General features: G+C 34.5%; 4 protein-coding genes, 1 long non-coding RNA gene and 1 pseudogene across 12 annotated transcripts; 4 read left to right on the forward strand and 2 right to left on the reverse strand.

Annotated features, from left to right (window-relative positions):
* Positions 1-34,157: 34,157 nt before the first annotated feature.
* Positions 34,158-525,940, reverse strand: COL11A1 (collagen type XI alpha 1 chain). 3 transcript variants are annotated; one of them, XM_064488770.1, is made up of 68 exons: positions 525,823-525,940; positions 511,511-511,627; positions 209,795-209,962; positions 204,419-204,632; positions 201,165-201,327; positions 169,906-170,034; positions 164,880-164,996; positions 164,180-164,272; positions 161,995-162,249; positions 161,177-161,239; positions 159,669-159,710; positions 158,645-158,707; positions 157,921-157,995; positions 156,771-156,854; positions 154,669-154,725; positions 151,415-151,468; positions 148,979-149,032; positions 148,807-148,860; positions 148,543-148,596; positions 147,268-147,321; positions 147,106-147,150; positions 145,847-145,900; positions 145,381-145,425; positions 145,069-145,122; positions 144,560-144,604; positions 140,488-140,541; positions 139,357-139,401; positions 138,573-138,626; positions 138,443-138,487; positions 135,498-135,551; positions 133,793-133,900; positions 131,080-131,133; positions 126,812-126,865; positions 126,639-126,683; positions 126,439-126,492; positions 126,267-126,311; positions 122,701-122,754; positions 117,978-118,031; positions 113,415-113,468; positions 103,439-103,546; positions 102,954-103,043; positions 102,645-102,698; positions 90,445-90,552; positions 85,311-85,418; positions 84,312-84,365; positions 83,218-83,271; positions 82,437-82,544; positions 78,015-78,068; positions 76,369-76,422; positions 75,082-75,135; positions 70,471-70,524; positions 69,761-69,868; positions 69,410-69,463; positions 68,701-68,754; positions 67,610-67,663; positions 55,167-55,220; positions 54,921-55,028; positions 54,367-54,420; positions 47,953-48,006; positions 46,911-47,018; positions 46,381-46,434; positions 46,243-46,278; positions 46,095-46,148; positions 44,346-44,595; positions 40,672-40,784; positions 39,197-39,265; positions 37,087-37,320; positions 34,158-35,869 (listed from the first exon to the last, which is right to left on the reverse strand). In XM_064488770.1, the coding sequence occupies exons 1-68, from the start codon at positions 525,938-525,940 to the stop codon at positions 35,723-35,725; spliced, it is 5,550 nt and encodes a 1,849-aa protein (XP_064344840.1). In that variant the 3' UTR covers positions 34,158-35,722. The 3 variants fall into 3 exon arrangements, with proteins under 3 accessions (XP_064344840.1, XP_064344842.1, XP_064344841.1); XM_064488772.1 differs by lacking the exons at positions 164,880-164,996; positions 511,511-511,627; positions 525,823-525,940 and adding exons at positions 164,463-164,615; positions 230,188-230,293; XM_064488771.1 differs by lacking the exons at positions 511,511-511,627; positions 525,823-525,940 and adding an exon at positions 230,188-230,293.
* Positions 63,732-64,401, forward strand: LOC105085645 (synaptogyrin-2-like). The gene has a single exon (XM_064489968.1). It carries the CDS (start codon positions 63,751-63,753, stop codon positions 64,399-64,401), a length of 651 nt encoding a protein of 216 aa, XP_064346038.1. The 5' UTR covers positions 63,732-63,750.
* On the reverse strand, positions 222,416-223,005 carry LOC105085638 (superoxide dismutase [Mn], mitochondrial-like; annotated as a pseudogene).
* Positions 525,941-526,060: 120 nt separating the features above from the next.
* On the forward strand, positions 526,061-553,532 carry RNPC3 (RNA binding region (RNP1, RRM) containing 3). Of its 4 annotated transcripts, none has more exons than XM_064488774.1 (17): positions 526,061-526,252; positions 527,736-527,783; positions 532,468-532,586; positions 533,277-533,360; positions 533,762-533,873; positions 534,942-535,010; positions 536,151-536,293; positions 538,631-538,756; positions 541,429-541,580; positions 543,713-543,874; positions 544,904-544,998; positions 545,086-545,144; positions 546,334-546,466; positions 547,162-547,232; positions 548,296-549,005; positions 549,835-549,911; positions 551,496-553,532. In XM_064488774.1, the coding sequence occupies exons 1-14, from the start codon at positions 526,061-526,063 to the stop codon at positions 547,219-547,221; spliced, it is 1,554 nt and encodes a 517-aa protein (XP_064344844.1). In that variant the 3' UTR covers positions 547,222-547,232; positions 548,296-549,005; positions 549,835-549,911; positions 551,496-553,532. The 4 variants fall into 4 exon arrangements, with proteins under 4 accessions (XP_064344844.1, XP_031313561.1, XP_064344843.1 ...); XM_031457701.2 differs by having other exon boundaries at positions 548,296-549,001; positions 551,492-553,532; XM_064488773.1 differs by having other exon boundaries at positions 548,296-549,001.
* On the forward strand, positions 549,835-586,303 carry LOC105085612 (pancreatic alpha-amylase). Of its 3 annotated transcripts, none has more exons than XM_064488777.1 (12): positions 549,835-549,911; positions 573,758-573,916; positions 577,341-577,554; positions 577,909-578,055; positions 578,899-579,096; positions 580,106-580,336; positions 581,037-581,170; positions 581,945-582,067; positions 582,161-582,260; positions 583,890-584,008; positions 584,115-584,240; positions 586,051-586,303. In XM_064488777.1, the coding sequence occupies exons 3-12, from the start codon at positions 577,387-577,389 to the stop codon at positions 586,238-586,240; spliced, it is 1,536 nt and encodes a 511-aa protein (XP_064344847.1). In that variant the 5' UTR covers positions 549,835-549,911; positions 573,758-573,916; positions 577,341-577,386; the 3' UTR covers positions 586,241-586,303. The 3 variants fall into 3 exon arrangements, with proteins under 3 accessions (XP_064344847.1, XP_064344848.1, XP_064344849.1); XM_064488778.1 differs by having other exon boundaries at positions 573,758-573,904; XM_064488779.1 differs by lacking the exon at positions 573,758-573,916 and having other exon boundaries at positions 549,838-549,911.
* Positions 586,304-593,413: 7,110 nt separating this feature from the next.
* LOC105085615 (uncharacterized) lies at positions 593,414-852,868 on the forward strand. The gene is made up of 18 exons (XR_010382210.1): positions 593,414-593,503; positions 597,920-598,035; positions 645,331-645,468; positions 703,159-703,215; positions 724,647-724,765; positions 733,358-733,446; positions 753,438-753,551; positions 759,073-759,112; positions 766,413-766,703; positions 783,852-784,074; positions 795,676-795,872; positions 809,727-809,751; positions 825,676-825,770; positions 826,813-826,875; positions 840,221-840,249; positions 840,379-840,571; positions 841,070-841,170; positions 852,475-852,868. It is a non-coding gene; the product is annotated as an uncharacterized LOC105085615 (long non-coding RNA).
* Positions 852,869-1,153,433: the final 300,565 nt, after the last annotated feature.

Here is a 1,153,433-nt window from a genome sequence, read left to right on the forward strand (position 1 = left end):
GAATAACTGGTGACATTTTAATAAAGCCTGTAGATTACATAATAGCAATACATCATTGTTAACTGCCTGATTTTTATAATTTCGCTGTGGTTATGTAAGACAATGTCCTTATTTTTCAAGAAATACACTAAAGTATCGAGAGATACATGTGTTTCCTGCTTATGCTGAAATGTTTTAGAAAAAGCCAATACCTACTAAGAGATGGAGAACGAGTGATAAAACAAATGTAATTCCCCTGGCAAATCTTAGTAAAGAAAATCCCCGCATTTTTAATGTTATTTTTATAAGTTGAAATTCATTCAAAAAGTCCTTTAAGTAAATAACATTCCTGGGAGAGTGGAATTAGTATCTCTGGGACCATGTTTCCTTGACAGGATTAGAACATGTTTGGGAAAAGACCTGAGTGGAGTGGTTCCTGATGGCACGCGTAAAGGCGATTGTCAGTGAGTGGGGCCAGTGATGTTTCGTGGGCCGCATGGCAGATGTTTCCCACAGTGAAATTTTCCTTAGTTCAGTTATTTGATGATCATTCTCAGGGTAAACTTGTGGACAAGATAAAGAAATATATTCACAGACCACCAATACGTATCTGTAGCTTATTAAAAATGGAATTGTACTGTCTTCTTTCCTAGGGCAGTTTTTTTTTTTTTTAATCTAAACTGAGTCTAAGTTTAGAGGAAGGTTCCAGTTCTGTGACAGAAAACTCTGAATTTAACATAGAACTGTTCAAATTTTTAAAACTTTGATGACAAGAATAAAGGTGTGGCTATCACAGTAGCTTCTGACAGAAGGTAGCAAATATCTTTGATGACATAACACATTTGAAAGGATCAGAAGACTGAAAGATTGGGCAAATTATAAAGGACTATGATAATAGAGAAAAACAGAATTATCATTTTTAGATTCAACATAAGAATTAAATAAATACAGAAATAAAGATACCCACAAGATCTGACACAAAGATGACTCAAGGAGGAGGAAGAGGTTTGGAAGAGGTTAAATACCCACATGGGTCACTTGAGAATGCCCAACTAAGATAAAAATACTTTTCTCTTAATTTCTCTTATATATAGTCATGCCCTCTGGGTTCCTGGAAGAACTGAAGGAAAGAAAAAGGCCAACCTGGTTTACAGATGTGAGATTTTATTAATCTTAGTATTTCTGCTAAGTTCTTGGAAACAAGCTATTTCAGAATGATTCCGTTTGCATCTAAGTTCAGATGGCCCAAACTTATAACTCTCAGTTCTATTTTCTTTCTCCTTCCATGGGACTGCTTGCTCATTTAAGAGCTTCTGTCACTCTGGCTGTCAAAGTCTGCACATTTGAACACAACATACAAAATAGGAAACAGGTTATATCATTTCTCTTCTTCCTGGCTAATTTCTTGGCCTTAGTCCAGGTATCTCCAAAGCTCTGAAATATTTCGAAGGCACAAAGGATGAATGTGATGGAAATGTCAGAATAAGTATACTCCAGGGAATTGTTTGGAGTAATCCCTGATGAACAGGCTCAGCTCTCAGCAGGAACACTGGGAGTACCGGGGAACACAGCCATCTCCCCCATCGGGTGGGGCTGGTAATTTGGTATGGGGACTTTATGTTGTGCATGCTGTTTTCTTGATCTCAGAAATGAAGCGAGTAATTCAAGATAGAATAGTTGGTAACTTCTCTCAACTTTGTCACGTCTTTGTAGTATCTGAGTAAATCTGACCACAAATTGACTAGATCTGTGTCTGCTCTTCCTAATAACTATCAAACACTCGTGTCGCTCAAATTTACATTATTTCTAATGCAGATGATTGGATTATATATTTCTTATCTAGAAGACATAACAGCACCTTCATGGGTGGAGTTCAAGCCAAACATGACTCCCTACAACTTTTTAAATATCGAAGATGGGTAAATAAAGGACCACGTGTGGCTTGAAAACAGATAACAACTGCAAAACTTTCATTCTGAAACTGGATATTCAATACAGCTCAATCTAACTGGATTTCGATATTTCTCTGTTTAAGCCTTTATATATATGAAGTGTGTGCGTACACGTGCACATGCACACACACCCATGGAGTTAGCACTAGAGAACTCTGTACGAAAGAAGCTCTTGCTCTATCTCACTAAGACCAGACATCTTACCTGCTTCACCAAGCCTCTTTAAAGGCAAAAAAAAAAAAAAAAAAAAAAAAAAGCATTCCAGGGTATAGCTGTGGGAAATAGTCCTAAGGCTCCCACCATTATCAGCTTTTAACAGCAAGTCACTGTCAATATAATTTAACTATTTGCGAAATATGTTATGCATTACTTCTTATTCTTTTTTCCTTCTGCGATGCCAATTCTAGCCACTGAATTCGTATTAAAACGTATGTATATCATCATGTCAGGCAATGCTATTTGCCAGCCCAGTATTTATCTGAAATTCACATTCGATGATAGGAAGTGTTTCTAACTCCCTGGCCCATATAAGACTGAATTATTTCTTTTTTACCCAAATGGAGACCTGTTAGAGTCTGTCCTGCTTTAATTGCCTACAAATATTCACCAACGCCTAGACCTGCAGGCATCCTGGTAAGTGTTTGCTAATTGTCATTTTGAACTTCTTCTCTGCTAAATCCTAGGGCGTATTGTTTGTTATTTCCTAAAAAAATGTGATCTCCTTTTCCCCCTTTTTTCTTAGTTCTATTTCTAGCTTCAGTCAGAATCACACATTCTAAGAGCCTCCTTCTTCCTCTCTCACTGGTGAAGTGTCAGAAGTGGGAGAATATGAGTCATTCAAAGTAAACATTTAAGAGCTTGGTAAAGCAATTTTCTATTTTTCCCCAAAGGTTTCATCTGGGTGTATCAGAAATATAGCAGCAAGATGGTGCTCCTCCTTGGAAGGTCAGTCGGGTACAGCCCTTTGGTGACCGTTTGCATGACTCCAACCAAACATCAATAGAAACAGAATGTGGGGCACTGTCCAGTTGTGACAGCTGGACAATGGGATAGATTATGATTAATGCCATGCAATTAGTCTTCTGCGAAGAGCCCCTCGGATTACCAAGAGTTGCCGCCAATTCTCAGAATGTTTCGATTCTCTCTGCACTCAAGTACAGAGGTATTTGATATCACAGATTGCTTACCAATAAATGAGATGGGAATTTGTCACCTGACCACTTAAAGACATTAATTAATATTTTGTGGAATGTTTAAAATGTAAGAAATGAATGTCAGGTTTCTATCTAAAAAGGGCTCACCTTTGGAAGCATAATTTATGGAAATCCATGCATCTCCAGCTTTGAAATCCATTTTTGTACCTAGAAGCTAATTAATGGAAATAAGATAAATAAGTCCCAGAAAAATGACACTATTTCAATCTAATGCAATATGGAAGTCCACTCAAATCCATCAGAAAATGTTTCCATCCAAAGAAATAGCTATTTCTGAAATTACGTAACAATATATTCTTGTTTTGCTTGTAAACAAAAGATAATATAGCACAGTTGATGCTTGTTTAAACTTCGCATACAAATATGCACGATGCCGACCGGATTCAATTTATCCTGCCTTAATTTGAATTAACTTGACGGATCTTTTGACACAAGCTGAACAGACTAATTGTTGCTTATTTGGGTGCACTGAATCAGTGAACGTGGCAATCAGCATTCAAGCAGATGTTCATAGTTTCTGTGATTGCCCCGAGGCTGGGGATGGAAGAAGAGGGAGAATCATTTTGCTGATTTACTTCTGTTAGTCATCTGTCAAGGCACAGACTGCATTACAAATACAGCTGTTAAAGTAAGCAGACTCTGCTAAAGAGTTGTGAAGAACAGTTAGGAATACTAATTATAATTTTACCTGCTGACACACTTGGACTCAGGTACATAGTTACTTTGATCAGAATTTGGCAATGGTAGAATTGTAATAGCATATTTCTCTAGCCTTATTGTTTCCAACATCTTAATTTTTAAATATTATTATTATGATAAATTTCAAGAATACAGAAAACTAGAGAGCAATAAAGCAAAGTGTACCTACTACTCTTACTGCTTGCTTTGTCAGATCTGGTATTGTGCACTATTTACTAGAAATTTTTTTTTTTAAGAACAGGAACATTTACAGACTCTATTGAATCTTCCTCTGAATAAATGGGAGAGATACTAGAATCTGATCAACTCCATATATCCTTTAAGTTTTTGTTACATAGTTTTGTATATTATCAATTTAAAGTATTATTTACTTCAATAATTTAAAATAACAATAAATTATATCAATAGGGTAAAGAATCTAAAGATGCAGAAGGAAAATCTGAAACAAGTAGAGGATGAAGTTTAAGGAAAGAAGCCGTCTCCATAAAAAGGAAAGTACAAGGTCAAACAGCACAGGCTAATGTAAAAGCTGCAGTAAGCTATTCAGAAGATCTAGCTGAGATCACTAATGAAGGTGGCTACACTAAAAAATCTTTTATTTAGATAAATTAAATTATAGATTAGTTTATTGAGAATTGAGATATTTTAAAATATTAATAGTTCTTTAAAATTTATGGCATGATTCATCAATGTTATAGCTTTCAATTTGTTTAGGCTTAATTTAATTCTCAACAAAACTGTATATTTTCCATAGATACTTTCCACTTCTGTTGTTACATTTATTGTTGTTACATTATTTCTAAACAGAATGGTTTATATTTTATTTTTAATTGTTGCCACTATATGAAATACATTATTTTTATATATTATTTTTAATGATGCAGTAACCTGTTACAATAATTAATTATGGATTCACTTGATTATCTAAGTATAAAATTATGTCACTTGAAATAATGAAATTTATAGGTTACATAGCATTGTTTACCCATTGTTCATTCAATCAGTTATTGCTTTAATTTTCCTTGCTGCTCTGCTGAGGAATTCCAGTACAAGAATAAATTGTATTGTATATATTATTTGACAGCTTACACAACATCCATTCCATTCTTAGCAATTGCTGAATTTTAATCATCATTTTAAAGAACTGAATTTTGCTTTCACTGAGTGTGAAATAATCAGATATATATATAGATCTCAGCCCCTGATTCCTGACACGGAGCTCCTAAGACCTTTGTAATTTCCTGAGTGATGGCATCTGACACAGAGTTCCTAATCCCTTGGAATTCCTGAGTGATAGGAATGCCTTTTGTTTTAATGAGGCAACACTTGGTGGGCTCCTGGGTGAGGACTGGTCACCAGTAAGATCAAGCCGTGATTGGAAAGCTTGAAACGTTCAGCCCCGCTTCTGTTTTCTGGAGACTTAAGAAGGGCTGGAAACCAAGTTAATTATCCATCCTTCCTATGATGTGATGAAGCCTCCATAAAATTCCCCCAGGTATGGGGTTCTGACAGCTTCCACGTTGGAGAACACGCCCACACGCCAGGCGAGGAGAGCCCCCCAACTCCACAAGGACGGAAGCTCTTGAGCTCAGAGCCCTCCTGAACCTCACCCTATGGATCTCTTCGTCTGTTTGTTCATCAGCATCCTTTATTATATCCTTTATAATAAACCAACAACTGTAAATAAGTGTTTTCCTGAGTTCTGTGAGCCATTCCAGGATATTGACTCCAAGGAGAGGGTTGAACATTTCAGTTCTACTCTCTTAGTAAATTTCAGTTCTACAATAGTGTACTGTTGACTTTGGTTTGCTAATATCTTGTTGAGGATTTTTTGCATCTATGTTCTTCAGAGATATTGGCCTATATTTTTCTTTTCTTGTCATGTCCTTGTCTGGTTTTGGTATCAGGGTACTGCTGGTCTTGTAAAATGAATTTGGAAATGTTCTTTTCTCTGCTAACTTTTGGAAGAGTTTGGGAAGGTTTGGCATTAGTTCTTTTTAAATGTTTGGTAGAATTTATCAGTGAAATCATCTGTTCCTGTACTTTTGTTTGTTGGGAGGCTTTTGATTACTGATTTGGTCTCTTTACTAGTAATTGGTCTGTTCAGATTTTCTAATTCTTTATGACTCCATTCTTGTAGGTTGCATGTGTCTTGGAATATATCTATTTCTTTCAGGTTGTCCAATTTGTGGTGTATAATTGTTCATCATAGTCTCTTATAATCCTTTGTATTTGTGTGGTTTCAGTTGTCATGTATCCTCTTTCATTTCTAACTTTTTTAGTCTTTTTTTTCCGAGTAAATCTGAAGTTTTCTCTAATTTGGATGTCTTTTCAAAAAAACAGCTCTTAGGTTTATTGACCTTTTCTGTTGGCTTTCTAGTCTCTATTTTTTTTCTGCATTGATTTTGTTATTTCTATTCTTCTACTAATTTGGGCTTAATTTGTTTCTCCTTTTCCAATTCCTTGAGGTGTAAAATTAGGTTGTTTATTTGAGATCTTTCTATTTTCTTAAGGTATGTGTTTATCACTGTAAATTTCCCATTTGGAACTGCTTTTGCTGCATCTCATAAGTTTTGTCATGCTGTATTTTGATTTTCATTTGACTCAAGTTTTTTAAAAAAAATTTAGACTGAGAGCATTCTAGAGATAAAGTGAATTACTTGAAAATGACAAAAATTTAAATTCACCAAGGTGACAATAATTTTATATTTGTTAGAATCCTTTATAATTTGCATGCATTTCTTTTATAAAATAAATACATCTAGGTAAATATAGATATATACTTATTAATAGGAGTGTGTGAAGAGAAGATGTTAGGTGACAGGATAGTAGAGTTGAAATTTTGGAGCATGGTGGGGAGCAATTGAAGTCCCCATGTTGTGCAAGGAAAACACTGAAGATCAGAAATAAGGAGCATGTTTTGTTTTGTATTTCCCTAAGAGTCACCCTTAGGTCTTAAACTTCCTCACTCAAAGGGCATTTCCAGTCCTGTCTACACCTGGAAACTAGGATGCAGGAGCAAGCTAACAGGTCTGTATATCACGGCTCATATACTTTAGAAACTGGGAATAAGGCCAAATGAAGAAGTTCTCCTCTCCAAGGGGCCACCAACATTAAAGGGAATATCAAGTTATAAACTATTATATATTGCACGACAGCAAAAATTTTCCCATATATATGCTTAAATCTTTAGTTTATGATTTCAAGGACGAGTCTAGCACCTCTGTGACTCTTTTTATAGCTAATTTCAACATAATTATTAGAGTTAATGTGTAACTACACCAGATCTCGGCTGCTTCTACGGTGTACCCTGTAATTATAAATTTTACTAAACATACCAAATAAGCACATGAAAAAATTATTACGTACTTAATTATACAAATGTAATTTAATCAATTTTTCTTAAACTAGGTAATTTCTGTTCCTAAAAAAAAAAAAAATCAGGGAAATAAAATGATCAAATGATACACTTGTAACAAGTGGAATCCCTGCTTGTGATTGCTCAATAATTAGAAAAGTGGTATAATGTAGCTTTTCACAGTAATTTTCTGTATCCTCTCACATTCTGGATGTCACCAAAAGCCCTTCCTTAACCATATTCACACTATTCTCATTGCATTGCAAACATTGGTTGCCTAATTATCATGTCAATAAACTAAACTGCACTCCTTTAAAGCAGGAACTAAATTTTGTTTATAATTGGACAACCCCTCCCCCAATGCCTTGTTAAGAGCTGACAGAAATTAAGCACTAAATAAGGATATTATACAAATGGGGAATTAAGGGAACAAGAGGAGGTGGTGGCTCATGACTTGAAAGACTGGAAACTCTTCCAGGTAGAGAAATGAATGAAGGGCATTGAAGACAGAAAAAATTGTTTGCAAAGGCAAGTTAATTTTATTCATTTATTCAGTAAATATTTATTGAGCCTATTATCCATGCTAGGCTGTTGGGATGCAATCTGATGCAGAAACATATGTGGTCCCAGCTCCCATGGAGCTTGCAGTTTCTGAGAAAAGGTATTCAGCTAACAAATCACTCAAAAAATGTGTTCCTATAAACTGAAATAAGAGTACAAAGCAAATAAGTGTATACACCAGAGAATTAATGTCTTCTCCAAAGTTAATTGAGCATGTTTTACAGTCCTAACTTGTCTCTACTATGGCATCATTTATAACTTTTGAAAAACAAGTAGTTGTTCATAGGGTGTAAACCCTTAGGTATTCTGCATTATATATTATGCCACATTAATGCTGTCTACTTACATACAGCGCTGTATTCGTTAATGTGTAGCCTAAGATGCTTACAATTTAATATACCAGTTCTTCCCTCCAATCTTCGGTGCTATTACATCATACATTTTACCTAGCTATCCTTTAAACATACAGTATATCACTATTTTTGCTTTCAATAGAGCTGTCTATTAGAGATATTAAAAGTAAGGAAAAGGGGGGAGGGTAATGCTCAGTGGTAGAGCACATGCTTAGCATCCACGAGGTCCTGGGCTCAGTCCTCAGGACCTCCTCTAAGAATAAATACATAAATAGACCTAATCACCCACCCCCAATAAAATACAATAAAAAAGAACTGTATTTTAAAAAATACGAATAAAAATAAAAGTAAGGAAAAACCTGAATTTTATGCTTTCTCTTATTTATTTTAGATCCAGGATTCATCCTTCTTTTTGGTATGTCCAAGTTTCTGTCTGGTTTCATAGTCTTTCTGCCTGAAGAGCTTTTCTTAATACCCCTTGTGGTGCAGGTCGACCAGACAAAAATTATCTTTGTATATGTATATTAAAGGAGCTATTTCTCCTTTGCTTTGGAAGATATTTTAGGGTATAGAATTTTATGCAGACAGTTTTTTTTCTTGTTGCACTTCAGATATGACAATTGATTGTGTTTGTATGATTTCAGATAAGAAGTGTGCTGTCATTCTTATCATTGGTCTTTTTATATAATGTGTCCTTTTTCTCCGGCTGCCTTCAAGTTTTTCTCATTTTCTAGAATTTGAATATGATAGGCCCAGGGTGGTGTGTGTGTGTGTGTGTGTGTTTGTGTGTGGTATCTGTTTAAAATTTTAGAAAACTTGTGGCTGTTACATCTTCAAATATTTCTCCTCCCCATTACTTTCTCCTCTCTTTCTGGGATTCCAAGAATACATTAATTAGACCAGGTAATATTGTCCAATGGCCCTTGGATTTTCTGTTCTGTTCTCTCATACTTTTTTGCTTTTGACCTATCTTCAAGGTCACTGAGTTTTTTTTTCTTTTTCTTTTTTTGTTGATCACATGGAGCATGTCTAACTGGCTGTATTGGGCATAAGTATGTTGAAGGCATTCCTTATCTTGTTACTGTTTTTTAATTTGCTTGTTTCTAGCATTTTTTTCTTTCTAATATATTTTACTTTTCTGCTGAAATTACCCATCTGATCTTGTACAATGCCCACCTCTTCCATTAGAGACTTCTTCATGTTAATTACACTGATTTTAACATTCTCCTCAGAGATCTCTAACATCTGTGTCTGTTCTATTGATTATTTTGTCTCTTGGAGTGCGCTGTTTATTTCTTGCTTTTTCAAAACCTTTTAATGCTTTTTTTAAAAAGAAACCAGACATCTTATGTAAGAGTAGTTACTGAGGTAAATGACTTTTTTTTTTTGGCCTGAAAATCGGCATGCTTTTTCTTCTGCTGGACCTTCACTGTGTGAGTTTGGGGCTCTCCAGACAGGCGTGGCCTTGGCTGGGGTGGTTTTGCTGCTATTGTTACCCTTGGTGCGCCCTGCTCATCTAATTCCTTTGGTGATAAATTGTGTTCAGGTTGGGAGCTCGTTTTTTATATGGTGTTATCACCTCTGCTTCCTCCTCAGCTTTAGGGCTTCTCTTCACAGTGTGCCTGAGAGAGCGTTCCTCTCCAGTCTTGTTCTATCCTGATCCTCTTCCAGGAGAAGGGCTCACGTGTCAGTCACTATTTTTCAGTCTGATGAGTCTAATTCGCCCTCCTAATTCAGCGGTGGCTCTGGACAAGCCTGTGTTCCTATGCTGCCCCCTCGGTTCCTTCAGCAGCCTTCATTAATGCCCTACGGGCTACAGCATTCACTGCTTCTCTGTTGCAGGAAGTTCTGCCAGGCAGGTAGGGAAGATGTATCAAAACGGGGCCCGTGGTCCTCCTGCACAGTTGCCGTTTCCCTCCCCCAACCCTGCATGGTGACCGACCTCTCCTCTCAACTTTCACTGATCTCTCTGGGACCATCTTATGTGGTCCGTGTAGGAAAAGCAACAAGTGTGTGTGAACTCCCCGTATACATGCAGCGCCCAGGCCTCAAAACTCACACGAATACACAATCTGACGCCAATTTGTTAGCAACTCCAGCTGTGTGCTTCTTGTCAGTGCCTGGCTCTGTCATCCCAGGGGAAGAGGTGCTCCTGTCCTTTCTTTTCCTCCAGACTCTAGTCTCGTCTTGAGTTTTGGATTAGTTGGTTGAGCCATGAGCTCCGTTTTGTGGTTCCAGAAATTCATGAACTTGCAATTTGCTGCTTTTTTTGTTTTTGTTGTATGAAGGTGAGAGTGGCACTCTTTCCATCTCTCTCCACTCCAAAAAGAAATGGGAAGCCCAAAGCCATAATTTTTAAACTGATACTTGAAAAATGAGTTAGAGTCCACTGAAGTGAAAAGGGGTACCACAGAAGAGAATTCCTGGTGAAGGAAACATCGTGGTAGTGTTATGGGGAAGACTGATGTTTTCAAATAAATGAAAAAGGAGGAATGGAAGCAGTATAGCTGAGCACAGAAAATGAATGTAAAGGTGAAACTGGGAGAGACTGGAGAGACAGGGCAGACCATATCATGTCTAGATCTTGTTTAGTTCTTATCTGGTGAATGATGTTTATTCCTTAATGTATTATAAGTAACTTTCAGAATTTTGTTTTAACATATTTACCTTGGATACACCCTGGAAAACTAATTTAAAAATCATATGGGTAGACTAGTTGGAAACTGCTGCAGAAGTCCAGGTAGAACTGGATGGACCTTGAACTGAGGAAATAGGAGTGGATATGGAAAGAAGCAGGTGGATTCCTCTTTTGGAGAGTCTGACGTGTGTAGAGAGAATGGTGGGAAGTTCAGGGTGGCAACCACACAGGTTAATGAGTGGAGTTCCAGGAGATCAGGCTTGAAATCAGTTGGAATGAGGTTATGAAAGACCATGCAGTCCATGCTAAGAAGCCTGTATTGATTTCTTCTGTATGTAATGAGATCACAGCACGTTTCAAGCTGAACTGTCACATAATCATATTAGATTTGGGGATCAGTGACTTAAATCACTAAACTATAATCTATGTGAATGGGAGACTGTTACATTCTGAAGAGTCAGTGCAACATTGTTAAACCTATGTTAATAATAATGTATGTTAATATTGTAAAACCAAGTACGAATTGCTTTTATAAGTAAGTGAATGAACTATTAAAACAAAGAAAATTTGTTTTCTCACCGCTCCTACTTGAACAAAATAATCTGTCAGTAAAATACTTTAGTCATGAAGTTGGAATCATAGTCTACAGAAAACTTGATTTGAAGTTGAGAGATCAAAAGAGGTTATATTTGACAATTTATAGTTCCCTTTATGGTTCAAATAAAGCAGAAATAAAAAATACATCGTATTTTATACCATAGCAAATTTATAAATCCTGCTTTACAAGTGAGCATTCATTACATGTTGACTTTCTAGTTTTCAGAGGTTAATGTCTTAGTAGATTGAACGATCTAGCCATTTGTTTATTCAGGTTATCAAGGAGCATATTGGGCACAGAACAAGTGCTGGGTACTGTGGATGCAAAAAAGTAGATAACATATACTGTGTCCAAAACAACAACAACAACAACAAAGTCTTTGCAATGCAGCGGAGATACAAGCAAAACAGTACGACAGTAAGGACGGAAATACCAATGTGAGGCAGGATGAGACTGTATAATAAAGTAAGCAAGCAAGACTTCTTACAATGATGTATAATGCATTTATTTCTGAAATAATGTATCAGGAGACTGTAAATAGCCTAGCGTAGATAAACTGCGTGCAAGAATATGCATCTCTTGCTTCTCTTCATAGTTCATCATTCCCATTTGGGTTTTTTGGTTTGGGTCACTTCTTCTTTCCAGCTTGTCACGGAAACTGCATCTCCACCAGCTACCACTTATTGACAGGCAGCAACCTCATCTCATCAGCATTTACTTGGGAATGTGAGTGGACTGGCTGGAGCGCCCCAGGAGGACAGCCTCCCAAGTGGCCGCACCACAGCTTCCGGCCCCATCTGGATGGCTTCTTCTCTAGCCCTGCTGAAGCCTTGCCCTTCAGATTTGGAAACGCCTCTTGCTGCAGACTCAGGTTTGGGGCCACAGTGGTTACTCTTGCTCTTTTCAGATCCTTCCCCTCACTCGCCTGCCCTCCTGCTGCCCATCCTTTTCCATTACTCCCTAGATACTGAACTCAACCTACTGCTTTTCCAGCTCCAGTGAGAGAATTTTCCTTTTCTAACTATGTCATCTCAGTAGGGACAAAGAAAAGTTTTTGCTTCATTAAGCCACAAATCATGATCAATCTAAGTCTTCACATTGGTTATTAGGCCTTGTTTTAGTCTGCTTTCCTACGTACGTTTATGACCCACCATTTGGTCAATCATTTTAATATCCTCAGGTGGCTAGATACTGTCAAAGAGTATTTTTGAATTTTGCCCTTCAAGATTTTGAAATCTACAATTTATTTTCCCTTTTTTCAAACCCTATCCCATCTGTCCTCTGACTCCAGAGTCTGCAGAACAAGAAGACACCCTCACAGCTCAAAAGGAAAAGGAAAAGAAGCTGTACCCTTCCTCCCACCAAAATGCCTCTTCCCTACCAATCAGAGAATCCAGTGTCACAGAGTCCCTAATGCTTAGTAAACTCTGAAATGGTATTTAAAATTCTCCTCCGCCTTCCTCTATTTGAACTGCACTCTTTTAATTCATTTCTATTTTCCACATTACATTCTTTTTTTTCCCCTTAAACTAGGGCTATTGTATATTGCCTTGTTACTAGCTGTTTCATTGTTAACAGTGATGTTCCTGTGTACATTCCTCTTAATCCATCAAAAATATCAGAAAGGAGAAGAAATAATACTCAGAACCATCAAAAATGTCACGTATTATAATTTAAAATTCACTCAGAAAGGTTATATGAAACAGCTCTTATATGAGTTACACTACATATGGCCCTGCTCCTTAAGAACAGAGCGGTATGTTATAAAAACCCAATCAAGTTTAGCACATATATGTTACAATTTATATGTTACAATTCCACAAGCAGTTAACTCTCAGGTATTCTCCCCATATTTTTAGTAGGTCTTAGAGATAGTTTTCTAAATTAGGTTCCTGGACCCAGTTCCACAGTGTGTGTGTGGTGGGGGGAGGAAGGAGGTTTGCCACATCTCCAACAAGCAATGCTTTGTCACCAGCTGGGTTTCTTATAGGTCAGCTCAATTCTGACACTGTTTACCTGGAAATAGCATGAGATTCCACGGCCTGAAGGCTCAGTCCACAAGACCATACCCCACCAGGTTGTCACCTGTACTTCCAACCAATTGGCTCTAAATCAGAGGTCCCAACCACCCCCTCCTCGGATTTAATAATTTGCTAGAGTGGTTCACAGAACTCAGGAAAACCTATTCTACATACTCATTAGATTCCTGGTTTCTTTTAAAAGGATGTAACCCAGGAACAGACAGACAGACAGAAGAGATGGATAGCGCAAGGTACAGGAGAGGGCGCAGAGCTCCCACGGCCTTTCCAGGCCTGCTGCTCTCCGGCATCTGCTCATGCTCACCAACCTGGAGCCTCTCTGAATCCAATGCTGGGTTTCTATGGAGGCTTTATTTTAGAGGCATGGTTGACTGAATCACTGACATTGACAAGTTTTCAACCTTCAGGCCCTCTCCCTTCCCTGGATGGAGGTCAAAGGTGGGACTGATAGTTCCAACCCTCTGATCATATGGTTGGTTCCCTGGCCCCCTTCCTTAGGTAATTTCTAAAAGTCACCTCGTTAACATAAAAAGAGATACCTTTATCAATACTAAAGAAATTCCAAGTGTTTGAGAAGCTGAGTCAGGACAAAGACCAAATATTTGAACAACTTTCAAATATGCATTAGAAATATATTTTGGTCATCTGAATAACCAAATATATATTTTTCCTATAAATCACATTATTGCATTTTCACAAAAACCAAACACAGAAAGTTCATAAAATTATAGCCAAAGCAGGATTTACTGTAAATTTTAAAATATTCAAATAAAGTAAAATATAACCGGTTGGTACCTTCAATTTTGCATTTATTGTAATTGAATGGCTACCATATAGATAAAAACTTATATTCACTCATAAAAGATTAAAGTTATCAGAAAACAACCTTATCTACCAAAATTGTTTTTATCTACTCATTTTTATATCCTACAATTTTCTCAGTTGTGTAATATATCTCCATCATCTTTTACTAAAACATTTAAATACATATAGTTTCTCAAACAGAAAATAGAGCCAATTTCAATGGTAACTCTGCAAAAATATCCTTCTGTTAGAAAAAGTGGAAGGCAGTCTGTCAAGACCTATTAGCAGTTCAGAAGTCTCAGACATTGTGGTTTCTTGATAAAGAGTCTAATGAAAATATTTCAAAACGTTTGGCTTTGAGGAAGAACTACTTGATAATTACTTTTCAGATTATATTGACATGTGAATACACTCTCTTACTCCTCTCCAACCAGTCTCTACCCAGTCCACAAAAAACAACTTTCACTAATCAATTTTATGCCAAAAAAGGAAACTGATTAAAATAATCCATTTTATAATAATACTTTAATTTAAATTTTTCTAGACTGATACCATTCTGAATTCTCAGCACTTATGGCTGATCCTAGAAATACTGCTGCATAGTAATCAAATACAAACAACAGGGTAAAACTATGCTCAGTCACTGTCTCATAATTTCAGGGGGTCAAGAGTGTAGGCACAGCTCGACTGGGTGTTCTGCTCAAGGCCCTACATGCTGCCATCATGGTGGCAGGTAGACTGCATTCTCTCCTGGAGGCCTGATGGGAGGAAGAATGGACTTCCAAACTCATCGGTTGGAAGAATTTATTTCCATGTGACTGTGTGACTGAAAGTCCAGCTTCTTATTGGCTGTTGGCTGGAGTCTACCTTCAGTCCCCTGAGGCCACAGCATTTAATGCCATGTGGCCCTCTTCATAGACAGCTGACAAATAACTGTTTGCTCCTTAAGCCCAGCAGGAGAATTTCTTGTTCACCAATCTGCTAAGATGGAATTTCATGTAACATAATGTAAATATGGGAGATGGCACTTTTGTCATATGAAGTAACCTAACCAATGGCATGATATCTCATCACTTTTGCTGTATTCTCCTTTCTACAAGCAAAGCAGACGCCCTGCCCACACTCAAGGGGGTGAGAATATATACAGGCTTAACAGCAGAAAATGGGCCTCATGAAGCCACCTTAGGATTCCCTCTGCCACACTTTTCTAATATTCCATCAATACCTCTTGAATGGGTCATATCCAGGATGAATTAAAAATATGTGTTTGCTTCTAATTGTACCAGTAGGAAGGTTGTATTCCAACTTAGTACACTCTGAAATTTCTAAACCCAAATTTTGACCCATTTGATCACACTGAATGTTCACAAACAAGAAGTCCAAGGCTTGGTCTGCAAAGAAATGGATTTAGCCAGGCTATTTTAGAAGAGTTTTCACTTTTAAAACTTAAGGCCAGTCTTTCCCTTGGCCACTTTCTCATGGGAGTATATTGAAGACAAAACCATTTGCAATGGCAAACCCTCTTACGCTGGAAATGTTTGTTATTTACCTGCTTCCCGTTGGTCTGGCCCTAGGGATCTACTCTTTTCCAGTGATTTCTTTTATCTTCAAGGTGGAACTACTTGAAGAAGTGACATTTATTTTCATGATTTCCCTTCCATTCCCTTTGTCTCTCTAACCGCAGTGAATTTCTCAATTGAGTATTGTAAGCAGGACCCAGGTCACGTGCCAGAGAGGTTTACTTTAAGATTTGTACCCTCTTTACTAATGTATCTCTCATCTAATGCCTGAATTACGGACTTGGTTGTGGTGACGTAGGGCATCTGCTCCCAGTCTCTGTAACCCCCATAAAATTCACAGTCATTTTGCCGATTAATGACTGAGCAAGAGGAGGCCTCCCTTCTTCCTACCCTCAGAGAATTCCCCGTGGGCTTACCACACATTTCACTCTAAGTACACTAGCTTCTTCACTTTCCTGCCCACTGCCAGGACGGCCTGGGCACAGACGCCTCAGTGGTGGATGGTGCAAATGGGACTCCTTGGTCTATTCTAATTATTCCAATATTTTGACCATAAACTTGATAAAATGCTGTCTAAAACCTTTCATCTCAGGCATCAAGCTTCAGGCCTTTAAACAAAATCTTGCAGAAGGGCCCTCTGTCCTGGTACCTCAATTTGTGAGCTGTTTCTTCTTTCCTGGAGATACGTATTTCTGTACCTTTAATGAAAACGCTTTCATTAAAATTTCTCCAGGGTGAGGGGAGTTTCTCCTTCCAATGTCACTGAGCTCTGCAGGAATTCAAAAGTACACAGACATTTTGAATTAGAAAATGAGAAGGGGAAAAAAAAAGAGAGAGAGATTGAGCAACAGCTGATATGGAAGAAGGGAGTTTTTAAAGTGAGTTACAAAAACATATACCAATATATTGTACGGTAAATGTATGTAAATAGTCACAATACTTAAAAATATTACACATGTTTCTGTGGGGCCAGGACTGGAGGGGATGGGCTGTAAAGGCGGTGAAAGAATTTTGGGGGATGATAGATGGGTTTCATGCCTTGATTGGGTTGGTGGTTACATGGGCTTATTTGCTCATCAAACTTCTTATTTAAAACAAGTATTTTATTGTATGTGTGTTGCACCTCCTCAAAGCTGATCAAATAAACAATATTATATATGGTTTGTAGTTGCCTTTATTTGTAGGTAAATGTATACGTACAAGCATGGGACAGATGATCAACTCAGGAAGGGTGTGGAATGGGTGGAGGGGACATGCATTTTGCAGTTGCCTATAGCTTTATATTTTTCTATTTTATGAAGTGATCACATGTATTTAATCTGGATGTGGGTCCATAGGTATCCAATTTTTTGTATTATTCTGTTTTATATGGCATATTTCAAATCTGAATTTAACTTTATTCTGAGATCACTGTAAATTCACGTGCCGTAATAAGAAATAATACAGTGAAAACCGGTGTATTCTTTCAGAATTTTTGTCAATGGTAAGGTCTTCTAAAAATATGGTACAATATCACAATCGGTATATTGACATTGAAGCAAACTAGATACAGAATATTTCCCTCATCACAAGGATCCCTCGTGATGAACTTTCATACCTACATCCACTTCCCCCACATACGTACCCACTCCCTACTTTACCCCCTGGCAATTACCAATTTGTTTTCCATTTCTGTAATTTTGTCATTTCAAAGCTACTACATAAACACAACTGTACAGTATGTGACCTTTGGGTTAGCTTTTTTCCACTCAGCATAATGCTTTGTTGTGTATATCCATAGTTTGTTTCTTTTATGGTTGAACAGTGTTTCACCATGTGGATGGACCTTCACCCACTGGAAATCTGGGTTGTTTCCAGTTTTTGCATGCTATGGAAAAAGCTGCTATAAACATTTACTGACAGGTTTTTGTGTGACATTGGTCTTAATTTCTCTGATGTAAATGCTGAGTGCAGTTGCTGGATTGTGTGGTAGTGGAATGCTTATTATTATTTTTTAAGAAGCTGTCTAACTTTTCCAGAATGTAAAATTTTTTTCATTCACATCAGCAATGCATGAGTCATTCAGCTAATCTGAATCCTTGACAGCATTTGGTGTTGTCACGTTTTTTGTCATTTCAGTAGATGTGTAGGGCTCTCATTGTGGTTTTAATTTACATTTCACCAATGGCTAATGATGTTTGAACATATTTTCAAGTGCACACTTTCAGCTTTATATCCTCCCTGGTGAGTTGTCTTTTCCTTTCTTTTGCCAATTTTCTAATTGGACTGTTTATTTTTGTTGAGTTTTGAGAGCACTTTATGTATTCTAGACACTAGTCCTTGTTAAACATATGGCTTGGAATATTTTTTCTCCCACTCTGTGTCTTGTCTTTTCATCCCCTTCACAGAACAAAGGTATGCAATTCTTTTCAAGCTCAGTTGTTTAATTTTTCCTTTGCTATGGTTTGTGCTTCTTTGGTGTCATCTCTAAGAACTCATTAGCCCTAGATCTCAAAATTTCCTTCTATCTCTTTTTTCCTAATAGTTGTATAATGTATATTTTAGTCCACAATCCTTCTTGAGTTACTTTTGTTTAAGATGTGAGATTCATTTTTTGCTTATGAATTTCCAATGGCTTTGTCATTATATGTTGAAAAGACTCTATCTTCCATTGAATTACTTTTGCAGTTCTGTCAAAAATCATTTGGACATATTTGTGTCTATTTCTGGGTTCTCTATTCTTTTCCATTGATCTATTTATTTGTTCTTTTGCCAATACCATGGAGTGTTGATTGCTATGGCTACACAGTAAGCCTTATAACCAGATAGACAAATTCTTCTACTTTATTCTTCTTTTTAAAAATTGTTGTAACTATTCTAGTTGCTTTGATTTCCAATATAAATTTTAGAATTGTCTTGTGCATAACTGCAACGTGTCTTGCTTGCATTCTGACAGGAGTTGAATTAAACCTATATATCAGTTTAGGGACGTTTGGCAAGTTTGCTACACTAATGCTTCAATTCAAAACACAGTATGTCTCTCCATTTGTTTAGATTTTCTTTGATTTATTTCATCAGTGTTTTGTAATTTGGCTTACAAATCCTGTACATGTTTTGTTAGAATTACACATCTAAGAATTTCATTTTTTAAAGCAATGTTAAATGGTATTTTATTTTTAATTCCAGTATTCACTGCTAGTATACAGGAGTATTGTTGATTTCCGTATGTTAGTCTTGTGTCTTTCAACTTTACTGAACTCATTTATTAGTTCTAGGGCTTTTATTTTTGGAGATTCTTTTGGAATTTCTACACAGGTAATTACTTTACCTGTAAAGATGGCCAGTTTTGCTCCTTCCTTTCTAATCTGTGTCTCCCTGTATCTGTGTGTGCTCTCCTCTTCTTGTAGGACATGAGTCATATTGGATTAAAGTCCATCTTAATCCAGTCTGAACTCATCTTGACTTGATTATATCTACAAAGACCTATTACCAAATAAGGGAATATTCTACATTGAGGTTCTACATTGAAATGGATTTATATGGGCTAATATTCAACTCAGTACAACTAGGTTTTCTTTTAGTCTCAGGTATAGCAGACTTGGAGTTGAAGTTGGAATTTAACAGATGTAGACTTTAAACAACCCCCCCCACACACACAAGAAAACCCTGCTTTCTCTACCCAAAGGACTATAAAAGGGGAAATCTAGCAAAGTAGAAAACTTTGAGATAATAACTGCTCTACTGTAACTAAAACCTTGTGGTCCTATATTTCATTAACACCAGGAAAAACTAAGTAAGGAACATGAAATTTCATCCTTATGAGGCTGTAACAAGGCTCCCTAATATTCCCACTAGACTGATGTCAGAAAAGGCCAAGTAGGCACCTGGAACTTCTGTCTCTACTGGTTGGTAATGAGCCCTTCCATTCACCACCTCCTCTACTTCCCTTGTGTTGTCAATGGAAAATCATGGGAAGCCTGAATTTCCATTCCCAACTGACAGTCAAGAGGCAACCATCTCTCTCTACGCTCCACTGGGGTGGTGTCAGAAGAGGTCGAGTTGAAAGTGAAGACTTTCACCATCGCCCCGCAGTAATGAGGTCACCGTTTTGTGGAGATTATGGGGAGGGGAGCCTGAATTCTCATTACCATCCCTGTAATAAGCTGGCCACCCCCTAGATGATCTGCTTTCTTCTTTTGACCTTTCAGAATCTCCTTATATTCGATTTATATAACATGTACAGGGTTTTTCAGTTGTACTTAGTGGGAGCAGTAGAAGAAATTAAATCTACTCTGTCTTCCCAGCAAATCACTCTGCGTTTTAAGAGGAGTTTTAGATGACTTTGCTGTTTAACTTCCTAAACAAATTTTAACTGAAGACATATAAACGTAAAATAAAATAAAAATATAGTGAACCGAGTGCAACACATCTTTCGGACCTTAAGCACAGATAGCTGTGTAAAGCACAGTTCTCATCTGGTGCTGACTGCTCAGTGCCAGACAGTACAGCATCCTTCTCTGGTTCCAGGGAAGCTCAGTTTATGTATCATGCTGCTGCCTGGCTCTTTTCTCCTTAGAGAGGTCAGCCCTCCGGACGGAGAGAGTAGTCCAAGCACTTGTATCTAGGTTGCTCCTAATTCTTACACAGGAACCCAGAGTTCCAGAATTCTGAGGTTGCTTTATAAACAGCAGTAACTTTCTTTTTTTTAATTTTATACTGACTCTATCTGAATCTGAAGGAGTAACAACCTTTTAGCAGAATCTCAAAACCCTATGAAGTACAGACTCAGGTTAACCTTCATGCAGGAAAGTCACGTTTTTCCCTTCAAGATGTTGCTCATTGTCTCAGGCACAGACTCTTCCCAAAGTCTTCCTTAAATGTTTAATGTACAGCTAACTAAACCAGGGAGGATCTTATCTCAATTTACCAGTCACTTCATTCACTACATATGTTTTTGTGATGGTTAATTTTGTGTGTTAACTTGATCAGATTACAGGTGCCCAGCTATCTGTTTAAGCACTATTTCTGGGTGTGTCTGTGAGGATGTTTCTGGGAGAGATTAGTATTTGAACTGGTGCTAGACAGAATAAAGCAAATTGTCCTCCCCAATATGGGTGGACATCATTCAATCTTTTGTGGGACTTCATAGAACAAAAAGTGGAGGAAAAAGAACTCTTTCCCTCTGCTGACTTTTGCTTTGCATGAGCTGAAACATCAATCTTCTCCTGGCCTTGGACTAAGACTTACACCATCCAAACTTCTGATTCTCAAACTTTTGGGACAAGAACTTACAGCATTGGTTCTCCTGGTTCTCTTCCCACTGGTTCTATTTCTCTGGAGAGCCTTGTTACTGCAGTTTTCATTACGATGCCAGCATCACGAGGGATCAGGCTGGAAAGGGTAGCTTTGTACAGGGTATCTTTGTTGGAGATTGTAATGGACTGAATATTTGTTCCTCTGCTCTAAATTCATATGTTGAATTCCTAATCACCAACACGTATTTGGAGATGGGGTCTTTTGGAGGTAAATAAGGAGAGTTGAGGTCATGAAACTAGGACCTTTGTGATTGGACTGGTGCCTTTATAAGAAGAGACCCCAGAAAGCTTGTTCTTTTTCTCTCTTTACCACATGAGGGCACAGTGAGAAGGTTGCAAGGCAGAAAGTCTCTCACCAGAAACCAACCATGGTGGCATCTTGCCTCCAGGACTTCGAAAAAATAAATTTTAGTTGTTTAAGCCTCAAAGTCTAGGGTACTTTGTTATGGCAGCTGGAACAAACTAACACAGACAGAAAAACTTTTTACTTTGCATTTTTCAAAGTGGCCTTCACTATTCTGATTAAAAAAGTGTAAACCATCCCATAATATACCTGTTTTCTCTCCTTGCTTCATCTCTTATCTCTCATGAGATCTGACCCTCCTTCCTTGATATCTGGAAGATCTTCCCTATTATCTCTGAATTTATTAATATAACTCTTTTGGTCCCTTGTTTTTTTCTGGACAATGAATTCCCTGTCTGATCAATAATTAGGATTATTTCCTCATCTCCATCTTCCTTTGCCTCTTCTTGTTCAAGATCTTAATCCTGGGTTTAGGATTTAAACACCTAGAAGGGCCAACCCACATGAAGCATGTGAGATATAAACAGAAGAGGAGGGGAGTGCTGGGGGCTCAGCAAATGACAGAACACACGCTCCCGGTGAAAAGATGTAGTGGGCACTCACTCACCTTTTGTTAGATCCTCCAAATTTTCAAGAGAAGCCAGAAATTCGAGTTTTTAAAGATTAGCAACCAATTTAAAAGATTTAAAGATGATGTATGCGAGCCAGCATTCTTCAGGCCACAGAGCCTAGATACAAGAGCTCCATTTGGCTTCGGTCCCCAGTGGAGGATTTCTACCTCAATATCTTTAATGATTTCTCTCTGGAGTGCCAGGGCTTATTATGCAAATGGTTCTGCAGGTGGCTTACGTTGATATCCTCTTGACAGCTTTGGGTATCAGGCCAATTTAAGGCTTGCTTGTGGTGGAATCATGTCTTGTGTCTTTTTTCAACTCCGTCTGGGAAACAGCTCCCCCTGGCTCAGAGAACCACCACCCAGCTGACTGGTGGCAGTTGAGCAAGCCTCCCCCTAAGAACAGAACACAGGATAACTGCCCAGACAACGCAGTCCTGGGGGTGAGTCTGTCTAAACTGAGCAGTTCACGATGCCGCAGGCTGGTGCACCGCTCAGCGGCCAGCCCTGCAGCAGCGGAGGGCCTCTGTCAGGCAGAATCTGCAGACACCAACACCGTGGTATCTTAGGCACCGGGATTTCATTTTCCTCAGTACTTCACTTACTTCATCGAACAACATTGAATTTGCTCCTTTTGCCTGCCCTGAGCGGCGAGACTGGATCATCAGCAGGTGCTTTACATCATCCTCTTGATGATTTTGCTGGTTTCTATTTCTGGTATCGTTCTATCCCGGATGTACTGCTTTGGGTTTTCAATTTTGGTGGTCAGACCTGGGTTGCTCTTCACCGCGGAAGCTTAAGCAAGTCTCTGCAGCACGCTGTTTAATTCCTTGTTTCTCGTGTATCAGGCCAGGTCGGGCAGCAGCCTGCGGGAGCTGAAGACTGTTTCACAGAAAGTTTCAGAACGACACCAGAGAACAGGTTGATGAGGTGAAAGAAAGCAGAAAAATAAAAAATCTTTTAAGCCACATTCTAAAAGAAAAAGAATAATACTCAGTGTTTCTGACTGCCAAGATTTTTTTTAGCCCAGATTCTTGATATAATCGTTATCTTTACTTAACATGCTTTGTCATTTGCAGCAACATGGATGCTCCTGGAGAATGTCATTCTAAGTGAAATAAGCCAGAAAGAGAAAGAAAAATACCATATGAGATCGCTCATATGTGGAATCTAAAAAAAAAAAGTAAGCAGAAATACAGAACAGAAATAGACTCATAGACATAGAATACAAACTTGTGGTTGCCAAGGGGGCGGGGGGTGGGAAGGGATAGACTGGGATTTCAAAATTGTAGAATAGATAAACAAGATTATACTGTATAGCACAGGGAAATATATACAAGATCTTATGGTAATGCACAGAGAAAAAAAATGTGACAATGAATATATATATGTTCATGTATAACTGAAAAATTGTGCTCTACACTGGAATTTGACACAATATTGTAACATGATTATAAATCAATAAAAAATGTTAAAATAAATAAATAAATAAATAAAGCTGAAAAAAAAAACATGCTTTGTCTCTTCCACTGTTATTAAGGTAGAAAATTTCTATAGTGTTCTGGGTCTCATTCTAAACATTCACTCAGTTACCTTCCTGTTCCTCATCAAGGTTGGAACCCCTGCCGTAGACTCCCTCAGCTTCCTTGATTTTGCCTATTGCAAAATTAATTACTTGCTATTATTACTGTTATTAGCAATTTTCCATTTTTAAAAATACACCAACCTTTAAAATCTCAAAGGTGAGGGGGGTTGGTCTGTCTCATTCACCACTGGATCCCCAGGAAAACAAGTAAACAATGAATGTCTCAGCTGAATTGATTACGCTGCGATACACTCTCGTGCATACTTGCTTCTCAATTTCATGCAGTTTATTATCGAGCTCCCGTTCGCCGACACTATTTTATAGTTGCACAGGGCAGACCAGCCCACTTTACCCACTACGTGCAGGACTTGTTGGTCATCTTTGCTGCTTCCCTCCAAGTGTGTTTCTTCTTCTCAGATCTAAAATACACGGTAGAGAATTTTATTTCTTTACGGATCAGTAGTTTCATATCGGGAAACCCTAGAAGCTTGCTTTATATATCGTAAGTGTGTGATCCAGGATCTTAAGTTTCTAGCAATTCAGTTAAAATTCTCTTGTCGAAGAACATAGACTTATTAGTTTGTACTCATGAATCCCTCATCCATTCAATTAAAGAAAAAATAAGTATTTGTTTAATACTTAATATTAGTTTGCTGAGGCTGTCTAACAGAGTGCCGCAAACTGAGTGGTTCAGTAACAGGAATTGATTGTCTCACAGTCTGGAGGATAGAAGTGCAAAGTGGGGCTGGGGTTCCTTGTGATCAGGAAAAGATCTGTTCCCGGCCTTTCTCACTGGCTTGTAGGTGGCTGTCTTTTCTCTGTGTCTCTACACTTTGTCTTTCGTCTATATTTGTTTGTCTCTGTGTTCAAATCTCTCTTTTTCAAGGGGGCATCAGTGTTATTAGATTGGGATGCACCCAGATAGCTTTATTTTAACTTGATTATCTCTGTAAATACCTTGTCTCCAAATAAGATTATATTGTGGTGGATTCAAATTTGGCAGTCCAACATATGGAATTTTGGAGGACACAATTCAACCCATACTATATATTATATATGATCAGAACTAACGTTTAGACTCTAGGGGATTTATATTTTACACTCTCGTTGGTTAGAGCAAACTAACACTCGTTAAAGAGCAGTATGTGATACAGAGAACTATGCATCCAGCGCAAAGTTGCGTAGAGCATGAGTTTAAACTGTAGGAATACAAAAAAAATTTTTTTTAAATTGAATGTTAGGCTGGTTGGAAGTAGTTTTTGGGTTTGAAATATTGGGAGCAGAGTAGACATTTGCTCAGAATATGAAATAGGTAATCCTTGAAAGCTTTTGAGCACACAATTGACAGTGAGGGTGGGAGAATGCAGGCGTCTTCACAATTTTCTACGCCTCCCCACATCCGTGTGCGTTGTGATGTGACTTTGCAGCTCCTCCCACTGGGAGGTGGAGATTTTTCTTTTTTTCCCAGTGAATCTGCTGGTCTGTGACTTACTTTGGCCAATAGGATGTCGCCTGATTAACACCACAGCAGCTTTGACCCTGACCTCAAATTAATGGTTGTGTACACCTTCTCTCCGCCCCACTCCCACCCCCGCCTGTATCTATGTCTCAATCTCTTGCTTTTGCTCACCATTTGAGGAAGCCTGGCACCATCTGCAAGAGGATCAGAAACCATGTGAAGGAAATCCACCGTAGGCAGGGTCATTCTTGTCCCCAGCAGATCATTCTTTTGCCCACAGCCTGCAGACACGTGAGTGAGCCCAAGCAAGACCAGCCTCGCTGGATGCTAGAAAGGCCTCCCATTTAGCCACAGTGATAATAAAAGCGTAATATTTAAACCATGAAGTTTTGCGGTTGTCTGTTAGGCAGTATTATTGCAGTGGAAAACTCAAATGGTGACATTTGATTAATTAAAGAAAGAGGAACCAGGCAGCAATGGTTGTATGGGTTGGAGTGTTTGTGTACGTAGGTGGTAAGTAGAGGTGGACGACTACAATCAGGAATGATAGGAAACTGATCCAAGAAGGGCTTCAACTAGGATGCTAGTAATTGAGTTATACAGTAAGGGAGTCATGAAGAGCGTTTTGAGAAAAATGGAAAATCTTGTGGATTAAAAACAAAATGGTAGGGGAGGAATTTAGGAATTTTATTTTTCCTTTTGCATACTATTATAAACTTTTGCCATTTCCTTTAGAGACCTTTCTCAAATGATTTTTTTATGGCTCAAATGAGAACTTTCCTTAAGCCATTTCTTTCCTTAGTTTATCAAAATATAACTAGTCATTCTGGAGTTCCAAGAATGGGAAGTTTAACCACATTCTATAGAATATGTGGCCACAGTAAAATATTTCACAAAAACAAAAAGTCTTTGCTTGGGATGATTTGTTTAAAATATAAACACCAAAGATACCCCACTGTCAGGGAAAGCAGCTGGCTTTTTGTTATGGCAAGAGTTAAGAGATCATTTAATAAGACTTCCACATGCTCCAGTCCCCGAGTATGTCAAAGGATAAAACTAGATTAAACATTTTACTGCCCAGCTCCTTTGCTTTCTGCCAGCTTCCCAGTGCTTCCTTATACTTGTCTTCTAACCCAAACTAAATCCTTCCTATAACTTCTTTAAAGAATGTGCCATCCTAAGAGAGAAGGAACTTCTCAAACAAGTGTTAGGAGCACATCCACCTATATAATAGCAGTGAAAACATGGATTACTTTTTTTCTTCAATTGTCAAGGATAACAAGAAGTGAAGATGAAATTTTGAATATTTGAATAGTTTAATGTTCATGAATATAGATTTGTCAAGGATCGAAGAATGGCAGTCTTTGGTTATTTTAAAACATCTCTCTCATCAAGTAGTTAGGTAATTTTATTTTACTTAGGTCTATGTTTATGTGTATAATGTGACTTTCTTTCATCAAATTTTCTTAGAAAATGATGTCTTGCTCATAAAGAGCTCCTCTCAGACAAATCACCCATTAAAACAGAGAACAAACAGGTGGTTGTCAGAAAGATCTTCCTTCTGATGAGGGAAAGACTGATTCCCTCTGATGAGGGAAATGATGCTGAGTTAAATAGGGGAGGGAAATTAAGAGGTACAGGCTTCCAGTTACAAAATAAATGAGTCATGGAGACGAAATGTACAGCAGGAGGAATATATTCAATAATGCTGTAATATCTTCGAAAGCTGACAGATGGTAACTAGACTTACCGTGGTGATCCTTCTGAACTGTAAAGAAGTGTTGAATCACACTATATTGTGCATCAGGAACTAACATAGTGTTGTAGGATAATTGTATTTAACAAACAAACTAACTAACAAAGAGACTCACAGAAAACAGATCAGATTTGTGGTTACCCGAGGTGGAGGGTGGGGAGAGAGGAAACTGGATGAAGGTGGTCAAAAGGCATAAACTTCCAGTTATAAGATAAATAAGTACTAAGGTGGTACTATACAACCTGATACATATAGTTAACACTGCGGTATAGTATATACGAAAGTTGTTAAGATAATTAATCTTAAGGGTTCTTATCACAAGGAAAATTTTTTCTGTTTCTTTAATTTTGTATCTATATGAGATGATGGATGCCCAGTAAACTTATGTGGTCATCATTTCATGATGTATGTGAGTCAAATCATTATGCTGTTCACCTTAAACTTATACAGTGCTGCATGTCTATTATAGTTCAATAAAACTGAAATAAAAAATAAAAATAGAAACAAGAAAGGTTAAATTTAGCTAAAACTTAGTGAGTGAAGAGGAACAGACAAAGTAGAAGTGGTGTCTTCTTTGCCTGTCTTTGGTTCTTTCGTTCTTGTGATTCTTCAAAGATCTACATCAACATGTCAGCTTTTCTTTTGTTTAATAGATGTGTTGTTTAAAGACAACAATCTGGAGCCATTAGGAGTCCTAATGCTTCAGATGACAATGCATATAACTTTCACACAGATTTGAGTCATCGTGAAGTGTTCTTGCTGAGAAGCCTTACACAGTTAGCAGTGGACACCAGGACACAAAATTAACCCATCACTGAGCTGGCTGCACACGCTTTGTTTGAATTAAGTTACTAGAATTAGCTTGAAGATCTGTTCTTAACATTGTGGTGTTTATTTTATAATTTATCTCTTCTTCTTTGCTACAAATGAAAATTTTATATGAAAATGACTAACTTCCATGCCTTTTGCTGATGATGGATGGGCAAATTTGTAAAGCTTGTTCCCAATGGTATGTGATTATTAAAACACACATATACACACACACACAAGAGCTGGAGTTACATTTATCACAAAAACATGAAAAATCACCTTATAAGTTGATGTTTTCTAGACTTCAAGATTTTTTTCATTTAGAAACTTGTTAGAAACAACATCCCATGTCATTAAATCTAACACTGATTTTACCAACTTTATCATTCATTCAACAAATATACTATTCCTCTTTTAAAAACCAATTTTCTAACTGTATTCCTTTAGATTGTTTCCATTGTTTAAATTGATGTTGGATAGAGTATTGCAACAGCATGGTTTTAAGTAAAATCTTGGTACATAAAACTTAATCCGTATTGCAATGCCAAGTCGCGGTGCACTTAGACCTGTGGGAACAGAGCAAACCACTGTGGACAGAACTCAGCCATCTTGGTCTCCCTGCCCTCAGGTCTTGCAGAACGTTGCTCTTTAATGAAATCTTTTCCAAGGCTCAGTGTAGAAAAATAGTCAGGAAAGCGTCTCAAAGGGTCTTACTCAACAATTTAAGATTTTTGACCTTATTTTGTTGGCTAGTTATTTCAAGCATAAATAATTTCTCAGTTTAATGGATATGATACACCTAATATTTTCTAAAATGAAATACAATAGCATAGAATGGAATATTATGTATCAGGGTGCATCACAATGCATATGAGTTTGCACAATGTTATTTCAGTTTTGTGTAAGGTGTCTGTGAATAAGAGGAAGCAAGAGAGAGGGAGAGGTTGTGAACATACTTTTCGTATGCAGTGAAACAAACAACAACAAAAAAGACACTGTTGTAGGTGATGGGACACCACTGAGCAGTTTTACGTATGGGAGTGAGACAGGAGAGGGGGCGTAGGGCACAACCATTAAAAGCACGACGCAGCAATTGAGGACAGGACACGCACTGGTTAGAACCAAGATGGTGGAAAATTCACCTCCCAGGAGAGCTTGAGGCCCAAAATAGCAGAGCATTTGACTCCAGTTGACCTTGTGCTTCATTATGTGCTCACTGTAATATATTAGCGCGGTGAATGGCACTCCCTCAGGCACCTCAGCCAGTTGCAAGGCTGGCCATAAAAGCCCCGAAAGCGGGTGATGGCCCAGTTCCTGGGAATCCCTGCCCCTTCCCTAAAGCAGTTGGAATAACCCCTCCTAACTTGTTAGCATATGAAACTACCTGGCTCACAAAGACTAGCCACCCCACAGCTCGCGGCTGCGCTCCCTTCTGAGTGAGACGGGCTGCATTCTGTCTATGAAATGTGCACCTACTAGGGGTGCTCTCGCTCTTGCCTTCTGAGACAGCCAGCATGCTGTCTACGGAATGTGTGTCTCCCTGAATAAACTCGCTTTCACTTCACTGTGGCTCGCTCTTGAATTCTTTCCTGCATGAAGCCAAGGACCCTCACTTGATGGGGTGCGTCCCCAGGGACTCACCTGGGACCTGGGATAGGACCTTCCTCTCTCACCCCATTTTCGTGCAACAGGAGAAATCCTTTTGCATTTGCGTTTCTCATAAAGAAGTCCTTTAGTTCTTTTTTCAGTAAGGCAGCTAGATTTGGGAATAAAGGTGTCTGGAAGTAGGAAATTATATAGAAAGTCATTAAAATATTGTGATGAAATATTGTAACTACCCAAACTTAAACAGTGGTAATGTAGACGGGGAAACAACAGGTGTGAAACATATTTAGGAAGGAGAATTGACATAAACTGAGAACTGATTTGAAAGAACAGTAAGCAGTTCATGACTCTGAATGTCTTTGGCCCAGGTGGCTTTGTGGATAGAGGTGTCGTTAGCTGAGATTAGAAGCACGGGCAAGGAAGCAGGTTTTGACACAAAGAGTTGTCATCTCTGAGAAAATGCACATTGAATTTGATGAATGTTCCATTATTTGTGATACTGAAAAGTTTCAATATAGCCTAGGGATGAATTCAACTGTACTGGGTTGAATGGTGGATATAAAAGTACAAGCAGTGTTTACAATCCATCTATAGAAAGTTTGATGGGCAGACAATAAAGGATATCTAAATATGGTTTCTCCATTTGCTTATTTGTTTATTTAAATATATATTGAGTGCCTACAATGCTCTGATCTTTTTATAGGCAGCTAATTTTTCATATTAATGATAAATAATTATTTCCAAGACTTCCCATCTATTTACTTATTCCTTGTGTCCCAATTTTTACTTATGAAAGTTTCAGCGTCAGCAGACAAAATGATAATAACTAAGTTTTGGCAGTTAATTTTTCTTTCTATAAGTGTATGGCTGATAATGTACATGAACTTTTATTTAGATAGGAGACAGGTGCTTGTCCATAAAGTTTTAAGCACGTATTGTTTAAACAATCAAAAATTATTTTCATATGTAATCCCAACAGTAATATATGAGATACAATGGGAGATGCAAAGCCAGTTGATACAGTTGGCAAGGTGTCCTACATTTTACGAAGACCTGTTGGCTCTTCAGATTTTCGTAGAGACAAGGTTCCCTTTCGATTATTTTATGATATATGCTCTTGAAGGCTAGGCAACTGTAACTCATTTGTAGATGTATCCAGTAAAAGTCTCTGAAATATTTTAAATGTAAAATTTAGTCATTTCTTCTTTCAAATTATTTTAGACCTGTCCCTCCCTCTTAAATCATGCAGGTATAATTTCTGTAATCCAGATCTGTGTTACCACTCACTTAAGTTCAGAAACAATCTCATGACACTTAGTCCCCATTGTCTGACTCATCTCATAGATCCATCCAGCATAGAATGCCTACTAGGTGGGTTCTGCCAAAACTGCCCAAACCGTCATTCTAAGCAGGACTGTCGTTGTGACTGTCTTGCTCAGGAGCCAACATTCATTTTTAATCATTTACTGCATCATATCCTGACTCTTGTGCGTGATGTTTAAGCCGTTACAGCCCAGCCCTAAACACAGGCCTTGGCCTTACACCTGGCCACCGCCCTCTCATGGCTGGGGCTTAATCAGACCCCTCCTCCTCTTCAGGTGCCACACCCACCTGTGCCTCTGGAATTCTCCCCTGGGTCTCCTCCTTAAAGTGCTCTGTTGCCTCTCCTCCATACACTTCCATCCAAACTCCAGATATTTGCAGACCTGCCATCTTCTTCATGAAGCAAACTCACAAACCAGCATCAATTGTTCTTTTCGTTCTCCAAATACCTGTATAGTCAGAACCTTGATAATAAATTTTTTTTTTTAAGAAGTGATGGTTTTATCTCTTCTCTTAATCTGTGAATAAGGATGTAGTGCAGACACTTTCTGACATCATTATTCTGTAAAGTTGAACTTATTTTATTTTATTTTTTTTGTTGGAAGCCTGTCCTCCTCATGGAGCTAAATCATATCCTTGGCCATTGGTTAACTAATAATTAAATGATCATCAAGTTTTCTGGCATTGATGTCCGGGGTTCAGTGTCTCAGCACAACTTGCTTCCACCTTTAGAAAATATTTACTTCAAAATTTTGCCCCCATTGCAGCTGCCCCCTTTCCTCTCCTGCCTCCCTTTGAGGAGGGCAGGAAGGTGGAGGGACAGGGAGGCCCCAGTGGTGAGGGAGGGTCTCCCACACAGGAGACAAGAAACTTCTAATGAGGCTTTCAACTATTTCACCAAATATCTAAAATAAAAACTTTATTTACCTTGTCATGTCACTTTCCACTTTTAATTAGTTAATGCCTTTAGCAGTTCTCTAATGTTCTTATTATCATTGTCTCTCTTTTTCCACTCTTCTCTCAGGATTGATGTAAAAATCTCTACAACTATGAAGAAATAACTAGGTAATAATATTAACTAGGAAGTGAATTCTGTTTCTCTGTAATGAAGGAAACTTACATAAAAATATAATTTGGTGTTCTTTTTAAAAAATTTTTTAGGTGTTTTTTTTTTTTTTGGTGGGGGGAAGGCAGTAATTACATTTATTTACTTTTTATTTTAGAGGAGGTGCTGGGGATTGAACCCAGGACCTTGTACACGCTAAGCACATGCTCTACACTTTGAGCTACACCCTTCCCTCTTAGTGTTCTTAAAATATATTTTACCTTATAAATCGGTAGCTATGATAGCAATTTTTACTCAGTAATTTTATTCTCCTGAAATGGACAAGATGCCAAAACCCGTGTTATTAAGTAATTGGTTACACAGAACTTTCCACCATGTTGAGCTGAGGGATCTGCAAATCACTTCCTTTCTTAGAGGACTTATTGGTTCTGTTTAATTCCATCTGGCCATCTCACACAGGGCTGAGCACACAGATGCATGTCATTGCAGGGCAAGGTTTCTTTATGCCTTAGAAATACTCATTTTCCTCAGTGAGCCAAAAAAAAACAGGCAAACATTTGATTTATACCAGAGACGCTAATGTGATAGGGAGTAGGCTGGTAGACGCATTAGCTTACTTTTGCCCCAAGTTGTCAGTGATATAAGATTTGCTACTGGGACATAGGATTTGCTCTACAGTTTTGACAAAAGGCGATTATTTCCATAATGGAAAGAAGGCCTACTGTATTTCTCTGCAGACATGTAAAGGTAGTTTAAAAATAGAAACCAGTGTATTTGTGTACAGCAGCTTCATGTAGACAATATTATAGGGAGAAATGTCATTATAAAGTTATTACAAAATAAGTTCTAGTTACTGTGACATGAAACATTTCTGAAATTATTTCAATTTGTATTTTTGGAAGGAAGGAGTTAACACTGTGTCTGTAACTTCTCTCCTTCTGTTTTGCCCCTGACCAATCTCCTTATAAACACTGAGCAATGTACTTACTAGATAGAAGATAAATGAGGATCCTGTGGGGGTTGACTGTGTCCTGATAACTGAACTTGCAATGCTTTTAGCAGGATATATTCTGAAAGATTTCAAACTGTGAATGATTCTGCAATCTCTGGATATCTGGGCTGCAGCTGCTGTGAAGAATTACTAGTTATATGACCACCACAGAGACATGAGAATAGCAAAATATAAAATTTGAGAGACCCTAAAACGTACTAAACCCATCCTTCTCGAGAGCAATATACTCCTGGTAAAGGGGTCCTGAGAAGCTCTGTGTGATGACTTTGGGGTTCTTGGATATTCACCTGGTATACACTGTTGCTCTTTTTTCATATCCTTTGTGAACCGTTGTAAAGCCTGTATTTTACGTGAGTCTGTTCGCTGATTTAGACCTCTATGATGCAATGGGTTGTAATGTTTTACTTTTTAAAAATGAAATCTTTATAAAGGTCTGCAGAGTAGGTGGCACACATTATTAGCTACATTTTAGAAAGGAACTAATGCTATGGTGATGACAGCCAAAGTCGGAAATCTGGAGCAGGAACAACGATTTATTTAGCTCTTGGTGTGCATCAGTGTGCTAGGCCCTTAATTCACTCGTGTATTTGGTGGTTATCCAGCACACAGAGGACTATTTACTTGAAACGAATAAAGCTTAAACTTCATAATTCTCTTTCATAGGCACCATCTAAGACCAAATACATAGGAGAAAAGTGTTACTTCAGAGAATTAACAAAAACATTGTTATTTCTTCGGATGGTCTGATACTTTAAGTATGGGTCCATTTTTTAAAATTAACAATTTGTTGTAACATATTTACTCATTCTAAACAGTATCTTTTGTATTTGTTATTTGTAATTGTGTATTATTTTTCTTAAAGGGAATTATACCAAATTTTATGTGCATCAGGCCCAGGACCTACCCTTGCCTACAAGGTCCATATCGTTCTCCAGTTTACATGTGAATGACTTACACACGCTGGGCCAGGAATAGAATGTCAGATAATATGCTTCTCCCATTGCATTGAGCTTCCTTTTGTCCAGATTAAATCAATTATAAGAGAGAGGAAAAAAATTCGATACTACGCAGAAGACCATATCCATACATGAAAGGAATATGAAAGGGTAGGTGTTTTAGTTTATTCATTAATTCTACTGAGTGCCAAATTTGAAGCCATTTTGTTTAAATGGACAAATAATGCAGCTTCCCAAAGCAGGTCAATATGCGAAATAGTCCCTCATTGCTATGCATTCATTAATTGTCTGATGTATGGAATTCCTCTTGATAAACAGTATTACTTTAGGTAGGATTTACAGACTATTTCAAATAGTTCTGAAAAGTTTTCTAATGCTGAAACTATGAACGTATGTTTGAGGCTTTGTAAAATGCTTAATTATGAAAAATTTTTGGAAATTTTATATATAACCAATCTTTATTTTGTTAGAGTATTACCATGCGGTGTTTTTATTTTAGACATGTGGAGAATTTAAACAACTAATCTCTAAAGAGCAATATTCTTTTCCAGAAGTGTAAAACTATTCTAATCTGGATGGTCAAGAAACAGAATTGAAAGCCTTTTCCACAACAGAGAGTAATTTAAAACCTATTTAAGAAAGAGAATGACCAATCCAGGTAGACAAGACTTGAGTTTATTTATACGATTCATATCTCCCTTCTTGAAAGGACATTTACAAACTTGATTTCAAAAATAAAAGAACTTCTGAATGACAAATGTTCACGTTTTAATTTCAGTATTACAGGTATGGTCTTTTGTGATAAATTATCAGTTGAAAATGTTCCAGTGAAATCTGGTATCAATTAATTTAACACTTCATATAAGAAATAATAAAACATTTATTTTCAAGTCTTACATATATTATTTAAATAGTTACAAAGTTCAATTTTTAATTTTTAAATTTTACTGCTATTTCAAGCTACCTGAAAGAAAATGCCTTAGTGGAAAAAAAAAAGTTTTGATTGTTTTTAGTAAGTATGACTTTTAAAACAAGCACTGTTAGTAACAGTTCACCCACATGTTATTTAGCAGTTAGGTAGGTCAGATAATGTGTATTGTTTTGAAAGAAAAGAAATGATACTTGTTGGGCAGGTGCAGGTAAAATAGTATTTGGAGACTATTATAATACGCAACTTAGAATCAGATTCAAGAAGTTGACTGATTAAAAATATAACATTAAACAAATTCATAAATAATTGCTTAGTTTCCACCTTTTAATAGTAATCTGAATGGCTGAAGCACACTGAAAACAATGAGATGAGATAAGGTAGTAAAAAAATTGTACATCTGATTAATTGCTTGATGGAGACATGAATTTGTTAAGTTAGCTTCTCATACACATTTCCTGTCCAAAAAATATAAGCTTGTTTATTTTGCATATATACAAGTATCCTGTGAAATCCTGGACTCTGAAAAGAAAAAGGCTGAGGTATAGCATTGAATAAAGCATCAAAATGCATGATGCTTTTGGCTGAAATTCAGCAAAGTTACGGTCAGTAGAGAAGAACTGATTGGAGTGTGCTTCCAAAAGTCTTCCAGGTTTTTGCCCTCTAAGAAATTTGTTGGCGACATCAAATAATTGAACTCTTCAACATCAATATATACAAAGGCATTTTATTATTCGTCAAAGAAAGGGAATGAGTCATCAGAAATTACAACTTTATTTTTTCATAATACATATATTTATTGCCATCATAGTTCTGCAATTGTCATAAAATTAGAGGCAGATGGAATTCAGAGACACGTGCAAGTTTTGGAAATGGACACATAGATAACAGTATAGAACTGTACATAAAATAATTACAATTTATTAAACACACTGTTTTAGCACATCCATGATGGATGGGAGTGAGCACCATATCTTTTATGAATATATATTTTTCTCTTTTTTTTTTTTCTACAGCACCAAAGAAATCCAAATAGGAGGAGGAGAGACGAAAATTGGGAGTCAAGAATAAGGCCTGTTTCCATCTCAGCCACACTATCTTATAATTTTATGATTTCCAAAGCTTTTGTCATGTGATTCTGCCCCCTCAAGGGCATCGGTATTTCTTAATTGGTAAATGTATACGTAGCAAGTTGTTTTCTATACCATCCTTATTCAAAACTTGCATGTGGCATAAAATGGATTGGTGGCACCAAGGTGTATTTTCTGTCGATTTCATATATTCTTTGTCCTAATCTTAGCCAAGGAAACAAACAGGACCAACTTCAAATCCAAACTTCTGACTCTGGTCACCAAAGTCATTGATCATCACATCAACGATAGGTACTTGATCAATTTTCGGTGTGTTGATTTCAATCACAGTATTTCCATAGCCTTTTCTTGACTGTAAAGTTAAGCAGAAATAAGTCATAAAGTCATTTCATATTTTTAACATATATGTTATTTTTTTCTTAAGCCTCTGAATGGAGGTAAGAAGGTAAGACAGAGGAGAGTGGAAAACAAATTGTGTTCTCTGTGTGGTAATGAACTCTTCTGGTCATCACTGATGTCATATGTATCTTTAAACCTTGAATGTCAACTGCATTCAACAGTTAGCCGTAACTACCCACACTGCACAATTGCAAAGGCTCTCAGTGTACTGATAAATACATTTCAATATGAAAACCGATGTTGGTACTGGAGCATACCCCTACATAAATAATTTATCCTTACCATTATAATCATAATTAATAAATATATATATATATATATATATATATATATATATATATATATATATAAACATAGTCAAGTTTTTAAAGAAAAATTTGAATATAGTATAGAAATTATAATGCAAGAAGGCCAAAGTCAAAGCATTTCTGCTGCTAGGTGTCAATTCTGTGAATATCAACACATTACTATTGGGAAATCCAAAACACTCGCTCCTTTTAATACGTTCTCTTTGATCTCTGTGTGCTCTACTCTGTTTGTCTGCAACTGCGACTTCCCTTCAGGCGTCAGCTAAAACAATGAGCTTGTTAGGGTGCTCTTTTGGTCATTTTCTATTACCTAATTCCTACATGTGTGAGACAGTTCAGAGGATAAAATAACAAACTGACAGTAGCTGCCTAAACTGGCATAACATGGTACCAATCAGCAAGCCCCTCATTAAAACAAAAAAACCAAAAAACAAAACACACACAGGAGTAAGAATTATTTATGGTATAAATGGTATAGTGGTGGTTCCTTTGTCATTTTAGAGTCATGGACTAAAAGGAGGCAAATGAAACAGGCTCTTGAATTTTTTTTTTTTCATTTCAAGAATAACTAGCTGTAATAGAATTCAAGTATCAGGAATAATTCCATAAAAATAACATATGATTCAAGATTACCTTCTGTTAGGGCTTTAAAAATGTGTCTAGAGTATGGTTCAGAGTTTGTGTGTGTGTGTGTGTGTGTTAGTGGTTTCTAACATACTATACTTTAACAGGTTGGAATTAAGCATCAAGTCTTCATAACAACTGACGTCCACTGTGTGAGAGAAATCTGACCTAGGACCAAGCTGGGATGGTTACGCCTGCCGCTCAGCCCCGAAAGAAGGTGCGCAGAGATCACACTCACCGCACAGCCGTCAGACAGGGCTCTGATGTAAGGGCTGTTGTCGTAGGACATTTCCTCGTCATTTGATCCCAGGAACCGAAGGGCTTTGTCATAGCTCCCTGAGGACACGTCATACCAGGCTACTGACTGATGACAGTTGTAGGTGAAATTTTGCCGCGCAGAGGCGGTCAGCAGTTTCAGGAATGTCATTTGCACCATATTAATGGAATTGCCTTCAACATCTAAATATGAAAGCTGGGAATAGGAGGAAAAGAGACACATTAAGACTCATTTCCTCCTTTGTGCTATAAAAGAGTAAAATCACTGTCACAAGTGAACTGCGATCCCAGAAGCATGTGGATGAGTCAGCAAACCTATTTTCACTTAATGAAAGAAAGTGGGCGTTGAGGGTCAGAAGATCCAGAGACAGGATTTTATGAAATAAGGATTGTATTTCCACCTGAGTTACTATCAGCGATACTTACCTTGGAAAAAAAATCACTTTATACTTCTGGTTCCTAATCAGTCAGTAAATATTACAAAAAATGCTTTTGTTTCCAGGAAATCTTTCATTATATTGATGCATCTTTTCAAATAATAGAGTGGTAAAATAGTGAAAATGAAAATTGAGGAATATCAGTGCAATGTAACATTTAACTATTTTCATGTTGTTTGACTTCACCGATTTTGTGAGTATATCTACTTGGTTCACATTTTTCAACAGGTTCCTGCATTTTTCATCTTGGGGCCACAGTCTTACAAGGCATTTTTGGTCTTCTAATCTTCAGCACAGACCTGCCTGTTTGTTCCTGGACGATATATTTATATATATTCATCTTTGTATCACCAGTGCCAAGCATAATGCCTGAGACATGAAAAGGAATATTTGTCATCTGGAAATACTTATTTTGTATTTAGAGCAGGAAAATAGTCTTAATAGCAAGTTATTAAAAACTGTCTTTTTTTGGTCAAATTCATAAATTATTTTATTGGTATAACTGAAGTATCTGGGGTCAGCTGAAACATATAAACCTAGATTTAAAAAAAAATTAAGCAAGAAATTCACCCGGATTATAGATTGTCAGTATAAAGGCAGTTGTCTGTGACTTTCTGCCTTATTGTTGGTTTTACTTAATTCTTACTGATTAACAGCACAGATGAGGAGGATCTTTGAGAGGCTGGAGGAAAAAAAAAACTCAGGAAATTCACTCTAAGGAAAACAAAACAGCAAAAATAAAACCACACACAGAGTTCTATCTGTGTATGTATTTTTAACTCATACACAGATAAAGATGTAACATGGGTGTTTAACAAGTAACTGGAAGACTAAACTAGAGAGTTATGTCCAGTGGAGAACTTCACTAAAAGTTGTTAATTAATATGTGGAGGTTCTTATGGAATAACTGTATAAATAGTCATCAATGGAAAATAACAGCTTTTTAAAAGAACATTAAACTATTGAATAATTATCTGGATGATGAGAAACTTTAATTTGAATATATTCTAATTAATATTTTAAACACAAATACACTTTTGAATAGCCTTTAAGTACAAATTTTGTTTTGGCATCTAGTCTTAAAATATCTCTAGAAAATTATTAACCGCAAAGTGGTAATTGTAAGGAAATACCTAAGCGGACTTGTGCTGTGATACAAATAGAAGGTCAGGTCAGTCAGTTCACTTTATCTCCAGATGTAACAATTGGAAAAAAACATTTCACATTCTGAAAGTTCTTATTGAATTTGAAAACAAAGAACAAATTAGGTTTCAAGCATAAAGGAAATGAAATAGAGTCAGCGGTACTAAAGAGGTACTATATTGTCTGTACCTGATTTTCTAATATAATCTGTTTTATGAAAGCTATCTCAGGTACTCAGTGAAATGCATATTTTATTTGATCTTATTATTTTAGTAAATTTAATATAATTCTATGTATTTTGATACAAAAGTTTTAGACGTCTTTCTAAAATCCCAAAGTGGTCTAACAGATTTAGATGGAGCAAACTGGGGAACACATGAAATCCGGCTTAGTGTAATTTAGATTTTCACAGTTAAGAGTCTGGAGATACATAATTTGAGCTTCATTTACAAGGTTCAACATAAACCATTGCATGTTGAGGTGATAACATACCAGTTTTCCTCTCTTAAATTCACTAAACCAGCTTCCTGGTTTCTCCTTTGGCCATGATGAAAGTCTCACCTGTTGCAAAGGTACAGGAAAATTTTAAAATGGGTTAAAATTATGAACAGTATTGTGTATGTATCAATAATTTTCAGTAAGACTAAGATGCTAAATGGTTTTCAAAATGGCCTACCCTGGATTATACACAATGAGGTAAAGAGCAAAATTTGAAATAGATCTTATGAATCCCCATTTAGGAAAGACTGAGTCATTTTCTTCCTGTTTTCTTTAATTGCTCAAAAAGAAATGGGGAAAATAACCTGGTAAGGGCATACTAAGGGTCGGCTGTAGGGGATATGGGTGGAACTCTTAGGTATCCCCTTGCAAAGGAAACACTTACAATGCCAGCTGGCATCTGCCATTAAGGCTCATACCATCAGTATTTCATAGCCAAGGGAGGCATCCTGAAGTATCCAGCCAGTAACTAACAGCAGGATGCTTGGAAAAATCATTGCTGCAAGCCTGATCATCCCCTGCTTGGATAATGTTTAGAATCCTCTACAGATCTTCATTTACTGTTTTGCTTTGCAGAGATCAGCAAAGTATAAAGGTATATGAGGCCTCACTAGAGGGAATTTGCGTAATCCTGTAAGGGGAGGTGTTTCCATTTTCCCACACTTCCTGGTGGGCTGGGGGAGCTTTCTTATGCTTCACTACCTACCAGGCGTGTTAGGAAACAGACGTTGCTTTGTCTCCTGCCCCTAAGACGGATCCTTTACTTACAAACTTAACAACGTTTCTCCTAAAGAGATTAGTCACACTTTCAGCTATTTGTCTTGTTGTAAGGAATTTCTGTGCCCACACTGCTTACTAAGAAGAATGTGATTTATTAAGAGGATAGAAATAAAGTCAAAATTTCCCACCTATCAAATGTTTGGAGACTATAATTATGCTGGTGAAAAGTCTTATATTAATCATTTGCCTGTGGCCTTAAAGACAGAACTCAAAAATACTGAGACCGCTAGGAGAGAATCAAGAAATGTGTTTGAAGACACTAAACTTTTAAGAAGTACACAAGTGCAGAGATACTTTTATTTGATGTGAAAGATTCATACTTTATAAAAGTGTGTTTCTGAGCATACTATACAGCTGTGAGTTCTACCACGTGGTACTTGGAATGAAAAATATTATGTATGCACTAAAATCTGAGAATCAACTGTGCTGTGTCATGGAAAGCCACAGAATTTTAGAGAGTAAGCAGGTGCATAAAGAACACATCTGGGTGAAAAATAAGAAGAGAAGTATTTATTAACTGTGTGTGTCACTTTGGTGTCTATTCATGTTTCTGCAAATGAAATGCTCTAATTACCCTGTAAGAAAAGCAGATAAATGAAAATATGACAGTAATTTTCCTGTTTAGTTCAATATTGCAAAAACACGGCAAGAACTGTCAAGAGTCACCACCAAAACAGATTGGTACTTACTCCCTCCGATTTTTTGTCTGGATAAATGCAAGTCTCACCACCAGACGTGAAATTACAGTAAACTTTGAAGGAATCTCCTGAACAACCCTGGTTAGGATCAATCCAATATTCACCTGGAAGTAGGAAAAAAACATGTCACATACAAATACATTTATATCAAGAACTGAGTATATTATATACCAAGTTTTATTAGAGAAATAAGAAAAAAATGAATATTCATTGATCTATTCCCACATGAATCCCTTTTATGTCTTTGGTCAAATTGAGGTGTATGTTTGACTAGTTAAAGAGCGACCCTTTGTCTTGTCTGCTCAAAGCTTTGCTAACGGCCCCATACACTCTGCCTGGAACATCCTTTTTTTTTATTCTTAGCATGTCTATTATGTTTAAGTTTCAGATTAAATCCCATCTCCTCAAATATCAGCATTCTATTTATCCATGTGTAATGAATTGCAAGTACACTGGAATCAGACATCCTCAACTCTAAATCTTATATGTATCATTTACTACTTAAGTAATCTATTCATGTAATAATATTCTTCTTGATTTGTTAATCTGTAGGATGGAAGTGATCACCTCTACTTAGCCTCAGGGTCATACTTCTGCATTATTTTACAGTAAAAACTTTTTGTAGTAAATGTCCTCTCCCTTTGAATGGGATCCTAAGAAGAAGGTCTATTTTATATATTGAAACACAGTTTGCTATTAATTCTATTATCTAAATGGTATGGAACAAGTATTACCATGTGAATGACCATGCCTGTTAATTTAGTGTTAAGTGAGTAAAGATACTAAGTAGTGGGACTGACATAAAGTTATTCCTTAAATAACTGACAATGGGGTTTTTGTTAATAAGAACTATCGGGAGGCAGAATTGATAAACATGTGATGATGACTTTGCTTTTCTCCTACCATTTTTCATGCTGCCACTTCATCTCAAATACTCATTTGAATTATGTCAATCCATTGATTATGAACTTTGAATGATTTAAAAGCTCCAACTGCTTAGCTTAGTAATGGAATTCCTGAAAATCCAATGCCAGTTTGCTTTTTGAAATGAATTGTCGAATAAAAAACATTTGGACTTTCCCTGATTACACCATTACATTCACATCTGGAACAAACCGAAATTCTCAGGCAAAAATATACACGAAAATAAAAATCATCCAAGATTTTACCATCCAGAACAACCACTCAGTCTTTGATCTTTCATTTAGAATTTAGAATTATATGGTAAGCATTTTTGATCTTGTCTTATTCAGTTAGCAGTTATTAAATATTATTTCAAGTAACATACACTTAATTACTTAGATACCTTTATTCAATAAATTCAGGATGAATACCATGACTACTATGAATACCTTGTTCAATTCATTTGTAATTGATTCACTTCCTATTTCTACTGACACATCCCTAAATCAGGCCACCATTATCTCTTGCTTAGACTAGTCTGACAGCTTCTTAACCAGCCTCCTTTGATTCCATCTTGCTTCCTTTCAAATCACTTCAAGCCATTTTTCATTTTGCTCATTATTGCAGCCACAGAGATCTTCTTTCAGTTCCTTTAAGACACCAAGATCTTGTCTTCTTTAAAGCTTTGCAAATATCCCATATCCTCTGCCTGGAATACATTTTTGATTCTTTGCATGACTGGCTATCTCTTTAAGGTTTCAGCTCAAATGACACTTCCTCAAATAGTGACATCCTATTTATCCAAAATGAAATCACTCCCTAATTATCTAAATACCCAGGTTTTTTTTTTCTTTTTCAGAATACAGGTATTCCCCTTCTTTTTGAAAGCTCACTTTATTCCAGTTGGCTTTTATGAAAGACCTACATTAGTATCTGTTTTCTCTAACAGAAAGAAATTGGAAGTGGATTTTTCTTTTACAAAACAAGGTGTAAAGTGAAAAGAGCATTCAGCATGTGTTTGGCAACAAGCAGTTACAGAGGCAGCGTGAACCCGGAGCAGTGAGAGCGTCACCGCCAAGCTCCTTCCCTGGAGCTACACCCAGCATCTCCGCATCAAGCCCCATAGCTCTGAACTGTGTCTGTGAGCATCTGTGGTTTATCTCGATTTATTTTGTGCATCCTTTAGCAAGATGTATCCTAGAGTAATTGCTTCTGTGCTTTATGCCAGTTTGGCTTGCAGGTTTCACAGGAACTCTCTAATTTCCGAGAGCAGGGGAAACCTGTATCTGTCATAGTGCGCTATTACTGATACTTATGGTTTATCTGTCTCCATCATTAGACAATAGTAGATTGAGAGCATCATTCTTTCGGTTTATCTGTGCATCTCTGCCTGAAGAACAGTGCCTGGCACTGCTAAATGAATAAATATTTAATTGTAATTAATTAACACAATCAAGAAATAATAGAGCTACTTAATATATGGAAACCACAGGGAACTACAGTCTACAACAAGCTTTCCATCTCCAAAATTTACACATTTTTTTTCTTGACTGCTCAGGTTCTATCTAATTAATGACACGTTGTTTTGTGCTGTCGGCACATGCTGCCATCTTTCACATGTAATCTGCAGCTACGTGTGTATGATTTACCTTAGTCAGCTAGATCAGAAGTCTGGGTCATTCTCCTTATAAATTACTCAATTAATACGAAACTAAATGTATCTTTTTCAAATAAATATATTACAAGTTTGAAGACCTTTGATATTGATTTGTAAAGAACCTTTACTAATTACCTGCGTTTTCATTTTAACAGGCTGTGCTTGACTGAGATAGGATTTTATGACATTCTTGTTCCTGAATTGCATGAAACTTCTCTAACTGTACTGAGTTCTTTAGAAAGATCTCAGTTGTAACAGTCATTATATTATCAAAAGTGCAAAATAATATTGTCCCACGAGTAAGAAGAGTAGCAAATTATTTCCACATAAAGTGGGAGATTTAAAATCACATGCACATCTAGCCTCTTGTTAGTTTAGTGTTGTGTGAGTTAGTCAATTAACTTCGGATACTTGGAACTGGTTCCTTCTGAGAATGGGTATGTGAAGGTTTTGTCAAATAATTCATATAATAAATTTTCCTGATTATTATTACAAGTAAATCGTTCACAGTTGTTTTGGTTATTCGTGGATCAATGAAATAAACGTTTGCCTCAAACAACCGTAATTCTTAAATGTTCTATTGATCTTGTAGTAACTTACAGTTGAAAGAATATGAAAATGAATATATGCATGTTCCTATGTGACTGAAGTATTGTGCTGTACACCAGAAATTGATACAACATTGTCAACTGACTATACTTCAATAAAAATATATTTTAAAATATTATATTTACTAAATCATTGCTAAACTGATAGGTCACATGTGATTCAGTTATGCTACTTAATCATATTAATTTTAAAGTAAGTTAGGACATAGGATATAAATTATTATACGGTAACATCTATGTGAACACTTAAAACCAAACTTACTACAAGGCAAAATGCATTTGTGTTATCTTAATCATTCCAAAATGACTTTGTTATATTTAAGGAAACCTTATTTAACAAGACAAAGATTTTCCAAAGTAGATCTTGAATTATAATCGTTTGCTTTGGTTTTATTTACAGACTATATTAAACATTTAAGTAGAATTAATGAGCTGACAATGCACCTCGGTCACTGAGAGGCTCAGTACACTCGCTTGGCCATGTACTATTAACATACCATCTGGGAAGTCAGGATGGCTGAGCTGCAGGTCTTTGCAAGTTCGGGCTGGGTTGGTCTGCGTGCCCATTGGAAACTTCATATGCTCAATGTCTTGTTTCAAGGAATTGAGGGAACCAAATATTTCCTCCATTCCATCAGTGTAATCCAGAATATTATCTCCTGCATCTGCCTGCATGCCTTCTGCATGTCTTCTCGTTTTTTTGGGTGACAAGATTGGTAAAGGCTGAATGACTTCACCAGGCGGACCCTGTGAAAGAGATGACGGGCATGTAATTGTGTCCTAAGGTACAACATTCTGCAGATATTAGTTACTGCTGATTATGTTATTGTTATAAGAAATTATAGTTTGTTCAACTTTTCAATGTTTTTCCTATTTTCAATGTTTTCTCTAATTGCTAATGTGTATGTATAACATATATATCTTTTTGATATATATATCTTTATATATAAACTTTGTAAGTTTTTAAAAAAATAGTCTAGTAGAGATATTGAGGTAGGCACAGAAATCAGATGATTTCTGGACCTTTTTCTATACAAGTAACAGCACATATTTGTGTGGACATATGGCATGTATGCTACTTTCCTTATTAATTCTTCCTCATTTACTTGCCCTATCTCTGCAACAAGATTTTAGTCTCTGAAGATTAAAACAACAGTTTACGTTTCTTGTGCAATATAATGAGTTGTCTATTGTACTTGATAATAGTTTTTATATGATGAAACATTCAACTTTTAACTTAAATATATCAATTAACAAACGTAAAAAAAGTGCAACCAGACTTGACTGTACATACGTGTAAGAGTAGAACTACACCAAATAGTTAATTCATATTGTGATGAATTAAGTTACACAAAAATTCCTACACAGAAGTCCTAAGCCCTAGGAACTCAGAGAAAACTCCTTATTTAGCAGTGGAGTAGCTGTAGCTATAATTAATAAAGCAAATGCATATGAGGGCACTGGAGTGGATCCTATTCCAATATGACTGGTACCCTTCTAAAAAGGGGAAATTTGGGCACAGAGACACACATAGACGACATTGTGAAGAGACAAAAGAAGACAGCCTTCTAGAAGCCAAGGTGAGGGGTCTCAGACCTTCCCCCGCACCCTTCCGAAGGAACCAATGCTGCTGACACTTTGATCTAGGACTTCTGGCCCCTAGAACTGTTGCACAGTACATTTGTGCTGTTTGAGCACCTAGTTTGTGGTACTTTGTTACTGCAGTCCTAGCAAACTAATCCACATATGGCTTCAAAACAAGTTCAAGAAGGAAGACTCAAATTTTTTCACGTGGATCTAACACAACAGTTGGGTGAAGTCTGGAAAACGTCAGTGTCAATAAATGGCAGCTATTATTATTGTTTTTATTATTATTATATGCAGTAGGAAAAAAATGCCAAATATCTGAAGTTTTGTTTTTATTCCTAGGTTTTAAGGTATCTTTGTGGCAAACAAACAGTTGCTTTCATGAAAATGTAACATAAAAGTATATGATTTTCTTGAAAAACTAATAAAACAAGATTGTTACAATATATAGTTAAGGTTTCTTTATATTCAAAGAGTGAAACCAATTAAAAGACCGGTCTTGGCATGGAGACCTGAGTACTTAATTAAGGTAGTTGCTATTTCCTAGAAAATCAGCACTTTGACAGAATGTGCTTCTTCATCCTTATGAATTCAGAGAAATTGCTGGCAGTCTTAGGATGCCAATTGCCAGAATATCACTCTTATTACCATGCACTTACCGGAGGCCCTGGAGGTCCTGGAAGACCACTGTCACCCTTCTGGCCAGCAGGTCCCTGTTAGAAAGAATAAGGAACAAGATAAATAGAGAACAAGGCATTTGGGTCGGCTTTGCTGAAAAATTTAAATGCCAAAGAGAAAGGTACTTACAGTTGAGCCTTTGGTACCCTTTGGACCTTGAGGACCCTGGAAAGTGCAGAGGCAAAAGTACAGACAAAACTGGAGCATCTGTGTCTCTTCGGTATATTTATAAGTTTACTTTATAAAATTCTTTTGTCTCATACTTACTGGTAAGCCTGGGGGACCAGGTGGACCTATGGGACCAGCAGGACCTGGAATTCCCTACGGAGAGAATTATCCAAATTAAAGCGTTTTTCTCAGCTATTCCATTTTCACATTTTGCAAAACAATGCAGACTGCAGTTTAGCCAAAACAAAAATACATGAGCATAGCCTAAAATTTCCATTTTGAATCTAAGAAATAAGTTTTGAAAGAATCTGTTTTTGCTTTTCCATTTTGCTGCAATGTCTCCCTCTCTACGTATACATCTTTACATTTCTGCAGCCTTCGGAGTCATCATTTGCATGTGTTGGGGATTCAATAAATGTTATGTAATTAGCCATTGGACTATAATTTTTATGATCTTTAACTTAAGTCATATTTTCAATTTATTTACTCTAAGGATAAATAAATTTCTTTTTGAAAACGTCATTGACTTAAGATTAATCACTTCCTTGGTCATGTTTAAAGGAATACGTGCAGGTGTGTGGGTATATGATTGGAAGGGAGTAAGGAAAATGATTTTTGTCTTTACTCACTCCGTCCCCTTTTGCTCCTGCAGATCCTTGAGTTCCAGGGAGTCCCCTGTCACCCTTTTCACCTTGCTCTCCTGGAGGACCAATCAGGCCAATTAAACCAGGATGTCCCTTTGGGAGGCAAATAAATGTTAACAATATATAAATTACAACCATATGTTAAATTATAGTCAAAGTAATTTAAATTAGATAACATTTTAACCCTTTCTAAATGAAATACAGGATTAAGAACCTCTTCCCCTCACCTAACAGGATCATCCTGCTTACATTAAGTGAGACCTTTGTTAAGGGTTGGGAATATGGTCAAACAAATGCTTTCTAGAAATACCACATTTAGAGTTCCACTTAAAGAGAATTCCTTCAACTAAAAGACCAATACAGACTATAAGTAATATTGGTGAAACAAACAACTGAAAATTCATTATTTTCATAAGCATCTTATTTTATGTGAAATGATTTCTATTCTTCAGGTATTTGTAGTATCTAAGAAACACTTTCAGACTTAAAAATAGTTAAAAATATTAATGTTGTTCTAAAAAAGGTTTATTTTCTTTAACTATTTGATGCAATAGAGAATGCATATCCTTCAAATCATTATCCAAAAGATAAGTCTCATTTAAACTTTTTATTTTCATTTTGAAAAACTCTAAAAAATGGGCATTTTGTTATTCTGTTTATTTTCTGAATAGTTATTTTAGTATAACCATATGTTTTCTCCATATGGTTCCCACAAAGGAACATTGAGAAACAGAACACTGAATTCTGGTACACTTTTCATTACTACTTTGGATATTTTCTCTTTTCTAGATTCACCTTGTAAGCTAGAGATGGACAGCTTTTTTCTTGATTAGAATGACAAAGGTATCCTTTGAAATTTCCTTTTGAGTAATTTTAATTTGCAAAATTATTGTCTCTGCTATTAGGATATCAAAATTATAATAACACATTCTTTGTTTTCTCTCTCTTTTTTTTAACATTTTTTTTTATTGATTTATAATCATTTTACAATGTTGTATCAAGTAATAACACATTCTTTAATTCTTACCTTCTCACCCTTGGAGCCAGGGTCACCTTTGAGACCAGGTAAGCCAGGAGGTCCCTAAATAATGAGAAATAATAAACATACATGGAGTAAGTACAGATTAGAGAATCATAATATTATCCATAGGGAAAGCTGGTTTTGATAATATGACAGAGTTCAAAATAATTATTAAAAATCAGTGTTTATTTTTCAGGATTTTAAATAATCAAACTGAATGGTTTGATATTTAACCATAATAATAAAATATAATATTGATAAGTTTGATTGAATAAATATGAAATTAGAAATAGGACATGGTCTACTTGATTTTTTAGTTGAGAAGAAATGATGCATTTTTAATTACACTAATTTTAGAGGAAGAGGTTTCCAAATTACACATTCATTTAATCAAATACTTTAGTGCTAAACTCACATTTAAAGGTTACTATATTTCCAGTAAAATTTAAAGATAAAAACTTCAATAACCTTTTGACAGTCAACTGACCATTTTTAATCATTTTTCCTATGTAAACTCCAAAGATAGTATTTTTAGCTATAATTCCTGAGTTGAATCTCTTATCTAAATGATTTGTAAATGTAATAATAAGATAATTTACTTTTCTCATATTATCGGACCTCTATTTTAATAACTTAACCCTTCTTATAGTCCAAGGACAATGGATTTATCCATTTATGCTGAATTATATTTTAGTGAAAATTATGGCATGACTTTAGCAACTAACTCCTAGTCCTGACTTCTAGTCACGAAAATATTCATATTGATAACTTTTTAACAAACTCCTTTATATAAAAATTAGTGTACTCCAAACTGAAGGCAACACAAAATAAGATCCTTGTTCTGAAATTACAACAAGTTGAACAGATTCTGTTAGAAGAAATGTAACTGACTGGTGGTTTGTTAAGTATGTGATTGATGGAATCAGGGCCAGAATACCTACAACACGTGAGTCACTACTGCCTACAACAAGTACCACGTGAAGAAACAAAGGGAAAAAACGAGTTTTCTCTATGAGTTTGAGTTATGTAGATTTAATTGAGTTATTTGAATTATAATTTCAATAATGATTTTAACATGCCACTTAGAAATCAAATTGTTTTAACTTTAACCAAACTTATGATTAGTTTTTACCATAGTATCTTCTACAAGGCTACCATGACTAATTTTGCCCCCCTACCTAGATAATTTGAGTCCTCACTGTGAAAGAGTACATTAAGTCCCAGTTCATCATTTTTGATGCCATGGATCTAATCCCAGCAGCATGATGTAATATAAAAACATGGGTTCAGAATAGAACAGATTTGGGATAGAAGCCAGCCTCTCTAATTAGCAATTTAAATTAGCTAGCTAAAGAGAGCTTCAGGGTTCTCATCTGTAAACCTAGGATTATATTCCTGTCCCAAGGGGATACTGTGAGGTTGAATAGATGAGCCCTTTCCATCCCTTAGTTTCTCAAGCCAGATCCACAAACTGAAATTCTGAACATCAGAGGAGAGAAAGAATACTGCTACAAGTCAGTCCTATGTAACAATAGTATTTTGGACTTTTATTAGAAATATTTATATTTGTTTTAATTAGGAATGCATTTGACATTCTGTAAGTATTGATATAAAAGTGAACAATTTCCCTACATCATTCTATTAACAATAGATAAAATTATTTTCACAGAAATTAGGTACAATTTTAAATGTGAATGTGCTTGATAATCTTCTAATATGAAAAGTATTAATCCTCAGATGTAAATCTATGTCAATTCACTTTAGATTCTTTTTTGTGTAAAAATAAGCAACCATGCCACTTTGTTAAATCTCTTGACAAATACTCTATCTTAGTGGATCTCAAAGTGTGATCCTCAGACCAGCAGTGTTAGCCTCATTTGTGAACATATTAGAAAAGCAAATTCCTAGGTTTTATCCACACCAACCGAATCTGAAATTCTGGAGTTAGAGACCAGCAATCTGTTTCATAGGTTTGTTACCCATTAAGGTTTGGGGAACATGGTTCTGTGGCATTAGGTTTCAAATCTACTAAATAAATATGCAAACCAGAGATGCATTAAGGATATCATCTATGGTAAAATAAAAACACTATGCATTTAGTCTGCTAGTTCAATAGTTTTAAAATTAAGGAAATATATTTTGCATCTACTTTTCTCTGATCTCATCAGAAAGGCCTGGTGAATTATTTGTTGGGAAAATAATGTTGCCTAAAAGCACACTTTTAGAGGAATAATAAAATGAGTAATGGAAATAATAAAATAATTTTTTGAGGTCTTATGACCATCAGGATAGATGCCAAAATTTCTACATATTCGAACAAGATGGCGTAAAAAAGCATTAAAAAACAGCCCTAATAAAAATGTGATTCCATGAAACAACCATATACTTGTACCAGTGACAGAAACCATTTAAAATTATTGGTTAAAATTAACGTATGTAAGTTAAAAGTAAATACATTCTTTAGATTGAAAATACAAAACTATTTAAAGAGGCCAGATTTTTCTTCTATCTCTGTTTTCTCATTTTTACATTCAAACTCTTGTAGGCACACAATATATTCTACAGAAATTTTGCTGCAAGTGGGAGAACTAATAGGGATGTGGCCTTTGGGGCATCAATATTCCAATCACTGCTTCATTCAGCATCTCAGGTCTACCACTCATTAGCTGGGCAATCTAGGGTCTATGCTTTCTTATCTCAGAGTTTTATTTTAAAAAGTATTCTAATAATAACTGTGTCAGAGAATTGTCATAATGAAAGAAAAACCAGGCCTACAAAAGCACTGCATATAGTGAAATGTCATGTAAATGTTAATTATTATAATTTGTTTTTGACATGGTACAGATAGTTACCAATTAGCTCTCTCATCCCATTCTAATAGTGATTCTAAAGCAGCAAAACAGAAGAAATACTAGGGATGCTAATTGCTCAAGTTTAATGAGAAACATACTAGACATTATTTGTGTTTGTGATGCATTTTAAATCATTTCTATAAATATTATTCACGAAGGAGTTAGAGGAAATGAGCTTTAATTCCTCTAAGGTATTAATCTCTTATAAAATTATGAACTATATCTAAGGAGGAATTTGCCAAGCAAAATCAGTTTCTTATCATTTTCACCAGTTGGAAATAGAAATTGGTGAAGTTATGATGTTGATAGCAGTTATAAATAACCCTCTGAACCTGGAACATATCAAAAATATCAGCTCTGCATATAAAAATGTTATTTCAGGTACACATATTTTCTGTTTCCTCTTTAGGATACTGTAAATTGAAAAACCCTAGAGAAATACATAATTCATAAGCAATAAAGGGAAAAGGAAAACAGGGGTGATACATTTTTAAGTGCCTAGAATACACAACCAAATATTTCCCCTGTGGTATTATGTTGTGCAGAATATTTGCTTGGATATGCATCTCAAAATTTTAGAGCCCTGAAGTTAAAGAAACTACAGATCCTACATTTTATTTAAAATGTAATATTGTGAACTGATGCTTAATTTGGTGGAAAGCAAATGCTTTGTTGTTTAATCATTGTTTAATCAGTCAACCTGCTTAGTCATTACAGGATGTTATGCATCTCAAACCTGTTTACAGATCATTTAAATGTAGCATTTAAAAAAATAAAAATATAATTCAGTAACGCATCCTACCATTTATTCAGGCACTTATTATTTTTTAAAATGATGTTATCAAATATTTTATTTATCAGTATGTGAAAAGAATTAATGTGTGATAATAGTAAGGTAAGCATGTCCAAAGATAATTATTGACCAATTTTTCAGCTATACTGAAACAAGTAGGTTCTTAAAATGAAAGATTATGAAACAAAACAAAATAAAAGCTTAAACTAAAATAGATACTAATCATACCTTCAAAAGATAAAATAATTAGTTTAAAATGATTACATCATGTAAATTTTGACTAAGCAGCAGGGGAGAGAATGTAGAATGATTATGATTCTCTCCTAAACACTCAATTTTATTCCCATTTGATTTTTGTTGACTATTTACTAAAAAAAAAAACAGGTTAAAAAAAATCAGCCAAAACATTCTTTATACCGTCTCATCCTTGTCCTTAGCGTCCTCTTTTCCTTCACATGTGCTACTTATCTATTCTTAGTTCCACATGATGATTCTGAATATTTATCTATATATAACATTCATGCATATGTAAAAGTTTAATTTTTACCATGAGAAATATTTAAATTTTAAGGTAAAAAATAAAAACTGTACTGTATTTAAACTCAAGTATAGCTGATCATATAGAGTGGTCAAATACAAAATATCACGGTAAGAGCTTGAACAGATGTTTGTCTCACTCTAGACCAAAGAATTTCCAATCCAAAGGTTAACATAAAGTTAATAAACTGTTGCTTAAATAGCAAATGGTCTAAGTTTTTTTTTTTAACAAATAACTCATTTAATTAACATAAGAATCCCATAGGGTAAAAGATATTAATATCCCCATTTAATTCATTTTAATGTCATAATACCCTGTAAGACAGATACTATGCATATTCTCATTTCATAGACAAGAAATCTAAAGCTTAAAAAAAACTGAGTAACTTTCCTAAAAGTCATCCACCAAGCAAGCAGTAGTGCTCGTTTTTAAACCAGGGCACTTGGGTTGAGAGTCGATGATCTTAACCAGTAATCACGATATACCACTTCTGAGTCTAATCTAAAATTGCCTACTAAAATAAGTATTTCTTAGCTGAGTTGAAAAGCTCATTGAACTGCTATAAAAGACAACCTGAAGATGATTTCTCCACCCATCCTCATCTCATGAAGACCAAGTAGCATTTTCGTTAAAATTAGATATCACAGTCAAACTATTTGATGCTATGAAAATGCTACCGTATATTCACATTCTAAGTACTCTCTGATAAAATGAGCAGTCAGAGAAAGGAATGGCATTCAGGCTGCTTGATTCTGATGCTCTTCATTTCACTGCCCAGAAGGGTGTGAGTTGTTCAGCTCCTTGCTCTGTAAACCCACATTTACCTAAGATTCATAAATATAAACTTTTCCAAGCCAGAGTCAGGTGGTACGTCTGATGGTTTTATTTTTAATATTAGCTGGAGGAAATCTCCAGCATGTTTTTTTATTTCATCTGGAGAAAGGTCAGAATACTTATTGGAAAATGTGAAATAATAAGAAAAACCTTTGGCAAATTTTAGGGTGATATTAAGGTGAAGCATTTTTTTCCTGGGCTCTTGACTCTGCACCGTTAGGGGTTTAGCATGTCTAAGAAGAATATTCCCTGAATAGTGGTGCAGATGTGGAGCAGCGGATCCTGCTTCAGCCAAGCCCCTGTTCCTATGCCAATGGGTTCATGATCAGATTTGATAATTTCAAAATTTGGTAACCTCTGTCCAGTTATTAAAATAAGTGATCTTTAACTTTTCAGTGAAACGTAAAAAAAATCTCTGTAACTTTTAGGAAATATCTGAAATGTTAGAGAAAATTTTTGTAACATCTTTACTAAAAGGAATGGCCAAATTCTCCAGAATAATTAAGATCACAAATCTCAGTTTTGATGGCTTTCTGAGCACGTACACATTTCTGAGGTAACTGATATATTCATGGTAAGAGGCAGTTTTATAAGATTTAAATTTCTTTACTTAGGACTCTATTTAAACCAACAGACATTACATTTGCAAAGGGCACTATATATTGCTTCCTGTTTTAATTAATCCCTTTATATTGTCATTATTATGGGACAATGAAGTTCAGGTATCTCTACCATAAAACAGAATCTGTCACTTAGCAAGCAACGATTTTAAAGGCGAGGCTTAGATTCTCACTTTCTGCCCAAATTTTATAGCAAGGATAGCCTTGGCTCCTACAATAAACTCCATGTATGAACCATAGGCTGGTCAACTGAATGCTGTACTCCATTTCCCAAGTGTGTTGTTTGCATATAACGTTTATGATAGTAACCAAGCTTCAGTGTTGTAATAATTACACCTCTCTTCACTCATGGGGGTTAATGTTTTATCTTTCAGCCCGTATGACTCACGAAGAGAACAATTTATGTGGTGAAATAATCACTGGATGTCTGTGCCAACGCTATTCTTTTAAATGAAGTGCCAGGAAACTAAGTGTAATTGCATGCATTTGGGGGAACTATCCACATTTGGAAAAGAACTGGCTGGGCCATTAGTGGCATTTTATTCAGAGTGGAAATATTTGTTTCATCCAATGTCCATAAGAAAGGAACGATTTTCTGATCAAGGGCATATTTTCCAAATAACTTACCAGTTAGTATTATTTTCCTCTTTTTAGATCTGAGTAATTTCAGTTCCTTGAATATTATCCTACATATAACCAATTTACAAGAAAAAATTTCATGAATTCTAGCTTATGAGCAATTTCATTTCTGGAATTCGAAACGACACATAAGGTGCTACTCACCATAGGACCAGGTGGCCCATCTTGGCCTGCAGCTCCAGGGAGACCTTGCTCTCCCTGTGGAAAAAGAAATATGATTGATTTTTTAAATTAACAAAAGCAGATTTTTTTCCCCTGTAGTTTAATTTTGATAATACAAAAAAGAAAGAAAGCATTCCATCACATAGAGAACATCTACAAATACTATAAGGAATTTTTTTTCAGTTTTTTTTTACTTTCTGTGTTTATGTCTACATGCACACACATACACACACATATATGGATTGATGGAAGCATGTACAGAATTTTTACGTCTTTGAGATCTCAGGGTTTGGTTTTCTAGTCTAGCATTGTAAGTTAGAATTCCACTGTGAACTTATTAAATAAATGACATACTTATATATTTAAAAAATCCCTGTCTTTAATTATTACATAATATTTACTGAATTCTCATGAAACATCCACACGGTAATTTATAAAATAATGCTGACATAAACATTTTCATTCATTTTTTTTTTTTTTTTTTTTAGAAATAAGACGTTCTTTTCAAAATGACATATTTCAGCACAGATGCTCACCACAGGGCCAGGGATGCCCCGAAGACCCTCTGGGCCAGGCTTTCCAGCAGGTCCCTGAGGACCAACTGGGCCAGTTTTTCCTGCAGGACCTTCAGCTCCTGCTTCTCCCTGTTAGAAAACAAAATACGTGGACACACTCATAATGAAGAAAGAAGATATTTTATCATTTTATTAAAAGTACTGGAATAGATGTCGCTCAATGAACAATGAGTTTTTCAAGCATAACACCTACAAAGTATATTTTACCTTAGCGCCTTTTTCACCTTGTCTTCCCTCTGCACCTGCAGCACCAGGAGGACCCTATAAACATAAAACTGCATTTAAAATATGTATCACATATAAAAGTAATGTAACTGAGGACTTATTTACAAATACTCTAGTTTAATTTGTAACAGAGCCTAATAAAGTGTGGCTTTCTATAGCTATTTAGTTTAAAACACAGTAAGGAAAATCAAAACCCGTTTTATGTACAAACTTTTAGCTAGAATCTTAAGGATAAATGAAGCACAGATTGAGTGGAATATAGATCATCACATCATATTTAATGTAAGGAGACAATAAAGATTCAGTTTTGAAAGAAATGCTGATTACTTCATCACCCTTAGTGTGATAAATACTCAGATATCATTTATTATGTTGTATAATTAGGAATGAATTGAAGGTTTTGAATTCACTTCCATCATTATATCTGTTTTAAGACTGGCTCCTTTCTTAATCTCAGAAGAAAGATGCATTACACATTCTCATAAGATCATGTTCAAACTAGAACACAACGAAATTAACAATCTTGTTGATCAACAGATACTGTATTTTCATTCTCAGAACTATGTAATTTACATGAAGAAATGGCATAAAATATAGCATCACTTTTTAAAACCTAGTATTGGAGAAAAAGCAGAAAAAATATTCATACTCCATATGCCATTCAAAAGCTTGAGAAGTTACTCTGGAATTTGCATAACTTTTGTCCTGCTGCATGGATTGCTATGGAGAAATGCTAATTATTACATATATTTAAAACTTTTCATAATACTACTCCATATATTTATATATAGTTTTCTATCTTTGTGAGATACCTATTTACCTAATTATTTCTTTTTTATTAGCTGTGTGACTTTTAACAAATTGTATTTTTGAACTTCAGTTCTTTCATCTATAAAATATTATTAATAAGAATTCTCTTGCTATAGAATTGTCATTAAATTTAAATGATATAACACATGAACAAGGTATTTTGTGAACTTTCCAGTATAGCTGTATCAAATACAGGTACGGAATCTGGTGCTTAAGATCATAAAGCCTGGACTCAGACTTCCTGTCTTTAAATCCTGGCTCTGCCACCAACTAGCTTTGTGATCTTTGGCAAGTTATACACCCTATGAGTGATTCAGTTTACTTCTCTGCAAAATATGGATTATAATAGTAGCTGTCTCCCAGAGTCGTTAGGAGAATTCAATTAGTTGATGCTTGTAAATGTAAACAAGTGCCTGAGACATGAAAAAACTGTGCAAATATTAGTTATTGTTATTATTACTAAAATGATTCTTATTGTTATTTTATATAAATTCTATTAAAGTATTTTACCAAAACTTTTCACAATGCTGGCAACCTAAGAATCAGGTTAAACAAAACTGACTTTCAAAATATAATTGCAGACACCATGTCAACAAATCACTTTTTCTATGCATGCTGTTTATAATCCCTGAAAAATATAAACTCCGTATTTGAAACTACTTGTTTTAATCAGAAAATTGAAAGTTGGTTAAAAATATATTGCAGAATATGATCTTGTAATATATAATCGAATCCTGAAATTTGGCGTTCAGATTTCCTTCTTACATTTACATAAGTCATCTGTGAAATACAAAACTTGAAATTTCTAAAACTTATAACAAACATGTAGAAAAGAATCATTTACATTATATAACATATAATATTCAAGGTATCAAGGACAACGATTTTTCAAACTAGAAATATACTAAAAATTCCCACTATATCTAAATTTTGTTCCTACTCATTACATTGGGTCTTTGATATTTTCACTTACAGTATTTCACAGAAACCTTTCAAATCAATGCAAACAGGACACTTGGTTTGATAGCCCACTAAAATAAGAGTGCTTTTGGCCTTTATTATCTTGGGCAGCACAATATATATATTCATAATAGATTCACTCTAAGACATAAAATTGATAATTGTCTTATAAAATATTTTTTCATTTCCACTTACTAATTGATTTGTATTAATACTCAACAAACACGAAGATTCCATATGAATCTTAACTGTGCTGAAACTTTCTGCATATGTTCAGACATAATACAGAGTTTACAAAAGAAACAATAATCCCTAAAAAAGCTGTATTTAATTTTCCCCTATACTCTTTGTTTCCCATTTGCTTACTTCAGTTTTTGTTATAAACTGTGCTCAAAATCATTAAATGAGATTGAGATTGGAGGCTAGGGAGTGTAGCAGAGATGGTATCAAATGGGGAAAATAAGGTGAGGCAGGAGGTTGACTTTTTCGGATGCTATATTAATATTCTAATGGTGAGTCATGCTAGTCTTTTCATACGGTCTTTTAAATCCACATTTAAAATGAGTATCAAGCACTTTATGAAACTTAGAGAGTTCTGCGGCCTCATTTATCTCTCAGAGAGAAAGTTAATATATCATTAGTAATTATTTTTTCAACATCATCACCGTTAACTTCATTTATTATTAGACATTCATTGTGCTTCGACCCAAAGATAAGAAATGTATAAATTCTGTAAGCAGACGCTTGAAGTAGTAGCAATTTGTTAACAACAACACAGGCATTAAAAATTAAGTGTTATCTTTTGAATTTCATACTGTTTATGCAAGAGGATTTCTATATAGAAGCATAAGTTTCAAATATTTCTTACAGTGTTGGTTTAACACTTTAAACATTTTGGTTTACAGATGGTAATGACACTTATTGTCATGATTATTTCGTAATGTATAAAAATATCCAATCACTATGTTATACATTGAAACTAATATATTGTAAGTCAGTTGTACTTCAATTAAAAACATTTTGTTGTAATGTTTAAAATATAACCTATTCAAAATGGATAAAACAGCCATAATGACTATTATTTGGAGAACAGAAATTCTGAGATTCAGCTGACTAATGGGCATTTCCTGATTGTATGAAGGTTTTTCGTGATATAAAGGTATGGGGCATTAACCTCAAGACTGCATTTACACACTTGAACTTCATCGTTTAGAAGATTTATAAATATCTGGCTTAAAAAAAGCAAGTCATCAACTGTCTAAAAATGTAACAAAAATAAATACTGTTTGGGAGAAAAGAAAATTTGAATTTGAAAAGCCTAGAGAATTTAAACACAAGTAAACTACAACACAGCTACAAAACTGATTCGAGTAAAAAGTTTCTTCAAATCGAAAGGATTACTTTCCTCTTTGAAAGAATGCCTGATGTCTATCATGGTAGAAATCCACATTAAATGGTTTTACTCTGTTTTTTATCTCATATTTCCATTTTCATTTATTCCTGATATTTTTTCCAGATGGCATAGTTTTTTTTTTTTTGAAGAAAAACCAGGATGAAAAACAGATAACACACTTTTTCCAAGAGAATAGGAAGTTTCCTTTGAAAAAAACTATTCATGCTTATGAACAAATTCTTGTTTTAGTCATTTCTTTCTCATGTATCTGCATAAACAGAGCAGCAAGACTTAATGTAGTGAATTACTTGCTGTACTACCATGAAATAATAAGTATTCTGATTGGACAATGCCTCATAAAACATGATACAATAAAACAGACCCTGGCTGAGTTTCTATCAGTAATCACTGTTACATGAGATTTTCCTTGCTATGAGAAATATACTTTATATAAAATACACAGTATAATCCTCTTTCCACTATTTACACATTACAGTATTATTTCACAATTTATCCACTCTTCCATACATATTGCAAATTTTTAAGTCTTCCTTATGTGCCAGCAATATCCTGTGCATGGACAACAAAAAAAAAAAAAAAGAAAAAAGAAATTCTAAGGGATTCACAAAGTTTAGTTATGAAGGTAGACAATAAAATAAACAAATATAGTACGCTGTAAAACACGCAAAGGTGAAGTAGGCATGCAGAGTAGGTACACTGATCTAGTTTGGCAGTAGGGAAGGCTTTCCTAAGAACCTAATCTCTGATCTTAATCATAGTGTGCACAGGTATGGGAGGGATGTTTCCCTCTAACACTTTATCATCTGACCATTCACATTCATGAATAAAGGCACAGGGATGGAATTAACAGATACATACACACACACACACACACACACACAAATACACACATATATATGTTATATATTATAATATGTATTTATTGTATATTACCTATGTATTATATGGTATATATGGTAGGTTAAAGCTTCCTCTGTATTTCTATCAATTAGTAATATCAATCATTGCTTTAATTTTTTTATTATAAAGTTTTCTTTGGCAACGTGAGATGGACTCCTTAAGATTCCATTTAATACATGCATTTTCAGGTTACAATATTTAAATTATTTTAGTCATCTCCAGATTTTTTTTTCAGTAAAAGGGCATGGATCTAGCTTTTGGTTTTAAACAGCTATAATGATAAATTCACTTATTAAAATTCCATGACTGATTGATACAAACTGCACAATCTTCTAGTGCCTTAAGGAAATTACATTTATTCTCAAGTATTAAAATGTGTGAGACAATGTACATGTGCTACAAATGATGACTTAATTTTTCTACTGGTTCAATAACTGTTAGATTGTTATTCCTCAGTATCACTGCCACTCACAACATTCTGATCAATATTCTGTTAGGGAGGTTTATTATCATTTATTTGAAAGATTCACTCAAGGAAAAAAGTGACAACACTTTCCAACACATTGCTAGTCATTGCTACTTCTGCTATGAGATGTTACAGCAAAATTTGTATTGGTCTACTTTTCTGTTGTCTCCAATGTAGGGAAACAAAAGATAAGAGAAATATTAATTTCCATAACACATGTACAAAGCTTACTTAAGATTATATTTTCTAGAAGAACTAAAGGGACATAAATGATAAGGTAATTATGTATTCAATTAAATCATAAGTGTGTAGATCAGATATTATAATTGTTGTACAGGAATATGTTTTTGCTATTTCCAAAAGGGTGATAGTAAATTGATTCCTGCATCAAAGACATTACTGTCTGCTGGCTGAATGTAAAGGCTGGTGAAGACACAATTCTCCTCATCAGTTACAACTTACAAAATTCACTCTGCACCATACCCCTTTGGGCTCAGGTGCTCTGTGTTCATCCAGTGCGTAAACAGAGTGACCTCACAGATGTGCAGTACATTTAAGTTTCCAAGTACTTCTTTTTCAAATAACTCATTTTAATCACATTATTATTTCTGAAACTAGTTCTAAATCCCTGTTGCTTGGCAAGTCCATTTTATTAAAATTATATGCAGTCATCATGAATTCAATACTCTGGTTTTTGCAATAGTTCTCATAGCAAATTCCTTTACAGTTCATGTTACATGATTTTATGTGAATTTACACCAAAAACTAAATAATATAAATATGTATCACTCAACAGAATCACAGTATTCTGTACTTCAAAATGTAATTATGAAGTTACTATGAATTTATTGCTAATAAACTTTCATTTCAACGTATATAATTCAGAAATTAGAAGAAAATGTCATAATCTTTATTTTATCTATATATTTTGTTTAATGTGATCATTTCATTTATAAATGATGCCATAATTCAAAACCTATATTTACTCCTTAAGAAGAGCATTCATTGTCTGAACTCTTGATAAATTCAGATACTAGACCTGGGGGTTTAGATATACATTTTACTAATTTAGTCCTTACTGTAGCATGGAAAATTAGTTATTATGCCCACTTCATAAATGAAAAAACTGAGACTCAAAGAAATTAACTTATCCTAAGTCATATTTCTAGGTATCAAAACAAGGATTTAAAAAACTAGGTCTGTTTGATTCTACCGTAACAGCATTTGGGACTACTTTGTGCTGATAGTAAGCTGTGAAGAGTGTCAGTGTATAGGCTGAGAAAGACCTAAGTAAATAATTTGTATTTCTATTTTTTCAGCTAAGCTACTTTTTTTTTTTTTTTTCTTTAGGTTAAGTTGGAGCCCTTGATTAAATTGACTAGTTTGGTTGGTTGTAATTCAAAAGAACGGAAACATTATATGCTAGTGTTAAATCAGAGCAAATTATAGTTTTAGTAATAAGACTGTTGACACTAGAGTAATCTTTTATACCATTAAAAATACATTTTACTCTGATAAAGAAAAACGATTATTGTGTAAAACGGAGAAAGCCAATTAAACCTGCCAGTTTATCCAATCCTGATACAGAACACAACACATTGTGTTAAATATCATTTTCAGGCTAAATTTAACGATGCCACATTTCAAAAGAGGAAAACCTGCATAATGTTGCTCAATTGGGCTGACCTAAGGTTGATGTTTCTGCTAAATCAAAATGGATGTAAACAGCTTTGTAAGCTTTGTCATTAATAATTCATGGTTACAAAGTCTCCTAATTTTGCTTATAAAGTGACTAGAGTGGAATAAAAATAGCTTATCGTATTTGTAAAAACCGTTTTTTAAAATGGGAGGCTAGAACATCTTTAAATTTTGATGAGATTATCTCATCAAAAGTTGAAAAGGGAGAACCTCACAAAAGAATTTTCTAGTAATATGAAAGAAAAAGATGATACACGGAATGAATCAGTTAGGAACTTTAATGTCTTAAGTCTCTCAACATACAAATGTATAACTTCCTACATGTCACTTGCAAGTATTGCAATCCTCTTTCTCCTAGAGAAATTACCATTCTAAATTTTGATTAATGATTGCCTTAATTTTTAAACTCATTTTTAGCACTTATGTTTGAATGCTAACCATGTTTTTAATTTTCTGCATGTTATATAAGTGGAATTATATGCCTTCTCCAGCTCAACATTATATGTACTTTCTTCTTAACATCAGGTATTTGTGATCCATCTTTGTTGATTCACATATCTGCAATATATTTGTTTTCACTGCCATATAATATTTCAGTTTATGAATATATCTCAATGCACTTAATTTTTCTACATGTGTCTCTTGTGCAAGATGCCATCCAGAGTATGTACCTAGAAATGGAACTGCAAAATAGGAAAAGTTCATTGTTAAATTCTACTAGGTAACATTGAACAATTTTCCTAAAGCAGTTTTACCAATTAACTCATATACTAGCTGTATATAATAATCCCCATTATTTTTTTTGAAAACATTATTTCCAACATTTGGTTTGTCAGACTTAAATTTTTGTCAATTGATAGACGTGAGTAGTATCTCAATGTAATTTTTAGCACACATTTCCCTAACTTCTACACATCTTTTCATGTGTTTGTGGAACATTTATGTCAAATATCTTTTCATGTCTTTTGCTGATTTTTTTTCCCTACAGATTGTTTGATGTTTTTCCTTCTTAATTTGTAGGATATACTTAGAGACTCTGGAAAAGTCTTCTCTGTAAGTTTTATATATGTTAAAAGTATTTTCTCCTAATTGGATCTTTTCAATGTCTTTTCAATATTTTTAGATAAACAGAAATTTTTCAGTGTAATATATTTGGTACATCAGTATTTTCCATTCTGATCAGAATGTGTGAACAGAATTTATAACTAAGGGTTAAAAATGTATTCTCCAACAATTTTTGCTGAAGTATTCCAAAGTTTTCTTTTTACATTTAAGATTCTAATTCAAGTAGAATTATTTTTTTTGTGAATGGAAAAATGTAAAGTCCAATTTTACTATTATATAGATTTTCAACTGCCCCAGCACCATTTATTCAATATTCTATCTTTTATCCAATGATCTGCAGTGTCTAATTGGACACAAATGAAGTTTCCATATATTTTTGAGCCTTTTCTAAGCTCTCTTCACTAAGACCATTTGCCTGTATAACTATAGAGAGGTTCAATTATAACTTTACTGACACAGTATCTTAATTTCTTATTTTCTACCCATCTTATTGATGCATTTAAACATATTTTTATTTTTTCAAGGTTTTTAAATTCCTTTTAGTCAAGAGAGTTTATCAAGACAGTTTGTGTAGTTAGAAATACTGACAGGAAGAGAGTAATATGACTTGTTGCTCTCTAATTTTCTGATATTTAAATTTAAAAAAGAAACTTACCAATTAAACTTGCAATTTACTAATATCATGTAATCATAACTTTTGAATTGAAAAAAATCACTGGCTATTCTTTATGCTCCTAAAGCAACAGATAACTAAAATTTGTTGAGTGTATACTACATTCTTGTTAATACACCTTTAATATGTTATATGTTATAAAAATACTATATATTATAGTATATAGTGTATACTATATACCATATAATATATAATTATTTCTAATCTGTGAAAAATATATAACCTTATTCTCATTATAAAGAGTGAGAAATAAAAAATCAATGGTTAATATTCTTATATGTTACCTCATTTAAGCAGCAAATGTAGAGGTCTAATCCAGGTGTGAATGAATGAGAATACAAATACATGGGCCTCCCACTATCAAACACTGGCTCGTTTTCTGCAGAATATAATCTAAATATTTGTAAATGTGCTGACTTTTCTATACCATTTTCTTAATTCTAGAATTGAATGGCGGTCTTTCTAGAAGTTTGCTTTGGTTACTCATTAGAAGTATACTTGTTGGGGGAGGGGCCGGGCCGGGGGCGGGGCGGCCGGCTGCTCCTCGGCTGTGCTCGGGGGCGGCGGCGGCGGCGACGACATGGAGCGCGGGGCCTACGGCGCGGCCAAGGCGGGCGGCTCCTTCGACCTGCGGCGCTTCCTGACGCAGCCGCAGGTGGCGGTCCGCGCCGTGTGCCTGGTCTTCGCCTTGATCGTGTTCTCCTGCATCTTCGGTGAGGGCTACAGCAACACCCACGAGTCCCAACAGCAGTACTGCGTGTTCAACCGCAACGAGGATGCCTGCCGCTACGGCAGCGCCGTTGGGGTGCTGGCCTTCCTGGCCTCCGCCTGCTTCTCCGTGGTCGACGTCTGCTTCCCCCATATCAGCAACGCCACTGACCGCAAGCTCCTGGTCATCGGCGACCTGCTCTTCTCAGCTCTCTGGACCTTCCTGTGGTTCGTTGGCTTCTGCTTCCTTACCAACCAGTGGGCTGCCACCAAGCTGGAAGATGTGCGGGTGGGAGCCGACTCGGCCCGGGCGGCCATCACCTTCAGCTTCTTCTCCATCTTCTCCTGGGGCGTGCTGGCCTCCCTGGCCTACCAGCGCTACAAGGCCGGAGTGGACGACTCCATCCAGAACTACGTGGACCCTACTCCGGACCCCGGCGGGCCTCGGGACAGCTACCAGCAGCCACCCTTCACCCAGAACGCCGAGACCGCCGAGGGCTTCCAGCCACCTCCCGCGTACTGAGCTGTAGCTGGGGCTGGTTAGGAGAGCAGGGAGGGCGCCTGGGGGGCCTCCCCTCCTCCCGGACTCCTCCCCGGAGGCTTGACCCCGGAGCTGCGGGCCCCTTTCGTCCGGCCTGTCGGAGCTCCTGTCTCACCAGCCCCGGCCGCTCAGAGCCTCTCGGCCTGACCTGCCTGTGCCCCAAGGGCTCTTCAAGGGCAATTTTTAGGAAAGGGTTTTCAGTTAGACGTGTTCTGTCATTGCTTTTAATGATCCCCAGCCCCGCCCAGAGTAGCTCGAAGTGCTTAACACGCTGGTTGACGAGTGCCTTAGCTTCTCCCCCGCCCAAAGGCGCCGGGCCCAGGCCCAGGCCCAGGTCTCACGGCCGTTCTCTGCCAAAGACCAGGTGGGACCTTCCCCCTGCTCTGCTGCCGGCGCTGGGCTGGGGCTCCTTTCCTCCTCACTCAGGTTCCTTCCTGCCGTCTGTGCCCACAGCCCCGTGCCTGCTCTGGAAGCCTGCAGCCCCGTGGTCACTGCTGTAGTGTCAGCTTGCTCTTAATTCTGGGGTCACGACCCAGTGCCAGTGCCTCTGAGCCACCTTCCTGACAGCTGAGGGGCAGGGCCGGTGCCCGCCGCAGGGGGCTCGGGCCGCACTTCCCTGTCCCAGCTCCCAGCCCTTGGCTGCAGGGAGGGGCTTTGCCTGACCGAACACCCAGGTTTATGCAAATATCCTGTTGTCAGGTGTGGGGCGCACCCCACGGCCCCTAGAGGGTCCTGAATGTATTACAAAGCCTTGGGGGAGGACGCACAGCAGCCTCGGATTCTGTTAGACTAATTTTGGAGATGGAATAAATGTTTTCCTCACTCATAAAAAAAAAAAAGGTGTAATTGTTGATCATTATGCATTCCAAAGTATTCAGTACAAATATTTTTAAAACTCTCTGCTATAATAAAAATGAAAAGTTTGTTGCATTGTATTACAAGGTTTAAAAATTAGTTTATATGAATGGAAATATTTTAAATGTTTATAATAGTGTCAACAGTGTCAATATTAACTATTGTGCTGAAATACTCTTTCACATATAGCTTAATAGATTTAAGATAATACCTTTTTGATAGTTTTGTCATAGATTTGCATATAAGTTTTAAGTCATATATTAATCCAAAAGAGGCATGTGATATAGTGGTTCACATCTAAGTGCCCTCTCTTTATAAAAAAAAAGTTTCCATTCATACTCTCTAGTATATTTTTTATTTATTTACTTTTTTAAAATTTCAAAATCATTCAGTTGTTTTCAAAGTGAGTAAGTCACATAATCCACCATTGTCTAGCTAAAGAAACTAATTCATTCCATTACTCTGTCACCATATTAAAATACATCCCAAATAGCAAATGGTACTTAGTTCAATTTATCAAAGATTATAAATAATTTGTTTGACATATTTTAAAATAAAACTGCACTGGATAGCACTCACTGAGAGTTTGCTTTGGATAATGGAATGAGCTGAGAAGCTTTTAATATATATTAACAAAGTATTCAAAATAGATTTTTAAGTAGTCCCTCTTTTTCCAGTAGTTACTGCACTTAAAGGAAGGTTTATTTCCCTCTGTATCAAAAGAATAATATTTTATACTTATACAAGATGGTCTTTTTTTGCTTATAAATATTCAGTAACTATTTCATAACTAAGGACATGTTAGCATGTTTGCTAAGATTATTATGTGAACATATATTATTATTTTTGTATTATATGAGTTATCTTAAACCCCAGGTAGTAGGCCCTCCCTGAGAAACAGGATAAGTCACTTGCCCAATGTAGCACAGGTAATAAATGGTAGAGGTGGGTTAAAAGCCAGGTAGTATGACTTCATTGCCTGATTAACCACTACATTAAATAGCCTTCCATCATTTGAGAGAAAGAAAAAAATGATTTCATACTTTCTCAACCCACTTTCAAAGACATTTTACATAATTATTCTTCTGAAAGGACTGGAATACTAGAACATATATACACATTCACCTGGAGAGTGTTAAGGACATTCAAACTGCAGGCAAAGATGGACAACAGATCTTGAGAACCATGTCACACTTTGTAATTATTTTCTCAGAATAACAGACGTATGCATTCCAAAGCTTGTTTTGGAATACTTTTTTTTTTTAACCAAGACTATACTTTAGTGCTGCTAAAGAAAAAAAAACAAAGAACAAAATAATTACAGTAAGAATAATAATGAGAATGCGAAAGAGGAGAAAGGTAAAAAAGGTACTTGGTCAATGAAAAGAAAATGGTATTCGGAGAAAATATTTACTCTAAAATAAGTTGATTTCTGTCAAAAAGAAATGTTCGCTTGTAAATGTTAACTCAAATTTTTATCCTGAGAGACAGAAGTAAAACCTGTTCACACTCTGTGTATATGAGGACGTGCAGTGTGAAAATCCCATTAGATGAAGATGCCACTAGAAAACAACAGTGGCCCCGGTTGCCCTGTGCCTTTGGAGTGCTGAGGGGGAAATGAGCCTACAGAATACATTTTGATGTTTATCACTTATTTTGTTCATAGATAGGTTGGAAAATAGACTAAAGGAAATACAGGAGAACACTGTATACTGATACAAGAGCTGTGAGAGGCAGGTCAACCGGATTGTTTTGTTATAAAAACAGTACAATCGTAGGAAAAAGGCAGTAAAGTAAATCTTCTAGGGTCCACGGTAGCCAATATTTTGAACAAGATCTTTTTATTTATGTTTTACCGTAATTCTTTGTTAAAATCCTGCCATTGTTTCCAAATCAGAGTAGCTGGATAGTATAAAGAGATCTAACATTATATGCTGATTCCTGAGCTCATTCTATTGATACTGCATTCAGGTTTTTACATTTTCAACAAGCACCGGACTTTGGACAACTGGCCTCCCTGTAGTACATCATGAGCTGAAGTTCAGGGTACCATCAGAGTCTTTTAGAAGAGCCTACAATATTTGTACGGTGGCGGAGATCTAAGCACAAAGAAGTGGAAAACTATTTTTCATTAAATCTGTTTAATCTGGTTAAATCTGTCAAAGTGTGTTCTATTTTAATAAGTATTTTGACAAATATAAGGAATGAATCTCTAGGACTTAATATTCTTCAGCACCATTATGATGTGTTGCCTACAGCTTACATATATTATATAAATTTATACACACAATGGATAATGAGTAGATGTTTCAAATAAAGAATTTAAGAAACTTACTCTTTTTCCAGGAGGACCTGGTGGGCCAGCCTCACCAGATGGGCCAGGAGGACCCTATAAAATATGGAAAATAGTTTTTAAGCAATTGGGTATTATTATTCTATGGCCCACAGCACTTTTCAAAATCTGGACTAAAGCCTACCTTCTTTGTTGATTTCTCCACATCTATCTTTCCTGGAAAATCTCAGCCCAATTTCAGATACCTAAACTTCCTCCAAATGGCTATAATTAGACCTGGTCAATTCTTATGGAAAACTTCTTCATTGCTGGAAAAAAGTGAATCGAATTCGCTCTAATCCAGACTGTCTTTTTTTAAATGCTAATTTGACTCTGAGAAGCATCTAATAGATATACTAATTAATAGAATCATATGGTTAATAATTCTACTCATATCACGTAATTTTGGGAGACCATACATCTATTACCTCTAAATTTCTTCTTGTGCAATACTAGCATTTTTATGCCAAGGAATACACAACATGCGGGGACATGACCCACAAGTCTTACCTACTGCAAATGTCCAGTGGGTACGGCTCTAGAGACAAAGTTACGTTAACAGCACAGTTTGTGTTTGGCTCCTACTTAAGTTAGTGCCCTCCTTCACTTCCTCCCTAAATAACCACATGTGGCCAAAGCCTCCTATTGTATTTCCCAAGTTAAAAATTGAAAAAAAAAAAAAAAAAGTCCAATAAGATGCTGAGTTCATTTAGGTGAGTGAAGTAATTCATGCTAATGATATCCTGATAACCTGATTTTCTTCATTTAAGTCTTACTTATGTTTTTAAAATGATTTTTTATTTAACACAAATGGCGAGATGGCTAAATTTGACACACTATGACAAAATCAGTAGTATGGCATGACTACAGGTTATTATGAAGACTTTGCTTATATTCCTTAAATCACATCAAATAAGAAACATCCCATGTAAGATGGACTCTAAACTGGAATTCAGATGTAACTGATAATTCATTCTGAAAAGTGTGTGCACACATAGTCATGCTTTTGAAAGTCTGATGATTTCTGATAATTTCTTTACAACATTTTGAGTCTTATTAAAATGTCTTGAGACCAAAATAGTGTGCTTACTTACCGGCTGACCAGGATCTCCGTCTTCACCCTTGTCACCACCAACGCCATCCTGACCCTGTAATGGACAATAGAAAATGAACCAGATATTTCTCACTATTAATTTACTTTTATCAGAAAAAAGATGGGGTGTACTATCTTAGTCCTTCAGATAAGTTATTAACAGATAGACAAAGAAAAGTAGTAGTATATTCTTTGAGTTGTTTTTTCAAGGATTATGGTATTTCTCACTCTTTTCATAAAATTTGTGAAACTGCTACCACATCAAATCTAAAATATAGTATGTTCTTAATATAAGAAAAGCAGAGGATATAATTAGTATACAAGGCCAGTGCATCCTTTCACTATGAATAAATATGGTGTACTCTGAGATAGGATTTACATTTTAGAGAAGATACTGAGATAAAAGTAAAAATCCTGCAACTTTGAAATAATAGTAATGCTGCTACTCAGATAATTAGATAATTAGTATGCACAACACAATAAAATCTGGAAAACCAACCCAATGAAGAGATAATAATAATCATGCAGCACAGGTCGAATCGTCTCCAAGTACTTGGATATTATTGTGGCAGTTGTGACTACAATTTACATTATCCTTTTCTTTTTATTTTTGAGGATCCACTTAAGTAGTTAAGACTTTAGTTATTAGCAATGGAGGCACTGGGAACATCCCCAGCAGAATAACTGCTTTGTTTTTCCACGATACTTACTGCAGGGCCGGGTTCCCCGGGAGGACCAGGATCTCCAGGAAAACCAACAGGACCCTAAAATCATGTTTTTAAAGGAAAGAAAACAAATTTAAAAATTTTTTATAAAATCATGATATTCTGATGTGTAAGAAGTGAAAGTCATGGTTTACCCATATGAGAATATTTCCCTTATCTGGCTAGAAGAATTTTAAAAAAATGAAATAAATTGATAATGCTTATGAATATGGGAAACAATGAAAAGTCAGCTTCGCCAGCTGTAGGCCATAGTCTCATGATTTTTAATCTTATTTTGAAAAGCTCCAAAGTGGCTTTGACAGAGATGCCACTTGAAAGAGGACCAAGGTCACTCACCGGGTTACCCTTAGGCCCATCGTCACCTGGTGGTCCCTTAGCACCAGGAGGTCCCGCAGCTCCAGGCGGACCAGCTTCTCCTTTCTCTCCTCTTTCTCCTTTGGGACCCTACACAATGTAAGAAAGGGAAAGATTATCTTACAAGCTTTAAATCAGAGTTTCTCAACCTTGGCATAGGAGGTTGGACAATTCCCAGCTGTGGGAGGCTGTTCTGTGCATAGCAGGATGTTTAACAGCCCCCAGATCTCTCCTACTTAGAAACCAGCAACTACCATTTCTCCAAGTGTGACAACCAAAAATGTCTCCAGACATTGCCAAATGTTTCCTGGGAGTCAAATTCACTCCTGGTTTAAACCAATCTAAGAACAATACAGTTCTAATGCAATTCATAAATGTCTATTTGATATAGCAGGGTTGGTTTGTTTCCTGTGTGGACAGTCCACCAAAAATATATATATGCAATAAACAGCTCAGAGTTTCACTGTTCTAACTTACTCAAATGTGACTTATTTCAATTTCTATGTGAATCAAAATACGCAGAGGATAGGCAAAATTATTAACTAAAAAGGCTCTGCGGTTGTGATGATTCTTAACGAAATGGAAAAGGAAAGCAAATAACTGACTCACAGCTAGGAGTTAAGTTACATGTCTAAAATACTCCAAAATATCTGAACCATAACGCACTACATTGACAATAAGATAGCACTTACACCTGGGCCTGCTTCTCCAGGAGGCCCTGGGTTCCCCGCGTCCCCAGGTTCACCCTATAAAGAAGAGATCACATGAGTATCAGAACACAGAAATGATGTCTTACGTTTCTAAAAATGCCTTCAATGACGACCATGACATTTTAAACTAGCCCTTAACTCATGATATTGTTTAAAAGGCAGTGGACGACTCTGATAAAAAGAAGGAACTTTTCCTATTACTGACGTTAATACTTTTATTTCTCAGGTGAGGAGACAGAACTGGATAAGCTAGATGCTACAGTTCTCATCAGTTTAGTTAACAGCTGGAGCATTAACCCAAGTTACCACCAAACCACACAAAACAGACATTTGCATGTTTCCTAAAAATTGTATATTTGTGTTGCATCAATATTTATATTATAATTACGTTTATGGGTTAAATAATATAATTTTTTACTAAAATATGAACTTGTCTTGATTATAATAAGCAAATAATTTGATAGTATTTTGATAATTCTATAAAATATATTTAGTAGAGGCCTAATGAGGTCTAAAGTAAAGCTATAAATAAATACAAAAAGACTACTTATAAGATACATAAAGGTACTTAGATACTAATAAAAACTGCTCCTTTTGAGGATATACATGTATTATGATTATGGTGGCCTTTATGGTCTCCCTGTGTACATATGGATGGCTATTTTCTGACTCAGTGGACTAATAAATGAACCTCCTAGACTAGCAGGTTTTAGTTACGAAAGTCTGTTACCAACTGTTCACACTTAGAAATGCATACAAACATAGTCCATTCAAGTAATCATCCAAGTGAAGACAGACAGTACATTCATGCACCATGTTTCTGCACAAAATCAGCAGTACTGGAAACGCTAAAGTGAAAATTGTTCTAAATTTTTTAACACGTGAGACCTGAATTTCGTTTAATTTTTAGCTCAGCTATTTCCAATATTTCTGGCACAAATCTTTTGCTCATAAATTGGTTTGAAATGTATTATATTAAATATAAACATAATTCCAGGGGAGAGACTATTTTGTGTATATCAGTTTTTACTCTTTGAGAATATGCACATATTTTAACTTTTTGAATTATCTGTATAATGATGGATGACAACAAGTACTTTCTAGGAATTTATTAGTATTACTGTTGTATGTAAATTATTTTCTCTCTCAAGGTGAGTAGCAAATATTTTCAATTACCTTGAATAAACTTTACAAGTAAAATACTGCATTTACATTATTTTCAAAGCAATGAATCTCAGTATGATGGATGTAAGTGATATTTTTATGAACCATTATTGACATCTTTGAAAAAAAAACTTAAGCAGTTTGCCATTCAAATCAACTATAAAATGTCCATATTTGATTCTTTGGAATAGATATAGTATACTGCATAACCTCACTTAGATGTGGAATTTAAAATAGCCAAACTCATACAAGCAGAGAGTAGAATGGTGGTCACCAAGAATTGGAGAATGGGGGCTGTGGGTAGATGTTGGTCAAAAGGTACAAAATTTCAGATACTCAAGATGGATAAGTTCTGGAGATCTAATATACAGCAGTGTGACTATAGTTAACAATATTGTATTGTGTGCTTGAAATTTGCTAACAGGGTAGATCTTAAGTGTTCTCCATCACACAATCAAAAAAAAAAAAAAAAACTATGTGAGTTGATAAGTAAGTTAATTGGCTTGAGTGGGGATTATTTCACAATGTATACATGCATTGAAACATCAATTGTACATCTTAGAAATACACAATTTTGTTTCTGAATTATATTTCACAATAAAGTTAGGAAAAAGGAAATACAGGAAACTTATTGACTATGTACAAAACATTTTTTATGTACCACATTAACCCACGGTGATATCACAGAAGTTGGAACTAGAGGAGAAATAACTGCATATTTTGTAGGCTTTTTTATTTTTTTGTTCCGTATATTTTGTTATTCCCCTTTAATCTCTATTTACTATAAAGTTAAACTAGATTCTGAAAAAATTATGTCTTTTTTTAAATGAGAGATACAATATAATAGGTGAAGAGATAGGATTAAATAATTGTCAAAATGTGAAGACAAATTTTTACTACAGTCTCCTCCTTTGGAGAGTAATTTGTTAATATTCATTTGCCCAAAATACATATGATAATTACCATTTTGTATATTAGAGATACGTGTGCACAATATAAATGGCAATTACTTCTAATTAATATTACCTTAAAAGGTCCTATTTTAAATCTTTTGAAAGGAGATGGGACAAAATCAAGAGTAAAGAAATAAAACACTGCAGCAAGACTGCATTATATGAATTAAATCTTTATTTCTAGTATCAAAGACTATAGCATACTTATTCTAAATAATAATAATTGATCTACAATAATATAAAGTCTATGAAGATCATTGGCATATGAAGGATGTGCTAGATCATAAATTTATCGTTACTTATCATGCAACCATTTTATCCCATTCTATAACACACTTGTTAAGATCAAAGCTTCCTTTACATTGGATGGCAAATTACTCTGTATGCCTAAAATCATAAAATACACATTCTTAGGTTAAGGCCTAATATATTTCCTTGCTTTGAGGAAAGTATTGATGTACAAAATCCATCAATAGCAAATATATATATATAAATTTGTATGTATATATAAAATGGAAAGCACATATCTAAGCAAAGTACATCATGACTAAAGCATTTTAGCTTTTTTTCTCTTTTTATCATTGAATTAGTGACTAGGAATAAATTTTCCAAAATAGAAATGGGGATATATTCAAACAGAATCAGAGCTGATGTCAGAAATCTATGATCCACATCAAAGTATATTACCCCAGATTCTGAAGAAAAAATTAGAGTTTTATTTCTATCCTGCAGTCACATAAAAATTTTTTAGAGAAAAATAAAACTCTATTTTTTAGTATAAAAATTTAGAATCAGGTATGTTCTAATTGTCAGAAGTCAAACACCATCTTGATTGATTGAATCATTCCATTAAGATTCAAATTGACAAGGTATCATCAGCTACGCTTTAAACAAATGGGAACAGTATGGAATGGGAGTTTCCCAAAACTCCAAACGTCTGGCATACATGTTTATCTTCAAGAGCAACACAGAAAATAAAACCATAAAAGAAGCAACAGAAGTACTTAAACCTGTTCCAACTGCACCCCAAAGCTTCAGGAAACAAGCAAGATAAGCTGAAAGGCTATTAAATGGTTTTAGAATTTGCTACGTGGGCAAAACAGACTAGTTCTCACAACTATCTGGTCAGCACTCGAGTCAAAAGGGGCTGATGCAAAAGGAACATGAAAGGTGTGGCTACCTTCTTCCATCTACATGTGATACCATCAGAGACCAGTCCTCTCTTCTGCTATTCTTCCTATGACAGCTGAACTCAACAAGCAGGTTCTTTCAATACCACGCTCAACTTTTCTGCATTTTCAAAACCAAATTTTAAATTTAAGAATATAAACAAAGAGCTGGTCAATAAAAAAAAAAAACTGGACTGTTTAAGCAGTAAGAATTGGATACTAACTTTCAAATATTTATAATTTAGTAATTAAGAAACTAGTTAATCCTATAAAATTAATTATAATCAAAATACTAGAATGTGGATGTTGAGAAGAAATAAACATCAAATAGTATATTCTAAACCTACTGCATTTCCTTTTCTGAGGGCTAAATCCTTTGACTAAGATGAGTAAATACAAGATATGATATGTCAAAAAATTTTCAGACTAAACAACACAATCATTCTTAAGATTAGGATAAATCTGCACTTACATTTATTAATTAAACTGAAGCAAACTCAGGATATTTCTACATTTTTTTCACTGCATAATATTATATGGTATGAAATTTAATTTTTATTCCTCAAAATGGGCAAGTAATTTATTTTTTAAATAAAGCAAATATCAATGTTAATTTTCTTGAAAATTCTCTTAAGAAAAGAAAATGAATGCATAAATAATTAATCAGAGAACCATCTGACATTTTCATAAAAAGGAAGAGCAGGTGTTTTAAATAAAATCACATTCATGAAAAAAGGAAGCTATTCTAAGCCCAGATATTATGGCACATGCCAGCTATTCTGAAAAGTGCCAAAGACAGGTCACAATTTTGGCAATGAAAATGTAACTCCAAATATGACAAAATGAATGATTAATTCTTTTGGAATGTGAAGGAGTCTTTTCTTGCCTTTAAGTCATCTGATCTCTTCTATTGTCTGTAATACATGTTACTAGGGACAGCCTAGTCAAACATACCTGGGTGAAATGGATCCTGATTTAGTCACTTTCTAATGATAGAACTTTGGTGAAATTACTGAAATTCTCTAAGATTCAACTCACTCAGCCTAAAAATGTGGATAATAATAATAACAATACCATCATCATGAGGTGGTTGGGTTGATTAAAGGAAATAATCCATGTACACCACTCAGCACAATATATGGCAATCAAAAATGTGATACCTCAAAATCATCTTACATTTAATTATTTGACTATTAGAGCAGATGAGCTGTGATTCATACGACTGTGTGTAAAATATTAGAAGCACTTAAAGTACTAGCTAACATTATCAAAGTCTTGCTGTTTCAAACTATCACTGCATTCCTTACCTTTTCTCCAACACCACCAACTGAACCAATGGATCCTGGAGGTCCTTGTGGTCCCTGTAGTGGAGGAAAAGGAATGTAATTATCTTTGCTCTTATAAAAAATATAAATTCATAAATATATACCAGTTGTTTTCAAAGAGAGAAAAACACATGCAAGAATATTTCAGGTCATTTGAAAGATGGGACAAATGATGAACTTATATTGAGTTGTCAAATATACTGGATAGCAAATAATTTAATTATAAGAAATTGATTTTCAAATTCACCAGAATTCTGGATATAAGGCAGGAGACTTTCTAACTCCATTCATGTCAGTTGAAACTTGGAACAAAAGTTCAATCTCTCTGCCTATTAACAGATCAGATTTAGAGAACGATTTTGTAGATACTTTTTAGTGGATCAAAATATGACTCTGGTTAAATACTATGTAATCCATGCAAAAAAAACAGTATAAACCATCTCTTAGCCTTTAAATTACTTAGGGAGAATTAAAACCTAAAGCATTTTCAGTATATCTGTTTCTGGTCTATTTTACCCAGTTCTGGCCTGCCGGAATTAAAAGCAGGAATGATAGGGTAAGATAAAGACAAGAATAAATGACTTGTTCATTGTGAAAAGGGAACATCAAATGGAAAGAGAACATGAAAAACTTTAAATTTGTTAATGATAAGATAAATATGGCACTACATTTCAAATCCTGTAATATTGGAACAGTGAGTTAACAATTAAGTTTAGGGGAGATCATCTTTATATAATTGAGAGGAAACATTTTTATATGGTAAGAGATGCACGTATTATCATACACATATTTCTCTGACATAGAAAGAAAATACAAAATGCAAAGCTTTTAGATAACATGCATAAATAAGGGATGTTTGGAGTACAGACCTAGGCTAGTACAATCAAAGCCAATTATAAACCATCTTCTCAAGCAATTGTAAAAGATAAAGGTTAAATTTGAAACAATTCAGTAACATTGAACAGCTATTATACGCAAGACAATATGTTGAACTGAGCAATGCGGTTCTTGTAGCTAATAATTCCTCCTCAGCAATAAACATATACTGAATGTAAACTTTGTACCAATATTGTATTTGTGGGGACTAGCCCCCTACAAAGCCTGCTTCTTTTCCTGTAAAATAAAATGGACTGAGTAAATGATCCTTGAGCTCTTGCTCACTTAAACGTTTAACAGTGGTGTAATTATCTCCACTGTATCTTACACACCACCTGCCACTGAATAAAATCTATATAACTTCAAAATAATTAACATATTTCACAGTCTTACATCAGCTCCGTTGGGACCTTGAGGGCCTCTTGGGCCTGGAGGACCAGGTGGACCCTGTAAGAGATGATATTAAGGTTTATGAAGACCAAATTCAAGTGCATTTATGATACTTTCATTTTGTGCTTGAAAAAACTAAAAGAATGTCTCAGCCTATAAAATCAGTCAGTGAAGCAAATCAGGGTTATAAGTTATTCTTGATGGATACAACATCATGTTAGCAAGTGATTCTTTACAACTGGAGCTGCAGGAAGAACAATTTAATTAAAAATCAGAAAAGTCTATTGTTACTCTTTGGTACAATGAATTCATAATACAACTAGAAATATTTTATGCCAGAACACGCTAGAATGCTAGCGTATAAAAGAAATATAAAGTTGGAAAAAGAAGTGGTGCTTGAGTAGATTTAGGATTCATTAACTCTACATTTTTTATTTTTGTATTTTTGGTTTTTTATGTGAGTTCTCATGTTACACATGCTAGAATTGGAATAAGATTAACTATTTAGTTGTCTTCCTAAAACAAAGGTTCTCTCTCTTGGTTATGAACTAAAATTATCTTGGGGCACTTTTTATAAAACACTGATAACCAGAATCTCTTTCACCTCAAGGTTGTGATTAAATGAGTCTGTAGTGAATCCCAGGGCATTATGGACTTTTTAAAAATTATTCTAGTATCACGATTAACAAGCTTCTCTACTATTTGCTATTATCACACGTCAGGGAGAAACATTAATTCAATGAATGATTCAGGGAACCACAGCAATCATATTTAGAGAGGTACTTGCTATGTAACTGATGCTGTTGGGGTATTTATGAGTTATCTGAATCAGCAATAATCATTATGTTCCCTATTTTTAAGTTTATTGTAATGATAAGAATAATTGCTTATTTGCAGAAAATAAAATCTAACATGCAAGTATAAAAATATCAAAATATGTATTCTGAAGGAAGCAAAAGTTGGAAGCAATGTTTACTGAAGGGAAAGAACAATTAGGAAATTTATTTATTATATTTCATTATGGATTTCAATGACCTTGATTAACTGTTTCCTGTTCAAAGTAGTGCTTAATCAACAAACACATGTATTTCAGATTTTCAGTTGAAATATTAGACTTAAACTTGGAGCAGAAAGGGGAATCAATAAATGCAAATTTTTATGTCATAGCATTCTGATTAAGACAGAATTCCTTATTAAATTAAGAATTTGTTTCAAAGTACAATTAATTTTTATTACTGTGTTAACATTCGCTAATTAGCCAGATCCTGGGTAACTATTATTTAATGTTTACCTGTTTCATGTCCAATTCCAGAGCTAAAGACTAATAAGTAACTGAAGTGTGGCGGTTTATATACACCTCAACAATGTACACGCAATAAAAATATATAACAATATATCAACCAAATAATGCCATGTATATAAACATAACACTATTCTAAAGTGAGAAAGAGAAAAGATAGAGAAATATTTGAGATGGTGAGAGAGATTCCAATAGTTGCAGATGCAGGTCTGGGTCAGGAACAGGGAGGCTTCAATCTGAAAAGTCATAGCCTTTAGGACTACATTGTTCATATTGATAAACCTTAAGAAAGATATCAGTAGTGTGGAAATTTACAATATACAGCAATTCCAAAAGACAGAAAACTTACCATGGGGCCAACATCCCCATTTTCACCTTTTTCACCAGGTGGGCCTGGCAGACCCTAAAGAAAATGTAACAAAAGAACAATAAAAGTCATTTATATATATTTTTTTTAAATGGCCAATTTCTAATGTAAAACTAAAAATTAAATACAAAGTTAAATAAAAACATGGAAATTAGGATTCACAGACTGTCATTTATCAAAATACTTATAATGCAAATATTGACTACAGATTAGGGAATCTCACATCTACATTCACAAATAAATTTTATTCTTTGTATAATACTACTGGTTGATTTCAGTTGCAAGAACTAAGTGCATAATTTGGTTTTGGAATTTATAAATGCCTAATCACTGCTTCATATTTTATGAGTAGTAAGTATAACTACCATTGTAAAACTTTTTCTGAAAAATCTTGTCCAAAGTTATTTTAGAACACCTTATCCAGGTGAGGACTTTATAGTTAGGTACAGTTTGACAAAAACTCTTTCAAAAATAAATATTCCATCCAATATATGTCCAGGGTTACAAATATCTCCTGAATTCTTGAGCTGTGAATTCCACTTCTGAATGTTAAAAACCCATAAGGTCATGAGACTCGATACCTTAACTTCCTTTATTCTCTCAAATCCATTTCCTTTCTATTCATCTGCAGTGTAATTGTTTTAGAAGTTCTGTGCTACCAAATAAACTCAGAGTAGATGCACTTAAATTTTCCTTGGTTATGCCTTCATGGAAAAATTATTTTACTTCCTCTTGATCTTCCTGACTAGTTTCCCTGTGCAGAGCTGCTTATATTTCCTCTTTTATATCACAATACTTTATATATACTTGATTGAATTGCACACTTAAAACCGCAATTATACCACTTGTTCATGCCAATTTTTTACCTTAAACAACTAACAGAAGGCCAAGTAAAAACTGGGATTTTAATAAAATGTTGAACTAATGATGAATAAATGAATTCTAAGAAAAATCAACAGGAAAAGCTACATGCAATAAAATGCTTCTTGTAACACTAGCTATGATAGTCAAAATCCTGCATTATTCCAGATGTTTAATCAGAAAACATAAATTTGGTTATATAAACTAATGGAATATAATAACTACAATTATGATACTAATACTTTAAATATGAATAGTATGTATGATAAATAATAAAATACAAACAGAAATGAATGTTCATACTATAAATTTAACTGTAAAAAATGTATTAAAATAGGTATGATTATTGGACAGAAATAATAAATTGGTAATAGGTTTTAATATGGTCGAATTATGGATTGTTTTAATTTTAAAATATTTTTAGTGTTATTACCTATATAAATCATACATTTTATACATATTTTAATGTTTGTGTAATAGTATTTCAGATATCTATATAAGAAATAAAGAATACACAATACAAAAGTGCTACATTTCTACTGGTATTTTAGTAAAATTATTGAGTTGGCCCTAAACATTGTGGCTGCAAATTATTTGACCAAGACCCATAGTGATAAATATATTTTACATCTTACATAGTAAACATGCACATGCAAAATAGTTGAACCATGAGTTTCAAAAGGTAATACTTACCTTTAACAGGTAAATGATGATCTTTGATATTTTTATTCTGTTTTAACTTATCCTGTTGTATTTCATTTTTTAAATGCTGGTAATAACCCACTAAATTGTTTTGTTTTTACCAATTTCATATGATTCTCAGTTTGGGGAGAGCGAACTTTACTGAGTATATTTGTGAAATTTAAAAAAGTTCCATCTATTCATCTTTATAAGGATTATTTATTACTGATTTATGATGGACAACATATACCAGAATTTCATTTATTTTTTTCCCATATGGCAGTTAGATGTCCAGGAAAATAGCCTGTCATGTGTAATTTCCAAATAGTTATCATCATCTGATGCTAATTTCTAGAATTACTAGAGAAGTTGCTGGGAGGAAATAGCCAGGCAGTGTATCGGATTTTAGCCTGCCTAAAAATTATCTGAAAGGAATTGCTAAACTTTTAGACTCCAAGATCCAAAATCTAAGAGATTCTAATTCATTGATGCAGCACATGAACTTAAATTCTTAAACAGGCAAGTAGATTTAACACAGATGAAATAAATATTTCAAGTTCATTTCCTTTAACAGTATGCTTTAGAACTTAAGTATTATTAAGTTCTTATAGACACTAAATAAATTAACAATCACATTCCTTATCTTTTGTCCAGGTTTCCTCCACTTTCAATACTGAGTACATCTGCTTGGGGATTTCCAAATTGAATGGTACATAAATATTCGTCCATAGTTGTGTTTTATTTCTGTAACAAGCCCAGTTCTGCATTGCCATCCTTTGATTTATGCATATAGTTATTCCTAATATTAGTCCAATAGAAACCTCCCAATAGGAAAACATTGAAATACTTATTTATTTTTGATGAAGTTTTACTATAGTTCAAATTAAAACAGAATATTCTTATTATTAAAATTAATAGAAACTTAACGAGTCAAATCCTCTTGACACAGGAATTAAACGTAAGCAGCACGCCACTGTTAGTCAGTTTTCTATGTCCTAGCTTTCTCCTAGGGAGTAATTTATGCACGGAGAGACTCTGTTTTAAGGTCTGTCAATTTAAAATTATTTACCACTTAAGTGATGAAATGAAAAAAAATGAATTCAGGCCAAGAACTCTCATTCTATATGTCTCTTTCCTATGCAGACAAATAGTAACATCAAATTGAAACATCAAGTCCTTTAACGAGATGTATTAGATTATTATTATTTATGTCTATTATAATTGCTAACATCTATTCTGCCATGAAGGTTCAATTAAAGGATGCAGATGTGATTGTGAACATGTTAATTACATTAGCATCTTTTCAGATTCCTGATTTAAAGAGATACAGCTGTGGGAAAATATAACCAATTTTTAGTGAACTGATTCCTTGAATCACCTTCATCAAAGAGCACATTTCTTACTCTGTGGAAATGGAGACTATTTAAATTTAATATTTTGTAAATATAAGCTATAAGGCATCTTTTTTTAAATCATGAGAACTAGATTTCTAAATTACAACATTATAGAATTCAGAGTAGCCAATTAAACTAAAAACCAGCAAATGAGTGGTAATATATCCATTGGCAATGTAATTTTAATGCCTGTTGTTTTGAAATATGTGTGCTTCTCATACATATTGACATGTAGTACTCATGATTGCTTATTTGTTATTGTCTAATACGTGTAAAAGAGTTAAACACAAAAATGAAAATGAAGTTTTTACATTTTCCAAATTGAAAAATAATTATTTTGACATTAAAATAAAAGTCGAAAATTATATGTTCTCTGGTAGACATCCATTGAGTGTTGTAACAATAATTGTTATGATACTATAATTATATTTTTATAATATAATTTGTACAAATATGTACATAAGCTATTTAATGTTAAAAACCACTATTCTATGACTTTACTTATGAAAATAAAGGTCAAAATTAAATTTATATAAATTCAACTTCTATTTACTTCTCTACAACTTCACAAAATTTTAAGTAGAATGAACTAGATGATTTAATTTAACCATTTCTAAAATTGCCAGTATGGCATGACCAATATCATATGGCACTCAAAGATCGTTTAAAACAAAAACTTATAATTTTTTAGAGGATCACTAAGTAGGTATCAAATAAGCAAGTGGAAGAATAAAGCCAGATATTTTCAAAGTTTCTAGGAAGGAGTTCACACCACATGGAAGGGTGGAAAAATCACTCAGAACAGGAGATGACTATTATGCAATGGTTTATCTAAGAATCCAATTGCAAGATTTTTCTGAAAGAAAATTTCTTAGCTTTCAATGTTTTACAATTTTATTATTTTCTCTCCTGAATGTGTTTCATAAAATATAAATTATAATATTGAATTTAATAAGTAATTTTAAATGACCAATTTACTGTTAATTTGTTTATTTTACCTACTATTGTTTAACATATGCTGTTGGCAGTTTCTGTTGGTAGTTTTGACTGACAGTTTGCTATTTCTCAAAAGGCTTTTAATTTTTGCTAGCCATCTGGAGTACTAGTACTAATTTTCCTGCTATGAGAAATATGAAAGAACCCTTTTAACATCTTACTTTTAATTATCACACTTAAAGAAGATTGTAGTTTTATTTTTCAAATACAGTGGGAATGAAGAAAGGTGGTATTATACCTAAGATGGGGCTAAATAAACTCTCCAAACAGAAACCAAGGCTGATGCATAATAACTGATAAAAAACATTTAAAGTTCAGATATACGTTTAAGTAAAACAGTCATTATGCTTAAACACTGTACCCAAGTTCCTACATAGAAAAAAGGAATGCTGTTTTGTTTTACATCCACCAAAAAACCTGAGGTGACAAGGATGTGGGAATGACAGAGTGCACAATTCAGGGAATGTCTTACCTGCAGACCTATGGGACCAGGAGGTCCTGGGAAGCCTCTGGCACCCTCATCACCTTTCTGTCCAAACATTCCCTGCTGACCTCTGGGACCTGGCTCACCATCACCTCCCTAAGAAGAGCAATGAAAATAATCACAAACTGGAAAAATCATGATTCTGACACAAGACATCATAAAAAAAAAAACAGCCATTTCCAATTTAATCAAAGCTGGTCTATTTATAAGTAACCAAGTGAGTAGATTAAACTGCCATTATCTGCTGCAAATATACCATTGTTTGTTTTGCTTACATTTTTTTCTTTTTTTATTGAAGTATAGTTGATTTACAATGTTGTGTTAGTTTCAGGCATACAGCAAAGTGATTCAGTTTTATATATATATAGATTCTTTTTCAGATTCTTTTCCATTATATATTATTACAAGATATGAATATGGTTTCCTGTGCTATAAAGTAGGTCCTGGGTGTTTTGCTTACATTTTTTTGATTCTGGAATATGACTGATTTTTTTCATGTATACCAAGTGAAGTAAAAAGCTTATCTATAAGGGAAAAATTATGTTCAGAATTTCCTACAAATTAAGGACTTCTCAACTGATTATTATCTATTTTCAAATGAAGTCAAAGATCAGCTTGGTTAGTTCTGTTAGATAATTTAAACTTGATTCAGTATTAAGCATACAAACCAACTTATTACCACATGAAATTAACTGGTTATGTGACAGTTCATAAATTTAATCAAAGAAGAGTAAGGATTTAGATGTGCTGAACATTGAGGAATACTTACAGCAATTCCAGGGGCACCAACTGGACCTTGAAGACCTGGGGGACCGGGAGGACCCTGCGGTGAGATAAAAATCAGTAATTTTGGAACTGAAGCCAGAAAAGCCTCAACTATATAGTGCAGAACATTTGGTTGATCAAAATCTATTAAGCATCTCTATACTTCTTTGGAAAAAAAAATTTCTTTTTTCCATTCAGTGCAGTCAACCATTATTTATTTTACTCCCTGAGACTCAGACTTGCATCCCTGCAATCAATTTTAAATTGGCAGTTATTGAAAGCATACTCATCTGTAATGTGGCTATTTACAAATTGATTTCTACGCTAATATAAATCATGTCAAAGCCTCACATTTGAAAATGTTCAAAATACCAGATTCCTTTAATATGGGTTGGGAAGAGCACATGAAAAATTCATTTATATGCTATCCTCTAAATGAAAAACAGGATGTGGGGGATTCCATACAGACGGAGTGTACTAATATATGAAAACTCAGAATTTTCTTCATATGTAAACACATGCGAGCGCAGCATTATATATTAGGTATACATGCATAAATATTTCTTCTCACCTGTCCTTTTTTTTTTTACACAAATACCTGATCAGGAACTATAAAAGATCCAGACAGTAAAGAGTCACTGGACGGTGTTGCTCTTTTTCTTAAAACTGCCGCACGTTGGAAGAGTGCTTAAAGCAATGGTTCTGGAAGGGTGGTTCAGGGACCACTGGGGTAACTGAGACCCTTTCAGGTTAGGTCAAAATTCTTTTCATAACAACACTAAGACATTATTTGTCTTTAAACCATATGATATTTGAAATGATGATGCAAAACGGATGGAGGGTAAAATTGCTGGTGCTTTAGTCTCATTCTGCATCTTTTAGGGTTGAAATTATTGCATTTCCTAACCCATCGTTTTGAATAGAAGTTTTATTAGAACTGACTGAATCTCACACTGAATAGTTACCACAGATGTAATGTAGAATTGATATCATTATCTTTGGATAGGTGAGTAAGTAGTACTATAGAAGAATATCTATGGTTAGTAGTAAAAGGAGTTAAATGAAAAATGTCCCCTCAGGAAGAAGTAGGTAACTCACATTTTCTCCTTTGTCCCCCTTGCTGCCTTTTTGTCCTGGTTCACCAATTTCACCCTGTATTTGAAAGATTTGAGTTAAAGTTTATCTCTAGTATGACACACCTGCCACTGCATTGTCATCACCATCGTCTTATTAAGTTTTACTTCAATGTAATCATGTGCTAACATTTAATGTCACTGTTGAAATGAGAAAAGCTTGCTACTCATTTTCTATTGACTAATATTGCTCTCTAGTATTGATTAGTACAGAGACAAACAAAACGCAGGTGAACTTTGAGGAATGTTGTAGCTGGATTTTTTAATTCACAAAATCAATTCTGTCTGAAATATCACCAGTATAAACTGATAATGGAAATACACTGGTATATATAAAAATTTAATTACATATTAATCAAAAAAGTACTTTATTTTTCTCCTAGTTTTCTAACTGCTGAAATGTGCATTATCAGAGCACTGGTTAAAAAATTTCACTATATCATTTCACAATAATATTAGAAAATATATTAAGTACAAACATTTAACACAGCTACACATTCAAAATCAAGAGCTTAGAATTTTACTTATGTGTTAGTAAAAAAATAGAGAGGTACAGGATCATCAAATATGTATACAGGTCATTCCTGTCTTACTCTGCAATATCGAAGACATGTGGGCTAAATGTATATGAGTAATTGATTAATTTTGCATTTATTTCAGAAACATATACATTTAAAAATAGATACATTTAAAAATAGAGAAGCAATTTTGGCATCTGCTATTTTTTTCTCACCACAGTTGTTCTTAATAGTCCCTTTTCTTATTTACATCCCACTTATTATTTCATGGGATAGATACTAATTCTCAACCTCTAAAATAAAACTTTTGAAAACAAGGAAGATGTATGAAACTTTGAAAATGTTATCCTTAGATCTGACATCTAATCTTTGAAAGATTAAATCTAGGATTCTTAAGAAAAAAATGTTATTTTTCATAGTAACTAACATGAATGAAGAATCCTCACCTTGTCTCCATCTTCTCCAGGGGAGCCAGCAGGGCCAGCGGGCCCCGGGAGACCCACGGGGCCTTGTGTTCCATCTCTCCCTGCGGGGCCTTGGGGACCTTTTTCTCCCTGCATTGAAAATCCAGCAGATCGTCACTTTGCTGTAGGAAACCTATAAATGAGCTACTTGTTATAATTTTTAAGTGCAGCTATAGCAGCAATACTCTGGCTTCCGTATTTGACAAGGAAATTGCTTTAATGTTCCCCCTAAATATATTTTCCAGTAGCAAATGATAACACAAAGATTCCTACATTCTTTCATGAAAAAGAATACTATTGTTGTTAGCAATTTATGAATCTCAAGTTATGATCCACACAAAAAATTACGACTCAACTTAGAATTTCTCTTTCAAACACACATTTTGAATCAAGTATTATGTATTGATAAATTAAATGCTTGATGTTTGTGAAAAGTCACTGAGCCTTTATCCTTCTGTGGTGCCACTGAAATAGCTGGACAGTGGCTATTAGGTCCCCAAAATATAAACTGTATTGCCTCATATGCCCAAATTTATAGTCTGCTTTATGTGTAGGCTTTTTCTATTTTTAACAGATATTTTGATTTTTTTTCTAGATTTTGATATTTTAGTTCATTGCTGCTTCCACTGATTCAAAATGACAAGGCTGTTAGCTTTTTCTGTTGTTTATTTTTTGCCAACGGCATTATCTTCCTGTTTTAAAATTTACCTATATTGTGTAGTTTAAAAAGTAGTGCCCTGACAATGAAGATGGCAAAAATAAAAAAAAACACCTTTCATAGCTTAAATAAATAATTTCCTAAATGTCAAGATTTCATCACAAGGTATGTGCCTGATTGCACTCAGTGGTTCTCTCTCTTCTCCTGCTGGACAAGCTGGGGATCCAGGTCATTAGCTCCCACCCTGGCTTCCCCCTGCTCCCCACCCCGCTTCCCTCACCACCTCCTGTCCCTTTACGATGACTAAGTTTTATCTCTTGAATATATTTACTTCCCTTTATCTCTACCATTATCATCTTCCCAAAATACTACTGGTCTTCCTCTGAACTACTGAAATAACCTCCTTCCTTTCTCACATCTGTTCTTATCTCCAAACTATTCCCTCTGCTGTGACCAGAGAGACAATCAGACCATCTTACCATCATTCTTCAGTCAATTTACTTGTTGACACTTCCTAAGATAAAGACCAAGCTGTTCTGTGGCCTGCCATTACCTGGCTCCTACTGCCTGCAGAGCAGCGTCTGGTCTCCTCTTGTCTTTGCTCTCTGTGTTTCAACTCCTCTTGATCTTTTTTCAAGTTAAACGCAATCCCGTGCCCTTCCTGACACTTGGCCTGAGTGCATGTTGTTCATTTGGCTTGGAATGCCCCCAGGAGGACCCTTCACCTAGTTAATTCCTCCTTATCTTTCATGTTCCATCATCAACGTCCTGTCCAAGGAAAGGCTCTGATTCCAGCTTAGGTCCCTCTGTTACAAGCTGACATGCACCAGCTTCTTTGTATCATTGACCAGAGCCTGTAATCATACATGTGCTCAGTGGTTCCTTGCTTATCATCTAACGCCCCATCAGACAATAAACTGTGTAAGGGCAGAAACGGTGTCTGCTTTTTTATCCCACTGTAACTCCCTGGCCTGTGGCCCAGAGCAGCCATTTAAGGGATATTTGCTGAGTTAGTTAATTACTTAATGACAATAAAAATAACAAAATACCTCTAAAACGAAGTTAACTTGTTAGCTTTGATTTGTTACTTTATTGGGTTTCATAAAAGCTTATTTTTCAGAATTACACCATAACTACCATTTAACACACACCCTTGATGTCACGCTGGAGAGTTTTTATTTCTTTCAAATTAAATATTACAATGTCTCAAACTTATTTACACTCATAAAATGTGCTGTGAACTTCACTATTTAGAAGACATCAGCTGATTCAGATAGTTCTCCTTAACTTAGGTTTCCTTGAGAGCCTGAACGCCAAAAACCAGTTCTTTTATATGAGTGTTACCTGTAAGTAAGACAGAATAATTCTTATCTGCCTTCATTACAGTATACGCAATCTCTAGCCACGAATCACCTGCCATTTATTTCTTCTGCCCTTGGTCTGTGTGGAGTCAGGAAAAGCCCTTCAGCTGACCTACCCCACTCTAAATTTAGACTCTTCATTCCAACCTGCAAGATGACAGACTCTTCTTCCATTGTCTCCTGGCCCACAACCTACAGGGCTCCCAGAAAGTCATCCATCCCGCCTTAAGCAGTCTTTATTTCATCACTTCTACCCCTTCATTACTATTAATAGCTGAATCTTACCTTAAAAATTGAAAAAAAGTAGCTACTCATCCCCGTGTCTTAAGCTTGACTTGGTAAGCTCTTATATTTAGCCCTACCCATGCCCTCAGCTTTTATTATAGTTCAGAGAATCCATCCCTCCTTATTCAAAAGCCAATTTATGCATTTATTTTCTAATTATTAGCTAATCTTTTTAATGACAACTCTAGTTTACACATATGATGATGGTGATGATGACAATAATTATTCACTCCCACCATTATGATTTTCTCTGAAGGGTGAGTTCAAATGTTTATTCTCTTCCCTCAATGTTACATCAAATGGGGATTCAATAGTACAGTTCCTACAACACTCTTACTCTAAATAACACCCAGATTTGCAATCCTGACACGTATCATTCCCTCTTCAACTATCTTCACACATTCTTGAAACTGTAAATAATTTTTTCTCGTATCTACACCTACTATTGCCTAATCCATTTATGCTTAATATATTGCCTTCATTGTGTTTTGGATCTTGCATTTCTCCCCATTTCTACAGTTGTCTCTCAAATAAATACATTATCAATATAGCTTCCTATCTGTAGTCCAAGAATCCAGTACCTCCCTAATACAATCAATAGTTTTTTTCCAAGAATTATTCTTTCCATCAAAATATTTCTATCAGTGCAGTTAGTCAGAAGAAGTTTTAGCTTTCTTTTCCTTACCTGCTTTCCAGCACCCCCACCCCCCAGAGTTTCTTATCAGATTGATTAATTTGGGAATACAGGTTAGGTTATAGTTATTGCCGTAAGTCATGTGGATATTCACGGCTCTTGTTTTCCGTTTTCTCCCTTCCAAGGAGGTTGGTTGGTAGGTAAGTGGACCAAGGACGTGCTTTTCACAGATCCGCGTCTTGTCTCTCTCTTTGTGCAAGCCTTCACATGCTGATAGTTATATGACAATTTATAACACAAGTTGATCAGAGGAGTTAAGATCCGTAATTTATATTTGGTTTTAGGAAGAGGTAAAAGGCTTCACTTAACATCTTAGCCAACATTCTCATTGCATGGAGGTCTACGGGTACTTTCATCCAATAGTTTTGTAACTATTTTATCCCACCATCCCTAAATGGATCCTTCCTTCAAAAATACTACTTAATACAGTGTCCAGCATTTAGTTATTCTCAATAACTATTTGCTGAATAAAAGAATAGAATGACCATCTCGGAGTTTTTGTTCGTGGTGGGAATAAATGAGAGAGACCAAATGGTCAAAGTTTTCCTCCTTTCCTTCCTTCTTTGGTCACAGTGTCATCAGTCACCAACAAAACCCAGGCCCAACTCTCAGCTTTTATGAGGGCTTCTGTCAATAATTTCTCCTTTGTCTCACCAAATTAATTTATTATCATTTTCAGTACTTTTCCATATTCTTGTCTCTGTTTCAATATTTTACTTCTTTGTCATAAAATCGAGGCTTTAACCACTTTAAAACTCAGCATTCAATATATTATCTTTGTGGAATTCTTGACTTCTCTAATTAATATATTCTTAATTTGTATCAAAAGCAATGTATATCCCTTTTCTCTGTTCATTGTTTTGTGCCAAGATACGGGTGCGCTGAAATTTTAAATGCATTTGTATTAAAGGGCCTGAATCTATGTCTTTTTTATCCTTGCCTAGTACACAGTTTACTATAAAGTTTTATGGACAAATCTTTAGCTTCTGAGGTTGCTTGGAAAGTACAGAAATTGTAAGAGGGAGACAAAGAACAATTTTTTTCATAGTTGTCTATTAGCATCTCAGAAAATAATGTCTAAATTTTCAACAAATTTACTAAACTGGAAATACATTGCTTTAAAAATTGTCAGTAATTAAAAGTGTTTTTTCTGTCACCTAAAAATTCTATCCACAGGTAACATGGCTCTATTTTAATATTCTAAATGTTCCAAAAGGTAATATACTATAGAATCAATCATTTGAATTTGGAAATACTTTAAAACTATCACCAACAATAATGTCAATGGATAAGGAAAGTAACTTGCCAAATCTGACTCAATTTGCTAGAACTAAGGCTTTAGTGATAAAAAGGTACTTTGAAGATTATAGGCTTTGACTAGATTATACATGTCAAGACTTACATATACACAAAATTATTGAACTCATACTTTTGCATACTATGGTCAGCAATTTTTATATACATTTACTGAGTGAGTTGGTGTTTTAACCATGGAGGATGAGAGAGGGCTTTATTATTTTAGAAAATTAATATGATTAATCAAAAGCAGAAACAAAATTAGGGAAGAAATCATGATGATGAAACTTAAACCTAATGAGTAGATTCTTGATTATTTAAACATAAGCTTTTAAACAACAAATATAAGATAAAATAATTGGCCAGATGTTTTCCATCTCATTTTCTGTAGATCAAAACTCAAATTACATGAGAAGGGCAGTCATGTCCTATGGGTTTCACTTACAGACTATGAAAGGGATTGGAAATGAAGTTGTATTACAAGAGGAGTGAAAGGTGCACACTTTTCTAATATAAAGCAGCAAAGCATAGTTTTAATCAAAACTCCAATTTTAAGTTTTAAAAGCAATATCAGAAGCCTTTTACATTAATAATATCCAACTCCCTCACAGGTATTAGGGTTTCATAAAGCGCAGGAAAATGTCATCTCATTTAATTGAATTTGAAATTTTCTGTATTATAAATATAAAAAGAAGTGTGTTTATATGCCAGGCACATATGTGGAGAGAATGCAGTAGAGTATGAAGAGCTAATATCCTTCAATAAAAAGCAATAACTTGCGCAGGTGGCAGTATAATATATTTCCTCCTTGAAATTACTTACAGGAGCACCTTTCTCTCCAGCTGGACCAGGAGGACCCTGAGGTCCTGGCCGCCCTGGTAGACCGATTGGGCCAGCTGTTCCTGCTGATCCACGTTCTCCTGGTGAGCCCTAGTACAGGGGAGACAGTATTTTGTTATTAATGATGAAAAAAGTGACACTGGCTTATGAATCACTTTCATAGTAGTGGAATCTTATAGTATAGTAAATAATGTAAAAGTAACTTTCAGACAATTTTAAGATCGCAGAGAGAAACAGTATTCACTATCTAAAAATCAAATTCTAGCCCCAATATTAAGCACAGATACTAAAGTTAGAAAATATTGATAAGATGAAAATATTTCAAAATTATATATCTTCAATATTTTATAGATGTTATCCTTTTCATTTAAGTATTCAAAAGTGTTTACAATGATATATAAGACGTAAATCCGATAAATGCTTTCCTATACAATTTTCTCCCTGTATTATTATGGATAGACAGAATACACTTCCTAGACTAGAATTTTTCAAAGTGATTTCTGGACTTCACCTCAAACTTGCTGAATCACAAAGTCCCAAAAAAATGAGCTCAGAAATTGTCATTGCATGGAAGTACAAAAATAATTTCTTACATAATAAAGTTCAACAATCCCCATCCCAGAGTTTGGACTTTGTCCCAGAAAGACCTTAAATTTTTCTTGGAGTCCTGTAGGGACCACTGCGTTATATTATGAACACTGACTAGATAATTCACATTTGATGAGGTATGTCCAACTGAGTTTCAAAATAGATGTCATTGATTTTCAACTAATTTGCTTTTAAAAATGCCTAATATGTAAAATTAAAAAAAAACAGTGCAGATACTGCTTTCATATTAATTACGCCTATCAACAATTCAAGAAAACACTATTTAAAGCAGGAATAAAAGAAATGCAAACATACATTTGCTAAGTCACATAAAGCTCAAGTATAACCTATTTACTATTTCCAACTTAATTTAATGAACAATGACAAGAATATTGTCTTTGGATTGGATTCATAGATGGGTGGCCAAGTTATAATTTATCATTTTCTTTCATGATTGAACTAAATGTGAAATGTTAGAAAATATGACCATTAGCAGTTTTCCCTAATAATTGAGAAGTCTAGATAAAAACATCATCATTTTAAAACTCAAAGAAATGATTTATAAAAGCTAAAAATATTATAGTTTAGCCTTCATTTTCTGATATTATCCTTCTTATGTAATTAAAATAATTTTATTACAGAAATATGAATTATTGACTTGGTTCTAATTTATATTTTTATTAACTAGAAAACTAAATACCTATGGACATAAGAACAATGATAATGACAACAATTGGCACTGATGTACTGCTTTACAATTTACAAGTCAGTTTCACATTTATTTTGTCATTTTATTCTCACAAACCTTCCATGGAATTGATGGTACAGTTGTAGTGTGGCGGTTTTAAGGATAAGGAACCTGTGGTTCCCATAATCAGGGAACTAGTCAAGAGAAACTCTGAGCTTGGACTCCTCCCTGTGCTGTCCCCACAAAGCTGCTCATTGCTTCTCCCTGATGAAGATATCAGTGGCTCCCAGGGGCCACTTAAGTGGAATTTCTTTAAATTTAGTACCTGTTCGATTTTATCGAACTATTCATTGATTAGAAAGGATTACAAGAATACCTACTATTTAATTTCTTGACATTATTGTTCTGGCTAAATTCACAAGCTACATAGAGTACTTTTTTATTTTGCAAGGTATCTGAATATTAAAGTAATTAAAATGAATGGAGAGGACATAGATTTTAGATTATTGGATTATTGGGACTAACTTAAGAGTAACACTATAAAAAGTGATTGTGTCTCTTATTTTGTTTGTCTTAGGACTAACTGAACCACTGCTATAGTTGTTTTAATTATAGAGTACCTTAAACTTAGGAAATAGAAATAATTTGAAGCGACTTTACCAAAAATATGGTTAAAGAAATCATAAAATTTGAATTTGATATAAACAAAAGGTAGCATTTTTGAGCTATAGTGAGTATATATTTTAAAAACAAACTCAGGAATTGTGGTTCATATGGATAATAATTAATCAAGAGTTGTGTGAAAATTACCTTTACCAATCACGTAATTCATATAATAAAGAAATGATGACAAAGGAAAATTTCAGTTAGTATTTTTTTTAGAGAATAAACACGTATCCTCTGTCAAAATTTATTTTTTACTTTAGTAATATTAAAATACATGAAAAAGAATCAACCACAAGTGGTACGACAGTTAACCAGGTGGCAGACTTTAGATGAGTGATTCCAGAGGTCAGTGCACAAGATAAAAATAAGAGAGTCTTCTACATGTTTTACATTCAAGAAGTGCAGCCTGAAAAGTGAAAGGAGAGCAAAGATTTGTCTCTACTTATTAGAGAAACATTAAGTCGTTAAGTCTGGAGGAAAGGCTGGAGGATGAGGAGGAGGGGGAGGGGGAGAGGGAGGGATGCATGGAGAGATTGTGAGAGAGAGAACAGGACAGAGAGAAGGAGGAAAAGGAGATGAACAAGAGCAAGAACCCTGAAGTTGAAAGGAACGCAAAGGTGTGCCTTGAATTACAAATAAGAAAGAAAAAATGTTCAGAGATGAAAGCACTCTTTTTTGGTAAAAGTATAAACAGAAGGCAATATATAGTGTGATGCGGGTGATTCTGTTTTAATAGGTTAACATTATCATCCCTAATGATAAATCTCTATCTGAAAATCTGATTTATTGGGATCAACGTGCATACAAACAAGGTGACTGTATTACATTTTTGTTTTAACATTTTACTTGCAAAATCTTATAAAAGGATGACTACCTGTTAGGGTTATCAAATCTAAACTAAGCATCCAATTTAAGTGCTGAGATACTTTATTTGTAATTGACTATCCAAAAAGAGTTGCAATTTTGATTTGTCAGGCCATGAAATCTTTCTCTTTAATCCTGTTTTAAATTTAAACCCCAACTTTTCAAAGACTACCTGAGAAAGAGACCATATTAAACCAGGTTAAGGTTGACAGCTATCAGATGAGAATGATAAAAAGGGGAGATTCACTAGAAAGCAGAAGCATATAGTAAGATAATTTATTATTTTCCAATGACTGAGCCTACTAAACAATTTTTGTGCTAAGTACTTTACATACGCAATATAACTTAACTTCTGTACGACTTGCTTACTTTTCAGGTAAAGGCCATAAGACTCAGGGTCCAGCTGATGTGTCTTGATTCACACACAGTTTCTTCCTGAAAGCTGAGTACTTTATAAATGATGAAGAAAAAAATTCCCTGATTGTTTGTACCACTATAATTTACACGTATTATGCCAAATTTTGATAAGTAGAAGAAATAAAGTCATTTAAGACCAATGTTCCCAGAACAAGCTCATGTTGATTCAACTTTCTAAAATGAAAAAACTAAAGAATTGATAGCAATGCTCATCTCCTTTGTCAAAAAGTCACTCTATGACTTTCGTATAATTTGCTCTACAATTCATTAGAATCTTTGCCCTTTGTCATTGTTGTTGACTAGTTTATTTTAAATTTTAAACAAATAATTATTTTTAGTTTTGAGAACTAACCATTTAGTACATGTGACACTATGGGACTTTTTTATTAGGTTCCATCTCTGATTTTAAAAGTTAAAGATTTCTTTCTTATATGCAGAACCCTAAACAGTTTGGGTTAATGCATTTTTTGAGAATATATTTATCCTTGATCTTCTCAGAAAAATCCTCATATATATATATATATATATATATATATATATATATATACCTCTGAAGCTTATATATACCTCTGAGTGTTCAGTCACACTTATCTTCCACCTTGGACAGTCTTTGGTCTTTTCCTGTACTGGTAAATTCCAGCCATTTTTTAGGCCCAGGATAACAAACTTCTCTCCCCAAAGTTGTATTATTCTGAGAACTTAAAGCATGAGACATCCTTCTAAATATTCCTTACACAGTCTATCATTGTACTCTAGGTTTTCCACCATTCTTTTCTGAGGGAATAAATGTAGCAGTTGGTACTGAATTTTGTCCTGTAAATATCTCCATGATTTCATTATGAATATTTCCAACGCATAAAATATTTACTGTATGTATTACATAATTATAAATAATAGCAATAAGCTTAAGGACATAATAATACAGTTAGTTATGTGCTCTGGTCTTTTAATAAATTATGTGAACATGAAGGATATGTTAAAAAATTTAATACCTAAATGTACTCATGTAGTCAACAGAAATTTCCCAAATTTTCAGGAGAATATCAACTGAGTGCATACTTTTCAGAGAGGATGTGGTATAAAATTAAAAGAAATACATATTATCTTAACTAGATACACTATTACATGGAAATAACTCATAGCTTTTATAAAGAATGCTTATTAATTTTGTAGTGAAGTATACTTGATATTTAAGAATAATCAAATAAGTGTTTTCATGTATATCAAGCAGAGAAAGAATGCAGATTTGAATCAATGACAATGTGCATAGTTTGAAGATATTATATATCATTTTTTAATTACAAAGCTTAACTACTTTAATTACTTCACCAGGGCATTCATAAGATTAAATTTTAGACTGCCATCTTGGTTGTGAAACCTGCATTAAAATTAACAATAGGGTGGGGGAGGGTATAGCTGAAGCACTAGAGCACATGTTTAGCATGCAGGAGTTCCTGGGTTCAATCCCTGGTACCTCCTCTAAAATAGTAAACAAACAACAAACAAGCAAACTGAATTACCTCCCTCCCCCCCCCCAAAAAAAACAACAAAAAATTAAATTAACAGTGAAAACTCATTACTTCCCTGTAGCTAAAATAGTGCTCATGATCTTGTCATAGCTCATTAACTATGAAACAGTGGATGAAAACAACAAGAGACTTTTTCAGTATGTATTTGTGCCCTAAAGTACAACTGCAATTTCCTTTTCCAATAGGTATTTCAAGCATTCTATAAGTCTACATATTTTTAATAACAGCATGCTCTGCAGTGAGTTTATTTTATACATCTAAAAATGGAAAGTGAAAATCTCTGATGATAACCTACTGATTAAGCAAATGATATTACAAACTTACAAATGCTACTTAAATACCCCAGGCCAACTTTGAAAAGAATGAGCCTTATCAATCCTGTAATCCCAACTGAATCACTGAAGAAATTCCATTTAAAAAAAGTGAAAGTTTGAACCCAGTACTAAAAAGAGAAGCCATTCACCATTCAACAAAAATTTAGTGAGACTCTACTTTCTTGTGACACTGACTGAGAACACAGAATGTATTATGGTAGGTATCAGCCCTTGAGAAAGTCACACTGCAAATACATTTTTTTCTATAAAGGGTAGACACTTAATAACAATTACTTCATTGCCCTATAGCTCGTTATAGTGAAGAACAGAGGGTGTTATAAATGTCAGATAAATGAACAATTACATCTAAGATGAATACGCTTGGGTTTAAACATAGGTTAAACGGATAATGAAAAACTCACAACAGTAAGGTTTTTGCTTATTTCTAAAATTGATCTCCATACTTCAAGTAGTTACCAGAACATCACAAGCCCTAAGTAAATGTGTCAACTGTATGTGCGACATTTTCATTTCCAGAACTGGAACCACTAGCTTTCTCACCTTGAGCAAACTGATTAACTTCTATTTGGCTCAGTTTTCTTGTCAATAAAACGGGGATAGAAATAATTTGTCAGACTTTTTTTTTCTGATATTAATGTGTCCATACATCTAAAGTTCTTCAAACAATGTCATAAAGTATGAATGTGACAGATGTTAGAAAACTGTACATGAACAGCTATATATTTCAAAAGTAGAAATGCAATCTCAAATGACTGCAGAATTGAAATTTTATAGAAAACTAAGATCCAGAAGCATATATGGTGTATCTAAGGTCATACCATTAAAAGAAGAGTAGAGCTTTTTCCACAAAACATTTAAACTATTTGTATACTCATCTGTCTATAGTAATGATAAATTTTTTACCCATCAAAAATGCTTAACTAGAAAGAACGCACAAAAAAAAAGCTAAAAGCTATGAAATATTTCCCCAATTTATGATTTAGATAGCAAAGGACACATGGCAAATTAAGCTTTCCAAAGATATGTTTGGAATTGCATGAATTATAACTGTAATATCATAAAGAATTCTGTTATTTTAATACTAAACATTAACTACTACAGGTCACTTGTTTTCAGCTGAAGGGTTGAGATTTACTTTTTCTTTTTTAAAGGGAGGAATTTACAATTCTCTAATTAGTTACCTTTTTTTTATGTTTATGTTGGTTTTATCCTCTTCTGTACCCCTTTCCCCTAAACCTTGCAATGGTAATGAAACAAGTCAACAGCATCAGTTTCTTTTCTTTTCTTTTTTTTTTTTCCACCCCCCTGGTAACCACAAGTCTGTATTCATCAGTTTATTTTCTTGGAGCAGTGAGAACAGTGGTTATTTCTCTAATTCTTCATACACAGGAGAACACCTGATACATATTTTCTGTTACTTTCATTAGGTGTTTCATATTCTGAGGAGCATTTGGAAAGGAAAGGAAAGAAATAAACAGTGAAATCATCTCATCAGCATTCAGCTAAAAGGCAGCCCACCAGAGAGAAGAACAGAAACATAAACACAAGTTCTTATGAACCAAAGTTATATAAGAAAAAAGAAAAAAAGAAAGAAAGAAAGAAAGAAAGAAAGAAGCCAAGTTTTTAAAATAAAAGTTGACCTTCACGGCAAAACTAGTATGAGGAAATTCCCAGTCTCTGGATTACATATATTTTATCTCAGATTTTTAAGCTAAAAATTCATATAAAATATCAAGTATTACCAGAATTTAAAGAATAAATTCTGAATGATTAAGTCAAAGTCCTACAATATCGCGGTCTTTGGTCACTGATCCTCAACACCACCTCTATACTTTGCTCATCTTGACTGGATGTCATAACAGCCCCCTGAGATCTATCTGAGTCTCAAGAGGGAAAGTGTGCTTTGACTCAAAAAAAAAAAAAAAAAAAAAAGCACATACCCAATTAGTCAGTAGTTGTAATCCTTCTAAAATCTTGTCCCTTGTTTGAGGATTAAGTAAAAGCCAGTGAAAAGAAGGTTCTCTGGAATAGGATGCAGAAAAAGATTAGAAGAAATAGAAATTATGATAGAAAGGGTGCACAAAATCCTAAGGAAGAGACAACAACAGGAAGAAATTATAGCACATAAAGAGAAAGAGAGAGTCCAATTCATCAGGGGACAATTATGACATAAGAGTCATAGGAAAAGGATAAAGACTGATATATTGCACAGTTGTGAAAGCTCGGACATTCACCCTTTAGCAGCTGTGTATCTGGCCCCCTCTCATCTACATTCTCCATATTAAGTCACACTCCTCCACGGGGACAAAGGAAAGGTGGCTGTAAGGTCAGAGGGCATTCACTAGCCCACTATTGTATTTCGTTTCATCTCGTTTTTAGAGAAATAACTGTTGGCAATGAGGGCATTCCATATCAGAAAAATATACAGGAGAGAGACTATTTCAGGGGTGGATTTTGCTTGTTTTTGTTTTATAAAAATATAGGTAGTAGGTACGCTCTGAGAAGTGTTTCCATAGTGTATTTGTACACGTGGTGTGTTGACATAAATATAAAATGTTTCCTCAATTTGTGTTCAACAGAAGAGAAAATGCTGCACTGCCTTCCTCTCTTGCTGTTAGTCCCTTGCTTCCCTCTGCCCTGTGTCTGTGCATCAAGACATCCACTTAGTGAGCAAACTCCCGAGATCAGAAAGCATGCCCTGCTTTGATGGGCATCCATTACCAGCTCTCCGGTACAGCATCACGCATACAGTAAGCATTTGGTTTTTGCCAGACTTTAGAAGTCCAAAGTCACAGTATCCTGTTGGGATAATTTTGTTTGTCTAGAGTGGGAGCATTAAAAAATGTTTCTCAAGATACATTCACTCCTAGTAGCAAAACCTTTGGAGAACTATGACACTGAAATACTGGTTCTTTGCTAAGAGGGCTAAAACAGCAATGAACACTTCAAGACTAAATCTAGCATATAAAAAAACTTGCTTTTCATAGATAAAACTGATGTTTATTTATAGCTCTAACTTCAACAGAATTCCTTTAAGGAAAAAATCATTGTTTTCACCTTGCCTTCTTCATTGTATCTCTTAATATATTACTCATTATTTACTATGTTATTTTATCTATTTCATATCCTTCTTCCTCACTAAACCATAAGCTCGATTCAGGAATGTCCATTTAATGAATCTCTATAAATTCAGCTTAATAGATTGTCTGGCACATTCAGATACTTAGAGTTTTCCGTAAGAAAAGACTTACAGCAGCTTACAGGGAAGACATAAATAAAAGACACTATAAATCATAAATGTGAAATAAGGAAAATAAATAAGCAATTAACCTTTGATTGGCAAAAAATAATTTTTTTCAAGGCAGGTCAGGATGCACTGAAGTGTTATGAAGTCAATGTAATGGATTTTGTCCAACATTTAAAGAAAGTAACTATAATAATATGTAATAGTTAATATTCAAGTACATCACATGTACTTTTTGAATAGAGTTGAACACAAAAATTCACAGAAACAGTCATAAATCAAGGAGTTATCTTCTCTATTGTGTCCCAAATTTAACTCCAAGATTTCTGTAAGCCACAGCAAAGAAAGAAATATAATTTTTATAATTCATATCAGTTTTAAAGAACCCCAGCTAACTGCTCAAGAAATAACAAGTAATTCCAATGCTATGATTAGTCAGAGATTTCTTTTGAGGATATTCATAATAAAGGCACTTCATAAAAATTTCCCATATCCTCAGGCAGATCCTTCAGATCCTTTTGGTTGATACAACTCTACACATTATAGATCCTCTAAATACAAGCCAATGACATCACAGCTAGACCTATCAGAGTTCAATAAACCCGTTCCGCTTCTATAGATATCATAGCAACATGATACAAAGAGCCTCGTCTATGTTTCCAACTGAATAGATTAGGAATAGAAAGAATGTATGTTAACATACTATACGTCAATAAAAGTTTTGTGACTTCTAAGAGGTTTGGAGTTTTCCTGTTTGAATGTTTTGTGTTTGTTGTTGTTTCTGACCAGGTAAAACTGAGCAGGCACGGACGGCACTGCTAAATTGTCATTCCCACAAGGACACAAGCTTGAAGTCATCATTCAGTTTTCACCTTTCCTCCCTCCCCATATCTAGTCTTAGTAAAAGATCCTACTAGCCTACCCGCCTCGTGTTTGCTCCTTCTGCACTGGTCTTTGGCTCCCCACTGCCCTATCAGTGGCTCACTCTCATATTATGACATTGATCACTGAGCTTTTATGCTCCTTCAGTCTCTCCCACCTCTTATGTATTGCACACTAATGATAATTTTCCCTTAAAACTTTATTAAATTTATTTACTCCAAAAAACTTTTAATTTTTTACTCTATTTGTTCCCAAAACTTAAAATCTTCAAATTACCTCAACTTGTCATTTTAGAACTTAAGGAATCATACAGCATATTATGTTTCCACTCTAGCATTACATTATGTAAATACACAACAGAGTACCTGGATCCTAGAAAGAATTCATCACATTTTAGACCTTCTCCCAAGGTGCTCCACTTTGGTAAAACCAGATACTCCTTAAACACCTTGTCTGTTTCTTAATTTCAATCTCTTGATCTTAAATGATTATGTAATCTTCTATACTCTTTGAAGTCAAGTTCAAGGTCATACACCTCTTGCATGACCCTTCTGCTGATTTCTCTTCTTTTCCCCTGCCCTTGCATAATTAACATTTGTTGTTTAATGTCATTTAATGTCATTAGGCATTAAGCACTGACTGTCTTATAATGCTATGTAGTCTTGGTGTGTTTCCTTTCAAAATTGTTTACCTTATTTCTTAAAGGTTTGTCTTCTGAGTTTAATTGTATACAGGGAAATAAGTGGTAATTGTCAAATAAACAGTTGCTAAAGCTAACTAAATAAATATCAGATTTTTTAAATCATATTTAATATGTTCTTCTACATGTAACTGGATAATTGTTGATTGCTGTTTAATTATCTGTTAAAGTATGTCTCTTAGAAATACATGCACCCTATAATACATTGATTTCAACTGTCCAAAGACATGGGATAGCATTGTTTGCCTGGACCCTAAAAAATAACTTTCAACAATTTAATCCTTATAGTCATGAATCAGGTTTCACAGATATAATAACCATTGATCTTAAAAAAATCCATCCCCATACCTAAAATAAAATCATTTTAGAACCTGAAGGTCTGGTTAAATAGATTGCATTATAGATTTTATCTATGCTTAAATAAGCACTTGTGTCTTATTCAACTATTGTTCCTGCTAGCGCTACCACCACAATGAGACTATCTTAAAATTTCTACATAGTTTTATGAATTTTATGAATAGGGAAAGTCAAATGTCATTACTGAAATATTTTATTTTTCTTTAAAAAAATCTTTACCAAATACCCATACCAAATGTAGTCATTGTAATATGAGTGACATTTATATGATCTACAGATTAAATATGTTAATCAACATGCCAAAGGCTATATTGCTGTGTTCTCAGTCGTATTTATGCTATGTCTACTTTACTCCAATATTAGGATACTTCAATATATACGATAATTCAGATAGAAATGAAATGATTACATTGACAGGATTATACTGTGAAGGTAACCAAAATAATAATACAAGGAACACACAGTCTAATGAGAGAGACAATCAGTTACACTCCAATGCAATTTCTAAAATAAACATCATAACAGAGAGCACAAAGGGTGAAGAAATTTCACTAATAGATAAAATGGAGGCAAGTTGTCCAAAGGTGACTTTAGAGATTTAACATTTAAGCTTGATCTCTACAGATGAGTAGGATTTTTTTTTCCAGATAGAGAAGGGAAAAATGGGGTTTTCTGGAAGAAGAAGAAAAGTGTATTTTCTCTGCAAAGTATAAAAGCTCATGGTGGCTTGAGAAGGAAGAAGTTAAATGCATTAGGCTAGACAGAATTAAAACGGAGGCTTTAAGAAAAATAAAATAGACTATTGCGATTGGCATCGAATTTTGAAGGTAACTGTTGGTTATAATAAGGGGTTGGTTTGCAAAGGCAGCATGGGACCATGAGGCATATCTATATGTATAAGCAGAACAATGGCACAGGTAAGGATTTATATTAAAGCTATCATTCTAGAGTCAGTGGGCAAAACTAACAGAGGAGGATAAGAAATGAAGCCAAGGGGATAAGTTAAGGCACTAGTAAACAAGGAGAGAAAGGAAAGAGTCTGAACAAAGGTGATGGGAGTGGAAGGGAAGAAAAGGGGACAAATTGAAGAAATATTCTGGAGGCAGAACTAATATGACTTCAGCATGATACGTAAGGAATTGAGAAACTATTTACGGCAACATTCAGCTTTTTATTTTATTTTTTTAAGATTTGATATAAACATGATTTTATTAGTGAAGTAAAAAAAAAAAAATGTAGTGAAAGATAGTACACTCCCGAGAATTGGGAGCGGGCCATCCCAGAAGGGAAAAATGGCCAACTTTTTATTTCGGTGAAATAAAATGGAGGAAGAGACAAGACCACTGAAATTGGCAGTCTGGCTGTTATTGTTAACTTTACAGAGAACAGATAAGAACAAAGGCAGATTTACGGGAAAAAAATGAAGGCTGTATTCTATTGCTTTTTAAGGGATTGATATGTACCTCAAGAAAAGAAAAGATGAGGTAAAAATCTGATATTTACTCATTTACCAATCATTACTTTGACTAAATAAAGCAATCTGGATAATATACAAAGTGGATATATGCCTTTCACACTCCTGGGATTTTTTAAATAAGTATAAAATTCAAGTCTCATCAAGTACCAAGAATCAGACAAATTATGATTTATTTCCTCAGGTACCGTAAGAATAAGATAGCTCCTTTTTACCTCCTGACAGCAGTGGTGAAGTAAATATTTTCAATCATATAAACTCTTCTGTTTCTGCACTCATTAGAGCCTGCAATTAGTAGAAACCAGGCATTGACTGACTTGATTGACATGTGTTTATTTTCTCTCCCACACACTGTGGGATCACAGCATGCGAGTAATGAAAGAAGAGCTGTAATTCACAACCACGGATAGCACGGCTATTTATTATAATCATACTTACAACTGGACCTGGTGGGCCCTGGGGACCTTCTCCTCCTTTCAGTCCAGGTGCACCCTGGGAAACGTGAAAAGCAAAGAGAACGCATCAATGTGAGTTGAATATAAATAGGAGACGTACGACTGATAAAATGAGGATGTCAGGAATTGTTTCCAGACACAAATGTATATTGCTATATGTATTATGATAATCAATGCAGATGCTTACACATTTCCCCATAATTACTCGTGAATCTTTATTTAGTTAAGACCTTAAATTATTGCTTCTAATAAGCACTTTTATTCACATGCTTTGTTAACATGCTAATTATACCTGAGCTCCAGGAAGTCCTCTTTCACCTGGGAAACCGCGTAGTCCTGCTGGTCCATCTTTCCCTGAGACGCCTTGAGGACCTGGGTCACCCTGAAGAATATAATATATACCCATCAAAGAGAGTAATTTCTACATGTTTCCACAAACCAAATTGTGACCACCTCTAACCTACTGCGAGGAAAGCCTGAATATGATTTAATGATGAGAGCATTGTGTAAAATGTCCTATACACTAAAATGAACTAACTACTATCTAAATTTAAGATTGTGTATAAATGGATGGTTTTATGGTCAGTGGAGCTAACTGTTCCTGTATCATTGTTCAGTCATGCCTTGAAGTACAATAAACTGAGTATTTCACTGACATATCTAACATTCATTTAAATACTATGCCAACATTTAGAGAATCTATGGACAAGTAATGAGAAGCTGCAGTGAAAAATAAATGGATGTTTCCAGCCAAGAAAAGTCCTTGATAGACTGCACCTTTGCCCCTTCTTTTCCTGCAGCACCAGGAAGACCTTGCTCGCCGGGAGGGCCCGGAGGGCCAGGATGTCCACGTTCGCCTATTGGGCCAGTCTCACCAGTTGGTCCCTAAATGGGATAAACAAACTTCATTAGCTTGCTCTTTTATTTTTGGCAACGATAACAAAGAACCAAAACCCTTTCACAGAAGTTTATCATTTTCCATTATTTTCACGATGTTCTACAAAACATTTCACATAAAGCGGTGGAAGCAGTATATCTGGTGGGAGTCTGAATGGATTATGCATAATCTTGGTTAAAATCAGAGCACACAAGGGAAATATATAGATAAATTCAAAGAGCTGTTTTCTTTGTTTAATGGCAGAATTGTTTCAGAGTGAGGACAGTCCAAGTATTGTTAAAACTGTTTTTTACCTACAAATTCATCTGATTCCTTCTTTTTTACGTAAGGTGTCAAATGAGTTTAGGAGTAAAAGAGGCGTTGGTACCCCGCTGGTAGCTACTCAGTGAATCACTGCTTGATAATAAGCCCAGGTTCCCTGGAACCCAAACAATCAAAATGATTCTCCTCGGAATTTCCATGACTGGAGACATCCCTATTGTTAATCTATATTCATTTGACAGAATCTAAATAATGTGGCAGGAGGATCCCAAAGACCATGAGTTGGGGTTGGCAGTTCCTCCTAGCCGAAAGCCATAACAAATAGCCCACTGCCTAAATTGCTGCAAATGCCAGTGTGAAAAATGTCAGGTCATCTACGTGTCCCCTGAGTAGTGCTGTTCTGTGGTGCTAGATTAATAGGCTTTCAAGTGTAAATAGAGAATGGTGACCAGTTGCTCTCTATTTCCACTTAGAATAAAGCAAAATGAAGGATTTAAGTTAGAGATATATAAAGGGAAATTTTCCAAATTTCCAAAGGTTGTTAAACAGTGGAATGTGTTACTGAAGCTGCTTATGGAATATTATTTTCTGCTATTTTTCTAAAAGTGCCAAAGATTCTTACCTTTTGGTCTTGGATAAAGAACGCATCTGCCCCAAATTTGAGTGTACAGTTCTAGGTTTAAATTCCTTTTATTATGTATTGCTGAATGTCCCCAACATATCATTAATGCACAAACATTTCCTCTCGAAAGGAATTTTTCCTTAAATATCTGATCAGAATTTCAACAGAAAGGAAGGTAAAAATTGATCCTAATTTAATGGCTATCACCACTGAGACAAAAATTAGCAGTGATTCACATGCCTGTCCAAAAAAAAAAAAAAAAAAAAAACAGTGAATATCCAGTAGTGCAATCAATACTGCTTCTATTAAATCACTTCCTTTGTCCTAACATAAAAATATGGTTACATTTGGAACAGGCTGTAGAATTTACTTTCTTAAAAGGACTGATAAAGAAAAATAATCCAATAAAGATGCATACTCAATAAAATACCTGCTATTTTCATGCCTTAAAGTAGGGAGACAAAAAAAGAACACAGATCTCAGAAACCAGATGTCTGCATTAGGCAGAGAGAAATTTTCAAAAAGTGTGAGGTCCTGAAACATTCAATTAAGTCCCAAGATGTTTACATTCAAGATGGGACTCTAATTCTATTTCTGCTCATAGATGAGTAATCTAATAGGGATTTAACAAGAAATTGTAAGTTAATTTTTTTCACAGAAAATTGTTGTGAAGTTATTTTGAATAAAAAGAATTAAAAGTATTTAGGGAGGGAATTTTTTTTTAATAAAACCAATAAGCAGTTAAAAGGAAGATTTGGCACACGCATGCACAAAAGTACGCAAAATGAGTACCACGTGCATGTGTTTTCTTTATAAAGTAGCAAACAGCAATTCTCTTGGTTCAGGATTGATCTCTGAAATTAAAGAAATCAACCAATTCAAAAATTCTCTGTTTTTTGCTTTTATCACATGTATTTCTAGAAAGAAGATGCAGTTTTTGTTTCTGTGCGTGTTTGTGTTTGAGTTTGAGTTATGAAGTATTAAGAACTAGTTATAAGCCAAGAAAAGAGTATGTCAATCAATTAAATAATTAAAACACTTAATTCAACTTTTGCTATAATCTGTTATTAGCAGTGGTACAATTCCAGCTGAGTAAACCAAACGTGTCTTGTCCATTCAATACACTATGCCAGAGTATAAACACTGTTTTCTACCCCCAGGAATTATTTTCTATAACTGTTTAGAGCTGTACTTCAGGATACTGCATCAATTTTTGAGATTCTTTCTGCCACCTCTGTTGAAAAAGCTACTTGTCTCTGCCATTATTTCGATATACTCAAAGATTACAAACTAGTATTTTATCACTGATGGGAATCATTGTTATGAAGACAAAAATTTTAAAAAACATGCAATATATTACAGACATTAAAATTTTAGAAGAAAATTGTGTTAAAACCTTTTATATTATATTTCTAATATATTGTACCTCTAAATCTAATTTATTTATTTTTTTTAACATTTTTTATTGATTTATAATCATTTTACAACGTGTCAAATTCCAGTGTTCAGCACAATTTTTCAGTCATTCATGGACATATACACACTCATTGTCACATTTTTTTCTCTGTGAGTTATCATAACATTTTGTGTATATTTCCCTGTGCTATACAGTGTAATCTTGTTTATCTATTCTACAATTTTGAAATCCCAGGCTATCCCTTCCCACCCTCCACCCCCCGGTAACCACAAGTCTGTATTCTCTGTGAGTCTATTTCTGTCCTGTATTTACGCTTTGTTTTTGTTCGTTTGTTTTTGTTTTTGTTTTTTAGATTCCACATATGAGCGATCTCATATGGTATTTTTCTTTCTCTTTCTGGCTTACTTCACTTAGAATGACATTCTCCAGGAGCATCCATGTTGCTGCAAATGGCATTATGTTGTCGGTTTTTATGGCTGAGTAGTATTCCATTGTATAAATATACCACCTCTTCTTTATCCAGTCACCTGTTGATGGACATTTAGGCTGTTTCCTTGTTTTGGCTATTGTAAATAGTGCTGCTATGAACATTGGGGTGCAGGTGTCATCCTGAAGCAGATTTCCTTCTGGATACAAGCCCAGGAGTGGGATTCCTGGGTCATATGGTAAATCTATTCCTAGTCTTTTGAGGAATCGCCACACTGTTTTCCATAGTGGCTGCACCAAACTGCATTCCCACCAGCAGTGTAGGAGGGTTCCCCTTTCTCCACAGCCTCTCCAGCATTTGTCACTTGTGGATTTTTGAATGACGGCCATTCTGACTGGTGTGAGGTGATATCTCATTGTAGTTTTGATTTGCATTTCTCTGATAATTAGTGATATTGAGCATTTTTTCATGTGCTTTTTGATCATTTGTATGTCTTCCTTGGAGAATTGCTTGTTTAGGTCTTCTGCCCATTTTTGGATTGGGTTGTTTATTTTTTTCTTATTGAGTCGTATGAGCTGCTTATCTATTCTGGAGATCAAGCCTTTGTCGGTTTCACTTGCAAAAATTTTCTCCCATTCCGTAGGTTTTCTTCTTGTTTTACTTCTGGTTTCCTTTGCTGTGCAGAAGCTTGTAAGTTTCATTAGGTCCCATTTGTTTATTCTTGCTTTTATTTCTTCTAGGAGAAAATTTTTGAGATGTATGTCAGATAATGTTTTGCCTATGTTTTCCTCTAGGAGGTTTATTGTATCTTGTCTTATGTTTAAGTCTTTAATCCATTTTGAGTTGATTTTTGTATATGGTGTAAGGGAGTGTTCTAGCTTCATTGTTTTACATGCTGCTGTCCAGTTTTCCCAACACAATTTGCTGAAGAGACTGTCTTTATTCCAATGTATATTCTTGCCTCCTTTGTCAAAGATGAGTTGACCAAAAGTTTGTGGGTTCATTTCTGGGCTCTCTATTCTGTTCCATTGGTCTATATGTCTGTTTTGGTACCAATACCATGCTGTCTTGATGACTGTAGCTCTATAGTATTGTCTGAAGTCTGGGAGAGTTATTCCTCCAGCCTCTTTCTTTCTCTTCAGTAATGCTTTGGCAATTCTAGGTCTTTGATGGTTCCATATGAATTTTATTATGACTTTTTCTAGTTCTGTGAAATATGTCCTGGGTAATTGGATAGGGATTGCATTAAATCTGTAGATTGCCTTGGGCAGTGTGACCATTTTAACAATATTGATTTTTCCAATCCAAGAGCATGGAATATCTTTCCATTTTTTAAAGTCTTCTTTAATTTCCTTCATCATTGGTTTATAGTTTTCTGTGTATAATTCTTTCACCTCCTTGGTTAGATTTATTCCCAGATATTTTATTACTTTGGGTGCTATTTTAAAGGAGATTGTTTCCTTACTTTCTTCTTCTGTTGATTTATCGTTAGTGTAAAGAAATGCAACTGATTTTTGAACGTTAATTTTGTAACCTGCTACATTGCTGAATTCTTCAATCAGCTCTAGTAGCTTTTGTGTGGACCTTTTAGGGTTTTCTATATATAGTAACATGTCATCAGCATATAATGACACTTTTACCTCTTCTTTTCCAATTTGGATCCCTTTTATTTCTTTCTCTTGCCTGACTGCTGTGGCTAGGACTTCCAGGACTATGTTGAATAGGAGTGGTGATAGTGGGCATCCTTGTCTTGTCCCAGATTTTACTGGGAAGCTTTTGAGTTTTTCACCATTGAGTACTATGCTGGCTGTAGGTTTGTTATATATAGCTTTTATTATGTTGAGATATGTTCCCTCTATACCCACTTTGGCCAGAGTTTTTATCATAAATGGGTGTTGAATTTTATCAAATGCTTTTTCTGCATCGATTGAGATGATCATGTGGTTTTTGTCCTTTCTCTTGTTGATGTGATGTATTACACTGATTGATTTGCGTATGTTGAACCAGCCTTGTGTCCCTGGGATGAACTCCACTTGGTCATGATGTATAATCTTTTTTATGTGTTGTTGAATTCTATTTGCTAAAATTTTGATGAGGATTTTGGCGTCTATGTTCATCAGTGATATTGGCCTATAATTCTCTTTTTTTGTAGTGTCTTTGCCTGGTTTTGGTATCAGGGTGATGGTGGCTTCATAGAATGAGTTTGGGAGTATTCCCTCCTTTTCAATCATCTGGAAGAGTTTAAGAAGGACTGGTATGAGTTCTTCTTTGTATGTTTGGTAGAATTCCCCGGTGAAGCCGTCCGGTCCTGGACTTTTATTTGTAGGGAGGTTTTTAATTGCTATTTCTATTTCCTTTCTAGTGATCGGATTGTTCAAGTGTTCAGATTCTTCTTGATTCAGTTTTGGTGGACAGTATGTTTCCAGAAACTTGTCCATCTCCTCTAGGTTATCCAGTTTGGTTTCATATAGTTTTTCATAATATTCTCGTATGATATTCTGTATTTCTATTTTGTTTGTTGTAATTTCTCCATTTTCCTTTCTTATTTTGCTAATTTGTGCTCTCTCTTTTTTCTTCTTTGTGCGTTTGGCCAGAGGTTTGTCGATTTTATTTACTTTTTCAAAAAACCAGCTTTTGGTTTGGTTGATTTTTTCTATGGTCTTGTTAATCTCTATTGTATTTAATTCCCCTCTGATCTTTATTATTTCCTTCCTTCTGCTGCTTTTTGGGGCTTTTTGTTCTTCTTTTTCTAATTCATTCAGGTGGTGGGTCAAATTGTTTATTTGAGATTGTTCTTCTTTTTTGAGGAAGGCCTGTATCGCTATAAACTTCCCTCTTAGCACTCCCTTTCCTGTGTCCCATAGGATTTGAGTGGTTGTGCTTTCATTATCATTTGTCTCAAGGTATTTTTTAATTTCAGCTTTGATTTCCTCATTGATCCATTGTTTTTTCAATAATATATTGTTTAATCTCCATGCTTTCCTTTTTTTCTCCTTTGTTTCTCTGTTGTTGATTTCCAGTTTCATGGCATTGTGGTCAGTAAAGATGCTTGAGATAATTTCTATCTTCTTAAAATTGTTCAGGTTTCTTTTGTGCCCAAGTACATGATCGATCCTGGAAAATGTTCCATGTGCACTTGAAAAGAATGTATATCCTATTTTTGGGGGGTGTAATGCTCTGAAAATATCCACCAAATCAAGTTTTTCTATTGTAGTATTTAATTTCTCTGTTGCCTTGTTTATTTTCTGTCTGGAAGATCTGTCTAGTGATGTTAATGCAGTGTTAAAATCTCCAACTATGATTGTATTCCCATCAATATCCCCCTTTATCTCTGTTAGTAATTCTTGTATGTACTTAGGTGCTCCTATATTGGGTGCATATATATTAACGAGTGTAATATCCTCATCTTGTATCACTCCTTTAATCATTATAAAATGTCCTTCTTTATCTTTCTTTATGGCCTTTGTTTTAAAGTCTATTTTGTCTGAAATCAGTACTGCAACACCTGCTTTTTTGGCTTTTCCATTTGCATGGAATATCCTTTTCCATCCTTTCACTCTCAATCTATATGTGTCCTTCTCCCTAAAGTGGGTCTCTTGTATGCAGCATATTGAAGGTTCTTACTTTATTATCCAGTCTGCCACTCTATGTCTTTTGACTGGAGCATTTAGTCCATTAACATTTATAGTAATTAATGATAGATGTGTGTTTATTGCCATTTTGAACTTATCTTTGCAGTTGAATTGGTATACCCTCTTTGTTCCTTTCTTCTTCCTTTTGTGGTTTGGTAATTTTCCTTTGTATTTTCATGGATTTTATTTAATTTTTGTGACTCCTTTGTAAATTTTTGGCTTGTGGTTACCCTTTTTTGTAAATCTATTAACCCATTACTATAACTGTTTTTATTAAACTGATAGTAACATGATCTCAAACCCATCCTACTGTTAAAAAAATTTAAAAAAGAAAGAAAAAGATATTCTGTATTTCCCTGCCTCCCTCTCCCACTCTCCGTGATTTGTATGTCTTCTTTTATAATTTCATGTTTACTTTATTTGTAATTCATGAGTTATCACCTTTCTAGTTGTGAGTTTCTCATTTCTGTAGCATCCTGCTGCTTTTCTATTTAGAATAGCCCTTTCAATATTTCTTTTAGCATGGGTTTAGTGTTGCTAAACTCCTGCAGCTTTTTTTTTGTCTGTGAAACTCTTTATTTCTCCTTCTATCCTAAAGGATAGCCTTGCTGGATAAAGGATCCTAGGCTGCATCTTTTTTTCATTCAAGGCTTTGAATATATCTTGCCACTCCCTTCTGGCCTGTAGTGTTTGTGTAGAGAAATCAGCTGAGAGCCTTATGGGGGTTCCCTTGTAACTTACTCTTTGCTTTTCTCTTGCTGCCTTTAGAATCATTTCTTTATCCTTGACTCTGGCCATCTTGATTATGATATGTCTTGGTGTGGGTCTATTTGGGTTCTTCCTGTTTGGGACCCTCTGAGCTTCCTGTACTTGGATATCTGATTCCTTCTTTAAGTTTGGGAAGTTTTCAGTCATGATTTCTTCAAAAACCTTTTCAATCCCCTTTGATCTTTCTTCTCCTTCTGGGACCCCTATTATGCGAAGATTGGGACGCTTTATGTTATCCCATAGGTCCCTTATGCTATTTTCATTATTTTTTATTTGCTTATCTTGTAGTTCTTCTGAATGGGTGCTTTCTATTGCCCTGTCTTCTAGATCACTAATTCGTTCCTCTGCATTATCTAGTCGGCTTTGCACAGCTATTAGATCATTCCTCATCTCTGTCAATGAGTTTACCCATTCTACTTGGCTCTTCTTTATAGCTTCAATTTCATTTTTTAAATATTTTATATCTCTAAACACTATCTCTTTTAATTCCTTCAGCAATTTGATCACTCCTTTTTTGAAATCTTGATCTAATAGGCTATCGATGTCTATTTCGTTGATCTTTCTTTCAGGGGATTTCTCTTGTTCTTTTAATTGGGAAAGGTTTTTCTGCTTCTTCATCTTGCTCATACCTCTCTGGCACTGTGGTTTATGGAGTATCAGTTGTTTATTTTGGTCCTTAAGGATTTTATCTATCTGATGCCTATTTAGGAATAGAACTTAGGAAAAAAAGAAAAAAAAATAAGAGAGAGAGAGAAAGAATTTTAAAAGAAGGGAGAAAGAGGGTTTGAAAACAGTGTATAATGAATAATAGAAGAGTGAGTTGAAGCAGAGTATTAATCGGGTTGAGACGTCCTTTTGAAACCTTTACAAAAAAAGGGGGGGGGGGGAGATGAATAGATGTATTTGAAACCTGTGTCTAATCAATAGCAGGACATCAAAACCCAAGAGAAATAGAAATGAATTAAGAAGTAAAGATTAAGAGAGTAATAGAAAATAGAACAGGTAAAAACAGGTTTAAAAAAAAAGGGGGGGGGGTTGTCGGTGTTCTCCTGGAGTCTGTGTGCTTTTAATGTGAAGTCTTTCTGTCTTCGTCCTGTTTTGGAAGCTCAGCTTGCTGTTTTCAGAGGCCCTCCGTTGGCGCCCTCTTCTGTGCTGCTCCCAGCACCTGTCGGCAAGCAGATCGCGCCTCCTCCTAACACTGGGTCAGGTGCAGCTCTCTGCTGTGGGCGGGCGGGTCGCTGCCCCTCCGGATGCCGCAGGCAGATGTTGCAGACTGGCCGGGTAGGAGGGCGGGTTGTGCCCCCTCCCAGCACCTCGGTCAGGGGCTGTGTTCCTGCCCGAAAGGCGGGGGCCGCTCTCGCTCTACCTGCGCCGCCGGTAGCGCCGCTGCTCTGTGCGGCTGCGCGCTCCGCCCTGGTCGGCGCTCCGCGGGTGGGCTCGGGGAAGACCGAGGGACAGCCCTGTCCCTGCTCCGAGCAAAAACCCAGCTCCTTGTTTGTCTTTGTGGAGCAAGTTCTCTGAGGGACCAGGATGGAAGGATCCTATCTGCCCCGGGCTGCAGGCCAGTCTCAGTCTGGCCTTTGAGGCTGCTAAGCCCTTCCGTGGGGATGCAGGTTTCGCCCCCGCCCCCGCCTGGGTGCTCAGCGCGGAGGATATGGCGGCTGTGCCTGAGCCCCTCCTCTCTTCCCCCGAAAACTTTCCGCGGGTTTTCAGAGATGGGGGTGTGCACCCTTCCCCCGAGAGCACATCAACCTTGCTGTTTTATGGAGGGCCCAGGTTGTTCTGCCCTGTGCACCCACAGCCACGGTGCGCAGCCCCTTGCGTTCCCCCGGGGCTGCCTCCGTGCAGCCGCCCCCGTCCAGCCGCCCCCATCCTCCGCCTGGTTTGTGCAGCCTGGCCCTGCCCGCCGCTGCCGGCCCGCGTCTCAGGCTGGGTGTGGGGGGGGGGGGGGACGCTCTGTGCCCGTTTAGCTTAGTTCTGTCAGTCAAGGGCTGCTCTGTACAGATCCGAGGCTCGGAGGCTCCCCCTCCGTCCCGCTGGCCTCTCAGTTGGAGAGGGGAGACCCAGAGAGCGAGCGCCAGTCCTCCTTTGCTGCTCCCTCCCCGCGGGACCCGTCCCACGCTGCTTTGCCTTTTGTTCTTTCTTTTTTCCTTTTCTCCTACCAGATTTTTGGCGTCTTTATCTTTTGAAGAGGGCGATGTTCTGTCGGAGTTCCACAGGTGCTCTGGTTGGCTGAGTGGGTCTGTAGATGTGGGTCTTGGTGTATTTGTGGGAGAGGGTGACCTGCGAGCGTCTTTCTACTCCGCCATCTTCTCTGTCCCCTCCTCTAAATCTAACTTATACTCAACACTGAAGTCATCTTTTAAAATTTGAAATCCCCGAAAACCATGACGGCCAATCTATTTAAAAAGTATTCTGGTGTTTTTAGCGGGTGATGCCATGATCAGGCTTTTGTGTTAACTTTGTTGTAAGCATTCTGACTTATTTTCATTGCTTATTTTATTCTTTTCTTTTATTCATTTAGGCAATTGAAAAATTGCTTTAGTTAATGATTTGCTAGAGTTCATTTGATGTAGGCAAGTTGCATATATTTAAATGCTATCTGAAGTATAAAAATACATCATTTTCAATAATAATAAAATAAGCAAATTTGACACAACTAAGGAAAGGTGAAAACATAAACAGTAAACAATAAATCTTGTTAGGGAAATAATGTAATGGAATGTACCTGTGGTCCAACAACACCTCCTGGACCAGGAGGGCCAGTCTTGCCTTGAAATCCCTAAGGGGAAAAAAAATGTAATCCATAAAAAATCTACACAGGACACAAAATATAAATTAAAATTCTCTCAGATAGTTGAATAATCCACATTAAAAGACAGCCATCTTTTGATTAAAAGTGCTTATTTTTATATGTTTACGAATTATTACATTCTAGTTCTCTTTAAAATTTATCATCTTCACTATTTCACACTGTAGTCCTACAATTACTTTCAACAAGCTTAAAAAAGGAAATAAGAAAGTGGGATGACGCTGGAGCAAAAATATGTTCTTAGTCCTCTTTCACTATGTCAGACAACGTAGAAAGTTTAACCTACAAACATTTACAGATGAAATAAATGATGATTTAGATTTTTTGGAAACAGTCCATGGGTTCTTTATACAGAGATAACTCTACAGTCTGTGATATTAATGCGTTTCTCTTTCCTGCATTCCAAAATGAGCAAGATACAAAAATAAATTTATAAAAAGAATACTTTGCATGATTTGTAATCATTTCAGCATTTTATCAGTGTTCTTCCCTAAAACCCGAAAAGAATATACTTACAAATGTACCTTGCATATAATGCGGTCATTAAAATAAACTCCAGTAGATGTGAGTGCATGCATTCACTAACAAGGACTTTGGGCATATATTCTGGTAACTGTGTGTCTCGAGACTCGTGGGTTATTCATTCTGCATGACCATACTATGATCGCAAGTTTATTTCTCATGTGAGTTAATTTACATTTAATAGTCGGAGAAATAGACTCAAAATACTGAGAGAAAAACTTGCCAAATAACTGAACTAAAGCAAATGGTATTTGCAAAACAGTTATTCATTATAACATCAAACTGGAAATAAGAAAGTTAGAAAGCAAAGGGAGAAACTGGCCCCACGTGTGAACCACAACCTTCCTGATAATTATGATTAAATTATTTACAAAAACAAAACTTAAACGTAGGAAAAAATTCTATATTTGTAATTATTTTAATTGATGCTACAGGGAAAGAAATCAGATTTCTCCTATTTTTTTAAATAAAAGAATGAATTCTTAAGACCATCAGGTTTTCACCTGAGCTATTACTCACCATAGCAAAATAAATCAGTTCAAGGGAAATATCTCATAGAATTTATTTAGTAATTTATAAAGGGAATAGTAGCTTGACTGCTTAATTTTAACTTCTCAGGAACTTACTGGTTTGCAAGTTTGCATATACACACATATAAACACATATATACATTTATATTATATACACAATATTTTTTTTCTTTTCTACTGAGAGCTAACAGCTTGCTGTTACTTACCATTTGTTTACAGCGTTTAGTCCTACACCCTAACTACTCCTTAGATGATCTCAAGAAGTTCCATGACAACTGCTACCTATAAGCTGATCAACTTCTCTGCAACCAGCTATTTCTCAATGTCTAACCTCTGCTGAGTTCTGAAACTCCGCCAGTAAGTGCCTACTTGACATTTCCAATTGTATTTCATGCCTCCTCGACTTAACATTCTCGAGATTGTTCTCACTAAATGAATCCTCTCCTTTGATTCTCCCTCTCTGTTCTCTCCCTTTTTAAGCAGCGACTGCAGATCTCAGGCTTTCCTTCAGTCCTCAGGCTCAGTCATTTAACCCTATCAGGTCATCTCAGAAACCCTCTCAAGTCCAGCTTCTCCTCTCTTGTCTAGCAGACATGTTTGATTCAAGCTGTACTCACCGCTTTCCTCGACCACTGCAGTTTTTCAAGTCACGTTCACTCACTTGCCCACCTGTCGTCATCTCATGAAGGCAAATCTGTTCAACTCGTTGCTAAGCATGTATCATGAAATACCTGTGACCAAGTCTGTACAGTCTGGGCCCAGTCTGATGCTCCAGTTACCTCTTTGCTTTGAAGAGATGTGCTAAATTCTAGCCATGCTGATTTTCTCAACTTTCCCTGAACCACGTGTTTGTATGGCCTGTTCCTCTGTCTGGATTATCTTTTGCCCAAGTTCTAATCACAGAGTTTGACATGAAGATGTAAACACAATTCAGAACTTAAAAAAAAATTAGTCTTATAAAGTGTTTTTCCTAGTAACTGTGAGAGCAAGAATAGCACACAAAAATGATAATGGTAATAATTAATTATGAAGATCAATTGATTAAAAATAAATACTTACCCAAGGAAATTCTGTGGAAAATTTGCAACCTTGTACTCATATACTCTAAGAGGGTGCTAGCATATCGGAGTGGATGACAGATTTGGGAGGCACTGGAAAACAGCACTGTCCATATGTCTACTCATTCAAAACAATCAGAGTGTTTGCAAGTATCTAATAAATCTGACACTAGAGATCTTGCAAACAAACTATGTACAAGAAAATTTTTATAGTTCAGAATTGAGAAGAGGAGTAGAGCTCAGCGGCAGAGTGCATGCTTATCATGCACGAGGTCCTGGGTTCAATCCCTAGTACCGCCATAAATAAATAAGTAAATAAAAACCTAATTACCCTCCCAAGACAAACAGAATTGAGTGTGCTTGTTCAATATTGTCAGATTAAGGCAATACTTGCCATTTAATATTAGGATAACAAGTTAAACTATGTTTTCCAAAATTCCTGGAAACAGAAATTAATTTGATACATGGGTAATAGAAATGTAACACCTATTCTGATCACCTGTAAGGGACTGAGTTAATTTTAGGATCAATGCACAATTTAACACTGTTTCTGCAATAAATGTGGGCTGTTTCAGCACAATAAAGGCTATCTCTAATTATTCCTAGTGGCCTTAAAAAGCTTTAAATTGTAAGACATCAGATTGAAACTTTGATTCAAGGATTTCTGTCTGGGGACAAACCTCAAATATAACAAAATAATTTCTTCTTTAAAATAAGTTAAGACATATATATCAAAATACAGCAGCCCTAGATTCTGACTCTTGTACAAGGCAATCTTTAAAACCCCAGTCAGCACAGAATTAGGTAAGAAAGAAAGGTTCCTGGCCGTGAATCCTGGTGATTCGCTATTGCTCTTAAAAGTGGACTTGAAATTAGGAATAGAATTTTCCAGAAATAATTCTAGTCTTTGTTTATAAGAAACTACTAGACTAGAATATCCATCCGAGGATCATTAGCTAATATGCTATTTTTCCACTTTGTTTAACTTTAAATGTTATATATAACATGGTTACTTTGGATAGAAGCAGAAACTCTTGATTAAATTGAAGACAAAAGGGATTTTATAATGATAAATCTCTAGGTACTCCTTCCTCAAAAGACACTGTAAATATTCTAGAGTTATTCCCAAGAAGCTCCACCACGACTTAGTTAAAAATGATTGACTGCAAGATTTGAATGAGAATATATTTGCAAATTTGCATGAGCATTATCCCTTAAGAGAGTTTATTTTATGCTCTTCATGCAGATGTCATCCCCAAGAGGAAACCCAAACAAGTTTACTCTTTGGTCTCACTAAATCATTTTTGATTCCGCTTCTGTAACCCAAGACTTTGAAGTTTACAATCTGACTGAAGCTGAGAAGCTATTACAGTAAGAATTGTCACTTGGTGAACAAAACAGGAATTGGCTGCTGCTGACACTGTTTCTCCTATGCAGAAAATCATCATGTTTTTCAGATTTTTATTGTGCTTTTCAACGGAACTCCAACTATGTGTTCATGCTGGCAGAATGCCTTAAAATAATTTTTAACCACATAGTCAAAGGTAGCCTGTGTTTCGGTTTCCTTAAGAAATCTGGATAAAATCAATCAATGGTAGGAACCAAGAATCGATTCCAAGGAAACATGCTAATCCATAATGATTTCTGATGAGACCACCATCCCACGGCAATAGCCAGACACACAGGCTTGTAACAGTGGCAGAACAAATAAACAAAACCACTAGGACTCTTAAACCACAGCTGAGCTTCCAGTTTCCCCTCCGCCCAAATCACTGTGATACATATTATTCAATTTATTTAATGTTCTATGCCTTATAATTTTAAAATAAAATTATTACATTTTTCCCATTTACATTTTTCTACTTGAGAGGAGAGGATGGATTTGACATAGTTCCAGACCAATTATAGCCTTATGGTTCCAATATCAGTAAATATTTCATCCCTTAATTCTGGATAGAAGAATGTGTTAACCACATGGCTTATTGTATTGTGTCTCCTTTAGAAGTGGAAGGGTGAAGGGTGGAATATATCTGTAAAAAAGGCTTCAGTGAAAGGGTCAAGGCTGACAAACTTGTGGAGGTATCCAAAAGATAATGAGGTCTTTCCATCAGCTCATCCCTAACGTGCTGTTACTGAAAACAAGGAAAATAAAATCAAGTAACATCCCTGTCCTCAAGTATATTCATTTAGGTGTTTAGATACAAACATGGGTCTCTTTATGTATTTAAAAAATATTTTTAAAAAGGTTAAGTGAAATTTCTCCATTGTCTTTAACCTGGTAATTGACCTGTTAATAATAAAGGAGCTTTCTGTGACATGATGAGGTGCTAGAGATGGGAAATTTGATTTAGAAGAATGGGGTCACTTACAGTCTCCCCACGTTGCCCAGGGTGTCCCGGCAGGCCATCCTTCCCAGGTGGTCCCTGAAATCACAAATATTAAACATCAAATGTCATAAATATTCCTTGAATTATATTGATTTTATATATGGTCGTATATGTATTTATCTCTTTCATATAACTCTATAGTATAGCTGAGACCAAGAGAAAATTGTACAACTGCAATCTCAATTTTCTACATTTAAATATTTTATTAGCATCTATCTTTTAAAAAAGCATATTCATATAGGTTTGTATTTTTATTTTTGTAAAAATGTTGGTGCTTCGGTACGTGACAAATGAATATTTCTCCCTCTTTTGGGTGATCTGTTTCTAATTCAATTTCCTACGCATCAAGACTAGGATAACAGAGATAGACAGTGTCCTCTAGTGGTGGTCTCAGCTTCTAGCTGAAAAGAATGTGAAAGAAACACAACTCTTACTAACAATGGCATTTTACTTCTCAGTTGCTTCACGTAAAGGAAACAAGGTGCAATGGCCAATTTTAGAAGTCATCAGGACCAGTTTTTCCCCATAGGTTTTCTTGGAAGCATAATGTTTACTGAGCACTGAGAGCAACTCTACTACGTTACCACTTTCTATAAAGGATGCTGTCTCTGTCATGACTGAAGAAATAAATGAAACTGTTAAACAAGTACTTAAAGTAAACAACTCTGTGAGGTTCCTGTTTTAGATATTTAGTAGAAGTAGACTGCTTGTTTAGGCGGCATTATAGATTATTCATCCAACTTGAAACCATTAAGCATCAAGTTCAAATTTCAAAACGTGTAATAGGTATAGGCAGAGATACTCTCATTCTTCTGGATAAACAAAGAGAAATGATCACTTTAATAACAACATTTTTAATGATGACAGGTGTACCTCTCACAGTATGTTGATTAGTTAAATAAACCTACTTATTTAAATAAATACATTATTTACATAAATCTATTTTCAAACATCAATTCTTTGTACATTGAGTTTCAAAAAAGTCTTTGTTTCAAAATAGGATCATTTTCACAGCTTTCTTTAGCTGAAGTAAGACTGTTTCTAGGTTGAGTACAACATTTCAGGAGAAAGGCTTTCTTTGTAAAATATTATAACTCTTTAAAACAGTGAACTTAGATCTAAATAATGTCACCTGGGGTTTAATGAAACATGATTTTTAATGGCTTTCTTTGATTTATTGCGGGAACAGTGTTAATAGACCATATAAAGAATTCATAGCATCAACATTTTTCTTGATTTAAATATATATCCTTAATATTAATTGATTAAACCTAAGTAATTTTAATGGCTCTACACTACTAATAAAATAAACATATTAATTACCAAATAATTTCATGTCATTAATTTAAAAATAATAATGTCATTGATCAAAAGCGACTGTCCTTTGATGTCGCTGGTGAAAAGCAGGGACAACAAATTTATGTGAATGGGGGTGTGCACATACAGCAAACTGTGAAAAGACACATAAATAAATGTTAAGATGTTTTTCACTTCACAGTAGCACTGAGTTTTGACTTTTCTCTAACTAGAATGTATCTTATAGTAGTCATGTTACAAATCTTAATCACCTAATTTTTTAAAAATAGGGTAAATATATGCTGACATTGGCATGAGAGTAACAGACTTTAAACATGAACATTCCAAGTGCTCAATCCATAATCAATGTGTCTTGTGAATGTATATATATTTTGTCATTTATTTTCACATATATATGAAATATATTTTCTGATTACATTGAAAATGAATTGATTAATCTGCAGGAAGAGGAGCTTGGTTCTATCCCTCTACCTGAATCTTTCCTTCTAAACATGAAAGAAATTAAGACATTGCTTTCCTATATGTTCTACCACTGCATACCAGAGAAATGATAGGTGCTTTTATTTCATGCTCTCATGTTTCACTTGTCAGAGCAACAGAGTATAAAAATCATTTTGTTTAGGAGTGAAAGCGATGTTCCTTAACAGTGTCATGTGTCTCCAAGCAGACTGCATGCTTCTCAAGTGTAGGTATTTATTATACTTCTAATATTCCTTAGAGACAAAATACATGCATGATCAATGTCTCAAAGCTTGTTGAAAGATACATGCGAGAACAGACTGAAAAAGTCTGAGGAAAAATGGCTGTCTTTGACAATAAATTTATATTACATAAGGGAAACTACTAAACAATTTGTATAAATATGATTGGTACGATAATGCTGAAGCGATAAATAACACTGGATTTTATGTTGCTAAACAATGATCTATCCACATGGCTTCAAAATACTTTTGAAAGAATCTTATGTGCACATTTTTGCAACAAGATTTTCACTTCTTTGTTTACGTGCAGCTTTGCATGAATTAATATTACATTTGGTGTAAAACTAAAATAGTGGGTAAACAATATTATATGCAAGTAGTATCTGTATTATCTTTTATTTAATACTAGCTATTTGTATTAATACTTTTATAGAACTATAATATAGAGAACAAACTTTCTTGACATGTGTGTAATAATAAAGCAAGACTGTTCGTGATAAACTAACATTTTAAACAATGTCAAAAAATATTGCAAAAAGAGATTATCTCAATATTTAAGTTAGTATTTCACAGTAAATAATTCATTTTTAAAATACATGTGCTAAAGTCACATTTGAAAGTAATCAGAGAGAGGAGGTTAGTCAAACTCAATCAAAATACTGGAGAACATTTATTTGTAAATGACTTTCAAACTGTTTAAAAATATAATGTAATCACATATAGAATTTATTTAAATTTTTAGCATCTTAATTCAGAGTTTTCTGAAATGTTCCTTTATGCAAGATTGTTATTGGACTATATTTGGTTAACTATAATTATTTATATTATATATATAATTATTAGAAATTAGAAAATTGGGAGGAACAGTTTTTGAAATATTGGCATATACAAAAAGTCTTCCATAACTTTCTCATACAAGATGTATGTTGTTGTGGTTTTGTCAAAAAGTTTCAGCTCAAAAATCAGTTTAAAATATTCAGCCAAAAATCTATATCAATGTGTCTCTAAATGAAAATATCTATGATGTGAGTAAAACTGCCAGTAATTATTTACTGGAAACTAGTTATTTGTATTATTACATTGAAAAAAAATTGGCTCTTAAATCATTCACTGAAAATTTTAGCTATAATTTGTTTCCTACAGAGTAGATCATATTCAAACTATGTTGGTCTTATTCTCAGCCAAAATGCTTTTGAACTTTGCTGTTTGAAGTATGGCCCATTGACCAGCAGCACTGCCATCATCTGGACATTTGCCAGTAATGTCATGTCTCAAGACCCATCCCAGACCTACTGAATCAAAATCTACATTTTTAACAAGATACTGACGTGATTCACGTGCACATTGAAGTTTGAATAGCATTGTCCACTCTAGACTGGAACAGGGCTTCACAAACATCAGCAGGCATCAGAACTACAGAGAGATTTTGTTAAAACACAGACTGGGCCCCACTCCTATAGTTTCAATTAGGTAAGAGAGGTGAAGACAAGATGTTGCATTTCTGAAAAATCCCATGTGCTGCTGATGCTCTGGTCCAGGGACTACACTGTAAGAACAATTTCCTTAGATTAGTGGGGGCTGTGGGCTATGGTTTGAATGTCTGTGTCCCTCGAAATTCAAATGTTAAAATCCTAACCCTCAAAGGTGATGTTATTTGTAGGTGGAGCCTCTGGGAGATGCTTACATCACAAAGATGGAACATTCATGAATGGAACTAGTCACTTATAAAAGACGCTCCAGAGACCCCTTTCTGCCAGGTGAGGATACAATGAAAAGTCCATTACCCAAAGGAGGGCCCTCCCCCACCATTCTGGCACCCTGATATCTGACTTCCAGGCTTCAGAACTGTAAGAAATGAACTCTGTTGTTTATTTGCTACAGTGTGTGTGTTTTGTTTTTGTTTTTGTTTTGTTATAGCAGCCAGAACAGACTAAGACAGTAGGTAAGCTGATCCTAGCTCTTATAAATAAACTGAATAAGTTGCCAAAAATTAAAAAAGAGAGAGAAAAGCAACTGAGCACTGAGCACATCTTATATTCCCATGAATATCTGTGTAAAAATTAAAGATATCAATTAATTTTGTCAAAATGTTTGATGAAGATATTCAAAAAAGTGTTGGTCTAAACAAATTTTATAACAGGAATATGATTCAGGAAGGGTTATCATTACCTTTCCTAAGAAGAATACATTAGAGACAAAAATACTAAATACAAATAAATAGATCTTGATGTGATAGAAGTAGTATCAAAACGTCATAGGGTGTTTAGGAAGTGACTTTTTGAAGAAGGATACATTCGATGACGGAAGGTAAAAGAGAAATTGATACACCAAATATATGAAATTCAGTAATGATTTTTAATTGAGTAGAAGGGTACTTGAGAAAATGATACTAATGTTGTTCTAGTTTTCATATACTTTGAAAGAATATTTAAACAGAATATTTAACTAGACATATATAAATAATATTTATTTATTAAATAAGGTATATATGACATATTAAGATGCATTTATAAACTCCGTAAGTTTAAAATATCTATATCCTTTGGTGTTATTAAGCGTAATTTTATTTTTATAGAAATTTTTATCAATATTTATATCTAAAATTTTTTAAATATCTAAGCTATTACTCTGGAAAATTTGAAAAATTGGCCAATGAAGAAAGAGAAAGAAAAAACTATGACACTCACAGGAGGACCTTTTGGTCCAGGGAATCCAACTGGACCCTGGGGTCCTTGAGGCCCCTGAAAAGGAAAAAGCAATGGGGAAATTTAAGAATATGCTTTAACAGACACATCTTTATACTTTTTAGTTTATTTCTATAGATAAAACGCAAAATCGAATACAGCTCCTTTACCATAATGGCAGAACTATGGCAACACAACAAGATAACCTACATTAATCTAAAAGCAAAACGGATGATTTTTCACACTATTCAGTACTCAAAACTGCACATCCCATCAATGGTCTTAGCTCAAGAACACTGTAAATATTTAGAATTCATATTAAAAGTGAATAGAACATAGATGTATCAAGGAAGTCCCATAGATCATCTATTTTTAACATTGGCTAGAAACATCCATAAAAGGAGGCTATTTCAATTCCACAGCGCCACCAAAAAGAATAACTATTTTTAAAATTCACCCTATAAATGTTCTGGCTCTAGTGATACAAAACTAACAGAAAAAAAAATGTTGCTATCTCAAAAGACCATAGAGGATAACCTGTAACTAACCTCTGTATTTAAAATATATTTACTTTTAAGGATGTCACTATTTCATTTTACTTATGTACAAACTCCTTTGTAGATAAGATAAAAAGAACTTTTTATATAATATTCTCATTAACATTCAATCCAAATATACATTTATAATATTGCTTTTGACTCGATGCTTAACCAACCATATTGTTCAACACTCACATTTACATATTTTTAAAATGCATAAAGTCAACCCTATTACAATGACTATATTGGTGGCAGCAAAAAGATAAAAGATAATTCTTTATATGACTGGAACATGATAATTATATTTCTAAAAGGACTGTATAGAAAATGGAAAATAATACAAATAAAATTTCTTAAATAACAGAATTACAGTAGGCTTTATTTATACTTAAATAAAAAATAAAATTTACTAAAGTTGATCTTTAATATAATTTACTCTTTTCAATTTACCAATTTAGCCTTCCCACAGGAAATTTCATTACCATTCTTAATCCAATGCAAGTGCAGAAATCAGCACAAATTTTTGCTATTACCAGCATCTTATCTTATAATCAAAAAGAAACTTCAAGGTTAGGTATGTCATTAAAAAAACAGATATCTCATGCAATTACCAAAAACACTGGGTGGTTGGAACTTAGAAACTTTGGTATTCTCATTAAAGTATAAAACTATCATTCTTAAATATCTAGCATAAAAAGAAAATTATAAATAAAGATAATTTTAAATTCAAAATTTAAAAATGGTATTCCTTTAAGGTTATGTAGCAGGCTCTGTATCATAATTTCTGAAAATGTCATTTCTTTGCTTTCTAAATTTTTACTGCTTTTCAAATAAAATATGATTTTGAATTTAAACTTCTTTAAGAAAGATAAATTTTCAAAAATCATTCCTTCAGAGAAAAGAAAGAAGAGTGGGTCTTTCTGTATAAACTGCACAAAAATGTGTTGACACATTCTCCTTGTATTAATCAAAAAAGTTTCTAGGTAAGGCAGAAATTATGTAAAAACTCAGTGTAAAGATAGTGTTGGAACTCAATTAGTGTTGCCAGATAAAATACTGAATGTTTACTAAAATTTCAATTTTAGATAAATAACAAATAATTTTAATATGTCCCAAGTATTACAAGAGACATACCTATGCCACAAAATATTCACTGTTTGTGTAAAATTCAATTTATTGAGGTGCCTTGGGTGTCTTAGTTCTTTGTTTTTGTTTCATTTTGGTTTTGCTAAATCCGATCATCTTAGACCCAACTAAAAGCTGCATTAAGTCTTTAATAGCAGGCATTCATGTTTTGCAAATCCTGAGTATAAGGGATCATATTTAACCTGCAGAGTATTCTGATGACTGTTTACACACATATATATACATAATATGTATTATTTATACATATATACTATATATATATACACATGAATATATTGTTAATAAGAGTTCGTTGAAATGAGCATTGCCATTTCTAAACCAATGGTACAACAAAATTCTCTCCCTGAACTTCCCAAATCACATATTTTGAAGAAAATATTTTTGTGATATTACTTTTATTGTTCTTCAACTGTGTGCCTGAGACATAATAAATAGTTCATGATACTTAAAATTCTTTGCAGAAAATGTGAATATATTAGGGAGAAAATGTCTCATCCACTACACAGAACACAAGAAATATGTTTTGCATCTTTAAAACGTAAAAATGTTTATTGAAAATGGTTTCAAGCTTACTTAAACAATCTTTAAAATCAACCTTTAATTTGAGAGTCTCAAAACATACTTTTCTTACTCTCAAAGTATTTTTACAAACATTCAGTAAAGTTATCATGCTCTGGGGTTATACTGTTCTGTTCTAAAATAAATTTGCAAAGATTTATAGTTGATTATGAAATTTTGGAATGCATACGCAAAATATGTAAAGACAGAATAGGGTGTGTTACAGACAGCTCTCCTATTTGTGCTACAATTTGTTAAACGGTTCTACTCCGTTTAATGATTCAGTCATTTTAATTGATTTAGCTGTATCCTCTTATTAAAATGACTTTGGCCATAAACTATTCAAATGTATGTATTATTTACATAGTCAAAATGTACGGGATGAACTTAACTTGGGAATAGCTCATCAAGAGTGAGAAACATTTAGTAGAAAGTTTAATTTAATTAAATTTGAACCAAAGCCTTGAAACAACTGTAATTAAATATTTATTCTTTTGTCTTATCTACTGACATTTCTGTCACAAATAGAAAGTTTATTCCAAAAAAAGACCTATTCTCAGTTTTAAGTTATACATCAGAGTATTTCTGCTTTTCTTGTTGTGAAATATCTATTATAAACTTCAAAAAATAATATACAAAAATATATTAATATATCTACATAATATTAAAAATTATAGACTATTGAGAAATGAGACTAATTTCTTTGACAATAATACTGAATTAATATTTAAAATTCTTTCAAGAGGATAGTGTTCAAAAAAAATCTGGCTACAAAAATGCTATATTTTGCCAAAAAAAATATAGTAAAGGGCATGCTTACTCATGTGTATTTAGCTTTACTTTGTATCAATTGAAAATCAGTTTACTAAATAGTTTTTCTATTTACTGGAATAGATGTTTTATCTTGATTTGAATGTATATCGATTGTGACTTAATGGCTACTAGTAGCTTGCATTTTACCAGCACACACAGTGCTGCTGTCAGCTGCTCAGACAAAGTGAGCATCAGTATGGGAAGCAAGAGGTGTGGCGGAGAAGGTAATGGGTGTTATATGCACATTTAAAAGAAAAAAATATTTTGGTGTTGAGTTAAGAGTTGACATCATAGGCCAATTATACACATTATTTCGCTCATTTTTATAACAGAATTAACAGCACATAACAAAGCTTTTCTAAGAGAAGTAAATGAAGGAATACAAATTTTAAACTCTGACTAGATTTTGTGGATGACTGTGTCCATGTATTTGCAGACACGTGTAACTTTTCCCAGAAATTTGAACACTTGCAAAATACTAACATTTATATGATGTGACTGCATCATACTCACTCTTTCACCAGGAGGGCCAGGAGGACCATCACCACCTGAAGTGCCCTGGCAGGAACAACAACAGCAACAAAACAGAAAAGAAAAATCAGTTTTGATTCCTTCTTCTGGTAACATCCGTCCTCTGGAAGAGGCCCTTACAGCAGAGCCCAAATGGAACAAATGCTGATGATACCTTGGGACCGGGTTTCCCAGTTGGACCCCTCGCACCTCTCGAACCTCGAGGACCCTGCACATGAGAGCAAAGAGGAAACTGATCTAGTTTCAAGCAGATCCAAAGGCACGGTATCAGTTTTTATTTTTGAGGAACATTATTTTGAAAAGTTAAACCCAAAATGAAAAATGAAACTCATTATTTTAAATCAAGGAACCTACCGTTGGACCTCGCTGACCCCGAGGGCCTGGTTTGCCAGCAACGCCCTGCCAAGGACAGTTCAAACAGTTTCAGTATGAGGTAGATCACAGTAAATTGTGTCTGGTGCTGAGAGACAGGTACTCATGCAAGAATTATATTAGATAATCCGGAACAGCATACTCATATACCATACCCGTGCACCTTTCTCTCCATTGGCACCTGGAAACCCAGGAAATCCAGTGGAACCCTACAGAAGAAATAATAACAAGCCATGAATGTAGTAACTAATATTGTTAGCCACAAGCTGAGTCTTTTGAAACAGTGATTCTCAGGAGCTAGTAGCATTCAAATCAAAAATATAATTTTAAGATACAACCTCCATTTATGTATTTAGAAATGAACTTACAATAACAGCTGAAATCCTGGAAGCATTGAAAGCATGAATTGATAAAATATTTTAGTTTTTAACTTTAAGTAAATTAATTAATCAAATATTATCATTTCTCATATTAAAAAACAGCAGTTAAGGGGCATTTCATATAAAATAAATTTTTGACTTACAATTCTACATACTTGCTTCAACTCTGAAGAAAAATTTTATTTTTCACAAGCATGAATAATCAAGTACTAAAATAGGACTTTCATAAAATATCTTTCCTGAATTAACAGTATTGTGTTCTTATACTTACCACTTTTTAGTTGAGTATTTTTATACCTTTAGAACTGGATCAAATTGTAAACACTAAAAACCTTCATCCACCTTTTCTGTTTGATGTTTGAATGTGGTTAGATCTAGTTGAAAGTCTGAATTGGATACTCCAGCATTAAAATCCATTTTTGGAATTCCAAAAACATAAATTCAAGACTTATGTTTGTCATGCATTCACCTAAGTAAGTTGGGTACATTACTTTTCCCTTTTGAGCATAGTTTTTTCTTCTGCAAAGTGATAGCAATCAATTGCATCTTAGAGGTACTTTGAAATTTGTAGGAAATTGGAATAAAGGAAGGCAAGGTATAAAAATGATAATGATAAATAACAGTAAATAATGGTTATTTAAAGATGTAATAAGCACAGTAGAAGCACTGTGTATTTTAATCCACAAACAGCTCTATTTTACTAATATAATTTAATTCCCCCATTTTACCTTGTATATATATATATATATATCTAGATTTTCATCTGCTGAGATTCCTTTGAATATGACTGTGATTGGTTTGCCTTGTCATTGTATCATGAAATAGAGCAGATTAGAGTTCAATCCTTGCTCCTCAATTTACTATGAGACCCTGGGAAGGGTAGGGTGGGGGGCTTCCAAATACTCACTTTTCCTATTCGTACCAGTGTATGGATTATACGCAATAAAGCGTACAATGTCTAGCGAAGAATAGTGACATGCCAATTTTAAACACTTCCCCGTGCACTGAGGAAGAGTGACAGTGTCTTCTTTGACTTGAATATATGCCTTACATTTTTTATCCACTCATTTGGTTTGAGCTATCCCTAAAGTAATGTTTCTCTAAGTGATAAATAGCTCCTCCGTATCAGAATAATCTGGAGCGATTGCTAAAAATAAGGACTGTCAAATCTCACTGCAGACATACTGAGACAGATTCTCTAGCAATAGGGTCCAGGAAACTGCATTGTACACAATTTCTCCAGGTGATACGTACAGGATGGATGCTATCAATTTGTATTTCTACCACAAGTCAGGAAATTGTATGTGAAACCTTACGGGAATTGATGGACAAAACTCAGCATACACTGCTAAGCTTTTTATGACCCATTCAGCAATATATTCTAATTCCTGCCTGTAGAGACCACTATGTGATCACCCTAAGGACAATTGTTAGGACATATAACACTCACATAAGGGGGAAAAAATGTCTTCAAATTATGTGTCTTTGAAGGGCTCTCAAAGCCTTTCCTCTTTCTCCACAGAGAATCAGATAGTCTCATCTGGGAGGAAATTACTATGTGACGACTCTAGGAGTTTGGGAAGTGAATATAATCCAATATGGATATAATTCAGCTCTATCAAATTTAATTTGGGGACAAATATTCATCTGTCTTGAGCAGAACAGAAACACATTTACAAAGACTCCACTCAAGCAAATTGCTCATAGGCATTAATTTTATGTTTAATAAATTTATTTTCTTACATAGTTTCTGCTCTAAGAAATTTATGGGAAACAGACAAAAATGTCTACCACCTACTAAACAGTTTGTACTAAATGGGCATATTCTTTTCTCACATAAGAAGTCAGTAAAACATGTAATTTCCACGAAAAGGCATTATCTGCTTTTAAATGGAAAAAACAGTTAGCAAACAAAAGGCCAAAAAGTCAAAGGTTAATGGCAAAATTGGCTCAGTCAATATGTATGAAACTTTCAAAATTATCTTAAATGCTATTTTAAATATAAAAGAATCCTAACTTAGAATAGATTTTACTTTCTGAAATAGCTATTATTTTATAGTGCGTAAGGCAGTGCATCTTCCAAACACCCATTATGGCTTATATTGCTAGCAAGATATTGGATACATTATATTGCCTAATTATAGTCCTTAAATTGCTTGAAAGGATAACAGCTGAATTTCACTTCTAGTACAATAAAGACAAAAACTATTCAAAATTCATTGGTTTCCACATAGGAAAAAAATGTGAAGCTATCTTTGATGTACCCATCATTTTTTGTTGTAGAACAGAGAAACGTAAATGGTTTTGATCATAGAAAAAAGTTACAAAGAAAAGTAATATAAAAAGATAAAGAACAACATTTCAGACATTTAGGTTAGAGGGTAAAAATAAAAGATTTGATTCCTCTAAGAAGAAACATTCCTTTTAAGTCATTCTAGTCCATTTTGTTAATAAAAATAACTCAATGAATGCCAGAGAATTGACTTAGGAAAAACAGAAAAAGATAAGAATGTCAAAGTCATAAAAGAAAATTGTACTCATTCAAGTAACATGTAAAAGCAGTCTTCTGTTTTTAAATCAAAACACCACTATTGCAGTTCAATGTAGTAATCAGATAAAAAAAATTTAGCAAGTAATCTAAGAATAGTTTAAGGTGTTGGGTATGCAGTGAATATCTTATTTTACTCAAAATCCTGTGAAAATGAGTGACATTTGAAAGGAAGATAACTAGGTGACAAAGCAGTGTATTAGAGACAATATTTAAAAGATGAAAATTACTAATCAGTGTTCTAAAGAAACATGTAAACGATGTTTGTACTAATTTTAAATCATAGCTGAAATGAATCTTATTTTAGAAGGGCCCGAGTACCTCCTACCATACAAGGGAATATATATTCTAGATATTCAATGAAAAATTTTGGGACAAAACCACGTGGCAACTTTAAAATGTTGTTATCACACGATGACAAGTCACAAGTGCATGCAGTTCTCATTGGTCAGGAGAAAGAATATTTTTGTCTCCCATTGATTAGCTGTGACACTTCCTAATAAATATATGTTTGGGGATTATTATAAAACTAGAATTTATCCTTACCTACTAAACTTGTTGAGTCTGACTGCATTAAGCAGGGTTAGATAAATGATAAAGAGATAGGTTGATAGATAATAGGTAGATTGATAGATAATCCCATGTGCATATAACTACCTTAATATTAATAACCAAAATTTATATATTAAAACATTTAACCACTTAATGTAACTAGTCAATACATCAAATGCAGCCTTAAAGTTTCATCACTAGCTTGAGGAAAATTACTATACCAAGGTAAACAGATATTTCTAAAACATCTTCCTTTTTGCTTAAAATATATTTCAAATAGTCAAAAATAGAATTTGAGTGTATTGAGTGTAGTGGGCTAAGTGGTGCCCCCCAAAAGATATATCTAATATTCAAATGCTGGAATCTGTAAATGTTACTTTATTTGGAGGAAGGGGGCCTTTGTAGATGTAATTAAGTTAAGGATCTTGAAATGAGATCATCCATTTGCTCTAGTCTCCAGAACTGTAAGAGTAAATTTCCGTTTTTTTAAGTCACCAAGTTTGTGGTGATCTGTTATAGCATGGGAAACAAATTCTGTAGAAATGAGGGGAAATAAAGAGGATGAAAGAAGTATGATTCTTTATTTTAAAAAAAAATCAAGTGGTAATTCAAACCCTTAGAGAACTAGAAATGAAATCAAGAGCTATTATCCACCACCTGTCGTTTACCTATAACTTCTAGGTATCCTATCTGCTGTCCTGGAACAGACCTTATTGCAGTCATGAGGAAGTGGCTGACTGTGCCTTCCTTTCGTGACCCAGTCTCTAAAATGCTCTAATGCATAATCACCTCAGCTCTCTGAACTCCCTACACTCCAGGTGCCCGTACACTCTCTCACTTCCTCTTGTGAAATCATATTTTAAGGACTCTTCATCTCTGTGTTACAAACTGAAAGAAAACCATACATGATTAATAAATATAACAATCAAGCTAATAGTTTTACCTTTGGACCTTGTCTTCCTGGATATCCTGGTAATCCTGGCACACCAAGTTTCCCCTAAAGTTAAAAACAATAATAATAACAAATTCTAAGTCGAATTCAGTTTAAATAATAATTTGTCATTTTTCTAGAATTTAAAAACACATATTGGCACACTTGAAAGGAAGATTTGCAAGTTTTTACTGTATTTTTATTTTCTTTATATTTATTAATTTGAATAGGAAAAAATGTTGCTAATGCTAAAATTAATGCTTGCTAACTTAACCTCTGTTGTCTAAGTGACAGAGGCTTCTTCGGGGACATAGAACCCTGAGTAAAGAGAATTCTAGGACTCTTGGTGAATTAAGGAATATGACTACAAACACATAAGTTTTATCAATATTAAATACTATATAAAGTTAGTGATGTAGTTAGAAGTACATCTAGATCTTATCATTCCAACTAACGTTAATCTTTTTGATAAAATAATTTCATTCTTCATTGGAAATACAAAGCAAGCAATCATAAGTTATTTAACTTTTTTTCACTGAGTAAGTAAAGTTTAAATAACTATACAAAGAAATTTGAACCAAATTTTTGAGCAAAGTTTCTTCTTTTATTCAAGTATTTGAATAAATCTGGGTTGATAAATGCACTAAATGTTGAGAGATATAGTTAAATGATAATAATTTTTGTGGAGTGTTAATTTCTACAAGTGGGAACTTTAATGTACAACTATTTTGTTCCAGTGCAAATGGTAAAATACAATGAAGTCCAAGATGTGTAACAAATACCAATAAGTTTAAAATGCTACATTAACATTAAAATGCTGAACAAAGCATTAACTTAAAAACACAAGTAGAGAGACAATTATTAAGTGAATTGAATAAAATATATTTGTGAAATTTTACTGTTGCTCATTTTCCTTAAGATCTTAGGAAAGCACACTTCATACATAAAATATTATTTATCAAAGTCTTAAAACATTAGCAAGCAGACAGTATCATTATTTCCCACATATATTTAAACAAAATAATAAAAACAAAAATAAGCCCAAATTACTATATTTCACATTAAAAGATGAGAAGGACTTTCTGAACAAAAATAAATATTTTACTGGATGAAGCAAGGCAAGAAATTAGGAATATAGTTTATGACCTTTCATTGAAGATTGAACTAAAGAGTAGTCTGATTCAAGATCAATATGGCATAGGTAAGCAGTCTTCAGATGGAAAATATTCAAACAAGCCTTAAGAAGCATACTTACAATGATGTCGTGGATACATTAAGTGATCATAGCTTGTTTTATGCCACTGATTTCAAAGTTAATGAAATTCTCTAATTATGATCACAAAACTTTTGTGGTCTATGTTAATTACTACATTAGAATATGAACTCATTCATTTTAGAGTCATTTGAAAATAAATCCAGACAGAAAATTTGTATTTTCAGCATGGATAGGCAACTTCAATAAAAGGGAAAATAATAATGAAATGTTAAAGATGAATTGCAGGGTAAAGTCCTGAGGCCCCAGAATAGTTTGTGGGATTATTTACACGGAATAGAGTAGCACTGAAAAGAGGAAGGTTCTAGAGTAGCCTAAACCATTAGCAAGTGAGCACTTCAAGTGCGAGGGTCATAGGCCTTGTAAGCCCTTGTTCCCCAACGTCATTTTTTCCTTCTGTTGCCTAAACACAAGGACATATTCATCAGTGCACAAACGGCAACTGGGAGTGTGAAACTGCAGAAGAACTGCATCTACTTTAGATGGTTCATAATGACACAAGGAAATGATTTTTTATTTGTCTGGTCACAATTCCTATATAATCTTTACATATTTTCCTTCTGGGACAGGATGGTGAGGGGCAGAGATGACAGTTTTCTTAAGTAGAATGGAATTTCCATATTTTATAGAAAAATGGCATGCTCAGTTTCAAAAAACTGGAGAATAATCATATATTACAAAAGGAAATCATTTGATTTATATCACCAAAAGACATCTATTATATATATTTTCCTTTGGTGTACATAATCAGATAACACTTGTCATAGATATTTCTAGTTTCTTCTTAATTTAACTTCAGATTCATCATAAGATGTTTACAGTATCACTAAACATCTTATGAAGGCACATTTTTAATGCTGCCTAACATTACATCTAAATATAAATGTAATGGTTGCAATATTTTTTGACATAATGCCTACATCCCAGTGACTCTTAAAGCAATGAATATTAATATTATCTGGGGATGTTTTCAAACATAGGGATGCCTGGGTTAACTCCAGATTAAAATGAAAAGCTCGTTTAGCTCAGCCTGAGCATCAGTATTTTTTAAAACACTTACTCTATAAAAAAAAAAATATATGTTTATGTGAAAAGAATAGAAAATGGACATTTTCATCTGAAGGCCAAGGACGATTCTGCTTGTTCTAAAATGATAGGTAGACCACCTTTGATTTATTCTTTCATCCTTCATTAATCACAGTCAAATTCTCAGCCTCCAATATAGAAGAGTTTTAAGAGTGCCTGATGGGGAGCAGAATAGGCTAGAAAAGAAGGAAGAGTGAAAGAGAATAAATGTGCCCATCTCAGGATTATACTTCTAAGTAATATATGGATGTGCTTAAAATTTAATAAAATCCTTTAGATTTATGTCATGAGTGATTAAAAATACCCCAAAGTGACAACGAAGCATCATGTGCAAGAGGACCTATGAATTTAACGTTGTTCACTAACCTTCTCTCCTGCTTGACCAGAAGGACCAGGGTCTCCAGTTGGGCCAGCTCGACCTTTGGGGCCTTCAGGGCCATCTTCTCCTCTTGGACCCACTTGACCAACTTCTCCCTGAAACACAGAGAGAACATTCTTGTAGTTAAAGTATTTTGGAGATTGAATTGCAGAGATTATAGTCGATCAAAAAGTTATATTCTTCAACTCTTGGTTTGTTTACTCATGTATTATATATGATAAAGCAGCTTGAAAGTGTTTGACTTCATCAATGTTTTCATTAATAAATAAATAACTGAATATAGTTTCACATTTGAAAACCTAGAGAAGCTCAATGCTACCATGTATCACATTAATTTTAATACATTGTGTTGCAGAAAGACAGAGAGAGGGAAAAAAAAGAATCAAGATGAGCTAGTACAGGGTGGCAGAATATGCCACCCCAAAATATGCCCCTTTGGCATAAGGATTATTTTGAGCTGAAAGCTATTGAGAAGAAGCAGGTACACAAAAAAAAATTCTTTACCCACCATTTACTCGCTTAAAAACAGGACATAAATTTGCAAAGGTATCTTTCCTCCCCTATCTACCAGAAATGACCAGAATTAATCACTAGAGACAACTAGACCCTCACCATTCCGGAGTCAGAAGCAGGCAACAGAACCATTCACACAACGAACTTCACCACTAGCCTTTTCTACCATTAGTTTCCTGTATATCTGCCTTCCCACAATTTACAGCACTAGAAACTCAAAGTCCCCTTCCTTTGTCTTGTCACTGCTCAAAATTTATTGTTTCTTTGCTAAGAAGCTATAGAAGCCCAAGTTCTAACCACTCATCTGGTTACTCATCCCTGACCTCCCATGTGCAATCGTGTTATGCAGGCTAGCAAATTTATGTTTGCTTTTCTCTTAGTAATCTGCCTTGTGCAGTTTAACTTTACAGGATTACAGCCTGAGAACCTAGCAGGGTAGTAGGAAAAAGAATTTTTCCTGCCAAATGATAGCAACATTGGAAAACAACTAAAATGTCTCCATTTTAGACCTGATTTTCACATTTCAGGTATTAGGAGCTGCAAAGTGTAAATTATCACCCGCACATACATTTTAGAAAAATCAATATTCTATACAGAGTTTTTTGCTTAAATTTATTAGAGACTATTATGCTAGTTATAAAGTAAATCTTCCTAATAAAACATTTAATTAACTTTAGGTGACACAATTTTGTTTTTGAGATACTCATTAACAGAAAAACAGTGTACCATTTTTATACTCAAAAATTCAAGATAATTAAATAATGAAAACTCATGAAACTTGCAGATTTACTTTCCAGACAGCATAGCTCACTATATATGGATAACATTTAGCACAAATCTATTGAATTAATTATATTAATCAATTTGATCATTTTAGAAAATATCTATAAACAATAACACCATATATATAACATATAATATGTTAAGAATAATGTATATATAAAACTATGTCTATGTATACATGTTATAGGACACAGAGAGATTTAATATAATATCTGACAGATGATACCATTTTATCTCCACAAAAATTAAAACACCTATTCTTCATATAAAAGTAGAACTGAAAAATATCTTAGATAATACATTTTATTTATCCTATGTTCGCAATTATTTAACTTAGGAATAAATACACGCACATACATAAATGTTTGTAGTAGTGCAAATTTTCTTTTTACTTACTCTGTCACCTTTGAGACCCATGTCACCTTTGAATCCTGGGAATCCATCTTCACCCTAAAATAAGTAATAAAACAAGTGTTAATCAGTGGTTTGGATGAAAGTAAAATATGGCTATCTAAATATGAATACTGATAAGTAAGGAAAATTGTTCTGAGAAATGTGAATCTTAGTTGTGAAACCTCCTCTTCCCTATTTTAACCCTTTATCTCCAGTGTCCTTCTATTTTCCCATAATTAATGCCTTTAAGTTACTGGAAAACTTTTTCACAGATGTGTCCATTAAATCTTCCCCTTCATATGGGGGAAATAACCATTCTCTTATAACAACATGTAGCCTTTATTATTTGAACAAAGAAAAAGTAAAAATTTAATTATTTTAACTTTGGATTGAAAGAACTCTGGAATACCAGGTCAGAGGTCTTTATCCTTAATTTACAATATATAACTAATAATTTTATGCCATGCATTTTGTCTTCTGTGCTTTAAATAAATGTCTTCTGGCTCAACTTGCTCTCTATATTACAACCTCTCTTCAGGTGAAGAATAAGCAAATTACTATTTTCTTTCATAATTAGAGATTACTTATTGTCACATCATGTGCACAAACCAATGATGCTGCAAACTGGGCAGCCTTTAGCAAAGAGAGAAGAAATTTTGACTATGGAAATATTTATGTCTAGGCTTTTAACAAGTAAGCTTCATTACTATCTCTTAATTTCAAGAAAAAATTTAAATTCCTAAGGAATACTTATTCATGTATTCAATAGCATTAATTGAGCAATTACTCTCTTCTGAGAACCTTGGAGTACTTTGAAGTTTTTGTTTTACCAATACATTTTACCAATACTGAAGTTAAAACATTTGCATTAATTTTAGTACAGATGGAGTAGGATGAGTGTTTACAGTAGAAAAACATGATGATGATGTGCTGTGCTGGTGCTGGTGGTGGTCCTGGCGAAGAAAGGAGTGGACTGGAGAGGATGTGAGGAGGCAGTTGGTATCTTAACTAGTAGTTGGAGAAGGGATATGACTTGCAGAGTTTCAGAAAAAGACATGTCAGGCCGAGAATGAGAACAGAGCTAGGAAGACTGGCACCTACACTTCCATATCCTGCTGCCAAAATGACCTCTACAAAATACAAAACTGATCACATCAATTTTTACTGTAAAATACCTTGATGATTCCAAGTTAAATATAAGCTGCCACTTACCCTCCCCTTCCCAACACGATCTAGCCCTTGTTCACCTCTGTAGTCTTATCTTTGGTCTTAAATCTCCCCTCTACTCACACCCAACACCCTGGGACTGAATTTTTGAAAAACTGAATTACCTGTATTTCTATTTCTAATTCTTGCATCGGTGAACCACCTATACAGACACACAGATCTGCAAATCCTTCACCTTCTCTGTCTATGTGATGACACGTTACTCTTCTTTCAGGACTTAGTTCGTGATTCTGCTATGAAATTTTCCATAACCTCAATAATTCCCCCCCTTAAAATTAACTGCCTTGTCCTGTGTGCTCACTGAACATTTATTACTGTAACAAAACATTCTCTACTTAGTAAATCAAAGGTCTCTTTCTTTCTACTAAATGGTAAGAAACAAGAATCATACCTAATTAACCTCTAGATCTCCAGTGCCTAGTGCATTTTGACCCTCAGTAATCGTGATATTTAATAAACATTTACCTAATGACACTTGGACTCGGCCATGCCTTAGTGTCAGTTTGGTATGTTAGTAAGGTATGTGAGGGTCCAGAAAATGTCAGATTGTTATGGATACATGAGACTGAGACCTGGGAAAGGAATCCAGCCTGGTATTCTACCTACATCTAAGAATTCTACCAGGTCTAAAAGTTTCCTTTAAGACAAAATCATGATATTTTCAACATTCTGACCATAAAATAGCCTTGTGGAGCTAGGATTCTCTCTGCATGAATGCAGTCGGGCAATAGCAGGGGCTTTAAAGTTGAAAATGACCACTTAACTTCCTATTGACTAGTGTCTCCGTTACCTTCTCCCTAGAGAGAAAAGTAATTACACAGTTGCCAAGTTTAGTTTAAAAAATACGGAATTCTATGTCTAAAATCAGTAACAGTTTTTTGGATTTTTTTCAGGGAAAATTGTTTTTAAACAGCGAACATAATAGATTAGATGCTTTTTCTGTCAAAACTGTGTTTTTCAATACATTAACCATTAAAAAATTTAATTAGATGACTTAAGTTATTAAGTATATCCTTACAAGAAGTGACTTTTTAAAAAAAAAAAACAAATGGCACTTCCAAGTTACTAAGTTTTCAAGTCCTAAAATGATCAGGTCTGAATTAATACTTTATAAAAGGAAATAAATTTTGGAAAAAGTGTAAAAGAAGAATTCACGTATGTCACTTGGTTAATTGGGTTACATTGCTTTAGGTCTAAGGAACAATCTTTATTTCCTCCTCATTAATACTTTTCCTTTGCATGCAGTATCACTTATGAAGACCTCCCTCTCCGCTAATTAATTCATGGTACTTCTAACTTTCATATTTTGCATTTCATTTCAATTTATGAAAATTGAGAATTTCAGTGGAGAAAAAAGGCTTATAACTCCTCCAACAGGCTTATAACTGGATATTCTACAACCCCTATAACAATTCCATGCATAAGGCCAAGACTATAATTTACAAAAGTTAAACATATGTAAGAAAAAAAAGGGATGAAGGACTGATTTTGTTTATGACATATCTTTGCTTCTGTTTTATAATTCAGTCTTCACCCCAGGATGTAAGAACATATATATTTTTAAAGTTTCCAGGATACAGAGTACAAAATTAGACTTGTGTTATCTGGTGTATAAGTAGTCACTTAGTATATTTGGGAAATGGAATATCTGTTGAATAAATTTAAATTTTTATAAAATAGATACATAGCAATTAAAATCACCTAAATAAATTGTTTTTTACCTTTTCACCTTTAGAGCCCTTGAGACCTCTGACACCATCTGCTCCCTATGGAATAAATTAGAAGGATTAAATGACTACAATATTTTACAATTAAATTAAATAATGTGGGAAAAAATCAAATAACATTTACCTTTACTCCTCGGGGACCAGGGTAGCCAATAGGCCCCTGTGGGCCAGGAGGACCCTGAAAAAGACCCATTGCCATTTAAACACATAAAACAATGAATATGCCACTCATTCACATACCATAATTTTACCAAAACAACTCTAAGAATATGATATTTTTCTACTTTTGGTAAAAATTTCTTGGGTAGTTTATCATTTGTTTCTAAAGTCAGATATGATTAACAGATCATATAATAAGCCCTACCTACTTCAAACTTATTATATCACATGTTCATGCTAAAAATAAGATAAATATTATGAATATGTGAAATAATATAAGTAATATATAATTAGCAACTAATTTTCTAAATATGAAATAAACTGTTCTCAGTGTCTACAATGAACAATTATAGATTTCTAACCAAAAACTGGTATAAATTTGTAGCATTCACATCATCAAGAACATGATCAAAATTATATATTTTCCACATCTGGCTTCATTTCACTAGTCTACCTAAAGGAAAACATGATTTCCATCTAAATGTTAGCAAAATTCCTTTTGAAAATAAAGACATATTACAGACAATAACTATTTTCAGAAACTTATTTTCTAATATTCATATCCTTAAATGATCACATATATATTTATATAAATCAGAGAAATTTATGTATACATATACATACATATATATGTGTATATATGTGTATGTATATATATATATATATAAAATCAGAGAAATTAACAAAGTAAGGCATTTTCTCTAAAATATAGTGTGACAGAACATTTAAATGGATAGTTTGTAACATACCAGAGAACCCTTTTCTCCAGACTGGCCTTCTTTTCCAGGGTGACCCTATATTTACCAAAAGTATATACTGGTGAGATACAAAATTAATGGTAGTTTATACTATGAAAGTATTCCTTTTTTTCAATCTGTTAAGGTTTTACTCTTTATGTTTCAAAATGTATTGAACATTCTGCATTAGTATATATGGCTTTAAATAACACTGGAAACTGTGGCATTTGGAAGGAAACATAATAAGCTTATATGGGATAGATGTAAGTTTCATCAACTGCATAACATTTTTGAGAGAGCTTGGGAAAAACACATAAAACATTTTAGCAATTCAACCCAGTCTCAGAATCTTACATAAAGGTGTTTCAATCTAACTTTTATTTTGCATATTGATCAAATAATCACATGCGTATCTTCAAAAACAACTGAGGTATGTGGATGGGACATTTTAAAACACAGCAACATCATAAATACTAATGATGTCAATAATCAAGTATTGAGAGTCAGTAAATAAAAATGTACAGCTCCGTAACAATTATACTCAATAAAGACAAGTAGCGGCAGAATGAAGATCTGTGTACCCTAGCTCTGAGTTTGGAGAGAAATAGAAGCATAAATAACAAATGTCTCAAAACAACAACTGTGGAGATTATTACATAACTACATTATTTATTACTATGTGATAAGATAAAATAAATTGCTATATTTCTAGAAAAGTAAAAAAAAAAATTCCTGAAGCAGACGATGTCTGAGGAAACTTATGAATGGTGAGAAATTACACCTGAACTCTCACAAACATGTACTTTGCAAAGGAAGAGAGAATGGAAAAGTGTTTTCTATGAAAAGAAAAGGGTGTAACACAAGGTATAGCAATGGAAAAAGTAGAGCATGCTAAGAAAAAAGTGAGTGGTAGGAAAATAAGAGATTCTGGCCTTGAGTTGTCCAAAGACCCCTGGGAACTTCTCAGAGATTCTGCACTATGGACGTGACATGATGAAATGGCATTTAGAGAGATTAATGTTTAATTACTGGCTCAATTTGCTTTCATTGCTGAATTCATAAAATCACTTCTAAAGCACATGTAAAAATCCGTTTTTGAATATAATATGTAGAAATGTTAGTGACAAGGTAACTACGACTTACGGGAGGCCCGTCAGCACCAGGAAGTCCTGCAAGCCCTGGTTTTCCTTGTGGTCCCTAAACAAATAGAGAGAAAGAATATTTTAGTTTAAAAACTGAAAACAATGAAATGTCCGACTTTGTTTATAGGAATATACTGCTATTGAAATTCGTAACTTGAGTCACTGGCTTTTATCCATAAGCAACAAACCTCTAAACTCTTTTTAACATATTATGTAGAAGAAATGGTAAGTAAAGATAAATGAAAACCAAATTTACTATGTCAAAAACATGCTAGTTTTCATCCTGTGTAGTAGTCCTAAATGTGCCTTTTTTAATGAACAAGTTAGTTTTTGCATACTACAATGAACTGAAGCTTATAGAATAAAAAAGGGAAACAATATAGGTCAGAAGTACATTGATTTATATCAGTGATAAAGCAAATATTGGATATTTCCATCAATGATATTAATAAGTGCCATTCAAATAATTACACAGTAACACTGATGAAACCTCAGTGATTATTAAATATATTAAGAAATATGTTATAGATTGACAGTTACAGGACATTAAAAAATACTACTTTGATGTAAAAAGGGCATAATCTAACATGCAACTAACAAATAATAATATAGTATTTATTCAACAGATTAATCTCTGTTTAACCGCAGAGGATTTCAAAAGTCATTTGATCTGACCATTGCTAAGGTTGGAACATGGTAAAAATGACTATTGCAAGAAGTAGACCCTTCAAAGGGAACAAATTGGCTTTCTGCTGAGAATAACTAACTTTATCAACTCCCCAGAGCCCAAGACATTATTGCTTACTGGTCAAATTATTAGCAACAATTAAAAGGGCAAGAATTTATCAGCAAGTCTAGATGCGGGACGTAGGAGGATTTTTCCATTCTCAGTCTTTACGGAAAGTGCTGTATTCATGTGTATGAAGAGCACAGAGTTTAACAAGAAAGCCTCGCTTAAATCACTATGGAACAACACAAGAAATTAAAGATAACTGTTAAATTGAACAACTTAGACTTTATAACAGAGTTTAATTGCATCTCATTTACAGGATTTAAAAGTTCAATTCCCTTTGCCACTCTGCCAAATCATATTCAGTCAAGTAATCTAACATTATGAGGTAACTATTATAAATCCCTGTTTTTTATGGCAGTATTTTGTCTTATACTTAAATTACTCTTGCTCTCAGAAAAAAAACCAGTGTTATTTCTTCAAAACAAAACGTAGAGTACAAATGCAGAACTATTCCACTAATTATTCTTTTCAGCAGGTGTGATATTTCTATGATAATGCCCTTCTGTGTAATATACTATATGGATTTTTTATTGTTGCTATATATTTAAGGATAGATTAGAAATACCAAAACTCTTGTACAATAAGATGACTTTTTAATGAAGTTAAAATCAATCCATCTGTATTAGAATGGAAGCTCCAGGACAGCACAATGTTTTGTCTGCTTTCCTAACTGCTTTTTGCTTCCCTACAGGAAGGGAAATAAAGTTAAATGAATAAATGTCATACTTTTTAGATTTTAATGAAATAGTTAAAATTTACCATGTTTCTATGCACTATATTAAGCAATATATAACACATATTATATACATTTACATATATAGCACCCATTTTAAGTCTCAAGCAATTCCATGAAATAATCAATGTTAATATAATATGTGACAGAGTTGCAGTATAAATAACCCAGATCTGAAGCCACGTCTTCAAAGTTCTTGCCTTTAACTAATATTTATCTTGTGTCTTGCTATTTCTTACTTAGCTCATAGAGTTATACAGCACCATTTGTTTTCTGTAAAGCAATTAATATATGAGTGATGTAAATTCTGAAATCATAAATTAAATCACAGGACATAATCAGTATATTTGGTTATCAACATGTCAGCAAAGCAATATAACGGTCAACCATTTTAGTTAATTAACTCAAACTTTATAAAATATTTTATCACAAATATAATAAAAGCACAGGCTACAATAACTTTGGACAAAAATATAAAAGTTATTGGGAATTAAAAATATATGACATTACTTTAATTATATTTAATTGTGGGATTATACCACAATCCAACTGAAAACACCATTCACCAAGTTTTGAGAGGCAATGCTCTTAGGCCAGAATGAACAGGACACAGTATACCATAAAAAAACATAATATAAAGCTAAAATAAAATATATACCACAGATGCAACATAAATAAAACACATTTCCCTTATGTTCTGGAGTTTCTTTCTCCTTTTGATGGAAGGAAACTGACTTTGGACTCAAGAGTGGGATATGTTCAAAGCAGAGAAAGAAGTAGCTTGTGCTTAAGACAGCACTCTTTCTACCGCAAGACGTGTAGTGAATCAGAGCCTGTGTTTCACCTGTGGCTCAGCAAAGGGAATCCAGAAATACTAACTTTCCTTAACCGCAAATTCGTCTTAGGAATCTAGTGTGTAGGTGATAAAATTATCATAGAAAATGTAATAGGTTCATTTAACCATATAGAAAACACGCAAGGAGAAAAATTATTTTAAAGGCCCCTTATACACAAATTCTTACATATTAATAAGTAACTCAATTAGAATATTACCAAAGGATTTGAAAATATAATTTACCAAAGAATATGTAGAAAAGGCCACTAAGCATTTAAAAGGTGCTCAACATCACTAGTGATTAGGAAAATTCAAATTAATGCCACAGTAAGATACTATTTCATACCAACGAGAAAGACCATAAGCAAAAAAAAAGAAACAAGAACACATATTTGTGAGAATCTGGAGAAACTAGAATCTTCATAAATTGCAGATAGGAAGGAAATTTGGTACAACTACTTTGAAAAATAGTTTAGAAACTTCTTTAAATGTTAAATATAAATTTGTGTATAATCCAGCAATTCTATCTCTAAGTATCTACCAAAAATAGATGAAAACATATCTACACAAATACCTTCTTGCAAATCTTCATAGCAGTACTATTCATAATAGCTGAAAAGTGTACATAACTCACATGTCCCTCAACTGCTGACTAAGTAAACAAAATGTGGTATATTCAATCAAAGGAATACTATTTGGCAATAAAAAGGAGCAAAGTACTGATATATTCCACAACATGGATAAACCTCAAAAACATTATGCCAAATAAAAGAAGCCAGACACAAATGTCACATGGTATAGTCACTCATATGATTAAATTCACATATTCAACTCATTCATATGTCTTATTCATATGAGACGTTCAGAAAAGAAAAATCTATAAAGATAGAAAGGAACCAACAGCTGCCAAGGTCTGTGGGTGGGAAGGGAGGACAAATTAACACAAGGTTTCCTTCTGGGGTGGGACATATATTCTAAAAATGTGATTGTGGCAAAATTCTGGACACTGACTAAAAACCATTGACTTATACACTTAAAATGAGTGAATCTGTATGGTATAAAATTAACCCCAATAAAGCTAATTTTTAAAAAATCATATATTCATAGAAATCAACAAAAATAAGATAAGAAGTATACGAGAAAGAACTAGCTAACACTGTTCCGTAACTGTAGAGGACAGGAAATATTTCTTAGGGAATCTGTCAGAGAAGATAGGAAAAAAGACATCTCTTTAATTAAAGATGTATTCTTGCTTTGATCCAGACATTGAGTTATTAACAAGAACATCATTTGCCATTTATACATGAGAAATGGTGGCAATGATAACATCACAATTTCCCTTAATTAGATCTTGCTAGGAGCCCTTTGTCACAAGTAAGCCTAATTACATTTTTTAAATAATGAGAAATTAAAGGAGAACCAAAATAAAGAGAAAACAGTCACTCATACCAGTACATTTCTGAAATGAATAGAGCTGAGACCATCACATTTGGAAACTCTACAAATGGAAACTGTGAAATCTTATCATTGACAGTTCAGAGATGTATGAATGACTTCTGCTCACACTTTACTTTCATGATTTAACTCCAGGTTAATTCTTTATATGCTGAACCATCTAGATATCTTATCAAAAATGGCAGGTCTTATACCTGCCTAAGGCTGCCAACCCAAGCCTGTATATGAGACATTACTGGAACAACAGAGTAACTTACTTTTTCCCCAGGAGGACCAATCGGACCTTGTGGACCAGGAAGACCCTATTTTGAAAGAATATATTTCAAATGTAAGGAATCACATCATATGAATATACTCTTAAAATAGTAAATAATTAGCCTTCTATTTTACATGAAATGAGTTATGAGACTCAAATATATTCCCCCACACCCCATTCCCCAGAAAGTTTTGGAACACTGTCAGTTTTACACAAGCTGCTCTTTTGGCAACAGGAATGTCATATGATCCTATTCAGAACCCTCCTGCAGGTGTGGCTATTCGTCCTGGCATTCCACGAACACTGAATAACTCAGTTCTCTCTAGGAAGAAAGAGGCCCCTGCAAATTTGCTCAAATTTTTTTTTAATTAAAAAAAAAAGAATAATTTTCCTACATTCACAGTGTAAACAGTTAGCCCCACATAGAAAGTTTTGAGGCTGTCAATTTTCTTGTAAAAAGATATCGCCTTACCCCATAATCTCAAAAAAGCTGTGACGGCTTAGACTTACTTGAGGTCCTGGATTCCCCTGCTGACCTGGTGGTCCAGGCTCCCCTTGGGGACCCTGCCATAGGAAAATATAAAGCGTCTTTAATAGAACTATTTTACATAATGGATTTTTTTCTTCTCAATTGAAAAATAGTCCCCAAATCAGGTTTCTGTATAGAAAATTTGGAAAATTTTGCAAAATATTAATGCTAGCAGAAGCTAATGCATTTGGCAAAACATTGTGAGAAATGTTAATTTTAGATTTAGCAACAAAGGTGGTTTGTAGGTACTTAGATTGCAGAAATGAGTTACCTTATGGACATTTTCTACATACCATGTTCCCTTTTGGTCCTGGGGGGCCATCCACACCTGCAATACCCTTTAGTGAAGAAAAAAATATGCATAGGTGTTTACAAGTTTAGATGCTGTAACAGAAAATTAATAAGGCAGATCTTAATAGTGTGACAACCATTAGCCTAGGGTGACTAAAAATCATTTTAGAATTTAACGAAAATGAGGAAAAAAGCAAATCTATATTCCCCACTCCATGTCCATGGAGACAAGCTAGCTGCATTTTCCACTGTGTGTGGGGAATTTCACATGAAACAGTAAAACAGATAAACTAAAAGGAAAGAAGCAGGTGGAGTGGGGAATCAGTTAAACCGACAGGCAGCATCATTCAGTCCTAGAACAGAGCAGTAAACACTTGGCTGTCTACTGAAAGCTCACAGCCTCTCAGCTTTGAAAAGTCTGGCAACAGCCTTCCCTAGAAAATCTTGACTGTTTTCAGCAATACATACAGGCTGCCCTATAGGTCCTGGAGTTCCCCTTGGTCCCAGCAAACCTCGTGGACCCTAGGAGGAAAAGAAAAACACAGTCTCATAAGAAATGCCTTCAAAACACACCTCTTTCTTTAAAGAAATTTTAATGTAATGTTTAGATTAAAAATATTTGTTCATCTTCTTTTAAAACACTAAAAGTTTTGTTTAAAATACTATCTTCATATGACACAAATACTTAGCACTTATACTGACCCAAAGGTCAAAATGAATAAGTGAGTCTTTAACCAGAAACTGTATCTTTGATTCTATAAATTTACATATGAATCACTCGGAAAACTTTAAAAATAGGAGATATTTTAATGCTTTAAATAAGTCACTTCTGTGTCATTTCCCAATTAGAATGGCAACACTGAATCTTATTATAAATACTCTTATTCAATCAGATAGACTACACAAATAAAAGAGTCCTGATTCTCATTTATTTCACATTTAGGTAGATTCCATCCTGAGAGAATATTTTACTGAGAAAAAGAAACAAACAGCTAGATAACTATATAAGCAGATTAGAGAAACCACTTTTTTGATTTTTAAAATTATTATTATTTAAACAGTCGACTTCTCTTCTTCATCCCCCTCCTCCATCTGTTCCTTCTTCAGAAAAGTCAGTACAATGATTTACTGTCTCTCATATTCACTTAAGCCACTATGCCTTTGAGTTGACAGGCTCTATAATGTCGCAAGCCAGGACTAAAATTAGGAAGCCTGCTTCTAGTTTGGTTCTTTGATTAACTAGCTTTGGGTAAACTTTCCCAATTTAGTTTCCTCAGCTGTAAAATTCAGTGGAAAAAATGATAAAATCTAGCACATCTTATAGTTATATCTGGTATATACTAAGCATCTCATTTTTTTGTTTCTACTGGTAATAAGATTAAATTATCCTAAACACACAAATAGATTCTGGAACTACTGATGGTATAAAGAATTGAAATAAAACAAAAAAAAACAGCAACAAAAACTAGGTAAGGTTTTTTGACCGACAAGATGTTATTGCCCACATTTTTTTCTCTTAATTGTCTAAGACTTTCTCAATAACAAAAAAAGAGCCCTAGGTGTCACTTTTTAGGTTCCTTTTTTTTTTTTTTAACGTAACAACTACCTGGTTAGCATAGGTAAGATTGCAATAGTCACCTGAGTTTATTATTGATTTTGTATATGTAACACCAATTATTATTCCTCCAAAACAGGATATTATATAAAAAATAAAGAAACTTGCTTACAGCTTCACCTGGAAGACCCCTTGGTCCTATTTCTCCATCTTCTCCCTGTCGTTGACAAAATGAACGGGACAGTGATACAATCAGACAGTGTAACATTTCAACACAATTTTGTTCTAAGTTTTAAGTTTAAATATTTCTTAAAGGAAATAAAATTTAATATACCCTCATTCCATCTTCACCAGGAGGACCGGGAGGACCTTGGGGACCTCGTTCACCCTATTAAATAAATCCAAATATAATTACAATATGAAATAAAGCAGTATATTTAGAAGTCTATCCTACAGTTATCCTACCAAATATAACAGAACATTTAGCAGAAAAAACTTATGCTTTATTCTCCCTTCTCAGAAAACTTCAGAGATGAATCAATTTTACATTAACCGAGTTTACATATTAGTATGCTAGGGAAAATGTTCTCTCAACCTAAAAAAGGTTTAAATAAAATACCCCAAATAATTTTCAGACATTTAATTATTAGAAACTAAACCATTTAGAAAAGCATTTTGCTGAAGATTGTCCTAAACATGGATATACTTTGATGATTTTTATTTAATTAAAAAATTTTATGCTTCTAAAATAATTCATATTACATCAGAAGAACTTTAAAAGACTAAAGAAAATTTGGATTTAATAGAAACAAAATTATATATTTCTCTTGACATGTGGTAGGCATGTACTAAATTTCTTGCTAAATATCCATAGGGTTCTCTCTTTTTTCTTTTTTTTTTTCATATTCTTCAATTTTTCTAAAAGTTGTCCTACCTTCATTCTCAATTTCTGCAGAAGAAAAATGTGAAGATCCAAAGCTGACCTTTTTTTTGAAAGACCACTTCTTTGCTCAACTTCCCACTAAAAATATTGACTGGGTTGCTGTCCAGCATCGTGTTTTGTTTAACTTTAGCCAGTTATAAACTCTTGCATTGAACTGAAAATTCATATTATCACAAAGAAATAGCCTGTGGTGTCTCTGTCTACTAGAACCATCTAATTAGTATAATAAAATACAGTACACAGTATATTGTTACATTAATGGCAAACTGCCTACAGGTGTCCTCTTTTGCATATATTTCCACAGACAAAATGTAAGAAGGAAATTGAGGTAATTATCAAAAAAATCATAGGCAAAATTAAATCTCTACACTTGTTCTTCTATAAATATGATAAATATGATATACATGTACATAATGATTCTACCTCTAACTTATGTTTGCATAAAATGAGTATTTTAACATCTAAAAGAAATTAAAGAACTTACATGGGATGTCACATATGTAATTCTACATTTCTTTCTTCAAGTAGATGTAATAATTTAAATGAGTTCACAAATACTTAAATTTTCTTCTTGTTTCTTAAAGTGTATTGATTTGAAATATTTCATAGTATTCCCACATTATCCCTAATAATAAAATAAAAAAGGGACAGAATCATATATCTTACCCTATGACCCTTGTCACCTGGCAGACCTGGAAGTCCATCAAATCCTCGATCCCCCTGCAAAATAAACATCATCATCATCATCATCATCATCATCATCATCATCATCATCATCATCTTCACCACACTCCCAGGCTAACTCCATACTGTAATTTCAATGTGAAATTTTCTTTCCTATCAGGAAACTTTATTTTAAAATATGAAATTTTCAGAGGTGAACTGAGATATGAGATCTGAATATATAAACGTATGAGATGAGCTCCTGACCTTCGCCCCGGGTTCTCCGGGCATTCCTCGTCCTCCATCAGCACCTGGACGACCCTGATAATACCAAGAACATGACTAAGCGAAAGGGATTCCAACTCACACAAAGTAAAAGAAAGTAAAATAATTGACGATTTCAGATGCCCTCAAAATACACAACTAACACCAACCATACCCTTTTTCCAGGTTTTCCTGTTGGACCTGGAGGACCTTGGACACCACGAGGGCCCTGTATGAAAACATCATAATTAACTCATTTTATAGAATTATTAATCAATGAATTCAATCACATTAAGAGAAATGGTTTTAGAAATTTATATCTTCTTAGCTTAACCTTGATCATTTCAGCACCAGAAAATGATTTCTTATGTAAAAATCCAGACAAAGCGGAAGACAAGAGAATCAATTTTTCTAAATGGCATCTTGCCAAAAAGGTCATTATTATTTTATGAAGTTTATATAGGCATGTGATTACATTTAAACAAAACGAATACAAAGTGATATGTTAAACTTTAAAAAAACTCCTCCATTACTCATTTAATTCTCGAAACCTTGGCGTTTGACTGAAAACACTCTTAAACATCCATTTCATTCCTCTTCTCTTTCCAACCGCTTTGTCTTCATCTTTCCCTTTATTTTTTGGAGATTCTCTCCTAAGATATTTTTTCTTTTATAACAGGTATCATATTGGATTATAATTGTCTCCTTTTCCGTAGTTGAATCTCCCATTAAATTGCTGACTATAGCGGTTTTGGACTAAATCTGTCTTTTTTGCATCATACTAATACAATTTATAGCATTGTGCCTGTACATGTTTCTTTCAATCGTCTACAAAATGCTGGAGGATGACTTGGCAACCCCTAATGCACATTACTGACTAGAACCATGCCGTATCAGGTTAACGTTTAAAGATTCTCAGTATCTTTCTCTCTTGAGGCAGTAGAATACAGTGTTATATCAATATTTAATATAACGTGTGAATTGATATACATGTTTTTTAAAATAAAATTACACAGCTAATAATAGATCAAATGTAGTTCCAGTATAAAGATTATATGATCTATTTAATTCACTATACCCTTTTTTAAGTTAAAAAGTATGTATATAATGAGTGTGGTAGAAACTGGAAGACACATTTGAAATTACAAATAATTCCTATGATTGTTGTGAAATGTTGATTATGGAAATATGAAATTAAGGTCGTCTAATGATTAAAGGCTAAAGTAATATAGCTTTTAAAAAATTTTGTAGCAAGGAAAACTTTATTCTATACCTCAGCTGGGAGGCAAAAGACAATAAGAACAGGACAAGTCTTGTTAGTTTTTAATGAAAATGACTGTTCATTTGATATTGCATCTCTTTGGATTTGAGGAGTTAAAGAAAACTGCAAAGTCCATGAAGAGTACTGCAGCATGTTTTCAGACGTCTACTTTGTAAAGAGGTGAGTTTGATCCAAAAGTTTACAAGCTTTGCAAATGATTAAACTCCCTAACTTTTTAAGTATCAATACATCGTTATCTTTACACACCCATGTAAGGGAATACTACTCAGCCACCAAAAGGAATAAACTGTTGATTCACTCATCAACTACAATGAATCCCAAAGGCATTATGGTGAGAAAGAAGCCAGTCTCAAAAGATTACATAATGTATGATTCCATTTACCAGGTATTCTTGAAAACATAAAACTTAATGATGAAAAACAGATCAGTGGTTGTCAGGTATTAGGGTAGGAGGAAAATATGACTCTAAAGTTGTACCAAGAAATTATTCAGGGTTTTAGAACTGCTCTCTACCCTGATGACTGTGGTGGTGGTTATGAAGAATACAGAAAGGTGTTCAAATTCAATTTTACATTATAATATTGTTAAAATAAAACTAATTTAAAAAAAAGTTGAATGGACACTTGAGAGATCCTACAGCCCAATCTGAATGTATATGCTTTGAATATATCAGAAGCATTTTCATTAAAAATGAGTGTATTTTAAAAATAATCACAGTTTGCTTTTCTGTTTTCTAAAATGAGTGTATTTCATAATGTGCTTATAGTGGATGTCTCTATCTACTTATTACCCATCAAAGGAAAACTAATACTTTTAATTGGGCACCATGTAAATATAATCTAGTATCTTTTTAAAAATTTCAGCTCAGATGTCCTCAATTTCTCTTAATTTCCTTAGCTCTACAGAAGGTTGAAAGTTAGCTTCTTTGAGGTATATTAAATATCCTTTCTGAGGTTTGCTAGATTTACTTTCCATAGAAAACATCCTAGGCTTGGGGCAGGGCCACTGTAGGTATAGTTGTAATTGTAGCTATGCAATTGTATAACAATATAAAATATACAACACGCTGCTCTGTACAATCTCAAGCCAATTTAACATTCTGAAGACCTATTACTATCAAGATGTTCCCATCCTAGCTTATTATCTTCTTTTAATAATGTTTAAATTAATCAAGTGATTGGCAGCCAACTGGCCATTAGAGGTTTTTCAATTAAAGAGCTTAAACATAATGTAATTTCTTTACTCATAAAACAGATGGCAGATACTTCAATTCCCATAAGAGATAAAATAAAATCAAAAATAAAAGAAGTGAAATAAATTAATTTTTACCTGAGGACCTGGATCACCAGCCTCACCTTTGGCCCCAGAGGAACCAGGCCCCCCCTGTAGAGAAAAAGTAAACATATAATGATTTAATTTTATCATTCCCTAACCACTTTTCACTTCAAGTAAACATTATTCAAATTACATTTCATCAAATAGTATGATTTTATTAATTAATACAAAAATTTTTCAAGTACTTTTACATCTCATCTCAGACTCTGATTGTGTTCCAGTATGTGAGCTATATTTAAAAGTTAATATTTTGCTGATAACTACAAAAAAGCCAATTTCGTGAAACCACTTTGAAATGTTCTTTAATGTGTGTGCCATCAGAGCACTTACGATGATACACAGGCATTATTTATCATTACACTGGGGTGGAGTACTGAGGAAACACATTTTTATGGAATTGGGTACACACTGAATCCATTTATACAACTTGGCAAAATGTTCATGCTTTTATACTCAGAAGTTTCTCAGACACTGAATTCTATAGCAATAAAATGTCAAGAACAGATGCTGATGTTGTCATTATCATTGTCCTGAAATAATGTCAAAGCATTTTTTCCTAGATTGGTCTTTTTCCGCAGGAGAAGTCCTTATGACAAACATCTCTTACAAACATTTATATAATTCAAAAAGTGCAACAAAAACCTGGAACATTAGCTGGAAAAAATATAAAATTACGTTATAAAAGTGTTGTGAGTCTTAAAAATAAATACTAGGCCATTCACTCTCCTAAAAAGCTTTAGAACATTAAAATTGAACATGGTGATAATAGTTACTTCATGCTGAAGAAGGATACTTTGTGTGTTTCAGAAGTTTCTAATTTATTTAAATCAATACAGATTCAATTAAACAGTGCATTGAATCAAAGTACAAAAAGATTAAAATTATGCTGTCTGAAAATGCTAGATATCTAGAGCCTCCTGGTGGCTCCAAAGTAAAATAACTATTAATACAACTCCCCAAAAACATGGCAAGCAAGTGACACGAATATTCCAATCTTGAAAATTATAAGAACGATGACTCTCAAGCTTCTCATTAAGAATTCTTACAACTAAATTTCTTCAAGAGAGAAACTGGGGTTCTACATTAAATCAGATTATAAATCACAGAACTGAATGCAATTAAAAGTCAATTTATTTTTAATTAATTTACTATATTATATCTTCTGTATATAAACACTATCTACTCAACAGATTATAATTACTTTGCCCAAACACTTATTCTAAAAACCGTCATGCAATAATTGACAGTAACAGAATAGGGAAAAGAATAGTTTCTATGTTTCCTGCATATTTTATAATATAGATCTCCTTTCATTTATAAAAACAAATGGAAAAAATAATTGAATAAAAGAGTTTTTCATTGGAACAATGCACATATTTATGTCTTAAAATATTGTTTCTCTTTTAAACCTTGATACATAAAATACTTTTGGAATTTAGAATTAAGATTTTTGAAGGTCTGTAATAATTTGATGTTCTGGAGCAAAGGATAATAGAAGAGAAAATGGTGTAAACAATATGGATTTTTTTGTCAATATCTACCATTAATATTTTTAGGAAGCTAAAACTTTCTATAAAAAAGACTTAAGCAGTAAAATCAATTCATCTTGGATACTATATTGAGAATCTGTACATGGTTGTTAATGATTTCTCATTGCCAACATGCTATGGTTGTCTGACCCTTAATGACTGGTGAAAACAGGAACCGCTTAATATAACATGCTTTCTTTGGTTCTGCTCATCACTGCACTTACCCTCTACAGATCCACTAGTCTTGAGTCTGTCAGGATGATAAGTAAGGAAATTCCTTTGGAAAATACCACTTTAGAGACCCTAGACCGACATTTTTAAATTAAGCAATAGGCAGTGTTTCCCAAACATGCTTGACCATAAGAATCAGTCTGCTGCACTGATTAAAAATATAATTTGCCAGTTCCAATCCCGACTCTGCATCAGCAGAGTCTTCAGTTGAAGGCCCCAGGAACTTTCACTTTTAATAAAATATACAGGTAATTCTTCTGCCAGCAAATTTACAAAGCACTAGCATACTGTTGACTTTCCTCAGTCATGTAACTTTGTTATTACTAACAAGCAATTAAATATTAACTCTATTTCTTCCTTTGTTAAATGGCATGAAATCTTCCGTGTTCCTGCTTATGTTTTGAGAGGCAGAACAGTAAAACTACAAAGAAAATACGTAATAAGGCATTTAGAAACATGCATAATTTAATTCTGTGGAACATACTGCCAGAACACATGCCACATGAGCTCATATGATTGAGTGTAAAGCCCTTCAAAATATATAAAATATCATAAAACTTCAAGATTGAATTAAGAAAACTATCAATTTATGTAAAAGTACATAAAAACTCGAATAAACTTGAAGAAAGCTACTTATCATCCTAATAAGATCAGTAAAACAGATTAAATAATTAGAAGACTATTTACTTGATTCAAGTTTGAATAAAATAGTTTTGCTGTGTCTACTAAGTAAATGAAAGGTAAAATTTTAATGTTCAGAGTAATAATTTCTGTAAATACCATTATTTTAATAAAGCATGTTGAGCATATAAGATCACATGAAATCTCAGTACAGCATTTTATATCAAAAACACATAATTAAAATAGAAATTATTTTTTTAATTCTAAAAATCAGTGAGAACTCAAGTTGGAATCCTACAGTGCTCTTTTCTCTTAGGAAAAAAATATGATTTCATAAGAATCTGTGTTTTTGTGAACTGCTGCATTGCTCATCATTTGGTAAGTTTCAAAATACCTGAAATGTTTAAAAATATATAGAATATAATAGCTGATCAGCAAGCTAGTAAGGAAAAATAAAACAATTATTTTCCAAAAGTCTCTAAAAGACAAAATAATTGCTCTAATCTCTGAAGCACCATGGAATACTGGAGGCAGCTTAAAGTTTAAGCCAAGTCTCCTAAGATTATGGAATAATTTTCAGTGGCCTCAAATATTTTTTCTTTTTTAGTAGAAATTCTGCTTAGCATAAAATTAAGTTTCAAGAATTTACTGTAAAACTGAACTTTAGTAACTGTAACTATTATGTAAATAAATTATATTTATAGTTTGAAAAGTTAATAGTTTTGCAATGGAAATAAAATCAAGCATAAGTAGGTATTATGTCCCTTACTTTCACCAGCGAGAGATATGGACAATGCCTGACCAAAGTTGCACAAGAAACTACTACTACGGGAATTTAAGCATACATTATGTTATTAGGTAACCTACCACAGGACCCGGTCTTCCAGTTAGACCCATTGGGCCAGGTGGACCTCTCAGAGCAATCTAGAAAATAAAATACAGCAAATTCAGATGAATGTCCTCCTGGATGAGCACATTAAACCACAATATTCATTTGCACATGTTACCCTCAAGTAACAGACGATCAACACAGGTATAATAGCTGCATACTAGAAAGAGTGCCTGATTACTGAAGAATCACAAGTTTCTAGAATGACAAATGACCTAATAAGTATCAGACATTTTTTAAACTGTTGTAACTTACACACACTCTTGTAGCCTATACATTATGATTTAGTCAATGATAAAAGTTAAAATAGATTTTACAATAAGAAACTTCATGTATGACAATTTTTCTACTCTAAAGTGCACTCAGAATAATGTATAGACGTCTCTTAAATAGGTGGGTGCAGTTCTCATTGAAAATAATTTCAGATGTGAACAATTTGAGGTGCTTTAAATAAAAATTTTCTAGCAATATTCTGGGAAAAACTATGACAATTCAAGCCAGATAACAAAAAGCAAAATTGATCAGAAAGTGTTAGGATAATACATTTCTTTTAATAAATCTCAAATTTAATGCTTTATAGAAAAATACACTTATTTTGTAGAATCCTAGGCATGATAGACTGATTACATGCACTATTGACACTGAATATTAGAAATGTGAAATTAGCATACTTGAAAAGCTGGAACAAGTAGAGTGCAAAGAATAAATATTTGACAGATGTTAAATTAGTTTGGTGTGCTATTTTTGAATATTAGTGATTCCAAAAGATGAATACTTAGATCATCACAACAGATACCAAAAATAATATTGTAACAGAAATAATACGTAAAATCATATTAGAAAAGTGCATGAGATGAAAACGATAGAATCTCCAAAATTTCACTACTGACTCACCATGAGATTTTTGACAATATACTTCTTAATCCTTGAGATTAAATATCTGAAAAATTGGAATTATAATGCTTGCTACCTATGTCCAAGTAGGTTAAAAGGACTAATAAAATTAGGAATTCAATGGCCTCATAAAATATTTAAGCTCGAATAGTTACCTAAAATTTGTTCAAAGTAGGCATCATTAGTAAACTGATTTAAAGATTTTTAAATTTCTATTATCCCAAGGTCTAATAAACAAATATTTAAATTTTTCATTGTCTTTATACATGATGTAACCAAACATTGGTATCTTTTCAAATTAATAGACTAACATTTTCAGATAATTTATGCAATCATAAACTTATGATAATAAATAAAACGTTATCACCCAAATGATTTATATCACTTAGAAGGCGGGTACCCATATCCATACCACCTGTAAGTCCTTTATTTCCTTTTTCCTTAAAAAATAAGGCCATTCTATGAATAAAAGTATTATATGATTTTCAACTCTCTCCTGGTCCATTATTTTGGTTTCCTTATCTTAATCACAATGGAGTTAATATAAAAAAACATAATTATATGTTTAATAAGTAGGTAGATAGTGGAAGTTTTCAACTGACAAAGAATTACAAACTGAATGGATCTGGTAGAAAAAAATTATAGATTTAATGATTAGCGCTTAGAATACATATTTGAACTTTGCTTTCCTATATAAGAATGCCTAAGAAATTTAATTTTCTGGATTATTTGGGATATCATGACTAATCTAGAAGATTAGGTAGAAAAACTTATTTTAAACTTTATCCTTTTACTTTATTCATTGATCATAGACATATGCTTTAGCAGGGAAAACTGGATGTAAAAGATAAAGAGTGCTACATATAAATCCACGAATACTTCTTGGGAAAAAAATGAGAAAATTTGTACATCATGGTTTGTGTGTTTTTGCCAGAATTACATACAGCAATACTGCAAGGGCCAGTCTTTTAACTTTAACATTCAATTAAAGAAAATATTCCTACTGGAAAATAGATATTATCTTAGCATTTTCTCCATCTAAGTTCAATATACTATTCAGAACTATTTTGTTCTTAACAGGAGCATCCTCCAGACACACACACACACGCGCGCGCGCACGCGCGCGTACACTCACACAATGTGACACAGAAGCAGGTTACGGGAACCCATCTTTACCCTTTCTTACCCGAGCCTGCTGAAGAATGGCCTGGGCCTGAGCCTCCTGAGCAGAGATGGTTGGTCCTTTGGAACCATCGCCACCATAACGAAACTAAGAAAAGATAGTAACATCCAGAAGCTCAAAATCAGACTTGGTCAAATAGGTGCCTTAATTACTAGAGTAAAAACTGCTTACTTAAAATGGCAGAATTTTACAAAAGTCCAACGTAACTTCATCATGCATCGTGATACTTAGATTTCATTTTTTTAATTTTCTCTGTCCATTATGGACATTCTCTAGACCATGCTCTACCACTTGAAGAGACTAGTTTCAAATTCCATAATTCTTGAAAACTCTGGAATAAGCCATTATCCATTTTCCCACCTGCACAGATGACACCCATTCTATTCACTCATTTGTAAAACTTCTACATGCACTAAGTTTAGTAGTGGTTACAGGCCAACTGCTATTTTGTTATGCAAAATTTTGGAATCTCTATGAACACAGAGGAAATCTTCCTTGAGATAGATTCATTTTGTTTACCTTTTCTTAGGTAATTATCCTAGGAAACTGATCCTTAATGTTTCCTCCCATAAAATTCTAAAACTTTTTAATTTTAACTCAAAATGCAGCATGAGTAAATTTCCCACTCTATATTATTATTACTTGAAATTTCATTACATTTAAATAGATAAACTCAGTTTCTCCCCAAAGATCTTGGACAACTTTAAAAAGCAATCTTAAGGTAAAGCAAATAATTTTTGAGCAATGAATAATGATGCTATAGATATGTTATTTAAAAAGTATCAACTATTGTCTACATAGTAGTGAATACTATAGGTATTTTAAGTTAAATAACACATGAAATGTATAAAATCATATGACTATGATTAAAGTACATTATTTAAAATATTAAGAAAATCTTTTAAGATTTGTCATCAAAAATATAATGAAATATTGAAGGCTTAGTTCTACTGCAGAGATTAATATTTACCAGAATTTTGTTTCAATAAAATTCAGTAAAATGTACCATAATTTCTGAATTATGCTTGACTTCAAGTATCTCTACCTCATACCATGGTTTTCTGATTGATCTGTAATATGGTTCAACAATATTTTTCAACAATAAGATGACAAAATACCAAGTCATCTTTATAGCAATTAAAAAAAACCATACCGGTAACATTAACATGGTACCAGGAGGACCAGGTAGTCCGTCAGCCCCTGGTAAACCAGGACGTCCTGGGGGACCCTAGGGAAGTAAATGAAATCATCAAATTAATAAGTAAACAAAATCATTAAATTAATTAGAAACAGAATAACTTTTAATAACAGAAGTTTACATTATCTACTTCGCATTTGTCTTCTACTTCTTGTTTAATCTCTTTTGAGTAAGTATACCTAGGGAGGACTATATTTCATGGCACTAGTTTTTCATAATTCAAATAATGCACAAAGTTATTGGCTACTCAAGGAAGGAGGAGAAAGAGAGAATGGGATTTTATAAGAAGAGTTTTTGAAAGACAACACAAATGGTCTATTTCACCATGTGACCCATGAGTTGATCTTCATATTGGGATGCAGGCTTATTAACTCATTCTACCAGCATCCAACTAAATACCCATGGGAGTTCCTGGAAAATATGTCTGAATTCAAACTGAAGAATTGAATCTAATGTATCAGGTTCATATCAAAATGGAATTGATTAGAAATAAAAGTTTTCTTACTAATGCACATTCTTTATGCTCACTTTTTAAATTATACTTAGAAAAGTTAAAATTTTGCACAACACTGAATTCATGTGTTATTCAAGTGAGAAGGATAATATGTTAAACTTGCAGAATATAGTTTAATTCTTTTCATCTATTTTGCACTCTTTTGTTATGAGTCCCTTCACTTACCCTCTCGCCAGGGTCACCCGGGGGTCCACTGGGGCCTTGTAGACCTGGAGGACCCATAAGACCCTACAGAGAAATAAACCATGATTTGAGTCAGAATCCTGATTTCATTAGCATTCAGGTAAATTCATCCTAGTAAAATCAAAGATGAACTCATTTATATTTCATAAATAAACACTTTTCTCTCAAACAGTTGCCCTATTTATCTCCCAATAAAAAGACAACATATAGGGACTACTTTGAAGCTAGCTCCGCTCTTCCTCTGCGATGCTGCTCTCGGGATGGAGGCAGACATTCCAAGGAAGAACAGGAAAGCAGAACATGCCAGCGTACAGTCCCTGGGGTGAAAGCTGGTTCCCAGTTCTTACTGAAGAAATGATACGCTCATTCAATTACACCACAAAAATGTGATTGCAAAGTTGAAATGTAGCAATCATTACATTTCTCTATGGGTAAAAGTATTTAAAGGCACCAGCATAACATGTTTGTTTCAGATAACAAGAATTTAATTAATTCCACAAAAGACAGAGGATTTCTTTCAAAGTCAGATCAGTACAACTATCTGAGAATAAAGATGCTGATGAGTAACATCAGCTTTTCTAGGAAACGACAATGGAAGCTGATAATCACTCCATTCAGGAGTTGACATAAGGCAGTTATAGTCTACTTAGAATTCTCAACTCCATACATTGAGATATATCTATACATCTAAAAAAATAAGGATGGCTTTTTAAAAATTCTTCTAGCTCTCAGGTACAAAGTTTCAGATGAGGTTAGAAGAGTCAGAGATACTTAAGCAACAAAAATACTGAAAACAAAATTTAATTTAACAGCTCTGAAAAGAATTTCATTTGGATAGCCAAATCAGAAAGTGTTTCAAGACCACCAGGTCCTCTAACCAAGTATTCGCCTCTATAATTCAATACTCAATTAGTCTAAAATATATAAATTTAATAATGTAATAGAAACCTTATATCTGATTATAAAAAAAAATCAAGACAAAAATAATCTTAAAATATTTACATACCGCAGGTCCTGCTGGCCCTGGTGGTCCTTCAATAAGCATGCCCTACAGTTTAAAAAAGACAGAGTCATTGCTAGGGAAAGGTAACCCCTAACCTCTTGTCTCAGTGACACTCAGTATCACATCATTGCATTTTAAAAGGTGAATTCTCTGTTCCTACCTATAAAACCAATTACAAACATTTTTGCATAGGGAAGAGAGGAAATTCAAAATGATAGAAGACATAATCCCTGTCCTCAGAAAATCTGTGAACTAGCTAGCCAGGAAGTAACTATTCAGATAAGTAAGATGACAAGGAGAATATGCCAAGTGCTCCCCCAAACGGCAAAGCAGAGACATTTAACCAAGTTTTCTCTAGCACCCAGAATAATGACTGGCACAAAGCAAGAACTTAGTAAATACTTGCTGTGTGAATGGAAGAATGGAAGAATGGAAGTAAGTGACACCTGAGTACCTTAATTCAGGAAAAGGAGAGACAGTCCAGGTTAAAGAATTGGGCATAAATATGAGATAAGTTCTTAAACAGATAAGAGAATAGAATACTACTTCAGGATAAGAACCCAATTCTGGAAAGTTTATGTTTCTAATGCTGAAAATTGTTCTGTCATTTAAAAATTTGGTTTTAAATTTTCATAACAAGGGCAAATTAATTTTGAAAAATATATTTATTTGGCATGCTTTCTCAGATTATGAAGTAATACAGTAAACAAATGTCCTTATAGATGTATCTTTTTAATCTTTATCTTCCCCTCCTTTTAAAAAATTCTTATATCTTTGAAGTTTCTGAAATGATTTTCATGACCTTGAGGCAAACAGTTAAACATACTTCTTTAGTTCTATGCAATATTTTTCCCAAGTTGCTGATTATGAAAAACAATAGTAAAATTGATTTCTACTAAGAATTTGCTTCTCATCAATATCTTGAGTAGTGATAACATTAATAAAAATTTAAAAAATCACTTTTGGAACAAATGGGAGATTTATACCAATGGAAGAAAAGAAAGTGAATTTTAAAAAGAACATACTCATATTATTACATGATATTATTTGGATATGAAACAAATAAGTACTATGTCAAATAATATATTTCTAATAATGTCAAATCATAGCAGTTAGAGGGAAAATCACTGGATTGGAAAGCAGAAGAGCTAAAGTCTGGTCATGTCTCAACCACCAAACATCTGAACCTCACAAAAGTTACTTAAAACCTTTAGATCTTAGGTTCCTTAGTTGTAAAATGAAAGAATTAGACTAAAACATTTTCAGCTACTTTCAAATTTCAAAATTCTTTATCTCTACATTTTTTGATTTGTCGAAATTCTACTAGCCAGAAATGGCCTTATTAACTTACTTATTTGTGATTTAACTTACTAATTATGAACAGCTGAATGTTAGAATTTTCAATAGTAATATGTAAGCATACATAATAATTTATAGTGGTGATAGCTCATAATATAAATTAAACAATTGTGCCAACTTTTACAATGAATGTATTCACACAAGTTACTTACAGGTTCAACAACTGCTGGTTCTCCTTTCTGCCCTTTTTCTCCATATGCACCATGGCCATTTATCTGTTGAGTGAAAAATTCAAGCAGCCTGTCTTTAAGTAAATAAGGCCATTTAAGTATTTTTTTAAAGGTAATATATTCAACTAAGTGCACTTAAAACAACCTATTAAAATGTGCTTTTTAAAATAGAAACTTATTAAAGGCTTAAATACTGAAAATATACAAAGGAAAGCATAATGAACATTAATACTAAATCTTGAATGAGATTGAACAATTGCTTCTTAAAGACGTATTACAGAAAGATAAAGACATCCGTAGGCCTCACTTATTATCCCAAAGCATTAAGCAAAAAATGTCTTCAAATTAAATTTAATAAATTAGAGGTGGGGAGAAGAAATGGGTGAAGGGGGTCAACAGGTAAAATAATAGTAATAAGAATGATAATAATAGTAATTAATACAGTGCATTACTGAGCATGACCAGAAAATAAAAATAAATAAAATAGTCTAAAAATCAGAAAACAGTCTCAGTACCCAGAATAACAATGACTAAATTTTAATCTTATCAATGACAAGAAAATTTGGATACAACACTATTAAGGATTATTCTTTCAAATTAAGACTCCACTGGTGTGGCCTGAGATACAAATGCTGAAGATGCCCTGGAGGAAGAATCTATGAAGGTGTCCTAGTAGCGAAAAATATTCATAATTTATATAAGAACACAACTATATTTTAAACCTGAAATGACATCAAGATGACCATGAAAATACTCCAGAAATACGACATACAATGACACAGAGCGTAACACTGACTTACGCTTGTTTCTGTAATATCTGTTTCTGCTGGAACACCTGGACCAAATTCTTCGTTAGTGGGGCTTGTTGGTTTATCTTCATAGTCTTTATATTCATAAAAGTCATATTCGCCTAAATCTCCATCTACCAGAAGATCAGAGTCCCTGCCGTCTATTTCTTTGTTTTCATATAACGTATCCTCGGAATTTTTCCTCTGGGAATCATAATCCTCTCCAGTTAGATATTCTTCAGTAAATACTTCTTCAACTGGATTTGGCTATTAATTTAAGGCGCAAGGAATTGGAGAACATGAAGTTTACTGTTAGTAAAGCAAGGTAAGTGTTTGCAATTTCAACTTGATGGAATGTGACAGGAAATTGTATGAATGCTACTCAAGCAAGTCTGAAAGCTGGGAAAGGATGGCTTTTCAGTTTCATTGAAAGAAATATTTCTCTACTCTGGTGTGCACAAGGAAATATTGCTTTCAAAGCACTTTTCCCAATAAACTGCAAATATTCACATAGATTCAACATGTGTATTTGCTTGTTTGTTGGAAAAAAGCTTGCTATGAAATTTGATATTTACTTTATAATTTAAGATATGAGTGATAAAGTTATATAAATTTAAAGCTTGTTTAATTTTCAAATCTCACAGAACATAATGGAATACAATTGCTACCAGAAAAGCCATGTAAGTTTAACTAATCCAAAAAATATATAACAATGCCAATATTTAGGTTTATCATTACAATATTTATGTAGAGTATCTAGTTATTATATTACCAAAGAGTTCTTTAAAGCAAATAAAATATAAATTATAGTTCTCAGAATTTAAGACAATAGAACAGATTGCTGTACAGTCTCATAAAGAGTAGAAAATATTTACTCAAAGGTAAAAATTATATCAAAAATACTATCTCAGAGATATAGAAAAATAAACCAAGTATATTTTTTCATTAATAATTCCTCATTAATAACATGAATCTGAATAATATTTATGAATTTTTGGCCATATTATTATTTTGATGAGGTTCAAATTAAACAATTTATCTTGCTACTTTTTGAATTTTATTTTTAAATAACTTGTTTGCTATGACATAGTGAATCCAGATGATAGAATAATATTGAATAAATAAGTATTTCATAAAATTATGTGAATGAAAAATGTGGTTAAATGATTAATTGAGCAATTATTAACTGAAATAAAATGTCCAATAACCATAATAAATTTGTATTCTTAGACAATGAAGATATCTTATCTATAAGGAGTGCATATTATCCAGAATCAGAATATTACTATATTCATAGCTCTGAACTAAAAAGCTGTAAGAATTAGAGCAGATAAATAAACATCTTGAATCAAGGTATCCATTTTTGGAAAACAACTAATTTGGACTAGATGAAACAAAATCTGTTCTTATCCTAAAATGTTGTTATTCTAAATGATGTGTTTGCATGCAAAGTCCCACTGAGTTTATTTGCCTCATTGAGACACATATTATATAAATTTTCTAATAAGAAAATGACTCAGGTATTCCTAATACTAGGTGTGATGGGAATTTAACAAAGTTAAACTGAATTGTATACTTATTTTCTTCATGATCAGAATGTATGCATAATACGAAATTCAGGAAGACTATTCTATTTGTACGTGTATGTACTTTAACAATTTCATTAAAAGGACTGGACGAGGTTAAGATATATTATTATAACCATAATTAAGGTTGAAAATGTAAATAGCCATTAAAATCCACTAAGACTATATTTTCTCAAAATGTCTGTGTCATAAAAATGCATGATTATTGGTCAGATGGAGTGAATTCTAATTGTATCATTTGATGATACAATTTTCACTTTAGAGGATTCTCCTCCTCAGAGAAGGATCATGTTGTGAAGACCCTTCATCACAACATGCTGAGAAGCCTGCTCAGTCCAAAGAGCAATCAAGAAAATGACAGCAGTCAATTCAGTTTGATCAGTTTAGCATTTGCATGAAGCAAAGGGTCATGCAAAACCTGAATTGACATTAATTTTAAGTCATTGTTTTTAATAATAGTGAACCAATGCTCTTGTTTCTCTTACCTCAGTAAAACAATAAAAACAACAAACTTTTCACAGGTTATAGATTCTTCCAGAGTAAGAAATATGAAGAAATATTACACATTTTAAAAATTTGGTCACTGATTTAACGCTGTCTATGAGCATTACCTCATTTGGTCCGGATACACGCCTAGGAGCTTCTGTCTGGTAACTTTCCACTGTTCCATAATTGTATTCTTGAAAATCATCAACAATATTCGCCTAACGGTAAATTCAAAAGAAGAGCAGTTAGTAAAAATGTAAGGTAATCCCAAACCTCTGGAAATCATGATTTAACTGGGGTATCGTATTAGCCAAATGATAATTTATCTAGTTGGGTTGGGACAATGACTCATCATCAGAGATCTTCCAGCTTATCTAGGAGAGATCTTGATTGCTTTTTCTTCGCTACCTTTACCCCTAGCTTGGCTTTTGCCGCTGCTTGATAACTTTTCTTCTTCTTGGATGCAAATTTTTCAGATTTAGGGGGTGTAAACTTTTTGAACTTTTCCTTTGAGTTAGTGGCCATTGTCTTCATCTTCCTTTTGGAATTGAATTTCTTTTTCTGTAAAATGTGGTGAAAGATGGAATGGAAAAACATAAATAAAGTGAAAAGAGAAATAAAGAGCATGGATGAAAGAAAGGATAAGCAGAGCAAAACGAGCGCCATTCTCTCAGGACCGCTACTGCCAAATAAAAATCACAGTTATCAGGTCACAGAAATCAGATGACTGAAAGGTTCATGGTAAGTTTGAGGAAGAGAGGACATAAGGAACCAAGGATGACAAACAGCAGGGCACCGTGCACAAGGGTGCTACTGTGCTTTTACCTCGGTTTGGGTTATTGTCTCCTCAGTTACAGTGGGTGTCTCTGTTACACTCTCAGCCTCCTTATACTCTGCTTCCCCATACTCATAGTCATATTCCATTATATCCTCAGGTGCATACTACATCGCAAAGGGAAAAATATCAGGCAATCTTGTTAGCTGCAGGTAATACGATTAACAAAGTGGAAATCGCCATTCTTAACTTTTACTACCAAGAGTAATAGTTAAGAGACAAGGGAATACTGTTATTCCAATGTTACTTTGTATTACAAGAAGTATTATACTGTCTTACACAGAGTATAATAACATAGTGACAAAGCAGGTTTTCTAAGAGCAGCCCAGTGGTTAGGAGTGTGAGGAAACTAAAAGTTTAGAATATTAATTCAAATTTTTAATTGTCGAATATTAATTCAAACATAGCAATTACATACTTTGGACATAGTTTTTAAATATTCATGTTAATTCTGATTTGTAAAAATTGCTACACTAGCCTCCTTTATAAAAATTTTACAGCAATTTCAATTGGTTTTTTTTTTTCCATTAAACTACATATTAAAAACAAAAGTAGGGAGAATAGTCTTCCCAAGTAGGAAAGAATTTTCATCTATTGTGAGATGGCAAAGGAAGAAGGAAGGGAAACAGAAGGAATATGAAGTGAGTCTACATTCTATTTGGAATACTGGAACCAGTGGAAAGCTACAATCTAAAATTTATTCAGAAATAATGAATTTGCTATAGACTTACTTAAGATCAAAATAAGTACAGAATACTTGTGAAGCATTAAAAGATTCAAAATTAGATCTGTTTATAATTAATACATTATTTCAATTTTTAAAAATACAGCTTTTTTTCTATCAAAAAAGAGTAAAACACAGATATCTTATTATTTATATTTATTATTATATAATGTTATATATACATATATGTACATATATGCTAAAAGCAACCTATTTGCAATTCCCTAAGTATTATATTTGGTAAAATTCCAATTATATCCCAACGAGGCCTCCCTTGGCAATTCAAATTGCCAGAAAATTCCTTTTAATCTGCCAGAAAAATAACTCTTTATCACATCTTTTAGGGAATTGTGATCACTGTGCCTTCTAATAAGTTCTTTTATATAAAGCAATGCAATTGAGCATAAATTTCACAGAGACATGTAATGAGACATGTCCAAAACTGATCCCCTGGCAATATTGTACACCTGGCCCTTAATTAAATGAATTTCATATTGAAATATATGCACATGCCTTTAGTGTTCTTTATGATTGTCAAAAGTTCAACCTGGTTGAATTAACTGAAACAGGCTCATAATTTTATCTATCCAGTAATAGTTTTATTATCATTGAATATACATTTGAAGGGCTTTAACAAAGCTTCGTTCTAATTAGAATTTGAGTGGAATTTGGTAAAATAGAAGAATGCATTTATATAACACTTCCAACATTTTTGTTTCTTCATACCTCTACAAGCAAGATATGATGCCAATTATTTCTAGGAAAGTTAATACAAGTATTAATGAATAGCATCATTAAGTAAATAAAACAACTAAATACTGAATTTATATACATATTAAAACATACTTATGGAAACTGAATATTGCCTAATGAATACTATTTCTGTGGTTATGGCCACCCATGTTGGAATAAGAAATATTGGACTTGTATAAATACTAGCTGCTACTCTGAAGTAAAACCACAACAAAAAGCAGCCAACTACCTTTACTAAATTTATATCATGTTTTTCCTTATAGAAGGAAACCTCTTCTAACTTCTATAATTCTCTCCTCGATTTAAACGTTTTTCAAATGGAGATCAAGCAGACTAGGTGTGGTTGTGGAACGATGAAGGCATAACACACTCACCTCCTTAGGCACTAAAGCACATCTTTTTCTTAGAGCCACTCAGGAGTCAGTGAAAAGAATCACTGTTTCTGTTCTCATTTCTTTATCTAAACAACACTCCACTTTTGGTGGGTATTGGTGTACTGAGGGCCATGCTGGTCTATGTGAAGCTTTACAAACTGTTTTTAGAGATGATTCTCCCTTCTTAGTATGGAATTTGGGGGTGCCTCCAAGACATGTCAAAAAGAGAGAACTGGTTGTAATCAATCAGATGAATATACACAAAAAAAGACGTGCAGGGACGGAATGATTCCCACTAGAATCTGTGAGTTGCCGAACATGAATTTGTGTGTTAGGAGAAAGGGCCTTCTTCTAGAATGGCATTAAGTCTGTTCTTATTCAGTTTGTTAAGAAAATAGTAGAATCAGTAAATACCTGTTCATTTATGAGAACCAGAATATATATAAACTACTGAGTGCAACAAGATTAAGGTAATAAATTTCTTTATAAATATTGTTTTTCCTTGGCTTCTTTTTCCTTTTCCATCCTTTATTTAAAAAAAAAAAAGGTCCATTGCCTACTATATATAGGGCATTATAGTCTGTGTAATACATTAAGAAAGAATCATATGTAGATTTAACATCTAGTTCCTTATCAGATAGGAAGATAACTTAACTTGATAAGAAAATCCCAAAACCACCATAATTTTAATATTAGTTACTATGTTATATAAATGGTATCATGTAGGTACAAGTCAAATTATAGTCTGATATTATTGCTATAATTTAAGTCTATCTTCACAATATATTTCACTGTATGATGATTATGCAATGTGCCAAACACATAAAAAACTGAATTTTAAGAATAAATTAAAATGTTACTTAAAGGATATGAACTACACAAAAAAAATCACAGGTTGAAGAAAGTACATTTGAGTTAATTTATAAAAGCAATTGACATATTTTGTTAATCCAGGTTAGAATAATAAATATGCAATTGTCACAAGTTTATTAACAGAAAATTAAGCAATATAAAGTACAACAGGTATATTTGATGCTCTAGATTGTACTTTATGTTCATTATTCACTGGTAACATTGCATTCCAATTTTGTAAAGGCAGAACAATTATTAAAATGTATTTTTGTAATACAATGACATTTTAATGGCTATAGTTCAAAAGTAATATAAGGACAGCTTACTAATTGTGTTAACCACATTTTTTTTTAACTAGTATAGAATGGTTATCTTAGTATTGAAGTAGCAGTATAATTTAGAATTGGAGAAAAAGTGAGAGCTGCTTCTTCAAAAAATTTTTCACTGTGACACATTCAATATAGAAACTATAAGAAAACTATTATCGCATCACTGGACCAGATTTTCAGGCAGTGTTTACTATAGCAGCGTGCTGTTTTCCTCATCAAATGCTTGTAGTCGAAACAAGTTTTATCAGCAGAATGTTAAATTTATGAATCAACAACTAAAATCAAAAAGGTAAAGTTTACTTGTAAATGAATTTAAGAATAAAATGGTATAAAAATACTATTTTGCTTTACAATAACTCAGCTTACCTGACATAATAGCATTAAAACATGGGAATAAAACATCCCAAGGTGATATAATAAGAAAGCATACCTTCATTCTTCCCCAAATCAGAGCCATATCTGTTGCTAAAAAGAACAAGACTTGTCTTTCTTAAAACAAGAGCAAAATACAGTTCATCAGACTTGAACATGTATACTAAATGTTATCGATTTTAATTGAATCATCACAAAATCTCTAAGATATAAAAACACTAAACCTGATCAGTAGTTTATCTATCCTCTTGAAATTCACAGACTGTTTTAATAAATCATGAAGAAATAAAAAGACTGAAGCACTTGAGAACTGTGAAACAAGCAAACATAAATATCCAAGTAATTTCTGTTTTTTCTCTCAGATTTGCCTTCCTACAAGCTTCTTAAGGCTTTATCATGTTTAAAAAAATTAATATTAGGTCATGGAAAAGATCAGTGAACAGAATTCACTATTATACCTGAAAAAGAAAAGTGATGTCAAAAATTATATTTCAAGCACGTAAAAGGTAAAATCCAAATTGAATTCACATGCAGAAATAACAGTAAATTAAAATTGAAAGGTAAGATCTAAAACTATTCTAAATAGTAAAACTCAAAAGATGGCACCTAATATATTATAAGTCAAGAAGAAGGCTATTTGAGTTATTTGGAAACATATGGACAGTCTGGATGTTTTAAAACTTTTCTTCTTGAGAAACTAAATAAAAATATAGTTTTGCTGCCAACCAAAGACTCAATTCCTTCCAGTGTTTGCTTTTTAATTTCCATAAAAATCCGTATTAAAGAATTTTACCTAAAAATCTGCATAAAAGGTACACCGTACTGTATTTTTTTTGTTCTTTGGTGTAGTCAAGTCTGACAAAATTGCTAAGGCTATGTTAACTTAGATGTATTTTTGGTCAGAGAGACAATAGAGTCAAATTTCATGATGGCGAATTTTCCTGCAAAAATAGCCTGGAAGAATGGTTTCACACCTAAATTTCAAATTAAGTAACATAATATTAATCAAAGTACATAAAACAGTTTTAGTTACCACAAACAGTTCATACTGCTTTTAATTTCCTTTCATTTCATTGTATCACATTTTGTGCAAGAAAAAGAAAATATACATCTCAATGTAGCATAGCCTTATTAAAAAAATAGAAACAAATTCCCTCTAAATATTCAATGCAGCCTGCAAACTTTAAGATACTACTAACGCTCCTTTCTCATCTGCATGAGTTGCCAAAGGTCTGGGGGTGTGACAGGTACACCAGAAGACAGTTATCCCTGTCTTGAGGCTGTTTTAATTATTGAAATGCTAACGATAGTAACGATAGAAATATACATTTTTGAAATTGTCTTTTTTTCTCATCTCCCCAAAAATAAAATATGCTCTGATACACAGTATATAAGTGAGGTATCTCTATTTTTAAGCAATTAAGTAACAAAATACTTAAGAGGTTAAAAAAAAACCCAAATCTTCTTCAGATCACCTCTTCTTAGAAATATTAAAAAACTATTAAATACAAAGTAGAGTTTAAAAGTTAATAAATAAAGATAAGCTTCAAAACCGCAAGCCCACGTGCTTCGCATTGAAATGAGAAAACCTGCCTGACCTTCCGGTCCTCACCTCATCCACCTGCGGTTCCTGGGCCTGAGCGGCCCTGGGCGCGGAGTTGTCACAGTCCGGGCTGTAATGCTCGCAGTAGTCATACGCTGCTTTGGGGTCCCCCGTGATCAGCAACTGCTGGATGTCCCCCTGCCAAGGAACAAGCATGGATGTTGTCAGCATACTCAAATGCAGGCAAGATCTATCCAAGACAGTTTAGGTTTTGTTTTTGTTTTTGTTTTTTGACAATTTAGTTTATTTTTAAATACCTGAGAGGAAAAAACACTTATGTGTCCATGTTGAAAACAGTCCTATAGGATTGAGAGAGAAACCCACCCTGTTTTACAAATCAGATCTTAATATTGCTGTTATTCTGTTATGTTGTGATTCAGAGAACCTACGGTATGTTCAGAGAACATATACTTATGCATGTTTGTTAAAACTTGATTTTACTGCATTCACAGTACTCTGTATGAAATAAGACAAATGAAACATAAGTAATAATTGATAAAAAATTAAGTAAAATTTTAAAACTGTAAATATATAAAAGAGTAATGTACTTCCAATATTAAATAACTAAAGAGTTCAGTTAAATTCAGTTGAACTCTTTTTTAGGAACATTTATATGAGAATTTTTAAATGAAAACATAGATCCAACTATTAAGTTTTGTTAGAGATATCAATATCAAAAAAATTCCTACTTACAAATATGAATGAGAAATGCAGAAATCAGAGAAATCCAAATTATAAATTAAAAAGCACGAGTTTGGCATTCTGTATTCAAAAAATGGACTACTTAAGCACATTTTAAAAATCATTTATTTAGGATTCAGAATAATTTTAATAAAAATAAATATTAGAAATAATTACTAATGGGACTATCTAAAGAGTTTTAGTTTCAGGAGGTTCTGGAAACTGTGTCAATGAGAAAAGTCAAATATTTTGCTCTTGAAGTCACCTGAATATTTCCACATGGGTCTAACTTGACATGAAATTAGTTTGATATGAACCTATAGGTCATGACCATACAAATTCAGAATTATACTCAGGCCCAGAAGAATGTTTGAAGTAATATTCACTTGACTTGGTGACTCAAGTCCCTGTAAGTTTGAGTACATGAGTTTGATTTACAGAATTCCTGATTCCATTTGGAATTAATTTCAAAATTATTTCAGCTTTTCTGACTTGATTAACAGAAGCTATTTAGTGCCTGACAAAAAATTTAAAGGTCTCTAATACTGACTCCTAGGAAAGAATTCACAGAACTTTTATACCACAACACTCATTTATTCATCAACAAATGTGGATTGAGAAAGTATTATACAAAAGACACGGAACATAGTTCCAGTGGAAGTGGAAACACATTTAATGTAAACCCTGTCCTTTGGAGAGTGCAATCTAGTAGTTAAGATTTAAAATTAAAATACAATGGACAATAAAATTTATAACTTGAAAAGGTAAAAGCAAACTCTTGTGAAAAGTGCCAAGGAAAGAGTGTAAATTATTTAATTCTAGCTGGTAATCCTTTATTAAACACACTGGTTACTCTCTGTGGTGTCGTAGTTATTTTTATTTGCATTGCTTTCTTCTGCCTAAAAAGAACTGTATATTCTTACTCTTAAAATCAGCATTTATTCTAATGGATCATTAATCTATATTTCCATTCCTACTGCTTTACTGAGGTAAAACCTACATATAGAATTTATTCCTTTAAAGTGCAATTCAACGTTCTTTTAGTTTTTTCACCAGAGTTGTCCATCTATCACCAATATCTAATTTCAGAAAATTGTCACCACCCCTAAAAGAAACACCATAACCATTGACAGTCATTCCTTGTCTCTCCTTTTCCTCAGCCCCTGGTCACTGGACATTTTATACAAATGGAATCATATGTCATGAGGCTTTCTGCAACAAGCTTCTTTCATTTATTATGTTTTCAAAGCTCACTGGTGTTTCAACATATATCAATATTTCATTCCTTTTTCCAAATAGTAATCCATTGGACATACTACATCTTGTTTATCTACTCATCAGTTACTGGAGATTTGAGTTGTCTCCACTTAGCTATTTTGCTATATATTTTTTACATGTCTTATGCCTTTTTTTGTTACAGTGTATCTCCTTTACTGTCTTCTTTTGTGTTAGATATTTACTACTGAATAAGTATAATTCTTTAATTTCTTTTACTATATTTTATAGGGTTATTTTTAGTGAGTTACCCTGAAGATTACAATTATCATCTTAACTTATAACAACACTTTTCAGATTAATATCAACTTAATATAAGCACTATACAAAATTTTATTTCTAAATAACTATTCCTCTCCCCCTGCTTTGTAATATTATTGGTATACAAATTGTATCTTTATACAATACAAGCCATCAACACACTTTTATAAATTTTGCTTTATGCAGTTGTATTTTAAAACAGATAAGAGAAGGAAATTGGTAAAACAACAAAAAAAATTGCAGTTTTTATATTTACTTATTGTTAATACTTTTACCAGTGTTTTCTGTTTCTCTATATGGATTTGAATTACTGTCCAATGTCCCTTCATTTCAATCTAAAAAAACTTCTTTTTTTTTTTTTTCTGGTAGGGCAGGCCTACTTATGAACCATTATTTATTTCTGATATATCTGGGAATGTCTTAATTTCTCCTTTGTTTTTTAAGGACAATATTGCAGGATATAGAATTTGGGGCTGACCATCTTTTTCTTCCAGGACTTTGAATATGTCACCCTAGTGCTTTCTGTCCTCCATGGTATCTGACAAGAAATTGGCTGTTAATCTTAGTGTGAATCTCTTTTATAGTATGAATCACTTTGCTCTCTTTGCTTTGAAGATTCTCCATTTGTCTTTTGACTGATTATAATACTTCGGGTGTGGATTTCTACAAGTTTATCTTATTTGCAGTTTGTGGAAATTCTCAGATATATAGATTAATGTGTTTCATTATATTTGGAATGATTTTGGTATTTATTTCTGTGAATATACTTTCTATTTTCTTTCTCTCTACTCTTTCTGGGAGTCCTGTTACTATGCCTGTGTTGCTATGCTTGACAGCATCCCACAGCTCTTTGATGCTCTGCAAACTGTTTTTCAAGTTTATCCCTTCTTTCCTTCATACTGAGTAATCTCAATTGATTTTCAATTTCAGAACTTCTATTTGGTTCTTGTTTTAGAAATTCTACCTCTATTTATAGTCTCTATTTGATGAGGCATCATTCTCATACTTTCATTTAGCTCTTAAATCATGGTTTCCTTTAGTTTTTTTAAAACATATTCATAACTGCTGATTCGAAGTCCAATGTCTGCATTTCTTCAAGGACAGTTTCCATAGATTTTTTTTCCTCTGCATAGGACACAATTTCTTCATATTTTGCCTGCCTCGTAAGTTTTTGTTGAAAGTTGCACATTTTAAATGTCATTTCTGGAAATTAGATACCATTCCCCACCCCTACTGTTATTTTTGTTTATAGCTGTTTCTGCTGCTTGTTTGTTTAGTGACCTTTTGAAGTAATTATACATCAGTGTTATTTTGCCTGCATTCACTAAGGTCTCTGCTCGGTTAGCTTAGTGATGAGCAAATGATTGGACAGAGACTTCTTTAAATACCTTGAACCAGTGAATATCTCTCTGTTTGCCAACAGCCTTTGTGTGTGTATTTGTGTGTGAGCATGCCTTCAATATTCCAACAGTTTACAACTCTGCCTCAGCTCTCATTTCTTGCTGTGTAGATCCTCAATGTCAGTGACATTTAAGATGTCTTTTCTGGATATGCACACAGGTCTCCTCGATCCCCAAGAATAAACTGAAGCTTTTCAGGGCCTTTTACAGATATCTTATTTCCAAACATTTTCTTAGTGTTTTTGTCTGACCCTTGTTTGCTCAATATCCTAACATTTAAATGAACGCTGCCAACTACTTGCTAAAGATTTGTATCTAGAACTTCTCATTAATAACAGAAAAAGGACCACAAATAAAATGTCAAAAACACACATCTACCAATAAAAATTTCAGTGATGTGAAATATTATAATGTTTAGTAATCCTTGAGATAAATTTTGTTGAATTCAGAAATTTCTCCACTATCAGATTTGGCTATATTTCTTCCAGCTATTTAGTCATTTCGTCCAATCATTCATTCAAAAGGTGCTTTAAAAGTGCATGTCCCATGCTAATATATTCAGATAACACCCAAATAAGGAAACACCTACTTTATTTCGTAGTAAAACATGATATAAAGCAGAATCAGCAAATATTCATTCATAAACTATATGGTTTATAATAGTCATAGTATTATTGGTGTTCCCAAACTCAAAATTACTTATTTTTATGTTATGAAGCAGTACAATCAAATTAGCTTTTTCTGAGATTTTTTTCAAGATTCTTTTTTGGTAAATAGCTGGGATAGACTCTAATAGTTCCCTTAAGCCTACTAATTTTTAAACATGCTCACAGGAAATGAATATAAATTCTTAAAATTTATTGACAACATTTCTCAAACACTACCTGATGAGTTTAGAACACTGAGTAGCCACAACTGAATTATTATAAATGAACAATAACTATTAACAAAGAGAAATCTGAACACACATTCTTCATCCTGCTGTTTTAAAAAAGACATCACTGAGTACATCTTGCATACTGGTATCACTGAGAGTTTCAGTTAAAAATCCTGATTCTTGAATCCCAGCTTTGCCATTAATTATTTAGAATTATGCAAGTCACTTACCCTAATTCATCATCATTTGTAAAATGAATGCATTTAGAGATCATATCTAAGGTCTTCTCCAGAATTAAAAATCCTAGAATTCCATACTTAATTTATAGGGAATATCATAAACCCAATGAAGCTTTGGCTGAAACACACAAAAAAGTTGCCCGTCATATTTAATACTATATATTTTTAGAAGAATACTGGTTTCCTGAGTATTTACTATTCTAGTTAAGGCACTTCACTTCATTAAATGGAATCCTGCCAACCTTTCCACTATAAATTCTTCTCTCAGGTGTTTGATATTCAGCCATAAAATATACTACTGGAAAGAAACTTGGAAATTCAGTTAAAAACCTACAGCACGATTTTCCCCAGAAGGCATTTTACTGTGTTTTATGATAATCATATGACGTGTTATGAGGCCCTCTGTAGATAAACAAAAGCATTTTGACAGGTTGAATGAACTATAAATATTTAGATTCAATAGTCATAAAAATTTCCACAGCTGGAAAAAGGTGAAGTTACCAAGTAAAATTGGCACCTGCAGTACCCAACGTATGAAAAAGACATCCTCCTCCACTAATGATTTATAAACAGCCAAAATTAAAGTAGAGCTAATGCAATTACCTTACTATCTACAGCTGTGCCAACTAGGTCTGTTCTCTAGTATTTGCCTATGGACAAGAGGAGTCTGGAGGAGGAAGGCAAAACAAATGTAAGAAAACTGAATTGAAAAATTGAAAAAATTGAAACTATCTATGAAGGTAAGGTTCTTCTGAACATCACATGCATTGCAAAAGGATCCTGCCACATTTTCATCAAGACCAATTCTATAAGTAATAATATATCCTTCTTTCAAAACTAAATATAATACACGTATTCTAACAAATTTTGTTTCTTTATTTTTGTTTGTATATACATATACATAGTAACTCTCTAAAACGCCTAGCGAGTTCATTTTCTGTGCTATGAATGTAATTACATTATGACCTATGAAATACAAAGATTAATACACATTTAGCTCTTCTGCATGTATAAGAAATAACATTTATCGAAAAAGTATGGCACAAGAAATGGGTCTAGTGTCTAAGGTCACATGTCAATGCGTCAATGTTAAGTGTCTGAGTTTCCAGATTCAACTCCTCATCCTATGTGAAGTCAGCCAATGCTTGGTTGAAGTCAGTCACCAGCCTGAACATCCACTTAGTTGTACAGTACAGCAGCTGATTCCTGAGAATGAGCCATGAAAGACAAGGCTTTGATCGGCTTTCATGTTCAAGTCCATGTGATCGATCATTGTAACCTGTGAATGGATTGTGTGCTTGAAACATAATTTGATCCCAAGAATGGCAGAGGAAACTCAGATACAACCAAAACAGCTGAAGCAGAGGCTGTGCCAACAGAACACTATAATTGTTTAAATGAACAGTTGGTTTTTCAACAGTTTATTTCTAAATAGTCTCTCTAATGTCAACCTAGCAATTAGTAACTCTACGAAACCATAAGGCTTTTAATTCCGCTCTGAACTTTGGAAGATTTAAACTTTTAATGTTAAAACTTGGATGTTAGTTACATTCAAAGAGCATAATTTACTTCTGGTAATATCTGAAAAAGAAGACTCCATGTATTTATTGATTGTGTCTCTGATGGAATTTCAAATTTCTAGAACTAGAAGTTTCATCTTCCCTAAACCTGGAGTAAATCACACAGCTGAAACAGTATTCTATAAATCATCTAGCCTCCAAATTCCCCATAGCACATTTTTATCTCCATTTTCAACATGCAGATATCTCAATGGGAATGAATGCTTTTATAAAATGCTTTTTGGAAAAAATCTTGATTATATGTGGTAAGCAAATAGGAGTTAGCTTAATAAAGAAGCTGGAGAGGGAAATAGCATTAAACAGAAAAGTCATCTTTAACAAAACTTTGGATGCATGAAATTGACAAACCTGAAAAAGTACATACAAAGCCGTATGGTTGAAGGGAAGGATCTATATGGTGATAACCAGCAGTGAGGGTTGAGAGTGGAAGGAGATAAAGATAGAAGAAAAAAACTAAGCAAGGAACTGATTTAAGAAAAGCCCTGTGTGTGAACTGAATTCTGAAAGTTACAGAGTGTCATTCAAGGAATTTGAACCATGGAGTAAATTGATCAATGTTATATTTTAACAGAATCACTAAGATAACATAGAAGCTGATGATTTGAAAGCAGCCAGTTTGGAAGCATGGGGATTAGTTGGGAATCTATTGCAATTAAACATTGAGAAACTAATTCAGCAAAAGCAGGAATGGAGTAAAGGATACACAGGGTTTATTAGAAAAAAAAATCCGAAAGATTTGGGAACTGACTGGATGCAGATGATGGAATGAGATGGGAATGGCAAGGAGAGAGGGAGGAAGTGCATTAGACAGGGGTTGAAGGTAGTTCCGTAGTTTCTGGCATGAATAAGGGGAGGATGGCAAAGCCATTTACTCAGTTGAGAAACATAATAAAAGAAAAAAAAAAAACGGGGAATCAACCCCTTAAGTCTATGAAGTGAAATGATAATTAATGATTGTTTCCAACTTTTCTTTTAAGAAACTTGCCTTCATTCACTTTTGAATTGCACCCCTCTATGTGAGGACTGTCAGGTGATACCACTGAAGCCAGACCAAGGTATAAGCATCAATAAGCAGCAGCAAAAATTATCCCTGTGGCCTGAGAGCCCACACCTTGTTCTATAGCAGCTTATACCCATTTTTTCACTGCTAATAAAAGACAAAACAGATTTATCTAGGCTTAGTGTCATAGGCTGAATTGTGTCCCCAAAATTCATAGGTTTAAGTTCTAGGCCCAGAATCTGACTGTATTTGGAGATAGGACCTAGAAAGGGAGAATTAAGGTTAAATGAAGTCATTATGGTGGGCCCTAAGCCAATCTGACTGGTCTTTTTAAAAGAAGAGGAGACTGGGACACAGACACCACCAAGGGAAGAGCATGTGAAGACTCAGGGAGAAGACGGCCACCCGAAAGCCAAGGTGAAAGGCCTCAGAAGAAATCAACCCTCCAGGCTATCGTGACCTCAGATTTCTAGCATCCAGTAGTATGAAAAAATTCATTTCTGTTGTTTAAGGCACAGATGTGGTATTTTGTTATGGCAGTCCTAGAAAACGAATACAGACTGATTAACACTAGTTTTATTTTTATTTATATCTTGCAATTACAGAATACAGAAGAGCCCTTTATTTTTATTACAGAATAAAGAAGAGCACTTCAAAATAAGTATTTTTGTTTGTTTGTAACAGGGCTAATTTCTACGTCCAGGGACTTTCATGAAGTAGATGTTGTGGAAATACTAGCTGATTTAATTTGGCAAGTAAGTAGAAATCAGGGTAATCATAGGTTATAAGACATCTGACAGAATTATCATGTGTAAATATCCCTCAAGCCCTGGAGGTAACAGTAAGAATAATAAAAATAAAAGTATTTGACTCCAAGTAAAAACAGAGAATTTGAAGGGAGCAAGATTTTAAGTAAACTTACCAGGGATTTAAAGAACTTTATCAAATTAAATTCTGCTAGAGTTCATACTGAGTTTAAATATTCATTTATATGATTTTTAAAATTCATTTTCATTATGCTAGTAAAAAGTTAAAACAACTCCTGGTTGTATCATTAACTCCATCTTAATGAAATTATATTCTAATCCTACTCCATACATGAAAAGAAAAAAGAACAGAAAAATGTTCTATCATATGAGAAATATATATTTATATATGTAAAATCAGAATGATATTATTTTTTGTATTCTGTATTTCATTTTATCTGTTTATAGTAATACAAATTAAAAGCAAAACAACACACTTGTCTCTTTCTTGGTTTAAGAAAACACAGGCAAAAATTTAAATTACAAATCTTAAAAAATACTGAGATGATTCTCAGTTTACAAAAGGATTTTTCATTTGAAATTTTCACTAAATAATGAACATGCAAAATAGGTATCACCAGAATTTGATCCCCCTCCCAAAATAAAGTCATCTGATATTTTTTCTTTCATCTGATAACTTTTTACAAAATCTATTGTTCAAAACAATATAATTGAAGATAACATTTAAAATCCAAAAAGAGGATTTTAAAATGAAATGGAAACCATTTAAAAATTAATGTAAGAAAAAATATTATTTGTATGAAAGGAAACATTATGAATCTTTTATTATTCTTAACTTCTATTTTAACACAAGCTCAAAGAACAAATTAATATAAGTGATATCAACATAAAGGTCAAACATGGCCTTTGCAAGCAGGTATGGTTTTCACTGCCTGTCACACCAAGTTAACAACAGAATTTGACATTTACTTTATATTGCATGGCCCTGATTTGGCAGTAAATTTTTAATTTATTTTTAAATTAATTATCATGTTTCAAATATGGAAGAAATGATAGACTTTTCATCATTTCATAAAGAGTTCAACACTTTAACTGGCACATTTACTCCTTTAACTCAAGCAAATCAACCAGATATTTGAATATCACTTCTTTTACGTATCAATTTACCACTTCTTTTTTATTGTCTGTCTTTAAGTCCAGAGAAAATATCTTTCAGTGGATGAAAAGAAATCATTGATAGTGGCATTTTTATACTCTTATTATGCTAGTTCTATAGACTATTCCAGAAAGAATGGGTCCCAGAAATAACATTTTAAAAAACCTGTTATTTCTACTCTGTTGCATTCCTCTACTATAATAAATAATACATTTCTTTAGTGAATTAAAGTTTCATTAAATCAAAATTAGCCATTTTATGAAATATAGAAGCCTAAGAGGATTTAAAAATATGCATATATATTATAAAGTAATTGAGACACCTTTTACTCTTTTCTAATTAAAAAAAAATTTTGTGTGTCAATGTGAAAACTTCTTTGCTCACTACAGAATACAGTCAATGTGTACATATGTCTACCGAACACTGAAAGATGGGGGTCATGCCCTCAAAGTTGAAAGCCAGAATTCCCTATTGAAATGGGAGTATCTGGAAAGAACTGTAATTCTTGTTGAAGGAAAAAAAAACCTGTTACACAGCATTCCTAATTTCAGGAAGCACTGCATGCCTTACAATTTTATGACAAGCTACAATTTTTCCCCAAACAAAATATTTTCTTTTTGATATATTAGCATAAGTAATGCATAATTTTATAAATAGGCACAGGTACTCAGTCAGATAATAACTGTATTTCTCTTATAACGTTTCATTGTAACTTACACAAAAACTTGACAGCCAGATTACTCTCAGAATCCATTTCCCTGGCTGTTTACCAGTCATCTATTTTTTTCAATCAACAAATATTTATTCAGGCAAAGTAACACGTTGACACTACATCAGCAGAAGAGGGATAAAGGGGGAAATCAGACCCAGATCCTGTTCTCAGGTGGCTTATAACCTAGTAAGGAAGATTAACTATACACAGATGTAATACATAAGAAACATATTTCTTTAGTACTTACTGTATTCCAATTACGAGAAAAAAAGTAAATTGGGGCGGCAGAGGTGGAAGGATGAGAGAACTCTCATCTGGGAAATCAAAGGAATGATCTAGAAGGGCCTAGCATAAAGGAGATAATGAATGAGCAAGTGTCTAGTTTTTCCTTTAAGTATAAAGCTACTTGGTATTCTTTGATGGCTCCCTGAATCCTGATCATTCACACAGCCCTCTCTTACCCTGTGCCTAACGAACCTGACCCCCGAGCCCACATCATCAGACTGTCCTGCAGGTCGGTTTGCAGTACAGACAACAGAAATGTCCACCAGGATTTTGGATGGTGGGAAGAGAGGAGACTGGGTAGTTTCTTCCCACACTTTCCTATCTGTCACAGCCGTCTGGTACCCTGACCGCTACCGCCACTGTCAGAAAGCACTTCTGCAGGGCTCCAGCTTTCACTGTCCCGCTGTTTCTGCTCTTTGCCCCTTTAACCCTTGGAAAGGTAATGCTCCTCATGGGGTAACTTTGCCTCCTTGTCCACACCCCTGAAATCACCTGAGTAGAAATTCATTTTCCTGCTAGAACCCACTTAGAATTTTCAAGGACTATGAGACGTTGAAGACCACATACTTGAAGATCCTAAAGAAGATTCCTTTCATGTATATACTAAGTTTAAGGATTCAAATAATCGGTATGTATCACTTTCCAGGAGAGTACACTGTCTCTACCAGATGACATGCAATTTATAGTCTGGGTTTCTCTGCTTAAGAAACCAATCTATATTGTTCAGTTAAACTCACTGGAATGTAAACTTCACGTGCAAGGACCTGTCTGTTTTGTTCTTCAAAGTCTCCACAGTTCCTGGCACAAGCCTGCATGTAGTGGGTATGTAACAGATGTTTGTTGGATAAATAGGTACCCAGGCAATTAACTTATTCACCATTACAAGACTTGATTTCAACAACTATAAATTAAGAACACTATTTTTGTCTTGTATTTCCAAGAGATTCTTTAAAAATTAGTACCTGCTTAAGCAATTTTTAAAGTGTAACATGTACACAAATGTATGGTATAATTATTATAATACCTGAGGTCAATTGAAAGAGAACACACTTTTGAGCTGCAAACTTCTAGACTTGTCTATAGACACAGTAAAATTTAAGAAATGCTGCTGGAGAATCCATTTGTAATTGTTCCATAAATAAATTCCAAAAAAAAGTTGAGTTTCAGGAGACTTAAAGTCATTATTCTATAAGTAAAGCCCATCAGGAAAAAATATAGTAGAAGAATAAGAAAAATACACTTAGCTAAGGAGTTTCCAGCGTGTGCCACTGTAAAAGCAATAGCTTAACAAAATTATATAGTATTTCCATAACATATTCCCTGGACACTAAAACTTATGTTCACATTTCATATTAGAGCTTTGTTGAAAAGTATCATGGATCTTGGCAGGGCTTTTGATTGTGTATCCAGGAACAAGACTGACGTTAAATCTTAAACATGGTACAAAATTCTCCAAAAATAACTACCATTATCAGAAGATTAAGCTTCCTGTCTACTCAGACTTCTGGATTTCCCAAGGCGTTAACTCTCATCACAGTTTTTTGTTTTTTAAACATTCTGTGCAGTTACTGATTCTTTCTCAATTATTTTGTGTGGAAAAGGAAAGCTGCCAAAATGCTCAGAATTTTAGTTTAATTGAAAAATGCATCAGATTGCATCTGGACTATAATTCAAAGGAAAGAATGAGGAAAACCACATAATCACAGACAGAACTGCTACCCACACAGTCCTTCTATTTCACTGTGTCCCCAAATCAGCTTAAGAAATCAGTTTTAAGAAAATGAATAGTGTCCCTATGTTACTTGAATGTACTACTAATTCAACAACTATTTACCAAGTATTACAAGAAATGCTTAGTTGTAGAAAACACTACCACAAAATGGACATATTTATCTTATACTTTCTAACAAACATTCTTACTAAAAAAGATAACTATCAATGTGCTCTACGCCACAAAAATTTATGAAACAAAAGGAAAGAAAAAGTGATTAGAAAAAAGGTAACATCTTGCCTCCTGCTTCCTTGTTTGCCAATTGAATTAATAACTGTTAGAAAACTATACTTTTTTCATTCATTTTTAAAAAATTATGTTTCAGGCACTGTTCCAGACACTGTGGATACAGCACAAAGCCTCTGCTCTCTTGAAGCTTACATTCTAGAGAAGGAAAGAGAAAATAAGTAAAAAGAAGCATCAGAAAGTAATAGGAGCTGTAAAGAATATAAAGCAGACAAGAGATGTTTTAGAAGGGAGGATGCTATATTACAAAGTGTGATCGTAAAAAGTTTTTCTGATAAAGGGATGTTGAGACAGAGATAACCGAGGAACTAAGGAAGCAAGAAATTCATAAAGATAATTAGGAGAGAGCCTCCCCGGCAGAAGCACTAGTGGATGCTCAGGCCCCAAGGCTGAAGCATGACTGCTGTGTTCAAAAAGGGATGCCTTGGGGGAGGGACAAATTAGGAGTTTGGGATTAACAGATATACACTACTATATACAACACAGATAAACAAGGACAGAGAACTATATTTAATATCCATAACTATAATGGAAAAGAATCTGAAAAATACACACACACACACATACACACATATGTATAACTGAATCACTTTGCTGTACACTTGAAACTATCACAACATTGTGAATCAACTATACATCAGTTTAAAAAAAAGAGGGATGCCTTGTGGACCAGAGAGAGCAAGAGGGAGAGGAGCCACTAATGAGGTCAGAGAAAAGGGGCAGAGGTTAGATCACTTAGGAGCCTACAGGATACTGAAAGAACATTAATCTGTACACTAAATGATATGAAAAGTCACTGGACAGTCATAAACAAAGTGACATTCTTTACTGACTCATTCATTCTTTCAGCCAGTTGCTATTTGACAGGAAAAGCCTTGCTAGTCTAGACTTGAGAGAACAGACTAATGGATGAGCAGACAGAAGCAGACAGGTCAATTAAAAGGCTTTTGTAATTATCCAAGAAATAGATAACGCTAGTTACAAAAATAGATTAATACTTAACTGGCACTTACTGTATACCTGCCACTCTTCTAAGAACTATATATAAAACTTCATATTGTAAACAGAAATGAGCTAGATCATGCCTTAAAAAAACTAATTCTTAAAAAATGTATAGAGAACAATTTAAATAATTTATTACATTCTTATTTGACTTCTCTGAGCTAATGGTAGTTTCACATTAACTCTGTGCTTACTATAAAGCTCAGGAATTATATAGAAAGATGATGAAATAAGACTGTTTTGTCCAGGATAATCCCTATGGCCTTTTAAAACATCACAAAAAGCACACAGTTCATAAATCACCAAAAAGAGAATTAAAGACTTGAATTTAGCTAAAATTCCAAACAGTTCATGTCTGTAAGAAGGAAACATTGACTATTGACCACACTGTATAAAGCTGAAAGTATTAAGCCCCTCTCTCCCTTAACCCCACATGCCCAATCAGTCCCCCCAAGACTGTCAATTCTACCCCACATTAGCATCCTGAAGCAAGACCCTCCTCCCTGTTTCTTCTGTCATGGCCTTGTCTCTACTCTAAGTAACTTTTTATTTGAACTTATAGTCTCAACGTAACAGTTTTGGGATTTTTTTTTTCCATCAAGTTCTTCCAATTCTAGACTAACTCCTTTACTGCCACAAAAAGAATTTAAAAAAAAAAAAACAAATCTCCATGTTAAATTCCTCTCCTTAAAGAAACTTCTCATGATCTATGGTTTAAAGTTCAAACTGCTCAGCATGGTGTAAAATGCAGTCCACAAACAGGTCCTAACACATCCAACAGGTCATCTCCCAAACACCCCCAAAGCATATTGCATTCTCAGATCTGCTGAGCTCATTCCAAACTTTCATCTTTTTCACATGTGCCCTCATCTTTAAATATCCTTTTATGTCTTCATCATTTTGGATACAGCTGTTATTTTCTCCCTTGAACATTTCTATATCTTTATTATGGACACAATCATATCTTACTACAACTGTTTATTTGTACCTCTGTATCGATTACTTAAGCACAATGTTTTTCATATAATGTTTATTCTGCTGCAACAGAGAATAGTCAGTTACTTAATAAACACCTAAATTTTAAAGGACATATCCTAACCTACAACTCTCCCTACTCCTTCTCCTCCCAGACACTTGTAACAAAGCCTTCACCACTTTCAGGGACAGCACTCACTCATGTATTCAGTAACCTTCACTGGCTGTAAACACTGTGCAAACTTTGTGTTTGATGCTGCTGCTGGAATACCTAAACTGGTAGGATTTAAATCCTCTCTCAATAAATTTATAGCCTAGAGAGAGCCCTTCATTAATAGATAATTATAAAACAACATAGTAATAGGCGATGATAACAAGAATGCCATATAAGATGGCTTATTTTTTGAGATGTTAATAAAATGCCACAAACTAATAATAAACCTTAAAAGGAAAAAAGAAGACAAGTAATCACAGATAAAAATCTATAAAAGGGACAACAAAATGTGTGACACTTTACTGTGCACTGTTGGCAGCAGATAACCTAGTGAGGCGCTAATTAAAAAGTAGACAACTAGACCAAGACAGGCAACGCTTACATTAGAGAACAAGCAATAGTCTCTATAAGTGCTACTTTGGATTTTTTATAGAGTTCTGAAGTCTGAATCCACCTCAAATGCTATATTGAGTTTCTTGAAACAATTCCAACTATAAATTCTACTAAATATGAAATTATACTAAACTATCAGTTTAGTTTAGTGTAAGTTTAGTGTAATATGCAGATAAAGCCTGTTACCTGCATGTCACACTAAAAAGGTGCAGATCTGATCACTGTCTGAACGGCAACAGGATACCACACGGCTGTTACGTAATAAAGCACAGTGATGTCTAGAAGGAGAACTGAGGAGATGTCCTACAGCATCGCTGAAGCTTGGTCATAAATAATGTGGTGTGTTTCTGCGTGTTGTCCCTTACCACATTTGTCAGACCAACTTGGTGTAAGGAATGTAATTACACACCCAGAAGGCAAAAGGAGATGCTCCTTCCAGACTTGGCTAAGACTAACTCTCAAAAAAGGATTAAACTAATATTATATCTTGATCCACTCATACATGTGATCCACAGGAAAACTTAAATATCTCCCCAAAGCAAAAAAGTCCAAAGGGAAAAATCATATTTGCCATCACAACTTTGTAAATAATTGATTATTAACACCAAGTCTAGATGAAATCTGACAACTTCTAAATTTGTTACTGCAAGAAAAAAATTATGTTTTATAAAACTACTATTACAAGATGTTATCATGAAGTTACATTGGATTATTCCTGCATAAAAGCTACAAGATCCCCTTTTTAGAAATAACTACATATATGTATCATTATTCCATATATTAGAGAAGTTTGATCAGTGAGTCTTGAAAGCAGTGTTGTTGCTGACCCCTAATATTACATGGGCATGAGGTGTACCTTGGGATTTTAACTCTAATTTGCATTGAACATGTGTTTCTTACAATCAATGTGTACTTGAACCGTGTCTGAACACCAACTCTACCAAATTTGTACCTCATGTTTGGTATACACATCTGTTACTTCTGTTAAAATTGTATGTTATTTCTTGAAATTTAGAAAATAAATAAGTTTTGATGTCTTACTACATTATATAAAACATGAATCACTAAACTGAATCCAAACAACGTTTCAACAATTACAAAAAGAACCACAGCTACATTTCCAAATGCATATCTTAACTAAAGGTTTACAGGACAAGAACTAAATAATCATAGTAAATTCAAAGCTTTCTTATTTTTCTGTTTTGCTGACCTTATGCTACTTTGACAGAGTAATAAAACTCCATTCCAGAATAACATTTTATTTCTTCTTTCAATTATTAAAAGCCTTCTTTAAAATTAATGAAATTTAGAGTCTTTTACAAAGCCAAATGTGGCTCCTATGTTAGACATAGCTGTTGTTTTAACCTAATTTCAGAAATAATCAACAGAAGAAAGTTGATTTTTCATACACAGATTCATAAAACACTCAGTACTGCAAGACACAGATATAAATACTTAATAAATGTTAACTCATTGAATCTTTAAATGACTCTATGAGGTAACTATCACAACAACCCCATTTTACAGATGAGAAAAAAAGGCATAGAGAGGTTGAATATTCTGCCTATGATCTTCAATCTGATTAAGTTCCAAATCCAAAAGTCAAAGCAGGGCTGTCTGACTTCTGAGGCAATACTGCTAACTACTATGCATATGGTTAGAAAAGGCAAAAGCTTTATTTAAAGAGGCTCAACAATCATCATCATAACATGTTTTCATTTAACCATTTCTTTACTTATTAAACTGAATGATACCTTTGTCTCCATCTTTCATTTCCCCAGTGAAACAATGGAAATGACTTTATTATCTGTGTTCACTCACTTCCACTTTTCCATTTTTAAAGTTTATATTTTGTGGAAGATCTTAAATATTCATAAAGAAAAAATATTTAAATAAATAATTACTTATTACAGTTTTCTGTTTAGAATCTAGATTGAAAACACATAGTAATAATTTTTAAATATAGTGATAGCTGGCTTTTTTGTTTCTTAATTAAATAAGGTCCACAAAGAAGCCAGGGAAAGAAGGTTTTAGAGATAAATTTTGTGATACTAGAATTTTACCAATTTTAGGGATTTTGAAGATGATACTATAGCCAAGTACCATGCTAAGCCTTTACAGCAATATAAATTTTCATAATAATGAATTAACACTTTTAAATGTATATATCTTGGGAATTTCAGTACTCTTCTGACAGTGTAAACCCATTACAGCCCAATGTTCATGCTGGTGATAACTACAAACAAAATTCAATGAGCAACTAGTTAAGAACTCGGAAAAGCAGTTAGATTGTGAAGGAGGGTGAAACCTTGGAGAAGTAAACCCACATGTGATAAGTTACCTGTGTATTTGTGTGTGTGTTTTGCCCCAAGGTTTTGTCCCTACAGTGGAAGCCAGCTGTTGAGCACTGCAACAGTGCCATGGCTGGAAGTTTGAAAGAAACCCTGTGTTTCTGGACAAAGGAATAAGGGAAAAAATGAAAGTTAGTAGACACGGAGGGAAAATGAAAGCAAAGACATGGAAATAGGACATCACCTTATTTCATGTATAAACCACAAAAATATCAAATTATCTCCAGAATTAAGCATGTGAAATGGGCTCAAGACAATTTAGTAACAACTGAGACAATGGAACTGAGATTAAAACTATCATTACCAGTCTCAGAATAGCTCTTGAACACACACACACACACACACACACACACACACACAGAAACATAAAAAGCAATATTCTGAGAATTGAAAACTCCAGGGAGAACCAGTCATAAAGGAGGCCCTCATCTTCTGATTGCACCACCAGAAGCTCTACCAGGCTTCACAGGGAATAGCAGAGAAAACTCCCCTCATGCTTCCAGAAGGGAAAAAGGAGTAATTTTGAAATACACTAGGGCATTCTGTGTAACATGACCTGCCTTCAGGAGAAACAATTTTCCCAGATCCTAATGTGCTGGAGTTTTATTTGAGCCTAACCTAACTGGAGAAAGGGAAATACCCAACTCCAGCCACTGTGGCCTTCCATGTGGGAAAAGAAAAAGTACACCTCCACCCACCTTCAGCCATCCTGTCCCACCTACAGGGGGAAGAAAACTGAAAAGCACTAATGAACTTCACAACCTGGGGCACAGGCTAACCAAAAGTCTGAGACCTAATCATAGGACTATGGAATGTTCCTCTTCCCCTGCATCTTTTTCCCAGAATATAATATCTGTCTTCCAACAAAAAGTTAGAAGACATATAAAAAGGCTAACAATGAAGTCTCAAGATACAGAACAAGCATCAGAATCAGACGTGGTAAGATGTTGGCATTATCAGACTAGAAATTTTTTAAAAACTATTATTAATGGTCTAAAAATGTTAATGAAAAATATTGACAATCTACAAGAACAAATGGATAATGTAAGCAGAGAAATGGAATTTCATAGAATCAAAAAAAAATGCTAGAGATCAAAAACACTGTTAACAGAAATCAAGAATGCTTTTTATGAGCTTATTAGCTGACTGGCCATGGCTCAGAAAAGAAACTCTCATTTTGAGGATATGACAATAAAAACTTCCAAAACTCAAAAGCAAAAAGAAAAAAATTGAAAACAAAAACAAAACAGAACAGAATATCCAAGAACTGTGAGTCAACTACAAAAGATAAACACGTAACGGAGATACCAGGGGAAAAAAAGGAAGAGAGAAAGCAACAGAGCAATATTTGAAGCAATAATGATTGAGGATTTGTTCAAATTAATGTCAGACACCAAACCAAAGATTCAGGAAGTTCAGAGAACCAGGAGCTGCATAAATGTCAAAAGGGAACTACATCTAGACACATCATATTCAAACTTTAGAAAATCAATGATAAAAAAATTTTTGAAAGAATAAGAGGAAAAAAGTACCTTACCTGTAGAGGCACAAAGACTAATACATCTGACTCCTCTTCAGAAACCACACAAGTAAGTGGAAAATTTAGTGAAATATTTGAAGTGTTGAAAGAGGGAAAAAAAAGAAAACAACCTAGAATTCTGTACCCTGCAGAATTATCCTTCAAAAGTGAAAGAACAATAAAGTCTTTCTCAGAAAAACAAATACTCAAGGAATTTGCTGGCAATAGACCTATACTGCAAGCAATTTAAAAAGAAGTTCTTCAGCGAGAAGAAAAATGATGTTGTTCAGAGAAACCAGATAATGAAAGAAAGAGAATCGAAGTATAAGTAAAGGTAAAATAGAAATTTTTATTTTTCTTATTCTTAATTGATTTAACTGATAATAGTTTCTTCAAAATAATAATAATACACACACACACACACACACACACACACACACACACAAACACACACAGAGTTGGTACTCTATATCCATGGGTTCCACATCCATGAATTCAACTAATCGTAGATCAAGAACATTCAGAAAAAATAATTCCAGAAAGTTCCAAAAAAACAAAATTGAGTTTGCTGCATGGTGGCAACTATTTACATAACATTTTCATTGTACTTAAAATTATTTACAAACACTTGCACTGTATTTGGTATTATAAGAAAACTAAAGGTAATTTAAAGTACACAGGGAGACAGGAGGGTGGAATTAGGAATATTGTATTATTATAAGGTACTTCCACTAACTGTACAATAGTACAGTGTTACCTGAAAGTGGACTTGGATTTGTTGTAAATGTATATTACAAATTGTACAGTAACCACTAAAATAAATAAGTAATAAAGGAAGTGTAATTGATATGCTAAGAAAATAGTGAAAAGGGAGTCATATAAAATGCTCAATTTAAACCAAAAAAGGCAGAACATTGTAGAAGACAAATATGATAAAAAAAAAATAACAGCAGCAAATACAAAACAGTAGCAAATATGGTAGATACAAGTTTAACTATATCAATAATTATTTTAAATATCGAGATCCAAACATACAAACCAAAGGAGATTGTCAGAGAGGATCAAAAAATAATGCCCAACTATATTTTGTTTACAGTAAACCTACTTTCAATATAAAGACACATGTAGATTAAAAGTATAGGGATGGAAAAGATATACCATACTATCACAAATTAAAAGAAAGCAAGAGTAGCTATATTAATTTCAGACACAGTAGGCCTTAGAGCAAGGCAAGTTATCAGGGCTAAAGAGAGATACTACATACTGATGGTAGAGTCAACAGCTCAAGAAGAAATAATAGCCTTTGATGTTTATGTGCCTAGCAACAAAATATCAACATATATGAGGCAAAAACTGATACAACTGCAAAAAGAAATAAAGTAATCCCATATTATATTTGGAAGGCTTAACACTCTTCTACCAGAAGTTGACATATCTAGTTGCAGAAAATTAGTAAGGACATAGTTGAACGCAACAGCACTATCAATCAAGTAGATATAATTGACATCTATACACAACTTTAACCAAAAAAACAGCAACTTACGCATTCTTCTCAAGAATGTTCTCACCTGGAATATTCACAAAAAGAGACCACTTCTTGGGCCATAAAATACATCTTAACAAATTTAAAGGAATAGAATGACACAACATCTGCTCTTAGAACACAGTGGAATTAAACTAGAAATCAATAACAGAAAGATGTCTGAAAAGTTTCAAAAAACTTGGAGAATAAACTACACATTTCTAAGTAAAATATGAGTCAATGGTGCTATCTCAAGGAAAATTTTTTTTAATATTTTTGAGCTAAATGAAAATAAAAACACAACATATCAAAATGTGTAAGATGCAGCAAAAGCAGTTCTCATCGAGAAATTTATAGCATTGAATGCAAATACTAGAATAGAAGAAAAATTTAAACAATCATTTAAGCTTCTACCTTAGAAAACTAGACAAAAGAAGAGTAAATTAATTCTAAAGTGAGCAGAAGAAAAAAAATACTAAAATTTAGAGCAGAAATTAGTGAAACTGAAATTGAAAATTAGTGAAATTTATATATATATATAAAATAAAATCAAAAACTGGTCCTTTAAAAAAATCAATAAAATCAATAAGCACTCAACCAGGCTAATTAAGAAAGACAAAAGACACAAATAACAAATATAAGTGAAAGACAGGTCATCATTACAGATCCCACAGATATTAAAAGGATAATAAAGGAATATTATGAACAACTCTGTGCTTACAAATTTGATAAACTGGATGAAATGAACTAATTTCTTGAAAGAGTCAATCTGCAAAAACTCACATAAGAAATAGATAATCTTATTAGGCCTATATCTATTAAAGAAATTGAATCAATAATAAATAACGTTCAAAAACAGAAAGTACCAGGTCCAGAATGATTCACTGGTGAATTCTACTAAATATTTATGGAAGAAATTATGCTAAACTTCTACATTCTCTTTCAGAAAACAGAAGCAAAGGGAATACTTCTTAACTCATTCTATAAGGCCAAATTTTCCAAATACCAAAACCAGACAATGACATTACAAGAAAACTACAGACCAATATCCCTTGGGAACACATGCAAAAATCCTCAGCAATATATTAGCAAATCAAATCCAACAATATATTTTTAAAAACTATACACCATGACCAAGCATAATTTATCCCAGGCATGTAAGCTTGTTTTAATATTTGAAAATCAATATAATTTATCACATCAACAGTCTAAAAAAGAAAAATCACATGATCATATGAATAAAAGTAGAAAAAGTATATGACAAAATCCAATATCCACTCACTATAAAAACTCTCAGCAAACTAGAAATAGAGTGAAACTTCTCCAACTTGATAAAGAACTCCTACAAAAAACCTACAGCTAACATAATTACTGGTGAGACTTGCAGCTTTCCCACTAAGATCAAGAACAAGGCAAAGATGTCCCTTCTCAGCTCTGATTTTCAGCATTGTACTAGATGTCCTAGATAATGCAATAAGACAAGAAACTGAAATACAAGAGACAGATATTGAAGGAAGAAATAAAACTCTTTTTGTTCACAGATGATAATTGTTTACATAGAAAATCTGAAAGAATGGACAAAAAAAAAAAAAAAAAAAACTCCTGAAAGTAATCAGTGATTATAGCAAGGCTGCAAGACACAAGGCTAATACACAAAAGCCAATTGTTTTCCTATATGCCAGCAATGAACAGTGATTTTGAAATTAAAAACACAAAACCATTTGTATTAGCACATAAAAAATGACATACTTAGGTTAAATCTAACAAAATATGAACAAGGTCTATATGAGAAAAACTACAGCAACTGAGGAAATATCAGATAAGAACAAAATAATTGAGAAAAATTCCATTTTCATAGATAGAAAGACTTAATATTGCCAAGATGTCAGGTTGTCTGACCTTGATTTATACACTCAACTCTCCCAGTTAAAATCCCAGAAAATGATTTTGTGGATATCGTCAAGGTGTTCCCAGAGGTTATCACAGGAGGCAAATGACCCAGAATACCCAACTCAATACTGAATGAATAAAACAAAGTTGGGGAGCTGACACTGCCTGTCAGCTTACTATAGGCTTACTATAAAGCTACATTAATAAAGACAATGTAGTATTTGTGACAGAAAAGACAAATAGATCAGTGGAACAGTATAGAGAGCCCTGAAATAGACCTGTGTAAATATAATCAACTTTGACAAAAGAGCAAAGACAACACAATGGAAAAGAGACAATATTTTCAACAAATGGTACTAGAAGAACCAGAAATCCAAATACCAAAAAGTGAATTTAAACACAAAACTTACACTCTTCACAAAAATTAACCAAGATACAACCAAATTATATTGCTTTAAATGTAAAATGCAAAATGACAAAAATCCTAGAAGATAACATAGGAGAAAGCTTAGATGACCTTGGGTATGGCGATGACTTTTTAGATACCACAGGAGGGACATGATGTATGAAAGAAATAACTGATACCTCAGACTTCATTAAAATGGAAAACTTCTGCTCCATGAAAGACCATGTCAAGGGAATGAGAATACAAGCCAAACTGGGAGAAAGTATCTACAAAAGACACATCTGAGAAAGGGCTGTTATCTAAAATATACAAAGAATAGTTAAAACTGAACAATAACTTGATTTAAAAATGGGCAAAAGACCTTAACAGACACCTCACCAAAGAAGACATACAGATGGGAGATAAGCATATGAAAAGATGTTCAATATGTCATCAGGGAAATGAAAACTAAAAGGAGATACTACCACACAGCTATTAGAATGGCCAACATACAAACAGTGACAGAACTGTGAAGCAACAAGAATTTTCATTCATTACTGGTGATAATGTATGTTAGTACAGTCCCTTTGGGAGACAGTTTGGCATTTCTTACACGAGTAAGCATACTCTTACCAGATGATCCAGCAATTATGCTAGGGGTTGAAAAGGGGTGAAAACATGTTCACACAAAAACCTGCACACAGTTTTTTAGAGCTGCTTAATTCAGTTACCAAAACTTGGAAAGCAATCAATAGGTCCTTCAGTAGATGAATGGATAGATAAACTGTGACACATTCAGACAATAGAATATTCAGCACTAAAAAGAAATAAGCTATCAAGCCATGAAAGACATGGAAAAAATGTAAACGTATATTACTAAGTGAAAGAAGTCAACCTGAAAATACTAAAAACTGTATGACTTCAACTGTACGACATCCCGGAAAAGGCAAAACTAAGGAGACAGTGAGAACATCACTGTTTGCTAGAGTTTAGGGGAGACCAATGAATAGGAGGGCAATGAATAGGTAGAGTACAGAGAATTTTTAGGGCATGAAACTATTTCTTAAGATACTGCTGTGTACATGTATTGGTGAACACATGTTATTATACATTTGCCAAAACCCATAGAATGTACAAAACCCTAATGTAAACTATGGGTTTTGGCTGATAATGATGTGTCAGAGTCGGTTCACCCACTGCAAATGTGCCACTGTGGTGGGGAAACTGATAGTGGGGGAAGCTGTGTGTGCGTGTGTGTGTGTGTGTGTGTATGCACAAGGGTATATGGAAACTTGATTGTGCTGTAAACCTAAAACAGTTCTAAAAAATAAACTATATGAACAAAATTTTTAAGGCAATAAACAGATGCCAACTCCAAGATAACCCAAATGTGAAAACTCTCAAAAAGAGACTTTGAAACATCTATTATGTAAAACACTTGACCCAACAATTTCACAACACACTTTTTTTAAGGGAATGTGCTACATTTACCAAGATTTACTGAGTACATGCTGGTCCATAAAACGATTGTCAATAAATCTGAATGCAATGAGATAAAGTCAAGTTTACTTTCAAAAAAATAAATTAGACACCAATAATGATAAGCAATCTAAGAAAAATGCAAGTATTGAGACAACAAACAACACACCTTTCCATAATTCACGGGTCAAAGATGAAATAAAGACGGAAATTAGAAACTACTTTAAAAAATTACATAACAGTTTTATGGGTTACAACTAAAACAGTGTTTATAGGGAAATGTATAATTTTTTAATTGTTTCTACTAGCAAATAGTGGATCTGCAAACAATGACTTTCCTTTTTGAGAAACTAGAAAAATGATTTTCCTCTTTCAAATTTAGGATAGAAAGAAAATAATAATGGAATAGAAAAGAGGTCAGTTAAGAGAAATAATAAACAGAGCCAAATATGATTTGTTTAAAAATACCAACAAAATTTTCAAAGGCCTACTTAAACTGCTTGATCTATGAAAAAAAAAGAGAATACAAATCATTATTATCAGGAATTAAAAGTGATTATCACCAGTAATCTTATAGACATTAAAAAGTAAACAAGAAAATACTACAAACAACTTTACACCAACAAATTCAACAATTTAGTTGAACTAGAAAAAGTTCTTAAAATGTAAAATTTACCTAGATTTGTATTTAAGAGAAATATAAAAATTAATTAACCTATATCTATGAATGAAATTAAGTATGTTTAAAACCTTTCTGAAAAGAAAACTCTGGCACCTGGCATTTTCACTGGTGAATTCTATGTAGCATTCAAGAAAGAAATAGTATTGGGGACGGAGCCAAGATGGTGGAGTGGAGAGACTCAGCTCACCCTCTCTCACAAATACACCAAGAATTACATCTACAAACCCACTGAATTGCACAGAACATCTACTAAAATCTGGCAGAGTGTCTCTTGCTTTGAAATGCCAGGAAGATTCTCACAAAATCCGATAAACAAGTTCATACTGTACAGTGCAGGGAACTATATTCAATATCTTGTAGTAACTTATGGTGAAAATGAATATGAAAATGAATGCATGTATGTTCATGTATGACTGAAACATTGTGCTGTACACCAGAAATTGACACAACATTGTAAACTAACTATACTTAAACAAATATATATACCAAAAAAATAAATAAATCAATCAATCATACAAAAAATTTTTCAGAAAATAGATGAGATCACTGTCCAAATCATTTTGAGGCCAGTATTATCCTAATACCAAAACTTGACAAAGAAATTACAAATATAGAGAATCATAGACCAATATCTCTCATTAATAAAGGCTCAAAATCCTAAAGATTCTTTAGCAAATCAAGTCCAACAGTAAATAAAAAGAATAATACATCATGTACAATTGGAGTCCATCTAAGAAATGAAAGGTTGGTTTTAAACATCTGAAAATCAATTGATATAATTCAACCTGCTAACAGAAAAGAAAATTATCATTTTAATAGGTATATAAAAAGCATTTGACAAAATTCAATACATGTTCATAATGAAAACTTTTAGAGAACTAAGACTAGTAGTGAAATTTCTCAAACTGATAAATTTATATTGAACAGTTACAGCAGCCAACATCATAGTTAATGGCTGAAGACTGAGTATTTTTCTACCTGAGATCAGAAAAACAAAAAGACAAGAATTCCTGTTTCACCACTTCTGTTAAACATTTTGATGGAGGTCCTATACATTGCCATAAAAAAATTAAAATAAAAGGTATAAAAAAATAGAAAATAGTGAAAGGTCCCTATTTACAGATTGTATGATCATTTGCATTAAAAAAATACCTCAACTAATAAATAAATTTAACAAGTTTGGAAGATACAAAATTAATATTTAAAAATCTATTGTATTTTTATATGGCAACAAAATACTGACAGATGACATTAAAAGCAGTTTCATTTACTGTAGCATAAAAAAAAAAAATCACCTAGGCACAAAATGAATAAAAGATATCCATGATGTCTACACTGAAAACTAGGAAACATTGTGAGAGGAATTAAAGAAGACCAAAATTAATGAAGAGTTATACCACATTCAGAAAGTGGAAAACTCAATGTTTGTTAAAATATCAATTCTCTTCATTTTGGTCTACTGCTTAAATGCAATCCCAATTAAAACCTCCATTTTATTTTTGAAATTCCCAAGCTTACTCTAAAACTTATACAGAGTGCAAATAACATAAATAAAGCAATGTTTACAAGGAATAAAAGTAGAAGCAGTTATCCTACCTGACTTTCAAATTTCCTATAAAACTACAGTGATCAAAATGATTTGGTATTAGTGAAAAGATAGATAAATAAATCAATGGAATAGGATAGTAGAGAGTTTAGTAACAGATCTAATTATATGTAGTCAACTGATTTCTGGCATAGAAGCCAAGACAATACAATGAATAAAGGAAAGTCTTTTTAGTAAAGTATGCTGGATGAACAGGATAGCCTTATAAAAAAAACAATTGTTGACCTTTATCTCATGCCATACCCAAATATTAACTCAAAATGGGGCGTGACCTATTGTGTAAAATCTAAAATTTCAACACTTCTAATAGCAAGAGATCATGTGATTTTTATATAGGTAAGGGTTTCTTAGAACACAAAAGTATAAAACATTAACAAAATCAATAAATGAAACTTGATCAAAATGAAAATTATTCACACTTTGGAATACATTATCTAGAAAATAAAAAGGCAAGTCACATGCTGGAAAAATTATCTGCTTATATCTATCAAAGTATATGCACAATATATAAGAACCCCTACAATTCTGTAACCAGAATATAGCAGCCATTTTTTAAATGGGCAAAAGACACCTCACAAAGGAAGATGAATAAATGGCTGATAAGCACCTGAAAATATGCTTGTCATCATCAGTCATGAGGCAAAGCAAGTTAAAACCACAATGAAATACTACTACACAACCACTTAGAATGGCTAAAATGTAAAAGGCTGACCATATACTGGCAAGGATGCAGGACAAGTGGAACTCTCATTCACTGCTGGAGGGAATGTGAAATGATTAATATCACTTTGGAATACAATTTGACAGTTCAGTTTTTTTTTCCTCTTTAAGTTAAACATGCACCTACCAAATAACCCAAGCATTCCACTCCTAGGTAGTTAACTAAGACAAATAAAAATAAACACCCACACCAAATCTATACATGGATGTTCACAACAGCTTTATATGCAGTAACCAAAATCTAGAAACAACCCAAATGCCCACTAAAAGCAAAAGTGGATGAAAAAATTGTGGCTTTATCATATTTGGAATACTGGTTACAAAAAAAGGGAAAAAGCAAAATAATGGTACATATGAAGACACGTGTAAGTCTCAAAAATGGTATACTGAGCAAAAAAAAAAAAAGCCAACCTAAAGAGAGTGCATTCATTTATAAACATTCTTGAAAAAATAAATAAGCTATAATGATAAAAAAGCAAATTAGTGATTGCCTAGGTTTAGAGTAGAAGAGATGGCTCATAAAAGTGTGGAAGGAAACTTTTGGGTGTGATGGCAATGTTTATTTTCTTGATTATGATGATGGCTTCAGAAGTCTATATGCATGTCAGAACTGATTAAATGGTGCACATTTAAATTGTACATTCTTATAGTTTATTGTACTTTGATTATATCTCAATAAATAAAAATCTCAAGGATTCTGACCTAAATGCATCTAAACTGGAAAAGGTGAATAAATGGGAAAGCTGTTCTCTAGGGAGACTATGTCTACTAGCACACAATTTCTTCAAAGTATGCACTTTGGAAAATATATGCAGTAAAAAAAGATACAAGGACGTCACAAACTGGTAATCAAATCCTTAACGAAATATTTGAGATGTACTTTAAGGTAAGTTTTCAGGCGTTATAGAACTACTGAAATAGTATAGCTTTTATAAATTATTATACACTGATTTCTTCGAAGAGTATTTCATGTAAAAGTCCTTTCTGAGAAGTTTGAAAAAAATGAAAAATTTCATAAATGAGATTTTCCACTCAATTGTCATCACATTCCTCTTATTCCTTTCAAAGAAAGAAATAATCTGCCTAAAGACAGACAACTGTTAAAAGTATAAAAGACTTTTGTAATAACATGTTTTGATTTAGTAAAAAAGGGAAAAAAGATTGAAAAATAGTGCTTTGAAAACTTGAGTTATAATGGCTACAACTTGATATTTAGATAAAAAAACAAAAACAAAAACAAAAACAAAAACAAAAACAACAAACAACAAACTTCCTGTTTAAAGGATTCCAGAAGTAACAAACTACTAAGGTGGTGTAGTTTTTCTTCTATTTTAGATTTTCTTGATATTTTTGAACTGTATCATTAAGCCAGAAGAAACCAAGGCTGTTGATTAGGGTTGACTGGATATTTTGTGCCTGCATGAAAGTGTTCATCTGCTCAGACCATGTTCCACTCACTAAGGTCCATACCTATGTGCTTCCCTCTCTGTCTAGAGAAGGCGAATTTATCTAATTCCCACAAGGTACCTTGTAAACAAGCAGTAGTCCAGGAAGAAGCGCTTCATTTACAAGTCATAAAGACCACTTAGAACTTTTGACTGATACATGGGTCACTGTTGCTCACTAATACCATAATGTATAATATTTAAAATGTCAAAGTTGTAAGATGATAAAAAAGAATACAAGTTATAATAATAATTAAGAAAACTACATATCAGTGCATAATTAAATTAACATATAACCACGTATATAAATAAAATTAATACTAGTATTTTAAGCACTTCACATACATATGTTCATTTTTAATAAATACTTAAGATTACTATTCCCATTTGAAGACTGAGAAATTAAAACTTACAAAAATTAATTACACACAGAAACCTGATTAAGCTAGGTACTGCAATTCAAAATCAAACTTTTCTCATTCCAGAACCAATTCTTGTATTCATTCTGCTATGCTGAAATTATATAATCTGAATTACGTTCCTACATACTAATTTTGGCATTTTCGTATAAACTAATCTTGTGATTCTTTTAAAAACATTTTCAGTTTTGCTTTTATCTATTTAAGGCAGAATTCTTAAAAGTCTTCAGATTGCAATTCATATTAAATAAATGCTCTATTTAAAGTTCCAGAGGGTTTCATGCAAAGCAGTTTAATAAACTTATTTTTGCTACTCACTGTCATACTCACTAAAGGTTTCACTAACGAGCCTTTGAAGATTATTTTTCTAATGGCTTAACAGTTTTTCCAAATAAACAGCTGGAATTACTTCAAGATTTAGAATATGATTTATGTTATTAGAAAGTCAAGAATTAATCAAAGAAAGTAATAATAATCTTTGCTTCTAGTACCTCTTCTTTGGTAATTTACCAGAAGCCTCTTGGCTAGAGGTATTTTGATCAGCAGTGGTTGAAAACATATGGAAATATTTTAAGGAAATCATTTTTATGTGTTCTAGTTGTTGATACTATAATGCGCCTATAAAACACAGAGGCATTTACTGCATGCACATTTTTTAATATGTAGCATCAGGTTCAGTTATTTATGTTGAAAAAAGAACTTACTGTGATAGTCTGTAACTACACATCAAAAGCTCTAAACTGGACCTCAGTGAGCATGAGCATAGTATATGGCAAGGAAAGTGGAGGATAGTCTCGTGTGTGTGTGTTGGGGGATAAGGAGTCAAAAAGAAAAACTAAATGACATTCACCTAGAATTATGTTCAGGTAAAAGTAGAAGTCTCAGTACTATGAAACTGTATGGAAAAGAAATCTAATTAACATGTACATATGTCAAACACTATCTTTTAAGGCTAGTAAATTTTGAGAATTAATAAATATTAATTTGCATATTTCCATCCTAATTTCCTCTTTATATGTCCTATTCATTTATGATGAACAAAATCTACTCTTAATTTCCATTGTTTAAGGCTCTGCAAATATGTACAGCAATAAATTAAACGAACTTCTGAAATGAAACTATCTACGGATTTAGCTCTTCCATATTACTCATTTATGTTCTATGAATATAAGGTGTTGTTGGGTTATAAAAATAAATTTAGCCTGTGAAACTGATGTTTAATTTTAAAATAGAATTTTGTAAGCTTAGAAATTAATTTGTTCATGATTATCATTTATCTAATAAATAAATATTCATGTATCATTTGTGTTCAATCAATACATGATACTAGAAGACCTGACAGCATATTATTATATATTGCCTGAATCAATCAGTTTTTAATTTAATTTTGTATGATATAACGTGTTAAACATTTTGTTTGAAGTCAAAGGCTTGGGCACATACTAGTGCAGAAACTCAGAAACAAATAAAATTCCAAATAATCTGAAAATGTCACAAGCTTTAATTCTATTTAAAATTATGCCATAGATTATGTATATAACTAAGTACAGGGACGTAATATTCTACTGACACTCTGAATTTATGTTGTGTTTTTTAAAAAAAATACATGCTGTGTGTGTATGTGTGTGTATACATACACATATCAATAAAATACAACAAATCTCCCATGTAGAACTTGTCTATTAATCCATAATATATTACACAGCTTTACTTTGTTATACTTTAAAAAATAAATTACTCAGAAACTATACAAAAATAATTAGAGTAATGAATAATATCTCAGGAGTGCATCCCTTTATGGGGTCAGGACCCAGTTCTGTTTGTTCCGTTTATAATTGACTAAATGAAAGTTAAAGCAAGAGTTACCAGGTCCCACGATTGAAGGATTAGAAGAAATAATGTGATTATCATAATTGGTGAATTATAGTTGAAAAGAAACTTTTCACCATGACCTTCACATTATTAAAAAAGTGATTTTAAAAACTTACAGTTCACCTTTGGCAGTATGGTCTCTATCTTACCTTGGAAACATTCACAAAGAACAGAGAAAGGCAACATATCTCACTTGTCCATTTTAATAAATTAATCTCTGAGAGGAGTGAAGATAATGTTCTTTACTCCAAAGGAAATAACAGAAAGTACTAAGAGGAATGCCAACTCCCTTCCCAGGAGAACAGCATGCCTGCGTTTAAATCAACCCATCTCTGGAAACGTTTCCCAGGCGTTACAGTCACCATTGTCCACTGATTCTCTTCCTGAACAATAGAAAACATCACCACTACACCACAGAGGAAGAAAGTAGGTCACTCTTTAGAGTTTGTAACTTTGCTTCATGGCATATATTGATTGTTATTGCTGTTACTAACTCATTTCATCTGATTTAGTGATATTCAGCTTAAAGTCTGATTTATTTTACCTCAAAAACTTCTTCATCCAAAATCCTTGTTCCAAAAACCGTGATTCCATTGGTGTCAACGATTGCTCTCTCACTTCTGTCGAGGGGTTTTGTGGTTTTCTTCTTACAATCAACAATCATTGTCACAGTTTTCTTCTCCACGCTGATTGCTACCCGATGCCACCTGAAAAAGCCAAATAATTCTTGTGTAAATTTCAAAGATGTTGTTGCCAAACCACTATGCACATTAAAGTACAATGCATTTTAAATTATACAAGTGAGCTGAAATTGTACAAAATGTAGGCTCATTTATAGCTCAATCAGTAAAACAGGTGACTACTTCCTATTTACCCAGAATAGTGCTAGGAGCTCAAAAGGACACAGCAGTGTAAGATGCACAGCAGTCTTGGCTGTCTGTGCTGATAAGGAAGTGCCCAACCTTTGCTTCACTGTGTTGTAACAAAAGCTTAATCTCACCATGTCCTGATGAGGGTATTTGATATAGAGATCAGGGGTGGGATATGGGGTAAGTAATAGTTTCTATGTACGTAAATGCTCTCTCCCAAAGTGGAATTCTACTTAAAGAAAATTCTGTTGAAGTGATCCCCTGAGATTGACTGTAAAAGGGTACGTCTACTAATTGAATGAATGCTCCATCTGGAGCAATTGAATGTTCTAATTACACAATGTGCTTCTCTGTCTTTATTCACATTTCTTTCAAGTGCTTTCGTTTTCTTTTTCCACTTTAATTTCAAGACCGTTGTAGATCACTGCTGTGGGCAGGATCCAAGACTGAGACACAATATCTCTCCTTCTTTGCAGGGTTGGCAGGAAGTGGGGACACTGAAAGCAAGCATAGTCAATGCATGTATGGAGTGAGAGTCTCAATTCACTCTGAAGCTACTACTCCAGCTAATTCAGGGCAGTGATGACAGGCTTGGGGGGAGACATGGCCAGCCCTCTGGAAACATACATACCCTAATCATACTGTAAAACGGTGGGGTTTATTAGCAGTATCTGGTGCTAACATAAACAGCTAAGTGAAGCTCACTTGGATTTTGCAAGCCACTCTTGTTTTTTTTTTTTTTCCCAAATGAAAAGTGCTAAATTAATATTCCAGAAGTGTCTAGGAATAGATCCATAAAATAAAGTACGCAAAAAGTGCAGCAGCCTTTCTAAATTGTCTGTTTCATGTGACTTGGCATGGACACTGACGAGGACCAAGTATATTTCCACATACACTTAATCTTTGGTCTTTCCACAGCACTTTCAACTAGCATAGACATCTGCCTTGTTTGAATTGTCAAAGATTTATATTAGGAGGCACTTAATACTGTGAGAGTAAAATTTACACATGTTTCTGCCAGAAGCCTGTGTCTTAAATTAAACCATCTCCTCCACTATTGTAGATATGTGCTTTTCATTAACAGAAAATAAAAATGATTTCAATTGTTGAAAGCGGATTAGGACTCGAAACGATATTTTAGTTGAATTAAGTTAAGCTCTGATAATAATGACATGTCATAATCATGGTGTCACATACAATATTCAAAATCCTAAATTAACCCTTAGTTTTGGAGTCATTCTGATTTATTCTCCTTCTCTCACGCTATACATTCATACCATCAGAAAATCTGTCTATCTTTATATTCGAAATACATACAGAATTCAGTGTCTCTCAACTTTGTCCTAGCCCCCATGTTGCTCACCTAGACCCCTAATAGGTCTTCACTTCCACTCTGATGCAACCAGAGTGACCATTTTAAATTGTATGTCAGATCAAGTCCCTGCCCTGCTGAAAACTAATCTAATACTCCCAGTAAGAGCTGAAGTCCTTACTCTGCCTCGCCCTGGCCCTCTCTGACCTCGCGTCCAACTTTCTGCTTTCGGACTCCTGCACTCCAGCCACACGGCTGCCTCCTCCTGGTTCCTGCACGTGTTCTTCACTCTGCCAGGAATGCTCCTCCTCCACAGCCCCACATGCTCGCTCCCTTACTTCCAACAGGCCTTTGCTCAATGCAACAATACCAAAGAGGATTGCTCTGGCTAAAACAATACACCCTACGTTCCTAATCCTGATTTAGTTTCGATCGTAGAACTATCATCACTTTTCATATTAATTATTAAGGATAATGATGTAAATGATTCGTGCAAGCCTCAGTTTTCCTGGCACTGGGATGAAGTTTTCTCCATGGTCCTGACAATGATATACTGAGTGAGAATATTTTTTTCCATCTGAATAGCTATTTCTTTTTTATGCCTATAACCAAATATATTTCAGTTAAAGCTATTTTTGAAGCCTGAATTCAGCAATAAAACACCTAGTAAATTTAATAAATATTTATTTCTATTTAGCTGCTTTAAGTGATAGTCAGTGTTCACAACAAAGAATTCAGAATTCAGCATGATTTTAAGAAGAGCATGGTTGTTACTGAAGAGTCTGACTACCTGAGTTAACTGCCACTCTTCAAATATCTGTTACTTAAATTCCCAGTGCCTCACTTCCCTTATCTGTAAAGTGGGTTTATTAACATTATTTTCTTCAAAGAGTTGTGAAAAATTAAATGAGTTAACTATGCATAAAGCATTCAGAACAGAGCATAGCGTACGCTGAGTGTCAACATGTAAAGCTTCCTATGACTGTCAATATTAAAGTGATTGCTAAAGGTACGTCAAATCAGGCCATTCCTCTGCCCAAAAAGTCTACAGTGAATTCCCGTTTCACTTGGAATAAAATCCAAAGTGCTTACAATCACCTACAATGTGTTATACCATGTGGCCTCCTACTGCTTCTCCTTCCACATCAACCCACTCTGCCCCTGCCACACTGGCATCCCTGGGGTTGCTTAGACCAAATCAGCCACACTGGGAATCAGAGGCTGTGTATTTGCTCTTCCTACCCCTGGACCAGTGTGCTTTTAATTGGCAGCATGATATGCACTCCACCTCCTTCACATGTCACCTGCTTAGTGGGATTATCCCTGATCTCACTCCTCAAAACCGCACGTCCCAACCACCATCCCTTATCTCCTTCACTGCTGTGTTTCTCTTGCTCACTGATCACCATCTGATATACTATTTATCAGTAATTTTTTAATTGTTCATTATTTGTCTATCCAGATTATAAACTATGTAAGATTAGGTAATTTATTGTTCTGTTTATTTCTATATCACCATTCCCTAGAAAATCTGCATCACACTTTATGAAAATTTGTTGAATGATCAAATGAAAGAATTGCTTTCAACAGCTGAAACATTAGATTTTTGCTACTTACTTCCCATCAGCAATGTTAACAGTTCTGAAGAGGGGATAGTCTTCTGGGGCAGGTTTCCCGGTATGGTCTTCAAACAGGAAAACCGGTGATCTCCCAACCTCAACACCGAGCTGCTGAATACCATGCTCATTATATATAGACAAAAGGAAAGACTGAATTCCTTTTTTGGGTTTTATTGTAAATAGTATTGAAAAATCTTCTGGAAAAGTTCCTCCTGAGAAGAGAAGGCCAAAGAGTCAGAAATTCCAAATTTCCGAACTATTCCTGGACCATCTTATTATTTGTGAGCTTACTAAGTGGCCTCAATAAGTCACCAAAGTTCAAACGGTAATAAAAATACAAATTTAAAAACCAATGGGGAGGGGACTCTGTTACGCTTTGTTTGCAATAATTGTTGAAGCTGTATTCAAACTTTACTACCACTCATTCAAAGCACAATGATTATGTAAAACTGAATTCAAAGTTAGGAAACAAGATCGTGGTGCCAGTTTGTTACCGCGAGGAGGGGAAAAAGGCCTCGGTTCTTTGCCTTACCTGACAGAAAGAATGCGAACAGAAGACTGAAAGCGTTGTGGTAAACAGAAGATCTTATTAGCAGAGAAAAAGTTAGTAGAGTGCACCTTCGAGAATTGAAGGTGGGCCAACCCAAGAGAAGAAACAAAGGCCTCACTCCTTTGTTTCTCCTGTCTTCTATCCTGGCTTAGGGGCGTTCTCTGACAGCTCGTGTCCCTTGAGTGCTTAGACGCGCCCATCTCCTTTGCGCATGCTCTTACCCATGATGCACACAGAAAAACCCATGGGAGGGGCCCAAACCGCAATGCTAATTAAATTATAATGAGCACTGGGTTATGTTAAGTTGGGTCCTTCTCTTTGCGCAGCCACAGCGGCCGCTTCTAACCGGCTTCTTTGTCGGCACTCATTTAGAGAAAGTAGAACTCTTCAAAGCCCTTTATCCTGGGCGCAGGTGTACCATAATTTTCTGGATTGCTCTCTTCCCTTTCCTCTCCCCTTGCCTGGTGCTCATTTCTAACTGCCTAATGAGTTCAATATCAAACACGTAGTAAGCACTTTTGAAACACTTAAGTAGCACTTTTGGTGTAAGATTTGCATTTTCTGCCCCTGTCTAATCTGTGGCCATCCATCTTCTCTTTCAAGAGGCTTTGCAAGGACCCAATACATAAAAGTCGCCTCTTCAAAAGCTAAAGAGTTTCTGACCAGTTATTCCTATCACACAATGAAGAAAGCTTACTTAAATCATTAGAGATTTAGATACTGGTTGATTTGATTCTAAATTCAAGAAGGTATATTTTTTTCTTTTTTTTTTCCCTCTCACCATCCTATCTTAAATATCCAGCATGGGGCCTGATCTACATAAGTGGTTAGTAAACATTCATTAAATCAATATATCAAATGATTGCCATAAATATCTCTCAGATAGTTAAGCAATGACTATTATATACATTTTTATAAAAACACTGCATGTAAAATTGTGAAGTTTATTTTTCAAAAGTAGTTTTACATATATATATTATTAAATCCTCTTACTACCTTGAGGCATAAGTAAAGCAGGTATTATTATTTGAAGAACAAGACTGTTTAAATTAAAAAGTTTTCTATATGCAAAACTGGCATATATGTGCATGTGTAATCAATGATATCTGGGCCAACACCAAGAGCTTCCATATTCAGTCCATTCATTCCAAATTCTATTATATATAGTAGTATAAAATAATAAAAATGTTATGAGTATGACTGCCATGGAATAAAATTCAAAAGACTACGGAAGACCAGAAATTCCATGTCTAAGAATTTATAGGGGTAAGAAAGATGCTTCTATGTAAATATATTATGTTAAGTCAATTTATCAGAACACTACTTTTCAGCATAAAATGTTAAAATGACCTGCAGTGGTTAGGACTGATTAAATAGAATACAAAATGTCTATATATCTTTTGCAACCACTTAAAATAATGTCATGGAAAGATGTCTTATGAAGTGGAAATTATTTAAAATGTTGAAATTAAATAAGAATGTGTCACAAAGAAAGCAGTCAATTAATTTTAACTATTTGATTCTAATCTATCTAGATCTAGATAATTATCTCCAAACTAAAAAAAAAGTTTCCTTAAAATTCTCAATTTTAATTTTTAAAATAGTTTATCAATATAACTTCACTATATCACAAATAGGTCATAAAAGCCTTGCTCTCATGGCAAGAAATAAATGTATATGTAATATAAAGAGAGGGAGAGTTTTGTTTGATTTGATTTGTATAGTTTAAATTTTATATTTAGGAAAATCAATAGAAGAAAAATAACCATGTAAATAAAATGGAGAGTTAATAAACACATCAATTAACAGAACACATTTTACCTGCTTATACTACAAATAAAAATCTAGGTAATTCAGCCTATTATTGAGGAAGTTTCATAGCAAATAAATTTGTTATTCAAATGAGTAGCTCAGAATGTTGAGAATCCTAAGACTTCTTTCCTTAAATGTACCTCAACTATTCAAATATCTCATACATTGAAAAAAATGATGTGAAAACAATATGAGCTAGGGAAAACATTTTTTTTTCATTTTTGCAAAAGCATTATGAAATAATGTTTACATAGAGACATTTAGAAAGTTTTGGGCAATAATGTACTCATATAAGACTAAAGAAATTGTAACAAATTTTAATTAATCATCCAATTTATACAGTACAGCTTCTGAGAATTGTCAACCTCTAACTACACTAGTGAGTAAAATCTTTCAGTTATGGAAGTATTCCCCAATTTTAAATTCAGCAATAAGCTTTTAATTATAATGCTTAAGCTGACCTTTAAAAAAAATTTAGTTGTCTAAAAAATCATGACGAGGCCAGAATGTTCACAATGTAATCTAGGCGCCTCCTTTAGTCTCCTCCCTAGAAGATGCTATTCAAAGTTGTTCATAACCCACTAAATTTACCAGAGAGAATTCACTATGAAATAAGTTCAACAACAGAAATGCAACAACTTAAGATGTGAAATTTTATCTAAAATAGTAATCATCAGTATATATGACACAGATAAAATGTGGAATTTTTCATCTTAAATAATCTATGTTTTGGAATGTATAAATACAAACTAAGAATAAAGCATCCTCTCTGGTAAATGACTGCTGTTAAAGAAAAAAATGCTATTATTACCTTTAATAAAAGTGTATACGTAAATCATATACATATAATAATAATCACAATTCACGGAATATATCAGATTCAATAATGATTCTCAAAATGGGCTTTAACATCAATAGATATTGCGTCCATGAACACACTTGATATATTTGATATACAAAAGCACAATAACTTTATTATTTGATTTTAATTTTTTAACTTGTGGTCAATGTATTTCCATGCGAAATATGTTGCCCTTTAAATAAAATCTCTTTCTTATGTAGCTTAGTGGTTGGTAGGATTTTAAAAATGAAGAGTGAAGGTCATTTTGCATAGTCGGAAAAGCTTCAAGTCTTAAAAAAAAAAAACTATCTCAGCTTCATATCATTCACAGGGTTTATGATTATATTTAAATACTTCACCTTTCTAACTCCCAACCCATAAATGAGTTTAAATACTCCACAATCCAGGTGGTTAGGAAGATAAAGATTAATATGCACAAAGTTCTTTGCACAGTATCTGTCCTACAGCAGGTTTCTAAAAAGGCCAGATGGAATTTGCAAATCACAGCTTCTATCCAGTTCACATGCACAGAGTTCTCAGATATTTAAATTCAAGGTCTCAGATTGGGACTTTGGAGGACATAGCCCTTAATTCTACAGAATATTACAGTGACAACCTAAAATCCCTTGCCCCTACCCCAGTGTTGAAGTTTCCAATACTACTCCTTATGTTACTCATTAGAAAAGAAGGTGCTGTTGTGTCTTTTCATAATGGAAGAAAAAGTATTCAAATAATTTTTCAAAGATATTTTCTTACTTTTTTTAAATAAAAAATACTATTCACATATTCACTGTTCAAAATTTTTAATGGTGAATGTGTCACTGGTAATTTTTGTTAAATGCCCTTTGCATTATTTTGGCAGAAAGCTCTGCCCTCTAGGAAGGTAAGCCTATAATCATTTGCATGGGGTAAAAATGACGTCTCTAACATAGATAGCTCCTCTGTCTGAACTACTCACTATTAGAATCGTACTCCTAAGACAATGTTGTGAGCAGGCTGAGAATAAATGTTGATATACTCTGTTAAGCAACATGGAAGGAGATTCTAGAGGCATATGTTGTATTCTTTTTTCATGAATAAAACAAAAGAAATAGTCAAATTAATCAAAATAAGTACCACACTAGAAAGGCAGATAAACAGATCCTGAGATGACAAGCCAAATATAAAAAAAATATATAAACTAACTTCTTGAATATTGCTAAAGCTTTCCATTAATCTATTTTTCTCTCTTGAAAATTCCCACCCTTTTCCTGTGTCTGCATTGGAATACGAATAAATATAAAAGCAACTTAATTTTTACTATTCAAAAGTTTCATATTTGACTTGAAAAATACTTCATGGATTTAATAACTATTTTAATTTTATTTTTGAAGTCAGAAAAATTATTCATTAACCGTCTTTATATTTGTAGTTCGGTTACTTTTGTCCACCACAAATTATTGCAAAATTAGAAATATTTTGGAAGAATCAATGATTTATCAAAATAAATGTGTTTTCAAAAATACTTTTAAATGCTCTTCCCTGAAAAATATGCTATCTTGTTTTGCAATATTTTTAGTCCCTTGATTCGTAATTTTTCTATTGTTACAAAGTAATTTTATATGAAAATAGGGAATTCGAATTTCTTTCAGTGGGGACAGTAGAGGATAATATGAAGAATTTAAATGATACATTGCTTCTTAAAAGATCCCAAAGCAAAAAAAAGGAATATTTTATATTACAGACAATATTGACCTTGGCAACAGATAAGACCTGCATTAAAAATACTAGCCCCCTGTTATCTGGACAAGTCAGAAAGTCTCAGTGAAACTCAATTTCTTCTTCTGTTAAATTAGAACAAGGACACCCAACTTAGTAAAGCCATAAGAAAAAATAAATGATGTGTATCCAATAGCCCACAAGCACTCGTAACAAATTACCTGCTTAGAAAATGTGATACCCAGAAATTGTCATTTCACTATTCAACTCCCTTTCCCTACATTTTCATGATTTCCAGACAATTAGTGCTATTAGGTCAATTAGCGCTTTCATAGGCAGAAAGAAAATATTCACCGAGTATTTTTCAAGACATTATGAAAAATCTCCCCATAACAGTACATTATACAGCATGATAAAAATAAATAATGATAATTAGCAAGGCAGTAGCAGGCATAGCAATGAAGAGAACGTACCTGAGAATAACTGTTTTGTTGGGGCACTGAGTTGTGCTTGCTTTGAAACTCTGTAAGCAGTATCTGAACCTTCTGAATTCTTTCTGTTTGTGCAAAAGCCCGTTGTTTTTGATATTCCCTCTGGAGAATTGTGAAAATCTAGAGCCTTTAGTACATCGACTGGAGCAGCTGAAAAGTAAGTTAAAAAATAAGAAAACAAATTGAACAAATGAGCTAATATTAAAATAAGTATTTTTTAACAGAGGAAATAGTTTGTAGCTCGAATCTGTTTATCACGTGCCATGCTTCCCTAACATTTGGGTTGGGAAAGTTGAGGATTGGCGCAGCATGTAAAATATAAACCATAATATTCTCAAACACTAAATATCTCAAATCAGAAATCAAATTACAGAAAAGCAAAACAGATATTGAGAAAGCCAGCATCTGTATATATTCCACATATATTCCATTAATTTCTAATAGAATCTCTATACAACTATTCATAATCTAAACAAAGGTGATTTTGAAGATTCAAACCCATAATGAATGCTATATATAAATATTGAAAAATGTGCAGTTACTAAGCCATACTGCATACCCAGAGATAAAAGATGTCTAAAAGAATAGGTAGCAAAATATACTCCCCTTATTTTGAGTGCTTTCCCATGTTAGTTATTTACAAAGTATATATGAATATATGTATACATTTTGTGAGAATGTATATATCTGAGTATCTGTGTGCACCTGTGTTAAGTGTGCATGAATATATGTGTCTATGTATAATTTGTTGATTTTTAACCGTCTAAATTTGCCAGAGTAACCTCACGGACATTGCTTCATGCTTTATGATTTAGATTGGAAGTCCCCTGGAGACAAGTAATTCTTTTTTTCCCCTTTTATGTAGCTGTAAGGTGTCTAGGGCAGGATTGTTCATTGGCAGAAGCAGAAATTTCCCAAATCCAGTCCATTTCCAGTGACCTCCTGCTACCATGAAGTGGTCAACATAAAATAATTTTGGAACCTTAAACCTCCCTTTTGTAAGTATAATCCTTTTGGATAAACTCAATGTTTCAAACTGCTTTATTGGAATATAATTCACATACCATGCAATTCACTCATTTAACCTGTAGAATTTATTGGTTTTGGTATATTACACTTATGCTATTCATTTTTTAAATTGTGGAAAAATATATACAACATAAGATTTGACATTTTAACCATTTAAAAATGTACAGTTTAGTAGCATAACTACCTTCACAATGGTGTGCAACCATTAGCACTATCTGTATCCAAAACTTTTTCATTATCCCAAATAGAAACTGTTAATCATTCAGCATTAACTCCCTATTCCCTGCTTCTGCCCAGGCTCTGGCAACTGGTCCTCTACTCTCCATCTCTATGAAGTTGCCTATTCTAGAAATTTCATGTAAGTGGAGTCATATAATATTCCTCAAAATGCTAAACATAGAAGTACCATATTACCAAGCAATTCCACTGCTAGGTATATATTTAAATGAATTGAATGTCAGGACTTAAAACAGATACCTGTATGCAAATGTTCTTTGCAACGTTATTCACAACAGCTAAAAAGGTGAAAACAATCGAAGTTTCAATCAATATGTGAGCAAAATGCAGTACAGTCACACAAAAAAAGCCAAAAAAGGAATGAAGTTCTGATACATGCTACAACATGGGGGAACCTTCAAAACATTATGCTACGTGAAACAAACCACATATAGAAAAACAAATGATTTCTTTTTAGACCCTGAAATTCCCTGGCCCACAACTAATTATGTACTTAATTCACTAGGCAAGTCAAAACATGAACATGTGGTGTAAGCATTGTTAGAAAACCAGATTTTAGAATCCATATTACTCAAAATACTTTTATTTTATTGGCTTTCTATCTTTATTCAAAAATAAAAGTATTCAGAGAAGTCCTTGTGTTGGCCAATGCATCACTAAGCATGTCTGAGACACAGTCCCTACTGCAAGTATTTAGATTTTAATTAAGGAGGCACAATACATGTGCCCCAACGACTGTTTAAGAGGCAGTGTCTAGGGTTTTATAGAGACTCACACAGTACTCTTTTGTGCAGAAGGAAAAGACGTCACTTCTGGCAGAAAGTAAGACCAATGTTATTGATTTGAAAATTTCAGTTGTTGGTTAAAAAAATACAGAATTGTCATCAAATCTCAAAACATGTTGAGTTTTATAAATCCACTGTCACTCGGAGGAGTTAATGAGAATGAAAATGGAACTGACTGTAGAATCAGGAAATACCATCACCACAATTTATCACACTCCACAAAGTAGGGAGTGACCTGCAACAGAGTGGTATTCTTTGAAAATTAACAGTTTCAATTAACACTTTTTTATAATAACTAGAGTTAGCTATAGAATGTACAAATGAATGAATGAATGTGTGAGTAATGTGCATCTGGTCATTTCTTAAATTAATTATTAAATTACAAACATATGTGAATGAAGCTTTATATAATTTTTTACCTTATAACAAATGTTTTCTTTTAATAATAGCAACTGTTTACCTATTTTATCAAGCTACTGAATGAAAATCAACATATCCAGAAGAGTACATATCTAGATTATTAAAAGTCAAAAATCCATTTCTTTATGGAAATCAGACATTTTGAAGGGATCATTAACCCTATCAAGTATGATACTCTTTAATTTAGCCTTGGAATATTTAAAAGAATAACAACAATATTCAAGAATACTTTTTGCAGTAGTACTGCTTGCAATGGCCAATTTTTCAGGCCAGTCAGATACCTGAATATTCTCACATTCTTCTTTTCTCTTGTCATAAAACTAAGAAAATAATAACTATATTAGCTGCGGTGCCCAGAGACCTAATACTTGACGGTCACTAGGCTAAGTTCTTCACAGCGTTAACCCTCACAGATCTTGCAGGCCACGTGTTCTTGTCCCCACTGTGCAGATAAAGGAACTGAGAACCAGAAAGCAAATGAAGCACTCCTGAAGTCTGTGCAACCATTGAATCTGGCTCATTCCACTTGGTCATCCTCATTGCTACAGCCCATAAATAAAAATAGTGCAAAAAGAAACTTAAAACATAAATACACTATATTATCTTGAGTCAGTTCATTGATTCCTCATGTTTATATTTGCTTTAAATTAAACTCAATCCATGCTTCAGGGTATAAATTACTCTGAAGGAGACTGTTTCTAGAAGCACAGCATCTAATCTGCTTATTTTATCTTATCTTCTTGCTCTGAAGCCATTAGCAAAACTACATCGGGAAAGGGTAAAGCCTCCAGGATCTACATGAACACAGCTATGAAACCCGTAATTCTGTGAAGAAAAGGATGCAGCCCCATGGTCAGTGTCCCAACTACATATCAGTAAATAATACATAAAATGAACCACAACTTTCCTTCTCTCCAAACTACCCTTTAACAGGATGATCTTTTCCAAGAGCACAGGCTTTGTTACATTTGTTAGTTTCTCCTTTGAAAGTAATGTGATAAAAACACACTCCCTCTACAGGACTTGAGAACTCTATTTTTAAAGCCTAAACTAAGTTCTGTGTAGAGACACATGATATGAAGCAATAATTCACTCTACCAAAAATAATTTAATAGGGATAGGTAATAAAGATTTCAAATAGTTTTTTTTTCCCAGAAGTCATATAAAGTTACAAAAACGTAAAACTCAGTTAATCAACTCAAAGTTTTTTTCCTTTCAAGTAAACTAAATCATGAATTAAGCCACTTTGAAATCTGCCTGTTATTTGATCTCATAATTATAACGTTTAACCAATTCTCATTATATGGGTTCTACGATTTTATATACACTCACACACAAGGAGAAACTATTCCTCATATGTTATTAACTGAACTTCAACTGTTTAAAGATTAAAAGCAATAATTTATTGTAAATTAACTCGATGTGTCTAAAAAAGTAAAATCTCCATATTCAAATCAATATTAAATGTCCTTAATATTTTGTTTCTATGGTGCCAATACTAATGGCACAGACCATGATTAACATTTCAGATGTATTCAATCAGCACAATATTTTGTTCAATAATATTTTCCTGCCTTTTATTGTACACTTTTTTGTTTACTAAATGGGAGAATAGGATAGCAGACCCAGTGCTTTACTACAATAGCCATTTAACTGGTTTCAATGCCTTTTCTCATCAATCTGCATACCACCCGCTTGGGGGAGCTTCCAAAACTCCATGCCTCAAGTCACTTTGCTTAAACTCCTTCAGGGAAACCCATTAACTTCCAGATTGTATGCATACACCTTGCATAACAAATCCTGATGATCTGGATACACCCACTTATTCTCCCAATTCCCCACCACTACCGCTTCTCCATCCTTTATCTCATGACCCCTTAATTCCTTCCTCAGTGTTCCAACCATACTGGACTCAGACTTCCCAGACTGCCCACCATGTTCTTTCTCCTGTCTCTGAGCTTTGATAAATCCTTTGCTGAGGAGTAAGCAAAATATAACCAACGTGCAATTTCTTCCTGAAAGCATTTCCCATCACCCAAAGCTGGGTTAGATACACTCCCCTCTATCATAGTACTTTTCACACTTAGTTTTAATTATTTGCCTACACTTGACTTTTTCCAAAACTAAAGGAGAACAAGTACACACACACACACACACACACACACACACACACACACACACACACACATAAAATATTGGTTAACTGTGAAAGACAATAATGTGAAACATATAGAAGCAACTTCCTCTGAAGTCCACAGGGCTCTCTTGTCTTGAAACAAACATTTGAGAGGGCCTAATCTGTCTTTCCTATTGTGTTCTGTTGAGCTCTTGAACACCTCCACTAACTCACTGATCAGTCTATCCCAGGTCTCTAAGCTTTTCTCCTTGGTGCCTATGGTGTCTGCTTGGGCTACTGCTCTAATGTCACACAATGCTTTGACTGTTTAGTCTCTAATTCATTCCTCCTTTAAACTTCTTCACATACTCCCATAACCGGTAAGTAGTATAGAGCAGCAATGCAAAGTGTTGGAGAGCCAGACTGGTCTGAATCCCACATCTAGCACTTAGCATCTGTGTGATTTGGACACATTTACTGCTTTGTGCCTCAGTTTCCACATCTGTAAAACAAGAAAAATAAAATGTATACCTAAAGGAGTTTTTGTGAGAGCTGAGTTGATATGTATAACAATGTCTTAGAAGAGTGACTAGGAAAATTGTGCTTATGGGTTAAGACCTCCTTGATGCCTATTTTTGTATGGTACATGGGATTAGAATGTTTTTACATTTTTACTTGATTAAAAAAATTAAAAGAAACATAATATTTTATGACACATGAAAATTACATGAAAGGTTTATGTTGGAATATAGCTCTACACTCATTCATTTATTCATTGATGCTTTTGCACTATAATGACAGAGCTTGGTAGCTGACAGAGATCATACATCCCACAAAGGCTAAAATATCTACCACGTGGTCCTTTTAAGCTGAGTCTTGAAGGATAGGTTCATCAATGAGGAGGAAGGTGACAGAAATATCAGATATGACAGCATAGGTCCAAGACAGCACAGAGTTCAAGAAAATGGAACTAGTCATGTCCTGATGAGACATCAACATTGAATGAATTTATATGTCCAAATTCTCCCTGACGCATCACGGCTGCTGAAGACCTTGAGAAAAATCACGTCTCCTCCATGAATAGTCACAGCCACAAACTCCAAGTAAGACATCTACACTAACTCCTATCTGTTCTCCAAATAGGAGAATTTTCTGTTCCAGCTGAAATAAACTTTCAGTTTCTAAAATGTAGTGTACTTCCTTTGTTGGAGATTTTTTTCAATCCTTCCCTAATTGGCTATGGATAGTTGACTTGATTTTTTTCAATCGTAACTGTCATCAGAATCTCCTGGAGAGCTTTTCAAACATATAGCTGTCTGGGTCCTACTCTAGAACTAATGCAGTAGTTCTCTCATGCTAAATAACTTGAATGACTGGGGTGGGGCCCAGGCATTCATATGTTTTAAGTTTCCCAGATGAGTTTAATGGGTAATTAGGGTTGAAACCCGGTGGACTCAGAACTAATCAACCTTTTGATACCAGCCTAGGCATGATGTTCTTCAGGAAATCATTACTTCACCCCCCCCATGCTGGGTTATGCGACCCTCTCATATGATCCCAAATGCCCTATATTCCTCTTGGAAAACTCCACACTCTATTTTGTTTGCTTGCTTAGTTATCTCATTTTCATTCTAGGCTGTGTGATCTCAGGCACAGTGTAGGTCTAAATTGTGGTCGTGATTTCTCTGTTACATACTCATGCCACCTAATTTCTTTCTCTCTCTCTCCCTCTTTGCCAAGCTTGTAATTTATTGGTTAATGTCTGCTTCCCCTGATAGACTGCAAACTCTCTGACAGGAAACATTGGCAGTATTGATGCTCACTGTGGTATGCATAAATACCACCGCAGCTGACACAAACTAAATAATCAACAGAGATGTTTCATGAATGAGTGAATAAATGAGTAAATGGGTGGCTACATCCTGTCTCAGAGTTGAAGCTTCTTTCTCATCCATAAAAAGAAGAGGACCGGGGATGTCGCCTTTATAAACAGCACATTGAAGAGCTTGACAAGTGGTTTCCATTCGTATCAGGGATGGCAAGAACATAGGTCTGAGGTGACTTTTCTAAAGTATGTGAGATGCTTTCCCCACTACTTGACAGTCACTTATCCTCACCAGTACTTCACATCCCAGGCCATATATGAAGTACATCATTAAAGAGAGAAATAAAAATGAAACACAGAAAGTTATAAAACATCTCCCAACCAGTCATGAAATGCATGCATTGTTGCCCTAGATAAGTATTAAAAAAAAAAAAAAGGAGTGCTCCTGTATTCCCGTGGTAGTGAGATGAAGGACTGGCAAAAGGAAAAATAAGAGAGAAGTGATTATCTGTTACAATTTAACTGCTATCAATGATCTGCTATATTTCAAAACTGTAAGAGCCCTTAATAAAGAGTCTAAAATGTAGGATATGACAAGTGAATAGACAACAATTAATAACTCAATGTCTGCCGTGGGAACAGCTCATCTTCTAACCCACGGTCAGCATTTATTATCTGTATAACTTTGGGTAAGCTACTTACCCCTCTGAGACTTTTAGTTTCTTCAATATAGCCAAATTTTGACAATGAAATAAGGCATTTTAATTTATGAGGATCATGTTTAAGACATAGTAAGCACTCAATGAAAATAATACTTAAAAGCACTATTTTCTCAACATTTTTACCTTTTTAAACATCTCTAATAGTTCCAGTGAGCAGCACCAGTGTCTCCCTGGAGCTGTAATTCACCTGATTTCTGTTATCCATTTCCTCTGACTACCTTGGGAAATCTATGGACAGTCAGTAGAAGACTGAACAGTTTTCTGTCCCTAAAGGTTCATTAGATATCATCCATGAAAATCACATGATGCTTAGCAATCTCTCCAGCATGTCCTTATGTTATCCTAGGGACACGTAACCCCAGGAGGCTTCCTGGGACTTAGCTTAAGCAACAAGTGAATCTCAAATCTATATTTTTGTGTTCACTGCTCCATTACCACCCTGTAGCACCACTTGACATTAATACATTGATATCATTAATATTTTTCACTTTCAACAATTGTGTCTTCACATTGCATAGATATTAGTATAACTAAATTAACCCTGATTTGCTGTTTGTTAAAAGATTTTTTAAAAAACTAATATTTCAGTGTCTTTTCTCTGATGCTATTCCTGCATTTATTTCAGACACACATATGCCACATACCAACCTTGTATTATAAACCAACATGAAGTATTACAAAATAAAACAGATCAACTTAAATTTTCCCATATTTAAAGAGGTGTGGAAGTTCATCTTTAAATGCCTATGTGGCATAAATAATGGCAATTAAATCACATAAGTGACCTATGTTCCAACACAACTCTATTTGGCTTAAATTACCAGATTTTTTTGTCTGCATTCTATAACCTAATCATTGTAGACAAAAAAGTACAAAACAAGAGAAATGAACTGCTTGAATACATTAGTAAATTGCAAGTTTAAGATTATAGTCAAACAGTTTAGATTAAATAGTCCTGGGCATGGAAAGTGTTTAGTTTATTTTCCCCCAAGGAGTTCTACATTAAACTTAAATGTTTTGCCATTTTAAGCCTATTTTTAAAGAATATATTTCCCTACAGGAAAAAAATGAATAAAATAAATGTAAGCACCTCAAGACTCAAGTTTTTGAGAAGAAATATCTTATGCTTCTTGGGAAAAAAATGGGTATTTGATATTCAAACAAAGAACAGCATCAAATTGAGAATAACATGGACAAAGACAATATAAAACAGGAGCCTGGAGTTTTAGGAGTTTTATAGTTAATTTTATGAAACCAAACACTTAACAAACCTGTTGGTACTACCATTTCAGAAAATAAAAACTCAATGATCAAATGTAAATGTACTTCCTTATAACTCTGTGAAAATACCAGTTTTTTGGGAAAAAAAATCAATTACACAGTGAAACTCAAAACTGGAAAGGTCAAGGAAAAAAATAAATAGTAAAACATTCTGAAGTGGAACTAATGGAAAAATACGACTCATCAAAATCAATTGTATTCTAATGGAAAAATATGACTTCCATCAAAATCAATTGTATTCGTGACCAGTCACTGTTCACGAGTTACTCTAATTCTGACCTACCTAGTGGTTAAGAGAAATCTGTAAAACACAGGATCCCAGATTTAGTGTTAATTAGGAACAATTAAAAGTTTGCTTTTAATATCAACATGTGTTTACATCTTCCTGATGAAATCTAAATTGTAATTGCTTTCTAGGGCTACAGCTGGGAACATCTCCCCTCTACTTTCTAAGTAACTACAAGTCTTACCTCATTGTTCTAGTAAACCAGTGAAACAAAGTACAAACTCCCGTTACTATTTCTATATGACTATAACTCCTTTTTTTTTAATTAATTTTAATTTATTTTTATTTTTAATTTTTGGTGGGAGAGGTAATTAGGTTTCTTTCTTTCTTTGTTTATTTATTTATTTTAATAGAGGTACTGGGGATTGATCCCAGGACCTCAATGCATGCTAAGCATGCATTCTACCACTGAGCTATACCCTCCCCCCCAACTATAATCTCTTAAAACAACTGGATCAATGTGCTCGGTGGCTATCAAAAAAGTACAATATTTTACTATGTGGAATTTGGCCCTCATATTGTCTATATGTAAATATGTAAAACGAAATGAAAGGCCATGGGAATTATTTGGAGAAGTATGACCTAGAAGCTGCCCAAATTATTTAAGGCAATATTTGTACTCTAAAATGATTTGATTCTATATTTTATACAAAGCCTTAAAATAAAACCTCAACCTTTATTTTAAATGTCATTACCTTTCATAAATGACAAGTATTTGAGTAGTAGCAAGGAGGAAAACAAAGCATTGAATGAGTATAGGAAGGGTTGAGGAGGCATGGATTTCAATATAAAACAAGAAAGACAGGAAAAGCCTCGATAAGAAGATGATGTTTGAGCAAATTCTAGAAAGCCATAAGATGTTCCTCTACCCTGATATTTTTACAGAATGGCATTGTAAGCAAAAGGAATAGCAAGTGCAAAGAACCTAAGATAGGAGTTGGCCCAAGATAATGGAGGAAATGTAAGGAGACAAATATGTCTCCAGCAAAGGAAATACTAGGGGTATAAAAGATGAGGTCAGAGAAGTAACGGTGAGGTCATGCTGAAGGCTGATTGTATAGGTCCTGTGGGATCTTCAAGGAGTTTGGATTTTATTCCAAGTGAGACGGAAAACCACTGGAAGTTAAGGAGAGAGAAGTAACATGAACCAACTACTTTTTCAGACAACTGTGGCTGGCTATGTTGAGAACAGACCCTAGGGGCACTGGAGCGGAATCAGGGAGCAGAGAAGAAGGATTGCTCTAGTGTAAAATTTTGGGTTTTTTTGTCATCTTGGACTGAGAGATGAAGTACTTTGTCAGATTCTGGACATATTCTAAACACAGAGCAGACAGAAGTTGCTGATAAGTGGATGTGGAGTATGAGAGAAAACGAGTCAAAGCTGACTCCAAGCTTTTGAGCTCAAACATCGTGACTAATTGTGTTGCCATTAACTGAGATGGGGAAGACTGAGAGGAACAGATTTCAGGAAGGGGGTTCTGCAATTCAGTTTTGAGCATGCTAATTTTGACTTAGTAAATGCCATTGGAAATAGCTGAAGAGGCCTTTGAATATATGAATCTGAAGTTCAGGGGCAAGGTCTGGGATAAAAATGAAACTGTGGGAGTTGATAGCCTATTAATGCTATTTTAAATTATAATTAATTTAAGTAAGGTTATGGTTATTTTAAAACTCTATTTGATGGAAGTTTCCCTGGAGTAAATCATTATGATTTAAAAATGCTTGCAATAAATATTTTGTTCTCTCAAATAATCAAAATAGAGATCTTGGTCCAACTATTAACCCTCAGAAACAAAAAAAATCACTATGTACACTTTATGTTCTAAAACATGCTATAATTTGGTTAGCAACAAGAACAATCATGTGTTAAGGTTTAAAAATGTTAGGCTACTTTTTCTTATAATAGATTTTATAAATGTGTTGAACATACTCCTTTCTAAACTAGGAAGATTATTCACTCATATTTTTCAACTCTATGATGGTCATAGCTTCATATCAAGTGTGACTTAACTGTACTAAGTATCATTGAGAACCCCAGGTGACTCTACAACAGGATGACTATTCCAGAAGAAGCAGCATGGCCCTAATTCCTGGTTATTTGTCAGAGAAGCCAATGGTTGCAAGCAACTGGAACCACCTAGTAGGGATAGATATCAAAGTATGCACTGACCCTGCCAACTTAGCAGCCTTCCTGCACTTTTCAATTAGTCACATGATTCCATTCTACAGAGAAAAACACACCCATATTGTCTTGTGTTATGTCTTGTCCCCTAATCCAGCACTCTCCTGGTAACATACAAACTCCATGAGACTAGATGGCATACCATCTTTGTAGTCCTGGCACCTAATACAATGACTGCACATAGGAAAGGGTCATTTAATTTTCACAGTTATTGAACAACCTCAATCCTGAACTTTCTCATATCATAAAAAGCCTATATGAACTGAAAGTCAAAAACAGAAATGATGTCACGACTTTGAGAATGGCAAAGGAAGAACAAACACTAGGTGAGACTGTGATATTGGAAACGCATGGTCAAAGTTATTAAAATACGTTTATTATAAAACTAAAATTATATTTTCAATACAATCATTTGACTTTAATGTTGAGAAGAGCAATACCTATTGGCATTTGTTATACGCTATGGAGAGGAGGAGTTTTTAAAAAAGCATCATCAACATCAAAATCATAATCATTTGATCTACTTAAATCAGTTTTTGCAGAGCCAGAGCTGTTTGGCAATGAGGTATTTATCAAATGATATGCACCTAGCAGATAAATAACTTTTCACTTGACTTCCAGTGCCCTGTTACACAATTCAGGCATATCCTAATTTCTGTATACATTATTTCCTATTATGGAAGGTTCATAAACCTTTGGTTGTACATCAAAATTATCTGAGCTGCGATCAACACCTTATCCTCATTTAACAAAAATTTACCAAATGCTTACTATGCGACAGGCTCTGTTCTTTGTGCTTAGGGCACACTAAATAAAGCAGATAAAAATGTTTATCCTAATGATTTCAGTGGAACTAAAATATACAACAGATAGGAACAGAATATAAAAAATACAAAATTTTCATCCAAAAAATTCTACAACTACTATATATTAATCTTAGTAAGCGCTTGAAATTTTATAGACTCCTTGCCTTTCGAAGATGGTATTTCATAATATAATAATTATATGGGTAATATGTAAATTACTTTCTAACCTGAAGAATTAGTTTACTAAAATAAACATAAAGTAATAAATATAGACAGGCTACTCTTTCTAATAGTTATGAAGCAAAATCAGACAATCCTTAATAGCACATAAAATTGAAATAAAAGGTTCAGAAATGAATATATGACAGGAATTATCCCAATTAATGCTTTTACATATTGATATCATTCTTGGATTTAACTTTCTTGTTCACCAGTAGACAAGTGAAATGATGATTTATGTTACTGTCAAAGCAAAAATATGACTTCATATATTGTTTTTCTCTTTCTGATTTCTATGTTAAAGCCAACTACAGTTTTAGAGGTAATATGGTCAATCAATTGCTTCGGATATATAAAGATATCTTGGAGAGACTGTGCAAAACTATTTTGCAGATGAAGACAGCTAGAAAGAAGTAGCAATTCATTTACTTTCAGAGAATGAGTAGAAGAAAAGGGAGGGAGGCTCTAATTACTGCAAACAACAAGACGTGAGAAGGTCACTTCACTCAACTCCCAGTTAACTAGATTTTGACTTTGTTTCAATCTGTTGAGCAAGGTAAAATAATTAATAATCTAAGCCGTGACTATATCATATACTGTGCATTCTGGCATCTTGGTAGACACTAGGGAAAGAAAGAAAACTAAATCACAGTAATTATTCCCCAGCTACTCCTAAAGGAAGGCTAACATATGAATCAGAATTTTAAAAAATAATTATACTTTGTGTGTGTTGGGGGCGGGGTTTGAACCACGTGTCTTTCAGATACATTTTCCCCATTGATTACATTCCAAACAGCTTTTAGATAATCAGGTCTGACATTTTTATATTGAAAAGTAATAAACATACTCCCATACATCAGTCCCATAAAGCGGAATAGACCTGTTGTTCTTTATAATGGATTCTGATTAGAACAGGCAGCAATTTGTAAGTGTCCTTGTTCTTTAATGAAACCAGGCCAACCCTAATCTGAGCCTTGAACACTAACAGATACAACAGTCAACTTCTCCTTAAATTAGTCAAAGGAAATAAAATAACATTTTCTAGCTTCCACTAGAGAATCCACTCCCCTTTGAGTTTTCCATCATCATTAGGGCTTAGGTTTGTCCCTAAAATGGAAAGCATGTCAGGTCCGCCACCACTGAACTTTAACGCAAACTGAAGAGCTACCTGAATTGTAACATCACCTTTCACCAGAGTTTCTTTATATTTCTCCTTGGTGACATTCAAGTTATTCACACAATTTACATATTTGCTGTGGTGCAGCTACATGATTTGTGCATTAATGTTAGGCCCCAGGGCACCATAGTCATAAACAAGTCAGGGAGGCTGTGCAGAAGCATTAAGAATACACTATATAGTAAACATGGACAAGTGATCAAGAGCAAGGGCTCTCTGGGTTCCAATCCTGGGTCCATCTCATAGTAGCTGTATGACCTTAATCAAGATAATGAACTTCTCTGTTTTTCACTTTCCTCATGGGTAAAATGGAAATTTTAGTATTAGTTTACTTCCAGGGCAATTGTCAGAATGAAATGAGATGCTATATGAAAAGTGCTTACAACAGGGCCTGGTACGTAATAAGCATGCGCTCAGTGTTACAGCTTATTATTACATCTGCCTGGAGAGATGAAGCTTGAACTAAATCTTGAAATATGAGAAGGCATTTGCTAGATGGATGAGAGGGGAACAGATATTCCAGGGAAAGAGAACAGTGCGTTTAAAGATAGGGGAGAATACAGGCAAGAGGTTTAACGTGCCTGAAGTGCAGGATGAATGGGAGTGGGGCTGTAGCAGGTGGGAAAAGGCTGATCATGACCTGGACACACAGAGGGACACATCCTGAAGGATGCTCTACACTATGATGGACCATTTGGATGACGCATCTGTCCTCAAAACCAGTGAAGTATTTGAAGACTCATCAGGGTTCAAAAAGAAGAGTGACAGAAGGCAGTAGGCTGTGCGCCTCTCTTGGTCTAAAGAGAGAAGGGGAAATACCACTCTAATATTTACAGCTCTTTCTCTGAAGAGCGATCTAAGCGCAAAGTATGAAAGTTCGCTAGAGCTTCTTACTAGTTTTGTCAGGAATTGCAATGACTGCTTTTTCTGGCAGTCGTCCCTTTGGGAAGCTGTTTGTGAAAATCTGAGTAGGGAAGGAAAGCCAGCCACCTCCTACAGTCCAAGGTTCACTCCTTTAAGCCCGGATGTCAGTCTACCAGTCAGACAGAGGAAGGAAGCTTCCACTGACACTCTGTGCGCCCAGGTTCTATGAATAGGGACCTTCATTGGCCTGTACAGTACAGGGCCATTCAAGAGCAATTAAATTTGGTTAAAATAAGAAAGAAATGCTTTTTAAGGAAAAAAAAAAAAGAAGGTTTGAGGGGATTGCAAAAGTTGATTGTGCTAAAGCACTTTTACACAGGTTTGTTTTAGTTCTCAATTGTCAAGTCGTATTTAAGCTGGTCTCTTACTCTGAAATATGATAACCTTTCTTTTCTCTGAGTTCTTTCTCCTAAATTAATAGCACTGTCTCTAATTCCATGCGCAGCAAGCAAAGAGTTTATTTTACCAGATAACAGTAGGTCTGGTGATCAGCCAATGTCTAAAGAACCACTAGCCAAGTCAGTAGTAGGCCAAAGACTGCAACTGATAAATAGATACTACTCGCTAAATCACTGTAAAATTGACTTTCATCTTCTCTACCAGCTAGTATCATTCACATTGAGTTCTGACACAACTGGAAGTAGAAAAAAAAAGACACATCCGTAAAAATAAGATCATATTAGGGTTTTGAAAGGAGAAATAAATATATTAGACACATCATAATGTAGAAGGCAGTTAAAAGGAAAAACAAAACCTTTAGGTTCTGAATTAAATCGCAAAAGAAATTAGAATAGGGACGTCATTATAGTACACTAAAAGTGCATTTAAACTGGACTCTGTAGTGAGAGAATTTAGGGAGCACTGCAGCATTTTAGAACATCTGTGTGTACTCTTTCTTCTCTGCTAAGGAACAAAACTTCAATGGTCAAAAAAAAGGGTGGTTTCCTCTCCCAGCTCAGGTCATATTTCCCCAGTATTAAATAAGGGAAGTGGAGGAGTAAAAGCAGAAATGCAGATCAGCTCTTAGCCTCCACACTGTAGTTGCCTTGAATTCCTAATGGTTACACCAACTGCGCTTAATTATTTCTCCAAAGGTAGACAAGAAAGAAAAGTACTTAGGATACAGTAAGATTCTGGCTTTTAAGCACCTATCACCATTATAAAATATAAAATGCTGGTGATGGTTCAATATGTAAAAAACCCTATATTTATATAAATTGTCAATCACGAGTATAGGTATTAATTTCCACAGTATCTTCTTCAAAACCCTAAGGACATGTACTACATTTCCCAAAAGACAGAAAATAACTTCATTTGGTAGAAGTACTAGCTCTACCATATACCATACCACATAGTTGTGGCCAGCACAGCACATCACGGTAGCCCACGGTGACTACTTCCCTATAAATTAACTGTCCATTTATTCCTGAAGTAACAGGTGTTTATATAATTTCAGATGCTTTGACAATCCAAAAGAAAAAATTTAATATGATTTACACTACTACATGCTCTCTTATTTTTTTTCCCCCAAATCGACCACTTGTTTGGAAAATAATTACTGTTAAACAAACAACTCATATTGAGTAAAAATCCATTCATGATCTGACTTATTAATAAAAACCAAAGAGTTATACATGTTATATATCACCCAATCAACCTAAAGTCAATTGGAAATGCATAGAAATTTGACATTATTTGCCTTATTTGAAATAAATACATAACTTTCTTAGGTTCTTGAAAATTCAGTTGTGCCTGGTCCTCCAGTAATGACTTTAGAGAGAATGAAAAATGATATTCTTAATCCAGCAACAAATGTATACAAAAAAAATTTACGAACTATTGTGCTTTCTATTCTGATACAGATAACCTTATAGAATTATGAACTAGGTATAATAACAATTACAAGTTATCAAAAATTACCTATCTCTAAACTTAGGAAATTGAGGAGTTTTTAAATGCAGTCTATAATTGCCTATTCATTTCTCTTTAAATCAGTCATTTTCACTTAATCTATCTTCTCACTAATCTATAAACTTTGGAACGTACATGTAAGTAGCATTTGGTCATTCCATATTCCACTAATATATATACACTTAAATAATAATTCTTTATCCTATAAAGTCTCAGATTACTATGATTTAAGATATTTTTATCACTATTGCAGATCTTTTCTCTAATCATTTAAAAAAATCTTGAATGTTGTAAGAATAGTTTTACATTTTTTTGAGAAAGAGGATTTTCTATGCCTCAGTTTCCTTGTTAGTAAAGTGAGAAGGTAGTTTAGAGAAGCATTTTTCATAAGAATTTCTGTCTCTAGCATTCTCTTAAAAAAATCTGAACATCTTTTCTTCCTTTGAAAAAAGCTTTTTATTATACAGTCTCAATCAAACTTGATTTGAGTCTATTCATTATCATTATATAGGTAGTGTTTCAATAAATCAACAAGAGCAAAGAGGATCTGCCTCAGAAAAGAAGTAAATTTTTAGAAAAGAAAGGTGACTGCTTAAATTTTCTTTTGCCAGAATCCTACATGCAAATCTGGAAAGGGGTTCATGTTAGCCTTGCTATATTTCAGGGATAACTTAACTTGAATAATGTGCTCCTTCAATTTTAGTCACAAATTGAGGCAAACACAGAACCTAAAAATTAATTAAATAAATCATAAACAATCATACATACTATCTCGTTTTGCAACTTCATAATTTTTTTTAAAACTCTAGGAAAACCTTGCAGAGAGTTGCTTTTATAAAGTCGATTCTAGTTAAGTATTAATTATAAAGTGATCTGTCACATTAAGATATTAATAAACTTGGTTTCAAAACTAATAGATAATTTTGTGAAAGTGTCTATAACTAACTGAATATATATGTGCCACCTAAACCGAGGCTATCTGCATAAAACATGCAGGAAGATGCATCTCATAAGATGTCTATTTTTCTTGTTTCTCTGTTACAGACTTTGTCAATTTTGATTTAAAAAAACAAAGAGAAAGACAATATTAATAACTGTAGAAGACACTACATTTGTTATCAGAAGCATATCTGATCCTTTAACTGATTTCTGATTAAGAAACCACAGGGCCAAACTTGATCTCTTTGCAAAGTTGGATTAGCACATACTCTGGAAGCCAGCACCATTTCACCTGCTGATCCCAGGCACTCAAAACACTCCAGCAGGGCTCACTACCAATTGCTGACAAACTTTAAAAGTTCCTCATAAAATCAATAAACTTTTTTGCAAGGCACAGTATTGGCTTAGCCACCAAAGGTTGAACACCATTTTAATTAGTGAAAAATTATTCAATTAGATATTATTTTATCTTTGTACTCAATTTCGCTTACATCCTTTTAAAACCGCTTAAAACCATCTATCATAACACAATCATGGACTATAGTCTATAAATTCCAGGTAAGTCTCAGGTTCTATCTTTAATAAATAATGAACTAATTGAAAGTGGAATCTATAAATTCTTGAGATAAAACATTTATATTAACCATAAGCAAATATATGAAACATGAAATTGAAGTTAATGCAGATGAATACATTATAAAAATAATGCTTACTCTTTTATACTAAATCATATTAAACACTAAAAATTTTGAATAAGTATGCTAAAGATTATCAAGTGACAGAGTTTGGATTTGCAAAGTAAAATAATATGACTCTGTGAATTAATAAATTTTCTTTTAATGCATTACTCCAGCAACTTTTCTCTGCAAGGTTAGAAGCTTCTGGATCCTAACTACACATTTTTAGAGTCTAATTTATTATGAACCCAGAACTTCTTAAGGTTTTAGTGTTTTTAGTCCAAGAAATTATAAATGCTAGGTGAAAACAGGCTGTTTTAAATTATCTTTTGGGTTAGCAACCAAATCACACCACTACATCTCAGTGAAATCAATGAATTACAGTATAATGCTAGTATATAATACTTCATTTAGAAACTTACTCATTGTTACTTCAATTACAAATCTAAAGGCCAGACACTTAGCTTAGTTTTCCACACATCCTGTGTGATGTTTTAGGCTAGGGTTTCCTTTTTAAGCATCAATATACTATTTCCTTTTTGAAGTTTATCAAGTTGCAAGAATGCCTGCAAGAGTAGGTTTAAGTAAATATGTAGCTTCCAGCTAGGCAATAAGCACCTAGCAACTTGGTGAAACAAATATCAAATCTTACTAATATGAATATCCAACAGTCACATAACATTCAAGACATTTCGCCAAAAATGACAAACAGGAACAACGCATGGCCCTTAAACTTTGCTATCTCTCACATTAGAAGGCTTTATAATAATACGGAAGGCTCTTTGTCCAACATTTATTTGGTCTGGAACTGAGATATTTTCTTTTTTAAGTGTGTTAAATCTATGCAGCTAGATTTAAAGAGAAAATTATGCATTACAGCTGTAAAAATTTGATCTTTCTGATATCCTTAGAGCTCGAAGGAAGGTCCAGTGTGGAAATGAAACAGGTAGCTTCAGCGAAATAATCCCTGAATACCTATGATTCGAGTGTCTCTTGAAATTACGCTTCATCTGTCTTCACTGAAGAAAGTATTAGTTTCTACATTTTTTTCAAAAATAGCTGCCATGATGATATTTTTTCCCACATATTTGAACAAATAGCTGAAAAAGCTGACAGACAAACAGCATATCTGTACTTCCCTAATCAAGTGTCCTCCAGCATCACTGCAGTTGTAAGAATTTTAAAGGCCTCCTTTACTTAGGCAGATGCTTGAATTCCAAATAATAAATAAAACCAGCAGAGGGCAGAGCTGCTGACAGAACAGACCAATCCAGCTGGTGACCAGGTACCAAAGGTAAAATGCCAACTTTTGATGGATTCCACTTTCAAAGACTCTACTATTTATCCTTTAAAACGTAGAAATAAATGAACCCAGGTAAGTAGCATAACGTATTTCAAAATTCAAACATAGTTCTAATGCGGCCCTGACTATATTCACCAGGAAAAGTCACAAAGAAATAATCCACCACTGCCTGCTACTCAGGAAGGTGAACATCACTAAGTGTGGGAAAGAAATACAGACGTGGTTTCGCAGAGTTCGGCCTCCGGGAGCGCTAACTCCCATTAGGGAGAACTCAGATCTCGGCACCTACCAGGCCAGACTCAGGTTTCTGCTAAAGCCTGCGCATTTGGGGTTGACAATTTCTTTCTGCCTCTGCCAATCCGCACCACTCTCCTTCCTATCCCCCACTTCTCTGTGCACTCCTGACAAAGCATGCTTTTCTACCCTAAGCTGTTTGGACTCCCTTAACTCCAAAAGCGTTCTCCCGCCAGCCGTGTCTACAGCACCTAACGGACCGCTCCAGCCAGATGCCTTTGCGGGAAAGGGCGGGGGAAGGGGAGGGAAGAGGCGGAGGGGTGGAGTGAAGTCGCTCTCCCTCCTCGGGTACTGACAGGGCTGCAGTCTTCCGAGCAGGTCTGGTCATTGAATATTTGGTGGTGCCACGTAGGAACTTCTCCTTACCTCTCTCCTCCCATCCCACCCCACGCCCCCTCCCCTTCGCTCCAATCCTTATTCCTCCGCCCCCACCCCATTTGCTTGGCGAGTTTCATCATTCTCCAAGAGAACTGCACGTCCAACCTGCAAGAAGAAGTTGGGGGGTGGGGTGGGTCATAGAGAGGAGGAAGGGGCTGAAATTCAGGGTAAAGAGTTTTTCCTATCTTCATTCGTTTCTTATAATCTGCCATTTTTTCCCATTTAAAATCTCTTCAAAATCACACACACATACACACACACACACACACACACACACAGACACACACACACACAGTGTTCTCAGTCTTCAAGATTCATTCCTCCTCTCTACTTTCCTTCATATCCCTAAAAGTAAAACAACTTGTTTCTCACTTTATTCCAGACAAAGAACTTTATCAAGGTTCATTTTATACCCCTCCTCTATATTTTCTCCTCAGCTCACCTTTAAAAAAGCACTTCCATTAGACTCTGAATCTGAAGAAACCAGAAGATGTGTTCAAAGGGCAGTCTAAGGACCGTTCCTCAAACAAAAGCTTTGTACAACTGCCCCTGTGTTCAAGGTAATATTTTTCCTCTTTTCAAAGCCCCTGGAAAATGGTGAAGGGCATTTCAGCAGTCTCTGTGCCTGACAGATCTTTTTTCCTGCTACCTCTTCTCCCATTACTGTCCCGCCTACATCCATCTCTCTCCAGTCTTCACTTCCAACCTGATGGCAGCTACAATCTGGATTTTATTTAACAGAATTGGGTTTTTTTTGGGGGGGAGGGGAATGGGGTGGGGGAAGGAAGGATAAAGAGGGGGAGGGGCACAGACTGAGAAAGACCGACGGCAATCTCCCACCTCCCCCAAACCAATTTTTCTTACCTCCTCTGACTTCTCTAGCCTGGAAGAGGAAAGTCAATGCGAGAGTTGTAATGGTGAAATCCCACAGCCACCGTTTCGTTTTCCACCTAGAGGACCACCGCTCCATCTCCGAGCCCCGCACTCACAACCGTGAACTCAACCCACGAAATTGCGGCTGCAGACCAACGTCGTCCCTTCCAAGGTATCGTCGGGGATGTTTGCTACACAGCCATTGGGGAGGGAGAGGGGGGAAAAAGTCAAAGGGCTTTTTCTTTGAATTTGATGGTTTGCTTCCTTCCTGTCTGTCGCCCCCTCCTCTCCCTCTCGGTTGGCCCCGCCGGCCGGGACCCTCAGATCCGTCCTCTGCGGGGCCCTGCCTTCAGACTGACGGCAGATGAGGGGCTTCAACCAAAAATCTGAGAGGACTGCGTGCCCCTAAAGGCTTCATGCCGTCAGTGGGCCGGACGAGAGGCTCTGGGCAGCCCCCTCCCCCGCCCACTCCCCTCGCGCGCCCCCCTTACCCGGGGCGAAACTGACAAGCCGGCTGAGGGTCAGACCCAATCACACGCCTCGCGGGCGGCCCGGAGCCCGCCCCCCTCTCCTTTGCCCAAGAATCAGGTCTCCCGGCAAGCCCAGCCCACCAACCACCCCTACCTCCCCAGTCCTCTCCTCCCTCCTCTCCAACCCAAATCCCCGAGAAGAAATGGGAGGGAGTTACGGGGGACGCGTGCTTGGCTCCAGCACTTTGGGAATGAAAGGAATTGCAGGAGAGCCCCGGAGCCCACAGAGTTTTCAAGGAGCTTCTGTATTCAATAAAAACAGCTACTTGTCTACTTGCACCCGTCTGTTAGCCTCTCGTTCGTCGGCGGGGGAGGGGAGGAGCCCGCGTCTGTTCCGCCACACCGCTGGAGTTCTGGGCTGCCAGCCGTAGGTAACCTTATCCTTGTGCAAAAATGTGCTTCTTATAGCAGACGTGGAACCAGCGGACTCAACTGCTCTACCTGCTCCGAAAAGTATTTTTTTTATTAATTTTTTAAACCGAGAATTAGAAGAAAAGGATGAAAGTGAGATGGAGGGACCCAAGAGGTCAAAACCCATGATCTTATAGGGAAGCTCTCCTGCGAGACCTGAAATTGACAGGTTTCTCTCTTGAATGTTTAAATTCTGCACTAGCTTCATTCAGAGGCTCGTCTCTTTAAGAACTGAACTGTACTCTGAGGCAGGAGGAGAGAGAAATGTATGGGAGCTGACGTTGAGGGGGTGAGTAATTTAATTTTCCAGCTGATTCCGTCCTGAACCCGGATGAGGGGGCAGAGGGGGAGGAGAAAGACCAGGAAAGCAACTAGCAGAGATCTCCAAGCGTCTAGGCCCTCAGCAACTCAAAATGGGCCTCAGGAGCTGAAAATATGGTCATTCCACAGTGAAAATAATGAGAAGGGGCAGGTTTCTAAATTCCTTCTACCTACCCCTCCTCAAAGTAATCCACTTAAACCTGGAATATAGATTCCCTGGTCATTTTTTCCCCCATGTTTAAATTGTTCCCTCCTATCGACTCCTTTTTGTTCCTTAATGTTTCTTAAGATGTTTCTTAAAATTTTTCTGGAACAGTGCCCAACAAGGTGCCAGCATACATTAGGCATTCAGTAGAGATGTGTTGAGTGACTGAATACATTTTCCTGTTGGCAAAGACTGGAAGCTTTGACCAGGACCTATGTTGAGTATTTAAGATATTTCAAGGCTAAAGGGTTCTCAGCTAAGTTTTTGAGGGGGCATATGCTCACTAATTTTTAGGAACCGAGTTTTCTTTTAGTTATCAAAATATGCCTTATGACCCATGAGATTAGTCAGATATTCTATCAGTGTGGTTTAAGAGTTGGAAGGAAGGTGTTCAGAGACTATACTGAGGCCCGAGATGGAATTGTTTAAGGACAAATATATGTGGTATATAAAATGAGGAAAGCAACTAAAAATTACTTTCAACATTACTGTCACTCTCTGTGCCAAAGAACCATTCCCACCTCAAGAAATTTACCTCTTAGATAATAGGTAAAAAAACCAAAAACCTTTATATTAGTATCATTGCTGGCAAAATGTTTGGGATGCCTTATATCAGCAGAGAAATATCTGCTGAAATATCACCAAGTAGTTTTTCAGATCATAACTTCAAATTATTAATGTAATTCAATAAAACAATTGACTATTATACAGTGTTTGAATGTGAATGTAAAATTAAAAATTAAGAACCTGAAGGTGAAAATATACCTAAATTTACCATCTTCATTACCCTTCATCTTCACAAACTGAAAAATCTGTGTGAGTTTTCAGTTTCAAATTTTTTTGAAACCTGATTTTTCGGTCCAATTCTTTGTATATTTTTAAACTTATTCTCTAGGTCTTCTCTTAAATGTAAAACAGGGAAATTAATACAAAGTTTAGAAACACATTATTTGTGAAGCTACCAAAATCCTAAATCAACTCAATAGCTAGAGAGTTACAGTGCCTGGAGCAACATGTAGAAATGATGTTCCAAATTGTTTCTCAATAGCTTTCCTGATTTATAGAGAATTCCATGGCCTGATACTGTTCTGGGAGGTGAGAAATGATGCAGTCAGTCTAGCAAGCCCCACCTTCTGGTCACAAGTCAGGCCTCCTCACTGCGATGAAAGGGTCCTTTCAGGCAAAGTGGCTTGAGTGAATAGAGTTATTACTACCTTACGCTCCCTGTACGCTGTGGTCTGAATTCCTCTGGCCACTGCCCAGAGAGGCATAACCTAGGTCTGAATTAATACTCTGGAAGGAAATATAGTGGATTCACAGTAAGGAATAGTTAATTATGCCCAACTCCTCTCGCCTGTAGCTAGCTGCCGGATCTAGAGCCTCCTAGGAACCTGCCCGTTTTTGCAGGAGGTGAATTCGGTGCGAGGAAGGATCATGCCAAATAACAAAGGGCGCAGAGAGAAGCTGGAAGAGACCCATCTCACTATCTTCAGCTTCACAGGAGATGAATTCCAGGGACATGGTTTTCTATGCCACCTTTCAGCCAATCCTTGCTGACTGTTTATATGCAGATTCAGAATGTAGTAGAGTATGACAGTTTTCCTGACATAGGTCTTTTATTTGAAGTGCAGTTAGCTATATGACATTTCCTACCTTGTCATATTAAAAAGCAAAGTTTAAAGATATATGTTCAGCTTTTGTAGAATTTGTTTTGATTGCAAGTCATTCAAAAACAAGATGAAAACAGTTGAGAAAAAAAATAGTCACATCCTTTGTAGCAGTATGTTAGATTGACCATTTGTCCACATTAGCTTGTCTAAGAAACTCAGATAATAATTTGATAATTGATTAGGAGGTCGGATTAGGGGAACTTAAAGGTTCTAGACAATCTACAGTTTTCATAGAGCTTTATTAAACATTGTATAAATCATAAATGTCCCTTAATATTGTCAAACATTCTTAGGAATGAGGGACTATGGAATCAGAACCTTGTCCAAAAGTGAATGTCCTTAATACCAACGGTAATAGAGTATTAGAGGTAGAGAGAACTCTGTAATAAGACTTAAGTTACTACAAGTAGAATTAGGTGCAAGGAGTAGATTTTTGAAAAGATGCATCACCTTTGAAATCATTTGGCATCCATGAGAGAGAGGGAGAGAAATAGAGAGAGAGAGATGATATTTATAGAGAGAAAGAGACATTTTCTCCAAACACTGTGGTATAACTAAAACGAATGCATCACATTTGGGTTATTGAATGAGAAATTATTACAGGAGTGGGAAACTCTTTCACACATCGGAAATACTTAAAATGTTTAAAAGAAAATTGCTGTTGAATGTAATCCCTCTCTCACTGTGCCTAATGGTTTTGTCTTTCTTGCCCTTTTCTGAACGTTAGGTCAATTATTTTAAGAAATAAATGACTAAACACTTTGACATTTATTTTACAGTTTTTCTAATACATGAGTGGTTAAAAATTAGTCTCTGCTTAAAAATGGAGTTAGTCCCTCTTAACTCACAGATGGGCCATTGTATTATAGAAAGTGGGGGTGGGGGAGGGCTAGAGACGTTTATTTCCACAGTCAGCCTAGCTCACAAGTACCCCCACAGTGACGACTGGGTATTTTTCTTCACCTTTACTGTGAAATAACATACAGAACTTCAGAGGAATCCAAATTTAGCACAATTTTCATGATAAAACAGAATCTTCAGATGAAAAGTTTGGTCTGTTAGAGTGTTGAGGGAGCCAACTCAGAGATGACAGACCTATCCTGTTTAAAAGAACTTAAAGTAAAATCAAATGTAAATGAACCCCAAACAAGCAAGGAATATGGCCTTGTATATTCATGTACATCTCTCTTAAAAATGTCCTTTAGTTAGCCATACTCACAGGAAACTACCATAGTTCTTTCTCATAAATGCCCAAAGACAGATGGGAGGAACAGAGAACAGAATGATTCAAAGTAAAATTTTAAATATTCTTGGATCTTTGTCGAGATATTTTTACTCTCTATTATCTTTTTTCTTCATAATTGAATGGGCTTGGCATTTACTAAACTCCTGTGTGTCAGCAAAATTATAACAAGCTTTTTACAAAGTGGTATAGGACAGCATCAACATCTCTATTGGTAGAAGATGGGAATTTAAACATTTTAGTGAACCATGTGCCATGGCCAAGGGAAGTACCACACCCAAAATATATCCCAGTGATGTTTCACTGTGATGGCATCCCAATCATCATTTGAGTAGTAATGGCCTTGATTCACACTGGCTGTTCTCAATAAAATAAGTTTGCTAAAAGTACGGATTTTAGCTTCTTTTTTCTCACCTTCTTTATAGGGATTATTTACTTTTAAAAATTTACTCATAACAATGTTATTAATTTTTATATTTAATTTCACAGGTAAAATGAGAATATGCAAATAGTTTTCCTTTGACACATTATTTCCTAATATAAATAATTTAAAAATGACCAAATATATCAGTGCACTTTCTAAAATAAATGAATCCTCTTATTCATCTCAGTCATGCCTTCATAGATTCATCCATCCCAATGGCATTTGTCAATATTTTTGACTTAAAATGAATATTTTTTCCAGACAACCATGTGCAATCTGTTTTGTGCCTCCACCATTTGTACCAGCTTATTTAATTCTGAAATCAAATGCATGTGCTTCAGAAATCTAAAGACTCACACAAACAGATTTCTGAATTAAAAACAATATTTCTGTTATTTTTATGACATTCTTATACATTCTTTTGATGCCAAAACAAATGCCAAATATAAGATTTAAGGCTGGTGAATATGGTTAAATATTGAAATAGATCTGATTTTTAAAACATCTGTGATGAATAACTCTGACTTAATTTGTTTTGCAGATTCTCAGTGTTTAATAACCCTCCCAATATTGTATTTTCTGCCAGTACTGGTATGGTCAAATTATTGCACATTCAAATGCCAGACAAACAATAGATCTAATTTCAAAAGTTTTCCCAATCTAATCTGTAAGGCTGAAAAATCACATATGGATTTAAATAGTTGCAAAACAAGCAATATTTACTATGAAGATATTCTTTTGAAAGCAAAATACCCTTCTCACTAAAATGCAAACTTTCTTATTTAAAATATTTAATGGTTTTTTGTTGTTGTTAGTTTTTATAGCATCTTCATGAAGCAGGAATGTAGCAATTTTAATAGTTTCATTTTAAGGATGAGGATAAGGGCACTCAAAGTTCTAACTAGGGATACAGAAACAGAATATGTGAAAAACATTTTATTCCCAACTTCTGCTCTCATTATCAGTTTTTTCCTTATAAGTAAAGTGTTTTTAGAGCATTTTTTATATTTTATAGTAAGCACATTATTTCTTTGTAGATTAACTATTAAAATGAATGAGATCCCCAATAATACAAATATTAAAATAAGGAAAGGTAATGTCAGGCACTATAGCTTTAAAAAAATCTATAAATATAATTAAAGAGTTACATCTTTGAAAACATTTCTAAGAAATAAAAAGCCTATTTTTAAAGGTAAATGAAGATGAGTTATTTTTATTCCGATGCCAACCCTCAGATATAACTCTCTGCTGGAAATATAAAATTATTTTATAAGTTTATATGTTTTTGCAAATGGAAAACACTAGTGAAGTGAACCTCAGTGATTCACACTTCCCAAGAAGAAAAAGAAGAAAGACATTCAATATGTTAGAGAAGAAATATAATCATAATTACATCAATATTTTGTAAATATATGGAACATCTTAAAAGTTGTAAGTACTATTCAAGAATTGTTAATACAAAACTTTAAAACTTTGTGGTAGATAAAATTATATCAAGCCTTAGATAAATATTTCCTTCTAGACTATAAACACCTTGCGGGCAGAAATCCTCATCCTATACTGTATCTTCCACATCTTGGATTCCTCTTCTCATTGAGCTTTGAATGCTTTTGTTGGTACTTAACCTTAATTGTGCATTTTAATTCTGCTTTAAAACACACAAGAGTCTGTTTATGTGATTTTGTCCATTATTTTAAAATATTGGAACTTTAGATATGAGTCACTATATTCCTAAGACCCAAGCTGGGACTGGACCCCCTGGAAACTACTAATACCATGGAGCTGATGAACCTGGAAGGAAGATTCAACACCAGCACCAGCCATGAAACTGGACCTTTGAGGTCTGGACAATCAAGACAAAGCTGACATATTCCATGAGGCACAGTTTATTGGAATATTTAACTAAATCAGGATTCAAAACTTTAGAAGGATCAGTTCTTCTCATACAGGTCTCATCTAGTTCAGATTTCCTCCTCATCTCCACTGTCTCATGATAATAAGGATCCTGCATGATTTGTGTCAAAAATCCCACAGACGTCAATATTGACAACCACCCAGCTCTTTTTCCTGTAGCCTCCACTGTCTTCCATGTTGTTTCTACCCAGTGATTCTGAAGCAGGATATGTGAGTAAATTTTGATGAATGGGTAAGAGTGGAAAAATGAAAATGTCAAGGAATTTATATAAGGATTTCAAATCACTGGGTTACAAATTTTTTTGACTTTATATATAAACATTCATATTATATTATGAATATATAACAGCAAAAATAATTCTATGAGTTATCCTCAAAAATATGTCATTAATAAGGATAGTGATTTCACAAATATTTGAATGGGACATTGGCCTAAATCTTAGAACCTTACTCATGTTAGAGTAAAGAAAGGAAAATCTATTAATGAGTCAATTAATTGCCTAGGAAATCAGGCATCATACTCTGGAAGTAAATTGTTACTTCTTACAGAAAGTGATTTTCTTTTTACAAATTCTATATTATTTAATACTGTCTTAAATAGATCTTTATTTGAGATTATAACTTAAAATAATGATCAGAAAATGTTTTAAATACACACATAAATACATATACACACATATATACACACCCCTTGCTAGGTCAGATAAATAACTTAAGGAAATGTAAACATAATTGGTGATGACTATTATAGTATTCTAAACAAACGTACAGTGGCTTATTTAGTCTGATAACAGAATAGAAAATATAGTCATTGCTATTTACTAAAAAGCTAGCTCAGTTTTCACTTCACCTTAAAGGTCTTTAGCAATATCCCTTGGGGATTGTCCAGGGAATGCCTATCCTGCCTTATATCCTCATAGCTTGTGGACATCTTTGAGACCATTTACATTTCAGATCTATTACTGGCAATTTTTCCTAAAATTTTGTCTTGCCAGAGAATTTTATTCCTCAGAATCTCAAGGCCTAGGATGGGATAAAAAGTTGAGCATTTCTGCAAGAAAAACAATCAGCATAGGAGAAAATTACTTATCCTAAGAGAGAATGCCAGGGCACTAGTGGAAGGAAGAGATGTGGAGCACATGTGGAAACAGGAAAGAAAAGAGACTATTACCAGTCTTTATAACTGAGAAGTATTGAGGAGAGAGAGAGCTGTCTAAGAAAATGTTTCAAGAAGTGCTGCTCTAGGATACATTTTCTTACATACCCTGCTTAGCTCATAGTTATATATGTATAGAGGTATGTATCTCATATTTGATGACAACATCTCATCTTATCTCATTTCATCTTCTCTTGCCCTTGGGCTGGGATTTACACTATTGACTTCCCTGGTTATCAGACCTTTGGATTACAACTGAATTATACCGCTTGGGTCTCCACCTTGGAGAAGGCAGATCATGGGACTTCTCAGACTATAATCACATGTGCCAATTCCTCATAATAAATATTTTATATGCATCAATTTTGTTAGTTTTTTTTTTTTCTCTAGAGAAACCTGGATAATACACCATTTTTTTTCAGTACTATTGGTTTCATTTAAAAATGGACTACTCAACTCTTCTGGAAGCTCTTTCAGAGAGATTTAATAGTATTCCTTTCTCTATACTATCTGAAATATTTGTTTTAAAAAGACTACTAATACAAACAATATTTGTTAGATGATATAAAAATGAATTAAAGAGTACATGTAGAGAAACAAGTATTTGTATAACAAATATTAGCATCACTAAATTATTACTCCTCCATATATAATTAAATCATAATGACAGTAGAATCCAGAGAAAATTTTACTGTATTGTCGAATTTGTTACAAACTGATCTTCTGTTCTCAAAAGCAACATGTTAGGTAATGAGATATGTGTGTGTACATATTATATACATTGTATGTATTATATGTATGTATATAATATACACACACACACATATACATATATATGTATATACATATATCTGTTTTTTATCACTAACAAAAGAAGTAACAACAGGCCAAGCTTAGGGACAAGGACACTTTTTATTTACAAATATAAGAGGCAAGGATTTGTACATAACTTCAAGTAGGACAGCAATAATCTACTTTGGTTTTATTGATAAGGAATTAAGACAATTTCAAAAGAAAATTTCTGTTTAGTCTGTTTGGGCTGTTATAACAAAAATACCATGTAATCAGTGGCTTATAAACAACAGAAATTTGTTTCTCAGGAGGCTGAGAAGTCTAAGATCAAGGGGCCAACAGATTCAGTATCTGATGGAGACCCACCTTCTTGTTCATACGTAGTGGCTTTCTTTTCACTGTAACCTTACATGTCAAAAGGGGCAAAGTAGCTCTTGGAGACCTCTTTTATAAGGGCACTAACTGCATTCATGAATGTTCCACCTTCATGACATAATCACCTCACAAAAGACCCACCTCCAAATACAATCACATTGGGAATTAGGTTTTAATACATGAATTCTGGCAGGGAATACAACCTTCTGTCTATAGCAAATGTCAGTCATTGTATTTATCAGTTAGCAATATAAACTAGTCATCTCTTGGTTCTTACGCAAAATACCCTAAAGATATGTATCAAGCAAACCAAATGAAGCCTGTATTTACTGCTTTTAAATGGTAACCCTCACTAATGACAAGCTTAAGTTATTTCAGTTATCAAGACATGGTTAATTAACTCCTCTATAATTGGGAGAGAAAGCTCCAGTTTTGTCAGGGATGTGTAACTTCATATGAATTATGCAATTTTCAAAAGTTCAATAAATCTTAAATTTAAAAACTGCATTTGACATTTCAAATTTAATAGTTAAAGACAAAAATTCATAGAAGGATCAGATGATGTCAGCAAAAATGACAGCTGGTAGATTCAAGCAACTGTCTTTCTACAGTAATACAGAAAAATCAAGCAAAAAGGGTCAGAATCAGCTTTGTTAAAACTCTAGAAAAAATATTTACAGTAATTTAGAAAAACACTGAATTAATAAAAAGGCAATGTAAAAATGGTAGGAAAGATTTGTGGCATTTTTATTTTGTTTTTGCCCCACCCACCTTGCTGGCTCAGTAGCAGTCTCACAGACCACAGCTCACATTTCCAATATGTGACCCTGGTGCCAGGGAGGAGAAGCAGAGCAGAGCTAACTGAAAGACTGATACAAGATACTTGTCTTTATTTTGCCTTACTCAGAAATCACAATGGTCAGAAAAGTGGTAGACATTCCTGAACCACACTGTACGGCTAAAGAACAATGTGCAACTTCCTGGGGCAAAAGATTAAGCTTGATTCAACAGAGTTTCCAAAGCCCAGGAGGAAAAACTGGGGAAATAATTTTTTTTTTATTTTGTTTTTTAAAGTATTCGAAAGCATCCTTGTGTATGGGAAAATTAGAAAGCCACAGGAAATACTCAGGGCAAGACACATCCTTACTAAAAACCTAAGAAGATTCTTATCTTTCACTTCTGGCTGATCTCCAGGAAATGAAGGCTAAGGCAGAGTTTTAAATGGCCTGGCTGAGAACTCAAAAAGTAGCAAACACAGAAGCAAAAAGGACTGCTCTTCTTCCTCTTCTTCATCTCCTCCTCCTCCTTGTTCTCCTCCATCTCCTCCCTCTCCCCATTCTTCTTTTTCTCCTCCTCCTCCACCTCCTTCTTCTCTTTCTCTCTCTCTCTCTGTGTCTTTCTAAGAAACATCTGTTCAAACACGAGCTAAAGAAACAGAGACTTCAGAGACCACACATGAAAAAAGTTGCAGACTTTTAAAAACAGTCTGGAAAAGCACTAAACAAATAGCTAAATTCTTCAGTAAACAAATCCCTACAAGGGGTAAAGATCTGATGTACAGAGTTGCCATGTCATAATATACAAAATTTCCAGTTTTCAACAAAAATTATTAAGCATGAGAAGAAGTCAAAATGTGTGTCTCAGTCAGAGAAGAAATAAACAGAAACTGTCCCTGAACAAGCACAGACATTGGACTTCCTAGAAAAAGATTTTAAATCAATTTTAATACATGAATCAACTGTCTTAAATATACTCAAAGAATGAAAGGAAACCATAGAAAAAGGGTTTAAAGAAATCAGGAGAATGATGATGAACAAGCAGTGAATATCAATAAAGAGAGAAATTTTTAAAAAGAACAAAACAGAAATTCTAGAGCTGAAAAGCACAATAACTGAAGTGAAAATCTCTCCAGAGGATTTCATTAACAGAGGAAAGAATCAATGAACTTGGAGATAGGTTTGAAATTATTTAGTCTGAGGAACAGAAGAAAAAACAAAAAACAAAAAACAAAGAAAGAAAAATGAACAGAGCCTTTGGGATACCATCAAGTGTATCAACAACTCATAATGAAAATTCCAGAAGGGAAAGCGAGAGAAAAAGGTTAGAAGAATATTTGAAGAAATAATGGCTCAGAACTACCCAAATTTAAAAACAGAAGAAAAGCAAACAAAACAAAAAAACAAACAAACTAAAACAACAAAACTCCCCAAATTTGATAAAATGCATAAGTCTGCACATTCAAGAAGTTCAACAAATGCCAAGAAGTATGCAGACAGATCCACACTGAGTCATATAATAAAACTGCTGAAAGCTGCAGACAGAAAATATTAAAAGCAGCAACAGACAAGTGGATCATCGTGTAAAAGGAATCCTTAGTAAGATCAACAGCACATTTCTCTCCTGAAACCACAGAGGCCAGATAACAGTGGGATTAATTTTTTTAAAGTACTGATAGAAAAAACTTTCAACCAAGAATTCTGTAGCAAAATTATTTTTCAAAGATGAAGTAGAAATGAAGACCACTCCCTAATAAACAAAAGTTGAGGGCATTTATTGCTAGTAGACCTGTTTTTCACAAAATGTTGAAGGGAATCCTTTAAACCAAAATAAGAAGACACTAGATGGTAACTCAGGACTATATGAAGAAATAAAGAACTTTGATAATGGTTCTACATAGGAAATAACTACATAGGATAGGATAGGATAACTACATAGGAAAATATAAAATCCAGCATGGTTGTAATTTCAGCCTGCAACTATTGTTTTTGTTTTTTACATAACTTAAAATGCATACAATAATAATTGTAAATCTATGATTATGGACTGAATTTTATTCTTTCCAAATTTATATGCACAAGCTTTAATCTGCATTCAGATATAGGGTCTTTAAAAAAGTAATTAAGGTTAAATAAAGTTATAAAAATAGGTCCCTAATTCAATGAGAATGGTGTCCTTAGCAGAAGAGGAAGAGTGCCAGTGGTGACCACACACAGAGAAAGGCCACATGAGGACACAGTGAAAAGGCAGCTATCTGGAAGGCAAAAAGAGATTCCTCGGAAAAAACAAACTGAACTTGCTGATACCTTGATCTTGGACTTCCAGCTTCTACTGTTGTACACAAATAAAAAATTTGTATGTTAAGCAGACTGGTCTGGAGTACTTTTTTTAATGGCAATACCAGCAAACTTATGCAATGTTAATGGGCACACAATGTATAATGATGCAATTTGTGACAAAAACATAAGAGAGGATGGAACACAGGTGTATAGGAACAGAATTCTTGTATGCTATTGAAGCTAAGTTGGTATTATTTCACTGTTTTATAGTTAATTGTAATCCCCATGATAACCCTAACAGTATATCTTAAAAAACATAAAAGGGAATAAAAATAGAATCAAAATGGTATAATTAAAAATACATTAAACAGAAAAGGCAGCAATAACGAAAATAAGGAACAAAAATGTATACGAATTACTGAAAACAGATAGCAAATGGCAGAAGTAAGCTCTTATCAGTACTTTAAATGTAAATGCTTAAACTCACCTTTCAAAACATAGAAATTGACAGAATGAATTTTTTAAAAAAGATTCAATAGTATGCTGCCTACAAAACACTAACTTTAGATCCAAAGACATAAATAGGTTGAAAGTGAAATGACACTATCTTATTCAGTTATGAGTGCTGTAGCAAATCACCACAGAATGAGTGATAAACAACAAACATTTATTTCTCACAGTTCTCTAAGTTCAAGACTTACTGCAGAGCTACAGTAATCAAGACAATGTGTTACTGGCAAAAGTGTAGACATATTGACAAATAGAATAAAATTTAAGTCCAGAAATAAACCCATACGTTTATGACAAATTGATTTTAACAAGTCTTCCAAGACCCTTCAAAGGGGGAGAATAGTTTTTAATAAACGGTGCTGGAACAACAGATATCCACCTACAAAAAATGAAGTTGCACCCTTTCTCACACCATATACAAACATTAACTCAAAATGGATTGACTAAATATGAAAGCTAACGTTATAAAGCTCTTAGATGAGAACATGGGGGGCATCTTTACAATTTTGCTAATGGATTTTTAGAAGTGACACCAAAAGCATGTGCAACAAAAAGAAAAATAAATAAATTAGACTCCATGAAAATGTACCTCAAAAGACACTTTATAAATAAAGTAAAAAGACAATCTACACACTGAAAGAAAATATCTGAAAATAATGTATCTGACAAAGGTCTGGTATAGAATATACAAAAAACTCTTACACCTCAAGAACAAATAAAAACAACCCAATTTAAAAATAGACAAAAGACTTTAGTTGATATTCCTCTCAAAAATATATGCAAATGGCCAAGAAACAAATAAAAACTGCTTAACATCACATTCCCTTACACCATATACAAAAATAAACTCAAAATGGATCAAAGACTTAAACATAAGACAAGATACAATAAACCTCCTAGAGGAAAATATAGGCAAAACATTATCTGACATACATCTCAGAAATGTTCTCCTAGGACAGTCTACCCAAGCAATAGAAATAAAAGCAAGAATAAACAAATGGGACCTAATGAAACTTACAAGCTTCTGCACAGCAAAGGAAACCATAAGTAAAACAAAAAGACAACCTACGGAATGGGAGAAAATCTTTGCAAATAAAACCAACAAAAGCTTGATCTCCAGAATATATAAGCAGCTCATACAACTTAATAAGAAAAAAATAAACAACCCAAACCAAAAATGGGCAGAAGACCTAAACAAGCAATTCTCCAAGGAAGACATACAAATGATCAATAGGCACATGAAAAAATGCTCAATATCACTAATTATCAGAGACATGCAAATCAAAACTACAATGAGGCATCACCTCACACCAGTCACAATGACCATCATTCAGAAATCCACAAATGACAAATGCTGGAGAGGCTGTGGAGAAAAGGGAGCCCTCCTTCACTGCTGGTGGGAATGCAGTTTGGTACAGCCACTGTGGAAAACAGTGTGGAGATTCCTCAAAAGACTAGAAATAGACTTACCATATGACCCAGGAATCCCGCTCCTGGGCATATATCCAGAAGGAACCCTACTTCAAAATGACACCTGCACCCCAGTGTTCATAGCAGCACTATCTACAATAGCCAAGACATGGAAACAGCCTAAATGTCCATCAACAGATGACTGGATAAAGAAGAAGTGGTATATTTATACAATGGAATACTATTCAGCCATAAAAACCGACAACATAACGCCATTTGCAGCAACATGGATGCTCCTGGAGAATGTCATTCTAAGTGAAGTAAGCCAGAAAAAGAAAGAAAAATACCTTATGAGATTGCTCATACGTGGAATCTAAACAAATAAACAAACAAACAAACAAGGCATAAATACAAAACAGAAATAGACTCACAGACATAGAATACAAACTTGTGGTTGCCAAGGGGGTGGGGGGTGGGAAGAGATAGACTGGGATTTCAAAATTGTAGAATAGATAAACAAGATTATACTGTATAGAACAGGGAAATATATACAAGATCTTATGGTAGCTCACGGAGAAAAAAAGTGACAATGAATATACATATATGTTCATGTATAACTGAAAATTTTGCTCTACACTGGAATTTGACACAACATTGTAAAATGATTATAAATCAATAAAAATGCTAAAAAAAAAAACTGCTTAACATCATCAGTCAAGGGAAATGCAAATCAAAAGTACAATAAGATGTCCCTTCCCAACCACTAAAATGAGTATGATAATAAAATAATGAAAACAACAAGTGTTGGTGACAAGGTGGAGTTAACTGGAACCAACCTTCATACTTTGCTGATGGAAATGTTAACTTTTTTAGCTGCTATGGAAAATAGTTTGGTGGTTTCTCAAAAAGTTAAATACAGAATTCCCACATGACCTCACAATTCCAAGCTTAACTATATATCTAAAAGAATTGAAACAGGTGTTACAATAAATACATGTACATGTGTGTTCATACCAGCACTATTCACAAAAGCCATACAGTGGAAACAATCCAACTGTCTATGAAAGAATGGATAAACAAACTGTGATAGATAGATATATATATAATGGAATTCTATTCAGCCATATAAAAAGAAATAAAATACTGATATAGATTGCAATGTGGATGAATCTTAAAAATATTATGCCAAGTGAAAGAAACTGACATAAGAAGTCTCATGGTGTATGACTCAATTATATGAAATATCTAGAATAGTTAAATTCATAGAGACAGAAAGCATATTTGTAGTTGCCATGGGTTGAGGAAAAAGAAGAATGAGGAATAACGGCTTAATGAGTATGAGATCTCCTTTGGGGTGAGGAAAATAGTTTGGAGCTATATGGAAGAGGTGGTGCACAATGCTTTGATTGTACTAAATGCCACTGGCTTGTTTAGTTTAAAGTAGTTAATTCCATGTATGAAAATTTCATCAATGTTTAAAACAATTTCAAAACACTGGATAATTTTATTCCTTATTGCTATTGTAAAAATGGCTCAAATTATACAAACAAAATAATATGGCACAAAAACCATGTATTTATTTAACAGCAAGTACTTTAGGAGAAACAGAAAATATTGCCAAAGATTTGGAGGAAAAAAAATTCAAACGAGTATCATAGCACCAAGGGTTTTCTGTTGAAGGAAAGTATAGCTGTTTCTAACATTTCTCAGATTATGATTTTGGTAGAATCTGTCTCAATAATGAAACAGAAAAGTTTATTTGTGTGTGTGTGTTCAGTAAAGAAAGATGTACTGGAGATGATTTAAAAGAATCCTTAATAAAAATAGTTTCTTCTTAAAAAAATAGTGTTTCTTGGAACAGCAATGTACGTATAATCATTTTGGCATGCCCACTTTGAAAGCAATAAAGAAAAAATGATTTTGAAGCTATGTTCAGTGATATTACTATATGAAATTTTCATTCCTAAAGTTATTCATAGACAAACCATTGCAGTAAAGCAGTTGTAGCTAAAAAGGCACAAAGATGTCATCAATGTGGATAATTTCATTTTGAAAAAGAACTAAAAATACAATAGAAAAATACCATATGAGATCGCTCATATGTGGAATCTTAAAAAAAAAAACAAACAAACCATAAATACAAAACAGAAACAGACTCATAGACATAGAATACAAACTTGTGGTTGCCAGGGGGATGAGGGGTGGGAAGGGACTGGGATTTCAAAATGTAAAATAGATAAACAAGATTGCACTGGGTAGCACAGGGAAATACATACAGCACCTTGTGGCGGCTCACAGCGAAAGAGAATGTGACAATGAATGTATGTATGTTCATGTATAACTGAAAAATTGTGCTCTACACTGGAATTTGACACAACATAGTAAAATGACTATAACTCAATAAAAAATGTTAAAAATTTTTTAAAAAATACAGTGGAATGTGGAATATGCCATCTATTCCTCTCTTTTGCTTGGAATGTGTGCAAAGCAAATGTTTTGATTCATGGAATGACAAGAAAAAAATAGGTTACCTATTTTATAAAGTTTTATTAGAACACACAGAAAAATATAGTTGATTTATTATATATAATACTTCATAATGCATTGGGGAGTTACCATGAAAATATCTGTTGGCAAAGTATTTAATACTGTAGTGAACACAATTAAAATTATACATCTTTTGACTATTACCTCATAAAAAAATCTTCTAAATTTTTACTAAACTTTTTTCTTGATAAACAGCTGTCAGTATTGTTCAACCTAGTAAATAATTTAATCAATTTTGCATAATGAAATAGCCCTTCAAGGTAAAGATAATATTTTAGCAATGACTAAGAAAGCAGTGCCTTTGACTGGAAAATTGTGCTATGGAGAGAATGTTTTGAAACATATATATGGAAACGTTACTGTCACTATGCAATCAATGCCAAAAGTCACCTATCTTACCTAGAAAAGTTTCATATCTGAACTCATTGAAGTTGGAAACATTTCAAAGAAAGATTTTCAGTGAATTTAAAGCCATTGAAAAAATACAGACACAGAACACTCCCTGAAATTTGCACAAATATTGCTGAGTTGAAGAAAATCATTTACCTAAGTCATGGATAGGATTAAAGGGTGAATATCAGTATTTATTACTGAGAGTAGACTCTTTCCACTTACAGCAATGGAAATGAGATATCAAGATAAATTAAATGTAGACCATATTTTTAATTTTTATAACAACTTGCAAAGGCAAAATTTTTAAAAATTATGAAACCATTTCTATCATATATCTCTCACTGATAATATCATTAATATTCTATATTTTAGAGAGCCCAAATATCAATGCAATAGAAAGGACACATCAGCAAGAAGGCAGAATCGTAAGACCTATCCTCATTCTTCCATAGAAATACTGATATAAGCATCATATTTAGACCAAAACACCTTTAGGTGAAATCTAGAAAACAGTTAATAAGAAGTTGCAGCCACTCCAAAAGAGCATAAGGCTACTAAAAAGTAGCACTAGTATGTGTGAGAAGAGCAAATTCACTCTGCATTAATCACCCCTGCCCCTGAATCAGTTAGCTTAATGTCAAGAAGATAGCTTTAACCTGTGACCTCTCCCTCAGGGAGAAAGTGAATGTGGAGTATGTGCCTGGGTGCCTGACCTCCTGGCCTTGTGGTATGCTCCTCTGCAGGACTGATTTCTATCTCTCCTCATACTAAGCACTGAAAAACCAGCAAAGCCTAGAAGCCAGGGACAATTATGAACAAAAAAAGAGGTAGATTTCCCTATACAGCAAACACTGCCCTGTGAGACTGAGAAAAGCTGCAGAATTGAGGCTTTTCCTTTGTGAGGGAGGGAGAAAGACAAGTGAGCCTTGTCCCAGCCTTTCAGTGTGCTCCTTGAGGGACTGGTTTAGATCTCACCTCATAGTGAGTGCTGAAGGACTGGAAAAACCTGGACACATGGGACAGCTAGCAACAAAGAAAGGAAACAGGTGTTCTCCTACAACTGGCACTGCTCTGAGTTTAGGGAAAGGTGCTATTTCTTCAAATGAACAAGCACCATTGCTACTCTACAAGGAACATAAAGAATCAAGAAAATATGCCATAGTCAAAAGAAAAAAAAATATCTAGTTACTGAACCCCCCCAAAATCTAATAATTGACCTCAGATAAATGGAGATTTATAAATTACATGGATAAATGGAGATTTATAAATTACATGATAAACAATTCAAATTAGTCACCTAAAAGTAGCCAAGTGAGTTATAAGAGAATACCATAAATAATTAAATAAAATCAGGAAAATGACACATGAACAAAATGAGAATATTAACAAAGAGACAGAAATTATAATAAAGAACCAAACAGAAATATTGTAGCCAAAAAATATAATTAAACTGAAAATTTTACTACAGGAGTTCAATAACAGACTGGACCAAGCAGAAAAAAGAATCAGCAAGCATGAAGACAGTCATTTGAAATTATCTAGATAGAGGAGAAAAAGGAAAATATAATTAAAAAGAATTAAAAAAAAAAAACCTAAGGTATTTATGGGATAAATCAAGAGAATTAATATCACATTATAGCATTCCAAGAAGAAAAAGAGAAAAGGAAAGTCTATTAAAAGAAATAATAGATGAAAACTTACCAAATCTGGGAAAAGAAATAAACATCCAGCTTCATGAAGCTCAAAAATACTAAAATTAAAGAGGTCTACTTGAAACACTTTAAACCAAGTTTTCAAAAATCAAAGAAAAGGAATTTTCAACCAGCAAGAGAAAAGTGACTTATTATATACAAGGAAGCCCACCCACAAGCCTATCATCAGATTACTCAGCACAAACCTTGGAGTACAGGATAAAACAGAATGATATATTCATAGTGCTAAAAGAAAAACTGCCAACCAAAGTGACTATACCTGAAAAAGTTGTTCTTCAGAAATGAAAAATAGATAAAGACATTCCAAGACAAACAAAAGCTGAGGGAATTCATCACCACTAGACCTGCCTGACGTGAAATGCTAAGGGGAGTTCTTCAAGTTAAAACAAAAAGACACTAATTATTAACATGAAAACATATAAAAGAATAAACTCACTTGAAAACCAAGTATAAAATTAATTCATAATGCTCTAATGTTTTAATGGTGTCACTTAAATGACTTTTAACCCTAGTATAAAAGTTAAAAGAGGAAATGATTAAGAATAACTATAACAGCTAGTTAATGGACAGACATAAAAATATGTAGTGACATCAATTATATAAAATATGTTTGGGAAGGGAAAGTGTGGAGTTTTGTATGCAAGTAAAGTCTCTATTGGCTTAAAAAAGATTGTTTTAAATAAAAGATAATTTATGTAATTTCCATGTGTAATACTGTGGTTTATAATAAATATATATATATATATATATATTTGGTCTTCATCCCCATTTCTGGCACAGAGCTCCTGAATCCCTTGGAATTTCCTAAGGGATAAGCATCATAAAGGTGTCTTTTGTTATTGTTCATGAGATGACTTTTGGAACTCACCTAATGATGGAGTCTGGTTGCCAGTAGAGTGAATCAAGTGATTCCAGGGTTGGAACTTTCCATTCCCAACCCTGGAAGAGGGAGAGAAGCTGAAGGTTGAGTTCAATCACCAATGGTCATGATTTAATTAACCATGTCTATGTAATGACACTTCCATTAAAAACCAAAAGGACAAAGTTTGGAGAGCTTCCAGGTTGGTGAACATGTGGAGGACCTGGGAGAGTGGCACATGGGGTAGGGCATGGAAGCTCCATGCTCTTTCCCTATACCTTATGCATCTCCTCGATTGCTGTTCCTGAGCTATTTTATTTTCTAACTAACCAGTAATCAACTAAGCAAAATGTTTCTGTGAGTTCTGTGAGCCCCTCTAGCAAATTAATTAAACCCAAAGAGGATGTCATCGGAACCTTCAATCTATAGCCTGTCATCAAAAGTATAGTTGATAACCTGGACTTGTGACTAACATCTCAGTTGGTATGGGGGAAGAGGCAGTCTTGTAGGACTGAGTCCTTAATCTGTGGCATTTGATGCAATCTCTGGGTAGATGGTGTTAGAATTGAGCTGAATTGTAGAATCTTCCACTGATGTCAGAGACTTGTTGTGGATGTGTGGAATGCCTCCCTCCTCTAGATACACTGGAGTTGGATCTAGAACCCCTTTACATGGTAATCACAAAGGAAAAATTTACAGTAGATACACACATACCCAACATCAGAGCACCTAAATATATAAAACAAATAATAACAGAACTGAAAAAAGAAATAATCAGCAATGAAATAATAATATTATTACTGTATTATTTATAATACATTACTATTAATATATTATTATATTATATTATAATAGAGTTATTGTATATATTACTGAAGGAGACTTCAATATTCCACACTTAACAACATATAGACTATCCAGAAAAAAAATCAATAAGGAAACGCAGACTTGAGCAATGTGATTGACCAAATGGACTTAACACATATGTAGATCATCCCACTCCCAAACAGCATAATACACATTCTCCTTGAGTACACACAGAACATTTTCCAGGACAGACCACATGTCAGGTCACAGAGTAAGTCTTAAAATAGTTAAGAAGATGAAAATCATATCAAATATCTTTTTCAACCACAATAACATTGTGATAGAGAACAGGTGGGAAGAGATAAATTAGGAGTTGGAGATTTGCAGATACTAACTACTATATACAAAATAGATAAACACTAAGTTTCTTCTATATAACACAGGGAACTATATTCAATATCTCATAGTAACCTATAATGAAAAAGAATATAAAAAGGAATATATGTACATACATGTATGACTGAAACATGCTGTACACCAGAAATTAATACAACATTGTAAACTGAATATACATCAAAAAAAAAAACTTAAAAAAAATAAGGAGATTGAATCAGTAATCAAAAACTTCCCAAAAATGAAACTCTCAGGACCAGATAGCTTCACTGGAGAATTCTACCAAACATTTAAATAAGAATTAACACCATAATATTAAAGAGAAGGGAACACTTTCATACTCATTTTGCAAGAGCAGCCTTACTGTGATATAAAGCCAGACAGTGACACTGCAAGAAAAGAAAATTAGAAGCCAATATCCTTGAGGAACATAAATGCAAAAGTTCTCAACAAAATTCCAGCAAGCCAAATTCAACAGCACATTAAAAGGATCATACACCATGGGTCATGTGGAATTTATCCCTAGGATGAAGGGGTGGTTCAACATATGCAAATGGATAAATGTGATATATGTGATACACCACATTAACAGAATGAAGGGTATAAATCCTATAATCATCTCAATAGATGTAGAAAAGGCATTTGACAAAATTCAACATTCATTTATGATAAAAACTCTCAAAATACTGAAGATAGAGGGAACATGCTTCAACATAAAAAAGGTCCTATAGGACAAGCCCACAGCTAACATCTTACTCAACAGTGAAAACCTAAACTTTTTTCTTCTAAGATCAAGAACAAGACAAGGATGCCCACTCTATCAGCATAATACTGGTAGTCACAGCCAGAGCAATTTGGTAAGTAAAAGAAAAAGGGCATCCAAATTGGAAAGGAAGAAGCAAGTTGTCTCTATTTGGAGACAACATGATCTTATAAATAGAAAACCCTGAAAACGCCACAAAAAGTCCACTAGAACTAAGGAACTAATTCAGTAAAATTGCAAAACAAAAATCAACATACAAAGTCAGTTGTGTTTCTGTACACTAACAATGAACTATAAGAGGAAATTGAGAAAACAATCCCCTTTATAATAGCATCAAATACAATTAAAGACTTGTAAATAAACTTAACCAAGAAGACGAAATACTTGTACACTGAAAACTATAACACACCAATGAAAGAAATTAAAGACACAAGTAATGGAAAGATATCCACATTCATGATTGTTAAAATATCCATACTACCCAAAGCAATCTTTAGATTTAATAATATTTGCATCCAAATTCCAATGGCACTTTTACAGAAATACAAAAAAATAGACCTAAAATTCATATGCAAGAGCAAAAGACCCAGAATGGCCAAAGTGATCTTGAACAAAATCAGAGGTAATACACTTCCTGATTTCAAAATATACAACAAATCTCAGTATATAATTAAAACAGTATGGTACTGGCATAACGACAAATATATAGACCAGTGGAACAGAATAGAAGGCCCAACAATGAACCTATGCATGTATGGAAAATTTTGCACCAGAGTGCAAAGAATATACAACGGGGAAAGCATCATCTTTTTGTTTTTCTGGGGCTTTTTGTTTTTTATATTTTGTTTATTTACTGTTGTATTTATTTTATTTTGGTAGTGGGGGAGGTAATTAGATTTATTTTTAAAGGAGGCACTGGGAATTGAACCCAGGACCTCGTGCATGTGCTCTGCCACTTGAGCTATACCCTCCCCGTATTCAACATTTTTTTAAACATTTTTTATTGAGTTATAATCATTTTACAATGTTGTGTCAAATTCCAGTGTAGAGCACAATTTTTCAGTTATACATGAACATATATATATATTCATTGTCACATTTTTTTTCTCTGTGAGCTACCATAAGATCTTGTATATATTTCCCTGTTCTATACAGTATAATCTTGTTTATCTATTCTACAATTTTGAAATCCCAGTCTGTCCCTTCCCACCCTCTGCTCCCTTGGCAACCACAAGTTTGTATTCTATGTCTATGAATCCATTTCTGTTTTGTACTTATTTTTATTTTTTAGTTTCCACATATGAATGATCTCATATGGTATTTTTCTTTCTCTTTCTGGCTTACTTCACTTAGAATGACATTCTCCAGGAGCATCCATGTTGCTGCAAATGGCGTTATGTTGTCAGTTTTTATGGCTGAGTAGTATTCCATTGTATAAATATACCACTTCTTCTTTATCCAGTCATCTGTTGATGGACATTTAGGTTGTCTCCATGTCATGGCTATTGTAGATAGTGCTGCTATAAACACTGGGGTGCAGGTGTCATTTTGAAGTAGGGTTCCTTCTGGATATATGCCCAGGGGCGGGATTCCTGGGTCATATGGTAAGTCTATTCCTAGTCTTTTGAGGAATCTCCACACTGTTTTCCACAGTGGCTGTACCAAACTGCATTCCCAACAGCAGTGTAGGAGGTTTCCCTTTCTCCACAGCCTCTCCAGCATTTGTCATTTGTGGATTTTTGAATGATGGTCATTGTGACTGGTGTGAAGTGATATCTCATTGTAGTTTTGATTTGCATGTCTCTGATAATTAGTGATATTGAGCATTTTTTCATGTGCCTATTGATCATTTGTATGTCTTCCTTGGAGAATTGCTTGTTTAGGTCTTCTGCCCATTTTTGGATTGGGTCGTTTGTTTTTTTCTTATTAAGTTGTATGAGCTGCTTATATATTCTGGAGATCAACCTTTGTCGGTTTCATTTGCAAAAATTTTCTCCCATTCCGTAGGTTGTCTTTTTGTTTTACTTATGGTTTCCTTTGCTGTGCAGAAGCTTGTAAGTTTCACTTGGTCCCATCTGTTTATTCTTGCTTTTATTTCTATTGCTTGGGTAGACTGTCCTAGGAGAACATTTCTGAGATGTATGTCAGATAATGTTTTGCCTATATTTTCCTCTAGGAGGTTTATTGTATCTTGTCTTATGCTTAAGTCTTTGATCCATTTTGAGTTTATTTTTGTGTATGGTGTAAGGGAGTGTTCTAGCTTCAAACATAGAAAGAAGAACTCATACCAGTACTTCTCAAACTCTTCCAGAAGATTGAAAAGGAGAGAATACTCCCAAACTCATTCTATGAAGCCACCATCACCCTGATACCAAAACCAGTCAAAGATACTACCAAAAAAGAGAATTATAAGCCAATATCACTGATGAACATAGATGCAAAAATCCTCACTAAAATATTAGCAAATAGAATCCAACAGCACATAAAAAAGATTATACATCATGACAAAGTAGGGTTCATCCCAGGGACACAAGGGTGGTTCAACATACACAAATCAATCAATGTAACACATCACATCAATATGAGAAAGGACAAAAACCACATGATAATCTCAATAGATGCAGAAAAAGCTTTTGATAAAATTCAACACCGATTTATGATAAAAACTCTCACCAAAGTGGATATAGAGGGAACATATCTGAACATAATAAAAGCTGTAAATGACAAACCTACAGCCAGCATAGTGTTCAATGGTAAAAAACTCAAAAGCTTCCCACTAAAATCTGGGACAAGACAAGGCTGCCCACTATCACCACTCCTATTCAACATAGTCTTGGAAGTCCTAGCCACAGCAATCAGGCAAGAGAGAGAAATAAAAGGGATCCAAATTGGAAAAGAAGAGGTAAAAGTGTCACTATATGCTGACAACATGTTACTATATATAGAAAACCCTAAAAGGTCCACACAAAAACTACTAGAGCTGATGGAAGAATTCAGCAATGTAGCAGGTTACAAGATTAACATTCAAAAATCAGTTGCATTTCTTTACACTAATGTTGAATCAACAGAAAAAGAAAGTAAAGAAACAATCCCCTTTAAAATAGCACCCAAAGTAATAAAATACCTAGGAATAAATCTAACCAAGGAGGTGAAAGAATTATACACAGAAAACTACAAACCATTGATGAAGGAAATTACAGAAGATTTTAAAAAACTGGAAAGATAGCCCATGCTCTTGGAGTGGAAGAATCAATATTGTTAAAATGGTCACACTGCCCAAGGCAATTACAGATTTAATGCAGTCCCTATTAAATTACCCAGGACATATTTCACAGAACTAGAACAAATCATAATAAACTTTATGTGGAACCACAGAAGACCTAGAATTGCCAAAGCATTACTGAAGAGAAAGAAAGAGGCTGGAGGAATAACTCTCCCAGACTTCAGACAATACTATAGAGCTACAGTAAGCAAGACAACATGGTATTGGTACAAAAATAGACAAATAGACCAGTGGAACAGAATAGAGAGCCCAGAAATGAACCCACAATCTTTTGGTCAACTAATCTTCGACAAAGGTGGCAAGAATATACAATAGAATAAAGACAGTCTCTTCGGCAAATGGTGTTGAGAAAACTGGACAGCAGCATGTAAATCAAGGATCATCTTTTAGAAAAATGTTGTTGGGGAACTGGATATCCTCATGCAAAAGGATGAAATAGGACCACTATCTTTCACCAACATAAAAATCAATTCAACATAGATTAAAGATATAGATGTAAAACATGAAAATATAAAACTCCTAGAAGAAAACATAGGGAAAACTTCATGATATTGATTTTAGCACTGATTTAATGGCTGTAACACCAAAAGTACAGGCATCAAAAGCAAAAAAAAAAAAAAAAAAAAAAAAACAAATAGGACTATGTTAAACTAAAAAAACAAAAACAAAAACAAAAACAAACAAACAAACTTATTTACAGCAAAGGAAACAAGGGAATTGTGTGAGCCCTGAGAATTGAGTTTTCTTTCTTGTAACGCAAGTGCCTGACTTGAGCTTTGATTGCAGAGGCATCTATTTTGAAGAGGCATCCAATTCATGATGGCTAATTTGAATAAACTCATTGTTAACCATACAACTACATAAAAAGCCAAGCTGCAATTTTTTTTTTAAAGAGATCGTGGTTGGTTTAGATAACTGACTATTTGGGCTGCTTTTCTTTTTTCTCTTGTTGCATTTTAATATTCCCCATCTTAACATTTTAAATTCACCAATATTGAGCCTATGAAACACTAGGTCCCTGCCATTGACCACAAATAAAAGCAGAACCCCAGACTTACACTCTCTCTCTCTCCCTCTCTACCTGTGACCTCACACACAAGCCCCAGATGGCATGTAATTTCTAGAACTTGTAAATAACAAATCATTTCCCCCAAAATTTCCTCATGGTTATTGCTGAGGGTGTCTTGCAATCATATTATGAACCACAAGGGCCTACAGAATAGAAGGAATATATTCAAGCTATAGATCTGATAAGGAGTTTAATATATATATAACCTCTAAAACTCAATGGCAAAAAATTGACTTGAACGAACATTTCTTCAAAGAAGATATACAATGGCAGTTTCATGTCTAGACATGTCAGCCGAAGTAAAAAAAATCTCTATATCTATGTGTATAGATATCTATATATATCTTACACCTTCCACCATTAAAAAGAAAGGATAACATTTGGTAGACCTCTTAAAGTTTTAGAGGCAGCATATTTCACACTTATGAATGCTGTTCTGGTCTATTTACTGGGTGATACAAAAGACTGCTAGTTTTGGATAAGGCCCAGATTAGGAAAGGCATCTTAGGTAGATCTAGGCTATGCAGCTAACAGCATAAATACTCAGATGTCCTGATGATTTTAGAATATCAGTAGAGGCCAAAAAAAAAGAAACGATGCTGTGTGAGCTTTATGGAAAGTCCCAGTTGAAGAATGTAGAGCTACTGGGATAGAAATGACGCTTAAAGATCTTTGTAGTTATTGTGGACAAGAGAGCATCTACAATGAAAGGAACACCAAATTAATTAGACAAAATGACTTGACCAGTTGGCAAAAGCAAACATTTATAATTGGCTACCCCAGTGCTGGCACAGGGAACAATACGATGACAGAAATGGAGGCCTTGCATAGTTTCCAAAAGTGTGGGCTCCCACTAACATGGGCCAGCTGGAGCTGGACTTGGAACTGGTGCCTGAGGATGACGGAGCGGCCACAGCAGAAAGTTTGGATGAAGCCCACTGGCCACTGCCAGAGTGAACAGCAGGGCTGTGGGGAATGGCCAAGAGCTGGATGGCCCTAGGGCCTGAAGACAATAAAACCTGGCCCTCCCTTATTCCATAAAAAAAGAAAGAAAAAAGAAAAGAAAAGACAGATGTAATTACTGTCACTGGTGATATCCAGTCAAAAGCATGGTTAATGCTGAGCCTCCAATACAAAATTATATTTCAAGAAAATGAACGAGCCATTTGGTAAAAAGTTGATTACATTGTACCCCTTCCACTGCGGGAGCTCCTGATTGTACAAGGTCTTGCAGCCACTTCAAAGAGGGTATCATCTCTTTCCTGTTTAAGCAGGACCAGGCCTTTATGACTAGGTCATAAAAGTCATGTTGTGGTGGGCAGCAGTGTGCATGTTTGCTTGAAAAAGGAGACCTCTGCATCATTTTTAAGAAAGGAGTACTCTGGAGTAGAACATAATAGAATGAGATAATTCCACATGTCCAAACAGTTCAGAGGAATCTGAGGATTCAAAATTTTCTGAAACTTGGAGTCAGAAGTGGCAATCTTATGTTGCAATACCTCACATTTCTCCAATCAGAGCTCTGGCTGGTCTACCAGACTTTCCCAGATTGACTATTCAACTTCCTCCAAGCTTTGCTATAATTATGTACTGGGCCTAATGCTCTTTTTTTCTGCAATACACTTGCAAAAAAATGAAAATACTTTATTGACTACCAAAGTGGCTTTCTGGCTTTTGTACGTAGATTTAAGTTGGTGACTAACCATCTCAAACTTAAAATTTCCTTTTATTTCTCTGATATGTCAATTACCTCCAGCCATCCAATTTCACAGCTCCTGTTTCCCTTGAATTTCTGCTATTCCTGAGATACTGCATCTGCTAGTATCTTCACTTCCATCAGTATCCCATCCCAGTTTATCACAAGTAAAAGTTTTAACAATTGCACATTTACATGATGCCAGGGGTTAATCACGCTTTATCTACCACCAGTAATGGGGTTCTCATTGCCAAATGATCCAATTCCAATATCCCATTATAGTTCCTGCCACCTTGAACCTCTTCTGACATCAGCCGTCATAAGCAATGCTTCCAGAAAACAGATTTAAACAGAGATTTGCTTGTACAATATTTATTGAAGACAGTCTTTGAGATAAACACATATGGAATAGTGAAGGAAGTTAAGACTGGCCTGATAGAGTTTTAAACTGCAATCCAAAGAAAGCTGGAACTGAGATGGACCTTAAGAATTGCTAGGAATTGGGATAGCGTGTTGTTCACACTTCAGCTGCAACACTGGGATATAGGATGCCACTGGGAAGAAGGAGCTCTTTTCTTGGTGTTACATCACGAGAGTGGCAACCCTCAGGAATTGGCAGAAATATTGCAAAGGGCATGTGATTTTCACAGGGTACTCAGTGAGGCCTCATTCAGGATCCTTAGAGTCTTGGAAATCCCAAATGATATAGAGGTTGTATGTCTTTTCCTTTTGGTGTTTTTGATTTCTCAGGTGTACCAGAAGAGGAAATGTATAATCATCATCATCATCATCATCATCATCATTATCATCATCATCATCATCATCATCATCATCATCATCATCATCATCATCATTACTATTATGTCCCTGTCATTATCGTTATTTTAGAAATTCAAAGGCAAAAACGTCAAAATCAGATCTCCAGTGACACTGGCATTCCTGGTAACATGCTGGCCTTTATTTGTCCAACTCCCATGAAAACATAAGCCTATTATAGTTTCCCCAAATGTATAAATCATAATTCTTTTTGGAGAACCAAAAAAACATTTTTGGATAACTCAGATGCAGATTCAGATTTGAGGTCTGCAAAATTGTTTCATACTGAGAAATGCTACAAGTTTCTAAATGTTCTTTTCCTTGTGTTCTACTTATAAGAAAATGAAAGCCTCAGCAAGCTGCAAGGTAGCAGGCAGGGAAACTGAGCAGGAAGGTTCATGATGGAAGCCGCATTTCTTGCTTTCTGCCTACATGTCCCAATAACTGGATTTCCTTGGTTTCCACCATGTCTTTATAAGCATTAAATTTGGTTAAAAAATACAAGTTACTCCAAGATTTTAAGATAAACACATTCAATCATTCTGACAACATTTGAAATTTAAGTGATTGGTTTCTAGTTCTGCAAGTCTACTCTTTCATATTATTTTAAATAGAATGGTTTTAAATGGGTGTAATAAAATCAAATGACTCCCGTTTCTTTCTGGATTGCTAATGACAGTTAATTGTATGTAAAATGTGAATGTTCTTTTTTTTTTTTTCTTGTTTGGCTAGATTTTCTGTTTATCTCTATCCATTTTTAGTGAAATTTCAGGTATTATCAAAAGCCTCCAACATTCATTGAATACTTACTGTGTTTCCAGCACTGTTTTATGTACTTGACACAGAATAACTCACTTTCTTAACATTTCTATAAGGTAGATACTATAGTATCCCTGTTTTTCAGATGAAGAACGGGACAGAGATTAAAGGACTTGTCTGAGTTCCTGCAGCTTGAACTAGGAATATTGTTCCCTTACCTGTGCAAAGGGCTAGCTGATTTTCATCTTGGGGTCTCTGCTTAATCAATCTCTCCTTCCTCAAAAAGACATTTCCTGGTCATTCTAGCTATTCTGGATCTTATAATCTACTTCATAGAAATGGTCATAATCAGTCATTTTTGTCCATTTATATGTTTATTTGTCTATTTTCGATATTGTCAATCAGATTGAAAGCTTCATGAAGTTCTCCCTTTCCCTGTGTGCTGCTGTGTCATGAATGCCCATCACTGACTAAGGACCTCATTAACTATCCCATGAATGAATGAACAAACACTCCCTTGTAATAGCATGTGAAATAAGTCTCCATCACATGTTTTAAATTAAAATCACTCTTTTATTCTTCCAGATATGCTTCAGGATCATTTTGTTCAAGTTTGAAATTGTGGTAAGTCTAAATTAATTTATCATGTATGAATTTATTTTGCAAAATTCATTTTCTAAAAATCTAAGAATACGGTTTATGTTGAAGTTTTATTTTTCCTGGCTTTCAGGTACTGCTTTGTTTTCTTCATAGCATCTTTTCCCATTTATCAATATGCACACACCTTGGTTTATTATTGTCATTGTCTAACAGTGAGAGTACTAGTAGGAGTAGCACTCTTGGTGGTGGTGTCAGGGGGGTAGGAACAGAGGAAGAATGAGTCCTAAGAGTCTGAATTAGTGCAGGAGTGGTAGGAACAGTTGTCACGTGAATGGGATTTCCTCCCTATTGTTATTTTCTGATTAGTATTGGTTAACACAAGTTAACCTTCACCAATACAGAATTGCTTTATGAATTCTAATGGTTTTTCAGCTAGTATCTTAGGTTTTCTAATGATATGAAATCCACAGCTTATTCTTATCTGGAAGATAGCAGAATCACCAGCAGGTCAGACAAATAATAGTGATAATAAGTGAAGGCATATTTGCGATGCAAGCAGAAAATACCACATCTTGGGGAAAAAATGCACACAAATTTGTATCTCTCTCATGCAAAAAGAAGCCTAGATTTTTCAATTTAAAACAAAACTTAGAAAAATGTAAAAAGCATGTGAAATATTCTAATAATGAACTAAATAAAGATAAAATTTGAGAACACAAGGAAAATAATACATTTTCCCTTAGGGCTTTATATACTGTATAAATATATTATAATTTGATAGTCAATTATTGTATTTTCTCACAAATTGGGGGATGTTTCTGGTACACAGAATAATACTTGATCCCAAGTTTATTTCCCCAGAAGAGAAACAACTTTATCAATTGTCAGAGTGAGTTCATTGAGTTGAAGTTATAGTTTTACACTATAGAGAAAACAGATTTTTGGTATAATAAATCCACAAATATTACAACCAATTTATGTATTCAAAAGTAATACATAGTGAGAGTTGAGAGGAGAATTTTGAATGAATAGAGAAAGGGCTTCTGGAAAATATTTAATAAGATTATTCAGATTGTATGCCTAGCTGAACACTGAGGTTCAGGAGAGTAAAAATTTTATTTAAATGCATAATATCAATGTAACTGATAATATGTTATAAAGACAATAACATTTAGTTTATAAATTTGTATTTATAAGTTCTATTGTTTTTAGGATATTATATTTCATTACTTCACACCTACCTCATCTGTATATATTTCCATAATGAAATTCAACTTAATTTTTTAAAAAGGAATATTTAATCTTAAAAAAAAGCTCATACAGAAAGGATATATTTAGCTTACATGTGCAGAGCAAAAATGTTATTATACCTGAGTATATATTAGAAAAACATCAATGAAATCAATTCTCCTTTTCTCTTTCTCTTAGACACACACATAGACACACAGATTAATAATAAGCAGATGGGTTTCTCATCCTGAAAAATACAGATTTTAAAGACCAGGTTGTTTCACAACAGATTAATATTTAAAAATTATACAATCCCACTTCTGGGTATATATCCAGAGGGAACTCTAATGCGAAAAGATACATGCACCCCAGTGTTAATAGCAGCACTATATACAATAGCCAAGACATAGAACCAACCTAAATGTCCATAGACAGATGACTGAATAAAGAAGTTGTGATATATTTATACAATGGAATACTACTCTGCCATAAAAAAGAACAAAATAATGCCATTTGTAGCAAGATGGATGGACCTAGAGATCATCATTCTAAGTGAAGTAAGCCAGAAAGAGAAAGAAAAATACCATATGATATCACTATGTGGAATCAAAAAAAAAAAAGGGGGGGACACTATGAACTCATCTACAAAACAGAAACAGACTTGCAGACTTAGTAAACAATCTTATGGGTACTGGGGAAAGGGAATGGGAAGGGATAAATTTGAGAGTCTGAGATTTACAAATGTTAGCCACTATATATAAAAAAAGATTAAAAATAAGTTTATTTCATATAGCACAGGAAACTATGTTCAATATCTTGTAATAACTTTTAATGGAAAAAAATATGAAAATGAATATATGTATGTATATGCATGACTGGGACATTGTGCTGTACACCAGAGATTGACACATTGTACTTGACTTTACTTCAATTAAAAAAAAAGAAATTATACAAATGATTCAGCTTTCTCAAAGATGACTTCTACATTTTGATTAATCTCAGCAAAAAGTTTTTTAAATCTGTCCACAGGAACTCCTTAGGTGTGATAATACTAAATATTGTAGCATATGAAAAAAGAACAATTTGTGCTGCATTTCTTAGAAATGAAAATGACCTTTCCACTGGGATAGCAAGATGCTGTCATTCCAAATTTTTGACAAGCTCCTCCAGAGATTTTTAGAATAGAACAGAATCCATGGTACTCAGGAGACCTTCCTGCTGGAGTGGACTCCAATATCTATTTATGTTTTCCATGCATTCACATTAGCATTCAACTATAACAGCTGTGTATGAGTGTGTGTGTGTGTGTGTGTGTGTATAAAATGTAATATATATAAGTCAAATAATATAATATGTATATAATTTACTTAATATGTGTATGTAATATGTATATCTATATCTATATTCATGTCCCCCCACTAGAATAAATGCTCCCTAATTACAGGACTGCACAGAAGTCAAAAATATAAAATTACTAAGTGCTATGCATCATAGAAGTGATCATTAACTCTCTGTATATATGAGAATCTTCAGAATTATAAAACTAATTTAGGATTTTCAGATGATTGTTACTTACTAAGCAGCTGTGATTAGATTAGCCTGTCACTTTAAAGATGGCAGGGGATGGGAAACACCCTCTGGGTAATTCAGCTATGAAATGTCACGTGAGCTATTTTCTCTAGAAAGGGATTTGGAGGATTTCAAGGAAATGAGTAAACTTTGGTCAAGATCATTTAGCACAAACAAATTTGAGTTTAGCAAAATTCTTCTTTTCCATAGATTAGAATCCAAATAAAAGGTTTTCTTTTATTCTACCATTTACTCAAACAAATGTGAATATTTTAAATGCAATTTAAAATAAAAACATTCATTATCTCCATAAACGTTAACAATGTGCTCCATTAACCTGAGGACCTTAGGTTTTTTTCACTAACTACCACTAATGTTCAGTTTTGGGGGGAACAACAATACTCATAACTCCCCACTCTGTATACTATTAACTTTTCTTCTCATGTTTATATATCAAGCTATAACTTATTTTTAGTTATATTTTGAAATATGTTGCACATACTGTTATAACATTTTTAACTTATCAAAATAATATTTTCTCATGACATGGCATATTTTTCTTCAATGGCCTTTTAATTACTGTACATTATTCCATTATGCCAATGTGTCAGGTTTTATTTAACTCATATATTATTGAATAATGGTTATTTCTTTTTTTCAGTTTTATAAAATATTATCAAAAATATACTTCTAAACCTGAAAGTCCTAGGTCAAAAAGCAAGATCATTATACAATCTTGTGTTATACTATTACCAAAGAGTCCTCCAGATGTGAAAAAAGGGAAATTACCACCAACTGTGTAAGAGAGAACCCAGTTCATTATACCCACAGCAAAGGTGACTAAGGCCATGCTTCTATTAAGACTCTTTACCATATTGAGGATAGAAAAGAAAGTAACTCACCATTGTTTTCATTTTAAAATCTTTGGTTAGAAGTAACTTTGATAAACACTGGTATTTGCATACTTATCATCTAGATTTTGAATTTGGAAATTCTTCCTGAAAATTCTTTGCATCTAAAGACCAGATTTCTCTGAGACATAGGCTCTTTCTCTTGATTCACAAGCATTTTTTATAAAGTTCATGAAACTTTATAGTATATAAAGGCAACATTATACTTGTAGCAGGCACTATTCTAGAAGCTTAAGATACATCAGTGAGCAAAAAGCAAAAAGCAAAATTTTCTAGTCCTTGGGGAATTTCCATTCTAGCTTTATAACATAGTAGAATACTTGTTAGTGTTTAACTCAATAATGTTCATAGTCTATATTATAGCATTCTAATTTCTACCTACAGGTAATAATATAAGCAAATATATATAACAGATCATCCTAAACAGAATTCATGAGAATCCATAAACAAGGTAAATATTCTATAAATACAGATAAGAAAGTAATTGGTTAAATGATAAGTATTTAGCCTGTGTGATTAAAAAACAATGTTACCAGAAACCCACTTTTTCTAATTTACAAAGTAAAATACAGCCTTCTAAAGGATTAAGTGGTTTTTGGAAAAATTTTATCAATGTTGGTGATCAACTGGTCTCCATTTTCAAATATAAGACAAGAGATTTCAATTTAGAAGAAATTTTACATAAAAGTTGTGAAGCACTAGAATACATCAAAAATACGAAATGTTTGTTAAGCACTGGTTTAACAAATACATCACTAAAATTGTTTGAATATAGTATAGAAAGAATATAAATTAATGAACTACAGGTTCTTTCAATAAACCTAAGTTATAATTTCAGTTACTTTTAATGTTTATTTTTTAAAAATTTCCCATCAGCTCAAATGCGTAGTTGTTACCTATTAAAAACTCTCCGAAACTTTCTACCTACCAGTCAATTAATCATATTTATGATCTAATAAGGAAAATTTGGGTTGATTTTATGGTTTTGTTGATAAAGTTACATGTACTTTCTTAAGGAAAAACAATAAAGATCAAGTTTAGTTTTGAAAGGCAAGGCCCCCTGGACGTAATTTAGATCAAAGGAGGTCAGACATAGAGTTAATTTAGTCTCCTTAATAAATACACAGAGATGAGGTAGGAGGTCCTCCATGACTGTCTCCTGGGTATAGAATTGGGGCTGAGGTTGACATCAGAAAGAAGGAAGTGTGGAGACCTTAGCAACATAATGGCAGGCAGTGAATGGTTCCTTAACTTTAAAATGACAAGGATATCTGTTACACACCTTTGACTCTCAAATCCCAGAATTCTATAGAAAATTGCTGATCATAGCAGGCAAACAAGTAGTATTGGGTGTGAGAAAAGAAGCTAGATAGGAGGAAAAGTCATAGGACTGAGAATACAGGAATCTTCAGAAAAGAGGTTAAGACTGGAATGACTAGATGAAGGAAGTGCCCCACCCATGCTCCACCACTTTCCATTCCAAAGATACTGGAGGATGATCTTGCCTTTCCACTGTACCTGCAAGGAAGATGGTAGTTCTTGTTCTTGTTTTTGAATATTTAAATATAAGGTCACTACTGGAAGACTTGAGAAATTTGGATTATCAAATCATTATCATGATTATGTTAAGTTTCAAATATAATAAAACAAGATCATTATGTATCTCCAAAATTCCATAATCTAAAAAAAAAAAAATCAGCAACTTTTATTAGCTACTTTGTGGCAGAACATACTATTTGCAACTTAAACGAGGAGCTAACAATATGAGTGCATGTGAAAAAACTCTGCCTATGGCTAAACTCTACCACACAACCTTTAAAATACTGATTTTAAAACACATAGACAATTATATATTAAATAAATAATACATTTTAGCTGAAATGCTTAAAATTTTATTAAGAAATTAATACCTGGAAAAAAAAAGACAATTAATACCTGGAATGATTAAATCCCATCCAGTCCTTCAGGGACAAAGCAGAATAAAATTGTGTTCACAAGATATTCAAAGGATTCATTCAAAGTCAAGTCTTTCCCTGTAGAGTCAGACTAAAAGAGGTACAATTTCTTGAATAATACTAGCAAATCTGGAGAATTTTAATCATATTTTCCAGAAAAATACTACTTCTTTGCATGAATATATTTTAAACAATTTACTGTATTCTTATGGTGTAACTTGAGGTCATTTTTTTCCTTTTGGACAGAATACATCTCTAGGTTAATAACTGATGTCAGTACTTCCTAATTTTAAGGAAAATCTTAAGGTAACCTTGACGTTAAATTTTTCCCATCCCTTTTGCTAATATTTGATGGTGAAATGGAAAACAAGCTGTAAACTCTGTAGGATACCTGTAGGAGAGACACGCTATGTACTCAAGCATATATAATACATTTTTTGCTGAAGCACCCAATATCATAATTATCTTTTAGTGAGATTAAGGAATAAAGGTGCCCTCTCTCTCATATTTGCCTTGGCAAGTTCATAGGTGTGTCTTGGACTGAAAAGATTAAGAAATATTGCTTTATAGACATTGGGAAAATATGATTTAACTAAAAGTAACTAGATTTCTTTAAAGTTTTTGTTCTCATACAGTCACTGGGAAATTACAATTTAAGTAAGAGGAATTTAACTATTTTTCTTATAAATATGTGTGTTTCTGAAATAATTTTATATTTGCTCTGCTAGATTGTATAAAAGGGAATAATTATTCTCATTCTAGAAAGTACATTAACATGGTTTTAAAGAGAGTTGGATTCTAAACCAAGTTCACTAATATATAAGTAAATTCAGGCAACACCATTAACTAATTTATCTTCAGTCCCTCATTTATAAAAATAAGTTGACTGAATTTTTAAAATCTTCAGTATTCATTTTAGATCTGATATTCTGTGAAATAATATGCAATGAGAAGCCTTTTAAAACATCATAGACTTTTCCAACACCAAAGTTAATTTTGTTGATATATGGATTTTCTTGGTGAAATTTTATGTTCTGTGAAAATTTTAATCCTTTTATGATGTCAATAGCAATCAGGGCAGTGATGGTCGAATGCTACATTCTTTAAGATGCTTATTTTTTAAAAATAAGGAACTTTTAAAAAATGTATCATTTATTCATGCATTCAGCGATTTTTATTGCAGACTACTATACACTATGAATTACCTTCTATAGATAAAAAGAGTGGGAAAAATAAGTGTGTGCCGTTAACAAGTTCACAGTTTCTTGATATCCTGCTTGGCAAATTAATTTTACTGTTTCCAGAAAATGCTTGTCAAAATAAGTTATTGAGGAAAATGTTATAAAATTGTAAACTGCAATGTAAAAAGTATTTAATCTGAAAATTAAATGTATCCTTATGAATGGGTAAGACTTAAAAATTAATGTACAAGTTGTTACCAAAAACTATATAATCTAAGCAGGTAAAGGGATATGGAAAATTCCACCCAGGATGAAGTGAATTTAGAAATCCAGTTCCATTGCTTCAAAAATCAGTTATTATGGGACACCCTAAATATGGGGGAAAAAATTTGATCGTGAAACCAAACTGACTCCTTTCTTTGTGACTAATACTCTATTTCTGGAAAATACGCATCTCAAAGCACCATGAAGAGCTGAAATTATGAAAGAGGAATTCAAAGGTTTGAGAGCTCAGCTGGTCTGAGGTGAAGAAAAGAATGTGGGGTTCCAAACACCAAAGTAAATTACTCTAGGCATGAACTCTGGGAAATCAAGGGCCATACCCTAGAACGACCTTTTTCAAGTTTAGTATTTACTGAATATTACTATTTATGATTGTTAAATCTAAATTTCATACCCTTTATTCTTTAATCAAAAGGTTTTTGTTGTTGTTGTTGTTGTTCTATACTAAGTCCTTTTGACATGAAAATAATTAACTTGAAATAACTTCATTATTTTTCAAAAGTGAATTCATTACAATTTTCTTTTAACAAAATTCTTGATCCTATTTAGTATTAGCATAAACATATTTATAGAAACGTGATACACATTTTAAGAATAAAATCATTAATATGCAATGAAGAACATATCTTTTTAAGCATCAAAATGAATTTTGTTGATATGTTGGTATCTTTTTGAAATTTTAAAATATGTATTTAATCACTTGTTTTCCATGTAAAATTCAAAATATGATAAATATATCACCATAGAGAATTTTACTTTGAATGCTTAGCCTTGAGTCCAGCAAATATTTTCAATTAGTATTCCAGGGGTCAAATCTCCTGTCTAATTTTAATGAGTGCCATTAAAGCTATCATCTCTGTCAGAAAAAAATTAAAGTTAGGACATCTGCAAGGCATTGCAGCTCGCCAAGTCCCACTGTCTGAAGGCAGACTGCCCAAACAAACAAAAAGTAAATAAATAGAATAATTGATGTCACTTTTAGCCATTTGTGCTGAAGCACAGTAATACTCTTTGCTTGAATGGTGCTAGTGGAAGGAGTTCAAAAACAGGAAATGAAAGGGGAAAAAAGAGGCTCTTTCATGAATTACTGAACCTCTAGACACTTCACTGCCTTTACCTTTGAATTCTCTGCTTGTAAAGATTCTAATTTACCTTTACTCTGGAAAAATAAAAAATAAATTACCAGTCTGATAGAACTCAAAATGTAAAAGTCAGTGTCATCTTTTTGATAATCTTGCTTTGCTAAGGTTTGCCTGGCCAGAGAATCTAAAGAAAATAGCTCCTTATTAACAGTCCCTCTCTCAAAGATGCCATTTCTCAAGGAGATGAAAAATAGTCTAATTTCATGTACAGATGAAAAAATTTTACACTTATTTTTTAAGAGTACCAGTATAAAAGAAGTTTATAGTAGAAAATTACATTTTGGGTTTTTAATGTCCAAGAAATTTCTTAAATTATTTATTTATTTTAATTTCAAGGTCCCTAAATGGAAAGAAAAATGCATTTTTAGTGCATGGCCTGTTTTTAATTTTTTTCCACCCTACTTCAGCTGACTGCAAGCATGAAAAGAAACCAAAAAACTATTTCACACTAAATGTACTGTAGGAAGGGAGTGGTGCTAGTGGCTAGAGAGTGGGATTTGTAGCTCAACTTTTTGAGTTCTATTTCTGGCTTAATCCCTGGCAGACTCTGTGGTTTTGTGATGGTTGCTTATATAGTCATATAGGGGTTTGCCCATCTAAGAACTGGGTGTTGTGAGTGCTCTGAACTCCCAAGAAGTAATGTTAAATAGAGACTTGCATTCAATTCCCGACACAATGTGAACTGAGACTGTACTTTAAACTTGTCTCCTGACCCCATCTCTTGTGATATAACCCTTAAAAAGTTTTATTTCAGGTTTGTCCTCATAATGTTCTCTTGTACCTATCAAATCTAATATCCAACAGATATTGAAATTGTGCCCATCCTCCATATCCAATCTGTATCTCTTGTCCTAATCACTAAAATGCATTTGGTTGTGAGAAATAGGAATCTCCTCTGGTTAGGTGAGGCCACAGAGGAAATTACTGGAAAGTGTTCATCCACATGTTCTTTTCTCTCAATTCTGTATTCTAAATGCCCAGGGAAAGATTGTGATTGGCGCAGGAATATGGAACATCTCATTTCTAAATCAGTTGCGTCCTGGGCTCAAGATTATTTTACTTAGCAGAATGATTTTCACAGTGGCCATGTATGTATGACAGCAAAGACAATTCCCAGAAGTGATTCTAGAGCAGATAAAATTATAGGTCTTCATATATTCACTTTTCATCCATTTTTCCACATAACTATTGACTTCTTACCATGTAGCAGACACTGTGAGACAGGTTTAGAACACAGACATAAATATAATGGCATCTCTGCCTTCAAAGGATGTCTGGTCTATGTGGGAGGAAAACAAATAACAATACATTGAACAACTATTACAGGACAGATGTGAAAAGAAATTACATGTAATGGAAAAGTATAAAGACAATTAATTCTTCCTGAAAAGAGCATGGAAGTTATATCAGACAGAATTGCCTCAGGTTGCAAGTAATAGAAAACCAAACTACAACCACTTAAAGAAAGGTACTTTTGTTTGTTTATTTTGTTTTTAATCACATAGTAAGAATTCTGAAGGTATATGTCTATTGACGTTAGATCAAGAGTTCAGTAAACGATGTCAAGATCTTTTCCTCATGGCCACAAAAAGGCTGCTGGAACTCAGCATGGTCTGTTTTATCAAGACAAAAAAAAAAAAAAAAAAAAAAGCTTCCCCAAAACACCCTAAACTGACACATGTTTATTTCTTATGGTCACAAGATCAATCATAGATATAAAGGAGTCTTTTAAAAAGTGAGTATTTGTCTTCCCTGAGACCTTTAGAGACCTTGCCACTGACAGCCCCATACACCAAGGGCCATTGAGGCTGCTTCTTTTAAAATGCTTCAGGTAGTTTGACTGCACTTCCTATTCCTGTATTCTCTCCTTAAATTGTATCTGTACTCACGATCTTCTGTGAACATAATACACGTCTTTGCATGACTTTCAGAAGTTTCTCTCCTTCATAGTCTCCACATTGAGCACTCATGAACTCTATTCTCTTGATAAAGGAGCTCTCCTTCATTCTCAAACTCTTCACAGAATATACACCTCTCTTTGCCTGACTGAAATCGAGTCTCAGACTTTTTCACTCATGTTACAGCCAGGAGGTGAGGTTTACTTTCTCTTTGTTTCTCAGTCACTGCTTAGAAATCATTAATTCTCCATCACTGTATAAAGACTCATGCACATTTGGGAGTCTGAGATTTACAAATATTAGCCACTATATATAAAAAAAGATTTTGAAAAAGTTTCTTTGGTATAGCACAGGGAACTATGTTAAATATCTTGTAATTATGTTTAATGAAAAAGAATATGAAAACGAATATATGTATCTATATGCATGACTGGGACATTGTGCTGTACACCAGAAACTGACACATTGTAACTGACTGTACTTCAATAAAAAAAAATAAATAAACAAAACGAAACAAACAAAAAACTCATGCATATTTGAGGGCTTTGACATTCTAGCTACTTGGTGCTCTGCCCTTCCTCATTGTTTGGCTTCTACATACCCCGCTTATCAAAGATTTTGTCCTTGCTTTAGGATTTTTTCTCCTTCACTTTAACCTCTGCTATTGTCCTGGAGTGATTATAAAAATCCAAATGGATAACTAATCTAACACACTGTTCTTCCCCCAGGTTGGGGGCCAGTTGGGCTCTGCTAAAACCCTGACAGATTAGGCTCTGGTAAAACAGATTCTCCTCAGGGAAGCCTTTATTAAGAAAAGCAAAAGGATCGGCAGGGCTCCTTTTCCCTCCCCCTGCCAGAAGGATGAGTAGGTTTCTCTCCAGTATTCACCATGAGAACTTGGTAGAATGCCTGGAGCTAAAAATCACAAGGTGTGGGTTTTATGACTGCGTCCCCCTGGAGTTTTTGACTCTTAGAATTTTCCACTCTGAGCCTCCAGCAATTCATCAGTTACGGTTTAGGTTTTCCTATCTTGGTACTGATTCCTGCTGGGGTTTCCACTTGTGGATTTCTGCTCCAGTAAGTTGTGATTCCCTGTACCTGCCTGACTGTCTCTCCAGTTTGGGGCCTAGCAGTTTGCTATGTGACCTCACTTCTCTGATGAGTCTAAGAAGAGTTTTTCATTTTTTCGGTTTGTTCAATTTCTTACTTGTAAGGATGGACTTCCAAGCCCTTTACAAATGGAAACTGGAAGTCTGTAACTTTAATTTTGGTGGCCTATCTCATGCTAGAAATCTATCTTCATGGCCCAAGATCTAATATTTTCCTGAAGTGCTCTCTTTTTATTTTTTTCTTACATTGAGTAGTTGGAATTCCTGGGTATAATTTTTCAAAAGTTAAAAATGGCCAAAAGTGTTTATATTTAACAAAATACTCTGAGGTATTTTTTAAGGGTTCTCTAAATTTCATTCAGTATCTACTAAGGGCTAAGACTTCATCACTGGTGATATGGTTGTAAAGAAAACTGACAAAAACTCCTTCCTATCTGGAGTTTTCTTTTTAGGAGAGGAGACAGAAAATAAACGAGGTAAGTAAGATATGTATTATATTAAATAATGAAAGTCTGAGAGGAAAAATTAATCTGGAAAGGAGATTAAGAAATGAGGTATGTTTATGAAATTTCAGATGGCATGGTAAGGGGAAGCCTCATTGAGAAAGTGTATTTAAAACAGGGAGGAAGTGAGGGAGCATGCAGATAATGGGAGGGCAGCAGGTGCAAAGCCTCGGAGGCAAGAATGTGTATTGCAGGTGAGAGAAATAGCAAGGGAACCAACCAGTGTGGCTGGTGTTGGGAGAACCAAGAGATCCTGAGGGCTACAAGTACTCTGGCTTTTATTATGAGCAAGATGGAATGTCATAGAGAATTCTGAACAGGGCAGTGACATCACTATATTTTAACAAAAATCACTCTGATGCACTTGGGTGCTTGGGTGCTCAGGTTAAAGTAAAAGTAGATACACACTCCACAGACAGAGTGCAAGCCATCTCCAAAGCAGAGGGAGCGAAAAAAGGGCCACTAGGCGTGGTGGTGTCCAGTTTTGTGGTCTCAGTTGCTGCACACACCTACAGGTGGGACCATTCCAGTTGCCCTGGGCAAGGGGCTGAGATTACCAGGAATTGGGCCACCGCCCATTCTTTGGCCCTTTACTGTCACGGTGCCTGCGGGCATGTTATTTGATCACGCTGTTACAATGAACATATAAGGAAGCTCAAGGTCTACTAGAAGTCAAACCTCTTAATCCTCAAGGCCAACTAGGAGGTGAATCTTCCACCATTTTAGTGAATCTTCCACCACTCTGGTGTTAAATTGCTGTCATTCCTTGAGTGGCTGTGCCCTGCCCCCTTCCATCTAGTCGCAACTCTGGCTACTTTGTTGGGAATAGACTGGAAGCAGGCGAAGGGCAGAAATCAGGAAAACTGTTAGGAGGCTATTGTAAAAATCTAGATGAGAGACTATAGAATGTTGAACTAAGGTGGTAGCAATGGAATAGGAGAAATGCACAAACTGCAGAAACATTTTGGAGGCAGACAGGATGCTTAAGACCAAAGATTCTAAAATTAATATAATATGATATTAAGGGGCTGTTACTTTAATACATTACTCTAATGTAATTAATTTTAGTGTGATTTGAAATAATGTACTTAAAGAATAATACTCTATTTCTCTTTTTGATAATTGTAATGCTAAACAGATTCATTGTTTTTTTTCCTAATCAGGTTTGAGGAATAAACACCAATATATTTTTTAAACAAATGAGCCCCCAGTCTTCACATGGAGAGAACATTTAAAGAAAATTTCATGTGTTTTTGTGTTTTACATAACAGGAAGGGAAAATCAAACTAAATCTACAGTTGTGTTAAATCAGTTCCCGTTTTCTTCCTCTAAGTTTTTACTATCAATAAATGTGTAACCTAAGTTAGTATTCTGAATAATTCTCCCATTTATTTTCTTGTGTATACTAGTAATTGTTGGAGTAAAGCTAAAACAGGAAATGTGAATAATTTGACAATCATCTTCATTTTCTTAGTGGCAAAATGCCAATAAAAACATTTAGAAATTTTACAATTTTTACATTTACCAAATGATATTGGTAGATTTAAAAGCAGTAAAATTTTTTTTGTAATTTTTAAAAAATTAAAATATAGTCTATGTATAATACAAATCAAAAAACGTAGCTCCAAGAATTTTTACGAAGTGAGTTTTCCATGTTACCAAAACTCAGATTAAAAAATTACATTAGGGAAACTGATTGTTCCCTTGTGAGACTGCCCTCTGTTGACCCTTCTGATCATTACCCTCTCTCGAGTAAACCACTATTCTGATTCCAACATAAATTAGTTTCACCCATTTTTTTAACTTTATAGAAATGGAATCATAAAGCGTATATTAATTTGTATCTTCTTTCACTCAATAATGTATTTGTGAGATTCACCATTGTTATTGCATATAATTATAGTTTGTTCATTCTATTGTTAGATATAGTATTCTATTATGAATCTGTCATAATTTATCCATTCTACCACTGACAAAGACTTAGGTTGTTTCCATTTTTAGCTGCTATCTACAAGTTCATATAATCCAGTGATCGTAATTAAAAGTTCTGTTGAGTAGATATTCAAGAGTAAAACTGCTGGGTTACAGGGTACATATATGTTCAGTTTAGTAGATAATGTATAATTCCATAGTGTGGTAGAGAATAACCTTTGTTTTGTTGGAGGTTTACAGGGACACCATGACCTGGCCCACGGGATGGCTGCGAGAACAAAGAATGCCTGCAGCAAGATTACAACAATCAACCACACCCCCTCCCTTATTTTCCCTCACCCTTCCTTATTTTTTGTATAAAAGGAGCCTGTATTCTGACTAGAGCAGGATGGTTCTCCGAGACATTAGTCTGCTGTCCTCTGGGTCTGCCGGCTTTCCAAATAATGTCGCTATTCCTTGCCCCAACACCTTGTCTCCCAATTACTGGCCTGTCGTGCAACGAGCAGAACGAGTTTGGACTCAGCAACTATAGTAATTTCACCAATTTACACTACCAATGGAAGTGTGTGAAAGTTCTAGTAGTGCAAAGTATTTTAAATGTACATTTAAATCATAATTTTCCCTTATTATTAACTTAGGCATTCTTCATCACAACCATGTAATTTTAAATATCATTCTTTGATTTGTTATGATCTGCCCCAGTTGGATATCAGGTAGATTGGGTGAAGTTAATTTCATGAGTAACTTTTTGTCTCAATTGTTTGTCTTTTTCTTAAGTATGGTTCCCCTTATAATTTGTATATGTTGCCATGTGAATAAAATATAGCCTTTTTTTTAAACTTCTACAAATTCAGTGTAACAGATTTTATCTGCCATCTTTTCCATTTCTTTCTATTAGAAAAACAGTCTTCTTGTCATTAGTTATCATTATGCCTTAAGATGACTTCTAATATTTTATCCTGGGATTTTCAATTTCTATGTGCACACAGTTTTCCTTCTTTTATATACCTAGCTAGCTAGCTATATATAATATATATCACATATATATTTGATATGATATATATATACACATACACACACACACATATATAAACACACAATACAAACATGTATATGTGTATAAATAATATTGAACACTTTCTATGTAACTGCTCTGTGTTGGGCACTAACCCAGAGAAACAACCACAGGTGGAAATGGCCATTTATACTAGGAAAACAAATTAAACAGGGAAAGCATATTATTACTTTTTCCACTCTTGCTTCCTTTCAAAGAGTCCTACAGGTGGTTCTCAACAAACCTTGAAATTAAGACTCATCTGCAACCCAGAGTAATCCAGAAAAAATAAACAAATTGACTTAAAAAATAGAAAAAATAGTCCTATATTGAGGTATTGTTCATAATTCCTTCATTAGTAAAGGACAGCGAGGGCAAAACTTCAGTGCTTTCCTTTTCTGATAGGAGTTAAAACCAGTCATCCCAAGAGCCCTTCAGGAAATCCAAAGAGTGCTTAACCCAGCGACAAGATAACCCATTTTCTTCTGGAGAATCAATTTCTGTCCAGCCTTTAGTAGAAAGCAACCTGCCTAAGGGCAATATTTTCTTAAGTAAGATTGTCATCATTCCTGGTAAATTTTGTTTGGAACATGTATTTAGGAGGATCCCACACATCTTACAAATTATATTATAAAATCAAATGGCATTTTAAAGCAGGGTAGTATTTCAAGAAGCATTACAGTGATTTTATAGATAATAAAATTCTTAAAAAGAAATGTTGGCTCCTAATATGTTTGGATTTAGAGTCAGCAGAGACTTGGTTAGGAGGCAGCTGGAATTGTTTTAACCTAAACTCAAAATGACTTTAGCATTAAATCAAGAGACATTTACAAAATGAGCTTATTTGTGGAAAAAGAAAAACTAATGAGGGTAACCCTTCTCAACTCTTCTCAAATTGAAAAACACGTTCGTTGATATTGATACCCCTAGCACAGCCATATTCACAAGGCTGCAGTGCAGAATAACAAAGGGGTAATGCTACTTCGATCTCGAGATCCTCAACATTCTAAAAAGGAGCAAGAGACAAAATAAAGATAACGGCAACTCAAGACATGAAATGCTGCTTTCACAGAATTAAAATAAAACTCTACTTTTTAGTACCAAGTTGTTTTCAAAATCTATTGTAGAACATTCTATTAGGGCATAACAGGACCCTAAATTTAGGAAGAACTGGCATCCAAACAATATTGATTTTTCTAATTTATGAACCTAAGATATCTTTGTGTTTATTTAGATCTTTGTTTTTTTTTTTTAATATGAGTTTTGTAGCTTTCAATATGCAGTTTATTTTGTTAGAGAAGTACTTTTTGGTGGGGAGGAGGTGCTATAGTAAATGGAATTGCTTACTTTAATTTCAAAGTAAAATTTTTTTCTTGCTGGTATACAGAAAAATTGTCTTTTGTACCTTGACCTTGTTTGTATCCTGTGATCTTAAATGACTTCCACTATTAATTACAGGATTATTTTTGTATATTTTTCTATAAAGGCAATTATCTCATCTGTGTATAAAGACAGCAGTTTTATTTCTTTCTTTACAATCCGCATGTCTTTTGTTTCCTTGTCTTGTTTTATTCTAGCACTAGCTGAAATGACCTATATGATGTTGGATAGGAAAGGTAGGATCAGATATGTTGCTTTGTGCTTGATTTTTGGAGAAAAAATATTGAGTCTGTCATGAAAAAACATCATTTTAGCTGCAGGTTTTTTTTAATATACCCATTATTAGGTTAGGGATGCTCCCTTCAGTTCCTTGTTTTTTGAGAGTTTTGCTTTTTATATGAATGGGTGTTGAATTTTATTAATTACTACTTTTTTCACTTTGTTAATATAATAGATTATATTGATTGAGGTACAGTTATTGGATCAGCCTTGCATTCCTGGAATGACCCCACTGGTCAGGAGTTGTTACCTTTTTTATTTATTGATGGAGTAAATGGATATTTTGTTAAGGATTTTTGCTTTTATGTTCCTGAGGGACAGTGGTCTGTAGTCTTCTTTTCTTGTAATGTCTTTATTTGGTTTTGGTATTAGGGTTGTTACCCTCATAAAATTAGTCAGGAAGTATCCCATAGCTTCTATTTTTCTGGAAGATATTGTGGAAAATTAGTATTATTGTTTTTTAAAAAAAAATTTTGTTTGAACTCACCAGTGAAACCATCTTGGCCTAGTGATTTTATTTCATAAATGTCAGTTAGATCATGTTGATCTCATTAGCGCTGTTAAAGTCATTCTCCCTGATTTTCTGCCTGCCTGGCCCAACAGTTATGACAGAGGAGCATTGACGTCTCCAACTGTCACAATCCTTTCTTTCAATTTTATCAGGTGTTCCTCATTTTTTAAAAACGTTTTGTTGTTTGGTACATACACATTTAGGGTTGGTATGTTTTCTGGGGGAATTAACCCATCATTGTATAACTCCTCTCTTTATCTGTGATGGTTTTTCTTGGTCTGAGGTCTGCTTTCTCTAAAATTAATGTAGCTCTTCCAGCTTTCATTAATTAGAGTTCTCATGGTATATCTCTCTCCATATCTTTACATTAAACCTATCACCGTCTGCATATTTAAAGTGGGTTTCTTGTAGACAAGAAACTTTGTTCTTTTTTAAACCATTTTGACAATCTGTTTTTAATTAATATGTTTAAAACATTCACATTTAAAGTTATCATTTATATAGACGAATTAATATGTATCATCTTTGTAACTTTACTTACAACTGTTTTCTATCTATTCTGTTAGATCTTTTCTTCTCTCTCTCTTTACTGCCACACATTTTTGCTTTCTCTCGTTTTAACTGAGTTTTTTATGATGCCATTGTATCTCCTGTCTTATTTTACCATTTGTACTTCTTTGAAGAAAAATCTAGTGGTTGTTCTAAAGCAGGTTGACTAACGTAGTAGTTTTTACATCTGCCATGACAAAGTACCACAAAGGGTGGCTTTAAACAAAATAAATTTATTCTATCACAGTTCTAGAGCCCAGAATCCTAAAATCAGTGTGACACAGGGTCATGCCGTCTCCGAAGGCTCTAGGAAACAGTCCTTTCTTACCTTTTCGTAGCATCAGGTAGTTGCTGGCAAGTCTTTGTTTTCCTTGGTTTGCAAATACATCACTCAAATCTCAGTCTCTGGTGTCACATGACATTCTCCTTGTATGCTCCTCTGTCTCCATATGATAATCTTCCCTCTATGTGTGACTGACTGTGCGCCTAAATTTCTCTTGTCTTATATGGACACCATTTAATTCATTAGGCTCTACCCTAATTCAGTATGATTTCATCTTAACTTGATTACATCTACAAAGATGCTATTTCTAAATAAGACCTCTGCTGAAGTCTCTTCCCCTTGATAACAGGGCTTTGTTTTGGAGGAGGCAGTGACTGTGTTTGGCAACGCTTACTTTTCCCTTTCTCCTGTTAGGGATACCAGGGGTTAGTTCTCAAGTCTTTACTGTGAGACCCTGATAGAATCCTCTTTTCACAACCTAGGTGGTTGGTCACTGTGCCACCACCAACATGAGACATACTTGAATAACTCATCCAATACTCCATGGATATGAGTTTCCCACTCCAACTTGTGGGAACAAGCACTTTTTTGCTGAATGTCCTGTGAACTCTGGTGTAATAGTCTCCTTGGTCTCAACTGTTTCTCCTCCGTGTAGTGAGTCCTCCTTGTTCCACCTGGCTTTCCTCTTCTGTAAGACTGCTTACAAACAGTCTCCAAGCAATGATAAAGGCAATCATAATCCATGTCTTATTTGCCTTCCATTTCTCAAAGGCCACTATCTTTTGTTGTCTAGTGTTCTAAGTCTTGAAAACTTTTGCTTTTTCATTTTTCTAGTTTTTAATTGTTTCAGGTGGGAGGGTAAATAGAATCTTTATTACACTATCTTGGTTGGAAGCAGAAATCACTCTATTGCTTTTTAATACAATCTTTAAAAGGCTTATTCATATTGACATTCATCATAAAACACAATGAGATCCTATACTCAAGAATAATTTCACATCTGTGTCAAATTGGAATATTTCTGTCTGTATTCATTCACTCAGATAACATTTATAAGCTGCTCAAGCTAGTACTGGATGATGTCATTTAGGCGGGATCAGGATTAAGGTAAGGCAAGAGAAGCACCTAGAGGGAACACTTTAATAAGGCTCTTATTCTTAGGGACATGCAAGTATGCAATCTTTAGAATTACTGCCTTTGTAAGAGTGGGTATGGGAGAATGAATTCTCTTACCATTTCTTGTTACAGAAGTGTAAGGCAAATAAATGCCTACTCTTTGGAAGTACTGAAAGCACCATATTTGATATACCCTACATAGTGTCCTGTTTTTAAGTGCAATTTGATTATACAATTTTCCCAAAATTACGACATGTACAGTTGGAGAAATGGGCTTTATTTATCCTCCACAAGTCTAGATTAATATTTTTCTAGTTTCTTAAAATTATTGATTTGTTTTATTGTTGTTATTTTTGGTACCTGTTATTTATTTGAACATTGATCAGTGTTAGAGCAGGAAGACAGCTAGATATGAGCAGAGAAAGGGGGACACAGACCAAATGGCAGGAATTGGGCAGAAAGGAGGGGCACAAGCCAAATGCAGGAAACCACACATCATGTGAGCAGCAGGGATCCCTGGGCAGAGAAAGGAAAGCTGGAATCTTTGGGCTGATAAGGGGTCACACCTTTTGGCCTGGAGACCAACAAAGAAAGGTCAGAAAAGGCAGGAATTTCCAGTGTCCTAATGTAACCTTTTACTCATTATGCCCTCATTTCAATAAAATTAGCCTTGCAGATCAGAAGTACCCATCATGCACCGACACCATGACACTTCTGATCCAGACTAAATAAGGACAAAAATCCCTCCTCCCTTTGGGAAGGTGGAGTTGGGATGATGATAATCAGGGAATATGACCCCAAACCCTTCCCTCCCCAATGAATATTCCGCCCATTCATTTTTACACCCTATGTAACTAACTTGCCAAAGAAACTCAGGGCAGCTGCTCACCTGAGCCTGCCTGCTCTCCCCTGAGAGTGTACTATCCATCCTTTAATAAATCCTCACTTTACCTTTTTAACCTCTAAGTCTTGTCTCTGAATTCTTTCTGGGACGGGACAAGAACCTGGAACACTGGTTGCATCAATTGGCGACAAGAGAAAGGGGATTGAGAATAGATTTAATAATTGGGATAGGCAGCTTCATCTTCTGCTTTCCCCAAAGTAAAGGGTTGTCTGAACTAATCGGTCTAGGCTTGGTGTAACGACTCTTGGAATGAACTGTAGGTGTTCCATGCTCTGAGTACATTAGATGTTGGGAACTGTATTGTTAGAAGTCTTCTAACAGCTCTGAAAGATTTAGTCAGGACCTCTAAAAGAAGCTACTTCGGGGAACAATTATCTACACTGTTTTCTTCTGTAACTCCAAAGATGTCAGAAATAATGTTAAATGACAAAAATAAAAAACTTTGGAATCATTATCAAAACAAGGAATATTGTAATTTGTCAGCAATCCAAGAGATCCTACCCTGCGGTTGTTGAACTGCACCCTGCAGGTTTGCAAGCCCTGTACTTGCCCAACCTCAAGACCCAAGAAAGAGCCCGGAGTCAGCGACCGAGACAGCACGGGGGGGAGCTTACAAGTCTGAAGCAAGGCCCTGGAGCAGCGCCCACGGGAGTCCTGCTGATTTCAGGCAGGACAAGGCCTCCTGGTTACCAGGGAAACCAGCTGAGGGGTTGGTCCTGCAGAGCCCCTCAGGCTAATGATCCTCACTGGGTGGTTGCCTTTCCTTTGATAAATTATCAAAGTGAAGCTTTTTTCCTGACCTAAAGATTAGAACAATCACTAGCTGAGGCTGAGGGAAAGTATATGGGTATTTACTGATTAGACTATGATTAAGAGGGAAGGTCAGTCAAGTGAGTAGAACTTGACTGTGTGGAACAATTCACACAGAATAGCTACTGAGCTTTGGCAGAATAGTTCTTACTTTGGAAATGCAAAAAGAATCCTCACAAAAAATGGTAAGAATAAAGAAGAAAAAAGAAGTTGGTGTGGGACCTGTCCCCTGGGGAGGGAGCGGAAAAGAAGGAAAAGCACTCTGACCCTGGGAAGCCCCTTCTCCAGTGGGGAAGTCAGCAGGGGCAGAAAGTGACCTTCAGACGCTTGGAGGAGAGAGCAGCAGCCGCTTGGCAGACAGAACTGAGAGAACCAGCAGAGGGTCCCTGTGATCCCTACCCTGAGACTTGACCCAGTGGGGGCAGGCCAGGCCGGGCTGTTGGAGCTGAGCCTTCTGCAGAGGAGCCCGGGGAGAGGACTGGGGCTGACTGCATAGAGGCAGCCTCAGGCAGCTGGAATGCAGTGCAGGTTGAGGCTGGGAGAGAGTGCAAATCAGCCTTGATCACTCCATAGGGAGTACCACTACGGGTGTGCATGTGAGGAGGGGCACAACGCAGCCTGGCCACAGCAGCCTTCTCCACTAGCCTAGAGGGCATTGCTCTGCACCATTGCTGGCACATTTTCTCTGGAGAAGAGGGGTGGGATTCAGACACAGCCACCTTCTCGGCTTGCTCTGGAGGGGCACAATAGCTGGCAGGGCTGAAACCTGAATCCATACCCAGGGGTCCCACAACTTTGCGGTTAGGGTTCAGATTTGATTCTAGCTCCAGGCAGTGGTGGTGGATTTTCTCTGCTGGTGCCTTTGGGGACCCACACCTCTGAGGCAATCAAGCAGAGTTCTGGCACATGGCAGGGGTGGATTTAGCATTAACAGTGGGCCTGCATACCATACACAAACCCTGGGCTGGGATCTGGGCTGATCCTGTGGCACACAGATCCAGGTGTGTGACTGCACACACACTACAGCATGTCCTAGTGCCTGACATCGGCGGATCTGCACTGGGCTCTGCAGGTGCGGAACCTGAGGGACACATAATAGGGGTTCCAGAAGGAGAAGAAAGAGAAAAGGGAATTGAAAACGTATTTGAAGAAATCATGACTGAAAAATTCCCAAACCTAAAGAAGGAAACAGATATTCAAGTAAAAGAAGCAGAGCAGATCCCTAACAAGAAGAACCCAAATAGACCTACACCAAGACATATTATAATTTAGGTGGCCAAAAGTAAAGATTAAAAAAAAACTATTCTAAAGGCTGCAAAACAAAACAAAACAAAAACAAAAGATTTAGTTACAAGGGAACCCCCATAAGGCTTTCAGCTGATTTCTCTACACAAACACTGCTAGCCAGAAGGGCAAGATATCATTGAAAGTCTTGAATGAGAATAATTTGCAACCTAAGATATTCTACCCAGCAAGACTATCCCTTAGAATAGAAGGAGAGATAAAGAATTTGACAGACAAGTAAAATCTAAAAGAATTCAGCAATACTAAACTGTCCTAAAATAAATATTAAAAGGTCTACTCTAAATAGAAAAGAAGCAGAAAGCTATAGAAAAGAGAAAACCATAACTGGAAATGCAATAACTACAATGAGCTGCAAGAGAATAAATATGAAGATGTAAAAGAGGACATTAAAATCATAAAAGGTGGGAGAGGGAAGCAAGAAAATGTAGATTCTCTTTTCATTCTTCTTAGAATGTGTTAGCCTATATGATTACCAGTCCAAAGCAAAAAGATATAGTAATGAGTTAACATACTTAAAAAATGGGGTAACCACAAAACAAAAGCATACAATAGTCTCAAAAGCATACAATAGAATCACAAAAACCAAAGATAAACCAAGCTAATACAAAAAAAAAATATCAAATCACAAAAAAACCCCCAAAAAACAGAAAAAAAAGAAAGAAAGGAACAAAGAATAAATACCAAATCTATGGGAAAACTAAGTTTAAAATGGCAATAAATATGCATGTATCAATGAGTACCATAAATGTCAATGGACTAAATACTCCAATCGAAAGACATAGAGTGGCAGACTGGAAAATAAAACAAGAGCCTACAATACGCTGCTGACAAGAGATCCACTTTAGGGTGAAGAACACACATAGATTGAAAGTGAGAGGATTGGAAAAGATATTTTATGCAAATAAAAATGATAAGAAAGTGGTAGTACCTATCCTCATATCGGACAAAAAAGACTCTAAAACAAATATCAAAGAAAGGTACGAAAGAACACTATAGAATGATAAAGGGAGCAATTCAAGATGAGGATATTACACTTGTTAACATATATGCACCCAATATAGGAGCATCTAAATATATAAAACAAAAACTAACAGATATAAAGGGAGAAATTGATGGAAAAATAATAATAGTAGGAGACTTTTACACCCCACTAACATCATTGGACAGATCTTCCAGAAATAAAACCAATAAGGCAACGAAGATGCTAATTGACACAACAGAATAGTTAAACTTTGTTGATATTTTTAAGACATTACATCTCCCCCAAACAGAATATACATTCTTTTTAAATGAGCATGGAACATTCTCTAGGATAGACCACATACTCAGGCACAAAAGAAGCCTCAACAAATTTAAGAGGATGGAAATTATTTCAAGCATCTTTTGTGACCACAATGGCATGAAACTAGAAATCAACCACAGGAAAAACAAAGAGAGAGAGAGAGAAAAAAAATGACTGCACAGAGACTAAACAACCTGCTACTAAAAAAATCAATGGGTCAATGATGAAAGCAAAGAAGAAACTGGAAAACACCTTGAGAAAATGACAAGGAAAACACAACCACACAAAATCTATGGATGCAGCAAAAGCAATCCTAAGTGGGGAGTTCATAGTGATAAAGTCCTTCCTCAAAAAATAAGAACAATTTCAAATAAAAAAACTAACCTACCACCTAAAAGAGAAAAAAGAGCAAACCAAACCTAAAGTCAGAAGAAGGAAAGAATTAATGAAGATTAGGGAGGAAATAAATAAAATAGAGATTTAAAAAAAAGTAGAAAAAAAGCAATCATACCAAGAGCTGGCCTTTTGAAAGTGTAAACAAAATTGACAAACCTCTGGCCACTCTCACGAAGACGAAAAGAGAGAGGACACAAATATAACAAAATAAGAAAGTAAAATGAAGAAATTACAACCAACACTACAGAAATACAAAAAAAATAATAATAAGACAGTACTATGACATACAAGAAAAATGGCAACAAATTGGACAACCTAGAAGAAATGGACAAGTTTCTGGAAACATACAGACCACCAAGACTGAATCAAGAAGAAATAGATCATTTGAACAGGCTGATGGCTAGAATCAGCAATAAAATAACTCCCTGCAAACAAAAATCAGATGGCTTCACTGGGAAATTCTACCAAATGTACAAAGAAGAGCTCATATCAGCCCTTCTCAAACTCTTCCAAAAGACTGAAGAGGAGGGAATACTCCCAAACTCATTCTATGAAGCTACCATCACACTGATACCAAAACCAGACAAAGGCACTACCAAAAAAGAAAATTATAGGCCAATATCATTGATAAACATAGATGCAAAAATTCTCAACAAAATATTAGGAAACAGAATCCAACAACACATAAAAACGATCATACACTATGATCAAGTTGGATTCATCCCAGTGACACAAATATGGGTCAACAAATGCAAATCAATCAATGTGATACAACACGTCCACAAAAGAAAGGACAAAAATCACATGATCATCTCAATAGATGCAGAAAGAGCATTTGATAAAATTCAACACCCATTTATGATAAAAACTTTAACCAAAGTGTGTATAGAGGGAACATATCTCACCATGAGAAAAGCTAATTATGACAAACCCACAGCCAACATAATACACAACAGTGACAAGTTGAAAGCCTCTCTGCTGAAATCTGGAAAAGACAAAGATGTCCACCCTCACCACTTCTATTCAACATAGCACTGGAAGTCCTAGCCATACAATTCATACAAGAAAAATTTTAAAAGGGATGCAAATGGAAGAGACAAGGTAAAATCAGCATTATATGTGGACAAGATGATACTATATATAGAAAATCCTAAAGGCTCCACACAGTAACTACTACAGCAGATAAAATAATTCAGCAAAGTAGCAGGATACAAGATTAATATACAGAAATCAGTTTTATTTCTTCACACTAACAATGAAATATCAGAAAAGGAAAATAAAGAAACAATCCTTTTAAAAATTGCATCCAAAAAAATAAAATACTTAGGAATAAATCTGACCAAGATGGTGAAAGGCTTATATGTGGAGAATTACAAAACATTGATTAAGGAAATTAAAGATGACCTAAAGAAATGGAAAGCTATCCCATGCTCTTGGATTGGAAGAATTAATATTTTTTAAATGGCCATACTACCCAAAGCAATCTATAGATTTAATGTGATCCCTATCAAATTACCCATGACATTTTTCACAGAACTAGAACAAGTAATCCTAAAACTTATATGGAATCACAAAAGACACAGAATTACCAAAGCAACACTGAAGAAAAAGAGTGAAGCTAGAGGAATAACCCTCCCAGACTTCAGATAATACTACAGAGCTACAGTAATTAAAACAGTGTGATATTGGTACAAAAACAGACATATGGATCATCAGAACAGAATAGAGAGCCCAGAAATAAACCCACAGACTTAAGGTCAATTAATCTTCAATAAAGGAGCCAAGAACACACAATGGAGAAAAGACAGTCTATTCAGCAACTGGTGCTGGGAAAACTGGACAGCTGCATGTAAACCAATGAATTTAGAACACTCCCTCACACTATAAATAAAAATAAACTCAAAATGGCTTAAAGACTTAAACATAAGACAAGGCACTATAAACTTTCTAGGAGAAAACAAAGGCAAAACATTCTCTGACCTAAATCTTAGCAATGTTCTCCTAGGGCAGTCTACCCAGGCAATAGAAATAAAGGCAAAAATAAACAAATGGAACCTAATTAAACTTATAAGCTTTTGAACAGCAAAGGAAATCATAAGCAAAACAAAAAGACTACCTATGGAATAGGAGAAAATATTTGCAAAAGATGAGACTGATAATGGCTTAATTTCCAGAACATATAAACAGCTCACACATCTTAAAAAGAAATAAACAAACAACCCAATCCAAAAATGGGCATAACACCTCAACAAGCACTTTTCCAATGAAGATATACAAATGGCCAGGCACATGAAAAAAAAAAGTTCAATATCGCTAATTATCAGAGAAATGCAAATCAAAACTGCAAGGAGGTATCACTTCACATCAGTCACAATGGCCATCATTTAAAAATCCACAAATGATAAATGCTGGAGAGGGTGTGGAGATAAGGGAACCTTCCTACACTGTGGTGAGATGTAATTTGGTATAGTCATTATGGAAAACAGTATGGAGAGTCCTTGAAAAACCAAAAACAGACTTACTATATGATCCAGCAATCCTACTCCTGGGCATATATCTGTAGGAAACTCTAATTCAAAAAGATATATGCACCTCAATGTTCATAGAAACACTATTTACAACAGCCAAGACATGGAAACAACCTAAATGATCATTGACTGATAACTGATAACTCTGCCGTATAAAAGATGAAAATAAAACCATTTTCAGCAACATAGGTGTAACTGGAGATTATCATTCTAAGTGAAGTAAGCCAGAAAGAGAGAAATGTACCATATGATATCACTCATATATGGAATCTAAAAAAAAAAAAAAAAACAAAAAGACACAAATGGACTTATTTACAACTCAGAAACAGTCTCACTGACATAGAAAACAAAGTTATGGTTACCAGGGGGAAAGAAGGTGGGAAGGGATAAATTGGGAGTTTGAGATTTGCAGATACTAACTACTATATATAAAATAGATCAACAAGTTTCTACTGTAGAACACAGGGATATTCATTATCTTGTAACTTACTATGATAAAGCACATGAAAACATATATATGTTTGTATACGTATGACTGAAAAATTATGCTGTACACCAGAAATTGACACAACATTGCAAACTGACTATACTTCAAAAAGAAAAGAATAAAGGACAAGTTCTACATTTAAAATGTCATTAGTTAGACAGGGATTTCTGAATATGGCTTGTAAACAGAATCTTTCATTTAATACAGATTGCTGTATCCAAGTCAGTAAAATAGTATTTGAACTGTCATACTCTCTTTTCATGTGTTTTGGAACCTGGAAATATTCCCTTTTGGAGAACTGGCATTACAATGATATTGGTTAAAATGGAATTCCACATACACTTCAAAAGCTGACAAAATACTGGAATGCAACATGTAAATGGAATGAATAAAAACAGAGAGCAGTGTAGTTGGCATTGGTGAAGTCTCATCTGAAGGTACTACACTGAGGATGGAACTCTATATTCTAAGAAGAATATCAGGGAATTGGAGAGGATACAAAGAAATCAACCAAAATGATGATTTGGAAAAAATACCACTGTTTTTAAAAGTTTAAATTATGTAGACTATTTTCCTTTAACCTTTTACATTTACATAATATCTTGCTGTATTTAAGCCATTTTAATATGTATAATGTCACACTGCATCTTTACAAAAGCACTGAGATTTCTTATACATCAGAGAAATTAAATCAAACAGAAGATGCAGCCAGTTGGAAGAAGAGTCAGGACAAGAATTTTACACAAGATCATATGATATTAACTTCACCTTGAAGATGAAATAATTATTATCCTTTTAAGAATCCAGAAAAATTGTTTGTGTCATAAGTCTCCACAGCAAAATAAGTAAGTTTTTTATTTCGGGGAGAAAAAAAAAGTTAAGGAAAAATAATTAAATGCCATAGAACCATTTATTTATGTTAGGTTTGTTTATAGAAACTAATAACTTGGGACTCAAAAGAGTATAAAAACGTTTGCAATACCTCAGAACAAAGACATCTAAAATCATGCTTGTAGGAATTTTTCATTAAGCTGCGCCTCCTACTTAAATTTGATTTAAATGAGAGTGAGGGAACAAAATAGGTGTAAATCTACATGGACAAAGAAAAAGGGAATACATTTAACACAAACATGTCATTTAATAAAATTCTAGAAGCCAGAAAATAGATGGAAAGTGGTGCTTGATTTAGAAAACCGGAGGAAATAAAAACCAAAAGCTAGGTCTCAGGCAAGAAGCCAATAAGTCAGGCTTTCATGCCACAGAATCCATTAAGGCTGAGGGCTCAGAGGTACCAGGTACAACGGAAGAAAGGATGTTGTTCATAAGAAATAAGAAATACTTAGACCCTCTGAGTCTTGCCCCTGTTTGAAGAGACAGGCCAATTCCCTGACTAAACCCAGAAAAATAGATCTACCTAGACAATCTCTATATTCAGTGAAAAAAGCAAAAACTGAAAGTGAGCATGAAACACTGTTTTTTTAAAAAAAAAAAATGGATGATTAAGTAAACGTTAATATAAACGTCCCTTCCACCTCTGGAATTTCAAAAGCCCTCATTGTGTTGCCTTGTGAGAGTTGAGGCTTGGGGAAAGGGCACAGGAAAGTGATTATCTGTCAGCTGTCATTGCTGTGAGTAATAAACTGTCCATTTCCTCAGACCCTGTAGTTTTATGTCTTCTGCCAGCATCCATGAAAATGAGGCATGTGAATGTATTAGCTTAAACTTAGGGCAAAATATCAGCCCCTTCACAATTCTTGGCAATTGTCAATTACATATCAGAAAATGAGGCTCAGCAAGGCATGAGGATGTGCTCAAGGCCACACAGCAAATGGGGAGCAAAGCTTAGATATGAACTGCCCATGTGATTCCAGCTTCAAGGATACACATGCTATGTGAGTTAATGCTTTGGAGAAGGGAAACATCCCGGTAAAAGGGATCGAGGGGCCGTGGATTATCTATCACTTTCATGTTAGACATAGCTGGCTTTCAGTGGCATGGCTGTTAAATTTACCCACACATTTTTCAGGAGAATAAGCTTTACCTTCCTTTAGAGCAAGTGAAACGCAAAGAATGATCTTCTTTAAAATCATCACTGGATCCTTGAACTGTAAACTCCTAAGTACCAATAAAATATGCTCCACCTTTTGAGAGACTGGCATTAGTTGTAGCAGTGAGGTACTAAAGCAATGTGACATTAAGGAACACCAGTCTTTATGATCCTTAGCTTCACAACAGGAGTGGCAAGTGTTCAGGCCAAACAGACAATAAGAATCAAACTGAAAAAGCCACAATGTGATTTCAAACATGTGAAACTGCTGTTGCTGACTAATGGTTAGCCTTGACCAACATCTGTCTTTCCCTCTTCTTCTGATTTCCTTCCAGCTATGGGAACCACAGGAATTGACTTGAGGCAAACAAAGCCCCGGACGTGTGATGGTACTCTTTGCCACAAAGTCAATGAGTTGGTCTGGAAAACCTCACTTTCAGAAGGAGACTTTCACTTTTTGTTAATATATTGTCATCTTTTCCTGAGATACTTACTTAGTAGGACTCAGTGAGGTTGTGTGGTGGGTGAAAAAGAGAAGAGATACATAATATTTCCCAGAAGATCTAGAAAAGCACATTCATCTGAATATTCTTTTCTCTGTTGTTTTTGGTTCAAGCTCTTAACAGAGTGCTAGAAAAAGAAGTTCAGCTATCAAAAAAAAATCATTAAAAATTCAAGCCTATCTTGGAACCACACATTGTACCACTCTCTTGTAGCCTCTCCAAGCACTCGAGGGAGTCCTGGAGCAGTAGCAGGTGGGGAGGAGCAGAGAAGTGATAGATATTCTGCTGGTCTCTCCTCAGCCATTGTCTCAGCTCCCAACTCTGTTTTACAGATATGGAAACTGAGGCTCTGAGCATTTGACTATCAAATTATGCAATTAATAAGTGTCAGACTCTAGATTCAAATCCAACAGGCCCTAACCCCCAAACTGTAATACTTCTATTTCTTGGTGCAGTTCTCCCCCTGGAAAATGCCTTAAGAGGCGATGAGGACAAAGAACACGAAAAAGTAGTAAACAATACTAAAATCCAAATTTTCCTCATTTTGGAGTTTCCCATGGTCAACACCATATAGTACCCAAAACTCAAAAGAATAATAAAAGGTAAATAGAAACCACAGATTATTTAAGAGTAAATTAGGGCCAAATCAAAAACTTTAATAGGACATTTTTCACTGAGATCTTCAATTTTTTTTTCTTATAGGAAAAGCACTGTGCAAATGAATGAAAATATTATATCTATCCATGGCCATTAGTATGTAAGTATCATGAGATCAAGGTATTTATATTTTTTACTGGCATAACATCAGTATTTGGTGTTGGTCATCTAGTAAATTATCAATAGCTATAAGTTAAAAAAAGAAATGAAGAACACAATTTCAAAAGGACTTCTCTGATGTGTAAAATTTAGAAAGCTACTAACTCAAATACTTATTAAAGACAATTCAACAAATCAATTAAACATCTTTGAAATGCGTAGCATAGTGTTAAATTCTGTGAAGGAGATAAATGGGTTAAAAGGAATGATTTCTACCTCCATAGTGCTTAGGCACAATTTGGGGAGTATGTATATCTAATTTTAAAATAATAATATTTGTACCTATGTTAGTCAGCTTGAGCTGCAATGACAAATAATCACAGACTGAGTGGCTTAAACAATAAACATTTATTTATCACAGTTCTGGAGGCTGAAAAGTCCAAGATTAAGGTGTCAATCCATTTGATTTTTGGTGAGAGCTCTCTTCCTGGTTTATAGATGGCTCTCTTTTAGTATCCCTATTGTGGCAGAAAGAGAGCAAGGAAGCAAGGTCTCCTGTGTCTCTTTTTCTAAGAGCACTAATCCTGTTATGAGGGCTCCACTCTCATGACCTAATCACCTCCCAAAAGAGTCATCTCCATCACAGTGAGAAGTTTCAACATATGATTTGTGGGGACACAAACATTCAATCCATAGAGTACCTCAATGAAAGGTTCAGATAAATAAGTGTTCAGTGTAGATTGGAGAAGATTAAAAAAAAAAAAAGCTTTCTGTGAACATGGGAATTAACCCTAAGCCTTTTGAGGTGAATATAAATAGAGCTGGGGAGAATATTTAATCATAGGGAACAGGAACACTAGTATAAATACAAGGAATGCAAAGATGGATATTTTCTAAAAAGGAGTCAATATAGATTGTATGTGATGCAGTTCAGATGATAAGTCAATTTTGCTAGGCAAAACATTCTCTGACATAAATCTTAGCAATGTTCCCCTAGGGCAGTCTACCAAGGCAATAGAAGTAAAAGCAAAAATAAACAAATGGAACCTAATTAAACTTATAAGCTTTTGCACAGCAAAGGAAACTCTAAACAAAACCAAAAGACAACCTAAGAATGGGAGAAAATATTTGCAAACGATGCAACTGACAAGGGCTTAATTTCCAGAATATACAAATAACTCATACAACTCAGTAACAGAAAAACAAACAACCCAATCCAAAACTGGGCAGAACACCTAAACAAACATTTCTCCAGTGACAACATACAAATGGCCAATAGGCACGTGAAAAGATGCTCAATATCACTAATTATCAGAGAAATGCAAATCAAAACTACAATTAGGTATCACTTCACACCAGTCAGAATGGCCATCATTAAAACGTCCCAAAACAATAAACGCTGGAGAGGGTGTGGAGAAAAGGGAACGCTCCTACATGGTTGGTGGGAATGTAGCTTGGTGCAGCCATTATGGAGAACAGTATGAAGATTCCTTGAAAAACTAAAAGTAAACTTATCATATGATCCAGCAATCCCAGTCTTGGGCATATATCTGGAGGAAACTCTAATTCAAAAAGATATAAGCACCCCAATGTTCATAGCAGCGCTATTTACAATAGCCAAGATGTGGAAGCAACTTAAATAAATTTTCATTCACAGATGATTAGATAAAGAAATTGTGGTAGGTGTATATGATATATATATTTAATATGTTTATATATATAAATTGATTACTACTCCTTTATATAATACTAATAAAAAAGAATAAAATAATGCCATTTGTCGCAACATGGATGGACCTGGAGACCATCATACTAAGTGTAGTAAAACCAGGCCAGATGAAAGCGGCTCACAGCAGCACTGGAAGAGGCCTTTACTTCCCGGCTTTGACCACAAATATGGTTCTCAAGTCCTTTCCTTCCAACTACTTAAATCAAAATTATATGACGGTCTTTTGTGATAAGTTTTTTATAACTTTATTGTCTCTGTGTCCAAGTGATACTAAAATAACATGAGATATCAATTACCTTCACTTTTTACAACAAATATGTGGAATGTAACTGGATATCTGGCAGCATGCATTGTTGATCAAGAGCTTTCCTTTGTTTGTAGATATTTAGAATCATGTATCTACTGCCATTGTGTGACTAGAATGTCACCAGAATCAGATAATGGGAATTCAAAATGTAGAATAGATAAACAATATTATACTGTATAGCACAGGGAAATACATACAAGATCTTATGGTAGCCCACAGAGAAAAAAATGTGACAATGAATATATATATGTTCATGTATAACTGAAAAATTGTGCTCTACACTGGAAATTGACACAACATTGTAAAATGATTATAAATCAATAAAAAATGAAAAAAAAAGAAATAATGAATGCATTTTAAAGTTTAGTTGGGGAGCTCAATATTTCACTGGCAGGTGATGGATGTAAAATACAACTTCTGCAACAAAAGAACTGTTATGTGGCTAAAAACACAGTTCTCGCAGTCTAAGCCAATCAACTTTATAATGTATACAGTTTAGACTGCTTTACAGCCAGTCATTCTTTCCTATATATTTAATTTTCAGGAGGTTGATTGTTTGACCGCGCCCTCACCCTCACTCTGATAACTGAAGTAGATTGTGCTGAGCCCAGCAATTCAATCATTACAGCCCTGGGATGATTTATTTTACACCCTCATAACAAACCCTTCCAGCTCCTCAATTGTGGTTTACCATGTGTGAATACAGAGACTACATAATTTAGGTGCAAAAGAATAACCATTATATCATTTAGATCCTTATTGTGATGTTGCAGTTCCTGTGCTTATTTCACAGTAGCTGGGAGACCTGCTCTTATACCAGCTCATCAAAATAAAACCTTCAAAGGTATCAATCACAAAACCCCATATTTGGTTTCATGTGTGGAGATTTTAGAAGTTCATTAGGAATCCTTAGCTTTTTGCAAGTAACATGTAAGGCTAGCCTCATGTGTAAGTGTCAATTAGACAAAACAGGTCTTCAATGTCTTCATACTACACTGGAAACTCATTTTCGTCCTGTCTCCACAGTACAGTTGAATCACTTTTGCTTGTATACCATGTAAAAAAATTTTGAAATATTAATGTACCCTGTTGTTAATTTTAATTTCATATAAAAATGACTATGACTAGTGGAGGATATGTTCTCCTGAATATTATATATTATAAACTTTAGTGCTTTAATTGTATTTTATTATAACCTCAGAGGAACAGATTAAGCTCATTCAATTTATGGGCAATGTCACCATATAATCCAGTTGACAAAGTCAGTCTCATTGTCAAATCAATTAACCAAACCAATTTTATTTTCTGTCAAAGAGAATCAGACTTTATTTTTGACATAATAATAATAACATACATTCAAGTGTAACCCTCCTCACCTTGGATTTCAGCCCTACGATAGTTAGCTAAGGGAGAAAGTGAGTAACGACAAGGAACCTTGCCTGGAGTGGGTCACAGGGATAAAATTGCACACAGACCCCATGAAGCCCTCTTTGCCGTGCTTCTACTGAGAAACACATTCCTTTGTTTGATGCCCTGGAGACTTTTGGACCCTGGGCTGAAAAGATTCTCCATGGGAAAGGAATAGGCCTTCTTTTGTAATGTGGTAGAAGGGCAATTGTAAACGGGAACTAAGATAGGAGAGTTGGCAGACTAGAAATGATTTCTTAGGAAGGACAATATTAGGAAAGAATAACATGGAAGTTGAGGATTTGAATATCTACTCCTTTAGTGATGCTGATGCCCACCACACTCACTGAAAAGCTTTCACGTATCCTCAGGTCTGTGTAGACTCAAGTTTGTAGACCCCTAGAGTAGATCAGTGGTCTTTGATTTTCCTAATTCAAAAACATATACTTATACATATATAATGTGTATATTTCCTAATCTTAATTGTTAAATTATTTATTTACTATTATTATCTAAGTTTCAGGTGTGAAATCTAAAAAAAACCAATAGTTAAATCTTAAAAATACATATTCAGCATATATTTATGCAACAGAGATTGTTTTATTTACTTGGGCTGTATCATTGTGGTAGACTGTTTTATTGTTCCCAGTTATCCACTCCTCCTGTGTAAGAGAACTGTCCATGCTCAGACTTAGCATGAATCTCTGTAGGTGTTGTTTAATTCCTCATTCCATTGTTAGTGTTATCCATGTGACTTATTCTGGCAAAGCATAGTGAGTGAGTTCATTATGTGCCTCATCCAAGCAGAAGCTTTAAAAGCTTTGCTAAATGTCTTGGCCTTGGCCACTTGCTCTGCCTTCTCCGATAAGCACATCCCAGAGAATGGTTACACCTTCCCTGTCGCTCCTCAGCCTGGCCTGAGAAGCTACATACAGCTCAGCAGAACCCAGCAGGATCCGGCAGAACCTTGGATGACCCACAGCCCTCACATTATCTGAATAAAAAATAAATTTTTTTATAAATGCCCCTGAGGTTTGTTAGTTATGCAGCATTTATTGCAACAAAAATTTACCAAGAGAACCAATGAACAAAATAAGCAATATTTCTGCTCTCAAGAGAGGTTACAGTCTACATATGCTTAGTATACACGAGAAAATAATATTTGACCAGTATGTGGTCAAATTTGGCAATTAAAGTATTTATTCTTTTTCTTTTTTGTTTGTGTGGTTTTTTTTTTAAGCTTCCCTTTGGTTAGTCTTTTTCAAAGTTGCAGGAAACAAAAGCAATATGTGCATGAGGTTTACAAAAATTACACTTTTGATTTCCTTGTATTGATCAGAATTCTACTTGAAGCAATAATAGCAGACAAAAAATGTTGCCATTTACAAATTAATTCATCTTGCAGTGAAGAAAAAAATTCTATTTTGAGAATGAAAAAGATAAAGAAGCTTGAATTGTGCATAAAACTCTTACATATACCTAAATTATGAATGAAACTGTTAGGCTAAGTGAAAATTTTTATAATATCCTATGCAGTGCCCTTTCTTGGAGTGTGAGGTTGTTTATACTTTATTCTAGAACTTTCCCTTTTCCCATAGACATTCACTTCTCCTGTGTGCCAAAATCCCTCATTCAGTTCACATTTATTGGGTGTCTTTGATGTACCGCCACTATCCTCACAGGGCCTTTCTCCTGGAATCACAAGCATCAAGGAGGTTTAAATGTTTTATAAGTTCCCCTCTTAATATATATTTCCCCCTTTTTACAACGCGTTTTATAAAGTTAATGTTTCAATCCTAATACTAGAAATTTCAGGAATAATTCATTCCATATGAGGGCTACTACGTGTGTGGCACCAACATCAGCATTGCTGACACTGAAAAAAAAGAAGGGGAAGGAAATGGGGGCAAATAAGAGAAGTTCTTGCCTTTATACCACTTACATTCTAGTAGTCAAGAGGAAAGGCAAAAAAAAAAAAGGAATAAGTAAATTTTAAAAATTTTACACATATATACACACATAGATAATAAGAAGTTGAAATGTTTAATCGATTTGTCAGTGAAGGCCTTGCTGAGGAAGTGAGGAAGTGCCCAAAGGATGTGAGGCAGCAAGCCTTGTAGACTTCTCCAGGAAGAGAATTTGAGCAGAGGAAACAGTTTGTATACAGGGCCTGCTGAGGGAGCATGTCCGGCAGAACAGAGCGGAGGCAGTGCGACTAGAAAGGAATGAGCAAGGAAGAGAGCAGACGACAGAGAGAGAACAGGGGCCAAATGACATCGGGTCTCCAAGGACCTTGTAAGCATCTGGCTACAGCCAGAGGTCACTGGAGGATTTTAAGTGGGGAAGTGGCATAATCTGAATAATCTGATTTCTGTGTTCACCTAGTTACTCTGACCTCTGTGTTGAGAACACCCTGAAGGGCAGGAAGGGCAGAAGAAGCAGAGACCAATTAGGAGGAGCTGAATAACTGAGGTGAGTAAAGATCAGTCCAGGAAAGCATCAGAATCCACGACATACTATTACCTGAATGTGGTCATACTACACACTTTCTCTTTGTGAGCATTATGTCATTTCAGAGATAGGTAAGTGGGATAGGTGAGAGATCAGATGTAAAACCCTTTGCTGTAAAACAAACACAAAATTGGAACAAATAAAATCTCCACTAGAGGGTTCAAGGGCCCGTAATAGAAACATAGGATAAGTCATTCCTTTAAACTAAATAAAAAACACTGATTGATTTAGATGTAGAAAATGCACAATGATGAAATTTTTTAAATTAACAATATACTTAGAAGTTTATGGCCCTGTATTATACAACTAAAACTGTCATTGAAAATTCACATTAGCTAGAGGTCTGTCAGGGTTCGGTGTAAAAGAAAATGCCAGAGTATAAGGCTATACTTTTTTGATACTTTGTACAGATTTAGCTCTAGTGACATGATTTTTCTTATACTTTTAGAACATAAAGGAGTTCCATAACAATATAGAGCTGAGATTGTGAACTTTATTTTATTCATACCAGAATGTATTCTGCTGTAACATTTTTCTTATACTACATTTTATGTTTATAAACTGCAACTCTATTGATTATATAGATTTTTATTTTTTTCACTGCTGTTTTGTATCATAATGTGCATTTATTTATCCATTCTCAGGTTGATAGATATTTCGTGTTGTTTCCAATGTTTTGGTAGTATAAACAATTCTGTAAATATTCTTGTACGTGTCTTCTGGACCCTAATGCTACAAGATTTCATGGTATTTTTCTAGAACAGAAATTGTTGGATTGTAAGACATGTGCATGTTCAACTTTATAATCATGCCAAATTCTTTCTCAGAGTGAGGGTACTGGGTTACACTCCACCAACGATGTACATGAATTCCTGTTATTCACATGTGTATGAATACTTAATATTAGCTGGTCTTTCCATTGTCCATGTTTCCTCACACTATTAAGTATAAGATAATGTCAGTTGTGGTTTAATTTGAAATTCTATGCATGTATCTTTTAGGTACATGTTTTTCTTGCATGTAAATAGTGTTCATATTTTCTTATTTTTAGGAGTTGCTTGTACTTTATCATATTGATTTTTCATGAAAATTATTCATTTATATGTTCTCAATATTAATTCATTGTTGGTTATGTAGTTTGCAGTTGATGCCTCCTCAGTTATAACTTTCCTTTTTCTCTTAATGTTTTAAAAAAATGTAACATGTATAATTATAGCTCTTTTCAGTTCTCCAAGGGTATTTATGTTAGGTATAATAATACTGGAAGGATATTATGAAATTTTTAAGGAAGGAGGAATCCCCAAAAAGGATAAAAGATTTTTTCAAAGTCAGTAGAATTTTTTGAAATCCAAATTATGCTCTAGACCATGCTTTTTGGTCATGTTTCAGAACACATCATTTTTAAAGCACTTATCTTTAGAATAATTATTTTTTCTTTAATGAAGGTTGGATGCAACTTTTTTGTTTGTTTTTTTGTTTGTTTATTTGGATTTTTTACTTCCTGGAATATTTGACATATTAATTGAGTCACTTGATTCTAGATTTTGGATTAAGGTGTCCTTAGTTACCTCCTATTGGCACTCAAGCAAGTAAAATCAAGAATTTTGCTTATAGCAAAAACATATTACATCATTAAAATCTGTAGTTATAGTTATAATGCAAAACTAAAATATCAGATAATTTTAATGGTCACTTGATTTGTGTCAGAGCTATGGAGGTAAAATCCAATTTTAATTCTTAAAAAATATTGTACAAACCATGAAAATTGGGTCACCATTCATTCCAAGCACTATCCAATAATCCGTTATTTAGTGTAGTATTTATATGAAAATGAATAAAGACTCTGCATAAACTAAGTTGACTCATGTAGCATACGGAATGTTTACTTTTACCAGAAATTTCTGAATTTTAATAGAAAATAGATTAAAAGAACAATGAAGCATTTTTCTATTAATGAAAATATTATTTTAAACAAAAAAGGATGGAACTGTACATTATAACTAAGCTCTTTATGCTGAGCTTTATTATATACTTTAAATCAAATCAAAAAGTTTAAGAATTTATAGCAGTGTTTTGTCCGTCTCAGAGCTCATCTATTTTTAATAAAACCCTCTACTGTGTGTTTGCAGTTGTTTACGTGGCTGCTTCATATGGTCAGCAGCTGGGAGTTATGCAACATCAAGACCATGAAATGTTGTTTTACGTAATTCCCAGTTCCCTCCTCATGCAAAATCGTAACAGCAGCAGAATGAATTTAAACCTTAAACAAATAATATATTTTAATGCATTCTCAGAGAAACGACCTTAGGGTTCTACAGCAATACAAGAACACCTGAGATACTCAACAAGGGCTGCAAAACCGAGTGACTGAAAATCCAAATGCTGGCACAAAGGGATATGGGATGCCCCACTGACAGTGTAGGCTGTACAGAAAAGCATGCACTTTGGAAATGGACTTGAGTTTGTATCTTAATTCTCCCTCTTACTAGCAGTGTAATTTATTTTAATCTGTAAAATAGGATAGTTAATACTAGTTTAGGTTAGGCTACAGTAACAAAACCCCAGCAAACCTGAGTAGCTTATAAAAAAAAAGTTGCTGTCTTATTCAGGCTATATATCTGTCATGAATTGACAGACTTCATCATATCTACTCTCCATCATATCTGCTCTGTGATACAGCATGATAGAAAAACCACTATCTCAAAAGTTATGATTAGCTGAAGCAAATAAAATAATTCAGTCCAGAAGTGACATATGTCACCTCCACTCACAGTGAATTGGTTAGCACTCAGTATATGGTCCTACCCAATTCTGCTGGAGTTTAAAAGAGCATTCCTACCACATGCCTGCAAAGCAAAAACCCTAAGTGCTAGATGAAGCATGAAAGATTACCACAGGTCTGTTGAGAATTTACTAATAATCTGCATAAAGTTTCTAGCATAGTGTTTAATAAACACCATGGTAGATACCTGGAAGCATTCTTCCTTAAGGGCTGTTACTGAGCATGCAGTATTGATATTAGGAAGAAAGCATAAAATGACATCATCTATGAGCAGAATTTCTTTATACTTACTTTATAGTCCATCTAATGCTAAGTTTCTCTGGTGAATATATTTTAAAAATATACAAGGGATATCCTTTTTCACTTTGAAATATTTAAAGTAGCATTATCATCATCACAATTATCTAGTTAATATGAAAACTAGAAGTTTAGTCTGAAAATCAGAGGATTTATGTTTCCAGATACTTTCTGGATCTTTTCTAAATTTATTAAACATGGAAGGAAAAATTTTTTCATAAAGCAATATTTTAATTAATAATTCAAATGAAGAGACTCAAACAATAAATTTTATGGTTCTACCTTTTAAAAGATTTTGAGGTAACTAGATATAGAAAATTAATTTTTTCCCCAAGAGCATGCAGTTATTTGCTAGTGAGGGTTAGGGAATGGTCTCCGCCATATCTTTTCACCCTGTTGGTGGAAGAGATAGAATGGCCACAAACATGTTCTGATTTCTAAAAGTTGGTGTTTTCTAGATCATTCCACACAGAATAGTGTGTATAACATTAAAATTCCTATAATGAGTGAAGAAAATTTACTGCTACATTTCCAAACATCTGCACAACTTTTTACAGTTTAATTCCATTTGTATTCAATATATATTTATCATAAACAAAAAAAAGTAGGTTTATATCAGAAAGTAAGAGTCTTGAAAGAGATCAAGATAAGAAAGAAAATCTTTATAACTATGTATGAAAAAAGTCTTGAAAAAAGATTTTGTGTTCCAATCTTTTTTTTTTTCCCCATGACTTTTTTTTTAAACAGAGGTACTGGGAATTGAACCCAGGACCTCGTACATGCTTAGCATGCACTCTACCACTGAGCTATTTACCTACCCCCATGTTCCAATCCTGACCTCCAGATAGATGAGAGATTCATAATACAAAAATGATAATTACATATTATCTGTACGGTATTTAGAATACAGGTTTGTGTTATCATAAATCAGGTATTATAGCCCAATTCTAAGTTATCAAATTTCATCACACAAGCAATTGGTTGGCTAATGATTATTTATTTATTTTATTAATTATGGTCACCATGCTCTACATTACATCCTCAGAACTTGTTTATCTTATAATGGGGAGTTTGAACCTTAGACTTTTAAAACTATACCCTAAAACTACCCCAAAAAGGAGAAATTAATATATCTTCCCAAGGCATTTTACAACCACAACCGTATTTGATACTTATCTAAATGTGAAGGTTTGCTTACCACTTACCTAAAGCATACATACCTCTGTAAACTCAGGTTGAATATATGTAAATTTAAGAATATTAAAAAACATATCTACTAATTCTTCAATAAAATTATAAATCCAAAGAATTTTAAGAAATTGCAAATTCTATACATATATATAGGCAATAAATATATGTATAGTACTTGGAAGTTTTTTTAAGGCCTAGGTGATTTTCATTCATGCTACTAGAAGAATTTCAACATAGACTTTCTTTTTCACAGGGAAGAGTTATTTTTTCCATTCTCCTACCCTTCAGGCTTGGATAATTGACCCAACTTGGATCAAACATACTACATTCCAACTCTTGTCATACAATATTACTCTGGCAAGGTTAGCTGTCACAAACTTTATAGGATCAGAAGCCAGTTCTTAATCCCTCTTGAGAGATAAAGCTGGGTGATATGATTTGTGAGATAAACACAGGCCTATTGACTCTGAGGTCAACACTCTTAACCCTTCTACTTTATTGCATCTCACTTGAAACTAAGGCACCACCAAGTATCAGGAAGGGGATGAAACTCAAGTTTTGTCAGGAGGCAGGTGTGTGTTTATTATCCTGACATGTGAGATCTGGGAACAAAAATTCTTAGCCTTTGCTTATTATAAAACAGATGTAAACTTGCTTACAGTAATGTAATAATCAATAATTCAAAACTAAGTTTTAAAAAAGAAAACCATAATCTACACCTAACATTATGCTTAATAATGAAGACTGACTGTATTCCTTATAAAATGAGAATAAGGCAAAGATGTCAGTTCTCACCACTCATTCGACATAGCACTGGAACTCCTAGACATATTGCTGAAAGAAAAGGCATATAAATAGGAAAGGAAGATATAAAACTTTCTCTATTTGCAGATGACACTGTAATCTACATAGAAAATTCCAGGACTCTACCAATCAACTGCACTTCTATATATTAGCAATAAAAATGTGGAAACCAAAATGAAAAACAATGCCACTCACTCAAAAACCAACATACATAAATATAAATTTAACAAAACATGTACAGTATTTGTATACTGAAAATTACAAAGCACATAAAAGGAAACAAAGAAAATATAAATAAATGAAGAAACAATCATTTTAATGATTTGGAAAACTGAACATAGTAAGGATGTTGATGCACTCCAAATTAATCTACAGTTTAATGCAATTTCTATTAAAAAAATCCCAGTAATATATCTACAATGAATTATTTGCAATTATTTATGAGTATTTCTATAGTTACACATTATTTAGATTTGATTTGTAAGGTTTACCTTTCAAAAATTTATAAATGGGTTAAAAAGCATAATCTTTAATGGAACTTGGGGTAAATTACTGTGTAACCAAAGAATGCTCCTAGCTGAGAAACTTTAAAGCCTGGTACATCTGAATTTGCAGATTGGGATCCCAAAGTCACAGGACGTAGCATAACTATTTTACACAATAAGTAAAACAATTCATGTAAAACATAAAACTGAGCAACTTATGTTATTCTGCTTGAGTGAATGCATCACGAAGGAGCAACAGGAGCTATGACGGCCAGCCTCTCCAAGGCAAATAAAAGAAATAAGTGAAATATTTAGAAAAACTTTGTCAGTTCTGAAATAATTCTTATCACATGTTCTACCAAATTTAACGTGGAGAACAGAATATATTATCATGTGAAGGGAATGATTCATAATTCACTAAAAGAGGGAATAAAATAAAGTCATGAAATGTGTTTTTACATGGAAAACAACCAAAAAAGTCACAGTGATTAAGAAAATGCTCCTCCTCCTATAGGGTTCTTCCCCTTGGCTGCATTTCAGTTGCCACATGACATATGGCATTTTTTTATCTTGATATATTACAGTCTTAAACCTATGACCTTCCAGAGAGTTTAACACATTCAGCATTTATTGCCACAAAGATAAGACAATAATTCAGTTTTTCAAATATGGTTTGGATAAATGTCAAGGCAACCTATCACTAACTCAACATCTCAAGTGGAAAGCATCTTCAGAAAGTTCTACTTCCATGATATAAAAAGGAAAACCATCTGTGATTGGTATTTGATGATTAAAAAAATTTTTTTGTCTGAAATCTTTTTTATAAAGTCCACAGTATGATTTTAACTGGGCTGTACAAATTCAATAACTCTTAACATTTCAAAATTTACTAAAGCCCAGAGGGTTGTGAATTCATCCCTGAGCAAATTTTTTGTTTGTTTACTCCTTAGTTCTTCCTACTGCTCTCCAAATGACTAGTTAATGGAAGCCAGCAAAAGTAAGTGAATTTATATTTATCTCTATAATAACAAATAGCCAGCTAATAAACAACAAAACCAAAAACTAAATGTGATTCTAAAATTTAAAACAAATAATGAAGGAGGTTAACAAGTAGAGCTAATAAATTAAGATTACTAGCTGAGGTTCAGGTCACAGGGATTAAGGCCGCTCATATATTTTTCAGTTTAAGGAGAGCAGGATTAGTAGCTTGAGGACAGAGGCTTTGGATAAAGAAATATCTGGGTTTGAGTTGTATCTCTGCCTCACTGGCCATGGACATGGATAATTCATATTACATCTCCAAGTCTCAGTTTCCTGAGCTATAAAAGTGTATAATAAATAAGACCAACTTCATAGAGATGGTGTCAGATTTAATTGGCTTGTTCTACTACAGCATTTTAAAAAATACCCACCACAAAGATTATTCAATAAATCTTAGCTGTTTTGAGTCCTGCATACTTACTCCCCAGGAGTATGGAAAAATGAAAGATTTCCTAAAGGTAATGAATACTGTCTAGTTTGTACACTTCCACTGATAGACACCTAATTTGATGATTTGGGGAAAAAATAATTAAGGAGAACAAAACATTGATTAATAAATAAACTTGTTCATGTTCAAACCCGAGTTCATTCTTTCCAAAATATCGGTTTACAGTTATAAAGCTATGGCACTAATGATTTTTCTATAAGAAAATTGGTAGTGGAACTGAACATAGTATGGGTTTAATGCTGTTTTTGCTAGACAATAAAAATTATCACAGACCTAATCATATTATGAAAATTAGTGCATGCTTTTTATGGAAAATTTGAAGTGCAGAAAGGAGAAAATTGGATTTATTTACTATAGGTTATGGCTTGCTGGGTTTTCTTTTTGAATTTTTTTCATGAGAATTTTCCCATGTCATTAAATTGTCAACAAAATCCTCATTCATAATGGTTGTAAAATGAATCCAATGAATTCTGAAAACTATTTACAAGTTGCTGAGCCTCTTTGAATCCTAGTTTCCCTGTCTGCAGCATGGAGATGATAATAGCCACCCCCAAAGGGTTATTGTGGGGACTAAATGAGGCAGTGCTTGAGAAAAAGCTGAAATGGTACGCTAGGATGCACTATACAAATGTTAGTATTAGCTTTATTAAGCCAATAAGGGGAAAACATGATGGAGTGGATATTGGCAGAAGGAAAAAAAAAAGCTTTGACTACTATTTTATAGTACTTTCCTACTTCAAGAGGAGGAATACATTTTCTTTTCTTTTTTTAACTTATGAGTTAATATTGCTACCATATAATTAGAATAACTCCTCCAAAAAAGAAAGTAGAAGAAAAGTCAAAGTCTACAAGTAGGCAGAGAATAAGAAGAAGTAGGAAGATTTACACTAAATTGTCACCACCATTTTAAGGATTAAAAAATATTACATTGGATTCATTCAATATTTTAAAAGATTCATACTTATATTTTAATTTTTTGAATGTTTTGAGATGTATTTTGCTTTAGAGAGCATCAAAAAGCAGGGCCTGTCTTCCATTCTACACTTACTCCTAAATTTCTTTGTTTTTAATACATTCAGTATTCAAAAGTATCTATTTTGGGGAGTGGGGATATTATAATTTTACAAATATGTGTGAATGTTCTAAAATAAGTTTATTATAATCAAAAATCTCTTGGTAGTGTTCCTATCATAGTAAAATATAGAAAAACATTAGGATGGTTTTTGGTCTACTGCTTCTTGGGAGGTTATGCTTCAAAAGGTTGAAATCTGTCAGAGAGCCACATACCCAGTTTTACTGCCAACCACAACTAACTGTATTATCTTAGTAAAGTTCAACATGACTGAAGGCAATTCTCATGTACCAAAAGCAAATCATAAGTATGCACCAGGCTGAATGATAGAATACTTGAGTTCAACCACCAATTCTGTTGGTTCTGCTACCAATTTGAGCAATGATTAACTGCAAGCAAGTATAAAAGATCCCATCTCATGCATACAAAGCTGTTTTGCAGTTACCTGGTCATTTCAACCAGAATTTATTGCAAAGTCGTTCCTCTCTCTTTCTCTACCTCAAGCGTGCATCGTATACTTTTTTCTGATTGATATGGTCCTCACTGAACTCCTCTAAATCTTCCCTGTGTTTATTTCATCACTACCATTCTTTCTTTTTTCAAACCTTCTTTGTTCTTGTAAAGAGGTATAAAAATGTGCTACACATGTAAGCTGGAATTAGCTTCATTTCCTGAAATCACAACTTGGCTGTCATGAAGGCTACTAAAAGTAACTCAGTAACTCTTTGCAGGTTGTGTAGAAAAATCATGATGAAAGAGAAAAGATGACCTTTTTTTTCCTCCCTTTCTGAATATTTTAGAAGGAAAAAACTAAGGGATAATACATGAATAGAAAGAACAATGCTGCTTTGAATATCACATTGTTTACATTCCATTTGGGGAAATATGACTTATAGAGGGCAAACAATTAGCAAACCATGAAACCTCACACATAGCTGATGAGTCAACAAGTATTTATAGAGTGGCTAATAAGTAGCTAACCAACTGCTCAACTGTGTGGTCCAGACAAAGGCAGTAGGAGTTTAGGGCAGAGAGTATCCACGTGATCTACTACACTTCCAAAAATTTTAGTTTTAAACACTATAAGCTCCTATGAAGAGTGTTTGGTATGTTGGACAGAAATCAGATCTACCAACTGCTTTGAAGACAAGTTTCCAAAATGAACTCTGTAATAAAGGCAGAGAACCCAGGACAGAGCAAAACCAGAGATAATGGGTCCATTAAATGAGACCACACTCACTGTCTGAATGGATGCTTACATCTAAAGAACTATCCAAAGGGGACTAAATTTGCATAATCTGGAAAAACCTCAGAGAAAGAGAAGCATTTGAGTCTGGCTTGAATAACCTCAGGCTCTTCTGAGTTACAAACTGCTGCAATAATTTAGTAGGTTTACCACCATCTTTTTATCTTTTCCCATATGATTTTAAGTCATATGCTTATTACATGAATTCAAATTAATTTTGTTGTGATTGTGTTTTTTGGATTCTGACACCCCTAAAATGTCTTATGAAAATAGAGAGTCGGTCCATGTGTTGCATTATTTTCAGCTCCTGAGCACTTTGTGAGCACTAAATAAATTAATCTTGGGGTGATATAGAATAAGTTAATCTTGGGGTGCTTTAGAACCCATGTTAGCAATAGCTGATTTGCTGAGTTTTGTTGGACAATCACTGATGTTCATTTTCAATCATTGAATTTTTCAAGGTCACACATGCTCGGTGAAAAGCAGAGGTAGCCGCATTTATACAGAACAAAAGAATCTTTAGGCTCCATTTGGCTCAAAACCTCCTCCTCCCTACCTGATTTTCTTGTTTCTACCCAGGATCCTTATATATACAAATTTTCTCTTTCTTTGCTTTGAGATTGATAAACAACTTGGATATGCTAGTCAGATTTTAGTTTTGATTTTGGTTTTACTTTTGAATATTGCCTCTTGAATCACGCATTTTAGTGACATCCAAGCAAAACCAGCTCAGCATTGCCTCAGTCCTACTCTACATACATCCCAAGGAAGGACAGCTCAGGATTGTCTAGAATTAAAGAACCTGACAGGTTTGTTCCAGGACTGTGGTTCACCTGAAAGTGCCCCATGGAGCCTGAGGGGACAAAAAAATAAATTACTTCCTCCTTTTCCTTAACAGTTATATGGAGTCCCTAAAATTTTCCTAAATGTTCATGTTGCTTCATGTCCTGATGAGGTTTTATATATGTAAAAATAATCTCTGTAAAAGACTTATAGATCATTCCTTGTTATTTATTAATTTCTATTTGGTTCATTGTTGTCTTGCATTATGTATAACTTCATAATCAGTTAAGTAATTAAGATGAAGCATGTACAAAGTCACTCATTCACCTTTTCAAACCTAATTTTACTGGCTTCAGAAATCATTCTGGATTCCTTATTACTTATAAGATAAAGTACAAAAACCTTAGCATGACTGCATCGGCTAGTTCCTACAACTCCTCAGCATCACGTCCCATAGTTCTGTTTCAGAACCACAGATCTTCTAAGGAGCCACAGAATAAGTCATAGCTTTTCAGCTTGCCATGCCTTTACATTCTGCTGATATTTTCAAACATGCTCTGAGGAGCACAATTATTTCACAACATGCGAATAAGAATTTCCTAGTATAAAAGTTACAGTACAAGTGAGTTTGAAAAGTAGTATATACCACATTCTTCTTATGAAGATCCTGACTGCACAACTGCTTAAACAGCAGTAAAGCCTGAAGATTTTAACAATCAGCTGGGATTTTTTTTTTTTTAACAAAAGCATGGATTACCAGGCCTATTTAAAGGAAGGTTCTGCATTATGTATCTGAGCTAAGCACTGTGGTCTGAATGTGTCTCCCCCAAATTCACATGTTGAAATCCTAATGCCCACTGTGATGGTATTAGGAGGTATGGTTTTAGGAAGGGCTTGGGTCCCAAGGGCAAAGCCCTCATGAATGAGGTTAATGCCTTTGTGAAAGATGACTGTGACCCCAAGCCCCTTCCACCATGTGAAGACACAGTAAGTCTGCAGCCTGAAAGACAGTTTTTCACTAGAACCCAATCATGCTGTCACCTTGATCTTGCACTTGTGGCCACTAGAATTGTGGGGAAAAAATTTGTGTTTATAAGTTACTCAGCCTGTTGCATTTTGTTATAACAGCCTGAATGGACTGCCAGTGAGTTTGTGAAATCTGTATTTTTATTAAGTGACCTAAAGTATACTATTAATCCAGAAAATTTAAGAAACTCTTGCTAAAGTTTCTGAGAGTGATGCAGTAAAGAAATTTTTGGTGCCTTTGTTTACCCAGTGGATATCGTTTTTTAAAAATCTAACATCTAATTCTCAGAAAACATCTTAAGAGATGCTGGCTTATGTTCTTCTCTTTATGTAAAATTCTCTTCCCAGTCAGGATAATTCCTAGACATCCTTCAAGATGCAGCTCAAAACAACCTTCTCCATGAAGAATTCCCTGCGCTCTCCTACTCAGCCCTACTTGCAGCATTATAACATGTAGCCAGTCATACTGTATTCTTTTAACGAGTCTATTTCCTTCCTCTAGTTTCTGAGTAATTTGAGGGAACTGAACGCATACATGCTTTACATGATAAATGCATGGATATTTATGGATAAATAAATTGGAATGAACAACTCCATGAATGAATGGTAAGATATCATCAAGCCTTCTAGAATAAGAGGAATCATGTGTAAAGTCACCCATTCCTTCTAGTCACCCATCCATCCATTTGTGCTCAGTCAGCACAAAACAATCAGAATTAGTGACATAGTCAGATTTTTTGCTCTTTATATCAGTTTAACTCATTACTAAGTCATATGTAAACATAAAGTACTCTTCACATCCAAATTAAAAAAGCATATTCCCAAGTTTATGACTACCACCAGTGACTATATCACATTTATTGTAAACTTTTCTTCTTTGATCAAATCTTTCCCGGTCTTTGAGACAGCAGCAGAATCAATGCTTTCTCGTGTTGTCATCTTATGCATTTACCACATTCCTCTTGAGCTAACAGCTGAAGTATACTGTTAGGATTTATAAGGGAGAAGGAACAATTCTATGAAGTATTTGTGTAGGCAGATATTATATAAGGTACAGAAAAACTGACTTCAATATAAGTTTACTGCAACAATTTTCTAAGGCTCTCATTGTGGTCTTAAAGTATGGGCCTGGTATTTTTTTTTTAATTTAAATTTTTTGTTTGATTGTTTTCATGTTCTTATATAAATATTTACTGACTACCTCTTAGTACAAATGAAGAGAAAATGTAAAAATAAACATTAATTGTAATTTCGTGAAGATCCTTAGCAAAAGAGACAACTGCAATGTGTACTGAAATCAAATGTTTATTCTTGTGTGGTCAATTTGGCATTATAATTTCCACACAGTTACCCAACACAATGTGTAAGTATGATTTTCTCTTTTCTAGTCTGCAGGCATGCACTTTAATATCCAATTGTTAACTTCTCAATTTAAACAATATTTTTAGAATAGAATGCATTTAATCAGTGAATGTAGCCAACTGTGCTAGTGTTCATAAAAATAATTCTGTTCAAGTTTAGAGACTAGAAACATATCCAGGATTTGTTTTGAGAAACCGATGATTAACTCTACTGTATGTATTCTTAAAAATGTCACTTTATCCTTTAAGGCAACGTGTGTATATGTTGTTATCAATAATACATGAATTAATAACTTCATAAAGCATACTACCATTTCTTCAAATTACTAGATCATCTGCTTTTGAGTGAAAAAACAGACTTATCTATTTTTAGTCTGAAGAAATTCCCACAATAGAGCTTTACACATAGAAGGCAGTGAACCTCTGCTGATTTGGTTACCTGTCAGCTTCATTTAACTACTCATTAAGTCATCTATACGAAACATCTGGATTCAACAATGATCTATGATGAAGAAAATAAATGGTGAGACAAAAGATTTAAAAGGTTAAAAAAAAAAAAAGTAAATGTTTAGACGCTAAATGTAGAAGTCCTGTATGAACAGCAGAGGCCTCTAAATTATTTCCAAAGAGCCAAAAGTATTCTTCGGACTAGAAATTTATTGCATTGGTTCAGACAAAAATGTGACTTATTTGTATATTTTTAATGGTTTTGCATTTCTCATAAGCCACTTAAGAGCAGTGGTAGCCAACACATACACAAAGAAGCCACAGACAAGGAGAGAGAAAGCCCACATTCCATTACACAAATGCATGTCCCTTGGGCTCGGTTCCTAGAGCAACGTGGGTGCACACAGGAGGCTTGCTGAGGCTTGCCAGCCCCAGTTTCTCTGGTACAGGGAATCACCTGCAGGCGGTTGCAAGGTTATGGGAAGTCACTGGTGGTATTTCCATCAGTGTGCTTGAGGTAGTTCAGTGTCTGATTCCTGCTCCCATTCCTCTCATAACCAAGACAGGTGTGGTCAGTTTCCTTTGGTCTTGATTCATTGCTTCTTATTCATGGAAAGCTCCCTGGTGTTTTTCCCAAGAAAGAATAGCAGTTCGTATCAAGTTTAGTTGTTTAATTTGTTGTTAAATTCACTGGCATGCTATGTCACAAGGAATTATTTTATTGGATTCCTGAACTTCCTATTGCCCTGCCTTTTCTTTGCAATATTTTACTTTAACTTTGCACTCTGTAGAATAAAATAGTTATGTCTTTTATAGTAATGCCTACACCTACTCATATAAATACATTTCACATGCTCCACTAGGCACTTTACAAATCGGCTCCTTAGAAATCCTGAGAAAACCTTCTTGATATTTACTATTTCAGAATACTTTTCATAAATTAAATGTTAAACCTTGAGTTTAAACTCATTTTTGAGTGAGCTTAAAAAAATCTCTGGAGATTTACTAATTTCTGCAAAATTTGTATTAATGGTACTTGGACATTTACAGTGTTTTCCTGATTCTGATTTTTTTGTATTTCTAAGTCTTTATTCTGCCTCTGCATTTTTGTATGGTCTTTGTTAATACTCTAAGTGCATCGCTTAATTTGAAACAGACTTGCTGCTGTTTTTAACTGCATTCAGTTTGTGGGTTAAACGTATGAGATAGAAATAACTGTAGAAAATGTGAATTTCTGAGGCTAGACATTCCAACTAGGCCATTGCAGCCAGGAATGTGACTTAGTCTGGGCAGGAATGATAAACTTGGGTTATTTTAAAGTAATAGGCAATGGGTGTGAATCCTGAATTTAGAAGTTCATTTAATTTATAAGAAAGGCTGTATTAGAAGAAGACTGGACTTGAAGGGTCTTGTATTAAAGGTACCCAAGCACAAACAAGTTCAGTGTGCGATCTAAGACCCAACACACCGAAAGTAAGTGATACAGAAGGAAATGTGGTTCAACTTCCTCTGTCCTTTTCCAGCTGTCAGTCTCTGGTGTCAGCCACTTTAGTTTGGTTGGGAAGGAAATAGGAAATTAGAGTGAGTGAACACACACGCTTGTTCAAATAAGGAGACTGAAACAGGATGTACATGCTGTGGTTAATAACAGCAAAGCACCCCTAGATTTACAATTCCTGCCCAGACTAACTCACATTCCTAACTGAACAGCCTAGTTGGAATGTCTCCTACCAGTAACCCTGCAGGCAGAAGTGATAGGCATTGACAGAAGAATGGCTTTCACATGCTTTCAATATGGTGGAAGTTTCAGGTGGCAGATTGATTCCATTGGCCACCCTCATGATTTGGGTGGAGCACCAAAAGAGATACTTTTCACAGATCCCTGTCTGTTTTCCAGGGAAAAAAAGGTCAAATAAAAAAACTAAATGCTGTGGTAATAATAAATCAAAGAAGCATATTCAGAAGCATATGTGAAAAATTCCAAACAGTAGCAAAGGCAAGAATAAATGATTAAAACAAAACAAGTGAGCCTCAGTGTAAAAAAAAAAAAGCCCTTATCTAAAGCCACTTCTTCCACTGTTGCAAAGAACAATTAGCTCTAAGGAAGCATACGATTAATGGCATTTCTGTACTTTCATGCTCTTTAACATAGGGACAAATATATGCTCGAGTGATGTTTCTCAAATGAAACGTATGCAAGAACACTCAACATAGTAACATACAGGGAGATGCAGCAGATTTGGGACACCGAGGCTTCTGTTATTCCAGGTCAGAGAAACAGGAAGGTTTAATGCAAAATGTTTAGCCTAATGAATCATTCTACACTTCAAACGACGTGCTGCCTCATTTGTTCAGCCACAGAGGCTGGTCTGACTAAAATTAGGTTTTTAAGGTAAGAAAAAGTAAGACTGTCCCAGATCACCTCTGTTCTTGAGATTCAGGGAGATTGGGTAACGTGTCCAAGATTACACAGTCAGATACGTGAAGATCTAGCATGAGAATTCAGGATTTTTACTCCAAATTCTGTCTTTTCTCCCATTTCACATATCCTTAAAGTTATGATTCAATCCCAATTCAAACTACTGACCATACTAAAATAAATCATATAGGCTTTAGGTCTCCCCCATTAATCTCCCAGTTCTCACTAGACCAAGGATAAGTCAGATTATTGACCTTACTGATAACTGGTCTCAAAAGCCCTATGTTGGCGCATTGGCACATTGGCAGGCTGAAGTCTGGTTTTAAACTCTGTGAATTTGCTTATTCCTATAATTAAAGCTAATTCCTATAATTAAATTCCTGTAATTCCTATAACATAAATTCCTATAATTCCTATAATATAAATTCCTATGGACCATAAAACCAAAGTGAATAAGCCATTGTGTCTTCCATCAAAGAATTCACAGGCCAGTGCAGAGAGTCAATAAAACGGACAATTACAATTTACAACACTAATATAGAAATTTCTTTCATTTTAGAAAAGGCAAAGATAAACCTCTAAATAAAACTAATAAATCTAACATTTAATGGCTGGCAGAAGAAGAGGAGTCAGTGAAGGCCACTGCAAAAAAGCACAGGAGAAAATGCAGAGATGAAGGCAGAGCCAGTAAGAACCCTTCTGTGTCCCTTTCTCCAACTATGAAAGAGGAGAGTGTGAAAATTCAGTGGATATGTCACATCGATGTATTAATGTATATCTAGTTCTTTACAAAATAACCCATATTGTGTTTTAATTATAGTATTATTATTCTATGAAATAATGTCCACATGATTTGAATAATTGAGAAATTATATTTGGAATAATTTTTAGATATTTGCACCATTTTAACTGAATTATATATTAGCAAATAAAACAACCTATCAATACATTATTCTAAAAATAGTATATGTGTATATCTCACATATAGCCAAGATTATTCATCATTAGCCATCTGCATTTATTCTTAAATAGACCACTGTTAACATATTCTAAAAATGAATTTTCAAGGATTTTTGTTCCATGCCTTAAAATTTTCCCTTTTGGGGTGGCAGAAACCTGAATATTGTGCATACTACTGGGATATTTATCCCGTAATAATATTAGAGCATTTTCCTGATTTGTCTTTCCTCTATTTCTAGTTTTAGACCTTTGAGGATATATATCAGCTCGAGAGTGTGGGGCCAGCGGCTCTCTGCAGCGAAAGAGGGAGGTAGTGGAGAGTTGGATTCTAGTCTCATCTCTGTCAATGACTTGCCTAAACTCTTGGGTAATCCTTGGATTCAGGCCCGGCATTTACTCAGTAAGTGAGAACTGGAAGTGAGGCACTGTGATAGACGCTATAAGAGTCTGAGGGCAGATGAGCCGTAATATTGTCCTTTAAGAATCTAGCAAGGGAGATAAGATTAGCATGAAAATAACCCAAAGTATATATTAACTGTAATAAATGCTATACAAATAAAATGCCTTGAGAGTCTTTTAGGCGTACTACGGCTTCCAGCAGTGGATACCAGGAAAGCCATATTAGATGCAAGGTAGGGACACTTCTCTTCATTGCTGAAACGTATTACTGAAATATTTTTAGCGACAGAATTTTAGGTAGCGCTACAGAAGTAGAATACAATTGTTATTTTTAACTATAATGACTATGAAATTGTGAGGATCATCATAAAATGTTGTTTTTGTTCTTTGAGCTTTTAGAAAGCACTGAACAATTAATGTCAAGAATCATTAGATAGTTTAGATTTCATATGCATCCAAATATGTACTCTCCAATATACCTTAGTATTTCACATTTACCAGCCTATAATTTTTGACCTAAGTATATATATTTTCAAATTACAGCTTGTAAAATAATCCTTTACTTATTTAAGACAAAATTATGATACTCCAATGAGCTATATCCCAGATCAAATTTTTTCTGCCATTTTTGCCACTTGAAAATAAAGCAGCTACCTTTTCAGTACTGAAAGAATACTTTCTTTTAAAGCCATAAAGCTGTATTAATAGAATCCCAAACATTCCATAGTGGTGGCTCAACATGCTAAAATGTGAGTTCAGAAAGCCCATTTTGATCCAAACTGTTTACTCTGATTTTCAGCAGGGGACATTGAACAAGGGTCCACAGTTCAGTTCTTGAAACTGTGGTCTAGGTAGGGAACCACAGGGAGGTAGACTGGCAACTTTCAGAATGCCAAGGAGACAGGGCAAAGGGTTGTTGCTGACATTTTTCAAATGACTTGCTAAACAGAACTCTTCTATTACAGTTTTTGAAAGGGGGTTTCAGTAGTTACAGAGCAAGGTTCAGAATTGGGGAAGTTCCTACTAACATGGTAGAAAAACTGCATTTTGGTGGAAGGGATCAAGAATGAGAAGGAAAGAGGGGAAAAGGAGAAAGAAAGGAAAGAAAGGCACAGACTAGTGGACAAAATGGCCAGTGATCTTTTTTTTAATCAAAGTGACTCACTCAATGTTTATACAAAAATCTAAAAGCACCACATGAATATAGTGGGTTTTCTAAGATAGAGAAAGAAAACTATGTCATTAACCCAAATATTGAATTTCACCTGTGAAACTGAACAGGGCAGCCACATTTAACAGAATGGTACAGGTGAACATTTGGATGATGTGACAGTCCCTGGAAAAGCTGTTCTATTAATTATCCCTCAATAACACTACCTTTTCATAGACTGGCAAATAGCCTTGAGTGAAGATTTGGTAAGAATTTAATTCTGTTTTCTGTGGAGATTTGGACTGAAATAACTGTCTTACAGAAATTACTGATTCTTTGAGAAGCAACAGCCACTCATGCAGAAATAAGTCTGTCCCCCTAACAGAAGTGATTTATCTCTCTCACCCACCGCAAGGAAGTTCCTCTAGAGAAGACCTTGTACTTTATCCACTTGTGATACCCTGGCACTTGCCACAATATCCAGTACCTACTCCTTGTCTGAAATGCAGAATGATTGTAGTTTAAATATAGCCCTTTGGGGCACCTTCCAAACAATGTCTTTCTTCATAGTCGTATCACAAGTTACGAAGTTCAGCTGGAGGAAAATCACAAATGAGACATCTTGCCTGCTAATTCAACCATGGAAAGCCAAACACAACAATTGAGCTTGGGAAGGAGAGGCTCTTTCTTCCTTCTGACTGTCGCAGCATTATCCGTTGATAGACTCATTACGTCATGGTTATCAACTTACTCAAGTAAATGAAAATTTCATGAATACCTAGTAGTCGTGGCAGATGTTAACAGAGGCTGGCAGAGAGATTTAAGACATATTATGTACAAGTTTCTCATTTCTTCTTACAAACTGTTTTTGCTTTACTGATGTGAACTGCAGGAATTATGCTTTTCTCCCTTTGTTGTTTAGATCAGTATTGACTGCAAAACAATTCACTGCTTTTAAAAAGTCCTTGCCATTTTTGATAAAGTGCAAATTTTTTTTGGCATAGGTGAAGTAGAGCAGAATGAGCATTTTTATACTATTTCTGTCTAGAAATTAAATTACTAAAATAGGTCAAAAGTGAATTTAGAATAATATCATAAGGGTATCCTATACTACATTTTTAATAGACAATCAATTTATTGAGATCTCTACTGTAAGGAAGAGTGGATATTATTTTAGTCATTTTAAAGTAAACATATAAGAGAAATGTTTAGTCAAATCTAATCATGACAAGAAAGTGTATTGTTTTCCACATCATTTTGCTTTTTTTTCTTTTGATTTTTAAAGTATTTGCTTCATCTTTGTTTGAGACAGACAAGGTTGAAGGGTTGAGGATGGAGCAAAGGAACGAGGGTTTACATACATTTCAACAGTCACGTAAAAAACACTCTGAGCACCTAATGTGGGTCAAGCACAGGGGACAGAGCTTTGACTAAAAACTGACCTCATCATTTACAGATTAAAATGAACAAGACAAACATCTGTAAAAATTCTTACATTCAGATTCTCATATGATTTCTCACAGACCAGTGCAATTAAGATCAGGAAGATAACGTAGGGATAAAACGTTTCTATAATTGATAGCTTTTAGTGACTAGCAATCCTATATGAAGAAGGGGCTCACAAACTAAAACTAAGGTTGTAATATTGGGTCTTTAAATCTAATAGTAATCCTATTTAAAAAAGTAATGCACTGTCTTTTATAATAAAAAAAAAACAGATTTAAGCTAAATTTCTAGAAGTATATATTTCTATCATTGAACAGAAACCAAATCAAACTAATGATGTGCTCGTTTTTAAAAGAACTGGTAATCAAGTAGTCCTGAATGCAGCTCTGCTATAATTGGTATTTATGACATTTTTACATGTTCACTTCTAATTTTATAGCCATTTATTATGTAATTAGGTGCAAATCATAATGAGCTTTTTAATACTTCCTAAATTAATAAGCTTTTTATTATTCTCTCCCACTGTGGCAGGTAGAGTAGATAATAAATATCCTCCCCTACCATCCCCATCCATGATCTGGTGTTCACACTTTTGTTTGATTCCGTTCCCTTTCATGTGGGCGGAACATGGGGCTGCTTCTAACCAGCTGAATCAGCAAAGCTAATGGGATGTCGCTTCTGTAATTACAGTACAATATATATGACTCTGTCCTGATGGCAGACATCCAGAGACTCTCCCTGCTTCCCTGATGAAGTAAGGGACCATGATGGGAATGCTCATGTTGCAACGAACCATAGGTGGTCTCCAGAAACTGCAGGAGGCCTCCAGTTGCTGAGGAAGTGTTTCAGCCAACCACCAGGAAAAAGCTGGGGTTGGATATACATCCATGGGAAACGAATTACAGAAGTCACCTGAATTAGCTTGGAAGTCAGTTCTTCCCGTGAAGCTTCCCAGTGAAACTCTGTGAAATCCCAAGCAGAGGACCCAGCGAAGCTGTGCCGGGACTACTGACTCACAGAAATTTTGAGATAATAAATGTGTGTTGTTTTAAGCAGCTAAGTGGGTGGCTATTTGATATGCAGCAATAGATAACAAATACACCAACCATTCTGCAATTCTTAAAGTCTGAGTTAGTATAGAAATTTTTATGATAAGGCAGTAATTCATTTTTATGTTTGACAAATATTACTTAGTGCCAGATACTCTTCTAGTTCCTAGGGACATGGCGATAAACAGAAAGACACAATTCATATCCTCTAATTGAGGGTGTTTCAATGATACTTTAGATTCTAGAATAATTATATAATTACAGTTGTGTTAAATGAATAAGAAATGATCATTTGTGGTCAGGGGAACTGGGCAAAACCCCTTCCGTGATGTGCTGGCAGGTGGTTAACAGCAGGCTCTTGGCAATGTGAAGGGAGTGAGTCTTGAAGTGCAGCGTTTGCCTGTTTCTATACTATAAATATCCCCACTATGGACAATTTAAGACACTAATGTGATGTCACTGAACATGGAGTTCAGAAGAAATGAACATGATCAACTTCTGCAACCTGGTACAGGAAGGCCCCACACACCACTGGGGTTCCCTAAAAAAGTGACAAACAGTGCTGAAGAATGATTCTGACTTAACAAACAATAATGGGAATTAAGAACGGTCTAGAAGAGCAGAGCTTGTCAGAGACTCTGAACCTGGAAAAATTGCTTTGCCTGAAGAACTGAAAGAAGAATGTGGCTAGAGCTTAAAGGCCAAGGGGACAGAAATTCATAAGAGGAGAAAAAAGAATCAGGAATGGGTAGAATGTTCAGACTGCCAGATATTATTCTACGCTCTGGGGAAATAGGAATAAACCAGAGACAAGAAGTCTCCATCTCATGGTGCTCACAGGGACCTTCATGCTAAGAATTTTAGAGTTCGGCCTAAAGCAACAGGAAATCATTGAATTATTATAGGCAAGAAAATAACAATTTGTATTTTTAAAAGATAAATTCATTTTAATAAGCATATGAATGTGTGTGGAGAAACCAGTTCAGACAGTATTACTCAGCCATGTGTCAATTCCTTATTCTATAAAATAAAAATAACAGTACCTTCATCATAGTTGTTTTGAGATTGATTTAATACATATAAATTGTCTACAAAGGGGATCGGAACAGTCAGAACTCAAAAACTTTCACGAATTTTTTCACCTGCTTTTTTTCTTCCATTTTTATTTTTTTCTTTTGTTATATAAGATACAGGAAGAGGTCTTTGATGAAGATGCATATTTGGAAGGGGTCATCATATGTTTGAAGTCATAGGAGAAGACAATGTTGCAGAGAGATAACCATGAATGAGAAGAGAAAAAAGGCCCAGTTCAAAACCATGCAGAGCTCCAAAATGTGAAGATGGACTAGAAATGAAGGAACCTTCTTCCTTTGGCTGAAAATTTATGTCATAAAGTATGGAAATGACAGGTTCTGTCTGCAAGACTATGCTGAGCTCACACCTGGATTATGGGACTCATTTCTAAGGTCATTATTATTAGAAGTATGTAGAAAAACTGGATAGAGTTCAAAGAAAAAGTAATAAAAATGATTAACCACTTGAGGTTGATGGATTTATAAGGAAAGATTAAAAACCAGAATGGGCTCCAAAAAATGCTGTGGGGGAATGGGTATAATTAATCTCTTAGAGTTTTAAAAGAGTAGTAAACATGAAGGTAAAAAATAATTATTTTCTTCAGACTGAGAAAAGGAAAAGAAAAAAAAATTAGTCTGTTAGTTCAAATATTAGGAGAGAAAACCATGACATTGAGAACATTAATTTTATAGAAAAATATTCAAGGAAGCTGTTAGGAAATTACATTTTGAGACATTAGAAAACAAAATTGGAAAAATAAAATTTAAATTGAGTTCTGGAGACTATTTCTGAGCAAAAATAACCCATATATAATGAAAAAAAAATCTGTTGTCTTTACTTCCAGATGGAACAGAACCTCAACGAGGACAGAGATTTGGGTCTTTTCACTCATGTACCACTGATATCTGGAACAATACTTGACATAGAGAAGGTGCTTAATGTATAGGTGCATTTTTGGAAAAAAATAAGTCTCTTCAAGATTGTTTAATAGAGTTCGGGGTGAATTAATGATTGCTCTATGGATAGTAAATAGAATGAAATTGACCTGAATTCAGCTATGGGTCATAATACTCCCAAACTTCAACCTATTTATGTTAGCAGGCTTGTTGTAGAGGACAAATTACATTTAAACAATTTTAAGTTCAATCTTAATAGGAATCTATTAGTGTTTTCAAATATTAATTTCCTACATATTAATAAAATATTATTATCAAAATATTTTACAGAAATTTAGGGTCAGAGTAAAGAGAAAAATGCAATAAAATGTTATAAAACAACTTCTTAATTTAAAATGTTGCCCATATAAAATAGTATGATATACTATTTAAAATTGTATATGGGTGTATTATAACTCTTTATTATACCCAGATATGGTTATAGAGCAGCACAAAGAAGATAAAAATGTACAATAAAATATTTTCTGTTTACTTTGATTGTTCTTAAATGAATAACTATTATTCGCCAAAACTAACCTAGATCCAGACTTTCAAATCTTTCATAATTTGATATAACTGATGAGCTCTGACTCCAATTGAACTGTACTGTGTCAACAATTTTACTGTATGGTTGTTTTTGATAGTATAAACTATTAATAAAAATCAAAAAGCAAATACTGACTTTTAGTCTCAAAAATTAGCTATTTGTCAAATTACTATCTTACTGTCATTTTTAATGTTATTTCAATGAAATAAAAATGTCTATAAAATTAATAAGGTTTTCAAAGTTATTATAGGATCAATATACTTAAAACCTACTGTAGGGGGTAGATTTCATTGATTGCAGCTTTTTATAATAATGAAAATTATATAGAAATTAAAGATCTTGTGACTATTTTAGTAACAAAAGCAGTAAATAAAAGATGAAAACCATATTCATAGCAATGATATTAGTGAAGACTATAGAAGGAGTAGTAGGTTATCCTGTGCCAACTTTCTTCTTGATAACCAGAAATAACTATAATAGCATCTTTTATGAATTCATTACTAAAAATGTCTTATAAATTTGGAAGTATGAATCATTTTCTATTTATACACTGAATTATATACTAATCTCACAGATGCCAGAAGCAGAAGTAGTAAGCCAATGATAAAGTAAAAAAGGACCATTAACCCTCATTTTAGGAAAACTCTGTCACAAATTAGATGTGTCATTTTGGACTGATTTTCAGAGCAAAGTATCAGAGAGAAAAGAAGTCAGTGGAACAATGGCCCCAGAAGTCTGCATTGGGATTCACCATGGATGTGTGATCCAGGGCAGTTTTGCCTGTGCTCAGGGTGAAGATTGTGCTTAGCAGAGACCTGACATGGGACTACGAACTGAGAGATGATACAAGAGATCACACAGTGCTGGGAGATGTTGATGATCTTGAACTACCAGAATGGAGACATGTTGCTGAGCAATATGGGCATTCAGTCAGATATACTATCTCCAGTTTCCTTTATTGTCTGTGAAGTCTGTTAAAGTTCAGTCTATCTTCAATGGAACAGCTAGGGTGATTTTTTTACAAGTCAGCCAGATCATATCACTTGTCTAAACCTTCCAGTGACCCCACTTATAATTAACGGTGAAAATTCAAGTACATATCGCCCTAATTTATCTGTTTCTTGTTACATCTCTTACTTCATCTGCTTCTGTCACTTCTGTTCTAGCCACAATTGACCAATATGCTGGTCAACACACTAGAAATGGTCCAGCCGCAGGATTTGTGTTATTGTTCCCTCTTGGAAAACTTCCTCCATACATCTGCACAGCCTGCACTCTCATTTACTTTGAGTCCTAGACCTTTGTTACCTTTTGGTCGAGTCTTTCCCTGAGTATCCTAGTTAAATTTTCAAGATTTTCCCTCACGCTAGTCATCTCTATCACTCTTTTCTCCACAGCATTACATATTTGAAAGTTGTTTTTTGTTCCTTTTTTCTTTCTAAAACATAAGTTCTATGAGGGCAGATATTTTTAATTTGTTTTGCTTACTGGTGTATCTTTAATACCTAGAATAGTGCCTCTCACATTGTAGGAACTTAATAAATATCTGTTGAATAAATGAGTATTTATATGAGATCAACTGATATTTAAAGTCAAAATTAGTAGGTATAGATTGGCTTCTAAAAAGGACCCTTTCCTATTTAAAAGTGCCATTAATTATAAAAGTATCTATTTTAAATAGTTTTATCTTTGAATTATTATTTATTATGCAAGTAATTTTGATTAATGCATTAATATTAATATATGCTTATAGAAAATTTAGAAAGTATCAAGAAGAGTGAGGGCAAAATTATACATAATATACATCATTCATATTTTGGTTCATTTTATTCTGTTATACAACTACTTTTAGTTACATGTCCTGCTTTTTACACTGATATTTATATTATTGGTAATTCCCACATTTAAAAAGTTTTAATAAATATTTGAATATTGTAAATATCTTTTAAATGGCTTCTAAATATTTTTATTATAAAATATTTCAAATTATACTCTAATTATATTTTAAATTATATCTTACCTATTTTCAGTTTTTCTTTATGATAAGTAAGGTCATTTATTTAAATTAAAATAAAGTTTATATTAAGAAATCCTATAATTATGTTGTCATGGAATAACAATATGGAATGATTGTATGACATCTCAAAATAATATAATGACATAGAAAGTTTGTTTTTCTAAATTGACATGGACCACCACATACACACGAAAAATACCAAAGCACACTGTGTGGTCACTATATTTTTATAACCATGAAACAGTCTAGAAAGGATTCAGACATGTCAGCGCAATAGTAGTTTAGCAAAATGGAGACTGACCTTAGGAGTTTGAACTTGAAATGATGGAGCTAGACTTTCAGGATGTTAAAAATATGAGAAACACTAACAAAGTCTCAACTAATATGAGAGAAAACAATCAAGCAATAAACAACGTACATATTCTATAGCTGACTATGGTGAGAAATTAAGTTAGTTATGAAAAAGATGGTACACGAACAAAAGTATTCTACTATGTAATATTTAATTTTCTCTTTGCAATTAATTCTTCAGGGGAGTGTAATAGTCATTCACTGCTGTACCCCTCAGAGCACCTAGAAGAGTCCTGGAATACTCGGGGTGATCATTAAATAATTTTGGACTGACATTTGACATTCTATATATGTAATAAGTATGTAAACATAGGCCTAAACATAATTTATATTAATGATACACTCAGCTCCCAGATAAAGCATCTGCAGTCCTTGCCAGATGAAGAATGTAACAGAAAAGTTAAAATGATTTTATTTTCTTGCTATTAAACTCTATAAGTAAGACAGCAAAGTTCCACATAAAAGCAGGCAAGAACACTCTGAGGATCAAATTGTTGATCTATACAGTTTAAATTAGAGACTTGCTCCACTTTATTTGCTTCTGTAGATATTTAATGAAATAATTTCAGATTGCTCTGGGAAAGACAGGAACTTCTTCAAATTTGATTTGGATTTGGCCTCTGCCTTACTACCAGTAAGTTACTCAGTGTTAATGAGGCTTCCATAGCAATTGACTGTCACTTGTGTAGCTGAAGCTTGCATAGCAATTGAGTACCTTATGTTGTGTTTTAACATATCTTAATAGGTCGAAATGTAATTCTCATGTTAAACAAATCCCTAAAGCTTTCAAGACAATTGTAAATTCACTGTAATTCATTTATTCATTTATTATTTCAATGTTTCTTCTTCTTTCTCACTAGACCATTATAGTTTAAACAGTTCTTATATATTTTGTGTCTTTCTATAAAATGCTTTATATATTTTGGAACAAGCTGAGTATGAAAAAAATCAATATTCATTTAATAAATTTTGTTTAACACTTGCTCAGTGAAAGACACTAGGCTAGTTTTAGAAATTTCAACAAAAATCATAACATGAAGAAATCATTATTTTATAAAACAAACTAAAATAATTCCAAGCTATCAAGAATTATAAAATTCTAAGCCATCAGAAATTTTAAAAATGGTACCATATATTAACATCCTTCTAACATTAACTTAAATTATTCTGAATAGCATTGCTTTAATTCAGACCTTAATAACTTACATAGAGTTAAGAGGAAACATATAATAAGATTCACATGTAAAAAATGTTAAAAGTTCATTTTTTAAAAAGAGACCAGTAAAGTCCAAAATTTATAGTTCATGCAGTTACTATAACTGTGCATGGAATTTGGGTTTCATCTTTCACTATTTGTGGAAAAAGTTTTACAAGATAAACATGTAGAAGGAAATGAGTCTGGAAGATTTAAGGCAGGGAAGAGGATCAAAGGATAATGATACACTTATATTTAGATAAAATTTTAAATTATTTAATCCAATTATCCTATTTATTATTCATACCAAGTTACATATTATTGTTCCTATTTTATATGAAGACTCTGAATCTCAGAGAAGTGACCGCATAACTCAATTGTAAACAGCATGACTGAGACTGAAAAAATTATTTTTAAACTTCAAGCTCAGTTCTCTTTTCTCTACCAGATAGGATCTGATATCATTGTTTCAAATAAATATTATTTAAAAGAGACAAAACTTAGTTACTGTCTGTAGTCTTTCCTGTTGATTTTATTTCCATAAACATTTTACCAAAGCTTAGAACAGACACAAAAAAGTGACTCTCTTGCCTTAGAACTATTAGATTTAGACTCAAGCAAGGAACAGCCACAGGCGCCAAGGCACCAGGCAGCTGGTAAAATCTTCCTCGTTCCCTCCCTGCAGTTACCAGAAGAGACAACCACGATTTCTCCCCAGCTTTGAAACACTTCAATGTCTGGAAAGACTGAATTTCTTTGGAAAGAGGATCTCATGCCTGAAATTTTGTCATTGAGATGGTCACATGCATTCCCCATTACTTATTTTTAAAAAAGGCTGTTGCACCAGTCTCACAGAAAATGGGGGCCAGACGGTCATTCAGGACTGATAGTACTTTCTGCTAAGGACTTTCTACTGATGTCCCGTAAAGATTATCTTGTTGATTTAGGAACTGCGTGAGTGATTTGCTATACAGATAGGTGAATGAAGAGAAGTGGAACATGTATATACACGTATACGCATATATTTTTAAAATATATTTATTTTTTTTTTTTCAGAAAGGGGAACTTTTTTTTTTAGGAAGAGAGCAGCACAGATTTAGCTTCAACAGATCTGTTTGTTTATATATATATTTGGCATCCTTGAATTTTCCTGCCTTTCCCTCTGAGAAGACAAAGCAGCTCTGAAGTGCCCCTCTTATCAATGCCTTCACTGTGGTCTAGGGAAGAACCCTGAGTACAGACATCTCCAGGGTGTACACCTTCAATGTTAGTTGACACTAAAGCCTCATTACAGCTGGTTTGAAAGGGAAATTATTTAAAAATAATTCCCTGAGTAAGCCAAAGCTGATTCTATTACATGCAGCAAAATTTAGAGTTGACCCGACTCCTATTATTAGCTAGGAGAGTAGGCCCGGCTGCAGCTGGGGAGCCGGCCGACCACAAATACAGGGGCCAGAGCGGCACAGCCAGTTTAGGCTGAACACACTGAGTTGAACTGAAACACGTTTCTGCTTACCTTGGCTAGGCACAAAGTAAGCACCGTATGAAAACCCAAAAGAAAGCTTTCTTCTCTGACTAGCCTTTGTTTCTGCCTATACCATGAGACTTGGCAGGATATTTCTGGAACCACAAAAGTTAGCTGTTAGGTCTAAGAAAAAGCCCACGTGTAAAAACTAAAGCAAAGTCACACCATTGAATACTATTCTTCAGATTTTTGTTAATAGGACCCTTACATTAAACTTAAAATATCCACTTTACCCACCCATTAAATCTGTTCGGCATCATACTAAGTTTTGTAATTATTTAAATAAATAATGAAATAATAAACACCAAAGAACTTTAAAGATACCTCTCTAAATCAGGTGATCCTTTAATTTTTCAATAGCTGAGCTTTCTTTTAAATGATTACTCAGCAGCAAGCTTATACTTCTTAGACATTTTGGCTAAGTTTTTGGAAACAAAACCTATGGTTTTCCAAGGCCATTACAAAAATCAACATAATTTTATAAAATGACTTCATTCTTTTACTGCAAGTAAGACAAGATAATGGCAGAGATAATTAATGACTGTGAATTTTCTCCAAAGTTAACATAATTATAGTATAATAAAAAAAGTTATCCTTTAGATATTTACTATGTGAAAATGATAACTAATTGAAAAATTAATATATTTTATCTAAATGTAGCTTTATAGACTATATGTTGACTTTATCATCATGTTTCTGAGATTTTAATTAGTCCATTTTTAACAGTTGCTTTTTACATTAATGCCAATTATCAGTCAATAGACTAAATAGAATAATTTATAAAACTATTTTAAAGCTAATTAGTACATAGATGGTGATACCTAAATCAAATAATATTGGATTACTTAGCAAAAGCAGTTTTTAAAAACATAATGAGTTATTTCCCTCAATAATTTAAATAAATGTTACTTTAGTCTATTGAAAATCACAAAGAAAAAGTAAAATTTCATTTTGTCATATATTTCCTCTGGTTAATTTTTCACATGCCATAAAATTTACCATTTTAAAGTGTACAATTTAGTGGTTTTAATATATTCAGAAGATTGTACAACCATCACCATTATTTAATTTCAGAATATTGTCATCACTAAAAAGAAACCTCATACCCATGAGCTGTCATTCCCCATCTCCCCCACCCCTAACTTCTGGCAACCACTAATCTACTTCTGTCTCTATGAATTTGCCTATTCTGAATATGTCATGCAAATAGAATCTTATATTATGCAGACTTCTGTGTCTGGCTTCTTTCACTTGGCATAATGCATCATTACTTCTTTCCTTTGTATGGCTGAGTAATAGTATATTGTGTGGAGACACAGCATTTGTTTATCCATTCATTAGTTGGTGGGTATTTGGGTTGTTTCTACTTTGGGTCTATTAATGAACAATGCTCCTATGAATACCCATGTACAAGTTTTTGTTTGGGCATATGTTTCAGTTGTGTTGGATATATAGCTAGGAGTAGAAGCCCTGGGTTATATGCAAACTCTACATTTAATTTTTCAAAGAACTGCCAATTTCTTTTTTCTAAAGGGGCTGTACCATGTTATATTCTGACCAACAATACATGAGGATTCCATTTCTCCATATCCTTATCAACACTTGTTATTTTCCATTGTTAGATTATAACCATCTGATTAATTTTTGACTTTCATGACTTCCAAACAAGAATTGATAAAACTTGCAAGTGGGAGGATGGGAGAAGAAGTTAAAGATGACTATGAAGTTGTCACTGACTGTTTTACGCTGAACAGGAACAGTGTTGAACTGAAACACAATTTGCTTCCCTTGGCTGAGTGAACGAATGAGTGGTGTTGTCATTACTGGAAGTAGAGCAGAAAGGAAAGACGGTTTCAGGGAAGAGACTATATTATGAGATTATTGAAGGCATCTCATCATTTACAATATAGCAGGATGAGAAATTGGAAACAGAACAGAGTTTATTCATGATGAGTAGTTTTCAAATTTGGTAGAATTAAAGCAGAACTCTGGAGCCACATGGTCTGGGTTTATAACATTTACTACCTGTATGACCTGAAATACAGTCAGTGCTCAAAATCTGTTAAGTTATCAAGCTATTAAGTTATTAATGTCAGTTATAATTTTTGATGGCCCAAGTACTACAACTCTAAACTCTAAATTATTAAAAACAATAAAAATACCATTGATAATATCCATGATTATCCATTAATGATAGGGAGACAGGTAGAGAACAAAGGCCAGATGGAAGGTTAAAGGAAGTGTGTTAAAAGCCAGATTAGAAAGTGCAATCTACATTAATTTTAGTTAATCTTCCTGTTATATATAAAAAAGCAAAAATGGATGTTCTGTGGTGTGGGAATCAGTTAGTTTTGTAGGATAGTTACATTAGGAAAGGTGGGCCTGGATAGATCACTAAAGAGTAGGAGTGACTTTGGAAATCAAGAGGCCATTTTAGAGAATCTGCACTCTTGTGGATGGGCTTGAAAGGAGTGATGAAAACAGATGGGTTCTCATAAGCAGAACCTGAGAAAAAACTTCCCTCACATTGCCATTTTGCAGGTGAAGACCTAGAGATGATCTAGCTACAGACTTACGGTGGTGAACTTGCCTCTGTGCTCTGCCCTCAATATTATAGTATCAGAGAAGTTGATAGTTTTGGCACAAATTCACTGTGGCAATTGTACTGAAGGCCATGTGAGTCAAGATGATGGTGGCGTATTTATTATTCCTGATTCTTTGAAAGGAGAATGGCAAATACAGAATGTAGAAAATGGGTGATTTGCAACCATTAATTTTCTTTTTGGAAGTATTATAGCAAAATTTTATTTCTTTTTGTGTTATTGTTACGTTAGTTACAGTAACTAGAATGAGTTCCATCATATTTTTATGCAGTTTCTAAATTGTCTGGCATACAATAGTTTTTCAGCTAATAATTGGTATATATTCTTGAAATGCTTGCCCCAAAGATGAGCAGTAGACTAAACAGAGAATCACATTGGAATCATTTGTTTTGCTTAGCTGAAATGAAAACTCGGGTTTTTGGAAAATCATTCATAAGAATAACAAAATGCTATAATATCTATTGTTAGGTATTTCTGTTTCCTAATTTTAGTTTGAATTGGGGTGAACATTAGACCAGCAGTTCAGAACTTTTTGAATTTCTATCACCAGAAAAGATACAGCAAAGGCTATACTCTCCCCAACACACACTGAAGGATTTCAGCATGAAGGTTCTTTAAGTCTGGATCCAAGCAAAATAGTGAACTGAAAGTTTTTCTTTCATGATCTCAATCTTCCCTTTTTGCTTTCTCTACGTGACTTCTTTCCTGTCTGTATCTCTCAGGTCAAGGAGAAATTCCATCTAATCAGAAACCAGTTATATTTGTCTCACTGTGTCTCCTTTTTCTTCTATGGTTTATATATTTGTAATTTTTTTAACAAAAGGACCCATGAAGAATAAACTAAAGCTAATAAACTCTAACTAGTTGTACCCAGCATAATGTTTGCTACTCTGGGAGTTCTGAATAGATATTACTAAAACATTAACCTTTTCATTTATTATCCTATTTCATTATACATACAATTAACAATTGCCCATCTCTAATATTAAACTCCTGAGAAATCAGTGTGTTGTTTATCAAGGTTTAAATGCAAGTTTTATTGAAGCAGATTTTGTCTAAGTCTGTCCCTGTAACAGATTCAAAGCAAACAAAATTATTTTAGAGATATTAGGCTTTGTGTTAAACAAACACAAGATAGATAAAACATGCTAACATTTCTCATGGTAAGAATTCTAAGAATTTTTAATATAGTTTTTAGCAGATTCGATGAAACAGATTTTAACATTAATGAAACAGGTTAATATATATTGTTAGATATTCATACAAATATTATAAATTAGATTTATAAATAATTATCTATCAATATTAGAATTTGGCCTTTATGTCCCTACTGGTTGTTGGTATAGTTTATTGATTATACCAATCATTTAAAAATCATTCTCAGTCAGCAAAACCTTGGAAAAAACATCATTTTATATGGAGAAAAATGAAGATGGTCTTCTGGTGTTTTCAAGAATGTTAACACCCTTTCTCCCCATCACCTTCATCAGGAAGGTGGCATTGGCAGGTGTCTCCTGAGGCTGAAGGTATGTGAGGGAGGAAGCGATGTGCCTGATAGGCTCTGTGTCTCCACTAAGTATACCTAAAGTGACCATGATTTTGTGAGTTTCTCTTGCACTTCATAGGCCCAAGAAAGGTCCTGCTATATATACATGTATATGTATGTTACATATCATAGAAAATTCTGTACTGTTTGTATAATAACTGACTTTACTGATACACTGAGAATTATTTAAATTAATACATCATCCTGGATACAAATAGTAATCAGTGTGAATCAATGAAGACTATTGATATACGCTGTTATAAGAGGCCCGTCTGTTGTCACAGCAATGCAATGAACAAAAAACTAAAACAAAACAAACAACAACAAAACACCGAAAAACCAAGACATATACTAGAAACTGTACAGTGAAAATCTCTTTTATTAGTTGGTACAAACTAAATGTTTTACCAGAGTCTTAGGAAAGGCACAGCTGTCTTTTAGGAATTGGACTTGCTGAGCATTTCTCTCTGATGTTTTGTCTCAATTACACTCCACTTGCAGTGCAGTGCTGTCACTTTGCCCTTCCCCCATTACCCTTACACACTGCGTGTTTCATATGTCTTCTGAATTCTCCCTCCTCGGAACCTCAAAGATTTCAATCCAAGCCTACATTCATTCTTTAATCTAGCATCTACTAATTGTCTTTGAAGTTGAGATTTTCTCATTCAGGCCTTAGCACTTTCAAGGAAATATCTGGCCACGTTCAACTATTTCTTTTTTTTCAATCCGGTCATGTTTTATTAAATCGTAATGCAATAATTTCAGAGGCTTTTAAAACTAAATATAATCATTTACAGGGAGTGAAGATATCAAGGAATATTATATTTAAGTGGCATTATTCTCATCCATATTTATGCAGAGGAGTGTCAGCAGAAATTAGCATTAAGAACATGGTGGAATACACTTCCTAATACAACTGTAAATGTGCAACACACCCAAACAGGGATAAACTTTAATAAAGCAGCATTTGGTACTGCTTATCATTTCTACTTACACTGAATGAATACCAGAACTTTAAGTGATTTTTGATGCTCCTATCTATAAGAACATCTAAAAGGATTCTTTGCTTTGGATTTCTCTAGAAAGAAAGTGAATTATGAAATAAACTCTATACAATTGAACAGTTAAATGTATTTCTCAGTTTCTTTGACTGCAGTTGAAAGGTATTTAAGCAAGTCTTTTTCAGATTTTTAAAAAATAAATTCTATGATAATTCTGTGAACTTATAACTATACAGATGTTGGAAATATAAAAACCAGAAGAGATTCTCTTACTTCTCATTTGCACTCTCTGCAGAATGCTGATATTATTGTTCTCTGTTCTTCCTAAACATCCCGTGTTTTTACATCTCCCCAGCATTTGTCTTTCTTGCTCTCTTTCTGGAGCTTTAGGTAAGAATTTAATGTTCTTGATTGTTTAGCAGGGAAGGAATTACTACCAGATTAATACCTTTTCAAGAAATTCTCTGTGAAGTTATTTATTAATTTCTGTGTGTGTGTGTGTGTGTGTGTATGCATGTGTTATAAATATCAAACATCTTGGATGATGGCAACAAGAAACATATTTTATCATTTCTCTTATGTAACCCTGTTATTCTCACTAGGTTGAGGCTACTTTGAAGTTTTCTTTTTTTTTTTTTTTCTGCTATGGCATCATAAATACATTAACTTTGAGTGTAACTACTTCAACGGAGAACACCAGCTTTGCCTTTCACTTTTTCTCAGGCATTTCTTACTAATGTCATTTACTGTGTGTGAGAATTCAAAAAATAAGATGTCCAGTGGACCCTGACAGATTTCTGACCTTTGCTCGAGAAACTTAATGTTCCTTGTGCCACCCACTATGCATGGAGACACTAACCCAAATAAGGCATGACATAGTCTTAAAAGGTTTAATATGTAGTTGGGATATGTGGAGGGGAGCAAGAGAAGAGAGACAGTGACATTTGAGCTGAATTTCCACAGGCAGGGATCATGCGAAGACAATTTTAAATAATGTCCAAACATGACTATTTGTAATAGCACTAACTGGAAGCTAAATGAAAAAAATGGAGTAATGATTATGCATTATTATATATTCTATTGTAATTAAACACTAAGTTAATGACCCAAGAAGCCATTCAATATATAGTGCCTTTACTAAAAATTGTAGGCTATTATAAATATAATATAAATAAACATACATATTAATTCCTTTAAAATACTTGATTAAAATATCTCTGAAGGTAGGATTGTACAGATTTTTATTTTCTTTTAATACATGAATGCATTTTTAAGTCTTATGTTGCAATTTTTTAAAAGAAAAAATATATGTCTATAAAGAGATGTATAGATAGCCTTTATTTCTATGAGACTCTACGTACTGTCTTGAAACTGGTGTGACCAGAATTGAAGAGGAAAATAGAAAGCAGGGAGAGATGATTACCATTGTCCAAGTGAAACAACATGAGAGTAGGAATAACTGAAATCAAAACAAAGGAACAAACACATAAAATATTGGGAAGACAATGGAAGAAAAAACAACAAAACTGAATTGAAAATGAACAGTAAAGAATCAAGAGTGCTTGCAAGGTTTTTAGTCTAAACAGCAGGAAGTATGTAGATTCTAGTCAGATTCTGTGAAAGAGAACACTCGAAATAGGCACTCGAAAGAGAAGATTAGTGAGGGTAGATGAAGGATTCTCTTATTTGAGTTTGAGATATTGGTAGCATAATCAGGTAAAGTCAGGCAGAATGCTGAAATTATGATTCTGGGTTTAGGAAAGGGTAGAACTCCAGAAATGTATCTGAATGTCATCATTATAGGTGCAATTCTACTGGGTAAAAAGGACAGAGAAGATCTATACAGAGGGGGTTGGAGCAGAGGTTTTCAATTTATTTGTGCCTTGGAGCCCTTTGGCTTTTCTAGTGAAGCTTGTGGACCCCTTTTTAGAATAATGGCTTTACAAACATAAAATAAAATAAATGAATTAATATAAACACGAACTTAGTTTGAAATAGAGCTATCAAAATATTTTTAATAATTAATCAATATAAGTTGTGTTTATTAATGGATAATGTATTAATATATTAGATTTAGTAGAGGGTCTAATAACTCCATAATTTAAATATAAGGATAACTCCAAACAATATTTAAGGAAATCTGAAAAACGGTAATGTGATAGAAACTGTCCATGTTTTCCAGCGGTGTCAAAATCACGGTACTGCTAATAACCACTATGCTTTGCAACTACATTAATTTTTCATGGAAATGCTAAATTTATGTTTTGAGTTAGTTAGATGTCCTTTCTTATCATCAAATTCATGTACTCCCTGAATTGTATCCAATGACTCCTTGGTGGTCCATGATTCAAAGCTCCTTTAGAGCAAGTCCACATACAGGACAAGTGGGAAGACATAGATTCTCAGAGCTGGTCTGGGATGTAGTAGAATATATTTGGTTAGGGAAACTTCCCAGCAAGGGCATGTTTGTGTTAGTGTGCAGCAACGCCAAAGGCAGCATTATTTTAAAGCTCATAGACTCCAGGCCAGAATGCCAGTCAAAGCACTATCTGTAGGACTTTGAGCAAGTCACTTAAACCCTCTGTGCCTCAGTCTGCCTATTTTTTAATCCTCATAGGGTTATTGTGAAGATTAAATGTATTAATGTTTGGAGTATGGCCAGGTGCACGTTAAGCACTATATAAAAAGTATTTATCAAATAAATAAATACACTCAGGCTAACTCCCAATCAGACTGAGCCATGTAAATAGTTATAGCCTGCCTCTCTTAAAGGTCTTCTGAGCCAGTGAAATAGATGAATATCGAGTAGACAACGAGATAGGGAAAAAAAACCTAGGAGCCTGCAAGTCACAAGAAAATGAGTTTTAAAAGGGGCCAACTAAGAGGAACAGATGCTGCTTGCAGATCAAGGACTAAGACTGAGAACAGATATCTGGATGGGGATTGGTAATCATTAAGTAGATCACTGGTTGTCTTCTGAAGAAGGTCTAATATATAGATGGAAGCAAATGCCAGACATCAAGCCATTCACTGCATAGGTTGATGGTGAACAAACAAAAGCAATGAATTGGATTACCTTCCTCAAAAGTTTGTCCATGAAAGAAAGGATATTGAAAATAATCAGACTTAACAGGAATGATCTAAGCACAGTGAATGGTACAGGGGAAGCAATCAATGAAAGGAAGATTGTAACTGGTAGAGACAGAAAGAGTAAATAATTGATAGAACTGGGTCCTGATTAATGTAGGTAAGAATGAGACTTACGTAGAAAGTTTGACCATGGACTGAAAAAGAAGAGCTCAAATCCTTTTGAAGCTGGGGGCTATAAGGAGAAACAGAAGAAGATAGCCAAGTGTTGTGATCAAATTATAAAGAACACTTAGGAGGCCTATACTGGAGGATCTCCTTCACCCACAACTGTCGCGGGAGAGCTGTGTCACAAGAACAGAGTGAGGAAAAAGAAACCTTAGGGTGAGTGAGAAGCATTTTTCATTGTGCTACAGGAAATGCAACAAAAATCTAATTAGAGATTAATATATTGCCAAGGAGCTATGGGGAGCTATGGGGAGCTATGGGATAAAGAGCATAGTTAGGTTTCATCCTAAATATCACTCTCCCAGGTAAATCCTTATTGATCAAGTTCTCAGAATATGTTTAATTACCCATGCTGTGTGCCCCATATTTATATAATTATTTTTATTGTATATCTGACTTCCTGGCTAGAGCATAAACATTTTAAGGGCTCCTTTTTATTCATTTGTGTACACATATTCAAAATATGGCAAATAAAGGATATTGAACAACTTTTTGTTTTTAATAAATGCCTTTCACTTTCTGGACATACTGTGTATTTGAGAAGAGTCTACACTAACTTTGTAGCTTTAATGCAGTTTGAAGCATCCTTTTCAACTCTAGCAAAGCCAATTTTGTTATATGCAAAATTAATAAACCTCCTTCCCTCATTCTGTCTTACATTTCCTGACATGTTCCTCCATGATCTATCTTGCTCCTTACATCTCATTTGTTTCTTTTTTGTAGCCTACAGTTACTTCCCCAAATTGACCATAACAGCACTTCTTCTTTACTGATCCTTTGCAATTATCCTTGAGTGCAATCTGTTCTTGATGGGCATCTCATTCTGCTTGCTTTCCTGCCCCATGTAATTCTAAGTGTCCTCAGGATCTCAGCACAGGGTAAGGCAACATGCTTAATTAACTCTCCTAATGGATGAACACTGAGTCTGGCAACAAAGATAAAAAATGAACAGGGAAGCAAAAATAAACTATGTGGCTTATTAAGGGTCAGGAATTACCTACTCGGATGCAGGAGAAAGTCTAGAAGGTGAAGAAGTAAAGAGGTACATAAAGTTGGATAGGAAGTTGAGAGACATCAAAAGATAAGTAATTCTTTGGTATATATACATAATGGAATACTACTCAGCCATAAAAAGAATGAAATAATGCCATTTGTAGCAGCATAGAAGAACCCAGAAATTATCATACTAAATGAAGTGAGCCAGAAAGAAAAAGACAAATACCATATGATATCACTTATATGTGGAATCTAAAAAATGACACAAATGAACTTATTTACAAAACAGAGTCACAGACATAAAACAACCTTATGATTACTAGGGGAGGAAGGGAGGGGGTATAAATTGGGAGTTTGTGATTTGAAGATACTAACAACTATATATAAAATAGATAAACAAGGTCCTACTGTACAGCATAGGAAGCTATATCCAGTATCTTGTGGTAACCTATACTGAAAAAGAATATATCAATATGTGTGTATAACTGAATCACTATGCTGTTCACCAGAGACTAACTCAACATCATATATCGACTATACTTTAATAAATAAATAAAGAATATATATAAGTGGAGGATCTGATTGTTACTTCCTCTGAACATTTACTGAACAACCACTATAATGCATAGCTGCCATGAGGAGAAAAAAATAGGTCCGATAAGGAAATAAAAGTACAGATCAATGCAAAAGCTTCAGGTCTAGATTTTGACCTGTCAAAACTAATTTTGCAAAATTAGTTCAGTATGATATCAATCATATGTGGAATCTAAAAAATAAAATGAACTAATGAATGTAACAAAAAAGGAAATAGACTCACAGATATAGAGAACAAACTAGTGGTTACCAGTGAGGAGAAGGAAAGAAGGAGGGACAAGATAGGGGTAAGGGATTAAGAGGTACAAACTACTATATAGAAAGAATAAATAAGCTACAAGGATATATTGTACAGCACAGGGAATATAGCCAATATTTGATAATAACTATAAATGGAGTATAACCTTTAAAAATTATGAATCACTATGTTGTATACCTAAAACATACAATATTATACATCAACTATACCACAATTTAAAAAAAATGAATGTTGCAAAATAATTCAGTTCAACCTGCATTTATTGCACATGAAGTAAAAGTGTGTTTGTTATTTTTGCATGATAGGGAATCTGCTCTGTGTCAAGTGCTGTGTTTGTGTCTTTCTTTTATCATTCTTGATTATATGTGTATGTCAAAGAGTGTATGTCAACTATTTATTCAGTGAGCAGAGATCCCTCAGTGATCTGTTTATTTAATAAGCTCTTGCCTAGTACTTGCTATGTGTCAGGCACTTTTTAAAGTCCTGTACCAATGTTAACTTATGAAATCTTATGACAGCATTTAAATTTATTTTTTCTGGTAACTTATGTGAGGATCCTAAACAGTGACTCTCCTGGAAAATTCATGTTAATAATTTTATTTAAACCAAATGTACTAAGAATAAATACATTTAAGTAGTAATCAAATGCTACCATGGCAAACATATTGATATCCATGTTAGCAGTCTCTTTGAATCTCTCTTAGCACAAACAGAACATATTTGAATAGACTGACCTATTCATTTATTCATGCATGTGTCTATATATTCTTTTATATAGTTATATATTTAAACACTTTTACTGAGTATTTGCTATGTAAAAGCAACATGTTCAGTGATTTTTTAAAAAGATAAGAATAGGATCACTTCATAATCAAGAAGTTTATATACTGAGGGAAGTATGTTGGCACAAAGAATTCGGATAAAACAAGAAAGCAAATAATTACACGGAAACTTGAAAAAAAGGTTCTATAATAAACATAAAAACAATGCCCAGGGTGGATTGTTTAAGATAACAGAGAATGCAGTTTAGTTAAAGCTGAATAAATGCCATTTTGGTGATGGAAGTCCCTACTATGACACAGGCCAAGAAGGTGTAGAAATATGGATGGACTTCAGCTGGATCAAGATTTTCCTGGGCTACAATGATGTGTTAACAATTGTTAGGGAAAATCATTTGCTAAACTATCAAGAAAATGCAGCTTCTCCAGTAAAAGGAAACTTTATCTACTAGTTTCCAGTGGTAAAATGGTATACCAGTTCTACATTTTTTATTTGTTTTACTGTTTCTGAACTTTGATTGCTATAAGAACTAGAAATATCTTTCATCTCCAGTTGGCAATAAAGCTCTATCCCATTTTCCAAGTTGGATTGCTATAATCTTCCTTAATGAGTCTACCATAGCTCACTCTCCAGAGTCTCCAACTGGATCAAAAAATAATCCTTAGCCAAAGGAGCAGCAGAATAGCATGGTTTCTCCATCCCGATGCAATGCTTTTTTCAATAGTTACTACTTGAATCCTATTCCAACTAAGAGGTGTTTTGACAGATTAAATAAAAGATGAGCCTTGAAAACCCATGAATCTTGTTTTCTTCTCTTTACTTTGTCATAATAAGAAGATTAACTCTGTTCTCAGAATGGGTAAAAAAGTGGAAGGCTCTCTAATTTTTGCCAGGTATAATCAGATAACAGCAATTATATTTTTACAGATGATATCATATGATGTCTTTTCAGCATTATTTGTTGGTCTAAAATATTAAACCTACTACTAAATGAATTTTTGAATGAGGAAGTAGTTAAGTAATTAGCTGCAAGTTCTGAAATTTTGAAACATCTGTTGCTCTTAAAACAATAGCATATGAATGAAAATTTCTTCTGTACTTTCAGGAATGTTGTTAATCTTGAATTCAATATAAGCAAATCTGGTATTAACAATATGCCAAAATAGACTGAAATGCCATCTGAATAAATTTCTTATGAAAAGCTAGTTAAAATTGAGAACTATAGCCTAATTTAAAGAAAAACACAAGACACAATTTGGATTTGCTTGTGTTTACCAAAATTGATTGAATATTTTCCATGTAGTTAATGACAGTAGAAGAAATTAATTCACAAGTTCATTGTGTATAATTGTAATTATTTTCCTTATTCAATATAAAAGGCTGTTGTCAAATTATGCCATTTGAAGCACTTATGACAGCTAAAAGGGTGCAGAAAGAGGAGGTCAGAGATAGCAGATAAAAGCTTTGTTAATATGGGTGTGGCATCTCGTTTGGGAGCAGTATAATTTGTGGCTTCTGATATTTTAAGAACTTTCTATGCATTTTTTTCCATATGAAGACAGAAATTATGTAGAAACTATGGGTGTTTGTGGTGTTTTGAAGTAATAAGGAAGCAAGTTGTCACGGGAGTGATTTTATATTGCTGATACATTCGATCAAATGTAGAACACAAAACGTTCCGAAGGTCACCTCAACAATATTATGGACTCCTGCAATCTGATTCTTTAAACCGAGCCTGGCAAAGCTCAAGTTATTTACTAGAAAACAAAATAAAACAAAATAAAAAAAAAAAATAAAAAACTCCAAATCAGCCTGAATTTCACAGGAAATTTACAGGGCTAATGTGACACTAACTGAAACTTAAAGTCATCTATGAATGGTCTATTGACAAAGACACTTGCATTGGATACACTGCAGTTTTAGTTCACATCCTTCATAGCGTTTTAATTTCGAACTTATACAGATACAGCATATTCGCTGTAGACACACTGAATTAATATATTCTGAGTATTTTAAATTAACACTTAAAAACAATTTCTAATTTTTTACTATGAAAGATGAAAATTTCCTTATGTACATAGCTTAAAAAGTTCTTGTGGTTGGTTTTATTTTGTGTGAGTTAAATTTAGCCAGCTCATTTTCTTCAGATTTATTTTCATTGATTACATGACAGCCAATCGAATATATAAGAATCAAGGCAAGTGAACTATTCAAAATTACACAGTTACTAATCAATAGAATAAAATATGCCTCATTCTCATACCCACTGGGTAAACGGTGTACAAGAGAAGATTTTTTAACAAAGAGAGACAGAGAGACCAAAAGAGGTGAAATAAGAGTGTGCCACAGTTCCAAGATCTTTATGGACAAGTGTTAAATTAATCCATGTATTGAAAGGAGGCTTGGCAATAATTTGTCAGGGCCCATGCATATGATAAAGCAGTAAATCAGAGGCAGAATTGAGATTCAGGAGGGATGTCACATTTTTATTAGACTTTTATAATATTTTAGTAATTATTTACCTTATAAGCCTTGGTGGGAGTCAAAGATCATCTCTCCTCAGAAAAACTGAACATTCTGGCTTTCTCAGCCAGGGTACAGTCATGTGATCCAGCTCCACAAACCACCCAATTTAGGCTTGAATTTGGACTGTGTATCTTCCTCTCTTAATCGCTCTCTCTCTCTCTCACATGGCTATGGTAGCAATTTCTACAAGGCCAAGTTCCTTGTGCAGAAGGTTTTGTGATTTATTTTTTAGTTGGGAGCTCACATTCCTTGAATCTTTGTGGGAATAATTTGAGGCCCGGGTAAAGGATGTGTTCCTCTGAGAGGTTACAACACAGACTGTTTTCACAGGCATAGCCTTGGTCATAACACTCTGGGAACTGCCGAGAAATCAATTTGACTAGTCTATTAAATAGTACCTTAAATAGGCTTGTATTTAAAGAGCCATTAGCATGTCTTTTTGGCACGTGTGGTGCTAGTTGGTGAACATTATTAAAGGTCTAGAACTAGGCTTGTTTAATAGCATTCAGAGGTGGGAATGAAAATTATTAGGCAAGGGGGAACTATAGTTGCCAATATGCACTTTCTGATTTTTAACGACATTTGATGCCTAGCTAAAGTCTTCTGTATTTGCTACACTCAATAAGACTTTTTTTCCTCCTGTGTGATTTTTCAAATTGAAGCAAATGTAAAGTCTAATAAGGTATTTGGATATGGATTGTGATTCAGAAACAATAAATGCATGTTTCATTCTTTTTTTGAGAAATCATTTTTGGTACTAATCTTTTGGTGAACATATGTAACAATTTATTGTGGATATTTGCCTATGAATGGAATTGTTGGGTCATATGGTGTCTTAATGCAAAAGCTTTCCAAAATGGCTGTACCAATCTACACCCCAAGCAGTCTGTGATATCCTAGGCACACCACATCTTCATCAACATTTGGATTTGTCAGTCTTTATCATTTTAGCCATTCTGATGAGTAGTAGTGTCTCATTGTGATTATAATTTGCATTTCTCTGATGAGGTTGAGCACCCTTAATATGTTTATTAGAGTTTTGTATAGCATCATTTATAAAGTGCTTATTCATTTGTTTTGCCTATTTTTCATTGGGCTATCAGTATTTTTTTATTGATTTGGGGGGATCTCTTTAAGTACATTGGATACACATTCTCTGTTATTGTATGTACTATGTAAAATTTCTGCTTTGTGGCTTGATTTTAACTAACAAAATTTTAAATTTTGTTTTAGTAAATTGTTTGACATAGCTTTTAAGCTTAGAGTTTTTTTGTGTTCATATTTAAGAAATCTTAGCTACCCCTGAAATTTTGAAGACATTCTCTTACAATCTACCAATTGATTTCTTGTAGACCATAATGGAGAAGTGAATATCCATTTTATTCCATATGTACATCCTGTTGACTCAGGACCATTTTTTGAATAAAACCAACATGTCTATACTGCTCTTCAGTGCTGTTTTTATCTTCAATCAAATATTTTTAATGCCCTTTTTGTTCTGCTCTATATTTGTACCAATACCATAATGTCCTAATTTTTGGAATGCTATAATAAATCTTTTCTTCATCACCATAAATACTCCAATGTTTTCTATTAGATTGTCTTTGTATTTGTATATACACTTTAGAATCAGCTTTTCATTTATTGACAAAACCACCTGTAGGAATTTTAATGGGGATTGCTTTGAATCTGTAGAACAATTTTGGTAGAATACATATCTTTATAATACTGAGTCTTCCAATAATTAGCATGTTAAATTTTGATTAATTTAGGTCTTTTAAATTTATCTCAATAGTGTTATATAATTTTTTGTATAAAAGTCTCACATCTTTTGTTAGAATTATTTCCTTGTATTTCTCATTTTCTGAGGCTACTGTAAATTAAACATTTTAAATGTTTTCTAAATGGTTGCTCTTAATGTAGAGAAATACAATTGATTTTATCTATAGTTCTGTAATTTAGTGATCTTCTAAAATTCAGACATTAATTCTAATAGTTTATGCATAGATTTTTTTTGAACTTTCTATAAATACAATCAGGTTATCTGCTCAAAACAAAAAATAGAAGCTTAAATTTTTCCTATTCTTACACTTTGATTTTTCTTGTCTAATTGCACTAGTTAGAATCTTCAATACAAAGTTGAATAAAAGTGGTGGTGACCAGTATTCTTATCTAGTTCTTGATTTTGGAGATATGATTCAATATCTAAACACTGAATATGATATTTAGGTAGCATTTTTGTACACTTTTGGGGAGCAAACCTTGCCAACCCCAAAATGCCTCTTTGGCATTGAGATTACTTCAAGCTAAAATCAATCAAGGTCCAAAGACTCAAGAAGAAACTTTGACCTTCCCCCTAGCTACCTAAAAGAATGTAAATAGAGGACCTGTTCCAGGAAGGAAGCTATCATCATAGATAACTATAGTATGAAGTATGAATTAGGTGTTCAGACAAGGAGGAACCTAGGCAAGTCTGTTTGTTAAAATTCCTCTTTGTGTCTCTGCATGGCCCAGCAAACATTTATTTACCAAACATTTACTTTTCCATCTCCATATCAATTGTCTTCATTCACTCTGAAGCCACAAATCACTATCTCCAACATCCTCTTTTATCCTTAGTTGAAGATGAGGGCTTCAGCCATTTTAACAAGTTACTCAGTTTCTCTGGGTTTCTCCCAAGTACACATAGTATTAAACTGTTTCATTTGTCTTCTTTTAATCTGTCTTATGTCAGTCAGAAGAACCTAGAAGGGTAGAGAAAAATTTCTTCTTCCCTGTCTATGCCCTTTTTTAAACTAAGAACTCCAAAATCCTTCTAATTACTAGATTGCTAAAAGCTTTTATTATGAAAAAAGTATTGAATTACTTCAAATGATTTTTCTGCTTCTATTAAGGGAATCAAATATGTTTGCTTACTCATTAATGTAGTAAACTGATTTTTTCCAGTGTTAAACCAAACATTGCTTTATTAGAAAAAACTGCACATTTTTTGTAATGTATTATTACCCTTTTATATAGTGCTGGATTTAGTTTGCTAACATTTTGATTTGGCTTTTTATATCTGTGTTTATGAGAGAGATGAATTATCCATCTTTGTAATATTTCAACTTTTGATACCAAGGTAATTTGACTTAGTTAAATAAATTGGACAGTGTTTATTTTTCTTCTTCATCTTACTTCCTAGGATATTTTGGGTAAATTATATTTATATATTATTCAGTGTTTGAAATATTTCACCAGTGGCTTGGAGTTTTTTGTTAGGAAGCTTTTAAATTAAGGATTCTATTGCTTTAGTGGATTTGATATTCTATTTTTTTCATGTCAGTTATGATAAATCTTATAATTTCTAGATATTTGTCAACTTCACATAATTTTCAAAATTAATAGTTTAAAGACATTTGTAATATCTTACTATCTATGTAATGTCAATAAAATCTGCAGTGTTACCACTTTTTAATTCATTGTATTGACTATGTAGGTCTTTGTCTTGTTGGGGGTTTACAAAATGTATTAGTCTTAGCTTAATTAATCATAGCTTAATTGATAAAGAATGTACTCTATGATTTTAGTGCATTGATATGTATTGCTACTTACTTCATGGTACAGAATGTCATCAAATTTACTACATGTATATATCCCATTTATACTCAAAAAGAATATGTAATCTTCAGTGTATGGAAACAATTGAAATATTCGATGTCTTTATTTATTTTGTGCCTACTTGACTTATAGAAAGATGTTTTAAAATCTCTAACCTCAATTGTAGATTTCTCTATTTCTCCTTTTAGTTTTATTTTTCATATATAGTGAAGCTATAATTAGGTACACACATATCTAGATTGTTTTATCATTATAGAAAATAGATCTTTTCATCATTATGAATTGCTATAAGGATGTATGGGAAACATAGAAGAGAATCTGAAGAAAAATTCAAGCAATACAGGAAGAGAGGCAATTTCATTGCCATATATAACAAAAGATTTTTCTTAGATGGGAAGATGGAAAATGAGAAGTCTGTATCAGAACCTTACTATGTATAGGACATTCATAATTATGCAACTGTTTTCTGAATAGCAGTGTACATATAATTCTGTCCCATAGTGTTAGTGTATTCATTCACATGTAATCATTTCACTATCTTCATAAGTTAAAAATTAATGAACGAAGCCATACTGATGGAGTTAGGGCATAAAAGAACTACTGTTTGGAAAACATTATTTTGAGAGATTACTATATACTAAAGATGAAAAGAATTATATACAAATGCAATAACACCAATATGATATGCACTAACATTTATAGAATATAAAATGTACTCACCATATTTTTCACAGATGGTGAAAGCATAGTTAATTTTGAGATATGAGAAGCAAATTGCAACTCTTGCCAAGAGTTATTTTTAGAAAATTTCAGTTAAAAATTAAGTGATGAGGCAAAAATGGTATCTACTGGATTTGACAAAGGTCACTGATGATGTCGGCAAGAATTGTTTCAATGGAGAAGTAGAGAAAAGTGTACTTACAGCTGAAGAAGAACAAATAACAGATGCAGAAGTGGGAACAATGAGATGAGTCAAGAGGCTCAAGAAGTTTGACAATGAAATGAATGAGAAAAGTTGTGTAGAAGCTAGAGGGTGACACAGACTCAAGGGAAACTTCTGTGTTTTCTTTCTAATTGGGGAGCTCGATAATATACATGTAAATATTGAGCAGAACAAATCAATATAGTAGTTAAAGGCAGGGGGGAGGGAATAAATTGATGAAGCCAAAACACTCATCACCAAGAAGACAGAACAGGATGAGGCACAAGTATAGACACAAGGAGGGAAGTGATTAAAAAAATAAAGGTGGATACGGATATTGTTTCTAAATTTGGGGAGTGCAAAGGGCCAAGAGGGAGGTAAGAAAGTTCTCACCAGATTGCCTCTTTTTTCTTGCTGCAGAGAGGGAAAAGGTCATCCACTAAAAGGAAGAAAGAAAATATACAGGAAAAGTCCTGAGGATAGTGACAAAATTTTGAAACATCTGTTGAGAAAATAGAGGATTAAACTGAATAAAGATGAAGGCAAATGCAATACTAGAGGTCCAAGTGGAGTTGAAATCCAAAGTTCTAGAGAAAGCAGCCATCTTCAAGACTACCTGATTTCCACCCCTAGCTATAGAGGATGCAAGAGTAGAAAAAGCGTAGAAGTTAAAGCAAATGTGGAGGATATATATAGATATTTACTGAGTAAATATAGATATTTTCTGAGCTGTGCAATTAGAACTTATCTACTTTGTAGTTTTTGTGTAATATCTCAACAGGGAAGGGAATCTAAATAAATAAAATAGTGAGTGGACCACTTCAGGTTCATTACAGTCTGGATTGGATGGATGCTATTGACGACCACAGTCCAGAGTCTTACACTCACAGTAGCTTGGAGAGTCTCTATCTTAGTACTGCTTGAATTTTAACAAGCAAACAGTACACTGAGGATCATATTAAGTCCTAGATCCAATTCAGTTTCTCTGTTTGGAACTCAAGATTCTGTGTTTTTAAGAAACTTCCAGATGCTGCTGCCAGTCCATGGGCCACACTGCTTATAGTCCTACACAATACACAAGAATATCTGGGTTTGAAAAATAATACATGTTTGTTACATAAGTGCATTTCCTACCTACTAAATGGTGTGAGTGATTTTTTAACTCAAATTTATTTCAACTAATAGTGACATATTATTTTCTTCTAGATATTTGGTATGTTAAGTTATGTGGCTATACATCAAAGGCAGTTTTGACATTCACAGACATGTCACCCATGTGCTGTTTACAAACAATGGCAGATAGAGTATTCTTCCAGTACTCGGAGGAGAGGCGATGATTTTGCCTCCTTTCCCCTCTATCCTGTCCTCACCTAGGATGCTACATGGAACTAGCTTAAAACAACTGTTCAGGGGAACCAATGTAGGCCACATCACAGATTTATTTTGGTACATAAGAGATCAATTTTATTAATAATTAATTTCTACAGCACAGTTTCCTTTTCCATAAACTTGTGAAATGACAGGACAAGTATTCTTTATGGAAACTTCTTCAGCAGAGCAGTTCTCCATCCTTGCCTTCATTCCCTTCTCCCTCCTCCTGAAAGCTAAGGTTCAAAGACACTGAGGCCCTTTCTATTGTATGTTGTATCTCTTTGATCATGTGGAAAATTTATCATTAAACTGGGGAATGTGCGTTAGTTATATGCAGTATTCTGACAATTTTCAAATTTCAGTCATTTGCAAGTGGGATAAACTAAAACTTGCATTTCACTCTTTGGTTCAGAAAGTACTCTGCTGATTATGAGTCTGTGAAGATTCATATTTCACCTGAAATCCTAGCCAACATACAGAGGTAGTTGAAAATGGCTTCTGAATGGTGATAGTCTTCTTAGTGGAGAATCTGTTACAAAATCAATGGCAATTTCACCAGGTATCCAAGTGCTGAATAAATATTTTAGTATTACAAAAAAGATAAGGGAACTCTCAAATTCAGAAATGTAGAATTATTTATTCTACTCATTTAAAATACAAAAGAATGTATTAGATGTATGAAGGTATTTAAGATTTAGGAGAATAGGTTTAGGAATCAATAACCTATAGGGCTTACTTTTGCTCTTAATAACAGTGGTTTATAGATCTGGTTGCATCAAACAAACACAATAAACATCTATAGAATGATGCCTGACATAGCGTGTCTAGAACATACATTACATTGTCTTATATATATTCGTTTGCAGAGTTTTCTCAATAAAATTAGGTGGATATTTAGATTTTTATCTTATAGTCAAAAAACTAAACCGAAATGTAGCAGTGTCAGAATTCAAACTCAGGTTTCTCTTAACCTAAAACTGATACACATTTCACTTTACCACATCCCCATACAGTGAAGATTAGACTTTCCACTTGGGCATTTAAATTCTGATGTTTAGAAGTTACCTTAAAACATGGTATTTCTTCACTTTTGATATGTAAAGCTAGTATTTCCCTGTTATTTCACTGTCATTAGTCACTGCCTGAACATGCTGATTTTCTTTTCTGCTATAACATATTCAACTCCTACCAGAATATTTAAACAAGCAGGGTTATGTTTTAAATTTTCAGTCAATGTGATCATTGTGATGTAGTTAACCAAAAGCATTAGATCTAGTCATTGATGGCTCAATACTTTGATGACAGTGCAAATTATGCCACCAAACTGCAATTGGGGCAATAGAACACAGGATATGATGCATAAACACATGAAATGTCTTCAACCAGACTTAAAAAAAAATCATGAAAAGTAATCAGAGAAAAAGCATCTCAGAAATTTCTTTATAAGTTTCTGTTGTCATCAAGTTAGCCATTGAAATTGTACTCCATAGTTAGAATAGTAGATCTCACTAGCAGATTTCTTATTCACTTGGGTTTACATGGAAAAAAAAAATCTATATTTGGAAAAGATTTTCATTGTATTTAATAGAAATCAAAAAAACTTGCTTCCCTTTTAGAAGAGTATATAATTTAGGGTGAAAGATTAAAGTAAAGAAAAAAAATTCTAATGCACTGAATGCCTTGAGATATTTTAAATGGTCCCATAAAACAATCAACCAGAATAGATTTGAAGAAACTGGCCTAAAAAATTCATATATACTACATGATGCATGGGTCTATATTTATCACTCTTTAATAGATTAGGTAGTATACATTTATTTTTTCTCTAAACTATCTTATGTATTTCTTCATTCACATATAATTTAACAATATCCATTTACGGAAGAAAAATTACTAATATTTTATTTTATTAATACTGTCTTAACTAAACAAAATGCATTCTTGTATTGCAAAAATATATGTCAAATCATAACTTCTATTTTCCTTGTAAAAAGCAATATCCAATATTTACCTAGTTATTTTAATAGCTTTAAACTTCAGTTATTCTATAGTGTTCCAACGCTAGCAGTGTTAAACTCAGGATTGTTGAGACATTAATTGATTAATTCATCATTGTTCTTTTACTAACATAGGTTTTTATTTTCTGAATCTATTTTCAAAATTTTGCTAAATATCAGGCTAGATCCATAAATTAGCTATACCTAATTGCTGAACAAACCCAGATCTTGATTATTGCTAAAAAATAAAAATAATTGGTTAGCTATATGTTTGAGTCACTTTGGATAGTCATGCTAATTTTGTGTAGGAAAAATAGAAATTAGCAAGGAATCCACTTTATTGGAATTGAGAAGCCTTCTGGGACAAGAAGAGCAGTAAGATCCATACTGAGCCAAACAGGGCACTGTATTTGGAAATCCCAGGTAGCATTATCTATAAAAGTAAACATAAAAGAAAACAAAAGATAAAACAAACCAAAAGAGAATCAAGAAAAATACTAAATAAAGGCTGTCTGTCCAACTAAAGTAACCAAAACTAGCTAGCAAATTAGCATCTGCAATAATAGGAAAGACATTTTTTGAGGAAAGGAATTTTTTGATGAAAGAATTTCTTAAAAGACTATCTATAGGATTAAGTTTTTCTGAGACAAGGTGGACCTTGTCCACCTCTCACACCTGGTAAATCAAGGCGAGAAAACCCTCATGCTGGAACTAGAGGCATAAGCCTCAGGGAGGAAGCAAGTATACTCATATTTGGTAAAACAGAAAAATAGAATTAAAAAGAGGAAATACACATGCACAGCTTGCTGTCCAGACTGAGCATAAGCCTCTAAGGCACTATTCCAGTCAGGCTCCCCACACCAGGGGCTGTGCACACCCTCATTAACCACCTAGTTCAGAATTGCTTCTGATGCCTTAGGGCCCTGCCTTCTTTCAAATAGCACATCTCCTTCCTTGGATGCCAATTACAGCCATAGGTTTGGACTGCTGTCTATAGGAAACAAAAAGCTCTGGTGTAACAAGACTGGGAATAAAGATCATTTCTTCTGCAGCGTCAACAGATGGAGAAGAAAAGATTAGTAAAAATACAAAAGTCTGAAAATGACTTGAGGCACGAAGATATCTGTTTTTCTGTTCTTAATTTAAAGCAAGACTTCAGTCAACAACTATTTGTTGAGCGTATAACTTGTGCACAGTTTTTAGATATGAGACTTCAGCAGTAAGCAAAAGAGACACAAATCCCTGCATTCATGGTGCTTACAATTATTATGTTGAACTTATCTTACAAGGCTAATTCTGAGTAGGTGTATGTTTTTAAAAACTTTATTAAGATAATATTTCACATGCCTTACAATTCACCCATGTAAAATGGGCAATTTGATAGTTTTCAGTATATTTACAGACTTGTGCAACCATCAACACAATCTAATTTTAGAACATTTTCATCACCTGCCCCTCCAAAGAAACCTAATACTGATTACGAGACACTACCATCCTCCTGCCCCAGCTTAAGGCAACTGGCAATAAAATTTATGTCTAGATAGGTCTGACAATTCTAGGTATTTCCTATAAATGAAATCATACACTATGTGGTCATTTGTGACTGGCTTCTTTGACTTAATGTATTTTCAAGGTTCATTCATATATACTGTTGTGTGTTATCAGTGCTTCATTCCTTTTTAAAGCTATCTACGTTTACAGTTATTAATTTAAAATAAGGCTGGTCTTAGTTCATGGCCTTTTTAGACTGTCCAACATTCCACAGAACATTTTCATTTCCAATTGAAAATAAAGCTTTGAATGGGATGGTTTAATTTTAGAACTAGAACTAGAAAACGTTTGGAGAGTATCCAGTCCATTTGTAGATGAATAGATAGAGAACTACAAAAAGAAGTGGTTTGCTGAAGGCGTCACAGGAAAAATGGACTGGAACCTATCTCCTCCCACTTCTCTTGACTCTACCACAGGGCTTACTTGGTATGGACTTTGATAGTTGGTTATTTATCTATAGGATTCTGCAATATCTTTTTTTTTTTAATTGCAGTATAGTGAGTTTACAATGTTGTGTCAATTTCTGGTGTACAGCATAATATTTCAGTCATACATACACATAGATATAGTCAACCCGTTAAAATTGGAAAAAAAAATTTTGACTCCTTTCAGCTCATAGACTATTGGATTTTCCTACAAAACTAATATTTTTTTGGTTCTACAATATGCAAAAAGGAACTATATAAATCAAGCAAATAAGATTTGCCTTGGTTACAACCTAATGACCCATTTAATATTAGTCTTACAAAAAAACTATCACAAAAACTATTCATCAAATTGTACACCCTATAAATTTCACTACTACTTTCTCTCTCAGATTCATTGGCATCCTCGTTGTATAAAGTTTTAGGAAACAGCCAGTAAAATATCTATCATCTATGTCTATCTATCCATCTGTTTTCTAAGCTGCATGAAATCACTTGGAATACATCTTTCAAAAACTCATAATGCATAATACTTGGGATTATAAGGTTGGAAAACAAGATTAAAAGTTTTCATTCTTTTCAGAATCCACACTTAAATTAAGCTCATTAGCCTCCAGATAAAATGAATATAGCAGAGCACATGTAATCAAAACAGCACCCACCACAGCCTTTTAAAAGTATTCAGGCTCCACTTAAGTCCGCATTCCAAAGTAAAAGGTCTATTTAAACAACTTTCAAATCAAATATCAAATTTCTCAGAAGTTTCTACAGAAATACCTTCAAAATTTTCTGAACTTCATTTATTCTTATCCTGAAGTTTTCTTACGATCCTCTTATCTATTTTATGTTTTATTTCCTCTATGGCTTCTGGCCTTGCAGCATTTTACTGCCATTTGATTTCTTCAAACTGAAATGAAACCCGTCCTCTTTCCCCAACAACAAAAGCCATTTGAATCCTTAGAGTACTGTGTCTTATGTATAGATTTTCCTACCTCTGATTACTGTAATTTAGTGCAGGCATCATGCTCAGAATTTGTATTTCAAAATTATGACTACCTCTTCAGAGTGCTTACAAGTGCCTGTATCAACATGTACTCAGAATTATTGTGTAGTATTCATTTTAATTGACTTCCTATTTTACTACTGAAGGTAGAACTTGAAAAGTCAGATGAATTCCATCTGAACATTGGTTCTATTTGATATATGTAAATAGTTCAGGGATCTCTTACCTATGGACAAGAAATCAATTATAGCTATTATCCAAGTTTGTTATTTTTTATATTTAATAAACTCTTAAATTCTAACATGTCTTAAGATCTCTTTCCACCAGTCCTTAAGGTACATTTTAAGGTATATATTAAGAATGAGAAAATCTGATGTGGGTTGAGAGAAGTAAACAGTAAAATATCTCAGAAAGAGACCTGAGAAAAATGTCTCAGAGGGACACCTAAAGGCACATTTTGAAAGAGCTTAATTGCAGCAAAATTTCTCTATATCCAGTGACCTCAATTCTACTTTTTCTGTAGCCTTTCAATCAAAGCCTCAAGTTTTTACACAAATCTCAGTCTTAAGGCATAATGGAGAAGGAACTGAAGTGCCTAGGCCAACTGAGCTGTCTGGTGCTGAAAGCTTGGAAGGGCTGTGACATAGAAAATGTTTATTTTATAGCACAAACCTTTTCATGTTGAGTCCAGCAAAAAGCAGCACATAATAATAAAATCTATTTTGGTTGGCAAGCTGAGGACGGATCGAGGATTGTTTGCCTGGATTCTAAAGTCATATTTTCTGCTTTCCTGGAGGGTCCCCTCCCTGTTGTCTCCAGGTGTAAAAATGAATGCTTGGACCCTACCTTCATTTCTCAGTTTAGCAATGTCTAATTATTCTCTCTCCATTGTTCCCAAATCTAAGTCCTTCCACAGCCTCTTTAGAAGCCCCTGCAAAGACCCTGCATATGCCATAATCTCAAAACTAGAGGATATAATTCTATTAATTCTATAAATAATTCTATTATTTATTATAGAATAAGTTCTATAATAGTCTATTATAATTTATAATTCTATAAATTATAGATTCTCACGGTTCATATTTTTTCCCAATCACAGCACAATAATTGCATTATTTTATTTAGGTTTCTTTAAGGAATTTTTTGTATTAATATTTTACACATCTTAAATTTTATAGCAACTTATGTAGAGACATACTTATAGAGATATATAGAAACAGGAAATATGGAACTAAGAGGGACAATTCTGAAACACCAGATCCTAAATAATGCAAAGCCGTTTGTGGGAAAAAAGTCTCACCTGCCATTTTTCTGGTTACTAATTCTGATGTGTTGTGGGCGGGGGTCGGTGGTTTGCCCATACCACCAAGCAATTCTTGGACACCAGCTGTCCTACAGCTCAACTCAATTCTGACACTGTCTACCCAGAGATAATATCAGATCCCACAGGTTAAGGGCTCGGTCCTATAAGACTGTCTCCTTCCTGACTTCAGAGGATAGCAAGTCCAAGTTGCCACCTTTGTTGGTGTTCCTCACCAACAGGCTGTAAATCGGAGGTTCTGCTGACTCCCTCCAGATACTCAATTAATTTGCCAGAGAGGCTCACGGAACCCACTGACATATTTTCCTTACTAGATTACTGGTTTCTTACAAAAGGGTATAATTCAGGAGCAGCCAGATGGAAGAGATGCATAGGACAAGGTATGGGAAAAGGGTGCGGAGCTTCCATGCTCTGTCGAGTACCACTCTCCCTGAACCTCCACATGATCACCAACCCAGAAGCTCACCAAACCCCATTCTTTTGGGTATTATGAAGGCTGTGTTACATAGGCATGGTTGATTAAATCATTGGCCATTGGCTATGGATTCAACCTCCAGCCCCTCTCCCCTCCCAGGAAATCACAGGATGAGGTTGAAAGTTCAAATCTTTTATTCATGGTTGGTTCTCCTGGCAACCAGCTCCCACCCTTAGGTGCAGTCCAAAAGTCACTTCATTAATATTAAAAAACAAAATTCAGCTGAGTAAATTTGGAGATCTAATTATTAGGTGATTCATGAATCAGGCAGCATTCCAACTGGTCAATAGAAAGGGCTCTCTGAGGGGTTGTACAAAATGGAAGGGAGAAGGAGGGTGGTGATGAAGGTACTAGCTTAAAAAAAAAAAAGGAAGGATTGGTTCAGTCCAGGCCATCTTGGAGGGGGAATGGAACAGTAGAGGTCTTTATCTTACAGATTACCTCACTAATGTTGATCAAAAAATTTCAGATTGACTGTTTTAAAAGTCAATTAGTGGGAGAGGTTGAAACCACAATTAAGTCTTGCTTTGTTGCACTGTGGGCAAATGACTCGATTTGGGGCTTATTACTTCATTTTTACATTAACATGACAAAAGATATCTTTGTTTTTCTCATCACTTAGGAAATTCCAAGAATTTTAGGAGTTCTGTGCCAGAAATGGGACGAAGATAAAATATGTATTACTTATTATACATAACAATATCACATCTGAAAATTATTGATTCCATTAGCTTATTCGATATTTGAAAACAAGTCAAATTAAGTAAATTCTGTTTTCTAAAAGCTGATGCAGTTTCCCATCTCTACTCAGTATAAAAGCTAAAATTCTTACCATTGTCTATAAAGTTCTACATCAGGAGTTGGCAAACTTTTTCTGTAAAAGCCTAGACATTAAACATTTTCTGTAGCAGCTACCCAACCTTGCCATTAAAGCATGAAAACAGTCAAATAATTCAAAAACCAGAGTGTGACAGTGTTCCAACAAAACTTTATGGACACTAAAATTTGAATTTCATACAATATCCAAGTGTCATAAGCTTTGTTTTATTTTTAATATTTTATTCCAAACATTGTAATTAGAATAAAATTGTAATAACCATTTATAATTGTTCATAAGTTGTATAGAAAGAGCTGGTGGGTCAAATTTGGGCTGCAACCCCTGATCTATATGAACTACACTTTCCTTCACAGATTTCATTCACTCAACCACATTCCCTCTCCTCATGGACCTCTCCTTACGCTGACATCCTTGCTCTTCCTTCATACACAAAGCACATTCTCATTTTAGTGCCTTTGCACAAGCTGAGTCCTTTGTCTAGAACACTCTACTAATCCTTGAATAGCTTGTTCTCTTAAACTTTGAGGAAATTATTTTCTTATCATCCAATCCAAAACATCTTTTTTACACTATCAATCTCTATTTTCATGCAGCGCTTTATTTTTCTTTTAGCACTTATTACCCACTGAACTGTAGTATGTCTCATTTGTTTATCTTCTGTCTCTTCTCACTAGAATGTAAGCTTCAAGAGAGAAGAGATTTGGTTTCCTTCACTGTGTTGTCTAGAATAATGCTTGGCACAAAAATATGTACTCCAATGAATAATTTTTCCATGAATGGATTACTGTTACTTGTAATTGTCAAAATTCCTCTTTCTTCTGGTATTCATATCAGCTATCATTTTGAGGTTCTATGTGATTGGGAGCTAGTCTCAATCTGTGAATTCTCATCATTTGAGAGTTTCTTTAAATTCTAATATTTTTATATTGTTCTGTAACAAACATATTGCTCCACAAGTCTCTCTGCTAATGGTGATCTTTAATCTGGCTGATCCATATTCAGTATAATTCTAATAATTAATACAATGTTATAGTTCTGCAGCTAGGTAATCCTTATCTAATCTTTCTATTTGTTGTGACTTGTAGAGGGCACTATGGTGCCCTGGCCAGGTCCCCTTACTGGGTTAGCTGCTAGAAGCTCACGGTTGCCCTATGTCTCCAGAAAATTGCCCTCAGCTGATGGGAACCACCTCAGTAAGGAAGTTACACCCCAGGAAATGGCCCATAGTTTACAAAAAATGAATCTGGACTTCTTGAGAAAATGGCTGATTCCAGGGCTGAGAACAAAGTGAAACTGGAGCATTCTGTAGTGCAAAAAGTAAAACAACAACAATAATAATGGGGGATGACAAAAATAGCATATGAGCCAAAAAAAAAAAAAAAAGAGCCAGATGGCCAAAACTGGAATAATTTGAATAATCTGAAGGACAAAATAAATGAAATAGTTTTGGATTATAACTCAAAGTATAAAATAAGTATCTATGAATCCATACTGATATGAAGAATAAAACAAACAAATAAGAGGAAATAGATAAATCTCCCCTTCAGAAGAATTTCAAATATTTTATGTAAATATTCTGTCCTTGAGAAGGTTGAGTATAGCTCTCACCTTTAAGTGGGAGCTATGCACACTGACTTCTTTCCAAAGAGCACTGTATGGAAGAAGAGTATAAAAGAAGTTTATAGTGAAGAAACTTGGCAAATGCTATCTCAGCAAGATGACAAGCTTAACATTAGCATTGGTGTCAGTCAATAACTTGATATGATAGGATGAGAATGATGCTCACTCTCTGTAGTCTTCCTCCCCAGAAGCCCTTAACTCCAGTCTCAGGAGATAAAAATCAAATAAATCCTGATTAACATTCTACAAATATGTGACTCCTCAAAGCTGTCAAAGTCATAAAATATGAGGAAAGTCTGAGAAACTTTCACAGCCAAGAGGAGCCTAAGAAGACATAACAACTATATGTGATGTGACATCCTAATGAGATCCTGGAACAGAAACATGACGTTAGGAAATATCAGTAAGTGTGGACTTCAGTAAATAATAATGTATAAATATTGATCCATTAATTGTGACATATGGACCACAATAAAGTAACATGTAAATTATAGAAGAAATTGGGGATGGGGTATATGGGAACTCCATGTACTATCTTTGCCATCTTTATATAAATCTAAAATTACATTAACAAAAAAGTTTATTTAACATTTTTAATTAAATTTAGAGCTGCAAACTTATAATTATACCGTTCAAGGATTTTTAAATTCAAGAAAATGCCTAATTCACAATAGAATATTTGAATACCATTCTGACTATCACTGCCTCAAGGAAACCAGTTTGAAGCTTCTGACAGAATCTTAATACTATGTTATGCACCCAAAGTATTTAAATTTAAAATATTTTTGACATTAACAATATTCAAAAAATGTTCATAACATTACAATTTTAATCCTTTCAACAATACTTTGGCATTACTTTTCATATTATCTACAATGTTTAAAGTCTCGAAATATTTATTATGATGCAACAAATTCAAAACATTTTGACTGGCGGAGCTTTTCATTGATTTTTAACTTATCTTACCTAAATATTGTGTGTGTTCCATAGGAATAGAATTCAGTGGGATGCAAACTAACATTTCTTTGAGCATTCATGTTCCATCATGCATTAACTATTCTAGGGCCTCATATCGGTTATCCAGTTCACTTCTCACCACACCTTAAGAGATCCATAGTTTAATACATTTAGAGAGAGGGAAATAGACCCAGTGACTATAAGGCAGTCCCGCTGAAATGTAAGTTACTGAGTAAAGGCACATTCTTCATCTACTGTGCTCACTCCTCTATCCCTAGAACCCAGAACAGTGACAGGAAAATAGAAAAAGACCGTTAAATATGTATTGAATAAATGAATGAGAATAAGTAACCTTGTCCAAAGTGACACAATTACTTATGACAGAAACAGGATGAAATCCAAAGCTACTACTTGTTGCCCACAAGGCCCTCTGAGGATCCCATCTCCAGGCAGCTGGACCTTCGGCTGCCTGAAGGAGAGGTTCTAAAGGAAAAATGTGCGCCTAGGAATTCACTGCCACCAGGGAAGTGTCCTGAAAATAGTAGGCATCAAATCATAGACTCTCCAGTGAATTCATTAATGGGCTACTTACAAATAAAAGAGAAATTCAGATTAGTAGGGAAAGGGGTAGAGACTTTCTTAGATTTGACTCTCATGAACAAATTACTCTGTTCTTTCATTACGTGAAAGCTCTGACTTGATAATATATTCAAACTCTTATTTTTCAGAAGCTCATTAGATCCATTCATTGCATACTTTCCCCTTTTATCAGATTGTAAAGTTTTTATGCTGACTGTGCCACGAGAAAAGAAATAAAGCACCATACTAAGTGACTTCATCTACAAACAGCTTAAAAGAAAATATAAAAATAGAAACTCAAATGCAGACATATTTTGAAGCAATACTACATAATTACCCATGAATGCAAAGAGGAGAAAGTTTCCTTGCTATACATCAAGCAGTAAAATACTAAGTTCTGTCTGGAAATTCCATTTTATTTTACACTAAATTTGGGGTGGGGTGGGGAGAGTCAATTGTAAATATAGAGCCAAGATACAAGTGCTGTAATACACAGAATTTCCATTACAGTGAAATCACTGCTTTAGCACTTTCTACTTTTAAAAAAATCATAGGAAAAAAAATTTCTTTGCATTGAAAGTTAGAAAATTTTAATTCCCAAGTTACCCTTCATTTTGAAATCTATGATCTAAAGCCATTTAAAATGAGTAAAAATATAAAATTCATTTCTCTGAAAATACTAAATCAATGTACTGTCAGTAGCAGTGGTGTTCTTATTTATTTATTTTTTAGCAGTCATCCATTTATGTACTTACTGAATAGCTATTCTGTGCCAGACACTGCATTAGGCTGGAGACACCTCAGATTTCATGCTCTTAAGGAGTTCATATTTTAGTAGGAAAATGTAGGATTCTGACTAACAACAGTTAGTTAACAGTATTTGAGAATAACAGTAAGAATAACAATAATTTCAGAAATATTAGTAAAAATTACCATTTTTGAGTGTCTACCCTACGTCAAACATGGTGCCATAATTTTAATCTTATTGATCTCACAACAAACATTGGAGACAAATATTTACAAATGAGACAGAAAGGTGAATAAAGATTAAATAATTTACCAAAGGTATGAAACGTAGTAAGTGTTGGAGCAGGATTTGAATCTTGGTCTGCTTTATTAAAAAACCCAGGCCTTTCAGCTTTCTCGCACTGCTTTTCAGAACTAGCTAACAGTTTGTGGTGAGAATCAAACTCTTTCATAAAAAAGAAAAACATTCTAAGTTTCATTATAGAAACATACTATTTAGAAGGGAGATGACTTTTCCACCCTAGGATCGTTAATAGCATAAGGGTTAATAACAAATATTCAGGATTTGGACATTTTGAGTTAAACTATAGATCTGCCACTAGCTGTGTAACTCTGGACCAGCTCAATATCTGACCATATAATATTTTAAGTGTTTACATTCAGTATTTAACCATTCTCTGCCTTAGTTTCCTCATCCATAATATTTGTGTGATCAGTGAGTGAGTTAATATATGTAAAGTGCTTAGAACAGTGCTTAGTTGTATAAGCAATATATAAATATTAGTATTTTATTGTTATTAACTTGTATTGTCTGGACTGATCAGAACAGGCCTGAAGTGGGCACCTCAGTTTTAAAGGATTCTGTTCACAATCCTTCTACCTCTCCCTGCAAATTTCAGGTTCCCCTATCCCTATGTTTCCTCCATTACTAGTAAATACTGGCCACTCATCTACATGTCTCTTCTTCATCTCAATAGTTTCTCTATACCCTTTAATCTCCTATTCTTTTCCTTCTCCTGTTAATATTCTTTAATCTCTACATTTTCACTCTTTCTTTTTCTCTTTTCTCCATTTCAAACTTTTGAAACTGATTTATAATTTACATTATAATGTTTATATAATTTTCCTTACACTGACCCTACTTTACAACTCCTGCAATTCAGTTAGCATTTTATGACGTTCTACAAACCATTACTTTCTTCCCTTTTTTGCAGCATCAGTGCAGCACTTGCGTGTTAAGCAGACAGGCAAGCACTGCCCATTTCTTCATTAGGTGAATGAGCCTTGTCTACTATTGTTTTGTAACTTCACCTCCCCCATTTACTCTCTATTTACTACTTTATTTTCTTGATTTTATCTTTTAGATTCAGCCTTTTCCTGTAAGAGCCTGATTATATTGTATTACATGATGCTATATCTTCATATCATATCATATTGTATTTTATTTTAGGAAACATTCACTTTGATTTGTATGAACTCTTTCCAACATCAAATCTCTCTCTTTCACTGTCCCCTGGACACATTGCAAATGAACATGAACATTTTCTGAACTGTAATCTAGTGCCAAGGTGGAGTGGGTTCTTCTGACCACTACATTGTTACAAACAAAACTCACACCGTAATTTTCCCTCAAATGACATCACAGGATTTTCTATCCAAAGCACAAATATCTTTGGAAGAGGGAGGCAACCAGAAGTGAAAATAGATGTAGGAAAATTATATATTATACTCTGTAAGGTTTGTATTCAGCACATTTTGAGCCAACATCTGCCCCTTAGATGTAGTCATGCAATCTCTATGAATCTTTAATGATTGGTGTCCAAGCATAAAATACTTTGAAACAATTGATTTATAATTAAAGCCTTTTGAAATTCCATGGAATGAACAATTTTTACTTCAGATGTGAACAGTTAATTATAATTTTACTTTCAAAATGAAATGACAGTATATTCAATGTATGTCTAGGTGATGTATACTAACCCTGAAAACATTTTCCTCTGAAGTCAACATGAAAATCTCTATAACTTAGCCCTCTCATAAGTGTCAGCTTTCACACTTCAGCTTTGTCAGCTCTTTTAGAAGAAAAGTGATGAGTATTAACCACCATCTCAATACTACCCCAGGAAAAATATAAATGGGGTAAACAAACAGACACAGGGTCTTCCCAAGGCTCTCTCCTTGTTAGCTACTTAAAGCATGGTCCTCAGATTGGAACCATCAATATCTCCTTCTGAGCAACACTTCTCAAACTTGAATATGTTTATGATTCAGCCTTGATCTGCGATGGGCTAAGAGTCTGCATTTTTAATCAGCTCCCAGATGATACTAAGGCTGATGGCTTGTGGTACACGCTACGAGTAGAAAAGGTTTTATAAAGTTAAGGATAACTACTGGGAATTATCTACTTTAACAGCCTACCTGTGATGATGGTATTTTATGATGGTACAATCTGCAATATGTATATTTATGAAGTAATTAGGAAGTAGGGAATATTTATTGAATACACTTTTATGATATAAAATTTAGAGGTAAAGATTTATGATTGGAAAGAATTAAATAACTGATAAAGTTTTCTGAGGCAGGAAAATTAACGTGTAAAAAGTCAGAGGAATTTCATCAGACTAGTATTAAAAAGGGAAATGTATGTATTTGCTGAAAAATGATCCATTTTTGTGTTTAAGCCATGATTTACTTCATCTTTTCACTTGATAGCCATATCCTGCTGATGAGTGGAAAAAAAAAAAAGAATTTCTTAAAAAGTTTGCAAAGAAGCACTTATTTTTAATGGTGTATGAACAATCTATTCTTTCTCATAAAGGAAAAGATAGTAAAATCAGGATGTTTTATATTATTAAGTTGTCAAAAATTTTGCAATCTGTGTCTTAATCGATTAAGATTGTGCAATTGTTTTTAACATTCTTTTGTTCTGAATGAAATACATGTTATTACTGCCCGATTGCTTTAATTCCTGGTAGATGTGGCAAAGCTGCTTGAGCAGGCTTTTGTAAAATGGAATACTGCTCTGTGTATAAAATATTTAACAGATGCATATACAATAAAGTTTAGAGTTTGAGAGGTGCAAAAAAAAGGCTTTGGAAATCATCTAGTACAATTTCCTTATGTTAAAAAAGAAAAATCAAAGGTCCAATGAAATGAACCTAGGTGATCTGTCCAAGGTCCCACCCAGCTAGTTAGCGGCAGAGCTAGCCCAAACCTCTTGATGCCTAAGAGGTCTTGTTTTGTGTGTGTGTGCTTTTTGCATAATAGTTTGAATTTTTGGCTTGTTTATCTGGATTCAGCTTTTCAAAAGCTCATATAATAATAATGATAATGATAAATGTGTGTAACATAAAAAGGGTCCACTCCAGAATTATTTATTTGGTCAATTTTTGTTGTTTCTGTTTAAATTAAACTAAAATATTCACTAACATATACATTGACGTAAAAAGAAATAATTTTGATGCCAAGTTATCAAGTAAGGACTGTTAGAGGAAGTATCTTTAAAATTAGAGGGTATGGGGCTTAAACCGAAAAAAAAAAATCAGAAATTCAATACACATATTTGAAATATGGATATTAGTTTTCTTGTTTTGAGTACAGAATAATGTTATAATTAAAATATTTTTCACATTATGACAACTCTGGATTCTTATCTCCCCCCTGTAGCAGGAAATCCAGCTTTTCCCCAATATTCCAAACTATTTCTAAGGACCCCGGACTTGCTAGCCTTGAATTCTTTCTCCTTTCCGCTGGTCTGGCAAACATGGCTAGGACTGGGAACTCAGGTGTCCTTAATTAAGCTAAATTTATGTAAGGCTTAGCCTTCTCAATACCCTCTCTTTGTGGTTAAAAGTTTTCCAGTACCAAATTGCTCTCCTGGCTATAGTTCAGAGCAGTTCAACTATCTGGTGCAAGGCCATAAGCAATACGAGTTGCCACAGCGCTGAAGCTCTGTGTCAGGCAGAAATGAAAGAAGCCCAGAAGTCAATTTGGCTCCGAGGTGAGGGCTTTTTCAACGCAACTGCTCATTCTTTGGGGAAGGATTCCTCCCAGTGTTAGGTTTATTAAGGAGATACATCCTACAGTAAAAATAATTATATTTAGCATTAACTATGACAGTTTTTAAAAAAATTTTTTAGGATTTCTTTTTAGAGCAATTTAGGCTTGCAGTAAAATTTAGTAGAAATTACAGAGATTTATCATATATCCTCTGTCCACTACCCAACAATCATAGCGTCTCCTATTAGCAACATCACTCATCACAGTGGTACAATCCTTATATTTGATGAACCTACACTGACACATCATTATCACCCAAAGTTTGCCTTAGGGTTCATGCTTGGTATTGCACATTGTTTGGGTTTAGATAAATGTATAATGTAAAGCTGCTATAAACATCCAAATGCAGATTTTTGTATGGACATAAATTTTCAACTCCTTTGAGTAAATACAAAGGAGTGTGATCGCTGGATCATTTGGTAAGAGTGTGTTTAGTTCTACAATAAACTGCTAAATTATCTTCCAAAGGGGCTGTACCATTTGCCGTTCCAGCAGCAACAAATGAGAGTTCCAGTTGCTCAAATAGCCTCATCAGCATTTGGCATTGTCAGTGTTCTGGATTTGACCATTCTAATAAATACATAGTGGCAGTTCATTGTTTTAATTTGCATTTCTCTGATGGCGCATAATATGGAACATTTTTGCATATGCCTATTTGCCATCTGTATATCTTCTTTGGAATGGAGTCTGTTAAGGTTTGGGTCTATTTTTTGTTTGTTTGTTTTCTTACCATTGATTTTTAAGTGTTCTTTGTATATTTTGGACAACAATCCTTTATCAGATTTTCTCTTAGCAAATATTTTTCTCTATGCAAATATTTTCTCTTAGCATTTGGTTTGTCTTCTCATACTCTTCATATCGTCTTTTGCAGAGCAGACGTTTTTAATTTTAATGAAATCCATTTCATTAATTATTTTTTTCATAGATCATGCCTTTGGTATTTTATAAAATCACTGCCATATCCATGGTCATCTAGGTTTTCTTCATGATTATCTTCCAGGAGTTTTACAGTTTTGCATTTTACATTTAGGTCTATGATCTATTTTGAGTTAATTTTTGTGAAGTGTGTAAGGTCTGTGTCTAGATTTACTTTTTTACATGTGGACGTCCAATTGTTCTAGCACCACTTGTGGAAAAGATTGTCTTTGCTGCATTGTATTGACTTTGATCTTTGTCAGAGATCAGTTTACTATGACATCTCTTAAAAACAGATTTTTCAGTTTGCTAGCTTTCTTTTTCCCCAAGTACATCCATAATTGTAGGTCTGAGTAGATCCAGTATAAACTATACACTGTGCTCAAATCCAGCCTTCCTTAAGTCAATGTCAACTGCAAGTCACCAGTCCAGAATCTTTCTTCCATACTGAAGATTGTCTTTTGCACATAGGAACTTCCCTTACAGAAAACTTCAAATGATACTGTAACTGAGCAGGACCCTATTGTTATCAGTGACCATCTGATATCTGCAGTGGTGTTTGTAACTGCTTAACTGTATAATGGTTTAAAGGGTTTTTCTCATGCTCTTTCTGATCAGGGTTAGGCTGGAAAGGAGGGAGGCTTGCGTGGTCCGCCCAACCCCCTTGTGGTGCTGGTACTGCATGCAGGGATCATGCTCCATGCCCTGCTTTTGCCCCCAGTACTCTGCTCCTGACCCCAGTGTCCTCCTCTTGACTCCAGTGCCCTCCTCTTGACCCCTTGTGGTTTCCTTGTATCCTGTTGTTCCAGCTGTAGGCTTCAGCCTACAGCAGGAGGTCCCAGGCCTCAGCTTGCTTAAAAGGGTAAAAACATTTATCAGCCTGACTTAAAACTGCACAAGTTTTTCTCTAGAACTCTTTCTCATGGAGCCCCTTCCTGTGCATCCTTTGTTCTAGGTACAAGAATATTAAGAAAGTCCCAAAACCAGAGGTGAACTTCACATCCAGCAGAGGGAAGGGGACAACTGCATCTGCAAAACCAAGAACAACTTTGCAACAATTTGTTACCCTGTATATGATCTCTATGGAAACTAGCTCCACCTCTTGAATTTTTACTATAAAACCCCTGCCATCAGTAGGCTTACAGTTTTAGAGGCATTAGCCCACTGTGACCTTCTTTGCCTGGCAAAGAAATAAAGTTGCCTTTTCTGCTTCATCCAAAAATCTCTGTCCTGGAGTCTCAAGTTGGTAAGTGAGGTATGGAAGCTATGTTTCAGCAACAATACCACCCTGGAATTTAAGCTATTTCAATTCTTAATCTCAAGGAGAAAGCATACAGTTCCACTTCCCTTATAATTGAAAGTCTCCTTGGCTCTTTGGTAAAATTTTGGCTTCAAATACTCTTGTCATAGGGTTACTACCTAAATCCACATAGTACCAGCATGGCTCTCAACATGCCCAAGTATTCCAATATGCTCCTTTCAGAAAAGTATAGATATGTAATTTCCTCATATCTTTCTACATAACTAAAGGGGAGAGGGAAGTCTGTTTCAAAGGTGATAACGCATACCTTTGAACAGAGCACATTGTTACTAACTTTTATATATCACCCCCTAAGCTGAAAAAAAATTTAATGCCCCATGCCCACTTGAGAGAGATATAGATAAAAATATAGCTACAAATAGTTCTTTAGAAAACTGGAAATAACTAACTTTCAATAACTGATACCAAAAGAAACCTACTATAAAGGAAAGATGACTATATGACTACTATACAATAGACAATTCCTTGGTTGATGATTGATAATTCATGCATTCACAACAGGTTTGTTGATTATCTGCTCTGTAATAGAAAGTATATATATATTTTTCTTTTTTCAGCTTATCTATCTGCATACATGTAACTGTAACTGTATCTTTAAGGTATACTATATATTTTAAATTTCCATTATTATCTATGCAATTTTGGAAAACAATCTTTATTGACGCTGAATAATAAACTAGAGAATTAAACATAAAAATAAATTTGATATCTGGCTAATAATACGTCTCACCAAAGACTTTAGACCTTAGATAACTGGCCTGTCATTCACGATCTCATTCCTTCAGCATTTATTATCAGCTATTACCATGCACTGATCTAAGTGCTGGGAGATAATGCTAAATAAAGGCAGAATTTAAACTAAGGTGTAGATAATCAGAGACTGCTCCAGTCCTCATTGATTCTTGTGTCCTAAAGGACTAACAGTCTATTATGCAATTTTTAAACTAATTATAATCATTCAGCAATTTTGCATGGGTTTTTTTCTTCCTCCCTCTCCAATACCACCATTCTAGCAATATCTAGCCAGAGCACAACAATCAACAAGACAAATAATGAGAGACAATTTAAAAGATATTTTGAGCTTGATTTGGGACCTAAATCATCAGTTTAATAAATTTAGCCTTTATCCTCTAGCATATAAGGAAATTTCTCCTTCAGCTGGATAAACAAATGACCTTACTACATCCACAATGGCTAAAAGGAGGCTCCAACTAGAGTCATAAAAACTTGCTAGAAGTTTATAACATACAAGATGAGTAATAATTAGAGACTGACTTGGGTGATAATAGAAGAGATAAATAGAAAGTAATGGATGTGAAATATCTGCCTGCCTCTATCTCCATTCCTTTTAGCTCCCCTGCTCAGCTCTATAAGGCAGAGGCAGACCCTTAACAGGGTCCATTTCCCAGGCTCCTTTTGTCACTGGACTTCTAGCTGGGTTAAGGCACAAAAGGCTGACCATCTTCACTTTTTATTAGCATTTCCAAGAGGAGCTGCTTATCTTCTGCAGTTCCAGCATCCTTGGACAGCCCTGTTGAGATGCCAGATTCTGCCTGGGGACTTAGTCTGGGCTATAGTAACTCTGCCTTCTCCTTTTGTCCCAAAGACTGTAGGTAAAAGCACATTCTCACTGCTCCTAATCTCTGGGTTCCCTCACTTTTCCCTGGTTGGCTTCTCAGCCTATTCCATTAACCATGTAATCAATACCCTCCATTGAATTCCCTCTATTTTTAAAACTTTGAATGATGTCTTTGTTTTTCTGTTTGCTGAATGGACTCTGACTGATACACATATGCAGTGTGTTCAGTGTTTCTGGACTAATATGTTCATGTACACATGAGGTATCCATTTAACTTCAGGCCACAGTTACATTCTGTCAAAAGCAGCTGCAAATGGATTTTTCTAGTTTGTACATCAACTTTCCTTGATTAAAGCTTTTTTGGCCAAGCAATAGAAACTCACTCCTATTAGCTTGATTCACACAGTTTGTGGGTTGGAGAGTGAGAATTATTTAATAGAAAAACCAAAAGGCAGGAAATAAAGCTAACAACTTGAATCTCTAACATCTTGCATTAGTTTCCTAGGCCTTCTGAAACATAGTATCACAAACTGGATGGCTTGAAACACCAGAAAGGTATTTTCTCACAGTTCTGGGAGCTAGAAGTCTAAAATTAACTCTTGAGGCTTTGAGGGAGAATCTGTTCCATTCCCCACTCTTTGCTTCTCATATTTGCTGGCACTTCCTGCTGTTTCTTGCCATTCCTTGGCTTGTAAACTTATCACTCCAACCTCTGTGTCCATCTTCACATGGCATTCTCCTCTCTGAGTATCTCAGGATCCAAATTCCCTTTTTCTTAAAAAGACACTGATCATTGTACTAAGGCACATCTTACTAGGGTGTGCCCTAATTTTAACCTAAGAGCATCTGCAAAGACCCTATTTCTAAATAGGGTCACATTCTGGATTCCAGGTGGACACGAATTGGAGGTATTCAACTCAGTACACACTGGAAGCCAAAGTTACAGTAATAAATTCCAGTCTGAAGGTAATCAGGGAAGGTCTTTTCCAGAGAACTTTCATTTAACAAATAAAATTATAAAAGATGTACCCTTAGTTAATCAGCTGGCAGTCATTTATTGAACAGTCCAATAGTGTAAGTACCTACTGGGTATATAACATATATTTTGGATATTAAACATAATACTTATATTTTATTTTAATTAAATGATTAATTTATTTATTCATTTTAATTTTTTATTGTGATAAAACACTTAACAACTTAACATGACATCTACCCTTTTAACAAATTTTTAAGAGCATAAAACAGTATTGTTAACTATAGGCACAATGTTATAGAGCAGATCTCTAGAACATGTTCATCTTGCACAACTGGAACTATACACCTGCTAAACACCAATTTCTCATTTACCCTTTTCCCCTATATGAGGTATCTAAAATAGTCTAACTCATGGAAACAGGGAGTAGAATGGTGGTGTCTATATTTTAAAGAAAAAAAAACTTATTGAGAACAAGACAGGCTGAAATTTTCAAGAGAACAAAGTGTTTTCATCTTAGATATAAGATTTCTCTTAAATAAAGATATATTTATTTTTTTAACATTTTTTATTGATTTATAATCATTTTACAATGTGTCAAATTCCAGTGTTCAGCACAATTTTTCAGTCATTCATGGACATATACACACTCATTGTCACATTTTTTTCTCTGTGAGTTATCATAACATTTTGTGTATATTTCCCTGTGATATACAGTGTAATCTTGTTTATCTATTCTACAATTTTATACTTATCTACTATGAAACTTAGAGTTAAAAAATGTTAAGTGGAATTAAAAAAATTCCTGATTAACCAAATACCAAATTCCTTATACCAAATAATCTATAGGTACATCCAAAACATACAGCAAATAGAGTAAAATTCTCTTAGTATTTATTCTGAAGCATTTCTATTATTACTTGAAAATGATACTAATTTTTTTTCAAAATTTATTATAGTTTTTAAAAGTGATTTAGATAACTCTATTAAATATCTTCATTATGTTTAGGCTCCTAACCCCTGAACAATACTTCATTGTTGATGTTGTGTTAAAAAGAGTGAAGAAAATATTTTAAAATATTTTTAAAAGACTTAGAACTAAATTTTCATATATTAATATTTTCAAGTAACTTAAATCTGTTGTAAGTGTTCAATTTCTAAATTATTTTTTCTGTTCAAACTTTCTTAACATAAGTACGATAATTTATAAATAACTACATATATTCATGACATTATTAATCCTTTCTTATATGGGAGTTGTAAAAACTACAATAGTGAAACTATATCTATTGATCCTTAACCTCTGTTATTTTATTTATGACTTTTTATAAGTATCCAATAATTATTTGAAAAAACACACTGCACTGAAAAAAATATATATAAATACCTAGAAAGAACATGAATTTTTTCCTGAGCATTTATATTTTAAGAAACCTCAGGGCTACTAGATTACATGGACTTCTTGATATTCCCCTTTCAGGAATTTTTTATTGGTAAGTTTACCTCATTCTGATTGGCTTTGTTATTTTATGTGAAAGTCCTCATGAATATAAAAGTTGCCAACATAATAAAGATTCCCCAGTTTCGACTATTAATATGCCTTGGTTCACATTAATAGGCAGCATTTACTGAGATAGATACACTAATACAGAAACACCTAAGAGTACTGAAATACCTGTGCTGGCTAGACTTGATACACTCTAGTGGTGGTTGGAATTAACAATCAAAATTTTAAAACATGTTAGAGTACTTAGAGACTGGATACCTACTCATAGATATATTCTCAGCATCATCATTGTACTGGCATAAGCAGACAGACCAAGATAATGCATTTGTGCAACTATCATGTACTTCTTCCTTAAGCAAACATTAAGTGACACTTACTGTATGCAGTGAATTGTGCCAGATGCTGAAGATTAAAACATGAAAGTCGCACCTGTCATTAAGGATCATACAATTTAATAAAAGATAAATTTATTTGTAATTTAGATGGTACTAGAACTCAGGTCAAGATTAAGAAACAAGTATGGAATTTGCCCTTCTGCTTAAAACAATTAAAACACCAAACAAAATACATGAAATAATAGGTTTCATTTATTGGAAATCAGACAGCACAAGAAAATAATCCCTGAGAGAGGTGAAACAAAAGAAGTGAGTTTAGAGAGTTTAGAGAGTTTCCAGGCTGGAGCATGGGGAGAAACATACGTAGACATTGTTTAATCTCCATGACTGGAAAAGAAGGAAGTGGTGACCTGGGGAAGCCAAGGCAGCCAGATACCATGGGGCAGGATACCAAAGAGAGGAGATGCACAGAGAGAGAGGTCCATAAATCTGTGGAGGGGCCTGAGTAAGGGCACCTGCAAAAAACCTGCAGCTAATATCACACAATGGTAAAAGACCAGCAACTTTTTCCCTAAGGTCAGTAACAAAGTACGGATATCTCGTCTCTTACTTCCATTTGACATTACACATCTAACCAGTGCAATAAAGCAAGATAAAAGGTGTGTGTGTTGGAGGCGCGAGGCACTGAAAACGTAAAGAAGGATGAAAAATTGTTAGTATTTATAAACAACATTACCATCAATGTAAAAAATCCTGTGGGAGCTATAAAAAAATCTACTAAAGCTAACAAATGAGCTTATGTTGAATAATACCAGATCAATATAGGCTAATCAATTGTTTTTTCTATATACTACCAAAACCCATTCAAAGTAATTTTAAAATAATGCCATATAAAATAAGATTAAAATATGAAATAGGGATAAATCTGACAAAATATATGCAGTGTCTATATAGTGAAAACTAAAAAAAAAATTGTTAAGAAAATAAACACCTATTGAGTGACATACTGTATTCCTATTTTGGTAGATTCAGTATTATTAAGATACCAGTTCTTCCCTAATTGTTCTCTAGATTTAATGCAGTCTCAATCAAAATCCCAGCAAATATTTTTGTAAGAATTTAAAAGTAAATTCTAACATTTTATAGAGTTGCAAAGGGCTTAGAGTTAACAAAACAACTTTTATAAAGAACAAAGTTGGAAGATTTACTATCTAATTTTAAGGCTCATTATAAAATTAGAATAATCAAGGCAGTGTTGTTTTGTCATAGAACAGAATGGAGTCTAGAATTAGACCTACACATATATACTCAACTTATTTTTGATAAAATGGCAAAGACAACTGATGAGAAAAGCAAAATATTTTCAACAAATGGTGCTAGGACAACTGAATAACTATATACACAATAAGCAAAAACAAGCCTCTATTCTAACCTCACACTGTATACAAAAACTAACTTCAAATGCTTCATAGATCTAAATCCAGAAAGCTTCCAGAAGAACTCATAGTAAAAAATCTCAGTGACCTTGAGTTTGACATATATTTCTTAAACACAACACAAAAAGGGCAAACTATAAAAGAAATAAATCACTAAGTTGGATTTTACCAAAATTGAAATTTTTGTTCTTCAAAAGACACTGGTATGAAAATGAAAAGGCAAGCCCTTCCTAGGAGAATCTATTTGCAAAACACATCTGTGCAGTAAAAGATTTATCTTGTTCAAAAAAATGGCAGGCCCTGTACTAGACTGAGTAGTGGCCCCACAAACTCACATCCACTCAAAACCTGTAAATGTGACTGTGTTTGGAAACAGTGTCTTTGCAGATATAATCTAGTTAAGAGGAGATCATATTTGATTAAAGTGGGCTTAAATCTAATATGACTGGTGTTCATTTAAGAAGAGGAAAATTTGGACAGAGACACAAATACACAGGAAAGAAGGCCATATGAAGACACAGGCAGAGAATGAAGTGATCCACATAACAACCAAGGAATATCAAAAATGTCAAGGAATTCCAAGAAATGCCAGAATGTAGAAAAGGCAAAAAAGGAGTTTTCTGTATGGCCTTTGGAGGGAGAATGACTCTGCCAACACCTTGATTTTGACGTTCTAGCCTCCAAAACTGGAAGAATCAAGTTCTGTTGTTTTAAGCCACCCAGTTGTGGTACTTTGTTACAGCAGTCCCAGAAACTAATACATACTCCTAGATATTTTACTTAGAAGAAATAAAAGCATATGTTCACAGAAAGACTCGTATATAAATGTGCATAGCAGCTTTATTAGTAATAGCCCAAAACTGAAAACAACACAAATGTCTATCAACAGGTGAATGGATTAAACAAATTATGGTATGACTGTACAATGGAATACTACTCAGAAATAAAAATGAATGAACTATTACTACATGCAACATTGACAAATCTTTAAAAATTATAATACGTGTAAAAATCCAAAAATAAAAGAATACATATTGTATGATTCCATTTATATAAAATTCTAGACAATCCAAACTAATCTATCATGACAGAAAACACATCAGTGGTAGCCTGGGGATGCACAGGGAGGGTGGAGAGGGATAGGAGGAAATACAAAGAGACATGAAGAAATTTTTGTGGTTGATGGAAAAAGTTCATTATCTTGATTTGTAGTGATGGTTTCATGGCTGTATCTATATGTCAAAGCTCATTAAATTAAACACTTTAAAATGTGCTGTTTATTGTATGTCAATTAAACTTCAATAAAGCTAAAAATATGAATTCTCCGGGATGAATGCCATGAGAAAGAAAATCCTAAGATATTTGGGGATGTGCTGGGAAAGCACCTAATCCAGGGTAATGCTTGGAGGCACAAAAATACTACCTAGAGAAGACACCTTGATTTAACAGTGAAAGAGGAATAAATCTGGGAAAGTGGAACTTGATGGGGAGACGTTCCAGCACGAGGAAGCAAAATGTATGAAGACACAGAGGCAGATGACTTTGAAGACCTGCCACAACCTGAAGACTGAAGTAAAGCACATTACAGGAGAGATGGGGAAGATGAAATTAGAGAGAGAGCAGAAAGGATATATGAGATCTACATTCCATTTTAACGAGCTTGAATTTTCTCTTGAAAGTTTACGGGGAATTTTGAGGGTTTTTAAACACGACGTGCTCTATCTATGCTACTTCTTTAAACCAACTTTGAGCAAAGAAATAAGAAAAATAAAGAGCTTTTTAGTCATTGGTAATATAGGCATTTGTGAGGAAAGAAAATTCAAAAAATTCTGTCATCAATTATAATTCAATCTTGTTTATTCTTACCATGGTTCTTTGAAGCCATTGTATTTGTTTACAGTAGATTCCATGGCAGTTTTGGAGTCATCCTTTCAGTAATAAAAACATTAGCTGGTATCACATTACAACAAACGAAATTTTTATTTAGAATAGCTTTCTGTAGTCTGGTTTTTAAATTAAAGACATTGTTCTGTTTCACTTTAAGTCTTAAGTGCGTCTTCCAGAATTACAAACCTCATATCTCTTAACCTCAAGAAAAAAAAAAAAACAAACAAACAAACAAAAAAAACAACCCACTAGAATAATATGGAAGAATAATGGTTTTTCTAAAGCCCACTATATTCACACACCTGCTAAACTTCCCCTTTAGTAGCGTCACCCTATAACAGTTAATGCTAATACCTGTTGTATAACCCTTCTTCACCCTCAAATATATACAAATACACATCTGAAGGATTCTGGTACCAGTTCTATTTATAAAAATTATATTATACACATACATGCCACTTGTTGCTCTCACTTACCAATAAGTCATGGACATCCTTCCGGGATGTGTGTTTCTACTTTTATAATAAAAATAGAAAATACACATCTCCTGTTGTACCTACGAATTATATACAGTCCTGACTTTAAATGGCTTAAAGATTAAACCTCTCCCCAGATTTGGTACTTATCAATTACTTGCAGTCCCAGCCAGCTCCATCTGGGAAAGTCTAAAGTAAATCTCTACCTTGGATATTGTGAAGACAGTATCACTTCCACCTTGCCATACTTATTGTATTGGAATATGAGTTTTCGTAAACCTGATGAAATTATTCTTGGTTGTGCTCTTAAGCTCTTCCAGACCATCTCTTCTAAAACTCAAGGAAGAAAATTCGTTTAGTTTATGTTGTCATAAACTGCAACACCTGAGTTTTCTCTGTATTGGCTTGAGTTCCCTATAGTGCAACAGAGAATTTCATGTAGGAGGCTTCCTGAGGTGTTCTATGAGGATATTCACATACAAATTAGTGGTGACTGGGGACTGGGCAGAGGTAGAAGCTAAACTGCAATCCAGTTGCTTCTCAGGCCTCAGCCAGTCCAATAGGGAGCTCTAAAGCTGAGATGGGCCTTTAAAGTTGTCCCAGCTTGAGGCAAGGTGGCTGTGCCTTTGTGTCCCTTCATCAGCCAGTCATTGGTCACGCTGCTCTTAGTCACCTTTCGCAAGGCAGCTCCTTACAGCTGAGGACAATTCCTCTTGAGGCACTAAGCTGTATGTGGTCACAGCTATTACTGCCAGTAGCTGGAGGATGGTCTTGAGGAAGGAGTCTAAGAAAAGTATCAGAGGATTCTTAGTATCCAATAATCAATTGCAGGATGATAAATCATACACTAAAAACTGACCCCACTCTTCCCTCATTAGAGCTGGGAATCTATGTCAGCAAGGAAAACTGAAACCCTTCAGATAACTCAAATAATTGAGTTCTACTATAAAGATAAATGTTGAAATAAGAAAACACATATTTCAGCCATGAGTTGAGGCTTCCCTTAGCCCAGGGAAAGCTCAACAATTATGCCTTTTGAGAAAAGTAACTGTAGTATAGTCAGGTCCCCCTAAAAGGAAAGTAGGATTCATGACAGTCTTACAACCTCTTGAAATCTTCAAAGCAGGAGCTGGTTTTGTAACTGTTGTGATATTCTGCCATTTTGGTGACACAACTTCTCTCTCCCTCCTTCTGATTTTTTAAAAAATGTTTCCATTCTGCTTTCATGATCAACTTGATGAATCTTCCCCCACACCACCGTAGGTCTCCATTTTGAATTCCCTAGGTTGAGTGATCACAAGAGTTTTTGCCTGACTACTGACTTGGAATCACGTATCCAGATGTACTAGTGCACAGATTTGGTTTTATCGTGTCATGTGGCCTTTCCCATTTCAAACAGCTAAGATTAGATTTATCATAGCCCGGTTCAGGGCATGGCCACATAGGCCAACAGAATACTCTGTTGTAGATATTCCATCAGCAGAGGCATGCCCTTATTCCATGATAAGGGCAATTTCAGTACAAGAGGCAAGAGGTAGCAGATATCTAGTGTTATGTGAGTAGAGGAACACTTGATTACATTTACATATTTGAAAAAGTAATTTTCTATATGGAAGCTATTTCTTAAAAGCATAAATCTGCTCAAATACATACACACACCTGAATAGTGTGAATAGACTTTAAAATTACTCATTCAGTTGTTTTGATATAATGATAAGAAACATAGTGGCTAATGAGTATTGAATGAAAAAATCATTGTATAATTGAATAGAAATTAGCAGGAGATTTTAATGAGAATAAAGCAGTCATTAACAATGACATATTCTCAGAAGAGAACTAGATACATTGGCAGGATAGAAGATTCTACTTTGAACTTGAGGAAAATTTAGTTTTAAGCACCACTTTTAACAAAGATGAACAGGTAGACCAGTGTCAGAGAGGGTTTCTATTATAAGGAAATTTAGAAAGCTTAGAAAATAATTATCTACAGCACATTTGTTCATTGTATGATCTTCTTTAGGATGTTTACAAAACCAACTTTTAAGAAAACCACTTTTGTGTATTTAATCAATGCAATCACAGCAAATAAAAATAAAATTTTGTATTGATGTGGGACTAGAGTTTTTAGAGCTCTTTCATTTGATCTTCATGTAAACCCTGAGAGGAAAGCAAGGCAGAGCAAGGGGTCTCTGTGGTTTCTTCTTTAAATCCACAGTTCTTGGTGGTAGGAAAGGGTTCAGTAAATGTTTGGCATATCAAAGATAAGTAAAGGAGTCTGGGAGAAGGAGAAAGAACTTAACAAAGTCACACGAGGGGTGAAGCCAGAAATGAAGCTTATGTTTTCAAATGTGTGCTTTCTACTTTATCACTTTTCCCTATTTTGAAGGCTAATAAGAATCTATAATCATAATTCATAATAGATTAAAGTGCAATATTGGGTCAAAGTTTAAACAAATACAAGTTTATATTGTAATACTAGAAAACCAGAGTTGACATAACTCTTTTTTATGAATAAGATGTCTGAATTTACCTAAATGACATATTTCAACTGAAATTCCCTATAAGTAGTACAATACCCTGTGGGAATAAAATGACAGATACAGACACTAGCTACATTTTTTTAGCTTGCCAAAATCCCATTCTATTTTACATGGCCCTCCCATTCTGACAGTAGCTTTACAACAACAACAAAAAAAGGTTCCATTATAGGAAGGCCTCAAGGTACAAAAGCAGAGTGGGTTCAAAAACTAACCTGATTTCAAGTAAAAGGAACATTAAAAATATAATCATATAAGTTAATATTTATAAAGGCATTTATAAATTATTTAACTTATAAAAATTAAATAATTGTTTGTATTTTTCACTTTCATATTTATACTATTTTTTTTTAAAAAGAGGATGACATATCATTGTTCCAAGATTAAAAATTATAAAAAGCTTATGAAAAGCCCAAGGTGGTTTAGGCCCAAATCACAAAACAAGAGTTTCTTAAAGGTGTGAAACAGATGCCTCCTCCACCAGAGCTACCAAAAGCCTTTGCTGTAGGGAATATTACCAGGCCCTACCACAAACCTGTTAGCTTAGAATCTCTGAGAATGGGTTGCAGAGATCTGTATTTTTAACAATTGATCCAGGGAATTCTTACAGATTCTAAATTTGAGACTTACTAACCACAGGGACTCCTGCTTTATCTGCCCCACAGATATGTGCCCCAAAATACATTCAAGAATGGCAGGACTTGCTAATTGTTTAGATTTGAGGATGAAAGAAAATGAGCAATCAAAATTATGTCCTTGTTTCTGGCTTTGGAAATGCCAGATGTTACTATTTGCTGACATAAGGAACATAGAAGAGTCATTTGGTAAATGGAGGAGAGAGGAGAAGATGAAAAGTTCAGTTTGGAGCACATTAAGCTGAGGTGCCTGTGAGACATTCAAGCAGAAATGTCCAAAAGGTATTTGGATATATGCATCTGGGTGAGCATGGATATAGAGGCAGCATGAGATCAGAATTTTTTTTATTGAAGTACAGCCAATTTACAATGCCATGTTTATTCTTGGGGTACAACATAGTGATTCTGTTGTATATATATATTACAAGGTATTGAAAATAGTTCCCTGTGCTATCTGTAGGACCTTGTTGTTTATTTATCTATATTATATATAGTAGTTTTTATCTCTAATCCCAAACTCCCAATTTATACCTCTCCAACCTCTCTTCCCCCCAGATAACCATAAATTTGTTTTTATGCCTGTGAGTCTGTTTCTGTTTTATAAATAAGTTCATTTGTGTCATTTGGTTTTTTTTTTTTTTCTTTTTTTAGATTCTACATATCAGATGATTTTTTAAACCATGTAAACTGATCCAATCATCCAGGGACTATGCAGAGAAGATGGAGAAGGATGCTGAAGATGTAACTCTTAGATGCTTAAAACAAACTCAAAGGAAACTTAAAGGAAACTTAAACTTAAACAAAGGAAACTTAAAAGACAGTAACAGCAGAGGTAGGAAATACATCAGATAAGCTTACTGAAGCAGAAAAAAATGATTTAAGAAAGAAACGATTATGTTATTAAATACTGCTATAAAGTGAATAAGAATAAGGAAGCAAAGGATCCATTGGTTTTAGCAACAATACAGTCAGTCCTTTGATGACAGCAATTTTACTCCCATGATAGAAAGGGAAGCCAATTGTCTTCAGTCAGGGGAGGAGTAGAAAATCAGGATGTGTAAAGAGAATGTAAATTACATTTTTTTAAAAGTATGGCTGTGAGTACCTTGTAATGGCCTATAATGAAAAAGAATATGAAAAAGGAATACATATATATTTATAAATACATATATATGTATAAGTAACAGAAATTAACACAACAGTGTAAATTGATTATCCCTTACACTTGTCAGAAAGACCACAAATGACAAATGTTGGTTAGGTTGTGAAGAAAAGGGAACCCCTGTGCACTGTGGGTGGGAATGTAAATTGGTGCAGTCACTATGTAACACAGTATGGGGAGGGGGTTCCTCAAAAAATTGAAAATAAAATTGAATATGATCCAGTAATCCCATTTCTAGGTATATATCCAAAGGAAATGGAACTACTATCTCAAAAAGATATCTGCACCTTCATGCTCCTTACAGGATTATTTACAACAGCCAAAACATGGAATCAAACCAAGTGTCCATCAATGGATAAATGGATAAAGAAAATATGATTGATATCAATATATATCAGAGAGAGAAAAAAAATCAGCCATAAAAATGAGGGAAATCCTGCCATTTGCAATGACATGGATGGACCTTGAAGGCATTATGCTAAATGAAATAAGTCAGACAGAGAAAGACAAATCCTGTATGATCTCATTTACATGTAGAATCTAAAAAAAAAAAAAAAAAAAAAAACCCAGACTTTACAGCTACATATTGGTGGCTGCCAGAGGTGGGGGTGGCAGGGTGGGCAAAATGGGTGAATGCGGTCAAAAGATACAAACAAGTTCTGGGCATATAATGTACAGCAAGGTGACTACAGTTAATAATACTGTATTGTATATTTGGAATTTGCTAAGAGAGTAGATCTTAAAAGTTATTATCACAAGAAAAAATTGTAACTATGTGAGGGTATGGGTGTTAACTAAACTTACTGTGGTAATCATTTGGCAATATATACATATATCAAATCATTATGTTGTCCACCTAAAACTAATATAATGTTACATGTCAAGTATATCTCAAGAAGACTTGGGGGAAAATCACCAAAATCCAGGTATCAGAAGAATTTAAATATACTAAATGCTAAAAATAAAAAATTTCAACCTCTCTAAGGAATAGTGGGAATTCTGCTGTTGATATATTTTAGCTAAAATCTATGTCAATATCCACTTGTAGAATATAGTATTAGAGCATTCCTGTTGGCTCAGAAAACTGAAGATGTGTTAAGTTTCAAATATAAAATCAAAATAAATTTTTTTTACATTAAAAAAATACCGCTGTGAAGGAGAGAAGTATAAGGCATCAAAGTGTGTGTGTGTGTGTGTGTGTATGCATGTGTGTCTGACATTTCTTAGGAACTTCTTTAGCTGTTTGAATGCCTAGGGAATGAACCTAAGCATAAAGGTAGATTTTTAAATACAGAAACAAGAAATTAACCCCTGAGAAATTAATCAACCCCACTGAACTACAGTGATTGAAATTAAGCTTAGGGAAAGTAAATTCTTTTTATAAAATATATAACATGAGGCTAAATACAGAGTGACAGTTTTTGTACATTCAAAGAGAGAAAAAAAACCTTGCTGTCAGAATTAATATGTATGAAATACTAGTTGTACCTATCACAGCAGCCCTGAAAAGATGGGAAACCAAAAATAAATAAATAAATAAATAAATCCCCCTGCTAAAAAAGCTCACCCTGCCATTCACAGGTAATACACTTTATTTCCAGATCAATGATTTACCTAGGGAAAGAGTAAAAATAGTATAATAATTTCTGTAAGTTTTAAGATCCCTTTTCCCCATTTTCTTGCTACCCATTGTAACTACATGTAATCTTAAAATATGTGTCCACCCCTCTTCTCCTGATAAAACTTCCTTGGTTAAAGTCCCATAGAATTTTTCATACTTTTCTTTAGGCTTGTTTATACTGTGGTTTTGCTAATAAATAGCGCATTCAACAACCTACAAAGAAGCAGCCAATTTAAAATAATTTGGATTTCTTCTGAATGTAAAAGGTATGCATATGGAACTCTCAATATGAGAAATAAAAGTAACTTGGCAAGCCAGTTATTTCTAAAATTGTGATTGTAAACATAAAAAACAAACTTCAGTCAACTGTAATCCTTGGAGTTTTTATTTGTTTTGTTAATTAGTATGCATATTTGAATAATTACATCTACTGTCAAGGTGAGTTCATTTGCTTGTAAGAAGACAACAGCTGCAAACATTTCATATGTATCAGTGAACCAAAAGAAGTAGTTAGAACATGACTAATTACATACTTTTTTCTATAGTAATCTCAGACTCTGCAACCAGACTTGGAGAAGGGGAATAATAAGGAAACAGCATCTTAAACAAACTTCTCCAACCTGCTGCACAACACTAAATTAAATGAAAAGAATTAATCCTTTTGGGGCTTGAAGTCATACTTTCTAGAATTAATCTCTTTTGAAAGCAGTGGGCATGCTAAAACTACCAAAATTAGTGCAAAAGAGTTCAATTTCTTCTATGTCTTTTTTTTCTTAATTATATAATTTATTTTGTCCCTTCCCATTGCTTCTTTAAAAAATCTTTCACAAAATGTGTAAATCTGCTTTTTAGCTAAAGATGAGCCTTGGAACTAGAAAGGGGATCCTTTCAGTGATTCCTTCCCTCCTCTTTAATAATACTCTGTTGGAGAGTAAACTAGAGCTATAATTCTATCTTTGGATAGAACTGATCTTCATTTATGTTAAATAAATTACTGCTGTATGTAAAATTTTAGTAAAACTACTAGAATCTCAGTTAAATGTGGACAGGTGTCTTTTGGGTCCACTGTTTTATCCCAAATAACAATTGTTTAAATGAATGAATGAACTTCATTAATTAATCTTCATAATAATAATTACAGCCTTAGCTTTAATTTTATGAAGCAAAAAATATTAAAAGTCAGGGTAAATAAACTTGAAAAGACTCGAAGTTAGTAAGTGGCTCAGCTGATACTGAAACCCAGATCTTTTGAACTCATGTGTGACCTTTGTCACTGTAAAATAGGTACTTTAGCTACTGTTGCATGATGTACATATATTATCTCATTTAATTCTGATAATACACACTGATGTAAGTTTTATAATTGCATTTTTTTAAATGGGAAAATTAATACCCATAGATGACCCCAACTCAGTAAGTGATCAACTTCAGAATCAAACAAGCTCTTTCCAACTCCAAAAACTGCAATTTGGAATGTATCTGAATGATTTGGTCATTTGGTTCTAAGCTTAAAAAATTTCAATATAGGAGCCAACTAAACTATTTTCCTCATATTTTGCTATATGATTAATCAAATTTTACTACCCAATGTTTATTTCTAATCTATTAGGTCTAGCTTATGACTGATTTGATTTTGGGGTTGAAGACTCTTAAGTTCTAGTGATGTGATCAAGATAAATATGCTAATTTTAATGATCTTTAATTCTCTATAGTATCTTTAATCTTTTTTTTTCTTTTTAATGATGAAAGTAGTATTGAACTAACAAAAGAAACCTGAAAACAGATATTTTGTTGCTCATTCCTGTAAGACTTGTGTGGCTGACTTCACAGCTGTTAGTTTCTGACATCTTAAATTCTGTTGTTTTTTCAGCTTTATTTTCTCCCAGAGGGGAAAAAATATAAGGCAGAAAGAGACTTTTAAAAGAGAGCCTATCATAGAACATACTGACTAAACAACACTACATTTGAGCAGAAGCCCAAAAATTAAGTAAATGCCACATTCCTCATCGCCCACCCACAAGGGTCAGGCCCTTAATTGTCCAACCCTGGGAGAGTGGGTCAGTGTGGGAGTGGATCTGAAAAGTGGCACATTTTCTACTGTCCCTTTCTCCAAAGGAAGACCCTAGTATGTGGGTATTTCTTTGTCCAGGGCAATTACTGGAATTTGAAGTGTGTTGTTGGCTCCATATCTACTACACTCCCTACTCCGACTTCCTCAATGACTACAGCAGTACAATAGAGACAGAAAAGCTTTACCAAAAAAAAAAAAAAAAAAAAAAAAAAAGAAAAGAAAAGAAAAGAAAAGAAGAAGAAGAAGGAGAAGAAGGAGAAAGGCAACCTGAATAACTGAGTCCACTGAACTTAGTGTTGAACTGTTAGATTTACAGGATTGATTAGATCATCAAAGAAAGAAAAACAATATATTTCAACCTGGGATGGATGAGACAAAATGCATTTTTCCCTCCCCTGGCTAGCTAGCATGGCTCATAAATTTGATTGTATCTTTGCCTGCAGAGAAGTTCCTAGGCTTTGTGTAGAGGGCCTATAAAGAGCTGTAGGAGGTCTCTGTGCCTCTGAAATGTGTGTATTGGGTTTTTGAATTTTGAGGGAGAGGGGGACCTGTGAGGATTAAGAGTTTGAGTACTGTTTTCTTTCATTCTTCTTGGGCTTAGTTCCCTCATCCTACTTTTTGTTTGCTTGTTTATAAAAGTTACAATTTCTTTTTAGAGGTTAACTTGAATTTTTCTTGCAATCTGTGTCTTGTTAACCTAATACAGGAAGAATTTGGAAAGCTAATACAGGAAGTAAAGAAACCTGAATAATTCTATTAATTTAGTACTCTGAAAAAATTTCTGAATATTCAAGGGAGAAATTATGTAAAAACATAAGTTCTTAAAAGTCTCCTGACTGAAATATTATTTTAAGACCAAGATGATAGACTGGGCATACCTTTTTCCTCCTCCCCATCAAAGATCTTTAATATGCTAAGAAATCTATATTGAAACAGTTATCATAGGATTATTCATCTTATTTAATTATTATTTCTCAAAGAATTGCCAGAAGGCTATACGGGAGTACCCCCTTGCTGGAGACCCAGAGAGCCATGAACAGAGCTGGCGGGGATCAATAAAAGGAGTGTTGGGTCATGTATTTAGGGTAATTAACTGAAGGATTGTTTATAAAACAAATGGGACAATCTCTTTCCCTATGTCATGTGCATCACAGAAGTTGGTTGCAGCATCTGCTCCCAGCTCAGACTTGAGAATTGGTTTCTAAACAAAGGGAGAGATTTTCCTGACTTACAGGGAGAGGAACAGATTTAAGGAGAATAGGGTTTTGAGGTATTTCTGGACTACCACAAAAGAAGCAGAAAGGAAGAAATGGATAGGAAAGCTCTAACCACGTCATCCTTCCTTTCACAGAGTCTGAGCCAGTCTGTCCTCTCCCCAAACAAGGCCTGGAAAGAAGAGCTTGCTTCTTGAGAAGACCCATATACTTAGAGAGCCCAGAGTTCAGCTTTCTCATTCAGTGTGTGGAGGGAAGTGGGGGAAGAAGGGGAAGGGGACATGCATTTGTAACTTAATCAATAAATAAGTATTTACTAAGTGCCTAGTATGTATCAGAGAGTGTTCTAGACATGGGAATATGACAGTGAATAATGCAAAGTTCCCGCCTCTCCTAGACCACTTGGATTTTTTTCTCAAACATGTCAAAGTTTGTGATTAAGGTGATGAATCTGTCCATTTGTATACACCATCAGATTAGCACTTACACATATGAGGGGTGGGCAGAAGCTATTTATTGACCATAAATGATTGGCCACAATGCTGAAATTCTGCCAATATAAATGCCTTCCGTTTAAATCAACATTATTTCCTCCAGTCAGTTCAATTAAAATGCAAAAACCTCACATGTTAAATCTTCACAACCTCCTTCCACTGTTTAATCACACTGCTTTCCTTAATGACAGTTCAGCAAATAAAAACCACACAATTGTAAGGTATTTGTTAGCCTGGAAATATTTGGTGATAAAGAATAGAAAGGAAAAACTTTGAACCAGAGGATAAAAATACAGAAAAGAATTTATATATAGCTATGGCAGATCACCTACATCTAAATTTTCTAAGTGTTATAATTTTAGTTCTCTGTGATTTTATCTTCTGTATATCTTTTGTGCCTAACAAAACTGCAACTTTCTTTATGGGAAAAACTACTAGAAGCCAAATATTGTTTCCATGATAGTATTTAGCACATAGGAATCCAGAATATGTGCTTATTATTTTAAAAACTTTTTGCTTATTTTCAGTTTTCTACAGTATGACTAATAAAATATTGTAAACAATAGGGTATAACTTATAATCAGTAACACTATTAATTTTACAATAAATTGTCATTAGTATGTGTCTCAGTCTACTCAGACTGCCATAACAACATACCACAGACTGGGTGCCAACAGAAATTTATTTCGTATCACAGTTTTGGAGGCTAGAAATCCAAGATCATGGTGCTGACCAATCCAGTTTCTGATGAGAACTTTTTTCCTGACTTGCAGACAGCTGCCTTCTTGCTGCTTCCTCACATGCCCTTTTCTGTGTGTGTGTGTGTGTGTGTGTGTGTGTGTGTGGGTGTGAGAGAGAGAGACAGAAAGAGAGAGAGAAAGAACTTTCTCTCTGGTATCTGGTATCTTTTCTTAAAAGGACAGTAATCCTACTGGATCAGGGCCCCACCTTTATGACCTCATTTAAATTTAGTTACTTCCATAAAGGCCCTATATCCAAATTTTGTCACACTGCAGATTAGGACTTCAAAATATGAATTTTAGAGGGACAAAAACATTCAGTTTATTACACTGTATAAGTGTTGGACAAGACAGTGATATCTACTGTTCACTGAATAATAAATATTGAATATTGCATTCTAATATTCAATAAATAAGAAATATTGCTAAAATTAATATGTCTTATTAAAGTCACTAGCATTTAAAAGATGTCTAATGTCACCAAGTTTCTTAGTATCTCAGTTACGGAGAAAAGTGACAAGGAGAGTATTTTATTGTTACATCTCTCAAAATTATTAGTATTTTAAGTCATGTTTTGGAAAATATAATAACTACTAAAGTAATTAATCCTAAAAGGGATGCTACACTAAATGTAGATTCAATAAGCTAAGTCCAGTGATTTTTACCTAATCTATTTTGGCTACATGTCCAGTCAATCTTAACTTTTTTAAATTGTGTTTATAATGGAAAATTAGACATTTTTTTTGTAGGGGTGAGAAAGGAAACCTAAACCCTAGTTCCCCAGTGATTGTGTGACATGGGAGCAATTCTGACCCACACTGTGAAACACAGAGATATCTGAGAGTTGAGAAGCAGTTGGCCCACAGCGGACCCAGGCAGGGATGCAACAACCTCGTATTAGAGACTGCTGAGCACCAAACTGAGAATGCAGCTGGCTCAGAGTGCCCCCCGGAAAGGCCGAGTTAATAGTCACGAGGGAGGGACTTATGGGACTCCACCCCGGGTAAGAGTACAGACCATACATTTTATCAACTTCAGGTCAGATCAAATGATTAAGTGAGTTAGTCCCATCCCTTTTTTTCTGGTCAAGAGATGGCATTAACTCATTTAATCATCAAAAGAACTCCAGGGAGTAATTACAATTATCTTTTTCTAAATCAAGATGAAGAAATAGAAATTCAGAGAGATTAACTGACTTGGCCATACTCAAAAAGCAAATAAGTGTTAAAAGATTCTAGCATATTGAAAAATAATACTGAATGTTTTTACTTCATTTCCATCTTTGTTCCACCTTTCACATGAGACTGTTCCTATAAATCCTTAGCTTAGGACATTTTTGGCTTGATTAAATTTAGAAATTAAGATTGTATTTAATTATTCCCGAAGAAGTCAAAAAAGCATTTTTAGAGGCAGTATGTTTCAAGGTAACTCTTAAAGAATAAATGTCTAAGGCATAACAAGATGAAAAACATTCTAGGAATCAGGAAAAGGTTGTGCTACTTAAAGTCCTTCGGACCAACTATGACTTAATTAAAAAATAATTTTAAAACTTTCCTTAGAACTATGGATACACAATATTGAAGATAAAAGCCTAGAAAGATAATTTTAGTGTCCTTAACATTTTCAAAGTTGCCTTTTTTTGTTATTTAAAGAAAAAGGGGATATGATTTTTTCACAATAGAACACTTATTCAATATTACCTATATTCTAACTTTTTAAAATTAATTTTATCCATTAGTAACACTATCAACCCATCTTGGCAAAATTGCTTTGAATGAATTTCTCTTATACAAAGGGTAATACAATCGTCAGTTTCATAGACTCCCTGCTGAAATCTCAATGGGATTTTAAAATTTAAATAAGCTATTCTGTTTTATTGCTGAAGAAAATATAATTAAGCTGTTCTTCATGAATTTTATTCAATGATTATTAAGTTACTAATTTCCTCAATTAAGAAATAAATCTCAATACTTCTATTTACTATTTATGCTTTAATTAAGCATTACCAACTGCTGTGGCATTTACAGATGCCCTAATAGGTTAGCATCTTAAACAATTCAATGTTCTTGTGCAAATACAGTTGCTTTTTGCTGCATTTGCTTTCTTTATGGTTCAGACTTGTAGAACTTAAGGTCAAGTCAGGAAGATGAGTTTCCGGAAATATTTAGAGTAAAGCAACAGGCCAGACAAAATCCCCTAGAGATAAGTTCTTAGAGCCACACAACTGTCTTTGAGAAATTGGAAAAGATTTGCCTGGAATCAAGGAAGGAAAGTAGAACTCTGAGAACAATAACCACATTCACATTTTTCCAAGTATTAAATAATGTAATTAGATATTTATTCAAAGAGTAGGAGACGTGGGCTAACTAATGACAGTAAATGGAAATATCTGATCATGTTTGGATAAAAATTAAGAAATTCGGGTAAAAAAAAACCCTAAAACCAAAAAGTAAGGCTAAGCAGAATACAATGAGAAGCAATCCTTTACAAATATAATCAACAAAAATAATTTCTTTTTCCTTTTCCTATTCCAAACATAACATAAAGTAAAGGTTTTTCAGAGATTAACTGGTGGCATGACTCCTGCTGTATCAGATTAATGGTTGACTTGTCTTGACCAATGATCCATCATATACATACATAAGATACTGAAGTTAAAGTCTACTTTTTTTAACATATGATCAAATTGAAGTCTAGACTAGTTAATATATCAATACATATTTAAAACATGAAGTTTTAAACTTGCAGACTATTTTTAGTCACCAGTCTTCTATTGGAATTTCTTTTCCAGGAACCTGTGTTCTAATTAGGCAGCAGACACTACTTATGACAATAATAGATAAATGTTTTGATAGAGATGTCTTTTAGCACAAGGATTTTCCAAAGATGTGTCACTTAGTGGAGTCATACAAGACAAAAAGATATTTTATCAGTTTTGAAAAGGTGGGGAAGGGTATATAGATTAATGAAAATGCAGAAATATGAGAAACGTGGTCTCTTCAGAGAATCACTTGAGTGTAAGCTGCATTGGTGAAGACCATTTGATTCTAACTGTATTATACCCTGGATAGTGAAACTAGAGGTTTCTGATACTATAGAGCTGATAAGACTTGCCAGCACCATTTAATAACACCAATGAGACATATCTACTAAATAAATTACATTTCAGTTTAATTGACTCATGTGACAAGAATAAGATATTTATATCCCAACCAGAAGTAAAACAAGAAGAAAACCTACGGAATGGGAGAAAATTTTTGCAAGTGAAACCGACAAAGGCTTGATCTCCAGAATATATAAGCAGCTCATACGACTCAATAAGAAAAAAATAAACAACCCAAACCAAAAATGGGCAGAAGACCTAAATAAGCAATTCTCCAAGGAAGACATACAAATGATCAAAAAGCACATGAAAAAATGCTCAATATCACTAATTATCAGAGAAATGCAAATCAAAACTACAATGAGGTATCACCTCACACCAGTCAGAATGGCCGTCATTCAAAAATCCACAAATGACAAATGCTGGAGAGGCTGTGGAGAAAGGGGAACCCTCCTACACTGCTGGTGGGAATGCAGTTTGGTGCAGCCACTATGGAAAACAGTGTGGAGATTCCTCAAAAGACTAGGAATAGACTTACCATATGACCCAGGAATCCCACTCCTGGGCTTGTATCCAGAAGGAAATCTACTTCAGGATGACACCTGCACCCCAATGTTCATAGCAGCACTATTTACAATAGCCAAAACATGGAAACAGCCTAAATGTCCATCAACAGGTGACTGGATAAAGAAGAGGTGGTATATTTATACCATGGAATACTACTCAGCCATAAAAACTGACAACATAATGCCATTTGCAGCAACATGGATGCTCCTGGAGAATGTCATTCTAAGTGAAGTAAGCCAGAAAGAGAAAGAAAAATACCATATGAGATCGCTCATATGTGGAATCTAAAAAACAAAAACAAAAACAAACAAACAAAAACAAAGCGTAAATACAGGACAGAAATAGACTCACAGACAGAGAATACAGACTTGTGGTTACCGGGGGGTGGAGGGTGGGAAGGGATAGCCTGGGATTTCAAAATTGTAGAATAGATAAACAAGATTACGCTGTATAGCACAGGGAAATATACACAAAATGTTATGATAACTCACAGAGAAAAAAATGTGACAATGAGTGTGTATATGTCCATGAATGACTGAAAAATTGTGCTGAACACTGGAATTTGACACATTGTAAAATGATTATAAATCAATAAAAAATGTTAAAAAAAAGATATTTATATCCCAACACAAAGACTGAATAAATAGTAATATGTAAAATGTGTCCTTGTCCATCTCAACCTTTGGAGGTGAACAACCCCAAGCATTAAAGAAACTAGAACCCAAAACTTCAAGTCTCCAGTAAATCTAGACCCTAAATACACGCCTTTAACTACATGACAGAATTCTGGAAGTGAACTTCAGAATTATCCTTCAGGTAAAAGTTCTATTTACCTACCCCCCTTTTAACTGATAATCTACTTCCTTAACAGCCTAAATCCTCACTAGGAGTTGGCGTCCTTTCAATAGCAGCATGGAAAGGCACTCAGGAAAGAAAAGGACAGCCTCTGGGCAAAGGTGTCAGCCTTCCAGGTAAGTAGGCAGAACACCTGGTATCATCATTCATTTGGATGCCCTGCTATTCTGGGGAAATTTGGAGGAAAAAAAAAAAGTAAAATCCTACATAATTTCTTAAATTTGGGGTAATGAGGGAAGAGAATAGTGTAAGTGACACTTTTACCTATTTTATGTCCCTTTACTTATATAAAGCCCTAAGTTTACAACATTATTATATTTAGGCCATTTACAGTAGATGCCCTCTAGGCAACATTAAGAGAGATATAAGTCAAAAGCCCAGAGGTTGAAAGTGTGGAAAGGCTTATTGGAATAAGGACTGATATTTTTCCATAGAGTCAACATGTATTTACCAAAAACCTTTGTGCAAGGAATTGTTCAAGCTTCTGTACAGAGATTCTTGCTCTCATGGAGCTAATATTTTACTAGCAGATGTTACAATTAAGAAAATCCCTCAAAGTAGATAGTCTAACAGGATCATCATTGGCATCCAGAGCTATGGAGTAAATGTGTAGAAGTTCAACCTCACTTCTCCAGCATAGCTTTCTTTTTGAAGGATCTCCTCAAAAGGTTTGACTGAATACTGCCCATTGTGAATACATGAGCCTTCTCCTATTTCACACTGACCCAACTTATTCTCATATCAAAGAAAAAGTAGGGTTTGGCACAAGGGTAAAATTTGTCCTGTAACAGGTGAACTATAAGATGTGGGCCTCTGTCCTGGTACAAGCTTCTCTATAAAGGTGGCTCTTACGGTATAGGAATTTGTGCCTTTGGGCATCATTAATGCCTTAGCCCAGGATCACAGAAGCCTAGAAAAATCTTCGATGAAGATGTAGTCTTCTTTACCTTTTTATGATCCTGTCAAGGTAAAGACTATGTCTTACCACTTTTTGCTTAGCATACAATAGCTGTCCAATAAATATTTGTTTAATTTGAGGAAACTATTATAAATAATGTACCATCACTATAAAACATCAATATTACGATGGTGAAAAGATTATAATCATTCTAAATGTTCACTAAGCAGACTATTACATAGCCAATATAAGGGGGATATATATATAATATACTTTTGTATAACTTTTACAGAAATGCCATGATATAAGTTATATATAAAGTATTATGCCAAACATTTTAATTTTTTAAAGATCAGTCAAAAAATTAAAGGCTGTAAAAAGTTACATTACTATTGGTTATCTTTGGGTAATAAGATGATGAAAAATATTGCTTTATTTTTTCCCTATTTTATTCTGCATTTTGCAATTTTTCACTAATATCTATAACTTTCATAAAATAAATATATAAAGAAGTAATTTTAAAACTTTCTTAAAACTTTTTTTGTTTTATTTTAATGCCAACATGTGTCTCACAAGTTTTTATTCGCTTATTTATTTTGCAGCCTGGTGTCACTGATTTATTAATGACAATTTATTTAAAATTACAGTAACTTAGGTTAAAAAAATAGAATTACAAAGGGAAGGGAAAAAAGGATAGACGTGGTAGGAAAGGCATTTACAATTACATTACTAATATAAGTACCAGTACCTCAACTAGTGCCTCACTTGTAACAAAGTCAAACACTTTTCAAATATTTAGCTAATTGGCAACTTTGAATAGCATTCTCAGGAACATAAAAATATAGAAAATAAATATTTAATTTCTTGTGAAAAACACTCTGTATCATGTTTTATATTACTTTCTTACACTCAAAATGTTCAAAATGTTTTCACTTTCTCTCATTGCTTTTGTAAATTTGGTATCATGCCAAAAGGAACATCTCCCAGCTGAACAAATAAAATTCTTCTTTGTTCACTGTAGCATTGAAATGTACACTGAAAATAATTTGAAAATAATTTACAGCTTTGGTTCAAATGCTAAATAAGATTTTTTTTGAACACTTGTCATTTCCTCTCTACCTGGTTAATCACTTTTTGAAAGATGTACAATTTGATTTACTGTTTCTCATTGCTTTCAGAACACATAAATCAGGGGAAGATTGATTTTATTCTTGAGTTTTTTTGGCATGTATGTAAAGAAATTAAGCTAGGGTGGGGTCATTATTATTCTAGCACTCATATCATTCTGGAACAAGAAATTACTTAAATATGTAATCACTAGGATCTCCTATTTCAACCTTCAGCCTCAAAAATGGTTCTGTTCTGTGGCTTATAATCATTCACATGGTTTAAGAAATAGGTCTAGCTAAATAAAAAATTAAAAGTTTGCCAAAAGTACATCTGGAAACAATGTTAAAGGCATGGATTTCTATGTACAGAATCTTATAGAAGAGATGTATTTCTAAATAAAAAAGCATACCTTCAATCTGCTGTTGTTCCATTTTAAGAATCAATTCTAACTTTTCAGTATTCAGTAACAGTTTAACATCAGTCGTAACTTTGGGGGAGGCAATACAGCTATTGTATACTCAAGTTAATTACAGTGATGGATCTTGGATTTCATTTCTTGGTACCATCCAGTGAAGAAAGGGCTAAGTGCAGAATGTCAGTTTATGGAAATCGTGTAAATAACAGACTGAGGTTTCTTGGTATGTTCCTACTGTAGCCAGTTGAAATGCTTCCATTCCTCCCTAGAGTGTAATGAGAGAATGCTTTTTGGGCTTTGAGGCTACAAATGCAAACCTCTTCAGTTGTATCTTTAAAAACAACTATCAAATAACTCTTTGGTATGCTACTTTTTTTCTTCTTCTACTCAGAATTTGTCCTTTTCTTATATCTTTTTTATTTAGTTTGGCCTTCAGTGCAATATATATCTCCTCAGCTGGTACCAATTTAACTTCTGGGTTCTCCAGAACAGTATGTGCTTCAGTAAGCCAGCTGGTCACAAGAAATCTGATTTTGACAATTTACTGACACAACCAGCTGCAGCCTGTCTCATTCTAAACACACAGGCGCTCCCTCATCTGAGTATTTACATATTCATCATACACTTTTTTTTTTTTTTTTTTTTTTTTCCTGGAGGGAGTGCTCTTCTGATGAGTGAAACAGAAAACTCCTTGGTAATCTCAATTAGTAATGAGCCCAAAACATAAAACTTTGTTCTGGTTGCTGAAAAAAATAAAAGCAATAAATAAAGAGTTGTGAAGAAAACGGAATAAAAGCAATGAAGTTTATCTGCCAGTTAAACTACATTTGTTCACCTGCCACTTTGCCTGCTATCAGAAAGAGGTCTCCTTTCTCCAAAGCCTTCTCCTATTCAATCAACTCTATACATTGTACTCTCTTGCCTTAAATTTCTCTCCCAATTGTAATTACCCTGGTAATGTTAGTATTTAGATAATCTTAAATCTCCCTCATTAAAAAGAAAAAACTCTTCCTTGATGCCAAATCTCCATCTCCATCTTAAATACATCTCCCCCCTCTTAATCATAATTCAGCTTTTTAAAAAGTTGCCTATACTCGCTGCACTGAATAATCTTCAAGTCACTTTTCCATCCTCAGGTTAGAAATCTTTCAGTTGCAAATAACAAAAAAAGAAAAGCTGCTCAAATAATAAGTGTTTTTATTATCTTATCTAGAATAAGTCCATAGTTGGATGGTTCTAGAATTGGTAAATCCAGTAGCTTGGTAATGTCAGGGCTCCGGTTCTACTTCTTAGTGATTTTTCCTTATTTTTTCCTCATGGTCAAAAGAAACTTTCTGCAGTTCCAAGTGTCAGGTCCCTATAAATCAATGTTCAGACAGAAAAGAAGGTACAAGACTTCACAGGAATTTCTTTCTTTTTATCAAGGAAGGGACTCTTTCATAAAAGGCTTCAGCACATTTATCATCACATATAGTTGATAAAAACTTGGTTATTCTTCCCTAAACCAGCCCCTAAAAAGGAGAATAAGATAATCTCAATCTTTCCAGTGAAACCAGTTGCTTACCTGACATTTCTACTTAAATGTCCCAAAGGCTCTTCAAATTTAACATATGTAAAAATAAAACTCATCTTACACTTCGATCTCTCTTTATGGTTCCTGCCTCAGTGGTGATAACTGCATATAGTCATTTCCTGAGATTAAAAATTTGTACTTCACTACCAACATTCAGTTGGACACAAAATTGTGAAGATTCCATGTTCTTAATGTTTTAGTTCATCCATTTCTTTCTATCCTAATGCCATTAATTTTGTTTGGGCAAGTGTGATATCTTGGTTGGATTATTACCCCTTGCTTAATTTATCTCCTGCTTATCATCTTGCCTCTTTTAAACATGTTCTCCCATCCCCAGAGGAATTCTTTTAAAAGGCAAAGTGGATCACATATCCATCCATCTGCAAGAGTCACTCAATGGATACTGGCTACCTTAAAATTAAGATCAAACCTTACCTGGTATATGAGGCTCTTCATAATTTGGCCACTGCCAGTATCTCCAGCTTATCATTCTCCTAATGTGGTTCCAATTATGCTAAATTATCTACCATTCTCCAGTGTTCTATATTTCAACTATGGTCCTTCACAAATTGCAGCTTCTTTGTAGACAATGATTTCCCGGATTTCAATTCCAACCCCCACTCCACAAGACCTAGCTAACTTCTCTTTCAAGACTCAGCTTAGAAGACTCTCTAAACCCTTCTAACTTTTTCCCTTAGTTTACATGCCTGTTCTCCCTGTCTTTACCATCATAACACTTCATATTTTGCATTATCATTATCTAATTTCTTATCATTTTTGCTTATTGGGTGTAAGCTTCTTGAGGCAATGGCTTTATATCCTCTGAACCAAGACAATTCCTAAAGCATAAAAATTTTTGAATACACTATGCATATATGCCAATTTTTAATGCAAAATTGAAATATATAGTCCAATAAAGAAATTTTCTGGGTATACTGATTTTTATAAGACATCTCACAAAAACAGGAAAATTAAATTGCATTTTTGTATGCTATATTGAAAAATAATAAAGTTGGTACTTTCAGGAAAGTATGGAATATGTAAACAATCTAGCTATACTATATAGTAAATTATATTGCCCTGTTTTCTAATATATTCCTAACTTTTCATTCTGAAATTAAATTCAACCCACTAAGTTTAATGAATATGTTTGGCCTTCTTTCAATTTAATTTTTTTATTCCTTTTATAATTACTTCCATTTTTGCTTCTATGGTTTAGCCCTGTTCTTATTTATCAAGTACCTTCACCAAAAATTTGTAATTCTGCTTAGTATAGTTAGTTGCCCTGGGCCCAAGGCTGGGGACACTATAAATAATTCAACGGACTGGGGAAGCAGTACGAGGAGAATCAATATAAAAGAGCCTTGGAAGGCAGACAGGCAACACGAACATATGATAAAATTTTGCCAGCATAAATCAAGAATTAAGACCATCTTTTATATACAAATTTATTGAGTATTTTAAGTGGGCATTTACATTGAACAAAATTTTCTTTGATCAGATTTATGATCCAAATATGATTCTATTGTTGCAAGAGAAGAGGATTTTCATTAATTAGATAACTCATATATAAATAAAATCAAAAAACATAAATTAGTAGCCTACTATGATCCAACCAGCATGTTAAACATAAACGATGCAAGGATAGTCTAGCTGAGAGACAAATATAAACAAATATTTACAATGCAATAAAACAGTGATTCTAGCTCAGAATTATATGTTCCACCTTAGATTCATTAATAACTCATTAGGGGTCTGTTATTTTTTTCAAAAGTATTTACCATCAGTACCATCTCTTGGAATAATGAACTCCACAAGTTTAATATTCACTATAGAAATTATTACACTTTAAAGTATCTAAATTTTCTAAACTTTCTTATCTGGAGCTTTGAACTACCTATCCTAATAATATTTGTTGCCCATATCAAGTCTTAGCTATGTACCAGGCTCTGTGCTTGATACCTCCACTTGTGCAGTCTAACTTAATCCTTAAAATCATCTGGAAATCATACCGTCATTCCTATTTTGCATACAGGAAAACAAGGATCTGTAAGACTAAACTTAACAGCTAAGGATACTTCAAATTATAAAAAGCCCCACATAACTAAAATGGATAAAACTAAAAGCCTCTCCAGGTCAACTTCAGTCTCTGGCTTTACTGAGAAGCACGATGCTACCTTAGTTCCAGAATTTATATCTTCTCTTTTCTAGCTCAATGCATACTTTGAAAGCCTGGGTAGACAAAACCCTATATAATCATCTCTTTTCTGCTGCAGCTCTGCAGAAGCAATTGTCCCCTTGTGATGCAGGAAGTACAAAACATGAGGTTCTTAATTATTACCTGCCACCTTGTCTCTGATTGTTAGTTTGAGCAGTTTTTCCATCATGCAAGTCCTAAGATTTCTAGTTTCTCAAACATCATACATAGCAAGCCCTAAGCAAAATCGGCTTTTGTAGAAAAACTTTTGTTTTCTTTTTTTCTCTGGTTCCAGAGAGGCCAGTTTTAGCTAAGTTTTTTGGTTTCTTATAGGTCCTTACTAAGTGAAAAATTTAACCAACCTATTCCAGCATTCTAATTTTTTTCTAACGAATTTCTTATTCTGCGGCCTTAATAGGCTCATTCTCTAAATTCTGTGATCCAACAGGCAACATTCTAACTAGCTGTTTAACTACCAAGAATAAGAATTGACAGTCTCCTGGCCTAGTATACAGGGCACCTCATCACTGGATACATTTTTCTGCTTCTCCACTTTCAAACTTTGAGAAATTCTCACTTCTAACATTACCACATTCTAATATCAAAATCTGAGCCAGTGAAAATTATTTTGTACAAGCATAAAAACCCCAAATGGCATAAGCGAAAAAGCAATTTGTTTATATAACTGAAAATTCTAGAAATAATGCCTATCACTGGCACATGTGAACATAGGGCATAAACAATGTTATCAGGACTCACTGTCACACCTTTTCTCAGCAATAGTTTCTCTAAGTGGACTTCAGTTTCAGGCTGTAGGTGATAATTAGGTAGCTGTTACAGCGCTTAGCCTGGGATCTGCCGAGTAAAGCCTGGTGACAGATCACCACCACTGCTCTAGTAATTCCCAGAGAAGACTCACTGCTCTTTACTTGCCCTGATCATGTCTCAAGCTTTGGGATCTGAAGCAATGGATACAATAGTTAACTTTGGCCAAGTTTGCTTCTTCAACTCTGAGTAAGGGATGGGGCCCAATCCAAACATGAGGGAAGAGAGTGGAAGAGAGATAAAAGACCAAAATAAAGTTAGGCGCTTTGCCAGGAAAAAGGGAAGAGGTGAAGTCGATGTCCAGTTAACATGAGGGCCACTGCACTAATACTGAAGGGCTAGCAAGTGACTAGAATAGAATTTGAACCTGCCTGTTTCTACCCTCCTGTATCCCTAAATTCAATGTTAAGGGCTTCCAGATTCTATTATTTAGATTCTATATAATTAATATTTTATAGATTTTTTCTAGATTATTTAGATTCTATATAATTAATATTTTTTAGACTTTTTCTTTTCTAGAAAAATGTCTTAAAACCTGTTTAAATGCATTATGTTATACTGCATGTAATTTTTATCATTGTCACTTTTGTGTGATGAATAACGACAATAAAACAAGCATATTTTTAGTTCATCCTGTGCTTGTCAACCCCAAGAAACAGGGTCCTCTTACCTGTTACCACACTTTGATCTAAAGGGAACACTCAAGAGAGTGCAAATGAATGTCATGCTCACATAAATCTGAAGTAATAAAAATTTATCAAAGTAGAAAAATATCTTGATCTTGGCATAAAGTTCCCCTAATTGGACCAAGGAGGTGAGTAACAAAAAGAAAGCAGTGAACTAATGGTAGTAGTCTGGAAAAAAAAGAGTTGAAGCAATATGACTCTTGCACCACAGAATGATCACAGATAGGAAAATTATCCAAATGTGCACTTGTGCATGTTCTGGAAAACTTAGACCTAAGGCCTATACTGAAGTTTAGAGGGATAGTAATAATGAGGAACTTTCTTTTTCAAGTAGAAACAGAAGTGAAGAAGAACAAAGTGAAAATTTAATGAGTGCTTAAGTATAGTTATTTCAGTGATTACTAGAGGTAGGGTTGGTGGCGTATAAGAGGCTTAGGGGTGGGTGCTTGGCATTATGATTTAAAAAGTATATGCACTATACCTACTTTCATTAAACATCTAACAATCCCTTCTGGGGAAAAAGCCTTTAACTGGCACCATTTTTTCTACTGGGGAGAGAAAATGTCTTAAAATTAAAATAAACCCCACATAATCTTCCACACATTCACTGATAATATGGAGAGTTTTGGAAAAGTCTGAAGCTCTAAAAATTGGTAAAACATTCTGAAATCTGTTTAAGCTCTCTCTAAGGCTCCTTGATTCATGGTGCACAAGAATTAACTAAATAAGCTGTATTCCCACCCAGACGGACAAACATTCTCTAAATCTGTAAGGAGAAGAAGAACTAATATTTGCATAAGAATGTGCAGTTTCAGGTCACCTTCAAGATCCACAAAATGTCAAGTAATATCTTTTACGGGGTTGAAGTTTTCTTATTTATGATATTGTTTCTACACTAATCAAAGCACTTTGTATTTGTATTCTAAATATATTAGCTTTGTATGAAAGAAATAGAATTTTCTAAGATGCATTTTGGAATTGACTTTATAATTTGCTCCTAGCTCCTGAGAAACTTCAGATATTTCTCTTTAATGTAGTTAAATAATTTAAAATTATCTTCAGTAAACACCATTTTAATAATAAATGATATTTTATAAGGACAGTGATAAATTAAAACAGGTTGGCTTGTTCTCTAGCGTCAACACCCACTAGACTGCCCATCCGCGTTAACACCCACTAGACTGCCCATCCAACACCTAGAATAGAGCTTCACACATAGAGAGGGCCAAGTTGATTTTTGTTAGATGATTCAGTGATCAACACAAATGGAAAAAGAGTATATTATGTGTGCCCAGGTTTTGCATTTATTTGTTGAAGTCATAACCTAGGCTGTGGTATTTAACACAGATCCCGTAGTTACATTGTATGGTTACATATAATGCAATAATAGGTATAACAAAGTGATATATTAAGTTTAATTCATTCAACATGGAGCTTCTGTTATGTGCCAGATAATATGTAAAGAGCTGAGAATATATTAGTATACAAAGCAAAGAGTGTGCACTAAGGATGTGATGGGATAAGGGATGAGCAATCTCTCAACACAGTGTGTTAGATGTTAGATTTTAAAAACTGTATGATTCTTTGTTAAATTAACTTTTTTTTAAAGAAGAGAAACCCAGTAAAGATTTCTATTCTTTTTCTCAATGACTTAATGTAGAATAGGCTTTCATTTGTCTGAATTAGTAATCTTATGCAAAGAATGTCCTTCCTAATCTAAAAAAACTTTCCATATAATAAAACTTGTGGTATTATTTCATCAGAATATGTTGCATAATCATAATAATCACTCCTTCATTTAACTAATGAATATTAGTACTACTGTATGCATTAAAGTTACTTTTCCTGCATGTCTTTTAGTACTGCTATTGCTACATTAGGAGCAACAATAGCAGTACTAAAACAATTTTTTTGAGACCTGGATAAAAATCTGAAATTTATACATCATAATTCCTTCCAGATTTAATATGGAAATTGGCATAGAGCAGAATATTGTCTTATATTTTGCTACAGCTAATCCAAGAAACTTGAACCAAATAGAACATAGTTTACTGAAAAGAACACTGGAATGGAAATTAGAAATTCTGTTTAACACTTAGCTGACTGCTTTCTTTAAACTTGCACAATTGCTTAGTTGCAGTTTAACTTTATAACTTACTATGTTTAGTTGCGTATCACATTTACATAGTACCTTTCTATCAGAAATTAATCTTTTACAACATGAAATATAACTAATAGCAATGATCTTTTAATTACCAAAATTTTATGAAAAGGAATAAAAATGGAGTAGGTCACATCTTGAAAAGTTACTGTGCCACATCTTTTACAGGACACAATCTGCTCCACAGACAGAAGAAGAAAAATAAAGCCACACATTTTTTTCTCTGTGTGCTTCCCTCTAAGATATATTGGTAATATCCTCAGGGAGGAGACAAGTCCAACATTGAGAAGCCGATGTCTTAGAACCCACTGTCCTGACCCAACTTTCTTTTCTCCTGAGAGTGTTACGGGTTGTGAGGGGAAAGTCTAACTATTTAAAACTTTCTACACATAAGCTGTTTATTCATTCATTACACAAATATTTGCTGAGCATCTTCTATATGCCCACGTTCTACCCAAGGAATACAAAGATAAATAAGTCATGGTTTCTGCCACTAATTAGCTCACAGTCTAAAAGAAAAAAAAGTTTACATAACTATTATTTTTGAGGGTTTTTTTTTTATTACTGTCATGAATACTCTTTTGAGTAGAGTACTGCTCTAGGAACTGAGGACAGAGAGGCACATCTATGTATTAGAACTAGAGGCATAGTAACACTACAAAGAGAGCAGTAAGAACTAGTACTACATAGACACATACACACAAAGGCACAACACGCCATGCACACACTCAGTATGACAGTAAATGGAGGAAACACGGAGGAAGCAGAAGTTCGTGTTCATGAAATTTTTATGTTTAAGACATCTGAATGGCTTAGATCTGCTCTATAAAATATGTGACTTGGAGAAAATGAAATATACATTTATAATTAAACAGTGATGAACAAATATGTCTCTTTCTAACAAATTTTGAAGATGCATTAGAAAATTTGGACCAGGGCTTCAGAAATATTTTGAAAACAAAATGGATCACTGAGATACCTAAATAATTGAATCAATAGCGACTTTCCTTAACCCCATAATTCTGGTTTAGATCTCAGAATTCTGGTAACCTGTACATCAGTGAGTATCCATATTTTTATTCTCTCCACTTGAATGAGGCTTCAGTGGACAACTAGGGTAGGTGTTGGCTGAGGAATGCAGAAAAAGCTTCCATCTGTATTTGTTTGGGGGTGAAGAGACTGAACACTTCTTAGAGAATCAACAAATCAGCTGTTTGGTAATTTTAATCCTGAACTTTTGGAAAGCACTGTAACTTTTTTTTCTTTTTTACAACAGTTTTAGTAAAGATTTCTTCCTAAGATTCTGGCCAACAATACTCCTCAGTCAGGTAGGCTGGACATTGCTGTGAATACTGGGAAATAAACCAAGAAGAATAAATTATAACCTTAATTGTAAGCCAAAATACACATCAGTGTAAAATACTGCTTTGTAATGTTTGGCCCATGTAAAGAAAGTGTACACTTTCAGTTCACTGGAAATATAGCTGAACCACACTTTTAGGTTATTTTCTGATTAATTCTCATTTCCAGGTGAGAAATAACAGAACTGTCATGTTTATCTTAGCACTTGCTTTTTCATGTCCTTCTCCCAAACAGTTCTCTTCCACCTCCCTCTGATATTTCTCACCTAGGTTCTTGACCTGAGACCTCTCATTCTTAATCCTTGAACCCCTGATTGGCCTTAAGTTTAGTTTAGATAGTCCATTGTCTCAGGTTTGGGTTCCCTAGAATGCTACTCTGAGGGGATTGCATGGGGGGAGGGGTCAAAAAACGAAAACAAAAACAAAAACCTGCTAGAGAAATGAAAATGCAAGGACGCTATGCTAAGGTGCAATATTGAGAGAGTCCTGTGGAAGGTATTTTTGACTCAATATTTCAAGCAAACTCCAGAAGCAACATAAATCAGTCACATCTTACAGCTGTGTTACCAGAAGATGGAGAATTAAGACCTACTACTTGTCAGTCCTTTTAAGGGCCACTCCCAGGGGATGGTAATTCCCAGGCATTTGTGGTTTTCAGGCAGCATAGGCTGAGCTGGTTCTCACAACCTGAGGAGAGTCCTCCAAAATAGACATACTGATGCTGGCTGGTGGGAGCCTGTGCACATGAAAGCAGCAAAGGGATTCAAGGGGATATGCGTGGAGTATTGACTGTGTCTACCTCATACAAGTAATCACTGTCAAGTATTTAAAAATACGCTTTGGGCTATCAGAAGACTGGGATCTATTCCAGCACTTGTCACTAATTAAGTAATATTAGACATTGTATTTATATTCTCAGTTGTATTAGTTCTCTTCTGATTAAGACACAAAGCCAACATGAACCAGATCAGCCAAATAAAGAGGAATCTATCAGTTCATATAGTTAAACCACTGCATTGGCTAAGGATAGAATTTTGCCTTATTAACCCAGAGGAACCGGAGCTCAGATATTAATCAGAACTCCTTCCTCTCTCTACTTTTCTTTGTGTGCCGGATTCACCCTCTTTCATACAGTAGGTGGCATACCTCTGTTAACTCTTGACTTCACCCCACACAATCTCACCCTCCTTTTCCCATAGTTCTAACTTTAAATTCCAGGGAAGGAAGGACCCTAGTTGGCCAGGTTTGATATATACTGGTCCTAGAATTACTGGGGCTGGAGAACGAGGTATTATATTTGTCCAGCATGGCACATGCAACCATCTTAGAGAGATCCTAGTAGCCAGCTAGATGAGATTATGAAGATTATGGCAGCTCTGATTTGGACAATATGATAGAGAGCAAAGGCTAAATCCCCAAAAGTAAAAAAAGTCAGGTCCTAGGAAAAACAAGGTAAACTGAACAAAGCAAAAATACAATGCTTATGTCATCTGGGCTTTAGTTTCTTCATTAATAAAATGTGGTTCAAAATACTTGTTTCCCAAAATTATTTCCAGTATTAAATATAATAATATCAGCAAAAGTGCTTTACAAATTATAAATCTTTGTTAGTAAGCATTGCATGCCACTCACACAGAATGTTGAATAGTCTTTTATACTTGTTCATCTAGAATGTGTCTTTTTATTCCTAGTAAGTATGAGAAAGTGAATTAAGAATCAAACAAGACCTAGGGCCTTCCATCCTAGATTTTATATATAAAACCTAAGTTTACTTTCCCTGACAAACTGAGAAGCATAAATCTTGGTAGTATCCAACTTTCTTTTTAAGACAGGTGCATCTTTAACGTGGGAACAGGAAGGAGCAGCTAGTCCCCTAGCCATTACTTTTATAAAAGGTGTTAGGCATATTTTCTTAACAGAAAAATCACCAGGGCATCAACTGATAAGCGGGCATAGTGTCTTTTATGAAAACAAACAAACAAACAGAGGTCCAGTAAGCCATATAAATAATCCTTTTCTTCTCAAAAGTAAATAAAAGAAGAGAAAGAAATGAAGAAAGAAAGAAAAAGAAAAAAAGGAAGGAAGGGGGGAGGGAGGAAGGGAGGAAGGTAGAAAGAAGGAGGGAGACATTAAGGGAGAAGGAAAGGGAAGAGAAAAGAATAGAAAAAAGAAAAGAAAAAAAGAAAAGAAAGAGTAAATGTCTTGGACTCTTAATTTCTATACGTCTCCTAATTACTCAGACTGAAACTTCTCCCACATATCATCATCAGTTACAAAACTTTGTTCAGTAACATTCATAAGGCTTTAAAGTGAAGATTTGCTATGACTGGCTACTGGTTGTTCAGTCAATCCAGGGAGAAAGATGAAGATACAATTCAAACCCTTAAGAGCCTAATAGTTAAACTGAGAGGTAAATATAAAGTTGTCCTTTCAAACTACCTTTTTTTTTTTACTTCCATGCCCCATTCCCTTTGCTCCGGACCTTATTCCATCATGCTTATACCACGGCCTTCCAATTTGCTTTTCGGCATCCAGTGTTTCCTTCAACTGAAATTCAGTCAGACTAATTTTTCTAAAACAATTTTTGTACCATATTGTTTTTTCTTAATAAAAAAATACTCTATGGTTCCAAAATTTCAATAGGATAATGTTTCTTTACTGACAGAATTTTAGAGCTTGGGAAATTTTAGAGTTGTGGGAAAGCTTAAAGAGTCTGAGCTGAATTCAACTCAATTTTGGGTAACTTTTACTCACAAATAAGCTTAACAATTAATAAGCAGAAAACAGTTTAAAATAAAATTCCTGGTTGCTAGATAAAAAATTGTGAGAGGGTTAGTGATTTTTATGCTACAGCACTGAGGAACAACAACAACAAAAGAGTATTTATAGAAACACGTAAAACACAAAATGAAATAAAATTGGTGTATATAAGTAAAGAATCGGGAAATTGACGACTGGAAGATCAATTAGGAGGCCAAAGCAACTATCTAGGCAAGAATTAATAATAACCCAAATTTGAATGGTGGCAGTGAAAATGGAAAGATAAGTGCAGATGCAAAAGACATTATGAAAGATAAATTCACAGAACTTGATGACTGAGCCAAGAGAAAGGGATATGTAAAAACTATTTTGAGGTTATGGCTCTGGGAGAACAGTGATACATACTACAACCAGAATGAGAAAATCACAAAGAGGAGTAAATTTGTTGAAATTTCCGGAGAAGGAATTATGTATGTTCCATTTTCAACACATTAACTATTCCTGACTGGGGATCTGTTGTTCTGCCATCATCTGCAATTTACCTGGTAACAGGATATACATTTTTCTTTGGCAAACTGCCACCTTCATTCTCAACTGACTCCTTCTCCAGATACAGAATGGGGCACCAATCTTAGAAATGAAAACACTGCATTTCCCTGGACTCGGTGATTAATTCAGGGGCACAAATGACCCACTTGAAGGCAATATTACAAAATGAGATTTTTGCTGTAGCAGTTGGGAGAGAAATAAGTGTTTTTTTTCCACTGGTTTTCCAGCAGTTAGCATGGTGTAGCTGGTGAGAATGCAGGCAAGCTATGAATGGAGTAAGCCTGGTTCTTGATGGTATCCTCTGAGCCCTTAATTCCACTCTCCTACATTTTCAGTACATGAGACAACAAATATCCTTTGGCCTTAAACAAGTTGGGTAAAGACTATTCTTGTCTGACAATTTAAAAAGCCATGACAATTGTTCTATAAAAGCAATATATAAAAATGGAATACCTTACCTTAGAAGCAAATCAGGGAGAAAGACAGAAAAGAGAGAAGGAAGGAAGGAAGGAAGGAAGGGAGGAAAGAAAGAAAGAAAGAAAGAAAGAAAGAAAGAAAGAAAGAAAGAAAGAAAGAAAGAAAGAAAGAAAGAAAGAAAGAAAGAAAGAAAGAAAGAAAGAAAGAAAGAAAGAAAGAAAGAAAGAAAGAAAGAAAAGAAAAGAAAGAAAAGAAAGAAAGAAAGAAAGAAAGAAAGAAAGGAAGGAAGGAAGAAAGAAAGAAAGAAAGAAAGAAAGAAAGAAAGAAAGAAAGAAAGAAAGAAAGAAGAAAGAAAGAAAGAAAGAAAGAAAGAAAGAAAGAAAAGAAAGAAAAGAAAGAAAGAAAGAAAGAAAGAAAGAAAGAAAGAAAGAAAGAAAGAAAGAAAGAAAGAAAGAAAGAAAGAAAGAAAGAAGAAAGAAAGAAAGAAAGAAATTGATTCTGGAACTCTAAAATCTTATCTTTTATGGGCAAAAAAATATCTATTTGCCCATTTTTTAAAGATGAATATATGTTGAGTTTTTTTCTAATTTTTTTCTCATGTAAGTACATGTCATATTCTGTGGGCATGTGCATGTGCTAAACTATATCATTACATTTATTTTATATTGTAACCTCCCTCTGAATCCATAAGCAAGTCCTACTTTGACATGTATTCTTTCATAAACCCACAAATTACTACTGGAAGGGTAATAGCATATTCTGTCTTTGGAGTTTTGGCATTTCCAAAGTCTGCGATGTTCACTTGTGCCCTGACTTTATTAGAATTCCAGAGAATGAAACCCAGGAATCAAGAGCAAGAAGATGCATGCTTGATTAACTGATATATCCTAAGTACATATGGTACACTTGATTTGATATTTGCTTTAAAAAGTAAAACTAAAGTCTACATTTTTCACTAAAATGACTGGTTCTTGTCCTTACCAGGAATTGATCTGTTCTATTATTTTTATAAACTGCTGGTATTCTTTTAATTAATTAGTTAAATTTTCTTTCTTAAGTATTTACTTGCAATCAGATAGATTTATTAGATTTTTCAAATTCATTCTTTCTTTCATATCCACAACTAATTTGAAAGAAAATTATTCAAATGATCTCCAGATTTTGATCATTAATCACCACTTTTGCTCCCACTGTGGTCTGAGCCACCACATCTTTCATATGTGTTACTGCAGTCATCTCCTAACTGGTCATTTTGCTTCTGCCATCATTCCCTTATGGCCTGTTCTCAATGTAGTAGCCAGAATTTTCCTTTTAAAACACAACAGATAATTTCACTCTTTGCATAGTAAAAATCAAAGTCCTCACAAGGGCTAACACTGCTCTACTTTGACATCACCTGCTCTTTACTCTGCCCCTGACCACAGTGGCCACTTTGCTGTTGCTCAAACATATCAGGCAGTAACTCATCTTAGGAGATTTTTGCAAGGCTTCCCTTCCTGGAAAGCTCTGACTCTCCCTCATCTTCTTCAGATCATTTTACAGTTGTGATTATTTGGTAACCTCCACCCTGATCATCCACTTAAAATTGCACTTCTGGATATTTTCAACCCACCTTTCCCTATACTTTATTTTTCCACTGCATCTGTCGCCTTCTTTAAAAATGCTGTATGATCTACCTGTTTATTCTGTTTACTGACTGTCTCTGCTCCCTCTAACGTAAGCTCCGCATGAGCAAGAACGCTTGCTTGTATTTTTTTTTTTGACTGATTTCTTCCAGAACCTAGAACAGTTGCTCAATAAATATTTTTGAATGAATTGAATAGATTTTGCATAATGCCTGTAGAAGGTAAAGCATAGACCTGGAACTACATTTTCTTACTTCTCATTTAAATCTGATTTGTAAAAAATTTTATAAAGTCTTAAGTCTTTATTGCAACAATATATAGTGTATAATATTATCGTTCCACTTACACACAAAGAAACTAAAGAAAATTTAGCACGATCACATAATTGATAACTGAAAAAACCCAGAATTTGAATTCATGTTATTCAAGGCCAGGGATTTTCAATATTCTACTAAGCTTCTTTTATTGAGTACCTTTGGGCAACTCATTTACACTCTATGAGCTTCTTTTCTCTCATCAGTTAAAAAGGGATATCAGTGCCTCCCACACATTATTGGGATAAGAAACAGAGGTAATATTTGTATCATTTGGCTGGTAAATAATTATAATATTGCAAACATTTGTAATATTTTCCTGGCAAATAATAGGCAAGATTTTCCTAGCAAATAATAAGAAAATTAAGTGAAAATAACATTCTACACCTCCCCACATGACAGTTTCAGTAAGAGATGTCTTAAGCTAGTCTAATTCTTACAGGATGTATCTCTGCTTTTAAAAGACATGTGGGAATAAGGGGATCAATGTAAAGGACCAACAAACCTATTTATCTAATTTTAATTTAGAACTTAAGATAGAAAGCCAGTTTTTTTTTCCTCAAAGAGAATAACTAAGCTCTAGTTAATAATAAACTGTCCATTTTCCAGATGGTCCTTTATGTATATTTCCTTAGCCAGGCATCCAGGGTTATAGGGATGGTGGGACAGATTCAGCAATTTAGAGAACTCTGCCAGAAACTGACAAAGAGTTAGAGGCCCCAAGTCTCCATTCCGCTTTGCCTCTTACCCACAAGGTACCCTTGAGTACATCACCTTTCTGTGCATTACAGACATTATGAGTTTCTATACATGAAACTCATTTAGTGCTGATTCTGTGTCAGACACTCTCCTTGTATATTAGCTCCTTTGATCCTCCAAGAACTTTCCAATTAGGAAGAAGAGACATTACTGAGAGTTGGGTCACCAGAAATGATGACAAGGAAGAGTTGATTTCTGAAGACAGAAAATTTCTATTAGCAGAGAACCAAGAAGAAGCATTCCCACAGGGATGACAGGATTGAGTTTGTAAATTAATAAACATGAGTACTTGGTTGTGGGCACCTGCAGCTATGTGCATTCCATATATATAGATAAAGTATGATTCTTCATGGGAAGGGGTTTACAGATTTTACAGCCTAAATGGAAAGAAAGGCAAGGAGACATTTAATCATTATGTATGACCAACTGTGACACATAAAGAAACTCAACAAAATGTTTGGAAGCAAAGAGAAGAGAAAGATTCATTTTCAGTGGGCCATGAGATAATATTTTACAAGTAGATAATACTTGATTATGAGAGATAATTGGGGTTTTGAACATTAGGGACAAATTTATAGGCATTCAAAGCAGAGAAACAATCAGAGGGTATGGTTCAGTGAAAGAGCTAGTGACAGAAAAGGAGAAATACATGCAGAGTACATAGGGCAAAAATAAGGAATGTGTACAAAAAGATAAGAGTTTTTAATAGTGTTATTGTAAATTCTGTTAATGTACTAAGAAATTGCAGTATAATGCGAAAAAATAAATGGTAAGGAAAAGCCTTCCTAACAGTTCAGGCAATTAATTCTACTTTACAAACGGGGTGTGTGTGTGTGTGTGTGTGTGTGTGTGTGTGTGTGTGTGTGATACACAGAGTTAATAGTCATTGTACACATGGAAGCATCTCTGAGGGAAACCCAAGAGCTTGCTGACATTTTCCTCTTTTCTCTCTCTAAACTGCCACATCATAAGTACTTCACTTTTCAAGGAAACACAACTAGACTCATTGATCTCACAGTAAAGCAAATTTGTTCTTAAAGAACCCAAGTAAACATCATGGCTTTAATCAGCTCAAAGAAAACACACCAGGCACTCACTCCCCTCCTCCCCTTGCCTCAAGTGCATTTGAAGCAGTGCAAGGTCTAAGTTTGAGCAGATGGATGTCAGTGCAAGTAATTACAAGCTGCAACATAATTTCCTTAAAACGACACACACACTAGACAAATACTTATTTGTGGTTATGGAGTGGATAAAGTTACTACAAAAATAGTAGCATACCTTATAATAGTGCTGTATGCCATAATTTACCTTTGCTATATCTGAAGTGTCATATCTTGTTCCAGACTTAATACTTAGTAACTAACAATTTAATGTACAAATCTCCAGCCTAAGAAGCAGAATAATTATAAGAGGCAAGCCCCACTTTTTGCATGGAAAAATATGGTGAATCATGTAAAATGCCTGAAGGTTATATAGAAGAGAGAAATGATTTTTAGTTATGAAAAAAATGAGGGCAATTTTCAAGTAACCTCTGTAAAACCTGCACTAAACTCAATGCAAATATGCAGAAGGGTAATAAAGAATCATAAATGCCAAGAGATTTCTTTGATGAAAGTAAATACCATGAGATACCCTTAATTTGATGTACATATGTCCTCTAGAAGTAGAATTAAAACGTATTGTTGTAAAAAATGCAGTCAAATCCATCACAAGTTTCATCCACCACAAGTGAATGTGACAACAGAATATGGTCAGTCTTTTCTGACTTAGGCTTTGGAGAAAAATGGGCATTGGGGCAATGGCCCTTCTGTTTTCTCACCATCCAAAGAAAGTCTTTCATTAAACAACAAAAACAATAATAACAAAACAAAAATATCAACAACAAAAACATTTCCTATGCTATAGAAATTTTGGAGCTGCTGGGTTTGATTACATGACGGGTGACTGAATCAAAGTCCTTCAAGGGTTTAGCTACTTTTGGAACTTATTGGGAATATGCCATCCCATTTGAGTAGTTTATTTGAACTCGCTGACACCAGTTTATCATACAGCAAAGGTTAAGAGTCCAGAATTTAGCTCACTTCAAAATGTCAAAGCTCTTAAGACCCTCCCAGGGCAAAAGCTATTTCTAGCAGTTTATATGAGATCTACCAGTTAAGGCATCAAAGGTGACATTTTGAGTACTTTTTTAAAGCAATAACATGACCTAGAAATTTGTTGGGGGCTCACAAATGAGATTCATGATCTAGATAATAGAAGTCAAGTACAAACTATTCCCAATATTTCCTTATTTATCATTCTGGTCAAAATTTGCAAAAGGGAAATGCAAAACCTAGCTCCTACCACAGGACCTAGCACATTGAATTCAGGAGGAGAGAAGCAAGGAAGGAAAGAAAAAGTGAAGGAAGTAGGGAGGGAAGGACAAAAGACAAAATAAAAGTTTCTGCGCAGCCAGATAAATATTTAGTGTGATTGCACATCGAGATGGTGTTGAGACATCCCTCCCAAGACCTGCAGAACAAGGGGAATAAGACTGTCTTGTGAAAGTTAAATGTTAAAATCATCCTAGAGTTCCTAAGAGCAGAAGTAAGCAGGTTCACTTTAAACAGAATGGTTGACCCACATAAAGAAAGTCTACTAACTTATCTAAAGCCTTATTGACATATTTGAAGAAAAAAACGAATTCCTCAGAAGAGCATTTGTAGTCAAAGAATCAATGAATAGGAGAGCCTAGAAAGCAAACTTTGTCAATGATGGAGTTGTCTGGGGGGCAGTTTTGCCATGGGCTTTGGTCATCTACGGAGGAGATGAATGCATAAGGCTTTTGTTGATACTCTTAAATTCACTAACTAACCACCTAACTTACTAACTAAATAAACAAACAGTCCATTTTGCTTTGTTTAATTTAATGACATTAAATAAACTTCTGATGAAAATGTACGATCTCCATGTAGAACTGCCCATAGGATAAAAGGTGAGAGTGCTGCTGAGGCAACACAAGGAGAGAGTCCTTTAAAGGGGGAGACAAAAAGTTTTAAATGTATCAAAAACATCACGGATGGAAAAAAGAAAACAAAATGTTTTAAAACGTGTCATTTGGGGCTATGAGTAACCTCAAATACAAACCACTTCAGGGAAGTGGCAGGGCTGAAAACTTGATTAACATGAATTGTGGAATGAGTTGTGGAGACAGAGCCAGCAAAGGTGGCAAATTTTCAGTAAGTGTCACTGTGAAGGAAGGACACTAGGGTAGTAGCTAGATCTGGGAAGGCAGGGGATCAAAATGGGAATTAGACATTTCTCAACTCTGAAGGAAAAAGAGAAGGCTTGGTGCTAATACAAATAAGTCTTAAGACATGAAAGCAATTAGTTGATAAAGTTTAAATCAAATATCATCTCTTTTCTCTGTGAACTAGAAGATCACCTGTTATAATTGAGAGGCTTTCAGTTAAACATGGTGAATAGAACCCAGGAGTTTAATCTCTCTTCCTTACAAAAGCCCACTAAAATTCCTTTTATAGGAATAAAAGGTTGATTTTAATGAAAGGGCAAATAGAATGAAAAAGCAGGCAATAGCAGTAAAGTAATCAAGAAACAATTTTATCACAGGTGACGAATGGATAGGATTCCCAGAATGATGATGAAGGGAAATCCCAGGACATGAGGGCACAGTTTTAGAGAGCAATCAATCTGTGCAGAATAAGGAGGGTTAGGGTCTCTAGGAGCATTGACATTGCAGACTAAAGAAAAATAGATAGGTAGGTAGGTAGGTAGGTAGGTAGGTAGGTAGGTAGGTAGATAGATAGATAGATAAGCAGGCAGACAGACAGACAGACAGATAGGCAGGCAGCAGGAAAGAAATATAGGTAGATAACATAGATAGATGCACTGATTATTTAGTGTGTTTGACCATTTGTTGATGTTTTATGATTCTCTCAGAGTTGGAGGAAAATGAGTAGTTACTACATTGAAACCTAAGCAAATGCGATAATGAAGCAATTTCAAATTCTAGGAAAAACAAAAGCTATTCAGAGAAAGAAATGTCACTGTGGTTCACTAAGTGGTTCAGCTTAAATAATATTTACATATTCATAAGCATGTAAATACTGAATACTTTCTTAAACAAAAAATTTAATAAATTATATTAAGAGGATAGTGGAGAGGAAATGAGTGCAAGTGTGGATGTAAGAGAGAGAGAGATGAGGAAAGAGAAGGTGGGATGGGGGAGAGAAATGGAAACGAGTGCCTGGGGCAGTTTATCAGCATGTGCTGGACAGCTAAATACTCATCTTCACAATAAGAAATCTGTAGATAAAGTCAAAAATTTTTAAATTAACTTAAAAATAGCAATATAATATGTAATTACAGCATACATATATATAAAATCAGAAAGTCTAGTCTCAATAACTTAAAAGTTTTTGTCGAGAGGGATTTGGGGTTGGGCTGTGGATCGAGCAGAGACTACTATTTTCATTATAAGCCTTTAGCTGCAATTTGACTTATTTAACTATTCAAGTATATTATTTTAATTAAAATAAAAATTTAATTAAAAGAGTGAAGGAGCAATTTCAAAGCTTGTGGGGATCATAGTTAGGGTTCTAAAGAGTTTTAAAGGATAAGAAGGAAAAAGAAAATATCTACCAAACTGACAATAAATGCTCTATCTTGCTATTAGACTTTAAAACGGTTTCAATTTACGTTTCCAACCTTATCTACCACAGCTTCAAAGAAAATCTACCATATTATCCAAGCACATTAGATTATTTGCTCTACCCAAAGATGCCCTCAATCTCTACCATAAAATCATTCCTCTCCATCTCCATCTGTCCAAATTCTAGCAATCCTGCAAATCTTGTCTCATGCTGTTTAATTTTTTCCTCCCATCCTCAACCATATGGAACCTCTTCCTCCTGTGATGCCCTCTGAACTCTTTTACTGAATTTACTTTATCTCACCTCATATTCTTTTGTATATTCATCTCATTCTAAGCTGCTTAAATCTTGAGGCTGTGTAACTTATTTTGCATCCCTGTATTAACTAACAAAGCACTTAAATACGTATTATTCACTTCATGGTTGTGTTGAATTAAATTGAAATTTGATTCTCTATTTTTAAAGAAATATTACTACATTGCTGTCATTTTTATTATTATCATTGGTTTAAATTACTTATATTACTACTACATGTAACCTGGTTAAGAAAGATAAAATAAAACCGAGGATTTAATTGTTTTCATTTGGATATTTTATCTGAAAGTTCTTTTCAATCACAGCTCTGGAAGAAAATACTCCTCTTTTAAAACTGCTTGTAAAAGCACAAAATAGTCATGGAGATGTCATGAATTTTATCATATATCATTAGGTATAGGTTCACTTTTTATTAGCCTCTCTTTAGGAAAACAATACAAAGCAGTCTTCAGTCATTATTAAAACTGAAGAATATTGTCTATGGAAATAATATAAGTCGTTTAAAGTAAAATAATTGATGATTTGTTTTAATTAGTAATGACAACAATTTTTCCTTAATAAATTATTAGATACATTTACTTTTATTTTTTAAAACTATTCATTTTTAGGTACTTAGAATATTCCAGGCACTGCTTATGGCATTTACATTTATTACATAACTCACAGAAACAGCCACAGATAGGAATAATAGTAACACACACAGCGCTTACTATTTCCTAAACCCTCATCTAGGAGCTTTTTACACCCACTCAGGCATTAAGCTTCACAACTCTATGAAGTAGGTACTAATTATCACTTTCACTCTACAGTTGAAGAAACTGTAGCACAGACAGGTTAAGTAACTTCTCTATGGTCTCACAGCTAAAGTGTAGTATCAGGATCAGAATTCAGGACGCAGAACCCCAGCTTTGACTGCTGTATTAAATAGGCATCCTCACTGCTATCATTATCTTCATTCTTCAGAGGAGCATTCTAGATGAGCAACCTGTGGCTTAGACATGATGTGTAGGTGGTAGAACCAGAACGTGAACTCAGGTCTGTTCTATGTAATACATTTTATGCCACAGAACTAACATTAGAAGAAAACATTATTATTTAAAATATCGAGTTAACAAAGCAAAACAAAAGGCCATATTCTATTTCTAAGTTCTAAGGTTATATTTTAAAATAATCTGTAAGATTCAACTCATGTTCATATGTTTCTGTATCCATCATCAGACCTAAGAAATTTAAGTTGCACGTTTTGAGAAGACTGAGACATCCACTGCATGTTTTGTAGTTCTTTTATGCAAACTAAGGGTAACATATGCTCCAACACTGACTTGCTTATTCTTCAGCTAATATTTTTGTTTTGGGATAAAGTGTACTTTTATAAAAAGGCTCACAATTCACTTTTAAAGTACTCTGTGATTTTTTTAACTGAATTTTATTTACTATTCTGTTCTGTGCTACATGTTCTGCTGCCCAAGTAGGCAGTTGCCATGTGCAACTTCAATGGATTCTTTCTGAGGTCCCAAAATAAATCAAATTATACAGCAAGCAGGGATATCACTAGAGTCTATGTAAATAAAGATATATAAAAAATTAAATATAACCTGTCATTTGCCTTGTGACTATTGAAAGTAAAACCATTCATGTTGTTCCAAATAAAACTCCGGAGGGTCACAGTTTTTTCTAAGAGGGTGGTAACTAAGAATGAACACTTTTTAACAGGGAGAGAAAAGATCTTTTGAAGGCCTGGTCAGGCCTAGTCCCCATGATTCCTTTCTGCTTTACCATATCCCAGACCTGCTCAGAAAGATTACAGGACTTTCTTTCATCAACCCATATACCACTGAGAGTAACTTCAAAGTGAATTGTCACAACAGTGTGCAGTAGTCTGTAAATATATAAAGCATACTATGGAAGCTGCTCAGTATGTGGCTTAAAAAAAACTTTTCAAACAGAGGTCAAAGGCACAGCATCTCAAAGCCTTTTTGTTCTTTATTTTTAACTAATCATAGCATGATTTCTCAAGGAACTAGTTTCTGGAATTTGGGGTCTTCCGTGACTTTATTCTCATCTCCCTTAACTTCCAGCTGACTACTGAAGTCCCTGGGAGATTCCTCCTTTCACATCCCTTCAGGATTTATTTACTATTTTAAGGAGTCTTCCTACCTCAAGTTTTCCTTCTCTTCAGTGCATTCTATACAACACCAATAAATTAATCCTCTGAAATCTGCAATTTATATAGTTGTAGAGTCCTTCCTTCAATTATTCCCCAATATCCAGAGAATAAATCCAAATTCAATATCCTGAGAGGAGACTCATCTGTCTGCTTACCTAAAACAATTTCCCACTCTAGTCAAACTGCTCAATACACTCTCCTCCCTCTCCCCTCCGAAACAACACTCTCTAGATCCATGCATTTTTCAGTCTGGTTTTTTGTGTTTGTTTTTGGGTGCAGTGAGTTTGTACATGGGCCGTTGAAGAACGAGTTTTCTATTCCCTGTAATTCCATAGTTTTCCTAGATATATCCCCCATTGGTTTTCAAAAACAGGTGTTCTGGAGTCTTGCCTCCCCCTTGCAGATCTGGAGATTGAAATACCTGACGTGGAGCTCAAATTCCTTGCTCTTCAGGGAAAAGATTCATACTTTTGTGATCTCTCCTGATTGTGGATGACTGTGGCTAGGGTGTGTTTTTCCTCCTTGGCAAGACCATATCTCTGCCTCTCTTACTTGTCTTAATGCTGTCCTTTTACCCTCTGTTGTGGGGCTCTGTTCATCCAGCATTCAGGTGCCTTTACAAGGGAATTATTCTGTATGCATTTGTGAATTTGTTGTGTCCACTGGAGGTGAGTTCAGGATCTTCCTGTGCCACCGCCTTGAACACTCTCCCTGTATGTCGCATTTTTATCCCTCTTTTATCACACCGCAAGTTCATGTTAACACTGAAGAGTCTAATAGTCTATAACTGATATATATCATTTTTAATATGATAAAACTTTCAAGATTTTCTAACAAACCCTAAGAAGTTAATTTCCTTAAACATCATAATTGGTTTTCAGTTCAAGTGAATTAAAGAAGTTATACTGCCCTGTGAAAAGCCTTTAAAAATAGTCTAATGATGTATATAAATAAAGTACAGTTTCTTTTGTACAGGATGCATCACTGGGTCCTGTTTACGTCCTTAGATCACAGGAATTATTTTTTCTTGAGCCCTTGGACCTCATTTCAATGCCCCCACCTACAGACCTCTCTAGATCTGTCTCTGTATCTGTTCTGTGTACTGCATGGCACTGCCCTCTCCCCAAATATAAATGAACCTCCATAACTGGATTCATCACACTGTATTAAATTTATCTTATTATTCTACATTCCTCTTTGTATACTACTTGAAGTCTGGGCTTATACGCTACTCACTTTTGTATCCTTCACACCGTAAGTATTAGAGTTGCGGTCATTTAGGAGATTTTTGCTGAAAGTTTGTTGAATTTAAATTACCTCAGGAAGGTTGTTTGGTATGATAAATAATTGAGGAATTATTTTGTAAACTATATCAAAGACCAGTAAACCAAGCGTCAGTAAAATTATGTTTTAAAGTGTGACAAACAAAGTTTCTCTAAAAAGACTATGTTTTTCTACATGAAATTTACTAGGTCAAGTATTAATCTTGCCAGTTGCTCTCTGAAGGACAGCTCTTACTCCAACTCAGTCTATGTGATTCAAGTCGACCTGATCCAATCTGCTGACTCAAGCACTGAGTACAAGATCCAGGTCTTTCTAATCAGGGTACTCCACCCCCTCGCCTACCCAAGTCTCAATTACTCATTGATTCAGGAATGGTCAGTGACTCACGGCTATTCAGTCAAACTCTTCCTGAGATTTCAACTGGAAGTATGAGGGAAAAAAAAGGCTTTCTTTCACTAGTACTGTTAGCTGTGAGTTCTTCCAGGCTATGAGGATCATATAAACTCAGAGTTTTCTGGGAATATTTCTGCTGCCACACGCCTGCCATAAGACTGTAACTGACACAGAGGAAATCACAACCAAGAATAGAGGCAGAATACTCTGTATTACACCACTCACACAACTCCTGAATTTTGTTCGTTAGGTAAGGATGGGCACCAGTCTTGAGATGGCCTGGAATAGAGAGGTTTGGCCAAAAAGCCTCGCTGGTAATAGACTTGCTTCAGGAATTTGAATTGGAAAATATAAATGGATAAACATAAAACACTCAGGAGGGCTGCAAGGATGCACACAGGGTTTAGGAGGCAAGCGGGGTTATGACAGGCCAGGAAAGAAACTGTGAGTAAACTGAAGCTATCAGTAGATAGAAGGTACTCAGAGGAAAATGTGAAGAAGGATCATTCATCTAGGAGAATAAAAGTAAGAATAATCATAATTGTTAGCAATTATAAAGTGTTTATACTATGTTGCAGGCACTCTTCCAAGCATTTTAAGCAGATCATCTCATTTAATATGGTAGCCTTATTGCAAAGGTTCTTCCATATCTCCTATATACATTTATTTATTCCTTCCGTTATTCATTTAATGCATTACTATTGAGCTCCTACCATACACCAGGTACTTTTCTGGCCTTTGAGAATATAATTGAAGAAAGAAAAAGATCTTTGATATATTAGAGTTTATGCCATATCATCTTCGATTCTTAAAGCCTAACATACTACTTGGTATAGTAAATTCTTACTAATTTTAGGATATTGAATGAAGTAACAAGGAAAGAAATAAGTGTTTATTAAGCATGTGACTATGCACCAGAAAGTGTGCTAATCTCCTTGACCTACTTTTTCTCCTTTAAGTTGCAGAGCTTTGCTGTGACACAGAAATGAACTAAGACATATTGCAGGTTTCCTAACGCAGCGTCTAATTCTAATTCTGATCAGAGAAAAACTAGAATTGCTTTTTTCGTTTTCTTTTGTGGAAAAACTGGCCCATAATAGATTGGGAAAAATAAAATGGGAGTTGAAGAGATTACTCATCACTGTACATTTTGAGAAACCGAGATCTTTGAGAAGAGCCTTGGCATTGCCTTAATCAACAGTTATAAATGGCCTTAGTGAATTTTTAAAAAGGAATTCATAGTTAGCTGTAAAAATAATTTTATATTGCTTATCTTGCTTGAAATTAAACCTTTTTTCATAATTTGATACTCAAATATTTTGGAAATGGCCCTAGAATTTTAAACAGTTCATAAAATTAACAAATGACTCATTTCATTTTCAGAAGCTCAGATGTCCATTTACAACCTCATCCTGACAGGCTACAATTTTATTAGGATAGATTTATGTCACTGTTAAGAGGCTATCTTTTGCAGATTCCATATTTTCTAATAGTCATAGATTTTTTTATGCTCAGAGTGTTAGTTATCCAGCAACTAGCTTATCACATTCCATTAAATGATTATTTAATTAAAGCTGATTACTTATTTTATTGAGTGTTATTTTGGAAGTTACAGGAAGACAAAGTATCATTTTGTAATGTATCCTGAAAAATCTCAACACAAAAGTAGAGTAGTATATTATATTCCTGATTTTGCCATAAGCCACTGTATAATTTGGGATGAGCTCTTATCTAGTTTCTAGCTTTTCATATATAAGATGAGAATTCTGTCTTGCAAAAGGCAAATATGAGGAACAATATTTTATTAAATAATAAAAATTATAGGTGATATGTAAATTCTAGATTCTATCATAAGTTATGTGGCTTTTCATATTTTAAAAGTATGCTTTATTTCAGGAAATAATTATTGTGCTTTGATTTTATCATCATTCTAATAAATGGAATGTACGTACACTGTAGGAAATATCAAAGTGTTTCTATTATTTTTTAGACTTGCTGAACTTTTGAAAGTACATTTCTTTTTCTGGAGTGTGCATGTAATTTTACATTTAATAGAATCATAAAGCCAAATGCTTTCTTTTTAGAGGAAATATTTAAATAACTTGCCAAGGGAATTAAAGATAGCAAAAGGTATGCCAATGCTCATTACACATGAAATTAATATTTGAACAGTTTTTCATTTTGGCCAAGTACTCTCTTCTCCTCTGGATGTGTTACATATTTATCTGATTAGAGAAGTCAACACGTCTAAGGAGAGAAGAAGACTTTGCTATTTCAGTGGAAAGGAAGAGAGAAGGCTTTGCACTTTCTGTGAAGGAGACTTTAATGGAATAGATGTAAAATAGAGAAAGACAGTGTGGTGTAAATGATTCCACTCATGAATGCAACAATTCCACTAATTTAATTTGTTTTTAGGAACTTCCAGGAACACTAGAAAAAAATAGTGTCACAATAATTTAAGTAATTATTAAAATTAGACATAATATTTAAATTTTCATGGAACAGGCTACTGATTTAGCAGAAGAGAGCAGGAAACTGGTGGAGCTGTTTCTCCTAAACTCTGTTGGTGCTTTCTACATAGTTTCATTACTTTCCATGATTGCGACAAACAAAAAATTAGCAACGAAGTCCCTTTAAGTTCATTTATCTTAACTATGGGTCTGTTCTGTACAATTTGAGTTTCTTGCCATTGGCTAGACATACATTAAGATATACAAACCTTCAGGAATAATTGTAGGGCATCATTTTTGAAGGTACTATTTTCCTGAAACATACAGTGTACTCTTCCTCTGAAGGAATTATCTATCACTTTTTTTCTGGAGTCGATTTCCTTCTATGTTCTGAAATATGTTCTAAAATTTAATACTTTAGCCCCATATGGAAAAAAAATTATTTTGCAGGAATTTCTCATTTATCAATACTTTTTTTTAACATTTTTTATTGATTTATAATCATTTTACAATGTTGTGTCAAATTCCAGTGTTTTCAATACTTCTTTAAGTACTAATTTGGGAAACTACTTCTAAACAATTGAGTAAGACGGGACTAAATAGATCTCAGCACCCAAACAGCCTATCCAATTTAATTTATCTATTTCCCTACTATTTGTTTATTTGCCTACTCAAATTTATCATTAATTTCCAGTATCATCTTTCGAATATAAGTGAGCACTGCCCTCCAAGATTCCAGGCTCATTCTATCTTCATGCCACCTCTCTGCATAGGCCTGCTCTTTGTGTAGCAACTGTCACATTAACCTTGGATACCTACCAACATGTGAACGGTAGGAGGGAATAATTATTTAGAGATAATTAATCTATATTTTTCCTGTTCTTTTCCCCACAAAAAGCAAAGTCTCACCTATAGTTGTTAACTCAGGGAAGGACCAGACATTGAAAAGCACATATAGTTCATGAGTCCCTTTGACTGTTGTGATCCAGACATCTAAGCCAGCACCATACAAAGCAATGTAATGCCAGCTATATAATTTTAAAAATTATAGTAGCCACATTGAAACAATTAAACGCAACTGGAATTAATTTAATATATATTGTATGTAATGCAAATACATTATCATTTCAATATGAAATTGTTTTAAGATTAATGAAATATTTTACATTTTTAATCTAATGCTATGTTAAAATACTAGTTTTGAAAATAATACAGTTTTGAAATCTAGTTCATATTTTACACTTACAGCACACCTTAATTCATGTTAGCCACATTTCAAGAGTTCAATAGTCACATGTGGCTACTGACTACCTTATTAGACAGCCACATTGAAACATTGATTGTATTGTCTTAATGTTCTAAGATTTACTGCATTTGATTGCAAACTCCTAATATTTTGAATTAGTTTTTAACTGAGAGTAATGGATGTCTCTATTTTCCCACACGCACATCTTCTATGCTTTTAAGACCACTGTTGATGTAACATTATGTAAAGGACCCTCCATTATTATCTCTAGGATGCTTCTCCAACCACTGATACACAATTGGCAAGCTTTGATACTCATTATTTGGCAATGATAACAATGTCACAATTGCTGCATGACCTATCCTGCAAAGGATATCCTGATTTCAGGGCTGTTAAAATATGTTTTTAAAAAGTGCATATTAGAATTATTGAAAAAAGCTACTTCAAATATAGAGAGGGAGACATACATACACACAAACATAAATACACATACAAAATATGTAAACTATATCATAATGTAAAATATTTCTTACTGTGGGTTTAAATACAAAAAAAATTGAAAGTATCCACTCTGACCCTAGTTTCTCTACCTTTACAATGAGTTCTAACAGTTTTATACTAGTTATTCCCTATAAAATTTGGCATCTACATATCTAGCCATACTGACACAATTATGATGTGTATAAATATCAAAGAGAATATCTTTTAGAGCATCAATTTCAATGCTATACACATTTCCTAATTTGCCTTATCCTTTCAACTTTGAGTTTCTGTCTCCTCAAACTAGCATCTAAGATAAGCATGAAACAGGACCTCCAACAAATAATTTGGGACATCTGGAAGAACAGAATCATTTCTCAGATTTTGTGGAAAAAAATCTGGTTAAAATACTGTACACATAATTTAAATGAATTAAATATTTGAAACTTTGACCTTGTGAAAGTATAAATTCTAACAATTTTTGAATATTTATCTTACAATGATTAGAAATAAATCATGGTACATAAAATAGCAAAGAAGAAAAGATTTTTAAGTAATATGGGCCAATAACTTCAATTTACAAATAAGTTTAGTTCTAACTATGAGAAATGCCTCATCGAAGACAACCACATTAATAAGTAGCTGTTATGACTAGAACATTGGGGACTTGACCCTTAGTTCTGTCATTTAAGCTTCAAAATTCTGATACTTAATTAAAAGAAAATTCTTGCTTATAGATTTTAGTTTTTAACATTATTTTTGTCATGTAATTCTAACAAAATAAAATTTCAAATAGCTAAAAATATTTATACAAAACCTCGCAATTTATCTAATCTATTTTTTGTTGATCTTCATTAATATGCTCTTTTATATAATCATATAATTTGAAAACTTAATATGATGTCTAATGCATCCATTGTAAAAAGAAACAAATCAGGTTCCTCGAACAAGAATTTTAGTTTCATGATAGAACATCTGAGCTGAGAAATCTCTGGTTTATCTGTTCACTTTCCAACAGACCTTTCTTGTCTGAAGTGTTAAATTATGATACTTCACATTTTCCATTAGAATGAGAATAAAACACTAATCTTAATATGTCTCTAACTCGCCACTTTATATTTTACTTTGAATAGAAATTCTATCATAATTTATTTGCTCTTTTTTTTCTCCCTTTATTCCTGTTTTCACACATTGGGCTGAATTATTTCATTACAAAGTACTGAACGGAATTATACAAATTTAGACATCTCCAAACATTTGCTACATGCAGCTGGACTTGGGTAGAGCAACCCAGCTCTCCAGAACTCACACACACACGCACACACACACACACACAAGCAGGTCACACTGAAATGAATGGAACTATTCATGGAAGTAGAGAGAGGGACCTGTGAAAACTTTGAAAGAACTGTTGTTCCATATATACATACTCTACCACATTTATCGTCTTTATTTGTGGAGAGTAAATGTTTCTGTCCTAAGGTTTACTGCATTTAGACTCTTATTCATTATTCACCATTTCATATTCATTTTTTTTCTGGGAAATGATAGTAGTTTGAATATTTAGCTTGCCCTTCATGTGAAAATAAACACCACAGTTAGCACACTCCCAGACAAACTAAAAGCAGCAATTGAGAGAGTTGAACTGACAGCTGAATTCTTAATTCATTCATTTGAATATATGGTTTTGAGACTCTTAAAACTGGGTCAGGTTTTCTTTCTTGTAAAAATTCATTTGTTGTCAATATTTTGGAATTTTTGCAGAATAGGGAGGAATGCCATCTGCAATAGTACAATAATTCCACAAGTTCTAACAGTTTTTTTTTATAAAAGGCTGGATAAAGTCAGTATGTGTTATTAAATGATTTTAAGACCTGAAGTCACATTAAAAAGGCGCTCTTATTTAAATATATGTAGGTGTTTCATGAGTGGGCTTAAATTATTTATTTTTTAAAAGGAAATGAAAACTTTAGGCTAGGGATTTTTCCTAAATTTAACTTAATTTTATTTATCATTTTCTGTTTTTCTTTACCCATTCTGACCAAGTGAGTAATCAACCCTTAGCAAAGCAAATGAATAATCCAGCTATGCTAGGTTTAAAAATTTAGAGTTAATTACATCCAGTGGGCCCATGTCTTTCCCTATCCCACTACAGCCACTTTTTTTTAAACCTCCCAAAGATCCTGTGTTAATAACCACCTGCAAATGTTTCATCTATACAGATGCCAATTATTGATCTTTATGGACAATTATGATCATATTTTTAACAATTTTATCTCAATAATGCAATTGATCAAAACATTTATTTGCCAAATACTATTTGTGCTCAATATTTAGAACTGTGTCTTGAAGCACAAGTAAGTTTCTCTGAGAAAACAAAGGAAAAGTGTGAAATGGTACAAGACATAAAAATGGACAGAGTATTTTGAAACCACAAGTATTTTGTTTGATTAGAGTTCTTAGTACATACAAAAGTGAAATTCAGTTTCATTAAATATTTTGTTTTCCACACAACTAAGAGATAGTTTATCCTTCTGTTTTTCTAGAATGTGGATACAATACCATCAGTTTTTCAAAAAAGATTTTTTGTTGTAAGTAATTGATACCTACTCTAGATAATTTCTATCTCTTCTTCTGGAACTCCAATTACATATGACTTAGACTGCCTGATATTGTCCCAGGTCATTGAGGATTTACTTATTTTTAAAGTCACTGTTTTGTCTTTTTTTTTTTTTTTTTTTTCAGAATCCAACATGTTTTTAACCCATTCATGGTTTTTGTATTTCAGATATTGTTACATTTTCAGTTCCAGAATTTCCTTCTTTTTCTTCTGTAGATTATATTTCTTTACTGATACTTCTCATCTTTTCACTCATGTGCACCTTTCCTTTAAATCCTTAAGCATAATTTTCATAGCTGTTTTAAACTCCATGTCTGTTAATTTCAACATCTCTGTCATCACAATGCCTGTTTTAGTATTCAGCAAACACTTATGCAGCAGATTTCTTAAGGTTCATCTCTTTGAAGATCTCTTCTTTTTACCCCACAAATTCCAACTGCTCAGAAGCTCTGAAGTACAACCTCTGCTCCAGCAAGACCTCTGTGGTTTACATGGGCTTCACTTTTGTGTATCATGGTCTAAAAAACTATTTCTAGATAGAATCACATCTGCATAGCTTGTGTGTTTTTCTTCTTAATGGATCAAAGTATTAGATCTGTTTCACAATGTCTATAAATTGTTGCTTAATATATATTGTTCAGTTTATAGTCTACATTGAGGGTCTAGTCCTGTACTAATTATTGTATCAGTTGGGAGTGGAAGCCCAAAAATTTTAATTTTAGTAGATACTACGTTTACTTTCCCCCAAAGTAAAGCAATTCATATTCACATCAGCAATGTATGAAAATACTTTTCTAAATATTGTCTAGTCATAAAAATAATTCATCCTTTTAATTTTTACAAAATCAATATGCAAAAATGTTGTGTTATTTTATTCTAATTTGCATTTCCCTAACAATTAAAACATCTTTTTGTCTGTTACCCTTTTATTATACTCTATATTACCTATTTATTTACTTTTCACATTTTTTATTATTTATCTTTTTATTATACATTTGTAGAATTCCAATTGTTTTATAACAATTCACCCAAGTTTATTTTTAAAATTCCATTATCTTCAAATTGCAGAATATATATTTATTTTATAATACATAAAATTTTGTTTAATTGTATTCATGTATATTTATTCACCAAATGAATTATAAGCAAATACCATACATTTGCTTATATTTATTCACCAAATGAATTATAAGCAAATACATTAATTGTATTCATGTATATTTATTCACCAAATGAATTATAAGCAAATACACAGTGTTACATACACAGTATGTATGTAACACTGTGTATTATATTTAATCAATACATATTAATCATTAAGCAATTTCTTCTGGTTTATGTGTTACTTCTTTACAAGTGAATGAGACAAGATCCTTTTGATGTAATTTTTTTAAATTGCCACAGTAAATACCATTTGCTGCAGTAAAGTGATGATTTAATATTAAGTCTACTACAGCTTCCAAAAGAATCTAATGACTCTCCCAAGAACTGGCTTAAACACTGGGAAAAACTGACCACTCTATATAAACTACTATATTTCTAGTAGGTAGTTTTAACAGCTTGTGATTCATTCAGCATACTGTAACTACAAGATTTATCTATTTCTTTTAAACAATATTTTGGTAAACTGGAATGTGTGAGTAGAGGCTAAATTAATTGCTATAAGCGTTCACCCAAATTCTGCCTTGTGGTAGGTATGAGCTGAATATAGTTATGTCATGTTTCCATTATTTAGCTAAATATTTCTGTTTTTAATATTTCACTTGATTTCAGAGTGATTTACAAAACTGCCCTTTATGCCCAAAAGTTACCTACTAAGAAGTAATTTTTCATAAAGGACACATGTCAAATCATTACATGTCAACAAGAATAATGAAATAGTTGAGATTTAAAAGTATGAGTCTTCTTTGACATAGATATCAATCAGATAGATCAATTCAAGCTCAGATAGCTAAACTTTGGATAAAATAATGTAAAAGTAATCAGATAATTCAATAAGCAAGATAATCTATAGAATCCCCAATCATATCAAAATATATATCTTAAAAGACATACATGAAAATCAAAGTACAAATACCAAATATGACATATGTGAAGCATTCTACTTCAAACAAACACATTAGAGCTAAAGTGGTCAGTAATATATGATCTTACACAAAGAAAGCTTATAGTCTGTTGAAAGAAACAGATGCATATATCTATAACAACAGTATAATTATATTTCTCAAGAATAAATACACTCATATAGCTTCCATTTGTCAATTAGTATTTTGGTTGGGTATAGAAAGAAAATCAGCTCCTGTATGTTTCCTTATAGAAACAATTCTATGTGACATTAATGTCTGATGTGTAACCCCGAAAGGAGGCATGGCCCAACATATGCCAGGGGAAAATAAAAAAGGAATGATAATATTAGGTAACATATTTGAGTATCTATTCTGTCTGCCATTTTTCCAACTGCACCATTTTGTTAGCAAAATTATTTTAATTAATTTACTTAATCTTCACAAAAACTCTGTGAGAAAATTACTTCTAAAATTAAGGAGAAAACAGGCTTAGGGAAATCCAGTGAAGTATACAAACTTATCCAATTAATAATGGGTAAAACTGGGCCTAAACCAAGACTTGCCTGTCTCTTGCTTTATTTATCTTAAAAATAGAGCCTGAGAATGGGATTCTCATAGAAGAAGGGGAAAATGAGAAAAACAGGATCTAGGAAAGACAGTAATAGCACCTATTACAGTGACATAGATCCTTCCTCCTTTCTAAGTGGTCTTAGGCCTTGGTTACCATGCCCTTATTAGATCTTGATTCCTGTATTCATCTATTAATAATTAAAATAGGGAATAGTTGCCAAATTGATTATCTGAGTGTCAACTGTACTTCTCTTTGCCCCCATATTTGCAGAAGTCTTACTTCTTTCTCTCATGATGATCAGTTTCAATTACCCCTGACAGTAATGATTCCTTTGTTTCTTTTATTCTACTGGCATCAGGAGCCCAAGGTCACTGGTGAAAGCCATAATTTTAAGTGCAGTGGTACTCTTACTATGTCCCCTGATAAAATCGTCCCTTTTATAGAAACTGAGCCTAAAATCCTAAAGCCTATATTTGAAGGGACAGGGAGCACAAATTCCCCAAAAACACATGACCACAGTCCTACTGATTCTGATACACATTGTACCACCCAGAGATGCCAGTCGAATGTTGTTGGATAGCTGTAGGTCAACACACATAGCAGGTTAAAGATGCAGGCTCTAGCTCGGTAAAAAGGATCTCAAAGGAGCATATTTAGCATTCACTAGAGTCTTAATTCTACTTAAAATTTTAACTATAATTAATCACCTTTTCAAATGGAAGTGAATATTGCAATTTACTATCACAAATTCCTCGTTCTCGATTGGGAGTATGGAGGACAGATAACCTGTCTCTTTAATTCACAGGTCTTCAGAGTGAGAAAAGCTATGCCAAAGACCTTTCATTCACACCTGGACCTGTTTTAGAAGACAAGATCTTGGCCATAAGACTGAGACTGATGCCATAATTGGATGAGTCTCCGGGCATCTCAAGAGAGTATATTTTGGTTATATGTTGACTGTGAGCTATTAGGAGTGAGAGGGTGAATTTTGTTAGACTATTCCTTTGATGGTCCTCCAAAAATATACTTCTGGGATTCACATCCTTGTGTATTACCCCTACCTTTAAGTCTGGACCCTATAACTTTTCCATTGTTTTAACCAACATAATGCAGTGAAAGTGAGGCTGTGGCAGTTTCACACCTAGATTTAGGTATTACAGCTTTTGCTTTTGCATTGACCCTGAGCTGCCATGGAAGTTTAGCTACTCTATTGGAGAGCTAATGGAGATCACAGAAAGGTCATGTGGAAAGGAAGAGGCCTTGAAATTACACGGAGATGAACCAAGAAACTTAGATGACAACCAGTACAGAAATCCTTGACATTTAACCCTCATTTGACCTGTTCCAGCCACCCCCAAATTTTTAAGCTTTTCTAGCTGACATTAAGAAATGGGACTAGAGAAGCCAAATAGATCTTCTAACTCCTGCAGATATCACTTGGGACAGAGACACATTTCCTCTGCAATGCTGTGTCTAAATTCCTAACTCACAGAATCTTGCACAAATAAAAGAGTTATTGTTTTAAGCCATTACGTTTTGGGGTAGTGTGTCAACACAGGAATAGATAACCAAAATAACCAGAATTTTTTTGTCTTTTTTTAATGAGAAGTGTAATATAATTGAACAGTTTAATCTCAAGGGCCAACTACACTATGTTGTTAAAATAATATTGTTTTTCCTCATTGAACTTCAGGTACTATGTTATAATTTCTGTGCAAATATTCTTTTTCTCTAACATATTTTTTAAATAACACAAAAATGTGATCAAACACAAAAAATGTATTTCATTTTTAACAGAATTATCTTAACTATACAGAACAGAAAGCTTATTTTTTAGAAATATGTTTCCACTCAAGGATTCCAAATTTCATTTTGCAAAGCCTTGTGGGAATACTTTTTCCTGGTCTGCATTCCAGTAGCCTTTTTATTTCCTGTAGCTGTGTCAAAAGCAGTAACAGCAACTCAAAAGAATGGAACAGGTTACTTTATAATATACATACCATATGCTTTCATAGTTTTATCCCTCCATTGGTTTGGAAATTACTGTACATGATAACAGTAAATCGGCCTGCTAATTACTTTCCCTTGTGTGTGACTATGTAATTTAATGGATGTTAAATAATAAAGATGTGACCTATTTTCTCAAATCTTGTCTTTCAGATTTTTCTGTGTTTGTGATATAACTACATTTCTTAAAATATTTTGTGGCACGACATTTGTATTCCATCCCTAAGGTTCTAAGGAACAGCATGAGCCTTAGCCAGGTCAAGATACAGAAAGAAAGCCAAGGAAGCTCTGGCAGAATGAATGAAAAGGAAAGTAGATTGAGTGTGAGGTAAAGGAAAGAATCAGTGACAACTCCCAGATTGTCAGCTCAAGCAACTGCCATTTACTCACATGAATAGGGCTGGGGGAAAAGTACTAGTGTCAGAAAAAAATCTGTATCAATTGTATTTTTTATATACAACATGTATATGAAGAACTGCTATTCTATCTGAAGTTATATGACAAGCAAGGAACTCTAGTACAAAGACATGGTAGGAGAGACTAAGGTCATACTTACATTAAACAAATAATGGGGCTTATTTTTCTGGACAACTGTATAAAAATCTGAATTAAAATAAAGAAGAAAGCAAGGCTTGTAAAAGTTTTGGTAGCATAATGGAAAAAGAACATTATCCTAAACATTCTAAATAACTGCATATTTCTAAAAATTATAACCTAAAGGAAATAATTATTCTAGAAAATACTTATTCAGTCCATTGAAAAATATGAAAAGGATAGACCTCTATGAAAGAAATACTGGAATCCATAGGGAAAATTAATTTAGACAAAGGATAAAAGTGGAATTGACATAGAGAAATAAAAGGGATCCAATTTGGAAAAGAAGAGGTAAAAGTGTCACTATATGCTGACATGTTACTATATATAGAAAATCCTAAAAGGTCCACACAAAAACTACTAGAGCTGATGGAAGAATTCAGCAACATAGCAGGTTACAAGATTAACGTTCAAAACTCAGTTGCATTTCTTTACACTAATGAGGAATCAACAGAAAAAGAAAGTAAAGAAACAATCCCCTTTAAAATAGCACCCAAAGTAATAAAATATCTAGGAATAAATCTAACCAAGGAGGTGAAAGAATTATACACAGAAAACTATAAACCATTGATGAAGGAAGTTAAAGAAGACTTTAAAAAATGGAAAGATATCCCATGCTCTTGGATTGGAAGAATCAATATTGTTTAAATGGTCACACTGCCCAAGGCAATCTACAGATTTAATGCAATCCCTATTAAATTACCCAGGACATATTTCACAGAACTAGAACAAATCATAATACAATTTATATGGGACCATCAAAGACTTAGAATTGCCAAAGTATTACTGAAGAGAAAGAAAGAGGCTGGAGGAATAACTCTCCCAGACTTCAGACAATTCTACAGAGCTACAGTCATCAAGACAGCATGGTATTGGTACAAAAACAGACATATAGACCAATGGAACAGAATAGAGAGCCCAGAAATGAACCCACAAACTTTTGGTCAACTCATCTTCGACAAAGGAGGCAAGACTATACAATGGAATAAAGACAGTCTCTTCAGCAAATGGTGTTGGGAAAACTGCACAGCAGCACGTAAAGCAATGAAGCTAGAACACTCCCTTACACCATACACAAAAATCAACTCAAGATGGATCAAAAACTTAAACATAAGACAAGATACAATAAACCTCCTACAGGAAAATATAGGCAAAACATTATCTGACATACATCTCAAAAATTTTCTCCTAGAAGAAATAAAAGCAAGAATAAACAAATGGGACCTAATGAAACTTACAAGCTTCTGCACAGCAAAGGAAACCATAAGTAAAACAAGAAGACAACCTACGGAATAGGAGAAAATTTTTGCAAATGAAACCGACAAAGGCTTGATCTCCAGAATATATAAGCAGCTCATAGACTCAATAAGAAAAAAATAAACAACCCAATCCAAAAATGGGCAGAAGACCTAAACAAGCAATTCTCCAAGGAAGACATACAAATGATCAAAAGGCACATGAAAACATGCTCAATATCACTAATTATCAGAGAAATGCAAATCAAAACTACAATGAGATATCACCTCACACCAGTCAGAATGGCCGTCATTCAAAAATCCACAAATGACAAATGCTGGAGAGGCTGTGGAGAAAGGGGAACCCTCCTACACTGCTGGTGGGAATGCAGTTTGGTGCAGCCACTGTGGAAAACAGGATGGAGAGTCCTCAAAAGACTAGGAATAGACTTACCATGTGACCCAGGAATCCCACTCCTGGGCATATATCCAGAAGGAACCCTACTTCAGGATGACACCTGCATCCCAATGTTCATAGCAGCACTATTTACAATAGCCAAGACATGGAAACAGACTAAATGTCCACCAACAGATGACTGGATAAAGAAGAGGTGATATATTTATACAATGGAATACTACTCAGCCATAAAAACTGACAACATAATGCCATTTGTAGCAAAATGGATGCTCCTGGAGAATGTCATTCTAAGTGAAGTAAGCCAGAAAGAGAAAGAAAAATACCACATGAGATTGCTCATATGTGGAATGTAAAAAAAAAAAAAAACCCACAAACAAAGCATAAATACAAAACAGAAATAGACTCATAGACATAGACTACAAACTTGTGGTTGCCAAGGGGGTGGAGGGTGGGAAGGGACAGACTGGGATTTCAAAATTGTAGAATAGATAAACAGATTATACTGTACAGCAGAGGGAAATATATACAAGATCTTATGGTAGCCCATGGAGAAAAAAATGTGACAATGAATATATATATGTTCATGTATAACTGAAAAATTGTGCTCTACACTGGAATTTGATACAACATTGTAAAATGATTATAAATCAATAAAAAATGTTAAAAAAAAAGGCTTGCTGGCCCAAGATGAAAACTAAAAAACAAAAAAAGTGGAATTGACAAAATTAATGACAAATTAAATTAAATAGCTAATTAAAAATGAATTTTTAATTAGGTAGCTAAATTAACATCCATACGGAGATAAGAGAAGCAAACTGGCAATGCAGAAAAATGAATTGGTGGCATCCTCTAAATGGAATTAAAAAAAGAATAAAAGGAAAGAAAATGCATATTAAGGAACAAATCAGTTACTAAGCCTGAGAATTACGAGTATACCCTGGCAAGAAATCTGAAAAACTGAAGAGTAGGCAAAAAACAAATATTAAACAGGAAAAAATATTCTGACTTTGAGTCGTCTCTCTTTTTTTCTTAGTTAATCTAACTAAAGAAAATCACAGAAACATGAAAGATTGTAAGAAACTGCTATGAATAATTATATGTTAACACATTGGATAACCTAGAAGAAATGGGTAAGTTCCTAGAAGTTTACATACAATCTACCAACAATGACTCATAAAGAAATAGAAAATATCATCAGACCAAATATTTTTTTGTATATATATATATATTTTTATTGAAATATAGTCAGTTTACAATGTTGTGTCAATTTCTGTTGTGCAGCACAATGCTTCAGTCATATACGAACATATATATATTCATTGTTCACATTTTTTCACCATAAGTTACTACAAGATATTGAATATAATTTCCTGTGCTATACAGTAGGAGCTTGTTGTTTATCTATTATATATATATGAGTTAGTATCTGCAAATCTCTAACTCCCAATTTACCCCTTTCCACCTCCTCCCCCCAGGGCCTTCAAATTGGTGCATAGGATATTTCTCCTGGAGCTGACATTGTACTTTCCGACTCAAACTGTGCCAAGATCCATCCCTGGTTATCAGCCTACTCTGACCCTGGTTATCAGTCTGGAAGCAAGAAAGGTATTAGCATCATCTTACAAATATTTGCTTTCAGGTAAGGTCATTACATGTTCTCCAGGCAAGGAAAAGGCAGTTTTCTTCTGACAAGCAGAAGGGGGAATCCTTCTGCTGGCCTAGAAGTTTCAGAGGAATTCATACGTTCAATATTCTCAGGTTTGTTCATTGAAATATCTCCATCCCAGACTTGAGGTCTTTCTCTTATCTTACCAATGGCTGACTATTACATAAGAAGCTTTTTGAAGCTGCACATTAAACCTGTTTGCAGCTCTGACACCCTTACAGTTAGAGGCTAGGCCTTATTTCCAGCATAATCTCTCTCTCTCATAGTTTTTTAATAACAGAAGCTACAGTCTTTATAATAGTCGTTGCCTCTGCACTATTCTAGTCCGCAAGATATAGTTTATTCCAATGTTACCTTTCACAAATTAACCACAGATGATGTCCTTAAAAATTGTGAGGGATCCCAGGGATTATGGGCCACTCCACTTGCCGTCTGCAGTGGGGTTCTTACTGCCTTCAGGATGGTGAGTAATCCAGTCCCCAAATCCCACTCTGAGGCTCTGTGTTGTAGAGCCACTCCTAGTGCTTACTTACAGCTGTGTCTCACATTAGTGAAAGTTTACCACAGGGGTCTTTAACTTCCCAAGATCACTGGGTTGTACAGGCAGGAGTTCCAAACAAATCTCCTGAAGTAAGGAACTGTCATGTTGTGCCCACATGAAGCAGTTCGCGCCCCCAAGAGTTGGTCACTTCAGTAGTAGCTGGGACAGAACAAGTGCTGAGATCTCAGGAGATACTAGATAAAATGACTTAGAAGCAGCACATAAATGGTATATGCTACATAACCAGGCAGTTCATAGAAAATGACTACAAATGGCCAATGAACATATCCTGTTACATACACAAGTTAACTCATATTCAGCAGAAGAGCTTATAAACAGATAGTGAGGTATCAGTTATAATCAATCAGACTGACAAGCATTAAAAAGAATGATAATTTCTAGTGTTGACATGGGTGTATAAATAGATACTTTCCAATGACAACTCTATCCTATGGAAAGGAGGGCACACATTTTAGAGAACAGTTGGCATAATTTACAATATTATGCCTCTCTGCACCTTTCTCTCACACGTAGGACAAACTCACTTCTCCTGAAGGGAGATAACCTTAAGTCTAATAACCTTATCTAGCTCAGACTCCGAGATCTCACTCACAGGTCTTTCCTCCTATCCATATGGTCCAAATATTATTCCTTATGACACACTAAATTATAAATTAAAAAGACAAGTAATCTGTCTCCTGCTCTTCAACCCAAATACAGTGGTGAAACAAAGGTAAAAATATCTGCATTTAAAAGCCATCTTTAGGAAAAAAAAGGAAACATCCAGCTTTGAGTGATTCATAAGAATGATGGAATCTTGCTGGTTCGGCATTTTAAGGTATCCCCCTTTCTTGGGACCTCTCCAAAGTCTTCACAAATATCCTGCTTTCTGGGATGAATTTTCTTACCTATTGCTTGACCTAGACACTGACTAGCCTTCTTTTAAAACAGTTACTAATAACTTGAGCTCACTTCTTTTTCTAGTACCTTGTTACATGCAGCAAATAATCAATACATAATAACTTTCCAACTTTTTCTAACTTATTCTCTTAAGAGCTACAGGTTCTGTAGGTAGTTTGTCTTGATAGAATAGGAAATAACTTGTCGAACGTTTTGATTTCATATGATAGAGTCTTCCTATTTTCAGCCTCCAAAATCTGTTTTCTCCCTTAACACAAAACGTTCAACCAGTGTTGCATGTGTATTTTATGTTTTTGTTACAACATCCTGACTTTGAGGTACTAATTTCTGTATTATTATTAGTCTTGAGGCAATACAAATTGCTGTAGCAAATAAATGCTAAAATTTTAACGCCTAATACAACAGAAGTTTATGTTTCTCACATTAACAGACTTAGGCAAGTGTTCCTAATCCTTGGTAACTTTCCTCCACACAGTGGCTCATGAGCCTAGGCTCCTTCCATTTTGTGGCTCTACCACTAACATTTCAGTAGGAGAAAAAGAGTATGGAAATTAAAAAAAACAAAACAAACAAAAAAAACACTGATTTTTTTTAAAACTATGTCCTGAAAGTAAAACATATCAATTTTGTTAGCTTTCCATTGCTGAGAATTCAACCACAGCAATGTAAAGGGGACAGGGAAATGTAATTTTTGGCTGGACTATCATTTCCCAGTGATAATTCAATTACAATAAAAAGAGAACAATAAATTGTGTTGGTCAGAAAGCCATCTCTGCTATGGATGTCCTTGTGCTTTTAAAAAATTAAGTCATTTATCTAGAAGTTTCATTAAAGATGGGGATCATGTCTTATTTGTCTTTTCATCTATCTTGAGTAAAGCAATAGTGGATGTTTTAAATAAACAGTATAGTCACTTTTTAATGTACTTGATGTCACCAGATAGTAGGCCATGAATATCTGTATACCTACCTGAGTACATAATTTTTACTTTTGGCAACTATATAATTTTATATTATATGAAGTGACACATCCCATCAAGGAGACAGTCTGTAGTAGTAGAAAGAGAAAGGGCTTTGGAGCAAAAAAGACCTGGCTTGAAGCCCTACTTGAACACTAAGCAAGTTGTAGAGCCCTGAGAAAGACACTTAACATCTCTGAATCTGTTCCTTCATTTTTAAAGTGGGGGAATAATACCTACATTGGGTAGTAATTTTTTGATTAGCGATAATATATAAGGTTCCTAAAAGTGTTTGACACATAATAGACATTCAACAGTGATAGCAATTATGGTTGTAGCATAAGACAAACATTTTCTAATTAAAATTTGTGCTTACCTAAGTGGACTGCTTCTATAGCTTACTGTGGGTTTTTAAAAATTAAACCTTAAGTGATAAATGGCCTGCTTTTTGAATAACCCAGGGAACCATAAAGTTTCCATCTGCAATTTCTAAGTATATATTTAAGAGAATTCTGCATTTGCCAAGTCTAAATGTCAAAGTTATAGGATTGCCTTACGTTAGCCAAGTTTGACTAGGGAGGTAGAGAGAAACTTTCTTCAATCACCAGAGAAAAGGTGATACATAGTCTGGAATTATGTTGCTTTGAGATAGTAAATATTCTACGTTTCTTCTTTAAAAAAAGGAATGAAAAAGAAATAAATGAAGAAGAAAAATAAAATTATTGGAAGAGAATCAAGCCACTGAGTGAAGATGAGTTTTCACAAATTAAGTAGAGTTTTTCATCACATACCCTCAGTCATTATTATATTTGATCATCAACACAGGCAAATAAATGAATGATATTAATCACTTACAGATAAATGAAGTTGTTTTTCCCAAACTTTTTTATTTTGCAAAATTTCAAACTCATAGAAAAATTGAAAAAGAAAAAAGCACAAGGAACACACATGCACCTTTTTTTTTTTTAAGGTCTGTAGATTGTACCAGTGCCAATGACCTGGTTTTCATATTTGATGTTATACTAGAGTTACGTAAGATGTTACATTTGAAAGAAGCTGCGTGAAAGGTATGTGGGACCTCTCTTGACTATTTATTTTAAGTTGTGCATGTATATATTCATACACATTTAGCACTATTTACTTAGCTAATGTTAGTATGCTACATTTACATGTTTTTTTGTTTTTCAATTGAAGTACAGTCAATTACCATGTGTCAATTTCTGGTGTACAGCACAATGTCTCAGTCATGCATATAGATACATATATTCATTTTCATATTTTTTCCATTAAAGGTTATTACAAGATATTGAACATAGTCCCCTGTGCTATACAAAAGACATTTTTTAAAATTTATTTTTATATATAGTGGCTAACATTTGTAAATCTCAAACTCCCAAATTTATCCCTTCATACCCACTTTCCCTGGTAACCATAAGATTGTTTACTAATCTGTTTCTGTTTTGTAGATGAGTTCATGGTGCCCTTTTTTTTTTTAGATTCCATATGAGCGATATCATATAGTATTTTCCTTTCTCTTTCTGGCTTACTTTACTTAGAATGACACTCTCCAGGTCCATCCATGTTGTTGCAAATGGCATTATTTTATTCTTTTTATGGCAGAGTAGTATTCCATTGTATAAATATACCACAATTTCTTTTCCAGTCATCTGTCAATAGACGTTTAGGTTGGTTCCATGTCTTGGCTATTGTATATAGTGCTTCTATGAACATTGAGGTGCATGTATCTTTTCACATTAGAGCTCCCTCTGGATATATACGCAGAAGTGGAATTGCTGGATGATATAGTAAGTTTGTTTACTTTTAGTTTTTTTGAGGAATCTCCATATTGGCTATTTGTATATCTTCATTGGAGAAATGCTTGTTTAGGTCTTCTGCCCATTTTTGGATTGGGTTGTTTGTTTTTGTTATTAAGTTGTACAAGCTGCTTATATATTCTGGAAATTAAGCCTTTGCCAGTCGCATCATTTGCAAATATTTTCTCCAATTCCATAGGTGGTTGTTTTGTTTTGCTTATGTTTTCCTTTGCTGTTTAAAAGCTTGTAAGTTTAATTAGGTCCCATTTGTTTATTTTTGCTTTTATTTCCATTGCCAGGGTAGACTGCCCTAGGAGAACATTACTAAGATTTATGTCAGAGAATGTTTTGCCTATGTTTTCTTCTAGGAGATTTATTGTGTCTTGTCTTATATTTAAGTCTTTAAGCCATTTTGAGTTTATTTTTATTTTGGTGTGAGGGAGTGTTCTAACTTATTGATTTACATGCTGCTATCCAGTTTTCCCAACACTACTTGCTGAAAAGATTATCTTGTCTCCATTGCATATTCTTGCCTCTTTTGTCGAAGATTAATTGACTACAGGTCTGTAGACTTATTTCTGGGCTCTCTATTCTGTTCTATTAATCCATATGTCTTTTTTTATGTCAATATCATGCTGTTTTGATTACTGTAGCTCTGTAGTATTGTCTGAAGGGTTATTCCTACAGCGTCATCCTTTTTATTCAATATTGCTTTGGCAATTCAGGGTCTTTTGTGATTCCATATAAATCTTAGGATCATTTGTTACAATTCTGTAAAAAATGTCCTCAGTAATTTGATAGGGATGGCATTAAATCTGTAGATTGCCTTGGGCAGTATGGCTATCTTAAAGACATTGATTCTTCCAATCCAAGAGCATGGGGTATCTTTCCATTTCTTTAAGTTTTCTTTAATTTCCTTAATCAGTGTTTTGTAGTTCTCCACGTATAAGTCTTTCACCTGCTTGGTCAGATTTATTCCTAAGTATTTTATTGTTTTGGATGCAATTTGAAAGGGATTGTTTCTTTACTTTATTTTCCTGTTGATTCATTGTTAGTATAAAGAAATTAGATGCACTTTTTTTGATTCATTTAAAAGTAAACATCATGATACTTCATCCTTAAATATTTCAGCATGTATCTGTTAATAATGAGAACATTTTTCCTACATACTGATAATGCTATTATCACGACCAAGATTTTTAGCATTGATTAAGGAGTGCTATCTAATATATTGTTCACATTTAAATTTCCCCATTGTCCCAACAGTGTGTTAATGTTCATTTTAACTTGAATCTGGGATCCAATCAAATATTACTTTAAATTTAAGTTATCACGTCTCTAGTCTCCTAGAGCTGCTTGCCACCTCTTTTTCTTCTCCTTTTTCTTCTTTTTCGTCCTCCTCTTTCTCCTCTTCTTTCTGTCATTCATGACATTGATCATTTTAAAATATGGCCAAGTAATTTAATAAATTATCTTCTAATCTAGAATTGTCTTCTTGACTATATACACACTGAATATTTTTGGCAAAAATATTTCTTAATTGATATTGTGTACTTGCCTATGTCATATCAGGATATACATACTGTCATATTTTCTAACTAGTGGTGATATTACTTTCTACCATTTGGTTAAGTAATGTGCATCAAATTTCTCCATTGCAAACAATCCTTTTCTCTTTATAATTAACAAGTAATCTCTGGAGTAACACTTTGACCCTATATGAATGTTCTGTTTCCAACATCTTTCACCCAATTATTTTAGTTTTCATTGATAACACTTACCTGAAGCAACTATTGCTGTGATGCTTAAGAATGATGATTCTATTTCTATCATTCCTTCAATGTTTATTAGGTGGCATCCTCTATACGGAAGAGCTTTCCTTCCTTCCCTCACTTTTCCTATGTTTTTAGCTGTAATTGTAATTCTTGATGCTCAAAATATCCCACATTGGGTTAGTTGGAGCTCCTTCAAGCTGACTCCTCTGTTCTTTTGACATGTTTCCACCAGTTTTAAATAACTTTCTGTTCTCAAGTTTTATTTCTTAATATGGTCCTATTGCTTGAATAATAAAAAAAATTCTTAAACCAGATTTGTTCTTTTATCTAATCTGATTATACTAAGTTATTGTGACACAATTTAGAATAATGGTTAAGCTCAATCAAACCTGAATTAAATATTGAATATTTAATTAGCTTATAATCTACAAGTTGTGTACATTCATGGGTAAATTACTCATCCTCCCTAAGTCTCAGTATTTTCATTTCTAAAATTGAGATAAATATCATTGGATTGTTGGAAGATTAATTAAGATAACACATGAACTGCATTAGCACATTACCTGATATTAGATACTAAATAAATGTTAGTTATACTAGAATTATATAACATTGCAAGCTATGGCATGGCCAGTAGAAAACTGCAACTTAGACATACTCTTCTCTATCTCCTTTATGCACTGATGTCATCTATCTTTTATACCAGACATTTCACAGTCATTCTGTCCCAAAGAATATTCTTTTATTCACTAAGAAATAAGCAAACAAAAAACAATTTTGATTACTAGAGGTTCACAAACGATCATTTAAATTTAAACTATGCAGTTTCCCATTTTATATTCCACATTATTTCACTAAACTTCATATTAACTGACAAGCAGTATAATCTGTTTTCCCCATTTGGTAAATGTCTCCACAGGAAAACTGGGTCAGTTAGGGCAACAATAGACTGGCTCACTGTCACATGATTTGATTTACTAAGAGCTACCCTTTATGGAAATTTTGGGATGACTCTGAGAAATGCCCAAATATTTTGTTCAAAATCAATTTATATTTCATTCTCCTTGGTACAAACATGGCACAACTGACTGTGTGGATTTACATAAGGTCTGATGCCCAACACTAAAAGCCATCTCCAATAAATTAAATGGAATAACTTTTCTTAAAAAATATCCACTGATATGCCTACCTGACTTTATTTCTCATTTCCCAGTACTTCCAATATCCAATTGAACTAAAAGTTTCGGAGAGGAAGATGGGGCAGTCAAAAAACCTATAATGATTAGAATGATGGAATGCATATTCAAGAAGAGGTTTCAATGGATCCCTACATTTGAAAGTTTATTTAGCCCATAAACTAAACTATAATAGCGTTTTAGTCTTGGGAAATAAGGTCACAGTCTTTATTTCCATTCCCTTCTATAATGTATAATGTCCATTTTGAATTATAATTAAAAAAATTGGGGTGTGCAGGAGGTAATTTGATTATTTATTTATTTATTTATTTATTTATTTATTTATTTATTTTCAACAGAGGTACTGGAGATTGAACTCAGAACCTCATGCATTCTAAGTACGCACTCTATCACTGAGCTATTCTCTTCCCCTTGAATGATAAAACTTAATGAATATTTCTGGTTAAAATATTAAGTTCATGATTAGATATACTGTTTTTACTCAAAACACATAGCAATAGCAATAAAACACAAAGGGTTAAATCCAATGGAACATTGGGCTTATATAGAAATACAAAGTAGTGGCCTGGGAGAAAATTATAGGCCCAGTGGGTTTCAAGACTGGAAGGAGGCAGTGTTGCTCAATAGTTTGGTAACTACATGGTATTGAAGATTAAAATTCTCCACACAAAATAAAATTCTCCATACAAACTTGTGGCCTGAGGCCAGGACCAGTATGGGATTCCTTATTCATACAAGGAGACTTGGGGGTTAAAAAAAAGCTGCTGATACATTGCTTTGGTCTATATTTTCAAGTGAATCTTTGCATCTAGGTTGGTGACAAGAAAAAGGCATAGCCTCATGATCCATGAATTGAATCAACTACCCACTATTTATATGACTAGATCTTGAGATTCCCTCATATCAAAATATAGCAGAAAACCCAAAACAACATTACATAAATAAGGTCCCAAGGGTCCAGTACAAGCAAATACAAACCCAAAAAATCTTCTATTGGAAAGAAAAAAAAAGTTAAAACAAAATGAAAGTAAAATAAAAATCTTTCACCCCTCACAGATCAACAAACCAAAATATAAAAATTCCATTGGATGTTAAAAAAAAATAAAGTTCAGAAAGGTGGCTGAGAAAGTTAACAGTCAAAACATGAACTCATTCTAGATGAAAATAATTTTACAGAACACTCTGAAGAAAGTTTCAAAGGAATGTCTATGTTGATTAGAGAAATAAATAAAAGAATTACATCTATTAAAAATTTTTTAAACCAAGAAGATATAAAACAAATTATGAATATGTAAAAAAACAAACTGAAAATATTAGAAATGAAATATTATTCTCTGAAAAAAGCTCAAAATGTATAATATATAATTAAGAGCAAATTTAGTTGAAAAGTTAAAATATTTATCTAAAATTTTAACATAGAGAAACAAAGAGCAACTAGGAGAAGTGTGGGATCAATTAAGAAGACTCAAATTATGTAATAGGATTCCATTAAGAAACTGTTAAAGAAACAATTTTATTTTAGAGAAACAATGGCAGAATATTTTCCAACACTACAAAAAAGAGACATTCTCAGACTGAAGTGAAATTTAATTACTAAGCACATTAAATTAATTAATATAAACTAATAAATGTAATAAAATTGCATAAGACTGTGGTAAAGAGAAAATATATATTTATCAAAGAGAAAATATTTCCCACAAAGAACTGGTGATTAGGCTGAATTGAAGGAAAATACCAAGAAAAAATATCATCCATTAAACATTTTATAACCAGCTAAACCGTCAGCAAGTGTGAGGGCAAAATGAAGATCCTCAGTCATTAAAACAAATTAGCAAACCAACAAACAAAAACCATCACAATCTTTTAAATCTTTCAGATACTTCTTTAAAAAATGTATAAAATACAATAAATATAATCAACTACTAAAAAACTAGTGATTTTTTCTTTATACTCATTTATTGATTTTTTGGGTATTTTTATTATAATAAAATATACATGAAATTAAATTTACTATTTTAATCAATTTTAAGTGTACAGTTCTGTGTACATTCACATTATTGTGCAACCATCATTACCATCCATCTCCAGAATATGTTTAATCTTGCAAATTGGAAACTCTTTACCCTTTAAACAATAACTCTGTATTTCCCTCTCCTCCTATTCCCTGGCAACCACCATTCCACTTTCCATCTTTATGAATTTGACTATTCTAGGTATCTCACGAAAGTGTAATCATACAGTATTTATCTTTTTGTGATAGCTTAAAAATGGACAAATTTGATTACCTTGTAATTAAAATCGTCTGTTAGTGAAATATGCTATCAACAAAGTTAAAAGAAAAGCTACAGATGTCAATGCTTATAACTAGGTAACCATTCAAACCAGTTTGTCCAGGATAATCCTGGTTTTGTTCTACTATCTGGACATAATTATTAAGAATGTACCCTTGCATTTTTAGAGAAGTGCAAATCAAAACTACAATGAGGTATCACCCTCATACTAGTCAGAATGGCCATCATTAAATGTCTACAAATAACAAATACTGGAGAAGGTTTGAAGAAAAGGGAACCCTCTTACACGGTTGGTAGAAACGTAAATTGGTGAAGCCACTACCGAAAACAGAATGGAGCTTCCTTAAAAAAACTAAAAATAGAATTTCCGTATGATCCAGCAACCCCAATCCTGGGCATATATCCAAAGAAAACTCTAATTTGAAAAGATACATGCACTCCAATGTTCATAGCACTATTCGTGCTATTTACAATAGCCAAGACATGGAAGCAATCTAAATGTCCATTAACAGATTAATGGATAAAGAAGATATGGAGTGTGTGTGTGTGTGTGTTTGTATCACATATATATATATATATATCAATCAAATGGTGTACATATATATATAACATATATGTATATGCTGAAACATATATATGTATGTACATCAAAGTGATTCAGTTTATATATATGTGTGTGTGTACATATATATATATATACATAATGGAATAGTACTCAGCCATAAAAAGAATGAAATAATGCCATCTGCAGCAACATGGATGGACCTAGAAATTATCATACTAAGTGAAGTATATCAGACAGAAAGACAAATATCATATCATATCAATTATATGTGCAATGTAAAATGCCACAACTAATGTATTTATGAAACAGAAACAGAATCACAGACATAAAAAACAAACTTATAAACTTATGGTGACCATAGAGAAAATGGGGTGGGGGAGGGATAAATTAGGAGTTTGGTATTAGCAGATACAAACTACTATATATAAAATAGATAAACAAGGTCCTACTGTATAGCATGGGGGACAATATGCTGTAATAAAACATAATGAAAAAGAATATGAAAAAATACATATAAAACTGAATCACTTTGCTGTACACCAGAAACTAACACATTTCAAGTCAATGATACTTCAATTAAAAAAAAAGTACACCCTTGCATTCTTAAAGATGGTCTGGTTTAGATAGTCACCCTACCTAAAACTTTCAAAAATTGTATATACAAAATTTATGAAGAACACTTACAAACCTACAAGAAAAAGACTAACTACTCTAGAGGACAATGGTTAAAGAGAAGAGAAAAATTATACAGTCAATCAACGATAAAAAATATTCTCAACCACATGACTAATCAGGGACATGTAATGAAAGCAACTGATAGACACCATTTCATACACGTCAAGCTGGAAAAATTTAAGTCTGACAAGTAGCAAAAAAGATCTGGAGAAAAGAAGTCCAACCTTGATTTTACGTGTACTCATCACTATCATGACTTTGGAGCATACTTTAGCAGTATCTAATGAAAGCTGAAAATGTGTGTAAGCTTTGATTTAAAAATTCCATTTTTAGGAACATTAGAGAAACTCATACATGTTCACAATGATGAGTGCACAAAGGAATTATAACAGTATATAACAAGAAAAATTAGAGACAACCCAAATGTTTATCAACAGAAGAATAAATACATGTTAGCACAATCATATTATTAAATACTACATAGCAATTAAAATTAATTAAGTAGAGCTATCAGTATTAGCATATACATATCCTATCAACAGAATTACGGTGGGAGGAAAAGCAAGTTGAACACAACTTGAATTATGGCATCACATATATAAAGTGTGAAATAATACAAAACAATATTATATAAGGTATATAGCAACATTCATATGCTCTTATGTATATGTATACAAATTCATGGGAATTACAAATATCAAATTCAGCATAATAGTCAATCTAGGGATATGGTAGAGAAAAATGGGATCAGTAGATATTTCAAGATGTTTCAACTGGATCTGTAAATTTTTTTAACAAATTATGAGGAGCAAATACAGCAAAAATTTCAGAAACTGATGCAATTTAATGCTGAGCCTGCAAGCATGTATTATATTTTTGTCCCTTTCTGTAAAATTGAACTGTCATGCTAATTTTTAAGACTAAAGCATACATAAAAGCTTACCTTCACGCCTAACCTAAATCTTAGGATTCTTATTAAAATCATCTTGTTTATAGAAAGTATAAAAATGTAAACAAGCAGTAATTGCTTACTAGATCTCTAAATTTTTTTTCTGGCATATGAAAAAAAATTCTTCCATAACTATCATCCTGAAAATGGGTCTCTGCTTTCCAACTTTTTACAAGTATTTATTAGGCAGAATCCGTATGTCAGGTACTATTCTAGGTGTTGTAGATACAGCAGTGAACTGACAGCAAGCACTTTTCCCGGTGAAGCCTTCGTTATAGTGGGGAGAGGCAGACAGTAAATAAAATAAGTAAACTGGAAGTCTGTTAGAAGGTAACACTTGCTATGCAGAAAAGTTATGAATGATAAGGAATTCCAGAGTAAGGTTGTGATTTTAAATAATGTGTTCAAACAACTGTTCATTGAAAAGGTGCTATTAGAGTAAAGATCTGAAGAATATGAGGGAGGAAGCCATGCCCACATCTGGGGGAAGCAAGTTCCTGAGAGAAGCAGCAGCCAATGCAAATATTCTCAGATGGGGATGTGTCTTAAATGCTCAATAAAACATCAAGCATGCCGGTGTGCCTGGGGCTGGGCAAGTGAAAGGGGAGAGGTGGGAGAGAAGGGCAGGTCCTCTGTAAAGTCCACAGGCCATGTAAGGATTTGGGCTTTTATTGAGTTAGATGAGAGTCCCTTTGAGGATTCTGAGATATGACCTGACATATTTTTGAAAGCTCACTCTGGCTGCTTCAAACTATAGGAGTGGAATAACAGGAGCAGGATGGCAAGTTACGAAGCTATTGCTGTAGCTCCGTGAGAGATGATGGTACCTTCAACTGCTGATGAAATTAGCGTTTGAAAATGCTTGAAAAAAATTCCAAGGGCTTTTTTGAAGTCTTTGGGATTATGAACTCTGTTATTTTTCGAACCGACTCCTGGAATGTGATGTTAGAGTGAGCCACAGAAAGGAAAGATGCATGACGGCTGGCACTTGTATGGTGGGTGTGGTGTATATCTGTGTATGAGTGGTTTTTTTTTTTTTTTAATGGTTTGACTAGAAAAAGGGTAAATAAAGAACAGAGAATAATCTTCTCTTTCTTTCTTAATCCAAAATTTTTTCAGAGAATTCTGGATAGTTGCATAGATGTGCCATGAACTGAAAAAATATATGAAAAGTTGAACTAAATGATTATTTCTTCCCATAGTGTGATCTTTTTTCCTTCTTTTGGATGTACTTTTTTTTTTTTTCCTGACATGATAATCAGCACTGTTTGTGGAGTTTTATGAGATGGATTATGTTACTGGGGAAAATTCCTAGGGTCTTTATAAAATGGAAAAAACCAATCCCTTGTTGGCTAAATGCTCTTCGTCCTGACCAGTCTTACACCTTTTGAAAAGGACTAAGGAAAGTTTTGTGTTTGGGAGTTGCTGTTTTTGAGCCAAATATCAAGTCACTTTGTGTTTGATCCTAATTCTCTTTGTTCTCCGTTGTGACAGTACAGAACAGTGATGTTTACAAGATGATATGGCTCTTGCAAGCCCAGAAAATGACAATTTACATGAAACCTAAACCAATTGCTGGCTTCCTGAGACCAAAAAAAAAAAAAAAAAAAAAAAAAAAGGTTCTCAATTTTGAAAGATGTAAATACTACTCTGTCAAATTTCAGGGCATACTTCTTTCAGGAGCATTAAGTTATTGTTGCAGTAACATTTTAAGTTAACACACTAAATCCATAAAGTATGATGACACTATTATTCTATTTTATTTAAGCCTCTAACTACTTAGTTAAAAAATAAGTTCCAAATGAACAATTTAATCATTTTTATGGTTTATTTATATAATCCCAGAAGTCTTAAAAATTATGTTCTAGTTACTAATAAGTATCTTAAATATGATGTTGTAAGAAAAATGTAAATGGCGGAGCTTTTAGTAAGTGACTATCACATCCAGATGGTCTATGATTCTCATTCTGATGCCTGGGAGCTGCCAGTCATCAAGACTCCCTGCAGCAGGCAGGCGAAGGGCAAGTCTCCAGATGTGTTTGAGCCACATGCAGCCTGCTGCCTACATGCTGTTCCAAGGCTGACAAAGAAAATCTGTCAGCTCTGGGTTACATTTCTAATTAAAGTGTTAAGTACTACCGACAAAGCTCACATTTCAATGCTTGCATTATTTTTATTCTTTTTCAAATATTATTCTAGAATTAAAATGCAACTTTTATATGCCCAAGATTTTGAAATGACCAATATTCTTTAAATGTAAATGAAGGTTGATAAGAAAATTTAGCAAGCCAATTTAAATCTCAGAAAAATGTGTTACTCTACCGAAAATACAAGTTTCTACACAATTTTAATTATCTTTCTTTTGAGATCACTGTAATTAAATAAAACTTTGGTTTGAGAAACTCACATTTACATTTAAAATGTGATTTTTAGTTCTTTGAATTTAGCCATCTTAATATTTCTAAAGTAATTTAAAAATATCTAACATATTGTATATCATCAGTCTCAACCATTTATATGTGTCATGATTATGTCTCTAGCATCCCCAACTTTTTACCACCAAGAGAAGAATTGGTCAGCACCAACATGTAAATAATTTTACTTTGGTGTCGATTTGGTACCATGCTCTCATCCCATGCCTATCACCCTTGCTCTCATCCAGGATGTGTCCCTCTGATTTTCTCTTTTTTCCATTTTTTCATGTTTATACTGCTCTATCTTCCTCTCTCCTTAACCATCTGCTCCCTTAGTCCTTTATATTTTTTCTTTCCAGAATTCCATTCTACTCTAAATATTTTTCATTAGATTTCCAATTCTTTCATAGAATGATACTTCATCTTACTCTTTTCCAGGCACAAACGCAGAGAGAGAAGTTGCAATTCTCTTGTTACAAAGTTATATTTAAAATTTTATTTCTGATTTCACCAGGGCATAAGTATCAGGTTTCTTTTGCTCCAAGCTATCCAATGACACCATCTAGCAATCTTCATTCTATCATTCTTCTTGTTATTGACTCTGTATGTTCAATGACAACTTTCAGACTTCACCCCTCTGCACTCAAAATCTGATAATCCCAAAGCCTATGACCTATTTAACACAAAAAATAGTAAAAATGATAATAATATAAAACAATGGAATAATGTAGTAACAGAATTCTTTCATGCTGGGCTTGTTGGTAGGCTCTTTATATGTACTTTTTAAAAATGCTCATAACAGCACTTTAATTATACTTATTAGGAAACTGAGAGCCACAGGAGTTAAGTAATTTTCCCAAGGTCATGCAGATTAAGAGATATATGTCAGTATCTGTGACCTTTTCCTCTATGGCATGTGGCCTTTAGCTTCAGTTTATTGACCTTAATTTTAGTAATGTTCACTCCCACTACATTTCAATCATCTACTCCAAAAACCTTATTTCAGTCATTAAAATCAGAAAACTTAATGGCTGAAATAAGAGCCAAGCTCAAAAGCAGACTAAATAATGCAGAGGAACAAATAAGTGACTTAGAAGACAGGATAACAGTTTTCTGATTTTAATTGGCTTCTCTTTATAGTTTCTATTTCCTTTTTACAGTACGTTACATTTCTATTCCATCTGTCTTATTTCTTTCAATGCTTTCCTCACCCCCTTTCTGAAGTCATGATCTGGTAGACTATAGAGGTCTATTTCATTGTTTGTTCTTTCAGGGGACTGCTCTTGTTTTTTAATTGGGAGTGGTACCTCTGCTTCTACATTTTACTTATACTTCTCTGGCTGTATGGATTTAGGAGTACCAGTTAACTTCTGTGATCTTGAAGGGGTGTTTGGTTTTGTTTGGTTTGGGTTTTTTTGAAACTGAGAGCATTCCTGTGTAGAAAGTGTGTGTCTAATAATTTTGTCCCAAGGGCTGTTTTAAGTATGGATGGTTGCCATGTCTTTCTTCCAAGTGTGTTGTCTTTAGCCCTTTGACTGGGGGTGTGATTGCTGTTGTGGTGATCAGAGCCTACCTGGCTGTTGAGCAGGGCCTGTTTTTTGTTATGTGGTTGTCAAAGCCCTGACAGGGGTCGGGTCTGCTCCCCTGTTGTTGGAATAAGGGCTTCCAGACCTGTTTCTGAGCTGAGGTGTGTGACAGGCATGTTTGGGGTGCTTCAGCTAGAAAAGCCTCTCAGTAGTCCTCCTCTAGAGATGTCCACTGGGAAGTGCCCTTTGTGGTTCTGTCATTTGTTTTGCAGGTTTACAAAGTATTCTTTTTTGACACTGCCCTTGTCCCTGCCTCAGCTGTGGGAATGTCAGCAACCTGCTCTGGTGCCCTGGGTCCTATGCCCACACAGCCAGCAATGCAGATCTGCTAATGTCAGGCACCAGGACCTGCCGTAGCAAGTGTGCAGTCACGCACCTGGACCAGCAGTGTGCTACGGAGTCAGCACAGACCCCAGCCCCCTGTCCAGGGTCGGTACGCAGGCCCACCCAAAATGCTAAATCTGCCTCTGCCGTGTGCCAGAACTCTGCTCATTGCTCGTTCGTCTTAGAGGTGTGGATCCACAAAGGCACGAGCAGAGCAAATCCACCTACTCTGCCTGGGGCTGCGAACAAATTTCAGTCTCATCTATGAAGTTGTGGGGTCCCTGGGTATAAATTCAGATTTCAGCCCCACCTCCACCTGGGTGCCATACATCAGCTATCATGATGGCTATAACTGAGCTCCACCTCTCTTCTCAGGAGAATGTGCCAAGCCCTCTGGGTGGTGGAGACAGCAGCTATGGCCCAGCTGCACTGCACCCGTCCCCTCCATGTGCACCAGCCATGCTGCTTTTTTATGGGGGTCCCAGGCTATCCTATTCTGCACACACTCCCAGCCACAGCCCACACCACATCCCAGCCCCCAGAGGCTGTGTCTATGCAGGTGGCCCCAGCCTTCTCCCTGGGCTTGTTCACTGAGCTCCAGCAGCCAGCCCGACCCTGCCAGCTGGTGTCTAGGGCTGGGGATCGCAGGGACCCTTTGTATTAGTCTTTCTCAGTTCTATCTGCCAAGTGGCTACTGTTTTCTCCTCTAAACCTCAGAAGCTCCCATTTTGTCCCCACTGACCTCCCTGCTATAGAGGGTGGGTTCCAGTATGAGGGCGCTTTTCCTCCTTTGCTGCTCCCTCCCAGCAGGACAGGACATGCACCAATTTCTTTTTTCTTTCTTTCTTTTTTCCCTCCTACTGGTTTTTGTAAGGAATCTTCTTATATTTTGAATTAAGAGATATTCTGCTAAAGTTCAGTAGGTGTTTTATGTAAATGCATAGGTCCGTAGATGTAATTCTTGGCGTATTTGTGGGAGGGGGGCGAGCTATGCATCCTTCTACTCTGCCACATTGGCTCTCCCCTCCCTACCTTTTCTTTTAAATATATTTGCCTAGTTTATTTTTGTTAGTGAAAAAAGTTACCTTGCTTATCATGCGCTTTTTGTATCAGTCATAAACCAGAGCCATTATAAGTATTACGTCAGTAAGAGGTTTAATATAGGAATTATAATTTATGCCAGTGTAAGAGAAGTTAGGGAAGTAAAGGTCTGGAAAGGGGGAACTGGAGGATCAGAGACACAGTCACCAAACTGCCTAAAGCTCTGGAACAAAGGAAAAAGGCTGAATTTGTGAGACAGTCCAAGCAGCCATGCACACCTGTCTGCAGTGTGGTCAGTGGTGGGCATGTTTGTAGAGGCCAAAGGAAACTGCTCTGCCTCTGTGGTACTGCTACCTCCACATGAGCATAGTCATGGCCCTGGTGGTGAGCTCTGGCCAAGCAGCAGTCCAGAAGCCAGCAGTTTAGGAAACACCATGAGTTAGAGCAGGAAGAGGATAAGAATAAGCTTAAGTCCTACCACGTATGTCTGTATTTCATCCTGATGTCTGACCACCGTGGCCTTCCAAAATAAACGGCTTTTCCTTCCTTTCTGTACTCTTGACCTTTCAGGAGCTCCTATCTTTGACCAACTCTACAATTTCTTCATTCAAACCCCATAGAATGAAGAAGCTTGGAAACAATTTTTACACTTAGAAAATAGCAGCGATGCCAGCTCGACAACAGATGATCCAGTATACACTTATGTGATCAATATGTTTATTCATCTATTACTTAATTTTATAAATTTGAAATTATATTCTTTGACTCATAGGTATTTCTGACGTGGTAACAGACCTGCTCTACTTTTCACCTTCTTTCCCCTTTCCCGCCTCATTTTGTGTAAGTAGTGCACACTTTCCCACTGTCAGGGTGTATAAAGTTTGTATTTGGTTTGTCACCCTCAGCTCCACATTTCCTTTAGTCTTGGCCGTAAACAAAATTCATTCAAAATTCATGACTTTGCCATTGCTTTCCAGTTACCCCTTGTTTGATTGAACCTGCAAGCAGCTTCTTCAACAAGGACTTTTGTGAGCAATAATCCCTGAGTGCTTGTGTTCAAAACAATTTGTCTGCTGAATTTTCACTTGAAGCAGAAATTGGCTGGACATATAATCTTTGGCATATACATTTTCCTTTGCCTATCATAAAAATATTGCTCCATTGTCTCATGATGCTGAAAACTGATAAGGAAAACATGAAATCTGGTTGACTTGTTTTTTTTCTCTTCTAAGGGACTTGATAGTTTGCTTTATATTTGCAAAAGATTCTTTAAGGACCAATGCTTCAAAATGTATGTCATTATTGACCATTCTGGTTCAAGTTGCCCTGGCATATGACATGTCTTTTCAAAAATGTACATCCAAGCCTTCTTTTATTTCAGAAATGTTTTCTTGAATTATATGTTTCTATATTCCATTCCATTATTTTGGCTTTCTTCTTGGGGAACTCCAATTATGTGCATTTGATCTCCTTTGCCTTTCTTGTGTATCTAACCATTCCCTTTAATTGTTTTTAACTCCACTGTATTTCTATCTTATTTTGGTCATTTTCCTCATCCTACACTCTAGATCTCTTTCTGTATCATCCCCAAAGACTATGTTGCTTTGTGCTGCTGTCAATTTTGACTTCATTTCTGTGGGGTATTTTTGTTATTGTTTTTGTTGCTCTTCCGACTGTTTTCTTTAGTTCCCAAAGGAAATTTCACTATTTTCTGTTTTCTCACTATATTTTCCCTAAAACATTGAGTTTCCACTTTGGGATTTTACTTCATAGAAGAGTTTTGGGTTTTTTTTTTTTTTTTTTTTTTTTTTTCCTTTTAGTTCATGATAAAGTATTTGGTCAGAACTTCCATCTGTTCTTTTTCATTCTGTGTACTTTGGGAAAGTCTTTCCCACTTTATTTCTTCTAGTAGTTTTGTGTCAACGCTGGGCAAGCTCCAATTCTTCTTACTATGGAATAAACTAGATTTTCTTTGTCAATTTATTAAAGTAGTTTCCTCCAGAGAGTGTGTTTTTACTGGATTTTCTAAGACATATCACCACTTATCCATTATTCTATTCTATACATTTCTTTCTTGCACTTTGACTCATTTGTTCTTTCAGTTTCTGCTTTGTCCTCTCCAGATACCACAACTCTTGTTTCATGTTAGCCTTTCCAGAGGCCTGTTGCTCGTGGAAGATTTAGCTTCTTCCCTTCCCCCATGTGCCTCATTCTGTCTTACAGTCCATTCAGTTTTGTGCCAAACTTAGTTGCCTTTAGCAGCCTTTACACTTAAAAAATCTATGGGGCATGTCTCTTTTCTAGTTTTAATATAGAAGAAAATAGCAGGATTTTTAAAAAATTGCCTTGTTTTTATAAGATACATTGGAGGAAAATGAGAAAGTTCAAACGCGCATTTACAGGAAATAAAGAATTTTATTTTTACTTTTGAAATGCAAAAGTTTGAAAAGAATATGTTTTTATGTTCAGCAGCCTGTGACAAAATTTCCTTGCATACTATGCGCTCTTTTTATCTTCAGAACTATTTCTTAATTTCATCTTGATACATACTTTAGAACTCATCTTCTGTTTCATTGACTGGGATCTGCCTTCAGAGACACTAATTATACTTTACTGAATCACCTCTTCTTTAACATCTTTATCTTTTTTATAAAATGTGTACATTGTATTTATCTCAACTGTTTCCTTTTTAATTTTAATTTTCAATGCTATTGATATTTGCTGTTTTTAATTCACATATTTAGGCCATAACAATGTTGTTGGTCTTTTCAATTTATTTCCTGACATACATGATGGATGCTGTGATGTACCACCCAGATGGCCCCTTCATAACAGTGGTGCTCAGTTGGCAACGTGTTGGCTGATAATAGCTCACAACTGAATTTCTCTTTGAGAATTGTCCTAGGCCAAAGGGAGCTTCCTTAACCAAAGTCACATGCCTTCCCTCTTCAGGGACAGTCCATATCAAATGACCAGCCCATGGGAGCCATATACAAATTGACCTCCCTGCCATAATTCAGGACAACTGCAAATGGTCATTCAAGCTCCAGAACTCCCCATGGGGTTAATTGAGGCCTTTGCTGCAAATGTATTGTAGTTTAATTTCTCCCTCTGCCAAATCCTACTTCTCCTTTCCCTAATGTGCCTTGTTCCTGAGAGTATTTGCGACAGACTAAAGGTGGCCACAAGTTCTTTGACATTTCTTCCCCTTGAAGCTGAGCTGTCCTATGACTATTTTAACCAGCAGACTACAATAGAAGGAACACTGCCAGTGTAGGCCTAGTATGTAAGAGGACCGGAAAATTTAAGAGGTCCTGCGATTATATGGAAAGAGAGAGGAATTCAACTAGACATAGTCTTGTAGCACTCTCTGCCATGACATCAGGCATGTGAGTGATCTGCAGACAAGTTCTGCTGCCAAGTGAATATACCCTTAAGTGACTCTTGTCAACTCCTTATGGAGCAGAAGAATCACTTAGCTAAGCTCTTATAAGATTGTAATAAAAAATATGATTATAAGATATAATAAAATGGCAGTTTTCTTAAGTCATTGTTTTTTTTTAATTATGTAGAAGTAAATAACAAACCACACTCCAAAATAAATATCTCATGTTCAATCTCCATTTCAGAGCCTGTATCCTGGGAAAGAAAAATAAGACAACTGATATGAGAAGTAATCCTAAGAAGCAGATCCTAAAATAGGCTTATAGATGGATCATCATTGGCTGGCTAGCAATGAGAACACTGTCACAGTGGTAAGTCGACAACTGATGACTCCCGTTACGCCATATCAGTGCCACTTGTAACATTTTTGCCCATGATGATCTGGGAAGGAATACCAAATGAAGGGGTGCACCAGCTGTTTCAGTATTACGGGCATTTGAGAGGTGCAGTGGGAGCACTAGGTACAAAAGCTGTAGAATCCGGTGAGTGTGTCTGGGCAATACTGATGCACTAGTGAAAGACAATAAAAAGCTAAGCAGTATTAACACCAGTTGAAGGTAAAGTGTGAATTGAGGGTCTTGCTGGCATCATATAAAAAATCTCTAATTTCCTGTCATGGGAATGAAGAAAAATGCCATGGATGAGGCCTAGAACTTAATTATATAAGGGTAGCAGAATTCAAGAGAGGTTTGCATTGTCCAAGTCCAGTTAGTCTTTTAAACCAAATTCAGGCCCCTAATTAGAGAGATGTAGGACACTGAGATTTGGACTGAACTCTCTGAATTGACACAATGAATACACTGAATCTTCAGATTCCCCTGAAACACCCTGCAAAAGTAACTCATTCATCCTAATTAAAGACTAGTATCTTCCATATTCAAGATGATATAGAAAACTTTGTCTTGCAAAACACATACCTACAGGAGCATCTGTACCCCCTCTTTCCTTTTGCCTTTTGGTCAAGTTACTCAGGTGGTGAAGTACTAGGCTTGCTAAGGGAAGAATAGAACAAATCAGTATGTGTAAAAGATACTGAGTGTGCTGGATCAAGGACAAAATGTAAAGTTGAATAAAGCATAACTTTTAAAAATGGGAGGAATTTTTTAAAATGCAGGATAAAACACTTGGGCAAGAACTCTAAGAGACTATGCTTACATACTGCTTAGATGGCTCTTGGAAGCTTGGAAAAAGTGGTGGCCCACACTAAGTGATGTAGAATCACTAGAACTACCATAGCAGATGGTGGAAGAAGAGATCAAAAGGCTCAAGAAAATTGGGCATGCTAGAGTGGATAAAATGCATGAGACCAGAAATTCACCAGCCATCTATGTTCCATAAAAGAGCCCACTTGCTGAAATGATAAAAGTGAGAAGGCATCACCATTGTTGAGAAGCTCAGTGCTAGCTGTCACGTACAGCCAGGCTTGTTATAGATCTGGAATCCTAAGATCAATAGAGATAATAGGATTTTGAAAGAAGACTCCAGGTGATATTGACTAGTGTCATAAGCAAGATTAACATATTTTTCATGAATAGTAGGAAGGTCTGAGTGGAAACCAGATATTCCTAGAGACAAGATAGATGAGGAGCCAAAAAGTGTACTGACTAATTTATGCAACCAATATGGAAGAGCATGAGCCTGTGGAAACTTCTCTAGTAAAATGATCAGCCTTGCTCAATCTCTAAATATGAACCATTTCTCAGACCCAGAATCCAATGAATGTAGAAGAGTTCAGGTACTCATGAAGAAGGATCCATAAATGCTATGCAAGTGTATTCTGATTGCCCTCACCCATTCCCAAAGAGAATCTGTGGCCATTTACTCAAGAAACCAATGTGGAAAGATAAAAAATAAATCAATTCACTAAAAGCAAGAAAAGACAATAAAGGAAAGGAAAATTGGGAAAAATTAAAAGGACAAAATAATGGAAATAAGAAATATTAATGATTATAGAAAAAGTAAAATGGATAAAATGCTACAGTCAAGTCAAAATCCATCACAATGTATTAAAAAACTAAATCTAGATATAAATGTAACTTGGAAAAGTTACATCTAAAACATAAGGTCACAGAAAGTTTGAAAGTAAAGAAATGATAAAATATATACCAAGTTCATACTTATAAAAGTGAAGCAGGTGCAGCTGTATTGACATCAGACAAACTAACTGCAAAGCAAAAAGCACTACATGTATATAAAGGAAAACTCCATCATGATAAAAGTTTTAATTTACCAGGGTGAAGCAAAAATCACAAACTTGAGTATACCAGACAACATATCCACAAAATATATGAGGACAAAACCTGACAGAACTATTAGGAGAAACAGATTAAGCCAATGACATATTAAGAGACTTTAATATATCTCTTGCCATTACTTGTATATTCAACAGGAAAAAAAAAGAATAAAAAAAGGTACAAAAATCACAATAGACAAGTTTGACATAGTGGACATATATAGAATCCTACATCCAGTAGTTGAAGAAAACACTGTTTTTTAACAATCAAAAAATCTAATATACTTGCAAACTGATAAGCGCATGTCAAAAAACTCAGGCATCAATGGAAAAATTAATAACAAATAGGCTATCTACCAAAACTTCATTAAGAAAATGACAGATAGTAAAATGACACATTAAGAATGAGAGGGGGCACATAACTGAAGATGGTATAGATATTGAAAAGATAAAACAAATTAAAAATATTATTAAAATATTTGAAATGGTCATTTCTAGAAAACTGATCAAAAAGAAATAGAAATTCTGAATAGTCCTTTGACCAGTATATACATTGAGTCTGTAATAAACCTGCACACAAAGAAAGAAGAGCTTGAGAGTTGTAACCCACAAATATAAAAGGAACGCATAACTGCAATTTTTCACAAGAAATTCCAGGCTCTACTGTCTTCTATCCCTGTCTGGGCAAGTTACTTAACTGATGTGTGCATTACTCTTCTTCTCTATAAAATGGTAATAATAATACTACCAATCTCATAAAGTGGCTAAGAGGATTAAATAAGTTAGTGCATACAAAGTGCTTTCAGGTAAGTCTGACACATAATAAGTGTTTTGTGTACTTTGTAGTATTTATTATTATCATCATCATTATAGAAAAATCTCAATACCAATAAATGACAAGAATAGTATGGGAAACAAAAATCATAAGCTAACCTCATTAATGAGCACAGATGAAAAAATCCTAAAGAAAATACAGTAAAAGCCTATTATAACACCATTAGTACAGCCTGAAAATTCAGCTTTGTAAAATTACAGACTACATTACTGCAAGGAAAAGACCAGGATATGCTTACTGGGAGTTCCTGGAATCTGACTCTTCAACCCATGTCTATCCAGGTCTTGCCTATAATTTAATGTCGTCTAGTAAGATTTGTCCACTCTGGCCTAGGTACCAATGGGAGTGATTCTGGGTTCTGTGGCTATGTGGCAGAGATTTCCAGGACAGCAACAGGCCCCAGTGTTCTCCTGGATCAACCTCTCCAAATAGCCACCAATTAAACAGAAGATTCTTGAATCATGACTTTATACCTACCATACATAAAAAATCAATTCCAGGGAAGTTAATGACTTAATGTAGAAAGCAAAATTACAAAACTTTCAAGAAACAATAAGAGGGAAATCTCTTCATGATCTCAGGGTAAGGGAGAATTTCTTAAATGAAGATAAAAGTAGCTTTAAAGCAAAAGATTGATAAGTTTGACATTAAAATTAAGAATTTTTTCCTTTTTCTCTTTCTCTTTCCCTCACATAGTACATGCACACACACACACACACACACACACACACAAACACACTCACACACTCCTGAGTTATTTTTTTCTTATCATTTCATGAAAATGGAAAACAGAGAGGCATTGCTGAAATAAAGATGCTAAGTTGTTGGCGAGGCTCACTCACTGGTGACTACTACCACACTTTTGCTTCATAGTTTGTACTAATTAAATTAAAATTCACTAGAGATAAAAAATTTTAGGGCAAATTTGCTTAAAAATCAAATACATAAATGTAAAACCCCATGGATGCCAAATTCTGTATCTTTTTTTCTCAACTAATTTCAAAACATGCCCTAAATACACTCCAAGGTTTAGCAAACATAATTTAATGGAGAAGCCAATGCACCAATACTAATCATGAAACAGTATTTTCTCTTCCCTTGCGAATTTATGAAAAGGTATGTCTCCACAGACTCAGGACAGTTAGATCTGTAACCCTCACACTGAAAAACTGGGATAAATATGATTGCAGAGCTTAATGGCACCCTTAAAGTACAGTATTATGAGGGCGATTAAATAGTCCATCTCTTCTCCATCACCTCTCAATACCTCAGTATATACCAACTATCCATTTGGGGTTCAGATGCCCAATATTTACATTAAACTTGGTTGTGGTGAGTAGAATGTTTTAAACTCAAAACCAGCCATTCATGGGATTGGAATTCATCTGGGTGCTCTAAAACACATTCTCTAGGGCCTTGAAAATCCAGACTGAATTCTTCCTGCAAGCCTCTGATTAACTATCTTTCCTCACAAAATCTTCCTGGGCTTCCCAGGCACAAGTGGATGATCCATGCTCAGTGCTACTGTGGGATTCTGTACATAGCTCTAATAGCATTCATTTCACAGTGCTATCTTTATTCATAAAAATATGTCTGTCTCTCCCTGGAAATGAGTTCTTTGAAGGCAGGAACCACTTAGTCTTGTTTCTTATATTTTATATTTTAACATGGTGCATAGCATAAATGAGATGATCAATAAATGCATATTGCATCAAATCTGAGTTAGTTGTCACTCTTTCCTAAACCTTGCCATGTATATCTCCTTAAAATGCTTGGACTTTCAATTAATAAAAATGTTAAATGCCATTAATAAGATGATTATAATATGATAGGCTATAGTGTGACATGTTTTCAAATACAGTATCTCATTTAATCCTTACATCAATCTCTTAAAATTAGCATTGTGATATCAAATTTTAGAGTCAGAAACTATGGTACAGACTGGTCAAGTAATTTGCCTAAATTCACATAGCAAAGCTGGAATTTAAACTTAAGTTGGTCTGACTCCAGAGCACACAATCTTAACTATAGATTACGTACTTTTATTTCTAATTAGCATTTCGCTATAATCATACCCAAACCTTTGCAAATCTCTCTCCATAGAGACTGAACCCTGTTCTCCTTGATCCAAGCTATTGTAGTCCTGCTCTAAAAAGCCAAAGATTTGATTTTGGGATGCTATCACTTACCTGTAACTACTGCCCTTGTGCTCATATTAGCTCAGATCCTTTTGTGTAGCAAGACCAGTCCAGGTTGTCACTTTCTTTGGGAACTCTTACTTGGACTTTAAGCTGCCCCCACCGAGATCAGTTTTATAGAGAAATTAGTATGCCAAGCCCCAACTGATGTTGGTGTCTCTCTGTTGCCCTGCTGTTGATACATTAGAATGCCTTACGGCTTAGCTTATTTAATCTCTGGTGTTAACTATCATATTTCCTATTCCATGCTTAGCCTGACTTGATTCATGCCAATAATTCAGATATAAGATTGGAAGTGATACAAAAATTAAACTTGTGGGTATTTTCTTTAACTCATTATGAAGCCTAATATAATGATAAAGGTGCAGCTCGTATATTTGCATATGAAATTAAAAGGTAATAGCCTAACTATGCACTGTGAAATGCTAAGTAAAATAAAATGTGAAGACAGATTTTTCATTGTTGGTGCTTATCAGAATCACTTGTGCTCTGTGATGGTTAATTTTATGTGCCAACTTGACAGAGCTAAGGGATTCTCAGGAATTTGGTAAAACATTATCTCTGGATGCATCTGTGAGGGTGTTTCTGGAAGAAATGAATGTTTAAAATGGTGAACTGAGTAAAGTACATGTCCCTTCCCAACGTAGGTGACTATCATCCAAACTGCTGAGGACCTGAACAAAATAAAAATGCAGAAGAAGAGCAAATTCACTCTCTCTCCTTGAGCTAGGACATACATCTTTAGTGGCTCCCATAGGTCAGGCACTCCTGTGGTCAAGCTTTAGAATTCAGAACCAGAACTTACACCACCAGCTTCCTTCCTCCTTGCCCCTGCTTAAGTCTTTCAACTGAATTATGCCACCTATATGACCATAGGAACCAATTCCTATAGCAAATATCCTCATATGTATCTCTATATAAATCCTGTTGGGTCCTGTTTCTTTGAAGAACCCTAAGATGCACTGCTTTATAAGATTTTTACCTGCTAACTAGAAATCTAAGTATGAAAACTATACATCTAATCTTTTTATTCTCATATAATAAAAGCTAAATGTACTTATTTCCTTCAATAACTTATTGATAAAATCCTAAAATTTACTGAATTAAACCCTTAATTGACTCTGATTTAGAGAAAGTTTGTTATATTTTTGGAAAAAAAATCTATAGTGCAAGATGAAATGCAATTACTTTCTGGAACTACATAATTGGAATCCTTCATAAATAAAGATGAAAACAATGTATATCCTTTCTTAAATGTGGTAAATGAAATTATAATAGCAATATTGGAAAATCTTGTATAATTATTTTCAATTACAATTAAATTATGCTAGATGCAATTCACTAATAATAAATTATTCATACTAATCTATAGTTCTATTCAAGCATTATAATATATTTAAATAATAGTTATTAAGATCTATTTAGACAGAAATAGTTGTGATGTACTAACAGTAATGAAATAAAATTATAGCTTCATTCACTTGCCTTTTTACTATACATAAATATTATCTTTCTCTGTCAATAAATAAATGAAATGAAAGATAGTATTTATGTATTTAAAACACTAGACTATTATCCACTGCTGTTATTTCAACAGCTTGGAAACCTAGACACATTCCTGATCATTAAAAATGTTTTAATCATACATATTAAGTATTTTGTTTTAATATTTAAAGTGATGTTTTAAAGCACTGAACATATCAGACATCAAAGCACTCTACTCTAAAAGGAGGAATTTTCTATGAATTGGCAATAACAAATTCAACTGGTAGAATATTATATTTTAGGGCTATATTTGGTTTTAAATTTGGCAAAATATGTATCCACTCCTAGCTGATGTATTTGTTGGTACTAGTTCCTTCACTGCAATGACCAATCTCATCATAACTCTATCTATAATTGACTACAAAAGACCTCCTGTATTCAGAATGTTGCAGGGCTTTAATGTTTCTAAAAGCAAATGAATGGCCACTCAGACTATTACACTGGCCCATTGAGGTACAAAGTCTAAAATTATTTCTTTGTCTTAAAATATCCCTTACAATTTAAAAAGGCATTACACTTATTTATATCTAGTTTCAGTAAATAGCATTAACAATACATGGACAAGAGGATTTGCTTTCCTAAATGTATCCTATACATACTAGATAATTAATTCCTAAAATTGAATGCTGATTTTGTATGCCAGTGATAGAGATGTGACTTCATGAAAGCATAGAATTAGAAATAGTATGTCCTAGGAAGTTAACAATTTAAATGAAACAGACTTTAAATATGTAAAAATCACAGAGAATTCAGGATTTACAAAATTATCGTCATATAGCTGAGATCTAAAATGTAGTGAAAATATACACTATTAAGTTGGGAAAGTAAAACATTATTTCCGATAAAGAAATCCAGGAAAATAAGAAGTGTCAAAAGACTAAAAGTACAAGTTACAAGAAAAGTATAAAGAGAGAAGATAAGTTTTTCATTTCTACTATGGCAGGTTTTGTTAATTGTATATATGGTTTTATTGAGTGACAATACCTAGCTAATCTTTAAAAAATATTTATAATTTAATATCCTTTTCCCCCTGAAGTTTTGTGTTTTACTCATTGTTTTAATTCAATTTCAATAATACCTTTTAAGTATCAAATGCAAATTAGCTAATTTTTATGTACTATAACAATATAAATTTCCTCATTAAGTTTATAGTAAAAGTTCATAGTAACCAATAGTCATAAATATGTACCTAACATCCATTGCTGTTAAATAGCTATTGCTATTAACAAAATCAACTATTTTTCTATGATAGCTGAGTTAATGATGGTCATTTTGTCTTTTGGAAAGATATAAAATGTTGATAAAACATGGTGATTAAACACACAATTTGAATTTAAAACAGAAGACACAAATAATGATAATGTCTTTTAAACTGGAAAATATAAAAATGAGTAATAACCATCTAAACAGACTCAAGAAAGCCAAAAGCTAAGTGTCTGCCCATAAGAACAAGGAGTGTGAAAGAGACTGGAGCACAGTCTGATAATGAGGAGTGAAGAATAAAGTTTCAGAAATTTAATTACCAGATGGATTTGAAGGCAGCGTTTCAGGTCTAAATGAACATGAAAAAATGACAGGAAGAAAATCTGTATAAAAAAATTAGTCAGAACTCTTAATCAGCTATCCTACTCTAAACAGGTAAGGACCACTCTCCTTTTACACACACACACAGACATAATTGTGGCTAAGCCCTCATCTTCCAGAAAACCCCTCAGAAAATGTATTTTCTGATGAGACTGAACAAGTGGTAATTCAAACTTTAAACCATAGGCAGTAATGAGGGCTGGGGGCTTAAAACCAGGAGGACTTAGTGAAAATCTATCACTGGACAATGAGCCTACAGCATCCTTTCTCTTAGGGCCAGCATTGCCACACTAAGACAATAAAAGTTTCCCTTTTGGGGAAATTGACCCAAGAGAAAACACTTTCAAATACTGACATATAGTCATTCCTAAAGAAAGAGATGAGTCCCTACCCAATTATTTTATAGTAAAGCTCACCAGTCTTAGGTTCGATTCTGAGCACACACACACACGTTCAGTATGAATCTTAGTCTCCATTTGTAAATATTGACAGGTAGAATCTAATAGGAAAGCCAGAGACGAAAACTGTAAGAAAATAAAGTGACCTAGAGGAAATAGCAACAATAAAGTGTAAGAATAAAGCTTAAGTACAATTACAATTATTATCCACAAGAAAAAATAGATGTTGCATCCATGAACTAAGGAAAATGTTTCTTAAAAAAAGGAAAGTTTGGGGAAAAGGTTCTCTTAGAAACTAGTTTTCATTATGAGTACTATTTAATAAAATATAATTTCTTAGGAGAAATATATATACATATTTATGTGTGTGTGTTTATATATATATGTGTGTGTGTGTGTGTGTGTGTGTGTGTGTGTATGTGTGTATATATATATAGAGAGAGAGAGAGAGAAAGAAAGAGAGAGAGAGAGAGAGAGAGAGAGATTAATTTGTGTTTATTTTAAGGAGTTAGCTCACACAATTGTGGGGGCTGGCAAGTCCAAACTCCACAGGACAGGCTGGCAGGCTGAAAAATTCAAGTAAGAATTGATGAGCAGTCTTGGGTCTGAATTCTGTAGGAGAGAAAGCTGGAAACTCAGGCAGGGTTTCTATGTTGCAGTCTTGAGAATTCCTTCATCACTGGGGAAACTCACTCTTTGCTCTAAGGCTTTTAACTGATTGGATGAGGTCCACCCACATTACGGAGGAGAACTATTGATTTAAATCTTAATTACATGCAAAAAATAACTCACAACACCACCTAGACTGGTGTTTGATGAACCATAGCTGGCCCATGTTAACACATAAAATTAACCTTCATACATCTAGATTAACTAGTCAAAAATAGTCAGACTCATGAGGGTATAATGAAAACAAGTTCAGATATGTAAAGTCTCAAAAATTTACCTCCAGTGCATTTTGTTCTTGGAAGAGATACACAGCTAGACAAAGATGGACATAGAGAAAGATAAAGCCATGGCACCAATAAAACAAATATCCCAACCTGTTACAGAAGCAAAAGCTGGTAGTGAAGGAAAAATCAGGATGATAGCAGTGTATCAGGCCTAGAGATCACCCGACCTAAACCGGAACAAGAGGATAGAGAGGTACAGGAGGGATACGTCACATCATACTCAAATAGAATATTTGATGTATTTCAATTATGGACAGGGACCGACACTTGGCACAGAGTTTCTCATGAATTTTTTATAGCCACATAGAAAACCAAAGACCTAATACAAAAGCAGCAATTATTAAAACAAAAGGTCCAGGAAAATAAGGGTGTATGTACGACATGATCAATTGTCATAAGTTTGACTCTCCTTCAAAATATATCCATAATTTCACCATTTCTTAAAATCCCAACCACACTGGTCCAAGCCATCACCATCTCTTGCATAGATTCTTATAATTGCCTCTTAACTTGTCACCCTGCCTTCAAACAATCCACCCACTATGATCTGTTATCAATAGAGGAGCTAGAGCAATCCTGATTAATACATAAAGCAAAACATATCAATCCATATTTCAAAGTCTTCTTAGGCTCTTCATTTCTCTCAGAGTAAATGCTGAAGTCCTTAAAATGGCCTACAAGGCCCAATATAACATGGCCCTTTGTTGACTCTCTAAACTTAACTCCGGCTACCTCCCTTCAGTCTTCCTGTTCCACCAACACTGTCTCTTTAACACACCAGGCACGCTTCCACATGAGAGTCTTGGCCTGATTCATTTGGTCTCGAACATTCATTCCCTCCCTAGATCTCTGAATGGCTCACTCCTCACTTCCTGGAAGTATTTGCCATATGTCACCTTCTCAATAAGGTCTATCTGCTCACCCCCATTTCAATTTACAGGGCATCCTTAACCCTTCCATCCCTATTAACTGGTTCTTTTCTTGTCTCTTAGCACTTGCTTTCTGCAAAATTACTGTATAATTTATTCATTTATCATGTTCATTTTTATTGTCTGTCTTCACTACAACGTAACTTCAATATGTACACGGATTTTTGTCTGGTTTGTTCATTACCTCCAGTATCTAAAAATTGGTATGATACATTACAAGCATCCAATAAATATCTGTTGAGTGAAAGAGTGAATAATATACACAGGCATAAACATATAAATTTTAAATACTTAACTAGAAAGTTATTTAACTCCAAATACATATCTTGGAGAGAATAGAGGAAGGAGAAATAAAAAATGGAGGTAGGTAATGTAAGAAAGTTAATTTCTTATATTCCATTCTAGAAAATTAATAAGTAACACCTGTGACACTGTGACTTATAGTAAGAAATGTGCATATATTTGGTCTTCATCCTTGTTTCTGGCACAGAGCCATAAAGGTGTCTTTTCTTATTCCTAACAAGTCCCTTTAAACTACATCTGAGTTATGTTAATGAGGTGATTTTCAGAAAGCCCCTAGATACGCTAAGGATAAGGTTGACCAGGGGAAGCAACTAAGATTAGAAGGCTGGAAGTTTTAGCCTCACCCTCATGCTCAGGTATGGGGGAGTGGCTGGAGGTTGAATCAGTGACAAGTGACAAAATCATGCCTATACATTGAAGCCTTTATGAAAACCCAAAAGGACAGGCTCCGGAGAGCTTCTGGGTTGGTGAACAGGTTCACTAAAACTCGTATTTCTGGGTCCCATGCCAGTCTTTCTGAATCAATACTTCTGGGTAGGTTTGAGAACCACTGAATATTTTGTGCAGTATGTATCAATTTGATTTTTAAAAACTGAATTTTACATATGATTCTGAGGTAACACGTTATAAAACAATCACAAATTTTTATCCTGAAAGATAACTTTGGAAATTACCAAATCCTAGAATTTCTTAAACCAGGTTACAGGATGTGGGTCAAATATTTTGGACTCACTGGGGGTGGATGAAAATTGTGTGTATAAGTGATTCTGTGCATTTTCTTAGGGAGAAGATGCAAAGCTGCGTTGAATTCTTAAAGGCGTCTCTCTATGACTCCAGAAAAGTAAGAGCCACTCATAGTTAAATCCTCTCATTTTTCTTCCTAATGTCACTTAGATTCAGAGAAGTAGCTTGACTACAATTATACACTTATTCTTATAAAACAGGGACTACAACTCAGGTCTCCTAATGATGGCCTTTTGATTTTTAAGTATTCTTTAACTTAGCTTGCCTAACGCTGGTGTCTTTTGAGTGTTAGAGATTCTTTCAGCCAATGATATACATGACATTGAGCATTAATTTATTTAAAGAATTTCATAGAAATATAAAGACATCATCCTATACCCCAATGACCTTGATCTAACAATCTTTATTTTTAATTATTTCTTCACTTTTGTTGTTGTTGTTACTTCCAAGCTGCCTGGAGTCTTTGTTACATAGAGAAGACTAATTATTTCCCCTATAAGCATTTATGAATGCACTCCTCAGTGACTTGAACCATTAGAAGAAAAACATCATCCAGAGCAGTCATAGATTGTTTAAAATTACCCCCAAAGAGAATGATAGTGGGGATAAAGTTATAATTAGGCCTAGATAAAGACACAAAGAAAGAGATTTGAATACTACACCCTGCTGTTCCATGAACATTGTGACGTTAGCCAATTCATTTCTCTAAATGAATAAAAAAGTTTGGACCATTAGTTGATTATTAATATCCACTTTAACTTTAAATTCTATAATTCAAGACATTAAGAAGGCACTAGTATTTCCTAGCTCCCTAGCTCTTTTGCTCTAAATATTTTTTTACATTTGCCCTGCCTCATTTCATACCCAAAATGAAAATTAGAACAGTATCTATGTGTGCAGTGAAGAATTAACCTTATCCAAAGACAGCTCTGTCCTTTGCCTTCAGCTACTGGGAAAGGATCTCCAGACTCATGGAATATTCTGCTCTTCGTTTGCCTAAGAACTTTGGCCATGAGACAGTCTAACAGTGTGATTTATGATAGAGACTTTGGGCCATGCAGTAGAAATTCCAATCTCTGGAAGAACTATAGACCAAAGATATTAGCCTGACTTCCAAGAAAGCTAGAAACTAAGGGTCAGCCATGCAAACAGTATGTGATCAAATCACAGTAAAAACTTTGGATGTTAAAGGCTCAGGTGAGCTTCTCTGATTGACATTACTATGTGCATATCTTCACACACTGTGGCCAGGAGGAGATAATGTGATTCATAACTCCATATAGAGAGAAAAGCTACATGTTTGAACCCCCCCACCCAACCCAAACTCTGTCTTATGCCTCTTTCCCTTAGGCTGATTTTTTTTCCTTTCTCTGCTATGGATGGAACCATGAACAAAATAGTTTTCATTGAGTTCTATGAGTTTCTCCAAAAAATTACCAAAACTGAAGGTGGTTCTAGAAAACTTCTGACTTTCAGTTGGTGTCTGAAGTGAAGACAGTCTTATCCCTCAGACTCTGCAGGTTGGCTAACTCTGGATAGTATGATAGTACATTGTTCTGTATCTCTATCCTTGTTAAATTCATTTATTACTGAATAAAAGGAAATGAGAAAAAGATACAGTATGTTAGCCTATCAAAATTAAAAAGCAGGTATTTCTAAATATTTCTATTGTGACTTATGTTATCAAAAAATGTATTTCCATATTACTTATTTCTGCAAATCTAAATAAGACACTGTAGGAACTTCATGATTAACAGCCAATCAGAAGTTTTCTTTTTTTTTTTTTCTTTTTGAAATTACTTTTGTTTATTGGAGTGCAAGCTGCTTTCAATATGATATAAACAAATGTTCTGAAACAAAAGTGAAAACAAATGTGGGAAATGAAAACTACTACTCACCAACTAATGTATAATTGTGACTTTTTTAGGACATCAATTTGCTTTTATATACAGACATATGAGTAAAAAACCATGAAAAATACATGCTCTAATGGATAAATCATAATGACTTTATATTGCTAATTACTGTAACAGTAATACATTCTAATTTATGAATTCAAAAAAAACCTCAGTTACTCTACAGTGCTAAGTAAATAATCAGCGCCTCCATAAACACTGTGATAAACCTAACTGTTGACCTTTCCAGGCTGGAATTCTTAATAGGACATGGAATAATGTGTGTTTTTAGTCCAGACCAACAGGCTGAAGTAAAAGCTTTGATGAATAATAACATTTGAAGTTCTTCTCACAGAATGGAAAGAAAAATATGAGTGTTGACTCTGGCAGCTAACAGCATATGCTTAACCACTGATCTTTCAGTGAAGAGACAGACAGAATCACAACTGAACATGCTGCATAATCAAAACCAACCCAGAGTTCTTCATAACTCTTTACATTTGGAACAGTTCGCCAAGAGAATCATTTTGCATGAAGTGAACAAAGTAACTGCTGCCTAGGTTTCAAGCTGCATAACAGCTCTCTTCACAAATGGGACTTCACACTTCTTAAAATTAAGAAGCCACAAGAAATGTGACAATGAGTGTCTATATGTCCATGAATGACTGAAAAATTGTGCTGAACACTGGAATTTGACACATTGTAAAATGATTATAAATCAATAAAAAATGTTAAAAAAAAAAGAAGCCACAAGAACAGCAGCAGCAACAGCAACAACAACAACAACAGAACCCCATAAAAATGATGTCTCACAAAAGATCAAGTGAACAGGGCAATCCTTCAAATACTTATTGCAAAGCCAAGAGATGCCTTTCACCTTCCCAATGGCTCAGGCAGGTAAGAGCACATTGTGAAATCTCATCATTGGGGTAACTGACACATGCTACAAGAGCCAACACATCCCAGAACTACAGAAATCCTTAGAGTCATATGTTATCAGCAGCTAAGGTCCAACTGAAGACCAAGTTCATATTAAGTTTTCAACAAAATATATCCTCTGATGATCTAATAAACAAACAAAAGATGTCCTCAAATGGCTCTGAATACTGACAAATGGAAATGGTTGGAGACATTATCGTCAACTGGCTGAAGCAGGCGCCTGATTTACTCCAAGACTAGGTCAGATAAGGTGATGCTTCCTTTGAGGACAGTGTTACTGTGCACCCTACTGCTGTCATTTAAACAATCTGCAGTCAGTGACTTTCCCTGGAGGATGCTACTGAGGGTTCAAAAGGGGATGCAGGCTTCGTGTGGTCCCCTCCCACGGATTCAGCTGTTTGTGTAAAATAACTGACTTGCCAAGGCCTCCCTCCCAAAGATTTTGATTTCCATTTAAACAGGCTGTTCAATTTTTTTGAGAACAAAATATTTATTCATAATATTAGGAAAATATTTGTAATCAAAGCAGAACATAACAGAGCAGTTTAAGTAAAAATAAACATTTAAAATTATACCTAGTACCATACACTATAACTGTTCATTAGCATCAATGTTACATTATATCTCACTACTATAAAAATATTCCAAGATGTAGACTATTACAGTGTTATTAGCAAGTACAGAGGCACAAAAAAGTTGAATGAAGAAATTCATTCATAACTTAATCTCCACATGTGTAATTAATTAATGGTTCCATCATAAATAGAAGTCAAATGTTACCTGAATACTCATTTGCTTGAGGTTAATGAAGGTTAGAGGAAATACAGAAAAAGGAGCATATGTCTTACAGTCTACAGCTCATTCTCAAAGAACAGATGTGATAAAAAGTTTGAACACTTGTATTTTTTAACTATATGCTGTAATCATCTAAATAATAAAAACAAATATATCACCTATGAAAAAGACAGCTTTATTCAAGTGTTTTGCAATTTTGGCAATTTCATTTAAACTCACCAGCATACCTCTAGATCTTACAGAAGAAACAACTTACAAGGTAAAATCGACAAACACAATAAAGTAGCGAATTTAAAACTGAGTATATCAGATCCTACAAAAATACAGCTTTACCAAGCCTAGTGCTTATTCCACCAAATTAGCCCTTTATTTGATTAGTAAAGTTTCCTTTTCATCACCTTTATATTTAAACGTGATTCAATTTAATTAACATTTACTTATTATACTAGGACTCCAAAAGACATCAACTTTGTTCTCAAGAGATTCCGGTGCAGTTAGGAAAACAAATATACTGAAGAACTATGAAGTAACTCAATTTATGATAATTAGAATTTGCAAAACAGAGTCACAATATTTAATAATGTGTTGGCATATCACTGACCTGAAAATAAAGCAAATATGGTATCCCATAGAAAATAACAAAGTACTTCACAAGTGTAGTGAACTGTGTTAGGGACTATTATTGCCTGTTCATTCATTCATTCAACAATATATTTATTAAGTATCTATTTTGAGCCAGGTACTTTACCAAGAATTGAATATACAACAGTAAATAAAAAACAAAAAGTAAAGTTTTACCCTCATAGAAATTACATTCCAGGCTACATAAGACTTTCTCCCTTTTTCTCATTTTTAAGTCGTCAACCTCTCCCTCAACACCTCTTTTCTGAATCTGGCAAATAGCCCAGTCAAGACTCATCATGGTATCACATACATCTGGCAAAATAGTTGGTTCAGCATTAGGCATATGACCCAAGTAAAGATAATTAGAATCCTTCTCTAGAATAGTTATTTCTGCTTAATTTAGTTTGTGTCTGTCAGTTCAACTCAATCCTGACTTACATAATAAGTGCCATAAATGATCATTAAATAGATAAATTAATAGTGCTAATAAAATTTAAAGTAAAGATAAATTACTGTAGTTTGTAGCTTAGAGAAAGGCATAGAAAAATATGTCATAAGCAAACCTTAATAAATGTAAGATATAATTCAGTAACTAAGTCACTTCTTGCAGAAGAAACAGCTGAATTCTGCTAATCAGTGGATTATTCCACAGGACTTACTCCTTAAAATATGTTGGAAAGGAGGGACTTACTACAATTCTCAGGAAACTGAAAGAAAGTAAATTGTGAAGAACTATAGGTGAACTTCCATTGTCCATGCTGCTCCCTGTAACTCTCAGGCCAAACTAAAAAGCACTGTACTGTTTCATACACTGTTCCCCTTTTCTATTTGGAAATTAAGATAATTGGCTCCATAAGAACATAAACAGATAAACTACTCAAAATAATTTTTAATAGATGCCATTTAAGAAGTAAGTTACTACAAATAATAATGTTTTTACAACTATCAAATGATTTTTTAAATATCAAATTTGCCAATAGTAGTAATTAAGATGTAAATGGTAGTTCTCAGTTAACAATAGGCTAATCTTCCACAATCAAGGTAATTGAAAGCTGTTAAGCTCTTTATATATATTATTTTACGTAATTTTTAAAATGTCATTATTTTTAATGCTGTAGGTTTTATTAGCCCCAGTAAAAATTATTACATATCATGTATTTTGGGTCTTAATCAGGAGTCAAAATGTCAACTGTTAAATGCAGATGGAAAAAAATCTATTGTAATCCAAAACATGTAAAGTAAATTTAGCATCTACCTCAAACACCCTAAAAAATCCCCAGGATCGGTTATTAGATAATGTAAACTGGTCATATTCTTCTTTCCTCACTAATCTCTTTTTGTGTATCTTGCAGCTACGCAAAAGAAGACTCCTCCCAATCAAAGACGACCACTTTTCCAGAAGGCAGGTGAGTCATCATGCTTCTCTGCTAGAACCACTATTTATAGAGTTCACCTATAATAGAAGTATACTGGGCATGCTTTTTGGTGAACTGTTACATGTCTGAGGATTACAATCAACACTCAGCCAGAATCAGTGTTTCAAAGTCAAATACCATCATAATAGAACAAGCTTATGGAATATAAGGATAAATACGAAATTTTATTAAGTAATTTAATTTTTATTAAAAATATTATTAAAATATCACAGTTGAATTTTAAGTTTGACAACATGTACAGCAATAGATTGCTCCATTAGTCATTATCTTGGACATTTGCCATACTAACTAGAAACTCACCTTACCTGAGGTCAGCAAGGAGCCAAAACCTTGCTGGCCTGCTTCATCAAAAGGTATGTATATATGTATATTAGGTTAGTAAGAGAAATCCACCATTACCAAGTCATTAAGTTTTTCTTCGTCTCTAACACAGTAACTGATTAAGAAAATTATGCTCTTTAACTCCTGGAAATGAAGATTTTGGTTAATGATGATGATACAGTATTAGAATGCAATCACACAAACTAAAGCTTTGTACACAGCTTAAATAGCTTTTTTGATATTTTTAGATGTAGACTTGATTTTTTTCACTTACAGTTACTAATATTATATTTTTAAAGGCATTTTCTTGTGAAAACGTTCCAGTGGCTGGTTTTACATTCTTCTAATTCATCTCCTCAAGATATAAAGAATTCTCAAGTAGGATATTTGTCATGAAAAGCCTATGGCTAAAGTAGTTCTAAGTATTTAACAAATATAAATCTTAAAAATCATTTTAATATCAGGAACATTGGATATACCAAATGATTCTAGAAAGATTAGAATTGTAACATGATAGCTTTGGAGAATATCAATGCAGCTAAAACTCCCCTTCACTATGGTTATTGTCATTTAACAGGAATAGGCCCAGGACGGTGACACTTCTATCAGATAACCAACTCACAGTGGCCATCAGATATCAAAGCAATAGCAGAAACTGAGACTGTTAGTCCAAATTCTAGGAAATGAGAACTCTGAACTGAAAGATAGATGGAGAAATTGTTGAGATGGGTCATGTTAACGTTTCGGTTCCAAAAGGAAGTTTCAGTATCTCTGCTGCTAAGGTTTCTGGAACCATCACGGTATCAACACTTCCTAAGGCTTCAGACCCCATGAGTTAACAAACTGTACCAATAAGTTCCATTTTGTTCTTGGTTTCTGTTACTTTTGACTAAAACCACCTCCAAGGTAAAGACTGTATCCTATCATTGCTTTTTACTCCTAACATTTAATTATTTTTAATAACATTTAAATATGAAGTTGAAATTTGTTAGTTATTAAAGATTCTATAATTAATGTATGGTTGTTAAGGATCTTATGTTCGTCAGTACGTGAAATAGTATAAAACGTCTTAATATTATCAATAATAAACATTCTGAAATTCATCTGCTGTAACATAGAAATCAGTGGACATGAGAATTCTTTAGGAAAGGTAACACACAATCAGTCAATAAGTAAACACATAAGTAAACAATAAATATTCCAAAAACTTTCTATTTAATGTTTTCCCAGTATAAAACCTCTTGGTTTTGTAATCCAAATTTCAGAGAATGTACTTATCTCTCAATAGAAAGATTCTGGTCAGTGATTACATGGCAAATATTTATATTTCATCCTCAAAACTGTACGAAGCAATTTTATTAAAATGATGCATAGGAAAAGACTCAAGTTGCAATGCAGATACAATTGGCAGACTGTCAGAATCACACATCAATATGGGTAGTGCGGAGAGCAGCAACACAGTGGCATACTCAGTGCTACCCTTTCTCTGCCATTGTGTCTTGTCCACCACCATGCTTTAAACATGACCAAGTTTTAGTCTAATACTGTACAATTAGTACATAATTTTTTGAGAAAATGATGATGAAAATTGTACAGAATTTAGCCATTTAAGTTAGAAAAGTGATTAAAATGGAAGAAAAGATATCTCTGCATAAAAAGCAACTAATTATTAACAACCCATACAAATGCTTGGAGATCAGATATCAGTGTTTTAGACATACTAAATCCTAACCAAATAGTCTGTTACTCTTATATAGTTTCATGTTTTAGTTATATTTTGGGAAATTTATTTGAATCTTAGGGTTTATGTTATATAGAATAACACTTTCTTTCCAAAATAATGGAGGAAAAGCTCTATGCTACTATCTTCATGAAGTATGTTTAATTTTTTAAATTAATTTATTTTTAATGTAGTATAGTCAGTTTACAGTATTGTGTCAATTTCTGGTGTACAGCATAATGTTTCACTCATTTTATTTTAAGAAAGTTAATTTTATTAACTGTGTTTATTTTAAGAAAGTTAATTTCTGCAATTAAGTTATTCTATATCATAGAGAAAGAAAAATATTTTCCAAATTATTTATTATTCAGCATGAAACTGTAGGCCATTCTTCCTCATTATCTTTAATGCAAAAATCATAAATAAAGATTAAAAGAATTTAAAGGAAATATATAAAAAACTATTAATTATCATTCATGTAGTAGGAGGTCAAATAAAATAATACAAAAATGCATTTAAAAACTGTACATCCATATTTTTTTTAAAGCAGAAACATTATACTTAATGGTTTAATATTACAAGCATTTATATTGAAGTAAAGAGTAATACAATCATCACCATTATTGTTTTAAATCATTTTAAAGATGCAATCAATGTAAAATTAAGTTTTTATTTCTTGCAGTGACAGTTTTAAACAAAGAAACTGAAAACAACCAAAACTTAAGTGAGAATTCTTTAATACAGAATATCACAAAAATCAAAAAACTTTATTTAGACAAATAATAACCAGTTAGGAAGTATAACACAAGAAAACATGTTACGTACAAGAGAAGAAAGTAATATTAATATTTAATTATAAACTAATATAGAAATCAATATAACTGTATGGAAGAAATATTAAAATTCACTTATTATAAAGACTTGAATAAATGAAAAGAAATACCTTTCTCTTGTATTGTCAAATTCAATATTGCAAAGATTAACTTTCAAAATTAACATAAAAATTAATATAATCTCAAAAAAATCCAACATATATATTTCACTGTTCTTACTCTTTTTTATGCTTTAGTTTTAAAACTTAAAATAAATTTAAAGTTCATTTGGAAAATCAACACATAAAACATCCAAAAAATTCAATTTGAATGTGTAATGAGGTAAAACTCTTTCAGTAACATATTTAAATATATTATGAAACTAGTAATTACAACAACGTAGTTTGAACATGGGTGTGGATAGATAAATCTATGGAGTAAGTAGAATATATCGATAAAGGACAGGACTCTAGTGCATGTGGGGATTTAGTATATGATGAAATTGGTCCATTTTAGTCAGAACATTTAGGGTTACAAGTGAAAGAAACACAAGTCAAACTGGTTCAGGTAAAAGGGGAACATTTTTGGCTAACAGAACCATACCATGTAAATGTAAGATTTATAGATGGGTCAGTGGAAATCAGGGATTCTTCTTTCTCCCTACTGATTGTCAACCGAGCCTGGCATAGAAAAGACAAGCAATTTATTATTTGTTTACTGAATGCATAAATTAGGCAGCCTGGATTCAGTGTCAAGAATGAGTTGGGGTATATAGTGGTAGATAAGGTATAAACTTGATTCTCAGTCCAAATCATGAGGCAAGAAGTAAGACTGTGTCCCAAAATTTCAATACTTAAAAGAAACACAAAATTGGGATCAGAAGGAGAGAAACTACTAGATATGCCCTGGGTCAGGTTTGGGACATAGAATTTGCAGGGTTGGGAATGGGTGAAAGAAATAAGTCTACAGGTGTATGGGTTGAAAACTAATTTAATAAGTGTCAGGAGCAAAATGCAATTTGGAGAGAAAATCACATAAAAGCAATTAAAAATACTTATAAAAGTAAATTTTAAAAAGTCAAATGCATACCGTCAATAAGAAAATAGCTCTAGTTTTAACAACTAGAAAATTTTAAAGACCTAACATTTATTAAGTGCCATATTCCAAAGAACTTGTTAAGAAATTTAGCAATCAACAACAAAGACTGGCGATGACATTCCCATTTTAAGTACAAGAAACTGAAACTTTTAAGTGTGAGAAAGGTAAGCAAGTTGTCCAAGATCACTTAGTTAATAAGTAGCCCTGAGATTAAAGCCCTAGCTCTCTGACTCAAGAACTCACACAGTTTTCAGTGTAGAGTTTACACTGAACCTAATGTGTATGAACATACTTGACGTCAGAACTAAGGGCATTCAAAAATTTTTATTTTAAACGTATCTTTTTCTTGTATACGTATTTGTGTGTGTGTGTATGTGATATGACACCACAAGACTAGGGCTTAGAAACTTCCCTATTCTATGATTGTTTTAAATCAAATCTAATCTGCTTTGTGTTTCCACCTATCTAGCTGGGAAGAAATTCAGTGTAAGTGATTTTGGGGTTTCCTCACCACAATAGCTCAATGGAATCATACAAAATTTCTAGGCTTCTCTGGTGATAGAAAACCAGGAAAAGTGCCCAGTTCATACTCCATGACCGTTACCACATTTACTATTCCCTTTTGGCCATGTTGGTGCTAGTTTAGAACTCTGAAAACTACCATCTATCTGGAGGGTCCTGAGGCTTCAGTCTGACTTAGAGGTGGCTCTTAAACACCTTTGCACTCATCTCAAGCTCAGCCCTAGAAGTTTTTCCTACTGCTGTTAAGCCCTAGAAGTTTTCTCTACTGCTGCTGAAATGTCCATCTTCACTACCAGCAAAGTAAAGTAAATGCCTGTTATGTTTCCTTGAAATCTTAGGCCACTAACTGAAATGTTTCTCTTGTCTGTGGTTGCACAGTAGAGTCTTGACTCAGACTCACGGTACTCTTCAATTATGTGTTACAGCCCAGGCCACTTCAAAATGGTGAACAAAGGGATGTCCAGACACCCAAGTACTGGGATCTCAAGGACCCTATGGAAGCACACCCATAGGTGGCTTAAAGAAAGATGAAACAATCAAGTCTTCAGTTGTGATGTTAAGTCCCCATCTGTCCTAGGTGGTAGAGTACAAAGCTGGGTCACTAAAATCATTTCTTATGCATGACTTCCCTCTCTCCTGGAGTAAACCACTGCTCACTTCCCCTTCCTTCCCTTCTTTAATGAGCTTTTAAAGTTGAAAATGGTTGGAGGGAGGAGTTCAGTTTCTACCAGGTGGAGCTCACAGTGGAGAGTTTACTCAGAGCAGGCCCTCCCTGTGGCTGTTCACGCTGGGCCTGAGCCACATTCCCTGGGTCTGTGCCTCCTCTAACCAAGGCCAAGTCTCCAGACTGTCTAGCCTCAGAATCAACATTCAGAAACCTTTTAACTAGCCCTCTAGCTGGCATTCAAAAAGCTGACCTGATCAGAAGCTTGCTCTAAGCTACTCAGAAAGTCAGCCACAGCACTGGACACTTTTGAGAATCAAATAGCCTCAGACTCTGAGACTCTCATCCCATTTCATCACTGTTAGTGTTTCATGACCTCAGATAATTTCCACTCCTCTGGCAGTGAATTCTTTCCATTGTCTTCTCAATCAACCCAGTTTTTTTTATCCTCTTCAAAAATCCTCAGTTTAAGAGAGTTTATCATTTTCTTCAGTGGAAAAGCAGTCTTCCCTGCTTCTAGTCATAACATTTCAGACCATGTGTAAATGATATTCAACTTTAGAGAATATGGAAGTTTCCATAAAATATAACAGAGGTCTCCTACTCATTTGATCTAAACTTTAGTCAGAAATACTGTTTTCATTGTGATCCATTACATAAAGTTATACGTATTTATAGTATATAAAATAAATATAATAAAAACAAAACAATACCATACGTGATATAATCAGATATTTGCATTTTATTCTATTTTACTTCATCTGATGTTTTAAACAATGATTGTGATTCTTCAAATTGATTTCATAATTCACTAATGTGCCACAAAGGGCAATTTGAAAAACACTTTTCAAGGTCACTGAAGACATTGGCTAGTGTGTGTTCTCAGACGGAAATGGTTATTTTTGATCATTTAGAGTCTGAGATAGAGGACTTAAATATCCTCTCTTATGCCTACTATTTCTCTGTAGTCTCTTGAAAATCACAAAGAAATTAATTTGGAAAGGTTAATTTACCCTCCCTTACTGACCATTCTGCCAATCACTACATATCTGTTCACAGTTCTTAAAATATTCTGTAAACTCCCTTCACATTTAATCTTATCTCACAATCCACAGGGCTTTATGAGAGTGCCCACTATCCATCAGCTCTCCAACATGGCAATACCTAGTATCTCAAAATTAGCTGACCCAATTCTAAATGTTATAATTAGTCTTCCTCATAAATATATGTTGCACAAAACTTTTTAATAATCCCGTTTGTTCCCACATATAACTGGCATTAATTTTACCCCATGATACTCAAATCTAAGAAATTTCACGTTGATTCATCTAAATCAAATATCCTCCACAGCTCTACATAACTTGCTGGCAGTAAATTCAATTCAGCTAATATTGGATTTTTCCCCATGAAATATTAAAAAAAATCCTGAATTTATATGATGGCTGAAAAACAGTCCATCACTATTTCTACCTTACCGTCAGTCCTTTAGCATCACATTGCTGCAATTGAGCATGAGGTTGACTGCCCTTCAGGCACTGGTTCTCTCTGAGTTTAACCAAACTCAGCCATTCCTGTCTCCTCAGTCGTCTCCATGGGCCCCCATGTGGCAGCACATAGCAATCTTCAATCCCATTCCCATTGTGGGGTAATAGATGCCATCTGGACACAGGTTTTCACAGAAAGCAGAAACGCAAAGCCCCTTTTGCGAACCTCATGCAACTTCATAATTTTGGACTAGCCACATCTTTCACTCTCACTGACAACCATTTACATTGCCTACTTCTCTAGGATATTTCAGCCTAAAAAAAATATTGTTCATTTCCCTCTTGAATGTGTTGCTTGTGGAAACTCAGACGTTTAAAAATATAATGAGGATTTCTGACTTTTAGGGAATGGGGTGGACATGGAGAAAGAGGATGCTTTATTTTTTTTCCTCTTAAGTTTCCACAGCAGCAAAGAAACCTAAGATACCAGGGTGTGTGTGTGTGTGTGAGAGAGAGAGAGAGAGAGAATGACAGAGAGTGTGAGAAAGAGAGGGAGAGAGAAAGAGAGAGAGAGGGAGAGAGGAAGTTCCTGTTACAAATTTATTTTAAGCACTTAGGACTACCATCTTTTGAATACTAGGGAAAGTGTAATAAGGTGGCATAGAAAAACACGACAGAAACTCTTTATAAACATTTTACTTTCTTTTTGATTCACTAGAATAAATATGAGATTAGATATTATTATTTATGACCTTAGTTTCTAAAACTGCATGACCCATTGAATATACATAAGATTAAAAACAATGTTAGAGCATATAAATTAATACCAAGAGAATTAAAAATTTTTGCTTTATATGACTCCAGAAAGAAAACACTATTAATATTTTTTTGAAGAAGCATAGCATTGAGATTTAATCAAGTTTGTATTTGGCAGACTTCAAAAGTGGACCTAGTCTAGACTAGGACAACCACAATAGTAAATAGGCTGGCAATCAGTCCTGTGTTCTCAGCATGCCCAGGAAATGCACACTCATCCTAAGCACTGAAAGAATTGATTAAAAAAACATGGAACTAGTTAAGCAAAGAATTTTTAACCTTCTTTGACTAGGATGAAATATCACTGGTAACAAACATAATTGAGAAGATACCAGTTAATCAATTTCAGGGATAATGATCAATTTTCCTCTAATACGTGGAACAGAGAGTATGGTTGTTTTAGTTTTGATCAGTTGCATTACTATTCTTATTCCCATGTGTATATTAGTGATAAGAATGAAATATAATGATTTCATAAAGTTTCTCTCACTTTTTACTGACCAGGGGAGAGAGAAAGAGAGAGTAAAATAAAACTGAACACTTAGCAAACTAAGGAAATTAAAATTTTTCTTTTGCTTGCCATAGTAATTTCAATGATCTAATTGATGCCATCTATACTTTTTCAGTTGGTTTCTTTCATTTTTCGAGGTTAACTGCAGTGGTTTTTCCAAGTTTTTGTTTCAGCTTAAGAGTGTGCAGTGTTTTAAATGATCAGTTCTAAAATTATTAGAAACATATTTGCTTTTACTATGGATGACCAAATTTTTATATGTGAATGTGCACAAATACAAAGCATGAATGAAGAAAGAAAAGAAAGAAGAAAAGAAAAAGTTTACCTTAGAGTTTGAATATGTCTTGAAAGGCCCAATTGTTCATAACAGTGCTTTAGTCCATTTTGAGTTTATATTAACTTTGCTAATAATTTTTGTGAAGTTATTAAGCAGTAATAGCCCCCAAATCTTTGTGGCCCAAATGCAGGTTGATTTCTTGCTCATGTTACTTGTCCTTCAGAGTTCATCTGTGCTATGCTTCATATTGTCTTCACTGCAGAACCCAAGCTGAAAGAATAGCCCCATCTTGTTTCTATGACAGATGAGGAAGAGCAACGTTGGAACCACACACAATTCTTACAACTTCCGGTCAACAGTTGTCACACATCGATTCCAGTCATATACCACTCGTCAGAACTACTCATGTGATCAAGCCACACTGTAAATGGGGCATGATGCAAGAGTACAACTTGGCTCAGGGACAGATGTTGCAGATCACATGGCAATGAACAATAACATACTCACTCTCTCTCTCTTTCAGGGTATAGGAGTAAACGATTAGAAATAAAAATGCATCTATTTATGGAGTCTATGTCAATATTTTTTCCTTATAGAGTCTATTAAAATTGTATTCTACAGTGACTTAGAATGAGACTACCTAGAATTAATTTTACTCTGTTAAAAGCATACTGTTGGGGCACCCTTATTCTCTGTTTACTTCTAAGTCAATAAAAGAACAATAGAAAAGGAAAGAAAGATAAGATCAGTAACCAAAAGTTTTAGACAGCTTGTATTTAAAAATCAGAGACTGCTCCTGCTACTAGTTTGCCATAAGTTATCATAACCTGTTGAATAAAATCTTCACTATTACATGCACAGGTGAGTAACAAATAGCAAGAGAATAACTCCGTCATTTTTCCCTCTCCCTACTAGCCAAAGAGGGTCTATTGAAAATATTCTAGGTCGCAGACATTAGACCAAGTTGAGCTCTGGGCTTGAATATCTCCTCTGTACATAAAAATAGGTAGTATTGGGTATCCCTCAGATACACCAGAGAGCAGTCAGTCAGTCATCATCAGTAACATCGATTACTTTACCACTTGCACTGAACAGCAGCTGGGGAAAAAGCAATTTTACCAGAGCTGACTTCATTCCAGTCAAGGAGGTAACCAGACATGAAAACAAAGTGTTTATCAGTCTTTGCTTGAGAAGTGTGGACATTTCTTAGTTATTAGGGAACAATCAGGGTCAATGCTCCCTTGCACTTCTGGAAGGGTAAGACTTAAATATAAGCTACAAGAGAGAAGAAAGGCAGTTCTCCTTACAGATGAAGAGAAGCAGTTAAGTGAGGATCAGAACTGCTGAGGCAGGCTGTTACAGACAAGTCTCCAGAGCAATGCTTTTATAGTTTTCTCCTTTTCCTAACCTTCTCCTTCTCTGAACCATGCCTTCTCAGGTTTTGTGCTCTTTTTCCCATTTGCTTACAAGGATGATAGTTGTGGTGGACCAAGCTAATTTTATTTTTTCCTTATGTTCTCAACATAAAAGCACAAAGAAATATGTAAAATCATTTTGTAATATTTGCTAGAAGTTTTTCAGAAAGAAAATGAAAAATCATGGAATTAGTAGAGGTGTTCATTTATACATACCATTTGCTTATTCTAATCAACAGGGACATTCGAGAAGTAGCTTTAAGCATATTTTGTAAATAACATATATACCAATCCTGAAAAAATATACAGCTTTAAATACTTTATAGCCTTTCTATATACACAATAGAGAAACTTTATCATTTGACAATTTAGGGGCCTTCTAAACCTCAATTTATTTTAAAATTAAGAGTAATACAATTACTCAAGAAGTAGTACTTCTTGAACTCAATGCAGCTTATAGAGATCCAGAAAATTACTTATAATAAGTAAGTACTCCTCAATATATCAGACATACTATCTTCAGTGAACTCAAAACTATTATTTTCTTGAATCTGTAATATTTACTAATATAATAGTGCTTAATTCTACTTTAATTAAAATATTATACTCCTTTTCAATACTGTAATTTTTAGACATCTAATTACAGGTATATCTTTAATGTGGCCTAATTTTTAGTAAGTCTTTAAATACCAAATATAACAAAGATAAATATGCATCAATTTTCTCCTGCTTTATATAAAATAATACTAGTATTTCTAACTTCGTAAACTTATCTTAAACTGCAAAACTGAACTTAATAATGCTGATATTTTGATGAAATAGTATATCATTTCTTTTGAAATAGTATATCATTTCTTTCATCAAATTTGGATGAAAACATTAAACTTTAGAACTATTGCTGGAGTGTTCCACATTATTTAATTTAATATGAATTCATCTTCACTGGATAAAATTTCAATTCTCTAGGTTCCATTTTATCACTAAAAAAAAAAACTTGTAGTGATTCACGTATTTTAACCTCCTCCTGTTGAGAAAGTTCATCCTTAGATATCTCTGAGTTACAAAAGATGCTAACAGAGGAAGTGTAAAAGAATGGACTAGCCATTTAAGATTTAAATATTGCGTCCTACAAAATATATGGAAGAACAGAAGAGAAATGCAAAGTTCTCTTTTCAATAGCATTGTTTTGGAGCATATTTACATTTTAAAAATAAAATACATGTTAGGCTACCAAGAAAAGTAAAATTACAAATCAAATGTGAATGATCCCTAAAACTGCAATTGAATTACTTTGTTTTGTTTGCATTCTACTTTTCTTCACAATTATTATTCTTCATCAATATTTCTTTCCTCAAGAAATAAAATTTTGCCTTCATAATAGTATCATCATGGATACCACCATTTTAATGTTGCTAGATTTTTAACTGCCAAGAGGCTTTCATACATGAAAAAGGATAGTTACCAGGACTTCTGGTTTCCAGCCCAGCATGTAAGAAACTTAGACGTTAATGCTCTTTCCTAACAAGTTAAAAGCTGAACAGGTTGAAAAATCAGCAAATCTGCTTAGATTTATAAGAGAAGTGAGATCTCACAACAAATGCTGCCCTGCAAATTGAAGAGAACCAGAGGTGAACAGAGAGAATCAGAACTTACAGGAGCAGCAGCCTCTCTGGGAATGAGTAGGAAAACCTGAACTGCAACTGAAAGTTCAATGTGGACAAGTCCAAGAGTTAAAAGCTCCAGAAGGATCCAGGCATCAGGAATCCTCCATACTTTGTGAGTTTTATCCTGGATCTCTACCAAGTTCGCATAGTGAATATTGGGGAAAAATCCTCTTGTGCTTCCAAAAGAGGGAGGGGGAAAGGAACCACTTTAAAATATGCCAGAGCATTCTGTCCTTAAGTTCTGCCCTTAGGAGAAACTAGCCAGAGCCTAACTGACTTGGGAGAAGGAATACATCATACCAATCAGCTTTAGTCATCCACATGGAGGAAGATAAATATCCAACTCTAGCATCCTTGAGACTCCCTATCCAGGATCAGGAGACTGAAAAGCATTTGTAAAGTTCACAGCCTAGAGGCAAAGACTCACTAAAAGACTGACACTTAATCATGGGACTATAAAATGCTTCCCCTCCCCCCAACACCTTGCCACCAAATTACTAAAAGCTCATTTATAGCAGTTCCTTTCACCCAGCACATCATGTCCAGCTATGAAGAAAAAAATTACAAGACACACTCAAAGGCAAAAAACACAGTTGGAAGAAACAGAGCATCAAAATCAGACTGAGATATGGCAGGGGTGTTGATCATCAGACCATGAATTTCAAGCAACTATGATCAATATGCTAATTGATCTAATGGATGAAGTAGACGGCATGTAAGAACAGATGGGCAATAAGGATGCACAGAAACAATATCAAAAATTTACATACTATATTATCTCATTTACATAACATTCTTGAAATGGCAAAATGTAATGTCTTGAAAACAACAAATTTTCAAGAAGGAAACAGATTAGTGGTTGCCAGAAGACTGATAGTGGAGGTGGGTGCTATAACAAGGGAGTTGCTTTGTGGTATGAAAAATTTCTGTATTGTTGTTGTAGTTACATGAAACTATAAATAAACTAAAATTGTATAGGACTACACACACACAGACATGCATGAGTATATGTAAAAACTGGTAAAATCTCAATAAAGTCTGTAGTCTAGATAAGAGTATTGTACCAATGTCAATTTACTGGTTCTGAGATTATACTGCAGTTGGGTGGAATATAAGCACTGAGGAAGCTGGGTAAAAAGTACACAAGATTCTCTTTACTACTTTTGTAACTTCCTGTGAGTCTATAATTAAAATTTCCCAAACATTTAAATACTGATATAAACAGGTTTAATCAAATTCTCTTACATTTGTTAACTTCTCAAATTTAGTATATCAGGTTATTTAAAATCCTTTAAGTGCTATTAGAATTGGAATTTGCAGTGTCCGCTTAGTATGTAGTAAGTGGAAAACAAATGTGTCCAACCTAACACCTAGAAAATGCCAGATGATCCATTAAATCATAACTTTTCCTGAACTTATCAGAAAATTGCAGTTACAGGGCAATCAAACAGCCTGAAATATGAAGAAAAACAAGCACTTTCAAAGAAAGACAGGATACAAGCATTGCTTACCTAAGGCAGAGCACAAGAAGGAGATGGAGCTGGCATTCAAAATTGGACAAGAATAATTTAAACAAATTTGTAACAAATTGCTGAAATGTGAGTGTAGAATAAGGTGAGAGTATAGAGCCTCTTAGAGCCAGAAACGGGAGTATGCATCCATTCATGTACTCTTCACATACCTAAACATATGGGCAAGGCTAGATTGCAGAGAGTCTCATTTGTGGTGCAGGTCTCAGGAAGGGGAACAGACTACACTGCGGAACAATAGAAAGTCCTAATTGGATCCTTTTTCTCCACAGAATAAAAGCCTAAGGCACTGTGGGAAGGGCAGCAAACTCTGGCCAAGTGAATAGCTGAAGACCCATTTTGGTTGTGGAGAGAGGGGAAGGGAACTGAACAAATTTCTCTCTTCTTTAGATTTATATACAGACAGTCCCTGACTTAATAATGGTTAGACTTACATATATGGTAGGAATGATAGCCTCTGTGATCCAGGCAGCAGCAGTGAGCCACAGCTCCCAGGCAGTCACACAATAAAAAGGGTAAACAACTGATACAATCATTCTGTTTTCTACTTTCAGTAAAATAGTCAATAAACTACATGAGATGTTCAATGCTTTATTATAAAATAGGCTTTGTGCTGATTTTGCCCAACGGTAGACTATTGTAAGGGTTCTGAGCACATTCAAGGTAGGCTAGGTTAAGCGATGAAGTTTAGTAGGTGTATTAAATTGACTTTCCTTTCAATGGAAAACTTAGAATGTTTTCAACTTATGATGAGTTTATTGGGATGCCACCCCACTGTAAGTCAAAGAAGATCTGTATATATAAAACAAATTATTAATTAGGCAAACAAGTCAATTAAATGTAGACATAATATGTGATGGATACTTCACAAAAGAACATATGCAAATAGTTAATAAACACATGAAAAGATGCTCCATGCATCATCAGAGAAATACAAATTAAAAGCACAAAAAGGTACCACTACACACCAACCAAAAAGACTGATATCACTAAGTGCTGGGAAGTAGGTGGAACAGCTAAAACTCTCATACATTGTGGGAATGCAAAATGGTAAAACAAATTCTGGAAAACTGGAGATTCTTTTAAAGTTATCCACAAATTTACAATTTGACCACCAATTCCACTCCAAGTTATTCACCCAAGAGAAGTGAAACATTTATCCTACAAACATTGTTTTCATGAATATTCATTGCTGCTTCATTCATAATAGTCCAGCAATGGAGTCAAATGAAATGTCCATCAACAGGTGAATAACAAATTAATGTATAGCCATATAATGGAATTATTATTCAGCAATAAAAAGGAACTACTGATATATGCAACAACATAGATGAATGTCTATGCAGTTAGAAAGTTTTCCTGAAACTTACCTGTACTCTTGTACTCCTTTTTTCTTAACATATAAGGAAGGTGAGGATGCTGACAGACAAGCCATGATATGAGAAAACTCATGTTACAATTGTCTGAGACAGAAAACTTTCACCATGAGGGGAAGAATGCCCAGACCTTAAAACGGGGAAGAATAATGGAGGATCTGAGCAATGGGTGTCATTTAAATCTTTTAGTTTTCACACACACACACACACACACACACACACACACACACACACACACTGCAAAAAATAAATGGGCCTAGTTCCCTTTTCTAGGTGCCTAGGAAAAGCGAGTTTAATTCAGGGGAACCATGCAAGTATACTATGGAACAAACTGTTTAGAAATACTGAATACATCTCAGAAGTCATTCTGTAACATGTTGGAGAAGAAACACTAGTCGGAACATACACTGAGTCATAGGATGTAATAGAAATGAAAATCAATAGATGATTGGACCCAATACTACAGAAGGCTTCATATATCAAATGGAAGAGTTTAAATTTGATGCAGTACTAGGTCTCCTCACACTGTTCTCCCTATTAGCAAAGAGGAACATAAATACATGTACCTCAGGGTTCTGGGAGTACACCTGAAGCTACCTGCCACTAGTTAAAAATACTTTGAAGTCTCATTTGTTAGCTTTAAAATTTAAGAGAAATTTGTATGCTCATAGTTAATACAGGACATATTTATTATTTATCAAAGTGTCAAACTTCTGCCCAAATAGTCATGTGATATTGACACTGTGTAAAAGTCTGCTGTGCTTATCCTGTGGCATTACAGCATGCCACAATGCATCTTCTAAAGTATGCACACCATTGTTTAAAAAGCATGGCAAAGGCAACAGGTGGATTTTCTACATTCTTACACAAAGGCTAAAGTACATGCTTAGAAAGATTACATGAAAAATAATGCCTCAGACTTTATTTTTGGCAAAGAACTTTCATATTTGACCCTTGCATTAACCTAGGGCAGTATGACAGAGAAAGTCATTTTTTTTGTCCATTTGTCCATTTGTAAAAAGATGAGGAAATTGAGACACAGAGAATTGAAAGTTCACAGTCAGTGAGTAGTAGAGCCAAGAAGAAAACATGTTTTTTGACTCTGAATCCATTGGCAATTCTATAATCCCTGCTCGCCCTAGAGCAGAATATAGTACAAAACTAATTCATCTTAGATCATTTTCAAGAGAATTTTGTTGTACCCATACTAAAAAGCAGACTTACCCTTACAGGTCATCCTAACATATTCTCTGAGGTTTTCTAGTATAGTAGGTTATCACATATCAAATAGCGTTATCTGCTACTGAACTGATGTGTTTTTCTTAATGCTGAAGTGTTACTGGTTGTACTTAAAAATAATGAAACTGACCTGCCCAAATTTACTCGAGCAAAAAAAGAAAAGGAAAAAATGCCCCCTCTTCCCAAATCTCATTGAAAGTAGTCGATATGTCAGGGAGGCATTTTTTATAAATCATCTGGGAGTTCTCACTGCTATTTCCTTACTTTTTAGAAGTAAGGAAGATGTATTTGGCCATTTCAGGGGCCAGATACTCAAAGAACCCACCAGAAATGACTAAGGACTCAGTTGAACTATTGCTCTAAGGGATTACTCTCTGGTTGGCTATTTGTAAGATATGAACTTGCTCTAGTTGCTCTCACAGAATTCTATCTTCCTTGCTACCAATTTCTGGCTCTTTCAGAGGGTCTACCCGTCCAGAGCCATTAAGAAGGGTTTTTTTTTTAATTGTCTTTTAAAAAAACACTTACCCCTTTGACTAGAGCCAGAAGCTTTGAAGTTAGCTGTTGATAAAGCTATACCTGATGGGCAACCTGGACGTTTGACTGAATTTTCCACTTGGACTACCTCAAAAGAATTATGATACCGGTCTCTGGTTCCAATAAGGACAGACCTCTGGAGTACTCTGAATTGGATTCTCTTGGCCTACTGGGGAGAGAAAATCCTGCCAAATAAGACCTGGATTCCTGGACCCCTGATTTGCAAAAAAGCACAGAGTGGAGTATTTGATATCCATAATCGTCTTTCATATCCACTGATAGCAAAAGTTGCTTGTTTTTCTCTGATCTTATTAGCAAAATTTCCTTTGGAAAAAAAAAAAACAGAAAAGGAGTAAAGATGATAATAAGAGAAGATAAGTAGCTAACTTTGAAAGCAGTTCCCAAAGGAAATAAACAGGAATTTTGTCTTAGAAAGATAAAGCTTTTTCAGGAATTGTTTTTTTGTTTTCATTTTTATTTTTCTTGATAACTAGGTTGACACAATTAGGAAGCTAAGAATTTAATCAGTGTTCTCATAGGACTTGTAAATGCCTATTTATTTTACACATATTTCTGGCATATGAGATTTCACTGATAAAAACCTAGTAATTACATTTAATTTTATGCTTCTATGTTTAGGGATAATGTTCACGACTTCTGTGAATAAAATTCATGGTAAGAAACCAGTAAGAATATATGCTAATGGTGCCTTAGAAACATATTCTGAACAGGAATAAATATTGTCAGGCCAAATCGTGATTTAAAAATCTAGTGGTTTCTTAACTTTGGAATCACCTGGGAATCATTAAAAAGTACTGATGTCTAACCCCCATCCTCACATTCTTATTTAATTCTTATGAAGTGTAACCTGAACACTGGAGTTAGTAACAGGTCTCCAGCTAAATAGCTAGTCTACTGGAATCAAAACTACACTAGAAGTCTGAAGTCCTAAATTCAAATCCAGTCTCTTTTGCCTATGGACTGTAGCATTTTGAGCAATTCAGATGACCTCTCCAAGTCTTTTTTTTCCCCTATCTGTAAAAACAGGATATTGATAATACATTTTTTATCTCTCTTATTGGGATTTTGTAGAGATTAAATGAGACACTATATAGCAAGTCACTTTAGTAACTATCATCAAGTTAAATGCAAAGTGATACTTAAGTATGAGTCATCTATATATCTATATAGATAAATTTCTAATATGCAATATATAAAAATAATTTTATATTATATGTGATATGTAAATTTATTACATTATATGTGGTGTATAAGTAAATTTATTATAATGAATTAGTTTACAAGATTATGGAGGCTGGCAAAGCCAACATTTGTAGGGTAGGTGAGCAGGCTAGAGACCCAGGAAGGCCAATATTCCAGTTGAAGGCCAAAGCCCACCTGCTATAGAATTCTTTCTTGCTCAGGGGAGGGTGGTTTTTATCTTATTCAGGCCTTCAATTGATTGAATAAAACTCACTCACATTAGGGAGAGTAATCTGCTTTACTCAAAGTCTACCAATTTAAAGGTTAATCTTATTCAATTATTACCCTCACAGATATAACACCCAATATAGCAACTAATGTTTGACCAACTATTTGGGCACCCCATAGCCCAGCCTACTTTATGCACAAAGCTAATCATCACATTATTATTACCATTTTTAACAAGCCACACTGAAAAAAAATCCCATGGAAGTATTAGATCAATTAAACATGTAGGATGACAACATCCTACAACTAAACATGTAGGATGAGTTGCATTTGTGGACCTTACCTTCACCTCAGCTTCACCCAAATATGTTGACATGTATTGTGATTTGAGGGACAACAAACAGAAACTCTCAGATCATCAGGGAAAAGTCATCTTAACAGAGAAGGCTTCAACTCTAAGTGACTTTTCCCCCTTAACTCCAGAGTTACACCTAGGAAAAAATACCTCAGTTATATTCCAGTGGCACCCAAGACTGGCCATATGAGTAGGTGGTACAATCTGACCTGAGAAATACCAAGAGGCCCCACCTGCCAAATATATCTTCCCTCAGGGACATTCCTGGAATTCTCATTATCAAAGACAAAACAGAAAGCCCCTTTTAAAATGCACACAAGTGTTAGCATATAATGGATCAGTTTAACAGGATTGGTTTAACTAGAACATGAATAAAAATAGCTTTTCAAGATGGAAAAAGTAGTTACTCTCTCATTTTTGCTCTGGCAAAACTTTTTCATTACCAGACATTTTCAGTATGGCTAAACTAGTCTAATTCTTTACCTGAAATCGGATAGATCACATATTATTCGTTATTATGACTTTATTACCTATTTACTTACTATGCGTGTGTGTGTGTGTGTGTGTATTTCTACATGGCCACATTTGGTTCTCCACAACAGAAACTACTTTAGAGAGAGTTTCTCATTTTCTTAGTGAACATTTGTTGACTTTGGTGGCTCCTTGTTTTTAATCAGAAAAAAACATAAAGTACAGAATTTAACCTAAAAAATGGATACAAATTATAAATAGAGAGCCATCAAATGAATTGGTATAAAATAGTATCTACAATTAAAGCTCTAACATGAAGGAGAGGTTTTTGCAGGAATATTTCTATGATGTTACAGGAACATCTTAAAACCTTCCTTCCTTCCTTCCTTCCTTCCTTCCTTCCTTCCTTCCTTCCTTCCTTCCTTTCTTCCTTTCTTTTTCTTTCTTTTTCTTTCTTTCTTTCTTTTTTTCCCTTTCCTTTCCCTTTCCTTTCCTTTCCTTTCCCTCTCCCCTCCTCTCCTCTCTTCTCCTCTCCTTTCCTTTCCTTTCCTTCCTTTCCTTTCCTTCTTTAATATTCCATGCAGTCCTAGGAATCAAGGACTAGGTTCCTTCCATCTTAAGCTCTTGAACCTCATCCTAAGTATTAGTCGCTGAAACTCCCTGGAAAAAAATCAAATTAGTCCAATTTTTAAAATAAAGATATTTTCCCTCCATCCAGAGACATATGCCTAGTAGCCTCTTCCCAGAGACAGCTGCCTGTACTCGACCTCACTGAAAGCTACATTTTCTTTTAAATTGAAGTATAGTCAGTTTACCATGTGTCAATTTCTGGTATACAGCATGTTTCAGTCATACATAAACACACATATTTGTTTTCATATTCTTTTTCCTTATAGGTTACTAGTAGATATTGAACATAGGTCCCTGTGCTGTACAGAAGAAACTTGCTGTTTATCTATTATATATATTAGTTAATATCTACAAATCTTGAACTCACAATTTACCCCTTCCCATCCCCCTTCTCCCTGGTAACCATAAGTTTGTTTTCTGTATCAGTGAGATTGTTTCTGCTTTGTAAAAAAGTTCATTTGTGTCTTTTTTTCCCTTAGATTCTACATATAAGTGATATCATATGGTATTTTTCTTTCTCTTTCTGGCTTACTTCACTTAGAATGATGATCTCCAGGTCTATCCACATTGCTATAAATGACATTATTTTATTCTTTTTTATTGCTGAGTAGTATCCCATTGTATACATATACCATTACTTCTTTATCAAGTTATCTGTGGATGGACATTTCGGTTGTTTCCATGTCTTGGCTTTTGTAAATAGTGCTGCTGTGAAAATTGGGGTGAATTATAGAGCTACATTCTAACTTCACTGTGATCCTGGCCAATGCTGCTATGTATTTATCATTTCTTTCCATAACTCAGGGCCTACCATCATTTCCAAAACTGACCCAATAATCTAGTGCTCCTCTTTGAGTGGTAGATTTCTGCACCAAGGACATTAGAACATTATTAAAGAGTTGAAACACGTAACAGGTTGTTTGGGAGGTTTTTTTAGGAGGTAGTTTAATTTTAATTTTTAATTGAATTATAGTTGATTTACAATGTTTCAGGTGTACAGCAAAGTGATTCAGTTATACATACATATATGTATTCTTTTTCAGATTCTTTTCCATTATAGATTATTATAAGATATTGAATATAGTTCCCTATGCTATACAGCAGGTCCTTGTTGTTTATCTAGTTTATATACAGTAGCATTGATCGGCTAATCCCAAATTCCAAATTTATCCCTCCCCCCTTTCCCCTTTGGTAACCATAAGTTTCTTTTCCATGTCTGAAGGTCTGTTTCTGTTTTATTTATGTGTTCTTTTGGATCATTTCTTTAGATTCCACAAATAAGTGATATAATGATATTTGTCTGTCTGACTTACTTCATTTGAAAGTATGCTAATCTCTAGGTCCTTCCATGTTGCTGCAAATGGCATTATTTCATTATTTTTTATGGCTGAGTAACACTCCATTATGTACATATACCACGTCTTCTTTATTCATTCATCTGTTGATGGACATTTAGGTTGCTTCCATGTCTTGGCTATTGTAAACAGTGCTGCTATAAACATTGGGGTGCACATGTCTTTCTGAATTAGAGTTTCTTCTTGATATATGCCCAGGAGTGGGATTGCTGGATCATATGGTAACTCTCTTTTTCATTTTTTAAGGAAACTCCTCTATATTGTTCTCCATAGTGGCTACACCAATTTACATTCCCACCAGCAGTGTAGGAGGATTCCCTTTTCTCCACCATTCTCCATCATTTATTATTTGTAGACTTTTTGATGATCGCCATTCTGTTCAGTGTGAGTTGATATCTCATTGTGGTTTTGATTTGCATTTCTCTAATAATTAGTGATGTTGAGGATATTTTCATATGCCTGTTGGCCACCTGTATGTCTTCTCTGAAGAAATATCTATTTAGGTCTTTTGCCCATTTTTTGATTGGGTTGTTTGTTGTTTTGATATTGAGCTACATGAGCTATTTGTATATTTTTAGTAGGTATTATGTACCAAATCTAATGTGTTCTCTCCATCTGTTCAAGATGCAGAGAAAATTACTTTATCACAGGACCCTTATGATGAGGCAGAGTAAGTGATACACAAAATGTCTCTGGCTAATTGGAGCCTTTGGCAATTCATATTAAAAAAATAATAGCTCAGACTTTGAAGCAAACTTCTTCTCTAGCAAATAACTATTCTCCCTTTAAGAGACAGTTTTTGGTTTATTATTAGAACATGGACAAGACTGAACATGGAACAAGTAACAATGTGCTTTGAACTGTCCATCAAAATTGGGTAACCTATAAGGCTCCAAAACATAAAGTTCAGCATGCCTATGTTCCCCTTTTCATTAAGTAGAAATCATGTATATATAGATCAGGCTAAAACATCAGATATTCTCACAATGCAAGGGAATTCTGCATTTTTGAGACTTAAAAGTCCTGATGGTTGAACAACAATATAAATATACTCAAAGCCATTGACTTGTACACATAAAATGGATGAATTTTGCAGCAAAAAAGAATAAACTTCAATGTTTGCAAAATTAAAAAAAAATATTCAGAGGATCTGGGAATCCCAGGATGGAATGCAGAATGTTACAAAAGAATCTAAGGTATTTCGAATGTATGAACAAACTTTACTGAGGAGGGGCTAGAGAAAGTAGTACCAACTTAAGATTTTAGGAAGAGTGGAGACAGTCTTAAAGGCAAAAAGAATTGTACATAAGCACTGTTTTCTACTTCATGAAGTTGTTACCGATAGGGTACAAATTAACAATTTTGAAACCACAATACATGTACATTGCAATTGAACAATTAAGTAAGTGCATGGCCGATGATGGGAGCCAACCATCTCAGTGATGAAGAGGGAGATTATAGATAAATGAGAAGAGAAGACTACAGTGATCAACATAATAATGGATTAGAGTTAGAGACAGTATGAACTTGTTTTGATTAATACAGATACATATGGATTAATGTATATCACACACACACACACACACACGTATGTAAACACACCCAAACATATATACAAACATATATTTCACTCTGTCAGTTGAGAGGGTCTAGACACCCCAACAGCAATGAGCACTCTTAATGCCTAGATCTTGGGTTTTAATACTATTCTCCAACAAAGGAAACTGGGATCCTTAGAGAAATGGATGATTCTAGGACTGGGACAGGAAATATACAAGATGAGCCTGGAGTAATTTGTAGTGTACAGAATCTTGTAGTACAGAAAGTTAGAAAGTATTTAAAAAATAAAACCTCACAATGATGTATGTCATGACAAAAAGGATACAGGAGCCAAATGAAGAGGTCTCAATGGCCAAATCCTGGAACAATTTGAACAATAATATTAAATAGTATTGGATTATAATCCAGAATGAAAATAGAATCCATGAGTCCACGCTTATACAAATGATTAAAAAAACACAAATGGAGAAGAAACAAAAAAATTTGTATATATATATTACTATATTGAAAAATTTCTTTTAGATACCCCACCCTCATGGAGGAGGCATATAACTCCCCACTCCTTGAATATGGGCTGTTCATAGTGACTCCTTCCAAAGAGTACAACATAGAAAGGGAGGGGGAAAAAAAGTAATTTTTTTGTGGAGAAGCCTGAAAACCTGGCTCAAGCCAGGTGATCAAGGTATGATCAACAATGATAAGTCCGATCGATAGTATGTAGCCTTAATATGACATAATGATACTGACGCTCTACCTCTGTGGATCTCCCAAGAAAACATTATCCCAGTGAAAATATGAGAAAAACATCAGAATTCCAACTGTGGGACATTCTACAAAATACCAATATTCTTCAAACTGTCAAGGTCATCAAAAACAAAGAAAATCTGAGAAACTGTCACAACCAACAGGAGACTAAGGAAACATGACAATTACATGAAATGTGATATCCTAGATAGGATCCTGGATCAGAAAAAGAACATTAGGGGAAAACTGAGGAATCTGAATGAAGTATGTAATTTAGTTAATAAAAATAATGCATCAATATTGATTGATTAATTATGGTAAATGTACAAAACTAATATAAGATGTTAATAATAGGGGAAATTGTGTAGGGTATATGGGAACTCGGTACTATCTTTGCAATAATTCTGTAAATATAAAACCACTCTAAAATTAAAAAGTTACTAAATATGTATTTATTATTACACTTTAAAATAATATTTTAAGAGGGTTGGTTTAAATGTAAACATGTTGTAGTTGACATTTATTGTCACTTTAGCCCATCTATCATCATTGTTCCCTAGAATGAGAAAAAAGGGACCACTACAATGTTTTGAATGAAAATAAACTATTCACAATAGCAGAAAAGAGTAGCATCATTACCCCCTTTTTACTGATAGTCACACAATTAGTAAGTGGTGTATGTAAGACTCAAATTCAAGTACCTCCAGTTCCAAGTGTTGTGGTTTAAACTATTCTATCAGACCTCCTCCTCAAACCATACACATGTGGTTAAAAAAAAAAAATTTAGAAACTATCAAAGATATGTACTCAGAGACAGTAATTTTTCTTTGATGAGTATATACACAACATTTTACATGTCAAATATTGATAGTGTCTATTATGCTAATTGTGCCACATTTGAGCATAACTTTTATGAAGTCTAATAACTTTTACTTACTCTTTTTAAGATTAAGAAATAAATTAAGCATGCAGTTCTTTTTTCAAGAAATAATTTCTATTTATCATCTTTGAATTGCTTTAATAACTATGAAACTATTCATTGTTTTTTAATATATTTATAATGAATGGATTACTAGCGATGAGACTAATGAAGTATTTCTCTAAAATCTTATAATTTCTATATTTTTTCACTTTTTTAAAAAACACGTAATACATAAAAGCTCAAGAGGATAATTTGTCAATATTATTTTACTGACTTGACTATGTAAAGAGCTATTTAGCTTTTTAGCTAATATTTGGAATAAGTATGGCTAGATATTTAAGTTCTTTTTTTCTTGAACTGCATAGAATATAGTGAACCTCACATTTTATATTTCTTAAATTTCTACATTTATTTAAATAAAAATACTACCAAGCCAAGAAAAACACAAGCTCGGTGAAGCAAGAACCTATTCCACACATACAAATGAAAGGGGCCTGGTAGATTCTAAGCCTTATTTTTCTCTTTCCTTAACTACTAATCAGGAACAGAAGCTGTAAAACAAAACCTAAAACTATGCAATGAAGAGACTTAATTAAGATTTCAACTCTGTTCTTTTAGGAATATATATGCTCAAAATATCTTATTTGGTTCTTAAGCATAAAAAATCTGATGTCCAAACTGACCCACTTTACAAATATAATTGCAAATACCCAATTCCCCCCGCTCACTTTATGGTACCATGTTAAAATACTACATAGGATCTAATCTCTCTTTTTAGATTATAACCCACTTGAAGGCAAAGACCTCTTAAGCTTGCTGGGACTCACAGCCTGCATTTATATAACAACCAGAAACTACAATGAAAATCCTTTCTTGAACTTCTGTGCTCATTCTCTAAAAGGCCCAGTTGTACTCGAGATGACCTAATCAAATTACCAGAGACCAACTACTCCCTATGTCCTTCCAAAACACAATTTGACCCAAGGCTACTCAGTAATGGAATGGGAAAAATCACAACATTAAGACTATGCTGTCACTCACAGAGAAAGGTTGAAGTCATTTCTCCTCCAGTTATTAACAGCACCCTATTTCTCTAGACTCATTGCTATACCCAAAGAGAATAAGAATGTAATTTGTAAGTGCACCAAACTATCAAAAGTGTTTTACAATTATCAGGTCTAATCGGACAGTAGCAGGAGCCAGTACAAATAACTGGCAGGGATGGTCTACAGGGGTTCAGGGCCCTTCTAAGTCATATACAAGTATAAATTACATGTGAATATTTTTACCTGTGCTCTCACCTCCAAATATTTGTAACAGGGCCCAAACCCATTTTAGAGCACCTGTAAATTGTTTTTATAACATTAAAAGATATATTTATTGTCACTTATTAGGTCAAGGCATTGAAACAATGTAAGTCCAACTTTGTGTTTAAGGTTACACAGATCTACAATAGTCCTTCTTCCCCTGAAAATTAATTTGTCATATTTGCAAAGAAGCAATATGATATCACACAGCACATGAAAGGACAATCGTCTCAGTAGTGGGAGATTTTGACTCTAGCCATGGCTTTTTTTTACTGGCACTTGCAAATCACTAAATCTCTGTGTTCCTTTCCTTACCTGTACCTGTATTTAAAATAAAGGTACTGTATTAAGTGACTTCTAAAATGTTCATTAGTCTTTGAGTCCTCAATGTATTAGGAAGATTATAGTAAATGAAACCCCTCTGTAGGCTAAAAGAATTCCTAAGGAAGATCATCAAAGGGAAGGTAAGAAAAATTACTGTATTTTTCCAGTTAATATTTTAAGGAGAAAAATCAATAAATAGAAAAGAATAAAACAGCATCTACTTTGTGTATTCATAATAAAATAAATATTGAAAAAATAGAATTTGCTGAATTAAACAGAAGATTTGCAATTACCTTATTTTTCTCCTGTTTGAAATGTTTATTATTAAAGCACTTTCTAGGACAGTATCCTATACTATCTTTAATTTGAAAAATCTTATTTCTTCAGTCTAAATATAAATTCCTAGAAGATAGATATACTTTCTCTGCTTTAACCACTTTCACCACTCAAGTCAACTTCATGAAATGTGTCTGTCATCGTCAGCCTGTTTATCTCCATTTACGCTGAAATATTGGCACAAGCAAGAAGCCACCATGTAATTCTTGCCTAAAATCCAGGGTGGGCCCCGCTGTCTCTGTATAAATTGTACAGACTGAAAAAATTTTTTTAATAAAATCATTTTATTCTTTGGCTTCATTTCCCACTTAGATTAAAAGCCATCTCCTAAATAAGACCCACAGGGCCTTATGTGAAGGCCTCTCTGAAGCGATACAATCTAATATTCAAATGACTGACTAGAAGGTGAAAAAGTCTTGCAACCATCACAGGAAAGAACATGCCAGGCAAAGAGGGTTAATGCAAAAATCCTTAGGCAAAGATAAACCTGATACGTTTGAGGAACTGAAAGAACAGTAGTATGACTGAGACAATCTGTAGTGTGGAAGGGGTGTGCTAACCATGGTTTCTGACTCCTCCAGGAAAAATACGTGTCAGGAAAGATATTATGTGACTGGTACCAATGTAATTTAGTATTGGTTTCCTCTGTCCATATTTAAGATATTAGTTGCATGGGAATGCTTTGTGGGTTCTTCAGAAATCTCTGAACACGGAGGTCTTATACCAACAGTTCCCTTGACAAGGACAAGTGCACCTCCTTTCAGTGGTTAATCATGATACCTCTCCTTATTGTCTATCTTTTTCTCTTGCAGACACTGCCTTTCAGATAGGACCCTCAGAGTGAGCCTAAGGCAGCTCCAGCAGGCTCTTTATTACATGAAGCAGAGGAAACATGTAACTTTAATTCACTTTTGGTAGGAATAAACTTAATTCCTATCTGTATCCTCTAATATACTTCCATAAGCTACTACAAACAGACTTTGTTGTTAGATTTCTTTGATGTGAATCAGACACTTGTAAATGTCTCTGTCCCAAGCTGCAGAGGGCACTTATCAAGTTCGACTTCTGTCCTTTTTGATATTCCTCTCACTCGACATAAAGTAAGTGGAAAGCCATCTACTCCCATTTATGGGGACTAATACCACCCTGGCAATTCTTTTCAATTTCCTAATTTCTGGCTGAATTACTAATCTTCACTTACATAAATGCTGACCTTTCAAAAGCTGAGTTTTAATCAGTTGCTTTGTAATTCCTACATGAGTTGTATTGTACTTCTCTTTACATGGTGGGAACAGAACGTATACTTAACAAATTCTGGTGCCATTTTGTTGGGGGTATAGCTCCTGGCTTTACCATTCACCGTAAGTGTGACCTTAGCCAAGTTATTTAAACTTTCTGTGTCCCAGTTCCTTCATGCGTAAAATACAGAAAATAATGGCATACATTTCATAGGGTTATTGTAAGAATTAACTATATACACATGCTTATACACAGTCCTATGTACACATCCAGCTGTATATAGACATACAAACACAAATACACCCACATATAGCTGAGCATATATATGATATATATTGTGTATGTTATATATCAATATATATTATACATATATGTGTATATATTTCATATATTATATACATATATATACCTGCGTTTGTGTGTATGTAAACATTCATATTCACTAATACTGTATGTACTTATAACCTATTTTGTTCTCAATCTTTGTACAATTTAAACTTGAGACAAAAAAAGTCTCATTTTAAGATGCCATCAAAAAACATAAATAAACAAACTACAACATGACAAATCCTAAACACAGTTATGTGTGTACTGTGTGTGTTTCAAAAATGTCTGAAACACATATGAACACAAACTTTCAAACTCAAAAAAACCTAAAAAAAAGAAAATCTTTTCTTTAACAAAATAGCTTGAATTCATAATTTTCCCTGAGAGTGACCATTATTATTTTTAACAAATATAATACTACATATGTATTATAATTAACATGCAAAATATATTCATTACATTATCACATTTGATCTAAATTATCTCATTTGAAAGAAAAAGTAAAAGACATTTCACATGGCATTATTATATTTTTACTCATTCTTACCTGGGAAGAAGTTGAAATTACGAAACATTGTGAAACTTACATTAAGCAACCCAGAGAAAAAGCAGATAGAGGTAAGAATAAAACAATGCTCCAGTAAGTCCTCATCCAGTGATCTTTACATGACAGGACATTGCTCTCTCATGCAGGTATAGGAGTAGTCTATCCACTATCTGTATTGCACAGAATTTTGTGCATATTTTATAAGATATATAATTAGCATATTGAACACAAGACTTGTCAAGTAAGTTAAAATCATAATTCTGTTTTATCTCCAATGCCCCTTTAAAATTTATTCAATGTGGGTAATTCTTCCTGCCCTTGGGTAGAATATTGGCTAGGCCCCATTACTTTCCAGTTTACTCTCAGGCAATAAGCAGTCCTATGACCCTTTAAGTCCTAAAACATTGTGTCAATTCAATAATTTTGATATACACAATCCAGGTTATTGATTAATGTTTCAATAGGTATTCCAAGTAAGACTTCTCATCTTCCCGAGGTCTACAAGTTGTCTGCCTCAACATAATGAGAACAGTCCTTTGCTTTTTTCCTCATGTGTCTCACTCCTCATTCATTGGTTAGCAGCTTTCTCAGATTCCTCCAGAATCAAAGTGACAGAAAAAGTAAGAAAATAAATTGACTTTTCCTTGACTGATTGTGCTACATTCTCTGTGCTTGATATGGTCAAGGCTTCTTCTCTTATGGGATGCTTTCTTGGATTTTAAAGGTTCCTATAGCTGCGGTGTTTCATTCTCCTGGCTGGACACTCCCCATTCAGCCTCTAACTTCCCTGGAGGTCTCCCTCACATAATCTCAAACTATTGAAGTAACTTCAATAATCCCTGTTGATCCTCTTGGGCAGTCCTTAAATGGCTTCCACCCAGCTCTCTTTCCTATCTGATCTATATTAATTGTACATGTAAGTATGGCAATCAATATGCCAAAGTTCCTTCAAACTGGATATGGTCTATACTTTCATAAAAGACTTCTAAACTTATCTGTACATCTTAAATTTTTTAAATTATTGAATTATAATATAATTATATCCAACTTAAAATCATTTGGAAAGAATGCAAGGTAAAAGTATTATATAAATATGTATGCAGATATATTACCTATGTATATCTTTATATATCTATGGAATATTTTTACCTTGCATCTCTTCCAAATCTCTCTCACACACACACACACATCAGCAATTGAATCATTTATTTATAGTTCTAATGTTATTTCTTAATTGAAAAAAAAAAAACCTTGAATACTGCTCTTCCATAACAAGACACAAAATAAAACCCTGTTTTGGTGGTTCTGTAGTCTGCTATTAAGAAAATCTAGAAAATGAGTTGCAATGTGAGTCAAAGACAGAGCACTGACATTGATTCATATTTCACAGAGATCTGCAGAACCGTGGGTCTAGATTGCAGCTCTTAGCCACTAGCCAGCTTTGCCTGCATCTCCATGATAGGCTCTGTCTTCACTTTTTAAAATACTAACAGGCTTCTTGTGGGTGGGATCAAATGACTGCCCCTCTCCCTTCACCTGTGAAATTTCAGAGCCTATTTGAAAAGGGCCATTGTTTCCCAGGAATGCCAGGCCTAGTCCAGGAAAGAAAGTCTTCATTTCAACAGGAATTTGGAGCCTGCCTGAGAAGGCCAGCCAGTTACTTGGTGAAAACTGGCAATTCATTCAAGTTCTGAACAGTTACTATCCTGGCCTTACTCTCTTACTTTCAATTCTTGAGCTTTATGACTAACGTGGTTTTTTTTTTCCCCTTAAATCATAGGGGTGTGTGTGTGTGTGTGTGTGTGTGTGTACGTGTGTGTGTGAGACAGCAGAAAGAAGTATGTACATAGTGCAGCATGTGCACAGGCAGCGAGCTGATGAAGGCAACCTCTTTCCTCAGTGAGCTGCAGCCATGGGTACGAGACATAGACTCCTCTGTTTCAACTTCTGCCCCTACACTTACAGCACTTGAGTGCATTCATGTGAATAAGCTCATATGTTTAACAAGCATTTTGAAATAGGTTCCCAATAAAATATATTTGTATAAGAATACAAAACAAAGATACAGTACTTATATTCAAGACCTGGACAGAAGGCCCCTGTCTGAAGCATGTTAAAAATAATTTCTAAAGTAAAATTAGGACTAGAAGCCAAAAGAGTGCATAGTTCTAAAAAGGGAACAAAAACCTTGATACAGAGGTACGAAGTCAAATCTTCCTTGTTGGGCTTTACAGGGACTAACTATATGAGTTTTACTGACTAATGTTCCTACTGTTTGGAGCTCTCTGGTATTTTCTACAAAATGACCTGGAAATTTTCCAAAATGTGTTTATTCTCCTAGTAATGTATTTAAGTTCACAGAATCCTTATTAAGAATATTGACCTCTGCCTCTCAAAAATTTTAAAAGATCCCCCAAGCATTCAAATTGACTAAATTGTCAAAACTAAAAAAAAAAAAAAAAATTTGAAAACAATAATAATGTCAGTGAACCTGAAAGCAAAGCATTCACTTTTATGTGTGTTTATTAGCAGAGAAGGAAGTAGTGATGCCAATACAGTTTCATGATAGGGTTTTGGAAATATGTTTTCAAAGCAAGTGCAAGAAGTTTTGAATATGAACTGACATCAATTGCCTTACTCAACATCTACAACTTCTGGAAACCTTTTTTTAATGATTCTTGATACATCACAGATTTAATCTCTCATTTAACAATAAAGTACCATTAATTTGTGGTAAATGACCACATAATAATTTTCCAAAGAGAATGTTCTAAAATTAGAAAACAGAAGCTAATCCAGTCAAAAGATAGCATTTTTTCCTTTGCTCTCCTTCGTCAGATGTTTCCTGTGATCTTGTGAAAAATATGATGTTGTAACATTATTAGTCGTTGGACTTTGGGAAAGATGGTGCACAAAAAGAAGCTTGTCCTTTTGAGACCTGGTTTTGAATCAGTTACAGATGACAGAAAAATACTCTTTTGTGGCTGCTAAAGTTCAGAAATGAATTCTGGCAGTCTTGCCCAATTCCCTAAAGCTGAGTCCACATTACCAACATCTAATTGGCAGGCTTCACTTGTAACTCCCACTAGGGCCAGGGTAATGAATGGATTTAGTGAAGGTGTCCTGAGTCATCTGTAGAGTGGCTGGTCTGGGCACTGAGGCTCTTCCTTATAACCTCCCCAGACATATCACTCAAGGAAGAGAGAGGCCTATGTGCTTGTATAAGAGTGACAGACTCAGCAGTTTTATTAAGTTGTAGTCCCGAAGAAAGTTGTTCTCTTCATTTGATATGAAAAGCAAAGAAGTCTTAGGAAAGGAAACATATTCTTACTGGATCACTCCATACCTTGATTTTCATTCCAAAATCCTTTACATTTGGCTTAAATGCCCAGCTAACTATAGTTGAATGTGATTTCCTCCAGACCTATGTCAGAGTATTCCTTAGGCAGTCAGGTAAGAAATTTGGCCCATTTCTGCCTAGAAAGCAAGGAATCAAAGGTGACCCAAAAGTCAGACTCCCACTCTGACAAGGTGAGGTCCTGACACTAACCTTGTGGCATTTCTTTCTTATCCCCTAGACCTGCTATATGAGGATTTACTTTCATTTACTGCGTAACTTGTACTCCTAAGTCTGAGAAGGATAATCTGCTTACTCCCTCTAGTATAGTACATATCTGTAGCATTAAATAATTCATACTGAGTCATTTTTGATCATCTTAATTCTTTAAATCATTTATGCCAAATTCTCTCTGAAACATTTTACATTTACCTCTTTAGTGAAGTTCCACCAGTCTCCCAAATCCAGCACCCAAAACTGAATATTGACCACTTTAGTGCCCATAATACTCTCCAGCTTAAATTAACAGGATAAGAGAGAGATTGAGAACAAAAAGAAAATGGCAATCATGACAAAAATGAATGAATGATTTATTAGTGTTGGAGAAAGCACTCTCACTTTCTGCTAAAAGACTTTTTTATATGATAAAACTATATTACTTATTTTCTTAGCAAGTATTTTCAACACCGATTCCTCTTGAACTAAAATATGAGGCATTGCAATCTGAAGGTCACGAAATTACATCATTAGATCATTTTCGTTGTTACGTTCTGAAGCCCCCTCTCATTTCTAGAACCAACAATCAACACATACACTATACTCCAGTGTTTAAAAGGAATAAAAAGATGCAGAGAAGTCTAAATAACAAAATCCACACTGAAAAGTTAGGTGCTTTGAACTTTCTCATCACCTTACCAGGGTTTCCGCATGGGCAGTCTAAAAGACAACTCAGCAATGTCTGAATGGAACCGCAAACAATGGCTCCTTCACAAGTGGGTCTTTAATTGATTACGGCTGTGTTTATGGAAGCAGAAGAGAATTTACACAAAATGACAGATTCCCTTCATTTTAAGGGGGTTTTACTGGCATTTGCACAGTAAGGGTGGTTTCTCTATTGACTAGTCCTACTATCTTTCCCCACATATATCCACCTGATTACTATCTAACTACATAAACATTAAAAAAATTACTTTATATAACTTTTTATTAGAATTATTGCCTCAGTTCTTTTTAATGGGGTAAAATTTATGCTTTCTAAGATACAGCTAATGTTTAGCAAATCCAAAGTCTGGTTTCCATCTGTCTCTGCCATATAGTCTTATATTAAATATTAGAGAAAATAAATAAGAAATTATTATAACTCAATTTAGCAGGGTCCTTTTTTTTCTATTTAAGTAACTGCATAGATGGGAAGTTTTAAATCATATGATTTGGCTAACCCATATTGCCAATAGTAGTAATATCCACTTTTATTTTATAATTATCTAAAAATACCCTGATTTTAAAGTTATGTTGCATTTCTATCATGTCTTAATTTGAGGTAGTGCCATGGTCTCTCTAGTGACTTGGGGCAAACAGATTTTAAGGTTTAACTATATTAACCTGTAATTCCAAAAGGCTTTTCATTTGTCTGTTAACAGTGACCTCTACAGGTCAACGATAACAAAAACATAGCATCCCCAGGTAGCAGCTCTGAAGTCAAAGGTTTATTCAGTGAAGAACAGTGGTATGATTGTAATATTAAATTTAAAATGTATTAACTCTCAATGCCAATTTATATTTTAAATCTTTAACCCCACAAAAATCAACATGTCTTATAAATATCTAGGACTCTAATTAAAGACAAAATAATACCTGACAATAATAGCTGATTTATTTAAGAAAAATAAATAAACTCTGATAGCTTAGAAGCAGAAAAACTTAAAATGTATGTTACTGTCAATCTTTCTGTTATAGAAAATTAAGAGGAAGACATATTACGGCTATTTTTTTTGTGTGAACATGAAAGCTGATATAAAAGAATAAATCTATCTTACCTTAGAGCATTGACATTATGTTTTTTTCTCATTCACTGTGGACTTCATTTTTAGCCAATAGTGCAAATGAGTAGTTGTGAAACTTCCTTATTTTTAGGAATATATGTATACTTTTATTTTATTAACGTTATTAGTTCATTGATTTTAAATGACACTATACTCTAAGTCCATAAAAGAGAAATATTCCTGCTTGTAGTATCAAATTTGATAATTCTGTACAAATGAACTGGGAAATGTTTTAATATTGCTAAAGTTACATTTACCATTTTGTATTTTCAACCTCCACTATTTCCTACCTCACTGGGCCCTCAGCTTAACTGGCTTCTGTTTATTTTCCCTGTCCACAGCCCAACACTTGAAGCACTTTCTTGTCAATATCCTACACTCTGACTGTATACCATTTCATGCCACTAGGATGAATGACACCTACCTGTCTGCCTTCTGTAGGCCTACTCTCAAGCAGAGGAGCTTTGTAATTTAAGAATATGGTTATGATCTATAAATAGTCCCCAATAAAACTAGGCAGCATCTCTTGAAAGTAATAAGATATGGCTTTTTAACAATAAACTATTACTTAGAATAATGTTTCTGAAATCTGAGATAAAAAGAATTGTTAAGAAAAGTAGATTCATTCCTAGCCAGAGAAATTAGGCAATAAAAAGAAATTCAAAGCATCTAAATTGGAAGGGAAGAAGTAAAACTGTCACTATTTGCACATGACATGATATTAAATGTAGAAAACCCTAAAGACACTACCAAAAAAAAGTCAGTACTAATAAATGAATTCAGTAAAGTTGCAGGACACAAAGCCAATATACAAAAATCAACTGCATTTACATATACTAATAATGGATTATCAGAAACAGAAATTAAGAAAACAGTTCCATTTACAATTATAGATAATTTTTCAAAATTATTCTGGAGTAGTAGCCCATGGGGTAAAACATTTAGTTTTACACAGTGACAGAAGTTTCCAAAAAGAAAAGATATTGATGAGCACTGAATGATTTGACAATACTGAGATTTTTCTGTCATCTATATGATTCAACACATTTGAGTGAAATGGAACGGGGATAGAAAGAGTCTAAAATAGACTTTGTTCAAAATATAATGAACCACGATCTACCTTCCCTAACCAGTATTTTTCCCCCAATCCATAGCACTGCAGAGGGCATTTGTTGTTTACCTGTTTATTTTAGCCATGGGGGCTTTCAGGGCCTGTCATATAGTTTGATCTAACCTTAGTGTCCTATAAGGACACCTGATGTATGAGAGGATAACTTACTGTCCACTGGAGGAGCCATTTGTGGAACACAAGAAAGCATATCTGAGTCAAGTTTCAAAGGATGACTGAGTTTTTATGAAGCAGTGGAAGTGGGGAAGAGAGTTGCAGGCACAGAGGATGGAATAAGCAAAGGCATGGAGGCATGAGCAAGCACAGAAAGATCTTACATACAGTACAGTATAGCTGAAATTTTGGATACTGTGCGAGAATGTATGGCCCAGGTTATAAAGATGAATTAAGGAGACGGCACAAGGGAGAGGGCAAAAGCAGACTGGGAGGTCATTAGGAGACCTGAAAGAGGACAACAGCTATTAAGAAAAAATTATTTTGAATTATTAGGGAAGTAGGATCAATAGGATTTGGTGATGTGGAAATTAAACAAAAAAAAAAAGTTCCAAAATGAACTCAAAGTATATGTCTTGGGAAACTATTTGCCCCAATAAAGCTGAGAAAAGAAAAATCATTTTTAACATTTTCAGGTGGTATGCTTGTGTGTGGGTGTGTGCATTTACGTTTATGTACATGGAAGAGACAGAGATTAAGTTGATTCATCTTTTATATTAAGAGCCAACAAGTATGTAGATATTCAGGGAAAATAGTGATTTGTAAGTGTTTCGAGATTTTTGACATTTATTATTAGAAGTAATTCCTAAAAATCACTGAAACTTATTTACTTTCCTCCTCCTATAATTTGACACTGAAGAAAGAACACTGGGGTTAAAGTTATAAAATTTGAGTTTCAGTCAATACATGACACTTGCTAGTTTTATGATCTTAAATAGGTCCAAGACTCAGTTTTCATATGTATACTCTGAAGGATAGTCCTTTCACTGTCTCTAAAAATTTTATGCTTTTAATCTCTTCCTTTGTTTGTTTCTTGAACTGAAAATTTTTCTCCACTCCAATTTTTATAATCTTACCCCATATTTTTCCAAATGACTTCCTTTCAACCTAGATACAGAGACAGCCATTTTGAATATTATCTCTCACATTACTCAATTCTTCAACAGCTGGATAACTAGTAGAAAATAATGCACTATAATTTATTTTTGAATAATATTAATGCTCATAAAATTGAAGTTTTATTATCTATAAAGTTAATTTTAATAGGTTTATAAATTAATATACACTTGGATTTTACAATGCTGATAAAATTATAAATAAGCTAAATACGTACACTTTGAATAACATGCAATGTTCTATAAAATATTTTCATTATGCTCAAGCAGTAATCATATTTTTCTGTAGGTTGTCATTCTTTAAAACTTTATTTTTTAAGCCCCCAATGTGGTATTTGTAATAGGTAAAGGATTATAAATAGAGAATGGTGAAGCTACAGTTGTGAAAGCTTTCAATTACCTAAATCTGAACTAAGTTTGCAGTTCTGCCAAAAAAGTCTGAATGATTCATCCATATTCAATTCAATCTCATAAGGATTTCCATTTATTTCTTGGCTTATGCAAAATTCTACTGAGGTTAAACACTCAGTTGTTTCTGCAAAATCTTCATTTTTTTAATTAAACATTTCTTAGGTCCATTTATCAAATGTTCTTATCAATTCCAAAAGAGAACTTAAATTTTTGCAATAAGTATAGAGGTAAAATGATTCAAGATCTGATTTCAGCCAATATCCTATTCTTCGTCATGCTATTGGTGAGTACTAATAAGAAATAAAAAAGTTTCCTATATTAATAACCTCTAATAAAGGCTGGAAGAATTATAGATACCAAAATTCAGGAAAATTTATTTAAAGGGGTATAATTTATTTTCAGCTATTATTAAAATTTGTGAACAAAACATTTAAGTGTTGAGTGAATTTTTAAATTTTTGTTCACAATGTTTGGACATCAGAGATAAATAGCTGATTTAAGTTCTTTACACACTTTTCATCGTGTGGTAGATTTTAAAAATGGCCATAGTTCTTCTCCATTCTTCCCATCAAAAATTGGAATGTATTTTTCCACCTCTTGAATTTAGGCATGCATTACGACTTATTTTGACCAGAAGAAAATGCCAGAAGTGCTGGTGAACTGTTGAGTTCTAAGCACTGGCCTCAAGAAGCTGTGTAGCTTCTTCTCTTGCTCTTCAAATTCTGACAAGCCAGGACTAGTTGGCGAAGGACTGAGAGACTGTAACAGAGGGGCTCCAGTCATCCCAGATTTCCTAGCCAATACCATCATAAGCAAACCAGTCCCAGCCAACACAGCAGTTGATCATAGAGAGACAGATGAGCCAATCTTGCCAAGATTAGTCAAGTCTGGTCCAGACTAGAACTGCCCAGGTGAGGGCACCTCAGACTCATAAGCAAATAAATAGTTGCTTTTTGTGGCTAACTTTAAGGAAGCTTGCTAAAAAGTAAAAGCTAACTGATAAAATTCAAAAGCTTTTCTATAACCCATAGATTTAATTTTAACAAGATATTTGTTGATATCTATAAATAGCACTTATACAGCACTTACCTAATTGCATAAAGAAGTGGTTTTGGACATGATTTTTTATTTTTTTATTTTTTATTTTTAAAGTTTTATTTTTTTTATTGAAATATAGTCATTTTACAATGTTGTGTTAATTTCTGGCATACAGCATAGTGATTCAGATATATATATATATATATATAGTTTTCATATTCTTTTTCACTATAGGCTATTACAAGATTTTGACTATAGTTTCCTGTGCTATGTAGTTGGACCTTGTTGTTTATCTATTTTATATATAGTAGTAGTTAGTATCTGCAAATCCCAAACTCTCAATTTATCCATCTCCCTCCTCTTTCTCCACTGATAAAATAAATTTGTTTACTGTCTGTGAGTCTGTTTCTGTTTTGTAAGTGCATTTGCATAATTTTTTTTAGATTTCACATATAAGTGATATCATATATTTATTTTTCTCTGTCTGACTTACTTAGTATGCTAATCTCTATGTCCACCCATGTTGCTGCAAATGGCATTATTTCATTATTTTTTATGGCTGAGTAATATTCCATTGTATACATATACAACATCTTGAATTAACAGCATTAGAAATGAAATGGGGACATAACTGCACATACTCCTGTTAAAATTATACTAAATATAAAACAATAAATTTCATGTCAATAACTTTAAAAATAGATGGGATAGACAAAATTTCAAGAAAAGTAGACTGAATCTGACACCAAAAAAAAAAAAAAAAAGTCGAAAACAGAAAATTTCCTATGAGTATTAAAGAAATTGGATCTTGGTAAATCTTCCAATAAAGAAAACTTCAAGCTCAGAAAATTAGGCCAGCAAATTATGTCAAATATTCAAGAAGCAAATAATTACAATCTTCTACAAATTCTATTCTAGCTATACAGAAAAGTGTAAGCACTCACATTTTCCTTTATGAAACTGACAAAACTTTGATAAGAAAACATAATATGGACAGTACAAGAAATAGTTGAATGGTTCACAGCATTCATAAACATGCATTCCAAAATTCTAAGTAAAATATATCCAAACTTAATCCTGCATTGTATTTGAAAAAATAAAACATTGTGATCAAGTTAAGTTTATTCCAGAAGCACAAAGTAGTTTTAACACTAGGACTAAGTTGTTTGGACAAACTCTCACACTAAAGCCAACTTTTTCAGCTAGAAAAAAAAATTTACAGAAAATATGATAGACTAGCATCAAGTATCTAACAAGATAATAAAGATTACTTACTGTTATAAGATTATTTATTATTATTTGAAGTGATACAATATTAACTTGAAATATTCTGTGATAAAATTAAGGATGCATACTGTAATCTCTAGAGTAAGCAATAAAAAATTAGAAAGGGCTATAATTATAAAGTTATGAGAGAAATTAAAGTGAAATTTTGAAAAAGTAGCTAACAGTTGAGTTGGGTTCAAAGGTGGGGATAGTGAAACAGAACTTGAAGAACTACAGTGTATACTCGGCTCTGTTCTAAGTTACAGAGCTGAGTAAGAAGCAAATGCATTGGATAACGTACTGTCACTCTTCAATATATTGCATTATCAGTTTGTTTGTGAAATATTTATTTTAGTTCTCTTTTCTTCTGAAATTGATTGTAGTGACATACCATAAATGGGATTAGGACTAATACGTAGTATTTGTTTGCCAAACACTAGAGAGACTATGGTGCCAAGATGTTTGTCAAGAGCCAGGAATATATCTGTGTTAATGATTGTGAGCTGTAGGGCATACAATGCCAAAAATTTATTAGAAGAAAAAAGATCACTTGATGAAACCCTGAAAAAAAAGGTTCCCAGACTTAAACCCTGAAAAAAAAGGTTCCCAGACTTAAACACTTAAGGAATAGTGCCTGAAAACTACGATGAATCTTTATTTGCAGTAATTAGCAATAATTGAATATGTACGTGCCTCTTCTCTAGACACTATTCTAAATCTTCACTAATAAATTACCATGCCTCCTACAGTCCCCTGCATTTTGTAGTTTTTAAAGTCAATTTACCTATTTCTACAGTGAGATACACCATAAATATTTTCCTGGTGTCCCATACATCCTAGCAGTAGCCTTACTTTTTGAAAAAGGAAGTGAAGAAAGTGAAGTGAATCAGAGAACAGTAGAGTTAACAACTGTATTTGAGCCTCTGTACTAGATATTTTATACTAATCACTCTTTCAAGTCTCAAACTGGTCTATAAAATAGACATTTAGTCAATGCTTACTAAGAGAAACTGAGAAAAGTTAAACAATTTGCTCAAAGTCATCCAACTAATAACAGAATGAAGATTAAAATCCAGATCTGTGTCATTGTGTGATCTTCTGTTAAAATACATGATTTTCTAATAATCTTAAAGCATGAGCAATTTTTAGAGCCAAAACAAATAACTAGGTTCTATCAATTAGGTTTATGATAACATAATTCTTGGAAAAAAGTACATTAAGTACATTTCAACAATAATCTCTATACCTTTATAATCTGTTCTTGTGATTTTTCAGGTGTCCTTTTAAACTTTCTTGGTATTCTTATCTTTAGGAAAAAGAGCATTTAACCATAGCAAACTTTAGAGTACTCATATCTAATTCCAAAAGAAGGGAATATAACAATGACTTTAAATTTGAATTTGCTAACATCAGTGAGAAAAAAAAAAGGCCCACTGAACACCAATTTAAAGAGTAGGGTTAATGTTGTTATAGAAGAACTCATTAAAGCAAATGCTGATCCTTAATCCTAATTGTTCAATTGAATAGGACAACTGGAAAAGAGCCATCCTACTCAGTATTCTGGTAAAAATGAATATAGGCAGCAGAGAAATAAAAAAAGTAGTTGATTGATTTTTCTGTGATCATAGGTTATTTCTTTCAGGGCAGATAATCCCCTTCTGGCCAATCATAATATAATATAAGGAGATTGTATAATAATAGCTAATATTTAGATAATGCTAATCGTCAGACACTGCTCTAAATGTTTCATATATATTAACTTTTTTAATCCTTCAAGCATCCTAATGAGGAAGATACTATTATTAGTATTTTCATCACCATTTTATAGAAGAGACAATTGAGACAAAGAGGTTGAATCATTTTTCTAAAGTCATACAGACTTTTGGGGCAGAGTGGAAATTTTAGCCCAACCAATCCGTCTTCTGTGTCTATGCTTTAATCACTGTGTAATACAACCTCCTAGTACAGGCCAGTGGTAAAGAGCAGACTCTAGGGCCAGATTGCCTGAATTCAAATCCCAGCTCCACTGCATACTAAGTATGTGACTTTGAGCCTAGTTTCTCCCCGCTTCAGTTTCCTCATTTGTGTACTAAAATGATGTCTTGTACAGATCTTTGTCAGGATTATGTGAGGTAGCCCGCAAGGAGCACTCAGCCTAGTGCTCAATAACTGGAGGTATTCAATCACTGTCAGCCATGATTATGATAATGAAGTCACTCTTCCTTTCCCTCTGTATTGGACAAATAGCGTGAGAAAGATTCAATGAGGCCTAGCCTAATACTTTTGTAATACCAGATGGAAAAAGGGATCAACCAATATACGGGTATTTTAATATTTAAACATTATGTATCCTTAAACTTTGGCGTAAGACTTTTTAAAGTGCTTAAAAGACTGTATTATTACATCATGGAAATCAGAATAAATTATGATATTTATCTAATTTAAGATGCTATTGATTAGAAGATGTCCCACTACCTTTTATGATACAGTGTTAGCAAATATTCCCAATTATATGGCGATAAATGCTACTTGACTTCTAATTTTTATTGAAAACATTATTTTATGTTTATTTAGACAGATTTTTAACATATATCACAGGAATAAAATGTTAGTAAAATAGTCCTGTTCAAAAATCACAAGAAGTTTTTAAACAAGTTGATGTTTCAATACTTTAACAATATCTTGGGCAACGCATGAGTTTGGTTGTTCTAGCCTCTCTCTTCTTTACAATTTGTTTTATCTATTTCAACTGACTTGGTAATCTGTCCTGCTCAGTTGCACTGTTTAATGTATAGTAATACATGTAGTTCTAACAATACATATAACTCAATAAGGTGGGTAAAATATAAATAGCTGTGCCAAGTTTTCATATGTGCAGGCATTAACTAATTGACAACAACTGACATTCAGTCGACAGCACTTGTTAGGTGCATCCTAATTTTAGATATGTTAGTATTTGAAAAAAAAATGAATCCTCATTTGGATGAAATGTGGTAATGTACTACACTGCTCATCCAATCACATAAACATATCTGTCACACTCTCACTGCCACCAGCTGTACTATCCATAGCTTTCTCATCCTCCCTTTCCTTGCTTACCCAACAAGAACATTTTTAACTTCCTCCAAACTTCATAGTTTGAGATAGCAAGCCCCCCCCCCAGCACAAGGCTACCAAGAGAAACAATGTCTAAAAACTAGTCTGCAAAACCAACCTACAATTCTTTTTATCAATTTAGTTAATTATCCTACATTTTGAAGGACTGTAATGTACTACCAGATTGTACCCAGCTCTGCCTACATCTGTGAAGCATGTTAGACTTACAGCAGAGGTACAAGAATATTTTGCAAATTTCAAGAGTGTGATTTCATCATCAGTCCTTTGTTTTTTCCTATCAAAGCTGCTGAAAAGACTTAAGCAAAGTTTAGGTTTAGAATTCAGCTGGACCTTTGCCTCTCTAGTGTAAGAGGAATTAACTAAACTTTTTTGGAGAGTGACCATTAAGATCTTGACATTTACCCTTTTAAAATCTGTACCTTTATATTTTTTGTTCCAATTTTTAAAGTTCTACGTTAATACTGTTTGTTCTTTGAATAAGGCACAAAGAGCGAGCCAAATATCAATATTTTTTAAAGGAGTTAAACAACTTACAGATAATAGAGGCTAGAGATTACAGAACAAAAAGATCATTCTGATTAAGACAAATCTCAGATTGAAATCTTTAATCATCTTTCTTAATAAACTAAGTCATTCTCTGTTTTTAATAAATTAAAGGGGAATATTCTCCTTTGGTCTATAATTTGGTCTATAATTTCATTTTTAGTACTTTTTTTTAATGATGCTTTATTTTTATCTCTGGTACAATCTCTTCTGTATATTTTACACATCAGAGATTCACCGGTAAGTGCTCAGTAAATGTCCATTATTATTATTTTCAATTTTTTTCTCACATACAAATTCTTGCCCGTTAACTCAGAATAACCTAAGTCTTATTAAAAACATTTTAAAGAAAGTGTTAGGTAGTTAGATAAGTGGGGGCACTGGGCAGATAGGTAGAGGAGAGGGAAGATAGTCCAAAAGATGACATTATGCCCACCTCCAGCATAAAGGGACTTTACTTCTTCTAAATGAGTGCCAGCAAGAAACCAGTTAGGACTCGACAGTCACAACTGCGCTGTAGCAGAAAGGACTGAACCTGACACTACCCAATGTTCATTGTATTGTAATTAACATTGAGGTTTAGGCCCCAGCCCCAGCCATGGGTTTTTCTGTACATTATTTTGAGAAGGACATGTGCAAAAGGCCATACATGACTAAGCATTCCAGGGAAAAGAGCAGTCAGTCAGTCAATCAAGAGACCACCTTTAAATGAGGATATAAGAAAAAGGGGAGACAAAAACTGCCACTTTTTCTCCCTTAGATTAGCTCGCCTCCCATTCTTGGAGGTGTACTTTTCCTTTTTAAAATAAATCTTTTAAACTCTTTTTACTATACAATGCCTTCCATCTCCCGTCTGTAAATCTTATCTTTCAGGTAAGACAAGAACAGGGGTCTTTACCTTCTGGGGTAACAAAAGGAGTATTTATCCTGTTTCTTTATGCTTCCCCTGAATAGGGTCTAGTAGTGTTGATTTATAGTGGTTAATATAAAGGATCTAGGTGATCTAAACACAAATTTAGCTTTGTTTGAAATTTCTGTACTTCCATTGAACATATTATTGTCCATCTAAATGATTAATTACTATAAATGTAAGAAACTTATCTCATATTTCTATTACATATACATTTATGACAAAGTAGAAGAAACATAAATTAATCTTTGATAGATAATATATTGTATTTTTAACAAGTACAAATAGAAATATTATTTCTTTTTCCACTCTCTGACATTTTATAAGAAGTTGGGGGAACAGTGCCTAAACTAGCTTAAATGGGTTAGATGAGATAGTTAAGAAGAACTCATTAGAAAGTTTTCCTATTAAATTGAGTTTGCAGTTGATAGCAGAGTATCAAAAAGCTCAATTTAATTAAATGCTTATCTTGTTAAATATTACTGTCCTAGAAACTAGTGATTAAACAATTCTTCTAGGCAATAGTTCAATATAAAAATTAGTATAACTGCCTATACCTCATATTTTATCCTACTAAAAAGTACAGCATTAAGTTTTCACATTGTACTCTGTAACCACAAACCATTAACTGTCTCAGCATGCTACTAAATGGTGTATTCTAATTGAATGTGGCTCTGATTAGCTCTTAAATGAGCTTATCTTAAATAAACTGAATGGTATCCAAGAGTGTTTGTTTGGTAAACATAATATTTGAGGGATCTTATTAAATATAAGAAAACATACATGGCAGTTACTAAATGAAGAAACAGAACTGAATTTTAAACAAGTATAGTAGACATGTCTATCATTTCCTTTATTAGATACTAATTTTCTAGAATCTACCGTGACCACAGACACTTGAAAGGCAGACTTCTGTGACCTTCTCACGCTCCTCCTCACGTCCAACCATGGATAATCATCTAGCCCAAAGCTACAGACAATCAAGAGAATTACTGATAAGAAGAGATGCTGAGCAGTCACAGTTTAGAGTTGTGCTGGTGGTTGCAGTGGGCATTATATGAGTAAGAATGTAGTAATAGATAAAGAGAAACGGAGTAACTCAGCAACAGGCAGAAAGGTGGGGGCAGATTTTAGAGTCCATAGGGCTTTTGAAAATAACAGAGTGGTATCAGTTTCTGACATCCCAAATCCAGATTCCATAAAGCCTAGCATTAATCATTTTAATTCTTTGAAATCCTGAGACATCTGCAGCTTTATAACAAACAACTTTTTAGTTGACCTAGTTTAAGTTGGTTTCTGTACCTTGAAACCAAAATAATTTGACAGCATAAATGAAATAAAATACAGCAGAACATCTTAATATACTTTCTTCTTATGAAAAATGGAAGAGGAATATCTGCTAGAAAAGTACAAGTTTCAACTGTGTCCCTGTGAATACAAAATTCAATTGTGAGTTTACATGTTTTCTTTCATATGACCAGTTGAAGCTTCACATAAAAGCAGAAGAATGAGTCAGAGACTGGCAGAAGGGGAAGTCCAGGAGATTTTAAGCACGAGAAGGATTCAAAACACTGATACTGGTTCTGACATACAGAAGAAAATAATCCCCCTAGGAGTTAAGGTCAATCCCAGCTGACAGGAAATGAGGACTGCAACCATAAGGAATTAGATTCCCCCAACAGCCTGAATGAGCTTGGAAGTGGATACTCCTCAGAGTCTTCTCATAAGAATTCAGCCAGCCAACACATTGATTTTGTTCCTTGTGAAATCCAGAGCAGAGAAACCAGCTGAGCCAAATCAGATTTATGACCTATAGATCTATGAGCTAATAAATTTGTGTGTTTTAAGCCACTAAATCTATAGTAATTTATTTTAGTAGTAACAGAAAGCTAATAACACTAACTCAGACCATCTTTCCCCAGTTGAGCATTCAGTTGACTACAACCACATAAGAATCACAGCTGACTCTAGCCCAATTACTGATCCACAGAAGCTTTTGATGTTTTAAGTCACCAAATTTTCAGATGGTCTGTTAAGCAGCAAATAACCGATACAGAATTAAGTACTCAGAATTGGAGTCTGCTGTATTAAAAATCTAAAGCGAAGGGCCCTGGCTTGGAGACTAAGTGAAGGGTGGAGCCTTGAAAAGTAGAGAGCAAATTGTTAGTGAAGGCTGCAAATAAGGTGATGAATCTGTGATAGGAAGCTAGAAGTAGAAACCATGTGCCTAGATAATATACTTCAGTAAGAGTGTCAATAGTGAGAGGAGCATAGTCAGATGCTTGGGAAACAGACACATTTAAGGGGTTCAGAGAGAAAGAGGCTACCAGTAAAGGAGACTGACAAGTACTGTTTGAGGAAGTAGGCAGAGGAGCAGGGAAGAGTGATTCAAGCAAATCAGTAAAGAAGAAAGGGCCAGAAAGTTGTTTGTGTGTGTGTATCAAAGAATTTCTGTAAGTATATACAGTGAAATGATAATGGTAATCATCCTTGAATAGTAAGATTACTGTTGATTTTTTTCTCCTTTTTATTAGTATTCTCTAATTTTCCTATTACAAATATATGTAAGCCAATGTTTTTTTTTCCACTCTAACATTAATAAAGACATCTTCCTGTACAAAGAGTGTTCAGAAACACTAAAATGCAACAGAGAAACAAATAAAAAGAAAAAAGAAATTCACTTGATCTGGCATTCAATAGATTGTTCACAATTAAAAAAAAACCATTTCATTTGAATTTGGAAGATGAATGGAGGTTGAGGAATGAATGGGAGTATCCACTTCACAGAGCTGTCCTATGTACTAAACAAGAAAAAGTGGGTAAAGAGCTTGACCTTATTATTACTATTATTTTACTATCATCATTTCTTGTTTTCCTTGATGTATTATAAAAGCATCCCTTCTCCCACAAAAAAGGAAAACTTAGAACAGTATTTTATTGAATAAAAAAATGAGAGAAAGGTATTTATTTACTTGAGCAGTGCCTTATCCAAACACCTCACTCAAAAATTATTGCTAGGTCCCAGATATCTTTATACAATTAAGCCTCAGTAATTTGAATTCCCACTTCATACAAACACTGGTTAACACAAGGTATTTGCTTGTTCCCTTAGTACCTTGAATTAACATTTTGAACACTTTTAATTTTTTGGGTTCTGTAAAAGGAACTTTTTAAGGTATTTTTGGCAGGTGCTTTGGCTAGCTTCACTGAATCTATTCATTAGTACAAGGGGGCATTTTCCACTGGTTGCAGACCAAACCTAAGGTAAAGATTACTGTGTAAACATTCCTGTTTACTTGTCATGGTAAATCATTTGATTTATGGATGAACTAGTTCACTATACACAATAGTTTTGTTTTATAATTTAAAATATAATATATAGGGGCCAAGACAGATGGTTGGTAACAAGAACAATATAACACTGTGAGGCTTTAAATAAAGTGACTGATAATATAATTTGTATAGTTATATTGCAATCATCATCATCATCACAATTATCACTTTACCTTTATGTGGAGCAGAAGTTTCTCCTAGAAAATGGAAATGAATGTACTTCATATCTAGTAACTATTTTGGTTATGCCTTGTAATAGCCAGAGTTCTCCAAGATAGAAGCAATAGGATGTGTACATATAAGAGATTTTTAAGAAATTGGCTTACCTGATTTTGGAGGTTGACAAGTTCACAACCTACAGGATGGACGGAGAGCCAGGAGACCCCGGGAAGAGGCAATGCTGCAGTTCAAGTCGAAGGTCTTCTGCTGCAGAATGCCCTCCTACTCAGGGGAGGTCTATTTTATTCTATTCAGGACTTCAACTGATTGGATGAGGCCCATCCACATTATTGAGTAAACTGCTTTACTCAAAGTTCAACAATTTAAATACTAATCTCATCTAAAAAACCCTCACAGAAACATCTAAAATAATGTTTGATCACATATTTGGGCACCACAGACCAGACAAATTGACACATGAAATTAATCATTAACCAGCATTATTATGGTGTTATAACTCTGTCAATAAGAATTTGCTTTATGTCATAGATTCATTTTGATTGATTTCAAAAATTTGTTAGCACTGGAAAATTTCTCTGTTGGTATAAAATAAACTGTGAGGGTTACTTGTTTACTAGTCACATGAAAAAAAATCTCCTCAGAGATAAGTATCAACTATTGCCACAATTGTACTTGACAGAAACCAGTCCACAACTGAGTTATAAAACAACAATCATTTTATTCTTGTTCACACATCTGAGTGCTGGTTGGTGGTAGGCTGATTCAAACTCAATTTGGCTCAAGGTTATAGGTTAGGTCCAAGTCTACTCTATATATCTTTCTTGGATCAGTGGGACTACTGGGCCACCTGGGACATATTCTTCACATGATAATAACAGAAGCTCAGGAGGGCGAACTCAATTGCTGCATTATTTTTTTAGGCCTTCACTTGTGTCTGCTAACAGTTCACAGGCTTTGCTAGTCAAAGTTGAAGCCCAAAATTAAGGGCTGATGAAGTGCCTCCTGCTCACCTTGAAACATGGCAAGGGTGTGGATATACATTACTACTATAAGGAAGTAAAAACTGGGACCACTAAGTCAATCTAGCATAAGATGTTTTTGTACCATTCCAAAGTGAAAGCAATTTTACTTTGCATACGAGACTTATTTCTGTAATTTAATTTATTTATTAAATACTTACTTGGATATTATTATGCATGAGGCACAGATTTTTTTAAAAAAATAGGATATATCTCCTGCTTTATAGAAAATTAGTTTGGTGAAAGATTACAACAAAATAAAAAGCAATTATAGTATAATGTAGTAAGTTCAGTGACAGAGAGAGGACAATACACAAATATGAGGAAAGGCATCTATTTCAGCCTAGTGAAAAGGAAAGAATATTGGGAAGATTTCCTGGAAGAGATGTCTTAAAAAGCCTTGTGGGAAAAAAAAGGGAATTAATCTCTATCAGTTATCTTTTGATACATTAAAACTGCCAAAAAAAAACCTCTCAGAGGAATTTTACTCACATGACTTTGGGTTTGCTGGGTGATTCTGCTTCACATGTTCTTCATTCTCCTCGAGGAGCCAGTAGCTAGGCAGGGTATATTCTCCTTCTGGTGATGGCAAAGAGCTGGAGGGACAGCCTGAGGGCATAAACACATAGTGTTCCCTCTTCTAAAATCTCCTGAGTTAGAGCAAGTCACATAATCTAGCTGAACATCAAGGGATAGGGAAGGAAGTGCACTCCTTTTTCTGTGTGTGGGTAGAAATCGAGGCTGCAGGGCAAATGATTACAGGGAGGGGGTAAGAACTGAAGCAAATAATTCAATCTACCACACATGTTAAAAAAAAAAAAACACCAAAAACCTAATTTCTTAAAAATACTGATCTATCTATACTTGTCTGTCTATCTATCTATCATATAACATATGAAAAAATATATGTAAGATACATAAATACATTAAAATATATATTTAGTCCATATCGTGATAGGCACTGTGGTATATGTTTGAACATTAATAAATATGTATTATTACTCTACACCACACTAATTTCTACAGCATTGGGAATGCTCACTGATTCCATGGTCCATAATGATAACAATGATGATATTTATTTAGTATTTAGTTATAATTTTTATGCCATTTTTCTATACTTTCACAGAACTAATTTATAAGACAAATATATAGATACATCAATTAAAATCTTAAATTCTCAGGACCAAATTTGGTAGTTTTTTTTTTTTTTTTAATTTTGTTAAACATAACATAGAACTCAATTTTGTAGACTGGTTTTATTAAATTGAAATACAATGACAATTAACAGCTAACATTCACTGAGCTCTTACCCGCAGTTTATATACATTAATTCATTAAATCCTTACAGAAATTCTTGAGCTTTATATCACAATCTTACAGATGAGGTTCAGAGAAGTGAAGTAATTCCTTATGATCACAAAGCTAATAATAATTTTTCTTTACCCACATATGCCTATCTGTAGTTTCATATCTTAAACATTAATCTATTTTTCTTCAATTATCAAATATTTCAGGCAACCATAATCCAGATTTTCCTACCAAATTATTTTACTCATTTATTTATTAGATGTTAATTGAGCAGTTACAATGTGGAAGAAATTACTATAGGAATTGGGGATGAAGACATTAAAAGGATGATATGGCCCATTACACTCATGAATCTTTTAGTCTGAAAAGTTTAATAAACATGCACTGACTGATTGAATGGCTAAGTAATTGCAGTGGGCCTGCCCATATGTCCCCTTCAAATTTTGGTTTCTCTACTATTTGTTTGCAAACCACAAAATGGAGATTTTTAGAGTTGTTCATAAACTAAAGATATGTATCTGAATAAAGAACTAAAGAAATCACCTATAAATAAACTAAATCAACCAGTTAGAATTCTTTTGGTTGTGACAGGAAATGCAACAAAACTGGATGACACAAAAATGGAGGGATACTGGCTAACATTAAAAAAAAAAAAAAGGTAATGGTAGATCTATCATCCGGTCAGAAACAAAACTGTACCAGGATCAATTTTCGGGATCTACTCGCTTCGGAGGCCCTGATCACAGGCCATGCCCCTCTAATTGCTATCTCCAGGCCACTCATAATCACATCATTGAGTTCAGTGTTGAAGAGAGGACCTGCCCTGACATTCACAGCAAATGTCCTGAAGTGTACTTTAACAGGACCAGTACCTCTGCTCACCCCTGAAATAAACTCAGTGGCTAGATCATGATTGCTTCAAGCCAAAGAGTTTGCCCTGAAGTAGAGAGGGGTAAGGCAATTCAAACCTCATAGCTGAGATATGGCAGAGTGGGAAGCAAGTTCCCCCATGTGAGAGTTAAGAGACTTCTTGTAAATATTTCTTGAGGGGTGGCTAAGCTTTATTTCACATATAATAGGTTTCCAGTTCGTTTCATTTGAGGTATTACTGAATAATTCGACTGACCACAATCATTCATTTAGCAAATGTTGACTAAATGCCAGACTTCTATTAGTTAGGTACACTGTAAAAATTATCCAGAAGAGGGTAAGACATTGTTTTTGATCTTAAAAAATAGATATTTTCTCTCACTTAATAAACTAATAAACATCTAGCTAAAACTATCTAAAGTATCTATCTAAAAATAAGTCAAATTTTTTAAAACTTGATAAGATAGAAGCAGAAGAAACCTTTAAGCTAGACTTTCCTCTTTTCTGGAAGTGGAGAACAATTACTTTACCACACCTTTTGATTATAAAAAGGTAAAGCAAAGATCCTACTCTGGAATGAACAGTTTAAAAAGAGGAGCCACATTAACATTTATTGTTTCCTTTATGAAAAGGGATCTTTGCTAAATTTGGATAAAGACAATGCTCTGAAAACTATTTCATGAAGATGTGATATCTTTGTGTCTGCCTATCCTTATTCGAACAGTTACTCATAAGGGATAGATCAAGTCAAGACACTAGATAAAGGCAAGAAGGAAACAATGATCTCAAGCACATGAATAGACTCTGTAGGGGCAGGACCAAGAGTCCTGCAGTCCAACCTGGATAGTTCAGCTGTAACTTCCTCACTTGGTATTATTCTACACTGGGAAATTTACCAATGTAGAATGATCATTGTTAGAGAATGTTTTAGTTTGAGAATGAGGCAGTAGGTTCATGAGTGTTCATATTATTATTATTAGGCTCTATAACATTGATGTTACATATATTTTTATATCCATCTAATACTATATTTCAAGATAAAGTTATAGTTGCTTTTAAAGAAAGAGATCAACTAAAACTTCATCTTGAAATACGGTATTAAGGTCTGTATTAACTTGGAAAAAATGTTAACAAATAATTTATTTAATTAATTTAATTAATTTACTTAATTTATTTAATCCTTTCACTTTAAGCCATTCCAATCAAATAGAGAATTAAGCAATAGATAATTACCTTTCTTATCAAGCAGAGAGAAGAAAGCAAAAAAAAATCTCTAGCATTTGAAGGAAAATTAACAAAGTTTCTTTCTTTTGGCCAATAACATGTCACAACAGGCCACAAAAGGAAAAAGATTATTAAGAAATAAATTATTTTTCTAAATCTACTTTATTCAGTAGTCAATTTTTAAAAAAATAAAATAATTATACTTTCTAAATATTATTATAATTAAAACTATTACTACTCTTTTAAAATACTATTATTCATTTTTACATGCCCACATTTTGAATTTGTTTTGGTAAATTAAATTTATATGCATATGCATACATTTAATCAATTTAATTAATTGATATTTATAAAATTAATTTCCAGAATCCAAAATTTTGATCATTTAGAAGTTGATTATCTAATTTGTACGCTCGTCAACATTTTTTTTTCTTTCTCTTCTATCAGATGATTACTGATAATTTTGCTAAACGAAGGTTAAGTTAGACAGGCACAATAGCATTGAAACTAACTTGCTCTTTTCCCAAGATGGTACACTGAGATTTAGAAGGACTCAAAAATGGTATTGGCAAAACTGGACCACTACATACAAAAGAATCAAACTGGACTACCTTCTCACACCATATACAAAAATAAGTTCAAAACAGATTAAAGACTTAAATGTAAGACCTGAAACCGTAAAGTTCCTAGAAGAAAACATAGGCAGTACACCCTTTGACATGTCTTAACAATATTTTTTTGAATATGTCTCCTCAGATAAGGGCAACAAAAGCAAAAATGAACAATGGACTATATCAAAGAAAAAAGTTTTTGCACAGTGAAGGAAACTATCAACAGAATGAAAAGGCAACTTATTGAATGGGAGAAGAGATTTGCAAACAATATATATGACAAGGGGTTAGTATCCAAAATACACAAAAACTTAAAAATCCAGTATTTAAAAAAAACCTATTAAAAATGGGCAAAGGACCTGAGAAGACACAGAGATAGACAAGAGACGTGTCAAAAGATTCTCAACATCACTAATCATCAGGGAAATGAAAAGTAAAACCACAATGAGATACTACCTCACACCAGCCAGAAAGGCTATTATCAAAAGGACAACATATAACAAGTGTTGGTCAGAACGTGGAGAAAAGGAAACCCTTATGCACTATTGGTGGGAATGCAAACTGGTGCAGTCACTCTGGAAAACAGTATGGAGTTTCCTCATCAAATTAAAAACAGAACTACTATACAATCCAGCAATTCCTCCTCTGGGTATTAACCCAAAGAAAACAACACTAATTCAAAAAGATATGTGTATCCCTATGTTCATTGCAGCATTATTCACAATAGCCAAAATATGGAAGCAACCTAGTGCCCATCAATAGATGAATGGATAAAGAAGAGGTGATACACACACACACACACACACACACAAGAATATTACTTAGCCATAAAAACGAATGAAATCTAGTTATTTGCAACAATATGGATGGACTGAGGGTATTATGCTAAGTGAAATAAGTCAGACAGAGAAAGACAAACATCATTCAATTTTATGTGTATATGAAATCTAAAAAACAAAACAAATGACCAAACATTACAAAACAGAAACAGAGTCACAGACACAAATAGGGGGTTGCCAGAGGGGAAGGGGATGGAGTGAAATACGTGAAGAAAATTAAAAGGCACAAAATTTTAGTTACAAAATAAATGAGTCACAGGAGTAAAAGGCAACGTTGTGGGGAATACAGTCAACAGTAATGTAATAGCTTTATATAGTGACAGATAGTAACTAGACCCATTGTGGTGATCACTGTAGTGTACAGAAATATTGAATCACTATATTGTACACCAGGGAATAACATAATATTGGAGGTCAATTATACTTTGACAAACTCATAGAAAAAGAGATCAGATTTTTCGTTAAGTATGGAGGGTGGGAGGAGGGGGAATTAAATGAAGGTAGTTAAAAGGTACAAACTTCCAGTTATAAAAATAAGTACTAGGGATGTAATGTACAACACAATTAATTAGTAATTATTAATATAATGTATAACACTGATGCATATTATATGTGAAATCTGTTCAAGAGATTAAATTCTTGAGAGTTTTCATCACAAGAAAAAAATGTCTTCTCCCCTTTTTATTTTATTTTATATCTGAGATGTTGGATGTTCAACTTATTGTGGTAATCATTTCATGATGTATGTAAGTCATATCATTATGCTGTACATCTTAAACTTATAAACTTGTACAATGCCTTATGTCAATTATATCTCAATTAAACTGGAATAAAAATAATAAATTTATATAACTTAAAAAAAGACACATCCTTCATATCAATGTTGAGTGACCAATAATCAGAAAAAAAGACAAAATACTTGTGCAAGAAGGAAGAAAAAAGGGTATTGATATAGAGAAACTTATGTCTCAGCCAAAATCATAATAGATTTTAGAAACAGCAGGTAAAGGGTTTTAGGTTGAAAATTCTTGTTAAAAAAGAATACTATAAGAGATATTTTTAAACACTTCTTAAACAAATTATTAGTAACAAGGGGTCAGTGGAAGGACAGAAATACCACTATGCAAAAGATAGCTTATCAGAAGGGTAGAGCACACAATGGAATGAAGCAGAATAAAATATACGGAGTCTTTATTTTGTGCTTAAATTTCCATCTTCCTATCATCACATCAACCTAAAAAAACACATATATGACATTTCTCCCTACTTTGAGTCCTCATTCTTCAGTTTATGAGGACTTAAGGCCAGCAACATTTGCCTTGCCTAGGACAAGCTTGCCATCTAGTGACAATGACTGGTAACTACATAATATGGGACTGCATCCACTGCATACAAACATGCATGCATCCACTGTCTCAAAATGTAAACTTTTCTTCTTTTCTTTTTTCCCAGCAAATATTTATAGAGTTCCTATTATAAGCTGGGAAGTAGATATATAATAGTTTGAAAAATTAATATGGTCCCTGAAGGCTAGGAAGACAGACATTATTCAAATAATCACCAATTAAATGTAAAAAAAACCAACAAATATAGCAACTTCTATAGCACTGACTCCATGCCAGATTAATTCATTTAATACTTATAAGAAGTATATAATAAAGGTATTATCTTCATTTACAGATCAGAAAACTGAGGCAGAGAGGTTAAGTAACTTCCCCTAGGTCACACAGCAGAGCAGGTAATTTCACTCTCAAATCTGTGCTTTTAATTGCCTCTGAATGAGCTGAAATTGTGATAAATGCAAGCAAGAAAAACTTACAATTGGACAATATTCATTCATTCAAAAAATATTTACTGGCCTCCTACAGTGTACTAGGTATTATTTTTGGCCTACAGATATAAAAGCAAACAATACAAAGACAAGACCAACACTCTAACCTCATGGAGCTTATATCATAAACACATATGCACACACAAACACACATATAAGCATAATATATAATTTCTAGGTTGTTATATATCAAGAAATTAATAAGGCAGGATAAGCAGTTAGTGATGGGTAGGTGGGGAGGCCATGCGATTTCCAGAGCAGTCGTGAAGTCCTCTCTGAGGAAAGGACATCTGAAAAGAGACTGAACACATGTGAGGGATGTGAGCATCAGCAAGAAGAGCGCTAGAGAAAGTGAGAGCAAACACAAAGGCCATTAGGAAGAATTCTATTTTTCCTTTGGTGCCTCCACCCACCATCCCCAACCCCCACCGTGGCAAGAATGACCAAAGGGAAGTGTGCAAGAAGCATAGTAGTAGGATATAGACTTAGAGAAGTACCCAGAAAGGCTTTAGCGGACATGATAAGAACTTTATATTTTATTTTATTGGGGATGGGAAACCAATTAAAAGTTTCAAACAGGGAAGTAACATGATCAAATTTATGTTTTTTCAAAAGTTCACACTAGTGACTGTGAGGAGAGGAAACTGAGGTATATAGAGCAGAAAATAAAGAAACTGATCAAGAAGCTATTGCAACATTCCAGGTAAGAATGATGAAGAAATGACGGTGAAGTCTAACAATAAATCAAATCAAACTCATAAATAACTATAATACAAAAGAAACTGTAAGTGTCATAACAGAAGGTACAAAGTATCCAGGAAATCAAAGGAAAGGTCACTTTTGAATGAGGATCAAGAAAAAATGAATTAGAGTCAAATACTGCAGGGATTCAAAGAATTAGAGAAATAAAAATTAATCTCTATTTATTTTTTCATTTATTCTCTTCTCTACGCTTTCTTACACAGCTTTCCGGGGGTCCTATAACAACCCAGTCACATGCTGGTTTCCATCTGTCAATGTCATTGGTGTATGTCTTTTGAAATGTCCTTGAGAGTGTTGGACACAGAGAAAATGTTTGGAAATGATTAATAAATCTGCTCAAAGACCACCAAACTGTGACACAACCACAGTCAAACAAAGTTATGTTTATTAATATGCTGCAGGAAGAGATTCCATGTCAGCAGAACCAAGGAGCATTTCACCAAAACTAAGGAAGGAAGAGCCAGTGTTCTCACTGGTTTGGGAGCAAGGTAGAGTTTAAGCAAAATTTAAATGAGCAGTGCTTTGATAGGCTGAAAGCAAAGTAGAGCTGTGTTAGAAACAGGGATGGATTAAGAAGTGAGCTTACAGCCCTGCTTCCTTGTAAACTATAAAGTTAAAATGAATGTGAAATTTTGTATCTGAAAACACACTATCTGAATCTTTGAACTTGGGTAGGAAATCAAGGGTATTCTCTGTCTCAAAGTGGCCACATAACTCAGGAAATAGGGGGATGTTCCCATCTCACTAACATGATTTCAAAAAGCAAATTTTCTCATAGTCTATGATTTTAGGGAACAAAGTTTTTCAATGGTATGCCTCTGGAGTTAATTAACAAAAAAGATTTTTTGCAGTTTTACACCACTATATATAGCTTTTAACATTATTATTTATTGGGGCACAATTTAACAATGCTAGTTTTGGGGGGGAAGGTATAGCTCAATGGTAGAGTGTGTGCTTAGTATGCACAAGGTCCTAGGTTCAATTCCCAGGACCTCTGTTAAAAATAAATAAATAAACCTAATTACCTCCCCCCTAAAAAAAAATTGCTAGTTTTGCCTAAATTGCTAGAGCTCAATTTAAGATATCATGATTCAGCAATCCCACTCCTGGGCATATAGCCAGAGGGAACTCTAATTTGAGAAGACACATGCAGCCCAATGTTCATAGCAGCACTATATACAATAGCCAAGACATGGAAGCAACCTAAATGTCCATCAACAGATGACTGGATAAAGAAGTTGTGTCATTTGCAGCAACATGGATGGACCTGGAGATCATTGCTCTATATAAAATAAGCCAGAAAGAGAAAGAAAAATACCATATGATATCACTCATATGTGGTATCTGAAAAAAAAAAAAAAAGAGGACACTAATGAACTCATCTACAAAAGAAACAGACATGCAGACATAGTAAACAATCTTGTGGTTACCAGGGAAAGGGGGTGGGAAAGGATAAATTTGGGAGTTTGAGATTTGCAAATGTTAACTACTATATAGAAAAATAGATTTTAAAAAAGACAAATTTCTTCTGTATAGCACAGGGAACTATATTCAATATCTTATAATAACCCTTTAATGAAAAAGGATGTAAAAATGAAGATACACACACACACACACACACATATACATGCATGACTGGGACATTGTGCTGGACACCAGAAATTGATACATTATAACTGACCATACTTCAATTAAAAAAAAAAAAAGAAGAAGGCTGTAAAGCAGAAGCATGCCTATCTTGGGAATGGATGAATGAGGAAGAGAGCAGAAGAGCTTAGAGGTGAGTGGAGACAAACCGCCACTTGCTCAGGCTGCTTGTGAGCAAGTCACAAGTGCTCTGAGCCTTCCTGGAAAATAACTGACATCCAGGCCAGCAAATCACTGTAGGAGATAGCTGGTCTCTATGTGGGGAGGGTCTAACCAAGAGGGTCATTTGCTTCAATGAATGGCTCCAAGTGATTAGAAGCCATGACAGAAGGGGAATCATAAGTTGTCAGCTAGAAAGTACATCATCAGTATCATGAAACTGTATGGGACGAGATCTTGCAGGGTCCTTTAACAGTCTATCAAAGTGCCCCATATATTTGGATATCTGCCAGGAAAGAGGAAATCAACAGCCAAGGGAGAACTACCTCTCTTCCCAGAGTAGAAGGAGAAGGAGAAGGAACACAGAAAGAAAAGATTAGCCAGCTTCCCCACTATAGGTTTCCTTAGAGAAGGGTGTAAGCTTAGATGTGAGATTAGCATTTTAATTGGACTGAAAGTGAATCTTAATGACAAATAATGGTTTGCTTTTAAAAATCAAAAATGAGTAGGAAAGTTAAGGGATATTTCAGGGAAGGGGAATCCAATAAACTGTAAGGTTTTTTTTTTTTGGTTTTTTTTTGGTAGTTCCGTGAGATTCAAGTAAACTCAGCCATTGAGCCAATTAGTCACATACAGATGCTTTTATTTCTATAAGATAGATTCTGCTATGGACTGAACTATGTTCCCTCAAGTTTCATATGCTAATGATCTAACCCCCAATGTGATGGTATTTGTAGATGGGGCCTTTGGGAGGTAATCAGGTTTAGATAAGATCATGAAGGTGGGGCCCTCATGATGGAATTAATGTCCTTATAAGAGTTACACCAGAACACTCACTCTCTGTCTCCCTCTCCCTCTCTCTCTACCTTGTGAAGATACAGCTAGAAAGCAAGCCAGGAAAAGAGCTCTCACAAGAACCTGACAATGCTGACACTCTGATCTTGGACTTTCAGCCTCCAGACCTGTGAGAAAATAAGTTTTTGTGTAACCCATTCAGTTTATGGTATTTTGCTATGGCAACCCGAGCTATCTAACATAGATTCTGAAAACAAAATTGCTGGGTTAAAAGGCGTCTTTATATTTTATTCAAATAAATGTTAAGAATTATTTTTCTGAAAGCTTGTGACAAAAATTTGCCCTCAAATGCAACCAAGATAAAATTTCATGGCTATGTAAAATGTTTTATTTTATACAGGAAGTAAATCTACAAATGACTATCCATAAGATCCACATACAGTCATCTCTCAATAAGAAACACAGAATAATATTGACATTTTGTCTCTGACCACTGTGACAATTCTGCAATGAAATATTTAGCCTAGTTTCTTAAAGTCATCAAGCAAATCAATGAATATGCAATCCCTAGTTGCCACTAGGGTATATTTTAATTTCTTGTTGAGTAACATTAATTTACATGTTTTAACATTCAGTGACTATTAATCTACTTGTAAGGCCACTATGTTAATGCTTGAAGGATACAGAGATGAATATAGCAATGCCTATCTTCAAGTAGCTTACCAGTAATAAGAAAATGACATACACAATTAATTATAATAAAATTTATATATAATGGTTTTTACTATAAAAGCAAATGGGATGAAGACATGAATTCTGTCTGCCTTGGGAAAAGGGAAATCTTTGCTGGTGGCTGTACTAACAGCAAGTTTGAGGGTGGTTTATTACACAACAAAAGTACTGAAAAAATCTGTTTTTCAGTTTCCTGCTGAAACACAGAAGAGAGAACAGAAGAGGCAGAGATGGTGCTGACTAACAATGAAAAATTTAGAGGAAAGGTAACATTTTGAGCACTTGTAGGAAATTTGGGAGCTAAAATGCAGATATCTGTGGGAAAAGCATTTTGAAAGTTTTAGCAAGTACAAAGATCTGAATCATGGGTCTGAAAAGTTCAAGAACAGCTAGATGTTTAGTATGTCTATTGTAGAGTGTGAATGAGGCAGGAAGAGAAGAGATGAAGTCAGAAAAGTAATACACTGGAGAATCCAGATTATATAAGCTCTTAAAAATCAAAGGAAGAACTTTAGCTTTTAGTCTAAGTGAGAAGACAAGACACTGCAAAGTTCTGAGGATTTAACAGAATCTGGCTGCTGTGATAAAAAACATATTGAAGAATATATTATATGTAATATAAAATATGTGTAACAAATTAAAAATTTTTAAATAGAGTAAAATAAATATTACATATATAATTTACCTATATAATCTTTATATGAGTAAATACAAATAAAAGGATATTTATTATATATTGATAATTTATTAAAAAAATATTTAAATGTATTTATATTAATATATTTATACATTTATATATTCTTTGTATTTACATACTTTCATAAAATATAAATATATAATATACACATATAATAAAAATATGTATAAGTAAAAGGATATTTATTATGAGGAATTGGCTCATGTGATTATGGAGGCTGAAAAGTCCCATGATCTGCTATCTTGAGCTGAATAGCCAGGAAACCTGATGGTTTAATGCAGCCCAAGTTCAAAAGTCTGAGAACCAGGGGAGTTGGTGTAGAACCCAGTCTGATTGTTGAAGAAGATGAGATGAGATGCCTCAGCATAATTAGTGATGGATTAAAAAAAAGAGTGATTCTTCCTTTCTCCACCTTTTATTGTATTCCAGTCTCAGCGGATAGTAGATGCCCACCCCCCATAGGAAAGGCAATCTACTTTATTGAATTCACCAATTCAAATGCTAATCTCATCCAGAAACACCCTCAGGGACAGGAACACAGAAATAATGTTTAATCTGGGTTCCCTGTGGCCAAGTAAATTGACACATAAAATGAACCATCACAGAGTATATTTTTAATAATGATAGAATCCGCTTGCTATGGTTAAAAAATTAATTAACTCTAATCTGTTAGAACATTTACATAATAAAATTTAATGAAAGATTTCTTACTTATGCAATTTGGAGGGAGTCAAGCACTTCCGTAGGGCAGTTGTCACTGATGCGGTGACTGGGTATTCTATGCTGTGACCTTACAGCTCTTTGATGTCAATATGCGGCCTCCATGATCACAGCTTTCACATCCACTCTTCTGTACTATAGTCTGGAATTAACACATGTTCTTTTCACTACACCTCACTGACCAGAATGAATCACTGGTTCCACCTAACAAGGGAGATGGGAAAAGTAGAGGAATACATGGAATAATTGCTGAGCCTTACTGAGGCTTAGTTCAGACAGCGATATCTCCTAAAAATCGAGGGGTAACAGGAAACAAGATGGTACCTACGGATGCTGTGAGAAAATTACTGAGACAATAAGGGCACCATGAGCTCAGAAAGTTTGGGATCTTCAGGGCTATACCAAGAAAACGGTGCAACTCAGAACAAGCCACAACCACTTCCACTTAGACAGGGGAGAGATGAAAGCAAATTACATTTTCCTCCTATCCTTCAGGCCAAGCCTGATAAGAGGGGAAACCAATTCAGACTGTTAGTAACTGAGAGTAACCAAGACATTTTATGAAATCTGCCTGACCTACTGTCAAGGGAAGGATATGGCAGATTTAATTGAGTACAACTAAAAGCAATTAGGTAAAGAGATAAAATTCTGTCATGTTACTATCTCACTTAGGAGTTGTGATGTCTCAATTATAATAAAGACCATTAAACTTATCTTGATGACCCATGTAACAATTCTTGACCATAGGAGGCAGTGGTAATATTAAAGTTAATCCATTCATGCATTCATTTATTGAACAAATATTTATATATGTTTACTATATGCTAATCATTTAACTAACCATAAGAGACATAGGAAAAAGAGTATAAAGGATAGTGCTTAAAGTAGCATGCCCTCTTCAGTCAGTTTATACCTCTACATTGGCTCTTTTTTTTTTTTTCCAAAAATACTTACTCTCCAAAAGGAATTCATTTACTTACTTTCCTGCATGCTTTAGTCTGTCTTTACTACCAGGATGTAAGTGCCAAGAAAGGATTGTCTTGTTCTTCCTTCTCTGTTTGTCAACACTGGCATGCCCCATGGATCAATTCTGGTCCCCCTCCTCTCCATCTACACTCTCATTCCTTGAATATAAATATTATATGTGTTGATGCTATATATGTATCCAGTGTTGGTGTTTCTCCAGAATGCCATACTTAACACAACCAACTGCCTACTTGAAACATGGATACGGAATAGGTACCTTAAACTGAACGTGTTCCTCCTTCCCCCAGTCCCTAACTTAGCTACTTCAGTCACTCCTGTCATGCTCAGTAAATGACATTATCATTTACTAGATGGTGGGCAGCTTGGGGCTCAAGCCAAAACCCCCAAATTTATCAGTAATTACCCTTCTTCACTGCAATCAGTTCTACTTCCAAAGTATATCTCAATTCCTGTTCATTCTCTCCATATCTGTTAACAAACTATTTAAAACAGTGTGTTTTACCTGGGCTACTGCAATAGCTCAACTGGTCTTCCTGCTTCTACTCCATTTTTCTACACCGCAACCAAAGAGAAATTTTCACATCTAAAATTTAATCACTTTGTACATATACACATATGCACAGACCCCTCTACTAAAAAATTCTGTCAGTTTCCAATTGGTCTTCAGATAATCAAGACTCCAAACTAACCCACAGGGCCTTCATGATCTGATAATGCATACATGACATTTTGGGGCTGGGGGGAATTACCTGTGGTTTTCCTAGTTTTTATTAATGTCTGTCCCTCTCCTGATTTCTAACCAGTTTTCCATGGGAGCCAAAGTTTTGATATAGTTTACTGCTATATCTTTAGTAAATAAAAAGAGCAGTAAGAGGCATCTTAAACCTGTAGACTGTAGTAGCTGTACCTGAAATAATACCTCTATCCAGACTCCTCAGGCCCTCACTGTATGGAATAAGGCTGCCTCACTCCACTCAGAAATGGGGCAGAACAGTGTACAGTTCACATAAGCAGGGTCAAATCCCAGCTCTGTCATTTACCAGCTGTGTGACTTAAACTTCCTCACACGTCCGTCAGTGTACTCAACTGTAAAACAGGGAGCAGAAAGTACCCCTTAAGAGTTGTTGCGGGGACGTATATCAGCCTGTCTCTCCCTAGAAGCCGTCAATTCTGTGAAACGAAACACGGCCAGAACGTAACAGGCCGCTAAACGTCCGAAGATTCAAGAAAACAAAACACGTTTTTAACTCAACGTGTTGTTCCTTTAAACTGGTTCGCCTGGCTACCTGGACGCTACTGAGCGGAAGAACTTGCTCTCCCAGACTTCGCTATGTGGACTGTGTGCACACACCCAGTACTCCCGCACCGAGTCCCCGCCAGCCAACGCGAGCACTTTCGCTGCCCGCCTGGATGAGGAACCCGCCGAACGCAGCTCCACACCCCCAGGCGCCACGCCCAGACCCGCTCCCCGCTCGCGCATGCGAAGCAGTGATTCCTTCTGCCCTTGGGTTACTTCTATCGTTAAGCACGACGGAATCCCTCTTACATTCTCTGACAACTTTTTAAATCCTCACGCTTCCCTCAGGGGAATTTTTGGTTTTAACACTTTCTGCAACTACCTGGAATGTGAATCACTGTGCTTTCCCACCTCTGTGGAACCTCTTCATTCGGTCTGAGGAACTTGTTTCCGAAAAGGCAGCACCCCTCCGTGCGCAGGTCTCGCGAGAAGGCGACCATCTCTCGCGTTATTTCTTTGTTTTCCAGAATCCTTAGCGCGAAGTGGAAAAATACTCATTTACCTCAGCTTCTGTTGGTTATCGCAGTTTTCAGGACGGCTTTCCTGGTTCTCTGAGGGAAATGGCGGCCCCGGAGCAGCCGCTGCCCATGTCCAGAGGATGCCAGAGCTCTGCTTCGCTTTCTCCACCGCGGGGCGACCGAACCCTCTTAGTGAGGCACCTGCCAGCCGAGCTGACTGCTGAGGAGAAAGAGGACTTGCTGAAGTACTTCGGGGCACAGTCGGTGCGCGTCCTGTCCGACAAGGGGCGACTGGTAAGGGCGCGCCGGTCCCAAGCCTCCCGGGAAGGCCCTGGGCTGGTGACCCGGGGAGGGGAAGTTCTGACAGAAGGAAGAAGACAGAAAAGAGTGAGGAAAATGCGCTTGTGTAGTGGGGGCTTCCCCCTCTTCCCTCTTATCAAAATAACTTGCGTCCCAAATCGAGCTTTAATTGGTTCCAGCCTTGGTTCGTCGCCGCGCTGCGGAAAAGCGGAAATGAGAAAGGCAAAGCAGAAGGATGGAAAATAAGCTCAGTTATATTCCATTTTTCCACCCATGCTGAGATTCTCAAAACACCTCTAAATTTGGAGGTATTTCTGTTAGACTTGAGTTCTTTCAGAAATTTGTAACAAAGGACTATTTTAAAATCTTGGTTTATTTATAAGCCCGCGTTAAGACATTCATCAAAATAGAGGAGAAACTACAGGTGTCAGTAACTTGAGTAAACGAGTTGCAGGCTTTCGCCTAGATTTTTGATGAAAATGTTCTATAAAAATTTCCCGACGGAATCTTTTAGGGAACGATATTTTAAGACTACTAAAATTTCTAGCACAGGAATGTACATAATTTATTTTCTTTTATACTTGAAGATGCTTTATATGGATTTCTCACCTTTAAAATAGTAATGGTGATGTTACGTTTCTGCAAGATGGTCTGTGACGGAGCAAAACATAAATGGTTTAAGTCTCCCCAGGTGATTCTAATATGCAGCCAGAGTTGCGAGTTACTGAGTTAGAAGAAAGACCAGTTTTGATCTAAATGTCATGTATACCAGCAGATGTTCTGTGTGGTTCAGTTTGAGTACACTTAATGATGTCCTCTTGGATGAGATTAGACAAAATTAGTTACGCAGTATACTCAAGCAACTTGTAAATGCTTGAATAAGAATTGACAAGAACTCTTTCTTAGCATAATGATTCAATTACTTTTGACTTATGTTCCTTTTCTGATAGTTTAAAAATATTTTAACAGTTTATATTTAAAAAGAGACTCCTCTCACTTAACCTTCATTATAAGGAAAACGCACAAAGGGAATGTACACTTCAGGAGTAATTTTCTGTGAGTGAACATTCTTAAACTTTACATTTGGCTGTATAGTGGAAAACTTAGATCTTTAGATGTATTATAAATGGAAGATATTTTTTACTTTTTGGATGATTTAAGGGTGATCGTCTGTGTATAGTAGGGGTTTTTAAACTTAATGGAGTGTCGAACTATTTTAAAATATATGTAAAACATGGTGTGTGTATATCCACAGCTTTATATGAATTCCACATACCTTTCATCTCAGAGGAATCTGATCCAAAACGGATTCAAAAGCATTGTACTGAAATTAGTAATCAGTTGAATAATCTCGATTTCCCATCCTTTTATGTGTTTTATTAATGTGTCAAATCACTGTCAACTAGTATAGTATCAGACTTCCTTATGAGAAACTGAAACTATATTTGAAATAATTTGTACCTTAATTCTTTTTCAGAAACATACAGCTTTTGCTACTTTTCCTAATGAAAAAGCAGCTATAAAGGTATGACTTTTTTTTTTCTCTTAAAGTTGCTATAATTTTGTATTATCTGATCTTAGTTCAAAAATGAAACAATGTTAAACTATAGCTTTTAAAAGGAAAATGGTTTGTATTTCCAGACCTAACCTCATAGGCTACATTTGGTTTGTCAGTTGGCAGATTTTACCCAATGTTTAGGTATTTGGGTATAAGACTAGTAGATTAATTAGAATGTAAATTAAAATTGGATTGTAATCTCATCTGTAATTAAAAGCAAATTCTAAAGGATGTAGAGATTTATAACTATCTCTGTAACTGTTGCAAGACACGATGTTTTAAGTCTTAAAAGGAGAATCCATATATATATATAAAGAAAAACACTAGGGAATCGTTTGCAAAGAAGATAGCTTTTGAGGTAGACCTTTAATGATTAGTTCAAAAGAAAACAGGCCTTCCAGATTTGGAGAATGCAAAATAAAGCTGTGGGGCTTGGAAAGTTCTAAGTGAAGCAAAAACTAAGGGTTGAAATAGAAATAGGATTTGAAATAGAATAGGACTTGGAAGATAGGTTGAGTCGAAATTTGAGTGGAAGGGGAGGAAGGGAAGGATTGAATTTTGTTTGATACATTTGAGCTGACCAATAATATGGATAGATCTGTGAAAGATACCTAGTAGAGTTCATGAAATAGATTGGATGTGGACAACGATTAGCGGTAGAAAGTCCAAATGGAAAAACAAGACAAGAGAAATGTTATAATGGCCAAGACAAGAGAAAGGATCGAAATAAAGCAGTAAGAAGACAAAGGAAGAAGTAGATAAACATTTGGTAGAGGTTGTGTTTGTAGGTCTTGGGATCCCTGGAGATGTAGTGGTTCAGAGAGAGGGAATACTTGAGGATTTTTGGGCCTTGTTATTGGGTTATTACATTAGCTGACATGAAGGGCAAGATTCAGAGGATGTTTGCAAAGGTAGGTAATAAATTCACATGCCACCTGTTAACTTTGAGGAGTCAGTGGGCTATTTGGAAATATTTTAAAAACAACTAAAATATGGATCTAGAGCTGAGGCAAGGCTTAAAATGGAGTTTCTTCATGGATATGGTTGCCCAAAGGAAGACGAGCCAGCAAAGAAGGCTGGGAGGAAGAAGTTAAAAAGAAAGTAGAACCAGAAAATAAATTCTAATGAATGCAAAGAGAGGAGAGTTTTAAAAAGATAAGATCCTGTGATGACACAAGAGGAAGAATGAACACAATCTATTAGTAAAGTACTTTTTATTGTTAATGATAGAAATGACCCAAATTCTCAATAAGGGGAAGGGACACTTTAAATTATATATTCATAAGCTGGACTACAGCTATAGGAGAATGATGTTAAATGAATATGTATTAATAAGGAATGTAACTAAGATAGAGTACATGAATAAAAATACAAAACGTTATGTATAATGCAGCCCTGGAGTTTTGGAAAACTAATACTATGTATGTTGGTTTATGCATAGAATAAAATGTGACAAAGCTATACACCAAATTGAGTAATAAATGTCTTTCTCTGAGGGTAGGATTATAGAAGACATTCATTTTATAAGTATTTTTAAAGTATAGGAAGCTTTTTTTCAGAAAAGGTTCTTTGAAATCTAGCATAAAAAGTTATAGTTAAAATATGGTAATGAAAACCACATTGTTTTAGAGTCAAGGTTAACTTGGAGGAGAGAACGTGGAACCAGTCGTTATCTTTGGGAAATGTTTGTGTTGAAGAGAAGAATTAGAAGGTAGTAGCAGTGATAGGGCTTTTAGGCTAGAATGTACTTAACTGACAGATTTTTAGAACAAAAGGAGAGAAATGTTTAAGTAGCTGAGAGAGCTAGGGAGATTAGTTAACATTAAAAATTAAAAGCCATAACTTTGAAGAGAGTGTGTGACATCCATTTTGAGAGGAAGAATGTTGAAGTAATTCAGTTGTATTTCAGACAGTTTAAAGGTTCACTGATAGTGAAGAGGTCTGGAGTTGATTTAGGGACTTGAAAATTACTGAAACTTTTAAAAACTTGTTTTGTATAATAGAGTCAAATAAAGATGCATAAAGATAGTAGAATAAAATTGTAGTTCCAGATAAGGCCTAAATTCCAATTGTTCAAAAAATATTAAGTGCCTGCTACGTGCTAGGTGCTGCTTTAGGTCTTGGGATATTAGTGAATAAAAGAAAAATTTATGCCCTCATTGGAGCTCACATTCTCAAAAGTGGAGACAGACCAAAAATAATAAACTTAGTAAATTGTATAATATTTTAGAAAATGATAAATGCCACGGAAAAAAAGAAAGCAGTAAGATCAGGAGTGCTGGGTTGGAAGGGTTAAGCCGTAGTTAAGGTAGTTAAGGTCATGTTGGAGCAACAGTTTGAAGGAGTTGAAGGAAGTTAGCTAAGGGAATATCTGGGGGAAGTACATTTTAGTAAGAGTAGCTGGAACAAAGGCTCTTGGGAGCATGCCTGTCATGTTCAAAGAAGCCAGTGTGACTAAAGCAGAAAACATGAGGGGAGATGATTGCATTCAAGGTCAGAGAAGTAAGAGTCTATATCATGTCTATCTTTAAGGGCCCTAGATTTTACTCTTGAGTAAAATTGGAAGCCACTGGAGTACTGTAAGCGAAGCAGTAACATATAGAAGAATCACTTTGTGTTAAATAGACGGAAGGCAGAGAAGCGTAGAACCAGGGAAATTTGTTAAAATGTTATACTGGTAATTCAGTCCAGAGATGATGGTTGCTTGGACCATGGTGGTAGCAGTGGAGATGGTAAGTAGTGAGAGTCTGGATATAATTTGAAGGTGGAAGCCAACAGGATTTCGTGATGGCTTGGATATGCAATGTGGGAAAGAGGTGTTAGGATGATTCCAAGATTTTTGACATGAATAAGTGAAAGAAGGGAGTTACTATCAACTGAAATGGGGAAGGCTCCAGATGGAGAACATTTGAAGGGGGATGGGGAGAGAAGATTAGTGATTCAGTTTCTGAAGTGTTGATTTTAAAATATTTGTTAGGCACCTAAGGGGAGCTATCCAGCAGTTTGGATATATGTCCTTGGACTTAAGGACAGAGGTTTGGGCTGAAGTTATAAATTGGGAAATCATCAGCACAGAGATGGTATTTAAATTTAGGATGCTGGATTAGATAAAGAGGAGCACTAATAGACCTCTGGAATATGCCAGCATTAAGAATGTGGGATGGTGTAAGCAAAGTGATTGAAGAGCAGAAATCAATGAGCTAGGAAAAAAACTGCAGAAAACTATAGTGTCTAAACATCAAATAAAGAACATCTATCAAGGAGGAAGTGGTTGTGTTAAATGCAGTAAAATGAAGCCTGAGCGTTGACCATTCCTGTGGCAGTGCAGAATTGTTTATGACAAGCCGTATCAGTGGACTGATTGAAGCATAAGCCTGGTTCGAGTGAGGTTGAGATTGAATGGAAAGAGAGGAATTTTAGACCTGTATCTAGACCTGTATCTTACCCAGCACCTCCCTCCCCCCTTTCCCATAATTCATGACATCGAAACACCAGCTTTTCCCCTTTTTCCTTGAGACTCAGGAGGGCCAAAGCAACAGCCTTTCCCCCCCCCCCTCTCTCCCTTACCAAGGGTTGAAGGAAGGGAATCGATCCTTCTTGTTCAGAGGCACCAACTCCCTCCCCTAAATCAGGCTTTTGTGAGCAGAACAAGAGAAAGAAGAAGAGGGTGTAGATAAACAGCAACACGTTGATGGTTTCTGAACCTGGATGACTGCTGCTTGGGGTTTCATTATACTCCTTTCTTCTTTGTGTGTGCTTAAAAATTCCAAAATAAAAAAGTTTAAAAATAAAAAAAAAAAAAGAGAGAGAGAATATAGATAACTCTTGAGGAATTTTACTGCAAGGGTACTTTAAGAGGGTCGGGGGACAGTGGTAAGTGGGATCAGTAGGTGAAGAAAAAATACATTTAGAGTGGGAGAAACGAGTGTATGTTTATACTGATGTGAATGATCTATTAGAGGACAGAAAATTAGCAATGTAGGTAAGAACACCCCCTGTATAATTCCAGAGGGTGATAGAAGAGAGGCTGGGATTTAGTATACAAGTTAAACAACTAGATTTAAATAAAAACATGGATAGTTAGTATGTGATAATAGATGGAAGGTAGAATATGTGGATGCAGATGCTGGTAGATGGGGAGTTACAGTGGGAAATATGAAGTTTTCTACTAGTTGCTGTAGTTTTCTCAGAGTAGAAAGTAATGTCCTAGGCTAAAAAAATGGTATAGGACTATTGTGATGTTAGGAAGGAGGAGAAAGTACAAAATATTGTCTTAGAGATTGGTAGAAAAATATAAACTAAGAATGTAATATATAACTCCATGGCTTCACCCTCAGATTGATGGTTGTGGTCGTGAATTTGAAATGAGACCAGTTCAATTCATTATTTTTGTTTTTCTGACCATTTTTAGCTACCTGGGTATAAGCAGAGTTGGATTTAACTAGATCTTATTTTTGCTAAGTGATAGAAGGCAATCCCTTAATAAGTAATAAAGGCTTTGGAAGCCTGAGATTAGAATTGGGTAAGAAATAGCCAAGGGAGTGTTAACAGCATCAACGAAAAACATGTATAAATTTTTTTGTATATGGTCTCTAGCAAATAATTTTTGGCACAGTTATCAAACTTTTTACTCTTGCTCTTCCCGCTGAAGGCATTGACAAGACTGCATCAGCTGAAACTTTTAGGTCATACTTTAGTTGTTGAATTTGCAAAAGAGCAAGATCGAGTTCATTCACCGTGTCCCTCTTCAGGCACTGAAAAAAAGAAAAGGTATGTAGATAGTTAGGTTTTCCTGACATTGTAGAGTGTTTTTTGTTTGTTTGTTTGTTTTGAATTGTTAGTTGTATTGCTCTTGGATTGTTTTCAGACTAGCAAGTAAATAATTGGAACAGTAAATGATTACATCTCTGCTGAATCTGGTACATAAAAGCAATATATTTATTTGTTCCTAATTATGTGTTAGGAACCTAACTGTTGATTTAATATTAAGAGTTAATCAATGTATAGTGGTAAGAGAGTAGAATGAAAAGCATTCAACTTTAAGTGGAGGGAAGGTAACTAATACAAAGTCCTTGTATGCATCAGAGATTTAGAGTTGAGAGTGGGGAGGAGGGCAAGGCCCCAGCAACCTGACTTTTAACGAGCCCTCATTGATGTTCATTAAAGAAATTTGTGTGCCACTATTTTATACCATGTGAACTTCAATTTTTTTTTTTGTTCAGTGAGATTTATCATACCATCTTCGTAGGGTTGATGTGAAAAGTAAATGAAAATGTGCCATGCCTTATATATATCTGGAATAGATACTTTTTTCCATTTGCTTAAGAAATAATTCAAAGTTTTACTTATTGTGGAACTGTTTTCATAATGCCATGTTTGAAAAGATAGTATGTCCATTTTGTATGCAATTTATAATTTTGTTTCTTAAGATAAAATCAACTTTGATTCTGTATCTCTTAGATCTGATGATCCTGTGGAAGATGATAAAGAAAAGAAAGAACTTGGTTGTTTAACTGTAGAAAATGGAATTGCACCCAACCATGGGTGAGCATTTTTTGTTTGTATTTCACTGTTCTTTTGGTTTTGTACTGGGTAAAGGGTGGCAGGGGAGGTTATGCAAATAAGATAATTTTCAAAGGATATTTTATTATGCATGATGAATATTTTAATGTATTTATTAAACATTTTGAGCTTTAAGAGTTTGTCACTGAATTTGATTCCTTAAAATGTTCAGTTATAAGCTCTGATAAGAAATGCCATATTTTTCTATAATGTAACCAGAAGGCAAGTTTCTTTTTAAATGTACTCATTTGGATCTGTTAAGAACAAAGTACTCTTAGATTTATTGAATCATTTGAGCAATTTGTATGTTTCTAGATTACCTAAGATGAGTTATTGATATGAAATGTATTAAAATATAATAAACATTTAAAATATTTTTTTAGGCTGACTTTTCCTCTAAATTCATGCCTCAAGTATATGTACCCACCACCTTCAAGCACAATCCTAGCAAACATAGTAAATGCTTTGGCAAGTGTGCCTAAGTTCTATGTACAGGTAAGTAGAATCAAAGTAAATGTTCCTCAAAGTAAATACTGGTATAACTTGACATGTTGTTTTTCATACTAATTTGCATACTTTAAAAAATGATAGTATTAATCAGACTAATTGTTGCAGACAATGATATTTCAGTATTTTAAAGGTGTCTTAGTTCAGGCTGCTGTAACTAAGTGCCATAGACTGGGTGACTTTAAATAATAGAAAATTATTTCTCACAGTATGGAGACTGGAAGTTGAAGATCAGTGTGCCAGCATGATTAGGCTCTGGTGATGGCCCTCTCCTGGGTTGTAGATGGCTGTTTTCTGTTTTTATCCTCCCATAGCTGAAAGCGGGTCAGAAAGCTTTCTGTTGTGCTTTTTATAAGGGACACTGATCCCATTCATGGGGGTTCTACCATCGTGACTTTATTACTTCCCTAACGCCTCACCTTCTAATACCATCATATTGGGGGTTAGGATTCAACATACGAATTTTGGAAGGGAACACAAACACTCAGTCCATTGCAAAAGGTAATGAAATAATTACTACATTAAAGTAAAAGCTTTTATGAACTATAGCATAAACAAATTAACATATTTAAGTTTTAAAATACTAAAACATAAGCTAATTTGGGAAATACAATTTCTGGTAATTGTTACGTCAGCATACACCTTATCCTTTCTTAAAGAAAAAGACATAGTGGACCCTTAGTAAATGCTTGAGAGTACTGACAATAAAAGATACTTCTTTGAAGTGCAAAATATAGATGTTGTTTATTTACTTTATTATATTTCTCTTTGTTTCATAATTTCACAGTAAGGGGAAAAATAACATTTCAGTAGACTTTTACATTGTAAGAACATAACATTTTTAATAATGAGAATAATAGTGTTTGTAGAATTATCAAGCATTTTAGGAGGGCTAATTTTCTGAGATATACCAGTTTAGCCCTGTCCTGGGATTATAAAGGCAAGAGGTGGGCCTTCCTTTGCACTCAGTTAATCAATAGTGTTACTGCAAAGTTTTCATCTTTGAGTTCAATCATTTTTCTGTTTGATTTTAAATGTTTTACTGCTTTCATTAAGGTGCTTCATCTTATGAATAAAATGAATTTGCCCACACCTTTTGGACCAATTACTGCACGGCCTCCCATGGTAAGAAAGCTCTTAAATTTTTAAGATTCAAAATTTGTCTTCCTGAAGTGAGACTATTGATGCTAAATTTTTACACATTGTGTTAGTGACCTCTAATGTGTATTGAAAATAAAGAAAAAATGTAAAGTTAACATAATAGTCAAATGGGGAACTGAAAGTGGGGAAAGCCAGAACAATAAAGAGATGCTTTTGGTAATAGAGGCCATCATTTCTGCTAGTGTTATTGTTTGGTCCTTTGACGAACATTGTGCCATCCTGTAAGATAGTTACATTTAACAACTGAATTGTCTAAAATTTTCATTGTTCTGATTTTATTGCTAAAATACTGCATTTGCAGAAGACAAGAAAGGTTGATTTTTTAAATTAGAATGTACTATGCAAATCTATCAATAATTTAGATCATAGGCTATGTCTACTCTTGAATAATTTTAATTATTGTTTTGCTGTAGTACTCTTAGTACTTTTTTAGATAACAGCAATAAGAAATTATTTTGAGGGCTAACATTTAAATAGAAAAAATGCTTTTATATTGTGTATTGGCGCTTTTCTAATGTGTACACTATTAGCTTCATAATTTTTTTTTGTAACATCAACACCTCATTGCCTGGCACATTGCAGGGATATTAGTTAAGATTATGCTAGCTATTACTAACAAAACTCAAATCTTAGTCACTTAACACAATATGAGTTATTTCTTGCTCGTGCCAGTTCCATTCCAAAAGCAGGGCGGAATGATTTTCTCCTCTACTGGGTCATTCAGAAGACCAAAGTTATCTTTACTTTGTGCATTCCCAGGTTGGTGAGGACATTACCATGCAGCTTGCAAATCAAGAAGAAAGAGAGGATTATATGAGTGGGAGTTTTTTATGCTAACATTCCATTGGCTAAAACCTAATTGAAATCTAACTGCAAGGGAGGTGTGGAAATTTAGTCCAGCTAGGTGCCAAGGAAGAAGAAACAGATTTGTGATCACTGTGATCAGTCTGCCAAGTCAGGTGTTCATTCAAGTTGTGTTGAATGTGTAAAAGAAGATCGTGAGGTAGAGATATTTGAGAATCATGTATCTGAATGAAAATGGTTTTCTAGTCTGTAAACATCGTAGATTGCCAAAGTATTTTTGTTTTGTTTTTTTTCAATTAGTATGAAGATTATATGCCATTACATGCACCTCTTCCACCTGCATCTCCTCAGCCACCAGAGGAACCTCCTTTGCCAGATGAAGATGAGGAATTATCTAGTAAAGAATCCGAATATGAAAGCAGTGATGATGAAGACCGTCAGAGGTTTGTAATGTCAAATAATATTTGCTTAGATTCTAAGAAACATAGAATAGAGGAAAGAGATTCTCTTGCTTGTCTTAATTTTTCTTATAGTTTTTCATAATTTGGGTCCTTAGAATTTGTCCATTCCCTGGCACCCCAACCCCTCAAGGCATACATAATAGCTATAGAGGCCTGAGACTAGATATCAAGACCTAAGGGAAAATTTTTGTATTATGAGTACTTTTTTGGATTGACGATTATAGTGTACAGTTGATCCTCAGTATTTGTTGATTTTGTATTTGCAGATTTGCCTACTTCTTACAATTTATTTGTAACCTCAAAATCAATCATTGCAGTGCTTTTATGGTCTTCTGCAGACATGGGCATGTGCCAAATGATGAAAAATTTGAGTCGCTTGACTTGCACATTCCTAGGTGAGATAGAACAAGGTGACATTTTGCCTTCTGGTTTCAGCTTTTTTTCAGGGTCCACTTAGTACCATGTTTTTCACAAAGAACAATAGACTTACAATGTTCAGGTATATAATCCACAGCATAGCCTAGAACAGGAATTGTTACACATTTTCTGTATAGGGCCAAAGAGTTCTGTTGTAGTGGGACAGCAGCCATAGATGATACCTAAATGAATGAGTGTTGCTGTTTCCAACAAAACTTGCTCTTGGAAAAAAAAAAAAAACAACAGGCAGCTGGCTAGATTTGGTCCTTTGGCTATAATTTTTCAACCCCTAGCCTAAAAGACCTGGATAGGCAAATGATGGAAATCTTAGGCATGTATGCACACAAACAGCCAGATTCAGAAGGAGTGGTCAATATGAGTCAAAACCCAAGCAGAGAACCTGGGCAATTTATGCAAGTAATTGACAGCAATTTGACTCTTACTGAGTCAATATCCACAAGTAGTGGCTCCATATATGTTATCCTTCTGCAGAAAGTTAAAGTAAAAGTATAGGTGGGACTGAAGCTACAAAAATGGGAGCAAATAGAACATCTGTCTTGAATAGAGACATTTAGGAAGGCTGGCAGTTCTTGATAGACTAACTTTGTAACTTGTTGCTAAATAAAGAACAAGGTAGAGTATTGCAATGAGTTAATTACTTAATTTCTGTATTTTCTTTATAAGAATAATGATAGTAATAAGAAATACTTTCTGTAGATTATCCAAAACATTTTTTTTTGCTTTTGTTTTGCTTATTTAGGTTTCCATTTAGGGGTGTAGTGAGTAATTATTCAGTTAATTTATCTTGAGTCATCAGAACAAAGCCTTTGCATGAACAAATCTCTGGTTTCATGCCTCTCTATTATCTTCTGGAAATAGTATAAAACATGCTACTACTTACTTATACGGCAAATGTTTATTGATTACTTACCTAATATATACCTTGTACTGTTATAGAGGCTTAGTATATTTTGGGTGAGCTATTTATGAATATAAACCTATGTTTCATACAACGATTTATTCATGAAATTTGTGGTTAACCACGGTTGTTAAGAGACTATAAATTTATAGCATATGTTTTCATTTTTCCTTGCTTAAGGAAAAAGGTTTGAAACTTATTTTAACCACGTTCTCCTTTTTCACTGCATTTTACTGTGTTTGTTTTGCTTTCAAATTTCACAAATATAACTCTGGAGAGAGTTTTTGAACTTCTGCTCTGTGGAAGCACTGTATCTGATCCTGTGGAAGATACCAGAAAGCCTAGACAAGATCTATTCTAAATATTATTCATATTCATAATGGAGATAAGTTGTTTACAAGGTATTAATTGTCACACCTTGACTGATTAAGCTACTTCAGTGTAGTATTTGAAAATTTCTCAAGTAAGTTATCTTGTTTATATAATGGTACTCTTCAACAATTATGCACAAAATGTTTTTAAATTAAAGTACTTAAGTCCAGGCTTTCTTTAATAATTAGAATATGAATTGAAATAACTTTACTATGTTTATAATGTTTGTTGGGTATCAGTCAAGGAAAGGCCAATAAAGTTACATAAATTATATTTAGTGTATAAATGGTGAACTTTTGGCATCAAAGTTCAGTCATTTGGGCAATTAATAATTTTTATAATAAAACATGTCTTTAAAAATTGACTAAATGCCATTAAGTAAATTCCCAGTCCCTTCAAACTAAGGTGAAAGTTGAGAAAGGAGATCTATAACTTAAACTTTTGTCAAATTGATTATATCTTAATTGATGGCTTAGAAATTATACTTATGCCATACAAATCATTTTATAATTTATAAGCCTAAATTCAAATTTAAGCTTAATACAAACAGTGGTAAATAGCTATGCTTCTACGTAAAGAAATCTTTTTCACTTTCTCTTCCTCCAATGTAGGATGACCAAACTAATGGAACTAGCAAATCTTCAGCCCAAAAGACCAAAAACAATAAAGCAGCGCCATGTGAGAAAAAAGAGAAAAATAAAGGATATGTTGAATACACCATCATCTGCTTCACACAGGTAATTTTGGATTATAAAATAAGGATTCTGTATGTATTTTGTCTACCTGCTTAACTCACATCATTCTTCAGGCTGGCTTTTATGTCATCAGTCCACTTGGTTTATCAGTGACTTCTTATTCGCCATATTCACAGTATTCAAAATTCTGTCAAAGTTGATCAGCACTTGATACTGTTGACAACTACAGGTTTTGAAATTGTCCACGATTAATTTTAAATTATCATTCTTTTTTGTTTCTCATCTTACTGCCTTTCTTCCTCTTTTCCTTCCTATTTTCTTTATTTCGTGCCTTTACTCACTCTATCACTTGCTTCTTTTTCTTTCAAATACTGTGTTTCATGTATTCCTGTCTATGGTCATCTTCTGTTCTTATATTTAAATTCTATGTTAATCTCATTGATTTTTTATAGTTTCACCTGTTGCAGCTAATGGATTCCAAATCTTCATCTCTAGATTTCACCTCCTGAGATCTAAAGACTTCATTTCCAGCTTCCTATTTGCATACTCAAGAGCATCTTATAGGCATTTAAGATATTATCCAAAACAAAATTCATTTACTTTCTTTTCATTATTCCTTTCTTATACTGCATTTACAGTTTTGATAATGACATCACCAATTTGTTTATATGAAATTGTTAGCTTCTCTTAACTCCATTACCTAATATCAAACATTTTTTTACTTCAAAGTACCCTACTAGGTAAAAGTTCACATGACTTGCACACAGAAGCCCCCTTTTAGATATTTATTGAATGTGTGATAAGTTCTCTGCTAAATATTCTGTGATTTGGAGCATACTTCCAAAGCTTAATGCCATCTTTTCAAATAGTGAGTTAATAGTCTTAGGGGCAAGTAAGCCATATGCACAGATTTCTGTTGCATTAGCATTTATAATAAAATGACGTAAGAAAAAGATACAGCTAAGAATGAAAGGTTGTAAAAAAAGAAAGGTCACAGCCAATTAAGAAATCTGGAAAGACTTTAAGTGGGAGGAGACATTTAAACTGGGCTTGAAGGATAAGAGGCAAAAATTAGGCAGGGAAGGGATAGCCAGCGTGAATAAAAATGTGAAAGTTTCCAGAGGTAAGAAAATCTGTTGCATAGGAATAGAAATGATGAAAGGAAAAGCTAGAAGAATGTGGGGATATCTGCCTTTAAATACTAGGTTATGATGTGTGAATGTGTTGAGGGAACCATTGTAATGCCAGTGACATTTTTTGAAAATTAAGAATTTCTTTCAGACTGTGTTATATTATGATATACTTTCCAGGAAATATGCAGATTTGGGGTAACGGTCAGGGCTATGGGTATGAAAGAATTTTATTAGATATAAATTAACTGTCTTAAACTTTGTGTTATAGTAGAGAAATTGCCAAAGAAATAGTATTCATTGTTGGGCATTTTGTTTGAAATATATTGTCCTTTTTTCCCGTTTTTGACTGATTATCTGACATTTTGCATTAACATGATGCTTGAAATTATGGCAGAAATTGCACTTGCCTATTTGCCATGGAATTCTGTGTATTTCAATATCTTACTCAGGTGAAAATTGCCATTACTTGGAATTTAAAATTCATTCAGCTTTTCTATAAGGTAAATTTTCCTTGAGTTTGTAAGTAACTTCATAAATGAAGAAAGAAGTTTGTTAAAATAATCTTTTACATTTTTAAAGGAAAGGTCTTTAATTTTTGGGTTTTTAAAATTATTATTTCATGTTAAAATAATGTGCATATTAACCACCTATATATGTCTTGACACCACAGTCCCATGCTTTTAATGTCTATAGCAGCACTGAACAATTAAAAATTAATGCAGTTGACCCTTGAACAACATAGGTTTGAACTGTGTGAGTCCACTTATAAACAGATTTTTTTCTGTGAATACTGCAGTACTGCATGATCTGAGGTTGGTTGAATCCCTGGATATGAAACTGGATACAGAGGAACCATGGATGTGGAGGGTCATCTATAAAGTTACATATGGGATTTTGACTGCTGCAGGGTTGGGGGCCCTAGTCCTTGAGTATTTCAAGAGTCAGCTGTAATGGAAACCGAACTAAATTTTCCAATAGCCATATTAAAAGATGAAATTAATTTTAATAATATATTTTATTTAATTGATTATATCTAAAGTATTATTTCAGCATATAATTAACATAAAAAGCAGAGATGTTTTACATTTCTTTTTTTCACACAAAGTTCTTAAACTCTGGTGTATATTTTGTACTTAGAGCATAAGTACAGCAACATTTCAAGTGCTTATTAGTCACGTGGCTACTCCATTGGATAGCATAGCTTTTTAATATATAGTATATGGAATACAGTGCAGAAAATGCTTATATTAAACATAGAATTAACTTTTTTGCATGTTGGTCAATATCCTGAAGTTTAGAGTCAGTAGTCCTAAAGTCCTGTCTCTGTCATTTACTGAATGATTTTATGCAGTTTCTTAACATCCGTTAACCTCTTACCTAACTAGGAATTTAATAATAATCATATGAGAACATTTGTTAGGATTTATTGAAGTATTAAATGTAAGTTACTTTGTTCATTGCATGTAGTGTGAGCGCTTTATTAGTGTCAGCTTTTTAAATTTAAAATAAATACAAAATAATGTTTTACTCAGAATTTTCTTTGCAATTAGGAAGTAATGCTATGATTGTTTATATAAACAGCAGTTTGCATCCAGTGCTATTACCTTCGGATGTTTTTGATCAACCACAACCTGTAGGTAATAAAAAAATTGAATTCCATATATCTACCGACATGCCAGCTGCATTTAAGAAAGATTTAGAAAAGGAACAAAATTGTGAAGAACAAAATTGTGGTAAGCATATTTTAGTTCTTTAATATGCTATGTGAAAATTCTTCTCAATCAGGTTTTTGTATTAGAATTAAATTTCATATGTGTTTCAGTATTCTAGTGTTTGTGAACTGTATTTAAAATATGCAATTCTATTACCCATTTTATTTATTTATTTGTTTGTTTATTTATTTATTTATTTTTTGGTGGCGGAGGTAATTAGGTTTATTTGTTTGTTTGTTCTTAGAGGAGGCACTGAGGATTGAAACCAGGACCTCATGCATGCTAAACATGTTCTCTACCACTTGAGCTATACCCTCTCTACCCTTATTACCCATTTTAAACTTTTTTATATAACTAAAATTGTTGCTTAATGGTTAAGATTGTCACTGTTACCTTTTGCTAGTAATGAACTTTAGGGTGAAATTTAGCCTGATTTTTGCTGCTGTTTACACTAAAAATAGAAGAGTTTTTTGTATTGATAATTTTTCATAGCTTGTTAAATGCGATGTTCTCTTGTTTTATTAATATAAGTGTATTATTGGTTAGGAAGACAAGCAGTGTGAATCTTGTGAGTGGTAGATTCTATGTAATTTTTTTTGTTTGTTTAAAGGACATGGAAGATTATTTGCCAAGATACTATTCTTAAGTTTAAGGATAATGTATTGAAATTACAAATATTCTATTTGCTCATTTTAAACATTAATATGATATTGTATTATAATAGCATTTCTTTGTTCTTAATTTTTAAACTGCAGAAATAATACTTAATAGAAAATGTAATCAAAACAGGAGCATTGAAAATTTTCAGAAGTTAACACCTCAAACCCCACTGTTCCATTCCTCACTATTTAGAGATAACCATTGTTAATAATTTGGTATGAAGTTAGTCCTTCCAGATCTTATTCTATACTTGCAAAAAACATTTTATTTTCCCTTTCTTTTTGTTAAATATCATAGGTTACTTTTTATGGCTGCATAATATTCCATAGTATAGTTATATCAATCTTTATTTAATCATGTTCTATTGATAGAAGTTGAGGTTGTTTCCATTTTTTATTATTACAGAAAATACTGGAATATACATTTTTGTACATATATCTTTGAGCACTTGTGTGAATATAGGATAGAGTTCTAGTAAGTATTGCAAATATACTGAGTGACAAACTAACTGGTTTTAATTCCTATCTCTTTGATGGTTAGTTAGAATGCATTGTCCTTTCAGATAGCTCCTTTTTTGTTTGTTTCAATTTTTATATTTTTCTTTTTGTATTTTTTTTTCTTACGGTTAATCAGCCTTTGACACAAACTTTTTTTAAGCTTAATTTACTCAAGAAATTAGACCTTTATGAGAGGGGCACAATCATCCCATTCTGCATCAATGTAAAGTGATGCTGAAGTAACAGTGAAAACAATTTTAAAAGTGTTTCTATTGATGTCTTTAGGCCACAAGAGATCTGTTTGTACAATTTTTTTTTACATTAGGAGGAGACTTTTACAGTCCTAAATGTGGCATATTATTTGCACCATTTTTCACAGCTTTTTTAGGATTTTGTTGTTGTTTTTTTTTTTTCAGGTAGTACACTAGAATTTTTCTAGTGAATGTTTAATCTCATCCTTCCCAACCTTCTCCCCCAAGCCAATTTAATTTTTGCTAAAGCTAAAATTCATGTTTTCTGAGTGAAATCCATTATGTTGCTAAATCTAAAATTAAAAATTCACAATGTGTTTAACTTTTCCTAATTGAATGAATAATTCATTGTGCAAATACTTGTTTTTCCTTACTTCTTGCAGGACCACAGTTATTTTTGGGTTGAGGGGGCTTTTTTTTGTTTTTCTGAGGTTTTTTGGTGGGGAGAGGTATAATGGCTTTTTTTTTTTTTTTTTTCAGTATCCCTAATGGAAATGTCCTATTTTTCATCTTCATGTTACAGTGGCAGAGTTGAATAGTCATGACAGAAACCATATGGCCTGCAAAGCCTAAAATATATACTATTTGAACCTTTATAGAAGTTTGCTTACCTCTGTTTCAAAGCATTGAGAAAAACACCAAAAGAATTTTAGTGCTAAAAGATACCTTAAAAATTTAAAATAGAAAACAAAAACTATTTTGAAGGGAGGAATTTTTAATGGCTCATGTCAATATTAACTCTTAGATGTACCTGCTACTGAAGTTGATGCATCCAGTACAGGATTTGGAAAAATCTTTCCAAAACCAAATTTGAACACTGCAGAGGAGGTTAAAGAAGACTCTGATGAGATGCCATCAGAATGTATTTCTAGAAGGGAATTGGAAAAGGGAAGAATTTCTAGAGAAGGTAAGTTCATGAATTCTGCCTTTGGCCCTTCAGAAGCAAAATAAATCTTTCCTTTTGTTTACTTTAATTAAAGCACATACTTCAAAACATGTCTTCAGTTAATGTTTTTAATAACTGCTTTTGGTGATGTACTTCTTTATAGGGAGGAAAGTGTCTCTCATTACGATATTTCCAGTCTATATTTGCTTAGAAAGATGTTTTGTTTTCATTCTTGAAACTTTTATATGACATCTTAACTCAGTGTGACCCACAGTCTGGAGTTCTTTATTCTGGATATAGTTGATCAACCATCACAATACCATGTCTGAGATGTATGCAAAGCAGTTGTTTGTCTAAAAAAACAGTTCTAATTATTGATGATTAAAAGCCTGTGTTTATGAATTTCATCTCTAAACATGGATTTTTCCTGTTTTAGTATATTTTAGGAAAATATTTAGGGGTTTTAGATTGACATGTAACATGTAATTTTTCCTGTAATAATGAGAAATAGACTTGCAACTAGCATTTTTGCTTAAAATACCTAGTTGTAATGAACAGACTATTGACACTAAATAAGAGTAGCTGTATAGAGATTCAGAAGCCCAGTTTGTCTGAAATACTTGATTATTACATTTGAGTACTTCATCTTACATTTGAATATATTGGTGCATGGTAGTTTGGGAGATTGACTTTAAGTAAAACAATTACACAAATAATTGATAACATCTTAATTTGCTTCAATCTTTTTTATAAAGTAACTAACTCATCTTAAAGTTAAGCTTTAAAGAGTTTTAATTCTAAATATTTTACTAGATAAATTTTAGTTACTCTAGATGCTTGAAATTTTTAAATTTACTTTCATATTATCATTTAGATTTTTAATGGTTATTTTTATCCTGTTAGTAACATTGCCATTAATTTTTATGGTTTTATTATTTTCATAATTCTTATTTTGTCTATTTAACAATTATATTTGAATGTCATAGTTTTTCTTTGAAAAATTTGAAGCTGTCAATTTTAAATCCCTGTTCTGTTTTGTTTTTATATAAGAAATGGAAACACTTTCGGTTTTTAGAAGTTATGAACCTGGTGAACCAAACTGTAGAATTTATGTAAAGAATTTAGCTAGACATGTTCAAGAAAAGGTAAGTTGAAATTTATAAGTTGGTTTTATTATTTTACATATTTTTTTCTGAATGTCCTTATAAATCTGTTCCTTGTTGAAATTCTAGGACCTTAAATTTATTTTTGGAAGATATGTTGACTTTTCATCAGAAACACAACGGATAATGTGAGTAGCATTTATATTTGCAAATTATGTTATGTTTATGATTCATAAATGATTTATAAAACTAATGTTTGGAGGTAGAATTTCGTGCTTTAAAATTTTTTAATTAGTTAACTCCAAAGTATGTATGATCATGGCCATATAAATTAGAAGTAAAGAAAATTAGAAAAGATACAGAGAGAGACTTTTGGATGAAGGTAAAGCAGAAATGACTCTTAACTAGTTAATTGTGCTTGGATCTTCATGTAAAACTAATATTTTTAAAATCTTACCTGAACTATGTACCTTTTAGATAGGCGTGCACAAGGAGCATCATCTCTTATAATTGTCCTTTTTTTATTCATTAGTAACAGATATCTCTTAACAGGATACCAAAAGTTTCTTTTGCTGGCCGTGCAAAGTACTGGCCCTTTTTCTTCTTGCTGCCTTTGAATCATGATTATAATGAAAACAGTAAAAATTTTAAAAATATATGAAATTTATATGTATATCACATAGATATGTAAATATAAGTATCGTGTGTGTATATGTATATATATCATGTGTACAGATACATACATATGTGTATTACATACATTCTATTTCTAATATTGCCTGCCACTAGAATTAGAGAAGAAAAATAATTCTATATTAAGAAAGCTGTGCACATCAGAGTGATAGATTAGTAATTATTTCCTGTGGGATAGTCATGTGAAGTTTTTAGGAAAAAAAATTTTACTGCATTTTTCCATACTTTTAAAGTTTATATGCTTTTGCTAGTTTCATAGACTGTCTAAATGGTAGGCAATACTTTAATTGTAAATTACAGTCTTTTTTAAAGTAGTTTTGAGTATAGTTTTTTCCCCCGAAATGTTCAAAAATGAGTACACTGGGAAATAATAGAGGACTACACTTGGAATACAGAAATCTGGTTTGTGTTTTTGTCTTTAACTTCAGCTATGACCTGTGTGACCTTGAAGTCGCTTAGTCTCTATAGTCATCATCACACTTACATTGCCTGCTTAATTTTAGAACAGAATATAAAATAAAATTTTAGAAAGACTGAGTAATTAATGTGCTAATCAGACAGTAAAGTCATTTTTATTCTGAAAGAGCAAAATTTTAAATTGTTCAACATTCCCATTCACTTCATCAAAGTTCTTTGACATTCTTTGAGTCAAAACCATTCTTTTCTTTCTTGTCCTCTTTCTAGGTTTGATATACGCTTGATGAAAGAAGGTCGCATGAAAGGACAAGCTTTCATTGGACTTCCAAATGAAAAAGCAGCAGCAAAAGCATTAAAGGAAGCTAATGGATATGTTCTTTTTGGAAAACCTATGGTGGTTGTATCCTTCAAATTAATGTGTTCCAAAACTGTAGTTTTTAGGAGTAAGGGTATAATTGAAACCAATTTTTATATTATCCTTTAGAAATCTCAACCACTGGCATTCTAGCTTGAGAATACTCAGTTATAAATATATTTAGTTGAGCCAGATGACGTTATTTAGATTTTTATTGGAAAATAAATATGAGGTTATTGAAATTCAGCTAAGTCTAAACATTTTACTTAATACAGCTTAAAAGTATATGCATACTCATGCTAGGCATACTACAGTATCCAGAAGTACATTTGGTGTCATTAAAGAGAGGACTTACTGTAGTTTTACTATTTTATATTTTATTATATTATAATTCATATTTGTGTTTGAAGACTTTAATTACCAAAATATATCATTAATTAATGATCCTACTTTCAGCAGTTAATGCAGAATCAAACTATAAATCTTGTTGTAAATGAAGGAGTAAAGGCCCAGGTGTAAAAAATGACTATGAAAGAAAAGATAAATTTTTTTACTTCTTCCCAGATCATGGACAGCTAGAAGACAGTCAACAAATACTCGACAAATGACTAAGAGTAGGAAGACAAATATAAAGTTAAATTAAAAACTGTCCTCCTACCCTGAATTAGGATGTTCTTGATAATTATGTAGGAAAGATTACTTTCATGTTTGTGAAGGAAACCTTAATTTTTAAATACTAGCAGTTTGCTCGATCTGCTCGACCAAAACAAGATTCTAAAGATGGAAAAAGAAAATGTTAAAAATTAGTAAGGTAAGTGTGGAGATAGAATAAAAAAAGGACAGAACTTTCTTGGAATAAAATTAAGGAAGGATAAAAGCCTGATAGAATAGTAATTCATATATTTCCCAACGTTTTTAAAGGATCCATCCCTGTGTCTCTGTCTTTGTATGTATAACTATGCAGTTAATGCCCATTAAACCTCACAATTATAACCACAGAACAAAGCCCATTTGTATGTCAAAGTTAAGTTTGTAGAATGAATTTTTTAAGGGCAAAGTGTCTTTATTAGTCTTTATTTACGTTTTCTTCCTAGAGTAAAGGAGTAGTTCTTAAATTTTAATGTGTATTATAATCACTTAGAGGGCTTGCTAAAACAGATTACTGAGTTTCCTCTCAACCTCCATCCAGAGTTTCTGATTTCAGTACGTCTGTGTTGGGTAGGGCCTTGGTAACCAATCATCCCAGTTTTCCTGTGATTAGAGGCTTTCTAAGACACTGGACTTTTTAATGCTAACACTGAGAAAGTATCTGCTGAGCCAAGAGAAGTTGGTTAACCTTGGTGGGACCTGAGAATTTGTCTTGCTAATGACTAATTACACACTTAACAAATACATACTTTTTTTGAGGAGCAAAGTCTTTTGTTTTTCAAATAAGTAATTTTAATTCATACTTAAGTAATTTAGTGATTAAAATGGTAGAATTAAGCATTTTAAACTTAAAAGCTTATGTCCCATTGTTTGATTTAAGAAAGATGAGTGTATATATATTCCTTTTTAAATTTTTTTCTTAATCTCTCTGCCCTAGTATGCTGAAAGAACATGAAGTAAATGGGCCAAAATTACTGATGGTTAAGCTGAAAAAATTATATGAAAATTTTGCTTAGTGTTTATTTCTTTTGGGAGGCACCTTGAATATTTGAGTGTATTTGTTGTACAGTATCATACTGCTGTAGTCAGAAGTCTTACAAATACCTTAGAAGAACAGATGAAAATAAACAATTTTCAGTGTGTGTTTTAAAAAGTCATTTATTTGTAAATTTAACTTGAAAAGTGAGGAAAAAACAATTAAACTGCATTCTGCTGTTCTTCTTTAGAAGCATTCCTGCGTAAATACTGCTGTAACACTGTCATACAAAGTGTATCCTTTCTTGTTGTATCCTTTTTTGGGGCAGTGTTTTTTGATTTTCCTAGAAATGTTTTGTCTCTCCCCTACCCATGGATCCAGCTTAAGCAATACTTTTTTACAATGTATTGAAATAAAATATTTCTAAAATTATCTGCATCGATTAAACAAATTTTTATGTGATTTTTAGATTTGCTGCTGAATTTTCTATGCTGTCCTTTAGGTTATGTAATTTTTCCAAGGAAAGTTAGTGAATCAAGTCAACTTATTTACTTGGAGAATGTATACATGTGCTTTAACACATATTTTAGTCTTGTTTGTTCTATTTATGTGTTTTCTAAATCTAATTCAGTGACATATTTGCTTTGTTTCATGATGTATGTGGTTTAGGTGTTCTATATAACGTGTTGTAAAATTTGATTGGGGAAAGGGCTTTTTTTTTTTTTTTTAAGTACATATGTTGAAAGTTTAAATAACTGGATTTAAATGTAAATTCCAAATAAGAATGGCAGACTTTACATCTGAGATTTTATTATTGAAATGTCTTTTGAGATAGTAAGTAGAAATATTTTTTCCTCTCTCTTTTTCTAAACAAAAGGAGTAAGAAAAGGGTAACAGAGAGGAGAAGACATAACGTTGACTCAGGGTAGCACATTAAGTGGAAAGAAATAATTCTGGTAGGTATGTAAGAGCAGTGGTTTCCAGACTAGTTGATAACTAGAACCACCCAGAACAGTGGTTCTCAATCTTGGCTGCATAATGGAATGACCTGTGGAACTTTAAAAAAATAAATACTGATTAAAAATAATTGTAATAATAATAAACTAAAAAATATTCTGATGTCTAGATTTCTCCCCCAGAGCTTGATTTAATTGGTCTGGATTTCAATATAGATATTAGGTATTTCAAACCTCCCAAAGTTTTGGTTCCCAAAGTTTTGCAACCAGGTTGAGAACCACTGAGGGAGGATTTTTACACATTCCTTAGACTCTCATCCTAGAACTGATAAATCAGAGTCTGTGGGATCAGTATCAAGAATTTAATTTGAAAAGATCCCATAGTGATGATAAGGACTGATCAGTTTGGATGTTACTTTGTTAGATTAAAATGGTAAGGTGAACCCAAGAATACCAATCTAACTGTCTCAACTTTTATAAGTAGGAAAATAAATAGGGAAAGCATTGGAGCCTCTATGTGTCTTTCTTTTAAATCCTGCTATTAATACTATGAAACAATGCAGAATTCTATTAATAATTATTGTCACTTTAAGAGTACCAAAAGTTATAGATACTAAAATTGTTGTTGCTTTTTTCTTCAGGCACAAAGTGGTTTTTTTTTTTTTTTAATGTTACCAGTTTCTGTATAAGCTGTTTATTTAGACAATTAAAATTTTGTTGTACTGACATGATTCACTAATTTTCTGAATATAAATGTTCTAACTTTTAGTTATTTTAAAATTAATGTAGTTTTATATATTCATTATTTTTAATGAATTTTTATGGTGTTTTAGGTTCCTTTTGAATTCCATATTTTTCAAGTGCTTTCCAACTTTGAGGAGACGAAATTGACTACCTGGACTATGGAACTGTGCGTAACAGCTTTTAAAGTGTATTTAAAAATTAAATCTATATGCATTTAAATCAGTTTATTAGAGACATATCACAAGTATTTTAATCATCTTCCTCATATATAATAAATTATTTTCTTTCCAATAAAAATATGTTCTTAATTTTTCTTTATGTTTCATAAATCAAGGAAAGTATAATTTGATAATTACATAAAATTTCTTATAAAGGTAATTTTATAACACTAAATATAAATTTTCTTTTATGATTACAAATACTGCTTTTTTCATTCTTACATGGATACTACTGATGTGGTCACTTATTTAACATACTTTTCTTTTTTTAATAGTAATCTTATTTCTTCTAATTATTTTAGGAGTGACTTTGTTTGGCTATGAATTTTGATGATTGTTTTGTTGCTGTTGATAAATTTGGTTTTTTTAGTAGTGGGGAATTTTTCGCAGGTTAGGAAATTTGTATCCTTGCCCTAACTCAGTCTTCAATATTTGTGCCTGCCAGTCTGTCAGAATGTCATTCAGTGGTATGTTTCCCATATGAAATTATTCTGCTTCCTTGGTGAAATTAATTTCAGGTATATGTAAGTAGGAAAACTTTGATATGTTTTATTTAATTTGTTCTGATCGACATTCTACTGTGGGTATATAATAACAGTTTTACTTTAGAGTCACTTAGGTCTTCTTGAAATGATGTTGTGAATCACAGCTTCTTCCCCATTACTCATAGCTTTGTGAAAATAAGGTAAATTAAAATTTTAAAGATAGGCATTAGAAGAATCGAGAAATAAACCCTGAAACATGCTAATGTTTAGCTATCAAGTGGTAAGAAAACATTAAAGAAGAATGATTAGGAATAGGTAGAACCAAATGGAGAAAGACTCTGGAAGGGGTGATTAAATATGTCAGATCTGTTGATGATGCAAGAAAGATGAGTTCTGAAGACAACACTGTTAAGGAGTCTAGGTCTCTCAGGGAATAGCGAAATGGGCTATTAAAATAAGGGGATATAATATCAAGAAGGTTTTTGTTTTTATTTTGTTTTATAAAGATTGAAGATATAGCAGGTTTATATGTTAATTGGACTAATATAGTAGAGAACAAAACAAAACAAAATAAAACAATGCAAGAAGGGAATATTGCTGGAGCCATAGATGTGATGTACAAGTAGAAGGGTTGGTTTTTAAGATAGATGTGTAAACAACTCATTAATAGCAATGAAAAGAAGGACAGATTATATAGGTCTAGATATTTGTAATTTGGTTTATATAAAAGGAGCATATAAAAGCTTTATATTTTCTCAGTGAAGTAGGAAACAAGGACTTGAAGAGGGAAGAAGTGTTGGGGAAAAATGTATTGGATTGAGGAAAGAAAAGATGTAAAATAAATACTTAGGAAAGTGAGAGAATGAATAGACTCTTAGAAATTGTTTGATAGTACTTAAAGTGCCTACTTGAAGTCCACAGTTGTTAATTTAAGAGAGACCAGTCAACATGGTTTTATGTTTTTTTCTCAAGTTATATTTAGCCTTGGTGCTGTCATTTTATAGGCACAGAGTCAAATTTAACCAAAGTTGAAATTTTCCCAGGCAGATACAACAAAGAGAACGAAAAAGGTGATATAATCAAGGACATGATTATAAAGGAGTGACATGGAAAGTAATCTGGTAAAGAACAAAGTGGGAAGATGAAGGAGTTGAGGCACAGTGAGGAAATGGTATGATCCATTGAGATTGCAGTATGGTTGAATGTGTGTTGTAGTTGTTTACTAGATGTAGAAACTAGAAATTTGGAAGGTTAAAATAAGAGTAAGGGACTGAAATTGATAATATTAGAGTAATTAGTGGACTAAATTGTGAACACGGTAATTGAGTGAAAGCAAAGTCATAGAAAGAGATGAATTCAAGAAATAGGGAAACTCGGATATTGAAAGGATCATCTAAGTGGATTTTGAAACTGTCGAGAATTATGGCAGAAGTAGTGAGCCAAAAGCTAAATAAAATTATTCCCCAGAGTGTGTAAATCTGTCAGGTATGCAAAAGAAGAATTAAAAAAAAAAAAAAAAAAAAGCTCTGCAGTCCTCATCCTGCCACAGTGACAAATTCAGCTAGTTTACTGAGAAATAATGTGTTACAGTGGTTTTGTAGGTATAGGTTCTAAATTAAAATCTTATGTCTATAGCTTAATTGCTTTATGACTTTGGGCAAGTTCTCTACCTTTTTATTAGTTTCCCTGGAAAGTTATAAAGGTAATTAGATAAATATAAAATACTTAACACAAGTCTGGTGTATATACACACACACACACACACACACACACACACACACACACATATATGTATATGTATATATATATATGTATATGTGTGTGTGTGTGTATAGAGGGAGAGAGAGAGTGTGTCAAGTTTTCAGTAAACTTTAGCTCTCATGGTAGTGGTTGTGGTGCTTCTCAACTCACCCGAATTCCAAAGGTGATGTAAAAGTTCTGAGGTTAGGTAAAACTTCAGTCATCTTTCCACCTTGATTATCACTGAGATACCCAGATGCTTCCTTGCCACACATAGGGAACATGAGACTATTTAACAAGTTTAGTTGTTTCTTTGGTGTCAAGTAATTAACCTCTTTATGGATAAGGCACATTCAAACCCCATGACTACTTCATAAACTGAGCATGTGACCCAGACAAGTACAGTTAGAAGGATTTCTAGGGCTTGTACAGAAATGCCCCCACCTGCCCCCATAGAGCTCTGCCTGGAGCCATTAACCATTATCCTGACAGTTATCCTGGTGATAGCTTTTTGCCATTATCCATGAGTTTAAAAGGAAAATAATTGTGGAGATGGAGAAGTAAATACTTGTAATTTGATCCCATAGCAAAAGCCCTAATAGCTAGTCATTGAATTTTTCAGTTACTTTAAACAATAGGTACCTTTTTCCTTTTGCTGGAGGGATTCTGCTTGCTCTGGCCAAGTGTGGGTCAAATATGTCACCTCTGAGGCAAGAAGTAAAGTTTCATGTGAACCACATGAAATGAGAGTTCAGAATGGGCTTGTACTGTAAAGGAAAAGCATAACATTGTGAAATCAAAGACAAAGTTAGGTAGCCAAAAGCAAATGTTTTACTGCAGTATACAGTATATAAAATTCATATTGCCATGTGGTGGTTTTCCATATATGCCTTTTACAGAGTCTGTGACTACTAACTATAAAGCGAAGGAGGCTCCTAGGGTGTAGAATTTAAGGAGGCGTACACTTTCAGAGTGTACACCTCACCCTACAACCTACCCTAGTCATGGCACTGCCTCCTGCTGTATTAGTAACATGAACAGAATCAGCATGATCCAGATTAGGTAAACCACCAAACAAAAAGCAGTAGCATTCAAGTTACTGTTTTAGATGATTTGGAAAGTATTTGCTGTGCAAATGAGATTCCTTCAAAATCAATGTTAAGAGATTAAGACTCTTGAATCACTGAGCTATACCCTCCCCCCTATTTTGGCTAAATCTTGACGTCTGTTAAATCTGGGTCTTGGGATATTGGGTCTGTTATTTTTTTTTTCTACCCTTTTTTCTGTATAATATGACTAATATACCACATCTTAAATGAAAAATAAAATAATGAAACATCTCTAGTCCAGTGTTTCTTAGCCATTATTTGCCTTCTTCCCTACCAGGAGAATTTTTAGACACTTATTTTCCTAATCATTCCTCATGAAATTTTAATACCACAATATGCTGTTATGTATTTTTTTGAACTGTGTATCTGTCCTTATGTATAAAAAGAAGAATTTTCTTCCTACCCCATCCCAAGAACTAAATAACTGAATCATTTGGAAGACACGTGATTGTATCATGAAACATTTACAAGTTCAAAACTTTCACAAATCATGCAGTGTATATTCTCTGATCTTAGCTGGATTAAACCAGATAATGGTAAGAGAAAAATCTGAAAAATATCTGAGTTCCTAGAACACACTTCTAAATTATATATAGATCAAAACAAAATTTTAAGAGGAATTAGAAAATACTTGAATGAAAATACAGAATCAACATTTGGAGTATACAACCAGCTGAAGTTTTTAAAGAGAATTTGCATACACTAGAAAAGAAGAAAAATAACAGATTTAACCTTCTACCTTAAGGAACTAGAAACTAAGAAGAATAAATTAAACACAGAGCAAGCAGAACAAGGAAATAATAAAATGAAACTTAAGTCAATGAGCTTGTAAACAGAAAACAGTAGAAAATATCATTGGAAACAGAACTAGTTCCTGATAACATCAATACAGTTGAAAAAGTTCTTGCCTAATTCCAAAGAAAAAAGACCCTCCCCAACATCATAAGAAGATGAATTCCTTTCAGACGTCTGTCCATATAGTAAAATAAGGTATAAGAAAACTACATACCGCTATTTCTCATGCATATAGATACAGAAATTCTCAATAAAATATTAGTAAGTTGAATCAAGCAATATGTAAAAAGAATTATAAATCATGGTCAAGTGAAGTTTATCTTGGGAAATGTTGGTTTATTGAAACTTAAATCAATAAATGTATTTCACCTTATCAACAGACTAAATAAGAAAAAGCATATGATCATAATAAATGAAAGAAAAGCATTTGACAAAATTAAACATCCATTCTTAATACTCAGTAAGCTGGGAATAGAAAAGAGCTTCCTTAAGCTAAAAGTGAGTGCAAAACCTCTAGCTATCCTAATACTTAATGGTTAAAGGCCAAATGTTTTTCCCCTAAGAAAAGGGAAAACAAGGCATGGAAATGCACACTCGCTGCTCCTATTCAACATCTAATTGACAGCCAGTGCATAAAGTGAAAAAGAAAAAAAGCTATACAGATTGGAAATTAAGAAATAAAACTTCCTATTCAGAGATGATGTGATTATGTAGAAAATCCTAAAGAACTAAAAGGCTCCTGCAACTAAGTGAGGTAAACAAGGTTGTAAGATTAAAAGTAAGTATGTAGAAATCAGTTGTACTTCTATACACTAGTAATGAGCAACTAGACATTGAATTTTTTTTTCTACAGTTACCATTTGCAATAGCAACAGATCTGAATAATTAGGTATAAATTTACCAAAATATGTACTAGATTTGTATGCTGAAGACCCACCAAATAAAAACTGAAGTCCTAATTAGAGAAATGCTGTGTGCATGTTTCAGAAGATGATTTTTATGTCACCTCTTTCTAAATAGATTTATTTCAAATTAATTCTAACAGGATATTTTGTTCATATTGCCAAGTTGACGGAAAAAGGAACAGAACTAGTGAAGCCAGCACAACTTTGAAAATCAAAACAAAACAAAATTATATGACTTTGATTACATAATTCTATGACATTATAAAGCTAGAATGAATAACATATCTTGGTATTTGGTAGAAGAATAGATATGTAGATCACTGGAAGAGAAAAATCCAGAAATAGACCCACACATGTATGGTAAATTAACTTTGGACAAAAATAAGGCAATTCAGTAGAAAAAGGATAGTCATTTAATATAAGAGGCTAGGATAATTGGACACCTGTATACCCCTACTCCCCTAAAAAAGAACCTCAAAATATTTCTCTCACACAAAAACTTAATCAGAATAAATTATAGATCCAAATGTAAAATGTAAAACTATAAAAATTATAGGAAAATATGTATTACCTTACTTACACAAGTTCTCATATACAAAACCAAAAGTTTGATCCATTAAAAAAAATAAATTGGACTTCACCAAATAAAAATCCTGCATTCAAAAGACACGAATAAAAATGAAAAGGCAAGCCAGACTGGGAAAAGCTTTTGGAAAGCATATATTTGAAAAAGTATATCCAGAATACATAAAAAACTTAAAACCTTGAGAAAACAAATCAGAAAACCCAGAAATGAACAATAAATCTGAAGACACTTCACCAAAGATTTACAGATGGCAAACTCATGAAATGTTGCTCAACATCACCAGCCATTAGACAAATGCTAAATACAGCCGCAATAAGATGGCACCACACATCTATTGGAATGGCTTAAGATAAATCCTAATAACAAAAATTGTCAAGAATGTGGAGCAAGTACAGCTCTCATCGATAGGGAAAGTACAAAATGGTACACCTGCTTTGCAAAACAGTTTTGAGAAGTTTGTTAAAAACGTACACTTATGTGTGACCTACCCATGACACATAAGTATTTATCCAAGACCAACAACAACAAAAAAACTATGTCCACATGAAAATCTATACATAAGAGAATTCTGGCAAGATGATGGAGTAGGAAGTACCAGGAATCCATCTCCCTACCAGTAGACAGTTGCACTGGCAGATTCTGTCTGATACCACTGTTTTGGAACTCTGGTGTCTAAAAGGCTTGCAACTTCCAGGGGAAGTCTTGGACAGTAAATTGTAGTTGATTTAGGGCTGTTTCATCTCAGTGTAGTAGCAGCTACCCAACCCCAACCATGTGGCAGGCAGCCATGTATGTATCCTAGAGCAGCTTACACATAGCTGGGGGGAGACAGGCAAAAGGACCATAAGCTCTAGATTTATGCTCTAATCATTAATTGCTGCTTTTTATCACAGAAGTGCAAAGAGGTTGGCAGCCAAGGGTGTTGTACCTCTCATTTTTGTAAGCCATCCCTCCAAACCACTGATTAAGTGACTTCTAGGGGAATAATAGGGCAGTAGCTCCATTTTTCCCTCCCTCTTTATTTTTCTTTTTCCCCTTTGGGAGCTAGACATGCTTAAAAACTAGGACATTGAAAAACAACTGCACATATGGGGAAAATTAGAAATTGACCACTAATCCCAGGGAAAGGTGCAAAAATCTGAGAAGACCTTAGATTTCACACTGAGGCTGATCCTTGGCACAGAAATGACATATAGCAATCAAAAAAAAAAAAAAAAACCAACAACAATTAAAAAAAAAAAAAAACCGGTAAACTCCGTGGAAGGGGGAGAATCTGAATTTCAGAGTTACCATATTGTTAAATTCAAATGTCCACTTTTCAACGACAACAAAAATTACAAAGCGTACAAAGGGACAGGAAAGTATATGACTAATTCAGAAAAACAAACAAATTTATCCTTGAAGAAGACCTAATGGCAGACATACTACACAAAAACTTTAAAATAACTGTTCTAAATATGCTCGAGGAACTAACAGAAAATGTGGAGAAATGTGGAGGAAGTGAAAGAAAAACTGTATGGATAAAATGTAAATATTGATCGGTAGCAAATCTGAAAAGAAACCAAAAATTTCTGGAGCTGAAAAGTACAGTAATTGAAATGAAAAATTCACTAGAGGGATTCAAAGGAAGATTTGAGTATATGGAATTAAGAATCAGTGAACTTAAGACAAAGAAAATAGGACAATGGAAATGATCAAGTCTGAGGAACTGACAAAAAGATTAAAGAAAAGTGAACGTAGCCTAAGAATCTTACGGAAAACCATCAAGCAAACCAACCTACACACCATGGGATACTGAGGAGAGGGAAAGAAAGTGAATATTTGAAGAAATAATGGCTGAAAACTTCCTGAATCTGATGAAAGTTGTGAATATTAATATCCAAGAAGTTCAATGAATTCCAAGCAGATAGACTCAAAGAGCCACATCAAGATATAAAACTTACAAAAGGCAGGAGTGAACTATCACATACAAGGGCTTCTCAATAAGAGTATCAGTAAATTTCTCATCAGAAACTTGGAAGGCCAGAGGGAGTAGACTAATATATACAAATTCAACCCGGAATCCTGTATCTGGGAAAACCATTTTTTCAAAAGTGAAGGAGAAATTGACATTCCCAAATAAACAAAGCTCAGTTTGTCACCGCTAGACCTGCCCTACAAGAAATGCTCAAGGGACTGTTCCAGGGTCAAATGAGAGGAAACTAGACAATAATTCAAAGCCATATGGAGAAATACAGATTTCAATAAAGGGAAATATATGGACAATTTTAAAAGCTAGTATTGTAACAGTGGTATGTTACTATACTTGTTATCTACATGATTTAAAAACAGACGACTGTTAGTCTATAAGCTAGTAGTATTTTAACTGGTCTGTAACTCCACGTGTTTTCTACATAATTGAAGGGAGTAATGCATTTAGAATTATGTTTAGGGACACAAAAAAATGTAATTTTGAGGACTTTAAAAACCAAAAGGACTGGAGACATAACTGTAAAGGCAGTTTTTGTATATTACTGAAATTAATATAAACTTAAGTAAGAACGTTATAATTAAGGATGTTAAATGTAAACTCTATGGTAACCACAAGGAAAAGAGCTACATAATATACACAAACGGAAATGAGAAAGTAACTTAAATATTTTATTACAAAAAATGAACCAAACATAAAAGAAAAACAAAACAACAACAAAAAGCTTTAAGGCATATAGAAAACAAGCAAAATGACAGAAATCAGTCTCCTTTTCAGTAATTAAGTATAAATGAATTAAGCTCTCCAATCTAAACACTAAGATAGGGAGAATGGATTATAATACTTCATCTAACCATCTACTGTCTACAAAAGACATTTGATCAAAGACAAAATAGATGGAAAGTGAAAGTATTGAAAAAGGTAGTCAATGCAAATAGTAACCAAAAGAGAGCAGGGGTGGCTATACTAATATCAAACAAAATAGACTTTAAGTCAAAAAAGGTTATAAGAGACAAAGACGTATATTAATAAAAGTTTCAATAGAGCAAAATCATGTAACAATTATAAACATTTGCACACCTACTGACAGACCATCAAAATATATGAAGCAAAAACTGACAGAGTTGAAGGAAGGAAGACGTGGACAATTCTACAGTAATATTTGGAAACTCCAGGGCTGTAATCATGATAATAGATAGTACAATCAAACAGAAGTAAGGAAATAGAGGACTTTAACACAGTAACCAACTGGATCTAACAGACATGTAGAACACTCTAACCAATAACAACATACATATTTATCTCAAGTGTATGTGAAATATTTTCTGGAGTATGCCATATGTCAGGCCACAAATTTCAATAGATCTTTTCAAAAAGAGGTATACAAAGCATCTTCTCTAGCTACAATGCGATTAAGTTAGAAATCAATAACAGAAGGAAAACTGGAAAATTAACAACAATGTTGAAATTAAATAACATATTCTTGAACAGCCATTGAGTCAGAGAAGAAATCATATGGGAAATTAGAAAATGTTTAGAAATAAAAGCAAAAACAACATGCGAAACCTATGGAATCTATCAAAGTGGTGCTAAGGGAAGAATTTATAGTTACAGTCGCTAACATTAAAAAACAAAGATTTCAGATCAACAAGCTAGCTTTACAACTTAAAGAACTAGAAAAAGAAGAGCAAACTAAACCCAAACTAGCAGAGGAAGGACATAATAAAGCTTAGAGTAGATATAAATGAAACAGAGAATTTAAACATAGTAGAGGAAATTCAATTAAAACAAAAGTTGATTACTCAAAAAAAAAAAAAAACCAACAAAATTGGTGAATCTATAGCTACATGAATGAAGAAGAAAAGACTTCTGAAAAGATCAGAAATGGATGCGAGGACTTTACAGATTTTATGGAAATAAAAAGAATTATAAGAGAGTACTCTACAACAAATTAGATTACTAGATGAAATGGACAAATTTCTAGAAACAAATGTACTAAGACTAAATTACAAAGAATAGAAATTTGAATAGACCTATAACTAGTAGGGAGACTGAATCAGTGATCAGAAATCTCCCAACACAGATAAGCCCTGAACCCGATGGCTTCACTATTAATTTCTAGAAAACACTTAAGGAAGACTTAACACCAATTCTTATTAAACTTTCACAAATTTGAAGAGGAAGGAAAACTTCAGGGCTGATTCTATGAGGCCAACATTACACTGCTATCAAAACCAAAGACATTACAAGAAAAGAAAACTACAGACCAATATCCCTTATGAATACTGATTTAAAACATCTCAACAAAATGCCAGCAAACCAAATTCAGCAACATATTAAAAGGATTATACATTATGACTACAAGTGATCCATTACTGAAATGCAAGGATGGTTTAACATGAAAATCTATCAAATCTAACAGAATGAAGAACAGAAACTGCTAATGGATCCAGAATGGATACAGAAAAGCATCTGACAAAATTCAGCATCCTTTCGGGAGAAAAATATTCAACAAACTAGGAACAGAAGGAAACTACCTCAGTATAATAAAATTCATATACAAAACCCCACAGTGAACATCATGCTCCACACTGAAAGACTGAAAGCATCCCCTCTAATATCAGAAACAAGTCAACGACGCCCACTTTCACCACTTCTGCTCAACTTAGTGCTGGACGTTCTAGCCAGAACAGTCAGGCAAGAAAAATATAAAAATCATTCAAACTGAAAGGGAAGAAGTAAAATTGTTTCTGTTGACAAACGATACGATTTTTTCAGCTTTATTGAAGTAAAATTGACAAATAAAATTCTAAGATAATTTAAAGTGTACAGCATGGTCATTTGGTATCTGCATTCACTGTTAAAGGAATTTCTCCATTGATTAACATATCCATCATACCACTTTTTTTTTTTTTTGGTGAGAAAATTTAAGTACTACTCTTAAAATTTCAATTATTCAATACATTGTTACCAACTATAGTCACTATGTTATACATTAGATCCTCAGACCTTATTCATTTTATAACTGAAAGTTTGTACCCTTTACAAACATTTCTCTATTTCCCCCACCACCCAGCACCTGGCAACCACTGTTCTATTCTCTGGATATATGCTCAACTTATTTACTTTTTTTTTTTAATTCCACGTTTAAGTGATACAATGATACCATGCAGTATTTGGTCTTTTTCTGTTTGATTAATGCCCTCCAAGTTCATACACATACAATGGAATATATATGTAGTGTGTGTATATATGTGTGTGTGTGTGTATACTTATATACATATATCATGTTTTCTTGATCCACTGACCTGTTGATGACCCTGTAGATTCATACCTTGGCTATTGTGAATAATGCTGCAGTGAACATGGGAGTATAGGCACCTCTGCTAGATAATGGTTTTTTTTAACCTCTTCTAGATAATGGTTTTGTTTACTTTGAATATATACTCAGAAATGGGATTAGTGGTCCATCTGGTAGATCTATTTAAATTTTTTTTTAGTAACTTCCATACTATTCTTCATAGTGACTACCAGTTCACATTTCAAACACATTTGGTATTCGAGCATTCTCTTTTCTTCACATTCTAGCTATCATTTTTTTATCTCTTGTGTTTTTGGTGATAGCAGTTCTAACAGGTGTGAGGTGATCTCATTGTAGTTTTGCTTTACATTTTTTGGATGATTAATGAAGTTGAGCACTTCATGTACCTGTTGCCCTTTTGTATGTCTTCTTTGGAAAAAAGTCTCTTCAGGTCTTTTGCCTATTTTTAATTTAGGTTACTTGGTTTTTTTCTATTAAGATGTAGATAAGATCTTATTTAGAAAACTCTAAAGACTTTCCACAGACACACACATGGAAACTTTATAATTAATAAATTTAGCAAAGTAGCAGGATACAAAATCAATATACAAAAATGCATTGCATTTCAATAGACTAATAGTGAACAACCTGAAAAGGAAATTATGATAACAATTCCACTTAGAATAGCATGGAAAATAATAAAATACTTAGGAATTAACTCAACCAAGGAAGTGAAAGACTTGTACAATGAAAACTACAAAATATTGCTGAAAGAAATTAAAGAAGAAATAAACAAATGAAACACATCCCACGTTCATAAATTGGAAGACTTAATGGTGTTAAAATGTCAGTACTATGGAAACTGATCTACAGATTCAATGAAATCCCAATCAAAATCCCATTGACTTTCCTGAGAAATAAAAAATCTCATTCTAAAATTCATATGGAATCTTAAGGGACCTCAAATAGCAAAAAGAATCTGAAAGAAGAACAGAACTGGAGTACTCACACTTCCTGATTTGAAAGCCCACTACAAATCTACAGTAATCAAAACAGTGGTAATGTCATAAAAACAGACATATACACCAATGAAATAGAATAGAGTCCAGAAATGAACATTTACATATTGGTCATGGTTTTTGACAAGATTACCAAGACCATTCAATGAGGAAAGATTCTTTTTAAGAAATGTTACTGGAAAAACCAGATATCTACATGTAAAAGAATGAATTTGAATACCTACCTAACACTATGTACAAAATTTTCCTCAAAATGGACAAAGACCTAAATTTAAGAATTAAAACAATAAGATCTTAGAAGAAAATATAAAAAAAAATTCACTACATTTTATTTGGCAATGGTTTCTTGGATATGACACCAAAGGCACAGTAACAAAACTAAAATTAGACAAATAGGACTTCATGAAAATGTTTAAAATTTGTACATCAAGAGATACTATCAATAGAAAAATTCATCTACGGAATGGGAGAAAATATTTGTAAGTCATGTATCTGATAAGAGATTAATAGCCAAAGTATGTGGAGAACTACTAAAACTCAACAACAACAACAACAACAACAACAACAATAACAATGAAACAGCAACTCAACTGAAAAAAATGGGCAAAGAATTTAAACAGATTTTCTCCAAAGCAGATAGCCATAAGCACATGAAATGATGCTCAATTTCACTAGTTTTAAGGTAAATGCAAATCAAAACTACATGAGATACAACCTCATGCTCATTAGTGTTGGCAAGGATGTGGAGAAACTGAACTCTGTGCACTGCTGGTAGGAATCTAAAATGGTATAGCTGCTATTGAAAATAGTTCCTTAAAAAAAAACTAAATAAAATTACCATATGATCCAGCAATTCCACTTCTGGGTGTATACCCAAAAGAATTGAAAGCAGGATCTCAAAGCAATATTGGTACACCCCTGTTCATAGCAGCAATATTCCCAAAAGCCAAAAGGTGGAAGACATACAAGTATCCATTGTCAGATGAATGGAAAAGCAACACGTGCATGTGAACAACAGAATATTATTCAGCCTTAAAAAGGAAGGAAATACTCCAACAAAGATAATCCTTGTGAGGTAAACATGCTAAATGAAACAAGCCAGTTACAAAAAGACAAATACCATATGATTCGATTTATATGAAGCACTTGCAGTAGTCAAAATCATAGAGACATAAAGAAGAACAAAAAAATAAATAAATAAATAAAATAAAGAAGAACAGTGGTTGTCAGGGGCAGAGTGGAGGGAGGAATGGGGAGTTTAAGTGGTACAGAATCTCAGTTTTACAAGACGAAAACAGCTATGGAGATCAATCATGGTGATGGTTGTACAATACTATGAATATATTTAATAACACTGAACTGTACGTTTAAAAACTTAAGATGGTAAATTTTGATATATATGTTTGCCACAATTCAAAAATTTGAACAAAAATCCTGCATGTGAACATTTATAGTGACGTTATTCATCATCTTCCAAAATGGAAACAACCCACGTGTTCTTCATATATTGTAGTACATCTGCACAAAATACTAATGATTGATACATGGGGCAATATGGATTTATCTTAAATGTTTCAGTGAAAGAAACCAGACTCAAAGTCACATATTATGTGATTACATTTTTTGAAAAAATATATAAATACAAAACTATAGCACAGCTACCTGATGAGTGATTGTGAAGGGGCCAAGTCTGGGTAGATGAATTGACTGCAAAGGGAATTTTGGGGTGTGATGGAAATATTGCAGTCTTTTATTGAACTCCTACAGGGTGTAACACTGGGGTACAATTTTATTGTTTTGCATGTGTTTACCCAGTTATCCCAACACCAATTGTTGAGACTGTCCTTTCTCCACTAGGTATTCTTTGCTCTCCCATGGAATATTAGATGACTGTATATTCAGGGGCTTTAATTCTGGGCTCTCTGTTCTGTTCCATTTCTCCAAGTGTCTATTTTTGTGCTGGGTCCATACTGTTTCTATTAATACAGCTTTATGGTATAGTTTAAAATTAGAAATTGTGGTATCTCTGGCTTTGTTCTTTTTCCTCAATATTGCTTTCACCATTCAGGGTATTTTGTAGTTCCATACCAATTTTAAGACTTTTTTTTCTATTTCTGTAAAGAATGCCATTGGTATTTGATGGGGAATGTGTTGAATCTGTAGATGGCTTTGGGCAGTATGGACATTTTAACAATATTAATTCTTCTGACTCATGAACACAGGATGTTTTTCCATTTGTTTGTGTCTTCAGTTTGTTTCAGCAAAGTCTTCTAGTTTTTGTTGGACAAATCTTTCACTTTCTTGGTTAAAAATTATTCCTAAATATTTTGTTGTTTTCAATGCTATATTGAATGGGGTAGTTTTCTTACATTTTGAGTTGGTTCACCATTAGTGTGTAGAAGTACAACTGATTTCTGTATGTTGATTTTGTATCTTGCAACTTTACTGAAATTGTTGACTAGTTCCAATAGTGTTTTTGGTTGAGTCTTTAGGATTTTCAATATACAAACTCTTATCTGCAAATAGCTACAATTTTACTTCTTCTTGGATTTGAATGCCTTTTATGTCTTTGTCTTGTCTAATTGCCCTAGCTAGGTCTTCTATATCGAATAAGAGTAATAGGAGTAGACACCTTTGCCTTGTTCCTGATCCTGGAGAAAAAGCTTTCCATTTTCTCCATTGAGTATAATGTTAGCTGTGTGTTTGTTATATATGGTCTTTATTATGTTGAGATATTTTCCTTCTATGCTCCATCTGTGGAGGATTTTTATCATGAAAGGATATTGAATTTTGACAAAAGCTTTTTTTTCTTCTATTGAGATGATTATGAGATATTGACCTTTCATTTTATTAATGTGAAGTATTATATTTATTGATGTGTGTGTGTTGAACCATAATTGCTTCCCAGGAGTAAATCCCACTTGATCACAATGTATAATTATTTTAATGTGTTCTTGAATGCAGTTTGCTAGTATTTCATTGAGAGTTTTTATATCTATATTCACCAGGAATATTTGTCTGTATTTTCTTTTCTTGTGGTGTCCTTATCTGGCTTTGGTAACAGGGTAGTGCTGTCCTCATGAAATAAGTTTGAAAGTACTCCCTTCTCAGTTTCCTGGAAGAGTTTAAGAAGGATTGGTAATTTTTATGAAAATATTTGGTAGAATTTGCCAGTGAAACTGTCTGGTCTAGGTGTTTTCTGTGTTTGGAGGGTTTTGATTACTGATTCAATCCCTTTACTTGTTATTGGTCTGTTCAATTTTCTGTTTCTTCCTGATTCAGTCTTGATAGGTTGTGTGTTTCTAGAAATATTTCCATTTCCTCTAGGTTATCTAATTTGTTGGTGTTTAATTGTTTAGAATAGTTTCTTAGGAGCTTATTTCTGTAGTATCAGTTTTGATGTCTCCTTTTTACTTTCTAACTTTATTTGAGTCTTCTCTTCTTAGTTAATCTAGCCAAAGATTTACCATTTTTAAAAAAAATCTTTTTGAAGAACCAGCTCTTAGTTTTGGTGATACTTTCATTGTTTTTCTGGTCTCTATTTCATTTATTTTCTCTCTAATATTTATTATTTCCTTCTTTCTGCTAACATTGTGCTTAATTTGTAATTTTGTCTAGTTTCTTGATATGTCAAGTTAGATACTTTTATTTGTGATTTTTCTGACTTCTTAATGTCTGCATTTATCACTATGAACTTTTCTCTCAGAACTGCTTTTGCTGCATACTCTAAGTTTGGATATGTTTTCATTTGTTTTAAGTTAAGTTTTCGTTTCCCTTTGATTTCTTCTCCAGCCTATTGGTTGTTCAGAGATGTGTTGTTAGTGTCCACATATTTGTAGACTTCACAGCTTTTCTCTTGTTGATTTCTAGTTTCAAACCATTGTGGTCAGAAAAGATAGTTGGTATGATTTCAGTCTTCTGGGATTTATTTTGTATCCTATCATATGTTCTATCCTGGAGACTGTCCCATGTGCACTGGGGAAAAATGTATACTCTGCTGCTATTGGATGGAATGTTTTATATATGTCTGTTAGATCCACTTGTTCTAAAGCATGGTTCAATCCAATGTTTCTTGTTGATTTTCTGTCTGGTTGACCATTGCTAACAGCATTATACTGAAGTCCTCTACTATTGTATTATTGTCTGTTTCTCACTTTAGATCTTTTAGTATTTGCTTAATAGAGTTTAGTGCTCTGATGTTGGGTGCATGTATATTTACAATATCTTTTTTGATGTATAGACCCCTTTGTCATCATATAATAACCTTTTTTGTCTCTTGTTACCATTTTTGGCTTGAAGTTTATTTTGTCTAAGTATGGCTAACCCCTCTTTTGGTTTTCGCTTACTTGGAATATCTTCCATACCTTCACTTTGAGCCTATGTATGTCTTTTGACCTAAAATAAGTCTCCTGTAGATAGTGTATAGTCAAGTCTTGTTTTTTCCAGCCAACTCTGTGCCTTTTGATTGGTGAATTCAATCTATTTACATTTAGAATGATTACTGATATGTAAAGACTTATTACTGACATCTTATTTTTTCATTCTGTTTACTTTTTATCTGTATTATTTCTTTTTCCCTGTTTCTGCCTACCTTTGTAAATTGGTGGGTTTTCCCCAGTGGTTTTCTCAGTCTCCCCTTTTTATGTTTTGTGACTCTATTCCAGATTTTTGCTTTGTGGTTACCATGAAGTTTACATGAAACGTCATTATAGGAATAAAATAATCCTTTTTATGCTGATAACAGATTTTCTTTTTCAACATAAAGTTTTCATGCTTTTTGCTCCTTTTGTATTTTTGATGTCACAATTTTCCTATTGTTATACTGTGAAATCATTACCAAATTGTAGTAGGTGTCATTATTTTTAATGCTTTTTTCCTTTAATCTTTATACTATGATTGAGTGGTTAAGACATCATTCTAACATAGTTATAGTTTTCTAATTGCTGTTATTTATTACCTTTACCAGAGTGTTGTGTTTTGTTTTTGTGTCTTTCATAAGTTTTCCAGTTCTTTTTGTCCCAACTAGCATCTGTTCATTTCAGCTTGAAGAACTCTTTTAGAATCTCTTGCAAGTCAGGTCTAGTGTGGTAAACTGCTTCAGCTTTTGTTTGTATGGGAAAACCTTTATTTCTCCTTTATATATGAGGGATAACTTAGCCAGATAAAGTATTCTTGGCTGGCAGTTTTTAATTTTTCAACACTTTGACTATGTCATTTCACTCTGTCCTGGCCTGCAGGATTTTTGCTGAGAAATCTCCTGATAGCCTAGTGGGGGTTCCTTTGTAGATTACTTTCTTTTTTTACTGGCTGCTTTTAGGTTTCTTTCTTTATCATTGATTTTTTGACAGTTTCATTATAATGTGTCTTGGAAATGATTTTTTTTTGCATTGAGATAGTAGGGTGTTCTATTATCTTTGTGGACTTGTATGTCTAATTCCTTCTTCTAATTGAATCATTTCTAAATTCTTATCTTCCCAATTACTTATTCTTTCTTCCATATAATCTCTCCTGATACCTCTGCTCTCTAATGAGTTTTTCATTTTATTCAGCTCCAGAATTTCTGTTCAGTTCATAAAACAATTTCAATTTCTTTGGTAAAGAATCTTTTCTGGTCATTAATTTTATTCCTGAGTTCATCACCTTGCTGTCTTTGTTTCATTGTAAGTTATTGAATTTCTTCATTATAACCACTTTGAATTCTTTATCAGATCTTAATATTCTGTCCCTTTGAGTTCAGTTGCTGGAAAATTATTATTTTCTTTTTGTGATACTATATTTCCTTCATTTTTCATAGTGCTTGACAATTTGTGCCTCTGCTTTTTCATTTGAAGTAGTAAACACTTAAGGATTTGTTTACTATGTTATTGCTCAACAGGCTGGCAATTAGAAGATGTTCTTTTGTTTTCCAGAAGGTGGCGTGATATCTCAAGTTTTGGGTTTCTCTCCTATAGAAGTTGACTCTTGAGGCTGCACTTGGGAGTGTGTAAAAAGAGCTGGCAACAGAATGGAGGGAAGCATGGTCTTAGCAACTGAGACTTTGGAGATGCCATGTCCTGGTGGGGGGCTCCTAGAGTGGGAGATTCCCATAGTGTTGAAGCAGATAGCAAGAAACATGATCCTTCAATGTCCTTTGCTAGTTTTGTCTGCACTCTTTCCTCTTCCTCCCTCCAGTCATGGAGGACATCCCTCCTCAGAACTCCAGGTACTACTAGAGAGAAAGGGGACCCTCCAGCTCAACCCATGTGCATCTTGGGCACTCTGTCACTCATCGCTTTTGCTTTCCTTCTCCTCTAACAGAGGAATAGCTACTCTCACTTTCTCATGGGAAGTGGGGCTGCCTCAGCAGGTTCCTCCTTCTCTGCCCCCAAATTTGTCTCCATCCTGCTCCAATGGCATTCTGGGTTCTCCCATCAGACTGGCTGGACCTCCACATCCTCTGTCTCCTATGAGTGTCCACCCAGTTGTGTGCTTTCAGGTTCCCTTCTTCTAATTGGAGCAAGTGGGAGTGGGGTTGACTCATTCACCCCCTTAGATCTGCGTCCCCCTATGAAGTCCTATCCACCTATTTTGAATGCACAGGTGGGTAGAAATCTCCTAGATGTCCTGGTATAAAATGCAGAGGACTTTTGTTTGTTTATGGATGTCCAATTAGTTGTAAATCAAAGGAGAGAGAAAAAAGGAACAATACATACCACCATGAGGCTAATGTCATGTCAGTTTTGTTAGTTTTTAGAGTGGTTATCTAATGTAAATGCTACTTGTCTTGTTTTAGGTCTTGTTTTCTACATCAATAAAATAAGAATAGATTTAGATAAGTGATTTCCAATGACCAGAAAAAGAGAGAGAGAGAGAGAGAGAGAACAATGTATTAATGGTAAGGTTTTCATAAAGCTAAATTTCAAGACTTTGTATTAAAATATGTTTTTATAAAATTTTTTGAAATTTTAGTTAGTACTTAAAATCTGGAAACCACTGGACTAGTTTATTCCAATAGTCTCTCTCAGTGGTAATATTCTCTGATCTTATAGTTTATTCTTCCCTCGACTTCTTACATCCCTAGAGAAGAAAATCTCTTACAAGAATGTTTTATGAATCAAACAGCTTAAGGAAACTTAATGATTTATCAATCAGAATAGAATAGATCGTGCTGCAGTAACAAAGTACTAAAAATTCTCACTGCCTTACAATAGCCAACTTTATTTCTCATGTTTGTCTTAGATTGACAAGGGGATTCCTTATATTAGTCACTTCACAGTCTGTTACAGAAACATCTTTTTGACACATGTTTGACAATCACAGAAGCCCCCAAAGTAAAGCATTACTTCTATTTGCATTTCATTGCCAAAGCCAATGATGTGGGCACTCTTGAATTCAGCAGGACGGAGGTATGTATTTCACCTACAGGGAGGAATACCCAATATTTATAAACAACGGTACATTCTGTGGTTGAGTATGAGATCAGGAATAAAAGCTAACAGAAAAATTAGTTTCATTTAGAGTGAACATTAGAAAAACAGGAAATTTGAGCATAGCCCTTACTACTTTTACAGTCTTCTGAACATATTAATATTAGCTAAACAGAAATTTCCAGGTTCTAAAATATCTTCACATAGAATTTTTTTATTTGATTTTTTTATAACAACCCAGTGAGGGAGATTAAAAAGACTGAATAGTGGCTAAGAGCTCACTACAAAGTTAGTTTGCTTGGCTTTGAGTTTCAGTCTGAACATTTACTAAAATATGTTCATGGACAAGTTACATTACTTAATTTCCCAGTGCCTTAGTTTCCTTATTTTAAGACAGTCTGATCATGATTCTATCCTGCATTTTTATGGAGGAGTCAAAGTGATAATACATGGAAATGGCTCATAGTAAGACTCAATGAATATTATTAGTTATTATTAATTATTTTTTTGAATTTTTATCATATTTATCAATAGCACTATTATTTCCACTTTCTAAATGAGGACCTAAATGTAATCTATAGACTTTAATATTTTCTCTAAGATTCACATAGTAGATGGCAAACCGTGGATTCAAAATTAGATTTTTGGTTTAGAGACTTTATTTACATTCTAGTCACACTCATTTAACTAATTTGACACAATCATATTCTAATCTGTGTCTTTAAGTTTATTTTAGCAAAGGTTTTTTTTTCCCATTCATTGGTATAAATGCTTCAGGAAAGAAAGACTAGTCGAGACTGGGAGAGGATACTGAGAATGAGAAAGGAAGACAGAAAGCAAGCAACTGAAGAGGTACAGTGTAATTAGAAAAGCTGGCAGGGCCGCACACTGAGCTGAGGGAGGGAAGTCAGTTTGCTCAGGAAACAGGAGTGATAGTAGCCAATCTGGTGTCATTGTAGAGCTCACACTAGACTTTCTGTACAAATTAGATTTGGAGAATTAGAACTGGGTCATAAGAACACCAATTGAAAGGAAGAGTATTATTATAGGAAGTCTCTAAAGTCTACATTCAGCATTTTTTTTCTGATTGAAGAGAAAGCAAAATCAGAACTGTGTGATTTTGTTGTTTTATGATATAAAAGACTGAAATGTGGATTTGAGAGGTTGCTGAACTAAGGAAGTTGATGTGGTAAGTTATTTTAATGGTTTTTGAGTATCATAGTTCCCCCCTCCCTTTCTGTCTTGAAATAAGTGGTTTCTGTCATGTGCTTTGATATAGTTTAGAGTTTCACAATCTATTTTAGGCTTGTTGACAACTCAGATTTCAGTTTCCAGCAGTACAAAACGTACTATTTGTGTCTGAAGTGCGTCTGATCCCTGGCTCAAAATACTTCTCTCATTTCAGAAATCTGGTATGCAAACTTGATTATCTTTGCTTTCATTTCTCTAATCTTCACATGTGACTTATTATCCTGAGCTCGAGTTCATTTTTCTTTTCCTTTTTCTTTCTTTTCTTTTTTTTCTCTTTTTTTGGAGGGGTGGTGGGATACTGTTTTGAGAAAATTGTGCATGATTCAATGTCAAATTTAGAAGAGTTATGACTTTTTTTCAGTATGAGAAACCACTAACCTGACCAAATACTACAGTAATAATTACTACCTAATGCTCTAGTATATTGAAAACTGGGAAAATAGAAAAAATAAAAGATAAAAACACTTGGAGATAAATATAAGTGATAAAATAGCAACTATAGATGTGACATGGATGGTATTTCCACTAAAATATTTAATGATATTTTTATTACATGCTATAAAGATATTTAACTATAAGACATCTAGGCTGATAGTTACAAATGACAAGAGTAGATAACTTGTCTCTTCTTTGTTAATGCTAATTCATTTCTATGGTAAAAATATTAATATCTTCCTGAGAGGTGAAGTTGCTCTGGATAGGGGAGATGGACATTGTACATAGGTAACTAAGGTTTATATAAGTATAAAGGAAGCTATAGAACTAGATAGAAGTTTCTTGACTACTGCTTTTTGTTTAACATTTTAATAGAACTCCTTTATTTTATTTATGTCATGACATTCGTGTGGTTTAATCAGACTTTAAGCTTAATGTCTAAATTTATGATATTTGATGTGTTAAGAGAAATCCTGAATTTATGTTAGAGCCTTTCCCCTATAATGCCATTCGTATTATGGACAATAAATAAAATAAATGTCTCATATAATACTGACTGAGAAAAAATGCTTGAGAATATCAGTAACTAGTAATCTTATGGATAAGTCTGAGTTAACAGAATTTTTTTCTTCTTAACATTGGATATATTTTATTGAAACTTCAAATATAAATACTGCCTAAGGAGTATTGCTTTGATTTTAAGATATTATCAAATATTCTATTTAATATTTTTAGGACTTCCCAAGACATCTCATTTGGCACATTATAGTAGCCATTATAACTTCAAAATAAAAAGAAATTTCCTCTTTTTAGGGCAATCCAGGAAATATGAGGTGTGGGCAACAGAACACTGATATTACTATTAGTAATTATGAATAGCTTCTCTGAGGAGAACTTTTTTAGGAAAATTATAATGGGAAGTAGACATAACAACTAGTTCATTTTCTTATTTTTTGGTTTTGTTATTGATGTCAAAGATGTCAAGAATGTATTTGCAGATTTTACTTCACAAAATATAAATATACTTTAGTTGTTTTAATGACTCTCCTATGTCATATTTTTTCATAGAAAGTTTCTCAGAAAACATGTGACGATGGCTGATCCTTGGTAGAAACTTATTATATGTTTGCACATCTCTACCTATGGTTGGATGCTAGTAAAATTCCCCTAAGTTGTGTCTGCAAGTTATCCTTTATTTTAGTAATATTTTAAATATTTTGTGAAAAACACTTGCTATTTAAAGAATAGTTCAGAGATGACTGATGAGGCAATGATGAGTTATTTCAAAACCAACATGTAGTCTGCCAAAAGCTCTAAGCTGTTTAAAGAGAGAGTGAGAAAGAAAAAGAAAAGAAAATGTGGAGAAAACTGCAGGTGGAAAACATTGCTGGTTCCTTCTTATCACCATCTATTCCTCTAGGGGATATGAAAATAATTCTGAGATGTAGAAAGTATTATTAGAACTTGGGGAGAATGGAATTGAAAGGCAATGCCCAAGTGATGAAAAGTATAAGTGGGAAGAGAACATGGGTGTATAGCAGTTTGAATAGTACCAGAAATAAAAATAAAAGTACAATAATAACAACAGGATTACAGCAACCAAATATATTGAGCTTTTACTTATCCATGCACTAGGATAGCAATTTTATATGTGTTAATCCATTTAATCATCATAACAACTCTATTATACGGTACATATTATTTTTTCTAGCTCATAGTTAAATTTAGAGAGATTAGTTTTCAGAATCACACAGCTGATAAATGGCAAGGTCGAGATTTAAACTATAATCTCTCTTGTCTAACTCCTAAGGTCATGTCCTTAACCATTACATTTTAACATTTGGAACCTTGAATCATGTGTGAAGTTCAAATGATACCCTTCTTCTCTAACTCTCAACTCTTTATCACCATCAGTCCTATATCATCCACTATCTAGTCACTCTTCTCTCCCATACTCTTTCTAATACTCATCTACATTCAGTTAATCTCTTTTCCTCCTTGCAGATTTTCCTTTCTGTTTGTTTTTGAAAATCCTTCTTGTGTAATTAAACTCCTCTCCCACTTTGAAGGTAACTCTTTATATTCTCCCTTCTACCTGACCCCTTCATGTAGACTACTGGGCTTTGCCCAGAGTTGTAACATTTGATTCAACATCTCTATTGATTCCTCGTCAACTTTCAAAGCTCCAGCTATCCAGGCCTAATAATCCTGCCCGAGTGCATTGGCCTGTACTTACTAGTTGTTTATGGATGGCCTCTGTTCTGACTGGTTGGTGTCTGCTAAATCGGTTGTTAAATATTTTGTGTGCCATTTTTGACTAGCATTTCTTTGTTGAAAACTGCCAAAATCTCTCTTCTTCTTTCTTCATATCTAATGTTTTTTAAACCTCAAACTCAGTATATCTCACAGTAGCTCTTCAGTTTCCCTAAACCGAATATGCCTCTAGAGTGTACTATGAGTGATAATGGCATTGTCATAGTTCCACTCAGTAAACTTTAAATCAGAGAGTCCTTTTTGATTATTTTTCTCTACTTCCCTACATCTGATTAGCTACCATTTTCTGTAGAATTATCTCTACCAAATCTATTGCATCTCTTTTTTATCAATTAATTATTGCTGAATAACAATAGTAACTTATTTCTCATTTATCTGTGGGTTGACTAGGTCATTCTGCTGGTTTAGCTCTGGAACAGTCATTCAACTACAGTTAGTGGTAGATCAACTCACATGGTTGGAATGGCTAAAGACAATGAGATCTCTCTTTGTGGTCTTATATCCCCGTTACCATCACAGCACACTGATCTCAGATTTTGAAGACATCAGGACCCATTGTGCAGATGCTAATCAAACTTCTGTTTATGTCTGGTTTGCTGACATCCCTTTGGACAAAACAAGTTATAAGCCAATTCCATAGTCTATGAGGGAAGAGATCCCACAGAGGTATGGATACTGGTGAGTGTCATTCATTGGGTGGCACTTACTTTTACAGTTTACCACACTCTCCTAATTTTTAATTTTTACTGCTAAAATCCTAGTTCACATTTTCATCACTACTCTGTTTTACTACTGCACAAGTTTTCAGTTGTTTCTACCTCAGTTTTCTTTGCCGTCCAACCCATCTGCTCTACTCCAAAAGCTCTAATCATGTTACTTTCCTTTTTAAAAACAAATGAACAAAAACTTTCCATAACTTCTCATAGCTCTCAGAAGAAAGTCTGCTTTCATCTCCCTGACTTTGAGAGACCCCCAATATAACTTTCCTACTTTAAGTCCTATGACTGAAACATCCAACTTAATGTTCTACAAAACTATATTGATTTCTTGCTATTCTCTTGCCTAGTTCCTACAATTGATATGTTTTTAAAGCCATTTTACCTTATCTCTTTTCATTAAAATCAAACCCAATCTTCTAATCAGTTTTACCTTCCTCTACTCCCATCAATCACAAAGGAGTTTCCTATTAATGAAATACTAAAGCACTTTAAACACATCTCTCTCACTCTCTTAAGATAGTGCTCATACCCTTCATTTTACTATTGTTATTTGTATTTCTGCATGGCTGTATCCTTTCTCTGACTTAACATGAGAAAGGTACCACAACAGTGCTATTCAATAGAAGTGAAAACGACATACATAATTTTAAAAAATTTAGTAGCTGTATTAAAAGAAGTAAAAAGAAACTGGGAATTTAATGTTAATAGTAAACTTTATTTAGCCTAATGTATCACAAAATGTTTCAACATGTAAACAATTACACACTAATTATTTACATTTTTTCACACTAACTTCAAACTTCGGAGTGTATTTTGCACATATAGCATATTTCTGTTCAGACTAATCATATTCCAAGTGTTCAATAACAGTGTTGCTTATTGGATATCACAATTTCAGAATTTTATGAGAAACATTGATGTAATACAGAGAATATGAACTTGTGGTAGGACGATTATCACAATTCTGGCTTTGTTATTTATTATAGGAGCTTGGACAATTTATTCAATCTCTCTGAGCATTAGTTCCTTTATGTATACCAAGTTTTTGCAAGGATTGGAATAGACTGTATTACACAATTTCTGACATAGTGTTTATTTTTAAAATATCAATGTGGACATGACCCAAGCTATACCAGTGTCTTGCAAAATACCTGTCAAACCTGTAAAACTATCATACAGAGAAGTTATTAACTATGCCTGGAAATGTCAAGATAAGCTTAAGATGTTTTTTCAATTGCATCTGAAAGGAATAGTAGTTACTAGGCATTCAAGAATGATGGAAGGAAACCATAGAGAGAAGGAAAGCACCTGAAAGTCATAGAGGAATAAAATTGATTGTAAAATATGAAGAAATTTTAGTTTTGCAATGGGTAAGCATTAGGGACTGCATGTTTGTGTTCCACCCCACCAAAAAATTCCAATGTTGAAACCTGAACTCCCAATGGAATGGTATTAGGCTACGGGGCCTTTGGGAAGTGATTAGGTTAGGGTGAAGTCATGAGAGTGGAGCCCCCATGATGGGATTAGTGTCCTTGTAAGAAGAGAAAGAGACTAAAACCCTCTATTCTATACCATGTAAGGACACAAGAAGAAGATGGCTGTCTGTGAACTTGGAGGGGGCCTCTCACCAGACTCTGGATCTGCTGATATTTCAGTCTTGGGCTTCCCAACCTCCAGAAATATGAAAAATAAATATTTTTGTTTAAGCCATCCAGCCTATGGCATTCTTGTTATAGAAGCTCGGAATGAATAAGAAAATAGGACAATTTGTTCACAAAGTTGATTGGAGGAAGGACCAAAGGAGAGCATTAGGATTCACAGAGTGCTCTTGGTACCCTCTCCACAAAGCTATTACTTACTCATTTTTCCTTATCTCAACAAATGGTATGATCAAATACATATTTCTTTAATTTTTCTCTTCCTCATTCTTTAGTTCTAATCTATCTATAAACCTATTGCCCTTCCACCTCTGAAATGTATTTTGTCATTGCCCTAGTCCAAGCAACTTACTTCTTTCCTGGACCACTGAAAAAGCCTAACTGATCTCCTTGACTTCACTTTTGTCTTCGCATAATCCAGCTTCTTCACAGCAGAGCAAGAATGATTTTCTTTTAAAATAAATCAGAGTCTCTTAGCTCCCATCTTTCAGCATCAATGGCTGTCTCTTTCATTATGTTTTCTACAAGGTCCTAATGATCTGGCCTACCTCTCTGTCCTCATCTCATTTTATTCTCCCGTTTATCACGCATTGTTTAGTTGCACTGACTTTTATTTACTTTTTTTAGTGTCACTTCAGTATTCTAAGTTTTTCCTACCTTGGGCTTTTACTATTGCACTTTCGTCTGTCTAGATTGCTCTTTCTCTGACCTTCAAATAACTGGCTCCTTCTAGTCTTTCAAATTCTAGCTGAAAATCACTTCCTCAGAGATTCCTTCCCTGACTATTCAGTCTAAAATACTCTCATAGTGAAGTCATTTTCTCTTTTATTACAGTTTTTTTATACTAGTTCTTATTGCTGTCTTAAATTGTATTATTATTATGTTCCCACATATTTTCTTTCCTTTCCACTATAATGTAAGCTGCTTAAGAACAAGAATCTTGGCTGTCTTGTTCATCATTGTATCTTGAATATCATCTATGTGCTTAGCAAAAAGCTGACACTCAGTTAATACTTCCAAATGAATGAAGTTTTTTCCAACTGTACTATTATTCTCTTTAATAAGACTTCATATACATTAAGGAAGAGAATGGATGTGGATTCATTAATTTAGTGTTTTATCAAATATAAGAGATACTTGGCTATAAGGAGAAAAAAAGCCATACCCTATTGCTATAGCCAAAGCATTCAGCACATGATTTGATGGAGAGGGGCAGGAAGGTCTGTTTCCTCAATTCATGGTCATTCAGTTTCCAAATAGTTTCTTAAATCTTAATGCAGAAATTTAAATAACTAAAAAGTTTGATTGGGGTGGAAACAGAACTAATTAAATATCCTGTTTCTTTTTGAAATTGAAGCATTACAAATATTTGCAAATAGATAGTTAAGACAATATTTTGACTATGAATTCAGTTGGCTCTAATTCTTATTTTCCTTCTGTTAGTGAAGGACTTCAGAAATAACATCTAATCCTAGTTAAATAATACATGATTAAGGACTCTTTATATATATATAATGCCAGATGTTTAAAAAGGTTAATATTCCCTCAATAGGGAAAACACTGTTGTAAAAGATTATTTAAATGATATTCCTGGGAGATTTATGGATGTTCTTCAGCTGTTTAACATTATTATTGATAGTTCTTTTCAGATCATGAATAAACAATTTGTTCTCTAAAAGTATTTATTCATGTTAACATTTACTTTGCAAAATATGCTTCTTACAGGCATATAAATAGTTGCTGGAAAGAGCATTGACAACTTCAAAGCAAAATGAAGTTCTTTCTGTTGCTTTCAGCCATTGGGTTCTGCTGGGCTCAGTATGCCCCACATACTGAATCTGGACGGACATCTATTGTCCATCTGTTTGAGTGGCGCTGGGTTGATATTGCTCTTGAGTGTGAGCGATACTTAGCTCCCAAAGGCTTTGGAGGTGTTCAGGTGGGTATTGTTCATAGTATAAATTGCAGACTTTGCTGTACTTAGATTAAACAGTATTATAATCTGTGTCTATGAATCTGGGACAACATTTTACTTCACAATTAAGTACTCTAAAACAGTTTTCTGAGAAAGAAAACATTTGAAATTGTTGGCAACTTTGTTTTGTTTCTAATATAATCCTTTTTTTTCCAGCATTTCCAAGATGATGTTAATATTTTCAAATGGTTGTAAAGAAATGTAGCTGCATATACAAAGATTCAGAAATAATTTTAGACTATTGATTCATTTCTAAAAATATTCAATTATATAAAGTAAGCCATAATTTGATACTTATTAAGGTTGTTTTATTTGTAGGTCTCCCCACCCAATGAAAACGCTGTAATTACTGACCCTTTTAGACCTTGGTGGGAAAGATACCAACCAATTAGCTACAATTTATGTACAAGATCAGGAAACGAAAATGAATTCAAAGACATGGTGACTAGATGTAACAACGTTGGTGTAAGTGAATTAAAGCCTCCTTCAAAAATATTACATAGAAAAATTATTGCTCTCTCCTCTTGTTCCTTTTGAGCAGAATGATTTTCATATACTTAAAAATTTTACTTTATGCTTTAGCTATAAACTAAAATTTAATTGTTGCCATATGTTCAACTTGTGTAAATATTTGTATATGTGCCATTTATCTACTAAAGAAGATGTAAGTAAAAGTTTAAGGCCACGAACTTACTTATAAAACAAAGTATCACCTTTTAACCCTTGCTACTGTATACATTTCTGGGGAACATTTTTCTACTTAGAAATTGGAAATTCCAGTTACAGTATTTGCTGTAACTTTTATATGACTTGTTTCTCCACCCATAATTCCTGGATCTTTCTTCCTGTAGTTTCTTTGATGGTAAATAATTATTTTCTCTTTGATGAGGAGTATAATGAGACAATATCTACTTTTTTTTTTCCTTCTGATCCTAAGTAGCTAGTAGAGGCTGGCTACTTATTTCTTAAGATGACCCATAGGAATTTCAAAAACCATTAACCTCTCCTGCCTCAATTGCTTCTTACTTCCTGCCAAAAAAAAAGTCTGTTTGCATTTTTTCATAGCTATGGTAGTTTTCAGATCTCTTAATTTATCATATATGTAAATATCTGACCAAGTGGCTAGAATGCATATAGGACTTCAGTTCACAATAATTTCCTTTCACACCTGACTGTTGCTTTTCTAGGAAAATAAGTTATAAAATAACAAATATTTTGGAGTGTTATTAACATGCTGTAAACTTTAATCAATAATACAAGAATTTCTACCTCTCTAACTCAAACTGAAATAAAAATTTTGCCTTTCAGGTCCATATTTATGTGGACGCTGTAATTAATCATATGTGTGGAAGTGGTGTGAGTGCGGGAACAAGCAGTACTTGTGGCAGTTACTTCAACCCTGGAACTAGGGATTTTCCAGCAGTCCCATACTCTGGTTGGGATTTTAATGATGGTAAATGTACAACTGGAAGTGGAGACATTGAGAGCTATAATGATCCTTATCAGGTAATTAAAAAAAAGAACTACCTACACCTTTAATTATCCACATGTAGCTTATTGATCTCCATTTTAATTATTAGTTTAGATTCCTTAGGAGAATAGGATTCCAAGCCCGATTATTAAAAATAAGAATCTCAAATCAGTATTTAAAACATTTTCCCAATTTAATTTTTCCCAATGAAAAAGCTCATCTACTTTATTTCTCTCATTCTCCATTTTTTTTTTAATTGAGATACAGTCAGTTACAACATGTCAATTTCTGGTATACAGCACAATGTCCCAGTCATGCGTATACCTACACATATTTATTTTCATATTCTTTTTCATTAAAGGTTATTCCAAGATATTCAATATAGTTCCCTATGCTGTACAAAGAAACTTGGTTTTTTAGATCTGTTTTTATACATAGTGGCTAGCATTTTCAAATCTCACACTCCCAAATTTACCCCTTCCCATCTCTTTTCCCTCTGGTAACCAATAAGATTGTTTACTATGTCTGCGAGTCTATTTCTGTTTTGTAGATGAGTTCATTAGTATCCTTTTTTTTTTTTTAAGATTCCACAAATGAGTGATAGCATGTGGTATTTTTCTTTCTCTTTCTGGTTTACTTCACTTAGAATCACGATCTCTAGGTCTGTCCATGTTGCTACAAATGGCACTATTTTATTCTTTTTTGCATCTGAGTAGTATTCCATTATACAAATAAGAGCACAACTTCTTTATCCAGTCATCTGTCAATGGACATTTAGGTTGCTTTCATGTCTTGACTATTGTGTATAGTGCTGCTCTGAACATTAGGGTGCATGTTTCTTTTTGGATTAGAGTTCATTCTCCATTTTTATATTAGAAAATATTTCAAAGGCATGTCCATACTAGAATGCCAATATCCACAGAGAACAATGCAAAGAAGTCCCTATAGAAATACCTATTAATGAGTAAGTGAATGAATAATCAAATGGATTCTCAGGTAATGATGATGTTTTATATATCAATTACAAAATTTTTACCTTAATAGGTCAGAGATTGTCGTCTGGTTGGTCTTCTTGATCTTGCACTGGAGAAAGATTATGTGCGCTCCACGATTGCTAACTATCTAAACCGGCTCATTGACATTGGTGTAGCAGGGTTCAGAATTGATGCTTCTAAGCACATGTGGCCTGGAGACATGAAGGCAATTTTGGATCAACTGAATAATCTAAACACAAACTGGTTCCCTGCAGGAAGTAAACCTTTCATTTACCAGGAGGTACATCAATACATATATGCGCATATAAAATAATATAATTTAATTCATCAGAAAATAAATGGCAGATTTTATTAAAAATGCAATTTCTGTAGGTTAACGGCTGAATCATTTATATAGAGTGTTCTTTAACCTCCTTTTATTCAGAGACCATGCATCTAATTCTGTCACAAGAGGTTTTTTTATGCAAGTGCAGAGAATTTATCTAGGCTGCAGACATCTCTGTGTGATTTATCATCTCCCCAGAGACCATTAAAAAAGACAGATAATAACATAGTTGTCTTAAGCCAGTCTATCTGACTTTAAATCTTGGCTATAACACTATTAGCTGTGCTCATTTAGCCAAATTGATTAACCTCTCTGAGCAATAATTTTTTCAAAATTTATCAAAAGGGTTAATGATAATGATTATGTCTTTGTTTTCTTTGGAGAATTAAAGAGTTAATATTTATCAAGCACTTAGAAATATTGTCAGCAGGTATTAAGTGCTGTATAAGTCTGAGCTATTCTTATCATTTAAGGTCAGTATTCTCACAGGACAATAGGTCACTTCATCATGTTGCTTTTGTAGCGTATATTTTAACAAATTAAAATAAGAATCTTGATATAAGGAAAACCACTTTGGGCATTTTATATAACATAAATAGTATAAAGCTATTAAAGTTCATACTTAAAATGATATTTTCTTCTCCATTTCTACTAGGTAATTGATCTGGGTAGTGAGCCAATTAAAAGCAGTGAGTACTATGAAAATGGCCGTGTGACAGAATTTAAGTATGGTGCAAAACTAGGCACGGTTATACGCAAGTGGGATGGAGAGAAGATGGCTTATTTAAAGTAAGTGAAATATGGTTTATCCTTTGAATCATTTGATAGATTCATTTGTGATATTACTCCAACACGAGTTATCTTCTTAAAGCCCTCTTACTTAGATAACTTTCAAGGATTCATTTCCTAATAATAAGTGTTATAGTTCCCCAAACTCCAACTGATCATCATTATTGTTTAGAATGTCAGTCACAAGGAAATATTTCAAGAAACCCAAAACATAACCTAGAGATTTTAATCTGTGTTTTATATGACTCTGCTAGGTTTGACTCATGTTTGCATGTAATTTGTGAAGGCCAGATTATTATTAAAATGATTTTATCATTTATGAAGTCCCTACAATGTGGCCACCCTGTGGAATTTACATCTGACAACCAATTAATTAATTTCAAATATTAGAATGTTCGTATTATAATAATATTATATTGAAGTCTCATTTTAACCCAGTTTTCCATTCTGTAGAATACGATATGGATGTTGATCCTTCTGAAGTCCATCTAAATTGTAATATACTGAAGCTTCTAAAATAATTTTGTATAACAAAAATCTTATCCTGTAACATAAATGTAATTCAAGTAATTCCTACATATATACATACTTGGAATATATTTGTAGATAATATAACTATATAGTTTATATTTAAAAAGCTGTACAGAATAATCACTTAATTAAGAGAGAGAATTTCATTAGAGGGTGCTATACTGAAAGAAATACACATTTAAGCTACTGTAAAGCTATTGTGAAAGAATAAATATATGTGTTTAAAAATTTTTTTTTACATAGGAACTGGGGAGAAGGCTGGGGCTTCATGCCTTCTGACAGAGCTCTTGTCTTTGTTGATAACCATGATAATCAGCGAGGGCATGGAGCTGGTGGAGCATCTATTCTTTCATTCTGGGAACCTAGGTAAGAAACAAAGTTCCCCGTTTTGAAACCTACCTTTTAATGATGTTAAAAATATTATTTTCTTCTATAATGATATCATTTTGTGACTTGCAGACTGTACAAAATGGCAGTTGGATTTATGCTCGCTCATCCTTATGGATTTACACGAGTAATGTCAAGCTACCGTTGGTCAAGATATTTTGAGAATGGACAAGTAAGTTTTGGCGTTGTCCAAAATATGTTTTTTGTCAATAAAAAGAAGTTAATTTTGTTTTAATTTCACATGATGCTGTTGCTTTCACTATTTTATTAAATATTTATTAAGTGTAAACCTAGTGGAGGACTCTTAATGCCGTAGATATGAAAAAATAAAAATTAATGATCTCTGTTGACAAAGAGTATGCAAGCTATTTAATATATGACAAACATACTCCCTCACCAAAAAAAGCGTCACTTAAAAATAAAGATACAGTGAGTAAAATATGTACTTCTCTTAAGTACCTACTTCATAGAGTTGATATGAGGATTACAAGTTAACACTAATAAAAAACTTCAGTGTCATCCCATAGTACAAGCAATATAAATATTTGTTAAATGCTTTTTTTAAGAAAAGGTTTTATGGAGTGCAAAGGAATTATCTAGTTGAGCCAAGGTCAATATGGAAAATATAACAGGAAGGAAAGTATATGTATTAAAAAAGAGATATTTGCAGATTATTCTGGGAACACTAAAGATGAGAAAAATGTGGGAGGTATGGTAAAGACAGTAATCTGAGTAATAATTTTTAAAAGGAACTGAGAAATAAGAGTATTAAGGTATTTGGAATATTAGTGGAAAGTTTTCATTTTAAACTGAAGATTTCAAATGTGGCATCATACAGCAACTTTATACCTGAAGTAGGAAATCCTCTTCACTGCACACCAGATATATATTTATCTAGTTTCTCCTAGATTCCTTTCAAATTAAGAAGTCCACTACTTTGTACAACAATTCATTCTATTGTTAGATAGCTTTAATACTTAGAATAGATAGCTTTAACATTTATACTATGTCCCTTTATACTGAGCCAATTTCTTACAATTTCCAACACTTGGTCTTCTGATGGAAGGAGTCATGGCATATGTCCATTTCCTCTTTTCCCGTAACATTTCCAAGACTTTCCCAGGACTTCTGCATTCTAACAACTGTTTGTTTTATCCACTATTCATCATACAACATGATTTTGAGACATTGATACCCTTCCTAGACATAATCGGTTTTTTCTGTTTACCTTTGAAAGTACCAATCAGAAAAACACAATATTAAAAATTTGTTCAGTTTAGTAAAGAACATTGTGATGTACATTTATTCAAAAAAGAAAAATGAAACTAACATTTAGCAATTATCATGTGTAATGCATTTTTTATATTTACATTGTTTAATTTTTGTAGCAACTAAGCAATATCTCCATTATACAGAAGAGGAAAATAAGACAGAGAAGTTATGTCTATTAACTAAGTTTTCTTAGCTAGTAGTAATAGAACCTATGTTTTAGTCCTGCTATTTCTGACACTACGGTTCTTGCCATTTCAATGATACCACGCTACCTATAGTGATACTAACAAATCATTGCAATTCCTTGGAAATAAGAGGTTTAAAAAATCATACCCTTGTTTGAAATATGGCCTAGAGAATAGGAAGTTAGGGAGAAGATAAATTCAATAAAAATACTGAACAAGTTGGATTCTAAAAGAAGACACCACAAAGACACAAATATGACAGATAGGGTTTGGTGTACTGAAGAAGTACACATATAATGTTAAAAATATAAACTTTTAAAATTAATTATTTTTTGCTAATTAAGGATGTTAATGATTGGATTGGGCCACCAAATGTTAATGGAGTAACTAAAGAAGTTACTATTAATGCAGATACTACTTGTGGCAATGACTGGGTCTGTGAACATCGATGGCGTCAAATAAGGTAGGAATATTTATTTAGAGATATCCCCTTATAATAAACTTTCTTAACATTTTATTTTAAACTGTTGAAGTATTTATCAGCATTTCATATGCCATTTTGTTTTTAGAAACATGGTCATGTTCCGTAATGTAGTTGATGGCCAATCTTTTACAAACTGGTGGGATAATGGTAACAACCAAGTAGCTTTTGGAAGAGGAAACAAAGGATTCATTGTCTTTAACAACGATGACTCGTAAGTAGATATCAATTAGAAATAATATTTTATACTAATATGTTCTTGGTTTATTCTTTTCTCTTCTTGCTCATTTACTTTTTTCATATCTGAAAAATCCTTTTGTCAGTGGATTAACAAAATATAGTGATCAGAAAAGGGCCAGAAGAAAAATGATGATCCTTACTCTTTTGGTCTCCTCTCTTTATAAGGGCTTCTGTTCTAAGTAGTGTTATTTTTTGTGCACTCTTGCATATCATGTGCAGATATGATGCATATGTATATGCTTACATATACACCTCACATAAAATACATTGAGTAATTAATATAAAGGTTGTGAAATCCCTAGAAGAATGTCTTACAGGCCTTTTTTTTTTTTTTTTTTTCAATAATGGAAAAATACTGCCTCAGGACCGAAATGCCTTTTTTCTTATCTCTTTTTTTCACCTACTCTGGTATTCTAGTTATTTGGTCTTCTTTTTTCACTTTCCTATCTCTCTGTGAAAAATAATACTTTTTAAAGTATATGTATAAAGAATATGTATTTTATGGTCAATGATTCTCCTCAGGAGATTTTTGGGCTTTAGTTCTAAGGCTTCTTATTACTAGCTTTTCATTTGTCATACTTACATCCTCTGCCCCAAGTATATTGATCCCTCACATATGAACTATAGCTCAGAAGACCTCTCTGCAGGCAGTTGAAATGTCTCAGTGCAATTTCTACTCATGCTTAGCTCACTTTAGCCTACATTATATTTTACTGATAAAAAATAAATCAAGGATATCTATTTCTTGCTCAAGAATCCATGGCAAGTCCTTTAATCCCTGACTTTTGTAGACGGGAGAAACAAAATAAATTTATGAGATAGCTTTAAATTTTTCTTTCTTTCTTTCTTTCTTTCTTTCTTTCTTTCTTTCTTTCTTTCTTTCTTTTTTTCTTTTCTTTTCTTTCTTTCTTTCTTTCTTTCTTTCTTTCTTTCTTTCTTTCTTTCTTTCTTTCTTTCTTTCTTTCTTTCTTTCCTTTCTTTCTTTCCTTTCTTTTCTTTTCTTTTCTTTTCTTCTTTTCTTCCTTCCTTCCTTCCTTTCTTTCTTTCTTTCTTTCTTTCTTTCTTTCTTTCCTTTCTTTTCTTTCTTTTCTTTCTTTTCTTTCTTTTCCTTCCTTCCTTCTTTTTTTCTTTCTTATTGAAGTACAGTTGATTTACAATGATATGTTAGTTTCAGGTGTACAGCAAAGTGATTCAGTTATACATGTATATATATATATTCTTTTCAGATTCTTTTTCAATATAGGTTATTGCAAGATATTGAGTATAGTTCCCTGTGCTTTATAATAGGTCCTTGTTGGATAGCTTTATATTTTAAAACCATATACTTCTTCATAGAAATGAGAGATTATTTTTATCTCCTGCCCAAGTTTATTTTAACCTCTTGAAAAAAAAGATTTTTGAAGAAATAATCAAATTGGAAGTTTTGAAATAATAAGTATTTAAATTCAAATGAGGACAAATTTAAAATATTTGTTTACCACAGGAAGTACTTTTCTCTAAGGGAGGCAGTTCACTCAAATCTTCTTTGATACTCTTCAACCTTAATTTTTTGGATAATTTTCACAATTGACCGGGAAACTGCTAAATCTTCTATAAGAATATTTTTGGCCCTGAGAAAACTAGTTACGTCTACTGGAGAGATCTTTGTATTTGGGTTTTCTTTTAACTGAGATCTTGACTGCTTAGAGATCAACAGCCCAAGTTAAACCTTTTTTCATAGGAAGTCTGTATTCTTGCTTTTAATTGTGGTGAATTCAAGTTAAATCTTAAATTTTATTTTACAGGTCATTATCTTTAACTTTGCAAACTGGTCTCCCTGCTGGTACATATTGTGATGTTATTTCTGGAGATAAAATTGGTAATAGTTGTACAGGAATTCAAATCCAGGTTTCCAGTGATGGCAATGCTTATTTTTCTATTAGTAACTCTGCTGAAGATCCATTTATTGCAATTCATGCTGAATCTAAATTATAAAATTTGAATTAAATACATATACCCAGAGAAATAAAATGTGTTTCTTTTCTTTTATATATGTAATATATAGCTTCTTATAGTTCATTAATTTTTGGTAAAAGCTATAGTAAGTAATCAACTTGAAAAACTCAGAAAAGCATAAAAAATCACATATATAATTATAAGATAATTATAATCAACATTTTGTTGTGTTTAAGAAGATTCACATTAACTTGTTTCTCAAAGAAATTTCCAAGAACTCAGAGAAGCATGTTGAAAAATATGTTTGTTGCTATTAACACCATTTGGGAGCTGTATATTTCTAATGTATGTCTGTATTTCTTCCATAGGGTGTTTCTAACAATTTAGTTAGGGGCAACTGATTTAATGATGATTCCCATACAAAGTCATAACATTTGGGTGGTTTTCACAATAAAAGGCCCTTTCATGGTTAAATAAGTTAAAAAGTAAAAGAAACTTAAATTATGCAGTCTGTAATTCTTAATTATGTGGAGCTTTGAGGAATCTTCTACTTTCTCTATACTCTTTTTCTTTCTCTTTCCCATGTCTTTAATGTGATGATGTTGTATGGTTTTCTTTGCATCTCTCAACCCCTTATATGGATACATGTTTATATATAGGGCTTTCATGACACCGTATACTCCAGGTTTTCTTCCTGATCCTCTAACTATTCGTTCTCCTTCACCTTGACTGTAAATGTGGAATTTATTAAGGCTCCCATCTAGGTCTTCTTAAAACTCTCAGTTTTTTTTTTTTTTTTTTTTTTAATGGTGGGATAAGGAAATAGAAGCCATAATTGGAAACTCTCCCTTTTCACCTCCAAATCTATCTATCCTTACCACTATCATTTTCTTCTATCCTCCTGTCAGAATTAACAAAGTTAATTAACAAAATTAACTTCACTTTACCACAGTCCATTCCCTCCACTTGTGTTAATAATACCATTCCATTTTTACCTTTTTGAGGACTTTATTTCTTAGATTATCCTTTCTCTTTTGATTTAACAATCTTTCTTTTTCTGCAAGATTAGGCCCCTCAGATTACATGTACCACATTAGAATCTTTTAACTAAGAAATCCCTGACCCTCGGTTTTTCCCTTTCTTGTCAGACTTCTGAGTTTTCATCACACAGTCTTAACATCCCCAACACCAGTTCATTTTTCATCTCCTTACTGTCCAGTTTCCATCATCACTTAGTTTAATCTGCTCTTGTCAACATAATCAAAAATATTTGTTACCAGTACAATGTACTTCTTTATCCTCATCTTGCTCTGCTCACAGCAGTATTCAATATGGTGAGATACTCTCGCTTCCTTTCTTCCTTTTGCCTCTGTGATTCTACTCTCTCCTTGTTTTCCTTCTCTCTCACTAATTGCTCTTTTTCAGATTTGTCTATTGGCTTTGCTTCTGTTTGACCTAAGAGCTCATTTGGATCTGATCCTCTTCTTTCTTTAACCTCTAAATGATTGCAATTATTTCCCTGGATTTAAAACACATCCTTTGGCATGGAGACCTGTATCTCTAATGCAGATCTTTTCCTGGCCTTCAACCTCACATTTCCAACAGATACTTGACATCTCTACTTCAGTATTTCACAGATCTCATACTTAACATATCCAAAATGTAACTTTCAATTTTTTTCCTCAAAAGCCCTTTGATACTCCCTGCTGCTGTTTCAACACTTACTTAGAAACCCAAAGTACTTGCTTGGTTTTTCCCCTTCTCAATAACTTTCCGGAGCTCCTCGCATGAACCTTAGCATGATGTATTAATTTTACCTTCAAAATGTCTCTTTATTTCTTGCACTTCTTTTGTGTCCTCTTCCACATCTTCATCCAGGTCATCATTATCTCTTGCCTGTGTTCAAAAACAACATCTCTACCATTTGTATTGTTTTACTTCCTCAGTTGATTTTAATTAAAAAACCCACAAAGTAATATTCATTGCATTTAAGTCAAATTATAAACTTTCATGCCTAAAATATTAAATTTTAATTTCATTTAGAGTAAAATCCCAACTCTTCGTAATAACCTACAAAACTACATCTGGCATGAACCTACCTCTCCAACCTCAATTTGCTTTTTCCCCTGGCAATCCCATACCCTCAGCCATGCTGGACTTTTTCATTTTCTTGAATATGCCATGTTATTTTTCATCTTGGAGACTTCTTTGGATGTTTGCCCCTACTTTTTTGGGAATGTTCTTAACCTTGTTTTTAGTATGGCTAACTCCCGTTCTTTATAAGCAGTCCCATAACTCAGTGACTGGCATCACCAGTTATTCAGTTCTGCAAGCCAGAAATCTGGCCTCATCTTTGAAGCTCCCTTGTCTTATATCACCCAGATCCAATCAAGCACCACATTCTTATTTTACCTTCTAAATATTTCTTGACTACGTTCTTTTTTCTCTCCGCTGCCATTACCTAGTCATCCTTTTTAAAAATGACTAAAATATCTTATTTTACCAATATTATTATGAGGAAAAGACCACAGACTCACAATGTAAAGCCAGACTGTATAACAAATGTATTGCAGGATGGACACAGGGAGACTAATCACAAGCCAAGGGCTGGGAATACCTCATAGCAGTTTTGTAACATATTAGAATTACATGCTTTCTTTTATGTAAGATTGTACCCACAGAAGCCCTTTAAGAATTTTCTGGTAGTTAGCAGGGGAGTAGGGGGTCTATGATAATCAGATAGTGATGAAGATACATCTGTACCCCCAGCAGGGGAAGGGAAGATGAACATTATGGACATAAGGTTGCAAACTTCAAAAAAGATATTTGAAAGGGATTATATAATGGGATAGCAGTATTTGTACAGGGAGCATATTTATATACAGGTTAAAGAGCTTGTCCAGGAGAATGAAACATCAAGGATGTCTATTGAAATTTTAACTATTAGGATACTTAACTAATAGAACTTTACATTCTGTTGATTATGGAGAGGCTGACTGCAGGATCAGTGGCTACTTTAGCCATTTCTATAATCATTCCATTCTCTACGATGCATCCAGAGTGATTTTTTTCAACTCAGAAAACTATCACCAGCACCACCAGCACCACCACCTTTCTGAAATCCTGTCAATGGATTACCACTTACCTTAGGATAAAAGGCCAAAATTCTTAGTAGGACTATTAGACCTGACTGTATCTGAAGCCTCATCTCCCAAAACTCTCCTCTTTAACTTTTTTTCTCTAGCCATACTAATCTTTTAGTTACGCAGAATCATCAAGCTTCTTTTATCTCCTTAAGTTCAATTCAAGGGAATTCTGCATTTTCTACTTGGAAGGTTCTTTTCTCACCTGTTTTCTTAATTAACTGCTACTCATCATTCAAATCTTAGTTCAAAGGCTACTTCTACAAGGACATTTACCCAGGATTAGGTTACTTTCCCTATTACTGTCATGACTTTCTGTACTTTCCTTCTTACCACTCACCATAATACTGTGGCACACTGTCGATTTTGCTCTTTATTGAATCGTTAGTTTCAGGACAGAGTCTGGCACATTATTATTTGAGAACTAAGTAATTATTTTTTAAATAAATTGAGATAGTAGAAGAAGAAAAGAAAATATATCAATTTTTGAGAAGGAGAAAGTTATTAGTAAAGATGAGTTCTTGGAATAGAGATATTCCTCTCATTCTCTCTCCAATTCTTACAAAATTTATAATTCCTGATTACCCTGACTTCTCAGGTCGTGAATGTCATGGGAGCTCAAAAGAAGCAGAAAAAGGTACAGGCAAACCTCAGAGATATTGTGGGTTCAGTTTCAGATCACCATAATGATGTTAATATCTCAATAAAGTGAGTCACACAAATTTTTTGGTTTCCTAGTGTGTGTGAAAGTTATCTTTATACTATACTGCAGTCTGTTAAGTGTGGAATAGCATTATGTCTTAAAAACTGTACATTCTTTAATTACAAATACTTTATTGCTAAAAGAAGCTCTCATCTGAGCCTTCAGTGATTCATAATCTTTTTACAGTAATAACATCAAGATCACTGATCACAGATCATCATAACAAATATAATGAGAAAGTTTGAAATATTGCAAGAATTACCAAAATGTAACACAGAGACACAAAGTGAGTAGATGCTGTTGGGAAAATGACGCCTATAGACTTGCTGAATGAAGGATTGTCACAGACCTTCAATTTGTAAAAAGTGCAGTATCTGCAAAGCACAACAAAACAAGGGAATGAGATATGGCTATATTTGACAAATGATAAAAACTCTCAAGAAATGAAGTATAGAGGGAATATAACTCAGCATAATAAAAGTCATATATGTCAAGCCCACAGATAATATCAGACTCAAAGGTGAAAATCTGAAAGTTTTTCCTTCAAAATCAGGAACAACACAAGGATGCTCATTCTCACCATTTCTATTCAAAACAGTATTGGAAATTCTAGCCAGAATAGTTAGGCAAGATAAAGACATAAAAAGCATTTAAATTAGAAAGAGAGAAGTAAAATTTTCTCTGTTTGCAGATGACATGATCTTATATATGGAAACTCCACCAAAAATCTGTTAGAAGTAATAAACAAAATCAGTAAATTTACAGGATACAAGACCAGCATGAAAAAATCAATTGTATTTCAATACACCAACATCAAACTATCAGAGAAATTAAGAAAACAATCTCAGTTACAACAGCACCAAAAGTAATAAAATACTTACAAAAAATTCAAAGAGGTGAAAATTCTGTATACTGAAAACTGTAAGACATTGATGATAGAAATTGAAGAAGACATAAATAAGTGGAAAGATGTCCTATGTTCTTGGATTAGAAAAATTAATATTGTTAAGATGTCCATACCACCCAAGGTGATCTACAAGTTCAGTACAATCCCTGTCAAATTCCAATGGCATTTTTTACAGAAATAAAAAATTTTAAAATTCATACAGAATGATAAAAGACCTTGAATATCCAAAGCAGTCTTGAGAAAGACAAACAAAGCTGGAGGCATCATGCTTCCTTATTTCAAACTGAGTTTCAGAACTATAGTAATCAGAATACTATCATATTGGCATAAAAATAGGCATGTGGACCAACAGAGCAGAATAAAGAGCCCAGAAATAAACCCTCACATATATGATCAAATGATCTTTGACAAGGATGCCAATACCAATCAATGGGGAAAGGATAATCTCTTTAAGAAATGGTTGGAATACTACTCAGCCTTAAAAAAAGAATAAAATAATGCCATTTGCAGCAACATGGATGGACCTGGAGATCATCATTCTAAGTGAAGTAAGCCAAAAAGAGAAAGAAAAATGGTATATGATACTGTTTATATGCAGAATCTAAAAGAAAACACAAATGAAGTATTTATTATGTATAACTTAGATGACTGATTATTTGCATATATGTAAGCACATTTGACTGTCCTTTATGATTGGATTACTGTATTCTGTTGATTCTTATTTTGTGATTGACTTTATTCCTTTGATAATTATATAATTTTAAAAAGCTAAAGTTCTAAACTGTTCTTAGAAACAGTGAACAGTACATATATGTAAATTTAAAAAAATATGTACCCTCTATTGTATATATGTATTTACATGCAAGATATTGTTTGTGTACAGTAAAATTGTATCAATTTTACCTAATAAAACTGAATAAAGAATGGTGCTGGGAAATCTGGATATCTACATGCAAAAGAATGAAACTGGACCCCTGTCTTACAGCACTGAAAAGATGTATTTCAAATGAATTTGAAGACTTAAATGTAGAACCTGATACCACAAAACTAGAAGAAAACAGGAAAAATTTTCATGATATTGGTCTTAGCAATGATTTCATGTATATGATACCAAAAACACAGACAAAAAAAAAAAAAAAAAAAAAACAAGTGGGATGACATCAAACTGAAAAGCTTCTGCACCACAAAAAAGCAGTCAATAAAATAATAATAAAAAAAGATGCATCCAATGGAATGGGAGAAAATATTTGCAAACCATGTATCTGATACGGGCTAATGTTCAAAATACATAAGGAACTCTTACAACTCAGTAGCAAAAACCCCCAAATAACCTGATTTTAAAGTGGGCAAAGGACCTGAATGGATTTTTCAAAGAAGACATACAAATGGTCCCTAGGTACATGAAATGACGCTCAGCATCACTCATCGTCAGGGAAATGCAAATCAAAACCACAAGATAGCACCTTGCACCTGTTAGGACGTCTCTCATCAAAAAGACAAGAGATAACGAATGTTGGCAACGATGTGGAAAAGGTATACTGTTGGTAGGATTGTAAATTAGTATAACTATTACTGAAAACAGTATGGAGTTTCCTCAAAAAATTAAAAGTAGAACTACCATAGGACCCAACAACCCCACTCCTGGGTATATATTAGAAAGAAATGAACTCAGTATCTTGAATTAATATCTGCACCCTCCTGTTCGTTGCAGTATTACTCACAATAGCCAAAACATGGAAACAACCTAAATTTCTGTCAGCAGTGAAGGGATAAAGATAATGTTATATATAAACTTGAATGTCATTTTCTAGGTGAAATAAGCCAGACAGAGAAAGACAAATATTGTGTGGTATTAGTTATATGTGGTATCTAAATTAACAAGAGTTGAACTCATAAAAACAAGAGAGTAGAAATAGTAGTTGTCAGGGCCAGAGGGGTGGGGAAATGGATAGATGTAAGACACAGGGTACAAAACTTCAGTTTTAAGATGAGTAAGTCCCAAGGATCTATTACAGTGAGGTGGCTGTAGTTAATAATATGGTATTGTATACTTAAAATTTGCTTAGACTAGATCTTACAAAAAAAAAAAAATAGTTGACGATGTGAGGTGACGGATGTGTTAACTAACTTAATTTTGGAAATCATTTCATAGTGTTTATGTATATCAAATCATCACATTGTACACTCTAAATGCATACAGTTTATTTGTCAGTTATTCCTCAATAAAACTAGAAAAAAAAAATCATGGGGAAGTCAAGCACCTTGGCTAAACTCCATCCTGTTTTGAGGATTTTTAAGCCGTAAGAGCAGTCAGCTTTTTAGTAAGCTATACCCCTAGTATACCAACCAAAATTTCTTAAGACAGGCAAAATGATGCCACATGGTCTAGGTATAATAAATTTGAAATATATTTTTATGCTGCTCATAGTACTTTCTAATACTTTTCTCATATGAAATAACTTGTCAACAGTTTCTTCCTTTGATGTTTCTTTTTATCTATAGAAGTAATCCTGCCTGTGAATACTGAGTTACTTCTCTTCTCATGGAAGGTAACTATTTGTGTTGAAAAATCATTATTTATGATTAGACTTTTATTTGTAACTCAAAACTGAACCAACAAACATTATTATAGAATATGACTGATCACAGAGAATGATTGGGACATTAGCTCATGCCTTTGCAGAGTAGTCTCAATATTATGATTATAATAATTATTATTAATTTTTCACCTTCCAAATAAAGCACACCTAGATGCTGGACCAACATATGATAAAAGCTTCTAAAAAGACATTTATGTTCAATAGACCAAATCTCTAATGAGATCGCTTTCTGTGGTATAAAGAGATAAATAAGATGGTTTTTGCAAAGGTGAGAAAAAAATCTTTATTTAAACCAAAATTTTTAGAACATTCTCGTTTAGTTCTTATGGATATATCAAAACAAATTCCTTCTTCCAATTTGAAAGTGACTGGAAACAATTTCAGAGTCTTAACTCAGGGCTAATTTCATTAAGTGATTTAATTCAATTTTTCTTGTTTCCCTTTGCAAGTCTCCTAAAAATTCTAGAGATAAAGGAAAAAATATAGATTTATCAGATGCAAATTATAGTGTGCTGCAGAAAGTTATAAATTTTAGAAGGAATAATTTAAGAGCGCCAATAAAAACAATAATTAAAAAAAAAAACAAACAGAAGGGAAAGTGATATATTAAAAGACCTCTGAAGGTCTTTCACATGAAATTGTACAGATGGGCAAATACACAGTCTGTTTGCTCTTTTTGTCCTTGAACATAACCTCTGGGGGGAAAAAAAGAGAAGTGTGGCTAAGAGCCACTTGTTTTTCGGAAGAAATAGGTGTGTTGAAAGGGTTTAGGTACAAAAAGCACCACTAACACTAGAATAAAAGGTGATATCTATTATTTCCCTATAATTGCAAATCTGCACAAACCAACTCTTTTTTTTTTTTAATACTTTTAAAGGTCTTTTTTGTCATAAAATGATTGTATTTTCATAATCCATTCAATTAATGGACATTTTTTGAAATAACTCTTGAACCTCAGTTTCTTCACCTATAAAATGAAAATAATATCTACATTATTAGTCTAATGTATTATGATAAATTGTATATAATATATTAATCATTATTTCTGGATAAATACATATTTAATCTCCTCAGTAAAGATGTTTGTTATTCTTAATGCTGAGGTCTGGCAACCTGATATTCTCCTAAAATCTAACTCGAAGAAGAAAGAAAATCACAAAACATTGGAATTGAAGCAGAAAATAACATTCAACTCTAATTTGAAATCTTGCCATATTCAGTCTGTGTGTCATTAGTTAAAAGTTATCTGACAAAAATCTGTCTTGAGTTTAGTATTTCTAGTTCAGTTCTAGGTCATAAGATCTATAGATGATGTAAATTCTATATGTTACAATGAAAGCTCATATCAATCAATCCAACACATACTTATTAAATGCACAGCACTCTTTTAGGTACTTTGAAACATGTTACCTATGTTTAAGTATGAGTATAGTTGGGAAAGCAAAATATACCTATATGATACATTAATACAAATAGAGAAAAATATATTATGCATAATAAAGTATGGATACTAGGTTGTTTGAGTTCAAAGGAGCGAGATTATGCGTGTTTTGAAATGGTCTGAGAAAGCTTTATGGAAAAGAATGTTCTTGATACAGATAAGGAGGATTTGCAAGGGAGAGGAAAGAGGAAGGAGTATTCCAGGAAGAAGAAAAGATATTACAAAGGCACAAAGGAATGAAAAAGACTGTGTGGTGGTGAATAGATCAGTTGATTAGTGAGGCTGTCGAAGGAGACTTAAGGAATACTAGTGGAAAAACGGGTTGGAAAGGTTGAATGAGATTAACGATAGAAAAATACATTTCCTGTCAAGACTTTCCTATTAAGTTTGATATACTGATACCAGAAATGGCATTTCTGGGTATAAAGGATATCACTGTCTGTGCAAGATAATCATATGTTAGTTACTATAGGGATAGTAATAAAGAATTAAATTATTAGGTTTTAGCGTACATTACCTTTACAATTTGCTTACCTCCTCCCACCAGCCCCCAGCTGTGTAGTTTAAATGAAACTAAATTCTTCTGTAGTCCACTAGCACAGAGGTCTGCCAATCTTTGAATGTTTCAGATTTGCATAAACCTGTATTTGTCAGTCCTCACTCCAGGCTTCCATTGTCATGTGCTGAAATAATTGATTTTGAGTGACAGCGTTCTTCCTGCTTACTATTTTTATATCATTGGGGATGAAAATAATAGAACTATCCCTTGACTTAACTGTCAGTCCAGGGACGACACCTTGAGGGTACTATAAAATTACATAAAGTCCCCCTATCTGCCAGGAACTGGTGGTTTTAGTAACAGTACTGGCTTTGTAGAAGAAAGTCCAGCTATAAAATATTTTCCCATATCATAATGAATATTGATACATTTAAAAAATTAAAATAGAGATTTATGTCCAGTAAAATTCTCCTTCAATGAGAATAAAGTTTAAAAGTTTTCATTTGAGAAGGAAAAGCATTATTTGGTATAAAGTACTTTCTTTTATTCTAAAGTTATCAAATCAATGAAAGAAGAAGAAATTTGTATTTATTAAAAAATAAAAAAAGCCCAAAAGGGAGGAAAAATATGAAGGACTAATATCTAAGTAGAAATTGTTCTGAGTAGGAGGACATTTTCTGTAAAATACAGTTTCGTTTTATAGAGGTTTAATTTTAAAGTTAATATATGGAAAAATTCTTAGTTTTCAGGCTTGGAGGTGTCTCTCCCTCTTTCTTTTTGTTAACTAATCTCAAAAAGTAACATGTTTGTCATTCAAAGGAGATACTAATTTCATTAAAGTAAATGTAAAAGAGGGTTTGCTGGGGAATGTTACAAACATTTTTAATGCTCCAGAGATTTCACTGTTAAACAGCGAGTGATGTTTTGGCTAAGCACATCTGGACTGGGTGACCACAGAAAATGCTTCAGCAGCAGAGACCCCTGTCCGCACAATGTCACATAAATGTGGGGAGGGAACAGCAAATAAGTGGCTTTGTTAGAAAAGATGGCTTCTGGAGTCCAGCCTCCAGTATTACCTGTTCTTCCGTTGAGCTCACTCAGACCTGTGTAGTCAGCTTCTGAGTAAGCTACCAAAAGAGAAGGGGAAATGAGTCTTCAAAGAAAATCAAATTTATCCCTTCTTACGACCTCAAAATTTAGTAGATGTTAGTGGTTTAATATAGTTTATATTAACTGAATTAAATTTAAATAATTATTTAAAAAATATCCTGGAGACAATGTCAACTCAGAGGTGTGACTGCAGTGGTAGTAATATCATAATGAGGGGGTAGGATATGTAAGGAGACTCTGAGTAGTCTTCTAATCACCAAGTGACAGTCACTGCCTGCTGTGTCATTTTTCACTTAATGTTAAAGAATGCTCTGAATGTCAGAATCTATCATAATCACTGCTACTTACACATCAGCTGAAAATTTGCATGGATGTTTATTTTCTACTTAGCAGTAATGTATACATCCCACAGTTTTAGACGCTTTTGAGTGCAAAAAATAGAATGTTTCATTTCCTCTCTCAAGAGTACCTTTCCCAAGGAGCTATAAGTTTTTAAATTGACAGTTTTTAACGTGGAACATATTCTAGTAAAGGTATGGTTAAAGGCATGATAGGAAAATCACTTATTTTTTTTTTATAATATGATTATTTATGCTGTGGAGAAAAGGAGTATTTCCTCTATGATGTATCATTTAGCATAATTATTATTTTTAGCTATTTATATTTGGATTTAATTAGAATGTATATAAATAAATTTCTTTTAGCAGTAAGGGGAAAATTTGTAATTTTCTAGGTAAGAAGACTGTGGGTCAAATAGGTTACAAACTTAGTTTTTAAACTTAGCAGAAAAAAGCCCTTCCCCTGCCCCTTTTCAAATCGAAACCTTACGTAGAATTATCAATGTGTAAAAATCTGGTAATGAAGCTTCTCTGTTTGGAGTTGCAGTGGGATGGTGGGGGGATGGACTGCTTGCCTCACCTTCTCCCTCCTTATCCAAGACACCTTGAAAGCATCTACAGGGGCATGATATGTTGCATTTAAACAAGTCCAGGAAGAAATCTTTAGAACACTGTATTTTTTGTTTTTAATTTCAATACCTTATATGGGAAATGTTTTTGATAAATTTAAAAGTTAAATTGTTTTGATGGGTATTAGGAAATGTTTTATGTCAAAAATATGATGTTATATGTCAAAATTTTCTTACTATTTTTAACAATACCACTTTTGTACAATATATTATGTTGAAAATAAGTGGAATGCGACTTACAAGTAGTGTAAAAAGTTTAATATTTAGTTTTCAACTGATGCTGCATAATCAAGAACCTCAGAATTCAGGAGCTTAAAACAACAAATACTTCTTTTGCTTGCTCCCCAGTCTGCAGGTTATTTGGGACAGCTCTACTTCATGTTGTAAAGTTTACCTGGGCTTGACTTCAGGCTGTGAGTTGAGGTCATGTCTGATCCATTTTCTTCAATCAGTGGCAGCTCAAGGTATGTCCTTTGTAATACAGTCATATTATATATATGTCATAGTCTCAGTGAAAATGTGTCCCAAGATTCACAGGTTTCATTGTATGTCTCAGACTCTGACTACACCTGTTTACAGTGGCATTTACGGCTTGTCTTCAAAGTGTTGCCGAAATATCGGCCCTGTCCCTGGCGAGCCAAATAACCCAGAGACAAGGTCTTGGAGCTTAGAAGAAAAGAGGCAATTTTATTGCTTTGGTGGGCAAAGGGGACTCACAGCAGGCTAGTGCCCTCAAAACTGTGAACCCACCTCAGGGATGGAGTGGGGTGGTTATACAGCCTTAGCTCAAACAATAAAGCATTGATAACAAGCAGCAGAATCATTTTCTCATTAGAAGACATGGAAGGGCAACATGATGCCTCCAGGTGGCCAATTCTATAGAGGTGAGCAGTTAGATCTCTTTATCTTGTAAGCACTCAAGGTGTGGTCTTCTTGGTAATTCAGGCTATTTTGTAAGGTTACAGTCCTGTGACCTTCTCCTTGGAGAAGGACTCAGAGCCCAAGCTGATTATTACTTTCAATTACTGGAATAAAGTAGAAACAGTAAGATCAATAGCTTTAGTTTTACAGTGGGCCTGGAACTGTGAGTAGCAACCGGTCAGGCAGGTCAGCTGACCGTTTTAAGGGCGAGCATAAGAATAAGCAAACTGTTAGCCTAAGTGCGGCCAAATTCTCTCTCTGGAAGACTTGATGCCATATGTCGTACATGACTGCATTCTTCAGAACCTTTTGTCACCTGACATTTTCCTCCTTTATAATGTGACTTCTTTGACGCCAGTTAAGCTACCATGTGAAACTGACTTTTGACTAATACAGACCGAGAGCCCCACCCCTGCTGATGCGGATTCTCCTTGTGAAGAGGCTTCGCTGTGGAAGCTACATTTCCATGTCAAAGTCACCAATAGAGCTCTGACGTGCCAAGAAGTCTTGTTTTGTTTGGGAAGAATCTCTTTCCTGCAACAATATGTTGTCTAAGTCTTAAATCAGTGTTACCTTGTAATTCAAATGCATCACAATGAATTTCAGTTTATGTGCATAGTTTCCTTCTCCAGCCTTTAGCAATCAATCTATGGGAACATGATCAAAAACCATCTGAGAGATAGAGGCATTACAGTACTCAGAATCACTCCTTTCTCTTAACCTTTTGATCAAGTTTTGCCTTTCTTTCTTAATGAGTTCTTTCTTCAAGATTTCTTGATTCCTTGGGAAAGAGAGATTCCTTGCCCCTTTCAGTCTTTCTTTATTGGTTAAATTCTTATTATTACAGCTTCAGGTCATGTTGAGAATTCCACCACAAAATGTTTCTGACTGCACTCATGGATTTTTATGGGCATTAAAATTACAGGCTGAATTCTAAGAGACAACTCCATTTATCTCATCTTATTCTTAGAACAACAAATACATCACTACAGATTAAACACTAAAATAGAATGGGGTATACCCTATAGGCAAGCAGAAACACTTCAGAATTAATGGTTCCATCACTCACTGTTAGAAATTAGGGAGGTGTTAGAATTATTTCAATCATTAGATCTATTATTTGCTTCCTTCTTTGACTATCTGGACTCACTTTGGCACCAAGTGACTTTTTGCTCCAAGTCCCCTACCCTATCTACATATAAATAATTCTACTGAGAATTCACCTGTTGTTTCATTTAGTTACCCTAATGTATTTATAAGGTTAGCAATACAATGTAAATGCATCAATGCTTATATTTTAAAATATGCTTTGCCTCAGTACTGTGATCATTATTAGCATTTAATAAATTACTTTATCTTATTTGAACCCAAAGTCTTTCACAGTGACATTGCTTTCAATGATACAATGTATAGTTCTCAAATTTTGTTGATATGAGATCCTGTGAGAGAGAAAACTAAGTCAGGAAAAATGTTAAGGTACAACACTGTCATTGAGAGGCTTGCTCAGATACTGCAGTGTAGACTGGTTAAGTTTAAAGATCTTACATCTGGTCAGATTTGGGTCCTGTGATGGAACAGAAATCAGAGAATCACCTTCTACACTTACTGTCTTGATGTAGCTGATATTCTATGGTTGCAGGTATTATTAATAACTGTTAACCTCAGAATAAAATGTCATACTGAATTGAAGAGGGATGTTGGACTTTGCTTAAAAAAGATTGCTTTGGCAGATGCAACGACATGGAAAATGGAATCTCTGTTTCTTTGTGCTACATATTATAAGAATTGGATGTTACTTTAGGAATTCTGCACAATTCTATCTTAGGAACTTGTATTCTATCAATGTCAATACTCTTTGTAATTTAATTTGACTGAGATATATCTTTTTTTTGGACAAGTGTTATTTTGTTGAAAATTTTCTGTTCCCTTTCTACTAGAGAATAGTTTGTTTTCTTTTGACTCATTGAAAAGAATCTTTAGATTCCTTGGAAATAAATGAGATGGTGGTTATGAAAAAATGCTAATATTTTAATTGACATATACTAATTAATTAGAAAAATGATAATAAAATAATATTATTTAAACATTTTTATCACATTATTGATAGTAAAATGCACATCACTTGAGGAGTGACTACCACCAGAAAGATAAAATGCTAGGTATGAGAGGTAAAGAGATAAGGTATGGCCTTTCTCTGGAGGACCTATTATTTAGTGGAACTGGCCAGTAACTCCCTTTATCATCAGAGAATTTTGCATCTGATTCTGTTGTTAATTCAAAATATAAATGACTGAAAAAAGAAGAAGATACAGTAGAATACAATATTTTCAGTGTATTCATGAAATTAATTAAATTCCTTTTTGCTGCAGATAACATTTGATGCTATAGATACTGATTTAAAATAGTTGAAAGTGAATCTAAAGTTTAGTTCTGTTTTTCCTTTATTTACTCTTATATTTTTCAATATCAATTATATGCTTTCAAAATCCAAAACAATTACTACAAAATGTAACCATTTGCTTTTCAAAAGCTTTTTGCGTATTTTCAATGTTTATAGGGTCTTTGTTAATTCTAAAATTTTAAAAATAATTCTTTCACAGAAAAATCAGACACACATGAGTTTAAAGCAAATCTTATTTTAGGAAATTTCTTCAAATCACAGAAAATTTAATTATAGAAGTAGAAGTTCTTTAAAAATATTTCATTTTCTTTTGAAGATTACAGAGTAAAGTTATTTCCACTCCAACTTCCTCCTCAGTGAAAAGAGAAAAAACAAGAACAGAAACTATAGGAAAACAAAATCCCCTTCATCTCTAATAAAACTATGAGATTTCCAGCCTAAATAGTGAACTATAAGGACCAGCATAAAAATTCCAATAGAGTGGAATCTGGACTCAACTATGGAGGAAATAGTACCGACAGATTTTGTGCACAGCCAGACTTCTTAGAAGTATGGTGGTCTCTGACCTGAAAGATCTTATCTGAACAGTGAGCTACCAGAATGTGGTGAGCCTTGGAAATAAACACAAACCCTATTCCATAGTGTGAGACCAAGAAGGCCACAAAGAAAACCCATTTTTTCCAGAAGTTAGTAGGATTTTCAAGTAGTAGCAAGGAATATATTTGATGATCAGCTTGATAACTGTTGTACAGAATCCTTTAAGTGGTGTAAAGAAGTAATTAAAGCAATTAACCTCAATCTAATCTAATCACCCTCTTGACTGTTAGATGCCCTGTGAGAAAGAACAGAAGGTAGGTGACCTGGTCTAAGCTCCTTGCCAAGTGGATTTCTGGGGAAAGGAACTACTGATACATGCTAGGAGGGAGAAACTTCATCTCTGAAATGCCCTTTATAGAGTGTTCCTGGCTGAGCATTGCCTATCATAAAAAGAACCTGGGATCTATGAAGCATGGTGGATATTTTATGTTATACAATTCTCTGAGATAAAAGATGGAAATGTTTTATACCTCAAATGCTCCTGTTGTGTGAGGTAACCCCACAACGTTATTTAGAAACCTGGTCTATCATTCTGAGCCAGTGACTACTGTCCAATGCAGGACGACTGGGACCTGAGGAGCTGCTGCTGATGTCTCATGCCTTTCTCTGTTTTGTCTGAACATCTTGATTGATTGCATCTTGAAATTATTATAAAAGGCTGATGCTGGAATAGGATCTCTGATTCACTGGTGTCTGATTTGTTAATGAAATTCTATGTGTTAACTTGGGGGAATAAAATACACTCTCATAATACCACAAAGAATGCTATAACATAAAAAGCTTTATAATAAGCCATGCAGATTCTCTGCTCATTCTGAAAAGATATTGAGAAAGAGGTGAAAGTACTACAAAGAAAATAAGTTACCTTAGAGCAGACACAGAAGGGTTGATGAAAAAGTGTTCTGGAACAATTTATACAAAATGAAGCCGTCCCGACTCACATGGCCACCAAATCCTAACTAACATCCACACAAAGCTTTAGCTGGATTAAGAGATCTACTACTAATAAAATGATTAATAATCAAAAAGGAAACTACATATGGATAATGCTAAATGATTATAAACAAAGAAAATAAAGCTAAATAAAAGACAGCAATACAAAAATCCATGGCATTCTTAAAAACCACCAAACATAACTGGAAACAGTAATTAAAAAAATATAATTTACAATAACAGCAAAACTGTAAGGTACCTAAGAAATAACCTAACAAAAGTGTGAGTTGATTCTATAAAGAAAATTCTAGAATGTTTTAGGGCACAGAAAAGTAATGAAAATATATTTATACATGTGAGTAGGATTACTGAAATTAAAATGTGCTAACTGCAATAAAAATTCAATAGAAGAGTTGGAATGGAAAATTGAGGAAATCTTCCAGGAAATAGAAGAAAAAGGCAAGAGACAGAAAATAAAATAGAATAGATTTTAAAATTAGAGGGTTATTTCAGTAATTTCAACATCTAATTATAAAGATTTTGAAGAAAACAGGAAAGAGGCAATTATGAGCTCAAGAATATGAGTATATAGATTAAAAATGGAAATATTGAGAGCAATGCATATTGTAATATTTCAGAGAATTAAAGGGGGGGGGGGGTGGGAAACAGTGATGCTAAAAACTTCCAGAGAAAGAGAATGACTAGTTCGCATATGGTGGATCAAAATAAGATTAGCACCAGTGTGTCAGTATAAGACAATCCATAGAGTTTGGATTCAGATTTTGACTACACAATTTATTTGCTAAGTAACCTGAGACAAGCTACTTAATTTCTTTGGACCTCGGTTTCCTCATCTGTCATTAGGGATAATATTACTTTTCTTAATGTTATAGAATAAATAGGCTAATACAAAACTTGGTACATAGGAAGTGCTAAATTCATGTGAGCTATTTAAGAAAACTTATTAATGGTGACCTTGAAAGCCTGAGCACAGTAGAGCAATGCCTTTAAAATCCTGAGGAAAATGATTTCCAACTTAGAATTTCGTAGACAGCCATACCATCAGCCATGATTTGTGGGGGAGAATAGATATTTATCACATGCAAAAACCTGAAAACATCTAACTCCTAGGCACTTTTTTTTTTTTTCTCACAAAAATGAGTAATTAAACCCAGAAAGAGGAAAATAGGGTTTCTGAGTAGAGAAAATCCAATACAGAAGACAGGATAAAAGAATTCTCAATGTAATAACAATAAAGGCCAGGGACAGTAGGGTTCCAGTAGGCTAGAGATAAAACAGTAAATATGAGATCACTTCATTAGTGGGATTTGTGAGAAATACCTCTTCAGAAAAATAAAATAAAGTTGATATATTATCTGAAAGGTTTGACCACATGAATAATTTGATTGAAAAGCTGTTTAGAGGGCTGTTGGAAGTTAGAGAAGATATAAATAGTTATTTAAAGAATGCCAAGCAAATAAAAATAGATAAAAAATTAACTTTTGGAAAAGTAAAATCTCTTGTCTAAGAAAAGCCATGAAATGCTGTCATAGTATTTGGCTCAGAATGAAAAATGTTTACATAGACATAATACTGAAAACAATAAATTTGGATTTAATTAATTAAACCATATTGGGACGATGGGAAACAGAAAATGTGCATGTGTGAGGGATGTATTATAGTGCTAAATTGTAATCTTCTAAATTTGGAAATTAGTACTTACTATCTACAAGATAGAGAGGAAGAAAGACAAAGAGATAGAGACAGATTTTCATAACAGATATAACCTAGAAAAAATAGAAGAAACCTTATTTTTTATTTCATGTCCATTTCTAAATATCAAAAGTCACTTGAATTAGAGTGCCAGAGCCAATGCTAGATTCAACCTTTCAGAATCACTAACCACTGAAACTATTTTGAACTCACATTCCTCTGTAATAATATTTTTTTAAAGAAACAAATGAAATACCAAATTATCTATAAATTCTAACAAAGTTCTGAGTTTTGTGTTATATTTCAGCGTTTTTCTTTTTGAATATATAAATACAATTTTTTTCCAAAATGTTTTTTTTTCTTTTTTTCCTACTTCAGCTTCTCTGAAGTCATAAGCGTAAACTAATTTGCCTATTGTGTGATCCATCCCAGGTTAAAAACGTAGGCAGTCCTGCTGTAGTCTCCCCACACTGCAAAACAGACTTTGGGAAACCCTGGGGAATCTGTGCCCCACTTCACGTTGGAGATAAGGGAAAACATGTGTTGTACAGCTTGACCAGTGTGGCAGGCAGAGTTGGATTTTACTGATGAATGTTATAGATCTGTACTATGGCACTTTGAAGAAATAGGCACTCCTGGAGAAGTGTAGATTTGAAGATGGGCTTAATAGGAATGAGCTGGATCCAAGCAGAAATTTTGTATTAAGGGTCTACCTGTTCCGTGTTATTTTTTTTTTTTTTTCGGACTATGGGGAAAATCAAGCTCACTGTCTTGAATTTCTCTTCTCCTATGTTTGACTCTAATCTCTCCCAACTTTCAGTAATGATTGACATATACAGGGGGGGATAAAGATTGAGAGCAAGAGAATACACGCACTGCCAGTCCCTTTTCCTACCAGTTGAGTGGGAGGAGCATCGTTCTTTGAAAGAATTCTGGAAGATGACAAGCAAGAGCATAAGTAGTGGCCTATGACAGAGTTAGAGGCAGTGAGGGTGAATATAGTGGGCCATCAGGAAGAGATGTAAGACAAGTGTTCTCTATCCATATACACCGTAAAACGGTGATGCTAATATTTCAAGGTATGTTAGAATTATCCTCATACGGATTTTATGATCCTCACATGTCTCATGTAATAATTTATATCATTTTGTCTTTGAAATAGAAGGAGTGCACAGGCCAGTATGGAGTCCCTGGTGTCGGTCCTAGACCATTCCTCAAACCAAGGGTTTCTCTGAAATCTCCTAATTTAGGCACAAATTGAAGAAAGTCCATGAAGGTGTCTGTTGCTCTCGATCTTCTATCTTTCACCAGATTACCTGAAGTTCTACTAGATTTTGAATATTCAAATTCAAAGAATTTGGAACAAGTTTATATCATTTAGCTCATCCTTGTTAGATTATTAGTCAAATCTGTTTTTTAATACATGTTTTAACCTTTTTAAATGGCACCTTCATTTTGAGAAAAAAAGATTTATGCTGGGAATATTTGCTGTTGATAGAGAAATCATCTGTGCTATGTGAATGCTTCACCTGCTGCCAGGTCAGGTATGCCCACACTTCTATTGCAGCCAAGGCCATCATTACATGGTACCTAGAAAAATGCTGACATAGTGCCAATTAGGGTGAGTCTTCCTGTCACCCCTGTCCTAGATTTTGTTGCTTAAAGATGAATACTGTGCAAGTATGAACCAGTATGTTAGGGACAGTCAAAAAAACTAAGAAAATATGTTCAATATAATTGGGAAGGTGAGTCCATTTATAGGTCAGGCAAGGCTGCATTCTCATTATTCCAGAGATTTTGGAGGAAAAAAGTTTAAATGAGGAGCCAGCAAGGATACCAAGGGGGAAAGTACCTCAGACAGCTTAGAAAAATGTTTTCAAATTTTATTATTGCATTAAGAGTATTTTAAGTTATGTATTTTATTAAATATGTAATTTGAGGAAAGCTCATAAAGTGTTAAAAGGAGGGAATTTCTTTATAATTATTGATGCCTATTTACATCTAACCATACGTTAAATCTTTAGCACCTAACATGCTATCTGACACAAGACAGGCTTTAAATAAATATTTGTTGAATTAATTGATGAGTGAGTAACTGAAAAAATATGTGGTTCCTCATTAGATTCCAACATGCAACCTCTGAAAAATAACCTGCATACAAATAGATTTAAATGAATAGTATAAGAATATTGATGATTACAAATAAAGAATCAATTTCTACACCTGGAGAAGTGTAGGTTTTAGGGTGAGACAGATTTAGGCTTGAATTCAATACCTGCTAATTTGTTGTATGTCTATGGATAATTCACTTTTCTGCATCTTAGTGCCCCTAGCTAATAGTTGTAAATAGCAGCTAACTTACAGAGAAGTTACAGAAATGGGGTAATATATAGGGCACAGTGACTGTCACAATGAATGTGCAACAAATAATAGTTATTATTTTAATAAAACCTTATCTTGATGAGAAAGAATAAGTAAATAATGTATTTTTACAAATTGAGTAGATACAAGCCAATTTAATCTCTTTGATGTTTTCCCTCTACTTAAAAATCTGTATGTTTTTTTATTTTATAAAATTAAATTTGCCTATAGTGAATTAAAATGTAAGTAAATAAAAACTGACTTAACAGCACTGATTAATTTAACAATTGTATTACTATGTGGCATTTTGAACTACAATTTGAAAGAGTAATAAATTGTAAGTGTACATAATCACTTTCCTAGTGTAAACTCACAAAGAATATCTGGTCCATGAGTAGTTACTATCAATCTCAATATTCAAAGGACAATGTAAGTTTAAAATTTTGTTAAATAATTTGAATCTTTACTACTGATTAAATGGAAAAAAATTTTTCAGTAAGTTGCCTAAATGATGATTGCATTTATTTGGAATATCAATGCAGTGTGGAGTGAAAGGACACTGGAATAAGAATTCAGAGGCTCTAGTTACAGTGTGGCTCTGATGCTAACTAGTAGTGTGATCTTGGGAAAGACATTTTCCTCTCCATGTCTAGGATACTGGGCAAGATGGTATTTAAAGTGCTTGAAAGGGCCTGCCTTCCATGGAGTCTACTTTACAGCTAAGAAATAAATTCCCAAATCATAGAAGTTGAGTAATAAGACAGTTATTAGAAGTTATATTATTCCAGCATCTGGCACCTGAATTCTCTCATGGATAAAATGCTCCTCTTTAAGAAGATATCTTGAAAAGATAGAACGTGAAATTCTCAGACAAGACTTCAAGAGTAAATACGGTCCTCTAGGTCTGTACTAGAAAGAAGGAGATTTTGTTTTCTTGGAAAGGACATAAAATTAGGGACTGAAGAGGAAAGAGTCAGAAAAGCCAGTGGAACATTGTGAGATGACCATGGGGACATAAACTCATTTCTTCCATCAACAGAAATCTTGACAGTTTTGAATTTCCAAAGTAAGTGGAGTTGGGAATTTTATCAAGTCTCATCCAGCTGTCACAGGGCAGGCATGCCCTAGATGACATCTGGACCACATTTTGGAGGCCTGTCCAGGATCATGTGAACTAAGGCTTTGGACCCCACTGCATCTTGAATTAAATCACCACTCTCAAACTAAGCCAGGAATAGAAAAACGTTGGGTACATGGAAGAGAGTAGAATGTGTTGATCCTTAAACAAAGGAATAATTACTAAAATTAAGTTATTTAACAGGTCTGTTACCTCATATAGTTAACTCTTGTGTGTGTATGGTAAAAAATGTTTAAGATTTACACGCTTAGCAAATTTCAAGTATACAGTATAATTTTAAGTATAGCCACCATGTTGTACATTACAGCCCCAGAATTTATTCATTTTATAACTGAAAGTGTGTACCCTATAACCAACACTTTATCGTTTCCCCCACCACCCCCAGGCCCTGGCAACCACCATTCTACTCTGTTTCTTTTCCTTCCTTCCTCCCTTCCTCCCTTCCTCCCTTCCTCCCTTCCTCCCTTCCTCTCTTTCTCTCTTTCTCTCTTTCTCTCTTTCTCTCCTTCTCTCCTTCTCTCCTTCTCTCCTTCTCTCCTTCTCTCCTTCTTCTCTTTCTTTCTTTCTTTCTTTCTTTCTTTCTTTCTTTCTTTCTTTCTTTCTTTCTTTCTTTCTTTCTTTCTGTTTGCATGGCTTATTTCAGTTAGTATAATGTCCTTCAGTTTCAATCATGTCATTACAAATGGCAGTATTTCTTTTTTAATAACGTAATAGTATTTCATCATATATAGATATACCATGTTTTCTCTATCCATTCATCCACTGAGGGACACTTAGATTGTTTCTGTATCTTAGCTATAGGAAGTAATGCTGCAATGAACATAAGAGTGCAGATATCAATTCAAGATACTGACTTTATTTCTTTCAGATATATACCCAGAAGTGGGATTGCTGAATCAAATGGTAGTTCTATTTTTAATTTTCTGAGGAACTTCCATAGTGTTTTCCATAATGGTGGTACCAATTTACATATAACATAGTGTACAAGGGTCCCCTTTTCTCCACATCCTTGTGAATATTTGTTATCTCTTGTCTTTTTGGTGATAGATATTCTAATAGGTATGAAGTGATATCTCATTATGATTTTGATTGATTTGCATTTCCCTAATGATGAGTGATGCTGAACACCTTCTCATATACCAATGGGCCATTTGTATGTCTTTTTTTTTTGAAAAATGTCTATTTGGGTCCTTTGCCCATTTTTTAATTGGGTCATATGTATTTTTGCTACTGAGTTGTAAGGGTTCCTTATATATTTTGGATATTAACCCCTCATCAGAATCTTTGCTGTGTGTGTGTATTTTGGATTTTTCATACACAAGTGGTAGTTGAGGCCTTCTGTGGAGTTTTACTTACAGAGTGCAAAGAGAGGAATGGGAAGAAAGGAAGAGAAGAAAAGGGAATGAAAAAAGTGAGAGATTGGAAAAAGGAGTTATAAAGGTGATAAGAAATAGCTATGGAGGTCAGAACTAGGACTCAGTGTAACAAACACAAAAGAACTAAAGTAAGGAAAAAGAATCATAGGAAACATACAGGGGCAGAAATGTTGGACAGACAACTGGTTACTTGCCACTGGTGATCCTGGTAGTATCTGTAGAGTGGTGCAACTAGAAACCTCCTGAGAATCATATGGGGAAGGTAAATAATTTTAAATAACCATGTTTAGAAATCTAAACCTTAAATTGAATCAGAACATTAAAGTAATTTGAAGATTATATGCATAATATGGACATTATTGAGTATACATCATTTTGTAAAAGAAATGTATGTTTAGAAGGAGATTATGTGTTTGAAAAAAAGTAGTTTTTATAGATTTTAATTTAATTGTATACATTTTTGATAGTTTGTGTTTTCACTGTGCTGTGGCATTTAGATTTTTAAGCCTTGCAAAATCGCTAGCTGAATTGAAATAGATAGGTTGAGTTCTCTGATTTCCATTTAAATGCTCAACAAACTATTATAAGGAAGTAGTTTTGCATGGTTTATAACCACTTTAAGAGATTTATGGCTGTACTGTGAATATATCCAATTATACTAAATATGACTTTCAAAATTACTTTTTGCTATTACCTGGACAAGTTAGTGGTTAGCGTAGAAGGAAGTTGCTTGCCTAGATATAGGATGCTAATCTAGATTTGAGCATTTGATACATTCAAATAAACCCTCTGCACACACACAAAAAGGAAAAATTAGAGGAACTATTTGTTACAGATAAAATGTAATTAAAAAGAAAGTGTTGAGTTTTCAGGGTTGAATTTTTTATTTCAGAGCCAGATATTTTTTATAAGTAGCAGAGAGATCAATTAGAGGTTTCAGTATTACCTATTGAATTTTAGATGATTTCATGTTTAATTTGGTAAGAAATTGATTGCAGTGGGAGGGCAGAATCTAAAATCATAGGCCATTAGAGCAGGAAGATATGTTGGCTATCATCTTGTTAGCCCCAAACTCTTGTTTTTCAGATAAGGAAATTATAGCTTGAAAAAGTTAAAAGGAAACAAAGAGCCTAGGAAGGTAGATCTAAATGGAGTGCGGCAGAAGATGCAGAATGGATAGATGTTGGCTTCCCATTTCTGGGTGACTATGGGATGTAGGTGGTGAGCCATAGGGGAGATTGGATATAAAATGAAAGCAAAGACAAAGCTCAAACATCAACAAAACAAAACAAAAACTACTGAAAAGCTATAACAGAAGCAACTCCATTAGCTACAGAGTAACATCTTAGGCACTAGTTTGATGAATGCCATTTCTTATTCTAGAATCACCAGATTTTATAATATTTTAGATATCTCAGGTTATAAAATTAACAAAAAATATTTGGTGTAATCCCATACTAAAAATAGGTATCAGAGTGTATGAAGTTCCTTTTCTCATATAAAACTGCACATTAATCATTAAAACACCCTTTACCAAACTGAAATAGATAAGAGAAAAATAATTATCTAAGCATAAGTTAGTATAACTGTAAAGATATGTATGTTATTTCTTAAAGTATCACTTTAAAGGTTAAGAGACTTGAAAGCAGACCAAATTTCAAAGAACAAGAGAAAGTGGATTAAATAAATTGAAATCTACCTTTCTAGTGACCCACTATGCAGTCATTAAAAAGCACAGATTCAAAGAATGTATGACTTTGGAAAAATAACTTTATAATAAGCAGGAAACAGATGATTAAATATATAATATAATTAATATAATATATGTGTGTGTGTGTATATATACAGGAAAAGAGAAATTTTTAAGTTAAAAATAACCTGCTACAATTCTACTTGTTAGTATTAATGCTTTTTTTCCTCTGTATTTTCCAACTTTTAAATGTCTTCCAAACCATGACTGTTTATTGTTTTTGTTATGTTTTGCGCTCATATCCTTTAGGCTCTAGTCAGGAGACAGTAACTATACAAGAAATTTCAACAGGTTAAATTTAACATAAAGAATAGTTAACCAGATAAAAAGTGGTTAACTACTGAACAGAGTAAAAGTAAGCTCTGAGTGTAATGGGTTAACAACTGCACAAGGCTGCTGCTGCCTCTCCTAGTTAGAGAGAAATTTGGGCAGTGAAGAAACTCCAAATTTAAGGATACCCCTCCCTGTTTACTCCCTCTCTCAAAGCTGAGGTTCATTCCTCTGTGGAGATGGTGCAGTTGCTGCAGACATACGCCTCCTGTCCCCATCCCACCCTGAAATGAAGAAGAGACTTGCTGGAGGCTGCTCACCAGAAGTGTGTGAGCTTCCCAGAAGAAACTCTCTGGAGGCCAAGAGCCACAAGAGCCTCCTGTCATCACAAGGCAGGCCCGGGGAGCCAGACTTTCAGCTATTCACTGCGAGGGTGAGGGAGGGCAGGGAAAACCAAAAGCCATTTCTTTCTCCTCTAATCTTGTTCTTACAAATGTGGAAAACATGAAAATGGGAGCCAGACATTTCATTTTAGTTCTATGCACATACAACCTGGAGTTACACAGTTCTAACTAATGTTATCTTGAGTTAGTGTCAGGTAGAGACTTTTAAGTCGGTGTCTATCCATACATTGATGTTCACTTTTCAGTCTAATGATTAAGTAGTGGATGCCTGCTGTCTTTATTAAGACTTGATTGATTAATGTGTTTCAAAAATGCAAATTTGCCATATCATTCACGGCTTGAAACTCTTCCCTTTGCTGTTAGGGTAAAGACACAAACCCAGAGCACAACTATAAAGCTGTTTATAATCTTGACCGGATTATTTTTCATTTCATGACACACACTGTCAATTTTTATGTTTCAATCCCATTGGCTTTCACTTGTTTACTTTAAAAGGACATCATTTTTCCAGATCAGGATCTTCATACTTGCTTCTCTCTCTGCAGAACTTGTTTTTCTCGTTCTCTCCCTCCCACCCCATCCCCGCTTCCCTTCTCTCTTTACAGTAGTAAATAATTAGTGTGTAATTGGTTGTTTAGGTTTGGCTTCCTAGTAAATTGGATGCACCATTCAAACCTAGGTACTTTGTCTTATAAGTCGTAAGTGCTTTGTAATTATTTGTCAAATTAAAGGAATAAATAGATGAATAAATGAATGGATAAGAAGGGTGATCTGAAGTGCGATATGCAGTGGGCAAACAAGAGGTGAAATTTTAACAACTTTTGTGATACTCTTCTCAACCTTTAGCACTGAACTTAGCATTCTTAAAATATATAAAGTAAAACAGAGTAAGATTTGGACAATTCATATGAGGATCTGTAAAATGGTTGACAGAGGGTTTTATTTAATATTGCAACTAACAAAACAATAGTCAATGTTTAGGTTAAAATTATTGCTTAATTTCTTAAATTTTAAGTAAGAATTTGTTACCTAATTCCTAAAATTGGTAAATCTAGTGAAGGGTGCACAGGCTTTTTGCCCATATTGAAAAATATGGATTCTTACAAAGAACATCAATTTATTCTCTTCCTTTGGTCAGTCATGCCTCCCTCCACGTCATTGCTACCTTCCAAAGAAAAGTATTTTCTCTAAATAATTTACCCTCACCATTTCTCCCTTTAATTTGTAAATTCATAGTCCATATACATACATTATATTTATATAAGTATAAACATATACACACATTCACAGGCTTTCCCACTGAATTCTCACTTTTAAAATTTACATACTAATCGTTATTTATCAATATCTTTGCTATATTACTTAGAAAATGGCTTTCATTTTCTGGCAGAAGATGTAGGGAGTTTATGAATGACTACTTTTAATTTAAAAGGTATTTAATATGCAGCCATGCATCTAAAATATAATTTCATTAATGTATCCTAGGGGTTAAGCTGGTAGTGAATATTTACGATTTTTAGCTAGTTAAAGTTATATTGACATGCAAAAATAACAAAAAGCAGAAGATAAGATAATCTTTGGATTTTATTTCATAACAGGATCCCTTTAGGTGACAGAGCAGATTGTCAGCAATGTGTAAAGAGAGCACTGATTTAACCAGACAGATTCCAGCATGGATGTAATTTAGACACATATGAGACTCAGACTCATCATTTACTTAGCCAATTTCAATTCATATCATCCCATTATTCATGGAAAAATAACTATTTAATAATTAAAAGCTATTTTTGCTATCATCATTATTATATACTATTTTATACTGTTATTTAGCATTATAAACATGTCCAGAATTATTAATTTTAAGTTGATTTACTTTAATCTTACATTGGATATATTATGTAACCCAATCATAGGTAATATATATGATGCCATAAATATTTTATGTTTAAGTACTCACACAAGAAAAAATACTCAAGACTAAAGAACATGGTTGTATTATTTTTGTCCGATTTTTTCTCTTACTTTCTGTTGCTACATTTGGTATGACTTTCACCCTCAAAAATATATATAAAGATTACATGTGACAAATCTGATTGCTCATGGATAAATTTTGAAATAGAAATCTAAAATCTTTGGTAATTTTGAACTGCTAAGTAAATATTTCCCTCATTCTTTCCTTAAAACACATTAAAAATAAGCTTTGGTTTTATTTTATTTTAGCCTTAATCTTTTGCATTTTATACATTGTCTTTTTACATGTGAATTTTCATATTGACAAAATAGAGCTAAATATTAAATATTTCGCTTTCATAAGTGAAAACCAATTAAAAAGACAGCCAAATAAATTACAGGGAAATCCAAATTGAAATGATTCTAAACAACCCTAATTCTTCACCCTTCATATTCATTCTTACTGTCTTCGCAGTTGATATATATATATATTTTCTGCTTCTTCCTCATAAATGTCTTTTATTATCAAGAGGGAAAGTGGCTCATCAACATAGGGGAAAATTTTTCTGGTTTCTCACAATCTATGTAATGAGGAATTTCTTCTTTAATCTCTCTCATTCCCACTGAATCACATTTTTCTGTGAAAATCTGTGTTTTCTGAAAAACTCTTTAATTTTCTGTGTTAAAGTATCAGTGGATTTAGAAAAGGTGTTATATTTAGCAGTCTTTAGTGGGGGAAATGTCCTTTTAGATTATTTTAAAATTATAATTAGACATGAATTATAAGACAACTGAAAGTTTGAAAAATTTCTATTTGCTATAAAAGAATTAGAGGATACAACCCAGTTATCTTTAGGGTTCATAGCTAAATTTCATATTGCCAATGCAATAAAAGGACTCCAAAAATTTTGAAATAGAATTAAGAGCATTGATGAAAGAAAAAATTTGATCCAATGAATATTTATTATTGTTAAGCCTTCATGGGCTCATAGCAAACAGAAAGATGCTCAGTTTTCAAGAAGCTTAAAATTTGAAGAAAAAAAGTTTTTTGACCAATTTTCCTGTACTTTTACTCTTGCTGATTGCTGTTTTGGTTACCAAATTAGATATTGTAGAAAGGGATTAAATTACAATGCTGTTGACTGGGGTGAGGATGATAAGAGCTAGCCATAGTTTTCTTTGTCTTGCTTCCTTTCCCTCTCTCTTTAGTGTTCCAGAATTAGGGCTCTGTAGTCCAGCTAACAGTCTAGCCTCTCCCCACCAGTAGGAGAGTAATGGAGTTGGATTTTAGGGCAGGGAAATGTGAAATTTCTCTTGTTATTAGCTAGAATTTTGTCAAAGTAACTTGCACACCAGGACGATAAATGCACTTGTTACTTCTTTTGTCCTCTACTAGGCATTTAATACTAATTGTTGATTCAGATTAAGCCATATGCACTAAAACTCATTCTAGTTTCCAGTTCCTTATAGATCATATTATATAATAATTTAATTATTCAGTAGATTAAAAGAACTCCCTCTTTCCTATCTGGAAAAAAAAAAGCACTGAAAAACATTAGAAAGTTTTTAAAGTGCCCATTAGTGTAAGCCTCCACCACAAAAAGAATTTCTCTGTATTGGTCCTTTTTGCATTTTTAATTTAAATTAAAAATTTTACATCTTTTACCTCTGGAAAAATGGAGTAGGAATATAGAGCAAAACAAAAACATGAGCTAAAGTAAAGATAATTTCCTTCCTGAGTAGCATCTCTTACAGTATTTGTTTCATTCTAAACAAAGAATTGTGGGAACAGAAATTTTCTCTCTTCTCCAGGATGCCTTCCTGGTTTGAAGTACTCTGAAAAGTGCCATCCTTTGCTATTTAATTTATTTGCCAAATGTTTGTTTCTTGAGCCTGGTTTTGTCAGTCTTTCTATTTGATTATGTCTTTCTCAAGAACAGTGAGCAAGGACTACTTCTTTTATAAATTTTTATAAAGCCTAGGAAAATACTTTAAATATAGTGGTTGCTTAAAAATTTTGACGATTGTTAGTCTGATGGTTAATAAATAAAGGAAAATTGACATTTCCCTTTTAATAAGTGATTTTAAAGTGTCCCAAAGAAATCAAAGTGCATTATTTTTCTCTTCGTATCTTAATATGAGTTGATTGAGAATAAGGAAATAAGGAGCCGAATTATGCTAAGATAGATTGTCACAAGGTGGCACTGCTGTTTCAAATATGAAGCTATACCTATTTTTTTTTTCTTTTTGGATGATCTTTTGAAATATTTGAAATGTTTTGAAAATACTTCATACCACCTTAAGAAGCTTAGATCTCAGATAAACTTTAAAAGAGTAGCATCCATGATTAGTGTTGCCTATTGGCTGTAATTTTTGCAGTTTTTTTCCCCCCATCAAGGTTTGTGAAGTTCCCAGTCTCAAACATCCAACTTTGGTTGAATTAGACATATTAATCTAATGCCCTTAGGGAAAAAATAAGCAGGGAGACATATTTCTGGCCAGAATATTTCTATTTTTGACTTCATTTCTTAATTGACTTCTTAAGAAAGTAATCAATTCCATAAATGTCATTATTAGGGTGTGACAATCAACTGTTGTCCATCAAGTCAGTAATTACTATTATTTTTAGGAAAGAGAAAAGATTTAAGATTCTGAATTGGTATTTTGAAAAAAAAAAGATAGTTTGGTAGAACTTACTAGCAAAGTATATCTCACATGCACAAAGTTGAAACTGAAACCAAGTAAAATACCATCACACACTCTTATAATCCTTGTGAGAAATATTCATTTAAGCTTTTAAGCTTATTTTTACTGTACATATAGTCATGGTTTCTATAGCTATAGTTGTAATTATAGACTTTTTTTTTTTTACATGAAAGCAGTACTCTGAGAATAAGTATCTGAGCTGCAGAAGCCAAAAGTTGAGAGGCGATGCTCATTAAGCAGGCTAGAAAGACAAATAAGAATAAACATTTGCTAAAGGCAAACAGTCACCTTCACAAACATAAAGAGAAAAGAATAATATTAGAAACAACCTTGTTGTCTGAAGTTACCAAGAGAGCTAGACGTAGTGTCAAAGTAAAAAGTTTTACAAAGAATAACACAACAGCTTTTAAGCTTAGCAAATTATATGTTCTTAAGGAATAATTAAAACACAGCTCAAACCCTGAATGAACCTGCTAGCCATAGATAAATAGCTTGTGTACTTGTCCCTGGATTTCACATATGATTGGGTCACGCTAGCATGCATGGACAGGATGCCAGTCTTGCAGGTGTACATTCTGCAATTAATCTGCAATAAGCCAGTCCTCTGAATATTCATATTATTAGTTACTTGGAAGTAAGAAGGAGGAAGAGGATAAGAAAATAAGACCAAAAGAAAAAACAAAACTCTCCAGATACAGATTCCTACACTAATGTCACCTTGTCAGAGAGCCCCTTGCCTGGCTACTCCTCCCTCTTTAACCCCAGTGCCATGACTTGGCAGATAAAGACTTGTTGCCTGTCTCCCTCACTAGACTGTCAGCTCCATGGGAGCAGGGTTACTGTTTTGTTTACTGTTGTATCCTCAATGTCTCAGGCACTCAACACATAATAGGTCTGCCAATAAATATTTGCTCAATAAATGAATAAATTTTCATACATCATGGATATAGAGAGATAATTGCTTTTTCATAGCATTAAGCAAACTTTAGTAGATACTTATTAAACGTGAATTTTGAGTGCTATTACTAGATAATGCCTGAAATCTGGCTTTACTTTCTGACTAAAACTTTTTGATATCTGGCATTGTTTTTCTCTAAACAATAGAACATATAAGAAACATGCAACATAGAACATAAAAGAAATATGTAGAAGTTTGAGGAATCAGAATATTTGGGCTTTGGCCACCAAGGGGACTTGCCAAGGGGCATTAATTTGGTAAATTCATCATATTTTAGGGCTGACTTTAGTCTTAGGCATATAAACATTCTATCTTCTTATTCAATCTTCTTACTGGAGATAATACTATTTTCAGAATGATGATTTAGTGAATTCAAACTTCTCAAATGCTAGCCCCTGGGGATAGCTGGCTGAGTGCCACAGCTAAAGTTCTCTCATAGGGGTGAGTGCAGGAAAGTACAGATAAAGTGAAGCAGAGAGTTTCAATCTAGTCCTCCTCAAGCAGGGCTTCCAAACATCTTCTCTACATGCTTCTGTGGACAGAGAGTGGGGATATGGTTTGAAAAAACTAACCTTGAATTCTAAGAATATAACTTAATTGTCATTATATATCTTATAATTTACTTCATAATATATCCATGTTTCTTTAGAAACAAAAACAATGTTCTGACCCTATTACTGTCAAAAAGACTCTGCCCTGGGTTGCTGTTCTCTCCTGTGGCTTCAAATACCACTGACACACAGTGTAATAGAGTACTCAGCTTATTAAGAGTGGCTTAACCCGTTTAAGCCAACATCAATCCATTTATGTATTTCAGCTACCTGTTATGTGCCCAATACTGTGCCATGTGCTTAGGAAACAAAGATAAGCAAGACAAGTTTGAGTGACTAACTAATAAACAACTAAGTACAATATGGTAATGGCAATGACAGAGGTGGGCATAGGTTGGTACCGGATTTGAGGGGGTGGTTTGCAGTTAAAGCCTGAGATACGGAAAAAATCTTCCTAGATGAGAAGGATTCAACAAGCAGAAGAGACAGAGGGAAATAGAAGAGGCATGAAGAGAAAAATTAAATGTACTTTTAAAATCCATCTTTAGATAGAGGTCTGCCTATACCATGATGGATGTATCAAGAGTTTGAACCAGAATCCTAGGTAAATCTGATACATCAGAGAGCCCTTAAAAGGCACTGAGCTCTTCTTGAAGATAGATTTTGATGTGAAGGAGATTTACTATTCATGGCTTTGAGGATGGAGGGAATCATGTGCAAGGAATGTGGGAAGCCTCTAGGGGCTTAGAGAGGTCCTTTACTGATCCAGCAAGGGAACAGGGACCTCAGTCCTATTACTGTAAGAAACTGAATCCTACCACAGCTGCTTAAGCTCGGAAGAGATCCCTGAGCTCCCGATATGCATGAAATCTGACTGAAACCTTGAGTTTAGCTTTGATTTGAGATGCTGAGCAAGGAGTCCAGTCTCAACGTGTTGGACTTCTCACTTATATAACTTGAGGTAATAAATGAGTATTGTGTTAAGCCACTGTTTATGGTAATTTATTATGCAGCAACAGAAAACTAATACAACCATGAAGACCAGTCTGAATATCTAACTAACCTTCTGCCTGGCAGGTACCAGCATCTCACCACACACAGCCACTTCTGTTGGCCTTTTCTCACTTAACCAAAATTATCTCCCATTTAAAAGTAATGATAATAGTTAAGATTTATTGATCACGTTCAACAGGGAGTACTGAGATATACATGAATTATATGATCCAGTTGTCTCACTGATGCCATGTTGATGATACTATTTACTATTTCCATTTTACTGAAGAGCAAACTGGAGGAATTAGATTCAGTACTCATTATGATATGGCAACGTGTCTAATACCACACCGTGAGCTGGGATAAGAATCCAGATATTCTGATTTCAGACTCCATATACTTTATTTTTTGAAAATGAAAATAATATAACTTTTTCTTATTATATATGCATAAAATGCTAATTGTAAAAAAGGAAACTAATCTAAAAGGCAATAAAAATTAGTGAAATTTCATCAACAAACAACCACCACTGTTAACGATTTAGTGATTTTAGTGATCATTCTTCAGCAAAACATCAAAACATAAATTTGTAGAAGTGGGGTCATATATAAATGTTGTTTTATAAAAGAAGTATAGTTTGTTCTTATTTCTTCTTTTCTCTCTTTCCCCCCTTTCCTTTTCAACCAACTCTTCCCTTTTATTTACCTTCTCACTTTGTCCCCACCCTAAGTAACGAATGGCCTTGCACATCTTTCTATATGCTTGTTATATAGATACATAAAACAGAATTTCCTCATTATATATGTATGTATATGTACTTATACATGTGTGTCTGTATATGTGTGTAATTTTTTAGAGAGTTTTGTAAAATTTAGGTCATTTTATATAAAGTTATTTGTTTCTTTTCTTTGTCACTTCAATATATGGCTACACATAGCCTTGAGGATTACTTCAAGAACTTTGGTCTTTATTATGAAAACAATGAAGAGTATTAAGGTGAGAAAGTGGTGACAAGATCAGATTTGTTTTGAAAAATTATCTTTTCAGTTTTGCAGAGTGGGGGAGGGCTGGAGTTGATGCAGGAAGACCAGGTAGTCATCTATTTTGGTGGTCTGGGAAAGGAATGATAGTGGTCTAGATTCGAATAGCAGTAAGTGGTGATAGTGAGAGGTCAATAGATTTAAAGATACATGTGTAAGAAATAAAATCTGTAGGCTTTGGTGGAGGATTTGATAAGGAAAAGAGAGCTGTCAGTGATGTCTGTCCAAGATGTTTCCTCAGTTTCTGGCTTGTGCAGCAAGATGGGTGCTGTCATTGGCTTCCTTTTTTCCCCTCTACTTGAAAAGGGCCAGGTTTGGAAAGGATGCTCATAAGTTCAGTTTGATTTTTAGGTGACAGCAATAGTAGCCCAAGACAGGAAATAGGCAAACTCACAGGTGGCATGGCCAGGCTTTTTATCTATTGTCACTCCTGGGCATTTGAGGAATTCTTCAGCTGTAAGTGCTCGTTCTTATGGGCTTCCATTGAATTTTACCTTCTCTCTCCTTGAGGAAAAGAATGGGTTTCTGTCCTCTCTGTAATGGTTTCATCTCATCCCAGCTCTGTCTGGATGAATTTCTATCCCAAACAAAATTATTTTGCTACCCAGATTAGAATCAAGTTTTTAAGAAATACGCTGTAGAAATCTTCACCTAATATTGTATACATTTTTTCTAATTACAAAAGCAATACCTGTTTATTTAACATGTATACCGAATGAAAAAGAATGTAGACATAAACAGAAATCAATGGAGTTCTAGTATTGCTCTCAGTAGTGGTCCTTACATTGTATAATATGGTATCCTAGACTGATACCTACTGTTAGCACGTGGGGTTTTTCTTCCATTTTTTTTTAAAGCAAAAAAGCACTGAGGAACAATATACTGCATATGCATTTGTACATCTTTTCCCCCAATGAAAACAGTATGAGAATTTCCCCAGTTTTCTTTAAATTTAGCTACAACAAACTTGCTCAGAAGAAAAACCCATAAACTTAAACTGTACTAAAGTACAGGTGATAAGAGTGAGTCAAAAAGTGAAATTGAAATAAAATGCAATAAAAATGTATCATAGAAATTGTCAAATGGTGAAATGGTCAAATGTTGAAAGATAAGGGAAAAGTAGATAGAATTTGAAACTAGTATTAAGATATGTGAACTTTGAAATTCTTTCTATCCCTCATAATTTAGAAAGCAGATGTATCCAGGTTAGCAGGTATGATCCCTACCTTTCTTGGCTGCTCTCATTTCTTCCTTTTTTTTACCAACTGGGCTATGGGAGGCTAGAGATAGCCAGTATTCAATGAGAACCTATAATATGCCAGATATTATAAAATACTTTTTCTCAAAATTTTTGTAATGAAAATGCACAAAAAAAGGCAAATAGTATAATGAATTCCACTTATCTACATCTCGGCATTGGCAACCATTGTTATTTGGCTAATCTTGTTTTATACTTTGCTGCCCCCTCCCCCTACTTTTTGTGCTACAGTATTTTAAAGCAAATCCCATACGTAATATTGTTTCCACTGTAAGTACTTCCCACTTGTGTAAGAGGTTACAAATATAGCATGTTGTTTTGTTATTTGAGACACTTCTTCTAAAGACAGTGCAAAATAATAGTCATAAATATATATTAAAAGGCATAAAAATTTCTAGAAAACATGATATATTGCAGTCTATTCGATTTTGACAATAATTTATTAGTGCCTATTATTGGGCTTCTAAAGCAACTTTTGAACTGATTTTGAAGCCTCGGATAAGTCACTTAACCTTCATAGCACTACTAATTAGTGCTGCGATGACGTATACTAAGATTAGCCAAAGCAAAAGAAGAAATGTATTTGGAGTATGTTGAGATATCTAATGGTATAAACAAACATTGGGTAGAGGTTCAGGGATGCAGGGGTCAGAGACTTGAGTCCTGATGTGACTCTCTGTTTCTCTCGGTTTCAGCCCTCTCTCTTGTTGCCAAGAAAAATTTATCCCTAAATGATAGAAAATACAGCTGCAAAAAATTTTATGACTTAGAGCTTATCAAAGTCTAACAATCTTTGCAAAGATACCAGCATCTGGAACAATCAACTGTGGTCAAGGGTTAAATGAAATAAATTAAGAAGATGACAGTAGAAATCATGTGGATAGAATGGATGAAATGTGGTTCCCAGGAAACCTGGGGGAGAGGATGTTGTGCAAATAATCATGTACACATCCTCTATGGGTACTAAATGATTTTATCTGTGAAATGAAATCTTTGGATTACATGATTACTAAGATACCTTCTGGTTTCTAGTATCTACCTCTTCCAAAGTCCCTAAGCATGCCTGAAGAAAGTTTGTTGCTTTGGAAGGGCAGGAGAAAGTATAAATAAATAATAAGTGTCTTATAATGTGAGTTTATCCAAAATTCAAGACTATAGTTTGTAATTTTTAAGTATATATCTTAAGGTGGCAGGCCAAAATATGAAACTTTAACAAGAAGAAACCAAAAGCAGACAATTTCATTTTGCATTAAACACATCTTAATTGTGTTGTCATACTAACATCCCCCCACCCTTAAAAATTATGGTAACGTAAATTAAACTAAAGAACAAGAGAATTTGTATGCAAAATCAAAGTTTATTTCTCATTGCTGGTATTTCATATTTTGAAGTCTCAGGTTTACCATATAGACTTAATGCTCTCAACATAACTTAAAAATTTATAGAACTCCACCTTAAAATCCCAATGCAAATTTTTGGGGGCATAGATATTTTATTGTATGTTATTTTATTTACTTATTATTCATTGAGTGTCCAGTGAATATGTATAAACAAAATATATCTTCAATGTAGATATTATTACTCATCATCTCCTTAATTTTAGTATGGAAATTTCCAAGCATACACAAAAAATAGAGAAAGTAATATAATAAACCCGTATATATTATCACCCAGCTTCAACCCAAACGCTCCCACTTGCCAGTAACAATGCAGAACATCCACTGCCCCTGTCCAAGTGTTGTCAGGGAGAACCAGTTACACCAGAAGGTTTAAATAAAATCCAGAGTTTTATAATATAATACAAAAATGTCCAGATTTCAATAAGAAATCAGTCATCATACCAAAAATGATAAAGATCTAAACTTAATTAAGAAAGGAATGTCAAAAGATGTCAACAATGAAATGACAGAGATATTATCTGACAAAATTTTAAAGTAGCCATGATAAAAATGCTTAAACAGCAACTAAAACACACTAACGTGAAAAAAGAGAATGCTCGAACTATGTGAGGCAAAAATTGATAGAACTCCGAGGAGAAATAAATGAATTCCACAATCATAATTGGAACCTTTAATACTCCTCTATCATAAATGGACACATCCAGCAAGCAGAAAATCAATTCCTAGTTGAACTCAACAATACCACCAACCAACTGGGTATATTTGGCATCTATAGACTACTTCATCTAATAACAGCATCTAATAACAGCAGTATACACATTTTTCTTAAGCTCATGGAACATTCACCTGGGTTATAAGACAATATTCTGGGTTATAAGATGGACCTGAAAAAATTTAAAGAATAGAAAACTACAGACCAATATCTCTCATGAACTTAGATGAAAAAGTCCTAAACAAAATATTAGCAAATTAAATCCAACAATGTATAAAAAGAATTATATGCCATGACCAAATAGGACTTATCCCTGGCACCCAAGGCTGTTTCAACAATCAAAAATTAATTAATAATTTTATTACATTAACAGGCTAAAAAATAAAAATCATATTATCATATCAACAGACACAGAAACATTATTTGGCAAAATCATACACCCATTCATGATAAAAACTTATAGTACATTAGGGATAAAGGAGAACTTCTTCATCTTGGTAAAGAATATCTAGAAAAAACCTACAGTAATATCATAGTTAATGATGGGAAACTAGAAGCTTTTCCACAAAAATCAGAAACAAGGCAAAGATGTCTCCTCACTCCTTTTCAACATTGTTCTGAAAGTGCTGCATAATACAAAAAGACAAGAGAAGGAAATAAAAGGTATACAGATTTGAAAGGAAGAGGTAGCCATTTTTGTTCACAGATGACATAGCTGTCCATGCAGAAAATCTGAAAGAACTGACAAAAATACTCCTGGAACTAGTAAGCAATTATAGCGAGGTTGCAGGATATAACGTTCATATACAAAAGTCAGTCACTTTCCTATATACCAACAATTAACAAATGAAATATGATGTTGAAAACATAGTATAATTTACATTAGAACTCCTCCAAATGCAATACTTAGGTATAAGCCCTAAAATATATGTACAAGATCTATAGGAAGAAAACTATAAACTGATGAGTAAAATAATAGAACTAAATAAATGGAGAGGTGTCCCAATTATTATGGATATCTTGGATAGGAAGACAATATTACCACGTTATCAGTTCTTCCCAGCTTGATCAATAAATACAATGCATTCTTAAACAAAATCCCATCAACTTATTTTGTGGATGTTGACAAACTGATTATAATGTTTATGGAGAGGCAAAAGACCCCAATGTAATATTGAAGGAGAAGAACAAAGTTAGACCACTGACACTACCTGAGTTCAAGAGTTACTATAAAGCTGCAGTATTCAAGAGAGTGTGGTATTGGGGAAATAGTAGACAAGTAGATCAATGGAACTGAATGGAGAGCCCAGAAATAGATCCCTATAAATGTGCTCAAATAATCCTGACAAAAGAGTAAGGGCAATATAATGGGGCAAATATAGTCTCTTCAGCAAATGGTGCTGGAACAAATGGACATCTGCATACAAAAAGTGAATGTAGACACAGATTTTATAAAAAATTCACAAAAATTAACTCAAAAATTAAGCAACTAAGGTGCCCTCAGTAGATAAATGAATAAATAAGCTATGGTACATCCATATGTACCATATGTAGCACTAAATATTATGTAGCACTAAAAGGAAAATGAAATATCAAGCAATAAAAAGACATAGAGGAAGCTTAAATGCATATTACTGAGTGAAAGAAGTCAATCTGAGAAGGCTATACAATTCCAACTATATGATATTCTGAAAAGGGCAAAGCTATGGAGACAATCAAAAGATCAGGTGTTGCTAGGGACTGGTGGTGAGAGATGAATAGGCAGAGCACAAATTGACAGAATAGATTAAAAAACATGACCCAACTCTGTTTTATCTATAAAAAACCTGTTTCAAATACAAATTTATAGGGTGTTTTATAAAGTAAAAAAAAATTGGATAAAGATATATCATGCAAACTTAAGGGAAAGTAGGAGTGGCTATATTTATATCAAATAAAGTAAACATCAGAGCAAAGAAAGTTACAAGAGACAGAGAGGAATATTATATAATAAGAATGTCAATCAGCCAACAGGATATGTGATTTTAAATGCATATGCATCAAACAATAGTTCTGCAAAATATGTGAAGCAGAAACTAATAACTGAAGGAGAAAGAGACAAATGTGTGATTATAGTTGTAAACTGTACCCCCTCAATAGCTGATAGAACAAATAGAACATCAGAAAGAATATAGAAAAAGTACAATATATTAAAAGATACAATGAAATGAATGAAATTAAAAATAGGTTGTATCAAAATTCATGGGACAAAGCCAAATCAGTGCTGAGAAGTAAGATTCTCAATTAAATAACCTAAGTGTCCACCTCAAGAACTTAGAAAAGAGCAGAGAAAAGAGAAAAGCCAGCAAAAAGAAGGAAATAATAAATATAAAAGTAAAAATCAATAAGATTTTTGATTCAACAGAGAAAATAATTAACTAAAAGGCTAGTTCCATGAAAAGATCAATAAAATTGGTAAATTATAGCAACACTAACAACGAAAAAAGAGAAAAGACACAAATTACTAATATCAGGAATGGCATAGAGAATGGAACAGACCCTGCAGGCATCCAAAGGATAAGGATATACTATAAACAGACCTGCACATACAAGTTTGACAATGTAGACAACACAGACTTATTTTTGAAAAGCACAACTTACAACTCACTAAATAAGAAACAGATAATTTGAATAGCCCAGTAACTGTTTAGGAAAATTTAATTCATAATTATAAAGCTTCCAAGAAAAGAAATCTCCAAGACCAGATGATTTTACTGAAGAATTCTAATAAATATTTAAAGAAGAACTCACAATGACTCTACACAATCTCTTCCAAAAAATAGAAGATGAGGGAATATTTCCCAATTCATTTTTTGAAGGTCATATTCCTGAAACCAAAACCAGACACAAAGAGTACAAAAAATGGGAGAACTACAGACCTATATCTGTCATGAATATATATGCAAAAATCCTTAACAGTGTATTAGCAAATACAATTTAGCAATACATAAAAATCATTATTTATAATGACCAAGTGGGATTTATTTCAAGATTGTAAGACAGATTCAATATTTAAAAATCAAGCACTGTAATACAACACATTAAGTGGGCTAAAGAAGAAAAATCACATAGACATACAAATCAATGAGGAAAAGGCATTTGACAGAATTCAGCACCAATTCATGAAAAAAATTCTTAGAAAATATAAACAAAGGGGAAGATCCTCAACTTGATAAAAATCATCAACAAAAGTTTATAGCTAACATACTTAATGGTGAAACATGGAATACTTTCCCCTTAAAATCAGAAACAAGGCAAAGATACCCACTTTTACTACTCTTATCCAAATTGTGCTAAAAGTTCTAGCTATTGCAATGAGACAAGAAAAGAAAAAGCATATAGATCACAAAGGAAGAAATAAAATTGCCCTTATTTGCAGATGACCTTGATTGTCTACATAGAAAATTCCAACAAATCTACCAAAAAAGCATCTAGAAATGAGTTCAGCAAGGCCACAGGAAATAAGATAAACATACAAAAATCAGTTGTATTTTCATATGCTAACAGTGAACAAGTGGGTAATAAACTTAAGAATACAATACATTTACAATTGTTTGTTTAAAAACCTTACGTGAATCTGACAAAACACATTCAGGACATGTATGCTGAAAACTACACAATGCTAATAAAATAAACAGAAAAAAAACCCCTAAATAAATAGACAGTCAAACTATTCAAAAGTGGCAAGACTCAAAATAGTAAACATATCAATTTCTCCAAATTGATATATTTGTTTAATGCAATTCTTATTAAAATTCCAGCAGTACATTTTCAACATCATTCAAAAATTTATATGGAAAGGCAAAGGAATTAGAATTTCTGAAAACTATCTCAGTAAAGAATAATAAAGTGGGACAAATCATCTATCTGACTTCAAGACTTTCTGTGTAGTACTTTAATCAATATTCTATGGTATTGGTGGAAAGAGGCACATTTAAAGTCTATTCAATGTAACAAAATGGAGAATTCAGAAATATACCACACAAATATGCTCAGCCGATCTTTGGCAAAGGTGCAAAGGTAATTGCATGGAGGAAAGATAACCTTTTCTGCAAGTGGTGCCGAAGCAATTAAACATCCGTAGGCAAAGAAAGAGAAGGAAGGAAAGAGGGAATGAAGGAAGTAAAGAAGAAAGGAAGGAAAACAAAGCAAATTGTCTCAATATGAAGCAAGGACCTAAATATAAAATGTAAAACTATAAAACTTTTAGAAAAGCATTAGAAGCAAATCTTCAGGCTCTAGGGTAGGCATTGAGTCTTTAGATATAACATTAAAAGCACAATTCATAAAAACAAAACTTGATAAATTTGGCTTTATTTGAATTAAATTTTTTGCTCTGGAAAGGCCCTGTTAAGAGAATGAAAAGATGAGCTACAGAATGAGAGAAAATATTTACAAACCATATATCCAATAAAGGATTATTGTGTAGAATAAACACTTAAAACTCAAGTACAAAACAAATAAGCTCCAATTAGAAAATGGGCAAAAGACATGCAGAGAAATTTCACCAAGAGGATATACAGAGGGCAAATAAGCACAGGAAGAGCTCAACATCATTATCCTTTAAGGAAATGCATGTTAAAGCCACAATTAGATATCACTACATGCCTATAAAAATGGCAAAAATAAAAAAATATTGCCAACAGCAAATGCTGGTGATGATACCAAAAAACTGGATCAGTCAAACAGTGCTGATGAGAATATTAAATAGTACAGCCATTCTTGAGAAGTTTGTTAGTTACTATAAAATGAAATATTCAACTATTATATGATCCAGCAATTGCACACCTAGGCATTTATCCTAGAGAAATAGGGACATAAGTTCACACAAAAACTGTACACAAATGTTGATATTAGTTTTGTTTCTAGTAGCCAAAACCTAGAAACAACCCAGAGTCTCCTTCAACTGGTGAATATCAGAATGAGTTGTGATACACCCATGCCATGGACTATCACTTAGCAATAAGAAGCAATAAACTATTGATACAGGCAGCAAACTGGATAAACTTCCACAGAAGTATGCCAAGTGAGAAAAGCTATTTATGAGCCATTCTTGAAATGACAAAATTATGTAATGAAGAACAGAGTAATGGTTGCCAAAGATTAAGGAGTGAGGGAATTGAATGTAGCTATAAAAAAGCAACATGAGAGATCATGGTGGTGAAAGAAATGTTCTGTATCTGGACTATATTAAGGTTAATATTCTGGTTGTGATATTATAATTTTGCAAGATGTTATATTTGGGAAAAATTGGAGAATGAGTACACAGACCTCTGTATTATTTCCATAACTACATACATATTTATAATTATCTTACAACAAAAATTTAATAATAAAAAAACTCTGACAATAGGAAACCCCTACATTTAAAAATACAACCCAATTTCTTTACAGTTTCAAGGAAAAACAATATAGTATGGGCAATCTCTTTTAATTCTATAACATTCATTTGTTCTTGTCCTTGATGGGGTAAAAATGTCAAAACTATTTTTGCATCTACTAAGAAATAACATTATGACTAAAGAGGTTTGGATTTTTGTTTTCCCCTGTTGAATAAAGGTGAGAAAAAGGTGATTCAAATGAATTAGAAATGAAGGACATTTTCTGCATGTTTATAGTATTCTGTGCAATACAGAGAACATCACAGTAGCAGAGTTTCATTTAGTAAATAGGTCACTGGGAATACTGTACTTCCAGAACTGAACTGTAAGTTATCTGCATTTTTTTCTATTAAATTTTATATGTAGACTATATTATAAAATTCCATTTGTGTCATTAAAATCATGCTGTTTGATAATTAGTCGTTTCTTGAAGAGCAAAGCTTAGGAAAAGGCCTTGTATAATCTATTGGGAATTTATCATTTAAAGTATTTGGAGCCTTAAAAATAAAAATTAGAATTAGATCATTGCATTTTCAAGAAGTTTAAGACTCTTCAGATTAATTTGGCAACGAATCAAGATATTAAATCTTTTTTCATTTCATTTTATGGTTGAGCCTCAGAGACCAAAGATTTGTTCAGCGTCACAAGGCTAGGTAGTGTCAGAAGCAGTCCTCAGACACAGTACTTTTATTATCTCTTTTAGGAACTATTTTTTGGACCCAGATTTTTGTATTATCTAACTTAGAATTGTTTCTGGACATTTTTGTTATTTTATTAGAATTTAATATATGTCTAAGAATTTTTCATAAGTTTCTTTTGTCTTAATACTGCAAACTGAGAAGCTTTTTAATAAAACATTTAATAACAAACATTGAATTATTCTCAAAGGGGCACACAGAAGATTGTCATTGGTTTAAAATAACAGGGAACTAATTAAAAGCTTAGTGAGGTTATGTTGATAACTTTATTATGCCTATTACTTTATTTTCTGTTTCCAGATGCAATTTTATTTTATGGTGATGGAATCATAATAAAGATTGATTGCTTTGAAGTTAAAGTTAAAATAACTGGGTATTTGGTTCAGAGTTTATAAAAACTCTGCATGAAAGGACATTTTAGAAAGGTAAAATAGTTTCAGAATTGCAAAATCTGAAAGTAAGCAAAAGACAGTCTCCCAAGAGTGCTTACACATTCATCCCATGCTCCACAAACCTTTTCAAAAGATGTGAAGTAGGGTGTGGAGAAGCCCTGCAAAACGCAGGTGGCAACACTAAGGAAGTGAGGATGGCTGTGGAGCTCACTATTTGCCTTGGAAACGGCTCCTCTTATTTGAAATGATTGAGGCTAATCAAAAAGCAAAACTCAGTAGGACTTTTCTCTCATTTTTTAGCTCAAGGAAAAAGCATTTTAAGAGCATCTTTTTTCTACCTTTGCATATGCTCAAACAAGAAGAGAGCTAAGGGCATTGCAGGAGCTTAAGCAAAGTAAATCACGGGTTCTAACAGTTTTCAGAATATTTGTATACCAACAGATGCTTCCTATCCATCCAAAGGTAGCTTCTTTCCTGTCTCAGAGAAGGAATTGTCAGCATTTCCCAAGGTTTACCTCGTATGTCACTTACATGTTTTAAAAACTTTATTGTGAAATTATTTTAGACTTACAGATAAGAGGCAAAAATAGAACAAAGAATTCACCCAGGTAAAATGTCAAATGTAACAATTTACCTCATTTATCTTACCATTCTCTGTCGTCTCTCTCTCTATTCATGCATGCCTCTGTGTAAATGTGTGTGTGTACGTGTGTGTGAACCATCTGAACCAACTAAGAGTAAGTTGCCATTTTACCCATTATTCTTGCATGCTTTAATACTTCCTAAAAGTCTAGGACACTATTGTATGTAACCACAGTACAATCATTAAAATCTGAAAATCAACACTGATCCAATACTGGCAGTAAATTTGCACACTCCATTCACATTTTACCAAGTATCTCAATAACATACTTCATAGGAAAAAAAAAAGTTTTTTCTCCCTATTCATGATCTAGTCCAGGATCACATATTGCATGTAGTTGAGATGTCTCTTGGGTTCTTTCAATAGTTCCTCAGCCTTCTCTTGTCCTTTATGACTTCGAAGATTTTGAAGAGTACAAGTGAGTTCTTTTGCAGTGTTCCTAGTTTGGGGTCATCTGCTATTTTCTCATGATTAAATTCAATTTTTGCATTTTGAGGGAATATCAAAAAAGTGATTCTGTGTTTTTCTTTACATCATAACAACATGATGCTGATTCCTTTCATTACTGAAGTTACCTTCGATCACTTGTCTAAGGTGGTGTTTTGCTGGGATTCTCCATTGTAAAATTACTAGTTTTTTCCTTTATAATGAATAAATATTTTGTCACTTTGCATACCTATTTAAATATGTTTCTTCTCACCAAAATTCTACCCAATCATTTTAGTATTCGTTAATGATTCATTCTTACCTAAATAATCATTATAATAGTTTACCAATTATGATTTTTCTAATTCTTCTACATTTATTAGCTGTCATTCTTGTGTAAGGAAGAGCTTTCCCTTTCCCTTCATTTATATATATACCTATGTATGTGTGTATGTCATGTGTCTATGTAATGATATCGGCATAGGTTAGAAATTAGAGGGAGCAATTCAGAGTAAAAATCTAGGAACTGTCTGCTAGACTGGAGATTATAATTACAAAAAGCTTGGTTGGACCACTTGTTATTTTAGACTTAGTATGGCTTAAAACATATATAATTATTAGACTTTATGTCTAGCTTTAGAAATAAATGCAATACTTCAGATTGTATTTATATTCACAGGGTAAAATGGATAATTAAAGAGTTCTCTCTCTCTCAACTAACAAAACTTTTATTTAAAATAGCCAGATCAGGATGTCCAATAGAAATATAATGTGAACTACATATGTATTCCAAATGTTTTAGTAGTCACATTTAAAATATATAAAGAAAAAAGTAAAATTAATTTAAATAATAATTTGTTTAACCCAATATATTGAAATATCATTTTAATATCTAATCAATATAAAACTTATTTATGAGATACTTTATATTTTTTTTCCTATTAAGTCTTCAAAATCCTATGGTTACTTTACACTTACAGCACATCTCAACTCATACCAGCTACCATTTCATTTTTAAGTATTCAGTAGTGTCATGTGGCTTGTGGCTACTGCATTGGAAAACACAGAACTACATAATTGAAACTGAATGATTTTTAAGACCTAGAACATATAGACACTTGCTCTAGTAATCCAGCTTACTCTGCATATGCCAACAGTTTTATTTAAAAATAGAAAAAGTAGAAAGCATGATAAAGTTATACCCATAATACTATAAAATTCCATGGTGAGACAGAAAGAAGATAATCATGCTACACCCTCCCACTGGGAAAGAGGAGAGAAGGTAGAGGCACGTAGAAATTCTGGAATCCAGGCAGGTCCATGCCACCAGTTCCCCTGCTCCAGGGGCAGGGAATATTTCTTGATTAGACTAACTTATCCTATTTGGGAGTGGCTGCCTAAGACCCTTGGCTCAACGCTCTGGGCTCTTTACCCCGCTTTTTAGTAAAAAAAAAAATTACCCTTCTTGTAGCTGAGTAACTTTATCAGCCTATTCCCTGCTGTAGAAAGCTGAAGGCCCAAATTGTTTTGAACTGTCCCCATCCCTCTTAGTGTAGGCTGATAATACTCTCAACACTAAAATTCCCTTTACAATTTTGTGGGCCTTCTACATAGCAAATATAGTTCATTCCATTAAACAAAAGTCACAAAGACATATATTTTCAAGACAGATCCCTTTCTATTTTGAAATATAGGTTAATGTGCTTTAAGGCAACATTCTTAAAATCTTAGGAATTTTTTGTCTAGCTGAGAGGGTCTGAGAAGAAACACCTTGAATCCTTCTTAATTCTAACAAAGGGTCTTAACAGTCATAGCATTGTTTTGATCTTTACTCTGAAGCCACAGTTTACTGTTAGTACCCTAGATTTTATTTTCACCTCTGGTCTTTTCTTAATTTGATAACCTTTTATCCAGTGGAGGAGTTGGGGGTGAAAATCAACTCTATATTCTAACTCAGCCATTCTTGTGTTGGAAATCATTTTATTAAGCTCTGATTGAAACCGAACAGTTCCTGCTTTCATTCATCTGTTTCCTATAAAACTATATCTTAGGCAACTGTAAGAAGCCATTTGACACTTTCAACATCCTGTCTGAAAATCTCCTTACCCAGAATCATGAGGTTCATTATGTACATGTTTTATCTTACAAGTTCCCAAGGTCATTGTTCTCATTAATTTTCCATCGATAGATAAATTAGGTACACTGTTGTCAAGTTTCCAATAACAATTTTCTCACAACTTTTCTAAAGAGGCCTTTGCTACTTAGTCCCAAAGCCAATGCCATATATTTTATGTTTGTATGATGATACCAGCATCCTGCTTTTATATATCACCAATTTCTGTTTCACTTAGGTATTGCTGTGATTAAAAAAAACAGTATTAACTTACTGAATTATAAGAACAAGTACTTATTATTTCTTATGATTCTGTGGGTTGACTGAGATCAGTTGATCCATTGTTTTGCTTCATGTGCCATATAGGGTATCAGTTACATGGCTTAATTAAAGTGGGACTTTAGCTGGGGCTAAAACAACAAAATGGTTTCACCCTCCAGGTTAGTCTAGTCTTTACTTATTAACAGTTTGAAACTGGGCTCAGAAAAATGTTCCAAAATAACAAGTTCCAGTGTGTGCAAGCTTATCAAGGCTCTTTGTTAAACTCAGGTTAAAAGAGACTATACAGAGGCATGAATACTGAGAATTGCAGTTCAATGGGGAGAGTGACACTGTAATAGTCCATCACATGAATGAAAACATAAACTTAAATTCTTAGGAAATTCCTTGGAAAATGGTATTTGTAAGGGTTTATTTTATTATATATCTATAAATATCAGGATATATAAGCTTCATAATGGTATATGAATGAATAAGACATTAGCTTTAATAATATCTGCACAATTTTGTAAACCTATATAATGAAAGTTGTGACCTAACTGCACATTTTATAACTCAGAAAGACACCAAGGATTAATATAATTTATAAAAATATAAATGGTTATCAATATTTATGTACAACATTGCTATATATACCAAATGGCCACCAGAGAGAAATTTGAAGAAAAAGCTCCTAGTACAAACTCACTTCTCCAAGATGATGTCCTAACTTTCAGATTTAATTGTTTTAAGAGAAACCTTTTCTTACTCTCTCATGAGTTCTTGATACCAAGTTAAATTAATAATTAAAGGTAAAATTTACTTACTGGAGTTTTGAAATTATACACACACACACACACACACACACACACACACACACAGAGTTCTCACCTTACATAAACAACCTATCTTAAAGTTCAAAGAGAAGTGAAAAAGAATCTTGATTCAAAGAAAAAAAATGGTTTAAATATCAAATGTTTGAATGCTAATTTGAAAAAAATTCCCAATGTATTTAGATATGGTATCAATTAGAATTTTAACATATAAGTTATATTTCTAATAACATTCATACCTTTCTTAGTGGCTGAGGGGATAATAAAATTCAGGAGCTGAGAGGGCCAAGATTGTCTCAAAATTAACCAGATAGAACAAAATGCTAGGTTATTATTTTGAAAATTCTTTTGCTGCTTTCTATATTAAACTGGCTTTTAATGAATTACCTACCTGTTTCCTATAGTAGACCATAGCTCCACTACAACAAATCTACAGTTAATGATAAATTAAAACTGGATTTCTTGGCTCTTTGGAGACTACAGAATGTCAATTAATAATATTATGTCAAATACAAATGAAAGCAAACATTTTTAAATGATGAAGTCTCCTTTCCCAATAAAACTTAACAGCAACATATATAACAAAGATTAAATGAATTCAATCAGGTTTATCTGCCCAAAGTTGCCTCTTACATCTAAAAAAAAGATTAATAATTTTCCCATGATGAAAATTTGCTTTGATTTTTGTAATAAGAACTGAAGAACCTCAGTAGCTTCAAGTTCTAATTTCTAGTTCTGGTTTTATCTGAGCATAATTTAAAGAGAGAGCACATTTTAAGAAAGACTGTATTAATAAAATTCCAAATCATTCCTTAAAGTCTAGTGTGTGGTCAGTGTGGCAGACACAGTCATCTCTTTGCAGGGACCTCAATACATAGAAATCCAATCAGAACTCCCATAAGTACTTGGTAAGAATAGACTAAATTGTTCTTACCAGTTTTTTAAATTGATACTTTGTTACTAGCATTTCACAAATGCATCACTTCCAAGTAAGAAATACTTCAGCAGGAAGTTCTCTTCTTGTATGGGAGCACCTGAAATGGAAGACCACATTCATATAATTCTAACTGCTCCCTTGCTTTCTTCTCCACATAGCTCTTCTTTCAGAAAGTCCTCCTGAATGTACACCCTCCATCCTGACCTGGTTTACATGCTCCTACTCTGTGCTTCATAAAATCCTCAGAGTATAACTCCATCACTAGACCACTGGATAGATCGAGAATAATATTATTCTCTGTGAGACTTTGAAGTGACTGTTACTGAGTTCGAAATAGTGGGACTTTTTTTTTTTTTTAATGAGGATATCAAAAATAGATTCTAAAGTACAGACTTTTAAAAGTAAAATATTTTCCCCACAAAGTACATAGACATTATGTACTTGGAAAGGTTGGGAAGTTGAAAAACTACATTTCACAAACTTGCCCAACAGGGTCTAACTAAATGCATTATCATATGATTTGGAGAGTGAAAGATAGGTGAAAGTTGTCTTCTTGCTCTTTTTGCTCATGGCAGACAAACAAAGTCGTGGAGGCTGGAGTGCATAAAGGCAGTTGAGGAGCCCCACACTCAACTTCCCAGCCATTAGTCACCAGTATTATGTGGATGAGAGGTAGTCTGACAGCAGGGGCAGCCTGATTTCCCCTGGATTACAACTTTGGTGTGCCCTTAAATTCAGGAATCCAGTAGCTAATCCTGACTTCCATTCCTAGCCAGTTCAACAATTTTCTAAGATAGAGATTCCCTGAATTAGGATTCCTTTCTGCTTGATACACTTTAAAAAGATTTAACTTCCTGCCCTGAACAAGAACTGATACATACTCTTTGTTATTTCTTCACTTGCATGGTTTTCCCCCTACTACACAACAAATACTCTTTTTGGTTAGGGGTAGAACTTGTCTTTGTTCATTCTTTCATTCATTCCTTCATTCCGTTACTATACTTACTTTTTATATTTATATGTTCTGAAATTACACAATACTTGACACAGAGGTGCATAGTAAATATACACTTAATTAATGAACTAGTAAATGTCATATCAGATAATGTGTAAGATATTAGAGATATAGAGATGAGACAACCTTAGCAATAATAAAATGATAAATTACATTTATTAAGCACTTATCTATGTGTCAGACTCTGGGTACAGCATTTTACATGCATTGATTTGATTTCCATTTTCTGTGTTTGGTTTTATGTTTGTTTTCTAACCCTCATAACATTCCCAAGAGCTAGGTACTAATCATCATTTCCTATTTCACGCATAAAACAACTGAAGATGGAGGAGGTTAAATAACTTGCTCAATAAGGTCACACAGTATTGTAATAGGTTGAATTTGAACCTAGGCAATCTGATTTAATAATTCATACTCTTAATCAATACCCTGGGATCTCTAGTGTAGTTGATGAACAGATCCATAAAGAGATTTACAGTATTGCTTGATAAATTCCACAAGACATCAGCGGGATCAGAGGGGGATTCTGTCTGAGGGAAGAAAGACTTAAGTACTGAAGTAAGAAGGAATAGCAGACATTAGGAATAAGATGAAATGATAAAAAGGATGCTGTTTTAGGTGGAAAGAGGTACACATGCTACAAAAGGAACAGAACAGAAAATAGAGAAAGCATTTCTGAGACAGCATGGGGATTATTATGGCTGAGGTTTGGTGAGGAGTGAAAAATGGATATGAGAGGCAAAGAGGGACCCACTATAAAAAGTCAGGTATACATTTCTGGGAAATTAAAGATTTTTTAAAATGAGGGCCACATGGTGTTACTGAAGCATTTAAAAACCTTTCAGGAGATTTCCATTTTAAAGACATCATTTTGGAGCAGTGTGGACAATTTAGAAGTTATTGAATGGGGTGAGATTAGAATTGGGAATTGTAATAACTCAATTAGAGGTAATTTCCATCTTTGGATTCTCAGAATTGAACACAAGGACTGGCACTTAATATGAGAGCCATCCATATTCACCAAGTTGAACTGAGCCTAAATAACCAGAGGGTCCGAGAGGTTTAATTACTTGTCAGAACTTACAGGGATACCTAGTGGTAGAACTAGGACAAGAATCTAAAGTAGTGTTTTCTTGTACCTTAAATACAACCGGGGAAAAATTGATTGCATACGTACTACTTGAAATATGAACAACTTTGCTATATGTGTTTAGAAATGTACTTTAAAAATATACACAGGTGTAAGGTTGTATCTACATCTCATGTCTTTCCTTATTGTGTGCTTATTTTTCTGAGTCCATGGCCTCAAATCTTCAAGTTCCTACTTTCCCAATGATCCCTGAAGTCACTTTCCATGCTAGATACTCCTCCTATTCCCAGGTTTCTGTCTTCTAATACCAAGGGAAAGAGCAGTGAAACAGAGAAATAAATTTAGGCTGGGGAAAAAATTACCACCAGCACCATTAGCTATTAAGACATGTCATTCGAAACCTAATGTAAAATTTTAATTTACATATATATATTATATATATATATATAATAGAAAGACTCTTAGAAAGACTAAGAGGCAACCATTTGTAACTGTGCTGTGTTATCTTTTCTTTTTGCAGTTATTGTTTCACCCTGAAAGACAGTGTTTTCTCATGAGGTCCAAAGATTGACATTTCTGTGAACTTAATTTATATGTGTCCAAGGACACTTCAAAGGTTAAGTAAATTCTATTTCTAATACCATGATCATTAAATGGTAAATGCTAGCAGCTTTAGGTTTTGACAACTTTGGGCCCTTAATTTTGAATAAAGATTCTACCACCATTGTGAAATATCAGATGTTACACATTAGCAGTGGGCTGTAAAAGTCTACTGTATAGGATTTACCAAAACAGATTTTATGAGGTTTTGGCTGGTTCCAGAACTAGAATTAGCCTTAATATTTTATGTATGTATATTCTATTCTATATATATATTCTTACTTGAAATTTAGTATCCAATTCATTTTAGTCCAATTGCCTTATTTTTGAAGACCTATCTAGGGCAATGAAAATTTCATAATCTGCCTATGGTCTTTATTATTATGTAGCCATTTTGGTCTTCAGGAGGTCAAGGGGTTATCTTTGCTTAGATAATATGCAATCATTTTATACATCCTCTTCTATTTACCGATTTGGAAAAGACAAAACATTAAAATTGAAAAGGAATCAAAGCACTTGTTATAATTGAGCATGGGAGACACAAGCTTAGGGTACACCTGCATAACAGTGAATGTTCTTTTGCAGTTAACACCTGGGTTTTTCTATTAATAGAAAGATATCACAAGTTTAAACACAGAGGAAAATGGCTTACAAATCCAATAAAATTTGGAATGCACAACTACCAGCAATATCAGGGGATTTTCACCCAATATATTTGCCAATAAAAGGGTAATATGAGTAAATCCTTCCGCATTATGGGCAATCAAATGCTCACTAACAGGTACTACTGCCTAAATTAATATAATTCCAGAAGTGCTCTGTCTGTGTCAAACCTAATACTACTGAGGCTTAAAATTCACATGTGATAAGTTGGAGGATATTTCTTAATAATGGTTTAAATAAAAGGAAATTATGTGAAGATTCTGAATTAAATGTTCCCACATTGAGTGGGCTCAGTTTAAATGGCTCTTGTCTCTAGATGGCATGTTTCCTGCTGTCCATATTTCTTTCTACTGTACACTCAAAGGAAGTAGGAAATATTTAAGGAATACATTATTTGTTTCACTAAAACTTATGACTCTATCTTGTAACTGTTTGCTATGAAGATCGCATTGAGTGTCACAGCTCATTGAAATGGCTCTCACCTCTCACACTTCCAGCCTCATAGTCACCATTTCTCTGAAGCCTATGAAGACTCCTCCAGGAAAATTAGTGGCTTCTTCTTTGTTTCCAACTACTGTCTTGTAGCATTTGTCACCCTATTTTGTAACTACTCCTTCTAGCCCCCGAGTGTAGCATAAGGATCTGGCACGTATTTTACTGATTAAATGTGAATGCCACATCAAGTATGCACCAGAGCGCAAGAACAACATCTGCCATATAGTTTAATGGTGCTTTTTTTTTCTTAAAAATAATTTTACTTTGAAGACCAAGGTTTGACATGGAAGGTAGTCAAAGAAATACCGTGTCACTCTTGTGTTTAAATTGACACATCTTGAGTTTGCCAATGGACTAGCATTGTGCTCTGCACACCAGGATTACTAATACATACAGTTATAGGAAAGTTTTTGGGCAGCTATTACCTACCAGGCACCGTATTAGGTGCTCGGGTATTACATGAATAAGGCAGAGTAGTTGACCTTAAGGAAATACCAATTAAGTAAAAGAGACATCCTATTCGCAGAGACTTTAAATATTTAAACTAATTAGAAATACATTCTATATTTATCATTTATTCATTATTTTTATTGAACAATACTGACACACAAAAAACAAAACAAAATAGGTTAATGAGACTTTCAGAAAACCTATTTTCCCTCCTTAAAAATAGAACCATAATTGTTTGGCTAGCTTGACACAAATATAAGAATCTGGCCTAAAAATCCTTATTCAAGAAGAGTAACATGGCGTTGGAGGGGATAGCTCAGTGGTAGAGTGCATGCTTAATATGCATGAAGTCCTTGGAGTGCATGCTTAATATGCACGAGCTCCTTGGTTCAATCCCTTGTTCCTCCGTTAAGAAAGCATAAACCTAATTACCTCTCCCTGCCAACAACAAACAACAAAAAAAGTGCAATATATATGACACTTTAATACTTTTTTTTAGCCTAGCCATATCTGAGAGAAAGAGGGAAAGCAGAAAAAGAGAGAGCTTTCCCCATCTCTCTAGGAAAAAGAAAAAAGAAAGGAGGATGAAGAGAATGAAGAGGAAAAGGAAAAGGAAAAAGTAAGGTAGAGCTTAAAGAAAAGGAAAATAAGAATAGGATTAGGGAAGAGGGAGAAAAGGAAAGAAAAGGGAAATGAGTAAAATAGAAAAGGAAAATAGTGGAGAAGGAAGGTCTAATGCAAACAAAGAAGACAAATAAAGATACAAAAGTCAAGAAGAAATCAAAAGTATCAGCTAAAATTGTTTATTCTAAGGTTTCTCATGGTTGAGAAATGGGGGGTGATAAATGCAGGGGATAGTTACATTTTTGTGAAGGCTTTTAGAATTATTTAACTATTTGAGTTAAATGAATATATAACTTGGATTAAAATAAAACCTAACATTAAAATCCTCCCTTGACCTTTAACATTTCCATTCACCAATCCTTTCTCTGCTCCCTTTTATGGCAATGTACCTTAAAAGTTTTCTGTAAGTGTTCTTTTAAAAAATTTTTTAAATGTATGGGTTTTTGGTATTCTTTTTTATTGAAGTGTAGTCAGTGTACAATGTTGTGTCAATTTCTGGTGCACAGCACAATACTTCGGTCATATATGAACATACATATGTTTGTTTTCATATTCTTTTTCATTATAGGTTACTACAAGATATTACACACATATAGTGGCTATATTATATACATATAGTGGCTATGCCGTGGCTGCGTTGCGCTCCTCACCCCCATGCACACTAGCAGTGTTGTTTTATATGGGAGTCCCAGGCTGTTCTGTTCTGCACACACTCCAGCCACAGCCTGTACCACACTCTAGGCTGCCTCTATGCAATTGGCCACGTGCCTCTCCCCAGCCTTCTCACTGAGCTCCAGAAGCCAGTCCTGGCCTGCACTTGCCGGCTCGCACTCAGGGCTGGGGATCGCAGGGAACCTTTGTTCTGGCTTCTCTCAGTTCTGTGGCCAAGAGGTTTCTGTTTTCCCTTCTGAGCCTCAGAAGCTTCCTTTCTGTCCCCGCTGACCTCCCAGCTGGAAAGAGGGCGTTCCAGCATGAAGTGAGCACTTTGCCTTCTTTGCTGCTCCCTCGCCATGGGGCGGGTCCTGCGCTAATTTCCTTTTTCCTTTTTTTTCTCTTTTATCAGTTTTTGTGAAGAATCTCCTTGTATTTTAAAGTAAGAGATGTTCTGCCAAAGCTCAGTAGGTGTTCTGTGGGAATCAGTGGGTCTTTAGATATAATTCTCAGTGTATTCTTGGAGGAGATGAGCTGTGTGTCCTACTCCGCCGTCTTGGCATTCCCCCTCCAAAGATGACAAAATCTTGGTAATTCTTCATTGGTGATGGGTATATGAGGCTCATTATACTATTATTTTTACTTTTTACTGTGTTTGAATTATTTTAAAACACTTAGACTGTGACTACTTCTGACTACCCCCCTCTACTGCTTTTATCCTAATATAAATCATTACCATCTCTCATCGGGATAATTGCAGTAGCCTGTAATATCATGCCCCGGTATCTACAAATGCCAACTTAAATCTGTTTTCAGGCAGGGTAATCCTTTGCAATAGAAATGAAAATGAATCCAACCTTTACTTATAACTCTGCCTGGACTCCGCATGCCCCTCAAAGTAAAAGCTAAAGTTTTTGCAATGTTCTAAAAGGCCTTCCATGACTTTGCTCCCCTTAAGTCTCTAACCCCACCTTCATTGCTCTTCCCCACCGGATCCAGTCACACTGTCTTCCTCCTCATGCCGAAGATGTCCCCACCTTAGGGCCTCTGCTCTAGCTGCTTCCTCCACCCAGCACCCCCATGACTAATTCGCTCTTTTGCCTTAAGGTTTTGATAAAATGTCACTTTCTTAATGAGATCAAGGGTGACCTTTTATCCTGTCAGCAAGTAAAATCACAACCTGCCCCTTCCCATTTCAGACATTCTCTGTCTCCTCAACTTGCTCTATTTTTCTCCATAGAATTTATCATTTTAAAATATTTTTTCTAATTTATTTTGTTAATTTATAATTTTCTGTCTGATAGAATATAAGCTCTATCAGGGAAGCAATTTTTATTTATTTTCTTGCTAGTTTGTTTAATGAATTCTATATCCCAAGTGCCTAAAATAGTACTTGGAACATCATAGGCAATCAGTAAATATTTTGGAAGAGAATGAGTGAATGAATTTTTATACTAGTGATAAAATTACACTTGAAGCAGTAAGTGTGATTGTGTGTATACAAGCCGTACTAAAAATAAAAATTTAACAAATGTTAATTTAGATAAAATATGGAATTTGGAGTTGGTTGTTAGTTTACAACGTTTTGGTTTGGTGTTTACTCACATAGAGTAGTTACTGGCCAGGTAAAAGAGCACACACATTCTAATTAGTGTAATGGTTTCAGCTGAGTTTTGAGTGAGACAATGAAAAGTAGAGCTTTGACATTTGCTGAAATATGTTAGGTGTTTTCCCTCCCTATTTATTGCTGTTCCAGGGATGCTTATCAGCAAAGAATGTTAATTGCTGAGTTAATTATTGTGATAAGTGCTATAGAATGTATCAAAAATAAATTTTTATTACAAATGGATAAAATCACCTTTTATAACTCCCCTTTTCCAAGAGGAAAAACTAGATGGAGGAAAGTTTATTTGAAAGCTGTGTTTAATCCTCATATGTTCTCAGTGTGATTCCACACCTCTGGCTCGTTAAGAAGAATCCACCTGCAGTCAGTATTAAATGAAAGAAAAGAGAAGAGTTATCTTTGAAATTGGAAAAATTTAAAGAGTCTAAAAAGGAGAAAAAATGTACTGTGCCTATCCATTTGCATAACATATTTAAAAACATTAGATAAAATACAGAAATTTGGAAAGAGTGCAGTAAGTAAAAAGCTGGCAGGCAATTTTTTCCCATTGATTCTTTGAGAACAAGTTATGATACTGCTGAGAAGGATGTGAAAGAAGAGGCCCAAAATTATGTTTACTTGCTTTGATCAACCAACTAACTGAATGACTGATGCAGTAATGAAATGGAAAATTCAGGGAAGTATATATCTTGATTTCAGTAAGTCATTTGACTATCTTCCACGATATCTTTATAGACAAAATGGAGAAACTTGGACCAAATACTAACAAAAGTGGATACATTTTAACTGGTTGGACAAATGTACCTAATGCTTATTGATGAATGGATTAATGGAAGCTTTAATTACACAAACAAAACTCTTCGGCTTTTGGTGTATATACTCAGAAAAATAATAATGATGTCTGATATCGTATCCCATTTTATAGTTCACAGAGAGCCTTCAGGTAAAATATCTCATTTGATCCTCATCATAGCCTTGTGCTGAAAGCTGGGACAATGTGATTATATTTATTTAACTAGATATGGAAAATGATTTTCAAACTGATTTTATTTTTCAAATGAAGTGATTATTTTTATTTAACTAAATCTGGGTAAATGATTTGCCTAAAGACATGTTAATATGCTTATTAATATTCAGATGACACAAAGCTAAGAGGGATAACGAATATGTTGGATAAAATATTACAGATTCAAAAACATCCCCAAAGTGGATGTATAGGACACATCTAATAAGAGAAGAAAGTAACTATATACGTGGGCAATAAGCTGCGTTTTCTCTTTCGAGCACGTATCTCAGTTTGTAATCATACACTTGTTGCTGTGATTATTTGATTAATGTCTGACTGTTTCTAGAGACAATATGGGCATTGTGATCCAAGTGTCTGTGCTCAGCGATACACCTCCAGCACCTGGGGTCGTCCTTGGCACTGGTAGTTATAGAACCAATAAGTAGATAAATTCAGCACAAAGGGTATGAAAATGTGAAATATGAATTTCATAATCAAAAGACCTACCTTAAGAGTTTTATAGAATGAGAATAAAATGAAGTTGTGGTTGACAGAACAAAGGAAACATAAAAGAGTGTCTACTGTAATCTTAGCCTATGCCACTGTGCATGATTTTAAGCTCTACTCATATGAACAGGGTAATGGCCAACCAGATTGTGTGCAGAAGAGCATAATGGAAATTACTGAAGATGGTTGTAGACATTTAACATGAACATGTCTTTAGTTGAAATAATTTTTAAGCATTTGTAGGAAGGTAATTTTTAAGAAACAGATATATAACAAAGAGTTCCAAGGTGAAAGGAGGGTCAATGAATAGTCTACGAAAGCAGGTTTATTCTGTATAAAAAGAAAACTTTTATAAGATATAAAAATAGAACCACCCAACACTGTAGGAAACAGTCTTGTGAAGTAAGGGAATCTGAGTTACTGTACGTATTTAAACAGACATGAAAAACCTGCCAAAGTCATGACAGAGAACATTTATTTTCTTTGATGAAAATTTATTAGATTCCATTTTATTATAATGTATCCCTAATCAAATTGGTTATAATGTTCTTAAATATAAAATTAGTACAAAGCATTGTAGAAAATATATACCCTATATGTATAAATATATATATATATTTCTATTTTGACCTCTTAACCTGATTTTTGGCATTAGGCATTATATTTAAATTCTTGCCTTTGTAAGAAAGAAGATACAATTTGGTTTTTGTTATTATTGTCAGGTTTAAAAATATTCAAGTTTTAAACAAAAAAGGAATTATATCAGATGGCTATTAAGTTGAAGGTTTAAAAGCTATTCAAATGTATATGCATAAAGGTATTTTCTAAGGCGAATACTGTGTAAAGTAGGTTTTGGATGAAAACAAAAAAAAGTCTCATTCTTCCAAAGAATACTCTTCCCAGTGTTTGGAGGTTTATAAAGGGAATTTTATGGTTTTAATAGAGTTATGTATGTTAGATTTTAGTATTTGGGTGCATGAACTGGGACATTGACTCAATACTGGTGATGAACTGTTGTTTTGCTGTTAGGAATCATACTTTGCAAGTCCATCGTTGAGAGGTCCTTCCTCAAGTATATCTAAAAGGCTAAATGTTTCCTGCTGTACTGAGTGCATTAATTCCCATTACCTTCTAGTGCCTTCCTGCTGGTAATCACCTGCAGACAACCACCTGTAGAAGAGCAGCACCATGTTTATGTATAAATAAAACAGGCTATATATGTGCTTTTCCATTTTTCTCTGCAAAAAAGGTGTTTTATTCCTGCTGCTCAATGCATTTTGCATATGTGTTGTTCTATAAATTTAAAGCAAGGCTAAAAAGAAAATTAAACAAGATTCATCTGGCAGTATTGCAAGTTAGTACCATACACCTGGCACATGGTTTCCAAAGCAAAGTGATTCTGTGGGAAAAAACTGTTTGATAAGCTGCAGAACTAAAGCAGATGAGCAGATGACAGTGCACTGAAAATAGATAAAAACCTGCAATGGGATATTGCAGGAAAGAGTGGAGATGAAATGAGATGAGACAGGGCAAAGGGAAAATCAGACAGAATAAGGAGAAAAAAATTCCTAAGTGTGAGGTCTATTACAGTGCCAAACAGCTTCCCAAGAAATAGTGGAAACTCTGTCCCTTGAATAATTTCAAAGTAAAGTAGGCAATCAGAGTGAGAATATAAAGTGGTAACAAAACTACTTTAATGATTGAAGAATAAAATAATAAAGAAATAAAGAAAAAATTCAAACTGGTGATTTTGAGTATGATAGTTTTGTTAAGTTCCTCTCTCATTAACAACAATAATTGTAACATTTAACATTTATGAAAGATGTTTATAAATTCCTAAAAATCACAACTATTAAAAAGAATATGTTTTTCATCTTTGTAGGTATGTTGAAAATTAAAACTCACTGAGCCTCTGATGAGACTGCAGCCCTGCTAATAACATGGATTTCAGCTTGGTAACAGCCTGAACTGAAGATCAAGTTAAGCTGTGCTCTGACCTGACTCCTGACCCATGGAAACCGTGAGTTATTAAATACGTATTGTTTTAAACTGCTAAGTTTGTGCTAACTCATTATACAGCAATAGAAAACAAATGCAGGCATTAATGCTTAATACAAAAAATGCTACTTAAAAGGTTTTAGAAAGCACATTTAATATAGTTTTGAATTGAAATGAATAATGCCAGAAAACTGCTTGTCTCATATTTGCTCACCTGTTAGTAACTTTATAATTTAAGCCTTTTTGCAGAGCACAGTTTTCATTTCCATCTCTAGTTAAATTAGGACTGGAGCCTCTTATTTAGGTTTTTAAAAATCTAGCGTTAGCTTTTGGGGGAAAAAAACAGTACAATGACAGATTCCATTTTTTTAGATTAAAAAATGTATGTAAATTGTTTACAACTAATAATAAGAGAGTAATTTAGGAGAATCTCAAGTTTTTTCCTTTGTTCTAAGTATTACTTAAATGTGCTTCAAAATTCTCTATTAATAAAGGCCATATATGAAAAGCTTAAAGCTAATATACTCAGTGGTGAAAAACTGAAAACTTTTTCTCTAAGATCAGGATGATCACTTTTGACACTTGTATTCAACATAGTAACAGAAATCCTAGCCTAACAATTAGGCAAGAAAAAGAAATAAAAATCATCTAAACTGGAAAAGAAGAAATAAAATTGTCCCTGTTTGCAGATAACATGCTCATGTACATAGAAAAACCTAAAGACTCCCCACACAAAAAGTTAGAACTAATAAACTAATTCAGTAAAGTTGCAGGATAAACAATGAACATACAAAAAGCAGTTGTATGTTATACATTAAAAAAATGAACTATCTGTAAATGAATCTAGGAAAACCATTCTATTCAATTCCATTTACAATACCACCAAGAAGAATAAAATTATTTCATGGATGTGACACCAAAATCACAGTTAACAAAAGCAAAAGTAGGAAAGTAAGACTATATCAAACTAAAAAGCTCAGCAAAGGGAACGATCAGCAAAGTGAAAAGGCAATGAATGAGAGAAAACATTCACAAACCATGTATTGGATAATGAGTTAATTTCCGAAATATATAAGCAACTCCTATAATTCAATAAAAAAAAAATCCTAAGATTTAAGTAGACATTTCTCCAAAGAAGACATCAAGTGGCCAACAGGTATATATGAAAAAATATTCACTGTCATTAGTCATCACGGGAAATGCAAATCTAAACCACAATGATGTATCACTTCACATCTGTTAGGATGGCTATTATTAAAAAAAAAAAAAGACAAATTTTGGCGAGTACATGAAGGCATTAAAACCCTTGTATGCTCTTGATGGAAATGTAAAATGATGTAGCCATTATGAAAAACAATATGGTGATTCACAAAAAAATTAAAAATAGAACTACAATATAATTCAACAGTCTTATTCCTGGGTATTACCAACCTCCCTAAAAAAATTAGGATCTTGCCAATGTTTAGAATAACAATGTTCACTGAAGCACTATTCACAATAGCCAAGATGTGAGAACAACCTATATGTCCATGAATGGATGAATAGATAAAGAAAGTGAGTATACATACATGCAATGGAATATTACTGGACCTAAAAAATGAAGGAAATTCTGTAATATGTAACAACATGGATGAATATTGAGATTTTTTGCTAAGTGAAATAAGCTGGGGCAAGGATAACAAATTCTGCCTGATTCTGCTTATAGGAAGGGTTTAATATAGTTAAACTCATAGAATCAGAGAGCAGAATGGTGCTTGCCATAGGCTAAGGGAATGAGAAGATGAGAGCTGCCAATTAACAGGCATAAAGTCTCAGCTACACAAGATAAACAGGTTCTAGGTATTTGCTGTACAACATTGTCCCTATAATTAACAGTATTATATTGTCACTTGAAAATTTGTTAAGATGACAGATCTCTTGCTAAATGTTCTTGCCACAATCAAATAAAATTTTTAAAGAATTTTCAATTAATAAAGCAAATAATTTTAACAAATAGGAAGAATTATCTGTCCATTTGTATTGCTATTAAATAACTCAGTAATTAAAATTAAATGTTCACTTGTTCTGTTTTTATCCAAATTAAAGAATTATTTTCCTCATTATATTTTCCTACTTTTCTGTATGTGAAAAAACAATCAGCTGTGCTTTTGGCCTAGGTGGCTGTCATTTCACTCCTACTCCTACCAAAGAAAATCATTCACTCTCTGACGCTGGAATGCAAGCAAATGTTGCATAATGTTTTTGCACTATATTAATATTAAAAAGAACTGTGATAATGGCAGTCATCATATATTATCTGTTTAGTGCTCATCCCTATGAGATTTTTATATTTTGTCTAATCCTTATATGAGATCAATGAGGTAGAAAATATTAGCCCTGTTTTTCATCTGAGATGAAATGGAGGCTTAGAAAATTTAGGTGACTTATCTAAGCACCTATATTTACCAAGTGTAGACCTAGGAATTTGAATGAGGTTCTTTGGATATGATTCAATATGGAGTGATTCTGATAATTATAGGAACTTCTCCAAAAAACTATTATTGTCTATATAAAAATACTCTTTTAAAAATATAATATAGGAACAAAATATAAAATGAAAATAAAAATTTTAAGTATGTATCAAGACACTTTTAGAAAGATAATGCAATGAAATATTAATGAACAAGTGAGGGCAAAGTAAGAATTAGATGGATGCATTTTAATGCCAGTTTCATTCATAGTCAAGCTTACAGAAAAACTGTCTCCACTGAAAGTGTTTTCTATTAAACAGCCCATGCAGCCCTCAACACACTGTAACATGGCTTGTTGCCTTTCTCTTGAAATTTCAATAATTGAAATCATTTGTGAATTCCTAATTTCAGTGAAAGTTTTCCCTTGTTATAGCCATGCTCTCTTAAATATTTGACACTGTTGACGACTCCTATTTGACAGTTTCTCCTTCTTTGGATTTCATGACACTAATTATTCTAAAATTTCCTTCCATTTCTATAGCCAGTCCTTGCTCACATTTATGGGTTCATTCTTTTTTCCCTACATTTAAATATTAGTGTTATTCGGAGTTCTATTCTCAGCTGTATCCTCCTCTCCTCTGTAGATTCCTCCTGGAAGATGAAATACAACCTTTGCCTTCAGCTACTACTTGACCACTACAGATACCCAGACACATTCTGTGATTTAAACGCATATAGACAGCCAAAGCTTACTTGAAGTCTATTCATGGACGTTCCTTAACTGAACCCATGATCTCCTTCTTACCCACAACCACATGTTTCTGGATCTTTTTATTTCACTTTATATTTAGTGTTTAGTATGGGGCTCAAAAATGTGTATTGAATGAATGGAATTACATATTTTTACAGGTGTTTGTTCAATCTGGAAAGTGAGTAATGAGTGTCAGATTTTTTGTAATCGCAAATACTTCTTTCAGATCAATAAGTAGTAATCTCATGGACTTCAAGGATTACTCATATATCTGCTCTAAGTGGGTAGTTATCTCTTCTAAGAGTATTTTCAAGTAAAATTATTAAGAGAAAATTATTTTTGGTTTCCCTTCTCTTCCCTGAAAATTAGATTTTTCTTATAGTGTTCCCATATTCAGGAACACAATGCTTGCAAAAGATACCTTAAACATCATGATAATGTGTACTAGTTAGTTATTGCCATAATACTGCTACATAACAAATTGCTGAGATATGTAAACTAATTTTTTCTCAGTGACCTTTTATGCATATTGGCTGGAATAGGCTCATCTTGCCTAAGTTCACTTTGATTTGTATCCAAGTTGAGGTTGAGCTCAGGTCCACGCCACGTATTTTTACTCCTCCTTGGACTAGTGGGTTGATCAGGGCATGTTAATTTTATGGCGATATGCCATAGTTGAGGTGATATACAGTCTCTGAGTGTGGGAGAAGGAGAAAAAGATGTTTAATGTTGATGTTAGAAACCCTTCACAGAGGAGGTCATATTTGATCTGGACATTGAAGAATGGGAAATTAAAATTAGTCATTCAGAGAATGAAGGAAGAATATTCCAATTACTGATAATGAACATATTAGCTTAAATGATTTATTATGTTAGCTGAGAGAAGATTTATTTGAGTTTTAGCAGAAAAGCATGAAAACTGAAATCTCAGCTTACAGAAATGTCTACAATAGAATCTAACAAACAGGCAAACAGACCCTTCTGGCACTGAGATAATGCATATTAGAAAGGTTGTAGCTCATTGAATTAAAAGACACTCAATGGCAAACTAGTTGCTTGGGACCTAATAAATCTCATTGATGTGTTTGCTTTAGCTTGAATAATGATTTTTGAAAATTTGAACTTATAATTTATATTGGGCAATTTTACATAGAGATCCAAATCTCTGGTAGTGTCAAGTTTGTATTCCAACATGAGAAGAGTTGTCTACAGCTGTATGGTGGGTCCTTTGTTAAAAGGGATATATATTTTCCAAGTTAGTTCAGATTCCATGGGGTTTTATCATCTCCTTTACCCAGAGATGGATTGTGAGTTGCTATCTGTCGTTAAGTATGGACTATTTGTTCTGGTAGAAGAGAAATATTTGTCTGTACTCTATCAAAAATAGATGCATGAAACAAAACAAAACAAGAGACATGTTTCAAGAAAAATGAGTAGAAGCATATTTGTGAGGACTATTTCTCTGTTTAATATGTAAATGAGATGCTATATTAGAAGATGATGATAATAAGAAGCTATTAATAGGGAAGGGGGTATAGCTCAGTGGTAGAGCACAAGCTTAGCATGCACAAGGTCCTGGGTTAAATCCTCAGTACCTCCAAAAATAAATAAATAAATAAATAAATAAATAAACAAACAAACAAACAAACCTAATTACCTCCCCCACAAAAAAATTAAAAAAAATTTTTTAAAAAAGAGATGCCGTTAATAGGAGACTTTCCAAAAGCAGTAAAACTATAGTTTTATGTTTTCTGCCAGTGCTGCTGCCACCAATACTATATTTAATCCTCAGGGTAATTTATCACATTGCAGGGTCAAAAATTCCCAGAAATTAGCCACCCCAAACTGAGAATCTCAAATCCTAATTTAAAAAATTATGTTATTATCCTCTTTGAGTCCACCTCCCTCCTAGAAACTACCTGTGTTGAATTTGTAGTCTGTTCAAGGAGGAGAGAAACTTACCCTGGACTGTTCTGGGCAAAGCTATCCTGATAGTCGTCTTTTGTTATTTCTTTTCCTATAGCATCAACATCAGAGAAATGGGAAATACTGGTTTGTGAGGAAACACGTTGTACATTAGACCTAGTAGAGTACAAAGAAACATCTCAAATTGAACATAATATCATTTCAGTGTCCCAATAATGCAGCATCTGTTCAAACAGAAATATCTTTTGGCCTGGGAAACAAGTATGTTCATCATTTCCAGAGATAAGTTGCTGTGGTTTATGTTTTTCCCCCCTGCTGGACTTGAACTGGAGCTGTCCCTAGAGAGGCTGACTGAGGGCAGAGGGAAGCTGAGAGCTGGCCTCCACCACTCAGTCTAGCTTCCATGTCCCCCTACTGGCAAGACCCTGATGGGCCCTCAAGTTCATTTCTTCAGTTTGGGTTGGGCCCAGAAATAGTCCTGACTGTGCTGCCCAGCGGGGTTGCTCTAGCCTCCCATGCCCCCACAGGCCAAGGGCCACACAGCAGCCCTCCAGGGATAAAGGACACACAAATTCCACTGAAGAGATCAAGCCAGGTGGGAGCTGTAGGCTTCTGGGAGTAGATGTAGATGAATCCAGGGACATGGCTAAAATACACTTTATTTGTAAACGTGATAGGTTTGGAAAGTTAACCCTCCAAATGTGAGGAACAATATAATAGTTTCTTAATGGGAGAGGAGGGCAAAGCATTTTTCATTGCCAGAAAGATTTAAAATTGAATAGAGAAACATTTAAGAGATTAAAAATGAATAATATTAATATTCTTTAGTGGAAAATAGGTGCCTGTTTACTGTTGGTTCCTTTAGTGTTAAAGAGAATTGGACAACTAGAATCATTGGGGTCAATGATATTATTTTATTATAAAACCCTATGTTTTCAAATTAAGATGCCTAATTAAGCCACCATTTTAGGCTTATACTTTTTTTTTTTTTTTGGTTGCAGTGGTTGACACCTGACTAGTTTTTTAAAAATGATATTTAAGAGAATTTAGTTTATAAATTTACTTTATTAGCTTTATAAGAAGTATTTAGCAGTTGGGAAATTGTAACCAGAAAACAAAAATATAAGAAAATAAAAAAAATTTAACTGTGGTTTACCTTAAAATGTTTATAAAGAAGATTGTAAGTGGGAAGAGGAATTATTGAAAGGCCTTTAAAATTATTTGAGAATTTCCTAATCCTGTAAATAAACTGAGCTTGAAAAGGAATGTAAAGTGAGTTTTAGGCTTAAACATAAACTAAGCTTTTATAATTGTAAATTTAACTGGTTGATTGTTTCAATATTAAACTTCTGAATATTAATTTCTATAAATAAAAACCACCCCTGATGGTAAAAAGCAAAAACAAAACAAAACATCCCACAAAACCCCTTTAATATTAGGAATAAAGCATGTAACCACAGGCATAGAGGTTTTGGATATCATTTTTCAAGGCTTATGGGCTTTCGGCACATACTCAAAGTCCCCATATTCCCACCTGTCCAGACCAATATTAGGGGCCAAAACTCGGCAAGAAATATTACTCGTATATGTAAAAATGCTCCACGAAGATTTTAATAAACTTCAAATATAACTAAAATGTCAGTAGGGTTTGATTTTCAATTTGAATGTTTACACCAAAACCTTTACAACTTTTACGTTACCCAGTTATGATAGCTTTTGACTTCGGTTCAAATCAGTTCTCTGAAACAACTATCTTTGCTTACCTGTGTTTGCTGGGTATTACTCAGACAAAAACAATGTGAGGCAACTGAAACGTGTGGTTAATTTCCTTGAAAATTTATTTAACCTAAGTTTTTGTTAGCTTTCAACAATTCAAAATTTCTTTGACATTTTATATTTTTAGTGGATTTAGGCTACCTCAGGGTTTAGTAATGCATTTTCTGTAGAGTCTGAGTTGTGTTCTCTTGTATAGTGAAGTTCTAAGTGGTTTTCATTTCACTTCTTTACATTTTTTCGTGTTTTTTTTATTTTCCTTATGATGAGCATAATAGGAGGAAAGGTTACAACAATGTGAATTTTAAAATATATTTTTTCCCCAGAGATATCTTAACTATATAAAATGAAATCATGAATTGTGTGGTATAACATTTTCTGGGACTTTAATATTTTAAAGATTGGAAAGTATCCCATTGTTAAAGGAAGGAGGGAGCTTTGCTCCAAGCACAATCTCTCCTGTGATGTATCTCAACTTAGAAGGCTGTGGACTAATTAGACACACAGCATATGCCTCCTTATGGTTTCATTTACCCTATATGGGTTTCCATTCTTTGGTCAGAACTTGGTGGATATGTTCTTTTGCTGTTAAACTTTTCCTTTTGAAGAAATTGACTTTAATTACCAAATTTAAAAAGGGAAACACAAAAACCTTACCTAGTACTGAGTCATAAAAAACTGCAGCAGGTAGCCTTGGCCACATGATGGTCAACCTTATACAGTGTGACTTTTGCCAAGGACTCGGATTGCCATCCTGCTGAACTCAACTGCAATTCTTGTGTCAGCCAGGTCCTGTCGTGCAAGTCAATCACCAGGTACCTTTTGAGCTCTCATGGACATTTAAGATTCCAAAGCTCGAATCCCACATACATTTACAGAAGAAGCAGGGAGAGAAGCCACTCACCAGTCCTGTACTCAATCCCAGCATGATATGCAGTAATGACCTGTCAGGAAAGGAGGCTGTGTATCCTCACACTGTGAAATATCCTGAGGGACTTTCTTTACGAATTCAAAAAAATATTCAGCAGGGCTCTAGGCAAGATCTCATGCACACAATTTCAAAAGTGCATCACCATCCTTTAAAATGTTTTTTCAGAGGGTATCATTACCTTGGTGATTTTTATCTGTCCTTTTAAAAAATTATAAAAATGAAAAGGATGGCCTGAAACAGTCTCCTGGCCACAAAAAATAGTTACCTGTTTTTTCAAGGTTTATCATTTCTCTTTTTACCTTAGCAGGGTGCTCTTTGCCTTTTAAGCATTTACTGCTTTAGTTTCATTTTTGCCCATTCATAATGTGATATTGAATGGGTGATAGGTGTGCATTAGTCATTGTGCAGAATTTGTTAGAATTAATTTAAAGGCTAAAACTAACCACATTTCATCTTTTCCTGATAACCAGATGATCTTCAACACACTAGGACAATGGTACTTATACTTTTTGATACAAAGGCCACCTAGGGGAAAACCTCTATCAGGAAAAGTCATAAAATTAAAGATGTGCATATAAATTGAGAGGACTCGCAGATTCCCTGAAGCTCTGTGTTCCAGGTTGAGTTGGGATTGAGGAAGCCAGCAGTTTAGCATTCACGGTATTTGTTAGAAAACAATACCTAGGAAAGTGAAGGTGAGGGTGCAAGATTGGGCAGAGGGAGCAGCTGAGCTGTGACACAGAACCAACAAGCTTTAGTCAATCACAATCGTATGGGAGCAATTACACTCAGGAGTTAGAATGGCCCTTCAGTACTGTCAGGAGGTGGGCCCTCCTGTGTTGGTCAGTCAGATTGTATGTGAGCTTCCTTGCAAACAGTGGTGGTAGACCACCATGCAGTGAAGAAAGCCCTGAAGGGGCTGATGGCTGAAGCGTGTTGATGACAGCTCTCCCAATAGCCAAGGCAACACGTTCTTCCCTGGATGGGATCTGGGCGATAGATACATCACAGTGTCTGTCAAAGCCAGGTTATGAGAAACCCTGCCCTAGAATCTTCAGCTTTCTCCTTTCAATTTTAGCCACTGAAATAATTTTCTGATTTCATTTCTAAAATCTAATCCAGAGACCAATTCAATTAATATAGTTTATGCGTTACTTAAACAACAGTATATATCTAGATGTGGTTTACTGAGTAGGTGACTTTATTTGTATTTTGGACTTATTTTAAACTTTCTGGTCTTCAAAAAATAATTTTATTTTAACAATTACATTTTAATCTAGTGAGTGGTTTCAAACAGATATTAAAAGTAACAAGAAAATTTTGAGAATGCAGGAAGTGCTGATCTTACTACTATAAAACTTGGTAAATCCAAAAGGGCATCTTTTTTGCCCTGGTTCCATTAGTGTAGCTAAATAACTGATAATCATGGAGCAGAAACAGGAATAAATAGAAATAAAGCAGATGACATCATTGCCCTCCTCATTATAAAGAAAATTAACTGAAATAGAAACAAGATGAAAGATAATAGTAACTTACTTTTCACTTTAAAAAGTCATTGAAATAGTGGAAATAATTTCTTCATTGTTAGATAGTTTCACCTTTTTATCTGTTTAGGTTGTCACTGAAATATTTTTATGCCTAAATCTAATTATGCAAGGGGGCGAGTACTATTTTCAGTATGCCATATTTAATTCTCTAACCTGTCTTTGTTCAGTAAGGCCCTGAAGGGATGAATGATAGCCTGACAGGTTTTCAATAAATAATGACAATTTATCAGTAAAGAGGCTTATTTTCAAGAGATGAATAGCTAGATACAGCTGTAACATTAATCCTGAAGACAAAATAGCATTAACAGAAATCATAAAATCTGGAGGACAAAGTAGTTTGGGTGGAAGCCAAAGAGGGTGAGAGCCAAAGTGTGTGGGCGCAGAGCAAGGATACATTTTAATGTAGACATGTTGCTTTTGAAGTGGTGTGGCACATCCAGGGAGAGGTATCCTAAGAAAGTAGCTAAAAATATAGGTCTGGAGTTCAAGGGTGAAGGTCAGGCTCACTTAACAGAGGTGTCTGCTCTCACTAGGTGGGCTCTCCTAGGTTAGGAAATGTGTGAGGCATGTTTCATAAAGAACGGATCAAGGGGGCTGGGTCCCCACTCCAGTGAGTACGCAGTGTGGTCTGTTGGAAAAATTATGTCCAGAGTTATAGTTCTATCATTAACTGTTTGATGTTGAATAAATCTCTCTGAACTTTAGCTTCCCCTGTTATTAAAAATGGGAATATCAAAACCTATTGATGCTCCCTTAAAGAGCAATTTGGATTAAAAGTGAAAACATTTCATAAATTTAAAGGTGCTATTCAAATACACGCTGCAATTATAATATAGAATGTATATGAATGGTTGTTTGAAATATTTTAAGTATGAAAGGAAACATGTAAGTTATTCACTCAATAAATATATATTGTATAAGGCATTAAATTATTGCTATAGAGAGGAAGATAAATAAGACGTGGTTTCTTCCCTCTCATGGCTTATAAGTCCTATCAAGAAAAATAATACATAGGCGTGGGTCAAGTACAAACAGACAGAAAAGTAAGCAAAGGTTGTTATAAGTGAATGAAGGAATGAATGAATAAACAGGAACACAGAGGAGATGTGCCTAACCCAGGTTTAAAGTTTAAAAATAGCCTTCTTGGAAGAATCTGTCTTAAAGCACAATAAGTTGTTCTTCAGATAAAGAAGTAGTGGTGGAAAGTAAGAAAATCCCAAGCCCAGGCAATGTCAAGAGAAAATGTTGAACATAAAATGCTTGAGGACAGTTAGCAAGAAATGAGACTAGAGGTAGAGAGGAGAGGGAGGTGGTGGTTAGAGGGCCTATGTCATACTAAGTTACTTGAATTATTATAATGAAATAATAGTTATATGAGGAGGAGTGGGGTAATCAGATTTGCCTTTTTAGATGGAGCCCTCTGGCAGTGGTGTGGAAGTTTGATTAAAGGAAAGGATACGGGAATCAGGAAGACAAGTCTGGAAATTATAGCAGTAGACCAGGAATAGGTGATGGGGGTTTGAATTAACTTCAAAATGAATTCATATTTAAAATATTGGTGACTGATTGAAGGGTGAAAAGTGAAAGAGAGGAAAGAAATGTCTCCCTGGTATCTGAATGGATGGCTGTGCCAACTGCTGAGAAGGAAAGTGTTGAAGAAGAACACGTTTAAGGAAAAAGCATTTTTGTTTGGGCATTTTGAATTAAGCGGTGTCTGTGTGATGTTTAGGCAGACACATGTAACAGGAAGTTAGACATATGAGCCTGAAGCCCAGTGGACAGAACCTCTTATGAGAGAATTTTGGACTAGAGATCTAGATTGAAGAATCATCAGCAGATAAAAAGATGAAATAGATAAATAGATAGATAGATGATAGCATAGACAGCTTTAAATAAATGTTTAGTTAATTTGTATCCATGGTGCCTAGAATAATGCCTGGTACTTGGTAGTATTCCACGAATATTTATTGATTAAATATGAGAAAATTTAAGTTGTGAAAATAGATTCCATACTCAGAGAAAGGCACTAAGAATGAGCATACAAAAGTGGGTTGAGGTGGAAGACCACCAATGTTTAAGGTGTCAGCAAAGGGCACTCAGTGAATAAAGAACAGAAATACACCGAAGTATGAAGAGAATTGAGTAAAGGGTGATACAATGAAAATCAAGAAACGAGAAAATGAAGGAGAAAAAATCAAGAGTTCTAATCCACTGTTACGCCAATCATATGACATTGAGGGGGCTGTAGTTGGGTGCTAGAGCAGAGTCAGAACTGGAGGGGATAATTGACTCTTCTCTGAATTTGATTTATGGATGCTGAATCTCAAGTATATGGGCTTATGGCTGTCACTGGCACTTTCTCCATTCCGTGGAGAAAGCTTTCAAGAAAATAAAGTATGTTCCATGATTGTTCCTTTCTATTACTTTCCACGTAGGAGCCTGTTCTCTTTTTAAAACTTAAACTAATATTATTCCTTCCCTGCCTGAAAGTCTTTAATCGCTCCCCATTGTACTTCTCCTGGCCAATTATCCTGTTACAATTTGGCCTCTGCCAATTTCTCTGCCTTATCCTGTTCATTATTCTCCTTTGCTTGATATACTAAAAACCCTTTCGTGACTTAGGTTCTCTTTAACATGTTTTTTTTCCCTTCAACTTGGGATGTTCTTTCATTCACATAATGGTTCTTTCTCATTAAGTCTTAGCTTAAATGTCACCTCCTAAATTAAATCTCTTTAAAAACCATAATCCAAAAGTTTTCCTCTATTTAATCTCTCAGCACCTTACACTCCTTTCACTGGATTTATTATAGTTTGCAATTATGTTGTTGGTTATTATTTTTTCTTATTCCTTTTTATATATTCCTTTTTTGCTTTCCTTCTTAGTCTTTTTTGATTGGTTATTTTATACATATTCTCTGCAGAATTATAATCTCCAGAAGGATGGGACCATATCTCTGTGTTCACTTCTTCATACTCAATGCCTAGCTTAATATCTAGGGAATAAACAATAGTGCTTGCGCATTTAACTGTAAGTAATTCATTTATCTCTATAGACTTAGCTTGAGGGTACACAGAAAAGATTTTTTAATTGCTATTTTTTAAATTTTATTTTATTGAGTTATAGTCAGTTTACAATGTTGTGTCAATTTCCAGTATAGAGCACAATTTTTCAGTTATACATGAACATACATATATTCATTGTCACATTCTTTTTCACCATGAGCTACCACAAGCTCTTGTATATATTTCCCTGTGGTATACAGTATAATCTTGTTTAAATTGCTATTTTTAAATATGACACTTACCCACATAAAACAACTCTCTGAAATTCTATTTTTAGACATATGAAGAGTTGGGTTGTGAGCATTTTCAAAAATAACTGATTTGAAAGCAGCATTAACCTTAGTATAATTTGAGATGCAAAACAAAACAAAAACAAAAACAAGGATATTTTTTGTAAGGCATAGAACTACGTGACTGAAATACAATGTATTTTACTAATTAATCTGAGCCTCTTATTTAACAACTTTCTAGGCTCCTAATAGAAGGTACAACCAGAAATTCTCACTCTTTGAAGTCATACATTTATGAGATAATGTAACGTCATAAACTTAACGGATCTTCACTATTTTACTTTGGTTCTTTCCTCTCACTAAACTAACTCTCCTCTCACTGTAGTTATCCATCTTAGTAACTCCAGTAATTTCAACTCAGAAAATCTTTGATGGATATCTGTTATGAGCTGAGAATATTGTACAGTTGAGAACAGAATACACATTAGAAGTAGTATCTATGCTCAGGGTGTTTAGCATCTGTTTCAGGAAGATTATAAGACAAAGTTGAACCTTTTAAGTGCCAGCTGGTGTGATATAGATTAACAAAATAAAGATGGGTTACAGCAGCCAAGGAGGGTGTATCTTCAAAAAGATGGCTTGAATTGGGTAAATCAGAGAACATGGGAGATATATGACATTCTGTGACTAAAGAATATTTAAAAGTCTCTAAAGGGAAACTGCCCCTGAAACATTACGTGCAAAGCAGGGCTGCTGACCATAATAGAGCAGAGATGTGCCCACCAGCTCTAAAGCCAAATTAAAATAGTGTCCTTGCCTCAGGTGGGAAAACACCCTTGTGAATGAATAAATGATGATAGTCATAGATTTTCTGCTTGAGTAAACGATGGATGAATTACTCAATAAGCAGCCTGTCTATAGAAAAGGTCTGGTTTCTTATCACATATCCTCCATACAGAGATGCCAGCATTTGCATAGAAATAAATTGATTTGAGAAAGGGCAGAAAAGGAGATGCAGTAGTGAGGGGTATGGGAGCTGGCAACAAACTGCAGAGGAAAATATCCTTACGGGTTGTTTAACAACACTCTCTCCCACTTATGGTATATAGTGTCTTTGGTAATTTAACTCACATGGTCATTTCACATCCATGTCATTTTAGATAAGAAAGGAAAATATGATTTTAAAAGCAGAGTGGTGACTTTTATATCCATGCATCAGTCATTGCGTGAAACCTTAATAGAAAATTTATATACATTGCCATTTGAAAATAAGTAGCTGTACTTATTTTTTAAAATTTAAAGGAGATTTTATAAATGAAAATTTCTCTTATGGAGAATCTGAGTAGGATCTTTTTGTGTGTTTCATTCTTACTATTTTTAATTTTTTGAAGTTTTCAATAAAAAGATTTTAAAGGATGTCTGTCTGTCTGTCTATCTATCTTTTTTTTTTTTTTCTATCCAGTGTATCCAACTGCAAGTAAAGCTATGTGGTTTTAGAGAATCACATTTTACATAGGAAACTATCCCAGGGCTTTCTTTCCTTTCCTTTTTATCCTTAAATAAATGCATATATTTGTTATTATATCTCTAAGAAAATATTACCTAAAAGTTTAAATAAATTAAAAAAACACTCAGATAAAATTGGAAGTACTGGGATAAACAAAATTAAATATTTTCTTATTATAGGACCCTTTGATTTTTAAAAATATGTGCATTGTGAATCTTTAGGAAGTGGCATATCATCAAAATATTTTTAAACTTCTAGATTTCAAGACTTTTTTGAGAAAATTCTTAAAGAGCTAATCTAATGCTCTGAAGAATATAAAACTAAATCTATTACATTTGGAAAAATTTAGTTAGAAGCTAACAACATCTAAATAGTTTCAACTGTGCAGATAATCACTGCTTTAAGAAACTGCAAGATAAAAAATCCCAAGTGGATACTTTTTAAAGGGGGTTCTTCTTTCCATACAGTACAATACAGAGTTCTTGTTTTTATAAACTCTGAAATATTTTAAAAAGCTTTAAGGTGAGTAGTAGGTATCAATGATTAAGAACCAGGCTTTGGAGTCAGATGCATTTGAATTCCAAGTTTGTCATTAACTCAAGGTATGACTTTGTTCTCCAAGTATGTATTAACATGACTCTAAAATGGATCCTATAATAACTACCTCTAGTTATTACTAGAGTAATTACTAGAGTAATTTTACTAGAGTATTACTCTAGTAAAAACTATATGCTCTTATTCTTATATTGAAATTTATTGTTTTATTTAAGGAGATATGGTTTGGTATCTCTAAATTTAAACAAATTTAATTTAATTAGCCACTGCCAATTAAAAGTCAATCTGAAAGAACAGCATAGTCTTAAATTACTCAAGACAATCTCTGTTACACTGCTTACTATATTGTGAAATTTAGGAAGCATCTGCTCCAAGGAGTGTGTGGTGGGTAAATCACTGAATTACCAAAAATATCCTGTAATAAAATAAATCATCCATTGAGCAATCCCAAAGTGTAGATCTTATGTTTAATGGCATTTTAGTAAATTTCAATATCTGAAGTCAACCAATAGAAACCTATCATATTATTTATGTAAAAGTATTTACAGCATCTTACCATGTCCTATCAGGACACTGCTCTACAATTAGTTATAAGAGTATCAAACACTTAGCTGGCCAGTAAGAGTACAAGAGCTACTTTGTTACAGTGCAAAGAAATCTCAAGATAAATATACTTATATGACAATAAATATCCAAGTCCTGAGCATACATACACAGTTTAAAATGGTATCAAGTAAAATATGTAACAATAAAGTAAACTAAATAAAACACTTTATTCATATTTGTTCATCTCAATTGCTAATTAGGGTCTTTCAAGTTATAGAGACCAGAGGCACACTCATATGATCTCAGCAAATAGTGAATTATTTAAGGATTCAAAGGAAAGTAAGACAAACTTTCATCTCAGCTGCACAGCAAGAAGGGCAGAACACTAGCATGTTGCAATAGTAGTCCTAATAACCTGACGGCAACTCAGGTTTTCATCCATCTAAAGAGATGATAACATCTGTGTTTCATATTCTAATAGTCTGACTTTTTTTTTTGATTATTTCAACCACATAATGGATTCTCTGTGACTAGAGACACTCCAAAGAAAAGGTATAATTGGTTTTACTATTCACAATCTTACTACAGCATGCCCATTAAGCAGAACTCTCAAAATGGTCAATCAATTCCTTGATCACATAGTTATTAAGCATATAATGTGTGACAATCGCTTTTCCACAAGCAGGTTCCACAGTGGGGATGTGATTACTGCATCATGGGATTGTCTAGTAGTTCAGACAGGCAGCTGAGCAGGGTGACAGCATTATGGGACATAGTGCTTGGTGCACGATATACCATGGAGAAAACAGGTTTGCTAGGCACTCAGTGAGTCTGAAATTTATCTTTAGTGTGGCACATTTTGATTACTAATAGTAATTGCAATATCAACATAAGATAGATATTTCTATTACCTGAGATAATAAAATATAAAATAACAGCATGTGTCTGTAACATTAAATTTAAAATTATTAATGTGATGAATGAATACCAGTTTGCATTGATTAGGTTATTTAATTAAGTCCTATCAAAAGAAGTGTCGTTTCTTACCACTGTTCTTCTAGATATTAAGCTCCAGGAAAATGGCTATATGTGAATCATGTCATTTTTCTATTTGTTTTAGAGCAGAGAAAAAAACCTTACAAAGTGGAAACTAATAACCGAATAACTAATACAAGACACAAGAGCTATCTTGCGGAGAGCTCTGTATCAACGTCAGGTTGTTTTCCTAACACTTACCTTTACCTCACCTCCCACAACCTTAGCAACATACTAATTTTTACAAGGAATTCTCCATTTCGTTATTTGCTGCTACCGAATTTTTCCCTTTTTCTTTCGATTTTATCATTTGTTTTTCCCCACTTTCCTGACATTTCTTTCTCTTTCAACGACATGTGCCAAATCACCTACTCCACCACTGTTAGTTGTTCTACTAATTTCCTTTGGAATGATGTTTACAAAATAATAAAATCTTATTATGGATAGTGCACCGCATGAATTAAATCAATATTCCACTGAACACCGATTCACTAACCACCTTAAATGGGTCAGATGCTTATTTAGGTTCTATGGATACAGCAAATACAAATAAAGTAAAAACAGACAAATAATCTTGTTCTCTTGGTGTTTACATTCTAGTGGGCAAAGTTCAGTCTACAGATACCAACATGCAACTTGTGCAATCAATATATTCTTTCACTAATACTATTATATTAGTCTGTTGACTAACACAAATCAACATAATTTAGTTCCAATTTTGTAGAAAGTGACAGACAAAAATTTTTCAGTGCAAATACTCACAGGATTATGGCTTGTCATCTCTATAGATAGAAACACAATTATTTATGATTCTTCATAAGGCCTTTTTTGATTGTCACCCACCATGATATGTGCATGAATAAGAATCTGTCATAATTTCTCAATTGGTATTAAAAAAGAAAATAACTAACTCAATAAAGCTGTCCTTGCCTGTTCATCAGAAAAAGGCATTAAACTTGTCTTTTTCTAAACTTCAAAATCTTTCCTTTTCTTTCAGGCATTTTCAGACACAATGGGACTAGTTTCTGCTTTACATTTGCTAATTCCTATCACCTGCACTTGCTTGTGAAACATTCCAGTTTCTGAAAATCTTCTTCATAGATTTAATTTTTCAATTTTGTTTCCAAGCTTTTACCAAAAGTGGCTAGCACATTGCTTTACTCATCACAGCCAAGCATTAGTGAACAAGAAAATATTTGGCATTTAAAAACATCTGTTAAATATCAGTCTAAAGCTGACATTTATGACTTTTTCAGCTTCATAATTAAAGGCACTTTTTAAGCTTTCAATTTATGTTTTAATCAAAGCTTATTATAGAGTGGATTGAGCTCCCCTCAAATTCATTTGTTGAAGCCCTAACCCCCAATATTATGAAATAGGGAAAAATGCCATATGATATCATTTATATGAGGAATCTAACAATAATAATAAGGACATGAAGTATTTACTATTTATAACTAAGATGATTGATTTCTTGAATATGTGTAAGCATATCTGACTGTCCTTTATGATTAAATTACCACATTCTGTTGGTTCTTATTTTGTAGTTGGCTTTATTCCTTTGATAACTATGTAAGTTTAAAAAGCTAAAGATCTAATCTGTTCTTAGAAACAATAATTAGTACATATGTGTAGTACATATATGTAAACTAAAAAAAGTGCAGTATACTGTATATATATATTTATATGCAATATAATGTGTATGTGCAGTCAAACTGTAATAATTCTACCTAATAAAACTGAAAAAAGAGGGAAAAAAATACTAGAACAAAAACCCTTCAAAGCCAAAAAGCAAACAGAGACACTTTAGCAGAATATTTGTGAATGAAATCAAATAAATATTAAATAATATTTTAAAAAGATAATCAGAATTAAATTAGATCATAAATCAGATAATCAGAATTAAATCAGGTGGAGTGCTAATCCAATAGGGCCTGTGTTCTTGTAAGAGGAAGACACCAGAGTATGTGTGCACAGAGGAAAGGCATGTGAAGAATGCAGCTTTCTACAAGCCAAGGAGGTTAAGTCTTAACAGAAACCAGCCCTGCTGTCACCCTGATGTTTCACTTCCAGTCTCTAGAACCATGAGAAATGAATCTCTGTTCTTTAAACCACCCAGTCTGTGGTATTTTGTTATGGCAGCCCAAGGAGACTAATTCAAAGCTCTTATTTTAAATTTACTTAAAAACAGCACTACATAATTCTTGAAGTGCCAGAAATTTTTCCTACACCAGTCTAATGTGACCATGGAGGAAGGGGAATTAACACACTTATAGAAGGTAACATTATCTCTAATTATTACTGAGGATACCAAGGCTCAGAAACATTGTATGAACCCAAGTCTTCTGATGCTATGTCAAAAGCATTTACTACTGTAAACATGTTTCTTCCTCATCCTCTTTCTCTTCTGATTTGCATGTTTCTTCATCATCCACTCATCTTGTTTTGTGCTTTTGATTCTCTGTATAATTCTCTCCTTCCTAGGTTAATACTGTTTAGCTGGTTTAGAAATTTACATTAAAAATATTTTGCTCAGAACGGTGAAGGTCCACTTGATTAACTGATTTATTCATTCAATAAATATTTAGTGAGTTTTTACTATGTGCCAGTCATTGGGAATATATGATGGGGGAAAAAAAAGAGTCCATTCCTCTGTGGTATTTTCAGTCTACAGCGAAGGTAATAAATTAGGTCAGGTGGTTATAGGTACTACAAAGACAACAGAAGTGGAATAAATGTTTAAAGAGTAAAGGTGTGCGTGGAGGGGTGAGGTGGAGGTGGTTTACATATGACGGTCAGAAAGGCTCTCTGAGATGACATTTGACCAGAGAACATTTGATCTGATATTTGACCTTCCTTCAATGAAAGAAAGAGAAGAGAAGGTGACAATGTGGGCAAATGGATTCTAAACAGAGGCAACCATGGAACGTTCCTTAGAGTGGTGGTTCTCAAACTGAAGACCATTATTATTCTTTGGAGAGCTTTAAAAGAATCCTGATACCCAGGCTTCATACCTAACTGATTATATTCAAAGCTCTCGGGAGTGGAACCCAGGCATCAATATTTTAATAGCTCTGTAGGTGCTTTCAATGCTCAGCCAAGGTTGGGAATCACTGTGTTATATAGCAGTGAACTTTCCAAAAATGAAAAGAAGGTCAATGAGGCTAGAGAGGATAAAGGACGAAAGGGAGGGAAAGAGCAATAAAAGATAAATTATAGATAATGATAAATTCTTTAAATTTAATTTTGAATGTGATGGAAAGCCATTGGAGGTTATGAGCATGGGGCATTACATGATCTTATTTGCAAAAGATAACTTTATAGAGTAGAGAATTGAATACAGAAGAATTGAGGAGAGTGGGAAGTGGGAAATGACTCTGGATGCAATTATAATAATTATCCTTAAATGACCATAATAAAGGTAGAAATGATGTACAAATGAAATCTGATATTAAGTTAATATTATTATTTTGTTATGTTGTTTGTGCTTTCTTACAAGTTGTTTTTAGTATTTTTTCATCTTTGGTATATTAGTCTGTTAGGGCTGCCATGGCAATATACCACAGACTGAGTGACTTAAGGGAAATTCATTTTCTCACATTTTTTGGAGACGAGAGGTCAAAGATCAAAGTCTCAGCAGGTTTGGTTTCTTTGAAGATCTCTCTCCTTGTCTAGTAGATGGTCACCTTTCCTATGCACTCCTGGTGTCTCTTCCTTTGCAATATAAGGATACCAGTCCTGAAAGATTAGGGCTCATCCTAAGGGCCTCCTTTAAACTTAATCACTTTAAAAGACTTATCTCCAAATATAATCATATTCTGAGGTACTAGAGAGTAAACCATTAAGATATAATTTTTTTTTGAGATGGGCACAGTGTCTTGAAATTTCACAGTTGTTTCATACATGTTTTTTAATTGAAGACACATTTCTTCATTTGGTAGTGAAAATGTTACTTTAATTAAATTTTTTATTATTATTTACCCTATTTTATTTATTTATTTTTTTCTCCTTTTGGAGCTTATTTTTTGAGAGATGTTGGAACCTCTGGATCTGATCTTTGTTTCTTTTGACTTCTCTCTAATATTTTCCTTCTCATTTGCATTTAGCCCTGTATTCTGAGAGGAGCCCTTGGTGGATTTCTAATGCAGTTACTTATTTTTCGACCATGTCCATTCTGCTATTTAGACTATTGTTTCCAATTTAATAATGGACTTTTAATTACCAATACTTCTATGGAAATTCTTTTTTATAGATGAATTATCTCCTTAAATATTTCCTAATATATGAATTATGCTTAGTTTAAACTCTTCTTTCTGCTTGCTTGATTGATTTTGTTTCATCCTCAGAACCTCAGGTACTTTCACCTTTGCAACAGTCTGCTTTCCCATCTATTTTAGAGTAAGTTTTCCTCCTTATCTTTCTTCCCTTTGGATATGATCCTATATTTTCTTTCTATCTTTTGGGTATTCCTCACGAAATCTGTACCATAATGGCACTTTAAATTTTGTGCTTGTTGACTTTGGATTTATTCTCCATTAAGTATATATGTGTCTCCATTAAGTATATGTAGAAAATACGTACATGCATATAAATTTATATAAAATATTTTTCTCTAATTTCATTGTGCCAGATGAGTAAGGATGTTGTAGCATTTGCAAGCCCTATTATTTTGATTCAATCTCTATTATTTTGGAAAATCTTTATATTTTTCTTGCCTTTTGAACTTGTTAATTTATTTGTGTTGCATGATACATTTATAGAAACTACCTAATTTTTTTTGACTAAATCCTTCCAATTTTTATTCAGACACTATCATATTTGTTTTTCTAAGTTTATTTTCATGCATGTGTATTATTTCTTCAGAAATAATATCAACATTTTGTCTGTTAAGGTGAATTTTCTATCCACAAGTGTTTTGGCACCTTTAGCAATATAATCATTACTCCTTTCCCTAATGAAATTCAGTGTCTTTGTAGAAAAGTGCAGCAGGGGTTTTGACGTATGATGGGCAAAATGTGAACTAGTATCCTTAAAACAAGAATACATTTATTTAAAATTACTTTTAATACTTACAGAGTAAACAACAATACAATCTGAGGTATAATTAGACAAGAAATGTTGCAATAATACTTATGAAATGTAGATTTAGTAATTTTATTAAATTAATTTTACAGAATATACAGATTTCCCCTAAGTAGAAACTACAAGAATGGAGGCACAGTCTACTTTTAGATATATGAATAAAACCTTCTTTTGTACATTAAATATAAGCTTACTAGAAAGGTGAAAAGAAATAAAAATACTTTAAACCTCAAGACTCAATACCAAGTAAGTAGAGACTTGAAAAGATCTTTCGTTGACTTGCCAAATGAGATTTTCAAACAAGACTGTCCACAGTGGAAGGTCATGACAAGGAGTCCAAAAATTGGAGTTTTTGTCCTGGTTATGCTCTTTACTAACCTGACGAATGAAAGATGAATCCTTAAACATCTTCGGAGTTTTCTTTCTCTATTTACTCTTTAAAATTTGTGTCTACTCTTCAGGCTCACAGGAGATTCAAATGAAATAATTATGTTAAATTGCTTGGTAAATTTTAGGGAATACTAAGGATCAAAGAGTTATTTATTCACTTATTTAATAAATAATTTTAAATACTCTAAGATTCTGTACTAATTCCTTAGGTTTCAGATAAATAAGAGGTCTTTTTTTTTTTTTTTTTTTTTTTTTTTTTTTTTGTCTTTGAGGAGCCTCTAGTCTTTAAGGGAATTAGAGGTGTAACCAATGTCCCTGGGTGTTAGGACTCTTCCTTTTCTTAGGATTTATCTATAAATATTCTTTGTGGGTGAAATGGAGAAAAGTTGTAAAGCCCATTGAACTGAGTGTCTCTCCAGCTGCTCCTTGACAAACAGGTTAGGTACCCGTCATCCCTTAATGTGCAGTCAGCTAGGGAGGGACACTCCCTGAAGCCCTCCACCCTACGGTGATGGCAATGCTACCAACACTCGCTGACTTTAAAAGGAGTAAGAGGGCTGCTTCTTCTAACATTGCTGGGTATTTAAAGTATTGTATTTATTGGTTTATTTCTTAAGTAGCAGACATGTATTTCTCAAAGTTCTGGAGGCTGCAAGTCCAAGATTAATGTGTCAGGTGATTCAGTTCCTTGGTGAAGTCTCTCTTCTGGCTTGCAGGTGGATGCATCCTTACATGGTGGAGAGAAGGAGAGCGCTGGTCTCTGTTCTACTTTTTTCTTTCTTTTTTTTTTCAGTTCTATTAAGGCATAATAAACAATTAAAAATACAATTGTATGTATATAAGGTGTCCAATGTGATGATTTGATATGTGTATACATTGTGAAATAATCATCACAATCAAGGTAATTAACGTAGCCATTACTTCACATAATTAGCTATTTTGTTCTTTGTGTGTATATATGTGTGTGTGAGTGTGATGAGGAGATGTAAAATTTACTCTTAGCAAATTTCAGGTATACAATCTAGTATTATTAATTATAGTCATATTTTGCACATTAGATTTCCAGAACTTATTCAATTTGCATAACTGAATCTTTGTACCCTTTGACCAGCATCTCCCCCAAACCCCTCTCCCCCTCCCGTGGAAACCCCCAGTTTACTCTCTGCTTCTATGAGTTTGAGTTTTAAATTCCACATATAAGTCAGATTATGCGTTTTTAAATTTTTAAATATGAGATATCTAAAGTAGTCAAACTTACTGAAACATAAAGTAGAATGGTATTTTCCAGGGGCTGGGGGGAGAGGGAAATGAGAATTGTTCAGTGGGTATAATGTTTCAGTTTTGTAAAAAGTTCTGGAGATCTGTTGCTTAACCATACGAATATACTGAACTGATCTACCATTGTTTTTAGCTCATTTTATGAAGTTAATATGCTCCTGGTATTTTTGAAGTTTCATTATTCATTAAGGAAATTTGGGATTTGGAAGATTGTTTCAAAGCTATACAGTGTGGATATGAGAGGTGGTAGGAAATCAGGTGTCATCACTGCCTAGGTCTCATAACAATAAAAGGTTGCTTTGGAGACCACCCAGCAGACGTCTCTATTCCATCACCACCCTCCTAGCACTGTTCCCTTATTACACTTTCCCCTTTCTCATATGATAAAAACTCTCATGTAAAACAATACCTCAACGTCTTTTTACATTTTCCCAGAAAGGAGAAGAGGATTATTTTAGTTCACTGGCTTATCTGGGAAGATGTCTGTGTGCGTGCATGCGCACACGTGTATATATGCACAGGCTCTAAGCTATGGTGTCATGGATGAAGAGATTTGTGGAGGGGCAAGGAAGACAAGATAAGTTATTTGATTTACTATCAAAGCTACTTTTAATCTGGTCCGTCAAAAATCAATCATATCTAGTCAAGCATTGATGGAATTCCTTCTCAAATATCTCATTTTATTTCCCTGAAAAATTCATAATCTTCTGATTAAAGTGACATTGGCTTTATTTCTTATGAACTATGATTCTGGCCTTGTACCATTAAAGTATCACTTATGTTCTCTTTTCTCTGAAATATATTAAAAAACCTTCTTGTGATGAAGAATCATTTTCAAAACTTCTTTTCTGACTCAAGGGTGAGGACATGGAAAGCATAAGGAAAATCCTAGTTCACCTTGTCACTCAAATACGACATGCCAGGTTTAGCAGGAAAGCTTTATCGTAGACACAGAAGTGGCAAAAATTCTACTTGTGAGAGTCTAGGAAAGCTTAAAAAGGGATGGCGGTTGTGCTACCTGTTTAAGTATGTATAGACATTTTTCAGGAGGTAAAGGCAGAGTCAAAGAACTGTAAGATGGTGTTTAATAAGGTTCTTTCTGCTAAAGGTGACAAAAATTTAACCCCCCAAAAAAGCTTAAGATAAAAAAAGAATACACTGAGTCACATAACTGAAGAGTCCAGGATACAAATGATGTCAGTAGAGTTTGCTCTCCTAGATGTGCCCCCTTGTATTGATTAGATTCTTAGAATTTTCGATTCCATCTGCTACCTTCATTCTCTTCATGTAGTGGAAGGAGGAGGGGGGTGCTTCTGGTGGCTCCAGGCTTATAAAGTTCTTGAATCCTGAGATCTTTCTGAAGAAAATTTATCCTCTCTCCCATTATCAATATAAAAATATTTTATAGGAACTCTAATAAATGTTGCCTATGGCTGCTTTAATAAATTATCTAAACATTGTGACTTAAAACAACACAAATGTATTACTTACAATTCTGGAGGTCAGAAGTTGAAATGGATCGCCTAGAATGAAGATGTCAGTAAGACTCCATTCCTTTTTGGAGGCTTTAGGGGAAAATAGGTTTTCTTGACTTTTTCAGCTTCCAGAGGCTGCGTGCATTCCTTGGCTCATGACCCCTTAGTTAATTTTTCAAAGCCAGCAATGGCCAGTCAGAATCTTCTCATATTGCATCGCTCTGACACATCTATTTCCTTCTTCCATGTTTAAAGACCTTTGTGATTACACTGGACTCACATAGGTGTTCCAGAATAATCTCCCTATCTTTAGATCAGTGTATTAGCAAGCTTAATTCCATCTGCTACCTTAATTCCCTCTGCCACATAACATAACATTAGCAGGTTCCAGAAATGAGGAAATGGACATCTCTGGTGGGAGATCATTATGCTGGATACTACACATGGCCATCTCTTACAGAAAGAAGAATTATGTACCATGATTGGCCAAACTTTAGACTGATACCTATGCATGTTATAGAAGGGTAGTGGCAGGATTACAGAAATTCATAGGAGATGAAATGGAACTTTATATTCTTGCTCATAAAAGGGAAAGAGAAAATACAGAAGAAAAAATTAAGCAGGAAATTGATTTAAATAATTTTGGGGATGGAGATGGGATGGCAGAGTTGCCCCTCTGCCCATTATAGACATCATGTTGTTTAGTATCCAGAGAATACATGATGAACTAAGAGTTCTGAATGTCTTGTATTGCCTGTCCTGAAATGGATAAATTAAAAATGAAATGGTGGTCTCAAAAACTGTGAAGGTGAGGCTATGAGAATTGGAAGAAAGGGGGTGAGTCTGGAAAGGCTCATAAAGTTCCATATGGTCTCTTGTTCACTCTTGCCAATGGGCATGTGGAATTTGTCCGAGGGAAGGCTTTATTTAGAGTACATGGAGCTCTTGAATCCCTCTTAATTCCTTCCTATGTATATGTGGAAGCTAGGGGAGAGACAGTTTTGTCTGTAGCACCACAATACTGGAGGATCTCTTTTGACACTCAAAATATGCACTTAACTTAATCCTTTTCTCCTAAATCTATTGCTCTGGTAACAGTGTGTGGACTGAAACAAAGGATCAGATTAAGGATTAAGAAATTCTGTGAACAGTCTATTTTGAAAACCCATTTGAGTGCCTAAAATAAGACAGATGTCATGACAATGTGAAAAAAAAGATACTATAATAAAAGTTAAGAAATAGAATTATCAATATCTAGATTTCTATGTTATTGTTATAACCTGAAAAAATAGAGTATGCATTAGTCAGGTTCTTTTGTGACAGAAACTGAAACTAGCTTCATTAATTTATTAATTTATTCAGCAAATTTTTACTGAAAGGTAGGCGTGGCACTAGACACTAGAAATATTACAGTGAACAACCCAAAGATTCTGCCATGATGGAGCTTATATTCTTGTGGGGCAAAGAGACTGTAAACAGTGAAATAAATAAACAAGAGAAATTCAGATTGTTATGCTTATTATGAAAGTATGCAGGGAAATAGTAACTGATGTGTTCTCAGAGATGTTTCTTTAGTTACTGTGAGCAGGTAAGGCCTCTGCAGACCTGATGTTTGAGTCAAACTATAAAAAAAGGCTAATATTAGGATACACACTTGAAATACTTATGTATAAAGCTGGTTTCAGATATGCATAAAGCTGCCTTCATGTCTTTCTCTTTTGGCTCAGTTTATCTCTGTTTGGCATTATTCTACAGAGAAGCACTTCATGCTGTGAGCAAGATGGCCGCTAGCTACTTTATGTCTAAATTCTCTTTGCAGAAAGAGATCATTCCTTTAAGAGTTTCCTAGCTATCCTTGGGAATATGTTCATCCATGAAACAATCACTGGGGCCAGGTGGATGGTATCTTTGGCCAACCTGGCTCATAGACTCTTCTGGGAGCTGACAATGAGTACAATAATGGAGAGATGCTTCATGAATAGAAGAAATGAATAGAAGGATTCTGCAAAGGAAATAGACAAAGGAGGATAAGGAAATTATGGCCAGCAGGAAAAAAAATCCTATATTCCCACAATACACAATATTGTTTATCTAAAAATAGGGAAAGAACACTCTATGCACTTGGATGGGAAAGAAAAAAGCCTACCAAAATAAAGTAAGTCATCAATTTTAGGACACTAAAACATTTAAAGTAAGACCTATAATAATCATGTGGTAGAAATTATATAGACAAAGCCAACTATAGTCACATAATTAAATATAATTGGAAAATAACATTACAAGATCTTAGAAATATTGTCAAAGTTTTAGCCTTGCAAATTTTGCTTAAATGCATAGAAATTTCTATTATGAATGTTGTATAAAAATTACATTTTGAACTATAATAGGACTAACAAATTTCCTTTAAGTGGAATTCCAAACCAAAATAACCTGATGAAGAAATACTATTGGGCATCACTGGCTATCAGATGCAAATAAATATAGTAGAATTGAACTTGAGAAATGATAAATAGGTAGGAAATATGGAAAGAATTTTTTATTTTTTGGTTAGGGAGGCAAGCCCACTTCAAAAACTAATGCATCCTTTGTCAGCAATCATGTTTTACATTTAGTTGGAAGAATTGATAATTGCTACATGTAAATAAGAAGAGACTGAAAGTTAATGTGTTTGTACGCTGAGTAAATCAGTATACCTGTAGTTAATGTGTTTGTACACTGAGTAAATCAGTATACCTGTATTTGTGATAAGCCTCTATGCTCTTTTGACATTTTTTTTTTCCTTTTACATCTTAATGATGGGTAACTTGAAAAAGGGCATGTATTAAACAGGGCATTCTGATCTGACAACCAAGTTAATTGAAATGTTAAAAGTCCTCTGTTTTCAATGGGAAAAAGAAATCTTTCAAGAGAAACTGTGTCCTTCTTAAAAGAGAGATCACAAAGCAAGTGAAACATATGATGGTGGCCATTAGAGAGAAGGATGAATGCCAGTTTGTGAAGTGCTGCTTCAGTTGTCTCAGGAGAGTAGCTGCCAAGCACACTCAAGGAGGAAATACAAAATCAGACATCTGTATGTGTGCAGCATCCACCATGTTTGCTCTGAGGAGAGAGAACTGCATGAAGCAAGACAGCAAAGGTGAAATCCAGCAAGATAGCCTACTTTATTGCCATGGCAACCCAACCCTGATGAAAAGTAGAAAAACAATAAAATATCTCTGGGAAAAAAAAAAAACTGTGCTAAGAATACCTACTGGGTTGAGGAAAGATGCACAAAGAAGGAGCTTGACATTTTTACCACCTGGTGATTCCTTACAACAAAGCATGGGTACCTGCTTTTGGGAAATGCTGATTTTAAAAAGCATCACATTTACTAAATTATTTAATTTGAACTGTTGTTAAATTCAGATTTATATGTGAAAGCTGTAGTTTCCAATTAAAATCTTTAGTGCCATTGCAGAGGTCAAAGCATTAACACTGTCACTCTTCTTGATGACTTTTGACAATCTTTTACCATCATGTTTCACATAAATTGTGTATATAATAAGAAACGAAAGCTTCAGGACATTCTGATATTTGATAACTTAGAACTATATTTGCCTAGATAGGATTCTCAAATATCACCCATTATTTTTTTTAAATGCTCTTTCTTTCTTCAACTTCCCATTCTTTGGTATGCAGTTCAGTGTAGAAAGAAAACATTTTTTTTTTCTGTTCTGAAATTGTTTAACTTTCACAGATTTCTAAATTTTCCCATACTTTAGGCAATTTTGACTTGTTCCTACGAATGTTTTTATTCAAATAAGACTTCCTGGTTTGTAGAAAAATCTAGGAAAGCTTGCTTTGCTTTTCATAAGTCAGCTTCATTGAGATAATTTGCAAACAATAAAATCTACCGTTTTAAAGTGTACAGTTAGTTAAGTTTTGACGAATATATACAGTCATGTAACTGACACCACAATTAATTTCTTTGCAATATTATTTTAGTGTTTGTCAATACCACTTCAAGTTTGTACTAACCTGCTTTTGGTAAAATATAAAAATCTTGTACCATATCCCACTCCTTAATCAACTGGCATGGATTAAGTGATAAATGGAGGCTGATACTATGGAACCTTTTTGTTATCTGTGAATCTCCATCCCCAAGTTTTATGGAATTCCACCACAGTCTGTGCTTTACCAGCAGCAATGTGGACCACATCACAAGGACGTGTTTTAGTATCTGCAAACATCGCTTACCCCTGGGAAGTACTAATGTGTGATTTGGTGGATTTGGTGCTTGGCTTTTCTAAACTGTGTAATTTTTTTCACATTAAGTATTATTTTTAAAATGAAGTTTATAAAGACAAATGATATCTTTATTTTTTTTTATAAATGTCAAATATCTCTTGCCTTTTTTAGGCCTCACTTGTAGCTCGTGGATGTTGAATGTAAAACCTTTGAAAATATATTTTTTTAAAAAGCTAGTTACTTGAATAACAGCTTTCAGATTAGAGTGCCTCTTTTTTTTTTTTTTTCCCACACCATATGTTTAGGTCATTCATAGACTACAGAAATAACAAATGGAAATAGAGATATGCCATTTAAGATAAATTGAGAATACTGGGCTGATAATCAATTTATTTTATTAACTTGGGTGAAGCTAGTTAATATTCCTCAGGAAGCATCACACTTGAAGCAAATTTATCATTATGCTAAGGAACGTATCTCTGGAGATTCTTTCTGTGCTGCAATGATTTTACAAATCTGTGGTTAATCAGCTACCTCCCTGAATATACCAGCAATGAAGAAAGGGCTGAATGGCCTGTGAGCTGAATGAAACTCTCACTTTACAACTGGTCCAATACGAGCAGTGTTCGGCATGCACACAGCTGATGTGAGGCTGTTGGACTCTCCTTTGCATTCCATACTTGCTTTCTGGGTTATTGGAGGGCTTACATGTTTAGAACTGTCAAGTGAATATCTTTTTAAAAGCATTACACCAATTTCAGGAGAGGGTAAAAGAATAAAGAATGTAATCGTCTTATTCCACGTAATTCAAGAGCACTCAATTATTTGGGCACTCTGAGATCATTATTTTATCATTTTGAAGAGTATGTAATTAACTGAAGGATACAGTCAATCTGAGTTAGGCAAATTACAAGTTTTTATTTTAAATTGCTTCTCTGTAGTGATTCTTGTTGCTATTCTAGGTTTTCCAAATGACTTTTTTTTTTCCTGAAGACTGTGACTCCAGCACCCACTTTTAAATGTTAAGTGTTACAGTAGTCTTCCCTTATTCCTGGGAAACACTTTCCAAGACCCACAGTGGATGCCTGGAATCTCGGATAGTACCGAATCTTATGTATACATGTATTTTTCCTACACACACATGCCTATGACAGACTTTAATTTATAAATTAAGCACAGAAAGAGATGAACACCAATAACAATTAAATAGAAAGCTTATGACAATAGTCTGTAATAAAAGTTATATGAATGTGCTCTCTCTCAAAATATCTCGTTGTACAAACTTAATGCCTATTCCACTTTAACTAAGGACTTACTACATAAGGACTTGTTACATACTGTGCCCATTTTTGCAGTTTGATGTACAATAGCAAAACTAGTGCAAATTTCTTTGTACTTCACAATTTCACAGATAGAAGACTCATTCTTACTGTAGATCTTAGCAACCTTAGCATATTATTTTTTTCTTTCCTTACTAAGTTAAGAACTTTTTCACCTTTTCACTTAAAGGAAGCACTTTATGGATTCTCTACTCTTGTGCTTTGGAGCCATTACTAAGTAAAATAGAAGTTACTTGGACACAAGTACTGTGGTAAATTTACAGTGGATCTGATAACTGAGGTGTCTACCAAGTGACTGATGAGTGAGGCACACTGAAAAAAGAGATGATTCATATCCCAGTCTTGATGGAACAGGATGGTGCAATTTAAAATTGTTTATTTCTGGAATTTTTCATTTAATATTTTCAGACCATGGTTGACCACAGGTAATGGAAACCAAGGAAAGTGAAATCTTGGATAAGGGGGACTGCTGTGCATGCATTCTCTAGTTTTCTCATTTAAACAAATATATCTATTTGATATATTTTAGTGTGTTTTTTGTTGTTCAGTGTTGAACATTTCTTCAGTGTCTTATCTCTTCTATCAGAACTATGTTTTTTTTCCCAGTAGATTATTGAATTCTTCACTGCTCCATGTTTCACTGCCTCTTTCTGGATAGTTTTATTTTAGATTGGAGATGACGAAACAAAAAGGTTGCCAGTTAATTTCCATAATCTTGTCAAGATTGGGGAGGATTTCTTTTTAAGTTAAGGGATTTGTGTTTTTCATATCATTGTGCTCTGAGGGTAGCATATAGAACAATGTCTACTCATCAGGAAATGAAACTGTTAAGGCAGTAGTTGGAAAGGGTTTATAACACGGGTATTTAACTATAATAATTCAAAATGTGAACTACTGGAGAAAGTATAGTTTTTAGTACAAGAAAAATGTTATTTTTTTAAGCAGGTAAAGTGTTGATAATAAATTGTTCGAGGTGGGATGGTTTTTAGAGAGCATCTGGTCCTCTTCATTCTCAGTATAAGGAACATACATCCAGAGAAGTTAAGCATCATGTAAGAGTCCCACAACTCCAACAATCCTTTGTCTTTGTCCTGCTCCTGCTGAGATCTTCCTGTCTAGGAATTATTCATTAGAAGGAAACACATTATTTGCTTTAGTACTTGAACTCTGCATATTTTGTGTGTGTATATTCTGTGGTGTCCATAAGAGAGAGGTCCTGATATTCTTTAAAAACAAGGGTCAACATTTATGTGTTAATCTCTTGGAAGGCATTCCAGTTGATGCTTCCTGACTAACATGATAAACTAAATATATCAATAAAATTTTATATTCTGTGATTTGGGAATAACTGCAATTTAAAATAGGGTGTTCAGTATAAGCTTCATCAAGACCTTTCTAGTTTGGTCTTGTGAATATATATGTATATACACAATGAATGAAATCTTGCCATTTGTGACAACATGGTTAGAACTTGAGGACATAATGCTAAGTGGAATAAGTCAGACAGAGAAAGATAAATACCATGTGAAATCTAAAAATCAAATAAAAACACTTCCAAAATAACAAGAAAAAAAGAGTCAAACTCATAGATACAGAGAACAGGTTGTTTGCCAGAAGTAAGGAGTTGGTGAATAGGTGAAGGGAGTCAACAGGCACAAGCTTCTAGTTATAAAATAAACAAGTCATGGGCTGTAATGTACAGTATGGCAACTATAGTTAATAATACTGTATTGCACATTGGAAAGTTGCCAAGAGAGTACATCTTAAACGTTCTCAATGCTAGAAAAAATTCTGTAACTTTGTATGGTGACAAATGTTAACTAGATTTATTATGGTAATTATTTTGCAATATACACAAATATCAAATTATATAAAAGATATATCTGATGTTTTTTGTTAATTCATGCTTTGTTCCTATCAACACTGACCTTCATCTACCCAGTTTTTTTGTCTAGAAGGAATAAGTGTTATTTGTTACTTGGGCTATTGTGGCATTTTAAGTGATTTTATAGATTACCATGACATCCCTAAAAGCCATATAAAAACAAAAACAATTACCTTAATATGTTTATAATCTTATTTTATAATTTAAAATCAAAATTTTCAATAACAGAAGTAATATTATGCCTTATTTTTAGGAACAGGTTACTGTTTTCAAGGTTCTTAAGACTGCATCCTCCCATTTGAATCATATCAAAAGTGTTACATGGGGGAAAACATCATTATTTCTAGTTTGCAGAGGAGGAGAGACTTAGCTTACTGATACCTCACTTGCCTAAGTTTACATGTCTAGAAATCAAGAACCTAGATATTCTGATTTTCCAAAGCATTGTGCTTAACTGAAATAATTATTTTAGCTCTATCACCGTAAGCCAGGCAGTTGAACAATCATTGAGTGGAATCAAATAGTGTAGACAGCCCTTCTAAATAATTTAGGAACTCAAACTAATTTTCTCCGTGGGGGATTTTCCTAGGTCAAAATAGCATTTTTGAATTATTTCAGGTTTGAGTTTAGCTATGTAGATGTTGACTTTTGCTTGTCTTCAGAATTCCTATTTCTTAATATATTTCATGCTAAGAAAATAAAATAAAAACCAGTTAGGAAAATAAAAATCACTCACAATTAGACCTGCCAAAAGCTGGCCCCAGTGCTGGCCCAGAAGTCAGGGAAAGAACTCGTATATTTTCAGTTTCCTGTTCTGAGAATATCAAATTGTCTTGTTTCAAGAGGTTTAACTTGTCAACAATCATGAACTGTGTTCACAGAGACTCTGGAGTGATCATTGTGCTAAACAAAATGCTCAGGTCGTTCTTGAATAGCAATTGGTTTAAATTAGGTTCATTTAATACTCTTATTAGTATTCATTTTTTATGGAATTCTGTTTTTACATAAAGCCTGGACTTTTCTGAATTCCAAATAATGGGCACAGATTCCCCTCATCCCTTATAAAACTTCACTACATGTATCCCCGCCCTGATTCATATCAGAAAGATTAGGCAGAAGAGATGAGACTTAAACTGGCAATCACCACTATTCCTATTTTTTTCCTACCTTGGGAAAAATCATATCATGCCAGATATTTCACTCGTTTCTCTTTTCTCTTTCATCTCTCTCTCTAAATCAAAAAAAAAAAAAATGTTACCAAAGATACTATTAAGAGGGGACAGAAACTTTAATACATAGATTTTTAGATCTTGTTTATTTTAATATCATTGTCATTTTTATTGTCATATATATGGTTCTATACATTTTAGTATTGAATATGCTATTCATAACAGTGAAGTTTATTTTTAATTTGATAACCTATAAAAGAAAACTCCAAAAATCTATATAATTTGAATAAAACAGCTCTGCATTTTGTATACTAATTGAGAGGCTAGAATTAAAAAGATGTGCAAATCGAATAATCAGAAAAAAATTTAAAAGACTTGCAAATGTATCATTTATTTTAATTTGTTAGGGTCTGCTTTCATATTTGGCAGATAGCAAAGAACTCGATAAATTATAGTTGAATGAATGAAAGAATAAGAGAGAGAATAACTTTGGCCACATGACACTTTCACTGTTAGTTGCGAAAATTACCAAACCCTTGCCGTCATGAAACTCAAGTTTCAGTCCCCACTGCTGCACATGCTGTCAGCCTCCATTACTTATCTCCTGGAGTACCACACCGATCTCTTAACTAGTTTCTTTCTATCCTTGCCCTTGTTTGGGATATATAATTAAAAACAAAATATCCTTCTTGCCCAGAAATCTCTTTACCAAGGTAGAAGAGAAAGAAAACGATTTTATTATTGAATAATCATTAAACTAGAGTTTGATGTACATCACAGGCAATCCACTAGGAGACTGCAAAGACAGATGAAATCTTCCCCTTTTATACAGCCAAACAGATACAAGACATCACATACATATTTCCAAGATAAACAACAACTATCTCTCAAGTAAGAGGACTTGACAGCATCGTCTGTCACACATCACTCATCCTAAATTTACCTGGTACTTAGAGTGACCATTTGTGTTAGCTAATTGGCTTTACCCAAAGAGGATAAAAAAAAAAAGTCTCATATCTTTCTGGCAAGAAGTTGTTTAACAACTTGGAGCAAGGGACCTGCCAAAGTTAGGCTTCTGCCCTCCTGCAGAAACTGGAAGATAGGGGTTCTGTCTTTCGTGATGATTACATTTCAAAGAAACTGTTCCCAGGCTCTTGAGAAAGACATTCTTGGGTTGTAAAGCTGGCAGGAGGCTTATTTAGATTTTAAAAAGATTTACATACATTTCAAAGAGACAGTGAACGAACTTACAATCACAAGTTTTCTAAGAAAAGTGCTCTAAGAAAAGGATGGGGAACACATTTTCCTTTATTTCCAACAGACAGAATTAAGCCTCTTATTTTTAATTTGTATTTGCTCTTACTCTCCTTCTAACTTCCAGAAAGATCCTTTAAGAAAAATCACATCTCTTTTCAAAACCATTCTAAACCTCCCCATCTCACCCAGAGTAAAAATAAAAATTCTTAAAGCAGCCTACAGCACTCTACATTATTGAGGCTCCTTTTCCTCCTTCCCCATCCTCTCCCTTCTCTATGACCTCATCTCCCCACTCTCTCAGTCCCTCTGCTCTAGGGTTCCTTGACTACCACGCCTTCTGGACTTCAGGCTTGATACCTGCTGCTTCCTCTCTGCTACACTCCTTCCCTAGGGCTGCCTTGCCATAGGGCTGTTCCTCTCCTTTCTTCCCTCTGACTGAACATCACTTTATCAGTAAGACCTTCTCTGACCAGCTTACATAGTATGCTACTTTCCCTCTACTTCTTGTCCCCAATCCCTACCCTTATTTATATATTTTTTTCTTAAAACTCAATCACCATTTGACTAACAGAATATTTCTTTGTCAGTGTTCCCTTTATCTATTGTTGCCTAACAAACCACCCCAAACCTTAGTGGCTCAAACAAGGGTTTTGAATGTATTAATTCTCAGGATTTCAGAAGGGGCTCTACTGGGGCATTCTGGCTGTGGGTCTCCCATGCAGTTGCAGCAGCATAGTGGATGCAGCTGGAAGAGTGGGGAGGAAGCATCTTGGGGCTGGCAAGGTATCTCTCGTTATTCCGTGTTGTCACATGGCCTCTCTACACAAACCCTCAGCATGGCTAGTTTGAACTTCCTCACAGCAGGGATGCCTCAGGGCAGTCTGATCATTTCCAGTGTGCTGGAAATCCTCAAGAAAGAATTTCCCAGCATGCTTAATTGACCAAAATAATCACAAAAGCATGCCCATTTTCAAGGGGAATGGACATAGATGCTACTGCTTGATGGGAGAAATACCCAAGTGACGTTGTTGGAAGAGAATATGGACTGGGAGGCATTGTTGCTGCCATCTTTGGAAAACAAAATTTGCCACAGTTTACTACTGTGTGGCACTTCTGACTAGACTATAAGCCCAATAAGGGCAGGGACTTTGTTTCATTTACTACTGTGTTTTTAGCACCTACGAACATGCCTGAAATAATGTAGGTACTAGATACATAAATTAGTGAATGAAATGTTGCATAAAGAAAGATCCTCATGGATACTTGTTATTTTTCTATTTTTAAAATATGCACATTCATTTGCATGTCAAATAAAAGAACTTTGCTTTAGATATATTCAACTGAGGCTTGCAGATCTTGTCTGCATCCAATTTGTTGAAAGAGAGGCTCTCTGCCCTGTAGGCTTTTTAACAGATAAATCTAAAATTCAATCTGATCATGCCATTCATCTGCTTAAAATCCTTCAACAGTACCTCCTAGCCTAAGGCAGTAATTTTCAAACTTTCTGACCATGGCTTAGAGCAAAAATCACATTTTACATTTTCTCATCCCCACCTAGAACACCAGCCCACGTGAATACCTGCTCACTGTATGTATAAACATACTTACGAAATCAAGTCATGTACTTTGCAATGCATCTTGATATTTTCCCTTCTCTTTCAATTTTCTCTCTTTTCCCCTTTCCTCTCCTCCAGTCTCTTTCCCTCTATTCTTACCCCTTGTTCTTTTCTCTTCTACTTTTGTATTTCATTAAAAACAAACAAACAAGAAACCTCAAACACTGGTATTATGGCTCATGGAACTGAGTTTCGGATTGATTTCAGATAGATCACTATTTGCCCTAGGCACATGGTCCCTTCATTAATCCTGTAGAATTAAAATCCTGAGGGGAGCCTCCTGAGACACTTACTTTAAAAGGATGTCAGGAGTTTCTTATAATTAAAAATCTCGAACAAATCCAAGGTCCAAATTAATAACTTGGACACAAGGCTGTCCTGATATGATGCCTAGCAGTCTCTCCAGCCTCGTTTCCCACCACTACATTTTTTCCCACTTCATGCTATAAAAACATAGACCTATTTGTGATTTTTGCACCATACAAACATTGCCTTCACTTGTGCTTTTCTCACAGCCTGGATCAGCTTACCTCTTTACTCACCTGTCTCTTACAGTTCATCCAGCCTTGCAAAAGATGTAGAGAATTCACAGAGGAGAGAATTCACAAACATGGCTTAAGCATATAAAAATATGATCTCTGTAATTCACATTAAGGAAAATATAAATGAAAACTAACATTACATTACATTATTTGGGAGGTCACCCCTCCAACTACAAATTAACCTAATCATAGTGTCATCTATTTATCTCTGTCTTGCTTATTTATAACAGTTCATATGACACAACAACTTTCTCATTAAAATTAGAACCGTTCACATATATGAACTCCTCTGATCTGTGTGTAGGATAGAGTTGATTTGTACTGGACTGGAAAACTCTAGCCTTATTCTTGGAGATGCTTGGATGTCTGGCTTTAATTCTTAACTGAGATAGGGACAGTTGGAATTGAAAGTCTGAAACTACTTTGGTAACTCCCAGGACCAGTTTGTTTACTGATTGTTTTCACTTGGTACTTGCCAATCTTGCTTGACTGTATAACCAGAGAGGCGTAGAAATTTCTCATGGGAATGTATCTCCTGATAAACTGAGATCTCCTGAGGTCATGATTCATTGCACAGCTCTTGAAGGTTCAATCTGGAGGGATCTGTTAATAAGAACCTTTTGGATCTTGCAGGTGGGATGTCTCTCAGATCTCTAATGCTGCCTGCATTCTCTTTCTCTTGCTGGGCTGTAACCTCTGCTTTATATTAAAGCCTTACTGAATACATTTTGTGGATTCTGGTGAATCCTTTCACATATTCAAATTTATGAAGTCTTTGAAAATTCCTTGGACAACTTCATTAAAAACCTCAAATTATGTTTCTGGTATTTATTCTCTTAGTAAACCCATGCAGGCTCCTAGTAATAGCTTTTACAAAAAAATAGGATTAATAATCCTGTATTTAATTATCTTTTGTAAAAGTTCCTGAGAATGAACATGCAACTTTCAGTTGTATAGGTCTCAAATAACAATATTCTTCCTCTTTTGACAATGTGTAAATTTGACTGTCATTAGTTGTTGAGCTCCAGTACAGCCGACTATAATTTTCAAAGATTTCTCCAATCTCAAACCAATTTTGAATTTTTGTTTTAAAACTCTGGCGAAGCTTGGATTAGATACCAAATCTACTATGGCCTGGTGATACATAAATTTATATGGCATTGCAAGGCACCAGGGACTCACCTAATGGGTCCAAGTTTGATCTCAGAGACTAGAAAGTGAGACTCCTATAATTTTCTCTAGTTAAGTCTGAGTTTCAGATGTTTATAGGCTTAAATAACTCCCTTCTACATCTCTTGTCTACGTCCCTCCAGAGTGCCAATGCCACAATTCTAATTGCCCATTTGATACTAGTAAGTTACTCTGAAGTCAATATATATAAAATTAATCCCCTTTGTTTGAAATTCTATAACATTACTAATACCAGTGTCTAATATTTATTATGTGCAAGGCAATATTATTTGCATATGTGGCCTCATTTTGTATTCAACCCATCCCTTTGTGGTAGGTGCTTGATTAGCCCTGTTTTACAATGGGGAAATTGAGTCACAGAGATATCCTGTAAGTTACTTAAGGTCACAAAGTTGATTAGTACTGGAGCTGCAATTCAATCTCAAATTACACTCCGGAACTTGAAACTGTAATACTGTTTTCCACTGCTGTTCATAAGAGTTTTCTTTTTTAATTATTTTTTTCTCCAAATTAGTACGATTTTAAATCCCAATGCCATCTTCATTTTCAATTTTCACAAATTTCTCACAATGCCGTTAACCAACAACCAGTCCTGTTTAAATCGTTTCAGGGTTTGGCCCTGGCTCCTGGAGAACTGGGAGGCTGCAAGGGCCTTTAGATGCCTTCCTGTTTCTGTTCTTCCCCTGTCAAGTCCTCTCTGTATACCAGTAATAGGATGGCCTTCCTAAAACAAAGCTCTGATTATGTCTTAAATTTTCATGGACAATCTTTGATTTCCTCTGAAAATCACACTATCTGCCTAAAGATGTCCAGTTTCCTTTGTGTGGCCGCAACGTTCATGGCGATCCAGTTTCACAGTTCCTTTTTGCTTTTATCCTGTGTTGTTTCCACACACAGAAACTACAGTCCTCGCCACTCATAGTGACTGTTCACTTTACTTTTCTTCCCTTTTCTAACCATCAAAAAGCCCTCGTATTTTCTCACCCCTGCTTGCTTCATTAGTGATATTCCTCCTTTTGGAAATCTTTCAAACTGCTTCTTTTTTATTTTTCCACTGAGCAACTACCACTCAATTAATGAATTAACTGCTTTGTGATATTAATTCTATTTTATTTTGCCCATATCTCCTAAGTAGCACTCTATCCTGCTGAGAGCCTAGGCTGACAATTTGTGCATGAGAATTAATTAATTCACTGTTTATTGATTGATTATTTTGTGCTCCACAAACTGAAATACAATACTTTATTTTTTTCTGCAGATGTTTTATAACAGCAAACACCTCAAAATTTTCAGTGCAGCAAAGAGCAACTTAAAGGCCACTTGCCATCTGGTTCTTAGCTATCACAATGGAAACATCTGGGGTATTTTTACTATCTTTCCAATCAGCCTTAAACTGTATTCTAGGGGCAGTAATGGCTCTGGTTGCAGCTGAGACACAAAGAAGGGCACTCAAGCATTCATTTCTGAAACCCATGGAGTTAGGAGACCAGGTGAAAGTTCTTTGTGTCTGTGGAATTAAAGGTCACTAAGCTTCGTGTCATGCTGACTTGGAATCTACCAACCCCTCAGCCATGAGGGCTTGACTTTGTGGAGTGCACTCAAGGAATTGACTTCTCAGCGTGGAATGGTCTTTACTTTAAAGCTAGTGATTTTGTCTTACAAAGAAATGGAAGCCTTTTCATTCTATGCCAGTGTTGCCTAGAGTGAAAAAAACATTCTCCGCGATACTTCTATTTCCCCAAACATCATCACATTTATTTATTAACCTAACTTCAGAAAAAAAGAACTTGTTTTTCCTTGTATGGATATGATGTGTAGAATGTTTGTGTGTGTGCTAAAACATACTTTAAAGTTGCATTACTATTGAGTATGCTTATGCTGTGTAGGTATATAGTGTATAATTGGTTACATAGGTATAATATAAATTTATTTTGACGGCATAATGTAAAATAAAAGATGTAGGTGCTAAAGCAATATATCTGTAAGGACATTTTAATGAAGCATCAGTGAAGAATGTGTCCTTAAGTTCTTTCCAGGCTTGAAAATATTGATTTACACTATAGCATTCTCTGAGAAACTTACAACTTAAAGCTGGAAGTGAGCTAGGGATCATCTAATTCAAATTCACGACTCAACACCAGTGTATCCTGCACAATCTTCCTGCCTGATGACATGCATTTGTCTGTACATTAATGAAGAAGCTACCGTTTGTGGCACCTCTTTGAATGGTGGCATATCTTTGACCCCATGGTCATCCAGCAATGTACCAAGTACCAGAAGGTGAGCTTTAAAAGACAGATGAGTATTATGTAGTGTGAAACTTATTGATGTAGATATTGCAAGAGAAAAGAACAAATAGTCTTATCTAAATCTTCAATCAGACAAAATTGTAGTAAAATTCTGTGCATGTAAAATGTATAGCATAACTGTCAAAATTTTGCCATTTTCACTAAGGATGAGTAGTTTTAAAGTGGGCATTTGCATTCTGGCTGATACAGGAGGAGTTGTGCTATTACTGACGGCAGCAGCTTGGGGGCCGAGGCATTTGGAGTGGGTTCAAAATTGATTTGATATCTCACTTGAACATAAGGACTGTATTTTACTCAAGATGCTAGCTAATATACCATAGGCAATTGATTTTCTAGTTTAATGTAGAAATTCCCCAAATTACTCCATTGACTCTCAGTTTGGGTTGACTGGACAAGAAATCCCCGAGGACACTTCATTAATCCGCAGTAAGGGTGTAGCTCTCTGAGTCATCAAACCACTCTGTTTCCGTCTTCTCACCTGCAGACTGAGGACCACCGAGTCCCTGAGGTCCCTCTGGCACTAATGCTTAGATGCAGTTGTCTCTAATTAATCCCTAGCCTTATGGCAACTTGTTCACTTGTTAATACATGAAGAAACACTGTGGATTATGAAGACCCATGCAGTGCTTTCCATACAGAAAACTGTAAGCAAATATTTGATGAAATAATGATTTTCTGTGGGAAAATCATCTGATTGTGGGTATAGCAGCACTCTGTTAAGATAAGCAGGGTTCTCTTCTCTAGCCTAAGCTGTGTTTATCCTAGGCTCTTACAAGTCTGGGGGGTATCCTCACGAAAGGACTATTTGAACAAGAGGTCAGATTAATATTTGAGAAAGGACACATTCTAAAAGGAGGGCAAATGGATCCAAGGAAATGTTTTAAGGTCAGAGGGTTGTGAATATTTTAATAAAGAACTCTACCCTGTCTGTTAGATTGCTGTCTATTCCACATCTCAGATTCACATCCAGATCCTGAGAAGCAGATACAGCATCAAAAATGAAGAAGACATTTCTAAATGAAGGTCATAACCTGAGAGCACATCAAATTTTCCATCCTCCTGAAACTCCACTAAAACAACAATGAAGACGTTGTTTTTAAAAAGACAAATTAATGAGGACAGAAGTATAGGGACAGGGAAAGTTTTGAAATCTAGAAAGTATAGATGGAGGAGTGTTAATTTGTTACCAAGTCCAAACTCCTTCTGCTCGCCACATGGCAGGCTGATAAATCAGGAGACAAAATGTTGGGAAAGGGAATGGCGACTTTATTCAGAGAGACAGCTCACCAAGAAGATGGTGGGCTAGCGTCCCAACGAACCGTCTTACCTGAGTTAGAATTCAGGCTTCTTTTATATTAAAAGGGGAGTAGGGGAGAGCTGTTTGTTGCAAACTTCTTGGTGCAGGCCAGACCCTGCAGGGGATGTGATAATGGATTGGTTTTGCAGCTGTCCACCTAGGTCTGATCAGGATGTGCCTATAAATTTACAAGACAAATGTTATCCTCTGTTCTGCAACTTTGTGTGTCTATATGAATAGAAGAGTGTTATACCCTTAAAGGTCAGAGTCTTGAGAATGGGCTATCCTGTATAATTCAAACTATAGGCAACATTCTTAACTGGGAGCAAAAGCAATAGAATACAAGGGTTAAAGTAAAAGAAACAGATCTAATATTGGGTCAGATTTGCTCTTCCCTATTACAAATTGACCTAGCATCAAAATAAATTCAACCTATAATAGCAATAAGGAAAAGTGAAATCATCTTGATTTACACTGAAGAATAATCAAAGACCTCAGAAACTGAGACAACCAATACCGTAGAACTAGAAATGAATTGAACACAGGCTAACATATGAGGACTAAGGTGAATACTGTTTGAAAAGTCAGATCCTTACATCCTCTCACTTTACACATCCTAACAGAAATCTGATATTTTAATAACTAAAGTTCAACAAGTAGTATATAAACCTAGGGGTTTGGGCTGTGATGCATACTTGAAGTTGTGGGTACATTTTCAGACAGGGAAGTTAACTATCATAATATTTTACATACTGACTGTGAATATAAAGGACACTCAGCTGGCTTGTCTTACCTTATCCTTGAGTGTAGGCAAAGAGTTTTAAAGATTGTTCTCTGAGGAATCACACCAATCTCAAATAAGATGCTTAAAGATATGGCATTCTGTAATAAATGGATGAACATACATCTTGGTTTGTGTGGCACCGTCCTCATTCATGTTTGAAATATTGCCTTTTTAATCTTACCTCTTCACCCCCTTTTGCTCTATAAAAGAACCTAACATCCAAACCTGGGCAAGATGGTTCTGTGGGACACTAGTCCACCATCTTCTCAGTCTGCTGGCTGTCTGAATAAAGTCACTATTCCTTGCCCCAACAACTCGTCCCTCGATTTATTGACCTGCCTTGCATCAAACAATATAAACTTGGTCTTGGTAACAAAATGGCCACTGAGTGAAAACATAATGGGCAAAATAGAAAAGTTATCATGTAGTTTCAAACAAAGGGGGCATCTGCCCTTGATCATGCCTAGAATGCAATTAGAACATCTAGAGAAAAATCTAGGTACAACATAGAACATAACAAAACAAAAAATAAATCTTTACTGTGAAAACTTCAAGAGCAACTAAGGCAGTGAGGACTTGAAGATGGAAGATTCTAGAAAAAAGGGAAGCACAGTGAGATGTTCCTGACATTTGGCTTCATCTTTCTACTTCTCTGACTGAAATAATTCCATTCCAAGTAGTGGTAATGATAATAATTCTTATTTTAAAATCCTTCAATGACACTTTGGAGAAAATATTACAGTCAAGATCAAAATCCTCCTTGGATAATGGAGGTGCGGCAAATGTTCAGGTAGGACACATCTGACTGGCTCATAGGCCATAGTATTTTGCTGCTTTATAGACATATCTTATATATACATATGTATAACAATAGTGACAATTAAAGATAAGGGCTGTCTCAGAGGCCATTTTTGTGGAAAGTGGAATAATAGGAATGGAAATCTTGTCGTGATTTTTATTAGAACAAAATTTTCTCTCATGATGGAGAGGAATACTGACACCATCCTGCATTTTAGGAGGATTTTTCTTTGCTGTTAGTGGAGCATTTGAGAAAGACAGTTTCTGTCAGTCAACCCAGTACCTTCAATTCAGTTGTGTATGGTCCAGACCTAGAATACGAGCCAGAGAAATGACAACATATTTTTTCCCCCAGCATTGCTCCACGAAGAAGACTCTATTGGAAATTAGTTAAAGGCTACCAACAGGAAAGTTAAACAGTAAGAAACTAGCTACAAAAGCTATGAAATAACTTATTTCAGTGAACGTAATTTCCATTTTGCATACACACCAGTAGACACGATAATTGTGCTATTTTTGAGTATTCCTTTTTTCTCCTTTATTTTAATAGAAAGAAGCAAAAGGAAAAGTCTAAACTGTTCCAAAGTTATTTTAATAACACACTGAGCTCAGCTGTCTCTTTCATCACACCTTCCTCGCTGCTGCTTTCTTATCCTCTGGAGTGAGGTGTTCAGCTCACGTTCTTATGTTAACGGTCTGCTTATTTCCATCAGAACATTTATCACACTATTGGAATATTCCGTTTATGTATTGATTCTCCCTTCAAAAATGTGGGCTCGCTGAGTGTACTTGATAAATTGTACTCATCTTTGTATCCTCAATACCCAGTATGGTGCCCAAGACATGTTAATAATCAACCAATGTTTCTTAAGTAAATATCTATAGTGAATGGCTATTGGATAAGCATACACTAGTTGAAGTTTTAAGGTATTTATTTGAGTATGATAATTTTATTTAGAAGTCATATGTTCAGATGCCTTAAAAAGTCTAAGCAGATAGTTTCGCATCAGTATTGTATACTGAACATTTAATCATGGCAAAAATATCTTTAATCTTACTCTTTTCACTGCTACTTTAAAGTTTGTCCTGAAGGTGGCAACATTGAATAACATTCTACATTTTTCCCTAAATAAAGCTTTACGATCACCTTTAATTAAAGTTTTATATTTTAAAATAAACATCTTTCCCCAACCCCTATATATTCTAGTGTAGAAGAAAATAAAATTCTGAAGACTTACTTTTGTATCCAGTAATCTTGAATGTACATGTTGAAAGAAACCATTTACAACTTTGAAGAATAAAAGTTAGCCTAGAAAAAAGGTTCAGGGTAGCTCTGTTTAAATTGCCAAATGTAAGATCAGTTTTAAACACAGCATATGTTTCCTGCCAAGCAATTTATATCAATAGATGTATTTAACTATAAGGGTAAATCAATGCCTATTCTTTTAAGGTAAAATTTATTTTCCTGCTATATTTATTCAAATTCTGCATAACAGTTTTAGTATTTACTGTGATATGTTAATAAAGAATACAGTTAGTTTTGAAAGAATTGCTCTAATAGCAAATAACCAAAAAAAAAAAAAAAACCCCATGTAACAGCACCTAAAATAAACTTTGCAATCAATAAATAGCTTTTAAAAGCTATTGACACTGTAATATATTTATCACACCTGGGCATGTATTGTTGTATTTTCTATTCTCTCTTTTTTGGATTGTAGACACTTACTAAACAAAGCTATACTAATTAATATTCATCCAAATGTTCAAAACACCACTGTGAAAGAGAAAAATGCCAAATAACGTTTCCCAGAGGTTAATTGACTTGTGTATGATCTGCCAATGGCAAAGTCAAAAATGGAACTCTGTATTTCTTATCTGTAGACAGTGACAACTGCTCATGGTTATAATTCTATCATTCTATTTAGAGGCAGTTCAGCCACTTTACATAGTTTCTGGGAGATAGGCTAATACCTGTTTTCATGTTATTTTATATTAGTGTTTTGTTATATACACAATTTATGTTTTTGTTTATAGCTTTTGGGGTCTGTGCACTAGTGAAGCATGCAATAGGAGAGCTCTAAGCATTACTTCTTAGAGCTAATATTCCTGTTCCTTCCTATTTCTAAATGTAAAAATACATTTAGAAAATTGTCTGAAATTCTTTAATGAGGCTATTCTAAAGTGAATGGGGTTTTTAAAAGATAGTTTTAGGATAGCAAGTAGAGAAGCTACATGGTCAGAAAAAGACAATGTGGAGGAATTGTCAGAGCCATATGGAGTTAACTAGGTGTGTGAGGGAAGGGAAGCACTGTAGCGTGGGCAGGAAGGGAGTGGTGTGTGGGGAGCGGAGAGGAACTGGACAGTGCCTGTGGTGGCATGAAACAGATGGAGCATTCTGACAGGTGCAGTGAGAATGTACCCCAGACAGCATATTCGCAGGTTTTAAACATTCTGCACGCTGATACTCTATTAGCAAGGAGGACATATTCCAACATCATAATTTGCTAAAGCAGTGTTGCCAGATGAAGAAATCAAATAGGTGGCACGTTCTGAGGTATAAATTTCCCTGCCACTTCATCTTGGAGGGACAATTTCCTTTTTCTTGGCCTCAGGCCAGGCTTACTGATGCTTGCTGTCATTCATGCTTGCGTGCAAAGAACTCTTTCATCTCTCTTGGGAGAAGGAGAAACTGCCTGTGACACAGTGGTCACTGATGGCCTTAATCTTGGACGTTAACTCCATCAGGCCACATCACTACATCAGGGAATCCACAGACTTTCCGGTGAGGCACTGATCTTCAACAAATCCCCTTTGCTCCTCCACTTGCTAATTGCCATTTAATTCCCATATGGGTTGTTTAATATTTTTTTATTATTTATTTTAATATTAACATAAAATAGTGTTTGAAAAATGTATATTTCTTAAAATGTTGACTTTAAGGACATTTAAAAATTTCCTTCTAAAAATAAGACTAATTTGTAGTATTTGATAGTAATAGTAACTATGATTTCTTACTTTCTACAGTAGAAATAATCACTCAACATTTAAATCTTGAATCTTTGTTCTACTACTCTTAAAATTCTAAAAATAATCTATTGAATCTCAGCCTATTAACTTACTTTTAACTTAAGTAGACAATAAAAGGAGCTTAGTGAATGAACAGTTTTATAAACTTGTGTTCTCTGGTTATCTTTGGCCTTCTAGGTCCTTAGAGAATATTATCATTTAGTGATCAAGAATGAATAAAAATTACAGAAATGCTTTAATGTACAACTATGGAGCAAATTATACATGGAAAGACTGGCTCATTATTTAACACACACACACACAGACACACACACGCACACTGCACTGCAGGATAGTGAAACACTTTACTCTGAAGCAAACTCTGTAGACGCCTGTTATAGTCCTTATTATACTGTATTGCAATTGTTTATTTACTTGTAAACCTTTCTCATTTTACTGTAAGTTCCCTGGAGCCAGGACTTAAGTTTCTTCTTGCTTATATCCTCAGAGCTTCGTACAGTGCACAGCAGACAGCAATAGATACTGAACAAACAAACGTTCACTGACTCATAGGTTGAATTAATAAATGGTCTTGGAGAAATTGGCATTTGAATTCACTTGATGGCTCTAGAATCTCTTTATAAAAGAATCTGGTTGGTAGAGTGGGATAAATGTTTGTTTTGACATTGCAGTTTCATAGCAAGTCCCCTCTTTTTTGCATGCAGAATGCATGTTGTTTGGAGTGACTGTGAGGAGACAGGGCTGATGTTTCGAATACTTGAATTTTTCTCCTGACAGTAATGGATGAAAAATTTTACAACATACTTCAACATTCTGAATACTTTGGAAATCTTACCTAGAGACTTTTTTGAGTCAAAGGGAAGTAATTATTAAATAACAAACTTCATTTATATAGATTTTTCTATGTTTCTTAAAATTTTTTTTGTATAATAAGGTCTCATTTATTGCGTACAACAGAAACCCAACTCAGTCTAGTTTAAGTTGAGAGAAAAAACTATCGATTCATGCCAGATAACAAATCCAGCTTTAGAAATGGCTACATTCAGAGATTCAAATGAAGAAATTTCTTTCTCCATCATTTTGTTCAGCTTCACACAACATTGACTTAATTCCCAAGCTGGATCTACATATAGGTAAAGGTTAATTCTTGTAGCTCTATACCAATATCCTTCTAGTTCTCTATCCATATACCAAATCTCAGTGAATATCCCGATTCTGCTTGGCACAGTTTGTGTTCTGAAACTATCCTGAACCATCCCTGAATGAGAAGGACTCTTTACAGGTAGATGAAATCTCGTTAACTTGGCCTGCATCATGTGGTTTCCCCTATGGATAGCAGTGCAGGGTCAGTGTCAACTTTATCTAACACGTATAGAGTAGGTTCTATACAGGAGGGTTTTTTTTTTCTTTTCTTTTCTTTTCTTTTTTTTTTTTAGGAGAAGGCAGGAGGGAAAGGTTGTGCTGATATAAACCAAAAATTGAAAATTTAAATTTATTATCTAATTTGTATCATCCATTAATTTATTATATATGTGTTGCCTATCTGCTTGGGTCCAGGTATTGTGGCAGACTTCGAGGTGACATGGATCCTCTATTCACCAGTACTTGCCTCCAAACTCGTATATTCCTCTCATTTTTCTCCCTTCCCTTGCTTATTGGTCTCTTTGGCCTTATTAGACTAAAAGCCAGAGCTTAACCTTTAACAGCTCCTGACATTTACTGCAAGAGAAGTGTTCTTTCCCAATTCCAGAATCCTGGTGAAGGGACTCTTCAGTTCAGTGTGGTCTTGCATCCGTCTCTCAACCAATCCCATGGGTTAGGGAGCAGGATAACATTGTACAAAATGGTTAGTCCATCATTAACTATGATTCCCAGAAAATCAGGAGATTAAACAAACAAAACAATGTGTACCTTACCAAAGAATCAAAGCGGTTTTCGCAATGTTGGTGTTGGTGTCAGTACTCATGCTTTTTTCACGTGCTTATATTGACTAGCAGCTCAGCTGTTCTCTGATGCACTTCCTCCCCAAGATTATTTACCTTGTCTCCATTCGGTCAGAATTATTATCTGTGTCTCAAAAGAAGAAAAAAAAAACCAGAATAGCTTAAGACATAGATAGAGCAGATACTTCTCTTTTACCACATGATGGAACTGAGGTACTTTTGCCAAGCATTTATATTCTGTGGCAAAGCCAGCATTCAGAGCATTTCCTTTCCAGAACCTGTCATTTCCTCTAAATCAGAGAGTGTGAACTAGCAGCTCATAAATGATTCTAGGTTACAAAAAATATTTTGTTTGGTCTGCACATGGTTGATCTGGAAATAATTTATTTTTAAAATTAAAATTTCAACTTTTGAAAACCAGGATATCAGTGTAGTGCAAGTGGGGCCCCGACAAAGGCATCCTTCCCTCAAAGGCTTGTTCAACCATTTAAAGGATCTCTGTCTGCCTTGCCAGGGCTCCATACAATGTATTAACTATTTATCTAGTAATCAGTTCAGAGTGGGTCTCACAGAACATTCATGAGCTCAGGCTAACATACACTGAGCAACATAAATTCAAAAACTCTACAAAAATTTGCAGAGAGAAAGTTCAGTTACCCTTTTGACATGGTCAACTTACAGAGAAATCCAAAATAGTTTCCCTTTGGGTCCTAAGGAAATTTCTTGCTCACAAAATAAACCAGATGAGGGAAGATTCTCCTGTAAAGCTCATTGCTATGTAAATGCTGAATCTTGTTCATAGGCTGCCAAGGGCTACAACATTTATAACCCAAGCTGTTATCCATTAAGTCATACAGCTCACTGACTCCACTAAATTAAATTTCTTCACCACTTGTTGAAACTGATTTTCAAAGTATTGTGTCAATCAACTAGACTTCATCTGCTTAGAAGCTCACTACAAATGTTAATCCTACTTCAATTGTTAATCCTATTATTTTGTTCCTGTAACACGACTGAGAACAGCAAAAATGACTAAGGAGCTGCATAAATCCTATACCACAAAGAATTTTTTATGAAGGAGGATAAGGGAAAAACTCGGGTTGTCTAGAAGTAAAGATGAAAAAAAATTGCAAAGAATAACAGTAGGTCTAATTTTGCAAGCCTTTACTACTCAACTGATATGTCCATGGTTGAAGTGAGCTTTCACTAAAGAATACCTAGGAGAACAAAAGACTTCTAGAAGATCATGGCAAACCTACCTGCAAATTAAACCGAAATGTTGACTCAGATCTCAGCACTCCCTGGCATTCCTGTCCTGAATACATAGTATCTGTGTTAGTTTTCTAGGACTGCCATGACAAGTTCCACATAGAAAGTAGATTAAACAACAAATCTTTTTCACATGGAAGGAAATTTTATTTTTATTATCTCAAATTCTGTAAGCTTTCATCTTAACCCTCCATTTGCATAGAATCAGATCTGGAAGAATTTTTCATTGGTTCTCTAGTTCATCTTTTTGCTTACATAACTTTTTTTCCCTTAACGTTGCTAACAAGATATTACATATTTCATTTTAAATATTGTTACTACCTATTTCATAAAAAGAAAATGTAAACAAATAAAAAGACTGGCATGATGTTGAGCTAAAATCCATCACCATTTTTATATTTCTTGTACATTTACCATGCCCTGGTCTGGTTCTTTTGTTCCTCTGTAAGTCTAACCATCTAAGATGAACATTCTGTTTTTTTCCTTCCAGTTTTATTGAGGTATAATTGTCATACAGCATTGTAAAAGTTTAAAGCATATAGCATAATGATTTGTATTTACATACATCATGATGTGTTTATCACAATAAGCTTAGTGAACATCCGTCATCTCATATAGCTACAAAATTAAAGAAACGAACAAAAAAAGCCCAATTAAGCTCTTAGGATTTACTCTCTTAACAACTTTTATATATAACATAGAGCAGAGTTAATTATATTTATCATGTTGTATGTTATATCCCTAGTACTTATTTATCTTAAAACTAAAAATGTGTACCTTTTGACTGCCTTCACCCAATTCTTCCTCAAACTTCACCTGCCTCTCATAACCACTAATCCGGTCTCTTTTTCTCTGTTTCTATGAGTTTGTTTGTTAAACAACAGAAATTGTTATCTCACAGTTCTGATGGCTTGGAGTCCAAGGTCAAAGTGTCCACAGAGTTGGTTCCTTCTTAGGACCGTGAAGGAAGGGTCTTTCTAGGCCTCTCTCCTTGGCTTGCACTTTGCCATCTTCTCTCTGTATCTCCGTATCATTTTCCTTCTATGTCTGTGTCCAAATTTCCTCTTCTTATAATAAGGACATACATCATATTGAATTTAGGGTCCATACTAATAACGTCATTTTGATTAAAGTAACTCTTTATTACCCTCCCCAAATATTACCATATTATATGAATGTTAGAGGTTAAGGACTTCAACACATGAATTACATGAATTTTGGGGGAGATGCAATTCACTCCAGAATAGTATGTATCCTACTTACATTATGTGTTCAAAAGATGAGATGACCAATGTTGAAAGTGAGTAAACAGTTGAAAAGCTTGCTACACTTTCCTTTTCAGTCCTTTTTTTATACACAGGCAAGCTTGAAAATGCCTGAGAATTCCACATGAAACAAGTGGATGTAAGAAAATATGATCAGAGCTCAGATAATTATGAGTATTACTCTGGCAAGTCCAGTTTTGGCCAATGAAAATACTAGTAGAGTGCACAGCCTACAGTAAAAATATTTTTGGCACAATCTGCCCATGACACAGAGAAGAATAATTCAGATAGCTTCCCAGGGACCTTGATGGTACGATTTACAATGAAGTAAAGGTTTACAAACATATCTCAGAGTGTAAAGAACTTTGTTTCAGGGACAAAAAATGGCTTAAGGCAATCCCCCACTGAAGATACAGACTCATTAAGACTTTTTGTTCTAGACAAATGCTAGAATTATTTGAAGAATTTATTTGATGTTTTCATGATAATAAAGATGAGGTCTAGAAAACGCACATAGGTCCCAAAGCTTGGATGCAAAGAAACAACCACTTCAGAAAGAAAATACTGCTTACATTTTTAAGCAAAATAATCAGATTCAGTATGGAGGAGAGAACTAGATCTGGGTGGCAATCTTTCCACAGATTTGTGTTAGACCTCATTTCTCAAGCTAGAGGACCAGCTCAAAAAATTGATGATAGTGTGTTTTAGAATACTAAAAATTCAATTTTAATGGAGATAGAACGCTAGTGAAATATTCTTCAGATAAAGTGTGATGATCACACAACTTCCAATGGTAAATCCTGATTTCCCATTAAGGCTTATGTAATCTCTGTGTATTCATGGACACGTTCAAGTGGCATTGGATGATACAAAACACAAATAGACACACACACACACACAAAAACTGTGGTGTATATGAGTCTGCCTTTCTTTTCCCAAAACTGTACACACTTTGTCACTGACCTTATTCATGCTTTTGGATCTATTGTCACAAAATCTGAGAAAAATTTATTTTTACATCTATCTATCCTATTTGTCTATTATCTATCTGTCATCTAATCGATCTCTCTATATACATGTCATATGCTATAAAATACTTTTTTCACCCAAATATTTATCTTGGAGTTAAAACCATGTCAATAAGTATAGTTCTACTTCATCTTTTTTAATGACTAGATAGGATACTGTAGTATAAATATAATGTAATTTATTTAAGCTTTCCTATTGAAGGGTAAAATATTTCCAGTATTTTTGTTTGCTTCTAGGAAAATGTGGAAGCAATAATGCATTTTTTTAAACCTTTTTTTATTGAGTTATAATCATTTTACAATGTTGTGTCAAATTCCGGTGTAGAGCACAATTTTTCAATTATGCATGAACATACATATATTCATTGTCACATTTTTTTTTTGCTGTGAGATAAGGCATTTTAAAATTATAACTGTATATTATTTAGAGGCAAATGCTTGTCGCTAAAAAGTGATGATATGATTCATAAAAAGATACCATTAGACCCAGTAAAAGTTATAAACTTTCTAGAATGAAAGAAATCTTTTCAAGAAGCTTATTCATTCATTAAATTATATAAAGCAGAGACAAATGGTATGCTTCCATTTAGAGGTATAGCCTATCTATATTCTCCAAATTTTCCCATTATGATACCTGATATAACTAACTGGGCTATAATTCATAGAAAGACATTCTGAACATGCAGCTAGATTAGGAAGTAGAATATATACTAAAAGTTGGTTTTATTTCTAACTATTGAAATAAAGTTATTGAAAAAATTCAAAAAATTTTCAAATGTAAAATAAAGGGCTCCTTCTTTTGAACATACATATTTGTTTTCAAAACATTGTTTTATTTTCAGTAGGTTATACAATGCTACCTAATTGTTCATAATTTATTAGTAAAAAGTCTTGCTCCGGGGTCTTCCTTCTGACACTTTGAGTTTCAAAAGTTTTTGAGAGGTGTGGATTAGAACCAATTTTCAATTCTGAAGAAAGAATAATTTTTGAACTAAAGCCGTCATTTACTGAGTATTTACTACTTGGCAGTCACTCTGCTAAATGCTTTCATATATGATGATACTGAATCCTTGCAGATGCCATGGGGTACTTACAGTTATTTCCATCCTATAAAGGAGGAAACCAACATTCAAGGAAGTAAAAATACTTTCTCAGGGTCTCCTAGCTAGCAAACGATGCATTCATCTATTTCAAATCTAATACTCTTAACCTCAGTGCTTTCCTCCTTTTCTGGCCTAGCAGAGCATAGTTCTGCTAAGGAGGTGTGTCTTCCATAAGAGAACCTCCTAGAGTCAGGTGGTTTAAATTTTCTCCATCTTCCAAACTGAACTTATTATTTTTGTAGTCCATGTTAAATTAGTCTTTTTCTATGGAATAAAATAATATTTGCTCTACAGTGATCTCCATTACCTATATAAATTTTTGTTAACCAGGACAATGTTATCTATATATAAATGTTAAAAATAAATTAATTAAAAATGTCAGTTTTTTCTTTAGTTATTATGATACCATATAAAGCGTAGTTTTCATAAATTTCTATAATAGAATAATATATAGTATGTAAGTATATATAAATATAAAACACAAATGCCAAGTATACTTATTAATTATATTTTAACAAAAAGTATATAATTCTTCACTATGTATATTGCATTTTAGCAGTACCATGCTGAAAAATTTCAAAAATTAAACTCTTTCTCAATTATACATTTTTTTTTGTGCTGGATAAAACCTATCATTTTCTGTATTTCCTGTGAAGAGTTTTTTTGTTATCTTTTCAATGATTCACGACCAGACATGGGTATTCTATCCCAGAGTGGAACAAAGAATTACTTCTTTGACAATTGAATAGCTTTGAAAGTAACAGGTTTTAGAACCAAAAAATAGATCACCAACCTCCAGAGCAAAAAGACAATAGTGGCTTCTTGCTAATGTTGAGCCTGTTCATAGGGCAGACTTTTTCAAATATCAGTAATAAATGATACTCGGAAAAGAAAAGAACATAGAAATGAAGACAGAAAAAATACTTTTTTGCAAAAATGGAATAACGAGCAAATTTCTTACTGGGATATGATTTTACACTTTTATATTTTTAAGGCTTTTAATGTAGCATTCTATTGTTTCAGAGATTTATAATCTGTATAATTTATACCCACTATAAAAATATATAGGCTATACTTGCAACATAAACTGTTTTTGTGTTTTATTTTAGAGTTTGTTTTTTAAATAGTTTTTATTTATTTACATTTTTTGCTACATTCCTTTTGGGGTTAGATTCTATGCTTTAAACACTCATTTCTGAGGAATCTGTGGTGACATGCTCAACAGTTTCTACTCTTTGTATCTTCAGCCAATTCCTCTCTGGTAAAAAAAATCACAAATCTTTTTCATTGTATCATATCATTCTACTTTCTGTGATTAAAAGGATAAAAACAACTTCCATTAAAGTAAGGCAGAGGATTTTGGTGGTCTTTGGCTTTCTGTATCGATGTTTCATAAAACCTTTGTGGTAAGCAGACAAATAAGGGCATTTTAAATTCTTTTACCAAGTGAATGAATATAATATTTCATTCTGTTCATTCATCAAGAGATTAAGTTAATTGGGGGTGGGGAGCTTTTAAGCACCTTTGTGTATATTCTTAATGCTATGTGTTCTCAATATTTTAGGTTTTACAGTATGCAGTTTTACATTTAATCAACATTGCTGTGATATAATTTACATACAGTAGGTTGCATCCACTACAGTGAACCATTTAATGACTTTTGACAGTTAGATACATCTGAGAAACCACCGCCTCAAACAAGGTAACAGAACATTACCATTAACCTCAAAACATTCTCAAGCCCATCGCCTGTTCCTTCTTCTATCTCTGGCTCCAGACAACCACTGATTTACTTTCTGTCACTGTAGGTCTATGTTGTATTTTCTGGAATTTCCTAAAATTGAAATTATATATTATGTACTCTTTCTTTTCTGATTGAGTTCCTTCAGTCATCATTATTAAGATTCATCTGTGCTTTATGAATCCATGCAGATATAAATAATCAGTTTTTTTGTATTACTAATGTTCCATTTCTTTTCTGAATGCTGTTCTGATTGGGTGATATCTGTTATCCCATCTAAGTTACATATTCATCCCTCTGCGTTATCCAGTCTGCTTTTGACTGCCTTTAGCTCAGCTCTCATCTCAGCCACTGAGTTTTCTGTTTGTAATTAGCTCCTCTTTATAGTTTCTTTTTCCTTTTTATAGTATTCTGCATTTTTATTCATTGTCTCTCTTATTTCCTTCAGTGCTTTTATCATCCCCTTTTTGAAGTCATGATCTAGTAGACTGTTGAGGTCTATTTCATTGATCATTCTTTCAAGGGAGTTCTCTTGTTCTTTTAATTGGAAGTAGTTTCTCTGCTTCTTTATTTTACTTATATCTCTTTGGCTTTATGGATTAAGGAGTATCAATTTTCCTCTGTGGTCCTGAAGGGCTTTTTTTTTTCCTCCTATTTTTTTTTTTTTTAAGAGGATGCATTCCTGTGTAGCCTGTGTGCCTCTAATAATTTTGTTGCAAGGTCTGTTTTAGCATGGATGGTTGCTTCATCTTTCTTCCGTGTGTTGGCTGTTACCCCTTTAACTGAGGGTGTGGCTGGTGTTGTGGTGATCAGAGTCTGGCCTGGTTGTTGAGCAGGACCTCCTTTTTTATTCTGTGGTTGTCACAGCCCTGACAGGGGCAGGATTTGTTTCCCTTTTGTTGGAATGGAGGCTTCCAGACCTGTTTCTGAGCGCAGGTTTTTGTAGGAGGGGTTGGAGTGCTTCAAGTACTCGTGTGACCCTGCCCTTGTCCCCACTTTAGCCACGGGAACCATGGGAATGTCAGTACTCTTCTCTGGTTTCCCCCAGATTCTCTGCCCTCAGAGCTACCAATGCAGATCCGCAGACATCAGGGTCCACCTTAGTAATTATGCAGTCACACACCTGAGTTGTGGTGCACTGTCGTGTCACCACTGTCCCCAGTGCTGAGCCCATGTGCTGTTTGCTCACAGGTCTGCTGAAAATGCAGCTCCTGGGTTTACCTTAGCGATGAGCCAGATCTCCGCTCCTTGCTTGTTTGTCTTAGAGGCACAGGTCTTCAAAGGTATCAGATTTTGTAAAGAATTTTGTCTTTTGAACTAGGCGATGTTCTGCCAAAGTTCAGCAGGTGTTCTAAATGAATGGGCAGGTCCATGATTGTCTCTCTTAGTGTATTTGTGGGAGACGGTGAGCTAAGAGTGTCCTTCTACTCTGCCATCTTGGCATCCACTTGTTTACTGTAGCTTTATAGTTAGTCTGAAAATTCAGTATTGTGATTTCTTCAACTTTATTCTCTTTTAAAATTGCTTTGGTCATTCTAGGTCACTTGTATTTTCAAATAAATTTTTAAGTGATATCATTTTCTATAGAAAATCTATTGACATTTTAGTTGAGATTGTCCTGATACTGGAAATCAAGTTAGTAAAAATGGACATTTTTAACAGTACTGAGTATTTCAATCCCATTATTTTTCTGGAATTTTCAGTGAAGTGGTCTTGCACATCTCTTATATTTATGCCCAAGAATTTTATGCTTTTGTCTCCATTTTAAAAGTTAATATAAATGTAATATTTTAACTTCAATTATTACTAATTAAATATTTGCTAATATAGACCTACATTGATTTTTGTATATTAAAGTTTTATCTTACAACCTTTTTTTGCTAAAATTGCTTATTAATTCTCGTAATAGCTTTGTTGATTCCTTAGGGTTTACATTCAATAATTATGTCATTTACAAATGCAGACAGTTTTAAGTTTCCTCTGTAATCTATATGACCTTGCATTTTAAGTTATGTTTTGCTTGCCTTATTGCTCTAGTTTTGTTTTTCAGTACAATATTGAGTAGAAGTCATGAGTGCAGACATCTTGCTTTTTTTTTTTGAGAGAAAGGTGATTAGTATTTTACTGTTAAATATGATGTCAACTGTAAGTTTTTTTATATGCCCCTATTAAGTTAAATAATTTCCTTCTAGTCCTAGTTTGCTGAGAGTTTTTATCATTTTGGCAATTGAATTTTATTAAATGCCTTTCTCTTCACTTATGAAAATGATCTGAACATCTTTGTCTTTTTTCCTATTGACGTGGAGAATTATATCGACTGATATTCAGATATTAAAGTACTTTGCATTGTAGGAAATGTCCTACTTTGTTATGATACATCATCATTTTTATGTCTTGTTGAGACTGATTTTATATCTTTTGGGGCTGTATTAAAAAATTTTTTTCTGTAACATTGCTGTCTAATTTTGGTATCATATTATACTGACTTAAATTACAAAAAGTATTCCCATGCCTTATATTTTTGAAATATTTAATATAAATTTTGTAATATTTATTCTTTGAATTTGTGATAGAATTTACCAGTGAAACAATCTAGACCTAGAGGTTTCTTGATGGGAAAGTTTCTGGAAAATAATAATTTCTTAATAGATATAGGACTATATGATTTTCTACTTTATTTTGTGTCAATTTTATAAACTTGCATTTTTCAAAGAATTTTAAAATTTCATTTAGGTTTTTAAATATGTTGGTATAAAGTTGTTCATTATAATGTCCTAGTATATTTTTCCAATTTTTAAAAATTGTGGTAAAATACACATAATATAAATTTTACTATCTATCTTAACCATTTTGAATGCACAGTTCAGTGACATTAACTTAAATCATATTGTGCAACCATCATTACCATCCATCTTCAGAACTCTTTTCACTTTGCAAAACTGAAACCCTATACCCATTACACAATAACTCTCCATCTCCTCTCCCTCCAGTCCCTGACAGCCACCATTCTACTTTCTGTCTCTATGGTTTAACTATTCTAATTGCCACCTACAAGCGGAATCTGTTATTTGTCTTTTCATGACTGGCCTATTTCACTTAGCAAAATGTCCTTAGGGTTCATTCATGTGGTTGCACATGTCAGAATTTCCTTCCTCTTTAAGTCTGGAAAATATTCTATTGTATGTATATATCATATTTTCTTATCCATTCATCTATTGATGGACACTCATGTTGCTTCTGTATTTTAGCTATTATGAATAATGGTGCTATTAACATGAGTATACAAATATCTCACTGAGATTCTGCTCTCAGTTCTTCTGAGTATATACCCAGAAGTAAAATTGTTGGATCATCTGGTAATTCTATTTTTATTTTTTTTAAGGAACCACCATACCATTTTCACAGTGGCTATACCGTTTTAAATTCCCACCAAGAGTGTGTAAGTGTTCCAATTCCTTTACATCCTTTCTTACACTTACTATTTTCTGTTTCTGTTTGTTCATTTGTTTTTTTGATAGCAGCCATTCTGGGGAGTATGAGATATCTCATAGTAGTTTTGATTTGCATTTCTCTAATGATTAATGATGTTAATCATCTCTTCATGTACTTATTGACCATTTGAATTTTTTTTTTTTTGAGAAATGTGTATTCTAATCATTTGCTCATTTTTGAACTGAGTTGTTCAGTTTTTGTTGTTGAGTTTTAGGAATTCCCTGTATATTCTGGGTATTAATCCCTTGACAGACATGTGATTTGAAAATGTCTCCCATTCTATGGGCTGCCTTTGATAGTGTCTCTTGATAGTGTTTTTAAAAAATTTTCATGAAGTTCAATTGCCTATTTTCCTTTTATTGCCTGTGCCTTGGTATCATATCCAAGAAGACATTGCAGAATTCAGTGTCATGAAGATTTTGCCCTATGTTTTCTTCTAACAGTTTTATAGTTTTAGGTCTTACATTTAAGACATGGCTCCATTTTAAGTTAGTTTTTGTATATGGTGTTTAGTAAGGGTCCTATTTTTTTTAGAGTAGTCTTTTTAAAAGATCAATTAAGTCTAGATGATAGAGATATATCAGATATTCTCTGTCTTCACTTATTATTTTTATCATTGGTATTCTATTAATTTCTGTAAGCAAGATGCTAAAATCTCCTAGTTTATGTATGGAGATGATTGTTTCTGACTTCAATTCTTTTTCATTTTTTGCATTATGTATTTGTGTACTTATAGCCTCCAATATTAGGCATAAGTACATTTATGAATATTATGTCTTCCTGATGTACCTTATGTTACAAAAATGTCTTTTATCTTGAACAATCATCTTTGTATTTAAATTACTTAAATATATTGTGGAATTTGTTTAAATTTATATATTGTCTTTTTAGCTGTATATTTTTGCATTACTTCTAGGGACTACTCTGAGATTAAAATATTTATCCTTATCTTTTCACAGTATTTTGAGTTAATATTGTGCCACTTTATGAAAAATGTAGAAACTTGGTAACTATAAAGTTCTGTTTATTTTCCTCCCTATCCTTTGTGTTGTAGTTGTCATATGTATTATACCTATAAGGCATTTTTACCTTAGACATGAACAATTCTTTTTATTTAAAAACCTTTAGGACACAAAATTGTTTTAAAATATACTTTTCCAGATATTTGTCATTCTTAATGCTCTTCTTCATTCCTAAAGATAAATGGTTCCCTTGATATCACTATGTCTTATCCTGAAAAACGCCTGTTAGCATTTCCTATAGTTCACTTCTGTTACCAACAAATCTTTTAGCTTTCCTTCTTCATAAGTTGTTTTTATTTTATCTTTATTCTTTTTTTAATATATATTTTTATTGAAGTATAGTCAGTTTACAATGTTGTGTCAATTTCTGGTGTACAGCACGATACTTCAGTCAAATAGGGACATACATATATTCGTTTTCATATTCTTTTTCACCATAAGCTACTAAAAAATATTGAATATAGTTCCCTGTGCTATACAGTATAAACTTGTTGTTTAGTATCTGCAAACCTCGAATTCCCAATATTTTATCTTTATTCTTGAAGAATGTCTCCAGTTGATATCAATGAGCTATCAAGCCATAAAAAGACATAAAGGAATTTTAAATTCATATTACTAAGTGAAAGAAGTCAGTCTGAAAAGGCTACACACTGTATGATTCCAAGTATATGACATTCTAGAAAATATAAAACTATGTGGACAGTGAAAAGATCAGGGGTTGCCAGGGGCTAGAGTCAGTGGGAGGAAGTAGAGATGAATAAACAGAGAACAGAGGACTTTTAGAACAGTGAAAATAATCTGTTTGATACCATAATGATGGATACATGCTCTTACATATTTATCCAACCTTAAAGAATGTACAGCACCAAAAGTGAAACATAATATGAACTATGGACTTTGGATGATTATGTAGGTTCAACAATTGTAACAAATGTACCACCCAAGTAGGAGATGTTAATAATGGAGGAAGCATTTGATATCAATTTCTAGGTTGAAAATTTATTATTTCAGCACTTAAAGATATTATTTCCCTCTCTTTGCTTCTGTGTTCTCTTATGAGAATTTTATAGTCATGTTAATTTTTTCCCCTTTATTTGATAAATAAGAACTCACTCTCTGAATTCTTTCAAGTTTTCTTTATATGTGTGGTTTCAGTAGTTTGACTCTAAGTTACTTTGCTTTTAGTGCTGAATAGCATTCCATTGTCTGCATGTACCACAGTTTATTTATCCATTCTTCTAATGAAAGACATCTTGGTTGCTTCCAGTTTTGGCAATTATGAATAAAGTTCTATGAACATCTATCGCAATTTTAATTGGACATCTTCTTTGGTGAGGTATCTGTTTAGGTCTTTGGTCCATTTTTTAATTGGGTTGTTTGTTTAATTATTGTTCAGTTTTAAGCCTTGGTCCTCTAAATTTGTTCTTGTCCTTCAATATTGTGTTGGCTATTCTGGGTATTTTGTCTCTCCAGTTAAAATTTAGAATCAGTTGCTAGATATCTAGTTTATGTTTCAAATGACTTGTTTTTAAGTGCTTACTACTCCATACTGGAAGCTGAACACCTACAGTATATTTATTGATGCTCTAAGTTTGGAAGAAGTAAAAGAAAGAAAATTATTTCAAACAAGTCCATAATCATAATCATAATAATTCTGATAATACTAATACTGTGATCACTTGTTATCATGTAGACCATCTTTATAAAGCCTATAAAAGCATCTGCACTATTCATTTGGTCTTCTGTCTCTTTGTCATTATTGAGTAGAATGTATTTCTGATGTGATTGTTTTCTTTTACATACTAGGGAACAATTTTCTTTTTTTTCAATGAACATATTGTCTCTATTTTATCCTGACCTCGTATATCTAGAAATAGTAGTTCTTTCACATTGCACTGCTTCAACTTTTCTGTCCAGTATTCTGACAATTTCTTAACAGCATCATACCAATACTTTGCAAATTATTTAACTTCTAATGTGCTTAACTTTCTTTATCTATAAAACACAATAGTAAAAAAATACTTTATTAGGTTGATAAAAACTTAAATAACAAAATGTGGTAATCTTAGTACCAGGTATACAGTAAGTACTCAGTTATTTCCCCCAAAGAACCATATCCTAAAAATGAAGCATTCGGTTACACCAGAGTTTATTTAGACTGAAAGTTGTAAGAATTATAATCTTGTCTTTAAATAAGCAATAAAATTAAAAATGATGTAGAAAAAAGTATTCACGGAAATTCACAGATTTCTCTTTCCCTGAAAATATATAATGTATATTATAATGAGGTTTCATTATCTTACTGAGAACCATATTAATTTATCTGCATACTTAATTGCTGGTGATAAGTGATCTGAATACTAATGTTCAGATTTATTTGTTATTTAGATTTGAAGGTGAATACTTTCAGCAGTTGAGTACCGGATTTACATTGGCAGCTATTTAAATCTCATAAAGAATACGAAAGTTTTGTCATTATGTTTAATAAAAGTCAATTCTCCCCAATGAGATTTGGGAAATTTTTTTGTATTTGCAAATAATTTTAACATTAAGATTGAGAACAAATTTATAGTTAAAATTTTATTTTGGCTATTATTCTTTGTACTTATATGTGTGTGTGTGTATGTATGTATGTGTGTGTGTATATATATATATATGAAAAAAAGTTACCCTCTAATTGTGATGCAAAATAAAATTAAATGCCAGAGTTAAGCTTTCTGAATTAAACACGATTTTCCAAAAAAATACACTTTACAAAATGATTTTTTAATTAAGTCTGTGTCAATAAAATATAAAATTGTTCACATGAAAGAACATGTTTTCATATTATATTTACTTGAGTTAGGTTAAAAAAAGCTTTTTTTTAATTTATGGTGAAACATATATTGGTGAAGCAGAGGAAAGTAAAATGTGAATGCTTTGGGAAAATATTGGCTTGTATGTTTCTCTATATATTGATGTTGTTGAGCAGTTACAATCTGATACAAAGTATTTTTTCTCTAATGATCCAATGGACAGGTAAAGTATCTATCAATAATTCTCTCCATTGTGAACTTCTGAATATATTTTATTTGGAAAAGTGCCCTACTCTCAAACATTCTAGGAATGTGTAGTTTTACATTTTAGGGGGTATGTAATGAATACTTAACCTTGTTAGAGTATATCTGTAATGCTAACCAAATATTAGACTGGCAATCAGAGGATCTAGGTTCTACTCTAGAACCTAGACTCTTTTGCAAACTAACAGTCTAATCTTAAACAAGCGATTCAGTTTATCACAGTGTCTTGACTTTGCACTATGCCACCTTGGTTAAGGTAGAACTATATTTCCCAGAATTACATTTTCTTAATGGTACCAGGTTAAGGTTAGCTATGGGAAACTTTTGCTTGAAATTTGGAAAGCATAAGTGAAGCAGCAGCCTTTATTTTCTAACAGTCAGTGCTGGATGTCATGCACTGCAACAGCTGTTGCATGTTGCCTCTGATCTGCTGGTTCCCCTTAGTGTTGTGGGGAAGCACCTAGACTCATAGCACATCTGGCCCTCCTGAGATCCCCTCTTTTAGCTTCTCCAAGTCCTGAACTAGGTAAAAGTGCTACTCTAGCTTAGGACGTCAGTTTATGCAAGTCACCTGCATCATCAAGATGGTGAAAGCAGTATGCAAGTTTCACTTTGTCTTCATTAATTCCTGTTTGTCCTTGATCTCCCTTACTTCAAAAGCAGCTACTCTTTCCAGCTGCTAGTTCAGTTGACTTTTAGCAACTCTAGTATTTTCACCAGATGCAGAAGCAACAGCCTTACACAGATTCTCTACCAACTATGTGAAGTCAAATCTCTGCAAGTCCCTTATTCTCTGTTATTCATGTGGCTCTACTGCTCTGGTCAAACTTGCCTTAGGTGTTTTACAATGTTGTCTTAATTTCTGGTGTACAGCATGGTGATTCAGTTATATACATATACATTTATTCCTTTTCATATTCTTTTTCATTAGAGGCTATTATAAGATATTGACTATAATTCCTTGTGCTATATACAGTAGGACCTTGTTGCTTAACTATTTTATGTACAGTAGTTAGTATCTGCAAACCCTAAACTCCCATTCATCCCTCCACTCCCCCCTTTCCTCCTCGTAATCGTAAGTTTGTTTTCTATGTCTGTGAGTCTGTTTCTGTTTTGTAAATAAGTTCATTTGTGTCATTTTTTAGATTCCACATACAAGTGATATCGTACGGTATTTTTCTGTCTCTTTCTGGCTTACTTCACTTAAAACGATGATCTCCAGGTCCATCCATGTTGCTGCAAATGGCATTATTTTATTGTTTTTTATGGCTGAGTAATATTCCATTGTAAAAATATACTTCAACTTCTTTATCCAGTCATTTGTTGATGGACATTTAGGTTGATTCCATGTCTTGGCCATTGTTAATAGTGCTGCTGTGAACATTGGGGTGCATGTATCTTTTTGAATTAGAGAAAAACAATTTTTTTGTGTCATTCAATTAATGTTTTGTTTCTCACTCCTGAAATTTTTATATATAGATACATATATTTTATATATATGTTATTATATATCATTAGATTCTGATCATAATACCTACATATGGTGGTGGTGGAGGGGGATGTTCCCACACCACCAACAAGCAATTCTCTGAACCAGCCGAGTGTCCTATAATTCAACTCAATTCTGAAACTACCTACTCAGAATTAGCATCAAATTACACAAGTTAAGGATTCAGTCCTCCAGGACTGTCCCCACCCCCACTTCAGATGCCAATCAAAACTCCAGAACCTGGGCTTCTGACTCATCAAGGCTATAGACTGGAGATTCCGAAAACCTCCTTAGGTTTGGTTAATTTGTGAGAGTGGCTCAGAGGACTCAGGAGACCAGTTTACTCACCAGATCGTTGGTTTATTACAAAAGGATAAAACTCATGAGCAGACAGATAGAAGTATAAGGTGAGATATGAAAAAAGGGCATGGAGCTTCCATGTCCTCTTGGAGTGAATCACTTTTGCCACATCTCCATGTGCTCACTACCCAGAAGCTCTCCAAACTCCATCCTTGTGAGTTTCTATGGAGGCTTCTATACATAGACATGATTGATCAAATCATGGACCATCAGTGATTGATTCAACCTCCAGGCTCTCTCCCATTCCTGGATTGAGACTGAAATTTCTAACCCTCTAATTATGTGGTTGGTTTTCCTGGCAACCACACCTCAGTGTTGTCCAAAACTTACCTCCTTAGTGTAACAGAAACCAGTTGTTTTGCTCTTACTTATTAGAAAATTCTATGGGTTTTGGAGCTCTGTGCCATAAACAGGGGAAGAGATCAAATATATATTTCTTACTATAAATCACAGTATCACAAATATTTACTCTAATTTTTCTGTAGTACTTTTGTGTTTCTTTTTTCCCCTATTTTAAAATCTATCATTTATGTAAAATTAATTTTGATGTAAATTAAAAGCTTAAACTAATTCTTCTTAGAATGATTAGCTATTTGTAAACATGATCAATTTAATAATCTATTTTTAGCTTGCACCTGAAAATTTCTTTATCATGTGAATTAAAATTATATTTATACTTGAATCTGTTTCTATGCTTTCTATTCAATTCCTATGTCATGTCAATAATATACTCTTAATTTGTAGTTTTATAATATAGTTTATATCAGATAAAGTCACTTTGGTTACTCAGCATTTTCAAAATATATTTTTCAAGATAAAATGTTGACTATTCTAAAACGTCCAGAAAAAATTATGTCTCCTCTTGGTTTTACCTGTCTCTCATTTCAATTGTGGCGGTGATGACCAGCATAGTGTGTGCTTCAACCAAAACCTAACACTTGAGGTTGCTCAGCATCTTGCCTGAGAGCCTATCCCTGCCAACTAGGGTTTCCCTGTTGGTGCTGCTATAACAAGCATGCAAAGAACTAAATGTCCATAGGGTAAACCTTTGACCAAGAAGATTTAGAAATTACTGCATATATTTGGAAACTAGTGGATACAGTCTATTCTCTTTCTTGCCCTTAATGAAGATGCCTGCAATTCAGTTTATATGACAGATTCGGGTGATGGTACCACAGGAGGGAACAGTCAGTCACGGGGGCCTCCAACTAAATAACATATTCTTCCCTCATCCACTGTCTTACTCCCCTGGGCCTTCACTCCTGTTTCCTGGGATGGGACTCCCTAATAAAATAATGACACAAAAGCACATGCCTTAGGCTCTGCTTTATGAAGAACTCAGGCAAAATTAGCATGAAAACAAAGACTTTTTAAATTTGTTTTAGAAATACTGTTAAATATTTTTCTAAAATTTATTCCATATTTCTTCATATTATATAACTATGACTTTACGTTATAATTGTAAATTAATAATGAAAAATAATTGTGAAAATACTGTATTTTTTCAATCACAGTCTTACTTGAAAGAGGAAAAAGAACTCCATCTCATGAATTACAGAGCTTGGCTATTACCACCTGGGTTTTAAAATTTTAATAACTACCAGGGTGAAACAAATGTAAAGTGCAAAAATGTGTGAATCTACAGGTGACTGAGAGGTATAGGAAACTTGAGCTATTTAACAATGAAGCAGCAGTCCTATTCAGGAAACAGATCATGAAAAATAAAACAAACCCTCTAGGTTACTTTCTCAGTTTTTGCCTTGCTCAGGTGTATTAATGATTTTGTAAAATTAATTCTCGACCAAAGTTTTTATGTAATTTTTAAACAGAATATATCTCTAGAGGATGGAAGACAAAAGGAAAATCACTACAGTCAAAGAACATAAAAATTTTTATGGTCAATGTGTATTGTATTATTGAAAAATTAAAAATCACTTAAATTGCATATCAAAGAAAATAGCTAAAATATATCTATTGATAATTAGAGCTTTAGTAGAGTAGATGTTTAAATTAAGCACTTAAAACTTATGTATATTATTCTTAAGTGGCACAAATGACATTATTAAATATTATCTATTTGTAATGAAGTTAATTTCTGTATGCCAAAAATCTCAATTTCAAAGCCGACTTCCTTTTTATAAGACAAAGAGTTGGTGATTAAGAAGAATTTCTTTAATCTTGCTTTCTATTGTTCTTTATAATGTAATAATTAGTATTATAACAAAGCTTACAGTTATAAATATAAGAACACACTATTTGCTTATTTCCCATAACATGATTGGAATAATTTAAGTTCATTTTTATCAGAAAATGTAGTTTCTTGAAGAAAATGGGCAGGAGAGATTATTCATTTAAAACATTTGCTGCCAGACCACTTTATGTCAGGCCTTTGTACAGTGATTGTTGTCTTTCTTGGCGTGGGACACCTTGTTTCATGCCTGTTCTCTTAGCATAACTAGTAATATTTTTCTCTTATATTTCCAAGCTGTCCTAAATTGGATGATAAACTGTAAAATCAAATTAGATACTGGCCTGTGTGCCGGGAAGCAACTAAACGTGTAAACAAGAAGCATATCTGGTAGTCGTAGGTGCTATGTAGTGTAGGGTTAGCTACATTAGCTTGGTGGGTTTTGGCCACACAAACCCCAATGCAGAGATGATGTTTAAGCTGATACCTGGAGCTAGTAATGTGAAGATCAGGAGAAATAATTTAAGGGAGAGGGAAAAAGCTAACAGAGATACTTTAAGGTGGGAGCAAGTTTTCATAACAAAGGAACAGAAAGAAGACCAGTGTGGTAGCAGAGAACAATGAGATGATGGTAGAAGATGAGCTGTAATAAGTCAGAGAGGTAAACAGGAGCCAGATCACTGGGGCTTTGTAAGCCAATGTGGAGAATGCTGATTTTATTCTAAATATGATAAGAATCTACTGGACAGTTTTAAGTCAAAGAATGATGTAACCTAATTTATGTTTTAAAAAGGCACTATAATTGCTAAATGAAGATTGGATTATGGGGGCAAGAGAAAACAGTTGGAAATAAGAGACAATGAGGATTTGCACTAGGATGTACATAGTGGCTCGGACAGGTATAGATGGGTTCGGGAAGTCTTTTGTAGGAATACTTGACACAAACTTGCTGACTGATCAATGGGAAGAGTTGTGAGAGAAGTAGCTCATAGAGTTTTGGCTTGAGAAATTCAGTATACAGAAAAGCCATTTATTTTGATCTTAAAAAAATTGAAAAAATATCTTGTGAAATGTGAAAATTATATTGTGTTCAAATATGTGTCCATAAATACAGTTTCATTGGAACACAGCTACCCTCATTTGGTTATCTATCATCTATAACTCTTCAGGCTACAATGGCAGAGAAGAGTATTTGAAATAGAGACCAATGGTTCACAGTATTTACACACTGGCTCTTTACAAAAAATTTTGCTGATCCCTGGTAGGTGCTACTCTTTTGCAATTTTGTGACAAAAGGAGATAACTGGTTTTGGAGAGGATTTAGGAAATTTTTTTTTTTTTAATGAAAGATACTTGAACATTTTAAAATGTTAGAAAAGAGTCAATAAACAGGAGCAGAAAGGAAACAATTGAAAAAATTAAATAGTGAGAAGGAAAAGGACCTAAACAGCTGATAGAAGAGCACTTAAAGATGAAATGGTGCATCTGTCTTTTGGATCTTAGTGGAACAGAAGGTAGTCATTGTAGTTTCAGGTAAGCATGGGGATCTGGTGGCAGAGAGAAACTTCTGGTTAGATAAATATTGGATGTAAATGTGGCATAAGTTACGCTCACTTTAAACTTCCCTTTTAGTACCTACACCTTTTGCAATAAAATAAGAATCTGAAAGTGTACCAATAGGGTCATAATCTCATTCAAAGAATAAAATTCCATGATCTTAAACAATATCTACAGCTGGAAAGTTATTTTCCAAAGTTTCTAATTTGTTCTAGCATAAATATTTTAAAAATAGAATATTTATAAGACTGATTTTTCTGGTTGAATTTTCCCATTAGTAACACAATACTGGCAAATATTTTACAGAGCATTAAAAGATTTGTAGAGATAAAATGTCTTCCATCCTTTTCTCAGTTCACTGATTTAGTGCCTCCTGTATTTCCTTTGTAGCACTCAACACTGAAAACTTCACATCAAATTTTTTTATAATAAATATTTTTAGGTAAAGATATAGTTTCAGATTCTCATTGCCCATTCATTTTTATCATATTTGATAGAAAAATTCACTGAAATGAATTCTAAAAAAAAGTCATCTCCCTAAATACCTCTGGTAATGGAGTATAATAAAATTGTACATACCTTTTAAGAAGTCATTTTAGGAATTAATAAAAAAAGTTAAATTAATGTCTTCTACTTGAAATTATAAAATTTAAAATCACTAGTAATTTTTATAAATTTTGATTTTAATTAATGATACACTATTTATTAATCTTATATTCGTATAGTTACTCTTTTATTGAAAGGCAGTTCTCTGGACACAGATGTGCAGATAATTATGCTTTTTTACATATACATATATATAGGGGGGGTTATTCAGTTCTTTTTCTTTTGTTCCCTCAGCTAATGCTTTGAAAATTTGCATGTGTTCAACTTAACTGTTTCTTGAATAGATATGCTTTTATTGCTATTCAATGTCATTTGATTCAGTTATTTTAAAAAAGATGACTAGCACAGGAGCTATCATAAAATGCCAGCTAATAAATGCAAGTTTATAAGTAAAAATAGATTTTTAGTTTCTTTAGACTTTTGAGAGAAATAATGCTTCAAAAATAAGTTTATACACTGAAAATGATTTTTAATCAGATTTATAAAGAATAATTTTTGTCACAAATATTTAGAAGAAATAAAGATGAGAATTTCATTGGAGTTATAAAAAGAACACTTGAATAATGATGAGTTAAAGTTAATGTCTCTGTTATAGGAACTAGAAATAATGTTTTACTCTATTTTAGTTAGAAGATTGTGTTATTTTAGTTTCAATGAGGAACATAACCAAAATACAATAACTTATGCAAAATATACATTGGGGGAAAAATCTGTGAGGAATAAAGTGAGAGAGAGCAGAGGCTGTTGGGGTGAAATTTCAGACATGGTTCAGGTCTGACTTGTGGGAGAGGAGACAGAAAGAGAAGGATTGGGAAGATTACTGAACTGCAGTATAGTTCTGTACTAGATTTTTAGGGCTGATGTAACAAGGTACTACAGACTCACTGTCTTAAACAACAAACTTCTTTCTTCACAGTTCTGAAGGCTGGAAATCCAAGATCAAATTGTCAACAAGATTAATTTCTTCTGAGACCTCTTTTCTTGACTTGAATATGGCAGTCTTCCTCCAATGTCTTCACATGATCTTTCTTCTGTCTCTCTGTCATAATCTCTTCTTATAGAGGCACTAGTCATATTGGATAAGGGACCACCTTAATTATCTCTTTAAAGGCCCTATGTCCAAATACAGTCACGTTCTGGGGTACTGTGGGTCAAAACTATGAATTTATGGAGAATGCAGTTTAGCTTATAACAAGTGCCCAGAAAAGGTTAGCCAGACCAGTGAGAAGGCAAATTAGTTGATCAGTTCCCTGTTTGATAGAAAAGGGCCAGCATTATTACTCCTATGCTGCTCAGTCATTGCCTGGGAGCAGGCCCTGGGAAGTGTGACATCAGCACAAACACAGTTTTGGGTCCATAGGAGCAGCAACTGAGATCACCAGTAAATTGTGTTCCCCTTAGCAGGAGATTTGACCATTATGTCTTCATGGCTATCACAAAAACAACTCTTGTATTTGTAAAGCAAAGGACAACGTCTTAAGACCACGTATATTTGTTTTGCAAAAATAAAGGCATTGAATTGCCAACAGTATTATACATTATTCAAATGGATATTAATAACAGCAGAACTTATATTAAAGTTAAAAACATCCCAAACTCTTTCCCAAAATTATAAATCTGAATTGTAATTTATAGAGTAGTATTGGGAAAGCTTACAGGCTATGTATGTATGCCTTTGGAGCAGGGCAATGGTTTGCACATCGACGTAAGAGAATGACCATCAGACACAAGGAATCTGGGCAGCTAACAGAAGCTAGAAGAGTCAAGGGAAGGATTTTCCTCTCCAGCTCCTAGAGGGAGTGGGGCCCCTACTTACACCTTGATTGTGTTCTAGTGGTACTGATTCCAGACTTCTGGCCTCTGGAACTGTGAGAGAATAAATTTCTGTTATTTTAAGTCACCAAGTGTGTGGTGATTTTTAACAACAATCACAGGAACCTAATACAAAGATATAAAGCAAAATTTATTTTGAGCAGTTTTACTGCTCATTCTAAATTCAAGTTTTAACAAAGGTATGATAAACTACTTTTCAAAATAAAAATTTCTGTCAAATAGTTTGTCATTGACAAAACAAATTTTCTTTTCAGAAACTTTCATTTGAGAATCAGAATATAATCAGTAAACAGACTATCAAGATATTTGACAAAATCGTTTTGTTTACTGAATATTTTTAATTTTACTGATGAATTTTTTCATCTGAAGTGTTTTGTTGATTTGCCAGGGAGCTGTTCTAAATGTCAAGCACAGTGAAACTCACTGAACTATCTGATAAAAGGATAAATCTTTTTATTAATTAAAGTTCAATAAATTAAAATATTTCTTTTCTTTTTCTTTAATATCTACTGATTCTAGTTTCATTCTGAACACTTTTGAAACTAATACCTGATGGAGAAATAAATGTATAACATAAATCTAAATCCTAGGAAAGCTCATTCAGTTATTGTTTAAGAGCATTTATCCTTAAGTAAAATCTTCAAACTTGAAGACTTTATTTATTGGTCTTCTACTTGAAAAAGTGATAACATTTAGAGGAAGATTTGTGGAAGTTTAGGGAAGCAAGATTCTTGTAGCAACCACTGAAACAGAGAGAATGTCTGACTACCTCTTTTCCAAGAATTTCTCAGTGTGTGGTTTTTGATATTGGCAATAATTGTGCCCCTAAAGTCATGCAGTTTCAGAAGGTCGGACTCTGTTGGTTACTCTGAGTATATCCAGTGGTTGTCAGTACAGTATGTCATTCATTTTTCTGGGCCTAGGATATGACACTAAACAAACAAAAGAGTAGGGGACTACAGACAAATTAAACAAAGAAGTAGCTATCAGTAGTGCTGAGTACTTGCAGAAGAATTAGTCAGGGTAAGACGGATACGACATGCCTCAGGATAGCTGCTGTTATATAAGGTGGGTCAGGGACTCTTTCATTACTATAGTTAATTTGAGGATATAAACCAAACAAAAATCCAAATATTCCAGGCTGCGGGAATGTCAAGGATTCAGAGGGTGAGGTCTGATCATGCAGGTCCTTGAAGGCCGTCGCTACAACTTTGGTTTTTACTATGAGTGAGGTGGAAAGCCATGGTACAGGAGTGGGTATGCTAATAATAGTCAGTGGTGGGAAAAAGATCAGAGAACTCTTATGTGATGAATTTTATTTTTTCTATGAAGTTTCACAACTGAGAACTTGTTCTGATACAACTAAAGTAAGATCATCATCTGAGGATAAAAGTTGGGTAGAGGTAAGAAAGATGGGAAAGAAGCTATGAAATACTGGTTTTAAAAACTAGAAAAGAGAGAATACTAATATCAACTGACCTTTTGAACTTTGGGACAATGGATTTAAGGGGAGCCCAGTCAGAACAGATTATGTGCACGGTGTGTGTACACTACTGGTTAGAGTATATTTTTAACCATTATGATAGTTTCTTATCCATAATAGAAATAAAATTGTAGAGTAATAAAATGCTTTAATTCTGTTTGATATTGGAGTGTTTGAGTTCAGGCTTCACAATCAGCTGTTTTTTTTTTTCTTACATTTACTTCTATTTTGTGAAAATTCAACTAGTATTGACAGGTACTGAGAATGTAAAAAACTAGAGTGCAGTTCCAATAAGTAACTGAGACTGAGATGTATGACAGTTACAGACTTAGGAACATATGATGATAATGATTGATAATGTAATATAAACAAGATTAAAAAAAAAACTAAGACAAAAAAGGCATAATGTTGTAGGGTTAATTGAGATCAAAGAATGGCTTGAGAGACTGAGAGCTCTAGAGTAGGTAACCTGTTCAAGTAGAAAGTGGTGTCAGAGAACTGTCTGTTTAAAGTCAGTGTTTTTAGAAGTCGTTGAGTTATAGGTGAAAGAAATGCCAATAATATGACCATGGAAATGAGAGGCTGAAATGGAGTGGAGGAAGGAGGTAGAAGTGAGGTTAATATTATGAATGATCACGATGTTGGATGGACCAGTCATGTGAATACTGAATTTGCCAAAATGATGTTAAAGGCAAGTGCTAAAGTCATCAATATGGGAGGAAATGGACCCAGAAAGATAACAACACAAGAGTTAGTAGATGGTAGAGTTTACTGACATAAATTCAAATCTGGTATTAAAAAAGGAAAAATGAAGTTTTTGGAAATGGCATTGAAGAACAAGGACAACTACTAAACATCCACATGTTGGGATGCATGGGGTTGAAGGAAAAATCGCTTCCACTCATGAGGACAAGGAATAGCAATATTATGAAGGAACATCCCAAGTTTTAATTAGGGCAAGAAATAAAGGAAACATTCAACAAAAGTTTTATAATATGGTATAGAGTGTTTTTTCTTTGTCATTATAAATGGACAATTTAATAAACTCCTTATTCAGAGTAAATTAAAAATAAGAATTTATTTAAATGTATATGTAATAAAGTAAAAATGTAGAATTATAAATATTTGTAACAATTGTGATAGTTCCTTATTCATGATAAAGATGATATTGGAGAATGATAAGATATTTTAATCTTGTTTATATTGGAGAGTTTGAGACCTGGATGATCCTAGCACCAGTTGGTTTCTTTCCTTACATTTCACCTCTATTTTGTGAAAATTGAGCTACTATTGACAGGTTATCAGGTATATCAGATGTTTGCGACTCTAATAGATAATTCTGAAAATAGACCCAGAATCTAGAGAGTCTTCTCACTGAAGCTCTGCAAAACTGTATCAAATGCTAAGATGATGATAGTGTATCATGCTAACTTTAATGTTGAATATTTCAGTTTGGGCGATAAAGGCAGGTAGATTTGTTTTTCAGTTACTGATGTTATTAGACTCTTGAAAGTATTTACTTACAAAGTAAAGAAAATCAGTAAAACAACCTTCTGTGAGCCTTTTTATCACCAATTGTCCCTTGAATGATTTCTGATTACCTGTTTCTCTAAATTAAAATTGAGGAAAGTCCTCAATTAAAAATGTTTTAAAAATAACGCTTATGAAAATGTTTTGGATCTAAAATAATAGTTCAGTCTATTCAACAGGTTGAGGCATGCTAATTTATCAAGCCAGATGAAATCATGGATGAGGTCTTTTGCCAGAAATAGGTGTTATGAAGAGAGGTATCATCTCAAAACATGCATGAATCTCTTCCTCTTTTCAGCAGAAGTGTGGACTTGTTGTGACTTAGAGCCCTCAATCAGTACTTTACAAATAGATTCGGGAGCTGAGATTTAATGATCCTCACACCTTTCACAGTTTTCAACACTGAAATTAAGATTCTCTGTTTTCTGTGAGTGATTTGGATTGACATTCAGGGATAAACTAGTTGAGAAACAGCATCCTTTCATGATGTTCGAATAAATGGTCTACTCCATTCCTTAGGAATAATCATTAACTCAAAGAAATAAAGAAAACAAAAACCTTTCCTTTTTTAACATGGGTTTTTAGGCATGAGAGAAGAAAAAAGTAATCAAGTACCTCTATTTCATATTTGTATCACAGAAATGTCAAGAATTTGTTCATACTTTGTACATTAGTAGTTTTCCTTAAAATGTAATATAAAATTATCTGTGATAGCACTTATTTTATAGTTATTCCTCTTCTATTTTTTCTTTTTTTTTAAGCATTGTTTTCACTTGACAGCCAATACTCTTGAAGAAAGTGATATTGCCGATAATCTTAGATGTTTTGTCTTGAGCACAAGTGTTTTTCATATTCTGTGTGTTTAATGAAGAGGACTTGGTGCTTCGTGATACTATTTGAGAGTTTCACAGCAGGCAAGGTAAACTTAGGACTTCAAGTGAAGTAATGGCTAACTTGATAAAATGTTACTCTCAGATGTTCATGATTATGCTAATGATTAGCCAGCACACTTCGGTTTTAAAAGGGATAATTTTGGCTCTGGCATCAGACAGACCTGAGTATAAGTTCTAACCCTGTATGTACATGGATTTATTAGCTGTTTCCTTTACGCTTCAGTTTTCTCATCTGCAAAATGAGTATAATAATAGTTCTTAACTTGCAAGGTTGTTGTGAAGTTTAAGTATAGAAGTTTACCTCTTTAATAATTGACAGACTAAATTCATTCAATAAATACTTGTGACAAAAAATATTTAGGCATAAATGATTTTAGCGTAGAGCTTTGCATATCAAAAAGTTCATGAAATAATATTAGTTTCTAGCCATGGTCATGAGATGGATGACTAAAACTAGAATCAAATTTCAAAGGAAACATAAGTGTCATATGTACATAATAAACTTACATTGACATGGCTAATACCTTCCTTCTTGGTATTAAACTTGGAACCCCAAATAATAATCAGAAGTTTGATTGATAGGCAAATTAGAACAAATAGAGTTAATTAAATGAATCAAATATTTCTCATCACATCAAATTAGCCTGAGGCACCATCCATACATTAGCATGTTTTTGAGAATACAACTTTCACTTCCTTGTTTAAGGCTTGCTCTCTCCTAAAAACCATTTAGATGTGCACTGCAATAGTTACTTCACCTTTTAAAACTTCCTCCATAGCTCCCAATGTCTCTTTATGATTAGTACAGTTGTAGTTGTTTTTTTTTAATAGATATATTACTGCGTTCTAGTCACAGTTAAGTCTAGTACCTTCAGGATAATCTGGCTTCTAGCCCCATCAAAGTCGCTTCTTAAGCTCTTTAGTATGGGAATCTTCTCTGTTTTTGTTTCCTTTCCTGTAGAAAGGGTATAGTAATTGGACCTACTTATTTTTGTAAAAATGTTTTCTTAAAGAATAAAATGCATGTAAAGTGGTTAACACAATACCTGGTATGTCGTCTCTGATAAGGTTGTCTGCTGTTGATAGGATATAAAGTTTATTAGATTCCTGCTAGCTCTGAGCCATCCTGCTTTTTTCTGTACATCTGCTTATTACTATGAATATCATTTATATGTTGAATTTATAGTTCAGCATTCAAGGGCAATTGTATCTACAGTTTGAGGAGATATCATATTTCAATCTCTAAGAACTAAGGCACTTTTCACAGCTGTCACTTAATCCCAGGCAGTGGTTATTAAGATTAATAACATTTTATCTTATTATGTATTTTATGTATTTTATGTCTCCCCATCTTAGGATAATAGCTCCCAGGGCAGGGATCTTTGTTTTGTCTGTTGATATTTCCAAGCGCGTGGTGGGCACTCAATAGATATTTACTGAATAAATGAATGAGTGACTGAGGAAAGTGGCGTGAAATAAATTCTATAGGGAGTGCACATTAAAATTGCATCAGCCCTGTACCTAAAGAGTGAATTTTATTATCCAAAGAAAACCAAGTGATAGATTCCTTCTCTGAGTAGTATTGGTTTGAGGCAGTAATGATGAAGACTTGTCCCATTTTCTACTACATCTACTATTTTACATATGGAAAAACTAGGAACTTAGAACACTTCACTTGCTTTGTTGCACTTTTGTTTGTAGGAAAAAAGAATATTCACTCTTACATCTTTTTATAAAATAATCATCTTAATTTGTAAAAAGAAAATGTATTCAAATTTAGATCAATATTCTAGTCTGTAGAAATGCTTATGTTATGACTAAAAGGTAAAAGGTAAAATGTGTGAAAGTTGATTCCCTATCTGTGTTTTAAAATAGTCATGTTGAAGGTACATGTGAAGAAAGAACATGGTCAAGAATTAAGTGGTCATTTCTGATTTAATAATTCAAAAGGATAAATAAAAATAGATACAGGTATTTTATCTAAAAAAGTAAATTATAAATGATTGCTAAATAAGATATATCTTAAGATTAAACAGATCATTTAAAATTTTGTTTTGGTTTATATTTATTGAAATATCATGACAAGAGGTGAAAAATAGTACTCTGAAATGAACAATACAGGTCTAATATTGTTACTACAATTTTATTCCCAGTATGGGATTGGAAATAACAGAGCAGGAGATTTATAAAAGTTAATTAGAAAACATTGGGAAAGATTTCTGGGAAAAATATTGAAAATTGTTATGTATAGTAGAGATTTAGTGTGATACACTGAGTCCTTCAAAATTTTGTTTCTTCAGAAACATTTCTTCAGAATTTGTCTTGCATTATCTGTCACTGTGTCTTTCAAAGGCCTGCTGATACAGTTACTGAATTACTTGCTATTTCCCAAGCATGCTTTGTCTTTCAGAGCCTTTATTCCTATGAACATGCTGTCTCTTATGTCTGAAATGTAACTGAAATGCCTAAATATCAAAGTCTAACATAAAGTCACCCATGGAGGTACTACAATAACTTGGGCAGAATGTATCATTCATTTCGGTCCCATACACTTACATGGTGTGAGACTATGGGCCAGGCTCTGTGCTAGGAGCTGTAGCTGTAAGATGGCAATGACAGTCTTTGCCTTGAGAAGAGTGTGTCAGTCAGGCTTCACTCCAGGAAACAATAGCCCTTATATTCAGTAGGTGTTTCATTCCAAATAACTTAAGTTACTGACTTACTCTGTCACATTCTTTCGACCACCACCACCCATTCTTCAGTTGTACTCTCATCTTCACTAACTTTAATGTAGCCAGATAATCAATCCAAATTTCCCTTTCTTGAGGATATGTTGTTGTTTGCAACCAGTTCGTTTATAAAAATTGTCAGAGCACAGCACAGGAAACAGAAACAGCTCTAGGTAGTCTATGCAAAAAAGAAATTAAATATAGGGGATCAGGTACTTATAAAGTAATTGGAAAGATGGCGGAATGGGCTCAAGGCTGGGAAATGATTACTGATGAAGTACACAGCTGATCTTCCAGGGGGCTGTTCTTTCTGCCAAGATCAGAAAGGTGGGGGCTGGGGAGACTGGCTCTGGAACACCTGGGTTGAGACACACTCAGCTGTAGTTAGGATCCAGAGATCAGGAAGCCACTTCAATCTCGCTGCAACTGCATCTCAGTTTCATAGAACTGGTACCTGGACACAGAAATGTAAAGTCTGGCTTTTGCCTCCACCAAAGCTATATTGCAACACCTTCAAAGATAAAGACTGGGACACTGAAACATTGCTGCATAATAACTTCTTGCTTGCCAGGAGAAAATAGTAAAAGAAACATAAAGATGGTTTCTGTTTCATCTGCCTTCAAATTTCACGTAAGTGCAACTTAAAGTGTGGCAGAACCTAATCTGAATCCATAAACATACCTAAATCTGCAGGGCAGGAAGATACACTAGAAGGGGTGGGAAAGGATCATTCTCACCACAGGGGTTGATTTTATACTTTCGCCTGTAACATAACCAAAAATACCATGGAAAGTGGTAAAATAGAGATTGGCACCATGTGTCATAAAAAGGCAAAGGAAGAACCATAATTTGGCAAGATTTCTTAGAAGACTAAATCTTAACTGAATCATAAAGGAAGAGTGAAAATACAGTGAGTTAGGCTAAGTATGTAAAAGGCATCCCAGAAAGAGGAAGCTGGAAAGACATAGGGCAGTATGACGCTTGTAATCTACCACCAAAAACTTGGTAATAGGTGATAGAGGTGAGGGAAGAGAGGATACCCACGTTAGGGAAGTCTCCTATATCCTGCTAAGGAGCTCGAGCTGTGTTCTGCTTATAATGGAGAGCCGACAAAGGTCTTTACGTCTAGTGTAACAAAATCAAATTTGTCCTATATAGAGCATTCTGGCAGTAATGTGGAAAAGAAATTAAATAGCTGGTGGGTGGGAGGAGACCAGAGGCAGGAAGAACAGTTACTACATTCCAGCAGTTTTCCAGATGAGAGACAATGAGGTTTAAACTAGGGCATTTTGTATGTCTCTGATACTTAACACATTTGATTTCTGTTATGTACGTATTTTTTTTCTCTCCAGGAGATTGTAAAATTCTCACTGAATGATTCAGGCCTTATTAAACTTTTTGTCCTCAGGATTTAGCAGAGTGATTGGGACATGATAATTTAACCAGTTAATCAGATTGACTTGAATTTAAGATTACTCAAAGAAAATATTCACAAAAGCCATATTAAATATGGAGTTAAGAGAGCAACATTTTTGAATGCAGCAAAAGGATTCTTCCTTTCTTCAACAAAATCCTAGGTAGAAGATGGAAAAGGAAATTAGTAAATTGCACAGAATTTTTGCAATTTGCTTTAAAATAGGATGTTAAAGTAATTGTTGTCAATTAGCATAATTTAATAGAGTGATGGGTTATGCCAAATTATTTGTATTTTTCTTCTAAGGTTTCTCACTATTTGTAGGCTTACTGTATCTGAGATTATCTGAGTGGCTCTCTACTGATTCATGCTTTGACTGGGGGCAAGTAATTTATTCTCTTCTCTTTATTACCAAACTTGAAAATTTGAGATAATAATTTTCCTACTTTTTCATCATAAGAAACATTGCAAGTTAATAAACTACTCTTTATACAATGCCTAAATGTTCTCAGCTGAAATGGAAACCTATACACCTACAAAATATTCTTGTTACACTGTAGTATCAATAAATGTATTTAGCTAGTATATTGAAAGTGACTGTTGTAATTGGTTCTTTTTGAAAAGAGTGATCTGGCCATTTCTGAAAGGATTTTATCACCTGTCTTCATAGCTAAGAAAATAAAATGAATAGGACATGTGTTGCTAGGAGTTGCTAGCAACTTAAGTCTTAAGTCTTAAGAAGCAACTGTGAAAAATGACAGTATGTGAATAAAGATAGATGTTTGGAAGGAAAATGGTAATGGTCCAAGGTAAAAAAGAAAGTGGAAGAAAAGTCACATTCCTTAGAATATTCTCCCTTATTGTTTCCTCTTTTCCTATAACAGTTTGGAAATTTGGTTAAAATTTTTTTTTTCATAAAATCTTTTATTATATGTCAACTCAAAATTTTTTATTCAATTTATAGGACCAGTTTCAGGGATGCTACCTCTGCAGTTTGAATTTACTCTATTAATACATTATTTGAGCTTTGTTATTTCTTAACTGACACATAAATTATTAGAAAAAATTAACTTAATGTTTTTTTTGTCTTCCCACATTTTGCCCTACAAGTGGTGTTTTTTAGGTTGTATCAGTGTTTAGATAATACCAGAAAGGGCACATCCAGGAAACATTTACTTTGTTTTAGAGTTATTCTTCCCTTTCTTCTCTTCTCAGATGCTTGGCCTTGGGAACCTACTAATGATCATTCATCCCTTGCCTCAGACTTTCACAAGCTAGAAGCAACATGAGGTTTTGTAAGGCGTGAAGAGAACCAGAAAGCTTACTTTTGAATCGTATGTTCTTCAATTTATATCAGCTTTACGTTATTGGCAAGTCATTAACATTTCTTGAGATTTGATATCCTTACCTGTAAGGAATCACACCTGCTTTATAAATTTTTCATGGGGAGATAAGAATAATTATATTATTACTTATACCTACTATGATTGAACTCTTACCATGTGCCTGCCTCTGTGGTGAATACTTTGCACATCTTATTTAACTCTCACAACAATTATATAAGAATGATGTCTTTTTACACACATATTGTAGGTGAGAAAACTGACAATCATATGTTAGTTACATTGTCTCAAGTTACAGGTCTAGTAAACATTAGACATGGAAATTTAATCTAGACTAGTTTACTCCAAAGCCCATGCTTGTAATCACTATGCTGTACATAGTGAAAACTCGCTATGTAATATAAAAACATGAGCTTTTTATAAACATTGACCCACAGCCCTGAGGAGTCCTTTAGCTTGCTGTACACAGTGTATTTTCTCTTATAGTTCTTTACCCCCAATTAAATTATTATTTGCTCTATAACTTGTTCCAAATACAGAGAAAATTTCTCTACATCTTCTAAGGTCACAATTAGCTAATCTGATAAAATAATTTGTGACTGGAAAAAAAGTAAAAAATAAAATAGATCTTTCAACACCATGTAGAACATTTTTAAGCATGGTCCTAATAAGAAAATACCCTCATCTTAGTTAGTAGGGTCATTATTAGAAATTCTAGGTAACATAGAAAAAACCACCATTATCTCATGATAATGAAACAGATATTTTGAGACAATTGGAGACTAGTGATGATATTTAAATTATACCCTTTAGATAAATTCTGAGAAACTTAGGTATTGACAGCTTCTTCATTTGGTGAATTAAGTTTGACATAATATTGTCATTGAGGAGCTCTAGTCAAGGGAAGAGAGTGGGAAAGGAGAAGAGAGACACATATTCGAAGAAATTCAAGGGCTAAAAAGGAGTTAAATTGCACAATGAAGAAAGAAATGACCAGGGAAAGCCATTGCTGAAGGATGATATTTAAGTTAAACTTTGCTGGATAAATAGGGTTTTGCAAGGGACATTTTGTCAGTTCTGTACACCTGGCATGTAAAGCTTTTACAAGATATTTAGTGCTTAGGAAAAATGGGTGACTGCTCTAGAGGGTTGCCAGTATTATTTAGTTCCATATAGTTCAGAATCCTTTGAAAACAAGTGACTACGTGCAGAAATGGTGGGATATGAGTTTCACATAAGACCACAGAGACCTTCTGTAGTATACAAAAAAGAAATGGGATTTATTAATCTTAATTAATAAAAGTGATATTCTCACATTTTCAGTGTAGAAAGATCACTGTATCACAAATTTGGACGAAAAAACTATAAATATGATAAATTGTTTTTGCACTAATTATTAAGCATTTATCATGTGTTAGATAGTGTAACAGTAATTTATAATGGATACTTCCTTAAATAATCAAAACAAATTATGAAGCAAAGATTTTCTCTTTTTTATTGATAAGAAAGCTGAGACCCATCAAGGCTGATTAACAGAGCACGGTCAGGTAATGGTGGGTTTAGGAATCACACCTGACTCTTTTACACCAAAGATAAGATCTTTTATTTTTTGACTGTGTAAAAGCAATAATCAAGGACTTAAGAATAAATGAATAAACTAGATCTACCACCTTAAGGATAGCAAAAAAGTCAAGGAATTTGAAAGATATGAATAAAATGCGAATACAATTTGGTAATTTTCTTCACAAACAGAATTGTATAACCTCTAAAGGACCATTGCTTCATGTAAAAATAATAACTCTATCTTCAAAAATCCATTAAAGAACAAAATGGAATTACTTGAAAGTACTTTGATCTCAGAGATAACTTTTGAAAATCTCTGGGTCTATAAAGTAAATGGAAGGCTTAAAACAATAAATTGTAACTGAACATAGAGGCAAATCCTGAACATAAATTGAATAGTCAGGTCAGAAATATGATTAATCAGTCTGAAGTGCACTCTAAAAAATATGTTAATAATGACTAATAAAAATGGTTACCAAGCACTTTCAAACACAAGGTACCATCCAAGGTTAATAATGATGATTACCATTACAGTAATGCATTTCAATTGCATAGCACCTCTCATCTAAGGAATTCAGAGAATTGTAGAGCCATTAATGCCGTAATTCTGGCAACATCTTGAACAGACAACAACTGTTCAATATTTACAGAGACTAATGGAATGATTCAAACTCAGTAAGACATGATAAAATCACAATAACTTTATATTTTTTATTTCTTTCCATATGTATAAATTGATACTATGTCTTAAATAACAGAAAACAATCTTTATAAAATTTGGCATAGGAAGCATCTTTAGTCCTTTTTCCTTAACTTTGTCCTTTTTTTCTTTCAACTTTATTATGCAAAATTTCAAACATACAGGAAAACGAATGAATGATATAATACACTTCTCTCTGCCTATCACTTCCTTATTTGACGACTATTAACATTCTTTCTCTCTCTCTCTCTCATCTATTTTGATGATCCCTTAAAAATTAGTTACAGAAATCAAAACCTTTCATCTTCTGAGATTCCAACACACATTTTCCAAAATAAGACCATTTAACATAACCATGCTTTCACTATCACAGACACAGAAATCAGCGCTTTCCTGATATCCTGCCTATTGTTTTCTTGTCAAACTGTCGTATATAGTATTGTTTTGAACCAGTACCCAACCACATTTTATTCATTTCATTTAGTTTTATTTCTCCAAATTTTCTGTTAATTATGACATTGACTAATTTGAAAAAATATGACTGATAAGGCTAGACCGTCCCACATTCTGGATGAGCTGCATGGTTTCCTTGTGAAATCATCTCACTTGTTTCTCTATCCGCTATATGTTTTTTCTAAAAGGAATTACAACTAAAGCTTTGATTAGATTCAGGTTAATGTTTTTGGCAAGAGTGCCTATATAGTTGATGTTAGCACTTCACCAGTAGGTACATAAGCCAGGTTGCCTCACTGTAATTGGTGCAAATTTTCATCCTTTGGGCACTGTCTGAATATCCATTGCCCATCCTTTACACATGTATCTGTCAATGCTTTCTGTCTCAGAAGGTGACTAAATCCTTAATTATTTTCCTATACCAATTTTCACAAAAAAGAAAAGTTATGATAGTTGCTTATAATGGTGGCTTATAACTTTTAGTTTTTCTTTTGATAACTACCACTATGGATGCAAATATTCTTGTTTATGTACTATTTTATAATTATTACTAATATGATTATTATTACTTGATGCACAAATTGTCTTATATGTGGCTCTTAAAGATTCCTCCCTATTGTGTCTTATTTCTTTTGACCCTCTCCCATTAGTCCCCAAGTCCGTCCTTGCTTTGGCACAACAGTGGCCTAGGTTTACCTTGTATTTTCCCTAATCTGGTCTTGAAATAAATAACTTCTTCAAAAAGGTATATGATATATAATATAATTTTTTGCATAAGAAAAGTAGATAAATGGGAATTTTTATAGATAAATGTTTTCTTATTTATGCAAAAATGAAAACTGTAAAGAAAAGTGTGTAAAATATGGTGTAAGGTGTAGTCATGGGAGAAAGATTTTTTGAGTAAATATAAAGTTTTGATATTTGTGCACTATATTTAAAAACTGAAATTAAAGGTACAAAAGAAAGGAAACCTAAAATTGAAAAAAAGTAGAAAGAAATGAATTTAACTTTATCAGATTGGTAACATAGCTGTCTTAAAACAAGTTTACAAATTTTACAAATTTTTGAAAATTTTTTGAAACTCCTGCCTTCAAAATGTAGAGTCTAATTACCTTTCTTTTGAATGTGGGCTGGTCTTAGTCACTTGCTTCTAACAAACAGAATATGGAGGAAGGGGCTAAATCGTAAGAATTGTCACAACCTCCATCTAGTTCTCTGTGTCCCCAGACGTGCACTATAGAGGCCTGAGCCATCATGTAAGAAATTCAGCATGTAAGAGCCATCATGAAAAAAACTTTTCATGAGAAAACCAAGCAACAAATGCGGAAACCACTTGTAAGTGTCTCAGGTAACATCAATAGCCAGAAATGAAGTGATCAGGCCTTGATAAGAATTCAGTGCCCAGCTGTCCTTTGAGTCACCTCAGTTGATACTGCATGGAAAAGAAACAAGTAGATTTATGGGCAAAGTAAATTTTTTTTATTAAGCTATTAATTTAGGGGTCATCTGCAATGCAACAATTGATAACTAAACAATAATATTACAGATAAGATAATTAATGTGACTTTTGAATGCAGATTTCTGTACATCTTAGGGAGAATGTATTTTTAGAAAAAGAAGAGCCACAAAGAAATCTTAAACTTTACTCTATAAATTAATGATAAAACATATTAACTAAACAACTTTATTTGAGTAGGAATTAGTGTCTTTAACATAAGAGCAAAAGAAAAATATAATACCAAATACCTTAAATATATAATATTACATTTGAATTGGACATATGAATGTGAACTTACTTTCCCTATATACGTACACACACACACACACACACACACTCATACACTTCCTAGAGCTATTAAGTGAGATCAAGCAACAATGACATCCCAGATGTAATGAGTACACACAACACTCAGAAATTATACTATAAACGCAGTTTTCTCAAATCTTGTGCCTAATACGCTCAAACTTTTTGTTCCTGGACATCAGTAAAAGTGTGCTCTTTCTACCTCCCATTAAATTTTTGATGACCCTTTATTTTGCTCCTATTCAGATCCTTCCTTGTTTCCAAATTATTTTGGGTCTTTAGATCTGGCTTTGGATTGTACACAAGTGCAGTCACTCCCTTTGGACTTGACCATGGAACTCGTTTGCATTTTTATTCTTGATGTTTTTAGTACCTCTTCATGCTACTGGATATTACAGGAGGTTTGTATGCTATGCTCAATAATTCTTTCTGAAACATGCAGGCATAGGCATTTTATTTCTTTATTTACCCTTCTTAGTGTCTCACGATCTTGCTATATTGACCAACACTGAATTAACAATGATAATGTGGTAGAGAACCATCTACAGGAAAGGTGCAAGAAGTCCAGTAGCATAGAAGGTGACCCGGTATAAAGTATTCTACCTATTAGAAGAAATCCAGTAAAATACAATCTTAAAAAATTTAGAGTTTAAGTACACAAAAAGAACACAGGCAATGCAGAAGCAGATTAGAGAAAACCCAACAGTTGAAGCAGAGGAAGTCTATATATAGCAGCAGATTTAGAAAAGTCAGAGGTAAGAGGAGCTGGGTCATGAAGTCACTAGAGTAGTAAGCACTAGGTGTCCACTTGACAAATGGGTTGGGTTACCAGAGCCACTGCTGAGTTAGTGAAATTACTGCTGATCCACTGCAATTGCTGTTGAATCCAAAATAGCAGTGCCTATTGCTTTGCTTCTCCATGAGAACTGTTTGGCTCTTGATATGTCTTCTTTGTTTCCTTACATTTTTGTCTTTATCTACTAATAAACCATATCACTGGGTATAACCTGCAGGTATCTTTCCTTCCTTGTCACCTGAAGTCACAGATTATAACAAACTCCTCAGTATTCTCTGGTTTGACACACATTTAGGTTCTGTAAGTGTCCTAAGCTGCCTGACGCTGAACTGAAAACCTGGTATCAGTCTCCCTAACTCTGACCTTCAAGTAGAGGAGATATGATTCTGTCACTTATTTATCAAATATTTATTAAAGAATTAATTATATTCCAGGAGCTTTGCTCTGGGGAGGATATAATTCATGTTTAATACAGGAAACAAACAAATTGTTATAATTAATGATCTGTAATGTGCTATAACAGATAATGAATTTAAGGCTGTGACATCAGCTGTAAGGTAGATAACCCTTCTTTAGCGAGTTGAGACGTGGTTAATAGAAGTCATCACATTTATGGTTGATCTAAATTCAACATGTAGTAAATAAGGAATAAAAAAAGACTTTTGGGCAGAGGGATATTCAGAGTTATGGGGTTACAAAAGGGTCATATCCTATTTGAAGAATGATGGAAAACTGGCTGGTAAAGAAGTGATGACACTAAGAAAAACATAGATTTCCAGTTACTTTAATCTGGCTGGATGATACAGCTGTGCTACAAAACAGATATTTTAGATCATTTGTACAAAAGCTATTTTGATTGTCAAGTGTTTCATACTCCCTATTACTTGATAGCTGGCTATGTAGTTAGCCAAAGAGTGTCACCTGTTTTTTTCTGTAATTAAAATCAAATGAACTGGTTCACATTGGAGGATATGATATTTTCATGTTTATATTAAACATGTTTATCTTGAACATTATGTCTTAATATCTCTTATAGACTTAACTGGTTTTATTTGACTATATATGAAGTAATATGTTAATGGTTTTGATTAAATATTTCAAATGTTACAGAGAAACATACTGCTAAATATGACCTTTTGTGCCTTGAGATGTTGGATGGAGGCTCCAAAGAGAAGTCCCAGATAATCTATTATCTGAATGTCCCTAAACTGATTCTGAGATCAGCAGCCCTATACCCACCTCCAGGTTACATAAGGGGAGAGAGACTAACCAAGAAGAAAGACTGATAGTGAGAATTTCTTGGGGGAGTTTGTTTGGAATGCTATGAGTTTAGAGGTGTGTGTCCATTTTTCCCACTCCTCAACCTGACCTTCATCTCCAAACAAATGGGACAAGAGGGATTTGAAGAGAATGGCTCTGAGAAGTCTGTCCTCTGGAATTCAGAGGAAACAGAAGCCTACAACTGAGACTGGACCCCCAGTAGAAAAGTCTAAAGGACAGAAATGGTTAAAACTTCCCCTGATAATAGAACAAGAGGGAAGACTCAACCTTCAAGAGTTTGGCAGAAAAAATGTTATATTTTCTCATGGGCTAGAGTAAATATTATGAAAGTGTTTGGATGTTTGAGCATGAATCATCTTGAATGGACCCTACCCATAATTTCAGAACCGCTGGGGCAAGGAATAGTGCTCTATGAAGGAACAGTGAGAGGAGTCATAGGCAACCAGTCAGATAATTGTGCCAGATGATGTTGCAGGGAAGATTACTGATAGGTGCCTGTGAAGAATCCAAAAAGTGTTGCCTGAGAGTAAGAGCTTTGGCAGTTAAGAATTAATACAAAGCCAGCAAACTTCAGAAAATAAAATGTTGGTTGGGCTTGCCGTACTCATTGTCAAAAATTACCATAGATCTGGAGTAATTCAGTAGCATCAAATGGAATGGAAAAGAGCTCAGAAGATTACTACTGATTAAGCAATAAATGAGCTTGACTGCATTAAAAATAAAAATTCTGTTCATCAAAAGACACTATAAGAAAATTAAAAGATAAGTTAAAATCACTTCACTGAATGAGAAAATATTCACAGTATGTATCACTGACAAAAAATCCCACAATATATAATGGATTCCTGCACATTAATGAGAAAAAGAAAATCCACTGGAAAAATCATAGAACATTTCTATAAGCACTTGAATAAAAAGGAACTCCATATGGTCCATAAGCATATCAAATGATACTCATCTTCACTGATCATCAGGAAAACATACACATAATCAGGGAAGTCCACACTGAAACAACACAGGGTATAATTATACATTCACTAGATCTACAAATATTAAAAAGAAAACCTAATGATACTGCTGTCAAGGATGTGGCGAAAGAGTAATTTTCATACCATTATGGGAGCATATGGTGTTACGACTACTTTGGAAGACTAGTCCGGCATTATTTAGTAAAGTTTAATGTAAATATAACATATGGATCATTGCTTCCCTTCCTGGGTAGGGAAACTTTTTCATCATGCAGCAGAATGCAGGTACAAAAGTTTGTAGCCACTTTGTTTAGAATTGTTCCAAACCAGAGGCACAGTTGACCAATAGAATGAAGTAAAATTGGCTATATTCTTAATATAACATGGAACACAGAGATGCAGATGAGTGAATGACAACTGCTCACTAAAATATGCATGAATCTCCTAAAAATAAAAATAATGTAGAGAAAAATAAGCATAAAATAATATATATGTGACACTGTTTATGTAAAGTTCAAAATTGAGCAAAGCTATATTGCTTAGAATATTCATAGGCATTACCATGTTTAAAATAAACAAAGGAAACATTACTGTAGGAGTCCATGTAATGTTTACCTATGTGGGAAGGGAGAATGCTGCAGTTAGAAGGAATAAACAGAAGGCATAACGACATTGCTTTTGTTTTTTAACTTGGGTGGGTGGTGATGATATAAATATTCCCTTTAACTCTATTTTTAAACCTTACTTATGTTTCATGTACAATTCTGCATATATATTACAGTTAAAATTAAAAAAAAATTCCATAGCATACCTAGTGTTCTGAGTTGATAAGGACAACCCATTTCTTCTAAGTTTTGGTTAACAGCATGATTCATTTCTCAGACTTGCTTGCAGTTAAAGATGGGTATGAAACAATATTCTACCCAGTAGGATATGAGTGAAGTGACATGTAGAACTCCATGGCATGGTGCAAAACATTTCCTATATGTGATCTTCCACACTTTTTTTTTTCTTTCAGCTGACATAATAAAAACACCCAACAAGACATCCAAAGGTCCCATTTGGTGTTGGCAGAGCCACGAGCATCTTGAATGGTCCTGTCTGTTTGTGAGTAGGAAATTTGTCTGTTGCGTTTGAACTTTTTAATGTTTAGCCTACTCTAAGTAATATGTATAATTTCTCAAATTTTTCATAAAATTAGAAAGAAAATGTGGAGATTTTGTGTTTACAAACAATCTCTCAACACAATTTTTATGGGCACTAATGTAATTATTTTTTAATAATAAATAAAATAAGGGCAAGTAGGGGCAAGTCTCTGGGTATCTAAAGAATTTTTGTACATAATTCAGGGTGAATGAGACAAGTTTAAATCTGTAACTGGTAAAGAAGCAGTAGTCACATGTATTGGCTGCAACAGGGAGAAGTTTAGTCATTTTTGTGATTTGAGCAATGTTTGTGTTTCTCACCACATTCAGAGGTGTCTGAGGATTTAAGTTGCTTTTGTCCTGATCCATTGTCCTGGTCACACAGGGTATTTATCTGAATAACTGTGACATTATTTATGTTCAAAAAAAAACACCAACACCTGTCTGTAAATGAAAGGAAGCTCCTAGCAAACCCCAGGGTTTGGGCGATAGCACCAGACATGCTCCCCGGGTATCAGGTGGCTGCTTTTTGCTTACACAGTCATTTTCACTTTTAAAAAATAGGCTATTTGTTCTTATTTTTAGATTCTCACTCTTATATTTTAGATTTTTCTTATTTTTAGATTTACACCTTCTTGGTATAAGTCCTTTATCAGTTACGTGATTTCCCAACAAGTCTGTAGCTTGTCGTTTTACCTCTTGTCATTTTACCTCTTGTCATTTTATCCTCTATTACCCTAGGGATAATCTATTACCCTATATTTTTATCCTTTTAAATAGCCAAATTATTCTTAATTTCGATAAAATCCAATTTATCAAATTATGTTTTATGGACCATTCTTTGGGTGTCATAATTAAGATACTTTGCTTAATCCAAAATCACAAATATTTTCTTCTATCATTTCTTCTGTTAGTTTTAGTGCTTTAATTACATTGATTGATTTTTAAATGTTAGAAAAATCTTGTATCCTGGAAAGTCTCTCTTGCTTATAATACATTTTTTAATATGTTGTTGGATTTACTTTGCCAAAATTTTAAGCATAGTCTATCTATGCTAGTGAGTATTGGCCTGTAGTTTTCTTTTCTTGTAATGAAATGAGATGTTTTCCCTCCTCCTCAGTTTTATGAAAGAGTTTGTCTAGAATTGGTATTATTTCTAAATGTTTGGTAAAATTCTGCAACAAAGCCATCTGAGCCTGGAATTTCTTTGTAGGAAGATATAATAAATTCAATTTATTTAATAGTCATAGGGCTAGTCAGGTAATTTATTTCTTCTTGAGTAAGCTTTGGTAGCTTGTATCTTTCAAGTACTTTGTCCATTTTATCTCAGTTGTCAAATTTATTATCATAAAGAAGTTCATAACATTCTTTTATTATCTATTTAATACGTGTAGCATCTGGAGTGATAACCTCTCATTCCTGATATTGGTTATTTGTGTCTTTGTACATCACTTTGGGATTAGTATGGCTAGAGTTTTATCAATTTTATTGATATTCTGCAAGAACCACATTTTGGTTTCACTGATTTTTCTCTACAGTTATTTATGTTCTGTTTCATTGACTTCTGCTCATTTCATTTCCTTCATTCTGATTATTTTGGGCTTTATTTGCTTTTCTTTTTCTAGTTTCTAAGATTACCCTAAGGTTACTGATTTGGATTACTGATCTTTCTTCTTTTCTAATACCTGTGTTTGATGCTATAAGTTTTTCTGTATATAATACTTTAGTTGCGGACTCCATATTTTGATATGCTGTGCTTTCATTTTCAATCAGATCAAAATATTTTCAATTCTATTTCAGTAATTTTTTAACTCATGGATTATATAGATTTTTTTAAGTTTCCAAGTATTTAGGAATTTTCCAGATTTACTATTGTTATTGATTTGTAATTTAATTCCATTGATGTCAGAGAACATATTTCATAGGACTTGAATCATTTTCAATTTGTGGAGGCGTGCTTAATGGCCCAGAACAGAAGATAATTTATCTTAGAAAATGATTCATTGCACTAGTAAAGAATGTGTATTCTGCCATTGTTAGGTGATGTGTGCTACAAATGTCTATTAGGTCAAGCTGTTCATATTGTAGATTAATTCTTTTATACCCTTACTGAATTTCTCTCTGTCCTATTAATTATTGAAAAAAGGGTACTGAAATCTCTGACTATATTCTCGATCTATTTACCCTGCAGTTTTGTCAGTTTTGGCTTCATGTGTTTTGAAGCTATGTTATGAGATGCATAAACATTTAGGATTGTTATGTTTATTTTTCATGATTATAAAATACATTTCCTTATCTATGATAATATACTCCCATCTAAAACCTCATTTTTTCTGATATTAATATAGCCACTAGAGGATTTTTTAACAATTAGTGTTAGCATGATGTATAATTTTCCACCCTTTTAAATTATTTAGGTCTTTTTATTTATAGTGAGATTTCTGTAGACTTAGATAATCTGGGTATAATGTCAATCTTTCCCTTTAGTTTTAGTTGTTATGTTCCATTAAGGTTAAATTCTTTCCCAGACATGTCTAAAACACAGAAGTCAATTATTTTACACTTCCATGAAATTATCTCAGGACCTATTCAGTGTATTTTAGATCAACTGAAAATGACAAAATTTGTAAATTAAAAAATATTTAGATATTTGGACCAAACATGTAGATACTCTACTAGTCCAGCTCAAACTCATATATATTCATCTTTAAAGTAGAAATTCACAAAAAAGGATTAAATTTTTTGTGGGTGTTTTTGTGTATTTATTCATGACAGTTTTATATCTCAATTACATACTTTTAATTTTCCACTTGAAGATGCCTATTCTGAATAAAAAATTTATTTTCAAGACACTGTCCTCTGAATACTGTATTGAAAAAATCCAATTAACTTGTGCAAATTGCAGTGCTCCAAGGGCATTCTTCTTTTTCAGAGACTATAAAAACAGAAATTAATACTTACAAATAAAAATGTAGTTGCATAGAGTTAATTTTTTTCTGTTGATTTACCTCCCCCTACCACCCAATTTTCTACAGTATATTATTATTTTCTATTTCTAAAATTAGTCACTAAGATTAAAGTATTTCTTAGCTCTTTTTTTTCCCCAGCCAGGCTCAAATCTTGACAGTTATCAGAAAATTTATCTAGAAGAAAACAGGCATCAAACCTGTAGTATTTCAAGGATTTTCCCTTCCCAAGGTTTACTATTTTAAGTGTCAATGTTGATTATTTGTTGGTGTTTCTATCAGTTAAATGTCTAAACTAGTGGTTTTCTGTTTCAGTTCCTTCTCAAAAGCCTGTAATGCTTTTAATGGGTTAAGTTTTAAAATTAGGACAAAATTTAATTTTCAGTATGACAGTTATATAGTAATAAAACTTTTATGTATTTATGGCATTCATTGTTTTTTAAGCCAGTCAGTTGGGGAAAAACTAGAGAAAGATTTTAATTCATTGGACTCAATTTTCAAGGACTAAATGTGTTCTCAGAGTATGTCAGTGAGAGGGAATTTATTATAAGAATACATAGGAAAATGCAGCCTTGCAGGAACTGGAACATCATTCATTAAATAAAAGAAAATAAAGATTAAAACAACACAGCCGAAGGTAAATACATGAACAAAAGGTAGTAACCTGCATTATTCTAATTTTGGTATATAAATTGACTTTTAATTATCGTATAGAATTTAAATGACAAAAACAAAAATAGCTAGATATCTATGTTAACAGGTATACAATATGTAAAGATGTAATCTGTGACATCAATAACTAAAAAGGGGGGAAAGTATAAAGAAGTCAAGTTTTTATATATGATTTAAATTGTCATTAGTTTATTTATTTATTTTTGTATTGAAGTATAATTGATTTATAATGTGTTAAGTTCTGATATACAGCATAGTGATTCAGTTATACACATATATATATATATATATATATATATATATATATATATATATTCCTTTTCATGTTCTTTTTTATTACATGTTATTACAAGGTATACAGTAGGACATTGTAGTTTATTTACTTTATATATAATAGTTAATATCTGCAAATCCCAAACTCCCAATTTATCCTTCCTCATCTCCTTTCCCCACGGCTAACCATAAGTTTGTTTTCTATGTATGTGAGCTTGTCTCTATTTTGTAAATAAGTTCATTTGTGTCCCTTTTATTTAGATTCCATATATAAATGATATAATATGGTATTTTTCTTTCTCTTTCTGTCTTACTTCACTTAGTATGATGATCTCCAGGTCTATCCATGTTGCTGCAAATGGCATTATTTTATTCTTTTTTATGGCCAACTAGTATTCCATTATAAATATATACCACAACTTCTTTATCCAGTCATCTATTGATGGGCATTTATGTTGCTTCCATGTCTTGGGTATTGTAAGTAGTGCAGCTATTAACATTGGGGTACATGTACCTTTTTGAATTAGAATTTCCTCTGCATATATGCCTGGGAATGGGATTGCTGGATCATAGGGTACATAATATGTAAAGATGTAATTGATGACATCAATAACTAAGAAGGGGGTGAATCTATAAAGAATGAAATTTTGTATGTGATTGAAATTGTCATTAGTTTAGAATAGAATGTAATACCTTTAGAATGCTTTATGTAATTGGAATGGTAACCACAAAGAAAACATCTATAGAGCATACACAAAATGAAATGAGAAAGGACTCATAGCTAGTCACTAAAAATAGTCAAATAAACACAAAGGAAAGCAGTAAGAAAGGAAATGGGGGACAGAAAAGCCATAAGACACAACAGTTAGAAAAATGGCAATTACAGGTACTTCCCTATCAGTAAGTTCCTCAAGTGTAAATGATTAAATTCCACAATCAAAAGCCATCAGTTGCTGAATGGATCAAAAACAAAAACAAAAACAAAAGCAGGACACAACCAAATGCTATCTATGACAGGCTCACCTTAGATCCATGGATACACAAAGCCTGAATTTAAAGAATGGAAAAAAGTAAAAGATAGCAGGGTTAGCTACACTAATATCAGACAAAATAGACTTTAAGTCAAAAACTATTACAAGCGACAAAGAAAAATGTTGTATTATGATAAGGAGCCAATTCACCAAGAAGCTAAAACAATTATAAGTGCGTATGCACCAAATATCAGAGCCTCTAAATATGTGAAGCAAATTTTGACAGAATTGAAGAGACATAGACACAGATATCTAAACAATAATAGGAGGAGACTTCAGCATTTTTTAATAACGGACAGAACACTTGCATAGAATATCAATGAGAACATAGCAGACTTGAATAACAGTATAGACCAATTGGACCCATATATGTTAAAAACACTCCACCAAACAAGACCAGAATATAAATTATTTTCAAGTGCTCATGAAACATTCTCCAGGGTACAGCACATATTAGGCCACAAGACAAATTTTAATAAATTTTAAAAGATTGAAATTATGTAAAGTATCTTTTCTAATCACAATGGAATGAAACTGGAAAGTAATAGCAGAAAGAGAACTGGGAAATTTTACAAATGTGTGGGAATTATACAACACACTATTAAACAACCAATAAGTCAAAGAAGAAATAACAAGAGAAATTAGAAAATATCTTGAGACAAATGAAAATGAAAATACAGCATACCTAAACTTATGAGATGCAGTGAAAACTGTTCTAAGAGGAAAGTTTATACCTGTAATTGTGTACACTAAATAAGAAGAAAGATCTCAAACCAACAATCTATCTTTTCACCTTAGGGAACTAGAAAAAGAGCAATCTGAACCCAAAGCTGGTGGAAGAAAGGAAATAATGAATATTAAAGAAGGGATACATTGAACAGAAAATGGAAAAAAAATCAACAAAATTGACAAATGCATAGCTAGATTGAATCTGAGAACAAAGGAGAGCAGACTCAAATAGCTGAAAGCAGAAGTGAAAAACAGGAGATTTCCACCAGTACCACAGAAATAAAAATGATTATAAGAGAATACTATGAACAACTATATGCCAACAAATTAGACAATGTAGAAGAAATGAGTAAATTCCTAGAAACACACAACCTAAACCTACCAAGATTGAATCATGAAGAAAAAGGAAATCTGAACAGACCAATAACTAGTAACAAGATTGAACCAGTAATCAAAATCCTCCCCAAAAAAGGAAGCCCAGGACCAGAGGGCCTCAACAGAGATTTCTACTGAGCATTTAAGTAGAATTAATGTCAATCTTTCTCAAACTCATCCAAAAAAATAGAAGAGAAGGGAATACTCACTAACTTACTTGATGAGGCCAGCATTATCTTGATAACAAAGCCAGGCAAAGACACTGCAAGAAATCTATAGACCAATAACTTTGATGAATATTGATGAAAAATTTCTCAGCAAAGTACTAGTAAACTGAACTTAATATACTGAAAGGATTATACACTATGACCAAGTGGGATTTTGTTCCTGAAACCTAAGGATGTTTCAACATATGAAAATCGATCAATGTAATATACCATATTAACAGAATGAAGAAAAAAATCATTTGATCATTTCAGCTGATGCAGAAAAAGCATTTGACAAGATTCATCACCCTTTCAAGATAAAAACATTTTTAAAAACCCCTCGTAAATAGAAGGAGATTACCTCAACACAATAAAGTCCATAGAGGCATACCTGTGAGATATTGCAGGTTCGATTTTAGAGCACTGCAATAAAGTGAATACCACAATAAAGTTAGTCACAGATTTTTTGGTTTCCAAAAAGTTATGTTTATAAAAGTCATATTTACACTATACTGTAGTGTATTAAGTTTTTAGTAACACTATGTCTAAAAAACAATGTACACACCTTGATTTATAAGTACTTTATTGCCAAAAAATGCTTACTATCATCTGAACCTTCAGCGAGTGATAATTTTCTTGCTGAGGGGTTTTTGCCTTGATGTTGATGGTTCTGACTGATCAGGGTGATGATTGCTGAAGGTTGGGATGGCTGTGGAAATCTTAAAATAAGACAACAATGATGTTTGCTGCATTAATTGACTCTTCTGTGTATGATTTCTCTATAGCACTTAAAGCTGTTTGATAACATTTTAACCACAGTATCCTCTTTCCAAATTTGAATCAATCCTCTTAAACTCTGCTGTATCAACTAAATTTACTTAATATTCTAAATCATTTGTTGTCATTTTATCAATCTTCACAGCATTGTCACCAGGAGTAGATTCCATCTAAAGAAACCACTTTCTTTGCTCATCCATAAGAAGTAACTCCTCATCCATTGAAGTTTGATCATGAGATTGTAGCAATTCAGTCACATCTTGAGGCTCCAGTTCTAATCCTAGTTCTCTTGCTGTTTTCATTCTATCTGCAGTTACTTCATCCACTAAAGTCTTGAGCCTCTCAAAGTCATCTATGTGGCTTGGAATCAACTTCTTTCAAACTTCTGTTTATGTTGAAATTTTGACCTCTTCCCATAAATCACTAATGTTCGTATTGACATCTAGAATGGCCAATCTCTTCAGAAGGTTTTCAATTTACTTTCCCCAGATTTATCAGAGGAATCATCATCCATGGGAGCTATAGCCTTACAAAATTTATTCCTTAAAGAATATAACTTGAGAGTAGAAATTATTTCTTAATCTGAAGGCTGCAGAATAGGTGTTGTATTTGCAGGCATGTAAACAACATTAATCTCATTGTACATCTCCATCAGGGCTCTTGGGTGACCAGGGGCATTGTCAATGAGTAGTGATATTTCAAAAGGAATCTTTGTTTCTGAGCAGTAGTTCTCAAAAATGGGCTTTAAATGTTTAGTGTACCGTGTTGTAAACAGATGTGCTGTCATCCAGACTTTGTTGTTCCACTTATAAAGGCACAGGCAGAGTCAATTTAGCATAATTCTTAAGGGCCCTAGGAATTTTTGGAATGGCAAATGAGCATTGATTTCAACTTGAAGTCACCAGCTAAGTTAGCCCCTAATAAGAGTCAGCCTGTTCTTTGAAGCTTTGAAGCCAGGCATTGACTTCTTGCTGACTGTGAATGTCCTAGATGGCATTTGCTTTCAGCGTAATGCTGTTTTGTCTGTAGCCACCTTCCTTAATGATCTCAGCTGGATCTTCTGGATAACTTGCCGCAGCTCCTGGATCAGCACTTGCTGCTTCACCCTGCACTTTTATCTTATGGAGTTGCCTTCTGTCCTTAAAGCTCATGAAACAACCTCTGCTGGCTTCAAGCTTCTCTTCTGCAGCTTTCTCGCCTCTCTCAGCCTCCATAGAATGAAGAGAGTTAGGGCTTTGCTCTGGATTAGGCTTTGGCTCAAGGGAATGTGCGAGTGGTTTGATCTTCTGTACAGACCACTGAAACCTTCTCCGTAGCAGCAAGAAGGCTGCTTGCCTTTCATCGTTCGTGATGATCGCTGGAGTAGCACCTACAATTTCCTTCAAGAATGTTTATTTTTTTGAATTCACATCACGATGTTTGATTGTTTATGTTCATCTTCATTTTTAAAAATTCTTGCCTGCCAGAAAAATACATTTGAAATCTCAGATCAAAATTATAAAGCAAATGTGATTTTCATTCTCTATCACCTAATTCTTACTAAATTTTCCACCAAAATGTTCACATTAGAGTCTGCTTTAAGGAAATTCTTTGTGGATCTAAGATAACACCAACCATACTAACAGATAAATGGCGTATACGTTTGTATATAAAACAGTACTCGCCTGAATTTTGGAGTGTGAGCCAAATGATATAATGTGCATAGAGTGCATTTACAGAGTGTATTTTAGATCCACGTTTTCTCTTTGAAATTTAAAATCACCCATGCTGAGACGGAGGAAAAGCTATTTACCTCATTTTAAAGTGAGATTATTGAGTGCAGAGTTATTAAGTATTTTACCTAAAGTTGCCTTCTTGCTGTATAGTGAAGCCAGATTTCAAACTAAATTTTTCTAGAACTTAGAATTCTTTCTTCAATAACTATTTCCATGATAAATGTAGCATAAAAGTAAAGGTCCTAACAAAAACAAAAACAAAAAGCACATGTAGTGAGGATTATGTAGGAAATCAGAAAATTATACATTAATACAGATAATATGTTTTTGAAGATTAAAGGTGCTTTTTTATTCCTTTGATGCTAACATATGTGACTTTACTCAGACTCATGACTCTAGTTAAAAAAAAAATGATTTTCCTGATTATGAAATGACATTTGCTTTCATCTTCCTATGGCCCTGTTTGTGTGTTACTTTCAACAGTGTTCTCATAAAGCAATGTATATTAAATCACTCAGACATAGTACTCCGCAAAAAGCCTATGAAAATGATAATGACTATTCCTAATTAGCTGATTATCCAGCTATAATAACTCCAGGATAAATTAGGCTATGAGTATTAAAGAATAGTAAGAAAGTAATGAAGTGCTTGCGTCATAGTTGTTGCTGTTTGTAATGCAGTACATTTAGCTTAGAAGGGCAGAATAGGTTTGATTTGCCTCCTGTCCTCTGTTTGCATAGATTAAGCTAATCAGAATTTCCAAAACCTAACCTGAGAAGTTTAGCTAAAGTTTTTATTTCAGAACAGCTCTCTCGATGGGGAAGTAATATTTGACCCCATTTGTTTTGATCATGTTTTATTTTACATAGAAGACTTTCATGATTACCTTTGAAAGAGCCCTGATCTGCTGTTTAGAAAAGGCAAATGGAGCTCTGAAATCTAAGATTGTGGTCTTGGATAAAATTAACCAAAATGTATTATCATATTATGTTTAAATGATTGACAGCTTGTTATTGGAATTTACATCACAAATGGTATTGTATGCAATTAATTAGTCTAATAAAAATCAAAAAGTGGCATCAAGTACTCATATTATTAAAAATATTCTTGCTGAACTCTCTGCATTTGCATGCATAATTAGATAGAAGATTCAGATGACACTCAATTGTGACATGTGACAGCTAATATAAAAGCTAATCTAAAATGAATGTTTAAACACATGAAAGTAGGTATACCTTTCAATGACTTAAAATCAATTCAGAAAAAGCCAACTTAAACTATAGTAGGCAACATGAATCATATAATTTTGTGATTTTGGACTACTTAAAGACAAAGCATTATTTATATAGATTCTTCTTGATTGTATTCTCTGTCTACACATAATCCTTGGCAATTTTAATTTGGATTTCTGTCTTGCTTAAGATTTAGATCTCAAGTAATTATGCTTTATAACATATTTGGGTCCTTAAGTTTGAATGGGTTCAGCTTGGTAGATCAGCGCATGCTACATTCATCTCACCAATGTATTGGAATCTTTCCATTCTGGCATCAAGTGAAAAAAATTTAAATGGTGATGAACTTAGAATTTTAATAGATTGTAATTAATCTTCTGTAGCTCTTTCCTAAATGTGAATCTAACGTATCTGCCTTCTATCCTAATTATAATATTGGTTGCAGCAATGTAATCTGTCATGCAGAACAGCTTTTATGTTACATTAAAGTCAAAGTGATACAGTTGGTAGAAGTTTGCTGGTTTTGGATACTGACAAATAATAAATACTCTAAGAAGTTCTGCTGAAGCCTTCTATTCTTGGAAATCTAAAGATGCCCCTTTGAATTCAGCAAAGACTCATACACTCTTATCCTTTTACAATCTCAAATATTCCTTTTCCAAGGATAAAAAGAGGGCAGAATACAAGGCTAAATGAGAATGGCATCATTCTCTTGGGCTCCGTTTTTCAGTGCATTTGAAGGACATATTCTGTTTTGTCTGCTAAGTCAAATAAAATGTCAGCCTTTCAGAAGGATACGCTGGTCACATTCTCACACCCTGAATCAACCTTTGTCAGTCACAAGAAGACAGACATCTCATCTAATATTAGAAATCTTCTACAGTATTCTTCAACTTGACTTATTAACGTCAGTATCTGTATCTTGAGGTAGCCAGAGTTAGCTCTGGCTCGTGAGATGCTAGTTAAGACCTCTCAAATGCTCCATATAGCCCTAAAAGTCCGCATTTATTTGTTGAGAAATATCTATTGTCTAATTAGAATGTATGTGGCTCTTGCAAAAGTTGAATGAACTACAATGAACATGTATATATATTAGGCTGAATCGATGAAACTTACAATTTATTGAAGACAGGTATAAAAATGCCTACCAAAACAAATGTAGCATTATGGATTATAATAAATGTTATTAAGAAAAAAAATAGGAGATCCTTTAAGAAGTCTTTCTGCAGAAGACATATTTCATCTTATAACTGAATGTTGTATACAAATTAGCCAGGATCACAGAATGAAGAATATTTTAGAGCAAGCACAACATGAACTTCTTTCCACACCTGATATCTCTACATATACTGGGATGACCACTCCACCATGGAACTTACATTTTGTTTTAAATGTGCTGCAATGTCATGCCTCCAATATTTGATCAAGTAGAACAAGCACCTGCTTCAACATTTCTAGCTACATAGGATTCCGTGTGTTGAACAGATTATAGATAGGCAGTTTGCAACATTGGATATCTCACATAAATCAAAAAGTGTGGGAATATTCAGTTCCTTATATTTTAAGATCAATATCCCATTTTTGCATTTGTGTGCTCTGATATATTCTAGCATACTGACGTGTACTGGAGCCACAATCTGAGGTTTGGGATAGACAAAATATCACTGAGAGCACACATTTATTTTTATTCTTTGAAAGCAATAATAGTAAAGCACATGTACTTTATCATTGGAATTAAATTGGTCATTGACAACTCAGCTGTGAGCAAGCTTGAGGAAACATTGATACTACCTAAGTCTCTGTGCAAGGAAAATGCAAGCTAGGAAGGAGTTTAAGAATGAAGTTTGAGGCTTGTGAAGCTGAGAATCCATGTAGAATGAATTTACTCTGTTTTTCTCTTGCTGAGTTGAATTATAATGCTTTGAAGTAATTCATACATGCTGACATAATAGTAAATAAAATGAATGTTGATATTAACAGAATAAGACAAAATCTAAATTTTATTTACTGCCAAATGTTCAAATATACTAATTTATTTTTAAAACTTGTAAATATTTAATAATAGTGAAAAGTAATTTTATTTATTAGAAGCATCTTTCTCCACTTGAGAAGAGATATTTAAGGTAAATTAAAGATTTGCTTATTTCTGTTAAGTGGCTAAAGCACTTTTAATAAAAAAGACATGAAACCTAAATCTTATTTTCACTGTCTCCACAATTTTGTCCAGATTTATTTAGAAAAATAACACAGTTTAAGAGTTTTCCTTAAATGAAACAAAATGAAATGAAAAATGTTTATACTCATGAACATCACCCTCATGAACCTGGTATGCTTATGCAATTAGGCAGATGAGTCAAAAGTTTCAACTGCATTTTGTATCTAGAGTAATAAATTGCTTTAAAAAATATATTGTCTGAAAGAAATTGTCACACTGGAACAGATTCCATCATTCCACATTTATCATTTGATTTATTGAGATATTCTCTGCACTTAATATGTAGATTCATCTCACTTGTCATGTCAGTTTTTTAATGTATCTCAGACCTTTTTGCTCAAGAAAACAATATAGCTGATTCATCAAAAACATTAATCAAAGCTCATAACAACTTGTAGCTTATATTTCTTTTTAGAATTTACCGAGTGCTTTGCATTTATTTCCTCCTCTGAGCACTAAGAAAGTAAGTCAGGCAAACACATTATCCTCATTTTTGTCAATGGAAAAACTTAACAGAGAGGGTAGTGGTTTGCTGAAGACTCACATCCAGCAGCAGGGTTGGGATTTGAAGCCAATTTTCTGAATAGATAGAATACTTTTTACTTCATTCACCTTACAGAAGCTTTCTATCACTACTTAATACATGTTTTATCTTTATCCCCAGATTTATACCCTGCTTTACAACAGAACTTCACATTTATACTTTTATTGGAAATCTGTCACTTACTTCATAGTACTAAATTGTCCAAGCTCACAAATGCCTTGGCAAAAGTTTAGTTTTAGGGACTATCAAATTAAAATAATATGTTGGAATACCCCATTTTCCTTGTCAATGTAGAAACACAGAACCGCATCAACTCTTACTTTAAAAAACCAATAAAAATAAAGGGGGTAGAGGAAGAGAGAGAGAGAGAAAAGGCAAACACTGACATTTTATTTGATTATGCTGGTTAGTGAGTAATATCATCATGTTAACAAGATTATAATCAATTTGACATCAATCACTGTGCAATTTTGAGTCAATAGGAAATATAGTTGAATATTGATAAGTGTCTAAAAGTTCTATTAGAATCTGTTGACAGAGAGATGATTGCAGGCTGGCATGTGGGGAAAGCCAGTGCTGTCTTGGAAAGCTAAGCCATAGGTTGTATTTATACTCTTATTACTGCAGTTCATACAAGACACTCAGTATGTATTGTCTCTATTTTGTTAGCTCATAGCTTTGAAAATGCCTAAGGGCTACCACTAGACTTCAGTAATGTAGAGAATATTAAGTGTTATTTTTTAGGGGAAACTCAATGGAGGTCTCACCACACTCTACGTTAAAGGAAGAAATAGAGCATATGTGATATTTGTCAAGTTCGGAAAATAAAATAACTCATCATCCTTTATTTAGCATTCTCTGACCACTAATAGTGGCTTTCTCATCTGCAGTCACATTCTCCACCTTTTGGATAAATATATCTGTAATGAATCAGAGGTTCTTTTCTCTAATAGATATGAACAAAATGACCTCAAGGGCTAAAATAACCCATGCAGCAAGGCAAAGTGGAATATAGTCAATTATTCTCATCTTCATTTTTTGTTTTTGTTTTTGATCAAAACTTTACCAGCTTAGCATGATAAATGCCTGTTATTTTGATCATGGTTTTCTTCTTATTTCCTTCATTTCCTCTGTGACCAAAACACTCCCACCATCCACATTCTATTCACTTAAAGGAATCATTATATGGAAACATTTGAAACCAAGTCTCATTAATCATGCATTTCCACCATGGCTTCAGTGAGTAATTTGTATCTATGTGTTAATAGTCTTAAAAGAAACAAGCTCATTTTCCCTATGTGTAGTCTAAGAAAACCTGATCATGAATAAACATTAACTCTAACTCATCATGTTCTATAATATATATGTTGGAGAATGTCTTTGTTATGGCTAATTTTTGAAAACTCTTTATTTATTTATACATTAGGCAATTCCAAATGAGAATTTAATTTATTTCATATTTGCAGCTATTTTTCACATATATGCTTTTCCATCTAGACAATTTAACTTCAGTAAAAGTTATTTTTTTCCATTTTTCTTGGGCTATTGAAATAGAAATTCAAACAAAAAGTTGAGTATTGGGACAGTTGTGATATTTCAGAATCTAAAGTTTCTCTCCGTAGGCAATGATGTGGACATTGGTTAAAGCTTTTTAAGTAACTTTAGCTGGTCATAATTTCTCTTTTTTTGTTCTGCTATGAGAGGCATCTCTTAAATTACACTGAATAATGATTCTTTCCCTTCCTGTGGGAAGACCCTATAAAATAATTAGAGGATTTATAGCAGAGCTACAATTTAAGACTAGACAATGTGCTAGTGTAGCTGCTATTCACTCACCTCTTTCACAATTAAACCATTGCCAGCTTTGTGTCCAAGGAGGTTAATTGTTCTAGTCAAGGAAAGGGAGAGGGAATGCATTTCTTTCTACTCTTTGTCATAGTATAAGTTTTGATAATTCCTGCAGTAAAAGCAAAACAAAATTAACTTTGTTAAAAAGGATAAAAGCAGTAAAAACACTAGCACTTTGTGGGAAAACCACTCCATGAAATAAGCTTTGAAAAATATGAAATTAGTCTCTATTATTATTTTTTAATAGACTTTATTTTTTAGAGCAGTTTCAGGTTTACAGCAGAATTGAGCAGAAAATACAGAGTTCCCACATAGCCCTCCCCACCCACACATATATACTCCCGGTATATTATTAATGTGTGTTAATATGGACACAGATCTGAGACCAGAGTTGTTGAGTTAAAGTCTGAGAACTTGTTTTAACTCAGGAATGTCCTAGGAGTAGGGAAGGATGGCCATACCTTAGGGGACAAAAACCTAAAGTGATCTTCTATCTTATGTTTACCCTGATATATAAGGGGATTATGTTTAGTAGATGGAACTCATTATCATTTATTACTTGGATTACATTGGATTCTTGAGAATAAGAGATAAGAATTGACACAGTCTTATTCTAGATATAGTATCAGGGCATCATTGAGATGTTGTGGAAACTAAAGCAAGATACTGATTCTAGGGCAGCTCCAAAGTTCTTCAGTTTTCATGTCAGAGGAGCACAGATACTTGGTTTAAGGAAGAGACCACATTCAGGATTTTAGACTGAGCTTGTCTTTGGAGGGCTGCAAATCAGACTCCATAACTCCTCTCCACTTGGCATTGTCTTAAGAAAGTTAAAAAAAATAAATCAGATTGTCTTCTTGCCACCTTCTGTAGTCAGTCCTTTATAATGCCTATTCTAAGGGGAAAATATATAAAGGTGAAGAAGAGTTATACTGAGAATTGAACAGAATTGCCCATGCAGAGTTATGTGGATTTGACAAAATCATGAGGTTACATGGAATTGAGGGGAAAAACCCTTGGTTTTATTGGAAGAAGTATACCAAGACTCATCCAACATATTACAACAAAAAATCCCCGATTTTATTAGTTATGATTAATGTAATACTCCTAAAAATATGCCTACCTTGGTCTTTCTTCCTGGCTTGTTTGCTTGTTTAGTCAAATGTTTCACTGAGGGCAGGCACCTGGAGGACTGCAAAACATGCATGATCTCTAGATTCCCAAGGAGGAAGCTCTGTCGTCCTCGGCTGTTCACATGGTCAAATGTATCAGGCTTCGCATACGTGATGACTTTAATGCAGTATCATGAGATTGGTGGTTCCTGAAAAACCTCTACAATTTGGAATAGGATCTTAATCACAGGAAAAGCAAAGTTGCTCATGTTTGGTGAACTAGTATTTCATGAAGGTACACAGTATTTTAATTTTAAAACAAATAAAATAATTTGTCGATGATTCTCACCTCCCAACTTTATTTGTCCCTTCAGTTTTCAGAAATTGTAATTTAAAAATTGCATATGTTTTGAAATGTTTATGTTTATACATAATAACTAAAATTTATTTCTTCTTTGGTTTTTGGGGTGTGTTAAATTGGGAGAAGAATATTTCCATCTTCAACGATATAATTTTTTGCCTTGTCTGTGCATTCCAACGACCTCAACCACGTTTTCAAAACTACTCTCTTTCAAATCTTTATATTTAATTACTTCAGCCATCACAAATACCATTTCAAATCTGTGTGATCTATCCATTGACTAAGTACAAATGAAAAATGTTATGTAGAACTTTTAAAATAAATCCTACCAAGGCCAAAATTCCAAAAGAAGCTAAACTCATTGAAGTTTTGGTGACATCACATTCTGCTTTCATTATCCAGGCTTTTGCTGAGGCACAGCCATGTAGTTGAGGGCTGACAATTTGAGCAGAAAATAGCTATTGAGAGTCAAAGCTGATCAGAGCTTGTAGCAGTCTCGTTAAGTCAAGGAAGACAAAATTGGAATTCAGGCTTATCCATGATTCAGGATTTGAGAGCTCAAGAAACTGGATAGAAATGGAGATCAGAGATTTCTGAAAACCTGAGCTTCTTTCCATCTTCAGCCCTTTACTGACACAAGATAAACTGAGAGGTTGAGTAGCTAGGCAGGAAGTTTGAAGCTGAGAAGTCTCAAGGTGCTAAGGAAATACAAATCTGAGGTAAGGGTACAAGAGAAGGTTTTCTTTTGTAACACTACAAACTACAGCTTCTATACCTGGGATTGTCTCCCAGATAAGCCAGGCTGTACAAACACTTCCTGAAAGTCGCTGTCTAATTTGCTATCCCTACCTGGATTCATTCACTCATAACGGCTAATCAGCAGTTAAAGAAAATGCTCTCTGAAGAAGGTAGCAATCAGTGTACCTGCAGTGTTTTTATGCAAAGTGTCTGGTATTCATTTAAAATTTTCTGAAAAACAGACACTGAGATGATCCAGAATTGTCATTAACAAACACAGAATTTAAAATGTATGATATACTTAGAAACATATATTATAAAATGATAAATATTACCAGAGAACTGGAATACAAATAAAATTTATATATAATTTAAATGAAATTCTCCAAAGGAAATAAAACAACTGAAAATAAATATTCTATAGTTGCTAATACCAAAACCAGACAAGGATCTCACAAGAAAACAATAGACTAATGTGTTTTATGAATATAGATAAAAATCCTAAAAATACGAGCAAAGCTCAGGATCTATTACAAAAGATTATAGAGAGGAAGGAGAGACTGAGATAATGACCTTGGAAGATCCTGAATTTTCTTCCTCACATGGATGCACCAAACATACCACGATACTTGGAGCAATTGCCTCTGAGAGAAATCCAGAAACTAGCTGAGAGATTCCTATACATCAGATTAGTGAGCAAATGCCTATAGGACAGGCTGAGACAACCTCTCACCATAAATCCCATCCCCGGCACAGCACCGCACAGTAGAGGGGGAACACCCAGTTCTCAACTTCTCCCTAAGGATTGGAGAGTTTCAACTGCACTTCTAGTTTCCCAATATTTCTACAGGAGGGGCAAGCATCCCAAACAAATGGCTCTTAAAGCCAAAGGAGCCTGCGTCTACAAGTCCCACAAGACTATAGCAAACAAAAAAACAGTCCTTAATGGGTGCAAGAACACCCTCCCTCACCCATGGCATGCTTACAGAGAAGAAAGTGATGCGAAAATAAAAGCTTTTCTTCTCTATGTACAAACGCTCCTCACTCTGGTCCCATAAAAGAGAAAAGCAAAAAAGAAGAAACATCTCTTTTCCTTTATATAAATCTACTGCAAGTCCAACATATTCTCCAGACAAACTTCTGTGCTTGCTCACTGACCTCGACTTTTAAGTCTCACTGCAATAGATACCGTTAACATCCAAGCCTGATCCATTTCATCAATCTGGTGCACCCACCTCACTTCGGCAGGTCTTAGATACTAATGGTCTTATCTTTCTCCTTGCCTAGGAAAATATATAATTTATAATAATTTCCACCCTAAGGTTCAACATCCAGTAAATGACTACAAAAAAAGATGACCCCTTGCTTCAGACCAACTTGGTGACACAATTTATACTCTAGAACTCTCTGAGGGACAACACGAAATCTTGGTTAGCTTTTTTTTTCCTGCACTATTTTGCTTTTCTCTTCTGAACAGTCTTCGACAAATCACTTTGTAAAAACTTCTACCTCCACCTACTTCTAGGAAACCTGAGTTAACGTTGTAATGTTCTATTGTGAATGGTGCTAGGAAGCAGACTCAAAGAAAAGTATTCTGGAGGGAGATCACTTGTCCCTCCAAAGGGCAGTAAGGATCTTGTCACATCATAGGTGGGTTACTGATAGTCCCTATAATGGTGTAACCGTTCAAGTGCTCAACTTTCACATTTAGTAAACCCAAGAGCGATGGTTGTCACTAAGTCCCATTAATTCATTGAAAATATAGCATGACAGATTCCAATTTATTAATCTATTAACAATACATAAAGCAAAGTGTGAAGGCCAAAGGGCCTCCTTGGCCGAACTTAAGAGGACATTTACCTCCTGCAGTCAGTGGGCAGACACAGCGAAAGACCAGGCCCAGGACCTAATTACAAGAGTGTCAGAATTTCAAAGGCTGAAATTATCAGCCCAGTGAAGTTTCCTCTGTCAAAAACAATCTCTCTTAAGGAAGGAGTTCGGCCCTCAAACCAAAGAAGGAGATACGTGAGTGGATGAACTAGGGAGTACTGAGCTCCCAGATTTTCCTGAACTCTCTGGTTCCCCAGAAATATTTGTTTCACCAATTGGAAAAGTGGTTATACTACCTTCATCACTTGTTTGAATATTATGTAAAGGACTCCAGTGCAGATGCCTTAGGAGACAGTGCTTGTCCTCCTCAGGATGTGTCTCCACTTCCCCTCCTGACCAGCAGACCCATGATTAGGGTTAAATATCAACATGCTTCCTATAGTTTGGAAGTACTGAAGTATGGTAATGCAAGAGTGGAAGAGAACAGCCGTAACCAGCGAAGATTGCCTAGGAGTACGTATGGAGGGTGGAGCATGAAGGGGAGATTGAATATAAGCTTCGTAAGAGAAAATGTGTCAGCATGTGTCACTCTTATGACACAATTTACCACCCTAGTGAAGGCTGCAGGAATCGAGTCTAATATGCTGCTGTGATGGCTCTAATGAGCTTAGAAAAGGTGATGGTCATATTAGATACAGATTCCAGAATAGCTTTGGAAGGAAGAATGTGGAGGAAGGGATAAAAATATTTGGAAAAGTAGCAATGCTAGACAGGGTTTACTATGTGAGACAGGGACACCTAGGAGCTGTCTTTGTTCCTCACTTCTCCAAAGCAATAAGAAATGTGTTGATGAGGGGAGCAACAGAATCTCACTGAGAAGCTTAGTGGCAGTTATTCTTTGTAGGATAGGATGGTAGGAGATGCTACTATAAAACTGGTCCCCATAATAATAATGAAAAAACCAGGATCCCAGATTAGATGAAGTCTGATGGTAGCATTTGTCTTTGAGAAGCAAGGAGGGCAGCAGATCAGAATGGCATCCGGGGCTCTGACTTTGGTGAGAGGGGGCATCATTTTCTCCATGCTTGACTAGGGCATCAGAGGTCTGTTTATAAGTGGAATCCTGGATCCAGAGTCCATGGCCCTATTCAGTAGTCATCTTCCTGGTTCCTAATTGTACAACTACAATGGAAATAATTAGCAGTTGTAAACCTCACAAATTGGTTGACCAGTAGAGTAAGATCCACTGCAGTAGAAAAACTAAAGTGAAAGCCCCTTAAGATTCAGTGCTAATGTTCTGCTTCTATTTACATTTAACTCTCCATTCAGATGAAGACCAGAATGAAAATGGCAGATGACAATGGACTACCATAACTTAACCAAGTAGAAGCCCCAACTGTTCTTGCTATGCTATGTGCGGTATCTTTATTAACATGTTCTTGGGTAAGTGGTGAAAATATTTCTCTGAAAAATGCTGTCATTTTAATACCTATGTGGATGGAGTATCAGAAATAACTTGCATTTGTATGGAATTGACAATGGTCTTGTCCCAGGGCTATGTTAATTCTCTTGCCCCCTATTACAATGTAATCCAAAAGGACCTGGACAGTCTAGACCTTCCACAGGCTGTGACATGTATCTTCAACAAATAGCCATTACGCATTGTTGGGTGTTGTGTCCCCAGGAGTGGAATACAAGGAATAGATGTAGGAATGGCCCCATTTACCATCACTTCCAGTGACTCACTTGTGAAGTTTGTGCCTCCTGACCCCCTAAATTTAGGCATTGTTGGCCTAAAGGTCCTGGGTTTTTCCAGGAGACCCAAGTAAGAGTTCCATTAAACATATAGCTTCCACTCTTTGGGAAAGTAGTGGCAACAGACCACAGAGCACAGAAAGAAGTTACCAGTGGTCCCTGTATATCATGAAAAGGAAGGACTGATGCTATATAATGAGGGTGTGGAGAAATATGTTTGGTACCCAGGTAATCTGCTGGAGCATCTCTTATTATTCCTATGTCCCACCTCCACTGAAGTGCTGTAGAAGGGAAAGGAAATCTTGAGTGTACGCTGAAGGGAGGTCGTGAATATCTGTTAGGCCTTGGGGCTAAAACCTGAGGTAGCACTTGTAGCTCATCCCACAGATCTTTCTTTAATAAGATTTCTCAGAATGTAACCCACCAGACTCTAGGAAGAGGAAGAGGTGGATCTGAGGGGTGCTAGGGGTAGATTATAGGCCATTTTGTATGCACCACCCAGATCCCTAGCAAGGGCCATTTTACTCATCCACCATATCAGTGGGGTGCAGGTAAAATGGCTCTTTGGGGGAAAAAATCTGACTTGTAGTACTTGCCGATTTCTATTGTATAAAGTCTCACATCATGGCTGATTTTGAGCTTCTAACAATTTAACACCTAGCCTAAAAAATTCATGAACATTCCTGTTGTGAATATTGGCTGCAAAGAATTCACAGATGATCCCTCTCCAGAGAAATGCCTTGGCTGGATGGATAGTTATGCTGGCCACTCCCTGCTACTGCGTCAGGAGGAGGCTAAAGAATGAGTGATTTGGGGTTACAAAAGGTCGCCTCCCCCTTGCCTCAGGTTAGGAGCAATACTGAGGTTTAGTTTGTGTTTCGGAGGTCCTCATGGCACCAGGATGAATTTAGTCTCCAGTGAGGACCAGATCCTTGCTTAACTTTCTCTCCGTGTCCTAGTCTGCTTCCTTCTCTCCCATTCTCCTGAGAGTACACTCTCAAAATATCAGAATTTCTATGTCTAGCTCTGCTTCTAGAGAACCTGACCTCAACATTCACCAATAAACCCTCCCTGTTCCTTAACCTTTCTGTGTGACTCTGTGCTATTTTCCTTTATTCATCTTGCCAAAGCTCCACAAACATAAGTAAATGACTTCTATATTTGCTTTATGCTACTTTTCTAAGAAATTGATTTTCAAATGTGAAGAATAGAATCAACACTGTTGATAACATGAATAATTTCTATTTATATTCCAGGAAGAACATATATAGGTGTTTATTTTGACTTTGAACTAATTTAATTCCTAAAGCTCAGAATAAGAATATCTCAAGACACTTAAAAAGTTGTAATCACAGGACCACATCAGAGAATCTCAAAAAAGATGAGCCAAAATCTATAAATCACCAATTTTTTTAAAGTAACACTGTGAAAGAGTGGCATCAAATTTAATGAGTAGAAGGACTACTATCTTAGGAAACATTTATGAGGATAAACTTAAAATAAGAAAGTTAAAATATAATTAATATAGTTAGAGGAATAAGAAAATGTATTTATAACCTCTGAAATAATATGTCACCTACAAATTTAACTAAATAGAAATCTTGGAAATAAAAATGAAGACTCCAAGAAAAAAAAAACAACTAAATTAATGACTGAATAATAATAGAATAGGCCCAAAAGGATAGCTAATTAGTGAACTGGGTAATTGAAGCCAGGTAATTTCTCATGGTAAAAGAATCAAAGAAATGGAAAATACCTAAAAAATTTAAAATATAGAGGGTATATACAAAAAGATCCAAAAAGAATAGATCCATCTAAGAGTAATTCCAACAGAAGTAGAGGCAATATTCAAAGAAATAAAATTTTCCTGTAGCTAGAGAATAATATTCATTCTCAAATTGAGTGGTTCCACTGAGTACCAAGCAGGATAAAAGAAGATAGACACATGGATAGATAGATAGATAAATAGTTGGATAGATAGGTAGATAGATAATAGATAGATAGATAGATAGATGAATCCTGGTGAAATTTCACTAATTCCTAGATAAAGAGTGTATATATGACAACTGTGTGTATTCCAGTCAGATGGAAAAGTGAGAGGTTTTACTTAACTTAGGGTATGGAAGGAAGGATTCTGTCTTGCAATAGGATGCTCAGCACAGAAAGCAGTAACATTCTCCGAGAGAGGGAAGAGCGTCATGTCCTCCCAACATTTTACCAACAAATGCATAGTTTCAAATGATAAAGTCTTGGCATGTAGAGGTTACACAGAACTCTTAGAAGCATGTGTCTCCTGCCAGATCCAGCATTAGACAGATAGTCACATGATCTGGGAGCAGATAGTCACATGAGCTGGGAGCAGACAGTCGCATGAGCTGGGAGCAGACAGTCACATGAGCTGGGAGCAGACAGTCGCATGAGCTGGGAGCAGACAGTCGCATGAGCTGGGAGCAGACAGTCACATGAGCTGGGAGTGGTCCATCATGTATCTTAATTCAGACGGGATGCCAGTGACCACCTGACTCGGGCCCTGTGAACTTCATAAATCCAGCTAGGGGTTAAACGCTCTACAACGTCACAGTCCATGAACAACATCCTTAGCCATCATTCCTAAACTCCCCACTGTCACACTGCCTGGTGCAAAAACGTTCCTGAACTCGATGCTGTGAAACCGAGTGGGTTCATTACCCAAGAACCCATCAGAATTGAGCTTGCAAACTTTGAGATCAGATATTGGTTTATCCTGCAAAGAAAAAAATCCCAAACACCTCCAGAAAGAATATAGTGGGTCCTCTACCCAAAATAAACAAACAACAAACAAAACAACAACAGGAAGAGTTATATTAGGCTTAGCTTTCTTTTTGGCAACGCTGCTTGTTAACAGTCTTTTTTTTTTTTTCTTTTTCTTTTTCTTTTTCTTTTTTGGACACAATTTCTCAGAGCAAGTTATTTTCCGGATGAAAGGTATTTGAGGAGGTCATTGACTTTTGCAGGTCAATTGGTTTGAAATTTTAAACCAGATACGCTTGAGGTTATTTATGAGAGCTATTCTGTGACAGAGGCAATTTGCTGTAATTCTAGTCATCCTCTTGGTTTTGCAATGAATATTGTTTTGTCACCTGTTTCTTGGACTTCTTTTCCCACCAGGATTCAGGCACAAACTCTTAGGCACATCTGAAAAACAAGCGAAGAGTTTGCAAGTCGATTTTACCTCTCCTAGGTCAGTCTTCCTTACTTCCACCAGGCTCTCCTTCCTCTCCTTTTCCTACTCCATCTCCAGGGGCACGAGGCCTCCAGTCCTTCATCCAGAACACTTGGATTCCTACCATGGGCACTACAGCACATTCCTGGCTCCACAGATTCCTCCTGATTTTTCCTCTTCTGAGAACTAAGACCTTCTCCTTTCTCACATGGAGTTATGGTGCCATTAATACTTGCTGGGAATACATAGCATAGTGCATACTCTGGAGCCAGACATCTGGATCCTATCCCCGCCTTTAGCTGACTAGAGCTGTCAGAACAAAGTACCACAAGCTGGAAGGTTTAAACAATAGAAAGTACTGTCTTAAAGTTTTTGGAAATAATAGTGTGAGATTAAAGTTTTGGTAGGGTTGGTTCCAAGGGCTGTGGAGGTGACTCTGTTCCATGCCTCTCTCTTACTTCCTGGTGGTTTGCTGGCAATCTTTGGCATTCCTTGGCGTCTGCCTTTTGCTCTACCACACAGATCTTTGCCTTCATCTTCACATGGCATTCTCCTTGTGTGTGTGTGTTTCTTCAAATTTCCCCTTTTATAAAAATACCAGTCATATTGGATCAGAGGCCCACCCTCCTCCAGTATGACCTCATGTTAAATTAACTGATTACTTCTGCAACAATCCTATTTCGAAATAAGTTCACGTTCTGAGGCATTGGGAGTTAGGACTTTAATACATGAACTGGGGCAGGGGGCACAATTCAATCCATAACAACCTCAATTCCCAAACCAAAAGTTTTGCATCTATTAAAATTAGAATAACAGTATTATTTACCTCGTGGTGTTTTTATGAAGATTGAGAGAATCAATATCTAGATAGCACTGAGAACAATGCTTGACACAGAATAAGCACTACTGATAGTGAGTAACATATTTCTGATATTAATGCACTTAATAAAGATGTTCAGGAAAAATGTTTTTAACTCAAATCCACCAGCGCTTACAGGAGCTATATTTACTTTCAACAGGCAGTTTTTGATTCTTTATTTTTTGCATGCCAAGAAAAATGTCATTACAGGAGTAATCATAACATTCACTGCTAAATGCTGCTTATAGTTCCTGAAATATCATGGTCACCTGGCATGAAAAAAATCACACAGACTGATTACCAGGAAAGTTTTTGGTAATATGTTCTAGTAACTCTCAGCTATCTGGCCATGTAGTTCAGGAGAGTCATGTGACTTATATTCTTTATAGTTTCATTCAGTAAATTGCCATTTTAGTTTGCTTTATGTGAAAATTTTAACTTTAACATAATATTCTAAATGTACATTTCTGTACATGAATGTGGAACAAAAGAAACAATGTTAGGAAATTCTCCTAGGCTGGTTAAACTAAGGCATAAACATATTCAATACTGTTAAGATGTAAATTAACAACATACTGCGTTTTGATACAGCTGTATAAATGCTTGTACTTCTATAATCTTGATAATAATAAAGCATTGAGGTTATTTTTATACATATATTTTCTAAAAACCCATTAACACCTTTTCCACCTGCTTGCATTTTGTGTTTTATGTTGTGATATTGACAAAATGATAGAGTTCTTGCAGTAATTTGGTTTGCACATTGTATTTAAGTGTGCTGCAAGCACATATGAGTAGAGATTATAAGGAACATTTTTGGGCAATTAAAAAGTGAGCACAGACCCAAGATTCCAAAGTGATGGAAAGAATTTAAATGGGGCAATAAAAAGTTCAGGCCTTCAGAAGAATTTGCTATTTGCTATTTTTGACAACATAGACCTTGACTCTTATTTGGCTTGGTTTTTAATCAACTTTCTTGTGGTTTTGCCAGACAATAAACTGTACTTAGATAAAGTATTTAATTTGATAAATTTTGACTTATGTATATATTCATCCATCACCATATTCAAGTTAATATATCCATTAACGCTAACAGTTTCCTTGTAACCTGATCTAATCACTCTCTCTTGTCCCTATCCATGCCTCAGACTCTGTATCCAGGGAATCATTTTTCCGCTTTCTGCAACTGTAAGTTAGTTTGCATTTTCCAAAGTAAAATATAAACGTAATCATACAGGATGTACATATTCTTCTTTGACCTCAGCGTAATTTTGTGAGATTTGTTGTGTGCATCAATAGTTTATTCTGTTTTTAATCACTGATCAGTATTACATTGTTTGGTTTCCTAACAGTTTGTCCACTTACCTGTTAAAAGCCCTTCGGAGTCTTTCCAGTTTTTGGCTATTACAGATGAAGGTGCTGTGAGTGTGAATGCATCAGATGTGAGGCGGTATCTAGGTGTGGTTTGCGTTTGCAGTTTGCTAACACTTTTCTTTTTGTTTCACTGGTCACACTTCTGTGGTTTCTCACGTAGCTCACCCGTATGGAAAAAAAGGCAATATTGCAAAGTGCTCTAAGAAGGGGGAGGAATTTTTCTCTTATTCAGCTTTAGCTCATGATTTTCCCAAATCTTTCATTTGTTATGGATACTTTCTCTTTTCCTATCAGGGCCCAGGTTATGAAAGGCAGAGTCCAGAGGAGATACTTTTCCTCTGTTTTGTCTGAGTTTCGTTGCATTTTATTTATTAATTTTCCTAACACTGCTCCTTGGCAGAATGGGTGCTAAACCCCTGTGGTTTAAAATGTTCAGACTGATCTGGGTCAAAATGGTCACATTTGACTTGGGACAGAAAATGAGTTTTAAAGTGATACCTCTATAAAGAAATTATTATCTACTCTAAAATCTTTAAAACTGGCCATAGAATTTTGAAGTATGCTACGAAAAAAAATAACACATCCCTTCAGTGTGAAATCGATGAGCCTGCTGACATCGTAGAGCAACTAGGTCGGGTCTGTTGTCTGTTATTTGTGTGCTGGCTCTGTCAGAGAGAATCCTTATTCTGTGAGCTCCTTTCTGTATCAATTATGACCAATATTTTTTTTCTTTTACTTTATATCAAGAATGGAGACCTTGCCAGATACAGCTTCTATTGACTTGAAGACAAAGAAAGTGATGTAATGTACATTCAATGTACAAGGTCTTGAATTCTAGTATTTCTTGAAAACACACATATTTTATGTGATAATCTTTGGGAACTCAGATTCTACTTCTGTTTATATAACTTTGGGAGTCAATGTTTATAGAAAGTGTCAAACTAAAAATAAGATAAAAATGTTGATCTGTTGGATTGCAAAAATGACTCTGATTTGGTCATGTCAACAATTTGCAGTCTCAAAATTTTATCCATGTCCTATAACATTATTATTCCCATTAAAAGTTTACTTTCTGTGTAATTTATATTTATTTCATTTTTTTTAGGAGTGGACATTTTTGTTTAAAAATGAAATAACAAAGATTATTTTCGTATTTATACTTATAAAGAACATTCATTTACAATGCAACAACATAGATATATCACATGAAAAGTTTACTTAAAAGTTATTTTTATTATTTTTATTTTGAAGGTCCATGGGAGCCATTTCCTTTATCAGACTCTGAAAATATAAAGTCAGTATATACTCACCTACAAAATCTTAAATTTGTTAGTATAAATTAATTCTATCTTTAGGTGTAAAATCACCAAACATAGTGCCATTCTATCTTACACTTTCTCCTTTTTCCTTTTTGTATGAGATAAATTGTATTTAGAAGTATTGTTGTCAGTGTTTGAGAAATACTGAAAAATGGGATTGGTATCAAAAAAATCTAGAAACTGGAAAGTGAATGTCTTGTTTTTGCCGCAATGTATAAATTTTTTTTTCAGGTTGTCTATATTTTAAGCTTTGCATAAAATGCCAACAAAATTCTGGAATGAGTTATTATAAAGAGAGTTTTAGATAATGTGAAAAAAATGTAGTCATGCCTATTTAACATGGGTATAATTAGTAGATTTTGCTAGATTGTACTGTAACAACAAACAATCCCAAACTCCCACTGGCTTACAACAAGAAAAAGGTTTCCTTTTCATTCACAGTACATTGACAGTGACAGATTGGCTGCAGCCTTGCTCTGTGTTGCCGTCTGTCTGAATTCAGGAAAGCATAGCTCTTATTTGGACATTGCCTTCTCATGGTAAAAAGAAAAGTGTGGTGGTAAAATCATTTGATTGCTCTAAAAGCTTTATCTTTAAACTGGCATGTATCAGATCTGCTAGTTCATTTGCCAAAGAGAGTATTCTAGCTAAATCTAAGAAATAAAAACTATGGCAGTTATATATAAGACAGACATAAAAGGACTCTGGAAAGTGTAGAGAAGAAGGGAGACTGATTGAGAATCTCAGGACATAAAGGATGACATGACGGTGAGTTGCCTGGGTTTTCTTTCTGTGTCACATATCCTAGATAGTGTGTTAGGGAAGATGGCAATCCCAAAACACCAATAGGTGCAAACAAAAAACAAACAAACAAGCCTGAGTAAAAGCTTGGTCTGTCTAGCCAGAGGATGAAGAAAGGAGAAGCCCCGTGAGACAGAAAGCTTTTAAAATGTAAGTGCTCTATTGCAGCAAAATAGAGCAAAAGCCAAGTAAGTTAGCTAGACCGTCACTCTTAACCAAGTTTTAACAAGGCGCTTCCCTCCTCTCTGCCAGAGTGGTATCAGAGATGATCAAGTAGAGATCCCAGATTTTCATCCCTGCCAGAAGCTAGTGGCCATTAAATAAGAAATAACATAGAAGATTTCAATAACATCATTAACCAACAGATTCAACTGATATTTATAGAACCCTCCACCCAACAACAGCAGAATATACCTTCTTTTCAAATGCCCATGGAATATCTGCCAAAGTAAACTATATCTTGGGTCATAAAAATATCCTTGACAAACAGCATAATTGAAATCATGCATAATGTATTCACAGGCCATATTATAAATCATTACAGCATTAGAAATCATTGGAATAACATCAGAAATCATTAATGGCACAATAACAAGAAAATCACCTGACACTTGGAAGCAAAGTAACACATTTCTAAATGACCTATGGGTCACAGAGCACATCTCAAGGGAAATAACACTATACACTGAAGTAAGTGAAAAATGGAATACAGTATTAAAAATTTGTGGTAAACAGCTAAAGCACTAGTAAGAGGGGAAATTATGGTACTAAATACATACATTAGAAAAAAGGAAAACATATTAAATCTACTATCTAAGCTCCCACCTCAGTCATCTAGAAAAAGAATAAAGGAAACCTATAACAGGCAGAGGAAAGGAAATAACAAAGATAAGCTTTTTAAAAATCAAAGATATTTAAAACATAAAACAATAAAAAAATTAATGGAAGAAAGATTTATTTTTCAAAAAGATCAACAAAGTTTGCAGACCTCTAGCCAGACCGCATACACACATATACACAAAGATACAAATTTCTAATACCAGAATGAAATTGGATATCATTATAGACCTGGAAGGTATCTGAAAGATCGTAAGGAAATAAAATAAGGAAAATACTACAGAAAATACTACAGAAAAACTCTTACACATAAATTTGACACAGACTAAATTAATTGCTCAAAAAAAAAAAAAAAGAATCTAATCTGAAATTATATTAATAATTTTTAAAACTTCCAGAAATCTCTCAGATAATTTCACTGGATAATTTGAACAAATATTTAAAGGAGAATTAACACCAATTCAACACAATATTTTTTAGAAAACAGAAGAGAAGGAAAATTTTCCCAGCTCATTTTGTGAAGGTAGTATTACCCCATTACCAAAATTAGATAAAAGGCAGCTCAAAAAAAAATGAGCATGACATGCCAGTGAGATCCCTGGAACCTGTGGATATTAGCTTATTTAGCAAATGTGTCTTTGCAGATGTAAATAAATTAGGATCTGCAAGGAGAAGATAATCCTCTATTATCTGGATAAGCCCTGAATGGCATTCCGGGTGTCTTTATAAGAGAGAAGCAGAGGGCCATTAGACACATACACAGGAAAAGGAAATGTGCATATTGAAGCAGAGATTGAAGTGATGCAGCCACACGCCAAGGAATGCCTATTAATACTTGGCGGTATGTTCAGTGATAGGTTTGTAAAGGTGAACAAAAAATTAGATTAAGTCCTGGCACACAGTGGTAAGAACAGTATGATAGAAACTTTAAACAATCTAAAATGGTGTGTGAGGAGTAATATAGATGTAGGAATATATACAGGGGTACGTTATTTGTAGTAAAAATTTTTATTTAATTGTCAATGGCCACCATTATATATGATGGGCATATCATATCATATATGTTTTCTGAAGTGTGGTATGTGGTTATTCATTGTCATAGAGTAAGGAAGAACACACTGTTAACAACCAAGGAAATCTCTGGTTTCTGATGTGAGCATTACAGAACCTTTTAGAAGAAATAAAGAATAGAAAATGGAATGACTAGAAAATAAATTGTTATTCAGTGATTTATGTCATTATTCTCTGCCACCCTTGTAAAGTACATCTATATTTTTGTGGGCTCTACTGATACTTTTAAGAAATACAGAATTCATATATAAATATCTGTATTTATATCTCTACCATCCATCTATACACACACTCAGATAGTATTTCTAGTATTTGGTGTTGTGTTGTTAGCAATACTCACTGCTTATCTCTGAAAAAGGCATGCAAAAACTGAACCAAGATGACATCACCCTTTGAGTGTAGCTGCATCCTTGTTTTCCACTGAAGTGGAAATAAATTGACAGTACTAGGCTCGCAAGCACTCCTTTCTCTTCTTGCACATGGTATAGTTCTAATTTTACTGATATTTTCAGGTTTGAGAAATTTTAAACAAACAGCTAGCATTTCTGTAATGCCCCATACTGTCGGTTTTGATTCAGACAAGAAGAGAGTTTTAAATTCAACTTGCCTTCATCCAAGCCACCCAAGGTTGAAATCAATCAATCAATCAACTGAGAAACATCTATTGAACACCTTTACTATATGGCAGTCAATAAGACAGCTACAACAGAGGGGTTAGATCATTTAAACCCAGCTTTAGCAGTTCTCTCAGAAGGCAGATCAAAGTCTTCTATAATTTTCCTATTTCCTTGGCTTGGGAGCAACCATCATGATTTAAATCCATGATTCATTGTTCTTAATAATGACCCTGAATGTTATTTTAGCATGACAATTGCTTTGTGTTTACACTGAAATTAATTAACAATAAGGACCTCTCTCCATGAATTTATATATATTTAAAAACAAAAATGCAAATCTTCTTTGGAAATAAATACAGATTTTTTAATAGAATCTAATTTATTAGATTAAGTAGAAATTTATCAAATTTCTAGAGAATTAAGACACATGTGATATTTAAATACAATAAATTTGTAATTTTAAAAAAAATACGAGAATTACGTTTTCTCAAATATAGATAGAATTTTATTTCCTCACATTTTCCTGGTGGGAAAAAAAAACAAATTAGGCTATATATTACACATAGTTATTTTTATCAAAATTATTTCCTAATTTCTCCAAAGGGAGCTCCAGGTACAGAAAAGTACAAAGCATAGATATGGTTTTATTTAATAAGAAACTATTCCTGTTTCATTTAAAGCAGCATTCATTCATTCAACAAACCTCAGTGTGTATAAGTGATGCAGGAAAAACGGATGTGGGGCGTGAGGAGGTCCGTGTCCCAGGCTTTGGTTGAGCCCCTGGGATGTGCCATGCCAAGTGTGGGTCCTTGGCTTCACGCAGGAAAGAATTCAGGAGCAACCACAGTTGAGTAAAGATAGATTTATTTAGAGAGATATACCAAAAGGCAAGAGAGAGGCCACGAGGTGTGGGGGTTGAGTGCTCAGATTAGAGTAAAAGTAGGTACACACTCCAGACAGTGTGGGCTGTCTCCAGCGAGGCAAGGCACTGTGTTGCCAGTTTTTATGGGCTCAGTGGCTTCATGTTCTAGTAAGTGGAAGGACCAGTATAACTATCCTGGGGAAGGGGCTGGGATTCCCAGGAAGTTGGCCATTTCCCACTCTTTGACCTTTCATGGCTACCCTTAGGACTGCCATGGTGCCTGTGGGCATGTTATTTACCATGTTAATATATTACAATTAGCATATAATGAAGCTTAAGATGTGCTAGAAGTCAAATCTCTCACCATCTTGAGCCTCAAGGCCTACTGGGGTTGAATCTTTGACCATTTTGATGTTAATTGCTGTATCATTCCTTGAATGGCTGTGCCCTGCCCCCTTCCTGTCTCATAAGGACTATGTCTCAAGAAGCTGAAAAAAATATAAAGATGAACAAGACACCATTCCTCTCCTAAGAGGCATTTAATCTAGTAGACAATGTAAAAGTGGCTCACAAAGAGCAAAACAAATGCAAAAAATGATATTTGGTAGCATGATAAATTGTTAAAGAATTCAGAAGTTTGGGAAGAGAAAAAAAATATTTCCTGGACCAGAAATTATTGAGTAAAAAAATTCTCCCTTAGCTAACTTCCAGTTAACCTAGTAGCTTCATTAACTAACATTCTCCATTCTCTGTATAAATCATACTGATTAATCCCCCAAATTCTCAAAACTAGTAACTAAAGTACTTTTCAGATATGGCCACACCTATCTGCATCCAGCAGTTGAACCGAATGCATACCAAGAGTCAATTGTGTGTCCTCAAATCTATTTCTGTCAATAGTGTTTAATATTGTAATTACAAAATTTATATGAAAAGTTATTGAAATTTTTTATCTATAAAGTCATGTTGAAATCTCTGGAAAGTAATGAAATGACCCCCTAAAAAGTTGCTTTCAATGTAGAAATGGAACAGACATTTTAAAACATTTGAAAATATGTATATCACATTGCTTTCCACACATATTTGTTTTTGCCCCATTTCAAAGAAAATTATATTGAAATAGTTGCATTCTGAGTATGGTGAATAAATCAAAAGTTGGAAAGTTAACCTTCATTTTATACTTTTTAAGAAAAAAATATTAAAGATGTCTGTAGGCTGCACTCTTCTAATTCATATCATTTTCACACTTCATTTGATTCCAACAATTCTATACAAGAGATGGGGCAGGTGTTATCATCCTCTTTTTGCAGATGACAAATTAAGTTTCATTTATAACTTCCCAAACCACACAGTTAGAACATGACCAATATGGAACTATAACCCAGGTTGTTTAAAGTTGGGTATAATATTTGTTTCTATCTCTTTTTAAGTACAGTATTTTGGGGAGAAGAAATAATTTGCTGTGATGGAGTTAATTAATTATTTATATGTGAAATGCATACATATGAAAAAGAATAACAGATAAAATATCATTACTCTGGAGGGTTGAACAGTTCTCCCCAAAATCTTTGCCTACTTGGAACCTCAGAAAGTGACTGTATTTTCAGGTGTAATTAAGGATCCCAAGATGAGATCATTCTGTATTATGGTGGGCCCTATTTCAACATCAGGTGTCCTTATAAGAGCAGAAAAGGATAAGACATGCAGAAACACAGCGGCTGCCATGTGAATAAAGACGGATGTAAAACTTGGTGTGTTGCATCCACAAACCAAAAAATGCCAAGGATTTCCACAGCTGCCAGAAGTTAGGAGAGAAGTGTGAAATGGATTCTCTCTCAGACTCCAGAAAGAACCAACCCTTCCAACATCTTGATTTCAGACTTCCGGATTCCAAAACCGTGAGTGAATCAATTTTCGTTATTTTAAGCCACCCAGTTTGTGATAATTTGCAATGACAGCCCTACTACTAAGACATAGCCGTGAGAAGTCACAGGTATATCTTCTGTCAGTATTAGCTCATTTCGGAAATCTTACTACTAATTATAAGGGATTATAAGGGCATTGTTCTTTTTTTAAAAAAACAGGCAATATTTCTGTACCTGTTCTTTTCTGTGATCTCAGTTCCAGAAACAATGAGCTTTTGCTATTTAAAATGGCATTAAAAATCAGGAAAAAAATGTCTAATTAAAAATACAAATACATTTCTCCAGTAAAAAGACCTCTTTTTAAAAGTAGTTTAAATTGCTGTTTCAAAATTAAAAACTCCATGTGTTTATGTTAGTTCCAAATGGTCCCACTTACACTATTTTTGCTTTCATTTAGTTGTGAGATGGTGGGCTATATAAGGCCAAAAGTGAAATGCAAATTTTTCTTTTCCAGCTTGAACCATAAAATTGAAAAATTTAAGAGGATTATAATGGTTCAGCGAGAAATGGAAAGACTTGTATGCATTGAAGATTGTGATTAACTTGATTCAATGATAAATATTGAAAGGAAGTTTATCATTTATAAGTGTCATAAAGCTGGTTCTTCAAAATGGGTTTTTTACTCTGAAAATTAATTTATGTTAGGTGGTTACTGCTATCAGAAAGGTGACATAGAAATGATGTCCAGGCCACTAGCGTTTGGTTCAGAAGGCCACATGTAAAATTCATGGGCATATTAGTTGGGGTTCTCCATAGAAACAGAGCAATAGGGTATTAATTAATTAATTATAAGAGTTGGCTTATGTGATTGTGGAGGCCGAGATGCCTCATAATTTACCGTCTGCAACCTGAAGAAACAGGAAAGCCGGTGATGTAATTCAGTCCAAATCCAAAGGCCTGAGACCAGGAGTACCAGTGTCTGAGAGCAGAAGATGGACAGCTCAGCGCAGGCAGGGAAAGCAAATTCACCCTTTCTCTGTGTTTGAATCTATTTTGCCCCTCAGCTAATTGGATGATGCCTGCCTGCATTGGTAGGGTTGATCTTCTTTACTTAGTTTATTGATTCAAATGGTAATCTCTTCCAGAAAAATCTCACAGACACACCTACAAATGTTTTACCAATTACCTGGGCATCCTTTATTCCCTCCAAGATAACACATAACATTAACCATCACAATAGGATACATGAAAAGCGTGCTTCTTTTACCTCTCAGCTGGACTGCAACTCTGTTTTGGATAATCACTGACCACTCCATTCAGTGAGTGGTCCTCAAACTTGGCTACACACTGAAATTACCTGGAAGATTTTTTAAAATACCTTGGCCTCACCTCCAGATATTCTTATTTTTAAATAGTCTGGAGTGTGACTTGAGTATAGGGATGTTTTATAATTACTCAGGTGATTTTTATACATGGCCAAGGCAGATAATCACTGAGTTAGATGTTTGCATCCCATAGCTTACCGCCACCAACCCTACCAATCCAACCCCTGGAAACATTATCATCATGTACTTTACTGAGATAGTTTGCGCTATTTTATGTAGTTTTTAGCACGTAGGGAACTTTTTCACCCAATTTTATGGACTTTTGCTCCTGGAAAAATATAGACTACTCCACAATAAAGAGAATTAGTATATTTATAGGCTTGGAAACAACTAACTGTATTCTTTTCTACATACCAGAGACAGAGTAGAGCATGGTAAAATATTCCTTGGCTATAGCACTGTTTCTCAGAGCGTTATCTTAATAGTACCTACATTAACCAAATTGCTCATTAATAAATAAAGAACAAATAAAGAAATCAATCATATTCCTGAGCTCTCCTCCAGACTTACTGAATCAGAAATTCTGATTCTGCACATGCATGGTCTAGTCAGCTAATGCCAGAGTGACATGGTGGTGGGTCCCATGTGTCCCAAAGATCACCCATCATTGAGATCTTTGGAAACGTGACCTATAAGAATTCTTCTGGTTACTTTGTTCATCTGGGGTTTGTGATAGGCAGATAGGGGTCATGTACTGTACAGGTGAATGTTTAGAAGGGAATAGCCTTGGACAGATTTATCATTCACTAGTATTGGCCAAGTTGCTTCTAGAGTTAAGATTTATTTATGTCCATTAATATCTAGCTTAAGTGGAATTCTTTCATCCTATAAATAATTTCACTATATGATACAAAAATTTCTGAATGTGGGGCCCAGAAATGTAAGTTCTTAAGAAGCAATCCAGGTAATTCCAGTGTACACTAAAGTTTGAAATATATTGGTATAAGAACTCTACCCTATCTAAACACTTATATTACTAACCTCTTCTAAACTGAATTTTTATATCATATATGTGTAAAAGTGAAGCATGAATCTGAGAAGGAAAAAATGAATACCTGATTAAAAAAGGTTAAATGTGTTAAGTATTATAATTTGGTTGGCTCTGAGAAAATCCAGAGTCAAATACTTGGAGATACAAAGTAATGACCTTGCTAATGTCCATTAATATGGAATCTATGGAAAAAAATTAAATCTACCCAAATATTAATGAAAGAGAACTTTGAATTTTTAAGTGGTAAATGTATTAATAATGTGTGTGTAGATAATTCTTGTATATGAAATCTCTTTTTTTCTAGTGACTTAGCTAACTTCAAGGAAAATTAGAAAATCAAGAAAAAATCTTTAAAAATAGAAATATCTTCAGAGATAACATAGCTTCAATTAAGACAGGAAAATAAGATATATAAGACAACTCTAGATTCTTCTCTAGTTTTTTCTATATTTGCCATTTATCCTTTATGTCTTTCCTTTCATACCCCTGAGAACCAATCTTTAATGATCTAATTTCTAAATAGCTTATTTCAAGTCATTCTGGTCAAAGTTACCATTGTCTGTCACCTAGACGACTTAAGGTCTTCAGTTTGCTATGAAAACACCCTCTAATTCATTCTGTACTTAGCAGATCAATTATATTTTCTAAAATATAAATGCTACTGCTCTCTGGCTTAAATTTTTTCAGTAGTTTCTTATTATCCTAAAGATAAACCTCAAGTCCTTTACATATATTACAAGCTCTCTATCATCTGGCTCTTGCCTTCTTTCCAGTCTAACAGATGTGGTTCTCAGTGGGGGTTTATAGAGAAATATTGAAGTTTGAATGGAGTGTTATTCTTTGTCACAGAAACTGTGGAGGAGGGGCACTATTGCCATTTATTGGATAGGGACTAGGATATTTCGATATCCTTCCACGCATAGTAAGTGTTATGTAATGAAAACTCTGTTGTGGCTCTTAGATTTCTGACTAGGTATCATGTAAATAAAAATCCATTTTAATTATTTGAGCCAAAGATGCATATCACTTTTATGTGTGAAAAAATTATTTTTGGAATGCTGTTAAGATTTGCTAATTCTTCCAGGTAGGTAACTGCTATATAAATCAAGAGAAGAGTGCATTTTATTTGGAAGGTTACCAAGAACTGCTTACCATTATGGAAAATCACACCACCTGTGCAAAGCCACGAGGCTTCAGCAAAGTTAATTATTGTTCAGCTTTGGGCTCTAATCTCACCTGTAATCTGGCATGCGGGGTAGGAAAACTGACTTTTAATAATTAACTCCAACACAAGGACACAGTTGGGGAAAAGTACAGGCTGAAATTCAGTGAGCATCCATGTACCAATAACTTAGTCCAAGAGTAATACATACTAGATGTATGATAATCTCTAGGTACCATCAATATTGAGTGGTAATCTATTTATTACTTGTGACAAAATAGTCCCATGGTGAAAACTCAACTCTGAGGTTCACAAGGATCAAATGAAATTAACATTGTATAGAATTAGCAGGGAGTTTTATGGAGGAATTGAGATGAGTTGGCATTAGAAAGTTTTATAGCACCTGTTTAGGCAGAGTAGATGGCAAGATGGAGATGGCAGGGAGGAAAATGGAGATCATTAACACTGAAAAGTAAGTAGTGGGAAAATTAGGTCATTTTTGTAATTTGGAATCATGAAAATATATTACCCCCCAGAAAATGGCAAAACCTGAAAAAAAAATTATTTTACATGTGAACTTTGTCCTCTAACGGAAGAATCTCATCATCAGGGTCATGAACTGCCACGTTGCACAATTCCAGTGGAAAATATTTATATTGCACTTTGTGTTGCTCCCTGAAGTTGTGTAAAATAGAGGCCCTTCTTAGATTATTACCTCTTTACTGGGGATATGCCTCTTAACTGGATAATTCTCTTTCAGCTTTCAGTGCAACACCATGTGCCTGTCATCTATTCATTCCACATACATTTTGTCACAGGCATATTTAATCATTTATTTCAAGCCTCAGTCATTTACAGCTTTGAAATTGATTGAAAATAGAGGTCAGGCTAGAGAGAGGGTATTTCTTTACCTACAGAATGCTAATACATTTGATTGAATGCCTGAAGAATTGCACAGACTTTGAGTTGCATTTGAAGAAGGGGATAGTGAGCGTTCCTTTGCTTGAATATGCTGCAAATCCAGTGCATTCATCTGAGAATGTTTTATATTAATTCACTAAGAAAGAACATGTGCATCTTTTTTGGGTGTTTGGGGACAACTGGGAGAGGGATTTAAGAATTGCCAAGAAGTTCAGCAAAGGCAGAAGGGGACTTGGTTATCGGTTTCTGAGCCATTTGCCTGTTTCTCAGAGTAAGGAAACTCCCTTCAAGAGTATGCCTGTCCCTTCCCCAGTCACAGGCTTGCTCCTCCTCAGAGCCATTTAGGGCTTAGATTGCAGATGCAAACCTACTTTTTGTACCTTCTAAATCAGCTTCTACAGTATGGATTTGCTCAGTGATTCCCTGAAATACGGATATTTTTGAAAATGCAGTTGATTAATAATTTTTATTTCCCTGTCTCTTTCATGCATGGAATGAGTGAGAGTGAATCAGGTTTACAGCTTAAAACTGAACTAAAATTCTGCTTACATAAAATTAAATAATCATATTTTACTTCTATTGTTTAATTGGCTGTAAATTGTTGATGATAATCTTCTAAACAGTTCCTATCAAGCTTACAAAACCTAGGCTACATTATGAATTCAGCTTATAATCGTATACTGCTACCATCTTTTACTCTCAATCCTGGTGAAACAAATTAGACTAATTATATCCTGAAGTTTAAAGTTTTTCTCAAGACTTTCTCTCTTGGATTACAAATTTAGGAGTTGATTTTTTCTTCCCTAGGCATAATGTCCCTTTATTTTGCCCATGAGTTGGCCTACTAGCCTTATATCCTGTATTCCTTCTCTCTCCCGATCTTCCACTATTTCCTACTTATATTGGTTAATCAACAAAGTGAATAAGAACACGGGTTCTGGAGATTGACTCTCCAAGTGCAAATACCAAATGTATTGATTACTAGCTATATGACCTTTGTAAAACCTTTTGTGCCTCAGTTTCCTCATGTAAAAATGAGATTTTTGAGTTTATTGATTTTATCCATTTGTTATGATGATGTAAGGAGATAGTGCATGTATCAATGTTAGCACAGGACCTGACATGTAAACAGACGCAGATTTTAGTTATTATTGTTGCTGATGACATTATACATTTTACATAATTTCAGTTTTTCTATTTGCTATTTTTTACAAATCATAATATGTGTTTACATAGATTTTAATATTCAAATAAACAAAACATTTAACTTGTCTTTTTAGTATTTTTAAGCATCATGACCAAATAGCTTTCATTAAATAGACATGTTTTGCTATGCTTGTTTTTATGTAAAGTGCAAATAAGTGGTAAGCCATACTTCACAAAAACTTAAAGAATTATGCCAATGTGGATATTTACACATAAATATAGTCTCATGATTCATGGGTATAAATAATGAAATAGATGATTAAATATGCCTGTGACAAAATGTATGTGGAATGAATAGATGACAGGCACATGGTGTTACACTGAAAGTTGAAAGAGAATTATCCTGTTAAAAGGCATATCCCCAGTAAATCTAAGAAGGGCCTCTATTTTACACAACTTAAGGGAATTAACACAAAATGCAATATAAATATTCCCCACTGGAATTGTGCAACGTGGCAGTTCATGACCCTGATGATGAGATTCTTCCGTTAGAGGACAAAGTTCACATGTAAAATAATTTTTTTTTTCAGGTTTTGCCATTTTCTGGGGGGTAATATATTTTCATGATTCCAAATTACAAAAATGACCTAATTTTTTTGCTACTTACTTCTCAGCTAAACTCTGGAGGGTTAAAAAGCATCCATGGAGATCTGGTGGTGATGGTAGTGGCTGCAAAATTGTTGCATTTTAAAATATTGGGCTGTGGCAGGAAAGCATTTACAGAATGGATCATTTGTTCCAGTAATTCTCACATTTCAGATTTTAAGAAGTAGTTTCAAAGGAGAAATGAAAATCATGAATCCATACTTGAGAGTAATTTAAATTTTAGTGTTTGTTTTCTTATCAAAAAATATGATTGTTCAAAATGACTATAAATTCTTTTAACAGGATTTATAAGTTCCTTCAAGTCAGTGATATTTAAACACATAAGAAATTAGGATTTGTGTGAGTCATACGTATATCTGGGCCGAAACAATGTTTGGTGAACCAAACCTTAAATCTGCCCAGTAGTTTCAGACTGCTGATTTTACCTCCAGGAATACCACATGCAAAGAAATAGTGGATTCCTTTCACTTAACCTTATCTTCTTATTCCTTTTTTTCTAAACTTAACTGTTCTCTAACCGGGTGTAACTCAAGCAGAAACAGAAACAAGTAAGTAAAATCAAATACTGAGTAGTATATAAAGTTTTGCCTCACATTCAAATGGCTGCTTTACGAAACAGAAAACACTTTTTTTTTAATTCAGTAATTTTTTACTTGTTCCAATAGAATGCTCGAACTTTCACTTCTTAAACAAAATAGGCAGCCACTTTAGAGAGTCAATGATTTGCATTAGTGTGATCACTACTAAATTTAAATATAATCATATAATGTATTTTCCTTTAGCATTCAGGAAGATAATTCAATAGATATTACTAAACCTAATGTAGGACTCCCTCAAGCTAATAGAAATATGTTTAAATAGTAATCATAACTGTTTCATATCACACAGTTATTTAAAGAAAGGCTTCTCTTGACTGATGCCAGAAGTTACAGAGGTAAGAATTAAATTGCTATGTTCTTAACAGGTATTTGATATGGCAATATTAATATCAGACAAAGAAGACATTAAGGAAAGAAGTATGTTGAGAGATAGAAGAAAGTTTCATAGTGAAAAAAATGTCAACCTAAGAGTAATACATAATAATGTTTATTTTGTACTCCCCTGTATTCGGTATATGTAATCCAATATATATAATGCAAAAAGTGAACTAAAAGGAAAAAAATAAGCAAATATAGTTGCTGATTTTAACCCAGTTTGGTATAAGTAACACAGAATTAACTGCATAATTAATTAGTACATATAGAACATTGCACCAAACAATTTTAGAATGCATCTTTTTAGCTATATATAGATTATATTTAATCAGCTTTTAACTATGAATATACCATATTCTGGACAATAAAGAAAACCTTTATAAATTCCAAAATGTTAAAATCCTACAGATAATATCTTGAGCACAGAAGAAATAAACCCAAATTAAATGACATAACAAATTTAACAGAATATAATTTTAAAGTCCCCAAATATTTGGAAATTAAGCCCTTCAAAATAACTCACGGGTCAAAAAAGAATCCACATTGGACACAAAGATAGCCTCCATGTAAGAACACCATCTTCCCAAGGGGGAAAACCATGTGGATTGGCCCTGAGTCTACCTGAAGAAGGAGAGGCTCAGCTGAGTCCAGCTTTCCAGCTGTCCCTACCAAAGTGTTTGGCATTTGGGTGAATTCTTTCTGAACTCTCCACATAAGCCCACCCAAAAGGTAGAGATAATGAGCAACTTCAGCCAGTCCCTGGCACACTGAGTAGAAAAATTGTGAACCAAGTTCTGTTTGAATTCCTAACTGACAAAATCATGATATATAGTGAAATGTTGTTTTAAGCTACTGCGACAGCCTACTGGGTTTGCTGAAGCTGCTAGAACTGTCATTCAGAAAGGTAGAAATTTATCCTGAGACTAAAATCCGAGTTCAACCATTATCGGCAAGGTACTTCAGCATGAGAAAAGTTTGGAGAAAGAACGGCTCCATCTCTTGCTGGTGACAAGGGATTTTTATGGGGATTTTGGAAACTATGGAGAGTCACAGAGTAAATGCAATTTAACTTGTCTGGAGATGGGAGGACATAGACAAGAAGGAGCACGACGCGGTCTCTGGGGCTCCTGACCAGTTAGTGAGGCCTGGTGTTTCCGGTTGGTTGGTCTCAGCTGATTGATAGTGATGCTACGGGCTGGGATGCCTGGGCACTCACCTGGCCCCTACCACTTGTGCCAAGCGCTCATACACAATTCCCTGAACGGAGCCAATGTTGTAGTAAGACTGGCTCTTGTGAGTTTTATTATGATTGCAAGATTTACCTCTGCAACAACCATCAGGGAACTTGAAAAACCAAGATTTATTACTCACAAGTACTGAAGAGTACACAGCATGCCTGCAGCCACACCATGAGGTTTCAAGTAGAGAGAGAAAGCATGTACCTTGGGTTTTGCCTTTATTGGGTCATGGATGGGGACCTAATGTTTCGTGGGTTCACTCTTCATTGGGAATTTAAACATTAGAGCGGGATGAGGGTGAGGTTATCTAGGTTGCCCAGGGATTTCTAAAAGGGGAACTTCGTGGGTGGGAGAGTAAAGGGAGGCGGGGGCCTTGTTTCCTACCTAGTTGTTTAGCTGGTAGGTGTGTCATCCCAGCTGGCAATTTGTTTATTTAAGATGGATATCTTTGAAATCAAAAGCTTAATGCCAGGCATTTGCATTACAACCCAAAACAAACAAACAAACAAACTTACTGTCAGGCTCTCACACTCCACCTGAGTTGGTTGGGTAAGTAGGAAGTTACTGGATATGAGGAAGTTTCCAGGAGCCTTGACATTCTTGTCGGGACATCTGAAAAACTCCTCCTCGTTCTTAAGTTGCTGAATCTAAACGCTCTGGAGACGAGGGAAAGGGTATGTGAGTTTCTCTTGTCCAGCCTGCAGGGACTAAATTATGCCCGAAGAAGAGGTGGCCTGACTGAATAGTGTCACTGTCTGGGTGAAGAAGTCACACATGCAAAGACAGGACAAACCAGAGAAAAGATGCTGGATATGAGTGTCTTAGTGGACTCAAGGAGGGAGAAGCTGACACCTGGGGCTACCAAGAATGGTATATAGTTAAAAAATAATAGATAGTGATGATTAAGGATTAGAAGCCTTGCCACACCCCCCACCCCATCAGCACCAGAGCTCCATAGATGCTTTTTAACCCTCCAGAGCTTAGCTCAAATCCAAAGAGCATCCTGAAACTTGACGAAAAATGTTCTGTATATAAAAATTAGATTCACAGAATTTGCCCTGACCAGAATTATGTTACATTTCAACGTTGACTGAAATAAATGCACAGCCTAAATGTTGAAAGTTATGTGTTATTTGGCGGGAGGACTCGAGCCTGGATGACAGACTCTCAGATCGCTCTGAGGGACTGCTCCAAAGAGGTAGGGGAGGAGCTTTACAACAAAGACCGGGTAGTTGGAACAATGAAAAGTTACTTGTTATCTAAAGAAAACCAGGCATCTCAAGTTAAAGAATTTAGTGCTTTTCTATGTATGGGAGGAAGCAAGCATTTGGGCTCATTGAATTCATTCTTTTGACAAGCACTTAGCTACGTAGGGCCAGTATCTTGTCCTTTCTTATTCTGAGGCCCCTCAGGGCACCATTGTGAGTGGCTGCAGAGGCTGGGCTGCAGGCTTGTCTTCACTAGGGGGTGGCGGGAGCCGCTGATGACTTGATGGTTTCAGCATTCTTTGTTTACTGAAATGGTTTGCGGTATTTTTCGTTCACATCAACTTCTAGGATAAGTAAGGGCTAGAGTTAGAATTTAAATTCAATTATAGAAAAATAAAGAGTACTGAATTTTTTGGACCTGTTTTTATAAAGGCTTTCTTTATTATTGTACTTTTTGATAAATTCATCATTCATTTCATGTGTTTTAACATAAGATTTAGTAAATATTCTAGTTTTACAAGTTTTATTTGACCACAGTTTAGCTGTTTACTGTTTTCAGAATCCAATATTAAAGGCCAAATTCAAAATTTACAAAGTACCTAAGGAGGTAGTGAATTTAGTTAATTTCGATAATTTTAAATGTTATAATCACAACATTTAAATATCAAAAATCAGAATATTTTTGTCAGCTCTTTCTTGATATATGAATATAAATTGCTCTTTTATATTAATTTATGGTTGTTTTCATACATTAAGGCTGTTCTTAATCATCTTTCCCCAATCCTGCTGTCACAGAGATAGAAAACAGCATAAAACACTTTTAGTCTCTGCAGGTCATTTAAAATTATCAAATGACCTAGAGGTAAAACAAGCTATGTCCTTTTACTAAACCCCAGGAGTCACTAATGTTTCTTTTAGCATAATGAAATAATAGAATTTCGCTTTCTTGCTTACAGGCAATAAAATTCACTTATCTGACTTACTAAGAACTTTGTTTCATTTATATTTTTATTTTCTTGATTTCAAGATCATGAAAGTGAATTCCATGGGACAATAACTGGCCTGGAAATAAGTGTATTCAAACTAATGTAATGTTCCTTTAATAAGAAGCCAGAGCAATGTAGAAGACAGGGATTGACCCAAAGGGCAATGTCTTTCTATTCCTTTTGCAATCTCTGTACTCTTCCCATCCCCCTCTCCCTAAGTCTTATGGATCATAAAACTACCTTCAGACTTCCCACTGATGGACTAGCTTCTATAAATACAGACTTCTCACTATATCCAGTAGAACCAGGAGTACATCATTATTCTGATTTTTCCCTTCTCTCAATTATTTTACTTGGCATGTCTTCAGCATCTGCTCAGATAATTATTCTGAGAAACAGATAATTATTCCTATGATATCAATGGATAATTAAAAAAAAATACTGCCTTTCTTTGCTGAGATGATATTTGCAACTCAAGCATCATCTTAAAAAGGATGACCTCCAAAAAGAGTTTTACATCCATCTGTTGTAAAATACTTCAAGACAAACTTTATAAATATAGATCTGCTTTTTGATTTTGGTTCAATTTTCAATTAAAGGAGCAAAAGTTACTAATATGGAATACCAGTTAATAATATTAAAATTTATAGCTGGTACTTTTACTATGAAGCCATTTTTTACAGATCTTTTTTCTTTTTCAATGAACTGACATACCCAAATATCCTCAAAGTTAGAATTACTGCTTTTTAAAACATTCAGGGAACAATCTTGAATTCTTAGCATGTCAAAATATATACTTCCAAGAAGAGATCCCACAAGTTGTACATATAACCTCTGTTATAATTAAATAATTTTTAAAGTTTGAAAGTTCAACTTTAACATTAAACCTATGTGTTTTTAAATAATATTTGTCAGTGTTCACCAGTTGCCTGAGAAAAGCAGACCGCTGAAATTTAATTTACTCATGCCTTGCTTTTTTCATAAGCTTTATTTTTTGAGCTGCCCAGGCTTAGATAGATAATGCTTTAGTTAAAAAAATCACCAGTAAAGACATATGTTTTCAATGGCACAGTTAGAAGATAAGAAATAAATAAATTGGGGGTAAGTAAGAAAGCTGATGTAATAACCCTAATATTACAAGAAAAAAGGTATAAAGATAGTAACTAAAAGGTAATTGAAGATAAAAAACATATCTGATTAGCTCTATAGATAAAACGGGTACTAGTTTCATATTTAAAAGTCATCTCAAACTTGACGTGTCTGAAAAGACATTGATCTCCCTCTTGCACCCACACCCACATCTGCTCCTTCTCCAGTTATTCCCATTTTAGAAAATGACACTAATTTTCACATTGTCATTCAAGCCCAAATCCTTTAGGTTGTTCTTGAATACTTTTAAGAGCATGTGTATTCAGTTCTTCAGCAAGCTCTGTGGGTTCCATCTTCAAAATATTTTATGAATCTGTTTATTTCTCATCAGCCCTAGTTCCTCTATCCAGACGGGCCCCATTTCCCCGAGCCTATGCAACTGCAATGTCTTCCTAGTAATTCTCATTGTTTCATTTCTCTTCCTTCTACAGACACTTTTCTAAAGCAGCCAGACTGATCGTTTATAAATGTAGATCAGATCACGTACCCCTCTGTTCAGATCTTTCTGTGTCTTCTTATCCACTCAGCATGAAAGCCAAATTTTAACTTCACCTTCATGCTCTGCATGAGCTCCCCACCTACATCCTCCTACTATAAGTTTCTAGTTTACTTCCTTCATGTCACCACACTAGTTTTATGATGATTTTTCAATAAGCCAAGTTGATTCTGACTTCAGATTTTGTATTTTATTTCTTCTTTGCTTAGAATTCTCTTCTCTCAATTCTCCCTTATAAAATAAGCTCATCCCCTTATTTTATTCAGAGTTCTGTTTATAGCGTCATCTGTGGAGAGAGGATTTCCTTGATCATCCCTCATAAAGTTCTCTAGTCCTTGCCCTGCTTTATTTCCTACAAAATACTTACCAACTTAGCATTGTATTGTTCTATACTTGTTTATTAACTGATTTTTTGCTCCCGCAACTAGGACATAAACTCCGTGAAGGATTTTGGCTAGCCAGTCCTTCTTTGTTTCCTCAGAAACAATGCCTTACACAGAGTAGATGCTCGTTAAATATGTATTGACTGACCACTCTAAGGAATAAACTGCAAGAGGCACCCCCTCCTTTAATGCATCACCCAGTCTCCAGGACTACAGTCTTTAATTTTAGTACCACAGGGCAAAATTTACTCGGATGACAGTAATTTTATTATATATTCAGCTGCATGTCTCATCTTTAATTTCAGGAGTAGGGTTAACATGTTAATATTCATTTTAAGAAAAAATATTTTCTATCATCATTTCAATAAAAAAAAGATCGTAAGAGAATGATTCATTTTAAGTTAGCAGAGAGGATGGACAATGTGGCTCTAGAGTTGACGATGCTGGGTGTAATGTTAATCGGTTAGTTTCATTATCTGATAAACATAAAATATTAGCATATACATATGCTCACGTCCAGCAACATTAGTATCAGCAGGCAAAGAAAACTCAGCTTCTCACTAGAGGTAGAGAGAGAGAAATTTAAGTGTTAGTAACAGGTGTATGAGATTTAGTTCCAAACGATTTGAATTTTAGAAAGGCAAGCCAACGAATCAGATCAGTGGTTCTAAATTGGAAATGGTTTCCCCCCGCCTGGGGCACACCAGCAACGTTTGCAGACAGTTTTAGTTGTCCCAGTGTGGAGGAGGGAGCCATCGGCGTCTAATGCGTGGAGATCAGGGGTCAGGGGTGCTAGTACCTTCCCACCATGTACAGGGTGGCCCTCCCTGACAAACTATCCAGACCTAAATGTTAGCAGTGCCAGGGTTGAGAATCTGTGATAGACAGGACTGTAATTTTGAGTTTTTCTTTGGTTTAGAGCACAAAATAACTTGGATACTTTTTCAAAACTTGATGTTTGCTTCTCTGTGTTTATGGTCTCTAAGCTTCCAGCAGCTGGTGCCCTCTCACACCTCTCTTCTCTGATTCATGCAAACTCAGTGACTGCTATTTCAGCTTACTTTCTGCTGCTCTTCCTTTAAGTATGTAACTCATAGGTCAATTATTTAGTTCTGGGGACTCTGGGAGCCCAAGCTGACCATTTTTCTTCCTATGATGTTATTTAATTATTTCATTACTGACGTAGCCATTTTTTCGCAGAAGTGTTTGTTATCTTCCCCCCAAACAGAATACACCCTAAAATGACTATAGTGAACTGATTAAGTAAAAACTGACTCAAGTTTTTTAACTTAATTGAGTAAACTGAGCCATGTTTATTGTAGAATTATTTTAACTTTTCATGAAATGAAGGAATATTTTCTGTTCCAGTAAGTTTAATATTTCTCTATTATTGGGGGGGGGGAGAAATCTCTGCTATTGAGAAACTGTTTTTGTTTCTCAGATATTAGTAAATGTGTTGACTTAGTCTGGCATAAATAGGGAACAGTATCTTTAGAGCTGGTACCTAGCTAATCCCATGACTTTTATGCTAGCTTAGATGTAAGTTTGAACTAATAAAACTTGTGATGTCATATCACTTAATGTGTTACATGGTATATTTAAGTACATTACATATAGTAGATTTTACTTAGTGAAAAAAAGTCCTGAGATTTGCTTTAGAGCGACCAAGATTAAATCCATGTTCAGTCATTTACTTGTGTGACTATGAGCAAGTTATTTAGCTACTAGGAGTCCTAATTTCTTAATCTAACACTATCTTATGGAATATTACAAAAAAAAATAAGATACTTAATGCAAAATGTCTCACATGGTCCCTGACACTCGAGAGGTACACAATAAATAGAGTGGATATTGTTGTTAATATGTGAAAATTTGATTTTCTAATAAAACCGAAACGTTCCTAATTCTTTAGAGAATTTGATCAGGACCATTTGTACCATATTGTGGTTCATGTTACCATTTGATACAGAAGCAACATACCCTAAGGCATTTGTTCATTTAGTAAATAAAGGTTCATTTTTTTTTTTTTTCCCCATGTGGATACTGAGTTATTCAGGTTTCTATTTTGATTTGTTTTCCCCAAGTACTTCAATTTCCCCATCGGACTGCTTTCAACTTTTGTAAATAAATAACAAATGAACTCATAGATGTGAATCTATTTCTGGTCTCTCCATTTTGTTTTATCGATTGTTTGTCTGTCTTTATGCCAATATCAGATAGAAAAGATGTTTAAATGTGAGCAAAATTTAGAATTCATGTGTGTGAGAGGTGTTACATTTGCCATATGGTTCACCCAATTTTATTTAGGATTAAAAATCTGAAATCTAAAATATCAAAATGGCAGGCATTATTTTGATAACTGAGTGTATTAATGAGGATATGAATAAAATAATTTTCTTAGGCCTCTTTAAGATAAACAAAATTTCATACAAGTATTATTCTTGAATAAACAGTAAGCAACTGAAAGGCTGATTGATGATACTTGGTATGTACAATGTTTTATTTGTTATTCTTTGTCATGGACCATTTGTAGCCATCAACTAAAATGTAAAAAAATGGAGAAAAGAGATTCTAAAAATATTAACCCCAATGGAAGACTTTAAAGGAAAGGAGAAATCCCTATCACAGTGACTTGCAGAAAATAAGCAACAATAAATATATGCTGGATGAACTGATGCATGCACGAAAAAAATGAATGCTCCTGAAATACAGGTTGCTCTGATCATAATCTATAATGTTATGATTGACATAATGGCTACTTTCATATAATGGCAAAGGCTGAACATCCTGAGATAATATGGCAATTTTAAGAAATATTAGATTTTGAAATGGGGTATGAGTATGTACTGTGTTTGTCCTTACCTCACCTCTCACAACTGTATAAGGCAGTGTATATTCAAACTGTTCTATTTCCAAAATTTTTTCCCGTCTCTTTAAAGGTGTCCTATCTAAAAAAAAAATCCATCTCATACTGACTTATCTTTCCCAACTCACTTTCCCAACAGTTTCACACACACAAAAGCAACAGTTTTCTATAAATCTTTGGGTGGTTGGCTAATTCCAAGTCAGTTAGGTGCTCACAGTGTGATAAAATGATAATGTATTCCTCTTTCTGAAGTTTGGATTTAGTTCAGACCTTGGAATGTGGAATTACAACAAAATAAATTTCACCATCTGGAGGTTTGCAAGTCGTAATATTTTTTACCTTTATTGTCACTGCATCTCTTTACAAATTCATAGGTACGTGAGTATACACATGCACTGTTCCCTGCAGTTTGTCAGCACAATAGACATTTATGACAAGTAAATTGTGAAGAAAACATTTACAACGAATATGATTTTGATGATAAGTTGTACCTTTAAAGTAGAAATACAATTTCCCAGACATCTAATGTTTATATTACAGACTTAGGAAGAGACTTTTCTCATTTGAAGAATTAAGTGTGCGGACAGTTCCAGAGTAACAAAACCCTACCAGCTACAACTGACTGCACCACTGTAGAGCTCAACCCTATGGAAAGCCTAGCTTTTCTTCCCTAGCTGCTAATAAGCTTCCCAAGTTTCTAAAAAGCTGACTTACCATATGTATGATGCCTCATAAAGACAAGTCTATACAACATCCTTGGCTAGTCATGTTCAGATACAGCAGACCTTCTAGCTAATGGGAAAGTTAGACGCAAGATGTCTGAAGCTTGAAATCAGTGAAATTTTGAAGCATAAATGTTGACAATTATTTCAACGGTTTGTAAACATGAAACAAGAGCTTACCATTTGAAATTTTCTAATTGGCCCAAAGTCATTTTCCTAACAACATTTTTGGTTAAAATTTGGGAGGAGGTGAAGTTGACATGGGTGGAGTCTGCTTCAGGAAGAACCATCATTCTTAATTTTTGCTAAGAGCCTACTGAAACAGTTTAAATTCTATGGAAGACAGTATATTTACTTACTTCCTTTAGTTCCTCCAGTAGAAATCAGGAGTCATGGTCGTTATTCAGTTGGTATGTAATTAAATTTTGTTTAAGTGAGTTTTCTGAGAAGACACTAAAGAAAATTTAGGACTTTTCAGATCAAGATAACAAAAAAGAGGACATAAAACAGCACTTGTATACTCCCATAGTATCAAGACTTTGCTTCTTCTGAATAACACTCAAACCTGAACTCTGGAAATCAAGCAATAGGGAGCACTTTCGATATTCCTTCATTAATTTCTGACAAAAGTTATTCATATGTTCATTCATTCAAAAAAATAATTGTTGAGTACTAACACAAAAGCTAATTATTAATTTCTGAAAAAAAGTTATTCATATATTCACTCATTCAAAAAATAATTATTGAGCATGAAAACAAAAGTTCTTGGTACTGTGCAAATTGTCGGTAAGACAGAATAAGAAAGGACACCTATTCTCTAGGAGATCATCAACTCATACAGATTCCAGGTTAGTAAATGGTGTTTGTAAGCATTTACTCTTGTTATAGGTGCTATAAAAAAATAATGCAAGCACAATGAACACAGTGAAGAAAATCTGGTCAATCCCTCTTGAGAGTAAGTTGGTGAAAGTACAGAAAGTTTCACAAGGAAATGAAATGAAATTTGAGCAGAATTTTGGAGAAGCAAAAGGATTTTGGAAGATGTGATATAAAGAGAAAGAAACTTGAGAATGAAGAAATGCACATGGATACTTTGACAGATGATAAAAATGTAAGTTACAAAGCTAACATATCCTTTTGATGTAATGTTTCTATAGAGGGTATTGATATGCAACCTAATTTGAAATATAGTATGCCCTAAATTTAAGTGTGGGGATTATTGAAATATTTTTACTACTTTTACCTGAAGCCCTTTAAGTATTAAGAAAACAAAAATATAATCTCATAATGTGGAACGCTTTACTGATGATTTCTGTGTGATTCCTCAGAAAAGAATTTTCTTCATGCATAGGTGTTAATAGTCTGATCACGTACTTTAAGAACAGAGAATCACATTTCTAACATGTTATTGAAAGCAATTGTGGGGTAGTTTTAGGCTATAATCTTCTGAAATACTGCAGGATTTCTTTGCATTAACCTGTGCACATTTGAGCTAATACGTTTTGTTACTAGAATTTCACAGATCAAATTCACAGAGCAGTTTATATTCTCGCTCCCTCAGATTTACTAATTTAACAAGTGATTGGTTTGTTTTCAGTCATAACACATACATGTAACTGAGTTGTTTCCAATTTGGGAGGAAAAATGATGTCGTTTCTCAGAGTATAACATTAAGACCCTTGACTGCCAGGATGAACAGGTAGATTTGTCTTCTTTCTCCAATCCCCAGCCTCTTTCCCTGGTCTGTTCAAGTTTCCGGGGGTGAGGGTGGGTGTCGGTATCCAGATGTATCGCCTTGATGGCGGTGGCCTATGAAACTGGTGTGTTATCCTCCACAACAGGTTCTTTGTTGTTGCTGCATGTTCACAAGATGGAGGTCTGCAATCACTGTTTAAGCATAAGTGTCTACAGAGATTCCCCTTTTTATCACTCACCTTCAACTATTAACACCCTCTGAAAATCTGCGGGTCTTCAGCTGTGTGTCTGGGTGGGTCCTGCTTGCACTGCTTTCACTATTGTCACAACAGACCTTTGCTCTTTCTGATGCTATTCCTGATGTGCTCTTGGTTTTCCTAAAAATATAAAGGAATCATTTACATTTACAAGTGAAGGTTTAAGTGAATTAATAGTGATAATCTAGCGAGGGATCCTTTTGATATTTTTAAAAATTCTATGTTCTCAGAAAGCCTACTGAAGAATGAAAGCATTGACCGTGAACTCTTTTTGGGTGAGTAGAGAGCAATAGATAGAAGGCTTCATTTTTGGTGATGTGGGCTGATAGCAGAGAGTCTGGTCTCAGCCAGGCCCCTGCCAGCCAAATAAAGAGAAGTTGGGGTGGGGGCAACATTCATGTCTGAATCTGTAGATTTTTTCAGATGAGTAACTTAACTTCATAAAAGTAAAAATAGATAAGATATAATCCTTTGCTCTACAGAAGCTTATAATTTAGTTGAATACATGGAGGAATACAGAGTAAAATGCAGTAAAATCCTATAGGTGGGGGAGGGATGGCTGATTAGTAGAGCAAAGTAAGTAACAAGCAAGGAAGGAAAAGGGCCCCAAAGTAGCACTGTATTAGTACAATATTAGTACATTATTAGTACATGGCATTATGTTTTGGAAGCACTGCATTAAATTCTGTCCGGAAATACGGCATAGAGGATGCTATCCGTGCACTCCCAAGGTCTCCTTCACTGGACCAGTGTACCTTCCTCCTGCTCTTGACTGTTGGCTCAGAGTCTCCCCACCCCCTCAGCCCGAGCACTGCCCTCACCTGAACTGGAACTGCTTCTGCAGGGAATTTTGCATCACAGCAAGATTTCCCAGTGCTGGTGGACTTGGGGACTCCCTGCCCCTCTTGCCTCACGGTGGAAACCTCACTCTCTTCCTGCGAGCATTTCTTTAATACATCACTTTTAACATAATGACCACCTGAGTAGCTCTGCTTTTTGGAATCCCACCTACTAGAATTTATTCTTGGCAACAGATTATAAGGACAGGGTCTGAAGGAGTCATTTGCTAACAGACTGGCAATAAAAGCCCCAATAAGGAAGATAAAGTTATCAGTGGACCCTGGGATGCTGTGACAGTGACTGCTCAGATGTCCACCAGTTACCTAGTACAGGCTGTTTATGGAAGGGAATTCACTAACTGGTGCAATATTTCTAATGTTTCAGAGGCATAATGTAAATAGTTATGATAAGGACTGTGGAACTTGATAGCTGTTGCTAAGTTTAAAGAGAGGAAATTAGAGACTGAAACTTATGATCATCCTTCAGAGGGTCTGAAAGCTTCCTGGGCGGCTCTCTTGGACACCCTTCACGCCCAGAGCCAGAGGGAAGACAGAGGTGATGACTGGATACAGGATCAAATTGTGAGACTAGGAGATCTGTAAAGAAGGTGGAATTTTAGTCTAGGCAAGTTCCCAATGCCAAAAACAGAGTCTTACTAAGAAAGGAGCGAGGCTGAACTTCAGACTGGGATATCTCACTCGAAACCCTCAATTCACTGCTTAGCCTTGATTCTATCCTACTCTACCTCCCACCTATGGAGAGGTCTTAAATGAGGCAGAGGTCTTACAAAACAATGCCTGCCCTCTTCGGGATCTGCCCCACCTACCTTCTTCATCATCCATAGTTAGAGAAGAATGTGACACATTTTCAAGTGAAACCATTTTCTAGTTAGAGAAATATTTGGGTAACGATAGTGATTTGAGTAATAAAAAGCACTTATGCTTAAAATTCAAAAATCCTTATGGAAACACTGACCTTTATTTATTGTACTTGGTATAAGCCATGCTAATCAGGCCAGCATTAGGCAAAGCCTGACTGTGTAAGGGCTTGGCCTTCTACAGGAAGAGATGGATTATATGCCAGATAAGCTGCAAGACTCAGCTGATGTTTATCAGCAGGAAAATGGAAAATATACGCCCAGGGGTGTATTCTGAGAGTGCCGGAACAAAGAGGACAGACTAGAGACTGAGAAATGGAGTTTTGGATACGAGAATATTTTCTCATGATACAGGATTTAACACTCTGGCAACGGGCTTAGCAAGTATGGCTAATGCACTGTTGGACTGGCCCTTGTAATCTTGGGAAGTTAAATGGCCCACACTAATTGATGTGGGGAACCTAGAAATCTAACAGACTGGAGTAAAGGATAAAAAACTCAAAGAACTGGGCATACTAGATTGGTTCCACCATAAAAGATTGGAAATCCACGAGATGACAGTTTCCCAAGATGAAAAGAAATGTGCTTGTAAGGAGGCCACCAGCATCCCTGAGAACTCAGCCGTGGTGGTCCTTTCTCCTCAGGGCTGATGGGATGACAGGAACCCAGCATAGCAAAAGCCAGGTGGCAGCACTTCACTGCCGGAAGAAATGTGGATGTAATTACCAAAATAAGAAGCAAGGTCTGAATAGCTGCCAGGGGCACCTGGCTTGCCGTGATCAGTGGAAATGCTAGAGGAACATGACGTTCTCAGGTCAAAATGGATAGGCAGCCAGCAAAAGAGCTGGATGTATACAGGGTCCCCCCACAGTCCAAAAGTAGAGCATTCCTTTGAAACCTTTCCTAAGACGAAATGGCACATAGTGAACCAGCGGTCACCTTAGGGGAACAACTTGTCAAGGGATGCACAAAATAAATTGAGATAAAGCACCAGCGCTCACACGGTTCAAAGGTACAGCGGCTTGATGCTGAGAAGCTGAGCATAGTTCCGGGAAAGGAGCTTGGCGGTGCCACTCTTGCAGCTCAGGGTGTGCTTTCTTTGTAAAGACTCCCTGCAAAACAAACACTGAACCCAATTTTTGCTTTTTGCCTATTTTTTGTAAAAATGAAAATCCTCCTCAGATTCCTTTCAGTTAGTGAAAACAGGTACTAATGTAGGTCTTCTGTAAAAGTGAGGTGGCAAAAGGCAAACTTTCAAAAAGCAGGAAATACCTTATGTATCAACAATGAGTAAGCAGGATGCTCCCCGGTGGAGAGTCAAAATCCTTAGCTTGGATTTTAGAATTGAGCCTATGTTCAGATGTAGAACTATTTGATTAAAGGAGAGAGTGGGTATCCGTGAAGAAAGACCTTGCCACAAGGGCGGATGACAATACGTGCTGTTGATGCCCCTGCATAAGACCAGTTTTCCATTTCGTCAGATGCTGGGAGTGGTGGTTTCTGAGGACTCACAGCTGCCCCTCGTACAGCATGTTGGCTTTGGAGGAATGGGAGCTGCCTTGCTCAGGAGCTCATGAGCTCCTGATCTCCAACTCCAGGGGGCTGTCAGAGGGGACTGACTGGCTGGCACAGGGTGCAAAGGGCTGGCCCCCTTGCCTCAATCGGGACTAGAGGGGTGGTGCAATTGATGCTCCAGGATGCAGCTGGTCTCCAGCTGAGACCACATCCTTGCTTGGCTTCCTTTCCCTGCCCTACTTTCTTTCCTCCTTTCCCTTTTTCCTAAAAGTACTTCCTTGATAAATCACTTTCACTAGTGATTTCACCAAGGCACCATTTGGGCTCTTCTTTTAGAAAACTCAACTTTAGAGCTGTGTTCAAAGTGAAAATCCTATTTGCAACTAGAGGCAGAAGAGGCCTGATGGAAGGTTTTTGTATCCTGTGTGCTCCTCTCAGTGTCTGGTGCCCGGCTGAAGGACAGTAAAATAATCCTGCTCTCCCAGTTGCTAGAGTGCACAAGTGATGGCTCCTCTACATATGCCTTAGTTCCAGCGTCTGTAAATTTAAAATAATAATAGTGTATATGAAATAGTACATCTATGAAATATACTCACCACAGGGTCTGGCTCAGAATAAGTGTTCAATACATGGTAGCTATTTTTATTATTTACTTTGTAATAGCTATTAGGGGCTATGCCTTCATGAGACCCACTATAGGATTTCATATTAATGATACTTGTAAACATTAAATGAATGCTTATCTATGTGCTAGGCACTGTCTTAAAGCATTTTACGTGCACCCATGTAATCATTTCAGTTGCTCTAGGAGATTAGTAATGTTCATATTTATACTTTGCATACAAGGAAACTGAGGAATGTGTGTGTACTTGGCTTGCCTGAGTTCTCACAATTGGTGAACAGTGGAAATGGGATAATCACCCAAAACTCTGGTTCCAGAGCCCACACTCTCAACCACTATGCTTTGCTGTCTCACTGTCATTAAGCCTAATGATGACAAAATATTTAAGAACTAATTTGAAATATAAATATTGTGTCTCCCTTAATGCCATCATCATTTTTCTTTCAATACTTTTTTGGGAGTATTCAAGGATAGACTACATTTGCAGTAACAAAAAATCCTGGTAAATACCTTTTATTTTTGCCATTTGGTTCTTATTGTGATGCAAAAGTGGTTTGGATAGGAAATATGTGACTATTATGGTTTATCGGAGGAAATTTGGAGAGAGCTTTGTACTAAATCTGCTTATATAAGTCCTATTTTTTTCTATATAGAACTTGAAACTTTGCAAATTCTTTCTTATTGTGAAGATAGCTTTTCAGAACTATTTTGTATTTTGATTTGTAGGAAATTCTTTAAATAAGATAGGAAAGAAAATGCCTTCTTTGATTTCTGTCTTTTTTAAAATTTCTTTTGATGATAGAAACTAGAAAGCTGATGGTTAAAATTATATAACAACACATTTGTGGTCAATTTCATATAATCAACACATTTTCCTAGTTCCAAGTGAAGTGTACTATTGAAGATGTAATTGTAATAGTAACTTAGTGTATATGCCTGCTATTATGTGAATCAGCTAATCTGTACAGTAATGCTCTGAAGTAAGTATTATGACCCTCATTTTATTATGAGGAATCTGGTGCTCTGAGGGTGCAAGGAAATAGCCACATTCACAGGGTCTATAACACATCAAAGCCCATCCTCATTTTAATCAATATATAATGCCGTTTCCCTGAAGAGGGAAGTCAGAATCATTCAATTTCTAAGAAACGTAGGACCTGCAGTAGACATATGGAGAAGTAGTGGGTAGAAGAAGAACTATGTTTTCTGCTAGTTGTGTTACACTGATTGACAGAACTAGAAGAATTCAGATACATATTTTTGACTTTTGGACAAGTTGCTTCCTGTTGATGTGTTATAGGATGCAACTTTAAATGTCTAAACATATAGTTTATTTAATTAAGAAAAATCAGTCAAATTGTTTGGTTTGAGGTAGATTTATTAGAAGGAGTAAAGGCAGTGTGCAAACAGCAGTGTATGGAATTAGATAGACCTGGATTTGCATTGTGGCTTTTCTTCTTGTGATAATTCCTAACCTATTTGTGTCTCATTTTCTTCTCCTTTAAAATGAGGATAATACTGCCTACAACCTAGAGTTGTGGAGGAAATTAAAAATCGTGCATTTGGTACATGATCATTATTGCTACCATCGTTGTTAGATTTTATATACACCTTATGACAACCACACTACAAAAGTTTGATATGTTTTTTCCCCTTTATTAATAGCATTATGGTGCATAAAATCCAATCATTATGATCAACAAGGTAGGTGGATTAAACTATTTAAAGTAGTCTTTGTTACTTTAGTACCTAGGAAGGTGTTTGTATTAGTTTCCTTGTATTGCTGTACAAGTACCACAAACTACATGGCTTAAAACAACAAAAGTTTATTCTCTCATCATTTCTGGAGGCCAGAAGTCTGATACCAAGGTGTTGGCAGAACCATGATCCCTCCAAAGATCATGGAGTACGAGGCTCCCTTGCCCCTTCTGGTTTATGGTTGGCTCATGGATGCATCACTCCAATCTCATGCCTTAAATGTTACAGGGATGTCTTCCATGCCGGTGTGTAAATTTTAGGGCCCACCCTACTCCAGTACTCATTTTAACTTAACTAATTACAGCTATACTGTCTCTGTTCCCATATAAGTTCACATTCACAGGTATCAGGGGTTAGGACTTCATCATAACTTTGGGGAGAACACAATTCAACTAATAATAATAATATATAAGTGATTTTCAAAAATTGCCAAATTAATGGCTCTATTTCAATGAATCTAGCATTCCCCCTTGTCGTTCTAGTCCATGAATCAACCTAACATGAAATCATCTTCACTCCATTTTTCACTCCTCCCTCACCCCCAGACCCCTGTGGTTATTTCCAGAGTGGCTATGGGCTTCCCTCAGACCATATAGTCTTCCAGTTGCTACCTTGCATCATGCATTCCCTGGACGATTCCTTTGTTTGGCACATACTAGAATATTTTTGCCCAAATTATTTACTTGATTGTAAGAATCACTAACACAGTTGTTATACTGTGTCATTTGCCAATGTCTGAGAATAGATTATATACAGATAAATTTTTATTCATCATCAAAATGATAATTTACAGACCTTCAGATGACACAAAAATTGATCAATTTCCTGGAATATTTAAAATATTCCACCATAGTCATATTTGTTAAGTCTGAAATATATTATACTCACATGCATACTGTAGGGGATATTATTGGTAAAGCCAGAGCTCGGTAAATCACAATGCTGCTACAAGGCAGTGTCTTTATCTATAAAATTTCCTGCTGTCCTTCCTTCTGTGATATAATTTTCTTATTCACTAATTTGTATATGTTGTGGAATAGATGTATATTTATTTACAGCTCCCATAAATTTGCCATACTTTCATAACTTTAGTACAGACTGCCAATCAGTGGCTCAGATAATTTTTTTGTACTAAAAAAAGTAAATTTCAAAACTAGTTCTGGAATAATTAACGATTATTGTCTCATGAAAATAAACTGTTAAGAAAAAAATTCTTTGTTCTTATGTTCAAAATATATTTTTGGTCTGTCAAGCATTTTCAGTGCCAAGTGAACTATTTTTTTTTCAATAAACTCATCCAACAGATATTTGTACCAGCACCATGGCAAGCATTTGAGAGTAATATAGATACATAAATCAGGGTCATGACCTCAAGGAGATAAGGTTCTAGGAGGGGAGAATATGATGGTATAAACTACCGATAGCTACTCACTACAAGACAGAATGAAACCAATGCTATACAGAAATGTGAGATGCTATATGTGAAACAGGAAAAAGTGGTTGTCCGATTCAGACAGAGGCTTCAGGTAGGAGAAAAATTTGGGGGTCTTTGCAGGATAAATGGAATTTCTAAAGGGGAGACTACTTCAGGAGAAGGTACAAGCATGGACTCAAGTACCCATTAAATTCATCAAATATCTATGAAATGGATTTTATGGGCAGTAATCTATGCTTGGTATTGAGGTGGCTACTGAGATGAATTAGAAAAAGGACTTGTTCTTAATGAATATGTACTCTTTACAAATATAAAATTCAGCTGAAATAATTGAGGAAAGAATTTTCTAGGGGCTGGATATAGATCCAGTTCGGCCAAAAAGACTGAATTCACAAAATCTTAATGTGATTTTCCAACTTCCTTTGCCTACCATATTGCAGCCTAGGTAGAATGTTTTATCATGAAAATTATTTGTTTTGGTTTACAGTGATGCTAAAGGGTGAGGGTGCATTATCCCAAAACAGACTATTTACTGTGTGGTTCAATTAATGTTCTCAAACATGGCTCACTGCGGTGTTTCTTTAACTTCTGTGGTTTTTTGCTTTTTTTTCTTCACTTTCAAGACAGACCTAAGCCATTATTCCTCAGCCCCACTCGTATGGTTCATTTATCTCTGTAAATCATTTTGTTTACAAATCTGTATTATTTGACATTTCTTGACTTATATGTCTGTCCCTGTTAGGTGGTCATTTCTTGTAGGATTCCTATTTAGCTTCATTTGATAAGAATATTTTTCAAAAAGTAAAATTATGACTCTCATACAATAAAAAATGAACATGTATCAGATATTTTTATTTAACTCAGTTACTGAGAGAACCAGTAGAAGTTCAAACTGGTTCAGAGGAGATTCCAGAGTATAGACATATAGCTAGGCCATTGAAAACATGAAAATGAATTTGCTAATAGATTCAAAACTGATCAATATCCACAGGGTGGAAATTAATTTAATCTCCATGGGCCAAATTGTGTTTCCGTGGACAAGAAGTATTTTCATTACTATCAGTTTTTTTTTTTTTTTTACAATTTACAGAATTGTAAGATCCAGTCCAAGAAAGGGCTCAGACATCTGTAGAATTAGAAACTTGGAAAGGTTTGCTAGAAAAATGCTCTGCTTTCTGTTGAAAGGACATACATGAATAAATCTTTTTGACCATTTCAAAAGTTTCAGAGGCTTCTACAATGACATGTATTTTTATACATCTTTGTTAGAGGTTTAGCCTCTTTCCTAATCAAGTAATGAGAATTCTACCTAAGGCAGCAATAGTGTAGCAAAAAGAACCTTTGAATTGGTACCAAAACAGTTAGAAATCTGTATTGGAGTCCCAGCTCTGTCATTAAGTAGTTATGTAATATCAGGCACATCTTACCTTCTTTGAACTGTATTCTTTTTGTCTGTAAAATATGGGGGATAATATGAACTCTGAAAACTTACTTTGAGAACACAAAATTTAAAATGTGCAAATGCTTTCTAAAGTATAAAGTGCTTATCTAAAAGTGAATTGCTATTTTTATGATATTTACTACCAGGTTTTTCTGTGGATGTACATTGCTTCTATTTTTTTTTTTTTTAATCCACTAGCGTACCATTAACTAGATTGCTGTGAGAATGATGCCTCTTGGGAAGGGAAAAAAAAAAAAATCTAACAAACGCTTCAGCATTTAACCCTATTTTTAACTCTGTAATAATCCTAGAATAACTACTCGCTTTTTTGGAAGTTTTCCAACTGAAATACCTGTATTAAAGCTTCAGGGATTTATCTTTTTCTTTACAGAAGGCTTCATGCTATGAGCAATACTTTTAAAGATGTCTAGGGCTCTAGCTCGATGTGCGCTCTAAATGAGGAGCACTGGGATATGAGTTTTATTCTGATCTACTTTTGAAAATATTTTAGTGAAGAGAATGATTTTCATAGATTTCCTCTTTATGCCGAGTTTAATAGAGGTCTTCACAGAGCAATCACTTCATTTAAAGAAGAAAATAGATTTTTGATCTATTGCACACCTGCTGGTTTCTGTGAAGTGCTGTTTTCTCTGGTGTATAGTTTTTATTTTTTTGGCTAGTTACTAATGTGAAAGGTATGGAGTTGATAATATGTTAAAGATTTTAGGTAAGAATTTAAAAGCTCCTGAGGCAGAAGACTCAAGCTGTAACTGCATGAGGGACTTTTGAAGGCTTTCATCTACAATAATCCTTTCATGGTAAGGTGATGAGTCAGAAAGGGGGAGTTGATGTGAAAAGAATTCAAAAGAAGATAAAGTAGAAAGAAGGCTGATAAATAACAAACACTAAACCACTGATTAGTTCACAAGCTTACTTTCAGGTCATAATAGTTGAATGTCATGGGTCTCCCACTCTCCTCTTCTTTCTTTTTCTTTTTTCCTTTCCCCTGTGTACCAACATCTATACTATTTCTCACTATTGACCAAAAAAAGAAGAGCAGTGTACGATGAAGTGGAAATTCAATTTAATCGATGAGAAAATGGAATCTTAATATCATTCCATGAAAGTGTTACAATAGAGAGAAGTGTAAGAAAGAAGTTAGTGAGACACGTAGTCAATCGTCATTCTGTCCCCCATGGATTCTCAGTGCATGTGCTCCAAAAAGATCCAACTGCACCGCACCCTAGCTTAGTCCTTGTAGACAACTCCCTGAACTGAGTTATCCTAATAAAGAAAAGAATGGAAATAGTGACTCTAATAGAATGTAAGACATCATTTTCCCTTTTGTCTCAGATTTTTAACAGATTCTCCAAGTCATTTCAGCAGGTGTGAAACACCCTCCCATACTGAAGAGGAATTTCAGGTTACCTATGAAAGATGTTGAAAGAAAGTCTGAAACCAGTTATGCAAGTCAGGCTTCATCACTCACCCCCTGCAGTAAAGGAGATGGCATGGAATGTATTGGAGGTTCGATAAGGCTGTTGAGAGAATCTGTTTGGAGAGTATAAACGTACTGTGTGGTTCCCCATTCCTTGGTGAAGGGCGGGTTGGCAGACTGGGGAGGCCAAGAGAAGTTCTGGCATCAACTAACACTCAGAAAATATCCACAACGTACCACCACACAGGCACAAAATTGCATTTCTGTCTTTATTATGTCTAGTGTTTTGCTGAAAAGTAATTAAATCCTTTTGGGATTCTGTTCCTAACAGTTACACAGGACAATACTTTTTCAGCAAAATGAAACTTAATAGGTATATTTTTGTAATTAAAAACTTACTTGAAGTGTCTAGTCAAGGATAGGGATTCAATTAGTATTTGTGGATTTATGAATAGACATTGGAGTTTAGATGGAACTGACAAACTGGCAGGATGGCCCCAGGGAAATGTATTTTTAGGGGATTAAGGGGCATCTAATGAAGGAACTTGTCTTAGGGGAAGAAGTAACCAGGAATGAATATCTAAACCTTGTAACAAAATTGAAGTCCTCAGACAAGAATCTTGAGAAAAATGCCAATTGCTATCAGAGTTCCTGCTAGCTATCTTGGACTTACATCTGGGTCCCAGAGAAAGAAGGGACTGTAAATAAAAATGAAAGATAAGTTTTACACAGCTCTGAAATGCTCTGGGGGACCCTTTAAAATAGTACAATACCAAAGAGAATTCTATTCTTCTTGCTGACAACACTCTCACCTCTCTCCTGTCCTTCCTCTAGCATGGTGTGGACCGACATGACGCTTCAGCATTCTGAAGCCTCAAAGGAGAGATACCAATCCTGCTGAAAGCTGGACTGGAAACAGCCCCAAGTGGGTGAGCACTCATGCTCCTGGAAACCGTGCACTGGGCAGAAAACAGAAGAGTTTCCCTGGTGACCAGCAGAATGTTCAGACATTGGAGAATTCCACTGGAGAGGTACAATGTTGGGTACAGGCATGGCTTGAAGGATTTCTGGGGACTTGGCAGAGGGCTATAGACAGTAGATCAGTGAAAGAATTGGCATACTACCGTTACTTAGTTTAAAGTGGACTTTCACATACCCCATGGAGTCGTGAGGAATGTGGAAATGCTGTTTACAGAGAGGAAACTCATTTATTTTATGAACCTGATTATTTTTCAAATCTCTCAAAGAAGTGAGGAGGTTTAGCTGGCCATATAAGAATTTATTTTAGCAGCATGAAAAATAAATTAGTTATGTGGGCTGAAATATATGCACAATGTGAGAATTGTGAGTTAAGTTTTACTTGGGACAAAAGGAGGATTATAGCCTGGAAGCCAGCATTTCAGATAGCTCTGAAGAACCGCTCTGAAGAGTTGGGGGGAAGGTCAGTATATATGTGATTTTGGAGAAGGGGGTACGTGCAACCAAGTACACATTTTTGTAGAAATGTGAATGTGTGCTGCTAGTCTCCTGAAGGTTCCTGCTAGTCACAAGGAGCAGGTGGCTTCATTAATGATTTTAGTGCTTTTCTAGATATAAGGAGATGTAAGAATTGGGGCTCTTAAAATTATCTCCTGAAAATAACTATCTGAATGCTTGTTCTGCAAGCTTTTCCCAGAGCACAGAGGGCCTCATTCCTGATCTCCACCCTGAACTCCTTTCAGGGTGTGTGGGAGGTCGGCGGCAGCAGTGGCTCATGATTTAATCCTTGTAGAGACAGATGGCAAGTGCCAATGTTTATTTGGCAATTTTTAGTTATTTTGTGCCATCTTTCCACAATATTTGCATGGTCAAAATTCCATTTCTTATTCCACAAAAGAGGATTTATAAGGCAATGAAATCCTGAAAATACAGTCTATCTCAGCCTAATGTGCCACTAGATGGTTTAAAAAGAAAAAAAAGAAAAGAAAAGAAAAGGGAAAAGGCTAAAACAAGCAACCGTGGCTCCTTGCCCAGTGTTTTATTTCCTGGGAAAAAGCTGTTGGAGATCAACACCTGCACATTTTCCAACATGATCTCACTTCATAATGGGTGTTTGGTGAGGGTGCTGTGGTTCCAGGTGTCCTTGTCTTTCCGTTTCCTGGCATTTGGAAATGTATCATTTCCATGACAAATGATTGCACCGGTTTTGGCAGGGAAGGGCCATTCTGCTGTGAGAAGATATGAAAAGGGGGCCTGTAGCTGAGGCCACTTCAGCATAACTCCTGTCTGCTTGGCTAGATCCTTTTGGACTTTGTGGGGTCGAGGTCCTGAATATATTGGTTCATACTGCAGCTGTGGCAATAAACAGCAAGCTAAGAAATTTCTGCTACCCTTTGAGTTAAATCCTCTTTTAGGTTAGTCATCCAGCTTCTGCTATATAAATGGAAGAGACTATTTATGAAAAACTTAAAGTGGGTCATTGATGACATATCTTAATATTCCTCTAGTTCTTTTGAAGTATTTATGAAAATTGAAATACCAGCCCCCATGGAACTGATCAAGTTTTGCACATATATAATCCATTCTTAACACTTTCCTTTCCAAAAATCTGTACTGCAGGCTGAAGGAAAACCAAACCAAACCAACCAACCCCCCCATAAACAAACATACAAACAAACAAAAAGGCAACCTTTGTATTGAAATTGAAATCGATCAGGTACGCAAGTAGTATCTCCTCCTCCCTCCCCCCGTCACCCACTTCTCCACTACTACTTTGCTTCAGTGTAAATGCACAGAACAAAACTGTGTAGAGAATATTTATGAAAATACACTCTCTTGGTCTTTCATTAAATTTACAGAGAGGTGAGGGCAGAGCTGTTTGCAAATGATCTTTTCTATGTGAGTAGTTGAACAAGGGAAAAAACAGGCAAAATGGATGGAGACATACATGGGTGAGAGTTGGAACAAAGATATTTTAAAAGTTACATTTGAAGTCATAAGAAAAGAACGGATTCTCCAGCTAAAATGCTAGTCAGGTGATACTATTTGCAATCTTCATTTACTAAGTAAATCTTACTAAACCCTTACCAAGTACAAGCTGCTGTTTTGAGCACTGGGAGTAAATTTTCTGTCCTCCAAGAGCTTATGAACTTCCTGGGGAGAGAAAAGTTCTATGCACATGAAACAGCTGACAATGCAGGTTAAATGCCTTTAAGAGTTTATCTAAATCCAAACTTAACTTAAAGGCCCATAAATGTATATTTCTAACCAACATTTATTTTCTAAGTTTCAAATATCCACCGGTATACTCAACATCTCCACCTGGATGTTGCAAGGGCCCATCACATTTAACATGCTTAAGAACTAGCTAGTTATTTTCTAATGAAAACTGATTCTGTTTCAACATTTATTATCACACTAACTGATTTTACCATGCATCCACCTGCACAAAACAAAAATCCTGTGTTTCTTTGTATCAGCTATGATAGCTCCTTTCTCACTCCTGTATCTAATTCATCACCAATTCTTTTCTTCTGTTAAACATCTTAACTCTGAACATGTCTCCTTCTTCAGTGCCACCATTCCACTCCAAGCTGCGATCTTTTATTATATAGATTTCACTGTTGACCTAGAAACTGGTCTTTTTCCATCCACTTTGGACTCTTCCCCATTCTTTCTCCATTCTACAGGCAGAGTGATTTTTTTCCAAAATGCAATTCCTATGTTCTCTCTCTAAAGGAAATCTTTCAATGTCTGACATGCTCTTAGGATGAAGATCAAATTCTTAATAAAGTAGATGGGTTGATTTTTCTTAGGAACAAGAGACAGAAAAGGTGGCTCAAACTAGCTTAAGCAGAGATTTTTCAACCACGTTTATTTAGAAGTCCAGGAAAGAGACTCACTTCAGGCACAACTTGAAGCACCTGTTTCCCGTCCTCCACCCAGCAGAGCCTGGATGTCATAGGCTCCCTGCAACCCTCATTTGATGTTAATAAGAAATAACTATTTGCCATTTTAAGCCACTGATATTTTGAAGGTTTTCCCCCAGAGTTTAACCTAGAGAAAACTGAATGTAGAATCCAGTTCCAAAAGTGGGATATCTATAAATATGTTTCTGCCATAACAATACACCCCCCAAATATATATATACATTTATGGCACAGGCTATAGGGGCGCGCGGGGGGGGGGGCAGTGAGAACACTGTCATAGAGGCTGGGAAAAAGGAGACCACAGGGTTCTATTGTGAAATATTTGGTAAAATGATCATTTGGAAGGCAGAATATATATCTTTGAGCTTTAGGTAAAAAAGGTTTTGAGCAAAGTAATGGCAGGTTCTTCAAGTAAGAAAGGAGCTTAGGGAAAAAAAAGTGTCTCCTAAGTGAGAAAGAAGGGAGAATACAGAAACTTAGAGACTTACAGAGTTGAAATGCATTGGTTCTTCACCTCGGCTATTAAAAGATTTTGTAAGTGAGGTCAAACCCAAAGGTAACAACCAAATCGAGGGTATGGTCATAGAAACATAACCTCTGGACAAGGACTAAATCAAAGGAATAAAAGTCAAAATGTTCCTTAAGTCTGATTTTATTACATGGACTTCAGTAAATCCTTTCAGTTCGACAAAATTTCTCAAAGATGAGAGTGCACTGCTGTTGTCTCTTGGAAACTTGATAAACACAAAGGAAGGAGAGTTGACAGAGTCATGTCTCAGAAAGAATTGTAAGGTTGCCTGTTGTCATGTGGAGCGGACTAGAATCAAAGAGATAAAAACTGGCAAGTTTTTGAGAGAGACATATCCCCAAGGTGTTGTGTATCTTGATTAAAAAGACTATAAATGTTCTAGACATAAAATTTCCCTTAGTCCCCAGCTCTCTACAGGTAGGAAAATCGATTCAGTGGCAAGGATAGCACAGCCCAATGCCTTCTCAACCTCTAGCCAAAGAGAGTATCTCCAAAGACAGAGTGGTTAATTCTATGGGACAGAAGTGGAACTTTGTCAAGAAACACTCCCTAAATTAGGGCCAATCTCACATTTGCCTGGTGGGATTTCAGGATTTCTAAGGACTAGTGATTACTGTGAAAATTTATTTTTTCTATTTCTATGTGAATATTCATTGCGATTATCCTGTCCTTGTTCCCTCACTGTACTTTGGGTATGTAGGGGAGTGGATAACTGTCTTTTTATTTGAAAGTTCTTTGATTCAAGGGAAACACTAACAGCATCTAATTTGGATCACAAGATCTTGGGCTTTGATCCTATTTTTGCTGCAAGAAAAAGACATTTGAATGCTTTGAGGACGGAATTTTGCCTGAAGTTTGGAGATTAATACTATGGTAGGTTGTATTATTGGTTTACAATCATTCGTTCTCTCCTAACATTTGCCACCCCTTCCTGGTACCACTGTCTTTGGGGTTGGCCATGTGGCACACTTTTACCAATTTGATGAACACTTGTGACTTCTGACAAATCTGAAAACAAGTTTAACTGCCGCTGAATGACTTGCCTGGGGTCCTCCTGCTCTAGCACTCCCCCCATGAGCACTTTTCCCAGGTCGAAGCCCCTCCTTCAGCTCAGATTCTGGTTGAAAAGACGTATGAAGCCAAGCCTCGCTCATCCAAAGCAGAGCACAGCCAGAGTCACAACTGAGCTGTGTACCTCATGTAATGTGCCTGAGAAATGAATGGTTATTACATGACGAGGTTTTAAAACACTGCTCTTAATACTGTATGACCCAGAAAATACTGATTTCATAAATTTTAAACTTTCATAAAAGGAGAAAATTGTTATAATAGAATACTAAATGATAACAGCAGGGTATAAATTTGTATGTACAAAATGATTCCAATTATACAGAAAAATATTGAGAACTATATGTGTTTGTTACATGTCAGAAAAACACTAAAACTTAAACAATGGTTATTTTTAAAATAGTAGACTTAAGAGAGCTTTGAGTCTTTGTATTCAGATCTAGTTTTGATCCTGTTCAGCCACTTCCTAGCTATATGATTTGAAGTAAACAATTTAATTAGTCTTCCTTTGACCATATCTATGTCTGCCTCACTGGGGTATTGTACAATTAGGTAAAATATGAATGTGTATTAATACGTGTGAAAAATTAGCACAGTACTTCAGAGTAAGCTGTAAATAAATGTTAGCTATTATTTTTGTTATTTTGGTATTGTCATCATGATAATTTCCTGTATTTCCCATTTATTATACTGGGTATATATTAGTTTTAGTCAAAAAAATCAAAACCATAAAGGTAGAAAAATTAAACTACCAGGTTCTAATATAAAAATATCATACAATGCTAAATAGCCTCTTAATGATAAGGAATGGCATGCAGCCGAAGGAGCAGTGAGCAGCCAGCAGACAGGCACAGGGCAGAAGCACGCCCAGTGCAGAAGCATGCCGGAGCTGCCCTGATGAACAGGGTATGGTCATCAGAGAAGCTGACTGATTAATCTCTGTGTATTGTAAAAAGTAAGTTGAAAGTGACCTAGAAATGAGAAAAAGGACAGAGTTGTCATTGCAAAAGATATTTCTCTCTGGAAACTTAAGAACATTTTTTGTACCCAGTGGGATGCAGTTTGATGAAGTCCTGGCTTGTGTGCTGGGAAAAATACCTAATAAAGACTTGATGCCTGCAGAGAGGGAACAGGCTGAAATCTAAGGTTTTCCACCTCTTTAATGGCAAACAGCCCAGAAACTATGACTTTTTAGCAGAGTTAGAGGATATCTTAAGTACAGATACTTACAAGGTCTGTAAGATCAGAAAGGTCTTCTGAGGTCAAAGCTGTCAGAAACTTGCTCGGTCAGCAGTGAATAAAACAGACCCAGAGAATTTTTTTTTTGATAAGAACTAGAACATAAATATAAGTTATAAGTACATTCAGAACCTAAAGATTGTGATAAACATCAATTTTTATAAATTATTTTATAATGCAATATATTCAAGAGCAAGAAGCATGCTTTTAAACATGACTTTTATACTAGGTATTGTAAACAGAATGCTAAACAAGGAGTCATAAAACCATTTAATTCGGCTCCTAACTAGCACCATGACTCTGTATGTGATATCATCTTGGGATGTCAGATGCTTCATTTATATGAAATTGTGGTTGCATTGCATAATCTTTTATGTCCCTTCTCTTTCTAACCTTCTTATATTCTTTAATTTCTGCAACATCTTGATACTGAGGCATATTTCACTGAACATTAATATATAACAACAAATAATTGATGCCTAAAAATAGACGTTTTCAAAACTGAAGGATGATATTAAACACAGTTTATAGGATTCATATGAGAATGTACCTCAATGAATTTTCGAAAGTGGACAACACTGTAATCCTCACTCAGATCAAGAACAGAATATTATCAGCAACCCAGATGTTCCTCTCATATCCCCTTAAGTCACTACCTTTTCCCAAGGGTAGCCGCCATCCTGTGCTACCATAGCAGAAATTATTTTTGTCTGTTCTTGAACTTCATAAAGATGGAATCATACAGCGTGTCTTTTTCTCAGTCTGGCTTTCTTTACTCAGTATTATAGCCATCAGATTTTAACAAAGACATTTAAAACAACAAGCAGGTAATATTTTAGTGGAGGAAGGCACAGATGGAAAATGGATGCTTAACTGAATTGTTAAAATCTAAACTCTGTAATCTAAAAATGTATTATCCTGTAGTGGCTGTTTTCTCACATGGTAGAAATTGGTCTCACATAAAACAAAGACTAAGCTAAGTAGCTGAAGCAGACAACTTAGTCCATTCTCTCAATTTGTATAAGCAAAGTTTTATTAATTTAAAATATCTTCTGAAACTATTTGAAATTAAATTTTCCTCAATTTAAGAAACTTATTGCTGTTTTGCTATGTGGAATATGCAATATTAGGCGGCAAGGCTAAGCCGCAAGGTCAAAGATACGATTTCCATTCTTCATGTGAGCTTACAAAGTATTTTAAATCAAATTCTTTCTGTCTGAGTAGAATACATGATTTGATAATAGAATTATACGTTTCAGTAGAAGTTGAAGAATTATTAAACATAAATAGAAAAGAGATTTGATAACTTGCTGGGGAGTCAAGGGAAATAGTTTAAAACTAAATGGAAGATTTAGGGAACTCGAGAATGATGCTGCTCAAGCTAGAAAATGGAGATCGTAATGGAGTTTAAAAGATGGAGAGTGCAAGCAGGGGGTGATGGTGGCTAAACTAGGGGATTATGCTTTCCAATCAAAGGGGATAACCTAAGCAAAAAAAAAAAAAAGTTTGTCAGTTATCGATTACTTTATAACAAACACTCCAAGAAGAAATTCCACCTGTGGACTGCAGCATCTGTCTGCTCCTGCCCAAAAGCTCCAGCCTGCAGGCCTGCCTACAAATTTCAGACCTGACACCCTCCACAATCACATGAGCCAATTCCTTGAAATAAATCTCTTTTTATATATATATATACACAGACATGTGTATATACATACACATGTATATACATAATTTTTATTTATATGTATATATATATGAAATTATAAAATGTGTTTGCCTGATATACCTGACCCTCCCCTGGTGCTGTTCTGTGGGGAAGGATGGTACACTGGGGAGCTTGCATTTATTTTTGCCTCTTGTTTACATTATATCAGTGAGTGAATAAAGACTTCATTGTTACTTCCAAAAAACAAAAACAAAGCAAAAGTAAGAACAAAAAATATTCCAAAATGTAGTGGCTTAAAACTTACTTCACTGATGTACTTACCGTTTGGGCAGGGCTTACCTGGTATGGCTTGCCTGCGCCGCCTGAGGTTTTAACTGGGGTAGGTGCACTGTCAGTATGGCTCCCTCTCCTGGTTGGAAGGTAGGTGCTTAAGGCCGCTGGCAGCTCAGCTGGGGCTGTGGGTCAGAGGGATCTCTGTTGGTGGCAGCAATCCAAAAGTGAACATTTCAAGGGCACAAGGCAGAACTGCAGGGCATTTTTATGATCTAGCCTTGGAAGTTACATGACATCACTTCCACCGTGCTCTAGTGTTTGGTGTGGTCACAAGAGCCCACACAATTTCGAGGAGCAAGTGCATAGACTCTACCTCTTGATGAGTGAGTTTCAAATTTCCAGAAAACATGTGGCAGAGAATAGAATGGTAGTTGTTAGGGTCTGGGGGCTGGAGTAAATGGGAAAAGTTTGGTAAAAGGTTGCAAACTTTTATTTATAATATGAATAAATTCTGATGATTATCTATCTATCTATCTATCTATCTATCGTGTGCATAGTGTGGTGACTATAGTTGATAATACTGTCGTGTATAATTGAAATTGATTGGTTAAGAGATCTTAAGCATTAAGTAGATCTTAAGTAGATCTTCATCATTTAGTAGATCTTAAGTAAAGCTTAGGTAGACCTTCCTGCCATACACAAAATGGTAAATATGTGAGGTTATGAATGTATTAATTAACTAGAGTGTGAGAATCCTTTCACAATTTGTACATATTATCAGATCGTGTTGTGCATATTAAATATATTACAATTTCAAATTGTCAGTTATGTCAATGATTCCTCAGTAAAGCTAAAGAAAAGAATTAGAAAACATGCGGGACAGGAGCTATTTTTGTGACTGTCTTTGAAAAATAAAATATGCCCCTGATGCCACTGTCTGTCCTCTGGCCACAATAAATATCACCTCTTCACGTACGCAAAATATCTCACCTTCTCCCACAAATCCCCCACATTCTCATCGTATTATGGGATAAGGTTCACACTCAGACTTGAGGTTTATTAGTTCCATGTGTACCATTTTTTTAAATTAAAAGTCAGTGAACTAAAGAGATAAACTATGACCTGTTCATACCCTCAACATACAATGATAGGACAGGCATGAGACAATCAGTATACACACTCCTGCTCAAAACAAAGGGAAACAGGGGGTTCACAGCTGTCACTGGTCCATGTCAATCCTAAAACCCAACTGGACACATATCACCAGTTTCTTGATTACGGATAATTACTACTCTGAGTGTTGTTCTCTGGGCTCTGGGCTCTGGGCTCCACTGCCTAAGATCTTATTTCATCCTTTCTTTTTCCATAAAAGCAAACATGCAAGCAAAAATCAATACAAACTGAGTCTGAAACTGAGTCACCTTCTCATTCTACTTCAGGTTCATAAAATGACAGAGATTCAAAGGCATTTATTCATTTTGTACTGTGTCACTTTTAGTGCAGTGGCTTTAGTACAGTGTGCTGGCAGGACTTCTACCAACATATTTCTCTTAAGGTGCTGTGAGTTATTCTGTGAGTCTTATTGTGGTTCCCTCCACAAGATAAAAGTCACAACCTTATGAGACTGTTGTGAGATAAAATCATGAAAATTCTGAGAAGCTCTGTAGTTTCCTGGAGAGCATCTGTAAATCATCCCCTTATAATCTTTAAAGGGCCGTTTGTCTGAAAGGCTCTGTGAGTCCCAACCTTATAGATGTCTGAGGTCTTAGAAAAGGATCTTAGATTCCCACTCAGGAGTTGATCTTTGGCCTAAGGCCCTTTCTGAATATGAGAATCATTTGTCAGAATTGTCTAAGAATGAGAAATAATTTTATTTTTTAATCCAGTACATCTTGGCTTTTTTACGTTAAACATTTTCTCCTTAGTGCATATCTATCCTCTTGTTTTGTCAGAAGCAGTGAGAAAACTGTAGGTGTAGCTTTCAAATATTTTGCCTGGAAGTGTGCTCGGTTATATCATCACATTCATTAAGGACATTTCCTAGTATCTAGTGTCACCTTTCTGGCAGGTGACAGAACCACCAAGGTTTCTGCCACATCTTAACACAGATTTCCTTCTCTTCAATTTTCAATATCATCTTTCTTACTTTGAGTTTTCACCGAGAGCCTCCGTGAAGCCCTTCAGGGACTCAGAGGTGACTAGCACCCTCCTCAAGGCCCTTCCAGCTTCTGCCTGCCATCCAGCCCCCAAAGCTCATTCCACATTTGAGGATTTTTAGGGCGGCACCCGAGCTGCAGGTGCCCACACCTGTAACAGCTCATACTCCTGCACAATAAACCACCACAACATTTTATTACCACGCCCATTCTATGCATCAGAAATTTAGGGAAAGCCTAGATGAACGGTCCTTGTTGGAGTCTCTCGGGCAGTTGTGGTCAGGGAGTGACTGTAGCTAAGCTGGAGTAGGTGGGGGCCGGTCAGGCATTTCTCTCTCCTCACACAGTCACAGGGATTCTGCGTGTGTGCTCTCCTGTGGGGTAGTTTGGGTTCTGTTCCCACGTGGCAGCCTCAGGACTTTAGCATGAGTGTCTCAGTGAGCAAGGTGAGAGACTCGGTGTAAAGGATACTAGACCATGAATACTTAGTAACGCTCATCATCAGTTCTAATGCCCAAATTTATAAAATAGCTCCCAAATTCTGGGGGCTATATGAGGCATTGGGAATATCCAGGTAAGACTAAAACATAGATCCTTTATTTGAAGAGTTTGCATTCTATTAAAGGGACACACACATAGACAGATGACAGTACAGCATGATCAGTGTTCAAGGAAATGTTTATGCAAAGTGCTGTCAGAGATGAGGGCATAGAAGGAAATTTAGTTTTGTCTTAAGGGCTGGCTTCCAAGAAGAGGGGATATTCAAGGATAATTTTAAGTTATTAAGCAGAGAAAGGGAAAAAAGAAAGAAGAAATGCACTATAAAATAGTCATGAAGTGCATGCTATGTTCAGTAAGCTGTGAGTAGGTTAGGACTGCAAAGTTAGAAGAAGTGGTATGGGTGCTGTAAAAAAGTGGATAGGTAGAACCAGTTTAGGAAGTGCCCTCAACAACATGCTAAAACGTTTGAGGCTTTTGACCAGGAGTTTTCAGATTCTTTTGCTTAAATTCTTAGGCTACATCAGAGGTGCTCCAGGATGGAGAGAATAAAATTCTGTAGGCAAAACTCTGGGCCCTCCACTCTCTATCACTCCCATCCCTGCTTTGGCCCAAGAAATTCTCTTTTTATCTATGGAATTCATTGCAGAGAAAATGATAAAGACCATTGCTAACATGATAAAATAAACTGATAGTCACTGCCATATGCAATGAAAAACCATCAAGTTTTAAAGAAGGGGAATGAGGTTCTGAATTATGTGTTTTAAAGGGCTGTTCTCATGCTCTTGTGGAGAATATGCAGTGTGGAGAAAGCAGACATGTCAAGCAGGGACATGAGTCAGGAGTCTGGCAATTTGAAAAAGCTGCAATTAAAGGCAGTGGTGGTGTAGATTTCATAAATGCACTTAGTGCAGAAAGACATTGGATGCGAATAAAAAAGGGGAGGTGTAGCCAAAGGATGATGAGTAAGAAAAACTGCAAAATATACTCTGATGCAAATAAAATAAGAAAAGCAGGTTTGGAGTTTGAGGAAGATAATGAAATTGATTATGAACATGTTAGTTTGAGGTATTTTCAGAACAATACTCAGTAAGCTGTTCAAAATACGTATTGGGGGATAAAGCAGAAGTTAGAAAACCTTCAGTAGAATTCAGCCAAAGACCTGGGAGTAGATGACGTCCCAACAGGACATGTGTAACAAAAAAGAAAAGTGAATCAAGACTGAACCCTAAGGAGTCAAGCCTTTAAGAGCTAGTGAAAAGAGAGTAAAGATAAATAAATAAATAAACAACTAAGAAACATAGAGAAAGAATCAGGAAAGATCAAAGAATCCAAATTAAAACAGAGCCTGAGAAAGAAGTAGTCAACAAAAGCAAATTCATCAGAGATGAAATAAGAAGCCACTAGACATTGGAGTGAGAAAGTCATTAGGGAGTTTTGCAAAAAGCTTCAGTAGAAATGTAGGAAAAGAAGATTTGATGGGCAATTTCTGAGCCTTCTTATTTTGATTCATCCTGTATTTTGTATTACTTGTTGGATTGACTTTTATTGATTTACAAATACAAGTGCAGAAATTAGCTCTGTTAGAAGTCCTCAAAGAAGTAAATAAAATAAATAGCACAGAAAAATTACTAAATTTCAAAATGTGCAATTAAAATTTACATTTAAAATAAATTTCTGAGAATTTTCAAGTTTATTTTTTTCATAAAAATAGTTCCATAATGAAATATTGAAAGAGCATACTATGTAGCTGAAAAAAAAGTACATGGAATAGTAAACACGGACATTCTGATAAATTGCTAGATTATAATAAAAGGAAAATATCCTTTGGGCCTCTAGGAAAAATCACTTGTAAGTGAGAAAAATTAAATTATTATTAGACATTTCAATAATACTACATTTGTGCCAAAGGACAATGAAATAACACATTTAATACTCTAGGAAAGAAAATATGAGCCAATGACTTTATATCCACTGCCTTTTAAATGAAAAGTATATTTTTATAAATATACAAGTACATAGTATTTTCACAATCACTTCCTTAGGAAATATTATTTCCAAGCAAATTTTCTGAGAAATCTTAAAAGAATTAGATCAGAAAAGACATCAGCATGCATAATGGTGATGAACATAAAAAATAATTTTCCTTCAGAACAGAGATTAAGTAATGATTATTAAAAAGACACAAGGGGTTATAATAATGGTTATAAAAGAGTAAATTATGACAAACTTATATACTCTGATAATATAGAAAGATTATTTTCATAAAAAATAAGGGAGAGAATTGAATGGAAGTTAAAATAAACTTTTGATTGCTTTAAGGTTATTAATTGAGACTAAAATTTATTAGTTTATATAAGATGTTACGGGAAAGGGAAGGGAGGGGAAATAATTGGTTAATAGCTAATTTCCTTATTGCTCATAGGAGGGTACCAATACATAATGAGAGGAACAAAAGATTATTGACTTTATATAGACTTATTAAGACAAAAATAAATATTTAAATAAAAGTAAAAACCCTCCTATAGATAAAAGTAAAGGTTGGGTAAATAAATAAGCTATGTAATAAAATGATTATACAAACTAAATAAGATTATTAACACAGAACAAATATGACAATCATATCAATAAGTGCAAATGAGCTTGACGAACCTAGTAAGTAAAAATATTTTTATATTGCTTAGCAAGCAGCATATTGGATAATAAATTGGCAAAGGGATTCAGAAGGGACCAGTCAAATGAAATATGGTATGTCCAACAATGAGACAGGGCAATAGGATGGTGTGGATGACATATAATTCTATGCAGATAATTTCTAGTTCGTCTGAGGTAACCACTATTTTGAGTCTTATATTCAATTTCTCCTTTATTGATTTATTTTATAGTATAATTCTTCATTGCACCTATGTGTATTACTTTAGAGCACATTTTTGAATTTTAATTCTTTTCGTTTATTTAAAAATCATGTAGTATGTCTTCTTTAGGCCTTTCTTTTCACCTCTGTTAATGCCAGCATTTTTGTGGGTCTAGTTCATTTGCTCTGACTGCTCTGTAATAGTTGTCTGTGTGTGTGTGTGTGTGTGTTTGTGTGTGTGTGTGTGTGTGTTGTGTGTGTGTGATTGTTTGCATAAACTTATTCATCCTCTTTTCCATTGTTACCCACGTGGGTTTATTCTAGGTTTTTCCTATTGTGAATAGTGTTATTGTGGATGGATATTCCTGTACCTACATGAAGCAGGGAAATATTCTCATGTTTTTTCACCTGGTTAATTAGGTTTTCCATCTTATTTTATCACTCATTTGACCTGCCAACTCTGGCTTATTCCAAGCTCCATACCCTCATCGGCCAGTGTGTGGGCCCTCTTTCTGCCCCCTTGGTCTATTTCTGTCAATACTGAAAAACAGCTTAATAACTATGGTTTCATAAGCGCATTTCTCCGCTCTAGGGTCCCACCCTCCTATCCAAGATTCAATATTGAATATAACTGTCATTTCTTCTTAGTTTCCTACAATTTTCAACAGTTCCTCAGCTTTCTTTTGTCTTTCAGGATCTTGGAAACTGTTGAAGCACTGGTAAGTTAGTTTTCAAATTCTCTCAATTTGCATTTGTCTGATACTTTGCTGAAATTAGACTGTGGTTGTGCTATTTTGGCAAATATGCCCTAGGAATGATATTGTGCTTTTCTGACTGCATCATGTCACAGAGTTCATGATGATGATGTCATTACTGGGGATGTTGTCACTGGTAACTTGGTCAAGGTGTCTTCTGTGGGCTTCCTCTACTGTAGCATTGCTACCTAACACTTTTTATTTAATAAATTTTTGGGAAGAGATACTTTTATATGATGCAAACCTCATTTGTCCTCCAGTTTGCACCAACTAGCTTTAGTGTCCATCAATAGATCTGGTCTAATATTATTTTTACTGTGTTATTTGCTTAATGCTGATTTTCCATTTTCCTCCCATGTTTATTAATTAAAATTCTATTATGAAGAAGCACCATTCCTTATTTCCCAATTGAGTATTTATTTATATGAGTATGGATGTGTGACTATTTCTTTTAGTCTATGGGTTAAATTTCAGTACTATCTTCATTTATTTTGATGCTAAAGGTGTTCCAGTTTGGACTGTTAGAAGTGCCTTAAGGTTGGTTTCTGTGTTCCTTTGACAAGCCCTTATGTTTCTTTGAGCATTTTCTTATTTTCTGGAACCAGGCTTATTATTTTTCCTGCCTAGTCCTGGAATTAACCACTTCTCCAAGAAGCTCCAGTTCCATTTATTGGTGAATATTTAGACACCAAGATACAGATGCTGTATATATTTGGAGGCTATTTTGAAATTGAGAATTGAATCATATATTAAAAAGCAAGAATCACACTTCTCAGAAAAAGATACTTTTATTCTGAAAGGCACATGGAAACTGAAAATGAGGGAGATTCAGATCTATACACACTGAGACCTATGTTCTTTGAGTGTAATTGTCCACATTATTTTAAATGTTAATTCTCTTTAGTCTCTTGATTAGCATATGTAGATGAATTTATCTAATAAAGTTTATATGATACATATAAACTTCACCATAGTGTAAAATCACAGATTAGGGAAAGCTTTTCTCATCTTGGGAGAATCAGGCCAATTTATTATTGTTTATTGACTCTTATTGGTGGTGGATAAAAATCCAATCTTATAAGTAAAAGAAAAATAAAATAGATAAATTAAAGAAAGGTAGCTTTTATTTAAAATTTCACATATCCTTGGGACGCATGGGCCTCAACTAGGAGTCTGAACACTTTCAGGACTCCTGCTCTAACTACATTACAGCCTTTTTCTCTGTTGTTGGATTCAGGTTTTGAATGACTTATTGTGGGAACTTGGCTTCTGGCAGCCGCCATGCCTCCTGTAGCATAGCTAAGTCATCGAAAAGGAGCTAAATCTCTTTGTTTAGCCAAATAAACAAAATCATGAAGATGGACTATTTGGCATGGCTTGGACTGAACAGGTCAACAGGGACCAGGATGTGTAAAGCTACAATTAGGACACTCACTAGAATCATATATAGTAGAATTGTGGGAGAAATAATTCCCCTCCAAGTGGAGTTTGGTCTCAAAGAATGAGTACCTGGAGTGAAAACCAAAGTCTTCAGTCTTAGACAATAATTTAAAAGATAAGAAAGAATCTATTACATCTCTGTGTGTATGTGTTTTAGAAAATATTCTGTGCAAATGAAATTGGAACCTGGAAGTCAAGGAGGCAAAGGAAAGCATGATGTATCAGAGGAGACTGGCAGGTAGAATGTAAATCATGTACAGGACATGCACTGTGTTAGGGGATGAGGTGTGTGTAGCAAGAATATGGAATGTGTCACAGGAAATGAGTTCATGAAGAGTTGTTTTTAAAAAAATTTCTCAATTTTATTTTTTAAATTAAAATATAGTTGTACAATATTATATGTTATAAGTGTACAATATAATGATTCACAATTTTTAAAAATTATTCTCCATTTATAATTATTATAAAAATGTTGGCTAAAAAATGAAAAAATATTGACTATATTCCCTGTGTCGTCAATATATCATTGTAGCTTAGTTTATACTTAATAGTTTGTACCTGTCATCCCCCTACCCCTCTTATGCCCCTCCCACTTCCCTCTCCCCACTGGTAACCACTAGTTTGTTCTCTATATCTGTGAGTCTGTTTCATGCAATTCTCAGAAGTTTGAACTTCATCTTGGAGTTTACAAGATATATTTATATATTTATTTTTGTCTAAACTAGGACAGCAACATTATCAGATTGCATTTTGCATTTTGCAGAGCAGTCAGGTTGGCAGTGGTTATTGGATGGGTCAGAGGCAGAAAGTCTTTTTTTGGTGAGAGAGGATGAGAGAGCTTCACCTAGGTAATTATAAGGTGAATAAAAGGAAAGTCAACAAGTCCTTCAAGCTTATTTTATTTGAAGGAAATGGTAAGTCAAATAGGACACCTGGTTTGGGTTTGGCCAAATGAGTAAATGATTCTCTTATTCACAAATAGTGTGATATTCTTCCTCATTTGCCCAAGACTGCCCAAGTCCTCCTGCGTTGTCACAGCATAGGTATTAGTGACCCCTTCCACTCTCAAGTGTCTTGTTTTGGTCATTAGATCTTAGACAGTAAGACTACAGAAGTAGAAATGGGTTTGAGGAAGAAAATAATAAACTATTTTAGGATATAGATTTGTGCCACATCCAGTTGCAAATGATGATATTAATTTGATAAATGCTCCAGTATACTGTAATTAATTTGCCTATATTGATTATATCAGTTGGCTTGCATTCTGAAGAAGAGATTTGGTGCGTAAGTGGAATTGTTTGCTTTGCTTTGTTCCTTTGCTACTGGCTGCATCTTCAACTCTAACCAGCTACCTTGTAAATGTACAGAATTAGGCACAAGAGAGCTTGAATTAGAATATATACATGGATTAGCACCAATCTATTACAATTCTTGAGAAAAGACCTCACAATCCAAAAGTTCTAATGGGGGTGGTCAGTAGCTGCTTTTGCAGGTGAAGTGAAGTGTACGTGCAGTGAACATATTTTTCTAAACCAAAACCTTAGATATTTGGTCTGATAAAATTGTTTTGTGATATTTTTCAATATAAATCACAGAAAATGAAGTAGAATTTAGACAGTAAAGTACTATAATTTCCGGAATTTTAACGATTTATATGGAAAAGGATAAAAATAATTTAAAAAATACATTTTTCTTAAAATATAGGAAGTTTAGTTCCCATAAGATTTCAGGATACTTTAGGACATACTATTTTATATATTACCTTATTTAATGAATACTTTTAATGTAAGTGATACTGATTTTCTTACTCTCATTTACCCTTTTCACATTCTGTTCTGACCTCTTCCACAGAATATAAAATGTAGCATATTAATTAAAAAATTATATATCTTTTCCCCTGGATTGAATTAAAAATATTTGCTTTGTTAGATTTCCTCCTATATTATGTATATATATTTCTTAGGGGCAAAATGACAAATTAAACCAGAATATCCTGAAAAGAAGCCATTTCTCTGTCAAATTCATCACTCAGCTTTGAGATGTATTTTTAAGTTTCAACAGCTATTTACCTTACAGTTTTATAAATGCTACTGCTATTTTCCAAAACAGTATTTAAAAAGTTACAGCTTTGCAAATAACCTAAGAATTTTTTAAATGCAAGTACTTAAACATTCTTCCTAATTGTTGCTATGTACCAAATTACACTCTCTTAAAAACCTGATTATTCCAATGAAAAAGTAATAGACATCCTGAAAAATAATGCTAAATATTCATCTGAACCCCCAAATCATTGTGAATTAAATAGTGAACAAATGTGGGATAAATTCAGTTTCAGTGATAGATTATAAAAATAGTAGCTTACATATTTTTGGTTTTATAAAGAATGACAGAAAATTTCCTATGTGATTGATGGTGAATATCTTTAGTGTGTAGGAATGTAAGTTTAAGCTTCAAGAACCCACGGAGGTTGTGAGATGTTAGTCAGAGAGTATTAAGTTCCTATTATAAGGTGAATAATTTAATGTAATTTAATGTACAGGATAGTGATTATACTTTAACAATATTGTTTATTTGAAAATTGCTAAGAGAGTAGACTTTAAATGTTCTCACCATAAAACAGAGAAACAAAACAGTAATTGTGTGAGCTGGTAGATGTGCTAACTAACCTTATTGTAGTAATCATTCTGCAATATATATGCATATCAAATCAGCATATTGTATACCTTAAACTTACACTTACTTATGTCAATTATATCTCAGTAAAGCTGGGGGAAAAGAGGCAACTCAAGTTATAAATAATGCACATTTGCTCATTTGAAAAAAAAGAATTCATGCATAGAGAATGTCGTGATTTATTCTTTAAAAGGAATAGGATCTATAAGTTGATACACTGTGGTTCTGAAAACAAAGCTGATGGGTAGATGGTGGGTACTATTGTACCGAGCGAAAAGGGCATTTCAGAATAGTAAGAATCAGAGAGAAGTGAGAAAGAACAGGCAGGAGAGAGCAGAGTGAGTTGACGCAGAAAAGGGAGGCAAAGAAAGTAGCATGAGAAAACACATGACAGGCAGGGCAGGAGGAAGCCAAAGAAACAATTGGACTGATACAGGTCTGGAAGAAGGGTGGGAAAAAACATAGAAAGTGTTGCTAAAGTGTGATTCCAGACAATAAGCAGTGGAAAAACCTGCTTCAGAAATGAAGAGATACACTGGTCACATTTTTAATGTGGGCTTTATTCCAGTTAAGATGGTAAAATAAGATCCCTGTAGCCAAAATTGAGCTCTCTAGGGGGTCATATGATTGAAAACTACACTTCCCTTAGAAACGAAGAGAATTCCTATTATATGAGAAAGGCACATATATAGAACATGACTACCTATTCTTCCCTCTCTTTTCCATAGCAAATCTCACAACACTTCTCATTACAGGGCTTTGGAATGGCCACTGCCGACCAAAGTTGAAGCATGTCCAACAATGTATTTCCCTTATATATGTTGAATCTTTAAGCTTGCACTTGTGAAGGTAACATAATATAATTAAATTACATGGCTAGAAAGGCATCAAATAACACTGGGCTCCTGACCTGCCCACAATAATAGAATCTTTGCTTTAGAACCTTCCCAAACTTTGATCTACAGCATGGCTGGAAACAGAACCACTGGGAGAGGTTTTAAAAAGCAGGGAAAATTCTTAGGTCCAACATTTGGGCATTTTGAATCTCTTTTTTTTAAATTTTCTCAATTGACTTTCTAAGATGAGAGTTATGAGTTGAACTGTGTCCCTCCCAAATTAATACAATGAAACCCTTTCTTCCATTACCTAGAATGTGACTGTATTTGGAGATGGAGCCTTTAAAGAGTTAGGTTAAAATGGGGTCATAAGGGTAGGCTCTAATCCAACTTGACTGATATCCTTATAAGAAGAGAATTAAACACAGACAACACATACTGAGGGATGACCTGTGAGGGCACAGAAATCTTAGGTCTCAGAAGAAATCAAGCCTATGTTGATCCTAGAATTCTACCCTCCAGAATTGTGGTACTTTTTAACAGAAACCCTAGTAAACTAATACAGTAAGAAACATTTCCTAGTTCAACACATCACTTTAAAATGCAGAGATTTTCACTGACAAACCACTCCGCTTTTAAATAGGTTTATGTATTCTGCCTTCCCCTACTCCAAGACTATGTTTTAGAGGTAAAATTGTCATAAAATCAAGCCAAGGCTTTATCAAAGGCTTTGTTTTTGAATGACACGTGTAGCGGATGTTTTTATTGTTGGAGTCGCCCATCAATACTACATTTTCTGTCTTTGTCTGTTGTATATCGTGAATTAGCAAAGCATGATCTTTGTCTCCATTTCATTGCGTATGTATTTTTACAAAAATATAATGCGTAGCATGTTTTACAAAAAAATTTCCTACTTACTTTCCTGTTCATCTTATCCAAATATATTTCATTATACTTTATCTTGCTAATGATTTTCACTAAGTATAATTTCTTTTTATATAATACTAGAATTACTTCCTACCTTTCTTTTGAATTATGTATTACTTTGTGTTGCTTTTGAAATCTGCTGTTTTCACATTTTGTATAATTTCATGTTTAACATCCATATTCTTCTTTGGTGTATCGACATCTGATGATATAATTGTTTCTGGTTCTCTAATTATACTTTTAAGTGAATTAATGGGAAACTTGTTCATTGTTAGGATTTTAAATTTTTTACAGCCCCTTCCTTCCATTCCCACGTCGTTAGTGAAGTTCTATATAGTACAACTTTCATGCATATATCTGAATGTATTTCTCCCTTTAAAATCAGGTCTACAAATATTCAGATCAAAAAATGTATTCTTCATAATAATTTTCTCAATAACTTTGGGGGGATGAGTGTCCTCATCCTTATTTTACAGATATGAGAATGTGGTAAAGATAATAGATTTATGTCAAAGAGTGGAATTACTCCCCAAAACTAGGAGTAATAGCATTTAAGAATCCTAAAGAAAGATAACAGTTTAGCAAGGCACATATGTCTCAATTGGTCATATCCGTGAATCTACAAAGATTTTTTTAAATTAAAAAACAATATTTTTAGTGACATCCATAAACCATACCAGCATCTTCCAGTTTATTTTCAAACAGGAAAGATAACCCAATATCCAACGAGACACAGATGTGTGTGCATGTCTATGCATTCAGACACATGTGAACTACAATTTTTAAATTCTACATCTTATAAGTAGAATTGCAAATCACTCTGACAGTAACATGTTTGGGTTTTGAACCATCTACCATGCTTGTTTACCTGCTGAATATGTGATTAGCCTTCAAAACTCAGACTGAGTATCATCTTTTTTTATAAAGCTTATACTGACTGTCCCTTATTATCGATGACTACTACTTTCTATGTGAAACTTTGTGTTGGTTTTGAACATTTGATCCTGTTGCCTGTATTTATTTTCAAGACTGTGTTTTTTTATTAGACCATAAAATCTCCTTGAGTGTAAGAGCTTGTTCATCTTTATGTATTCAGTATTTAGCACTACGTTTGGCAAATAAGTACAAAGTAAGTGTGTTGGATTAAAGAATAGATGTATATGAAACAAAGTCTTTGGATATGAGCCACAGGACTATAGTTTTTGCAGGGATCAGACAATCTAAAAATTGTGTGCTTGCATTTTTGCATTGAAATTGAAGTACGCTAATGCTCATAATTGTTGAGAGATGGAGCAGGGCTATTAGAAATAATATTGAGTATAATGCATATGGATCATACCTCATTTTTATGCCCCAGTGCCTACTACAATAGCAGTAAGTGTAAATGAGTAATGGATAAAAAAGATGATTGATGTGTTTATTTATTACTAAGAAAATAGGAACAGTTACAGCTTTGTCTGAGATCATATGGAGTCTTAATATATTTCTGAAATTGCTAGAAGTGTTAAATAGCAAATATAGAGTATGTATCCTGTGGATTTTTAAAAAATATATAAAATTTCTGATTGTAATAAATTGGTTTGCTTATTTCTCACTTGGGACAATCAGTACATAGGGTGAAAGAAAAATAATATATCTATTTGGATACTAATTGCATTTTCCTAAAAGAGCTAGAATTCTTTGCCAAGATTCTGAGGGACAGTAGTGTCACAACTAAGTATACATAAGGGCAATTTAACTGAAACATCTTCAGTATTTCTGATCACTGGTGATAATCTACTTGATTAATGAGCATCTGTGTCCTTGCTCAGTGCTCATGAGTGTTCCTTTTGCTTTGCTACACGATACCAGGGGATGACTTTTGCAGATGGAGGATAAATATTCTTCAGTCAACGATATAGAAAATGAAGTTAGAAAGGAAGGAGAAAACTTTGTAATACGATTGCAGCACATTTGCATTTCATCATCATTTACATGCTTCACTTTCTGTATATTTCTAACTAGCAATCTGTATTTCTGCCGTCAGGAATCTATGCATTGCAAACTCAGACCTGTGTGAAATGATGAAATTTTGCTTCCTAAATTTTAAATGCAAAATCTGGCATGCTTATTTGCATGTGAGGAAGTTTGTGGTTAAGCCACATTTCTCTTCACTGATGTTCAAAAACGTTTAATTATGAACCAAGAAAAATAAAATTTAAATAAATCAAATTGATACTTCTTTTTACACAAATTAGTTGCATTTTTGGTTGTTTCCTCCTATTTGCTTTAGCAAACATTGTTTCCTCACCATCTCCCATCCATCAGTCTCCAGTCTCTGCATTTGGGTCTCACACAGTCTGTAGCACCCTCACCCTTCTTTTCTTTACCATTCAAGTTCCCCATATTTTATAAGGTTGAACGTTTGTTTTTTTCTTCCCAAAAGCCTTTCAGAAACGTTTCAGTCCTACATACATTTTCTTTTTGCCTCTGCAGTCAGTCCTCCTTACTACTCCTTAGTTGTTCTAAATAAATGTGTATCTTATGTCTCTACAATAGTAATGAGGCTTTTAATGACAAGGGCTATGCCTTCTAATTTTTCAGTGTTTTAAGTTTAACTAAACTGAATAGAAAGAACAAGATTCAACAGATATTTTTGAACTGAAATAGATGGACCTTGAAAAATGCACTTTATATTAGAAAAGCTGTTATCAAAAGCTTTATGAAAAATGATTTAAGACTGAGGAGGGATAAAATTGTCATGGCAGCTTAACAGAGGCTACTAAATTGGGAGCTGCCGTTGTGATTACAGAAATTGCATACCCCGATGAGGAGGTTAATATAGAACACACTGTTTTGGTTATCTTTTGCTGAATAACACATCTCAAAACTTAAACTAACAACAGCCACTTGTTGTCTTTCGTGGTTTTATGATCTGTCTGAGCATGTTTGAGTAGATCTTCTGTTCCACGTGGCATTGACTGGGCCTGCAGTCACCTGGAAGCCACCTTTATTGAGCCACCCGAGGTGGCTGACTCGTGTGCCTGACAGTTCAGTAATGACTGCTGGCTGGGGACTCAGCCAAGCTTGTAACTTAAGGAGCCATAGTTCTCACCTGGGTGGCCTTTCCCTGTGGTTTTAGGGATAGTGGTGTCTCCCTCCCTCTTAGCAGAGGGGACTGCAATCTGCACCTTAGGTTTTCCACAGAATAACAATTATATTCTAAAACAGAGTGTTACTAGTGTGTAAAGTAGAAACCACAGATCTGTTAGGGGTTCAGCTTTACAAGTTACACAACATGACTGCCACCACATTCTGCTGGTTAAAGCAAGTAATATGGACAGACAAAGAGAAATAATAGATACCATTTCCTAATAGGAGGAACTTGCTGTCGTCCTTAATCAGAAACATCATCTCTTTGATTTTCAACTAAAATCCTGGACATTCACTAAATGACTACCTAATTAGCTGATACTTTGAAGTTAGGCTTTTCAACTTTAAAAAGTTAATGTAAATGACTGACCTGGATTCTCCATCTTGCAATGTTAAATTGCTCTTAGATGATTAAAATACTATTTTCAGCGACGAATATTTTGTAACATGAATATGGTTTATCCGATTTGTGTAAAACAAGTATAATTACCTCTCTTCCTACACTTGCACTATCATATATGTAACTTTTAATTTTTGGTCATCTTTTCACCCCTCCACTGAAGAAGACAAATGCCAGAGACTTCTTATAGATTGTGAATCCTGTACGGTGGTCCCAGACAGCTCCTCAATCAGCAGCACATATCTTTAAAAGCTAGACTGGTTTCAGGTAATTGCCTATGTTTTTGTGTCCGGTTTGATGGGCCGAGCTGACATTTTTTCTGAGATTCCCATGAAGTCCACTAAGGTGATTTGATGTTAATAGCTCTGTGAGTCCCTAAAATGTTAGGATATCATTGTATAGAAATCACAGAAAACAAAAAGCACCATCAGAAGGCTTCAGTGCTGAACTGAGAGTTAGCATATATTATCAGAGTTAGCAATATAAAGAAAATGGTTAATTATTTGTGGTTTCTTATAAAAAGACTACCATGGTGGCTGGACTTAGAAAAATAGCATTTTTCCATCAGCACCTATAAACCAAATACTATAAAGATTGTTTTAAATTTTCTTTCAGACTGACCTTATGACTTAAAATGTACACTTTAGAGAAAAATATACAACTAACTATATTATAATACTTATGTATAATTATAGGATATATTACTAGCTTAGGGAAACAAAAACACCTTATTAAACCTCTTTTATAATTCATACTACATTTTTATCATTTAGTTTTTTAAATCCTTCATTTGGAAATAAATTCAGACTTACAAAAAGCTGCAAAATTAGTCATAGTTTTCTTATACACCTGACATTCAGTCTCCCAAAATGTTAAAGTCTTACATAAACACAGTATGATTATCTAAGCCAGGACATTAATACTGATACAATACTGTTAAGTAATCTACAGGCCTTGTTTAAATACTATTAATTGTCCCAGTATACAATACGAGATCACAAACTGAATTTAGTTATCATGTCCATTTAGCTTCTTTTAATCCCAGAAAATTTCTTAAGTTGAAGTCATTGCTATCTGTGGTGAGAGAGTGAAAAAAAATTTTCTGAAAAGATATGCGACATTATTTTTTACAGCATTAATTCCCCTTCATGTATTAGGATCCGAAAAACCTTGCAAAATTGGGCTCAATTGCTTTTCAGTCCCCAAAATAGCTTCTTACAGATAAAAGATATCCAAGGTAATTTAACCATTTCAAGGACATAAGTTTGGCCACTAGATGACAATAGAGTCCTTTTCTATTTGTCAGGATTTCTTTCAGTCTTTCAGTTTAAGGACTACCACTGGTGGCATCTTAAGCAAAGGCTTTATAATATTCTAATACTATTTGGAGATGACACATTGTCTTATAATTATCTGTTTTCGTGTCTGTCTCCCCTGTTACACTGTGAAGTACCTCATAAAACTGGTCATCTCTTATTTATTCTTACATTCATGATATCCAATACTTCGGCCAATACATAATATTGTCAGTACATGCATAATATATGCATTGAATAATGGATATATACTCAATATATGTATCCATTATACCTTTAAAAACAACTGTCAAACAAAATAAGGATTAATAGTTGCCGAATGTTTTATGTATACTCTCTACCATTTCATGCTTTGTTTTTCAACAGAATTGAGACTTATCTTTAAACCTGAACTTTACAGACCGGTTTGGAGTTCTTTATTGGTCAGATTCTCTGGAAAACAATACTTGATAATTGTTGAGTCCTAGTATTGGAGGGTCTTTGACTCCTGCGATCCTCTTCATCATCTTTCAGCCAATGGTGACAATATAATCCAGGTTCAGATCAGTTAAATATAAACAGAAGTACTCTGTGGGCTGCTTGTGGCGTTTTTGCTTTTTAAGGTAGACTTCATCTTGTTCCGTTTTACCTTTCCATTGAAGTGAGTGCCATATTTATAATGAGCTTTATAACGAGCTGCTGCATCAGACATCTTGTGGATCATGGGAGACACGAGTGAAAGCCAGCTACAACAGTCAAGGTCATACGTCCATTTTTATCGAGCTACTGAAGAAATGACAGCAATTGCCTACATCTGGAATGTTTGTATGTGAGATAAATACAGCCCTGTATGTTTGTGCCGCTGTATCTGGGCTTTCTGTTTCTTAAAAGCTTGATTCATTCCAAAAGGATTAAAAATCTATAAGTAATTTGGAAGGAAACTCTTCTACTCTTTATTAGCCAGCTTTTAAATTCCATGAAGCAGCCACCATGTTTATCTTTACATTAACATTTAGTCACTAGTAGAAGGCCTTGTACATATTAGAGGGGTGAAAAATATTTGCTTAGTAAATTTATGAATGAATGATTTCTGAAATTCCTAGGCAAAGCTTATTTTGAATTGAAGTATTCTCTTTTTAAGATTGCATTCTTACTCAGAAATAAATAAATTATAAGTAAATAAATAAATATTTCAGGAATCAATAAAAAATACAAAATGAAAAGACAACCTACTGAATGGGAGAAAATATTTGGAAATGATATGGCTGATAAAGGGTTATTATCCACATATATAAACAGCTTATACAACTCAACATGAAAACAAACCACCCCATTAAAAATTGGGCAGAAGAACTAAACAGACATTTTTCCGAAGGGGTAATGCAGATAGCCAGCAGCTCCATGAAAAGGTACTCAACGTTGCTAATCATCAAGGAAATGCAAATCAAAACCACAATGAGATATCACCTCACACCTGTCAGAATGGCTATCATCAAAAAGAACATAATTAACAAATGTTGGCAAGGCTGTAGTGAAAAGAGAACACTTCTACGCTGTTGGTAGGAATGTAAGTTGGTACAGCCACTGTGGAAAACAGTAGGGAGGTTTCTCAAAAAACTAAAAATAGAACTACCATGACCCAGCAATTCCACTCCTAAGTATATATTTGAAAAAAAACAGACAAAAACAGTGATTCGAAAAGATACAAGCACCTCAATGTTCACAGCAACATTATTTACAGTTGTCAAAATATGGAACCTAAGTGTCGATCAACATATGAATGGATAAAGAAGATGTGGTATATACAATGGAATACTACTTAGCCATAAAAAAGAATCACATTTTGCCATTTGCAACAACATGGATGACTTGGAGGGTATTAGGCAAATGAAATAAGTCAGACAGAAAAAGAGAAATACTGTACAATATCACTTATATGTGGAATCTAGAAAATATAACAAACACTTGAATATAACAGAAAAGAAGCAAACTCACAGATATAGAGAACAAACCAGTGGCTATGAGTAGGTAGAAGGGAGAAAAGAGGAGCAATATAAGGGTGGATATTAAGAGGTACAAGCTATTAGGTATAAAGTAAGCTACAAGGATATACTGTACAACACAGGGAATATAGACAATGTTTTATAATAACTGTAAATCAAGTATAACCTTTAAAAATCATGAATCACTGTATTGTTCACCTGTAACATATATAATATTGTACAACAAATGTACTTCAATAAAACATTCATCAGAAGTGATACTTGCTTTTTAATTTTTTTCCTGCACATGACTTTAAAGATTGCCTATGGTCTACCAGTTATTTCTTGACTAATTAATAATTGTATATTCTGATTGAACTGTCTTCAGTAAATATAGTGTAGTGAAGCCTCCCATCATCTCTACACTGATAATAAATGATACCTGACTTTGTGGCTTAACCCAAGACTGTTGGGATAAAAATTCCAAACCATCTAGATTTATTAAATATTCCACTTATTAAGGGTGGGTAGAGCAGTTTTTCCTTTGTTATCTTTATTCAGAAAAGCTTGGTGCATGAAAGGTTAATAGGTAAAGCAGATATGGGAAGATATACGTTAGATATTGATTCTGAGATGTGTTAGGGTAACAAAAGAAGCAGCAGAAAATTAAATGCTAGAGGAAGCATTTACCATTTTTTCTTGTATTCTTTCAATATACATTTATTGCACAAAATACATTTGACATTTTTCAGTGTCAACAAATCAAATAAGTAAGTTATAGTGCCTTTTAGGAGACTGGGCAATACAAAGTTCCCACTAGGTCAATAATTTTTTTTCTACAAAACAGGAGCTAAGTGCTAAGGTGCATGTAAGAATGGAAGCATACAACAGCCCAGTGCCATTCTGGTTGTTGGTCAATGCCAGTAAACAGACTACAGGAGGATGTGGGGAGGCTAAAAAACTGAACCAAATATGTAAACCAGAAGTTGGTGAGACAGAAACAGCATTCGAACTGCTTGATGGGACTTTCTATCTTACTACCTCTGATCTTTGAAGGATATTTAGACCCACCTAGTTAGATCTAGAGTGAATGTAACAGTTTTCCTTTCTTTTCTTAAATAAATGAATTGCTGAAAAATAAAGCATAATGAAGATTCTCCCCAGAATTTGTCATCCTGTTATTTAAATTTAATGACTTGTTTTTTAATAAAAGACATTTTTTAGATCAGTTTTAGAATTACAGAAAAAAGTGAGCAGAAAGTACAGAGTTCCCGTATAATTCCTTGTTCCTACATGCAGTTTTTCCTATTATTAACATCTTACATTAGTGTGGTACCTTATTACAATTGATAGAGCCGTATGATACATTATTATTAACTAAAGTTCGTCATTTATACTAGGATTCACTTTTTGTGTTGTACCTACTGTCTGAGTTTTGACAAACGTGCAGTGACATGTGTTCACTATTACTTTACCGGATGGAATAGCTTCATGTTCCCCAAATCCACTGAGCTCCACCTCTGCATCTCTCTCTGCCTCTCCCTCTGCAGCCCTGGCAACCACTCATCTTTTTACTTTCTCTATAGTTTTGCCTTGTTTAAAATGTCATATAGTTGGAATTATAGACTATATAAGCTTTTCAGATTGGTTTTGACTTCCTTCACTTAGCAATATGCATTTAAGTTTCCTCCATGTCTTTTCATGACTTGATAGCTCATTCCATTTTAGTGCTGAATAATACTCCATTGTCTGGATGTACCACAGTTTATTTATCCATTCTCCTACTGAAAGATATTGTTGAGTGCTTCCAACTTTTGACAATGACAAATAAAATTGCTATAAACCTCTTGCACAGGTTTTCAGGTGGCGTATGTTTTAAAATCCTTTGGATAAATATTGAAGAGGGCAGTTGTTGGATCATACAATAAGAGTATATTTAGTTTTGCAAGAAACTGCCAAACCGTCTACACTTTTGCATTCCCACCAGCAATGAATGAGAGTTCCTGTTGTCTACATCCTGGCCAGAAGTTGGTATTATCAGTGTTTTGTGTTTTAGCCATTCTAACAGATGCATAGTGATAACTCATTGTTATCTTTGTTTGTAATTCCCTGGTATGATGTTGAGCATCTTTTCATATGCTTATTTGCCATCTATATATCTTCTTTGGTGAGTTTTCAGAACTTTTGACCAGTTCTTAAGTGGGTTGTTTTCTTATTGTTGAGCTTTAAGAGATCTTTATATACTTTGGATACCAGGACTTTATCAACTATGTATTTGCAAATATTTCCCCCCTCTCTGTGTTTTGTCTTTTTTGTTTTCTTATCAATGATTTATTCTTCAAGAAAATAAATTTGAAGACCAACAATATAATAATTTTAAGCTGTACTCATAATTTGTAGAGACTGTCCACAGTAATAAAACATTATGTCACTATAATTATTTATATGGCTAAGGAAATATAATAAATAATAAAATTAATAATCTAACTATTTCTGGGAAAATTATCTCCCATTATTTGAAATAATTTCTGAAAAATTGTGTGCTTTGTGGTATTGATGGCTATTGGTATTGTTGATTAATAGAGGTAAAGACGTAAGATGCTTCTAGGGTTTATTAGAATATAATGTTGTCATAACTGGAAAATGGTTTGTAACTGTGAACCCTTCCTTGTTTCTAAATATACACATGGTAAGCTGAGGCTTGCAACTTTTTCAGTGTTGCAGATGAGAGTTGGTTTCATGAACTATTGATAAACAACCTATTTAATATTGAAAAATAAGAAATATAATAATGCAAAAAGTGTTAATTCTATGCAATTTATACTAACTGGCCCAATTATTGATTGATTTTGGTTAAGTAACTGAGAATACAGCTATATTAAGCAGGATTCCCTGTTGCAAGGCAAGCTAGCTGTCTCTGGCTGATTTAAGGAAACCAAATAAACATTGTAACATATTCATTGCTCAGTGTGACAGAGACAGATAGCTACTGGACAGATTTTGTACTTTCTGTTCTACTGAATGAGATGTTCCTGAGAAATTGCTGTACATTTTGGATTAGATCTCCTTTCACCTGTGAATCCATGTCGGTCTGGTACCTGGATCTCAGCAAGGAATGTGAGCATAAGTGATGTGTGTCACTTCGTGGAAAGGCTTTAAAAATAGGGGAACTTCTTCATTCTCATTTGTTCTTGCTTTAACAGCAGATGCTGACAAAGTCCTCATGGTGATAGAGCATCAAGATGGAAACAGCCCAAGCCATCCAGTGACCAGAACACCCTTGAAGCTTACTGAGTTGGTGAGAAATTAACTTGTATGTTTTAAACCACTGCAGTTTTGAGTGTTTTGTTCAAGCAGCCACAGTTATCTTAACTGATATATGCATAGATTTGCTGGAATTCTAGATGATCAGACTTGAAAAACTGGCAGCAATAATGGAAAAGTAAAAGTGAAAACCACAGCCTAGTCTCACCACTGAATCAGTTGGGTGAAGACCCTTCTGTTTTCATAGCTGAACACTGGGAACTGTGACTTTGATTGCTGCTGGCGCTGGACGCTGGGTTTGGCTACTGGCTCTGCTACCCCGGGACACCAGGATACTTGAAGTTGCTGTAGTCTCTGCAGTTACTATTAGAATTTGCTTTCTATCACCTTTGAGTTATTGTGTAAATAACTTCTGACTCAAAGTCCCAGGTAGAATTGGATGTGCTTGTGTCACATATAGGTGTCCAGGCTGCAATGTTGGGTGTTGGAAGGTTCTGGAAAAATGAGTATCTGCCTTTTTCAGCCTTTATAATGGGAGGTGATCACCTAGACTCCTATGCTGGAGAGTCATCTGATTATCAGTAGGTTATTCAGATGCACACTAAGCTAGCATTTAATTTTGAGAAGTATACTAGTTATTTATTATTGTACATTAATTTTGAGAAGTGTACAAGTTATTTATTACTGCATAACAAATTAATTCACCATAGGAAAGACTGAAACAAAAAATATTTTGTATCTCACAGTTTCTGTGAGTTAGGAATTCATGAACAACTCAGCTGAATGGTCCCATCTCATGGCCTCTCGTGAGAGACCTGATAGGGGCTGCAGGAATCTGCTGGCTTGACAGGAAATGGAGGATCTGCTTATAAGATGGCTCACTCACAGATCAGTTGGCAGGAAGCATCAGTCCCCGGTGATGCGGGCCTCTTCCTTGGTTACCATGTGTCCTTATGACATAGCAGCTGGCTTCTCCTCGACTGAGTAATCAAGAGAGTGGGAGAGAGGCAGATACCACAATTTCCTTAATGACAGCCTCATGAGGCATCCACCATCACTTCTGTCATATTTTCTAGGTCACACAGGTCAACCATGGGACAACATCAGAGAGGACTACACAATGATGTGAATATCAGAAGGTATGGATCATTGGATGCCATTTTGGAGTGTGGCCATCATAGGAAGAGTGGAATTCATTTAGTCACTGTATACAATTTCCATACAGAGTTCTAATCGTGGAGTCAATAAGTTTCAAAAGAAAGGAGGTTATTTTATTGGTCCAGGTACCACCAAATATTTTTCTGAGTTTAACTCTTTAATTGATGTATCTACTGATTTCTGGGATTCTAATCAGTTTTGGTGGGGAGAATAGATTTTATTCAGCCTTTTAAAATGAGTGTCACAAACATTGCTGATCATTGCCTTCATATTTCCAAGGCAGTATCAAGCAAATAGGCTGCTGAGGACTGGTAAGAGTGAAGAAGTGAGAAGGAATTTGATACTGTTCAGTGGTCTGGATGACAGTTTAAACACATCAGGTGATGCCAATGCCTGAGGGGGTGGGGGGGGAATACAAAACTATACTGAGTAGCCAAAATAAATGATGGCCATTTAGGACCAAGGGTTACCTGCTTGCCCTTTCCTGATGTGAGGTATGTATTTTGGGAAATGCCTGCAGAAGAAACAGTGCTTAGTTGGAGCAGAGTGAACAAGGAAAAATGTAGAAGGATAAGAGGCATAAAGTGGAATGGGGGACCAGATCATGTATGGTTTTATAGACAACTGCAAAGACATGGAATTTTACTTTACTATTAGAAGATTTTGGATAGATTTCAGTAAATGAAAAACGTTAAAAATGCTTTAAGGAATAAAGGTAAATGCAGAGAAATGGAAAAAGAAGAAAATGAATTAATAGAAGCAAGAAATGATGATTAATTGAACTGTAATAATGTCTTGGAGTTGACAAGGGGGGATGAGGTACTAGATACATTTTTTTTAACATTTTTTATTGATTTATAATCATTTTACAATGTTGTGTCAAATTCCAGTGTTCAGCACAATTTTTCAGTTATTCATGGACATATACACACTCATTGTCACATTTTTTTCTCTGTGAGTTATCATAACATTTTGTGTATATTTCCCTGTGCTATACAGTGTAGTCTATTCTACAATTTTGAAATCCCAGTCTATCCCTTCTCACCCTCCACCCCCCGGTACCACAAGTCTGTATTCTCTGTCTGTGAGTCTATTTCTGTCCTTTATTTACGCTTTGTTTTTGTTTGTTTGTTTGTTTTTGTTTTTTGTTTTTTAGATTCCACATATGAGCGATCTCATATGGTATTTTTCTTTCTCTTTCTGGCTTACTTCACTTAGAATGACATTCTCCAGGAGCATCCATTTTGCTGCAAATGGCATTATGTTGTCGGTTTTTATGGCTGAGTAGTATTCCATTGTATAAATATACCACCTCTTCTTTATCCAGTCACCTGTTGATGGACATTTAGGCTGTTTCCATGTTTTGGATATTGTAACTAGTGCTGCTATGAACACTGGGGTGCAGGTGTCATCCTGAAGTAGATTTCCTTCTGGATACAAGCCCAGGAGTGGGATTCCTGGGTCATATGGTAAGTCTATTCCTAGTCTTTTGAGGAATCTCCACACTGTTTTCCATAGTAGCTGCACCAAACTGCATTCCCACCAGCAGTGTAGGAGGGTTCCCCTTTCTCCACAGCCTCTCCAGCATTTGTCATTTGTGGATTTTTGAATGACAGCCATTCTGACTGGTGTGAGGTGATATCTCATTGTAGTTTTGATTTGCATTTCTCTGATAATTAGTGATATTGAGCATTTTTTCATGTGCTTTTTGATCATTTGTATGTCTTCCTTGGAGAATTGCTTGTTTAGGTCTTCTGCCCATTTTTGGATTGGGTTGTTTATTTTTTTCTTATTGAGTCATATGAGCTGCTTATATATTCTGGAGATCAAGCCTTTGTTGGTTTCACCTGCAAAAATTTTCTCCCATTCCGTAGGTTTTCTTCTTGTTTTACTTCTGGTTTCCTTTGCTGTGCAGAAGCTTGTAAGTTTCATTAGGTCCCATTTGTTTATTCTTGCTTTTATTTCTTCTAGGAGAAAATTTTTTAAATGTATGTCAGATAATGTTTTGCCTATGTTTTCCTCTAGGAGGTTTATTGTATCTTCTCTTATGTTTAACTCTTTAATCCATTTTGAGTTGATTTTTGTATATGGTGTAAGGGAGTGTTCTAGCTTCACTGATTTACATGCTGCTGTCCAGTTTTCCCAACACCATTTGCTGAAGAGACTGTCTTTATTCCAATGTGTATTCTTGCCTCCTTTGTCAAAGATGAGTTGACCAAAAGTTTGTGGGTTCACTTCTGGGCTCTCTATTCTGTTCCATTGGTCTATATGTCTGTTTTGGTACCAATACCATGCTGTCTTGATGACTGTAGCTCTATAGTATTGTCTGAAGTCTGGGAGAGTTATTCCTCCAGCCTCTTTCTTTCTCTTCAGTAATGCTTTGGCAATTCTAGGTCTTTGATGGTTCCATATGAATTTTATTATGATTTTTTCTAGTTCTGTGAAATATGTCCTGGGTAATTGGATAGGGATTGCATTAAATCTGTAGATTGCCTTGGGCAATGTGACCATTTTAACAATATTGATTCTTCCAATCCAAGAGCATGGAATATCTTTCCATTTTTTTAAAGTCTTCTTTAATTTCCTTCATCAATGGTTTATAGTTTTCTGTGTATAATTCTTTCACCTCCTTGGTTAGATTTATTCCCAGATATTTTATTACTTTGGGTGCTATTTTAAAGGGGATTGTTTCTTTACTTTCTTCTTCTGTTGATTTATCGTTAGTGTAAAGAAATGCAACTGATTTTTGAACGTTAATTTTGTAACCTGCTACCTTGCTGAATTCTTCAATCAGCTCTAGTAGCTTTTGTGTGGACCTTTTAGGATTTTCTATATATAGTAACATGTCATCAGCATATAATGACACTTTTACCTCTTCTTTTCCAATTTGGATCCCCTTTATTTCTTTCTCTTGCCTGACTGCTGTGGCTAGGACTTCCAGGACTATGTTGAATAGGAGTGGTGATAGTGGGCATCCTTGTCTTGTCCCAGATTTTAGTGGGAAGCTTTTGAGTTTTTCACCGTTGAGTACTATGCTGGCTGTAGGTTTGTCATATATAGCTTTTATTATGTTTAGATATGTTCCCTCTATACCCACTTTGGTGAGAGTTTTTATCATAAATGAGTGTTGAATTTTATCAAATGCTTTTTCTGCATCGATTGAGATGATCATGTGGTTTTTGTCCTTTCTCTTGTTGATGTGATGTATTACACTGATTGATTTGCGTATGTTGAACCAGCCTTGTGTCCCTGGGATGAACCCCACTTGGTCATGATGTATAATCTTTTTTATGTGTTGTTGGATTCTATTTGCTAAAATTTTGGTGAGGATTTTGGCGTCTATGTTCATCAGTGATATTGGCCTATAATTCTCTTTTTTTGTAGTGTCTTTGCCTGGTTTTGGTATCAGGGTGATGGTGGCTTCATAGAATGAGTTTGGGAGTATTCCCTCCTTTTCAATCATCTGGAAGAGTTTGAGAAGGACTGGTATGAGTTCTTCTTTGTATGTTTGGTAGAATTCCCCGGTGAAGCCGTCCGGTCCTGGACTTTTATTTGTAGGGAGGTTTTTAATTGCTATTTCTATTTCCTTTCTAGTGATCGGATTGTTCAAGTGTTCAGATTCTTCTTGATTCAGTTTTGGTGGACAGTATGTTTCCAGAAACTTGTCCATCTCCTCTAGGTTATCCAGTTTGGTTCCATATAGTTTTTCATAATATTCTCGTATGATATTCTGTATTTCTATTTTGTTTGTTGTAATTTCTCCATTTTCCTTTCTTATTTTGCTAATTTGTGCTCTCTCTTTTTTCTTCTTTGTGAGTTTAGCCAGAGGTTTGTCAATTTTAATTACTTTTTCAAAAAACCAGCTTTTGGTTTGGTTGATTTTTTCTATGGTCTTGTTAATCTCTATTGTATTTAATTCCTCTCTGATCTTTATTATTTCCTTCCTTCTGCTGCTTTTTGGGGCTTTTTGTTCTTCTTTTTCTAATTCATTCAGGTGGTGGGTTAAATTGTTTATTTGAGATTGTTCTTCTTTTTTGAGGAAGGCCTGTATCGCTTTAAACTTCCCTCTTAGCACTGCCTTTGCTGTGTCCCATAGGTTTTGAGTGGTTGTGCTTTCATTATCATTTGTCTCAAGGTATTTTTTAATTTCAGCTTTGATTTCCTCATTGATCCATTGTTTTTTTTAATAACATATTGTTTAATCTCCATGCTTTCCTTTTTTTCTCCTTTGTTTCTCTGTTGTTGATTTCCAGTTTCATGGCATTGTGGTCAGTAAAGATGCTTGAGATAATTTCTATCTTCTTAAAATTGTTGAGGTTTCTTTTGTGCCCAAGTACATGATCGATCCTGGAAAATGTTCCATGTGCACTTGAAAAGAATGTATATCCTATTTTTTGGGGGTGTAATGCTCTGAAAATATCCACCAAATCTAGTTTTTCTATTGTAGTATTTAATTTCTCTGTTGCCTTGTTTATTTTCTGTCTGGAAGATCTGTCTAGTGATGTTAATGCAGTGTTAAAATCTCCAACTATGATTGTATTCCCATCAATATCCCCCTTTATCTCTGTTAGTAATTCTTGTATGTACTTAGGTGCTCCTATATTGGGTACATATATATTAACGAGTGTAATATCCTCATCATGTATCACTCCTTTAATCATTATAAAATGTCCTTCTTTATCTTTCTTTATGGCCTTTGTTTTAAAGTCTATTTTGTCTGAAATCAGTACTGCAACACCTGCTTTTTTGGCTTTTCCATTTGCATGGAATATCCTTTTCCATCCTTTCACTCTCAATCTATATGTGTCCTTCTCCCTAAAGTGGGTCTCTTGTATGCAGCATATTGAAGGTTCTTACTTTATTATCCAGTCTGCCACTCTGTGTCTTTTGACTGGAGCATTTAGTCCATTAACATTTACAGTAATTAATGATAGATGTGTGTTTATTGCCATTTTGAACTTATCTTTGCAGTTGAATTGGTACATCCTCTTTGTTCCTTTCTTCTTCCTTTTGTGGTTTGGTAATTTTCCTTTGTATTATCATGGATTTTATTTAATTTTTGTGACTCCTTTGTAAATTTTTGGCTTGTGGTTACCCTTTTTTGTAAATCTATCAACCCATTACTATAACCGTTTTTATTAAACTGATAGTAACATGATCTCAAACCCATCCTACTGTTAAAAAAATTTAAAAAAGAAAGAAAAAAATATTCTATATTTCCCTGCCTCCCTCTCCCACTCTCAGTGATTTGTATGTCTTCTTTTATAATTTCATGTTTACTTTATTTATAATTCATGAGTTATCACCTTTCCAGTTGTGTGTTTCTCATTTCTGTAGCATCCTGCTGCTTTTCTATTTAGAATAGCCCTTTCAATATTTCTTTTAGCATGGGTTTAGTGTTGCTAAACTCTTTTTTGTCTGTGAAACTCTTTATTTCTCCTTCTATCCTCAAGGATAACCTTGCTGGATAAAGGATCCTAGGCTGCATCTTTTTTTCATTCAGGGCTTTGAATATATCTTGCCACTCCCTTCTGGCCTGTAGTGTTTGTGTAGAGAAATCAGCTGAGAGCCTTATGGGGGTTCCCTTGTAACTTACTCTTTGCTTTTCTCTTGCTGCCTTTAGAATCATTTCTTTATCCTTGACTCTGGCCATCTTGATTATGATATGTCTTGGTGTGGGTCTATTTGGGTTCTTCCTGTTTGGGACCCTCTGAGCTTCCTGTACTTGGATATCTGATTCCTTCTTTAAGTTTGGGAAGTTTTCAGTCATGATTTCTTCAAAAACCTTTTCAATCCCCTTTGATCTTTCTTCTCCTTCTGGGACCCCTATTATGCGAAGATTGGGACGCTTTATGTTATCCCATAGGTCCCTTATGCTATTTTCATTATTTTTTATTTGCTTCTCTTGTAGTTCTTCTGAATGGGTGCTTTCTATTGCCCTATCTTCTAGATCACTAATTTGTTCCTCTGCATTATCTAGTCGGCTTTGCACAGCTATTAGATCATTCCTCATCTCTGTCAATGAGTTTACCCATTCTACTTGGCTCTTCTTTATAGCTTCAATTTCATTTTTGACATATTTTATATCTCTAAACACTATCTTTTAATTTCTTCAGCAATTCGATCACTCCTTTTTTGAAATCTTGATCTAGTAGGCTATCGATGTCTATTTCATTGATCTTTCTTTCAGGGGATTTCTCTTGTTCTTTTAATTGGGAAAGGTTTTTCTGCTTCTTCATCTTGTCATACCTCTTTGGCACTGTGGTTTATGAAGTATCAGTTGTTTATTTTGGTCCTTAAGGATTTTATCTATCTGATGCCTATTTAGGAATAAAACTTAGGAAAAAAAGAAAAAAAAATAAGAGAGAGAGAGAAAGAATTTTAAAAGAAGGGAGAAAGAGGGTTTGAAAACAGTGTATAATGAATAATAGAAGAGTGAGTTGAAGCAGAGTATTAATCAGGTTGAGACGTCCTTTTAAAACCTTTACAAAAAAAGGGGGAGGGGGAGATGAATAGATGTATTTGAAACCTGTGTCTAATCAATAGCAGGACATCAAAACCCAAGAGAAATAGAAATGAATTAAGAAGTAAAGATTAAGAGAGTAATAGAAAATAGAACAGGTAAAAACAGATTTAAAAAAAAGGGGGGGGGGGGTTGTCGGTGTTCTCCTGGAGTCTGTGTGCTTTTAATGTGAAGTCTTTCTGTCTTCGTCCTGTTTTGGAAGCTCAGCTTGCTGTTTTCAGAGGCCCTCCGTTGGCGCCCTCTTCTGTGCTGCTCCCAGCACCTGTCGGCAAGCAAATCGCGCCTCCTCCTAACACTGGGTCAGGTGCAGCTCTCTGCTGTGGGCGGGCGGGTCGCTGCCCCTCCGGATGCCGCAGTCAGATGTTGCAGACTGGCCAGGTAGGAGGGCGGGTCGTGCCCCCTCCCAGCACCTCGGTCAGGGGCTGTGTTCCTGCCCGAAAGGCGGGGGGCCGCTCTCGCTCTACCTGCGCCGCTGCCGGTAGCTCCGCTGCTCTGTGCGGCTGCGCGCTCCGCAGCGCTCTGCCCTGGTCGGCGCTCTGCAGGTGGGCTCGGGGAAGACCGAGGGACAGCCTTGTCCCTGCTCCAAGCCAGAACCCAGCTCCTTGTTTGTCTTTGTGGAGCAAGTTCTCTGAGGGACCAGGATGGAAGGATCCTATCTGCCCCGGGCTGCAGGCCAGTCTCAGTCTGGCCTTTGAGGCTGCTAAGCCCTTCGGTGCGGATGCAGGTTTCGCCCCCGCCCCCGCCCCCGCCCCCGCCCCCGCCTGAGTGCTCAGCGCGGAGGATATGGCGGCTGTGCCTGAGCCCCGCCTCTCTTCCCCCGAAAACTTTCCGCGGGTTTTCAGAGATGGGGGTGTGCACCCTTCCCCCGAGAGCACATCAACCTTGCTGTTTTATGGAGGGCCCAGGTTGTTCTGCCCTGTGCACCCACAGCCACGGTGCGCAGCCCCTTGCGTTCCCCGGGGGTTGCCTCCGTGCAGCCTCCCCCGTCCTCCGCCCGGCTTGTGCAGCCTGGCCCTGCCCGCCGCTGCCGGCCCGCGTCTCAGGCTGGGTGTGGGGGGGGGGGACGCTCTGTGCCCGTTTAGCTTAGTTCTGTCAGTCAAGGGCTGCTCTGTACAGATCCGAGGCTCGGAGGCTCCCCCTCCGTCCCGCTGGCCTCTCAGTTGGAGAGGGGAGACCGAGCGAGCGATCGCCAGTCCTCCTTTGCCGCTCCCTCCCCGCAGGACCCGTCCCGCGCTGCTTTGCCTTTTGTTCTTTCTTTTTTCCTTTTCTCCTACCAGATTTTTGGCGTCTTTATCTTTTGAAGAGGGCGATGTTCTGTTGGAGTTCCGCAGGTGCTCTGGTTGGCCGAGTGGGCCTGTAGATGTGGGTCTTGGTGTATTTGTGGGAGAGGGTGACCTGCGAGCGTCCTTCTACTCCACCATCTTCTCCTGGAAATCGCTTGATGGCAGTTAATTTACTTCTGAACTGGATGGGAGGTGTGAGGGAAAAGGATAAGTCACAGATGACATTAGGATGTTTGCCTTGAGCTCCTAAAGTAAAGGAAACATTTTTAAAGAAAAACTGTCTTTCATTAATCATGAGGAGAATCAAGAGATTGGTTTTGAACCTGTCACATTTATAAGGCAAGCTAAAAATGCAGAAAAATTCTGAGTAGGCAATCTGATACACCATACCTGGGCATTCTGAGGGTTAAAAGAAGAGGAAGGAGAATCAGAAAAAAATACTAAGTATGACAGGGTGGAGTCTCAGAAACCAACTGTAGAAAGTGAGTCAAGAGAATAGGACCATTAAGTTGTGCTAAAGGGTTGAGTATGATGAGAACTGAGTTTTCTTTAGTCACTAACTCAGTTGACAAGTTTTGTTCTAGATGAGTAGAGATTGCAGTCCTGCTGGAGTGAGAGCAAAGAGAATTGGAAAAGATGAATAAGAAGGAGCAAGGAACTATGCTGTACAGGGAGAGGGAGAGAGAGAGAGAGAGAGAGAGGGAGAGAGAGAGAGAGAGAGAGAGAGAGGGAGAGAGTTTCGTCTGTTTGCAAAAGGGAGAACCCAAAGGCCATGTAGAGGTGTTTGGTATCTAATTAGTTTGTGAAGTTGAGGCTCTTTATTTATACTTACTTATTATTTACTTATTTAATCCTTCCTTGGTTGTCATTGAGGGATAGTTTACATGTAACTAAATTTTCATTCCAAGCAGCTGAGACAAAATAGAAATAAGAAAAAGACTGATTCTGTTGAAAAGTCATAAGAAATCTGCAGCTATATTCTCTTAAAAAACTCACAAATACATGGTTTGTAGTTTAAAAATTTAAATACAAGTCTTAAATGTTTCAAAGTTTTATTCATGTATTTGTCCATCAAAAATGTTGTTTTAGGGACAACAAATTCAGGATTTCAGGGTGGGACAAATTCCACTGGCTTCTGGTACAGAGTTTCTCAATCTGTGAGCCATGGGACCCCTGGGTATTTTGGTTAGGAGTCCACAAAGTCTGGTAAAAGCATTTCATTGTCTGCAGACCAATAAATGAAGGCATTGTACCTTTAATATGTGATATAATAATAATATAAAGATTTGGAACCACAATTTACAGCCATAAAATATGCATATCTATCCCATTCTTGAGTCTGATTAATTTATAAATTCATCCAACCATACTCTTTGAGTTTCCAATTTTGTATAAAGCAATGTACACAAATGAAAAAATGCATTAATCCTAAACAGTTGTAATTTGTATGTTGTGCATTGAAATAGGCTTTCAAAGTTATCTGAATAGAGTTTTATTGGGATCTGGTATCTTTCTGCAGGGACAAATTAGTTCAGAGCCTATCTTGACTTATATAGCAATTACTTTTTCATCAGTTAGAAGTTACAATTTACTACACTTTCTTACTTGCATTATCTTGGTTTGGGAATCAATATTAGAACAAGACACTCTGATCATGAAAATCCCAGTGTTCACTGCTGAGATAATAGCCAAGAAAGGGGACAACCCTTACCTGAGAAAAAATGCACACAAAGCAGCTTTTGTCTTAGCCAGAAGAAAAACAGGAAATAGATTAGTTCCCTTCTCTTTGTTCCCACAGCTTTACAATTGTTTCCCTGCATACAATATAAAGCAGATAAGTTTCTGATTACACAGAAATTGATTCATGTTATTTAGGGGATTACATTATATTTTTAGGATTATATCATATTACATTTTTCCTGTGAACATTTGTACAATAAAGAATGACTACATCTTAAAGAAAAAAATACAATACACATTGACTTAATTCTTTGAAAATTATAATAAGCATTTCCTATGATTTATAGGGAACGTTGTAGTTCCTACATTTAATTTATTCCTTAACTTGCTATAATTTGGATACCTCTCTTAGCATCCTGGCTGTCTAAACAGCTTTTAATACAAGTTGCTGTTGAACTTCTAACTCTCTCCTTCTCTTTGCTTTTAGTTTTTAATGTCCAGGGTATCTGTCTGGCATTTTATACTTTCTACACAACTCTTCCTTCTGAGGACTTCCTCCTGTCCCAGCTTCTATGACACCACCGCTGCCAAATCTCCTCCCTTTCTGAGTCATCTTTCTCGGTTTCTTACTTATTTATCTGCTTCTTAGATTTTTTAAAAAATTTTTATAATTTTTTGATTTTTTTGTTTATATTCTTTCTTGATCTTTAGAGATTTTTTTAATTCTAAAGCCTTTTGCATTCAGGTGATTTTTTTTTTTTTTTTTTTTTACATTTAAAAAACTCTACCAGTTTCTTAACTTTGACTTTGTGTTTCAATCACCTAGGGAGATTTTTACAAAACAGGATTGCTTGCCCCACCCAGAGATGTTGCTTCAGAATTTCTAGGGTGGATCCTGGGTGTTTTTATTTTTTTGTAAAAACTCCCTAGGTAATTTTAAAGTGTAGCCAGATTGGAGAACCAGGGTTATTTACATTCTCCCGGAGTGACCTCATCCACTCATAAAGCTTCAACTACCTGCTCTGCACAGAGGACATAAATATGTATCAGCTGCTCCAGCTTCTCTCCTGAGCCACAGGCTTATTATAGATAATTGCTCAGTTTGGATTCCTTCCTTCCTTCACTCCCTAAATGTGTCTTGTTGCTGCCAAGTGCTAGGCGCTCTGCTGGACAAAAGGATTCAGAAAAGAGCTAGCTGCTTTTCCTGCTCTCAGGGGACTGAAGTCATATACGAAATGAAGACAAACAATTAGACAACCAAATACTGCGTTGTCATAGCCAGGACAGAGGAAGAGGAGAACGCAGATTACACACCTAATCTCCATTAGGCAGACTTTTAGAATTTGGGGGAATTTTGCCTCAGGTATGTACAAAAGATAAATTATGTCTCAAAAAATGGAAATATATCTTCCAGGTACAAAAGATGTGGTGATGTGGGGAGGAGAGGATTATTCACAAGAATAGGGACAAAGAAAAAAAACCTGAGGTCTATTTGGAGAAGTACACGGTTTTCTTTGGTAGAACTTTTTCCTCTTCCTGATTTCCCAGTGAAATAGTGTTATTTCAAAACCAGACTTCATAGAATAACTATATCAATCAGTTAAAGGGTTTTAGTCAAGATTTATGTAGAAAGTTTTATATTTATGTCCTCAAAAACAAAATAATATGTGGGAAGTTACATTCTAAAACACAGTTGGTAAACTCAGATTCATGTGTAGATATTTTAAAAACCACATTGAATATAAACAAAGGGAACATACATCTTCACTGCTGCTGGTCCTGAGAGGGGCTGTCACACTCCCACATGCAGTCTGTGACTCTCTGTCACTGTGCACTTTGTCATCGTCTTGCGTATCTCACATCTTTCATATTTAGCTTTTGCTTTTGCGAGAGTTGTGAGAGTAATGAGTCACAAAGTTATTTCAAAAAACGTTGAGAAGAATTCATAAAGAAACTAGCAAGGGCCACGACGAAAGGGACTAAAATGGAAGCACCACAGCACCGTCCAAAGAAAATGACTCACAGGAACTAACACGAGCAAAACTGCATTTTGCAGTTCTTTCATGCTAGAGCGTCGACCATGTGCCCTGAAGACCTCCCAGCCTATCATGTCATAGAATTCTTTCGGATGCACCCAGATAACGGAGACCGTGAGTTCCTCTGAATCTGATAATCGGTCTAACATGTTCCCTTCAGCGCTCAGCTGTTCAGCATCATACACGTTCTCTTACAGATTTGGGGGATTAGAATTCACAAATCATGCACTTAGCCTATTCATGGTGTATGATTCAATCTTCTTTATTCACAAAGTTGTGCAACCATCAGTCACCACAATTTTAGAAGATTTTCATTACCTCAAAAAGAAAACGCACCCTACTTAGCCCCCAGCTCCTAAGTAATAACTAATCTGCTTTCTGTCTCTATAGATTTGCCCATTCTAGATGCTTCGTAGAAACAGAGTCATCAATACACGGTTCTTTGTGACTGGCTGCTTTCACTTAGCGTGTTAAGGTTCACCCACGTTGTAGCATGCATCTGTATCCACTCCTATTTCATGTAAAAAATTTAGTTTATTTTTAGTGATCTCATAGCTGTTTTAGTAAAACTGACTTCCATTGGAATCAATGAATTTAGCTATTTTCTTGTGGTAAAATACATATAAGATGTACCATTTAAATCATTTTAAAGTGTACAATTCAGTGGCAGTAAGTAATTGCAATGTTGTGCAACCAATATATGTTACTGTGTAAAAGTCAACTGCCTTGTTAATAAACAAATTGATTGTTTAGCAATGGAGATGTTTTAAGCATGTGCATACTAACATTATCAATTATTATAAATCCAAGTTTTTATTACATTTTCCAGAAATTGATTAGGGATTTTAGCTTGATAAGTAACTGAACTGTTGATTTTTTTTTTCCAATAGGAAATGGGGTCCTAATTAGCATTTTCATACATTGTCTAATTTTAAGGAAAGGATTACTCATGTTACTTTGAAAAGCCAATGTCTTGTCTTTATCATACCCAGAAAACAGAACTTCAAGGTAGTGGCCTGTTGAGAGAAGACGTGGACAGGTGTGTTAGATCATAATGAATTGTATCTACCATGATAAAAAAAAATGTATAAAGATGGCTCTGGAAAGTCTTTGAACGATCTTAGTGATATGAATTTATTTGAACTTAGAAGGTTCGTTCTGCTGTCAGTGTGAAGACAGGATGAAAGGGGCAATCCTGGAGGCAGTGGGAGTAGCTAAAAGGCTGTAGCAGAAATCTATGCAAAAAATTCTGAGATATTTTACAGAAGCAAAGAAAAGGAGGATAGAAAGTAGGTGATGGATTTTAGAAGGGTTTTGGGAGTAGACGCAAGTGTACAGAAGGCCAGGAAGGGGCAGTGGGGAGCATAAAGTGTGTCCAAACTGGGAAAATTTTCGAAGTTAAAGGGGTCACTATTGTTAACTACACTGGTGAAGCACACATAGTCTGTGTCCTGAGGAAAACGAGGACCTATAACCATCGTAATGATGTATCATGGAAAATAATAAGAGAAAATATTTCACAAAAGCATATCTGTGTCAGGCACTGTGGTAAATGTACCCCACGGGTTATATCACATAATCCATATACCTATCCCCTTCTTATGCCCAGTTTACAGATGATAAAACTGAGACCAGATAAATTAAGAACTTTCCAAAAGTGACATTTGAACATCTGCCTTTCTGATTAGAAGGCATAGTCCCTTAATTACTGCATTATTGCCCTGTTATTCTGAATTACTGATAAAGGAGTAACTCTTCCTCAAAATAACACGCCCAAACTAAATTAGTACTAATATCTTGACAGGTGTAATCGGCCCTCATCATGAGTTGGCGGTAAGGCTGTTGTTGTAACTAAGCAGAACCCCCTGGGGCCTTCCCAGGACGGACCCCTTCCCCCATACCCACTGCTGTGTCTCCTCTCTGAAGTACCCAGGTAATAGTATCTCAAGCATATTTTCTAAGTATTTCAGATGCTAAAAAACACCACCAAGTGGAAGAAATTAACTACCTGATGAGCATAAGCATGCAGCCCCCAGACCTTATGGTGCCTAAGGATCAATCACCCCCAGCCAATCAGAGAACTGTGCACAGCGGATCACACACACTGGGCCGTGCAGTTGGCCTTTAAAAATGCTCAGCTGAAACTCTTTGGGGAGTAAGTAAAGGGGTGGTTTTGGGCATGAGCCGCTTGTTATCCTTGTTTGGCCCAGCAATAAGCCCTTCTAGCTCCAGACTCTGACGCTTTGGTATTTTGGGGCCTCATTGTGCATCAGGCATAGGAACGTGCCTTCAGTAACATTGTTACACTCTGGGATAAGGGAGAAAATTGTTCAGCGCTCACGTGATCCATCTGAGCTCTTCTGGGCTTCCCCTGGCCCAATTTTGATGGGAAATGGGCAAGTGTAGCAACCCCAGTCAGAAAAGAGCATGGTGACAACGTATCAGGCCCCTAGGAAAACAGCTGAGACCAGAAGAGGTGCAGAGGTGAGGGGGCTCTGGACCGGGAACTTGGGAGGAAGGTGAGCCCCTGAGACCAGCTAGGGTGGCGGGTGCTGCTCTGTGCTCCACTGACTTTTCTAAGTTTCCTCCAAGGGTTTTCTTTTTGGGTAAGATGGAGAAAGTCCACTTCACCTGTGTCTATGACCAATTGCAGATAGAAAACCTGGACAGAAGGCACAGAACAGCCATCTGAGGGTTTGAAAAGGAAAAGTAGCAAGGAGCCTGGGGACAGAATACCAGCATTCAGAACCTGGGGTAAGTACACCTTTGTTTTTGTGTTACTTTGTTTCCTCTAGCCTAAACTCAATGTCGTCTGACGCACAGACACTGCCACTGGGACACAGACAGGCAAAGAGCCAAGAAGCCCTCTAGCTCTGGCTCAAAGAACACAGAAACCCCTCCATTCTTTCCTTTCCTCCATTCTCTCACCCCCAGGCCATCCTGCGGGGGCAGTGGCAGCTCGGTTGGCAGGAATCCCCAGGGGCTAAAATTCCAGGGAGGGAACCTTCCTCTCTGACCAGTGCAACTGGTGCCTTAAGAGAGGGCTGAAGCCCCACTGGCGGTTTTCTTCCCTGCTCTCCTGCCGCTGGAGCCCAAGTGCAGATGCAGTCGTTAATGGAAAGGCGTCCTGGATTACTGGTGGGCGCCAGAGTGGGCCACTAACGCTACATCTTTCCGGCTGGAATAATGAAAAAGGGAGCCCTAGAAAACCAGAAGGTACTGGAGAGATTGTGGAGAGGGGGCTGCTCTGGGAGAGCAGACCCCATGAAGTTGTGTATGAAGTCCTGGGCTCACTCCTGGGCCACACGTGCAGGGGCCTTCTCCTCATCAGAATAGCAAAGCCTGGCAGCCGGGACTAACAGGCCACCCACTGGCCAGGGGAGAGACCCAAACAGTCCCTGAAAGACTTGGGACACTGAGGTGACATTGGAACCGCAGTCCACGGAAGGCGGTTGGAATTGTGACCTGAAGAGGCTTGTATTTGAGAGGAAAGAAATTCTAGTTAGAAGATGAAATGGGTCCTCGTTTCCACAAGGCACTAGATTAGAGACAAGCCTGAGATAAGCATAACTTGCTCAAATGACCAGCTGGACAAGATGCCCCCTCTAACAGAAAAAAGAGATTTATACTTAAATCCATCTTCAGAAATAAACCAGCAATTGTAGCGCTGTCGGAAATGTGTTTAAGTAGGAACATGAGAAACATAAAAACAATCACATCTGATCTGTTAACTTTTTTCCGGATGTTTGGAATACCATTTTATGAAATGCATTTAATAATTGAAATCCCAGAACATCAAATGCATTTCAAAATTACAGGTCAGATTAATGTACTAAACACTTAATCCTAGAGATTTGTGCTTTTGTATAGAAAGCATACTTCCAAATATTTAAAGTTTTAAAAACGTAATTATATACATTTAAAAGCATACATTTTTGCTTGTGCGTTATATTTTGGTTTTGAAGTGCAAATAAATGGTTACTAATTAATGGTGCTCAATTTTCTCTTTTTTTTCCTAAGAAAATATTGGAGGAAACACTAGATATTAATTGGAGAGCTGAATGATTTCCCAAGGAGAATAATTATTTATTCATGAATGATACAACATACAAATTATTTCTGGCACACTAGAATAGGGCTTACTTTTGAACTTCAGGTAGAGACTAATAATTTTCCCTTTTGAATCTAATTATAAGTGTCATTTCAAAAACTATTTTTACTTCTGCTTCAGTTTAGTGATATTTTTGATTTCTAATAATTGAAATATATTTAAAGATTCAAAAGGTAAACAAGGTAGAGGTTGACCTTTCTCATTTTATAAGTTAAGGATGTATTTTCCTGATCTGTTTTCTCACACTCACCAAGAGAAAAAGAAGACACAATGTAACTGGTAATTGGTGAGAAATTAAATAAAATTGTCCTGTTCTGGTGCCTTATTTGTTGGATGTGTTTTAATACTGCTCAGTTTCTTGAATGGCTTTTAATCTATCCAGATTTACTATTTCTTCTTGTTGATATTATGATATTGTTTATTTTTTAAAGAAAAACCTCCCTTTAAGCTATATATCTTAAGATGCTTAAATTTATACAAAGGTTATATTTTAAATGTAACTATGTAGATAAAATCTTTTTTTATTACTAATGTTATTTCATTAAACAGTCTGTCATCTTAATTTTAGTCTGTAAGTAGTTTGCCAATTTTATTAATCTTCTCAAAATCTATATTTATTCTTTGTTCAATTTTGTGTGTAATTTTACTTTATTATTTTGTTCCTCACTATGTTTTAATGAATTATTTTCTCACTGTTGCTTCTTGAATTCCACTTCTTCCTTCTGGCTTCATTTTTCTTTTTGTTGAAGGGATGATTTGTGAGTCTAAATATCTTAAAATATCTTTATGTTGTGTGTACACTTAAGGATAATTTTATAGTACATACAATTTGTATTTACATTTCTAATCTCTGAGCACTTTTCTCATGGCATCAACCTTAATGTTCCAGTAATTTTGAGTACTGTCTTTAATTCTTCATGTTCAGCAATTTTTCTATGATATGTCTAGATACTAACTGAAAAATAATATCTGCTCTGTATTCTGTGGATTTTTCAACTCATGAAATTTTTCAGCGTGTGGAATTTTTCCCTCATAGATTCTGGGAAAGGCACACTCACTACACACACAGTGTCATTATCTCATCAAATATCACTTGTCTGTGCTTTGTTATTAGAATATGTTGGGACTTCGTGCTCCATCTTCCATATTTCTTAGTGTCTCTTTATTATCATTCATTTTTTAACTTTTCTGTGATGCATTCTTAGAGATTTCCATCATTATATTGTAATCAGTAAGTTCTCTTTCGCTACATCCAGTTGTTAAATTATCTTTTGGTTATCAAGTTTACCCCATATGTTGGCATTTTTACTGTATTTTTAACTTTCCAGTTTCTATAAAATTTGCCTTGTCTTTTGTTTCATAATTGCGCTTTCATGTTTAATAAAATCTAGTTGTTTATAAACAATACTTCATTATTTATCTATGTAAAGATTATAGAGCTACTTTATGGTCTTTTTCAGACTGCTGTATTATTATTTTTTTCTTTTTTTTTTTTTTGGCATTTTGTTCAATCTGTTGAATGTCTTTCATGGAAGTAGATATTCTTTCCTGTTTGGCACTTCATGTGTAAGCGCTTATCTGCTGAGCAAGCCCCTCCCTGTATGGTGGCTTGGTGTTCACCTAAACCCTGGTCCCGTGGAACGTGTAGTTCTTCAGTTAGAAGCTTTGCCTTGGCTATGGGTGGTGTACTTTAGGTTTTGGTCCTGTGTCTTCACAACTTGGACAGTCCATTGGAGCTCTTCAGTCATCTTTTTTTTATATTAAAAACAATTCCAGTTTTAGACTTCATGAGTAGATGCCAATGATAATTTACTGCCAAATGCAAGGTGTTTGTCTTCTGTCCTCAGCTGGCCTTAGAGTTTTTATGCCATGTCTCACATCAGATCAGAGAATCCAGGGCTCATCATGGTGAGTTCATTTTTATTTTGACCAAGATAGTTCTTTCTTATTTTCAAACATGACTGTGTTCTTTAACCCAACAATTTTTTTGTACAAGTGTAGTTTGTGTACTATGGAATGTACTCATTTTAAACATACAATTCATTGAGTTCTGACAAATGTATACACAGTCAAGATATGTAGTATTTCCATGGTCACATAAATTTCCCTCATGGCCATTTTTATTTTTAATATAATTTAAAAAACAATTTCAAACTATAATACAAATAATTTTCTTTCTTAAACCACTTGAAAATTTGTTGTGGGTAATTTCTTACAGGACTACAATACAATTATCAAAATCAGAAAATTAACACTAATACATTAGTATATCTAATCTTTAGATCCCACTTGAATTTTGCCAATTATGCCAATAATGTCCTGAATAACAAAAGGATACTGTTGAGAATCATTCCATTTAGTTATTGGGTCTTTATTGTCTCCTTCAGTCAGAAATGGTTCTTCAGTCTTACTTTGACTTATATGACTTCAAAATTTGAAGATGCGTATCAGTTATTTTGTAGAATGCTGTTCAGATGGGTTTTGTCTCATATTTTCTCATAATTAGATTTAGATGATACTTCACTGACAAGAATACTAGACGAGTGATATGAATTCTTCTCATTGCATTTTTTTTAATTGAAGTATAGTTGGTTTACAATGTTGTGTTAATTTCTGGTGTACAGAATAGTAATTCAATTATACATATATATTCCTTTTCATATTCTTTTTCATTATAGGCCATTACAAGGTATTAAATATAGTTCTCTGAACTATACAGTAGGACTTTGTTGTTTATCTATTTTACATATAGTAGTTAGTGTCTGAAAATCTCACACTCAAAATTTATCATTTCCCACCTCCTTTGCCCCATGGTAACCATAAGTTTGTTTCCTAAGCCTATGAGTCAGGTTCTATTTTGTAAATAAGTTCATTTGTGTCATTTTTTTAGATCCCACATATAAGTGATATCATATGGTATTTTTCTTTCTCTTTTTGACTTATTTTGCTTAGTATGACAATCTCCATGTCCATTTATGTTGCTGCAAATGGTAATAGTTTATTCTTTTTATGGCTGAGTAGTATTCCGTTGTGTGTGTGTGTATATATATATACACACACCACATTTTCTTTATCCAGTCATCTGTCAATGGACATTTAGGTTGTTTCCATGTCTTGGCTATTGTAAATACTGGTGTTGTGGCATGCTTGTGTCTTTTTAAGTTACAATTTCTTCTGGATAGATTTCCAGGAGTTGGACAGCTGGATCATAGGGTAAGTCTATTTTCAGTTTTTTAAGGAATCTCCATACTGTCTTTTCATAATGGCTTCACCAAACTACATTCCCACCAACAGTGTAGGAGGGTTCCCTTTTGTGGACTTTTGAATGATGGCTGTTCTGATTGGTGTGAGGTGATACCTCACTGTAGTTTTGATTTGCATTTCTCTGATAATTACTGATATTGAGCATTTTATCATGTGTCTATTGGCCATTTGTATGTCTTCATTGGAGAAATGTTTGTGTAGGTCCTCTGCCCATTTTTTGATTGGGTTGTTTGTTTGTTTGTTATTAAGTTGTATGAGCTGTTTATATATTCCAGAAGTTAAGCCCTTGTCAGTTTCATCCTTTGCAAATATTTTCTCCCATTCCATAGGTTGTCTTTTTGTTTTGTTTATAGTTTCCTTTGCTGTGCAAAAGCTTATGAGTTTAATTAGGTCCCATTTGTTTGTTTTTGCTTTTATTTCTGTTGCCATGATAGACTGCCCTAGGAGAACATCACTAAGATTCATGTCAGGATGCTTTGCCTATGTTTTCTTCTATGAGGTTTAAAATGTCTTAACTTATGTTTAGTTGCTTAAGCCTTTGAATTTATTTTTGTGGATGCCATGAGGGAGTGTTCTGACTTCAATGATTTACATACTGCTGTCCAGCTTTCCCAATACCACTTGCTGAAGAGGCTGTATATTGTATATTCTTGCCTCCTTTGTTGAAGATTAGTTGGCCAGAGGTGTGTGAGTTTATTTCTGGGCTCTATTCTGTTCCATTGATCCATGTGTCTGTTTTTGTGCCAATACCATGCTGTTTTGATTCCTGTAGCTCTGTAGACTTGCCTGAAGTCTGGGAGGGTTATTCCACCAGCTTCATTCTTTTTCTTCAATATTGCTTTTGTAATTCTGGGTCTTTTGTGACTCCACATAAATTTTAAAATTATTTGTTCTAGTTCTTTGAAAAATGTCATGGGTAATTTGATAGGGATCACAGTAAATCTGTAGATTGTTTTGGGTAGTACGGTCATTTTAGCAATATTAATTCTTCCAATCCAAGAACATGGGATATATTTACATTTCTTTAAGTCATCTTTTATTTCCTTAGTCAGTGTTTTATAGTTCTCCACTCATTGGATTTTATCAGTTATACACAGGTTCAGGTTGTCTTAGGGCTGCGCTGTTCACTGTGATCTTTTCATTGACAGTCATGTCTTATGATTTTCTCCATTTGTTTTCTTTTGCCCTTTGTGATTTTTATGTATTTTGTGGAGACATACTTTGGAATAACTCATTACTCATCAAATTCTCAGTTTATTCATATATTTATTTCATTGTAGATGTATGCATCCTTATTTTATTCAATGCATAATGATTCATTTTTAATTTTAATGTTGATACTGATATTGTCTCAGAGTGGGCCTGTTAGAGAAAGACTTCTCCAAATGGCTGCTTTGTCCTTTCTGCATGTCTCCATTTTTCTTTAAGCCATTTCTTGCTTTCTGGCAAAATGATTGTTCAGGCTCACCGTGAAATCTCCCTGCTTTACCGTGGATTCAGCCATTTGTCCAAAGAACCCTCATTTCATTTAGTGGATAATTATATTTATAATCCAGCATGTAGTACTATGTGTGCTCATTGCTACTGGGGGTTTCATTTACACAGGCCCCTGTCCTTTAACCTAAAACACCTGTCTGCACTGCCTCCGCTTCCTCATGCCGCTCCTTCATCATTCTCCTTTGCTTCACTTTTAGACATTTCCCCTTAAAGTCTATATTTTCTCTGTACCTATTTTCTGTAAACCACTCTCATCTTGCTTTTAATCTCATTATTCTACTTCACAGTTTAAATCAGCCTCCTGTTTCAGTTTTCATGTTGTAGTCCTTAATATTACCATATTGTTTTTGAGTGATGTATAAAAATGCAAAAAGCATCACTGAGAGAATTACTATGGTTGCTAAAATTATGAACTATTCTAATCTATTGATACAATATCCCAAAAAATATCAAAAGAAAAATATTCTTAAAATGTAAAAAGCTTGAAATGTCAGAACTTTCAAATTAATTTATTTACTTCTAGGATTAATAATGCTTAAAAAATCTTTTAAATAATATAAATGGAACAAAAAGATAATCATTTTATATCGCATATCCTATAACACCAATGAGATTATGATATTAGTTGCTTCTGATCTACACAACTTTTACAAAATTATGTTAGGAAAAAATTTTAACTTTGATTAGATAAAGTGCAGAGTTTAACTTAAATTCTGATGACAAATTTTTTTAACTTTCATACGAAATTATAAATTAAAAAATAGATAACTTCTATATATGATAAAGGAAACCTGTAGTGCCTTGAAAAGCTTTAGGAAAAAGTCATTCATGGGATAGCTCAAGAAAAATATACAAAAGGTACAATGTATCATAAATTTCTGTGTGCTAAAACAGATGATATTACATTTGTAAATCAGTAAGACTGACTTTATCTGGATAGATTTTAAAGCACTCAAATTTATAAATATTTGGTGAGAATACTCAAGCACTTGTATATTTCCCTTGTTTAAAAGACTGATCACATGTTGGGGAGGGCTAAATATTATTTGGTGCACAGATTTAACACACAGATTTTTTCCAGGACACAAGCTGTGTAAGTGTGTTTCACTATAAATGGTAATTGGATAGCTGACAGTGAATAGATAACCTTGTAAGTAAAGGAAACACAGGAAGGATTTCAGGCTGTCTATCGACACACCCAATCCCAAGATGCACATTCATGGTAAAATTCAGCGCTGTGTAACTATTACTAGTAAGTGAAAGATTAATTTGTTTTACAAATATTTGTTGAGCACCTGCTATGTCACTGTGCTAGTTGCTGGAATGACACAACTGAACGAGATTGAATAAGCTGCCCTCAAGGGCTGATCTTATAGCTCAGTGAGTTTACTGCTTGAGCCATACGCAGACAGCACGTTTCACGAGCAGCTTAGAAATGCTGTGATACATGTTCAGGATGTCTTCCTACTGACTGAGAGGTCCCTGAGACAACCTCCATCTGGGACAGAAGGCACTTGCAGCCACAAGTCATTTTGTGTGGAGACGCCCTCCTTTTTGTCATCAGATGCTCCTGTAGAGTGATTTATGCCTCTGCGTCTTAGATATAAAGCTGCTCATGTAACCTGATTATACAGTATATGGCTGAATTTAGGCATCCAAACTATGTGTAAAATGTGAATATGTGGTAAATTTTTAGTTGTAGTTTGTTGAAACCCTTGAAAGGTTACAGTAGATCAGTCACGCAAGCACCTGGCCGTTTTGATGGGGCAGGTGACACTGCCCAGCCTGCTTGACTGTTTGCGTTATTAAATCGCAGCCTCTGCTGTCGGAGGTGGGGAGTCCAAGATCAGGCTCCCTGGTATTCTGAGACAATTAGACTTTGCAACCTTTAGCTAGAACTGCCATGTTTTTGGCCGTGAAAGGAGAGTTTGGCTCCTTCTCAACCATCTGGATGTCATATATCTTGGCTGGAATAATGAAAATCAGCGATTCTTTCCTCTCCTCTTTGACTAGGGACATGTCCCTTTCCTAATAAGTTCTCTGAAGGATTGGGAGGCAGTCTTCTTTAATCTGCATTTTTTATTATTAATAGTATTTGAAAGATATGTATTTTCGAATCTGTCTATATTTCCTCTTTGTTGCTTTGCGTGTATGTCTTTTGCTTATTTTTATCATTTGAGGCTTTAGTAATTTTCTTATTATTTGTATGAAATGTAACACTTTTTTAAGTTTACTGAGGTATATTTTGTTTGTCATATTATGTGCAGACATCAGTGGCTTTAGAAATAAATTTACCAAATTGTACAAACATCACCAGAAATCAGTGTTAGAATATTTTCATCACCCCGTCAAGATCCCTAATTCCCATTAACGTTTAGTCCTCACCTGCTGCTCACTGTACCCTACCCTAGACAACCACGAATCTGAATCTGTTTTCTATTATAGATCTGCCTTTTCTGGATAGTTCATATAAATTGAAACCATGAAATGTGTGGTGTGTTTCATCTGGCTTATTTATTTCACTTAGCGTACATCAATAGTTTGTTCTTTCTTACTACTGAACAGTGTCCCATTGTAAGGCAGTTTCACTGATGTGCTACCAATATGCCAGTTGATGGACATTTAGGTTGTTCCCAATTTTTGACCTAAAAACAATGCTATTAGCAACACTCATGTGCAAGTCTTTGTGTGGCTATGTAAAGTTTAGCATTTTTTTTGAAATCTTGGTAATATCATGAATTTGATATCATTAGACATCAAAGGGCAGGACTATGTTTATTATTCATATGGTTATGGTGAGGATAAATGCAATATAGAAAGGAGAATTACAAGTTCTTTTTTGACTTTTCAGTTCTCGCCTTTGGGTTTAATTATAAATTGGAATTTATAATTTTTTAAAAATGTTTTCCTCATTTCTCATAATTTTTATTTTTGTACCCTTGTACTGTCTTTGTGGAAAGTTTGTTTTCTTTTCTATCACTGTTTCTACTTTTCACACCGAAAATCTTGCTCCTTCCTGTTGTTAATGTCAGGGTGAATTTTATTCACATAATTTTGATTTATATTTTTTTCTTATTTAGCTTTTTAAAAACAATTCTACTTGAAGCTGAAGCTCACCCTGCCATCTTCTCATGACTTAGTTTCTATCATCTTCCACCTTATTTAGTCTATCAAATAGATATGGTCTCAGATTTTTATCTTTTTGTATTATTTGAGCTTTCTAAGATTCCAGTCTATCACTTATTTGACTACTCAACGTCTCAAATTTTCTATCCATATAATGAGAAAATTGTATTAATAATATAATAATAATAATAATAATAATAATAATGCCTACCACATTGGTTCATAGTCAAGAATAATCACAAATTACTTTCCAGATAGAACAGGATATGGTACAAAATAAATGCTCATGGGAGAATATTCTAGGAAAATACTGTAGTTTTGCCTTTGGAAATCATTCTTTACCTAAAACTAGATTTTCAATAACAAATAGCAAAAGAGTGATTTAACTTCAGCAAGAATTTCAAGCTTTGCTAGGAAGGAAATTAATTTTTTGAGTACCTGAGGTATCCCTGTGTTACTTTAGGCTCTTTGGAGATTTTAAATAATTTAATCTCATTTCACTGTGATGTAATTCATGTGACACTGTCTTTTCTCTCTCACTGAGGAAACTGATGTTCAGAAAGGTCAAGAAACTTTCTGAAAGTCACACAGCTTTAAGAATGTGTGTATGAAACTGGACTTATAAACCTAGATCGGTTAAAACATGAAAGCCATGTTCTTTTCACTGTATTACACTAACATTTAATATAATAGTTTTGAGTTTATCTTTAGTCAGCCACCTGCTGTAATCTTACGGAATTTATTTTACCATTTTTTTTTTTACATTTTTCTCTAGTAAAAAACAGATACTGTGGATTTCATTATGCCCTAAAAATATATGGAAACATGGGGTGACCACTCACATCATGTCTCATGTATGCCAACCCAAAGCTTTCCTGTTACCTGCTTTGGTGATGCATCCATTGCCTGAAAACTCTCTGGTAGAGCTGTCCTTTTACAGGGCAGTTCTAAGGAGTTAGTTTTCCTAAGGGCAGCCTTTAACCACTGAATTTCTTCCCCTTCAGAGTGTGGAGATGGGCAAGGGTACTCTTCATAAAAATCTCTTGAGATCTCCATGGGGCTGGAGACTCAAGTACAGAGCGAGAGTTTGAGTTTACTCATTAAAATTAACATACTCTTTTATTTGTTTTTTTTTCTATCCGTGGTGCACTTTCCCGTTTTCCCACTGGTGCTTCCTGGGATCAAATCCTCTCCCAGACAAACTGCCTGTGCTCAAATCCAGGTCTCAGAGGGAATTCAACCTAAAACAAGGGAGTTCCTTGTAAATGTATAGATTGTTTCAAATTTATATAAATTCCTGGCCAATGCAAAATGAATTATTCCGACAATTGCATTATCATTGATAATGAATCTTTTATATTTGAATTGAATTAAGATAATTGATTTATTAGAAGAAAAATGAATCAGAATTTCCCTGTCAGTGGTTTTTTGTGTTTTTTTAATTGAATATATATAGCCATATAAAACTAAAAGTTCTGTCAACTAATCAGTCATTTATTTTCTAGTCATTAAACATATAAGTAATTAGTATGCTTTTCAATATGCTGAATATTTCACATTATATATAAATATCTATTGTTATAAACGCCTTGTGTATTAATGTTAATTCCTTTTAACAAATATTACTAGAAAACGTTTGCAGTAGACCATTATATTCAGGTATATTAACTTAATAGCTATTTTAGGATTACTGTAATTTTATTGCTAGATATTAAAAGTGTCTGTATATCTTTATACTAAGTATAGATTTTTCTGCAGTGAACATTCTGAATTTTTTTTCCTAATAATAAAAATCCCTTAAGTGTGAGACACTATACTTTCAGATAGGTAAAGGATATAATTTGACTTCAGGATTTGGAGTTAAACATTTGTCTAATTGTGATTTTACATATTTGGGGAGGACATCACTCTGATCATCCTAAGATTGTTAGAGATGTAGAAATTATTAGGACATAGCAGACATATGAATGGAATAAACTAGGACTTCAGTCTTCACTGTTTGTTCTTAGAAGTGTTTCATTTCTAGAGAAACAGCCTGCTGCTCTGGCTATCTTTTTCAGAGCCTGCTCAAATTCCATGAGGACTTCTTTTGGATCGCTTGCCACAAAGATTACGTTCTCTTTGGAGTTCAGATCCTACACATCAAAACACTGGAGCTGTTGCAAGTTTTCTCTCAACGGGGAAATATATCCCCTACAAACTAAAAGCAAAGTCAAAAGAGCAGTAAACAATTTTCTAACTCCCTTCTCCTAGTTTCCTTCATTAAAGAATATGACGATACTGTGCCTTCCTGAGAGCACGCTTCACCATTAATACTAAATCAGAGACATGAATATTGCAAATGTGAAAGAAATTACAGTAGGCCAGTTCTTACTGTCTGCTTGTTTGCTTTTTCTTGGTTCATGGCTTGTTTAAATATAAGCAAGAAAGATAAGCAGGAAACAACCTCAAGATTGTTTCTGGAACAAATATTTTCTAAATTGAATGATCACATGTTTCCAAGTAGATTAAAGATGAGCCTTTCTGGAATAATATAATCCAAGACTACAAATAGAAGCAAGTCACATCTTTTTTTCTTTTTTAAAAAAATTTAATTGTGTCTTATTTCACCTGCTCTTGAAAATAGGGAACAGCTGAGTTCTAAAATTGACTTATTACCGTCTGTGTCTTCTTATCTGTACCCAGTTTGGGGAGAGTTATAGTGATGACTGCCCATATAACTGTACTTTCATCAAGTTCATTCATTTCTAATAATGATTTCTTGTTTTTTTATCTGCTGTTCATTTTGTTCATAGAGATTTATGACTCATATCTCATTCATAAGCCTACCTTTTTATTACCCAATGTCTTCTTTATCCTGTTTATTGTTTTTAATCTTAAACTCCACCTTGTCTAATATTAGCATCATTGCTCTGGTTTACCTTTTGTTTGCGGATGCCTGTTATCTGTTCATCTCTTCATTTTGACTTTTATTTTTCACCATGTATAGGTTGTGTTTTTTTTGTAAACATCATTTTGTAAGCTACTTTCTTTTAACTCAGTCTGATAGTTTCCGTATTTTAATGGAAACATTTAGTCTAACATTATATATAATTGTTTTATTTTATTTTGCTTCACATTTATTACTTATATTACTTTATTGTTTCCTCATTTTCATTCCATCTGCTTCCTTGTCCAAGGTGTTCTTCATTTCACTTTCTTTTCCTTGCTGACAACTTCTGTTACCAATTTCCATTTATTAATCGCTAGATTTCCTTTCCCTGATCTAGTAATCGAGCACTCTGTAGCAAATATTTCTCAGTGTAAGATCCCTTCTATTTCCTTGAGCACAAATAAGGCAGATCTTTCTAATGTTCTTATTTTCAGTACTTTCATCTTTTCTCTTTTGATTTTACCATTCCCTTTGTCCATTCTGGAGACACTGTTGTCATTATTTTATTCCTTTCCCTCTCTTCACTCACCCTCAATATTTTGTTGTTATGGAGATATTCTGATACTAAGTGGAGTTTTCCTTACAATAATGTCTTTTAGTTTCAAAAGCTCTTTTTCAGCTTTCATAGTTCCTGTGTCTGGGCAGTCTATCACTGTAAATGAGTATATCTCACAAGGTTCTTTGCTTCTTTCTTCTTTCCTCAGCTTGAAATCTTCACTATTTTGCATTTGATGTTTGATTAGAATCTTGTTTGTAAACTATTTTTTTCAAGTTTGGAGCATGATTGTGAATTGCTCAGTTTTGGTTTTTTTCCCCATTCCCTCAAATATCTTTGTACATTTCCTTTCTAGGTAAGTTGTTTTTCTTCTGTCTGGAAGCTTACGATGCTTTCTCTTCAACCTAAGACTTTTAATTAGGATTTGCCTTGTTATGCATCTAGCTAGCCTGGAACTCAGGGAGCCTTTTCAGTCTATAAACTAGTGTTTCTTTGATTGATAGTTTTACTGCTATTATGTGTCTAATTATTGCTTTCCTTTTATTAGTCTTTTTTAAAATTTTTCTCCTGAATCTCCTGTGTATTAGGTCTCTTGAATCTACCCTCAATTCTCTTTCTTATGATCTTTCCATTTTTGCACTGTACTTTGAGATAATCTGCTGCTCTGAATCTTCTAGGCTGCTAATCCATCTCTCACCAGGGCCCATCTTCGCCTCCTCACCATAAATTTATCTACTGAGATTTTATATGGAAAAATCATGGGTTCCTTAGGCATCAGTCTCTTGGGGGGGGGTGTTTGTGTGTGTGTGTTTGTGTGTGTTTTGAACTTGCATATCCTGACATTCTCTTATTCTTACAGCCAGGTTTTCAGTGGTTCTGTTTTGCTGCTGTGTGTTACAGCAAGAATAATGTGTAGTGTTATTTTTCTGCCAACCCTTCCCTGACCTGGCTGCTTGGGTCCCTGGGAAGGGCTGTTGTTTTTGTTGTTATCTTGACTTACTTGACTCAGGTCTGGTTATTGAATTATTAAAATGAAAAGAACTCCGCAGCTGAAGAAAGATAAGGGGCTGCCGTCCCAGGGAATCTAGGAAGAGGCTGCCAGTCACCTGATAAGCACCTGGGGAAAATCCACTTGTGCTTTGAACCCCCGACCTCATCAAGCCTGACCTTGTGGCGGCCACGAGGGCAAGCCCACGCATGTCGCGGCCGATAGCGACTGTGTTTTGATGAGTCCTCTAAACTCTGAGAAGATTTTCTGTGGTTCGTATGTTTCCGTTTCCTACGCCGTATTGTTGCCTCTGTGCTTTGGGTCGTGTTCTCCGATACTTGGCCACTTTCTGAGGGAGGAAGCCCAGTGGTGACTCTTGTTTTCTATGTTGGGACCCGAACAGGGTTCCTGGCCTTACCTAAAAAATACGTGCCTGGAGGATCTAGAAGCTGGTTCCCTTCCTCTGAAATACTAGGAATTTTAAAGCTTTACAAATTTGGCTGCAGAGCAAGTATAATAAGTACTCTTTGGATTCTATCAATAGAGTGATTTCTCCCGTGAAATTTTAGCCATCATCTAGTTTCATATCCTTAGAAAAGGAGTTTCAAAGCCACTGATAAAAATTGGGCAGAAAGTAGCCATTGTCAGGGCTGCTGCTGCCCGCTGCCCTCTTAGTCATGTGTTCTCAGAACGATTGCAACCGTATATTTAGGAAGAACTGCTTAGTAAAGTCAAACATTGACAAAATAGGAATCTATAGAACCTCTACAGCTTTCCATGAGTATCTCTAAACTCCTGGTCCAGAGAAGATAAAACACACATTCATGAAATTATGGTGAGCCCAGAATGCCTAGATGACCAATTTTAAAACTTTTTATCTAGTTTCTTGTGGTTTAAAAACATCACCATCCTATTTTTATTTGTAATATGGAAATAAAATATTTTAGAGTGTATTATTTTCTACATTCTAGGGGCTTTATATGCATTGTCATACATGGTATAAACTTTATGGTAAGCCTGGTATGCAGCTCTGTTTTATAGATGTGAAATGAAAGCTTGCAGAAGTTCAGTGCTCGACCTAAGGTTACAATGAACAAGTGGCAGGGCTGAGCATAACCACCCAATAGAAAGTAAAGTGACAACAGTAAACGGGAGGCCTTATCACAATGCTATTTGATTTCTGAGGAAAGATATGATGTTGAATCAAGAGTTACTAAAATTACATGTGCCTTTTCAACCTTACACAGCTGAAAGCAACTTACATTACTTCAAATGTCAACCTGCTTCTGGAGACACATGCTTTCTGGAAACAGGATTGCTTAATGAAGTACTTGGCTGCTCCATTTGTGACAAGTGCACTTGAAAATGTTGTGAAATAGGCATAGATTATGAACCTCATCACACCCGTGGCTATTAATGCAATGAGACGAGACAGAGCATGAAACACACACAAGCCATTCACATTGAAGGGGAAGTGTCATCAGTGCATCTGTGTGTGAGTTAATACAGTACAGCACACTCCTGGCCATGGAATGTCATGCAGTGATGGTGACTGGGATTGTAAATGCCTTAATCAAATATTATTTGGGAAGAACAAGTGCATGCTGTCACGTCGATGACAAGGTTTAAAAGTGTTGAGCTACATAAATTATGCTGCACGGCAGTCACAGCCCATTAATCCCATCACTTGTGTAATTATTTTGAATTGCCTTATTTGAACTACATTTCAATTCTGAGGCCTTTTATGAATCACAGGACATTGAAAAAGTAAATTAAAGTCAGCAGTATGTCTTTTTAATTCCATTTTCAGAAATATAAGCATACGTAAAAATATAAATTGGGTCATATTCACTTTTATGTATCTAAGGACAGAGCCATACTCCATTGTAATTTTGCTTCTCTCTCTCTCAAGTTTGAAATTTCTCTTTCTTTATTAGCAATTTCCCCACAACCTATGTATAAGTGCTTCAGTCATTTCCATATTTAAATGTTATCTCCTTAGATCTTGCAGGGTCTACTGTTTACAGGAACCATTCTCAAATACAATTCCCATCTACTATTATCACTGCCTCACCTCCCACTTCATCTTCAGTTGAAGATGTTACCCCCAAAGGGGAAAGGAAAAGACCCGAGTTCTTGGCACACCTGAAAGATAAGAATTCAGACAGGGGATGGAAGCACTGTATAGCGAAAGATTTTAAACGTTTTATTTAGCAAAGGGAAAGTACACCTCCAAGAACGGGAGGCGGGCTGAGCCGAGGGCGGACAGCGGTGGTCTTTGCCCTTTCTCCTTTGCCCCTGCTTAGAGGTGGTCTTTTGATTGATTGACAGCTCTTGCCCCTGGAGTGCTCAGTCATACTCGTTCCCCTTTGCACACATCCTTACCCATGATGCACACGGAAAAATCCAGGGTGGGCGGTGCCTAAACTGCAGTATTAATTATAATAGAATGAGCATTGGATGTCTGGTTATGTCTTTATCACTACCGTGCAGTTACTGCTTTCTGGTTCTAACTGGTTTCTTGCTGGCACTCATTTCGAGGAAGTAAAGCCCCTTTATGCTGGAGGTGGGCATACCACTATCTTCTAGACCATCCTGTCTCTCCTCCACCTTATCTGCTCCATGCCCCCACTTATCTAACTACCTAACAAAAACATTTACCTCATACTTTTACTTCTATCTCAGACCTCAACCATTAAACTTAAACTGTTTTAACTAAAGTCAACAATCATTTCTTAATTAATTATTATGAGTTCTCTTCAATTCTGTGAGTCTTGTTTGACCCCTTTTGTATTTGACAATGATGGTCACTTCCTTCTAGAAAAATCTTTCTTCTTTGGCTTCCATGACTCTACTTCTACTAGATTCCTTTCAGTATCTTTGGTTATTCCTTCTCAGCCTTCTCTTCTTCTTCTTCTTCACACTCTTTAAATATTCCTGTTTTCTAAGATTCTGTTCTTGCCCATTTTTTAAATCTTACCCTGCACTCACCCTGGGAAATTGTCTTCATGCCCTGAGTTTTCAGTAGTTGTTATTCAAACATGAACACTAGCCTACAACTCTCTGTGAAGTGTAGTCTCATTTATTTGCTGCCTGTTAGATACTGCCACCTGGGGGATCTTCAAAGTCAGCATGGCCCAAATAATTATTGTCTTTCCACTTATTGCTCCGTTTATTTTCCTATAATCCCCATCTTGATGAAAGGTTTCCCCATCAACCTACTTATTTAAGCCTAATATCTAAGACTCATCTTAAGTTTCCCACTTTTTCTACCTCCTTCACCATAAAGGTACCTCTACTGACTGCTTTGTCAAACTAACAGAACATTAGTGGATGTTTGCTTGTACTGGTCAATCTGTATTTTCACTAGCTCTGGATGTCATGACTTGGCCTTTTATACTAGTAGAAATACTTTTGTGCTAGGTAATTTTTCTTTCATTGTTTTCATGTTTTTTAAATTTTTGGTTCGATTCAGTGTATTAATAAATCTATTACTCTAATTCAGGTTTTACATACAGCATCCCTAAATTCCTTGTTAATTTTTCTCTTGATTGATTATATTTTATCAAGTATGCATTTTTCGAAGCTAACTCAGTGTTTCCCAATATCTTGTTCTCTACCCAGTTTGAAAATGTCATTTTCCATGTGTATGCTTGTGTTTTTGGTTTTTCACAATTTTATTACACATCTAGGTTCATACATCTACCAACCCAGTCAGAATACAGAACAGTAACATCACCCAAAGTCACCTTAGTGCTCATTTATCATCACATTCACATACCTTTTTCCCTTGTCTGTCTTCCTGTTCCTAAGTCCTAGCAAGCACTGATCAATTTTCCATTTCTATAAATTTGTCATTTCAAGAATATTATATAAATTGAATCATAAAACATGTAAATTTTTTAACTCAAAATAATTCTCTTGAGATTCATCCAAGTTGTTTTGTGTATCAAGAATTTATGACTTTTATTGCTGTGTAATATCACATAGCATAGATATGTGCTATGTGTTTTAGTAATCAGGAGCTATAAGACATGTCATATTTGCTAAGTTTATTGCTATTATGATGGAAAGCTGCACTATGGGAGAAAATCACCAAATATAAAATAGAAAGAAATGTGAATCATATAAAAATAATTTTCAAATTATAGTGCAGTTATAAGGAAATATGGAACTATTACAGTTAAAATACTAGTTTTCAAACTAAAATGAACAGTTCTTCACCCCAGATCACTCTGAGTCAAATATAAACATAAAATAAGAAAACTCATTTCTTAATTTTTTTATAACAAGAGAGTGAAATTTAGGTAAGAATACTGTATTGCTTTTCTAATGCTATCTAACAAATTACTGAAACTTAGCAACTTAAAACAACCCTCTTTTATTATCACACGTTTCCTCTGGTCAGAAGGTCAAGTGGACTCACTTGGACTCTTTGTTGTAGGTGTTACAAGACCAAAATCAAAGTGTCCACCGGGCTGGGCTTTTATCTGGAGACCCCGGTGGAGGATCTGCTTCCAAGCTCACACAGGTTGTTGGCAGTGTTTGTTTCCTCGTGGCTGTAGATTTGAGATCCCATTCCCCTGATAGCTATCTGCCAGGCTCTGCTGCTTCTCTGAAAGGCGTCTCCATTTCATCTCACCTGGCCCCTTCCGTCTTCAAAGTAGCAATGGCTCATTAAGTCCTTCTCACTCTTTCTATCTCTCTGATTTCTTCTTTGAGACCAGAATGAGAAAACTTTGCTTTTAAAGGGACTCAAATTTCAGTTCTGTTCAGTGCCACTAACTGACAGTGGGGTTAACAGACACCTTATATTGGGTGAGGCTGTTAGTAAATTTTTGCTTTGCTAGTCCTGAGCCCTGAGAACATCTGCTGGTCAGCAAGACGTCAATCACTCTTCTGAGCTTGTTAAATGGATCTTAGCTTTAGGGAAATCAGCTACATCTGACATGAAAGGCAAGGCGATCTTTAGAAATCCTCAGGAAATTGCTAGGGAAAGATGGAAGTAGGTGGGACATCAAAAGATACTCTGAGCGTTCTATGACGGTTTGACAGGGATACGCAGCGGGTAGAATGTGAGACGCGGCGTGTTGGCCATTGCCCACATGCAGTCCCCTTCTCAATGCCCCCAGGTGTGTGTCCTGAGAGGGGAAGACAGGTCCTGAAAATGGAACAGTTAAACAGGAAAACTCCTGAGTGACTATAGCAAAGGCACGTGACTAATTATTTTGCTTAAGAAATGGAATATTGACCATGGTTTTTGTAGTGTGGGGAAAGAATTTGAATCTCTGAACTAGTCCTAGAGAGTCTTCTAACAAAAAGTAAGCAGGTACAGTTCCTGTTACTGCTGTGGGGAAAAAGGTCAGAGGCTGCTGCATAGGAACATAGACTTAAAATGAGTCCTCAGGGTCAAGCATATAGGGAGAAAAGTCATGTCTGGATAAAAAGAAGTGGGCAGTACACCTTTTAGTGGATGTAAGATGAATGAATTCCCTGAAAATACAACTAATAAACAGTCTGACTATGTTTTGAGCAAATGTTTAAATGGATTTAGGAGTTTTTAGTTGAACGTAAGAACTATGATGTATAGATATGCTTACCTCACTTCCTAGTAATGAACATATTAGGCTGAGAAAAGAGATCCAGAATTTCTAGATGATATAAATGAGAAATTAAAACTGAGGAAACAGAGAAATTCTATAAGTCCACCTTACTAAGAGTTTTAAAAAATTCCTAGGAGGGAAAAAAAAAAGATGGAAAAACCACAAGAATTCCAGTTTTTAATCTACTGTTTCTGAAAACTTACTTGTTTAAATAGGTTTCCAAGTAATGACAGTAGCATGTTAGTATTTCTCAACTACAGTAAAGTACCCACATGTGTCTTGACATAAAACAAAGCTACCTGAGTGAGTCAAAGCTATCCTGGAACGGCCCCTGTGCCCTATACATCCTACCTGTCACCCAGTGTGGACGGAAGCATTAGGGACCACTGAAATAAACGCCCACTCTTCCTAGATAATTTCAGAAAAGACAGTCTGGATGCGTCATATCCTTGTTTACTTTAGTCACGAGAAATGGAGGAACACCTCCTGTGTCCACACCTGGGTCCAGAAAGGGGACAGAAACCACACCAGTTATTGAACAATGGGAATTCAATATACATAATAATTAACAAGGTACAAGTTAATGACATTGTTAATGAGGTAACTGAAAGGGTAGAAGAGAAAGGAAAGGCAGCAACTGTAGAAATAGTTATCTTCAGAGCTGAGGGAGCAAAGAGAAGGGGTTGAAATTACTCTTGGTAATTTAGGTCAAGTTCCTCTTTAAAATGAGGCTGTTGGACCGAATTGTGTCTAATGTCCTATGACTAATATTCTCTACAATATGTGCTTTGAAAGTCTGTGATTCCATAAATCATACTCAATTAATCCTTGCATGACAAAAAAATCTAGGGTTGTGTTTATATTTCAGTTTAAAGGTTGGCATATTAGGATAATGCTATCTAATGTATGACATAAACCTCGAATTCTAATGGCCTAACCATTACTGAAATGTATTTCTTGCTCACTTAAAAGCCATAAAAAGATGTCCTTGATTATTGAGAGATACTCCTCTATTTACTGACTTAGGGTCCCAGGTCCTCTCATTTGTGGCTCCACTATTCCACCAGTCACTCTGCTCATCTGCATCAAACTGGGAGGAGAAAGAACATGTAGGATGTACATATGGGAAGTTTTTGTGGTCATGCCTCCAAGTGGTGCTCATTACTTCCACTCACATTCTATTGGTGGAAACTCAGTCATTGTCCAGCCTAACTGAAAGGAAGGTAGGAAACGTAGTCTAGCTATGTTCCCAGTAAGAAAAGAAACATACTTGGTAATCCCCTAACAATCTCTGCTACAGCTAGTTTTATGAAAAAGTCTCAAGAAGTGATATTTTGGAGTCTAAAATTTGTAAGTTAAGCTGCTTAATTAACTCTATTGTGTTTTTTTTTCCCCCAGACATACCCAAATTACTTTATTTTTAAAATAATCTATTACCTCTTTTAATAATTTTCTTTAAAATTAAGCATCTTAAAAATAAAGCATCAATTAATTTTGTCTTACTTGTATTCAAAAGTCAAATGATTTTTTAGTACCAAGTTACCACACTATGTTGAAATATTCTATTTATGTAGTCATCTCTCCTACTGCAGTTTAAGCCATTTTGCTCAAGGACTGTTATCTTTTTCATCTCATGTATCCGTAGTATCAACAAATGCAAAATGAAGCCATTTAAACTGTTAAAAAATGAATGACCTCAAATGAAGTAAATGTTTTAAATCTTCTAATTTCTACATTTTATAGAACATATGAAAGATTATTAATACTAGAAAAGGTATTTTGTTCAATGAGCACCATGTATAGGTGGGCACCATCCAATCCTTGGAGCACCAGAATAGAGCAAGAAGGCAGAGAGGGGGCAAACCCCATTCCTGAGATGCCTATCTTCTGCCCTGGGACACTGGTTCTCCTGGTTCTGAGGCCTTTCGTCTCGGATTGGGAATTATGCCATAGACTCCTCTGGTTCTCAGGCCTTCAGACTAGGACTGAGTTACCCTCCACTGACTTCCCTGGTTCTCCAGCTTGGAGACAGCAGGTTATGGGATTTCTTGGCTTTCCTGATCACATTAGCCAGTTCCTATAATAAATTTCTCCTCTCTCTCTCTCTCTCTGGTATGTTGATATGCATACAATGCACCAAAGAATCATTATACCCAATTTGTTTGTTTCTCCCCAGGTAGGGATCAAGACTGAACCCACTAACTCTTTCTGAGATTTCATCTTTACCCCCATTGTCTAAGGTCAGAAGGGGAAGTTCCACTTCCAGGGAAGGTGAATGAGAAAGCAGCCGGAGATGAGCAGCCAGTAGGCTCTGACCCTTGAGAGAAGGTGCAGACTATGGGCCTCTCCTGAGGGTGCAAGTAGGGAGCAGCCCTGGAAGGTTGAGGTGGGAAATGTAGAGTCCGGAGGCTTGAAGGGTGTGTTTTATCCAAAAGCTTTGTGGATTTTGGCAGAAAACTATTTTTGCCTTGATTTTTTCATATGTAAGATGAGAGGTTTGGACTAAATGATTTCTAAGGTACCTTCATTTCTAAATTCTGATAAGTGTAGTAGTTGAGAGCTTTTGCTCTAGAGAGAAAAGACCTGAATTTGAATAGTGACTCTCACGCTGTGAGTTTGGGTGAGTAATTTAATCTCCCTAAATCCTAATGTCCTCATTAACAAAATGGGGATTAGAATAGCACACTCCTTAATAGGCTAGCATACTGACTCACCTATAAAAAGAGCTGAATAAAATTCAGTTATTAAATTTTCCACTACTGGAGATCAATCTGTCAAACTTCTCATAAAGTAATGCTTTTTCAAACACCTCATTTATGGAAAGTCGGAAAATCAATAGGATTGTTATGAGGGTTAAAGGAGAGAATGCATATGAAATCTGTATATAATAAAATCTGTGCATTGTTATTAATTGCATAGTGTTTATCCTTCAAGAAAATGGCTTTACTTGGTAATTACAAATTTACTCATCACGTTCTTCTTACCCCATACGTATGATGTGCATGATGCAGAGGGTTTCGTAAAGATCCAGCCTAACAGTTTGACTCAAAATGATTAATTTTTTTCTTCACTAGAATCAGAGACAAGGACTAATTGGGAGATACAAATGAATTGTCGTCTTTCATTCATACAGGGGAATGTTTAGATGTTAAAGTATATAGTCTTGGGAATAACAAGAAACCCTGCAAAACTGGTGGAAAAGTTGAGTGGGCCTTTTGGGATAAGTGACACCTCCCTAGCTGTAAGTGTTCACACTGATGGAGGGGGAGAGGGAAGGGAGGGGTGGCTGGGAGAGGGCCAGTGACCACAAGAAAGAGAAGAATACAAGTGCGAGACACACTGAAGGAAACTTCTGAAAGTAATTATAGTGATTTTCAGGCTGGAAACTTGGGTTAAACTAAATGAAATCCAGTCCCAATTCATGATTATGAAAACTAAGTGGAGTTTTAGGAAAAGCATTTGCAGGGAAGGTAATAATGAGATTAGCAAACCAGTGCTGCACAAGTGAACGAGCAGGAAAAAAAACAGGTTTATGCCAATGTTGTTTCTTACCTAGAATTAAACAGGTTTTTCAGCAAAGCTTTATCTCCACAATACTAAACTCCCAACTTTTAGTTTCCCTATTGTCACATCATAATAAATATTCACCAAACAGGGAATTTAAAAGAAATGCTGTGTGCGAATTAAACTGTACTTTCAAATCCCGGTTTTTGATACCCAGACATAATCTAATTTTGTTGCAGGTACCAGGTACTCTGAAGTTAGCTTTCACAGGAAGTTGAGATTCTCCTTTCTTTCTTGAACTCAGTGGAATCCTTCAGCAGTGTAAATCCCTTTGAAGTCAGGTCGATATGCCAATATTGAATCAAATTTTGTGAACTTCAAAGCTCACTCTGTTGTAGAGGATATCCTGGTGAGGCTCGATATTGCAAAAAGAAATGAGAATACGACCTGAACATTTTAACTAACTTGGTTTCTAAAGTAGTTCGTGAGGTTTCTTCTTTTGTGAATAGTCATCTTTTTTTATAAGCTTAAAATATTTTAGTACAATAGTATTATTACCATCATATTCCAGAATTTTACTTTGTACTTATTTTATGCCATAGAAGTTTGATGAACTTACATTGTATGGGAAGTTTGCTTTTTTCTTACTTGAAAGAATTTTGGAAACAGCGTAGAATTTAGAATCTTCTAAGTTTCATGAGGTATGCATCCCTAGGTAAATTGCATTCAAAAATTAAAACATATTACTAAGTTTTTAGAAGAAATAGCAATGTATGTATAAGTGTTTAGCATGAAAACGTTTGGCTAAAGTCAATTTCCCTCCTTTGTTTTGTCCCCCTGGAACACTGAAAATTTTCAGGACCATGAATGCTCAGATTAGGTTATTTTGATTAATCACCCAGAGTGACAGATATATGGGCAACATACTTCTCCCTGTTGGGTTTAGATGAGATGCTATTATATTAAAATATATTGTAGAGCCTTCATCAAACAAATCAAAAGCTATTATAAAAAATGGCACTAAGCCTTACAATACCACTTGAGAGCAAACAATTGTTACAAAATGACCAGATCCATTCTTTATCAAATAGGTATTGAGAGTCAATTCTGTACTAGGCAGTATCTTTGTCAAAAATAAAGGAAAGAAGCACCCCTGTCGTTGTGGAGCTTATGTTTTAACAGTGATGAGAAGCAATAAAGAGAAGAAGAAATAAATGATAGAATAGTAGGAAGCGCTATAGGAAAAAAAAAGCTGAGCAGTTAGGTGCATCAGCTGTGGAGGGTGTCCCGTGAAAGTAGGCTGAGTTTTACATAAGTTGGTAGCGTGAACCTTAGTAAGCCTGTGACACTTGAGCCAAGACTTGACACTGAGAGAGGGAGGGCAGGCTGGGTGGCTGCCTGGGGCCAGGGGAGGGGAGTCCACCTGAAGCAGAGGCAGTGACCGCGTGAAGATCCTAAAGCAGGAGGGGTGCCCTTCAAATGTCTGATGAGCCTGGTTTGCTGGAAGCGAGAAGGAGAATAGTAGGAGATGGGAAAGGGGGCTAATTGTGTAGGATCAATTAAAGCTCTTTCAAGAACTTTAAATTATACTATAAGTGAATTAACAAAAGCCGTGGGTGGGATTTGTGGAGAAAAGGGAACTGTCTGGGCTTGTATTTTAGAAGGACAGCTCTGACTGCCACATTGAGAACAAACAGTAGAAGGCTAAGGATGGAAGAGGGAGAGCAGTAAGGAGACTACTGCCCTCAGCAGAGGGAGGGCTGAGAGCGGCCCCCTCCCGGGACAGCGTCAGCAATGCAGGAGGTGGGCAAGTGCGCAGATTCAGGGTTCTTTCTGCAGGTAGAACCACGTGCAGTCCTGGTGGGCTGCACGTGGGGTCAGAGGAAGCGAGGAGTCACAGACCACCTCTAAATGTGTCTTCTTCCTTAATGATAAAACCGATTTATATTTAAAAGACAGACACATTGGTAGGAACTTAGGTAGGCAGGCATCCCAGTTCTCCTGATTTGATCTGGCCCAAGCCGTAGCATTACCTTTCTGGGGTCATAGAGTGTTAATCAACCTACAATGAGAAGCTGATACCTTCAGATATAATTTGGGACAAAGTTAGTTCCTAATAGCTCATTTTGAATAAAATTCCACCAAGTGAATTCAAAGAAAATGTTCTCTCAGGTTTTTTTCTTTCATTAGTCTTACCAGTTGGTTTTTAATGAAATGGATAGGCGGTAGACAAAGAATTAAATGCACAGGGGAAACGTGAATTATTTGCCATGAAAGTGAAGTTTTAGGTCATTTTAATATAATGAAAAGTGTCTTTTGCATGGTATTGTATAGAATGTGTGAAATAAAATAGCAAAAGCAATTAGTAACTTTAAAGTCAGTTAATACTAAAATCAGAGTCTTACAGACTATCAAAAGCAGTTCAGTTCATAGTCATAGTGGTTAAAAACTGTTTTTAGAGCTATAAATATTTTGATTAAAACTCAAATGTTGAATGTATTTAGCTGTTTTTTGCTCATTCAGAAGAGCATGTCTGGAGATCAAAAGTCATTATGGAGATGCGGATAGCGTAAGGGGAGAAGGACTGCAGGACTGAGCATTCTAGTTACTCAAAAGTGAGGGTTCTGAGGACGGGAGTTGGAGTATGGCTGCACCAAGCCAGGACTGAAATGTGTATGCCCTGGGAATGGCATTCCTCCACCACATTAATATTATAATGAGAAAATGCCCATGTAGACTTTATATTAGACGTCCCTGGACATTTCTCATTTAAATGGGATAGATTGTCAGTCATAAAGCAAAATAAACTAAATACCTTTTAATATGTCTGTGATCTCTGGGAAAATACTAGTGAAGTGTATACAAAGGGACAAAGCCAAGGAAACGATTTCATAGAAACTAGCTATAGAGTAAAACTCAAGGAATTTAAAGTGGGACTGAAAAAGACAGTTATGATAATAACTTTCCAAAGTGAGATTCATTCTAATTTCAAAAGATGAATTAACACTTAAGTAAAAAGTGCCTCCAATTTATGGCCACTATTCAAGAGGACATTGTTGGGAACACTGGGTATGTGGTTACAATTTTGGAATCATCATATTTGTTATTAGACTGTCTAAAATTTTACTAGAGAGTTTATTTCCCTTGTATCCATCCATCTTTCATCTAATAAATATTTATTGACATGTAGTATATTAAGTTATGATGGGGATACTAAGAAAATAAGACAGTAAGGTATAACCCTTTTTCCAGTAAAAAGACATTCAGGGACAAAAATAATTCCCCAAGACCATGATATATATTATACATTCCTGTTTTTGGTGGATTTAAATTGAAAGTTACAGTCTTAACGAATGGATATTTTTCTATTACAAATCTGAATCCTTATAAAATTTGAAATTTCAGAATACTACTTTATTTGTTTACATTCATTCACTCAGTTTCATTTGCAAAACACCGTCTTTTTTTCTTTTTTCTTTTAAAGAAAAAGACTGAAAGTATGCCAAAATGTCAATGCCAAAGCAAAGAAATTTAAATGGTGGAAGCTGTATCAACTGTTTAGGTAAACACTATATATAATTGCTACTTTTTTTCTCCAGGTGTCTCATTTCCTTTAAATGAAAAATACATCATTTGCATGCATTTGCCTACACTGGCGTGCATCTTCATAAACAAGTTTTATTCAAAAAATATACTGTACCTCTAAAGCTTTATTTTATTAGATTTTAAATCTGTGAAAGGACAAAGCTTTTCAATTCCATGGGATGTCAATTAGCTGCCTCCTGGGGTTCTACCCTCGTAGCCAGCTGAAGCACCACAGCTTTGAAAATTAAATGGGGCCATTTGCTCTGGTTTGAGTTATAACCCTACGCCAGGTAAACCACAAGTGACCGATTCTTTTTTGTTGTCTACAGGAAACTCACTTTATTTTTTAATTTTATTTTTTTATTGAAAAGTAGTTGATTTACAATGTCAGTTTCAGGTGTACAGCAAAGTGATTCAGTTATACATATAACATACGTATATATACATATGTTTTCAGATTCTCTTCCATTATACCTTATTACAAGAAGTTAATATAGTTCCCTGGGCTATGCAGTAGGCCCTTGTTGTTTACCTATTTTATATATAGCAGTGTGTACCTGTTAACACCAAACTCCTAATTTATTCCTCCCCACCCCTTTCCCTTTGGTAACCACAGCTTCTTTTCTATATCTGTGAGTCATTTCTGGTTTGTAAACAGAATCTGTATCTTTTTTTAGATTCCACATATAAATGATATCATTTGATATTTGTCTTTCTCTGTCTGACTTACTTCACTTAGTAAGATAATCTCAAGGTCCATCCATGTTGCTGCAAATGGCATTATTTCATTCTTTTTATGGCCGAGTAATATTCCATTGTGAATATATATATATATATATATATATATTCCACATCTTCTTAATCCATTCATTTGTCAATGGACATTTAGGTTATTTCCATGTCTTGGCTATTGAAAATAGTGCTGCCATGTATATTGGGGTGCATGTGTCTTTTTGAATTGTAGTTTTCTCCCGATATATACCCAGGAGTAGGATTCCTGGGTCATATGGCAAGTCTATTTTTAGTTTTTTAAGGAACCTCCATACTGTCCTCCATAGTGGCTGTACCAGTTTACATTTCAATCAACAGTGTAGGAGGGTTCCCTTTTCTCCACAGCCTCTCTGGCATTTATTATTAAGTTATACAAGAAAGGTTTTGCATTTCTTTTGTGGGATTGATTTTTCACAATTGGCTACTGAGAATATTATTATAAAGTGCCATTTACAATCTTTCTTAATATAATATTTGGTAATTTACAGTTCTATTCTCAGGGACCTGAAATTTGACATTTATTGAGAAGTTTTTGTAATTGTCTCCTGGCAAAGGATTACATTATTTGAGAAGAATAAAGCCAGTTCTGGTTTTTAGATTGCTGTGTGACTATGTAAACATATTTTGTAAAGTGATAAGATATATATGTTAAGTAAAGAATGACAGCCAATTTTTTAAATCTACCATCTTACCTCCCATGTGAGTTAAAAGTCGTGTGCATACTTCACCCGACTGAATCAGTTGTGGAAGCAGACGGCTACTGCAGACACACAGTGTTTGAGCCCCAGGCCCCCTTTCTCACCAGCAGATCTGTAACTCTTTAGGCATTAAGTGTGACGGCAACACCTGCTTCTTTCTTCATAATTGTCCTTTCCTTAATAATGACATTCATTTGCAATATCATACGATATACAACTTTGCACACAATAAGATATAGAGTTGATTAAAAAATGGAGATGATGGAGTTTGGTGCTACTATACACTGTTTAATAGAGTATGAAACTGAGGTGAATCTCAGTTCTGATTCTCATTGCACAGATTACTTAACTCTTGACATGATTTCAAAGGTTTAAAGCCAATAAGCCTGACCTTGCCTTCAGCGTGTATAAGAGACAGAAGCAGCACATGTTCATACTTATAGCCAAGGGACAGGAGGCAAAGACCCTACGACTCGTTTCCATTGTTTGCTTACACAATTTTCTGCTGACCAATTTAGATCATACATCCAGTAAAAGTGAACACAAAGATAATTCCTCAGTGTGCATGGGGTTATTAGAGATGGGAAATAGAAAGAGAAAAAAAAAAAAAAAAACTCATGCCCTTAGTCCTTTTCGTATTTAAACAGAAACCTGAAGAACACAGGCATGTGAGAGAGTCCTTTCCACTTCACAAGTCGGCCACAGCTGTGTCCTCGCCATGCACTGGGCATGGTAAAACACAAGGAGATGGCGTTCATTCATCTTCATCAAGATAACCAGTTATCCATTTTTAAATTAATTAATTCCAACCAGATATTGTTTGCTATTCTTAAGATACCATCCTGAACAAGCAGAGAGATTCCTGCCCTCCAATTGCTTAAAGGAATTAGTAGAGGGTAAATTGAAGGATAAACAGGGGCCATACTGATTTATAGGGACTAGATTTTATCAAGCAGATGATAAATAGTCACTGGAGGCTTTTAAGCAAGATGTAACATAATTTTATTTTTCTTAGAGAAAGATAAAATCTTGTACCTATCTTGCAGATGATAAACAGTCTTCAGAGTATTTAAAACAAGAGAATAACATACTCAGATCTGCACTGCAATAAAAATGTACTCAGAAGTGGTTTGGAGATCGAATGGAAGGAAGGCAAAACTGGGCGGTGTCGAGTTGGGAGGGATTATATTCATAGTGTTAGAGTAATCCTGGGGGTAGAGGATGAGGGAGTTTGAAAGAAGTTACTTCATTTGTATTATATTAAGGAGGTAGAAACAGGAGGGTTTCCGTACCCGATAGGATCTATGAATTGGTGAGGAGGTAGGTGAGAACAAAAGAATGGGTTGGGAGAAGCTTGGGAATTAATATGACAAGATTGTGTTATACCTGTTATCTCTCACATTGTAAACAAACAGTGAAATTCTAAACACCAGTTCTTTAATCAGCTACCACTTTTCACTGTCCCCTTTTGCAGCACAATTCCTGAAATGAATTATCTGTGCCTTCTGTCCCCAATTCTTCTCCTCCCTCTCCTGTTCTACCTTAAACTATCAAATCAAACTTTCATGACATAATGTTATGGAAACTATGATCATCAGTGTAATTGATAGCAAGTTGCTAAATTAAATTGTCAAGCCTCAGTCTTCACTTTGCCTGGCCAATCAGCAGCTCTTGGCACAGCTGATTATTTCTTCACTTTCAATAATGTTTCTTCATTTGCGTTTCAGGAACTCATGTTCATTTTATTTTCTCCTGTCTCACTGACTACTCTTTCTCATCTCCTTGATTGGTTTCTTCTCTTTTCCACCTCCTAATGCTCCAGGCTCTGTTCTTTTCTCAATTTATATTCACATTCCTTATTACTTCATCCAAGTTCATGGCTTTAAGTCTCATTTATATTGCTAATTATTGCCAATTCATATCTCCAGTCCAAACTTATTGTCTGAACTCTAGATACCTGTTCAGCTGCCTCCTCAACGTCTCCACATGGACTTTTTATAGCCATTTTAATTCAAAATATAATTCCTAATCTGTCCCTTCCCCTAGCCACTCGCTACCACTTTAGTCCACTTTATTTACAGCATTCTTCATCTCAGTTGATTTCAGTTCAATTTCCCAGTGGCCCAGACCAAAAAAGCTAAAGTCATTATTAAGTCTCTATGGCTCCCATGTATCATATCCAAGTCATTAGCAAATCTTGTTATTTCTACCTTCAAAATATTTCCAGAATCCTGTTATTTCCCATCTCCAATGCTACATGTGTGGTAGAAAGATTTTCTTCTCTCATGTGCATTGTTGCATTGCATCCCAGCTGGATTCCTCCCTTTCACCCGGCCCCTGTAAAATCTTTTTAAAAGAAAGCCAAAGTGAACCTTTAAAAAAAAGTAACTGAGTCATGTAACCCCCCTCATCAAAACTCTTCAATGGTTTCTTATTTCGCTAAAAGCGAAGTCAAAGACCCTACACAGCAATCAGAACTCCACATAATGTGAAAACCTTAGGACCTTTCTGCCTTCATCGCCTACAGCTCTTCCCCTCCTTCACTTCACTTCAGCAACATTAATATATTTTCTATTCTTTGAAAATACAGGTATGCTTCTATCTTAAAGACTTTGCTCTAACTGTTTCTAATTCCTGGATTCTTCTCCCTATAGTTACCTGCTTAGCCAGCATCCTTACCTTGTTGATGGCTTTGCACAAATTTTGACTTCTCAGTGAGGCGCATCTTGACAATCACACAGCAGCCCTGCCTAAGAAGAAGCAGTTAGGGGGGAAAAGGAAGAAAACCCAGAGTGTGAGATGCCAGAAAAACTTTACCAAGAGACCATTTTTTTAAAAAAATTAGTAAGGAACTAAAAGTGACGAAAACACAAGGCCATGTAAGATAAGGACTAAATGAATCAATCTGGTTTAGTAGTAAAGTGCTTGTTTGTGATCTTGGCAGGAATAGCTGATCTGAATTGGTAGATGAGAAATCTAGAGTGTGCAGTATCCTTGTTTCTGATACACCAACAGAATTTATTCAAAGATGCCATTGTTTAAGGTGTTACTGCACATGTTCAAAATACGGACGATCTTACCCTGTGTGGGTGATAGTTATTTCAGAAAAAGTCCATAGCTGTGGTCCGCAGCCCTGCTTTCCCTCTTAGCCTTGGGTTCAGCCTACTGTGCCTTCAGAATGAGAGACCAACTGCTGTCTACTGTTGTTTCTACTCTACTGATAATGTTATGTTGCTTGAATTGTATGCAGAGTGTTCTTGAAGAATTACTTTTGTGTGTCTTATGGGAAAGACATGTAGGGAATGTAAAAGACGCTTTGGGAAAGTAACTTTGAGGGTTTATATTGAGCATCCATACTCAGTATCACTGTGACCTCCCTTTTATCTAGCAACCTTGAAATTTTAATTTTTAGATTTATCTGTCCATTTTACATTTAAATTTTTTCCTACTTCTGTATCCAAGAATGTATCAAATAAAAATGTTTTACTGAGATACTCAGTAATCAGTATTTACTATTTCTTACTACATTTGGTTTTTGCAAGGTCAGCAATACTGTTTCAGATTTGAAGACTTGGACTAAGTTGCTTTAATTGCACCAGAGTATCAGAAATCCAATCATTAAAATCTGTATTTTTCATTAAAGTACATCCTTAATTTTAAAAATAACATAAACTATTTGCCCACTCAGTACTGAATAGAACAAAAAAAAAAGAGGCTGACTATAGAACACTTTTAAAGAAATATAACCACCTGCGTACAAGCTAACAACTTCCAAGTTATTAGCCATCTGGTTGCAACATCTGTTGCCCATTGATTGCCAGTGTTCATTTGCATGGTCTGGATTACTCGGTGGGGTAAAGAAGAATTTCCCTCAATAGAAGAGAATCATTCTTTGGACAAGAGTATACATATAACAGTGTCTCTCTTCATCGGAAGCTCACAATTTATTGCTGCATTTAATTATTTTCTGTTTGGAGTAATAATCTGATCTGTCCTACTTCTCTTGTCCTATCTTGGTGATGACAGATTAAAATCATTATGGAGCAATCAGTAGCTCAGGCACACAAAATGGAGTGGGGCAGCCTTTGAGGATCTGGTCTCTGATATGTTTCTACACCACTGAGAATTTGAACTTTCTGAACTGTACCGAACCACAACCTCCCCAAAACACCACCAGTTTTTTTGTTTGTTTGTTTTAAGAATATCTGCTAGCTGCAAACTTGTGGCCTCAAGGTTTCCCCCTTGCAACCACATAACTATTTCAAACCCCAATCAATCCTTGCCTAACAAGCACCCTTACTTCTTGCCAGCTCCAGTCATAATTCTTGATAAACAACTTACATAACTAACTGCAGTTTTTGACTTCATAAGTTTTCTCCATCTTGTAGTCCAGAAGAACAATTCACACGCTTCTCAAATCTGTTACCTGAGCTGCAGCCATAACAAACCCCAAATAAACACCTCTTTGTCTAAATCATGTCTTCATTTCTAAGAATTTTGGTTAACATTGGATTAGAAACCTGCCTAAGGCTGCCCACAGGTTAATTGATATGCAATTACTAGATTTCTTATCAATAAACAACCCTTGAGCACTTCCTCTGTATCCAGTGGTGAAAGAAGATGTAGGTAGGTAGAAATGAGCAAGACAGAGTCAATTCCTTCTGTTAGGGGAATAGACAGTCATCTATAGTGCAAGGTAGGTTGTAGACATAGGAAACTTTGTAGTCAGTAAAGTTTACTGAAAGCATTTTAATGGGAAAGTGATCTGAACATGACAACGTTACAGAGTTTAAAATTTTACAAGATAGTCAAGATGTAGGGAGAGAAGCTAAAACCTATTGTAAGATAAATCAGTTCCTGTCATCCTGGAATCTTGATGTTGGATTCTTGGTCTCTATCTCTGCCCTTTGTCTGCAGGTTCTTGGTCAAACAATGACTTCTTTATCTCAACATGGTTTCCTAATGCTTCAGATTTGCACATTTTTCCACTTTTTTCTGCTTCAGGCCAGGGGAAGCTACTTTCTATGGTTTTTATTACATTTTATTTTATTTTTTAAACACTGGCTGTCAATGTTAGATTAAATTATTTCACTTTTTCCCACATCAATTAAATTGTCTTTGTTAGAACCACTGATGTTCCCTACCTAAACATTCAATCCTAAATAAATTCCCTGCACTTGACCTAGCTTATTTGAGCCTTATTTACAATGCTTGGTGTCTATTCCTCCTACCCTCTGTCCCAGAAGAATTCTTTCTGCAACAGCCCACTTGACTTTCAACTCGAACTGTTGCCTAGAACATTCAACTTCTCTGCTCATCAAGCAGATTCCTGGTTACTTACAGTTTCTAGAATCATATCTGACATGTGGCTTGAGACTTTCTGATCCCCATGTCTGATTCATTCTTTGTATGCTGGTGACCTGCCCCAGGTTTTACTCCACACTAAGAAATGTGTTACCTCCCATGTCCTTACCATGAAAATGCCTGGTATACGAGCCTACAGAAGCCATTTTTCACTAAGAAGAAACCTTCAAATCATCACTTCGCCATTGTAGTGCTTCTGTTTTCTTCTTACCCCCAAGATTAGCTCTTGTAGAGCTATTTCAGAAAGCTCTGTTTCAGTGTCAAACATATTTAATTTCCTGATTTTGCTCTTTCAAGGATAATAAACTCAAGTGACTTTAGAAAGGTTATATACTTATGTGAAGTCCCAATACATAAGTTGATGAATAAAGGTGTATCTCTTCTATATATTCAAATACAACAACAACAAAAAAAAAGCTTCCAGCAATGTCAGAATAATTTCTCCCAAGCAAATGTTCCACTGAGAACCACCAAGAAAAGTATTTTGCAAAACCTGTTTGAAAGCTTTGTCAATCTACCGTAAGAACCTGTGGGTCCAAAACTCTAAGAGAAGGAAAACACAGGAGCTGAGCCTGAGATTTGACCCCATTTTTCAGCTGTGGAGTTTGCCATTTGATAATACAGCTGAAAGCTGAAGAGTTAAAAAGAACTTAACAGTTTAAGTGGGCTGAGTGGGCAAAAGTTGGAATTTAGGATTTGGCAAGAAGGAGATGCCCTGATGAAAAAAACAAAAACAAAAACGCCAGGCCTTTGGAAAGGATCCTGAAAGCAACATCCTAGGAGTAAGTAGGCAACACTTTGAATCTGTTCAGTCCCTAACTGAATTAATATTATCCAATCCAAGACTATCTGTCTTACCAGAAGAAAACATAAACACTTTAGGAGGAAGTAACTTCACAAATTTTATATACACTAATTCAACTATAATGTTCATTATTCAATTTAAAAAGTAATAGTAATGAGGCACACAAGAAAGCAAGGACTGACCATGTATCAATAGAAAGAAAAAGAAACAGTGGAAACAGACCTACAGTAGATTTAGACATTAGAGTAATCAGAAAATGACCTCTAGAATGTGGTTAATGGTAAGGAGAAAAAATTGTAGATAACTAGGAAATATTAAAAGAGAATTACATGCAAATAATAAGGTTAATAAACACAATAACTGAAATTAAAAATTAGATAAAGGGTTTTACAAAAGATGAGTGATACCTGAAGGAAAAATTGTTCAACTGTTATATAAGTCAGAAGAAAAATGCATGACTGAAACAGCTAAAATGATGAAAAATCACAAAAGAATAAGGTATATTAGGAACATGCTGAAAAGAAAAAAAATTCCATAATTGGAGTCCAAGAAGGAGAGGGAAGACTAAATAGAGAAGAACCAATATTTGAATTTATAAAGGTGGAGATACTTTTAAAACTAATAGCATCCAGTCACAAGTTTGAGAAACTCTATGAAACTCATGTAGAACAAACATGAAACCAAAACCAAAACAAAAACAAACAAATCTACTCACCCAATAGTAAAAGTCTGAAAGCAAGACAGAGAAAATCTTAAAAGCATGTATATATAAAGACATACTGAATCTAAAGATTAACAACTGACTTCTTAACATAGACAACAGAAGATGGGTTATGATTATTCATGTGGGTTTATTTTAAAATAATGGATTAACACTACATTTATGAAACCTGAGGTTGTCTGGATCTTAAGCATATGTTCTTTCTACCATATTATTGTAGGAAAATTCATTCATTTATGATCTCTGTCTGGTAAAAAATTTCTTTAAACCTGACCTTGAAGTCTCATTTTTGACGCTATAGGTCTTAAATACTTTTAAGTCCCTTATGTTAACTTTCTTACTAGACAATATAAAGGAAAAGTCACATTAGGACGATACACTAATGTTTATTTTATGTCTGTGGTGAAACTTACAATGTATTGAATTTTTTAATGTTAGTATGAACCAGTAGAAAGAACTTAAGTTTTAGAGCTGAGTAAGTGAAAATTGACACCTTCTAGGTTTTTGCCTAACTGTGATTCTGGGTATTCTATCTCTCTTTTTTTTTTTTTTTTAGGAGTTTTGGTTTCTTTATTTTAAAACAGAAATTTCTTAGAAGATAAAATGTATGTATAATTTAAATGTATTTCATTTTCCCTATGAAATGTTAAGAAATAATCCATCATATAAACAGTTCTTTGTTTATAAAATTTTATTTCTATTACTTGCCTAAATTTGAGAACTGAAATTGTTTTATGTTTATTGTTTTTTCTTTTGTTATAAAGCAATGCATTTTATTGTAAAATGTGCACAATATACAATGAAGAAAATAAAGACAATTCATAATTCTACTACACACACACTTGCACACTGCTCTATATTTATTCTGCATGTGTTTGTATACATTAATGCACATTTATATACATATATCTATACACATGTATGTATATTTATGTATGCATTTAACTCTTGACTGATCAGATAAGATACATCTTTTGTTAAATTTTCCATCTTGTGAATTCAACTACAATTATTTTATCTAGGTTAACATTGGGAGAACTGATTTTCAATCTGTATACACAGGGCTGTTCTCTGAGCCAATATCTGTACTGTGCCAGCTTTAAAATATTCATTATTGTCAGATGTATGCACCCACACAATGCTGAATTTTAATAGTCTCTATTGCAAAACTAACCAGTAACCCATAGAAAATTTCCGAACTGTTCTCAGTCTTAATTTCTTCATCTATAGAAGTGGGATTAGTAATACCTGTCTTTCAGTTGCTGGGTATTTAGAAATATCTCTTGTAAATCACCAAAGTCTTATTGAAGGACGTCATAGAGGATGTGACTGCTGGTTGACCTGCAAACTGATCCTAGGGAGTCAGAGGTTCCTTACCCCTCCTACCTCTCACCTGTCATTGGAATGTACGTTCTGCCTACTATTCCCACACTAGAAGCTATTTCAAGAATGCAGCCTTTGGGGAAGTAATGTGTAAGCAAAAAATAAAAATGCAATTATTAAAATCTACAATGAAAGATGATTATTGGCAACTGTACAGAAATATTCTTAAAACTGTGGAAATACTATGATGAATTGTATGCCAACATAGCAAATAACATAGATCAAATGCACAAATTCCTAGGAAGGCAAAGACTAAAATTAACCCAAGACGAAAGAGAAAATATGAATAGACCTAAAACAAGTGAAAAGTTTGAGTTAAATTAATCAAACACACACACACACACACACACACACACACACACACACACACACACACACCAGCCAGGACCAGAAGAATTCACCTGTGAATTCTACCAAACATTTAAAGGAAATTAACATCAATCTTGACAAAATTTTTCACTAAATGGAAAGGGAGAGAATACACTTTCTAACGTATTTTATGAGTTCTGATACTAATGACATCACAAGGAAACTACAAGCCAATATCTCTTAAGATTATAGATGCAAAAATTTTTAAATACTGGCAAACCGAACCAGACACATATTTTAAAAGATTATACACCATATCCAAATGGTATTTTTTCTGGGAAAGTAAGGCTGGTTTAATATATAAAAATCAATCAATGTCATCTATACCATATTAATAGAATAAGGAGAGAAAAATCACACATGGCTACCTCAACAGATCCAGAAAAAGCATTTGACAAAATCCAACATCCTTTTATGATTAAAAAAGAAAACACTCTACAACTTAGGAAACCAGGAATAGAAGAAAACTTTCGCAAAATGTTAGACGGCATGAAAGAAAATCCAAGCTAACCTCATACTTAATGATGAAAGATTGAGAATTTTCCCCGTAAGATTAGCAAAAAGACAAGGATGTTTGCTCGTATCACTTTACACAATATTTTACTGGATGTTCTTGTCAGAACCATTGGTTAAGAAAATGAAAGAAAAGATAGGAAAGAAAAAAGTAAACTATATTTGCAGATGACATGATCTTATAGAGAAAATACTGAAGAACAGATACAAACACACAAAAATTATTAGAGCTAATAAAGGAGTTCATCAAAGCTGTAGGATACAAGTTCAATACATAAAAATCAGTTGCATTTCTATCACTAGAAATATACAATCCAAAAATGAAATTAAGAAAATAATTTATCTCATAGTATTATCAAAAAATATTTAGAAATAAATTTAACCAAAGAAATCCTAGACATACATACTACTGAAAATTATAAGATAGTGTTCAAATTTTTATGCTAGAAAAGAAAGTCATCCGTGTTAATGGATGGGAAGACAGTCTTGTTAGGGTGACACTAATCCCTATATTGATCTATAGATTCAGTCCCTGCCAAAAGCCCATCTTACCTGTTTGCAGAGATGGACAAACTGATCCTAAAATTGAAGCAGAAATTTAAGTGAATCAGAATAACCAAAACAATCTTTAAAAAAAGGAATGAAATTTGAAAAATTACATTTACCAATTCCAAAACTTACTACAAATCTACAGTAATCAAGACAGTGTGGTACTGGCATAAAGAGAGAGATACAGATCACTGTAATAGAATTAAGGGTCCAGAAATATGGACTCTCCTGTAATGGGTTCATACATCTGTGGTTAATTAATTTTTGGCAAGAATTCAAGACCAATCAATGGGGAAAGAATAATCTTTTCAATAAGTAGTTCTGGAACAACTGGATATCCCAGTTATGCCATGATGCAAATAATGTAAACATTTAAATTCATTATGAAACTTAACTCATGCCATTACACAAAAATTAACTCAAAGTGGATCAAAGACTTAAATGTAGATTTAATACTCTAAAACTATTAGAAGAAAACTTACATGTAAATGCAGTTAAATTGAAATTCATTAAATTAAAAACATTTGTGTGTCAGCACATCCTATAAAAATGAGAAGATAGCATACAGAATCAGAGAAAAATTGACATTTTATCTCGTATGAGTGTGGTATCTACAATATATTAAAAAACACTTAAAATTCAACAATTAAAAGACAAACAACCCAATTAAAAAATGGTCAATGGATTCAAATAAACATTTCTGCAAAGCAGGTATACAGGAATACAACAAGCACATGAAAATGTGCTGAACATCGTTATTCATTAGAAAAGTGCAAAGCAAAACCACGATGGGATATCACTTCCTACCCACACAATAGCTATAATTTAGGAAAACAAACAAACAAACAAACTAAAGGACAAGTGTTAGCAAGGATGTGGAAAAATCGAAACCCTTATGCACTGGTGATGAGTGCAATAAAATGATGAAGCTACTGTGTGAAACAGTTTGTCTCAAAAAATTAAGCAACAGCTCCAATTCTAGGACTAAGTTGACTAAAGACAATTAAAAACGTGCTTACACAAAAACTTGCACATGAATGTTTATAGCAACATCACTTATAATGGCCTCAAAAGTTGAAACAATCCCAATGTTTATCAGCTGATAAATGGTTAAACAAAATGTGGTATATCAAATTAATGGATTATTGTTCGGCCAGAGAAGGAATGAAATCCTAATACATACTACAACAAGGATGAATTTTGGAAACATTCTAAGTGAAAGAAACCAGGCATTAAAAAAAAAAAACATAATCCTATTAATGTTAAATGTGCAGATTATATAACTCCTCAGGAACAGAAAGTAGCTTAGTGGTTGCCAGGGGCTGGGGCGTGAAGAAGAAACAGGATGAGTGATAACAAGTCAGAGGACTGTTTGGGGGGATGGTAAAATATTAAATGCACAACCTGGGAATATACAAAAACCACTTAAATGGACGTTTCAAAAGAATGATTTTTATGGTGTGTGAATTATGTAGCATTAGGAAAAAAGGCGGGGAGACATAAGGCTGAAAAATAGGAGACTGTCAAATCATAAAATATTTTGGGCCACAGTAAGGAGAGGGAATTTATTCTGTTGGCATGAGGTATTCATTAAAGCATTTAAAGCAGGAAGGTAACAAGATTTTATCTTTAGTTAGAGGGCAGTACCTAGGAGGTCTAGAACAAGATGTACAGGTAATCAGGATAAAGAACAACCCAGGAAACAGCAGGGACACAGAAAACAGAGCTAGATGGAAAGAAGGCCAATCTGAGAAATGAATGGATAAGCCAATGGTTTATAAGCCAAATATGTGAGTAGGTGATACAAGTCAATAATTCATAATAAATGATTAAAATTATTCATTCAGCATTTTGAATTATGTGGAGTAATTAATTCATATTTGATAAAATTAGCAAATATCAAATTGTCAAATTTAAAAAATAAATTTAACAGGTAGTGATCAGGTAAAAAAAAAATGATCAATTATATTTATCGTAGACCATTATTAAAACATATTTTTAATGTTAGCAAACAAGCATCACATTTTGAAGAATCACAAAGGAGTTACTTGTTTTAAAATGATTTTCATAAATATTTAAATGATACCTTACTCTGAATCTTCTGAGGGAAAGGACAATGTGTGTTTGATCTAGATTGTCGTTCCTCACATGTCGTGCTCAGTCATGAGCCTGGTGTCTCAGAGGTGTTTTCTTTAACAAATTGTTGAATTTTAAAAAATATGTAATAAATGCTAAACTTGAGTTAATAGGTTAATAACTGTATGTCCTGGTGTTGTCTGAGAAAGACACTGAAAACATTATCTCATTTATTTCCTTCAAATGTACCATGAAGTTTAAGAAAAATATTATTAATATTCATTTTACAATGAGATAACTGAAGCTTCAAGAAATTAAGTCACCTGCTCAATGTCACAATTACTCGTGAGTGGGGAGTCCTAGAAAAGGACTCAGGGCCAGGACTGGGATGAGGGTGAGAAGCGAGGGGCAGGGTTGTTCAATTCCAGTACAAGTTCCTGTCTTTATTTTTTAAAAGTTTGATATTTTGTTCATTGTGGGCTTTTGACATTCATTTCTATTTTAAAAATATTATAAATAGTATTATTTTGACTACAAGGCTTTTGGGGCACCTCCTTAAGTTTTGTGCCTGAGGGAAGTGCTTCACTGCTGTCACCCTTGTCCCAGCCCTGCTCAGGTCTGGGAGATTTAGGTGTTCTTAGTGAGTAACTGTTAGAAAGACACAACAATTGTCAGCATCTCAGAGAAGTCCTAAAACTTTTTAGAAAAACCAAGAGAGTTCAACTGATTGGAAAATTGAGGTTCTTAAGGACGATTTATATTGGGAAAGAGGCAGAAGCAAAATATTTCAGATAAAGTAATCACATCCTGCCCTGACACCTACTACCAAATTTGCACCTGATCAAAGCACATTTTATTTATTTAATTTTTTTTATTGAAGTATAGTTGATTTACAATGCTGGTTTAGTTTCTGGTGTACAGCATAGTAATTCAGTTATACATTTTTATATATATATTCCCACACATGTATCTTTATATTACTCAATATTATTATATTATTACTCATATTCATTATAGGTTATTATAAGATATTGAATATAGTTCACTCTGCTATACAGTAGGTCCTTGTTGTTAATCTCTTATGCCTGCCCCCCTCCCCTTTCTCTTAGCATAAGTGTGTTTGCTAGATTGTGATTTTTTTTTAAGGTAAAACATTTATAAAAGCAAATAACTGCCACCATTACATTCCAAAACTTGTTTTCTATTTTGCTTCTTTTAATGTAAAAATCAGTTTTCCATAAACTTTTACATTGATTTTGCTTAGCCTTAGGTTTATAGAAGATTTATTTCCACCAAAAAAGACTTTTCTAAATATCTTGAAAGTAAATATATTATTTTGTCATAGTATAAATATATATTTTCTTGTGATAGCAGACTCCTAAAATGCTCAGAATATAGTAGGCAGACTTGATCTCCAATTTAGCTGGCATGCATCTTTCCTTTGACTGCAGGGCAGGTGACTCTGCCCTTTGAATAAGAGAGCTTTTGTTTAATAGTGAAGACAAGAGCAGAAAAATTATGTATATGTAAGCAAACTGTATTAAAAATGTGTTTGCAGTGACCTAATTGCTATTTTGGATGAATGTAGCAATTGATAAATTATTATAATTACAACTTTCATTTATCTTTAACAAAACAGTAAGATTGCCAAGCTCAGTTTCACTTAGTATGTTTACTTAATCCATTGTTTTGACTTCTTGAAAGTAAATCATGTAAGAATCAATGCTTATTTTTTGCTGTACCTATATAAAAAAAAATCAGCCTGATAAAATTATTTGAAACTAAGTTTTGGAATCAAGGGACCAAAGACAAATGAGTGTGGTGTGTGTGTGTGTGTGTGTGTGTGTGTGTAGGACACAGTGGAACACTCTGACATTTTCATCCCTTTTATTCCTGCTCACCTCCACTGCTGGTAGGAAGGAGGTCCTTCATAATAATAACTTGTTATGTTCTTCCATTACAAGCTATGTATCATAAATGTTCTATTCTAAGTATAAGAATCTACAACAGTCCTTTGAAGACAGAGCCAAGAAACCAGTGTTTCCAAACTAACATGTAAGGGGTGACAGGTCTTAGAAGGAGATCAGAGATGCTCCAAGAGAGGCTACAAAGGCTTAGAAAAAAAGAATGAAGGAGGGAAACAGACTATCCAATCATAGTGCTCCATTTTCTTTGCCACAGTAATTTGTCCCCAGGATTGACACATAATCCACATTAACCCACGATAAGCTTCACAAAATGTTAATATGAGGATGGCAGCACAGTGGGGTTCTGTTCCTTTAGGATAATGTGTGTATATGGGTAAAAATATATTCCAGATTTCCAAGGAATCTCCCACTTGGTCTATACCTTTTTCCTTAGCATAATTATAATAGTACTCTTTTCACTCTGAAAGGTGTCTTAGTTTGGATAATAGTGCAGTTATCCTGGCTCAAAGGTTCAGGTAGTCTCGAGCTGAGTGTCCATCTCTCCTGGTCAAGTAAACTCACTGATGTGCAGAATAAAATCAGTCTCTGAAAGATTATCAAGCAGAGAGATCTGGAGATACAGAACCCTGAGACCACCAGAGCCTCCAAATGGATTTATTTTTCAGGCAATAGCAACCTCTGTTTTGAGCCAGTTATTTGAGCCAATAAATTTCCTTTTTTTCTTAAACTTGCCACCCACAACAAGAAAGGTAGTATACCATTTATCCTCCCATTTTGATCTGGGCAAAGATACCTCTGTCTAGTCTTCCATACTGTACAAGCCCTGAGTTAAATTTAATATTACACTTCACTGCCACCACCTGTTTACTTATCTGATTCTCCTACTAGACTGTGAGCTCCTTTAAGCAGACCACATCATATTTACCTCAGTATTTTCAGCTCCTAAAGGAGAATAATTAGTATTGACTAGGTGCCCAGTAAATATTATTGAATAACTGTAAGAATCAATGTATAAATGAGTGAATGAATGAATAAAAGGTTGATATGTTCCAAAGGGGACTGATAAAGTATAACACCTAATTGCTTTTCTGGTATTTTAGTCCAATGATGGAAATTAAACCTATGCACAAAATCCTTGCTTGTCAAGGTCCTAAAAGTTCTAAGACTGAATTTGAGCAGTAATAGTCTCTCTGTGTTACTGAGTCCAAGCTGGTACTGCTTGTCACATGACAGGCCACACTATCGAGAAAGGAGGTGTTGGGGCAAGGAATAGCAGCTTTGTTTGGAAAACCAGCAGACCAGACCAAGATGGTCCCAACAAACCATCTTACCAGAGTTAGATTCTAATTCAAGCTTCCTTATACTAAAAGGGGAAGAGGTATGACTAGTTGTTGCTAAATATACCCCAGTTCTACCTTTTTCCTGTTTATCTCTTACCATGTCAAGTGATTCCCACATCCTTTCACTTCTGCATCTATTGTAGGCAGTTTCTGAAGTATTTTTAGCCTGCCCCATGATTTTTTTCTCTATGCACAGTTCTCTGACTATTCTTCCCTCTCTCTGTTATATGTACTGCATGGCCCATACTCCCTTTCTTTTCTGTGTATTGTCATCTACCTGCTTCTTCTATTTCCTGTAAGTGTCAGCCCACTGGTATTTGCTTCCTGAAACTTCATCTTGAAACTACTCATTCTTGTACTTGCTTTGCCTTTAATTTCTACAACTCATTCTCTGTGGGAGCCCATGATTGGGTTAACAAATTGTAACAGATCCCAGCCGCTTATCTCCTTAAAGAAGATGTGCTTAGTAACTGCCTTGAGGTTTTGCAATGACCCAGGCCCCCGGCTATAAACGCTGGGCGTGCCTGCTGTTAGTCTTCTATCACCAAAACAGCCTTGGGCTGGAATGGTAAAAAGCTGCAGACTCAGGTGAGAAGGCTGGTTAGCCAATGACGGGTAAGATCCCCTGAGGGGGCAACCTAAGACAGGCACAGCCGCCTGAGTCCAAGGAAAATGTTGTTGTGCAGCTGATTCTCATACGTTCCGCCCTGATAAGCTGAAAGGCTCAACACGATTATGATTCACCAAAAAGGGTCTTCTGACCTTGAGCCAAACACCAACAATGAACAAAGCCTTTGTACTCATTGTGATCCCACCCTGTCCTTCCCTAAATTCCTGCTCCGACTGTACTCAATAAATATGAGAGATTTGAGAGGCTCCTAGAGTTGGCTCCCAACTCCCTCTCTCTCTCTTGACTTTTCCAGAGTCTTGAATAATTCATTCCATCTCGGTGGAACTTCTGCTGGCCAGAACCCACAACTGGTGACGAACCCACAATTCTCCAAGTTTAATAGTTTGCCATTACCGAAATAAATGCCATGTAACCAACAAGCCCCAAACTCAGCGGCTTACAACAAGCAGTATTTACTTTTCTCACTAGCAGTTGGGGTGGCTCTACTTTAGCTTGTAAGTTGAGTTCGGGTCTGCTCCACTTGTTTCTACAGTGTTCATGGACCAGGAGGACAAACAGAGCAAAACCTTCTCATCATGGATCTAAGGAACAAGAGGACAAGTCAAAATCTGTGGTCGTGACATATCCACACACACTCCATTGACTAGTGGTCTATAGTTTACCCCCAAGGGAGGGGGAGTATCATTAAACAATAATCCAAACCATTACACTCTCCTTTCTCTTTACTGTATTGCTCGTTTTAGTCCATCTTGTCTAGTTGATTCTTTACCATCAGTGTAAATCCAGTGCTGGCTTTTTTTCAGCTCCAAGTCCAATCCAGACTTCTGCAGTCCCACAGTTTTCACTTTGTCCAAAAGCTCTTTGTTGTGAGTTATCGGACTCTATGTAACTAGCTTGACAAAGGGAAATTTATTAGCTCATGTAATCATAGAATAATTTACAATCAAGCCATGTGAAGGAAAAGGTGCAGCTGATCCTTGGGAACAATGGGATTCAGCAACTCAGATGCTGACAGAAATTTACCTGTTTCTCATTGCTTCTTTTTGTGGGTTTCATTCTTTCTTGTAGCTGGCTGGCTCAGTGAACATGGTTGGAAACACAGGAAACTATCAAATTTTACATCTCGTGTTATTCAACCCCAGAGAGGATCTGCATATTTTTTCCCTCCATTCCAGTTTAAACAAATCAGAAGTCCTGCTTGAGACAGGTGGCTACCCCTAAACGTAACAACCATGGTCAGGGTGTAAGAATAAGAAGAGTCAGTGTGGGTAAATGGAGGCTTTCACAGAAGAAAAGGAGTCTGTGTGTGAGCGGATCTCTCCACACGGTACTTTTTCTCCCCATTTTATCTCATCTGTAAGCACAGCACCAGCTCAGATCCTAGCACAGCTGTTCTTGGCTTGGTAGCGAATGTTGCCTATCCGTGGTAGGTGTTGCTATAGACAGCGTAATTGAGTTAACGGGACTCCATCATCAGTACATAAAACAAATCATTACTAATTCACTTTATTTTAGAATAATACTATGGAAAAGCACATCAAAATACAGTACTATTTCTTAAGAGAATATAAAATTTTATATGAGGTCTGAGATGTCATCCAAGTCTCCTTGACAAGAGAACTGCTCTATTCCATAAAAACTGAATGATGTTCCTTCTGTAAATATAGATATCACACTTCAGGGAGAATGTATAAATCACACCATCAACTCTAAAACAGCATGACCCTCAAACTGTGAGTCTACCTCATTTGTTGTATTACACACATGAGAATTATATATTAATCTGACTGCTATTACCAGCGTGAACCTCAGTAATAGGTGCCTGGAAAGGGGGAAAGGCAAGTGCTTTGAATGAGCTACAGAAAGCCTGTTAAGTGATGAAGTATGCCTGAAACACACCAAAGGGAAAATATAAGCCTCAGAAAACAGAGGAGTTCCTTACAGGCAGTAAAACAAAATCCTCTGCGGCCATTTTTGCTTTATGTTATAACCTGAATGTTATGAATAAATGTAACGCTGGGTTGAAATAATTTCCCATCTGGTGGCTGACAGTACCGTCTCTTCCTTTCGTTGTTAGCACAGCTGATGACTATTTTGAAACACAAATGAAGACTTGATCACATGGGCTGCAAAGGAGAGTCCTACTTATTACATTTGGAAGAACTATGCTAAATATACCCTCACTTCTACATTGTCCCCCACAAACTAAAAAACCTGAATAAAAATGAAAATTTTTGGACATCTGGACATGTCCAGATGGAGATCTGGAGATCTGCTATCTGGACATGTGTGTTTCTACTCAGAATTATACTTCCCAGCTTACATATTTGATTATTTGGGAAAATGTTAATGATCACCTAGTAACAGTACCTTTAGGAATCCCCAAATGATAAACACACACACAAATAAATTAATTTCCAAGGTGAAATATATCATTGGTTGATATGCAGGTGCTGTTATGCATATTTATTTCACAATGCAGTTCAATATTTATTTAATAAATGGTATTATTTGCACAGAGCTGCATAAAAGATGGCTTAAAAGCAGTTCAATTCCTAGCCCCCAAAGTCTGCATTTTTTTATTTGAAGATTAGATAAATATTAGGTATTTGTAATAAAAAGCAGTCTATGCTATGTTAAATTAAAGCTTTATCCAAAGACCTTAAGGATTATGAGCAACTAAAGATCACAAGTAATTGGCAACATCAGGGAAGGCTTCTTGGAGGAGGCATCATATAAAACGGAATTGCTGGTACTTTGATAAGTAGACATGAGAACACAATAAGTACTGTACAAGAAATTTATCTGACATATAGTCACTACTTAATAACTGCCAATTAAGTCTGAATTCAGGTTTCCAGGCAGCATAATTAAAAAATTGGAGTTGGTAAAGTAAAACCATGTTTGAGGAGTGTACAAATTGCTTGGACTACAGGCTTCATGTAAGATGAGTCTTAGGCGTTTGATGGGAGATAGGTGAGAAGACACAGTGCGGAAGGCCTCAAATACACTCTGAGAATTTTGTTAAAAATACAGGAGGGAAACTTAGGAGTTTCCTGGGACAGAACAAAGTAGTCAGTCATTTTTAAGTAGATGAATCTGACTGTAGAACAGATTCTGGATAAGAAACCTGATGTCACAAAGATCAGTTAGGAGGCTTTTGCGGTGGTCCTTCTGACAGACAGGATGTTCATAGATATGCTGGCTCTCTTTCCTTGTGGGCACCTGGTAAGATTCCATTTTCTTGCCCAGCTGAAGTTAGAGTAGTCATATGACTTGTCCCCCAACTTCCCTCTCCTCTCTCTATATCTATCTATCTATCTATTTAATATATATAAAATATATAAAATTTTAGAATTAATTTTGTGGCTTCTCATTACCTCTGCCATTTCACAAAGTGGCTTCTCCATCAGTACTGATCCTGGAGGAAGGGGGACATTCATGCAGAGCAGTGTCCTCATCTGGTTGGCATTTAACCACTAGCATGGGTGAGAAGTAAGTCTTTAAAACAAATAAGCCATTGAGATATGAGGGTTGTTTCTTACTGCTCCATAACCAGCCCTATACGGACTGAACCTAGTGAGAGGTAATTAGAACGTGGACGAGCATCAAGCCTGGGAAAGAGAATGTAGAAATAGATGTGAACTTGTTATTTTACGGACAGGATATCGCTTAGACTGTTTTGCTTCCATCCGCTGGGGTTCTGGTTATCCTGGGGTTCTGGTTATCCAACATCTGGCTCTAAGCTCCTCCCAGGTTTTCCTGAAAGATCCTACGTCATTTTGGATGACACCACATGACACACTGGGAAACTTAAAATCACGCGACATTTAGAAAAGAGATAAGCAAACAGGGAATTATAGCCCACAAAAAAGCAGATAAAACTTGGCAAAAATTGAGAAGCTTGATTTTTAAGGATTATGTTCTCCCTAAAATTTTTCTAAGCCCCTGTTGTTTTTCATCAGGTGGAATTAGGGTACCAGCTTCTTCGGAATTAGCTGGAGTCTTGATAGAAATGCAAATTTTTGAGCCCTAATGCAGCTATAAATATAATGATCTCTGGTGGTGGAACCCAGGAACCAGTATTCTGCATTAAAATTTCAGAAACCTGTAATGCCTCACTAAATTTTGAGAACTGCCACTAGTGTTAACATGCCCTCCCTTCTCTAAACTCTTAAGAGACTTTTTTTTCTTTCTGTAATTATTACAACCCTGAACACGATCTACCTAATTGCTAGCAGTAATTTATATGTCATACATTTAGCAGTATGTGTGCTCCCAGGAGCCGTGAACATGTTTACATCTTTATTCTTCATAGTGTATGGCACAGTTGTCTCAAAGTGGAAATTAAAAAAAAAAAAAAAACAGTGCTCTAGGTACAGCTCACTGACCTTAGTCTCAAAGAAACATAGAAGAGAGAAGAGCTGTTCAAATAATTTGGATATCTCGTGGAAGGCCTGGGAGAAACCCTATGGAAATCCTATAGGCAGAAAACTGACAACACCCGATCACAGCCTTGAAGTTCCTCTGAGGAAATGCTGTCATCTCTGCCATTGCAAAAGCTCCTGACATATTACAGTGAGGGTTCAACACCCTCCACCCCTGAAAAACCAGTACTTTCAACAGTACATTTGACAGAGGGTAAATTCTGGGGAACATAACTAACTCCCTGCTCTGCTCACTTCAACATTCAGGTACCTTCATAAATGTCTGTGGACAGAAGAATCGCGGTCACGTGCGAGGGAGACATCTGTTTTGGCAACGCAGAGCTCACAATGTGGGGAAATTTCAAAAGGAAGAGAGGTTCTCAAATGACTGGAGCTCAAATGACTAATGTCAACTCTGTGGTTGAATATAACATTCTTTTCTACCCAAGATGGTAATATTTCTAGGTGCTCTGGTTTACAAGAACATATGGTGACAGCCTTTTCAGCTCTCTGTTAGGATGTAACTGCCAGACAGTAAATACCACTGAGCTGAGATCTGTGTTATGAATGTCCTCTGTCCAGCACAAATCCCTTAAATTCTTTGGACTCTGGTGTTTTTCTCTGTAAAATGAACATCTTCAACTATACTGTCTGGAAGATCTCTTTTTACTACACTAATTCTGCCGTTATTTAATTAGTATTTATACAATAGAGAAGTTAATGTGGTTTCTATGACAAGAAGATTCTTGTACCCATACATATTTGAGACCACTAAGAATTAATTAATAGTCACTCCAGTTCAGCCTATGTCTTCTGTTATAAATGTAATACGCAAAATACACAGGTCATATATTAAGCCCTGATAATGGGACAAGAAACCAGTCACTGAGGGTTCTCCCCTAGGAAATTGAATTTTGGCTGTTGAACTGGATCACAGGCTCCCACAAATATCACAAGCCTGGAGTGTGACTGATAATTTTAAAGCAACATTTCTCTTTTACTCCTTGAGATAGCCCTTCTATTCAAATTTCTGCCTCCTCCTCTCCCTTTTCAGCAGCAGCTGGAAGCCCTTTGTCTGGGTCATCTACAAATGTGTTATGTAGCACATGATTTGTGACCATAGAGTCCAATAGCTTTTTCCTGTTGCTTATTGGTTGTAGGTTTACCTTTTGACCTTCTGTAATGTTTCATGTGATGCTAAATCGGCCATTTGGGGAGAGGGTTAGTGACCTCATTGACAATATAAAATGGCCAAACATGTTCCCTGTAACCTCCGATGAGTAAGATAAAAAGGGGGCAGATGCATATAACGGCAATATGAGCAGCTGTTCTTTTAAAGGAAAGGAAAAGCCGTGGGCATGAACAAAAACGTTTGGTAGCATTACGGTTTATGTATTTCTATTTTAATATAGATTTTTGCTATAGCATCTGTTGCTAGAATAGTCGTGTGCTTTATAGTCACTAAAATGGGGGAAGGGTACAGACCCTGGATGGAATTTTCTGTGATAAGATACATTAAGTGGAAATCATTAAATAATTGATAATTCAATATGGGTGGAATGAAATATCAAAGAAGGAGATGACAGTCTCTAATGAAATAATGATGCCTAATGAGATTTCTAACTACTCATCTTGACTTTCCAGATGAAATACATTTTTTTAAACCATTACTGCCGCAATTTTACAGCAGCTGGTTCTTCATTATATCCATGGCTCTTTCCTCCCACTTAACCTGAGTAAGTGACTATTAGAGTTCAGATCCATTTCAAGTGAACTCTCATCCGGCACCCGCGTGTCTAAGACACTTCCATCCCCCTTTACGTCATATCACTAACCTTCACCTTTACCTTACACGGACCCAGCCCCCATGAACTTGGACCCCGTTTTTATTCCAATTTTTTCTTCATATAACTATACAATATAAAGATGTTTAGGTTTATTTTATGTCCCCATCTTATCTCTTTCTCAAAATTTAAATTCTTGGGAAGTCTCAAGCATATGTTTTTTATTATTTCCCTTTAGTTCTTTTTCCTTCAGTAAAATATGGTATAAATGTATGACTGAATAGGCAAGTATCCAGCCTTCTCCCCTCAGCCTTTTACTCTGAACAAATTTTTAGTTATATTTTAAGTATTAACGTCTCTGGCTGGACCACTCTTAAAATAGTTCCCTGTACTGGAATGGAAAATACATTAATTCAAAATTACCTTATTAAGAATGAGTGTTAATCAGCACTTTGATCTCAGTTCAGAAGCCCGAGTGCTGCGCATGGGACATTACACTGCAGGCAAGGGACTCAGAATGTGAGGGCTACCAGAGCCCCTGCGTGGAGACAGAGGACATCTTTCTATATAAGATGTGTTTATAGGTTCAAGGGAGACATATAGGACTTGCCTTGAATCTGCATTTTTTAATTGAATTATTTGTTTATATAGGATGGTTTGGGGAGAGATCTGGTAGAGACTTTAAGGAACTAAAATTCCTTCCAAGCCACACCTTGTTACGGCTGCTGAAAAAGCAAGTGCTGAGGGGTTAGGGACTAGTTCTGGTCCCTCTAGCTTATTCATTTAGCCAGTTAATATGTTATTCGCATCAATGATTGCTTTAGGTGTTAATGATAGTGTAAAAAAAAACCAAATAGTTTATTTCTAAGCAATCCATAGACATGAATCTCAGCTCTTGTGTCTTGGTTATCAAAACCCTGTCAAAACCATGTGGCGTGTTTCTTTCTTCATAACATTTCTGAAAATTAAAATAGCCATTCCATATCGTTTTCCAAGAGAGGTTTATTAGATAATAACACAGTATTGAAACAATAAATCTCAGTAAAAATCAAGCACAATAGCTACCCCATCACAATGAGCTGCCTATTTCCTCGTCGGAAGTACTCTCTTCAGGAAAGAGAAGGAAATAGCCCATATTTGCTGGGGTTCTGGTTGTGTCTTTCTGGAGATGGGGTTCATGGGTAAATGAAGAGTGGATTTAAAGCACAAACAGAATTTGTAAGGAAATACTGTAAGCAGAGAGAATGATCAAAAACACAGAGAGGGCTGATTATGGGTTATCTTCACACAAAGAAGTGTCATGAAATCCTTTTAACACATCTTGGAGTTAACTCTCTCCCATGAGAACCCAGACTTCCACGTCTATAGGAGTACAAAGTGTGAATCACTGCTTTGGGACAAGTGGTCATAGTTTGGTTAATATTTTTTTCTAAGAAGCACATGAGCTTTTTTTTTAAACAAAGTACTGATTTAAAAACAAAACAAAACAACAAAAAAAAACCCCACAAGAAAACAAAACTCAAATTCTCCACAAAGACAAATCTGTGTCTTTATTAGAGCAAATGTTTACCAAGAGGACAAACTCTGCATGACCAGCAAAGATGTCCCCCTTCACTAATCCCCTGATTTTACTTCAGAGAAGTCTATTATCTTGTGAACATTAAAAAAAAACAACTTGTAAAATTTCAACATATAGTGTTTATATAAAAGAGTTTTAACGTGTAACATTTTAAGTAACAGATAATTATAAAAAAAAAATGAAATACCACCGACTCCATAGCTCTTAACAGCACGTGATATCTTACAGTTTCTGTGAGTCAGGAGTCTGGGCACAACTTAACCTGCATCCTCTTCATCAGGACCTTTGCTTCAGGTCTCACAAGGCTGCAAACCAAATACCAGCCAGGGCTGTGGTCTCATCTCAAGGGTCAGCTGAGGAAGTATCCATTTCTAAGCATGTGTGATTGTTGGTGGAATTCAGTTCCTTGTGGTTTAAGTGACTGAGTGTCTCACTTTCTCGCTGGGTGTTAAATGGAGGCTTCCTTTATTTCCTCATGTTGATCTCTCCAAAGGACAGCACAAAACACAGCAGCTTGTTTCATCAAATCCAGCAAAGGAGAAAACCTACTAGCAAGATAGATTACAGTCTCATGCAGTGAAATTATGGAAGTGTTATCCCAGTTCCTTGCAGTATTCGGTTGATGGGAAGCAAGTCATCAATGTTGCCCACATTTGAGGAGAGGGGATGACACAGCTGTGATACAAGGAAGTATGATTGAAGGTCATCCTCGAGCCTGTCCATGACTGACCACCCTCTGACCCCTTTGTCAGAACAATTACATTCATCTCTTCCCAAGGTTTCCAAGTGTCTCATCCCATGACAGCTTCTGCTGAAAGTCCAGAGTGTCATCCTCTACATCAGGTGTAAATGTGGCTGAGACTCCTTGGGTGTAGTTCCTCTTGATCTACAGATTATAAAACTAGGAAGACAAATTATCTTCCCTCCACATTCAAAATGCAAATGGCAGGACGTGTGTAGAGAAAACAGCTCCAGATGTTCTTGTTCAAAAATGGGGGACACGAGAGCTACAAAGGCATCATCAGTCCATAGCGATTCTGCAACACAGATGGGCAAAGCTGGATATTCCTTGGTTAGTTTTTAAAGGCCTAGGAACTCTTCACTCTTAGTTCCACCCTCAAGCCATCCTTTTGTTTTTATGAAAAGTAGCATGCATAGGCAGCGAGTGGTTTCATAAGTCCACTTCCTGATGCTAGAATCTTAGGGTCCAGCAGTCTCTTTTCATTTTGTACTCTTTCTATCCCTTCCAGTCCAACTTTCCAAAGTTGTTGTCTCTATTTTTTTTTTTTTTTTGGCTAAAATAACTTTCTCAAAAACTTGTGGCTCTTCTGTGGATTCCACTGGGGTTCGCTCCACTTGCCAAGAGCCGTACCCACAGAGCTCATTGAGACCAGCCCTTCTGACCTTGAGCTCCAGCAGAGAAGGCTGAGACACAACACGATTATTTTTCTTAGAGGCTCTATTGTTAGCGAGGTTCCATAAGGCACACTTTGATCTCTTTAATGGGTCTTCTGTGTGACTGAATACTCTGACCTTTAGATCTTCCTAAGATTTTCACAAAACGTACAGTCACTTCCTCAGCTTTTTTCCTCCAGATCATGGCTTATTTCGATTCCACTTTCTCCTAATAATGTTTGGAAGCTATTTCATGACTGTAGCATCTTTTGCTATGTAGAAAGACAGAATTTTCAAAATAGTCAAGTCCTGTTTCCCTTATGTTTAATGGTCCTTGCCTCAGTTTATGTCTCTCCTCTCATCTTTTCCTATAAGTAGTAAGAAATGATCACACTTTATTTGGAAATCTCCTTAGCTGGATAACCAAATTCATCACTTGCATGTTCTGATTTCCACATAAGTGTGGGGTAGAATATTGCGAAGCTTTCTGCCACTGTATAACCAGGATCTCGCCTCCCTTTAGTTTCAATAACAAGTTTATCGCTTTCTTTGGAGCCTTCACCAACAATGTCCTCAAAGGGCAGATCTCCATGAACAGTCTGTTGAAGGCACCTCAGGCTTTCTCTGTCATTGATGCAAATGTCATTGGACCAGGAGGTCTGGGATAACTGCTGCTGCAGCTTACTTGTGTCCTCTGTTCCTACTCACATTTTCTCCCAGCTGTGTCATTTCCAAACCCATCCTACCCTATGATTTGGTGTGTCCAGAAGAGCCAGTTCATAACAGGCATTTCTACACACATTCTCATGTGGTGCTCCCTGCTCAAGCATTCCATATCTACAGGGATCACATTACACAGAATACATGCTTATCAAAAAGTAAATCACTCTTTAATGAGGACACCTAGGAGTCTGTGTTGTGATTCTCTGACTGGTGCATCTTTTCATTCTTCACTTACCTTTTTTGCCACCACGGAGTGGTAGCATCTAACGCCATAGCGGCTGGCTGATTCTGTGGCCTGTGTGGCAGGGATACTTGCACTGGAAAGTGGACTTGCTGCAGAAACCTTTTCTGATCTCAGCCCCATTTAGTGCTGGCAGTCTTCCATCAGCTGTCCAATCAGTCAGAGTCATTGTTCCCTGACAGAACCCAAAGAGGTCTAGCAAATGCTGTGCTTCCTTCTTTGTAGCTGGAAATCAAGTATGCAGCAATTTATCTTTGACTTTGCAGGAAAATGTTGGCACACCCTTGACTACTGGATGCCTAAAAACTGAAGTCATAGGCCCCTGAATTTTCGTAGAATTTGCCTCCCACCCTCTGGAGCATGGGTTTCTTCCCAAGGCTTCTAGAAAATTAGCCACCTCTAGTTTGTCCTAATCACCATGATGTCATCAATTAGTATGTGATGGATTAGTATGATATTTAGTAAGATATCTAGGACATTACAATCTTCAGACTGCATCAGGACAGGGGTGGTAGATTTAACGTGGCCCTGAGGCAAAGCTATAAATGAATGGTTTTTTTTGGTCCCACGTGAATGTAAACTTTCTGATTATTTTTTTCTAATTGGAGTCTAAAACTGCATTTGCCAAATTAAGTATTGTATGACACCTCTGTAAGACTTACTACTTTGCTCCGTCAGTGACAACTCATCTGCCAGCCTAGCTGCAACTCAGGGAGCCTATGATAGCCTAAGGTCACTCTTCATGTCTCTGTATTTTCTGCAGGGACTAAACTGGAGATGTAAATGACAGAGATATGAAAGGAACAACCAATTGTACATCCTTTAGGTCTTTAATGGAAGTGCTTATCTCTACCATCCCTTTGGGATATGCAATATTGTTTTTGGCTTGTTATCTTAGCCAGAGGTTGAAGCAGTTCCAGAGGTTTCTACTTGGCCTTCCTCATCTATTGGGTTCCTATCTGATACTCCAAGGACCCAATATGGAAATTCCTCCAACTACCATGTGTATCAAATCAAATTATACTTTGGGACTGGCGACATGACCAATGGGTGGGTCTGTGGACCTAATGAGTCCTGTGTGAACTAAGTTTAGGCTAAAAGACCAGTTAATACTTATCCTCCTAAGCCTTAATTGAAATGGGGAGGGGGAGTTGTGAAGACATTTTGGGTCTGTGAGTAGCAATACCAACTCAGTCCCTTAAAAATTCTGAATATCCTCCTCTATCTAATGTTCAGTCACTCCAGTAATGTCCACATGTCTTTAGGGAAAGAACTTGGGAATCATTAAAGTATACACCTGCTGCAAGACTGCAGGATCCTTCCTCCTAGAAAATGGACCACCTTTTCAATCATTCGGTTCTGGACCTAAAAATTGGCTAATTTCTAGGGACTGATTGGGAAATCAAGATTTTGGGGGCAACAATCACCCTGATTACCCTGATTCCGTATTCTGACTCTTTTTTTCTGGTTATAGATATTCTATAACACCTTTGCAGGCTGTGCCATTTGGCTCCATGATGTACTAAGAGTCTCTGTAATTTCTTTCAAGTCAGAGCCCCCTGGCTGTTCCTCCATCCTTGCAGGGTGTTTCAGTAATTGTGGCCTCTGACTTCTAGAAGTTGTGTATCAAAACCTGGCTCTTCTTACTTTGGGGCTCCATACGTCCATTGATACTGATATAAGCAGGACTGTGACCACTTCTCCTATTGTTATCTCTAGCCTGTAGAAAACAACTACCACTGTACTTTTTCAGTGATGTCGGCATGCCTTTCATCAGCCCACTTCTGATAGCCTTGGAAGATGGCCCACCTTTGGAACATAATCCTCTGACAGATCTGCTTCCCTAGCATAATAAATGCAATATATCCATTCCAGAGTTTAGGATTTTCAATTTTCCCAACCAGAACACTGATGTTAGCATGACGGACAGCCTTCGCTGGCATCTCTGGAGATCCGTAGCTCAAACTATCAGATTCTGAGTCTGCTGCTCAGCTGCAATGGCTCCTTGACTGCAGGAGACAACCGCCTCTTTGCAAGCTGCCAAAAAGTCCCTCTGTCTTCCTACTGTCTCTCACACTTTGGCTCCTTATCATCCTTCTGTGAGTCATCAGTGACACTTACTGACCTAGGCCACTGTCACTGTAGGTATTGTCCCTTTCCATAGAGTTTGAGTGCCTGAATGTTGTAAACTAGAACGGATGTTTATTTCCACTGGGATATTTTCAGAGGTCATTGTTTCTGTGAAATATTTACAGTCAGATATAACCTTATGCCTCTGGCACAAAAACGGGCTCTTGGACCCAGGACAGCCGCTGGCTTCAAGATTTGCTTACCTCTAAGGTATCTGGCCTTCAAAATTTTCCTAACATTGCATCCAGCTCAGTCATTGAAAGTTTCTTCAGTGGGTGGGTTTCTCTGACCCTCTTGTCCACCATACATATTTGGGAACTAAGTCTCATGAGCATTGTTACGTTTATGGGAACATGAGGATTTATTTCCCCCTTGTGGTTTATTTTTCTTACCCTTGGTGTGAGAAAGAATGACAAGTTGGCTGTCTTGTTAGGTCAATGATGAATTGATATTAGGCTAAGAATGAGGGTCTTTATTGGTAAGAAACAATTTTTCATGCTTTTTTTTGGAATGCTGGAAGATGCAAACCTCCTTGTATTTGCCCTTCCGGACTTTGTGACTCTTACTGAGGAGGTATATATAATTGATAACCTTCTGACATCTGTAAATATCATAGCAGTGTCTCCTTTAGATAACTTTAAAAATAAAGTCAGTATATTTTTCTGGGCAATATTACAGTAGTAATTAATATATTTTACAGTTTATAGGTACTCATATATTTAAGAAGCTAATATGCAATCATATCACTTTCCTGTATTAGTTTTCTATTGATGCATAATTAATTATCCCCAAACTTAGTAACTTAAAACAACAAATATTATCTCCCTGTTTCTGTCGGTAAGGAAAGTCGGTATGGCTTGGCAGGGCACTCTGGCTCCGAGTCTCTCATTAGTTTTCAGTCAAGATGTCATTTGGTGTATTCTGAGGCTTGACTGGGGAGGGTTTGCTTCCCAGCTCACTCACGTGGATGAGGCAGAACTGAGTGCCTCATGAGCACCAGATCCTGCAGTGAGAGCCTCAGGCTGTGGCACGGAGAACTGTCGTTTCTCACTGACTGCTGCCCAGAGCCTCTCCCAGCAGCCTGCTGCTTCAGCCTCTCTAGAGGAGCGCACAGTGTAGCAGCTGGCTTCCCTAAGAGTTAATGAGCCGAAGAGCAAGCAGAGGATAAGCACCCAAGATGGAATCCACTCTTTATATGATTATGACCTAATCTCTGAGGTGCCATCCCGTTACTTCTGCTGCATTCTAGTCATTGCAAGAGAATCAATACGTCTGTCCCACACTCAAGGGGAGGGGATAACACAGGGGGATATTACCAAGATGTAGGCATCACTGGGGGTCTTTTAAAGGTTGCCTACCACATTTCTCCTCCAACGAATTTAGTGGAATTTCTCTGATGTTCTGGTGATGATGTATTGCATAGTACACAGCACACTACAATCACTTAAGACATTTATGCCACTTACTAGCAGTGTGATCTTTGGCAGATTATTTAATTTTAGGAAGCCTCATTTCCTTCTAGAAAATTTGGGGTAATAATATGAGTCCATATCACAAAGTCCTAGTTATAATTTTTTCTGGGTGGTTCTTAGTGTGGATTCAATATACATTTGTTAAAATATAAGACAATAAGTAATTATTTTCTTTATATGAAGTAATTAATTACTCACTAGCATATATAGCAGCTCTAAACTTACAAAAACAGTTTTATTACTTTTTTCCAAACTGAAATGTAACTGAAATGTTGTTGGTAAATACACCCAACAGACAGTTTTTTTTTAAATTATAAGTTACATTTTTTTATTAGTTGTCATTTCAGTGGGAAGTCACATCATGCTCAGATGAAGGGAGAAATCAGTGCTGGCTGGTTCCCACTCTCTCAGCCCTACTGAATTATAAAACTACAAGAAGAGTGGGTCAGGCATCGCTGCTCTCATTACTGCCCTCCCACACCCATCCATCCCCTCTGCAGCTTTAGAGACCACTGGCCGGAGACTGTGTGACCCCACAATCTCTCAAGGTCTCTCTCTTTTATTTGCAACATGATGGGGGTGGATGAGGTGACTGGGGAGAACCCGATAAAGCCTTGTCAGTTTCCTGGAAAGCTATTTTCACAAATTACATTTCCTAAAGCCGATCTCTGTAAGAGAAATTCTTAACAATTAATTCTTATAATAGTGACTGCACATAAAGGTTGACTTAGTTTATTTTAGGAATTATCATATTACATCGATATGTTGTTAAATATTTCAGCAATGATAAGAAACATAGTTAGTTGAATATCCTATTTGTATTATCAAAAAGTTTTGAATGCTAATATTTGATAATCTGAAGGAAAAGTGTTAAGATTTATGAACATGTTTTATTAGATTTTAATATATTTTCCTATTGTTTTATGTGTTTTTAATATTCTATAATAAATTTCACTGATGACTACATAACGGTACAATAAAACAATATTATATATTAGAACATCAAAGTACATAGTAGTTGTCTGTATTTTTTTAAAAGCTGCTTTATTTTGTTTAAATAAAAATGCATATTCATTTAGACAGAAATTTGATTTTAAAGGTCATTTTGTTTTGCAGTAGAAATAGTTTTATAGTAGAAATAACAGAAATGAGATTTTTGTAATGTGCTTTCCATTTGTGTTTCTTGTGCTTTTGTAAATGCTGCTGCCATTCTTTTGGCAATGTGATCCTGAGGTATATTTGGCAATGTCCTATGGGGCAAATATCGAGAATAATATAATCTGACACTTAAATAACCGTAAATGACTAAATAAATGTCCAAGTCACCAGGGGAAAGAGAAGGTCATAGACTCTGTATTTCAGCTGGCAGAGCAGGAATAAATTATGCCCCAGAGAATTCGGCTGTGTTCAAGGAGGCAGAGCATTACCTATGTTAACATATTGACAGAGGACAAAGAAAGGTTTAATTAACTCAATAGTTAACCTTAAAAGTTTAAAAGAATCTGCAACTGGAGAAGCAGTGTCAGATTCATTATCTCTTTGCAGTAGGGGGTCATTCATTTGTGTGACAAATATGGAGCACCGACCATGTGACACACTTTCATGGTGTTTACAATCTAATTGGAGAAACTGAGATTAACAAAATTATTAAACTAGCAATTGTGCAGTTACACAGCCACATACATGCAGTGCGCCATGAGAGCATTGAAGAGGGGAATCGGTCTTGGAGATCAGGAAAGGGTGACCTAAGGATGTGACTCTAGCTGAGCGCTGATGGGTGAGGTCTTTTACTAGCTAATAAACAGAGGAGGGGAGGAGAAAGAATTTGGGCAGAGAGAAAATCGGGACCCATACCTGCTGGTGGATGCAGCTTGTATGGCTGTGAGTAGAGAAGGAAAACCAGTGTGGTCAGACAGGGAAAAAGAAACAAGACAGAAGTGGGGATGTAGATGTGGATTACAGTCTTCAGAGCTTTGGACATATTTGAATACTTGATCTTCTGAAATGTAAAATCTTTCAATCTACAAATAAAAGCAGATAAAGTTTTAATTCTCTTTAGGATACTAGGTTGATACAATTTTTAACTATGAGGATATTTAAAAATTATTTTTGGTGCCAATGCTTTACGGTTTCCCAAGAACAAGCTATCTAGCGAGAATGCCAACACTGGATGGGGCTTTGCTCATGCAAGGCACCGTAGGCCATGGTAAGCATTTTGGCCTTTATTTTAAGATAAAAGCAAGTAATTCTGGTTTCTGAGAGAAAATTCTTTTTTTTCCCCCAGGAGCTTATATTCTACTAGGGGAATACCATCAGTAAACAAATCACCCAGTGTGCTAAGGAGGAAAAATGTTATGTTGTATTGGGTGCTCTCCAGGGAAAAGCTTTTGATACAGTAACATTTGAGTAGAGCCCTGAATGTGGTGACGGCTGAGCCGTGGTGGGAGGGGATATGACTTGTCTGCAAGCTGCAAATGGGGCCAACGAGCCTAGAAAAGAGTAGACGAGGAGATAACTTGGTGGCCAAAATATGTATGGTCTTTTAAGTCATGAAAGGAAGTATTCTGAGTGAGATAAGAGAACTTTTGAAATTTGTTAGTAGAGACATTATACGACTTCTGTTTTTAAGGGACTATCAGGGTCACTTCAGCTTCTGTGAAGAGAAAGACTGTAGGGGAGCAGATTTTGAAATAGGAAGAGAAGTTAAGAGACTATTAGAGTGATGTAGAATATCAAAAACGGCTGTTAGAGCGAGGTATCAGCAGTGAAGGAGGTGAAGGGAATTGTAGACAAATTTGTTGAACAATTTTATTAAATAAGACAGCAGAGGAATGGGGAGGTAGACATAGAAGGATGTCAGGGCAGTAGTGTGTGTGTGTGTTTGGGAGTGTTGCGCTAATTTAATATGCGACTAGCACATGTTTTATATGGATGGGAAGTGGGATGGAGACAGCCAGGGAAAGGGCAGGATGCTAAACAGGGGAGTCCTGAGAAAGAGACTATGGCAAAGACAAGGACAGAGGCAGATCTGTCCTGCCATGTCAAGCAAGTCCTAGACTTCGTGGTAGCAATTTCTATCCTCAATAAGATTAAAGCTGAGCTGATAGTCTCTTTTACTACTGAGCAAATTCTTACTTCTCTGCTGAAAATAAAACTAAAAATAATCCCAGCATTTTGCATGGGAAGGTTGTTTAGACAAATCAGAAATCTATTTTTCTATTTTCAAAAGACCTTGGACAATGAAAGCTTAATATTCTCTATATATACATAATCAGCATGCACACACAAACTCCCACTTTGCAAAATCTGAGGGGTAAAATACCAGTATATATTTGTGCAACCATTAGAAGGAGAGAGAAAACAAGGAAATCGTTGTCTTCTGCGATGTTACTGACTTTCTCCATAGTGTCTATATACATAAAAATATATTTTTTTCTTTTACCGTTCCTTTAGAGAACTCTAAATTTGAATCTATGTCCATGCCACATTCCTTAAATTACATCCTCTCAGGAGTCATATCATTGTTACTGAACTCTACCTTGGAGAGGTGTATTGTTAGTATCCATTCATGCCGAGGTGAGACAGTTGCTATAAAAAGTATCTATTTTGTCATTTTAGTAAACATACCTCTTTAGATCTTGAGAGTACACAAGATTTTGTTAATATACAGTGCATTCAACACTATGCCAATTCAACTGTATTAATGTAATTATGTGATGTCATTTTTATAATGTAAAATTTTTAACTTTCAAAGCTAATTAGTTGAGATCATATGTTTACTTAGTAAAGAGCCTAGCATACTGAGGTGCTCAATAAATGGTAGTTATATTAATGATATTATCTTTGCATATCAGAACAGAGTGTCAGTCATATGTAATATAGTCATATAACAAAGACATCAAAATCTCTAAATTTCTAAATGAACTTAGTATGATGAAGATGGATTTTCAATGTTTGGAACTATAAAATTTATTCTCAATTATATACAACTTGATTGTTGTATAGCTAAAGAGAAATTCCAAATATTAAACACAAAATAAGGAAAACATTAAGACACTATTTGAAATAATACAAAAGTTAATTCATATTTTATTTATCCTAAGCTGTCTTCCATTTATTGTATTTAGGGTATCTGTACTTAATTTTGCACCATATTTGAGTTCTGGCACAGAGCTTTCACCAAAGTATTCACTTATTTTCATTGGCTTACCACCCAGGAGGATCAGGTGTTAACAAATACAGAAAACAGTATTATTCAGAGTTTTCAAACTGCTATTAAATTCATAGTGTTTTTCAAATTGAAGTATTTCATTTTTAAATTTCACTTACAATTTATTCAACGTCGGTCAATTTTAGATTGATCCAGTACTTGTGTGTGTTTAAAGTATGTGGTGTCTGTATAACGTGTTGTTGGTCTGTGCGAATATTTTTTCAGCATTAGAATTAACTCTCTGAGATAGAGGAGGTGGATGAAAGCTGCCCTGAGCGGGGCTGGGCTCTGCCCTTCTGTGGGACCTGTTATAATTCCAGGTGTAATGTCCTTCCTCTGACCAGGCGTAAGGAGTCCACCAGAATATAATTGAATTCAAAGTCCCTTTGATATTCTCTTATTCATCTTGAATTTTAAAACCCAAAGGCCTTATCACTGGGGTATTTAAAGGGACAGCATGGGTATGTGTGCAGTGAGCTGAAGTTTTATACAAAAATCCTAAGGAAACTTCAAAATGAAATTTGAATTTTTTATGCCTCATTATTATGTATTTCTCATTAACATCCATGCTATTTTTCCTCTTGTTCAACAATAATAAACTTTCAGACATATTTCCTTCTATTTATGGCTTTTTCCTGATGAACAGTAGCATTGAATACACACACATGTACAATTTAAACTATCACTTGGTGAATGAAACCTTTGCTTTCTTCAGGAAAGCAGCTTGTGCAGTTTAAACAGAATATCTATGTGGGCCCAGGACACTGAACACCAGTCACCACACTGCGATCAGTGAGATGATTTCAGGTATTTTACAGACACCAAATAAGAAAAAGACAGCACCTGTCCTATAGGTATAGTAGTTACGTGATCAACAGATGAAAATAACATGATTTGAGACTATTCAAGCGCATTTGAATAAACATCCAGAGTAAAGATGGAGAATGTGAGGTTTCATACAATAAATACGTTCACTGGATGTGCAGAGTAGTGTGTGACCAGGAGTATGCTATTCTTCCTGGAATCCAAACATGTTAAAAAATTTATTCATATAAAAAATGTGTGGGCAATAAAAAATTAATTCCTACCCTGTGTCTAGATTCCCCCTGAATTATCTTTTAGAGTTTATTGTATTCATCAATTTATCTAACTCTATTTCAAAACTTACCATCATTACAATGAAAGCCTGCCTAGGGGAGTATAGAAAACTGACCCCTAATTCAAGATTAAAGTGAATTCTGCAAATACTGCCTAGCTTCTATGTGTTCTTACTCTACCTTCACACAGACTGCTACCTCTGGCAGTCACGTAAATACATTCTAGACAAACAAAGGAAAAGTCTCTGTTACATTGAATTTAAACTAGTTTAATGTATTTCAAAGAATCACTTCAAAAAATCTGATTTTATGGTCTTGGAGTCATTTTTCATTGTCTTGCTCTGAACTCACATCTGATATGACAGGAGATCCTGCTGACTCTACATTGAGAGCATCACTGACCATTTCCGCTAGTTCTGCTGATTCCACCCTGGTCCAAACCACCATCATCTAGTGGTGGAAGGAGCCCAAAGTCCCTTTGTAAGGGGACAGAGAAACCGCTGAAGATAGTCTTACTGTGCACCACATGAATGTATTTTTTAAATATTTGAAAATTCCCACTTACGTTTCCCTTTTTTCTAGTCTTCAGGGTTCTATATAACATATTTAAGAGCAATACCAATCCAATGTTGTTCAAGCAGGTGGACACTGGACATCCTGCTTATTTTGGTGGTTGGTAGCATACAGAGCACAGCAGAGCCCAATGGCCAAAAGAAATAGCAGGAAATTCAGTTTTACTTGGACGTCATCAGTGATCTTCTCAACTATTTACACCCCTATGAAAGGCATATTTTGCAAAGTAAATTTGAGCATTAATGTCTACTTTGAATAACAAATGTTTATTCAAAAACAATTATCGATGTAACATAAAAAGAGAAAATCTAAAATCACTCCCAAGAAAATAACTTTAATGACTTTTAATATCTTACTGTTTGTTTTTTGAGGGATTATCAGCCTCTTCAAACATCTGGCATTTGTGTTTATGTAAAGAATTCTTATTTGGGTGTTATTTAATTAGAATCAAACAATTCCAATGTCTCTCACCAGCACTTGGATAATAATCCATGCCAAGTGAGTACATAGTCAACACACTTTAAACACTGATTTGTAAACACTGGAAATCATAGTAATTCTTTCCTTAAAGACACAAAGTTTTCAAGGAAGATTTTTATATTCACACAAAAATTAATGATTTAATTTTTCTATATTTAAATTCCATATAAAATTTGTGGGGTGGATGCCATAAATTAGGAGGATTGTTCACTATCTAGTCCTCAATTCTTGTGTTTCATACAATACATACAATAAGAGGTTCCTTTCTTTATTAGCAACATAGTCTGAAAATACAACTAACCTTTGATAAAACTGAGTTTGCTTCATCATAAATGTATAGTATAGAATACATAAATATAATAAGATTATAAGGAAAATCAATAACAATGTTAAAATATATTGAAGATTTTAACAAATTTGGGAGAAAATGCTAAAACATACCACTAATTTTCTTTTTTGTATTTTCTTTCCATCTTACTTTTTCCACAATACAGTGTATTTATTTCATTATCAGAAAGGAATAATAAACCGATCATTTAGCAAACTAAACAAAATCAGCTGATGCTCAGTTCAGTTGACATATAATTGCTTATTTTTGGCACATGTGGTCTGTTTGAAACAGTGTTTATATTTAGACACATTAGCAAATGGTTCCTATTTCTTTCCTATCGCTAACAATAGTAAGTATAATAACGCAGACAACTATAGCAGCTAACGTGTACTGCCTCCATTCTACTCAGCTAGTGTTGTTCCAAAAAGTTCACATGTATCTGCTCATTTAATTCTCACAACAATATGTTACAATTATTATTCCCATTTTACAGATGAGAAAACTGAGGTAAGAGAGAGAATTTAACTTAACCAAGGTCACAGCGAGGAGTGGTTAAAAAAAAGAAAAGAAAAGAATTTTTAAACTAATGACTGTTTTTTCTAATTCCTCCTTAATGGCTATGTGCATGTTTTTGGAAACATCTCTAAAGAAGACACATTATTGCACACGTGTAATATATGATTTTCTTGGGCTTGTTTTTAAAAGTTTGACAGAGACCCTAATAGAAATGCTTTTATTTGAAGTCTGGGTACTGGTTATATGAATCTCAAAAAAACTTTAGAAAGGCTTTTAGTGTATATTAAATGTTTGTACCTAATTAATACGTTATATTTGAGAATATATATGTTAGAATAACAAATAATAAAGTAACATTTATATGTTATAATACTTTCTATCTAATCTTTTTAGAGATAATAAGTTTTGCAAACAAAGTAACTTTTATGCTGGGTGTAACACCTGGAGTTAAAGAAATCTGTGTTAATAAAAAAGAGATGTATAACACACTATATAATTTATTCATTTAATTATTTCAGTAATTTATTTGATAGACACTGTATTCGTTATCTGCTGCTGCTTAATGCATGACCCTAAAATTGAGCAGATTGAAACAATAGTTATAAGGTCATGGTTTCTATAGGGCAGGGATCTGGGCCCAGTTCAACTACGTGCCTCTGAGTGGGGATCTCACAGAGCAGCAGTGGAGGCGCTGACCAGGGCTGCAGTCCTCACAAGGCTCTACTAGGGGAGAACCGGCTTCCAGAATCACTCGCATGGCGGCTGGCAGGTCTCAGGACTTCGCTGGCTGTTGGCCAGAGACATCAGCTCCCTGCCCCGGGGCAGAGCACAGTGGAGCACCTGGCCTCCCTCAGAGTGAGTGAGGAAGGGAGTAAAAGAGGACACGTGAGATGGAAGCCCCAGTCAATTTGTAAACCAGTTCCCTCACTTTTTTCATACTCTGTGCCTCTGAAGCAAGCCGCTATCTCCAACGGGCGTTTCACGAGTGTCGACAGTAGCAGGAGGGACCATTAGGGGCCGTTTTAGAGGCTGCTTATTATAGGGCATTTTTTATAGTAAAGTAAGTGATTCAAACTGAAATGCTAAGAAAGGGGTGGACACTATCTGTTCGGTTCTTGGTAGTCCAAGGTCATCTCACTCTTTGCCGCCACACTGGCTGCTGAAAGCACTGCGGGCAAGGAGATTTATACTCACCTGTTGCGGTTCTTGGATACTTTCTCCTATTCCCGTACGGCCCTAGTCAATCTACATTGTTTGACAGTTAGCAGTCTTGGCAAGGGTCATAGATTTACTGGTTCCCAGTTGATGTATCCTCTCAGCACTTGTTTAATTATTCTAACCAACCCAGTGGTGGAATCCACCAATAGAGGTTTGTAGAGTTTGAACTTGTAGGGTATCAATGCCTACTATGTTCTATGCTATTGGAAAGATAAAAATCTGGTCTTCTCATGGCAAAGAACTCCCAATTTTCTGTGTCAAAGGGACCTTCCTAACCATCGCTGTTTGCCCTCTGTAAGCACTGATGGAGCTGAAGGGGTCAGGAAACTTCTGAGGGTTACCGTTATTAGGGTACATTCAACTCCAGTATCAACCAGATACTTCTGTTTATTTCTGGAGGTAATTTTGGCTTGCATCTTATACTCAGCATGTGGGAGGCACCTACACCAGATAAGACTGTGTCCCTGCGGCCCCTGCCGGATTCAGTCGGGCTGCAGGCAGGTCTGCACTGTCGTCCAGGTTTTGAGGCTCTCCACAGGCTGACCACACCGTGTTGTGTTTATGTTCCGGGGTACCAGCAGCAATGAGGTCAAGCCACACTTGCTTCTGGGTTACTTTTACTGGACACGTTACTGCCAGTTGGGATAGGCTTTTGGCTTCTTGAGTTCCTTCTCTGTCTCAGGTCTTCCCCATATTACGTACCTGTACCCGGGATTTTACAGTTTCCCTCAGATCAGCAATGGGTTACCCAGTTTTAGAAATGCCTTGTCCCAGGACTGGGCTCAGCATGGATAGCGGTGTCCTGGAGTATTGTGGCTTTTATTCCTGCAGTGAATGTAGACCAATTAGGGCCTTCAAAGACAGGGCCTTAGATGACTTTTCTCATTCCCAACTCCCTAAGACTTTGTTGCAAGTCCTCTAAAGATATCCAGGGTCCCACATGCCCAGGGAGAGCCTCCTCATGGGGCCAGTTGTTCCTGTAGTCTAGAATAACCCAGTCAGAAGGGAATCCCCTAAGGGAATCCTCTAAGTGCCATGCAGGTGCTTCTGGAGGGCAGGGTGTGCAGTGATATTACTCATTTCTCTGACTCCTGACCAGTCATAGGAATTCCATTGCCCCCAGCATCCCACAGCTGCACGGATCATGCCTGGATACTTCCCCTGGCCTGTTGCTGGGTCTTGGCAGCTCTGTCAGTAAGCTCAGCAGGAGTGTATTCTCTCACCACGAACATTATGTGAATTGGGGGCTGCCCCATTGGTGGAGGTTGTTTTGGGTTTGTGTTGCATTAGGTGTCTGATGGCACAGGGTGCTTTGTCCATTGAGCTGTCAATCACAACATCATCCTCTTGGTTCTCCTCACTTTCCCAAGGATCCCACCTCTTAGCATCCCAGTCGGGCTTTGTCACAAGCACTCAGACCTTAATCTGCAGCAGGCCATACCCTCCTAGTTTCGCAGATGGCACACGAAGGTGTCCAACTTATTTTCCTGCTCTCCCACCTGGTCTGCCAGCCCCAGCACTAGCAGGGTAGTGGACAACTGCACGTCCTTCTCTAACCTCAGCTCTTCTGCCTGCTTTTCTCGAGTTTCAACCTCTAGTTGGGCATCAGTGACCAACCGCCTGCTCTCAGTCGAGGCCAGCCCCCAGCTCACTTCCCTTCTTTGTGGTAGTGGTTGTGCAGTTCCTCAAACAAGTGCTTTAGACCAGCTGATGTTCTGAGGACATCCCTGTACGCACGTGTGGTCCACAAGCATCTAGCATGTGGGTTGATGATCAACATGGGATTTCCCCCGCGGTTGCTTCTTTCCCAAGGTCCATTTCTGGGGTCTCCTCCAATTGTTAGTTCACAAACTGGGCCCCAAACACAGAGGGGAAGAAGAGACCAAAGACAGAGGCAAACCACACCAGCTTGGTAGGCGGCAGGCTTACGAAGCAAGGGAACTTACGTATGAGGCTTGTCTTAGGTGGTCACAAGATGTGTAGCTCTCTGCACCCAAGCTCCAGAATTTAAAAGACTATACAGAGGCCTTAAATGGGTTCAGTCACACATACCATCCAGATGGTCTCAACAATACATTGTTCTTTCAAGTCTGCTTCCTTGAAAATGGCTCCCACTGTGAGAGCAGTGGGCAGAGGTACATTTCAAAGACAGGGGAGGGGATGAGGAGCCTCCAGTTGCCCAGGTCCAGCTTGAGGGTCAACCAGTGTCATGTCCTCTCAATGACCTGCTCCAACAGTGGGAAATATCCAGCATAAAATATGCCCAAGATAAGACAGCTGATGAATTTTGTAGTACACTAAGTTCTACAGAGCACCCAAGGGCTCCGGTCTCGCATTGCACATTAAGACAGCTTTAGGCATCCTGAGTCTGTTGCCTGTCTAAATCTCCTTTTATCTATGTCAGTCGCAGGATTGTTTTATTATTTCCCTAGTTTTCCACTATGAAAAGTTAAATTAAGGATATGCCCACATCATGTATTTCCCAAGGACAAATCTTCACGCAGAGACAGTATTATCTAAATTCCTACGGACATAGGAAATAGCTCTCCAATATTTGTAAGCCCACTTCTTCCACAATGGGAGAAGTGCTAAACCTTTATTTATGTAGTTTACTTAATTTTTTAAATTTCTTACTAATTAGAACTCTGTATATGATGCATACCTAATGAAACCATGTAGGCTTTATTTCTCTCTATCCATCTGTCTACCTATTATCTACTTCCCTAATTTGATGTGTATATAGAAGTGAGAAATTTAAATGATATGTGTGACTAAGACAGAGAGATACAATTCTAGATGAATGCCATTGAGATTGTTTATCTCTCTCTCTCTCTTTTTTTTTTTTTTTTTCTTTTGTTCCTGTTCAGCTTAACGCTTAGGCTCCTTTCTTTATCATGGCTGCATGAACCCTATATCATATTTAGAGGTCAGAATCTTAAACAAAATAAAATGAAATAAAAGAAAATAAAAGCCTCCAGGAATAATGAGGGGAAGGAGGTCAGTATTAGAGCATGCTGGAAAATATTTCAGATTACATCCTTTTTATAAATTTTCTGTTACTTAATAGCAAGACTTTTGATTAGTTTAAAATAATGTAGAGATACTTGCAAATATGTCTGATTTCTCCAGGTTTACTTTTTTTACTTCCAAAGGAAAGCATGTTTTCAAATGTCTAATAAAGCTTTTTAAATGTATAGTCACAGATGTTATTTCTAAAGGCTGCATTTAATTTCTGCCTGATTTGAAAAATTGTATTTTTTATGCAAAGGCACATCAGGAGAACAAACTGTGCAAATATAAGGCAGAGATTATTGTGCGCCTAAGTGATACCACAGAAAACATGGTTTTCAGTAATTGTAAAAGCAAAATGACACGTGCTAGAAAAAGAAAGTATCATATAACAATTCATAACAGGTATAAATATAGTGACCTTGACATAGTCCTCACCTTACAATCATTCTGGCTTCTGGTTTCCTTTCATTAGAGGACATGCATAATTTGAATTATACTATGAATCTACATAAATGCAATTGATGTAACTATAAAAATGAATTTAAATTGTGCTGAATGGTGTTCCAAATATACCTAAAATATCTAAAAGTGTAAAAGTTAGAAGATATTTATAAGGAATGGTGGAGAATGTTGGAAAAACTTACCTGTATGTCAAAGTGATTTTAAATTATTAAGTGAAAATAAATTCCACATTAGTAAGACATCAAAAAACCCATTGTTAACATGAATTACATATAAAGGACATCCTTACTGTGGGTAAAACCTAATGTTATTTTTCAACTTATGAATTCAACAAGATAGTGTATTTGCATCAGTGTGAATCCTCATGGTAGGTCCTAAGTAAATACTATCTTCTTTTTCTTACAGAAAAAACAAACAAAAAAAAATGTCCAGGAAGTTACAGTGTTTTAAGAAATGCTAATTATCTAGAAACTAGAATTAGTATGGTTGGCCACACTAAGGCAAAGCATTAGAATACTCCAATTGTGAAGTGGGTCCAGGTCTGGTAGACTTTCTTACAACAAAATATTTTTATTTCTTTGACCTGCAGGATAACCACTGTGATCCCCAAATTTGGTGATTCATTGATGACTTTTTAAAATACAAGATAGGCACCAATGTATGTTAATTTCATTAAGTTTTGCTTTTGACTGTATTTCAATTGTGCGATTATAAGTAAAAGAGTGCATTTTGCCTTTGATATTTTTGGAAAATGTATCAATTACTACATGAACATTTGGCTTCATAAATATTTCTGGAATTCTGTATTGCTGGCTTTCTATTGAACTGACTGTTTCTTGATCATGGTGAAGCAATAAAGCAGAGTGATTTAAAAGCTTGAAGTTTGAAGTCAGGAAGGCAAATTTTAACCCCGCTTGGTATGCTTGAGTGAATTATATAATCTCTCCTCAAGGTGTATTTGGACAAATCTTTAATCTGTTTATCATTCAGTTTCTCAACAGGAAATGAAAATAATAACGCTATTCGGCACATGGGAATGTCATCCCTGGATTAAATGAGATTGTGCTTAGCACAGGATTTGTCACGTAGTGCTTCAGCATTCTTAGCTGTTATTAGACTTGCAAAAATGAACAGCAAGTATATTCATTGTTAATGATTCAGGGTAATAAGAGTCACATTCCCAAATTTCTAATCCCTAGCTGGAGTGTCCTCATTTTTATTTATTATACAGTCCATACATACTGCTTCATTTTGAGCATATCTGACATGAATTTTTGTCAAGAAAAATACGACTTTAATTGTGACACCACGTCAGGTCACACAGAGGCAGAGGGACCCCATGACCCAAAGTTTGGTTCAGATGTTGGGACCGATGAGGCAACACACATGTGGCTTGAGGAAGCAAAGAAAGGAAACTGGTCTGGGTTTTTATTGTAGTCAGAGGGTGGCTCAGTGAGAGTTTGAGTACAAGGTGGGGCTTGCCTGGTTTAAATACCCACCTGCCTCCACACCTAAGGAGGAAGCCCCTAGACTTTCTTATCAGCTTGTCCAGTTACATAGGACACATGGAAGGCTTAAAAGCTGTCAGCAGTCAGTCATTTATCAAAAAAAAAAAAAAAAAATTCAGTTTCCTCATTATATAGTAAAAAAAAAAAGAGTATGAATTCCTTCAGTATGTCCTTGTATTTATAAGAAATTACTCTTTAAAAAAATTTTTTGTATTTATTATTTTTTAAAATTGAAGTATAGTCAGTTACAATATGTCAGTTTCTGGTGTACAGCATAATGTCCCAGTCATATATATATATATACACACACACACATATATATGTTATTAATAACACATACATTCATTTTCATTAAAATTTTTACAAGATACTGAATATAGTTCCCTGTTCTATATAGAAGAAAAAAATTTTAATCTATTTTTATATATAATGGTTAACATTTGCAAATCTCAAACTCCCAAATTTATTCCTTCCCACTCCCCTTTCCCTGGTAACCATCAGATTGTTTACTATGTCTGCAAATCTGTTTCTTCTGTAAATGAATTCATTAGTGTCCTCTTTTTTCTTTTTCTTTTTTTTTCTTTCTTTTTTCAGATTCAAGAAATAACTCTTAAATAGCACTGATGTATGTCATGGAATGCACTGATCAAGTTGGCCATCCCAGGGAAATCTGAGCTCTAGTCAGCCCTCTGCAATAGTCTTCCTTCCCTCCTCCTTTTCTTCCTTCCTTCGATCATCCTCCCTTTTCTTTTTCTTTCTTTTGCTGTTTTTCCTTTATAACAAGTTCACATTTTTCCACAGTGATATGGTAGAAATAGTAATAAAATAATGTTTGTTTCATAGATGCAGTAATTTCATACTAAACATGCATGATTTGTGAAGTAAGCGCTAGGGGAATTTGTAGCCTCATGCCTTGCCGTCTTATTTACACTACTGTCTGGTGGGATTATAGAATATAATTTATTGATGAGTCTCAACTCTTGTGCTTATTTTTTTTATTGAAATAAAACTTAAAATGGCATCTAATGTTCTAAGAAATTTTATCCAGAGTATAAAATGTATTCCTCTTTGGTGACAGTCATCTTGTTCCATACCTTCCAGATTTTATCAAATAGGTTTTGATTGTTGTCATATTGGTCGGGTTCTCATTTTTAGTTCTATATCATAAAGGTGCCTTTAGGCATATTCTTCATAGTTATTTTTAATTTTAGTTTTTCAATACATGAAAAGTTCCCCAGGGCTATTTCATAGGATTATTTCCCTCTTCCCTAATAAAGCATGCATATATTATCCAAGTCTGTCAGTTCAATTCAACAAGCAATTTTTGAATGCATATTGTTGGCTCACTGTAATTTCATAAGAGGGAAGAGATTAAAATAAAGAGAGAGAGATTGAGGGAGAGAGAAATCATATTTCTTACTGTGCCTAAAGTAATTATGAATCCATTGGGAATTTAGGATTTACACACAAAAAAAATTTTTAAGTGACACAGTACAGACCATAAGCTAATTAAAAATGTTAATGACAAATTTATGCTATTTTTAAAAGAGCTTTCATATCCTTGACTGAGCTATTTTTGTTTTTCACTCTGTCTAATACAATTGCTGCATACAAGATGTTCAATTCTTGTTTCTCACAGTGAATTTATGAATAATAAATATGATAATCATGAATTGTAAGCAAGATGCGGAATGACTATTAGCTAATAATAATCAGAGAGGGTTAGTAAAAGACTTGAGGGTTAATTAAAGATGGACAAGATCCGGAAAGGTGTAGGTTCAAGTGTATTCCAAATGTATCATAATAAACACAGTAACAAGTGTGTGAGACAGACGATCTAGATATATTCAACAGTGAAAATTAAAGTAGAAAATAAAAATAGAAGGCATAAAATAGTAGATTATGAAATAGGCTTTCAAAACTGGCACCCGACTCTGACTAAAACTTCAGTTTTAACCAAGGAATTTGAACACAACCTTACAAACAATGGAGAATCAGTATAGATAATTAAGGAAAGCCGTAATTGAAACAGTCCTCTGGTTAATATTCTTAGGTACTATGTGGCAAATATTGGAAGAGTTGGAATTGTGAAAAACCAGTGAAAATCTAGCAATGTTGCAAGTTAAGATCTCTAGAGTCTAGACTCTGAGATGACAATTAACAGGCAAAAAAATTTTTGGAGAGTATTCTCAGGACCGTCACTCTTATGGAGAGGGAAAAAAGTGGGATAGAGCAGTAGGGGAAATTGGACTGTAATGACGTTCACAAGAAGACATCATCCTATGTGAGTGCTGAATTTAGGACAGTTCCTTAGAATTGTCCCGAGCTGATGTGTGAGGGCTGGGACTTGATGCAGCTCTGTGGATTTGTCCATGGATGAAGGCTCGCCTGGCCTTGTGCAAAGTGGATCTCTTGAGCTGAGGACAGTTTCCAGGACAAACTGAGAGCTGAGGGCTGTCATTTAGCAGAAATCCCAGCAGCTGGCGGAACAAGGCATTCAGCTCTGAGAAGGAGACCAGGGTAGCCCAGGGTGAGGTCCATTACAGTTCACCTCTTGACCTGCTGAGATCCATGTCTTCTTTAAACTTTTTAGAGCAGCTCCTTGAAAGGCTATGGTGGCCTCATTTCCTGGGATCCTCCAACAGACAGATTAGTGAGATAAAATGTAAGTCTTGTTCTATCAATTTTCTCAAAGCTGCAACAGATACTAATTATTACCCTCCTTTTTTATCCATTCTAGATTTCTCTCTTGCTAGCACCTGTGCTGTTCTAGATAATGTACCTGGGGAGGTGCAGGACATCTGAAAAGAGAAAAGACATTTGAAATAATCCTCTAGGGGAATGAAAGTGTGAATGAAATGAGGAAGCACAGTAGGACTGCAAGACAGTCTGAGGGAAAATCTGAGATGAGAGCACCATGTATTTAGAGTCAGAGCAGTCAGCATGCTGGTATTTTTCCTCCGTCAGTAGGTTTAACTGTGTAAGCATAAGTGTAGGGAAATGCTATTTAATCAATATTGGGGTTTTTTAGTCAAATGAGTACAAAGGTGGGGCGTGGTGGCATAGAATTTGGAAAAGATGCTTCTGTATGAATGGGAAAGAGGAAGAAGAACATAAAAATTGGTAGATCAATGGAATATGGATAGATTTCTGCATATAGATATGTGGATCCTGGTAGGGCCAAGGGATTGTGGCAAATTAGCCTACTAGAAAGTGTGAGATGAAACAATAGCAGATGATGCCTTAAATGGCAGGTACTTAAAACCTCTGTGTTGAATGGTTGTGGTTATTGGTAATGACAGGCTTTAGCATGGCCACCGGAGGGACTGGGTGAGGAGAGGCAAAAAATATTCACAGAAAAGAGCTGAAGTATCTGAGAGGCCAGTAGTATTAAAGGATTATCTGCACAGTTATTGAAACAACTTCTTTACTGAAATAAGGACTTGGATGGAGCAGTGCTGGAGAGAAGTCACTGGTGAATGTAAAAAGAGACAGTGGGTATCAGAGTCAGATGACATGAGGAAACAGTTTTGCTAGGGATATGTTTGTCAAAATGATTTTACGAATCCTTAAGAAGTAGTTCTATGAAACATTTAGAGTCTTTAGGAACTTTATCACCTCATTAAAAGTATTGTAACAACAATTTATACTAAACTTACAAAATATTTCTCCCTAAATTTTGGATTTTGGTGATTTTGCATATGTATGCTCCTCTGTGTTCCATGCTCTTTTGTGAAAAATCAATCATTATATTTATAATAAAAAAGAAGTTAAGATGAGTTTTTGAAGTTATTATAAAAGAATTTAACCTGAAAATTAAGCTCTCAACATTTTTAATTATGTTATTTAATAGAGAATTAGGAACTTTTAATTATTAATACATCTCCGGAAAAAGGATCTATCCGTGATGCGCATTTTGGTTCAAATTTATAATTATCTTTATCATGAATTTCAATAAAAAGCACCCTCAGCAGATTTACTTTTAAAAAATTAAGTATTGCCATCACCAGTGAGTAAATTATTATTTTTCTATGACTGTTATTATTTTTATTTCCAGAAATGACATCAGAGTATATGAAAGCAGGAAGATTAGTTTGTCAAATTAAAGATTCAGTGGCTTGTATGACACAATTAAGAATGTAATTTAGGGACATCACAATTTAGGTGAAAATATACAATATGTTTATAGCAAGTAAATTTTAAAATAATTTTGTCAATTGAGAAGGCTAGCTTAAGAGCTAGAGAATCTGAAGGGCTTTAAATGAATGAATGATGTCAAACATCAACGTATCCAAGGTAGCTATGAAAAATACTGATGCCTAATTTCATTTCCAGAGGTTTTTATTGAAGGAGGGTGGGTTTTGTTTGTTTGTTTGTTTGTTTTTGCTGCTTACTTTTTTCTAGTATGCAGTTCTGGTTGAGAACCACTCTGGTAAGCAGCCAGGGTCTCAGGAGGAGAGATTTTACCTCCAAAGGTCTCTCTAGTAATATGCTTAGATTTATATCATTGTAAAAATCCAGGAAATCCCCCCATCAGTGGATAATAATTACCTTAAAATTAGCAAATAGATAAGAGTGACTACTTCAGGGAAGGCAGTAGTGATTTTTTATCATTTAAGAATATACAGAATACCTTGAAGAATTTATTTTTTCCTAAAAATGTGTTCTGAAGGATCTAAAATGTTATAAATCAGAGGTCATAGTATGATGCTTTTATGAATAAATGTATAGATTGCTGTCTAAAGTGTTCTGGTACTGAGCTACTTAGAAGTTAACTGCAGGAAGCAAAAAAGAAGGGCACTGAGCTTTGAAGCAAGAAAGGGGATAAACGGGACTGAGTTTGCACCTTATTAGTCTTCCTGCAGTATAATTCAGGATAGCCTGAACTAAGCAGAAGTGGAAGTTAGCCTTGGGGTAAAGAAAATGCAATTACTTGCTGTTCTGATTATTCTTGTTTAAAATCCTCCAGCCACTCCACCTCATCATCCAGTCTTCCCTTCCCCTTCTCTGGCTCGCTCGGTGCCTGAGAAAGCTGGCCTCTGTGGAATACAGCACCTGGGCTCTCCTCCCTGCTGGTATCTGGGATTTTGAAAGAATCAGATTTGCAGCCTTGGTGGCAAAAATGTCTGTGGGACAGTAATGCAGAAAGACCTCTTAAAATAGGCACAAAGCATGAGGTTATTTGGTCCAACGTGAACGCAGATTAAAGGGCATCTGATGCAAAGGGAGTGATCATTGATCAGGTAGTTTATAGCTGTCCATCAGGATCTTTCTTTAACCAACACGGTGCTTGATCTAAAAACTCATGTACAGAATGGCCACAGCAACGGGGATGGCAGAGGCTGAGGACACACTCAAAAGCCTCAGTTTCCTCTCACCAAGGCTCCTCTGACTATTAGTTCTGCCAAGTGTTCAGCATACTAGTGCCAGAGGCCAGTGATGCAGCATGGTTCCTGGGGCGGGCCAGCAAGCTACCTGGTGTCAGGATGACTACCGTAAACTCTTCCATCAAAGAGGTGATAATGATTCGTCCTCACTATAATAAATAGGTATTTGCAACATGGATTTTTCCCTCCCTGTCTGCAGTGGTTCTGCCAGTGCCACCAAGTGCAGAGGGTTTACAAAAGGTCTTAGTTCCAGTGATGGAATTCTATGCAACTTCATTTCAGACCGAGGGACTCAGTTTAACGCCCATGGACTTCACTGGACATGTGCGTCATTACTGGGAAGAGACTGGAATGATGACACAATGAAATGGTCAACTAAATGCTTAGTAGTGATCCCCGATGGGGGCCTCAAGTTCTGTTCCATAGGACGTTGTATCTCCTTTTAATCAATAGTCAATGTGTAGTGCTGGTTCTTCCATAGACAAAACACTCCTATTCTGGAAGTTCCTCTTTTCACTCTTCCACCTGTAAATCCCCTTACAGAACGTTTGTTTCACCTCCCTGCAAACCTAAGCTTGGCTTATTTCAGTGGTCTTTTCCCTTAAATCATCAGTGATGAAGCACAGCTATTTAGAAGCTAAGGTTGTCCTTCAGGCAAGAACATCTCCTCCTATCTTTAAACCAACAGTCATGGAAAGGAGTTATTATAGGAGCTTGAGTGATTTATCTCAATTTTCCAGGGGAAATTGGGTGGGTGTTGGACAATGAAGGCATGCAGAACTTCCTCTAGAAACTCCAGGTTTCAGTAGGCTGCCGCTTAATAGTCTGGTTTGATAGTTAAATTCATTTGATAGTTAAATTCATTCATAAAGACATGTTTTCTAATGACCTTGGCATAATCTTCCTGGTAAAAATTCCTCGCTGGTAAAATGCTCATTCAGGAATCTGGAAGTTATATAGAAGAAGCAGAATATTACCCTCACCTCACCTCAAATAAACTGCAGAAACCTGGAGTGTGGCAACTCTGCATATTTTATGTTACCCAAGTATTTCTTTCTTCTCCTTTTCTGTCTTACCGTGGGTAGATGGTAGTCGTGGCGGACAGTGCACCGAGTGGGAGTGTGACGGCACTGGTGTTGCAGTAGCCCCACCCGCCCTTATTCAGTGTTTCACCTTTGGCGGTTTCCGCTACCTGCTGTCAACCAGCGAAACGGTGGCAAGTGAACCCGTGGATAAGAGGGGGTGGGAGGGAGCTTCTGTAGGACTCAGTATTATCTGCCGCTTCAGGCATCTGCTTGGGCTCTTGGAAAATATCTCCATGGTAAAGGGGGACTACGGTACCTGTGATGACAAAATGGTTGAAGGGGTTTCTGTCTTCTTCATGTTCAGGAAAGTAACTAATTCATATGAAAGGAAAGAAAAAGTGATACCAAGTGGCAAAAATGGTAAACAGGGCTGGATATTTTATATTTACCCTCATGAGGTACTTTTCCTCCTTCTCTGCTCTACTCTGGGCCCAGGGAAATGCAGCCTACAGACTTTATCATCCATGCTCTCTTGCTTACCATTAACTTTTAAGACATGTTAATCCTCACACTTCTCATGAGTCTTCCTCTGTTTTCCACATGACTTCTCAATGTATGTTAATTTCCTCATTGAAGAGTTGGAACTACTTTGGCAGTGTGTTAGTCAGGGTCCTGACAGGACACAGAATACACAGTCTTTACAAATTTGAGAGGAGTCCTCCATGATGTGATTTGTTCCATTTAAATGTACGTTTTTAGAATGAAGCCATAAGGGAAATAGTGAAGATAGAGGATTTAAGGAAAACATATTAGATAGGCCTAGAGGAATTACATTTTATGGTTAAAGCCAGGTTGTATCCTAATTACTCAAATAAAGAAGCACTGATAAAGGGACTATTAACAGAGCTGTGGACAGTGTTCAGTAAAATACATCTTATTAAGGTGGGAGACTTAATATGATGATTCTTGAGGTCTTACTGATTCCCCAGAAAAAATGAAAACAGAGGATGACAACCATACATTTTGGCTTTGAAGCTTGAACTTAATATTATAAATAATGGATATTTATTTTAAGTTGTTGAACAAGGGAATGAATGGGATGTTCTGAGGAATATTGGTCTGATTGCACTTTGTAAGCAGAATGAGTAGAAAGGGGAGCGAGATAGATAAGCTGGCAGGCTACGGAGGTTGGCCAGATACAGCAGAGCCCAGGGGAAAGGACTCTGAATCAGAACTTAGAGGTCCCAGGCTTTTCCTTATTTTCTCAAAGCTTTTTTCATCACTGCTTAAGGGAAGATAAGGAGGCCTACATGAAACAATTAACAAGATGGCTGCAACCACTGAGTGGAATACTGTGTGAAAATGCTTTGAAGATTGTAACACATTGTGCAGTGTAAATTATTACTCCACGTCTATTAGCTTTGATGTCTGGTGGCACTGGACTAGTGTGGTGGCAATAGGAGTAGAAGAGGGTGTGGACTGGAAAGTTTGCACGTAGGAATAATTGAAAAAACATAGTGACATTGAATAAGGAGATAACAAAGTAGTAATCAATGCTATACCATGTTTGGAAGGAACTTCACGACTGAGGCAAAGTTGCTACTACTAAGAGGAATCTAAACGGAGAAAGGAAGTAAACTTTGATGAAATGTTCCTTTCAGTTTAGAAATACAGCAGGGAATTGGAGGCGCAAAATTTTAGCTAAAAGAAGTTCCACCTAGATATATATGCATATATATGATATATATAATTTAGAGGCTTTTCAACTAACACTTACTGAGAATCTGCAATATGCAAGATATAGTAGTATATGATTATGTGAATTATCTCTTATCACAATAGTTCTATAAAACAAGCTCCACAAAAACTCAGTGGCTTGGAACAATAGTCATTCATTTACTTCATGAATCTGTAAGTTGTATGGTTCTTTTAGTGTTGGTAGGGCTCGTTCCTACGGCTGCAGTTGGCTACGTACAGATCAGGCCCTGATGACCCTGACAGGACTCTCTCATATGTCTGGCAATCAGATGGTTTTTGCTTGGTCTAGGATGACCTCAGCCAGGACAACTAAGGAGACACATCTCTGCTCCATATGATTTATCCTTCAGGGGTCTAGCCTGGGCTTCTCCTTATGGTAAAGATAGATGAGCAAAGCAATCTAGTAAAAATTCACATGGCCTCTTGAGATATAGGCTTAGAACTAGCACAGTCACTTATTATGTATTTTATTTGCAAAAACAGATAAAAGACCTAAAGTTAAGGGGAGAGAAATAGACCCTGTCTAATTCAAAAAAGAATAAAAAATTCACATGGAAAGGGTGTAGATAGAGAGAAGGATGAAGAAATTAGAATGTTACTGAAATCAACCCACCACAGTGAGACTATTCATTTATTAACTAGTTAATTAATTTATAGAAACTGTTCTTTGAGTAACTATTCTGGGCATTGGGATAAAGCCATAAACAGAAGAGCGTTCTCTGCTTAATAGAGTTTATATATTAAGTGACTAAGTTCAGTAAAAAATAAACAACCAAATATCAACAAGTGATAAATACTGTAAGAAATGTAATAGAACAATAGGATAGAAATGTCTAGGTGAGAAGTATGTCAGGTTGCATGGCTTTCTGGGTAGTTGATATTCGAACTACAGTAAGAATTAAAAGAAGGAACCTTTTGAAGATAAGAGGAAAGACCATTGAATATAGCAGGAAGAACCAAGTGGTGAGTGATAAGGTATGAGATTAAATAATCGAGTGAGAGACAGAACTTGTTGAGCCTTAAGCCTTGACGCTGACTTTAAGGGTCTCAGACTTTATTCTGGTGACATGAGAAGCCACGGAGAGTCTGATGCACAGGAGTGTCCTCCAATTATTGTGTATTAATAATACAAGTTTGATCTTCTGGTTTCCAGTATGGCATGTAAAGAGCTGGAAGTATATAGTTGAGCAAACGGGGAAATAAGCAAGCAAGCAAGCAAACAAAAACTCTTCTCAGATTTTCCAGAGAACTGAGGTCGCAGGGAAAACTGTAACCCCCTAAACTGGACAGATAGGTGGATATAGAAATTCACAAATTGCTGAAGTGGAAAGCCACAGGTGGAAACCTCTATGGGAACCAGGAATTTGGATTGGATGGTGAAATTTTTCCATACGCATGATTGGGATATGGAACACATGTCATCTGTTACTAGGGAAAGATATGTTTTCTTTCATCCAGAAAATGTCCAGTTCTTAGCATCATTCCTCCCTTTTAGCCACTCAGCAACTATTCAGCAGTTTCAACTTAGGGTGTTTAGCAAAAGTCCAGCATGGGCAGCAAACATGGAGGCCTCCTCAGATCATGCCTGTCCACACCTGACATAGTTCTTTTCACACATCAAATGCTAATATTATTTTTAAAAAGATCTAAAAACAATAAGATAAGATACTACCTTAGGACTATAGAAGAAGAAGAGTGCATTAAATCCAAAGAAAGAAGAAGAAAGAAATAATAAAGATTAGAGCAGAAATAAATTAAATGCAAAATAGGGAGTTAATAGGGAAAAATCAATAAAACCAAAAGCTGGTTCTTTAAAAATATCAGTAAAATCAATTAAGTCTTTAGACAGGCTAACCAATCCAGAGAGAAAATCATTTACTAGTACCAGAAATGAAAGATCAGACATCATTATAAAGCCCATGGATATTAAAAGGATACTAAGGGCACACTGTGGGCAAATCCATGGCCACAAATTTGGGCACAGATTAAATGGACCAATTTCTTGACAGACATAATCTCTCAAAACTCACACAAGAAGAAATAGACAATCTGACTGAGCGTATGTCTATAAAAGAAATTGAATTAAAAAAATACCTTCAAAAACAGGAAACATCAGGACCAAAGGAATTCACAGGTGAATTCTACCAAACACTTAAGAAAGAAATTTTACTAAACATCTGCAAACTCTTTCAGAAGATAGAAGCAGAAAGCATACTTCCTGACTCTTATCCTAATACCAAAACCAGAAAAACGACATTATAAGAAAACTACAGATCAATTTCTCTCATAAATGTAGATGCAAAAGTCTTCAGCAAAATATTAGCAAATTGAACCCAATAGTATGTAAAAACTAATTATACACCACCATCAAATGGGATTTATTCCAGTTCTGCAAGAATGGCTCATCACTTAAAAAGTCAATTAATTTAATCCATTACATCAACAATCTAAAGAAGAAAAATCTAATACTCATATCAGTAGGTTCAGAAAAGGCATTTGGCAAAATACATCTATTTATGATAAAATCTCTCAGAAAACTAGGGGAACTATCTCAGTTTGATAAAGAACGTCTACAAAAAAAAAAAAAAAAAAAAAAAAAAAAAAACCTACAGCTAACATCCTACTTAATTATGAGAAGCTAGAGGCTACAGTTACTCCACTAAGATCAGAATAAGACAAGGATATCCCCTTTTACCACTCCTGTTCAAAATGCACTGACAGTCCCAGCTAATTCAATCAGGAAAGAAAAGGAAATAAAGGCTACCCATACTGGGAAGTGAAACATAAAACTGTCTTCAAAGATGACATGTTTGTCTCTGTAGAAAATCTGCATGAATCAACAAAAATCAAAAAAATCCTGTAAAGAATAAGTGATCATATTATGTTGCAGGATACAAGGGCAATACACAAAAGTTAATTACTTTCCTAGATACTAGCAGTGAACAATTGGAATATGAAATTTAAAACACAGTACTATTTGCATTAGCACTCCCCAAAATGAAATACTTAGATAGAAATCTAATAAACCATGTATAAGATCTGTATGAAGAAAACTAAAAACCTCTGATGATCTAAGTCAAAGAACAACTAAATAAATGGAGAGATTCTGTGTTCATGCGTATGACAATTCAGTATTGTCAAAATGTCAGTTCTTCCCAGCCTGATCTGTAGATTCAATGTAATTCCAGTCAAAATCCCAGCAAATTAATTTTTAGATATTAACAAACTGATTTTAAAGTTCGTACAGAGAAGCGAAAAACCCAGAATAGCCAACACAATATTCAAAAGTGAAAAATAAGTTGAAGGACTGACACCGTCCAACTTTGAGACTTACTGTAAAGCTACAGTATCAAGACGCTGTGGTACTGGTGGAAGAATGGACAAATGGATCAATGGAACAGAATAGAGAGCCTGAACATAGACCCACACAAATACAGTCAACTGACCTCTGACAAAGAACCCAAGGCAACAAAATGTAGAAAAGACTGTCTCTTTAACAAAAGATGTTGGATCAAATGGACATCCATATGCAGGGAGGAAGAAATCAAATAGTAAGACAGAGCTTACACCCTTTGAAAAAGTTAACCCCAAATTGATCATAAGCCTAAATGTAAAACACAAAGTTACAAAACTCCTAGGAGATAACATAGGAGAAAACCTAGAAACCCTTGATTTTGGCAATGGCTTTTTAGCTAAAATCCCTGAAAGGAAGAATGAGTAAGCTGGATTTCATTAAAGGTAAAAAATTCTGTGCTGGGAAAGATAATGTCAAGAGAATGAAACCACAAGCCATGGAATGGGAGAAAATATTTGCAAAAGAAACACCCAATAAAAGAATGTAATCCAAATTATTTTTAAAACTCTTAAAACTCAATAATAAGATGGACAACCTAATTAAAAATAAACAAATGATCTGAACAGACACCTCATCAAAGAAGACATGCAGACAATCAGTATAATGTGAAAGGATGGTCAACATCATACATTGTAAGGGAATTGCAAATTAAAATAAAACATCTATTACTGTGACAACCCCAAATATTGGCAAGTGTGTGGAGTAACAGGAATGCACATTCATGGGCTATGAGAATGAAAAATGGTAGAGCCACTTTGGAAAACTCTGGCAGTTTCTTACAAAACTAAACATACCCTAGTTGCATGATGTTAGCAATTACACTTCTCAATATTTACCCAAACAGGGTGAAAATTTCTATCTACATGAAAACCTGCACATGGATATTTGTGTCAGCTTTATTCAGAGTTGCAAAAACTCGGAAGCAACCAGACATCCTTCAGGATAGGAATGGATAAAAGAACTTTGGAACATCCATACAATGGAATATTATCCAGCAATGAAAAAATGAGATATGAAGCCATGAAAAGACATGGAGGAAACTTAGATGGATATTACTAAGTAACGTACGTCATCCTGAAGAGGCCATATACTATATGATTCCAAATACATAATATTCTGGAAGAGGCAAAACTATGGGGAAAGTAAAAAATCAGTGGTTGTCAGGGTTTAGGGGGAGGGAGGGAAGGATGAATAAGCCAAGTACAGAGGAGTTTCAGGGCAGTGAAACTATTTTTACATTGTGTGGTAATGGTGAATACATGTCATTTCATGCTCATCAAAACCCATAGATTTTACAACACTAAGAGTGAACCCTAATGTAAATTATGGCCTTTGAGTGATAATGATGTGTCAGCATAGTTTCCTAGATGGTAACAAATGTACCACTCTTTGTGTGATGGGGGTAGGTGGTATGTGTGAACGCCCCATAGTTTCTGCTCAAATTTGCTGTAAATCCAAGTGTTCTAAAATATAAACTCATTTTTCAAAAATATTATTCTGGATGTTGTGAGAGAAATGGATGTGAGGTGTTCATAGATGATTGGCCCTACTGTCTTTGAGAATATTAGCCAAGACAGATATAGAGATATAAATTAAGAACATAATTAAAAGTCAAATTAATATAAATACTGAACCAGGACACAGGTAAGATGCTGAGTGAAGCCAGAAGAAAGAGTAATTCATTCTGACAGGGGGAGTCTATGAAGACTTCTTAAGGATCACAGCACTTGAACTAAACATTGCATAATGAATAGAAATTCACTATGATGAAAAGGACATGAAAGATAGTCAAGGCATGAGACAGTAACAGCTAAAAGACTGAATTTTAAAAATTCATTTTGTGCCCAGGTGTTATTTAGGCAAACAGTAGCCAAATGTTGAATGCATGGAAATGTAATGTCTTACATGTGGCAGAAATGGTGGGTTGTCAAGCACAGTCTTAACATTTTGTTTTTAGACTTTTTGTTGACAAAATTTTTGACTTATTTAAGAAGTGCTATGATTATTTTTTCATCCCAGTTACAGTGTTAAAAGTGTTCATTCATAAGAATTTCAAGGAAACTTTCAGTCAGTTACTATGACCAAACTCTAGGTAGCTGCAGTGTATTCCAAAAAATAAATGCTAACAATGACAAAACATGTCTGTGTGTGTGTGAGGATGATATAACATGAAAGGATCACGTTCAAAACTTTGAGGGCAAGAAAAATCATTGTATTAATTACGTGGTATACTCTGTGCAAAGGCAGGAGATCCAAATATCTCAAAGGAATTTTTAATAGTATTTTCTAACCAGAGGAACATGCTATTACATTAGGATTGCTTTATATATTTAGATGCTTTGTTTTGATTTTTCCCTCCCTTCTTCCTTCCTTCCTTTTCCTTTTTTTTCTTTTTTACTTTCATTTTTTTCTCTCTCTCTCCCCCAATCTCCCCTTCTTCCCTTTTCTCTTCCATTTCCTTCTCTTCCTCTTTCTCCTTTTTCCTCTTCTGTTATCCAGGAATCTCCTACTTGGCAGTAAATTTCCCAGAACACCTGAGCATAGTTGTTTAAAAAGCATTCTGTTTTCCTTGGTATTCAATAACGATCAGAGGTCAAATCTTATGTTACCTTTGCTGTCTTCATAACTTCTTATTCCAGTAGAATAATTCTCCCAAATTTTATTTAATAACTACTGAAAGTTAATACAAAGTCAGCAAATTTAACACTAAGTTTAAAATTCAAATGATACACGTCTTGATATTCACATGAATGGGATCACCATGTACAGTCTTGTTTATCTGTGAGAATATTCCATGGTATTGTATGTAGCTGCAGTTTATTTTTTTATATTTGCATATTACTCCATTTCACGAATATACTTGATTTTTGTTAGGCATTTCAGAGTTGACAGAAATTTGGATTGTTTCCTGTTTAGCCCTTTCAAAATTAAAGATGCTATACATTTGCTATGTGTCTTTGGGTGGATTTAAGTAGTCGGCCAAACTGCTGGTCTTCAGGCAGGCATATATTGAGTGTTAGTTGATGCTGCCCAACATTTTTATGACTTACTGTGCTGACTTACACTGTAACTAATACCATATGAGTTCTGCTAGCTTCAAATTCTGCTCAGCGCTTGGTATTTTCAGTCATTCTGATTTTAGACTCTGTTGGGTTTTTAATATTTTTATCATTGTGGTTCTAATTTGCATCACTCAGATGACAATTGATTTTAAGAAATTTTCTACATGTTTGTTGTCTATTTGATTATTCCTTTCATAAAGTGCCTGTACAAATATTTCACCTGTTTTTAAATTGACTGAGACATTCCTAATGATTCATAGGGTTTTTCTGTATATTCTGCCTACAAATCTTTTGATAGGAATAAGTATTGCAAATACGTTTTCCAAGTCAGTGACTTAATTTTAATAAAATCTAATGTATCAAACGTTTGTTTGATGGTTAGTTGTGGTACTTTCCCCAGCCTTGGATATAGTTCTCACTCACTTGAATGGATGAGGATTCTGCAAATACTCGAGGAGGGCCTCTCTGAGGATCTCTGGAGTTTTCTCTCTCTGCAGGCCTCTCCTCTCTTTTGCTCCATTCTACTAACTTTGATCTTCTCTCTCTAGCTGCTTTGGACCCCTCAAACTCAGATCCATTTAATTCAAGGAGTTCACTGGGCTATGAATGGGTTCCTTCCCCTTGCACTGTGCACTGGTAACTCTCTAGGCAGGGAGTTGGGGCAATCACAGGCTTCACCCAGATTGCTTCTCTTAGGGATCACTGCTTAGGTGCTTGATGTTAAAAATCAGTGTTCTATATATTTTGCCCCTGTTATTAGTTGTTTGAGGTGGGAGAATAAATTCAGTCCCTGTTTTTCTATCTTAACCCAACACAGAAGCAGAAGAAACAGAAATCTCTCTCGCTCTTGTTTTTATTTCTGTATTGTTTTATCATATATGTACATACAAAAATGTAAAAACATGTGTATGTGATGTATGTGCTTATGCATATACATACTCATATACATATATATATTCTTCCATATTTATCATATACATATTTCTAGTTTTACCGATCTTGAAGGTAAAGATGCAGACATTGAAGATATTTGTTCTTGTAATAGGAATGAGATAATAGAGAAAAACGATCTGAAATTGGGGTCCTTGTCTATTTACCACTTCTAGTACGTAAGATGCTTTCAGCTTGGTACTGAGTGCTTAGAGGATTCATCAGATGGGTTTCAGCCGTCATCCTTGTCCAGAGTCCTCCAGCTGTCTCAGAAAGGCCTTCTGGAAACTTCTAGTTTTGCACGTTTTTCCAACTAATAAACCTCTCACACAAACAGAAGATAGTTACTTTTCATAGAGACATATTGTTTACATGTTTTTTCTGATTATTATCCTACAAGTCTTTATTGGCTTACATATTAAATTTGTCTTCAAAACCTGGCATTCTATTCAGTCATGTTTCCTAGGATCCTTCTACATAAATTCTCTGCCAGATAGACTTGAGCCTTTTGGCTATTGCTTCTCTAGTTCTTGAAATCATACTTACTGTTTTTTAATCCTCAATCAAAGTACAGCCTACTACAGGTGGCCTGTCTTGATTACATTTTAGGTGATTCTTGTAACACCTTGGAGATATTTGTTTTATAAATAAAAATAAACATATAAAATTTTAATAGAACTAAAGACAAGAATAATATTTTTATCAGGCAATATATGGGCTCATATTAGGAAGAGATACATCATTTTAAAATTTGTAGATTTGATTTGACAAGCTTCCCATCACATGAAACTTCACATGGGATGACTAAACTGATGTCTCTGCTTCAACAAAAATGCTGAAGTTGTTTTTCTTGGGATTAGAAGAAAATTGATTTGTTCTAAAAATGAGGATTAAGTTTATTGGCAATTCATGGTTCAAGTGTGAGAAGAAAAGAGGACATCCAGAGGAATAGTGGCCTTCTTTCAAATTCTCCACTTGAAGGAGAGGAGATGTGGCTAGTAAGGGTTTTAAAGTTCCATTGGGATGTGTCATGGTAAACTGCACTTGCATATTCTGATGAGATGACGTGGTCCCGTCAATATATTCACCAAAATAGGAAATGTGTAAGATGTGTTGAGATTCTCCTGGACAACTATAGCTGTTGAGATAAAGTTTTTGAGAGGAATAAAAAGTCTAATTTCTGCTTGAGGAGACGTGAGTTCCAGGCTTCATTCTGGTGAGATATATCCATACTGTGATATAAAAATGTTGGCTATGTCTATTGGTGACAAAGCTTATATACATAATGGAAAGAAATGTCAAATTGAAAGAAGTATTTCTCTTTAAGGCCTAATTAATGCTACAGTTCCCTTACATACCTAGTGAGTGGAAGGAAAGTCAAGCTGAAATAAAGGAGGGAGGTTAGGAAGGTGGCTCTCTTGGGTTTAGGGAAATAACAGAGGCTGTGTTTGCGTGTGTGTGTGTGCGTGTGCACGCACACTCGTGTGGTGGAGGTAGCAGTGATGTTGCTCAAATTTCATTAGAAATTACCTTTGTCCCTTTTGAAGTTATCTGGTAACTACTGTTCCTATCATATTCAAAGCATTAGGAATTGAGAGATCTCAGCTTTAAATATTTGTAGATGATAGATAGATAGATAGATAGATAGATAGATAGATAGATAGATAAGCAGACAAACATACATTCAGGAAGAAAGTGAATTGGCTATAAACTACACAAAATCAAATACCTTCAAGTGACCCTCCCAGATAAAATGGACAATAATCACATTGTGGATAACTGCAGAAATTGTAAGGACTTGTACATTCTTTGAATCCCCAGTTTCACTGAAAAAAATAAAATATCTTGTCTTTCACTTCTTTTATCTTGACTAAATTTATGCATGCACAGCTGCCACCCTAGATCTAAACACTAGATATTGCTATGTTTGTTAGTTTAATTTTTTTAACTTTTAACCTTTTTATTATTACATTTTTTTCTTACTCTTTGAACATACTTGCCTTTGAGCAGTGATTTTTTTTTTTTTTAATTCTGAAGCAGCATGCTCTTCTGTGATGCATTCAAGGTCACAGTCTCTCTACCCTTGCCTGCTGTACAGAGGCAGAGCAATAAAACAGGTAATACTCTTACTCAATTGAGGTGCAGATCTCATTTCTGCTGAACATCTGTGCAGGATGAATCTCCATATTACACCCTAAACACCAATTTTTTGGTAATATTATCGACTTTGCCTCTTTGCATTTTTATTTACATCGATATGACTCAGCTGGGATAGACTGTTGTTGAAGCATGCATAATTTTTAATGATATAAAATGTAGGAAAAACCATACGACTATTAGGAAAATGTCAGTTTTAAGCAATACAATTTCTAATAAGAAACAACTTAGAGAGGCACTAAATATTAGAGAATAAGCTGCTTCACTATTTAGAGAATGACACTGAGGGAAGAAAAAGATTGGATCGTCATCATAAATGAAAATAGATCATATTCTGTGATAATATTAGAACTGTGCCTTCTTTTCAGCTGTTATTCTCTTCTACCTAAAGATTTTCAGTTTACAGTGAGGTCGACTTCTAAAACAGGCAAATTGGAATTATATACATCAAAGGCAATGAACATGAGTAGTTATAAAAAGTAGCAAGCTTAGGATATGCATATTATTATTTCAGGCTGATATATATTTGATGATTTTTTTTTAATTAAAAATTCTGCATATTCAAGCATTGAACATTCAGATAAACATAAGAATGGAGCACCTCCAATTCATTTGTGTTTTCTTTCTTGATGATGGATATGAGTATTTGTAGTAAGTTCAGGGACATATAAATGAAGTAGTTGGTGGGGCCAAATTTCCTAAACATTTGGGACATTAAGTCCCACCGCCCCATTTGCTGGATAGGCAACCGATTCCTCGACTGTTTATCTAGGAGTACAAAGGGTGTACCAAACCTCAGTCCAAAGTCATTCTTCTCAAAATACTAGTTATATAATCTGCAGTTTATGGTCCAAAAGAAAAAAAATTTCCTTGATCTCTTGTCCAGTAATATTTTTTGTCTGCACACATGCACGCATACAGCAGAAGGAGTTTCATTTTAGAAGAACTGCACTTAAACAAAGATGAAATGTCTTTTTAAATTCACCGATATTTGTCCTTTATGGGGGCCCTCTGTGTAAATCTTTGCCACCCCTTTTGGAATGAATTGATCTTCCTCTGTGTTCCCCTTAATTCCTAATGACAGTGTGACATAAACCTTATTAAAATTAGGCATTTTATGTCCTCCTTCATTCACAAATTGTGAGTTCCTTACAGAATTGACAGAACTCTTTAATTCCTAGGAGAAACTGAACACTCGATAAATGCTTTCTAAATAAATTACCTGGATCCCGTGTTATGTAATGTAGAGAGAAATGAAAACTTTATGGTGGACAATAAGCTAATGACATCTTTGTGTTGTTTTAAATTTAGATTCTGCTGCTTACCTGAGATAAGGAAGACTTTGCCAGAGAAAAGCACTAAAGATAATTATAGAATTGGAAACAAAATTCCTATGAGAAAAGCCTAATGTAATTAGTAACTGTTTTAGTGGGGATAACTACAAATGTGTATGAGGGCAAGGTAGTTAATAATAATCAAATCTGTGAATGTGAAGTAAGTCCCTTGGAGACAGAGCCACATGTTTGCTTTGTATATTTTCTTGGGCCCTCATGAGAAATAAATCAGTATTAAATAGCGATTATCCAGTATAGTTATTTCCATTGATCAAATTAAGCAGTGGTTTGTTAGATTTCCACTTACTTTGGGCTATAAAGCCATAGATTGCATTATACCTTATACTATTAAAATTGTGTATTAATTTAGAAAGACAATCTTTTACCTCTCTTTGAAGCAAAGCATATAAGATGCAAAATTATCTTTTTTTCCACAAAAGGAGCTTCCGATTATCATTGTTCCATGAACTGCTTTATATGATTATGCCTTCGAAGGCTATTTTAAATGTATCTAAATAAGGAAAAAAGACCCTGAATTGTTTCCTACAAAGACACTGAGATGGTGAAATATACTACTAACTCATCAGCTGGAATCCTTTTGAAAGTGTGGTGGCCAAAATAAACCCACAAGAAATGACTGCAAAAATAATGACAAAAACCCAGATAGAGCCTCTGATTTACCAGCACAGTGTGTTAAAGATGAGAATTAAAAGAACCATCTCTATAGATTTTGTCTCCACCAAAATAAACAGGCAAATCCAGCTGTAGTCACTGACATTTTTCAGTGTTACAGACTATTTTCTCATGCTAGAGAAAGGGTTGGGATTTTTTGAGCAGAGATGTTTGCAGATTTTATGGAGTAATAAAATATTCAATGACTAGATTATAAAGCACTTAATAAAATTTTAGAGGCGCATAAATACCAAGAGATGTAGTCTGCTGGGAAAAGGAAACACACAAGGGCACCTTTGACCTCTAGCGGCTTCAATGGGAAAAGGAGGGAGGGGCCTAGAAGATAGAAAGGACAAAATAGGAAGGGAGAATGCAGATGTAACCCTTGGAAGCAGTTTGCGCCCTTTCTGAAGAACCAAAGTAATTACTGCTTTTATTTTTGTCGAATAACTAAAACACCATGACTTCTCGTCAAGCTCCTCACCAGGCTCCTCTGACAACCCCTCTGTATTGTAAATATCAAATAATAACTGAAGCTACTAGTTAACATTTTCTTTAAAGGAGAATACTGTGCTAAATTTACAGGCCATTGGTATAAGATTCTCATTCACTCTGTTGATTTGATCTATCCAACTGACATTAGGTTTATCTGAGGCACATTGTCTATCATCTTTCCCCGTGGCTTTTATGCAATTTACCAGAAATGAATAATGCCAATTGAGTGAAAATGTATGGCTTGTTCTGGTATACGTGTAAATAACAGTAAAATAGAAAAATTGCTGAAGTTTATATGTAATGCCAAGAACACATATTTAAGATGCAGAATAAAGCGCCCAGGGAGCAGACGATTGGAAGGTACTTTGCAGAGCAGCCTGTCAGAAGGGTGGCAGACAAGTCCTTTGAAGCTAATGTTCTCAGATTTCCTGGGGCTGCTGCTGCCTGCAACAGGAGCAGCCTCTGAATGAGAAGCGTTTCTGTCTAATCCTGCCGAAGACAGATAAGTCTTCCAATTGAAACTGTGAAGTCCTGACAGCCAACAGCATTGGTTTTGTAATAGCAAAAGACTGATGCCGAAATATCAGAAATGGAGTAGCATTCTCTGACAGCAAGAAACTAACATGTTTGATAAGAAATTGGAACCATGATTATTTCTGGTCAAACAAGATGTCTGTTCATTCAAAGCATCACATTACCTTCATTGCCAAAGTTCAAGATTCATTTCATTACTGACACATTCTTTCTCTTCCCCCCTTACCAAGTTTAAAAACTTACAGAGGCACACGTGTTTGATATATTTCACCAGGTAACAATCTTTTGCTATTTTCTTTTTAATAAGGACCACAATCAAAAGGAAAATACAGTGTTTCCCCACTGTGTTCAATCACATCTCCACACTCATTTATAAAATCTGCCCCATTTAAACATCAAGTCTCTGCACATTTCAGATTTTAAAGAAGTTGTTAGTCAAACATCTATTAAATTTGAGCCCCTTTCAGATCTGTTTTTTTCCCATTCTATCTCATAGCCTATCTAGTTGCTACCCATTAGCCTTAAACACTTTTACAATAGATTAGACTACCTGGATTAGCCTAATATAAACCACAAAGACATGTCACCATTTTAAAATATGATATCAGAAAATAAACCAAACTATAATGAATTAAAAAAGGAACTTATGTACTATTCCCTTAGATATTAAATATAGGTAACATTTCATTTACCAACGTTGGGTAATTTTTCTCTAAGTTTTAGAAGCCTGCATAACAATTTATCAGAACCAAAGTAACACTTTCTGGAGTAGAATTTTGTTACATGTAAAAGTTTAGAGTCTTCTAATGAATTTTAAGATTATAAAACAAATGCCAAATGGATAGCAAACGTTATTTTAGATGTCGAAAAATTTACATATAAAAATAAAATAAATTTGAATACAATTTTCTCTAATAGAAAATACTTGTCAAGTATATAAAAATGTAAAGCATATTATTTATTGGCTATCATTAAGGGTGAAGATTTTGAGAGGTGTAAAACATTCTTTCACTTTACAGATAGTTGTCTGAAATATAAGCATGCTTGATGTAACTGGAATTAAAATATTTGAGTGGAAAAACAAAAAAAAAACACAAAAAAACAATATATAGCACATGGTTATTTTAAGAGTGTTATAGTGAATGGCATTTTTCCATTTTTAGTTTGTCAAACATCTCTAAATCATAAGCAACTTAAAACATGTCACAGTTAACTCTTTTTAATAGTTTCTTAAAAATGAGTTAAACTCTGATAAATTATGTTATAAATGTTAACAAAAGTTATCACCGCACACATACACACACACGTTGGCAGAGTGCAAGTTCATAGTATAATTTAACTAAGACTTTAATACGGTTCACATGTTCTGAATTGTGGAAAATTTATATAAATAATGGAAACATGAACCATTGTCTCAAAGTCTAACTTTTCCAAATTATTGATGTCAGCTCATTATATTCTATTGTGGGCGTAATATATATGACAAATCCCATTGCATCCATGAAGCATTTTTAAAATGATCTGGTATCATGGAGCCTACCTAGAAAATTTACATTTGGCTTATACCCTTTAAGAATAAATGCTATTTTTGCCAACAGAGGTACAAGGTATACAGGGAAATTTTAAATCACTATAAATTGGGTATGTTTTAAGACTATTGTTTAGTCCTAATGTACATAATGACATATAGTCTATGGACAAGGCTTGGACTTTGACTTCAACAAGTATCTCAAAAAATAAAGGCTCTACAATTTATTAGTTACCTGGCTCTTTACAAGTAACAGCTTAGCCAAATTACATTTTCCCCATCTGCAAAATCCCTGTGTTGAGAATTTCAGCTTGAACCTAAACTATATTCACCACTGGGATTTACACAGGTGTGGAGTCTTGGCCTGAGGAAGAAGACCAGGACGATCCTAGGAGAACACTCAATACATAAGCTTATTTGGTTACCATGGTTACAGCCAGAAAACAGTGGGCGTGACACTTCCATTGTCTTTATGCAGACCTTCTCTTCCTGCTCCCCTGACACGATTCTGATCACCCTAGTGACTGGCTTCAAGAAAACAGGAAAGACCTGAATTGAACACAAGTCGCTAAACTACTCTAAGCATAAAAGGGCAAAACTTTGGGACCAAGGGTGAGGTAAACGCCTCTTGAACTTCATTCAAGCTGTTATGTGCAGCTTTGGTCAACTCTTCCAGAGAAAACATTCAGATTTTTTTTCCACTCAATCCTCTTTTGTTTTGCATGCCTATTTGGAGTCAGGCAATGCGCTTGATGTTATGATTAACACAATTGAATAAATATAGGGTGTGGTTTTTAGTAAACCTGTGGGACAATAGCTCTTAATTTAACTCTTCCTTATAATTAACATTTCAGTTCTGTTACCACCACTACCACTCACTACCACCACCACTGCTAATGATACTATTTTAATAATACGAATGATTTCGATGAAGGTTTTATTGGGCTGTTCTTCGCTTCTAAAGTCTCAAAGCCTATGATTCACTTAAGGATTTTTCCATGGGTCTCTATCGTTTGTTGTCACCACTGATTCCCAATGTTTTATCATCTGCTTGAGCCCAAGAACCATGTTTCAGGCTGTGTACTGGTTGGCATGTACATGTACTATAGGCATCTCAGGCTGAGTGTGTCCCAAACTGAACAGATTATTCATCACCATCTATTCGGCCATACCCATTCTGTCGCCTAATTTTAAAATATACATATTTTATTATCTTCATTTATTTATGGAACTCCAGACTATATCATCTTTACCTCAGCTCCTGCAGTATGTGTCCCATTTACTTCAATTATTACCAATACTCAGTTTTCTAATTCCTGTAGAGCTAATTGGCTAATTCTCTTTTGGGAACCTGTCTCCCAGGGTGGGATATGAGGTCACTCACTTTGAATCTTATATCACCAGACTGTATCACCTATTGGCTCTCCAACAGCATTTATCTACTCACTGCCTCCTCAGGCCTCCCTCCCTTTCTTGAAGATTTTGGTGACTGGCTCCATGTTGATCTCCGACGTCTCTCCTGCCATAACTCTTGATGTCAGTATCCAGATACATTGTTGTCCTTAAGCCTGGTCCTAGTTATGAAACCTTATTGAGCTACTCAGTCCTATCCATAGTGATGCCTTAAGTTTGTCATTAACAATAATCACACTCTTTCATACTCTCAGTTTCTAGCACGGACATTCACATTCACTGTTTTACCAGGTGACTTCCTCTCACACTTTGACTCCAACATTTCTTTGACCCTTCCAGGACAAGTAATGTATCCTCTCATTATTCTTTGTCCCCCTCAGGTCTTTATTTTTGCTCCTTTGCTGTCTTAAATAATTACACTCTCAAACTCATTGCCATTCTCTCCATTTTTATAACTTTCCTGTTAAAACTACAACCCTAAAAAAATAAAATAGAATCAGTTTTTGCCTACTTTGAGCCTGCACTATCACAGATGAATGCAACTGGAGAAAACACAGACACCCAGACAGGCTGTGCTTTCTTTATATGAAGTCAACTAACTTCATATCGGCCTTAGTCCTTCAACCCTTCCATGCTGCTGGATGACTATTTCATAGTTTCACATCCTGCAGTTCAAACACAGCTTTCTAGAGTCCATATTCCCTTTTGTGATTCTGCCCTAGTGTCTCTTTTTCAGTTTGTTTGTTTGTTTGTTTGTTTTCTGATAATTTCCTTGCTACAGTTATCAAGCTTTTCTGTTTGAAAATTTTAGTAATGAAATTGTTTTGCATCCTCTTCCGGTGGTCTCATCCAGTTTCATGGCTACGTATAACACCAACATCCTGAGAACCCCCAAGTTATATATGCATAGATCAGATCTTTCTCCTAACCCCACATTTGTGACGTTTGCTGCCTACTTGAGATCTCTACCTGCATGTTCAATAGGCATTTCAAGCATAACATGCCCCTAATATGTGTTACTGATTTTTCCTTCCAGTACCATTTGTTCCTCCTCTAATTTTCCTTTCACTTGGTTTATGGAAACTCCATTTTCCCCCATTTCTTTTACAAGTCCTTACAGTCAGCCAGTTTATCTCCTTCTTAACCACCCAATATACAATTCATCCATAAATCATGTCAGCTGGGCTCTTCCTTACTCTTCCACTGCTGTCACCTGATCCAAGGCACAATCATCCCTCACATTGTTTGTTGTGATAACATCTTATCTAGTCTCCCGATTTCTACTTTGTCTCTCACTTCAGTTTGTTTTCAATACAACAACCCTATGATTCATTTGAAATACAAACTGTAACCAAGTAGGACCCTATGGGGTTTCTGGGGGCAGAGCCCTCCCCCATAGCCTTAGCTTTACCTCCTTTCTGAAGTACCTAGATAAAGTATCTGATGCAGATTTCCTGAGTTGTTTTACAGATGCCAAAACCCCCACCAAACGAAAGAAATTAACTACTTGATGACCATGAGCACGTAGGTAGACCTACTGGAGCCTTAGGATTGATCTTGTTAACCCAGTGACACCGCCCTGTTACCTTACCATCAGCCAATCAGAGTTGTGCACAAGCTGATTACATACCTAGGGACTCCCTTCCCTCATCTTTAAAAGCACCTCCCTGAAACCCATCGAAGGGTTTGGGGTTTTTTGAGCGTTAGCTATCCCGGGGTGCCTTGTATCCTTCACCACAGCCCAGTGTCAATAGACTGGCTTTATTGCACGCAGGCGAGTGGACCCAAGTTTGATTCAGTAACAAAGCCACTCCTTTGCTGAAAATCGTCCACTGAATTCTTATCTAGGTGAGTACTGAAATTTTTACAATGGTTTATTTACACTGTTTGGCTCCTGCTTACTTCTGTGATCTTGCCTTTCATCTCTGAGTTTCAATCACTGTATTCCTAACCCTTTGATTTTCACTCACTCTTTAAAATGTTCCTATCTCAATAAGGCCTCTCCTGGCCACAGAACTTCAGATAGCTCTTTATACTTCTCTTCTCTGACATAATTTTAGCAATATTCTTACCATCTGACGAACTGTGTATTTCACTTATGGGTTTGTTATGCCTTTCATCCCCACTTCTGCTGCCTACCATCCATTAGAGTGTAAGTTCCACGTGGGCAGTGGTTTTATTTTGTTTATGTCTAGAACAGTGCTTATAGATAATCATGTAGTATTCATTGAAACATTAAATTAACGAAGAAATAAATTAATAGATGAGCAGGGTTGAAGAAATAATGAAGCATTCTCTTAATTTGTGAGCAGATCCCATGTTTACCTAGCACTAAGATTACGCTTTTCTTTTCCCATTGGGGAATGAAGTAGAGGGAGGGCCATGGCAATTCCCAAGTTTGGAGGTAGGAAAGAAGTGTGCAGCAGCTTTGCTAAATGGGCTTGTAAAACTGAGAACTGAGTCTTAAACTACTAACAGGGCAACTTAACCATCGCCCCTTTTGCTTTGGAAGTCAATGTAAATATTGGCAATAGTACTTCATGAGGAATGGTGGATTTTCTTACTTTGTTTTTGACATTTTAAAAAGTCACTGCAGAAACTGGAGGGTAGGTATTATATATTTTTAGGGGGTATATTTATCTGTGTTTCAGAATGATCTTTTCTGCCTTCTGTTCATTAACTGAAAATTTAGAACCAAATTTGTGGCTTCTTTACCTCACCCATTTTGTGTATATCTGATTCACATGGGATTCATTTAAGAAATAAAGCAGTAAGATAGTAACACTTTTTAAATATACCTAAACAGTTCTCAGAATACCACTGTTTAATTATTTAGCAACATTTTGGGGATTGCATGGGGGCAGCCCAGTTCAGCCATCCACCCTGGTGATAAGCAAATGAACTATAACATAATACAAAGAGATTAAATGGTCAGCATTCACTTCCTACTTGTTACATAAATGCCTCTAGTGTTCAATATAATGAAGAAAGAAATCAGCAACACAGGCAGACTCCAGGGGTAACAGTGGGGCCAGATTAAGCTATTGAGATGTTCTGGGGAAATATGGTAAGCATTTCTGATTTTGAATATGAGGGTTAGCTCATACTGACTGCATACTCTGTTTCTAATTTCCAAAACTGAAGATGCCCTGAAGAGCATCAAAAGTTTGACTCTTAACAGCTATTTTTAGTAATTAATACAAACTCTGAGAAATGTTTAGAGAATGGAGATGGTCCACTGCATAAGGCATAAATCTGGGGAGAGACCTGGGAAATATGGCTAGATGGTGCAGGAGGCCTCCAGAGCCAAAGGATGAAGGAGGGCCAGGGGCACAAAATAAACATGGGCCCACTCAACTTATATTATGTGCAAGAGAAATTGGCTTCCTCCTTTCTCTTAAGCCTAGATTTATTAAGTTCCTATTTGCCAGAAGGCAGCCTATGAATACATTAATTTAGGGAACATGGTCAAAATCCCAACACTTTCTTCGTCTTACAGCTGTATCTAGCCTGTATTTACAGACATAGCCTCTACATTTTAATGAGGATAAACAACTTCTGAATCAATATTTTAAACACAAGAAAAAACATTTCAAAACCCAAATGTTCATAACAAAATTATACCTCCACACAGAGTGGTTGTGGAGCAGAATTTCAATCACCTGCAGGAAGGATTTCAGTTCCCCCTTCTCCTCACTCTTTCCCTCTCCCATGAATGTCTTCACATGTGAAACTTTTTAAAATATATTTTAATTTGGTGATAGACTATTAGAAACTTGAAAAAAATGCACATAACACGATTTAAATCATTAAAATTACAAGATGTGGATTTTATTTTAAAAAAACAGATTTTCTTCAGAAGCAGAGTGAAAATAGGAGACTATTTGTTGCATTCAATGTAGCTTTTTCAGTCACTATGATGCCTGAGCTTTTACTGAGGACTCAGTCACTTCTGATGAATTTTGGACATCCACCTTACTCTACCCCAGGTTGTTTTCATTGGTTTCCCAATGCAATGGACAATATCATCACTTCAGTATTTACAACCCGGATTGTGACCCTCCAATTACAGACAATCGGAATCCAGGTCTGTGTTTGCAGAGTCCAGAGCAAGGGTGCCAATAAAGGCTCACATCTTATATTTCCAAATATTGAAAAAAATTCAAATCTTCTGACCTCGGCAACTAACTCTTCATAACATCTAGAAGGCCAGATTAAAGTTCAGAATTTCAAACACCTGAGTTTTGTTTCACCAGGATGTGACAGCACAGGGGGATCTGGTTCCCTGGCCCAAATCTGCTGCTCTTGTCTCCCAAATCCTCACTGTCCTGACCATGATGTGCTTGTCCATACTCATGTGCGTGACTGTAGCTCCCTTGTCTCTGCAGTCCAAGCTCTGTCTGTACACATGCAAGTACAAACACATAGTCTGGCTTCGTGCGTAGTGATTTGAACATCGGAAGTCTGTAGGCTCTGGAAGTAGGAATAGAGTCATTTGAATAAGGAGTTTGGGAAGTCATAGGATCCAGATGGAAATGTCCCTTAGCTCTCAGACTCTTTGCTCCACAGGGAGTCAAAATCCCAGAGGAGGGCCAGAATGGGTTCCTTAGGCCCTTGCCCAGGTTTAAGGATGTTACTGTTTAAGCCTATGATTTGGAGGTTCTTTCTAAATAAGAAATATTTCTTAGTTTTATTGGTAGGAGTAAAATAAGAGGGTTGAGATTAATTTACAAACACTGAAGTCTAGATTTTTATCAATTACACTCCTAGTACTAGTTATAACTATTACTATATTATTACTACTCAGGACAGTATTGAAATTTACATGATATTTATCTTTTTTTTACAGCTTTATTGAGGTATAATTGACATTAAAAAAAAAGTACCTATTTAATGTACATAATTTGAGTCTGGGCATATGTATAAAATCCAAGTTGTACACAAAACTTTTAAGAAAACATACATATTATCTGTCATATATGGATAGATAGGTAACGTGTAGGATAGATATCAGTTCTGTAGCTTTTGACTGTTCCTCTTTTATTTTTTTCCTTTACCCAAGTTCCTGAAATTCTCCTTGTGCAAAAATGCCACTGAGGGATGTTGATAGGACACTCATGAAATGTGACTGGTAAAGTAATTGAATCCACATGATTCATTTAACTGGTGAGAAAACTCTAATACTTTCCAGAGGGACTTATGTATGTCTTTTTCTTGTACACGTGCTGGACTTGGTTACTTCATAGAAGAGAATGAGTAGGGACATTATACAATTTAGCATTAAGGAAAAAAAGAAATTCTTTTTGATCTCATTGGTTGAGTTATTTCTCTAAAGTAACAGCTGTAAGAGATGCTTTGATGATAAGGTGGGCTGAAACAAGCCAGCCTGAGCTATTGTGAGATTAGGCATTCCCTAGGGCTATTAGTTTGTTAAGGGAAACATGCCCAGGAAAGAATGTCAGACACCTGAAAGCTCAGGAATGGGGGTCACTGGACTTTGAAGGACGTCAGTTGGCCCCACAGAAACTGCAAAGTAGGTTGTTAGAAAGCCATATGCAAAAAGGGAGGAGAAGTACATACTCAGGGGGGCAGATGTGCATCCAGATTTCTCCCCTAATGAGCACCTCCTACTGAGATGGTCTGAGCAAGCTGTAGTGGGAATACGGAGTTAAGTGCTGTAAGGTTATAAAATTGTGGTCAGGACTGTGGAGTTGATATATGAGGTGTTAATAACCAGGTGTGTGTAGAAGGAAGGCCCTGTCGGGCTAATGTATTAAATGGGCTCTTCACTCAATTAAAATCCGGATTCTCAATTCTGCCTCTGTATCAGAAGTAGTTCAAGAACTAAAATGCTTTCTGTCCTACCCAGATGAACTTAATCAGACTCTCCGGTAGCGGCTTCTGTGTAGTTTTATCTGTGTTTAAAACTACCTGTAGCCAGTGTTGAGCACCACAGACTTAGAATTATCATAGAAACAGCAATAGGAGAGTTGTCACTAAGAAAGGTGGGACTTATGTATGTCTCTGAAAGTCTTCAAAAAAAAGTGCAGCTGTTATAATTAGTCACAGGATTATTATATACTCATTAACTGATCACAAAATGAAATCATAAAAGCCACATACAAAATGTTTTCTGCTCTCTGATTACAACCATAAATACCAATACTATTTACTAATTCCATTTTATATATGAAATGTGAACATTTGTTTAATTAATATGGAAGGATAGTGGGGTTAAAATATTTCACTTTCTTTAATGTTACCACAATGATGCTTTAATAAGTGTTTTTGAAAATAAAATTTAAGATGTTACTTAAAAAAAATGGTTTACCAACATGAGACACATCAGCATTTTTCTTTTGATCAGAACTCCTTGGTAACTAAAGTCATGGAAAGGAAGCAAAAACCATAGCTATTTGTTTTTAATTTTTTTTTTGAAGCATAGTGAGTTACAATGTGTCAATTTCTGGTGTACAGCACAATGTCCCAGTCATGCATATACATATATATATTCATTTTCATATTCTTTTTCATTAAAGGTTATTACAAGATATTGAATATAGTTCCCTGTGCATAGCTGTTTCTGTAGGGAATAACCTCATTTTCTCATGCAAAGAAAACCTGATCAGATTTCCTTTACTTCCCTCTGGGAGATGCCACATACACATGCTCATCAAGCAAAGTCAGCTCTCCAGCTTCCCTCTTCTTTCATCCTGAATCTTTCCTGTATTTATACTTATTGCAGACATGGCAGAATGCAACTTCATTAATGAGCAAGTTTTTGACCAACTGTTGTCCTATGTGTTTTGGACATTTTTGAAGACATGAAGGATACCAAGACTAAGATCACTATCACAAGGTTATAAAGAGCATGGAATTTGGGCTCATGTAAGCCCTGGTTCAAATGTCACTCCTATCTTTAACTGTGGCCCATGAGAACTGTGTCAGATTGAATGCCAGTTTGGCTTTTTCTTCATAGCCACCCCCATACCACAATTATCAAGGGTAAAGGAGTGTTTTTAAGGTGAAATTACAGATTTCTACTGTAATCATTAACCTATGTACGCGTGACGTGACTGGAGTTTGGTTATATGTTGATTACAGAGCTGATGTGTTTTACTCTTAGAATAGATAGGGTGTACGGTAAAAAACGAATCATGTTTAATTCTCGGACTTGTGGTCTGAGGAACTGGAAGAATAGGGTTCTTATTTACTCTGATGCAGAAAAGTACAGAGGAACTGATTTGAGGTAGAGGAGAAACCAGGGAGTCTAGTTCTGTTCATGTTAAGTTTGATGAAAGCTTTTCAAGTATCCAAGTGGTTGCAGCGAGTAAACAGTAGGATATAATGTTGTTTTCACTAAGTTACATGCAAATCAACAAACACATACCAAAAATGCAAAAAAAAACCAAAAAAAAACAAACCCAACCAAACACCTTTTTTAAAGCTAAGCAACTTAACCAAAGACGCAGCTAATAAGCATTAGGATTTTATTTATTTATTTATTTATTTTTTATTGAAGTATAGTTAGTTTACAATGTGTCCATTTCTGGTGTACAGCACAGTAAGTGTTAGGATTTAAATGTAGATCTGCTTAAATTAAAAAATTACGGTTTTCTCAGCTTTGGTACATCTATTTTTTTATCTTGCTTGACTCAACCAAACTCCGTGCTATATTCCAATATTAACACCTGCTGTTATTTCTCTTCGCTGAAGCGCACTGCTTCATGGTTTTAGCTAATATGGGATTGAGAGCTAATATCAGCTGTGAGGTATAGGAGTTATAAAAGTTCTCATGATATAGGGGAAAACAAGTTTTGGAATGAGACAGACTGGGTTCAGATTTTGACAACTATTTCATAGCTGGGTATAATTAGATGCAATATTTAAATTCCATAATCCCAGTGCCCTCATCTGATTAATGAGCATACTGTTGCACCAGCCTCATGCAGTCATTTGGATATTAACTGAAATAACACAAGGTATCTAGTGCGGTTCTAGCATACAATGTGCTTTAAAAAAAAAAAAAAAAAAAAAAAAAAAAAAGGCACAAATCCCAAAAGCTACCAAAAGGGAGAGGGAGAGGCTGATGCTGTACAGGGACTGGAGAATTGACTGGCACTGAATGTTTTATTACAAGCAAAGAGGATCTTAGACTGCAAGTTTAGGTTCGTAGAGAACCCACATTATAAACCAGGTGGTCTAAGTAAACTGCAGGGAAGAGAACTAGAAGGGAAGAGGAGTCATTGTAAGTTCTCAGGATCTTCGATGCTCTATTGGCTCTTGGCACGAGGCAGATAGTGTGCTGACTGTAATACTGGAAACAGGATTTAGTGCCTTTGTGCATTGAGAACTAGTCAGAGCTACACATAACAATATAGTTACAAGTAAATCTCTCGGGTATATTTTTCAGGACTCTGATCTTAGTATGTATATATATTGAAAATTGGTGCTTTGTATCAAGAAGAAGTTATCCAGATTGGCTTTTACTGTGGGAGATTTAGAAAATCAGCTTTATCTTCAGGATTATGTGGGGTCCATAGGATTATATTCATACTTGGTTAAAAGGCAGCAAATTAATTCTGGTTCTCACCAGTCTCTGCTCTACACTGCACTTTCTTGGCCTCAGTCCTGCAGCAGGTTAAGCCTGAAGTTACCAGATTAACTTTCTTCATTACTGGGCAAGTTAGAGGAACGTAGGAAGGACTAATAGCCACTCATCTTGGCTTATTTCATTCTCATGCATAGACACATCAGAATTTTTAAATGTGTTGTGGAGTAAGTCGCAAAACATGGGGGAAGTAAGTTAAATTTCAAGAGGATGAAGTGAAATAGATTGCTATAAACCAAATTATTTGACATAGATGATTGACTACATTAAAACTGAATAGCTTTTGGATTGTCTGGAAATTACAAGTCTCTGGAGCTTAGGTTCACTTTAATAGCAGAGAATATGAGCATCTCGGTTTTCTGCTGAGCATGGAAGATTCAAAACAGGGAGAGGCAGACATCTCGCTCCTTTCATTTCTGCTGTCATGCATTAGAGTCAGTGAATTAACTTTCCCCTACCATGATGACTTCAATTGAAAAGAAAGCTAAATATCTTACATCATCAATTGAAGATCATATATTTCAGCCAGGGACTATTAATAATAAGATTTTGCTCTGTGAAAAATTCAACTGCTTGTGATTTTGAATATTTTGTTCCTAGACTATCCAAAGTGTTCATTATTTACATTCCTGAGGATGAACTATATCAGGAGCTTTAATTAAACACAATAGACTGTGGGTCTGATTTCTAAAATCATATAAATTATATTTTTAGTTAATATTTTAATGCTGTAGAATTATTTTCAATTAGACATTCCTAATGTGAAACTAGCATAACCCCGATTTATTAAAATTCATCACCCAGCATAAAAGGCATCATCAGATATTTAAATTCCAAACATATTAATATTAATATCTTTGGTTACTAGAAATAATTGTGAAGATGAGTGAAAAACGTATTAAAGTAAGGTTCAGCAAATGTCATTAGTTCAGTGCATTGTGACATTTTAAAAAGGATAAGTTCAACTACACTGAACATTTGAATAATGGAAAAACTTACAAAAAATTAACTGAGAAGTAAATACAAGTTGAAGGGACACTGATTTGTTGAAACACACAATAAAAAGTAAATCTTAATGGAGATCTGCTTCTGGTAGTGGAGGCAACTTGTATCACAGAGGATTTACCATGAGTTAAAATTACAAACTATGGGGAAATTTTTGTCTGAAGGCAGCAGAGAGTAAACAAAACTAGTAGAAACTGAAAAGAATCCAATTCATGAAAAAGAAAACCACACTGGGAAGTATTCACGTTTGTGTAGCTTTCTCCCTGAGAGCACTGTCCTGTCAGCAAGCAATTCGGTGTCCAGAACTCAAGCAGTAAAGCACAGTCCTTCTGGCTTGAAGCGTCAGAAGATAAACTTTGAGACCGTCTGAGTGGCTGGAAATGGAAGGATGGGGAGTAATGCAAGGAGAAAGCCACAGAAGTTGAGGGCCTCACATCTGCACCTGAATGCATCTCAAATCCCCGAGTGACCTCTGAACTACACACCTGCACGTGAGTGGGAGAAACTCTAAAGAAAAAAACATTTGGGAGGGTAGAAAAGACAGCAGAGATTTCAATTTTTGCCATGAAAGGAAGCAGAGTTTGGAATTTGAGAACCTCAGTTAGAAGAGCTTGGTTAACATCTTTGGCTTTCTAATAACTAACACAATCAAAAATTAAAAGTGAACATTATTAATTTAAATTACTAGAATAAAACTTAATAGAATAAAAATACTTTTCAGAAGAAGATATCACATTTGAAAATCTCTAACATGTTATTCAGTGTCACAAAAATTATTTGAAATGGAAAGAAATAGGAAATTCTTACTCGTATTGGAGAAAAGAAATTGAAAGAAATATATACCTCCAGATGGCTTAGGTATTGGATTGGCAGACAAGAACTTTAAAGTAGCTAAATTATGTTCAAGGCTTAAAGAAAAAGATGAACCAAAGGGGAATCTCATACGAGAACTGGAATACATGAAAAATACAGAATTTGAAAACTGAAAAATGCAAAGTCTTAAATGAAGGTTTCACCCGATGGCCTTTACAGCAGATTGGAGATGGCAGAAGACACAGTGGGCTTGAAGAGATCAAATAATGTCTGGGGGCCGTATTAAGTGGTGTAACATCTGTGCAATTTGAATCTCAGAAACAGAAGGGACAGAGAACAAGTGAGAACAAATATGTGGAGGGAAAAAAACCCTGAAAATATCCCCAATTTGGTGAAAAGCATGGGTTTACAGAGCCAAGAAGCTTGGCAAACCCTCAGAAGGATAAATACAAAGAAAACCACACAGGCACATTTAGTCTAGCTGCTTAAAACTAAAGATAAAGAGGAAAGCCAGAGAAGGGAAGGAAGCCAGAGAGAAAGAGCATATTCAAGCAGGGGAACAGCAATACTAATGAAATATGTTGGTAAACACACAGTGACTTTTTAACAGGAAAACTGACCGTGTGAAATAAGTTATAACATTGTATTGTTGGGTTTATAGCATTTGTAGATATAAAATATATGACAACAATGGAATAAAATGGTGGGTTGATAAGTGGAAATATATGATAATGTTCTTATATTCTAATTGAACAGATAAAATATTAACCATAAGAAGGCTGAAAGATAAGGATGGATATTTTAGTCCTTTGAATAACCACCAGAAATTAAGTTTACTTGAAAATTACCATGGCAATTAAAATGGGATGATTAAAATATGTAATGAACTAGAAAGTTTTGCATATTACAAGTCACTGTTAGTGCAAAGAAAAGACTTAGAAAACTACAATAAAAATCAACAAAAGACTTGTAACAAAAACATATAAAGCACTCCTATAAATCAGTGATAAGCATACTCTTTGGCACTTAAAAAATAAAAAACTTTTGCATATGCTTATCCCATGAGCTAGTAATTCCACTCCTTTACCCAAGAGAAATGAAAGCATTTTCCCACAAAGGCTGGGATAAGTATGTTTATAGCTTTACTCATAGTAGTCACACATTTCAGAATAGCCCAAATTCCATCATAAGGGAATGGATAAACAAATTGTGGTTATAGTCACTTAATGGAATGCTATTTCATAATAATGTACTACTGCTCCAACAATATGAATAAATTGAAAAAATGTTTAGCAAAATAAGACAATCATAGAAGTGTTCATACTGTTTGCCTTATCTTGAACTTCATAAAAATGAATTCAAAGAGGGCAGGGGGAGGGAAATAGCTCAGTGGTAGAGCACATGCTTAGCATGTACAACTGAGGTCCTGGGTTCAGGTCCAATACCTCCATTAAAAAAATAAACCTAATTACCCCCCCCCCCAAGAAAACAGAAATAAAAACGACTCTGGAGAAAAAAACAATAAACAAAAATCCCCAAGAAAAGGCAAAAGAAATTTCTAGCAATAGAATTTGGAAAGTGGATGCCTATTGGGCTGGATGGGGAAATATGAATTTCATGAGGTGATGTAAAAATTCTGTTTTGATAAGTGTTTTGGTTACACAGGTGTGTTTGTGTATACAGTAAGACTCATTGAATTGTGAAGTTAAGATCCATTATTTCACCATATGTGAATTTTATCTCAATAAAAAAATAAATCTTGCAATATTATTTGACTCCTTGACATTTTCCATGGAGTTCTTTTTTTTTTTTTTTCCTACAAATATTTCTATTGGGTCAAATAATTTTTAAAGTTGTTTTTCATCACCTTAGAAGGAGATAGTCTCATACATTTTTATTTCATTATTATGGATTTCACTTATTATTTATAAAGCATCAATAATTAATGTGATAGTCTACAAATAGTTTAATATCAAAGACCTTGCAATTCAAAAATGAGAGGTACATTAAATCAGGGAGTGCCATGTTAATGTAAGCAAACATAAGATTACATCTGTTTTCTTCTATCATTTGCTTTTCTCTGTATTTTTTTCCTATTACATTAGAAAAAGAAACTGCAGAAATTGCTATTTAAAGAGTTTTAAGAAGTTTCACAGATGACTTAGGAGATGCAAATAGGCTACAACCTGGGAGACTTCAAAGTATACAGCTATTCAAAATCTTTTTTTCAACAGATAAACAAAAGACAATGGATCCAAATGGAAAATGTCTTTGCATTTAATTCACTAAAAGATGGTAATAGGAAATGCATTTTAACATTTGCTCTTATGTTACTTCTGAATGGCTCTCTAGGCTCCTTCATACTCTCTCACTCAAATATGTGTATGTACATAGTTTACATATATACATACATATACATAAATGCATGTACTCATATTTCCATAGTTTCTATTTAATCTTTTTTCAGTTAATATTAGGCATGGTTCATCTCTAATTTTCACTGAGTTAAATTTATAAATTTAATATTTTCAAAGTTAAAATTAAAATCCCCCTTCTCAGGTTTTCTATGCATGTAATAAGGATAATGATAGAAAATATAACGTTGCTATTTATACATTGCTAGAAGAGGGACTCATACATTACTACCCTATGCAAGTTTCCTGTTATTCCAATTAAGCTTATCTTAAATTTTCAACAATATTGCTGTTTTTCAATTAAGTTTGTTGTTTATGAGAATAGTTTCTGTTTTTCTTGATACTTGTGGCCTAGAAGCTTAAAAAGGCTTTTAAATCAAATTTATGTTTATATCCACAGGAATGATTCAATCTATGTAGTAGTAAATTTTTTTTAAAAAGGGGGGGTTGGGAAACAAAGAATTTATTTGTCTGGTATTTTGCTTTTAATCTAAGAAGCAATGTTTTCTCTCTTGTTGTGTATCCAGGAGAAAGAATAAGATGAGAAAAACTTAACTCAGAGCTTCAATAATTTGTTTATTGTATAAGTTCTTAAAAAAGACCAGATAACTTAGTTGACTTCTATTTACAGTGGATTAAAGCTAGGTGAAGCACTGGTAGAGAAGACATACATAAGTATGAGAGCTTTACTTTCTGTTTGTTTATGTAAATATCTTGATCTCACTTCTATCAGGAATGAAATAGCCTCTGGAAAATTTAAGCTAAATGATACATTCTATAAATCATGAAGCAACCTCTGCAGGACCAGGTCCTTTTATGACCTGCATCTCTTAGCCAGTTCTTGTATCAGAGCAAGTTTATATTATACTTGAACACCTTGAGGCCAGGTAATTCTCTTCATGGTCCACGTAAATGTAAGCATGGTCACTACGGTCAGCATCTCATTTAAGCAGAACTTTTTTTTCTTTTTGTCTCCCAATGAAAATATCATTTTGCACAGGTTGCATTTACTGTACCAGCAAATATTTTTTGAGCATCTACCAACAGGCACTGAGCTGGACATTAAGAAAAGGTTGATTTTTATTTTACATGCTTTTGAGTTAATGCTGGAATGCTAATCACAAGCAGTTTCTAAATCAAAAATGACATATTGTAAAAGGATGGATGTTGGGTCAAAATGGGGCCTGGAAAAAAAATGTGGTATGTTTTTCATTAGTGAAAAACATGGTCTCTTCCTTCAAGATCTTCATGTTTTGGGGGTGTGGCAGAGAGCAGGGAGGCAAACAGGTATGTGCCATGTAATTACTATATGCTAACATAAACATAAACACCAAGTGTTATAGCAAGTTCACAAGAAATGGCCTGGGAAATTAGATAAAGTAACATTCAGGAAATGTTTATTGATTCTCCTAGAGGGTAAGTGAGTGAGTTGATGATTGGAAAACACATAGCTTTGTCAGGTGAAGAGGGCTGATTAGCATTGGATACACAGGAGTAGCATGTACTGGAGTCAGGAAAGTGCAATTTATGCTTTGGAAACTGGATGCCTATTGCTTGGTGTGTATGGAACAGTAGCAGTAGTTTGAGACAGAGAGAGAGAGCCAGAGACCGTAAAGTAAAATGTCTTGAATGACAGTCAAAGGAGCGTAGAAAGACAAATGGGATGCTAATCTTAATCAGGGTGACAAACCAGTAGAAGGACAGCTCCAGCAGATGATTTCCAGATGTATCTGAGGCAGGTGAGGCTAGAAGCAGGAAGGTTGTTCTATTACAGATAATACACTTTTAATTGGTAAGCTAAAAGAGTATCTGTGATCTTAGAATGAGGTACTCAGAAGAGAAAACTGAAAAAGTTTTGTGATCAGTTGAATGTGTGAGACCAGGTAGAGGGGACAATTTCTGACTTTGATGATTGCCACGTGAAATCTCCATTTGCCAACGTAAGAAACGGAGAGAAGAGAAAGACTGCATGGGGAGTAAGATGGTGATTCCCGGTAATTCATTTATTGAGCAGAAATTTATTGAGCATTTATGATGTGATAGAAACCTAACAGTTTAAGAATATACTTCCTAGCGAGAAAAATCGGTGCTCTATTTATACATATAATATATATATAATATTATATAATTACATATAATCGTGTGTGTGTATATCCACACACACAATTATTTTTGGTGGTGGAAAGTGCAATGGCTGAAAGTAGGCTAGGAATATCAGGGGTGTAATACAGGTTGTAGTTTGATGTGACATTGTTAGGAGACCTCACCAGGAAGGAAATATTAGAGGAAAAGCCCAGGGCAGGTAAAGAAAGAAGTTGGAGGCCATCTGAACTGAGAGTGAGAGGGAAAGCACTAGGGTGAGGGGGCAGCCATTTAAAGTCCCTGATGTGAAAACGTGCCCAGCAAATCGGTGTATGCTCAAAGAGACCAATGTGGTTGCAGCCAACAGAACAAGGCATGAAGTATTAGGAAAAGAGTGTTTGAGAGTGTGGAGTTGAAGGATTATTTAGAGCTATGTGGACCAGCATAAGGACTTTAGCTTTTGAATGAGATGGGATGCTCTTAAAGGATTTTGAGCAGAAGAGTGATATGATCTAACTTATGTTTAAGAAAACAAAAACTGTCTAGGGTCTGTCATATTGAGAACAGAAGGGCCAAATTGTGGAAACAAAGAGATCCGTTTTTTAGACATTCATTACAATCTGGTCAAGAAATGATTGTCGTTTAGGCCATAGTGATAGAAGTAGAGGTAATAAGAAATTACCAGAGTCTGAAAATGTTTGAAAATCAAAGGCAAAATAATTTGGAATGTGAAAGAAAGAAAGAAGTACTAGATGACTGTAAGTTTTTACTTGAAAAGATGGAAGAATGAAACGTCTATTAACTGAATTGGGGAGAACTAATGAAGAAATATGTTGGTGTGAGGGCCCAGTTTTGGAGAGATAGTTTTGAATAGACTACGTTTTAGAGGTCTTCAAGACAGCTAAGTGAGGTATACAGCAGAGGAAACTAGATGGGGCCATTCAAGAGTTTACTGACTGTATCAGACTTGGGCTATAAACCTGCGGAGATGATTTATACGGATAGTGTGATGGTTAATTTTATGTGTGATCGTGACTGGCTCACAGGGTACCCAGATATTTGGCTAAACATGATTTCTGGGAGTGTCTGTAAGAGTATTTGCAGATGAGATTTAGCATCTGAATCAGTAGACTAAGTAAAGTAGACTGCCCTCCCCATCATGGGTGGGCATCATCCAGTCCATTGAGGACCTGAATAGAACAAAAACGTGAAGGGAGAATTTGCTTTCTTTTTGCCTGACTGCGTGAGCTGGGATATTGGTTTTCTTCTGTCCTAGGACTGCGACTTACACCATTAGTGCTGGTTCTCAGACATTAGGAATCAGACTGAAATTTACACAATTGGCTTTCCTGGGTCTCCAGGTTGCAGACAGGAGATCTTAGAACTTCTGAGTCTCCATAATCACATAAGCCTATTCCTTATAACAAATCAATCTCTCTCTCTCTCATATGTATTCTTCAGGGAAAGAGAAGAAGTATGATAACGTAGATGATATAGAGATGAGAGAAGTAGAGATAATCTCCTATTGGTTCTGTTTCCCTGGAAAACCCTGAATAGTGTATATAGAATTTAAATCAATGAGACTTGATGAGTTCACTCAAGGAGTAAACAAAGAAGAGGTCCAAGGACTAAGCCCTATACAATTGCAATGTTATGAAGTCTCGAAAGTGAGCAGAACCAGCAAAGGAACTTAGAAGTAGTTACTCAGGTAGAATACCAAACAGAAGCATGTGGTGCTCTGAAAGTCAAGCACAGAAAGTGATTCAGAGGAGCAAGTAAACGACTCCAGTGCTGTCAGTAACTCAAGAAGGATGAAGATGGAGCGTTGACATTTCAGACATAAGGCATTTGATTTGCCTCAAATTTTAGTTGAATTGTGAGTTCAGATTAAAGAAGAAATTCTATTTGTATACATATTTAAGAATCATTTGTGGTATTTGAAGCCAAATGTATGGATAAAATTTCCTAAGAAAATAGCTTACCATAATGTGAAACAGACAATGAATAACTAAATCAAGCTGATGGACTACAAGTGAGAAGGCAAAGTAGGAAAGCGAGGCTTGAAAAAATTCTGCTGATATAGTCCTACGTACATTGTACGTCTTTATGTTTATTTTCAAGTATGTACTTTCTGACTTGGATGCCTTTTTTTTTCCCTGTCTAATTGTTCTGGCTGGGACTTTTGAGTACTTGCTGATAGAGAGGTGGTGAGAGGGGGCATCCTTGTCTTATTCTTGATCAAGAAAAGCAGCTTTCAGTTCTTCACTGTTGAGTGTAATCTCAGCTGTGGATTTGTCATTTACAGCCTTTATTATGTTGAGGTACATTCCTTCTGGACTAATTTGTTGAACATTTTTATTATGAAAGAGTGTTTGATTTTTGTCAATTTATTTCTCTGAATCTACTGAGATGATCATACGGTTTTTTTCTTTCATTCTGTTAATATGGTGTATCATGGTTACTGATTTGTGTATGTTGAACATCCCAGTATCCCAAGGTTAAATCTCACTTATTCATGGTGTATGATCTTTTAATGTGCTGTTGAATTCGGTTTGCTAGAGTTTTACTGAGGATTTTTTCATCTGTATTCACCAGGGGTATGTGCCTATAATTTTTTTGTAGTGTCTTTGGGTTTGGTATCAGAGTGACACTGGACTCCTAAATTAAGTTTAAAAGCTCTCCTTCAAATTTTTTGTAAGAGTTTGAACAAGTACTGGCATCAATTCTTCAAATATTTTGTAGAATTCACCCGTGAAGCCATCTGGTTCTGTGTTTTCCTTTGTTGGCAGGTTTTTGATGACTGATTCAGTCTCTTTTCTAGTTATTGGTCTGTTTATTTTCTATTTCTTCACGATTTAGGCGTTCTAGCATATCTCTTTGTATTATTGTTAGCATTTTTCTACTAAGAACAATATAAATTTTATCTTAATATGCTTAGTTAATATTGAATTACTTAGTATATAGGAATCTTATAGCTCTGTTTCCATTTACCCCACACCCCCATATTTAGTGCTATCATGTGGCCATTATTCATTTTTTTTCTGTTTCTTTCTTCTCCATCTGGAATTCTTATCACATGCATGTTGACCTGCTTCATATTGCTCTATAATATATGTGTGTGTATGTACATATATATGAAAACTTGATATATGATAAAGCAAATCTCCCCACATAGACATTTTCAAAATTGTTATTCTGGGCTCCTGCTGTTCTATATAAATTAAAGCATCAGCTGTTTATAAATTCCATGAAGACTTTGATACTTTAGAGTTACAGAGAATGAATAAACTAAGAGCATAACTTAAATTGAGAGAGGATTGTCATCTTTATAATATTTTGATTCCCTTGCAATGAATATGATTTTAATGAGTTTGAATAATGTTTTCTTACATACATAATGTTTTTGTATATCTTGTTAAATTTAAACCTAAATCCCTAATTTTTTTGCAATTGTAAATGATACCCCTTGTTTTTCTTCCAGTTATTATTTCAATAGTTAGATGTCAGTATATTAGAAAGGAATTCATCTTTATATACTGACTCTACCACTGCTAACCTCACTTATTAGTTCTTATAAATTTTCAGTAAAAGTTTTTGTATTTTCAGTATAGACAAGTACATAACTACAGCCAGTATAGACAAGTACATTCCCTTAATGCATTGCCTAGGACTTCCAGAGCAGTCTTCACTAAAGCCAGTGGCTGCTCGCATTCTCATTCCTTATTTCTGACCTGTAACGGACCATTTCCTCGCACTTTAATTGGGAGGTGGTTTATAGTTGTCCTTGCATTTCCTCCTCCTGCTTCCTCCATCACTTCCCTGCCTCCTCCTCACCTCTTCTCTGCCTGGTCCTCCTCTTCCTCCTTTTTCTCCTTGTTCTCTTCCTCTTCATCTTCCTTTTTCTTCACCCTCTTGCTCTTCTGTTCAGAGTTTTTAGCTCAATTTAAAACTTTCCATTGAAGTACAAACATAAAAAAATGTGCACATCAAGGGCAAAAGTTCAGTAAATCCTCATTCCCCTAGGCCATTTGGTGGCAATTTCATTAAGTATGTCTTTTCAGTGGAATTGTTCTTTTGATTTAGTTTTCAAAGTTGATGGGCATGACATTTTACATAGTAACTCCTTACAATTAAAAAATTAACTTTTACACCTTTTTTTGGTTCTAAATCTCTTCTATCTGATATGTGTTTCCTTTTTTGGTAGTTTTTGTTTGGGATTTATTTCCATTTTTTTCAATTAGATTTGTAATGTTTGGTACTTTCATTTTTCTTTTCAAAGAACTGGCTTTTTATTTTATAAATCAAGGCCATTTAAATGTTTTTCTATATAATTAGCTCCCAGTATTTAGTCACTTATGTATCCCTACTTTAGGCTTTTTTCATCATATTTGTGATTTCTTGGCATTTTTATTTCTTATTTGTTTTGATGATCTGATTATAGGACACAGTTATTAGCTAGTGCTTCTAGGACCTAGGTCCCTGAGTGTTAACTGAATGTACAGTTAAGAAGTAAAGGATATTTGTAATCCTAACTTGTTGGCCAAGGTATGTTTATCTGCCTATATTCCACGTATAACAATTAGATATTTTTCAAAATCCATTCATTAAATCATGTATTCAAAGTATTTTGAGAACCTGGAATAATTATGGCAGAAAAATACAAGCTCTTTGCTTTTGAAGATCATCCTGTCAAGTGGAGGAGAAATGAACATTACATGTAAAGGGTAACATTTGTGCTTGAGAAAAAGGGCTGGGAATTTTGGTCAGAGTATGGAGAAATTTGAGGTTAAAAACAGATTCTATAAGGCTGGTGTAGATGGTGAATGGGAGTAGGAAGAAATGAGTGGTGAAGCCAGAGGTCAGTAAAAATAAAATTAATCACTTTCATTTGTGGGGCTGGCAGAGAAAACAAAGCCAAGGGAAATGCAAGCACCCGCAGAGAGGACCACTTTCTCAAAATAAGCAGTGCAACTCGGAATAGCTCATGTCTTCCTGACAGTCCTGAATGCTTCAGAGCATAGCACGATCATGAGCCAAACTTCAGTGGCTCTTACAATTCTCACATGCTAGCAAATCACACTGAGTGATAATAAAGCCATTACGGTTAAGAAATGCTTCTTTCTACACATTGGAAAAATAGTAATATGTACAGCTTAAATAGAGGAAAATAGAACAGGCTTTGTATGTTGAAGACTTTATTGAAAGACCAGGCTGCTTCTAGAATCTAAGCCTGTCAGTAATTACTTGGGATTTTTTCCTTCCCTGAAATAACTCTGTGTCTCAGATCAATCTCTCTCTTTCTCCCTCTCCTGTCCTTTCTCTGCCTCTCACGGTGCCTGTCAGGCTCCCTCTCTGGACTTCACTGTCAGGGCCCTGATATTTGTGGTCTGGGATTTCATTTTGAATTCTTTCCAATCTCTTCATTGTGACAGCAAGCCTTCTGGTAATGAAACAATAGTTTTTTTTTTTGTTTTTAGTTTTCCCTGTAGTTTAGCTACCTCTGCACTGGACAATTCCAGATTCTTTTTTTTTTTTTTAAGTTTATATTATGAGCAAAAGGCAAACTATGATATTCATTACTTTCTCAGACAATTGAAATTTAATTTCTGATAAATTAAGAAAGTCACTAGGAGGATCTTAAATTACACTATTAAAGTCAGCAAATTGCTCTGGGCTTTTCATTGATTTCATATTACACTAATCACTATATTCACACTCCACCATATAAGCAAGGGCTTCAGTTGTAAATATTATTAAAATACAAAGAAATTTACATACAATTGAGATAAATATTAAAGAACAGAATATGAGTATTTTCATGAACATCACAAAAGGTTACATAAATGTACTTTTACCTCAAACTTACAGAGAGGTCTTTAGTGTAATTCAGACTCCCATTATCATAGGTCTTTATTATGAAATGAAGAAATCTTGGGGATGATCATATTGCTCATGTGTATATTGAGTGCCTATGTTGTGCTGAAAAGTTGGCTGACTCTGTTTAGAACAATTAATGGTAAAGAAGAAATGTCTTGCTGGAAGAAATATGTAGTTATTTTAAGACTTGAATAGAATGAAGTCCATCAATAGACGTAAGTATAAATTAGGGATGTATAAAATGAGTGGGGGGTCATTCTGTACTAAACACTATGATGGGTGTTCCACACTGAATGAATGTGTTTCCTGTGTGTACATGAAAATGGATTATAGAGGAATGGGTCACTAAGCAGACCGTGGGAGACACCAGGAGAGATTCCAAAAACGGCTGGATACTTAAAACGTTGTAAAAGATGAGTGAGGGGTTCTTTTTCCTAATAACGTTACCAATACCTAACAGTGCTACTGGTATCACTTTGGTTTATTTAATAGTATGTTTGGAGACGTGGTTTCCAAGAAGCATCTGGATCTTTATCTTGAATACACTTGAATGAGTCATTTGATCTTGATTAGCTTCAGGTTTTAATCTGCAAATTAAAGATCTAAACAAAGAAAAAGCTAAATTCTTTTTCATCTGTAGAGTTCAATTAGATCCTTTGAAATTTTTTGTGTTAAATACTGCCGTGTCACCCTAACTCTCTATTTTAAGCATTTTGTTCCATTGACATTCTGCTTATTCAGTTTAGCTCAGAATATAAACTGACCATAGCCCCAGTCTCTCTCCTCCCTATCTCCCATCATCAACCAAATTTTTTTAACATTTTTTATTGAGTTATAGTCATTTTACAATGTTGTGTCAAATTCCAGTGTAGCGCACAAATTTTCAATTATACATGAACATACATATATTCATTGTCACATTTTTTTCACTGTGAGTTACCACAAGATCTTGTATATATTTCCCTGTGCTATACAGTATAATCTTTTTAATCTATTCTGCATATGCCTGTCAGTATCTACAAATTTTGAAATCCCAGTCTGTCCCTTCCCACCCTCCACCTCCTTGGCAACCACAAGTTTGTATTCTATGTCTATGATTCTGTTTCTGTTTTGTATTTATGTTCATTTTTTTTTTTTAGATTCCACATATGCATGATCTCATATGGTATTTTTCTTTCTCTTTCTGGCTTACTTCACTTAGAATGACATTCTCCAGGGATATCCATGTTGCTGCAAGTGGTGTTATGTTGTCGGTTTTTATGGCTGAGTAGTATTCCATTGTATAAATATACCACATCCATCAACCAAATTTTAATTTAGTGCTATAGAGGAAAGTTTTAGTAATAATAAAAATAGGTCATCTCCTGATAACCTCTTAATATTCATTTATTATTTTTCAGTTGACCAGGAAGTCCTCTAGCAGCCATACCACTCTGCAGTGCTGCCAAATGCTTTCAGTAGATAAATAATTGTATTTCTCTTCAAATTCACCAACTCTCACCAAACATCCCCATCAATGGTTTCTTTCTCTTCTGCACCATTACTCCCCTACTTATTGCTATCTTTCTAACCACTTGCTTTCCAGAAGTATCTAGAACCTGCTCTAAAAGCAGAACAATCTAATGCCCAAAATATAGCAAGAACTGGTCTTAATGGTTAGGTACTAAACCTCCTGTTATAATCTACAGAGGGCTTCTCAAGCTCAGCAATCCTGTCACTTGGGACTGGATTATTTAGTCTTTGTTATGAGAGTCTGTTTTGTGCACTGAAGGATGTTTAGAGTATCCCTGGCCTCCACCCACAAGATGGCAGTAGCACCTCCCTCCCCAGATGTGACAGAGATGTCATCATTGTCAGATGTCCTCTGTGACCCATAGGGTTGCCAGATAAAATGCAGATTTCCCACTTAAATTTGTTTCAGATAACCAAAGTTTGTATTTTATAAAATTTACACATATCCCAAATACTGCATAGATCAGAGTTATTTTTTTAAAATATCCAAAATTCAAATATAACTAAGCATCCTATATTTTTATTTTAAATCTAGCAATTCTACTTGAATGGGGGGGGGTGGGGGGGTGGGCAGAGGCACACACTCCCAATTGAAAACCACAAATCCAGAATTATATTAGAAAGTAAAATAAAAATAAAGTGTTTCAGGCATAATTTTAACATCGCCACATGTTAAAGCATTTGGCTAAATGGGTTATCATCACTATTAATATCCGTATTTTGGGATGCTCAAAGATGCACAATAGCTGAAAATAAAGCAAAATGTCCCACTTAGTTTCATTCCGGGGTCTCAGTTCTTGAGGGGTTTAGTGCTTCGACTGAGAGCTGTTAAGACGAGTAGCTCCACTGACTTCAGATCTCCTGCATTCATCAGGCAGGAGGCAGGCTTTCTTCAGGTATAAAAATGATGGATGGAAATCAGAACCTGATAGTTATCCTCATGGTCCCACAGACATCAGGAATATGTGTTTGCCCTCTGAGTGAAGCCCACACACTCTGCCGCGTAAACCCCCAAGTGCATAGACATTGAACCATTTAATCTGTTTGGGGCCTATGTCGCCTAATCCTGCAGTTGATATAATCATCTTCAGACACTTTACAGGTCTCTAGACGACACAGCTAAGGAAGATAAAAAGACAAGGTGAACTTGTGTTTGCCCTCTCATTAAATTTTGCAAGCTGCTATGTTTAAGTTTCTATTTTATGGACCACTTAGGCAACCATTAACCTTTAAAAATACATTAGCATTTTTATTTCAGACTTGCAAGAAGACACAGACAAAAATAGAAATAAATGATGGTGGGAAGTTCTGACTTACAAGTTGATATTCAAATGTTCAAAACATGTTTTTCCTCCTATCACGTTAAGGGGATATTCCAAATAACCCACCTGTTCTAGTTCTTTTAAAACTGGCCATGACTTTGTTGGCACAAATTATAGTCTGATGGCAGTAAGTACCCAAGGTTTATTGAAATACAATATTAGGGAAGAATTACTAATGTTCTATTACTTCTAAATTGAAAGATGATGAAGACTTAAATGAGCATAGAGAGACTCATTTATGCACAATAAAATTGAATCTATTTGCCTTATAAGATAATTAAATTATATTAGAGCTTTTAAAATTTCATTTTTAAATTTGCATTGGCTAGAAACTGTCTTCTATAACATGGGTAGTTTGGGCAGATAGTGACTGAAAAATATAAAATACTATAATTTTGTTTATCATCATTAAACTAGTTATCAAAATGTTCTAGTTTTTGCTGGCAGAATTGAGAAAATATAGTCCTTTTAATATTAGTCTTAGAGTATTTTAAAATGTTTTAAAAAATACATGAACATTATTCTTAAGGACATTTCTGGCCTCATGATTTTTTACTTTATTTTTGCAGAATTGGTCCCAAACTATTAGACTTTGGACACTAAAAGAGAGGTTTTTTGCAGGTTTGAAAAGTACCTTACAGAATTTAGGATTAAGAATTGCTAATACACCAGGCCAACCACACGTGAAGCAGGAATCTGTTGTACTATGTGTCCTTCTTACCCAGCACTTTGATGCAGGTCATAATAAGCATCGTATGCAACTTCAAATTTAAATATAAAATTTCTAACCACGTCTGCCGGCAGTGAACATGATTTGTTCTGTGTGCTTGTGATACAAAGACGAGTGAAAGAGGGCCCTATAGGCTGGAAGGTTGGGAAAAGAGAGAAGGAATTTGAACGTCTTATCTTCTCTTTCTATTAATGAGTGCTTGCAACTGGGAAGTGAAAAATTGAAGAACAGGTACCAGAGAGAGGAAAGAGGACTGAGAAAAAAAAAAAAAAAAAGACAGGGTGACTCACTGCCTGCTTATGGTTATTATATTCTATTTCTTAAAGCAAGATGTAAGAGAGGCAGAGTCTTGTACTCTGCAGGCTGTTTCTCTGTTAGGAAATTTGATGGCAAAATATGAGGAAATTGCCCATCCTTACAGCTGAAGCAGGAGGAGATGAAAAAGCAGTATTTAGGGGGAGAAAGCACTAATTCTGAAATAAGACACAGTCAAGGTATTTGAACTAGTTGTAGAGGTAATGGTTTGAGATGAGGAAGTACTCAACACTGTTTTATAGCTTCACTGCAGAAAGTCTGTGTTAAGGGAAGTCCCCTGAAAGAAATATTTCCCCTCGATGCACTGGTAAGAAGCTAAGGGCCCCAAACAGCTGCTGATTACGATGCACTAGATACTGGCGCAGGCGAGGTGTGTGACTCCTCGCCCTCGTCAGCCCTCAACTCCAGCTAAATCATGCAGGAGACAAGTTGAAACAGGGCTTCCGTCACTCTAGTGTTTAAAGTTGCAAATGACTATCGGCTAATGATCAAGTTTGGAGAGTCATAGAATAAATGCGGAAAAAAATATCATGACGTAGAAAACAGTGGTCATGACAACATGTGAGATACTTTATTTACTCCCTGGCCCAGGAAGACTGTTAGTATGATTTAATTTAGGGGACTAGTAAAGATTTCTGGCTTTGATATTCTTATTTTTCCTATATTATGCCCCCAGACACTAACAATTTGTCTGATCATTCTAACTTAATTTAGAGGAAATTTAGAGAACTACTCTGCTACCGCTGAGATGTATAAAAATCAATCTATTTTTCCTAATAAAGTTTATAGAGTATCAACTTCTTAAGTGAGTTTAAAAGGCAGATAAAATCACCATCATCTTAAATTTAGCAAAAGTCCAAGTTTCTTTTCATTTAGAAAAGATTTCAGAAAAAACTGTAAATTTTATTTCCTTATGTTTACATCTCTGAATTTGAATCCTCAGTTTTCTCTAGTGTGTTGGATGCTGAGGCCAGACAGGCTGAGTTTATAAGGTGATGCATTTTCTCCTTGGAAACTTTTAAGCCTTGAACTCAAAAACATTCTGAAAATTCATCATTGTTTAGTTTTGGTCCAAACCATTCAATACGGCTTTAATTAGCTTTCAAAGTCTCTAGCACAAAATAGAGTGGTGGCAGAAATAAATCATTTAAAGGGAAAAATACAGACTGTGCTAAAATGCACTGTCTAATCTTCAAGAAATGCTACATTCCAAGCACAACATCGTGTTGTCTTCATATTGCCTTTGCCTCATTTTGATTTAAAAAAAAAAAAGTGTTTCTTCCATTTTCCATAGAATATAAATAGCTTCAGAAACTTAGTTAACTTTGAAAATTGTAGCCAACAGTGCTTTTTTCTGCAAGAGTTCAAAGTTGTTATTTAAAGAAACAGTGAACCCTTAAAAGTTAATTACTCATCAAGTTCTTTGAGATAACGTTTATTCACAAACTGTTGAAAATGGTACGAAAACGTGAATCTCAAATAGGAAAGCAGTGTTACTGAGAGGACTGTTGGTCGCCTCCACATGGGCTCTGAAGTTACGTCCAGCCATAAATGTCTGTGCTGGAAAGGACAAATGACACTTGGGTCGGAGGAAGTTAAATGAAATTTAAAATGAAGCAGATTCGAAATGTTCTTTGGAAAAGTATAGATTTTGAAAGCGTCCTCCCTGTAAACTGGTCTTACAGCAATTCTCTCAAGTTTGAGATTATAAACCTATACAAATTACTTCCCAATTGATTAATAATAATGATACCTTATATTCCATCCACATATTAATTTTTATTCTCAGACATTTTATAACTATTATCTCATTTTAATCTAATGGAACTCCCCTAAAATGCTGGGCAGTTGTTCTCTACCACCTGAAACATGAAAACACGAAAGTATATTAAGTGGCTTAAGTCTTCATTGATAGAAACAGAGATCCTTTTTCTCCATATACTCTTTTTGTTCTGTGCATGGAAAAACTTAGTTTTCTAAGATGTCAAACACAAAACCAGTTTCTAGGTATGGTGATACAGTAGTGCTGTTGTGAAGGGTGCCTCTTCATGAAGCTGCATCGTTTTCATTACCCAGGCAGTAGCTGCTCCCTGCAGGCTTGCAGCCTAAAGGTTCCAGTTTCCAAGAGCAAGACATGGCAGCATCTTGGTTTTCTATGCTGCCAAATTGTATTGCTCAGTTGTAAGACCCCTTTAACCCAGCAATGCTATGTGGCCCTGGCTAATTACTTTGTTTCTCTGTGCTTCCTTTTCTTCATCTGTAAAATAATGCTGATCCATCGAGTGTTGTAAGAATTAAATGACTTAGTATTTGCAAGGTTTTTAGAACCTAGCAAGTACTCAACAAACAGGAGTTATTAGTGTTATTGTCATTCTTATTATCACTAGAGTTTAATTTAGAAACAGTGTGATCATCTTTAAGACCAATCAGAATAGTAATTGTCACTTTTCTTTCATACATTGACATGAATTTTCTTATGGAACTCTCATAATAATATCAGTAATTACTAATCTTAATTCCATTTTACAAATGGGAAGACCAAGAGGTTCAATAAAATTGTTCAGGGTCACACAACTGGCAAATGGTAAGGTTTGCATTACAAACTCATGGGGTCTGACTCCAGAGCCATGATCCTTAATACATATGATAGATGACTCCTTATATATTTCACATCACGTTCTTTCTCCTCTTGACTTTCAGACACATACTGAAATGATTTCCTCATGTAAACTGTTAAAGGTGGTCTTTTCTGTATGCATTGATTGAGAGAAAAATTCTAGTTTGTAGTTTTATATTGTATTGTTCCAAGGTTTCTGAAGAGATTAACATGCAGACAATTCCAAATCAGACTATTGTGTGGCAACATGACTATCAGACAGCCAGGCGAATGTCACATTACTGCAAGAAAGTATCGACTAGGGACCCCACTACTGGGAAACTCCATTCTTCAATTCACTCTTGGGAAAAGTTCTCTTGACTTCGACAGAGAACAGTTTTATCCTCAAGCTACGCATTTGCGCACTTAGACACAGAAAGATGTATACAACTTTCCCCCATTTTCCCTATTTCCTTAGATATCCTGTAGTATTATAAATTACATATTTTTATAATTCAGTAATAATTAATATGCTGCATAATCTGAAAGCTTCCGCATTAACATCATTCAATCTTGACTTTCTTAGGTCCAAAGAGTATTAAAATATATTGTGAACTTATGGGATGTGCTTACTTTTTTTAAATTGAAATATAGTTTATATACAATATTTGTTTAGTTTCAGGTTACTACATCATGATTTGATATTTGTATACATTATGAAATGATCATCATGATACATTTTAGTAATCATCTGTCCCCTAAGTTATTACAGTATTATTGACCATATTTCTTATGCTGTATATTACATTCTCATGACATTTATTATATAATTGGAGGTTTGTACCTCTTAATCCCTTTCACATATTTTGGCCAGCCTACCATGAACCTCCCTTCTGAAAGTGATTGGTTTATTCTCTGTATCTATGAATCTATTTTCATTTTGTTTATTTTGTTTTTTAGATTCCACATATAAGTGAGATCATACAGTATTTGTCTTTCTCTGATTTATTTCACTTAGAGTAATACCCTCTAGATGGAATCTAGATTACATGCATGTTATTGTAAATGGCAAGATTTTATTTTTTTAATGGCTGAGTAATATTTAATTATATTTATTTCTTTCCTTATACCACATCTTCTTTACCTATTCATCTATTGATGGATACTTTGGTTGCTTCCATATCTTGGCTATTGTAAATAGTGGTGCAATGAAAATGGAATTTATGTATCTTTTTGATTTAGTGTTTTTGTTTTCTTTGAGTAAATAACAATGTTATTTACTCAAGTAACAGAAGTGGAATTGCTGGGTCATGTGGCAATTCTATTTTTAATTTTTTGAGGCATTTCCATTCTGTTTTCCATAATTGGCTACACCAATTTATAATCCCACCAACAATGTACAAGGCTTCCCTTTCCTCCATATCCTTGCTAAAACTTGTTTTTTGTTGTCTTTTTGATTAGTGGTGTTGAACATGTTGTCATGTGCCTGTTGGCCATCTGTATGTCCTCTTTGGAAACGTCTATTCCAGTCCTCTGCTCATTTATTAATCAGGTTTTTTTTTTTAATGTTATTGTATGAGTTCTTTTTATATTTTGGATACTAACCCCTTATCAGATACATCATTTGGAAATATCTTCTCCCATTCAGTAGGCTGCCGTTTTGTTTTGTTGCTTTGTTCGTTTTGTTTCCTTCACTGTGCAAAAACTTTTTTAGTTTGATGTAATCCCATTTGTTTTTTTTTCTTTTTAAAATTTTAATTCATTTATTTTTATTGGTTTATAACATTGTATAAGTTTCATGTGTACAATATTCTATTCTGACTTCTAAATAAACTACAGCATGCTTACCACCAAAATTTTAGTTTCCATTTATCACCATATAGTTGACCCCTTTTACTCATTTTGCTCTGCCCCTTCCCATTCTCTTCTGCTAACCACTACTCTATTCTCTGTCTATGGGTTTGTTTTTGCTTGATTTGGTTTACTTATATATTTATTTATTTATTTTCTGTATATGACTGAAATCTTATAGTATTTGTATTTCTCTGTCTGACTTATTTCACTTAACATAATACCTTCAAGGTTCATCCATGTTGTCTCAAATTGCAGGGTTTCATCTTTTTTGTGACTGAGTAGTATTCCTTTGTATATGCATATACCACATTTTTTAAACACTTTTTATTGATTTAAAATCATTTTACAATGCTGTGTCAAATTCCAGTGTACAGCACAATTTTTCAGTTATACATGAACATATATATATTCATTGTCTCTTTTTTTCTCTGTGAGCTACCATAAGATCTTGTATATATTCCCTGTGCTATACAGTATAATCTTGTTTATCTATTCTACAATTCTGAAATCCCAGTCTATCCCTTCCCACCCCCTGCCCCCTTGGCAACCACAAGTTTGTATTCTATGTTTGTTTATTTTTGCTCCTGTTTCCCTCGCCTGAGGAGACAGATCTAAAAAATATTACTAAGACTGATGTCAGAGAGCATGCTGCCTATGTCTTCTTCTAGGAGTTTATGGTTTCAGGTCTTACATTTAAGTCTTTAATTAATTTTGAGTTTATTTTTTATGTATGTTGGGAGAAAGTAGAGCATTTTGATTCTTTTACATGTAGCTGTCTGTTTTTCTCAAGACAGTTTATTGAAAAGGCTGTCTTTTTCCAATTTTATATTCCTGCCTTCTTTACCATAGATCAATTGATCTTGTAGGTGTGAGTTTATTTCTGGGCTCTCTGTTCCATTGATCTATAGTATTTGTAGCATAATTTGAGCTCAGGATGTGTGATGCTTCCAGTTTTTGTTTTTTTCTTAAGACTGTTTTGGCTATTTTGAGTCCTTTGTGTTTCCATAGAAATTTTAGAATTATTTGTTCTAGTCTTATAAAAAATGCCATCAGTATTTTGTTAGGGATTGGATTGAATCTGTAGATTGCCTTGGGTAGTATGTGCATTTTAACAACACAAATTCTTCCAATCCTTGAGTACACTTTATCTTTCCATTTGTTTATGTTGTTTATGTGATGTCTTTCATCAATGTCTTATAGTTTTTTTGAGTACAGGCATTTTACCTCCTTTGTTAGATTTATTCCTATGTATTTTAATATTTTAATGAAATTGTAAATGGGATTGTTTTCTTAGTTTGTCTTTCTGATAATCTATTGTTTATAGAAACACAGCAGAGTTTTGTATATTACTTTTATATCCTGCCTCTTAACTAAATTTATAGATGAGTTCTAATAGTTTTTTGGTGGCATCTTTAGGATTTTCTATCTATAGTACTGTGTCATCTGCAGGGACAATTTTGCTTCTCCCTGTACAGTTAGATTACTTTAACTCTTTATCTTATGATTGTTATGACTAGGATTTCCAGGATTGTGTTGATTAAAAATGGCAAGAGTGGGCATCCTTGTCTTGTTCTTGATGTTAGAGGAAATGCTTTCAGCTTTTCTCTGAGTATGATTTTAGCCATGGGATTGTCATCTATGGCCTTTATTATATTGAGGTAGGTTCCCTCTATACCCACTTTGTTGAGAGTTTTTATCATAAATGGATGTTGAATTTTGTGACAGATTTTTCTGCATCTATTGAGATGATGACCTAATTTTTACTTAATTTGTTAATGTGATGTGTTACATTGATTTGTAGATATTGAAACGTTCTTGTATTCCTTTCCTTGGGATAAGTCTGTTGATCATGATGTATGATCCTTTTAGTACACTGTTAAATTTGATTTGCTAATATTTTGTTGATAATTTTTACATCTATGTTTATCAGTGATTTTGGCCTATAGTTTTCTTTTATATGTTGTCTTTTTCTGTTTTTGCTATTGGGGTGATGCTACCCTTATAGAATAGGCTTCGAACTGTTCTTTCCTATCAATATTTTTGGAATAGTTTGAGAAGGATGTGTTTCAATTCTTGTTTAAATATTTGGTAGAATTTACCTGTGAAATTATATGGTCTTGGACTTTTCTTTAGAAGTCAGTAATTCTTTAGTTAGTAATTCAATTTCAATACTGGTAATTGATCTGTTCGTATTTTCCATTTCTTCCCAGTTCACTCCTGAGAGAGTGTATGTTTCTAGGAATGTATCCATTTCCTTTAGGCTATCTATTTTATTGGCATGTAATTGTTCATAGTAATCTCCTATGGTCATCTGTATTTCCATGGTGGCAATTGTAATTTTTCCTCTTTCATTTATGATTTTATTTATTTGGGACCTCTCTCTCTCTCCTTTTTTTTTTTTTTTTTTTTTTTTGATGAGTCTGGCTAAAGGTTTATCAATTTTGTTTATCTTTTCAAAGATACAGCTCTTAATCTCATTGCTCTTTTCTAGTGTTTTTCAGTCTCTATTTCATTCATTTCTTCTCTGACATTTTTTATTTCTCTCCTTCCACTGACTTTGGGTTTTTGTTTATTCTTCTTTTATCAGTTCCTTTACCTGTAAGGTTAGATTGTTGATTTTCCAGGTCCGGTTGTATTGCATTAAACTACCCTCTTAGAACTGCTTTTGCTGCATCCCATAGATTTTGGATCATTGTGTTTCCCTTTTCATTTGACTCCAGGTATTTTTTTTATTTATTCTTTGTTACCATATTATCCTCCACGTGTTTGTATTTTTTGCAGTTCTTTTTCTTGTAATTATTTCTAGTCTCATACCTTTGTGATCAGAAAAGATGCTTGATATGATTTCGATCTTAAATGTCTTAAGACTCCTTTTGTGGCTAGCATGTGTTCTATCCTGGAGAACATTCCACATGCACTTGAAAAGAATGTGTATTCTGTTGCTTTTGGATGGAATGTTCTATGTGTCTATATATGTATTTATCTATCAATCTAAGTCAGTTCTAATGTGCTGTTGAAGGCCAGTGTTTCCTTATTGATTTTCTGTCTGGAGGATCTGTTCATTGATATATGTGGGGTGTTAGAGAGTTCCCTACTATTATTGTGTTACTATCACTTTCTCCCTTTATGTTTGTTAATATTTGCTTTATATATTTAGGTGCCCCTCTGTTGGATGCATATATATATATCTTTACAGTTGTTATATCTTCTCTTTGGATTGATCCCTGTATCATCATATCATGTCTTTCTTTGTTCCTTGTTACAGTTTTTGTTTTAAAGTTATTTTGTCTGATAGCCACCACGGATTCTTTTGCTTGTATTTGCATGCAGTAGCATATTTCATCCCCTCTTTCAGTCTGTGTGTGTCTTTAGATCTGAAATGAGTCTCTTATAAGCATCATATATATAGGTCATATTTTTTATTCAGCCATTGTCTTTTGATTGGAGCATTTTGTCCATTTACATTCAAAGTAATTATTGATAGGTAGGTATTTACTGTCATTTTGTTAATTTTTTTCTGGACGGTTTGTAGTTCTTTTTTGTTCCTTCTTATTTTGCTCTATTTCCTTGTGATTTGATGACTGTCTTTAGCATTATCTTTGGATTCTTTTCTTTTGTGGTATCTATGTGATTATATTGATAATCTAAGTTCAAACAAATTCTTAGAAACTTGCATTTTTACTGCCCCACCCATGTTTAATGATTTTTGACTTCATGTTTTACATCCTTTTGTTTTGTGTATCCCTAAATAAATACTTCTTATGGATATAGATGATTTTATTACTTTTTTCTTTTAATAATCCTGCTTTATAAGTGTTACAAGTGGTTGATCTGTACCTTTATTCTATGTTTGCCTTTACCAGTGAGATTGTTTTCCTTTCATAATTTTTATATTTCTAGTTGTAATTTTTTCCAACTTAGAGAAGTCCCCTTAACAATTCTTATTAAGAAAGCTCAGTGATGCTGAATCCTTTTAGCTTTTGATTATTTGTAAAACTCTATCTGTCCTTCAAATCTGAATGATGGCCTTGCCGGGTTGTAGGTTTTCTATCACTTTCAACATATTGTGCCACTTTCTCTTATTCTGCAAGTATCTGCTGAAGAGTCAGCTTATAGACTTATAGGAGTTTGATTTTATGTAACTGGTTGCTTTTCTCTTGTGCTTTTAAGATTCTCTCTTTAATTTTTGCCATTTGTATTATTATGTGCTTTGGTGTGTACCTCTTTGGGTTTATCTTTCTGTGTTTCCTGGACCTAATTGTATATTTCCCTTCCTTAATTAGATAAGTTTTTAGATATTTTTGCTTCTTCAAATAACTTCTTTGCCCCTTTCTTTTCTTCTCTGCAACCTCTATAATGTAAATATTAGTATACTTGATGTTGTCACAGAGTTCTCATAATCTATCCTCATATTTTAAAATCCTTTTTTTTTTTTTAATTCAGTCTGGGTGATTTCCACTACTCCATTTTGCAGTTTGTTGATAAGTTTCCTCTGTATCATCTAATCTACTATAGATTTCTTCTAGAATACTTTTATTTCAGTTGATGTGTTTTTCATCCCTGTTTAGTTCATCTTTATAATTTCTAACTGTTAAAATTCTCACTGTGTTCATTCTTTGTAGTTCGTTGAGCATCTTTATGATCATTATCTTGACCTCTTTATTGAGTTGATTACTTATCTCCACTTCATTTAGTTCTTCTGAGGTTTTGTCTTGTCCCTTCATTTAGAACATATTCCTCTGTCTCCTCATTTTGCCTGATTGTTTGTGTCTATTTCTATGTATTAGGTAAGGTGGTTATATTTCCTGATCTTGGAGAAGTGGCCTCATGTAGGAAATATTCTATGGGGCACAGCCACACACTCCCTTCTGTCACCAGAGGTATATGCTCTAGTGGTGTCCCCTTTGGTGGGCTGTGTGGGCCCTTATTGTGGCATGGCCAACTACTATGGACGCACTGGTAGACTGCCCAATTGGCTGCTAGCCCACTGGTGGGTGGGGCAGGGTCCTGGTGTGTCTGGCTCCTGGACCCAGGGGTCAGGGCTGGTGCTGGCCACTCATGAAAGGGTAATCCTCCAGTGCTGACAGGCTAAGGAGGCCTCAAAAATGGCACTTGCTAGTACCATTTTCCTCCCAGTAGAATCTCCCAGAAATGGCTGCCATCATGTCTGTGTACCCGGGTGAGTTACAGTGGCCTCCTGCCTCTCTAGGAGGCTCTTCAGGTTTAGCAAGTGAGTCTGACCCAGGTTCCTTTCAAATTACTACCTTTGCACTGGGCTCAGACTGTGTGAAATTTTGCACATGCCCATCAACTGTGGAGTCTCTATTTCCCACAGCCCTCTGGCTCTCCTGTATCCAAACTCCACTGTCTTTCAAAGCCAGGTATTCTGAAGTCTCTTCCTCCTGGCGCAGGGGAGCCCAAGGTGGGGCTTGGACCTCTCAGCCCTTGGAGAGGACCTCTGTAATTGCAATTATTCTCCCTTTTATGGGTCAAATCCCCAGAAGTATAAGTTTTGACGATTCTGCATCTCTGCCTTTATAACCCATCTTGTTTTGATTCCATCTTTATATCTTTAATTGTGGAAAATCTTTTCTGATATTCTTCAGGTTCTTCTCTTAGATGATTTCACTGTAAATAGTTGTAATTTTGGTGTACCCATGGGAGGAGGTGAGCTCAAGGTCTTCTTTCTTATTCAGCAATCTTGACCACACCTCTGTGCCTCCTCTTTTTAATATCGTGTTGTCTGTGATCATGACTAAGAGAAAGTGATCATGACTTAGGAAATCATTAGTGTGCATTTCCTTTATTACATCTACTTAAATCTAGGAAAAATTCTTAATATGTCCCTGGAATAGTATCTGATCTCACTTAATGCACAGAGGGCAAAACACACTTCCTTATAATTGGGAAGCAGAACAATGAATCTGCTTCAATATCATCTCTTGAATTAGAACAGAGAGATTGCTTCAATATTTTTAAGAATTTTTTCTAACTAAAGCAAAATGGTGTCAAAATGCTAGAAAATTGTATTTAAAAGCCTATTTACATAGCATATGCTAAGCATATATTTTGAGTTTTATGAATTTACTTCATTTAGAATTCCTGTTTTTGGAATTCTTATTAGACTATCAGTGTTCAATTCCTTCTGCCCATTTTGCTAACTGATGGATCCCATAAATATTGAACCCCATGAATTGTACTGATTATAGTCTCTGTGCTCAGAATTCTTACTCTTAATTAAGTGGTGATGCTCATAAATTTCAGATCATGAATTTTCCAGGAAGCCACAGTTAGAATGCTTATCAGCCAATCAGATCTCTTAATTTTCTCTCTTGTTTTATAAAATGAAATGTCACTGCTGTGTAACATTGAATGTGATGGATACAGAGGGGTTGTTAGTTTGGCCTACTTTGTTTTTGGAAGCACTAATATTTTGGAAGATAAATAGTACTTGATGCTTCGTTTACTTTGATTGTTTTTAATCTCAAGGTACTTTGGAAAGTTTATTGTGCTATAAAGCTTGAGTTAGCTACAGCTTTTTTCTTCTGGTCCAAATAAGCAACAATCACCAAAACTTCAGTAATTCAGAAACATTGTGCCATGGATATATCCACAAAACCATTTTAGAATGAAACTAATTATTGATCATCCCCAGGGCTTCTAAGATCGAGTGTGCCTCAGTATAGTTAATTATGCCCTTAGTTCTGCAGAGTTTTTGCAATGGCAAGTTCAATTTACTTAGCAAAAGTATTGCTTTATAAGATTTGCAGATGAGTCAATTAGCCAGTCATTAACTGGGTGGCCACTGGAAGTGTGGTGGGCCCCTGTTGGGAAATGGTCTATTCCAATGGCTAATGTGTATTAATGCCAGCATTAATGACCTTTGAGCTTTTCCCCTTGTATCTATGGGAAGACAAATCAAAGAACTATTCAAGGAGACATAGATTTTGCTGAATTGGTATGTTTTTCAACTCAGAGATTAAGATTGCTTATTGAATGTACCAAAACCACAAAATTCCAGGCTAACATTAATAGCTATCATTAACTGAATAAAACTAAGTGCTGGAAAGGTCATGATTAATTTTCACTGTGTTGTATTTTCAATTTTTATTAGGTAAGTGGTTTTAGTCTCTTTAAGGAAGTCTATTTTATTGCTAATATATAATAATTCTCAACATATAAGAATTATTTTCAAAATGAAAGAATTACAGCATTTTTCACTTTAAATAAATTTTATATGTATATATGTGTGTATATATATACATATATTAGATTTGAGTTTTTTACTATCTTTAAATCTGGTAGTTTATCACTAAATGTTTTTTTACTTTCCAGGGTCAAATTTGAAACAGAAAGAAAAACAAATAAAGGCTTTGAAATAGGTTCTCAGTTTGATCTTAACTGTAGTTGAATCTCAGTCCCTGAGTGTTTCATAGTATGACTAGGGCATAGTAACACAAAGTATCTTGTCACCTACTCAGATATCTTGGGCCTTATTCTATTGGTATAAGTGGTCTTCCATGCATTATTCCTATCTTAAGGATTTTGTGAAGCTTGTACATTTGCTTTACAAATATTTTCTGGGTTGACTACAAAGATGATACATTTATTGTCAGTTAAATTTTGTCACCTGTCTGGCCTCAGAATTTCAGAGAGAAATCCTTATTTTCTCTAGTATCTGTCAAAGCAAATGTTGAAAAAAAAATGAGATTAGCATTCATTCTAGATCACTCATTACAGCATGACTTAAAACTGGATTAGCTCTTGCAAAGCTGGCAGTGAAGACCAAGGCATTGTTTATTTATTTTTTTTAATATTTTACCTTTTGACCCCCTTCACCCATTTCTCCCACCCTCTGACCCTCACCTCTGGCAACCACCAATCTGTTCTCTGTACTTATGAGCTTGTTTTTGTTTTATTTTTTTCAGATTTCACATATAAAAGAGATCACATGGTGTTCGTCATTTGTCTTTCCCTGTCTGATTTATTTCTCTTAAAATAAGGCCCTTGAGGTCCATCCATGTTGTCCCAGTGGCAAGATTTTATTCTTCTTTGTAACAGTAATATTTCATTTTATACACGCACACACACACACAACATTTTCTTCATGTATCCATCCATTGATGGACACTTTGGTTGTTTCCATATATTGGTTATTGTAGATAATGCTGCAATGAGCATAACAGGGCATATATCTTTTTGAGTCAGGGTTTTCACTTTCTTTGGATAAATAACCAGAAGTGGAATTGTTGGACCATATAGTAATTCTATTTTTAATTTTTTTTTTGAGGACTCTCCATCCTGTTTTCCATAGTGACTACACCAAGTTACATTCCCACCAACAGTGTACAAGGGGTTCCCTTTTCTCCACATCCTTGCCAACACTTGTTATTTCTTGTCTTTTTGATAATAGCCATTCTAACAGGTGTGACGTGACATCTCATTCTGGTTTTGACTTACATTTCCCTGGTGATTAATGATGTTGAGCATCTTTTCATGTATCTGTTTGTCATCTGTTTGGCTTCTTTGGAAAAATGTCTATTCAGGTCCTCTGCCCATTTTTAATTAGATTGTTATTTTTGCTATTGAGTTGTATGAGTTTTTAAATATATTTTAGATATTACTCTCTTATCAGATATATGATCTGCAAATATTTTCTCTCATTTAGTAGACTGCCTTTTTATTTTGTTGATGGTTTCCTTTGTACAGCAGCTTTTAATTTGCTGTAGTCCCACTTGTTTAGTTTTGCTTTTATGTAAATAATATTAAGGAGTTTATTGAAATTGTCTAACTTCTCAAGGGTTAAATAAAAAAATAAGAATATTCTCTTTTCTTGAAACACATGGTAATTAAAATAAAATCATACTGCGTCCTTATTTATGAAACTTATTCTGAATTGCTAATATACTTTGCTGAGTAAATTGTTATCTCTACTTTACCACTATTAACTTGAGGCAGTGCGGAAGTAGCATAATCTGATTTTCAAGAAGAATCTTTGTAATTAGTATAGTCATACTCTAAAAGAATCATATAATTACAAAATGAATTAGGTAAAGAAGAGAATATATCTAGATAAAAATTTGGCCTATAATGTATGTACGAATGGATCTAGTTTTTAAAAATACCTTACATTGTGTTTTTAAAGCTTTATTTAAATTTATTTGCTTATCTATTTTATATATAGTAATGTGTGTCTGTTAATTGCCGACCCCCAATTTATCCCTCTCTGTCCTTTCCTCTTTGGTAACTACAGTTTGTTTTCTAAGTTTGTGAGTCTGTTTTTGGTTTATAAATAGAATTTGTAGATGTAATTGTACATCTTTCTGTACATTTTACAATCTAAACAAGATGTAATTTTTTAAAGAATTCTTGTCAGGTAGAGAAGAATGGATAACCTTGATCCAACAAGGTTCGATATGATTTGAGATAAAATTTCAGTCTTTCTGAGGGACTTGTCCATTTCCTATTTGTCTTTACTCCTAGGGTCCCCTCAGAACTTTCACGTAACAACCTGATATTTCCAAAATATTCCCTAATTGATGACCCCTAAACAAGTTTTTGCTTCTCCTCCTTGGACCCATGCAATTGCCAGCAACCCTGAATTGCTATTGTCTGTTTTTTCCCTTAGCTGCTTCTATTAAAATTGGCAAGTTTCTTAAGGGAGAAAATGCAATGCAATGTTTCCTTTTTTTTGGAATCTTTGTTCCTCATCATATTCTAGCTGACTTGGTTGTTCACTGATGCTTACAAAAGCTTTGCCTGTGTAGTATTTCGTTCAGTTTTTAGTTGTTCTTACAACGAGGGATGTTTTCTAATATCGGCTACTTCTTCACAGACGGGAAAATCAGTTTGAGGCATATCCATAAGGTAAATCCAAAGATTCATAGCGGTTTAAATGCAAAGTGTGAGAAAAAATAAAATTAAGAATGATCTTAAGATTTTTGGCTTGAGCCACTTAAAGAATAGACTTGTCTACAAATGAGATGTGGGAAACTACAATTGCTACAAGTTTTGAGAAGAGAATTAGTTACAAAAGCTGAAGCTCAAGAATAGGAGCTGGACAAGAAATATGAATATAGGAGTCATTAGTCTATGGAGAAAATTTAAACATGGCTGGAAGAAATCACCAAGGATGTGAGTATAAACAGAAAAGGGAAGTGGAATATGGACTGAACCCCAGGGCATTTCGATATTCAAGAGTGAGGCAGAAATGGAGGAATCAGCAAAAAGCCTGAGGATAGGCAACCAGAATGATAAGGGGAAGACAATGAGACTGTGGAGTCCAGGAAATCATAAAACAAAATGCTTCAAGAAGAGAATGAACAGCTGCATTAAATGTTGCTCCTAAGTCAACAATAACAGAAACTTGACCATTAGATTTAGAATCATAAATATTATTAAAGACTTTTAGAAAAAGCATTTTCAAGGAGAAAAAAAATCCTCTAATTAGAGTTGGTTTAAAAAAGAAATTAAGGGACTATTGAGAAGCAATGAGTATAGACAAGCCTGCAAGGAATTTTGTTGCAAAAAGAAACAAAAAATTATCTCAGTAAAGTGAAAGAAAAGAATAAAGGTGGGCTAAATAAAAATGCTAGAAAGTTATGTATCAGCCAAAGGGGAAGAGGTGGTGAAGACATTTTCTGAATACACTATCTTTAGAGCAGTTTTAGGTTCACAACAAAATTGAGTGGGAGGCAGAGAGATTTCTTATATCCCCCTCTGCCCCAACACATGCACAGCTTCCCCCCTGATCAACATCCCCTATAAGAGTGGTTCATTTGTTACTATCATTGAGCCCATATGGACACATCATTATCATCCAAGGCCACAGTTTACATGAGCTTTCACTCTTGGTGCTATACATTTTCTAGGTGTGAACATACATGTGTATAATGACACTCTCCACCATTACAATATCATACTGAGTAGTTTCACTGCCCTAAAACTCCTCTGTGCTCTGCCTATTCATTCCTCTCTTCCCACTAATCCTTGACAACCACTGATGTTTTTACTCTCCCCATAGTTTTGCTGTTTCCAGAAGGTCATATGTATAGTTAGAATCATACAGAATGTATGTATGTATGTATTATGAATGTAGCCTTCTCAGATTGAGTTTATTTTGTTTTAATAGGAAGAATAAAAACATGTGTCAGCTAACGATAGAATAGGGAAATGATCTTGTAAGGCAGAGGAGAGAAAGGCTGATACAATACTTTTATGGAACCACTAACAGACCCATTATTTATCCATTTAATCCTCACAAAACCCTTTAAAGTAGACATTGTCACTATAACTACTATTAATACTGCAATTTTATATGTGGAGAGAGGGCGAGTCTATAATGTATTGAAATTCTGCCAGTTTTGGAAGTTGCATTTGACCTTCAAGAGCCCAGCCTGCCTCGAGAGTCCATTTTAAGTGCTCTGCCTACCTTGGGCTCATGGTCACTTGCAGACATTTACTCCTGTCAAAATTCTTGGCATTTCCCAAGGTCACCTAAATATTCCCTCTATGGTCTTTTATTTCCTTGAGCGCATCTTCTACAATGACCTCTTCCTGGACACTATTTTCATCATTTACTCTCATGATCATAATCTAGATATTGATATTCTAAATCACTGCTCATTCCACAATCTTATTCTCAAGTTTCCTTGTCTCTGACAACTGTCTGTCTTTCGCACTCACAGTCCTCTCACACTTCTTGACATCACTAGGACATCCTGGTTATTGTTCTTTATATTTTTCACTCTCTCTCAACTCTTTGTGCTCTTCTTTCCCCCCTTCCCCTACTTAAGAGTTCATGGTCCACTTGGTATCACAATCATTGCCTCACATACAATCTCTGTTTCCTTATACCATGTCTCTATCATACTCAACAGGGAAAATCTCAGCCCTGACTAAATCCAGCTTTACCACCTTTCACCTACACCCTAAAAGCTCAGCCTGCCTGCAGAAGAAAAACACACCCACAGTGTTTGATCACATTTTAAATTATTGACAATTAAACACAGGTGTAACCATAAGTTTGCCCAGCAAGGCTATTACGCGTTCCCATGCCATTCACTCTCGCACTCTCCAAGACAACCATTTCTTGCTTTGCTCTCCTTCTCAAACATCCAGTATGCCTTCCTTCCTTTCCACATTTATTTTATGATCTTGCTTTCTATTTCATTGGGAAAAGCAGTAAAAATCAGAGCACTTCCACATTCTCCTCCCAGCAGTGTCCTTTTGCATCTGCACCCATGTGATCTACCTTCCCTCCTTTTCAACTGATGAATTTTCCTTGCTCCAAACTATGGAGAATCTCTCTATCTGTGGGCTAGATCCTCACACTTCAGGTCTACTCAAGACTCCCTAGAATTTAGCCCCCTTAACATCTGTACATCATGGGTTTTTTCCCTTACAACTTCTTTCTTCTCACCAGTACTCAACGTATTTCTCATCTGCAAGAAAAATGATCCCTTGACCCAAACCCTCCTGCTGCTCTTTACATGAGAACATCTTGCAAGAGGTCTGTCTCAGTGTCTAAGCTCCTCTTCCCATTCTCTCCTAAATACACTCTTGCCATCCCCCACCCCAGCATCCCACCAAAAGATTTTTTGCCAAGGGCGGCAAGGATTTAGATTTTGCAAATTCAAGGATATATCCTCAGTGTCTATGTTACTTGATCTATCTGCAGAAAGGTTCCAACTCCTTGACATTTATCTTTACTTGGCCTCCAGATCTCACTCTTCATTTTCTTCCCACTTTGCTGGCTGACGACTGCAGGTCTTTGGATGGTTTACTTCATTTCTAATTAAATGCCCTGGGCTTACTCCTTATTTTCTGCACGCGCTCCCAAATCATCAAGGTTTAAAGAGCAGAGAGGCCACATTTGAACTTCATGGAAGCCAATGACCCTACTGCCCTTGCTCTCCGTCCTGGCAGGCTCCCCACAGCACCACTATGCTCCTGCTCAGCCTCTTGTGCAAGGCTTTGGACTGACTAGATATGCTAGTTTTCTCATTTTTGGAAGCGTTTACATTTCCCACTGTTCCCGCCTTTTCTGAAAATGAGTTTAATTAGGATGAAGAGCTGACTAACGAGCTGAAAGGAGAAAATGAGTTAATCCCTTTGCTCTCTGTATTTTTACTGTTTTCCTGAACTATCAAAGTGGGTATAGGGAGGAAATGTAAGTGATAAGGTGAATTGAAAGCTCTACTTACAGTTTTGAAAGATGGCATTTTTTGAATGATGGCATTTTTCCTTGGAGGCTTAGAAGCATGAGCTTCCTGGTTGCACTTTTCTGCAGGTAGGATGAAATGTGTCCATTCTACAAGTGACTGTGAGATAGTTTTCAGGAAGTCTTCTAGGGGAATAAGTTGTAAACCTCAGTGGTCGATGTGGTAGTTAATTTTTCATGGCATTGTGGCCTACAATAGCCAAACTTATATTTTCTCTTAGTGGAATTTTTCTATGTAACTTGAAATTTTAAGACACAATGCTTAATTGCACAGTGATTTTCCATGCTTTTTCTGACACACGTAACATCTGGCATTACAAATAATTCAACAGAAATTTTCATTTTTTAACGTGGTCCTTATTTACCCACGTATAACATGACAAACGTTTGGATGACATTTGTCAGTTTTTGTTATTTAGCTGCTTTCCAGCGATGCATTTGCCTTTCTCCTTTACTGTGTCTCTACCTGACTTCACGGTAACAGTTGCAGCTGCACAAGCACACCCAGACACACACACACACGCACCAATGAGGGAGAAAGCTCTTCACATCACACACGCCCAAACTGTGCTAGTTTCAGTTAAATAGATTTGGCTATTGATGCGACGGGTCACAATGCAATTCAGAAGCAATTAAAAGGTAATGAATGTGCTGAACTGAAACCTCTGCCTAGAAGGCTTTCTCTGTGCACACGGAGAAACTAGATGGATCTGTGTGTCTCTCTTGTCCCCTGCGGTAATGTCTTTAGGTAAAACGGTGATGTCAAGAACTACCAATACCTGTCCCAAATGAGTGAAGGATAATTGTGATTTTTTTTTTTTTATTCCTGCAGTGTTTACATAGAGTGTTAGGAACACTTCATTGGTACAACAGCTTAAATTATCCTACAGGTAGTTATTAAGCATGGACTAATTTAAAAATCAGATTGCCGTTGTGAATACCTATATTTAAAGGCACTCTCATGGCAATGTGCTTCGTAGTACTGAATGATGATAGTTTGTAATGGTTTGTGATGAAGTGCAGTGGGAGAGAGGATTGGATACTCAGACATTTTCCACAGGCTCCTGCACGGCCACCTGTAGGATGAACACCCTAACACACGCGGCAGAATACCCCGTGTGCTTAGTCAGTCACAATACGCCCCAGACACTGACAAAACAAAAATTCTGGCTGTGATTTTAGGCATGAGGACACCAGATAATTTGTTCAGATTGTGAAGATGTAGCTAAAGTAATATGTTGCCATTACATTATTTTCATAAAATGAATAGATTTCTGCTCTAAGAATAATTTTCTGATTAATGCTATCATTAACTGTGTATGCAGCCCCTATTCAGGGTGTGGTTGGTGGTATCTGTTCTATGATCATCTTGAATATGACTAAAATAACTTAGTAACTATGTTACAAAATTCAGAACTCAGCGTAACATCTAGCCCACGCCTCCCACATTTTAATTTTCATTATCTTGTTTTCCTTGTAGCCTTCAGATTAGAGTCCTGAATAATGTCTAGCCAAGAAAAGATAGATTCTTCTTGAAAAAAAAAATCATGCCATTTTTAGGCGAATTGCTTAAAAAGGCAAACAGGAAAACAACATAAAAGAGCCATTTTAAAGGTCGCTTGGCTGACAAATTACCTATTTTAAATGGAGAGTCTCCTAAACGTTGCTGTGGTTCTCCAAGTCCTGTTCTAAATTCTATTTATGACTTTGTGCTGCCATTAGACCTGCCACTGGCAGAAATCAATAAATATAGATAAAAATATCAAAGTATTGGTGTCTGTTGATGCCACTTAAAATGTTCCCTAGAACACATGGTGTTAACTCTTGTACTCTCTCCTACTACAGGGTCTGTATCCTTCATATATTTTTGACTGTTCATTTATAGAAACCACACAAACATTCACTTTAACTAAACAATACTAATTTCAGCAAGCAGACACCTACAGAGAATGTACTATTTGCTGGACGTACAAATAGGAATTGCAGAAATCCATGTGTTTAGGTGCAGCAAGTGTAATAGGAAATATACAAGTAACATCGTAGCACTATCTGTGCTCTTTTAAATTGTGTATAAAAATCTAGAAAATAATCATTTAAGTCTAAAAATTCCACTTTTTTAGCAAATTAATAAATTTTTGTTGATTTACTTAATCTCATGAAAGTTTAGTGTCAAGCAAATATGTTCTAGATTCCATAGCAGGATTTGCTTTTAATTATCTGGATAATAGGAGTGGAGACCTTGATTGATAAATGTTAGCATGTGTATGCTGTGCTGCCTTATAGACCAGGCAAATCATTCCTCAAATTTGAGTTGGCTTTTAAAAATTATTACTAGGTAGAGGTCTTCCTATGTGTCATTTTGAACAATCAGTTGACACTAACAGTCAATAAATAATCTTATAATGCCATTTATGATAAATATAGCTAGGAGACATTTGTCTTTTTTCAACATTGCTAACTCGTTCTTCTGGAATAGGTTCCTGGTTGACCTCACTGTGCTTTACCCACAGCAGAGTCATTTCCTTTAGGTTCACGCACTTGCCGACATTTAGTGCTAATGGTATTTTATCATTTTGAATACTTGCAAAGTATCTTCTTCCCAAAGAATTTTGAAAAATGAAAAAAAGAACAAGTACATAACACATTTGCAGTCCCTAAGAGTGAGTTAAATAAGGACCAAGAGCAGAAAAACAAGAAAAGGTGATATAAAAGTTATAATAGTCAACAAAAAAGAAGCAATGATCAAAGCAGGTTATCTATCCATCCATCCACCTATCTGTCTGTCTATAAAAGAATTCATAGCATGGTCAAAGTAAAAAGGGATGTGTCAAGAGGAAGAACTGGGACTGGGCAGGCAAAAAGAAATTGCTTGGGGAAAAAAATAAATTGCTTGGGCTGAGAAACATTGGGATGCTCATTCATTCATTAAGAAAATCTATCAACTTTCCCTTTTAGAATGTGTATCCTTGGTTGAAACATGGATTTCCATATGGAGAAAAATGCAGAGTAATATTTTTCTTGCTTTTGATAAGAATCTGAATAACATACAATGATTAAGAGCAGTAACATTTATGATCCTGACAGAACTTAATTCATAAACCAAGTATTTAAATTCTACTAGTTGAATTTATTTATATGAAAAATAGAAACAATAATACTTATAGCTCATAGGAACTGACCTACAGGAGTGTTGTAGAATTAGAGGAGAAAATGTTTATAAAGCACTTTGTTTGTCCTTCACAATTATTGTTGTTTCTTTGCTCTCCTTGTTTTCCATCCAGAAAATAAGGGAACTCCTTTTTTATACTCCGTGATGCATACCTCCTTCTATGAATATATTACTCCTTCAGACAAGGCACTATCCAGTTGTCAAGGATAGCAGTTTAGATCCAATGATGGTCAGTTTTCATGTATCTCATCTGGTCACCTGTTTTTGAATACGTGCAACCTATTGGTTTATTTTAACATGGTCTAGGGAGAAAAATGTCTTCACTGACTGACATCTGTCAAGCTCCCTTAAGAGGATACATTTTTGTAGTGGCAATAGGTGAATTAGGATATCTAACAATACTTTATACGTAGTTCCCAGAGTTCAAATTACAAGTCCAACAATTGGTTTTCATGTAGACCTGTGAGAAAATATATAGGCTTGGTATCCAAACTTTTATACTCTGCTGGGCTAGTTCAATAAAATCGTACTTATTAATGGTTTAAAAATAAGGTACTTAATTTTAAAATTAGAAATACAGAGAATGCTGATTCAATTAATAGAAAGAACAGCCTACATCAGTTTTTACCCAGAACACTGGACCTTCAAGGTACTCAATAAAAACAATCTTTTCCTAATTAATTTTAGAAAAAACTGTATAGTGTTTGCCTGCTTTAGTTTCACAAAGTAAATCTAGCATATAAAATATTCAAAAAGAACTGAATAAAAAAGCTTTTTTAAATCTTTACTAATAGCCTTAATGGCTAGAGGTGGTTGATCTGGGGATTACTGATCCGCTTTGAATCACTGAGTTCTGCCTTAATTCTCTTATTCTCAGCGCCAAACAGTTCCCAGCTGATGTTGTTGTGACTCTGTTAAATTAACATTTATTAAATAGAGCCCGAGGGTGACAGGGTGTTGGAAGATGAGCCGTGGTTCAATGAAAGACAGCGAAGGGAACGTGACATAGAGAAACTTATTATTCACAAGTCCTGGAGGAGTTGGACTGCACACTTGGAGGGACCACTCACGGCAGGGTGCAGAGAGTGGGGCAGGACCTGGGGCGTGGGCCTGTTTTGGATTTGTGTGTATGGTGCCTCGGGGCTCCCTAGTTAAGGGTAGACTTGTCACTTCAGACTAAGAGGAGTGGGGTTTTGGTGAGCTTCGCAAGAAGTCTTATCTAAAGGGTGCACAATGGGAAGGCCGTGAGAGGTGGGGGAAAAGCTTATCACAAGGGGGTCGTTAGGGGAGTCATATCAGGGGCTTAACATTTACCTGTGACTCTGTGGCTCGTATCTACTTGAGGGAGAGGACAGTGCCAATTCAAGGTCTCTGCAGGCCGCTGAGCCACACAAAATGGAAGCCAAGACGACAATATTATGGAGAAGTTCCGCTAAACTCTCTATAGATGTGATTAACTGAAATTTCTTGCATTATTATTTATATATCTCTAAATTAAGATACTACATTTCTTGACGATGTCCACTTAAAAGCAAATATTTAGTTGAAAGTTTTCTTTTAGCAAGATTATTATTATTATTACTACTACTACTACTACTACTACTACTATTCAGAAGCGAGTAAAGCCATCTGAGAATAAAACACAAGCCATAAAATATCAACACATTTACTTTCCTGAGCTGGAAATCTGGAATTTATATACAGTTTTTCCTCCATCATCTACTGCACTCCATCGATGTCCACCTTCTATTGACTGAACCTCAGAAATCCCTAGTGTTGTGCTGGAGCCAGCAAGTGTTAGATCCGGAGAGCTGGTTGTGTACAGCTCTTCCCAATTCTGCATTCAGTGGTAACGCAGTCTGACGCTGATTAGGTAGTTTGAAACTGTCCATGGTGGGGCATTCATGCATCACAGAAGTAGGCAAATGGTACAAATCAGGTATGGTTTTGAGCTAGTGACGCATTCACCAGGACACTGCTCCACACATCTTGGCTCTCGGCTCCCCTCCTCTGCACTCTTACAGCTCAGTGGTGGTTCAGACTTCATTTCTTACATGGAATATTGTTAACTTGGGCCTCATCATTTAAGTATATTCTCTACATAATTATCATATTCCCCTTCATTAAAAATATATAAATATTTTAATGAGTAAATAAAACATTTCATTTTGTTTTCCTGGTTGATTCCTCAGTCTCCTGTTGTCTACAGATATTATCTAAACTCCTTCGTAGATCTTAAAAGGCTCCTTATAATCCAGTAATACCTTCATTTTCAGTTTTGTAAATTTTTTTAGTGGCTTTTAAATTCTTTTCATAACTCAGATGGCCCTGCTTGTCCAGTCAAAATACTCTCTCATCCATTTCTCCAACAAGCAGGATCCTCATCTTTCAAAACATTGGAAATACCATTTCTTGTCTGTCAAGTATTTCCTGAATAGCCTGACTTATGTAAATTGCTGTCTTCTTCCTGTCCTCCACAATTTCACATATAATTTTAAATTCTCGTATCCAGCTGATTACAATGAATTGTAACTGTCTGTTTATATGGCTGCTCTCTCCACTGGATTGTGAGTTTACTGACGTGTTGATAGGTATAGAATGCTGAACTGATGGTTCTAAAGCCAAACATTCTTACTACTGATTGTAAGCTGGGGGAGCAGAGAAAAATAACAGGGACAAATGTGACAGACCTTCTCTGCAACTTTGTCCAGGACCAACTCTTTATACCACGCGATGAGAAACAGAATTTGGATGATCCAACATTCCTTCATAAAATAAGCAATCTCCTTTAAGACATAGGCGTTTAAACTGAGCTTACAAGAGATTGTGAAGTGAGAGTTATTAATGCAGAGCCAAATTACTTTGGAGCAGGCAAAACAGTGGACGCTTATAATGGATTCTTCTGCTCATATGTTATGTGAAAAGCTCATATTTTCAAGAGAAGGGAAAGTAGGTTGGAGGGAAGATCAGAAAAGGATTTCTCTTTTTAATCCAGGATTAATTCTGTCATAGGGTGAGAATAGATAATAGCACAAGGTGGCTATTGATTCATAACCCCATTTAAAGTGATATGACACACATGTTTAAAAGCAATATATTTCAGCTGCTTCCAAAAGCTGCCTGAAATCCTATTAAGGGAAGGATCTCTGAAGAAATACATCTTACTTGTTATAAAGGGTTTACAAATACAGGTGTCTCAGAGTAATCTTGCCTCTACAACAAATGTTATCTCTAATGCAATGTTATGCTGAACAGTTATAAGCTGCTTTACCTCCAATTCTACAGAAAATATATTTGGAGGAACACAGTGTATCTGTGCCTGTGATACTTTTGACTAAATAGAAAATTGTGTATGGAAGAGAAGAGAGATCATTATCTAAAGTGATGCTCGTTCATCCAAAAAATATTCACTTGACATCCGTTAGGCCAGATTCTGTTTCAGGCCCTTAGGATAAAACAGTGGCTACAAAGAGGCAGCATTCTCACTCTCCCTGGGAGACAGATAGTGAATAATAACAATAAAGACGTCCTATGAGGGAAAACAATAATTCTTTGAAGGCAAGAATAGATTGAGTATCACAAGAACTAAAACTATTACTATTTGGGGGACGTTTTAGGGAAGAAAAATACAAAACACCAATAAAATCTCAGGTGGAGTGCCAGAAAATAAGAAATTCCGATGTTTAAGTTCCACTGACATCGTTATCCACCTCTGTTTAAGCATATATAACAAAGGAATCTGATATAGGGAAGATCATTGTGGAGGACCAGGGACAGAATCCAGAAGAGTATCTGACAACATAAACGACTCTCGATGAAATGAAAGACACAAGGATGTGTAGTAGTTAACTGCAGGGGGGAGGCAGAGGGGAGAGAGAGAGAGAAAGGACAGACAGTCCAGAATGCATAAGCTCCGTGGATGGCACTATGAAATTTAAGAGCATGGTGCTTTCTGGGAACTAAGTATTAGACAGTTTGACCAGACCACAGAGAGCAGGGATGGTGGTGCCCAGGAAGCTGGAATACTGGCAGTGGCCAAAACATAGTCATGCTAAGTTATGACATCATTTCCGTCTCCCCACCCTAACCCTCAATAAATTTGCTTAAAATATAATTGGATTAGGTACAGACTAATTAGGATATCTCCCTCAGTGGGAGACGGTCTTGATTACCTCTGAGATTTAAGCCTTCCCTATCTCTACTTCTCTGTTTCTCCTTTCTTCAACCCCCATGAACGTGGACTTGTTTGAATTGCGGTATTCTGCTTTATTCCTTTTTTTCTTTTAAGGGAGTGTATGTGTGTGCTCTGTGTTACTCTGACTTGTATTGTTTGGAGAACTCCATCTAGATCAGTGATTCTGATCTTCCCATTCTCTTACTTTTATCTGAGAGAAGTGTCATTCTTGTTTCCCATCCTGCAAATTTCAGGAGAGTGGTGTGTCATCGTCACTGACAGAGCACCAAGCCTTGTGTTGTGTTCATTGAAATCCTTAAGCCTCAGTGCTTGAAAAGGCATGGGCATAGTTTCATTCTCTTCCTACAGTACTGAATTGAAAGAAGATTTCATTTTCTTATCTCCAGAGATACCCTCTGACCGTGATACTTATCAGGATTACTTAAACTATATACATTTAACTAACCTCTTTATATGGGAACTTACAGCTACCAAGCCTTAAAAGAATTTTTGTGAGGTTCAGTGGAACTAAACTACTTATTCATTCATTTGTTCATTCACTCAATATTTATGTCAACTTACAAATTTTCTTCCTACTCTATTATATTGAATTTAGTGCAAAACACGTCATGGATTAATTTTTCTGGGGCAGCTCACAGAACTCAGGGCAACATTCATGTTTAATTTTACCAGTTTATTAAAGGATATGAAAAAGGACACAGATGAACAGGCAGAAAAAGACACATGAGGTGAGGCTTGGAGGGTTCTAAGCTCAGAACCTTCTGTCTCTGTTTGTCAACTGAAATAAATGTGCAGCATAAAAGTTGAGAATTATGTTTCATTTGGCGGGAGGACTAGAGCCTCTCAAATCGCTCTGAGGGACTGCTCCGAAGAGGTAGGGGAGGGGCTAGGATATATAGAAGATTTAAACAAAGACCAGGTAGTTGGAACATTAAAAGATTACTTGTTAACAAAAGAAAACCAGGCACCTCAAGTTAAGGAATTTAGGCTTTTCTATGTATGGGAGGAAGCAATCATTTGGGCTCATTGAATTCATTCCTTTGACAAGCACCTAGCTACTAGGGCCAGTATCTTGTCCTTTCTTATTCTGAGTCCCCTCAGGGCACCATTGTGAGTAGCTGCAGAGGCTGGGCTGCAGGCTTGTCTTCACTGGGGGTTTGGCAGCAGCCACTGATGACTTGATGGTTTCAGCATTCTTTGTTTACTGAAATGGTTTGCAGTATTTTTCATTCACACTGTAGAGTTGGAGTTTGTCACCCTCCCAGTATGTGGATGTGTTTGCTGACCTGGAAGCTCTCTAAACTCTGTATTTTGGGGAATTATAGAGTGGCTTCCTTACATAGCATAATCAATCATTAACTTCATTTTCAGTTCCTCTCTCCTCTCAGGAGGATATGGGTGGAGCTGAAAGTTCCAAGCTCCTAATCTTGGTTTGATCTTTCTGGCAACCAGCCACCATCCAGGAGCCCACTCAGATTTACTTCATTTGAACAGAAGACACTCCTATCACCCAGGAAACTCCAAAGGATTTAGGGGCCCAATGTCAAGAACCAGGGTCAAATATTAGAACGTAAGATGCTCCTAGTGCTCTGATCACCTGGTAAGTTACAAGGGTTTTAGGAGCTCTGTGTTGGAAACTAGGGACAGAGACCAACACACATGTATAAATAATCTATTATCTCATAAAAATCATATTTAGAAATTAGAAGACATTTTTAAAGCTAACAAATACATGTACATTACATGCATATGGCCAAGAATACCTAAATATAGCAGCATTGTCAGAGAAAACTGAAGAGATGAAGTCAATTTGGAGAGATAGAACAGGACAAACATAGAGCTGATCTTAGAAATTATATCAAATATCCATACTCAGAAGGAGATGGCCCAACCCTGACTGAGATCAGGAATGACAACAAACAGGCTGCGATGCAGGTATGGGAGTGAGCAAAAGAGAAAGAGAATGGAGAGAGAGACAGACAGAGAATAAGAGCAAGCTTGTAACAAGCCTAGGAAGCACAGGGGTGCATATTTAAGAAATTATATGCATTCCTCAGAGTTTTTCATTATTGCTTACAGAGGATGATCCATCTTAGAGGTAAACGACCAAAACAAGCATAAAGACTGTATCCAACCAAAGACACTGTTGACAGGGGGGAAAAATGCAGAGGAGAAGGAGGAAGAAGAATTAAATAAAACAAAAGCATCAATATATCCCTGAAGATGAAGAGAAATTCTCCCACCCAAATAAAAATGTGACACAAAAAATTTGTGACTCAAATATATGGCATGTTTTATTATCTTAATGAGGCAATTATAATAACTATGAAGAAATAAACAATTATAACTAGGGAGAAAGCAGGAAAGGAGTCCATAACCACACACAGAAAATATAACCAGATAATCGAAAAGTGTGGCCGAATAACAGATGAGATGAACCAAGAGGAACAAAGTAAATTTAGATGCAAAAAATGTGCAGTGAAATACATGAAGGCTTAAATGGAAACTATGACCAAAATAAATCACAAATAATACCCAAAGACTATAGAAAGATAGAGAGGGAAAGCAATTGATAGAGAACACTAATGAAGACGCAACTTATGAAATTCCTGAAAAAAAAAAAAAAAAAAAACTAAAACACTGGAACAAATGAATATTCAAAAATATAAATACAAATATTTCCTAAAATAATAGACTATCAGTGTACCTATTAAACACACACAATATTCTTGTAAAAACTGATCTAGTATAGCAGCTTATCTTAGTAAACTGATTGGATTTTTCAATAAAAAGTAAAAAAAAAGTTCTTTGGCCATCTCAATAGAAAATCAAGTTATTTCAAAGTAGTTTAGAGAAAATAAGCATACAGTTTGATGACCTTGGGCAGTTTCTGGCTTATACTTTGTTTATTGTCCAAATTTTAGTACACTCCTAAAAGAATTCTCATTTGGAAATAAACTGTAAGATCAGGTTAATATTATACTTTCCACAACTTTTAATATCTGCAGACAGTAGAGATCTATTTTTAAGAAATTTATTAAATGAATGGGCCAAAATTATATTCATTTAAGCTCTATTTCTAATATAAAGTTTATACACATTTTATTTTGACTTTACAAAAATTTAGAGACTATTTTTCCTATGTCAGCTTTCCTGATCAGCTTCCTAGATCAAGATTAGCAAAATATGGCCTGCCTTCCTGGAGCATCTGTTTACGTACTGTCTATGGTTTCTTCTGCACTAAAACAGCAGTGTTGAATACCTGTGACAGACATTGAAGAGCACACAAAACCTAAATTATTTACTATCCAACCTTCACAAAAAAACATTTCCTGACCCCTGATCTCTACTGATAGTTCCACAGTAGAATTTAGGAATCCTTGGAGTTAAAAGCAATCCTTAAAAATACTGTTTATAAAATAATTTTATTTTATTGTTGATCATTTTGAATAACTAGATTGTTAACTACTAAACCATAGTAATTTCTACTTTGTGTGAATGAGCAGAAAATATTAATGTTTTCCCAATTTAGTATACTTAAGTTCATATCATTATATTAAACTATATGCATTTTACCACAATCCGATAGAATGGAATCGATTCCTTAAAATGTAATCATGCTAAGTTCCTTTCCTAAGTCTCCAAATTAGCCAGGTAGCTGCTGCCAAGTGATAAAAAAGCGATTCTTTTTTGCACTCCCACCAAATGCAGGACAAAGAACAAAGCTCCTGCAGCCGACTCACCACCTGCTGGCTCAGGAGTGGAGAACAGGGTTTTAATAAACATCTCCCACCCAGGCTGCTCTCTGCTAGTGTCAGCCTGCTGAATCAGCTTCAGGCACACACGTTTTACCGAGCCCTTGAATTACGTATCTCAGCGGCAGTGTATGAGTAATCATTTAACTCTGCAAAATAAAGATCTTGAGCATGTATCAGCGCCACGTTTTCTTGCTATTTTTCTTTCCTGTTTATGATATTGCTACAGAAAACTAAGCTAGCATCTCCTACTCAAAATCTAGATTTGCCTACATCTGATTGTGATACACAGAACACGTAAGGTGTCAGTATCACCCACTGAAAGAATAAGCTCTAAGAACTCAGGCAAAAGATGTTAAGTAAAGAGGACTAAAGAGATTTTAAATCTAATAAAATTTGGAACTTCCACAGAAAAAACGGATTTCTGGTAAAATCTAGGAAAGTTTATTTTTTCTGAATTTCTGTTAATATGCACTTTGGTTGTCCTTTATGTTACTTTTTCTTTGTTTTTAGTATAAGTGGCTACATGTGCTATGGTATTTGTATTCAGTTTATGAACGTTACCTATAAAAATAATTTAAAATAGCTTTCTATAAATTCTCAAGTCTATTTTACAAGCAAATTATATTATTCTATTTAGAAATTTAGTTACATTTAACTAATATCTTTGTTTTTAAGTCAGTCAATTAAGTGTTCTTATAAATTTCAAACTATATTAAATATTTCAGTACTGATAACGCTCAGTCCTTTTTGAAGTCATTATGAATGAGGCTGGTAGCAAAATCCATGTTTCTTGAGTTCAAAAGTTTAGTTTTACCTAATTCTTGGGTAACTTTTTTCAATTCCATATTCTGTGTGAACCTGTTAAAACTGCTTTTGTTAATTAACAAAGATATAGCGCTGAAAAAGTATGTTTTTTAAATTATAGATGGTTAGAAACTTAGCTGTTTAAAATCCTATGTGTTAAGAATGGAATATCTAACTCTCCTCTGAAGGATCTGAGCCACTTGACAGAGATACATTCAATTTCTAGAGCTTCAGAAGGGATTACAGGACGCAATGTTTTAGAAGTTTGTAATTTTGTACTAAGTCTATTTGTCAGTTGAGGTCTGACAGTAACCCTTTTCACAGAGCCCAATCTTGCTTTGAAACTATCAAAACACGGCTTAGTGTAAATTTTATCTGAACCTGACCCTTACGCCAAATCTCATAGATATCTTAATTTGTAAGGTGGCAGATGAAAGGTATTCCATGATTCCTCCAATTTCTGTGATATTTTAACTTATTAATTCACCTCTTGATTGAGGTCCACTCATGTAAATTTGATCATTAAAAGATTTTTCTGATTTGTTAAAATATTTTCCTGGAAACACCACAATGCTTATTAATGTTTAGAGTACATCCAGTTGGATTATGTTCATTCTAAGATGAGTTTTCTGTAATGAATTTAACAAATTCATTTAGAAAATGCCATTTAATATATATTTGAACATACAGAAGGCACAGTTTTACATACCTCGGATACCTTTAAAATAATAATGTTCATAAAATTTTATGGAACAAAGAAATACACTATAATTTGTAAAAATCTGATTGATAAAATTATTAACAAAGTTCTGTGAAAATAAATAATCTTAATTCTGTCCTTGAAAATTGCAAATGATAGTAGCTTAAGAATCAAAGAGGAGGAGACATTTAAATACAAATTACTGTTCAGTCATGGAACTTACTCATGGGAGAAAAACTGGCACACAGATATTCAACATTCTCATTAATTTACTCATTTGTTTACTATGAATAAGGCACAACAAACCTAATCTCTTAGCATTATATTTCTGGAAAATTACTTTTTTAAGTCATGGCACACTGCAAATAACTAATGAAAATTACTGTGATAATAAATTAAAATATATGTTCATTTTAAGTTAGTATAATCAATTATTTAGAGTTTTAAATGATTTTTGTTGAAAATAACTGCCCAGTAATAATGACTAGAAAACCATAAACAAGATTAATATTTACATATTTTCCAATAGAGAAATAAATCCATGAAAATTATGGAAACATAATAATGAGATAAAATAGTTATTTTTAATACATATTTTCTGTAACATTGCCAGATACTTGAGAGGCTGTCATTTTATGCTGATCTAGAAGATGCAGTGCAACAAAGCCTTATTTCTGTGTTACAGCCACGAGAGTTACCCTGGTACTTGAGTGGTCACAAATTCCACAAGTGTAAGAGGTCAGGCTGTCAACCTCTTTTCTTGTTGGAAGTGGAACACATTACAGCTCTCTATTCATCAACTGTCCCTCCATCCCTGTATATAAATCTGTAAGCATGCATTTTAATGCACTCTCTACAATGCCCTGTAAACTGGAGACATTTTTCGTGACATTCCAGGAGCCTGCAAAGGCACCGCTCTGTCTGCCGAGGGGAGAATTCTGGATAAAGAATTATACGTGGTTTTCTGTGTTCCAGTTCCCACTAACCTTAGGGAAAGAAGTGGATTGTACTTAAGCCTCCTGAGTTATGCAGTATCAGTGTTACAGCAAGACAACTCTCCTAAGAGAGAAAGGGACACATAGCTGATAAAACAGAAGCATCTGCCTTTGCCTCTCTTGGCTTTAAATTTATGTTCAAGGCATTTTCATTAAAGCTAAAAAAAATATTAGTAGGCATCATTTTTTCAGGGGTTTTCTAAGGACCTTATTAAAAATTTTTAAAGTTTCATGCAGTGTCTAATGCTTGAATGTTTTTTTCAGATTACTTCATGGCATCTGACATTTTTTTTCCCCTTTAATTTCAACCTGATTCTTGTTAAAAAACATCTCTACGTGACATAGCTCTTATTCAAACACTTGACTTAATAAGGGTCATCATTTCCTGTTTCAGCTGAATCTCAATACCATGCAGCTCTTCAGAGAGGATTGTGTCTCGCACATTACTTCCCTAGAGCAAGGCAACCCTGTAATAGCCCTTAACCATCAATTAGATCTGAAACAAAGTCTGATACAGTGTTAATGGCTTCAGACTCCAGATACTCTGTGTGAACAAGAACTTAAAAGATTTCTCTGGTAGAAGTTAAACTTGAAAAGTAAGAAGATCCTTATATCTAAATACATTTTAAAAGGTGCACTTATGCTAAGAAAAGAATATGACTAGAACTTATATTTCAGATATTTTTTATGTTAGACATGTTGCATACTTGGTTCAAAATTATAATTATAGAAAAGTGATGTCCTCATGAAGTATGCTTAGAATAATACATTTATTTAGTAGGAACTCTGAAAAAAATGAGGTGGCTTAAAATTTTTAAAGAAATAATGGATTAAAAAAGAAAATACAACATGGGTCTAATCAAAAGCACCTTAAATTTCCCAAAGCAAGAACTGTATTTAGATACCTTACCCTTGTTCCTCATTCTCCATCACTTTTTTCTATCAATTTTTCCTGTTCCAATGCTGATTATTGATTTAGTTTCTAAACTATTACCCAGAAGACCCTGACTATACCATACTGATACTATAGAAGGGAACAAAAATAATACTTAATGAATATCTTCTTATGGCATTTACTATGTTGAGTTCCTCATATAGATTACAGAAACCTCAGCACCTCACAACCATCCCATGAGGCGGAAAAATAGCCTATGCCACGCTTGTGAGGTGGGAAGAAACTGCGTGATTGTGGAACAGAAAAAACGCCTAAGTGGTTTGGGCACAGAAAACAAACGCGTTTATATCAGAGGATGGGGTTAAAGAGGCAGACAGAGTCAAATAATATAGAACCCTATAATACAAGCAAATGATTTAGAACTTGATCCAAAAACAATGAGAAACCCCTTGGAGAATTTTAGAGTTGCATACAATTTTCAGATTTGCCTATTTTTAAGACAGAACTCTCGCTAAAATGTGCCAAAAAATTTGGTGAGGACAGAAGAAACTGATAAAATCCAATTTAGTTATTTAAGTAAGTCATAGTTTGCATGGAGAAATAAAGGCATTAGTAAACAGAGAAAAGAGTTGATGGGTCTAAGATACATTGGGGGAGCATATAAATTCATCAGGATACTTTATATCATAATTACCTATTTACTTGTCTCTTTTTCTCTACAAAGTTAGATTTTTCTCATCTTTGAATATCTACTATCTAGAATGGTTCCTGTCACTTTGTAGCTTCTCATGAATAATTTAACCCAAGTCATGGGGCAATAGCCAGAGAGCTACAGTAGAGCCAACATGATGCCATTGACAAAACCAACTGGATCATGTCAGGCCTTAGGTAGTGCACACAGTGGAAACTGGTCACATGTGTAAGTCCTCAAGGTTATAAGAATTAGTATTTTCCCAAATGTGGTTTTTTTTTTTTTTTCACTTAAACTTTGAATTTTAGGAACTGAAAAAAAATCTACTATCCCCGAATCCACTGAGGTTGAGTATGGACTAGAGCAAAAAGAGTGGTGAGCCTGAAATAAAACTTTTATTCTGAACTAGGCATGACCTTTCTAACAATTAGATATAAACGTCAATTATTTGAACATAAATACTTGAGTGTTTAAAATAAAAAACAGGATGGTAAATGGATTTAAAATAGTCCCACCTACTCTTCGGATATATTATTCAACTAATTGAGCCCATCACAAGCAATTCTAATCACTTTTCACACCATAAGGAAACTTTGTTAGAAATGGCATCACTGAAAAAGGGCTGTAAAAACATAAAAATTTCAACAACATAAAAATCCCATGATTACATTTCAACAATTTCCTCCAGTTCTAGAACACTGGTCAAAGGCATCTGAGCAAAAATAGGCCTTCCAATTTGTTCTACCAGGATATGAATTCACCGCTGCAACTGAAAAGTGAAATGAGTCTATTCTGAAAGTTGAAATTAATTCATTAACTTTTCAGATTCATGCCTAGATAACTGTGAAACACAATTTTAATAAGACAAAACCAGAAGTTCATTTTATTGAATTAAAGTGCTAAATATACTGGTAAGAATTACTGTTAATTTTCCTTTTAAAAAAAAGTTGAGCTACTGATTAAAGTCATATCAATATTCTTACTCTTTTGAGGGCTATTATTTTCACAGTAACTGAATCTAATTCAATATCTACTTTTTTTGTTTGAGTGTTTGCTCTTGGTCAGTGACTATGTTCATGGTAGCCAAGGGGTGATTCCTGTCCTTCTGGATTTCACAGGTCAGTGGGAGGCAATATGTAAACCAATAATCACAACAAGATATATACAAGCAATAATAGATAGGCCTGCAACCTGGCATGCCTCCACTCTCACTGGCCCCAGAAATCATGTAGAATCTGTTACAGAAACCTAGCTACCTGCTTATTACTTTTAATAGAGAATCCATCCCAAATAGAAACTATATCCTATAAAAATTCTTTTCAAGTCTATCACATAGTAACAAAACTCTTCAAAATCCATCATGACCATGTCATGTTTTCTTCTATCCCTCATCAGGCTTTCTGTTCCATGCTTATGAAACAACAATGGCACAATTTCAATCTCCCACACTGGTGCAGCAGAATATAACAAACGAAAAGAAGAAAAGAACAATATGACAGTAATTTTAAGTGTTTCTGGTGAATCTGGCAAAAGTGATTATGTCCACTGGTATCAAATCTGACAAAAGCATCAATGTATTTTATTGTTGAGATAGATGTGTATTAGGTGGGACATGATGAAATTACCCAAAACAGTTTATGGTCTCATTATAATGCTAGGGACTTAGTAGGTAGTAACTATATTCTCCTACAAATAAATGTCATTTCTTTTTGGTTTGAATTAACTGGATAATGCCCTGATATCATGCCTTCTAAAATGGTTAAGTTGCTATTTACTAAATTGTTTGAACATCTTAAAAATGTGCAAATGTGCAGAGATATTTATATTTTTATTTTTATATCTCTGCACATTTGAGTGCATATATATATATATTTATTTATTTATATATATATGAGAGAATTGAGAATTTTCATATGGAATCTGTGAACAGTAAAACACTATATTACTGGAGAAAATAAACCTCTACCTCATAATTTGCTTTCTGATTTTATTAGTTCATATTTATTTTTACATATGGCATCATAAAATCTCTAGAGGAAATTTATATGTAATAAGGGAGTATATCTGTTCTATTAGAAAAGTGTACTGTAAAAAGTCTACTAATATCTGTCATGTTTTGTTTTGTGTCCTGAATTTAAATACTTTTAATGCTCAAGTAATGTTTGTCCAAGAATTCTTCCTTTGATTCTTCATGAGAATAAGGTGTTTTCTTATGGGACTGTACAAGTAAGCAGACAAGTCAAAAAATAATAGATGAGCTTGTGGCATTGAGAGAAGTCATTGTGCTGTGGATAAAACTGCTAATAAAAGTAAAATGCCAGCAAGGCTTTGGAGAACAACTTCATTATTGAATATGGAAGAGAAAATCAAGCTTAGTAGCTGAGAATTATGTTCAGAGCTTTAGATGGCCATCATGCAGCAAATGTCAGTCATTTTAATTGTTTATATATGCTTCTAAAAGTTTAAGATCTCCTTAATTATCTTTATGCCCATTATTTGATTCATTTTTAAACTTAAGAATATTTTGTATTTATTTGATTTTGGCCTAACAAAATATGTGTATATTTATATATATATTTATGTAGCATATAATACAATATTAAAGATGCATATATGTTTTGATACATATATTTCAGATTTCTAACTTTTATTCTGTTTTGTTGGTCTTATCTTCCTCCTTGGAAGGAGGGAAACCTGATCAGGTTCAGCAGCATTGTTGGTGTTTTATCAGAGAATGTTGATGTGTGTTTTTTGTTTTTTTTTTTTATCAAAAGCTTTCTCTGCATCTATTGAGATGATCATATGGTTTTTATTCTTCAATTTGTTAATGTGGTGTATCACATTGATTGTGGATATTGAAAAGTCCCTGCATCCTGGGATAAATCCCACCTAACCATGGTGTATGATCCTTTTAAGGCATTGTTGGAGTCGATCTGCTAGTATTTTGTTGAGGATTTTTGCATCTATATTTATAAGTGATATTGACCTGTCATTTTCTTTTTTTATGAGATCTTTGTCTGGTTCTGGTGTCAGGGTGATGATGGCCTCATAGAATGACTTTGGAAGTCCTCTGCAATTCCTCTGCAATTTTTTGGAATAATTTCAGAAAGATAGGTGTTAACTCTTCTCTAAATGTTTGGTAGAGTTCACCTGTGGAGCTTTCTGGTCCTGGACTTTTGTTTGTTGGGAGGTTTTTAATTACTGACTCAATTTCAGTACTGGTAATTGGTCTGTTCATATTGCCTATTTCTTCCTGGTTTAGTCTTGGCAAATTGTACCTTTCTAAGAAGTTGTTCATTTCTTCTACATTGTCCTTTTTGTTGGCTTATAGCTTTTCATAGTAGCCTCTTCTGATTCCTTGTTTTTCTGTGATGTTGGTTGTAACTTCTCCCTTTTCATTTCTGATTTTAATTTGGGCCCTCTCCCTTGTTTTCTTAATGAGTCTGACTAAAGGTTTATCAATTTTGTTTATCTTTTCACAGAACCAGCTTTTATTTTCATTGATCTTCTCTATTGGTTTTTTAGTCTCTATTTCATTTATTTCTGCTCTCATCTTTATGATTTCTTTTCTTCTAACTTTGGGGTTTGTTTGTTCTTCTTCCTCCAGCTGCTTTAGGTGTAAGGTTAGGTTGTTTACTTGAGATTTTTCTTCTTTCCTGAGGTAGGCTTGTATCGTTACAAATTTCCCTCTGAGAAATCATTTGCTGCATCCCATAGGTTTTGGATAATTGTGTTTCGTTTTCATTTGTCTCAACATATTTTTTGATTTCCTAGGTGAGCCATTGGTTGTTTAGTAGCATATTGTTTAGCATCCACGTGTTTGCAGTTTTTGCAGTTTTCTTCTTGTAGTTGATTTCTAACTTTGTAGCATTGTGGTCGGAAAAGATGCTTGGTAAGATTTCAATTTTCTTAAGATTTGCTGAGGCTAGCTTTGCAGGACAGCACGTGGTCAATTCTGGAGAACGTTCCATTCCATGTGTATTTGAGAAGAACATGTATCCTGTTGCTTTCAGATGGAATGCTCTATAGATATCAATTAACTCCATCTGGTCTAATGTGCTATTTATTTTCTGTCTGGATGATCTGTCCATTGACGTAAGTGGGGTGTTAAAGTCCCCACTATTACCGTGTTATTGTCTATTTCTCATTTCATGTCTGTTAACAATTGTCTTATAACTGAGGTGCTCCTATGTTGGGTGCATATGTATTTACAGTTGCTATATCCTCTTCTTGGATTGATCCCTTAAGTGTTATGTAGTGTCCTTGTCTCTTGTAACAGTCTTTATTTTAAAGTCTGTTTTGTCTGATACAAGTATTGCTACTCCAGCTTTCTTTTGGTTTCTGTTTGCATGGAATATCTTTTTCCATCCCCTTACTTTCAACTTGCATGTTTCTCTAGCTGTGAAGTGGTTCTCTTGTAGACAGCATATATATGGGTCTTGTTTTTGTATCCATTCAGCCAGTCTGTCTCTTTTGGTTGGAGTGTTTAATCCATTAACATTTAAGGTAATTTTTGATACATATGTTCTTACTGCCATTTTCTTAATTGATTTGGGTTTGTTTTGCCTTTTTTCTTTTTCTTCATTTTGTTCTCTTTTCTTATGCTTTGATGACTAGAGAAATTCCTTTAACATTTGTTAAAGGCTGCTTTGGAGGTGCTGAATTCCTTTAGCTTTTGTTTATCTCCAAAGCTTTTGATTTCTCTACCAAATCTGAATGAAAGCCTTGCAGGATAGAGTATTGTTGGTTGTAAGTTTTTCCCTTTCACCACTTTAAATATATCGTGCCACTCCCTTCTGGCCTGAAGGGTTTCTGCCAAAAAATCAACTGATAGCCTTATGGGAGTTTCCTTGTATGTTATTTGTTGCTTTTCTCTTGCTGATTTTAATATTCTCTCATTATCCTTAATTTTTATCAATTTTATTACTAAGTGCCTTGATGTGTTCCTCTTTGGGTTGATCCCGTGTGAGACTCTCTGTGCTTCCTGGACCTGGGTGACTGTTTCCTTCCTCAAGTTGGAGAAGTTTTCAGTTATTATCTCTCCAAAAATTTTCTCAGGTCCCTTCTCTCTCTCTTCACTTTCTGGGACCCCTATAATGTGAATATTAGTGCACTTCATATTATCCCAAAGTTCTCTGAAACTATCCTCACTTCTTTTCATTCTTTTTTCTTTTTTATGTTCTGGAGAGGTGATTTCCACTAATCTGTCTTCTAACTCACTAATCCATTCTTCTGCCTCATTTAGTCTAGTCTTGTTTCCTTCTAGTGTGTTATTTCAGTAATTTTATTCTTCAACTGTTTGGGTATTTGTTTTCCAACTCTTTGCTAAAAATCTTCACTCTGTGCATCTATAGTCCTCTTGAGTTCTCCGAACATCTTCACCATCATTATTCTAAACAATTTCTCAGATAAATTGCCTGTCTTCTCATCACTTATTTCTTCTGGAATTTTACCTTGTGTCTTGTCCTGGAAGATGTTCCTCTGATGCCTCATTTTGTCTTTCTCTTTGTATTTTTAGGTAGGTTAGTTATATTTCACAACCTTGGAGAAGTGACCCTCAGTAGATGTCCTATGCATCCCAGCAGTACACTCCTCTCTTGTCACCCAAGGGCCAGGGTCCAGCCAGTCCCAGTGTAGAGTACTTTGATGTGTATTTTCATATTTGATGGAGACTGCAACTCTTATCTTCCTCATCCAGAATTCCATGGACACTCCACAAAAGCAATGAAAGGCTGAAAGTTCTCATTGTTATTGTGTCCCTGCCTTTGTGCTTTAGCCCTTTGGCTCTCAAATGTTATCCAATCAATACAATCTAATCAGAATACATTGCTATGATAATGGTTATATATAACTTGACACTAGGCACAACCAGGTAACAAGTGTTATTTATGTTGGAATACTGAAGAGTATGACATGTGTTTGTACAATGCTCTTTATACATCAGCAGAGTTGATCTGTGTCCACATGAAAGAATTAGCTAAGAAGGTTGCTTTCTCCAAAAAAAAAAAAAAAAAAGAGATTTATACTTTGAATGATGTCTTGTTTCTTGGCTTCCTGTGGTTCAAAATAACCTCATTACACTTACTAGCATGAATAGAAAGTAATTTATTTTCTTAAAGTGGCTAATTATGTTAACATGAAGAAGAGCCTAAAATATATTACGGTTCACTGTCATACTTTTTGAAGCCAAACAAATTATATTATTCTTTAAACATGTATTATTATAATACTGTATTTTTTTAATTTTAGGTAAGCATTTAAAAAAAACAATCACAGATATAACATTGATCTTTGATTTGATTTTTTTGATATTCCATATGTTGCCCCATGAATATAATGTATATATACATAATTTTTCTCAAAATAGTATCAAGGTATACAGATTTTTATAACTTTTTTAAAATTCAGCAATATAAGGTATATATTTTTCTAGGTCAATAAATATACTTTTGAATTATCTTAAAGCCTATAAAATTTTCTCCATGGAGAAGTGAGATAATAGGCATGATTGGGAAAAAAATATTTTAACCATAATACAGATATGGACTCTACTAATTCCTTCCTTCCTTGAAGCTTCTTCCTTTCTTCCATACACTCTTCCACTCTTCCTTTTTTTTTTTTTTTATTTGATTGATTTATAAAAACTTAAGTATGGCATGAATTTGAAAGGAACTAATGGGTAAACAAGGAAAACTCTGCTTCATACCCCTTTCTTTAGCCCTTCAGTTCTTCCTAGTGCTTACCATTTTTCCAATGTCCTGTCTGTCCTTTCAGAAATACTACAAGCATTCACATGCATCTGTGTATAAAGGATAAAATTTCTCTTATTTGGGTAGAAGTACATAAAAATTAAGAGCATGGGTTATAGAACAAGATTGCCTGGATTTAAAGCCAAGATCTGCCACTTTTTAGCTCTTTAAACTTCAGGACATTTAAATAACATCACGGATAATCCATTTTAAATCTATTATTGGAAATTATAGATATAAATATATAGGGGAAGAAGTACAGAAGTTTGTCAGACAACATATAAACATATTATTTTCTAAATTTTGTGATCCCTTTGTATTTACCAGCATTTAAAAATCTTAAGTTGTGGGTTTTTTACTTACCCTAACAAAATATTCAGTGTTGAATCTATTTCCTAGTCACAATTTCATATTTTTAAAGGTCTCTCAAATTGCATGAATTTCTGACCCCACAGCTCTTGATCTGTCCCTGTCTGTAAGGTATTCAAGCTCTTAACTGTACCTACTAGCACCTAAACCATAGATGCACGTTTTTAACTTTTCCAAAAAGTCCACATTAAGATTTCTGTAGGACAGTTTCAATTTTTTGCCTCATATTTTTTTCTTTTATCTATATTCTGGATTTTTCCCCCTGATTAAATCTGGTTATCTGTTACTGTTTGCCCCTGACTTGAGCTACATACTTAATTCTGTACCTTGATATTATATCCCTCCATAGAAAGAAGGCATGCAATCTGCTAAACAATATGCAAATCATGACAGGAAAACTAGAGAGAACTCTAAAGGAAAATTAGTTTGTTAAAGTAACGACTTATCTTTAACACTGAAAATGCTTCACCTAAAATACATAAGATTCGCTAACATATGGTTGTTTGGGGAACCAGATTACTTATCATTCTCAGACCTAGCTAAGTATCAGAAACAATGGAACTTCTTAAAAATATTAACTTTGTAACATACTTCTTTTACCTAAATCTATTGGACGAGAGTGGTTGGAAGTCTAAGACCTAATTTTTTTAAAAAGTTTCCAGAAGTGAGACAGATGCAGACTGCTCCAATGTGTATTCTACAAATGCTGACCTGGGAGTTCCCTGTCTATACCATAGAGCATTGAATCTCCAAGATTAACCCCTAGTTGGCCAACTATTTTCTATGATCTGATTTTGTCACTATTGGGACCATGAGGCTCTTGCTTGACCCAAGGTTTGGGTAATTTTATTTATTTTATACTTTCTTTTCTTATCTATTTTTCTAACATTTATTGAGAAACTACTATTACTGGATACTGTGCAATGAATTTTTTTTTCATATTTTCCTTAAATCTTCACTCCAACTCTGTTATGGCATGAATTGTGCCTGCAAAGGATATGTGGAAGTTCTAAGCCCGGGATCTTACAATGTGACTTTATTTGGGAATAAGATTGTTGCAAATGTAATCAGTTAAGATGGGGTCATACTGGTGTAGAGTGGTGGGCTGTTAATTCCATGTAACTGGGGTCTTTATTGGAAGTGCAAAAGAAACACAGAGAAAGAGACACACAAGGGAGAATACATGACAACAGAGGCAGAGACTGGAGTGGTGTAGCCACAAGCCAAGGAACAGCAAGGATTGCCGGCAAACCATCAGAAGCTTGGAGAAAGGCCAGGAAGAATTCTTCTCAAATTGTTTCAGAGGAAGAATGACACTGCTGACACCTTGATTTCATACTTCTAGCTTCTAGAACTGAGATTTTAAAAAAATGTGTGTTGTTTCAAGCAATCCAGTTTGTGGTACTTTGTTATGGAAGCTCCAGGAAACTAATACAAACTTGATGACATAGATTGTCAGTTTCATTTTACCAATGATAAATTCGGGCTCCAAAAGTTTAAGTAAATTATCATGGTTTACCATATAGATGGTAAATTGTATTGTCTGGTGCTAAATCCAGTATTCTTGTCACTAAAAGCATTATTATTTAAAAATAATTTTAAGCATTTATATAACTCTTGTAATCTACTATGATAAAATATGTTAAAAAGAGATATTCCATAAATGCCTTTCAGTGGAAGTTAGGTGTAGTCTTCTCTCAAGAATAAACAACATTAGAGTTCTTTTTTAATATGAGTAAGAGAGAATGTACTGACATTCTCTGGTGTCTCTAATTGGATGCCATATGTTGAACTCTGTCAACCCAGTTCACCCTTCTGCCCTCTCTGACACCCCTTGAAATCAATGAGAATGCTAAAATTAAATCAGACTATATGTGCTGGAAGAATCATAAAAGCTGTATAATCCAAATACTCTGGGTAATGACTGAACACATGAAAAGCACAGTAGAACCATATTTATGAAAATCAATACCAGTTCTCATTTGTAGAGGCAACCTTTAATGTCTTTTCTGTTAACATCAGTTTTGAGGAAATGTTTTATATGCATCATTTTTAGAAACGTTCTTCAGCTGCAGGTTTGGAATAGAAATCAAAACATTCATGGGATTGTTTTGTTATGCATGAATGCAGATACAAAATGATATTTAGGGGAAAAAAGTATATAGTTGAACAAAATGAGTTTCAGAGAACATTTTATTTATCTAGATCCATGCAATGAAGCTCATTTATGAGATAAATACCCTTAAAATGGGACTACTTTGAGGTTTCAATGATTATATGCTGATATCAATAATGTTATGATAAAATGTCCATATGTGAAAAATGCTTCATGTAATTAACAATGGCAACATTAGAATATCCCTGGTTTTATTTTACTTACTCTTCAGTATATTTAACAGAGTAAATTGGACACATAATTTAGCAGTATTAATAATCTGTATTCTGGACAGCCCATTGAATATTGGAAGTTTCCTATAATAACCTGAATATATTTAGTGTCTTGATCACATATCATCTCCTGAAAGCAAATGAAGTCCCACAGATAATAGAATCATCAAAGAAATTTGTGATAGAGTTCTATCATTTTTATTTTATTTTATGCTATATTTCTAAGACTTTTAGTAAAAACTTCCCATCTTCTCAAAATGAATCATATCAATTTTCATTTAAGAGACTGCAAAATGAAAAATGCCAAGTGATTAGAAACAACACAAACTAAATCTGCAAGTGCATATAGAAAGATCACTTGGACTGAGGAAGCTTTTTAGAGGCCAGTTGGATTTACCATATATAAGATGATCAAGTTAAATTCTGTACCTTATTTTTTTTACCTTATTGTTTGCCAGGAGAATTATATTATAAACTAAAACTAACCCACTTAATGTTAAAACAAATATAATGAACCGAATCCTTTTAACTGAAAGGAAAAAATAATGTAACGTAGTTAAATGTTATAACCTCATGGAATATGCATAATTCTAGACTTGCTTCACACTACTTTGCCTAATGAAACAGATATTTACCCTTGTGAGTTTTGAATGCATACATACTGCTATATATATTTGCCAGGTATATACCTTTTGCATTATTTGTGTTCTGTTTGAGTTCTTAAACTACAGTCAAATATTCCAGCCCCCTTTAATTGTGCTTATGTGTTTATTTTCAAAATTTTTAAACCTGGACAAGCCCTTCATGGTCTAACCTAGCTTATGTAACATACTCAATGCAACATTTGTTAAGTGACCTCAGGCCCAGATGAGAGTCACGTTGATATCAGGGGTGTAGGCAAAATGCTTGGCCTGTCTGATTGACGTCAATTCTAAATATAAAGGATGTTCTTGCATTCATAAATTAGTTGACATCTCTATATGTAGAGCTATAATATATTCAAAGAGTAAGTCTTCATAAGTTATTTTTTGTTTAGTCTTGGATGTTCGGGAATTATTTTGGTAAATGTCTAGCAGTCAACAAGGGATGCATGGTTATTAAAGAGAAAACATTTTCCCCAGCAGGTTTCCTTAAAAGAATGCACACATTTGGGACATTTGGGTATTTAAATGGTTTGGCTTAAGCTCTAGGCATCACTAGAAATTGGATTTAACTAAACTAAGCAAAGGGCCATATTTTGCTTGGTGCTTTTGCTTAAAGGAAAGGACACTGAGGCATCTGCAGCAGAAGGCTGTACAAGGGCATCATTATTATAAGGTAGGGAGAGTTTCTACTACAAAATGTTCACAATTTCTGTAGTCACTTGATCCATTTCCTGACAGTAAACTGGAAATAATGGAAGGAATGTTTTAGGGATAGTTGAGACAAGGTGTTTTTCTTATTTTATTTTTTATTTTCAGGATTTTCATCCTATATTTTAATCTCTCTTCAGATCCATTGTGCATTCTCATTCATGTTTTCTGTACACATTTCTCATGGCTTTCCCAAATAAGTCAAAATAATTAGCCTAATTAAGCTGCATCACCATACTGCCAATGAACTCAAGTATATCTCCTTCCTGAGAATCACATTTGTTTAAACCAAACTTCCTTAATAGTGAAGCTAGAACAGCAGGTTCCCATATGCCTTAAATATAGTTTGCCCTATTTTTAGCACCTTATTATTAATATGGCACACTTGGTACAATTAATGAAACTACGTTGATGTATTACGGTTATTAACAAATATCACACCTTATTCATATTTCCTTTATTTTTACTAAGTGCCTTTTTCTGTTCCAGGATCCCATCCAAGATACCACATAATACATAGTTATTATGCATTCTCAGCTGGGCAGTTAAAGAATGTTTTTTTCGTGTCTCTTCTAGTCTTTTCTTTTTTCTTTTTCTCTTTTCCTCATTTTTTTCTCTTCTTTTCTATTTCCATTTCCTTTCCTTTTCATGATCTTGACAATTTTGAGAAGTAATTGCCAGGTATTTTGTGAAACATCCCGTAATTGGGATCTATACGATGATGTGCTCATTAGAATGGGATTATGTACTTTTTAGAGTAAGGCCAAAGAGGTAAAGAGCCATTCTCATCACATCGTATCACGTACATATTAACAGCATGACTTATCATCTCTGAGTGAGGTAGTGTTTGTCAGGTTTCCCCATCCCACAGTTACTTTTCCCCTTTACACATCGTACTCCTTGAAAGGAAGTTACTATGCACAACCCATGTCTAAAGAGTGGAGAATTATGCTCCACCTCACCAAAGGCATACTATTTATATAAATTACTTGGAATTCTTTTGCATAGGAGATTTATCTCTTCTCCCTATTCATTCATTTATTTATAGCAGTATCAACTCATGAACATTGTCTTAGCTTTGGCTACTGTGATTTCTTACAGTGGCTGTCCTGTCTCTTCAATATACCCTCATTATTGTTTTGTTGTTTGATTTTTGTCTGGTTTTTAGAATGGCCTTACTTTCTGGCACTCAAAGATGTTCCCTGCTCATGTTACATACTTTCTGTCTCCACTGCAGAATCAGCCATTTTTCCAATGAATTCAAGCTCTTTTTATTGGAAAATGACACTGGAAACTAAGTTTTGGGTGTTGGTATATTACTGAGGCATCATTTCTTCTAGGCCCTCTCAGCTGACGAATTAAGGTATACCAGATATACACAAATGCGTGCACGTGCTTGCACAAACGTGTCTGTGTGTTAGCCTGCACATATACATATATCTGTAAATATTTCTGTGTGTTATTAATTTATATTAAGCTAAACATGAATTCATACCAATGTCTCTGACTCTAATCAGTTACTAAGTGGATTATTCTACCGTCTTTCCTTTGCTTATCTGTAACTTCCAACATCAACAGTGAGAAACTTGACTTCTTCCGTCTCATATCCAATTATTTGTTTCATTCCAGTATACATGTATAGCAGTATTAGAATTTTAATCCAACTCCTGTGGGAAACAACTTTATTCACTAGATTAATAGTGTCCATGTATAGTTTTTTTGGTTTTTTTGTTTACTTTTTTTTTTTACTTTAGGCTTACAAGCTCTATTCATTTCCAAAGTTACTTTTCCTTCAACCTTCTTCTGTGGGGTTGTTTCATACATCTGTAGTACAGTTATATTGTTTTGTCACATTCTGCATCCCATGCTAGAATCATCAGATCTCCTAAATGATATGTTCAAAATTTGCATTCATTGATTTCTTTGCTATAAAGTTCAATAGATTTTGACAAATGCATAGTGTCACATATCCCTAATAACTGTATCAAACAGATACTAAAAAAAATCCCTTATGCTTCACCTAATTCAACCGTGTCTCTCCAACCCAAACCCTTAGTAACGACTGATCTTTTTATGGTCCCTACTATCTTGTTTTCCAGAATTTCATATAATTGGAGCCATATAGTGTGTAACTTTTCAGATTGGTTCCTTTCACTTAGCAACAGGCATTTGACGATATCCATGTTGTTTCGTTCCTAGCATCTCATCATTTTTAATGCTAAATAATATTCCAATGTATGATTGTGCCACAGTTTGTTTATCCATTTACCTATTGAAGGACTTCTTGGTTAATTCAGGATTTTAGTGATATGAATAAAGCTGCAATAAATATTTGCATTTTTCTGTGGATGTAAGTCTTCAAAATAGTTGAGTAAATACACAGCACAATTGCTGGATCATATGGTAAACTATGTTTAGCCTTGCAAGAACTGTAAAACTCTTTTCCAAAGTGGTTGTACAACTTTACCATCCTACTAGCAAAGAATGAGAGCTCTGGTAGCCCCATAGTCTCATCAATATTGGGCATAGCCAGTTTTTTGTATGAATCATTCCAGTAGGTATGTATGACATCTCATTGTTTTAATATTCAATTCTCTAATGACGCATGATCTGGAACCTCTTTTCATATGTTTATCTGCTAACTTTACATCCTCTTTGGTGAAGTGTTCCATTCAGAAATTTTGTCAATTTTTAAATTTGTTACTTTCTTATTGTAGAGTTTGAAAAGTTCTTTGTGTATCCTGGATCCAAGCACTTCATCAGATACGTGTTTTATACATATTTTCTCTTATTTTCTGTTTTACTGTCTATTTTCTTAAGTCTCTTTCACAGAATGCAGAAGTTTTAAATTTTTATAAAGTGTAACCTAATGTATTTTCATGTGTTAGGTTTTTGTGTTGACCTAAAAATCCATTGCCAAACCCTTAGTCATAGATTTTCTCCTGTTTTCTTCTAGAATTTGTATAGTTTTGAAATTTACATTCAAATCTATTGTTCATTTTGAGTTAATTTTAGTGACAGTTGTAATGCCTAAAGCTAGATTCACTTTATATCCATAAAGAATTTTATATATACAATTATATGAATAATAAGTTACACTTTTTTATAATAGGTATAATTTTTGCATAGAATTCACTACAATTTTATATAAATTGTACATAATTATATAATATATAAATTAAATACATAAGTATATAATTATATAACATGGATTATATATAATTATATACAGAATTACATATATACATAAAATTATATATAGGCATATGGATGTCCAATTTCCAGTACCACTTACTGAAAAGACTCTTCTTTCTCCATTGAATCACTTTTGTTTTTTTGTCTTAAAAGTGATTATATGTGTATGGGTCTACATCTGGGCTTTCTCTTTTTTTCCACTGATATCATATTTCTATTCTTGGGCCAGTACCACACTTTCTCAATTACTGTGTCTTTTTCTAAGTCTTGACATCAAAAAGTACCTGTCTTCCAATTTTGCTCATCAGTATTTTGTTGGCTATTATGGGTCATTCATTTTTCTGTACAAACTTTAGAATCAAATTGACAATATCCACAAAATAGATGGCTGTGATTTTAAGTGGACTATATTGATCTAGAGATCAAATTGGAAAGAATTTGACATCTTAGCAATACTGAGTTTTCCACTGAATAAATAGCTCTTTATTAGATCTTTGAATTCTTTCATCAGTTTTATAGCTTTCTGCAGTATAGAGTCTATACATAGTGTTTCAGATTTATACCTAATCATTTTATTTTTTAGTCCTATTGGAAATGCTCTTATATGTTTAATTTCAAATACAAATTTTTTATTGCTGATATATGGCAAAGCAATTGAATTTTTAAAATTATCTTTGCCTGTTACTCTACTCTTTTTGCTTGCATTGTTTCTTATGAGAAGTCCAACGTAATTCTCATCCTCTTCATTTATAGGTAAGGTGTTTGTTTTCTTTTCCCCCTCTGTTTTCTCTATGATTTTCTGCAAGTTGAAGGTGATGTAACTAGGTTTATATTTGTTTTTGTGTTTATTGATACTTGGCACTTTTCCTCCTTGGCATTTTCTGAGTTTCCTGGGATTATAGTTTCTTGTACATTATTAATATTGGAAAGTTCTCAGTTGTTATTGTTTTAAATATTCCTTCAACTCCATTGTTTCTTTTCCCGGTTCCATTTAAAATAATATTTCACCTTGTATATTGCTTGTTGACAGTTCTTGACAGTTCTTGGATATTCTAATCTGTTCCTTTCATTCTTTCAGAATTGAAAATTTTTGACATGTTGTTTCATTCTCTTATTTTTGTGCTTCACCCTGGAATGTTTTCTGACATAATGCAATTCAGTCATGCCCTTCCTCTAATTTGTCTAATCTGTCATTTAAATCCATCTTGCATCTTAATGTTAGCTTTTGTATTCCAGTTATAATATTTACATTGATTGTTGTTTGTTTTTGACATCCTCCATATTTTCAGTTAAGACTCTTAACCATGTATCAATCACATTTATTTGAAAGTTCATATATGACAGCTCCAATATCTGGATAACCTTTGCTCCCATCACCATCATTTGCTTTTTCTATTTGTTTCTTATCAATTCTTGTTATTTTTATATATCTTTGTTAAATGCCAGACATTGTTTTTCAAAACATCGTGATGATTTAGTTTCTGAAGCGATGTAACATAGCTTAGAATTTACTCTTCTTACTTTTTGGAGGTAGATTAGGTCCAGAAAACTAACCGGTTAGGGACTGAGATGATTGGAGGGTGTGCTGATCACTGCATTATTACTAGTTTCTCTTTACCATGAAGGTCTATTTCCTCTAATGCCTTAGGGGTCCTCTTTGCCCTCTTTGTTACACACAGAACTCCAATTCTTTGGCCTCAGCCCATGAGATTGTAAAAAGCTCTGACACAGTTTTTGCCTCTCAGCACCTATTTTAGAATTGAGAAGTGCCTCAAGGGAAAAGGTAGAAATTGTCTGGGCTTCTTTTTATCCATCTTGGTACCTCACATTTTTGCTGTCTTCTGAGCTTCAATTAGAGGATTTTGATATATTTTGTTCAAATATAGCTTTTCTAGTTATCCTCACTGGGAAAGTGGTTCTCAGCTAAGCTATTCTTCCACTTGCAGGAGCAGAAATCCTGTTATATTTATACAAACTGTGCCTAACAGTTTTATTCAGTAAAAAATATAAATAAAATCATATGAATGGTTGTGTGTAAAATTATAAAATGTGGTCAAAATGATGAAATTTGAAAACAAATCTGTACAATATGAACATCAATGGAAAAAAAATTGTTTAAAATGTCATCAGGTCTTGAGGTCTACAAATGCCTCAAGTGTCAAATGTCTGTAAACTTCATGGAGAGAACCTTTCTTGTTAATGTGGAAGTTACATAAAAACTGGGACATCACTATTGCAGCAGCACAAAAATATTTTTAGAGTCCTTAGATGTGACCTTTAAAATTCATCTCACTTTTAAGTTGTACGTTTTTACTTTTCTAGGACATTATCATTTGATTTTCAAAGCAACTATGATCCCTTCTTACAGATTTCTCTTAGAAATAACAGTCCCAGGAAGTTCTAGGACTATCTAACCGAAGCGTTCTAAAAATGAGGGGAATCAGACTTCCTTAATATAAATGTTTGCATTGACATATTTTTATATTATTGGAAGAATGTATGATTTAAGCCATTAGGCTTGTGACAATATATCCTGAAGAATATCTCATCTGTAAGTTTTAGCCAGTGTAAATGATAAAATAATGTGAATGACAGTACAGCACTTGTTATAAAAATCAGAGTGGCTTTCTAACACCTTAAAGCTTTTTTCCCCATTATTCTAATAATGATGTGGCTCTCTTTCATAACAAAAGTAGATGTTTTTCTTGGTTAATGTTCTAAATATTAAACCACTAAATGAGTATAGGTTCCTTGTTAGCACTGGTATATGGAATTATGTGAATGGTTTTTATTATATATGTAAACCATGTTGTCCATGGCATTGATTTGTCATTTTCTCCAGTGCTTTCTTTCTCATTTAACAACACCTCCCCACCCTTTACCTACCATTCTCAATGATAGCAATTTGTTTTTGATTATTTAAGCAAAGATAGCATTGATAAGGATTATTCATAATCTTTCTCCTTGACTATCCACTTAAGTCTCTTATCTCAGAGGACTGATATTACAATATCCCAAATTATTTTTATGATGCAAAACATACTTTTTCTAATTTGCAGCAATTTCTACTTGTTATTACAAATTTCCAATTTTCCATTCTTTTATGCACATAATTTCTATCCTTTCTTATTTTAATTAATAGATTTTATACAAAGTAGACTTTTTTGTTTAATGTAAGAAGTGTTTACTACTCCAGGTATCATCCATCTTCCTACCCTGTTAACCACAGTTCATTTGTGAAGATAAATATGAAACATTGTATTATGTCAGAAAATGTAGCCTACAGAATTCTAAAAAAAATTTGTATAATTTACAATAAAAGTTATAGATACAGCAAACCAAAAAGCCAAAGTGAAAATCTATGAACTAAATATCAGAATGGATGTAGAAGGAAATAAAGTAGATTTATAAGGGTAGAGATCAAGATAGCAGAAATAGGGTATGGAGCTCACCTCCTCCCATGGATATATCAAAATTACATCCATGTGTAGAACAATTCTCACAGAATACCTACTGAGCAGTAGCAGGTGATTTCACACAACCAAAGCCGCAAGAAAGTTACATGGATGAAAGGAAAAAAAGAATCAGGGTGAAATCTGTGGCCCTGGGAGGGAGCTGTGAAAGAGGAAAGGTTCCCTCACCCTGGAAACCGCCTTCTCCAGCTGGGAGATTAGCTGGGACCCATAGGGAGTGTTGGAGGCTCAGAGGAGAGAGAAGCTGCTGGGTTCCACAGGCATAACAGAGACCAGCACAAACTGTCCTGGCCACCTCACTGTACTCCCCAACCCGAGATGCATATCTGCTGCTGTGCACAGGGGCTGGGTGCTGCAACTCAGGCTTCAGGGGACAGACTCAGGGAGAGGACTGGAATTGGCTGCACAGAGACAGCCTGAAGGGGCTGGAGTGGGGTGTGTGCAAGTCTGAGCAGGGGTCCACCACAGAAGCTCCATTGTTAACATATGCAAAGGGAGAGGCAGGGCTCCACCATAGAAACCTAGTTCTCAGAATGCTCACAGTGGGTGTGACTCGGTCTCTGAGCTCTGGTAGCATGCAAATACCAGAGGATTGCCTAACTGAGAGGCAGGGTTGAAATCTAAGCTGATGCCCAGCCGCTGTGTGACTTCCACAGACTGACACCTGCACCCCCTGCAGCTTTGTAAGCACAGGTCCCAAGGGAGATCTGAGCCAATTAATGGTGTTCCTGTGACTGGGCCAGGTCCAGCACTAGCAACAGTAGGCTCTGTGGGCACACACACCTGAAGGAGGAGCTGGTGTCAGGGCTGACTCCCATAGCTCCCACAGCTGCATGACTATGGCATATCCAAGTGTGGGACTTCAGCAGATCTGCTGCTAGGACTTTGTGAGCACAGCACCTAAGGGACATCTGGCTGATACCCAGCATTCCAATGGCTGAGGAGGGATGGAAGGGAGTGCCAAGAGCATTTTAGTTTGTAAGCAGGCACAACAGGTAACAAATTATCACCACAGAGCACACTTCCCAATGGATAACTCTTACAGATGAATACTCAGTGGCTCTTCTGCCAGCAGCAGCACTCCAAATCCTGCCTACTTCATGCTGCCACTTAGAACTCGCTCTGGGGGCTTCTTCTCCAACAACTGGAGAGCAGAACCTGCTCTGACAGGGCTGAACAACCACAGAGTAAAAAGGAAGCCCTACTCAACATCCATTGCACTCTCTGGTGACCACAACACCAATCACACCCCCCATCAAGGGGATAACAGCCAGCACACCTGGAGGAAAGACATGGCAGGCATCCATACTTAAAACAGACCTTGCACCAAAAATATTAGAATCATGCAGGCTACAAGGAACACTCCTATAGAAAAAAACAGCCCTTCAGGGCCATAATAAGTAATAGTTTCTCCTAAATTCATAGAGTCAAAGGAATATAAATAAAATAAAGAAACAGAGGAACCACTCCCAATGAAGTATCAAGAGAATTCCCCTGAAAGAGCAATGAAACAGACCTTTCCAATCGGTAAGACCCCCAAGTTCAAAAAGGAGGTAAGAAAAATATGGAAGGTATTAAAAAAGTCTATCAATAGAAATGCAGATTACTGTTCATAGCAGTACTATTTACAATAGTCAAGACATGGAAACAACCTAAGTGTTCATCAACAGTTGAATGAATAAACGAGATGCTGTGTGTGTGTGTGTGTGTGTGTGTGTGTGTGTGTGTGTGTATTATATATATATATACACACACATACATATACACAATGGAATATTACTAAGCCATAAAAAAGAACTAAATAATGCCATTTGCAGCCAAATGGATGGAGCTAGAGGTATCATACTAAGTGAAGTAAGTCAAAGATAAATATCATATCACTTATATGTGGAATCTAAAAAATGATATAAATGAACTTTACAAAACAGAAACAGACTCACAGACATAGAAAACAAACTTATGGTTACCAAAGGGGGAAGGGAAGTGGAAATATACATTAGGAAATCGAGATTTACAAATACACACTACTATATATAAAATAGTTAACAAGTTTCTTCTGTATAGCACAGGGAACTATACTGGATATCTTGTAATAAATTATAATGAAAAATAATATGAAAAAGAATATAATGTGTATGTAGATCTATAAATGAGTCACTTTGCTGTACACCAGAAACTACTACAACATTGCAAATGAAATATACTTCAATTTTTTAAAAAGTAGATTTACTTGAACATCTATGCTAAGAAAAACTTAAGAGAATTTAATTGTGAGTTTTTTGCAGCCAATCAAGAAAAATACAATGTATTATACAGTTCTAATTATCTAACAAAAAAACATACCTTTTTAATGGTGGGCTTGTTTTTCTTCCCAGTTCTGAATTCTGAGAGGAATGTGATTATCTACTTTGTATTCTGGAAAAAAAACATATAAAAATGAATCATATTGGCTACTTTCTTTACAAAAACACACATTGAAATTGTATGTACATTACACTTCTTAAATAAACTTTCAATAAACGTTGAATGTATAATGTTACCATAATCCTATATGGGCAATAATGGAAGTTAGGAGTTGATATATGCTATCCACAAGTGTAGTTTTGTAATGATTTAATATTGGAGCATGGCGATACATGCCTAAATACTGACATATACTGTTTCTGCTGAGTTTAACAGTGGAGATGAGGACAGGCATTTCAAAACTGAGGTGCCAAAGGAGGCTTGATTGACAGATGTTTATTTAAACACAGGAGGATATATAATAGATATAGTGGGAAAATAGTTTCTTAAATGTACCAGTTTATGAATATTGAAGCATCTATCATTTCATTAACAGAAGGGAGTACCCCCACACAGAGGCAGGTTGCAGTGATGCATGTAGAAATGAAGACTTTTTTTTTCTGAAAGATCTACTCTGGAAGTACGATATTTTCTTACAGTCATGACATTCCATATCTTGCATTTAATTTAGTTTGTTACATGGCGGATTCTGTTAGACTTTTGACATATGGAGCAGCACTAATTTTTATGGCATTTTCCCCCCAGTTCCTGGCCATGAAGTACAATTGGTAGAAAACCCAGAATTATGAGCTAATCTTAAATTGAAACTTCAGGATTTCTTCCAATGATAGTTCGGTAAATTCTGAATGAAAGACCGAAGTGTTCTAATCTTTTTAGTAATTTCCCTTCTGCCTCCTTCAATAGAAGTTTTCTGGATTTGGGATAAGTCAGGAAAACTCCTTTAGTAGGCACAAAAAGAGAGGCAAGAAAGCTGTGGAAAGCCAGAAGAGAAATGTCTATATATTCAGAAGTTGGTTAAATACTGGCAAGAAGTTCTTCCCTGTTTATTCTGAGAAGCTGTATGACAAAAGACTGAAATCTAAGAGCAGAATTTAGGAGCTGTCCTGGGTAGACAAGAGTGATGCTAAAGGCAGTCAAATTCAGTTACAAGTGTAGAGCTGAGGTTAACTTGAAGAGGAGGGGCATCTGAACATAGCAACCACAGGAAGGTTAAATTTTACCATTAGGGATAAGCAGGAGCTTCTCATTAAAACCAACCAACAAATAAACAAAAGGGTCAAGATGAGGTCAAGAGCAGAAAATTAAATTGCACAGATATTTGGGGCATTTTTCAAGCTGACATCAGAAACTGAAGTGGGGGAGACAACATTAAGGGGATGATATTACATTTGCAGTCCACTCTTCAAATACCTGCAGCCATTTATTCTGTCCTAGCAAAGAGACTCAAAACATCCCTAACTCTGATGTTGGCTTGCTAGGGTTCTGTGTTTTTTTTCCTCCATCTCCGAGTCTTTTTTGTTATCATTTGCTGGTATCCTTTTCTTCTAACCTGAGAAGTAAAGTTTATATAGGGTTGGTTAGAGACCTATAGTTTTTGGAAGCTTTTCATCTTAGATCTTGCTTCAGGGCTATGATTATAGCAACTGGGGTCGGGGGTGGATTTTTCTGCATTTGTTTTTAGTTACAAGCCTTCGACTTCTCTTATCTACTTAATTTCTTTTCCTCTCAGTCATTGATAACAAAAAATTCTCTTTCTATTTTAGGGTAATCCTAGCTAGGTTATTATATTAATAAATATAATCAGTATTGTGCTATTTATGCCAATATTGAAGCTTCCTGGTGCTCCAGAGGACAAGCACCTTTGGGTGAATGTTATTCTCACTGCATGCTCTGATCTAAAAAAAAAATTATATCAAACAGTAATACACTTGGACTGAGAATTGCCTCTGTGTTCCATCCTAAAACCATGGAAGTCTTTGCACAGAATTCAGTGAAAACTGATATAATCAGACCAATAATTGATGGTTCTCAAATGGGAGGATTGCTTAAGAATGACACTTTGGCTTATTATCATTGAAGACTTCTTCAAAGAAGAAGTTTTGTTTTTTTAAAATACTAATTAAATAATACAGAAGATGAAAATTATTTCAACAGTCCTATTTTTAAAATAAGCTGGAAATGATGAAATTTGCTTTTATTTCATTACTTAGGATTTTCAGTTAGGATTTGAAATTGTATTATGTTTAACTCAAAGGATTGCAACTTGTGGAGCTGATATATTGAATTCATAAATTACAGATATTTTACTTTTTTATCTCCTCATGCAAATATGATACTAAGTATTTCACTGTGCATGCGTTATTTGTATTTGTCAATTAATCAAATGGATTTAATTTATGGATGTCATTCTAACTTTCTGCTCTTCTTGCTGCTTCTGAGTACCTTTACTGTATCTCACTTATGCTTACATGACTAAGGGATGTCACAATCTCAAGAAAAAGGAAGAAACCTCTTTTCCTTAGACACTAATACTTTTCAAAATAAAACAAAAGTTTGGTATCACCCTAGTACCTAAAATACTCTGGGCAATCATTTTACAGATAACAGAGTTCAACATTCTTTATCATTTACATCAGTAATAAGTCCTAGTCTTGTTCATCAATACTGAAAAAGATGTTGACAATAGGAGCACAATTATTGTAATGGTAATGATTTTGCATTCATAAATAAACTAACAAGATCCACTAACCCTCATTTGTCCTATTTTTAACTCTTTGGAATCCTTTTAATGTGAAGTGACTTTTGACATAGATTTCCAATTTCCCTGGAACTTGCTTTAAAAATAACTTTAAAAGGATTAATGATTTTTTGTAGATTTAGCAGCCAGGGTGTTGCTGGTTGTAGAGAGAAATCTTTTCAGAATGATTAAAACAAATTATGGTCCTACAGAGAAAGAATAAAGCAAATAAAAATGAAATAAAAGGCTGCCATAAGGAAACGGTAATTTTCATTTTGATGAGCATACGGTGAGCCCTCTGTATCTGTGAAGGTATAACCCACAGATACAGAGGGCCCACTGTACTAGCCATTTTAGATAAGGGACTTGAGCATCCATGGAATTTGGAATCCACTGGGGTCCTTGGAACCAATCCCTCATGGATGACTGTATTAGGTCATAGGACTAAGAAACAAGTATCTGTTCTAATAGTTTCCTAGATACTTTTATTTCACTGATTTCCACGGAAAGAACATTTTATCTGATAAATTTTGAGGCATGTTGATTATAGCATGCAATCATATTACCTTTTTATTTAAAATGCTTTCACATATTCCTTCTCACGGTACCATCTATTCTAGACACCACTAACATCAGAACATAAATGAGACTATAGCAGATGGGTCACATTATTTTAATTATTGAACTACTAAAGAAAGACATTTTAAAAACTATTTGAAATAGTAGTGTCATGTGGAACTAAAACTATATCTATTACAGTCATAATATTTTGAAATTATTCTTCTGCTTATATATCATATTTTACATTAGCCAACTCAATAATTCTATTATTCTTTATTCTAATACTTTGTTGTCCTTTTTTCAGTAATATGCAAACTTTTACACCACCTTTCCAATTTATGTTGATTGTCTTCTTTCCTAAATTATTTTTACAATTTTGTTCCACAACTAAAAGCCTTTTACTTCTTTTGTTTCCCATAGATGTCTCCTTCTTGCTGTATTCTCTACTTTGTTTCTAGTTTACTTTGGTTTCTTAAAAAACAGCATGGTGATCTAAATATGAATTCTCTCTTAACTTACCTGCTTCCAGTTTATAAGTATTCTTATTATACTCCTTTTTAAATCAACTTATCCAAGAGCAGATTATTATTTTTAATGATTATATTCCTTTTTTAATAGAAGATTATTTCTTAAAAATTTAGGAAGTAGCAAATGTGGTATGTAGGTAGATGCTACTATAGGCAAAAACCAATACGTTCTACTAATTCCTAGAAGTGTTTCATGTTATGCAACTTTCTAAAATCATTTGAGAATATCCTTGTGCTTTTATCTGGAGATTGACCCTCACTCATGAACATGTAAAAGAAGATGAAATCAGAAATTCCCAGAACTTTTGCTAAATTAAATAGTTATTATAAAGTAATAATACAAATATTATTTTGAGTTAATTACTTCTTAACTCTAGTTGATATTGATAAGCACTGGGGTGATTGGCATTATTATACTTCTTAAAAATTAATTTACTATGTTAGAAAGTTAGAATGTTCACTTATTAATGATAACAAATACATTAAAGTGTTATAAATGACTTGAAAAATCAATAGAAGTTAACTCTCACTCAATGTAAACAAGTTCAATAGATCACATCTCACAGTATATTAAAAAAAAAATTCTGCTTGTCGAAGTATTTATGACCACAAATAAGGAAACTTTTATTTATTCACACTCTGAACAAATGGAATAGGTGGAGGTTACCACTGACTCTGCTGGAATGATTGCGATACCCAAATACAAATGCGTGTTGTACCCGGGACATGTACTGCCTGTAAAAGGAACAGTTTCTGTGAAACCAAATGTCGGCAACTTGTAATAAAGTTATTTTCCTCTATGAGCTTAAACTGTTCACAAACTCAAAAAGTAAGAATATTATTTAATAGTCACTTTCAGTTTGGTATTGTTCAGAGCGTGACAGTTGGCCGTGATGTGGCAATAAAGTGGATGTCAAAGGGTTCACTTCACATTTTGCTGACATAACAATACAGAGATTTACAAGGGTAAATTGGTGTTGACCAAGACTTATCTGTTTAATATAAATGAGTATATGCTTTTCATAGAAGCTTTCTTAAATAACTTCTGATAACTGTCTTTCCTGATCATATTTGTTTTGCAAAGCACACTAAGAAACAGAACACTCACTGAAAGATAAATGCTTGTGATTATTCGACCATACTTTTTGCTACTAAACTCATATATATTTTATTTCAGCCATTTTATTTTATGCTTACCTAATTGTGTTTGTTCTTAAGATGTTTATGTTGGTTGTTTTTTTATATAATTATATAATGCATAGTGTAACTGATGTTATATATAATATAGTTATGTATTAATGCATATAATATATTGTGGTATATAATATATATTATTTATTATGACATATCAATATATAGTTAAAGTTAATATGTATTTAAATTTTAAAACAAAACATGTAAGTGGAAAACAAATGTAAATATTATTACAGTGAAACTAGGTTGGATCATTTCTGAAAATGCCAACTGAGTAAGGTCACACTCTGACAAAGCAAGCCAAGACAATTTCCTGCATCTTTTTATTTCTCATCAAATTTTGTCCCACTAAATTATACTGCTGCTCTCTCACTAACTGAGAGTAGAGATGGCTGATCTACTTGTTTTTCATGAAATTGCTTATTAGAATAAACTTCTAAAACTTTTAATGTTATGGCTATTCTCACAGCTTCTCTTATTATAGTTCTTTCATCAATTTGCTAAAAGACACCTTATATATTCAGTCAGGAAATTTTGTAATCTCTCTCCAGTGGGAAGCAAATTGGACTGTTTCATGTAAGACATAGACTTATATATGTGTGTACATGTGTATACTTGTGTTCGTCTGTGTGTAGATGTTGCTTGCCTATATCCACTTATGTATGTTTTATATAAGACAATTTGCTAATAACACAAAGAGTGTTAAGGAGAATAGTTGTGATTTGCTAAAGTTTCAAGGAAAGTTACCTCATATTTGGGGTGAAGATATATTCTACCATCAGTCATGTCCAGAGTTTAAACCTCACACATTTATTGTAAAACAGTATGGTAATTTAGATCAAACTTTAAAATATAATTTTATATACATTTTATGTCCCTTCTATGAACCAGCATTTTGCTGTGTGTTTGTGTTACAGGTAAATGGTACATGGATTCTACCCTTGAGGTGCTGACATTGTGCTGAAGAAGATGAATATATGAAGTTATAATTATTCATGCAATGTGTTAGAATAAGAAATGTACAATTTGCTTGTGGAGCACTTCGCACAAGCTATGGGAAATTTTGCCCAGTTACTGGCAAGGTTTTGATATTTAATATTTTCTTTTGTTTTACACCATATCTCAATTTCAGAAACATTAAAATACAAAAAATAACATAAAATGAAAAAATGAAGATTATATTGAAAAATGAAAATTTACTGTTTTAATGTACACATTTTTACAATAAAAAGACCTATGAAATTAAGTCTACAAATAAGTCTAAATTAAGCATGTAATAACAAATTAAATCAGCTGCACTTTGTGTTAAATAACTTTGCTCCCGTGTATATTGTTAGTTTTACTTCAGAAACTATAGCTTTCTAGAAATTTAAAATTTTTAACTGCTTAGAAAACGCTAAGTTAGATTTCATACAACAATTTACCTTCTCTAACTAGTAATCATCATAAAATAGCATATGTATTATCATGCAACTTAAGTAAACAATCACATAATACCAACATTGTTTCCTGGCTAACATATGCAATTTAGTATTTTATATAGAATGAAACATACGTTTCAGGAAAGTGGATTAGCAGTTGGTAATATGTTCAATACATCAAAAAGTTAATATAAGATCAAACATTCTAATGTGATATGATTTTGTCCTCATTGTTTCAATATATATTTCTGGCCAAAGTGGTTAACACGAGCTCATGATGTATTGCAGCAAATTTTGAATTGAGGTATTTTCATTAACCGTATTATATTATAATGCTTGATTTACTATTAGCTTAAACTTTTCCAAAAACATCCTATTGAAAGATGGAACATTCTGTTAAACTATATAAAGACTTTACTAAAAAAGCATTAGAAATTTATAGAGGAGTCCAACAAAATGATTTTGACTATAGGTTTGCTTTTATAATGGAGTGTTTATTAAAAATGTTTTCTTTTCATGTAAAGGCATGTTTTAAATATATTATTAAGTCATTTTCAATGAGAAACAATGATGTAATGTGTGTTTTAATGTTGCATGGCCAGCATACTGTTTCTGAAAAAGCTTTTGTAGTCCATGCCCATACCTGAAATCAAGGATAATCTAAGAAGCTTTGTAATAATTGATTCATTGTGTATTCATTTTGATGTCTCTTTCAGAAAATATGTTTAAGAAGGCCAAGTTTTCTAGATATAGACTAGCTCATAAAGTGTTTGAAATAGTGATGAATGAGCACGAGAATCAGATGATGCTCCCTTCTGTTACTTATATCATTTTTCTTAATGACAGTGAAAATCATGCTATTTATTTGGGTTTGAATAAAAATATTAAAATTTAGCAAAAGTATACTGTTTCATGTATTTAACCTCCATGCAAGTAATTTATACATGCAATTTCACATATATTTTTCTTTATATTTACTTTTTGAAAATGTACCTGAATATTCCACATCCTTTGATGTCTGGATGCATCTGCATCACTTATTTAATCTTATATTAATTTTCCCTCCTCTCCTTCCATTGAGATTCAACACATTTGTCAATATTCACCTCAGATATCAGCCCCATCTGAAGGTTCCATTGGCCTTCAATCGTTATTTATTTTTCCCTTTGATTCAATTCCTCCTGAATTTTAAAAAATCTCTATCACAGAATTTATATTGATCTCGGTTTAGTAGTCCATTTTCCTTATCATAGCTAATCTTGAAGTCAAAAGACCACAACAACATACAATAGACACTGAATAAATATTTGCTGAAATTAAATCAAACCAATTAGGAACAGAAATAGAACTTAGGGGTCTTAGCCTAGTATTCATTTTTGTTGCACTGAAGAAGAGCAATATGTTTACTTTGCTATTAGTTCAAATCCCGTGTTTGAAAATAAAACTTAATGTGAGAAATGCTTTCTTTCAGAAAGTTCTCATAATTGAGTTTCTGTGTCCAGAGACCATGTATTTGATTAGAGTCATAACAATGAAGTGGGTTAGCAACTAAATTAATAATTGTTCAATGAAGAGAAAGCATAACTTTCACTTGAATTAAGTTTACCTATCGAATGGAGAGAGTTACAAATTGATCTGCAGAATTTGCGAATGTCTCTGCCCTTCTTTGCTTCTAGCCTTAATTTATTATACTATCTCTGGCCAAGGCTCTTTGGAACAAGCAGGAAAACTGTTTAAATTTGGTTAAATCAATCAGCTTTTCTCTCCTAGGTATTTGGAAATGAAAGAGATAGGCTGAGCTACTATCTTAGTTCAGGGCCTGAGACAGTGATTCAAGTGCACATAATTTATTGAGAGTATAACCCCCCCAGAAAAGGGAGTGAGGGAATTAGGACAGAAATTAAATAAATTTATAATTTCGGTTGGAGCAAGTCCAGCTTCATCAGAATTCCACTGCGAACTCTGGAGGAAAAACTGCATCCTTGGTAAACCTGTCCTTTTCACACCTGTGTCAGTTGCTCATTGGTTGTAGGCCTCCTCTGAGGGTCTTCGGTGAGGAAGTTACCATTCAGCTAAGGGTAAGTCTTCAGAGGAAGAAACAGCTGTGGGTCATTAAAGACCAACACAAATAAAAACTGAGCATAAGTGCAAAGGCTGGCTGACGGGAATGTAGGCAGGGCAATGTCAGCTTCCCCTCTTTTGTCTGGCTTTTGAGTATTTGAAAATAATATTAGAATCCTTGATAATATATCATTGTGTAATCAAGAAACGGTGAATAAGTCATTCATTTCACTTATATATTTATACTTCTAAAAATAGTATTTTAGACTTGAGAAATTTTTGCCAGGGTTTGCCAACTTGAAAAAAATGTATCAGAATAGCTTAAGCTTAAATAAATGTTAAATTGCAGATCTTTTGTCATGCTTTCACCTTTCAAAATGCATTTTATTTATTTATTTGGCTATTTATTCTATTAAATGTTATATTTATTGAATTAACTCGCTTACTGTTTAATGTATGTTTAAAAATTATTTCTATTTTTTGTCTCTTTCAAGAAAAAAAAAATGGCCCTTGGATATTACTGATGAATGCTGAAGAATAGGAATCTTTTTAAAATGTTTATACCTATGAGGGGACATAGAGAATTTTTTTTAATGCATAAATTTACCAGTTAAATACCTAAATTCTCAAGCATTCTAAACCTAATATTATTGTCTATGTTTTGGGCTTCTAGATTAAAACATATTCTCCATATAAAACATAGATTAGGTTAGCCAAGTTTATTGAGGTTGGTATCCTAGTTTCAGGATGAATTTATGATTTTGATGATGATAGGTTATATTATTTGGGTCTATTTCTACTGAAAGCAAATAAAAATTCACAATAAAATTTTAAAATTTAATTGCAGTGAAGAACTGTCAAGAGAGTAAGGAAATACTGCATGGAAACTGAAGGAAAAAGTGGAATGCAGAAAGGTAAATGAGCAAAAGAAATGTTTGAATTGAAAAACTGTTCTAATACGAGTTCAGCTCACCAAAGTAATCAAGAAAACATGAATTTGCAGCTTTTCCCCACTGAATAACTGGAATAGCATTCTTTCCAGCTCTTCATATCCTCAAGTGAAAATGTGAAACCAACAGTTTCTGTTTTAAATATTTGTTTTAAATATCTGTTATTAAATTCAGGAATGAAAGAAGAAATATCACTACCAAACTTACAGAAATATTAAAGATTACAAGGAAACACTATAAACAATTATATACCAACAAATTAGATAATCTAGATGAACTAAACAGCTTTGTAGAAATAAAGCAATGAAACTGGCTCAAGAAAAGACAGAAAATATAAATAGACCTATATAAGGAATACAGATTGAATTAATGATTAAGAAACTTCTCACAAATGAAAGCTCATACTGAAATCACTTCACAGGAGAATTTTACCAAACATTTATAAAGGAATTAGCAATGAGTCTTCACAAAACATTCTTTAAGAACAGAAGAGGAAGGAAATCAGTCTAATCCATTCTGTGAGGCTAGTATTACTTAACACCAAAACCAGACAATGCCACTGCAAGAAAATAAACTGCTGAGCAATACACTTCATGAATATAGAAGAAAAATCACAGCAAAACATTAGCAAAGTGAATTGAGAATATTGGCAACATTAGTTCAACATAATGAAAATAAATTAATAAAACACTGTCTTAATTAAGGATAAAATACAAAAAATGAAATGATCTTCATAATAAATGGTGATTTTTTTTTTACAAAAATTCTACACCCTTTTATGAAAAAAACAAGAAAAGAACTTCCTTAATCTGATAAAGGGCATCTATGAAAATCCTACAACTAGTATCATACTTAATGATGAAGGATGAAAAACTTTCCCCCCACATCAGGAGCAAGATAAGAGGGTCCACTCTCAGCACTGTGTTTAAAACTGAAGTGAAGGTTTTAGCCAGAGCAATTAGAAGAGGAAAAGAAATAAAGACATTCAAATTAAAAAAGGTAGATTTGAAGATGACATAATTCTTTATATGGTAGAGCCTAAAGATACACAAGCACGCACACACGCACACACATACACTATTAGATTTCATAGAGTAGTTCAGCAAGGTTATAGGATACAAGATCAACATATAAACATCAATTTTATTTTTATACACTAATAATGAACAATCTGAAAGTAAGTTTGAAAAAACACTAGTAATCTAAAACAATAGAAGACTTACAAGTAAATTTAACAAAGCAAGTGCAAGATTTACATTTACAAACCAAGTGCACTGAAACCTACAATATATCATTGAAACAGATTCAAGAAAATCAAGATAAATGAAATCTGTCCCATGTTCATGGGTTGTAAGACTTAAGATATCATTACTCCTCAAATGTGTGCATAGAGTCAACACAATCACTATCAAAATCCCAGCTGATGTTCTGCTGATCCTAAAATTCATATGAGAATTCAAGTGACCTATCATAGCCCAAATAATCTTGAAAAATATCAAATAATACATGACTCACACATCTCAATTTCAAATTTTACTACAAAGCTAAACTAACCAAGATAGTGTGGCACTGGCTAAGTATTGACATACAGATTCATGGAATAAAATTTAGAGTCCAGAAATAAACCCTGATATCTATGTTAAAATTTTTAAAAATTGACATAGGTGCCAAGACAATTGAATGAGAGAAAGAGTAGTCTTTTTAACAAAATGTGCTGGAACATCTGGATGCAAAAAGAACGAAAGTTTAATTCTTATCTTAATACAAAAAAGGAAAAAAACCTCAAAATGGATCACAGACATAAATGTAACAACTAAAACTATACAAATATTGAAAGAAAACATATATATAAATCTTCCCAATCTGGGGTTAGGCAATAATTTCTCAGATATGACAACAAAACAAGCAACAAGGAACAATAAATAGATAGTTGGATCTCATCAAAATTAAAATACTTTTACTGAAAATGACAGTACTAAGATAGTGGGCAGAAAACCCACAAAATGGCAGAAATACTTAAAAGTCAATATGGTTAAGGAAGTAGTATGCAGAATATATAAAAAAATATATCACAACTCAACAATAAAAAAGCACAAGTTCAAAATGGGCAAATTATTTGAATAGACATTTCTCCAAAGAAAATATACAAATGTCTAGTAAGCCTGTGAGATTTAAAAGGAAAATTCAAACAAAAACAACGAGATACCACTAACACCGACCGGGATGGCAAATTTAAAAAAAAGAAGAAAAAGATGAACAATAACAAGTGCTGGTGAGCATGTAGAGAACCAAAATCTTCATACATTAAATGAATGTAAAATGATGCAGTCTATTTGGAAAACAGTTGGGCAGTCACTTTAAAAGCTAGACACAGAGTTCAGCAAGTCCATTTCTAGGTATATACTGGTAAGAAATGAAAACATACGTCCTTGAAAAACTCATACACAAATGACCTTAGAAGTATTATTCACAATAGCCAAAGACTGGAAACAATCCAAATGTCTACCAGTCATTCAATGAATGGATGAGCAAAAATGAGTTATGTTCACAGAACAGAATATTATTCAATTTTACAATGAATAAAGTAATCTCAAAATTATGAAGCAATTTAAATAATCTTGAATTTAAGCAACAGGGCTGACATTACAAAAACACTGCTAAAAATTCTTTGGTATATACTCTGCGCAATATATAAATAATTTTTAACAATCCATTCAGCAGGAAAAAAAAAAAAACCCTGTAAATTGATTCTAGGCATTCTAGATCTAGAAATAAAACTTAAGTCTATATAAATCCTAGAAGTAGAAAAAATTGTGAACTTAGATTAGGTAAGGATTCTACAGGTACAGCTCCAAAAATACAACCCACAGAAAGAAAACACAAAAAAGATAAATTAGACTCCTAATATAAAAGCATCTGCTATTTAAAAGAAACTCTTCAGGGAATGAAACTATAAACCTCACATTTGGAGAAAATACTTAGAAATGACATATCTGCTAAAGTAATTGTAGCTAGGATATACAAATAATTCACTAACTCAATAATTGAAAAATAGACAGCTCAGTTAAAAAGTGACCAAAATATTTGCACAGAAAAATCAACAAATGAAGATATACAGATGGCAAATAATCACATGAAGTAATTCTCAATATTACTGATTATCAGAAAATTTAAAAACAAAACCACAATAAAATGTTACTGTATACCAATTAGAATGATTAAAATCAAATTTTTAAAAATCTGACAATACCAGCTGCTGGAGAGAATGCTGGTCAGAGTGTAGAATAGGACTGCAACCCTGACACACTGTTGGTGGTAATGTAAGATAGTTCATCCAACTTGGAAAACATTTGATAGTAAGATACTAGATAAGTAAAACTTTACTCAGAGTAAAACACATTTATTATAAGACTCAACAATCTCATTCACTTATCCAAGAGAAATGAAAACTTATATTCATACAAGGACCTGCATGAGAACATTTATAGCATATTCTCCATAATTGCTCTCTGGTGGATTGATAAATTGTCTTTCATCCATTAAAACACCAATAACGCAAAATACAAACTCTTGATACAAGCAAAAACTCGGCTGACTATAAATTTATACTAAGGAACAGAAGCCAAATTCAAAAGTCTACCTAATGCATGATTCCATATATATGAATTTCTGGAAAAGGCGAAACTATAGGAACAAAAAACAGATCGTGAGTTGCCTGTGGCTGGGATTAGGGAAAGGTCTGACTATGAATGTGCACTAGGAAAACTTGAGGAATAATAGAACTATTCTGCATTTTTATTATAGTCATTGTTATAAAAGTGTGTATGTTTGTCAAAACTTTCAGGAAAGAATGTAAATTATATCATAATAGGGTGTATTTAGGAGAATCACAAAGAAACAAAAGAGAAAATAAACATATTTTCAGCCAATAAAAAGGAGAGAGAATTTATCTCAGGGAGCATTTACTACAGGAAATGCTAAAGAAAGTGCTTGTTTAAAAAAAAAAAAAAAGCCCAAATACCCAGAAAGCTCAAATATCCAGAAGATCATGTATAATTATAGAATAAGTAAATATGTACTTGAATATAATATCTTTACTTTTTATAATTTAAAATAGTTAAAAGCTTATTGATTAGTTAAGGAAAAATATCAATATATTGTGAGGTTTGTAAATTAGGGAGAGAGAAAATATACGAAGATAGGAGCCCAAAATGGGAAGATAAATGGTATTAGACCCTGATAAAGCATGAGAATTTTTGTAAAGTGGTATAATGTCATTTTAAGGTAGACTATTATAAGTTAATGATGCATATTTTAAGTTTATTTAAATCTCTAGTGTAACCATCAGAAATTAATACAATGAGGTCTCGCTAAAGAGATTAATACATAAAGTTAAGTGGAATATTAATAACAATGCTGGATTAATCCAATTTAAGACAGGAAAATGGAAAAAGTAACAAAAAACAGACAAAACAAACAGAAAACAAAGGGTAAAATAATCATCTAAAACCGGTCATCTCAATATTCACATTAAGTGTAATTGCATTCAGTTCTCCAATTAAAAGACAGATTATCAGACTCCACACTAAAACATAACCTTACAATGTGCTGACTAAACAAATTGCTTTAAATCTGAAGACACTGACAGGTTGAAAGTAAAATGGTGAGAAACAATATAACGTGCAGGTACTATGCATGAAATACTATGCACAATGATACTTGATAATAATTATGTCCATTTGTTAAGAAAACTAAAATATTCTAACTATATAAATCTAATTTTAAAACTTCAGAATTCAGGAGGTAAAAATTCATAGAACTAAGAAGAAAACTAGATAAATCCACAAAACCAACCTATAGACCTTAGTCTTACTAATGAAGATAAGTACAATGATCTTAGTGATGTATTTTCTCAGAGTATTTTTAGTGAAAAATAGTTTATTCATGTTATATTTTATAATAGTTATAATGAATGTATACATATAAATGTTTACTTTTTATCATTTGAGTTTGTAATAATTTAAAATAGTTGATAAAACTGCATTTTATGAAAACACAAATTATCATTTCCTTTGTTGGGCTATATAGTTTTGATATTTGTCAATTAAAAAATGAAGAAAGAAACCTTGCGTTATTTTTTTTTTTTTAGCATTTCATGGTCCCATTTAATTATTAAAAATTCCTAGAAGTGGGATTACTGTTCACAAGTGTACTAACACAAAGGATTTTTCATTAAATTGAACAATAACTTGTTCAGTTCCTCCTGAAAAGATAAAATTTATAAAACTTTAGCCTAGATTTAGATAATATGCTACAAACTATTTTAATACTGTTACTTTTTGATACACACCCCCCCATAGTCCACTATTTTCTATTTGTTACTGTCTGTGGATACCTGTATCTGTGTGTTTTACCATCATCTTACACTTACTCTTTCAGACTGTTTAATTAACCTTAGCAATTTGTATCCTTTCATATAGAAAATTCCTTCTCTCACAATTATCATTTCAAACAATTAACTTATATTGAACTGTGTATAAAACATTTATGATTTTGCCTGACCAGTGGCTTTCTCCATGTATCAAACTCCCTAGACATTCTTGCAAAAGGGGTGAATAAATGATCCAGACTGGGCTAATAGAAACCTTCTCCAGGATTTAAAAAAAGAAACAAAAAACCCCCCTGATATCTAAGGGGAAAAGTACTTTTTTTAATTGGATGAAAGTCTATAAAAAGTTAAGCTCAGAGTTTTTGGTACAAACTAACTCACAGGGTGAAAGTTTAGGGTCATATGACAGAGAGAGAATAAAGTTTAAGTCTCTGGTTCCAGGCTTCCCAGTGGCCACTTACCGGCCTCTCCCATTTTTTGATTTGTTGAATAATGTACATATTATCTCTTTGCAATTAAGTAATTGTGAAGAAGTTTTTTCAATACAAAGAAATAGTGCTCTAAAATAATAAAAAAAATTCTAAATAATAAAGCTTTTATTAAGAATCTAGAAAAGATTGCCTCTCTTCTTAAAAAATTATGCATGTATAAAAATATTGTTATATAATTTATAACAACTTACTCCCAAATTAGCCCTCTTACATTAGAAGCCTATCCTATCCTTCTTAAATGAAGTAAGATGCATTCATTTGGCAATGCCATAAAGGCTAGACAACTTTATTAACCAATGTTTATGAAGCTGTTGTGTGGTACTTGTCACTATACTAGGAATAAAGCATTGATTTCCATGGAGTTATAAATAAGTAAAAGTTTTGGCCAGCATTCCCAGGGACAGTTTGATCATCTTTTCCAGAAATTATATTGGCATTTCTATTGCTGAAACACTAAGCAATGGTTTCCAGGTGTCACTCTACATAAACATGAATTCCTCCTGCCAGAAAGGGTTTTACAGCCTCCTTTTTCAGTGTGTTAGTTTATGGATTTGGAGCTGACTTGCTTTCCAGAGACACTGCAGCCTAAGTGGTAAGTTTAGAGAGAAAGAAAGCTGCAATATCTCAGTCATAGCTTTTGACTATTGGAGAAAGGAAAGCATCTCATAGAAATCACTTTAAAGCTTTGGTGCACTGAACCTTGAGCATGTGCATATACAAAGACTACGACTCATAGTCAATAGCCCTAATAGGGAACAGATGCCACAACACAGAGTAGAACTAGTGGGAAGAGGAGAAAAAATGGAAAAGAAACGCATGTATGTATATGAATTAGCCAAAAGCTATGTTTTTATTTTCACTATGGAGATTGTCACATTACTTCTCATTGGGGAAACCAGAAACTTCTATTAGAGGACAAACAACTCCATACTCTAAAGTATACAAATGTAGATTGAATAAGTTTTATTTTATTAGATTTTATTGCAGAGTGTAGGCTTAATGATGAAAAGTAAATCATTTTATTTCCTTAACAAGCCTCAAGTTTAAAAATCCCACTCCAGATATTGCCATGTCTCTGAGCCCAGGAGATCCAAATTATTAAATTGATACTGCCTTGAAAAAGAAAAATCAGGTAAATAATTTCCATTTTCTGCTTTAACAGGATTTTTTACAAGTGTAATAACTAGTGATCTGAAAGCACACACACACACACGCAATGGAACATCTTGGCAACTGTCCTAGAGGGAGGGACTTTAAATTGTTTTTCCATCTGTTTTATCAAGATACACATCAGCCTAATAGAAGTGCTGTATGTCAAATGCTGATGCATTTCAAAGCATTTTACAAAAAAAGAAAAAGGGCAGAGCTAAGTAGATGGCATATCCTGGCTCATTTTCAACACAAATGCAATAAACAAGATATGTGAGCAATAATGTCACCATCACTCCTTGTATGGCAATGTTGGAATGCTTTAAAGGGGGCTTGGCTTTTGAACAATTTTAATAGGCATCCTTGGAGCTTTAATTAGCTAGAGATCCAAGTAGTAGCTGACAGCTAGCAGTATCTCTTTTCTTGAGTTAAAGTCAAACTAATTAAATTCCAGAAGGAAAACATTTTCTTTCCAGCACTCTGAGTCAGTCATTCTTGTTAGCAAAAAAGAAAAAATAAAAATAAAATAAAATATGGAGTCTCTTGACCTGACAGTAGTATAAATAGGAAAATTCATAGCTGTGAAACAATGATGAACCAAATTTTCAACAAAGAAATTTTGAATTTTTCAGTCAACCACCTTAAGGTATGTACAATTTTGCTGAAAAAGAATCTATTTTAGATCAAGAATAGCTCAAAGCATCCAGCAGGTATTTTTTTGTTAAAATTCTATCATAGTATTGGTGTGTTGCTAGATATTTTCTGTACATGTAAATTTTAAAAATATGCATCATATATAATTAATTATCAATATATTCTTAATCATTAAACTTACACAAATATACACATGAACATAAAATTTTCTGGATTTCTCTTAAAACACCGTATCAAAGATGATGGCTCATATTCATATTAGTTATAATATCCATGGAATATAATGAAGATTCAATAACATTATTTACAGCTATCGCATAAGACCCTAGGGAAAATTTTCTTAATGAAATTAAAATTTCTCAACTAATTGCTTTAAAGAATTATTTGTTTATAAAAAGGAAATTCTATATATTTAACACTAGTTATTCAGATAAAGATCCACTATTAAAATTGAAAAATATTATTTTGCTAGGAGGTATCTTTAGCAATCATTTTCTTCCTTGTCACGTACATATATATACTATTTTATTTTATTTTTCTAGAGAAATGCCAATGTTCTTGTGAGATTCTGCTCTTCTAGGTACTGCTGGGTGGGAAGCAAGGCATGGGACCACACTGCTATAGCCACGGTTAGGCCAAGAAGACTTGCTTTATTTGCAAATGGGGATTTGTAGCTCAGACAGTCTAGTTGTGAGCTTGAACTAGAAACTGATAAAACTTGAGCTATGAAAGTCACATTGCACTATTACAAGGAAAAACAAAATCAATAGCAGCAAAGTGATCTGCATAGGAACAGACGAATTATACAGGCATATGAATCAAATAGAATTGAGAGGGTGGTGGTGAGGGCAGACATAAAGAGGAAAAAAGAGTAACATTTCAATTGTTTTTATCAATTCTTTAGGATTGTTAATACCTTCCCTTTCTTTTTCTCTCATTCTTTGGGGCTTCTGATGAGTACACTTTCTCTCTCTATATCTATCTATCATCTAATTATATGTATCTTGGTTTTTATATCCTTCTAATCTCTACTCTGTTCAGAAAAAAATTAAGGACACAGATAGACAATATTTTTGTTCTTGTTTCCACTCTAGTCATACTAAATGGTCTCTTAAATATTTGAATATTGATTATTTTCAAAACTCAAGGTTAGTGACCATAAACAACCATTGTGTACTACCATACACCAGGAATTAATGTAAAAGCTGGAAATGCAATGGCAAACAAGACGTTCTCTACCTTTCTCAGTTTGGATTTCCCCAAAAAGTAGAGCCTAACACAATGACTGGGATGTAGGTAGTTTATTGGCAAGATGATTCCAAAGGCAGAGTAGGAACTGGCAGAGTGATACAGCTAAAAAGAAAAAGCAAAAATAATGGTGTACTATTGAAATATTGAAATATTTGCTCTAATAATTGGGGCTAAAGTTTTCAGGGATCTTAAAGAAGTGTATGGAATCATTTCCAACATTGTCTTTCCAAAAGACAAGAGGCTGGAGGATTCATCCTCCAGCTCCTTTCGCCCCCTGATTGAAGGCTACCCCCAGCAGTATTATTTTCCCCCACTGTTCTGGGCTTCTCTTGAGTACTAGATGAATTGGTATCTTGTGGTTTTGGAGAAGGCACTGAAGAGAAAAACTGGAAAAGTCCACAGTACTCATTTTAGTTTAGAAGAAACTGACATTTCAGGACCAGCTACAAGTGCAGCGAAACTCACGGTAAGCTGAAAAGCTGTGATAAGTACAGCAAACATGTCTGCCACAGTCCATGCCTCCATCAAGACATCTCTGACATATGGCTTTTAAGATGCAGGAATCTCTTTAAGACAAACTTAATATCATGGTTATTGGAGCAAACTACAATCCCTGCTATTGCAGTTGTCTCACAGCCCTAATTGATAATCATCATTTCTTTCTTGAATTTAATTTTTTTCAGTAGCTCAGCTACACTAAGCTGTATGGTCCAAGCTCTTAGTTACCTTGTCCATGACAGCTCATTATGATCACCAGGCAAAGAAGAACAGAGAGGCCTTGATGAATTCACTGAATTTTTAACCTACTTCTCCTAGTTCCCACTACATTGCAGCAACACTAGCTCCACACATTCAGTTAACCCTTCAGCAGAGTAATTTCTTTCTTGGTCTGCTGGCCCATAAGTGCCAGGTAGTAGTTAATCAATTCGTTAGTTAACAGCTTCCGGTTCACTGGAACTTACTGTGTCCTTACAGGCTTCCCAGGTATGCAGTCTCTCTCAGGACCTTTAATCTAATGGGAACTATGACTTGGCAAATGAGAAGCACAAATGATAAGTAGGTCACTGAGAATGATGATGTGAGAGGATAACCTTAATTTAGCCCATTTTCCCAAAATTTCTGAACAATCATCTATTCGTTGTTTGTTCCAGGTATAAACTGCATTCTGAGGCCCATGCTTGAATCTCACAGGGTATAGTACACCTAAACTGGAACTTCACTTGAATCTTTACAGACTATTTCAATATTTTATTAGAATGAGTGCTTCTGAATGAGGATGTACAGAATCTTTGGGTCCTGGGGCCATGCACAGTTTTGCATCTCCATCATGAGCTATCTCCCTTTGTTGGTGATTTTATCATGTGGTATTCCCAGGAATGTAAATCAGGAATTCCTTAGGCTGGTGATTTTGGCAGAGAAATTGTAGGCAGAGAACTCTATGTAGAGCAAGTGTCAATTCCAATAAAGATAAGTCACTGAATCTTCCAGGACTGAAAGAGACAGATATAATTAACTTTCCACTAAATAATAAGCTGGTCTTTTCACAGGATGGTATCACATAAAGGAGTCAGCATTATTCACTGCTACTGGCCAGATGAACATTCAACAGCAACAGTAGTTAAATAGTCTTGGTGTCAGAGATGCCATTCTGTTGAACTCTTATATGGCCTCTATCCTTGCTACAATGCTACTCCATTTGTGGACCCTTGCAAAAAATCATCGTATGTAAGCACACAGATTAACTGAAGGCTACTGATAAATCTCGTCTACCTGATTGTTGAGTGCTTCTTCTGCAGTGGATGCTCTCTGGTGTGATTTGATCGCGAGATCAAAAAGATCCACAGACTTTTTACTCACTTCCATAGGTCAATTCACTTGTTCTTTTTACCCATAACTCTTTGCATATGATCTTCTAGTGAGGTACCTTTTAGATACCCAATCAATCAGCCAAGCCATTTATTATTGCTCTTGAATTTATACATTTTCTTATTTCAGACTAGGTCCTCCTCCACACAAAGTGGAAGTACCTCATGCACTGCTTGTATCTCTGTCCATTTGAATGGTTTTCGCTCATCACTGTCTGAGGAACACCACTGAGTGACAATATTTCAATAATACCCTAGTGTGACAGTATTTTATTTTTAGCAAACACCTACATTTTGAGTAAATCTCTAAACCAAGACTGTGTGTGTGTGTGTATGTGTGTGTGTGTGTGTGTGTGTGTGTGTGTGTGTGTGTGTGTGTGTGTGTGTGTTTTCCCTTCCTACCAACTGGTCACATGAAAACCCCCACTGAGCAAAAAGCATTGAGTTGAAGGAGAGGCATTGGCACAACCAAGGTAAGTAAAATGGGTGTCTGAGTCTGTCTCTGTGCGATTTACTTGTGCTATCTGGAATTGGTTGAGACCAATGCCAGATACACTCTTACCATTGCACAGTGGTATTTTTTTTTTTTTTTGTATCTGTTAAACCTTATGATGTACTGATTCTGGGAACTTCACAAAGAAATTCTAGCTATTATGGATTCCTCTAGCAGCATTGGATCTTCTAGGTCACGTAACCTGAGCAGGAGCCACAGGAAAGCTTACATCACAGCCTAGAACAGCTGTAACACTACCTTATTAAGGGGCTCCCTCAGTCTTGCAGCCTTCCAAGTCACCTGATAAAGGAGTTGGAGGCGTATTCTCCATGCTTAATTATAGATATTTTAATCTGACCCCAAAAACAGTCTATTAATTCTCTCTTCCACTGAGCCATAATTTTATTTAATTAATTTTTACCTTTTTGATGTGTTTGGTGACCCTAAAAAGTGGAGGAATTCCAATATTTGGCTGGTGAGAAATGAGAAAGCACTTGTTCTTCTACTTTATCTTAAAGTCTAATTTATGCTGGCAGCCCCAAAGGACTCTTTCTTCCTAACAGTTTAGCTTAAAGTGTATGTTAGACATAGGAACACGATAATGATGCGTTGTCTCATAGTCAGCTGCCTCAGTTTCATTATCAGATTTACATAGTTTTATGCTATAATTTCTGGCCTCTCCTCTTGGCTAACTCTATCCTACAATTCTCTCATTCTTGAAGAATTTTCTTTTCACAAATTAACTCCCTCCAAAATTAATATTCCTAGTATTCACCTCTATTATCAACAATCTCCAATTGTATTTGCTTTCTAATTATGTATGTGAATATTTATTTATTATCTCATTTTCTGGAATAAAAAAGTAATGAGGGCCAAAATAACATGTCCTACCTACAGCTTTTAGTTCCCCCATATAATTTAATGTAGTTCTCTGCTCATATCAATAAATGATGGATCAAATATCAAACAGCCACATTAAGGATTAGAATAATTTCATTAATGTTGTCTAAAAGTGTTATTATTTCATGTTTATTCTAAACTATATGCATGTAAGTTATCATCCCTTTTTGATAGGCCTCTTTTACTTTATAGTTTTCTTTACCCCCCCTTTATTTTTTTGTGCTTTTTAGCTTATCTTTTATCCACTGCTCCATTTGCTTTTAATTTATTTTGTTTTCCTGTGTTCAGTGACATCTTAATTAATGGTCTTACATGTTTAAAGAAATTCACCCCAAATGAATGATGAGATTCATTTACGTTACCTAGCATTTCTCATACCAGTTTTTTCAAGCAATTACAGTTCCCCACCTTTTTCCTTTAGGTCAAGATATTGCACACATTTTCTAAACTAGATTTAAAAACTATGCATGCTTTTACCCCGTGTTCTATACGCTATGCACTCCAATACAATGATTTAGCTTTATTATATATGAAAAATTATTTACATCATTATGTTTTCCCTCATGCAGTGAGGAAACATGACTTCTTTTCTAGTATATGCTTTCAGAGCTAACTGTTAATTTTACTAATTTCCAATTACTATTTTTCTCAGCTCCTCTGCCTCCTACATCACCAATAACATTATTGTGGTCTCTATTTTTGACAATTGTTAAGTGCAGTAGAATGTAGTGGTTTCTAGATTGTAATAAATACAAGATGTTTCATTGGGGTATAAGAAGAAAGTGTTAGAATGATTCTTTTTATCTGAAACTAAACAATAAATATTTACTATTAGAGATGGTTCATATTATGTGTCAACTTGACTGGGCCATGGGGTGTCCAGACATTTGGCGGAACATTATTCTGGGTGTGTCTGTGAGGGTGTTTCTGGATGAGATTAATATCTGAATCAGAAGACTAAATAAAGCAGATTGCTTTCCCTAATGGGGGTCATCCAATCAATAGAAGACCTGAATAAAACAAAAAGGCTAAGTAAGAGGAAACTCCTGCTGGGACTTGGGCTTCAGACTTAAAGTGAAACATCTCTCTTTCTTTGGTCACAGGCCAGTGAGATTTCAGACTGGAACTTACTTCATTGGCTCTCCTGGTTTTCAGGCCTGTAGACCCAGATATCAGTTTTCTTGTGTGTCTGACTTCCTGACTATGGGTACTGGAACTTCTCAGCCTCCATACTCGCGTAAGTCAATGCTCTCTATATATCAATATAAACACTCACATACACACACACACACACACACACACACACACACACACAGCCTCTGGGTTCTATTTCCTAAGGGAGCTATGACTAATACAGATTTTAGTACCTAAGACGGTTCCGGAAGAACAGAATTTCAATGGTGAGTTTTCTGAATTGGCTATGAGGTTTTTGGAATTAGCTCTCTAATATGATTAGATTTAAAGAAGCTAATGATTCTATTTTCAGTAGTAAGGAGAAAACTGATAGTTTATGGCATGATCTGGAGATAGAAATACACAAAATATCTCCACAAAACCCACAAAAACTAGGTTTGCCTCTTGGTGGAGTCAAAGGTATAACCAAGCCAAAGATGTGCAGAAGGAAAGATTTACTACTTACACCAAGTAAGGAGAACACCAGGGGTCTTTCTTAAAGCAATGTCTCCCCAAACAGCAAAACTGGGTTTTAAATTAAAAGTACACGCATATTCATGAAGGGACTTGAGCAGAGGAGAATGCAGCATAGAATTATGGCAAAGGCTGAGTCCAAGCTTTAGTTGATTGATGTCACACGGGTCATAAGGTCAACATCATCATCCCTTAGGTTATACTTGATCTGGTGGTTAAGTGCTTCAGGCTAATCTGTACCATTGAAACAGAACTGAGTCTTTACAACTTATATATTGTCTTTGCCATTGTTACCTTTCTTGCCTAATAACAGTCCTTAATTACTGCACTATTTTGTTCCCTTAAGATCATTAATTACTAAAATCAAGGGCAAACCTTGTGGCCCAGGCTTAGATCCCAGAATGGCTTGCACCAAAAATGGCTTCTCTTATGTCAAGAAAGCCATGCTTGGTTCTCTTTCTCCAGAGACCACCCTACCTTATCTGCTTATAATTGGATATTCCTATTCAACCATATCTAAGAAGACATGATCCGAGTTACTGTGTATGTGATACTTTGTCCAGATTAACAAATATAATGAGATTGGCTGCTTCTTCCTATTATCTCTGGTAAAATCAGGAATGAAAAGGATGAGCTCAGGTGTTCAAATTTCCAGTCTATATGCTGCATAAATGACCCAAGAGCTTCCACGTGTGATTTTAAGGAGATCTTTATCTCTTGTAGCCATGAGGCTGAGACTGCTGAAAATCCAACTCAGAATCTCATTCTATGACAGACTGAATTCCAAAGCAAGTTGAATTCCCAGCCTCATAGTGTGTCTATTATTAAAGTGAGGACATTGACTGGGGAGGGATGTGGTCCTGAAAGTTGTAAAAGGGACACGTGGGAAGACTCTGATGAAGCTGGAGACATTGAGTCCCTATGTTCTAATGAATTTTCCTTGCCAGTGGAAGAGGTCTTCCTACCCCCAATGGGGGTGCCTCTCTACCCTCCTCTGAGGGGCCTGACCCTATATTACCTGAAGAAACAATAATGACATCCCTTCAGGTAGATACTGTGCAAGACAATGCTGATTCTCCTCAGGACCCAACCCTATCACCCCACTTTGCTTTTAGTCTTATAGCCAGACTCAAGTCCTAGCAGCCCTCTAAAGGTCAAGTGCAAAGTACATGAGAAGAACAAAAGAACTAATGGAGTTTTCTAATTTATATAGAGAACATAGATAGGAATGCATACTGAGCATGTGGGGTGATGGTGGAAAGAACACAAAGTTGGATCAGGGAGAATTTGCTGAAATGGGCTCATTAAGCATTTAATTCTGCATTTAATGTGGTAGCTCAGGGATTTGGAAAGGGCTCTAACAGGTTTTTTGGGTTTGGCCGAAATGTGGACCAAGAGCTGGCCTACAGGGAGCAAGTTAAAACCTGTGTCGGTTTAGTGCAGAGAAAGAGAGTCAGAGGTTTAGGGAAATTGGAAAGTCAGAGTAAATTTGTCACTTAAAACTCACTCTCCCATACTGGGAGGGTCCAGAGGACATACCTTTCACCACAATTATGAAAAAATAAATTTGTGAGAGGAGCTCCGTACCCTTCAAGAGCTCTGTGATTGTTCTTCTCAGATCTCAACAGTTGGAACTGACTGTACTGAGAAACTTAAACGCAATGGGAGTCCCGGGGTGGCAGGGGTCAAGTGCTGACACTTAACCACCAAAGGTAAGACGTGAATGACTACTGCAACAGACAGCAGACTCAAAGCAGTAATCAGAACAGTCTGACGAGTACAGACCTGCAGAGTTAGTTGATCATGGTATCCCTAGAAGTGAAATCGATAGGAAGACTATTCAAGTGTTACTGGATCTGTAGAGCCAGAAAAATTCTAAGTCAAGTGAACAAAAGCCTAACCTGAATCCAAACCAGAGAGACATGGCCCTTCAATTTCCAGATTTCAGCCAGTTTATAGATCCAGGGCCCCTTGAATGAAGGGAAGATGGGGTCTTCTTTGAGGAAACACCCCAGGACACTGCCAAACACTCTTAAGATTTCTTCCAGCCTTTTCCAAAGGGACCTTTGGCCTTTTACCAGTGTAACTGTGAACTGAGGAAAGGGAAATCAGTCCTTTCAGGGACTACAGGACACAGGCTGTGACCAGACCTTGATTCCAGGAGACCCAAAACATCACTATAGCTCTAAAGTCAGAAAATAGGGGCTTACAGAGATCTCTTGATCAATGGAGTTTTAGTTCAAGTCTGTCTCACTATGGGTCCTGTGGGTTCCTAAATCCATTGTGTTATTTTTCCAGTCCCAGAATGCATAATTGGAATAGGCATAATTAGTCACTGGCAGGATCTCTGCATTGGTTTCCTGACCTGTGGAATGAGGGCTATTATGTTGGGAAAGGACACATAGAAGCCACTAGAACTGACTCTACCAAGAAAAACAGCAAACCAATAATAATACTATTGGCAGTCTCTTTTCTGGAGAGATTTCAGAGCAATTAGTGTCATGTTCAAGGATCTGAAATTTGCAGGGGTGGTGATTCCTATTACATGCTCATTCAAATTGCCTTTTGGCCTGTGCAGAAGACATATGGATCTTGGTGAATGACAGTGGATTATCATAAGCTTAACCAGGTGGTGACTCCAATTGCAGCTACTATAACTGGATATGATTTCACTGCTTGAGTGAATTAATACATCCCCTGGTACCTGGTATGCAACAATTATCTGGAAAATGCCTTATTTGTCATCCCTGTCAATAACATTTTTCAGAAGCTGTTTGCTTTCAGCTGGCAAAGCCAGCAATACATGTGCAATGCCCTACCTGTGGGATATATCAACTCTCCAGCCCTATGTCAAAATTTAGTTGGGCGTGCAGAGTGGCACTTCAGCATCAAGTGGAAATGATTTATATGAGATTAGGCCCAATCAGGCCCTAAGAACCCAAGTAAGTTAGATGAAGAAGTGGCCCAAATGCCCTTGGTCCCTGCTCTTGCTACACTTATTTTTCTCTTTCAGTCTGCACCTATGGTCTCAAGAGTTTACTATGATCAGTTGACAGAGGGAGAAAAGACTCAAACCTGGTTTAATGATGGTTTGGTACAATATGCAGGCACCACCCAAAGGTAGACAGCTATAGCATTACAACTCCTGTCTGAAATATCCCTAAAGGACAGTGATGAAGGGAAATCCTCCTGGTGGACATAACTTTGAGCAGTACATCTAGTTGTTATCTTTGCTGAGAAGTGGCTAGACACACAATTATATATCAGTTCATAGGCTGTGGCCAATGGTATTGTTGGATGAGCAGGGACTTGAAAATTAGTGACAAGGAAATTGAGGGAAGACATATGTAAACAGACTTCTCTGAATGGGCAAAAAATGTGAAGATATGTGTGTTCTTATGTGAATGCTCACCAAAGAGTGATACACAGAGGAGGAATAGGATGACCTGTTCTGTGGATACCAGGCAACCTCTTTCCCTACTCACCCCATCATAGCCCAACGATAGCATGAACAAAATGTTCATGGTGGCGAAGAGGGAGACTATGCCTGAGCCCAGCAACATGAACTGTCTCACACCAAGGTCAGCCTAGCTAAGGGCACTGCTGAGGGCCCAGTCTGCCAGCACCAGAGGTCCCATATGGTAAAACATTCCTCAGGGCAATCAGCCAGATTCCTAGTGGCAGGTTGATTACACTGGACTGCTTCCATTATGGAAGAGGCAATGTTTTGTTCTTACTGCAATAGACAATCTTCATATGGATTTGCTTTTCTTGCATGCAATGCTTCTGCCAAAACTACCATCTGAGACATAGAGAATCCCTTATTCCCCACCATGGTATTCTTACACAGCATAGCTCTGATTAAGAAACTCACTTCACAGGAAAATAAGTGCAATAGGTCCATGCTCATGGAATTCATCAGTCTTACCATGTTCCCCACTATCTTAAAGCAGCTGGCTTGATGGAACAGTGGAATGGGTTGTTGAAGACTCAGTTATGGTACCAGCTAGGTGGCAATACCTTACAGGGCTGCAGCAAGATTTTTAAGGAAGGTGTATATTTTCTGAATCAGCATCCAATATATGGTGCTATTTCTCCCATAGCTGGGATACATGGGTCAAGGAATTAAAGGTGGAAATGGGAGTGACACCATTCCTTATTACCCCTACTGACCTACTAGCAAGATTTTTGCTTCCTGTTCCTGCAACCTGAAGCTCTGCTAGCCGAGAAATCTAGCTTCAGAAAAGAAATGATTCCACCAGGAGACACAACAATGATTCCATTAAACTAGAATTTAAGACTTTGGTCCAGTCACTTTGGGATACTCAAGCTTTTGAATCAACAAGCAAAGAAGGGAGTTACTATGCTGGCTGGGTGATTGATCTGACTATAAAGGGGAATTTGGACTACTACTCAACAATGGAGGTAAAAAGAGAGTTATGTCTAGAATATAGGAGATACTTTAGGGCTTCTCTTCATGCATCTTTTAGTTTTACCATGCCCTATTATTAAGGAAAGTGGAAAACTACAACAACCCAATTGCACAGACCCTTCAGGATGAATTTTTGGGTCACCCTACTGGGTAAAGAACCAAGGCAAGATGAGGTACTTGCTGAAGACAAAGAATACAGAATGGATAATGGGAAAAGGCAGAATTATAAATTTCAGCTATAACCATGTGACAAGTTACAGAAACAGGGACTGTAATTGTTATGAGTATTTCCACCTTATTTTGTTTTGAGTATTTGTTAGTGGATGAATGCATGTGTATATATACACATAAATATTATATATAAAAAAATCTTTATTTTTCCCCATAACATTTTATCAAATAACAAAAGGCATATTGACTTTGCATCAAAATATTTAAGTTATATGATATCAAGGAGAAGAGTAATACCATTTAAGAACTTCTTTTCTTTTCTCTATGGGGAAGGAATTAGTACATTTATAGCTGTATGCAGGATACTTATATCATGTTAGACAGAATTATGACCTTGTTATTCTCTTTCCTGATGATTAAGTATGGTTTAAATGGATGCAAATGGGTGCCAAGTTGACATGGTTAGATTTGTGATGGTTAATTTCATGTGTCAACTCTACTGAGGCATAGGGTACCCAGACATTTGGCCAAACATTATTATTGGTGTGTCTATGAGGGTGTTTCTGAATGAGATTAACACTTAAATCAGTAGACTAAGTAAAGTAGATTACCCTCCCTAATGTAGGTTTGTTTCATCCACCAATAGAAGGTCTGAATAGAACAAAAAGGCTAAGTAAGAAAGAACTCCTTCTGACTAAAAGAGTTGGGACATTGGTATGTTTGGCCTTCAGACTCAGACTGAAATATCAGCTATGCTTCAGTCTCAAGCTTGTTAACTTTCAGACTAAAACTTATACTTTCAGCTCTCCTGGTTCTCAGGCCTTTGAAATTGTACTGGAACTACTTACCCACTTTCCTAGGTCTTCAGCTTGTCAATGACAGATCTTAAAACTTCTCAGTCTCCATAATTGTGTGAGACAATTGTTTATAATAAATCTCAATCTCTCTCATATACATATATATGTATATATACATATACACATAGACATACATATATAGATAGATATACTCACACATATTGGCTTCTTACTCTGGACAATTCTGAGATACTATTTTAAAAATGGTGCTTGATCTAAATAAAAAAGAAGCAGGATGCTATAGAAAGGAGAAAACCATAATTGGAAAGGGAATAACTAAAATCAGTTGCAACAGAATAAACATGAAGTGCAAAAGAGGACATCAAAATCATTAAAGGTGGGAGAGGGGAGCAAGAAAATACAGATTTTTTTTTCTTTTTTGTGAGTTTATATGACTATCGTTTAAAGCAAACAGATACAGTAATGGGTTAATATACTTGAAAAAGAGGGTCACCACAAATCAAAAGCACACAACAGAGTCACAAAAAAGCAAAAAGAAACCAAGATAATAGAAAAGAAAATTACATCACAAAAAGAGAAAGAAACAAAGAGGAAATACCAAATCAACTGGAAAACTAAGTTCAAAATGGCAATAAACACATCTATCAATAATTACTATAAATGTCAATGACTAAATGTTCCAGTCAAAAGACACAGAGTGGCAGATTGGATAATAAAATAAGAACATACAATATGCTGCATACAAGATCCACTTTAGGGAGAAGGACACACAGATTAAAAGTGAGGATGGAAAAAGATATTTCATGCAAATGGAAGCAACAAGAAAGCAGGAGTAGCAATACTGATTTCAGACAAAATAGACTTTAAAACAAAGACCACTAAGAAGAATAAAGGACACTACATAATGATTAAAGGAGTAATATAAGATGAGGATATGACACTCAGTAACATATATGCACCCAATATAGGAGCAACTAAATACATAAAGCAAATACTAACAGACATAAAGGGAGAAACTGATGGGAACACAATCAGTGTAAGAGAATTTAACAGCCCATTAACATCACAGGACAGATATTCCACGCAGAAAATCAATAAGGCAACAGAGATTCTCAATGACAGACACAAGAGAAGAGTTGGACTTGGTTGATATTTTTAGGACATTACATCCCCCCAAAATAGAATACAATTCTTTTCAAGTGTACATGGAACATTCTCTAGGATAGATCATGTACTCAGGCAGAAAAGAAGCCTCAAGAAATTTAAGAGGACAGAAATTATTTCAAGCTTATTTTCTGACCACAATCCCATGAAACTGGAAACCAACCACAAGAAAACAAAGGAGAAAAAAGTGACAGTATGGAGATTAAACAACATGCTACTAAAAAACCAATAGATCAATGATCAAATCAAAGAAGAAATTAAAAAATACTTTGAGACAAATGACAATGAAAACACAACCACACAAAAACCTATGGGATGCAACAAAAGCAGTCATAAGAGGGAAGTTCATAGAGATACAGGCCTTCCTCAAAAAAGAACAATCTCAAGAAAACAACCTAATCTATCACTTAAAAGAATTAGGTAAAGAAGAGCAAACAAAATCTAAAGTCAGCAGAAGAAAGGAAATAATAAAGATCAGGGAGAAAATAAATAAAATAGATATAAAAATAGAAAAAATTCAATTAAACCAAGAGCTGGTTTTTTGAAAGAGTAAACAAAATTGACAAACCTCTGGCCAGGCTCACCAAGAAGATGAGAGAGAGAATACAAATAAAAGAAAAATAAGGAAAGAAAATGAAGAAATTACAACCAATACCACAGAAATGCAAAAAACCATAAGAGAATACTATGAATATGTGGAAACAAATTGGACAACCTAGAAGAAATGGACAAGTTTCTGGAAACATATAGTCCACCAAGACTGAATCAAGAAGAAACAGACCACTTAAACAGTCTAATTACTAGAAATGAAATAGAATCAGCAATAAAAACAAAAAAACAAAAACAAAACAAAACAAAAAAAACCTCCCTACAGAAGTCCAGGACCAGATGGCTTCACTGGGGAATTCTACCAAACATACAAAAAAGAACTCATACCAGTCCTTCTCAAACTCTTCCAAAAGATTTAAAAGGAGGGAGTACTCCCAAACTCACTTTATGAAGCCACAATCACCCTGATACCAAACCAGACAAAAATACACTACCAAAAAATAGAATTACAGGCCACTATCATTGATGAACATAGATGCAAAAACCCTCAACAAAATATTAGCAAACAGAATCCAACAGCACATAAAAAAATCACACCCCATGATCAAGTTGGATTCATCCCAGTGACAAAAGGATGGTTTAACATACACAAATCAATCTGATACACCACATCATCAAAAGAAAGGACAAAAACCACATGATCATCTCAATAGATGCAGAAAAAGCATTTGATAAAATTCAACACCCATTTATGATAAAAACTCTAACCAAAGTGGGTATAGAGGGAACGTATCTCAACATAATAAAAGCTACTTATGACAAACCCACAGCTCACATAATACTCAACAGTATAAAACTGAAATCCTTCCCAATAAACTCTGGAATAAGACGAGGATGCCCACTCTCACCACTTCTATTCAACACAGTCTTGGAAGTCCTAGACACAGTAATCAGACAAGAAAAAGAACTAAAATGGATCCAAATTGGGAGAGAAGAGGTAAAATTGTCACTATATGTGGATGACATGATACTATAGATAGAAAACCCTAAAAGCTCCACACAGAAACTATGAGAGCTGATAAAAGAATTTGGCAAGTAGCAGAATACAAAATTAACATACAAAAATCAGTTGCATTTCTTTACACTAACAAGGAAATAGGAAAAGAAAGTAAAACAATCCCTTTTAAAATCGCATCCAAAACAATAAAATACTTAGGAATAAATCTACCAAGGAGATGAAAGACTTACATATGGAGAACTACAAAACACTGATTAAGGAAATTAAAGATGACTTAAAGAAATGGAACGATATCCTATGTTCTTGGATTGGAAGAATCAGTATCATTAAAATGGCCATACTGCCAAAGGCAATCTACAGATTTAATGTTATCCCTATTCAAATTACCTAGGACATTTTTCCACAGAACTAGAATAAATAATCCTAAAATTTATATTGAATCACAAAAGACCTAGAATTGCCAAAGTAATACTGAAGAAAAAGAGTGAGGCTGGAGGAACAACCACCCCAGACTTCAGACAGTACTACAGTAATCAAAACAGCATGATATTAACATAAAAACAGACATATGTATCAATGGAACAGAATAGAGAGCCCAGAAATAAACCCACAGACCTATGGTCAGTTAATCTTCAACAAAGGAGGCAAGAATATACAATGGAGAAAAGGCGTCTCTTCAGCAAATGTGATGGGAAAACTAAATAGCAGCATGTAAAACAATGAAGTTAGAATACTCCCTCACATCATACACAAAAATAAACTCAAATGGCTTAAGACTTAAATATAAGACAAGATGCAATAAACCCCTTAGAAAAAAACATAGGCGAAACATTCTCTGACCTAAATCTTAGCAATATTCTCCTAGGGCAGTCCACCCAGGCAATAGAAATAAGAGCAAAAATAAACAGGACCTAATTAAACTTGTAAGCTTTTTCACAGTGAAGGAAACCATAGGCAAAACAAAATGATAACCTACAGAATGGAAGAAAATATTTGCATATGATGCGACCAAACAAAGGCTCAATTTTTAGAATATATAAACAGCTCATACAGCTTAATAACAGAAAAACAAGCAACCCAATCCAAATATGGGCAGAAGACCTAAACAAGCAATTCTCCAATGAAGACATATAAATGGCCAATAGGCACATGAAAAATGCTCAATATCACTAATTATCAGGGAAATGCAAATCAAAACTACAATGAAGTATCACTTCACACCAGTCAAAATGGCCATCATTCAAAAGTCCACAAAGGATAAATCCTGGAGATGGTGTGAAGAAAAGAGAAACCTCCTACACTGCTAGTGGGAATGTACTCTGGTGCAGCCATTATGGAAAACAGTATGGCGATTCCTTAAAAAACTAAAATTAGACTTACTATATTATCCAGCAATCCCACTCCTGGGCATATAATCAGAGGGAACTCTAATTCAAAAAGATACATGCACCCCAATGTTCATAGCAGCAGTATATACAATAGCCAAGAGATGGTAGCAACCTAAATGTCCATCAACAGATAAAGATAAAGAAACTGTGGTATATTTATACAAAGGAATACTACTCAGTCATAGAAACGAATAAAATAATGCCATTTGCAGCAACATGGATGGACCTAGACATCACCATTCTAAGTGAAGTAAGCCAGAAAGAGAAAGAAAATTACCATATGAGATCGCTCATACGTGGAATCTAAAAAAAAAAAAGAGAAAAAGACACTATGAACTCTTCTACAAAACAGAAACAGACTCGCAGACATAGTAAGCAATCTTATGGTTACCAGGGAAAGGGGGTGGGAAGGGATAAATTCAGGAGTTTCAGATTTGCAAATGTTAGCCACTATATATAAAAATAGATTTAAAAAAAAGTTCCTTTTGTATAGCACAGGGAACTATACTCAATATCTTGTAATAACCTTTAATGAAAAAGAATATGAAAACAAATACATGTATGTATATGCATGACTGGGACATTGTGCTGTGCACTAGAAATTGATACATTGTGACTGACTATACTTCAATTAAAAAATGGTGTTTGATAAAAACAATTGCATACAATGTATGATTGACTATTCCAGTATGCATCCTCAAATTAATTTTATTTGTGATATCTATGTTTTTAACTCTATTGATATATTGTTTAATTTTGTAGGCTTTGGACTAAATTGCCTGAATTTGCCTTTTGTTCCACTGCTTATTAATCTTACATTGAGTATGTTTTTTGACTATTGTGGGCTTTCATTATCTCTTTTGTAAATGGGGATAAATTAGTATCTATCTCAGATTATCGGGATGATTACGGGAATTTTTAACTGCAAAGTTCATAAAAAAAAAAGTGCTTGAAACATAATAAGCAATCAGTAGTATCTACTTATTATTTCCTCTTACCATAAGCAGTATTTAAGTCTTTTCTCATTAGATGTTTCTTACTATTCTTTAGTCAAAGTTTGGTTAAAGTCACCCATCATTACATCAGATTCGACAAGGTTTAATTTTCAAGGATTCTTATTATTTCATCCTTTAAAGTAATTATTGATTTATCTTTCCAATTGTCTATCACAAGAGGTCACTGTATTAATGACAATATGCAAGTTAGATTAATTTATTTTTAAGGCTAGCACTCTATCTACATACAAACAAGCATATTAAATTCTAGCCACAAAGAAAAACTAAGTATTAAACTTCTTATATTCACTTTCTTATCATAGAAAAACACTGGAAGTACAGAGATGAATAAGAAAAAAATCTACGACCATAAGTAATTCAACATTGTGTGGAAAAGACAAAGACATTAAAGAGAAGTATAACGCAGGCCAAGTGCTTTTTTTCCCCATGCCGCCATTGTCAACCCTGACAATTAAGCAGTTTTGTTTCCTGTTTGTCTTGAAGTTTTCCCCTTCGGAGACTTTTTCTGAATCAAATGCCCTTTCCTGCTGCCCCAAACGTTGCTGTGTGTCACCCTCCCTTCTTTTTCGGAACTCGGGGTGGGATCGACGTGATGGAGGGGTGCTCTCCCACAACGTGAGGCAGCAAAGAGCTAAAGCACGTCAGACCTCTCTTCCTCCATAGCCCCTCATTCTTTCCCCAGGGCCATCAGAACCATTCATTTATGATTATAAATATTTTCTTTTTCATTGAAGTTTGGAGAGCATTTCAGGAGGGAAAAGACACAAGGTAATTTCTCCTGCAGCAAAGAAGACACTGGATTCTGGGCCTCTGCCCTAAGATAGAGACAATCATCCATGGCTTTGTTTGTTTTATTGTCCCTTCCTGACTCTGCTTTGAAAGGTTAGCCAGTAATCTATGATCACACTCTTTACCTCTGTTGTCTTCGTCTTTTCCCCTAACTTGGAGCAATATGGTATCTCCACCATTTGGGGGACAGTTCTTTAGTAAAGAGTTATCAATTGCATTCATATTGCCACAACCTATGAACCTACAAAGCCCTGTCTTGCAGAAATTCTCTGTAACATTTGACACTGTTGAGCCATGCCCCTTTTGTTAAAACTCTTTCCTCATTCACTCTTCTTTTTTTTAAATATATTTTTATATCTTTACTTGTGAAGTTACCAACTCCAGTTCTCTTTATTCTAAGTTTTTGTTTGTTTTGGGGGAGGTAATTAAGTTTATTTATTCTATGACTATTTGTAAATTCTTTGCTTTCTTCTTGCCCATTAAAATCTATGCTTTTCAGGAATCTACCTTTGTTTGGCTAGTGGCTCTCTTTTCTTTATCATTTCATTTCAGTAACTAGCCTCTCTGCCTCTATGCTGTAAGAGCATATATCTTTCTCTATGCTATAAGAGCATATATCTTTCTTTACACTATATTGAATTGAATTAATATGTTTAAATATATATATTTCTCACTAAAAGGTTAGTTTCTGTAGGACAGGACTTCATTATATTCATCATTGTATACTGATTATTTGGTATGTTTTTAGGTACTCAGAAAAGAACATTTTTGTTGAATTGGATCAAACTGAACTATTAATAGTGATAATCCAGAGAGAAAAATAATCAACATTTTAAACTTTCTATAAGAAATAAATGAATTGTTTCTAAAATAAATTTTAAAAAGCTAAAAATATTTTGGGAGACAAAAGAGTAACAAAATGGGAATAATCTAATTTTGCACATACATGAGATAAAAACAGACTAACCTGAAAGGGCAGAATTATTTAATTCAAGATAGTGAAATTTACTAAAATGATTTTCATCTTGTTACTTTTCTTCCTCTGTAACACCACATTCCTCTCTGTCAAACACTCTAGTGAGTTAGGAATATTAAAAATGAGTGTATGGAAATTTAATATGGTTCAATTGCAAGGTTTCTAGGCATGCATGACAGAGAAAATAAAATATTGGCTTGCAGCCAAAGCATAATAGATCAGGTTGGCAGTGGAAGATTATTTAGTGACTTTACAGAAGTGAATTTACCCAAGTGAGATTTTGAGGGGTGAAAATGTGGGAAAATTGAGCCAAGTTCTCATTATATGTCTCAGGATATTTAACATTAATTGTAGATAAATAAGAGTATTGAGATTACTCCTTTAGGCTAAATTAAAGTAAATGAATGAATAAGCAAGTTTTCTCTATGTTTTAAGTACCTTTCTGAAAGTATAGAATTTGCAGACAGAAATAAATTTTAAAGACAGGGCCTCCTGGCCTTCATTGTAACAGAACCAAGTAAATTAACTAGGAACACAGCAGGGTCTTATTACCAAAAAAAAAAATTAATTCAATGTCTTTTTAAACACAGTTTTGGAAACTGAGTTCACTGGAAGGCAAAATAAGAAATACATTTGACTGTGAAAGAGAAGCATTTATTGACTCCAGTTGGTTCACTAATATGTTATTTCCTTTCTCTCTTCTGACACCGATTTCTAGTATTTTCTGTGTAGTACAAGGGGCCAGGAATGTCGTTGCCATGCAAAATCATATGGAAATTAAAATGAACTATTTTGTATTTAAGGAATAATTAACCAGTGTGTGAACTGCTTGATTTATAATCCTTCACTATTCATTTTATTTACAAACCACTCCCCATTTTTTTCCAGTTTTACTAGTGTTACCCACTCTAAAAGATGAATTAAAAAAAATACCTTCTGTCAAGGGCCTCATGATGCCTAGTGTACTAGCCTCCAACTGTAAGACTGTCTTTAAGAATCACTAGTGAAGTTTTAAAATGTAGACATTCAGTCCCACCCAAGATATACTGAATAAAAATCTCTGGGTGTGTGGCTGAATGGTCATTTTTTTGAAAAAAAATCACAGTTAACTCTAACATTTACCAATGGATGCGAATGGTTGGCAACTGAAGCCAACAAATACTCAGTGGATTAGAAATGTTACACTTTTTATACTATTACTGTATTTCTGATTGCAAGGTTTGGGGGTGAAATTGGGGATCTGAACTGACTACTTGTTTATGTGCTTCAGCGATAACAAAACTGAGTGCTTGTATTATTTATAGATACCCTTGTAGCTGCCTTTCTTTGGCGATGGAATGAATGATTTCCATCTTAGTAAGACTACTTTGTCAAATTTCTGTCATATCACCATATCAAAAGCACCTTCCATTAGAAAATACATGGAATTCTAGCAAATTCTGTGAATTAGCCTGCACTTTTCAATTTTCTATTTTATTTATTATTGCATGCCTAATATTCTTCTAGGTATTGGGGAAGATAACTGTAAATAAAATAGACAAACTCTCTGACTCCCAAGAGATGACATTTTAGTTGAAGCAGGAGAAAATAATTTTATGAATAACTGAATAAATAAGTTAATTTCAGGTCCAATAAACACTAAGGTGGAGAGAGAGTAATTTCATGACTGAGGAGAGGAAGACAATTTAGCAAAGATTGTCAGAGATTATATTTAAATCAATTCTTCGCAGTCAAAAGGAGGCATATGTGAAGTAAATAGAGGAGTATTTCTGGCAGAAAAAAAGCAAGTCTAAAGTCTAAAAGATGGAAAAGAACTTGATATGTATGTTCAATTAACTGAAAGCAGAAGCCTCAACCTTCGATACGTAAAATCTAGTTCATGTCAAATGTATGACAGAGACATGGGTGTCATTTTAGCATAAAATGCTAACTAATCAACTTTCTATTTAAATTGATGGCTAACTTTTAATATAAAAATCTCATGCTCTCTTTTATTAACTGTTTTAAATATGAGATGATTATTTTTACATTGCTTTTAACTGAAGAAGACCAGTTAAGTGTATGCTCAACTGAAGGATTTACTCTAGCCATAGGTTTTCCAGGAGAAATATTTCATTAAATATCTATTTTGGACTAATTTAAATTACACAACTGAATATATGATTTTTTTGTATTAAATAACTATACAGAATTGATAAAGAAGTAGTTATATAAAAAAATTTGTCAAAAGGGGCTACAATGATAGCTTGCCATTTTTAGGAGACCATTATATTGCTCCAGCTCCATTTTTCTCTTTCCCCACTACCTATTTGAATAAGAGTTTTGTTTCTGAAAATGTCCATTTCAATCTGTAGCACTGACTACAGTGAACAAAAATTTGAATAAGAAAGAGACTCTAGACATACCACCTATGCCACTCAGCCTCAGTTTCCTCATATTAAAATGCAAGGGAAGAGTAGAGTATTTGGAAAGTTCCTTCTCGCTTAAACACTTTAAAATTTGAGAACTTTTTTCCCCTTTTTAAGTGCCGATGCTTTCAACGTGAGATTGGAAATGGAAAGTGATGGCATTTGATACATTCTATTAAGTAAATTGATATAGAAAATATATGGAGCCTTTGAAGAAAAACAATGACTCCATAAAGAACTTTGGGTATGTTGGGTCAACATGGCAAAAGAAAAAACATCAATTAGACAATTTATCAGTATATTAACATCCAGTTAATTGGATGCTTTTATTCTGGTTTTCAAATTCATCTAGACTTAATGATTCATTTTTATAAAAATTATACTTTTTGGTTGTTCAAGAAAAGGGACCTACTTTATCAATATTATTTCTATATATTCAATATACTAATAACTTATTTTGATTGAACTTCATAATATACTGATTATCTGATACATCACAGCATTGTCTTAATTGTTTCACAGACATTGTCTCACTTAATTTTTATAGTGGCTCTGTGAAATACAGAGAATTTTTCCTATACAGAAATTTTAAATCCATTCTGAAGTTTATCTTCACTTGGCAGCTCTAAAGGAATGACACCTTGGTCACTCAGGTGTGTGAATGCTTCAGTGGAAATTCATCTACTCTCATGAAAATAATCCATATGTACAGTCTGAATGATGAAAGTGATAAGCTTCTCTTGTCCCAACGTAATTATGAAACTGAATAATCTAGCAGTTACAGAATAGTCAATATCAGCAAACACGAACTGAGTGAAAAAAACTGTGACTATTTTTACTTATAAACACATAGTATACAATTGATCCAATGAAGAAATACTTCAACGTGCTTCTATGCACAGGTAAAAACAGAAGTTCAAAATATGGAAATTAAAAACTCCAGTTTCCTCCAGAGTAAATTATTCCTCATGTAGCACTACACTTCATGAATTTTTTCTCTTTGTAATGCTAGCATCAATTCACATTCCTGTTAGGCACATGTATAATCTAATGTTCTTTAAAAACAAATTAGTGCCAGAGTGGTTGCTTTTGTGCCTGGAGTAATATGACAATCATATGGCCAAATGAGCTGAACAAACGAGAAATTAAAATCATGAATCTGAATGGAAGTGATTTGGGAAGAGATTCTAATATATTTTAGTGAGTCATACATGGTTGCAAGTATAATAAGTTTCTGAATACATAAAGAATGGTTATAAAGATTAAAATAAAACCCTTCCTATGCATTCTGTATAATGAATACCACTACAATTGAAAAAATAAAAAAATAAAAACCTCCTTCAAGGTCACAACTAGCCTGTAATAAACAATTGGTACATTCATTGAAGTATTTGCCATTGTTCTGATTGCCAAGCAAGCAAAAACTTCATTAAACTAAAGGCAATTAATTTTAAAATGCTTCAAATTGCAACTAATGAGCCTACAGGATTCATTACCAGTGAAGGTCACAGAACGAACTAGAGTCCTGAATTTATCTTTATCTCCAGTTGTATGACTGACTGAGTTGAGCACTGGGAAGTCTATCACACAGCAATCAATCACACTGCCACCCAGCAAAAGGCCGCGGCAGGCACTCTAATGAGAAGAGCATCAGAGTGGATTTTGTAGACCATGTGCATCATGTTAAACTCCATTTTTTTTCCAAATGGTTAACTCCAATTTTGTAAAAAAAGAAAAAAAAAAGTGTACTTAAAAATTGAAAGTGTCCCATGGTTAACATAAGAAAATAGATAAATATCTCCTATTTAGTTAACATTTATATGCTCTTTTAAAAACCCACTGGGAATGAAATATTTTATTTAATGAGTCAAGAAAGTACCAAAAGCAACTTATGATGTTATAGACAGAATGTGCCATATTGAAATCAGTGAAAAGTACCACATAAATCATCTTTTGGTGGCTGAGATGGCATTGAAAAGTATCTTCTAATCATATTTTGATATTCATTTGTTTGTTCCTTTATTAATACTTATTTTCATTTACTTGTTCCCCCATTTATTTTTTGAACAATTAGATATATAACCATAGGACAGCAAATATTGTATAACATGGTAGGAATAAGAAAATAAATATAAAATGGGCTGTCCCCTAAAGAAATTTAGACTCCAGTGAATACAGTAAGGTAAACATTGCAAGAAAAATAAAACGTCATTAGAGCTGCTATCAAAGAAGCCTTCCAGAGAACACTGGAACCACTAATGAACACTTGCTCAATGTAACATCCTTATCAAAGTGTAATTTTTAAAAAATATACCCTTCTTGTGTAGTAGTTTTCTGTTGAAGCATTGGTTTGGTCGATCCTACTAGGCCTTACCTTAACTTGAAAATCTATAAATTGTGTGTGGGGTGGGGGGATGGGGGGATGGGGGCCTGTGTGTGCACATATGCATGTTCAACACTATCTGTCCACGTTTTATAACATGGCACTTGGAAGTTACATGACCAGATATAGGAAGACTAGTTTAAAGCTATTGAATAATATTGGCTATTATTACAGGTCTCTGAATTAAAGCATCGGTATTGTTGACAGCAAGGAGGTGATACACACTATTGTGTAAAGAGAAGACTAGTCACAACTTGTGGCTTATTGGGTGTTAGCGCTGAAGGAGAAGGAGGTTTCTGGCTTGAATAAGTAGATTCTATCGCTTGAACTAAAGGAAACAGACTTGAGGGGAACTGATCTGAGGAAGAAATCAGTAAGATATGGGACATGTTGATTTTTATATGCCTGGATGACTTCTCACAGAAGATTCCAAGTAATTCAATGCATACATGGGAATGGAGCTTATGTGAAGACATTTAGTCAGCATTTCCACCTTTAATCAGAGGCAATGAAACTCAGTTTTGTGAATTTCAAATAATAAATTTTTAATTATATAGTCATTGTTTCAGTGAGTATCTGTCCTTTTCATTGAGAGTAACTTAAAAAACCCTAAAATTTTATTATTTAAAATCCACAAACTCAATAAATGTAAAAGAAATGTAAATAAACTCTCAATTTTTTTCTTTTCAATTTGTGGCATTTATAATTATGAAATTATAAAACTTAAAACTGGAATGAGATTTATGAGCACCTTGTGTTAAAGTATGGCCCGGAAAAGAAAAAAAGAATTAGTAAACAACAATCAGAGACAGGAGCAAAGCTTAAGGAAGAATATCAGCAGGAGAGAAGGCGAAGAGGAAATGATGTCAAGAAATAATTAGTCAATGGGTTCAAATGTTTTATATTGGTTAAATTATAAATAACTGAAAAAACTCAATGCATATTTTATATCAAGGAGGACACTACAGTTTTATTTGAATGTTGCAAGTGAAAGCCGAATTCTCAAATGTTTAGGATATATTGGAAGTGAGAAAGTGAAGACAGATAATAATTTATACTGTACAGAAACTGGGTGAAAAGGGAAGGAGATCAGGAAACAGCCAGAAGACCTCCTGGTCAAGTAATTTTGTTATGCATCTGTTACTTACTTTTAATTTTAAACATGTTTCAAACATCAACTAGCTTCTCAGCTGTTAACACAGAAACCATTAAAGAAAAAAAAAAAGGGAGGGATTTCAAATATAGGAGAGAAGAGAAAAAATTAATGAATGAAATCCTGGATTCAATGGAGGTGACCAAATCAGGATCTGAGGGAAAGAACAGAGCCTTGAAAGTAAATTACAGGGAAATACATGACATACTTACAGGGACGGGGCAACATTTTAAAATATTCTCTGCTTAGGGAATTACCTTTTAAAATAATTTCTTTGCATTTTCAATTTGTCCTTTGAACATGGCATAGCATTGAAAATTGTCCAGGTTTAAATGCTAGCTGCTACTTGCTAGCTGAATGACCGAGAGCAAATTAACATCTATGAAAATTCGCTCCCTCATTTGAAAGATTGAGACAATAATTTCTATGCAGTAGTTCCTGTGATAATTAAATGAGACAATGTTGCAAAAATATTTAGTAGAATGTGTGGCAAAATGAAAGATGATTAACAAATGTTTGTTTTCCTTCTAATAGGACACACAGTTAACAATGCATTGTAATTTTTCAAGGAACTGACCTTAGATTGCTAAAAGAAATACTTGCAAAGACTTTCATTATAATGTGCATTTTTTTGCTAACATAAAATGTGTTTGAATTTGAAAAACAAATCCTTCCCCCTTTTAGCAACTCTCCAAGACGAACATAATGGAACAAGAAGTTACATAAAATAATAAACGTGTTTTTAATTACTTATTTATTTTTTATATTCAGTGCCTATGATGGATGGTGCAATGCAAGAATGCTCTCTAAATTATACCTAAATTAATATTAGAAGAAACTTTTCTGCATTAATCTTTTTCAAAAGTAGCTAGTTACAGCTATCTAATCCTCCCCCCGCCCCAATATTTTAGTCTTATTTAAAACAAGACTGATTTGAAGGAGAGAAACTGAGTTTTCCTGACAGATTATCAAATGATAGCAGCAAAGAATGTAACCTTAATTTTCTGAATATTCCTGGTTTAAGCAACATACATCTATAGTTCCCTTTTGAGTTGTAAGAATACTATCTATACATGCTGCTTTCCCCCAACTTCTGGAAATAACTTCTGGCAATAACTTCTACATGAAACAAGAAGTCTGCCCTCTCACCTGGCAGACACTTCAAAAACAAGGATAGAGAAAAAGATTAAATTATGAAAATAAATAAATAAATATTGAATGTTTTATTAAATTGCCATAAGTTTGGAATATACATTTATGTTTACAGAATTCATTTAAATTTATATCCATCTCTAAACTTATCTATCCTTCCTACATAACTCCTCTAGCCCCCAAATAAACAAAACTACCAACCAACCAGTTCAAAATGTTGTTTTTCTTTTATTCCACATTTTGGTCAAAATCTCTCTATATTTACCTGGTCACTTGCACCTTGGACTTGTCCTGAATTACTTCCTTTTATCACCCCTTATGCCAATATCTATGCCCTCCAAATTAGATGCTAAGCTCTATTGATTCCCTCCTTATGAATAAATTTAGGATCTTCTAAACATTTTTCTCCAATAACCCAATGTTAAAATACTCAGAATATTTTTCCTGAACTACTATACCAGTTCTCTGACTGGACTAACTTCTTACAATCTTGTCCTTCACCAAATCATTGTCTACATCACCAATAATATCTTTTTTTCCAAAATCCTTAATCTCTTCTCATTGATTATTAAATAAAATATATATTTCCTAGCCTTGTATTAGGATATTCATGATCAATCTCTCCTAACCATTTTTTGGACCTGAATCATTGTCATTCCTCACCTATGTACATTTTATTTCAACCATATGGAACTATTTGCTATTCTCCAAATTTGTTCTGCTGCCTCCTGTAACCATTCCCTGGACATCAAGTTCAATCTCATTTGAAATTTCCTCCACTATATAAATGTTTGCTCTCCTAAATCCCCACAGCAAATTGAAATTTTTTTGAGGACAAGAATTCTCTCTTATTAGTCTTTTTGTTTTATTCTTCCTTTAATAGACAGTTAACACAATACTTATTGACTTTCTGCTGACTGTGTGAAATAATGGAAGTATGGATAAATAGGTTTATGAAGGGATAAAAGAAAGCTAACATTCACTGGAATGAGATTATATTATATCATATTAGATCATCTCTTTTATGTTCTATTTTTGCCTAGCTAAAAGTTATTCTTAGCAAATGCCCTTATCAATAACTTTTTTAAAACCATAACTCATTTAACAAATATTCTGAATTTCAATCATAAATATCTATGTATTTTTATCACCAACTTTATTTGTTTTTAGCTCCATAGGCAATAGCTTATTCCCTGTCCTTTATTGGTGGGATAGGTTTAAAAATTCCTACAGATCTTTAAAAAACAATAACATATTCTATTTGACATGTCTCCTGAAGTACAATCTACTCTCAGATACCAAACATTTCCTTTATTTTTCTTTAACCTTGGACTGTGGTGTTTTATAATTATTTTCCCCTGCCCCTTTCCATTTCTCCCATATCTTCCCTGTATTTATCATGTGGTGGCATCTAAATGCATTAGTAACTGAATGCTGAGGGGACACAGTATTAGTGGGGAGGCTGGGCAGGCAAACATGTTTTGGTTTAACCTTTTCATCCTCTATTTAATGTTTTTTTAAAATCCCAAATAATCTAGAACTACATCAATATCAAGTAATAAAGAACTTATATTACAGGAAAAAGGGCAGTATTTAACCACTAATTTCCTACTCTAAAAGTAAAAAATGCAAAATATAAAATTGTTATATTTAAGTTTTATGATTTGTTTTACATACAATGAAATCTATAGGTTAGAAAATAACCTCTTTCAGAAAAATGGAAGTCCAGACCCAAAATACTTAGTAGACTACGCCACTGAGCTAAGTGCTATCCGGCTTACTGATGTCCTGTCGTTGTTGTACCCCTTCTAAAAGTTATTAGTATTCCATTACTTCATAACTCAATCAGCACCTCCAAATCATATAATAAGATTCCACAAATATAAACTATGAAGTTGACTTGTGATTAACTTTGGAAACAGAATATTCATGAGTTGTTCTATTACTATTCTTATGTATTTAAGATTCTTTTAATAACTACTTTTGGAGAAATAATTGATTCAGTCATTCAGTCTGAACTTGCATTTGATGGTTATTAAACTTGGATACATGTCTACAGAATCCAAATATCCAATCTCCATTAAAATTAAAATATGAACTCAACCTCCTATTCATAACATAATTGTACTGTGTTTTGACAAGTGTTATCATCATAATCTGGTTTGGATGTGCAACTGTTTTTTTCAATAGCCAGGAACATGTTTGTCCCTTTATCAGGCAATTTGCTTATTACGAATGTTCTATGCACCTATGATTTAGAAATGCTTTCATAAAATCAAAGAAATCCCCAAATAATTTGATGATGTAGACTCAGAACTGAAGATGTAATATTTTTGAAATGCTTACGGTACTCTCCATGGGTGAGAATACTGCTAGTGTATTGATTAGCATGAGATGAAGTGACATGGGGCACAGACACGGAGCTGGTATATTGGAGGATATGTTAGAATTAAAGTTCTCACCTTGTAATTCACCACCTTGCTATCATGAAAGAATGAGAATGTGGCAGGAAGAATGTCCTTTCATTCATTCATTCATTCATTCATTATAAAACTCCAAGTTCCTTGTGAGAAATAAATGAATAAATTATTTCATTAAAAGTTTATCTATTCATTCAACAAATATATCTGAGTATCTATTATGTATAACTACAGTGCTAGATGATACAAATTCAGAAATAAGTGAAAAATGATTCTTGTCTTACAGGCTTAATTCCAAAGGGAGGGACACAAGGAACAGTTATTAAACAATTAATTATATGGTGATAAGAAAAATGAAAAAGTACAGAAATCTGTGACAGTATTAAAAAAAAAAAAAGAAGAGCCCTAATGTAGTCTGTGAAGTAAAAGGAGATTTCTTTAGAATATTTAAAAACTCCCCAAAAACAGAAGTCCAGGACCAGATGGTTTCACAGGTGAATTCTTCCAAACATTTAGAAAAAGTTAACACCTATCATTCTCAAACTATTCCAAAATTGCAGAGGAAGGAACACTTCTGAACCCATTCTATGAGGCCACCATCACCCTGATACCAAAACTAGACAAAGATATCACAAAAAAGAAAATACAGAAAAAAAGAAAACTACAGGTCAATATCACTGATGAATATAGATGCAAAATTCTCAATAAAATACTAGTGAACCAACTCCAACAATACATTAAAAGGATCATACACCATAATCAAGTGGGATTTATCCCAAGGATGCAAGGATTTTTCAATACCCACAAATCAGTCAGTGTGGTAATTCTGTCGCATTTCTGAACTATGAGAAAGAGAAATTAAAGAAACAATTCCATTTACCACTACTTCAAAAGAATAAAATACCTATGAATAAAGCACCTAAGGAGACAAGAGACCTGTACTCTTAAAACTATGAGATGCTGATGAAAGACACTGAAGACAACACAAATATATGGAAAGATATACCATGTTCTTGGATTGGAAGACTCATTATTGTTAAAATGATACTATCCAAGGCAATATACAGATTCAATGCAATTCCTATCAAATTACCAATGGCATTTTTCACAGAACTGGAATATTTTTTTTAATTTATATGGAAACACAAAAGGCCTCAAATAGCCAAAACAACTTTGAGAAAGAAGAATGAAGCTAAATGTCTGTCAACATATGAATGAATAAAGATGTAATATACACATATTATAAATGCATATATAGGAATACTACTCAGCCATAAATAATAATGAAATAATGCCATTTGCAGCAACATGGATGGATCTAGAGATTATCATACAAAGTGAAGTAAGTCAGATAAAGAAAGCCAAATATCATATGGTATCACTTATATGTGGAATCTAAAATAATGATACAAATGAACTTATTTACAAAAAGAAATAGATTCACAGACATAGAAAACAAAATTATGGTTACCAAATGGGAAAGGGGGAGAGGGATAAATTGGGGGTTTGATATTAACAGATACACACTACTATATATAAAATAGATAAACAACAAGGATCTACTATATAGCACAGGGAACTATATTCAGTACCTTGTAGTAGCCTATAATGGAAAAAATTCTGAGGAAGACTTGTGTGTGTGTGTGTGTGTGTGATTGGATCACTTTGCTGTACACCTGAAACTAACACAACATTGTAAATCAACTATACCTCAATTTAAAAAACGTAAATTATTTTAAAAGTAAATAAAGGGAAATTTCTTTGTGGTAGCATCATTTAATCTGACATCTAAATAATGATTAAATTTGAGGTACCTAAGAAATGGAAGAGAGGTAGGAAGAATTAAAGGCTAAGGAACATCTCATTCAAGGGGTTTGAAATTTGATCAGGTATTGGTGAAAGTGTTAAAAAAAAAAAAGTCTGTTTGGTTGAATCTCAGACTTCAGAAAAGAGTAGTTGGAGTTTAGGCTTTGAGAAAAGTAGAAGACAAATAATACAGGTTTCTGGAGGTCACATTAAGCATTCTGAATTTTATCCTAAGAAAAATTAAAAGGTTTTAATAAAGCCTATCTGTATCAAAGTCAGATATATGTAAGACCAATTAACTGTCTTTTTTCATTTCACTGCAGTAAATCAATTCTTTGCCCAGAAGCAGTATTGGTGGACAGCCAGAGCAGTGTATATGACATTCCCCAAATGTAAGGATGTAAATCCTGCAGCGGCAGTGAAGGCACTGAAATCCAGGACGATTTCTACATTGGTGCAAATAAACCTCTGCCCTCCTCACGATGGGAAGACTCCTGTATGATTGTCTCCCACTAGATGCATGACTGGTTCTCAGGTTTACGATACTGGAGATTAAGAGGTGGCAATAACCAGGTCAATCTTAGGAAGAGGAGGGCCACACTGTTGAGACTCTGCACAATCACCAGCCTTGTAACCAGGTCTCTTTTCTTTGTTATCTGGAGAAGGATGCTAACTCACATTTCAAAATGAACAATCTTGCCCATCTTGTCTTATTACAAGTTTTCTCTGCTTTGAGAGGTTTTGCTGACAATCAGTACAAGATATGAGCATTTTACATTTACTGGTCATAAAATTAGGGCATGCACTGATGAACAAGTATATGTCTTCCTAAACTTTTTAATCCACTCATTTGTTTTATTTCTTCTAAATGTCTGATTATCCTATTCATAGATAGCTCATCTTAGGCCTTTTTCTCTGCTTTGGGATAAAACTGAAAATATGATTGTGTCAATTGAGGTTCTGACTACAACAAGGTTATGCTTTCTTTGCCATGGTTTAGAATTACACAAAAGTGGGATTTCAGTGCTGTTGTAATACACTTTTCACCAGTTCAAGTAAAGAGCATATTGTTTTCTGTAAACCAGGCTTGGGTGTTTTTCTCATCAGACCAGTGGTCATGGAGATTACTGAAAACGTCATACATGTGTTTTGAGTTGAGACACAAGGGGGCAGCACAGGCAAGTGGTGAGTGTGAATCAACTAGTACTGCAAATTGCTTGTAACTGGTCTATGAAATAACATGCAGAAACTTGCCCCTTACTGAGGAGCGGACCCTCAAATTTCCAAATCTACGAAGTACCTAGTTACTCCACTACTGTGGCAGATATCAGAGTTTTTGTGATTATAATCTCCTATCTCCTCACATGCAAACAAATCATCATTGCATCTAAAATACCTAATGCCCCCTCCTCTTTAGGTACTATTGTGTTGAGAATACTGATGTCATAAGAGGATGTCGTTTGGGGTAGTGAAATGGTCAAAGTCCTTGCTTAACTATAAGATGGCTGAGTTTCATCAAGACTAAGTGGTTTTTTAGAACCCAAAAGATAATTTAACATGGAGGTTTAAGATATTGTATATAGAGTACTGCTGTTCTTGTCAGATTTTTTTTTGAAAAAAAGCCTGCTTCCAGTTTTTTTTCCTGATCTGGGGGACAGAACTTTTTTAAATCACAAAATCAGAAACAGTATATCAGGCATGAAGGTTTTTACTTAGAGAGTATCAGGAAAGACTTCTTATCAGGAAAGAAAAACTCTGGCTGAAGCTTGAAAGATAAATATGGGTTGGTCATGGATTGGAAGACTAAATATCAATAAAATGTCCATGCTACCTGCTACCTGAAGCAATCTACAGATTTACTACAATCTCCATCAAAATTCCAAAGCCATTTTTTATAATAAAAGAAAGGAAATTCTAAATTTCAACTGAATTTAGAAAGACTCTGAATAGCTAAAGCAATTTTGAAAAAGAAGAACAAAGGTGGACATATCACACTTCCTGATTTCAAAATATATTACAGAGCTACAGTAACTAAAACATTATGATACTGGTATAATGCCAGACATACATCAAAAGTACAGAGTAGAGAGTCCAGAAGTAAACCCACACATATATGGTAAATTGATTTTAGACAAGGGTGTCAAGAATACGTAAAGAGAGAAGCATAGTGTCTTCAACAGGTAGTGCTGGGAAACTGTATGTACACATGCAAAAGAATGAAATTGGAACCTTATCTTACACCATACACAAAAATCAACCCAAAATGAATTAAAGATTTAAACATAAGGCTTGAAACTATGAAATTTCTAGAAGAAAACATACAGAAAAAAACCTTCATGACATGGTCTAGGCAATGATCTCTTGGATATGACATCAAAAGCACAAGCAACAAACACAAACATACAGAAGTGAGAAAACATCAAGCTAAAAAGCTTTTGCACAAAGCACAGAATAATCAGAAGCACAGAATAAAAAGGAAACCTAAAGAATGAAAGAAAATGTTTGCAAACTATATATATATATATATGATAAGGAGTTAACATTCAAACTATATAAGGAACTCCTACAAGCCAGTAACAAACAGCAACAACAATCTGATTGAAAAATGGGCAAAGGACTTGAATAGACATTTCTCCAAAGAAGACATACAAATGGACAATGGATATATGAAAAGATGCTCAACATCACTAATCATCAGAGAAGTGCAAATCAAAACTACAATGAAATATCACGTCACACTTGTTAGAATGGCTATTTAAAACAATGTTGGCAAGGATGTGGGAAAAAACCTTTGCACATCACTAATGTGACTGTGAATTAGGGATTCTTCTATGGAAAACAGGATGGAGGTTTGTCAAAAAATTAAAAATAGAACTACCATATGATCCAGCAACCTCACTTCTGAATATATATCTAAAAGAACTGAAATCAAGATCTTGGAAAGATCTCTTCAGTTCTATATTTATTGCAGCATAACCACAAAACAGTCAAGACATGATACAGACATTAAATGTTCAGTCTTAAAAAAGAAAGAAATCCTACCATATGTGAAAACATGTATAAACCTGGAAGATATTATGCTAAGTAAAATAAACATTTAAAGAAGAACAAATACTATATGATTCTACTTGTTTGAAGTAACAAAAATAGTCAGATTCATAGAACCGGACAGTAACATAGTGGCTGCTGGGGAGTTGCGGGACAGGGAAATCGGAGTTGCTGGTTAGTGGGTATTAAGTTTCAACTGTACAAATTCTACAGATCTGCTGTAAAATATTGTGCCTTTAGTTGACAGTACTGTATTGTACACTTAAAATTGTGTTAAGAAGATAGATCAACCACATACATACATACATACATACATATATACATACATACATAAATGAGGGTTGGTCACATTAAAAGGTACAAAAAGAATTATTCTGAGCTGTATGTATTAAAACAAAGGCAAGGAAAACAAATATATTTGGGGTGCACCAGATTATCTGGCAGTGTCCTAGCACCAGATTATGTGGCAGTGTCCTAGTTATATCTAATTGTTTATGTATAATTAAGTGGACACAAATACAATTTTTGGTTGTACTTTTAAAATACTTTATTTTAAAATAAATTTCTTGTATTATAATTATTACGATGATGTTTTATAAACTTTCAGTTATTCTCCTGTTCTATCATATTTAAATGTTTAAAAACACTAAAGATTAAATGGGAAAGATTCTTACTTCTAGTTCCCATAGAAGGAAGACAGAAGTAAATATAAAATTCTCTATAAAATTTGCCAGGTTGACTAAAACAGCTCAAATAGCACCCTTTATTACTGTTTTTAAAAAGTCGTTCAAAAACAAAAAGTTTCTTTTAAAATCCCCATAAAATGTTCATCCAAAGTAATTTCACATTTTAAAAAGGACAAGTGAGTAAACTGAGCATTCTGTTTAAGTTTCAATACAAAAAACTGAAACATATGAAAAAACATAATTTACCTTGACATAACATTATTATTTGTTAAGATAAATGAATAAACAGCACCTTTGGGTGCAACCAGTCTATTCAATCGCTGTCAGTGCTGATTAGAATATCTGTCTAAACTGCAATAAACTGTGAATGTATTAATATATGATAGTGTCTTTTGTTTATTTAATGTGAAGTAATTACCACTTATTCATTCAACCAATCATGATTTACCATGAATGATTCTGCCTCTTGCTTATACTGTTCAAATGAACATGGCCATCAGTCACATTTTATTGTTGCCCAAAGCAATTATTTACTTTGAGTTGGAGACACTGAGGTAAATTAGATAGGTAACATGCAACCTCACTAATCAGGTTAATCAAGAGATGTGTGATTAGCAATATCAGAAAGACAAAGATACCACAAATGAAGACAACATAAATTGAATCTTAGTGTATTATATCAGCTAGTGCTAACAACATTCAGTTCAAATCTCCACAAATGTTTTTCTATTAAATAGTACAATGTTTCTTCTTTATTAATATTTGGTTTTATAAGAACTTCACCTTTACAAAACAGTAATGGTCTAACTAATTGGATGTTAGTTGTATCAAAAAGCTTATGATATTAATTATAAATTTTTTTCTTTATTTTCCAATGAATAATGAATTTTAATAATTCATTTTCTCTCATTTCTTGTTTTGTTACTATTTGTTTTTATTTTCAGAAGACTAGTTGTTTTCATATGTGTCAAATTATTATACCTACTGTTACTAAATTAATCATATCCATTTTTTCATGAATTATTTTGAATGTCAAAATTGTCTATTTTTTCCTTCAGATTTGGATTGACATTTTGTACTTTCTTCACATATTCTATGCTTTAATAATGTATTTCTTTCATTTCATAACTATAAAGGGTTTGAAATATTTCTCTAACATATATGGATCAGTTATTAACATAGGAGGAAACATGTTACAGAGGAGTTAAAGAACTTGCTTGCTTACAAGTAATAGTCATAATTTCTCCAGTTGTATTTTCTCCTATCCGTTCAAAAAACTCGACTTGTCATTAAAATACTTTCAGCCTTTTGAGTAAAGAATCAAGCCAAATAAGGATTTTTTTGAAATACTGATATGTAAAATCTTAAATGTTTGGGTATGTAGGTATATGACTACCAGTGACATATCATGGCTTATACTATGGCAAAAGGTATAGGGGTCCTGTAAGAAATATATCACATTGTGTACAAATGTATTTATTGAAAACAGTTGCTTTTAGCCTAGCATTATTAAAAGCAAATATAAGTACAATATCTCTGCTATCAAAGCAGACCTAGAATTATCTATAGAGCACAAATTAGTGCTGTATGTGAGAAGATATTCATGGAAACTACCATATTTTGTATATTTTTCTCTATAAATTAAGAGTTAAAATGTCCCAAAATTCATGCTTTGAACATGCTGCTCTCTGGAATGAAAATTTAGTACCATGTTTGGAATCCTATCAAGATCCTTACCATATGGTATTACTCACAGAAGAATTTTAGTGTGTGTTTGTAGATAATATTCTGTATTAAAGAGGGCTTTGAATATACAAGTCTGTTGTCTGAAATGAAAGATGGATACCATAATGAATTATAACAAGTGCATTTCTGAAGCTGAATTTAAAAGACTGTATTTGCAGTGAAATTTTTACTATGTGAGATGAATATGTATTGTTAGTAATTATTAGTTTAATCTGCTGGGTTTTAAGTATGAATATAATACAATGGCAGCATTATTTTTAAAATTATTTTTAGCAATGGATTTTCTCCTATCTTTGCACTTGTATCTACAAAACTTATTATTGAATATAGTATCACTATGTATGATTTAACTTGCTTAGTTGTGTTATGCTATCCTGAGATAGCTTATGAGTGTTTGAAAGATTGATAGATCAATTAATGATATGTCACTAGTTCATACATATTAGATTTAAACTATAACTTGAGTTTAAAATCTTAAATTACACTTAACTGTAATGGTAATAACATTATTGATTTCTATATGCTTCACTCAATTCATCTTGGTTTTGATTGCATCAACACAACACTCTGAGCTTCATATTCCATTTTTTTCCTTCCTAAAACAGAAATTAAATTGAATACAAGTACACCTATAGCAAGAATTTTATGTGGATTTATGCTTACTTTTGAAAATAATCCAGGCACAAATTATCCTACAGACAGGAAGTTCCATTACCATTCTAGGCCCAGAATCATTCACACAGCCCAATAAGCCTACAATTTATTTTCCAACAAATCTTGATTTTTAACTACCACCTAAGAATATATTAACATAAATGCTTTTAAATAAGCATTGCGTATGGGTAGAAGTGTGCTTTAACTTCATATCCTATTTAAAACATCAAAGAAAGCAAAAGAGAAATAGATCAGACAATGGTTTCATGAAACTATGAGATTAGATTGTCAATTAAATATTTAGAATCTCAAGAAAAAACAAGTATCCTACAGAATGTTCAAGTTGGCAAAATCTTGACCTCTACCTTTAAGTGAATTTAAAAGAGTTGTCCTATATTTTTCCCTTCACTTTCTTCTTTTTCTCCTTTTGAGAGCAAGACACCAAGACTAAGACATTCAAATTAAACTGGACAAATGACAGAAATGATAAAGTCACTATATCTGCCCAGGTGAAGGTGCAGATTCAGAAAAGAGGTGAGAAGACCTCAAGTTTACACATCAAGCTGACCCTTATAACAGAGACAATCTACAACAATTTTTTTTAAAGGATCAGAAAACAAAACTTTAAAGGAGGGGGAGAATCTGATTTCCAGAGTTATAACAATATTAGATTCAAATGTCCAGTTTCCAACAACAACAACGCATACAAAGAAATAGGAAAATGAGACACAGTCAAAAGAAAAACAGCTAACAACAGAAACCATCCATAAAAAAAGACTAGATGATTAATATATTAGACAAATACTTTAAAACAACTATTTAAAGATACTTTAAAAACTAAGAAAGATGTGGAGAAAGTCAAGAAAATGATGTGTAAACAAATAGAAATATCAATTAAAAGATAGAAAACCTAAAAAGAAACCAAAAGTGAATTCTGGAGCTGAAAAATATCATACTTAAAATAAAAAAAAAAACTCACTTGAGAAACAAATGCAGATTTCAGTAGGCAGAAGAAAGATATCAGAAAACATGAAAAAAGGACAATAGAAATTATTGAGTCTGAGGAACAAAAAGAACACAGATTGAAGAAAAGTGAACAGAGCCTAGGAGGCCTGAAGGACACCATCAAATGGACTAATGTATATATTGCTGGAGTCCCAGAGGAAGAAGAGAGATAGAAATGGAATGTTTGAATAAATAATGGAAGAAAACTTTCCAAATTTCATGAGAATCATAAATACAAACTCACAGATACCCAACACCAAGACACATTAAAATCAATCTGTCAAAGGCCAAAGAATGAATTTTGAAAGCAGCAAGTGAGAAGAAAATCTTCACGTACAAGGGATACTCAAAAGATTATAAGCATATATTTTATCAAAACCTTTGAAAGACAGAAGGCAGTGGGCTGTCATTGCCAGAGTGCTAACAGAAAAAAAAAAAAGTCACCAAAAATTCCATATCCAACAAAACTATCCTTCAAAAGTGAGACAGAAATTAAGACATTCACAAATAAATAAAAGTCAAGGGATTTTGTTAACACTTAACCCCTGAAAGAAATTCTAAAGGGAGAACTGTAGATTGAAATAAAAGGACACTAGACAGAGACTTGAAGCCAAATGAAGATATAAAGTTCTCAGTAAAGGTAAATACATGGAAATTTATAAATACTAGAATTATTGCAACATAATATGCAACTTGGCTTTTTGTTATCTATGTGTATTGAGACATTTTTGTGAAAACAATTATTACTCAAAAAACTATTATTACTGTAACTCTTGTTTATAACCTCCACATTTTGCTCTCTATATAATTTAAGAGACTAATACATCAAAATTATTTATGTTTTTGGGCACATGTGTAATTTCATGACATCAACAACTGAAAATAGTAAGGACAGAGGTGTTAAATGAGCAGTGTTTTGTATGTTAAAGTAGTCAAGCTTATATAAACCAAAATGAGAGCATAACTTCAAGATGTGAAATGTAATCTGCATGGCAACCACAAAGAAAACTGCCTATGTATATATAATTTAAATGTTTTATTACATAAAAACAACTTCTGAAAAAGAGGCAATAATGCAGGAATGAAGGGACAAAAGTAAAAAATATAATGATATAGAAAATAAATAGAAAAATAGCAGAAGTAAGTCCCTTTTATCAGTAATTACATTAAATGTAATTACTTTAAATGTGATTGGATTAACTTTCCAATCAAAAGACAAAGATTGAAAGAATAAACTTTTTAAAAAAATATGATCAAATTATATGACATCTACAAGAGACTCAGTTTGTGTCCAAACACAAAATAGGTTGAAAGTGAAGTGGTGAAAAAGATATTCCATTGCAAATAGTACCCAAAAGGGAGCAGGGTTGACTATATTGATATCAGACAAAATAGAATTTAAATCAAAGATGGTTGTAAGAGGCAAAAAAAAAAATTATATATTAGTATAATGTATTAAATTCCAGTACAGCAAGAAGACAACTATTATTAACACTTATGTACCTAATACAGACTAATAAAATATGTGAAGTAAAAACTGACAGAATTAAAGAGTAAGAGATAATTCTAAAATAATAGATATATCAATACCCTACTCTCAATAACAGAACAACCAGAAAGTAGTAAAGAAATATAGGACTTGAACAACACATAAAACTAGGTCTAATAATCATATATAGAACATTTGCTATATCAACAACAGAATGTGCATTCTTCTTAAGCGCACTTGGGACATTTTTCAGGATAGATCACATGTAAAGCCACAAATTAAGTCTCAATAGAATAGACACTATAGATATCATCAAAAATCTCTGATAACAGATGAAATTACAATTCAATAACAGATGGAAAACTAGAAAATTCATATTGTGAAATTAAATAAACTACAGTTAAACAACCAAATGATTAAGAAATAATAAGACAAATAAGACAATACTAGAGATAAATATGAAAACAGAACTATAAAAATTATGGGACACATAAAAAGCAATGGTAAGGGTAAACTTTATAACTACAAACATATCAAAAGATATAAGAATGATCTTCATCCAAAAACCTAACTTCACAAGTAAGAAACATGAAAAAGAAGAACAAACTAAACCCTAAGTTTGCAGAAGGAGGGAAATAATGAAGATTGGAGCAGAGATGAATAAAATAGAGAATATAAAAATAGTAAAAAAAAAAAAAAAAAAGTTGATTCTTCATAAAGAAAAACAAAATTGATGTACTAAGAAAAAAGGAGAAAAGACTCAAATTACTAAAGTCAGAAAAGAAAGTAGAGACATTAATATATAATCTACACAAATATAAAGAATTTTAAGTGAGCATTATGGACAACTGAATGCCAACAAATTGTATAACCTAGATAAAGTGGATAAATTTTTGAAATACAAATCCTACCAAGATTAACCAATGAAGAAATAGAAAATCTGAATAGACCTATAACTAATAAGTAGATACAATCAATAATCCAAAATCTCCAGATAAAGAAAACTCCTGAACTAGATAGCTTTCTAAAGAATTTTATGAAACATTTCAAGAACACCGACTGTATCAAATTTAACAAGAATTTGAAGAGGAGGAAAGATGGCCTGACTTGTCCTATCAGGCCAGAATTAAATACTCTGATACTGAAGTCAAAGACAACTAAAGGCCAATAATGCTTATAAATATTGATGTAAAAATCCTTAACAAAATACTAGCGAAATGAATTCAGCAGCATGTTAAAAGGATTATACACCATGCAAACTAATCCTAGAAAGCAAAGATGCCTCAATATATGAAAATTAATCATTATAATACACAATATTAACAGAATGAAGGAACAAAAAACACATAATCATTGGAATTGATGAAGAAAAAAATCTGGTAAGTTTCAACATCTTTCATAACAAGAATACTCAAAAACTAGAGACAGAAGGACACTAATTCAATATAATAATATGTATGAAAAGCACACAATGAACATCATACTCAATGGTGAAAGACTGAAAGCTTTTCCTTTAAGATCAGGAATAAGGTAAAGATGTCCACTTTTGCCACTTCCATCCAAAATAATACTGGGAGTCCTAGTTAGATCAATTTGACAAGAAAAAGAAAACACATTCAAATCAAAAAGAAAGAACTAAAATTATTTCTGTTTGCAGATGAGATTATCTTACATATAGATAATTCTAAAAAACCCACAAAAACCTAACTCTAACAAACAAATTCAGCAAAGTAGCACACACAAACAAAAAAACACACAAAACAACTTGTATTTCTTTATACTAAGATTAAATAATTTGAAAATTTTAAAAAATTATTTACAACATCATCAAAAAGAATAAAATACTTAAGAATTGACTCAACCAAGAGGTGAAAGACTTCAATAATAAAGACTACAAAATATTTTGAAAGAAATTTAAAAAGACATAAATACATGGAGAGATATCCATGTTCATGGATGGGAAGACAATATTATTAAGATATACTTCTCAAAGTGACGTGCAGATTTAATGCAATTCTTATCAAAATTCCAATGACTATTTTTTGCACAAATAGAAAAATTTTTAAATTCTTATGGAATCTCAAGGATTCCCAAATAGGCAAAATAATTCTGAAAAAGAATAACAAAGCTGGATGACTCACATTTCCTGATTTCAACACTTGCTACAAAGCTACAGTAAACCAAACAATGTGGTATTGGCATAAAGGCAATATACAGACCAATAAAATACACTAAAGAGTCCAGAAATAAACCCTTGTATATATGATGTAGTAATTTTTAATAAGACTGCCAATATCATTCAATGGTGTAGAGGCAGTCTATACAACAAATGTTGCTAGAAAAACTGGATATCCATATGCAAAATAATGAAATTGAATTCTTACCTAAAATCATATATAAAAGATAACTCATAATAGATATATGACCTAAATGTAAGACCTAAATTTGTATAATTCTTGGAACAAAACATTGGATAAACATGACATAGCACTGGATTTGGCAATGATTTCTTGGATATGACACCAAGACACCAAATAACAAATTTAATTTCATGAAAAAATAAATGTTCATCAAAAGACACCACTAACACATAAAAAGCAACCCACAGAATAGGAGAAAATATGTGCAAATCACATATCTGATAAAAGATTAATAGTCAAAATACACAGAGAATCCCCAAAATTCAACAACAATAAAACCAGACTCGAAATGGACAAAAGACTTGAATAGGTATTTCACCAAAGAAGACATGTAAGTAGCCAATAGGCATACGAAAAGATGCTCAACATCACTAATTATTAGGAAAATGCAAATCACAACTACGAAAAGATATCACTTCATACCTTTTAGGATGGCCACAATCAAACATAAATAAATGAAAAGTATTGACAAGGATTTGGAGAAATTGGAACTCTTGTGCTCTATTTATGGAACTATAAACTGGTAAAATCACTGTAGAAAACAGTACGGAGTTTCCTCATAAAATTAGAAGTAGAATTACCATATGATCCAGCAATTCCACCTTGGTGTTTATACTCAAAATAATTGAAAGTAGGGACTTGAAGAGATATTTGTACACTCATATCATAGCAGTGTTGCTCACAATAGCTAAAATGTAGGAGCAACCCAACTCTCCAGTGATGGATGAATTGATAAGCAAAGTGTGGTATAAATATACAATAGAATATTATTTATCTTTAAAAAGGAAGGAAATTATAACATATGCTACAAGATGGATGAAACTTGAGGACACTATGCTAAATGAATTATCAGCCACAAAAAATAAATATTATATGATTCTACTTATAAGAGGTACTTAGATTAGTCAAAATGACAGAGACAAAGTACAATGATGGTTACCAGGAACCAAGGGAAAATGGATAATCATCATTTAAAGGTATAGTTTCAATTTTACAAGATGAAAAAAAAAGTTTGAGTTGGACAATGGTAATGAGTGCACAACAATATGAATGAACTTAATGCTACTGAACTGTAGACTTAAAATACTTTATGAAGATAGTAAATTTCACAGTGTGTGTATTTTACCACAATAAAGAAATTAGAAACAAATTAATACATGCTCACTACTAAGTGTTGGGTGGTTTTTATTTTTTCATCGTGGTAGAATCTGGTTTCTAACTTTTATCATTTTGCTTCTCTATGAAAAATTTATTTTTTCTTGAAGGGTATGTCTGTGGGTTATAAGCTGCCTAAGATTTTGTTTATCTGATGAAGTCTTTATCCCCTTCACTTTTAAAGGATAACATTTTTGGACATAGAATTCTAGGTGCCTTTTTAAAAAAAAATTTTAACATTTTAAATATTTTGCTCAACTCTCTTCTTCTTGTTTTTAATGAATTCAGTGCAATTCCTATCCATGTCCTTTTATATTTAAAGTTTTGTTTTGTTTTTTTAATTTTGCTTCTTTCAAGATTTTCTCTTTGTGTTTGGTTGTCTGCTCGAATGAAACATGCTCAGATGTAGACTTTTTGACTTTGGGGTATTTATTCTGCATTGTGTTCCCTTGATCTGTAGCTCTCTCCCCCCTCTCCGTATGCTGTGTGCACGTGCTCTTCATACCATTAGCTACTTCCTGAATCTGTCACACTAAATGGGCACCACAGAAAATGGAAGTCAAGCTAGTTTTATTGCCACACATTTACCTAATATTTCCAAGCAAACATCTTTGTTTCTATCATTAATGTCTCAGTAATTGTATATACCTTCTTAGTAATAGTAAACCTAATAATGGTACAATTTCTCGTTTCTATTCATTGTAGTTGACAGTTTGACAAAATGTTATAACAAGTTGCCACATGTGACTCAAAATAAAAGTTATACAATACCTTGACCCACCTACACCCTATTGTAGACAGTCTGATCACACACTTGGATGCCATGATAATGGTAAATACTTATAAAAGGTTTTAAATTCTTATTTTCAGTCACTGTACTTATCTTGTAACTACATTATCAGTAATAGCATTTTGCTGCCTGGACCTGGTCCTTTGTTTACATTTGGCAAAGCACTGCTGTACAGGAATGAAAATTTAACACATCTAAATGTGTGTAACTTCTTTTCAGAGAACAGATTATTCACTGCCTCATTGAGCATCAACAACATTTCAGATATGTAATAAATCAAAGATTAACAGGGCTTCTGCTCAGTAGTTCTATAATAAAACAGAAAGATAAACTGAAGAAAGGACGTAAGTACATACGTTCAACAGTGAGGCAAGTCAAAAAAAGAGGATTATTTTCAAGTAAAAAAGTGCCCTTCATTATTCATTTTTATATCTGTTATATTAATGTCTTCCATTTAAAACCTATTTACAAATGAAATGTAAACAAATAAACTGCTAGGTATATTACATGCAAATAATACATTGAGCATATGGCTCTGAATAGTTCTGTTTTTCCCAATATAAGAAAACCTATTCTACCAACATTCAAAGGGATTTGAAGGCATTTGAATATTTTATGACCCTTTACTTTCAAATTGAAATGCATATTATTAATACAGTAAATAAATAAGAAGAAAATACTTAGAAAATTAACATCATGCTATAATGATAGTATTTTATCACAATACAATGATTAGATCAAACCACTATTTTTGTGATCCTATTCTTTCAGTACTGTGATTTGTCAAATTTGGCAGAATTAAAATATTTAAAATCTGTTTTCTAATAAAATCTATTTTTTCTGAGTTTCTAGTAAAAATGGTATACTGATAAAAGTGCTATGTTCAACTAAAAGTTATAAGCTGTAAAATGTTATTCAATAACTTCAAGTCTGGGGTTTTTTGGTTTGTTTTAATGACATGACATTTCCATTTGTTAATGAATTTTCCTCTATGGGTAAACTATGTCCTTGGATAATTGATTGTTTTATTCAATAAATACAATGCATAAATTATTGGTGCTCATCCCACAAATACGGACATCCATTCCCCTCACTTGGTCTTACTGTGGTATATGTTTCTATTAAAAAAATCAATTAATATGTAAGATCAATGAAGACAGGGGCTAGAAATTAAGATAATACTTGGCATACAATATTCATTCAATGAATATTTGAATAATTGAATGAATAAATTGGTTTGAATGCAGGCCATGTTGCTAACTAGGGATAATAGTATCTGCCCTGTCAGAATGCTTTAAGGTCTTGATTATGTAACCCAATCTATCATTCTCCCTTGAGTCTTCTTTATGACAGTTGTTCCTACAAGTTGCGTGTTTCTGCTGATGATTCTCTGTTCTGCTGTTGTCCTTTTTCTCGTTTACATGTCATTGTCCACATCTATGGACAGCAGATCACAGACTGATACTGCAAGTCCCTTCAAAGAGGTCTCTGTGTTTTGTGTTTAGTTAATGCAAGACAGGCTCCACATATTTTAGGATCCCACACCCCATTTCATATTTATGAAAACTTTACTGATTAAGGAAAAATAAAGAAAATTAAACTGTGCCTTAATCATTAATTTTACTGCATTTAAAAGCTCCCATGTAGTTATACACCTCATGATCTCAATAAGTCAAGAATTTTGACTCCAAAGATTTTGCACTGAGCAATAGAAAATGGAATTGTTATTTACAGAGATTGGGAAGAATGAGAGAAGTAGGTTTGGAACACTGAGCTCTCATAATATGCCCAGGTCCTATGCTCAGGGCTTTGAATGGATCCCCTCATTTAAGAAGGGGAAATAAAAGTGAAAGTAAGATCATTTAAAGAAACAGTTGAAGCTTATATGTCTAGCTTATAGCAGATTTGAAATTTGAACAAAAGAATCTCTCCTCTCTCTCCCTAGAAAGACCAAGTTTGATTGTAGATGTGTTTAGTTCTTAGACACTCTCTAGATAGTTAGACTGAAAAATCAAGTTGGAAAAAGTATATATTAACTATACTTAGAGAATTCTGTGCTAGAACTATAAATTCTGGAAACATCAGGTTATACACAATATTTAAATTATAGGACTGTATGAAATCACAGAGGTGTTACATGTAAAAAAGAAAGGATTAACAAGGAGGAATAAACAGAACTAAGAAAGAATTTCTGGGAAGTAGAAGGTGGGCCAAAAGAAATGACATCTGAGACCCTGTGAAGAAACAATTTTCCAGAGGAAGGCGTAATCTTCTACCCCCTCATTTAAGAAAGGGGAAAAATTTTTAAATTAAGAGTATTTAAAGAAACTGCCTAAGTTTCTAATTTGTAGTAGACTTGAAATTTGAACTCGATATTGCTGAAACTGAAACTGCTGAAATTTAAACAAGATTGCTGATAAGTACAGATAAGTACTGAAAATGTACAATTGGATTTATAAATCTGTATATTACTTGTGATGTTGATAAGTGCAGTTTTGATACAACGAGGAGATGATTTAAAGGAGCTTGAGAAAGAATAAAAGAAAAGAGAGACACTGAAATTAGAGTATATACAACTTCAGATCAGAGTAGTGGGACCGAAGCTGGAGGGAAGTGGTGTCACTATGTGAGAAAATCATGGGATATTCCCACCATGCTGATGGTAAGGATTCATTTAAGATGGAAAAGCTGTTAATGCAAAGGATAAAGCAGACAGCTGCAGAATGATATTTTTGATATATTTTTAATAGAAATTATTATTTTTAAATCCTGTTTAAAATGATCATTAATTAAAAGTAAAAGCAAACATGGTAGTCTCTGTTTATCTTCTTGTTCTGAATAACAAAGAGGTGGGGAGAAATATCTGAGGATTAAAATGTTGTTCCTGAAACATATGTGCACTGCTGTGGTTCAAGATTCACAATGAGTTTGCTCTGCTATTAGAAGGTGTGAATATTAATATAGAAAACTGTTACTGGAATTGTCTCTTTCTAGCAATCTTGTAATTGTTATATGTCATAAAATCATTTTAACCTCTGCAGTTTCAAATTCTGAGTATTCACAAACAAGACTATTTTAGATGCATCTCATACTGGAACTTTTGAAGAAATACACCCAATGTGTGAAGTAAATTGTAAAGATTTATGTTACCCTGTGTCATTACATGAGCCAAATTGACTTTTGGGTCAATTAAAGGTTTTACAACTGTGCAGTGTTCAGGTTTTTAATGAACTTTGTGTTCGAGACATATAATTCACATCTACTAGAAGTACCTGCTAGAGGAGAAAAGATGGCATTAGGTCCATAGCAATTTCATATCGCAAAGTTTCTTTTACTTTCACCAACTTTATTTTAATGGGTAGTAACTAACACTGAGCTCTCATAATATGCCCAGGTCCTATGCTCAGGGCTTTGAATGGATCCCCTCATTTAAGAAGGGGACATAAAAGTGAAAGTAAGATCATTTAAAGAAACAGTTGAAGCTTATATGTCTAGCTTATAGCAGATTTGAAATTTGAACAAAAGAATCTCTCCTCTCTTTCCCTAGAATCTGAATATCAAATCCATTTCTCATGAAGTAAGCTATAGGAGGAAAAAACTGAGGAAATTAAATTATGCTTAAGAGAGAAAACAAGAAGTTGTTCCTCCAAGGGTAATTCCAATTATACACTGCAAAGAAACATGGAGGTAGGCAGGATTATTTGATCATCTTAGATGTCATTTTACTACTCAGAGTAGAAGGCATTCCCTACATAAGAGGGAGTGGGAAGGCGCAATAGAAGATAATGGGAGGATGGGAGGAAACAAGTTTAGAGGAACCACCAGGAAAGCAAATAGTAATGAACTAACGATGTGAACCTGATTGGAGGCTGTACAGAGGGCAAGATTCTACATAGACCCCATCTACCCAAGTCACGAGTAAATCCCTCACTTTGAATTATTTCCCCCTGAAGCATCTTTTTTTTTTCAGTGCTAGGGCTCCAAACACATTGTTTTAATAAATATTTATTGTGAACCTACTATATGCTAGGCATTCTGCTAGACATCAGGTATATATATATATATATATATATACGATTATGACAAAGTTCTTGGTCTCAAAAATACATATATCCTACTGAAGAAAACATAGCGCCAACAACAAAAAGAACATCAACAAATACAAGAGATTCAAGTGCAAAGATAAAGATGTTAATTCATGTGCAGTTAATTACAGTTTGACCTTGTTTGGATAATTGCAAACGGAATGGACCTCAGCATAAGGAAAGTCTTAGTAAACAAAATGAGAAAGTTACAAGGGATCAGATAAATAAAAAAACATGTTTTGATAACATCAATAGTAAAGATTTTTGTTCAGCGAAGAACATCCTGGGCAAAGGTAATACATAGAGTAAAATATAACAGGAACACGTAAGCCAACAACATCAACCACAAGAACCAAACACCAAAACCAGACAGCCCAATGGAATATTGGGTGAAGGCTGTAATGAGAGTGTATCCAGAGAGCAACTCAAATCCTAACAAAACTGCAAAGTGATTTTTAATCTCACTTTAAATTAGGGCACTTAAAAGATGAAACAATGCCACGTATCACTTGAGAGCAATCAGAAAAACCAAATTAGAAAGCTGTATAATGTAAAACTTTATCAAGGGTATAGATGTAGGAGAACCCTCACACACTTTTTTTTGTGAGAATGCATGGTGCAACCATTCTGGATGGCAGACGGTCACTGTGGATAATCAGCCAAAGTAGGTACCAGCAAATGGTATGATCTGGCAGTTGTGGCCCTGGGTTTTTACCTCAAAGAATTCTTACTTATGGGAGGGTCTGTGAGGACATTCATTTCAATACTATTTCTGGTGAATAGGTAATATATGTTGAACACCCTCAAGTATCCATGAAAAGTTAGAAACAACATAGCACATGTACACATGGAAAATGCAACTTAAAAATGCACTATTCATTGGAAAAAAACAGAATGACATATATAAACAAAAAATTTACATAAATTAAAAGTAACATTAAACATATTAGAATTATTGCCTACGATGGAGAATCAGAGTGAGAAATCAGAATAAGGAAGAGTAAATAAATGAGTAAATCATAATGATTATTTATGTTCCTTGAGCTGGGGAAATGTTAGCAAAATGCACTCTTTTTGAAGTCCTTACAAAGAAAGAGAAATGAGATTAAATAAATGGCGTGATGTGATGTGGCAGGCATGGTTTGCATTCTTTGTAAAATGCATTACATGATACTACATAATTTTCTAGGTCCTCACAAACTTTAAACTATACCTATATACTGAGGAACCATCCAAGAGAGAGAATGTCTGGTCAGTTTGCAGGGTCATACATAATCACAAGGAAAATGAGTCAGCTTCAGAACATACTCATTCCTAGACCCTCAAACATTTTACACTGTCTGCCACAATGATCTCAAATGCCCACAATTAACTAATTTCCTTATAGGAATCTGTTTTCTTTAGTCTTGTTTTCCTGGATTTTGTATTGTGTGAAAAAAAAAGGGTGCATGCCTGTCTACATTTAATAATACATGTCAGTATTCAAGGGGACAAAATAGTGCACCAAAATTTGAGACAGAGCCAGTCCAAAAGAGTGGAAATTAATTCAATATCTGTTTCACAGAGGACTGCCTGTTGAATTGTAATAGGTTAATGATTTTAGGGAAACTACTTTCAAATAGTAAAAATTATAAGTTCTATCATGAACCAAAGCCCATTGTGGCTGAATTGTAAGGTCATAGGTGACTCTGACGTGAGATCTCCAGGCAGATCAAGTGCACATTAATGCAATGTTTTCTAATATCATAGTTACAGCAGAAATGAAAGCACATACCTAGAATACTCCCAAGGCTAGAATACTCCCAAGGCTTATATATTATGCAGGCAGCACAGAACAATGATTATAAATCTCCTTCCAGACAGCAAAAACCAACTTTACAAACCCGCCTTTACTTAGGTAGCAGAGGGGTTAAGGATAGAAGAAATTTTCCTGAATAACTTCCCAATGTCTTGATAAATGATGTAATCCATCACGACTAATGTGGGTAACTGAACGGGATTAATTATTTTGCAGTGATGATCTGGTACAGAGATCAAGGTCATGTTACTACATCAGCAGAACATTGACCAGTTGTGAATTATTCTTGATGAGACATCCAATTCTTAAATCTTTAGCTGCTAGTCATTGGAGGCCTATTAACAATTATAGATTATAAGGTATTTTACACAATATCGTTATTCACAGCTCCTATATACTGCCTCTGTGAATTACTGTAATGCATACGGCTTAGGAAACTAACCTCAAAAGAATATTAAGCATCTGGGTGGAAGATTTAAAGAAATTATCTGTATATACTTATTATCAAGAAATATACTTCAGTATTTAACATTTACAATCTTTATAATGATGCTTCTCTATATCCTAAAATACCACAGCATAGTCAGTCTACTTTCACCATTTTATTTTTAAGTACAAATAAACTTCAAATGATATCAGATAAAATATTTAATATGTTATCAAATATCAAATATTAGATAGAAATAAATTCCTTATTAATTTCCAATTGACTCATGCAAAGTCACCTGGAGATGTTATTTTCCTTCAGATGATCCAGTTATAAGACTTTGAGGACTTGAGCATTAAAAGAAACAGGTGAAACATTGGAATAAACCATCTCCAAGGTGAATCAGGATTTTACAAAGTCAACCTGGTATGACTTGACAATTCTAAAAGTTTTGTATTCTTCTAACTCCAAAAAAAAAGTGATACCAATAAATATCCAACTATATCAACAATCTAGCAAAATATAGATACTGTAAATTTAATATTAAACTGCATGGTTCCTAAAGACAAGGTTTATGTCCCTTTCCTAGACAAGGAATTACTAGCACATATAATTGTATCTCATGTATAGTAACTCTTCAGTACTTGCTTAACAAACAGATGATTAAATTAGGGTATCTGCTTGTCAAGATCTCCTGTAGTGAATATCGAGTATGAGACCTTCCCAACTTTTACGAGAGCAATATTTGTCTTTATTATTTCAAATATATTACAATATAATACTAGGGATTATTATTCAAGAAATTCTTATAAAACCCTTTTGAAAAGAACTATCATTTACATAAGTTACAAATCATGAATTTTAAGTTTGTGCTCTATAAAACATAATACATAATTTAAGTAAATACAAAATTTAAGTAAATCGAGCAATCTTCCATGTATGAATTATAATGAATGCTTATCAGGATGTATGCCTATGTTGCTAAAAACACATTAAATGCCTATTTTTAAGAGTCAGTATAAAGTCAGGGGACATCATCAAGTATATATATATGTATATATATACATATATATGAGAAAATATAGTTTAATAATGCATGTTCTGAGGAGAGAGCTGAATTATCAGAAACTACATTACCAGTGTAATGAAATAAAGTAAAACAAAATAATCTTCAAAATCATTAAATATCAAAATACTAAAAATATGGTGATGACTTAGTAGGCTAAAGTATAAATTTAAACAAAGAAAAAAACTGGCAGGTGACAACCTAGTAAAATTTAATCATTTCATTTTGAGGAACTAACAGAAAAAAATGAACCCAATATAAATTTCAGACTTAATTTATCTAAATTCCTGATTGGATCCAGGTGATCTCATACTCTCTGCCAGATGGAAAATTAAATTATTTCTCTAGGATGTTAATATTGTGTGTGACTATAAAGATGCTAGACAATGTCTGGCACACCAGGAAACAGAGCTAAATGGCAAAAAAAACAAGAGACAAAACAGAAAATAGAAACAGAGTCAAGGATTACCCAGATGTTGAAAATAAAGTAAAAAACTACAATTAATAAGATCCTCCAAAGCAGACAAGTTAGAAATTTTCAGAAAAGATTTTGGATAAATAAAAATTTGAGATTTGAGAAATGAAGTAACAAGTCAATATATATGTCTACTAGCAGCTTAGATATAGCCAGAAAGAGGACAGTTGCCATAGATGATAGCTTAATAGTACATAAACTGAAGCTTGGAGAAGACAAAGAAAAAAAAACAGGAAATAATTTAAAAGATACATGAAGAATTAATCTAAGATTTGACTTTCATACGATTGTATTCCCACAAGAAGAGGGGAAAAATATAAATCTGATGTGAAGTCTGAAAACAAATACTGGCTGTCAAGTTTTTGGTAAAAAATATTAACACTGAGCCACAAACTCAGGAACTCTATGATACCCAAGCAATGTAAATGCAAACAAAAGCCACAAATAGGTAAATAATACACAAGCACTTGAAAATTAAAAAGAAAAAGAAAAATACCTTCAAATTAGCAGAAAAAATATATTATCTATGTTATTCTTTGTATATTCTTTATATTTTGAATATAATTTTACTCCTGACTAAATATCTCAGCACAACTCACAAATATATGGCCTATGATACATGTGTAAAAATGGCCATAGAAGACTGTTATCCTCAAACGGGAATTAACTTATTGTCCTTTGACGATTCAGTTAATAAATTATCAAACTATGTTAAACTAGAATATAATACTCAATAAAAACGCACACAGTAAAAATATATTGTAAAACTATATTAAGTGAAAGAAGTCAAGCCAGACAGAGAAAAAAAGTTACAGAATAATTCTATTTATATAAAATTTCAAAGCAAGTCAAAATCTAACAAAAGGCTAAGAATGATTATTATATTCTATGAGAAAGAAGAGAAATGTGACCAAAAGGGAACAAAAATGGGTTTGGGGGAGCCCTAGTAATGTTGATTTCTTGGCTTGAGTAGTAGTAACACTATCTTTATAATAATTAATTATTAAATTGTGCATTTATGTTTTATGCATGCATGTATTTGTGTGTTGAATTTAAAATAAAAAATACGTTAAAAAATATCAACTCTTGCATTAGCTTTATGTTTCTGCCACAATAAATTATCACAAATTTGACTGAAAACAACAGAAAAACTTACTTACTGTTCTGCAGGTTCAAATTTTGACATGGGTCTTGCTAGGCTAAAATTCAAGTGTTAGCAGAGTTGTTTTTCATTCAGGAGGCTCTCAAAAAAGTTCATTTTCTCCCCTTTTCTAGCTTCTAGTAGTCTCCCACATTCCTTGTTTCCTGGCTGCCTTTCCTCTGTCTTCAAAGTCACCAATGTTGCTTCTCTCTGACCGTCTTTCTGTATTCACATCTCCTCTGACTATCCTCTTCCACCTCCCTCTTCCACTTTTAAGGATGCTTGTAATTACATTGGTTTCACTTGGATAATCCAGGTTACCCTCCTTATGTTAACACCTACTGATTAGCAAACTTAATTCCATCTGTAACTTTAAATCCATCTTGCCACAAAACCTAACATCTTCACAGACTCTGGGGATTAGAATGTGAACATCTTTGGGGAGCTATTCTGTCTACTACTCTAAACAACTTCCCACAATATTTAAAGAAAATGTTATTTCTGATAAATAAAGATGTTGTCCAGGCCATGGGAAACAAACAAGACTTCTGAATTTTTTTCAAGTCTAATGAAGTATTTGTTACTAATGAAATGATTTGTTTTAGCAGAATAAAGCTAATTAATTCCCCCTTTCGTTCTTCACTCTTCTTAACTCTATGAAAACTAACAAAACTTTGACCAATTTTAATTTTTTTTGAAAAATAAATTTTAAACATTATTTCTTACAAGATGATAGTATTTAACCCACATATCTCCACAACTCTTTCCAGGATATGATACCTTCTTATTTGTTTGTTAGTGTGTTTTTAAGTATGTTAAATTAAAAGCTGTCATACAATATAATTTGTAAACATACAATATAAACATACAACAAACAATACCCTTTTTTGACATCTAATAAGTCAAAGGTTTTAGTAAATTGATCCTAACTTAAGGTTTGTTTGGAAGAACAATACTTTTAAAAGTCTTAACACATTAATTGTTTATATTTCAATTTTCTTCCTAAATACAAGTTCAGTTTTAGAAAACTATTAAAGCAGTTTTGGGGGTTCTATCTAGAAATTCATGTTGCCCATCAGATATTTCACATATTTGAAACTTAAGGAATATTTGTAAGTTTTTCTAAGTTCTTAGTTATAACTAATATATACAAATCACTCCTATGTTAATTTAAATTTGATATATTATGTCTTATTTTTCTGTTGTCAGATATATTTATCTCTCAGAATATACTTCTCTGCAATTGTTCCCTTTTCTCTTATCTTTTAATTTTTATATATGTCTCCTATCTTATGTGTCCTAACCCCTCTATTTTTCTCTAATGATTTTATGTATATTGAGCTCTCTGCTTTTGGCCAGCTCTTCCTTATTGTTTTATAATCAGTAAAATACTACAGCTCATGGCTAAAGCCCCTTGATGCTCATCACAGTGAAATTTTACAGCTGACCTCAAACATCTCATTGCAGATGAGCAATCCACATTTCTGATGTTTATGCAAATTTTAGCCTAATTATCTGAAAGTTTTCAGGACAATGACCCCTGGAGTATGACCCTTCTCCATAAACATCTTCCTGTACTAATAGGCCCTGGAAATCCTCTTTCTTCTTTCCTTCCATGTAAATGGAAATTGCTGAACTTCTATGCACTTTAATGTTATTAAAAACCAGAACCAGTGGGGAGTCTTAGCAGAGGCTGATGAAATATTTCCAAACTGTTGAATAAGGTAGAATGTCTAGGACATCATCACCTCCATGTTGCCCTTAATGGAGAATTTACCTAAAGAGGAGAAATCACCCACTGGCTTTAAGAGGAAGTATGTGTCCTTTATCTGACCTCATAGAATAAGAGTCAGTTCTCACCATCATTTCAGAGAAGTTGGCTATCTGGAGTTTGCCTCTGTATTTCAAGAAAGTGGTTATTAATAAAATATTTTAGAAACAGATATGCACATAATTAGAATAACCATACTTATAGTTTCAAAATTCAAATTTCATTTGAGAAGCCTTGTGCCTCTCAATTTAAAAAATTAAATATATTTTACTGTTATTGAATATTCCACAATTATTTATGCTAAAGTATATTTGTGATGTATGTATCCTTTTGTGCAGCTGAATATTTGAAAGAGAAATATCGCTAATATCTCACAAGTTCAAAAAGCAATGCATTTTCTCTAAAGGATTTCCCTAGAGGATTCCCTACATTTTGTTATTAATATAGTACAGCATATCTTTTATCATGTTGCAAATAAGATTTTATATATATTTATTATTATATATTTATTACTTTTTTATCTCAGCAGTAGGCAAATTCAGTTAGAAATACAGACATCAGTTTTAAAATTTACTTACGATTTTATTAAAGAAAAAACAAAGGCTGAAATTATTGGCTGTAGTGGAAATTATTTACTGTTGCATGAGAGCAAAAACAGAAAACAAAACAAAACAAAAACAAAGGAAGTTTGACTTTGAATAAAAATTAGCCAAATTTATCAAGCCTTTGAGTTAGAAGACATATAAATAATACACTAAATGATCACTACCAAAAACAATTCTCCTGTTCACTGAATTTGAGAAGCATATATTTCAATTAAGAGTGAAAAAGGGGTCCAATTTAATGTCAGTGAAATTATTCTTTGCAATGTCAAAATATAATGACCAATCATTTGATTTCATCTTCATTGAATCCAAAGTTTATAAATTAGCATAAAACTTTGCAGTTTTCGTAAAGTTGTTTCTCTAACAGTAGAGATTTTAAAACCCTCTCTGGAAGTATAAGTTGGAAATTGCCTGTTCAAAGAAATTTATGATTTTATTACAGCTGCATATTGACTATTCCTCTAGTAACCTGCAGGCAGAAAGTAACAGTTTATTTATTCAAACTGCAAATGAAATTGGGCAAGAAAAGTAATTAGCAAGCAACAAAAAAATAATGGAAAAGCACCATAAAAGCAGTTTGGAATTTATGTGGGCTGTCAGATTGTTAGAAAAATAACACTTTAATTTTAAAAAGGTAGAGAACTATATATTTTTTTCTTCAACAAACTTCCTAAACATAGGTTTAGATTTTTCAAACAAAGGCAATACTGAGAAACACCAGTTATTGTTTCCCAAATTTTCAAATAATTTAAAATTCTTCTAAATATAAGTATTCTGTTTAAAATAGAGTATTTATGGTGAATGCTATGTTTATCTTTTTTAATTAGAGAGACACGGAATATTTGACTATTCTGTTTTTCAAAATATCAGTGATAGATTTTTTATACATGACAGATCTCACTAACATTGTACAAACCACCACAATAATACATATATTTAGAGAAACAAGTCAACAAAAATTACATCTACATTAGTGGCCAGTTACAAGATAACAGTGGTGCTATTCTCTGGGTTGCAGTTATTTTGTGATATGAAAACATTTCTGAATCTGCCAGAAAACATGCCATATATTATTGATCAGATAATTTTTCCTAAAATAGGACATGTATTAGTTACTGAACCATCAACACAAAGGCATTTGGTTGAAAAAATACAAATATTATGGTCCCCCAAAAGGTAAAGACCCCAATTATTGCCATATCCAAAAGACAAGTTTACAGTTGGGAAACGGTGCATTGTTTAGTGAAAGATTTTTAAAGATTTATTTTAAAAAGGAAAAGTAATCCCCCAAGAACAGACGGCAGGCTGATCCCCGGGAGGAAAAAGGGCAGTTTTTGTCTCCCCTTTCTCTTTTACCCTCACTTAGAGGTGGTCTCTTGATTGACTGGTGGTCTCTTGTCCCTGGAATGCCTAGTCATGTTTGACCCCTTTATGCTCATCCTTACCCATGGTGTAACAGAAAAACCCTCGGGGAGCGGGGCCTAAATAGCAATGTTAATTATAATACAGTGAGCTTTGGGTAGTGTCGGGTTAAGTCCTTTCTGCTACCAAGCAGTCATGGCTGTCGGCTTTTAACCAGTTTCTTGCTGGCGCTCATTTAGAAGGAGTAAAGTCCCTTTATGCTGGAGGCGGGCATAACCCCATCTTCTGGACCATCCTCCCTCTCCTCCACCTGTCTGCCCGGTGCCCCCACTTATCTAACTGCCTAACACTTAGTTTGCTTAAAGCTTATTGCTTAGCATATTATTTACTTAAGGTATCACATTTACAACTAAGGAAATGTAAAATTTCTCTTAAAGACATCCCAGATTATAGGCAAGACCAATTTACAGCACATCTAGACCAGTTTATCAAAAGCTATTTTATCCCATTTCTATTTTCCTCAAATATTTTAATGACATTAGAAATTCCTTAGAAAGTCTTCAGGAAAATATAAAAATTTCTTGGCTTGGCAGTCAGATAACTCAACAATCTTCTAGCCTCATTTTTTTTCCCCCTAAACATACTATGTGTTACAGACGTACTGAAAACTCAACCTTTGCTCAGATCTGTGTAAATTCTATTTAAGATTTATCATATGCCTCACTCTCAGGCATTTTTGCTCTTAATATTTTCTTTTCTTAGAAGTTACCCTGATGCCGGGAAAACAGATGTGGGGCGTGAGGAGAGCCATGTCTCAGGTCTCGGTTGAGCCCCGCCAAGTGTAGGTCCTTGGCTTCACGCAGGAAATTCAAGAGAGAGCCACAGCTGAGTAAAGGTAGATTTATTCAGAGAGATACATTGAAAGGCAAGAGGAAGGCCACAAGGTGTAGGGGTTGGGTGCTCAGGTTAAATGTAGGTACACATTCCAGAGACAGAGTATGGGCCTTCTCCAAAGAGGGAGAGAGAGGGCAGTAGCCACGAGGCACCATGTTGCCAGTTTTTATGGGCTCAGTGGCTTCATATGCTATTAAGTGGAAGGACGAGTCTAACTAGCCTGGGGAAGGGGCTGGGATTCCCAGGAAGTTGGCATTTCCCACTCTCTGAGCTTTTATGGCTATCCTTGGGACTGCCGTGGTGCCTGTGGGCACATTATTTACCATGCTATTGTTTTACAATGGGCATATAATGAAGCTCAAGATCTGCCAGAAGTCAAATCTCCCACTATGTTGAGCTTAAAGGCCTACTGGGGGTGGAATCTTTGACCATTTTGATGTTAATTGCTGTAGCATTCCTTGAATGGCTGTGCCTTGACCCCTTCTAGTCTCAACCCTACATTTTGATTATCTTCTTTCTGAACATCATATGAGAATTGGCCCAGATCCCATACTTCTGTGAAGTCTTTTGACTACTCAAGGACTCAAAAATAGCCTCTCCATTTATTCAATGAGCATATCGTCATTGAAATAAAATAAATAAAATGAGAGCTCTACCTGCCATGAGCACAGGCTGGTAGAAGGTGGGAGAGAAGAGTCAAATGTGTAAAGCATAATTAAAATGTATTAATATAGGTGGTGTAATAGAAGTGTGAGCAAAATACCGTAGGATCACTTAAGAGAGAATGTCTAATTGCATATGGGCGAATATGGGTGAAACTGAGCAAGAAGGAGCTCTCTGCAGGAGGCCTCTTTTGTCTTGCCACTAACCTTAAACCGGGCACCCCCATGCCTTTCTTTTGATCACACCATACCTTGCCTTACCTGTTGGTCCTTTTCCCACAGATCAAGGAAGTAGAAATGGAGAATAAGTAATTAACAAACGACCAGGTCTCTTCCCTAGCTTCCCCTTCAGCAATCTCACAAGCAAAATGTGTAAACAAGATAGCATCTTACGAAAATTCACAGAGAATTGACAAGCCTGCATGACAAACCTGCATGAAATTTGGGGTGATGTTGACTCTGACCCCTATATCAATGATTACTTCCCTTTAAAAACTTCCATAGGTGAGCAGAATCTTCGAGATGGCCCTTGGGGGCACAAGTCCACCATCTCCTGAAGATTGCCAGCATTCTGATTAAAAGGAATTTTCCTTTCTAGCAACATTGCATCTGCTTATTGATTTAATGAGTGGCGAGCAGTCAGCCCACATTCAGTAACCTGGGAACATTTGAAAACGGTTCAATGCCTGCTCATTTACCAGAAACCCTTCAAATTATCTACTCCTCAACAGACTCCCCAGCTGAAAACATTTTTATCTGTGCATTTATAGTGCTTAAAACTTGTTTGTTGAATAAATCACAACTCATATAATAATTAATGAATCATAACACAACAATGCATCACCAACAATGCAAAGCTGTCCAAACATTTCTGCATTTCTGAGGTTTTTGTTCCCATTATTTGCCTTCTGTCCCATGTTCTTTAGAAATCAGAAAAAAAGTTTGAAAGGAAAAAAGAGCAGAATGTGGTACTCAGTTCATTGTCTCTCCCTTTTCACTGCAATTCTAGGGTAGACATTTTGTATGGATGCCCACTATGGGTAATGGATCCAAAAATGGCTTGAAGGAAAAAGTAACTGCAGAATTTTGGTTCATGTCTGTGAGTGTTTTCCCAACCACTTCTTATCCCCTCAAGTCTTATCTTTCTTATCAATTTTTCAGTGTCATGTGGTTGTTTCTTCTTTTCATTTTCTCTTTATTTATTTTAACTGAAATATGGTTGGCTTACAATATTATATTAGTTTCGGGTGTACAACATAGAGATTCCATATTTGTATAAATTACATACTCCATATAAAGATATTGTAAAATATTGGTTATATTCCGTATGCTGTACATTACATCCTTATAACTTATTTATTTTCTACCTAGCAGTTTGTACCTCTTAATCCCCTTCACCTATCTCACCCCTCCCCCCACATTTCTCTCCTCTGGTAATCACTAGTTTGTTCTCTATATCTGTGAATTTGTTTCTGTTTTGTTATATTCTTTTATTTGCTTTTTTTTTAGATTCCACATATAAATGAAAGCATACAAAAGTTTACAGTATTTGTCTTTCTCTGGCTTGTTTCACTAGGCATATAATACCTTCCATGTTGTCACAAATAGCAAAATTTCATTCCCTTTTATGGCTAATATTCATCTGCTTTATCCCTTCATCTGTTGATGGACACTTAGGTTGCTTTCATATCTTCGCAATTTTAAAAAGTGCTGTAATGAACATTGGGGTGCATTTATCTTTTCAAATTAGTGTCTTCATTTTCTTCAGATCTATAGCCAGAAGTGAAATTGCTGGATCACCTGCAGCTCTATTTTTAATATTTTGAGAAACTTCCTTACTGTTTTTGTATTTCTTATTTTAAAACGTATTATTTTTATTTCTGAGTAGGAATGCAATGGTCTGATTCTAACTATTCCATCAGAAATGCACTAAGAAGTCCAAAAGATCTTTGACTTTGGAGTCAGATGGATAAAGATTCATATTCTATTACACTCCTTACTGGAGAAGTAACTTAACTCTTATTACAGATTAATATCCTTCATCTATAATGTCCAAAATGTAATTCAAAATTAAATTATTTCATTCATATATATGAGATATGCTTAACATGTGGCTCAGAAAAAAAAATTCCAAATACAAAATTTTCTTTAGAGTAAAATATTGAATAAAATGCATAAAATACCATCTAATATTAGTTTAAATGTTGTATTTAAAAAGAAAACACTTTTCAGGTAAGGAAATTGAGTAAACCAATCCATTTAATGCAAAGTGCAACAAAATGGACAAGTAATTTCTTAAAAAGTATAGCTTTTATGAATGCAAGTAGCTCTAAGCATCAAATGTTTGAACTAAAGTAGTGATGTGATATAGAATATTTTTCTAATATCATGCTGCTATTTTCAAAAATAGCAAATAAAATAATAATAATAATAATAATTCAGGGAAAAGACAGGAATTAAATATACCAGCCAAATTCTATTACTCTTCAACTTCTCTGAAAATGACCTGCAGTCTTATCAGTATTATCATCCTATTGAAATAGTATTCACTTTTCTTGGAAAATATAACCATGCTTGATTTTCATATTATTTTGGTGAGAAATGAATACTAATAATATTACAATATGTCATGAAAGTTCTTGTAACACATACATGTGCATGGATCTGCTTTCTACTTTAGCTAAAATGAATCTGACAAAACATTGCTGAATACAACATAATTAGATCTATTTCTGTTTATATGATAATGTCCTCATTCACATGATGAATATAAACAGTGATATATAGCTGACAAAAAGACAAATAAAAGAGACATTTGTTTTCTTTAAATCTGGGATAGAAAGGTAGCATATTCTGAATCATTCCTGTTTTGAATAGCATTAGTTAAGTTTGGCACTCTTTCATGGTGCTGACAAAGGACATGTAATAGTTTAAATAAGTAAATTAGAGAAATAATTCATTGAAAGCTTTTGATTTTACTGAGTACCTATGAGTATTAAGGCTAATATTTAACATTCTTTTTCACAGTAATCAAAGTGGTAACAGAGATTTTATTCCATCATAAGAAGAAATTTTATTGCAGGAAAATAAAGATACTTTACCCTATAATATAGATGAAAGCAACTCTGAAAATGGCTTATTTTTTTTATTTTTTTTTTCCTCCTTTATATGTAAAAAAAATTAAAGCATGGATTTATGATTTAAGGCACTTTATAATTTAATTCATCTCAATAGTCAATGATAATTCTTTTCATCTAGATTGGTTCCTATGTACCACTACATACCTCAATTAAAGATATAGTTAAAAATATTTTAAACAATCTTTTTTTAATATGCCTACCCTTCATATAGTTCAAAATTCATGTATAACTGCCACATTCCAAAGTGAAATGAGGCCATTCTATGCCTTCTCGTTTTCTCTGACCTCTGATTTGAACCTTTTCCATTTTGGTGTGTGATTTCTCACAGCCGTCTTCAATATCACTGTTAAACTAATACAGTTGATCTTCTTGCGTTTTTTCTTTGTTTGTTTATTGATAGTTAAAGAATTACACCTCAAATGGGTGCAATTTGGAGAACCTGAATTTAAGAGTGCTACCGCCTCACTGACCACCTGACATGCGTGATTAGCGTCTGCTGAGTTTCTCTTTACCTTCATGGAGAGACCACTTGTGGGAATTTTCTGTCTTTATCATGACATAAATTATGATATAATTAGCTATTTTTTATGAGATTGTGTGGTCCTTTCTCAGTTATTTCATTAGTGAAGAAAAAACTAAAGAAATGAATATGACATAATCCTTTCTGAAATTTTCTCCTTTTTTATTCATGATAACTGCAACTTCTGATTATCCTCTCAGTCTGGGCCAATCTGTAGCACATGCTGGTTCACGCATTTCTCCTCAGTTTGGGGAGAGCCACTGTTACAACGTCAATGAGTTTCTAGTGTCTGAAATGTCTCTCAAGTTTACATTTTAATTGCAAATTTAATCAATAGTCATTCTATAGTTCTTGCTGTTCATGACAACAAGGATAATAAACATTGCACAGGTGCACTAATCCTTCCTGCTAAAGATTCTTGTCAGTACAATTAATATTATTCCTGTTTTACCATCGTTTTGGTGGAGGTTCATTAGACTTACAGTGTTTTGATGAGAAAATGAAACAATTCAGTGTGTGTAGTACCCAAGAGGTTCTTCCCACCACCCCTTCTGCCAGTTCCTTACCTGCACTAGTGCTGTTCTGTTTAAATCAACTTACGTGTGAGAATATAAGCTTTGCATCAGCAATACATTGCTACTGCTCAGAGCCACATCTCCAGGACCAAGAAGAGTGCCTATTTATAATAGAAACTTAAAGAGTAGTTGCTGATGAATAACTGTAGCACTTGTCAATTGAGAATTAACTCTTTATGACAAACCTTCCATTGATATTTTACGAGAGGGTATCTTATCTAACACTTCGAATAACATGAAATGGTGAACTAACTGACTCACCTTCTCCACAGCTGGAATGTCAAGTTAACAAGGAAGGAATTAGTCACCAACGGCACTGTTAGTGCACACACTGCGTGGCTTGGGTGTGTTTCGTTTCAGAGAACCAATGAGGTGCACTTGGGGTTTTCTGGTACCAAGCTATATTCATCCCAACCATTGTAATGGGCCATTTAGTTTATCTCATTACACAAAAATTTGATCCTGTGGAGTTTTCAATTAGCTCAAGACTCTGTCTGCCAAGTGTTGGTTTGAAATCAAGCAGCATCAGCTGGAAACTTTTCTCCAAATCATTTTAGACATTTTAGAACTCCAAGGTCACTTTTTTGAACAGTACTAAGAAAGCAAGTTGGATAACATAAAGGAAAGAGATTTCAGTGTTTCCTTTGATTTTTGTAGTTTTGAGAAAGAAAAAGGGAATGGGTCAAAGGAAAGAAGAAATGTCATCTTGAGGTGACTGTGGTTTTTAAAATGAGATAAAACTAGCCATCTCCCAAATGACATGGTCTCTTTACAACAAAATATTATCCAAGCAGCTGAGGTCAGGGTAGAGCTTAAAAAGGGAACAGACATAAGCCTTTTCTGCCATGGCAAGTGCTACTAGATTAGATGAGGTCGCAGCAGCTGAGCTTTCTATGGAATTTAAACTAATTTTTTTAATTTAAAGAATGTGTGCACATGTGCATATGTGTGTGCATTTAATATCTCTTGCACAATATTCCAGTCTATAGCAATGCCACAAAAGTATGTCCTTACTTCTAAGAGAGTTAACTCTATTACTCATACTGATAAATTCTCTGAACCACATAAAAATAACCGTTGCTCCTTTAGGCAGAAAAAACAATGCCCACTTAGCTAAATTTGTCACTGTGCTTTTCACAATAACAGACTTCCTTGTTTTCTTTTGTATTTATCTAGCCTGTATTGGGTTTTCTTTTATTCCTCTTCTTGTCTTAGGTTTTACAAATTTCTCTACTCCTACCTAGGCCTTCATCACATTATTTTCTTTTCTCTTTCTTCAGTTTTTTCTGTCATTTCCATCCCCCATCTTTTCAACCTTTTCCAAAATTTCCCAGATTTTATCATATTCATTTTCAAATTTTTCCTTTTTTTTTTTTTTTTTTAATCTCTTGCCCTTCTAAGACTCAGAAGTACCAGTTAAGTAGAAGCAGAACATGTGTGAATTCTCTAGAGGAGAAGCAAAGTATTGAATAAGGGAGTGGTTGATTTCAGCAGTGAACTTACGAGGGATGTAAAACTACAGGTAGGTAAACACTGCATCTGCTCCTTTCCCAAGCATCTTTGCACCCCTGCTTTTCAAGTCCAGCATAACCTTGCATCCTTTTAACTTGTCAAATGTCATTTGGCAACTGATTACCAATCTGAGACTATAGATATATGCATCTTTCATCCTATGAATATCGTAAAACCTGCATTAATGAAAGAGTTATTTATTGCTTTTGTTTTCCTATGTAAACAAGTTTTGTAATTCATATTACCAAAATAGAACTTGAACTGGATGGAGGTTTACTTACTCAGAATATAGATTCACTTATTCAAATGCCCTTTGCAAAATAACTCTTCTACTTCAAGAAAACTGCTCATCCTTTGACCATGGGGCTGAATTCATCTGGAAAGAACTTATGGCTTTGATGACTGCATATACTTTAACGTTATGAGCACAACTTCTAAAACTGACTTGAAATCCTATCACACTTGCTGAGTTTGTTGGCTCTCTCACTCACCAAAAGCATACCCCTTTCTTCTCAAATATCCATTAACTCTCCATTTTCTACTCCTCAATTCCTCTATTTGGAGCCATTCTTCCTCCATCAATTAAAGTAGGTTCCTAACCACCACACCGCCCGGTCATAATTAATTTACATTTTACCAGAAATACAGAGTCCAATATTATCCCATGTATCTGTTTGCTTAATTGTTAATTGCCTGTCTCCTTGTCATGTCTTTGGCATTCTGTGTGTGTGTGTGTGTGTGTGTGTGTGTGTGTGTGTATCCTTCAAGCCTCAGAATAACCATATGATTTTGGATTTATTATTCCTATTTTCCAAGTGAAGAAAAGGTGCTGTAATATGAGATCAGAGATAGAATTTATACCCAGCACTGACTTTATAACATTTTAGTATACTGTAATATTTCTTCCCAAACAACCCATTAATGAATTGCAGTGTCCTAGTATTTCTATATCCATTAATAATAAAATGTACAACTTATACTATTAGGTAATTTTATCATCAAGTGAAATTATTAAAAGGCATTTAGTACATTACAGAGACATTATTTCTCTTTAAGGGTATATATATTTTTAGCTTATAAAAAGTAAGCTAATTACAAAATGTCCTTGAAAAAGTTCTGACAGTCTCACAAAACTAATTCAAAATATTTGAAGAATATTAACAAAAAAAGTTGAGAGAAAATTGTATATGAATACCTAAGGAGAACAGACTAAAGGGAAAGGGCCTAGATCTTAATTCTGAAGAGCCCAACATTTAGTAAGACAATAGATGAGCCAATCATGAAATCATCCATCAGCTCATGATAGTTATTTTTATTTTCTGTACAGAATTCAAGTGCAAAGATCAATAATATCTTTACACTGTAGTTACATACCTGATCAGTTTTAGTAATTGTTCCTAATATTTTTTTTTCCTTTAGCAAATTCACTAAAATCAAAAAGTCATTTTATGACACATTGCCTAAATAGATATTATCAAAATACAGTTACAGGGTTGAGTGAAGTGTTTCAGTATTACTCAAGTATTGTTCAAAATTCATGTTAAAAAAGACCCTTATTCTAAAATATTAAAATAGAGAGATGTATGTATACTTAACTCAAGAATTCAGTAATCTTCCCAAAAAGTAGCAGCAGTAAAGTTCTTTTTGAGGAAATCAATGTTTTAACATATAATAGCCTCATATTTAATAATCTCTCATGAACCAAATAATTGTAGGTTCATCTAAATTTACTTAAAAATCACATACTAAAACACTTGGTTTAATTTCAGGTGGCAAGATTTTTAATGTGGACACAATGACTAAACATAAATATAAGTAAGTTACCTAGTCTTTCTGGGCTTCAATTTCCTCATTGGTAAAATCAAGCTAACAATACCTACTGAACAGAGCTGGGAAAATTAGATGATACAGTACTTGTGAGAACAACCAGCACAGAGCCAGACTCACAGAAGAAGACCAATAGCTAATATTCAACTTGAAACCTCTGTGATTAATTTTTGTCAGCTCTATATATTGTTGAAATATATCAACATTTTTGAAATAGTTTTCTGTCCATTTGTGGATTGCTCCTGGGAAGATATAAAATGTATTTCTGATCATTTACAAAATTTGCAGAACCTATTATATTTGTAATTGTATTAATAAAGCTTCATACCTTATGAACAAATACTGCAATGGCTGGCTTCTATCTCGGACCAAATGCTGTAGCTAAACAGACTAAAAACTGCCAGTAAGTTCAATATTGAGGGAAGGAAAATCAAGGCAATAGGTAGGGAATCGTGTAAATACTAAAGTATACAAGACAGCTGGATTTAATTAAATTTGAGAGTCCCACTTTGGTCTAAAAGTGCCCCATACAGACTGAGCTGGCTGACTGGATCAATCATGGCTTTTACTTTTGATTGAATTTAACGTCTCTGCATAAATGCAACTGAAAACAATCAATACAGGTAAAATAGGGGACAATTAACACGAAGGTGATCAAAGTTTCATGCTTTTACATAGAGATACACAATATTTTCCACCCTGACAATAAGATTAGGACTACAGCTTGAATTTACAGCTTGCATATTCTATATGGTAATAAAAGGAACATTCACAAGACATAAATTTTAGTAGCAGCAAATCACCTTAGAAGTAAACATTAAGTCCCAAACTTCACGATGATGGACATAAATAAGATTAGCTGCCCCTCACCCATTTCTTAAGGGCTTCTTTTCCTCTTATCTAATGATTTTCATGGATCCTCTGTGTTAGTACAAGCTGATCTGGTGCTCTCTTCTAGGGAGTGGAAAGCAGGATGGAGGGGCATTCTCTGACTAAACCTGAGCCACTCAGTGTATCTTTCCCTGAGATTTTCACTAAGAAACAGAGAGACTTTGGTCATTCTCTCTATATTGGCTAAACATGGGTTTGATGGACTAGTCGGGTTAGACTACACTACACCTGGTAACAAACAAATTCCAAATTGTGTTTAACAAAATAAAGATAAATGTTTCACTCACATCAAAGCCAATGTTGTTAAGTGGTTGTGGCTCAGGGAGCAAACAGCTTTCATACTGCCACATGTAGCCTACATTCCTGGCCGTCTTAGAATCTTTCTTCCTTCCAAGGTATCTTCTTATGGATTTTTAAGACTGCCTTGGTGGCGTCTAGCTGATAGCTGGATGTCAAGTTAGAAAGACTTTGAAGTAGACACTCCCATAATTAACTATCTAAACCGTGGTGTTATGTCTGACTTGTGTTCATAGCCCAGTCATGAGAATTAGTCACATGATCTCACCAAGCTGTAAATGAGGCTGAAAAACATTTAACAGTGAGTCAGAGAGAAAAAAAAGGGGGGTGTTTGCTGAAGATCTAACCCATTTCTACCACAGAACATAACACTTGAATGTTTTTGATGGATATGTCTCCCACAAGGTGTTACATAAATAAAACTGACTTATTGCAAAGTTAGGGAACAGTCCAAAAAGACTGCTCTCACTTCTGACACCAACTGCAAGTTCAGAGGTACCTCAAACTCTTCTTATATTTAGTAATTTTCTAGAATGACTCATAGTACTCATTGAAAGCTGTTATAATTGTAATTGAGTTTAATTATAGCTAAAAGATAAATTTACAGTCAGCCAAGGGAAGAAACATAGGGCAGAGTCCAAGAAATTTCCAAAAGTAGATATTCTAATTGTTTTTTTCCCTTTGAAGTCATGGACAGTATTAGGACCCTGGCATTAATGTGTGACAACACACACAGAATATTGCCAACCGGAAAAGCTTACCTGAGTTTTCAGTCCAGAGTCTAAAATGAGGACATATGTTACATAGACATGGAAGACTCCTTAAGTGACTGATATCAGCGTCCAGTCCCTCATGAGATTAAGCTTATACCACGTGAACCAGAGCCTTCACACTGATTACCTAATCTAACAGTATCATCCTAAACTACCTTGTTAAATCTTGTCAGATGGTCCAAGCCCACAGGCAAATAAAATTATTCTAACAAGCACAGCATTCCAAAGGTTTAAGATTACCTCCCAAAACCCAAAGGCCCAGCCACACTTTGCGCAAGATTAAATTCTTTGCTACACATGGATAGACATAGCCGTGATATTAGAAAGAGAAAAACTTTTGATAGCATGTAAGCCCTTGCTTCCAAATATCCCTAAAACACAAATTTCTGTCTGAAGTTTATTTCAACCATTCTTTTAAATCAGTAATGCCATAAATTCCTTCATGTAATCATATTTGCACATCTCAAGCTAGATATTGCACGTGTCCTATCCAAGCACCCATGTTCACCAATACATTATTCATTAATTGTGGTCATAAAAATAAGTAGTTTCTACAACATCAGCTCTACCAATTCAAATACTTGGCATAACACCCAAAATGATAAGAGGCAAAAAGGAGTTCCTAAGGCATGAGATGTACTGAAGGAAAAAAAAACTTGATTATGAGAAGCCTTTAATACTGTAGGTAAGGACAGAGGGAGAAAAGGAAGTAACCTTTTATAAAGTATCTTCTCTATGGTAGTAATTTTATATATAACAGCCACAGACTTCTAGTGCCTTTATTTAACAGGGAAAGCATTGATATAGTGCCAGACCTTGGATACTTACATAAGCCACTGAATTAATTCATAAGCAATGGGTATATGTTTCAACAGTGTTCTTACTGGCTAACAAATTCTATTGTATCGCTATACTGTGTTGCTTGTAAAGAAATATTTACTATTCACTTACTATAAGTTTGGGACTATTGTTTTCAAAATCATGAAAATGGAAAATACAGAAAAAGAATGTCTTTTATTCCACGTACAACTGATAGAAATCTTAAACTTGAACAGAATCAACTAAGTGTATTAAAAGTTTGATATGTTTTTTAACAAGGGTAATGCTTATCTCTTGGATCATCACCATTTTTTATGAAAAATGTGTTCCTCATGTTAATAGTGCATAAATATGAAATTAACTGTTTCCTTAGTTTTCATATTTGTATAATGGGAAGGGTAACAGCATTATTTGGAAGATTAACTGAATTAAAATATGTAAAGCACTTACAAGAGTTCTCAGTTATAGTGAGCTTCATATTGCACTTAATCATTACTACAACAATTTTAATTATGGTATTACCTTTTTCTATTTTGTATAAATATCTCAATAAAATTCCCACAATCTGTTAAATAGTGCATAAAATATTTTATTATTAATACAGACATAAGGCAATATCAGACATCTTAAATACAACTGGTCTCCTATTGCCATTTATAAGATGTTTGCTCTTTGATGTAAAGTTAATTTACTTTTCTACATTGGCAACATTTGTTAAAGCATTTACATTTTGAGGAAAATGAATAAATATATCAAGCACAAGAATGTATACTTTAAATGTAGTGTTTACCTTCACAAGACAATATATTTTCAAAATACTTCCTTTTAATTCAAAATTTTTTAGCATTTATATTCTAAATTTGCTGGTTAAAAGTATTTTCTTACAGCAATTGCTCACAAAATGTGCAAATTCACAAATATTTTGACAAAGGGTGTCATATCATAAAATCAGCAACAATATTGTTTTCAAAATCATGAAAATGACTTTGAATAATGATTTACACTCTGTGATCAGTTTGACTTCATTTGAAGGCATAAACATAAAATTTAGAACTTTTTTTAAAAGTTACTAAAATATAAAGTTAATAATAATGAAAGAAGTGCCTGAAATAAATAGAACAATTAAACTGTGTAGAAATATCAGTAATGTTTGTCTATGTTAAGCCAAGGCTTTTTTAATAGCATATAATGGTAATAAGTAATAAGACAAAGTTAGTTTAATAAACTTGCAAAAATGAAAATAAGTCATTAAGATAAAGTTCAAATTGTATGAAGGGAATAGATTAAATAAAATAGATTTAATCATGTAATTGATGTTATCAGTGGAAGTTGGTAAAGAGCAATATAATTTTAAAGTAAATTGGTTATCATAAGGAAGTGTTCATTTTTGATGAGCTGATCTCTTTGAAGGAACTAAACATTAAGCTAGATTTGGAGTTTTCATTTATGTTTTTCTTCCTGCTTAGAAGGTATGACTCTCATACTTCAATTTGTTTTATCTTATATTTTTTATCTAAAGAGCTCAGACTACTTTAGCATATTTACTTTAACTACACACTAATTCTAAAGAGAAGGAAACCACTGCCTGTCATAATTATTTAGAATATATTTATGCAAATTTATTTTACTTTTGCATATCTAGTTTTCAAAGAATTGCATATATTCAATAGAAATTTTATATGCCAAATCTGTTACTGCATTTTAACTAAGCTAATAAATAGCTTTTGAACTCAACTCACCAGGATGTACTGGGGGAGGCCCACTGTTCAACAAAGATCACAGTTTGAGTCTCAGCACAACCAATCAGGATAAAAATCAAACTCCAGGGAGTACTGATCTCCTGGGGATTACAGGGCCTGTTCTTAAGAAAACATTGACTCCAGGGAAACACTGAGAAATATAGAAAACAGGAGTTAAAAGAAATGGATTAGAAGAGAAAACTAGAAACAAAATGTTAGAAAAAAGTCTGCTTCAAAATTATCTGAAGAAACAGCAATTTGGCATAGTAAAGTTATTTTGAACATAGAATTAATAGGGAGCAATTTTTTTAAAAAATCAGTACAGTATTGAAGAGTAGAAAGAGAAACTTTTACATATATACTTTTTTTTTCCTTTCATGTCTTAAAAAATAGAGGTAATTATTGAGACTCTATTCAACATTACTGTTACTTCCATTACCTTAGAACAGAGCTGTGCTGGAGCTTGAAATATCAAAAGAATTCCAAATGCCCACCTTTGATTTCCAGAAGAATTGTTTGGCATAACTGAGCTTTATTTTTAGCCAGATAGTGGCTTTTAAAGGATATTTATACCAAATTCAAATACAGAAAGAAAAGAGGCAGTGTCTGCAGGAGGAAGGATAAAATAAAAGAAGAAAGGCAAAGAAGTCCCTTATGTATTTTATTTTAAGAAGCCAGAGTATATCATTTATAATACTGATAAATGACTTTCAAATACTGATAATGCTTTCAATACTGATAATAAGACTTCCAAAGAAAACTTACACCAGACAAGTTGAACAATCAAGGAAGACCTTATTCAAGACTACTACAGTAGGGTCAAGACTATTGTAAGGGGGAGAGAACTCAACTTCACTAAAACAAAAGTTGGGAGAGTTTTTAAGCGCTAAGGTGAACTAGTGGAAAGTCCTGGAGGACATTAGGGCAGAGATTGGTCGATGTGATTATGTTATCTTTTTTGCTAATCGACACTTACAGAAGTGAGATTCCCACCCCGCCACGGAAATCGGGAGATACACGCATTATCTTTCTTGCTGATTACATTACAAAGGCATTGCTTCCAGATCCTTGAGAAAGACAAGTTCTGAAGCAGAATTGGCAAGAGGCTGGGAGAAGATTTGCATCTCAAAGCAATAGGAGAAATAATTTATAATTGCAAGTTTAAATGCTTTAAGAAGAGAGAGATCAGACGTTTGTAGTCTGGAAAAAACAGTCTAAAGCTCAGTCAAGCTGAGGGGAATGTCTGTCTTGATCACAGTATCAGTTCTTACCTTTGTCAATGTACCTCATTAAATGGTCCCACTCCCTCTGTATTACTCCTTTTTCTCTCTGTCATTTGGTTTTCTCTTGCCTTCAAGATACTCATTTCTATCATTTTTTAGTGTTCTTTTTTTTTCTCTTCTCAGTACTTTCTTTCCTACTAGTGTTCCATCTTAGTGTCTCCTCAATGTTACTCTATTAATCTAGTAACTGATGGCTGTTTCTCTTGGTATAAAACACTAATTGCTTCACTAAGAATGAGTCTGTTATTCAAGTTTTTATACAGACATAAGACAAAGACATTGAAAAAACAGTAAAAGAAAATTAAAGACATGAAAAACAACAACAATAAAAACAGCTGATGCCAGAACCCAAAATTTTAATGACTATCACCTCCTCTTTGACATTTCATATTCTCAGAAATAATTTTAATTAAACAGTCTTCACTATTAAAACTTCTCATAAGAATCCCACACAAAAATATTGTAAACATTAAAGTACTTTTAAAATAAATTGCCTTTTAGCCAAAATTTTCAGTACACATATCAAATAATAAATATAAAAGTGTTTATATTCTTAGAATCATTCAACCATTAGACATACACTTATCACATATTTTGCAGTACATGTAAATTACCATTAATGGATAAGTGAAAGATTTATATTTTTAAAGCATATTACTGGTTTGATAGCATATATTATATTTAACATTGGATGAAAACATTACATTTATATGGCAATTCTAATCTCAAAATCTAGATCATCTCACATATAATATGAATATAATATTTGAAGATTGGTTTTAAGTATTCAACACGTTAGTTTATAAACATTAGTAAGTAGAGAAGTTGTAATAGAATATAAAACAATCTTATGACTCTATGAAAAGGAAAAAAGGAGGATATAAAATAAATTTAAACTTCCTGTATCAATATCTGATATATTTTTATAAAACTTGATAAAAGAACTGAAATATTAATGGTTAGGAACAACAAGAAATAACTTTTAAATAATTACCTCCAAATCATTCTATGCAAAAATGTAAGTTAAATAATGTCACATTTCTTTACATCTATTTACTTACACAGTAAGTGGATAGATATTATATGGAAAATAATTTTGTATGTATAATTATAATCACACTTCATTATTTAGGCAATCTTTATATAAATATCCTTTGTTCCAGAAATTGTTTCTATACATTGGATACACTCTGAAATAATTGAAAACTATTTTTTATCAACAATAGACAGAGTGAAATTTCGAAAGACTGAGTTTTTACTTATTGAGGAACAAGGGAGGGGGACATCTTATATGGTCATGTCCTTTAAGGCATCTCACAAAGGTTACAGTCTATTTTTGTTATTGAAGTTCTGTGGAGATAAATACTTGTGCTTTTTTCAAAGTCTAAGATAGATAAGTATGTCTGTCAAATTCTAGTCAGAATCTGGGAGAATAAAGCGTGACACATTCTTTCAATGCATGCTCTCTATTTTTTTTTTTTCCTTTAAGAATTCTTTACATGAAGTCTGGTTGTAAACTGTGTAGACATTCTCAATCGCTAATAATAGTCAGATTTCCAGTAACAGAACAATGCAACTATTTCTTACTCTTAATATTTACACACATTTAGTAAAGCAAGTTCTTCTTTCGTAATCTTTTGATTCTAAGGCAATAGTTCTCAAAATATTGCTTATGACTAATTATATAATAATCAGCTGGGATTAATATTAAAAATGTAGATTCTAAGGCTCCACTAGAGTCTTACTGAATCTCAAGAGTAGGGCAAAGGCCTTAGAATTTCTTTGTTAAAAGTCCTGCAGAGTTTTATTTTATTTATTTATTTAATTTTTTGTGGGAGCCCATGATTGGGTTAACAAATTGTAACAGATCCTAGCCTCTTATCTCCTTAAAGAAGATGTGCTTAGTAACTGCCTTGAGGTTTTGCAATGACCCAGGCCCCCGGCTATAAATGCTGGGCTTGCCTACTGTTAGTCTTCTATCCCCAAAACAGCCTTGGGCTGGAATGGTAAAAAGCTGAAGACTCAAGAGGTGAGAAGGCTGGTTAGCCAATGACTGGTAAGATCCCCTGAGGGGGGCAACCTGAAACAGGCAAAGCCGCCTGAGTCCAAGTTGTTAAGCAGCTGATTCTCATACGTCCCGCCCTGATAAGCTGAAAGCCTGAACAGGAACATGATTCACCAAAAAGGGTCTTCTGACCTTGAGCCAAACACCAACAATAAACAAAGCCTTTGTACTCATTGTGATCCCACCTTGTCCTTTCCTAAATTCCTGCATTCCTCCTTTGACTACTGTACTCAATAAATATGAGAGATTTGAGAGACTCATGGAGTTGGCTCCCGACCCCCTCTCACTCTCTTGACTTTTCCACAGTCTTGAGTAATTCATTCCGTCTCGGTGGGACTTCTGCTGGCCAGAACCACAACTGGTGACCAACCCACAAATTTTTTAATTAAATTTTGATGACGCCAGTTTACACACACTTCTTAAAAATGACTTCTCCAACTGATTTATTACATTTTAACCCCTTCCTGTGGCAACTTATCACAGATTCATTATGTGCAATGAGTAAAATCTGATTGATACTATTAGTTTCTCCTAGCTAAATGGACACTGGTTTAAAGACTTTTTATTTTAATTGTTCCAGTTGAAATAGCTCAGATTTTGAAATTCAGAAAAAAAAATGAAATCATATCTGTTATTCTGATACCACTTTTGATTTGGGAAATCCATTGAACATCTTTAAATCTTAATAATCTTATTTTCAAAATGGAAATTGCATGCTATAAATTGGACTGGTAATAGTATATTTTAATGTATAGCAGAGAGTGTCATACATAAAAGACACATTAATAACTCACTATTTTTATTCACTGAGGAATGAAAATTGTCCTTGTTCTCATAGATTTCATGATTAATGGTAGAGTTTAGGGAAAGACAGAGAGAGTTATAAACCAAGCTATAACACGTTTAAAAAAATGCTTCTACTGCTGCTATAAAATTCCACGGGCTCATAGAGTGGAAGTAGGGTGATAATAATATATTTTATGTAAGTCAGTCACATATGACATAATAATTAAAGTTGATATTTGAGCCAGGCATTAGAGCCTTGATAGATATAAGCGATGGAGAAGGATGAAAGTGATAAAGAACAGCATAAACTAAGCCAGAAAGGTGAACAAATGCATTATGCTTAAAAAGAAAGGCCAAGTAGTTTAGTGTAACTGGGGGGGGGGGGGGGAGACATATTAGGGAGTGATAGAAACATTAAAAAGAATATAACATTCTAGGGGTTTTTAGCTTTAAAATAGTGCAGTATTTTGGGGGGGAAAGGGATGGTTTTATGCATGGAAGCTTCCAAATCTTAGCAGTGTTGGAGAATTACAATTCTGGTGGCCATAGGAAAGATGGTATGTGGCAGGAAAGACTGAAGGCAAATGTGTAGCCATGAAACCAAATTCTGCATACCTCCCCGACCCTTAGCCCCCAACTCATGTTTTCTGCTGATTTTAACATTAAAATAAATCCAGCATCTTTGCAATCTCCCCTTCTTCACCAGTCCTACCAGGCTAATCTGAGTCATTTGAATATAAGCCAACTGGATATAAGCCTATTAAAATTAGACTTAGAATAAAAATTAAATTTAGCCTAATTTTACACATTATCTCTCTAATGGATACATCTTCATCTACCCTTCCTGTCTTCAACCCAGTCTTGTGCTGCAACTGGAGTTCCTTATTTGTATGTAAAATGAATCATGTCTCACGCTCATACCCTTCTCCACAGCAACAGCCACACCTCCACAATACACACCTGTTTTAAGATCATTCATGGCTTCCTATTGCTCTTTAATTTGGTCTACAGAAGTTTAAATAACTGACCTCTATGTAACTTTTCAGCCCTATCTTCTTGTCTTCAATGATCTGAAGGATCTGTCCTTCATTTACCTCTTCTGCTTTGAGTTATTGTATCCTATACTCCATGTCTAGCTTCTCTGGCTTCTTAGTTTCCAAAGTACTATCCATCCTTCCACAACATGGTATTCATATCTATAATATACCTTTTGCCAAGGACTGTATTTCATTGTCTCCTAACCTAATTGACTCCACGTGTATTATTCATATCTCAGCTATATTTACTTTCTCAGAGAAGGCCCTATTGCCCCCATTATGTCAAATGCTTCAATATAAACTTTAATATCAGTATATATCCCTTCTTTGTAGTGCCTCCTCTACTGTGATTGCCGATTTACATATGTAATCCATCACCCATGCTAAACTATATACTGTATGAGAGTTATTTTTAATTACCTTGGTATAACAGGACCAGCATGGCGTTTGACACAGAGTAGGTATTAATAAATAATTATTGAATTAAAGTTTGAATGATTGATTTGAAAGTAGGAAGTAAATTAGAAATTCATGTTCCATGCTCCAGAACAGAAAACATTATGATGTAAGCAAGAGCTTTTTAGTGAAAATAAGTGGAAAATATGAATAAATAAAATAAAATCCATACATCTTAATAGTTGATCAGATATCAAGTGGGCATTTATTTATTGTTGCCTTTTCTTTTGCTGTGTTCCTCACTTTTTTTTTTCTTTCTTTGATTCTTAACAACTTCTTAAAGTTACTGAAGACACTCACATAACATGAATTTGGCCACTGTAAGTTCTAATGTCAATCATATTTATGCCTTCAGTGATGACCAACAGTTCTTCCTTATCTTCCTAGTTCTTTTTTACTTAGTAGATTTTCCAAACATTTTCTTCTCAAATTCAACACCGTCTCCTTCTACTCCACAGAAACAAACCACATCAACCTTTCCATCTTCCATTTTCAATAATCTTAAGTGCCATCTCAAAAGGGAAAAAGAGCAAGAGTATAAGGAATTTGATTTTATTTTTGCAATTAATTGGAACTCAAAATGTTCTAATAAGTGAGAAAACCAATATTCTGTAAGAGTTTCTCAGAGGTCTGCCCTCCAATATGTTCTACTAAAACGGCTGTAACACCGAGGATACCTTAGAGAACAACGGGTTTCCATTAAGAGACTCTGCTCTTCTGATGTTTTCAGATCCACACTGAATCAAATGAGAAAAGGGAGGAAAAACATACACATTTTATTTTTCTTTTTATTTGTTTTTTTTTTTTAAAGAAACTGACTGTTACAAAAAAGCTTTGTAAGGAGAAATTTTGGCTGCCTAATGGCCTTTCCTATGGACTTCTCATAATGCTGTCTATTCCTGGTTCTATTATCTCTCTTACAAACTCTGGCCTTTCTAGATCCTTTACTCCAGTCGGAATGAAGTATGCCACACTCTTCCGTTTGTTCAAAAATGTTATTACCTCTGCTTGTAAATTCTCCTTATTTTTCCTTACCCCTTCCTAGTCCATAAGTGTAATATATACTTTATTGGGAAGAGTTACCTGTGTTTCATTTTGATATAAATGACATTTCTCTACTTTTTTTTTTCATTTAGCTTTCTGTTTAATTTTAATTAATCTTTTTTATTTTGCAAGAAATGTAGAATCACATTGAGCTGTAAGAAATAATGCAGAGATACCATGAATGCTTTATCATTTTTTTCTTTCTAGTAAATCTTACAAAACTGTATTACATTATCACAACAAAAATACTGGCATTGATACAGATCAAAATACAAGAGTTTTCCATCAACCCAAGGATCCTTCATGTTGCCCTTTTATAAATATACCCACATCCCTCCCTCCCCTGTTCCTGTTTGCAACCACTAATATGTCCTCCATTACTATAATCTGCCATTTTGATAATGTTATAAAATAGTATTACACGTAGGTAAAATTTTGTTTTTAAATATTTTCAGCTTTGCCAGAGACTTATCAGTTGTGTTGATTTTTTTTTTAAAAGAACCTGCTTTGTGTCATTGATTTTCTCTATTAATTTCCTTTTCCTTTTACCTTTGACTTCTGGACTTTATTATTTCCTTTTGGTCTCTACTTTTTTAATGTCCTGTAACTACCACTAATCACATTATAATCTAATCACTGACAGCATTTCTCTGCTGCCAGTTTGCCACAGTGTAGGCACGTAAAACTGACTGTGAAATGGTTGAATAACTGGGAAACAATGCAATGGATATGTCTGAGAATGAATATAAAAGATAAGATATAGTATATTTTTAAACATAAAGGGTTGGAAATTATGTGTTGCTAAAACAATATTTGGGGTTAGAATATATCTATGAATAAGCCAATGGAAGAAGGTATTGGATGCTAGGATAGCCTGTGGAATATGAATGTCTCTTTAAAAAAAGAGGCAAAAATGTTAAAACAGCCCATGTCTACCCTTTATGGAACATTACATGGAAGCAGTAAAGTTAATGTTTATGTTGGAAGATGAGTCTGATCACTGAGTACAGACTTTTCACATTAGCGATAAGGGTTGGATCCTTCATTTATTAATGCATCCATTCAATAGGTATTTGTTACATGACTGACTCTGTGCTCGTAATGGAAAACATAGTGCTAAACAGAGCTAGACCCAGTGCTTCTTCTTCAAGCTGCTTTCAGCCATGTGAAGAGTCAGATATCAATCCAGTAGCACAAAAATTAATGGGAATACAGAATATGATACATGGATGAACCAACCTAGAGGTATTACACTAAGTGAACTAAGTCAGACAGAAAAGGACAGTTTTGCATGATTTCACTTATATGTGTGATTCAAAGAACAAAACAAATGAACAAGCAAAATGGAACACAAACAGATTCACAGATACAGAGCACAAAACTGTTACCTGCCTAAGTCAGGGAGAATAGGGGCCAGGGCCAAAAATAGGGGAAGGGGATTAAGAGGTACAAACTTCTAGTTCCAAAATAAATAAGTCAAAAAGATGAAATATATAGAACAGGGAACATAGTCAATAATATTGTAATTACTTTGCATGGTGATAGACGGTTACTAGACTTATGCTGGTGGTCAATTCATAATGTATATAAATGTTGAATCAGTATGTTGTACACCTGAAACTAATATAACATGGAAAGTCAACCACATTTCAATTAAAAAGGAAAAATTAATAAATGAGTTATATTAAAGGGAAAAAACAGAATAATATGATAAGTATTATAGAGAAAGTGTATAGTGATATAAAACTATGGAGCAAGATAATATAAGGATAGGGGAGATTTCATGGACAATAATATTGGGCTGAGATCTTTAAAAAATATAAGAATCATTCTTAATAAAACAACAGATGAGACTATACAGACGTGAGATTGTTAGAGCAGGCAGATAGCTAGATATGAGCAGAGAAAGGAGGATGCTGGCCAAATGGCAGGAATTGGGCAGAAAGGAGGGACGCAGGCCAAATGCAGGAAACCATGTATTATGTAAGCACCAGGTGTTCCTGGGCAGAGAAAGAAATGCAGGAACCTCTGGGCTAATAAGTGGTCACAATTTAGGGGGTGATAAGCAGCCCAGAGGCTAAAAAAGGTGAGAAAAGGCTGGAATTTCTAATGTCCAAATGTAACCTTTTGCTCATTATGCCCTTATTTCAATAAAATTAGCCTTGCAGATTAGAAGCACCCATCGTGCACTGGTGCCATGACACTTCCAATAGAAACTAAATAAGGACAAAAATCTTTCCTCCCTTCGGAAAGGTGGAGTTGGTATGAAAATAAGGGAATACAACCCTAGACCCTTCCCTCCCTAATGAAGATTCCGCCCATTCATTTTTATACCCTATGTAACCAACTTGCCAAAGAAACTTGGGGCAGTCGCTGACCTCAGCCTGCCCACTCTCCCCCTGAGTGTGTATAATCCATCCTTTAATAAATTCTCACTTTACTTTCTTAACCTCTGTGTCTTGTCTCTGAATTCTTTCTGGGATGGGACAAGAACCTGGAACACTGGTTACATCTACCAGCAACAAGATGATGTCCAGAAAAGATAGCTTACCCTGTTTACAAATTTCCAAATTAGACCATGGCAGCTTATCATAGTATAACAATATTCCAGTAAAAGAAATTTATGTTCCTTTGATTTTTAACTGGTTTTTAAGTTGCTTAAAAATAATTTATAGCATCTGTGATCAAAAGATCATAACACTCCAAAGTCAGCTCTAGAGCCAACTGTCTGAGAATGATTCAAAACTTAAATATAAGCTTTGCTCAAAACACGATGTGAGACCCTTTCTATACAATTTCTTATATTGTTACTTCTTATAAGAAAGTTATAGATTTACTTCCTGTATAGTATTTTACAATAAAGGTGAAAAAATATTCTCATGAGCCTCTCAGAAACATAAAATTATGGACTTAATTCACATTTAGGGCTTTTAAATACAGATTTAATACCTTGCTATGTGGCATTCATAGGCCTCAAAAATAATACCAAATACTGAGTTTGACATTTTACAAGCAACCACAAAACTAGGGAAAAACTCAATAATAAATTGTAGGTAAGAGAAAAGGGAAGGACACAATAAAATAATCCTTTTTGGTTTATTGTCAAAAGGCAATTTTCAAATTTTATTTATAAAATATCATAGTTGTCCAATGATGCATCTTTTCACTGTATATTGGATTTGATAGCATCATCTTTCTGAAAAGAAGTGAAAGGGCAATTCTTGCAGCTGAAGGTGACCTTTATTACAGCTTTTTCTAAGCGACTTCTCCCAAGATTGCCAGTCCAAAAAGAAAATATTTAGGAGGCATAGCTGGCAGAGTTGTGCTCTTTTTCTTTGTTTTCCTACACTAAATTATATTGATCTCTAGCATTCGTCTAATTGATTTTTTCAAACGATAAGCAAAGAAAAATAATTCTCAAGTGTTCTTTCTGTCATTTGACTAATCAGTTTTTTCCACGCCCTGTATTTTACAGCTTGGAAAATATGCTGTGTCAGCGATAATTTTCATTAGCACATTCAGCACGTGTCAAATGGTCCACATTAATGGCCAGATAACCCTTATAAATGGGAAGAGTTCCACTGAGTTACTTAATAAGAAACAATAATTGATAAGAAAAACAGTATATAAAAATATGTTTACTTTTGTCAAATGAGTTTCTCCTGCATAAAAAATGCAAGTATAAACTTTCCTGATTCCTATAAGATGAACTTACCTAGTAAATACTTAATTTTGATCTTTTGGATTTATCTATATTTTATTGTGCTTTAAAATTTGACTATAAAATCTCAGCCTGTGAAGTAACTATAATGCTTTCACTGGATGATGGTAATCAAGGCATTTGAATAATGCAGATGTAGAAGTCAGCAAGGAGGTATTGGGAAGGGGCAATCTGGGAAGGGGCAGTCTGAGACTCATACTAAAAATACACAGAGTCAGTTTTAGATGTGTGATGAATCTTTACATAGATCATTACTTATTTTCAAAGAAAATGTTTTAGGAGGATAGGGACAGCATTGGAAATTAAGTGCACTAGTCCAAGTATGACAAATCATTTCAGCAAAAATTTCTTAAGAATTCTATGATTGCAGTTTGAGTATGTTACATTCCAGTCTACACAACTGAACTAGAAAGTATAGGAAAAGTAAAAATGGAAAAACGACAAATGAAAAGATTATACATATTAAAGGATATGAACTCAGTGTCATTCAAAATCCTCACCATACTTGTTTTAATTATAAAGATTTACTGTCTGCTTTATAGACTTGACCCACATCCATATACCTAAGTATGCTCTATCACTAATGAAATGCACAATGAACCAGGAACCTCAGTAAAGAGAGTTATGTCAGTTCACTTTTTGCTACACCCACTTCTCCAAACACAGATCAATAATTAATAATATATGAAAAAAAGACAATTTTACTTACACTGAAAAAAATGACCAGAAGTATAAAAATAAAGCAAACTAAAATCAAGGATCTTTATGGATTCAAGTCATGAATGAGAAAAACCAGCCAAGAGGTTAACGCTTCAGAGAAAGAGAATTAAAACACCTCCAATCAAAGCAGGGAAAGCAATGGATCTTCTTCATAATCCCAGTAATGAAAGAAACTTGGAGGGAAGCCTAGCTGCTGAATTTTACCTAGGCTAATTCAAGATTGGAAAATTATGCAGACACAATTTGAGGAAACACAATTTGACATTAAACAAATTCTTCTGCATATTTTGTAACAGCAAACATATCATCATATCCAAAGCACATTTATACATCATAGTTCTAAGTAGGGGGTCTAGGGGCCTAGCTGAAGTAAGTGTGTAAACGTTAGAATGATTTTTCAGAAGAGAAGACAGAAACAGAAAGAGACTGAAAAACTGGATTAAAATATATAAACAATGGAGAAAACCTCTAGCAAGTAGTAATATAGTTACAAAAATATAAATTAAATTTCAAAAGGCAACACAATAGTTTCTGCAGATTATAGGACTTATATTTCAAAGCCAAGACCATATACAGTCTGTTATTTAAAACCATTGATAAAAAAATCACAAAGTGGTTGAATAATATAATTTTTAATGACATTTTTAGTAATGATCACAATTACTTAGAATATGTAATGGAAAGTATATATGTATTATTTTATTATTTCATTTTTTTATGTATTATTTTAAACAAAAAATAATACTACACTGAACACAATAATAGATCTTAAGATTCATGTAAAGTCTAGATGGAGGAAATTTTAAAATAAATTAAAAATATGATAAAGTTATAAAAATGGAGACAAAAGTCATATATATAACTCGGGTTAGGGTGGAGTAACAGGGATAACATTTGCCTTGTCACATAAAACAACTAAAAAACTAGATAAAACATATTAAGTGATGATTTTCAAGGCATAGGTTATTAGGCATCAAAGGACAATGATACTGAAAATGATAAACAAGTTGGATGAGGCCAAGACTGCTCCAGCTTACTGCCTGGAGGTATTCCAGATAAAAGTACAGAGAAGAAGGTACCCAGATAGAGCTCAGAGAACCACCTCGGTTGAGGAGATATACCTGAGAGACAAGGCAGACTAAGCAGATACAGTTCAAAGGGCAGATGATGAGAGAGAAATGAGCTATACAGACATAGATCTCAATAGATCTTCAGAAGATATTTTTGAGTTTTGTGCTTAATAGTGATCAGCGCACGCTTATGAGGTTGTGGAAAGAACCACTCAAAATGATTAGATATTACAATTCTCAGGATTGACACAGGGCCAGGAAAAGTTCCTGTTTCCAACAGAGAGAAAGAGAAAGAAAGAGAGAAATTTTGTTCACAGGACATTAAGTAGATTATTTAGAATGGTTTTGTCTCAGTGGTGGGTCAAAATTAGCTTTAAACAAAATGCTTCTCTGGTCCTGCGTAAGAAGGCTTAAATAAATAAAATAAGTGTAAGAATGTAAAAAATTTAATGCAAAAAATATTCAGAACTCAACAAGGTAATAAAAAAATTTCATGCTTGACATTCAGTCAAAAATTGCTAGGAAGGCAAAGAAGTAGAACAATACACAGAGAGGAGAAAAGTAAATCATTGCTAATCAAGAAATGATACAGTTGATAGATTTATTAAACAAGATAATTAAAAAAGTTATTATAACTGTATTCATGTGGTCAAGAAGATAGAAGAAAGATTGAGCCTACTTAGTAGAGACATTGAAGATATAAAACTACCAAAAACAAACATACAGAAGTAAAATCTATAATGTCTACAGGTGAAAAACTTGTGAGATAAAATTAATAGCAGAAGAGACATTACAAAAGGAAAAATTAGTGAACTTGAAGACATGGTAATAAGTACTATGCAAAATGAAACATACAGGGAATGTCTGAAAATGAAATGAGTAAAGCATCAGTGAGATTTGGGACAACTTCTAACAACCTAACCTAAAAGTAATTATCTCTAAGAGAGAGGTGTGGTGTGGGGAAGAAAAATACACAATAGACAATGGTTAGTATTAACCAATTCGATAAAAACTCTAAACCTACATCAACATCAAAACTAGAAATGTAAGAAAAACTATACCTAGACATACTATAATTAGTGGCTTAAAATTAGTGATAAAGAAACATTCTTAAAAGCACATCAAAAAACACATTAAGTACAGAAGAATAAAGATAAATATGACAGCATATTTCTCATTGGCAATAATACAAGTTAGAGAACACTGAAGCAGTTATCTTTAAAATACTTAAGAAAAAAATCTATCAGTCTAGAATCTAGACCAGCAAAAATGTCACTCAAAAATACAGTAAAAGTAAATTATTTTTAATATAGACAATACCTGAGAGGATTCATAATCAGAAGATCTGAGCTATGAGAGAGTTAAAGGAAATTTTTCAGATGGAAGAAAAAAATATCCAATGGAAATCTGGATTTTTCCATAGGGATAAAAGAATCAAGGGCACTGGAAATGTAAATACATTAAAAATAATATTTTCTTATTATATAATAGTTAACGGATGTTTAGATTAAAGATAGTTACAATGTATTGTGGAGTTTATAAAAAATACAGATATAAATTTCATGAATGGAAAAGAAACCAATATTCATCTTAGAAGGATCATACTTAAATACTTATAGGTCATTGAATGTTGAATGAGTTGGCACTATTCCTATATATACCCCCTTACAGTTCCTTAATTTTCTAAAGCTAATTAATAATTCTATAAATTATTTATTTTGATAATCTTTTACCTGCATTGTTGTTTTATATTTCCTTTTACCACATTGTACACTTGGTTCTGAATAACTGTAACACACTCTCCACTAATCTACTATAAATTTACCATAACAAACCCCTTATATAATGGTATACTAATACATGTCTAACAACCACTTTCTGAGAAGAAAATGCTCACATTTAATCCTTTGCCAATATCTGTTGTGTAAATAATTCCACTATAGCTCATTTCAAGTTACCAGCTTAAAGTTACTAAATGAGGACTTGGGAAGAGATGCTAGAAAATGGCTCTTGACAGCTACAAGCCAGCTCTAGATGTCACGACTTTATCCACTGTGTGCAATACTGCCAGACAAATTCCATCATCTTTCTCACTTGGCTATATACTCTTTCTTAAAACAGCATGCTGGCCTCTTAGTAACTTGCCTGAATAGTTGCTGTAAGGCAAATGGAAAACCTTGCAGATAAAAGTACTACATTCTTCCAACAAGGCGTCAATTTTGAAATGTGGCAAACTCACCTGTAACATGCAAGGCAGTGTCACAAAGTGGAATGAATCCAGATTTTGGAGACAGAGTTAGATTTCAGTTTGGATTCTCCCTCTTCTTTGAATTGTTTCTTCATCTAGAAAATAACAACAATAATAATTCCTAACTTAGAGTTTTACTGTAAGGATTAGAGTTGTTGGAGGTATATTTAATTCTATCTTGTGTTAAAAACTTCACACACTGAAAGGATGCCCATCCCAGGAGGTAGAAGTCTGTCTTGAGATATATCTGACTTTGCTAGGGAATAGCCATAATCGTCAAATCTAACTGAAAATAGAAAAGCATAAGGGCAGTTATATATTTGGACAGGCAGGCAGGTTATATATTGTGATATATATTGTGACAGAATCGCAAAGTGATTAGAAAAAAAAATTAAATGACTCAAATATTTTCATCCTGCAAATCAGCATCTGCAAGTGCTGTTAGGAGACAGACATAGAAGTCACTGGGTTAGATTTCTCGAGAACTCCAGACATAGAAATATACATGGATAAGAGTAAGGTAGAATATCTGCAGGGTGTGAATTACTAGGTAATTTACTAAGACAAAACAATTTTACATATACAACAATTTTATTATCAAAACTAAAGCCAACACAAGAAGCCCAAATACCAGAAAAATCACAAACACCTGGGACAGAGATTAAATTTGTCTACTAGCTAAGTTCAAAATTGTAGGCCCAAAACAACTGAGTGTCTTCCTGCCCATGTGAAATTAAGATTGTAGCCTCAGGCAATACTGATTTTGAAACCATTCAATCAAATGGTTGCAGATTTAAGAAAAATAGGAAGAAGAGACCATAAATTTCAGCCTGTTACTTTCTGGAATTGGACTATCCATTCCAAATGTATCTATCTATTTTTACTTCCTTGTATAAATCCAGAGATATGATTTTCCCTTCTTCATCTATCCATTTCTTACTCCCACTTTAAGGCCCAACTTAAGTATCATCTTTTTCATAAAACCATGTATGTCATTACACATTGCCTTCTCCCTTCCCAAGATTTCTGTTGTGACATCTCATTGTATTGGCATGATGTATTTTTCATATATGTTGATACTCTATCTTGTAATTTCATTTATAGTAATGTACATGTCCATTATATTAGTTTAAAAAATACAGAGGGGGGAATAAATGACAAAATATGTGAGTTTTAATTTGATCCCTTCCCTCTTATCCTATTAATCCTATAAGAGAGTTTATAATTATAATCATCTTTGGAAGATGCTTCTATGTCATATGAAATACCTCATAAGAAATTAACAAGGAATATGATGTATATTCATCTGTCCTTTAAAATTTGAAATACCTATCTGTCTACTTGTCTAGAAGAGAGGGGAGCCATATGGTGTGGTTAAAAAGGAAAAGCTATGAGATTTAGAGTTAGATTAGACTGTAGGTCCAAATCACCCACTGTAATAGGTGCTAATAGCTGTGTAATTACAGACATACTTCGTTACCTATAAATTAGGAGTAATTATTTTATAAAAAATTAAATTCAATATCATAAACTATCTAACATACTTTTAGAAATGAGTGCTCACAAATAGTAGTTGTATAATATCAACTTTCTCCTTCTCTCTGCCTCCCTTCTCTTTTGTAATATTTCTACACAAACCATTTAGCAAATGTAGATTTCATCCTTGATACAGTTGGAAAATCAAGTGGTGTGAGCCAAGTAGTGTCCATTAAACGAATATAGATTGTTTTTGATCTACTCTGTTTCAGGAGATATTGCTGTGTCTATAAGCTCTTTAATGGTCAATTAATTCCAGAAACACATGAAAACTCTTCTTTGGCCAGAATTTTAAATATATAGTCATTTACTGTATAAATGAATAAGAGAATATGCCCTACACATAGTGTTTTTGATAAATAGCCTTTTGATTCCTTAATTTGATGCATTCTTAGTGTCATTTTACTTTTTTTATCATTATTATCCAGATTCTATTTTTATTTTCTGGGAATTCTTTTTTTTTTAACATTTTTTATTGAATTATAGTCATTTTACAATGTTGTGTCAAATTCCAGTGTAGAGCACAATTTTTCAGTTATATATGAACATACATATACTCACTGTCACATTTTTTTTTCACTGTGACCTACCACGAGATTTTGTATCTATTTCCCTGTGCTATACAGTATAATCTTGTTTATCTATTCTACATATGCCTGTCAGTATCTACAAATTTTGAAATACCATTCTGTCCCTTCTCATCCCCGCCCCCTTGGCAATCACAAGTTTGTATTCTATGTCTATGAGTCTGTTTCTGTTATGTATTCATGTTCTTTTTTTTTTTAGATTCCACATATGAGCAATCTCATATGGTATTTTTCTTTCTCTTTCTGGCTTACTTCACTTAGAATGACATTCTCCAGGAACATCCATGTTGCTGCAGATGGCGTTATATTGTCAGTTTTTATGGCTGACTAGTATTCCATTGTATAAATATACCACCTTTTCTTTATCCAGTCATCTGTTGATGGACATTTAGGTTGTTTCCATGTCTTAGCTATTGTAAATAGTGCTGCTATGAACATTGGGGTGCAGGTGTCATTTTGAAGTAGGGTTCCTTCTGGATATATGCCTAGGAGCGGGATGACTGGGTCATACGGTAAGTCTATTCCTAGTCTTTTGAGGAAACTCCATACTATTTTCCACAGTGGCTGCACCTAACTGCATTCCCACCAGCAGTGTAGGAGGGTTCCCTTTTCTCCACAGCCTCTCCAGCATTGTCATTTGTGGACTTTTGAATAATGGCCATTCTGGCTGGTGTGAGTTGATACCTCACCATAGTTTTAATTTGCATTTTTCTAACAATTAGTGATATTGAGCATTTTTTCATGTGCCTATTGATCATTTGAATGTCTTCCTTGGAGAATTGCTTGTTTAGGTCTTCTGCCCATTTTTGGATTGGGTTATTTCTTTCTTTCTTATTATGTCATATGAGCTGCTTATATATTCTGGAGATCAACTCTGTCAGTTTCATTGTTTGCAAAAATTTTCCTCCATTCCGTAGGTTGTCATTTTGTTTTACTTATAGTTTCCTGTGCTGTGCAGAAGCTTGCAAGTTTAATTAGGTCCTATTTGTTTATTCTTGCTTTTATTTCTATTGCTTGGGTAGACTGCCCTAGGAGAAAGTTTTTGAGATGTATGTCAGATAATGTTTTGCCTATATTTTCTTCTAGAAGGTTTATTGTATCTTGTCTTATGTTTAAGTCTTTGATCCATTTTGAGTTTATTTCTGTGTATGGTGTAAGGGGGTATTCTAGCTTCACTGATTTACATGCTGCTGTCCAGTTTTCCCAACACCATTTGCTGAAGAGACTGTCTTTATTCCATTGTATATTCTTGCCTCCTTTATCAAAGATTAGTTGACCAGAAGTTTGTGGGTTCATTTCTGGGCTCTCTATTCAATTCCATTGGTCTATATGTCTGTTTTTGTACCAATATCATGCTGTCTTGATTACTGTAGCTCTGTAGTATTGTCTGAAGTCTGGGAGAGTTATTCCTCCAGCCTCTTTCTTTTTCTTCAGTATGCTTTGGCAATTCTAGGTCTCTTGTGGTTCCATATAAATTTTATTATGATTTGTTCTAGTTCTGTGAAATATCTCCTGGGTAATTTGATAGGGATTGCATTAAATCTGTAGATTGCCTTGGGCAGTGTGACCATTTTAATATTGATTCTTCCAATCCAGGAGCATGGGATATCTTTCCATTTTTTAAAGTCTTCTTTAATTTCCTTCATCAATGGTTTATAGTTTTCTGTGTATAATTCTTTCACCTCCTTGGTTAAATTTATTCCTAGGTATTTTATTACTTTGGGTGCTATTCTTAGTGTCATTTTATTGATCTTAACTTTTTATTTAGCCAAAAGCTTTCTTCAAGTCCATTAATATTCATGATCAGACTTAACATAGAAGAACTGTTTCATTAAATTCAAATTAAATGCTTAGTTATGTGTGTTTAGAATGGTGTTATTGTTAATTGTTTATGCAGACTCCATGCCATTGTATCTAATTCTGGCTCTGGGTTGTCTACCATGCTGAAAAATGCAGCTGGGCTGGGTGTTTTCTTTCGGAAGATAGATAGGGCATGGTGATTCAAAGTGCTAATGATATGGAGTCAGTTCTGGCTCAGCAGAAGCATTCTCTCATGATGAAGCTTTTGATTATCTATGTTACAAAGTAACTAAATATTCCCAACTATCTATTAGGACCTAAATTTCCTGATATAAAACAAAATACTACTATCATCTGTTCCCATCCAATCTCCATTTTTTTTCCTGTTTCAGTAGTTGACATGTCATTGAGGGTGATATTGCAAAATATTTATCATTCCCTTGCTTAAAACCATTCACTAAGTTCCTAGTACTTCAAGGATACCCAGAGTCTGCACCTACCCCTGTCTTCTTTAAACCATATACTCGATTAATTTTGCATTTACCATTTACATTTCTTTTCACTTATCCTGCTCCACTGCATTCAAGAGGATTTTTGCCTATAATGTTCCCTCTGTTACATTATCTAACTTTCTACTTTATCTAACTCTCTAACTTAGTTCTCGCTTTTAAGGTAATTAATTCTAAAATGTCTTGACTTATCCCAATTGACTATATTGGGTTTTCATGCTATGAACTTTGATAATACTTCATACTGCCTTTATCATAGAATGTATCACATATTACTGTAAGCAAATATTATTTGCATTTGTTTCCTACTAAATTATAAATGCCATGAAGTCTTGGAAAAAGAAAAAGACCAAACTAAGTGTTTGGCACAAAATGTAGGTTCAAAATAAGTAATAGAGACTTCTGATCCAGGTGAAATGACATAGACACTTCTCTCTCTGCTTCTGTTTGCTAAGTACAACTATAAACCCTGAACAATAGACAACCAAAGGCAAATTCTGACAGATGTAAAAGGAAGGCATATTGGTTAGGAGTCCCAGCACTGGGCAAAACAAAACAAAACATAGCACAGAGTTTCTTACAATTCCCCACTCAACAGAAAATCCTTCTGGATCTGGCATTTCTTGACTCCCAAACTAGCAACAGAAGGCAGCCCAAGTAAATTCATCTCCCTCCTCCCACCATGATCAAACACAAATCCAGTGGAAAACACCAGGCAAGCCAGGAAGAATTGGCAAGTAGGATCAACTGGAGAGCATACTAACCATACGCCACCAGAAGAAATGTTCTTTGCCCGATGGGTTTGATACTTCCCTCACTCATACAGAGACCCAGAATGGTTCAAGAATACCCACGAGGGGGATTTTGCTACAATGCCCTGACCAGAACTGCTCTTTGTTCCATGGGCTGGAAATTCCTTTCTTTCACCTAAGAGCACCAGACAGCTTAGTTAGGGAAGGATCACCCATGCCCTCAAGCAGCACCGAAAAGAAAATATGAGCTCTACTAGCATAAGATAAATCAAACAGACCGAATAGAACCTCAGTGACAGAAATCTACATCATCATTGGAACCACAGCCCACAAAACTGGCCAGAACCTATATGTAAAACTTAAACTAGATGACTTCCTGCTAAGTAAAAGCTTTAAATATGACCAAGAGTCTCTTACTATAATAGCCAGAAAATCTAGAATACAATTAAAAAATTTACCATCTTAGTAGGAACCAGGAAAATCAAAACTTAAGTGAGAAAAAGTAATTAACTAATGCCAACACCAAGATGAATCAGATGTTGGGATTATTTAATAAGGATTTTAAAGCAGCCATCATAAATATTCCATAGACAATTACAAATTCTCTTAAAATGAATAGAAATTAGAAAATTTAAGCAAAGAAGCAGATGTTATAAAAAAGGAAGTAATTTATACTGACAACTAAAATAACAAAAATTTAAATGTTGATGGATAAGCTGAAGAACAGAGTGGAGAAAACAGAGAATAGAATAAGTAAACTTAAGGAAAAAAATCAAAAGAATCTACCCAATCTCAACAATGGAAAGAAAGAAAAGAAGAGAAAAGAAGAGAAAAGAAAGAAAGAAAGAAAGAAAAAAAGAAAGAAAGAAAGAAAGAAAGAAAGAAAGAAAGAAAGAAAGAAAGAAAGAAAGAAAGGGAAAGAAAGAAAGAGAAAGAGAGAAAGAAAGAGGGAGGGAGGAAGAAAGAAGGAAAGAAAGGAAGGAAAGAAGGAAAGAAGAAAGGAAGGAAGGAGTACCTTAGGGATCTGTTGGTCAATAACAAAATATCAAACATTTGTATCACCAGGGTTGTAATGAACACACAACATAATACTAGGGGAAAAAAAAGAGCCAAATAAATCCAAAGCGAGCAGAAGAAAAGAAATAATCATGATAAGAACAGAAATAAATAAAACTGAAGAAAAATAGAGAATGTCAGTGAAATACAAAGCTGGTTCTTCAGAATAAACCTTTAGTAAGATTGAAAAATATAAAAAGAGAAAAGACACATTTCTAACACGGGGAATAAAACAAGAGCTCTCATAGTCATTAAAAAAAAGTTACAAGGAATTCTATGAGCAACTGTCCATTGAAATTCTAAAGAAATAAACCAATTTCTTAAAAACCACAGACTGCCAAAATGCCACCAAGATGAGGACCTGGATAATACTAAAACCATTAATAACATTTAATTCATAATTTAAAGTCTCCCTAAAAGAAATCTTAGATTCCTATGAAATATTTAAATACGAATTAATGTATTTTTTACACAATCTTTTTAAAAAATGGAAAGAAGAGGCAACAATCCAAAACAAAATTGTCCAACTAAAAGTCTATACTCAGAAATAATATCATGAAAAAAATTTTAAAAATTTCTGCCAGATAAAAGCTGACAGGCATCTGATGATTTACGATATAAGAACAGCAAACATTTCTTGGGATGCAGAGAAATATTCTGAATCAGAGCAGGATCTGAAGAAGAGCAGAACAGCAGAACAGCATGAAAACGTGTAAGTGTATGAGTAAATATAAGACATTTAAAATATTTGTTATACAAATATCTGTGTATACATAAAAACATATTTTTCTTTAAAAGATTGTTTAAAGCAAAAATAAAAACAATGTACATTTGGGTTTAGAACTTGTGAGAAAGTTTTTAAAAAGTAAGAATGCAAACTATGGTGAGATTAATAGAATTGTACTCTTGTCATGTTTTTTACATTATTTGTGGAGAAGAATATAATTTAAAGATAGATTGTAATAACTTAAGCATGCATGTGGTAAATTCTCATGAAATTAGTAAAAAGAGGTAAAGTAAAGCAGTTAATAGAGAAGATAAAACAGAATACAAAAACTAAACTAAAAATAACTCACTTCAGCCAAAGCAAGACAGGAAATAAGCCAGAAAGGAAAGACAACAAATGAAACATGTGGAGAACAAACGGCAAGATGATATATGTAAAAATGGTCATAGCAGTACTTATCATTAAAGGTAAATGGACTAAACACGCCATGTAAAAGGGAGAGGTTGTCAGACAGGACTAAGAGAAAAACTGTTTATGCCAAACACACTTAAATATGAAGGCAAAGAGAGGTTGAAAATAAACAAAAGGGGAAACTGTCATATCATCATTAAGCATAATAAAGAGAAGAGTAAAATATGGGGTTATGGGAAAATAAAAATTTAAAGATGAAATTATTGAATTTATGTACTGTGATGATGTAGGGAGAATGTTGGCATGTCGACAAGGGAAGAAACTTCAGAAGGAAAGTGTTGCAAAATGATATGGAAAGCAAGACAAGCAAGAAAAATAAGCAAAGTTCTTAAATTTGCATTATGTGATAACATAATAGATATATACAATTTTATTCCATCTGTTTTATTTTTAAATAAATTAAAGGACAAAAAACATATATCAATTTTTACACATATTTACAAATTTTTCCAACATATATTATTGTTTTTATTTTTCATTGTGATTCATAAAAAAGATGTCACATTTCTGCCCAAGGCAATGCTTGGCTCTCTATATATATTTGAGATTTTTGTGACAATTAAACAATTGTCATTTAATTTTCTTTGTCATGAATCTTTTTATGATCTGATATAATGACCCCTTGATACTAAACATCACTCATTAAAAATAAAAGCCATGTATCAGATTTTTCTAGTTTATAATATAAATTCAACTAAAATATCATTAAAACAAACAGAAGCCAGGATTTGTTGCCTCTGAAAAAAATAAGTTTCAAGTTGAAGTCAATAAATGCCAAATATAATCTTTGCCCTGTTAAAAATAACACTAGAGACAGTACAAAGAATATTATAGGATATGGCTGAATGATTTTTATGCTTTTTAAAGAGTCCCAGTGATGCAATTTTAGTTATATTAGAAAGTGTTTTTATTCTTTATAAGCCAGCTATTATTCCTGATGTCTAAACTGCTGGTTGAGAGAAGGAAACGTTTATACATGTATCCAAACTGGGTCATTTCAATATTTTGCAATTCTCTGTTTTAAAAACTTAAAAGGAAAAATCAGAAATATAACCTGAACTGCAGCAAAGATGAAATGTTTAATTCTGTTCCCCAGAATTTGTCTCCTCAAATTGCCCCTCCAGTTCATAATTCTTTCATAAGGATTTTGAATGTTCACATATTCATTATTAAACATTATTTCAGATCATAATTTACTATCATTAGTATAATTTTTCAATACTATAATTTATTTCAGAATCTTTTGCAAAACATTGTTTACAACAGTGCATGACCACTAAGTCTCCAACTTCCTCAGCAATGAGGTACTTTCAAAATCACTTTTAAAAACCAAAGTCTGCCAGTAGATATTTGCTAAAAATTAATTTTTCTCACTGAGGCTTAAAGATACACAGTTACATAATAAGTAATGTATTACAATTGAGAATTCAACATTACTTATTAATTATAAGTATGCTATGAATGAAGTGTTCTTTTAACTGGAATAAAATCAGGTTGTCATCTTACATCAGTGTTACATTCTGTAGAAATAAAATGAGGAATTGTTGTAATCAAAAATGAAAAAGCAGGATCAAGAGTCACAAAGCTGTAAGACTGACTGATTCTTTCCTGCTTATATTAAGTTCCCACAGAGTTTTCTTTACTCTCAAGATCACTGACCACATACAATGATCTCATTATATTTATTACGCTTTTACAATACTAATTATTAAATATAACTGATTATGACCTAGAAGAGCAAAAAGGCCCAACTAAGATTGAAATACTACCTTTATTGATTTTATTGTGATGCTGATTGGCATAGAGAATTTTGGCAGATGATGTTGTTTCCTATCCTTTGGGTATTAAAGAAACCAAATATATATTATTCTGAAGAGAGTATACCTTGAGCAATTGTAATTTCATTTCACAGGGCTGTCTTCATACGCAAACATAACTACAGATGGTTTTTGGTTTTTGGTTTTTGTGGCTGAGAAAGCAACATTTAAGCCAGATTGCATGCAGTACACTAAATAACTAGGAACAGTAGCTCTCAATGACAACCTTCATAAAATGTTTTTAATCAGCTTTTCAGGATTTTTTAACATATTAATTTTGTCTTTCCTTCCTTACTGAAAGTATTTCCTATTTTCTTATTGTTTCCTACAAATTTATAAAGTTTTTGAAAGTTTATGCATCTAACTTCCATCAGTGACCTCTGGAATACCACAAAATAGCAGTTTAAAAGTACCTTTTAGCCATAACCTAACACACACACACACACACACACACACACACACACTCTCACACACACACACACACACACACACACACACACACACACACACACGATAAAACTGTCACGGAAGAGAGCTAACGAAAGTTAAAGAAGTGAATATAATATAATCGTACCAAAATGATTAATTGCTACAAGTAGGAAATTGAGAAGGAAATAGCTAGCACCTAATTTTTAAAGTTTCATTGAGGTATGAGTTACACACCAAAAAACTGACCTATTTTAATCACACAACTCAATGATTTTTAGTAAATGTATGGAGTGTTGGTATCCTCATAATCTGAATTTAGAACATTTCCATACACCCAAAAGAAACATAATGCCCATTGAGTCACCTCTTATCCCCACCTCAACCTAAGCCACCACTAGTCTTCTTTCTATAGATTTGTCTTTTCTGGATATTTCATATGTAGGGCATCACAGTATATGTGATCTTTTGGGACCAGCTTCTTTCACTTAGTGTAATGTTATTTAAGTTCATCCATTTCAGCATGTACCAGTAATATAATCTATTTTATTGTCAAATATGAATCCCCTGTTTGGATAGGTCACATGACATTTACACATTCCCCAACTGGGGACATTTGGATGGTTGGCACTTTGGGCTGTTATGAATAGTGCTGCTATGAACATTCATATACTGGTCTTTGAGAGACATGTTTTTATTTCTCTTGGGTAGATACCTAGGGGTGCAAATGCTAAGGTCTCATGGTAACATTTTATGTAACATAGTAAACAAATGCCAAATGGATTTCCAACGTGGCTGCACTATTTTACACCCTTACTAACAATATGTGAGGATTCCAGCTCCTGACTTTCACCAACACTTGTTATCTGTCTTTTTTTATTATAGCCATTCTTGTGGATATGAAGTAATTTTGAAAATGCAGCCAGTTGCGTCCAGAACCATTGAACTACATAATCTCAAATCATATAATCTGTCACTAGTGCTATTCAACAACTTGCATTTGCCTTTTAGGATTCAAAATAAAGAAAAAAGCAATTCTTATCCAATTTTACTGCTTCCACTCTTAACTGATAGATTACCTACTGAGGCACATTTTCAGAGATTAATGTCAGACAGTCTGCTTTGCTAGCAATACTTTATAACTATTTGGAAACTACACCTCAGGCCACTAATCTCTCTCATGCTGCTATAAAACACACAGGTTGGGTTCTGATCAAATGACAATACATTAGAGCAATAAGGACAGCACTCAAGGGGTCATATGGTGTTCATAAGGAAATATAGGTGATTATGTTTCTAGTGAAGTATTTTTAAACAGCTGGATTTGATCCTCTGCTGTTTTTCCAAACTTGGAGCCCAAAGTTTCACATATCAAAACCTTAACCTTTAAAAGTCTTCCAGTAGTTATATTAAAGTTGGTTTTACTAGAGGACCTGAGCAATTTCCATACTCATTGACTGCTATCAATGGCACCTTTATATACAGGGTTATATATGCACCCTGTATATAAAGTTGCTTATTATTGCCACCTAAACACTTTATAGATAGTTGACAGGCAAATCTGCATCATTTACCTTTTATTTGTCTTTAGATTCTCATACCTTTAAGAACACTGTATGCATCAAAAGAGAGATGGAAGCTAGTCTGTTGACAATTAGATCATTCCAACATGCTGTTTTGTTATTTTTTTAATGAAAGTTAAATAAGTTTGAATTCTTAATCAATTATTTTTAATAGTCTAGTACTCGGAGTTTTGCCTAGATAGAGCTGCAGAGTCATGTTTTATTATAATTTTAGTTTGTCAACTAGTTGAGTATCTACCAAGTGCCAGTTACTGTCCTAGATACTTGGATAAAAGTACTATCTTCATGTTAAGCATGTTCCGATTATAGTTACAGTTCATACTGACCAAATGTCCTATAATTACTAAAGTTGACATTTGAAAAAGATAAGTTAGATGTGTAGAAACACAAACACACAGACAATAATAACAAACAAACAAACAAACACACAAATAAATAAATAAATATATATATATATATATATACTGGACATATGAAGATAGTTTTTATCTAGCTAGAGAAACTGAGGAGCAGTAACGAATCCTACCAAGGAGGGTAAGACTTAAAAACTGATAAATTGATACTAAAATCAGGGACAAGTTAGGAATAGACTTATGGCTTCCTATAAATGAGATATTTTGAAAGCATAAAAAATTCTGGAAAATTTCCAGGGATCAATATATGAATATGTTTGATTTTATAAATTTGGGGCTATATTTATAAGTTAATAACCATTAGAATGAAAAAAAAATCTGATCATTTCCTTGCCTTAGCAATCCATTTATGATATAGTTATACTTCAGAACTGTAAATTGTTTCACTTATGAAAACTAGCAAAATAGTCTGACTGCTTTTGTACAATAAATACCAACTGCTCTCAAAAAAGAGAAAAATGGTCCTCTTACAACTACTAAACTATGAACTCCCTGAAATTAGTATACCATTTTTGTCTTATTGCCTCCAAATCTAAAATTTCTTAGCATATTTTAAGAATTTGTAAGAATGTATTGATTTATAGAAATCTGAACCTTTTATTTCTTTTTAACTATTCCTAATTTCACCAATCTACTAACTCCTACCACATATATTATTCTAATAACAAGGAGGAGAACAAAATGATCCAACACATGTAGATTATTTATCAACACCTCTTCAGTATGCCTCAGGGAGCTATCTATCTATCTATCTATCTATTTTATTTCTATTGACATTTTTAGGTCAAAAAATTTCACACTAAAAGAAATTCCAAGTATTTCCTCATTTGGCAGCCGACTTCCTTGCAAATTTCAGTAAGTAAAACAGTTAAAAAGAAAATATACTCCTATTGACTAAGATTCGTAAACACAAATACGTACTCTAAATTTTAAAGAAAATTAATGAGGATCTCTCTGTAGGGCACTTTGTTTCTGACAAGAAAAACAACTTCAGCAAATCAACGAAGATGCAGGTGTCAAGCATTAATGATAACCAATGTGCATATCCATGGTCCAGTAGTTGTTGGTACTTAATTTCAACAAAATCATGTTCCTCCTGTAACCATTCCAGTGTGGCTGTATAAACTTGACAGTAACTTTAAATCTTGTTGACAACTACTTCCCTTACCTTTCAGCAGGCAGTCAGTTGCAGTTCAAATGCTATCACACAGAAAGGCAATCCCCAATTTCTATCCATTCTCTAAACTCAAATGTAGTCATTTGGGACAAAGCTGAAACTGGGTCAGAAATACTAAATACTTTCCAAAAGGATATACAATTACCTGAACAATTAGAAATGTAGTAAACGGTGAATCTGTTTTAATATAAAAATCACCTTTACAACTAAATTGTTCCAAATATTATTGTTCAATAGTGGAGAAGGAATTGCTTTTCTGATAGAATAGGCTGAGATACACAATCAAAATAAAATGAAGACAAATGACTCACCTTAGATAAAGGTTTACTCTGAGAATGGATGTGCTCTGTGATCATTAATATTCCAGAGAATTTCCCCTTCTACTGTTTTGCAAGGAATACCAACAACCAAAGTGCAAACATCTAGCATTTGAGATATTGTGGTGTATGTATGTGACAGATAGAGTACATCTAACTAATTTCAATGATATAAACAAAATTTCAAGCTATATGTATAAATGACTTTGATAGGCATATACATTTTTTTTCAATCTGTATAGATGAATCAGTACACAATTTGGTCAGCTGTAAAAGTAGACATAGCTTAATATGCTTATTTTAAAAGAATGGCTTTGAGTCCTGGATCTCCAGTTTGTGAGATGAACAATCTTGGTTAATTACCTTAAACATTCTGAATTTTAGATTTCTTGTCTATAAAATAAGGATAGGATACTCACCACACTTCAGTTGTGTCAATTACACATAAGGGACATGGTCCAAACATACAAATCTAATACTGCACTGCTCACAGTTCCCATTCCAAGTATTTATAACTTTGCTCAAGCTATTTCATTATCTGCATGGTATATCTTTCCCTCTCAGTCTTCAAATTTTCCCTCAGGAGATATTTCACTTTGTGGCATTGAAATATCTCCTGGAAAATATTCACCCCCTCAATGCCCCCATAGCACCCCATGGGAATCCGTACTCCACTTACCGTTTTATACTGAAATTGTCTATTAATGTGTCACTCTGCAGCTAGGTTTGGAACATCTTAAAACCATATACCATGTTCCATTCGCTTTTTTATCTTCAGCCTTCAAAACTAAAATTAGCATACTCCAGTGCTCACTTAATGTTGAAAGATCTATGTTCTAGGATTGGGAATGGGGCCAGAGTAAAAAGAAAAAAGCAATTGTTTAAGTGGCTTTCTTGGATTTATTTCTTTTTCTCTTTTCTCTCTGGAACTACATTTTTTAAAGTATAAGATTTGGAGAAGCACACTTAAGAACTAGATAATTCTTTAGTTCTTTGATGCAAATTTAGAGAAGACAGCAAATTCCAGAGAAAAAGAATCAAAGAACTAGTTTTAAGAGACACAGGGATTTGGAGCCTTGAGATCATAATTCTTTTTACAGATGTCCTTTCATCCAAGCAATAAGGAGAGAGAATTGTAGGGATAGCATTTTATTAAGGAAAAAATACATAATAAATTTTTTTTCTAGATTTTCCTATGTGAAAAAAAATGAGCACCAATATTTACTTTGGGAATGATAAATATTATTTTGTTATTTGATGGACACTTTTCATTTTTTTCTTTCCCAAACAATTCTATGAAACACATATTATTACCCCTAGTTTATAGATGAAAATATTGTTAATTAATTTCACAAAGATGCTACATGACAGAACCAGGATGTAAATCTTGTAATATTTATACTGTTTTTTTTTTCCATCATAAACTCTCAAGAAAAGCACTATTTAACCAAGCAGGTGAATATATTTATGAGTAATCATGGTATGCCAAATTCAGTAAATTATCAAAAATTACTCCCTATGTCTTATGTAGCTTTCGTGTCCCCTACCATACATTCTTATATTCTAATTATTTTGACTTGAACAAACTATAGGACATTACTGCTAATAATTATTAAATCTTTATTTGAAGTAATAAAATGTTAATATCCTTCTCCCTTGAGTTTATTATTTTATATCCTTTAAAATACACCCCAAAGACAGAAAAGAAAAAGTTGAATCTACACACTAGATGGTATTGTTTCCTTTGATATCTCAGACCTGCTGGATTTTAATGTTCCAGACCCACTGAATCAGGTTTAGGCTCTTCTCTTATAAGCTTCTTTAGAGAAGACAGTTTTGTCTAGAAAGTTGACACATTCCTAATTGTATAGCATGTCCTGGCAAAAGATTCTACTTTATATGAGAAACTTTGGCATTATTCACTGAAATTTCTTAAACTAAGTCAAGAAATCAGCATTGGCAATTAGATTACTGGAACAGTTTGCTTTTTCTAAGTATGACAGTGTGTAAACCAGAGGCCACATAAAACAAACAGATGAAGCAGGTGTGAGACAGACTCAGAACTGGAAGACTGCCAGCTGATCAGCTCCACCAAGGTTTTATTATCTAACCAGAAACACATTTTGTTGATATTTAGACTTTCTCCCCCTAGATTAACTTCTGCCAACTGGATACAGTTCAGTGAACATAATGGCCGTAACTACTCCAGACTTAGGTAACTAATTGGCATTATAATCTATGCTGTACACAGAGTTCTTCTCTGCTTGCATGCAAAGACATTGATATGCCCATGCAACTTCCACTATTTCTCAGGATATCCCATACAGACCAATCTATAGATGTGTATGTGTGCCTTCTTTACATTGAAACTTGGTTTAAAAAATAATTGAGATAATAGTCATACAGATAAAATGTAATCAATAATTGCTTCTCCTGAATTAGTCTAAACTGACGAATTTATACATTTAAACTCATAAATAAGTCATGAATTAAAAAGATATGAGAGGTGTGGAAGGGACAGGAATTGAATCTATACAAGAAGTCATAAGAATTATGCTGGCTGTGATCATTTATAATTCTGAATTAGATGTGGTCCAAAAATTTAGGTTTCCGTGTATCTCATTTATATTCAAAAGATATATTCAAATATCCATATTCATGCTTCTTTTCCAGATATGTATATAGCTCAAAAAACAAAGACAACCCAGTTACTCACGATACTAGAATATTTTGCTATGCCTTTGTTTCTTCCAAGTAATAAAGTACAGATGTGATTCTGAACAACAGAGATATATAAACAGTATAGAGGAAAGAAAATTTTACCAGGAAATAATAGTAAGTTTGGAAAAATATTTTTCTCATAATGGCAGATAATGGGTTAATGTGTCTATAATCATTTTTTAAAAGCAGCTGTGCTGGGTAAAAATGACATTAAATAAAAAGCACCTACTAAAAGTATAAAGTACTTTTGAGTTTTGAAAATGTATAAAACCCTATAAACATAATTTGAACTATTATCTCTTGAAAGTTCGTCTTAAGTATCATCTTCTTAATATATTCCTGGATTCAGCTGGTTAAAATTTGGTTGAGTTTTGCAGCTATATTCAAGAAATATATTAATCTGCAATTTCCTCTTTTTGCAACATCCGTATCTAATTTTACTATTGGAGTAATCCTGATTTCTAAAATTAATTGGAAAGTGTATCATCTTCTCCTCTAGAATTTATATGAAATTGGTATTATTTTTAAAAATATTTCATGTAATTCTCCAGTGAAGCCAGGCGTGCCTAGAGTTTATCTTGGGGGAAGATATTTAATATATAATTCAATTAATTATCATAAGCTTATTCAAGTTTTTTTAATCTCATTTCTGATAACTTGTAAGCTTCACAGAATCCGTCCATCCCCTCTAAGTTTAGAACATATTGGCTTAAAATTTGTTGGTGATATTGTCTTATACTTTTGATATCTTTAGTAAATATGATGAAGTCTCCATTTTGATTTCTAATAATGGTAATTTAGAATTCCTCTTTTTTTTCATGATTGGTAAAACTAGACTTTTGTCAATTTTACTGAAATTTCATAAAAAGTCACGTTTTGGTTCTACTGATTTAATTTTATTCAATTTTGTATTCCAGGTAAATATTTAACGTGTACAATGAACACACATTTTCCTTCTTACATGGAAACATAATAAATAGTTCTGAAGACTCAAAGGCCTTTCCTGCTTCTAGGGACATAAGTTTCTAAGTGTCTTTCAGAATTGCTAGGAAGGTAGAAATTAAATATACCATCCTAGTTAATAGCAGTTCATCTAGAAGTACTGCCTGTCAAATCACCTCTAGATGGCGCTGGAACAATCCTACATGATTACTTCATCATATCTCCTAAAGGAATTTTATCTGTAGTCTTCCAAAACTCTCTTCTTTAGTACTACTTCCATCTAATAAACTCCAATGATCAAACACACATAAATCCTTGCTTTTATAAACTCCAATGATCAAACACACATAAATCCTTGCTTTTATGCCTTTATGGATGCTGTTAGTTATTGTTCTCCAGAGAAACAGAACCTATAGGAAATACTGGTTTTATTTATTTATAATTGGCTCACAAATTATGCAGGATGTCAAGTCCAAAATCTGCAGAGCCAATGTCTCAATTCAAAGGTCATCAGGCAGGAAAATTCCCTCTTTCTTAGGGAAAAGTCAGCCTTTTGTTCTTTTCAGGCCTTCCACTGATTGGATAGGCCCACCCACATGAGGGAGGGCAATCTGATTACTCCACTACAAATTTAAATGTTAATCTCATCCAAAAACAGCCTTTCAAAAATGTCCAAAATTATGTCAGATATCTGGGTATCCTGCAGCCCAATAAAGTTGTCACATAAAATTAACTGTCACAGGGGCCAAAAATGGTAATTGAAAATAAAATCCCATTTTGTTTTTATTGAAGTATAGGCAGTTACAATGTGTCAATCTCTGGTGTACAGCATATTTCAGCCATACATATACATACATATATTCATTTTCATATTCTTTTTCATTATACATTACTACAAGATATTGAATAGAATTCCCTGTGTTATACAGAAAAACACTGTTTATCTAGTTTATATATAGTAGTAAGTATTTGCAAATCTTGAACTCCCAATTTGTCCCTTCCCATGCCCTTTCCCTGGGGTAATCGTAAGTTTGTTTACTATGTCTGTGAGTCTGTTTCTGTTTTGTAGATAAGTTCATTAGTGTCTTCTTTTTTCTTTTTTCTTTTTTTCTTTTTTTTTAGATTTCACATATGAGTGATATTATATGGTATATTTCTTTCTCTTTCTGGCTTACTTCACTAAAAATGACAATTTCCAGATCCAAAAACATTCCATTTTTAATCAGCTTGTATCTCTAATTCAACAAATTATAGACATTATTCTCCATATTCTCCGTTTCTCATATTGCACCACCCAAATATCTCTAGTGAATGTTTGGTGAATAAGCCACAATACCATCTGAAGGGGTTGTATTCCAGCAACACAGCAGAGTGGTAAAAAGTTGGAAATTTAAAGGCAGATCCAATGGGGATTCAATAGTGTTGCCAGATATGACTTCTGGGACCTACTACACATTATATAACTCCTCTGACTCATCTACAGACTTCTTCCATAATACCAATCTTGCAAGTATGCTAAAAAGTCTTTATAAGTGCTTGGCATAATGCCTATTGTAGGCCACCTGAGGATCACAGGACAAATTTCTTTACTGGTTTTATGCATTTAACTATGCCTCTCAACAAGACATTCTGCAAAGCATAAGCACAGTAGTTTTAGAGGAACACATCAGATCACACCACTCTGATTCCATCCAATGACTTTCATTAGAATAAAATCAAACATCTTGACCTGGGTTGTAAAATTCAATACTGTCTGATCTTTGACTAATTCCGCAGACTCATGTTTTACTTCCGTGCTCACTATATTTTAGCCATCCCGGACTTCTTCATATTTCTTGCAAAACCCAAGTTTGTTCCTCTAAAGTTCTTTGAAGTAGTTGCTGTCTCTGCTTGGCATGTTCTTTACTTACCTGTGTTTGTTTCTTTCTTATCACTCAGATCTCATCTCAAATGCTATCTCTTCAAAAAAGATTTTCTTTATCATAAATTCTTCAGTAGCATATATCACTGTCTGATGTTTATCTTAATTCATCGGCCCAATGCACTACTGTATTTCCCAGTCATTAGAACTGCGCTGGACACAGAGGAGGCACTCAGTAAATATTTTTATGTAAAAGAATTAATAATTTTAGGTCACCTAAAATGCCACCTCACCTGCATACTTAACTCATGAGGATCTGTTGTTTCAAATTACTAAATAAAAATAAGTTTTTTTTAAGTTTTAAATCCCAAGACCTTAAGAATAACTTGTAGAGCTATGAGTCCCTGTATCTTAAGAGAGTGCAATTAAATTTGCCAATATTGTATTTTCAGATCATTGGTTTAACTACCTATGGCCATTCTGTTGAATTATAATATTTTCTTTTCTACGGATTTTTTTCTTGGTTCAGATGAATGGTCGAACACACATGTATCTCTTAATTTAGAAGTCTTAGCTTCGGCCACTGTAATCAATCAACTGCAAAGCATGGTTCCCTAAATGTTTCCCTTTTTTGCCTCAGTAGGTATTTAAATTTCCTATTAGAAATCACTGAGGTAAAAAACTAGCAAGTATCTTAGCAGCTTCAGGAGGTTACATGAATAACAATATAATACCTTTAAATGTAGTATAAAGACAGGATAGTTAACCAAAAAGTTAGTTTTTGTGGTGTAAAACTTGGAACTTTGAAATTGGAAATGGAGAATAGCTTTTAAACCAGCATTCCTACTTTTCTTGCCCCCAGGAGAAAAGAGCTCAGTCCTATTTTAAATTAATTCTGTGATGCAATTTTTCATGAGAATTTTTCAAGTTTGACTATTTCTAAAACTTTTTCACTCTGGTTGTTTTATTTTCCTAATCATGATAAGAAATAAAAATATATTTCTACCAGGTGCTTTAATCCATTAGCTCAGGTCTTTAACTGAGAGAGCATTTTCACATTAACCAAAAATACTATATATGGTCACCAAGTGATAGCAGAATGGTAACAAAAATTTGTATGATAATTGTTTCCAATCAAATGAACCATAAAGCAACCTGTATTGCAGATAAAGTAGAAAATGATAACGGATTAGCTTCCTGATTTAAACCCCAGTCATTACATCATGCCTAAATTATTACAAGGTAACATCAGTCGAAGTTGTTAGCTTCCTCCTTTGTCCCTCTCTAATCTTTTTTATCACAAAATAAATGTTTTAAAAGCACAAATAATTTCATGGTTATCCTGTACTCAAAACTATCAAATATTTTCCTGTTTCACTGAAAACAAAAACCAAAATTCTAAAATGGTCACACTATTAATTTGATCTTTACCTTGATCCATTTAATTTAAATAAGACATTTTATTTGGGCCTTTTTGCTCAAAGGCTGCTTAAATATTATGACTTACTATTTGGGATCTAAAAACCACTCATTTTTGTCAAACCCTACAAGACCCCAAATTCTAGCTTTCTCTAGGTCTTTCCATCTCTGCTTGCAAATCAGCCAATTTCCTTTTGGAACTTACTTATTTCTTCAATACTTTTCCAAATGTAGGCAAAGGTAAACAACACACAATACAAATATTCTATTTTCCAACCTAGAGTTCCAGTCTGTATCCTCTGGGCTGCACAGGCACACAATCTGCTATTTAAAATGCAGCATGACTCAATTTTGTAAAATATTTTGCCACTGTGTAACATGGATATCAGGCCATCCATACCATTACATCTGTATTCTTATTAACCATTACCCAATCACTAATGTATTGGCATCTATTTTATGGTTTTTGTTACAATGTATTAAGTACTCTATTAAATCAGTAAAAACTATGCTGCAGTAATAAATACTGCAATCACAACGATCAAAATCTCAATGTTTAACCAAAGGAAAGTAAATTTCTAACATACCCAAGTCCTACCTATGTGAGCTGCTCTGGTTGGCAGCCCTCATCCAAGAGATAACTCAGGGTGTTCTTACCTGGAACAGTCTGCCATCTCATTCTGTAGCCTGTAGTAAACACTCATTCTGTTTAGCTGTCCATCATCTCCTGTTTTAAAAGCAGGACTACTCCCTGGTTGAGAAATCCCTCTTTTTGAGTGTTGGGTAGAGACAGAGTTGTGTTCCAGTATAATCTATGAAAATAATATATACTCATTTTTCTAGCCTTCCTTAAAACTAATGCATGAGCAATCGACCAAGTATCTAGCAATAATCAGCAGATGCACCCACACATGGCTACTGAAGCAGAGCATAAAGAATGCAAATAACATCACTGGGGATGGTGTTAGTTGCAACAAGAAATAGTACAAAGGCAATAATGGCAGGTGGACTAGTGGCAAAGTTCAGGCTCTCCTACTGACAGTGGCAAGTGGTTCAACAGCAAGAGCTAGTACTTGTAGTAGAGTCTAGCAGATTATTGTCTGGACCAGTTCTGAGTGTGAATCTGAGCACCTTTTCTTGTCTCTACACCTGTGCTACAGTCACTTGTGCAACTCAATAAGCTGCCTATTATCCTTTTAATGATGAAGAAAAATCCTTTTTCTGCTAAATCAAATTTTTTTCTTTTTGTTTTTTGCTTATAACTAAACTCTGACTGATACATGACCTTAAAAAGAATCTAACCATTTTAAACTGATTCTAATCTTAAATGGGTATAAGTGAACATCAGAACATAAAACTCTCTGTAAAGTCAGGTGGTTGAATTGTGCTGTGATGGGAATATGCCAGTTATATTTAATGAGAATTATTCTCTTCTGTTGTATTCAAAGATTCATTTATGAAAAGTTCTCTGAAGTTTAAGACAAAACAAGGAGGTTGAAGGTTTGGTATCCCCTGTGTCCTCTTTGACTTCCGTTTTGCTATAAATGGCCTTCTATTTAAGAGCATAAATCTCAAGAATCTGTAATTTAATAGGCTCCATGAAGGTTAAATATAAATCATATACTTTAGTCTATATTAGTGAATTAGCAAAGCCCAAGACCATTTGGAATACATATATTTTGTTTTGTTTCTCCATGTGAAAGTAATTATATTATTGATCATATGTTCAAGGTGTTTAATTAGAACAGTTGTGATGCCAAAATTTTTAGGAGTTAGTTTGAGAATGTGAATGAGAATTTGAGTGGCAACAGTAGAAAATAGTTATGAATTTAACTCAAAAAAATTTATGTAATGCAAGACCCAACTTGCTGGGTAAATATATAACATTTCTGTCTAACTGAAAGTATAATTAAAGTAGAATCCTTTCTCTGTATTGAACAGAGAAAATATATGTCACTGATGAAATGTTACTAAAAAAATCCAGAAACAAGAGGATAAGAGTAGATTTTGGTAGAAAATAATACAGAAGTTTCAAAAATGATGTTTTTTTAGTAAGTCAGTGTTTGAAATGAAATGTATACTTTATGCTTTCACTTTAAATGAGCTTGCACATGGCTCAGCTAATCATCTGTGGGCGCACTAAGGAAAAAAAAATGCTTGTGCTATGTTGTCTGTGTATGTTTTTAAAACACTTCAGTAATTTGTAGACAGGGATTTTTGCCTGCCATTTGAGTAACAAAGAATGTTGCAGCCATTCAAGGTCTACAGGGATCAAGCCACCAGCCAAAGCAGCTGCCCCCACCCCCCAGGTGTGCCCTGAGGGGAGTTCAGGATGGAGAAAAACAGGAGGCATTTGGGGCTTTGGTCTTAGACAGTTAACATGCATATCTAAGGAATAATTTCAATTAACCCAGATTCCTGCATCGTCCCATTTACAGAAAAGCACTAAAATCGTTTACTTGAGAAGTCTGTTTTTGGTGATTAACAGTAATCTTCTGATGTTCCACTACATACTGTTTTTCAGGGGAAAAAAAAAAAACCTTCTTTACATCCTGGCTCCTTCCTTACCTCCTCACAGCCGTTTCTCAGAGCTATCTGGGAGGCTGTCTTCTGGGCTACAGTCTTCAGTAAGATCCCCCAATAAAACTTAATTCACAAATTTAAGTTATGTGTTTTCCTTCAGTGGATAAATTTTAAGTTGGTGTGCCATTTTATATTTTTTAAATCTTCCTATTAATATGCATCATAAAGGTTAGCATTGATTTATCAAAACAATTAGGTTTAAAAGTTTAGATTATGAAAATGCATATTAAGCATTATCCCAGTTACTTTAAACTGGCAGGAGATTAAACTACACACTTTATAATCAGAAAAAAAAATCATTAGACTAAATTAAAAATTTATTTCTGAAATTGTTTCCTACCAGTGCCCAAAGCTGAATTAGGAAAGAAATTTCACAAGACATTGTCTCTCTTTCTAGAGAATGCCTGTGATCAGAGTTACACAAAAGTTAAGTGATAAGACCACACTGTATGCTTGTCAATCATCATAACATGTGCTGGTGTTGGTTTTTTTTCCTTTACAGATACAATTCTATAAACTGTGAATAGTTTGCTTAAATCATTCTGGTGCTATAACCTGAGGAAATTGATAGACACTTCATCTCCTGTACAAATACTAAATTAATTTGGACTGTTCTCAAAATATTAGAAATTAAATCTCATTATTAATTATAGCCTCTTTAGTTATTATATATTTCTCCACTTAATTACTCTAAGAGAAAACAAATTTGACTACAGGTTGCATGGAAATCCTGAATCATATTGTCACCATTTCTATTGTATTTGTTTTTGCTATGAAAATACAAGTATGTGTTTACCATTTTTTAATTCAAGCTGAAGCTTATATATAGCAAAATGTTATACAATTGTTTGAGATTGGTTTCTCTTTAAAGTAGAAATAGTTGAAATGTTTAGGTACTATCTTTTGTGATGTTAAAAGTATATTTCATAATGTGGACTCTTCATAGTAAATTTGTCTTATGTAGAATATACTTAATTTATCCAAAAATAAATTTTAAAGCTTAATTACATTTTATTATTATTTACATATTCAGAATAGCTAAATTTATATTAAAATACGATTTGTCTTCATGGCTTTCTGGCTTCAGAAACAGTTACCTGTGCTTGACTCTCAGCACCGTCAAACTTGGAATTTTAATTTAAGCATGTCATTTAGCCTTCTTTAATTTTTATGCCTATAAAGTGAAAATTTACTTACTTCACATTGTTATTTTGGAAGATTAAATGAGGAAATGTGGGTAGATATGAAATCGATTAATAATTACTATCTACTCTTAAAGTGCTTAATAGTATTTAGAACATCTTTTCCATATATACTAAAATTTATTCCTGCATTAACCTTCTGCAGCAGACACTATGAACTTTACAGGTAAGGAAATGGAGACTAAAAGAGGTTAAGTGAATCAGATTATTAATAGTGACTTAAGAATACAATCCAAATCTTTTACTTCCCTGTTCAATGCTGTCAATTAAAACACACACACACACAATGTAAAAGCTGTGAATCAGGTCTATCCAGTGTCTCACTGAGGAATATAGACCAAGAGACAGCCTCTCAGATAGCTCTGAGGAACTTCTTCCAAGAGGTAAGGAGAAGGTCAGTATACATGTGATTTTAGCAAAGAGGGTACGTGCAACCATGCACGCACCTCCGTAGAAGGTTGCTGCTCGTCACAGGGAACAGATTTCTTAGTTAATGGTTTTAGTGGTTTTCTAAGTATGGGAAGATGCAAGAATACAAGTTCATAAAAAATTCCTCCTGAAAATATCTAACTATCTGAAGGCCTCTTCTGCCAGCTTTCCCAGAGCACTGAGTGCCTCATTCGTGATCTCCAGTCTGAATTCCTTTCAGAGTGTGTGGAAAGGTCAGTGACTCCTGTGACTAATGACTCCATCCTTGTAGAGACAGATGGTAATTGACCTTCTTTTGTTAGCAATGATGTTTCCAAAATAATGTTTAGATTGGTAGAAGTGAAGGGGCATACAAGCACAAATTTAAGAAGTAATATATGGAAGTTAACATTCTTGAGATACTATGTCTGATTTTAAATAAAGATGGACAAAGATATGATCAAAGTATAAATGCCTGGATGCTCTTAGTGTATACGCCTTTGTATCTGCTCTGCTTAAAAGACAACTGCATTGTTCTATAAAGCATCTTAAGATAAATATCCCACAAAAAGAATATTAATGCTTATTAATCTGAGAGTGTCATTTAGGTTAAAATAAATTATAGAACTCTATGATTATATCATTGTCATGGAAGTACTCAAAAAATCTTATATATATTTGTTTCTAAACTTTTACATTAGCATAAATTCTGGAGTTACATATACTGAGGTATAAACAGTGGTCATTCTTTATTTTTAACATAATGAATGTTATACTTCTTTAAATGTCTTTTAAAATAATTTCTTATATAATATTTTATAAATATTTAGAAATTTAAAGGTATTTTTGTAAATTAAAAATATAACTCATAATCATTATAAATGTAAAATGCAGGCACACAAATATTCACTTGATTTAAAAGAAAAAATCCTTTGGTCATAATTACTAAAAATTAAAGCAATTCAAGGTAAAGATATACAGTATACAAGATATTCAAAATATCTGGCATTTTATTTCCAGACTGATTCAGCTGAGAAAAAAATAATCACACACACACACACACACACTCACACACACACACACAAACATACACACACAAGGGAAGAGAGAACAGCTAACCAAAAGAACAATGTACAATTGTTCTTCACTGGGTATGATGACTGAAAATATAACACACACACAAAAACAAACATGACCGATAATTTTGCAATCTACTTTTCATTCAACATAACATATTATCTTGGAGTATCACCACCAACTGCTCAAAATAAAATTTCAGAACATTTTTAAACCAGAAGGATCCTGTATTCAAACTAAAAAATAAAAAAATAAAAAAGCTAGAATTTCTGGGAAAGAAAAAATGTATAAACAAAAACATTGCAAATAAAATGTCACAACAAAAACCAAAGAAATTCAGAGTCATTTTGTTTAAACCAGAAATTCAAAACAACTGAACAAGAACTCTATTGTATTAAATATTGTAATTTGTAATTATAAACTCAGCTGATTTGCCATCTGCAGAAATAAAAGCTAGGGTATCACAGAGAATTATAAACACGGGAGTCGTGTGAATTGCACCTGTGGGCCAGCAGATGTCACTCTTGTTAAAAGACTGTCTAAATAATCTTTTATGAAGGGTAATCATCGGCTCTGGTTATGGGCAGAATTTCAACTTGTGAAGGATTTAGTCCTGACCCTCTTTTCACCTTACCACCTACTTTACTCTAATGACAACAGGATCAGTAAATTAAAAGTGTCAGCTGCCATGCCATCAGTTTCCAAAGCTGTTTGGTCTAACTGAATTTATGGTCAATGGTTATATAAGCAGCATTGCCAAATCTCTGTAATTATTACAGAGCTTTAACCAGGCACAGAGAATAAATGTTGCTGCAAGCTAAACCAAGCCCTGACATTACTATAATTAGGCTGATGATTCATACCATTTGTTCCTCTTAGAAAGTATCTTTAGTAGCCAGAAATTTAAGCTGCAGTTTTTGAAATTAGGGATTTTCTCTTTGTGTGTACCTATGTTTTTGGTTTTTGCTTTCTTTTATAAAACCAGAGTTTGATTATTTAAAAATGGACAAGGTCGGTTAATCCTTCATCCTTAGTTATTCAAAACACTTTGATATCTTAGAGGGTGACCTTCTGGAATGGTCACTGGTATGAGATATTTATGAGGTTAACAAATAATTTTAAAAATAAATTTTCAGAATTAAGACAGAATATCTGGTATGTACACTCATTTAATATTTCCAAAAATAGAATTAAAACAATTAGATGTGAGTTGTGTGTGTATTCATATAAATATGAACCTGCTCACATGGGGTGTATTTTGTAAGAAGAAAATATCAGATTTTTGTAATTACTTTCAATATGGAACTCATATTAGCTGGCATGTAGTGATTAGGTAAGATCCTATTAGAACTCTTTTTCAGATAGTTATTATTGTGATAAAAGATTTTTTACATTAATGAGATTGGCTATAACTTCTTTGGCCAAAACTGTGAATAATTCTCAAAAAAAAAAAAAAAGGAGAAATTCTGGGTTTAAATACCAGTTCTCCTAATTATTAGGCTTATGGACTTGAGAAACTATTTAACTTCATTTACTTGCAGTTTTTTTTTTAACCTGAAAATAAGATAATACCAATATTTTAAAACTGTTGTGTGGGTTAAATAAAGTAATGTAAATAAAACTATATCTATAGTATGTGGTCCTTTCAGGATCTCAAAGGACATGTTAGCTCTCATGCTAAGTTACTGGAATTTCCCAAAGAGACTGCTGATATGATCAAAGGTGTCATAGGCTGTTCATCAAATAAATTGTCCAGTTGGAAGATGTCCTAAAGGTTATTTATTCTATTGTCCTACCCTGTGTAGCATTATGGTAGCTTATTTGCTGTCATATTTTGAGAAACTGGAAATCACATCCTACCTGAGCATTTCCAACTTACTGCCTCACAAAAGAGCTCATTCCATTTTGACAGGCTATACCTGTATGTGCTAGTAATATTAATTGAAAATCTGCTGTTTAATTGCTACTTCAGTCTGGCCTCGGACCTGGACTCAGCAGATATATAAAGTAAATTTTCCATATCAAAATACCTTAACACTTTACAACAGGAATAATTTTGTAGCAATAGATTTTTAGTTCTTTTAATATTCTCTCTATTAATATGATGTAATTATTATTCTTATTTGCTTTGAGGATTTTATAAAATGTAGCTTGTAAAAAATTTAGCCCAATGCCCCACATATAAATATGCCATAAATTTATATTATTTTTGCCACATCCATTATTTTATGTGCTAGCTCCTAAGGAGACAATACATCTCATCACTCTATTTCTTATAACATTTTGATTAAATGTGGCTATAATGTCTCTGATGTGGAATTATTACCCTGCATATTCTAGTAGTTTTAATCTTTATTATTATTTTAAGATCATCATAACATTGACTCATTGAGTTGTTCTAAACAAAAATTCTTACATAATTTAGGACTATCTTGTGTTCAGTTAACAGAAAATCCAAATGGCTTAAAATATACCAGTATTATTATTAATTTAACTAAAATGTAAAGGAATAGGTCTTGATTCTGACTCAGCATGACAAAGAGGCAGGAATGATGTTATGAAGCAAATGTTGTTACCAAGACCTATTCCCACCCCCCGCTCCCCCACATTCTAGTTCATCTATATGGTTCAATTGTATGAAAGACTTCTCTTGTTTCTTTTTTTATGGTAAAAGTCTATTTTATAAAGGAACCAAACTGAATAATCAGAATGCGAGAGAGAAACAGAGAGAGACAGAGACAGATCAAGACAGAGACACAGAGAAAATTCTCTGCATTATAGTATCCCTTAAAATGTTATTGAAAATTCCAAAGCTATTCTTACTCTTGATCTCATATTTAAACCTAATATTTCCCACCTTCTGGAAATTATTAATGGTTTATGTGTGTTTCCAGTCTTACCAAATTTCATCATAATCTATTGATCTTTTTTCATAACATATAATGTGACTCAGCATGTTCTTTCAATTTGTTACAAAATAATTTTTTGAATTGTTTCTGGTAATTGTCTCGTTTTGATTTTTCTCTATTATTCAGATCTTAATTCTCCTGGAGTGATTCTCTAACTGTCTTATCTTTTTTTATCCTATTTTCTTACTCTTTTATTACTGTTTGCTCTACTTCTGGGAGAATTCCTCAACTTTATCTTCCAATTCTTCCAGAGGTGGAAGACAGATTACTTTAAATGGGTTTTTGGGTGTGGCGGTAAGGAGTTGGATAAGTGCCTAGTGACCATGGAAGAAGAAACACCTCATATTGATGTCTGGTTCAAGCAAAGTAGAGTATCCAAAGAAAAGGATCCTCACATCTAAAGGTGATTGTTTCCAGCTAGTAATGTAATTGAGTCTTCAGTAAGCTATTGCACTGATCTATCATAGAGGCTAGTTATTGCTTTATGATAAAGAACTATGATTTATATGACAGTTAACCCTAAGCTGTATTTCTTTCTCTGTGATTTGAGTTCCTAATCAAGATCAATATAATATAGGACACCAGGATGTATCTACAGATGATGATGCAGGGAAGCCAAATCCATATCCCGAGAAGGTGTTCACCTCATGACAACAAATTATGGACCTCGCTATGATGGAAGGGTCCACCGTAACAGCCTGCTACCAGGTGATGTCTGATCATTCTGGTAAATAAAACCATATTCTGACAAACCACTGACCTGTGCTATTAATAGGCTGAGACCTCAGCAAAGTAGCAGCCAAGTCGTTCATGGTAAGGTGAATTCCACGCAGTTGAGCTCAGGCCTAGCCTTCATCACTTTATACACATCACCATTAAGTAAATGCTATCCCTTCTCTCCTTGCTTTAGGTCACATTTCTAGCAGGGATTGTGTCCTCACTGTGGTTCCATTGCCCACAAAACAGTCTACTTCTCTAGAGATTCAGCTCCAACCAGGAAGCACGCACAACTCCAAGTGGGCGACGCCAAATCCTGGGGTCTGGTAAGACCACCTTCTTTTTCTTTCCAGACTAAAGCATAGTGGGAGCTTACTTTGTTTCTAATTTTCAAATTGCCATGTCTTCAACTAACCATTTTTAATAAGAAAGATGATCTAATAAGAAAATCAGTTAAGAAAAATATTTAAAACAGCCTTTCAAAAGTGTCTCCAACCAATTATTTCTAATAATTATAATCAGAAATGAATTGCAGTATGTCCAAATCTACCTCAGGACTATTTCTCTGGTCAACAGTGACTGACCTCAGAAAACCAAAGGTTCTACCCTCGTGATCTTTATGATGTCACATGGGATTTTCAAGCTCTGACAAAACCTGTCCCACAAACAGGCCCCAAGTCTGCAGGTCGAGTAGCCAAAGTATATTATCTTAGTAGTCATCCAATTATGAACAGATACCCAGATCACCGTTGTTTTTCAATAGAAGTCCATTATCCAAGGAAAAACTGTCCAGAAAACTACTTCTTTGGAAAAATTGATTTAAGGAGAGAGTTCTTCATGAGACTTACAGTAATTTCATTCTTATTACCTTTGCAGTTCAACTTAAGCTTTATAAGAAGCTATAGATAGTGGAGTTATGTTTCAAATTTCCTGATCATCTATAAAACATTATATCATCAATTTCCATTTGATTTATATTTTTCAAATATATACTCAATCATATATAACATATAAAATGCATAAATGTGTATCTGTGCCATTTTATTTCACCATTAGTTGTTATAATGACTAACATTTTTGTATTAACTATGCTAACTCTGAGTTAGATCATTTATACTTTCATATGTGCAGCCTCAACTCTTCTGTGGTAAATGACATTAAGAAAATTATTATTATTATTATTATTATTATTATTATTATTATTATTATTATTATTATTATTATTATACTATTATCCAAGTTAGTAAAATACTTAAAATATGGATTCTATGTTTACTTTACCTGATTACAGATGCTGTACATGATATAAGATGTTATATTTTCTGACTCAGGATCTAACACAGAGAAGGACAGCAATTGTCACTCAATGTATAAGTGATGATATTTTATGCCCTGTATGTCATCTCTCTGAAATAAGAAAGTGTGAAAAATACTAAAGTTCAAGATTAAAGGGCTAATTAAATTTTATTTCAAATGCACAATGTATCAGAGATGTGCCAGTATTCATAATCTGCCCAAGACAATTTTAAAGCATTGAAATTAATTCTTCTTTAAAAAGGAAAACTTAGAAGATAACTTTGGATGAAATAATATTGGTGCAGAAGGAACAGTGGAACAATATCCCTGACATAAAGAGCTGTTTGAAAGGAAGCAATGTAAGAAGACTGACCCCAGTGGTAGGTTGGAATAATCCAGGATATATTTCCCAAAACCACCTTGAACCTTCTCAGATTCCTTAAGAATAAACAGAACATGAAATGGGAGGAACCAAAATAATCAACTCATGGAAGTAATTTGTCATATACATTGCCAATACATCCTTTATGAGAGAACATACCTCCTAAATCACGAGTATTATTAATTTGAGACTAGTAGGTAAGAATAAGTAATAATTTACCTAAAGGCTCTCTTTTTGCTTCCCAAGTCTGAAAATTATTATGGCGGATTTGTGTGTCTTTGTGTATATGTGCAAATACACTTATTATTAAAGACTGCTAAGTCCAATTGAATTACCTGGGTAGTCTATGAGGAATTGCCTATATATTACTAAAGATAAGCAAAATGTCATTGCATATTATTCTTTAATATATTTTTGAAGTTAATCACAATAAAAAATAAATTATTTGAATTATAATTAAACTATTATAAATGGCATATTATTTTAAATTTTATAACATAATACTTGTTATTTATGTAGATGTATGTATGCAAAGTTTTCTTATTTTAATAAGAATATTTTATGTTATACTATTTACAGTCATGGTGTTTTATTATATATTATATATATTATTAATATAAGTGTCTTAAATGCTGAAACACAGAAATGCAGGAGCAGAAGCAATCATGGTCCTAGCTTTATAGGTCAATTTATTTTGGGATTAGTAGGCAAACTTGATGACTGAGAAATGTCATGTGATAATTTAATTTTCTTTTTTAATGAAAAGGACAAAAAATAAATAGAAGGCACATGTGACAACCTACTTATTAAGATCTTCCATTATTACATGCACATTAAAGGACTGATATTCTATTGTGCATTTTTTACAACTTTTGATTATATAAAATTTTAAATTTAGTGTTCAAGAATTATACAATCATACCCTTTACCCAAATTTACCAACTGTATAAATTTTGCCTCATTTGCTTTCTCCTGCTTTTCTTTTCCTCTCCTCTTCCCTCCCCTTCTTTTTATCTTCTTTTCCCCTTTTCTCTCTTTTTGTCCTGTCCTCGCCTCTCTTTATATATTATACCTATATCTATCTGTATAGTTAAACAGAGCAGGAGAGTACTAGACATCATGCCCTTTCTCTCATAATTAAGTGTGTATTAGTACAAACAAGGATCTAATATTACCTGACCAACTACAATGATCAAAATCAGAAAATCTGCTGTTGATTCAATGCTGTACTCTAATCCATACTGCATATTTACATTTTATGAATTGCTCAATAATGTCCTTTACATTTTTTCCTCAGTCTAGGTTCTAATCTAAACTTACACATTCATAGATCGTTATATCTCTTTAGGTTAGAAGAGCACAAACAAGATATATTATAGAATATTTTCTTCCCAAACCTAGCTTGAGACAACTCTTGTGGACAAAAGGGAATAGTACGTCAAAGAGGTGACAGTAAATATTTATGCCACTTTAGCATTCTGTTCTATAACATATGCATATTTGTTTAAGATAATTTTCCTCCACAGCATCTTTGAATGGAATTCATATTTATCTTGTAATTTTTTTGTAAAATCTACTATAAAATTGCTACTTTTTCCAATAAAATTTGGCTTTTCTTACTTCTTGAACCCAATAGTCAACCTTCTTTTAATTAGAAGATTTTTAAAGACTCTTGAAGAGATTACTGTGAAAAGCTTGAACTTTGGTGACAAATTAAACTCATACGATTGATGCTAAATTTATATTGCTTGGAATAATCCCTGAAACTCAATACTATTCTTTTGGCATACCTGGGGGAAGAGAAAAAACAGCAACAAAAATCCAAGACCAGATGAATCACTGTCATTAAGGAACTATTGATAGTTCATCCATTTGAAAGCATGTTTTCCCAAATAAAGGAAAAACTGGTTCAGAGAATTCATACCTTGTAGCCAGGCATGGGAGAACATTACAATCAGTAAGTTGATGCTGTTTACTTCTTTGTTCAAATAAATAAGCCTTTCAAAATATCGATTCAGAATGCTTAATCCATTCCAAACGCACGGGAGGGTTGTTCATTCAATGGATCTTCCAGTCAGTAGTTATTTATATATACAAAGTACTATACCAGAATCTAGGTATAAATGATAAGCACAAATGGATGTGGTTCCTGGTATTATCGAACTTAAGTGCCAGTGAAAAAGACAGGCATCAAAAATAATCACACATGAATCCGTGGCACAGCACAGGGTCAGCGCAGGCCCAGCCGCACCTCGGCCCACCATAAGGTACCCCAGCCTACAGTAAATACCTGTGCTCGCCCCCGCCGCGCGCCAGAACTCTGCTCACTGCCTGTTGGTCCCAGAAGCACGGGTCCACAAAGGGTACAGAGAGAGCAAATCCACCCTCTCTGCCTGGGGCTGTAAACAAAGCTTGGTCCGGCCTGTGAGGTTGCAGGGCTGCTGGGTACGGATTCAGCTTTCAGCCCCGCTTCCGCGCAGCAGCAATGGCTATGACTGAGCCCCACCTCTCTTCTCGCGAGAACACGCCAACAATGGAGCCAAGCGGAGAAAGCGGCAATGGCCCGGCTGTGTTGCACCCCTCCAGAGAGGGCCCCAAACAAGAAGAACCCAAACAGACCTACCCCGAGACATATTATAATTAAGATGACCAATGTTAAAGATAAAGCAATGATTCTAAAGGCAGCAGGAGAAAAGCAAAGAGTTACTTACCAGGGAACCCCTGTAAAGCTTTTAGCTGATTTCTCTATACAAACACTGCTGGCCAGAAGGGAGTGGCAAGATATATTCAAAGTCCTGAATGAGAAAAGGCTGCTATTTAGGATACTCTGTCTGGCAAGATTACCCTTTAGAGTAGAAGGAAAGATAGAGAACGTCACAGACAAGCAAAGACTGAAAGAATTCAGCAATACTAAACCTATCCTAAAAGAAAGGTTTACTCTAAATAGAGAAGAAGCAGGAAGCTATAGAAATGAGAAAACCATAATTGGAAATGCAATAACTACAGTGAATTGCAAGAGAATAAACATGAAGATGTAAAAAAAAAAAAAAAAAAAAAAGAGCAAGGAAGGAAAACTCATCCTATTACATATCAATATTTATTATAATGTAGTAATTCAGACAATGTAGTATTGGTGCAGTGCTTGCCAACAGACTTAATGAAACACAATCCATAATCCAGAAACCAACCAGACATATATGGAAATCTGATATGACAGAAGTAGTATTCAAAATCAGTGGGACAAACAATAAATGCTGGAGAGGGTGTAGAGAAACAGGAACCCTCCTACACTGTTGGTGGGGATGTAGTTTGGTGCAGACATTATGGAAAACAGTATGGAAATGCCTTAAAAAACTAAAAATAGACTTACCACATGATCCAGCAATCCCCCTACTCCTGGGCATATATCTGGAGGGAACTCTAATTCAAAATTCATAGTAGCAGTATATACAATAGCCAAGAGATGGTAGCAACCTAAATGTCCATCAACAGATAAAGATAAAGAAACTGTGGCATATTTATACAAAGGAATACCTCTTATATGTGAATCTTTAAAAAAAAAAAAAAAAAGATACAAACGAACTTACTTACAAAACAGAAACAGACTCTCATAGACATAGAAAACAAACTTATGGTTACCAGGAGGTAAAGAGGGTAGGAAGGGATCAATTGGGAGTTCAATATTTGCAGTTGGTAACTTTTACATATAAAATAGGTTAACAACAAGTTTGTACTATATAGCACAAGGAACTAAATTCAATATCTTGGAGTAATCTGTAATGAAAAAGAATATGAAAATGAATATATGGATCACTAAAACATTTATAGTGTACACCAGAAATTTATTCAACATTGTAAACTGACTATACTTGAATTAAAAAAAAAATCAGTGGGAAAAATAATCACACAAATTGTTATATAATTTCCAACTTAATAATTATATACATGGAGACGGTTATGGGAAAACTATGTTCAAAATGAAATCTGAAAGAAGAAAAGGCATTTGCTATTTAAAGAGTATGAGAAGATGGGACAGTGTATAGCTCAGTGGTGCATGCTTAGCACAACGAAGTCCTGGGTTCAGTATCCCCAGTATCACCACCCTAAAAAAAAAAATTAAACCTTAAAAACATAAATAAGTAAGGAGTATGAGATGAGCAGAACTGCATGTGTGAAGGGGAGAAGCAGGAAGTCCAGTGGGACCGGTGTGTAAAAAGTAATGTCAAAAGTGGCATGAGGTGAGCCTTCAAGAGGATACACAAGGCAGATCCTGAATCTATTAGTCATGCAGTGGAATTTTATCCTTACTTTTTTAAATAATAAAATATTGAAGGCTTTTAATTAAGAAGGTATAATAATCACATTTATGTTTTTAAGTTATTATTTTGGCTGCGGTAATGTTAATTGATTGTAAGAAGTTTAAAAAAATGTTAGTAGGTCAATGAATTAAAAAGCATTGCAGAAGGACACTTTGGATAAAGGTGATTTGGGGAAAACTGAAACACTGCATGGATTTAAGATATATTTATGAAGCAAATAAAATCTGTTGTGGTGATAGACAGAACAGGACTCTATTATTCAACTTTGTCCATAATCCATTCAGCAACATGTTACTGAAGACCTATTATGCACCTGAACTGAACTGCTGTCCTGAATGAGATGAATTTGTTTTCAAAGACATTACAGTCTAGACAGACAGAAATGGCTAGTATATTTTTAAATGCAGCTTAATCAGTTTTTTTCTTAATAGTTTTAGACAGTCTCAAGTTAGCAATTAATTCTGTTAACATCTAGAAATGTAGATGTTTATAAAGGCTAATTAAAAACAAATCCATATGTATCAAATTTAATAGCTTAGCTGTTCTGGTGCCTTATTTCCAGCAACACTCTTCTTGGGAAGATTTGCTAATATTCCTCATTTAGCTGAGGTGATAAAGCATCATTAAGCCCTGCGGGGCGAAATGTATGTAACTCCCAGAGACTGCTCCAATGTTTGTAAAAATATCTTACCTCTCTCACTGTGAACTCTTCCCAATCAGCAGATAGATAAGAATTCAGCAAGCAATCTGGACATATTATCTCCTCTCCCTTCTGTTTAATCAAACCTGTGTTTTGCAGCTTGGGCCTTAGCCAGAAGCTTGTAAGATATCTATTACAGATGGTGCCTGGCCTCTTTATGACCCTGTAAATCAGGCTCCTAAGGTGAGAAACATCACTGTCATAACATTCAAAGTTGCTGTTGAGGGCAAGCATAGTCTATCACTTCAGAAGTACTGACTGCAAGAACCAGAAAGCAATTTAGACTAATCTGAAGAGGGAAATTGTTGGAAGGGTTCTGGATCTCACAGTGGCCAGATCTTGTCATAGCAGGAATGAGGTGGGCTCCAGAGGGTCACAGAGCAGAAAGTAGGAAAGACAGCATTTTCCTAGTGAGAAGGACAAGCTCATGAACATGACACTGTTGGCAATGAGACCAACAGCAGAGAAATGACACCTCCCCTAGATCTGTTCTTTAGGTAGAACTGACTAAAACTGGCAAACGTCTTCTACGCGAGACTGGCTGCTGCTTGACAGGCCAGTTTGTACAGAATCTACAGAATGTCAGCAGCTCAACTCCACTGTTTGGTTTTTCACTCTACACACATTCTAGACATTTGTGGAAAGATGACTAGGTGCAGCGGAAGAGCAGTCACGAACCAAATCAAGAATGATTGTGCCTAGAAGTTACGTTGGAAATTTTGCCAAACGTCACAATCTAGTAACACTGGCTCTGATGTCAAACAATCTGAGGTTCAAATCCAACTCCATCATTTCTTAATTGTATTATCTGGGCAAGTCTCTTAATTTCAATTCGCGGCGTTTTCAGGAAGAGGGTAGAAATAAAGTGACATCAAGGTAAAACAGGTGATATACACTAACATTTTAGTTTATTCTCAAATGACAGCAGTAAACTCTGTGACACACATAAGGGTACCAATCCCATTCATGAGGGCTCCACTCTCATGACATTATCTTGTCCTAATTACTTCCCAAAGGCCCATCTCCTAATCCTACCACATTGAGGCATAGGATTTCAACATACGGATTTTGGTGGGACACAAACATTCATTCCGTAAAATCTTGAGAGTTCAAATATTATCATTGGTGACAGTCACTGTTTTCCTTGAAGTGGCAGGCTTTATTTATTTTCAAGAAAACCTATGTCAGACACTCAAATCTGAATAATTGCTATTTGTCTGTCAGTCTTTCTTTCAAGTGAAAACAATGTTCTAGGAAAAAGCCTCAAATTCAGGGTAGAATTCAATTGCATAAGTACTTCATTTTCAAGAAAATCTTTATAATTAGAATGCAACATAAGTGCTTTAGAAATAGTTTCTATTTTATCAATTTTTTTTTTAAAATGTGCACTCAGAAATTGAGATCAATTAAGATTGATAATCATGACTGCTTTTTCAAGGACATTTTCAAGTGAGACTAGAACTTTTTTTTTAATTGAGAAAGCATAGCAGTAAAGAATATGACTAACTCTACTACTGCTGGTCCTGACAGATTTTGTTGCCACTGGTTTGATCATGCTGTTCCACTACCAATTTCACACATTGCTTTTGCACTATCAGTCTAAATGTCAAGACAGTGGAAAAGGGAAATAACATCTCAGTATTATTATGATAATTGTTTCTAATTTGCAGACTTCCTGAAAGCAACTCAGGGACCACTGGGCTGTGTTTTGAGAATTGCTGATCTAATGTGAGGTTGCTTTCAAATAAAAGTCTTCTAGATTGTCAAGAAAAAGGATTGATTAGTTTAACGAGGTATGTTACTTAAAGGAATTTGAAGTGGAGGAGGAGAAGAGGGAAAAAGAGATAAGACAATAAACAGAAGCTGTTAGAAAGTTAAAGCTATAATATTAAGAGGCGATCACAATGGAGAAAGTTGGTGGAAGTATAAAAGTTGGAGAGAGAAAGAGAGGAAAAAACTGAGTCAGTGTGATGTCAGTTTACTACAGTTGCTGTGGGAACACTGGTGCCACATTAGTAATGATGTGAATTTCCATAAATAAAAACTATGAAACCACTAAGATAAACATCTTAGTTCCCTAACAGTCTTACAAATTAGTAATATTTTGTTACTAATAGCCTTACAGATCTTCATCACCTGAGGTAACATTTACATCTTTCTATTTCTTGGAAAAATTTAATGAGATATGCGTAGGTCCCTATACCAAATTGTCATTATTCCTCTATGTGGTATTTACCAGAAGGTAAATCTACTGCATCAAAGGGGAATTTCATGAGGTTTCATTAATAGGAACCAAGTGAATCAAGATCGTGAATTCAGAAAGATACCTAAGGGTCAGCCAGAGGAAAAGAATGACGTTTAGAGATCAGCTACAGATAAATAACAACAAGAGTAATAATAATAAATTCATATAAATAAAATATGTTTTTTTCTTATTAAAACAAGTATGAGAAAAAAAAAAATAAGAACACATTTGGACACCAAACATTCAGGACAAAAAACTCAACAAAGACCAAGAGTCATTTCTATTATCTTCACCGCAGGGTACCTTTACTGAAGGATATGAAAAAAACATTAGAGTAATCACTGGCAAAACCAACTAGTTTCCCTTTAAGGAGAACACTGAGAAGTTCAAAAGGAATTTCCAAGTGCATGAAAAAGAAACTTTGAGAGATGGATTTGGGGTTTTAGATAAGATTAATTTTATTAGGTCTCCATGCTCAGGAACTATTTTTGTAATGCAGAGTCCCTGGACTTCCCCCTGACATATTCATACACAATATCAATTACATGTTGGAGCATTTCAGTTGCCACTAAGTTTTATTTGTGGCTTTTACTGTGTGAAAGCAATGATGTGGCTAAGTTTCCCAGAGAGATAGCTTTGAAAATTTGATTTGAATTGTTTTAAGGAGCAGTAATTCAATATCTAGATGACTATGGAAATATAAACCCACTCAAACATGTAGGTTAAGGCAGTAGAGTGAGTTAACAGTTGTAAAATACTTACATATCACCACTCATTACTTAAAGACATCATAGTCGATTTTTATTATAAAGAAGATGGAGAGAATTTTTGTTTCTTTATGTTCAGTTGAAAATCCAGCATAACATTTTCCTGGAAATAAAAGGAAAGTGATCAAAAGTTCAACCAGAAGAATAATAAGGTGATACCAGGCAACACAGTTTTGGAAAAGAGTAATGATAATGGTTTACCTTCCAGATATTAAAAAAGTAATTACAATGTTTTGTGCAGCATATTAGTTTTATGATACATTTTTTTGTCTCTTCTGTAAGTATGGACTATTTGACAATTAAAATGAAAAACAGAGTTTTACCAATAAAAGAACAAATAAATCAATGATACAGAACAGGTCAGATCCAAGTATACATAAAAACTCAGCATTGTAAAGGCAGTAAATGAAAGATAGTATCATTTAATACTTGTCCCTAGTACAGCTGTTTCCTTAAGTAAAACACAGAAGTTTTTACTTGTTAAGGAAAGTACATTTCTTACTTTTTTTTTAAGGAAAAAAATATTGTGGAAGTTAGTTAAATCTTTAATACTTGAATTTTCAGGTAAACCATAAAGTCAATAAAATGGACAAAAATGCACATAAAATCATAGAGGAATGGCAAAGAACTAATAAATGTATTAATACAGCTAGTTAACTGTGAATCAGAGAAGATAATTATAATAATAAAATATCAAGTGTAATTTTTTAACTTAAGTTTAAAAAATACAGTAATACTTAACATTGGCAATTGCATATTAGATGCCATCTTCATATTCCTTTATGAGAATGTAAAAATTAACAAAAATGCTTTTTTCTATTTCATGTCTATTAATTTTGATTGAAAAAAAGTTTTACCTTTCAATCCTTCAGTTCCACCTTAACACAAACTGATGGAATACTTAGAGAATTCAACCAAAATTCGAGTACAAGGAGTAGCTAGATCTGAGGGTCTGAGACTAGATTCCCAATATTTTTGGTGACTGCAGCAGTCTTCTACTTTCTAAGGATGATTTACGAATTTTCTTTTTATTATTGAATAATTTATTTTTGAACAACATTTCAGTATTTAAATTCATCAGTAAAAAATCTATTGTAGAATGGAGAGTTTC

The sequence above is a fragment of the Camelus dromedarius genome, chromosome 9, assembly GCF_036321535.1.
Source record: "Camelus dromedarius isolate mCamDro1 chromosome 9, mCamDro1.pat, whole genome shotgun sequence".
In the NCBI taxonomy this organism is placed as follows: Eukaryota; Metazoa; Chordata; class Mammalia; order Artiodactyla; family Camelidae; genus Camelus; species Camelus dromedarius.

What these genes read in the sequence shown, in the direction of transcription:
- LOC105085645 (XM_064489968.1), top strand. Translation starts at nt 63,751, where the DNA reads ATGGAGCGCGGGGCCTACGGCGCGGCCAAGGCGGGCGGCTCCTTCGAC.
- COL11A1 (XM_064488770.1), bottom strand. Translation starts at nt 525,940, where the DNA reads ATGGTCGCCTTCTCGCGAGACCTGCGCACGGAGGGGTGCTGCCTTTTC. An exon ending in TGGGTCTCAAAGGTGACAGA is followed by an intron (nt 133,901 to 135,497) that starts GTAAGTAAAAAG and finishes TCTGTGTTTCAG; the next exon opens with GGAGAAGTTGGTCAAGTGGG. An exon ending in CAGGTCCTCCTGGAAAAAGA is followed by an intron (nt 55,221 to 67,609) that starts GTAAGTTTCTTA and finishes TTATGTTTATAG; the next exon opens with GGTCCTCCTGGTGCTGCAGG.
- RNPC3 (XM_064488774.1), top strand. Translation starts at nt 526,061, where the DNA reads ATGGCGGCCCCGGAGCAGCCGCTGCCCATGTCCAGAGGATGCCAGAGC. An exon ending in GGCACTGAAAAAAAGAAAAG is followed by an intron (nt 532,587 to 533,276) that starts GTATGTAGATAG and finishes TGTATCTCTTAG; the next exon opens with ATCTGATGATCCTGTGGAAG. An exon ending in GGGAAGAATTTCTAGAGAAG is followed by an intron (nt 543,875 to 544,903) that starts GTAAGTTCATGA and finishes TTTTTATATAAG; the next exon opens with AAATGGAAACACTTTCGGTT.
- LOC105085612 (XM_064488777.1), top strand. Translation starts at nt 577,387, where the DNA reads ATGAAGTTCTTTCTGTTGCTTTCAGCCATTGGGTTCTGCTGGGCTCAG. An exon ending in GCTATAATGATCCTTATCAG is followed by an intron (nt 579,097 to 580,105) that starts GTAATTAAAAAA and finishes TTACCTTAATAG; the next exon opens with GTCAGAGATTGTCGTCTGGT. An exon ending in CATCGATGGCGTCAAATAAG is followed by an intron (nt 584,009 to 584,114) that starts GTAGGAATATTT and finishes TTTTGTTTTTAG; the next exon opens with AAACATGGTCATGTTCCGTA.